The 938,660-nt window shown below is 49.7% G+C and overlaps 5 protein-coding genes across 10 annotated transcripts in view; 3 read left to right on the top strand and 2 right to left on the bottom strand.

The window, feature by feature from the left end:
* Positions 1-105,062, top strand: part of LOC138252717 (NACHT, LRR and PYD domains-containing protein 3-like) — a 458,845-nt gene extending 353,783 nt beyond the window's left edge. The window contains exons 10-12 of the mRNA XM_069205762.1: positions 12,401-12,487; positions 59,800-59,967; positions 104,048-105,062. Of these exons, the coding sequence (XP_069061863.1) occupies positions 12,401-12,487; positions 59,800-59,967; positions 104,048-104,150 (358 nt within the window). The 3' untranslated portion in view covers positions 104,151-105,062. The remainder of the gene's footprint in view (positions 1-12,400; positions 12,488-59,799; positions 59,968-104,047) is intronic.
* A 40,669-nt stretch (positions 105,063-145,731) lies between these two features.
* LOC138252701 (zinc finger protein 619-like) lies at positions 145,732-156,225 on the top strand. Its single transcript, XM_069205760.1, has 2 exons — positions 145,732-145,827; positions 148,105-156,225. The coding sequence occupies exons 1-2, from the start codon at positions 145,819-145,821 to the stop codon at positions 148,882-148,884; spliced, it is 789 nt and encodes a 262-aa protein (XP_069061861.1). The 5' UTR covers positions 145,732-145,818; the 3' UTR covers positions 148,885-156,225.
* Positions 156,226-182,610: 26,385 nt separating this feature from the next.
* LOC138252685 (peroxynitrite isomerase THAP4-like) lies at positions 182,611-262,949 on the bottom strand. The gene is made up of 4 exons (XM_069205759.1): positions 262,679-262,949; positions 222,273-222,477; positions 209,626-209,739; positions 182,611-191,997 (listed from the first exon to the last, which is right to left on the bottom strand). Exons 1-4 carry the CDS (start codon positions 262,759-262,761, stop codon positions 191,722-191,724), a joined length of 678 nt encoding a protein of 225 aa, XP_069061860.1. The 5' UTR covers positions 262,762-262,949; the 3' UTR covers positions 182,611-191,721.
* A 45,535-nt stretch (positions 262,950-308,484) lies between these two features.
* On the bottom strand, positions 308,485-617,745 carry INTS10 (integrator complex subunit 10). 2 transcript variants are annotated; one of them, XM_069205745.1, is made up of 18 exons: positions 617,482-617,745; positions 579,871-579,938; positions 576,885-576,988; positions 576,513-576,652; positions 554,376-554,457; positions 516,113-516,253; positions 509,832-510,003; positions 489,705-489,874; positions 487,323-487,456; positions 481,918-482,071; positions 470,085-470,167; positions 463,702-463,854; positions 431,679-431,787; positions 398,556-398,635; positions 358,021-358,183; positions 346,785-346,878; positions 325,627-325,704; positions 308,485-308,846 (listed from the first exon to the last, which is right to left on the bottom strand). In XM_069205745.1, exons 1-18 carry the CDS (start codon positions 617,668-617,670, stop codon positions 308,690-308,692), a joined length of 2,271 nt encoding a protein of 756 aa, XP_069061846.1. In that variant the 5' UTR covers positions 617,671-617,745; the 3' UTR covers positions 308,485-308,689. The 2 variants fall into 2 exon arrangements, with proteins under 2 accessions (XP_069061846.1, XP_069061847.1); XM_069205746.1 differs by lacking the exon at positions 325,627-325,704 and having other exon boundaries at positions 617,482-617,744.
* A 145-nt stretch (positions 617,746-617,890) lies between these two features.
* On the top strand, positions 617,891-815,913 carry LOC138252385 (uncharacterized). Of its 5 annotated transcripts, XM_069205733.1 has the most exons (8): positions 617,894-618,187; positions 632,358-632,770; positions 632,952-633,076; positions 634,802-636,835; positions 737,196-737,483; positions 762,198-762,290; positions 793,938-794,012; positions 810,715-815,913. In XM_069205733.1, the coding sequence occupies exons 3-8, from the start codon at positions 632,986-632,988 to the stop codon at positions 812,085-812,087; spliced, it is 3,954 nt and encodes a 1,317-aa protein (XP_069061834.1). In that variant the 5' UTR covers positions 617,894-618,187; positions 632,358-632,770; positions 632,952-632,985; the 3' UTR covers positions 812,088-815,913. The 5 variants fall into 5 exon arrangements, with proteins under 5 accessions (XP_069061838.1, XP_069061837.1, XP_069061836.1 ...); XM_069205736.1 differs by having other exon boundaries at positions 617,892-618,187; positions 632,358-633,076; positions 762,201-762,290; XM_069205735.1 differs by having other exon boundaries at positions 617,893-618,187; positions 632,358-633,076; positions 737,199-737,483.
* The last annotated feature ends 122,747 nt before the right edge of the window (positions 815,914-938,660 follow it).

Genomic DNA, 938,660 nt, shown 5'->3' with positions numbered 1-938,660 from the left:
AAGTAACGATGCTCACAACATAACACAAAGCCACCCCATGGCTGTTGTAAATCTCAACTGGGGGGGGGTAACTGGTCCAAAGAAAGTTGTGGTAGCTTCAGATTTACCTGTAGACTGTCTATTAGGGAATGATTTGGGAGACATCAGCTTGGTCAGATGTGGAGTTGGAGGCCCATGCAGCAATGCTGGGCATCCCAGGGCATATTTTTGCTTTGAACAAGGGCTCAGGCCAAAAAGCAAAAAGGACAGGGAAGCTTGGATCCTGGAACAATGACCAAGTGCTCCCTAAAGCTAGGCCTAGTAGAAGCCAACCACTTCCTACTATCCCTCCCTCTACAGTGGATTCTAATTCTGAGGAAGAAGAATTCCCTCCCTGTGCAGAAACCTACACCAGAGGAGCTGGAAGCAGACACTGCTGAGCTTTTGGGTGAAGGGGGGCCTGCCAGAGAGGAGCTGAGTGTGGCACAGCAAACCTGTCCCACATTAGAGGGGTCTCAGACAGCAAGCTGTCAAACAGGCTAATGGGGATGTCAGTGACTCTCACAGAGTTTAACTGGGAGGACAACCTCTTGTACACTGAGCATAGGGATCCTAAACCTGGAGCTGCCAGGAGATTAGTGATTCCTCAGGAGTACAGAAAGTTCCTCCTAACACTGGCACATGACATTCCCTTAGCTGGGCATCTAGGACAAATGAAAACTTGGGACAGGCTTGTTCCCCTGTTTCATTGGCCTAGGATGTCTGAGGACCACAAAAGAATTTTGCAAGTCCTGTGAAACCTGTCAAGCCAGTGGCAAGACAGGTGGCACCCCAAAGGCACCCCTTATCCCACTGCCTGTGGTTGGGGTTCCCTTTGAAAGGGTAGGGGTTGACATAGTTGGCCCCCTTGACCCCTCCTACTGCTTCAGGCAATAGGTTTATCTTGGTGGTAGTGGACCATGCCACAAGATATCCTGAAGCTATTCCTTTAAGGACCACTACAGCTCCTGCAGTGGCAAAGGCCCCTCCTGGAATATTTTCCAGGGTGGGCTTCCCAAAGGAAGTAGTATCAGACAGAGGAAGCAATTCATGTCTGCATACTTAAAGGCCATGTGGAAGGAGTGTGTGGTGTAACTTACAAGTTCACAACACCCTATCATCCACAAACAAATGGACTGGTGGAGAGATTTAATAAAACTCTCAAAGGCATGATTATAGGACTCCCTGAAAAACTCCGCAGGAGATGGGATATCCTTCTACCATGCCTCCTTTTTGCCTACAGGGAGGTACCCCAGAAAGGAGTGGGCTTCAGCCCCTTTGAACTTCTTTTTGGACACCCTGTTAGGGGTCCACTCACACTTGTAAAGGAGGGTTGGGAACAACCTTTAAAAGCTCCTAAGCAGGATATTGTGGATTATGTACTTGGCCTCAGATCAAGGATGGCTGAGTACATGAAAAAGGCCAGTAAAAACCTTCAGGCCAGCCAAGAGCTCCAGAAGCAATGGCATGATCAGAAGGCTGTTTTGGTTCAGTACCAACCAGGGCAGAAAGTGTGGGTCTTGGAGCCTGTGGCCCCAAGAGCACTCCAAGATAAATGGAGTGGACCCCACACAATTGTTGAAAAGAAGGGTGAAGTCACCTACTTGGTTGACTTAGGCACTGCCAGGAGTCCCCTTAGGGTGCTCCATGTCAACCGCCTGAAACCCTACTATGACAGGGCTGATCTCACCCTGCTCATGGCAACAGATGAGGGACAGGAAGAAGACAGTGATCCTCTACCTGATCTCTTCTCTTCCACAGAACAAGATGCTCTTGTGGAAGGTGTAGTTTTGGCTGATTGTCTTACTGCTGAGCAGAAAGATAATTGCATAAATCTCCTAGGACAATTTTCAGAACTCTTCTCTACTGTGCCAGGCACCACTTCTTGGTGTGAGCACACTATAGATACTGGAGACAGTTTACCTGTCAAAAGTAAGATCTATAGGCAGCCTGACCATGTCAGGGACTGCATAAAGCAAGAAGTTCAGAAAATGTTGGAACTAGGAGTGGTTGAGCACTCTGACATTCCATGGGCTTCTCCTGTGGTACTGGTACTAAAACCCAATTCTAAAGATGGAAAGAAGGAAATGAGGTTTTGTGTAGACTATAGAGGTCTCAACTTGGTAACCAACAACTGATGCTCACCCTATACCCAGGGCAGATGAGCTTATAGATACACTGGCATCTGCCAAGTATCTAAGCACTTTTGATTTGACTGCAGGGTATTGGCAGATCAAATTGTCAGAAGATGCTAAACCTAAGACTGCATTTTCTACCATTGGAGGACATTACCAGTTTACTGTAATGCCTTTTGGTTTGAAAAATGCACCTGCCACTTTTCAGAGGTTGGTGAACACAGTCCTGCAAGGGCTGGAAGCTTTCAGTGCAGCATATTTGGACGATATAGCTGTCTTTAGCTCCAGCTGGGATGATCACCTGGTCCACCTTTGGAAAGTTTTGGAGGCCCTGCAAAAGGCAGGCCTCACTATCAAGGCTTCAAAGTGCCAGATAGGGCAGGGTAAGGTGGTTTATCTGGGACACCTTGTTGGTGGGGAACAGATTGCACCACTTCAGGGGAAAATCCAAACTATTATTGATTGGGTTCCCCCTACCACTCAGACTCAGGTGAGAGCCTTCCTAGGCCTCACTGGGTATTACAGGAGGTTCATTAAGAACTATGGCTCCATTGCAGCCCCTCTTAATGACCTCACATCCAAGAAAATGCCTAAAAAGGTATTATGGACAGCAAGCTGTCAGAAAGCTTTTGAGGAGCTGAAGCAGCTGTCCTGAAAAGCCCTTGTTACTCTAAAAAATTCTATGTCCAAACTGATGCATCTGAATTAGGAGTAGGGGCAGTCCTATCACAACTTAATTCTGAGGGCCAGGATCAACCTGTTGCTTTGATTAGTAGAAGGTTGACCCCTAGAGAAAAGCGTTGGTCTGCCATTGAGAGGGAGGCCTTTGCTGTGGTCTGGGCTCTGAAGAAGTTGAGGCCATACCTGTTTGGCACTCACTTCATTGTTCAGACAGACCACAAACCTCTACTTTGGCTAAAACAAATGAAAGGTGAAAATCCTAAATTGTTGAGGTGGTCCATATCCCTACAGGGAATGGACTATACAGTGGAACATAGACCTGGGAGTAGCCACTCCAATGCAGATGGACTCTCCAGATATTTCCACTTAGACAATGAAGACTCATCAGGTAATGGCTAGTCTTATTGTCCTTCGTTTGGGGGGGGGTTGTGTAGGAAAGTACCATCTTGCCTGGCATGTTACCCCCATTTTTCACTGTATATATGTTGTTTTAGTTGTATGTGTCACTGGGACCCTGGTAACCCAGGGCCCCAGTGCTCATAAGTGTGCCTGAATGTGTTACCTGTGTAGTGACTAACTGTCTCACTGAGGCTCTGCTAATCAGAACCTCAGTGGTTATGCTCTCTCATTTCTTTCCAAATTGTCACTGACAGGCTAGTGACCATTTTTACCAATTTACATTGGCTTACTGGAACACCCTTATAATTCCCTAGTATATGGTACTGAGGTACCCAGGGTTTTGGGGTTCCAGGAGATCCCTATGGGCTGCAGCATTTCTTTTGCCACCCATAGGGAGCTCTGACAATTCTTACACAGGCCTGCCACTGCAGCCTGAATGAAATAACGTCCACGTTATTTCACAGCCATTTTTCACTGCACTTAAGTAACTTATAAGTCACCTATATGTCTAACCTTTACCTGGTAAAGGTTAGGTGCAAAGTTACTTAGTGTGAGGGCACCCTGGCACTAGCCAAGGTGCCCCCACATTGTTCAGAACCAATTCACTGAACTTTGTGAGTGCGGGGACACCATTACACGCGTGCACTACATATAGGTCACTACCTATATGTAGCTTCACCATGGTAACTCCGAATATGGCCATGTAACATGTCTATGATCATGGAATTGCCCCCTCTATGCCATCCTGGCATTGTTGGTACAATTCCATGATCCCAGTGGTCTGTAGCACAGACCCTGGTACTGCCAGACTGCCCTTCCTGGGGTTTCACTGCAGCTGCTGCTGCTGCCAACCCCTCAGACAGGCAGCTGCCCTCCTGGGGTCCAGCCAGGCCTGGCCCAGGATGGCAGAACAAAGAACTTCCTCTGAGAGAGGGTGTGACACCCTCTCCCTTTGGAAAATGGTGTGAAGGCAGGGGAGGAGTAGCCTCCCCCAGCCTCTGGAAATGCTTTGTTGGGCACAGATGTGCCCAATTCTGCATAAGCCAGTCTACACCGGTTCAGGGACCCCTTAGCCCCTGCTCTGGCGCGAAACTGGACAAAGGAAAGGGGAGTGACCACTCCCCTGACCTGCACCTCCCCTGGGAGGTGTCCAGAGCTCCTCCACTGTGCTCCAGACCTCTGCCATCTTGGAAACAGAGGTGCTGCTGGCACACTGGACTGCTCTGAGTGGCCAGTGCCACCAGGTGACGTCAGAGACTCCTGCTGATAGGCTCCTTCAGGTGTTAGTAGCCTATCCTCTCTCCTAGGTAGCCAAACCCTCTTTTCTGGCTATTTAGGGTCTCTGTCTCTGGGGAAACTTTAGATAACGAATGCAAGAGCTCATCCGAGTTCCTCTGCATCTCCCTCTTCACCTTCTGATAAGGAAACGACCGCTGACCGCGCTGGAAGCCTGCAAACCTGCAACATAGTAGCAAAGACGACTACTGCAACTCTGTAACGCTGATCCTGCCGCCTTCTCGACTGTTTTCCTGCTTGTGCATGCTGTGGGGGTAGCCTGCCTCCTCTCTGCACCAGAAGCTCCGAAGAAATCTCCCGTGGGTCGACGGAATCTTCCCCCTGCAACCGCAGGCACCAAAAAGCTGCATCACCGGTCCCTTGGGTCTCCTCTCAGCACGACGAGCGAGGTCCCTCGAATCCAGCGACTCTGTCCAAGTGACCCCCACAGTCCAGTGACTCTTCAGCCCAAGTTTGGTGGAGGTAAGTCCTTGCCTCACCTCGCTGGGCTGCATTGCTGGGAACCGCGACTTTGCAGCTACTCCGGCCCCTGTGCACTTCCGGCGGAAATCCTTTGTGCACAGCCAAGCCTGGGTCCACGGCACTCTAACCTGCATTGCACGACTTTCTAAGTTGGTCTCCGGCGACTCCTTTGTGCAACTTCTGCGAGCACCGTTTCACGCATCCTCGTAGTGCTTGTTTCTGGCACTTCTCCGGGTACTACCTGCTTCAGTGAGGGATCTTTGTCTTGCTCGATGTCCCCTCTCTCTGCAGGTCTAATTTGCGACCTCCTGGTCCCTCCTGGGCCCCAGCAGCGTCCAAAAACGCCAAACGCACGATTTGCGTGTAGCAAGGCTTGTTGGCGTCCTTCCGTCGGGAAAACACTTCTGCACGACTCTCCAAGGCGAGTGGGATCCGTCCACCAAAGGGGAAGTCTCTAGCCCTTTTCGTTCCTGCAGAAACCTCAGCTTCTTCTGTCCAGTCGAAGCTTCTTTGCACCCGCAGCTGGCATTTCCTGGGCATCTGCCCATCTCCGACTTGCTTGTGACTTTTGGACTTGGTCCCCTTGTTCCACAGGTACCCTAGATTGGAAATCCACAGTTGTTGCATTGCTGGTTTGTGTCTTTCCTGCATTATTCCTCTAACACAACTCTTTTGTCCTTAGGGGAACTTTAGTGCACTTTGCACTCACTTTTCAGGGTCTTGGGGAGGGTTATTTTGCTAACTCTCACTATTGTCTAATAGTCCCAGCGACCCTCTACAAGGTCACATAGGTTTGGGGTCCATTCGTGGTTCGCATTCCACTTTTGGAGTATATGGTTTGTGTTGCCCCTATCCCTATGTTTCCCCATTGCATCCTATTGTAACTATACATTGTTTGCACTGTTTTCTAAGACTATACTGCATATTTTTGCTATTGTGTATATATATCTTGTGTATATTTCCTATCCTCTCACTGAGGGTACACTCTAAGATACTTTGGCATATTGTCATAAAAATAAAGTACCTTTATTTTTAGTATAACTGTGTATTGTGTTTTCTTATGATATTGTGCATATGACACTAAGTGGTACTGTAGTAGCTTCACACGTCTCCTAGTTCAGCCTAAGCTGCTCTGCTAAGCTACCATTATCTATCAGCCTAAGCTGCTAGACACCCTATACACTAATAAGGGATAACTGGGCCTGGTGCAAGGTGCAAGTACTCCTTGGTACTCACTACAAGCCAGTCCAGCCTCCTACAGGCAGGCACAGCCCTTTCAGGTGCGAGTTACCACTCCTCTCCTCCCTCCTAGCATAGATGACTCATCAGGTTATGCAGGCTACACCCCAGCCCCCTTTGTGTCACTGTCTGGAGAGAGGTGCAAACAGCCGATCTGTCAAACTAACCCAGACAGGGAATCCACAAACAAGCAGTCACAAAAATGGTTTAAGCAAGAAAATGACCACTTTCTAAAAGTGGTATTTTTAAAAACACAATCTCAAAACCAACTTTACTAAAAGATGTATTTTTAAATTGTGAGTTCAGAGGTCCCAAACTCCAGATGTCTATCTGCTCCCAAAGGGAATCTACCCTTTAATTATGTTTAAAAGCAGCCTCCAGGTTAACCTATGAGAGAGATAGGCCTTGCAACAGTGAAAAACGAATTTGGCAGTATTTCACTGTCAGGACATATAAAACACAAGAGTATGGGGGTGATTCTCACCCTGGCGGGCGGCGGAGGCCGCCCGCCAGAGTTCCACCCTCCAAAATACCGCTCCGCGGTCGAAAGACCGCTGAGGGTATTTTGGGATTTGCACTGGGCTGGCGGGCGACCCCCAAAAGGCCGCCCGCCAGCCCAGTGCAAATCATCCTTCCCACGAGGACGCCGGCTCAGAATTGAGCCGGCGGAGTGGGAAGGTGCGACGGGTGCAGTGGCACCCGTCGCGTATTTCAGTGTCTGCAAAGCAGACACTGAAATACAAAGTGGGGCCCTCTTACGGGGGCCCTTGCAGTGCCCATGCCATTGGCATGGGCACTGCAGGGGCCCCACGACAACCCATACCGCCATCCTGTTCCTGGCGGGCGAACCGCCAGGAACAGGATGGCGGTATGGGCTGTCAGAATCCCCATGGCGGCGCAGCGAGCTGCGCCGCCATGGAGGATTCTTAAGGGCAGCGGAAAACCGGCGGGAGACCGCCGGTTTTCCACTTCTGACCGCGGCAAAACCGCTGCGGTCAGAATGCCCTGCGGGGCACCTCCAGCCTGTTGGCGGTGCTCCCGCCAACCCTGGCCGCCGGGGTCAGAATGACCCCCTATATGTCCTACCTCAACCATACACTGCACCCTGCCCAGGGGGATACCGAGGGCCTACCTTAGGGGTGTTTTATATGTAGGAAAAGGGAAATGTTAGGCCTGGCAAGTGGGTACACTTGCCAAGTTGAATTTACAGTTTAAAACTGTACACACAGGCACATGCTGTGGCAGGTCTGAGACATGATTACAGGGCTACTTATGTGGGTGGTACAACCAGTGCTGCAGGTCCACTAGTAGCATTTGATTTACAGGCCAGGGCACCTCTAGTGCACTTTACTAGGGACTTACCAGTAAAATAAATATGCCAAGCATGGATAAACCAATCAACAGTACAATTTACACAGAGCGCATATGCACTTTAGCACTGGTTAGCAGTGGTAAAGTGCTCAGAGTTCTGAAGCCAACAAAAACAGTTCAGGAAAAATAGGAGGAAGGAGGCAAAAAGTTTGGAGATGACCCTGCAAAAAGGGCCAGGTCCAACATGACCCCCCACCAGCCTAAAGCCAGGGGAGAACAATCAATACCCTGATGTACTTCCCTGATTGAGGCGATAGAACAAGGACCCAGGCCCACAACAGCAGCGGCATGTTCCGGTTCTACACCTTTCTGACTCCAGTTGGATCCCTCTGTCCATACTCTCAGGGTCCACCAAGCTAACCCATGGGGAACCTTCCTCCTCACCTGCAGAAACCATCTGTGCAGCACCTAACCTTACTTTGCTCACAGATGTAGCTCAGGGGCCGGATAGTACCACCAGGGCCAACACAGTGGTGTTGCCCACTCTACCCCCGGGATGTGACTCTTGTCCCCCCCAGGGGCAAATCTGTCCACCAGGACAGCAAGCCACAGTGGCCACTGACAGCTGTCAGGAATGACAGCCATGCCCCAGGCCTCTCAAGGCTCTCTAACCACTATGACTGTGGAGAGTGCGGGGCGGTAGCCCCAGGTGCCTGGCACCCTTTGACCACTCTCCCTTCCACCAGGTCAAGGATGACAGCCTGACCCTGGTCCTCCCCTCTGGGGCTCTGTACCTTCCCTCCTGGAGCAGCTCCCCCAGAGTCCAAAATGTCAGGGTGGTGTCTGTACCTTCAGGTTGGACTAGGGCCAGGGGTGAGGCTTCCCTCCCCCTGCCCACCCTTCTGGGGTCCTGCACTCCCCAACTAGGAGTGCCCCCCCAGAAGACAACATGGTAGGGGCACTGTTAGCAGTAGCTCCTTCCTCCAGGTCAGGGGGGACACCCTGAACTTGGCTTTTCAATCCAGGGTTCTGCACCCCCCCTTGGGGAAGAGTACCCCTATAAATCACACTAGGGGGGGGAGATTAGGCAAACCGCTCCCCCCCCCTTTCAAGTCAGGGTTTACCCCCTGCACCTGATCCTCCAGTCCAGGGTCTGTACCCTCGGACAGGACCGCTGCCTGGCAACCCAGGACTTCCTGGGGGGCTCACCTACCCCCCACCAGGTCAGAGTTTACCCTCTGAACCTGGTCCTTCAACCCAGAGTCACCACCCTGCAGTTGAACCATTGCCTGGCACACCAGGACTTCCTGGTGGCATACCTAACCCCCACCAGGTCAGAGTTTAACCCCTGAATCTGGTCATCCAACCCAGAGTCACCACCATGAGGTTGAACCATTGCCTGGCACACCAGGACTTCCTAGGGGGCACACTTACCCCCCAAAAGGGACACACCGTCCCCAAGGGCCACACAAGAGCACTCCAGACCACAATCTGTGATGCAGGATCCATGCAGCTCTAGAGGAGAGCAGATCCACGCACCCGAATGTCTTTGCTGTAGGTGCCTGCTGATGCAGGGGAGTGACTCCTTCACTCCAAGGGAGATTCCGTCTTGCTTCTTGGTGCCACTGAAGTCTTGCTGAACCCAGAGGATGCACAGCAGGGGGAATGTTACAGTTGCTGGAAGGATCTGGAGAAACATTATGCATGGCGAGGTCGTCTGGGGAGTTGCAGTCTTGTCGGTTCATGAGGTGTCCATTTGTGTTTCCAGTGGCCAGGAGCAGAAGTAAATGATGCAGAGGAGTACTGGTGGAGTCTTGCACATCGTATCTGGGGACCCACCCACAAGGGAGTCTCTAACTCGCCCTAAAAGGGGGTTTGGTCATCTTGAATGGTGACCACCTATCAGGAGGGGGGTTTCTGATGTCGCCCGCCTGACCTGACCACTCAGACGCTCCCAAGGGGCCTCTGCACATCTTGATTTCAAGATGGCAGAATTGAGTGGCCACTTGGAGGAGCTCTGGGCACCACCCCTGGGGTGGTGATGGACAGGGGAGTGGTCACTCCCCTTTCCTTCGTCCAGTTTCACGCCAGAGCAGGGACTGGGGTTCCCTGAACTGGTGTGCTAGGGCATCTTCTGCATCTCCTGTCCCCATCCTGTGGGACTCCTGTGGGTGCTGCCGGAGCTTCTTTTGGCTCTCTGTGTTGCTGAGGGCCCCCTCCTGGGTAGAGTACCGCAGGTCCTTCCTGGCCCCCGGGAGCTCCACTTACCACTAACCGTGAGTTGTGCATGTGCCAAGGCTTGTTGGTGGAACACGAAAACGCAAACCAAACTTCAATCCTCCTTCCGGTGTGTGACATCACCTGCATCCTACAGAAACCCGACTTCATCTTCTTGGGTGCAGTGCTGAGTCTTCTTTACCGGTGGTTCACTTCTTGCACCTTCATCCTGATGGGTAGAGGCTCCTGACCTTCCTGGGCTCTGCAGTGCTTTTTGGACTTGGTACCCTTCTGCCACAGGTCCTCTTGTCCAGGAATCCACTGTTGGTGTCTTGCAGTCTCTTCTGGGTTTTGCATTATTCTTCTTTACTTCTCTGTGTGTGTTCTGGGAAACTTACTGTGATTTACTCCTGTTTTTCTGGTTGCTCGGATGGGTTGTTGTACTTACCTTTGGGCTTTCCTAGTACTCCCAGCTACCCTCTACCCACTCCACTTACCTAGGAGCGACTTTGGCATTCCAATTTTTAGTATATGGTTTGTGCTCCCCCTAGGGCCATTTCTCTCGATTGTGATTTTCACTATTTGCACTGTTTTCTAACTGTTTTTATGCCTATTTCTGAGTACTAGTGTATATAATTTGTGTATTACTCACCTCCTAAGGGAGTATAGCCTCTATGGTATTTTTGGTATCTGTGTCACCAAAATAAAGTACCTTTATTTTTGTAACACAGAGGTTTTTTTTTCATGTGTGTAAGTACAAAGGGGGTCATTACGACCTCGGCGGTCTTTTCAAAAGACCACCGAGGCCACGGGAGACAGAATACCGCCATTGCCGGCGGTATATCTGTCTCCCTATTATGACATTTCCGCTGGGCCAGCGGACGGTAACAGTGTTACCATCCGCTGGCCCAGCGGAAATGTCACATCAACATTGCAGCCGGCTCGTAATAGAGCAGGCGGCAATGCTGATGTGCAGCGGGTGCAGTAGCACCCGTCGTGCATTTCACTGCCCGGAAATGCGTGACAGGGCTCTGCCTGGGGGCCCCTGCACTGCCCATGCCAAGTGCATGGGCAGTGCAGGGGCCCCCAGGGGCACCCCAAGTCCCCTTACCGCCGGCCTTTCCATGGCGGTGTGTACCGCCATGGACAAGCCGGCGGTCGGGGACTCATAATCCCCAGGGCAGCGGTGCAGGCATCGCTGCCCTGGGGATTATGACCGCCAGGCGGAATCCTGGCGGGAAAGTGAGGGGCCGGCGGTATGGCCGTGGCAATTCCGCCACGGTCATAATTGCTGGCGGAACACCGCCAGCCTGTTGGCGGTGTTACCGCCAACATACCGCCAGCCGCCAGGGTCGTAATGACCCCCAAAGTGTGTCTAAAGTGGTATTGCATGAGCTTTGCATGTCTCCTAGATAAGCCTTGGCTGCTCATCCACAGCTACCTCTAGAGAGCCTGGCTTCCTAGACACTGTCTTCATTCACTAATAGGAGTTGCCTGGATCTGGTATAAGGTGCCAACACCATAGGTGTCCATTACACACCAGGCCAGCTGCCTGCACTCACCCTCTGTCTATTTCTGCCTGTGGGAAACAGCTCATCCTCTCTGTAATTTTCCTGTGTGAAGGATCTCATCCTCTCTGTATTTTTCCTGTGTGAAACAGCTAATCCTTTCTGTATTTTTCCTGTGTGAAACAGCACATCCTCTATGTAGTTTTCCTGTACGAAACAGCTAATCCTCTCTAGATTTTTCCTTTGTGAAACAGCTCATCCACCCTGTAGTTTTCATCCGCCCTGTAGTTTTCCTACGTGAAACAGCTAATCGTCTCTGTATTTTTCCGGTGTGAAACAGCTTATTCTCCCTGTAGTTTTCCTTTGCGAAACAGCTCAACTGATCTGTATTTTTCCTGTGTGAAGTAGCCTGTTCTCTCTGTAGTTTGCATGTGTCAAATAGCTCATCCTCTCTGTATTTTGTCTGTGTGAAACAGCTCATCCTCTTTGTATTTTTCCTGTGTGAAACAGCTCATCCTCCCGGTAGTTTTCCTGTGTAAAACAGCTCATCTTCTTTGTAGTTTTCTTGTGTGAAACAGCTCATCCTCTCTGTACTTTTCCTGTGTGAAACAGCTCACCCCGTAGTTTTCCTATATAACAGCTTATCCTCTCTGTATTTTTCCTGTGTGAAACAGTTCATCCGTCCTGTAGTTTTCCTGTGTGAAACAGCTCATTTCCCTGTGGTTTTACTGTGTGAAACAGCTCACCCTCTTTGTATTTTTCCTGTGTGAAGCAGCTCATCCTCTCTGTAGCTTTCTTGTGTCAAACAGCTCATCCTCTCTGTATTTTGTCTGTGTCAAACAGCTCATCCTCTCTGTATTTTTCCTGTGTGAAACAGCTCACCCTCTCTGTAGTTTTCCTGTGTGAAGCAGCTTATCCTATTATTGTTTTGTGAGTGTGTTTATGAGCTCTTCTCTAAGTGTGTACTATATGTATGAAATCGCTGGTCTCTCTGTGGGACCTTTCCTGTGTGCATTAACTGCCCTGCTTAGTGTAGTCTGTGCCTGTGATTTTTCTCTGTACACTGTGACTGTACAGTATATAACCAGATGCAGCTCGGCTTGTAAGATTTTATCATTTTCTCTCCTTCGATAGTCTGAGCAAGAACAGACTGGGGGATGCAGGGGCCCTGCAGCTTGCAGAGGGACTGAGGAGCCCAGAGTGTAAACTCAGAAAACTGGGGTAAGTTGTGACTTTTGGCTAGGGCCTGTAGCTGTCACAGTGGTAAGGTTTATCAGAAAATTGTTTTTATTGGGGTTATTGATAAACATGTTTTACTGTTGTGTACAGATAGTAGTCATAATGCATAATCCCAGCACCTCCAAACGTGTCTATTCTATGCAACATGCATGCTACAGTGTGCTATCAGGCCCACTGTTCATCAATGTATCCCGTATACCAAAACACGTTGCAAAAAGACAAAAACCAACTGTACAGCAATTGTCTAACAAAAGCAGGGCAGAAGGTCCTGCACACCTCTTTCTTCCAGCTGTCTTAATTAGTCCGTGTCGCATAGGAACCTCCATCAATGTGTATCGGGTCAAGGAAGGCATCTGTGCAGGGGGCTCCTGCGTAGCCATGCGATCCACAGATACCTCCAATTAAAATCCACAAACTATCTCTGCCAGCTGTATCATGCAGAATAGGCCTTACATGTAACACAAACCAACTCAGAACTGTCAAACTTCTGTCTCAAGGGTGGTATGGTACAAATCTTCCGACTCTACCCATGTGAGGGCGGGACCGCCAGGAAGGGCACCACAGAAGGCTGGTGTGGAGGCACCCACCCAGTAAGCGGGAACATCCAGTCTGGCCCTGGTGGGGGACAAGACCAAGGCACCACCCCACAGGCCTCCTCTCTTTGTAGGACTCTTTCTTCTGGTCGGGGCCACAAGGTGACTCCCTGACCCACTCTAGGCCCCTCCCTGGACTTCCAGGCCACAGCTATGTATCTGTTTGTCAGAGTTAAAGCCAAGTCCAAGAACCTATGCCCGACCTTCTAAGGTTTGGTTCTGGGAAAGATGCCCAACAAACACACCCCTTGAGCGCCCGATTCAGGGTTGCATTTAGTCTATCCAGGATAGACCCCCAGTATGTTTGTAGCTGAGCACACGCCCACGTCATGTGGCAAAAGTCTTCAACTAGAAGTTCACGATCTCCATGGTTCTCCTCCGAAAATTACCTTGATTTTGTGTGTGGTTAAGTATGTCATGTGTGTGTAATTAAACTGTATGTATGTTCGGCAAGTATTGCGGGACACTAAGCCCGGGTGCCCTGACTTTACACCAATGCATTCACAAAAAATCACAGTAACAACCCACAATCCCCCCGGAAGAATGAATAGACAATGCGAAAATCGGTCAAACATTATAATGTGCCAATATACATGTCATACAAAAATATACAGATATATATTTCAAAATCACTCATAATTATATATACGAGAAGTAGTGCAGATATGTACACAACAATGTCCGTGCACCAACAGTCCAAAAATGCATGGGCGAGGCCCACAAAAGATACCTGACCACTATCGGAGAGAACACTGCCGGGGCATCAGATCGAAATACTACAGGCACCTCAGGGGGAAGGGAAGGGGGGGCACCTCAGCCAGATGAATTCAAAGCCAGATCCACGACGGGGCTCCATGCCCATTGATGTATCCTGGGGAGTGCAAAGCCACAGTCTCACAAGTCTCTACAGTGGGTGGGTTGCCCACTGTGCCATCCTGGGGAGTGTAAAGCCACAGTCTCTCAAGTAGATGCAGTTCTCTACTGGTACTGGGTGTGACTGGTGCCCAGACTGGATGAGTCTCCCCGTGAAAGTTCATGTCCTGTCACTGTCCCAGCTGCACATGGGATAAGGATGCCTGATGTGGTGGCCTTTTCATTCCTACACAGTGCTTGCCCTGTTCTTCACCATGGCAGTCTTTGCCCTGTTCAGCGGTCTTCACCATGGCGGTCTTTGCCCTGTTCAGCGGTCTTCACCATGGCGGTCTTTGCCCTGTTCAGCGGTGCTCTGCCATGGCGGTTCAGGACTGTTCAGCGGTCTTCACCATGGCGGTCTTTGCCCTGTTCAGTGGTGCTTTGCCATGCCGGTCTTTGCCCTGTTCAGCGGTCTTCACCATGGCGGTCTTTGCCCTGTTCAGTGGTGCTTTGCCATGGCGGTCTTTGCCCTGTTCAGCGGTCTTCACCATGGCGGTCTTTGCCCTGTTCAGCGGTGCTTTGCCATTGCGGTTCGGACATTGGTGTGTGGCATGACGATCTCTACACTGGGCATTGGTGTGTGGCACGACGTTCTCTACACTGGGCATTGGTGTGTGGCATGACGTTCTCTACACTGGGCATTGGTGTGTGGCATGATGTTCCATCATTGCCCAGCGGGGCTGTGGCAGCCGGGGCCCTCCTTGGCTGTGACTCTGGCGGTGGTCTCTGGACCAGTGACGATACTTGTGCCCTCCTGGGCTGTGACTCTGGCGGTGGTCTCTGGACCAGTGACGATACTTGTGCCCTCCTGGGCTGTGACTCTGGCGGTGGTCTCTGGACCAGTGACAATACTTGTGCCCTCCTGGGCTGTGACTCTGGCGGTGGTCTCTGGACCAGAGACGATACTTGGGCCCTCCTGGGCTGTGACTCCGGCGGTGGTCTCCTGACCAGTGACGATACTTGTGCCCTCCTGGGCTGTGACTCCGCCGGTGGTCTCCTGACCAGTGACGATACTTGTGCCCTCATGGGCAGTGACTCTGGCGGTGGTCTCCTGACCAGTGACGATACCTGTGCCCTCCTGGGCTGTGACTCCGCCGGTGGTCTCCTGACCAGTGACGATACTTGTGCCCTCCTGGGCTGTGACTCTGGCGGTGGTCTCCTGACTAGTGACGATACTTGTCCCCTCCTGGGCTGTGACCCCGCCGGTGGTCTCCTGACCAGTGACGATACTTGTGCCCTCCTGGGCTGTGACTCCGCCGGTGGTATCCTGACCAGTGACGATACTTGTGCCCTCCTGGGCTGTGACTCTGGCGGTGGTCTCCTGACCAGTGACGACGGTGCTGGCGGTTGTGTCTGGACCGCCGGAAATGATGGCGCACTTCTCCGCCGTGACACTCACAAGAGGCTGGGCAGACTTCCTCTGGACCTTCCCCACCTTTGTTGGAGTCACAGCTGACTCACCAATCCCCTTCGAACCCATGTCATTTGTTGTCCCACCAGGAGTCTTAACGCTGTCCCGTTGTCCACTCTCCAATTTTAGAGCCTTTACAGGGGGTGGGCTGCCAGTGCCTTGGCTCCAGGTCCTACTGCCTGCCCTAGTGGCCGGTGCACTCCACAAGCCTTGAACATGCACCACTGGTATTGGAGGCTTTTTGGCTGAGGCGCTATGACAGGACTGATGAATTGGAAGGAGGGGGCAAAAAGGTCAATTTTACAGAGGGACAGTTTCTGACGAACACTGGGATGGGTAGCTGGAGGGGGTCTGGGAGTGGAGGAAGAGGAGGTGGTTGTCGGAGGTGTCACTTTAGCTGTTTTGGGTGCAGGTGCAGGTACTGGAGGCTGTCGTGAGGTGAATGGATGTTGGGTGAGTGATTGCCGACGTTTGTGTACTTTGGGAGGGGGCGTCACAGACACACTGGGAGAAGACACAGGAGACGTGTAAATGGCAGTGGAGGTGGTGAGTGCAGGTGAGCGGCATGGGGTGCTGGGTCTCCTTGTGCGACTCATGGTGCCTGTAGATGTGGTGCATGCAGGTGTGTGTGTAGACGAGACTGGGAGGGAGGAGGGCGAAGAGGAGGAGGGGGACACAGTGGAGACAGTGGATGTTGCTGTGTCTGTATGGGTGTGATGCTTGTGTGAGTGCCTGTGGGATGTGTGGTGCCTATGTTTGCTTGAGCTACTTTTGTGTGTTGACTTGTGTGCATGCTGGTCTGTAGGTTTGCTTGGGATGGGCTGGGGTACAGGGGATTGGGTCTGGGTGGAGGAAGTTGGAGGGGGGAGGCTAGACACAGGGACAATGGCTGCCATCAGTGCTGAGGCCAGAGATTGCAGGGTTCGCTGAAGGACAGCCTGACCAGAATGAATGCCCTCCAGGAATGCATTACCGTGTTGCAACTCTCGTTCTACACCCTGGATGGCATTCACAATGGTAGACTGCCCAACAGTGAGTGACCTGAGAAGGTCAATGGCCACCTCACTGAGGGCAGCAGGGGTGACTGGGGCAGGGCCTGAGGTGCCTGGGGCGAAGGTGATGCCCACCCTCCTGGGTGAGCAGGCACGGGGCGAACGCTGAGGGGCTGCTGGGAGGGCGGTGCTGGTAGGGGAGGTGGCGGCTGTACCTGTTGAAGTGGGGGGCACAGATGGTGCCGCCACCACAGGGGAGCTCCCATCGGCGGACAAGTCCGTGTCGCTGGTTAGTGATCCGGTGGCCGACGTGAAGCTCCCCTCGCCCTCCGTCCCACTGGTGCATTCAGAGTCCGTGGTGTGGCCCTCCATGGCCATGTGGGATGCAGCTCCCTCGTGCTCCGGTGCCACTGTACTTCCGCCTGTTGATGCTGATGTACAGAAGGACAGGGAGAGCAGGAAAAGGGGGGAAGACAGAAGAAAGAGAGTTTTAGTGCATGGCATTCCGCTACCGTTGGCGGACAAGACAGACGCAGCAGCCCCCTGCATAACACCGTGCTCCTGCACTCTGCACATGCACTTTCTGGGTTATGGCCTACATGGCAATGGTGGACATCTGCGCACATGGATGCCACAGGGGCAACTATACCTCGACTTGGCACTCTGCTGAGGTGGGGTTGAGTGCCACATGGCCTACATTACGGAGGGGCCTTGCCTACCTAACTCGCCCTGGCCTAGGGACACCCACAGCCCACCTCCCCCACCCAGATACCTCCACTGCACCCAAAGTCCGCAGAATGAGGTTGTACTCACCCCCTTGTGTCTGCTGTGATGTCCTCAAGCGCCCATCCAACTCCGGGTAGGCCACCGCCAGGATCTGGAACATCAGGGGGGTCATGGTGCGACGGGCACCCCTCCCACGTTGGGAGGACATCCCCAGCTGAGCCTCCGCCGTCTTCTTGCTGCAGCGGCGAATGCCCTCCCATCTCTTCCGGCAGTGGGTGCCCCGTCTCTGGTGGGCCCCCACGGTCCGGACCTCCTTGGCGATGGCACGCCAAATGTCCCTCTTCTGGTGGGCGCTGACCTACATGACATGCACAAGGGAAGAGGAACAGTCATTACCAACTGCACCGTCTATGTGAGTGGCCCCCTCCCTACTCTGGCCATGTGGCCCATTCATTCCCATGCATTAATGTTCTATGAACTGTGCCCCCTTCCCTCTCCCACCCAGCCCTCTCCACCCAGGCCTAGCCCATACAACGTGCTCCCTGTATACTAACCTGTTGGTCTGGAGGACCGTAGAGTAGCGTGTACTGGGGGAGGACCCCATCCACAAGTTTCTCCAACACCTGTGCAGTGAAGGCAGGGGCCCTTTCCCCAGACGCAGCAGCCATCGTCGCTTCCAGACCGAGGTCACAGCAGCACTAGCAGTGTAGGTCCTCTCCTGTCGAAGGTCAGGTATCTAGTGATTGAACAGATAGAAAATGGCGGTGACGTCTGCGGAGGTGCGCATCATCACCGCCGGCGCACCTGTTCATTGGCTCCTGGGACCCATAGGGTCCAATATTAACCAATGCAGCATTGCGCCGCGGTCTACGACCGCCTACCGCGACGGTGTGCAACGCCAGCGCAGTTACCCCACAATCCCATTGTCCCAGTTTAGAGGTCAGGCAGCCGCCATTTCAGGGGCCCACATGGCTTCATTTACGACTGTGTCACACATAGCTAGGCCTACACTCAACACACATACAGGAAGGGTTTTGTGTCTGGTGTAGTCTTGTGTGTAACTGTGGGTACATACCTGGAGGAATAGTGACTAGTTCTTCGCTGTTGTCCTTCGTAGGCACCGTCAGCTGGGACATATGAGAACATGGCGGAATCCTCCGGTGTACCGACCGCTGGTGGACCTGTTGACAATGGAAGAAAGACATGTCATCGTCACCTACCGGTTTGACCGTGCCACTATCCAGGAACTATGTACCCAGTTGGAGCCAGACCTGATGTCGCCAATCCGCCATCCGACTGGAATCCCCCCTGACGTGCAGGTGCTGTCAGTGCTCCATTTCCTTGCAAGTGGGTCATTTCAGACTACTGTGGCCATGGTATCAGGGATGTCCCAGCCTATGTTTTCCAACGTCTTGTCCAGAGTGTTGTCTGCCCTGCTGAAACATGTAAGGAGATACATCATTTTCCCTCAGGTGGAGGATTTGCCTACAGTGAAAGGTGACTTCTATGCCCTTGGACATATCCCCAACGTCATAGGTGTAAATTGATGGGACCCATGTAACTCTGGTCCCCCCCCACAGGAGTGAACAGGTGTACAGGAACAGGAAGAGTTATCATTCCATGAATGTCCAGATGGTCTATTTGGCAGACCAGTACATCTCGCAGGTAAATGCTATGTTCCCTGGCTCTGTGCATGATGCCTACACACTGTGGAATAGCAGCATCCCTGATATGATGGGTCAACTCCAGAGGCACCGTGTATGGCTATTGGGGGACGCTGGTTACCCCAACCTTTCCTGGCTATTGACCCCAGTGAGGAATCCCAGGACCAGGGCAGAGGAACGCTACAATGAGACCCATGGGCGGACTAGGAGGGTGATCGAACGCACCTTCGGCCTCCTGAAGGCCAGGTTCAGGTGCCTCCATATGACAGGTGGATCCCTATTCTACTCACCGAAGAAGGTGTGCGACATCATCATCGCCTGCTCCATGCTCCATAATTTGGATTTGCGACGCCAGGTGCCTTTTCTGCAGGAGGATGATCCAGATGACGGTGTGGTAGCAGCTGTGGAGCCTGTGGACAGTGATGAGGATGAAGCTGAGGAAGAAGAAAACGAGAATAGGGAGTCAGTCATACAGCAATATTTCCAGTGACACACAGGTGAGAACATTTTCTGGTTTAACATTACATTCACTTTCACACGTCTACCTCTATCCTGTTCCTCCATTTCAATCACTATTTGTTAACTGAGTTGTACCCTTCCATTTCAGTTTCACAGGTATGGTAACCAACGTGTCAACTGTTTGCATCCTTCATGGGCTTGTGATGTGTGACATAGGTATGTTAGCCTTACAATGGTACAGCCATTATGACACTGTCATTGATAATACAAAGTACCAAATCATAGACTGACTCCAGATTGTTTTGTGTTTCAAGGGTGTTTATTTAAGTGCTCAAAAAATGAAGGGGGGTTGTAAAATGGTGATGGGGGATGGTGGAGGAATGTCCATGGCAGAGTCCAGTCTATTAGTTTCACAGGTGCACTGCCCATCTGGGCATGGGAAGTGGAGCTGGGGCAGTTCGAATATGGACAGGGTAACAAAGTGGGACAGTGGGAGGACAATCAGGGTGGTCTTATTTCCTGGCGGGGTCTTGCCATCTTGCTCTGTCCTGTTCCTGGATCTCAGGGACCGCTTGCGTGGTGGTTGTCCGTCTGCAGGGGATGGGGTGCTGGTGTGGTGGTCCTGTGGCGGGGCGTCCTGTCCACTAGCGCCGGCGGAGGTGGTGGGCAGTTCATCGTCGTGGCTAGTGTCAGAGGCCCCTTGGAGTGCCACGGTGTCCCTCAAGGTCTACTGTATGTCCTTCAGCACCCCTACGATGGTGCCCAGGGTGGAGCCGATGGTCCTGAGCTCCTCCCTGAACCCCAAATACTGCTCCTCCTGCAGGCGCAGGGTCTCCTGAAACTTGTCCAGGACCGTCGCCATCGTCTCCTGGGAGTGGTGGTATGCTCCCATGATGGAGGAGAGGGCCTTGTGGAGAGTTGGTTCCCTTGGCCTGTCCTCCCTCTGTCGCACAGCAGCCCTCCCAGTTCCCCTATGTTCCTGTGCCTCCGTCCCCTGGACCTTGTGCCCACTACCACTGCCCCCAGGTCCCTGTTGTTGTTAGGGTGGTGGGTTACCCTGGGTGCCCTGTAGTGGTGGACACACCACTGATTGACCTGTCCTGGGTAGGGAGGTTTGGGCCCGCTGGGTGGGTGCTGTGCTGGTGTTACCAGAGGGTGGAAAGTCGGTGTTGGGCTGTGCCTGTGCAAGGGGAACCGACTGTCCTGAGGCCCACGATGGTCCGGGCTGGTCATCAAGATCCAGTAGGGCAGAGCTGCTCTCGTCACTGTGGGCCTCTTCTTTGGGTGGAGTGGTGTTGTCTGGACCCTCTGGTGTGGTAATGGTCCTTCGGGTTCCTGCAGGGGCATAAGAGCATGATTATTGCATGTGTGTGTGTAATGGTGTGCAATGGGTGGGTGTGCGTGAACCCCAGTGCAAGCATTCCTGTGTGGGGGCTTGTGTGATGATGGTTGGGGGGGTGTTCTGGGTATGTGCAGTGAGCATGCTTTAGTGAGGGGTGACCATGCTTAGTTGTGTCATGCAGGGCTTGGTGTTGGGATGGGTGGTTTGTGTTATGGGTACATTAGTGAGGAGTTGTAGTGATAGGGGAGGGTGTGAGGGTGGGGGTGTGTGATAGCATGCAGGTAGGGTGGGGGATATGATAGTTAAGATTTGACTTACCAGTGTCCCATCCACCACTGACTCCTCCGAGGCCCTCAGGATGCAAGATGTTCAAGACTTGCTCCACCCATGTTGTTAGTTGTGGGGGAGGAGGTGGGGGTCAGCTGCCAGTCCGCTGCACCGCAATGTTGTGCCTGGAGACCGTGGAACGCACCTTCTCCCGTAGGTCATTCCACCTCTTCCTGATGTCCTCCCTATTTCTTGGGTGCTGTCCCACGGCGTTGACCCTGTCCACTATTCTGCGCCATAACTCCATCTTCCTGGCTATTGATGTGTGCTGTACCTGTGAGCCAAATAGCTGTGGCTCTACCCGGACGATTTCCTCCACCATGACCCTGAGCTCCTCCTCGGAGAAGCAGGGGTGTCTTCGGCGTGCCATGGGGTGGTGTGGGTGAGGTGTGGGGTGGTGTATGTGGTGATGAGTGTGGTGAGTGTAGTGGTGTGTGGTGTTTTGTGGGTGGATGTTGTGTGGGTGATGGTGTTGTGTGCCTCTGTGTGATGGGGTTGTCAATTGCTGTGCTGTCTCACTGGCCTTCTTTCAGAATTTCTCGTCGTAGGGGTTTGTGGGTGATGTGGGTGTGTATTTTATATTGTATTGGGTGTGTGGGAGTGGTGTTTGTATGTGTATCAGGTGTGTGTATTTGGAATTGTCCAATGTCGCGGTGTTTTGTAGATGTGTGTGTATTTTGTGCGCGGCGGTGTGTACCGCCAATGGAATACCGCGGTTGAAAGACAGCTGCGTGGATTCGTGGGTCGTAATAGCATGGGCGTGTTTCTGTTGGCGTGGAGGTGGAGGATTTGTTTCCGCCAGTTTATCACTGAACTTTGGTGTGGCGGTGTTGTGTGGGTGTCTGAATTTCGGCGGATTCCGAGATGTGTGTCATAATAGCTGTGGCGGTCTACCGCGGCCGCGGTGGTGTATTGGCGGTCTTCTGCACGGCGGTAAGCGCCTTTTACCGCCAATGTTGTAATGGCCCCCTATATGTGAGGGCATAGCTGCATGAGCAATATGCCCCCACTGTGTCCTTGCCGAACCTGGGACATAGTGAGTGAACAGAGCAGCCATTTTCATATATTTGCTGGACACTGGTAAATACGAGTTTGCCAGCTCCATAATGGCTACTCTGAACCCCGGGTTGTTTGGTATCAAACATCTCGGAATGATAAATCCAAACAGGTATCAGTACTGGATTTATTATAAAATGTACCCAGGGGTCACCTTAGAGGTGCCCCCTGCAAACACTAACTATCCTGACATGGTTGCTGACTGGTTCTATCCAGCCTGCCACATCCAGACAGCCAATAAACAAATCTGGGGGAGAGCCCTGTCTCTCTGGGTTGGAAATAAAATACCCTTCCTGGGTGGAGGAGCTAACTCCCCCTTCCTCAGGAATGTGCACTGCCCTGGCAGTGAGCTTCAAAGGGCTACCGCCCTTGAATCTCGACCCCCAGGCCTGCTGCTAGCAGCAGATGGCCTCCCCCTTTGCAAACCCCCACTTTTGGAGGGAGCAAAGGCGGGAAACCACACAAAAGGTAGGAGGAGTGGCCACACTGAGCATGCACCACCCTAGGGGGCTTGCAGGCAAAGTGGACACTCCATTTCATTTTCCTCCATGTTAGAATAGCCAATAGGTTTAGGGAACTGACCCTTCCCACAGGAAGTGGTCACATTAGTGGGTGTGGCCACCCATGGGTAAGTGTCTATAGGAGGCTGGCCTGGCTTATAGTGGGTACCTGATGGTACTTACACCTTGTGCCAGGTCCAGTTATCCCTTATTAGTAGATTTGTAGTGTTCTAGCAGCTTAGGCTGATAGAGGTAGCTACAGCAGAGCAGCTTAGGCTGAACTAGGAGACATGCAAAGCTCCTACTATACCACTTATATCATATAGCACTATATCATAAGAATCACAATATTTAGAGTTACTAAAAATAAAGGTACTTTATTTTAGTGACAATGTGCCAAAAATATCTCAGAGGATATACTCCCTTAGGAGGTAAGAAAAATACACAAAATATATACACTAACCAAAATCGGGTAAGTAAACAGTTAGAAAAGTAGTGCAAAAACAGTAGAACACAATAGGATGCAATAGGCCTAGGGGCAACGCAAACCATATACTAAGAAAGTGGAATGCAAACCACTTAGGGACCTCAGGCCTATTGTAGTGTGTAGAAGGTCGCTTAGAGTGTAATAAAACACTAAGGGTGTCCAAGTTACCCCACCCTAAGACTCTGAAAAGCAGGAGTAAAGTGACCCTACTTCCCCAGAAACACACTAAAGTTGTGATAGGAAATTCTGCAAAGACCACAACGGATTGCAAAGCCATGAAGATGGATTCCTGGACCTGAGGACCTGCAAACGAAGGGGACCAAGTCCAAGAGTCACGAAAGTGTCTGGGGGTGGCAGAAGCCCACTAAACCCCAGATGAAGGTGCAAAATGGCTGCCTCTGGGTGGAACAAGCTGAAGATTCTGCAATAACGGAAGGTGCCAGGAACTTCTCCTTTGCACACAAGATGTCCCACGGCGTGCTGGAGGATGCAGAGTTCTGCTAGCAGCAAAGGTCATGATTGACCTTCCTGGGTGCAGCCCGGGCCCAGGAAGGACCAGGAGGTCACCCCTTGAAGGAGGAGACAGAGGGGGCGCTCAGCAACACAGAGAGCCCACGCAGAAGCAGGAACACCCGCAGAAGTACTTGAACACAGGTTCAAGAAAACTGAGAATGGCGGTCATCTCAACACTACAAAGGAGGGTCCCACGAAGCCGGTGATAACCTCAGCGAGTTAAGCAATGCAGGACAGAGTGCTGGGGGCCTGGGCTGTGCTGTGCACAAAGGATTCCTTGCAAAAGTGTACAGAAGCCCTGGCAGCTGCAGTTCACACAGTACACAGGATTACGGTCTGGCGTGGGGAGGCAAGGACTTACCTCCACCAAATTTGGATAGATGGACCACTGGACTGTCGGGGTCACTTGGATCCAGCTCCTGTGTTCCAGGGACCACACTCGTCAAGATGAGAGGGGACCCAGAGGACTGGTGAAGCAGAAATGTGGTTCCTGCGTTAGCAGGGGGAAGATTCTGTAGATCCACTGGAGATTTCTTCTTGGCTTCCAGTGCAGCATTAAGGCAGACAGCCCCCAGAGCATTCACCACCAGGAAACAGTTGAGGAAGCCAGCAGGATTAGGCGCTACGCTGTCGCTGGCAGTTTTCTTGCTACTTTGTTGCGGTTTTGCAGGCGTCTTGGATGAGTCAGCGGTCGATCCTTGGCAGAAGTCAAAGAGGGAGATGCAGAGGAACTCTGGTGAGCTCTTGCATTCGTTATCTGACGAGAAACCCACAGGAGAGACCCTAAATAGCCCTCCGAGGAGGATTGGCCACCTAGTCAGGTAAGCACCTATCAGGAGGGGTCTCTGACGTCACCTGATGGCACTGGCCACTCAGAGGCCTCTACTGTGCCTTCACACATCTGCATTCAAAATGGTAGATGTCTGGGACACACTGGAGGAACTCTGGGCACCACCCCAGGGGTGGTGATGGACAGGTGAGTGGCCACTCCCCTTTCCTTTGTCCAGTTTCGCACCAGAGCTGGGGCTGGGGGATCCCTGAACCGGTGTAGACTGGCTTATGCAAGGAGAGCACCATCTGTGCCCTTCAAAGCATTTCCAGAGGCTGGGGAGGCTACTCCTCCCCAGCCCTTCACACCTATTTCCAAAGGGAGAGGGTGTAACACCCTCTCTCAGAGGAAATCCTTTGTTCTGCCTTCCTGGGACTGGGCTGCCCAGACCCCAGGAGGGCAGAGCCTGTCTGTGGGTTGGCAACAGCATTAGCTGCAGTGAAAACCCCAGAGAGCTAGTTTGGCAGTACCCGGGGTCCATGTTGGAGACCTGGTTATGCATGGGATTGGCACCCCAATACCAGATTTGGCATGGGAGGACAATTCCATGATCTTAAGAAATGTTACATGGCCATATTCGGAGTTAACATTGTGAAGCTACATATAGGTATTGACCTATATGTAGTGCACACGTGTAATGGTGTCCCCGCACTCACAAAGTCTGGGGAAATTGCCCTGAACTATGTAGGGGTACCTTGGCTAGTGCCAGGGTGCCCTCAGACTTAGTAGCTTTGCACCTAACCTTCACTAAGTGAGGGTTAAACATATAGGTGACTTATAGGTTACTTAAGTGCAGTGTAAAATGGCTGTGAAATAACGTGGATGTTATTTCACTCAGGATGCGGTGGCAGTCCTGCGTAAAAATTGTCTGAACTCCCTATTGGTGGCAAAATAAAAGCTGCAGCCCATAGGGATCTCCTGAAAACCCAATACCCTTGGGTACCCAGGTACCATATACTAGGGAATTATAAGGGTGTTCCAGTGCGCCAATCAGAATTAGTAAAATGGTAACTTGCCTGCAGTGACAATTTTAAAAGCAGAGAGAGCATAAGCACTGAGGTTCTGATTAGCAGAGCCTCAGTGACAAAGTTATGCACCACACAGGGAACACATTCAGGCCACAAACTATAACCACTGGGGTCCTGGCTAGCAGGGTCCCAGTGAGACAGGCAAAAACAAACTGACTCACAAGTGAAAATGGGGGTAACATGCCAGGCAAGATGGTACTTTCCAACAGTGTCCCATTGGACACTACGCCCCCTAAATTCAGTATTTAGTGAGCTCCCCTAGACCAAGAAATTGGATTTGAAAAAGATTTGAAAGGACAAGGAAGACTCTAGGAAAGTACCCTCTTTCTATCTTGGATACCCTCACTTGTGGCCTATTTGTCGGTGTGTTTGACTGTGTCCACTGGGATCCAGCTACCCAAGACCCCGGTAATTCTCTCCCTTAAATTTGGTTCAGATACTGTTAACACCGTATTTCACCCACAATTGGCATACTGGTGCCCCCTTATAAGTCCCTAGTATATGGTACCTAGATACCCAGGGCATTGGAGTACCAGGGAATCCATATAGATTGCAGCTTATATTTTGCCACCCATAGGGAGTCCATGCAAAGGCTTCTGCCGGACTGCCATTGCAGCCTGCGTGAAAAGGTGCAAGCACCCTTTCACTGCCATTTACACTGCACAGGTCACTTATAAGTCACCCCTATAGCAGGCCTTCCAGCCCTGAGGGCAGGATGCAGAGTAACTGTGTGTGATGGCACCCCTGCACTAGCAGAGATAGCCTCACAACCTCCAGGACCATTTTCCTGGACATCGTGAGTGCGGGGACGCCATTTTACATGTGTACTGGATGTAGGTCACTACCTATGTCCAGCTACGTTATGGCAACTCCGACCATAGGCACGTTTGGCATCAAAAATGTAGGAATCATACCCCCATGCTTTTCCAAGCATTGGTTGTATGATTCCATGCACTCTGGGGGCTCCTTAGAGGACCCGCAGTATTGGCGTTACAGCCTTCTGAGGGTTTCCAGGCAGCCCCAGCTGCTGCCACCTCTCGGACAGGTTTCTGCCCTCCTGTTGCTTGAGAAGCTCAGGCTCAGAAAGGAAGAAAAAGGATTTCCTTTGGGAGAGGGATGTTAAACCCTCTCCTTTTGGAAATATGTGTTACAGGCTTGGAAGGGGTAGCCTCCCCAAGCCAATTGAAATGCTTTGAGGGGCACATTTGGGGCCCTCCTTGCATAAACCAATGTACTGCGGTTCAGGGACCCCGAGTCCCTGCTCAGGCGTGGAACTGGACAAAGAAAAGGGGAGTGACCACTCCCCTGTCCATCACCACCCCAGGGGTGGTGCTCAGAGCTCCTCCAGACAAGAGGATCCCTGGGTTTTGCCATCTTGGATTCAAGGTCGTCAGGGATCTTTGGGAGCATCTGCGTGGCCAGTGCCAGCATGTGACGTCAGAGCCCTCCTGATAGGTGCTTACCTGATTAGGTGACCAATTCCCCTTTCAGGGCTATTTAGGGTCTCTCCTTTGGGTGGTTCTTCAGATTCGGATTGCAAGACTCCAGCAGGAATCCTCTGCATCCTACGCTTCAAATTGTCAACGAAGAAACTGCATCTGGACCCTCCAGGAACTCCACAAACTGCAACAAAGAAGCAGGACGCCTTCTGCAACATTGCGTCTTCAGCTCCAGCCAGCAACTGCAACTGTTTCCCGGTCGTGCATCCTCTGAGGACAGTCCGTCTTCAGCCTGCACCAGATGAGCGAAGGAATCTCCCTTGGGTTGAAGGAGTCACTCCCCTGCTTCAGCAGGCACCTACTGCAATGATGACTGGCTGCGTGGATCCCCTCTCCTGTTGAGCGGCCTGGATCCTGCATCACAGGTGGTGGACTGAAGTGGTCCTGACGGTCCTAATGTCCCCTGTCTAACATTGGTGGATGTAAGAGCTTGCTTCCCTACGTAAGACAGTACCCCGTGCACCGTTTGTTTTGCAGTTGCCAAGGCGTGTTAGCATCCTTCCACAAAGCTCTTAATGCATCTTGTAGCTCTGGCCCCAGCACTCTATCCTGTGATGCACGTCTTCTTGAGTGGCTCTCCGGTGGCGTAGGAGTCTTTGTCGTAGTGCTACTTGGGCCTCTTATTGCACCTTCCTTGTCCCTGTTCTGTGGGACTCCTGTGTGTGCTGCCTGGCCTTCTGTGGGCTCCCTGAGTTGCTGAGAGCCCCCTCTGACTCCCCCTCCTAGGTAGAATCCACCTGGTGCTTCCTGGTCCCGGGCACCACTATTTTCTGCTAACCATGAGCTTTGCGTGTGCCAAGGCTTGTTGGCGGACTCTAGCGACGCAAACCAGACTGAAATCCTCCATCCGGCGTGGGACATCATCTGCACTAACCACGAACCCTAATCCGTCTTCTTGGTTGCAATACTGACTGTTCTTCTTCACCGGTGGTTCTTCTTTTGCACTTTCAACTGGGGCTCCTGTTCTTCCTGGACTCTTCGGTGCTTCTTGAATTTGGTCCCCTTCTTCCACAGGTCTTCAGGTCCAGGAATCCACTGTTGGTGTCTTGCAGTCTCTTGTGGTTCTTGCATAATCCTTCTTTTTGTTTCTGTGTGTGTTCTGGGAAAGTTACTGTGTTTTACTCCTGTTTTCCTGGGCTCTGGGGTAGCTTCCATTACTTACCTTTGGTGTTTTCTTACTCTCACAGCACCCCTCTGCACCCTAAACTTGCCTAGATGGGAAAACAACATTCGCATTCCACTTTCTTAGTATATGGTTTGTGCTCCCCCAGGCCCATTTATAACTATTGTGATTTTCACTAATTGCACTGTTTTCTAACTGTTTTAACAGCTATTTCTGAATACTATTGTATACAATTTGTGCATTACTTACCTCCTAAGGGAGTATAGAATCTACTGTATTTTTGGCATTTGTGCCACCAAAATAAAGTACCTTTATTGTTGTAACACTGAGGCCCATATTTATACTTTTTTGACGCAAAAGCGGCGCAATCTTACAAAACAGAAGTGTATTTTAAAAGTTTGCGCCGCTTTTGCATTAAAAAGCGGCACAAATGCGGCGCTAAAAAAGTATACATATGGGCCTGAGTGTTTTCTTTAATGTGTGTAAGGGCTGTGTGGCTACAGTGGTATTGCATGAGCTTTGCATGTCTCTTAGATAAGCCTTGGCTGCTCATCCACAGCTAACTCTAGGGAGCCTGGCTTCTAGACACTGACTACATTTCACTAATAAGGGATAACTGTACCTGGTATAAGGTGTAAGTACCATAGGTACTGTCTTATCCAGGTGACTGGTTGACACCTGTTCGGTATAAGTCAGTAAGGACGCTCAATGAAGGACCACACGCCAATTATGATTACAATTTAACTTTACTAGAATTTCAGGTGAATATATGTATTTAGCACATCAACAATAGTAGAATAAGAATAGCAATGAAAAGCATCTATTTATATATGAGTACACTACAAAGAGCATCTATGCATATATATATATATATATATATATATATATCTATATACGCAAAGAGTTATTTGACAGATATAAGCTTTGATTAACTGTATACCAAGACGCGTCACACTACGATGTTCAGGAAGCAAAATATAAACGAGTTGAATACTTCAGTTAAGCTTTGATTTACTGCATACCAAAATGCATGTTTCAATTACTGCAGCAGGCACACACTACAATGTTCAAAAAGCAAAATATAAACGAGCTGAATACTTCAGATTATAAACACAGTGCAAGCAAATCATAATAATAGAGCAGAGAAACAAAGGCCTTTCATCCCTGAGTGGAACTTAACTTAGTCCACGAAATGCTGGGAAGCCCTCTACCGCCTGCTCGGACCTCTCTCCCCCTCAAGCATCACGGTCTCTGAACAGCAAACAGGGAGGCAGCGCTGGGCCATGGCAGCTTTCACAACCCCATCCGCGAGCTTCAAATCCCTCACCCGCACTTCAGTGCTTACATAACTCGAAGCTTGGATTCTATCTCTTTCTGGCATTTTCTAGCTATCTTATCAGCACTTGGCTGCTTTGCCCTTCCCCAGCCTTTGTTTTCATTCCATCTTCTCCCTGTACTCTCGTTCTCAAGGTTCAGACGGAGTCTTCTACACAAACAAGCTTGAAAATAATATCATGAACTTTTCCACGTTGTTCGGAGGTTTCAGCAGGCATCACGCTCATCTACACTGCTCAAGCTAATTAACCCTTCATGTCACAATGTCTTCCGCACCTTTCCCTATACTGATCGGGTACCCACTACAAACCAGGCCAGCCTCCTACAAAGACCAGGACCAAAGAAGATCCAAAGCAAGAGAACTGTGAACCTGCTGCACAAGAAAAGACGCAAAACCCTGCCTGCTGCACCCAGGACCCTAAAATCACTGCCGCAGAGGAGCTGGACACTGGACTGATCCCCAATAAACCCAGGGGACCTGCAGGCTTCAAGAATCACCCCAGATCTCCCTTCTGAGTGGAGACATCACTCAAAAACCAAGCAAGAACCAACAAATTGGTGAGGGTCACTTCACCTAATGGCCGATATATCTGCAATCGGAAGACGCAGCCGGGCCTGAAGACACACTGATGACCGCCCGGACGTGACCTACAAGTGTGCCAAGTTTGGTGGCACTGCGTCCTCCCGTGGAAGAGTTACGCCATTTCCCTGGATACTGGTCAGCTGACATTGGACAACCAGAAAACCAACTCCCCCAGAGCTGAAAAAGGATCAGGAGGAAGCCCCGGTCAAGGGACTTTAGGAACACTCTAGACCTCCAACCAGAGTGTGCCGGTTGTCCTGTAAGCAGCCCTCAAAGAGACTCACCTCCAGCTCCAAAGGACTCCGTTGCCCACCACTCCTGGATCTTCAACTCGCCCTGCACCTGGCTGCCCCAAGCCTTGCATCGCAGGATCTTCTGTGTGCCCCGGGTCCCCAACCCCTTTGGACCTCAACAGCCCAAGAGGACCCCAAGGCACCATCTTTAAATCTGCAAACCAGCTCCTTTTGCAAGTGGCCCCTCCTGGTGGCCTTATGCCTATGCCAAGAGACTCTCCAACGCTGCTCCCACCAGAACCAGGAGCCGCCCGAGGCTCTCCAGCTGGCATAATGTGCCCACCGACTGCTGCGACCATCCTGCAAAAGAAGAGACTGATAACTCAATTGTACGATTTTTAATGCATTTTTAAAGTGCATTGATTCCAAAGGTGCATAATGATGTACGGAAAGACTAACTTTGCCAAAACTTTTAAAAATCATAACTCAAAAAGTAATTAACGTATTCTAAAGATCTTGGTCTTAATATGTACATAAAAGTCTGGAGTACTTTTATAAATTCTGGTCTTGAGTTATTCATTGGGTGTGTGTGGTGCATGATTGGATTTGTGAGTACAGCAAATACTTAGCACATCTCCTGGATTAGCCTAACTGCTCAACCAGCTACCTCAAAAATTGGATCATTAGGTGGTCTGATTTTTAGTTCTGGAAACCAACATGTGGTTGCCGAGACCCTCTGCATAGTGTGCTCAGTTTTGCACACTACATAGAGGGCCAGCCTCCTACACAGCCACCTTAACCAGGCAGTACCAGGGTGTCCCTTGGTTAGCAGCATCTTGCAGGGTATTGCTATGTGGGATATCTGTGAGGGCAGTCGGGTGAAGTCGACACATTAGGATTGCTGGGATCCTGGGTGCCCATCTTCTGGTTGGAAGGTCAACAATGTGTTAGTTACATACAGCAGATATAGCGGGCCAGGTTTTGGACCCTTGTTATACTAGAGCAATATGAGTAATCTCTTTCTGACCCATGCTGCATACGCCAAATGTCTTCTAACTTCCAGTGAGACATTCAGTCTCTCCGGCCCTCTGCAGCCTTATGAGCAGGTGTCCATGGCCTCGAAGGGGTACATGGGTCCAGTGTGGTGTCCACTACACAACTGAAGTCACCTCCCAGAAGCAGGGCCCCTGCAGCTAGATGACATAGCTGGGCAGAGAACAATCTGAGAAAGGGGATGTGGTCCTGGTTGGGTGCATACACACTACCCTGCACTACTTGCTTGCCATATAACCGGCCCTCACCACCAGGACATAGGGCCTCATTATGACCCTGGCGGTAGAGAACCGCCAGGGCCAACGGGGGCGGGAGCACCGCCGACAGGCCGGCGGTGCTCCCATGGGCATTCTGACCGCGGCGCTTTGGCCGCGGTCAGAAAGGGAAAACCGCCGGTCTCCCGCCGGTTTTCCACTGCCCCTAAGAATCCTCCAAGGCGGCGCAGCCGAGGGGATTCTGACAATCCTTACCGCCATCCGCTCGCCCGCCAGGAACAGGATGGCGGTAAGGATTGTCGTGGGGCCCCTGGGGGCCCCTGCAGTGCCCATGCCAATGGCATGGGCACTGCAGGGGCCCCCGTAAGAGGGCCCGCTAGTATTTCACTGTCTGCGTAGCAGACAGTGAAATACGCGACGGGTGCAGTAGCACCCGTCGCACCTTCCCACTCCGCCGGCTCGATTACGAGCCGGCATCCTCGTGGGAAGGGAGTTTTTCCCTGGGCTGGCGGGCGGTCTTTTGGAGACCGCCCGCCAGCCCAGGGAAAAACTCATAATACCCTCCGCGGTCTTCTGACCGCGGAGCGGTATTATGGAGGGCGGCCTCCGCCGCCCGCCAGGGTCGTAATGAGGCCCATAGTGTCCCTTCTTATCTATATTGGTGGTTGATACCTTGAAGGGGACTCCCAGCCGTCACCCATATTAGTGCCCTAGGGCATATGCTGAATATGTCGTGGGGTGAACCTGCCCTCGCCACGGCGCTGCATGCGTTCTGCCTTAACTTGTCTGAGGTGCATCTCTTGGAGAATGGCAATATGCACTCCCTGCCTTTTAAGGTTTATATGTGCCTTTTGGTCGCTATCCCCAGCCCACGGATATTCCATGTCATAAGTTATAATGTGTGCTACCCATGGAAGGAGTTATAGTTGGAAACAGCCAATTCCACCCGAGCCACCTCAAACCACAAGACAGTGAACGATAAAACAAGTGTCCCAGAGCCCGATCCCAGTTTGCTGGCCTTGCAAACTTCAACATTTGAAAGTACAAGTGGCACACTGCTCGCTATTCCTCTTCCTAAGGAAAAGCGGTGTGTGGTAGACCCAGAATGTGAATCACTCTTACAGCCCCCTTTCTGCACCTGACCTAATATATCACGTCACCAAAATAAAACAGCAATCCTACTCCATGGAGTATGACAGTCCAGGGGATGAATGGTGGTGTCTATAGCAGTGGACCCACAGTTACACATTATCAGGTAGCACCATAGTCAGGTAGCTCAGCAACAGGTGGTGAATAATGCAGAACTGTGGTAACCCTGCCAGCAGCTCAGCTTGCTGGTGTCCCCCAGGATCCCCACACGGCAATCGCCTGCGCCCACGGCCTGTATCAACCATGGAGGGAGTTCACTCTATAAGAGATCCACAGCAGTCTGGGGAGTTATCTTTGGAAGTCGACCACTGTCAAGGGCCAGATCATCAGATTCAGTGTCCATAGAGTGGTTCCCTGAAGCAGTGGCGTCCTCCGAATCAGACAGCTTGATTATTGTAATCTCTGCCGTTGCCAGCATTGCTGCCACCATCTCTCTGTCAGCTTGAGTTCTGGTTGGTTTCTGAAGTGTTCCTCATCGGGTGGGCCTCCAGGAATGCCTTCTGGGCCTTTGCCGCAGTGCAGGTTCTGCAGTCAGTGGCTCCAGCTGTACGCCTCCAGTGCGACACGTTTTCCAACCACTTCCAAGTCTTGTTGGGGTACACATAGAAGTGTAAGTTACCATCCATCATAATCTTCAGTTTTGCAGGAAACATGAGTGAGTACCGGAGCCCCTCTCCCGTAATGCCCTTTTGACCTCGAAAAAGGAGGCCCTTTTGACTTGCACAGTTGCTGTGATGTCAGGGAACAGGTACATCTGGCCATTGCCGACCCTAAATGGGCCCCATCTCTCTTGAAATGCAGCAGAACATATCTGTCTTTATAGTGCAGTAGCTTAGCCAACACTGGCCTGGGTGGGTGTCCAGGAGCCCCCGGCCCAGCCAGGACCCTACGCGCCCATTCAAGCACAAAGAAGGGCATGAGTTGGCTCAGGGCCACCTCTGTGGGCATCCAATTTTCGAAGTAGCCCAATATGTCACCTCCTTCCATGCCCTCTGGAAGGCCCACGTTGCGCACATTGTTGCGCCAAAGGTGCCCCTCTGCATCCTCTGCACGAAGTTCTAGTTTGTGCACCCGCTCTCTTAGTTTGAACATCTGTGCCTTCAGTACCTCCTGTGATGGGCAGAGTTCAGCTATAGCTACTTCTGTTCCCTCCACCCTGTCAGCTAGCTTATGGTAATCAGTGAGGAGCAGGCCAAGTTCAATGGACACCAAACCAATCTCTCATTAGAGGGTGGTCTTGGAGTTTTCAATAATTTCTGAGATCTTGTCCAGTGTACATTATAGCAACTCTGCCGTCACTAGGCCCTGCTGTAAGTCCTGCCAACTAGGTCACAGTCCTAGGTCTTTGTCTTGCCTATCCCCACACTTGGGTGCCAAGAAGAAACATTCACAAAAGGATCCCAGATTCCTTCCAGAGTGGGAGACAGCTCCTCCAAGACCCCAGCGTGGAGAGGCCTCTTTTTGCATGGTTAGCCCCCCAGTTTTTGACTGGAAAATTATGTGGTTTCAAAATTGTAAGTGCCCTAGGCCCCTGGCTGAACAGGTTCCCAGGGCCAGATGTCTTTACCCAAAACCTTTCTCTGCAATGGCACTTCAGCCACCCTTGTAAGTTCCTAGTAAATGGTACCCCTAGTGCCCGGGGCATGGGTGCTAAAGAGGGGCCCCTGGAGCTGCAGCACCTATTGTGCCACTCTGAGAGGCCCCACACCAGCCTCATGCAAACTTCCATACAAGTGTATGACAAGGTATTCCCAAAAGTTACAAACTCGACATGGGACTCACCAAGAGTGCCCTTTCCGCTAACACTGCATGCACTATAAGCAAGTCACCGCTCTGGCAGGCCTTACACCCCTAAGGCAGGGTGCACTATAATGCATGTGAGGGCATATGTTTGCATGAGCAAATATTCCCCTACTGTGTCTTTACCAGACCTAAAGGCATAGTAAGTGGACAGGGAAGCCAATGCATGTGCTGGACACTGGTCTTTACGAGTTCCCCAGCTACATGATGGACTCTCTGAACCCTGGGTTATTCTCTATCAAACAACTCAGAATAATAAATCGTCACTGGTACCAGTGCTGGATTTATTATACCATGTACCCAGGGTCCATCTTAGAGGTGCCCCTGCAAAACCTACACCACCATGGCACGGTTGCTGGCTAGTCCAAGGTAGCCTGCTACCAACAGACACAATTCTGGATCCCTGGGGTGAGGGCCCCTGCCCTCTGGGATCAGAAGACAAAGCCTTTCCTAGGTGGAGGTCTCACTCCTCCTCCCCCAGGAACGTGCCCTGCTCTGGCAGGAAGCTTTAAAGGCCATGCCACCTTTGAAGCACTACTCCAGCCATTCGATGCTAGCAGCCTGTGGCCTCCCCCCATCCCAAACCCCACTTTTGGCAGGAGGAATGGCAGGAAAATACACAAAGGATAGGGGGGGTGACCACCCTCAGCCTGCACCACCCCTCTTGTGTGGCAGATGAGGTGGTCACTCCATTTCATTTTCCTCCATCTTGGATGTCAGGAAAAAAGCAAACCAGGGTTAGGGATGTGACCCCTTCCCACAGGAAGGGGTCACATAGTGGGTGTAGCCACCCCAAGGTACGTGGCCCATTGGTCACTACCAGGACCTCCCCCTAACACCCACTAAATACAGTATTTGGCGGGCATCCCTAGACCTGCAGATCAGATTCAATGGACACAAGAAAGCCAGGGACAAAGAAGACCCCAGGCATGGGAACAGAAGTACTGCTGCAAGAAGAAAAAGGAGCCAAACCCTGCCTGCTGCACCAAGGACTCAACAATCACCACTGAGGGGTCGACTGGACATTGGACGGACTCTAAGAAACCCCAGAGGACCTCCAACCTTCTACAAATTACCAAGAACCTCCCTCTGAGTGAAGGTATCACTTCCTGCACTCCACTGGCAAGAAACCGATGAAGTCCAGTTCACTGACCGGCTGCTGACCAACAAACTGGACGTTGCAGATTGACCAACTTCCACACAACAGACAGAAGGACAAACCCTGCATGTGTGCCAAGTTTGGTGACACTGCATCCTCCAGTGGTGGGATGTGCTGTAGCCCAGGATACTGGACCCCCAACATCGGACACCCAGAAGAAAAGTGCACTCCAGACTCTCCAAGGACCAGAAGCAAGCATCAATCGAGGGACTTCAGGACACCAAACACCCACCCCCCAGAGTGGCCCTGCTGACCTGCAATCCACCCTCAAATCTCCCTGCACCTGGCTTTAAAGGCTTCTTGACACATGACCCTCGGCTGACCTATCTGCTCTGCACCCCGCCTCCCTGGCCCCTGCATCAGAGAACCAGCTGTGCTCTAGAGGTCGCTAACCCCCTGCTACTTCGACTCCCCCAACGAGACCCATTGGACTTACTTCAAAGTCCCCCTGTGGAGTATCTTTCTAAGTGGTCCCCTTCGGTGTTGAGCACCAGCTCCAAGACTTTCAGCCGCTTCTCCAACCAGAACCAGGGGCCACCCTAACTTCTCCGGCTGGTCCACAGGACCTCTCAACAACCTCGATTTCGATCTCGAAAAGGAGACACTTGTGAGAGCATTGTCTGATTTTATATGCAAATTTAATGTTTTCTCTCATTGATTCCTTTGGTTTGTAAAACTTTGAAAAATCCTAATATAAAAAGTATTTTCCCAATTTTGTTCTTAGAAATGTTTTAATTTTTAAAAAAAATCTGAAGTATTTTTTGTGAATTGGTCTACAGTTATTCTTCTGAGTGTGTGTCCACATTTATTGATACTGTGAGGATAACAAATGTTAGCAGATCTCCTGGATTAGTGTAACTGTTCGACCCCACTACCACAGACATAGAGCATTAGGTGGTCTAGTTTTGCCTCTGGATACCAAGGTGTGGTTGCTCGGACTCTCTGCACAGTGCACATCATTTTGTACACTATATAGAGAGCCACCTCCTGCACCCAGTGTTAGGCTACTCCACACGCAGAGGTCTCCTCTCCATGAATGTTGATTAATCTACATAATATCCTGAATCCCAACATGGGGCCCCTGGTCTGTATCCATAAGCAGGTTTTATACTTTATACTATTAAAGACACTATGATCAAAACAAGTGGGAGGTGTATGCCTTGGCTTCCACGGCAAAGTAAACAATAAGAATAAGGGAACCACATATATTTATTCTGGTATCCTTAAAGGTTGTTCTATATCACATTTTATTTGTTAAGTCATTAATTTAATTACTTCATCAATTTCTTATCATTATAAGTGAGTCATAGGTGCTTCCAAGTGTAAAGGACCCAGTGAAAGTGAGTATTGTGATAAGCAAACAAAGTGCCGGTGTTTTGTGCAATATATACAAAAGTGAACTATTGAAAGTGAACTTCCAATAGGCTCCTTCAATCCAGGAGTCCTGAAGTCACTGAATTATGAAACATCAAGGCACACATAATAAATGTCGACGTTTCGACCCTGGACATAGGTATCATTCAGCAATGGGTCATCATCAGGACTGAAAATCTCTTAAAAATTATGGCACATAAGAGACAATACTAAGACCATTAGTCGTCATCAGTCATTAATGGCGTCAAACCACCCATTGTCTTGTGGTCATCTTATGGTGGAAGAATCTAGCTCCTACGTTGTTAATTCCCCGTCAACTCCGCGCTTTCTTTTGGAATTATAGCCTGTAAGCGGAAGTGGTGATAAGCCTGCGTTATTTCATCTTGAAGGTCTAAGGGTTATTGGGTTGCCTCATTTTTCTAAATCCCTTATATTTTATACAGCAGGGACGTTCTGTTTTGACGCGCTCTCTGCGTGCGTTTCAAACGCTTTGCCTTTAGCGCGCACCCTTCATGCTCCGTCAAGGGCTTCAGTGGTCGCTCCCTGTTACCTCTGGTAACTCTGCCAGACCGCTAAAGCAGCCGTTCCTGTTTGCTCCAGAGACGCTTTCTCCCTTCAGTACACCACAGCAATGGTAAGCGGCATCCCCTGTAGTCCCAAGAATACTCTGGCAATCCGGAGGCCCCAATAATGCCACACAGCTGTCCTCTGCTCTGCGGAGGGGGTGCTCGTCTGCCAGGTGGGTGCCAACTCTTTTAAGGCGTCACCTTTTACGGGACCCCTAGTTCTCATGCCCCCTGCTTCCGTCTGATCACATTTAGGCAGGCCATACTCCTCAAGTGGCTCAGTTGTCAGCAGCCGGCATGCACTGTGTCTCTCTGTGGATCTTGGGTGTTTCTAGGGGCAGGCGCTGCCACAAAATGAGCTCTGCTGTACCCTGATAGAGCGGTCCGTACTAATAATTTTACCTGTGTTCGGACGCTCTTTAGGCCGATGAATCTTTTGACTAAGTGGGAATCTGGGGTTAAACCAATCAGTTTTGAACAATCTTATCATGGCATCTCTCCCTAGGTGAGCCTGCCCATGATAGAACCGCGCAAGCTGTAATAAGAGACTGTTTGGCAAAACAAATTTTCCCTCATTTGAAACCCATAACTCGTCTGGTCTCTTTATACATTGTGATTTAATCCAGGAATCTCTTTCATCCTCCCTGACATTATTTTGTAATGCTTTTAATTCATCTATTGTGTCTACGACCTTCAAGGCAAATGCTTCAGCTGGTTCGAGTTCTGGCTCACTTATCGAATTCCAATCATCCCTGAGTAATATACAGTTCAAGGCACAAAATCTTGCAACTTGATCCGCATATGCATTTCCCAGAGAAACATAGTCCTGTCCTTTCATGTGAGCACTGCACTTTACCACTGCAACTTCGGCTGGCACTTGAATGGCGTGTAACAATTCCCTTATCCTCTCCCCGTTCTTCACTGGGGATCCTGAAGAAGTCAGGAAACCTCTCTGGGACCATAGTTGTCCAAAGTCATGCTCAATCCCAAACCCGTATTGACTATCAGTGTAAATGGTGACTTTCATCAATGCAGACAGTTGACATGCTCTGGTAAGGGCTACGAGTTCTGCTACTTGTGCAGAATAGACTCCTTGAAGCCATCCCGCTTCCAAGACCCCTGTTACAGTACATACAGCATATCCTGCTTTCAAAATCCCCATCCCGTCTCTTAGACATGAACAATCAACAAAAGAATTTGGTCATTTTCATCAAGCTTAGTATCCTTAATGTCCGGTCGAGGTTTTGTGCAAAATTCAGTCACCTGAAGGCAGTCATGCTCGACGTCTTCAGCGTTCTCAATTTCAGCATTTTCTCCAGGGAGCAAGGTTGCTGGATTCAACGCAGTGCACCTTTTCAGCTGCACATTCGGTGAGCCCAGAATTATCGTTTCATATCTTGTAAGTCTCGCTCCGGTCATGTGTTGCGTTCGGGAGCGGGTCAAAAGTATCTCAACTGAGTGAGGGACCATGACTGTTACTGGGTGTCCCATCACTATTCCCTCACTCTGAGTGAGGCTGATACCAACTGCTGCTACGGCGCGCAAACACCCTGGGAGTGCTGCTGCGACCGGATCCAAAGTAGCTGAAAAATACGCTACTGGTCTGTTTACGCCACCATGGGCTTGAGTCAAGACAGACAAAGAACATGCATCACGTTCATGACAAAACAATGTGAAAGGCTTTGTGTAGTCAGGCATACCTAAAGCTGGAGCCCTACACATGCATTCTTTCAATTCAACAAAAGCATCCATCTCATCTCCTTTCAGCTCAATTTGATCCAAGGCATCCTTCTGGGTCAGTTTCAGTAAAGGCTTTGCTAGAGTCGAGAAGTTGGGAATCCACTGGCGACAATAACCCACCATTCCCAAAAACTTCCTCACCTCCCTCCTTGTCTTTGGTGGACTCATTTGAAGTATACTCGTTATTCTTTCCTTCATTATTCTCCATGACCCTTTCTCTATCTGGTGACCCAAGTATTTCACTTTCTTCTGACAGAACTGTAATTTGGAAGGAGACACTTTATGTCCATTCCTTCCCAAATGATTCAACAGAGCAATGGTATCGGCTGTGCAGCCACTTTCTGTCTTTGATGCAACCAATAAGTCATCAATGTACTGTACTAGGGTTGACTCGAATGGCAATTCTACTGCTTCCAAGTCTTTCTTTAGAATCTGATTGAATATTGACGGTGACTCAGAAAACCCTTGAGGAATTCGACACCAACTGTAGACTCTGTCTAGGAATTTGAAACAAAATAGAAATTGGCTGTCCTCATGAAGAGGCACTGAGAAGAATGCTTGTGACAAATCGATGACTGAGAACCACTCAGCATCACAAGGGACCTGGAACATTATCACAGCTGGATTCGGTACTACTGGGCAGCATTTGACTACGATGTCATTTATTTTCCTCAAGTCCTGCACGAGTCGGACCTTTCCACTCGGCTTTATTAGTCCCATTATTGGTGAATTACATGGACTGCTTAACACTTCTTTCAGTACTCCCTGTTTTACAAATTCGTCAATTAGTTGGGCAACTTTCATGAGGGTGTCTTGTGCCATGTGGTATTGTGGGGTCTGGGGAAAGATTGCATTGGGCTTTACAGTCACTTTCACTGGTTCCACTCCTTTCATCAATCCCACCTCTTTCCCTGTCATGTCCCACACTTCCTTTCCGACTGTCTCCCGTAATTCGGCTGGGATATCTTCTTCAGTCATCATCGGGAAAAGACAAATCAGAGGATACTCTTCATCTACAGTTTCCATCTCATCCCCCTCTACACTGTCCTCTTCTTCCCCATCACTGCTCGTCTGTATTGTTATTCCTTCGTTCGAACACATGATCGAACAACCCAATTTGCACAATAGGTCTCTCCCTAATAGTGCTATCGGGCTTGAGTCACATACCACAAACTGATGTACCCCTTGATAGTTACCAATGCTGACTGGTACCGGATCTGTTATTGGGTTCGTCAGATGTCTGTTTGCTACTCCCACCACTTGAACTGTCCTCCCTGAGAGTGGCAAATTTGGTACTTCACTGCTCTTAACAGTTGAACGTGTGGCTCCCGTGTCAACCAAGAACGAGACACGATGACCCATTACTCTTCCCTCTACGTACGGACCCTTTTGATCAACTTCCAAGGATGCTGCAAGCACACAATCTCCTTCTTCTTCTGAGCTTTCACTCTCCCATACATTGTTTATTCCACTCTCACTGTGTAGTGGGAACTGTTGCACGGTGCCATTTGTACTCATTACCTGACCCGAGACCTGTGGAGGAACCATCACTTGCTGCTGACTCATTAGTGCCAAGGGTATTTGCATTTGCTGATTAGGTACCATGGGTAACTGCTGTTGCATTGGCTGCATTTGCGTCATCTGCATACGGGGCATCTGCATCTGCTGCGGCTGCATAGGTTGTAATCCCTGCAATTGATTTATGGTCTGAAAATTTGGGTTTGGACCTCTCATTTTCGGTCCCCTCATTGCCTGAAATGCATTGACATCATTGTTTTGCTGACCAACACCTGCACCTTCCTGCACCACCATCGGGCACTCGCGTTTCCAATGACCGACAATTCCGCACACGTGACACGGCATCACCTTCTTCATTGCCTGCACACCCGTCACAACAGTGTTCAAATCCGGACCATTATTCACAAAACCTCCTCTGCCTCTGCCTCTGGCTTGTGGCTGAAACGCCACGTTTCCCTGCAACTGCGGCTGCGGTTGCGGTACCTGCTGTTGGAACCCTTGCATCCCTTGCAAACCTTGCAAACCTGTCTGAGCTGCCTTAAGCTGCATCATCATCACCTTCTCTTTCAACTTTTTCTGTTTCACTTCAATTTCATCGCTACAGTATTTCGCATAATTCAAGACTTCGTCAATCGGTTTAGACTGCCAGCAAATCAAATGCGACTTTATCATCTGACTTATCTCTGGCCTCAGCCCTTCCACAAATCTGAACACAAAATGAAGCATGTCCTTCGCCTCTATTGTTTCCGTGCCACTGTAATTCTTGAACGCCTTCAACAACCTCTCATAGTAACTGTGAATCGATTCTTTAGCCTCTTGGGCAGTTCGATCAATCTTCTGCCAATCCACATTTTTCGCGGGTACCTTCGTCTTCAAATGCTCAATCACCTTATAGTACAAGCTCATCACCATAGGTGATGGTGCACCCGTCTCCCTGTCTCTCTCTGGTTCACTTGTCGGCCAACCTACCGCTCTTTTGCAATCCTCCCACAAATCTGCCGGAACCACAATCTCAAAGAGAGTATTCAGGTCTTCCCAGAGACATTTTGCAAGCTTCACAAACCTGTCAGTCTGCTGATACCATTCAATCGGTTTCTCTCTCAGTTTGGGAAAATCGTCCGTAAAAGACTGAATGTCACTTCTGTGCCATAGTACATGTATTAATTTTCCCCCTGCTGTCTCCCTCATTGGTAACATGGTTACTGTCTCGCTGCTTTGTGGTCTTTTCTCATTGTGCTCTGTAGCGCTGTCCCTCCTCTTTTCCTTTCTCTTTACCCACCTGCTTTCCCACTTGTCTAAGCACCTCCACACTTGTGCACTCTGCAGCAATTCTCTAAGGTGCGCCTTCATGCCTGCTGACCTCATGTGTTCAAAATCTGTGGCCCCAAAATCCAACCTGTAGCTTCTGCTCAAGTGTTTTGTCTTGTCTATGTCAACCCCGTTTTTGTCAGCTATTTCCTGCAAGCTTTTATGTACCTTGTTCACTTCCTTCGTAATCTTTGGACATAGATACCTCAGTTCTTCTTCCGAGTAGGACTCTAACCTATTCACACCCATAGTCCCTTCCACCAATTCTTGTGCTTCCATGTTCAGCCTCATCCTGTTCATATAATCTTCTCCCTTCCCACTGGCTGAGCTTTGTGTGGAATTCAGACTGTTGAACCACTGCGTCAGCTGTTGCGCATTCAACCCCATAAGTGTAGCGTTCACATCGACTGCCATTGATGGTTGCGGCAACTTTTCAGTGTTCGATGTTAGAGGTATTATCAGTGGGGGACTCGACCTCACCAGTGTTGACTGAGCACATATGTGACTAAACTCCATCAAGGACCCAGATCCATTTGGCTGAGCCGCTATCGGAGTTATCCCTGGAGTGTTTTCTATGCACCTCCTTTCGGTCCCATTCTGCAGCATTGATCCCTGACCGCTCATACCTAAGTTAGGCTGACTATACAAAGGTACCGGTGGACCTACAGTAATGGGTAGTGATATCGCATCTGGGTTTTGTCCATTTCCCATGTTCTGAGGCATGTTCATTCCCACACCATGAGTCATCATTGCCGGCATGCCCATCTGGCTCCCCGTCATCTGAGCATGTGCTGTTCCCCCCTGCATCTGCTTTTGGGGCATCAAAAACTGAGTCGATTCAGCTTGTGTCCATGTTGGGTTGTGACCATTCTGTCCTCCCCTTACTGTTGGATCTAGAATCATTCCTGCACTGTTGTCACTGCTGTAGTACCCTGGCATCTGCGGCTGATAAATTTCTGCTGGTTTCAACATGGGCACATCTGGATATATTCTCCTAACCTGCGGTATCTGCGGGGTGAACGATAAACTCTGGTCCTTAGATCCCGATGACGCTCCTGAACTCTGGGTTTCACTGTTCTGTACCGGTGCCGGAGGGGCAGAACTGGTACTTGGACCTTGTCCATTCTCCGCATAAGGTGGTGGACGGTCGTTCAGTAATTGCATTATTAACTCCTCATCCTCTAACTCCTCTTCTCTTCTCAACTTTTCCTCGTCCTCTCTATCCTTGGAACACTTCCTGTCTGTCTTACAGGTAGCTTTCTTACCTGCCTCCCCTTCTTCCTTAGTAATTGCGGGAAACAATTTTATCCCCTGCAATACATCTGACCTCCACACCTTCTGTGCATTATCCCACCTAGCATCCGCTAGTGTCTTTTCTACCTTTCTCATCCTGGTCTCAAACTTCTTCTGCTGTTGCTGTCTGGCCATTAGTTCCCAAATTGCTAGAGCCTCAAACTGTGCTGGCCTTGGAGGCACCTTCATGTCGTACATCGTGAATCTCAAATTCTCTAGGATCCTTATATTGAATGTCCCATGTATCGGGAACGCTACACTCCCATGTTTCTCTGTCAGTTTGTGCCATTGCTTTAGCCAAAGACACGGAGCTACCCCCTTCTCTTCCATTACAATGTAAGCTGGTGTACCCTCGGGCGGCGTTTCCTCTCCTACGCTCGCTTTGATGTAAGACTCCCCCTTCATCGCGCTCCTGAATGCTTTAAAGAATTTCATTTTCTCGTCTTTTATTTCACAAAGTTTGTAATCAATAGGTGACTTTAATTCCCGGAATACTCTTCGCTTGCCTTTCCCCTTCCAATCGAGTCCCACGGACTGCGTCCAATCCGTGCGCGACCCTTCTCTGCAACCAACCTATCCCAGCGCGGCTCCTAGTGACGTCACACTCACACACACTGCGGCTGACAAAGCCTCGCGGCTAGTCTTCCTTCACTCAGCTCCTCTCGTAACAACTTCTTGCGTATATCGCGAGCTACCAAAAACGAAAACAGATCTGTCGGTTTACTACAGGAAGGGTAACACAATCGCTTCAGGACCTTAGGGACTTTTCACTAGCCTCGGCAGTTATTCCGTCTTTCTCGGTCCCCACGTTCGCAAGCAAATCTGACCCGCAGACCTACTCTCAACTTGTCAATGATCTGTTCTAGTGCACTTAGAATCTTGTCAAAGCCCGAAGTCGAAGTTTCTTTCACTCCCTAACACACGTACCGACTCGTTGACCACGCCCGATCAACCTACTAAACCGCCCAGACCACAACATAGATCAACATACTCCGGAGTCTCTTGACCTCGCAGGGCCCGTCTCAACAACAACAACCACGTGGACCTTTTTATGCACAAAGCGCCACACGCACATGAAGTTCGACGACTTCCCTGCTCTCACACTCGGAGTCGCACCTCCGCTATCTCTATGAAGTTCGACGACTTCACTACTTCTACACTCGGAGTCGCACCTCCGCTATCCTCTAAAAAAGAAAAAAAAAATCCTCGCAACCTTCTCACACAATCTGCGGCAATAAGCTGTGCAAGCGCAAAACCCTAACTCCACTCATACCATCACTAGTACCGCCAATGCCGATTCCACACCTCCATTCTCTCCATTCGCAAGCTCCGAGATCCCGGGAAAGTCGCGGTGGACCTAGCCCATCATCATTCTGTCAATCTGTTTTACCCAAGAAAAATCGAATTCAACTTCTCGAGTGGGGTCTCAAAATGCGTGCTCGTTAATTCAACACCATGTACTTTAAGAGTACAGGGTCCCAAAAGACTAAACCGTCCTCTGCTACCATCTACTGATAGAGCGGTCCGTACTAATAATTTTACCTGTGTTCGGACGCTCTTTAGGCCGATGAATCTTTTGACTAAGTGGGACTCTCCGTACTCTTAATCGATCAATTTCATCAAATCAATAATCAATAACGAACATAGGCAATACCTTGATCAACATAACACTTAACAATTAATCCAGAATACATTCCGGCGAACCCTGACCTTTCAGTCAGGAATAACCACACCAGTTTATTCAAAGTTAGTGAATTTTATTTCCCTATATTAACAAAGCTAGCACAATGTAGATGTGTCTCAACACTAAATGATAAACATATATGAACATTAATAGCTGTCCATAACGGCGGAACAAGTGCAATCTATGTAGCATTTGAATCACAAGGCATTCGATAATGGCAATGCAAATCACTAATACGACAATCTGTAATGAACTTATTGCATACATTGGTCAGCATAGCAAGGTCTCAAATTGCATCGTGCGACAAAAGGAATCCTCGTCTAACCTCAAATTAGCATCAGCATGGGGGACTTCATGCAAAAACAATTTAGCAACATTAATTTAGAAAACTCCTAGCTAGGGCTCTTATCAAAATCAGCAGTTGGTTACCTAAAAGAAACACAATGCAATTTTACAATTTCCTTTCATATTTACCAATTACGATCAGCATACAAGGAAGTCTTTGTCTCACAGGTACCGTTCTTCGGTCAGCATGGGTACCGTTTCGATCAGCATAGGACGGGGCAAAGGGGCAAGGGGTGGACGGGGCAATTGCCTCACGGCGGCAGGGTAAAGCTACTACTTCATGCAAGGGATCAAAGTTAAAGTCTCTAGGGCCAGAATCATTAAAGTCTCTTTCTCTCGATTAGAGAAAGCATCAAAGTCTCTTTCAAAATGGCGTCGCAGCAAAGTGGGCCATAATAGCTGCAATGTGCGAATGTTCGTAATCGCGGGCAAATGGCTGTAATGGCAATAATGGCTACCTTCTTCTCGTGCACCTGGTTTAAATAGACAACAGTTCAAATCCAGTAGGGTCTTCCATTGGAGGGTTCATAGGTTAGCTTCAAATTGTCCAATCAAAAACGACAGTTCTCAAGCTTTTACTTAAGCATACATTATCCTTGAAGATGGGTACGCAAATTGCAACATTTTATACCAATTAACTCACTTTCAGAGCTTCCATTGTCCGCACCTGCAAATCGACCTTGGAGTAAAGAGAAAATATGCCAGGCTGGCACGAAACCTTAAGATAAGCATGTGAACGATCTCAGTGGAAAAGTACAGCTTCAAGCAAAGATACACGTTTTTTAGCACATTGGAAAAATACGAGCATCTAAACCGTGAGACCAGGCAACTAGGCCGAAGCCTGCACTAAAGTTATGCTAAGCTAAAACATTTCAAGCAAGCAAATCATAGCACACGTTTACGATTATGTCGGATTAGTGCAATTCTAATACACCACGTTATATAAAGCACGCTTATAAATGTTGGCAAACTACTCTGAGGGCACATTTTGTCCCCGTACAATCTTTATTAGTTCGGTTAAAGTCACACATGATTATTTCACACTACGTTTACGCGTTAATAAATGTAAAACCTTCATTTTCTGCTTCATCAACCCCCAGGCCTCCAGCATCAAGGCAGAACCCACTCCAGGCACCGAGGGAGCCAACGGCAGGTCGGGCAGCCCAGTCCTCCTCCATGCACTTGTTTCCTCCCAGCGGGAGCTGCAGACCCCGCTCTGGTGACTCCTGCCTCCACCGCAGGCCCCAAGCTCCCACGTACAGGCGAGTGCTACCACGTGATCTGACAAACCGCGGTGAGTCCTCCCATCAGCTACCCCATCTCGTGTCTGCTCTCCTAGCAGATCTACTCCATCTGAGCCCCGCCGAAATCAGGCCAGCTCTCCAATTTTTGCCCGAGGGTGTCAAATCACCAGCCAAGGCCCCCTAGTATGGGATGGCCATGGTGGATGTCTGCTGCTTACAGGATAAGTGTGGGCCGATGGGGAGCTTTGGGATTATGCATCCGTCATCTTGCCTAGGTCAGCCCCTTCACAGTGGTGAGGTTTGACACTAAAAATGATTTTAGTTATACACGGATGTCATATTTGTGATTCCATGGCAATAATGGAAGAATTTTGCTGAGAAGGTTCTCAACATCTTGTCAAGGTGGCAGCGGCTGATGTACCCTGGCCTAAGAGACATCTCATCACCATCTGTACTACGCAGATCTCACCAAGAGGGCCGGATCCTGGGTGCAAGGGTTGGCGTATAGCAAGGAGGGAGATTGTTTTTGTCCAGCTGACCATGGTAAGAGTCCAATTATTAATTTAGACGCAACAGAGAGTGTGAGAAAGTAGCCTCTTTCTATTCTAGCCTTGTTACCCCCACTTTTGGCCTGTTTGTGAGTGTATGTCAGGGTGTTTTCACTGTCTCACTGGGATCCTGCTAGCCAGGGCCCAGTTCTCATAGTGAAGACCCTATGTTTTCAGTAGGTTTGTTATGTGTCACTGGGACCCTGCTAGCCAGGACCCCAGTGCTCATAGGTTTGTGACAATTATGTATGTGTTCCCTGTGTGATGCCTAACTGTCTCACTGAGGCTCTGCTAACCAGAACCTCAGTGGTTATGCTCTCTCTTTACAAATTGTCACTAACAGGCTAGTGACCAATTTCACCAATTCACATTGGCATACTGGAACACCCTTATAATTCCCTAGTATATGGTACTGAGGTACCCAGGGTATTGGGGTTCCAGGAGATCCCTATGGGCTGCAGCATTTCTTATGCCACCCATAGGGAGATCTGACAATTCTTACACAGGCCTGCCAGTGCAGCCTGAGTGAAATAACGTCCACGTTATTTCACAGCCATTTACCACTGCACTTAAGTAACTTATAAGTCACCTATATGTCTAACCTTTACCTGGTAAAGGTTGGGTGCTAGGTTACTTAGTGTGTGGGCACCCTGGCACTAGCCAAGGTGCTCCCACATTGTTCAGGGCAAATTCCCCGGACTTTGTGAGTGCAGGGACACCATTACACGCGTACACTATACATATGTCATGACATATGTATAGCGTCACAATGGTAACTCCGAACATGGCCATGTAACATGTCTAAGATCATGGAATTGTCACCCCAATGCCATTCTGGCATTGGGGAGACAATTCCATGATCCCCTGAGTCTCTAGCTCAGACCCGGGTACTGCCAAACTACCTTTCCCGGGGTCTCACTGCAGCTGCTGCTCCTGCTGCTGCCAACCCCTCAGACAGGTTTCTGCCCTCCTGGGGTCCAGCCAGGCTTGGCCCAGGAAGGCAGAGCAAAGAACTTCCTCAGAGTGAGGGTGTTACACCCTCTCCCTTTGGAAAAAGGTTTCAGGGCTGGGGAAGAGTAGCCTCCCCCAGCCTCTGGAAATGCTTTGATGGGCACAGATGGTGCCCATCTCTGCATAAGCCAGTCTATACCGGTTCAGGGATCCCCCAGCCCTGCTCTGGTGCGAAACTGGACAAAGGAAAGGGGAGTGACCACTCCCCTGACCTGCACCTCCCCTGGGACGTGCCCAGAGCTCCTCCAGTGTGCTCCAGACCTCTGCCATCTTGGAAACAGAGGTGCTGCTGGCACACTGGACTGCTCTGAGTGGCCAGTGCCAGCAGGTGACGTCAGAGACTCCTTCTGATAGGCTCCTTCAGGTGTTGCTAGCCTATCCTCTCTCCTAGGTAGCCAAACCTCCTTTTCTGGCTATTTAGGGTCTCTGCTTTGGGGAATTCCTTAGATAACGAATGCAAGGGCTCATCAGAGTTCCTCTGCATCTCTCTCTTCACCTTCTGCCAAGGAATCGACTGCTGACCGCGCTTGAAGCCTCAAAACTGCAACAAAGTAGCAAAGACGACTACTGCGACCTTGTAACGCTGATCCTGCCACCTTCTCGACTGTTTTCCTGGTGGTGCATGCTGTGGGGGTAGTGTGCCTCCTCTCTGCACTAGAAGCTCTGAAGAAATCTCCCGTGGGTCGACGGAATCTTCCCCCTGCAACCGCAGGCACCAAAGAACTGCACCACCGGTCCTCTGGGTCTCCTCTCAGCACGACGAGCGAGGTCCCTGGAACTCAGCAACTCTGTCCAATTGACTCCTACAGTCCAGTGACTCTTCAGTCCAAGTTTGGTGGAGGTAAGTCCTTGCCTCCCCACGCTAGACTGCATTGCTGGGAACCGCGTGTTTTGGAGCTGCTCTGGCTCCTGTGCACTCTTCCAGGATTTCCTTTGTGCACAGCCAAGCCTGGGTCCCCGGCACTCTAACCTGCAGTGCACAACCTCCTGAGTTGTCCTCCGGCGTCGTGGGACTCTCATTTGTGACTTCAGGTGAGCTCCGGTTCACTCCACTTTGTAGTGCCTGTTCCACACTTCTGCGGGTGCTGCTTGCTTCTGAGTGGGCTCTTTGTCTTGCTGGACGCCCCCTCTGTCTCCTCACACAATTGGCGACATCCTGGTCCCTCCTGGGCCACAGCAGCATACAAAAAACTTAACTGCGACCTTTGCAGTTAGCAAGGCTTGTTGGCGGTCTTTCTGCATGAAAACACCTCTGCACGACTCTTCACAACGTGGGACATCCATCCTCCAAAGGGGAAGTTTCTAGCCCTTGTCGTTCTTGCAGAATCCACAGCTTCTACCATCCGGTGGCAGCTTCTTTGCACCCACAGCTGGCATTTCCTGGGCATCTGCCCACTCCCGACTTGATCGTGACTTTTGTACTTGGTCCCCTTGTTCCACAAGTACTCTCGTCTGGAAATCCATCGTTGTTGCATTGCTGGTGTTGGTCTTTCCTGCAGAATTCCCCTATCACGACTTCTGTGCTCTTTAGGGAACTTAGGTGCACTTTGCACCCACTTTTCAGGGTTTTGGGGTGGGCTATTTTTCTAACCCTCACTGTTTCCTTACAGTCCCAGCGACCCTCTACAAGCTCACATAGGTTTGGGGTCCATTCATGGTTCGCATTCCACTTCTAGAGTGTATGGTTTGTGTTGCCCCCATCCCTATGTGCCCCCATTGCATTCTATTGTGACCATACATTGTTTGCACTGTTTTCTATTGCTATTACTGCATATTTTGGTATTGTGTTCATATATCTTGTGTATATTTACTATCCTCATACTGAGGGTACTCACTGAGATACTTTAGCATATTGTCATAAAAATAAAGTACCGTTATTTTTAGTATATCTGTGTATTGTGTTTTCTTATGATATTGTGCATATGACACTAGTGGTACTGTAGGAGCTTCACTCGTCTCCTAGTTCAGCCCAAGCTGCTCTGCTAAGCTACCTTTTCTATCAGCCTAAGCTGCTAGACACCCCTCTACACTAATAAGGAAAACCTGGGCCTGGTGCAAGGTGTAAGTACCCCGTGGTACTCACTTCAAGCCAGTCCAGCCTCCTACAGTTACCCCCACTTTTGGCCTGTTAGTGAGTGTATGTCAGGGTGTTTTCACTGTCTCACTGGGATCCTGCAAGCCAGGGCCCGGTTCTCATAGTGAAAACCCTATGTTTTCAGTATGTTTGTTATGTGTCACTGGGACCCTGCTAGTCAGGACCCCAGTGCTCATAAGTTTGTGACCTATATGTATGTGTTCCCTGTGTGATGACTAACTGTCTCACTGAGGCTCTGCTAACCAGAACCTCAGTGGTTATGCTCTCTCTGTACAAATTGTCACTAACAGGCTAGTGACCAATTTCACCAATTCACATTGGCATACTGGAACACCCTTTTAATTCCCTAGTATATGGTACTGAGGTACCTAGGGTATTGGGGGTTCCAGGAGATCCCTATTGTCTGCAGCATTTATTTTGCCACCCATAGGGAGCTCGGACAATTCTTACACAGGCCTGCCACTGCAGTCTGAGTGAAATAACGTCCACGTTATTTCACAGCCATTTACCACTGCACTTAAGTAACTTATAAGTCACCTATATGTCTAACCTTTACCTGGTAAAGGTTGGGTGCTAAGTTACTTAGTGTGTGGGCACCCTGGCACTAGCCAAGGTGCCCCCACATCGTTCAGGGCAAATTCCCCGGACTTTGTGAGTGCGGGGACACCATTACACGCGTGCCCTGTACATAGGTCACTACCTATGTATAGCTTCACAATGGTAACTCCGAACATGGCCATGTAACATGTCTAAGATCATGGAATTGTCTGCCCAATGCCAGCAATTCCATGATCCCCCGGGTCTCTAGCACAGAACCCAGGTACTGCCAAACTGCCTTTCCGGGGTCACCACTGCAGCTGCTGCCAACCCCTCAGACAGGTTTCTGCCCTCCTGGGGTCCAGCCAGGCTTGGCCCAGGAAGGCAGAACAAAGGACTTCCTCAGAGAGAGGGTGTTACACCCTTTCCCTTTGGAAAAAGGTGTCAGGGCTGGGGAGGAGTAGCCTCCCCCAGCCTCTGGAAATGCTTTCATGGGCACAGATGGTGCCCATCTCTGCATAAGCCAGTCTACACTGGTTCAGGGATCCCCCAGCCCTGCTCTGGCGCGAAACTGGACAAAGGAAAGGTAGTGACCACTCCCCTGACCTGCACCTCCCCTGGGAGGTGCCCAGAGCTCCTCCAGTGTGCTCCGGACCTCTGCCATCTTGGAAACAGAGGTGCTGCTGGCACACTGGACTGCTCTGAGTGGCCAGTGCCAGCAGGTGAGGTCAGAGACTCCTTCTGATAGGCTCTTACCTGTGTTGCTAGCCTATCCTCCTTCCTAAGTAGCCAAACCTCCTTTTCTGGCTATTTAGGGTCTCTGCTTTGGGGAATTCTTTAGATAACGAATGCAAGAGCTCATCAGAGTTCCTCTGCATCTCTCTCTTCACCTTCTGCCAAGGAATCGACCGCTGACTGCTCTGGACGCCTGCAAAACCGCAACAAAGTAGCAAAGACGACTACTGCAACCTTGTATCGCTGATCCAGCCGCCTTCTCGACTGCTTTCCTGGTGGTGCATGCTGTGGGGGTAGTCTGCCTCCTCTCTGCACTAGAAGCTCTGAAGAAATCTCCCGTGGGACGACGGAATCCTCCCCCTGCAACCACAGGCACCAAAAGACTGCATGACCGGTCCTCTGGGTCCCCTCTCAGCACAACGAGCGTGGTCCCTGGAACTCAGCAACTCTGTCCAAGTGACTCCCACAGTCCAGTGACTCTTCAGTCCAAGTTTGGTGGAGGTAAGTCCTTGCCTCCCCACGCTAGACTGCATTGCTGGGTACCCCGTGATTTGCAGCTGCTCCGGCTCCTGTGCACTCTTCCAGGATTTCCTTTGTGCACAGCCAAGCCTGGGTCCCCGACACTCTAACCTGCAGTGCACAACCTCCTGAGTTGTCCTCCGGCGTCGTGGGACCTTCTTTTGTGACTTCAGGTGTGCTCCGGTTCACTCTCCTTCATAGTGCCTGTTCTGGCACTTCTGTGGGTGCTGCTTGCTTCTGAGTGGGCTCTTCGTCTTGCTGGATGCCCCCTCTGTCTCCTCACGCAATTGGCGACATCCTGGTCCCTCCTGGGCCACAGCAGCATCCAAAATCCATAACCGCGACCCTTGCAGCTAGCAAGGCTTGTTTGCGGTCTTTCTGCACAGAATCACCTCTGCAAGCTTCTTCACGACATGGGACATCCATCCTCCAAAGGGGAAGTTTCTAGCCCTCTTCGTTCTTGCAGAATCCACAGCTTCTACCATCCGGTGGCAGCTTCTTTGCACCCACAGCTGGCATTTCTTGGGCATCTGCCCACTCCCGACTTGATCATGACTTTTGGACTTGGTCCCCTTGTTCCACAGGTACTCTCATCCGGAAATCCATTGTTGTTGCATTGCTGGTGTTGGTCTTCCTTCCAGATTTCCCCTATCACGACTTCTGTGCTCTCTGGGGAACTTAGGTGCACTTTGCACCCACTTTTCAGGGTCTTGGGGTGGGCTATTTTTCTAACCCTCACTGTTTTCTTACAGTCCCAGCGACCCTCTACAAGGTCACATAGGTTTGGGGTCCATTCGTGGTTCGCATTCCACTTCTAGAGTATATGGTTTGTGTTGCCCCCGTACCTATGTGCTCTCATTGCAATCTATTGTGACTGTACATTGCTTGCATTGCTTTCTATTGCTATTACTGCATATTTTTGGTATTGTGTACATATATCTTGTGTATATTTGCTATCCTCATACTGAGGGTACTCACTGAGATACTTTTGGCATATTGTCATAAAAATAAAGTACCTTTATTTTTAGTATATCTGTGTATTGTGTTTTCTTATGATATTGTGCATATGACACCAGTGGTATAGTAGGAGCTTTGCATGTCTCCTAGTTCAGCCTAAGCTGCTCTGCTATAGCTACCTTCTATCAGCCTAAGCTGCTAGAAACACCTCTTCTACACTAATAAGGGATAACTGGACCCGCTACAGAGTGTAAGTACCCCTTGGTACCCACTACAAGCCAGGCCAGCCTCCTACAGAGAGGAGGAGGGGAGCTGGATCGGTTCTTATTTCTTTCTTCCCCGTATCTCCTCACTTTATGTTGATGGAGGCAGCGTCGCAGGAGCCCGCTCTCAGGGCTGGGACCTGACAAGGGCTGAGACATGGTAAGACCTCTCCTGTCTTTTGTTGTAAATGAGGACTCAAAAAAAAAAAGAGGGAGCCTGTCCAACTTAGATTAAGATCAGTTTCACTGCGACAATCCGAAGGAGACTAATTGGAGCATGCCACTGCGGCAGTATCATGTCTGAGACCGCAGCAGCATCATGAGACTGTAGCGGCATCATGAGACTGCAGCGACATCATGTCTGATCCTTGTAGGAAGGTAGCCTCTTCCTAGCCTTGTTACCCCCACTTTTGGCCTGTTTGTGAGTGTATGTCAGGGTGTTTTGACTGTCTCACTGGGATCCTGCTAGCCAGGGCCCAGTGCTCATAGTGAAAACCCTATGTTTTCAGTGTGTTTGTTATGTGTCACTGGGACCCTGCTAGTCAGGACCCCAGTGCTCATAAGTTTGTGACCTATATGTATGTGTTCCCTGTGTGATGCCTAACTGTCTCACTGAGGCTCTGCTAACCAGAACCTCAGTGGTTATGCTCTCTCTGTACAAATTGTCACTAACAGGCTAGTGACTAAGGGCCAGATGTATGAAAACTGAGGTCTGCGAATCGCAAAATGTGATTTTTAAGAAATCGCTATTTCCGAGTCGCAATTGGCCATGTAACAAAATTGCGAATCGGAATTAGCGATTTCTTAAAAATCGCAATTTGTGGTTCGCGAGGCCCATTTACCGAATCGCAATTGGCATTCTCGCAATTTGCGATTTTTTTGCGATTTAGTAAAAAATCGCAAAATGCGAGAAAGTTCGAGAATGCACACCTGGAGGAGCCTGATGACATCACCAGCAGGAAATGAATAATCCCAGACAGTTTCAGGTGCCACACCCAAACCAGCATGTCCCTGCTGCTGCATCCTGTGAGTGAAGCTGTATCATGTGATTGAAGCTGCATCCTGCCAGACCGCATCATCCTACAGCTGCATCCTGTGACTAAAGCCTCAACCTGTGACTGTAGCCTCATCCTGTGACTGCAGCTGCATCATGTGACTGTAACCTCATCCTGTGACTGCAGCTGCATCCTGTGGCTGTAACCTCATCCTGTGACTGTAGCCTCATCCTGTGTCTGCAGCTGCATCCTGTGACTACAGCCTCATCCTGTGACTGTAGCCTCATCCTGTGACTGTAGCTGCATTCTGTGACTGTAGCCTCATACCGTGACTGTAGCTGCATCCTGTGACTGTAGCCACATCCTGTGACTGCAGCTGCATCCTGTGACTGTAGCCTCATACTGTAACTGTAGCTGCATCCTGTGACTGAAGCCTCATCCTGTGACTGTAGCCTCCTCCTGTGACCGTAGCCTCATCCTGTGACTGTAGCTGCATCCTGTGACTGTAGCCTTCTCCTGTGACTGTAGCCTCCTCCTGTGACTGTAGGCTCCTCCTGTGACTGTAACCTCATCCTGTGACTGTAGCTGCATCTTGTGACTTTAGCCTCATCCTGTGACTGAAGCTGAATCCAGCCAGAGACTGCACCAGTATCTTGAAGCCGCATCCTGTGAGTGAACCTTAATCATGTGACTGAAAGTGCCTCCTGCCAGAGACTGCAGCATGTCCCTGCAGCTTCATCCTGTAACTGAAGCCTCAACCTGTGACTGTAGCCTCATCCTGTGACTGCAGCTGCATCCTGTGACCGCAACCTCATCCTGTGACTGTAGCCTCATCCTGTGACTGAAGCTGCATCCTGTGACTGTAACCTCATGCTGGGACTGTAGCTGCATCCTGTGACTGTAGCCTCATCCTGTGACTGAAGCCTCATCCTGTGACTGTAGCTGCATCCTGTGTCTGCAGCTGCATCCTGTGACTGTAGCTTCATCCTGTGACTGCAGCTGAATCCAGCCAGAGACTGCACCATTATCTTCAAGCCGCATCCTGTGAGAGAACCTGAATCATGTGATTGAAAGTGCCTCCTGCCAGAAACTGCAGCATGTCCCTGCAGCTGCATCCTGTGAGTGAAGCTGTATCATGTGATTGAAACTGCATCCTGCCAGACCGCAGCATCCCACAGCTGCATCCTGTGACTGAAGCCTCATCCTGTGACTGCAGCTGCATCCTGTGACTGAAGCCTCATCCTGTGACTGCAGCTGCATCCTGTGACTGTAGCCTCATCCTGTGACTGCAGCTGCATCCTGTGACTTTAACCTCATCCTGTGACTGTAGCCTCATCCTGTGACTGCAGCTGCATCCTGTGACTGTAGCTGCATCCTGTGACTGTAGCCTCATCCTGTGACTGTAGTCTCATCCTGTGACTGTAGCCGCATCCAGTGACTGTAGCCGTATTCTGTGATTGTAGCCTCATACTGTGACTGTAGCCTCATCCTGTGACTGTAGCTGCATCCTGTGACTGTACCCTCATCCAGTGACTGTGGCTGCATCCTGTGACGGTAGCCTCATACTGTGACTGTTGCCTCATCCTGTGACTGTAGCTGCATCCTGTGACTGTAGCCGCATCCTGTGACTGTAGCTGCATCCTGTCACTGTAGCCTCATCCAGTGACGGTAGCTGCATCCTGTGACTGTAGCCTCATACTGTGACTGTAGCCTCATCCTGTGACGGTAGCCTCATACTGTGACTGTTGCCTCATCCTGTGACTGTAGCTGCATCCTGTGACTGTAGCCGCATCCTGTGACTGTAGCTGCATCCTGTCACTGTAGCCTCATCCAGTGACTGTAGCTGCATCCTGTGACTGTAGCCTCATACTGTGACTGTAGCCTCATCCTGTGACTGTAGCTGCATCCTGTGACTGAAGCCTCATCCTGTGACTGTAGCCTCATCCTGTGACTGTAGCTGCATCCTGTGACTGTAGCCTCGGCCTGTGACTGCAGCTGAATCCAGCCAGAGACTGCACCAGTATCTTCAAGCCGCATCCTGTGAGAGAACCTGAATCATGTGATTGAAAGTGCCTCCTGCCAGAGACTGCAGCATGTCCCTGCAGCTGCATCCTGTGACTGAAGCCTCATCCTGTGACTGTAGCTGCATCCTGTGACTGTAGCCTCATCCTGTGACTATAGCTGCATCCTGTGACTGTAGCTTCATCCTCTGACTGTAGCTGCATCCTGGGACTGCAGCCTCATCCTGTGACTGTAGCCTCATCCTGTGACTGCAGCTGCATCCTGTGACTGTAACCTCATCCTGTGACTGTAGTTGCATCCTGTGACTGTCGTCTCATACTGTGACTGTAGCCGCATCCTGTGACTGCAGTGGTATCCTGTGACTGCAGCTGCACCCTGTGAGTTTAAGCTCATCCTGTAACTGTAGCCTTATCCTGTGACTGTAGCCTTATCCTGTGACTGTAGCCTCATCTTGTGACTGAAGCCTTGTCCTGTGACTGTAGCTGCATCCTGTGACTGTAGCCTCATCCTGTGACAGTAGCCTCATCCTGTGACTGTAGCTGCATCCTGTGACTGTAGCCTAATCCTGTGACTGAAGCTGCATCCTGTGACTGTAACCTCATCCTGTGACTGTAGCCTCATCCTGTGTCTGCAGCTGCATCGTGTGACTGTAATGTCATCCTGTGACTGTAGCCTCATCCTGTGACTGTAGCTGCATCCTGTGACTGTAGCCTCATCCTGTGACTGTAGCCTCATCCTGTGACTGTAGCTGCATCCTGTGACTGTAGCCTCGTCCTGTTACTGTAGCTGCATCCTGTGACTGTAGCCTTATCCTGTGTGGTGGGGGAGGTTCTGACTAAAAGGTGCGCCCAGATTTGTTGCTTTTGGATCACCCGATTTTTGACCTTTTACTGTAAGGGAGCCTCATAGACTAAGAGTCACCCACAGTAAACTCATGATAAAATGGACTGCATGTGTTTCCCACCAGTGCCTCCTTGCATGAGACTGCGTCAAAGCCGTAAGGATAGGAGGCCCAGGGCTGGTTATACGTGAACATGTGTGCACACGCATGTGTACCTATGTCAGGGCTGCGCCCAGGTAGCCTGGCGCAGACGGGACAATGCAGATTGGGTGCCGCCCTGGAGTAGGCCTTATGAGATGGGTGTACACATGAGTGATAGATAGTGTCTTTTCATCGTAGTGACCCTTGCTGCACACAAACCATCCTGCCTACATCGCAGACACCCTTGCACCACGGGTCAAGGATGCCTGTGTTGGCGCTAGGCAGCCAATGGGGCTCCAGCCCAGTTGGTAAAGGACAGGAATGCACCGTATTGCATAAATAGGACACATTCCTTCCCTTTCCCTTTGATGCAGGGCAGCACAGCAAGGTGACTTGCTTCGCTGCACTGTACCAAAAGCCCATGAATATGGCCTTGGTCCCCACACCCCTCCGAGCCAGGGAAGATCCTGAGGACCGTTTAGCCTTGGAAGTTCCTGGCCTCCACGGCTGAGGCCCTCCTGTGAATGCCTGAGCTGGGAAGCAGTTCTCGGTTTGTGGTGGCGCTCTAGATTTCACAGCTGGATTAATGGAGCGGATCCGCTCCCTCTCATAATTTGCTCAAGATTCTGCAGAGACATTAACAGTGCCTATGGATTTATGTGGAAGACTTGCGAGGGGCGTGTGATCTGCTGGAGCAGTGATGCATTGATGGTCCCTGGATTGCTGACACTGACCATTGCTTCGGCTGCTCCTGCGTTTCATGAGCACCAGAAGATGGAAGAGTTCTTGACTCAACACATTCCACAGCAGACGTGCAACTGTCCAACAACAGAGTGAACTCCACACCTGTCACACTGACCAGTGCTGATGCTCCGTGATCTACAGACATCTGCAGACACGATTGTGTCATGCACGCCTTCAACAAGACATTAGGCTTATGACCGAGTATCCCACCAGCCAAACTCTAAATGAGGCCTTAAGTCTGAAAACTATGAAGACTTGCATCTATTTGACAAATGAGACATTTCATTTGTGGGGAGATTTTCATATTTTCATGAAGAGGGATAACCCCGCTTGTATATTACGTTGGCAGTTCAGTGGGCTTGCAGCAGAATGTGGCTGCTGCGGTTCCAGGGACAGCAGCAACACATGTCAGAAAGTTTGCCTCGAAGCCTTTGTGTTGAGCTGGCCTCAGAGAACTGCCCTGGCACCTTACACACATTGTATGTGATCTTAGGGGTGCATAGCAAGCAGGCAGCTCCTCCCTCTACATTGAACCCCTTACAGACCTGTACTCCATACTCTTGAAACTGAGGACTCATGTTCCGCACTCGGTTGTACATACCCTACACGTCTCTGCTTGCTTGGTCTTTGCAGGACAGGGTTCTCCTCCCTTTTCTTTAACAAGAGCTACTTATGTTCCATGACAATCATCTCAAACTACTAACATTATTAGTGTTGTAACAGTGACCGCATCACTCAAGACCATGATAGTGGCCACCATATGAAGATTACCAGTGATCACCCTGGGGCATCAAGCAGGGTGCCGCAGTTATGTTCGCAAAAGGCTTTGTCAATGCGGAATGCATCGACATGGGCAACACACAACAGCTAGAGGGTCCCTGGCACCAACGTAATAATATTAGTAATATATAAGTCATCCCAGAGCTGCGTATTTTAACTTCAAATATATTTAAATATATTTTGGAAACTCAGGCATACTAATGAAGATGTGATGCAACACTGAAGGGAAATTGCAGGAATTTGCTGTATGAAACCATAATACAGCATATTCTTGTCTTTTCTGAGCACTGGTGCACAATATACTGTCTAGTGCCAACATAGGCACTCGTGCACCATGGTGCAAGGGTGCCTGCTTTGTAAGCAGGACTGTTTTTGTGCAGGAAAGGGCCCCCTCCTGCACAAAAACAATCCCCTGAACCATTTTGCTCTTTCCGTGTGCTGTAGAACAAGGTTACTTCTCCTCATTACGCCTCACCTGGAGAGGCGTAGCAGCTTTGATGCATTCCCAAGTTTACCACTTATAGTGAATCTAGGAATGAATCAAAGTCCACGGGTATTGCATGGTAACACCCATGCAAAATCCACGGAAAGCCTCCCTAGGGCAGTGTAACATGATTTGTGCTGCTCCAGATTTATCAAGGCACTCTCGGCCACACAAGGTGGTCTTGTGTGGCTTGATAAATTACATTTAATAGTCGTGTTGCGCTTTCACCGCATTGCATGCTGCAAATGCAATTCAACTACTTCATTAATAAGGGCATACATTTTTTTTCTCCAAACATCTTATAGGTTCTGAAATTACAAAGGTTTTTGTCTCAAATTCACTCTTTTTCAATGTTGGTACATATATATTAATTCAACCAAGCAACACCTTCTAATTTAGAAGGTTGGACTGCTCACAAGAGAATGACTTACAAGGAGGTGAAGAATGCATTTACAATTAACTTACAATGGTAGCGTTCTGGATTATTTAACAGGGCATGATGTTGCTGCAGGGTTTCAAATCCTTTCTGCACGTTTTAAAGACATGAGCTCTTTCCTTTCAGACTGAGAGACAACAATCTGACTGACAGTGGTACCCAAGTCTTCTGCTCAACGCTCAGTACCAACCTATCCCTGCGGCGCCTGGATCTGTGCGGGAACGCCTTCAGTGACTTCTCTGTTCCACATCTCAGCAACATGATCCGAAGCTGCACCCGCCTGAGAGACATCTTGTAAGTCCCTATCATTTCCAGCCTTCTCCAGACTACATATTTGCATGCCACACAACTTCACCAGCCTGGATCTCTGCATGCCACACACCTTTGCCAACCTGGATCCATGCATGCAGCGTGCATTCTACACCATGGATCTCTGCATGCCATACGCCTTCACCATCCTGCATCTCTGCATGCAATGCACCTTCACTGCCCATGTCACATGCCTTCACCACCCTACGTCTCTGCATGCCACACCCCATCCCCAACCTACATCTCTGCATGCTACACACCTTCTCCACCCTGCATCTCTTCATGCCACACACCTTCAGCACCCTGCATCTCTGCATGCAACGCACCTTTATTGCCCTGCATCTCTGCATGCAATGCACATTCATTGTCCTATATCTTTCCATGCCACACACCTTCATCACCTTGCTTTTCTGCATGCCACACACCTTCACCACCCTGCATCTCTGCATGTAACTGTCCTTCACCACCCTGCATCTCTGCATGTCACACGCCTTCACCACCCTGCATCTCTGCATGCCACACACCTTCACCAACCTGCCTCTCTGCATACCACACACATTCTCCACCCTGCATCTCTGCATGCTGCATGCTATCTCCACCCTGCCTGCATGTCACACACCTTCTCCACTCTGCCACATGCTATTTCTACCCTGCCTCTCTGCATGCCATGTGATCTCCACCCTGCCTCTCAGCATGCCATGCACTTTCTCCACAATGAAGCTCTGCATGCCATGGTCTGCTGGGCTGGTTTGTGACTGTTTGTGGTCCTGCCTTATGTTCTGCTGGGGTGGTTTGTGGCTGTGTGTAGACCTGTCTGCTGCGCTGGTTTGTGGCTGTTTGTGGGTCTGCCTTATGTTCTGCTGGGCTAGTTTGTGGCTGTTTGTGGGCCTGTCTCGTGGTCTGCTGGGCTGGTTTGTGGGTGTTTGTTGGTCTGCCTTATGGTCTGCTAGGCTGGTTTTTGCAGTTTGTGTCCCTGTCTTATGGTCTACTGGGCTGGTTTTGGCTGTTTGTGTCCCTGTCTTATGTTCTGCTGGGCTGGTTTGTGGCTGTTTTTGGGCCTGTCTCCTGGTCTGCTGGGCTGGTTTGTGGCTGTTTTTGGGCCTGTCTCCTGGTCTGCTGGGCTGGTTTGGGAGTGGACCTGTCTTTAGTCTGCTGGGCTGATTTTTGCTGCTTGTTGGCCTGTCTCCTGGTCTACTGGGCTGGCTTTTGGCTATTTGTGGGTCTGCCTTATGGTCTGCTGGGCTTGTTTGTCAATGCTGGTGCACAATGTGCTCCGTAGTGCTAACACAGGCACTCTTGCCCCATGGTGGAAGGGGACCTGTGTTGTAAGCAGGGTTGTTTTTGTCTACGACGGGGACACCATCCTGCACAAAACCAATCCAGAGAGGCGTTTTCATCATTCTACATTTGCTGCAGAATGCAGCAGCCATAGAAAGAGGAAACAAAGAGGAGAAATAAACACATTTCTCCTTGTTCATCATCACACAAGCTTTATTCAGTCATCAATAACCATCAAGCAATACAAAAAGCACATTAATCCAAAAGTTTAAAATCTTAAGAAAAAGGAGTAAAAATCATGGGTGTACATTTGCAATAAATTAAGACCATTCATTTCTTATCCTATAATATACATATTTACAGATTTCTAAATATTTAAAAACCGGTGCGTATATGCCATGCAGCCACAAGGAACTTGCAAACTGCATATATTATAGGAGTCGAAGTGTCACTCTTTAAGATCCTTGAGGCAATACCACATTGTCTTATGCCCAATTTCCCACAAACTGAATGAATCCACTTACATCGGGGACGGGCATACACTGGGCAAAAAAACATAAAATGTTCGACAGATTCAAAAGCGTCATTACAGCCAGGACATAAATCAGATGTTGATAATAATCTCCAGCTACTAGTTAAGGACAATAACGGTAGACATCCAAAACAAAAACGGGCGTACAGACTCTTGCCGAGTGAATCAGGAATAAGATCTAAATAAGATTCAAACTGAGGATACCACTTAAAATCAAGAAATTGATTAGTCAATCGACCATATGATATACAAAAGAGGTGATTATTTCTTACATAAGACCAGTAGGCGGATATCAGAGATTGTTTCTGGGCCTTTCCTGAATTCTGTGGGTTCTCCCAATAGCTCTCAAGTCCCAAAATGCATAACCATTTTGACACATGCCTAAGCCATTGAATGGAGACTGCATTAGGTCTTTTTAGGAAGTCACGAAGGGAGTCCCTGTAGATTGCAAGCTCTGGAGTAGACCAGATCCTTACCCAGAAGAGTAGAGGTCTCGGAGCTATCAGATTAGAAATGCGATTAAACCCAAGGTCCAAGAAAACCAGAATCAAGGGTGTACTACGCTGGGACGCAAGTATTGCTCTAGCAAAGCCATTTTCACCCACAGACAATTTATTAGCATTACAAAATCCCCACATCTCTGCACCGTAGGCAGCAGCACCCTGCGCTTTTGCCAAAAAGATCTTAATAGCCGGGGAAACAGCTTTCATGGCAGTACTTTCATAAAAGCGCAGGATAGCACCTGACCTATGTTGAAGAAGCGTCACACTTTTGCTAATCTGACCTTTCCAATGAAAGTTGTTCTCCTTGTTACATCTCACCTTGGGAGGGGTAGCAGTTTTGGCACATTCTTAGGTTTATGGTAAATCTGGGAATGCACTAAAATCCATGGGTGGATGTGTGGGAACAGCCATGTTTCACCTCCACCCATGGATCGCCTCCCTGGGGCAGAGTAATGCAACACAGCGATTCACTCTGCCTTGCGGTACTCCAGATTTATCAAGCTATGCAGGGCCATGCACGGGGCTTGGCTTGATAAATTTCACTAAGGTTTTCTGCAGCGTTGTGTCCTTTTGCGTGGTGCAAGGGCGATGCAAATCCTTAATAAATCTGGCCCATGCTGTTTGCTTGTACTCGTCCCACGCTCACTACAGTTATGTAGGGCTCTGGATTCTTGGTTGTTTTTGTGAGAAAGTAGCCTCTTTCTAGCCTTGTTACCCCCACTTTTGGCCTGTTTGTGAGTGTATGTCAGGGTGTTTTCACTGTCTCACTGGTATCCTGCTAGCCAGGGCCCAGTGCTCATATTGAAAACCCTATGTTTTCAGTATGTTTGTTATGTGTCACTGGGACCCTGCTAGTCAGGACCCCAGTGCTCATAAGTTTGTGACCTATAGGTATGTGTTCCCTGTGTGATGCCTAACTGTCTCACTGAGGCTCTGCTAACCAGAACCTCAGTGGTTATGCTCTCTCTTTACAAATTGTCACTAACAGGCTAGTGACCAATTTTACCAATTTACATTGGCATACTGGAACACCCTTATAATTCCCTAGTATATGGTACTGAGGTACCCAGGGTATTGGGGTTCCAGGAGATCCATATGGGCTGCAGCATTTCTTTTGCCACCCATAGGGAGCTCTGACAATTCTTACACAGAACTGCCACTGCAGCCTGAGTGAAATAACGTCCACGTTATTTCACAGCCATTTTACACTGCACTTAAGTAACTTATAAGTCACCTATATGTCTAACCTTTACCTGGTAAAGGTTAGGTGCAAAGTTACTTAGTGTGAGGGCACCCTGGCACTAGCCAAGGTGCCCCCACATTGTTCAGGGCCAATTCCCCGGACTTTGTGAGTGCGGGGACACCATTACACGCGTGCACTACATATAGGTCACTACCTATATGTAGCTTCACAATGGTAACTCCGAATATGGCCATGTAACATGTCTATGATCATGGAATTGCCCCCTCTATGCCATCCTGGCATAGTTGGCACAATCCCATGATCCCAGTGGTCTGTAGCACAGACCCTGGTACTGCCAAACTGCCTTTCCCGGGGTTTCACTGCAGCTGCTGCTGCTGCCAACCCCTCAGACAGGCTTCTGCCCTCCTGGGGTCCAGCCAGGCCTGGCCCAGGATGGCAGAACAAATGACTTCCTCTGAGAGAGGGTGTTACACCCTCTCCCTTTGGAAAATGGTGTGAAGGCAGGGGAGGAGCAGCCTCCCCCAGCCTCTGGAAATGCTTTCATGGGCACACATGGTGCCCATTTCTGCATAAGCCAGTCTACACCGGTTCAGGGACCCCTTAGCCCTGCTCTGGCGTGAAACTGGACAAAGGAAAGGGGAGTGACCACTCCCCTGACCTGCACCTCCCCTGGGAGGTGTCCAGAGCTCCTCCAGTGTGCTCCAGACCTCTGCCATCTTGGAAACAGAGGTGCTGCTGGCACACTGGACTGCTCTGAGTGGCCAGTGCCATCAGGTGACGTCAGAGACTCCTTCTGATAGGCTCCTTCAGGTGTTGCTAGCCTATCCTCTCTCCTAGGTAGCCAAACCCTCTTTTCTGGCTATTTAGGGTCTCTGTCTCTTGGGATTCCTTATATAACGAATGCAAGAACTCATCCGAGTTCCTCTGCATCTCTCTCTTCACCTTCTGCCAAGGAATCGACTGCTGACCGCGCTGGAAGCCTGCAAAACTGCAACATAGCAGCAAAGACGACTACTGCAACTCTGTAACGCTGATCCTGCCGCCTTCTCGACTGTTTTCCTGGTGGTGCATGCTGTGGGGGTAGTCTGCCTCCTCTCTGCACTAGAAGCTCCGAAGAAATCTCCCATGGGTCGACAGAATCGTCCCCCTGCAACCGCAGGCACCAAAGAACTGCATCACCGGTCCCTTGGGTCTCCTCTCAGCACGATGAGCGAGGTCCCTTGAATCCAGCAACTCTGTCCAAGTGACTCCCACAGTCCAGTGACTCTTCAGTCCAAGTTTGGTGGAGGTAAGTCCTTGCCTCCCCACGCCAGACTGCATTGCTGGGAACTGCGACTTTTGCAGCTACTCCGGCCTCCGTGCACTTCCGGCGGAAATCCTTTGTGCACAGTCCAGCCTGGGTCCACGGCACTCTAACCTGCATTGCACAACCTCCTAAGTTGTTCTCCGGCGACGTGGGACTCTTTTGTGCGACTTTGGGTGAGCACCGTTTCACGCATGCTCGTAGTGCCTGTTTCTGGCACTTCTGCGGGTGCTGCCTGCTGCTGAGAGGGCTCCTTGTCTTGCTCGACGCCCCCTCTGTCCCCAGACGCAATTGGCGACATCCTGGTCCCTCCTGGGCCACAGCAGCATCCAAAAACCCTTACTGCACGATTTGCAGCTAGCAAGGCTTGTTGGTGGTGTTTCGGCGGGAAAACACTTCTGCACGACTCTCCACGGCATGAGGGATCCGTCTTCCAAAGGGGAAGTGTAGGAGGCTGGACTGGCTTGTAGTGAGTACCAAGGGGTACTTGCACCTTGCACCAGGCCCAGTTATCCCTTATTAGTGTATAGGGTGTCTAGCAGCTTAGGCTGATAGATAATGGTAGCTTAGCAGAGCAGCTTAGGATGAACTAGGAGACGTGTGAAGCTACTACAGTACCACAAGTGTCACTTGCACAATATCATAAGAAAACACAATACACAGTTATACTAAAAATAAAGGTACTTTATTTTTATGACAATATGCCAAAGTATCTTAGAGTGTACCCTCAGTGAGAGGATAGGAAATATACACAAGATATATATACACAATAGCAAAAATATGCAGTATAGTCTTAGAAAACAGTGCAAACAATGTATAGTTACACTAGGATGCAATGGGGAAACATAGGGATAGGGGCAACACAAACCATATACTCCAAAAGTGGAATGCGAACCACGAATGGACCCCAAACCTATGTGACCTTGTAGAGTGTCGCTGGGACTATTAAAAAATAGTGAGAGTTAGAAAATTAGCCCTCCCCAAGACCCTGAAAAGTGAGTGCAAAGTGCACTAAAGTTCCCCTGAGGACAAAGAAGTCGTGATAGAGGAATAATGCAGGAAAGACACAAACCAACAATGCAACAACTGTGGATTTCCAATCTAGGGTACCTGTGGAACAAGGGGATCAAGTCCAAAAGTCACAAGCAAGTCGGAGATGGGCATATGCCCAGGAAATGCCAGCTGTGGGTGCAAAGAAGCTTCTACTGGACAGAAGAAGCTGAGGTTTCTGCAGGAACAAAAAGGGCTAGAGACTTCCCCTTTGGTGGACGGATCCCTCTTGCCGTGGAGAGTCGTGCAGAAGTGTTTTCCCGCCGAAAGAACGCCAACAAGCCTTGCTAGCTGCAAATCGTGCGGTTAGCGTTTTTGGATGCTGCTGTGGCCCAGGAGGGACCAGGATGTCGCAAATTGGACCAGGAGGTAGAGGGGACGGCGAGCAAGACAAGGAGCCCTCTTAGCAGCAGGTAGCACCCAGAGAAGTGCCAGAAACAGGCACTACGAGGATGTGTGAAACAGTGCTCACCCGAAGTTACACAAAGGAGTCCCACGTCGCCGGAGACCAACTTAGAAAGTCGTGCAATGCAGGTTAGAGTGCCGTGGACCCAGGCTGGACTGTGCACAAAGGATTTCCGCCGGAAGTGCACGGAGGCCGGAGTAGCTGCAAAAGTCGCGGTTCCCAGCAATGCAGTCTAGCGAGGTGAGGCAAGGACTTACCTCCACCAAACTTGGACTGAAGAGTCACTGCACTGTGGGGGTCACTTGGACAGAGTTGCTGGATTCGAGGGACCTCGCTCGTCGTGCTGAGAGGAGACCCAAGGACCGGTAATGCAGCTTTTTGGTCCTGCGGTTGCAGGTGGAAGATTCCGTCGACCCACTGGAGATTTCTTCGGAGCTTCTAGTGCAGAGAGGAGGCAGACTACCCCCACAGCATGCACCACCAGGAAAACAGTCGAGAAGGCGGCAGGATCAGCGTTACAGAGTTGCAGTAGTCGTCTGTAGGAGGCTGGACTGGCTTGTAGTGAGTACCAAGGGGTACTTGCACCTTGCACCAGGCCCAGTTATCCCTTATTAGTGTATAGGGTGTCTAGCAGCTTAGGCTGATAGATAATGGTAGCTTAGCAGAGCAGCTTAGGCTGAACTAGGAGGCGTGTGAAGCTACTACAGTACCACCTAGTGTCATATGCACAATATCATAAGAAAACACAATACACAGTTATGACAATATGCCAAAGTATCTTAGTGTGTACCCTCAGTGAGAGGATAGGAAATATACACAAGATATATATACACAATAGCAAAAATATGCAGTATAGTCTTAGAAAACAGTGCAAACAATGTATAGTTACAATAGGATGCAATGGGGAAACATAGGGATAGGGGCAACACAAACCATATACTCCAAAAGTGGAATGCGAACCACGAATGGACCCCAAACCTATGTGACCTTGTAGAGGGTCGCTGGGACTATTAGAAAATAGTGAGAGTTAGAAAAATAACCCTCCCCAAGACCCTGAAAAGTGAGTGCAAAGTGCACTAAAGTTCCCCTAAGGACAAAATAGTCGTGTTAGAGGGAAAAATGCAAGGAAAACACAAATCAGCAATGCAACAACGATGGATTCCTGACTGAGGGTACCTGTGGAACAAGGGGACCAAGTCCAAAAGTCACAAGCAGCTCGGAGATGGGCAGATGCCCAAGAAATGCCAGCGGTTGGTGCAAAGAAGCTCTTACTAGGCTGAAGAACTGTGAATACTGCAGGAACGACAAGGGCTAGAGACTTTCCCTTTGGAGGATGGATCCCCCACGCCTTGGAGAGTCGTGCAGAAGTGTTTTCCCGCCGGATGGACGCCAACAAGCCTTGCTACACGCAAATCGTGCGTTTGGCGTTTTTGGACGCTGCTGGGGCCCAGGAGGGACCAGGAGGTCGCACATTGGACCTGCAGAGAGAGGGGACGTCGAGCAAGACAAAGAGCCCTCACTGAAGCAGGTAGCACCCGGAGAAGTGCCAGAAACAGGCACTACGAGGATGCGTGAAACGGTGCTCGCCGAAGTTGCACAAAGGAGTCCCACGTCGCGGGAGACCAACTTAGAAAGTCGTGCAATGCAGGTTAGAGTGCCGTGGACCCAGGCTTGGCTGTGCACGAAGGATTTCCGCCGGAAGTGCACAGGGGCCGGAGTAGCTTGCAAAGTCGCGTTTCCCAGCAATGCAGCCCAGCGAGGTGAGGCAAGGACTTACCTCCACCAAACTTGGGCTGAAGAGTCACTGGACTGTGGGGGTCACTTGGACAGTGTCGCTGGATTCGAGGGACCTCGCTCGTCGTGCTGAGAGGAGACCCAAGGGACCGGTAATGCAGCTTTTTGGTGCCTGCGGTTGCAGGGGGAAGATTCCGTCGACCCACGGGAGATTTCTTCGGAGCTTCTGGTGCAGAGAGGAGGCAGACTACCCCCACAGCATGCACAAGCAGGAAAACAGTCGAGAAGGCGGCAGGATCAGCGTTACAGAGTTGCAGTAGTCGTCTTTGCTACTATGTTGCAGGTTTGCAGGCTTCCAGCGCGGTCAGCAGTCGATTCCTTATCAGAAGGTGAAGAGGGAGATGCAGAGGAACTCGGCTGAGCTCATGCATTCGTTATCTAAAGTTTCCCCAGAGACAGAGACCCTAAATAGCCAGAAAAGAGGGTTTGGCTACCTAGGAGAGAGGAAAGGCTACTAACACCTGAAGGAGCCTATCACAAGGAGTCTCTGACGTCACCTGGTGGCACTGGCCACTCAGAGCAGTCCAGTGTGCCAGCAGCACCTCTGTTTCCAAGATGGCAGAGGTCTGGAGCACACTGGAGGAGCTCTGGACACCTCCCAGGGGAGGTGCAGGTCAGGGGAGTGGTCACTCCCCTTTCCTTTGTCCAGTTTCGCGCCAGAGCAGGGGCTAAGGGGTCCCTGAACCGGTGTAGACTGGCTTATGCAGAATTGGGCACATCTGTGCCCAACAAAGCATTTCCAGAGGCTGGGGGAGGCTACTCCTCCCCTGCCTTCACACCATTTTCCAAAGGGAGAGGGTGTCACACCCTCTCTCAGAGGAAGTTCTTTGTTTTGCCATCCTGGGCCAGGCCTGGCTGGACCCCAGGAGGGCAGCTGCCTGTCTGAGGGGTTGGCAGCAGCAGCAGCTGCAGAGAAACCCCAGGAAGGGCAGTCTGGCAGTACCAGGGTCTGTGCTACAGACCACTGGGATCATGGAATTGTACCAACAATGCCAGGATGGCATAGAGGGGGCAATTCCATGATCATAGACATGTTACATGGCCATATTCGGAGTTACCATGGTGAAGCTACATATAGGTAGTGACCTATATGTAGTGCACGCGTGTAATGGTGTCCCCGCACTCACAAAGTTCAGTGAATTGGCTCTGAACAATGTGGGGGCACCTTGGCTAGTGCCAGGGTGCCCTCACACTAAGTAACTTTGCACCTAACCTTTACCAGGTAAAGGTTAGACATATAGGTGACTTATAAGTTACTTAAGTGCAGTGTAAAATGGCTGTGAAATAACGTGGACGTTATTTCCCTCAGGCTGCAGTGGCAGGCCTGTGTAAGAATTGTCAGAGCTCCCTATGGGTGGCAAAAGAAATGCTGCAGCCCATAGGGATCTCCTGGAACCCCAATACCCTGGGTACCTCAGTACCATATACTAGGGAATTATAAGGGTGTTCCAGTAAGCCAATGTAAATTGGTAAAATTGGTCACTAGCCTGTTAGTGACAATTTGAAAGAAATGAGAGAGCATAACCACTGAGGTTCTGATTAGCAGAGCCTCAGTGAGACAGTTAGTCACTACACAGGTAACACATTCAGGCACACTTATGAGCACTGGGGCCCTGGGTTACCAGGGTCCCAGTGACACATACAACTAAAACAACATATATACAGTGAAAAATGGGGGTAACATGCCAGGCAAGATGGTACTTTCCTACACAACCCCCCCCAAACGAAGGACAATAAGACTAGCCATTACCTGATGAGTCTTCATTGTCTAAGTGGAAATATCTGGAGAGTCCATCTGCATTGGAGTGGCTACTCCCAGGTCTATGTTCCACTCTATAGTCCATTCCCTGTAGGGATATGGACCACCTCAACAATTTAGGATTTTCACCTTTCATTTGTTTTAGCCAAAGTAGAGGTTTGTGGTCTGTCTGAACAATGAAGTGAGTGCCAAACAGGTATGGCCTCAACTTCTTCAGAGCCCAGACCACAGCAAAGGCCTCCCTCTCAATGGCAGACCAACGCTTTTCTCTAGGGGTCAACCTTCTACTAATAAAAGCAACAGGTTGATCCTGGCCCTCAGAATTAAGTTGTGATAGGACTGCCCCTACTCCTAATTCAGATGCATCAGTTTGGACATAGAATTTTTTAGAGTAACAAGGGCTTTTCAGGACAGGTGCAGAGCACATGGCCTGCTTCAGCTCCTCAAAAGCTTTCTGACAGTTTGCTGTCCATAATACCTTTTTAGGCATTTTCTTGGATGTGAGGTCATTAAGAGGGGCTGCCATGGAGCCATAGTTCTTAATGAACCTCCTGTAATACCCAGTGAGGCCTAGGAAGGCTCTCACCTGAGTCTGAGTGGTAGGGGGAACCCAATCAATAATAGTTTGGATTTTCCCCTGAAGTGGTGCAATCTGTTCCCCACCAACAAGGTGTCCCAGATAAACCACCTTACCCTGCCCTATCTGGCACTTTGAAGCCTTGATAGTGAGGCCTGCCTTTTGCAGAGCCTCCAAAACTTTCCAAAGGTGGACCAGGTGATCATCCCAGCTGGAGCTAAAGACAGCTATATCATCCAAATATGCTGCACTGAAAGCTTCCAGCCCTTGCAGGACTGTGTTCACCAACCTCTGAAAAGTGGCAGGTGCATTTTTCAAACCAAAAGGCATTACAGTAAACTGGTAATGTCCTCCAATGGTAGAAAATGCAGTCTTAGGTTTAGCATCTTCTGACAATTTGATCTGCCAATACCCTGCAGTCAAATCAAAAGTGCTTAGATACTTGGCAGATGCCAGTGTATCTATAAGCTCATCTGCCCTGGGTATAGGGTGAGCATCAGTTTTGGTTACCAAGTTGAGACCTCTATAGTCTACACAAAACCTCATTTCCTTCTTTCCATCTTTAGAATTGGGCTTTGGTACCAGTACCACAGGAGAAGCCCATGGACTGTCAGAGTGCTCAACCACTCCTAGTTCCAACATTTTCTGAACTTCTTGCTTTATGCAGTCCCTGACATGGTCAGGCTGCCTATAGATCTTACTTTTGACAGGTAAACTGTCTCCAGTATCTATAGTGTGCTCACACCAAGAAGTGGTGCCTGGCACAGTAGAGAATAGTTCTGAAAATTGTCCTAGGAGGTTTATGCAATTATCTTTCTGCTCAGCAGTAAGACAATCAGCCAAAACTACACCTTCCACAAGAGCATCTTGTTCTGTGGAAGAGAAGAGATCAGGTAGAGGATCACTGTCTTCTTCCTGTCCCTCATCTGTTGCCATGAGCAGGGTGAGATCAGCCCTGTCATAGTAGGGTTTCAGGCGGTTGACATGGAGCACCCTAAGGGGACTCCTGGCAGTGCCTAAGTCAACCAAGTAGGTGACTTCACCTTTCTTTTCAACAATTGTGTGGGGACCACTCCATTTATCTTGGAGTGCTCTTGGGGCCACAGGCTCCAAGACCCACACTTTCTGCCCTGGTTGGTACTGAACCAAAACAGTCTTCTGATCATGCCATTGCTTCTGGAGCTGTTGGCTGGCCTGAAGGTTTTTACTGGCCTTTTTCATCTACTCAGCCATCCTTGATCTGAGGCCAAGTACATAATCCACAATATCCTGTTTAGGAGCTTTTAAAGGTTGTTCCCAACCCTCCTTTACAAGTGTGAGTGGACCCCTAACAGGGTGTCCAAAAAGAAGTTCAAAGGGGCTGAAGCCCACTCCTTTCTGGGGTACCTCCCTGTAGGCAAAAAGGAGGCATGGTAGAAGGATATCCCATCTCCTGCGGAGTTTTTCAGGGAGTCCCATAATCATGCCTTTGAGAGTTTTATTAAATCTCTCCACCAGCCCATTTGTTTGTGGATGATAGGGTGTTGTGAACTTGTAAGTTACACCACACTCCTTCCACATGGCCTTTAAGTATGCAGACATGAAATTGCTTCCTCTGTCTGATACTACTTCCTTTGGGAAGCCCACCCTGGAAAATATTCCCAGGAGGGCCTTTGCCACTGCAGGAGCTGTAGTGGTCCTTAAAGGAATTGCTTCAGGATATCTTGTGGCATGGTCCACTACCACCAAGATAAACCTATTGCCTGAAGCAGTAGGAGGGTCAAGGGGGCCAACTATGTCAACCCCTACCCTTTCAAAGGGAACCCCAACCACAGGCAGTGGGATAAGGGGTGCCTTTGGAGTGCCACCTGTCTTGCCACTGGCTTGACAGGTTTCACAGGACTTACAAAATTCCTTTGTGTCCTCAGACATCCTAGGCCAATGAAACAATGGAACCAATCTGTCCCAAGTTTTCATTTGACCCAGGTGCCCAGCTAGGGGAATGTCATGTGCCAGTGTTAGGAGGAACTTTCTGTACTCCTGAGGAATCACTAATCTCCTGGCAGCTCCAGGCTTAGGATCCCTATGCTCAGTGTACAAGAGGTTGTCCTCCCAGTAAACTCTGTGAGAGTCACTGACATCCCCATTAGCCTGTTTGACAGCTTGCTGTCTGAGACCCTCTAATGTGGGACAGGTTTGCTGTGCCACACTCAGCTCCTCTCTGGCAGGCCCCCCTTCACCCAAAAGCTCAGCAGTGTCTGCTTCCAGCTCCTCTGGTGTAGGTTCTGCACAGGGAGGGAATTCTTCTTCCTCAGAAGTAGAATCCACTGTAGAGGGAGGGATAGTAGGAAGTGGTTTGCTTCTACTAGCCCTAGCTTTAGGGAGCACTTGGTCCATTGTTCCAGGATCCAAGCTTCCCTGTCCTTTTTGCTTTTTGGCCTGAGCCCTTGTCAAAGCAAAAATATGCCCTGGGATGCCCAGCATTGCTGCATGGGCCTCCAACTCCACATCTGACCAAGCTGATGTCTCCAAATCATTCCCTAATAGACAGTCTACAGGTAAATCTGAAGCTACCACAACTTTCTTTGGACCAGATACCCCCCCCCAGTTGAGATTTACAACAGCCATGGGGTGGCTTTGTGTTATGTTGTGAGCATCGGTTACTTGGTACTGGTGTCCAAGTATGTGTTGTTCAGGGTGCACCAGTTTCTCAATCACCATTGTGACACTGGCACCTGTGTCCCTGTAGGCCTGGACCTCAACACCATTTATTAGGGTTAGTTGCTTGTACTTCTCCAAGTTATGGGGGCAAGCAACCAAAGTGGCTAAGTCAATAGCCCCTTCAGAGACTAAAGTAGCCTCTGTGGTCTCCCTAATTAGACCAACCCCAACTAAATTACCAAAAGTGAGCCCAGCTACTCCCTTGGATTGGCTATTAGTAGGTTTGCTCCCACCACCACTGCTATTAGTAGGGACACTAGGTGTAGCAGTAGGGGTTGTAGTGGTAGGAGCTGTGGTGCCTTTCTTTGGACAACTGGGATCTGTTGTCCAATGGCCTTTTATTTTACATAAATAGCACCATGGTTTATTTTCCTTGTTCTGATTAAAGGAGGATTTGGACCCACCACCCCCACCAGAGTGTTTTTGTGGGCCTGATGAAGACTCATTTTTAGATTTGTCCCCACCCTTGTCAGAAGACTTACCATCCTTCTTTTTGTTGCCATCTTTGTCACCCCCTGTATGAACTTTTCTGTTCACTCTTGTTCTGACCCATTTGTCTGCCTTCTTTCCCAATTCTTGGGGAGAGGTCAGATCAGAGTCTACCAAGTACTGGTGCAACAAATCAGACACACAATTATTAAGAATATGCTCTCTCAGGATCAAGTTATACAGGCTGTCATAATCAGTAACTTTACTGCCATGTAACCACCCCTCCAAGGCCTTCACTGCCTGGTCAATGAAATCAACCCAGTCTTGTGAAGACTCCTTTTTGGTATCTCTGAACTTTATCCTGTACTGTTCAGTGGTTAAGCCATAACCATCCAGGAGTGCATTCTTAAGAACTTGGAAATTGTTAGCATCATTTTCTTTTACAGTAAGGAGCCTATCCCTACCTTTTCCAGTAAATGATAGCCATAGGATAGCAGCCCACTGCTTTTGAGGGACATCCTGTACAGCACAGGCCCTCTCAAGTGCAGCAAACCACTTGTTAATGTCATCCCCCTCCTTATAAGGGGGAACTATCTTGTGCAGATTCCTGGAATCAAGCTCTTTTGCAGGATGACTATGGGGAATACTGCTGCTGCCACCATGGGTTTCTAAACCCAACTTCTGTCTTTCCCTCTCTACTTCTAAAGACTGTCTATCCAAATCCAGCTGTTGCTTCTTGAGCTTCAGTCTGGTTTGTTCTAGCCTCAATCTATTGAGCTCCCTTTCTAACAATCTGTCATCAGGGTGGGTGGGAGGGACATTTCTAGATACAGAAGTATGATGGGAATGAACAGAAGGAGACCTGTCCCTTACAGAGGGCACCCTAACAGCTTGGCTACCAGCATAATGTGAGAGCACATCATCAGTATGATGTGATTCAACCTCTGTACCAACTATGCTAGACTGTCTAGTAATGGGCAGGCTGAGAAGTTTCTTTCCTGAACCTTTTCCTGGGGGAGTCCCTGGATCAGATTGAGAACCATTAGCTACTTTTTCTACAGATTGGGCACTTATGGCCTTATCCTGTACTCTAAGCATATTAATTAACAGTTCTAAAGAAGGATTCTTCCCTACACTCAAACCTCTCTCTATGCAGAGACTCCTTGCTCCTTTCCAGCTAAGGTGATCATATGCAAGTTTGGACAGTTCAACATTTTTTCCTGTGCCAGACATTTTTTAGAGAGAGTTAAAGTGATAGAAAAAGAGAAAAAAGTTTTCAGAACTTTTTGGAAAGACAGAAAAAAACTTTTTAAACTTTTAAGAACTTTTTGAAAGTTTAGAAGTACTTTTCAGCACTTAGAAAAGAGTGAAAAGAGGAAATGCAAAACTTTTTGGCTATGTGTATATACACTGACCTTGTTTTGTATATTTTTCTCTTATGAAAAGTACAATGACAAGAGTGGTAAGTAGTCTCAAGCACTTATCCCACCGCTGCACAACCAATGTAGGAGGCTGGACTGGCTTGTAGTGAGTACCAAGGGGTACTTGCACCTTGCACCAGGCCCAGTTATCCCTTATTAGTGTATAGGGTGTCTAGCAGCTTAGGCTGATAGATAATGGTAGCTTAGCAGAGCAGCTTAGGCTGAACTAGGAGGCGTGTGAAGCTACTACAGTACCACCTAGTGTCATATGCACAATATCATAAGAAAACACAATACACAGTTATACTAAAAATAAAGGTACTTTATTTTTATGAAAATATGCCAAAGTATCTTAGTGTGTACCCTCAGTGAGAGGATAGGAAATATACACAAGATATATATACACAATAGCAAAAATATGCAGTATAGTCTTAGAAAACAGTGCAAACAATGTATAGTTACAATAGGATGCAATGGGGAAACATAGGGATAGGGGCAACACAAACCATATACTCCAAAAGTGGAATGCGAACCACGAATGGACCCCAAACCTATGTGACCTTGTAGAGGGTCGCTGGGACTATTAGAAAATAGTGAGAGTTAGAAAAATAACCCTCCCCAAGACCCTGAAAAGTGAGTGCAAAGTGCACTAAAGTTCCCCTAAGGACAAAATAGTCGTGTTAGAGGGAAAAATGCAAGGAAAACACAAATCAGCAATGCAACAACGATGGATTCCTGACTGAGGGTACCTGTGGAACAAGGGGACCAAGTCCAAAAGTCACAAGCAGCTCGGAGATGGGCAGATGCCCAAGAAATGCCAGCGGTTGGTGCAAAGAAGCTCTTACTAGGCTGAAGAACTGTGAATACTGCAGGAACGACAAGGGCTAGAGACTTCCCCTTTGGAGGATGGATCCCCCACGCCTTGGAGAGTCGTGCAGAAGTGTTTTCCCGCCGGATGGACGCCAACAAGCCTTGCTACACGCAAATCGTGCGTTTGGCGTTTTTGGACGCTGCTGGGGCCCAGGAGGGACCAGGAGGTCGCAAATTGGACCTGCAGAGAGAGGGGACGTCGAGCAAGACAAAGAGCCCTCACTGAAGCAGGTAGCTCCCGGAGAAGTGCCAGAAACAGGCACTACGAGGATGCGTTAAACGGTGCTCGCCGAAGTTGCACAAAGGAGTCTCACGTCGCCGGAGACCAACTTAGAAAGTCGTGCAATGCAGGTTAGAGTGCCGTGGACCCAGGCTTGGCTGTGCACGAAGGATTTTCACCGGAAGTGCACAGGGGCCGGAGTAGCTTGCAAAGTCGCGGTTCCCAGCAATGCAGCCCAGCGAGGTGAGGCAAGGACTTACCTCCACCAAACTTGGGCTGAAGAGTCACTGGACTGTGGGGGTCACTTGGACGGTGTCACTGGATTCGAGGGACCTCGCTCGTCGTGCTGAGAGGAGACCCAAGGGACCGGTAATGCAGCTTTTTGGTGCCTGCGGTTGCAGGGGGAAGATTCCGTCGACCCACGGGAGATTTCTTCGGAGCTTCTGGAGCAGAGAGGAGGCAGACTACCCCCACAGCATGCACAAGCAGGAAAACAGTCGAGAAGGCGGCAGGATCAGCGTTACAGAGTTGCAGTAGTCGTCTTTGCTACTATGTTGCAGGTTTGCAGGCTTCCAGCGCGGTCAGCGGTCGATTCCTTATCAGAAGGTGAAGAGGGAGATGCAGAGGAACTCGGCTGAGCTCATGCATTCGTTATCTAAACTTTCCCCAGAGACAGAGACCCTAAATAGCCAGAAAAGAGGGTTTGGCTACCTAGGAGAGAGGAAAGGCTACTAACACCTGAAGGAGCCTATCACAAGGAGTCTCTGACGTCACCTGGTGGCACTGGCCACTCAGAGCAGTCCAGTGTGCCAGCAGCACCTCTGTTTCCAAGATGGCAGAGGTCTGGAGCACACTGGAGGAGCTCTGGACACCTCCCAGGGGAGGTGCAGGTCAGGGGAGTGGTCACTCCCCTTTCCTTTGTCCAGTTTCGCGCCAGAGCAGGGGCTAAGGGGTCCCTGAACCGGTGTAGACTGGCTTATGCAGAATTGGGCACATCTGTGCCCAACAAAGCATTTCCAGAGGCTGGGGGAGGCTACTCCTCCCCTGCCTTCACACCATTTTCCAAAGGGAGAGGGTGTCACACCCTCTCTCAGAGGAAGTTCTTTGTTCTGCCATCCTGGGCCAGGCCTGGCTGGACCCCAGGAGGGCAGCTGCCTGTCTGAGGGGTTGGCAGCAGCAGCAGCTGCAGAGAAACCCCAGGAAGGGCAGTCTGGCAGTACCAGGGTCTGTGCTACAGACCACTGGGATCATGGAATTGTACCAACAATGCCAGGATGGCATAGAGGGGGCAATTCCATGATCATAGACATGTTACATGGCCATATTCGGAGTTACCATGGTGAAGCTACATATAGGTAGTGACCTATATGTAGTGCACGCGTGTAATGGTGTCCCCGCACTCACAAAGTTCAGTGAATTGGCTCTGAACAATGTGGGGACACCTTGGCTAGTGCCAGGGTGCCCTCACACTAAGTAACTTTGCACCTAACCTTTACCAGGTAAAGGTTAGACATATAGGTGACTTATAAGTTACTTAAGTGCAGTGTAAAATGGCTGTGAAATAACGTGGACGTTATTTCCCTCAGGCTGCAGTGGCAGGCCTGTGTAAGAATTGTCAGAGCTCCCTATGGGTGGCAAAAGAAATGCTGCAGCCCATAGGGATCTCCTGGAACCCCAATACCCTGGGTACCTCAGTACCATATACTAGGGAATTATAAGGGTGTTCCAGTAAGCCAATGTAAATTGGTAAAATTGATCACTAGCCTGTTAGTGACAATTTAGAAAGAAATGAGAGAGCATAACCACTGAGGTTCTGATTAGCAGAGCCTCAGTGAGACAGTTAGTCACTACACAGGTAACACATTCAGGCACACTTATGAGCACTGGGGCCCTGGGTTACCAGGGTCCCAGTGACACATACAACTAAAACAACATATATACAGTGAAAAATGGGGGTAACATGCCAGGCAAGATGGTACTTTCCTACACAACCCCCCCCCCAAACGAAGGACAATAAGACTAGCCATTACCTGATGAGTCTTCATTGTCTAAGTGGAAATATCTGGAGAGTCCATCTGCATTGGAGTGGCTACTCCCAGGTCTATGTTCCACTGTACAGTCCATTCCCTGTAGGGATATGGACCACCTCAACAATTTAGGATTTTCACCTTTCATTTGTTTTAGCCAAAGTAGAGGTTTGTGGTCTGTCTGAACAATGAAGTGAGTGCCAAACAGGTATGGCCTCAACTTCTTCAGAGCCCAGACCACAGCAAAGGCCTCCCTCTCAATGGCAGACCAACGCTTTTCTCTAGGGGTCAACCTTCTACTAATAAAAGCAACAGGTTGATCCTGGCCCTCAGAATTAAGTTGTGATAGGACTGCCCCTACTCCTAATTCAGATGCATCAGTTTGGACATAGAATTTTTTAGAGTAACAAGGGCTTTTCAGGACAGGTGCAGAGCACATGGCCTGCTTCAGCTCCTCAAAAGCTTTCTGACAGTTTGCTGTCCATAATACCTTTTTAGGCATTTTCTTGGATGTGAGGTCATTAAGAGGGGCTGCCATGGAGCCATAGTTCTTAATGAACCTCCTGTAATACCCAGTGAGGCCTAGGAAGGCTCTCACCTGAGTCTGAGTGGTAGGGGGAACCCAATCAATAATAGTTTGGATTTTCCCCTGAAGTGGTGCAATCTGTTCCCCACCAACAAGGTGTCCCAGATAAACCACCTTACCCTGCCCTATCTGGCACTTTGAAGCCTTGATAGTGAGGCCTGCCTTTTGCAGAGCCTCCAAAACTTTCCAAAGGTGGACCAGGTGATCATCCCAGCTGGAGCTAAAGACAGCTATATCATCCAAATATGCTGCACTGAAAGCTTCCAGCCCTTGCAGGACTGTGTTCACCAACCTCTGAAAAGTGGCAGGTGCATTTTTCAAACCAAAAGGCATTACAGTAAACTGGTAATGTCCTCCAATGGTAGAAAATGCAGTCTTAGGTTTAGCATCTTCTGACAATTTGATCTGCCAATACCCTGCAGTCAAATCAAAAGTGCTTAGATACTTGGCAGATGCCAGTGTATCTATAAGCTCATCTGCCCTGGGTATAGGGTGAGCATCAGTTTTGGTTACCAAGTTGAGACCTCTATATTCTACACAAAACCTCATTTCCTTCTTTCCATCTTTAGAATTGGGCTTTGGTACCAGTACCACAGGAGAAGCCCATGGACTGTCAGAGTGCTCAACCACTCCTAGTTCCAACATTTTCTGAACTTCTTGCTTTATGCAGTCCCTGACATGGTCAGGCTGCCTATAGATCTTACTTTTGACAGGTAAACTGTCTCCAGTATCTATAGTGTGCTCACACCAAGAAGTGGTGCCTGGCACAGTAGAGAATAGTTCTGAAAATTGTCCTAGGAGGTTTATGCAATTATCTTTCTGCTCAGCAGTAAGACAATCAGCCAAAACTACACCTTCCACAAGAGCATCTTGTTCTGTGGAAGAGAAGAGATCAGGTAGAGGATCACTGTCTTCTTCCTGTCCCTCATCTGTTGCCATGAGCAGGGTGAGATCAGCCCTGTCATAGTAGGGTTTCAGGCGGTTGACATGGAGCACCCTAAGGGGACTCCTGGCAGTGCCTAAGTCAACCAAGTAGGTGACTTCACCTTTCTTTTCAACAATTGTGTGGGGACCACTCCATTTATCTTGGAGTGCTCTTGGGGCCACAGGCTCCAAGACCCACACTTTCTGCCCTGGTTGGTACTGAACCAAAACAGTCTTCTGATCATGCCATTGCTTCTGGAGCTGTTGGCTGGCCTGAAGGTTTTTACTGGCCTTTTTCATCTACTCAGCCATCCTTGATCTGAGGCCAAGTACATAATCCACAATATCCTGTTTAGGAGCTTTTAAAGGTTGTTCCCAACCCTCCTTTACAAGTGTGAGTGGACCCCTAACAGGGTGTCCAAAAAGAAGTTCAAAGGGGCTGAAGCCCACTCCTTTCTGGGGTACCTCCCTGTAGGCAAAAAGGAGGCATGGTAGAAGGATATCCCATCTCCTGCGGAGTTTTTCAGGGAGTCCCATAATCATGCCTTTGAGAGTTTTATTAAATCTCTCCACCAGCCCATTTGTTTGTGGATGATAGGGTGTTGTGAACTTGTAAGTTACACCACACTCCTTCCACATGGCCTTTAAGTATGCAGACATGAAATTGCTTCCTCTGTCTGATACTACTTCCTTTGGGAAGCCCACCCTGGAAAATATTCCCAGGAGGGCCTTTGCCACTGCAGGAGCTGTAGTGGTCCTTAAAGGAATTGCTTCAGGATATCTTGTGGCATGGTCCACTACCACCAAGATAAACCTATTGCCTGAAGCAGTAGGAGGGTCAAGGGGGCCAACTATGTCAACCCCTACCCTTTCAAAGGGAACCCCAACCACAGGCAGTGGGATAAGGGGTGCCTTTGGAGTGCCACCTGTCTTGCCACTGGCTTGACAGGTTTCACAGGACTTACAAAATTCCTTTGTGTCCTCAGACATCCTAGGCCAATGAAACAATGGAACCAATCTGTCCCAAGTTTTCATTTGACCCAGGTGCCCAGCTAGGGGAATGTCATGTGCCAGTGTTAGGAGGAACTTTCTGTACTCCTGAGGAATCACTAATCTCCTGGCAGCTCCAGGCTTAGGATCCCTATGCTCAGTGTACAAGAGGTTGTCCTCCCAGTAAACTCTGTGAGAGTCACTGACATCCCCATTAGCCTGTTTGACAGCTTGCTGTCTGAGACCCTCTAATGTGGGACAGGTTTGCTGTGCCACACTCAGCTCCTCTCTGGCAGGCCCCCCTTCACCCAAAAGCTCAGCAGTGTCTGCTTCCAGCTCCTCTGGTGTAGGTTCTGCACAGGGAGGGAATTCTTCTTCCTCAGAAGTAGAATCCACTGTAGAGGGAGGGATAGTAGGAAGTGGTTTGCTTCTACTAGCCCTAGCTTTAGGGAGCACTTGGTCCATTGTTCCAGGATCCAAGCTTCCCTGTCCTTTTTGCTTTTTGGCCTGAGCCCTTGTCAAAGCAAAAATATGCCCTGGGATGCCCAGCATTGCTGCATGGGCCTCCAACTCCACATCTGACCAAGCTGATGTCTCCAAATCATTCCCTAATAGACAGTCTACAGGTAAATCTGAAGCTACCACAACTTTCTTTGGACCAGATACCCCCCCCCAGTTGAGATTTACAACAGCCATGGGGTGGCTTTGTGTTATGTTGTGAGCATCGGTTACTTGGTACTGGTGTCCAAGTATGTGTTGTTCAGGGTGCACCAGTTTCTCAATCACCATTGTGACACTGGCACCTGTGTCCCTGTAGGCCTGGACCTCAACACCATTTATTAGGGTTAGTTGCTTGTACTTCTCCAAGTTATGGGGGCAAGCAACCAAAGTGGCTAAGTCAATAGCCCCTTCAGAGACTAAAGTAGCCTCTGTGGTCTCCCTAATTAGACCAACCCCAACTAAATTACCAAAAGTGAGCCCAGCTACTCCCTTGGATTGGCTATTAGTAGGTTTGCTCCCACCACCACTGCTATTAGTAGGGACACTAGGTGTAGCAGTAGGGGTTGTAGTGGTAGGAGCTGTGGTGCCTTTCTTTGGACAACTGGGATCTGTTGTCCAATGGCCTTTTATTTTACATAAATAGCACCATGGTTTATTTTCCTTGTTCTGATTAAAGGAGGATTTGGACCCACCACCCCCACCAGAGTGTTTTTGTGGGCCTGATGAAGACTCATTTTTAGATTTGTCCCCACCCTTGTCAGAAGACTTACCATCCTTCTTTTTGTTGCCATCTTTGTCACCCCCTGTATGAACTTTTCTGTTCACTCTTGTTCTGACCCATTTGTCTGCCTTCTTTCCCAATTCTTGGGGAGAGGTCAGATCAGAGTCTACCAAGTACTGGTGCAACAAATCAGACACACAATTATTAAGAATATGCTCTCTCAGGATCAAGTTATACAGGCTGTCATAATCAGTAACTTTACTGCCATGTAACCACCCCTCCAAGGCCTTCACTGCCTGGTCAATGAAATCAACCCAGTCTTGTGAAGACTCCTTTTTGGTATCTCTGAACTTTATCCTGTACTGTTCAGTGGTTAAGCCATAACCATCCAGGAGTGCATTCTTAAGAACTTGGAAATTGTTAGCATCATTTTCTTTTACAGTAAGGAGCCTATCCCTACCTTTTCCAGTAAATGATAGCCATAGGATAGCAGCCCACTGCTTTTGAGGGACATCCTGTACAGCACAGGCCCTCTCAAGTGCAGCAAACCACTTGTTAATGTCATCCCCCTCCTTATAAGGGGGAACTATCTTGTGCAGATTCCTGGAATCAAGCTCTTTTGCAGGATGACTATGGGGAATACTGCTGCTGCCACCATGGGTTTCTAAACCCAACTTCTGTCTTTCCCTCTCTACTTCTAAAGACTGTCTATCCAAATCCAGCTGTTGCTTCTTGAGCTTCAGTCTGGTTTGTTCTAGCCTCAATCTATTGAGCTCCCTTTCTAACAATCTGTCATCAGGGTGGGTGGGAGGGACATTTCTAGATACAGAAGTATGATGGGAATGAACAGAAGGAGACCTGTCCCTTACAGAGGGCACCCTAACAGCTTGGCTACCAGCATAATGTGAGAGCACATCATCAGTATGATGTGATTCAACCTCTGTACCAACTATGCTAGACTGTCTAGTAATGGGCAGGCTGAGAAGTTTCTTTCCTGAACCTTTTCCTGGGGGAGTCCCTGGATCAGATTGAGAACCATTAGCTACTTTTTCTACAGATTGGGCACTTATGGCCTTATCCTGTACTCTAAGCATATTAATTAACAGTTCTAAAGAAGGATTCTTCCCTACACTCAAACCTCTCTCTATGCAGAGACTCCTTGCTCCTTTCCAGCTAAGGTGATCATATGCAAGTTTGGACAGTTCAACATTTTTTCCTGTGCCAGACATTTTTTAGAGAGAGTTAAAGTGATAGAAAAAGAGAAAAAAGTTTTCAGAACTTTTTGGAAAGACAGAAAAAAACTTTTTAAACTTTTAAGAACTTTTTGAAAGTTTAGAAGTACTTTTCAGCACTTAGAAAAGAGTGAAAAGAGGAAATGCAAAACTTTTTGGCTATGTGTATATACACTGACCTTGTTTTGTATATTTTTCTCTTATGAAAAGTACAATGACAAGAGTGGTAAGTAGTCTCAAGCACTTATCCCACCGCTGCACAACCAATGTAGGAGGCTGGACTGGCTTGTAGTGAGTACCAAGGGGTACTTGCACCTTGCACCAGGCCCAGTTATCCCTTATTAGTGTATAGGGTGTCTAGCAGCTTAGGCTGATAGATAATGGTAGCTTAGCAGAGCAGCTTAGGCTGAACTAGGAGGCGTGTGAAGCTACTACAGTACCACCTAGTGTCATATGCACAATATCATAAGAAAACACAATACACAGTTATACTAAAAATAAAGGTACTTTATTTTTATGAAAATATGCCAAAGTATCTTAGTGTGTACCCTCAGTGAGAGGATAGGAAATATACACAAGATATATATACACAATAGCAAAAATATGCAGTATAGTCTTAGAAAACAGTGCAAACAATGTATAGTTACAATAGGATGCAATGGGGAAACATAGGGATAGGGGCAACACAAACCATATACTCCAAAAGTGGAATGCGAACCACGAATGGACCCCAAACCTATGTGACCTTGTAGAGGGTCGCTGGGACTATTAGAAAATAGTGAGAGTTAGAAAAATAACCCTCCCCAAGACCCTGAAAAGTGAGTGCAAAGTGCACTAAAGTTCCCCTAAGGACAAAATAGTCGTGTTAGAGGGAAAAATGCAAGGAAAACACAAATCAGCAATGCAACAACGATGGATTCCTGACTGAGGGTACCTGTGGAACAAGGGGACCAAGTCCAAAAGTCACAAGCAGCTCGGAGATGGGCAGATGCCCAAGAAATGCCAGCGGTTGGTGCAAAGAAGCTCTTACTAGGCTGAAGAACTGTGAATACTGCAGGAACGACAAGGGCTAGAGACTTCCCCTTTGGAGGATGGATCCCCCACGCCTTGGAGAGTCGTGCAGAAGTGTTTTCCCGCCGGATGGACGCCAACAAGCCTTGCTACACGCAAATCGTGCGTTTGGCGTTTTTGGACGCTGCTGGGGCCCAGGAGGGACCAGGAGGTCGCAAATTGGACCTGCAGAGAGAGGGGACGTCGAGCAAGACAAAGAGCCCTCACTGAAGCAGGTAGCTCCCGGAGAAGTGCCAGAAACAGGCACTACGAGGATGCGTTAAACGGTGCTCGCCGAAGTTGCACAAAGGAGTCTCACGTCGCCGGAGACCAACTTAGAAAGTCGTGCAATGCAGGTTAGAGTGCCGTGGACCCAGGCTTGGCTGTGCACGAAGGATTTTCACCGGAAGTGCACAGGGGCCGGAGTAGCTTGCAAAGTCGCGGTTCCCAGCAATGCAGCCCAGCGAGGTGAGGCAAGGACTTACCTCCACCAAACTTGGGCTGAAGAGTCACTGGACTGTGGGGGTCACTTGGACGGTGTCACTGGATTCGAGGGACCTCGCTCGTCGTGCTGAGAGGAGACCCAAGGGACCGGTAATGCAGCTTTTTGGTGCCTGCGGTTGCAGGGGGAAGATTCCGTCGACCCACGGGAGATTTCTTCGGAGCTTCTGGAGCAGAGAGGAGGCAGACTACCCCCACAGCATGCACAAGCAGGAAAACAGTCGAGAAGGCGGCAGGATCAGCGTTACAGAGTTGCAGTAGTCGTCTTTGCTACTATGTTGCAGGTTTGCAGGCTTCCAGCGCGGTCAGCGGTCGATTCCTTATCAGAAGGTGAAGAGGGAGATGCAGAGGAACTCGGCTGAGCTCATGCATTCGTTATCTAAACTTTCCCCAGAGACAGAGACCCTAAATAGCCAGAAAAGAGGGTTTGGCTACCTAGGAGAGAGGAAAGGCTACTAACACCTGAAGGAGCCTATCACAAGGAGTCTCTGACGTCACCTGGTGGCACTGGCCACTCAGAGCAGTCCAGTGTGCCAGCAGCACCTCTGTTTCCAAGATGGCAGAGGTCTGGAGCACACTGGAGGAGCTCTGGACACCTCCCAGGGGAGGTGCAGGTCAGGGGAGTGGTCACTCCCCTTTCCTTTGTCCAGTTTCGCGCCAGAGCAGGGGCTAAGGGGTCCCTGAACCGGTGTAGACTGGCTTATGCAGAATTGGGCACATCTGTGCCCAACAAAGCATTTCCAGAGGCTGGGGGAGGCTACTCCTCCCCTGCCTTCACACCATTTTCCAAAGGGAGAGGGTGTCACACCCTCTCTCAGAGGAAGTTCTTTGTTCTGCCATCCTGGGCCAGGCCTGGCTGGACCCCAGGAGGGCAGCTGCCTGTCTGAGGGGTTGGCAGCAGCAGCAGCTGCAGAGAAACCCCAGGAAGGGCAGTCTGGCAGTACCAGGGTCTGTGCTACAGACCACTGGGATCATGGAATTGTACCAACAATGCCAGGATGGCATAGAGGGGGCAATTCCATGATCATAGACATGTTACATGGCCATATTCGGAGTTACCATGGTGAAGCTACATATAGGTAGTGACCTATATGTAGTGCACGCGTGTAATGGTGTCCCCGCACTCACAAAGTTCAGTGAATTGGCTCTGAACAATGTGGGGACACCTTGGCTAGTGCCAGGGTGCCCTCACACTAAGTAACTTTGCACCTAACCTTTACCAGGTAAAGGTTAGACATATAGGTGACTTATAAGTTACTTAAGTGCAGTGTAAAATGGCTGTGAAATAACGTGGACGTTATTTCCCTCAGGCTGCAGTGGCAGGCCTGTGTAAGAATTGTCAGAGCTCCCTATGGGTGGCAAAAGAAATGCTGCAGCCCATAGGGATCTCCTGGAACCCCAATACCCTGGGTACCTCAGTACCATATACTAGGGAATTATAAGGGTGTTCCAGTAAGCCAATGTAAATTGGTAAAATTGATCACTAGCCTGTTAGTGACAATTTAGAAAGAAATGAGAGAGCATAACCACTGAGGTTCTGATTAGCAGAGCCTCAGTGAGACAGTTAGTCACTACACAGGTAACACATTCAGGCACACTTATGAGCACTGGGGCCCTGGGTTACCAGGGTCCCAGTGACACATACAACTAAAACAACATATATACAGTGAAAAATGGGGGTAACATGCCAGGCAAGATGGTACTTTCCTACACAACCCCCCCCCCAAACGAAGGACAATAAGACTAGCCATTACCTGATGAGTCTTCATTGTCTAAGTGGAAATATCTGGAGAGTCCATCTGCATTGGAGTGGCTACTCCCAGGTCTATGTTCCACTGTACAGTCCATTCCCTGTAGGGATATGGACCACCTCAACAATTTAGGATTTTCACCTTTCATTTGTTTTAGCCAAAGTAGAGGTTTGTGGTCTGTCTGAACAATGAAGTGAGTGCCAAACAGGTATGGCCTCAACTTCTTCAGAGCCCAGACCACAGCAAAGGCCTCCCTCTCAATGGCAGACCAACGCTTTTCTCTAGGGGTCAACCTTCTACTAATAAAAGCAACAGGTTGATCCTGGCCCTCAGAATTAAGTTGTGATAGGACTGCCCCTACTCCTAATTCAGATGCATCAGTTTGGACATAGAATTTTTTAGAGTAACAAGGGCTTTTCAGGACAGGTGCAGAGCACATGGCCTGCTTCAGCTCCTCAAAAGCTTTCTGACAGTTTGCTGTCCATAATACCTTTTTAGGCATTTTCTTGGATGTGAGGTCATTAAGAGGGGCTGCCATGGAGCCATAGTTCTTAATGAACCTCCTGTAATACCCAGTGAGGCCTAGGAAGGCTCTCACCTGAGTCTGAGTGGTAGGGGGAACCCAATCAATAATAGTTTGGATTTTCCCCTGAAGTGGTGCAATCTGTTCCCCACCAACAAGGTGTCCCAGATAAACCACCTTACCCTGCCCTATCTGGCACTTTGAAGCCTTGATAGTGAGGCCTGCCTTTTGCAGAGCCTCCAAAACTTTCCAAAGGTGGACCAGGTGATCATCCCAGCTGGAGCTAAAGACAGCTATATCATCCAAATATGCTGCACTGAAAGCTTCCAGCCCTTGCAGGACTGTGTTCACCAACCTCTGAAAAGTGGCAGGTGCATTTTTCAAACCAAAAGGCATTACAGTAAACTGGTAATGTCCTCCAATGGTAGAAAATGCAGTCTTAGGTTTAGCATCTTCTGACAATTTGATCTGCCAATACCCTGCAGTCAAATCAAAAGTGCTTAGATACTTGGCAGATGCCAGTGTATCTATAAGCTCATCTGCCCTGGGTATAGGGTGAGCATCAGTTTTGGTTACCAAGTTGAGACCTCTATAGTCTACACAAAACCTCATTTCCTTCTTTCCATCTTTAGAATTGGGCTTTGGTACCAGTACCACAGGAGAAGCCCATGGACTGTCAGAGTGCTCAACCACTCCTAGTTCCAACATTTTCTGAACTTCTTGCTTTATGCAGTCCCTGACATGGTCAGGCTGCCTATAGATCTTACTTTTGACAGGTAAACTGTCTCCAGTATCTATAGTGTGCTTACACCAAGAAGTGGTGCCTGGCACAGTAGAGAATAGTTCTGAAAATTGTCCTAGGAGGTTTATGCAATTATCTTTCTGCTCAGCAGTAAGACAATCAGCCAAAACTACACCTTCCACAAGAGCATCTTGTTCTGTGGAAGAGAAGAGATCAGGTAGAGGATCACTGTCTTCTTCCTGTCCCTCATCTGTTGCCATGAGCAGGGTGAGATCAGCCCTGTCATAGTAGGGTTTCAGGCGGTTGACATGGAGCACCCTAAGGGGACTCCTGGCAGTGCCTAAGTCAACCAAGTAGGTGACTTCACCCTTCTTTTCAACAATTGTGTGGGGACCACTCCATTTATCTTGGAGTGCTCTTGGGGCCACAGGCTCCAAGACCCACACTTTCTGCCCTGGTTGGTACTGAACCAAAACAGTCTTCTGATCATGCCATTGCTTCTGGAGCTGTTGGCTGGCCTGAAGGTTTTTACTGGCCTTTTTCATGTACTCAGCCATCCTTGATCTGAGGCCAAGTACATAATCCACAATATCCTGTTTAGGGGCTTTTAAAGGTTGCTCCCAACCCTCCTTTACAAGTGTGAGTGGACCCCTAACAGGGTGTCCAAAAAGAAGTTCAAAGGGGCTGAAGCCCACTCCTTTCTGGGGTACCTCCCTGTAGGCAAAAAGGAGGCATGGTAGAAGGATATCCCATCTCCTGCGGAGTTTTTCAGGGAGTCCCATAATCATGCCTTTGAGAGTTTTATTAAATCTCTCCACCAGCCCATTTGTTTGTGGATGATAGGGTGTTGTGAACTTGTAAGTTACACCACACTCCTTCCACATGGCCTTTAAGTATGCAGACATGAAATTGCTTCCTCTGTCTGATACTACTTCCTTTGGGAAGCCCACCCTGGAAAATATTCCCAGGAGGGCCTTTGCCACTGCAGGAGCTGTAGTGGTCCTTAAAGGAATTGCTTCAGGATATCTTGTGGCATGGTCCACTACCACCAAGATAAACCTATTGCCTGAAGCAGTAGGAGGGTCAAGGGGGCCAACTATGTCAACCCCTACCCTTTCAAAGGGAACCCCAACCACAGGCAGTGGGATAAGGGGTGCCTTTGGAGTGCCACCTGTCTTGCCACTGGCTTGACAGGTTTCACAGGACTTACAAAATTCCTTTGTGTCCTCAGACATCCTAGGCCAATGAAACAATGGAACCAATCTGTCCCAAGTTTTCATTTGACCCAGGTGCCCAGCTAGGGGAATGTCATGTGCCAGTGTTAGGAGGAACTTTCTGTACTCCTGAGGAATCACTAATCTCCTGGCAGCTCCAGGTTTAGGATCCCTATGCTCAGTGTACAAGAGGTTGTCCTCCCAGTAAACTCTGTGAGAGTCACTGACATCCCCATTAGCCTGTTTGACAGCTTGCTGTCTGAGACCCTCTAATGTGGGGCAGGTTTGCTGTGCCACACTCAGCTCCTCTCTGGCAGGCCCCCCTTCACCCAAAAGCTCAGCAGTGTCTGCTTCCAGCTCCTCTGGTGTAGGTTCTGCACAGGGAGGGAATTCTTCTTCCTCAGAAGTAGAATCCACTGTAGAGGGAGGGATAGTAGGAAGTGGTTTGCTTCTACTAGCCCTAGCTTTAGGGAGCACTTGGTCCATTGTTCCAGGATCCAAGCTTCCCTGTCCTTTTTGCTTTTTGGCCTGAGCCCTTGTCAAAGCAAAAATATGCCCTGGGATGCCCAGCATTGCTGCATGGGCCTCCAACTCCACATCTGACCAAGCTGATGTCTCCAAATCATTCCCTAATAGACAGTCTACAGGTAAATCTGAAGCTACCACAACTTTCTTTGGACCAGATACCCCCCCCCAGTTGAGATTTACAACAGCCATGGGGTGGCTTTGTGTTATGTTGTGAGCATCGGTTACTTGGTACTGGTGTCCAAGTATGTGTTGTTCAGGGTGCACCAGTTTCTCAATCACCATTGTGACACTGGCACCTGTGTCCCTGTAGGCCTGGACCTCAACACCATTTATTAGGGTTAGTTGCTTGTACTTCTCCAAGTTATGGGGGCAAGCAACCAAAGTGGCTAAGTCAATAGCCCCTTCAGAGACTAAAGTAGCCTCTGTGGTCTCCCTAATTAGACCAACCCCAACTAAATTACCAAAAGTGAGCCCAGCTACTCCCTTGGATTGGCTATTAGTAGGTTTGCTCCCACCACCACTGCTATTAGTAGGGACACTAGGTGTAGCAGTAGGGGTTGTAGTGGTAGGAGCTGTGGTGCCTTTCTTTGGACAACTGGGATCTGTTGTCCAATGGCCTTTTATTTTACATAAATAGCACCATGGTTTATTTTCCTTGTTCTGATTAAAGGAGGATTTGGACCCACCACCCCCACCAGAGTGTTTTTGTGGGCCTGATGAAGACTCATTTTTAGATTTGTCCCCACCCTTGTCAGAAGACTTACCATCCTTCTTTTTGTTGCCATCTTTGTCACCCCCTGTATGAACTTTTCTGTTCACTCTTGTTCTGACCCATTTGTCTGCCTTCTTTCCCAATTCTTGGGGAGAGGTCAGATCAGAGTCTACCAAGTACTGGTGCAACAAATCAGACACACAATTATTAAGAATATGCTCTCTCAGGATCAAGTTATACAGGCTGTCATAATCAGTAACTTTACTGCCATGTAACCACCCCTCCAAGGCCTTCACTGCCTGGTCAATGAAATCAACCCAGTCTTGTGAAGACTCCTTTTTGGTATCTCTGAACTTTATCCTGTACTGTTCAGTGGTTAAGCCATAACCATCCAGGAGTGCATTCTTAAGAACTTGGAAATTGTTAGCATCATTTTCTTTTACAGTAAGGAGCCTATCCCTACCTTTTCCAGTAAATGATAGCCATAGGATAGCAGCCCACTGCTTTTGAGGGACATCCTGTACAGCACAGGCCCTCTCAAGTGCAGCAAACCACTTGTTAATGTCATCCCCCTCCTTATAAGGGGGAACTATCTTGTGCAGATTCCTGGAATCATGCTCTTTTGCAGGATGACTATGGGGAATACTGCTGCTGCCACCATGGGTTTCTAAACCCAACTTCTGCCTTTCCCTCTCTACTTCTAAAGACTGTCTATCCAAATCCAGCTGTTGCTTCTTGAGCTTCAGTCTGGTTTGTTCCACTCTCAATCTATTGAGCTCCCTTTCTAACAATCTGTCATCAGGGTGGGTGGGAGGGACATTTCTAGATACAGAGGTATGATGGGAATGAACAGAAGGAGACCTGTCCCTTACAGAGGGCACCCTAACAGCTTGGCTACCAGCATAATGTGAGAGCACATCATCAGTATGATGTGATTCAACCTCTGTACCAACTATGCTAGACTGTCTAGTAATGGGCAGGCTGAGAAGTTTCTTTCCTGAACCTTTTCCTGGGGGAGTCCCTGGATCAGATTGAGAACCATTAGCTACTTTTTCTACAGATTGGGCACTTATGGCCTTATCCTGTACTCTAAGCATATTAATTAACAGTTCTAAAGAAGGATTCTTCCCTACACTCAAACCTCTCTCTATGCAGAGACTCCTTGCTCCTTTCCAGCTAAGGTGATCATATGCAAGTTTGGACAGTTCAACATTTTTTCCTGTGCCAGACATTTTTTAGAGAGAGTTAAAGTGATAGAAAAAGAGAAAAAAGTTTTCAGAACTTTTTGGAAAGACAGAAAAAAACTTTTTAAACTTTTAAGAACTTTTTGAAAGTTTAGAAGTACTTTTCAGCACTTAGAAAAGAGTGAAAAGAGGAAATGCAAAACTTTTTGGCTATGTGTATATACACTGACCTTGTTTTGTATATTTTTCTCTTATGAAAAGTACAATGACAAGAGTGGTAAGTAGTCTCAAGCACTTATCCCACCGCTGCACAACCAATGTAGGAGGCTGGACTGGCTTGTAGTGAGTACCAAGGGGTACTTGCACCTTGCACCAGGCCCAGTTATCCCTTATTAGTGTATAGGGTGTCTAGCAGCTTAGGCTGATAGATAATGGTAGCTTAGCAGAGCAGCTTAGGCTGAACTAGGAGGCGTGTGAAGCTACTACAGTACCACCTAGTGTCATATGCACAATATCATAAGAAAACACAATATACAGTTATACTAAAAATAAAGGTACTTTATTTTTATGACAATATGCCAAAGTATCTTAGTGTGTACCCTCAGTGAGAGGATAGGAAATATACACAAGATATATATACACAATAGCAAAAATATGCAGTATAGTCTTAGAAAACAGTGCAAACAATGTATAGTTACAGTAGGATGCAATGGGGAAACATAGGGATAGGGGCAACACAAACCATATACTCCAAAAGTGGAATGCGAACCACAAATGGACCCCAAACCTATGTGACCTTGTAGAGGGTCGCTGGGACTATTAGAAAATAGTGAGAGTTAGAAAAATAACCCTCCCCAAGACCCTGAAAAGTGAGTGCAAAGTGCACTAAAGTTCCCCTAAGGACAAAATAGTCGTGTTAGAGGGAAAAATGCAAGGAAAACACAAATCAGCAATGCAACAACGATGGATTCCTGACTGAGGGTACCTGTGGAACAAGGGGACCAAGTCCAAAAGTCACAAGCAGCTCGGAGATGGGCAGATGCCCAAGAAATGCCAGCGGTTGGTGCAAAGAAGCTCTTACTAGGCTGAAGAACTGTGAATACTGCAGGAACGACAAGGGCTAGAGACTTCCCCTTTGGAGGATGGATCCAACACGCCTTGGAGAGTCGTGCAGAAGTGTTTTCCCGCCGGATGGACGCCAACAAGCCTTGCTACACGCAAATCGTGCGTTTGGCGTTTTTGGACGCTGCTGGGGCCCAGGAGGGACCAGGAGGTCGCAAATTGGACCTGCAGAGAGAGGGGACGTCGAGCAAGACAAAGAGCCCTCACTGAAGCAGGTAGCTCCCGGAGAAGTGCCAGAAACAGGCACTACGAGGATGCGTGAAACGGTGCTCGCCGAAGTTGCACAAAGGAGTCCCACGTCACCGGAGACCAACTTAGAAAGTCGTGCAATGCAGGTTAGAGTGCCGTGGACCCAGGCTTGGCTGTGCACGAAGGATTTCCGCCGGAAGTGCACAGGGGCCGGAGTAGCTTGCAAAGTCGCGGTTCCCAGCAATGCAGCCCAGCGAGGTGAGGCAAGGACTTACCTCCACCAAACTTGGGCTGAAGAGTCACTGGACTGTGGGGGTCACTTGGACGGTGTCGCTGGATTCGAGGGACCTCGCTCGTCGTGCTGAGAGGAGACCCAAGGGACCGGTAATGCAGCTTTTTGGTGCCTGCGGTTGCAGGGGGAAGATTCCGTCGACCCACGGGAGATTTCTTCGGAGCTTCTGGTGCAGAGAAGAGGCAGACTACCCCCACAGCATGCACAAGCAGGAAAACAGTCGAGAAGGCGGCAGGATCAGCGTTACAGAGTTGCAGTAGTCGTCTTTGCTACTATGTTGCAGGTTTGCAGGCTTCCAGCGCGGTCAGCGGTCGATTCCTTATCAGAAGGTGAAGAGGGAGATGCAGAGGAACTCGGCTGAGCTCATGCATTCGTTATCTAAAGTTTCCCCAGAGACAGAGACCCTAAATAGCCAGAAAAGAGGGTTTGGCTACCTAGGAGAGAGGAAAGGCTACTAACACCTGAAGGAGCCTATCACAAGGAGTCTCTGACGTCACCTGGTGGCACTGGCCACTCAGAGCAGTCCAGTGTGCCAGCAGCACCTCTGTTTCCAAGATGGCAGAGGTCTGGAGCACACTGGAGGAGCTCTGGACACCTCCCAGGGGAGGTGCAGGTCAGGGGAGTGGTCACTCCCCTTTCCTTTGTCCAGTTTCGCGCCAGAGCAGGGGCTAAGGGGTCCCTGAACCGGTGTAGACTGGCTTATGCAGAATTGGGCACATCTGTGCCCAACAAAGCATTTCCAGAGGCTGGGGGAGGCTACTCCTCCCCTGCCTTCACACCATTTTCCAAAGGGAGAGGGTGTCACACCCTCTCTCAGAGGAAGTTCTTTGTTCTGCCATCCTGGGCCAGGCCTGGCTGGACCCCAGGAGGGCAGCTGCCTGTCTGAGGGGTTGGCAGCAGCAGCAGCTGCAGAGAAACCCCAGGAAGGGCAGTCTGGCAGTACCAGGGTCTGTGCTACAGACCACTGGGATCATGGAATTGTACCAACAATGCCAGGATGGCATAGAGGGGGCAATTCCATGATCATAGACATGTTACATGGCCATATTCGGAGTTACCATGGTGAAGCTACATATAGGTAGTGACCTATATGTAGTGCACGCGTGTAATGGTGTCCCCGCACTCACAAAGTTCAGTGAATTGGCTCTGAACAATGTGGGGGCACCTTGGCTAGTGCCAGGGTGCCCTCACACTAAGTAACTTTGCACCTAACCTTTACCCGGTAAAGGTTAGACATATAGGTGACTTATAAGTTACTTAAGTGCAGTGTAAAATGGCTGTGAAATAACGTGGACGTTATTTCCCTCAGGCTGCAGTGGCAGGCCTGTGTAAGAATTGTCAGAGCTCCCTATGGGTGGCAAAAGAAATGCTGCAGCCCATAGGGATCTCCTGGAACCCCAATACCCTGGGTACCTCAGTACCATATACTAGGGAATTATAAGGGTGTTCCAGTAAGCCAATGTAAATTGGTAAAATTGGTCACTAGCCTGTTAGTGACAATTTAGAAAGAAATGAGAGAGCATAACCACTGAGGTTCTGATTAGCAGAGCCTCAGTGAGACAGTTAGTCACTACACAGGTAACACATTCAGGCACATTTATGAGCACTGGGGCCCTGGGTTACCAGGGTCCCAGTGACACATACAACTAAAACAACATATATACAGTGAAAAATGGGGGTAACATGCCAGGCAAGATGGTACTTTCCTACATCGTCTTTGCTACTATGTTGCAGGTTTGCAGGCTTCCAGCGCGGTCAGCAGTCGATTCCTTGGCAGAAGATGAAGAGAGAGATGCAGAGGAACTCGGATGAGCTCTTGCATTCGTTATCTAAAGTTTCCCCAGAGACAGAGACCCTAAATAGCCAGAAAAGAGGGTTTGGCTTCCTAGGAGAGAGGATAGGCTAGCAACACCTGAAGGAGCCTATCACAAGGAGTCTCTGATGTCACCTGGTGGCACTGGCCACTCAGAGCAGTCCAGTGTGCCAGCAGCACCTCTGTTTCCAAGATGGCAGAGGTCTGGAGCACACTGGAGGAGCTCTGGACACCTCCCAGGGGAGGTGCAGGTCAGGGGAGTGGTCACTCCCCTTTCCTTTGTCCAATTTCGCGCCAGAGCAGGGCTAAGGGGTCCCCTGAACCGGTGTAGACTGGCTTATGCAGAATTGGGCACATCTGTGCCCAAGAAAGCATTTCCAGAGGCTGGGGGAGGCTACTCCTCCCCTGCCTTCACACCATTTTCCAAAGGGAGAGGGTGTCACACCCTCTCTCAGAGGAAGTTCTTTGTTCTGCCATCCTGGGCCAGGCCTGGCTGGACCCCAGGAGCGCAGAAGCCTGTCTGAGGGGTTGTCAGCAGCAGCAGCTGCAGTGAAACCCCAGGAAAGGCAGTTTGGCAGTACCAGGGTCTGTGCTACAGACCACTGGGATCATGGGATTGTGCCAACTATGCCAGGATGGCATAGAGGAGGCAATTCCATGATCATAGACATGTTACATGGCCATATTCGGAGTTACCATGGTGAAGCTACATATAGGTAGTGACCTATATGTAGTGCACGCGTGTAATGGTGTCCCCGCACTCACAAAGTCCGGGGAATTGGCCCTGAACAATGTGGGGGCACCTTGGCTAGTGCCAGGGTGCCCTCACACTAAGTAACTTTGCACCTAACCTTTACCAGGTAAAGGTTAGACACATAGGTGACTTATAAGTTACTTAAGCGCAGTGTAAAATGGCTGTGAAATAACGTGGACGTTATTTCACTCAGGCTGCAGTGGCAGGCCTGTGTAAGAATTGTCAGAGCTCCCTATGGGTGGCAAAAGAAATGCTGCAGCCCATAGGGATCTCCTGGAACCCCAATGCCCTGGGTACCTCAGTACCATATACTAGGGAATTATAAGGGTGTTCCAGTAAGCCAATGTAAATTGGTAAAATTGGTCACTAGCCTGTTAGTGACAATTTGAAAGAAATGAGAGAGCATAACCACTGAGGTTCTGATTAGCAGAGCCTCAGTGAGATAGTTAGTCACTACACAGGTAACACATTCAGGCACACTTATGAGCACTGGGGCCCTTGTGAACAGGGTCCCAGTGACACATACAACTAAAACAACATATATACAGTGAAAAATGGGGGTAACATGCCAGGCAAGATGGTACTTTCCTACACAACCCCCCCCCCCCCCAAACGAAGGACAATAAGACTAGCCATGACCTGATGAGTCTTCATTGTCTAAGTGGAAATATCTGGAGAGTCCATCTGCATTGGAGTGGCTACTCCCAGGTCTATGTTCCACTGTATAGTCCATTCCCTGTAGGGATATGGACCACCTAAACAATTTAGGATTTTCACCTTTCATTTGTTTTAGCCAAAGTAGAGGTTTGTGGTCTGTCTGAACAATGAAGTGAGTGCCAAACAGGTATGGCCTCAACTTCTTCAGAGCCCAGACCACAGCAAAGGCCTCCCTCTCTCTGGCAGACCAACGCTTTTCTCTAGGGGTCAACCTCCTACTAATAAAAGCAACAGGTTGATCCTGGCCCTCAGAATTAAGTTGTGATAGGACTGCCCCTACTCCTAATTCAGATGCATCAGTTTGGACATAGAATTTTTTAGAGTAACAAGGGCTTTTCAGGACAGGTGCAGAGCACATGGCCTGCTTCAGCTCCTCAAAAGCTTTCTGAGAGTTTGCTGTCCATAATACCTTTTTAGGCATTTTCTTGGAGGTGAGGTCATTAAGAGGGGCTGCAATGGAGCCATAGTTCTTAATGAACCTCCTGTAATACCCAGTGAGGCCTAGGAAGGCTCTCACCTGAGTCTGAGTGGTAGGGGGAACCCAATCAATAATTGTTTGGATTTTCCCCTGAAGTGGTGCAATCTGTTCCCCACCAACAAGGTGTCCCAGATAAACCACCTTACCCTGCCCTATCTGGCACGTTGAAGCCTTGATAGTGAGGCCTGCCTTTTGCAGGGCCTCCAAAACTTTCCATAGGTGGACCAGGTGATCATCCCAGCTGGAGCTAAAGACAGCTATATCGTCCAAATATGCTGCACTGAAAGCCTCCAGCCCTTGCAGGACTGTGTTCACCAACCTTTGAAAAGTGGCAGGTGCATTTTTCAAACCAGAAGGCATTACTGTAAATTGGTAATGGCCTCCAATGGTTGAAAATGCAGTTTTAGGTTTACCATCTTCTGACAATTTGATCTGCCAATACCCTGCAGTCAAATCAAAAGTGCTTAGATACTTGGCAGATGCCAGTGTATCTATGAGCTCATCTGCCCTGGGAATAGGGTGAGCATCAGTTTTGGTTACCAGGTTGAGACCTCTATAGTCTACACAAAACCGCATTTCCTTCTTTCCATCTTTGGAATGGGGTTTTGGTACAAGTACCACAGGAGAAGCCCATGGACTTTCAGAGTGCTCAACCACTCCTAGTTCTAACATTTTCTGCACCTCTTGCTTTATGCAGTCCCTGACATGGTCAGGCTGCCTATAGATCTTACTTTTGGCAGGTAAACTGTCTCCAGTATCTATAGTGTGCTCACACCAAGAAGTGGTACCTGGCACAGTAGAGAAGAGTTCAGAGAATTTATCTAGGAGATTTATGCAATGGTCTTTCTGCTCAGCAGTAAGACAATCAGCCAAAACTACAACTTCCACAAGAGCATCTTGTTCTGTGGAAGAGAAGAGATCAGGTAAAGGATCACTGTCTTCTTCCTGTCCCTCATCAGTTGCCATGAGCAGGGTGAGATCAGCCCTGTCATAGTAGGGTTTCAGGCGGTTTACATGGAGTACCCTAAGGAGACTCCTTGCAGTGCCTAAGTCAACTAAATAGGTGACTTCACCCTTTTTCTCAACAATTGTGTGGGGACCACTCCATTTGTCTTGGAGTGCTCTTGGGGCAACAGGCTCCAAGACCCACACTTTCTGACCTGGTTTGTACTGAACCAAAACAGCCTTCTGATCATGCCATTGCTTCTGGAGCTCTTGGCTGGCTTGAAGGTTTTTACTGGCCTTTTTCATATACTCAGACATCCTTGATCTGAGGCCAAGTACATAATCCACAATATCTTGCTTAGGAGCTTTTAAAGGTTGTTCCCAACCCTCCTTGACAAGTGTGAGTGGACCCCTAACAGGGTGTCCAAAAAGAAGTTCAAAGGGGCTGAAGCCCACTCCTTTCTGGGGTACCTCCCTGTAGGCAAAAAGGAGGCATGGTAACAGGATATCCCATCTCCTGCGGAGTTTTTCTGGGAGACCCATAATCATGCCTTTGAGAGTTTTATTAAATCTCTCCACCAGTCCATTTGTTTGTGGATGATAGGGTGTAGTGAACTTGTAAGTTACACCACACTCCTTCCACATGGCCTTTAAGTATACAGACATGAAATTGCTTCCCCTGTCTGATACTACTTCCTTTGGGAAGCCCACCCTAGAAAATATTCCTAGGAGGGCCTTTGCCACTGCAGGTGCTGTAGTGGTCCTTAAAGGAATTGCTTCAGGATATCTTGTGGCATGGTCCACGACCACCAAGATAAACCTATTGCCTGAAGCAGTAGGAGGGTCAAGGGGGCCAACTATGTCAACCCCTACCCTTTCAATTGGAACCCCAACCACAGGCAGTGGAATAAGGGGTGCCTTTGGAGTGCCACCTGTCTTGCCACTGGCTTGACAGGTTTCACAGGACTTACAAAAATCTTTTGTGTCCTCAGACATTCTAGGCCAATGAAACAAGGGAACAAGTCTGTCCCAAGTTTTCATTTGTCCCAGATGCCCAGCTAGGGGAATGTCGTGTGCAAGAGTTAGGAGGAACTTTCTGTACTCCTGAGGAATCACTAATCTCCTGGCAGTTCCAGGTTTAGGATCCCTTGCTTCAGTGTACAAGAGGTTGTCCTCCCAGTAAACTCTGTGAGAGTCACTGACATCCCCATTAGCCTGTTTGACAGCTTGCTGTCTTAGACCCTCTAATGTGGGACAGGTTTGCTGTGCCACACTCAGCTCCTCCCTGGCAGGCCCCCCTTCACCCAAAAGCTCAGCAGTGTCTGCTTGAAGCTCCTCTGGTGTAGGTTCTGCACAGGGAGGGAATTCTTCTTCCTCAGAAGTAGAATCCACTGTAGAGGGAGGGATAGTAGGAAGTGGTTTGCTTCTACTAGCCCTAGCTTTAGGGAGCACTTGGTCCATTGTTCCAGGATCCAAGCTTCCCTGTCCTTTTTGCTTTTTGGCCTGAGCCCTGGTTAAAGCAAAAATATGCCCTGGGATGCCCAGCATTGCTGCATGGGCCTCCAACTCCACATCTGACCAAGCTGATGTCTCCAAATCATTTCCTAGTAGACAGTCTACAGGTAAATCTGTGGCTACCACAACTTTCTTTGGACCAGTAACCCCCCCCCCCAGTTGAGATTAACAACAGCCATGGGGTGGCTAAGTGTGTTGTTGTGAGCATCGGTTACTTGGTACTGGTGACCAAGTAGGTGTTGTTCAGGGTGGACCAGTTTCTCTATGACCATAGTCACACTGGCTCCAGTGTCCCTGTAGGCCTGAACCTCAACACCATTTATTAGGGGTAGCTGCTTGTACTTATCCATATTAAGGGGACAAGCAACTAAGGTGGCTAAATCAATAGCCCCCTCAGAGACTAACACAGCCTCTGTGGCCTCCCTAACAAGGCCAACCCCAACTAAGTTACCAATAGTGAGCCCAGCTACTTCCTTGGATTGGCTATTAGTAGGTTTGCTCCCACCACCACTGCTATTAGTAGGGACACTAGGGGTAGCAGTAGGGGTTGTAGTGGTAGGAGGCTTGGTGCTTTTCTTTGGACAACTGGGATCTGTTGTCCAATGGCCTTTTACTTTACATAAATAGCACCATGGTTTCTTTTCTTTGTTTTGATTAAAGGAGGATTTGGACCCACCACCCCCACCAGAGTGTTTTTGTGGGCCTGATGAAGACTCATTTTTAGATTTGTCCCCACCTTTGTCAGAAGACTTACCATTCTTCTTTTTGTTGCCATCTTTGTCACCCCCTGTATGAACTTTTCTGTTCACCCTTGTTCTGACCCATTTGTCTGCCTTCTTTCCCAATTCTTGGGGAGAGGTCAGATCAGAGTCCACCAAGTACTGGTGCAACAAATCAGACACACAATTATTAAGAATATGCTCTCTCAGGATCAAGTTATACAGGCTGTCATAATCAGTAACTTTACTGCCATGTAACCACCCCTCCAAGGCCTTCACTGAATGGTCAATGAAATCAACCCAGTCTTGAGAAGACTCCTCTTTGGTTTCTCTGAACTTTATCCTGTACTGTTCAGTGGTTAAGCCATAACCATCCAGGAGTGCATTCTTAAGAACTGTAAAATTGTTGGCATCACTTTCTTTCACAGTAAGGAGCCTATCCCTACCTTTTCCACTAAATGATAGCCATAGGATAGCAGCCCACTGCCTTTGAGGGACATCCTGTACAACACAGGCCCTCTCAAGTGCAGCAAACCACTTGTTAATGTCATCCCCCTCCTTATAAGGGGGAACTATCTTGTGCAGATTCCTGGAATCATGCTCTTTTGCAGGATGACTATGGGGAATACTGCTGCTGCCACCATGGGTTTCTAAACCCAGTTTCTGTCTCTCCTTCTCTACTTCTAAAGTCTGTCTATCCAAATCCAGCTGTTGCTTCTTGAGCTTCAGTCTGGTTTGTCCCACTCTCAATCTATTGAGTTCCCTTTCTAACAATCTGTCATCAGGGTGGGTGGGAGGGACATGTCTTGAAACAGAAGTATGATGAGAATGGACAGAAGGAAACCTGTCCCTTACAGAGGGCAACCTAACAGCTTGGCTGACAGTGTAATGTGAGAGCACATCATCTGTATGATGTGACTCCACCTCAGTACCAACTATGCTAGGCTGTCTTGTAATGGGAAGGCTAAGAAGTTTCTTTCCTGAACCTTTTCCTGGGGGAGTCACTGGATCAGATTGGGAACCATTAGCTACTTTTTCAACAGATGGGGCACTTTTAGCCTTATCTTGTTCTCTAAGCATGTTAAGTAACAATTCAAAGGAAGGATTCTTCCCTACACTCAAACCTCTCTCTACACAGAGACTCCTTGCTCCTTTCCAGCTAAGGTGGTCATATGCAAGTTTCGACAGATCAACATTTTGGCCTGTGCCAGACATTTTTAGAGAGAGTTAAAGTGATAGAAAAAGATAAAAAGTTTGTCAGAGCTTTTAGAAAGACAGAGAAAAAAACTTTTTAAACTTTTTAGAACTTTTTAGAAAGTTAGAAGTACTTTTCAGCACTTAGAAAAGAGTGAAAAGAGGAAATGCAAAACTTTTTGGCTATGTGTATATACACTGAACTTGTTTTGTATATTTTTCTCTTATGAAAAGTACAATGACAAGAGTGGTAAGTAGTCTCAAAGCACTTATCCCACCGCTGCACAACCAATGTAGGAGGCTGGACTGGCTTGTAGTGAGTACCAAGGGGTACTTGCACCTTGCACCAGGCCCAGTTATCCCTTATTAGTGTATAGGGTGTCTAGCAGCTCAGGCTGATAGATAATGGTAGCTTAGCAGAGCAGCTTAGGCTGAACTAGGAGACGTGTGAAGCTACTACAGTACCACCTAGTGTCATATGCACAATATCATAAGAAAACACAATACACAGTTATACTAAAAATAAAGGTACTTTATTTTTATGACAATATGCCAAAGTATCTTAGAGTGTACCCTCAGTGAGAGGATAGGAAATATACACAAGATATATATACACAATAGCAAGAATATGCAGTATAGTCTTAGAAAACAGTGCAAACAATGTACAGTTACAATAGGATGCAATGGGGACACATAGGGCTAGGGGCAACACAAACCATATACTCCAAAAGTGGAATGTGAACCACGAATGGACCCCAAACCTATGTGACCTTGTAGAGGGTCGCTGGGACTATTAGAAAATAATGAGAGTTAGAAAAATAACCCTCCCCAAGACCCTGAAATGTGAGTGCAAAGTGCACTAAAGTTCCCCTAAGGATAAAGAAGTCGTGTTAGAGGAATAATGCAGGAAAGACACAAACCAACAATGCAACAACAATGGATTTCCAATCTAGGGTACCTGTGGAACAAGGGGACCAAGTCCAAAAGTCACAAGCAAGTCGGAGATGGGCATATGCCCAGGAAATGCCAGCTGTGGGTGCAAAGAAGCTTCTACTGGACAGAAGAAGCTGAGGTTTCTGCAGGAACGAAAAGGGCTAGAGACTTTCCCTTTGGTGGACGGATCCCTCTCGCCGTGGACAGTCGTGCAGAAGTGTTTTCCCACCGAAAGAACGCCAACAAGCCTTGCTAGCTGCAAATCGTGCGGTTAGCGTTTTTGGATGCTGCTGTGGCCCAGGAGGGACCAGGAGGTCGCAAATTGGACCAGGAGGTAGAGGGGATATCGAGCAAGACAAGGAGCCCTCTTAGCAGCAGGTAGCACCCAGAGAAGTGCCAGAAACAGGCACTACGAGGATGCGTGAAATGGTGCTCACCCGAAGTTACACAAAGGAGTCCCACGTCGCCAGAGACCAACTTAGAAAGTCGTGCAATGCAGGTTAGAGTGCCGTGGACCCAGGCTGGACTGTGCACAAAGGATTTCCGCCGGAAGTGCACGGAGGCCGGAGTAGCTGCAAAAGTTGCAGTTCCCAGCAATGCAGTCTAGCGAGGTGAGGCAAGGACTTACCTCCACCAAACTTGGACTGAAGAGTCACTGGACTGTGGGGGTCACTTGAACAGATTTGCTGGATTCGAGGGACCTCGCTCGTCGTGCTGAGAGGAGACCCAAGGGACCGGTAATGCAGCTTTTTGGTGCCTGCGGTTGCAGGGGGAAGATTCCGTCGACCCACTGGAGATTTCTTCGGAGCTTCTAGTGCAGAGAGGAGGCAGACTACCCCCACAGCATGCACCACCAGGAAAACAGTCGAGAAGGCGGCAGGATCAGCGTTACAGAGTTGCAGTAGTCGTCTTTGCTACTATGTTGCAGGTTTGCAGGCTTCCAGCGCGGTCAGCAGTCGATTCCTTGGCAGAAGGTGAAGAGAGAGATGCAGAGGAACTCGGATGAGCTCTTGCATTCGTTATCTAAAGTTTCCCCAGAGACAGAGACCCTAAATAGCCAGAAAAGAGGGTTTGGCTACCTAGGAGAGAGGATAGGCTAGCAACACCTGAAGGAGCCTATCACAAGGAGTCTCTGATGTCACCTGATGGCACTGGCCACTCAGAGCAGTCCAGTGTGCCAGCAGCACCTCTGTTTCCAAGATGGCAGAGGTCTGGAGCACACTGGAGGAGCTCTGGACACCTCCCAGGGGAGGTGCAGGTCAGGGGAGTGGTCACTCCCCTTTCCTTTGTCCAGTTTCGCACCAGAGCAGGGCTAAGGGGTCCCCTGAACCGGTGTAGACTGGCTTATGCAGAATTGGGCACATCTGTGCCCAAGAAAGCATTTCCAGAGGCTTGGGGAGGCTACTCCTCCCCTGCCTTCACACCATTTTCCAAAGGGAGAGGGTGTAACACCCTCTCTCAGAGGAAGTTCTTTGTTCTGCCATCCTGGGCCAGGCCTGGCTGGACCCCAGGAGGGCAGATGCCTGTCTGAGGGGTTGGCAGCAGCAGCAGCTGCAGTGAAACCCCAGGAAAGGCAGTTTGGCAGTACCAGGGTCTGTGCTACAGACCACTGGGATCATGGGATTGTGCCAACTATGGGTGGCAAAAGAAATGCTGCAGCCCATAGGGATCTCCTGGAACCCCAATACCCTGGGTACCTCAGTACCATATACTAGGGAATTATAAGGGTGTTCCAGTAAGCCAATGTAAATTGGTAAAATTGGTCACTAGCCTGTTAGTGACAATTTGAAAGAAATGAGAGAGCATAACCACTGAGGTTCTGGATAGCAGAGCCTCAGTGAGACAGTTAGTCACTACACAGGTAACACATTCAGGCACACTTATGAGCACTGGGGCCCTGGTGAACAGGGTCCCAGTGACACATACAACTAAAACAACATATATACAGTGAAAAATGGGGGTAACATGCCAGGCAAGATGGTACTTTCCTACAACGCTCCTCCACCATATCGGAGGGGCTGCATCTACCAGCTGCATTCCATAAACAGGCCAGAGCCGCTCCCCCTATGGGCAGACACAGCTGTGACCTGTAGACGAGCACATACATCCTCATGCCGTCAGGAGGCGCTGTGCGCTAACTGTGTCTTGTTCTAACCTTGCAGGCTCTTTGGGAACACCAAGATGAGTCCGGAGGGTCGGAAGAGTCTCCAGGGACTGAACACCGAGCTGAAGGGCTGCCGCCCCAAGCTAAGAGTGATGCTCTAACGCCACGACGGGCTGCCTGCGGTGTAGCGCTTTCCACCACAGTAACCAGCTCTGCCAGCTACTCTGACCACTCAAGGCATAGCGCCTACTACACAAGGAGACAACTTTAGGTGTAAGTTCAACTGGGGTGTAGCGTCTAGTTCTCAAAGAGCCAACTCTGGGCGCTACTCTGACCACTCAAGGTATAGCGCCCACTATTCAAGGAGTCAAGTTCAGGTGTAAAGCTAAGTAGGGTGTAGCGTGTAGTTCTCAAAGAGGCAACTCTAGGTGCTACACAGACTACTCAAGGTATAGCGCCTAAAGCTCAGGGGAGCCTGTTCAGTAGATGTAATTACTACATGAGTTATGTTGATTGGAAGACAAGGGAAAATCTAATTAGACTCCCTATGATATAGTATGTAGCAGCAGCTAATGCTAGACTGCATATGGTATAGCGCCAAGGACTCAAGGCACCAGATATTGGCACTAGACTGACTCTTTGAGGTATAGTGCCTAGTAAAGAAGGAACCGACTCCGGCTGCTAGACTGCCTGCAGCACTGTGCCTCGAGAGCCCGCACTGGCCCATGGGACGTCCTTGGTAGCTAGACTCCTCAAAGGATAGTGCCTTGGACTGAATTCACCACCTCTGGGTGCTTACTGCCAGTATAAGCCCTTATGGGTCTGTCTGCTTCGATCCTGCAGAAGGCAGGTCACCTGTGACAGGGCCAAATGCTCCTGTTACCAGTTACTGCCAGTCCTTCTGTAGATACGCCAGGCGGCAGGGTGGCCGAGGGACACCTCGCCATGAGACCGCGTCTTGAGTCTATGTCATGACACTATGTCATCACTACTGTGCTCTGAAATGTTACAATTTTTTATTTATATGGGTGCAACTGTTACAATAAAATATATTTTTATTGGTCTGTTTCTTATGAGCTTTGTGTGATGTGCGTTTTTATTAGGGTCAAGCCTGCGAGGGCATGCGTCAGCACATGCGTGTGGCTTGCGAGACTCTGTTGTGTTGCCTGGAACTCTTCTTTACAGCCTTCTAATTCGTCAAGGCAAGTATGGCATTATTTCCCTTCCTCGGTGTGGAGCAGGGACCAAGCACTGATTGATACAACTTAATTAGTGCCATCCGCTGCTACCAACGTGATCCAGGTACTATTTGTTGTTTTTAACTTCGAGTGCACCACAAACAGAAGGCTTGTGACTGGCAAAAACGTACCTAGTAGGACAAACAAAATTGCAAAGTTTTATTTTTTAAAGCTAAATTTATTTTATTTTGCCAAATCATCTTTTCTCAGTTTCTTCCCATGTTTTCTTTTGATTTTGCTCGATGGGGGCTGTTGTGAAAAGATGACAATTAACTTGTTCGAAATATGCGAGACCCATTGCATTGCAAATGCTTGTTAACTTCATGTCATGGCATGGGGGGGGGTTAAGGGGGAGCACACGCTCTCCAGGCCTCTTGTTCTCTGTTACAGGCAGAGTCGCAGGGCAGATACTTTACTTAAACCACCCACCCCATGAGCTCCCCCCGAGCTGCTTGTACCCCCCCCACCGGAGCCCCACCACCCTCAAAGGCTCAGTCCTGGGAGGGAGCGGGGGTGTGGATTGATGACTGACCTCTGCCTCTCTACCAACCCAGCAGTACATGGCCTGAGCTATAGATTCATCCAGGGTCTCCTCAGTACCCGTGACCCCTCCCCAGGGCCGCCCCACCAACATCCAAGTCCCACCAGTGGGCCTGAGACCACACAACCCAATCAGCCCCCCCCAACCGGCCTGGAAGGTGCGTGAGTTTATTTAGGTGGGTTTATAGCACAGACATTACCCAGAGGGGCCAAAGCGCTTTACAGTAGAACTGGGTCATTACACGAGGTACAAACCTGCAATCCCAAGATGTAGAAACGAGCATCAGAGTAGATATCATTACATAAGGTGCAGAATTATATTATGCAAAGATGTACATATATTGAAAGCCATTTTGATGATCAGGGTTTGTTGTTCAGGGCTTTGAGTGTCTCCATCCAAGATTGGATGTGATGATTGTGAGGATGAAATCTGGAGGAATTCAGTTTAGGGTTTCAGTTAAGGAGGGGATCAGTTTAGGAGGGGTTCAGTCTTGAAGAGCGTTGATCATGTTGGCAGGTGCAGTGTCATCTAGAGAGGAGACCTTGAAGGACACTTGGAGGTCATCTGCATATTGATGATAGAAGATCCCGGACTGTGCTGGTAAGACTCCAAAACAGGAGAGGCCCCCCTGCTATGGCGGGGGAGCGTCACCCCGCTGCTGAACAGTAGCAGAAAAATAAAATGATAATACAGTAGTTGTATTATTATTTTATTTTCTCTTCCTCCTCGTAGGGTGGGGGGATCCTCGTCAGAAAGGAGGGAGCAGTAGCGAGCACTTTAAGTGCGCATGTCAGTTTGTCCGGCCATCCAAGGGCGACCAAACCAACAAACGCACTGAGAACTCTCCACCTGGGCTGTATTGCACAGCACAGGTGAAGAACCAATGCAGGCTCCCAATCTCCAGCTGAGTGGCATTTAAGGCCACTCAGACCAATCCAGGTGCTTCTCTCATGCTGGGCATCAGCATGAGAGAAGCGTCTGGATGGGTTGGGGAGAGAGGATGCAGACAAACACTGAGGCGGCGAGGAACCCAGAGGCAGCACGCAGCAGGTGTTGTTTTTTTTTTTAAATACTTTATTATTACCCCCATCACACCCACCCTCTGTGCGACCACCCTCTGAACATTATTACAAGCAACCGCCGCTGCTCCAAGAGGCTCAATCCACAGAGTGGACACAGTCAGAGCTAGGATAGATCCCTGAGGGATCCCTTGATCTACATCCAGATAAGAAACAATCATTGGTTTTTATTGTGTGCATCCTAGCCTTCAGTAATGCCTATACAGTTTTTGAGGTTGCAAAGGGGCGGATAGTGGTTTCTTGTATCAAATGCTGCAGATAGGTTGAAACAAATCGAAAGCTAGTAGCCACCAGAGTCTAGGATTCGAAGGACCTCATCAACCACAGCAAGCAGACCTGTGTCGGTGCTGCAGCCTTGACACAGATTGACACAGCTATCAGATTTGTAATTATCCAGGAGGTTGCAGAACTACCTATGTTCAGAAAGATCATCCATGACATTGTTCAATGATTTTGACAAGAAAGGGAAGTTGGAGACAGGGTGCATCTGCAGAGGTTTGTTTTTGAGAATTAGGGCAACTTGTCCAATTTTGAGGCATTCAAGTAATATTTCTTGGGTGAGTGAGAGATTTACCAGTCTAGTAGGGGAGCATGTGTGTGGAAATGTACTTTGCCAGAATTAGGTCCACAAAGTGGTTGGATGGTTTGTTTTTTTGTGATGGTTTTGAGTAAATCTTTGTAGGAAAGTATCCTCTTTCTTAGCATGCTTACCCCTTTTCTGCCTGTTGTCAGTATGTTTGACTGTGCTCACTGGGATGCTGCTAACCAGGACCCCAGTGATTATGCTCTCTCTCCCAAAACTCTGAATTTCATCCGACAATTGGCATACTGGTGCACCCATGTAAGCCTTTTGTATATGGTACCCAGGGCATTGGGGTTCCAGGCGATCCCTATGGGCTGCAGCAGTTATTCTGCCACCCATAGGGAGCCCATGCAAAGGGTTCTGCAGGACTGCCATTGCAGACTGCGTGAACTGGGTGCATGCACCCGTTTTCACCATAGGTCACTACACCAGGTCACCATAAGTCACCCCTATGGTAGGCCCTCTCAGCCCAGAGGGCAGGGTGCAGGTACCTGTGTGTGAGGGCACCGCTGCACTGGCAGAAGTGCCCCCACACACTCCAGACCCACTTTTCTGGACTTTGTGAGTGCCTGGACACCATTTTATGCGTGTACTAGACACAGGTCACTACCTATGTCCAGTTACATTATGGTAACTCCAAACCTAGGCATATTTGGTATCAAACATGTTGGAATCATACCCCAATACTTTTGCAAGCACTGGTTGTATGATTTCACTCTGGGGGCTCCTTAGAGGACCCCAGAATTTCTCCTACAGCCTTCGGAAGTTTTCCAGGCAGCCCAGCTGCTGCCACCTCACAGACAGGTTTCTTCCCTCCTGTTGCATGAGCAGCTCAAGCCCAGGAAGGCAGAACAAAGGATGCTGTTACACCCTCTCTCTTTGGAAATTGGTGTTACATGGCTTGGGAGGGGTAGCTTCCCCAAGCCACTGGTATGCTTTGAACGGCACATTTGGTGCCCTCCGTGCATAAACCAGTCTACACCATTTCAGGGACCTCCAGTCCCTGCTCTGGTGTGAAACTGGACAATGGAAAGGGTAGTGACTCCTCCCCTGTCGATCACCACCCCAGGGGTGGTGCCCAGAGCTCCTCCAGAGGGTCCCTGGGTTCAGCCATCTTGAATAGCAGGGAACTCTGGGAGCATCTGAGCGCCCAGGCCAGACAGGTGACTTCAGAGCCCCCTCCTGATAGGTGGTCACCCAGTTAGGTGATCAATCGCCCTTTTAGGGCTATTTAGGGTCTCTCTTTTGAGTGGTTCCTCAGATTCAGTTTGCAAGATTCTAGCAGGATTCCTCTTCATCCCTTACTTCAACTTCTGACCAAAGAAACTGCATCCGGACTCTCCAGGACCTGAAAATCTGCAACAAAGACTAAGACTTTGCCTACAACCTTCTTTCTCTGGCTCCTTCCAGCTTCTGCAACATTTCCCCGGTCGTGCATTCTCTGAGGACAGCCTGTCTTCAGTCTGCACAGGAAAAAAGAAGGAATCTCCCTTGGGGTGAAGGAGCCACTCCCCCGCATCTGCAAGCACCAACAGCAACGATGAGCGGCTGCGTGGGTCCTCTCTCCTGTTGAGCTGCGTGGATCATTGTAGGAAAGTACCATCTTGCCTGGCATGTTACCCCCATTTTTCACTGTATATATGTTGTTTTAGTTGTATGTGTCACTGGGACCCAGCCAGCCAGGGCCCCAGTGCTCATAAGTGTGCCCTGTATGTGTTACCTGTGTTATGACTAACTGTCTCACTGAGGCTCTGCTATCCAGAACCTCAGTGGTTATGCTCTCTCATTTCTTTCCAAATTGTCACTAACAGGCTAGTGACCAATTTCACCAATTTACATTGGCATACTGTGTGAGAAAGTAGCCTCTTTCTAGCCTTGTTACCCCCACTAAGGGCCTGTTTGTGAGTGTATGTCAGGGTGTTTTCACTGTCTCACTGGTATCCTGCTTGCCAGGGCCCAGTGCTCATAGTGAAAACCCTATGTTTTCAGTATGTTTGTTATGTGTCACTGGGACCCTGCTAGTCAGGACCCCAGTGCTCATAAGTTTGGGGCCTATATGTATGTGTTCCCTGTGTGGTGCCTAACTGTCTCACTGAGGCTCTGCTAACCAGAACCTCAGTGGTTATGCTCTCTCATTTCTTTAAAATTGTCACTAACAGGCTAGTGACCAATTTTACCAATTTACATTGGCTTACTGGAACACCCTTATAATTCCCTAGTATATGGTACTGAGGTACCCAGGGTATTGGGGTTCCAGGAGATCCCTATGGGCTGCAGCATTTCTTTTTCCACCCATAGGGAGCTCTGACAATTCTTACACAGGCCTGCCACTGCAGCCTGAGTGAAATAACGTCCACGTTATTTCACAGCCATTTTACACTGCACTTAAGTAACTTATAAGTCACCTATATGTCTAACCTTTACCTGGTAAAGGTTAGGTGCAAAATTACTTAGTGTGAGGGCACCCTGGCACTAGCCAAGGTGCTCCCACATTGTTCAGAGCCAATTCCCTGAACTTTGTGAGTGCGGGGACACCATTACACGCGTGCACTACATATAGGTCACTACCTATATGTAGCTTCACAATGGTAACTCCGAATATGGCCATGTAACATGTCTATGATCATGGAATTGCCCCCTCTATGCCATCCTGGCATAGTTGGCACAATCCCATGATCCCAGTGGTCTGTAGCACAGACCCTGGTACTGCCAAACTGCCCTTCCTGGGGTTTCACTGCAGCTGCTCCTGCTGCCAACCCCTCAGACAGGCATCTGCCCTCCTGGGGTCCAGTCAGGCCTGGCCCAGGATGGCAGAACAAAGAACTTCCTCTGAGAGAGGGTGTGACACCCTCTCCCTTTGGAAAATGGTGTGAAGGCAGGGGAGGAGTAGCCTCCCCCAGCCTCTGGAAATGCTTTCTTGGGCACAGATGTGCCCAATTCTGCATAAGCCAGTCTACACCGGTTCAGGGACCCCTTAGCCCTGCTCTGGCGCGAAACTGGACAAAGGAAAGGGGAGTGACCACTCCCCTGACCTGCACCTCCCCTGGGAGGTGTCCAGAGCTCCTCCAGTGTGCTCCAGACCTCTGCCATCTTGGAAACAGAGGTGCTGCTGGCACACTGGACTGCTCTGAGTGGCCAGTGCCACCAGGTGACGTCAGAGACTCCTTGTGATAGGCTCCTTCAGGTGTTGCTAGCCTATCCTCTCACCTAAGTAGCCAAACCCTCTTTTCTGGCTATTTAGGGTCTCTGTCTCTGGGGAAACTTTAGATAACGAATGCAAGAGCTCATCCGAGTTCCTCTGCATCTCTCTCTTCACCTTCTGCCAAGGAATCGACTGCTGACCGCGCTGGAAGCCTGCAAACCTGCAACATAGTAGCAAAGATGACTACTGCAACTCTGTGACGCTGATCCAGCCGCCTTCTCGACTGTTTTCCTGCTTGTGCATGCTGTGGGGGTAGTCTGCCTCCTCTCTGCACCAGAAGCTCCGAAGAAATCTCCCGTGGGTCGACGGAATCTTCCCCCTGCAACCGCAGGCACCGAAAAGCTGCATTACCGGTCCCTTGGGTCTCCTCTCAGCACGACGAGCGAGGTCCCTCGAATCCAGCGACTCTGTCCAAGTGACCCCCACAGTCCAGTGACTCTTCAGTCCAAGTTTGGTGGAGGTAAGTCCTTGCCTCACCTCGCTGGGCTGCATTGCTGGGAACCGCGACTTTTGCAGCTACTCCGGCCCCTGTGCACTTTCGGCAGAAATCCTTTGTGCACAGTCAAGCCTGGGTCCACTGCACTCTAACCTGCATTGCACGACGTTCTAAGTTGGTCTCCGGCGACGTGGGACTCCTTTGTGCGACTTTGGGTGAGCACCGTTTCACGCATCCTCGTAGTGCCTGTTTCTGGCACTTCTCCGGGTGCTACCTGCTGCTGAGAGGGCTCCTTGTCTTGCTTGACGTCCCCTCTCTCTCCTGGTCCAATTTGCGACCTCCTGGTCCCTCCAGGGCCACAGCAGCGTCCAAAAACGCTAACCGCATGATTTGCAGCTAGCAAGGCTTGTTGGCGTTCTTTCGGCGGGAAAATACTTCTGCACGACTCTCCACGGCGAGAGGGATCCGTCCACCAAAGGGGAAGTCTCTAGCCTTTTTCGTTCCTGCAGAAACCTCAGCTTCTTCTGTCCAGTAGAAGCTTCTTTGCATCCACAGCTGGCATTTCTTGGGCATATGCCCATCTCCGACTTGCTTGTGACTTTTGGACTTGGTCCCCTTGTTCCACAGGTACCCTAGATTGGAAATCCACAGTTGTTGCATTGTTGGTTTGTGTCTTTCCTGCATTATTCCTCTAACACAACTTCTTTGTCCTTAGGGGAACTTTAGTGCACTTTGCACTCACTTTTCAGGGTCTTGCGGAGGGTTATTTTTCTAACTCTCACTATTTTCTAATAGTCCCAGCGACCCTCTACAAGGTCACATAGGTTTGGGGTCCATTCGTGGTTCGCATTCAACTTTTGGAGTATATGGTTTGTGTTGCCCCTATCCCTATGTTTCCCCATTGCATCCTATTGTAACTATACATTGTTTGCACTGTTTTCTAAGACTATACTGCATATTTTTGCTATTGTGTATATATATCTTGTGTATATTTCCTATCCTCTCACTGAGGGTACACTCTAAGATACTTTGGCATATTGTCATAAAAATAAAGTACCTTTATTTTTAGTATAACTGTGTATTGTGTTTTCTTATGATATTGTGCATATGACACTAAGTGGTACTGTAGTAGCTTCACACGTCTCCTAGTTCAGCCTAAGCTGCTCTGCTAAGCTACCATTATCTATCAGCCTAAGCTGCTAGACACCCTATACACTAATAAGGGATAACTGGGCCTGGTGCAAGGTGCAAGTACCCCTTGGTACTCACTACAAGCCAGTCCAGCCTCCTACATTGGTTGTGCAGCGGTGGGATAAGTGCTTTGAGACTACTTACCACTCTTGTCATTGTACTTTTCATAAGAGAAAAATATACAAAACAAGGTCAGTGTATATACACATAGCCAAAAAGTTTTGCATTTCCTCTTTTCACTCTTTTCTAAGTGCTGAAAAGTACTTCTAACTTTCTAAAAAGTTCTAAAAAGTTTTAAAAGTTTTTTTCTCTGTCTTTCTAAAAGCTCTGACAAACTTTTTTCTCTTTTTCTATCACTTTAACTCTCTCTAAAAATGTCTGGCACAGGCCAAAATGTTGATCTGTCCAAACTTGCATATGATCACCTTAGCTGGAAAGGAGCAAGGAGTCTCTGCATAGAGAGAGGTTTGAGTGTAGGGAAGAATCCTTCCTTGGAACTGTTACTTAACATGCTTAGAGAACAAGATAAGGCTATAGGTGCCCCATCTGTTGAAAAAGTACCTAATAGTTCCCAATCTGATTCAGGGACTCCCCCAGGAAAAGATTCAGGAAAGAAACTTCCTAGCCTGCCCATTACTAGACAGTCTAGCATAGTTGGTAATGATGATGAGCCACACCATACAAATAGTGTTGTCTCACATCATAGCAAAAGCATTTATTCTCACCATACTGGTAGTAATGTTTCTGTTAGCCAAGCTGTTAGGGTGGCTTCTGTAAGGGACAGGTCTCCTTCTGTTCATTCCCATCATACCTCTGTATCTAGGAATGTCCCTCCCACCAACCCTGATGACAGAATGTTAGAGAGGGAACTCAATAAGTTGAGGGTGGAACAAACCAGACTGAAGCTTAAAAAGCAACAGCTGGATTTGGATAGACAGTCTTTTGAACTAGAGAAGGAAAGACAGAAGTTGGGTTTAGAAACCCATGGTGGCAGCAGCAGTATTCCCCATAGTCATCCTGCAAAAAAGCATGATTCCAGGAATCTGCACAAGATAGTTCCCCCTTATAAGGAGGGGGATGACATTAACAAGTGGTTTGCTGCACTTGAGAGGGCCTGTGTTGTACAGGATGTCCCTCAAAGGCAGTGGGCTGCTATCCTATGGCTATCATTTAGTGGAAAAGGTAGGGATAGGCTCCTTACTGTGAAAGAAAATGATGCTAATAATTTCCAAGTTCTTAAGAATGCACTCCTGGATGGTTATGGCTTAACCACTGAACAATACAGGATAAAGTTCAGAGAGACCAAAAAGGAGTCTTCACAAGACTGGGTTGATTTCATTGACCATTCAGTGAAGGCCTTGGAGGGGTGGTTACATGGCAGTAAAGTTACTGATTATGACAGCCTGTATAACTTGATCCTGAGAGAGAATATTCGTAATAATTGTGTGTCTGATTTGTTGCACCAGTACTTGGTGGACTCTGATCTGACCTCTCCCCAAGAATTGGGAAAGAAGGCAGACAAATGGGTCAGAACAAGGGTGAACAGAAAAGTTCATACAGGGGGTGACAAAGAGAACACTAAGAAGAAAGATGGTGAAAAATCTCAAGATAAGCATGGGGATAAGGGTAAAACCAAAGATCCCACTTCAAATCTTAAACACTCTTCAGGGGGTGGGGATAAAACAAATTCTTCCTCTTCTTCTCAACCTACACAAGTTAAAAAGCCTTGGTGCTTTGTGTGTAAAAATAGAGGCCATAGGCCAGGGGATAAGTCCTGTCCAGGTAAACCCCCTGAGCCTACCACCACTAATACATCAAGCTCTAGTGCCCCTAGCAGTAGTGGTACTAGTGGTGGGACTGCTGGCAACAGTCAAGTTAAGGGTGTAGTTGGGTTCACTTTTGGGTCCATAGTAGAAACTGGGGTAGTCAGTCCCAAGACAGTTTCTGTCACTCCTAGTGGCATTGGCCTTGCCACACTGGCTGCTTGTCCCCTTACAATGGATAAGTACAGGCAGACAGTTTCAATAAATGGTGTTGAGGCCTTGGCCTACAGGGACACAGGTGCCAGTATCACTTTGGTGACTGAAAACCTAGTGCACCCTGATCAACACATCATTGGACAACAGTATAAAATTATTGATGTCCATAACTCCACTAAGTTTCTTCCCTTAGCTATAATTCAGTTTAGTTGGGGTGGAGTTACTGGCCCTAAGCAGGTGGTGGTATCACCTAGCTTACCTGTAGACTGTCTCTTAGGTAATGACCTAGAGGCCTCAGGTTGGGCTGATGTAGAGTTTTATGCCCATGCAGCCATGCTGGGCATCCCTGAGGAATTGTTCCCTCTCATTTCTACTGAAATGAAAAAGCAAAGGAGAGAAGGCCTGAAAACTCAGGATCCCTCTCCATCAACAGGTAAAAAGGGTATCACAGTATCCCCTAACCACCCTACCATTCAGGATACCATTCCTGTGGTGGGAGAAACCTCTCCTGGGGTGGCACCTGTTCCAAGGGAATCATCAGTTGGCAAAACTGTACTCCCTGAGGTAGAAGTACCTCTCTGTGGGATAACTAACATTGGTGAGAAAAAGAGCACCATTTTAGTTAACATGGAGCATCCCTCCAACCCTCCCAGAGAAACTTTAGTGCAGAAACCCTGCACTACCTCACAACACTTAGGACAGCATCCCTGCCCTAGTGTGGAGCTCATAGGACAGCATCCCTGCCCTGCTCCAACTCAAGAGAAACAGCATCCCTGTTCTCTCTTCCAGCCATATGGACAAAGTTTTTGCCCAGCTATGGCTTTTCTGAGACAGCATCCCTGTCTGGCATTTCCATCACTACAAATAGGTTCAGTGGACAATTCCCACTGCTCTAAACTAAAACTTACTGATAGAAACTCTGAAAATACATCTTCACATTGTTGCTTAGCTAAAAAACTTCAAACAGGATGGTTTACATCCCCACAGGGAAGTAACCATATAGTGGATGATAAAGGGAGTAACCAGTCTATTGCAGAGCTACTCTCTACTTATCACCACTTAGACAATAAAGTCTCAACTGGCCAAGGTTAGCCTTATTGTCCTTCGTTTGGGGGGGGGGGGGGTTGTGTGAGAAAGTAGCCTCTTTCTAGCCTTGTTACCCCCACTAAGGGCCTGTTTGTGAGTGTATGTCAGGGTGTTTTCACTGTCTCACTGGTATCCTGCTTGCCAGGGCCCAGTGCTCATAGTGAAAACCCTATGTTTTCAGTATGTTTGTTATGTGTCACTGGGACCCTGCTAGTCAGGACTCCAGTGCTCATAAGTTTGGGGCCTATATGTATGTGTTCCCTGTGTGGTGCCTAACTGTCTCACCGAGGCTCTGCTAACCAGAACCTCAGTGGTCATGCTCTCTCATTTCTTTAAAATTGTCACTAACAGGCTCGTGACCAATTTTACCAATTTACATTGGCTTACTGGAACACCCTTATAATTCCCTAGTATATGGTACTGAGGTACCCAGGGTATTGGGGTTCCAGGAGATCCCTATGGGCTGCAGCATTTCTTTTGCCACCCATAGGGAGCTCTGACAATTCTTACACAGGCCTGCCACTGCAGCCTGAGTAAAATAACGTCCACGTTATTTCATAGCCATTTTACACTGCACTTAAGTAACTTATAAGTCACCTATATGTCTAACCTTTACCTGGTAAAGGTTAGGTGCAAAGTTACTTAGTGTGAGGGCACCCTGGCACTAGCCAAGGTGCCCCCACATTGTTCAGAGCCAATTCCCTGAACTTTGTGAGTGCGGGGACACCATTACACGCGTACACTACATATAGGTCACTACCTATATGTAGCTTCACAATGGTAACTCCGAATATGGCCATGTAACATGTCTATGATCATGGAATTGCCCCCTCTATGCCATCCTGGCATAGTTGGCACAATCCCATGATCCCAGTGGTCTGTAGCACAGACCCTGGTACTGCCAAACTGCCCTTCCTGGGGTTTCACTGCAGCTGCTGCTGCTGCCAACCCCTCAGACAGGCATCTGCCCTCCTGGGGTCCAGCCAGGCCTGGCCCAGGATGGCAGAACAAAGAACTTCCTCTGAGAGAGGGTGTGACACCCTCTCCCTTTGGAAAATGGTGTGAAGGCAGGGGAGGAGTAGCCTTCCCCAGCCCCTGGAAATGCTTTCTTGGGCACAGATGTGCCCAATTCTGCATAAGCCAGTCTACACCGGTTCAGGGACACCTTAGCCCTGCTCTGGCGCGAAACTGGACAAAGGAAAGGGGAGTGACCACTCCCCTGACCTGCACCTCCCCTGGGAGGTCTCCAGAGCTCCTCCAGTGTGCTCCAGACCTCTGCCATCTTGGAAACAGAGGTGCTGCTGGCACACTGGACTGCTCTGAGTGGCCAGTGCCACCAGGTGACGTCAGAGACTCCTTGTGATAGGCTCCTTCAGGTGTTGCTAGCCTATCCTCTCTCCTAAGTAGCCAAACCCTCTTTTCTGGCTATTTAGGGTCTCTGTCTCTGGGGAAACTTTAGATAACGAATGCAAGAGCTCATCCGAGTTCCTCTGCATCTCTCTATTCACCTTCTGCCAAGGAATCGGCTTCTGACCGCGCTGGAAGCCTGCAAACCTGCAACATAGTAGCAAAGACGACTACTGCAACTCTGTAACGCTGATCCTGCCGCCTTCTCGACTGTTTTCCTGCTTGTGCATGCTGTGGGGGTAGTCTGCCTCCTCTCTGCACCAGAAGCTCCGAAGAAATCTCCCGTGGGTCGACGAAATCTTCCCCCTGCTATCGCAGGCACCAAAGAACTGCATCACCGGTCCCCTAGGTCTCCTCTCAGCCCGACGAGCGAGGTCCCTTGAATCCAGCAACTCTGTCCAAGAGACTCCCACAGTCCAGTGACTCTTCAGTCCAAGTTTGGTGGAGGTAAGTCCTTGCCTCACCTCGCTGGGCTGCATTGCTGGGAACCGCGACTTTTGCAGCTACTCCGGCCCCTGTGCACTTCCGGCGGAAATCCTTTGTGCACAGCCAAGCCTGGGTCCACGGCATTCTAACCTGCATTGCACGTCCTGAGTTGTCCTCTGGCGGCGTGGGACTCTCTTGTGCAACTTCGGGTGAGCACCATTTCACTCCACTTTGTAGTGCCTGTTTTGGCACTTCTGCGGGTGCTGCCTGCTTCTGAGAGGGCTCCATGTCTTGCTGGGTGCCCCCTCTGTCCCCTGACGCAATTGGTGACATCCTGGTCCCTACTGGGCCACAGTAGCATCCAAAAACCCTAACCGCACGATTTGCAACTAGCAAGGCTTGTTTGCGGTCTTTCTTCAGGAAAATACTTCTGCACGACTCTTCACGACGTGGGACATCCATCTTCCAAAGGGGAAGTTTCTAGCCCTTCTCGTTCCTGCAGAATCCTCAGCTTCTACTGCCTAGTAACAGCTTCTTTGCACCCACAGCTGGCATTTCCTGCGCATCTGCCCACTCTCGACTTGATCGTGACTTTTGGACTTGGTCCCCTTGTTCCACCGGTACTCTAGTCTGGAAATCCATTGTTGTTGCATTGCTGGTGTTGGTCTTTCCTGCAGAATTCCCCTATCACGACTTCTGTGCTCTTTGGGGAACTTTAGTGCACTTTGCACTCACTTTTCAGGGTCTTGGGGTGGGCTACTTTTCTAACCCTCACTGTTTTCTTACAGTCCCAGCGACCCTCTATAAGGTCACATAGGTTTGGGGTCCATTCGTGGTTCGCATTCCACTTTTGGAGTATATGGTTTGTGTTGCCCCTATCCCTATGTGTCCCCATTGCATCCTATTGTAACTATACATTGTTTGCACTGTTTTCTAATACTATACTGCATATTTTTGGTATTGTGTACATATATCTTGTGTATATTTGCTATCCTCATTCTGAGGGTACTCACTGAGATACTTTGGCATATTGTCATAAAAATAAAGTAACTTTATTTTTAGTATATCTGTGTATTGTGTTTTTTTATGATATTGTGCAAGTGACACTAGTGGTACTGTAAGAGCTTCACTCGTCTCCTAGTTCAGCCTAAGCTGCTCTGCTAAGCTACCATTATCTATCAGCCTAAGCTGCTAGACACCCTATACACTAATAAGGGATACCTGGGCCTGGTGCAAGGTGTAAGTACCCCTTGGCACTCACTACAAGCGAGTCCAGCCTCCTACAATCATGAAACACAGGTTGTGGGCGGAAGTGGTCCAGATGGTCCTCTCTAGCAGCTGTCCAAATTGGGTGGAGGTAAGCCCTTGCCTTCCCACGCAAGACGGTACCCCCATGCACCGGGTCCTTTGCAGCTACCAAGGCTTGTTGGCACTTATTCCAAAGAGTCTTCAGACTTCAAGTAGCTCCAGCCCCCAGCACTCCTTCTTGCGACGCACCACTCCCTGGGTGACTCTCCTGCAGCATGGGCTCCATTTGCACCTTCTGTGTCCCTGTCCTGTGGAATGCCTGCATGTGCTGCCTGTGCTCCTGTGGGCTCTCTGCAACGCTGAGGGCCCCCTCTGACTTCCCCTCCTGGGTTGAGTTCTCCTGGGCCTTGCCGGTCCCTGGCAGCACCACTTTCCGCCAAACGCAAGTTTTGCCTGTGCCAAGGCTTGTTGGGTGGAATCCTGACACGCAAACCTGACTGCAATCTTCCTTCCAGCGTGGGACATCACCTGCATCCTCCAGGAACTCGACTCTGACTCCAGGGCTGCAGCGCTGACTTTCCTTCCTCACCGTGGACCAACTCCTGCAATCCTCAGCTTGGTGGGTAGGGGTTCCTGCCCCCACTGGGCTCTGCTGTGTCTTCTGGACTTGGTCCCCTCTTTCCACAGGTCTTCCTCTTCAGGAATCCACCTTTGGTTTCTTGCAGTCATCCCTGGGTTTTTCAATTCTCTTCTTTTCTTCTAAGTGGGTGTTCTAGGGAAATTCTAGTAATTTACTCCTGCTTTCCTGGTTGCTTGGGGGTGTTGTGGTACTTACCTTTGTGCTTTCCTGGTACCCCCAGCAACCCTCTACACACTCCACTTACTTGGGTGGGGGTGACACTCTAGCATTCCATTTTTTTGTATATGGTTTGTGCTCCCCCAGGCCCACTATTCTCTATTGTGTTTTACACTGTTTTCTAACAATTTTTCGAAATATGGCCATGTAATATGTCTATGATCATGGAATTGCCCCCTCTATACCATCCTGGCATAGTTGGCACAATCCCATGATCCCAGTGGTCTGTAGCACAGACCCTGGTACTGCCAAACTGCCTTTCCCGGGGTTTCACTGCAGCTGCTGCTGCTGCCAACCCCTCAGACAGGCATCTGCCCTCCTGGGGTCCAGCCAGGCCTGTCCCAGGATGGCAGAACAAAGGACTTCCTCTGAGAGAGGGTGTTACACCCTCTCCCTTTGGAAAATGGTGTGAAGGCAGGGGAGGAGTAGCCTCCCCCAGCCTCTGGAAATGCTTTCATGGGCACATTTGGTGCCCATTTCTGCATAAGCCAGTCTACACCAGTTCAGGGACCCCTTAGCCCTGCTCTGGCGCGAAACTGGACAAAGGAAAGGGGAGTGACCACTCCCCTGACCTGTACCTCCCCTGGGAGGTGCCCAGAGCTCCTTCAGTGTGCTCCAGACCTCTGCCATCTTGGAAACAGAGGTGCTGCTGGCACACTGGACTGCTCTGAGTGGCCAGTGCCACCAGGTGACGTCAGAGACTCCTTGTGATAAGCTCCTTCAGGTGTTGCTAGCCTATCCTCTCTCCTAGGTAGCCAAACCCTCTTTTCTGGCTATTTAGGGTCTCTGTCTCTTGGGATTCCTTAGATAACTAATGCAAGAGCTCATTCGAGTTCCTCTGCATCTCTCTCTTCACCTTCTGCCAAGGAATCGACTGCTGACCGCGCTGGAAGCCTGCAAAACTGCAACATAGTAGCTAAGACGACTACTGCAACTCTGTAACGCTGATCCTGCCGCCTTCTCGACTGTTTTCCTGGTGGTGCATGCTGTGGGGGAAGTCTGCCTCCTCTCTGCACTAGAAGCTCCGAAGAAATCTCCCGTGGGTCGACAGAATCGTCCCCCTGCAACCGCAGGCACCAAAAAGCTGCATTACCGGTCCCTTGGGTCTCCTCTCAGCACGATGAGCGAGGTCCCTCGAATCCAGCAACTCTGTCCAAGTAACTCCCACAGTCCAGTGACTCTTCAGTCCAAGTTTGGGGGAGGTAAGTCCTTGCCTCACCTCGCTAGACTGCATTGCTGGGAACCGCGACTTTTGCAGCTACTCCGGCCCCTGTGCACTTCCGGCGGAAATCCTTTGTGCACAGCCAAGCCTGGGTCCACGGCACTCTAACCTGCATTGCACGACTTTCTAAGTTGGTCTCCGGCGACGTGGGACTCCTTTGTGCGACTTTGGGTGAGCACCGTTTCACGCATCCTCGTAGTGCCTGTTTCTGGCACTTCTCTGGGTGCTACCTGCTGCTAAGAGGGCTCCTTGTCTTGCTCGACGTCCCCTCTACCTCCTGGTCCAATTTGCGACCTCCTGGTCCCTCCTGGGCCACAGCAGCGTCCAAAAACGCTAACCGCACGATTTGCAGCTAGCAAGGCTTGTTGGCGTTCTTTCGGCGGGAAAACACTTCTGCACGACTCTCCACGGCGAGAGGGATCCGTCCACCAAAGGGGAAGTCTCTAGCCCTTTTCGTTCCTGCAGAAACCTCAGCTTCTTCTGTCCAGTAGAAGCTTCTTTGCACCCGCAGCTGGCATTTCCTGGGCATCTGCCCATCTCCGACTTGCTTGTGACTTTTGGACTTGGTCCCCTTGTTCCACAGGTACCCTCGACTGGAAATCCATCACTGTTGCATTGTTGGTTTGTGTCTTTCCTGCCTTATTCCCCTATCACGACATCTTTGTCCTTTGGGAAACTTTAGTGCACTTTGCACTCACTTTTCAGGGTCTTGGGGTGGGCTATTTTTCTAACCCTCACTATTTTCTAATAGTCCCAGCGACCCTCTACAAGGTCACATAGGTTTGGGGTCCATTCGTGGTTCGCATTCCACTTTTGGAGTATATGGTTTGTGTTGCCCCTATCCCTATGTGTCCCCATTGCATCCTATTGTAACTATACATTGTTTGCACTGTTTTCTAAGACTATACTGCATATTTCTGGTATTCTGTACATATATCTTGTGTATATTTCCTATCCTCTCACTGAGGGTACACTCTAAGATACTTTGGCATATTGTCATAAAAATAAAGTACCTTTATTTTTAGTATAACTGTGTATTGTGTTTTCCTATGATATTGTGCAAGTGACACTTGTGGTACTGTAGTAGCTTCACACGTCTCCTAGTTCAGCCTAAGCTGCTCTGCTAAGCTACCATTATCTATCAGCCTAAGCTGCTAGACACCCTATACACTAATAAGGGATAACTGGGCCTGGTGCAAGGTGCAAGTACCCCTTGGTACTCACTACAAGCCAGTCCAGCCTCCTACATTGGTGGTGCAGCGGTGGGATAAGTGCTTTGAGACTACTTACCACTCTTGTCATTGTACTTTTCATAAGAGAAAAATATACAAAACAAGTTCAGTGTATATACACATAACCAAAAAGTTTTGCTTTTTCTCTTTTCACTCTTTTCTAAGTGCTGAAAAGTACTTCTAACTTTCTAAATAGTTCTAAAAAGTTTTTTAAAGTTTTTTTTCCAGTCTTTCTAAAAGCTCTGACAAACTTTTTTCTCTTTTTCTATCACTTTAACTCTCTCTAAAAATGTCTGACACAGGCCAAAATGTTGATCTGTCCAAACTTGCATATGATCACCTTAGCTGGAAAGGAGCAAGGAGTCTCTGCATAGAGAGAGGTTTGAGTGTAGGGAAGAATCCTTCCTTGGAATTGTTACTTAACATGCTTAGAGAACAAGATAAGGCTAGAAGTGCCCCATCTGTTGAAAAAGCAGCTAATGGTTCCCAATCTGATCCAGGGACTCCCCCAGGAAAGGATTCAGGAAAGAAACTTCCAAGCCTGCCCATTACTAGACAGTCTAGCATAGTTGGTACTGATGTTGAGTCACACCATACAGATAGTGTTGTCTCACATCATAGCAAGAGCATTCATTCTCATCACAGTAGAAATGATGTTTCTGTTAGCCAAGCTGTTAGGGTGCCCTCTGTAAGGCACAGGTCTCCTTCTGTCCATTCTCACCATACTTCTGTTTAAAGGCATGTCCCTCCCACACACCCTGATGACATATTGTTAGAAAGGGAGCTCAATACATTGAGAGTGGAACAAACCAGACTGAAGCTCAAGAAGCAACAGCTGGATTTGAATAGACAGACCTTAGAAGTAGAGAAGGAGAGACAGAAACTGGGTTTAGAAACCCATGGTGGCAGCAGCAGTATTCCCCATAGTCATCCTGCAAAAGAGCATGATTCCAGGAATCTGCACAAGATAGTTCCCCCTTATAAGGAGGGGGATGACATTAACAAGTGGTTTGCTGCACTTGAGAGGGCCTGTGCTGTACAGGATGTCCCTCAAAGGCAGTGGGCTGCTATCCTATGGCTATCATTTAGTGGAAAAGGTAGGGATAGGATCCTTACTGTAAAAGAAAATGAAGCTAATGATTACAAAGTTCTTAAGAATGCACTCCTGGATGGTTATGGCTTAACCACTGAACAATACAGGATAAAGTTCAGAGAGACCAAAAAGGAGTCTTCACAAGACTGGGTTGATTTCATTGACCATTCAGTGAAGGCCTTGGAGGGGTGGTTACATGGCAGTAAAGTTACTGATTATGACAGCCTGTATAACTTGATCCTGAGAGAGCATATTCTTAATAATTGTGTGTCTGATTTGTTGCACCAGTACTTGGTGGACTCTGATCTGACCTCTCCCCAAGAATTGGGAAAGAAGGCAGACAAATGGGTCAGAACAAGGGTGAACAGAAAAGTTCATACAGGGGGTGACAAAGATGGCAAGAAGAAGGATGGTAAGTCTTCTGACAAGGGTGGGGACAAATCTAAAAATGAGTCTTCATCAGGCCCACAAAAACACTCTGGTGGGGGTGGTGGGCCCAAATCCTCTTCTAATCAAAACAAGGAAAAGAAACCATGGTGCTATTTATGTCAAATAAAAGGCCATTGGACAACAGATCCCAGTTGTCCAAAGAAAAGCACCAAGCCTCCTACCACTACAACCCCTACTGCTACCCCTAGTGTCCCTACTAATAGCAGTGGTGGTGGGAGCAAACCTACTAATAGCCAATCCAAGGGAGTAGCTGGGCTCACTCTTGGTAACTTAGTTGGGGTTGGCCTTGTTAGGGAGGCCACAGAGGCTGTGTTAGTCTCTGAGGGGGCTATTGATTTAGCCACCTTAGTTGCTTGTCCCCTTAATGTGGATATGTACAAGCAGCTACCCCTAATAAATGGTGTTGAGGTTCAGGCATACAGGGACACTGGTGCCAGTGTGACTATGGTCATAGAGAAACTGGTCCACCCTGAACAACACCTACTTGGTCACCAGTACCAAGTAACCGATGCTCACAACAACACACTTAGCCACCCCATGGCTGTTGTTAATCTCAAATGGGGGGGGGGGTTACTGGTCCAAAGAAAGTTGTGGTAGCCACAGATTTACCTGTAGACTGTCTACTAGGAAATGATTTGGAGACATCAGCTTGGTCTGATGTGGAGTTGGAGGCCCATGCAGCAATGCTGGGCATCCCAGGGCATATTTTTGCTTTAACCAGGGCTCAGGCCAAAAAGCAAAAAGGACAGGGAAGCTTGGATCCTGGAACAATGGACCAAGTGCTCCCTAAAGCTAGGGCTAGTAGAAGCAAACCACTTCCTACTATCCCTCCCTCTACAGTGGATTCTACTTCTGAGGAAGAAGAATTTCCACCCTGTGCAGAACCTACACCAGAGGAGCTGGAAGCAGACACTGCTGAGCTTTTGGGTGAAGGGGGGCCTACCAGGGAGGAGCTGAGTGTGGCACAGCAAACCTGTCCCACACTAGAGGGTCTAAGACAGCAAGCTGTCAAACAGGCTAATGGGGATCTCAGTGATTCTCACAGAGTTTACTGGGAGGACAACCTCTTGTACACTGAAGCAAGGGATCCTAAACCTGGAACTGCCAGGAGATTAGTGATTCCCCAGGAGTACAGAAAGTTCCTCCTAACTCTTGCCCACGACATTCCCCTAGCTGGACACCTGGGACAAATGAAAACTTGGGACAGACTTGTTCCCTTGTTTCATTGGCCTAGGATGTCTGAGGACACAAAGGAATTTTGTAAGTCCTGTGAAACCTGTCAAGCCAGTGGCAAGACAGGTGGCACTCCAAAGGCACCCCTTATCCCACTGCCTGTGGTCGGGGTTCCCTTTGAAAGGGTAGGGGTTGACATAGTTGGCCCCCTTAACCCTCCTACTGCTTCAGGCAATAGGTTTATCTTGGTGGTAGTGGACCATGCCACAAGATATCCTGAAGCAATTCCTTTAAGGACCACTACAGCACCTGCAGTGGCAAAGGCCCTCCTAGGAATATTTTCTAGGGTGGGCTTCCCAAAGGAAGTAGTATCAGACAGGGGAAGCAATTTCATGTCTGCATACTTAAAGGCCATGTGGAAGGAGTGCGGTGTAACTTACAAGTTCACTACACCCTATCATCCACAAACAAATGGACTGGTGGAGAGATTTAATAAAACTCTCAAGGGCATGATTATGGGTCTCCCTGAAAAACTCCGCAGGAGATGGGATATCCTTTTACCATGCCTCCTTTTTGCCTACAGGGAGGTACCCCAAAAAGGAGTGGGCTTCAGCCCCTTTGAACTTCTTTTTGGACACCCTGTTAGGGGTCCACTCACACTTGTCAAGGAGGGTTGGGAACAACCTTTAAAAGCTCCTAAGCAAGATATTGTGGATTATGTACTTGGCCTTAGATCAAGGATGGCTGAGTATATGAAAAAGGCCAGTAAGAGCCTTCAGGCCAGCCAAGAGCTCCAGAAGCAATGGCATGACCAGAAGGCTGTTTTGGTTCAGTACCAACCAGGGCAGAAAGTGTGGGTCTTGGAGCCTGTGGCCCCAAGAGCACTCCAAGATAAATGGAGTGGACCCCACACAATTGTTGAAAAGAAGGGAGAAGTCACCTATTTAGTTGACTTAGGCACTGCCAGGAGTCCCCTTAGGGTGCTCCATGTCAACCGCCTGAAACCCTACTATGACAGGGCTGATCTCACCCTGCTCATGGCAACTGATGAGGGACAGGAGGAAGACAGTGATCCTCTACCTGATCTCTTCTCTTCCACAGAACAAGATGCTCTTGTGGAAGGTGTAGTTTTGGCTGATTGTCTTACTTCTGAGCAGAAAGACCATTGCATAAATCTCCTAGATCAATTCTCAGAACTCTTCTCTACTGTGCCAGGTACCACTTCTTGGTGTGAGCACACCATAGATACTGGAGACAGTTTACCTGTCAAAAGTAAGATCTATAGGCAGCCTGAACATGTCAGGGACTGCATAAAGCAAGAGGTGCAGAAAATGTTAGAACTAGGAGTGGTTGAGCACTCTGAAAGTCCATGGGCTTCTCCTGTGGTACTTGTACCAAAACCCCATTCCAAAGATGGAAAGAAGGAAATGCGGTTTTGTGTAGACTATAGAGGTCTCAACCTGGTAACCAAAACTGATGCTCACCCTATACCCAGGGCAGATGAGCCCATAGATACACTGGCATCTGCCAAGTATCTAAGCACTTTTGATTTGACTGCAGGGTATTGGCAGATCAAATTGTCAGAAGATGCTAAACCTACAACTGCATTTTCAACCATTGGAGGCCATTACCAGTTTACTGTAATGCCTTTTGGATTGAAAAATGCACCTGCCACTTTTCAGAGGTTGGTGAACACAGTCCTGCAAGGGCTGGAAGCTTTCAGTGCAGCATATTTGGACGATATAGCTGTCTTTAGCTCCAGCTGGGATGATCACCTGGTCCACCTATGGAAAGTTTTGGAGGTCCTGCAAAAGACAGGCCTCACTATCAAGGCTTCAAAGTGCCAGATAGGGCAGGGGAAGGTGGTTTATCTGGGACACCTTGTTGGTGGGGAACAGATTGCACCACTTCAGGGGAAAATCCAAACAATTATTGATTGGGTTCCCCCTACCACTCAGACTCAGGTGAGAGCCTTCCTAGGCCTCACTGGGTATTACAGGAGGTTCATTAAGAACTATGGCTCCATTGCAGCCCCTCTCAATGACCTCACATCAAAGAAAATGCCTAAAAAGGTATTATGGACAGCAAACTGTCAGAAAGCTTTTGAGGAGCTGAAGCAGGCCATGTGCTCTGCACCTGTCCTGAAAAGCCCTTGTTACTCTAAAAAATTCTATGTCCAAACTGATGCATCTGAATTAGGAGTAGTGGCAGTCCTATCACAACTTAATTCTGAGGGCCAGGATCAACCTGTTGCTTTTATTAGTAGGAGGTTGACCCCTAGAGAAAAGCGTTGGTCTGCCATAGAGAGGGAGGCCTTTGCTGTGGTCTGGGTTCTGAAGAAGTTGAGGCCATACCTGTTTGGCACTCACTTCATTGTTCAGACAGACCACAAACCTCTACTTTGGCTAAAACAAATGAAAGGTGAAAATCCTAAATTGTTGAGGTGGTCCATATCCCTACAGGGAATGGACTATAGAGTGGAACATAGACCTGGGAGTAGCCACTCCAATGCAGATGGACTCTCCAGATATTTCCACTTAGACAATGAAGACTCATCAGGTCATGGCTAGTCTTATTGTCCTTCGTTTGGGGGGGGGGGTTGTGTGGGAAAGTACCATCTTGCCTGGCATGTTACCCCCATTTTTCACTGTATATATGTTGTTTTAGTTCTATGTGTCACTGGGACCCTGTCACCCAGGGCCCCAGTGCTCATAAGTGTGCCTGAATGTGTTACCTGTGTAGTGACTAACTGTCTCACTGAGGCTCTGCTAATCAGAACCTCAGTGGTTATGCTCTCTCATTTCTTTCAAATTGTCCCTAACAGGCTGGTGACCAATTTTACCAATTTACATTGGCTTACTGGAACACCCTTATAATTCCCTAGTATATGGTACTGAGGTACCCAGGGTATTGGGGTTCCAGGAGATCCCTATGGGCTGCAGCATTTCTTTTGCCACCCATAGGGAGCTCTGACAATTCTTACACAGGCCTGCCACTGCAGCCTGAGTGAAATAACGCACACGTTATTTCAAAGCCATTTTACACTGCACTTAAGTAACTTATAAGTCACCTATATGTCTAACCTTCACCTGGTAAAGGTTGGGTGCTAAGTTACTTAGTGTGAGGGCACCCTGGCACTAGCCAAGGTGCCCCGACATTGTTCAGGGCCAATTCCCCGGACTTTGTGAGTGCGGGGACACCATTACACGCGTGCACTACATATAGGTCACTACCTATATGTAGCTTGACAATGGTAACTCCGAATATGGCCATGTAATATGTCTATGATCATGGAATTGCCCCCTCTATATCATCCTGGCATAGTTGGCACAATCCCATGATCCCAGTGGTCTGTAGCACAGACCCTGGTACTGCCAAACTGCCTTTCCTGGGGTTTCACTGCAGCTGCTGCTGCTGCCAACCCCTCAGACAGGCATCTGCCCTCCTGGGGTCCAGCCAGGCCTGGCCCAGGATGGCAGAACAAAGGACTTCCTCTGAGAGAGGGTGTTACACCCTCTCCCTTTGGAAAATGGTGTAGTGAGTACCAAGGGGTACTTGCACCTTGCACCAGGCCCAGTTATCCCTTATTAGTGTATAGGGTGTCTAGCAGCTTAGGCTGATAGATAATGGTAGCTTAGCAGAGCAGCTTAGGCTGAACTAGGAGACGTGTGAAGCTACTACAGTACCACTTAGTGTCATATGCACAATATCATAAGAAAACACAATACACAGTTATACTAAAAATAAAGGTACTTTATTTTTATGACAATATGGCAAAGTATCTTAGAGTGTACCCTCAGTGAGAGGATAGGAAATATACACAAGATATATATACACAATAGCAAAAATATGCAGTATAGTCTTAGAAAACAGTGCAAGCAATGTATAGTTACAATAGGATGCAATGGGGAAACATAGGGATAGGGGCAACACAAACCATATACTCCAAAAGTGGAATGCGAACCACGAATGGACCCCAAACCTATGTGACCTTGTAGAGGGTCGCTGGGACTATTAGAAAATAGTGAGAGTTAGAAAAATAACCCTCCCCAAGACCCTGAAAAGTGAGTGCAAAGTGCACTAAAGTTCCCCTAAGGACAAAGAAGTCGTGTTAGAGGAATAATGCAGGAAAGACACAAACCAGCAATGCAACAACTGTGGATTTCCAATCTAGGGTACCTGTGGAACAAGGGGACCAAGTCCAAAAGTCACAAGCAAGTCGGAGATGGGCAGATGCCCAGGAAATGCCAGCTGCGGGTGCAAAGAAGCTTCTACTGGACAGAAGAAGCTGAGGTTTCTGCAGGAACGAAAAGGGCTAGAGACTTCCCCTTTGGTGGACGGATCCCTCTCGCCGTGGAGAGTCGTGCAGAAGTGTTTTCCCGCCGAAAGAACGCCAACAAGCCTTGCTAGCTGCAAATCGTGCGGTTAGCGTTTTTGGACGCTGCTGAGGCCCAGGAGGGACCAGAAGGTCGCAAATTGGACCAGCAGAGAGAGGGGACGTCGAGCAAGACAAGGAGCCCTCTCTGAAGCAGGTAGCACCCGGAGAAGTGCCAGAAACAGGCACTACGAGGATGTGTGAAACGGTGCTCGCCGAAGTTGCACAAAGGAGTCCCACGTCGCCGGAGACCAACTTAGAAAGTTGTGCAATGCAGGTTAGAGTGCTGTGGACCCAGGCTTGGCTGTGCACAAAGGATTTCCGCCGGAAGTGCACAGGGGCCGGAGTAGCTGCAAAGTCGCGGTTCCCAGCAATGCAGCCCAGCGAGGTGAGGCAAGGACTTACCTCCACCAAACTTGGACTGAAGAGTCACTGGACTGCGGGGGTCACTTGGACAGAGTCGCTGGATTCGAGGGACCTCGCTCGTCGTGCTGAGAGGAGACCCAAGGGACCGGTAATGCAGCTTTTTGGTGCCTGCGGTTGCAGGGGGAAGCTCCGTCGACCGACAGGAGATTTCTTTGGAGCTTCTGGTGCAGAGAGGAGGCAGGCTACCCCCACAGCATGCACAAGCAGGAAAACAGTCGAGAAGGCGGCAGGATCAGCGTTACAGAGTTGCAGTAGTCGTCTTTGCTACTATGTTGCAGGTTTGCAGGCTTCCAGCGCGGTCAGCAGTCGATTCCTTGGCAGAAGGTGAAGAGAGAGATGCAGAGGAACTCGGATGAGCTCTTGCATTCGTTATCTAAAGTTTCCCCAGAGACAGAGACCCTAAATAGCCAGAAAAGAGGGTTTGGCTACCTAGGAGAGAGGATAGGCTAGCAACACCTGAAGGAGCCTATCACAAGGAGTCTCTGACGTCACCTGGTGGCACTGGCCACTCAGAGCAGTCCAGTGTGCCAGCAGCACCTCTGTTTCCAAGATGGCAGAGGTCTGGAGCACACTGGAGGAGCTCTGGACACCTCCCAGGGGAGGTGCAGGTCAGGGGAGTGGTCACTCCCCTTTCCTTTGTTCAGTTTCGCGCCAGAGCAGGGGCTAAGGGGTCCCTGAACTGGTGTAGACTGGCTTATGCAGAATTGGGCACATCTGTGCCCAACAAAGCATTTCCAGAGGCTGGGGGAGGCTACTCCTCCCCTGCCTTCACACCATTTTCCAAAGGGAGAGTGTGTCACACCCTCTCTCAGAGGAAGTTCTTTGTTCTGCCATCCTGGGCCAGGCCTGGCTGGACCCCAGGAGGGCAGATGCCTGTCTGGGGGGTTGGCAGCAGCAGCAGCTGCAGTGAAACCCCAGGAAGGGCAGTTTGGCAGTACCAGGGTCTGTGCTACAGACCACTGGGATCATGGAATTGTACCAACAATGCCAGGATCGCATAGAGGGGGCAATTCCATGATCTTAGACATGTTACATGGCCATATTCGGAGTTACCATTGTGAAGCTACATATAGGTAGTGACCTATATGTAGTGCACGCGTGTAATGGTGTCCCCGCACTCACAAAGTTCAGGGAATTGGCTCTGAACAATGTAGGGGCACCTTGGCTAGTGCCAGGGTGCCCTCACACTAAGTAACTTTGCACCTAACCTTTACCAGGTAAAGGTTAGACATATAGGTGACTTATAAGTTACTTAAGTGCAGTGTAAAATGGCTGTGAAATAACGTGGACGTTATTTCACTCAGGCTGCAGTGGCAGGCCTGTGTAAGAATTGTCAGAGCTCCCTATGGGTGGCAAAAGAAATGCTGCAGCCCATAGGGATCTCCTGGAACCCCAATACCCTGGGTACCTCAGTACCATATACTAGGGAATTATAAGGGTGTTCCAGTAAGCCAATGTAAATTGGTAAAATTGGTCACTAGCCTGTCAGTGACAATTTGAAATAAATGAGAGAGCATAACCACTGAGGTTCTGGTTAGCAGAGCCTCAGTGAGACAGTTAGGCACCACACAGGGAACACTTACCTATAGGTCACAAACTTATGAGCACTGGGGTCCTGACTAGCAGGGTCCCAGTGACACATAACAAACACACTGAAAACATAGGATTTTCACTATGAGCACTGGCCCTGGCTAGCAGGATTCCAGTGAGACAGTGAAAACACCCTGACATACACTCACAAACAGGCCAAAAGTGGGGGTAACAAGGCTAGAAAGAGGCTACTTTCTCACACAACCCCCCCCCCAAACGAAGGACAATAAGGCTAACCTTGGCCAGTTGAGACTTTATTGTCTAAGTGGTGATAAGTAGAGAGTAGCTCTGCAATAGACTGGTTACTCCCTTTATCATCCACTATATGGTTACTTCCCTGTGGGGATGTAAACCACCCTGTTTGAAGTTTTTTAGCTAAGCAACAATGTGAAGATGTATTTTCAGAGTTTCTATCAGTAAGTTTTAGTTTAGAGCAGTGGGAATTATCCACTGAACCTATTTGTAGTGATGGAAATGCCAGACAGGGATGCTGTCTCAGTAAAGCCATAGCTGGGCAAAAACGTTGTCCATATGGCTGGAAGAGAGAACAGGGATGTTGTTTCTCTTGAGTTGGAGCAGGGCAGGGATGCTGTCCTATGAGCTCCACACTAGGGCAGGGATGCTGTCCTAAGTGTTGTGAGGCAGTGCAGGGTTTCTGCACTAAAGTTTCTCTGGGAGGGTTGGAGGGATGCTCCATGTTAACTAAAATGGTGCTCTTTTTCTCACCAATGTTAGTTATCCCACAGAGAGGTACTTCTACCTCAGGGAGTCCAGCTTTGCCAGCTGATGATTCCCTTGGAACAGGTGCCACCCCAGGAGAGGTTTCTCCCACCACAGGAATGCTATCCTGAATGGCAGGGTGGTTAGGGGATACTGTGATACCCTTTTTACCTGTTGATGGAGAGGGATCCTGAGTTTTCAGGCCTTCTCTCCTTTGCTTTTTCATTTCAGTAGAAATGAGAGGGAAAAATTCTTCAGGGATGCCCAGCATGGCTGCATGGGCATAAAACTCTACATCAGCCCAACCTGAGGCCTCTAGGTCATTACCTAAGAGACAGTCTACAGGTAAGCTAGGTGATACCACCACCTGCTTAGGGCCAGTAACTCCACCCCAACTAAACTGAATTATAGCTAAGGGAAGAAACTTAGTGGAGTTATGGACATCAATAATCTTATACTGTTGTCCAATGATGTGTTGATCAGGGTGCACTAGGTTTTCAGTCACCAAAGTGATACTGGCACCTGTGTCCCTGTAGGCCAAGGCCTCAACACCATTTATTGAAACTGTCTGCCTGTACTTATCCATTGTAAGGGGACAAGCAGCCAGTGTGGCAAGGCCAATGCCACTAGGTGTGACAGAAACTGTCTTGGGACTGACTACCCCAGTTTCTACTATGGACCCAAAAGTGAATCCAACTACACCTTTAACTTGACTGTTGCCAGCAGTCCCACCACTATTACCACTACTGCTAGGGGCACTAGAGCTTGATGTATTAGTGGTGGTAGGCTCAGGGGGTTTACCTGGACAGGACTTATCCCCTGGCCTATGGCCTCTATTTTTACACACAAAGCACCAAGGCTTTTTAATGTGTGCAGGTTGGGAAGAAGAGGAAGAATTTGTTTTATCCCCACCCTCTGAAGAGTGTTTAAGATTTGAAGTGGGATCTTTGGTTTTACCCTTATCCCCATGCTTATCTTGAGATTTTTCACCATCTTTCTTCTTATTGCCATCTTTGTCACCCCCTGTATGAACTTTTCTGTTCACCCTTGTTCTGACCCATTTGTCTGCCTTCTTTCCCAATTCTTGGGGAGAGGTCAGATCAGAGTCTACCAGGTACTGGTGCAACAAATCAGACACACAATTATTAAGTATATGCTCTCTCAGGATTGTGTTATACAGGCTTTCATAATCAGTAACTTTACTGCCATGTAACCACCCCTCCAAGGCCTTCACTGAATGGTCAATGAAATCAACCCAGTCTTGTGAAGACTCCTTTTTGGTCTCTCTGAACTTTATCCTGTATTGTTCAGTGGTTAAGCCATAACCATCCAGGAGTGCATTCTTAAGAACTGTAAAATTATTGGCATCACTTTCTTTCACAGTAAGGAGCCTATCCCTACCTTTTCCACTAAATGATAGCCATAGGATAGCAGCCCACTGCCTTTGTGGGACATCCTGTACAACACAGGCCCTCTCAAGTGCAGCAAACCACTTGTTAATGTCATCCCCCTCCTTATAAGGGGGAACTATCTTGTGCAGATTCCTGGAATCATGCTCTTTTGCAGGATGACTATGGGGAATACTGCTGCTGCCACCATGGGTTTCTAAACCCAACTTCTGTCTTTCCTTCTCTAATTCTAAAGACTGTCTATCCAAATCCAGCTGTTGCTTTTTAAGCTTCAGTCTGGTTTGTTCCACTCTCAATCTATTGAGCTCCCTTTCTAACAATCTGTCATCAGGGTGGGTGGGAGGGACATGCCTTGAAACAGAAGTATGGTGAGAATGGACAGAAGGAGACCTGTCCCTTACAGAAGCCACCCTAACAGCATGGCTAACAGTGTAATGTGAGAGCACACCATCTGTATGGTGTGACTCTACATCAGTACCAACTATGCTAGACTGTCTAGTAATGGGCAGGCTGAGAAGTTTCTTTCCTGAATCTTTTCCTGGGGGAGTCCCTGGATCAGATTGGGAACCATTAGCTACTTTTTCAACAGATGGGACACTTTTGGCCTTATCCTGTTCTCTAAGCATGTTAAGTAACAATTCCAAGGAAGGATTCTTCCCTACACTCAAACCTCTCTCTATGCAGAGACTCCTTGCTCCTTTCCAGCTAAGGTGATCATATGCAAGTTTGGACAGATCAACATTTTGGCCTGTGCCAGCCATTTTTAGAGAGAGTTAAAGTGATAGTAAAAGATAAAAAGTTTGTCAGAGCTTTTAGAAAGACAGAGAAAAAAAGCTTGGCTAACAGAAACATCACTACCAGTATGGTGAGAATAAATGCTTTTGCTATGATGTGAGACAACACTATTTGTATGGTGTGGCTCATGATCATTACCAACTATGCTAGACTGTCTAGTAATGGGCAGGCTAGGAAGTTTCTTTCCTGAATCTTTTCCTGGGGGAGTCCCTGGATCAGATTGAGAACCATTAGCTACTTTTTCAACAGATTGGGCACTTATGGCCTTATCCTGTACTCTAAGCATGTTAATTAACAGTTCTAAGGAAGGATTCTTCCCTACACTCAAACCTCTCTCTATGCAGAGATTCCTTGCTCCTTTCCAGCTAAGGTGATCATATGCAAGTTTGGACAGATCAACATTTTGGCCTGTGCCAGACATTTTTAGAGAGAGTTAAAGTGATAGTAAAAGATAAAAAGTTTGTCAGAGCTTTTAGAAAGACAGAGAAAAAAACTTTTAAAACTTTTTAGAACTTTTTAGAAAGTTAGAAGTTCTTTTCAGCACTTAGAAAAGAGTGAAAAGAGGAAATGCAAAACTTTTTGGCTATGTGTATATACACTGACCTTGTTTTGTATATTTTTCTCTTATGAAAAGTACAATGACAAGAGTGGTAAGTAGTCTCAAAGCACTTATCCCACCGCTGCACAACCAATGTAGGAGGCTGGACTGGCTTGTAGTGAGTACCAAGGGGTACTTGCACCTTGCACCAGGCCCAGTTATCCCTTATTAGTGTATAGGGTGTCTAGCAGCTTAGGCTGATAGATATTGGTAGCTTAGCAGAGCAGCTTAGGCTGAACTAGGAGACGTGTGAAGCTACTACAGTACCACTTAGGCCCTCATTATGACTCCGGCGGGCGGCGGAGGCCGCCCGCCAGAATTCCGCCCTCCGTAATACCGCTCCGCGGTCAGAAGACCACGGAGGGTATTATGAGTTTTTCCCTGGGCTGGCGGGCGGTCTCCAAAAGACCGCCCGCCAGCCCAGGGAAAAACTCCCTTCCCACGAGGATGCCGGCTCGTAATAGAGCCGGCGGAGTGGGAAGGTGCGACGGGTGCTGTTGCGCAAGGCAGACAGTGAAATACATTTTGGGGCCCTCTTACGGGGGCCCCTGCAGTGCCCATGCCGCAGGCATGGGCACTGCAGAGGCCCCCAGGGGCCCCGCGACTCCCCCTCCCGCCATCCGGTTCCCGGCGGGAGAACCGCCAGGAACTGGATGGCGGGAGGGGGAGTCAGAATCCCCAAGCCGGCACAGCAAGCTGCGCCGGCTTGGAGGATTCCTTGGGGGCAGCGGGAAACCGGCAGGAGACCGCCGGTTTCCCTTCTCTGACCGCGGCTAAGCCGCCGCGGTCAGAATGCCCCGCAGGGCACCGCCGGCCTGTCGGCGGTGCCTCCGCGTCCAGCGGCCCTGGCGGTTACAAACCGCCAGGGTCGTAATGAGGGCCTTAGTGTCATATGCACAATATCATAAGAAAACACAATACACAGTTATACTAAAAATAAAGGTACTTTATTTTTATGACAATATGCCAAAGTATCTTAGAGTGTACCCTCAGTGAGAGGATAGGAAATATACACAAGATATATATACACAATAGCAAAAATATGCAGTATAGTCTTAGAAAACAGTGCAAACAATGTATAGTTACAATAGGATGCAATGGGGAAACATAGGGATAGGGGCAACACAAACCATATACTCCAAAAGTGGAATGCGAACCACGAATGGACCCCAAACCTATGTGACCTTGTAGAGGGTCGCTGGGACTATTAGAAAATAGTGAGAGTTAGAAAAATAACCCTCCCCAAGACCCTGGAAGTGAGTGCAAAGTGCACTAAAGTTCCCCTAAGGACAAAGAAGTCGTGTTAGAGGAATAATGCAGGAAAGACACAAACCAGCAATGCAACAACTGTGGATTTCCAATCTAGGGTACCTGTGGAACAAGGGGACCAAGTCCAAAAGTCACAAGCAAGTCGGAGATGGGCAGATGCCCAGGAAATGCCAGCTGCGGGTGCAAAGAAGTTTCTACTGGACAGAAGAAGCTGAGGTTTCTGCAGGAACGAAAAGGGCTAGAGACTTCCCCTTTGGTGGACGGATTCCTCTCGCCGTGGAGAGTCGTGCAGAAGTGTTTTCCCGCCGAAAGAACGCCAACAAGCCTTGCTAACTGCAAATCGTGCGGTTAGCGTTTTTGGACGCTACTGAGGCCCAGGAGGGACCAGGAGGTTGCAAATTGGACCAGCAGAGAGAAGGGACGTCGAGCAAGACAAGGAGCCCTCTCTGAAGCCGGTAGCACCCGGAGAAGTGCCAGAAACAGGCACTACGAGGATGCGTGAAACGGTGCTCACCGAAGTTGCACAAAGGAGTTCCACGTCGCCGGAGACCACTTTAGAAAGTCGTGCAATGCAGGTTAGAGTGCCGTGGACCCAGGCTTGGCTGTGCACAAAGGATTTCGCCCGGAAGTGCACAGGGGCCGGAGTAGCTGCAAAGTCGCGGTTCCCAGCAATGCAGCCCAGCGAGGTGAGGCAAGGACTTACCTCCACCAAACTTGGACTGAAGAGTCACTGGACTGTGGGGGTCACTTGGACAGAGTCGCTGGATTCGAGGGACCTCGCTCGTCGTGCTGAGAGGAGACCCAAGGGACCGGTAATGCAGCTTTTTGGTGCCTGCGGTTGCAGGGGGAAGATTCCGTCGACCCACGGGAGATTTCTTCGGAGCTTCTGGTGCAGAGAGGAGGCAGACTACCCCCACAGCATGCACAAGCAGGAAAACAGTCGAGAAGGCGGCAGGATCAGCGTTACAGAGTTGCAGTAGTCGTCTTTGCTACTATGTTGCAGGTTTGCAGGCTTCCAGCGCGGTCAGCAGTCGATTCCTTATCAGAAGGTGAAGAGAGAGATGCAGAGGAACTTGGCTGAGCTCATGCATTCGTTATCTAAAGTTTCCCCAGAGACAGAGACCCTAAATAGCCAGAAAAGAGGGTTTGGCTACCTAGGAGAGAGGATAGGCTAGCAACACCTGAAGGAGCCTATCACAAGGAGTCTCTGACGTCACCTGGTGGCACTGGCCACTCAGAGCAGTCCAGTGTGCCAGCAGCACCTCTGTTTCCAAGATGGCAGAGGTCTGGAACACACTGGAGGAGCTCTGGACACCTCCCAGGGGAGGTGCAGGTCAGGGGAGTGGTCACTCCCCTTTCCTTTGTCCAGTTTCGTGCCAGAGCAGGGCTAAGGGGTCCCCTGAACCGGTGTAGACTGGCTTATGCAGAATTGGGCACCTCTGTGCCCAACAAAGCATTTCCAGAGGCTGGGGGAGGCTACTCCTCCCCTGCCTTCACACCATTTTCCAAAGGGAGAGGGTGTAACACCCTCTCTCAGAGGAAGTTCTTTGTTCTGCCATCCTGGGCCAGGCCTGGCTGGACCCCAGGAGGGCAGATGCCTGTCTGAGGGGTTGGCAGCAGCAGCAGCTGCAGTGAAACCCCAGGAAGGGCAGTTTGGCAGTACCAGGGTCTGTGCTACAGACCACTGGGATCATGGGATTGTGCCAACTATGCCAGGATGGCATAGAGGGGGCAATTCCATGATCATAGACATGTTACATGGCCATATTCGGAGTTACCATTGTGAAGCTACATATAGGTAGTGACCTATATGTAGTGCACGCGTGTAATGGTGTCCCCGCACTCACAAAGTTCAGGGAATTGGCTCTGAACAATGTGGGGGCACCTTGGCTAGTGCCAGGGTGCCCTCACACTAAGTAACTTTGCACCTAACCTTTACCAGGTAAAGGTTAGACATATAGGTGACTTATAAGTTACTTAAGTGCAGTGTAAAATGGCTGTGAAATAACGTGGACGTTATTTCACTCAGGCTGCAGTGGCAGGCCTGTGTAAGAATTGTCAGAGCTCCCTATGGGTGGCAAAAGAAATGCTGCAGCCCATAGGGATCTCCTGGAACCCCAATACCCTGGGTACCTCAGTACCATATACTAGGGAATTATAAGGGTGTTCCAGTAAGCCAATGTAAATTGGTAAAAATGGTCACTAGCCTGTCAGTGACAATTTTGGAAAGAAATGAGAGAGCATAACCACTGAGGTTCTGATTAGCAGAGCCTCAGTGAGACAGTTAGTCACTACACAGGTAACACATTCAGGCACACTTATGAGCACTGGGGCCCTGGGTTACCAGGGTCCCAGTGACACATACAACTAAAACAACATATATACAGTGAAAAATGGGGGTAACATGCCAGGCAAGATGGTACTTTCCTACAGTTGTTATGAGCATCAGTCAATTGGTACTGGTGACCAAGTAGGTGTTGTTCAGGGTGGACCAGTTTCTCTATTACCATGGTAACACTGGCACCTGTGTCCCTGTAGGCCTGAACCTCAACACCATTTATTAGGGGAAGTTGCTTGTACTAATCCATATTAAGGGGACAAGCAACTAAGGTGGCCAAATCAATGCCCCCCTCAGAGACTAACACAGCCTCTGTGGTCTCCCTAACAAGACCAACCCCAACTAGATTACCAAAAGTGAGCCCAGCTACTCCCTTGGATTGGCTATTAGTAGGTTTGCTCCCACCACCACTGCTATTACTAGGGGCAATAGGTGTAGCAGCAGGGGTTGTAGTGGTAGGAGGCTTGGTGCTTTTCTTTGGGCAACTGGGAGCAGTTGTCCAATGGCCTTTTATTTTACATAAATAGCACAATGGTTTCTTTACTTGATTTTGATTTGAAGAGGATTTGGGCCCACCACCCCCACCAGAGTGTTTTTGTGGGCCTGATGAAGACTCATTTTTAGATTTGTCCCCACCCTTGTCAGAAGACTTACCATCCTTCTTCTTGCCATCCTTGTCACCCCCTGTACGAACTTTTCTGTTCACCCTTGTTCTGACCCATTTGTCTGCCTTCTTTCCCAATTCTTGGGGAGAGGTCAGATCTGAGTCCACTTGGTACTGGTGTAACAAATCAGACACACAATTATTAAGAATATGCCCTCTCGGGATTAAGTTATACAGGCTTTCATAGTCAGAAACTTTACTGCCATGTAACCACCCCTCCAAGGCTTTCACTGAATGGTCAACAAAGTCTACCCAGTCTTGTGAAGACTCCTTTTTGGTTTCTCTGAACTTGATCCTGTACCGTTCAGTGGTTAAGCCATAACAATACCCCGGGGATTGGGGTTCCAGGAGATCCCTATGGGCTGCAGCATTTCTTTTGCCACCCATAGGGAGCTCTGACAATTCTTACTCAGGCCTGCCCTTGCAGCCTGAGTGAAATAACGTCCACGTTATTTCACAGCCATTTACCACTGCACTTAAGTAACTTATAAGTCACCTATATATCTAACCTTTACCTGGTAAAGGTTGGGTGCTAAGTTACTTAGTGTATGAGCACCCTGCAACTAGCCAAGGTGCCCCCACATTGTTCAGGGCAAATTCCCCGGAGTTTGTGAGTGCAGGGACACCATTACACGCATGCACTATACATATGTCACGACATATGTATAGCGTCACAATAGTAACTCCGAACATGGCCATGTAACATGTCTAAGATCATGGAATTGTCACCCCAATGCCATTCTGGCATTGGGGAGATAATTCCATGATCCCCCGAGTCTCTAGCACAGACCCCGGTACTGCCAAACTACCTTTCCCGGGGTTTCACTGCAGCTGCTGCTGCTGCCAACCCCTCAGACAGGTTTCTGCCCTCCTGGGGTCCAGCTAGGCTTGGCCCAGGATGGCAGAACAAAGGACTTCCTCAGAGAGAGGGTGTTACACCCTCTCCCTTTGGAAAAGGGTGTCAGGGCTGGGGAGGAGTAGCCTCCCCCAGCCTCTGGAAATGCTTTGATGGGCACAGATGGTGCCCATCTCTGCTTAAGCCAGTCTACACCGGTTCAGGGATCCCCCAGCCCTGCTCTGGCGCGAAACTGGACAAAGGAAAGGGGAGTGACCACCCCCCTGACCTGCACCTCCCCTTAGCGGTGCCCAGAGCTCCTCCAGTGTGCTCCAGACCTCTGCCATCTTGGAAACAGAGGTGCTGCTGGCACACTGGACTGCTCTGAGTGGCCAGTGCCAGCAGGTGAAGTCAGAGACTCCTTCTGATAGGCTCTTACCTGTGTTGCTAGCCTATCCTCCTTCCTAAGTAGCCAAACCTCCTTTTCTGGCTATTTAGGGTCTCTGCTTTGGGGAATTCTTTAGATAACGAATGCAAAAGCTCATCAGAGTTCCTCTGCTTCTCTCTCTTCACCTTCTGCCAAGGAATCGACCGCTGACTGCTCTGGAAGCCTGCAAAACTGCAACAAAGTAGCAAAGACGACTACTGCGACCTTGTAACGCTGATCCGGCCGCCTTCTCGACTGTTTTCCGGGTGGTGCATGCTGTGGGGGTAGCCTGCCTCCTCTCTGCACTAGAAGCTCCGAAGAAATCTCCCGTGGGTCGACGGAATCTTCCTCCTGCAACCGCAGGCACCAAAAGACTGCATCACCGGTCCTTTGGGTCCCCTCTCAGCATGATGAGCATGGACCCTAGAACTCAGCAACTCTGTCCAAGTGACTCCCACAGTCCCGTGACTCTTCAGTCCAAGTTTGGTGGAGGCAAGTCCTTGCCTCCCCACGCTAGACTGCATTGCTGGGTACCGCGTGATTTGCAGCTGCTCCGGCTCCTGTGCACTCTTCCAGGATTTCCTTTGTGCACAGCCAAGCCTGGGTCCCCGACACTCCTTCCTGCAGTGCACAACCTTCTGAGTTGTCCTCCGGCGTCGTGGGACTTCCTTTTGTGACTTCGGGTGGACTTCGGTTCACTTTTCTTCTAAGTGCCTGTTCAGGTACTACTGAGGGGCTGCCTGCTTCTGTGAGGGCTCCCTACGTTGCTGGGCGCCCCCTCTGTCTCCTCTTCCAAGTGGCGACATCCTGGTCCCTCCTGGGCCACAGCAGCACCCAAAAACTCTAACCGTGACCCTTGCAGCTAGCAAGTCTTGTTTGCGGTCTTCCTGCGTGGGAACACCTCTGCAAGCTTGTTCACGATGTTGGACATCCATCCTCCAAATGGGAAGTTCCTAGTCCTCTTCTTTCTTGCAGAACTCCAAGCTTCTTCCAACAGGTGGCAGCTTCCTTGCACCCTCAGCTGGGATTTCCTGGGCTCCTGCCCACTCTCGACACTGTCGCGACTATTGGACTTGGTCCCCTTGTCTTACAGGTACTCAGGTCCGAAAATCCACTGTTGTTGCATTGTGGTGTTTGTTCTTCCTGCAGAATCCCCCTATCAGGACTTCTGTGCTCTCTGGGGGTAGTAGGTGCACTTTACACCTACCTTTCAGGGTCTTGGGGTGGGCTATTTTTCTAACCCTCACTGTTTTCTTACAGACCCAGCGACCCTCTACAAGCTCACATAGGTTTGGGGTCCATTTGTGGTTCGCATTCCACTTTTGGAGTATATGGTTTGTGTTGCCCTATACCTACGTGCTCCTATAGCAATCTATTGTAACTTTACACTGCTTGCATTACTTTTCTTGCTATTACCTGCATAATTTTGGTTTGTGTACATATATCTTGTGTATATAACTTATCCTCATACTGAGGGCACTCACTGAGATACTTTTGGCATATTGTCGTAAAAATAAAGTACCTTTATTTTTAGTACTTCTGTGTATTGTGTTTTCTTATGATATTGTGCATTTGACACCAGTGCTATAGTAGGAGCTTTACATGTCTCCTAGTTCAGCCTAAGCTGCTTTGCCATAGCTACCTTCTATCAGCCTAAGCTGCTAGAAACACCTCTTCTACACTAATAAGGGATAACTGGACCTGGCACAAGGTGTAAGTACCTCTGGTACCCACTACAAGCCAGGCCATCCTCCTATAGGTGGCCATGCCCACAAGCTGAAGTGCCTTGGGGCACTGTAACAAGAGGCCTGAGCCTTTGAGGCTCACCGCCAGGTGTTACAGTTCCTACAGGGGGGAGGTGTGAAGCACCTCCACCTAGTGTAGGCTTTGCTACTGGCCTCAGAGAGCACAAAGGCTCTCACCCAATGAGGTCAGAAACTTGTCTGGAAGTGGCAAGCTGGCACAGATAGGTCAGTCCTGCACTAGAAGTTTGGCTAAAATACAGGGGGCATCTCTGAGATGCCCTCTGGGTGCATTTTTCAATAAATCCAACCCTGGCATCAGTGTGGGTTTATTGTGCCGAGACGTTTGATGCCAAACTTCCCAGACGTCAGTGAAGCCATCATGGAGCTGCGGAGTTCATAATGACAAACTCCCAGCCCATGTACTCAATATGGCCACACTGCACTTACAATATCTAAGAATGGACTTAGACACTGTAAGGGCATATTGCTCATGCAGCTATGCCCTCACCGGTTGTGTACTGTACCCTGCCTTAGGGCTGTAAGGCCTCCTAGAGAGGTGACTTACCTGTGCCACAGGCAGTGGTTTGTGGGTATGGCACTCTGAGAGGGTTGCCATGTCAACTTAGTCTTTTTCTCCCAACAGACACACACAATCTGCAATGGCAGTGTGCATGTGTTAGGTGAGGGGTCCCTTAGGGTGGCACAACACATGCTGCAGCCCTTAGGGACCTTCCCTGGTCACAGGGCCCTTCGTACCACTGGTACCTGTTGTAGGAAAGTACCATCTTGCCTGGCATGTGTAGGAAAGTACCATCTTGCCTGGCATGTTACCCCCATTTTTCACTGTATATATGTTGTTTTAGTTGTATGTGTCACTGGGACCCTGTTCACCAGGGCCCCAGTGCTCATAAGTGTGCCTGAATGTGTTACCTGTGTAGTGACTAACTGTCTCATTGAGGCTCTGCTAATCAGAACCTCAGTGGTTATGCTCTCTCATTTCTTTCTAAATTGTCACTAACAGGCTAGTGACCAATTTAACCAATTCACATTGGCTTACTGGAACACCCTTATAATTCCCTAGTATATGGTACTGAGGTACCCAGGGTATTGGGGTTCCAGGAGATCCATATGGGCTGCAGCATTTCTTTTGCCACCCATAGGGAGCTCTGACAATTCTTACACAGGCCTGCCACTGCAGCCTGAGTGAAATAACGTCCACGTTATTTCACAGCCATTTTACACTGCACTTAAGTAACTTATAAGTCACCTATATGTCTAACCTTTACATGGTAAAGGTTAGGTGCAAAGTTACTTAGTGTGAGGGCACCCTGGCACTAGCCAAGGTGCCCCCACATTGTTCAGAGCCAATTCCCTGAAATTTGTGAGTGCGGGGACACCATTACACGCGTGCACTACATATAGGTCAACACCTATATGTAGCTTCACAATGGTAACTCCGAATATGGCCATGTAACATGTCTAAGATCATGGAATTCCCCCTCTATGTCATCCTGGCATTGTTGGCACAATTCGATAATCCCAGTGGTCTGTAGCACAGACCCTGGTACTGCCAGACTGCCTTTCCTGGGGTTTCACTGCAGCTGCTGCTGCTGCCAACCCCTCAGACAGGCTTCTGCCCCCCTGGGGTCAAGCCAGGCTTGTCCCAGGATGGCAGAACAAAGGACTTCCTCTGAGAGAGGGTGTCACACCCTCTCCCTTTGGAAAATGGTGTGAAGGCAGGGGAGGAGTAGCCTCCCCCAGCCTCTGGAAATGCTTTCTTGGGCACAGATGTGCCCAATTCTGCATAAGCCAGTCTACACCGGTTCATGGACCCGTTAGCCCCTGCTCTGGCGCAAAACTGGACAAAGGAAAGGGGAGTGACCACTCCCCTGACCTGCACCTCCCCTGGGAGGTGTCCAGAGCTCCTCCAGTGTGCTCCAGACCTCTGCCATCTTGGAAACAGAGGTGCTGCTGGCACACTGGACTGCTCTGAGTGGCCAGTGCCACCAGGTGACGTCAGAGACTCCTGCTGATAGGCTCCTTCAGGTGTTGCTAGCCTATCCTCTCTCCTAGGTAGCCAAACCCTCTTTTCTGGCTATTTAGGGTCTCTGTCTCTGGGGAAACTTTAGATAACGAATGCAAGAGCTCATCAGAGTTCCTCTGCATCTCCCTCTTCACCTTCTGATAAGGAATCGACTGCTGACCGCGCTGGAAGCCTGCAAAACTGCAACAAAGTAGCTAAGACGACTACTGCAACTCTGTAACGCTGATCCTGCCGCCTTCTCGACTGTTTTCCTGGTGGTGCATGCTGTGGGGATAGTCGGCCTCCTCTCTGCACTAGAAGCTCCGAAGAAATCTTCCGTGGGTTGACGGAATCTTCCCCCTGCTACCGCAGGCACCAAAGAACTGCATCACCGGTCTCCTGGGTCTCCTCTCAGCACGACGAGCGAGGTCCCTCGAATCCAGCGACTCTGTCCAAGTGACCCCCACAGTCCAGTGACTCTTCAGCCCAAGTTTGGTGGAGGTAAGTCCTTGCCTCACCTCGCTGGGCTGCATTGCTGGGAACGGTGACTTTGCAGCTACTCCGGCCCCTGTGCATTTCCGGTGGAAATCCTTTGTGCACAGCCAAGCCTGGGTCCACGGCACTCTAACCTGCATGGCACGACTTTCTAAGTTGGTCTCTGGCGACGTGGGACTCCTTTGTGCAACTTCGGCGAGCACTGTTTCACGCATCCTCGTAGTGCCTGTTTCTGGCACTTTTCCGGGTGCTACCTGCTTCAGTGAGGGCTCTTTGTCTTGCTCGACGTCCCTTCTCTCTGCTGGTCCAATTTGCAACCTCCTGGTCCCTCCTGGGCCTCAGTAGCGTCCAAAAACGCTAACCGCACGATTTGCAGTTAGCAAGGCTTGTTGGCGTTCTTTCGGCGGGAAAACACTTCTGCACAACTCTCCACGGCGAGAGGGATCCGTCCACCAAAGGGGAAGTCTCTAGCCCTTTTCGTTCCTGCAGAAACCTCAGCTTCTTCTGTCCAGTCGAAGCTTCTTTGCACCCGCAGCTGGCATTTCCTGGGCATCTGCCCATCTCCGACTTGCTTGTGACTTTTGGACTTGGTCCCCTTGTTCCACAGGTACCCTAGATTGGAAATCCACAGTTGTTGCATTGCTGGTTTGTGTCTTTCCTGCATTATTCCTCTAACACGACTCTTTTGTCCTTAGGGGAACTTTAGTGCACTTTGCACTCACTTTTCAGGGTCTTGGGGAGGGTTATTTTGCTAACTCTCACTATTTTCTAATAGTCCCAGCGACCCTCTACAAGGTCACATAGGTTTGGGGTCCATTCGTGGTTCGCATTCCACTTCTGGAGTATATGGTTTGTGTTGCCCCTATCCCTATGTGTCCCCATTACATCCTATTGTAACTATACATTGTTTGCACTGTTTTCTAAGACTATACTGCATATTTTTGGTATTGTGTACATATATCTTGTGTATATTTGCTATCCCCATACTGAGGGTACACTCTGAGATACTTTGGCATATTGTCATAAAAATAAAGTACCTTTATTTTTAGTATAACTGTGTATTGTGTTTTCTTATGATATTGTGCATATGACACTAAGTGGTACTGTAGTAGCTTCACTCGTCTCCTAGTTCAGCCTGAGCTGCTCTGCTAAGCTACCATTATCTATCAGCCTAAGCTGCTAGACACCCCTATACACTAATAAGGGATAACTGGGCCTGGTGCAAGGTGCAAGTACCCCTTGGTACTCACTACAAGCCAGTCCGGACTCCTACACTGTGTCCGCGGCTCTCACGTGGTGACTCTTACCACGGTATCACGGGGTGTTTGGGGGTGTCACGACGGATGTATAGGGGTGTCAGTGGGGTAAGTGGGGTGTCCCGGGAAAGGGATATTTCTGGGGGTGCGATGAGGGGTTTTTCTCTCAGGTGACGTCATAGGCCTCAGAGCTCCGCTTCCGCGCGCGCCTCTCGCTGCGGCGTCATCACGTCACCGGGGCGTCACGGCGCTGTCCGTCCTCTGTGTCTACAGGGCGCCTCTGCGCATGCGCCGCAGGTGCTCGCCGCTCCGCACACTGATTGGCTGGTGGGAGCCGGAAGCCGGAAGTGGGTGAAGGGCCCCCGGAGCAGCTCGGAGAGGAGCCCCAGCCCCGGTCTCAGCACCGGACGCCCCGCAGCAGGATGGCGCAGGTGGGTGCGAGGACCGGGCCCCGACCCCCGTTACCCGCAGCTCGGGGCCTCCTCGGTGTGAGCCCTGTGAAGGGGCGCGAACCCCGAGGCCTGAGGGGAGCTCTCCCCGCCCTCACTGCACGGTCTGCCACTGCACACACACAATCACTGCACCCTCGCTGCACGCCTGTCACTGTACTCTCTGTTACTGCACAGCCTCTCCGTGCACACTCGACACTCACTGCACACTCACTGCACTCACTGCATTCTGTTACTGAACACCCTCTCTGTGCACACTCGACACTCACTGCACTCTACCACTGCACATCCTGCCACTGCACACACACAATCACTGCACCCTACCACTGCACATCCTGTCACTGTACACTCACTGCACATCCTGTCACTGCACACTCACTGCACGGTCTGCCACTGCACACACACAATCACTGCACTCTACCACTGCACATCCTGTCACTGTACACTCACTGCATTCTGTTACTGCACACCCTCTCTGTGCACACTCGACACTCACTGCACACCTCTCACTGCACACACACAATCACTGCACCCTCGCTGCACGCCTGTCACTGTACTCTCTGCACTCTGTTACTGCACACCGTCTCCGTGCACACTCGACACTCACTGCACACTCACTGCACACCTCTCACTGCACACACACAATCACTGCACAATTACTGCGCTCACTCTACTCTCTCACTCCACTCTCACTGCACTCTACCACTGCACATCCTGTCACTGTACACTCACTGCATTCTGTTACTGCACACCCTCTCTGTGCACACTCGACACTCACTGCACACCTCTCACTGCACACACACAATCACTGCACTCTACCACTGCACGCCTGTCACTGTACTCTCTGCACTCTGTTACTGCACACCGTCTCCGTGCACACTCGACACTCACTGCACACTCACTGCACACCTCTCACTGCACACACACAATCACTGCACTCTACCACTGCACATCCTGTCACTGCACTCACTCTACTCTCTCACTGCACACTCACTGCACATCCTGTCACTGTACACTCAGTGCACTCTCTGCACCCCCTCACTGAACACTCACTGCACACCTCTCACTGCGCTCACTCTACTCTCTCACTGCACACTCACTGCACGCTCTCACTCTGCTCTCTCGCTCTCTTCTGTCTCTGCCACTGTTTAACGGCTCCTTGGCAGGGGCTGGAGTCCGTCAGGTGGCCTCAGAGCACCTCTTTGTTGTCCTTCATGTGTCTCACCCCGAGAGTCCGTCCTTCCGTAACAAGGGGCAGCTAGACTTCCCGAGGACTGTCTCTCCGTTTCTATATTTTACCCCACTCTGATCTTTCGTCATTACACAATGGACCGCTCTTCTCACCCAACGACCCAGATTTTATTTGATATTTGGAGTTAACATTGGCCAGCAGTCCAGGGCAATATTTCTGCAAGATACCAGGTGTTTACCCTGATGAGGGTTAGAACTGAAGTGTCCCTGATCATTACAGGTGATAACTTCATTAATACTAAACACGAAACGGACACCGGCTTCTAAATCTACCTGGGCCTTGTGATCGCCCCGGTAATATTAAACACAACACGTAAGCTGACGTGGAAATCTACCTTCACCAGGGTATCGCCTCAGTAATATAAAACACAACACATGAACTGGAATGTAAATCTGCCCGGGTGATCATCTCTGTAATATTAAACGCAACCTGTAAACTGGGTTGTAAATCTACCCGGGCCAGGCGATCACTGCATTAATATTAAACACAGCACGTTAACCGGATGTAAATCTACCCGGGCCAGGCGATCTCTCGCACTTTAGGGATCCAGTGCACATCGGACATTGTTATTCACTAATACAGACCCAAAGAACAATTTTCAGAATGTGGGCAGCTGTAGGCGGAGAGCTGCTCATCATCGCTTGTAGTTGTATCACTCCGTCCATTCTTGCAAAGCTGTAATAAGGCGGAAGAAATGTCTCACTCTCAGGTGTGAAGAAAGCCTGCATTGTCTCCAATGCTGTAGATGTGTTCTTGCTCTTGATTGTGGGTGGATAAACATCTGGTAATTTGCGTTTCGTTCGTCTCCTTTCTACCAGTCGCACCATAATCAGTATATTGTTTCTGCTTCAAATGTCGCAGAATCATCTTACGGGGGGAGAGGGTTGCATTTCTATAATCAATAATAAAGTCTGTGTTCACTTAACTGTTCACTCTTGTAGATGATACGTGTCAATGTTTTTAAATCGGTCAATAACACCCAATTTTTTTTTTATTACTTTTTGCAGAGTGGGCCTTTCAATGGTTGTGAGGTCCGTCATTGTAGCGCTCGAAGTAAAACAAAGCAGACCATGGTTGAACCAGTAGAAGAGATTGTGCAGAAGACCAGGCCCCCTCACACATACCCTCAGCATGGACGCCAGAGACCAGCGCTGGAAGAAATCTCCTACATATGTGGTGAATGTGGGAGGAGCTTTGCGGGACACTCATGTTTTGCTGAGCATCAGAAGAGCCACAAAGAGAAGATCTATAAATGTGTTGAGTGCAGACAGACATATAATCATGAAACAGCCCTGCTTCGGCACCTGCAAAGCCACACTGTGCCAGAACCCTTCCAGTGCACGGAATGTCGCCAGTGTTTTGGGAAGAACTCTGACCTGCTCCAGCATCAGCAAAGCCACCAGGTTGTGACTCCATGCCAATGCACTGAGTTACCTTTGAGCCAAGCGGAGTCGGCGCCGTATCAGTGGAAGCAGAGTGGCGAGGCGCTTGAACTGTCTCCAGGGGGTGAGAGACCTCCGAGGGCTCAGGAAGAGAGAAGCCACAAGTCTACTCTCTGTGCCGGGAGCCCCAGTGACGCTTGGCATCTGCACCAGCACCAAAGGACTGACACAGCTCGGACCCACATGCACTGTCCCCCCGGGCAGCAGCGTTTCCACGACAGAGCTGGAGTAGAGCTGCACCCCTGCCCTCACTGCAAGTCCAGCTTCCGCTTGAAAGGCAGCCTGGCGCTGCACATGAAAATCCACCGAAACCAGCGCAACCCCGATCAGCATCTCGGAAGCTGAATGAAGAGGGCAAGGGGAGAAGCGATGTAGGGGGGGCCTGGGGGACAGCAGCTGCCTCTACCTGCATTGACTAAACCACTCACAGCCCAGCCCGTGGTCACCACGCTGATTCCTAAAGGTTGCTGCTGTCGGTAAAGGTGTTGGAGACTTCATGAAGGCACCATATGCAGCAATCATTCCTTGTGCCCTCCACAGCGAGGCTGCTTGAGTTTAAGGCGCTGCCGCATATTTCGTGTGAAGCAACTAATGTAAGTGCCACCAAGGTGGCCAAAGCTCTTCAAGTATAAACCATTGGAGACAGAGGCCATGGATGAGCAGTGTCCACATTCAGAGCAGCAGGACCTGGTCCCTGTGGTACTCAGCGAAGGGACAGTGCGAGGAGCAGCTGGCCCGGGGCTTGCGGTATCCCTGGGCACACAGTCCTGATCTTTTGTAGGTACAACCAGGGTTGTGGCAGAAACACCCCCTTCAAAGAGTGCAATGCCTAGGAGCCTGAGAAGAATGAGTGCAGAGGCCCGGGCAGTACACGTTACATAGTTTAAACCTCATTTGTACAAACCGAGGATTCATACCGATGCGCTGAACGTGGCACTCGCGCAGGGTGCACGTAAATCCAGGAAGCAGAACTTAAGAGGCGTGTAGGGTGCTTTGGAGACCGATGAATGTCCTTTGCAGCGTGTATGTTTGCACCTGGTGAGTTCAGACACTGCCTTGCCAGCCACATGGAGGGATTTATAGAAGCCCCAGTTTAGCATTAGCAGCCTGGCCGGGTCTAGCAGTGAGAATGGCATGTGTATCTAGAGGGTGGCAGCAAAGTTTGAATGAGTCAGGTGTGTGCTGTGTGACCTTAATTACAAGGATGTAACAGTATTGATCTGAGTGCTGCATGTGGGACAGAAATGGTGAACGCGTGTTGTGTGAGCCGTTCAAGACTGCGGTGAAGCATCCACATAAGGATGTGCCACGACCTCACTTTAATGAAGAATCCAGCAGCGTACAAAAGAACTGGATACGTTTTATGATGTTAAATATTGGACCTCGCAGCGATATCCTGGCTGTAAGGTGGCATAGTACTGCGGTAAAAGCAGTGGCTGCGGCGGAAGGGTGGGACATGGTCTAGGGTGATGGCGAAGCTGGGTTTCAGTTTTTGTGGAGTTGGCCATGTAAGAGCAGATGACCACCTGATTGCTGCTAGACGTTGATTCTGGGTTGAGTTCATGGTATTGCCAGGTGAGTTTTGTTTTCTTTGCTGTTTGTACTTTGACAGGCTTTTGCCCACTTAGTAGTTCTTGGTTGCTGTCAGTCAGAGTAGGGTTGGAATTTGAGTCTGGCACGGATAGTTCCAGATGATGGGAACCCTTGGGGGGTGGAGGGGGGGTTTGTGTGAGTTTCTTCTGATTCTTTCCATAAACACTTCTGTTGTTGGTGTCAAACAAAGCCAGGGCTTCGTGCTCTGCAGAGTGTTGCATGTTAGGCTGAGGGGATAACAGATGTTGTGGTGGCAGGCTGAATGCCAGAGGGTCGTGGTGGGCCCGGGGTGCGGCACCTTCTGAACCTGGACTGGAGGGTCAGAAATAAGCACTAAGTACACGGTTGGTGCAAGATGTTTCTCAGCTTCCTTGTTATATGTTGTCAGCAGGAGTTTATGTAATTTATTTATATGTGTAGTTTATGTACGGAGTAAGAGAATGCGCATTGACTGTATCGGCGCTTTCTGGTACTGGGTATACTGCGGTAGTAGCAGCACACGGGGCCTTCGAGTTTGCAAAGAATTGCTTGGCATACATTGGGGTGATGGTGGTCTCCGGGCACCAGCATATGCAATAATCTCACAGTGCTTGACAGTCGCGTGTAATAGGCTCTCGACAAGCACTGCGAGTCAAGTTTGTCACCTCTTTAAGAGTTGTGCCTCTAGAAAGACTATTTAAAAACACATTCCTTTTAAAGCGGTTTCTTTCCATAGCTTTCCATCCACAGGTTGCAGCTGGTTCAAACAAACTCCACCTGCTACCTTCCCTTTAAAGCCCTACGTGAAAAATTGACCTTGAAATAAACCTGCTTTTTCTTTCCCTTATTTATTTGAAATGCACCTCTGCTTCCCTTCTAGATGCCTCTTCTGTATATAAACTGTTGTAAATCTCATGCCTGTACGTCTTCATTTTTTGAAACCATATCCCTGCAACCTAACAATATCTATCAGTTACAGCAACCATCTGCTTCCTACATAATCCCCACCAAAGTTCATACATACCTCAGTCCTTAATGTACTGCAGAGAAACTGGAGTAAATGTATCTGATGGTTTCAAGGAGTATGAGTCCGGGTGGACTGACCGCTAACTGCAGTCCCACTTCATCAGGGGTAGTAAGTGCTCTATAAGTGCGATTACATGTGGGAGATCCTGTCAGCCAGGAGTGCAGAGCTGAAACAAAGAAAAACCCAAGAATTGAGGGACATTTACTGTTCGAAGTGCACAGAGCGCCAGACAAAGTTGCAAAAGTTGGGCCCGCAGCCGTGATGAGCTCAACGTCTTCCCAAAAATGGACTTTCGCTAAATCGCTTGGATTCTAGATGGAAAACTCTGTGATCCTTTACACATGCATAAACACTGAAGGACCTGTGTGTCAGGAATCTGGATACTTCCAGGGCAAACTGTCGGGTAAACTAGCGGATTTCACGACAGGGCGACGACGTGAGGTTCTTGCTCTACGCAGAGACAAAAGCTTTCTCAAGAAGAGGTTTCATATAAACACCAAAATACCTGCAAGCTTGGTGGGAAGCAGCACAGAAAACGTTGCAAGGTAAACCATCAAGAGAACGCACGTACAAGCAGAGCTACGATACAAAAACTATCTCATATCATAGTTTGTCTGCTCATTGGAAGTGAAAACTCTGAGGTGAAAAAGATCTTACATGAATGCAAGGAGCAGATGAAGGCTCCCAGCAGGTCCTGTGGGGGAAGGGGTGCTGGGTGGTTCTCTGTGCCAAAGGCACTTACCTTAGAGTCTAACTGGCCCCCTTGGAAACAATGAAAAGCAGGAAAATATGAACCACAAGGAAAAAAGAACCATGGATGGAACACAGAAACGTGAACTGGGCTTCGGGAAACTCTGGACTGGAATAAAGATCGGGATCAGAACTGGAAAACATAAAACTGAATATACTGAAAACTTACACCCTAACTATGAAAGGAGAGGAATATGCAGGCAGAACAGGAATACAGGACAAGGAATCTGTATAGATAAGACAGGTAGATGTGTGCAGTCAGAGCTAGGGTCAAAGGAACCGGAGAGGCAGGGTAAACAAGAGACAGGCAACAGGGACAACTAACTTATCAGAACAGGAACATAGAAGCAAACAACATTGGAAGCTGAAAGCAGAGGGAAGCCTGAAATATAGTGGGAGGATCACGCAGAGAGCAAGGAGACCCAGCAGCAAAATCAGTTGCGAGCTGCAGCACTATGTGCTTACCATGCAGAAATAGGAGGGGGAAAAGGGAGGGGCACCGGTACATGAGAGAGCCAGATGCAAGCAATCTACCAGAAAACAGGGAACCCCCAACTAAGGGAAGCCAGAACTGGGACTTGGAAAGGGGAAGACCAGGGAAACCAGCAAACACAGGAAAGCCAGGAATGGATTACAGGTGAAAGCCAAGGGAGGGAAAGTTCCAGAACGCAACTGAAAGAGGTCAGAAAGGGAATGGGATCTAGTAATCAAGGTAGAAAGTAGAACACCACCACAAGGGTGTGATTTGAGAAGGGTTTAGAGATGGAAAACACTACAGGTACCATGATGCATCAAGATGGTACTGTGGAATCCTGGACTGGAATACAAAGTGTATCTGACAATGTAAGGTGTAGAAGTGTATAACGTCATATTCAAGGATAAAGGCAAGACTCCAGAGGGTCTTCATGACCACCACCTGGTAGCTGGATGGTTAAATCCGAACACTACGCTAAGTATCTTCTGCATCCAGATGGAAACTCTGTAAACATTACATGTACACAAACAGGTCACTGAAATAATCTATGCTTAGTATCATGGATTCTAGATGGAAACAAAACATTTACTTGTGCACAAACAGGTCACTAAAATGATGTGTGTGGGAGGGTGAGGATAAGCCTGGCTACCGAGTTCTGGATGGTCCGTAGTCTTCTAGTGAGTTGCTTGGTGATCCTGGCATAGAGGGTGTTCCCATAGTCCAACTTGCTGGTGACTGGGGCACAAGTGAGTTTATCTAGTGTTGCTCGGAAGCCATTTGAAGGTGTTTTTCAGCATCTTTGAGGGGTGGAAGCAGGACACGGTGACGTTGTTGACTTGTGCAGTAATGTACAGTTTGTTGATGATAATTCTGGGGTTCCTGGTGTTGGGTGTGGGTCAGAGTTCAGCTGGCCACCAGTTTGAGCCCATGGTGAGGTGGTGGTGTTGAAGTTCACTACTTCTGTCTTGTCTGTGTTGAGCTTGAGGCAGTTGATCTTGTAGCTGGTGGGGAAGGCAGTAGTGATGTCCGATGCTAAGTATGGGTTTAGCCATGATTCTGTGAGAGAGAGCTGGCCTGGAGTGTAGTCATTCAATAGGTTCCATATCTCCATGACGTATTTGGTGAGCGAGCAGGTGTTGGGGAAAAGTGTTTGGTCTGCGTGAGCAGGTGGCTGGTTTGTGAGAGTGAGTGGGGTGCTGTAGGTGTGGGAGTGGTGGGTCTTTGGTGTGGGAGAGAGCAAGAGAACTCGCAGGAGGGGCAAGCCCGCGCTCCTTCCATGTTGTTTTGTAACACGCAGGAGGCGGTGGCTGGGGTTAAGAGTACAGAGGGGTGCCACAGGATATCAGTAGTTGGGAGGAGGAATCAGGGTTCCTGGTGCTGGGTGCCATCATTACATAGGTCCTGAGAAGAGGTTGGAGCTCAGGGTGTCGCAGGAGGGAAATCATTGAAATTACCTCCTGTACAGGTGGATGATGGGAGATGCAATGATGTCACTTGGTGTGCAGATGGGAGGGAAGCCAGTTATGTCCTTTCCTGTGCAGATAAATGATGGGAATTCCAGTGATGTCACTTCCTGTGGAGATGGACAATGGGAACATTATTGAATTATCTGATCAAAAACAGGACTGTAAGGTGCCAATCTCTACTCCAGCTTCAACTTCCACATTTTAGGAAGACATATACCCTCCAACATATTCTCACTTACTAATGATTTGGAATGGACTTCTATTTCACATTAGACTTGCTCCCTCTTTGTAAGTGTTCAAGACTCACCTTAAATCAAATTTGTATTTAGTGCAAGTCTCTCCTTTCTCATGACGTATTATCCTTCCCCTTCCACACACTTATTATACAATCGTCTGCAGACAAACTTTAAGTACATCCATGGTAGATGACCTGTATTCACTCTCAGAATGTACTCTTTTAGCTCCCACAAAGTTGCTACCAAGCATTTGTCTGCAATTGTCTTGTTATACACTTACCTGCTTGCTCTATGGTACCGCAGGCCTTGTTTATGCTAAATTTCTAAAATTACGCCACTGTGTAAATTGTGCGGCATTCACAGTAAAAAATCTATCACAAATGGCACAGTTTGCCGCAATTCAGGGTATAAATTTACCACATGCACCGATATGACAGAACACAAGCGGCTGTTTAAAGTAACAGAACATTTCACGCTAAAATACAGCTTGAAATGACGGATTTGCATGTTGTATAATTATGTGTAATACTTTTAAATTAACACATGAATAAACATCACACATAAATGGTTTCTGCAATGTTCACATCAACAGCTCTCTACATTGTGTTCAACTAATCAAAAACATACATAATAAGTTATTTAGAATGAATCACCAGATGAGGTCCCAGAGCGGGGGAAATCCCCTTCAACTGGAGATACCACCTGCAAAGTATAGAACCGTTCATAGAGGTCTGTGTGGAGAAAACACAGACTCCGGTGGATCTTGAACAGTAGTCACTCAGAGATTCCTCCAGGCTTGGTCATATTAACCGAGTATCTTGTTGGAAATGGTAATGTTTTGTATTGTCTTCGATTGTAATCAGTTGTTTGTGTAGTTTAAATACATTGTTGAAGTCCTTATTTAACAAGTCACACACAACTAGAGTGCTTATAATTCAAAAAACTTGTGAAAATAATACATAATCAGGCACTGGATTGACATTATCTGGTGCTGATGTGATATTAATATTTTGAATTTAGGATAATTGGGAGATTTCCCTTCTGTGTTGTTATATTGATCTCTCACCCCTAAGCCTTACAGGAACAAACCCTGCCATGTAGATAACGACGTGCAAAGCAATGTCCCAGTGCATGCAGTAGTACTCGTAAAAGATAAAGACTTGTCTAGTCCAGTCTTCCAGAGATAAAGTATCGGAGGGGGCAAAGCATCAAGCTGGAATCATGGCTGCCACCACCTCTGGTGAGCGCTCAGGTGGCAGGTATGGGTGATATGCCTCTTGGTCCATTTAGGTTAAAAAAACAAAAACGATGGGAGGCATCCTATGCAAAGCTACATTTCTCATATATTGTAATAAGCTTACAGAAGCTCCATACTGCGGCTGGCGGTAGTTGTAACTAACAGTTCCAGGATTGGAATTTCCTTTTGATTCTATGCAAACCTACTAACTTGCATGTTTAAGGTTTTTCACCAGCTCTTTTTCATCATTTCCCATACTGAGAAAGGTTGGAAATTTGCTCCTGTCAAGGTTCAGAAGTAACATTTCTTCCAGTGTTGGGGGAAAAAAGTGCTTAAAGGGAATATGAACTTGTAAACGCTCAACAGATTTTTTTATGAGCAAATCTACTCATATATATATTTGTTCAGAGTGCAATTATGATTTCCTGGTCTACTTCTGTAAATTCTTGTGAATACATGGAATACGTGAGTCTGCACTAATGCAAAGATATATACCTTGGGTGCACTTTTGTGACATTCTTAACGAAGTAGGTCCCTGATTAGGTCTGGCATTAACCAAAACCTTTTTGCTTTTATTAAAAGTCTTTCCATAGGCTGGCTTTACCGTGAGTGACACCATTCTGTACTTTCACAAAGAGAATATTCGCACATAAAGTGGGTTTGTACAGTGCCAGGACCAAATGACAATGTGTGCTTTTTGAGACCAAAAGTTTTTTTTTTTTGTGCTAATATTTGTTACAATGGTGAACCAGCAGCTCTCACAACAATATAAGGTTACAAAATCCATGTCACAACAAGATACACATTGACAAAACCAAACAACTGACCACCAATGTCTGACCTATTGGCTTTGCCAACGCTTGTTTATATTCATGTTTCCCATAATCTTGTTGAAACTAGCTTCACTGACTTTCCATTATATTAAAAAAAAAAAAAAAAAAACTAGCATGCATCAACACATTTTTATTAATTGATGCTTCAGAGAAATGGTGCCTAAAATTTCACAGAAGTTTAGCAAAACTTGTTTTTTGTAGTTGCATTTTATATGAACATTTTATTTTGAAAGCAAACAATCATCATTCTTGCTTTGTAGCTTCTGCAAATATATGCATCTAATCAGAGAGCATTCTGGAAGCATATATGTCGTCTCATTCTGTTAAACTGTGTAAACGTGTACACATTCGTCAGGTTTGCTGCATCACTAGCCTCTGTCCAGGTGAGAGCTGCTGCTTTTGTACATTGTGCCTTTGATGCTCATCTCAACCTTCAAAGAATAGTTTCACAGGAAAGACGTGCCCAAGGCTGGACAAGTACTTTTCCGTATGCAATGCAGAGACACAATAGACATGCAAGCTGATATAGTTGTAGTCAGACAGGCGCCTTATGCACATGACCACCATTTCCCCATAAGATCCCCAAACCCTGGAGTGCACACCCCGCATGCCCGGTCTAGTGCCCACTTTGGGTATATCAGGCAAAGCTACGTGTTCTCTATTCTAGACCCAGTTTACAGTACAATTGAGTGGTGATGTGCATACGATTGTCAGCATTTACTCTGCATCCAAATACAAAAAAGCTAAACAATGGTGCACATCTTTTGAATTACTGCTTTACAAATAGTAACCAAGGATACTTTAAAGGAGAGGTTCTAAACCTTTTGTCAGCAGAGTCCAAAATTTAGAAGCGTGACCAAGCTGTAACACATCCTGGATATACAAAAAAGTATTGGGCCTACTTTTGAATACTTTCCTACAGAGTAGCCAGGAAGATGGTCATTATGCATAGTCTTATGCATGCCAAGACAGTGAAGCACTCATCTGACAAAATCTGTCACTTACATCTCATGTCTCTGTTACGCGGTCATCCAAGACTCTGCGTAGACATGCACACCAGTTTGGAGTGACCTAATCAGTGTGTTATTGTATGTATTCGGTGACATGCAAACCTCCTTATAGCTGCAGAAAACACTGGTTTGAAGCAGCCCTACATTCAGATTAGTCTCTACAACAATTTTGTTAAGTAGTGTGTTTTGCCTGGGCCTCAAGCGATCCCAGGGTTGGGGGAGGGTGGAGGGGAGGGGGGGTTGTGCCAGGCTTTGGCCAAAAGAAAAGAAGCATTACACAGATAACAGTGGTTTGTTTTAAGCAGAAACATGTTATTGTGTTTTTAAAAAGGCAACAGGCAACAGTAATTAACTGCAATGTTTAAATACATCTAGACATATTTAAACATTGCCATCTTTATAAAATAATTGTGAACAATTCTGAGGGGGGGGCAATGATTTTTATTTTTCAACTTGGGGGGGGGGGGCAGCATAAAAAAGTTTAGAGACCATTCTAGGCAGACATGCAGGCTGTGAACCCACCACCACCGTTCTTAGTCACCTGGTGCACCCAGCATTTCCTGGAAACAATGGTTTGATGGATTTGAAATGTATCTAGATGCCATATGGGCACTGCACTGGAAGGAAAAGAAATATCTTCTACTACATTCTTTGGGTTTTGAAGGAAGAGTGATTTTTAAACACATACCCAATCTGGTGCTAGTTGATGGAGAAGAGTTGGATACCTATCAATTAGTTGCCAGATTCGATGTCCAGCCCAGTTCGGCATACGTTTTTCAAACGTTCACAAATGCAAAATGAAGATGTGGATGCTTACATTAACTGTGTTCTCAATGTAACGTTGGAGAGTTCCATGACAAACTCGTAAGAGATCAGTTCGTTGGTCACTGCTTGGAAACACATATTCAACAAAAACTTTTGACTGTGGGTAATCCATCTTTGGAAGATGTCATAAAAGTAGCAAATAGTAAGGAACTAACACAGATATCGCTTAAAGAGCAATTAATGTAGTAACTTCAGGGCTGATGATTTGCAAACAAAACAGAGAAAAGTTCCTTTAAATGTACCAATATATGTTTTAGGTGTGGGAATGCATTACAAAGCAGGGAGGGCAGAGGCTGTCCTGCAAAGAATATTTCATGCAGAAAGTGTGGAAAAATTGGACACTACTAAAGTTTTCCAGTGCACACAAAGTAGACTACCTAAAGTAAGTAGTGTGGTAGATGATAATGAAGAAGCTAGGGATCAACTCATTTCCAAGAAATGATTCTGATAGTCACGGAAAGTAACATTGTTAGTGGGGCCCCAAGAGAATATGTGGATCCCTATGATGATATTGATGTGGGAGACAGGATGTTACATTTGTTGGTTGACTCAGGAGCGCGTACTACAATGATTACGTCAGAACTGTTTAAAAAAACTGAAAGAATGTTGTACCTTCTAGATGGGGCTCCTGTCTCGTTTGAAGGTAGAAGAATTGGAAGGTTTCATTAAAGACATTTTAGAGTTTAAATGGCATGAGATCCAGGGCAAAATCTACGTGGCGAAAAGAGGTATGAATATATTAGGGTGATTTCACCAAGGTCTTTTTGGCATATTTCTTAAGCCAGGAACTAAGGAACATGTCCTAGTTATCAAGGATTTATCGTTATCATTTCTGTTTGAGGATGAGTTTCCCAATGTTTTTCTACAGGTTTGGGGAAGATGGTGGGTTTTAAACACATAATAAAATTCAAGCAAGGAGCCATTACTGTCAAACAACAGATCAGGTCTGTTCCGTTTAGTCTTTGGGAGGACCTCAAATGTCAACTAGATAAGCTCCAAAGTAATGGTGTTATTGAATCCAGCCTATGGCTTTCTTCCTTGGTTGTTGCCCGCAAATGCAATGGTGACATGCGTTTCTGCGTTGACTCCCATCTCCAAGATTGGTGATCTGTTGGAGGAACTTAAGAGGTGTGGAGTGGTTCTCCAAAATTGATTTGGCCTCTCCGTACCACCAGGTTGTTTTCAAAGAGGAGTTACAACATTGCACAGCATTCAATTCACCATATGGCACATATCAACTTTGCAGGATGCTGTTTGGTCTGGCGTCTGCCACCTTAGTTTTCCAGCACATAACTCATCAACTGTTGGAGAATGTCAGGGGAGTCTTAGCATTTCAAGACGATGTTTTGATTTTTGCTAAGCACTTGGAAGATCACAACAAGATCCTGAGATCTGTTCTCCACATATCTGAGATGAATGGTGTGGTGGTGAAGAAACAAAAGTGTGAATTCTGGAAAAGAGATGTTGAGTTTTTGGACCTTGTGTCTCGTGCAATGGCGTATCCCCCAGACCTGGGTTGGTTAAGGCAATGATAGAATGTCCCAAGAACAATGAGGAGTCCCAAGAACAAGGAGGAGCTACGTTTGTTCATTGGGATGCGTGACTATTTTGCCAGGTTTATTCCAGGATATGTCACTAAGTTGGAAGTTCTTTCGAATGTGTTGAAAAACAAAGTTCCATTTGTGTGGGATAGTGCATGACAAGACATGTTTGACAGAGTTAAGCAGGAAATGACGACTGCAAGAACATTGAGGGGAATATTTGTGAGCCCCTCGTGCCACCGGAGCATCACTTTTCGTGACACTTCGGTGGCGCTAAGCACTGCGCCGTATTTACAAGGTGGCGTTGAGCCACTTTTTGTGGCTTAATGCCACCTTGTAAATAGGACCCCTTCACACGCAGCCCTTTGCGTGGAAGAGGTGTGCCACAGTAACACCCATTGCATTTTGACACTGCCACAGATTTACAAGTCTATGTAAACCTGAGGCAGCGCCAAAATCTAACAAAGCACAACGAGGAGGAATACTTTTATTCCTCTTTGTTTTTTGCTTTTTCTATGTGTGCTGCACTCTACAGGCATGATTGTTTATGTGCTGGAAGGTGTCCCTTCCTACACCTAAACAATCATTTCAAGATGACGTTTGGCACTGGTGTGTGTGCTGCAGAATAAGGCACACACAGAAGTGCCAAATCGTTATTGGTGATTGTTTATATGCAGGAAGGGACAGCTTCCCACACATAAACAATCGATTCCCTCAACACAGACATCCTTCCACGATGGCGCAAGGATGCATGCATTGATGCTAGGCAGCTCAATTAAGCGCCAGCGCAGGGGACAACACATGGGTGCGCTGTATTGAATTAAAATACAGCGCATACCAGTGTTGCGGAAATGATGGAGCACGGTGCTGCCAAGTTTGGCGCAGGGGCGCGCTCTGTCATTTTCAGTTAAATATGGGCCTGAGTGGGTATGACCCTGGTATACCTTGCACGATCACAGTGGATGCCAATAAATATAGGTTGGATGCAGCCCTAACTGAATGTACAAGTGAGGGGTGAAATTAGTTATGCTTCAAGAGGGCTGCGAGAACCAGAGTTAAATTACTCTGTAATTGAAAAGAGGTGCTGGCATGTTACTGGGCGAGTGAGAAGTTCAGGAGTTGTGTGGGGCAGAAAATTTGTAATACAGATGGATCACAAGCCCCTGGTGTACATTTTGAGTGGAGAAAAGGTTAAGTACACCACTCCCTGCATTGCTCGTCTTACAATTAAATTACTTGAATATGACTTTGATGTGAGGTACATTCCGGGTAAGGAAAACATCACAGCAGATTTTCTGTCAAGGTTACCTGTCAGTGATCAAGATACAAGAGATCCGGAAGTTGATAAAGAAGGTTGTTTTATAGCATTAGAGGTAGATGAGAGTAAAGTTTGTACTTACATTGGTTGGAAAATGGCTGTAAGAAATGATACAGTTTTAGAAAAAGTCTTTTGTGAATGGATGGCCTAAAGAAAGGAATTTGTGTTCAGAGATATAACCTTTTTCCAAGATAGCTGAAGATATGTCTATTAAAGATGGGGTGGTGATGAGGAGTGATAAATGTGTGCCCTAGATGTAATTTGCCCTATGTTAGTTAACAATGCAGATAAAGGCCATCTTGGTTCAACCATGACAAAGAGAAAATTTAGAGCCCATTATTGGTGGTCTTCAATGGACAGAGATGTGGACAAGGTGGTAAAAGCGTGTGTGGTGTGCAGCAAAGCTGAGAAAGGGTTCAGGGGGTGACTCCACCCTTACAACGGACCTATGCCTGAGAAACCATTGGTGGCGGTTAGCATTGATATGGTGTAACCCTTTTATTTCCTTCTGTATCATTTACAATACGCTTTTGTGTTCATGAACTTGCATAGCAAATTACCAGATGTTTGCTTCTTTTCAAATCTCATAGCTAGCAATGCAGTACATTTTCTGAGAGATGTTTTCATGAGGGAGGGTTTCTGAGAGTCCATCGTCTTTTGATATTGGGGTTCAGTTCGTGAATCAGGAAATTAAAGTATTTCTGGCAGAATCTGGTGTGAAGCATCTGAATAGCTCACTTTACAATCCACAAACCAGTCGTTTGATGGAAAGGATGAATTGGGTGGTGGTTGAATGACTTAAGTGGGCCAAGAGCAACAATTATGATGTTGATGAAGCCATGAAGTCTATGCTGTGGTTTTAACACACAACACCCCATTTACTCACCAATGTGTCTCCTCCTTTTGAGCTTCTCAGAGAACACTGTTTTACCTCTAAACTTTATCCCGCCTTGTTAGCAAAAGGGGTACACAGTAAGGTCACGAGTAAGGCGAACCAAACGTCTATGCTGAGTAGGGTGAAAGAGGCACATAAAGTAAAACACAGGTATGATATAAAAAATCAACCAAACCTCAAATATTTCGATCTGGAGATGTGGTAGGTATCAAACATTTGTGAAGAAAGGGGATTCCAGTCATGGTGAACCTATCATAGTGAAGATAGTGTATGGAAATGGTGGAGGGTTGTCATTGGACAGCTGGAAAAATGGTAAAGGTTTCGAGATGAGGCCTTGAATGGGTTTGGTGAAAAGGAAAATTTGTTATCTAGTCATGATAAAAGAAAACACAGCAGTTCTTGGAAACTTAGATCAACATGTTCTACGAAGATCCACCGTGAGCGGCAGGTACCATGGAAACACAAGGATGGTTACTGATAGAAGTGTATATATTTATACACTTTAGGAATTCAAGAACTTATATAGGAAGAACATGATGTAATTATAATATTTAATTAATTTATTCCAATGTATTTTGCATTTGTAGGATAAACTTTTATTAAGATCTGTTGGAGTTTAGTTATGGTTCTTCCTATGATTTTGTGTTGTTACGTATAGGGAAGGGCATTATAGTATGTTGGGAAGAAAAAAAGAGAATATGTTGTGTTCATGCTAGTATGTATATTGGAATGTTGGTAGGAAAGTTTCAACGCTGCATTCTCTGCTTACGAGTTCAACTTAAGCTGCCTGGGGTGAGCGTATGGCACACGGCACAGCAGTGGCTTCCGATGTCCTGAGTGAATTTCACAAACCTCACTGTGTATTTCATTGTTTTGTGTCTGCCTCATCCCTGGAACCACAACACATCTACACATTTTTTGTGTGAAACCACTGTCGATAGTGAGTCCGAGCTAGCTACATTTATTAGCCTAATAATAAAGGCTTTGCGTTAATGAGCCATGAATACAGGTTCGAACAGCATTAACATACTTACACAAATCTTACCTCAACTGGATATAATGCCCTTTCCTGATCTGTAAACTGTCAGCCAAAGGGTTTGTGCTGCAGGGAGTTGGGCTTATTTGCCCCATGGACAAAAGAGACATGAAAACCTGTTGTCCTAGACCCGAAACAAAATGTCCTGGGAGGCAGGCTATTGGAATTCCCCACTCCTGAAAGCGTGACTTCTGTTACTAAATTGTTGATTCAAAGCAAAATAAATAATATTTCTCATTTTATTAAGGAGCGTGTGGCACTTTTGGTCGCTTACAGGGTGCTGTCATGCACATTAAACCGAGCGTTGCTCTTTGTGGTGTGGTCTGGGTTCATTTTCTCTCACATAAAGTGGTTGTGTTAAGCTTTCTGCAGTGGTATGTACATATTTAAGGAAAAGCTTTTTGCACCATTGCTCAGTTAAATTAAGCTCAAGTCTAATCTGTACTGGAGATGTATTGTGTGGCAGCCTAATCGGAAATTGACAGATTTTGCTTTGAATGTTTAAAAAGGAGCCAAATGTCTCTGGAAAATGCCTCTGTGCCTTATGCAACCCTGGGGATAAGTTTAGCTTTTATTATTATTTTTACCACTAGAGTTACAGGCGGATTCTCAGTTGTTTTGAAGAGAGATTGGAATGGGAGGAGCAGGGAGGCAATGTTTGGTTTTGGTGCATGTGAGAAAGTATCCTCTTTCTAGCCTTGTTACCCCCACTTTTGGCCTGTTTGTGAGTATATGTCAGGGTGTTTTCACTGTCTCACTGGGATCCTGCTAGCCAGGGCCCAGTGCTCATAGTGAAAACTCTATGTTTTCAGTATGTTTGTTATGTGTCACTAGGACCCTGCTAGCCAGGACCCCAGTGCTCATAAGTTTGTGGCCTACATGTTTGTGTTCCCTGTGTGATGCCTAACTGTCTCACTGAGGCTCTGCTAACCAGAACCTCAGTGGTTATGCTCTCTCTTTGCTTTCCAAATTGTCACTAACAGGCTAGTGACCAATTTCACCAATTCACATTGGCATACTGGAACACCCTTATAATTCCCTAGTATATGGTACTGAGGTATCCAGGGTATTGGGGTTCCAAGAGATCCCTATGGGCTGCGGCATTTCTTTTGCCACCCATTGGGAGCTCTGACTATTCTTACACAGGCCTGCCACTGCAGCCTGAGTGAAATAATGTCCACGTTATTTCACAGCCATTTACCACTGCACTTAAGTAACTTATAAGTCACCTATATGTCTAACCTTTACCTGGTAAAGGTTGGGTGCAAAGTTACTTAGTGTGTGGGCACCCTGGCACTAGCCAAGGTGCCCCCACATCGTTCAGGGCAAATTCCCCGGACTTTGTGAGTGCGGGGACACCATTACACGCGTGCACTGTACATAGGACACTACCTATGTACAGCGTCACAATGGTAACTCCGAACATGGCCATGTAACATGTCTAAGATCATGGAATTGTCACAATTCCATGATCCCCTCAGTCTCTAGCACAGACCCGGGTACTGCCAAACTGCCTTTCCCGGGGTTTCACTGCAGCTGCTGCTGCCGCCAACCCCTCAGACAGGTTTCTGCCCTCCTGGGGTCCAGCCAGGCTTGGCCCAGGAAGGCAGAACAAAGGACTTCCTCAGAGAGAGGGTGTTACACCCTCTCCCTTTGGAAAAATGTGTCAGGGCTGTGGATGAGTAGCACCCCCAGCCTCTGGAAATGCTTTGATGGGCACAGATGGTGCCCATCTCTGCATAAGCTAGTCTACACCGGTTCAGGGATCCCCCAGCCCTGCTCTGGCGCGAAACTGGACAAAGGAAAGGGGAGTGACCACTCCCCTGACCTCCCAGGGGAGGTGCCCAGAGCTCCTCCAGTGTGCTCCAGACCTCTGCCATCTTGGAAACAGAGGTGCTGCTGGCACACTGGACTGCTCTGAGTGGCCAGTGCCAGCAGGTGACGTCAGAGACTCCTCCTGATAGGCTCTTACCTGTGTTGCTAGCCTATCCTCCTTTCTAGGTAGCCAGACCTCCTTTTCTGGCTATTTAGGGTCTCTGCTTTGGGGAATTCTTTAGATAACGAATGCAAGAGCTCATCAGAGTTTCTCTGCATCTCTCTCTTCACCTTCTGCCTAGGAATCGACCGCTGACTGCTCAGGACGCCTGCAAAACCACAACAAATCAAATCAAATCAAATCATTAACATTTATAAAGCGCGCTACTCACCCGTGCGGGTCTCAAGGCGCTAGGGGAAAGAGGGGGGTTACCGCTGCTCGAAAAGCCAGGTTTTTAGGAGTCTCTGGAAAGCGGAGTGGTCCTGGGTGGTCCTGAGGCTGGTGGGGAGGGAATTCCAGGTCTTGGCTGCCAGGAAGGAGAAAGACCTCCCACCCGCCGTGGAGCGGCGGATGCGAGGGACGGAAGCGAGTGCGAGGCCAGAGGAACGGAGGAGGCGGGTGGGGACGTAGAAGCTGAGGCGTCGGTTGAGGTATTCCGGTCCCTTGTCGTGGAGGGCTTTGTGTGCGTGGGTGAGAAGTCGAAAGGTGATCCTTTTGTTGACTGGGAGCCAATGCAGGTGTCTCAGGTGTGCGGAGATGTGGCTGTTGCGGGGTACGTCGAGGATGAGGCGGGCCGAGGTGTTTTGAATGCGTTGCAGGTGCCCATCTCTGCATAAGCTAGTCTACACCGGTTCAGGGATCCCCCAGCCATGCTCTGGCGCGAAACTGGACAAAGGAAAGGGGAGTGACCACTCCCCTGACCTCCCAGGGGAGGTGCCCAGAGCTCCTCCAGTGTGCTCCAGACCTCTGCCATCTTGGAAACAGAGGTGCTGCTGGCACACTGGACTGCTCTGAGTGGCCAGTGCCAGCAGGTGACGTCAGAGACTCCTCCTGATAGGCTCTTACCTGTGTTGCTAGCCTATCCTCCTTTCTAGGTAGCCAGACCTCCTTTTCTGGCTATTTAGGGTCTCTGCTTTGGGGAATTCTTTAGATAACGAATGCAAGAGCTCATCAGAGTTTCTCTGCATCTCTCTCTTCACCTTCTGCCTAGGAATCGACCGCTGACTGCTCAGGACGCCTGCAAAACCACAACAAATCAAATCAAATCAAATCATTAACATTTATAAAGCGCGCTACTCACCCGTGCGGGTCTCAAGGCGCTAGGGGAAAGAGGGGGGTTACCGCTGCTCGAAAAGCCAGGTTTTTAGGAGTCTCTGGAAAGCGGAGTGGTCCTGAGGCTGGTGGGGAGGGAATTCCAGGTCTTGGCCGCCAGGAAGGAGAAAGACCTCCCACCCGCCGTGGAGCGGCGGATGCGAGGGACGGAAGCGAGTGCGAGGCCAGAGGAACGGAGGAGGCGGGTGGGGACGTAGAAGCTGAGGCGTCGGTTGAGGTATTCCGGTCCCTTGTCGTGGAGGGCTTTGTGTGCGTGGGTGAGAAGTCGAAAGGTGATCCTTTTGTTGACTGGGAGCCAATGCAGGTGTCTCAGGTGTGCGGAGATGTGGCTGTTGCGGGGTACGTCGAGGATGAGGCGGGCCGAGGTGTTTTGAATGCGTTGCAGGCGATTTTGGAGTTTGGCGGTGGTCCCGGCGTAGAGGGTGTTGCCGTAGTCCAGGCGGCTTGAGACGAGGGCCACGGTTTTTCTAGTGTCGGCGGGGATCCAGCGGAAGATCTTGCGGAGCATGCGGAGGGTGAGGAAGCAGGCGGAGGACACGGCGTTGACTTGCTTGGTCATGGTGAGAAGAGGGTCCAAGATGAAGCCGAGGTTGCGGGCTTGGTCTGCGGGGGCCGGTGCGGTGCCGAGGGCCGTGGGCCACCAGGAGTCGTCCCAGGCGGACGGGGTGTTGCCGAGGATGAGGACTTCCGTTTTTTCAGAGTTCAGCTTTAGGCGGCTGAGCCTCATCCAATCTGCGACGTCCTTCATACCCTCTTGTAGGTTGGTCTTGGCGCTGGCGGGGTCCTTGGTGAGGGAGAGTATAAGTTGGGTGTCGTCGGCGTAGGAGGTGATGATGTCGTGCTTGCGTACGATGTTGGCGAGGGGGCTCATGTAGACATTGAAGAGTGTCGGGCTGAGCGATGAGCCTTGAGGTACGCCGCAGATGATCTCGGTGGGTTCTGAGCGAAACGGAGGGAGGTAAACTCTTTGGGAGCGGTTTGAGAGGAAGGAGGCGATCCAGTCCAGGGCCTGGCCTTGGATCCCGGTGGGGCGGAGGCGGGTGATTAGGGTGCGGTGACAGACGGTGTCGAAGGCAGCCGAAAGGTCGAGGAGAATGAGGGCGACTGTTTCACCGTTGTCCATCAGTGTTCTGATGTCGTCTGTGACTGAGATGAGGGCGGTTTCCGTGCTGTGGTTGGTTCAGAATCCGGTTTGTGAAGGGTCGAGCAGGTTGTTGTTTTCCAGGAAGGTGGTCAGCTGTTTGTTGACGGTCTTCTCTATTACCTTGGCTGGGAAAGGCAGGAGAGAGATGGGGCGGAAGTTTTTCAGGTCGCTCAGGTCAGCCGTAGGTTTCTTTAGTAGGGCGTTGACTTCGGCGTGTTTCCAGCATTTGGGGAAGGTAGCAGAAGAAAAAGAAGAGTTGATGACGGCCTGGAGGTGCGGGGCGATGATGTCGTCGGCTTTCTTAAAGATGAAGTGAGGGCAGGGGTCCGAAGGGGCGCCGGAGTGGATAGAGTTCATGGTGGATTTGGTTTCTTCAGTGTTGATGTGGGTCCAGTTGTTGAGGGTGATGGCCGGGGGTGCGGGTTCGGTGCTATTTGGTTGGGTCTGGTGTCCGAAGCTGTCGTGGAGGTCGCTGATCTTGCGATGGAAGAAGGTGGCGAGGGATTCGCACAAATCCTGTGAGGGGGTGACGGCGTTGGCATTGGGGTTGGAGAACTCCTTGACGATGCTGAAGAGTTCTCTGCTGTTGTGGCTGTTTTTGTCCAGTCTGTCGGTGAAAAAGTTCCTTTTAGCAGTGCGGATCAGGTGGTGGTGTTCGCGGGTAGCGTTCTTGAGGGCGGTCATGTTGTCAGCGGTGTGGTCCTTGCGCCAGGCCTTCACGAGGGCGCGACAAGTTTTCTTTGATTCTTTGAGGGTGTCAGAGAACCAGAGAGGTTTTTTGGTGTTGGTCTGTCGATGCGTGCGTTTGAGGGGAGCAAGGTTGTCTGCGCAGTTGTAGATCCAGTTTGTGAGGCTGAGGGCTGCGTCGTTGGGGTCGGTGGTGAGGGTGGGTGGGTTGGTTGGCGGCGAGTGCGGAGAAGAGTTGCTCTTCGGGGATCTTGTTCCACTGTCGACGAGGGATGGATTGAGTGCGGAGGTGGCGGGTCTCGCGTCGGAATGTGAAGTGGACACAGCTGTGGTCGGTCCAGTGTAGAGCGGAGGTGTGGCTGAAGAAGATGTGTTTGCTGGCGGAGAAGATGGGGTCGAGCGTGTGTCCGGCGATGTGGGTGGCGGTGTTCACCAGTTGTTTGAGGCCGAGGTTGTCGAGCAGGGTGGTGGTGTTGGGGTCGTTGTTTTGTTCCAGATGAAAGTTGAGGTCGCCTAGGAGGATGTAGTCCGGTGAGGCGAGGGCGTGCGGGGAGATGAAGTCGGCGATGGCGTCGCTGAAAGGGGCGCGCGGTCCGGGAGGACGGTAGACGAGGGATCCTCTGAGGGTGGTCCTCGGGTCGGTGCGAATCTGAAAATGCAGGTGTTCAGCGGCGAGAGGAGTGTCTTCGGTGGAGGTGGTGACGCTGATGGCGTCTTTGAAGACGATGGCGATACCTCCTCCTACTTGGTTGGTGCGGTCTTTTCTGGAGATCTTGTAGCCTTTGGGGATGGCGGTGGCGATGTCTGGAGCAGAGGAGGCGTTCATCCAGGTCTCCGTGATGAAAGCGACGTCCGGGGCTGTGGAGTCCAGGAGGTCCCAGAGTTCAACGGCGTGCTTGTGGACGGAACGAGCGTTGACCAGGATGCACTTGAGGTGGTTGATGGCGCGAGGGCCTGTGGTCGTGGTAGTTGCGTGGTGGAAAATGCGTTTGCAGGAGTTGCAGGCGAAGGGTCCATGGATGCGTTTGGGGTGAGCTTGGAAGCAGGTGTTGGAGCGTCCTGGGTTGAGGGCGTGGAGGGTGGTGGGGTCGTAGCGGATCAGCGGGGCTTGGGAGAGCTGGGGACCAGGGGTTGTGGCGCTGGGCGTGGACGGGCGCAGACGGGCTTGCCTCTGGCGCGCCTCCGGCGCACCCGCTGCGCGGTCGTGCAGCAGCCGCCATATGAGGTAGGGGGGGAGGGGTCAGCTGGGGACGAATGGGAGCTGGGGGGTGGGGGCGTGCAGGAGGTTGCGGCGGGAAAGCGCGAGGGAGGGGGGTGAGTGTTAGGAGGTTTAGGAGATTAGGGAGAAAGATAGGATTAGGGTTGTGAAGATAGGGGAGGGGGGGTGTAGAGGTGGGTGAGGGTGAGAGGTAGAGTGAGAGGATAGGAAGATAGGTGATAGAGGGGGTGGCGGGAAGGGGGGAGAGGGAGATAGATAGAGAAATCGATAGATAGAGAAATAGATAGAGAGATAGGTAGATAGGAGGGGGTGGAGAGTGAGGGAGTTAGTGGGATAGAGAGATAGGTAGATAGGAGGAGTGAGGGAGGTAGATAGCGAACGGGTTAGATAGGGGTGATAGAGAGGGGGGAGGCGAGTGAGGGAGGGGGATGAGGCAGGAGCAGGAGGGCAGGTGCGGGGAGAAGAAGACGGAGGAGGCAGAAGAGCAGAAGACCGGAAGAACAGAAGAAAGGAAGACCGGAAGTACAGAAGAGCAGGAGACCAGAAGACCACAGAAGATCACAGAAGAAGATACAGAAAACAAGGAACAGAAGGCAGAAGACCACAGAAGAAGATGAGGAAGAAGAGAGAAGACGGGGAAAAGAAGAGTACAGCAGAAGATTACAGACGAGGAGCGAGGAGGAAGAACAGAGAAGAAGAAAAGAAGCAGGAGCAGGACAGAGGGTGAGTAGCGCGGGGCAGAGCGAAGGGCTGGGAGGTGGGGGGTACTTACTGTGAGGTGGGTCTCAGGAACCTGGAGGAGCTGGAGGAGCTGCAGCGGCAGGGGGAGCGACCTACCCTTGGGTCAAGGGTCGCTACCACTGTCGCGCAGCGGGCGCCATATGAGGTAGGGGGGGGGGAGGGGTCAGCTGGGGTCGAATGGGAGCTGGGGGGCGGGGGCGTGCAGGAGGTTGCGGCGGGAAAGCGCGAGGGAGGGGGGGGACAGGTAGAGTGAGAAGAGCTGGGGGAGGGGGGTGAGTGTTAGGAGGTTTAGGAGATTAGAGAGAAAGATAGGAGTAGGGTTGTGAAGATAGGGGAGGGGGGGTGTAGAGGTGGGTGAGAGGTAGAGAGAGGATAGGAAGATAGGTGATAGAGGGGGTGGCGGGAAGGGGGGAGAGATAGAGAAATAGATAGAGAAAATAGATAGAGAAATCGATAGATAGAGAAATAGATAGAGAGGTAGATAGGAGGGGGTGGAGCGTGAGGGAGTTAGATAGTGGGATAGAGAGATAGGTAGATAGGAGGAGTGAGGGAGGTAGATAGCGAACGGGTTAGATAGGGGTGATAGAGAGGGGGGAGGCAAGTGAGGGAGGGGGATGAGGCAGGAGCAGGAGGGCAGGCGCGTGGAGAAGAAGACGGAGGAGGCAGAAGAGCCGAAGGCAGAAGAGCCGAAGGCAGAAGAGCGGAAGAACAGAAGAGCGGAAGAACAGAAGAACACAGAAGATCACAGAAGAAGATACAGAAAACGAGGAACAGAAGGCAGAAGACCACAGAAGAAGATGAGGAAGAGGAGAAGAAGAGAGAAGACGGGGAAAAGAAGAGTACAGCAGAAGATTACAGACGAGGAGCGAGGAGGAAGAACAGAGAAGAAGAAAAGGAGCAGGAGAGAGGGTGAGTAGCGCGGGGCAGAGCGAAGGGCTGGGAGGTGGGGGGTACTTACTGTGAGGTGGGTCTCAGGAACCTGGAGGAGCTGCAGCGGCAGGGGGAGCGACCTACCCTTGGGTCAAGGGTCGCTACCACTGTCGTGCAGTGGCCGCCATATGAGGTGGGGGGGAGGGGTCAGCTGGGGTCGAATGGGAGCTGGGGGGCGGGGGCGTGCAGGAGGTTGCGGCGGGAAAGCGCGAGGGGGGGACAGGTAGAGTGAGAAGAGCTGGGGGAGGGGGGGGAGTGTTAGGAGGTTTAGGAGATTAGGGAGAAATATAGGAGTAGGGTTGTGAAGATAGGGGAGGTGGGGGTGTAGAGGTGGGTGAGAGGTAGAGTGAGAGGATAGGAAGATAGGTGATAGAGGGGGTGGCGGGAAGGGGGGGAGAGATAGAGAAATAGAGAAAATAGATAGAGAAATAGATAGAGAAATAGATAGAGAGATAGGTAGATAGGAGGGGGTCGAGATTGAGGGAGTTAGATAGTGGGATAGAGACATAGGTAGATAGGAGGAGTGAGGGAGGTAGATAGCGAACGGGTTAGATAGGGGTGATAGAGAGGGGGGAGGCGAGTGAGGGAGGGGGATGAGGCAGGAGCAGGAGGGCAGGCGCGGGGAGAAGAAGACTGAGGAGGCAGAAGAGCCGAAGACAGAAGAGCAGAAGAACAGAAGACCGGAAGAACAGAAGAACAGAAGAAAGGAAGACCGGAAGTACAGAAGAGCAGGAGACCAGAAGAACACAGAAGATCACAGAAGAAGATACAGAAAACGAGGAACAGAAGGCAGAAGACCACAGAAGAAGATGAGGAAGAAGGGAAGAAGAGAGAAGACGGGGAAAAGAAGAGTACAGCAGAAGATTACAGACGAGGAGCGAGGAGGAAGAACAGAGAAGAAGAAAAGAAGCAGGAGAGTGGGTGAGTAGCGCGGGGCAGAGCGAGGTGGGGGGTACTTACTGTGAGGTGGGACTCAGGAACCTGGAGGAGCTGCAGCGGCAGGGGGAGCGACCTACCCTTGGGTCAAGGGTCGCTACCACTGTCGCGCAGCGGCCGCCATAAGAGGTAGGAGGGGGGGGGAGGGGTCAGCTGGGGGCGAATGGGAGCTGGGGGGCGGGGGCGTGCAGGAGGTTGCGGCGGGAAAGCGCGAGGGAGGGGGGGGACAGGTAGAGTGAGAAGAGCTGGGGGAGGGGGGTTTAAGGGTGGAGGGAGGTGAGTGTTAGGAGGTTTAGGAGATTAGGGAGAAAGATAGGAGTAGGGTTGTGAAGATAGGGGAGGGGGGTGTAGAGGTGGGTGAGGGTGAGAGGTAGAGTGAGAGGATAGGAAGATAGGTGATAGAGGGGGTGGCGGGAAGGGGGGGAGAGATAGAGAAATAGATAGAGAAAATAGAGAAATCGATAGAGAAATAGATAGATAGAGAGATAGGTAGATAGGAGGGGGTGGAGAGTGAGGGAGTTAGATAGTGGGATAGAGAGATAGGTAGATAGGAGGAGTGAGGGAGGTAGATAGCGAACGGGTTAGATAGGGGTGATAGAGAGGGGGGAGGCGAGTGAGGGAGGGGGATGAGGCAGGAGCAGGAGGGCAGGCGCGGGGAGAAGAAGACGGAGGAGGCAGAAGAGCCGAAGGCAGAAGACAGAAGACCGGAAGAACAGAAGACCGGAAGAACAGAAGAAAGGAAGATCGGAAGTACAGAAGAGCAGGAGACCAGAAGAACACAGAAGATCACAGAAGAAGATACAGAAAACGAGGAACAGAAGGCAGAAGACCACAGAAGAAGATGAGGAAGAAAAGAAGAAGAGAGAAGACGGGGAAAAGAAGAGTACAGCAGAAGATTACAGACGAGGAGCGAGGAGGAAGAACAGAGAAGAAGAAAAGAAGCAGGAGCAGGAGAGAGGGTGAGTAGCGCGGGATAGAGCGAAGGGCTGGGAGGTGGGGGGTACTTACTGTGAGGTGGGTCTCAGGAACTCAGGAACCTGGAGGAGCTGCAGGTGGAGCGACCTACCCTTGGGTCCAGGGTCGCTACCACTGTCGCGCAGCGGCCGCCATATGAGGTAGGAGGGGGGGGAGGGGTCAGCTGGGGTCGAATGGGAGCTGGGGGGCGGGGCGTGCAGGAGGTTGCGGCGGGAAATCGCGAGGGAGGGGGGGGACAGGTAGAGTGAGAAGAGCTGAGGGAGGGGGGTTTAAGGGTGGAGGGGGGTGAGTGTTAGGAGGTTTAGGAGATAAGGGAGAAAGATAGGAGTAGGGTTGTGAAGATAGGGGAGCGGGGGTGTAGAGGTGGGTGAGGGTGAGAGGTAGAGTGAGAGGATAGGAAGATAGGTGATAGAGGGGGTGGCGGGAAGGGGGGGAGAGATAGAGAAATAGATAGAGAAAATAGATAGATAGAGAAATCGATAGATAGAGAAATAGATAGATAGAGAGATAGGTAGATAGGAGGGGGTGGAGAGTGAGGGAGTTAGTGGGATAGAGAGATAGGTAGATAGGAGGAGTGAGGGAGGTAGATAGCGAACGGGTTAGATAGGGGTGATAGAGAGGGGGGAGGTGAGTGAGGGAGGGGGATGAGGCAGGAGCAGGAGGGCAGGCGCGGTGAGAAGAAGACGGAGGAGGCAGAAGGGCAGAAGAGCAGAAGAACAGAAGACCGGAAGAACAGAAGAACAGAAGAAAGGAAGACCGGAAGTACAGAAGAGCAGGAGACCAGAAGAACACAGAAGAACACAGAAGATCACAGAAGAAGATACAGAAAACGAGGAACAGAAGGCAGAAGACCACAGAAAAAGATGAGGAAGAAGAGAAGAAGAGAGAAGACGGGGAAAAGAAGAGTACAGCAGAAGATTACAGACGAGGAGCGAGGAGGAAGAACAGAGAAGAAGAAAAGAAGCAGGAGAGAGGGTGAGTAGCGCGGGACAGAGCGAAGGGCTGGGAGGTGGGGGGTACTTACTGTGAGGTGGGTCTCAGGAACTCAGGAACCTGGAGGAGCTGGAGGAGCTGCAGCGGCAGGGGGAGCGACCTACCCTTGGTTCAACAAAGTAGCAAAGACGACTACTGCAACCTTGTAACGCTGATCCTGCCGCCTTCTCGACTGTTTTCCTGGTGGTGCATGCTGTGGGGGTAGTCTGCCTCCTCTCTGCACTAGAAGCTCCAAAGAAATCTCCCGTGGGACGACGGAATCCTCCCCCTGCAACTGCAGGCACCAAAAGAACTGCATCACCGGTCCTCTGGGTCCCCTCTCAGCACGACGAGCGTGGTCCCTGGAACTCAGCAACTCTGTCCAAGTGACTCCCACAGTCCAGTGACTCTTCAGTCCAAGTTTGGTGGAGGTAAGTCCTTGCCTCCCCACGCTAGACTGCATTGCTGGGTACCGCGTGATTTGCAGCTGCTCCGGCGCACTCTTCTAGGATTTCCTTTGTGCACAGCCAAGCCTGGGTCTCGGACACTCTAACCTGCAGTGCACAACCTCCTGAGTTGTCCTCCGGCGTCGTGGGATCTCTTTTTGTGACTTCGGGTGAGCTCCGGTTCACTCCTCTTCGTAGTGCCTGTTCCGGCACTTCTGCGGGTGCTGCCTCCTTCTGTGAGGGCTCCCTATCTTGCTGGGCGCCCCCTCTGTCTCCTCACGCAATTGGTGACATCCTGGTCCCTCCTGGGCCACAGCAGCATCCAAAAACCCTAACCGCGACCCTTGCAGCTAGCAAGGCTTGTTTGCGGTCGTTCTGTTTTGGAACACCTCTGCAAGCTTCTTCACGAAGTAGGACATCCATCCTCCAAAGGGGAAATTCCTAGTCCTCTTCGTTCTTGCAGAATCCACAGCTCTTACCATCCGGTGGCAGCTTCTTTGCACCCTCAGCTGGCATTTCCTGGGCATCTGCCCAATCTCGACTTTGTCGCAACTCTTGGACTTGGTCCCCTTGTTCCACAGGTACTCTCGTCCGGAAATCCATCGTTGTTGCATTGCTGGTGTTGGTCTTCCTTGCAGAATTCCCCTATCACGACTTCTGTGCTCTCTGGAGAATATAGGTGCACTTTACACCCACTTTTCAGGGTCTTGGGGTGGGATATTTTTCTAACCGTCACTGTTTTCTTGCAGTCCCAGCGACCCTCTACAAGCTCACATAGGTTTGGGGTCCATTCGTGGTTCGCATTCCACTTCTAGAGTATATAGTTTGTGTTGCCTCTATACCTATGTGCTCTCATTGCAATCTATTGTGACTGTACATTGCTTGCATTACTTCCTTTTGCTATTACTGCATATTTTTCGTATTGTGTACATATATCTTGTGTATATTTGGCATCCTCATACTGAGGGTACTCACTGAGATACTTTGGCATATTGTCATAAAAATAAAGTACCTTTATTTTTAGTATATCTGTGTATTGTGTTTTCTTATGATATTGTGCATATGACACCAGTGGTATAGTAGGAGCTTTGCATGTCTCCTAGTTCAGCCTAAGCTGCTCACCTATAGCTACCTTCTATCAGCCTAAGCTGCTAGAAACACCTCTTCTACACTAATAAGAGGTAACTGGTCCTGGTACAGAGTGTAAGTACCCCTTGGTACCCACTACAAGCCAGGCCAGCCTCCTACAGTGCATTTCCAGTGTGCAGATGCCTCCAGCGATGCTCTAACCAAACACCAAAGGACTTATATTTGTTAGTCTTGGCCAGCTGTTGTTTCTCCAAATAGCATTCTCCTTGTTTGATACATTTTCTACCAAAGATTTGTTAGAAAGTGGATTATTGGTAAGGGCAGGTAAGTACCTACACTTAGCATTAGGCCACTAACCCCCCCACTAGGTCCAGTTAGGTCTCTAAATTAATCCCAGGTCAACCCTTGGTATCTTGGCAATGAGTAGTTAGGCTTAACTTCGGAGGCATTTAAAAATTCCAAAACAGTAAGGACATATTTATGAGCCCCTAGCGCACTGGAGCGTCACTTTACGTGACGCTCCGGTTGCGCTGTGCTCTGCGCCGTATTTACATGGTGGCGTTAACGACACCTTGTAAATACGGCTCCTTCACACGCAGTACTGTGCGTGGAAGGGGCGTGCAATGGGTGTTGCTGTGGGCGTGCCACAGCAACACCCATTGCATTTTGACACTGCCCCAGATTTAGGTATTTTCATAAACCTGAGGCAGCGCCAAAATCTAACGCCACCCCGGGGTGGCGTTAGCAAGGCACAACAAAGAGGAATACTTTTATTCCTCCTTGTTGTTTTGCTTTTTCTATGTGTGTTGCGTTCTGCTGCACGCATAGAAAGAGCAAAATGCTAGAAATTATTGTTTATGTGCATGAAGGTCTCCCTTCCTGCACATAAACAATCTTTCAACATGACGCTTTGGCACTTCTGTGTGTGCTACATTCTGAGGCAAGAGGCATTCTGCAGCACACACAGAAGTGCCAAAGGTTGAAAGATTATTTATGTGCACGAAGGGACACCTTTCTGCATATAAACAATCAAACCCCTCAACGCAGACATCCTTGCACAATGGTGCAAGGATGCCTTAGTTGGTGCTGGCAGCTAAATGTAGCGCCTGCGCAGGGGAAACTCAGGGGTGCGCCGTATCCTAATATGGCACATTCCTGCATTTCTAAAGTGACGTGGCGCTGCCAATTTTGCTACAGCACTGCACCTCTTTTTTGTAAATCTGGCCCATAATAAGTAAAACTCAAAACCATAAAAATCCAACACCAATTTATAAAAATAGATCATTTCTATCTTTAAAAAGACAAAAATCCAATGTAGGGAACCGGAGATATTAATTTAAAAGTAATTCTAGAGCTTAGAAGCAAATAACGCTCAGAGTAAAAAAAAAAAAAAAAAAAAAAAAGCTCACATTGGACAGGGACAAAGTCCAGAATTCAGGCCACCCACGATGTAACACTGCTACACTTACTTTCAGAAGTGTTTCTTGATACAGGAAAGTGTTTCACAGCACCAGCCAAGGGTTCGCCTCTTGGAGTCTGGGACTACAACTCCCACAATGCACCTCTTCAACTTATGAAGCTGTTTACAACAGTTTCTCCAAATGTTTGGATCTTCTTCCAGCGGTCTTTTTTGGGTCCTTAAAGTGTCCACAAGTTGATCCATGGTGCCGGAAGGTTTGAGTTGCTCTTTCGGAGTTGGGACAACACAAGAATCTTCGAATGGCCACTGGACGCTGGGCTCTTCTTGCAGGACTTGATGCAGGGGCTCTAGGTAGCTCCTTTGTACCTGTAGCTTACAGGGAGTCCACTCCTGGAGTTGCAGAAGCAAGGGAAAGTCCTTTTCTTGTTGAAGTCCAAAGCGTGCAGCTGTGCAGTCCTTGTGAGTGCAGTGTCCAGGTGCAGGCCAGGGGTCCAGTAGGGCAGTCATTCTTCTCCAGTATCTTCTTCCAGTAGGGATCGGAGGTGGGGGTGCAGCTCTGCCAATGTCATCCTTGCTCCTGGGGTGGAAAGCAGGGGCGGAGGCTCTTGACCAATCAAGTGCAGGCTTTACAGTAGTTTCTATTAATCTCTGTGGGCCAGCACCGGGTTGGTTCAGCAATACTACATTGTTCGAGTAGATACGATGGATTGGGAGCCAGCTTTGCTGGATGTGAATCTGCTGGTGTTTCCAGGTATGAGTTGATCACTTTACTGCTGTGTGGAGGGCTTCTGTGTCATCTATGTGTGTGTGCATTTGGTGGTATTTTTACAGTGGTAATCTAGCTGGAGGGTATCAGTGTGCTTTACAGTAACATGAGTGGCGGTGTTCATGGACGGTACAATATGGCATACATCCTGGGGTAGTTTACACATTTCAGTACAGTTACATGACTTGTCATATGTTCATAGTTGTTAGGTACAATGAAATTAGGTGATCTGGCTAGCATCAAATGATGTTCTGTCCAGTGCCGGAGCACAGATCAGATTGTAGGCCCCCAGGTTCCAAGGCTGGCCGCTTAGCCACTGGACTCAGTGTCCTAGCTACAAGTTTCACGGTGTCATCAGGGTATATGCTTGGCTTATTGCTTACATGTTAATTGTTTTAAGGGTGAAGGGTCTTCTGGTTTTGTTTCTGGTTTTTACCAGCATGCCAGGAACTCCTGTCACCAACTGGGAGACTCCCTAATATTGGCTTTGAGCTTTAATCACCTTCCTTCTCAATAGGATCTAAAAATAGCATCTGTGCCGAAACCAAGGAGATTGCACCATTTCCAGATTTAGTATGTATGTTTATTCTATTTCCATAGTGGAAACCTAGGCAAAAGGCAGCGGAGCGCTGTACGTGGTCAGAAGCGGTGCGTCCAGTACCAGGAGAGGAACCTAAGTTGTGGATGGTTAATTTATTGTGATGACTCTTCAACTCTTAAATTGGTGCAGTGTGGGGGTGGAAGGGGTCTGATGGATACAGGGATGTTTTTCCAGATGCTGGGTGCATAGATAAGACCTTTTGTCTTGTTCTTTTTTTTTTTTTTTTTTTTTTTTACATGTCTTCGTCTTCAGTCTGATGTTCTCCCGGCTGCAGGTGTGCTGAGGTTTGTCAGCAAGGTAAGCGGGGTGCTGGCTCTGTACATTATGCAGCTGGTTGGAAGATGGGGCAGGCCGGCAGAGAGAGCTAATGGAGTTCCATCAGGATGGGGGTGATGTGATCATATTTCTTCTGTGCATGGATGAGATGTGTTGCTGCATGTAGGGCACCTCTAAGGGGTGGCAGTCTGGAGTCTGGGAGGCCCTGGAGTAGGGCATTACCACTGTCAACATGTCAGGGCTTGAACAGCAGCTCTAAAAGTCCATTTCTGGGACATGTTATGACTTTCTGTAGAACAAATGTGTTACAAGGCTGTCTTTGTTTTTTTTTTGTTTTTTTTTAGCAATGTGTTCCTAGAGGGAGAAGTTGGTGTCCAGGGTTTGGCATTCAGTGATAGTTGGGGCTCCAAACCATCAAGGTTCTTGTCTTTGAGGCAGGTTTGTACTGTGTCTTGTTGTTCTTGCACATAATACAAATAGTGTCTCGGTTGGGTTGTGCTTCAGAGAGGCTGTGGACATCCAGGTCTGAAGGTTATATGTTGGACTCAACAACGATGTTGGAACAACGACCTCGTTCTAACCACTAATGCCTTTACCACAAATGCGTTTACAACGATTTTACCGTTGTAAACACATTCCTTGTTAAGGCATTAGTGATCAGCATGCACGGCTCCAGCATGCTTCCCCCGTAGTGCCCCACCCCCAAAAATGACCACGGCCCCCCATCCCCACAACTACCCCAACCCCCAAAATTACCAGAACTCCAACCCCCGTCCCATAAAACCTAAACCCTAACCCCCAAACCCTAATCACCCCCAGCCCCCCACCCCAAAAACTAAAATTCCCCTGAGTCCCCACCTCTAAAACCTAAACACCCCAACCCACCCCTTAAACCTAAACCCTAATCAAACCCAGCCCCCACCCCAAAAACACCCTGAGGAACCCACCCCTTAAACTTAAACCCTGCCCCCTAAACCCTAATCACCCAGAGCCCCTCACCCCCCAAAAAAACAGCCCCAGTCCCACCCCAACTTACCTCCTCCTTCACCGCGTCGACTCCGACTCCCGTCTTCTGTACCTTAACCACGCATGTACGTGGTTCAGACATGCGTGGTTAAGGTAACAAAACCAGGAAGTCGTGGAAAACGAAAGTGTTGTTTCGCTTTCGTTTTTCACGACTTCGTGGTTTTGGAGTCGTTGTTCCGGGTGTTTCCCGGTCTGAATGATCTGCAGGCAGTGTTTGTATGTCTGAAGCAGAGTAGTCTTTTGAGTAGAGTTGTGTATTACCAGGAGGCAGAGACTACATCTTTCTCTATGCAGTGGTCTTTCACTTGGTCTCTTGCTGTTAACTTCCTAAGATTGGCTGATGGGTTTGTGTGGCAGAAGTCCAGTATCTTCAAGCACAAGTTTCAGACAGAATCTAAGGCCTCCCTGCACGGCTATTGCAGTAGTTCTACAGGGGAACAATAGTGACCACCTGTAGTGACAGCCCGGTTATAAGCTGTAGTGGTAGACGCATGGAACCCTTCCCTCTTGGTTGCCCAGAATCTAATGCTTCTTGCCCTGAAACGCATCCTAATGTGAAGCTCAGCCATTCTGCGACTACACTGATAGTGCTCTCTGGCACAAGGTTTTACATTGCTTCACGTTTCCTAGACTGACATTGCCCTTAGACAGAATCCTTACTTCTATTACATGCACTTAATCTTCTTGTTGGCGCAAGTCTGACAAGTGCATGGTCCCCGGTCATCTGCACGTAAGAAATCTCCCTTTCCAGCTGCTTTACCTCTCCCACGTGCCTTATAGCCCATGCTACATTACTAAGACTCCCTCTTAGACTTCTTGGCCTCTTCTCGCTCCTCACTCATTCTATGTTTATTCATATAGCGCTTTCTATGCCACTTGTGAGGCCTTCAAATTGTTGACTAAATATCTAATCCGTGTGTATTATGTCTATGGCACTTTGCGTCCCTGGAAGTCACTGTAGCAACCCAACTTTACTTCTTTTATCAAGTTCCTGGATGGTCTTTGGGTGCCTGTTGAAAGGATGTTGGTTGCAGTTACATTTGTATGAAGAACACTGGGGCCACTGCGTTCGCCTGGTAGGTAGGTAGAAATGTAGTGAGCCCAATTGCCATGGGCACAAATGTTGTAAGATTGTGTTAACTGTATACTCAGCAGCACTTGACATTCTTTTTGTGGCCCATGTTTCAGGTGACACAGGCTGTGTTCCTAGTGAGACAGCCTGTGTTCCAGGTGGCACGGCCCATGTGCCTGTGTACCAGATGACACAGCCCGTACGGCCTGTGTTCCAGGAGATACCGCCGGGTTCCAGGTGGTATGGCACAACCTGCATGGCCTGTGTTCCAGGAGATACCGCCGGGTTCCAGGTGGCACGGCCCATGTGCCTGTGTACCAGATGACACAACTTGCACGGCCTGTGTTCCAGGAGACACTGCTGGGTTCCATGTGGCACCGCCCATGTGCCTGTGTACCAGATGACACAACCTGCACGGCCTGTGTTCCAGGAGACCCCACCGGGTTCCAGATGGCACGGCCCATGTGCCTGTGTACCAGATGACACAACTTGCACGGCCTGTGTTCCAGGAGACACTGCTGGGTTCCATGTGGCACGGCCCATGTGCCTGTGTACCAGATGACACAACTTGCACGGCCTGTGTTCCAGGAGACACTGCTGGGTTCCATGTGGCACCGCCCATGTGCCTGTGTACCAGATGACACAACCTGCACGGCCTGTGTTCCAGGAGACACCACCGGGTTCCAGGTGGCACCACCCATGTGCCTGTGTACCAGATGACACAATCCGCACGGCCTGTGTTCCAGGAGACACAGCCGTGTTCCAGATGGCACGGCCCCTAATCCAGGTGACATTCAACTCACCTCTATCTTCGTCGATCTTCTCGACACATCGTGTAACTGTCCTCACGCGTCATAAGTGGTGCTCAGATGCAGAAACTGCATATATCTTCTGATTAAAATGTTTCATGCAGTGAAAGCAAATAATCTGTGACCTTGGTTTATGGTAATCAGATTATATCGCAGTCTTGCTGGGGTGACTGCAGCCATCCCAGTGGGATTCTACATCCAATACTGGTCAGCTGATTAAGACGCAACATTGGGCTGTAGCATTGTTAATATCCCTTCATTCCCTCAGCCTCTTGCCAGGTGTCAGCATCGTAGCCCCAGAGATGTATTCTTCTGAAAAATGCTCCAAATAATGGATCAGATGGCTAAATATCTAGGAAGACTAGTATGGCTTATATCCAGCAGTCCTACATGGCTTATCTGCCTTTCCACACGTGAGGCTGGTTGCCTTCAGTCGCCTCTGCCTGACTAAAAGGATCAATTTTAATACCTAGCGATTTGTGTGCTATATCTTCAGTTTTAGCCCCTAGTACCTTCTTATTTATTTTAGAGCGACACAGGGGCATCCTTCCACTTCACGCAACGCTGGGCAGTGCGTGAAGCTGCTGTGCTGCACTGGGTGACGGTAGTCAGCAGAAATGCACCATATCTACTAAGATACAGCGCCTTTCGCTGTCTCCTAGCGCTAGGGAACTGTGTGCTGCCTAGTGCCAGTGGCGGTGCTCTTGCACCATTGCCGCAAGGGTGTCTGCATTACACGCAGGATTGCTTTTGTGCAGGAAGGGATACCACAAGGTGCTAAAACAACCCTCCTTGGAAGCAGCCTCCTCTTCCTAGGTGTGCTGCCGGAAGGAGTGCACGTAAAAGGAGGAAACAATGAGAAAAATAAAGATATATTCCTTGATTCACCTTCTTCAGGGAGGGCTTTTTGGCGCAATGTCAGGTTTCCTCACCTCAGTAAATCTGGGAATGCATCAAAATCCATGGCTGGATGCAGGAGAACGCCCAAGCTCTACCCATGGAATCCTTCCCTGACGCAAAGGAACGCAAGGCAGTGCTATGTGCGACCTTGCGTTACTTTGTGGTTATTAAACTGTGTAAAGTACGCAAAGTGGCTTTGTGTGGCTTAGTAATGCCAAAACAGATTTCCTGTTGAGGCTGCGACCATAAAAGTGATGCAGTGCAACCGTGGCCCAAAAACGTAGTAAATCTGCCCCCGAGTGTGACTGAGTTCTTACCCGCTGTCCGCGATGGAGACGTTTGATTTCCACCCTCTAACCCATTTCCAGCTGTTCGTACTTTGGCCCTCAAGATTCTTCTCTGACTGACCTTTGGTAGTTTCACAATCTGTGGACACAACAGCCTTGGTTGTATCTACAGCTCATGCTTCAAGCTTGGCCACCAAGAACCTGTTTCATCTTTACAAGACTTACTTGTTATCTTACCAGTTTGAGTCTGGATGCAGACGAGGTGTGACAGTCTGCACTGTGAGTGCTTATGAGACCCACACCACACTACACCACACCACACCCATCCCATACCCCCCCTCCCCTCCCCCCACGCAGTCTCCGGCCTTCCGCTTACTGCATTCACAAATCTTTCCATGAAAAACAGTTTCTGAAACTTAGTCATGTGTTTATTTGACACTTAACCCTGTAAACATATGCTACAAAACCGTTCTGTATACAAATACACAAATTCATCATACATCACTAAAATAGGATAAAACTAGTTCTGCACAATTTTCTCTTCTTACGTCGGGACATTTTACTTGGATTCAAAGACTGAAGCTTGATTGGCAGCACTTGAATATCTTTGCACCTCCCTTATCAAGTTTTTCCTGTTTCATCAAAGTCCCTTTGTTTCCCCTTTACGGGCCTTCGCCTGCCGTTCCCTTGCAGTCTGCGGAGACGCTGATTTGGTAGAGATGGATTTACATTTCAAGGTTTTCTGTTCCGTCAGACATATGAAAGGAGGACTAGAGATGGGCTGCTGAAGCCCCACAACGTTCAATGCAGCGCATGCCCAGGAGTCCCAGGAACTGGGTGTTTGGGGGGCGGGGGAGTGCGGGGGCTAAACGTGGGTCCTACACTGTATTTTGGACAGTTTCTCCACCAGGAAATCATTGTCTTCCACTTGTGGCTGCCCTCTGGGTGATCTTGTGGTAGGCGGTGGTACTGTTGGGGGGATGGCCAGAACAAAGATCAGGGTCTGTGTTACCTGCACTAGTGACATTATAATCACTCCACAGGTGGTCCGTGTGCAAAGTGTGACACGGGTCCACAGGATGCACTGGGCTACCTTACACGAATGAGCAAGGTGATGGCTTCTGAGAGTGGGAAGAGGGCTGGTGTGTGGTGGAGGTGGTGAGGGAGGGGGAAGAGGGCTGGGGTGTGTTGGAGGTGGTGAGGGAGGGGGAAGAGGGCTGGTGTGTGGTGGAGGTGGCGAGGGAGGGGGAAGAGGGCTGGTGTGTGGTGGAGGTGGTGACGGAGGGGAAGAGGGCTGGTGTGTGGTGGAGGTGGGGACAGAGGGGGAAGAGGGCTGGTGTGTGGTGGAGGTGGTGAGGGAGGGGGAAGAGGGCTGGTGTGTGGTGGAGGTGGTGAGGGAGGGAGAAGAGGGCTGGTGTGTGGTGGAGGTGGTGACGGAGAGGAAGAGGGCTGGTGTGTGGTGGAGGTGGGGACAGAGGGGGGAAGAGGGCTGGTGTGTGGTGGAGGTGGGGACGGAGGGGGAAGAGGGCTGGTGTGTGGTGGAGGTGGTGATGGAGGGGAAGAGGGCTGGTGTATGGTGGGGATGGAGGGGGAAGATGGCTGGTGTGTGGTGGAGGAGTGGGCGGAGGGGGTGGTGCATCTGTCCTTGGGCTTTCTAAACTTAGGAGCCAGTGAAGGCTTAAAAGCAACATCCTCCTTAAAAGTGAGAATCCTCTGTCGGCTTTGTGGTGATTTTGCCTGTTGGAAGGTGTATGAAGAGGCGTTTTCTGTCAATAAGGGGGGGCGCATATACTTGATGTAAGTGTGACTACAGGGTCCGCCCACATCTAAGACCCTACGGGGCACTATAACTTCTCAAACTGAGTTACCGTTTGAGGCAATGTACAAACGGTGGTTTGTAAGGTGTCCAATAAAATGCATGAGTGATTAGTGCTAACAGTGACATGAAGAGTGTCTGAAAAGTGATAAATCGCTGGTAGGGCCAACCGACCCCTTAGTGTGAGCGTTTTTAACTGGCTGAAATATGTAGACCTATAGATGTTGGAGCTCACTGCATACTCCAAATACATCTGTGTTTTTAATTTTGCCAAAGGTTCTCACAAAGAATAAATACACACAGAGAACTTGCATTACCTGCAAACAGTTTTAAAGTAGATCCCCTCACAAAATACCATCAAAGAGCTCCGCTGATCAGAAGCGTTGAATCTCATCCTGGTAGATAAGATGCCACGGAGGAGGACCCGAGGATGAAGTATGCCATCAATATCAATGGTGGGTTAGGGTCCTTATAAAAGGAGTTTTTGTCCTACCACCAGGAATGAAATAACATTAGGAAGGCAGAACGTAGAAGAATCATGAATTCGCTCAGGAGTGATGCAGACCATGTGCATCCACAGCAACACATACTACAAACGTACACAGCACAAGTGTGATTGATCGACTGATGATTACAGACCTGCGTACCATTGTTACTGACCTCTACAGCATGAGGTGTACAGCGTGGGCTCTGATCATTGCTGACCTGGCGCAAACTGCATTTAATTGAGGGTCTCATAACAGGCCTGTGATATTGTATTGTATTGTACTGTATAGAGTATTTCTAGAGCGCATTCCACCAAATGCATCGAAGCGCTAGTCTGAGCAAAAAGAAGTGAGTTCCCGGGGCTCTCCGCCTAAAGAAACCTCCCTATTGGGCAAAAAGCCAAGTTTTTAATTTCTTCCTAAAAATGGCATATGTATCTATTTGTCGGAGTGAATCAGGAAGGGCATTCCATAGTCTAGCCGCTTCCACTGTGAAAGCTCGGTCCTCCCATCTGGCCTTATGGCAGCGAGGGACCGCAATCAAGTGTTTAGAAGCAGATCTAAGCGATCTTGAGGGCTGGTAAAATTGAAGTACAGACTTCAAATAATCACAACCATCATCCTGGAGAGCTTTATGTGTTAGGCACAAAGATTTTAATTTGATCCTCCTATCAACCGGGAGCCATTGTAGCCGTTTCAAGCTACTACTGGCTGAGGAATTGCGAGGGAGATTCAAAATAAGGCGGGCTGCAGTATTCTGAATCATCTGGAGTTTATGTATCGCAGTTTTACTCGCATTTAGCAAAAGTGCATTACAATAGTCAAGTTTTGACATAACTAAAGCCAATACAACTGGAATTCTCAGGTCAGCCTCCAAAAGATGGAGGATTTTCCTGAGCGTTTTCAAAGACCAGAAACACGTTTTGATCGTATTATTAATTTGTGGTTCAAAGGAGAGGGTACCATCAAAAATAGTGCTGAGATTTTTAGCCGAGGATCTGGGAAGAGGGCAGTCTCCACATTGTTCAGGCCACCAACTGACATCCCAGAAGATGTTGTTATGACCGAAACAAAGAATTTCGGTCTTAGCCCGTTAAGTTTGAGCCAGTTACTGGCCATCCAGTTGTTGATAGCTAACATACACCGTCGGAATTTCTCCATAGACTCTTCCCAATTATGGGCTATATGGATGATAAGCTGAGTATCGTCAGCATATGAAACAATGTGAATGCCAAAAGAACGTACCAAGTTGGCTAAAGGTGCCACATACAAGTTAAAAAAGGGTGGGACTAAGGGAAGATCCCTGGGGCACACCGCAAGGCAGTTGAAAAGGGGTGGCCCGCTGCTCACCACATGCCACCGTGATACTTCTGTTGGTCAAAAAAATCTAAGTAATTTTAGTGCCTTACTCCTGACACCCGCCTGATGCAGGCGAAAGATATGTGGTGAAATGGTATCAAAGGCAACGGATAAGTCAAGTAAAACAAGAATTGTACTTTCTCCTTTGTCCACACTTCTGCGAATCAAATCTGATTTCGATAGTAGTGCTGAGTCTGTACTATGACCGCTGTGGAAGCCGTGTTGGGAAGGATCTACCTTTCCATTAGCTTGTAAGAAGTCCGCAAGTTCCCTATTCAAATGTTTTTCTAAGATTTTAGCCAAAGTAGGTAAAAGTGAAATCGGCTGAAGATTAGACAAATCGGCTGCTTTTTTACTGGGTTTTTTTGTGAGGGGGATGACAATAGATTCCTTCCAGCTCCTCGGAAAACAACCATCTTCCAAAATTTCAGCTAACACTGGTTCCAAAGTAGAAGCAATAAGATTAGGCGCTAGCTTTAGAATATGTGGTGGGCAATATGTACAATTCAGGGCCTAATCAATAGATCTGTAGCATAATGCGTACAATCAATTGCCTGATCATTATACACCTATAGCAGGATGTGTGGATTGATGGTGTGATCATTATGGCCCTATAGAATCATGTCTATGATCAAGGATGCAACAATAGACCACACACAGGCTGTGTGAGAGCACAGGTATGATCACTATAGACTCTTAGCACACTGTATCTGATTGAGGGTTTGGTGAACAGACCTGCAGCGTGATGCCAGCGACTGAGGCTTTAATTAGTAGACTACAAGCACACTGTTTGTGATCAAAGGTCTGATTGATAAAAAAATACAGTACAAAGTGTGAAGGACGGTCTGGTCATTATAGACCCATGTCTCGGCATGATAGAAGCAGATGATGCTGCTTGTGATGAAGGATCTGGATTAATAGACCTGTATGACTGTGCGATCGAGGGTCTGATCAAGAGACCTACAGCATAATGCATGTGATCGAGGATCTCATCAATAGACCTGTAGCACGCTGTGTGATCGAGGGTGTGATCGATAGCCCCGTAGCACGCTGCATGTGATTGTGGGTCTGATCAATAGACCTGTAGCACTCTGCATGTGATCGCGAGTGTGATCAATAGACCTGTAGCACGCTGCGTGTGATTGAGGGTTTGGTCATTAAATAATTATAGCATCAAGGTTGATTTTGAGAGTCTTGTCATGACAGACCAATAGCACGCTGCGTGTGATCGAGGGTGTGATCAATAGACCTGTAGCATGCTACGTGTGCTCAATAGACCTGTAGCCCGCTGCGACTGATAGAGGGCCACATCAATAGACCTGAAGCATGGTGCGTGTGATTGAGGGTTTGGCCGCTAAATAAATATAGCATTGAGGTTGATCTTGAGGGTCTTGCCTTGATAGACCAATGGCAAGCTGCGTGTGCTCGAGGGTCTGATCAACAGATCTGTAGCACAATTTGTGGGACTGAAAGTCACTTCGCTGAATAATGATAGCACGCCCCTTGTGTTGAGAGCCTGCTCAACTGTTGGGCCTCATGGAACTAGATCATACTATGAGTGATCGAGGGGCTCGTCATTACAGTTAGCGTAACAAGGGTGTGACGATGGGCTGTGCGGACAGAGATGGACAACATCACTAGCACCGCGCACTGGGAGACAATCTGAAGCAGCAATAAACCTGCATCAGCACCAAGGCAATTAGCTGAAAACCTTTCCAGATCACAGGCTTCCCCATGTTGTCACCTTTTCCACTGATGAGACTGTCACTCTCAAGGCACCAGTGAGAAGGCCAGTGTCGTCAGCATAACAGCGATGGGTAAAAATCACATTTCCAAGCACAGCAAAGGAATCACAGCTGAACACAAAGGATGGTTCCTGCACAGGCTAGAGATTAATGGAAGAGTCAACCCTGCTGCAGAGCGGGACAGTCAAAGCTGTACAATGGGTTAAAAAGGCAAAAAAGGTCCACGTTGGTCTCCTGCTGCTGTCTAGTCCACCCACAATGCATCAGTCCAATGGGCTGGTCAACAAAAGACCCCATAGCAGCAGAGAATTCCCTTCTTGTGACGTGTTCAGGCATTATCTATTCTGTTAAAATGCATTAATCTACGCAAATAAGATCACTCCCACCTCATCCCTCAGGTAGGTTTCACTTAAAACAATTGGTTATAGACTTGAAGGTAGAAACCAATGATGACCGCTCAAGCTCCTCGACAACTGATGATAGAAGTCCTAACATCTATCGGAAATCCTACTCCAGCCTTCTCCTAGGAGTGAACAAATATCTCCATCTGACTGGGGATCTTGCATATCACTAGGGATTCCGGACCAACTCATTGAATGACACTCAAGAGATCCGATTCCTCAGCTCTTCCCACACACCTTTGGCTATTCGTCCTCCACTTCCCTAACCCAACCCAGTTGCTGCTTCTCCTCAACCCTCCCCTACAGCCAACCAAAGCTTGCGTTGGTGTCTCTCCACCGTTCTTACTAGGCCCATAAACGTTTGCTCTCTGGAGTTCTGTCCCACCATCCGAAGGACTTCTGAACTGTTGCCACCCTGTACACATCTTGCAGAGTTGAAATGCATTCATTTGTTGAACGTGTCACATTTTCTACATGCCTTGAAGAGGAGACACACTTCACATGTTGAACTCATGCTAACATAAAGACACAGTGGTATGCTGTATTGACCTAGTGGCATCCTGTGGATTCTCAGAAGTGGACAAAACAATAGCGGGCCCCTGTAACAACAGGGGAAACTAACTGTAAAAACAGACACAAACTTGCCACCCTGAGGCCAGAAGTGACACGTAAACATCTCCTGTAAAGCAGGGACTACTAACACACGACTTATGAAATTTTGTCTTTTGGGAAATTGAGACATATGTATATGTATGTGTATATTTACATAAAAACCAAAGGTTACAGAGACGTTATAGTTAGGCTCTGAATTTACTTGTACAAAACCATAGAAATTCAGCAGTTAGAGTTCTTTCAAGTAACTATAACTTGTGCCCTTAGGTAACTATAACTCGCAACTCCACATATTATGTACTTGATGAGATCTTGTATGGCATCTCTGATATCATTACAACGTTTGCAATGACATTATTGAGAAGAAAACAGTGCATGGCAAGGGCGCGAGTTATAGTTACCTCAGGGCCCAATTTTTATTTTTTTGTTTTGTTTTGCTGCAAACTTGCAGCAAAAACATAATTTAAAAAGTGTTTTTTTGCTCTGGGGGTGGCAGCTAGTGCTAAAGGGTCAGGGCATCTCCACCCTGCCTCTTCTATATATTTTTTTTTTTTGGGACTCGCCTCAAGATGACTGCCAACAAACACTTCCTGGTTTGAAGCGTTGGCAGCCAATCGGAGCTGTGCATGTCCCTATGCAAGCTTGTCTTTGTTCGCGAATACTTGCGGTCAAATATGCAAATTTTAATTTCCCTAAAACTACTGAACGGATTTACACCAATTAACAAAAAGAACAATCTGTGTACCGACAGCTAGCTACTGCCAAATCTGGTAATTCTGTCCAGCGGTTTGGGCTGTAGACGTGTTGACAGATTCTATGGGAATTAACATGGGAAACGCAACATTTTTTGAGCACCCTTTTTCTCGGCCCCTGCTTGATGGATTACCCTGAAACTGTCCATGTGCACCAAGAATTGCTGGGCCACTTTTTCTGGAACATTTTGTGAAGATTTGTCAAACGGTGCCAAAGATAAAGGTAAGTCAAAAAACACTTTCCCAATGGAAACATGGTTCTAACTATAACTACCTAGTGGTGACTGCCACTATTTATATATATGAGATTTTTGGCACCTTTGGTGGCGATTTGACCTGAGAACCTTGTCTGTGTGAATATGGCTGATATGGCACAGGGTGACTGTTGTCGAAGTGCTTGGTGTTTTGTAAAATTTACTTTGATTTTTATTGTAATGCAACCCCTGTTTTCATATTTCAGGATAGTTCTGTTATGGTATTTGGCTACTCCGCCCGCGCTCCCCCTCTTTGTATTTAGCGGCCTGAAGAAGGTGGCTCCACATTTTGGTTTACACCAACATGCGCGCCAGTGCTCTTTGGTTTGGAATCAAGACTTGTAAACGACACTGTTCATATTAGAATGAAGAGATCTATCTTGTGTTATCTCCTGAAATTCCAATGAAAGAAATACCGTGGGTTATGAATAACTGATTTTTGTTGCTGTTTGTATAAGAAAGTCATAAATGCAGAGTGAATAGTTTGTCCCACTAAGGAAACACTGTGCGTTAGTATTCACAGCTGTGCAGGGGGTGGTAGTGTGTCACTTCTGGCCCCAGGCAATGGCCGGGGTTTATTGGGATGGAAGGAATGCAGCATGACTGAGAATGTTGTGCATTGTGAGTGGGTCATGGTAGGAGTTGGGTGTCGGGGTTTATTTCACTATTCTGTGACGTTATATTCTTCTTATATTATCACCCTCTGTTGAGTTAACAGTAGCCTAAAAAGTTTAGGTTATGCTGGAATGGATAATCTATCTGCATCATTTTTGATGAACAGTACAAAAGTGATTGATTTAATAAATCTTGGTTTTTCATTTTTTTGTGGCTCGAAATATTAATGTGTATATTAATTATGGGTGAACTACACCAATGTTAAGTTTTTGGGTGCCACGTTTGTGTGTATTTTTATAGGTACCCAGAAGTGGAGTGGACATGCTCATCACTCATGAAGCACGTGGCATGCTGTACACCCCTTGAAGAGATGACCCGCTGTTTACTTGCTGAACCTATGGCATCTGCTACAGCCCTCGTGAAGCGGACTCTTCACCCCCTGAAAGGTGTCACTGCACATCCTTTGAGGAGGGTATGTTCTCCAGGAGCTGGACCCGTGCCACACTGTCCCCCGCTGGAAGAGGTGACCTGCTCTACATGTTGAACTTCTGGCACCTTGTACGTCCCCTGAGATAGTGATATGCCCTTAACACGTTGAACCGATGGCATCCTGTAGACACAGTGGAGCAGTAATGCACTTCTCACTTATTACACTAGTGACACCTTGTAGACCTCCGAGGAGGTGAGATGTTCTTTACAGATTCACCTCGTGGTACTTAGGACATCCCCAAGAGGTGGCAGGTTCTTCAGGTGCTGCACCCTGAGGAGGTGACAAGCACTTTAAAGGCTGAACTCGTGGCACCCTACAGACCCCTTGGCAAGATGATGGTCTCTTCAGAAGCCTCATCTTATGATGAGGTGTCATGTTCCTTATAGGTTGAATTTTTGGCACTCCGTAGACGCCTTAACAAGGTGATGGTCTCTTTAGAAGCTGAACAGGCGATAAAGCACATCCATTGGAGAGGTGACATGCTCTTTACAGGATGAACTCGTGGTACTCCGTAGATGCCTTGACAAAGTGATGGGCTCTTCACTTGCTGAACAGGTGCCACTGTCCATCCTTTGAAAAGGTGGCCTTTTGTTTACAGGTTGAACTTGTGGCATTCCGTAGACCCCATGATAAGGTCACAGGCTGTACGTTTGCTGAACTGGTGGCGCTCTGCATACCACTCAGAGAAGTGACAGGCTCCTCTCTTACTGAACTGAGGGTACACTCCATCCTGGCAGAAGCACTAGCGCTCCATAGATCTGCTGAAGTTTTGGCACAATGTACACTTGCTGAAGTGGAGGCCTGGCACACTTTGCCGCGTGACAGCCGGGTTTCAGAAGATGGAGTAAAACCAGGGTCTTGTGACTGCAGTCCAGTTTACAGGAGTCCAAGGTCTAGAGGGCTCTTCATAGTAAACAAGCACTTCCGAAACACAACATCAAACCACTCCCTGGGCCTTTTGATTCCACGTGTTTTCCATGTGGGTCACTTATACTTTGTATCCATATGATTTCCCAAAGCGACCAAGTTCGCTGTTGTGCAATTTGAGATGTTGCATAAAAACCGAGTAGCCAGTGATGTTTTTCCCACAGCTATTACATATGAATGAAGATTCTTGCAGAGGGGCTGCACGGTCCTCACGTGACCCATGCTTGCTTGCAGGGTGGGCTTCGTGCACAGTATGTTCGATTGGGTCTTCCCCAGTCAGGTCAATCTGGTGCTGCGAGCCGATCTGCTGGGTCTCGCAGCTTTTCGATGATCGAATCTAAAGGAGAGAATCAAGAATATTGTTTATTACACAAACTAAACTAAACCCATGAACAGAGAATCTCAATGAAAAATGCTACACATTATTTAGAAAAGACAATCCAAGAGCGTAAGGCTGGGCGAGAACATAGGAGTGTGGTAAAAGTCTGCACCTTCCAATGTTGAGGAAACATGATGGTATGTTAGTGACATATACACCCCTACAATGAAGTGGGGCCCCTCAAGGATCCCTTCTACCTGGTTGGCCAACAACAGGTGCTCCCTGCTTTGAAGATCGAAGGCTCTAGACAGAGGTGTGGATGGACTCCTAAGTCTGAAGGAGTTGTTGAACCCATGGCCTCTAGTCAGGTCTGTTTGAGCTGCAGTAAGTTTTAGAAAGTCTGAGGCCATCCATTGTCTCAGAGTTTTGGGGCACTTGTTAAAGAGTCTAGAGGAGCGGCAAGGGGTCGCCTGGACAATGAAGAGCTCACATCTCAAGTGAGTGTCCTCTGCGGACATGTAGAATTTACCCCCATGGAGTGAAGGAGATCATCCGGCAGTAACATTTGTCAACCAGAAGGGGAGAGAGCGCTCATCCATGGGGACGATCACAGCGGATCAATCTGGTTTCACACTTCAAAGGAGAGAGAAATATAATCTGAGAACCCCATGGAAGAAAGAAAAAATAGAGAACTTAAGGAATAGATGATCACGAGCAGTGTCCTTTATTCTGGTATGAAACAGCGAGTGTTTAAGGATGTCGAAGGCTTCTGATCGATAGAAAAGGAACCAGTGCTCCTACACCACCACAGTAGACCAGTCATGAAGTCACAACTAAATGTGCTCTGATGCGGCAGGTGTTCTGGGTCCGGTGGGTTCTCTGGGTCTGACAGGTGCTCTGGGTGTTACAGGTGGCTCTGATGCGGTGGGTGCTCTGGGTCTGGTGGGTGCTCTGGGTTTGGTGGGTGCTCTGATGCGGCCGGTGCTCTGATGCGGCGGGTGATGTGGGTCTGGTGGGTGCTCTGGGTCGGGTGGGTGCTCTGCTGCGACGGGTGCTCTGGGTCTGGTGGGTGTTCTGATGCGGCGGGTGCTCTGGGTCTGGTGGGTGCTCTGGGTCTGGTGGGTGCTCTGATGCGGCAGGTGGCCTGCTGCAGCGGGTGCCCTGGGTCTGGTGGGTGCTCTGGGTCTGGTGGGTGCTCTGATGCAGCAGGTGGTCTGCTGCAGCGGGTGCCCTGGGTCTGGTGGGTGCTCTGGGTCTGGTGGGTGCTCTGATGCGGCAGGTGGTCTGCTGCAGCGGGTGCCCTGGGTCTGGTGGGTGCTCTGGGTCTGGTGGGTGCTCCGATGCGGTCGGTGCTCTGGGTCTGGTGGATGCTCTGATGCGGCGGGTGCTCTGGGTGTGGTGGGTGCTCTAAGGCGGCGGGTGCTCTGGGTCTGATAGGTGCTCCGATGCGGCGGGTGTGGGTCTGATGGGAGCTCTGATGCAGCAGGTGCTCTGGGTTTGGTGGGTGCTCTGATGCGGTGGGTGCGGCGGGTGCTCTGATGCAGCAGGTGCTGTGGGGTCTGGTGGATGCTCTGATGCGGCGGGTGCTCTGGGTCTGGTGGGTGATCTGATGCAGCGGGTGCTCTGGGTCTGGTGGGTGCTCTGATGCGGCAGGTGGTCTGCTGCAGCGGGTGCCCTGGGTCTGGTGGGTGCTCTGGGTCTGGTGGGTGCTCTGATACAGGTGTGGATCTGATGGGAGCTCTGATGCAGCAGGTGCTGTGGGCTCTGGTGGGTGCTCCGATGTGGTGGGTGCTCTGATGCGGCGGGTGCTCTGGGTCTGGTGGGTGCCCTGGGTCTGGTGGGTGCTCTGGGTCTGGTGGGTGCTTTGATGCGGCAGTTGGTCTGCTGCAGCGGGTGCCCTGGGTCTGGTGGGTGCTCTGGGTCTGGTGGGTGCTTTGATGCGGCAGGTGGTCTGCTGCAGCGGGTGCCCTGGGTCTGGTGGGTGCTCTGGGTCTGGTGGATGCTCTAATGCGGCGGGTGCTCTGGGTGTGGTGGGTGCTCTAAGGCGGCGGGTGCTCTGGGTCTGATAGGTGCTCCGATGCGGCGGGTGTGGGTCTGATGGGAGCTCTGATGCAGCAGGGGCTCTGGGTTTGGTGGGTGCTCTGATCCTGTGGGTGCGGCGGGTGCTCTGATGCAGCAGGTGCTCTGGGTCTGGTGGGTGCCCTGATGCGGTGGGTGCGGCGGGTGCTCTGATGCAGCAGGTGCTGTGGGGTCTGGTGGGTGCTCCGATGTGGTGGGTGCTCTGATGCAGCAGGTGCTCTGGGTCTGGTGGGTGCTCTGATGCGGCGGGGGCTCTGAGTTTGGTGGGTGCTCTGATGCTGTGGGTGCAGCGGGTGCTCTGAGGCGGCGGGTGCTCTGGGTCTGGTGGGTGCTCTGCTGCAGTGGGTGCCCTGGGTCTGGTGGGTGCTCTGGGTCTGGTGGGTGCTCTGATACGGGTGTGGGTCTGATGGGAGCTCTGATGCAGCAGGGACTCTGGGTCTGGCGGGTGCTCTAATGCGGCGAGTGCTCTGATGCGGCAGGTGGTCTGCTGCAGCGGGTGCCCTGGGTCTGGTGGGTGCTCTGATACGGGTGTGGGTCTGATGGGAGCTCTGATGCAGCAGGTGCTCTGGGTCTGGTGGGTGCTCTGATGCGGCGGGGGCTCTGAGTTTGGTGGGTGCAGCGGGTGCTCTGATGCGGCAGGTGCTCTGGGTCTGGTGGGTGCTCCGATGCGGTCGGTGCTCTGGGTCTGGTGGATGCTCTGATGCGGCGGATGCTCTGGGTTTGGTGGGTGCTCTAAGGCGGCTGGTGCTCTGGGTCTGATAGGTGCTCCGATGCGGCGGGTGTGGGTCTGATGGGAGCTCTGATGCAGCAGGGGCTCTGGGTTTGGTGGGTGCTCTGATCCTGTGGGTGCGGCGGGTGCTCTGATGCAGCAGGTGCTGTGGGTCTGGTGGGTGCTCCGATGTGGTGGGTGCTCCAATGCGGTTGGTGCTCTGGGTCTGGTGGATGCTCTGATGCGGCGGGTGTGGGTCTGATGGGAGCTCTGATGCGGCGGGGGCTCTGGGTTTGGTGGGTGCTCTGATGCGGTGGGTGCGGCAGGTGCTCTGATGCAGCAGGTGCTGTGGGTCTGGTGGGTGCTCCGATGTGGTGGGTGCTCTGATGCGGCGGGTGCTCTGGGTCTGGTGGGTGCTCTGATGTAGTGGCTGCTCTGGGTCTCAAACCAGCCTCAAAAGGATGAAGAAAGTTAAAGGTCTCCAAAAATACTGCAACTTCACAAAGACCAGTTTTCCAGGATTCTTCCAAGATATGGCAGCAGAGAGATAGGACAGAAGGTTGTATGGTAATCTGGAGAAAGGGAACAATTTTTTAGTAAAGAGTTGCCCATGTCTAATTTTCCACTTTTCCAGAAGTACTCTTTGAGTGAGAGAAAGGTTCAACAGGGTGGAAAGATCAGCGGCTAGAACAGGAGCAAGCAGTTGTATTATCTTGCAGGGCAGACATCCGAGGGGGAAATAGAAGGTCTTCTGGTGGAAATGATCTAAGCTCCGTGGTGGAGACCGAAAAAGAAAGCAAGTCAGAGTGCTCACCTTTAAGGAAACTGGACTTGTTGTGCCTCAAGGCCTTTGTTGTCCTTATCTGGGACAAAAAACATCGATAGCTCATAAGAGAGATCTCGCAGAGGGTTGACCTAGTTACATCTCGCCAAAGGGCCAGCGAGGTCTTTCATTCCTCTGAGGAGTTCTTTTGGCAGGGTATGTGCCACTGTGATGCACACAGCATCCCCCTCCTGTTTGACAAGCTCTAGCTAATGTTTGCAGGGAGCTATTGCAGCACAGTGCTGTGGCTTGGACTCCTGACTATAGCGGAGCCCCCACTGTCTTTCTGCTCTGCTCTGAGCTGGGGGTTACTATGAAGATTGTGGACTCTTACTGGAAGAATTGTGTCAAAAGAATTAGTTAAGCTTTGACTAAACCTCACAGAGATCCAAAAACATACTGGGAAAACTAACTCCTGGAGGAAATCACTAAAGATCAGAACCCCCAGAGACAAAGAACTAACAGTCGATAAATTAAAAGAGGATATTCAAAAGCTAAAGGGAAAAAAATATTGTGGTCCAGATGAAGTATTAAATCAGATGTTCAAACAGCTTGCACTACATTCAAGCACTAGTAAGACTTTTCTGCATCACCGTGCAGGTGGGCTCTTGCCAGACACGTATCTGAACGCATCAGTAATCTTGTCTACAAACGATGGGGTAGTCCCAACCTGAGTAACTCCAGTACAGTTTGTGTACACAGTAACATAAGCAAACGTATCTGCAGCAATGTTAACTAAAGTATACTGAAGTCCGTAAATAATAGTAACTTTCTACAAAGGAGACAGACAGGTAACAAATTCAAACAGCAAACCACAGACCAGATCTTCACATTACTAGAGTGTCGTAGAGCTGTTGTAGTTGGACTCGTGCTCTAGGCGAGACTGCTGGGTTAGGGATGACAGCACTTTTGTTTGCAGGCGGCTAAGCCAATCCTACAAGTCGCAACTGTTGGCCCAACCCTCCCGGCTCACAAGCAGTAATTCACCAAAAACCCGAACAGCAAAAGGTGATTTGTGGCAACCTTTGCGCATGGACTCAAGAGTGCGACATCTGAGGGGAGTCGTGGTAAAACGGAAGTTACCCTTTTCTCACATGAGCAACAAGTCTCAGTCACACACAGGCAATGAAAGAGATGCAGGAAAGTTTTCAATACATTTATCTAAATGACTATGGTAAAATGCATGAGCAGCAATGATCAGGATAAGAATAAAAAAAGAAAAATTATTGTGAAGAGAAGAGTTGTGAATACAAAGACCCCCATTATATTCCAATAAACATGAGATGTAAAAAAAAAAAAACCTACAACCCTGGCATGGAGAAACTAATCTTGAACCTAACGAGAGCTAGGTGTGATCAGCCTAATCTGCCAGTGCCATGTCCATGAGAAGAGTCCCCCAACCCTCGTTACCTTGGAATGAGGTCTCTAGATCAGACTCCGTGGTGACACAAAGGCTGGGCCGGCATCAAGGTGATGTGCAGCATAGATGGCGTCGATGGCATCTGGTAGGAATCGCTCTGATAACCTTGTCTGTGTGAAGTGTATTTATACAGACCATGTAGGACCCCTGACACAGGAATGTTCCAAAACAATAGATAAGGAGGCAGACTTGGGGCAGCAATTATGTAAACAATACCCAAAGATAGTACATTATGGTCCTGTCACGCATAAGTGAGAAGGGGACATGATATGCATACCTATGTTTGCCACTACGTTATGACTGATAGCGACGCCTTCACAGAGTGGCACTCGTAAAGCAAAAGCAAAACATTTCTCTAACTATAAACATGGCAGCCACTTGAAAAGAAATAATAAAATAAATTGGCTAAAACAGAGCAAACTAAGTAGGTTAAAAGTCACCAGGTGATGGGGGGACAAGTCTGCAAGCCAGAAGGCTGAGCTAACCTTCTGAGTCCCAATAAAGCAAAACGGATCCAGTACACCCTCTCCATTCCAGGAATAAGGAAGATCCCATAAAGATTACATCATAGAATCCTAGACCGATCCGAACGACCCTTGCAAAATTATTGTTGAGGTCGTTGTAGGAAAGTACCATCTTGCCTGGCATGTTATATGTATGTTTTTTTTGCCTGTGTCACTGGGATCCTGCTAACCTGTGTGGTGCCTAACTGTATCACTGAGGCTCTGCTAACCAGAACCTCAGTGTTTATTCTCTCTCTGCTTTTAAAATGGTCACTGCAGGCTAGTGACTAGTTTTACCAATTCTCATTGGCACACTGGAACTCCCTTGTAATTCCCTTGTATATGGTACCTAGGTACCCATTGGGGTTCCAGGAGATCCCCTATGGGCTGCAGCATTTCTTGTGTCACCCATAGGGAGCTCAGACAATTCTTACACAGGCCTGCCACTGCAGCCTGAGTGAAATAACGACCACGTTATTTCACAGCAATTTTACACTGCAATTAAGTAACCTATAAGTCACCTCTATGTCTAACCCTCACCTGGTGAAGGTTAGGTGCAAAGTTACTAAGTGTGAGGGCACCCTGGTACTAGCCAAGGTGGCCCCACATAGTTCAGGGCAATTTCCCCGGACTTTGTGAATGCGGGGACACCATTACACGTGTGCACTACATATAGGTCAATACCTATATTTAGCTTCACAATGGTAACTCCGAACATAGCCATGTAACATGTCTAAGATCATGGAGTTGTCCCCCCATGCCAAATCTGGTATTGGGGTGCCAATCCCATGCATCCCCGGGGCTCCAGCATGGACCCGGGTACTGCCAAACCAGCTCTCTGGGGTTTTCACTGCAGCTACCACTGCTGCCAACCCACAGACAGGCTTCTGCCCCCCTGGGCTGGGATCTGGGCTGCCCAGTCCCAGGAAGGCAGAACAAAGGATTTCCTCTGAAAGTGGGTGTTACACCCTCTCTCTTTGGAAATAGGTGTGAAGGGCCTGAGAGGAGTAGCCTCCCCCAGCCTCTGGAAATGCTTTGAAGGGCGCAGATGGTGCCCTCTTTGCATAAACCAGTCTACACCGGTTCAGGGATCCCCCAGCCCCTGCTCTGGTGTGAAACTAGACAAAGAAAAGGGGAGTGACCACTCCCCTGTCCATCACCACCCCAGGGGTGGTGCCCAGAGCTCCTCCAGTGTGTCCCAGGCCTCTGCCATCTTCAATGCAGAGGTGTGAGGGCACAATGGAGGCCTATGAGTGGCCAGTGCAATAGGTGACATCAGAGACCTCTCCTGATAGGTGCCTACCTGACTAGGTGGCCAATCCTCCTCTGAGGGCTATTTAGGGTCTCTCCTGTGGGCTTCTCTTCAGATAACGAATGCAAGAGCTCACCAGAGTTCCTCTGCATCTCCCTCTTCGACTTCTGCCAAGGATCGACTGCTGACTGCTCCAGGACGCCTGCAAAACTGCAACAAAGTAACAAGAAGACTGCCAGCGACATTGTAGCACCTAATCCTGCCAGCTTTCTCAACTGTTTCCTGGTGGTGCATGCTCTGGGGGCTGTCTGCCTTCACCCTGCACTGAAACCAAGAAGAAATCTCCAGTGGGTCGACGGAATCATCTCCTTGCTAACGCAGGCACCAAACTTCTGCTTCACTGGTCCTCTGGGTCCCCTCTCATCGTGACGAGCATGGTCCCTGAAACACAGGAGTGGATCCAAGTGACCCCGACAGTCCAGTGGCCCATCTGTCCAAATTTGGTGGCGGTAAGTCCTTGCCTCCCCAATCCAGACAGTAATCCTGTGTACTGCGTGAACTGCAGCTGCTAGAGCTTCTGTGCACTTTTGCAAGGAATCCTTTGTGCACAGCACAGCCCAGGTCCCCAGCACTCCGTCCTGCATTGCTCAATTCGCTGAGTTGACCACCGGCTTCGTGGGACCCTCTTTTGTAGTGTTGAGACGACCGCTGTGCTCAGTTTTCTTGAACCCGTGTTCAAGTACTTCTGCGTGGGCTCTCTGTGTTGCTGAGCGTCCCCTTTGTCTCCTCCTCCAAGGGGTGACCTCCTGGTTCTTCCTGGGCCCGGGCAGCACCCATTTTCTTCAACCGCGACCTTTGCAGCTAGCAAGGCTTGTCTGCGGTCTTTCTGCATGGAAACAACTCTGCATCCTCCAGCACGCTGTGGGACATCTTCTACACAAAGGAGAAGTTCTTGGCATCTTCCGTTGTTGCAGAATCTTCAGCTTCTTCCACCCTGAAGCAGCCATTTTGCACCTTCATCTGGGGTTTAGTGGGCTCCTGCCCCCCCCCCCGGACACTTTTGTGACTCTCGGACTTGGTCCTCTTCCTTTGCAGGTCCTCAGGTCCAGGAATCCATCTTCAGTGTTTAGCAGTCAGTTGTGGTCTTTGCAGAATCTCCAATGACAACTTTAGTGTGTTTCTGGGGAAGTAGGGTAACTTTACTCCTACGTTTCAGGGTCTTGGGGTGGGGTATCTTGGACACCCTCAGTGTTTTCTAACACTCCCAGCGTCCCAATACACTAGGCCTGAGGTCCCTAAGTGGTTCGTATTCCACTTTCTTAGTATATGGTTTATGTTGCCCCTAGGCCTATTGCATCCTATTGTATTCTACAGTGTTTGCACTATTTTTTTAACTGTTTACTTACCTGATTTTGGTTTGTGTGTATATTTTGTGTATTTTACTTACCTCCTAAGGGAGATATTTTTGGCACATTGTCACTAAAATAAAGTACCTTTATTTTTAGTAACCCTGAGTATTGTGAAACTCATGATATAGTGCTATTATGATATAAATGGTATAGTAGGAGCTTTGCATGTCTCCTAGTTCAGCCTAAGCTGCTCTGCTATAGCTACCTCTATCAGCCTCAGCTGCTAGAACACTACTAATCTACTAAGAAGGGATAACTGGACCTGGCACAAGGTGTAAGTACCATTAGGTATCCAGTGCAAGCCAGGCCAGCCTCCCACATTGGTGGTGCAGCGGTGGGATAAGTACTTGTAACTGCTTTACCACTTTGTCATTGGTGCTTTTCATAAGAAAAACATATTCCAAATACTTAAAAATATACACAGTTAACCTAAACAGTTTAACTTTCTTTCTACAAACTTTCTAAAAAAAGTTTCTAAAAAGTTTTTCAAAACTTTTGAAAAGTTTCAAAAAATGTTCTCTTTTCTTTAAAAAGTTTCTAAACTCTCTGTCCTAAACCCTTTCTAACAATTATGTCTGCAGTAGAACTTACTCCCACAGTTGTCCAGGGAACCTATGGTAGTTTAAACTTTAAACGTTTGAGGGGTCTCTGCATAGAAAGAGGTTTAAGCATTGGTAAGAACCCTACCAAAGATCTTCTCCTTAGCCTTCTCCTAGAAAGTGACCAGAACCAGTCTGGCCCATCCCAGGATCAGGAGGTAGAGGAGGGGGGGTACCCAGCGAGAATCAGGGGAGGGCCCTGAGGACTCTGGGGAGGGTTCATCCAAAGACCTGCCAGCTAACAGGCCACCTAGTGACACTGGTAGTGGGAGGGAGTCACACTCTAGTAGGGCACCTTTCACTCCAAAAGGCCAGGTAACTAGAGTCCATCCAGTTAGAGACAGGTCCACTTCTGCCAATTCCCACATTTCCTCTGTGTCTCAGAATTCCCAAAGCCTCCCACCCTGAGGATAACACTGTAGAGAGGGAACACAGAAAGATGAGGTTGTAAGAGGCCAGACTGAAGCTAAGACAGCAGCAGTTGGCCTTAGACAGGGAATCCCTAGATGTAGAGAGGGTTGAAGGCAGAGGTTGGGGTTAGCTCCCCATGGTGGCAGCAGCAGAGTCCTTGATAGTAATCCTGTAAGAGAACAAGATTCTAGGGACCTGCATAAGATAGTCCCCCCTTACAAGGAGGGGGACGACATTAACAAGTGGTTTGCTGCACTTGAGAGGGCCTGTATGGTACAGTTGGTCCCTCAAATACAGTGGGTTGTTATCTTGTGGCTATCTTTCACTGGTAAGGGTAGGGATAGGCTCCTTACTGTCAGACAAAGTGATGCTAATATTTACAAAATTTTGGAGGATGCACTCTTAGATGGATTTGGCTTAACCACTGAACAATACAGGATAAGGTTCAGAGATACCAGAAAAGAGTCCTCTCAAGACTGGACAGACTTTGTAGACTGTTCAGTGAAGGCCTTGGAGGGTTGGTTACATGGCAGTAAGGTGACTGACTATGAAAGCCTGTATAATCTAATCTTGAGAGAGCATATTTTGAATAATTGTGTGACTTGTCGCATCAGTACTTGGTAGACTCCGATCTGACATCTTCCCAAGAATTGGGAAATAAGGCAGACAAATGGGTCAGAACAAGAGGGAACAGAAATGTTCATACAGGTGGTGACAAGGATGGCAAGAAGAAGGATGGTAAGTCTTCTGACAAGGGTGGGGACAAGGATAAAAAACATTCTGAGTCTTCATCAGTCCCACAAAAATCCTCTGGGGTGGTGGGTCCAAATCCTCTTCCCACAATCAAAAGAAGTCATGGTGTTATTTATATAAAAGTAAAGGCCATAGGGCAAGTGATTCCACTTGCCCAAAGAAAAACACCAAGGCTCCCACTACCACAACCCCAACTTTGTCCTCTGGTGCCCCTAGTAATAGCAGTGGTGGTGGGAAATCTACTACAAATAACCAATCCACAGGTGTAGCTGGGCTCACTATTGGCAATGTAGTTGGGGATGGTCTTGTTAGGGAGACCACAGAGGCTACTTTAGTCTTTGATTGTGGTATTGACTTTGCCACCTTGGTTGCTTGTCCCCTTAATATGGGTAAGTACAAGCAACTTCCGCTAATAAATGGTGTTGAGGTTCAGGCCTACAGGGACACAGGAGACAGTGTCACTATGGTGATTGAGAAACTGGTTCACCCTGATCAACACCTACTTGGTCACCAGTACCAAGTGACTGATGCTCATAACACTCTTAGCCACCCCATGGCTGTTGTGAATCTCAACTGGGGGGGGGGGGTACTGGTCCAAAGAAAGTTGTGGTTGCCTCAGATTTACCTGTAGACTGCTTACTAGGCAATGATTTGGAGACATCAGCTTGGGCTGAAGTGGAGTTGGAGGCTCATGCAGCAATGCTGGGCATTCTTGGGCATATTTTTGCTTTGACAAGGGCTCAGGCCAAAAAGCAAAAAGGACAGGGAAACTTGGATTCTGGAACAATGGACCAAGTGCTCCCAAAAGCTAGGTGTAGAAAGGCTAAATCCTTGCCCACTATCCCTCCCTCTCCAGAAGAGTCCCCTTTTGAGGAAGAGGAATCCTCTCCCTGTGCAGAACCTACACCAGATTAGCTGGCAGCAGACACTGCTGAGCTTTTGGGTGCAGGGGGGGCTGCTAGGGAAGAGCTGAGTGTGGCACAGCAGACCTGTCCCACACTAAAGGGTTTAAGACAGCACGCTGTCAAACAGCAAAATGGAGATGTTACTGATAGCCATAAGGTCTATTGGGAAGATAATCTCCTTTATACTGAGTCAAGGGACCCTAAACCTGGAGCTGGCAGGAGATTGGTCATCCCTTTGCAGTATAGGGAGTTTCTTCTGACCTTGGCACATGAAATTCCTTTGGCTGGGCATTTGGGCCAGAGCAAAACTTGGGACAGACGTGTTCCATTGTTTCAGTTGTCTCACATGTCAGAGGACACTAAGGAGGTTTGTCGCTCATGTGTGACCTGCCAAGCCAGTGGCAAGACTGGTGGCACACCTAAGGCCCCCTTAATTCCACTCCCAGTGGTTGGGGTGCCCTTTGAAAGGGTAGGGGTTGACATAGTTGCCCCCCTTGACCCTCCAACAGCTTCAGGCAATAGGTTTATCCTTGTGGTAGTGGACCATGCCACTAGGTATCTTGAAGCTATTCCCTTAAGGACCACTACAGCTTCTGCAGTGGCAAAGGCCCTCCTGGGAATCTTTTTCAGAGTGGGCTTCCCTAAGGAAGTGGTGTCAGACAGAGGTAGTAACTTCATGTCTGCATACCTCAAAGCTATGTGGACGGAGTGTGGTGTAACTTATAAGTTCACTACTCCTTATCATCCACAGATGGTTGAGAGGTTTAATTAAACGGAAAAAGGTTGAGGTTAACTATTTGGTAGAACTAGGCACTGCCAGGAGTCCCGTTAGGGTGCTCCATGTCAATCGCCTAAAACCCTACTATGACAGGGCTGATCTCACCCTGCTCATGGCAACTGATGAGGGACAGGAAGAAGAGATTGACCCTCTCCCTGACCTCTTCTCCACCACTGAAGCTGATGGCTTAGTGGAGGGAGTGGTGCTTGCAGATTGCCTTAATGCTGAGCAGAAGGACAACTGTATAAATCTCCTAGGCCAATTCTCTGACCTCTTCTCACTGATCCCAGGTACAACTACCTGGTGTGAGCACACAATTAACACTGGAGACAGTTTACCTGTCAAAAGTAAGATTTATAGACAACCTGACAATGTCAGAGATTGCATAAAACAAGAGGTACAGAAAATGCTGGATCTGGGAGTGATGGAGCCTTCAGAAAGCCCCTGGGCTAGCCCAGTGGTTCTTGTCCCAAAACCTCACAGTAAAGATGGAAAAAGAAAATTAGGTTTTGTGTTGACTACAGAGGTCTCAATCAAGTAACCAAAACTGATGCTCACCCTATAGCCAGGGCAGATGAGCTCATAGATACACTGGCATCTGCCAAGTACCTAAGCACTTTTGATTTAACTGCAGGGTATTGGCAGATTAAATTATCAGAAGATGCTAAACCTAAAACTGCATTTTCCACCATTGGAGGACATTACCAGTTCACTGTTATGCCCTTTGGTTTGAAGAATGCACCTGCCACTTTTTTGCACCTGGTTCACCTATGGAAAGTTTTGGAGGCCCTGCAAAAGGCAGGCCTCACTATTAAGGCTTCAAAGTGCCAGATAGGGCAGGGTAAGGTGGTTTATCTGGGACACCTTGTGGGGAACAGACTACACCACTGCAGGGGAAGATCCAGACCATTATAGAATGGGCTCCCCCTACAACTCAAACCCAGGTGAGAGCCTTCTTAGGCCTCACAGGGTATTACAGGAGGTTCATAAAGAACTATGGCTCCATTGCAGCCCCTCTTAATGACCTCACATCCAAGAAAATGCCTAAGAAGGTATTATGGACAGCAAACTGTCAGAAACCTTTTGAGGAGCTGAAGCAGGCCATGTGCTCTGTACCTGTCCTGAAAAGCCCCTGTTACTCCAAGAAATTAATTGTCCAAACTGATGCATCTGAATTAGGGGTAGGGGCAGTCTTATCACAACTTAATTCTGAGGGCCAGGATCAACCTGTTGCTTTTATCACCAGGAGGTTGACCACTAGAGAAAAGCGTTGGTCTGCCATAGAGAGGGAGGCCTTTGCTGTGGTCTGGGCACTGAAGAAGTTGAGGCCATACCTGTTTGGCACTCACCTGACAGACCACACACCTCTATTATGGCTCAAACAAATGAAAGGTGAAAACCCTAAATTGTTGAGGTGGTCCATCTCCCTACAGGGAATGGACTATTCAGTGGAACATAGACATGGGAGTAACCACTACAATGCAGATGGACTCTCCAGATATTTCCACTTAAACAATGAAGACTCATCTGGGCAAGGTTAGCCTTACTGTCCCTCGTTTGGGGGGGTTGTGTAGGAAAGTACCATCTTGCCTGGCATGTTATCCCCATATTTCATATATGTTGTTATAGTTGTATGTGTCACTGGGACCCTGCCAGCCAGGGCCCCAGTGCTCATAAGTGTGCCCTGTATGTGTTACCTGTGTTATGACTAACTGTCTCACTGAGGCTCTGCTATCCAGAACCTCAGTGGTTATGCTCTCTCATTTCTTTCCAAATTGTCACTAACAGGCTAGTGACCAATTTCACCAATTTACATTGGCATACTGGAACACCCTTATAATTCCCTAGTATATGGTACTGAGGTACCCAGGGTATTGGGGTTCCAGGAGATCCCTATGGGCTACAGCATTTCTTGTGCCACCCATAGGGAGATTTGACAATTCTTACACAGGCCTGCCAGTGCAGCCTGAGTGAAATAACGTCCACGGTATTTCACAGCCATTTACCACTGCACTTAGGAACTTATAAGTCACCTATATGTCTAACCTTTACCTGGTAAAGGTTGGGTGCTAAGTTACTTAGGGTGTGGGCACCCTGGCACTAGCCAAGGTGCTCCCACATTGTTCAGGGCAAATTCCCCGGACTTTGTGAGCGCGGGGACACCATTACACGCGTGCACTGTACATATGTCACGACATATGTATAGCGTCACAATGGTAACTCCGAACATGGCCATGTAACATGTCTAGGATCATGGAATTGTCACCCCAATGCCATTCTGGCATTAGGGAGACAATTCCAATAATCCCCCCCGAGTCTCTAGCTCAGACCCGGGTACTGCCAAACTACCTATCCCGGGGTTTCACTGCAGCTGCTGCTGCTGCCAACCCCTCAGACAGGTTTCTGCCCTCCTGGGGTCCAGCCAGGCATGGCCCAGGAAGGCAGAACAAAGGACTTCCTCAGAGAGAGGGTGTTACACCCTCTCCCTTTGGAAAAAGGTGTCATGGCTGGGGAGGAGTAGCCTCCCCCAGCCTCTGGAAATGCTTTGATGGGCACAGATGGTGCCCATCTCTGCATAAGCCAGTCTGCACCGGTTCAGGGATCCCTCAGCCCTGCTCTGGCGCGAAACTGGACAAAGGAAAGGGGAGTGACCACTCCCCTGACCTGCACCTCCCCTGAGAGGCGCCCAGAGCTCCTCCAGTGTGCTCCAGACCTCTGCCATCTTGGCACACTGGACTGCTCTGAGTGGCCAGTGCCACCAGGTGGCGTCAGAGACTCCTTCTGATAGGCTCCTTCAGGTGTTGCTAGCCTATCCTCTCTCCTAAGTAGCCAAACCCTCTTTTCTGGCTATTTAGGGTCTCTGCTTTGGGGAATTCCTTAGATAACGAATGCAAGAGCTCATCAGAGTTCCTCTGCATCTCTCTCTTCACCTTCTGCCAAGGAATCGACTGCTGACCGCGCTGGAAGCCTGCATAACTGCAACAAAGTAGCAAAGACGACTACTGCGACCTTGTAACGCTGATCCTGCCGCCTTCTCGACTGTTTTCCTGGTGGTGCATGCTGTGGGCGTAGTCTGCCTCCTCTCTGCACTAGAAGCTCCGAAGAGATCTCCCGTGGGTCGACGGAATCTTCCCCCTGCAATCGCAGGCACCAAAGAACTGCATCACCGGTCCTCTGGGTCTCCTCTCAGCACGACGAGCGAGGTCCCTTGAACTCAGCAACTCTGTCCAAGTGACTCCCACAGTCCAGTGACTCTTCAGTCCAAGTTTGGTGGAGGTAAGTCCTTGCCTCCCCACGCTAGACTGCATTGCTGGGAACCGCGTGTTTTGCAGCTACTCCGGCTCCTGTGCACTCCACGAAGATTTCCTTTGTCCACAGCCAAGCCTGGGTCCACGGCACTCTAACCTGCATTGCACGACCTCCTGAGTTGTCCTCCGGCGGCGTGGGACTCTCTTGTGCAACTTCGGGTGAGCACAGTTTCACTCCACTTCGTAGTGCCTGTTCCGGCACTTCTGCAGGTGCTGCCTGCTTCTGAGAGGGCTCCTTGTCTTGCTGGACGCCCCCTCTGTCCCCTCACGCAATTGGCGACATCCTGGTCCCTCCTGGGCCACAGCAGCATCCAAAAACCCTAACCGCGAGCTTTGCAGCAAGCAAGGCTTGTTTGCGGTCTTTCTGCAGGGAAAACACTTCTGCGCGACTCTTCACGACGTGGGACATCCATCCTCAAAAGGGTAAGTTTCTAGCCCTTGTCGTTCTTGCAGAATCCTCAGCTTCTACCATCCGATGGCAGCTTCTTTGCACCCACAGCTGGCATTTCCTGGGCATCTGCCCACTCCCGACTTGATCGTGACTTTTGGACTTGGTCCCCTTGTTCCACAGGTACTCTTGTCTGGAAATCTATTGTTGTTGCATTGCTGGTGTTGGTCTTTCCTGCAGAATTCCCCTATCACGACTTCTGTGCTCTTTGGGGAACTTAGGTGCACTTTGCACTCACTTTTCAGGGTCTTGGGGTGGGCTATTTTTCTAACCCTCACTGTTTCCTTACAGTCCCAGCGACCCTCTACAAGGTCACATAGGTTTGGGGTCCATTTGTGGTTCGCATTCCACTTTTGGAGTATATGGTTTGTGTTGCCCCTATCCCTATGTGTCCCCATTGCATCCTAGTGTAACTATACATTGTTTGCACTGTTTTCTAATACTATACTGCATATTTTTGGTATTGTGTACATATATCTTGTGTATATTTGCTATCCTCATACTGAGGGTACTCACTGAGATACTTTTGGCATATTGTCATAAAAATAAAGTACCTTTATTTTTAGTATATCTGTGTATTGTGTTTTCTTATGATATTGTGCATATGACACTAGTGGTACTGTAGGAGCTTCACTCGTCTCCTAGTTCAGCCTGAGCTGCTCTGCTAAGCTACCATTATCTATCAGCCTAAGCTGCTAGACACCCTATACACTAATAAGGGATAACTGGGCCTGGTGCAAGGTGCAAGTACCCCTTGGTACTCACTACAAGGCAGTCCAGCCTCCTACAGTGGGGCTGGCACCTTGGATCCCGTATAACACCCGCCACTGTGCCATGACACCGACAAGCGAGAGGGGTGGGGCTGGCACCTTGGGTCCCGTATGACACCCCCCACTGTGCCATGACACTGACAAGCAAGAGGGGTGGGGCTGGCACCTTGGGTCCCGTATGACACCACCCACTATGCCATGACACCGACAAGCAAGAGGGGTGGGGCTGGCACCTTGGGTCCCGTATGACACCCCCACCGTGCCAAGACACCGACAAGCGAGAGGGGTGGGGCTGGCACCTTGGCTCCCGTATGACACCCCCCACTGTGCCATGACACTGGCAAGCGAGAGGGGTGGGGCTGGCACCTTGGGTCCCGTATGAAACCCACCACTGTGCCATGACACCGACAAGCGAGAGTGGTGGGGCTGGCACCTTGGGTCCCGTATGACACCTCCCACTGTGCCATGACACCGACAGACGGTGATCTAGCACTGAAAACATAGATACATCCACACGTACATCACCATCACCTGGAGATGCTCAGTCGAACCAAAACTCCACAGTCCAGCGATAACCTAACGTACCTCCATCCGCCACCTTTACCAATTTAAATTTTAATTGGGAGTGAGTACAAGAGAAGTGAAATAATGAGAACAATACAACAATGATAAAAGAATAATGATAATAATACACAAGGATAAAGACATGGTACAAGTTCAGTGAAGAAGCATGAAACACCAGGTGGGCTGGCCTGACAGAGAAAGGCTCATATCATGTGATGGGCACCAGACCGAGGGGAGTCCTTCAGGGACACTCTCTTAAGAGTAGTGAATGTTGGGGGTAGAAGAGGGGGAGATTTCTCGGGTCAAAAAAACTTGTGATACTTGAGTGCTATTTCCAGCAGTCGCCACGATGACTGTCTACTGTCTAGTTCTGGTGCCTTCCAGACACCAGCCTCTCGGCGCTGCCTTTGTTGTTACAACAAAATATATCACTTTTCCAAACGCAGAGGCCGAACTGGGCAGTAACTACTGGGATCCCATGATTCTTTTTAATTATTGCGAAACCATTCCAAAACTTTGTCAAAGATGAAGCATCTTGAATGGCAGCTACTTTTCATATTTAGAGAGGGGACGCTGAAGACTGGAGAAAGGCCACAACCAGAGGGAAGACACACTCAGTCACAACACACACATGTAGAATCTAGACAAAGAGCCAAACTGCTAACAAACCCACACAAGAGCAAAGCCCAATAAAGCGCAAAACACATGTATAGAACAACATTCAAAAGAGAACAAAACTGCGGCAAACTCAAAGCCGTGCACAACCACGAGGACGTAGAAAAGAGTAAAGCGATTTACAAGAGCAAACTCCAGGCAAGAGACGTGAACACAGGCGTGTAGGTCATTGACAGAAACAATGTAGACTCGCTGATGTTTGTGATCTGAGTTCATGCGTTAAGGAAGCCGTAGACTCACCGGCGTGTCCTCATTCGGTGCCTGTTTCCACCTGGTAAGGACCCTGCCACCGACAGATGTGCGCTCGGCGACCATGAGGGAGTTCTGTGGCGCCTGTGGTGATGATACCGTTTTCTAAACACAGAAAAAAATCATCTTAATGCAAAAGAAATAGACCAAATGTTCAGATTTGTTCATCTGGGCACCTCCAGGTGACAAAAGATCCCTGTAATCTGTGGAGCCCCCCAGGGTTCTATTCTGTGTCCTGTCACCTTCACAGGGTCCACAAGGTGCTCCACTCATAAACGACAGCACCAAGATCCACCAATGTGAAGATGACACACAACTCTCCTCTGCTTCAGACATCCAACGTCTCAAACTCTGCCCGCACAACATCCAGACCTGAATGTCCAGCACCTTCCTGAAGCTGAATCCAACCTGGAGTGCATTCCAACAACCAAGATACAGCGCAAACCTCGTTAAAAAAATAAACCTTAGCGGCTTCAAATCCCAATTCAATTCACTTGCATACACCCTGGACACGAATGTCTCCCTCAAGGAACACATTGCCAAAAAACTAGGACGATCTGGTACCAGTTCTCTCTTCTAAAGAAAGTCAAACACTCCTTTCAGAAAGCAGCTTTAGAACTGATATCCAAGCCTGTGCACTCTTGCGTCTGGTTGAGACCTCATTGTATATCTTCCAGACTCCCCACTGACACTCCGTGAGGGCATCCTCCAGACAGCAGCACATCTCATCCAGGGCTTAGAAAATATGATCACATCACCCGCATCCAGAGGGATCTCAATTAGTTCCCCTTGCCGGCCCGCACCATCTTCAAACCCAGCTGCATCATTTACAAATCCATCACGTCAGGATGCCTGCTTACCTTGCAGACAAGCTCAATATCTCTGCTAGTTCTTGGAACACCCACAGCAAGGACACTATCAGACCACCTCAAAGCTGCTCTAATTTAGAAAGGGTTGAAGACTCACCTCTTTAAAGATCACTACATCACAGTGCATTTACTGTGCACAACCCAGCTTCCTATTCTATTATTCGTCAACAATATGCTTACCTTCGACCATATACAGTGTTCCGCTGCCTTTTGGTTAGGTGTGTGCTATACATACAAAGAGAAGTCTCTGGGACCGGCAGTCCCCCTTCGATGGTACTCTCTGACCCCTTCCTAGCTCTGGGAGTATTGCAGGTGCACCCACGACTGTTGCCTTCCTAATAAGGCAGCTACTGGTCCTCCCCACTGCAAAGAGCCAATGCTAGGAGTAGAAGCTACAGGTCACCTGGGTGGATATGAAGTGCTGACCTTGTCACCAAGCATGGAGCCAGGAGCTAGTGTACTGAATGAAGGATGCTCACTGTAGGAGGCTGGACTGGCTTGTAGTGAGTACCAAGGGGTACTTGCACCTTGCACCAGGCCCAGTTATCCCTTATTAGTGTATAGGGTGTCTAGCAGCATAGGCTGATAGATAATGGTAGCTTAGCAGAGCAGCTTAGGCTGAACTAGGAGACGAGTGAAGCTCCTACAGTACCACTCAGTGTCATATGCACAATATCATAAGAAAACACAATACACAGGTATACTAAAAAAAAAAGGGACTTTATTTTTATGACAATATGCCAAAGTATCTCAGAGTGTACCCTCAGTATGAGGATAGCAAATATACACAAGATATATGTACACAATACCAAAAATATGCAGTATAGTCTTAGAAAACAGCGCAATGTATAGTTACAATAGGATGCAATGGGAACACAAAGGGATAGGGGCAACACAAACCATATACTCCAAAAGTGGAATGCGAACCACGAATGGACCCCAAACCTATGTGACCTTGTAGAGGGTCGCTGGGACTATTAGAAAATAGTTAGGGTTAGAAAAATAGCCCACCCCAAGACCCTGAAAAGTGAGTGCAAAGTGCACTAAAGTTCCCCAAAGGACATAGAAGTCGTGATAGGGGAATTCTGCAGGAAAGACACAAACCAGCAATGCAACAACGATGGATTTCCAGTCGAGGGTACCTGTGGAACAAGGGGACCAAGTCCAAAAGTCACAAGCAAGTCGGAGATGGGCAGATGCCCAGGAAATGCCAGCTGTGGGTGCAAAGAAGCTGCTACTGGACAGTAGAAGCTTAGGTTTCTGCAGGAACGACAAGGGCTAGAGAGTTCCCCTTTGGAGGACGGATCCCTCACGCCGTGGAGAGTCGTGCAGAAGTGTTTTCCCGCCGAAAGACCGCCAACAAGCCTTGCTAGCTGCAAATCATGCGGTAAGGGTTTTTGGATGCTGCTGTGGTCCAGGAGGGACCAGGATGTTGCCAATTGCGTCTGGGGACAGAGGGGGCGTCGAGCAAGACAAGGAGCCCTCTCAGCAGCAGGCAGCACCCGGAGAAGTGCCAGAAAAAGGCACTACGAGGATGCGTGAAATGGTGCTCACCCGAAGTCGCACAAAGGAGTCCCACATCGCCGGAGAACAACTTAGGAGGTCGTGCAATGCAGGTTAGAGTGCCGTGGACCCAGGCTGGACTGTGCACAAAGGATTTCCGCCAGAAGTGCACGGAGGCCGGAGTAGCTGCAAAAGTCGCGGTTCCCAGCAATGCAGTCTGGCGTGGGGAAGCAAGGACTTACCTCCACCAAACTTGGACTGAAGAGTCACTGGACTGTGGGAGTCACTTGGACAGAGTTGCTGGATTCAAGGGACCTCGCTCGTCGTGCTGAGAGGAGACCCAGGGGACCGGTGATGCTGTTCTTTGGTGCCTGCGGTTGCAGGGGGACGATTCCGTCGACCCACGGGAGATTTCTTCGGAGCTTCTAGTGCAGAGAGGAGGCAGACTACCCCCACAGCATGCACCACCAGGAAAACCAGTTGAGAAGGCGGCAGGATCAGCGTTACAGAGTTGCAGTAGTCGTCTTTGCTACTATGTTGCAGTTTTGCAGGCTTCCAGCACGGTCAGCAGTCGATTCCTTGGCAGAAGGTGAAGAGAGAGATGCAGAGGAACTCGGATGAGCTCTTGCATTCGTTATCTAAGGAAATCCCCAAAGCAGAGACCCTAAATAGCCAGAAAAGAGGGTTTGGCTACTTAGGAGAGAGGATAGGCTAGCAACACCTGAAGGAGCCTATCAGAAGGAGTCTCTGACGTCACCTGGTGGCACTGGCCACTCAGAGCAGTCCAGTGTGCCAGCAGCACCTCTGCTTCCAAGATGGCAGAGGTCTGGAGCACAATGGAGGAGCTCTGGACACCTCCCAGGGGAGGTGCAGGTCAGGGGAGTGGTCACTCCCCTTTCCTTTGTCCAGTTTCGCGCCAGAGCAGGGCTAAGGGGTCCCTGAACCGGTGTAGACTGGCTTATGCAGAAATGGGCACCAAATGTGCCCATGAAAGCATTTCCAGAGGCTGGGGGAGGCTACTCCTCCCCTGCCTTCACACCATTTTCCAAAGGGAGAGGGTGTAACACCCTCTCTCAGAGGAAGTCCTTTGTTCTGCCATCCTGGGACAAGCCTGGCTGGACCCCAGGAGGGCAGAAACCTGTCTGAGGGGTTGTCAGCGGCAGCAGCTGCAGTGAAACCCCTGAAAAGGCAGTTTGGCAGTACCAGGGTCTGTGCTACAGACCACTGGGATCATGGGATTGTGCCAACTATGCCAGGATGGCATAGAGGGGGCAATTCCATGATCATAGACATGTTACATGGCCATATTCGGAGTTACCATTGTGAAGCTACATATAGGTAGTGACCTATATGTAGTGCACGCGTGTAATGGTGTCCCCGCACTCACAAAGTCCGGGGAATTGGCCCTGAACAATGTGGGGGCACCTTGGCTAGTGCCAGGGTGCCCTCACACTAAGTAACTTTGCACCTAACCTTTACCAGGTAAAGGTCAGACATATAGGTGACTTATAAGTTACTTTAGTGCAGTGTAAAATAGCTGTGAAATAACGTGGACGTTATTTCACTCAGGCTGCAGTGGCAGGCCTGTGTAAGAATTGTCAGAGCTCCCTATGGGTGGCAAAAGAAATGCTGCAGCCCATAGGGATCTCCTGGAACCCCAATACCCTGGGTACCTCAGTACCATATACTAGGGAATTATAAGGGTGTTCCAGTAAGCCAATGTAAATTGGTAAAATTGGTCACTAGCCTGTTAGTGACAATTTTAAAGAAATGAGAGAGCATAACCACTGAGGTTCCGATTAGCAGAGCCTCAGTGAGACAGTTAGTCACTACACAGGTAACACATTCAGGCACACTTATGAGCACTGGGGCCCTGGCTGGCAGGGTCCCAGTGACACATACAACTAAAACAACATATATACAGTGAAAAATGGGGGTAACATTCCAGGCAAGATGGTACTTTCCTACACAACCCCCCCCCCCAAACGAAGGACAATAAGACTAGCCATGACCTGATGAGTCTTCATTGTCTAAGTGGAAATATCTGGAGAGTCCATCTGCATTGGAGTGGCTACTCCCAGGTCTATGTTCCACTGTATAGTCCATTCCCTGTAGGGATATGGACCACCTCAACAATTTAGGATTTTCACCTTTCATTTGTTTTAGCCAAAGTAGAGGTTTGTGGTCTGTCTGAACAATGAAGTGAGTGCCAAACAGGTATGGCCTCAACTTCTTCAGTGCCCAGACCACAGCAAAGGCCTCCCTCTCAATGGCAGACCAACGCTTTTCTCTAGGGGTCAACCTCCTACTAATAAAAGCAACAGGTTGATCCTGGCCCTCAGAATTAAGTTGTGATAGGACTGCCCCTACTCCTAATTCGGATGCATCAGTTTGGACATAGAATTTTTAGAGTAACAAGGGCTTTTCAGGACAGGTGCAGAGCACATGGCCTGCTTCAGCTCCTCAAAAGCTTTCTGACAGTTTGCTGTCCATAATACCTTTTTAGGCATTTTCTTGGATGTGAGGTCATTAAGAGGGGCTGCAATGGAGCCATAGTTCTTAATGAACCTCCTGTAATACCCAGTGAGGCCTAGGAAGTCTCTCACCTGAGTCTGAGCAGTAGGGGGAACCCAATCTATAATTGTTTGGATTTTCCCCTGAAGTGGTGCAATCTGTTCCCCACCAACAAGGTGTCCCAGATAAACCACCTTCCCCTGCCCTATCTGGCACTTTGAAGCCTTGATAGTAAGGCCTGCCTTTTGCAGGGCCTCAAAAACTTTCCACAGGTGGACCAGGTGATCATCCCAGCTGGAGCTAAAGACATCTATATCGTCCAAATATGCTGCACTGAAAGCTTCCAGCCCTTGCAGGACTGTGTTCACCAACCTCTGAAAAGTGGCAGGTGCATTTTTCAAACCAAAAGGCATTACTGTGAACTGGTAATGTCCTCCAATGGTTGAAAAAGCAGTTTTAGGTTTAGCATCTTCTGATAATTTGATCTGCCAATACCCTGCAGTCAAATCAAAAGTGCTTAGATACTTGGCAGATGCCAGTGTATCTATGAGCTCATCTGCCCTGGGTATAGGGTGAGCATCAGTTTTGGTTACCTGGTTGAGACCTCTGTAGTCTACACAAAACCGCATTTCCTTCTTTCCATCTTTGGAATGGGGTTTTGGTACAAGTACCACAGGAGAAGCCCATGGACTTTCAGAGTGCTCAACCACTCCTAGTTCTAACATTTTCTGCACCTCTTGCTTTATGCAGTCCCTGACATGGTCAGGCTGCCTATAGATCTTACTTTTGACAGGCAAGCTGTCTCCAGTATCTATAGTGTGCTCACACCAAGAAGTGGTACCTGGCACAGTAGAGAAGAGTTCAGAAAACTGACCCAGGAGATTTATGCAATGGTCTTTCTGCTCAGCAGTAAGACAATCAGCCAAAACTACCCCTTCCACCAGAGCATCTTGTTCTGTGGAAGAGAAGAGATCAGGTAGAGGATCACTGTCTTCTTCCTGTCCCTCATCAGTTGCCATGAGGAGGGTGAGATCAGCCCTGTCATAGTAGGGTTTCAGGCGATTGACATGGAGCACCCTAAGGGGACTCCTGGCAGTGCCTAAGTCAACAAAGTAGGTGACTTCACCCTTTTTCTCAACAATTGTGTGGGGTCCACTCCATTTATCTTGGAGTGCTCTTGGGGCCACAGGCTCCAAGACCCACACTTTCTGCCCTGGTTGGTACTGAACCAAAACAGCCTTCTGATCATGCCATTGCTTCTGGAGCTCTTGGCTGGCCTGAAGGTTTTTACTGGCCTTTTTCATATACTCAGCCATCCTTGATCTGAGGCCAAGTACATAATCCACAATATCTTGCTTCGGAGCTTTTAAAGGTTGTTCCCAACCCTCCTTGACAAGTGTTAGTGGACCCCTAACAGGGTGTCCAAAGAGGAGTTCAAAGGGGCTGAAGCTCACTCCTTTCTGGGGTACCTCCCTGTAGGCAAAAAGGAGGCATGGTAACAGGATATCCCATCTCCTGCGGAGTTTTTCAGGGAGACCCATAATCATGCCTTTGAGAGTTTTGTTAAATCTCTCCACCAGTCCATTTGTTTGTGGATGATAGGGTGTGGTGAACTTGTATGTCACTCCACACTCCTTCCACATGGCCTTTAAGTATGCAGACATGAAATTGCTTCCTCTGTCTGAAACTATCTCTTTTGGGAAGCCCACCCTGGAAAATATTCCCAGGAGGGCCTTTGCCACTGCAGGAGCTGTAGTGGTCCTTAGAGGAATTGCTTCAGGATATCTTGTGGCATGGTCCACTACCACCAAGATAAAGCTATTGCCTGAAGCAGTAGGAGGGTCAAGGGGGCCAACTATGTCAACCCCTACCCTTTCAAAGGGGACCCCAACCACAGGCAGTGGAATAAGGGGTGCCTTTGGAGTGCCACCTGTCTTGCCACTGGCTTGACAGGTTTCACAGGACTTACAAAAATCTTTTGTGTCCTCAGACATTCTAGGCCAATGAAACAAGGGAACAAGTCTGTCCCAAGTTTTCATTTGTCCCAGATGTCCAGCTAGGGGAATGTCGTGGGCTAGAGTTAGGAGGAACTTTCTGTACTCCTGAGGAATCACTAACCTCCTGGCAGTTCCAGGTTTAGGATCCCTTGCTTCAGTGTACAAGAGGTTGTCCTCCCAGTAAACTCTGTGAGAGTCACTGACATCCCCATTAGCCTGTTTGACAGCTTGCTGTCTTAGACCCTCTAGTGTGGGACAGGTTTGCTGTGCCACACTCAGCTCCTCCCTGGCAGGCCCCCCTTCACCCAAAAGCTCAGCAGTGTCTGCTTCCAGCTCCTCTGGTGTAGGTTCTGCACAGGGTGGAAATTCTTCTTCCTCAGAAGTAGAATCCACTGTAGAGGGAGGGATAGTAGGTAGTGCTTTACTTCTACTAGCCCTAGCTTTAGGGAGCACTTGGTCCATTGTTCCAGGATTCAAGCTTCCCTGTCCTTTTTGCTTTTTGGCCTGAGCCCTGGTTAAAGCAAAAATATGCCCTGGGATGCCCAGCATTGCTGCATGGGCCTTCAACTCCACATCTGACCAAGCTGATGTCTCCAAATAATTTCCTAGTAGACAGTCTACAGGTAAATCTGTGGCGAACACAACTTTCTTTGGACCAGTAACCTCCCCCCCAGTTGAGATTTACAACAGCCATGGGGTGGCTAAGTGTGTTGTTGTGAGCATTGGTTACTTGGTACTGGTGACCAATTAGGTGTTGTTCAGGGTGGACCAGTTTCTCTATGGCCATAGTCACACTGGCACCAGTGTCCCTGTAGGCCTGAACCTCAACACCATTTATTAGGGGTAGCTGCTTGTACTTATCCATATTAAGGGGACAAGCAACTAAGGTGGCTAAATCAATAGCCCCCTCAGAGACTAATACAGCCTCTGTGGTCTCCCTAACAAGACCAACCCCAACTAAGTTACCAAAAGTGAGCCCAGCTACTCCCTTGGATTGGCTATTAGTAGGTTTGCTCCCACCACCACCGCTATTAGTAGGGACACTAGGTGTAGCAGTAGGGGTTGTAGTGGTAGGAGGCTTGGTGCTTTTCTTTGGACAACTGGGATCTGTTGTCCAATGGCCTTTTATTTTACATAAATAGCACCATGGTTTATTTTCCTTGTTTTGATTAGAAGAGGATTTGGGCCCACCGCCCCCACCAGAGTGTTTTTGTGGGCCTGATGAAGACTCATTTTTAGATTTGTCTCCACCCTTGTCAGAAGACATACCATCCTTCTTCTTGTTGCCATCTTTGTCACCCCCTGTATGAACATTTCTGTTCACCCTTGTTCTGACCCATTTGTCTACCTTCTTTCCCAATTCTTGGGGAGAGGTCAGATCAGAGTCCACCAAGTACTGGTGCAACAAATCAGACACACAATTATTAAGAATATGCTCTCTCAGGATCAAGTTATACAGGCTGTCATAATCAGTAACTTTACTGCCATGTAACCACCCCTCCAAGGCCTTCACTGAATGGTCAATGAAATCAACCCAGTCTTGTGAAGACTCTTTTTTGGTCTCTCTGAACTTTATCCTGTATTGTTCAGTGGTTAAGCCATAACCATCCAGGAGTGCATTCTTAAGAACTTTGTAATCATTGGCTTCATTTTCTTTCACAGTAAGGAGCCTATCCCTACCTTTTCACTAAATGATAGCCATAGGATAGCACCCCACTGTCTCTGAGGGACATCCTGTACAGCACAGGCCCTCTCAAGTGCAGCAAACCACTTGTTAATGTCATCCCCCTCCTTATAAGGGGGAACTATCTTGTGCAGATTCCTGGAATCATGCTCTTTTGCAGGATGACTATGGGGAATACTGCTGCTGCCACCATGGGTTGCTAAACCCAACTTCTGTCTTTCCTTCTCTACTTCTAAAGTCTGTCTATCCAAATCCAACTGTTGCTTCTTGAGCTTCAGTCTGGTTTGTTCCACTCTCAATCTATTGAGCTCCCTTTCTAACAATCTGTCATCAGGGTGGGTGGGAGGGACATGCCTTGAAACAGAAGTATGGTGAGAATGGACAGAAGGAGACCTGTCCCTTACAGAAGGCACCCTAACAGCTTGGTTAACAGAAACATCACTTCTACTGTGGTGAGAGTGAATGCTCTTGCTATGATGTGAGACAACACTATCTGTATGGTGTGACTCTACATCAGCACCAACTATGCCAGACTGTCTAGTAATGGGCAGGCTCTGAAGTTTCTTTCCTGAATCTTTTCCTAGGGGTGTCCCTGGATCAGATTGGGAACCATTAGTTACTTTTTCAACAGATGGGGCCCTTTTGGCCTTATCTTGTTCTCTAAGCATGTTAAGCAATAATTCCATGGAAGGATTCTTCCCTACACTCAAACCTCTTTCTATACAGAGACTCCTTGCTCCTTTCCAGCTAAGGTGGTCATATGCAAGTTTGGACAGATCAACATTTTGGCCTGTGCCAGACATTTTAGAAAGAGTTTAAGTGACAGAAAAAGTGAGAAAAAGTTTTTCAGAACTTTTAGAAAGACAGAAAAAAAACTTTTACAACTTTTTAGAACTTTTTACAAAGTTTAGAAGTACTTTTCAGCACTTAGAAAATAGTGAAAAGAGGAAATGCAAAACTTTTTGGTTAGGTGTACATACACTGAACTTGTTTTGTATATTTTTCTCTTATGAAAAGTACAATGACAAGAGTGGTAAGTAGTCTCAAAGCACTTATCCCACCACTGCACAACCAATGTAGGAGGCTGGACTGGCTTGTAGTGAGTACCAAGGGGTACTTGCACCTTGCACCAGGCCCAGTTATCCCTTATTAGTGTATAGGGTGTCTAGCAGCATAGGCTGATAGATAATGGTAGCTTAGCAGAGCAGATTAGGCTGAACTAGGAGACGAGTGAAGCTCCTACAGTACCACTCAGTGTCATATGCACAATATCATAAGAAAACACAATACACAGGTATACTAAAAATAAAGGGACTTTATTTTTATGACAATATGCCAAAGTATCTCAGAGTGTACCCTCAGTATGAGGATAGCAAATATACACATGATATATGTACACGAATACCAAAAATATGCAGTATAGTCTTAGAAAACAGTGCAAACAATGTATAGTTACAATAGGATGCAATGGGAACACATAGGGATAGGGGCAACACAAACCATATACTCCAAAAGTGGAATGCGAACCACGAATGGACCCCAAACCTATGTGACCTTGTAGAGGGTCGCTGGGTCTATTAGAAAATAGTTAGGGTTAGAAAAATAGCCCACCCCAAGACCCTGAAAAGTGAGTGCAAAGTGCACTAAAGTTCCCCAAAGGACATATAAGTTGTGATAGGGGAATTCTGCAGGAAAGACACAAACCAGCAATGCAACAACAATGGATTTCCAGTCGAGGGTACCTGTGGAACAAGGGGACCAAGTCCAAAAGTCACAAGCAAGTCGGAGATGGGCAGATGCCCAGGAAATGCCAGCTGTGGGTGCAAAGAAGCTGCTACTGGACAGTAGAAGCTTAGGTTTCTGCAGGAACGACAAGGGCTAGAGACTTCCCCTTTGGAGGACGGATCCCTCACGCCGTGGAGAGTCGTGCAGAAGTGTTTTCCCGCCGAAAGACCGCCAACAAGCCTTGCTAGCTGCAAATCATGCGGTAAGGGTTTTTGGATGCTGCTCTGGTCCAGGAGGGACCAGGATGTCGCCAATTGCGTCTGGGGACAGAGGGGGCGTCGAGCAAGACAAGGAGCCCTCTCAGCAGCAGGCAGCACCCGGAGAAGTGCCAGGCACTACGAGGATGCGTGAAACAGTGCTCACCCGAAGTCGCACAAAGGAGTCCCACGTCGCTGGAGAACAACTTAGGAGGTCGTGCAATGCAGGTTAGAGTGCCGTGGACCCAGGCTGGACTGTGCACAAAGGATTTCCGCCGGAAGTGCACGGAGGCCGGAGTAGCTGCAAAAGTCGCGGTTCCCAGCAATGCAGTCTGGCGTGGGGAGGTAAGGACTTACCTCCACCAAACTTGGACTGAAGAGTCACTGGACTGTGGGAGTCACTTGGACAGAGTTGCTGGATTCAAGGGATCTCGCTCGTCGTGCTAAGAGGAGACCCAGGGGACCGGTGATGCAGTTCTTTGGTGCCTGCGGTTGCAGGGGGATGATTCCGTCGACCCACGGGAGATTTCTTCGGAGCTTCTAGTGCAGAGAGGAGGCAGACTACCCCCACAGCATGCACCACCAGGAAAACCAGTCGAGAAGGCGGCAGGATCAGCGTTACAGAGTTGCAGTAGTCGTCTTTGCTACTATGTTGCAGTTTTGCAGGCTTCCAGCGTGGTCAGCAGTCGATTCCTTGGCAGAAGGTGAAGAGAGAGATGCAGAGGAACTTGGATGAGCTCTTGCATTCGTTATGTAAGGAAATCCCCAAAGCAGAGACACTAAATAGCCAGAAAAGAGGGTTTGGCTACTTAGGAGAGAGGATAGGCTAGCAACACCTGAAGGAGCCTATCAGAAGGAGTCTCTGACGTCACCTGGTGGCACTGGCCACTCAGAGCAGTCCAGTGTGCCAGCAGCACCTCTGTTTCCAAGATGGCAGAGGTCTGGAGCACACTGGAGGAGCTCTGGACACCTCCCAGGGGAGGTGCAGGTCAGTGGAGTGGTCACTCCCCTTTTGTTTGTCCAGTTTCGCGCCAGAGCAGGGCTAAGGGGTCCCTGAACCAGTGTAGACTGGCTTATGCAGAAATGGGCACCAAATGTGCCCATGAAAGCATTTCCAGAGGCTGGGGGAGGCTACTCCTCCCCTGCCTTCACACCATTTTCCAAAGGGAGAGGGTGTAACACCCTCTCTCAGAGGAAGTCCTTTGTTCTGCCATCCTGGGACAAGCCTGGCTGGACCCCAGGAGGGCAGAAACCTGTCTGAGGGGTTGGCAGCAGCAGCAGCTGCAGTGAAACCCCTGAAAAGGCAGTCTGGCAGTACCAGGGTCTGTGCTACAGACCACTGGGATCATGGGATTGTGCCAACTATGCCAGGATGGCATAGAGGGGGCAATTCCATGATCATAGACATGTTACATGGCCATATTCGGAGTTACCATTGTGAAGCTACATATAGGTAGTGACCTATATGTAGTGCACTCGTGTAATGGTGTCCCCGCACTCACAAAGTCCGGGGTATTGGCCCTGAACAATGTGGGGGCACCTTGGCTAGTGCCAGGGTGCCCTCACACTAAGTAACTTTGCACCTAACCTTTACCAGGTAAAGGTTAGACATATAGGTGACTTATAAGTTACTTAAGTGCAGTGTAAAATGGCTGTGAAATAACGTGGACGTTATTTCACTCAGGCTGCAGTGGCAGGCCTGTGTAAGAATTGTCAGAGCTCCCTATGGGTGGCAAAAGAAATGCTGCAGCCCATAGGGATCTCCTGGAACCCCAATACCCTGGGTACCTCAGTACCATATACTAGGGAATTATAAGGGTGTTCCAGTAAGCCAATGTAAATTGGTAAAATTGGTCACTAGCCTGTTAGTGACAATTTGAAAGAAATGAGAGAGCATAACCACTGAGGTTCTGATTAGCAGAGCCTCAGTGAGACAGTTAGTCACTACACAGGTAACACATTCAGGCACACTTATGAGCACTGGGGCCCTGGCTGGTAGGGTCCCAGTGACACATACAACTAAAACAACATATATACAGTGAAAAATGGGGGTAACATGCCAGGCAAGATGGTACTTTCCTACACTCACCTGCTCATGCTTTGGCTCGTTGAACAGCGTTGGCACTGCCCCCTTCCAGATCCGCACTGTCTGCCCAGTTCGATCCATGCACTCCTCTGTGAAATGCAGCGAGCACAAGGCGCTATATGAGGAGGGCTGCCAGAGGTCTCCGTGCTTCGTGTTGCGCTGCACAGCGAGCACCCATCTCTGGCGCAACTCAGGATCCTTTGGAAACCTGCAAATCAGGAGAAAAGGATGTGCTTAATATTGTCAGGTGCTGTGCCAGCCATACCTTACACAGCGGTGTGCACTCTGCAACCTTCCTCTGACGCCCAGAGAGGGGAGGATCTGAAGTTCACCGGGTGTCCCTTAATGTGCCCTTCTGCCCAAGATAATTTCACAGGATCATTGAGACGTGGAACAGAGCGCCTTTGTTTTCTATATGTCTATAGGACACAGTGCATGGCTAGGAGTACACATGCATGTCAAGAAAACAGGAGTACGAGCCTGATTTACATCTTGGCGGACAAGTTGCTCCGACACAACCGTGACGGGTATCCAGTCCGCTGAAATCTAAAGCCCATTGTATCCTATGGGATGTATATTGTGGTGGATGGGATATCCGTCACCGTTGTGACAGTGTAACTGTAAGGAAATGCCTCCTTGGCATGGTTACCCCCTGACTTTTTGCCTTTGCTGATGCCAAGTTATGATTTGAAAGTGTGCTGAGGCCTGCTAACCAGGCCCCAGCACCAGTGTTCTTTCCCTAACCTATACCTTTGTCTCCACAGTCAGCACACCCTGGCATCCAGGTAAGTCCCTTGTAACTGGTATCCCTGGTACCAAGGGCCCTGATGCCAGGGAAGGTCTCTGAGGGCTGCAGCATAACTTATGCCACCCTGGGGACCCCTCACTCAGCACAGACACACTGCTTGCCATCTTGTGTGTGCTGGTGGGGAGAAAATGACTAAGTCGACATGGCACTCCCCTCAGGGTGCCATACCAACCTCACACTGCCTATGGAGTATAGGTAAGTCACCCCTCTAGCAGGCCTTACAGCCCTAAGGCAGGGTGCACTATACCACAGGTGAGGGCATAGGTGCATGAGCACTATGCCCCTACAGTGTCTAAACAAAACCTTGGACATTGTAAGTGCAGGGTAGCCATAAGAGTATATGGTCTGGGAGTCTGTCATACACGAACTCCTCAGAACCATAATGGCTACACTGAAAACTGTGAAGTTTGGTATCAAACTTCTCAGCACAATACATGCACACTGATGCCAGTGTACATTTTATTGTGAAATACACCCATAGGGCATCTTAGAGATGCCCCCTGAAAAAATACCTGACTTCAAGTGTGGGCTGACTAGTTTTGCCAGCCTGCCACACACCAGACATGTTGCTGGCCACCTTTGTCACTCTGTGACCAGTAACAAAGCTTGTAATGGGTGGAGGTGCTTCTCACCTCCCCCTGGAGAAACTGTAACACCTGGCGGTGAGCCTCAAAGGCTCATCCCCTTTGTTACAGCACCACAGGGCATCCCAGCTAATGGAGATGCCTGCCCCTCCAGCCACGGCCCCACTTTTGGCGACAAGGCCGGAGGAGATAATGAGAAAAACAAGGAGGAGTCACTGGCCATTCAGGACAACCCCTAAGGTGTCCTGAGCTGAGGTGACTTTGACTTTTAGAAATCCTCCATCTTGCAGATGGAGGATTCCCCCAATAGGATTAGAAATGTGCCCCCCTCCCCTTAGGGAGGAGGCACAAAGAGGGGGTAGCCACCCTCAGGGCTAGTAGCCATTGGCTACTAACCCCCCAGGCCCAACCACACCCCTCCATCAAGTATTTAGGGGCCCCCAGAACCTAGGAAGATAGATTCCTGCAACCTGAAGACGAAGGACTGCTGACCTGAAGCGCTGCAGAGAAGACGGAGACACCAACTGCTTTGGCCCCAGCCCTACCGGCCTTTCACCCCACTTCAAGAAAAACTGCAACAGCGACGCGTCCCCCAGGGTCCAGCGACCTCTGAAGCATCAGAGGACTACCCTGCATCTAAAGGGACCAAGAACTCCCGAGGAGAGCGGGCCTGTTCCAAAGAAACTGCAACTTTGCAACAAAGAAGCAACTTTTAAACACCACACGTTTTCCGCCGGAAGCGTGAGACTTTCCACTCAGCACCCGACGCCCCCGGCTCGACCTGCTGAAAACTAACTCTACAGGGAGGACTCCCCGGTGACTGCGAGCCCATGAGTAGCCAGAGTTGACACCCCTAAGCCCCCACAGCGACGCCTGCAGAGGGAATCCAGAGGCTCCCCCTGACCGCTACTGCCTGCTTCAAAGAACCCGACTCCTGGGAAACACACTGCACCCGCAGCCCCCAGGACCTGAAGGATCCGACCTCCAGTGCAGGAGTGACCCCCAGGTGGCCTTCTCCCTAGCCCAGGTGGTGGCTACCCGAGGAGCTCCCCCCTTGCCTGCCTGCATCGCTGAAGAGACCCCTGGGTCTCCCATTGAAACCTATTGCAAACCTGACGCCTGTTTGCACACTGCACCCGGCTGCACCTGTGCCACTGAGGGTGTACTTTTTGTACCTGCTTGTGTCCCCCCCGGTACCCTACAAACCCCCCCTGGTCTGCCCTACGAAGTCACAGGTACTTACCTGCTGGCAGACTGGAACCGGGGCACCCCTATTTCCATTAAAGCCAATGTGTTTTGGGCACCACTTTGACCTCTGCACCTGACTGGCCCTGAGCTGCTGGTGCGGTAACTTTGGGGTTGCCCTGAACCCCCAACGGTGGGCTACCTTGGACCCAACTTTGAACTCTGTAGGTGGTTTACTTACCTGCAAAACTAACCAATACTTACTTCCCCCAGGAACTGTTGAAAATTGCAGTGTGTCTAGTTTTAAACTAGCTTATTGCCATTTTGTGCTAACACTGTACATGATATTGTGTTGATTCAAAGTTCCTAAGATACCCGAGTGAAATACCTTTCATTTAAAGTATTGAGTGTAAATCTTGAACCTGTGGTTCTTCAAATAAACTAAGAAAATATATGTTTCTATATTGTAGGAGGCTGGACTGGCTTGTAGTGAGTACCAAGGGGTACTTGCACCTTGCACCAGGCCCAGTTATCCCTTATTAGTGTATAGGGTGTCTAGCAGCATAGGCTGATAGATAATGGTAGCTTAGCAGAGCAGCTTAGGCTGAACTAGGAGACGAGTGAAGCTCCTACAGTACCACTTAGTGTCATATGCACAATATCATAAGAAAACACAATACACAGTTATACTAAAAATAAAGGTACTTTATTTTTATGACAATATGCCAAAGTATCTCAGAGTGTACCCTCAGTATGAGGATAGCAAATATACACAAGATTTATGTACACAATACCAAAAATATGCAGTATACTCTTAGAAAACAGTGCAAACAATGTATAGTTACAATAGGATGCAATGGGGACACATAGGGATAGGGGCAACACAAACCATATACTCCAAAAGTGGAATGTGAACCACGAATGGACCCCAAACCTATGTGACCTTGTAGAGGGTCGCTGGGACTATCAGAAAATAGTAAGGGTTAGAAAAATAGCCCACCCCAAGGCCCTGAAAAGTGAGTGCAAAGTGCACTAAAGTTCCCCAAAGGACATAGAAGTCGTGATAGGGGAATTCTGCAGGAAAGACACAAACCAGCAATGCAACAACGATGGATTTCCAGTCGAGGGTACCTGTGGAACAAGGGGACCAAGTCCAAAAGTCACAAGCAAGTCGGAGGTGGGCAGATGCCCAGGAAATACCAGCTGTGGGTGCAGAAACCTAAGCTGATACTGGACAGTAGAAGCTTAGGTTTCTGCAGGAACGACAAGGGCTACAGACTTCCCCTTTGGAGGACGGATCCCTCACGCCGTGGAGAGTCGTGCAGAAGTGTTTTCCCGCCGAAAGACCGCCAACAAGCTTTGCTAGCTGCAAATCGTGCGGTAAGGGTTTTTGGATGCTGCTGTGGCCCAGGAGGGACCAGGATGTCTCCAATTGCGTCTGGGGACAGAGGGGGCGTCGAGCAAGACAAGAAGCCCTCTCAGCAGCAGGCAGCACCCGCAGAAGTGCCAGAAACAGGCACTACGAGGATGCGTGAAACGGTGCTCACCCGAAGTTGCACAAAGGAGTCCCACGTCGCCAGAGAACAACTTAGGAGGTCGTGCAATGCAGGTTAGAGTGCCGTGGACCCAGGCTGGACTGTGCACAAAGGATTTCCGCCGGAAGTGCACGGAGGCCGGAGTAGCTGCAAAAGTCGCGGTTCCCAGCAATGCAGTCTGGCGTGGGGAGGCAAGGACTTACCTCCACCAAACTTGAACTGAAGAGTCACTGGACTGTGGGAGTCACTTGGACAGAGTTGCTGGATTCGAGGGACCTCTCTCGTCGTGCTGAGAGGAGACCCAAGGGACCGGTGATGCAGTTCTTTGGTGCCTGTGGTTGCAGGGGGACGATTCCGTCGGCCCACGGGAGATTTCTTCGGAGCTTCTAGTGCAGAGAGGAGGCAGACTACCCCCACAGCATGCACCACCAGGAAAACAGTCGAAAAGGCGGCTGTGTAGGAAAGTACCATCTTGCCTGGCATGATACCCCCATTTTTCACTGTATATATGTTGTTTTAGTTGTATGTGTCACTGGGACCCTGTTCACCAGGGCCCCAGTGCTCATAAGTGTGCCTGAATGTGTTACCTGTGTAGTTACTAACTGTCTCACTGAGGCTCTGCTAATCAGAACCTCAGTGGTTATGCTCTCTCATTTCTTTCAAATTGTCACTAACAGGCTATTCACATTGGCTTACTGGAACACCCTTATAATTCCCTAGTATATGGTACTGAGGTACCCAGGGTATTGGGGTTCCAGGAGATCCCTATGGGCTGCAGCATTTCTTTTGCCACCCATAGGGAGCTCTAACCATTCTTACACAGGCCTGCCACTGCAGCCTGAGTGAAATAATGTCCACGTTATTTCACAGCCATTTTACACTGCACTTAAGTAACTTATAAGTCACCTATATGTCTAACCTTTACCTGGGAAAGGTTAGGTGCAAAGTTACTTAGTGTGAGGGCACCCTGGCACTAGCCAAGGTGCCCCCACATTGTTCAGAGCCAATTCCCTGAACTTTGTGAGTGCGGGGACACCATTACACGCGTGCACTACATATAGGTCAATACCTATATGTAGCTTCACCATGGTAACTCCGAATATGGCCATGTAACATGTCTATGATCATGGAATTGCCCCCTCTATGCCATCCTGGCATTGTTGGCACAATTCGTTGATCCCAGTGGTCTGTAGCACAGACCCTGGTACTGCCAAACTGCCTTTCCTGGGGTTTCACTGCAGCTGCTGCTGCTGCCAACCCCTCAGACAGGTTTCTGCCCCCCTCGGGTCAAGCCAGGCTTGTCCCAGGATGGCAGAACAAAGGACTTCCTCTGAGAGAGGGTGTTACACCCTCTCCCTTTGGAAAATGGTGTGAAGGCAGGGGAGGGGTAGCCTCCCTCAGCCTCTGGAAATGCTTTCTTGGGCACAGATGTGCCCAATTCTGCATAAGCCAGTCTATACCGGTTCAGGGACCCCTTAGCCTCTGCTCTGGAGCGAAACTGGACAAAGGAAAGGGGAGTGACCACTCCCCTGACCTGCACCTCCCCTGGGAGGTGTCCAGAGCTCCTCCAGTGTGCTCCAGACCTCTGCCATCTTGGAAACAGAGGTGCTGCTGGCACACTGGACTGCTCTGAGTGGCCAGTGCCACCAGGTGACGTCAGAGACTCCTTCTGATAGGCTCCTTCAGGTGTTAGTAGCCTATCCTCTCTCCTAAGTAGCCAAACCCTCTTTTCTGGCTATTTAGGGTCTCTGTCTCTGGGGAAACTTTAGATAACGAATGCAAGAGCTCATCCGAGTTCCTCTGCATCTCTCTCTTCACCTTCTGCCAAGGAATCGACTGCTGACCACGCTGGAAGCCTGCAAACCTGCAACAAAGTAGCTAAGACGACTACTGCAACTCTGTAACACTGATCCTGCCGCCTTCTCGACTTTTTTCCTGGTGGTGCATGCTGTGGGGGTAGTCTGCCTCCTCTCTGCACTAGAAGCTCCGAAGAAATCTCCTGTGGGTCGACGGAATCTTCCCCCTGCAACCGCAGGCACCAAAAAGCTGCATTACCGGTCCCTTGGGTCTCCTCTCAGCACGACGAGCGAGGTCCCTCGAATCCAGCAACTCTGTCCAAGTGACTCCCACAGTCCAGTGACTCTTCAGTCCAAGTTTGGTGGTGGTAAGTCCTTGCCTCACCTCGCTGGGCTGCATTGCTGGGAAACGCGACTTTTGCAGCTACTCCGGCCCCTGTGCACTTCCGGCAGAAATCCTTTGTGCACAGCCAAGCCTGGGTCCACGGCACTCTAACCTGCATTGCACGACTTTCTAAGTTGGTCTCCGGCGACATGGGACTCCTTTGTGTAACTTCGGGTGAGCACCGTTTCACGCATCCTCGTAGTGCCTGTTTCTGGCACTTCTCCGGGTGCTACCTGCTGCTGAGAGGGCTCCTTGTCTTGCTCGACGTCTCCTCTCTCTCCTGGTCCAATTTGCGACCTTCTGGTCCCTCCTGGGCCACAGCAGCGTCCAAAAACGCTAACCGCACGATTTGAAGCTAGCAAGGCTTGTTGGCATTCTTTCGGCGGGAAAACACTTCTTCACGACTCTCCACGGCGAGAGGGATCCGTCCACCAAAGGGGAAGTCTCTAGCCCTTTTCGTTCCTGCAGAAACCTCAGCTTCTTCTGTCCAGTAGAAGCTTCTTTGCACCCACAGCTGGCATTTCCTGGGCATATGCCCATCTCCGACTTGCTTGTGACTTTTGGACTTGGTCCCCTTGTTCCACAGGTACCCTAGATTGGAAATCCACAGTTGTTGCATTGTTGGTTTGTGTCTTTCCTGCATTATTCCTCTATCACGACTTCTTTGTCTTTGGGGGAACTTTAGTGCACTTTGCACTCACTTTTCAGGGTCTTGGGGAGGGCTAATTTTCTAACTCTCACTATTTTCTAATAGTCCCAGCGACCCTCTACAAGGTCACATAGGTTTGGGGTCCATTCGTGGTTCGCATTCCACTTTTGGAGTATATGGTTTGTGTTGCCCCTATCCCTATGTGTCCCCATTGCATCCTATTGTAACTATACATTGTTTGCACTGTTTTCTAAGACTATACTGCATATTTTTGGTATTGTGTACATATATCTTGTGTATATTTCCTATCCTCTCACTGAGGGTACCCTCTAAGATACTTTGGCATATTGTCATAAAAATAAAGTACCTTTATTTTTAGTATAACTGTGTATTGTGTTTTCTTATGATATTGTGCAAGTGACACTTGTGGTACTGTAGTAGCTTCACACGTCTCCTAGTTCAGCCTAAGCTGCTCTGCTAAGCTACCATTATCTATCAGCCTAAGCTGCTAGACACCCTATACACTAATAAGGGATAACTGGGCCTGGTGCAAGGTGCAAGTACCCCTTGGTACTCACTACAAGCCAGTCCAGCCTCCTACAGGCAGGATCAGCATTACAGAGTTGCAGTAGTCGTCTTTGCTACTTTGTTGCAGTTTTGCAGGCTTCCAGCGCGGTCAGCAGTCGATTCCTTGGCAGAAGGTGAAGAGAGAGATGCGGAGGAACTCTGATGAGCTCTTGCATTCGTTATCTAAGGAAATCCCCAAAGCACAGACCCTAAATAGCCAGAAAAGAGGGTTTGGCTACTTAGGAGAGAGGATAGGCTAGCAACACCTGAAGGAGCCTATCAGAAGGAGTCTCTGATGTCACCTGGTGGCACTGGCCACTCAGAGCAGTCCAGTGTGCCAGCAGCACCTCTGTTTCCAAGATGGCAGAGGTCTGGAGCACACTGGAGGAGCTCTGGACACCTCCCAGGGGAGGTGCAGGTCAGGGGAGTGGTCACTCCCCTTTCCTTTGTCCAGTTTCGCGCCAGAGCAGGGCTAAGGGGTCCCTGAACCGGTGTAGACTGGCTTATGCAGAAATGGGCACCAAATGTGCCCATGAAAGCATTTCCAGAGGCTGGGGGAGGCTACTCCTCCCGTGCCTTCACACCATTTTCCAAAGGGAGAGGGTGTAACACCCTCTCTCAGGGGAAGTCCTTTGTTCTGCCATCCTGGGACAAGCCTGGCTTGACCCCAGGAGGGCAGAAACCTGTCTGAGGGGTTGGCAGCAGCAGCAGCTGCAGTGAAACCCCAGGAAAGGCAGTTTGACAGTACCAGGGTCTGTGCTACAGACCACTGGGATCATGGGATTGTGCCAACTATGCCAGGATGGCATAGAGGGGGCAATTCCATGATCATAGACATGTTACATGGCCATATTCGGAGTTACCATTGTGAAGCTACATATAGGTAGTGACCTATATGTAGTGCACGCGTGTAATGGTGTCCCCGCACTCACAAAGTCAGGGGAATTGGCCCTGAACAATGTGGGGGCACCTTGGCTAGTGCCAGGGTGCCCTCACACTAAGTAACTTTGCATCTAACCTTTACCAGGTAAAGGTTAGACATATAGGTGACTTATAAGTTACTTAAGTGCAGTGTAAAATGGCTGTGAAATAACGTGGATGTTATTTCACTCAGGCTGCAGTGGCAGGCCTGTGTAAGAATTGTCAGAGCTCCCTATGGGTGGCAAAAGAAATGCTGCAGCCCATAGGGATCTCCTGGAACCCCAATACCCTGGGTACCTCAGTACCATATACTAGGGAATTATAAGGGTGTTCCAGTAAGCCAATGTAAATTGGTAAAATTGGTCACTAGCCTGTTAGTGACAATTTGAAAGAAGTGAGAGAGCATAACCACTGAGGTTCTGGATAGCAGAGCCTCAGTGAGACAGTTAGTCACTACACAGGTAACACATTCAGGCACACTTATGAGCACTGGGGCCCTGGGTTACCAGGGTCCCAGTGACACATACAACTAAAACAACATATATACAGTGAAAAATGGGGGTAACATGCCAGGCAAGATGGTACTTTCCTACATATATAAAAACCTATTGGCCTGGAATTTGTCTTTGAGTGTGTGTTCCTCATTTATTGCCTGTGTGGGTACAACAAATGCTTTACACTACCCTCTGATAAGCCTACTGCTCGACCACACTACCACAAAATAGAGCATTAGTATTATCTCTTTTTGCCACTATCTTACCTCTAAGGGGAACCCTTGGACTCTGTGCATGCTATTTCTTACTTAGAAATAGTGCATACAGAGCCAACTTCCTACAGTAACACATCCACCAATATCTAAATAAGGCCCTAAGGCATGGAAAGCAAACAGCTAAAGACTGTTAGAAGCTGAGATCCGCGAGTCCAGGTTTGGAGACAAAAGGCCGTATCTCTACAGAGCACAGGAGCATCCAATGACCTGTCATTCACCCAGCCCTCCCTACATAGAGCAGGCCTGACGTGCATGCAGTTTAGACATATACCTGCCATCCTGTATCCACCCAAATCCAAAGAAGCCCCAAGGTTCCTTGCATGAAGTTTTGCCCCCACATCCCTGCTAGGGCTATCCCCAAAGTGTGCCCCCCTCCTACAGCTGAGAGTAGCTGCTTGCACGTTACCAGGCTTTGGGGGTGCCTGATAGTTGGTGGCAGGTGATCGGTCATGGGTGCAAGGGGAGCAGGCCTCCCCCCTACAATCCATGTAGATGTCATACATGGGTGAGTAATTATGTGTGTGACCTTCTGTATAGTTTGAGTTTGGCGCGTGTGTGGGAGCAGGAGACAGTGAGTATGCGGCGATTCCCTCAAGGCTCTCTTTGTCCTTGTGTGGATGTGACAACCAGCATGTCCCAGGAAACTAGGTTCTGGTCCCAAATCCTCAAACTCTCGGCTGTACCTATGGTTAGCTTAGAGTTTCCAATGAAGGCTATTTTTGGTTTTCCTAATAATACTGTTTTTTTCAGATGAATGTGCACAAAATGTTTTAAAAATAAAAATTCATCTGATTTAGATCCAGCATGGCAAATTCTGTACTGGGCCATCAAAGGGTGGGGGAGGGGCTTGTGCACAAAAAAGTGTTTAAAAAATCAACTATTTCCAATTCAACCCCCATATCAATCTTATTCTCCACTCTACATGGAATTATGCGGAGCTTGGCATCAAATTTGAACTTTACTGAAGGAGGCACTTTGCTTGGTTTCATATAAATCTGTTCAATTGCTTTCAACAAATTTAATAACATTTTTGGTGTACTTGAAAGGGTCAAAACGTTTAGCTGTTAATTCATGCATGGTCCACGAACCCAGGTTTGCTAACTAAATTACAACAAGCACTGGCAAAGCCAATAGGTCTCGCCTATGCAAGTGCTATTGTCTTTGCCAATGTGTTTTAGCCGTGTTTTGCACCAGCATGGGACTGCAGTGGCCTGGATTGGTGTAAGGTGGAGTGGTGCAGAGTAGAGTGCATTGGTGCAGAGTAGAGTGGAGTGGAGTGGTGCAGAGTAGAGTGCAGTGGTGTGGAGTGGAGTGGTGCAGAATAGAATGCAGTGGTGTGGTGTGGCGTGGTGCAGAGTAGAGTGCAGTGGTGTGGAGTGGAGTGGTGCAGAGTAGATGTAGGAGGCTGGTCTGGCTTGTAGTGGGTACCAGAGGTACTTACACCTTGTACCAGGTCCAGTTATCTCTTATTTGAGTAGAAGAGGTGTTTCTAGCAGCTTAGGCTGATAGAAGGTAGCTATGGCAAAGCAGCTTAGGCTGAACTAGGAGACATGCAAAGCTCCTACTATACCACTGGTGTCACATGCACAATATCCTAAGAAAACACAATACACACAGTACTTTATTTTTATGACAATATGCCAAAAGTATCTCAGTGAGTACCCTCAGTATGAGGATAAGTTTTATACACAAGATATATGTACACAAACCAAAATTAGGTAAGTAATAGCAACAAAAGTAATGCAAACAGTGTAGAATTACAGTAGATTGCAATAGGAGCACATAGGTATAGGGGCAACACGAACAATATACTCCAAAAGTGGAATGCAAACCACGAATGGACCCCAAACCTATGTGAGCTTGTAGAGGGTCGCTGGGACTGTAAGAAAACAGTGAGGGTTAGAAAAATAGCCCACCCCAAGACCCTGAAAGGTAGGTGTAAAGTGCACCTACACCCCCAGAGAGCACAGAAGTCGTGATAGGGGGATTCTGCAGGAAGAACAAACACCAGCAATGCAACAACAGTGGATTTCCAGACCTGAGTACCTGTAAGACAAGGGGACCAAGTCTAATAGTCGCAACAGTGTAGAGAGTGGGCAGGAGCCCAGGAAATGCCAGCTGAAGGTGTATGGAAGCTGCCACCGGTTGGAAGAAGCTTGGAGTTCTGCAAGAAAGAAGAGAGCTAGGGACTTCTTCTTTGGAAGACAGATGCCCCACGTCGCGATGAAGCTTGCAGAGGTGTTCCCACGCAGAAAGACCGCAAACAAGTCTTGCTAGCTGCAAGGGTCGCGGTAGAGGTTTTTGGGTGCTGCTGTGGCCCAGGAGGGACCAGGTTGTCGCCACTTGGAGGAGGAGAAAGAGAGGGCGCCCAGCATCTCAGGGACCCCTCAGAGAAGCAGGCACCACACGCAAAAGTACCTGAACAGGCACTTGGAAGGAAAGTGAACTGGAGTCCACGTGAAGTCACAAAAGGGAGTCCCACGACGCCGTAGGACAACTCAGAAGGTTGTGCACTGCAGGAAGGAGTGCCGGGGACCCAGGCTTGGCTGTGGACGAAAGAAATCCTGGAAGAGTGCACAGGAGCCGGAGCAGCTGCAAATCATGCGGTACCCAGCAATGCAGTCTAGCGTGGGGAGGCAAGGACTTACCTCCACCAAACTTGGACCGAAGAGTCACTGGACTGTGGGAGTCACTTGGACAGAGTTGCTGAGTTCCAGGGACCACGCTCGTCAGGCTGAGAGGGGACCCAGAGGACCAGTGATGCAGTCTTTTGGTGCCTGCGTTAGCATGGGGAAGATTCCGTCGACCCACAGGAGATTTCCTTAAGAGCTCCTGGTGCAGGGTGAAGGCAGGCTACCCCCAGAGCATGCACCACCTGGAAACAGTTGAGAAAGCCGGCAGGATGAGGCGATACAAGGTTGCTAGTAGTCGTCTTGCTACTTTGTTGCGGTTTTGCTGGCGTCCTGAGCAGTCAGCGGTCAATCCTTTGGTAGAAGGTGAAGACGGAGATGCAGAGGAACTCTGGTGAGCTCTTGCATTCGTTATCTGAAGAAGTGCCCAAAGCAGAGGCCCTAAATAGCCAGAAAAGGAGGTTTGGCTACCAAGGAAGGAGGATTGGTTACCAAGACAGGTAAGAGCCTATCAGAAGGAGTCTCTGACGTCACCTGCTGGCACTGGCCACTCAGAGCAGTCCGGTGTGCCCCCAGCACCTCTACATCCAAGATGGTAGAGGTCTGGGACACACTGGAGGAGCTCTGGGCAGGTGCAGGTCAGGGGAGTGGTCACTCCCCTTTCCTTTGTCCAGTTTTGCGCCAGAGCAGGGCTGGGGGATCCCTGAACCGGTGTAGACTGGCCTATGCAGAGATGGGCACCATCTGTGCCCATCACAGCATTTCCAGAGGCTGGGGGAGGCTACTGCTCCCCAGCCCTGACACCTATTTCCAAAGGGAGAGGGTGTCACACCCTCTCTCAGAGGAAATCCTTTGTTCTGCCTTCCTGGGCCAGGGCTGCCTGAACCCCAGGAGGGCAGAAACCTGTCTAAGGGGTTGGCAGCAGCAGCAGCTGCAGTGGAGACCCGAAAAGGCAGTTGGGCAGTACCCGGGTACTGTGCTAGGGACCCGGGGGATTACGGAATTGTCCCCCCCAATACCAGAAGGCATTGGGGTGACAACTCCATGATCTTACACATGTTACATGGCCATGTTCGGAGTTACCATTGTGACGATATACATAGGTAGTGACCTATGTATAGTGCACACGTATAATGGTGTCCCCGCACTCACAGAGTCCGGGGAATTTTACGTGAACGATGTGGGGGCACCTTGGCTAGTGTCAGGGTGCCCACAAACGAAGTAACTTTGAACCCAACCTTCACCAGGTGAAGGTTAGACATATAGGTGACTTATAAGTTACTTACGTACAGTGGTAAATGGCTGTGAAATAACGTGGACGTTATTTCACTCAGGCTGCACTGGCAGGCCTGTGTAAGAATTGTCAGAGCTCCCTATGGGTGTCAAAAGAAATGCTGCAGCCCATAGGGATCTCCTGGAACCCCAATACCCTGGGTACCTTAGTACCATATACTAGGGAATTATAAGGGTGTTCCAGTATGCCAATGTAAATTGGTGAAATTGGTCACTAGCCTGTTAGTGACAATTTGGAAAGAAATGAGAGAGCATAACCACTGAGGTTCTGGTTAGCAGAGCCTCAGTGAGACAGTGAGTCATCACACAGGGAACACATACATATAGGCCACAAACTTATGAGCACTGGGGCTCTGGCTGGCAGGGTCCCAGTGACACATAGACTAAAACAACATATATACAGTGAAATATGGGGGTAACATGCCAGGCAAGATGGTACTTTCCTACAGTAGAGTGCAGTGGTGTGGAGTGCAGTGGTGCAGAGTAGAGTGCAGTGGAGTGGAGTGGCGCAGAGTAGAGTGCAGTGGTGTGGAGTGGTGCAGAGTAGAGTGCAGTGGAGTGGAGTGGTGCAGAGTACTGTGGAGCGGCACAGAGCAGAGTAATCATGGTAGGGTAGCGCACTGCCATTACAGAGAACACATTCCCAATCAAAATGAACATTACATTTGCACAGAGATGTCTGCGAGGCTGTGCCCTAAAAATGAACAAAGTGTGTTGCACAAGTGTGCTTTGACCACAGTCGTTGATTTTAGTCTGTGTACCCAAAGCTCTCCTATAGGCTATCTCCAAAGGACAACAATCTGTTGCAGCCACCACTGCTGGACTTTGCTTGCGGTGTGCTAAAAAAAAAAATGAAAGGATTCTTAAGTGGGCGGGCAGCATCCCTTGACTCTGGCTTAGGTGGTGGAACCAAAGAGAAGCAAGCATTAGCAAAGCCAACAGGTCTTCTCTTTCGGACTTCTTTTGCCAGTGGTCTTATACGCATGCAGCACAAATGCTGTGCTTATGGATAAAGTATTTCAAAAGCTTCTGATGAGGCCACCTGCATCATTTTGCAGGCCAGCGCACCAGGCCGGCCAGAACCTACAAAATGAAGCAGCTTTTTTTCTTTGTAATCGCGGTGTTGCCGCATTCTGCGCATCCCATGGGGGTTGCGGTGGGTGTTACCACCCAACACCCATGGATTTTGATGCATCCCCAGATTTACAAGACATTGTAAACCTGGGGATGCCCCAAAACTCAGCACCTACCTCTTGAGGTGACACTATCTCTATTTCTCCTTGTTTTCTTTCTCTTTCTATGTTTGCTGCATTCTGCAGCGCACAGAAATAGAGGAAAAGCCTCTCAGGACTGGTTTCGTGCAGGAAGGTGCCCCTTTCTGCACAAAAACAATCCTGCATGCAACGCAGACACCCTTGCCCCATGCGCTGGCGCTAGGCAGCCCATCGTATGCCAGCGCAGGGGGAGAGGACAGGAATGTGCAGTATGCCACAGATTCGGTGCATTCATGCCCTTTCAGTCTGATGCAGAGCAGAGCAAGAAGGCGACTTACTGAGCCACCCCGCGCCAATACCCCGTTAATATGCCCCAAAAGTCGTCTTTTTTAAACGGACAGGAGAAGTAACGCGGAGGAGCTACGGGGGTAGAAGCAACACGGGGATGATGGCTGCAAGCGGCTTAGGGGTGGTTGTTAAAAGCAGATGGGGGAGCAGGATGGGGCGGTAGCAAGATCAGGACCCTACCTTGAGAAGGGGTCATGGGGAAGCAAAGGGACTATTGGCTCATGACCATTGAACGAATCCCAAAATTATACTTGTTACTCAAATGAAAGACAGGAACCTTTTATTTCTTACTCAAAATAGAGACAAACATGGGGTCATGAAAGCAAAAAAATGAGGGTTAAATATGTTACATGGCTGTTTTTACAGGGACACCAAGTGGTCAGTCGAAGTATGACATCTAAATAGGCAGATTCTGTGAGGAGCAGACGCTGGGGCAGCAGTGACACCCAGTGGTCAGAGAGAGTACAGCAGCAGAGGAGTGTTAGAGAGAGGAGACACAGCAGCAGTGACACCCAGTGGTCAGAGAGAGTACAGCAGCAGGGGAGTGTTAGAGAGAGGAGACACAGCAGCAGTGACACCCAGTGGTCAGACAGAGTACACCAGCAGAGGAGCGTTAGAGAGAGGAGACACCGGAGCAGCAGTGACACCCTGTGGTCAGAGAGTACACCAGCAGAGGAGCGTTAGAGAGAGGAGACACCGAAGCCGCAGTGACACCCAGTGGTCGGAGAGAGTACAGCAGCAGGGGAGCGTTAGAGAGGAGACACCGGAGCAGCAGTGACACCCAGTGGTCGGAGAGAGTACAGCAGCAGAGGAGCGTTAGAGAGAGGAGACACCGGAGCAGCAGTGACACCCAGTGGTCGGAGAGAGTACAGCAGCGGGGGAGTGTTAGAGAGAGGAGACACCGGAGCTGCAGTGACACCCAGTGGTCAGAGAGAGTACAGCAGCAGAGGAGTGTTAGAGAGACGAGACACCGGAGCAGCAGTGACACCCAGTGGTCGCAGAGAGTACAGCAGCAGGGGAGTGTTACAGAGAGGCGACACCGGAGCCGCAGTGACACCCAGCGGTCAGAGAGAGTACAGCAGCAGGGGAGTGTTACAGAGAGGAGACACCGGAGCCGCAGTGACACCCAGTGGTCGGAGAGAGTACAGCAGCAGGGGAGTGTTAGAGAGAGGAGACGCCAGAGCCGCACTGACACCAGGGGTCAGAGAGAGTACAGCAGCAGGGGAGTGTTAGAGAGAGGAGACACAGGAGCAGCAGTGACACCCAGTGGTCAGAGAGAGTACAGCAGCAGAGGAGTGTTACAGAGAGGAGACACCGGAGCCGCAGTGACACCAGGGGTCAGAGAGAGTACAGCAGCAGGGGAGTGTTAGAGAGAGGAGACACAGGAGCAGCAGTGACACCCAGTGGTCGGAGAGAGTACAGCAGCAGAGGAGAGTTACAGAGAGGAGACACCGGAGCCGCAGTGACACCCAGTGGTCAGAGAGAGTACAGCGGCAGGGGAGTTTTAGAGAGGGGAGACACCGGAGCAGCAGTGACAGCCAGTGGTCAGAGAGAGTACAGCGGCAGGGGAGTTTTAGAGAGAGGAGACACCGGAGCAGCAGTGACACCCAGTGGTCAGAGAGAGTACAGCGGCAGGGGAGAGTTACAGAGAGGAGACACAGGAGCCGCAGTGACACCCAGTGGTCAGACAGAGTACAGCAGCAGAGTAGCGTTAGAGAGAGGAGACACCGGAGCCACAGTGACACCCAGTGGTCAGAGAGAGTACAGCAGCAGAGGAGCGTTAGAGAGAGGAGACACCGGAGCAGCAGTGACACCCAGTGGTCAGAGAGAGTACAGCAGCAGGGGAGTGTTACAGAGAGGAGACACCGGAGCCGCAGTGACACCCAGTGGTCAGAGAGAGTACAGCGGCAGGGGGGCGTTACAGAGAGGAGACTCCGGAGCCGCAGTGACACCCAGTGGTCAGAGAGAGTACACCAGCAGAGGAGCGTTAGAGAGAGGAGACACCGGAGCCGCAGTGACACCCAGTGGTCAGAGAGAGTACAGCAGCAGAGGAGTGTTACAGAGAGGAGACACCGGAGCCGCAGTGACACCCAGTGGTCGGAGAGAGTACAGCAGCAGAGGAGTGTTACAGAGAGGAGACACCGGAGCCGCAGTGACACCCAGTGGTCAGAGAGAGTACAGCAGCAGGGGAGTGTTTGAGAGAGGAGACACCGGAGCCGCAGTGACACCCAGTGGTCGGAGAGAGTACAGCAGCAGAGGAGTGTCACAGAGAGGAGACACCGGAGCCGCAGTGACACCCAGTGGTCAGAGAGAGTACAGCGTCAGGGGAGTTTTAGAGAGAGGAGACACCAGAGCAGCAGTGACACCCAGTGGTCAGAGAGAGTACAGCGGCAGGGGAGTGTTAGAGAGAGGAGACACAGGAGCCGCAGTGACACCCAGTGGTCAGAGAGAGTACAGCAGCGGGGGAGTGTCACAGAGAGGAGACACCGGAGCCGCAGTGACACCCAGTGGTCAGAGAGAGTACAGCAGCAGGGGAGTGTTACAGAGAGTAGCCACCGGAGCCGCAGTGACACCCAGTGGTCAGAGAGAGTACAGCAGCAGGGGAGCGTTAGAGAGAGGAGACACAGGAGCCGCAGTGACACCCAGTGGTCGGAGAGAGTACAGCAGTAGGGGAGTGTTACAGAGAGGAGACACCGGAGCCGCAGTGACACCAGGTGGTCAGAGGGAGTACAGCAGTAGGGGAGCGTTAGAGAGAGGAGACACAGGAGCAGCAGTGACACCCAGTGGTCAGAGAGAGTACAGCAGCGGGGGAGTGTCACAGAGAGGAGACACCGGAGCCGCAGTGACACCCAGTGGTCAGAGAGAATACAGCAGCAGAGGAGTGTTAGAGAGAGGAGACACTGGAGCAGCAGTGACACCCAGCGGTCGGAGAGAGTACAGCAGCAGGGGAGCGTTAGAGAGAGGAGACACCGGAGCCGCAGTGACACCCAGTGGTCAGAGAGAGTACAGCAGCAGGGGAGTGTTAGAGAGAGGAGACACCGAAGCCGCAGTGACACCCAGCGGTCGGAGAGAGTACAGCAGTAGGGGAGCATTAGAGAGAGGAGACACCGGAGCAGCAGTGACACCCAGTGGTCAGAGAGAGTACAGCAGTAGGGGAGTGTTACAGAGAGTAGCCACCGGAGCTGCAGTGACACCCACTGGTCAGAGAGAGTACAGCAGCAGGGGAGTGTTAGAGAGAGGAGACACCGGAGCAGCAGTGACACCCAGTGGTCAGAGAGAGTACAACAGCAGGGGAGTGTCACAGAGAGGAGACACCGGAGCCGCAGTGCCCTCTGTGTTGAGGGACAGCATGGCGGTGCCAGAGATATCAGAGAGGATGTGCTGGTGCAGCCGTCAGTTTTTACACAAAAAGGAAACCAAGCTGATCCCATCCTCTGGGCTCAGCTAGAAGAGAACTGATAATATGACCACGGTAACCCCCACTGGCACAGGGCCCTGAATTGTTACTCTCAGTTGTTTGCTAACCAGAGTTGTGGTTCACATTTCCTGTACATATACGTGGCACCATCTGAGGTTCTGGAAGGACAGACACTGCCCAGTCACATGATGATGTCCAGCTGGAAGTAGGTAGGCGTGACACCTAGTGGCCAATCACAGTATGGCAACTGCTATGGTCTTGAGGTAACAGACACTGGGACAGCAGTGATACCCAGTTCCTGGCTTAAATGGTTCAAACGTTTCTGAAAACGCAGCAACATATGTTGCTGGCAGTGGAAGGCCGTTTGCAAATGTTGACTGGTCACATTTCTGTTGCTTATTGCTATTTTGGGGTGTTACAGTTGTACTAGTGAGGTGAAACAAATGCACAGAAAGTGTTAACAAGTTTAACAAGCACTTGCAATGCAATAGGCCTTGCATTTGCTTGAGTTAGATCTATTGGCATTGTAAATCCATAATTGGAATTTTTTTGCCACATAAATTGGTCAACCCTGGCTCATAATTTGGTCTTTTCATATCACATAGTTACAGTGGCCTAAAGCACTTCCATTTACCTTCCTCCTCTATCTGCAGCCAAAAATGAAAATGTTGCCATTTAGCACCCTAATTTACATCTGCCATGCTAATTCCAATAGAATACCATTTTCACACCACACCATCAGAGCTGCTGGCTGGCTAACACAAACTCTAAAAAAGACAGACACTAGACAGTCACGGAGGAGTAACAAGAGAATAAACTAGGAGGGTCACCAAACATATCAAGAGTGTTTAATCTGTCATAGTGCAATAAGGATGTTAAATTGGCCTGAATCATGGTCATAATTGCAATAAGGAGAGATTAATAACGCATATACAATTATCATGCAAACCCAATAAAAACCTTTTTCAGAAATAAACTTTTTGCATTAGACTGTAATGCTCAGAACAGCCCCTAGAGGGCACCACAATGAAAACAGCATTTGTAACAAACATGTTTATGTTACCATATAGTTAGCCCCTAGAGGGCATAGGAAAAGACAATGGCCAATGGAATTATGCGGCAGGAGAGGGCCAAATTATGCCACAGGGTTGAGTAAATTATGCAGCAAGATAAGGCACATTTTGCGGAGTAATGCACCAGGTTTTGTAATAGTATTACTTCTTTGTTTTGTCCTTTTTAAATCTGGTAACACTGTCCGAGCATTAGTTGCACCTCATTAATACTAACTGAATAACCAAATATAGCAATAAGCAACAGAAACCTGACCAGTCCCTCTTTACAAAGGGTCCTCCACCGCGTGGCAACACATCGCTGGATTTTTAGTAACTTTTGAACCATTAGTTCTAGAAACAGTTTTTGGGGTTAAAATCTGCAGATTATGTGGCACATCATGGATTATGTGGCAAATGCAGCAAATCTATAATCTTGTGAGAATTTCTGCAGCTGCAGAATCGCATAATTCCAGTGGCCATATGAATGTAAGTATGTCTGAAGATGAAAAGGTGAACGAATGCGTAAACACACATCGATTTACCTGGGCACAGGTGTACACATACAGATGGCATTCACCCAGTTGCATTCAGTGCACTATACAGTCAGACAAGCTACCCTAAACAATAATCTTGTGCAACAGCACACACACAGGTGGAGGAAACAAGCCAGCGGATCTTAGAGCCTGCAAAGTGAGACACCACTTGCACATAGCACTCATTCACAACTCCATGTCATGGACAACACACCCAATACCTACAACAAACTGTGTGGGACAAAATGTAAATGATATTTTACTACCAAAAGGACAGAAGAAGAGCAGGCAGGGCGTTGGGCAGACATGGGAGATGCAGGCGGAGGGACGGATGCGCAGAAGCACAGGCGGTGCAGACATCAGCACAATGATGAGCAGGACACACTACACAGATGGGGACGGGCACCTGCAGAAGCGAGTGGTGCAGGTAGGAGGGTGGGGCGTGGGACGGCAATACTAGGGGACAGGACATAAGAATTGGGCCAGACCCTGAGCGAGAGGAGGCCACAGGCAGGTGACACGGCCACTGGGGCCAAGCAAGCAGTGGGAGGCAAGAGGAAGTATAGCAGACTGAGGGGCAGAGCTGGGCATCAGCATGGGATGATGGCAGTGAGAAAAGCGTAGAGTCCTGAGCAAGGAAGGGGAGACAGGATTGTACCAGAAGATGAGGCACAGAGGAAACACCCCACTCCACACCACACCTGAAATGAACAAATACCCGACAGATCTCATCCACACAGCGATGCACACTTGCATTTTTAGAGTAGCAACGGGCAGTGACAGGCTCCTCTTCCTCCAATCCAGGGCAAGTTGGTCTCACAGGCAGCTCTTTTTAATAGCAATGTCACTGTCTAGCAGCTCCGCTAAATAAAGTAAACGCAGCAACAACGCACCCCAGAAAAAAACAAGCAACGGCGTGGGAGGGGGGACGGGAGGTGTTGGGGGAGAGCAGTGTGAGCCGATCCAAATAGCCATGGCCACCATGAGCGTGAGCTCGAAGGAGACACGCAAAAGAAAAAAAGTAGTTCACTCAAAGTAAAACTTATTGGCAATCATGCGATAATCCATGTAACAAGGTCAGTCTGCAAGGCGGTAACAAAACCGCCCCAAGGCGGGACAAACGTAAACATTTACCAATGACATCAAGGGATTTTTGAAAGGTAAGTCCACAGATAGATAACAACAGGTCAGAAAGCGCTTGCACACTTGACCTAAAACTGTAGTAAAAACATTGTAAAATCTGCTGCATTACACTGCATAGTTTGCCTCTTCATGCCACATAGTTTACACAATCCTGCCGCATAATATGTCTCTCCCCTGCTCCATAATTCCAGTGGCCCTGCTAATACCTGCAGCCCAAGCCAGACTTACACATTTGTAGGCTGGAGCTCAGTCTCATACATTTGTAGGCTGGAGCTCAGTCGTACATTTGTAGGCTGGAGCTCAGTCGTACATTTGTAGGCTGGAGCTCAGTCTCATACATTTGTAGGCTGGAGCTCAGTCTCATACATTTGTAGGCTGGAGCTCAGTCTCATACATTTGTAGGCTGGAGCTCAGTCTCATACATTTGTAGGCTGGAGCTTAGTCGTACATTTGTAGGCTGGAGCTCAGTCGTACATTTGTAGGCTGGAGCTCAGTCTCATACATTTGTAAGCTGGAGCTCAGTCTCATACATTTGTAAGCTGGAGCTCAGTCTCATACATTTGTAAGCTGGAGCTTAGTCTCATACATTTGTAAGCTGGAGCTCAGTCTCATACATTTGTAAGCTGGAGCTTAGTCTCATACATTTGTAGGCTGGAACTGTCTGACTCGTCACACTTGTTTGAGTGTGAAGCTAACAGGTGTCTCGGGACTGTTACTGGCAGCGCAGGTAGGAACAGCGCAGGCGGGAGCAGGGCAGGCGGGAGCAGGGCAGGCAGGAGCGGAGCAGCGCAGGCAGGAGCAGTGCAGGCAGGAGCAGGGCAGGCAGGAGCAGCGCAGGTAGGAGCAGGGCAGGCAGGAGCAGCGCAGGCAGGAGCAGGGCAGGCAGAAGCGGAGCAGCGCAGGCAGAAGCAGCACAGGTAGGAGCAGCGCAGGTAGGAGTAGGGCAGGCAGGAACAGCGCAGGCAGGACCAGGGCAGGCAGGAGCGGAGCATCGCAGGCAGGAGCAGCGCAGGCAGGAGCGGAGCAGTGCAGGCAGGAGCAGAGCAGGCAGGAGCAGCGCAGGCAGGAGCGGAGCAGCGCAGGCAGGAGCGGAGCAGCGCAGGCAGGAGCGGGGCAGGCAGGAGCAGGGCAGGCAGGAGCAGGGCAGGCAGGAGCAGGGCAGGCAAGAGCAGGGCAGGCAGGAGCAGCGCAGGCAGGAGCAGCGCAGGCAGGAGCAGCGCAGGCAGGAGCGGAGCAGCGCAGGCAGGAGCGGAGCAGCGCAGGCAGGAGCGGAGCAGCGCAGGCAGGAGCAGGGCAGGCAGGAGCGGGGCAGGCAGGAGCAGGGCAGGCAGGAGCAGGGCAGGCAGGAGCAGGGCAGGCAGGAGCAGGGCAGGCAAGAGCAGGGCAGGCAGGAGCAGCGCAGGCAGGAGCAGCGCAGGCAGGAGCGGAGCAGCGCAGGCAGGAGCGGAGCAGCGCAGGCAGGAGCAGGGCAGGCAGGAGCAGGGCAGGCAGGAGCGGAGCAGCGCAGGTAGGAGCAGGGCAGGCAGGAGCAGACGGCGCTGGAAGCTGCAGTGGTTCCTCACAGGGGCCCTGGCACCAACTCTTTCTTTAACAAAGTAAGCATGGCACTAGGTTTGTGCCACTTATCTTACCACCTTACCACAGGAGGCACAGCTTTCTGAGTACAAGCCTCCCACCTCTGGAAGCTACTGGACGTTACCACCAGCCATACATACATACCTACTCCAGAGGACGGATACAAACATGGCTGTTTCAAAGATAACATCATCCCACATGACAGGCCTAGGACCGGAGGGACGACCACATCTTGAAGCTCAATGCTCAGCTTACAACTCACAGGCAACTTCACGGCCAACAAACTACATTCTATATGCAGGTAAACTAAGAAGGGCTCACCTATGGGGCACCAGGGTAATAACTGGTTATGTCAATTCATATATAACATTTCTACCCCACACTAACACCAATACAATAACACTCAGCGATCAGCAGCCAACTTACACATCTAACACTCACATAATGTCTGCTACAGGCGTTCTCCGTCACCAGTACTTTACCGGCCAGTAAATCAGCCATAACAAAACAAACAGGAATGGAATAACTGAAGAGACCCGACATACACCGCCAGTCAATTGGAGGGCTTTAATCTGGCCTAGCATTGCGAGCCCAAATACCAATACACTATGAGTGCTGGGTTACATCTCACAGTGACACTTAGGCATGAGGTGGTAGTATCAATGCCTATCTCAGAAGATCTCTCCACTTTTTCTCTTTCTCTACCCACGCGAGCTCAGGACCACAACTGTAAACAAAATCTCATGCTGGACATCCCGGAGCAGTAACCATCTAAGCAGACTATAATCATAAGAAATGCTATATAGAGGCTTGCAGAGCTGTTCAATCCTGTCAGCTTACTGAAAAACAAACTGTGGGCCCGATTCACAGAGCAGAACTGAGACCAAAAATCTAAGTTTACGACTTTCGGTATTCACAAAGGTGAATTAGAAGTATTATCTTTACGTCGACACTTGGGGAGGAATCTCTGCACTCATGATGGAATCCCCACACTCTGGGCAGATCTCCGCAACAGGGGGCAGAGATTCCACCCGGAGTGCTGACGTCAAGATACTACTTCTAACTTACCTTTCTGAATACCGTAAAGAAGTAAAGTTAGACTAAAGGTAACTCTAAATTTACCTTTGACAATCAGGCCCTGTGTGTCTCTCACACACCTCATCATGCACCACACTGCTACGTGGTGCATCCTATAACACAGTAGCAGCTCCTGTGTAGTCATCACACACAACATGGAAACACTCACCACATAGGATCACAAAACGAAGACAACAACCTTCAAACCATGCACCCCACATACCGTAGCTTGCTGCCCATGTTGGTAAGCCCTGAGGTGCACCACATAAATCAATCAATCAATCAGTGAATTTATAAAGCGCGCTATGTACCCAACAGGGTTTTGAGGCGCGGGGGGGGGGGGGGAGTGCTGCTAGCGTTCGAAGAGCCATGTCTTGAGGAGTCTCCTGAAGGTGAGGAGGTCCTGGGTCTGGCGTAGTGAGGTGGGGAGAGAGTTCCAGGTCTTGGCGGCGAGGAAGGAGAAGGATCTGCCGCCCGAGGTCTTGCGCTGGATTCGGGGGACGATGGCGAGGGCGAGGTTGGCAGAGCGGAGTTGACGTGTGGGGACGTAGAAGTAGAGTTTGGTGTTCAGGTAGGTGGGTCCGGTGTTGTGTAGTGCCTTGTGTGCGTGGGTGAGGAGTTTGAAGGTGATCCTTTTATCCACAGGGAGCCAGTGGAGGTCCTTCAGGTGGGGGGAGATGTGACATTGGCGGGGTATGTCGAGGATCAGGCGGGAGGATGCGTTCTGGATGCGTTGGAGTCGTTTGATGTCTTTCGTTGGGATGCCTGTGTAGAGTGCGCTGCCGTAGTCAAGTCTGCTACTGACGAGGGCTTGAGTCACCGTCTTCCTGGTTCCTGTTGGAATCCTCTTGAAGATCCTGCGGAGCATGCGGAGGGTGTTGAAGCAAGAAGAGGAGACAACGTTGATCTGTTTGGACATGGTGAGAGCAGAGTCGAGGACGAAGCCGAGGTTTTGTGCTTGGCTGGCTGGGGTGGCTGGGGGTCCGAGGGCGGTGGGCCACCAGGAGTCATTCCAGGCCGAGGGGGTGCGTCCGAGGATGAGGACTTCCGTCTTGTCGGAGTTGAGCTTCAGGCGGCTGTTGCTCATCCACTCGGCGATGGATTTTAGTCCCTCGTGGAGGTTGGTTTTGGCGGTGAACGGATCTTTGGTCAGGGAGAGGACGAGCTGGGTGTCGTCGGCGTAGGAGATGATGCTGAGGTTGTGATGACAGGCCAGTTGTGCGAGGGGGGCCATGTAGACGTTGAACAACGTTGGGCTAAGAGAGGAGCCTTGGGGGACGCCGCAGATGAGGTTGGTGGCTTTGGAGCGGAAGGGTGAGAGTCGGACTCTCTGGGTTCTGTCGGAGAGGAAGGATGAGATCCAGTTGAGGGCTTTGTCTTGGATGCCGGCTTCGTGGAGACGGGTTAGCAGGGTGTGGTGGCAGACTGTGTCGAAGGCGGCTGATAGGTCGAGGAGGATGAGGGCTGAGGTTTTGCTGTTGTCCATTTGTTGTCTGATGTCATCTGTGGCGGCGAGGAGTGCGGTCTCAGTGCTGTGGTTTCATCTGAATCCAGATTGTGAGGGGTCTAGGATGGAGTTGTCTTCTAGGAAGTGGGCGAGCTGTGCGTTGACGATCTTCTCGATGACCTTCGCTGGAAAAGGGAGGAGAGAGATCGGTCGGAAGTTTTTGAGATCGTTGGGGTCAGCCTTGGGTTTCTTGAGGAGGGGTTGGATTTCTGCGTGCTTCCAGCTGTCCGGGAAGGTGGCGGTGTTGAAGGAGAGGTTGATGATCTTGCGGAGTTTGGGGGCGATGGTGGCGTCGGCTTTGTTGAATACGTGATGTGGGCACAGGTCCGTGGGAGAGCCTGAGTGGATGGAATTCATGGTTGTTAGGGTTTCGGCGTCGTCTACTTGGGTCCAGGTGGTGAGGCGGCAGGCGTGGGAGGAGTCGTCGGGGGTGGGGTCTGGCGGAGGTGCGGTGTTGAAGCTGTCGTGGATGGCTGCGATTTTCTGGTGGAAGAAGGTGGAGAGATCGTCGCAGAGTTTCTGGGAGGGAGGAACGTCGTTGGCGTTAGGGTTGGAGAGTTCCTTCACGATGCAGAAGAATTCTTTGCAGTCGTGGGCGTTGTTGTTGAGGCGTTCTGTGAAGTGGGCGCGCTTGGCGAGTCGGATCCGTTGGTGGTGTTCACGGTTGGCATCCTTGAGGGTAGCAAGGTTGTCGGGTGTGCGCTCGAGGATCCATTTCTTCTTGAGTTTCTGGCAGGTGCGTTTGGAGGTGGTCAGTTCGTCTGTGAACCAGGGTGTTTTTTTCTTTTCTTGGTTGGCGGTGGGTTTCTTGAGTGGGGCTAAGGTGTTGGCGCAGTTGAGGATCCATTGATGGAGGTTGATGGCGGCGGTGATCGGGTCGGTGTGTTCGGGTGGTGGGTATTTGGCGAGTGTGCTGGTTAGTTGGTCTTCGGTGACTTTTCCCCAGCGGCGGTGAGGCGGGAGAGGGATGCGGTGGTGTTCGGTGTTTTTCTTGAAGGTGCAGTGGACGCAGTGATGGTCGGTCCAGTGGAGTTCGGAGGTGTGGCTGAAAGAGATGTGGTTGCTTGAGGTGAAGAGTGGGTCAAGCGTGTGTCCGGCGATGTGGGTGGGGGTGTTGACCAGTTGACGGAGTCCGAGATTGAGGAGGTTGGTGGTCAGTGATGCGGTGTTGGCGTCGTTGTTGTTTTCCAGGTGGAAGTTTAGATCTCCCAGGAGGATGTAGTCTGGAGAGGCGAGGGCATGGGTGCTTGCGAGGTCGGAGACGGTGTCGCTGAAGGGGGCTCTTGGTCCTGGAGGGCAGTATATGAGGGTTCCTCTGAGGGTAGTGTTGGGGTCCGTGTGAATCTGGAAGTGGAGGTATTCGGCTGTTTTGAGGGTGTCGTCCGTGTGGGTGTGGATCTTGAGGGTAGATTTGTGGGCGATGGCTATCCCTCCGCCGATTCCGTTGGTGCGATCTCTTCTGGTGATCTTGTATCCGTCAGGTATGGCGATGGCGATGTCAGGGGCCGAAGAGTCGTTCCACCAGGTTTCGGTCAGGAAGGCCACGTCTGGGGCGGTGGTGTCGAGCAAGTCCCAGAGCTCGATGGCGTGTTTTCGTGTGGAGCGTGTGTTGAGGAGGATGCAGTGCAGGTGGTTTGTGTTGGTTGTTGCTGGCTTCGTTGTTCTGTTGCAGGAGAAGTTGCAGGTGCGGCAGGAAAAAGGTCCTTTGGTGTGCTTCGGGGTGGCCAGGAAGCACTCTGTGGAGGGGCCAGGGTTGAGGGCGAGGAGTTCGCGGGCCGAGTATCGGAGGCAGGAGTTGCGGGGGACGTGAGGACCAGGAGGGGGTGGCGCTGGGCGCGGTCCAGGCGCGGACGGGCGCAGATGGGCTTGCCTCTGGCGCGCCAGCGGCGAGCCCGCTGCGCGCGGACGCGCAGCGCCAGCCATTAAGAAGGGAGGGGGGAGGGAGGATCAGCTGGGAGGCGGGAGGGAGCGGCGAATGGGGGAGCGAGGGGGGCGGGGCCGCAGGGAGGCAGCGGCAGGGAGCGGAGAGCGAGGGGGAGCGCACAAGGGGCGAAAACACGAAGGCACAAAAAGTCGAGCAAAATACAGTCACAATATGAAAAACAATCAGAGAAATACACTAATGGCACAGTATACAATCGGGGAAACAGCAATCAGAGGTGCACAACGGGGGCAGAAGCGCAGGAGGCGAGGCGCTTGAAAAACAGTAAAAACGCACTACAGGGCGGCGAAAAGTGGCACAATCAGAAGGGGCACGGCGGGGGCAGAAGCGCAAGAGGCAAGGCGCTGAAAATAGAAAAACACTTACAGGACGGCGGAAAAACGGCACACGGGTCAAGTGAAGCCTCGAAAACGCTAGCAGCAGCGTGGGCGGGGGTCAGAGGCAGGAGACAGCAGGTTGGTGCTGCGGACATGGGGGGCGAGCTCAGGACCTAAAACAGGTCAGAAGTCGCTCACTCGCGACGCGCAGCGCCAGCCATTAAGAAGGGAGGGGGGAGCAGCTGGGAGGCGGGAGGGAGCGGCGAATGGGGGCGGGCCGCAGGGAGGCAGCGGCAGGGAGCGGAGAGCAAGGGGGAGCGCACAAGGGGCGAAAACACGAAGGCACAAAAAGTCGAGCAAAATACAGTCACAATATGAAAAACAATCAGAGAAATACACTAATGGCACAGTATACAATCGAGGAAACAGCAATCAGAGGGGCACAACCGGGGCAGAAGCGCAGGAGGCGAGGCGCTTGAAAAACAGTAAAAACGCACTACAGGGCGGCGAAAAGTGGCACAATCAGAAGGGGCACGGCGGGGGCAGAAGCGCAAGAGGCAAGGCGCTGAAAATAGAAAAACACTTACAGGACGGCGGAACAAATACATACAAGTAGTAAGCGCCATACAAATGCTACAATACAATAGACCCTGGACCTTAGACCTGCTTGTCATTCTTAGGAGCCCCCCCAACTCCTCCCCCACTGCTCAGCAATTGGCTGAAAGTAGCTAAAAGAGAAGCCACTTCAAGGGAGGTCAGTGTAATAGAGCCGGAGTCTGGCGATGAGATGAGACAGCGGAGAACGTGAGAGAGGGTGAGACAGCCGGAGGAAGGGTGACAAAGAGCAAAGCCATCAGAAGGGGGTCTGATGGGATCTACAGAGTCGCAGAGGAAGGGTGAAGGAAATAAGTGATAAGATGGGGGGGCAGAGGCAGTACGAAGGGAAGACATGGGGGACGTAAGAAGAGGTCAACACTTAGAAGGCGAGAAGTAGGAGCTACAGAGAGAGATGGGGTGCGATACATAAGGGAGTGAGACGAGGGAACTGGCAATAAGGAGAAGGGGAGTCAAGTGTGAAAGACAAGAGACAGACAGGGAACACGTGCGAGAGACAGGGAAGTTGAGAGGAGGTGTGAGTCATAATATGAAGGAGAGGTATAAGGGGGAGTGTGGCGGGTGATATATAAGTGGTGGGAGAGATTCGGCAAGAAGGAACAGAGGAGGAGTGAGAAACAGAGGCATATCAAGAGGGGGAGACGGGCGAGTTTACAGAGTGACAGAGGAAAAGAGAGCGTGAGGGAGGATGGGAGACAGAGGTGGGAAGCTAGGATGAGACAGGAGAAAGAGGACAGAGAGGGAGCAAAGGACATAGAAACAAGTAAAACTAATGAAAAGGGGTTCGGAGCACTTAGAAAGTGATAAAGGAGGAGAGAACAAAGAGAGATGGCTGTGAGAAAGATAGGACAAGAAATAGGGTTCACTACAGTGAGAGAAGAGAGGAGGGAGAGTGCGAGAAACAAGAAAGGAAACATAAGGATAACAAAGTATGAGCCGTGGGAGTGGAAGAAGAGAATGTGTGGCAAGGAGTGAGTACGACAGAGAGAGAAGAGAGCGAGAGTAAGAAGGAGTGAGTATGACAGAGAGAGAAGAGAGCAAGAGTAAGAAGGAGCGAGTACGACAGCGAGAAGAGAGCGAGAGTAAGAAGGAGCAAGTACGAAAGAGAGAAGAATGTGAGAGTAAGAAGCGAGTACGACAGAGAGAAGAGAGCGAGAATAAGAACGAGCGAGTACAAAAGAGAGAAGAGAGCGAGATTAAAGAGTGCGTACGACAGAGAGAGTAGAGCGAGAGTAGAAAGGAGCGAGTACAACAGAGAGAGAAGAGAGCGAGAGTAAGGAGCGAGTACGACAGAGAGAGAAGAGAGCGAGAGTAAGAAGGACTGCGTACGACAGAGAGAGAAGAGAGCGAGAGTAAGAAGGAGCGAGTACGACAGAGAGAGAAGAGAGCGAGAGTAAGAAGGAGCGAGTACGAAAGGGAGAGAAGAGAGTGAGAGTAAGAAGGAGCGAGTACAAAAGAGAGAGGGGAGCAAGAGTAAGAAGGAGCAAGTACAAAAGAGAGAGGAGAGCAAGAGTAAGAAGGAGCGAGTACGACAGCAAGAAGAGAGCGAGGGTAAGAAGGAGCAAGTACCAAGGAGAAGAATGCGAGACTAAGGAGCGCGTATAACAGAGAGAGAAGAGAGTAAGAGTAAGAACGAGCGAGTACAAAAGAGAGAGAAGAGAGCAAGAGTAAGGAGCATGTACGACAGAGAGAGAAGAGAGCGAGAGTAAGAAGGAGCGAGTATGACAGGAAGAGAGCGAGAGTAAGAAGGAGTGAGTACGAAAGAGAGAGCGAGAGTAACAAGGAGCGAGTATGAAAGAGAGAGAAGAGAGCAAGAGTAAAAAGGAGCGAGTATGAAAGAGAGAGAAGAGAGCAAGAGTAAGAAGGAGCGAGTACAAAAGAGAGAAGAATGCGAGAGTAAGGAGCTAGTACGACAAAGAGAAGAGAGCGAGAGTAAGAACAAGTGAGTACAAAAGAGAGAGAAGAGAGCAAGAGTAAGAACGAGCGAGCACAAAAGAGAGAAGAGAGCGAGAGTAAGGAGCGCGTACGACAGAGAGAGAAGAGTGAGAGTAAGAAGGAGCGAGTACAACAGAGAGAGAAGAGAGCGAGAGTAAGAAGGAGCGAGTACGAAACAGAGAGAAGAGAGTAAGAAGGAGCGAGTACGACAGAAAGAGAAGAAAGCAAGAGTAAGAAGGAGCGAGTACGCCAGAGAGAGAAGAGAGCGAGAGTTAGAAGGAGCGCGTACAAAAGAGAGAAGAGAGCGAGAGTAAAGAGCGCGTACGACAGAGAGAGGAGAGCGAGAGTAGGAAGGAGCGAGTACAACAGAGAGAGAAGAGAGCGAGAGTAAGAAGGAGCGAGTACGACAGAGAGAGAAGAGAGCGAGAGTAAGAAGGACTGCGTATGCCAGAGAGAGAAGAGAACGAGAGTAAGAAGGAGCGAGTACGACAGAGAGAGAAGAGAGCGAGAGTAAGAAGGAGCGAGTACGAAAGGGAGAGAAGAGAGTGAGAGTAAGAAGGAGCGAGTACAAAAGAGAGAGGAGAGAGCGAGAGTTAGAAGGAGCGCGTACAAAAGAGAGAAGAGAGCGAGAGTAAAGAGCGCGTACGACAGAGAGAGGAGAGCGAGAGTAGGAAGGAGCGAGTACAACAGAGAGAGAAGAGAGCGAGAGTAAGAAGGAGCGAGTACGACAGAGAGAGAAGAGAGCGAGAGTAAGAAGGACTGCGTACGCCAGAGAGAGAAGAGAACGAGAGTAAGAAGGAGCGAGTACGACAGAGAGAAGAGAGCGAGAGTAAGAAGGAGCGAGTACGAAAGGGAGAGAAGAGAGTGAGAGTAAGAAGGAGCGAGTACAAAAGAGAGAGGAGAGCAAGAGTAAGAAGGAGCGAGTATGACAGCGAGAAGAGAGCGAGAGTAAGAAGGAGCAAGTACGAAAGAGAAGAATGCGAGAGTAAGGAGCGAGTATAACAGAGAGAGAAGAGAGCAAGAGTAAGAACGAGCGAGTACAAAAGAGAGAAGAGAGCAAGAGTAAGGAGCACATACGACAGAGAGAAGAGAGCGAGAGTGAGGAGCGAGTACGACAGAGAGAGAAGAGAGCGAGAGTAAGAACGAGCGAGTACAAAAGAGAGAAGAGAGCGAGAGTAAAGAGCGCGTACGACAGAGAGAGGAGAGCGAGAGTAGGAAGGAGCGAGTACAACAGAGAGAGAAGAGAGCGAGAGTAAGAAGGAGCGAGTATGACAGCGAGAAGAGAGCAAGAGTAAGAAGGAGCAAGTACGAAAGAGAAGAATGCGAGAGTAAGGAGCGAGTATAACAGAGAGAGAAGAGAGCAAGAGTAAGAACGAGCGAGTACAAAAGAGAGAAGAGAGCAAGAGTAAGGAGCACGTACGACAAAGAGAGAAGAGAGCGAGAGTAAGGAGCGAGTACGACAGAGAGAGAAGAGAGCGAGAGTAAGAACGAGCGAGTACAAAAGAGAGCGAGAGTAAAGAGCGCGTACGACAGAGAGAGGAGAGCGAGAGTAGGAAGGAGCGAGTACAACAGAGAGAGAAGAGAGCGAGAGTAAGAAGGAGCGAGTACGACAGAGAAGAGAGCGAGAGTAAGAAGGACTGCGTACGACAGAGAGAGAAGAGAGCGAGAGTAAGAAGGAGCGAGTACGCCAGAGAGAGAAGAGAGCGAGAGTAAGAAGGAGCGAGTACGCCAGAGAGAGAGAAGAGAGCGAGAGTAAGAAGGAGCGAGTACAAAAGAGAGAGGAGAGCAAGAGTAAGAAGAAGCGAGTACGACAGCGAGAAGAGAGCGAGAGTAAGAAGGAGCGAGTACGAAAGAGAAAAGAGAGCAAGATTAAGAAGGAGCGAGTACGACAGAGAGAGAAGAGAACAAGAGTAAGAAGGAGCGCATACGACAGAGAGAGAAGAGAGCGAGAGTAAAAGGAGCACGTACGACAGAGAGATAAGAGAGTGAGAGTAAGAAGGAGCGCATACAACAGAGCGCGAAGAGAGCTAGAGTAAGAAGGAGTGAGTACGACAGAGTGAAAAGAGAGCTCGAATAAGAAGGAGCGAGTACGACAGAGGGATATGAGAGCAAGAGTAAGAAGGAGTGAGTACAAATGAGAGAGAAGAGAGCGAGATTAAGAAGGAGCGAGTACGACAGAGAGAGAAGAGAGCGAGAGTAAGAAGGAGCGTGTACGGCAGAGAGCGAAGAGAGCTAGAGTAAGAAGGTGCGCGTACGACAGAGAGATAAGAGAGCGAGAGTAAGAAGGAGCGCATACGACAGAAAGCGAAGAGAGCTAGAGTAAGAAGGAGCGAGTACAACAGAGAGATAAGAGAGCTAGAGTAAGAAGGAGCGAGTACGACAGAGAGAGAGGAGAGAGTGTAAGAAGGAGCGAGTACGACGGAGAGAGAAGAGAGATTGAGTAAGAAGGAGTGAGTACAACGGAGAGAGAAGAGAGCTAGAGTAAGAAGAAGCGAGTACGACAGAGAGAAGAGAGCGAGAGTAAGAAGGAGCGATGGGATAGTGAGAAGGAAATGAACAGAGTGAGAGAGAAGTGAAACAAGAGGAAGAGAAAGAAACAAGAGGAGGCAGTAAGAGAGGCAGATTGACAACAGGGTGTGAAGAGCAGGCTAGAGAGACAAAGCAGAGAGGGGGAAAATTAAAGAATAAGAAAGGCAGTGGCCGGAAACGGCAGGGAGACAGAGACACAACAAGTAAGAGGGCAATAGGGAAAGAGAGATGGAGAAATGAAGACAACGATGAAGTAAGGGGAAGGGAGTGTGGGATAAGGAATGACGAATGCTTCGAATAGGAGTGTGTGGGACATTCACTGAGGGGCTTGAACAGAGGACTGTAGGGGAGACCTTGGTAATGAGACAGAGACAGCAGTCTGAGACAGGCATCCATTCACTAAGGGGACGGGACAGAGGAGTGTGGGGGAGACAGTAGTAATGATATAGTGACAGCAGTCTGAGATGGGCTGCCATTCAATAAGGGAATGGGACAGAGAAGTGTGGGGGAGGCCGTAGTAATGCGATGGGAACAGCAGTCTGAGGCGGGCAGCCATTTACTAAGGGACTGGGACAGAGGAGTGTGGGGGAGACAATAGTAATGAGATAGTGACAGCAGTCTTAGATGGGCAGCCATTCAATAAGGGACTGGGACAGAGGAGTGTGGGGGAGACAATAGTAATGAGATAGTGACAGCAGTCTGAGATGGGCAGCCATTCAATAAGGGACTGGGACAGAGGAGTGTGGGGGAGACCGTAGTCATGAGATGGGGACAGCAGTCTTAGATGGGCAGCCATTCAATACGGGACTGAGACAGAGGAGTGTGTGGGAGACAGTAGTAATGAGATGGGGACAGCAGTCTCACGGTCACATTAGTGACCACCAGTTTCATCTTGCCTATTGACTTTATTTTGGCATTAGCCACCACCATGTTAAAAGCTGCAAGTATTTTGCCATGCCGGCATTATACAATGTGCTTTTTGCTCATGTTTTTATTCTGTGTGTCTGCATGTTCTTTCTCACCAAGGGTTTAGGCTGATAAGAATGTACTAGGATGATGTTTATGGTACAGCAGGGAACGGTTTTGTATTGAAAGAGGGCACCTTGGGATCTTGGCCAATTCCGACGGTTTCCTTTCAAAACTAACCTGAAGTAGCCAGCAGGAGGGAGCAGGGGGGTTTCTAGAACTCTCCCCTCTGGCTTGTTTAAAATATATAAGAGACCCAGGATTGATGGTGGGAGATTCAGAGACTTCGGTCAGGATTTTGATGTTGAATGCCTGACACCGATGAGGCAGATCTCTCTCTCTCGCAGCCGATCTCGGAGTTTACGGCTTGAAGCTACTGAGAGAAAGATAAAAAACCAGATGGGCCCCATGGTGATGAATTTTTACTAATTATTTGCTTTGCATTATGTATATATATATATATATATATATATATATATATATATATATATATGTTTCTGTACCCTTCCATGTATATATTTGCTGTTTATTGACTGAAGATTCTTTCTACATGTTTTTATTTTATTGTTGAGCACATTTTAAACGTGCACTTTCAGTTCTACTGACCTTCCTTTACGAGCCTTGCAAAGTGATTTCATAAATGTCTTCTTAAGATTAAGAGGTACATTCAAGAGATTCTTTTTGACTGTTTTCAGTGTGTGTGTATTTTGGCTCGGTCAGCTGTAAAGCAAAACAGACCATAGTAGGCAGAGGAGTGTGGGGGAGACAGCAGTAATGAGATAGTGACAGCAGTCTGAGATGGGAACCATTCACTAAGGGGCTGGCACAGAGGAGTGTGGGGGAGACCGTAGTAATGAGATAGGGACAGCAGTCTGAGATGGGCTGCCATTCACTAAGGGGCCGGGACAGAGGAGTGCGAGGAAGACTGTAGTAGTGAGATAGGGACAGCAGTCTGAGACGGGCAACCGTTCACTAAGGGGCTGGCACAGAGGAGCGTGGGGGAGACCGTAGTAATGAGATAGGGACAGCAGTCTGAGATGGGCTGCCATTCACTAAGGGGCTGGGACAGAGGTGTGGGGGGGGGGGGGGAGACCGTAGGAATGGGATAGTGACAGCAATCTGAGAAGGCCAGCCATTCACTAAGGGGCTGGGACAGAGGTGTGTGGGGGAGACAGTCTGAGATGGGCAGCCATTCACTAAGGGGCTGGGACAGAGGTGTGGAGGGGTACAGTAGGAATGGGATAGTGACAGCAATCTGAGATGGGCAGCCATTCACTAAGGGGCCACAACAGAGGTGTGTGGAGGAGACCGTAGTAATGAGACAGGGACAGCAGTCTGAGATGGGCAGCCATTCACTAAGGTGGTGGAACAGAGGAGTGCGGGGGAGACTGTAGTAATGAGATGGGGACAGAAGTATGAGATGGGCAGCCATTCATTAAGGGGCTGGCACAGAGGAGTACGGGGGAGACCGTAGTAATGAGATGGGGGCAGCAGTCTGAGATGGGCAGCTGTTCACTAAGGGGCTGGCACAGAGGAGTGTGGGGGAGACCGTAGTAATGAGACAGTGACAGCAGTCTGGGATGGGCAGCCATTCACTAAGGGGCCTGGACAGAGGAGTGTGGGACAGAGGAGTGTGGGGGAGACAGTAGTAATGAGATAGGGACAGCAGTCTGAGATGGGCAGCCATTCACTAATTGGGTGGAACAGAGGAGTGTGGGACAGAGGAGTGTGGGGGAGACTAGAAATGAGATAGGGACAGCAGTCTGAGATGGGCAGCTATTCACTAAGGGGCTGGGACAGAGGAGTGTGGGGGAGACAGTAGTAATGAGACAGAGACAGTGACAGCATTCTGAGATGGGCAGAGAGGGAAGAGAGGTTCACAAGAAGTGAGAAAGGGAAGATGCTTAGGGGACAAGAAGGCCGTTTGCGTGAGAGGGTACAGAATAACAGCAGAGAAGGGAACCAACGAGGAAATGACTTGTCAGAGTGTATAAAAGGCAGAAATGAGTAGAGTAAGGAAAAAAGGTGCAAGATTGCTCAACGGTGAGGGCTGATAGCACTGCCAGTATTCGAACCTAGCCCGGAAGCCTTGAGCAAAGTCTGACATACACCTTCATCCTTCCAGGTCAAGAAACAAGGGGCAACTGCTTACTCAATACTTATGCACAAAGAGAACATTTAATATGTATTTCATGTAGTAGGTTTTAACTCCACGTGTGTGTTATAATGGATCTATAACTAAACAAAATGCTACAAGTAACTGAGCTGAGGTAGCACGTGCCACAGTGCAGATGATATCACTGGACAACCAAAACAGCTGATATGCCGTATTGATGTCTGATTAAGTGCTAAGTCAGCTGCACACAAAAAACAAGACACATACAGCGTCAACAAGCAGCAATGAGGGAGGGAGTGGGGGGATGGGAAAGCAACACCAGAAAATTAATTTAAAAAAAAAGATATTGTATCACTTTGAAGCTAGAGAGAGAAAAGTAGACAGGTGCCCTCAGAACACAGCGTTTGACATTTGACTTTGGTCTTTTAATGCACAACAAACGTGCTGAGATAAGAACAAGATTTACAGACATGTTTACAGAAACGGTGCTTGGAGTGGGTGGATACACAACCGCTTGTGTGAAGTGCTCTTACACAAAGAAAAAAGTAGCTCCTAAAATGGAAGCAAATAATTGGTCCATGCTCTTGTGGAGGGCTAAACACAGGAAGAGGCATGCCATGGACAAATGGGGAGAAAGAATATGTGTGTTATGATGGAGCCAGCAAATGGGAAGCTTATGGGCAAGGCTGAAGCAAATATATTGAATATGACAGTCTCTTTGCGACAGCGCATGACCTGTTTATCGAAGACTTACAAACAAGACGTAGCCCGGAGAGAAAGTGAAGCCAGGGGCAGGCGGTGGCAACCAAGAGCCACAATGGAAACACGTGTCCTTTCCTTGCACCGATAATAAATATCAGCTGATGTGCTCGGGCGAAAGGGAACCCATGCTCTTCATTGAGAGTTCATGCTGTGCTGAAACTAGTGCATGCTAACCAACTGGCTGTCTTGTGGGCAGGAAAGCATTGGGTTTGATGCCTGGCAAAAGGGCAGTGGTAAAGGGCTGCCAGGCACAAGAGTGGCCTGTGTGTGGCTCACAGACACTCTTTCTGACATGGCCATTGTACCCTGCCTCTGGTGCTGGTGCTTCAGCTGTCAACAAGGTACTTTCGCCACACACCAACATTCGAAAACAATTGGAGGCACCTGTGGTCATACCCCGCCACTGGTCTGATTTAACACCTTGGAGAACAGGAAGGTCAGAGAAGGCCTTCTATCATCCATCCAGATCCAAATGTGATAGGAAAATATGCTGTCACTCAAAATGCAGCCAATGGATGAAGTAGGCAGATAACATCAGAACCCTTCTTGACCGAGGAGACATGGCACCCTGATCCTCCTAGACCTCCCAGCAGTATTCAACACTGTTTCCCCTCAAACATTCCTCAAGAGGATTCACCACATTGGAATCTGAGGAGACACATTCTAATGGATCACCTCCTTCCTCACCAGCAGAACCCAGGAAATCTGCCTACCTCCTTTCACCTTGGAACCCAAGAACATCATCTGCAGCGTCCCTCCATGCTCATCCCTCAGCTCTACACTGTTTAAAATCTACATGACCCCACTGGCCAACATCGTCAGAACCCACAGAAGGAACATCATATCCGACCCAGACAACCAGCTCATCCTCTCATTATTAGAAGACTCCTCCACCACAAATGCCAACTTCCACAAGTACATGACAAGCGTTGCAGACTGGATGAAAGCCAACTCCCTAAAATTCAACACCAACAAGACTGGAGTATTGATGTTAGGGAGCACCACCTCCCTGAGGCGCGACTACTGGTGGCCTTCCGAACTAGGACCCTCACCCACGCCGACAGACCACGCGCACAACCTTGGCATCATCCTGGACAGCAAGCTCACCAAGAAAGTCCAGATCAACTCAGTCTCTTCCACCTGCTTCTTCACCCTTCCTATGCTCCATAACATCTTCAAACGGCTTCCGTCAACATCAGACAGAGAGTCACTTAAGCCCTTGTCACCGGCCAGTTGCCAACACACTCTACGTAGGAATCACCTCTCACTTCCTCAAGAAACTGCAGACCATACAGAATGCAGTGGCCAGACCCAACCTCGACCTCCCCAAGCGGACTCTTACCACCTAAGATGTCAATTCAAGATGCTGATCCACATCTACAAGGCCCTACAGAAGCAGGGGTCAGCATGCATCAACCACTGCATGAACTTCCAACAACCTGCGCTCCGCCTCCTAGCCCTCACTCACACCCCGAATTCGCCGAAGCAACAGTGAAGTGTAGTGCAGTGTGACTGCAGTACCCTAAAGTGCAGGATGCAATGCACTGTACAGTGTATGTGCAGTGCAGGCAGAGTATTACAGTGATGTACAGTGCACTCTGAGTTCAGCATCCTGTACAGTGAAATGTGAGCACAGTGCCATGTAGTCAGTCACACGTGCTATCCCTGTGCAGGGCAGCATAGTTGTTGTTTGCAGTGCTCTGCAGTGCACTGGACTACAGTTCCAAGTGTTCACTTAATGATGATAAAGATACTGATATATCTGTAAAGTGTGACAAATACCTTGAACGAGGTGCCATGCTAGAGTGGCCACGTGTTGACACTTTTATGGCCCTTCCAGCAGCTGGGTTCAGATGCAGTGTAAGGGGCACTATTCCCAAGCACAGGGCCTCCTGTCCCTACGCTACTAGTTCATTTTACGACGGGCATCGGCCGGGCTTCAAGATGCATCCTGGAGGTCTCTTTGGTGTCTAGAGAAAGAGCATCTCTGCAGTTTGGGTACAGAAAGAGCTCTTTCTTCCCCTGAACCAGTCGTGCCTTCTTCTGGAAAGAAGAGACAGAGACATTTCACATTTCTAAAAACTTCAAGCAAGAAACTGCTAGTCTGTAAAACCCTCTCAGAGAAAAATGTTCTTTTTCTAAGCTCTGAAGTAGTTCACAAGTCTTTGTTGCTGATACAAACACATTCCCTGCTCCAAGCACCTTCCAGCGCTTTGCAGCGTATTTACCATCCGCAGGCCCTGTGGGTCCACAGAGCTGGAAGCTACTAATCAGGTGTCATCATCTGAGGCTTCGAGTCTGGCATGATTTCTACCATCTCAGGTGGTGGTCCAAGAAGGCCCTTATGTGAAGAATCTACCGGGACTTTCCACCATGAGCGCCCAGATGTCTGTGCCACATTAGTGCCTAGAAGGCGAAGGCTTCTAATCTGCAGTCAGACGGAACACTATATCTTGAGGTGTTTGCTAACTGTACCTTGTGAAAGCAGACCGGCCGTCCTGCTCTGTGAAGTGTAGTGCACTGCTGTGCAGTGCTCTGCAGCTCATTATGCAGTGCTCCGTATAGTGCAATGTGAGCACGCAATCTTGTAGTCATATGTGGAAGCTCAGTCTCATCCTTGCTAAGTGCAATGTAGTGTACTGTATTGTTTGTAGTGATCCACAGTGCAGAGCACACTGCACAGTACAGTGAAGTGTGAACGCAGGGTGCAGTGTATTGCACAGTGAGTCCAGTACACTGACTAGTGCAATAGTGTACATGCAGTGAAGGGGTGCAGTGCATGCAGTGGCGGAGTGCAGTGCATGCAGTGGCGGAGTGCAGTGCATGCAGTGTGTACAGTGCAGTGCATGCAGTGTGTACAGTGCATGCATTAGGGTGCAGTGCATGCAGTCATGGTGCAGTGAATGCAGTGTGTACAGTGCATGCATTGGGGTGCAGTAGATGCATTGGCTGGATGCAGTGCATACGGTCGCGGGTGCAGTACATGTATTGGCTGGATGCAGGGCATGCAGTTGCTGGGTGCAGTGCATGCAGTGAGGTGCAGTGGAGGGTGCAGTGTATCAAGTGAAGGGTGCAGTGCATGCAGTGGGGTGCAGTGGAGATAGCAGTGGGGTGCAGGGAATGCAGTGTGTACAGTGCATGCTTGGGATGGGTGCATTGCATGGGGGTGCAGTGCGTGCGGGCAGGGGTGCAGTGTATGCAGTAGCTGGGTGTAGTGCATGCAGTGTCTGGGTGCAGTGCATGCAGTCGCTGGGTGCTGTGTATGCAGTGAATGGTGCAATGCATGCAGGGGGGTGCAGGGTGCAGTGCATGCAGTGGGTACAGTTCATGCACTGGGGTGCAATGCATGCTTGGGCTGCGTGAAGTGCATGCAGTGGGTGTGCAGTGCATGCAGGCAGGGGTGCAGTGCATGGAGTGGGGGTTCAGTGGAGGGTGCATACAGTGCATAGTGACTGGGCAGTCGCTGGGTGCAGTGCATGCAGTGGCTGGGTGCCGTGCATGCAGTTGCTTGGTGCCGTGCATGCAGTCGCTGGGTGCAGTGCATGCAGTCGCTGGGTGCAGTGCATGCAGTCGCTGGGTGCAGTGGAGGGTGCAGTGCATGCAGTGGCTGCGTGCAGTGGAGGGTGCAGTGCATGCAGTCGCTGGGTGCAGTGCATGCAGTGCCTAGGTGCAGTGTATGCAGTCGCTGGGTGCGGTGCATGCAGTCGCTGGGTGCGGTGCATGCAGTCAACGGTGCAGTGCATGCAGTGGGGTGCAGGGTGCAGTGCATGCAGTGGGGTGCAGGGTGCAGTGCATGCAGTGGGGTGCAGTGCATGCAGTGGGGTGCAGTGTATGCAGTCGCTGGGTGCGGTGCATGCAGTCAACGGTGCAGTGCATGCAGTGGGGTGCAGGGTGCAGTGCATGCATTGGGGTGCAGTGCATGCTTGGGCTGGGTGCAGTGCATGCAGTGGCGGAGTACAGTGCATGCAGTGTGTACAGTGCATGCATTAGGGTGCAGTGCATGCGGTCGGGGTGCAGAGCATGCAGTGGATGGGTGCAGTGCATGCAGTGGCTGCGTGCAGTGCATGCAGTCGCTGGGTGCAGTGCATGCAGTGCCTAGGTGCAGTGTATGCAGTCGCTGGGTGCGGTGCATGCAGTGGGGTGCAGGGTGCAGTGCATTCAGTGGGGGTGCAGTGGAGGGTGGATACAGTGACAGGGTGCAGTGCGTGCAGCACAGCGCCTCACGGTGATGCTCTCACTTGTGGAAGGTGACCGGCCGGCCATGGTCGTCCCTCCGCCGCTGGTCCCGGGAGCACCGCTGGGCCGCGCAGTACCGGGTCATGTCTGGTGGGGGAGGCGGCTCGCGCCCGGTCCTGCTGCACCCACTGCCCTGGGGGGAAACAAGCCCCACCGCCTTTAGAGAGGAGTCCGACGGTTGCGGCCGGCCCCGCCCAGCCCAACGACGAGGCGCGGATACACAAGCTCTAGCACCAAGAGGGGTTCTAGGGGCCCAGGCTGAGGTGGCACCCTGGTCACGTCAATCAGAGCAAACAAGTCCCACCGCCCTTAGAATTGAGCCCGAGAGCTGCTGCAGGCTCCGCCCTTCACAACGACGAGGAGCGGATACACAAGCTCTGGCACCAAGATGGGGTTGGAAGAGCCCAGTCTGCGGTGCCTCACCTCGTGCACGTCAATCAAAGCAAACAAGCCCCGCCGCCTTTAGAAAGGAGCCCGAGAGCTGCTGCCGGCCACGCCCTTCACAACGACGAGGAGCGGATACACAAGCTCTGGCACTATGATGGGGTTGGAGGAGCCCAGCCTGCGGTGCCTTTTCCCCTCCACCGGGCACGTCAATCAGAGCAAACAAGCCCCACCGCCTTTAGAAAGGAGCCCGAGAGCTGCTGCCGGCCACGCCCTTCACAACCACGAGAAGCGGCAATACAACCCCCTGACCCCAAGAGGGAGTTCTAGGAATAAAACAATTTCTAGGTTATGCGAGTATTCTGCTTTCCTTCTTTGCTGTTTATTAAAAGTAAAAAAATCACAGCAGCCAATCAGAACAGTTTGCGGTATTTAATAATATATCAGAGATTGGATATTACCAGGTTCTCCTTTATTATTTTCACATTCCACAGGAGGCTGGATGAAAGAATACTGTTTCTCTCCTGGTGCAAGGTTTCCAGACCCTGTTGGTCGTCAGTCGTGTCATGGCTGTTACAGGTATTCTGATTCTATGGCAGGACCGGAGGCTCGGATTATGCTTCTCCTTCTTTGCTGTTTATTAACCAAGCCAATGACGCAGCCAATCAGAAACATATTAAACAAAAACTACAAACCCTTCTACCCTTGATTTTGACCCTGAGGCCATAGCACACCGAGATCCTCAGACTGGACTTCCCTTCCTGCGATCTCGGATTACGTTTATTCTCAATCAATCAATCATTAAATTGATAAAGCGCGCTATGTACCCGTTAGGGTTTTGAGGCGCTTGGGGGGGGGTCGCTGCTATCGTTCGAAGAGCCATGTCTTGAGGAGTCTCCTGAAGGTGAGGAGGTCCTGGGTCTGGCGTAGTGAGGTCAGGAGTGAGTTCCAGGTCTTGGCGGCGAGGTGGGAGAAGGATCTGCCGCCAGAGGTCTTTCGCTGGATTCGGGGGACGATGGCGAGGGCAAGCTTGGCAGAGCGTAGTTGGCGTGAGGGAACGTAGAAGTTGAGTCTGGTGTTCAGATAGGTGGGTCCGGTGTCGTGGAGTGCCTTGTGTGCGTGGGTGAGGAGTTTAAAGGTGATCCTTTTGTCCACGGGGAGCCAGTGGAGGTCCTTCAGGTGGTGGGAGATGTGACATCGGCGGGGTATGTCGAGGATCAGGCGGGCGGATGTGTTCTGGATGCGTTGGAGTCGTTTGATGTCTTTTGTCGGGATGCCTGTGTAGAGTGCGTTGCCGTAGTCGAGTCTGCTACTGACGAGGGCTTGGGTCACCATCTTTCTGGTTCCTCTTGGAATCCACTTGAAGATCCTGCGGAGCATGCGGAGGGTGTTAAAACAGGAAGAGGAGACAGCGTTGACCTGTTTGGACATGGTGAGAGCAGAGTCGAGGATGAAGCTGAGGTTTCATGCGTGGCTGGCTGGGGTGGGTGGGGGGCCCAGGGCGGTGGGCCACCAAGAGTCGTTCCAGGTCGAGGGGGTGCGACCAAGGATGAGGACTTCCGTCTTGTCGGAGTTAAGTTTCAGGCGGCTGTTGCTCATCCATTCGGCGATGGATTTCAGTCCCTCGTGGAGGTTGGCTTTGGCGGTAAGAGGATCTTTGGTCAGGGAGAGGATGAGCTGGGTGTCGTCGGCGTAGGAGAGGATGCTGAGGTTGTGCTGGCGGGCCAGTTGTGCGAGGGGGGCCATGTAGATGTTGAACAGCGTTGGGCTAAGTGAGGAGCCTTGGGGGACGCCGCAGATGAGGTTGGTGGCTTCGGAGCGGAAGGGTGAGAGTCGGACTCTCTGGGTTCTGCCGGAGAGAAAAGAGGAGATCCAGTTGAGGGCTTTGTCTTGGATACCGGCTTCGTGGAGGCGATTTAGTAGGGTGCGGTGGCAGACCGTGTCGAAGGCAGCAGAGAGGTCTAGGAGGATGAGGGCTGAGGTTTCGTCGTTGTCTATTTGTTGTCTGATGTCATCTGTGGCGGCGAGGAGTGCAGTCTCTGTGCTGTGGTTGCGTCTGAAACCGGATTGGGAAGGGTCTAGGATGGAGTTGTCTTCGAGGTAGTGGGAGAGCTGTGCGTTGACGATCTTCTCGATGACTTCTGCTGGGAAAGGGAGGAGGGAGATCGGTCGGAAGTTTTTGGGGTCGTTGAGGTCAGCCTTAGGTTTCTTGAGGAGGGGTTGAATTTCTGCGTGCTTCCAGCTGTCCGGGAAGGTAGCAGTGTTGAAGGAAAGGTTGATGATCTTGCGGAGTTTGGGGGCGATGGTGACGTCGGCTTTGTTGAAAACGTGATGTGGGCAGGGGTCAGAGGGAGATCCTGAGTGGATGGAGTTCATGGTCTTTAGGGTTTCGGCGTCGTCTACTTGGGTCCAGGTGGTGATGCGGTCGGCGTGGGAGGAGTTGTTGGGGGTGGGGTCTGGCGGAGGTGTGGTGTTGAAGCTGTCGTGGAAGGCTACGATTTTCTGGTAGAAGAAGGTGGAGAGGTCGTCGCAGAGTTTCTGGGATGGAGGTACGTCGTTGACGTTGGCATTGGGGTTGGAGAGTTCCTTCACGCTGCAGAAGAGTTCCTTGCAGTCGTGAGCGTTGTTGTTAAGGCGTTCTGTGAAGTGGGAGCGTTTGGCGAGTCGGATCAGTTGGTGGTGTTCGCTGTTGGCTTCCTTGAGGGTAGCAAGGTTGTAGGGTGTGCGCTCGAGGATCCATTTCTTCTTGAGTTTCTGGCAGGTGCGTTTGGAGGTGGTCAGTTCATCTGTGAACCAGGCTGTTTTTTTCTTTTCTTGGTTGACGGTGGGTCTCTTGAGTGGTGCTAGGATGTTGGCGCAGTTGAGGATCCATTGTTGGAGGTTGATAGCGGCGGAGTCCGGGTCGGTGGGGTCGGGTGGTGGGTTTTTGGCGAGGGTGCTGGCTAGTTGATCTTCGGTGACTTTTCCCCAGCGGCGGTGAGGCGGTAGAGGGGTGCGGTGGTGTTCGGTGTTTTTCTTGAACGTGAAGTGGACGCAGTGGTGGTCGGTCCAGTGGAGTTCGGAGGTGTGGCTGAATGAGATGTGGTTGCTTGCAGTGAAGAGTGGGTCAAGGGTGTGGCCAGTGACGTGGGTGGGTGTGTTGACCAGTTGACGGAGTCCGAGGTTGGAGAGGTTGGTGGTCAGTGATGCGGTGTTGGCGTCATTGTTCTCCAGGTGGAAGTTAAGGTCTCCCAGGAGGATGTAGTCTGAAGAGGCGAGGGCGTGGGTGCTTGCGAGGTCGGAGATGGTGTCGCTGAAAGGGGCTCTTGGTCCTGGAGGACGGTATATGAGGGTTCCTCTGAGGGTAGTGTTGGAGTCCGTGTGAATCTGGAAGTGGAGGTGTTAGGCTGTCTTGAGGGTGTCATCCGTGTGGGTGTGGATATTGAGGGTAGATTTGTGGGCGATGGCTATTCCTCCGCCGATTCCGTTGGTGCAATCTCTTCTGGTGATCTTGTAGCCGTCAGGGATGGCGATGGCGATGTCTGGGGCCGAGGAGTCGTTCCACCAGGTTTCGATTAGGAAGGCTACGTCTGGGGCGGCGGTGTCGAGCAGGTCCCAGAGCTCAATGGCGTGCTTTCGTGCGGAGCGTGTGTTGAGGAGGATGCAGTGCAGGTGGTTTGTGTTGGTTGTTGCTGGCTTCGTTGTTCCGTTGCAGGTGAAGTTGCAGGTGCGGCAGGAAAAAGGTCCTTTGGTGTGCTTCGGGGTGGCCTGGAAGCATTCTGTGGAGGAGCCAGGGTTGAGGGCGAGGAGTTCGCTGGCCGAGTAGCGAAGGCTGGGGGTGCAGGGGGCGTGCGGATCAGGGGGGGTGGCGCTGGGCGCGGTTCAGGCGCGGACGGGCTTGCCCCTGGTGCGCCACCTGCGCGCGCCAGCGGCGCGCCCGCTGCGCGGATGCGCAGCGCCAGCCATTAAGAAGGGAGGGGGGAGGGAGGAGCAGCCTGGAGGCGGGAGGGAGCGGCGAATGGGGGCGCGAGGGGGGCGGGGCCGCAGGGAGGCAGCGGCAAGGGGAGATCGGCAAGGAGGAGCGGAGCGCCCAAGGGGCGAAAACCAGGGAAAAAAGCAAGGCACAAAACAGTAAAAACAGGCACAAAATACAATTATGGCACAAGTTACAATCGGGGTACAGCAATCAGAGGGGCACAACGGGGGCAGAAGCGCAAGGAGGCAAGGCGCTTGAAAAAAACAGAAATGCACTTACAGGATGGCGAAAAGCGGCACAATCAGAAGGGGCACAACGGGGGCAGAAGCGCAAGGAGGCAAGGCGCTGAAAATTTGAAAAACACTTACAGGACGGCGAAAAGCGGCACACGGGTCAAGTGAAGCTTACTAGAACCCACTAGACACCAGGGATGAGGCGCAGGAGGATGCCTGCGGGTGGAGGAGGGCCTCGAACACGCTAGCAGCAGCGTGGGCGGGGGTCAGGGGCAGGAGACAGCAGGTTGGTGCTGCAGACGTGGGGGGCGAGCTCTAGACCTAAGGCAGGTCAGAGGTCGCTCACTCGCGACGCGCAGCGCCAGCCATTAAGAAGGGAGGGGGGAGGGAGGAGCAGCTGGGAGGCGGGAGGGAGCGGCGAATGGGGGCGCGAGGGGGGCCGGGCCGGAGGGAGGCAGCGGCAAGGGGAGATCGGCAAGGGTGAGCGCCCAAGGGGCGAAAACCAGGGAAAAAAGCAAGGCACAAAACAGTAAAAACAGGCACAAAATACAATTATGGCACAAGTTACAATCGGGGTACAGCAATCAGAGGGGCAGAACGGGGGCAGAAGCGCAAGGAGGCAAGGCGCTTGAAAAAAATAGAAATGCACTTACAGGACGGCGAAAAGTGGCACAATCAGAAGGGGCACAACGGGGGCAGAAGCGCAAGGAGGCAAGGCGCTGAAAATTTGAAGAACACTTACAGGACGGCGAAAAGCGGCACACGGGTCAAGTGAAGCTTACTAGAGCCCACTAGACACCAGGGATGAGGCGCAGGAGGATGCCTGCGGGTGGAGGAGGGCCTCGAACACGCTAGCAGCAGCGTGGGCGGGGGTCAGGGGCAGGAGACAGCAGGTTGGTGCTGCAGACATGGGGGGCGAGCTCTAGACCTAAGGCAGGTCAGAGGTCGCTCCAATGCTCAAATGTTGTGCCGTAAGCATCAATGCTAATTACAATTAACTTGCACTGAAGTGCAGGAACTTTTAAATGGGAGAAAGGTAAAATAGTCATTTTTGGTTTTAAAAATAGTCTCGTGCTTAAATTAGAAGTGTCAGCATGTATGCAAACCAACCACTTCCAGAAGGGACCTGCTCTAAACCTCCCATCTGTGTTTTGTTATTTTGCTAAAGACTAAAAAAGTCCCACAAAAAAAGTAATGCTGTATTTAATCAGACTAAAATGATAGTAACACTTTTGTAATCCCTTGAAACAGGACCGGTATACACTGGAAAAGAGCAGCGTTCCATTGCGTCAATCTCCGGAGATTTGTTGGGTCAGTCATCGGGAAATAAAGACAGGGCAGGTGATTCCAGAAACAGCGCCAGCTCTTCCAGTGAATTAGAGCTGGAGCTGGCAAGCTCCCCTATGTGCCGCTGCCAGACTATCACAAACCAGCCGTAGTAGACTAGAATACCTCAGAGCGCATACAAGAGGGCTCGGGCAGAATAACCAACGCGTCTTACGGTGTCTCCAAACAGCTCTGTATGGTTTTCAGTTATTAATAGGATTTAACAATAATAATAGAAGAACACGTAAACCTTGTTGGTTGCTACTTTGCAATTGGTATAGCCTCACATATTCTGATATGTCTCTAAGTGGCGCCAAAAAAAATCGCAGTTCTGCGTCGTTAGGTCACGTTATTTGAAGTAAAGGCGGCGAGACAGTTTCTGCTACGAACGAGCGGCCAATGTGACCTTGTCAAGATGGACGCGGGCGCGCCGTTCCCATCCAAACCGAAAGTTGCGTCCTTCTTCTGTGTCGCTGCGCCCCGGCGTGCCCTCCTGTCGTAGAGCTGGCTCGCGTCCACCGTCTGCTGCTGCAGCTGGCGGCGGCGGCTTCCTCCAGCGCCCTGGATACGTGTTTGATGATGCAGGGAGGTGATTATGTATCGACTCAGGAAACCCCGGAACAAGGACGTACATGGCAGACAGAAGTCCGAATGCCCCCGCCCAGACATTCCACATAAGGTGGCCCTTACACCCGAATTGGACCCTACCCTTGCCATCTTCATTAAGAGGTCCTCCAAGGACCCAAAAATTGGCATCAACAGGTCCTGGAAAATATGCCAGGACAAACTCCTCGACCTGACAGGGCTCCTCCGCAAGATCCTAGACCTGGCGGTATCAGCTAAGGAATTGTGCCCTCTCCTCTGAAAGAAGAAAGTCCATCTTAATTCGCATAGATCACAAACTAACAGAGCTAGCCACAGCGGAACCAGGGCCTTTGGTGGACGGCCTCCTCTTCGGGGATAAGTTCGTCAAGGATCTGGGGAAGTTTGTTCACACCTTTACGGCGTTGGACAAAGCACAAACTTCCAAGAACAAGGTGTTGCACCAACAAATTTTTGCCAAGGCCGGCAGAAGTCGAGGGCGTCTGGCCAGCCGCAATGCCTCTCGCGGCCCTCCCACACGCTATACTTCCTCAGGAAGAGGTTTCTCTGCCCAAGACAGGGACACCTTTTACCCAGCGAGGACTCGTGCTGGACGAGGCCGCTTCAATCGTGGCACCCGCTCTCAAGCCGGCACCAACTTCAACTCCACATCTCCAGGTAAGACTGATATCCCCTTCTTTAGTGGTACTGGAGGGCAGGACCAGTCAATTTTTACACCCTCCAGTCTGTCATGCCTCCACCAATCCTTTTTTCCCACGTAGATCAACTGTTGGCCAAGGGTGCGATCGCCCCCTGCCACCTGACCCTTCGGGGTTCTGCAGCACTATCTTTGCTGTAAGCAAGAAAGGAGGCGGTTCCAGACTGGTGATAAATCTCAAAGATTTCAACAGTTGGTTGTTTACCGTCACTTCAAAATGGAAGGGATACATTTGCTCAGAGACACTCTCAGAGAGGGTGACTGGATGGTCCGGTTGGACCTCAAGGATGCCTATTTAACGATTCAATTTTTTCTCCACACAGAAAGTACCTACAGTTTCAATGGGAAGATCAATGGTTCCATTTCCAGGTCCTTCCTTTCGGCCTTTCTTCAGCGCCTTGGTGCTTCACCAAGGTTATGCGCCCGGTGGTGGAGAACCTCAGGTCCAGGGGGGTTGGGATGATTGTCTACCTCGACGACATCCTCCTGATGGCACAGAACGTTCAGTCCCTTATGCAACACCTCAAATGGACCATTCAAATACTTCAGGGGTTAGGTTTTCTGATCAATGTTCCCAAGTCAGAGTTGACTCCTGCTCGGCAGATGGAATTCCTGGGGTTCCAGATAGACTCTGTTACCTCCCTTCTGTCTTTACCGGTCCAGAAGTTACGCTCAATCCAGAAGGGGATCCAGTCAGTCCTTCTCAAGGACAGGATTTCTCTCAGGATACTGGCCAGAATAGTGGGCCTGTTGGCGTCCTCCATTCAAGCCATATTTCCGTCCCCTTTGCATTACAGGGCGCTTCAACGTCTCAAGCTCCACCATCTTCAAAGGGGTGTGAATTATTCAGAGCTCATAGACCTCACCCCAGAGACGCGCAACGAGTTGCAGTGGTGGCTAGATCACATGGCAGCCTGGAGCAGCAGAGCCATATTCGGATCTCGCCCAGATGTTATTCTGGAATCCGACGCCAGCAAGTGGGGCTGCGGAGCTCGTTGTGGCACCATCTACACTGGCGGTCGTTGGTCTCGCGACAAAATAAATCTTCACATCAATTGCTTAGAACTTCTAGCAGGTTCCTTTGCGATTAGAACTCTGGCACCACGGTCCAGTTGTTGCGTTCTGCTTCGAATGGACAACATTTCAGCGGTCCGTTATATCAACAAACTGGGAGGAACGAGGTCTCTAGCCCTTCTCCAAATTGCCAGAACTTTTTGGCAATACTGCCTGCAGAATCGAATTTCTGTAATGGCGGAATACCTTCCGGGTCAGCTCAATGTAGTGGCGGACTGGAATTCCAGATATCTCCAAGACCCCAGCGAATGGAAACTCCAGCCGTCCATTTTTCAGGCGTTACAAACGAGATGGGGTCAATGCCACGTAGACCTCTTTGCATCTCGTCTTTCTTACCAGATAGACCGATTTTTCTCTTGGATACCGGACCCCTTAGCCATTGCTTTAGATGCCTTCCTGCAGAATTGGACGGGCCCACTCCTATATGCATTTCCCCCGTTCATCATGCTCCCGAGAGTAGCATCTCAGGTGATGCGACAGCGAGCGGAATTGATTCTAATCTCTCCAATTTGGAGAGCACAGATGTGGTTTCCTCTCCTGTAGGAGCTTTCCTGAGACCTTCCTTCCCAGATTCCGTTCAGCCCCAATCTGCTGTTAAACCAGTTGGGGCAACCTTACCCCCTCATTGTCCAGAACAATTTGCATCTCATGGCCTGGCGCATTTCGGGCAACACTGGTATTTGCCGAGCCTTTCGGAGAGCACTATCTCCTTCATCTCTGCCTCCTGGGCAGACTCCACACACAGAAGATATTTATCTGCCTGGCGCAGGTGGGTGGGTTGGTGCAACCCATGGAACCTGGATCCCTTGGGGGCCCCCATTGCAGATGTGATTAACTTCTTAGCTGAACTAGCCTCGGAAGGTTTGAGCTACTGTTCTGTTAATAATTACAGGTCAGCTGTATCTGCTGGACACATTTTTGTAGAAGGGAAACCCGTGGGGGAACATCCCTTGGTGAGCAGGGTAATGAGAGGTATCCGGTTGTCTAATCCTCCTCAAGCCCAGTATGCATTTTTATGGGACGTGGATATCATTTTAACATTTTTGCAGAAATGGCCTTGCAATGCAGATTTATCCAAGAAGCAGTTGTCCGCAAAACTGACTATTCTCTTATGCCTCCTCTCCTGTAGGAGAGTGTCGGATGTTTGCGCTCTGGATATTGCAGGTAGAGTATATTCTCCTGATGGTGTACATTTCTCCATAGCCCGGAGGACTAAGACTTTCTCAAGGCAAGTAACTTATCCTAGTTTTTCTGACAATCCTAAACTGTGTGTTGTGCAATGTCTGCGAGAATATGAAGATCGCACCAGGGAATTTCGACAGCCTGCTGGAGGTCAACTTTTGATTGCTTTAGAAAAGCCATTTCATCCTGTGTCATCGGCTACCTTGGCGCGCTGGGTGAAGTGGATTTTGTCAGAAGCTGGTATTGACAGTTCCATTTTTGGGGCGCACTCTGTCAGGGGAGCAATGGCGTCCAAATCTTTCGGCCTTGGATCTCAACTGCAAGACATAATGAGAGCGGCAGACTGGTCGACGGATTCCACTTTTAAGAGATTTTATCATAAGCCTATTCTTGATGTGGCTTCCATTGTAATACACCAGCTTTAAACAAGCATAATCCGAGCCTCCGGTCCTGCCATAGAATGTAAAATTTTCTAGCATTCTCGTCAAGAATGTTTAATTCTATTAAGGACACGGAGGCGAGGATTATCCCGCCCTATTAGTAATCATACCCGCCCTCTTTTTGTCATGGGTAATTAGCCGGTCTGATGTCTTATGTTCTGCAGGTTGATGCCAAAGAATGGTTAATCTTTTATGTTGCATGTGTTTCATTGACGTGATCAATTAAGAATGACTTGCCTAAGTGGCTTTGATTGGTTTTTGGAAGTAGTTTGTATTCAACAAATGTCTTTGACGAGAATATTTCTTTCTTCTTTGCAGCTCCAGATCAGAAGACTGGACTACGGGAAGATTTCAGGCTTCCTACGCAGTACTGCAAGTTTCTACGTCACACCAAGTTCTGAGACTGTTCTCCTGTTAATTTGCCGCAGTTTTTTATGGGACTAGTGTAGGGAAGTACCATCTTGCCTGGCATGTTACCCCCATATTTCACTGTATATATGTTGTTTTAGTGTATGTGTCACTGGGACCCTGCCAGCCAGGGCCCCAGTGCTCATAAGTGTGCCCTGTATGTGTTCCCTGTGTGATGACTAACTGTCTCACTGAGGCTCTGCTAACCAGAACCTCAGTGGTTATGCTCTCTCTGCTTTCTAAATTATCACTAACAGGCTAGTGACCAATTTCACCAATTCACATTGGCATACTGAAACACCCTTATAGTTCCCTAGTATATGGTACTGAGGTACCCAGGGTAATGGGGTTCCAGGAGATCCCTATGGGCTGCAACATTTCTTTTGCCACCCATAGGGAGCTTTGACAATTCTTACACAGGCCTGCCACTGCAGCCTGAGTGAAATAACGTCCACGTTATTTCACAGCCATTTACCACTGCACTTAAGTAACTTATAAGTCACCTATATGTCTAACCTTCTCCTGGTGAAGGTTGGGTGCTAAGTTACTTAGTGTGTGGGCACCCTGGCACTAACCAAGGTGCCCCCACATCGTTCAGGGCAAATTCCCCTGACTTTGTGAGTGCGGGGACACCATTTCACGAGTGCACCATACATAAGTCACTACCTATGTAAAGAGTCACAATGGTAACTCCGAACATGCCCATGTAACATGTCTAAGATCATGGAATTGTCACCCCAATGCAATTCTGGCATTGGGGAGACAATTCCATGATCCCCCGAGTCTCTAGCACAGACCCGGGTCCTGCCAAACTGCCTTTCCTGGGGTTTCACTGCAGCTGCTGCCAACCCCTCAGACAGGTTTCTGCCCTCCTGGGGTCCAGCCAGGCTTGGCCCAGGAAGGCAGAACAAAGGACTGCCTCAGAGAGAAGGTGTTACACCCTCTCCCTTTGGAAAAAGGTGTCAGGGCTGGGGAGGAGTAGCCTCCCCCAGCCTCTGGAAATGCTTTGATGGGCACAGATGGTGCCCATCTCTGCATAAGCCAGTCTACACCGGTTCAGGGATCCCCCAGCCCTGCTCTGACGCGAAACTGGACAAAGGAAAGGGGAGTGACCACTCCCCTGACCTGCACCTCCCAGGGGAGGTGCCCAGAGCTCCTCCAGCATTCCCCAGACCTCTGCCATCTTGAATTTTGAGGTGTGCTGGCACACTGGGCTGCTCTGAGTGGCCAGGGCCAGCAGGTGACGTCAGAGACTCCTTCTGATAGGCTCTTACCTGTGCTGCTAGCTTATCCTCCTTCCTAGGTAGCCAAACCTCCTTTTCTGGCTATTTAGGGTCTCTGCTTTGGGGAATTCTTCAGATACCGAATGCAAGAGCTCACCAGAGTTCCTCTGCATCTCTCTGTTCACCTTCAGCCAAAGGATCGACCGCTGACTGCTCAGGATGCCTGCAAAACTGCAACAAAGTAGCAAAGACGACTACTGCAACCTTGTATCGCTTCATCCTGCTGGCTTTCTCGTCGGTTTCCTGGTGGTGCATGCTCTGGGGGTAGCCTGCCTCCTTCTTGCACCAGGAGCTCTGAAGAAATCTCCCATGGGTATATGGAATATTCCCCCTGCAACCGCAGGCAACAAAAGACTGCATCACCGGTCCTCTGGGTCCCCTCTCAGCACGACAAGCTTGGTCCCTGGAACTCAGCAACTCTGTCTAAGTGACTCCCACAGTCCAGTGACTCTTCAGTCCAAGTTTGGTGGAGGTAAGTCCTTGCCTCCCCACGCTAGACTGCATTGCTGGGTACCACGTGATTTGCAGCTGCTCCGGCTCCTGTGCACTCTTCCAGGATTTCCTTTGTGCACAGCCAAGCCTGGGTCCCCGACACTCTAACCTGCAGTGCCTTCTGAGTTGTCCTCGGCGTCGTGGGACCCCCTTTTGTGTCTTCGGGTGGGCTCCGGTTCACTCCTTTTCCAAGTGCCTGTTCCGGTACTTCTGTGGGTGCTGCCTGCTTCTGTGAGGGTTCCCTGACTTGCTGGGTGCCCCCTCTGTCTCCTCATCCAAGTGGCGACATCCTGGTCCCTCCTGGGCCACAGCAGCATCCAAAAACCCTAACCGCAACCCTTGCAGCTAGCAAGGCTTGTTTGCGGTCTTTCTGCGTGGGAACACCTCTGCAAGCTTCTTCACGACGTGGGACATCCATCCTCCAAAGGGGAAGTTCCCAGTCCTCTTCGTTCTTGCAGAAACCAAAGCTTCTTCCATCCAGTGGCAGCTTCTTTGCACCCTCAGCTGGCATTTCCTGGGCATCTGCCCACTCTCGACATTGTCGCGACTCTTGGACTTGGTCCCCTTGTTTCACAGGTACTCGGGTCCGGAAATCCACTGTTGTTGCTTTGCTGGTGTTGGTCTTCCTTGCAGAAACCCCCTATCACGACTTCTGTGCTCTCTGGGGGTTATAGGTGCACTTTACACCTACTTTTCAGGGTCTTGGGGTGGGCTATTTTTCTAACCCTCACTGTTTTCTTACAGTCCCAGCGACCCTCTACAAGCACACATAGGTTTGGGGTCCATTCGTGGTTCGCATTCCACTTTGGAGTATATGGTTTGTGTTGCCCCTATACCTATGTGCTCCTATTGCAATCTACTGTAACTTTACATTGCTTGCATTCCTTCCTTTTGCTATTACTACATATTTTTGGTATTGTGTACATATATGTTGTGTGTATTTGGCATCCTCATACTGAGGGTACTCACTGAGATACTTTTGGCATATTTTCATAAAAATAAAGTACCTTTATTTTTAGTATATCTGTGTATTGTGTTTTCTTATGATATTGTGCATATGACACCAGTGGTATAGTGGGAGCTTTGCATGTCTCCTAGTTCAGCCTAAGCTGCTCTGCTAAGATACCTTCTATCAGCCTAATCTGCTAGAAACACCTCTTCTACACTAATAAGGGATAACTGGACCTGGTACAGAGTGTAAGTACCCCTTGGTACCCACTACAAGCCAGGCCAGCCTCCTACAACTAGTGATTTTCGGTTGATATTCAGAGCAAAGAAAGAGGACGCGGAATGGTTCCTCGCTGCTTATATAGTTGGGGGCATCGGGGCTGACGTGCGGGAAGTGATGTCTAATATGTTTCTGATTGGCTGCTGTCATTGGTTTCGTTAATAAACAGCAAAGAAGGAGAAGCATAATCATCGCCTCCATGTCCTTAATAGAATAAAAAATTCTTGACGCGAATGCTAGAAAATTTTACATTTCACGTGACCTAATTCTATGTCAGGACCGGAGGCTCAGATTATGCTTCTCTTTCTATGCTCTTTATTTAACAGTAGCCAATCAAAAACGATTAAAACAAAAAACTACATATCCCAATGTCTGTATATGTCACGTGATAACCATAGCGGAGGATGTCTATAAAGTGTTGCCTCGCACCAATCAACTCCTCTTTCTTTGCTGCTTCGCAGCCAGTTAAGTGCATTCATTTTACATTAATCAGCGTTTTTCACTGTGTGAGCCCTTTCAGATTGGGAGCGGTTTTTCCCTCCCTGGAGCGACCGATCAGCTCGCTTTCCATACCCAGTGGAGTGGGAGCAGGGGAGTGAGGACGCGCGTGTCTCCGCGCTGTCCTCTGTTTATTTATCCGGTTTCACTTTCATTTCTAATTTTAGAGCTCGCGTTGCCGAGCGTCTAATTGCTTGCCCTCGGGGATCGCGTGTGGCAGCATTCTGAACTCGCTGAGTTCTAAATATAAGACCCTCATAAATTGGAGCGTTTTGTTTGTACTAATTTGTTTGCACTAGTAGAGACGTGTATTATTTCGTCTCTTTGCCGGATTAAGCTCCCCATTTACACCTCAGTGCCTGTACACTGGGGTTGCAATACATTTGTATTCAGGCTGGGCCTGCTTCCAGGGCAGCTCCCTCCACATCTTAAAAAGTAAGAATTATTTTGCCCTGCATATATATTTATTTTCTGTTCCTCTGGAGCCCCTCTGCTGCGTTACAGCATGGCTGGCTATGAAGACCAAGCTGATGACGGCTATTATTTGGATGAACTTGCTGGTTCTTTTGAGCAGGACTTAGTATATGCCCTGGACGCTGGGGTGCGTCATACAGTTAATCAAGCCTTGGCACAGGCTATCAAACCCATTATGCACCACCTTCTGGGTTTTGCGGAACAACAGCGCTGGGTAGCCCCTTCTGGCATTCAGTGCATTATGGAACCATCCCTATCTGCTGGTACCCAAGCCACTAAACAGAGTCATAACCTGCATTCAGCGGACTTTGAAAGCCTTATCAGAAATATGGCCAGAGAGCACGATTACAATACAGTGACACAAAAGAAAGCTACGAATGACTCGGCTTCTTCTTCTGATCACTCATCTGAGCAGGGGGATGAACCCCCTCGGAAATGTAAAAAGAAGACTCATCACCAGGAAGCTCCTGCACCTAGAGTCTTGACCTTTGAGCCGGAAGACATTGTCCATCCCCGGTCTGTGGTTACCACCTCCTGAAGTAGCGGATTATGTGGAATCCCACATCAGGCCTAGCTTTGATAAGGAGGTTCGCTCCAGACTGCGGTCTGAATGCCCCAGGCCGTTTTTCCCCTCCAAGGTGACAGAGACCCCCGAATTGGATCCTACCTTAGTCACTTTTCTTTAAAAAAAAGAAAATTGCCAAGGATCCAAAGAAAGGCATAGATCGAACCTGGCGTGGGTGTCAGGACAAACTGTTAGAAGTTTCTGGCCCACTGACAAAGATTTTAGAGTTGGCTTTTCAAGCCAAGGACTCAGGAGAAGCTATTAACCTTGACATTTTGGCAGGTTGAGCTCAAAGAGCGCTTTGCTTCTTGGGCAATGCAAATTGTGCCATATCTTCGGAGCGTCGTTGTTCCGTTTTGATTAAGTTAGAACCCAAGTTGGCAGATCTGGCTACCTCTGAGTCAGGCCCTGTGGCTCAGGGCTTACTGTTTGGTTCTCGGTTTATCAAAGAACTTTCAAAATTCGTAGCAACCTATGCAAGTTTGGACAAGGCCCAGGGTTCGATCAGACGGGTGCGGCATCCACTTTTTCGAGGGGCCAGACGCTACAGAGGGCGTGCCTTCGGCCGCTTCAACCAGCAAGGCCCTCAACGTGGTTACTACCAACAAGGAAGAGGCGGCTTTCAGGGGTATAACTCCTCCTCTTCAACCTTCTACCCATCACAACCGAGAGCGGGTCGCTCCAGGTTCCGCAGAGGGAGATCCAAAGGCCACCAATCTTTCTCCCAGGAGTCAGGATCCACAGGTGAGATTGATTGCAAGTTCAGATGTAATGTTGGGGGGCAGAACACAGAGTTTTCTGCATGCATGGGGTCAAATTACTTCAGATGCTTGGGTCTTGGAGACCGTGCAGGGGTTCAAACTAGAGTTTTATGAGTCCCCGTTTTAACAGTGCCCTCCTCGTCCAACATATTTTTCCCTTCAAGAACGCAGTTTCATCTCTGCAGAAGTTTCTGCTCTGATAACAAAAGGCGCCATTGTCAAGGTATCAAAACACCCCTTCCGGGTTTCTCAGTCCAGTGTTTCTAGTGGACAAAAAAGGGGGTGGTTCACGTCTGGTTCTGAACTTAAAAGAATTCAACGGTTTCTTAATGTACAGCCATTTCAAGATGGAGGGCATTCACTTGTTGAGAGTCATTCTCCAAGAGGGAGACTGGATGGTCCGTTTAGACTTGAAAGATGCTTATCTGACCATTCCTATTTTTCCTCCTCACCAGAGTGTTCTTCAATTCCTTTGGGAAGACACTTATTATGAATACAAGGTTCTTCCATTTGGCCTGTCATCTGCCCCCTGGTGCTTCACGAAGGTGATGCGACCAGTGGTAGAGTCCCTGCGCTCTCGGGGGGTCCGTCTAATAATATATCTAGACAACATTTTAATCATGGCCCAGAACCAGGACCTCCTTCATTCCCATCTGGTGTGGACTGTGTCTCTGCTTCAGAGCTTGGGTTTTATAATCAATGCCCAGAATTCCATTCTGACCCCCATCGCAACAGATGGATTTTCTGGGTTTCCATATAGACCCCATTTGGTCTAAATTAGTACTTCCCCCAGGGAAGATTCATTCAATCAAGAGGGAGTTGAGATCTCTATTATCCAAACAGTCTGTATCATTGAGGGTGATTGCCCGCATGGTGAGCCTGCTCTCTTCATCGATCCTAAAGATATTCCCGGGCCCTCTCCACTACAGAGCCCTTCAACGGTTGAAAATCTCTCATCTTCAGAAGGGCCTCAGTTATGCGGACCAAGTTCTCCTCTCTGAGGAGGCTCGTTCAGAGATGACTTGGTGGTTGGAGCACATGGAGGCATGGAACGGCAGAGCTATCTTCAGCCCTTCCCCGGATGTCGTGATAGAGTCCGATGCCAGTCATTGGGGCTGGGGAGCCCGTTGCGGATCATTCTCCACGGGAGGCCGTTGGTCCAGCACGGAACTGAATCTACACATCAATTGCTTGGAGCTCTTGGCGGGCTCGTTTGCAATCAAGAGTCTCTCCCCCCTCAAGGCGAACTGTTGTATCCTTCTGCGCATGGACAATATCTCGGCGGTGAGGTATGTCAACAAATTGGGGGGAACCCGTTCCCGCATTTTAGTGGAGATTGCCAAGGAATTTTGGTACTTCTGCCTACAACACAGGATCTCAGTTATTGTGGAATGTCTGCCAGGGACCAGCAACCTCGTTGTGGACTGGAATTTGCGGCATCTGAGGGATTACAGCGATTGGAGACTTCATCCCATGGTTTTCCGGACACTCTTTGCCCGGTGGGGCCCTTTCTTGATAGATTTATTTGCATCCTGCTTCAATCGGCAGATCAAACATTTTGTCAGTTGGAGGCCGGACCCGGAAGCATCAACCACAGATGCCTTCCTTCTGAACTGGTCTCAGGAACAGGGGTACTCTTTTCCACCCTTCTCGATGATCCCCAGAGTGTTGGCGCAGCTCAGACGTCAACAAGTTAATCTGGTTCTGGTGACTCCTCTGTGGAGGTCTCAGGCCTGGTTTCCGCTAGCTATGGAGTTGAGTTGCGATCATCTGATCCTACTCCCTTTCAGGAAGAACCTACTCCAGGACCCTCTGGGCCTTCCACGTCCCTTGGTTCTGTCGGGTTAGTTATCCCTGGTGGTGTGGCATATTTCAGGGAAAGATGGAGTATCCCAGGACTTTCGCCCTAAGGATACCCCACCTCTTGCGACCTCGAAACTCCAAGGGGACCCACCAGACTTACCTCTAAGTCCACCTGTGCAGTGCTTTTCTATGGAGTCCTTCACAGTGGCCTTGCTTCAGCGACTTTCTGCAGCTGATCCTGCCAGAAACCGGTAGCCACCCAAACTTCTCCAGCTGGTCCATAGTGCCCACCGGTGACTTTGACATACCTGCAAAAGGAGACATTGGTCAATGCAATGCCTGATTTTCTATGCATTTTTAAAGTATTTCTCCATTGATTCCTAAGGTGTGTAATTACGCACAAAAAGGCTATTTTTGCTGAAACTTTGAAAACCCATAACTTATAAAAGGACTTAACCAATTTTGATGATCTTGGTCTTGAAAATTTTATAAAAATCTTAAGTTTTTTTGTAAATTGGTCTCAAGTTATTCTTTTGATTGTGTGGTCTCATTTATTGATACTGTGAGAACAAAAAATTATTTGCACTTCTCCAAGATTAGCCTAACACCAAGCTACCATAAAAATGAGAGCATTAGGTGGTCTAGTTTTTACCCCTGTAAACCAACATGTGCTTGCCCGGGCTCTCTGCATAGTGTGCCTAGCTTTGCACAATACATAGAGAGTCAGCCTCCTACACTCTGTCTTGCTACACACCATGTGTCGCACTGAGGGTCAGGAAGCTGATGGTACCCTGGGACATTCTACTCGCACTTGTACACAGACTTCTGTCTCGCGCATTGTTGGTGGGCTTTATTCTCTACTACACACCAAGGCTTGCACTGATGGTCAGTAAGCTGGTGGTCCCTGGATGCTGGTAGGAAAGTACCATCTTGCCTGGCATGTTACCCCCATTTTCACTGTATATATGTTTGTTTTTGCCCTTGTGTCACTGGGATCCTGCTAGGCAAGACCCCAGTGCTCATGATGTATGCCCTGTATGTGTTCCTTGTGTGGTGCCTAACTGTATCACTGAGGCTCTGCTAACCAGAACCTCAGTGTTTATGCTCTCTCTGCTTTCTAAAATTGTCACTGCAGGCTAGTGACTAATTTTACCAATTCTCATTGGCACACTGGTACACCCATATAATTCCCTTGTATATGGTACCTAGGTACCCAGGGTATTGGGGTTCCAGGAGATCCCCATGGGCTGCAGCATTTCTTTTGCCACCCATAGGGAGCTCAGACAATTCTTACACAGGACTGCCACTGCAGCCTGAGTGAAATAACATCCACGTTATTTCACAGCCATTTTCACTGCACATAAGTAAGTTATAAGTCACCTATATGTCTAACTCTCACTTGGTGAAGGTTAGGTGCCAAGTACTTAGTGTGTGGGCACCCTGGCACTAGCCAAGGTGCCCCCACATCGTTCAGGGCAAATTCCTCTATCTTTGTGAGTGCGGGGACACCATTACATGTGTGCACTACTCATAGGTCACTACCTATGTGTAGCGTCACAATGGTAACTCCAAACCTGGCCATGTAACATGTCTAAGATCATAGAATTGTCACCCCAATACCATTCTGGTATTGGGGGGACAATTCCATGATCCCCCGGGTCTCTAGCACAGAACCCGGGTACTGCCAAACTGCCTTTCCGGGGTTTCCACTGCAGCTGCTGCTGCTGCCAACCCCTCAGACAGGTTTCTGCCCCCCTGGGGCCTGGGGAGCCTGGTCCCAGGAATGCAGAACAAAGGATTTCCTCTGAGAGAGGGTGTTACACACTCTCCCTTTGGAAATAGGTGTGAAAGGCTGGGGAGGAGTAGCCTCCCCCAGCCTCTGGAAATGCTTTGATGGGCACAGATGGTGCCCATCTCTGCATAAGCCAGTCTACAATGGTTCACGGATCCCCCAGCCCTACTCTGGCGCGAAACTGGACAAAGGAAAGGGGAGTGACAACTCCCCTGACCAGCACCTCCCAGGGGAGGTGCCCAGAGCTCCTCCAGTGTGTCCCAGACCTCTGCCATCTTGGATTCAGAGGTGTTGGGGCACAATGGACAGCTCTAAGTGGCCAGTGCCAGCAGGTGACATCAGAGACCCCTCCTGATAGATGCTTACCTCTCTCAGTAGCCAAGCCTCCTTTCTCAGTAGCAATCCTCCTTTTTGGGCTATTTAGGGTCTCTCCTCTGGGCTATTCCTCAGATAACAAATGCAAGAGCTCACCAGAGTTCCTCTGCACTTCCCTCTTCGACTTCTGCCAAGGATGGACCACTGACTGCTCCAGGACGCCTGCAAAACCGTAACAAAGTAGCAAGACGACTACCAGCAACATTGTAGCACCCCATCCTGCTGGCTTTCTCGACTGCTTCCTGGTGGTGCATTCTCTGAGGGCTGTCTGCCTTCACCCTGCACTGGAAGCCAAGAAGAAATCTCCTGTGGGTTGACGGAATCTTCCCCCTGCTAACGCAGGCACCAAACGTCTGCATCACCGGTCCTCTGGGTCCCCTCTCATCCTGACGAGCATCGTCCCTCGAACACAGGAGCTGGGTCCAAGTGTCTCCCACAGTCCAGTGGCCCTTCTGTCCAAATTTGGTGGAGGTAAGTTCTTTCCTCCCCACACCAGACAGTAATCCTGTGTACTGTGTGATCTGCAGCTGCTCCGGCTTCTGTGTATTTTTCCAAGGATTCCTTTGTGCACAGCCTAGGCTGGGTCCCCAGCACTCCGTCCTGCATTGCCCAACTCGCTGAGTTGGACTCCGATGTCGTGGGACCCTCCTTTGTGACTCTGAGTCGATCGCTGTCCTCAGATCTTCTGAGTGCCTGTTCGGGTACTTCTGCGGGTGCTGCCTGTTTCTGCGGGGGCTGTCTGAGTTGCTGAGCGCCTCCTCTGTCTCCTCCTCCAAGGGGTGACATCCTGGTCCTTCCTGGTCCCCATCAGCACCCAAAATCCTCAACCCCGACTCTTGCAGTTAGCAAGGCTTGTTTGCGGTACTTCTGTGTGGGAACCCTTCTGTGTGGGAGGCGCGCCAGAGGCAAGCCCGTCTGCGCCCGTCCGCGCCTGGACCGCGCCCAGCGCCACCCCCCCTGGTCCTCACGTCCCCCGCAACTCCTGCCTCCGATACTCCGCCCGCGAACTCCTCGCCCTCAACCCTGGCCCCTCCACAGAGTGCTTCCTGGCCACCCCGAAGCACACCAAAGGACCTTTTTCCTGCCGCACCTGCAACTTCTCCTGCAACAGAACAACGAAGCCAGCAACAACCAACACAAACCACCTGCACTGCATCCTCCTCAACACACGCTCCGCACGAAAACACGCCATCGAGCTCTGGGACTTGATCGACACCACCGCCCCAGACGTGGCCTTCCTGACCGAAACCTGGTGGAACAACTCTTCGGCCCCTGACATCGCCATCGCCATACCTGACGGATACAAGATCACCAGAAGAGATCGCGCCAACGGAATCGGCGGAGGGATAGCCATCGCCCACAAATCTACCCTCAGGATCCACACCCACACGGACGACACCCTCAAGACAGCCGAACACCTCCACTTCCAGATTCACACGGACGCCAACACCATCCTCAGAGGAACCCTCATATACCGCCCTCCAGGACCAAGAGCCCCCTTCAGCGACACCATCTCCGACCTCGCAAGCACCCACGCCCTCGCCTCTCCAGATTACATCCTCCTGGGAGATCAAAACTTCCACCTGGAAAATAACAACGAAGCCAACACAGCATCACTGACCACCAACCTCCTCAACCTCGGACTCCGTCAACTGGTCAACACCCCCACCCACATCGCCGGACACATGCTTGACCCTCTCTTCACCTCAAGCAACCACATCTCTTTCAGCCACACCTCCGAACTCCACTGGACCGACCATCACTGCGTCCATTTCACCTTCAAGAAAAACACCGAACACCACCGCATCCCTCTACCGCCTCACCACCGCTGGGGAAAAGTCACCGAAGACCAACTGACCAGCACACTCGCCAAATACCCACCACCCGAACCCACCGACCCAAGCACCGCCGCCATCAACCTCCATCAATGGATCCTCAACTGCGCCAACACCTTAGCCCCACTCAAGAAACCCACCGGCAACCAAGTAAAGAAAAAAACAGCCTGGTTCACAGACGAACTGACCACCTCCAAACGCACCTGCCAGAAACTCAAGAAGAAATGGATCCTCGCGCGCACACCCGACAACCTTACTACCCTCAAGGACGCCAACCGTGAACACCACCAACGGATCCGACTCGCCAAGCGCGCCCACTTCACAGAACGCCTCAACAACAACGCCCACGACTGCAAAGAACTCTTCTGCATCGTGAAGGAACTCTCCAACCCTAAAGCCAACGTCAATGACGTCCCTCCCACCCAGAAACTCTGCGACGATCTCTCCACCTTCTTCCACCAGAAAATCGCGGCCATCCACGGCAGCTTCAACACCGCACCTCCGCCAGACCCCACCCCCGACGACTCCTCCCACGCCTGCCGCCTCACCACCTGGACCCAAGTAAACGACGCAGAAACCCTAACTACCATGAATTCCATCCACTCAGGCTCTCCCACGGACCCGTGCCCACATCACGTATTCAAAAAAGCCGACGCCACCATCGCCCCCAAACTCCGCAAGATCATCAACCTCTCCTTCAACACCGCCACCTTCCCGGACAGCTGGAAGCACGCAGAAATCCAACCCCTCCTCAAGAAACCCAAGGCTGACCCCAACGATCTCAAAAACTTCCGACCGATCTCTCTCCTCCCTTTTCCAGCGAAGGTCATCGAGAAGATCGTCAACGCACAGCTCGCCCACTTCCTAGAAGACAACTCCATCCTAGACCCCTCCCAATCTGGATTCAGACGAAACCACAGCACTGAGACCGCACTCCTCGCCGCCACAGATGACATCAGACAACAAATGGACAACGGCGAAACCTCAGCCCTCATCCTCCTCGACCTATCAGCCGCTTTCGACACAGTCTGCCACCGCACCCTGCTAACCCGTCTCCACGAAGCCGGCATCCAAGACAAAGCCCTGAACTGGATCTCATCCTTCCTCTCCGACAGAACCCAGAGAGTCCGACTCTCGCCCTTCCGCTCCAAAGCCACCAACCTCATCTGCGGCGTCCCCCAAGGCTCCTCTCTCAGCCCAACGCTGTTCAACGGCTACATGGCCCCCCTCGCACAACTGGCCCGCCATCACAACCTCAGCATCATTTCCTACGGCGACGACACCCAGCTCGTCCTCTCCCTGACCAAAGATCCGCTCACCGCCAAAACCAACCTCCACGAGGGACTAAAATCCATCGCCGAATGGATGAACATCAGCTGCCTGAAGCTCAACTCTGACAAAACGGAAGTCCTCATCCTCGGACGCACCCCCTCGGCCTGGAACGACTCCTGGTGGCCCACCGCCCTCGGACCACCACCCACCCCAGGTAGCCACGCACAAAACCTCGGCTTCGTCCTCGACTCTGCACTCACCATGTCCAAACAGGTCAACGCCGTCTCCTCTTCCTGTTTCAACACCCTCCGCATGCTCCGCAGGATCTTCAAGTGGATTCCAACAGGAACCAGGAAGACGGTGACTCAAGCCCTCGTCAGTAGCAGACTTGACTACGGCAACGCACTCTACACAGGCATCCCAACGAAAGACATCAAACGACTCCAGCGCATACAGAACGCTTCCCACCCACCTGATCCTCGACATACCCCGCCGATGTCACATCACCCCCCACCTGAAGGACCTCCACTGGCTCCCTGTGGATAAAAGGATCACCTTCAAACTCCTCACCTCAACTTCTACATCCCCACACGTCAACTCCGCTCGGCCAACCTCGCCCTCGTCCCCCGAATCCAGCGCAAAACCTCTGGCGGCAGATCCTTCTCTTTCCTCGCCACCAAGACCTGGAACTCTCTCCCCACCTCACTACGCCAGACCCAGGACCTCCTCACCTTCAGGAGACTCCTCAAGACATGGCTCTTCGAACGCTAGCAGCACCCCCCCCCCCCCCAGCGCCTCGAAACCCTGTCGGGTACATAGCGTGCTTTATAAATTGATTGCATCCTCCAGCACACTGTGGGACATCTGACCAAAGCAGAAGTTCCTGGCACCTTCCGTTGTTGCAGAATCTTTGGCTTCTTCCACCCAGAGGCAGCCCTTTTGCACCTACATCCGGGGTTTAGTGGGCTCCTGCCCCCCCCCCCCGGACACTTGCGTGACTCTTGGACTTGGTTCCCTTCCTTTACAGGTCCTCAGGTCCAGGAATATGTCTTCAGTGTTTTGCTGGTGGTTGTGGTTCTTGCAGAATCCCCTATCTCGACTATACTGTCTTTCTGGGATAGTAGGGTAACTTTACTCCTACTTTTCAGGGTCTTGGGGTGGGGTATCTTGGACACCCTTACTGTTTTCTCACAGTCCCAGTAACCCTCTACAACCTCCCATAGGTCTGGGGTCCATTCGTGATTCGCATTCCACTTTTGGAGTATATGGTTTGTGTTGCCCCTAAGCCTATGTCTACCTATTGCATCCTATTGTGATTCTACATTGTTTGCACTACTTTTCTTACTGTTACTTACCTGATTTTGGTTTGTGTACATATAATTTGTGTATATTACTTACCTTCTAACTGAGGGTACTCACTGAGATACTTTTGGCATATTGTCACTAAACTAAAGTACCTTTATTTTTAGTAACTCAGAGTATTGTGTTTTCTTGTGATATAGTGCTAAGTGATATAAGTGGTAAAGTAGGAGCTTTGCATGTCTCCTAGTTCAGCGTAAGCTGCTCTGCTACAGCTATCTCTATCAGCCTAGGCTGCTAGAACACCTCTATTCTACTAATAAGGGATAACTGGACCTGCCACAGGGTGTAAGTACCACAAGGTACCAACTATAAGCCAGGCCAGCCTCCTACATTGTTCAATCGTCTAACTCTAGACAAAGCAGACTGTGCAGCATTCAGTGCTGCTTTGATACTAAAATACTTTATTTTTTCATAAAAGAGGCAGTATGTATGTATGCCGTCTTTCTATAGCGCAAACCTAGCCAAAGGCAGCGAGCACAGTACATGGTAAAAGCTGAATGGCACCAAATAGTAGGAAAGGAAGTTGGGCAGTCAATGCCCTGAGATGTAGTGTTCTGGACATTATGTTATTGGGCTCGACCGGACATTATGCAACTGTGTCTGTTGGCTGATTGTTCTGACCTCTTGTCCAGACTGCCTGCCTAAGAAGCCTCTGACTGCTCACTTTTGCTATCCTTAGAAGTGCAGAAAGGGTGGACTTGCCCAGTTTGTAGAGCTGCAGTGGGATGGGCTCAGGACATCAATGGCAAACAACGATATCTACCATGGTTAAGAGCCAGTAGCATGTGGACCCTCCGCACGGGTCTGATACTGCCCCTTTCCTGGTGCCATCAGGTCTTCACTTTTATGATTGCTCCATCCGTCAATTCTACAACTGATAACGCTTGCAGATTAGATCCATTTCAACTAAGATTTCGAAAGGAGTTTGTTACTTACCCAGTAAGCATCTGTTTGTGGCACATAGTGCTGTAGAGCCACATGTTATGCATATGTCTGCCATCTAGTGTTGTTCTTCAAAGAAGTCTTTGGAGTGACGAGGTTGAGTAACTACTCTCTAGGATAATGCGCATGGGCATCAACTCCATTGTTAAGATTGTTTTTGCGCAGACGGGTGAGAATAGAGTGTAAAGCATGTGTAAGTAATGGGATGATCATACTAAATGTATGAATAGTAGGTGTTAAGAAAGACTGCAACAGACACAGGTGTCTTAGGAGGAGGGAGGGCGCGAGCGAATTTACAGCACTACATGGCAGGAACAGATGCTGATTGGGTAACTAACAAATTCTGCTCAATGGCACACATGGCTGCAGGTACACATGCTCTGCATAGACTGTAAAGCAGTCCCTCCTTCGAAGCGGTGGCTAACCTGTGGGTGCTGCAGTGGTTTGAAAAAGTGCACGTCGCACTGCCTAGCCTACGGTGGCTTGTTGTCGGGCTAATACATCCACACAATAATATTTGGTGAATGTGTGTGATGTAGACCATGTAGATGCCTTACATATCTCAGATATGGGAATATTTCCACAAAAGGCCATGGTTGCCCCCCTTCTTGCGAGTAGAGTACTCTGGGAGGAAGAGGTAAAGGTATTTTGGCCTTAGTGTAGCAAATCTGAATGCATTTTACAATCCATCTGCTTATGCCTGATTTGGATACAGGGTTTGTAGGAAAGTACCATCTTGCCTGGCATGTTACCCCCATTTTTCACTGTATATATGTTGTTTTAGTTGTATGTGTCACTGGGACCCTGTTCACCAGGGCCCCAGTGCTCATAAGTGTGCCTGAATGTGTTACCTGTGTAGTGACTAACTGTCTCACTGAGGCTCTGCTAATCAGAACCTCAGTGGTTATGCTCTCTCATTTCTTTCCAAATTGTCACTAACAGGCTAGTGACCAATTTTACCAATTTACATTGGCTTACTGGAACACCCTTATAATTCCCTAGTATATGGTACTGAGGTACCCAGGGTATTGGGGTTCCAGGAGATCCCTATGGGCTGCAGCATTTCTTTTGACACCCATAGGGAGCTCTGACAATTCTTACACAGGCCTGCCACTGCAGCCTGAGTGAAATAACGTCCACGTTATTTCACAGCCATTTTACACTGCACTTAAGTAACTTATAAGTCACCTATATGTCTAACCTTTACCTGGTAAAGGTTAGGTGCAAAGTTACTTAGTGTGAGGGCACCCTGGCACTAGCCAAGGTGCCCCCACATTGTTCAGGGCCAATTCCCTGAACTTTGTGAGTGCGGGGACACCATTACACGCGTGCACTACATATAGGTCACTACCTATATGTAGCTTCACAATGGTAACTCCGAATATGGCCATGTAACATGTCTAAGATCATGGAATTGCCCCCTCTATGCCATCCTGGCATTGTTGGCACAATTCGATGATCCCAGTGGTCTGTAGCACAGACCCTGGAACTGCCAAACTGCCTTTCCTGGGGTTTCACTGCAGCTGCTGCTGCTGCCAACCCCTCAGACAGGTTTCTGCCCTCCTGGGGTCAAGACAGGCTTTTCCCAGGATGGCAGAACAAAGGACTTCCTCTGAGAGAGGGTGTTACACCCTCTCCCTTTCGAAAATGGTGTGAAGGCAGGGGAGGGGTAGCCTCCCCCAGCCTCTGGAAATGCTTTCTTGGGCACAGATGTGCCCAATTCTGCATAAGCCAGTCTACACCGGTTCAGGGACCCCTTAGCCCCTGCTCTGGCGCGAAACTGGACAAAGGAAAGGGGAGTGACCACTCCCCTGACCTGCACCTCCCCTGGGAGGTGTCCAGAGCTCCTCCAGTGTGCTCCAGACCTCTGCCATCTTGGAAACAGAGGTGCTGCTGGCACACTGGACTGCTCTGAGTGGCCAGTGCCACCAGGTGACGTCAGAGACTCCTTGTGATAGGCTCCTTCAGGTGTTGCTAGCCTATCCTCTCTCCTAGGTAGCCAAACCCTCTTTTCTGGCTATTTAGGGTCTCTGTCTCTGGGGAAACTTTAGATAACGAATGCAAGAGCTCAGCCGAGTTCCTCTGCATCTCTCTCTTCACCTTCTGATAAGGAATCGACTGCTGACCGCGCTGGAAGCCTGCAAACCTGCAACAAAGTAGCTAAGACGACTACTGCAACTCTGTAACGCTGATCCTGCCGCCTTCTCGACTGTTTTCCTGTTTGTGCATGCTGTGGGGGTAGTCTGCCTCCTCTCTGCACCAGAAGCTCCGAAGAAATCTCCTGTGGGTCGACGGAATCTTCCCCCTGCAACCGCAGGCACCAAAAAGCTGCATTACCGGTCCCTTGGGTCTCCTCTCAGCACGACGAGCGAGGTCCCTCGAATCCAGCAACTCTGTCCAAGTGGCCCCCACAGTCCAGTGACTCATCAGTCCAAGTTTGGTGGAGGTAAGTCCTTGCCTCACCTCGCTGGGCTGCATTGCTGGGAACCGCGACTTTTCCAGCTACTCCGGCCCCTGTGCACTTCCGGCGGAAATCCTTCGTGCACAGCCAAGCCTGGATCCACGGCACTCTAACCTGCATTGCACGACTTTCTAAGTTGGTCTCCGGTGACGTGGGACTCCTTTGTGTAACTTCGGGTGAGCACCGTTTCACGCATTCTCGTAGTGCCTGTTTCTGGCACTTCTCCGGGTGCTACCTGCTGTTGAGAGGGCTCCTTGTCTTGCTCGACGTCCCCTCTCTCTCCTGGTCCAATTTACAACCTCCTGGTCCCTCCAGGCCACAGCAGCGTCCAAAAACGCTAACCGCACGATTTGCAGCTAGCAAGGCTTGTTGGCGTTCTTTCGGCGGGAAAACACTTCTGCACGACTCTCCACGGCGAGAGGGATCCGTCCACCAAAGGGGAAGTCTCTAGCCTTTTTCGTTCCTGCAGAAACCTCAGCTTCTTCTGTCCAGTAGAAGCTTCTTTGCACCCACAGCTGGCATTTCCTGGGCATATGCCCATCTCCGACTTGCTTGTGACTTTTGGACTTGGTCCCCTTGTTGCACAGGTACCCTAGATTGGAAATCCACAGTTGTTGCATTGTTGGTTTGTGTCTTTCCTGCATTATCCCTCTAACACGACTTCTTTGTCCTTAGGGGAACTTTAGTGCACTTTGCACTCACTTTTCAGGGTCTTGGGGAGGGCTAATTTTCTAACTCTCACTATTTTCTAATAGTCCCAGCGACCCTCTACAAGTCACATAGGTTTGGGGTCCATTCGTGGTTCGCATTCCACTTTTGGAGTATATGGTTTGTGTTGCCCCTATCCCTATGTGTCCCCATTGCATCCTATTGTAACTATACATTGTTTGCACTGTTTTCTAAGACTATACTGCATATTTTTGCTATTGTGTATATATATCTTGTGTATATTTCCTATCCTCTCACTGAGGGTACACTCTAAGATACTTTGGCATATTGTCATAAAAATAAAGTACCTTTATTTTTAGTATAACTGTGTATTGTGTTTTCTTATGATATTGTGCAAGTGACACTTGTGGTACTGTAGTAGCTTCACACGTCTCCTAGTTCAGCCTAAGCTGCTCTGCTAAGCTACCATTATCTATCAGCCTAAGCTGCTAGACACCCTATACACTAATAAGGGATAACTGGGCCTGGTGCAAGGTGCAAGTACCCCTTGGTACTCACTACAAGCCAGTCCAGCCTCCTACATTGGTTGTGCAGCGGTGGGATAAGTGCTTTGAGACTACTTACCACTCTTGTCATTGTACTTTTCATAAGAGAAAAATATACAAAACAAGGTCAGTGTATATACACATAGCCAAAAAGTTTTGCATTTCCTCTTTTCACTCTTTTCTAAGTGCTGAAAAGTACTTCTCAACTTTCAAAAAGTTCTTAAAAGTTTAAAAAGTTTTTTTCTGTCTTTCTAAAAAGTTCTGAAAACTTTTTTCTCTTTTTCTATCACTTTAACTCTCTCTAAAAATGTCTGGCACAGGCCAAAATGTTGATCTGTCCAAACTTGCATATGATCACCTTAGCTGGAAAGGAGCAAGGAGTCTCTGCATAGAGAGAGGTTTGAGTGTAGGGAAGAATCCTTCCTTGGAACTGTTACTTAACATGCTTAGAGAACAAGATAAGGCTATAGGTGCCCCATCTGTTGAAAAAGTACCTAATAGTTTCCAATCTGATTCAGGGACTCCCCCAGGAAAAGATTCAGGAAATAAACTTCCTAGCCTGCCCATTACTAGACAGTCTAGCATAGTTGGTAATGATGATGAGCCACACCATACAAATAGTGTTGTCTCACATCATAGCAAAAGCATTTATTCTCACCATACTGGTAGTAATGTTTCTGTTAGCCAAGCTGTTAGGGTGGCTTCTGTAAGGGACAGGTCTCCTTCTGTTCATTCCCATCATACCTCTGTATCTAGGAATGTCCCTCCCACCAACCCTGATGACAGAATGTTAGAGAGGGAACTCAATAAGTTGAGGGTGGAACAAACCAGACTGAAGCTTAAAAACCAACAGCTGGATTTGGAAAGACAGAAGTTGGGTTTAGAAACCCATGGTGGCAGCAGCAGTATTCCCCATAGTCATCCTGCTAAAGAGCATGATTCCAGGAATCTGCACAAGATAGTTCCCCCTTATAAGGAGGGGGATGACATTAACAAGTGGTTTGCTGCACTTGAGAGGGCCTGTGTTGTACAGGATGTCCCTCAAAGGCAGTGGGCTGCTATCCTATGGCTATCATTTAGTGGAAAAGGTAGGGATAGGCACCTTACTGTGAAAGAAAATGATGCTAATAATTTCCAAGTTCTTAAGAATGCACTCCTGGATGGTTATGGCTTAACCACTGAACAATACAGGATAAAGTTCAGAGAGACCAAAAAGGAGTCTTCACAAGACTGGGTTGATTTCATTGACCATTCAGTGAAGGCCTTGGAGGGGTGGTTACATGGCAGTAAAGTTACTGATTATGACAGCCTGTATAACTTGATCCTGAGAGAGCATATTCTTAATAATTGTGTGTCTGATTTGTTGCACCAGTACTTGGTGGACTCTGATCTGACCTCTCCCCAAGAATTGGGAAAGAAGGCAGACAAATGGGTCAGAACAAGAGTGAACAGAAAAGTTCATACAGGGGGTGACAAAGATGGCAACAAAAAGAAGGATGGTAAGTCTTCTGACAAGGGTGGGGACAAATCTAAAAATGAGTCTTCATCAGGCCCACAAAAACACTCTGGTGGGGGTGGTGGGTCCAAATCCTCTTTTAATCAGAACAAGGAAAAGAAACCATGGTGCTATTTATGTAAAATAAAAGGCCATTGGACAACAGATCCCAGTTGTCCAAAGAAAGGCACCAATGCTCCTACCACTACAACCCCTACTGCTACCCCTAGTGTCCCTACTAATAGCAGTGGTGGTGGGAGCAAACCTACTAATAGCCAATCCAAGGGAGTAGCTGGGCTCACTATTGGTAACTTAGTTGGGGTTGGCCTTGTTAGGGAGGCCACAGAGGCTGTGTTAGTCTCTGAGGGGGCTATTGATTTAGCCACCTTAGTTGCTTGTCCCCTTAATATGGATAAGTACAAGCAGCTACCCCTAATAAATGGTGTTGAGGTTCAGGCCTACAGGGACACTGGTGCCAGTGTGACTATGGTCATAGAGAAACTGGTCCACCCTGAACAACACCTACTTGGTCACCAGTACCAAGTAACCGATGCTCACAACAACACACTTAGCCACCCCATGGCTGTTGTTAATCTCAACTGGGGGGGGGTTACTGGTCCAAAGAAAGTTGTGGTAGCTTCAGATTTACCTGTAGACTGTCTATTAGGGAATGATTTGGAGACATCAGCTTGGTCAGATGTGGAGTTGGAGGCCCATGCAGCAATGCTGGGCATTCCAGGGCATATTTTTGCTTTGACAAGGGCTCAGGCCAAAAAGCAAAAAGGACAGGGAAGCTTGGATCCTGGAACAATGGACCAAGTGCTCCCTAAAGCTAGGGCTAGTAGAAGCAAACCACTTCCTACTATCCCTCCCTCTACAGTGGATTCTACTTCTGAGGAAGAAGAATTCCCTCCCTGTGCAGAACCTACACCAGAGGAGCTTCAAGCAGACACTGCTGAGCTTTTGGGTGAAGGGGGGCCTGCCAGGGAGGAGCTGAGTGTGGCACAGCAAACCTGTCCCACATTAGAGGGTCTCAGACAGCAAGCTGTCAAACAGGCTAATGGGGATGTCAGTGACTCTCACAGAGTTTACTGGGAGGACAACCTCTTGTACACTGAGCACAGGGATCCTAAACCTGGAGCTGCCAGGAGACTAGTGATTCCTCAGGAGTACAGAAAGTTCCTCCTAACTCTTTCCCACGACATTCCCCTAGCTGGGCACCTGGGTCAAATGAAAACTTGGGACAGACTTGTTCCCTTGTTTCATTGGCCTAGGATGTCTGAGGACACAAAAGATTTGTGTAAGTCCTGTGAAACCTGTCAAGCCAGTGGCAAAACAGGTGGCACTCCAAAGGCACCCCTTATTCCACTGCCTGTGGTTGGGGTTCCCTTTGAAAGGGTAGGGGTTGACATAGTTGGCCCCCTTGACCCTCCTACTGCTTCAGGCAATATGTTTATCTTGGTGGTAGTGGACCATGCCACAAGATATCCTGAAGCTATTCCTTTAAGGACCACTACAGCACCTGCAGTGGCAAAGGCCCTCCTGGGAATATTTTCTAGGGTGGGCTTCCCAAAGGAAGTGGTATCAGACAGGGGAAGCAATTTCATGTCTGCATACTTAAAGGCCATGTGGAAGGAGTGTGGTGTAACTTACAAGTTCACTACACCCTATCATCCACAAACAAATGGACTGGTGGAGAGATTTAATAAAACTCTCAAAGGCATGATTATGGGTCTCCCTGAAAAACTTTGCAGGAGATGGGATATCCTTCTACCATGCCTCCTTTTTGCCTACAGGGAGGTACCCCAGAAAGGAGTGGGCTTCAGCCCCTTTGAACTTCTTTTTGGACACCCTGTTAGGGGTCCACTCACACTTGTAAAGGAGGGTTGGGAACAACCTTTAAAAGCTCCTAAGCAGGATATTGTGGATTATGTACTTGGCCTCAGATCAAGGATGGCTGAGTACATGAAAAAGGGCAGCAAAAACCTTCAGGCCAGCCAAGAGCTTCAGAAGCAATGGCATGATCAGAAGGCTGTTTTGGTTCAGTACCAACCAGGGCAGAAAGTGTGGGTCTTGGAGCCTGTGGCCCCAAGAGCACTCCAAGATAAATGGAGTGGACCCCACACAATTGTTGAAAAGAAGGGAGAAGTCACCTATTTAGTTGACTTAGGCACTGCCAGGAGTCCCCTTAGGGTGCTCCATGTCAACCGCCTGAAACCCTACTATGACAGGGCTGATCTCACCCTGCTCATGGCAACTGATGAGGGACAGGAAGAAGACAGTGATCCTCTACCTGATCTCTTCTCTTCCACAGAACAAGATGCTCTTGTGGAAGGTGTAGTTTTGGCTGATTGTCTTACTGCTGAGCAGAAAGACAATTGCATAAACCTCCTAGATCAATTCTCTGAACTCTTCTCTACTGTGCCAGGTACCACTTCTTGGTGTGAGCACACTATAGATACTGGAGACAGCTTGCCTGTCAAAAGTAAAATCTATAGGCAGCCTGACCATGTCAGGGACTGCGTAAAGCAAAAGGTCTAGAAAATGTTGGAACTAGGAGTGGTTGAGCACTCTGACAGTCCGTGGGCTTCTCCTGTGGTACTTGTACCAAAACCCCATTCCAAAGATGGAAAGAAGGAAATGCGGTTTTGTGTAGACTATAGAGGTCTCAACTTGGTAACCAAAACTGATGCTCACCCTATACCCAGGGCAGATGAGCTCATAGATACACTGGCATCTGCCAAGTATCTAAGCACTTTTGACTTGACTGCAGGGTATTGGCAGATCAAATTGTCAGAAGATGCTAAACCTAAGACTGCATTTTCAACCATTGGAGGACATTACCAGTTTACTGTAATGCCTTTTGGTTTGAAGAATGCACCTGCCACTTTTCAAAGGTTGGTGAATACAGTCCTGCAAGGGCTGGAAGCTTTCAGTGCAGCATATTTGGACGATATAGCTGTCTTTAGCTCCAGCTGGGATGATCACCTGGTCCACCTATGGAAAGTTTTGGAGGCCCTGCAAAAGGCAGGCCTCACTATCAAGGCTTCAAAGTGCCAGATAGGGCAGGGTAAGGTGGTTTATCTGGGACACCTTGTTGGTGGGGAACAGATTGCACCACTACAGGGGAAAATCCAAACAATTATTGATTGGGTTCCCCCTACCACTCAGACTCAGGTGAGAGCCTTCCTAGGCCTCACTGGGTATTACAGGAGGTTCATTAAGAACTATGGCTCCATTGCAGCCCCTCTTAATGACCTCACATCCAAGAAAATGCCTAAAAAGGTATTATGGACAGCAAACTGTCAGAAAGCTTTTGAGGAGCTGAAGCAGGCCATGTGCTCTGCACCTGTCCTGAAAAGCCCTTGTTACTCTAAAAAATTCTATGTCCAAACTGATGCATCTGAATTAGGAGTAGGGGCAGTCCTATCACAACTTAATTCTGAGGGCCAGGATCAACCTGTTGCTTTTATTAGTAGGAGGTTGACCCCTAGAGAAAAGCGTTGGTCTGCCATTGAGAGGGAGGCCTTTGCTGTGTTCTGGGCTCTGAAGAAGTTGAGGCCATACTTGTTTGGCACTCACTTCATTGTTCAGACAGACCACAAACCTCTACTTTGGCTAAAACAAATGAAAGGTGAAAACCCTAAATTGTTGAGGTGGTCCATATCCCTAGAGGGAATGGACTATACAGTGGAACATAGACCTGGGAGTAGCCACTCCAATGCAGATGGACTCTCCAGATATTTCCACTTAGACAATGAAGACTCATCAGGTCATGGCTAGTCTTATTGTCCTTCGTTTGGGGGGGGGTTGTGTAGGAAAGTACCATCTTGCCTGGCATGTTACTCCCATTTTTCACTGTATATATGTTGTTTTAGTTGTATGTGTCACTGGGACCCTGTTCACCAGGGCCCCAGTGCTCATAAGTGTGCCTGAATGTGTTACCTGTGTAGTGACTAACTGTCTCACTGAGGCTCTGCTAATCAGAACCTCAGTGGTTATGCTCTCTCATTTCTTTCCAAATTGTCACTAACAGGCTAGTGACCAATTTTACCAATTTACATTGGCTTACTGGAACACCCTTATAATTCCCTAGTGTATGGTACTGAGGTACCCAGGGTATTGGGGTTCCAGGAGATCCCTATGGGCTGCAGCATTTCTTTTGCCACCCATAGGGAGCTCTGACAATTCTTACACAGGCCTGCCACTGCAGCCTGAGTGAAATAACGTCCACGTTATTTCACAGCCATTTTACACTGCACTTAAGTAACTTATAAGTCACCTATATGTCTAACCTTTACCTGGTAAAGGTTAGGTGCAAAGTTACTTAGTGTGAGGGCACCCTGGCACTAGCCAAGGTGCCCCCATATTGTTCAGGGCCAATTCCCTGAACTTTGTGAGTGCGGGGACACCATTACACGCGTGCACTACATATAGGTCACTACCTATATGTAGCTTCACAATGGTAACTCCGAATATGGCCATGTAACATGTCTAAGATCATGGAATTGCCCCCTCTATGCCATCCTGGCATTGTTGGCACAATTCGATGATCCCAGTGGTCTGTAGCACAGACCCTGGCACTGCCAAACTGCCTTTCCTGGGGTTTCACTGCAGCTGCTGCCAACCCCTCAGACAGGTTTCTGCCCTCCTGGGGTCAAGCCAGGCTTGTCCGAGGATGGCAGAACAAAGGACTTCCTTTGAGAGAGGGTGTTACACCCTCTCCCTTTGGAAAATGGTGTGAAGGCAGGGGAGAGGTAGCCTCCCTCAGCCTCTGGAAATGCTTTCTTGGGCACAGATGTGCCCAATTCTGCATAAGCCAGTCTACACCGTTTCAGGGACCCCTTAGCCCCTGCTCTGGCGCGAAACTGGACAAAGGAAAGGGGAGTGACCACTCCCCTGACCTGCACCTCCCCTGGGAGGTGTCCAGAGCTCCTCCAGTGTGCTCCAGACCTCTGCCATCTTGGAATCAGAGGTGCTGCTGGCACACTGGACTGCTCTGAGTGGCCAGTGCCACCAGGTGACGTCAGAGACTCCTTGTGATAGGCTCCTTCAGGTGTTGCTAGCCTATCCTCTCTCCTAGGTAGCCAAACCCTCTTTTCTGGCTATTTAGGGTCTCTGTCTCTGGGGAAACTTTAGATAACGAATGCAAGAGCTCAGCCGAGTTCCTCTGCATCTCTCTCTTCACCTTCTGATAAGGAATCGGCTGCTGACCACGCTGGAAGCCTGCAAACCTGCAACAAAGTAGCTAAGACGACTACTGCAACTCTGTAACGCTGATCCTGCCGCCTTCTTGACTGTTTTCCTGTTTGTGCATGCTGTGGGGGTAGTCTGCCTCCTCTCTGCACCAGAAGCTCCGAAGAAATCTCCCGTGGGTCGACGGAATCTTCCCCCTGCAACCGCAGGCACCAAAAAGCTGCATTACCGGTCCCTTGGGTCTCCTCTCAGCACGACGAGCGAGGTCCCTCGAATCCAGCAACTCTGTCCAAGTGGCCCCCACAGTCCAGTGACTCATCAGTCCAAGTTTGGTGGAGGTAAGTCCTTGCCTCACCTCGCTGGCCTGCATTGCTGGGAACCGCGACTTTTCCAGCTACTCCGGCCCCTGTGCACTTCCGGCGGAAATCCTTCGTGCGCAGCCAAGCCTGGGTCCACGGCACTCTAACCTGCATTGCACGACTTTTTAAGTTGGTCTCCGGCGACGTGGGACTCCTTTGTGTAACTTCGGGTGAGCACCGTTTCACGCATCCTCGTAGTGCCTGTTTCTGGCACTTCTCCGGGTGCTACCTGCTGCTGAGAGGGCTCCTTGTCTTGCTCGACGTCCCCTCTCTCTCCTGGTCCAATTTGCGACCTCCTGGTCCCTCCAGGGCCACAGCAGCGTCCAAAAACGCTAACCGCACAATTTGCAGCTAGCAAGGCTTGTTGGCGTTCTTTCGGCGGGAAAACACTTCTGCACGACTCTCCACGGCGAGAGGGATCCGTCCACCAAAGGGGAAGTCTCTAGCCCTTTTCGTTCCTGCAGAAACCTCAGCTTCTTCTGTCCAGTAGAAGCTTCTTTGCACCCACAGCTGGCATTTCCTGGGCATATGCCCATCTCCGACTTGCTTGTGACTTTTGGACTTGGTCCCCTTGTTCCACAGGTACCCTAGATTGGAAATCCACAGTTGTTGCATTGTTGGTTTGTGTCTTTCCTGCATTATCCCTCTAACACGACTTCTTTGTCCTTAGGGGAACTTTAGTGCACTTTGCACTCACTTTTCAGGGTCTTGGGGAGGGCTAATTTTCTAACTCTCACTATTTTCTAATAGTCCCAGCGACCCTCTACAAGGTCACATAGGTTTGGGGTCCATTCGTGGTTCGCATTCCACTTTTGGAGTATATGGTTTGTGTTGCCCCTATCCCTATGTGTCCCCATTGCATCCTATTGTAACTATACATTGCTTGCACTGTTTTCTAAGACTATACTGCATATTTTTGCTATTGTGTATATATATCTTGTGTATATTTCCTATCCTCTCACTGAGGGTACACTCTAAGATACTTTGGCATATTGTCATAAAAATAAAGTACCTTTATTTTTAGTATAACTGTGTATTGTGTTTTCTTATGATATTGTGCAAGTGACACTTGTGGTACTGTAGTAGCTTCACACGTCTCCTAGTTTAGCCTAAGCTGCTCTGCTAAGCTACCATTATCTATCAGCCTAAGCTGCTAGACACCCTATACACTAATAAGGGATAACTGGGCCTGGTGCAAGGTGCAAGTACCCCTTGGTACTCACTACAAGCCAGTCCAGCCTCCTACAGGGTTGCCTTTTGGTGGTGGTGAAAAGGCGGCAAAAAGTTGTTTAGACTCTGATAGTTTTAGTTTTATCAATGAATAACATAAGTGCTCTCTTGACATCTAATGTGTGAAAAGCTCTTTCCGCAACAGAATCTGTTTGAGGGAAAACAACTGGCAACTCGATGGATTGCTTAAGATGAAATTGAGATACAACCTTAGGTAGGAATTTAGAGTTGGTACGTAGAACCACTTTACCTCTGTGTATTTGGAAGAAGGGTTCTTCTATGGTTAAAGCCTGGAACTCTCCTAAGTGAAGTGACGGTGACTGAGAACCCACTTTCCAAGATAGAAATTGAAGAGGTTATGGGTGTAGACGCTCAAATGGGGGAACCCATGAGTCCTGTAGATAGTATATTAGGATTCCAAGAAGGTGCAGGAGGAATCCTTGGTGAATAACCCATTTGAGATCTTCTGTAAAGGCTTTGATTACCAGAATTTTGAAGAGAAAACTGTGCTGCCTATCTTAGAGGTAAGCAGCTATTGCAGCAAGATGTAACCATATAGAAGTATATGCTTTGTAAGGAAAGCATCTAATAGACAATGGCCCTCATTGTCACTTTGGTGGTCTGTAGGAAGTTGGCTCTGTATATACTATTTCAAAGTAAGAAATAGCATGCACAGAGTCCAAAGGTTCCCCTTAGAGGTAAGATAGGTGCAAAAGTAGATAATTCTAATGCTCTATTTTGTGGTAGTGTGGTCAAGCAGTAGGCTTATCAGAGGGTAGTGTTAAGCATTTGTTGTACACACACAGGCAATAAATGAGGAACACACACTCAAAGACTTACTCCAGGCCAATAGGTTTTTATATTGAAAAATATATTTTCTTAGTTTATTTTAAGAACCACATGTTCAAGATTTACAGTAAACACTTTAAATTTAAGGTACTTCACTTAGATACTTTAGGAACGTTGAGTGAAAACAATATCATGTACAGTCTTTGTAAAAATGACAATAAGCTATTTTCAAAGTGGACACAGTTCAAAAATCAACAGTTCCTGGGGGAGGTAAGTAAAGGTTAGATTAGGAGGTAAGTAAAACACTTACAAGTCTCAGGCCTGGGGCATAGGCAGCCCACGATGGGGGTTCAAGGCAACCCCAAAGTTACCACTCCAGCAGCTCAGGGCCGGTCATGTGCAGAGGTCAAAGAGGGGCCCAAAACACATAGGCGCCTATGGAGAACAGGGGTGCTCCGGTTCCAGTCTGCCAGCAGGTAAGTACCTGCGTCCTCGGGGGGCAGTCCAGGGGGGTTTTGTAGAGCACCGGGGGGGGGGGGGACACAAGTAGGCACACAAAACACACCTTCAGTGGCACAGGGGCGGCAGGGTGCAGTGCAGGAGTCGGGTTTTGTATAGGTTTCAATGGAGGGACCCGGGGGTCACTCTAGCAGTGAAGGCAGACACAGGGGAGGGGCTTCTTGGGACAGCCACCACCTGGGCAAGGCACAGGGTTGCCTGGGGGTCACTCCTGTGTCGAAGTTCGGTTCCTTCAGGTCCTGGGGGCTGTGGGTGCAGTGTTGGTTCCAGGCGTCCGGTCCTTTGTTACAGGCAGACGTGGTCATGGGGAGCGTCTAGATTCTCTCTGCAGGTGTCGCTGTGGGGGCTCAGGGGGTCGTCTCTGGTTACTCACAGGCTCGCAGTCGCCGGGGAGTCCTCTCTGAGGTGTGTGTTCTCTGGATCTCGAGCCGGGGGCGTCGGGTGCAGAGTGGGAAGTCTTACGCTTCCGGTGGGAAAAGTGAAGTCTTGGGGAGTTGCTTCTTTGTTGCAAAGGAGTAGCTGGTTTTGAACAGGGCCGCTGTTGATGGGAGTTTCTTGGTCCTTTAGTCCAGGGCAGTTCGCTGAGGCTTCAGAGGTCGCTGGTCCCTGTTGGATGCGTCGCTGGAGCAGGTTTTGGAAGTTGGAGACAGGCCAGTAGGGCTGGGGCCAAAGCAGTTGTCGTCTTCCTCCTTCTCTGCAGGCTTGTAGGTCAGCAGTCCTTGTTTCTTCAGGTTGCAGGAATCTGATTTCCTGGGATGTTGGGAGCCCCTAAATACTGAATTTAGGGGTGTGTTTAGGTCTGGGAGGGCAGTAGCCAATGGCTACTGTCCTTGAGGGTGATTACACCCTTTTTGTGCCTCCTCCCTGTGGGAAGGGGGGGGCACATCCCTAATCCTATTGGAGGAATCCTCCAAACTCAAGATGGAGGATTTCTCAAGGCAGGGGTCACCTCAGCTCAGGACACCTTAGGTGCTGTCCTGACTGGTGGGTGACTCCTCCTGGTTTTTCTCATTATCTCCTCCAGCCTTGCCGCCAAAAGTGGGGGCAGTGGCCGGAGGGGTGGGCATCTCCACTAGGTGAGATGCCCTGGGGCGCTGTAACAAAAGGGGTGAGCCTTTGAGGCTCACCGCCAGGTGTTACAGTTCCTGCAGGGGGAGGTGAGAAGCACATCCACCCAGTACAGGCTTTGTTCTTGGCCACAGAGTGACAAAGGCACTCTCCCCATGTGACCAGCAACATGTCTGGTGTGTGGAAGGCTGGCAGAAACTGGTCAGCCTACACTAGAAGTCGGGTAGGTATTCAGGGAGCATGTGTAAGATGCCCTCGGGGTGTATGTTACAATAAATTGCACACTGGCATCAGTGCGCATTTATTGTGCTGAGAAGTTGGATACCAAACTTCCCAGTTTTCAGTGTAGCCATTATGTAACTGTGGAGTTTGTGTTTGACAAACTCCAGGACCATGGGGGTCATTACGACCTTGGCGGGCGGCGTGCGGCTGCACTCCTGCGGCCCCCATTACGACATCCCCACTGGGCCGGCATGAGGCCGCAACATAGGAGCCGGCGGTGTTGCAGTAGCACCTGTCGCGCTTTTCACTGTCTGCTTTGCAGCCAGTGAAAAGCTGGCTGGGGCCCTGTTAGGGGGCCCCTGCACTGCCCATGCCAGTAGCATGCGCAGTGCAGGGGCCCCCGGACACCCTTTACCGCCAGCCTCTTCCTGGCGGTGCAAACCGCCAGAAACAGGCTGGCGGTAGGGGTGTCATAATCCCCAGGGCAGCGCTGCTTGCAGGGCTGCCCTGGCGGATTATCACCGCCGGGGCTAAAACGGCGGGTAACAGCCGGCCCCGGCAGTGCAACCGCGGCGCTACAGCCGCGGTCGTAATATCCCAGGAAGCACCGCCAGCCTGTTGGTGCTTCCATCGAAACAGCCCTGGCGGTCTTGGACCCCCAGGGTTGTAATGACCCCCCATATACTCTTATGGCTACCCTGTACTTACAATGTCTAATCTTTTGCTTAGACACTGTAGGGGCATAGTGCTCATGCACATATTCCCTCACCTGTTGTATAGTGCACCATGCACTAGGGCTGTAAGGCTTGCTAGAGGGGTGACTTATCTATGCCACAGGCAGTGTGAGGTTGGCATGGCACTCTGAGGGGAGTGCCATGTCGACTTAGTCATTTTCTCCCTACCAGCACACACAAGCTGTGAGACAGTGTGCATGTGCTGGGTGAGGGGTCCCCAGGGTGGCATAAGACATGCTGCAGCCCTCAGAGACCTTCCCTTGCATCAGGGCCCTTGGTACCAGTTACAAGGGACTTACCTGAGTGCCAGGGTTGTGCCAATTGTGGAGACAAAGTTACAGTTGAGGGAAAGAACTCTGGTGCTGTTGCCTGTTTAGCAGGGTCCCAGCACACTTTCAAATCATAACTTAAAATTTCCTTATATGGTCTTTTTCAAAGACCGCCAAAACTGTGGGTGCCAGAACACCACCAGTGCTGGCGGTGTTCCACCCACCATATTATAACTACTGCAGGATTTCCATGAGCGGAGGCGAATAGACTCTTACACTATCGGTCCCGCCCCCAAGGAGGACTTCGCCCGCCATATTATTAGCAGTAATACGGCGTGGCAGTGTCCTGATGGCGGGGCGCTGCCAGTGGTGGAAGCGCCTGTTCCCGTTCCCTGCCGGACGAACTCCTCGCAGGACAAGGTAAGTCAGGCGTCCGACAGGGGAGGGTGGTGGTAGGGTGGCGGGTGTTGTATGTGTATGTATATGTGTGTGAGTGGGTGTTGTCTGCATGTGTGAATGTCAGTGTGTATACATGTTTGTGTGCATGTTTATATGCGTGTGTGTATGTGTGGTTGAATGCGTGTATGAATGTTGAAGTGAATGCATGTATAAACGTTGAAGCGAATGCATGTAGAAATGAAGTGAATGCATGTATGAATGTTGAAGTGAATGCGTTTATGGATGCATGCGAGTGAATGTGTGTATGTCAGTGTTGGTGAATGAGGGTATGCAGGGTGCATGTGTGCATGTGCATGTATGCAGGTTGGGGGGGCGCTGTACCTGAAGGGGAGAAAGGGTGTGTGTGCCTGAGATGGAGGTGGGGGGTCCTGATATGGAGGGGGGGTGGGGTATTGTGCTTGGTAGAGGGTGGGGAGTCGCCTGCCAGACACAGGGAGGAAATTCCCTGTTACTAGTAGCCTTTCCGCAAGGGTTTTCGTGGCAGTGCTACCGCCATGGAAACTCTGGTGGAAAGCCAGCTCAAAATACCACCGGCAGTCTTCATTGGACCGCCATTTCAGAGATGCTCATCTCTGGCCACGCGGTTCTAAAGGCCCTGGCGGTATGAGTGGGGATGTGGTGGGTTGGCAGAGGCCAACCAGCCACACTCATAATGTGGCGGTCTTCACCGCCAGTCTGTTGGCGGTGAAACCACCACAGTTGCCCTGGCGGTCAGAAGACTGCCATGGTCATAATGAGGGCCAACGTCTTGCACCGTGGCTTCGAAAGGGTCAATTTGTTTTGAATGACAATAGCAAACAAAACTTAACAATTTTGCTGCACAGTAGGCTCTAGTGGTGGGCCTACATGCTTCCTTAAGAATGCCCATTCATTCTTGTGGTAGGTTATGGTATCCAAACTCCATGACCTGAGGAGCCAAATTGCTAGGTTGAGAGTTTTGGGATCCGAGTGTCTGATCTGTCCTTGATTCTGAGAGAGAAAGCCCGGCCTGTTGGGAAGCTTCTTGTGTGGAACTACCGAGAGATCTAGTAGTGTTCTGAACCAGTGCTGACGCACCCAAGTGGGAGCGTCAAGGATTATTGAGACGTTTGCAGGAGCTTCTGAACCAGAAATGGAAGGGGAGAGAGAGAGGGAAAAGCGTAGGCAGATATCGCTGACCAACTCATCCATAGTGCGTTGCCCTTGGATAGTGGGTGTGGAAACCTGGTAGCAAATTGTGGGCATTTTGCATTTTCTGCTGTGGTGAAAAGGTCTATTTGAGGAACCCCGCCCATCTTTGGAAATATGATTGGAGGACTTGGTGGTGGTGTTCCCACTCGTGGACTTGTTGCTACATCCTGCGGAGTAGGTCCGCAAACTCTGTCTGTTCCCTGAAGGTATTACGCTAACAGGTGAATGTTGTGATGTAAAGCCACTTCCACTTAAGCTGCGACAGGAGTGATAGTTAATGAGACTGTGTCCCTCCTTGTTTTTGTAGGTAATACACGGCTGTCAAACTGTTTGCCCAAACTAAGACAAACTTGTGAGTCAGCTGAGGAAGGAAAGCTTTCAACGTTAGGAGAACAGCTTGAAGCTCTAGGTAGTTGATGTGCAGACTGTGGTGTACGACATCCCAAAGGCCCTCACTGTTAGGCCCACTAGGTGTGCACCCCATCACGTCTGTGAGCTGCGACCACTGCTATGCATTTGGTGAACATTCAAGGTGTGGTGGTTACCCCGAATGGAAGAACCTTGAAATGGCAATGCTTCCCGGCTATGACACATCTTAAGTATTTGTGATGAGCTGGATCTTATGGTATGTGGCAGTAGGCATCCTTTTAGGTTTAGTTGCTTGTTGAAGAAGTGGGATGACATCCTGTAAGGTGACCATGTGGAAGTGCTCTGATAGGATGACTTTGTTTAATGGCCAAAGATCTAAGGCTGTTCTTACTGACACGTCCTTTTTGGGGATTAGGAAGTACAGAGGGTAAACTCCTGGGTCCTGATGTTGAAGAGGAATGGGTTCTATGGCCCTTTTGAGAAGAAGGGCCTGGAGTTCCTGCTTGAGTAGTGTTTGATGTTCCTGTGTTAACCTGTGAGTGTGCGGTGGAATGTTGGGTGGCGTGGTTATGAGCTCCAGACAATAGCCATGTTGGACAATGGCTAACACCAGCTTGTCTGTGGTGATGGAATCCTAAGTTGGATGGAAATATTGTAGCCTCTGCGGTGTGTGGTCGATGGGGAGGATAGGGTAGTCACTGTTTGGTGGCGGGTGCTGCTCCGTGAAAGGAGGCACTCTTACCTCTACCTTTGTTATTGTTGTCTCTAAATGTGCCACAGTAGTAGCTTGTGGCGTGTGAACTCTGTGGCTGCTTCTGTTGTGAAGTGGATGTCTCTGGACGTATAGGCACCGCAGTATTATGGGCAAGGAAAAGTGCACATGGGAACAGGCATTTGTAGTGCTCCCATTACTTTGGTAGTGTCTGTCTTTTTTTAATCGTTTCTAAGGTACTGTCTACCGGTGGACCAAAGAAATTATCATTGTCGAATGGCATGTTAAGAACAGCCTGTTGGACCTATTGTTTGAAGCCAGAACACCTTAGCTAAGCGTGTCCCATAAGGAGAATGCTTGTGCTGATTCCTAATGATGCATTATCTGCTGCATCAAGGGTGCAGCGAACAGAGGTGTTGGTGACCGGTTGCCCCTCTGTCACAATTTGTTGACACCTTTTTCTATGCTCTTCAGTAAGGTACTGGAGTAGCTCCTCCATTTTGTCCCAGTGAGCTCTATCGTAGCATGCTAAGAGAGCCATGGAAATGGTGATATGTCCATGGTTGGCAGCCGGAGCTGCAGCCCTTCTCCCTGCAGCGTCTACACGCTTGCTTTCTTTCTCTGTGGGCGGTGTATCCCCAGTAGCTTGGGAATTAGTGGTGACAATGGAGCGTGGTGGCAGTTGGCCCCAAATGAAAATAGGGTCAGATAGTGCTGCTTTATATTTTTTATCCACTCTAGGAACGACGACCCAGGCCCTAACAGGGTCCTTAAGGATGTCTTGAGCATGCTGCATCACACCCTTTAGCATGGGCAGATACTGTGAGTTCCTGTGTGCAGCTAGGGTGTCAAAGAGGAAGTCTTGTTCCAGTGGTTCCCTGTGAAGCTGTACATTGTGGAAAGCTGCCGCTCTCGCAATGACCTCCTGGTATAAGGTTGCAAGCTGGATAAAGATCTGGGTAATTCCCTGTATCGGGATCCATGTAATACATGTCCTATGGTTTGGGATCCCCTTGTGACCCCCCCCCCCCCCAACCCACCAGTGCTCGATTGTGGTGACCCCAAGGGTGATATTTATAGGGCATCATGGGGTGGAGACTATGGTAGCGGAGAATGAGGGGGTGACTGAGGTGGTTGAGAGGGAAGTGTGGAGGGCGTGGAAGAAAGGCAGGGCTGGTGGCCTTGTCCATGGTTTTCTTCCTAGGAGGAAGGGGTACATTCAGTGCCTTCACAAAAGTCAATTTCCTCTTCAGTGGTGGAGGAGAGGAGGGTGTAGCAAGAATACAACCAGTCCCTGCTTGAATTTGGATTTCTTCACTGTCGAAATTCCAGCTTTACCAATAGGTGCTGCGAAAATCGATGACGTTTTGTTGGCTATCCGAGGGTTTTGGCTTCAATGTATAAGGCCTCATTGGCATTGAGGTGAAGGGAAGAGACAAATGGGCGGCATCAAGATGGAGTCAGTGCCGAAGTCAGGTCTGACCATGGCTGGCAAGCAGTGACGGTCCAGTGACCTCAGACTGTGGGACTCTTGATGGCAACCATTCTTGTGGTTGGCTTGGGTGGTGATGGGGCGGGCGGGGCTGCAGTAATCACATGTTGAGCAGATGGAACTTCCTGCATTTTTAAGTCTACCTTCGTGTCGGAGCCGGAGCTTTTGTTAAGAGAGGAGGCCTCTTCTTCCTCAACGGTTGCTCTTGTGCATGTTCCTCGCTGGAAATGTCAGAAGTGTCGTCCACGGCACTGTGAGATACTTTCAAGCAACAATCCCTTCGGTCCCAGAGGCTCTTCTTCGACCTGAATGATTTACATGCCCCGCATTTGGCTTCTTTGAGGTCCGAAGAGAGAGGCACAAATTGCACACAGAGTGTAACGCAGAAGTAGAAAAGCACAAACAATAATACAGTTGAAGATAGAGAAGAACCAATATAATCAAACTGAAAGGGGGTTGAAGCACAGAGTAAAGGCACACAAGTCTGAACCTGACGGTGGAGAGAAAAGAATCCAACAATGGAGCCAATGCGCATCATCACCGAGAGGAAGGGTCACTCTACCTCGTGACTCAAAAGAGTTCTTCAAAGAAAAACAACTTGCAGAATGCCGGACACAACACTAGATGGCAGGAGTATGCAGAGAACGTGTATCTATAGCCACACGTGCCATCAAACACTTTGTTTCATTTAATCTGTCAGTATTCAGGAGCTTTCCAAAGTATCCTGCAAGTGATTCTCATTTCAGCAGGGAAAATAAATTACATGATTCTGGCTTCAACAAATGGTGCAACTCCTGTGACTCTAAGGTAAATCCTACTTACCAATAATTCCGCAGTTCTTAGCACTGATTAAATCTGAACAGACTCGACAACAAAAGTCTGAAACCCCACTCAGCTCACTTTAATCCTTCAAGATTCCGCAAACTGTTTCAAAATAATCACTGCCTTCTATGATGTGAGATACAAAATCATTTATTTGTAAAAAAAAAAATTAAACATCCTGAAAAGTGAGTGTAAACAGACTAAAAAAAACCTAAAAAAACAGTATGAGAAAAATTCACAACACTGAAAATATTCCATTTTATTTTTAATGAAAAAATATCCATAAGATGACACAAGTACGTAATAACAGATAACACTTTTAAATACAGCCAGTCTCACACATAATCTAGGAGAACACAGCACTACGCATGCCCCATCACAGCCATGCGAACATCTGGGATCGCCAACCGCCACGCGTGCAGCAGACCGCCACGCATGCTCCGCTATGGTCAGGTCAAAGACTGAAGCAGCAGGATCTTCTCGTTCATGCAGAAGCGGTGCAGCACTGTCATGAGGTTCTCTCCGCAGCGCGACACCTGCCGCTCCATGGCCAGGCGGAAGTCCTCCTTCACCCCCTTGGTGATTCCACGTGTCACTGTGTGATGCCTGCGGTGAAGAGTAACAAATGATGAGTCGAAATACAAGAACTCATGGCTTTCTCTCACTACTAACCAACACGGCGTCTTTGTTCTTTAATGACCACACATCTATGGAAAGACACCCGAGGGCTCATGCATGCTCCGCAGTATGCGGAGAGCTTCATGTATGTATGATGTGTAAACAATAAAGAAAAGTGAAAACTTTACTGTGGACATGAAAGATGCAAGATGAGCTGCACCAAGAAAACATGTTAACATATGTTAAACTGCTAAAGCCATGATGTGATGATGCTTCCAGGTAACCCTGTCAGTGTTTATCACAAATCACATGGAGGGTTTGGACATGTGTTAACTTATGATCCAACCGCCGTTCTAATACCAAAAGGGAAAATTGTGGAAAATAATTAAAATACACAAATATTGAATTCCAATTATTGCTACCCTGATTTGAAGGGTATAGGGCTCTGAAAATGACTCCGGACCTGAGTTAGATATTGGCGGACGAGTAACTCAGTCACAACGGTGACAGATATCCCGTCTGCTGAATTTTAAGTTCCATTATTTCGGCGGATGGATATCCGTCGCCGTTGTGACACTGTAAGCCATCTGCCAATATCTAAATCAGGCCCGGAGTCAGTTTATTTCTTGTGAGATCTCCAGAATGTGTGCCCTCACATCGGCTGGCCGTGCCTACTCATCGCTGCAATACACAGGTCCATCTGCTTTGCACAGCGACAAAGACAGTGGCCTACTGAAGGGTATTAATGAAAATTCGATATATTGAAAAGCTACATCCTGGCCACCTTGTCACCCAGGTGTCATCCTTCAGATGTTTGTTGCACTTTGTTTAACCCCAGCAAAGGTTTAGGACCAATATGTAGGACAGTATCAAACTGACTGACTTGGATTTACAAGTGAGAATAGTCGCAAACTGGAAGCAAAATAAAAACAAATGATTTTCCATCAACGTTTTCTACAAGAACAAAGTTTAAAACCTTTTTACTTCCCATGTTAGTGACTTTGGGCCACATGTATCAAAATTCCATTTTGCATTCGCTAAATAGCAAATTTTAAGAAATCGCTATTTAGGGAATGCAAAATGGTATGTAACAACATAACAATTCCTTAATAGCAATTCCTACAGTGTCACCATCTGCATCGGAAATTTAGCATTTCCTTACTAGCTATTTACTAGGAAATGCAAAACCAAAGGTGCCTAGAGGCCTAAGGCCCCCTTAGCTGCGCCCATAAAAATAAACTGTGCACATGTAAAGTGCACCCATGCCCATACACAGCACTTTAAAAAATGCATTTTTAATGCTTGCTTTTTTTTAATTTTTTTATTGCACACGGTTACCATTGACTTGGAGTCGATGGTAACAGCATTTCCTAAATGCCCATTTCGCATTTAGGAAATGCTTGATACATGTGTTTAGGGAATCGCAATTAGGAAATTCCTATTTTGAGTAGCAATTTTAGTGAATCGCAAAAATTGCAATTCCCTAAAACGGGACTGGCAATGCCTTTCATACACTTGGAAAGGCAATGTTGCATTCGCAAATGGTCGAATTTAGTGATTCATGCCGTTTGCGTTGATACATATTGCCCTTTATCCCTTAGTAGTCACATCTAAAGCAGGCGCCAAATGACATCGGTTATGAACCGACACAGCAAAGGGCCTGTGTTTTGATGTTTAGAATCAGATATATTGAGGGCTCGGTAAGGCCGCTCATCCCATTGTATCTCCATGGGACAAGCTCTTGCCCAACAACACTCACACGATGCAGATCTGCGACAGACTCCTCGATTACAGACCTTCCAAACAGTGGTGACTGTATTCCTTTGAGGATATTAGAGACATGATAGTAAGGCAGACGCACAAATAAGGCATCACAGTTTTTTGCATCTAAGCAAGAGCAGGTTATTTTTTTGTGCCTCACAAGGAAAATCCAGCTATTTACAGTTTTTAGGATCTCCAATTATCCCAGTTGAAAAAGGGAACTACAAGAGCTGGGCATGTGTGCGGTGCAGTCATGACCCGCTACCCTTGGTGTAACCAGAGGTGACCGCGCGTAGGTCTATCATCACCTCAGAGATCAGTACCAGTGCAGCGGGCAGTACTATAGGTCCATCCTCGTCTTAGACTTTGGTACTTACAGAGCAGGCAGTACCGTACATCTATCCCCTCCTCAGAGCTCAATACTCACAGAGGTAGCAGTACCCTGGGGTAGGTCTACCCTTGCCTCAGAGCTCAATACTTGCAGAGGTAGCAGTACTTTAGGTCTATCCTTCGCATAGATAGCAGTACCAGAGGTCTATACTCTTCTCAGAGGTCAGTACTCGCAGAGGTAGCAGTACCGTAGGTCCATCGTCACCTCAGAGTTCAGTACTCGCAGAGATAGCAGTACAGGAGGTCTATAGTCTTCTCAGAGTTCAGTGCTCTCAGGTAGCAGTACCGTAGGTCTATAGTCTCCTCAGAGTTCAGTACTCATAAAAGGTAGCATTACCGGAGATCTATCCTTGCCTCAGCGCTCAATACTCGCAGAGGTAGCAGTACCAGAGGTCTATAGTCTCCTCGGAGTTCAGTACTCTCAAGTAGCAGTACCGGATGTCTATCCTCACCTCAGAGTTCAGTACTCTCAGAGGTAGCAGTACCGGAGGTCTATAGTCTCCTCAGAGTTCAGTACTTGCAGAGGTAGCAGTACTGTAGGTCTATAGTCTCCTCAGGGTTTAGTACTCGCAGAGGTAACAGTACTGGAGGTCTATCCTCACCTCAGAGCTCAGTGCTGACAGAGGTAGCAGTACCGTAGGTCTATAGTCTCCTCAGAGTTCAGTACTCATAGAGGTAGCATTACCGGAGATCTATCCTTGCCTCAGCGCTAAATGCTCGCAGAGGTAGCAGTACCAGAGGTCTATAGTCTCCTCGGAGTTCAGTACTCTAAGAGGTAGCAGTACCGTAGGTCTGTAGTCTCCTCAGAGCTCAGTATTCGCAGAGGTAGCAGTACTCTCAGGTAGCAGTACCAGAGGTCTATAGTCTTCTCAGAGTTCAGTACTTGCAGAGGTAGCAGTACCGTAGGTCTATAGTCTCCTCAGGGTTCAGGACTTGCAGAGGTAGCAGTACCGGAGGTCTATAGTCTCCTCGGAGTTCAGTACTGGCAGAGGTAGCAGTACTGGAGGTCTATAGTCTCCTCAGAGTTCAGTATTCACAGAGGTAACAGTACTGTAGGTCTATCCAAGCCTCAGAGTTCAGTACTCGTAGAGGTAGCAGTACTGGAGGTTTATCCTCACCTCGGAGTTCAGTACTCGCAGAGTTAGCAGTACCGGAGGTCTATAGTCTCCTCAGAGTTCAGTACTCACAAAGGTAGCAGTACCATAGGTCTATAGTCTCCCCAGAGTTCAGTACTTATAGAGGTAGCATTATCGGGGGTCTATAGTCTCCTCAGAGTTCAGTACTCTCAGAAGTAGCAGTACCATAGGTCTATAGTCTCCTCAGAGCTCAGTATTCGCAGAGGTAGCAATACCGGAGGTCTATAGTCTCCTCAGAGTTCAGTACTCGCAGAGGTAGCAGTACCGTAGAGCTATAGTCTCCTCAGGGTTCAGTACTCACAGAGGTATCAGTACTGGAGGTCTATAGTTTCCTCAGAGTTCAGTACTCTAAGAGGTAGCAGTACCAGAGGTCTAGCCTCACCTCAGAGTTCAGTACTCGCAGAGGTATCACTACAGGAGGTCTAGAGTCTCCTCCGAGTTCAGTACTCTCAGAGGTCAGCACTCGCAGAGGTAGCAGTAATGTAGGTCTATCCTTGCGTCAGGGTTCATTACTCACAGAGATGACAGTACCGGAGGTCTATAGTCTCCTCAGAGTTCAATACTCGCCGGAGGTAGCAGTACTGTGAGTCTATCCTCGCGTCAGAGCTCAGTACTCATAGAGGTAGCAGTGCCGGAGGTCTATCCTCACCTCAGAGTTCAGTACTGGCAGAGGTAGCAGTACCGGAGGTCTATAGTCTCCTCAGAGTTCAGTATTCGCAGAGGTAACAGTACTGTAGGTCTATCCAAGCCTCAGAGTTCAGTACTTGCAGAGGTAGCAGTACCGTAGGTCTATAGTCTCCTCAGAGTTCAGTATTCGCAGAGGTAACTGTACTGTAGGTCTATCCAAGCCTCAGAGTTCAGTACTCGCAGAGGTGGCAGTACCGTAGAGCTATAGTTTTCTCAGGGTTCAGTACTCACAGAGGTGACAGTACCATAAAGGAGCACAGAAGTGCACTATATAAAAATGATACCATCCTGTACAGCAAAGGTTTTGCTTGAGAAGTCTTTGGGACGGCAGCGTAACAGGCCCAGAGCTGGTCATACACACTGGCATACACCGAGTGCACTGAAGCTAGAGGCGGCTGTGCCCGCTCCATGGAAGATCTCCAGCCCCAGGGCCAGAGCTGGTCATACACACTGGCATACACCGAGTGCACTGACTCTAGAGGCGGCTGTGCTCTCTCCATGGAAGATCTCCAGCCCCAGGCCCAGAGCTGGTCATACACACTGGCATACACGAGTGCACTGACTCTAGAGGCGGCTGTGCTCTCTCCATGGAAGATCTCCAGCCCCAGGCCCAGAGCTGGTCATACACACTGGCATACACCGAGTGCACTGACTCTAGAGGCGGCTGTGCTCTCTCCATGGAAGATCTCCAGCCCCAGGCCCAGAGCTGGTCATACACACTGGCATACACGAGTGCACTGACGCTAGAGGCGGCTGTGCCCTCTCCATGGAAGATCTCCAGCCCCAGGGCCAGATGGTGGTCATACACACTGGCATACACCGAGTGCATTGAAGCTAGAGGCAGCTGTGCCCTCTCCATGGAAAATCTCCAGCCCCAGGGCCAGAGCTGGTCATACACACTGGCATACACCGAGTGCACTGACGCTAAAGGCGGCTGTGCCCTCTCCATGGAAAATCTCCAGCCCCAGGGCCAGAGCTGGTCATACACACTGGCATACACCAAATGCACTGAAGCTAGAGGCGGCTGTGCCCGCTCCATGGAAAATCTCCAGCCCCAGGGCCAGAGCTGGTCATACACACTGGCATACACCGAGTGCACTGACTCTAGAGGCGGCTGTGCTCTCTCCATGGAAGATCTCCAGCCCCAGGCCCAGAGCTGGTCATAGACACTGGCATACACGAGTGCACTGACGCTAGAGGCGGCTGTGCCCTCTCCATGGAAGATCTCCAGCCCCAGGGCCAGATGGTGGTCATACACACTGGCATACACCGAGTGCATTGAAGCTAGAGGCAGCTGTGCCCTCTCCATGGAAAATCTCCAGCCCCAGGGCCAGAGCTGGTCATAGACACTGGCATACACGAGTGCACTGACACTAGAGGCGGCTGTGCCCGCTCCATGGAAGATCTCCAGCCCCAGGCCCAGCGCTGGTCATACACACTGGCATACACAAGTGCACTGAAGCTAGAGGCGGCTGTGCCCGCTCCATGGAAGATCTCCAGCCCCAGAGCCCGATACTGGTCCTACTGCTATTGGGTACCATCTGCAACTGATGAAGCTGATCCTGAAGCTACCTCATCTGTTAACCCAAGGCGGCCTCTCCCCCTGGTTCACACCAGGTTTGCAGTTCCAGACAAGCAGGGTGCAAAGAGGGACCAAAGCAATCCTGACCTCAAACCAGATGGCAAACCTCAGCTGCCAGCATATAAATGGCATCTACACCACCCACAAGAAATATTACGCTAAACACATCCCTGGCCAGTGAAACAGGAAGATTGTTAAATTGAGAATTAATTATGACACATTTCTAATCTGGCCCTTTCTATCACTCCTACTAAAAACACATGCTACGATCATGACAAATTCTACCTGGATAGGATCACACAGCGTGGAGCTTCTATCTTGTCAAACTCCTCTGTTCCTAAGAGAACCCACTCACTGTCACAGGCTTCCCAGATTCATATTTGCCTACTTTTTATGAAACGTCTATAGGTGTGTTACAATTCTGTATCCTTGTCTACGCACATGCAGACGATTCCCAGGCAACAAGACAGAAGTCCTGGCCACAGGTGGTAACACACCCCCTTGTCACATCAGCTCTGGGCTCACAATTCCAGACCTTTCCCAGCAACGAAGAAGCTTGGGAGACAAGTGGGACTCCAGACTAAAGATGAGAGCCCAAGGCTTGGCGCTCACCGCTGCCTGCACCTTCTATATGTGGAGGCCCAAACCTCGCCTCACCCGTTTACCCCCGGAAGCAGGACAGATACTATTTCTGCACTTGTGGCCGACATCAAGCATAAAACTCTTACTGTATTCCTTCATATCCTTCACAAGCACGTGGTCAGATTGACCACTTGAGCTCCACACTTTGAGAGCTAAGGGGTGATTGCTTTCCATATGGGCCAGAGCATGACTCAAGGTTTTATACATGGCGTCCCAATACTCCCTCTTTTCTGCTTTCTATCGTTGATAGATAAACTCCCACGCGTTGACTCTGCTCCTCTCAACATCTTGTCTCAAGGTCTTCCATGAACACAAATCTCATGATGGAAGATGATCCTGTTCAGCACCTCATGAGATGTCCTAACCTGTGACCACGAGACCACCTCGTCTCCTTCAGCCTAAAGGACAGAGCTTGAGACCCCTCTACTCTCTCAATAATCTACTGACGGACTCAGTGCCCAGAGGGTGAAAGCACGCGTTCTCTTTATAAACATTTCAAACCACATGTGCTCATGAACAGAGACCCCATTCCAGACCTGACAACAGGGCCTGCAATCTGAAGTCATGGGGAGTCCGAGCTTTTGACTTGTTCTTTAGGTTTAAGAATGTAGGAATATCTCACTCAAGGGCTGTGGTACAGTTTCACTTGGCGACAACCTCCCAGGGTCCATGAGGCCGTCACTTTGTATCAAACACAGAGATACACTGTGAGTGCACTGATCTGAATAACTCAAAACTGGGAGGCGCACAGACCCAACGAAGACGAGGTAAACAGACTGGATTTGCACCGGTAAATAAGTAACCAACAGAGTTCCAACACTGGAGCGCTAAAGCTTTGATGGGACGGTACAAACCACAGACCAGTCTCGCTACCACTAAAGCCACCACTGGCAGTAACGTGGCCTGTTATCTGCTCACATGTCCTTTTCCTCTTTTCTCGACACTGAAGCCATTTGAATTTAAGAGACTATTAACAACACTTCCAACAAACTAAACCAACTTGAAAGGCTATAAATCAACCTAAGCGTCTCACAACTTTAACTCAAATGTACAACAGATTAACATGTTTCGGCCTTGTCTCGTCAGTATTTTTAAAGATAACAATTTTTGTCTTAAAATGGGAATCTTGCACACAATGTTATCAGAGCACTACCCATCATGTACTGTGGACACTCCCATAATTGTACTCAGGTCTCTGCTCAGCAATGCAGGGCTGGATCTGTCCTTGGACAGTATCGCCCCTCGTTTCATGTCCCTGGACAGACAGTAAGGACCACCTTACCGAAAGCGGGCCAGCAGTGCAATGGGGCCTTTTGTCGCCACTAAGGCACTCTGATATCACAGAAGGGCCCCTGCATGGTCCATTCCGTAATATAAATTATACGGGCCATAAATGCCCTCGAATGCCATCTGAAGTGGGGGGTGCCCCATGGCAATGAGGGATTTCTTTGCACCCGTGCCAAATTACAGACGCGGAGCAGAGGCAAGAAAGCTGTTGGGAGGTGCACTGACTGTGCACACTCTAAAGGACTCCCCAACCAACCCCAGACACGCCCTGTGGGTCCGGCCACTCACGTCACTCGTCTGCAGGGGGCTCTTTGCCTTTCACCGGGAACAACGTACTAGAAAGGATAAGTTCCGCTGTGCACCCAGCGCACACCCATACGTGTCATTGGTGTGGCTGCCTCCTTTTTGGCGGAGAGGGGTCAATCAGCCTGTATGGTCGCTTTTGCAATCATAAGTGGTGGATTTCAGGGGTTTCTTTTTGAGCCAGAACAATGACTTATCTGAGCTCGGTTGTCATGGAGTCCTTTTCTTGCAGTCGCAGGATGACCTCCTGCAGTGTGGTCATTTTAAATTTCTGTGTTTTTATGAACTTGTTTAAAAAGCAGAGTTCCAGGATTGTATGTATGTATGTATGTATGTATGTATGTATAGTGTAAAGCGCGTTCCGGCCCGAAGGCATGGAAGCGCTGACTAAGGTGAGACTGTGCAAGCTCTGCAGGAAAGAGGAATCAGGGTCAAGACTTATCGTGGAAAAAGCCAAGTCTTGACCTGTTTTCTGAAAGTGAGATAGTTGAGCTCTCTCCTAAGTTCCAGAGGGAGTAAATTCCAATTCTTTGCAGCCGCGATGGTGAAGGCCTTATCACCCCACGTCACCTTCTTGGTGCGGGGGACTTGGATTGGATGGGTGCTGGCGGAACGCAGCAGTCTTTCGGGTCTGTACCACTGTAATTTGGACGTCAGATACTTAGGTCCGATCCCATGGGTGGCTTTATGGGTGATACAGAGAGTTTTAAAAATGATCCGTTGTGCTACCGGGAGCCAGTGTAAACGTTAAAGGCTCTCCTTAGCAGAAGCCACTCGTGGAAGGTTCAATGGCATTCTGGCAGCTGTGTTCTGCATCAGCTGCAGTTTATTAAGGGATCCTTTGTCCAGATTGAGCAAAAGGGCGTTACCATAATCCAATATGGACAGGACAAGGGCCAGGGTAGCTGTGATTCTCCATTGTTTTTGAATATAGGGAAACATTTTCTTCAGTTTCTTCAAGATCCACATACAGGTTTTAACGGTCTGGTTGACCTGGGGTTTGAAAGATAAATGGTCATCAAAAAGTAGTCCTAAATTCCTTGAGGTGGAACCCGGGATGGGAGGAGTGCCACACTCTTTAGGCCACCAGCTCGGAGACCACTGTTCCCTGCTAATACCAAAGCAGAGAATCTCAGTTTTTTCACAGTTCAGTTTTAGCCAGTTGGCCTTCATCCAACTATTTACAGCTAACATACAGGCGTTAAAACTATCCTCAACTTCCTCCACGTTTTTATGGATGGGAATGATAAGTTGTGTGTCATCTGCGTAGGAGGTAGGGATGAAGCCAAAAGAGCCTATTAGTTCAGCCAGTGGGGCAAAATAAACATTGAATAGAGTAGGGCTGAGAGACGAGCCCTGAGGGACCCCACATGGCAAAAGATAAGCAGGGGATCTGAAATCTCCACTGCTTCCTGTAGACCACCTATTGGATAGGAAGGATTCAAGAAGCTTAAAGGCTTGATCCCTAACACCAATATGATATAGTCGTTCTGACAAAACCTGGGGTGCGATGGTATCAAATGCTGCTGATAAATCCAGCAATACCAGAAAGACACCCCGGCCCTCATCTACCAATCTACAAATGGTATCAGATGAAGAAATGAGGGCAGATTCGGTGCTGTGGAATTTCCAGAATCCATGTTGAGAGACATCTAAGCCCCCTGATTCTAGCAAGAAATTGACCAGTTCTTTATTAATATATTTTTCAAACATTTTGGCCAGAAAAGGAAACAGAGCTATGGGGCGTAAATTGGTTAGGTCATGACTCTTTCCGGTTTCCTTTTTTTTTAGGGGGATAATGATGGTCTCTTTCCATGCATTCGGGTATATGCTGGTAGTAAGAACCTCCTGAAAAATGGGGACTAACGCGGATGCCACCAAATCAGGGACCAATTGAAGAATGGCAGGGGGGCAGGGATCTGTCTTAGGGACTTGTCCAGTTTTGGGACAAGGAAGTATGTTGAGCGGTTTCTGTAACTGAGCTCTACTATGTGAAAACTCAGTTGCTTTCTTTTCTAGCACTTCTCTTCCTCCGTGTGTGACCTTGCTTTCAGTCTGGTCTCCAGTGGTCTACTTACGAGTTCCATGCAGTAACCGTGTTGGATGATGGCGACCGTCATTGGTGCAGGAAGGCTTCTATTCTGCCTCCTCCCACGGGTGTTATGCGGTGGGGAGTATGGTAGGTGGAATCACTTTTGGAGGAGCTAGCTCCTCTGCACGGTTGCCCCTTTCCCTAGTGCTGCCCCAAAATAGCTGACATTATGTCGGTGGGAACCGCCACAGTTTGTGCGACTTTTGCTGCGGAGCTGTCCGCTGATAAGATGGCGGAGATGTTGTGCTTTGGAAGCCTCCTTGGTCAACGCGACTCCTTGCTGGGTTAGTTCCCTTTCTGGGTTGACCCTGTAACTGTAACACCCCCATGGCCTTTGTTGTGTCACTGTCCTTTTGAACCTGTTGCAGAGTGTCTACAGCCATTGCAAACATGTTTCTCCTGTGACTGGTGTATGTATGATGCTTGCCTGAACCTCATTTCGAAATCCGAACCCCCAAAGCCAGATGGGCCTGCTCATGGATGTTCCTGTGACCATTCGCCTTCTGGCCGTGTCTGCTGCATCCAAGGCAGATTTTAAGCAAGTGTTTGCTATTATTTTTAAATCTTCCACGAGTGCAGTTCTTCATTGCTGGAGTTGTGGTGGGTGGTGTTTTAAAGGGTCTCTGACCTCTTCCCAGTGGCTGCGTGCGAATCGGATGAGGACTGCATTTACGTTTGTGACCCTTCGCTATGTCGCAGCCTCTCTCTCGCGGCCTACCATCTCTACCCCTTGCTCTCCTTCTCAGGATGCGGACCTGTGGATATTGGCACATTGGCCCTCTTCTTTGCCATGGGTGAAATGATGGAGTCTGCCACTGCATTTCCCTCGATGTACATAAAGTTTTACGAGGAATGTTATATTTTTTGTCAATTCTGGGCGTTAATGTCTTGCATGATGCTGGCACCCTGAAAGCTTCCCTTCCTTGATCCAGGATGCTCAGCAGCTTGGGAGGTTCTAGTCCTTGCTCTGGGATGGTAGGTGTGTCTCTAGGAGGAAGCAGGCCTGTGTACTTTCTTATTCCAGCTATACCCTATACCTGGTTGTATGGTGCACAGCAATGTCGCTGGGGTGGGCTAGAGGGGTAGAGAGCCCACCTCGAGGTCCTGCCACTGATCGGTGCTGCTTTAGGAATCCTGGAAGGTCTCTTGATCCTGTGTCTTCCTCCTCATACTGGAACAGCTCTTGCTCCTCTTCTTGTGGCTTTGGGTTAGCTGGTGGGTCGAGCTCACCATGTTATCCCTCCCTTGTACCTTTCAATGAAATCCTGTATTCTCTCATTGCAGCATCAAAGTTCTTCTGTAGTATAACTGCCATTTCTACCTCAAGTGCCTTTTTTTCCTTCTGATTTCGAGGGCTCGATCTTCGACGTCAATGGTCTTCAATCACCTTTTCTTTGAGTCCGGCGCACCTGCCAACTCCTTGGCCCTTTCCTTTTCTCTATCGCCTTTCAATGTTGAATATGTGCCCGATGGATGATCGCCATGAGTGCCTCCCTTTTGGGGTACGTGGTCTTCTTTTGTCTTGCTTCTCCTTCGAACGTCAAGTGCTTCGTCACGGAGGTAGTCCTTTGTGCCTTAAAGTCCAATATCTTCAGCTCTAGCCCAGAGTGTTTTTGTCAACGTTACCTGGCTCTGCTTTCAAGGTTCTCCCTCCTTACTTCTTTGTCGCTTTGGTTTTGCCAACTTCCTCTACTTTGACGCCTGAGTCTTCAATCTTCACCCACTTCTGTCTCTTTGACGTTGTCCTCTTCAATGGTCTGAGGTCCCTGAGCGACAAGCTCCCTTTCTTTTGCATCAGCATACTTGAGTGATGATCATGCCGCTGCTTTGCCCTTGCTCCCACGGTCTTGAGCCTGAATTCCGAGCCCACTTTGCAAGTCTTAGTGCTGTAATCCTTCAGCAGGCAGAGGTTGTAACTTGTGGCTGTCCTTCCGAGCCAATTTTTGGTGTCACTTGCAACAGCTCATAAAGGAATTATTTTCCATTTCCACGGGTGGCGCCTCCACTGCCCCACTGCATTCTCTGTTTACGTGGTCATCAACTTCTGCAACCTGCTCCCTTCTCCAGGGCACTTCCGTCACCTATTACGTGTTGTTCATTGTAGGGAGCTGGATTCTGGGCCTGCTAACAGGTCCTCACTGCCAGGGTTCCTTCCCTAAGACAAGACACTTGGTCACTTGATTCCCAAGTGACCAGGCCCTTCAGCACCTCAATAAGTCCCTAGTAAATGGTACCCCTGGTACTTAGGACAGGGGTACTGAAGAGAACCCCTCAGAGCTGCAGCACAACTTGTGCCACTCTGACGGACCCAGCACCAACCTTATGCAGACTTCCACTGATGGCTGCGTGACAAGGGGCTCCCAAAATTGAAAACATGGCATGGCACACCGCTTGTGTGCCATGTTTCCTCACACTGCATGCAACATGGTAAGTCACCCCTACAGCAGGCCTTCAGCCCTAAGGCAGGGTGAGTTTGATTAGAAGTGAGGGCGTATATGCTTGAGCAAATATGTCCCTACTATGTCTTTGTTGGTTCTTAGACATAGTAAGAGTGCAGGGAAGCCATTTTAAGTACATGTGCTGGACACTGGTCTGTACGAGTTACCCAGATACATGATGGCTTCTCCGAACATAGAGATGTTTGGTATCAAACATCTCGTATTAATAAAACATGACTGATTCCAGTGATGGATTTATTAATACATGCACCTAGAGGGCAACTTAGAGGTGCCCCTTGAAAAACCTACCAACTGCTGGTGGGCTCACTGACCGGTTCTGGCCAGCCTGACACCAACAGACACATCAGACATTCCAAGGTAAGAGCCTCTGCTTTCGAGGGGTCAGGAATAAAAGCCTGCCCCTCTCCACAGGATTACCTGCATTCTACGACAAGAGCTTCAAAGAAGCCCACCGTCTTGGTATGCAGATCTGGCTCAACTCAGAGGAAGGTGCCAACCCCCCTTGCCCCAGGGCCCATCTGGCACCTGGACAGGTGGGAAGATTAGCTATGTAGGAGGCGTGTCACACTTCCAGACTGGGAACGCCCCTAGGGTTGTCAGCCTGAAGTGGACACAACTTAGCAAATTCGCCATCTTGGGTGTGGTGGAATTTATGACCTCTGGACAGGGTGATGCCCACCCCCCACAGAAAGTGGTCATCTACAGGGTGTAGTGACCTTCCAGGGGAAATATCACATTGGCTACTACCATTTACTCCCCTTAGTGCCCTTAAATTGAGTATTTAGGGGACCCTCTGATACCAGATTTGCAGATCTTCGCTAGACACTAAAGGAGGAGCGGAAGAGAAGCCGTCTGAACCTGAGAAGCGAGGAACACGACTCACTTCACGCCAACACCACTGGCCTGCCTGCTGCACCCGACCCTCGAGGAGCAACTGACCTGTCCTGCTGCTGCAGCCCAGGAAACTGGGAAAGCAGTCAGCGTGGTCCCCAGCCCTCCAGAAGAGAAGCTCACTCTGTGCTCACCCACTGCGGACTTCATGGCAACATCTGCAGACTATTTCAGCCCATCCCCCTACAACCGTGAGTGACTAGGAGGCAAAACTCAACGCCCTAGGACACCTCTGCACCCCTATGCTCAGACGCAGAAGAGGAGAACCAAGGGTGTCTTCACGTCTCTCCACCTCGCGAGACCTGAGCCCACTTGTTGGCTGGGTCAAACGGGACCCCCAGTCAACACCTGCAGAGTGTTTCTGCGGGCTCCCCTGCAACCACGAGTATCCAGTGCTGGACCCGACGCCAGAAGACACCCCTCCACCAACATCCTAGAGCCCGAGGACGAGTGGACTGATTGTGTATCCACGTGCCTGAGGAGCTGAAGTGTTGAGCACCCCGTGGGTCCAGCAGATTGGTCCCGTAAGTCACTGTACTACACCTGTACGCAGTGCTTCTTCTTCCTCCACAGGATAATATTACCACATCTGAAAAGTGTTGACTTTTGAAAACTTGGAAGAATGAATAACTCAAAAAGTACTCACCAAACTTCGGTGATCTTGGTATCGTCTACATAAAAGTATGTGTTATCTTTATAAATTGGTGTTAGATTTCTTTATTAAGTGTGTGCCGGACATGCTTAGCACTACCCTGTGATGTACCCAAAAAGAGAGCATTTGGGATGTCATTTGTGCCGGTGATACCTCTGGGGATTGCTTGGACTCTGCACGTTGTACCTGGTTGTGGTCCACTGTGTACAGAGCCAGCTTCCTACATTCATTCTCAGCTTCTGTTATCTTCCTTCTCTTTCTTTTTGTTTGACGATCCGTCAGTAAGAGATGAAACTTCTTGCGGCGACCTCAGAGCTTACGCTGTTTGCTTTCAGACCCAGCCGCAGAAAAATTTTGAAGATGGTGACCACGCAAAGGGGCTTCCCGGGCCCACAACTAACTTCAGAGGATGGACATAGTACTGAATGGCTACCAACTAGGCAAAAAAAAAAAAAAAAAAAGATTAGTAAGAAGATTCCAGACCCCACCACTAGATGGCGGAACAATGACCAGCATGTGCATCCATAGAAGGATTCTTGCTGCAGCACTGGTGGATTTTAGTAGTTTTAGTCATTTGTTGCGCCTGAGCCAGACCTAACACTCAATTTTAACGGTGTTTTTTAGTGAATTTCACTGTTTTAATGAAGTGCTTATTTTCCAATCCCCCTGCGCATGGCTGTCTGCCAAGCACTACATCTATCCATCCATTCTTGGCAAACTCCCGCAGCTCACGACCTTCCGGTCTGCCCTACCCTCTACTTTACTCCTGCTGCGGGTGATGGAGGCATGGTTTTCATAGACTACCCCCAAAGTGCACAGCCTTCGGGCGTGTGCAGGAGGGGCTGGGTACAAAGGCTTGGTCTTTGCTTGTAGTCAGACACTTGGTAACGTCTTTACTTTTGTATTTTTTTACCACCATGGAACTCTTGAGATAGATGTGATACAATAGCCAACTGCAAAATGGCGTCTGACTCCAGCATCTAATCAATCGATCAGTTTTTATAAAGCGCAACAACTCACCTGTGAGGGTTTCAAGGAGCTGGTGGTGGGTCTGGGCCTCATCCGAAGAGCCACATCTTGAGGTTCTTCTTGAAGATGGTAAGTGATGGGCTTTGTCTGAGGTGCGTGGGTAGGTTGTTCCAGCTCTTGGCTGCGAGGTAGGATAAAGATCTTCCTCCGGTGGCGGTTTTTCGGATGCGTGGAATGGTGGCTACTGCCTGCTGGGCGGATCGGAGGGGTCCCCAGTGCTGCCTCTAAAATGGCCATTTGAATAGGTCTCTAATTTTTTGTGGCTTTACAGTCACGCGCAAATGTTGTTATTTTTTCCTGGTGTTGAACCTGAATTTTCCACACCTCTGAATACACCTTAGCACTCCACTGGGGTCAGAGAGTGGCTGCAATTTTTGTTTTCCACAGTGCTAAACTTGACTCAATTTCAAGATGGCTAAAAAAAAAATTCAGAGTCCTTATCCTGCCAATCATATTTCTTAAAAAATTTGATAAACATGAATTGCAAGTTAAGACTCCAGTTAAAACAACAGAGATAAACAAAAGAATTAACACTTTAGAGCTGCTAGACAACTTTTTAAAAATGTGAATCTCAAAAGCTATGGAATGGATTTAACCCAAAATACACGAAAGCACGCTTTTTGAGTAACGTTATAATTTCATGCCAAATTGTGTGTGAATCCGTTCAGCGGCCTGGGATTTAAAATGGGAAATCACTTGCCTTTTGACCCATCTACTTCAACTTTCCCCACCCCCTCCTGGCATCTGCACAAAAAATTGTAATACAACACCATAGCTGTCTAAACTAGGGATTTGCCCAATTTTATGTAAATCTGTCTATGGGGTCAAAAGTCATAGGCAAATTAAAAAAATATTTGTCAATAGAAAGTACTGCTGAATCACATTGGCAGCCGACACTAATAGACATACCTTCGCGATAGTTTTGGCCTCGATATTTTGGCTCTGCAATATTTTTGTCCTTGGTATACTGGCAAACAACCCTCTGTGGTGTGCACACATACATACGCACACACAAGCGCAAACAAGTGCACACACAAACACACACACATGCAAACACGTGCACACACAAACACATACGCCTACATATATACGTGCAAGCACACATGCACACACACACCCTCCAAATCCACCCACCAACACTAAAATAATTTGAAAAGCACCACCCTGGCAACACCCCAGGTACTGTGACCAAACATCACTGAGTTTGCACGAAACTATTCGTGTCCGAACTACACGCTCTCTAGATGCAATGAAAGTCGCTCACTGTGATGTGTGCGCCCCTCAACAATGGCTGCTCTGCTGAGGTGCAGGTGGGTGTCAGGACAAAGCAAGTGGCGAGAAGTGTCCTTGAGAGCAGCCATTCAAAGGAGCTCAGCACAACACAACTTGTGAGTCCATCTTTGGCTGTCACTTAGCAGAGTTTGTGCAATAAGTGATCAGCAAATGAGGGGCAGGCACTGGTAGGGACTCAGGGAAAGATCTGCCACAATCAAGTGGAGGGCTAGTTGTAACGACAGTCACGGCTTTAATACCTCTGCAAAAGGAATAAGCTGCTAAAACATCTGAAGGATGGCTCCAAGGACTGAGATCCGGTCTCCTCATCACACACCATATATTTGATCAAATTCGAAACAATGACAATCAAGAGTTCACTATTTAATGTACGGAAGAGTTGATATGAATCGAGCACACAGACTGGAAGCTTGTGGAAATAAAGCATGTAGCAATAACACACCAGATGAGATACCAAAAAGCAGTAACGTAAAATACACCGAAAGCATGAATGAAGTCACGGAAGGACACCATGGGCGGTGATGGACAGCACACCATGAGCAGCCGTGTGTGGTTGGCTGGTACCTGTCGGGAGTCGGAAAGCTGGGCTGAAGCATAGGCATGAAGTCCTGCTGCAGTAAACCCATGGCAGGGCTAGCGGTCCTTAAAAACAGCAAAGGGCAGCATTCAAACACCCACGCGACTCACCAGCTACAGCAAAACAACACTCAGGAACAAGGTGAGAAAGCAAGGAGGAGACAACGGGGAAGCACTGTTACAGGGGGGGCCCTAGCGAGGGGATAGTTAAGGGACGGAAGTGGTGGTCCTGATGGATATATGAATCTCCTCCACGATCCAGGGTGCACAGACGGAGAACTGTTTTTTCCCTTTTCTTACATGTTTAGTTCTACAGTCATCATTTTTTAGGAAGCTCTGTGTAGCGCTACAGTATTACAATGCGCTACTTCAGGGCGCTGGATGACACTGTGGTGCAGGAGACGCGCCTCATTCAACAGCAGTTTTATCCTTACTGGAAAGCACAGCTCAGGGCATACAAGTGGAGTAAATGAAAGGCTTCTATGTGACTTTCCTTCCATTCTAAATTTACAATACAAGTAAGTTAAGGCGGGGGCTCGGGCATGGTCCAGGTCCATAGTGTATTAGTAGCATCATCTCCTGCCTCAGAATCAGAGCTTAGAAAACTCCCTATACAACTGTTGTGAACAAAATAAAACCTCCACCTGGATGGTGGATCGTTTTGGGGTTTAAAGAGAACCTACAAATGTTCAGGGGCACTCAACTTTAGTCAACGGTAAAAGCAACAACATATGAACAATATGATTTATGATGCACCTTAATAGTAATTCATCACAATATTTTATTAATCAACTGGTAACTATTCTGCCATTTCTTTAAAAAGTACAAATTGTATCTTTACGATGGACACATCTACCTGTGGATTCCTCACCTTTTGAATATCCCAAAGCGCCAGCATTTCACAGAAACTTTTCTTCGTAGCTCGCTATGTCGTCGAGGACGCCACAATGCCACAGCTCCGCATGCCACAGCTCCGCATGCCACTCCATGTGACTTAAGCAGAGCCCTAAGAAGTCCTTGTTGGTGTGCAATATAAAAAGAGAGCAGCACATCCGATGGATAGTGAGAAGAATATTGCAAATACGTGTTTAAAATCCGCCTTGGATGCTGCAGGTACATCAAGCCGCCAGCAAACAATGGGGATTTCACTACGATGGCACACCTGCTTAAGAACTTCTCGGTTCAAACCAGAGGTGCAGGAACACATAACAAACACCCATTTCAATGACCAGCAGTTATTTGGGAAACAAGTGGATGACTGCTTGAACCAACTGTTATTGAAAATATAGAAAGAGAGGGCCCATTTTTGCTAAAGCAAGAGTTGGGAGGAAAATGTGCAGAATCATATATGCTCAGAGAGGAATACAGGCCCGAGTGCTCATGGCATCCAAGTAAAAGGCCAGTGCAGGAGACAGAGAAGAGAGACAAAGGCATAGTTATCCACAAAGCAGCTACACGTAGAAAGGCCTAGAAGCTTGCAATAATATAGTTACAGGAAAGGCACGCATTTCAAATCCACGTTAATGAGGAAAGGGAGTTTCTGGACAGGAATGTAAAAGCTTTGATGCTAGAAGGTCAGCAGCTGTGTGAGGGAGGTCAGACAGTCGGGGAGGGCTCCAAGCCTGGAGTTAGGAAAGGAGGAGCTACACACAGCCTTTAGAACGTGAGATAAAGGTATTGCTGTTTATCAATAAATGTGCACATGACAGATATGTAACCTTCGTTTTTCTGCAAATGTGTAATTAGACGCTTTCTCATGAGAAATGCGGCTTTATGCTGACGAAAGCAGTGACACAATGTACCACGTGAGCGCTTAAATCAAAATGCATGACAAGTGATAAGATGCATTCAAGGTAGCAAAAGTATATAAAAAGGGCTGCTTGAGTTGATGATTTTGAGAACAGTTTCAGACTTAGAGCTGTGCTGTCCTCCCGGCCGTGATTCATAAAGGCTCATATTACTTGCCAAACTGAATACTGTCTTTCTTTATTCGTGACCTGCCAACAACATTTGGCGCAGCCGAGCCAGGAGCCCTCCTCTTCTCCGGACGCAGCTGAAGGAAAATCTGTCTGTACTGCTTGAATAGAACACTGCGCGCAACATAAACAGGTAAGATTACACCTGCCTATTCAACCAGGCAGTCGGGGATTCCAGATGTTGCAGTCCTAAAGGGGTAAAGAGAGGTCGGGCTTGTACCTTATTATTTTTAATTGCATGATTCTTTTTGGCAACTCTAATATGACAAAATGCATGCATGATTTATGTGGGGTTTAAATGTTTTAATGCAATATTATGCTGTGTGCTAAAAAATAAAATGTTATTTCCCGGTTAGACCGGAAGACTAGCTAGGGGGTTAAAGCAATGTTTTGATGGTATGTTATTACTACACTGTGATTCCCTGGTCAGACCAGAAGACTAGCTGGTGTAATAGATAGTACTGTCTTACAACAATATATGTGAAGTCTGGTAATACTGAGTAGGACTGACTTCACACAATACTGTTGTGAGTTAGTGACAGTGGCATAATTAAAATACTCACAAGATAACAGACAGGGAAAAAAGAGCGCATCAGTTACGCTGCTAGAGGTACGCATAGGAAAACATTCGTCCTATGGGGATCATGGATACCCCTTTGGACCATTTGATGAAAACTTTCCCTTCAGACAAGGGAAGAATACAAAAATATTGCAAACAGTGGCATAAAGGCACTGAGGGCCACGCTCAACCATGGCCAAAAGATGGGACATTTGACCACAATATAGTTGAACACACATTGACTTACATTCGTTCAACATACAAGAAAAAGAAAAGGCAGAAGAGGGAAGCTATTCTATCACTGTGGCGAGTATTCTGTCATGAGAAAGAAAGAGACAAGTCTACCACACCTGAAGAGGTAGTGACACCCATACAAGAAGTGGCACAAACTCAAACAGAGTCCCCAGGGAATTCGCTAGGGGAACCCCCACTTTATGGGTTGTACCCTATCCTGCCAGCTGCAGTGTACCAAGATCCCGTTCGGGTTGAGCCTAAGGAGGAGAGGTTAGAGGCCAGGGATCTGAGGCAACCCCCGCTCCTATTCCTTCGGCCCCTCGAGCTGACCCATATGTGAGCGAGAGAGACAGGTTAGTAAGTGAATTGCAACACACAGTGAGACAGGCAGAGCAACCCCTTCAGGGACAATGGACTACAGGGCATGTTATTCTCAGGCTTGGTGACACATCTGCAGAGACACTAAGAGAGGCAGCAGAGGACTGGATGGAGGAAGAAGAGGAGCGGGGAGGAGGTGTACACACGGCATCATATGAGGAGCCCCCAGAAGGCTCACAAGGCATAGGTGGGGCAGAAGAGGATGAGGAATGGGACAATGGATTTAATAGGGGTGCACATGAGCAATGAGTTAATAGAAGGTTATACAATTTTCACCCGCGCCCTCAACGAGAATTAGTAATGACAGCCAGAGGTGTCTCAGTCACCACAAGACCGTCAACAGTCAAAAAGAGGGCAGAACTGACACCTATAGAGATAATAGAGCAAGAGGAGGGTAGTCATTATAGTTACCCATTCTCAAATGATTTGGCAAAGTGGACTAAAAGAGAAGGAAGGAAGCCGTGGCCCCAACAAGGGTCTTTTCAACCCTTTTATTTAGCAACTGCAGAAGATTGCATACGACATGGACAGGGTGACCCAAGTGGGAATTACCCTTACATGCAAGAATGCCTTGCAGTCTGGGAAAAGTATGCTGAGGGCAAACCCACTCAAGTGATATGTAGTACTAGACCAGATCCAAGATTAAGCCGCAGATCAGGGAGCCCTCAACCAATAACTCAGTTGCCCCTTATCTTTAAGGGAGGGCAAGTGCCTACATATGTACCATGGCCACAAATGGACAAAGAAAATTTAAAGAGAGTATTGCCTCCGTTGTCTGAAGGTGCAGGGAAATGGATAGGAAGTTTTGAAAAACATACTGCCGGGGTCAACCTTGCCTTAGGAGATGTCAAAAGCCTGCTCAGCTCATTAGTGGGAGATGAAGTAAATACCATATTTGTAAGAGCAGGGTTCCCTCAGGTAACATTGATAAATACACAGTTTGATGGGTCATCTTTTAACAATGTCCGCCAATATGTTTGGGATGCACTCCGACGGACGTACCCAGACAGGCCAGACATTGGAGCCCTTATGGCAGAAAGTATAAAACCGACTGAGGATATTGCAGATTTTATCAGCAGAATGAAAGAGCGATGGATTCAGGAAGTAGGATGCAACTGGGAAAATACGGGAGGAAATGCAATTTTGTTTTATAATGTATTAAAGCGAGGCCTTCCCACTGATATTCAAGCAAATTTAGATGGAGTGGTGGGAATAGAAGCTAAGCCGTGGCCTGAAATACAGGCCCACATAATACATTATTTTAAGCGAAAACAAGAAAAAGACAAGGAGAGAACAGAGCAAGCAGAAAGGGCCGCAGCGAAGTTGGTGCAACAGAAGCTTAAGAAGCCAAGTACAGAAGGAGCACTCGTGACTGCACCACCAATGTCCGTCACCATGCCAGTTCAGGTGCAGACACCAGGCGGACAACCAGTAAGTGACATAAAGAAAGGACAGGGAGGAGGATGACACCAGACAGAGTACAGAGTATTAGGAATATGCCTAAGCCCACAACCACTAAACAGATGCAGAAGTTTTTAGGACTCTGCAATTATGTGAGACAGTGGATATTTGATTATGCCACCCTAATTGCACCACTTCTCACTGCCTTAAAAGAGTCCCACGCAAACGCAAATAAAGTAGACTGGACCGATGACAGGGAAATAGCCTTCCTGGAGCTGAAAGAAGCAATTACAAATGGTCCAGTGTTAGCTACACCTGATTACAAAAAACATTTCTACCTTTTTTGTCATTTTAATGAAATAACAATGACAGCAGTACTGACTCAAAAGACATCTATGGGACACAAACCAATTGCCTACTACAGTGGGCTGCTAGATCCCGTCATGAAAGGGCATTACCCATGTGAACAAGCTCTGGCAGCAGCAGCCTTTGCGGTTCAAAAGAGTGCCACCATAGTGATGGGATCACCTTTAACACTGTATGTAGAGCATGCGGTGTAGGAAAGTACCATCTTGCCTGGCATGTTACCCCCATTTTTCACTGTATATATGTTGTTTTAGTTGTATGTGTCACTGGGACCCTGCCAGCCAGGGCCCCAGTGCTCATAAGTATGCCTGAATGTGTTACCTGTGTTATGACTAACTGTCTCACTGAGGCTCTGCTAATCATAACCTCAGTGGTTATGCTCTCTCTCATTTCTTTCAAATTGTCACTGACAGGCTAGTGACCAATTTTACCAATTTACATTGGCTTACTGGAACACCCTTATAATTCCCTAGTATATGGTACTGAGGTACCCAGGGTATTGGGGTTCCAGGAGATCCCTATGGGCTGCAGCATTTCTTTTGCCACCCATAGGGAGCTCTGACAATTCTTACACAGGCCTGCCACTGCAGCCTGAGTGAAATAACGTCCACGTTATTTCACAGCCATTTTACACTGCACTTAAGTAACTTATAAGTCACCTATATGTCTAACCTTTACCTGGTAAAGGTTGGGTGCTAAGTTACTTAGTGTGAGGGCACCCTGGCACTAGCCAAGGTGCCCCCACATTGTTCAGGGCCAATTCCCCGGACTTTGTGAGTGCGGGGACACCATTACACGCGTGCACTACATATAGGTCACTACCTATATGTAGCTTCACAATGGTAACTCCGAATATGGCCATGTAACATGTCTATGATCATGGAATTGCCCCCTCTATACCATCCTGGCATAGTTGGCACAATCCCATGATCCCAGTGGTCTGTAGCACAGACCCTGGTACTGCCAAACTGCCCTTCCTGGGGTTTCACTGCAGCTGCTGCTGCTGCCAACCGCCCCAGACAGGCTTCTGCCCTCCTGGGGTCCAGCCAGGCCTGGCTCAGGATGGCAGAACAAAGGACTTCCTCTGAGAGAGGGTGTTACACCCTCTCCCTTTGGAAAATGGTGTGAAGGCAGGGGAGGAGTAGCCTCCCCCAGCCTCTGGAAATGCTTTCATGGGCACACATGGTGCCCATTTCTGCATAAGCCAGTCTACACCGGTTCAGGGACCCCTTAGCCCTGCTCTGGCGCGAAACTGGACAAAGGAAAGGGGAGTGACCACTCTCCTGACCTGTACCTCCCCTGGGAGGTGCCCAGAGCTCCTCCAGTGTGCTCCAGACCTCTGCCATCTTGGAAACAGAGGTGCTGCTGGCACACTGGACTGCTCTGAGTGGCCAGTGCCATCAGGTGACGTCAGAGACTCCTTCTGATAGGCTCCTTCAGGTGTTGCTAGCCTATCCTCTCTCCTAGGTAGCCAAACCCTCTTTTCTGGCCATTTAGGGTCTCTGTCTCTTGGGATTCCTTAGATAACGAATGCAAGAGCTCATCCGAGTTCCTCTGCATCTCTCTCTTCACCTTCTGCCAAGGAATCGACTGCTGACCGCGCTGGAAGCCTGCAAAACTGCAACAAAGTAGCAAAGACGACTACTGCAACTCTGTAACGCTGATCCTGCCGCCTTCTCGACTGTTTTCCTGGTGGTGCATGCTGTGGGGGTAGTCTGCCTCCTCTCTGCACTAGAAGCTCCGAAGAAATCTCCCGTGGGTCGACGGAATCGTCCCCCTGCAACCGCAGGCACCAAAGAACTGCATCACCGGTACCCTGGGTCTCCTCTCAGCACAACGAGCGAGGTCCCTTGAATCCAGCAACTCTGTCCAAGTGACTCCCACAGTCCAGTGACTCTTCAGTCCAAGTTTGGTGGAGGTAAGTCCTTGCCTCCCCACGCCAGACTGCATTGCTGGGAACCGCGACTTTTGCAGCTATTCCGGCCTCCGTGCACTTCCGGCGGAAATCCTTTGTGCACAGTCCAGCCTGGGTCCACGGCACTCTAACCTGCATTGCACGACCTCCTAAGTTGTCCTCCGGCGGCGTGGGACTCCTTTGTGCAACTTCGGGTGAGCACCGTTTCACTCCACTTCGTAGTGCCTGTTCCGGCACTTCTGCGGGTGCTGCCTGCTTCTGAGAGGGCTCCTTGTCTTGCTCGACGCCCCCTCTGTCCCCAGACGCAATTGGCGACATCCTGGTCCCTCCTGGGCCACAGCAGCATCCAAAAACCCTAACCACACGATTTGCAGCTAGCAAGGCTTGTTGGCGGTCTTTCTTCAGGAAAACACTTCTGCACGACTCTCCACGGCGTGGGGGATCCATCCTCCAAAGGGGAAGTCTCTAGCCCTTGTCGTTCCTGCAGAACCTTCAGCTTCTACTGTCCAGTAGCAGCTTCTTTGCACCCACAGCTGGCATTTCCTGGGCATCTGCCCATCTCCGACTTGCTTGTGACTTTTGGACTTGGTCCCCTTGTTCCACAGGTACCCTCGACTGGAAATCCATAGTTGTTGCATTGCTGGTTTGTGTCTTTCCTGCAGAATTCCCCTATCACGACTTCAAATAAAGTACCTTTATTTTTAGTATATCTGTGTATTGTGTTTTCTTATGATATTGTGCATATGACACTAGTGGTACTGTAGGAGCTTCACTCGTCTCCTAGTTCAGCCTAAGCTGCTCTGCTAAGCTACCATTATCTATCAGCCTATGCTGCTAGACACCCTATACACTAATAAGGGATAACTGGGTCTGGTGCAAGGTGCAAGTACCCCTTGGTACTCACTACAAGCCAGTCCAGCCTCCTACATGCGGTATTTGCCATTTTACAGAAAAGCAAAAGCACTCTTACAACTCAGAGAGTATCTGGATACGAAGTAATCCTGTCAATACCATCCTTGCAAGTGGTACGGTGTCACACGGTTAATCCAGCAACATTCTTTGCACACCCAGTTTCTGAGGATGAGCAGGTACATGACTGTGCTACTTACACCCCAGAAGAAGAGAGCGAGATAAGAGAGGACCCCATCCCTGGGAGCATGTTACTCTTTGTTGATGGGTCCTCTTTCATAGATCAGGAGACTGGGATTCGGCATTCAGGAGCAGCTGTTGTTAGAGCAGAGCAGCAGGGATCCTCTAACACCTTACAAATAGTGAGCCAGATATCACTTCCATCCCAATTCTCAGCACAAGCTGCAGAGTTAGTGGCCATGATAGAAGCACTACAGCACGCTGAAGGACTAGAGGTCACCATTTATTCAGATGCAGCATATGTCACCACCACCGTGCATTCTAGTATTCGCCGGTGGGAAAGGAGGGGGTTTCTCAAATCTGATGGATCCCCTGTAATGCATAAAGATCTATTAGAGCAATTGATAAAAGCCTTAACACTGCCATCTAAGGTAGCAGTTATAAAATGTGCAGCACACACCAATCAGCAAGACCTCATCTCCAGGGGAAACGCCTTGGCAGACTGGGCAGCAAAAGAAGCAGCTAAAACATTTCCAAACTTCAGTGAACAAGATGAACACACGTTAGGGATGATGATAAACAGACAGAGTGTTACTGAGTTACCACCCGAATACACTGAGACAGCACGATTACACTTACGCGAGTTGCAAGAACAAGCACTACCTCATGAAAGGGAGCTGTGGGAGCAGCGAGGGTGTATACAGTCACCAACAGATTTTATCTATAGGCAAGAAAGTACAGGCAAACCAGTGATGCCCCAAGCCCTGCTGTATATTGCCCTTGAGCAACTACACCTCCCTGCACATACTGCCAAAGAATACCTTCTTTCCACATTACAGACAGACTGGTTCATTCCATAGTTATCTGAAATGATTACGATGTACATTGCAGAATGCACTGTATGCCAACAATACAGTCCAAGACCTACATTAAAAGTAATTACATCAACTATACCGCGTCCAACAGGCCCATTTAAAAATGTACACATAGATTTTGTTGACATGATTGAAAGATGTAATAACTACAGATATCTCATCGTAGTAGTTTGCCCCTTTTCAAAGTGGATTGAGGCAGGACCATGTGTACATAATGATGCCAAAGCTGCAGCTAATTTTTTGATACGAGAGGTCATACCTAGGTGGGGAATCGCAGAAGCAATACGTTCAGATAACGGCACCCATTTTGTTAATGCCATGTTTCAGCACATCTGCACCTCTTTAGGAATAAAACATAAATTGTCATCTGTTTATCATCCCCAAAGTAATGGTATAGTGGAACGCCTTAACGGCCTGTTGAAGAACAAAATCAGTAAATTATGTGTCACCATGAACAAAAATTGGCTGTACTGCCTTCCCCTAGCCTTATATGCCCTTAGAAACCAACCAGGAAGTGACCATCACTTGACCCCTCACCAGATAGTAACAGGACGGCCTATGCCAACTCCCTTAACAATAGCTCGACAGCGAACAGATGCTCAAAAGACTGCTGAAGTTCTAGGACAGGAAATGAGTAGCTATCTATCTCAGTTATTGAAGTCTGTCAAGTTCTTCTCTAAACAGGTGGCACGACAAGAGAAGTGCACCAACGCAGCCCAGCAGACCAGTCCAATATCCGTGGGCCAGCAAGTGTACATCCGCAATTTTGTGCGACGATGGAAAGACAGTAAGTTCGAGGGCCCTTACTTAGTGACCCAGAGCACCCCCACAGCGGTGAAGGTGGAGGGCAGGAAGCCATGGATACACCTATCAGATGTTCGATTGTCCCCGGCTTCATGTCATACATCACCATCTTCACAGGAACATTTACAGCAAGACAAAGACAAAGACGAAGGACAGCGTCCTTCCTAAAGAGGCCAGCAGAACTTCTACTCGACACTACTAGTGGACAGTTATGTATTTCGATTTTGTTTTACTGTTCATGCTTTGTTATGTTAGCAATTACCTCTCAATTGTATCTTAGTCCACGCATGGCAATGTGTCAGTATAATAAGCGCTTGCAGAGAGAAGTATATAAATATGAAAATATATCTCACAATATTCATACTAGCTTATTAGACAATGTATGGTATCAGCACATGACAGAGATAGGCATACAGACTACTAATGAATCATGTTTAGTTTGTTCATTGATTCCACATGCTAGTGACACAGATAGGCTACATTCATCAAAAGAAGTATTTCCAAATATTACTCGATGTTTATTGCACTTGTACCTTTGCAGGATGAGAGCACGAATGCAGCCCTTGCAGATAAAACAGGGAGCATTTCTAGTAAACACCACACAATATGAGGAGGAATTAGCCGATATAACAAATGTCTTGACAGATCGCAAGGAATTAGTGGTGAAATTAGGGAGGATGGCTGAGACGGGAATACTGAAATATAAAAGTAGGAATTGGAAGAATAAAATAATAGAACAGGGATTCCTGGGAATATCAAGATCTACACTTTTCTGTAAGAATTATTCAGCTTCACCCATGTCCCAAGATTGTCAGGAAAGACCATATTTTCGAGTAAATGGATCAGTGTATGTTCATGGTCAGTGGTACCACGGTGCAACATTTGGATGTAGAGCTCTCTCTCTCTGGAAGGGAAACCAGACTGATAATAGCACCCAGAAGAAGTGCCAGGCTACATGGGATGAAAATATATCTAGATTAACTTGGGTGGAAACACCAACAACTCTCCGAGCAGGCAGAACACCAATTGTTTTCTTTTTATGTTTCAGAGGGAATGGAACAGTCCCCGTGGGAAGGCACATCAATTGCATCACCACCGAGTACAATGCTGATATGCAATGGGGCACCTCCAGTCTGATGGACTATTATTGGCAATGCGGAGAATGGCTGCATTCGCGACTTCCTTCCGGATGGAAAGGTATCTGTTCCTTAGTAACTGTGCACACCCCCTCCCTGGTGATTCCAGGGGTGGACATCTCAAAGTTATATGATCACCCCATGAGCCGTCCAACGACTTTATTGCGTCATCGAAAAAAGAGATATGCAGAATACATGGGTACTGCAACCTGGGAAGACGTTCCACAAGAGCACAGGTTGTTTAATGATGCCCAATTGTTCTTTGGGAGCATCTTTCCCTTTGTTCAAACAAAGGCCACGGCCCGCTGGCTGCAGATAACACGATGGGAACTGATGAAGACAATTAATACAACCGAAGATGGATTCAATGCAGTCAAGGAAGAGATGCGGGCTGTGAGAGTGATGCTTGTGCAACATAGGTATGTGCTAGACTTGATGACGGCCATGGAGGGTGGGGTCTGTGCCAAGATCGGAACTGCCTGTTTTACATGCCAACGATGCAGACAATGGAACAATCACGGAGGCCATACAGACTCTACATAACTTGCGGAAGAAGATGGCAGATGAAGGGGGTGCCCCCAATGAATGGTTTTCAGGGTGGTTTGCATGGATACCATCCTGGTTATCAGGACTAATTAAGGGGTTATTCCCGATACTTGTGGTGATGTTATTGATGCTCTGCACCTTTCAGTTAGTGGTAGGATGCTGCAAGAAGGTTAGCCAGAAGTTAGGTGGGATGTTCACTAGTAGGGTAGCCACGGACGTAAAGGAGGATGAGGATCACATATATATCCAAATGAATGAATGTAGTAGAGAGGGTGTAATAGTAGTTGAAAGTTCAACTAAAGGGGGGAATGTTATTGAAAATATAGAAAGAGAGGGCCCATTTTTGCTAAAGCAAGAGTTGGGAGGAAAATGTGCAGAATCATATATGCTCAGAGAGGAATACAGGCCCGAGTGCTCATGGCATCTAAGTAAAAGGCCAGTGCAGGAGACAGAGAAGAGAGACAAAGGCATAGTTATCCACAAAGCAGCTACACGTAGAAAGGCCTAGAAGCTTGCAATAATATAGTTACAAGAAAGGCACGCATTTCAAATCCACGTTAATGAGGAAAGGGAGTTTCTGGACAGGAATGTAAAAGCTTTGATGCTAGAAGGTCAGCAGCTGTGTGAGGGAGGTCAGACAGTCGGGGAGGGCTCCAAGCCTGGAGTTAGGAAAGGAGGAGCTACAGACAGCCTTTAGAACGTGAGATAAAGGTATTGCTGTTTTTCAAAAAATGTGCACGTGATAGATATGTAACCTTCGCTTTTCTGCAAATGTGTAATAAGACGCTTTCTCATGAGAAATGCGGCTTTATGCTGACGAAAGCAGTGACACAATGTACCACGTGAGCGCTTAAATTAAAATACATGACAAGTGATAAGATGCATTCAAGGTAGCAAAAGTATATAAAAAGGGCTGCTTGAGTTGATGATTTTGAGAACAGTTTCAGACTTAGAGCTGTGCTGTCCTCCCGGCCGTGATTCATAAAGGCTCATATTACTTGCCAAACTGAATACTGTCCTTCTTTATTCGTGACCTGCCAACAACACAACTCAGGACACAACAAGACTGCAAAATCTATGGGAGCATTGCAGTTTCGAGGGGGGTTTCGTAGGGACAACTTGCCATCAAGAAGACCAGCCTTTCAGGCCGGAAGGACCCACCAACGCTTCCAGGGGGGCACACAGTCGGCACCCCTGCAACAATCCTGGCAGTACCAACAGCAAGGGAGGAGCACCTTTAGGGTCGAGCCAGAGGTCATTCAGGAAGAGGAGGTTCAACTCCAGCAAAATACGCCCACAAAACCAGACATCAACAGATCAAAGTTACATCACAACTCACCAGTAGGAGGAAGAATACAACCGTTCCTCCAGGAGTGGAGGAAAATAACTTGAGACAAATGGGTCATAAATATAACAAATCATGGATATTGCATAGATTTAATGAAATTTCCACCACCAAGGGGGCCAACAAAATAATTCATTTGAAGGAGGAAATGAATTGCTTTCTAAAGGAAGTCCAAGAGTTATTAGGAAAACAAGCTATAGAAAAATTACCAAAACAAAATATCAGCAAGGGAAATTACTCAACGTATATACATAAAGGACGCTTACTTGCATATCACAATGAACACAAACCACAAAAAATAGCTAAGATTTGTAGTCCCCAAAAAACATCATCAATTCAAACTCCTGGCTTTTGGGATAAAATCAGCACCAACACAAAATGTTTAGCGGTGCTGGCAGCACACCTCACAAGGAAGGGGATACACGTGCATCTTCACCTAGACAGTGGGCTTGTGATAGCACTGTAGGAAAGTGCCATCCTTCTTGCACAGTTACCCCACTTTTTGCCTGATGTCAGTGGATTTAGACTGTAGTTTTCTAGGATCCTACTAACCAGGACCGTAGTGGCTGTGCTATCCCCTCTCAATTTGGTTGCTTGGTAACATTTTACCCCCATAATTGACATACTGGTGCACCTATGTAAGTCCCTAGTATATGGTACTTAGTTACCCAGGGCACTGGTACACCAGGGGTTCCCATGGGCTGCAGCATGTATTGTGCCACCCATGAGGGGCCATGCAAACTGTGTCTGCAGGTCTGCCATTGAAGCCTGCGTGAAATGGTGCATGCACCCTTTCACTGCCAAACCGTACGACTGCACTTACACATTATAAGTCACCTCTCTGGTAGGCCCTTCAGCCCAAGTGCAGGGTGCAGGTCTCTAAGTGTGAGGGTGCCCCTACATGAGAAGGGTGCCCCTGTAGACCCCAGGCCAATTCCTGGACTCTATAAGTGCAGGGAAGCCATCATAAGGTATGTTGTGGACACTGGTCAACATAAGTGGTTCAACTACATAATGGCTTCTCCGAACGTGGGCATGTTTGCTATCAAACATGTTGGAATCATGCAACAACATCAATTCCAGAACTAGTTGCATGATCCCCTGTACTCTGGGGGTTCCTTAGAGAATCCCCCAGTTCTGCCTGTGAAGCCTTACGGGGTCTGTCAGCCAGCGCGCGCTACTGCTGACCCCAGACACTGTTCTGCCCTCCTGCTGGTTAGCCTGGCTCAGGCCGGAGGAGAAGAACAAAGGATTTCCTGCAAGAGAGAGGTGTGACCACCTCCACTTGTGTATTAGGTTTCTAAGGGCTGGGGTGCGTGGCCTGTGAGCACCAGACTGTGTTGAAGGGCACATTTGGTGCCTTCCTTGCATAACCCAGTTTGCACCAGTTCAGGAACCCCCGGTTCCCACTCTGGCACAAAACTACACAATTCGACAGGGGGAGTGACCACCCCCCTGTCCAGCCCCTCCCCAAGGGATTGCACAGAGCTCTGCCAGGTGGCCACTTGATTCTGCCAACTTGAAAATAAGATGGGCAGAGGCGCCTGGGATCATCTGACTGGTTAGGCCAGGTAGATGATGTCCCTGACACAATGACCAAACCCTTTTAGGGTTCCTTAAGGGTTCTATCACAGGTAGGTCCTCAGATTTGTCACGCAAGACTCTCTAAGGAACTCTCTGCAAGACATCTTCTGCTCCTGGCCTCTGGAACCACTGCTGGTCTGCTTTGGAACCCAAAAAGTCTGCTTCTGGTGGGAAGGCTCCCCATTGCAACATTGTTTTTCCAAATCCTGCAAGAATTCTGCAACATCCAAGGCTGTGCATCCTCCAGGGTCAGAAGGACTCTGTTTGCACCTGGAAGCGTGGAGGAATCTCCCTTGGAGTGAAGAAGTCACACCCCTGCATCCACAGGCACCTCAAGACGTCGACCAGCTGGTGGGGTCTGCTGTTCCACGGACATTGCAAGCTCTTCACCACAGATGGTGGGTCTGTGACCTCCTCTGGGTCCTGCTCGTCTTCTGACCAACTTGGGAGACTGTGGGCCCCTGCTCTTGCCACTGGACTGGAACTTCTGTGCACCATGACTGTTGCTCTTGTCAAGGCTTGTGCTACTCTTCCTCCAGGAGATCTTTAGGTTCCAAGAAGATCCGGCCTCCAACATTCTGCAATTCGAAGATCAAGCCCTGTCCTGCAACTCCTGCGATGTGAGACTTGTGTTTTGTTGTGCTGATTGAACTCCTTGTGACTCCCTGTGTCCATAGCCTGTGGGTCACTCGTGAGGGCTCCAATGACTTCTCCTGGCAGTCCTGCGTGCTGAAGAAAAGCCCTGACTCCCACTGAAGGGTACAGTCTCCTGGACCTTGCTGGTCCCCAAAACTTTGCAAATATATCTTCAGCTCCTGCTTGCATTTGCCAGTGCTTCTTGGTGACCTGGCTGGTCACTGACCCTCCTGCATTCCGGCGACTGGCGGGGGACAGCTCATAGGCAACTCCTAGGATCTTCTGCAGCTGCTGGACCTCACAGTTGGACTTCTTCCTCCACCGACTTGCAGGAACTTCACCTCTACGAGGGTGGGCATTGCCAGCTGCACCACCTGGGCACTTACAAAGATGTTGGACTCTGTCTCCTCCCTTTCCAGGTCCTCCATGTCTGAAATCCATGCCTGTGTTCCACCGGCCTGGTCCATGGGTCGCAACTGCAGCTGACTTCAGAGAGGGTCCCTTCTAGCTTTTGCCTCCGGGTCCCTGGTGTAGGTACTCCTGTCTTCTTGGTATCCTTGGGTGGGGGCACTCTCCATCCATCCTCTTGTCTACTGGTTCCCTCTGGGTCCCTGGAGTAGGTGCTCCTGTCTTCTGGGTATCCTTGGGTGGGGGCACTCTCCATCCTTCGTCTGCGGTTTCCTCGGGGTCCACTAGGAAGAGCCCTGTAACACACAAACTCCAACCACTACTCCCTGCGTTAGCATATGGGACAACTGGAAAGGTAACCACTATGCACCTGGTCGCCAGGACACCTACTGTACTTACCTCTGGTGTTTTATCTGCTCCCAGCACTTAGCTAACCGCCACTTGCCTTGCTTGGGTTCACTATTTCATGTCCCACTTTCTTAGTATATGGTCGCCCCGCCCCCCACCATAGGGCCCTATATATTTTAGGGTATTTCTGTTGGTTATTTTGTGTATATATTGTGTGTAGATATCTCCAATGGGAGATATACCAATGCTAGTCTAGCAGTGGTGCTGTAATAAAGAATCCTTTATTTTTGCAACACTTTGATGTAGTTGGACTCTTGCTCTAGGCAGGACTGCTGGTTTAGGGATGACAGCACTTTTGTTTTGTTTGATTGTAGGTGACTAGGTCAATGCTAGTCTAGTGGTAGTGCAGTAATACAGTATCCTTTATTTTTGCAACACTTGTGTGGTTCTTTGTTGTGGATGACTTACTGTCGGACACATTGACTACTGTGGTATTGCAAGTGCTTTACATTCCTCCTGGATAAGCTTCAGCTGCTCGCCTCAGATACCTGTAGAGAGTTTCTGCTATCTGACATCTATTCACTATCCCTAAGGGTTGCCTGGACTCAGTATAGGGTGCCACACCATAGGTGTACACCATAAACTGAGGAAGCCTCCTACAAGCACGGTCGTATCAAAAATGCAAACAGGACATTTCAAAGGTAATGAGAACCCTCCACACTCTAGGCTTCTCCTTAAACACAGAGAAGTCATCACCACAACCAGAACAGGAGAAGGTGTTTTTGGGAGCAAGACTGGGCTCCATTCAAGCAAAAGAGTTACCCAGCGAGAAGAGGACACCGTCCCTGTTAGAGGAAACTCTCTGTTACCAACCTAGGCGAGCTATGGCAGCAAGGACAGCTATTAAGAAAGATGTCATCATGCATTCCTTTAACTCCATATGTGAGGCTACATACGAGACCGATCCAAGAATGGCTTCAGAATCAATGGTCTCAAGGGACGGGGTGTTGGGAAGATCTAAGATCTAGTGGTTGTCACGCAGAAGGTTCAGGAGGAAATGGCGTGGTTCAACAGGGAAAACATAACTCGGGGAAGACTATTTCTGCACAACTCCTACACTATCTATAACCACAGATGCCTCACATATGGGATGGGAGCTCATAAGGCTCTCCAAATATGAGAGGGATGTGGAACAATCAGGGGGCAGTGCAGCACATACACTGCCTGGCACTAAAGACTGTTTGGAAGCGTTTCAAAAACACATTCACTGAAAGACGTTTTTAATTCAGACGGACAACACAACAGCAATGTTCTACATCAACAAACAGGGAGGGATCCAATTGCCCCCACCTCAGGGTTAGCTCAACAGATCTGGAAATGGGCGATTCAGAAAGACAGAGATTCAAGCAATTCACTTACCGGGGAAGGAAAATTACAAAGCAGACACATTGAGCAGGCTAGCTACGGCTCACACAAACGGGAGTTCAATCAGAAGGTGGGGCACAATGTTTTCAAGACATCGGCTATCCCAACAATAGACCTGTTTGTGACCCCTTGGAACACGAAATGCCAAAACTTTGCATCCAGACTACCACACCTAGTAATCAACAAGTGCAAGAGGAGCCACATGACACCAATTCTAAGAGCACCACAATGGGCCAGACAAACACGCCACTCGGAGCTGATAGAGTTAGCTCAAGGGAATTTACAACACCTGCCAAAAAGACCAGATTTGCTATCCTTGGGAAAGAGGAAAGTTCTAAACCCAGAGTCAGAATATTTCAAATTAACAGCGAGACTCCTGAAGACATAGAATTTGGACACTTGAAACTACCAAAAGACACACTAGTGCTATTCAAATAAACCAGAAAACAAGGAAATTGTATGTGGCAAAATGGAAGAGATTTACAATATGGTCTAGGAGGAAGAATTTAATTAAATGGGTTACCAAGGAGAAAACGGTTCTGAAACATTTAACACATTTATTACAAGAAGGGCTTTTGCTTCTTTAAGAGTTCATCTTCCTGCTACAATGGCTTATACAAGAGGTCAAGCGTGAAGAAGTGTTTCTCACATCTCCAGGGCGGCAACGGTTCCAACAAGGAGAGGAGAGAGGCCCATGAAGGGTCCCATCTTCTACACAGAACCTAAACCTAGTTTTCATTCAGCTCATGTGTAAATCATTTGAGCCATTACACAACGCAAGGTTGCGATTGTTACCGCTTAAAAAAGCCTTTTTAGTTGCGATCACGTCCCTATGTAGAGTTAAGGGAGCTGCAAGCGCTCACTATTCAAGAACCCTATTTACAAATTCACAAAGACAGAATTGTCATGAGAAGGGACCCTCATTTCTCACCAGAAAGATCTCACAATTTCATATTAATCAATCCATTAAAATACCACGTTTCTTTCATAATCCAAAAACATGTGGAAAAAAAGATTACATACACTGGATACAAGACTTTGCGTCATGCATTACACTGAAAGAAATAAGCCTTTTAGAAAATCGCAGCAATTGTTTGTTTCATTTTCAAAAAGGCTTAGAGGAAAACCAGTGTCAAAAACACTATCTCAAGATGAACTGTACGATTAATTCAATGATGCCACTTAATGCAGGGAGCCCTTAACTAGAGCTCCTGGAGCGCCCCAACACGAAAGAAGGTGCAGCAGTGGCTTATGTCGAACACTCCATTACAGGGAACGTTTATTGGGCTTCAGTGTATACCTTCACAACACATTACTGCGCTGACATACACACGAGTAAGGAGGCCCAGGTGGGACAAACGGTGTTAAAAACAGTCATTTTCAAATCAATATCCATCTTCACCCCAGCCACCACAACAAGGGACAACAGTTTCAAAATTAATGCACAGCATCTGAATCCAGAAAAGATTCATGCTGCAAAACAAAGTTTCTTGCCTGTAGATGTAGTTTTGCAGCTTGAAGATTTTCTGGATTCACATGCGACCCACTCGCCTCTACCAGGAAAATAGAAGAAGTAAATAATAAAATAAAAAAAAGAGAGAGAATCTAAAGATGGTGAACTCAGGCATTCGGAGGAAGTGCAACAACATCACAAGGAGACTCCAAATGGTAGTTCCGTCGATGCCCACCACCAAACAATGGTAGAGAAGAAAGACGGACACATGTTTTAGAGGAAACTACAGCAGATCTTCAATAGAGGGGTGTGGATGGAAATCTGTCTTAATGGAAGTTGTTTTGTCCTCACAGATGCCTACACTCTAGGGTGGGAAACACATCTGGGGGATCTGGAGATCAAAGGACTTTGGTCTCCGGAAGTGAGACTTTTTCATATCATTCTTTTGGAATTGCGGGCGATACACCTGGCTCTCAAGGCCTTCCTCCCTTCCATTTGCAGTCAGTCAGTGCATGTCTTGACAGACAATACTATGGCAATGAGGTAACTCAACAAACAGGTGAAGTGTAGTGTTGTATCTTCTCTCCAGAAAAGTTCTACGACTCTAGTCTTGGGCTCAGGACCATCGGATTTGCATCATGGCAAATCACTTGGCCGGAGTTCTGAACGTATGTGTGGACAGACTCAGTCTGCATTTTTCAGCCGATCACGAGTGGCGTCTCCATCCGAAGGTGGTGCTTCACCTCTTCTGGCTATAGGGGACCCCTCAGATAGACCTATTTGCAACTCACCAGAACAGGGGCAGGTTCTAAACCCCCACCTCCAGAGCCTGCACCTACATGCCTTGAGATTGAACAGGGCAAACTGAGTTCTTTTCACTTCCCCCAGATGAGGTGGATGTTATTTTATCAGCCAGGTGAGACTCCACTTAGACGGTTTATGCTGGCAGATGGGCTACATCTGTAAAGAGGAAAATGCGACCGACCCTTTGAAAGCCCATTTGTCTGATATTTTACGTTTTGCGCTTCCCCTAGTGCAACAAGGTTGTGCAGTTGCAACAGTCAAGGGGTTTCTGTCCACCCTTTCGGCATTTCTTTGTTTGCCCGACAAACCTTCTCTGTTTAAGTCCCCTACAGTGCAAAGGTTTATTAAGGGACTTACTACTAGGTATCCTCCCACCCCCTTTATCATGCCTCAGCGGGATCTTAGTTTGGTACTAACTTACCTTATGGGTGCTCTGTTTGAACCCTTACAAGTTTTTTACTTTCAAAACTTTTTCTGTTTGCAGTAACGTTGGCGAGACGTATTAGTGAATTGCAAGCATTAGGTGTGAAGCACCCTTCGTAACTTTCTATGCAGATAAGTTGGTGCTGAGAACAAGAGCTGCTTTCCTACCAAAGGTGGTTACTCCCTTCCACTTGGGCCAGTCTATCACCCATCCTACTTTTTATCTTCCCCATCCATCAAAAGAGTAGGAAACTCTTCATCGCTTGGAGCCGAAAAGGGCGGTTAGCTTTTATGTAGAACACTTGTGATCTCCGGCTGGATGGTCAGCTGTTTGTTGGTTATTTGGGCAAAATTAAAGAAAAGGCAGTGTATCAGAGGACACTGTCCTGATGGATCACCCTGTGCATAAAGATATGCAACGCCATGGCTAACAAAGAACCACATGTAGGTATCAGAGCTCATTCTATTAGAGCTACATTTTCCACTTCTGCTCGGGCTAGAGGTGTCTCTGAAATTGACGTTTGTAAAGCAGCAACCTGGGCCTGAAGCACTATTGCTTAGAATCGGAGGTGAAGAGGGACGGTCACTTTGTCCATTCTGTCTGAAAGAGTTTTTTGGTATAAGCAGAGTGGCACCCACCTCAAGAGTGCTGGACTGCTTGGGGATTCTATTCGTAAGGTGAGGAATCCACAGGTAGATGTATCCATCAGAATAACAAGTTACTTTCTTTCAGTAACACTTCTTTTTGTGGATACAGTATCTACCTGTGGATTACTCACTGACCCGCCCGCCTTCCTGTATGCCTAAATGAAATCTGTTTGTACATTATTTTTGTATTTTTTATTTCATATAAATATTTCTGTATATATGTGGACTGAAATATGTTGTAGCATTTGTGATGTTGGTTTCACCCTTTTGCCTCAAAGGCAGGAAAAGAGTGGGTGGAAACTGATGTCAGCACGCCGACAAGGTCTTCTTATGGCTTTGATGGCATCACACGGAGTCGCCTGCAGCGCCATGGCATTCGACGGCCTCGTCGACAGCTAAGAAGAAACGTTTCTGTGGAATGCTGGCGTATCGGGGACATTTAAAAGGCGAGAAATCTACAGGTAGATACTATATCCATATAAAAAAGCGTTACCGAAGGGAAGTAGCTCTTTCTTGCCTCCTCAAACACTTCAGAAATACCACTAAATAAATTCCAAGATCGAGCAGGTAATTTAAGCAGTGTAATTCTCCTTGCACCTCCCTCTTGAAACAGTGGTGTCCGTTAGACCCGCAGGTCTCTTCTGGTGGTTTATCCCTGGAACGCTGCAGCGCTGAACACTGCACCTTTGAAAAACATAAACCTGGGCCTGTTGGCGCGTCACAAAAACCCTCAACCAACAAACTACAAAGTTACTGCTGTGGATTCCACCTCTGCTGCAGCTTCGAAACTTACTTGATTAACATGCCCTGGTTTGGCAACAGCTCCAGGTGAACCTTTCCTCCTTCCTGGGTTCTTAAATAGGCAAATTCCTCGAGCATGTCGATATCTGGGAGGTGGTTAAGGTACAGATGTGAGACACCAAGGATTCACAGGGCACTCAGCAAAGAGATTCCCCCAAAAAACCTGTACCATGAAGACATGAACGCTCCTGAGCACAGAGGGGAGACTGTTCGCATTCTATGAAAGTGCCTGAATAGAGATATTACTCTTGAAGGTACTAGCTGAAATCTGCTCATTTGTAAGTTACTCACCTGGTGTTTCCAACTTCAGGTTCTTGTTGCTAAAATGATAAATCTCTACTCGTCTGTGTAGGGCTGGTGTGCCTGGAGTCTCTGCAGTTTAGGGCTCTTTTGGCGGTGCACACTAACACTGTAGTGTGTGGCACAGCTTTACTTGACAGCTTATTTCTGGGGTGTGTGGCTCTGTGCAAGGCCCCTCCTGGCTCGTCAGGATGCAGACATAATGCTACTGCTTCCATCCAGCGAAGACAAGAGCCCTGCCCTCATGACATCCTTCAACCTGTTCTCATGAGGAGGGTGAAACACACAGCGACACTAGTTACTCTCAAACACATCTGGGTGTTTTTTGTTTTATAATTTCTTGTAAATGAGGCTTTCATAACAATTGCTCCTTATGTCACGAGTATCTGGGGGGTCATTCGGGGTTTCTGTTTCGCTTCTTACCTGCTTCTTTGCCAAGTCCTTAAATTTACAATAATTTACCCTCTTCAAAGCCACCTGGTTTCTAACTCGAGGTTTCATTTGTGGATCCACATGACTTTTCACACCTTCAAATTAAGTGCAGGAGTAGCTCTGATCCAGGGTCCTTCTTGTGAAGTATTTTGTTGTTTGCAGATGACTTCCTCTCCTTCATGTCTCCATCATGCTTTGTCTTACTCTCGCTGTCAGTGGGTCTCCACGTCTCTCACCCTTGGTCTCTATTGTTCTCCAAGATAAAAACAATGGAATCAGCAACCCCAAGTTTCAGAATATATTCAAACCTGCTGTGCACCTCCTTGGGACCCTCATCGACCGGCCTCGTGAGGCTTGTGCTCGGGTTCAGAGAGGACTCTTCCTACCGGAGTAGATTCGAGGCTGGGTTGCATGTAGATGGGTCTAATCTGGGCGGGTTGGTGGTCAGAAAACGCTGGACTGGGATGTAGACCAGAGTAATTATCAGTGGCTGTGATTAATTCAAACATTCCATCCTCACCCCGAAGCCACAAACCTGACTGCTTTGGAAAAACCACGTAACAAAGAAGAGGCAACAGAGCTCCAGAGGCACAAGTGCTGGCCAGTTGTTTTTGATGGTACAAAGCTCTGACAATTGAGAACTCTTCTTAGCTGAATGTTCGTGTTTTCCAAAGACTGTAGTTGTTGAAGTGGCAGCAAGCTAGACATGAAGGTAACAGGTGAGGCTGTAGCGCACAGATCCTGCAAGGCGCTATCCGACCTCCAGTTCCTTGGTGCTCAGTGACACGACTACGAGCAGTGAGCACTTCAGGTGCACAGGGTAGGATGCTACAATTCTAAACTGCTTGTTCTTTCAATGCAGGGGAAGAAAACGTCATCGTCATTGGCTTACTAAATTATAGCAGCAGGGTCGGATCATTTTATGATCAGTTAATTCTGTTGGTTGCAGCTGTGATAACTTACAATAGTAAAGGTAGCTTTGGCCACAGCCGTCTTCTAAAGCAGCACTGGACAGTTTATAAAGAGAACGCAACACGTAGGGATAAACCCCAAGGCCGCACTAACACGTTCCTGCCCTTGGGCTGTGAGACTTAGCTTCGATATGTAGAGACCTGGTTTAACAAAGCATCGTCCTCTGGGAGATGCTGTCTGCACAAGGCTTACAATGGACGAGGGGCCAGTAGAGACCTGGTTTAACAAAGCATCGTCCTCTGATAGATGCTGTCTGCACAAGGCTTACAATGGACGAGGGGCCAGTAGAGACCTGGTTTAACAAAGCATCGTCCTCTGGGAGATGCTGTCTGCACAAGGCTTACAATGGACGAGGGGCCAGTAGAGACCTGGTTTAACAAAGCATCGTCCTCTGGGAGATGCTGTCTGCACAAGGCTTACAATGGACGAGGGGCCAGTAGAGACCTGGTTTAACAAAGCATCGTCCTCTGGGAGATGCTGTCTGCACAAGGCTTGCAATGGACGAGGGGCCAGTAGAGACCTGGTTTAACAAAGCATCGTCCTCTGATAGATGCTGTCTGCACAAGGCTTACAATGGACGAGGGGCCAGTAGAGACCTGGTTTAACAAAGCATCGTCCTCTGGGAGATGCTGTCTGCACAAGGCTTGCAATGGACGAGGGGCCAGTAGAGACCTGGTTTAACAAAGCATCGTCCTCTGGGAGATGCTGTCTGCACAAGGCTTACAATGGACGAGGGGCCAGTAGAGACCTGGTTTAACAAAGCATCGTCCTCTGGGAGATGCTGTCTGCACAAGGCTTACAATGGACGAGGGGCCAGTAGAGACCTGGTTTAACAAAGCATCGTCCTCTGGGAGATGCTGTCTGCACAAGGCTTGCAATGGACGAGGGGCCAGTAGAGACCTGGTTTAACAAAGCATCGTCCTCTGGGAGATGCTGTCTGCACAAGGCTTGCAATGGACGAGGGGCCAGTAGAGACCTGGTTTAACAAAGCATCGTCCTCTGATAGATGCTGTCTGCACAAGGCTTGCAATGGACGAGGGGCCAGTAGAGACCTGGTTTAACAAAGCATCGTCCTCTGGGAGATGCTGTCTGCACAAGGCTTGCAATGGACGAGGGGCCAGTAGAGACCTGGTTTAACAAAGCATCGTCCTCTGGGAGATGCTGTCTGCACAAGGCTTGCAATGGACGAGGGGCCAGTAGAGACCTGGTTTAACAAAGCATCGTCCTCTGGGAGATGCTGTCTGCACAAGGCTTACAATGGACGAGGGGCCAGTAGAGACCTGGTTTAACAAAGCATCGTCCTCTGGGAGATGCTGTCTGCACAAGGCTTACAATGGACGAGGGGCCAGTAGAGACCTGGTTTAACAAAGCATCGTCCTCTGGGAGATGCTGTCTGCACAAGGCTTACAATGGACGAGGGGCCAGTAGAGACCTGGTTTAACAAAGCATCGTCCTCTGGGAGATGCTGTCTGCACAAGGCTTGCAATGGACGAGGGGCCAGTAGAGACCTGGTTTAACAAAGCATCGTCCTCTGGGAGATGCTGTCTGCACAAGGCTTGCAATGGACGAGGGGCCAGTAGAGACCTGGTTTAACAAAGCATCGTCCTCTGGGAGATGCTGTCTGCACAAGGCTTACAATGGACGAGGGGCCAGTAGAGACCTGGTTTAACAAAGCATCGTCCTCTGGGAGATGCTGTCTGCACAAGGCTTGCAATGGACGAGGGGCCAGTAGAGACCTGGTTTAACAAAGCATCGTCCTCTGATAGATGCTGTCTGCACAAGGCTTGCAATGGACGAGGGGCCAGTAGAGACCTGGTTTAACAAAGCATCGTCCTCTGATAGATGCTGTCTGCACAAGGCTTGCAATGGACGAGGGGCCAGTAGAGACCTGGTTTAACAAAGCATCGTCCTCTGGGAGATGCTGTCTGCACAAGGCTTACAATGGACGAGGGGCCAGTAGAGACCTGGTTTAACAAAGCATCGTCCTCTGGGAGATGCTGTCTGCACAAGGCTTACAATGGACGAGGGGCCAGTAGAGACCTGGTTTAACAAAGCATCGTCCTCTGGGAGATGCTGTCTGCACAAGGCTTACAATGGACGAGGGGCCAGTAGAGACCTGGTTTAACAAAGCATCGTCCTCTGGGAGATGCTGTCTGCACAAGGCTTACAATGGACGAGGGGCCAGTAGAGACCTGGTTTAACAAAGCATCGTCCTCTGGGAGATGCTGTCTGCACAAGGCTTGCAATGGACGAGGGGCCAGTAGAGACCTGGTTTAACAAAGCATCGTCCTCTGATAGATGCTGTCTGCACAAGGCTTACAATGGACGAGGGGCCAGTAGAGACCTGGTTTAACAAAGCATCGTCCTCTGGGAGATGCTGTCTGCACAAGGCTTACAATGGACGAGGGGCCAGTAGAGACCTGGTTTAACAAAGCATCGTCCTCTGGGAGATGCTGTCTGCACAAGGCTTACAATGGACGAGGGGCCAGTAGAGACCTGGTTTAACAAAGCATCGTCCTCTGGGAGATGCTGTCTGCACAAGGCTTACAATGGACGAGGGGCCAGTAGAGACCTGGTTTAACAAAGCATCGTCCTCTGGGAGATGCTGTCTGCACAAGGCTTACAATGGACGAGGGGCCAGTAGAGACCTGGTTTAACAAAGCATCGTCCTCTGGGAGATGCTGTCTGCACAAGGCTTACAATGGACGAGGGGCCAGTAGAGACCTGGTTTAACAAAGCATCGTCCTCTGGGAGATGCTGTCTGCACAAGGCTTACAATGGACGAGGGGCCAGTAGAGACCTGGTTTAACAAAGCATCGTCCTCTGGGAGATGCTGTCTGCACAAGGCTTACAATGGACGAGGGGCCAGTAGAGACCTGGTTTAACAAAGCATCGTCCTCTGGGAGATGCTGTCTGCACAAGGCTTACAATGGACGAGGGGCCAGTAGAGACCTGGTTTAACAAAGCATCGTCCTCTGATAGATGCTGTCTGCACAAGGCTTACAATGGACGAGGGGCCAGTAGAGACCTGGTTTAACAAAGCATCGTCCTCTGGGAGATGCTGTCTGCACAAGGCTTGCAATGGACGAGGGGCCAGTAGAGACCTGGTTTAACAAAGCATCGTCCTCTGGGAGATGCTGTCTGCACAAAGCTTACAATGGACGAGGGGCCAGTAGAGACCTGGTTTAACAAAGCATCGTCCTCTGGGAGATGCTGTCTGCGCTAAGGCTTGCAATGGACGAGGGGCCAGTAGAGACCTGGTTTAACAAAGCATCGTCCTCTGGGAGATGCTGTCTGCACTAAGGCTTGCAATGGACGAGGGTCCAGAAAGAGGATTAAGGAATCGCAGTGAGAGCACAGTTCTAATGCATAGAGACACTGACCGCACACCAGGCCTGGCCCATCGAGGGAGATGTCAAGACTCCAGGCACTGGGACTTTCACAAGGTCTCCTGCAAAGAACCTTACCCTTCTTTTCCACGTGTCCTCCACTGTAGTGCAAACAAGAAAATAACTGCAGCAATGACAAAAACAGCTAATATCCATGTATACACCGAAGTACCCATATATTGAAAATGTCACTTACCCAGTGTACATTTGTTCGTGGCATTAGTCGCTGCAGATTCACATGCTGTGCATAGTCCGCCGTCTGGTGTTGGGTCGGAGTGTTACAAGTTGTTTTTCTTCGAAGAAGTCTTTTCGAGTCACGAGACCGAGGGACTCCTCCTCCTTTGTTTCCATTGCGCATGGGCGTCGACTCCATCTTAGATCGTTTTCCCCGCAGAGGGTGAGGTAGGAGTTGTGTATGTTAGTAATAGTGCCCATGCAATGGAATGAATAAGTATGTACAAAATAAAGTTTAAGTAATATATTTACAAATGTACAAATGTTGAAGATTACTTCCAAACGGCTACAGGCTCCCGGGGAGGCGGGTGGGCGCATGTGAATCTGCAGCGACTAATGCCACGAACAGATATACACTGGGTAAGTGACATTTTCCGTTCGATGGCATGTGTAGCTGCAGATACACATGCTGTGCATAGACTAGTAAGCAGTTATCTCCCCAAAAGCGGTGGTTCAGCCTGTAGGAGTGGAAGTAGTTTGAAATAAAGTTCTTAGTACGGCTTGACCTACTGTGGCTTGTTGTGCAGATAACACGTCTACACAGTAGTGCTTAGTAAATGTGTGAGGCGTAGACCATGTGGCTGCCTTACATATTTCGTTCATTGGAATATTTCCTAGGAAGGCCATGGTAGCACCTTTCTTTCTGGTTGAGTGTGCACTTGGTGTAATGGGCAGCTCTCTTTTTGCTTTAAGGTAGCAGGTTTGGATACACTTAACTATCCATCTGGCTATACCCTGTTTTGATATTAGGTTTCCTGTATGAGGTTTTTGAAATGCAATAAACAGTTGTTTTGTTTTCCTAATTAGTTTTGTTCTGTCAATGTAGTACATTAGTGCTCTTCTGATGTCTAATGTATGTAGTGCCCTTTCAGCTACTGAGTCTGGCTGTGGAAAGAACACTGGTAGTTCTACTGTTTGATTTAAGTGGAACGGTGAAAAAACTTTTGGTAAAAATTTAGGATTGGTTCTTAGAACTACCTTATTTTTGTGTATTTGAATAAAAGGTTCCTGTATAGTAAACGCTTGAATATCACTTACTCTTCTTAGAGATGTAATGGCAACGAGAAATGCAACCTTCCACGTTAGATATTGCATTTCGCAAGAGTGCATGGGTTCGAAAGGTGGACCCATGAGTCTTGTTAAGACGATGTTGAGGTTCCATGAAGGAACAGGTGGTGTTCTTGGTGGTATAATTCTTTTTAGGCCTTCCATAAACGCTTTAATGACAGGTATCCTAAATAGTGAAGTTGAATGGGTAATCTGCAGGTAAGCAGATATTGCTGCGAGGTGTATCTTTATGGAAGAGAAGGCCAGATTTGATTTCTGCAAATGTAGTAAGTATCCTACTACATCCTTTGGAGATGCATGTAATGGTTGAACTTGATTACTATGGCAGTAGCAAACAAACCTTTTCCATTTACTTGCATAGCAGTGTCTAGTGGATGGCCTTCTAGCCTGTTTTATGACCTCCATACATTCTTGGGTGAGGTTTAAATGTCCGAATTCTAGGATTTCAGGAGCCAGATTGCTAGATTCAGCGATGCTGGGTTTGGATGCCTGATCTGTTCTTTGTGTTGTGTTAGCAGATCTGGCCTGTTGGGTAGCTTGACATGGGGTACTACTGACAGGTCTAGTAGTGTTGTGTACCAGGGTTGTCTTGCCCATGTTGGTGCTATTAGTATGAGTTTGAGTTTGTTTTGACTCAATTTGTTTACTAGATATGGAAGGAGAGGGAGAGGGGGAAAAGCGTATGCAAATTTCCCTGACCAATTCATCCATAGAGCATTGCCTTGAGACTGCCTGTGTGGGTACCTGGATGCGAAGTTTTGGCATTTTGCGTTCTCCTTTGTTGCAAATAGGTCTATTTGAGGTGTTCCCCAAATGTGGAAGTAAGTGTTTAGAATTTGGGGGTGAATCTCCCATTCGTGGACTTGTTGGTGATCTCGAGAGAGGTTGTCTGCTAGTTGATTCTGGATCCCTGGAATAAACTGTGCTATTAGGCGAATGTGGTTGTGAATTGCCCATTGCCATATCTTTTGTGCCAGGAGGCACAGCTGTGTCGAGTGTGTTCCCCCCTGTTTGTTTAGATAATACATTGTTGTCATGTTGTCTGTTTTGACAAGAATGTATTTGTGGGTTATGATGGGTTGAAATGCTTTCAACGCTAGGAATACTGCTAACAATTCGAGGTGATTTATATGCAGCTTCGTTTGATGTACGTCCCATTGTCCTTGGATGCTGTGTTGATTGAGGTGTGCTCCCCACCCTGTCATGGAAGCATCTGTTATCACGTATTGTGGCACTGGGTCTTGGAAAGGCCGCCCTTTGTTTAAATTTATACTGTTCCACCATAGAAGCGAGATGTATGTTTGGCGGTTTATCAACACCAGATCTAGAAGGTGACCCTGTGGCTGTGACCATTGCGATGCTAGGCACTGTTGTAAGGACCTCATGTGCAGTCTTGCGATTGGGACAATGGCTATGCATGAAGACATCATGCCTAGGAGTTTTAATACCATCTTTGCATGTATTTTTTGTGTCGGATACATGGCTTGTATAACCTTGTAAAAATGTTGAACCCTTTGTGGACTTGGAGTGGCTATCCCCTTTGTTGTGTTGATTGTCGCTCCTAAGTATTGCTGTGTTTTGCACGGCAGAATGTGTGATTTTGCATAGTTGATGGAGAAACCGAGTTTGAAGAGGGTTTGTATGACATACTCTGTGTGGTGTGAACACTTTGTTAGGGAGTTGGTCTTGATTAGCCAATCATCTAGGTAGGGGAACACGTGTATTTGCTGCCTTCTGATATGTGCAGCTACTACTGCTAGGCATTTTGTAAATACTCTTGGTGCGGTCGTTATACCGAACGGCAACACTTTGAATTGGTAATGTATTCCCTTGAATACGAACCTTAGGTATTTCCTGTGCGAGGGATGTATCGGTATGTGGAAATACGCGTCCTTTAGATCTAAGGTTGTCATATAGTCTTGTTGTTTTAGCAGTGGTAATACGTCATGTGAAAGTGTTCCGATTTGATGTAGATGTTTAGTGTTCTGAGATCTAAGATTGGTCTCAGTGTTTTGTCTTTTTTTGGTATTAGAAAGTACAGTGAGTAAACTCCTGTGTTCCTTTGTGTACGTGGTACAAGTTCTATTGCGTCCTTTTGCAGTAATGCCTGAACTTCTAATTCGAGAAGGTCTAAATGCTGTTTTGACATGTTTTGTGTTTTTGGTGGGACATTTGGAGGGATTTGGAGAAATTCTATGCAATAACCATGTTGGATAATTGCTAAGACCCAAGTGCCTGTTGTTATCTCCTCCCAAGCTTTGTAAAATTGGCTTAGTCTTCCCCCCACTGGTGTTGTGTGAAGGGGTTGAGTGACATGTGAGTCACTGTTTGGTTGTAGGGGTTTTGGGACCTTGAAATTTTCCCCAGTTTCTAGGGAATTATCCCCCTCTGTACTGGCCCCAAAAGCCTCCCCTTTGGTACTGTCCCTGGTAGGTAGACGGTGTTGATTGTGAGGTGCTGGCTTGTGTGGCTTGACCCCGAAACCCCCCTCTGAAGGGTGCTCTGCGAAATGTGCCAAAAGTGCCTCTGCCCTGCGGGGAATAGAGTGCGCCCATGGCCTTGGCCGTGTCAGTGTCCTTTTTCAATTTCTCAATTGCCGTGTCCACATCGGGTCCAAACAATTGTTGTTCGTTGAACGGCATATTGAGCACTGCCTGTTGTATCTCGGGTTTAAACCCGGATGTGCGCAACCATGCGTGCCTTCTTATGGTTACTGCGGTATTTATTGTTCTTGCAGCTGTATCCGCTGCATCCATAGAGGAGCGTATTTGGTTATTAGAGATATTTTGTCCCTCCTCAACTACTTGTTTTGCCCGTTTCTGTAATTCTTTGGGTAGATGCTCAATGAGATGCTGCATCTCATCCCAATGGGCTCTGTCATATCGCGCTAGGAGCGCCTGAGAGTTCGCGATGCGCCACTGGTTTGCAGCTTGTACAGCAACCCTTTTTCCAGCTGCGTCGAACTTGCGGCTCTCTTTGTCCGGAGGTGGGGCGTCGCCTGATGTGTGCAAGTTGGCTCTCTTGCGAGCTGCCCCTACTACAACTGAATCTGGTGGCAGTTGTGACGTGATAAAAGCAGGGTCTGTGGGCGGTGCTTTATATTTTTTCTCCACCCGTGGAGTTATCGCTCTGCTTTTGACAGGATCTTTAAAGATCTGTTTTGCGTGCCTTAGCATTCCCGGGAGCATAGGCAGGCTTTGATAGGTGCTATGGGTGGAGGAGAGGGTGTTGAAAAGGAAGTCATCCTCGACAGGTTCTGAGTGTAACGACACGTTATGGAACTCTGCTGCCCTAGCTACCACCTGTGCATACGCTGTGCTGTCCTCAGGTGGTGAGGGCTTGGTAGGGTACGACTCAGGACTATTGTCTGATACTGGGGCGTCGTATAGGTCCCAAGCGTCCTGGTCATCTTGGCTCATGGTGGTATGAGCTGGTGAATGTGACGGAGTTTGTGCCGGTGATGTATGAGTTACAGGTGGAGGAGAGGGTGGTGGAGTTACTTTCTTCACCACTTTTGCTTGTGGTGTTTGTTCTTGTGTTTGGAACTCGAGTCTCCTTTTCCTCTTGATTGGGGGAAGAGTGCTGATCTTCCCTGTCCCACTCTGTATGAAGATCCGCTTCTGTGTGTGGTCTACGTCAGTGGTTTGTAACTCTTCTTCAAATCTGTGTTTGCGCATTTGAGAGGACAGTGATTGTTCCTCTGAATACGAGCTGGCAGTCGGTTCGGTTGCTGGGCGTTTTGGCACCGAAACTGTGTCTTTGCTTGTTTTCGGCTCCGAGGAGAATTTTCTCTTTTTTGTAGTCGAGCCTTCTCGGCGTCGATCATCCTCGGTGCCGCTGTCTCTGCGTCGAGCAGCTTCGGTTCCACTGTCTCGGCGTCAACCCTTTTCGGCAGCACTTTCTCAGTCCCGAGATTGCTGCGTGCCTGTGTCTCGACCAGAGTCGGACGATCTCGGCACCGGTTCGCCCTTTTTCGGTGCCGATGGACGGTCACCTATTTTATGGGTTGAGCCATGGCCTGTTGGCAGTGGCGTCCCCTGGGCCTTGTCTGTTTTCCCGTGTGGTGCTTGTTTCGACGTCTTACTCACGGTTTCTTCGACGTCGAACTCCTCCGAGTCCGATTCATGGATGGAGAAGGCTTCCTCTTCTTCTCCTTGTTCCTCGAACCCTCGTTGTCCTGTCGGCGTGGACGCCATTTGCAACCTTCTGGCTCTTCGGTCACGGAGGGTCTTCCGGGACCGAAACGCACGACAGGCCTCACACGTTTCTTCCTTGTGCTCGGGCGACAGGCACAAGTTACAGACCAAATGTTGGTCTGTATATGGATATTTACTATGGCATTTAGGACAGAATCGGAACGGGGTCCGTTCCATCGGTGTCGATGTTACACGCGGTCGGGCCGACCAGGCCCCGACGGGCTACCGGAGCTCTTCACGATTCGGTGTCGATTCTATCTAACCCGATACCGAACGAAACAATACCGACGTAGTTTTCCGAAGTTCTGACTATCTTTCCGTCCCGAAACCCGGAGCGAAAAGGAACACATCCGAACCCGATGGCGGAAAAAAAACAATCTAAGATGGAGTCGACGCCCATGCGCAATGGAAACAAAGGAGGAGGAGTCCCTCGGTATCGTGACTCGAAAAGGCTTCTTCGAAGAAAAACAACTTGTAACACTCCGACCCAACACCAGACGGCGGACTATGCACAGCATGTGTATCTGCAGCTACACATGCCACCGAACATAGAGTTATCAGACATTGGAGAATTACATCTTCTCAAAATACATCATTTTCTCCGACCCGCTCCTCTGCGCACAGATACAAAGGATACTTGTCACATAGTTGAAGAAGTTTTCATATTGGAAATTTCCTTGGCGGCATATTTTGCTGATGGCTTTCAGGAAGAGAGTCTCCCCTCTGGGCCACTCGTGCTGCAGCAACACGACCACGTGCCCCAGCGCCAGGTCATCCCTGCTGTCCATGAAGGCTCGGAGCTGGGGGTGAAGAGCAGATTATTTTATTTTTTTGATACTTTTTATTGACAAGCTCAAACAATTGTTACTTATTTTTGACAATTTACTGCAATTAACATAACAATTCCCAGTTTTCATAGAAAGATGAACCTCTTTGGTAGTCACAACACACATTCTGAGCTAAACCAATAGGGCAACAAAGGGCTGCGGGTTCAACTCAGTCGCGAGCAAACCACTGTCTCCTCAACCATTCTCTGACTCTTCCTCTCTAAACACACTCCAGTTGCCCCATATATTATCCCATTTTTTAGGGTACCCCCTGCTCAGCTAGACCACCCTCTCTGTTCCCCTGCACTGGGTCATAACTCCTTCCACTTCTTCCCACTAGTGCTGGCATTCCGGGCATGACCAAAGGATGTGGTAAAAGGTGCCCTCTGATCCACATTGTCTCAAACATAGCGAGGCCCTGTGAAGAATTCTCGGGTGTATCAGTCTCAACCGGTCACACATGGCCACTACCCAGTCATCGTCCTCCAGCCCTCTCACATCCCCTTCCCAAGCCTCTCAAAAGGAGACCAGCGGGTCCAAGGAATTATTCATCAATTTTTTTATAGATTAATGAGATTGCTTTAAATACCAATGATCCTGTGAGGAGGCGATCCTCTAAAAGGGTTGCATCGGGCAGCTGTTCGCCCTCCTGTATGTGACAGCGTAGGGCATGCCACAACTGGAGATGTCAGTACCACTCCAATTCGGCCATACTGTATTCAGACCTAAGCTCCTCAAATGAAATATATGCCCATTCCTTCCAGACATCGGCCAGACGCTTGATACCTAGTAGGACCCACTTTTTGAAGCCCTTCAGTCCTCCCACCTCCCTCAATGAGTCGCTATGCCACAGGGGTGTCATGGCAGAGAGGGCGTGTTTCTGTCCCACATACTGGGATGCCTCTCTCCAGATCTGTCGAACAGTCTCATTTTGCAGAGGCCACTCACGCTCTCCTGAACGCTGATAGAGTGCCCACTCATATGCCACGCACCTATAAGCATCCTTATCCGCTCGGAAAGCCGGGTCCTGCTGGTATGCAAACACCCACTCATTGACCGCTACCAACTGTGTTGCCCACAAATATCCGGGACAGCCAGTCCCCCTTCAAATATTCTGCACCACAGTTAGCTCAATGCTATGCGCAAGCCGCCCCAACTCCACAGCAGCAGTCTGACCTCCCGCTCTGTCTTACAGAATACTTCCTGTGGGACCTTGTGCGGGGTGTTCTGCAAAACATATGAGTCACATGAGTGACAGTGGCAGGGCACACCAGAGGCCCACATCTCTGTGCACCCATGTGGGTGGAGAGACATTTACAGCAACACTCAGTGTCAGAGATGCCTTGCCCACTTTGGAGCCACAAGAATGAGCGCCTTGGATATTTGTCTCAATTTCCTCACTACATACAGAATCTGAGGTAGTGGAGGAAAAACATCCCTGGCCAATTCATCCAAAGTGCTTTGCCCCTGGGCAGTGGGCACGGGTACCTAGAGGCCAAGCTTGATCATTTGGCATTTTCTGCAATGGCAAACAGATCAACGCTGCGAGTTCCCCACTTTTTGAAGTTATTCTGGAGTACTTGGGGATTACTATACCAATTGTGTACTTGTTGGTGTGTCCTGCTTGAAAGATCCACAAATTCAGTGGCCCCTCTCCCTACGCTTCGGTAGCTGCTTCACTGGGAGAAGGATTTGATGCTAATCGGCCCAGTGCCATTTCAATTGGACCAGCATCGACAGCTGAGGTAACTGCCCACTCGCTTTCGTTGGAGTACATCGCAGTCATGTTGTCAGCTCTTACTAGAACTGTGCTGTTGCAAATCATCATAAAAAAATCTCTGTGGGCGACTGCAGTAAACACATGCATAGGCGACTAAGCAGATTTACTGCGAAGTCCTAGGCCATCATCTGAAGACAACTTTACAATACTTCTTCCTGTCTAGGGACATGACGTCTGACAAAGAGGGAGCAGCCTGTGAAATGCAGTAGCTCTCTTTTGGGGTAAACCTCATCAGTAACTGAATTTAGTTCTGCCCTAAAAAAGGGTTGGATCTGCTGTGGTTATTTGTCACTGGATGTGAACACTAACTTGTGTAAGCTGTTTTGACTGTGTGATGGTGCTCTTCATCAGCCAAATGTCCAAATAAGGAAAGTCTTGAATGGTGTTGTGTATCAAATGTGGTGCGCCCACTGTTTGCCACTTTGCTAAGATGCTTGGAGCTGCTGTGAACTTTAAACTGGTTATATTGTACAGTAACCACTAATGTGGGGAAGCAATGATGGGCCAGAAGGATGGTGATGTGAAAGTAGACATCCTAGAGATCAAGAGTCGCCATGTGATCTTCTGTGCAGAGCAGTGGAAGGACGTCCTCCGATGCGGTAATTTTGAAAGGCTCTGTCAGTATGCAAGGTTCATTGGCTTGAGTCAAGGTGGCCTAGCCTAGCAGGGTGTTGTCCTTCTATTTGAGAAAGCGCAAGAAATGATACAAGTCTACTTTCTCTGATAGGAGACTAAGATGTTCCTTAACTGCTACTAAGGTGTTAGTGCTTAACCATTGTTGACACAGTTCTCCCACAGTGTATGTAATAACTATATCAGAGTGTTGGCACGAGACATAGCGAGGGTCTGGCCAGCTAATCTTGATACCCCCTGAGAAATAGCAAAACGTGCCCGACACCCATTTGTGTCCAAAGGCCACGATATCCACCAACCGGGACTAGAAAGCATGGAATTACAGGTACCTTTCTGAACCCACGCATTCAGTTCTTCTCAGTGAAATTTAAGTATGATGCCAATTGGTAAATTTTGTTGGTGTGGGGGATACTGGGCACGTTCATTTCTTTTATTTTTGCTAAACCTAAGCAGGATGTTTGCTGAACTGTGTAATTTAAAAATATAATTTGAACAGGAATAAGGCATGCTCTAAACAAAGCTTCTCTTCCCTGAATTTGCCAATCTTGTGTTCCCCATCACTTTTCACATCAATAGCGTTCTTCCAGTATTCATAACCTTTAACAGCAAGCCGGGAAACAAAGGAATCTGAATAGACTAATCTGGTGCTGGTTAGCATCATTTCCAGCAGTTTAGAAGGTGGCAATTTAAAATAATATGACTGCATTTGTAGTGTCACACCCAGAGAAATATGCACATTTATCTACATGTATTGTGGGGCTCCCCACAGGTGGAGTTGAACAATGTTCCCATTGTGTGTAATTAAATACTGCTCTAGGTCTGTTAGCTCGGTGCAGAAAGTAATATCCCCAATGATAACAGAACATTTCCCCAAAATTCGCTGTGTTTATATACACATCTTCACTTTGAACTGCAGGAAAATACTGAATTTCAGACAGCATGGAATCAGCTGTTTTAACATCCCAGTCATCAGAAACACCAGGTGTAATTACATCAGTCATGTAAATCTTAAATATATAAATAATTTGGATAACCTCAGTAAGGCTTGGCAGGTAGTGCTGCAGATTCACATGCTGTCCATATCTCGCCATCTAGTATTGGGTTTGGAGTGTTACAAGTTGTTTTTATTCGAACAAGTCTTTTTTCGAGTCACGGGATCGAGTGACTCTTCCTCTCGGTGATAGTGCGCATGGGCATCGAGTCCTTTGTTAGATTTTTTTCCCACAGGAGGGTGAAGTAAGGAGTGATGAATTGTGTATGTAGAACTATAGAATTTTAGAAAGTAAATAAGATGTCCATGCAAATGTATACAAATATGTGCAAATAAGTACTACAACGACTACAGGCTCTCGGGGATGACGGAGGGCGCATGTGAATCTGCAGCACTACATGCCATGAACAGATGTACACTGGGGTAAGTGACATTTCCCGTTTGATGGCATGTGCAGCTGCAGATATACATGCTGTGCATAGACTGAAAAGCAGTCCCTCTCCCAAGTAAGGAGTGGTTATCCCGTAGGAGTTGAAGTAGTTTAAAATAGTGTTTTTAGCACCGCTTGTCCAACATTGGCTTGTTGTCTAGATAACAGCCACACAGTAATGCTTGGTGAATGTATGCCCTGTTGACCATGTGGCTGCTTTGCATATATCTGCTGTTGGTATATTTCCTAAAGAATGTCATAGAGACACTTTTTTCCTAGTGGAATGTGCTTTTGGAGTTAATAGCTGCCCTTTTGCTTTTAGGTAGCATGTTTGAATACATGTTGCGATCCATCCAGCTAATCCTTGTTTTGAAATGGGATCACCTTTATGAGAATGTTGGAAAGCAACAAAAAGTTGTTTAGTTTTCCTAAAGTCCTTTGTTCCGTCTAAATAATAAATTATAGATCTTTTGAGATCAAGAGTGTGGAGAACTCTTTAAGCAGTAGAGTCTGGCTGTGGAAAGAAGACTGGCAATTCCACTGACTGATTAATGTGAAAAGGTATAACCACTTTAGGAAACTTTATTGGATTTGTCCTAAGTACTACTTTGTGTTTGTGTACTTGGAAGAAAAGTTCTTTTAGAGTAAATGCCTAAATTACACTTACTCTTCTCAAGGAAGTAATTGTTACCTAGAAAGCAACCTTCCATGTTAGAAACTGAATAGCGCAAGAGTGCGTGGGTTCGAATGGTGGACCCATAAGTCTTGTGAGTACAATATTAAGATTCCATGCAGGAGCTGGCGGTACTCTAGGTGGAATAATTTGTTTAAGCCCTTCCATAAATGCTTTTATGACAGGAACTCTAAACAGAGAGGTATGTTGTTTGTTTTGTAGGTTGGCTGATATTGCTGTTAGATGAATTTTAATAGAGGAATAGGCAAGATTTGCTTTCTGTAAATAAAGCAAATAACACACAATATCCAGTACTGATGCTTTAAGTGGATCTTTATTTTTAGGTTGACAATAGTACACAAACCGTTTCCATTTATTTGCATAGCACTGTCTGTTTGTTGGTTTATGTGCTTGTTTTAGAACATCCATGGAACATTCCATTGTAATGGAAGCTATAGGTATCCAAATTCTATGACCACAAGAGCCAAATTGCCAAGTTGAGTACACCTGGGATTGGGATGCCCGATTTGAGCGCTGTTAACAGGTCTGGTCTGTTTGGAAGCTTGTGATGTGGTACTACTGACAGATCAGGCAGTGTCGTGTACCAGTGTTGGCGTGCCCATGTGGGAGCTATGAGTATCGTGGTGAGGGAAGTGTGTCACATTTTGTTGACCAGAAATGGAATTAACAGGAGAGGAGGAAAAGTGTAAGCAAATATTCCTGACCAGTTGATCTATAGAGCATTGTGCTTGGACTGAGGGTGTGGGTATCTGGATGCGAAGTTTTGGCATTTTGCGTTTTCGCTTGTTGCAAAAAGGTCTGTTTGGTGTTCCCCAAATTTGAAAATAATATTGAATTACTTGTGGGTGAATCTCCCATTTGTCTATTTGTTGCTGCATCCTGCTTAGAAAGTCCGCTAGCTGGTTGTGTATCCCTGGGATGTATTCCGCTAGCAGGTGAATGTGATTGTGAATTGCCCATTTTCATATTGTTTGAGCTAGAAGGGACAATTGGGATCAGTGTGTCCCCCCCTGTTTTTTAAGATAATACATTGTTGGCATGGTGTCTGTCCTTATTAAGACTGTTTTGTGTATGATCTGTGGTTGAAATGCCTTGGTGGCTAAGAACACGGCTAATAATTCCAAGTGGTTTATGTGATAAGTTTTTTGTATTGAGTCCCAATCCCCTTGTATTGTTAGATTGTTGAGATGGGCCCCCAACCTGTCATTGACGCATCTGTTGTGATTATGGTCTGTGGCACAGGGTCTTGAAATGGCCGCCCCTTTGTTAAGTTGTGATTCCACCATTGCAGGGATTTGTAAGTTTGGCGGTCCGACAACACTAGAAAGTACCATCTTGCCTGGCATGTTACCCCCATTTTTCACTGTATATATGTTGTTTTAGTTGTATGTGTCACTGGGACCCTGGTAACCCAGGGCCCCAGTGCTCATAAGTGTGCCTGTATGTGTTACCTGTGTAGTGACTAACTGTCTCACTGAGGCTCTGCTAATCAGAACCTCAGTGGTTATGCTCTCTCATTTCTTTCCAAATTGTCACTGACAGGCTAGTGACCATTTTTTCCAATTTACATTGGCTTACTGGAACACCCTTATAATCCCCTAGTATATGGTACTGAGGTACCCAGGGTATTGGGGTTCCAGGAGATCCCTATGGGCTGCAGCATTTCTTTTGCCACCCATAGGGAGCTCTGACAATTCTTACACAGGCCTGCCACTGCAGCCTGAGTGAAATAACGTCCACGTTATTTCACAGCCATTTTACACTGCACTTAAGTAACTTATAAGTCACCTATATGTCTAACCTTTACCTGGTAAAGGTTAGGTGCAAAGTTACTTAGTGTGAGGGCACCCTGGCACTAGCCAAGGTGCCCCCACATTGTTCAGAGCCAATTCACTGAACTTTGTGAGTGCGGGGACACCATTACACGCGTGCACTACATATAGGTCACTACCTATATGTAGCTTCACCATGGTAACTCCGAATATGGCCATGTAACATGTCTATGATCATGGAATTGCCCCCTCTATGCCATCCTGGCATTGTTGGTACAATTCCATGATCCCAGTGGTCTGTAGCACAGACCCTGGTACTGCCAGACTGCCCTTCCTGGGGTTTCTCTGCAGCTGCTGCCAACCCATCAGACAGGCATCTGCCCTCCTGGGGTCCAGCCAGGCCTGGCCCAGGATGGCAGAACAAAGAACTTCCTCTGAGAGAGGGTGTGACACCCTCTCCCTTTGGAAAATGGTGTGAAGGCAGGGGAGGAGTAGCCTCCCCCAGCCTCTGGAAATGCTTTGTTGGGCACAGATGTGCCCAATTCTGCATAAGCCAGTCTACACCGGTTCAGGGACCCCTTAGCCCCTGCTCTGGCGCGAAACTGGACAAAGGAAAGGGGAGTGACCACTCCCCTGACCTGCACCTCCCCTGGGAGGTGTCCAGAGCCCCTCCAGTGTGCTCCAGACCTCTGCCATCTTGGAAACAGAGGTGCTGCTGGCACACTGGACTGCTCTGAGTGGCCAGTGCCACCAGGTGACGTCAGAGACTCCTTGTGATAGGCTCCTTCAGGTGTTAGTAGCCTTTCCTCTCTCCTAGGTAGCCAAACCCTCTTTTCTGGCTATTTAGGGTCTCTGTCTCTGGGGAAACTGCAGATAACGAATGCATGAGCTCAGCCGAGTTCCTCTGCATCTCCCTCTTCACCTTCTGATAAGGAATCGACCGCTGACCGCGCTGGAAGCCTGCAAACCTGCAACATAGTAGCAAAGACGACTACTGCAACTCTGTAACGCTGATCCTGCCGCCTTCTCGACTGTTTTCCTGCTTGTGCATGCTGTGGGGGTAGTCTGCCTCCTCTCTGCACCAGAAGCTCCGAAGAAATCTCCCGTGGGTCGACGGAATCTTCCCCCTGCAACCGCAGGCACCAAAAAGCTGCATCTCCGGTCCCTTGGGTCTCCTCTCAGCACGACGAGCGAGGTCCCTCGAATCCAGCGACACCGTCCAAGTGACCCCCACAGTCCAGTGACTCTTCAGCCCAAGTTTGGTGGAGGTAAGTCCTTGCCTCACCTCGCTGGGCTGCATTGCTGGGAACCGCGACTTTGCAAGCTTCTCCGGCCCCTGTGCACTTCCGGCGGAAATCCTGTGTGCACAGCCAAGCCTGGGTCCACGGCACTCTAACCTGCATTGCACGACTTTCTAAGTTGGTCTCCGGCGACGTGGGACTCCTTTGTGCAACTTCGGCGAGCACCGTTTCACGCATCCTCGTAGTGCCTGTTTCTGGCACTTCTCCGGGTGCTACCTGCTTCAGTGAGGGCTCTTTGTCTTGCTCGACGTCCCCTCTCTCTGCAGGTCCAATTTGCGACCTCCTGGTCCCTCCTGGGCCCCAGCAGCGTCCAAAAACGCCAAACGCATGATTTGCGTGTAGCAAGGCTTGTTGGCGTCCATCCGGCGGGAAAACACTTCTGCACGACTCTCCAAGGCGTGGGGGATCCATCCTCCAAAGGGGAAGTCTCTAGCCCTTGTCGTTCCTGCAGTATTCACAGTTCTTCAGCCTAGTAAGAGCTTCTTTGCACCAACCGCTGGCATTTCTTGGGCATCTGCCCATCTCCGAGCTGCTTGTGACTTTTGGACTTGGTCCCCTTGTTCCACAGGTACCTTCAGACAGGAATCCATCGTTGTTGCATTGCTGATTTGTGTTTTCCTTGCATTCTCCCTCTAACACGACTATTTTGTCCTTAGGGGAACTTTGGTGCACTTTGCACTCACTTTTCAGGGTCTTGGGGTGGGTTATTTTGCTAACTCTCACTATTTTCTAATAGTCCCAGCGACCCTCTACAAGGTCACATAGGTTTGGGGTCCATTCGTGGTTCGCATTCCACTTCTGGAGTATATGGTTTGTGTTGCCCCTATCCCTATGTTTCCCCATTGCATCCTATTGTAACTATACATTGTTTGCACTGTTTTCTAAGACTATACTGCATATTTTTGCTATTGTGTATATATATCTTGTGTATATTTCCTATCCTCTCACTGAGGGTACACTCTAAGATACTTTGGCATATTGTCATAAAAATAAAGTACCTTTATTTTTAGTATAACTGTGTATTGTGTTTTCTTATGATATTGTGCATATGACACTAAGTGGTACTGTAGTAGCTTCACACGTCTCCTAGTTCAGCCTGAGCTGCTTTGCTAAGCTACCATTATCTATCAGCCTAAGCTGCTAGACACCCTATACACTAATAAGGGATAACTGGGCCTGGTGCAAGGTGCAAGTACCCCTTGGTACTCACTACAAGCCAGTCCAGCCTCCTACATTGGTTGTGCAGTGGTGGGATAAGTGCTTGAGACTACTTACCACTCTTGTCATTGTACTTTTCATAAGAGAAAAATATACAAAACAAGGTCAGTGTATATACACATAGCCAAAAAGTTTTGCATTTCCTCTTTTCACTCTTTTCTAAGTGCTGAAAAGTACTACTAAACTTTCAAAAAGTTCTTAAAAGTTTAAAAAGTTTTTTCTGTCTTTCCAAAAAGTTCTGAAAACTTTTTTCTCTTTGTCTATCACTTTAACTCTCTCTAAAAATGTCTGGAACAGGCCAAAAAGTTGAACTGTCCAAACTTGCATATGATCACCTTAGCTGGAAAGGAGCAAGGAGTCTCTGCATAGAGAGAGGTTTGAGTGTAGGGAAGAATCCTTCCTTAGAACTGTTAATTAATATGCTTAGAGTACAGGATAAGGCCATAAGTGCCCAATCTGTAGAAAAAGTAGCTAATGGTTCTCAATCTGATCCAGGGACTCCCCCAGGAAAAGGTTCAGGAAAGAAACTTCTCAGCCTGCCCATTACTAGACAGTCTAGCATAGTTGGTACAGAGGTTGAATCACATCATACTGATGATGTGCTCTCACATTATACTGGTAGCCAAGCTGTTAGGGTGCCCTCTGTAAGGGACAGGTCTCCTTCTGTTCATTCCCATCATACCTCTGTATCTAGAAATGTCCCTCCCACCCACCCTGATGACAGATTGTTGGAAAGGGAGCTCAATAGATTGAGAGTGGAGCAAACCAGACTGAAGCTCAAGAAGCAACAGCTGGATTTGGATAGACAGTCTTTAGAAATAGAGAGGGAAAGACAGAAAATGGGTTTAGATACCCATGGTGGCAGCAGCAGTATTCCCCATAGTCATCCTGCAAAAGAGCATGATTCCAGGAATCTGCATAAGATAGTTCCCCCTTACAAGGAGGGGGATGACATTAACAAGTGGTTTGCTGCACTTGAGAGGGCCTGTGCTGTACAGGATGTCCCTCAAAAGCAGTGGGCTGCTATCCTATGGCTATCATTTACTGGAAAAGGTAGGGATAGGCTCCTTACTGTAAAAGAAAATGATGCTAACAATTTCCAAGTTCTTAAGAATGCACTCCTGGATGGTTATGGCTTAACCACTGAACAGTACAGGATAAAGTTCAGAGATACCAAAAAGGAGTCTTCACAAGACTGGGTTGATTTCATTGACCAGGCAGTGAAGGCCTTGGAGGGGTGGTTACATGGCAGTAAAGTTACTGATTATGACAGCCTGTATAACTTGATCCTGAGAGAGCATATTCTTAATAATTGTGTGTCTGATTTGTTGCACCAGTACTTGGTGGACTCTGATCTGACCTCTCCCCAAGAATTGGGAAAGAAGGCAGACAAATGGGTCAGAACAAGAGTGAACAGAAAAGTTCATACAGGGGGTGACAAAGATGGCAACAAAAAGAAGGATGGTAAGTCTTCTGACAAGGGTGGGGACAAATCTAAAAATGAGTCTTCATCAGGCCCACAAAAACACTCTGGTGGGGGTGGTGGGCCCAAATCCTCCTTTAATCAGAACAAGGAAAAGAAACCATGGTGCTATTTATGTAAGATAAAAGGCCATTGGACAACAGATCCCAGTTGTCCAAAGAAAGGCACCACAGCTCCTACCACTACAACCCCTACTGCTACACCTAGTGTCCCTACTAATAGCAGTGGTGGTGGGAGCAAACCTACTAATAGCCAATCCAAGGGAGTAGCTGGGCTCACTTTTGGTAATTTAGTTGGGGTTGGTCTGATTAGGGAGACCACAGAGGCTACTTTAGTCTCTGAAGGGGCTATTGACTTAGCCACTTTGGTTGCTTGCCCCCATAACTTGGAGAAGTACAAGCAACTAACCCTAATAAATGGTGTTGAGGTCCAGGCCTACAGGGACACAGGTGCCAGTGTCACAATGGTGATTGAGAAACTGGTGCACCCTGAACAACACATACTTGGACACCAGTACCAAGTAACCGATGCTCACAACATAACACAAAGCCACCCCATGGCTGTTGTAAATCTCAACTGGGGGGGGGTATCTGGTCCAAAGAAAGTTGTGGTAGCTTCAGATTTACCTGTAGACTGTCTATTAGGGAACGATTTGGAGACATCAGCTTGGTCAGATGTGGAGTTGGAGGCCCATGCAGCAATGCTGGGCATCCCAGGGCATATTTTTGCTTTGACAAGGGCTCAGGCCAAAAAGCAAAAAGGACAGGGAAGCTTGGATCCTGGAACAATGGACCAAGTGCTCCCTAAAGCTAGGGCTAGTAGAAGCAAACCACTTCCTACTATCTCTCCCTCTACAGTGGATTCTACTTCTGAGGAAGAAGAATTCCCTCCCTGTGCAGAACCTACACCAGAGGAGCTGGAAGCAGACACTGCTGAGCTTTTGGGTGAAGGGGGGCCTGCCAGAGAGGAGCTGAGTGTGGCACAGCAAACCTGTCCCACATTAGAGGGTCTCAGACAGCAAGCTGTCAAACAGGCTAATGGGGATGTCAGTGACTCACACAGAGTTTACTGGGAGGACAACCTCTTGTACACTGAGAATAGGGATCCTAAACCTGGAGCTGCCAGGAGATTAGTGATTCCTCAGGAGTACAGAAAGTTCCTCCTAACACTGGCACATGACATTCCCTTAGCTGGGCACCTGGGTCAAATGAAAACTTGGGACAGATTGGTACCACTGTTTCATTGGCCTAGGATGTCTGAGGACACAAAAGAATTTTGTAAGTCCTGTGAAACCTGTCAAGCCAGTGGCAAGACAGGTGGCACTCCAAAGGCACCCCTTATCCCACTGCCTGTGGTTGGGGTTCCCTTTGAAAGGGTAGGGGTTGACATAGTTGGCCCCCTTGACCCTCCTACTGCTTCAGGCAATAGGTTTATCTTGGTGGTAGTGGACCATGCCACAAGATATCCTGAAGCTATTCCTTTAAGGACCACTACAGCTCCTGCAGTGGCAAAGGCCCTCCTGGGAATATTTTCCAGGGTGGGCTTCCCAAAGGAAGTAGTATCAGACAGAGGAAGCAATTTCATGTCTGCATACTTAAAGGCCATGTGGAAGGAGTGTGGTGTAACTTACAAGTTCACAACACCCTATCATCCACAAACAAATGGACTGGTGGAGAGATTTAATAAAACTCTCAAAGGCATGATTATGGGACTCCCTGAAAAACTCCGCAGGAGATGGGATATCCTTCTACCATGCCTCCTTTTTGCCTACAGGGAGGTACCCCAGAAAGGAGTGGGCTTCAGCCCCTTTGAACTTCTTTTTGGACACCCTGTTAGGGGTCCACTCACACTTGTAAAGGAGGGTTGGGAACAACCTTTAAAAGCTCCTAAGCAGGATATTGTGGATTATGTACTTGGCCTCAGATCAAGGATGGCTGAGTACATGAAAAAGGCCAGTAAAAACCTTCAGGCCAGCCAAGAGCTCCAGAAGCAATGGCATGATCAGAAGGCTGTTTTGGTTCAGTACCAACCAGGGCAGAAAGTGTGGGTCTTGGAGCCTGTGGCCCCAAGAGCACTCCAAGATAAATGGAGTGGACCCCACACAATTGTTGAAAAGAAGGGTGAAGTCACCTACTTGGTTGACTTAGGCACTGCCAGGAGTCCCCTTAGGGTGCTCCATGTCAACCGCCTGAAACCCTACTATGACAGGGCTGATCTCACCCTGCTCATGGCAACAGATGAGGGACAGGAAGAAGACAGTGATCCTCTACCTGATCTCTTCTCTTCCACAGAACAAGATGCTCTTGTGGAAGGTGTAGTTTTGGCTGATTGTCTTACTGCTGAGCAGAAAGATAATTGCATAAATCTCCTAGGACAATTTTCAGAACTCTTCTCCATTGTGCCAGGCACCACTTCTTGGTGTGAGCACACTATAGATACTGGAGACAGTTTACCTGTCAAAAGTAAGATCTATAGGCAGCCTGACCATGTCAGGGACTGCATAAAGCAAGAAGTTCAGAAGATGTTGGAACTAGGAGTGGTTGAGCACTCTGACAGTCCATGGGCTTCTCCTGTGGTACTGGTACCAAAACCCAATTCTAAAGATGGAAAGAAGGAAATGAGGTTTTGTGTAGACTATAGAGGTCTCAACTTGGTAACCAAAACAGATGCTCACCCTATACCCAGGGCAGATGAGCTAATAGATACACTGGCATCTGCCAAGTATCTAAGCACTTTTGATTTGACTGCAGGGTATTGGCAGATCAAAATGTCAGAAGATGCTAAACCTAAGACTGCATTTTCTACCATTGGAGGACATTACCAGTTTACTGTAATGCCTTTTGGTTTGAAAAATGCACCTGCCACTTTTCAGAGGTTGGTGAACACAGTCCTGCAAGGGCTGGAAGCTTTCAGTGCAGCATATTTGGATGATATAGCTGTCTTTAGCTCCAGCTGGGATGATCACCTGGTCCACCTTTGGAAAGTTTTGGAGGCCCTGCAAAAGGCAGGCCTCACTATCAAGGCTTCAAAGTGCCAGATAGGGCAGGGTAAGGTGGTTTATCTGGGACACCTTGTTGGTGGGGAACAGATTGCACCACTTCAGGGGAAAATCCAAACTATTATTGATTGGATTCCCCCTACCACTCAGACTCAGGTGAGAGCCTTCCTAGGCCTCACTGGGTATTACAGGAGGTTCATTAAGAACTATGGCTCCATTGCAGCCCCTCTTAATGACCTCACATCCAAGAAAATGCCTAAAAAGGTATTATGGACAGCAAACTGTCAGAAAGCTTTTGAGGAGCTGAAGCAGGCCATGTGCTCTGCACCTGTCCTGAAAAGCCCTTGTTACTCTAAAAAATTCTATGTCCAGACTGATGCATCTGAATTAGGAGTAGGGGCAGTCCTATCACAACTTAATTCTGAGGGCCAGGATCAACCTGTTGCTTTTATTAGTAGAAGGTTGACCCCTAGAGAAAAGCGTTGGTCTGCCATTGAGAGGGAGGCCTTTGCTGTGGTCTGGGCTCTGAAGAAGTTGAGGCCATACCTGTTTGGCACTCACTTCATTGTTCAGACAGACCACAAACCTCTACTTTGGCTAAAACAAATGAAAGGTGAAAATCCTAAATTGTTGAGGTGGTCCATATCCCTACAGGGAATGGACTATACAGTGGAACATAGACCTGGGAGTAGCCACTCCAATGCAGATGGACTCTCCAGATATTTCCACTTAGACAATGAAGACTCATCAGGTAATGGCTAGTCTTATTGTCCTTCGTTTGGGGGGGGGGTTGTGTAGGAAAGTACCATCTTGCCTGGCATGTTACCCCCATTTTTCACTGTATATATGTTGTTTTAGTTGTATGTGTCACTGGGACCCTGGTAACCCAGGGCCCCAGTGCTCATAAGTGTGCCTGTATGTGTTACCTGTGTAGTGACTAACTGTCTCACTGAGGCTCTGCTAATCAGAACCTCAGTGGTTATGCTCTCTCATTTCTTTCCAAATTGTCACTGACAGGCTAGTGACCATTTTTTCCAATTTACATTGGCTTACTGGAACACCCTTATAATCCCCTAGTATATGGTACTGAGGTACCCAGGGTATTGGGGTTCCAGGAGATCCCTATGGGCTGCAGCATTTCTTTTGCCACCCATAGGGAGCTCTGACAATTCTTACACAGGCCTGCCACTGCAGCCTGAGTGAAATAACGTCCACGTTATTTCACAGCCATTTTACACTGCACTTAAGTAACTTATAAGTCACCTATATGTCTAACCTTTACCTGGTAAAGGTTAGGTGCAAAGTTACTTAGTGTGAGGGCACCCTGGCACTAGCCAAGGTGCCCCCACATTGTTCAGAGCCAATTCACTGAACTTTGTGAGTGCGGGGACACCATTACACGCGTGCACTACATATAGGTCACTACCTATATGTAGCTTCACCATGGTAACTCCGAATATGGCCATGTAACATGTCTATGATCATGGAATTGCCCCCTCTATGCCATCCTGGCATTGTTGGTACAATTCCATGATCCCAGTGGTCTGTAGCACAGACCCTGGTACTGCCAGACTGCCCTTCCTGGGGTTTCTCTGCAGCTGCTGCTGCTGCCAACCCCTCAGACAGGCATCTGCCCTCCTGGGGTCCAGCCAGGCCTGGCCCAGGATGGCAGAACAAAGAACTTCCTCTGAGAGAGGGTGTGACACCCTCTCCCTTTGGAAAATGGTGTGAAGGCAGGGGAGGAGTAGCCTCCCCCAGCCTCTGGAAATGCTTTGTTGGGCACAGATGTGCCCAATTCTGCATAAGCCAGTCTACACCGGTTCAGGGACCCCTTAGCCCCTGCTCTGGCGCGAAACTGGACAAAGGAAAGGGGAGTGACCACTCCCCTGACCTGCACCTCCCCTGGGAGGTGTCCAGAGCCCCTCCAGTGTGCTCCAGACCTCTGCCATCTTGGAAACAGAGGTGCTGCTGGCACACTGGACTGCTCTGAGTGGCCAGTGCCACCAGGTGACGTCAGAGACTCCTTGTGATAGGCTCCTTCAGGTGTTAGTAGCCTTTCCTCTCTCCTAGGTAGCCAAACCCTCTTTTCTGGCTATTTAGGGTCTCTGTCTCTGGGGAAACTGCAGATAACGAATGCATGAGCTCAGCCGAGTTCCTCTGCATCTCCCTCTTCACCTTCTGATAAGGAATCGACCGCTGACCGCGCTGGAAGCCTGCAAACCTGCAACATAGTAGCAAAGACGACTACTGCAACTCTGTAACGCTGATCCTGCCGCCTTCTCGACTGTTTTCCTGCTTGTGCATGCTGTGGGGGTAGTCTGCCTCCTCTCTGCACCAGAAGCTCCGAAGAAATCTCCCGTGGGTCGACGGAATCTTCCCCCTGCAACCGCAGGCACCAAAAAGCTGCATCTCCGGTCCCTTGGGTCTCCTCTCAGCACGACGAGCGAGGTCCCTCGAATCCAGCGACACCGTCCAAGTGACCCCCACAGTCCAGTGACTCTTCAGCCCAAGTTTGGTGGAGGTAAGTCCTTGCCTCACCTCGCTGGGCTGCATTGCTGGGAACCGCGACTTTGCAAGCTTCTCCGGCCCCTGTGCACTTCCGGCGGAAATCCTGTGTGCACAGCCAAGCCTGGGTCCACGGCACTCTAACCTGCATTGCACGACTTTCTAAGTTGGTCTCCGGCGATGTGGGACTCCTTTGTGCAACTTCGGCGAGCACCGTTTCACGCATCCTCGTAGTGCCTGTTTCTGGCACTTCTCCGGGTGCTACCTGCTTCAGTGAGGGCTCTTTGTCTTGCTCGACGTCCCCTCTCTCTGCAGGTCCAATTTGCGACCTCCTGGTCCCTCCTGGGCCCCAGCAGCGTCCAAAAACGCCAAACGCACGATTTGCGTGTAGCAAGGCTTGTTGGCGTCCATCCGGCGGGAAAACACTTCTGCACGACTCTCCAAGGCGTGGGGGATCCATCCTCCAAAGGGGAAGTCTCTAGCCCTTGTCGTTCCTGCAGTATTCACAGTTCTTCAGCCTAGTAAGAGCTTCTTTGCACCAACCGCTGGCATTTCTTGGGCATCTGCCCATCTCCGAGCTGCTTGTGACTTTTGGACTTGGTCCCCTTGTTCCACAGGTACCTTCAGACAGGAATCCATCGTTGTTGCATTGCTGATTTGTGTTTTCCTTGCATTCTCCCTCTAACACGACTATTTTGTCCTTAGGGGAACTTTGGTGCACTTTGCACTCACTTTTCAGGGTCTTGGGGTGGGTTATTTTGCTAACTCTCACTATTTTCTAATAGTCCCAGCGACCCTCTACAAGGTCACATAGGTTTGGGGTCCATTCGTGGTTCGCATTCCACTTCTGGAGTATATGGTTTGTGTTGCCCCTATCCCTATGTTTCCCCATTGCATCCTATTGTAACTATACATTGTTTGCACTGTTTTCTAAGACTATACTGCATATTTTTGCTATTGTGTATATATATCTTGTGTATATTTCCTATCCTCTCACTGAGGGTACACTCTAAGATACTTTGGCATATTGTCATAAAAATAAAGTACCTTTATTTTTAGTATAACTGTGTATTGTGTTTTCTTATGATATTGTGCATATGACACTAAGTGGTACTGTAGTAGCTTCACACGTCTCCTAGTTCAGCCTGAGCTGCTTTGCTAAGCTACCATTATCTATCAGCCTAAGCTGCTAGACACCCTATACACTAATAAGGGATAACTGGGCCTGGTGCAAGGTGCAAGTACCCCTTGGTACTCACTACAAGCCAGTCCAGCCTCCTACAGTGTTCCCCAAATTTGAAAGTAATATTGAATTACTTGTGGGTGAATCTCCCATTTGTCTATTTGTTGCTGCATCCTGCTTAGAAAGTCCGCTAGCTGGTTGTGTATCCCTGGGATGTATTCCGCTAGCAGGTGAATGTGATTGTGAATTGCCCATTTTCATATTGTTTGAGCTAGAAGGGACAATTGGGATCAGTGTGTCCCCCCCTGTTTTTTAAGATAATACATTGTTGGCATGGTGTCTGTCCTTATTAAGACTGTTTTGTGTATGATCTGTGGTTGAAATGCCTTGGTGGCTAAGAACACGGCTAATAATTCCAAGTGGTTTATGTGATAAGTTTTTTGTATTGAGTCCCAATCCCCTTGTATTGTTAGATTGTTGAGATGGGCCCCCAACCTGTCATTGACGCATCTGTTGTGATTATGGTCTGTGGCACAGGGTCTTGAAATGGCCGCCCCTTTGTTAAGTTGTGATTCCACCATTGCAGGGATTTGTAAGTTTGGCGGTCCGACAACACTAGATCCTGCAGCCGACCCTGTGCCGGAGACCACTGTAGCGAGAGACACTGTTGCAGTGGTCTCATGTTTATAGTCTTGCATTTGGTACTATTGCTATGCAGATGCCACCATTCCCAATAGTTTCATGACAAATCTTACTGTGTAGGTTTGATTGGCTTGGATTTGTGATATGAGGTAGTGATAGGCTTGTATCCGTTGTGGATTTGGGGAGGCTAATGCCGATTGAGTGTTCAAAATTGCACCTATATAAGGTTGAATTTGCGCTGGCCGAAGATGAGATTTCTGGTAATTGATTGTGAACCCTAGTGTGTGTAGGGTACCTATTAGTGTATTGTGTGTGTTGTTGGCATTTTAGAATGGTGCTGGATTTTATTAACCAATTGTCTAGGTAAGGGAAGACATGTATGTGCTGTCTTCTGTAGTATGCTGCGACTACAACTAGACATTTTGTGAACACTCTTGGTGCTGTTGTTACTCCAAAGGGTAGTACCTTGAATTGATAGTGCTTGCCTGAGATTACGCACCTTAAACACTTGCGGTGAGCTGGATGTATGAGAATGCGGAAGTAAGCGTCTTTTAGATCTAGCACTGACATGTAATCTTGTTTTTGTAGTAGGGGAATGACATCCTGTAGAGAGACCCTGTGAAAATGTTCTGACAGGATATAGAGATTTAGAGGCCTGAGGTCAAGAATGGGTCAGAGTACCATCCTTCTTTTGTAAGGAAGTATACTCCTGTTCCTTGCTGTGAGATGGGAGCTATTTCTATTACCTCCTTGAGTAACAGCGATTGTACCTCTTGTTTTAGTAGAACAGTGTGTTCTGGAGAGAGTCTGTGAGAACGAAGTGGAATATTTGGTGGAGTGGAGATGAGTTCTAGGCAATAACCACTGCGGATAATTGAGAGCACCCATTGATCTGTGGTGATGTTTTGCCAGTGAGAATGGAATTGTTGCAGTCTTCCTCCCACAGGAGACGTATGGGATTGTGGGATGTTTGGGAAGTCATTGTTCAGTGGGTGTGGAAGTACCCTTTGAGTCTGCAAATTTTCCCCTGGCCATGAAATGTTGTCCTCTGTAACAGCCTCCAAATGACCCCCTTGGGTAGTACTGCTGTCCTTTTTTTGAATGGGAGGTAGAAGCCTCTGTAGTCTGGGTTTTAAAACCTCCCCTAAATTGCGGTTTCTGAAAGGAACTCCAAAATTATGATATATAAAGGGCTCCCACGGCTTTTGCTGTCTCAGAGTCTTTTTTGAGTTTCTCCATGGTTGCGTCCACCTCTGGTCCAAAGAGTTGCTGTTTGTTAACCGGCATATTAAGGACCACCTGTTGTATCTCCGGTTTAAAACCTGAGGACCGCAACCATTCATATCGTCTAATTGTGATGCTGGTATTAATTCTTCTAGCTGCAGTGTCAGCTGCATCTAGAGCAGACCTATTTGTTATGGCCTGACCCTCTTCCACAATTAGCTGTGCCCGCTTTTGGTGTCCCTTGGATAAGTATTGCAAGAACTCTTGCATCTCATCCCAATGTGCCCTTTAATATCTTGCTAACAGGGCCTGAGACCTGGCAATACACCTTTGGTTGGCTGCTTCTGTTGCCACCCTTTTCGCTGCAGCATCAGATTTTCTGCCTTCTTTGTCAGGGGTGGGATATCCCCAGAAGACTGACTATTGGCACGCTTCCTGGCTGCACTTACCACAATAGAATCTGGTGGTAACTGTTGTGTGATATATATTGGGTCCAGGCTTTTATTGTTTGTCGATTCTTGGTCTTAGAACCCTAGTTTTAACTGGTTGAGGATAGTCTATTAAAGGGAATCCTCTTCTAAAGGTCCTGCATGCATTTGGACCCCATGGTATGCAGCTGCCCTAGTTATTACTTGGTTATAAGCTGTACTATCCTCGGGTGGGGATGGTCTAATAGGGTAGAGAGCAGGATCATTAGATGGTATAGGATCCGAATGATACATGTCCCATGGGTCTACAGTGTAAATGGAATCACCCCTTTGTTCTTCTTGTGAAGAATTGAGTGCGATGGTGAAGGTGTGAAGTTTTGGTGAAAAAGAAAGTTGCGGGGAGTGTGGTGGAGAAAGCTGAAGAGGTTTTGGCTTTTCCTTTTGCTTGAAAATGTTTGCCGGTGGTGGGGCAGTATCAAGAGTTTCCTGAAATGCTAACTTTCTTTTAGTCTATGGAGGCGGAGAAGTAATACTTTTTCCAGTCTCTTTCTGGATTTGGATTCTTCTCTGCTTGCTGTCCATAACCTTTAAAATAGGTTGAATGTCAGATTCCTCCATTTGATGTTCAGAGATATGTTCTGTGCCCTTAGAAGAATGTTCAGTCAATGTTTTGGGCACCTGCCTCATCTGAGCCAAAAGCTCTGTCTCCTCTTCATAAGATGATGTTTTTGGCTCCGAAGTCAGACCGAGATGTTTTGGGTCCGAAGCTGTTGGCCGAGGTTTCGGCTGCGAGGCAGAGCGTACTCTTTTCGGATCCGATGATGTTGGGCGTTGGTTCAGAGGTTGAGGCTTGAAAATTTTCAGCTCGACCCTGACACTGAGACAGGCATGGTAACCTGTTGATAGAGTGTTTTGGCCTTTTTTGGCGCCGAAACAAAAGGTTGGTTGACGATTATTTTTTTACGGGTGGAACCATGGCTTGACAGCAGTGATGCACCCAAGGCCTTGCCTGATTTTTTAAAAGCTGGTGTTGGGGCAGGTGTACTTAGGTACTGCGCCGCTGCTATTGGCTGGCTGGCATCATCTGAACCCTGCTCGAATTCGGAGCCTAGGATCAAAACCGCCATTTGTGCCTGCTCCTCTTCGAGGGTGTCGGTGGTGGACTCCGTGTGCTTGGACGGCATCTCCAGTCTTTGTGCACTTTGATTGAGTAATGTTTTCTTCGATCGAAAAGACAGACACACCTCACAGCTTTCTTCTCGATGTTCCGGAGAAAGACAGATTACAGACCAAGTGTTGGTCGGTATAAATATATTTTGCGAGGCACTGAGAACAAATTGGAATGCAGTCCTATCCGTCATGTTATGACGCAGTAGGCCCAAACAGGCCCAAGGAGGGCGTGAGCGCCCAAAAGGGCAATCCCTTGACCCCGACGGTACTATCAGATCAAGTGCAGAAGAAACCATGTTCGAAACAATACCGATGGTATGAGAAAAGTTTGAGAGAATATCGTTTTCCGAATCGAAAGTCCCAGAGCGAGAGGGAATCTAACAAAGGAGTCAATTCCCCTGCACACTATCACCAAGAGGAGGAGTCACTCGATCACGTGACTCGAAAAAAGACTTCTTCGAAGAAAAATAACTTGTAACACTCCGAGCCCAACACTAGATGGCGAAATATGCACAGCATGTGTATCTGCAGCTACAGATGCCATCGAACACACACACATACATACATATATATATATATATGAAACATCCTGAACAACCAGGTCATAAACAACTACTTGCCTGAACCACTACTGCTAAATAACTAAAAAGTCTCTACAACGAACAACAGAACAACTACTGTCTAAACAACGATGTTGCCTGAATAACGCTCGCCTGAACAACGACTTTTAAGGTAAGTTTTTCTTTTTTTTATGGTTTATTAGTTGTTTAGAATTTATATGTGGAAGTAAACATCTTTGGGATCCAGTGTTGCCATAAAATCTTGTTGTTGTAACAGTGGGACTACATCCTGTAGTGTTACCATGTGAAAGTGTTCTGATAGAATGTAAAGATTGAGAGTTCTGAGATCCAGTATTGGTCTCAATGTTCTGTCTTTTTTGGGAATGAGGAAATACAGGGAGGAAACCCCTGTTCCTTTTTGATGGTGTGGTACAAGCTCTATGGCTTGTAATAATGATTGTACCTCTGCTTGCAACATTGAAGCGTGTTGGGAGGAGAGTTTGTGTGGTTTTGAAGGTATATCTGGAGGAATTTGTGCAAACTCTATGCAGTAACCATGTTGGATAATGGATAAGACACAATTGTCTGTAGTGATGGGTAACCAGTGTGTGTGGTCTTCCTCCCACAGGGGAAGTGTGGTGAGGGAAGATGCAGAGCAAGTCACTGCTTGGTGTGTGTGGTTTGCTTTGAGGGCTGATATTTCCCCCTAGTTCTGGCAAATTGTCCTCTGTAGGTGCCTCGAAACCCCCCTCTTTGGTATTGTGGCTGGTAAGAGGGTTTAGATTGTGAGGTTGATGCCTCAGATGTTTGGGCTCAAAAGCCTCCCCTATATTGAGGCTTTCGAAAAGAGCCTCTGTATTGAGTTGAGTAAAGCGCCCCCATAGCTTTAGCAGTGTCGGCGTCCTTTTTCATTTTCTCAATGGCTGTGTCAACCTGTGTGCCAAACAGCTGTTTTTCATTAAATGGCATGTTGAGAACAGCTTGCTGGATTTCAGGTTTAAAGACTGACGACCGAAGCCATGCGTGTCGTCTAATGATGACTGCTGTATTGATAGTTCTTGTGGTTGTGTCTGCAGAGTCTAAAGCTGACCTGATTTGATTATTGGTAATGGCCTGCCCCTCCTCAACTATCTGCTGGGCTCTTTTCTGTTGGTCCTTGGGGAGATGCTGGATGATGTCTTTAATCTCGTCCCAGTGGGCCCTGTCGTATCTAGCCATTAGCGCGTGGGAATTGGCTATAAGCCATTGATTAGCCGCTTGTGATGCTACTCGTTTACCAGCAGCATCAAATGTTTTGCTTTCTTTATCTGGTGGCGGTGCGTCCCCAGACGACTGGGAGTTAGCCATTTTCCCTGCTGCGGTGACCACTATGGAATCTGGGGGTAGCTGTTGGGTAATAAAAGCTGGGTCAGAAGGAGGCGGCTTATATTTATTTTCTACCCTAGGAGTGATTGCTCTTGCCTTAACTGGTTCCTGAAAGATTTGATGTGCATGTTTTAACATGCCAGGAAGCATGGGTAGACTCTGGTAGGTGGCATGAGTTGAGGACAAAGTAATAAATAAAAAAATCATCCTCAACTGGTTCTGTGTGTATGGCTACGTTATGGTATGACGCTGCCCTAGCTAGAACCTGAGTGTATGAGGTGCTATCCTCTGGTGGTGATGGCTCGGACGGATAGCACTCTGGACTACTGTCAGAAATGGGATCATCATAAAGGTCCCAAGGGTCGACCTCATCCTGGTGTGACTCTGCAGAGTGTATTGGAGACAGTGCAGTGGTGGTAATAGGTGGAGAGACTATTAGTTGAGGAGAAGGAGGAGGAGACTGGTGAGGTGCGAACTGAGGAGGTGGAGATTTTTGTCTTGGATTTGGCACTTTAGCCGGTGGCTGGTCAGTGTCCAAATGTCCTTGGAAGGCCAGCTTCCTCTCAGTTTTTCGAGGAGGTGAAGTGAAGATTTTGCTAGTGTCTTTGAAATTTTGAATTCTGGCCTGTTTTTCATCAAATTCCTCCATTTGCGTAAGTTCTTCCGCAAATCTATGGCTTTCTTTCAATTGCTTGGAAAGTCCATGCTCCTCTGTATATGTGTTTCTTTTCGGCTCTGAAGCCGGTTTCCTTGGAATCGAAAAGCCTGGACTAGACGTTGACCTCGGCTCCGAGAGGGATTTTCGGGGCTTCGACTCGATGGGTCAGTGCTTGAGTATTTCGGAGCCTGCAAGAGGGACAGGGGAAGGGAGAGCCCACCCCTGTCCCTTGCTTAGCCGAAGGGTACAGACCCAAAGGTGAGTGGCCAGTCTCAGGATACCACCCCTGAACTGGTGGGAGGTGAAGTGGAAAAAGGGTGCAAGGCACCTGGGGTTACTGCCCCCATGTTTCGGAACCACAGAGACTAGAGACCCTAGGATGTCCTGGGGCCTGCTCTTGACAATGACAGCTGTCAGTAGCCTCTGTTGGTTGTTATCCTTGTGGTCAGAGTTTTCCCTGGGAGGGGAACTGAAGTCAGACCCCCGGGTGGAAGGGGCCTCATCACACTGTTGGCCCTGGTGGTACTGTCTGCCTACTGGGATCAATCTGTGAGCAAGGTAAGGTTAGGTGCTGCACAGATGAAGTTCTCAGATGAGGAGAAGGGTTCCCTCAGAGTTAATTCAGTGGGCCCTGTCTTATCCAGGTGACTGGTTAACACCTGTTCGGTATAAGTCAATGAGGACGCTCAATGAAGGACCACACGCCAATTATGAATACAATTTAGCTTTACTAGAATTTCAGGTGAATATATGTATTTAGCACATCAACAATAGTAGAATAAGAATAGCAATGAAAAGCATCTATTTATATATGAGTACACTACAAAGAGCATCTATGCATATATATAAGCAAAGAGTTCATTGACAGATATAAGCTTTGATTAACTGTATACCAAAATGCATCACACTACGATGTTCAGGAAGCAAAATATAAACGAGTTGAATACTTTAGATAAGCTTTGATTTACTACACACCAAAATGCATGTTTCAATTACTGCAGCAGGCTCACACTACGATGTTCATAAAGCAAAATATAAACGAGCTGAATACTTCAGATTAGCTTTGATTAACTGCATACCAAAATGCATGTTTCAATTACTGCAGCAAGCTCACACTACGATGTTCATAAAGCAAAATATAAACGAGCTGAATACTTCAGATTAGCTTTGATTAACTGCATACCAAAATGCATGTTTCAATTACTGCAGCAAGCTCACACTACGATGTTCAGAAAGCAAAATATAAACAAGCTGATTAGTTCAGATTATAAACGCAGTGCAAGCATAATAATCAATCATAATAATAGAGCAGAGATACAAAGGCCTTTCATCCCTGTGTGGAACTTAACTTAGGCCACAAAATGCTGGGAAGCCCTCTACCGCCTGCTTGGACCTCTCCCCCTCAAGCGTCACAGTCTCTGAACAGCAAAACAGGGAGGCAGCGCTGGGCCATGGCAGCTTTCACAACCCCATCTGCGAGCTTCAAATCCCTCACCCGCACTTCAGTGCTTAAATAACTCGAAGCTTGGATTCTATCTCTTTCTGGCATTTTCTAGGTATGTTATCAGCACTTGTCTTTTGGCTGCTCTGCCCTTCCCAAGCCTTTGTTTTCATTCCATCTTCCCCCTGTACTCTCGTTCTCAAGGTTGAGACGGAGTCTCCTACACAAACAAGCTTGAAAATAATATCATTAACTTTTCCACGTTGTTCGGGGGTTTCAGCAGGCATCACGCTCATCTACACTGCTCAAGCTAATTAACCCTTCGCGTCACAATGTCTTCCGCACCTTTCCCTATACTGATCAGGCCCTGAGAGGGATCGACCTGGGTTCAGAGAGGGATAGAACTGGCAAGAGCCCATTTCTAACAGACCTTATGTGAAGAGAGATATGGTGTTAAAACTTCATCCACTGGCTCAACAGAAGAGGGTTCAGGAATGTAATGACCATTTAAAAGGCAAAAGAAAACAATCACAAAACCAATCCATAACAGAAAGGCAAGCAATGTCAGAAATATCCACAGATAATACAATGGATAAACCAAATAGTTATTTTAAAACCATATATACAGCTTACGTGTCTTTGAAAAGGTTTCAGTTGCAGATGTAGATTAATTTGAAGAAAAGTCATCTTGGTCGATGAAGTAACCAGAAGCACTCTCTGCAAACACAGAAGCTGGTGCATTACTGGTAGTAGACGATGTCGATTGTTTGTGTTGCACTGGAGTAATAAACAGTTCTTGCACAGTTCTGGTCGGCAAAGTGGTAACAGGAATTAGCAGAAGCTCATCTGCTATCCTACCCATGCTCGAGGAGGCATTTGTAGCACTGGTGTACATGCTAATATATGCAGAAGCGTTGTTTATTCTTTGAAGAGGTACATCCTGTTGGGTAGTGAGAGGGGAATGGGAAAAACCCAATGGACCTCAGGGTCTACTCTGCAGGATAGGCCACATGGTGCAATTTGATGTTGTCAGTGGAGACAAAACTGTTTCCTTTGGAGCCTGGCAGTGGTGGTAGAAAGACAGTTCTGAAGCATTGAATTCCCAGGACTTAAACCAGTGCTCTAAAAGATGGGCAGAATTTCTTCTTTACAGCAATCCTCTCACGAACCAGATCCCTAACCTTAGGAATCCAGCCTGTGGATGTTGTTGGTAAATCCCTTATTCCCAAGGTGACCGCACTGAAGGATGAGTTGTCATCACAAAATTGCTGAAGCTCCTATAAGACATTCATTATGGCCAAATGCTGCCACCACCATACCAGGGCCATCCATAGGTATCCTAAAGAGGACTTCTTAAGGAGTTTGATCCCTCCACCCCCCAGGACCGACTTGGCAGATTATCCATTGCTCTCTGGACCCCATATAGGTGATGAAGCCAACTGTGGCATGAACTTAATACCCTTATTGTTAAGAACTGCTTTAGGTTATGATTCCTCCTCTCCGTGACAGAATTACCCTCAGGATGATATGGGGAAGAGTAATGGAGTTCAACACCCATCGGCCCCATGGTGTCACTGAATGCCCTAGAGGCAAAAGCAGGGCCCTGGTCCGATAGGAATGCTGCAACCGCCTATGTACTGATAAAGACCAGCAAGTCTTTAATAACAGTTTGAGAGTCAGCCGACCGCTGTGGCCATACCTACAGAAATCTAGAACAAGACTCAACAGTGACTAATGGTACCAGTACACACACTGCAGTGGCCTATTGGACATTAAAAGGGATGTCTGCGGTGGGCGTTTGATGTTGAAGCCCTTTGTTTCCTGGCAAATGTCACAGCAAAGGACATATTGCTTGGTCTGTCTGTATAGACCCGGCTACCAGAAGCGTTTATGTAAAAGTGATACTGTGGCCGCTACACCAGCATGAACAGATGTGACAATGTCATGTACTGCTTTTTTTTAGATGTAATCTCTGGTCTTGGATGGGGATCCCTTGATCTCCCACCCCAGGAACTGTCGCAACAGCGACATCCTGTGCATTGATATGGTAGGAATATTTTGCAGGGTATGCCTTTGGAAATGGCTTGCCCTCAGCTGATGCTTTCACGGCAGCCTGAATCTCACTATCCAATCTTGTATCAGACCGAGTCTCTACAGCAACAGAAGCTGTACCTACTACGGATTTGGTGGCTGTATTAGTCAAAGTGTTTCCTACAACATATACTCCTACACGTCGATGGCCCAGTGTATGAACAACATGGGCATCTAATAGCGTATCCTTTAGATCAGCCACCCTCCCCCACGGAGATATGTGTTTTATGGTGTTCCCCTTTGAGTCTCTGAACCTGTTCAACCACCAATGATTGAAATACTCATTGTAGGACTGGACACAGTAGTACCAATCACACACAATCAGTGTGAGCTGTTCTGGATCCGTATTTTCTAGTGCCAATATAAGAGCTTTAAGTTCAGCCAACTGTGCTATGCAGTGCGTGTACATATGTTGAGGGTGGAATACACCATCCTTCATCACTCTGTTCACAGCTGCACAAGCAGCTAAGTATTGATGTTTTGTACCTTCAGCTAGTTGTGCTGAACCATCAGTGTAAATGACAGTTTGGTATCTGAGAAGTGGAAAGATGTCAGTAGGTGTGGGGTATTCCTGTTTGTACTGGATAAATTCTTGTGTTTGAAGTTTTGGGTCAAAAAAGTAGTCAACATCAGTAGCAGTCAGGGAGGTTGTCCACTGAATCCAACGTGGATCTAATGCTTTAGCGCTAGGAACGCTTGCTTTGGTAACTGCCTCTGAGGCTGGTACCGGCTAACAACAATAATGTGTTTCCCTTCGGCTAGTGGCCTCTCCTTTGTGACAGCCATCTGTACGGCAGTCAGAATCTTTTCTGTGGGTGCAAAACATTGTTCAGCATTTGAGTACTAATCTGATTTGTAGGCTATGGAAACCGTGTCACCCTCTTTGAAAGTGACATAGGTAAACCCAATGGTATGCACCATTATTCTGATGCCCAAGTTTGTTTTACTGTTACAGGTGTGTAAGTGTTTTGCTTCTAGCAGTTCTTGCTGCAACCCTCTAAGGATGCAGGTGTGTTCAACTGTCCAATGGAAAAATCTGGATGTGTTAAATCATAGAGATGTTTTATGTGTTGTGCATAGTCAGGAATGCAAGTTCTGAAAAAGTTAAAGAAAGAGTAATGACAGCAGTTTCTTAATGATATTTGGTGGTTGAAGTTGAGCCCATTTCTCTAAAACATGCAGGGCCAGGCTCTTGCCTTCATCTGATAGCTCGTATCCCAGTAACAATACCCTGAGAAAGGCTATTATAGTTTTGTTAAAAATGAAATTGTAGCACAAGGCAGCGTATGCTAAGACGATCCGATCGACTCTGGCAAGATGAATGTTGAGCTCGTGTTCTGTGAGATAGATGTCATCCACATAGGACAACGCCTCAGGATCAATTCCATGCAATATTGATGTTACACAGGCAGCACTTGGGGAAACAACAAAGCGTTTTTGTGAGCCAAGTGAGAATGCACTCAAGGTCCTGATTTTCATACGCTACGTTTTGGCAGGAAAAAAGTTGGAAATATCCAAGATTGTTTTGTATTTCTTACGCACTATGTTCCTAATTAGTGCATTGCTGTGTGCATTTTGTATCTCGTATGTGTGTGTATAATTGTTTAAGTGTGTATAATCTAAGACTATTCTATATGAATGGTCAGGTTTTGCAACGGGGAATAATGGGTTATTCATTACAGAGACACAGGGATTTATTATTCACTGGTACTCGAGGTGAGTGAGGATCTCCCTCACTGGGGCTTTGGCCTCATGTTTGACTGGATATTGGTATTGAGGCTGGGTTGTAGACCTTATAGGTATTACATGAAAGGGGGAATCCTTATCCCACCCTAAGTGGTTGCTGTACAGCCTGGGCGCCTGCACCAAAGCCCAGTCAAGAGCATAGACTTCCTTTACCTCATCCGGAACAAGATTTGAGAAAGAAGGCAAAATGGCATCTTTTCCAAGTGGGAGCTTGCAGACCTACTGTAGGAGCCTGGCCTGGCTTATAGTGGGTACCCTATGGTACTTACACCCTGTGCCAGGTCCAGTTATCCCTTACTAGTAGAATAGAGGTGTTTCTAGCAGCTTAGGCTGATAGAAGGTAGCTATGGCAAAGCAGCTTAGGCTGAACTAGGAGACATGCAAAGCTCCTACTATACCACTTATATCATATGCACAATATCACAAGAAAACACAATACTCAGAGTTACTAAAGATAAAGGTACTTTATTTTAGTGACAATATGCCAAAAGTATCTCAGAGGATACCCTCACTTAGGAGGCAAGTAATATACACAAATTATATGTACACAAACCCAAAACAGGTAAGTAACAGTAAGAAAAGTAGTGTGAACAATGTAGAATCACAATAGGTAAACATAGGTCTAGGGGCAACACAAACCATATACTCCAAAAGTGGAATGCGAATCACAAATGGACCCCAGACCTATGGAAGGTTGTAGAGGGTCACTGGAACTGTGAGAAAACAGTAAGGGTGTCCAAGATACCCCACCTAAGACCCTGAAAAGTAGGAGTAAAGTTACCCTACTACCCCAGAAAGACAGTATAGTTGAGATAGGGGATTCTGCAAGAACCACAACCACCAGCAAAACACCGAAGACGGATTCCTGGACCTGAGGACCTGTAAAGGAAGGGGACCAAGTCCAAGAGTCACGCAAGTGCCCACGGGGGCAGGAGCCCACTAAACCCCAGATGAAGGTGCAAAAGGGCTGCCTCCGGGTGGAAGAAGCCAAATATTCTGCAACAACAGAAGGTGCCAGGAACTTCTCCTTTGGTCAGAAGATGTCCCACGGCATGCTGGAGGATGCAGAAGTGTTCCCACGCGGAAATACTGCAAACCAGCCTTGCTAGCTGCAAGAGTCGCGGTTGAGGATTTTGGGTGCTGCTGAAGACCAGGATGTCACCCCTTGGAGGAGGAGATAGAGGGGGCGCTCAGCAACTCAGAGAGCCCCCGCAGAAGCAGGCAGCACCCGCAGAAGTACCGGAACAGGCACTTGGAAGATCTGAGGACAGCGGTAAACTCAGAGTCACAAAGGAGGGTCCCATGACGTCGGAGTCCAACTCGGCGAGTTGGGCAATGCAGGACGGAGTGCTGGGGACCCAGGCTAGCCTGTGCACAAAGGAAGCCTTGGAAAAGTGCACAGAAGCCGGAACAGCTGCAAATCATGCAGTATACAGGATTACTGTCTGGCGTGGGGAGGCAAGGACTTATCTCCACCAAATTTGGACAGAAGGGCCACAGGACTGTGGGAGACACTTGGACCCAGCTCTTGTGTTCCAGGGACCACGCTCGTCAGGATGAGAGTGGACCCAGAGGACCGGTGATGCAGAAGATTGGTGCCTGCGTTAGCAGGGGGAAGATTCCGTCGACCCACAGGAGATTTCCTCTTGGCTTCCAGTGCAGGATGAAGGCAGACAGTCCTCAGAGCATGCACAACCAGGAAACAGTCGAGAAAGCCGGCAGGATGAGGCGCTACAATGTTGCTGGTAGTTGTCTTGCTACTTTGTTGCGGTTTTGCAGGCGTCCTGGAGCAGTCAGCGGTCGATCCTTGGCAGAAGTCGAAGAGGGAAGTGCAGAGGAACTCTGGTGAGCTCTTGCATTTGTTATCTGTGGAATAGCCCAGAGGAGAGACCCTAAATAGCCAAAAAAGGAGGCTTGGCTACTGAAAGAGTTAAGCACCTATCAGGAGGGGTCTCTGACGTCACCTGCTGGCACTGGCCACTCAGAGCTTTCCATTGTGCCCCAACACCTATGAATCCAAGATGGCAGAGGTCTGGGACACACTGGAGGAGCTCTGCGTAACTCCCCTGGGAGGTACTGGTCAGGGGAGTGGTCACTCCCCTTTCCTTTGTCCAGTTTCGCCCCAGGGCTGGGGGGATTCCTGAACTGGTGTAGACTGGCTTATGCAGAGATGGGCACCAAAGCATTTCCAGAGGCTGGGGGAGGCTACTCCTCCCCAGCCCTTCACACCTATTTCTATAGGGAGAGGATGTTACACCCTCTCTCAGAGGAAATCCCTTGTTCTGCCTTCCTGGGACCAGGCTGGCCAGTCCCTGGTGGGGGGCACAAACCTGACTGAGGGGTTGGCAGCAGCAGCAGCTGCAGTGGAAACCCCAGAAATGGTATTGGGGTGAAAATTCCATGATCCTAGACATGTTACATGGCTATGTTCGGAGTTACCATTGTGACGCTACATATAGGTAGCGACCTATTTGTAGTGCACGTGTGTAATGGTGTCCCCGCACTCACAAAGTCCGGGGAATTTGCCCTGAACAATGTGGGGGCACCTTGGCTAGTGCCAGGGTGCCCACACACTAAGTAACTTGGCACCTAATCTTCACCAAGTGAGGGTTAGACATATAGGTGACTTATAAGTTACTTATGTGCAGTGAAAATGGCTGTGAAATAATGTGGATGTTAATTCACTCAGGCTGAAGTGGCAGTCCTGTGTAAGAATTGTCTGAGCTCCCTATGGGTGGCAAAAAAAATGCTGCAGCCCATAGGGATCTCCTGGAACCCCAATACCCTGGGTACCTAGGTACCATATACAAGGGAATTATAAGGTTGTTTCAGTGTGCCAATGAGAATTGGTAAAATTAGTCACTTGTCTGCAGTGACAATTTTAAAAAGCAGAGAGCATAAACACTGAGGTTCTTGTTAGCAGAGCCTCAGTGATACAGTTAGGCACCACACAGGGAACACATATAGGCCACAACTTCTGAGCACTGGGGTCCTGGCTAGCAGGATCCCAGTGACACATAACAAACACACAGACAACATAGGGTCTTCACTATGAGCACTGGGCCCTGGCTAGCAGGATCCCAGTGAGACAGTAAAAACAACCTGACATATACTCACAAACAGGCCAAAAGTGGGGGTAACAAGGCTAGAAAGAAGCTACCTTCCTACATCTACTCATGTGGCCAGTCTTTTTCTGCCAATAGGATACCACAATTAAGTTCTTTCCAAAAATTATGCTAATAGTGTGCTCCATGTCTCCCTCAATTTGGATATTTAAATCATAAACCCTGTCGGGTTGGAAGACGTGCAAGTCCGCAGTCTCAACTAAAATAAAGTTGTTAGTTGCTGTTGCATCCAGATGATCGTTCAGACACTGGTGACAAATCTTGACCTCTGCTGCGCTGTCTAACAGTGTCACTGCCCACGTCTTGTTCCTCAACAACGTCCTCAATGTTGCTGGCATGTTTTGCAGTCACAGCAGCCACCTTCTTTTTAAATTGGGGCTTCTGTTAGGGAGACTTGTCCTCTTTCTTCTCTGAGGAATGGTGTGGATCTTTATTCTGCTTCACGTAGTCAGTGCATTGTTCTGACCGACACGCTCTTTTACTTCATTTATCCGGCGTGTTCTGAAAGGAACAAGAGGGCCGTGTATCAGTATATCTATCAGAAGTCTTTAAAGTTTCTCTACTTTTGAGATTATATCTCCTTTCGGAGCTCCCAGATGCGGAGTCTGCTCTCTGACTTCGTCTGTCTTTATTTTGTTTGTTTATCCCAGTGTTTTCTGGAACCCTCTTGTGCTTGTTTAGTACCGCCCATGGGGTGGTACTCAGACTATCAAGTTTTTTAGGCTTGGCTCCCAAATTATCCCGTCCTATACTAGTACAGGGTTCGGAAATAATTTTTGATAGTTGACGCTCCTGTTCCAACTGTGGAGTCTCCCGGAGCCGCTGGCGTATAGCCAATGCGAGCACTTCCCCTTCAAAGTAACCAAGCATTACTGAGAAGACTGCGTCGAAGTTGTGCATCAGTTTCAACCCCAAATCCAGGGCTGGTGTTCATTCTAAATTTGTTCCAACACTTCTGGCAAATTGCAAGTGTCTGGGTACCAGGCGTGGTAGTGTAATTTGTGTAAATTGCAACAAAGACTGTACCCCATGGGGTGCAGCCATCCAGTGAGGGAACCATTCCAAATGTCAAGCACATTGTGAGAATTCTAGGTTTATCTTGGGAGTCCCGTTTGGGGAAACACTGCTTCTAGCTGGTTCGTTTTTTGTGCTTTCCAGAACGGAATTATAGGAGGTTAGATCTCTAGGTACTATTTCAAAGTAAGGCAATAAATGAGGAACACACACTCAAAGACTTACTCCAGGCCAATAGGTTTTTATATAGAAAAAAACTATTTTCTTGGTTTATTTTAAGAACCACAGGTTCAAGATTTACAAGTAATACCTCAAATGAAAGATATTTTACTCAGGTATTGTAGGAACTTTGAATAAGCACAATATCATGTACAGTTTTGACATAAATGGCAATAAGCTATTTTAAAAGTGGACACAGTGCAAAAATCAACAGTTCCTGGGGGAGGTAAGTAAATGTTAAGTTCACAGGTAAGTAAAACACTTACAGGGTTCAAAGCTGGGTCCAAGATAGCCCACCGTTAGGGGTTCAAGGCAACCCCAAGGTTACCACACCAGCAGCTCAGGGCAAGTCAGGTGCAGAGGTCAAAGAGGTGCCCAAAACACATAGGCTTCAATGGAGAACAGGGGTGCCCCGGTTCCAGTCTGCCAGCAGATAAGTACCGATGTCCTCTGGGGGCAGACCAGGGGGGTTTTGTAGGCCAATGGGGGGGGGCTGGAGGGGGGACAAGCAGGCACAGAAAGTACACCCTCAGCATCACAGGGGCGGCCGGGTGCAGAGTGCAAACAGGTGTCGGGTTTTGTATTGAAAGCAATGGGGAGACCCGGGGGTCTCTTCAACAATGCAGGCAGGCACGGGGGGGCTCCTCAGGGTAGCCACCACCTGGGCTAGGCAGGGGGTCGCTCCGCACTGGAGATCGGTTCCTTCAGGTCCTGGGGTGTGTGGGTGCAGTGTTGGTTCCAGGCGTCGGGTCCCTTGTTACAGGCAGTCGTGGTCAGGGGGAGGCCAGGCAATTAAGACTGGTATATTCACAGAGCTATCAGAGTCACGTTCTACTAATCGATTCACGTCATTCTTTTTGGAGATGGATTTTCATGGTGACACCAAGAATCTATGTGTTGGTTAATGTACCCATTAATATTATATCAAAAGTGTGTGTTCTTATTTAATGGCTCTTGGATTCCAGAATTTCAAAATATGAGATGAAACTAAAATCCAGCCCTGAGGAAGTCTAAAGACGAAACACGTGTTGGCTGTGAGGTCGGCTTAAAGAACTTGGATTGGTTGATCTATTTTGGATTTCTACTTGAACTTTAGACATCGTTAAGGATCATTGGTAACAATTGAGGCTGAAATTTAATGGACTCTGGAATCGGATGGAACAACCTTGATATTTTTATTTTACCCATAAGGAGATGGACTGATGGAATTGGACATTGATTCAGTATAATTTTGATATGAAAGGAGTTCTTTGAATGTGAGAAAGGTTTTTAAATTAGTTACTTAAAATACAAGAATCTAGGATTATTTGACATACTTATATGATTGAATTGTTATTGTTCAAATAGGTGATTGAATTTGTATGTGTAGAATGGTATGATGTACTAACAAATGAGTGGCTTTTGTTGCAGGCAACTTACTTTAGGACAACGGGTGCCTCAGCGTATATACAGATTTCAGTGTAGCCATTATGGTGCTGTGGAGCTTGTGTTTGACAGACTCCCAGACCATATACTCTTATGGCTACCCTGCACTTACAATGTCTAAGGCTTTGCTTAGACACTGTAGGGGCATAGTGCTCATGCACATATGCCCTCACCCGTTGTATAGTGCACCCTGCCTTAGGGCTGTAAGGCCTCCTAGAGGGGTGACTTACCTATGCCACAGGCAGTGTGAGGTTGGCATGGCACCCTGAGGGGAGTGCCATGTCGACTTAGTCATTTTCTCCCCACCAGCACACACACAAGCTGTGAAGCAGTGTGCATGTGCTGAGTGAGGGGTCCCTAGAGTGGCATAAGACATGCTGCAGCCCTTAGAAACCTTCCCTGGCATCAGGGGCCTTGGTACCAGGGGTACCAGTTACAAGGGACTTGCCTGAGTGCCAGGGTGTGCCAATTGTGGAAACAAAGGTACAGTTTAGGGAAAGAACACTGGTGCTGGGGCCTGGTTAGCAGGATCTCAGCACACTTTCAAATCATAACTTAGCATCAGCAAAGGCAAAAAGTCAGGGGGTAACCATGCCAAGGAGGCATTTCCTTACAGGAATCTTCTCACATTCCGCGGTCACCTTGCCCATGACAGAATGTACTGTCTGTGGGTTAATCCCAGTAACAGCCAACTGGTGTCCAGCTGGTGCCGCCGATGCTGGGGTATTGATCAATGTTCGCATTATGAACTGACTGAGTCGTCTGCATAGTGCTAATAGCTCATTATAAATGTTGCACAGATCAGCTGCCTACATGTTTTGTACAACAAGATGTGGTGTGTACCTGGCAAACATGGCCCATGTTGGTCCATCATGACCTAAGGGACCTAATCTCACAGGTTGTATTACATGTGGTAGGGCGCCATTGAACCAGTTTTGATGTTCTTGATAAGAAAACGGTATTTCAAGATACTGGTAAGCTTGGTGCCGTGGTGGTACGTTCGCTATTTCATATGTATGAAATGCGCATGTTTTATTGTCTTCCTTAGGAAAGGTAACCCAGGAATGGAATGTTTCTGTTTGGTAACCTTCATGAGCTTCCACTAGAAATATGACATCCCACCCTCATCCCTTAAGCCCTGGGCTATCAGATGTTTGGTTATTGCGTTTCCGGCATTGTCTGCTATGTCTATGGCATTAGCCATGTTGAATATTGGGAATATAGAAGGAACACAATATGTGGACATTCCTTTTTAAAGTTCAAGCCTGAACAACCTACAGCCCAGAGAGGTGCCCCCTATTTAGCTGAGGAGGATTACCCCTAAGACCACGGACGTCTCCGTATGATGGTACTTAGGGTACCTGCTGTGCGTGAGACAGAGATACTCGGGATATTTGTACATCAGTGACAGCGTTGGTGGCGCCATGTCGTAGTTGGACTCGCTCCTTAACTAGACGGTTTAGGGGTGACAGCACTTCTGATTGTAGGCGACTGAGTCACTCCTACAAGTTGCAACTGTCCACCCAACCATCCCGGCTCACAAGAAGCACCTCACAAAAAACCCAAACGTTAAACAGTAATTTCTGGCAGCCTTACGTGTGAACTCTTGATTGTGACTTCTCAGGGGAGTCGTGGTGGAAAGAAAGTTACTGTTTTCTCTCGTTAGCAGTAAGTCTCAGACACACATAGGCAATGAAGCAGATGCAGCAGCGTTTTCTATATATTCATTGAAAGGATTGCAAAAATGCATGAATTGCAACAATTAGGATAATGAGCAATAATAAAAGCAAAATTGAGAAGATTAGAGTTGTGGAAAACGCCCAAAATATTGCAATAAACATAGGATATGCAATTCCTAGCATAGAAAGCCTAGTTTTTACACTAACGAGAGCTAGGTGTGATAATCCTAATCTGCCAGTAACATGTCCAAGAGAAGCGCCCTCCAACCCTCGTAACCTTGGAATGAGGTCTCCATGGAGACACAAAGACTGAGTTCTGCAGCAAGGTGACGTGTAGCCTCGATGTTATCTGGAATGAACCCATCTAATGACCTTGTCCGTGTGAGATGTATTTATACGGCTCATGTAGGATCCCTGACACAGCTATTTACCTAAACAACTGATAATGTAGCGGACGTGTGTCGGCAATTATATAAACAATCCCCAACAAGTGCGCACAATGTTCCTGTCAAATGTAACAGTGAAAGGAACATGACGACAATACCTACGTATATCACTGATGACACTGATCATGACACCTTGTCAGAATGGCACTGATAACGAAAAGCTAAACATTTCTTATTAAATGTAAAAAGCTGTAAGGTGCTAAAAGAAATAATGAAATAAGATTTTTCACATGTTCAAATTTTTCTTTTACATTTTATATGCACTAAGGTGCTGGAGCTTCTCTCAGGAAGGTTCTAAAGGGTGGTGTCGTCTGATTGGTGGACTCTGATGTTTGGTCCTTTTTCTTAACATGACTCTGATAGAGTGTTAAACTGAGAGGACTAAGGGTCTTTAGGTTTAAACCTATGTTATTACTACTTGGTTAAATATACCGGGGGCTCCCATCTCGACGAAGGGGAATGATTCGAGCATGTGAATCTATGAAAGTTCCAATAATGGAGTAAATAAATGGTTAATAGGCAAAAACGACAACAGGCCTGCAAGCAGATGGCTAAGCTGACTCCTGTGCCCTGGGGTGGGTGGGGGGGGGGACTAAAATGGATTCACCACACCTTGGTACAGGTTTGACTGGAGCACCCGAAGACTGTTCGTCTTCATAGTCTGAGCCCTTCAACAACTCCTTCAAATTATCTGCCCTGCATTCACTAATGCTCTTGAGCGCCGGCAGGAAGAGGACAGACCTTAGTGCTTAAGATCAGGTATCCACTGTGAAGTCTCCTTCCTCTTCTAGGAGGTGGAGCTTCACTTTGCTGTGACCGCCACACTCTGGATAACAGCATGGTATCAGGTGGTGAGGCACTCACCGGTTGAGGCTCAGGGTTGATTTGGAACAGTGTCTAGGTTGTAGTCTTGCCCAGGATCTTCCTCTTTACTTGATGGGACTGGTTCAAAATATGGATCCTGTGGATCGTAGTGACAATTGTGATCAGCCAGTGCAAGTGTGAAGTGAATCCTAGGGTGAGGGTGATCGCTATGAGGAGTGTGATGGTGCAGTAATATGGCTTGGTGGTGGTGGTGAGGATTGGGACGGTTGCCTGCTGCCTACAGTTTTTTGGGATAGAAAAAACGGATGCATCAAAACTGACCATCTTTAGGGGATTTGGGTCTCCTTTCTGTTATGGTCCAGAATCTTGCCCGATGCAGATTCAATACAGATTTTTCTCTGACATTGACTGTTCTGAGAGCTCGATGCTGGTGTCGAAATGTTTTTGATGCATATTTTAGAGCCGACTTTGACGTCACAGTTCTTGAAATAGCAGAGAATTCAAGCAAGTATAGGTTTGCGGTGCCGTGCCACAACAGGCTCTTGGCAATGAGTGTGCTTTGAGACAGTGACTGGAGCAGAGCTCTTTGCATTGTCTCAGGGCACGGAGCCAGACTCGCTTGGGAGCTCAGCCTGTACTGCAGACTCTGGATGGAAGGGAGAGGATGTGGCGTAACGGCCAGAGCGGCTGACTTTGGAGCTGGGGAACCAGGTTCGAGTCTTGGCATCAGCTCAACATCCTGTGATTCTGGGCAAATCACCTAGGGCCTGAATGGGATCTTGGCGGACAAGTTACTCAGTCATAACGGTGACAGATATCCCGTTCACCGAAATATAAATCCCACGGGATATAATGGGATTTACATTTCGGTGGACGGGATATCCGTCACTATTGTGATGGAGTAACTTGTCAAAGATCTCAATCAGGCTCTGAACCTCCCCATGCCTACAATTCAGCACCTTGAGACCCTCCCGGGTGATGTGTCGCGCTCCATGAATCCTTGATTGATCGGATGAGGCTGTGTCACTGAAGGTTGGTCCTAAGATGGTGTGTGAGGTGACAATGTCTTCGGTGCGTTCCGAATCCTGGGTGCAGATCACTGGGCCCCTTGAAAACTGTTCTTCCTCGTAGTTAGAGCCTAATGAGGAAAGGGCTTCGGGTTTCAAATCTGGGTGAGTCCCCAGATTCAGGATTGATCTTCCTTTTTCGTGTAAGATCCCTTTTTAGTGAATACTCTTTTTATTCTTAAAGGCTTGACAAGATGAACAGCTTAATTGCTAACGATCCAGAGATAAGCAAAGATCGGAAACCTGGTGACGGTCCAATCACAGATAGTTAAGATGCACTTGGCACAAACTTGCAAAGGCATGTTTCCATAACCCACCTCCTAAAAATCACTGATACAACCAGGGCCCAAAAGAAACACAAGTCCTGCTCGGCTGTAGCAGTTATTTTCCGGTTGTACCTGGAGATCAGGTCTTCATTGTAGCTAAACTATCCTGGAGCTCGAAGAATACTTCTGAACCTGAAAAAAAGGAATCTCAGGTGGGGGTCTCTGACCTGATGTGTTGTGGGTTTTGGGGAGGAATCACAAGTTACCCCAAAAACTGTACTTCTAAGAAAAACTTGTGATTGCCGTGGACTAGTGAAAAAGATCCACAGAATACAACCTTTGATTGTCGTTGACTTCACACCGGAACCCATCTGAACTGAATAGACTCTGGGCTTTCAAAAACAACTGTTTGAATTTGCAAGGTCTTCAGAAGGCTATCTGCATCATTAGCACGGCTCCTTGTTGCTGCATCCCCCATTCACATCTGCTCCCTTCCCACACTCTCTCTTTATGCCGTCAGGAGCAAGCACTAGACTAGAGTTTGGAAGATGCCCTGCCACGGAAGGAGGGGAGGTTAAGATGCTCGGAGTGATAAGGAACAGGTCCCAGTCAAGGAGTGCAAGAACAAGCTCACTGCATGAAGGTGAGCGGTCCTGAAGCCACATGTACCTTGAAGCCTGGCTGCCCACTGCTGAACGAAACCTGCTGTACTTGTGGTAACATCCATCCAAGGACATCAAATAGTACATATGGTGCACACAGAAGAAACACAGAACAAAGTAACTTGTGTGGGGAGCTAGTAAATGTGCTAGCAGATGTGTGAGATCTAGGAGTAAATTCTTCTTGTCCATGGTGAATTCACAGTGTCACTGTCAAATTGACACTGCCAGGGGGAAGATGCACCCGGCCCCAGGGGAAAGATGCACCCGGGCAGGGGAGGAATCAGGCAGCCCCAGGGGAGAAATCAGGCAGCCCCAGGGAGCATTCAAAGATTCACGCAGCCAGGGAGGGATTCACAGAGCCAGGGAGAGAGTCACAGGGCCCGGGAGAGAGTCACACACGGGGCCTGGGAGAGAGTCACACACGGGGCCTGGGAGAGAGTCACACACGGGGCCTGGGAGAGAGTCACACACGGGCCTGGGAGAGAGTCACACACGGGGCCTGGGAGAGAGTCACACACGGGGCCCGGGAGAGAGTCACACACGGGGCCTGGGAGAGAGTCACACACGGGGCCTGGGAGAGAGTCACACACGGGGCCTTGGAGAGAGTCACACACGGGGCCTTGGAGAGAGTCACACACGGGGCCTGGGAGAGAGTCACACACGGGGCCTGGGAGAGAGTCACACACGGGGCCTTGGAGAGAGTCACACACAGGGCCTTGGAGAGAGTCACACACGGGGCCTGGGAGAGAGTCACACACGGGGCCTGGGAGAGAGTCACACACAGGGCCTTGGAGAGAGTCACACACAGGGCCTTGGAAAGAGTCACAGGGCCTTGGAAAGAGTCACAGGGCCTTGGAAAGAGTCACAGGGCCTTGGGAAGCGTTCACAGGGCCTGGGAAGCGTTCACAGTGCCAGACAATGTTATTAAGACGATACAATAAAAAGCGAGCTATAGGATACACGACTACCATATGAATGTGTCCATGGACGGGCATATTAAAGTACCTTGCTACATTGCACCTTGTCAGAGTTATAAAACCAACAGAAATAAGGTAAATTGCCTAGTGTGCAGCACTGGCCACATAATGCTCACTACTTGAGGTAAAAGAAAAGCTTTAAAAATGAAATGCATTTCTAATGCTTAGAGACTGCAGTATATACTTGTGGTCACAGGCACAACAGGCAGCAATATCTCACACTTAAATGTGAACAGTGGATTTTCACTTCAATGTTATATGAAAAAATAGCTCCCTTTCATGAGGCACTGCTAATATCTGTCGAAAGGTCACGTCTGTCACACTCACCTTAAAACACGACAGCATTAACTGTAGGCAGTATGGCATGATGGCTTTATTGGTGCACGGCAACAGCTTCAGATCAGAACCTGAAATTGAGACCATTACAGTCAATCATAAGGCAACAAATACACAAAAGCAAAATCTGTCTTCTGGAGGAGTAAAAGGTGTCCAGCTCTAGAGGTGAACCAAAGAGAAGGATGTGGCGTTCCCATCCTGTGGCGCTCACAAAAGAGACGCTGCCACGGCTAGACCTAGTGCCAGGTACTGGGGACAGTACTAGAGGACAGGATGACCATGAGAAGATGGAAAACATTCCCTAAGTCCAGTGTCCACTGCATGACGAACTGGGACCTGGAGAATGCACAACACTGGATCAATGGCTCAGTAGCCATGTGTAGGAAAGATGATTATATATATCACAACTAGATAGATCCTGCATAGGGTCCTAGTGTTTCCCTTCCTAGTGGACAGGGACTTGCTCTAGCAATCCCAAAGTGCTCTTTTAGGGGGTAGTGTGGTCGAGCAGCCGTAGGCTTATCAGAGAGGACTGCGAGACATTTGCAAATACACACACAATCAATAAATAAGGCACATGACTCAAGGAGATTTGCACCAATGTACAAAAAATAACAAGTATCTTTATATGGTTAGGCACCAGAGTCAATACGATCAGGTAAGCATGTTTTGCAAGACAATGATATTTTTGGAAGCTGCAATGTTATCCTTTGGAGCAAAAAACAGGAAACCGATACAATACAGCCACATTCAGGACCAATCTCCTGGACTTAAGGTGAGTACTGTGCAAGGGTTGAGGCCCTTTATTACATATAAGCTAACCCAAAGGTAGGGACTAGGTATTCCACAGGGCAGGGTGCTATGTGAGTAAAAGACATGACGTGTAAGGAAATGCCTCCTTGGCATGGTTACCCCCTGACTTTTTGCCTTTGCTGATTGTAGGAAAGTACCATCTTGCCTGGCATGTTACCCCCATTTTTCACTGTATATATGTTGTTTTAGTTGTATGTGTCACTGGGACCCTGTTCACCAGGGCCCCAGTGCTCATAAGTGTGCCTGAATGTGTTACCTGTGTAGTGACTAACTGTCTCACTGAGGCTCTGCTAATCAGAACCTCAGTGGTTATGCTCTCTCATTTTTCTAAATTGTCACTAACAGGCTAGTGACCACTTTTACCAATTTACATTGGCTTACTGGAACACACTTATAATTCCCTAGTATATGGTACTGAGGTACCCAGGGTATTGGGGTTCCAGGAGATCCCTATGGGCTGCAGCATTTCTTTTGCCACCCATAGGGAGCTCTGACAATTCTTACACAGGCCTGCCACTGCAGCCTGAGTGAAATAACGTCCACGTTATTTCACAGCCATTTTACACTGCACTTAAGTAACTTATAAGTCACCTATATGTCTAACCTTTACCTGGTAAAGGTTAGGTGCAAAGTTACTTAGTGTGAGGGCATCCTGGCACTAGCCAAGGTGCCCCCCCATTGTTCAGAGCCAATTCCCTGAACTTTGTGAGTGCGGGGACACCATTACACGCGTGCACTACATATAGGTCAATACCTATATGTAGCTTCACAATGGTAACTCCGAATATGGCCATGTAACATGTCTAAGATCATGGAACTGCCCCCTCTATGCCATCCTGGCATTGTTGGCACAATTCGATGATCCCAGTGGTCTGTAGCACAGACCCTGGTACTGCCAAACTGCCTTTCCTGGGGTTTCACTGCAGCTGCTGCTGCTGCCAACCCCTCAGACAGGTTTCTGCCCTCCTGGGGTCAAGCCAGGCTTGTCCCAGGATGACAGAACAAAGGACTTCCTCTGAGAGAGGGTGTCACACCCTCTCCCTTTGGAAAATGGTGTGAAGGCAGGGGAGGAGTAGCCTCCCCCAGCCTCTGGAAATGCTTTCTTGGGCACAGATGTGCCCAATTCTGCATAAGCCAGTCTACACCGGTTCAGGGACCCCTTAGCCCCTGCTCTGGCGTGAAACTGGACAAAGGAAAGGGGAGTGACCACTCCCCTGACCTGCACCTCCCCTGGGAGGTGTCCAGAGCTCCTCCAGTGTGCTCCAGACCTCTGCCATCTTGGAAACAGAGGTGCTGCTGGCACACTGGACTGCTCTGAGTGGCCAGTGCCACCAGGTGATGTCAGAGATTCCTTGTGATAGGCTCCTTCAGGTGTTGCTAGCCTATCCTCTCTCCTAGGTAGCCAAACCCTCTTTTCTGGCTATTTAGGGTCTCTGTCTCTGGGGAAACTTGAGATAACGAATGCAAGAGCTCAGCCGAGTTCCTCTGCATCTCTCTCTTCACCTTCTGATAAGGAATCGACTGCTGACCGCGCTGGAAGCCTGCAAACCTGCAATAAAGTAGCTAAGACGACTACTGCAACTCTGTAACGCTGATCCTGCCGCCTTCTCGACTGTTTTCCTGTTTGAGCATGCTGTGGGGGTAGTCTGCCTCCTCTCTGCACCAGAAGCTCCGAAGAAATCTCCCGTGGGTCGACGGAATCTTCCCCCTGCAACCGCAGGCACCAAAAAGCTGCATTACCGGTCCCTTGGGTCTCCTCTCAGCACGACGAGCAAGGTCCCTCGAATCCAGCAACTCTGTCCAAGTGACTCCCACAGTCCAGTGACTCTTCAGTCCAAGTTTGGTGGAGGTAAGTCCTTGCCTCACCTCGCTGGGCTGCATTGCTGGGAACCGCGACTTTTGCAGCTACTCCGGCCCCTGTGCACTTCCGGCGGAAATCCTTCGTGCACAGCCAAGCCTGGGTCCACGGCACTCTAACCTGCATTGCACGACTTTCTAAGTTGGTCTCCAGCGACGTGGGACTCCTTTGTGTAACTTCGGGTGAGCACCGTTTCACGCATCCTCGTAGTGCCTGTTTCTGGCACTTCTCCGGGTGCTACCTGCTGCTAAGAGGGCTCCTTGTCTTGCTCGACGTCCCCTCTCTCTCCTGGTCCAATTTGCGACCTCCTGGTCCCTCCAGGGCCACAGCAGCGTCCAAAAACGCTAACCGCACGATTTGCAGCTAGCAAGGCTTGTTGGCGTTCTTTCGGCGGGAAAACACTTCTGCACGACTCTCCACGGCGAGAGGGATCCGTCCACCAAAGGGGAAGGCTCTAGCCCTTTTCGTTCCTGCAGAAACCTCAGCTTCTTCTGTCCAGTAGAAGCTTCTTTGCACCCACAGCTGGCATTTCCTGGGCATATGCCCATCTCCGACTTGCTTGTGACTTTTGGACTTGGTCCCCTTGTTCCACAGGTACCCTAGATTGGAAATCCACAGTTGTTGCATTGTTGCTTTGTGTCTTTCCTGCATTATTCCTCTAACACGACTTCTTTGTCCTTAGGGGAACTTTAGTGCACTTTGCACTCACTTTTCAGGGTCTTGGGGAGGGCTAATTAACTCTCACTATTTTCTAATAGTCCCAGCGACCCCCTACAAGGTCACATAGGTTTGGGGTCCATTTGTGGTTCGCATTCCACTTTTGGAGTATATGGTTTGTGTTGCCCCTATCCCTATGTGTCCCCATTGCATCCTATTGTAACTATACATTGTTTGCACTGTTTTCTAAGACTATACTGCATATTTTTGCTATTGTGTATATATATCTTGTGTATATTTCCTATCCTCTCACTGAGGGTACACTCTAAGATACTTTGGCATATTGTCATAAAAATAAAGTACCTTTATTTTTAGTATAACTGTGTATTGTGTTTTCTTATGATATTGTGCAAGTGACACTTGTGGTACTGTAGTAGCTTCACACGTCTCCTAGTTCAGCCTAAGCTGCTCTGCTAAGCTACCATTATCTATCAGCCTATGCTGCTATACACCCTATACACTAATAAGGGATAACTGGGCCTGGTGCAAGGTGTAAGTACCCCTAGGTACTCACTACAAGCCAGTCCAGCCTCCTACATTGGTTGTGCAGCGGTGGGATAAGTGCTTTGAGACTACTTACCACTCTTGTCATTGTACTTTTCATAAGAGAAAAATATACAAAACAAGGTCAGTGTATATACACATAGCCAAAAAGTTTTGCATTTCCTCTTTTCACTCTTTTCTAAGTGCTGAAAAGTACTTCTAAACTTTCAAAAAGTTCTTAAAAAGTTTAAAACGTTTTTTTCTGTCTTTCTAAAAAGTTCTGAAAACTTTTTTCTCTTTTTCTATCACTTTAACTCTCTCTAAAAATGTCTGGCACAGGCCAAAATGTTGATCTGTCCAAACTTGCATATGATCACCTTAGCTGGAAAGGAGCAAGGAGTCTCTGCATAGAGAGAGGTTTGAGTGTAGGGAAGAATCCTTCCTTGGAACTGTTACTTAACATGCTTAGAGAACAAGATAAGGCTATAGGTGCCCCATCTGTTGAAAAAGTACCTAATAGTTCCCAATCTGATTCAGGGACTCCCCCAGGAAAAGATTCAGGAAAGAAACTTCCTAGCCTGCCCATTGCTAGACAGTCTAGCATAGTTGGTAATGATGATGAGCCACACCATACAAATAGTGTTGTCTCACATCATAGCAAAAGCATTTATTCTCACCATACTGGTAGTAATGTTTCTGTTAGCCAAGCTGTTAGGGTGGCTTCTGTAAGGGACAGGTCTCCTTCTGTTCATTCCCATCATACCTCTGTATCTAGGAATGTCCCTCCCACCAACCCTGATGACAGAATGTTAGAGAGGGAACTCAATAAGTTGAGGGTGGAACAAACCAGACTGAAGCTTAAAAAGCAACAGCTGGATTTGGATAGACAGTCTTTTGAACTAGAGAAGGAAAGACAGAAGTTGGGTTTAGAAACCCATGGTGGCAGCAGCAGTATTCCCCATAGTCATCCTGCAAAAGAGCATGATTCCAGGAATCTGCACAAGATAGTTCGCCCTTATAAGGAGGGGGATGACATTAACAAGTGGTTTGCTGCACTTGAGAGGGCCTGTGTTGTACAGGATGTCCCTCAAAGGCAGTGGGCTGCTATCCTATGGCTATCATTTAGTGGGAAAGGTAGGGATACGCTCCTTACTGTTAAAGAAAATGATGCTAATAATTTCCAAGTTCTTAAGAATGCACTCCTGGATGGTTATGGCTTAACCACTGAACAATACAGGATAAAGTTCAGAGAGACCAAAAAGGAGTCTTCACAAGACTGGGTTGATTTCATTGACCATTCAGTGAAGGCCTTGGAGGGGTGGTTACATGGCAGTAAAGTTAGTGATTATGACAGCCTGTATAACTTGATCCTGAGAGAGCATATTCTTAATAATTGTGTGTCTGATTTGTTGCACCAGTACTTGGTGGACTCTGATCTGACCTCTCCCCAAGAATTGGGAAAGAAGGCAGACAAATGGGTCAGAACAAGGGTGAACAGAAAAGTTCATACAGGGGGTGACAAAGATGGCAACAAAAAGAAGGATGGTAAGCCTTCTGACAAGGGTGGGGACAAATCTAAAAATGAGTCTTCATCAGGCCCACAAAAACACTCTGGTGGGGGTGGTGGGCCCAAATCCTCTTTTAATCAGAACAAGGAAAAGAAACCATGGTGCTATTTATGTAAAATAAAAGGCCATTGGACAACAGATCCCAGTTGTCCAAAGAAAGGCACCAACGCTCCCACCACTACAACCCCTACTGCTACCCCTAGTGTCCCTACTAATAGCAGTGGTGGTGGGAGCAAACCTACTAATAGCCAATCCAAGGGAGTAGCTGGGCTCACTATTGGTAGCTTAGTTGGGGTTGGCCTTGTTAGGGAGGCCACAGAGGCTGTGTTAGTCTCTGAGGGGGCTATTGATTTAGCCACCTTAGTTGCTTGTCCCCTTAATATGGATAAGTACAAGCAGCTACCCCTAATAAATGGTGTTGAGGTTCAGGCCTACAGGGACACTGGTGCCAGTGTGACTATGGTCATAGAGAAACTGGTCCACCCTGAACAACACCTACTTGGTCACCAGTACCAAGTAACCGATGCTCACAACAACACACTTAGCCACCCCATGGCTGTTGTTAATCTCAACTGGGGGGGGGGGGGGTTACTGGTCCAAAGAAAGTTGTGGTAGCTTCAGATTTACCTGTAGACTGTCTATTAGGGAATGATTTGGAGACATCAGCTTGGTCAGATGTGGAGTTGGAGGCCCATGCAGCAATGCTGGGAATCCCAGGGCATATTTTTGCTTTGACAAGGGCTCAGGCCAAAAAGCAAAAAGGACAGGGAAGCTTGGATCCTGGAACAATGGACCAAGTGCTCCCTAAAGCTAGGGCTAGTAGAAGCAAACCACTTCCTACTATCCCTCCCTCTACAGTGGATTCTACTTCTGAGGAAGAAGAATTCCCCCCCTGTGCAGAACCTACACCAGAGGAGCTTCAAGCAGATACTGCTGAGCTTTTGGGTGAAGGGGGGCCTGCCAGGGAGGAGCTGAGTGTGGCACAGCAAACCTGTCCCACATTAGAGGGTCTCAGACAGCAAGCTGTCAAACAGGCTAATGGGGATGTCAGTGACTCTCACAGAGTTTACTGGGAGGACAACCTCTTGTACACTGAGCATTGGGATCCTAAACCTGGAGCTGCCAGGAGATTAGTGATTCCTCAGGAGTACAGAAAGTTCCTCCTAACCCTGGCACATGACATTCCCCTAGCTGGGCATCTAGGACAAATGAAAACTTGGGACAGGCTTGTTCCCCTGTTTCATTGGCCTAGAATGTCTGAGGACACAAAGGAATTTTGTAAGTCCTGTGAAACCTGTCAAGCCAGTGGCAAGACAGGTGGCACCCCAAAGGCACCCCTTATCCCACTGCCTGTGGTTGGGGTTCCCTTTGAAAGGGTAGGGGTTGACATAGTTGGCCCCCTTGACCCTCCTACTGCTTCAGGCAATAGGTTTATCTTGGTGGTAGTGGACCATGCCACAAGATACCCTGAAGCAATTCCTTTAAGGACCACTACAGCACCTGCAGTGGCAAAGGCCCTCCTGGGAATATTTTCTAGGGTGGGCTTCCCAAAGGAAGTAGTATCAGACAGGGGAAGCAATTTCATGTCTGCATACTTAAAGGCCATGTGGAAGGAGTGTGGTGTAACTTACAAGTTCACTACACCCTATCATCCACAAACAAATGGACTGGTGGAGAGATTTAATAAAACTCTCAAAGGCATGATTATGGGTCTCCCTGAAAAACTCCGCAGGAGATGGGATATCCTTCTACCATGCCTCCTTTTTGCCTACAGGGAGGTACCCCAGAAAGGAGTGGGCCTCAGCCCCTTTGAATTTCTTTTTGGACACCCTGTTAGGGGTCCACTCGCACTTGTAAAGGAGGGTTGGGAACAACCTTTAAAAGCTCCTAAGCAGGATATTGTGGATTATGTACTTGGCCTCAGATCAAGGATGGCTGAGTATATGAAAAAGGCCAGCAAAAACCTTCAGGCCAGCCAAGAGCTCCAGAAGCAATGGCATGATCAGAAGGCTGTTTTGGTTCAGTACCAACCAGGGCAGAAAGTGTGGGTCTTGGAGCCTGTGGCCCCAAGAGAACTCCAAGATAAATGGAGTGGACCCCACACAATTGTTGAAAAGAAGGGAGAAGTCACCTATTTAGTTGACTTAGGCACTGCCAGGAGTCCCCTTAGGGTGCTCCATGTCAACCGCCTGAAACCCTACTATGACAGGGCTGATCTCACCCTGCTCATGGCAACAGATGAGGGACAGGAAGAAGACAGTGATCCTCTACCTGATCTCTTCTCTTCCACAGAACAAGATGCTCTGGTGGAAGGTGTAGTTTTGGCTGATTGTCTTACTGCTGAGCAGAAGGACAATTGCATAAACCTCCTAGATCAATTCTCTGAACTCTTCTCTACTGTGCCAGGTACCACTTCTTGGTGTGAGCACACTATAGATACTGGAGACAGCTTGCCTGTCAAAAGTAAGATCTATAGGCAGCCTGACCATGTCAGGGACTGCATAAAGCAAGAGGTCCAGAAAATGTTAGAACTAGGAGTGGTTGAACACTCTGACAGTCCATGGGCTTCTCCTGTGGTACTTGTACCAAAACCCCATTCCAAAGATGGAAAGAAGGAAATGCGGTTTTGTGTAGACTATAGAGGTCTCAACTTGGTAACCAAAACTGATGCTCACCCTATACCCAGGGCAGATGAGCTCATAGATACACTGGCATCTGCCAAGTATCTAAGCACTTTTGATTTGACTGCAGGGTATTGGCAGATCAAATTGTCAGAAGATGCTAAACCTAAGACTGCATTTTCAACCATTGGAGGACATTACCAGTTTACTGTAATGCGTTTTGGTTTGAAAAATGCACCTGCCACTTTTCAGAGGTTGGTGAACACAGTCCTGCAAGGGCTTGAAGCTTTCAGTGCAGCATATTTGGACGATATAGCTGTCTTTAGCTCCAGCTGGGATGATCACCTGGTCCACCTATGGAAAGTTTTGGAGGCCCTGCAAAAGGCAGGCCTCACTATCAAGGCTTCAAAGTGCCAGATAGGGCAGGGTAAGGTGGTTTATCTGGGACACCTTGTTGGTGGGGAACAGATTGCACCACTACAGGGGAAAATCCAAACAATTATTGATTGGATTCCCCCTACCACTCAGACTCAGGTGAGAGCCTTCCTAGGCCTCACTGGGTATTACAGGAGGTTCATTAAGAACTATGGCTCCATTGCAGCCCCTCTTAATGACCTCACATCCAAGAAAATGCCTAAAAAGGTATTATGGACAGCAAACTGTCAGAAAGCTTTTGAGGAGCTGAAGCAGGCCATGTGCTCTGCACCTGTCCTGAAAAGCCCTTGTTACTCTAAAAAATTCTATGTCCAAACTGATGCATCTGAATTAGGAGTAGGGGCAGTCCTATCACAACTTAATTCTGAGGGCCAGGATCAACCTGTTGCTTTTATTAGTAGGAGGTTGACCCCTAGAGAAAAGCGTTGGTCTGCCATAGAGAGGGAGGCCTTTGCTGTGGTCTGGGCTCTGAAGAAGTTGAGGCCATACTTGTTTGGCACTCACTTCATTGTTCAGACAGACCACAAACCTCTACTTTGGCTAAAACAAATGAAAGGTGAAAATCCTAAATTGTTGAGGTGGTCCATATCCCTACAGGGAATGGACTATACAGTGGAACATAGACCTGGGAGTAGCCACTCCAATGCAGATGGACTCTCCAGATATTTCCACTTAGACAATGAAGACTCATCAGGTCATGGCTAGTCTTATTGTCCTTCGTTTGGGGGGGGGGGGGGGGTGTAGGAAAGTACCATCTTGCCTGGCATGTTACCCCCATTTTTCACTGTATATATGTTGTTTTAGTTGTATGTGTCACTGGGACCCTGTTCACCAGGGCCCCAGTGCTCATAAGTGTGCCTGAATGTATTACCTGTGTAGTGACTAACTGTCTCACTGAGGCTCTGCTAATCAGAACCTCAGTGGTTATGCTCTCTCATTTCTTTCCAAATTGTCACTAACAGGCTAGTGACCATTTTTACCAATTTACATTGGCTTACTGGAACACCCTTATAATTCCCTAGTATATGGTACTGAGGTACCCAGGGTATTGGGGTTCCAGGAGATCCCTATGGGCTGCAGCATTTCTTTTGCCACCCATAGGGAGCTCTGACAATTCTTACACAGGCCTGCCACTGCAGCCTGAGTGAAATAACGTCCACGTTATTTCACAGCCATTTTACACTGCACTTAAGTAACTTATAAGTCACCTATATGTCTAACCTTTACCTGGTAAAGGTTAGGTGCAAAGTTACTTAGTGTGAGGGCACCCTGGCACTAGCCAAGGTGCCCCCACATTGTTCAGAGCCAATTCCCTGAACTTTGTGAGTGCGGGGACACCATTACACGCGTGCACTACATATAGGTCAATAGCTATAAGTAGCTTCACAATGGTAACTCCGAATATGGCCATGTAACATGTCTAAGATCATGGAATTGCCCCCTATATGCCATCCTGGCATTGTTGGCACAATTCGATGATCCCAGTGGTCTGTAGCACAGACCCTGGTACTGCCAAACTGCCTTTCCTGGGGTTTCACTGCAGCTGCTGCTGCTGCCAACCCCTCAGACAGGTTTCTGCCCCCCTGGGGTCAAGCCAGGCTTGTCCCAGGAAGACAGAACAAAGGACTTCCTCTGAGAGAGGGTGTCACACCCTCTCCCTTTGGAAAATGGTGTGAAGGCAGGGGAGGAGTAGCCTCCCCCAGCCTCTGGAAATGCTTTCTTGGGCACAGATGTGCCCAATTCTGCATAAGCCAGTCTACATCGGTTCAGGGACCCCTTAGCCCCTGCTCTGGCGCGAAACTGGACAAAGGAAAGGGGAGTGACCACTCCCCTGACCTGCACCTCCCCTGGGAGGTGTCCAGAGCTCCTCCAGTGTGCTCCAGACCTCTGCCATCTTGGAAACAGAGGTGCTACTGGCACACTGGACTGCTCTGAGTGGCCAGTGCCACCAGGTGACGTCAGAGACTCCTTGTGATAGGCTCCTTCAGGTGTTGCTAGCCTATCCTCTCTCCTAGGTAGCCAAACCCTCTTTCCTGGCTATTTAGGGTCTCTGTCTCTGGGGAAACTTGAGATAACGAATGCAAGAGCTCAGCCGAGTTCCTCTGCATCTCTCTCTTCACCTTCTGATAAGGAATCGACTGCTGACCGCGCTGGAAGCCTGCAAACCTGCAACAAAGTAGCTAAGACGACTACTGCAACTCTGTAACGCTGATCCTGCCGCCTTCTCGACTGTTTTCCTGTTTGTGCATGCTGTGGGGGTAGTCTGCCTCCTCTCTGCACCAGAAGCTCCGAAGAAATCTCCCGTGGGTCGACGGAATCTTCCCCCTGCAACCGCAGGCACCAAAAAGCTGCATTACCGGTCCCTTGGGTCTCCTCTCAGCACGACGAGCGAGGTCCCTCGCATCCAGCAACTCTGTCCAAGTGACTCCCACAGTCCAGTGACTCTTCAGTCCAAGTTTGGTGGAGTTAAGTCCTTGCCTCACCTCGCTGGGCTGCATTGCTGGGAACCGCGACTTTTGCAGCTACTCCGGCCCCTGTGCACTTCCGGCGGAAATCCTTCGTGCACAGCCAAGCCTGGGTCCACGGCACTCTAACCTGCATTGCACGACTTTCTAAGTTGGTGTCCGGCGACGTGGGACTCCTTTGTGTAACTTCGGGTGAGTACCGTTTCACGCATCCTCGTAGTGCCTGTTTCTGGCACTTCTCCGGGTGCTACCTGCTGCTAAGAGGGCTCCTTGTCTTGCTCGACATCCCCTCTCTCTCCTGGTCCAATTTGCGACCTCCTGGTCCCTCCAGGGCCACAGCAGCGTCCAAAAACGCTAACCGCACAATTTGCAGCTAGCAAGGCTTGTTGGCGTTCTTTCGGCGGGAAAACACTTCTGCACGACTCTCCACGGCGAGAGGGATCCGTCCACCAAAGGGGAAGGCTCTAGCCGTTTTCGTTCCTGCAGAAACCTCAGCTTCTTTTGTCCAGTGGAAGCTTCTTTGCACCCACAGCTGGCATTTCCTGGGCATATGCCCATCTCTGACTTGCTTGTGACTTTTGGACTTGGTCCCCTTGTTCCACAGGTACCCTAGATTGGAAATCCACAGTTGTTGCATTGTTGGTTTTTGTCTTTCCTGCATTATTCCTCTAACACGACTTCTTTGTCCTTAGGGGAACTTTAGTGCACTTTGCACTCACTTTTCAGGGTCTTGGGGAGGGCTAATTTCCTAACTCTCACTATTTTCTAATAGTCCCAGCGACCCCCTACAAGGTCACATAGGTTTGGGGTCCATTTGTGGTTCGCATTCCACTTTTGGAGTATAGGGTTTGTGTTGCCCCATCCCTATGTGTCCCCATTGCATCCTATTGTAACTATACATTGTTTGCACTGTTTTCTAAGACTATACTGCATATTTTTGCTATTGTGTATATATATCTTGTGTATATTTCCTATCCTCTCACTGAGGGTACACTCTAAGATACTTTGGCATATTGTCATAAAAATAAAGTACCTTTATTTTTAGTATAACTGTGTATTGTGTTTTCTTATGATATTGTGCAAGTGACACTTGTGGTACTGTAGTAGCTTCACACGTCTCCTAGTTCAGCCTAAGCTGCTCTGCTAAGCTACCATTATCTATCAGCCTATGCTGCTATACACCCTATACACTAATAAGGGATAACTGGGCCTGGTGCAAGGTGTAAGTACCCCTAGGTACTCACTACAAGCCAGTCCAGCCTCCTACATTGGTTGTGCAGCGGTGGGATAAGTGCTTTGAGACTACTTACCACTCTTGTCATTGTACTTTTCATAAGAGAAAAATATACAAAACAAGGTCAGTGTATATACACATAGCCAAAAAGTTTTGCATTTCCTCTTTTCACTCTTTTCTAAGTGCTGAAAAGTACTTCTAAACTTTCAAAAAGTTCTTAAAAAGTTTAAAACGTTTTTTTCTGTCTTTCTAAAAAGTTCTGAAAACTTTTTTCTCTTTTTCTATCACTTTAACTCTCTCTAAAAATGTCTGGCACAGGCCAAAATGTTGATCTGTCCAAACTTGCATATGATCACCTTAGCTGGAAAGGAGCAAGGAGTCTCTGCATAGAGAGAGGTTTGAGTGTAGGGAAGAATTCTTCCTTGGAACTGTTACTTAACATGCTTAGAGAACAAGATAAGGCTATAGGTGCCCCATCTGTTGAAAAAGTACCTAATAGTTCCCAATCTGATTCAGGGACTCCCCCAGGAAAAGATTCAGGAAAGAAACTTCCTAGCCTGCCCATTGCTAGACAGTCTAGCATAGTTGGTAATGATGATGAGCCACACCATACAAATAGTGTTGTCTCACATCATAGCAAAAGCATTTATTCTCACCATACTGGTAGTAATGTTTCTGTTAGCCAAGCTGTTAGGGTGGCTTCTGTAAGGGACAGGTCTCCTTCTGTTCATTCCCATCATACCTCTGTATCTAGGAATGTCCCTCCCACCAACCCTGATGACAGAATGTTAGAGAGGGAACTCAATAAGTTGAGGGTGGAACAAACCAGACTGAAGCTTAAAAAGCAACAGCTGGATTTGGATAGACAGTCTTTTGAACTAGAGAAGGAAAGACAGAAGTTGGGTTTAGAAACCCATGGTGGCAGCAGCAGTATTCCCCATAGTCATCCTGCAAAAGAGCATGATTCCAGGAATCTGCACAAGATAGTTCGCCCTTATAAGGAGGGGGATGACATTAACAAGTGGTTTGCTGCACTTGAGAGGGCCTGTGTTGTACAGGATGTCCCTCAAAGGCAGTGGGCTGCTATCCTATGGCTATCATTTAGTGGGAAAGGTAGGGATACGCTCCTTACTGTTAAAGAAAATGATGCTAATAATTTCCAAGTTCTTAAGAATGCACTCCTGGATGGTTATGGCTTAACCACTGAACAATACAGGATAAAGTTCAGAGAGACCAAAAAGGAGTCTTCACAAGACTGGGTTGATTTCATTGACCATTCAGTGAAGGCCTTGGAGGGGTGGTTACATGGCAGTAAAGTTAGTGATTATGACAGCCTGTATAACTTGATCCTGAGAGAGCATATTCTTAATAATTGTGTGTCTGATTTGTTGCACCAGTACTTGGTGGACTCTGATCTGACCTCTCCCCAAGAATTGGGAAAGAAGGCAGACAAATGGGTCAGAACAAGGGTGAACAGAAAAGTTCATACAGGGGGTGACAAAGATGGCAACAAAAAGAAGGATGGTAAGCCTTCTGACAAGGGTGGGGACAAATCTAAAAATGAGTCTTCATCAGGCCCACAAAAACACTCTGGTGGGGGTGGTGGGCCCAAATCCTCTTTTAATCAGAACAAGGAAAAGAAACCATGGTGCTATTTATGTAAAATAAAAGGCCATTGGACAACAGATCCCAGTTGTCCAAAGAAAGGCACCAACGCTCCCACCACTACAACCCCTACTGCTACCCCTAGTGTCCCTACTAATAGCAGTGGTGGTGGGAGCAAACCTACTAATAGCCAATCCAAGGGAGTAGCTGGGCTCACTATTGGTAGCTTAGTTGGGGTTGGCCTTGTTAGGGAGGCCACAGAGGCTGTGTTAGTCTCTGAGGGGGCTATTGATTTAGCCACCTTAGTTGCTTGTCCCCTTAATATGGATAAGTACAAGCAGCTACCCCTAATAAATGGTGTTGAGGTTCAGGCCTACAGGGACACTGGTGCCAGTGTGACTATGGTCATAGAGAAACTGGTCCACCCTGAACAACACCTACTTGGTCACCAGTACCAAGTAACCGATGCTCACAACAACACACTTAGCCACCCCATGGCTGTTGTTAATCTCAACTGGGGGGGGGGGGGGTTACTGGTCCAAAGAAAGTTGTGGTAGCTTCAGATTTACCTGTAGACTGTCTATTAGGGAATGATTTGGAGACATCAGCTTGGTCAGATGTGGAGTTGGAGGCCCATGCAGCAATGCTGGGAATCCCAGGGCATATTTTTGCTTTGACAAGGGCTCAGGCCAAAAAGCAAAAAGGACAGGGAAGCTTGGATCCTGGAACAATGGACCAAGTGCTCCCTAAAGCTAGGGCTAGTAGAAGCAAACCACTTCCTACTATCCCTCCCTCTACAGTGGATTCTACTTCTGAGGAAGAAGAATTCCCCCCCTGTGCAGAACCTACACCAGAGGAGCTTCAAGCAGATACTGCTGAGCTTTTGGGTGAAGGGGGGCCTGCCAGGGAGGAGCTGAGTGTGGCACAGCAAACCTGTCCCACATTAGAGGGTCTCAGACAGCAAGCTGTCAAACAGGCTAATGGGGATGTCAGTGACTCTCACAGAGTTTACTGGGAGGACAACCTCTTGTACACTGAGCATTGGGATCCTAAACCTGGAGCTGCCAGGAGATTAGTGATTCCTCAGGAGTACAGAAAGTTCCTCCTAACCCTGGCACATGACATTCCCCTAGCTGGGCATCTAGGACAAATGAAAACTTGGGACAGGCTTGTTCCCCTGTTTCATTGGCCTAGAATGTCTGAGGACACAAAGGAATTTTGTAAGTCCTGTGAAACCTGTCAAGCCAGTGGCAAGACAGGTGGCACCCCAAAGGCACCCCTTATCCCACTGCCTGTGGTTGGGGTTCCCTTTGAAAGGGTAGGGGTTGACATAGTTGGCCCCCTTGACCCTCCTACTGCTTCAGGCAATAGGTTTATCTTGGTGGTAGTGGACCATGCCACAAGATACCCTGAAGCAATTCCTTTAAGGACCACTACAGCACCTGCAGTGGCAAAGGCCCTCCTGGGAATATTTTCTAGGGTGGGCTTCCCAAAGGAAGTAGTATCAGACAGGGGAAGCAATTTCATGTCTGCATACTTAAAGGCCATGTGGAAGGAGTGTGGTGTAACTTACAAGTTCACTACACCCTATCATCCACAAACAAATGGACTGGTGGAGAGATTTAATAAAACTCTCAAAGGCATGATTATGGGTCTCCCTGAAAAACTCCGCAGGAGATGGGATATCCTTCTACCATGCCTCCTTTTTGCCTACAGGGAGGTACCCCAGAAAGGAGTGGGCTTCAGCCCCTTTGAATTTCTTTTTGGACACCCTGTTAGGGGTCCACTCGCACTTGTAAAGGAGGGTTGGGAACAACCTTTAAAAGCTCCTAAGCAGGATATTGTGGATTATGTACTTGGCCTCAGATCAAGGATGGCTGAGTATATGAAAAAGGCCAGCAAAAACCTTCAGGCCAGCCAAGAGCTCCAGAAGCAATGGCATGATCAGAAGGCTGTTTTGGTTCAGTACCAACCAGGGCAGAAAGTGTGGGTCTTGGAGCCTGTGGCCCCAAGAGAACTCCAAGATAAATGGAGTGGACCCCACACAATTGTTGAAAAGAAGGGAGAAGTCACCTATTTAGTTGACTTAGGCACTGCCAGGAGTCCCCTTAGGGTGCTCCATGTCAACCGCCTGAAACCCTACTATGACAGGGCTGATCTCACCCTGCTCATGGCAACAGATGAGGGACAGGAAGAAGACAGTGATCCTCTACCTGATCTCTTCTCTTCCACAGAACAAGATGCTCTGGTGGAAGGTGTAGTTTTGGCTGATTGTCTTACTGCTGAGCAGAAGGACAATTGCATAAACCTCCTAGATCAATTCTCTGAACTCTTCTCTACTGTGCCAGGTACCACTTCTTGGTGTGAGCACACTATAGATACTGGAGACAGCTTGCCTGTCAAAAGTAAGATCTATAGGCAGCCTGACCATGTCAGGGACTGCATAAAGCAAGAGGTCCAGAAAATGTTAGAACTAGGAGTGGTTGAACACTCTGACAGTCCATGGGCTTCTCCTGTGGTACTTGTACCAAAACCCCATTCCAAAGATGGAAAGAAGGAAATGCGGTTTTGTGTAGACTATAGAGGTCTCAACTTGGTAACCAAAACTGATGCTCACCCTATACCCAGGGCAGATGAGCTCATAGATACACTGGCATCTGCCAAGTATCTAAGCACTTTTGATTTGACTGCAGGGTATTGGCAGATCAAATTGTCAGAAGATGCTAAACCTAAGACTGCATTTTCAACCATTGGAGGACATTACCAGTTTACTGTAATGCGTTTTGGTTTGAAAAATGCACCTGCCACTTTTCAGAGGTTGGTGAACACAGTCCTGCAAGGGCTTGAAGCTTTCAGTGCAGCATATTTGGACGATATAGCTGTCTTTAGCTCCAGCTGGGATGATCACCTGGTCCACCTATGGAAAGTTTTGGAGGCCCTGCAAAAGGCAGGCCTCACTATCAAGGCTTCAAAGTGCCAGATAGGGCAGGGTAAGGTGGTTTATCTGGGACACCTTGTTGGTGGGGAACAGATTGCACCACTACAGGGGAAAATCCAAACAATTATTGATTGGATTCCCCCTACCACTCAGACTCAGGTGAGAGCCTTCCTAGGCCTCACTGGGTATTACAGGAGGTTCATTAAGAACTATGGCTCCATTGCAGCCCCTCTTAATGACCTCACATCCAAGAAAATGCCTAAAAAGGTATTATGGACAGCAAACTGTCAGAAAGCTTTTGAGGAGCTGAAGCAGGCCATGTGCTCTGCACCTGTCCTGAAAAGCCCTTGTTACTCTAAAAAATTCTATGTCCAAACTGATGCATCTGAATTAGGAGTAGGGGCAGTCCTATCACAACTTAATTCTGAGGGCCAGGATCAACCTGTTGCTTTTATTAGTAGGAGGTTGACCCCTAGAGAAAAGCGTTGGTCTGCCATAGAGAGGGAGGCCTTTGCTGTGGTCTGGGCTCTGAAGAAGTTGAGGCCATACTTGTTTGGCACTCACTTCATTGTTCAGACAGACCACAAACCTCTACTTTGGCTAAAACAAATGAAAGGTGAAAATCCTAAATTGTTGAGGTGGTCCATATCCCTACAGGGAATGGACTATACAGTGGAACATAGACCTGGGAGTAGCCACTCCAATGCAGATGGACTCTCCAGATATTTCCACTTAGACAATGAAGACTCATCAGGTCATGGCTAGTCTTATTGTCCTTCGTTTGGGGGGGGGGGGGGGTGTAGGAAAGTACCATCTTGCCTGGCATGTTACCCCCATTTTTCACTGTATATATGTTGTTTTAGTTGTATGTGTCACTGGGACCCTGTTCACCAGGGCCCCAGTGCTCATAAGTGTGCCTGAATGTATTACCTGTGTAGTGACTAACTGTCTCACTGAGGCTCTGCTAATCAGAACCTCAGTGGTTATGCTCTCTCATTTCTTTCCAAATTGTCACTAACAGGCTAGTGACCATTTTTACCAATTTACATTGGCTTACTGGAACACCCTTATAATTCCCTAGTATATGGTACTGAGGTACCCAGGGTATTGGGGTTCCAGGAGATCCCTATGGGCTGCAGCATTTCTTTTGCCACCCATAGGGAGCTCTGACAATTCTTACACAGGCCTGCCACTGCAGCCTGAGTGAAATAACGTCCACGTTATTTCACAGCCATTTTACACTGCACTTAAGTAACTTATAAGTCACCTATATGTCTAACCTTTACCTGGTAAAGGTTAGGTGCAAAGTTACTTAGTGTGAGGGCACCCTGGCACTAGCCAAGGTGCCCCCACATTGTTCAGAGCCAATTCCCTGAACTTTGTGAGTGCGGGGACACCATTACACGCGTGCACTACATATAGGTCAATAGCTATAAGTAGCTTCACAATGGTAACTCCGAATATGGCCATGTAACATGTCTAAGATCATGGAATTGCCCCCTATATGCCATCCTGGCATTGTTGGCACAATTCGATGATCCCAGTGGTCTGTAGCACAGACCCTGGTACTGCCAAACTGCCTTTCCTGGGGTTTCACTGCAGCTGCTGCTGCTGCCAACCCCTCAGACAGGTTTCTGCCCCCCTGGGGTCAAGCCAGGCTTGTCCCAGGAAGACAGAACAAAGGACTTCCTCTGAGAGAGGGTGTCACACCCTCTCCCTTTGGAAAATGGTGTGAAGGCAGGGGAGGAGTAGCCTCCCCCAGCCTCTGGAAATGCTTTCTTGGGCACAGATGTGCCCAATTCTGCATAAGCCAGTCTACATCGGTTCAGGGACCCCTTAGCCCCTGCTCTGGCGCGAAACTGGACAAAGGAAAGGGGAGTGACCACTCCCCTGACCTGCACCTCCCCTGGGAGGTGTCCAGAGCTCCTCCAGTGTGCTCCAGACCTCTGCCATCTTGGAAACAGAGGTGCTACTGGCACACTGGACTGCTCTGAGTGGCCAGTGCCACCAGGTGACGTCAGAGACTCCTTGTGATAGGCTCCTTCAGGTGTTGCTAGCCTATCCTCTCTCCTAGGTAGCCAAACCCTCTTTCCTGGCTATTTAGGGTCTCTGTCTCTGGGGAAACTTGAGATAACGAATGCAAGAGCTCAGCCGAGTTCCTCTGCATCTCTCTCTTCACCTTCTGATAAGGAATCGACTGCTGACCGCGCTGGAAGCCTGCAAACCTGCAACAAAGTAGCTAAGACGACTACTGCAACTCTGTAACGCTGATCCTGCCGCCTTCTCGACTGTTTTCCTGTTTGTGCATGCTGTGGGGGTAGTCTGCCTCCTCTCTGCACCAGAAGCTCCGAAGAAATCTCCCGTGGGTCGACGGAATCTTCCCCCTGCAACCGCAGGCACCAAAAAGCTGCATTACCGGTCCCTTGGGTCTCCTCTCAGCACGACGAGCGAGGTCCCTCGCATCCAGCAACTCTGTCCAAGTGACTCCCACAGTCCAGTGACTCTTCAGTCCAAGTTTGGTGGAGTTAAGTCCTTGCCTCACCTCGCTGGGCTGCATTGCTGGGAACCGCGACTTTTGCAGCTACTCCGGCCCCTGTGCACTTCCGGCGGAAATCCTTCGTGCACAGCCAAGCCTGGGTCCACGGCACTCTAACCTGCATTGCACGACTTTCTAAGTTGGTGTCCGGCGACGTGGGACTCCTTTGTGTAACTTCGGGTGAGTACCGTTTCACGCATCCTCGTAGTGCCTGTTTCTGGCACTTCTCCGGGTGCTACCTGCTGCTAAGAGGGCTCCTTGTCTTGCTCGACATCCCCTCTCTCTCCTGGTCCAATTTGCGACCTCCTGGTCCCTCCAGGGCCACAGCAGCGTCCAAAAACGCTAACCGCACAATTTGCAGCTAGCAAGGCTTGTTGGCGTTCTTTCGGCGGGAAAACACTTCTGCACGACTCTCCACGGCGAGAGGGATCCGTCCACCAAAGGGGAAGGCTCTAGCCGTTTTCGTTCCTGCAGAAACCTCAGCTTCTTTTGTCCAGTGGAAGCTTCTTTGCACCCACAGCTGGCATTTCCTGGGCATATGCCCATCTCCGACTTGCTTGTGACTTTTGGACTTGGTCCCCTTGTTCCACAGGTACCCTAGATTGGAAATCCACAGTTGTTGCATTGTTGGTTTTTGTCTTTCCTGCATTATTCCTCTAACACGACTTCTTTGTCCTTAGGGGAACTTTAGTGCACTTTGCACTCACTTTTCAGGGTCTTGGGGAGGGCTAATTTCCTAACTCTCACTATTTTCTAATAGTCCCAGCGACCCCCTACAAGGTCACATAGGTTTGGGGTCCATTTGTGGTTCGCATTCCACTTTTGGAGTATAGGGTTTGTGTTGCCCCATCCCTATGTGTCCCCATTGCATCCTATTGTAACTATACATTGTTTGCACTGTTTTCTAAGACTATACTGCATATTTTTGCTATTGTGTATATATATCTTGTGTATATTTCCTATCCTCTCACTGAGGGTACACTCTAAGATACTTTGGCATATTGTCATAAAAATAAAGTACCTTTATTTTTAGTATAACTGTGTATTGTGTTTTCTTATGATATTGTGCAAGTGACACTTGTGGTACTGTAGTAGCTTCACACGTCTCCTAGTTCAGCCTAAGCTGCTCTGCTAAGCTACCATTATCTATCAGCCTATGCTGCTATACACCCTATACACTAATAAGGGATAACTGGGCCTGGTGCAAGGTGTAAGTACCCCTAGGTACTCACTACAAGCCAGTCCAGCCTCCTACATTGGTTGTGCAGCGGTGGGATAAGTGCTTTGAGACTACTTACCACTCTTGTCATTGTACTTTTCATAAGAGAAAAATATACAAAACAAGGTCAGTGTATATACACATAGCCAAAAAGTTTTGCATTTCCTCTTTTCACTCTTTTCTAAGTGCTGAAAAGTACTTCTAAACTTTCAAAAAGTTCTTAAAAAGTTTAAAACGTTTTTTTCTGTCTTTCTAAAAAGTTCTGAAAACTTTTTTCTCTTTTTCTATCACTTTAACTCTCTCTAAAAATGTCTGGCACAGGCCAAAATGTTGATCTGTCCAAACTTGCATATGATCACCTTAGCTGGAAAGGAGCAAGGAGTCTCTGCATAGAGAGAGGTTTGAGTGTAGGGAAGAATCCTTCCTTGGAACTGTTACTTAACATGCTTAGAGAACAAGATAAGGCTATAGGTGCCCCATCTGTTGAAAAAGTACCTAATAGTTCCCAATCTGATTCAGGGACTCCCCAGGAAAAGATTCAGGAAAGAAACTTCCTAGCCTGCCCATTGCTAGACAGTCTAGCATAGTTGGTAATGATGATGAGCCACACCATACAAATAGTGTTGTCTCACATCATAGCAAAAGCATTTATTCTCACCATACTGGTAGTAATGTTTCTGTTAGCCAAGCTGTTAGGGTGGCTTCTGTAAGGGACAGGTCTCCTTCTGTTCATTCCCATCATACCTCTGTATCTAGGAATGTCCCTCCCACCAACCCTGATGACAGAATGTTAGAGAGGGAACTCAATAAGTTGAGGGTGGAACAAACCAGACTGAAGCTTAAAAAGCAACAGCTGGATTTGGATAGACAGTCTTTTGAACTAGAGAAGGAAAGACAGAAGTTGGGTTTAGAAACCCATGGTGGCAGCAGCAGTATTCCCCATAGTCATCCTGCAAAAGAGCATGATTCCAGGAATCTGCACAAGATAGTTCGCCCTTATAAGGAGGGGGATGACATTAACAAGTGGTTTGCTGCACTTGAGAGGGCCTGTGTTGTACAGGATGTCCCTCAAAGGCAGTGGGCTGCTATCCTATGGCTATCATTTAGTGGGAAAGGTAGGGATACGCTCCTTACTGTTAAAGAAAATGATGCTAATAATTTCCAAGTTCTTAAGAATGCACTCCTGGATGGTTATGGCTTAACCACTGAACAATACAGGATAAAGTTCAGAGAGACCAAAAAGGAGTCTTCACAAGACTGGGTTGATTTCATTGACCATTCAGTGAAGGCCTTGGAGGGGTGGTTACATGGCAGTAAAGTTAGTGATTATGACAGCCTGTATAACTTGATCCTGAGAGAGCATATTCTTAATAATTGTGTGTCTGATTTGTTGCACCAGTACTTGGTGGACTCTGATCTGACCTCTCCCCAAGAATTGGGAAAGAAGGCAGACAAATGGGTCAGAACAAGGGTGAACAGAAAAGTTCATACAGGGGGTGACAAAGATGGCAACAAAAAGAAGGATGGTAAGCCTTCTGACAAGGGTGGGGACAAATCTAAAAATGAGTCTTCATCAGGCCCACAAAAACACTCTGGTGGGGGTGGTGGGCCCAAATCCTCTTTTAATCAGAACAAGGAAAAGAAACCATGGTGCTATTTATGTAAAATAAAAGGCCATTGGACAACAGATCCCAGTTGTCCAAAGAAAGGCACCAACGCTCCCACCACTACAACCCCTACTGCTACCCCTAGTGTCCCTACTAATAGCAGTGGTGGTGGGAGCAAACCTACTAATAGCCAATCCAAGGGAGTAGCTGGGCTCACTATTGGTAGCTTAGTTGGGGTTGGCCTTGTTAGGGAGGCCACAGAGGCTGTGTTAGTCTCTGAGGGGGCTATTGATTTAGCCACCTTAGTTGCTTGTCCCCTTAATATGGATAAGTACAAGCAGCTACCCCTAATAAATGGTGTTGAGGTTCAGGCCTACAGGGACACTGGTGCCAGTGTGACTATGGTCATAGAGAAACTGGTCCACCCTGAACAACACCTACTTGGTCACCAGTACCAAGTAACCGATGCTCACAACAACACACTTAGCCACCCCATGGCTGTTGTTAATCTCAACTGGGGGGGGGGGGGGTTACTGGTCCAAAGAAAGTTGTGGTAGCTTCAGATTTACCTGTAGACTGTCTATTAGGGAATGATTTGGAGACATCAGCTTGGTCAGATGTGGAGTTGGAGGCCCATGCAGCAATGCTGGGAATCCCAGGGCATATTTTTGCTTTGACAAGGGCTCAGGCCAAAAAGCAAAAAGGACAGGGAAGCTTGGATCCTGGAACAATGGACCAAGTGCTCCCTAAAGCTAGGGCTAGTAGAAGCAAACCACTTCCTACTATCCCTCCCTCTACAGTGGATTCTACTTCTGAGGAAGAAGAATTCCCCCCCTGTGCAGAACCTACACCAGAGGAGCTTCAAGCAGATACTGCTGAGCTTTTGGGTGAAGGGGGGCCTGCCAGGGAGGAGCTGAGTGTGGCACAGCAAACCTGTCCCACATTAGAGGGTCTCAGACAGCAAGCTGTCAAACAGGCTAATGGGGATGTCAGTGACTCTCACAGAGTTTACTGGGAGGACAACCTCTTGTACACTGAGCATTGGGATCCTAAACCTGGAGCTGCCAGGAGATTAGTGATTCCTCAGGAGTACAGAAAGTTCCTCCTAACCCTGGCACATGACATTCCCCTAGCTGGGCATCTAGGACAAATGAAAACTTGGGACAGGCTTGTTCCCCTGTTTCATTGGCCTAGAATGTCTGAGGACACAAAGGAATTTTGTAAGTCCTGTGAAACCTGTCAAGCCAGTGGCAAGACAGGTGGCACCCCAAAGGCACCCCTTATCCCACTGCCTGTGGTTGGGGTTCCCTTTGAAAGGGTAGGGGTTGACATAGTTGGCCCCCTTGACCCTCCTACTGCTTCAGGCAATAGGTTTATCTTGGTGGTAGTGGACCATGCCACAAGATACCCTGAAGCAATTCCTTTAAGGACCACTACAGCACCTGCAGTGGCAAAGGCCCTCCTGGGAATATTTTCTAGGGTGGGCTTCCCAAAGGAAGTAGTATCAGACAGGGGAAGCAATTTCATGTCTGCATACTTAAAGGCCATGTGGAAGGAGTGTGGTGTAACTTACAAGTTCACTACACCCTATCATCCACAAACAAATGGACTGGTGGAGAGATTTAATAAAACTCTCAAAGGCATGATTATGGGTCTCCCTGAAAAACTCCGCAGGAGATGGGATATCCTTCTACCATGCCTCCTTTTTGCCTACAGGGAGGTACCCCAGAAAGGAGTGGGCTTCAGCCCCTTTGAATTTCTTTTTGGACACCCTGTTAGGGGTCCACTCGCACTTGTAAAGGAGGGTTGGGAACAACCTTTAAAAGCTCCTAAGCAGGATATTGTGGATTATGTACTTGGCCTCAGATCAAGGATGGCTGAGTATATGAAAAAGGCCAGCAAAAACCTTCAGGCCAGCCAAGAGCTCCAGAAGCAATGGCATGATCAGAAGGCTGTTTTGGTTCAGTACCAACCAGGGCAGAAAGTGTGGGTCTTGGAGCCTGTGGCCCCAAGAGAACTCCAAGATAAATGGAGTGGACCCCACACAATTGTTGAAAAGAAGGGAGAAGTCACCTATTTAGTTGACTTAGGCACTGCCAGGAGTCCCCTTAGGGTGCTCCATGTCAACCGCCTGAAACCCTACTATGACAGGGCTGATCTCACCCTGCTCATGGCAACAGATGAGGGACAGGAAGAAGACAGTGATCCTCTACCTGATCTCTTCTCTTCCACAGAACAAGATGCTCTGGTGGAAGGTGTAGTTTTGGCTGATTGTCTTACTGCTGAGCAGAAGGACAATTGCATAAACCTCCTAGATCAATTCTCTGAACTCTTCTCTACTGTGCCAGGTACCACTTCTTGGTGTGAGCACACTATAGATACTGGAGACAGCTTGCCTGTCAAAAGTAAGATCTATAGGCAGCCTGACCATGTCAGGGACTGCATAAAGCAAGAGGTCCAGAAAATGTTAGAACTAGGAGTGGTTGAACACTCTGACAGTCCATGGGCTTCTCCTGTGGTACTTGTACCAAAACCCCATTCCAAAGATGGAAAGAAGGAAATGCGGTTTTGTGTAGACTATAGAGGTCTCAACTTGGTAACCAAAACTGATGCTCACCCTATACCCAGGGCAGATGAGCTCATAGATACACTGGCATCTGCCAAGTATCTAAGCACTTTTGATTTGACTGCAGGGTATTGGCAGATCAAATTGTCAGAAGATGCTAAACCTAAGACTGCATTTTCAACCATTGGAGGACATTACCAGTTTACTGTAATGCGTTTTGGTTTGAAAAATGCACCTGCCACTTTTCAGAGGTTGGTGAACACAGTCCTGCAAGGGCTTGAAGCTTTCAGTGCAGCATATTTGGACGATATAGCTGTCTTTAGCTCCAGCTGGGATGATCACCTGGTCCACCTATGGAAAGTTTTGGAGGCCCTGCAAAAGGCAGGCCTCACTATCAAGGCTTCAAAGTGCCAGATAGGGCAGGGTAAGGTGGTTTATCTGGGACACCTTGTTGGTGGGGAACAGATTGCACCACTACAGGGGAAAATCCAAACAATTATTGATTGGATTCCCCCTACCACTCAGACTCAGGTGAGAGCCTTCCTAGGCCTCACTGGGTATTACAGGAGGTTCATTAAGAACTATGGCTCCATTGCAGCCCCTCTTAATGACCTCACATCCAAGAAAATGCCTAAAAAGGTATTATGGACAGCAAACTGTCAGAAAGCTTTTGAGGAGCTGAAGCAGGCCATGTGCTCTGCACCTGTCCTGAAAAGCCCTTGTTACTCTAAAAAATTCTATGTCCAAACTGATGCATCTGAATTAGGAGTAGGGGCAGTCCTATCACAACTTAATTCTGAGGGCCAGGATCAACCTGTTGCTTTTATTAGTAGGAGGTTGACCCCTAGAGAAAAGCGTTGGTCTGCCATAGAGAGGGAGGCCTTTGCTGTGGTCTGGGCTCTGAAGAAGTTGAGGCCATACTTGTTTGGCACTCACTTCATTGTTCAGACAGACCACAAACCTCTACTTTGGCTAAAACAAATGAAAGGTGAAAATCCTAAATTGTTGAGGTGGTCCATATCCCTACAGGGAATGGACTATACAGTGGAACATAGACCTGGGAGTAGCCACTCCAATGCAGATGGACTCTCCAGATATTTCCACTTAGACAATGAAGACTCATCAGGTCATGGCTAGTCTTATTGTCCTTCGTTTGGGGGGGGGGGGGGGGTGTAGGAAAGTACCATCTTGCCTGGCATGTTACCCCCATTTTTCACTGTATATATGTTGTTTTAGTTGTATGTGTCACTGGGACCCTGTTCACCAGGGCCCCAGTGCTCATAAGTGTGCCTGAATGTATTACCTGTGTAGTGACTAACTGTCTCACTGAGGCTCTGCTAATCAGAACCTCAGTGGTTATGCTCTCTCATTTCTTTCCAAATTGTCACTAACAGGCTAGTGACCATTTTTACCAATTTACATTGGCTTACTGGAACACCCTTATAATTCCCTAGTATATGGTACTGAGGTACCCAGGGTATTGGGGTTCCAGGAGATCCCTATGGGCTGCAGCATTTCTTTTGCCACCCATAGGGAGCTCTGACAATTCTTACACAGGCCTGCCACTGCAGCCTGAGTGAAATAACGTCCACGTTATTTCACAGCCATTTTACACTGCACTTAAGTAACTTATAAGTCACCTATATGTCTAACCTTTACCTGGTAAAGGTTAGGTGCAAAGTTACTTAGTGTGAGGGCACCCTGGCACTAGCCAAGGTGCCCCCACATTGTTCAGAGCCAATTCCCTGAACTTTGTGAGTGCGGGGACACCATTACACGCGTGCACTACATATAGGTCAATAGCTATAAGTAGCTTCACAATGGTAACTCCGAATATGGCCATGTAACATGTCTAAGATCATGGAATTGCCCCCTATATGCCATCCTGGCATTGTTGGCACAATTCGATGATCCCAGTGGTCTGTAGCACAGACCCTGGTACTGCCAAACTGCCTTTCCTGGGGTTTCACTGCAGCTGCTGCTGCTGCCAACCCCTCAGACAGGTTTCTGCCCCCCTGGGGTCAAGCCAGGCTTGTCCCAGGAAGACAGAACAAAGGACTTCCTCTGAGAGAGGGTGTCACACCCTCTCCCTTTGGAAAATGGTGTGAAGGCAGGGGAGGAGTAGCCTCCCCCAGCCTCTGGAAATGCTTTCTTGGGCACAGATGTGCCCAATTCTGCATAAGCCAGTCTACATCGGTTCAGGGACCCCTTAGCCCCTGCTCTGGCGCGAAACTGGACAAAGGAAAGGGGAGTGACCACTCCCCTGACCTGCACCTCCCCTGGGAGGTGTCCAGAGCTCCTCCAGTGTGCTCCAGACCTCTGCCATCTTGGAAACAGAGGTGCTACTGGCACACTGGACTGCTCTGAGTGGCCAGTGCCACCAGGTGACGTCAGAGACTCCTTGTGATAGGCTCCTTCAGGTGTTGCTAGCCTATCCTCTCTCCTAGGTAGCCAAACCCTCTTTCCTGGCTATTTAGGGTCTCTGTCTCTGGGGAAACTTGAGATAACGAATGCAAGAGCTCAGCCGAGTTCCTCTGCATCTCTCTCTTCACCTTCTGATAAGGAATCGACTGCTGACCGCGCTGGAAGCCTGCAAACCTGCAACAAAGTAGCTAAGACGACTACTGCAACTCTGTAACGCTGATCCTGCCGCCTTCTCGACTGTTTTCCTGTTTGTGCATGCTGTGGGGGTAGTCTGCCTCCTCTCTGCACCAGAAGCTCCGAAGAAATCTCCCGTGGGTCGACGGAATCTTCCCCCTGCAACCGCAGGCACCAAAAAGCTGCATTACCGGTCCCTTGGGTCTCCTCTCAGCACGACGAGCGAGGTCCCTCGCATCCAGCAACTCTGTCCAAGTGACTCCCACAGTCCAGTGACTCTTCAGTCCAAGTTTGGTGGAGTTAAGTCCTTGCCTCACCTCGCTGGGCTGCATTGCTGGGAACCGCGACTTTTGCAGCTACTCCGGCCCCTGTGCACTTCCGGCGGAAATCCTTCGTGCACAGCCAAGCCTGGGTCCACGGCACTCTAACCTGCATTGCACGACTTTCTAAGTTGGTGTCCGGCGACGTGGGACTCCTTTGTGTAACTTCGGGTGAGTACCGTTTCACGCATCCTCGTAGTGCCTGTTTCTGGCACTTCTCCGGGTGCTACCTGCTGCTAAGAGGGCTCCTTGTCTTGCTCGACATCCCCTCTCTCTCCTGGTCCAATTTGCGACCTCCTGGTCCCTCCAGGGCCACAGCAGCGTCCAAAAACGCTAACCGCACAATTTGCAGCTAGCAAGGCTTGTTGGCGTTCTTTCGGCGGGAAAACACTTCTGCACGACTCTCCACGGCGAGAGGGATCCGTCCACCAAAGGGGAAGGCTCTAGCCGTTTTCGTTCCTGCAGAAACCTCAGCTTCTTTTGTCCAGTGGAAGCTTCTTTGCACCCACAGCTGGCATTTCCTGGGCATATGCCCATCTCTGACTTGCTTGTGACTTTTGGACTTGGTCCCCTTGTTCCACAGGTACCCTAGATTGGAAATCCACAGTTGTTGCATTGTTGGTTTTTGTCTTTCCTGCATTATTCCTCTAACACGACTTCTTTGTCCTTAGGGGAACTTTAGTGCACTTTGCACTCACTTTTCAGGGTCTTGGGGAGGGCTAATTTCCTAACTCTCACTATTTTCTAATAGTCCCAGCGACCCCCTACAAGGTCACATAGGTTTGGGGTCCATTTGTGGTTCGCATTCCACTTTTGGAGTATAGGGTTTGTGTTGCCCCATCCCTATGTGTCCCCATTGCATCCTATTGTAACTATACATTGTTTGCACTGTTTTCTAAGACTATACTGCATATTTTTGCTATTGTGTATATATATATCTTGTGTATATTTCCTATCCTCTCACTGAGGGTACACTCTAAGATACTTTGGCATATTGTCATAAAAATAAAGTACCTTTATTTTTAGTATAACTGTGTATTGTGTTTTCTTATGATATTGTGCAAGTGACACTTGTGGTACTGTAGTAGCTTCACACGTCCCCTAGTTCAGCCTAAGCTGCTCTGCTAAGCTACCATTATCTATCAGCCTAAGCTGCTAGACACCCTATACACTAATAAGGGATAACTGGGCCTGGTGCAAGGTGCAAGTACCCCTTGGTACTCACTACAAGCCAGTCCAGCCTCCTACACTGATGCCAAGTTATGATTTGAGAGTGTGCTGGGACCCTGCTAACCAGGCCCCAGCACCAGTGTTCTTTCCCTAAACTGTACCTTTCTCTCCACAATTGGCACAACCCTGGCATCCAGGTAAGTCACTTGTAACTGGTACCCTTGGTACCAAGGGCCCTGATGCCAGGGAAGATCTCTAAGGGCTGCAGCATGTCTTATGCCACCCTGGGGACCCCCCCACTCAGCACATGCACACTGCTTGCCATCTTGTGTGTGCTGATGGGGAGAAAATGACTAAGTCGACATGGCACTCCCCTCAGAGTGCCATGCCAACCTCACACTGCCTGTGGCATAGGTAAGTCAAACCACTAGCAGGCCTTACAGCCCTAAGGCAGGGTGCAATATACCACAGGTGAGGGCATAAGTGCATGAGCACTATGCCCCTACAGCGTCTAAGCCAAACCTCAGACATTGTGAGTGCAGGGTAGCCATAACAGTATATGGTCTGGGAGTCTGTCAAACACGAACTCCACAGCACCATAATGGCTACACTGAAAACTGTGAAGTTTGGTATCAAACTTCTCAGCACAATAAATGCACACTGGTGCCAGTGTGCACTTTATTGTAAAATACACCCAGAGGGCATCTTAGAGATGACCCCTGAAAACATACCCGACTTCCAGTGTGGGCTGACTAGTTTCTGCCAGCCTGCCACACACCAGACATGTTGCTGGCCACATGGGGAGAGTGCCTTTGTCACTCTGTGGCCAGGAACAAAGCCTGTACTGGGTGGAGGTGTTTCTCACCTCCCCCTGCAGGAACTGTAACACCTGGCGGTGAGCCTCAAAGGCTCACCCCCTTTGTTACAGCGCCACAGGGCATCCCAGCTAGTGGAGATGCCCGCCCCTCCGGCCACTGCCCCCACTTTTGGCGGCAAGGCTGGAGGAGATAATGAGAAAAACAAGAAGGAGTCACCCCCCAGTCAGGACAGCTCCTAAGGTGATTAGGGATGTGCCCCCCTCCCCACAGGGAGGGGGCACAAAGAAGGTGTAGCCATCCTCAAGGACAGTAGGCATTGGCTACTGTCCTCCCAGACCTAAACACACACCTTAATTCAGTATTTAGGGGCTCCCAGAACCGAGGAAGATAGATTCCTGCAACATAAAGAAGAAGGACTGCTGACCTGAAGACCTGCAGTGAAGACGGAGACGACAACTGATTTGGCCCCAGCCCCACCGGCCGGTCTCCCTACTTCGAAGAAAACTGCAACAGCGACGCATCCCCCAGGGTCCAGCGACCTCTGAAGCCTCAGAGGACTACCCTGCATCTAAAGGACCAAGAAGCTCCCAAGAACAGCGGCCCTGTTCAACAAACTGCAACTTTCTGCAACAAAGAAGCAACTTTAAAAACCAGACGTTTCCCGCCGGAAGCGTGAGACTTTCCACTCTGCACCAGACGCCCCCGGCTCGACATGCGGAAAACTAACACTAAAGGGAGGACTCCACGGCGACTGCGAGCCCGTGAGTAGCAAGAGTTGACCCCCTGAGCCCCCCTGCGACGCCTGCAGAGGAAATCCAGAGGCTCCCCCTGATCGTGACTGCCTGTAACAAGGAACCCGACGCCTGGAACCAGCACTGCACCCACAGCCCCCAGGACCTGAAGGAACAGAACTCCAGTGCAGGAGCGACCCCCAGGCGACCCTCTGCCTAGCCCAGGTGGTGGCTAACCCGAGGAGCCCCCCCCCCCATGCCTGCCTGCATCGTTGAAGAGACCCCCGGGTCTCCCCATTGATTCCTATCAGAAACCCAACGCCTGTTTGCACTCTGCACCCGGCCGCCCCTGTGCCGCTGAGGGTGTGCTTACTGTGCCTGCTTGTGCCCTACAAACCCCCCCGGTCTGCCCTAGAGGACGCGGGTACTTACCTGCTGGCAGACTGGAACCAGGGCACCCTTATTTCCATTGAAGCCTATGTGTTTTGGGCACCACTTTGACCCCTGCACCTGGCCGGCCCTGAGCTGCTGGTGTGGTAACTTTGGGGTTGCCTTGAACCCCCCCAACGGTGGGCTACCTTGGACCCAATTTTGAACCCTGTAAGTGTTTTACTTACCTGTGAACTTAACCTCTACTTACCTCCCCCAGGAACTGTTGATTTTTGCACTGTGTCCACTTTTAAAATAGCTTATTGCCATTTTTGTCAAAACTGTACATGCTATTGTGATTATTCAAAGTTCCTAAGTTACCTAAGTGAAGTACCTTTCATTTGAAGTATTACTTGTAAATCTTGAACTTCCTGTTCTTAAAATAAACTAAGAAAAGGTATTTTTGTATATAAAAACCTATTGGCCTGGAATCAGTCTTTGAGTGTGTGTTCCTCATTTATTGCCTGTGTGTGTACAACAAATGCTTAACACTACCCTCTGATAAGCCTACTGCTCGACCACACTACCACAAAATAGAGCATTAGAATTATCTCTTTTTGCCACTATCTTACCTCTAAGGGGAACCCTTGGACTCTGTGCACACTATTTCTTACTTTGAAATAGTATATACAGAGCCAACTTCCTACAAACTGGTCATAGGAAGGCTGCAGTCACTCTAAAGGTAAGTAGCCCATTGGCTACCACCCATAACGTCCCTAAATTCAGTATTTAGGTGGCACCCCTGAACCCTAGAATCAGATTCCTGTTGACTTAAGAGTAGGACAAAACAGAAGTTCCCCAGCAAAGAAGACTGAAGACACCAACTGACTTGGCCCCACCCCTACCGGCCTGTCTGCAGCCTTCAAAGAACCTGCACCCAGAAGACGACTGCCATGCAGCCCAGCGACCTCTAAAGCCTTGGGAGCACTGACTGCCTTCAATAAAGTACAAGAACTCCTGTGGACAGCGGACCTGTCAAAAAGAAACATCTCCAAAGAAGAAAGAAGTTTGCCAGAAGAGCCGCAAAACTGCTGCCTGGAATCACCTCAGTACCCAACGCCCAGGGCCTGAGTCCAAGTGGCCCACCGGTTAAGTGAAGGATCTCCAGCACTTCTGACCCAGAGTCCATCGTGGGCTGACCCTTGCCGGACTCCCCAGCCCCTGGGTCTTAGGGAGCAAGACTGTTGGTGTCCCTACAAGCCCTGGCATCTTAACTTACCTGGAGAGCTGTGGGTTAACCTCTCTAAGGCCCCTCGCCACAGCCTGCTGCCTGTTTCCAAAAGTGATCTCCTGCCTTAGTAAACATTGGGAGCCCAACCCTGTGTTGGCACTCTGCACCCTCTTCCCCCGTGCCGCTGAGGGTGTACGTTTGGTGCTGCCTTGTGGCCCCCCCTTGTACTTACCTCAACTCCAAGAGATCGACCCCTGACCTCGCTCTACCCACCTGGGAGCAGCTCATCTTCAGTGACCCCATCTCCATAGGATAACATTGGACGTCCAACATTGTGCTGGCACTCTGCACCAGGCCGCCCCTGTCCCGTTGAGGGTGCAAGTTTGGTGTTGCCTTGTGGCTCCTCCCACCCCCAGTGCTTACTTTAACCACAGAGATGCTGCTTTGACTCCGCTCTGAACAGTACATCTTCGGGCCCCCCACCTCATTTTCATTGGTTAACATTGGACACAGACTTCAAATTCGACCTCTGCACCTGGGCGTCCCTATGCTACTATGGGTGCACTCTTGGTGCGGATCTGAACCTCGCCTGGTGTTGACCTAAAACCCCAATAACTGGATGTGCAAGTCATGTACCTACCTGCAAAACTGCATCTTTGTTTCACTCCATAGATTAACATTGGAGACTCTGAAAATTGCAGTTGATTTTTGAAACTGAAAAGTATTTTTATTTTAAAAACTGCTTACCTTATAACGAAGTTCTTTGGTTCAAAGCATGTATAAAAGCAAATTTTATTGTTCTAAATTGGTCTTGGATTTATTGAGTGTGTGTCTCATTTATTGCCTCCGTGAGTACAACAAATGCTTTACACGGCTCACTGATCAGCCTAGCTGCTCGCCCACACTACCACAAATAGAGCTCTAGACCTTTCAACTTCAACCTCTGCACATCTTTGGGGGTCCACTGGACTCTCTGCAGTGTACTTCATTTTAGTACATTATACAGAGAGCCAGCGTCCTACAGGGATGGGTTGCATTCAAGACCAACGCTTCACTTTTCAGAAATAAAACCAAATGATGAAAAACTTCAATCTTCCTATACAATTTCAAATGTAGATTTTTGAGGCTGCTGTCCAGAGTAAATGAACTGTGGTGTAACACAACTGTGCTTCACGAGATGATTTAATATAAACATGAATGAAGGCAATTTACCTTTTCTGGACTTAGTTTTACTCTTGGAAGATTCAGGCTTCCATTTCGTTCCATCTTGTGAAGGCGGCAAAATGAAGTTCATGAGTTCAAGAACCTTCTCACAGGTCATCTGGGGGGAGAAAGAGACACAAGATACTCTCGGCAAGTGAACGCAGAGCACAAAATAAAAGTATGTATCACAACTTTAATATCCGAGCACCTACCTGTGTGTCATCTGAGAGAGGAAATACACCGATGACACCCTTGTCACAAGTATGAACAGAACAAAATAAAATCACGTGTCACGTGCTGAACACCAGAGCACCTTTCTACGAGTCATTTAGGGAAGAAAGACACAACATACGGCACCCTAGACGCTCAGATAACCTTCATATACTTTTCATTTAGAGGTGCCCTTTTTTAATAATATATGTTTATATATTCAGGTGTACATTCTGAAATCTGAATGCATACTTGCTAAAGTAGTTTGTTCAGTATAATGTGATAAGTTAGCTTGCCAGGATTTATATTTTATGTTCGCTCTGCCAGAGTGAGATATCTTGATTTCTAGTTAATGTTTTAAAACAGTAAGGAAAATGTTTCTTACACAGTAAACATCGGTTTGTGGCATGTAATGCTGGAGGTTCAAATGCTCTGCAAACGTCCACCATCTAGTGTTGGGTCTGGAAAGTTACACGTTGTTTTTGTTTGAAAAAGTCTTTCAAGTCACGAGGTGTAGTGACTTCCCCTTTTGCTGGTAATGTGCATGGTCCTCGACTCCATCTTCAGATTGTGAATGGAGTGTACTCTAACTATGTGCAATATATGCTGACCATGCATGTAAAACTTACATCAGATTACTGCAACGACTACAGGTGTCCAGGGAGGAGGGATGACGCATGTGAATCTACAGCACTACATGCCACAAACGATGCTTACTGGGTAACTAACATTTTCCGTTTGATACACATGTGGCTGTAGATACACATGCTCTGCATCAGCAGTGGCCAACATGTGGGTGTCGCAGTGTTTTGAAAAACAGCGTACGGCACTGCCTGATCCACATTCGTTTGTTGGCGTGCTGAAACATCCACACAGTAGTGTTTGGTGAATGTGTGAGGCGCTGCCCATGTATCTGCCTTACAGACGTCAGCTGTGGGTATTTTACCTATGGTATCAAACGTGTCGGAATCATACCTCAACACTGATGCCAATCTTGGTGGCATGAGCCCATGCACTCGGGGGCTCCTTAGAGGATCCCCCCAGTATTGCTCCTATCAGTGGCCCAGGGTCTGCGAGCAGCAGGGTCTGCTGCAGCCCCTCAGACAGGATTCTGCCCTCCTGCTGCTTGACAAACTCAGGCAGAGGAAGGCAGAACAAAGGATTACAAGTGGGAGAGGGGTGCAACTTCCTCTCCTTTTGGGAATAGGAGTTGCAAGGCTTGGGAGGGGTAGCCTCCCCACGCCACCGGTTTGCTTTGAAGGGCACATTTGGTGCCCTCCTTGCATAATCTGGTTTGTACCAGTCCAGGGAATCCTGGTCCCTGCTCCGGCACGAAACTGGACAAAGGAAAGGGGGTGACCGCTCCCCTGTCCATCACCACCCCAAGGGTGGTGCCCAGAGCTCCTCCAAGTGGCCACTTGATTCTGCCATCTTGAAACCAAGATGGGCAGAGGCCCGTGGGAGCATCTGACTGGTCAGGTTAGGCAGATGACGTCAGTGATCCCCTCTGATAGGTGGTCACTTTGCAAAGTCACCATGCCCCTTTTTGGGCTCAACGTCTACAACTCTGCATGTATCAACATCATACTGACACTAGGGATCTGGGCATATATGTGACTGTGTAATGTGTGGGGAATGAGGTGACCCTGAAGGACGCTGACCCTCTACGCAGTGTGTGAGCAGTTAGGCTAATCTTGGAGAAGTGCAACATATTTGTTGTACTCACAGTATCAATAAATGATACCACACACTCAAAAGAATACCTCGAGGCCAATTTACCAAACTACTTCAGATTTTTATAAAAAAAGTTAAGGCCAATATCATCAAAATCGGGTAAGTACTTTTTAAGTTATGAATTTTTGAAATTTTAATAAATGTAGTCTTTTCGCGTAATTACGCCCAATAGGAATCAATGGAGAAAATACAATGAAAATGCACATAAAATCAGGAAATGCATTTACCAATGTCTCCTTTCATAGTGTTGAGGTCGCTGGTGGGCACTATGGACCAGCTGGAGAAGCTCCCGGTTTTGGTGGGAGCAGCAGCAGAAAGTCATTGGAGCTGGTGCCAGGACACTGGCGTGGGACAACTTGGAAAAGCACTGAACAGGTGGACTTAAAGGTAAGTCTGGTGGATCCCATTGGAGTGTCAAGGTTGCAAGGGGTGGGGGACCCTTAAGGCACACCTGGATCTTCAGTGTAGGACACAGGGCGAACGGGTGCAGAGCAAATTGGTGAGCTAGGAGCTGTGCGCAAAGGTGTCCTTGGAAGCAGGAGGTAGAACTCTTTGAGGGTCACTTGCAGGTCAGCAGGGGCACTTTGATGGGAGGTCCTGGTGTTTTCTGAAGTGAAGTCCCTCGACTGGGGCTTCCTCCTGGTCCTTTTTCAGTCGGGAGTGGACTGTCCTTCTTGGTGTCAGACGTGGTGACCAGTGCCTCGGAATATTGCACAGTTTGGCCACAGGAGGGCACAGTGCCACCAAACTTGGCACACTTGCAGGGTTTGGCCTCACGGTCCGTCGGGTGGAGTCCAGTTGGTTAGTCAGCAGCCGGTCAGTGAAGGGGCCTTCACTGGGTCTTTGGTCTTGGGTTGCAGGAGAGTGATGCCTTCATTCTGGAGGGAATCTTTGGCGGTTTTCGAAGAGTGGAGGTCCTCTGGGGGTTTGTAGAGTCTGTCCAGTGTCCAAGCAACCCTTCAGCGGTGATTGTCGAGTCCTGGGTGCAGCAGGCAGGGTTTGGTGCCTTTTCTTGGTGCAGAAGGACTTCAATTCTCGAGCCTTGGGTCTTCTTTGTTGCTGGTCTTCTTTTGTCCTTGGAATCTAATTTTCTTGGTCTAGGGATGTCCACTAAACACTGTATTAAGTGGGCATTAGGGGAGTACCTAGTAGTGACCAATAGGTCATCCACCCTAGGGTGGCTACAGCCACCAAGTGACCACTTCCTGTGGGCAGGTGACTTCCCTATATCTGATTGTCTATTTTCCTTCCATGCAAGATGAAGGAAAATGAAATGGAAAAGTCACCTCGAATGCGACACCATAGGAGTGACGCAAGCTGGGGCTGACCACTCCTCCTGTCCTTTGTGTGGGTTCCACCGTTGCCCCCGCCAAAAGTGGGGGTTTGCAACGGGGGTGGCCATCTGCTGCTAGCAGCAGGCTTGGGGTCAAGTTTCAAGGGAGGTAAGCCCTTTGAAGCTCATTGCCAGGGGCAGTGCACATTCCTGAGGGAGGGGGTGTTTGCACCTCCACCCAGGAAGGGCTTTGTTCTGGGACCCAGAGAGCAGGATCTTCCAGAATCTTGACTGGTGGTGGCAGGCTGGTTGTGACCGGTGAGCAACCATGCCAGGGTGGTTAGCCTTTGCAGGGGGCACCTCTAAGGTGAGCCCTTGGTAGATTTTGTATTAAATCCAATACTGGTACCAGTTTGGATTTATCATTCTGAGTAGTTTGATACCAAACAGCCCAGGGATCCGAGTAGCCATCATGTAGCTGGGAATCTCGTACTGACCAGTGTCCAGCTCATGTGTCAAATGGCTGCTCTGTTCACTTACTGTGTCCCAGGCTTGGCAAGGACACAGTAGGGGGCACATTGCTCATGCATCTATGCTCATACTTGCAATATAGTGCACCATGCCATAATTCTAGAAGGCCTGCCAGAGGGTGACTTACTTATACTGCATGCAGTGTATAGTGGACAGGGCACACAGGCTGTGTGCCATGTCGAGTTTGCATTTTAGGACTGCATCAGAAACTCAGCCTGCAATGTCAGTGCTGGGTGCTTCTGGATGCATGACCCTTGAGGGTGGCACAACCTGTGCTGCTGCCCTCAGGTGCCTACCCTTAGTACTCCATGCCCTGAGTACCTAAGTACCATTTACTAGGGACTTATAGTGGCAGCTAAAGGTGGTGCCAATTGTGCTAATGCATCACAACAGTTTTAGGTAAGGCGACCTGGCCCGGGGAACCTGGTAAGCAGGGGTCCTAGTCACTAACAACTTTGAGGTTACATCAAAAACCAGGCAAAAAGTGGGGGCTAACCAGGACAAAAGAGGCCTTTTCTCACAGACCCTTGTGGTGAAAACTCCAAGGCATCAATATGCAATTGCTGTGGAGATGGAGAACGTGGTGGCGGCGTGGTGGTTGGTGGGGGAGATGAAGAGGGCTGGTGAGCCTCTTGTATGTCCTTAACTTTCCTCCTTTGCTCGACTGGAGTTGTAGAATGGTCCAAAGCCTCAAATGAATGCTGTCGCTTAGAGGGAGTGCCTATAGCAGTTTTTACCAACACCCTTCCTGTTTTAGACTGCATATGCAGCGGAGATTGCTTGCCCTGAAGCTGCTGCTTCATTTGATGGAGGGCGGGCTCCGGTAGCGATTTTGGTTGTTAGACTCCAGTTTTTTCGGTTACGAAGTAGATTGTTATGGTGCTGAAGTCATTAGAGCCGAGGCAATCGGTGTCTTCGGTGCCGAGAGAGCCAGAGCTGGATGGGAGGTGGAAGGTTTCTGTGCTGAAAGGGATGATGTTTGGCTCGGAGTGGACGCAACCGTTTTCCACTTAGGTTTTGGTGCCAAGCCCGAGGGTGGAGCTTCCAAAAAGGTTTTCCGATGCCTGCCACGGATTAAATGCAGTGGCAGCTCAAGAGTTTTAGCTTCCAAGGTGGTATGTTTTTTGGTCAGAGCAGAGCGTGATTTACTCATGGTTTGTTGACCTGGGGGAACTTCCTTCATCTTCAGTGTGACTTCGGTTTCAGAGTCCGAATCTTGTATGGAGAATACCTCCTCTTCAGCAGCTGAGGCCTCCTGGATCTCCTGGTCCACGTCCGAGATGGTGTACTCGATACCGAAACTGTCTGGTGTCTGCTATATCTCCTGCCTCTACATCCCTCTTTGATGACCTCTTTTGTCGCGTAGAGTCTTTTTTACCTAAAGGATTGGCAGGCCTCACAGTCCTCCTCTCGGTGCTCTGGTGGCAAACAGAGGTTACAGACATGGTGTTGGTTGATGTGAGGAAATTTGGAATAGCACTTCGGACAGGAACAGAAGGGCGTCCGTTCTATAAGTCTTTCATTCTTCAAAAATGCAGAGTGAAGAAAATGGCCGCCAGAAGGGCGCGAGTTGAAAATTTGAATCCTACGAAGATTTCTTCAGTCCCTGATCGGGAACGGGATCAGAAACAGTACCGACGGGGTTGGAGAGGGTTTCCTGAACAGAAGAGACTTATTATAGTCTTGAACCAGAGCTTCAAACAAAAAAGACCGGCTCCAACAGCGGAAGAAAACAATCTGAAGATGAAGTCCAGGACAATGCACATTACCAACAAGAGGAGTCACTACACCTCGTGACTCGAAATACTTTTTCCAACAAAAACAACTTGTAACCTTCCAGACCCAACACTAGAGCATATGTATATACAGCCACACGTGCTTCCACACAAGGTTTTATTGAACTCACTATCTTAATCTTTTCAGTTATTGTTTCTAAACAATAATGTTTCGTTTAAAGGCTTTTTATTTTGAAATCTTGAACAAAGTGCAAACAAAGCATGAAAAAGTAATTGAGGGATAGTTGTGTAGAGAGGAATTCAATCCATGGATTGCAGGTTTAGGCTCGCAGGAGACCATAGCTTTAGATGTAAACGTCACCCCTTGCTGAGGCTGCAGAGAAGGCACCTTCCTTCGACACGAGGCCTGCACGAGTACCGGAAAGCAGCTGTGGCAGACAGGCAGGCTCAACAGCTCTCGCCTTAAAAAACACACAGCTTCAGCTGTTCTACAACGCTCTGCAGATGTCAGCAGTCTTATCTAAAAGAAGCGCGTCTATCCAACCGACTTCTCGAGCTAAGATTAGTTTGTTTAGCCAAAAGGAAGGAAGGAAGGAGTTGAGGAGAAATATTAACTTACTATTATGTTAAAATACTTCTATTGTTCTTCCTAGTTATAAATATCACAGCCGCCAGCTTGTTCATTTTCGTAACGTAATTCACATATTGTGTTTACTAGGATAGGTTTGTGATTAATAAAAACTAAGAACACATTCCTAGTGTGAATTCTTGAGTGTGTCTACTCATGATGAAAAAGGGTTCCGATCCTACAACAATTGCTATCACAGACTGATTTTACTTAATACACAACTTTCTCATGTAAAGGCCAATCCACCAGGTCCTCTGTCCCATGATTTACTAAGTTTCAAGTATCAGTCAGACTAGAGAATCCTTTCTCGGGCAACAGTGTTCTAGAGAAGAAATTCATAAAACGTCAATACTTGCACTTATATATGGGGTTTCTAACATTCCCATTTATTCCCCTATGGATTGATTTTTACTACACGTTTCCTCTCCAAGAAGAGACTACAAGTAGGTGAGAGCATTAGGACTCATTCTTTCTTCATAGCACGTGAGAGCGTTAGGACTCATTCTTTCTTCATAGCACAAGTGAATAGCTAAGCAGGGATTTGAACAGCCCTGACGAAGGCCTCCGATCCATGCGGGCTTTTGAAAAAGGCCGAAACACGCCTGCATTAGTGTAAGGGTGGATGAGTCATAATTACCCATCAGACACCCACCACGTTTTGATTTTAACCATATTTAGGGCACTCAATAATTAAAAGTAAACCCCTTGGGTACACCCTAAGATATTTTTATTTACCTGGATCCCTGATATTATCCAGCTGTGATTATTACAAGACCTCTCATGATTGGCGGCTGCGCCACGGTGGTATTCACCTAGAGGGGTGTGCACAGGTGCCCATGGTGAGGCATGCCATGAGAGGGTGAGGGTCTTATCTAACAAAATCTCCTTTGATTCTCCTTACGGGAACTGCCATTTGATAAAAATAACTTCCACCTGGTCGTCTTTTTGTGTTTATAGGTTATACACGGGACCCTATCTTTGAGTAAACTTGAATGACACAGGCAAGATTTTGCCAAGTCCTACTTAAAGAGGATCCATGTAATATTAGTGTCCTCTCTCGGTTCAGTCCGTTGCTCCCTCTATGCTGTGGGCTTGTCAGGCAGTTGACTAACATAAGTTCATTGCCCATTTCGATTGCAGTTTTCAATCTGTTTTGCAATGGTGCAAAAACCTCTTCCGACAGGAGTACATTTCTGGGCACCACTTACACACCTGGGGGTTGTCGTAACGTAGGGTGTGGGGTAACTTCCATTGTCAACGTATGTAGGAAGTTTGCTCTGTATGCACTATTTCAAAGTAAGAAATAGCATGCACAGAGTCCAAGGGTTCCCCTTAGAGGTAAGATAGTGGCAAAAATAGATAATTCTAATGCTCTATTTTGTGGTAGTGTACCCAAGCAGTAGGCTTATCAGAGGGTAGTGTTAAGCATTTGTTGTACACACACAGGCAATAAATGAGGAACACACACTCAAAAGACAATTCCAGGCCAATAGGTTTTTATATAGAAAAATATATTTTCCTAGTTTATTTTAAGAACCACAGGTTCAAGATTTACAAGTAATACTTCAAATGAAAGGTATTTCACTCAGGTATCTTAGGAACTTTGAAACAACACAATATCATGTACAGTTTTGGCAAAAATGGCAATAAGCTATTTTAAATTTGCACACTGCAAAATTCAACAGTTCCTGGGGGAGGTAAGTCTTTGTTAGTTTTTCAGGTAAGTAAAGCACTTACAGGGTTCAAAGTTGGGTCCAAGGTAGCCCACCGTTGGGGGTTCAGGGCAACCCCAAAGTTACCACACCAGCAGCTCAGGGCCGGTCAGGTGCAGAGGTCAAAGTGGTGCCCAAAATGGAGAAGGGGGTGCCCCGGTTCCAGTCTGCCAGCAGGTAAGTACCCGCGACTTCGGAGGGCAGACCAGTGGGGGTTTGTAGGGCACGGGGGGGGACACTAGTCAGCACAAAAAGTACACCCTCAGCGGGACAGGGGCGGCCGGGTGCAGAGTGCAATTGGTTTCAATGGGAGACCCAGGGGTCTCTTCAGCGAAGCAGGCAGGCAAGGGGGAGGCTCCTCGAGGTAGCCACCACCTGGGCAAGGTAGAGGGACACCTGGGGGTCACTCCTGCACTGGAGGTCGGATCCTTCAGGCCCTAGGGGCTGCGAGTGCAGTGTCTTTACCAGGCGTCGGGTTCTTTGAAGCAGGCAGTCGCGGTCAGGGGGAGCCTCTGGATTCCCTCTGCAGGCGTCGCTGTGGGGGCTCAGGGGAGTCAACTCTGGCTACTCACGGGCTTGCAGTCGCCAGGGAGTCCTCCCTGTAGTGTTGTTTCTCCGCAGGTCGAGCCGGGGGCGTCGGGTGTAGAGTGGAAAGTCTCACGCTTCCAGCAGGAAACGTGTGGTCTTTAAAAGTTGCTTCTTTGTTGCAAAGTTGCAGTTTCTTTGGAACAGGGCCGCTGTCCTCAGGAGTTCTTGTTCCTTTTAGATGCAGGGTAGTCCTCTGACGCTTCAGAAGTCGCTGGACCCTGGGGGACGCATTGCTGTTGCAGTTTTTCTTGAAGTGGGGAGACAGGCCGGTAGGGCTGAGGCCAAAGCAGTTGGTGTCTCAGTCTTCTCTGCAGGGCTTCAGGTCAGCAGTCCTTCTTCGTCTTCAGGTTCAGGAATCTATCTTCGTAGGTTTCTGGGGGCCCCTAAATTGAAAATGTCACTTACCCAGTGTAAAGAAATGGCTCCCTGTTGCAGTTACCCCCCACTTTTTGCCTGATACTGATGCTGACTTGACTGAGAAGTGTGCTGGGACCCTGCTAACCAGGCCCCAGCACCAGTGTTCCTTCACCTAGAATGTACCATTGTATCCACAATTGGCACACCCTGGCATTCAGATAAGTCCCTTGTAACTGGTACTTCTAGTACCAAGGGCCCTGATGCCAAGGAAGGTCTCTAAGGGCTGCAGCATGTCTTATGCCACCCTAGAGACCCCTCACTCAGCACAGACACACTGCTTACAAGCCTGTGTGTGCTAGTGAGAACAAAATGAGTAAGTCGACATGGCACTCCCCTCAGGGTGCCATGCCAGCCTCTCACTGCCTATGCAGTATAGGTAAGACACCCCTCTAGCAGGCCTTACAGCCCTAAGGCAGGGTGCACTATACCATAGGTGAGGGTACCAGTGCATGAGCATGGTACCCCTACAGTGTCTAAACAAAACCTTAGACATTGTAAGTGCAGGGTAGCCATAAGAGTATATGGTCTGGGAGTCCGTCAAACACGAACTCCACAGCACCATAATGGCTACACTGAAAACTGGGAAGTTTGGTATCAAACTTCTCAGCACAATAAATGCACACTGATACCAGTGTACATTTTATTGTAAAATACACCCCAGAGGGCACCTTAGAGGTGCCCCCTGAAACTTAACCGACTATCTGTGTAGGCTGACTAGTTTTAGCAGCCTGCCACAAACCGAGACATGTTGCTGGCCCCATGGGGAGAGTGCCTTTGTCACTCTGAGGCCAGTAACAAAGCCTGCACTGGGTGGAGATGCTAACACCTCCCCCAGGCAGGAATTGTCACACCTGGCGGTGAGCCTCAAAGGCTCACCTCCTTTGTGCCAACCCAGCAGGACACTCCAGCTAGTGGAGTTGCCCGCCCCCTCCGGCCAGGCCCCACTTTTGGCGGCAAGGCCGGAGAAAATAATGAGAAAAACAAGGAGGAGTCACTGGCCAGTCAGGACAGCCCCTAAGGTGTCCTGAGCTGAGGTGACTCTAACTTTTAGAAATCCTCCATCTTGCAGATGGAGGATTCCCCCAATAGGGTTAGGATTGTGTCCCCCTCCCCTTGGGAGGAGGCACAAAGAGGGTGTACCCACCCTCAGGGCTAGTAGCCATTGGCTACTAACCCCCCAGACCTAAACACGCCCTTAAATTTAGTATTTAAGGGCTACCCTGAACCCTAGAAAATTAGATTCCTGCAACTACAAGAAGAAGGACTGCCTAGCTGAAAAACCCCTGCAGAGGAAGACCAGAAGACGACAACTGCCTTGGCTCCAGAAACTCACCGGCCTGTCTCCTGCCTTCCAAAGATCCTGCTCCAGCGACGCCTTCCAAAGGGACCAGCGACCTCGACATCCTCTGAGGACTGCCCCTGCTTCGAAAAGACAAGAAACTCCCGAGGACAGCGGACCTGCTCCAAGAAAAGCTGCAACTTTGTTTCCAGCAGCTTTAAAGAACCCTGCAAGCTCCCCGCAAGAAGCGTGAGACTTGCAACACTGCACCCGGCGACCCCGACTCGGCTGGTGGAGATCCGACACCTCAGGAGGGACCCCAGGACTACTCTGATACTGTGAGTACCAAAACCTGTCCCCCCTGAGCCCCCACAGCGCCGCCTGCAGAGGGAATCCCGAGGCTTCCCCTGACCGCGACTCTTTGAACCTAAAGTCCCGACGCCTGGGAGAGACCCTGCACCCGCAGCCCCCAGGACCTGAAGGACCGGACTTTCACTGGAGAAGTGACCCCCAGGAGTCCCTCTCCCTTGCCCAAGTGGAGGTTTCCCCGAGGAATCCCCCCCTTGCCTGCCTGCAGCGCTGAAGAGATCCCGAGATCTCTCATAGACTAACATTGCGAACCCGACGCCTGTTCCTACACTGCACCCGGCCGCCCCCGCGCTGCTGAGGGTGAAATTTCTGTGTGGACTTGTGTCCCCCCCGGTGCCCTACAAAACCCCCCTGGTCTGCCCTCCGAAGACGCGGGTACTTACCTGCAAGCAGACCGGAACCGGGGCACCCCCTTCTCTCCATTCTAGCCTATGCGTTTTGGGCACCACTTTGAACTCTGCACCTGACCGGCCCTGAGCTGCTGGTGGGGTGACTTTGGGGTTGCTCTGAACCCCCAACGGTGGGCTACCTTGGACCAAGAACTGAACCCTGTAAGTGTCTTACTTACCTGGTAAAACTAACCAAAACTTACCTCCCCTAGGAACTGTGAAAATTGCACTAAGTGTCCACTTTTAAAACAGCTATTTGTCAATAACTTGAAAAGTATACATGCAATTTTTATGATTTGAAGTTCCTAAAGTACTTACCTGCAATACCTTTCGAATGAGATATTACATGTAGAATTTGAACCTGTGGTTCTTAAAATAAACTAAGAAAAGATATTTTTCTATATAAAAACCTATTGGCTGGATTTGTCTCTGAGTGTGTGTACCTCATTTATTGTCTATGTGTATGTACAACAAATGCTTAACACTACTCCTTGGATAAGCCTACTGCTCGACCACACTACCACAAAATAGAGCATTAGTATTATCTCTTTTTACCACTATTTTACCTCTAAGGGGAACCCTTGGACTCTGTGCATGCTATTCCTTACTTTGAAATAGCACATACAGAGCCAACTTCCTACATTGGTGGATCAGCGGTGGGGTACAAGACTTTGCATTTGCTGGACTACTCAGCCAATACCTGATCACACGACAAATTCCAAAATTGTCATTAGAAATTGATTTTTGCAATTTGAAAAGTTTTCTAAATTCTTAAAAGACCTGCTAGGGCCTTGTGTTAGATCCTGTTTAGCATTTCTTTTAGAGTTTAAAAGTTTGTAAAAGTTTGAATTAGATTCTAGAACCAGTTGTAGATTCTTAAAAAGTATTCCAACTTTTAGAAGCAAAATGTCTAGCACAGATGTGACTGTGGTGGAACTCGACACCACACCTTACCTCCATCTTAAGATGAGGGAGCTAAGGTCACTCTGTAAAATAAAGAAAATAACAATGGGCCCCAAACCTACCAAAATACAGCTCCAGGAGCTTTTGGCAGAGTTTGAAAAGGCCAACCCCTCTGAGGGTGGCAACTCAGAGGAAGAGGATAGTGACTTGGAGGAAAATTCCCCCCTACCAGTCCTATCTAGGGAGAACAGGGTCCCTCAAACCCTGACTCCAAAAATAATAGTCAGAGATGCTGGTTCCCTCACAGGAGAGACCAACACCTCTGAAATCACTGAGGATAACTCCAGTGAAGATGACCCCCTGTTAGCCAGGATGGTCAAAAGATTGGCTTTGGAAAAGCAGCTCCTAGCCATAGAAAGGGAAAGAAAAGAGATGGGCCTAGGTCCCATCAATGGTGGCAGCAACTTAAATAGGGTCAGAGATTCTCCTGACATCCTAAAAATCCCCAAAGGGATTGTAACAAAATATGAAGATGGTGATGACATCACCAAATGGTTCACAGCTTTTGAGAGGGCTTGTGTAACCAGAAAAGTGAACAGATCTCACTGGGGTGCTCTCCTTTGGGAAATGTTCACTGGAAAGTGTAGGGATAGACTCCTCACACTCTCTGGAAAAGATGCAGAATCTTATGACCTCATGAAGGGTACCCTGATTGAGGGCTTTGGATTCTCCACTGAGGAGTATAGAATTAGATTCAGGGGGGCTCAAAAATCCTCGAGCCAGACCTGGGTTGATTTTGTAGACTACTCAGTAAAAACACTAGATGGTTGGTTAACTGGAAATGAAGTGTGTGACTATGTTGGGCTTTATAATTTGTTTATGAAAGAACACATTTTAAGTAACTGCTTCAATGAAAAGTTGCATCAGTATCTGGTAGACCTAGGTCCAATTTCTCCCCAAGAATTGGGAAAGAAGGCAGACCACTGGGTCAAGACTAGAGTAACCAAAACTTCCACTGGGGGTGACCAAAAGAAAGGGGTTACAAAAACTCCCCAGGAGAAAGTGGGTAACACTAGAAACAAAGAAAAAGAGTCCTCTGTAGGCCCCCAAAAACCAGAACAGGTGGGTGGGCCCCAAGACACAACCCAAAACAAAGGTGGGTACCAGGGTAAGAACTGGGATGCCACTAAGGCCTGGTGCCACAACTGTAAACAGTCTGGGCACCACACCAAGGACACTTCTTGTCCCAAAAACAAACCCCAGAACAAAATTCCTGGGGTAACCAGTGTAGCCATGGGAGATGACTCCTCAGATGAGGAGGTCTTCCTAGCCTTCAACTGGAAACAGGGCCCAACAGGTGAGTTGGAGATTCCAGAGGGAAGCAGACACTTCCACCACCTACTGGTGAATGGAATCCCAACCACTGCCCTGAGAGACACTTGTGCCAGTCACACTATTGTGCATGACAGGCTGGTGCTCTCAAACCAGTACATCCCAGGTGAGACTGCCAGGGTAAGAGTTAGCCTAGACAGGGTCACTAAGAGGCCTGTGGCTTTAGTGCCCATAGAAGTGGGTGGCACTCTTAGCTGGAGAAGGGTAGTAGTCAGTACAGACCTCCCCCTTGATTGTCTCCTTGGAAATGACTACCCAGAGGTTAGTCAGAGCTCAAGAGAGGAACTGGTCCAGTGCCAGTCCTCTCCCAAGGATTCTGGAAGTCCTGCCTCTGCAGTAAATGCAAGCAGGCCCCAGAAGAAGAAGAAAAGAAAACAGAGTAGGAAGGGTGGACAACCTTTAGCCAAGGTTACAGCAAGCCAAGGAGATTCTGCTCCAGTAGGGGAGAACTCCAAAAATGGCCCTGATAAAGTCCAACCTGACCCACAAGAAGTCCTGGCTAGTCAGGCAACTGTTAAACCTGAGTGGGTGGCTCCTCAGCTAACAGAAGAAAGAGTGGAAGAAGGGTGTTTACTACAAGATGTGGTAACCCCCCACTCCAATACAGCAGACAGGCAACCTGAACCCAAAGAAGCCTGTAACTTAGCCCCTTCCCTTTTAGGTGAAGAGCTAAAGGTGTGGTTCTGGGCACTGACAGCTGTCAGTGGCCTCTGCTGGGTGTTAGCCTTTGTGGCTGCACTATCCTTGGCATGGTGGTCAGACCCCATGCCAAATAGCAAGTTAGGCCCCCTGACCCTGTTGGTCATGGTGGGGTTACTCCAGCTCTGGGTAACCTCTTTGGGTAAGCTAGGGATGACCCTGGCTAAGATAAGATTAGCAGAGGTGGATACCTCTAAACCCAAAATAAAAAGAATGGGTGGAGACATTGAAGAAGCAGACAAGAGGCAATTCAGACTAGGTCCTATCACTGTGGAAGTGGGTCAGTTCCCCAAAGGGAATGACCTGAACAGAAGGATGTAAGGCAGAGTAGGCCCTGCAACTAACCAGCCTATTTCTCCTACTCTTCCTCGCCTGACAGACTAGGAAGACTCTCCCAGCTTGGGCTGAGTCTCCTGGCCTGTGGGCTGGGGGGGGCTTGTGTAAAGAAATGGCTCCCTGTTGCAGTTACCCCCCACTTTTTGCCTGATACTGATGCTGACTTGACTGAGAAGTGTGCTGGGACCCTGCTAACCAGGCCCCAGCACCAGTGTTCCTTCACCTAGAATGTACCATTGTATCCACAATTGGCACACCCTGGCATTCAGATAAGTCCCTTGTAACTGGTACTTCTAGTACCAAGGGCCCTGATGCCAAGGAAGGTCTCTAAGGGCTGCAGCATGTCTTATGCCACCCTAGAGACCCCTCACTCAGCACAGACACACTGCTTACAAGCCTGTGTGTGCTAGTGAGAACAAAATGAGTAAGTCGACATGGCACTCCCCTCAGGGTGCCATGCCAGCCTCTCACTGCCTATGCAGTATAGGTAAGACACCCCTCTAGCAGGCCTTACAGCCCTAAGGCAGGGTGCACTATACCATAGGTGAGGGTACCAGTGCATGAGCATGGTACCCCTACAGTGTCTAAACAAAACCTTAGACATTGTAAGTGCAGGGTAGCCATAAGAGTATATGGTCTGGGAGTCCGTCAAACACGAACTCCACAGCACCATAATGGCTACACTGAAAACTGGGAAGTTTGGTATCAAACTTCTCAGCACAATAAATGCACACTGATACCAGTGTACATTTTATTGTAAAATACACCCCAGAGGGCACCTTAGAGGTGCCCCCTGAAACTTAACCGACTATCTGTGTAGGCTGACTAGTTTTAGCAGCCTGCCACAAACCGAGACATGTTGCTGGCCCCATGGGGAGAGTGCCTTTGTCACTCTGAGGCCAGTAACAAAGCCTGCACTGGGTGGAGATGCTAACACCTCCCCCAGGCAGGAATTGTCACACCTGGCGGTGAGCCTCAAAGGCTCACCTCCTTTGTGCCAACCCAGCAGGACACTCCAGCTAGTGGAGTTGCCCGCCCCCTCCGGCCAGGCCCCACTTTTGGCGGCAAGGCCGGAGAAAATAATGAGAATAACAAGGAGGAGTCACTGGCCAGTCAGGACAGCCCCTAAGGTGTCCTGAGCTGAGGTGACTCTAACTTTTAGAAATCCTCCATCTTGCAGATGGAGGATTCCCCCAATAGGGTTAGGATTGTGTCCCCCTCCCCTTGGGAGGAGGCACAAAGAGGGTGTACCCACCCTCAGGGCTAGTAGCCATTGGCTACTAACCCCCCAGACCTAAACACGCCCTTAAATTTAGTATTTAAGGGCTACCCTGAACCCTAGAAAATTAGATTCCTGCAACTACAAGAAGAAGGACTGCCTAGCTGAAAAACCCCTGCAGAGGAAGACCAGAAGACGACAACTGCCTTGGCTCCAGAAACTCACCGGCCTGTCTCCTGCCTTCCAAAGATCCTGCTCCAGCGACGCCTTCCAAAGGGACCAGCGACCTCGACATCCTCTGAGGACTGCCCCTGCTTCGAAAAGACAAGAAACTCCCGAGGACAGCGGACCTGCTCCAAGAAAAGCTGCAACTTTGTTTCCAGCAGCTTTAAAGAACCCTGCAAGCTCCCCGCAAGAAGCGTGAGACTTGCAACACTGCACCCGGCGACCCCGACTCGGCTGGTGGAGATCCGACACCTCAGGAGGGACCCCAGGACTACTCTGATACTGTGAGTACCAAAACCTGTCCCCCCTGAGCCCCCACAGCGCCGCCTGCAGAGGGAATCCCGAGGCTTCCCCTGACCGCGACTCTTTGAACCTAAAGTCCCGACGCCTGGGAGAGACCCTGCACCCGCAGCCCCCAGGACCTGAAGGACCGGACTTTCACTGGAGAAGTGACCCCCAGGAGTCCCTCTCCCTTGCCCAAGTGGAGGTTTCCCCGAGGAATCCCCCCCTTGCCTGCCTGCAGCGCTGAAGAGATCCCGAGATCTCTCATAGACTAACATTGCGAACCCGACGCCTGTTCCTACACTGCACCCGGCCGCCCCCGCGCTGCTGAGGGTGAAATTTCTGTGTGGACTTGTGTCCCCCCCGGTGCCCTACAAAACCCCCCTGGTCTGCCCTCCGAAGACGCGGGTACTTACCTGCAAGCAGACCGGAACCGGGGCACCCCCTTCTCTCCATTCTAGCCTATGCGTTTTGGGCACCACTTTGAACTCTGCACCTGACCGGCCCTGAGCTGCTGGTGGGGTGACTTTGGGGTTGCTCTGAACCCCCAACGGTGGGCTACCTTGGACCAAGAACTGAACCCTGTAAGTGTCTTACTTACCTGGTAAAACTAACCAAAACTTACCTCCCCTAGGAACTGTGAAAATTGCACTAAGTGTCCACTTTTAAAACAGCTATTTGTCAATAACTTGAAAAGTATACATGCAATTTTTATGATTTGAAGTTCCTAAAGTACTTACCTGCAATACCTTTCGAATGAGATATTACATGTAGAATTTGAACCTGTGGTTCTTAAAATAAACTAAGAAAAGATATTTTTCTATATAAAAACCTATTGGCTGGATTTGTCTCTGAGTGTGTGTACCTCATTTATTGTCTATGTGTATGTACAACAAATGCTTAACACTACTCCTTGGATAAGCCTACTGCTCGACCACACTACCACAAAATAGAGCATTAGTATTATCTCTTTTTACCACTATTTTACCTCTAAGGGGAACCCTTGGACTCTGTGCATGCTATTCCTTACTTTGAAATAGCACATACAGAGCCAACTTCCTACACCCAGTGTACATCTGTTCGTGGCATTAGTCGCTGCAGATTCACATGTTTGGCACAGTCCGCTGCCTGGTGTTGGGCTCGGAGTATTACAAGTTGTTTTTCTTCGAAGAAGTCTTTTTTGGTCACGGGACCGAAGGACTCCTCCCTCTTCGGCTCCATTGCGCATGGGCGTCGACTCCATCTTAGATTGTTTTCCCCGCAGAGGGTGAGGATGGAGTTGTTTGCTATAAATAGTGCCCATGCAATGGAGTGAATATGTATGTACATAAAAAGTTTATAATAATTATTTACAAATGTACAAATGTTTAAGATTTAAGATGATAAAACACCATCATCAAACATTTGTAGTAATGACCCGAGCGCGGTAGAGGCTGGATGCTCAAGCGTGGTGATAAATCAAGACAAATGTACATTAGAACTCATGTCATGGAACATTGCCGGCCTGGCAAAGAAATTAGATGATGATGAATGGGCCTCTTTTATTAAAAAAATAGACATAGGTTTGTTTCAGGAAACCTGGGCGGAGGATGCTACTAATATTGATGGATTTCTCTCATTTAGTGCACCTGCTATACCTTCAGAGAAGGGGAGGGGTCGGGCAAAAGGTGGGCTCCTATTACTTGTTAACAAGAACTTGCAGTGCGACCATAAGCTTTTTGAAATTGATTCTATAGATCTAAAAGCCATGTGTATTACGTTCAACAGAAGATTATCAATTGTTATTGTTAATGTTTATATACGATCGGTCCCAAATGGCTCCGAGTCCCGTACCCTGGCTATTCTGTCTGAATTTGTAGGAAGCCTCGACCCCTCAACTATCCTAATCATAGCTGGAGATTTTAATTGTACCTTCGAGCCTTCTATTCTCATAAGTGGTTTAACAGATGAAGAAGATGAGCAGTGGGGGATCCCACAATTATATATTACCCGGCCTTGTAAAAAATCTCGGGTGGCCATGCAATTAGCCACATTATGTTTAAACCATGGCCTTAGGGCCTGTAATGGTAGAACTCCATCTGATATGAATAGTGCACCTACTTTTAAAAGGGGCATGTCGATAAGCACTATCGATTATTTCCTGGTTGATGTTAGGCTGTGGCCCCATTTGGTAGACATGAAAGTAGAAGTGAGATGTGATAGTGACCATTTCCCCTTGCTCCTTACCCTTTCTGGAGAAATGTTCAGGAGAACACTCAACAACTATGCTACAATAATTCCGCCACCTTGCTGGAACAACAAATTTACCAAGATTACTTGGCCAAAAGTGATGTCCAACCCCCACCACATCAGAGCAATATATCAGATTTTCTTAAATAGTTTGGCTGAGTATGAAGATCAGGCTGTAGGGAATATTCCGATTCTCAAAATACATGACAGCATGACTACCCAGCTACGGGGGTTCTTTTATAAAACAAAGCGGTCTAAGCCACATGAAGGGACAGGGGCACGCAAGGGATGGTTTGATGAGAGGTGTTCAAAGGACAAGTCCGGGTTAAGAGTAGCAGTAATGTCTGGCTCCCAGGGGGAAATTAAACAAGCCAGGTCTCTATACAAAGTAACCTTGTCTAACGCTAAAAAGCGGTGGGAGGATTCCCTGTGGCAGGAACTATTAGATGCTTCCAGAGAGAAGAATAACAAGCGTTTCTGGGAACTTCTGTCCAAAAGAGAAAATGGAGGCAGGAGCTGTCCCAGCAACCATATTCAACCAGAAAGCTGGGTAGAGCATTTTACTACTCTTTATGCCCTACCAGAAGGCCCAATGGACACTAATGTGGTCCACTCTCCAACTAAATTGTTGGAATCAAACTCCAGCATGGCCCTCCAAGTGGTGGCTCAGTGTGTCCCCGAGGGTTGCCTTATCTTTAAAATAGAAGAGACCCTTGAGGCTATAATTAGCCTAAAACCTGGCAAAGCACCTGGACCAGACAAGCTCCCTGGAGATCTTTATAGATCGGAACCATCCATTTGGTCCTGGTATATTAATGCTATCTCAAATAGCATAGCTGCAGGGGGGCTAATTCCAGATACATGGAAGGGGGCAGAGATCATACCCATTTATAAAAAAGGAAATGCTAATCTTCCAGCTAACTACAGGCCAATTAGCCTCATAGACAACCTACAAAAAATATTTGCTAAACAAATTTTGCAGAGGCTAATCAACTGGGTCGAGAAGCACCAAATCCTCTCTCATTTACAGGCAGGGTTTCGTGCAAAAACTAGCACGATAGACCAGGTCTTTCGATTAGCCATATTGCATTGGAAATACGTTCTTGTGGCCAAGCAATGCCTGTATGTGGTATTTATAGACCTGCGATCGGCTTTTGACCTGGTCCCAAGAGCCAAGCTGTGGGAAGTGCTGGGTAGATTGGGAGTCCCAGAGGATCTTTTACTCCTGTTAAAACGACTACATGAGAACACCTATGCCCAAGTGAGGTGGGGTGAACAAGGCGAACTGACAGAGCGGATCCCAATTAGACGAGGAGTTCGCCAAGGTTGTGTGCTAGCCCCCCTACTGTTTACCGTATTTATTAATGAAGTAGTAAAGACTGTGTCCATAGGCCAGAATGATGCCCCTTCCCTGAATACACAAAAAATTCCCATCTTGCTTTTCGCCGATGACTCACTTCTCATCTCTAAGACACCAATGGGGTTGCAAACCCTTGTTGACCGGTTTAGCCAATTTTGTAGTGATCATGGGTTGGAGGTTAATATTAACAAAACTAAACTGATGGTGTTATCTAAGGGACCTAGGAAAAAATGTTCCATCCATATTGAGGGAGTACTGTTGAAGGAAGTAAGCTCTATAGATTACCTGGGAGTTAGGTTAACTAACAAACTATTATGGGAAGAGCAGATTACAAAAAGTGCAGGGCTCCTACAACACAGAGCCTCATCTATATTGCGTTTTTATCAAAGCACCTCTACAAAAGTAGTTTCCCCAGCAATAAAAATTTATACAGCTAAGGCTCAAAGTGCAGCCCTGTACGGAGCGGAGGTATGGGGTTACGCTAACTGTAACAAGATCAGTGTGGGGGAAAACAATTTTGCAAGGGCCTTAATTGCATGTCCACGTACCACACCCTTGCTCCCATTATTTCTAGATCTGGGGTTAAGCCGAGTAGCAGATCTAGCTACTCTAAGACCTCTCCTCTATTGGATTAGGTTGTGGACAACCCCCGAACTAGATATATACAAGACCGCACTACTCGATCTATTGAAATGCCAAAACGCTAATACTCTTCCCTGGGTTCGCCATGTGGCCCATTGGCTCCGGCTATTGGGTCTGGGCGATTACTGGGATAATCCCCATAAATTAGAGAGACGGCACAAAAACGTTTTAAAGTTAACCTATTGGTCTTATGTTAAGGATAACTACATAACTCACAAATCCCATGGTCGCTTAACTAATTCCTTCATTGATATTAAATGGTCCCCAAAGTTTGAATCCTATTTGGATGTGATACCGGATTCGCAGGGCAAGAGCTTATATGCAAGGTTTCGCTTTGGCTCTTTGCCCTTGTTGTCACTGATTCATAGGTGGGGGCCGACTAATCTTCCCGATATATGCCCTGCCTGTGGCAGTACTTTCGAAACCATTGAGCATTTCATGTTCTTCTGCCCAGCCTATGCGATTCCACGTTTAAAATGGATTCGCAATATTTGCAGGGACATGGGATTCAAGAACTGCTCTTTGGCTCTACGGGTTCTAAAAAGCCATAATTCAACCGATGTAATTCTCTCAGTAAGCAAGTATCTAGCAACAGCTTGGCGCATACGATGCCGTCTCCAAAAAGTAATTCAAAGTCCCATCCCTTTATAGATAAGTTTTAGAGCCACATGTGCAATTCAAGTTATTGTCCTAATGTTTTTACACCAAGTTAAAGATGTGTACTTATTTATTCCTTAAGAATTATTTATTATCTTGTTTTATGTGCTTTTATGGCCATGGATCGAACAAAGTTGATGATGATGATGATGATGATGAATTATTGACCATGTGGTTTAGACAGGGCTTTGGAACAGATTTTTCTTAGATAATACGTGGGTAATCATTTTGTGGTTCTGCTACTGTATCACTAGTGTTAGCCGCAAAGAGCTATTTTTATGCACTTGTCTGGCATTAGTGCCATTTTAACATGAATCTGATAACCATTTTAAGTTACTATATAAGCTTTTATTACATTGTGCTTGTGTTTTTAATGACTTGACAGTGCCTAAATTTGCCTATACGATTGTGCCGGTTGCAGGTGCCCTTACTAAAGTATGCCACTTAAACTACCAAGAAACTGTACTATTATGTAACATCAACTCAGCACTCTAAAGCTTAAATCATGGGCCTGATAGCTTGCACTTATCTTGGTGATGGTACCACCTGGGAAACTTGAATCTGAAACCATCTCATATTGTTTTAAGAGCCTTAAATATTTGTATTATTTTTAACACTATGAAGCAGATGTTCAGAAACCTTGGCATCTAAATGTTAAGTTATGTATCGGGAACAATGGTGGACTATAGTAGGCCATGGCCTATAGAAGCTATTTTTATTCTAAACTCTATTTTATGCCAGTGTGAAAGTATAATGGAACAAATGCACCTTCTTTGTATAATTTAATGTGTAACTTTTATGACCCATGGTCGAATAAAGTATATATATATATATAAGATTTAAGATCTACTTCTAAACGGCTACAGGCTTCCCGGGGAGGCGGGAGGGCACATGTGAATCTGCAGCGACTAATGCCACGAACAGATGTACACTGGGTAAGTGACATTTTCAGTTCGATGGCATATGTTGCTGCAGATACACATGTTTGGCATAGACTATAAAGCAGTTACCTCCCCTAAAAGCGGTGGTTTAGCCTGTAGGAGTTGAAGTAGTTTGGAATAATGTTCTTAGTACAGCTTGGCCCACTGTAGCTTGTTGTGCATTTAGTACGTCTACACAGTAGTGTTTAGTAAATGTATGAGGCGTAGACCAGGTTGCAGCCTTACATATTTCGCTCATAGGAATGTTTCCTAGAAAGGCCATTGTAGCACCTTTCTTTCTGGTTGAGTGTGCCTTTGGTGTAATAGGCAATTCTCTTTTGGCTTTAAGATAGCATGTTTGAATACATCTGACTATCCATTTAGCAATGCCTTGTTTAGAGATTGGATTTCCTAAGTGTGGTTTTTGAAAAGCTATGAACAGTTGTTTTGTTTTCCTGATTAGCTTTGTTCTGTCAATGTAGTACATTAGTGCTCTTTTGATGTCTAATGTATGTAGTGCCCTTTCAGCCACGGAATCTGGTTGTGGGAAGAACACTGGCAATTCTACTGTTTGATTTAAATGGAATGGTGAGATTACTTTTGGCAGAAATTTTGGATTTGTTCTTAGAACTATTTTATTTTTGTGTATTTGAATAAATGGTTCTTGTATGGTAAATGCCTGTATTTCACTTACTCTTCTGAGGGATGTGATTGCAATGAGAAATGCGACTTTCCAGGTTAGATATTGCATTTCACAGGAATGCATGGGTTCGAAAGGTGGACCCATGAGTCTTAAGACGATGTTAAGATTCCATGAAGGAACTGGTGGTGTTCTTGGTGGTATAATTCTTTTTAGCCCTTCCATGAATGCTTTAATAACTGGTATTCTAAATAGAGACGATGAATGAGTAGTTTGTAGGTAAGCAGATATTGCTGCGAGGTGTATTTTTATAGATGAAAAAGCGAGATTCGCTTTTTGCAAATGTAGTAAGTATCCCACTATGTCCTTTGTAGAGGCATGCAATGGTTGGATTTGATTGGTATGGCAGTAGCAAACAAATCTTTTCCACTTAGATGCATAGCAGTGTCTAGTGGAAGCTTTTCTAGCTTGTTTTATGACCTCCATGCATTCTTGTGTGAGGTCTAAGTGTCCGAATTCTAGGATTTCAGGAGCCAAATTGCCAGATTCAATGATGCTGGGTTTGGATGCCTGATCTGTTGTTTGTGTTGTGTTAACAGATCTGGTCTGTTGGGTAGTTTGACATGCGGTACTAGTGAAAGGTCTAGTAGAGTTGTATACCAAGGTTGTCTTGCCCATGTGGGTGCTATCAGTATGAGTTTGAGTTGGTTTTGACTCAACTTGTTTACTAGATATGGAAGGAGAGGGAGAGGGGGAAAAGCGTATGCAAATATCCCTGACCAACTCATCCATAGAGCATTGCCTTGTGATTCGCGGTGTGGGTACCTGGATGCGAAGTTTTGGCATTTTGAGTTTTCTTTTGTTGCGAACAAATCTATCTGGGGTGTTCCCCAAATTTGAAAGTACTTGTTCAGAACTTGGGGGTGAATTTCCCATTCGTGGACTTGTTGGTGGTCTCGCGAAAGGTTGTCTGCTAGTTGGTTTTGTATTCCTGGAATAAATTGTGCTATTAGGCGAATGTTGTTGTGAATCGCCCACTGCCATATTTTTTGTGTTAGGAGGCACAATTGTGTTGAGTGTGTTCCTCCTTGTTTGTTTAAATAATACATTGTTGTCATGTTGTCTGTTTTGACAAGAATGTATTTGTGTGTTATTATGGGTTGAAAGGCTTTTAACGCTAGAAATACTGCTAACAGTTCTAGGTAATTGATATGAAATTTTGTTTGGTGTACATCCCATTGTCCTTGAATGCTGTGGTGATTGAGGTGTGCTCCCCACCCTGTCATGGAAGCATCTGTTGTTATAACATATTGAGGCACTGGGTCCTGAAATGTCCGCCTTTGTTTAATTTTTTGCTGTTCCACCATAGAAGCGAGAGGTATGTTTGGCGGTCTACCAACACCAGATCTTGAAGTTGACCCTGTGCCTGTGACCATTGTGATGCTAGGCACTGTTGTAAGGGTCGCATGTGTAGTCTTGCGTTTGGGACAATGGCTATGCATGATGACATCATGCCTAGAAGTTTTAGCACAAATTTTGCTTGTATCTTTTGGTTTGGAAACATAGCACTTATTACCTTGTGGAATGCCTGCACTCTTTGTGGACTTGGAGTGGCAATTCCCTTTGATGTGTTGATGGTTGCTCCTAGATATTGTTGTGTCTGACACGGTTCGTGGTGTGATTTTGTATAGTTGATGGAAAACCCCAGTTTGTGAAGGGTTTGTATGACATATGTGGTGTCGTTTGTGCAGTTTTTTACTGTGTTGGTCTTGATTAGCCAATCGTCTAGGTAAGGGAAGACATGTATCTGTTGTCTCCTGATATGTGCTGCTACTACTGCTAGACATTTTGTGAACACTCTTGGTGCAGTTGTTATTCCGAATGGCAACACTTTGAATTGGTAATGTATTCCTTTGAATACGAACCTTAGGTACTTTCTGTGAGAAGGGTGTATCGGTATATGAAAGTACGCATCCTTTAGGTCTAATGTGGTCATGTAATCTTGCTGTTTGAGCAGTGGAATGATGTCTTGTAGTGTGACCATGTGAAAGTGGTCCGATATGATGTAGGTATTTAGTGTCCTGAGATCTAATATTGGTCTTAATGTTTTGTCTTTTTTTGGAATTAGAAAGTACAGGGAGTAAACTCCTGTGTTTTTTTGTTGTACTGGTACTAACTCTATTGCATCCTTTTGCAGTAGTGCTTGAACTTCTAGTCCTAAAAGTTCTAAATGTTGTGGTGACATTTTGCGTGTTTTTGGAGGGATGTTTGGTGGGAATTTGTGGAATTCTATGCAATAGCCATGTTGGATTATTGCTAATACCCAATTGTCTGTTGTAATCTGTTGCCAAGATTGGTAGAATTGGCTTAGTCTTCCCCCCACTGGTGTTGAGTGAAGGGGTTGTGTGACTTGAAAGTCACTGTTTAGGTGGAGGTGTTTTTGGAGTCTGGAATCTTCCCCTACTCCTTGGGAATTGACCCCCTCTATATCCCCTGAAACCTCCCCTTTGGAATGAACCCTGATATGGTGTGGTTCTTGTTTGTTGGCTGGTGGTGTCTGTGGGTTGGCCACGAAACCCCCCTCTAAATGGAGTTTTTCTAAAAGAGCCTCTGCTCTGCTGGGAGTAGAGTGCGCCCATGGCTTTGGCCGTGTCTGTGTCCTTTTTAAGTTTTTCAATGGCTGTGTCCACTTCAGGGCCAAAAAGTTGTTTCTCGTTGAAGGGCATATTAAGGACAGCCTGCTGGATTTCAGGTTTGAAGCCTGAAGTGCGGAGCCAAGCGTGTCTCCTTATGGTGACAGCAGTGTTGACTGTTCTCGCTGCAGTATCGGCTGCGTCCAGTGAAGAGCGGATTTGATTGTTTGAGATCGTTTGTCCCTCTTCAACTATTTGCTGCGCCCTTTTTTGGTATTCTTGGGGAAGATGGTCTACGAGAAGTTGCATCTCATCCCAGTGTGCGCGGTCATATCTGGCCAGCAGCGCTTGAGAATTTGCGATGCGCCACTGGTTGGCTGCCTGTGATGCTACTCTTTTTCCTGCCGCATCAAATTTTCTGCTTTCTTTGTCCGGAGGTGGGGCGTCGCCAGATGTATGGGAATTTGCTCTCTTGCGAGCTGCCCCTACTACTACGGAGTCAGGTGGTAACTGCGAAGTAATAAACACTGGGTCTGTGGGTGGTGGTTTGTATTTTTTATCCACCCTTGGGGTGATGGCTCTTGATTTTATGGGCTCTTCAAAAATTTGTTTTGCGTGCCGTAACATCCCTGGTAGCATTGGGAGACATTGATATTGGCTATGTGTAGCCGAGAGGGTGTTAAACAAAAAATCATCCTCTATAGGATCGGAATGCAGTTGGACATTGTGGAATTCTGCAGCCCTAGCCACCAGTTGCGAATATGAGGTACTGTCCTCTGGCGGTGACGGCTTTGTGGGGTATGAATCGGGATCATTGTCCGGCACTGGGGTGTCGTATAGGTCCCAAGCGTCTTGATCCTGATTATCTTGACTTATGGTAGTTTGCGCTGGTGAGTGCATTTGTGGCGGTGTTTGTGCCGGCGATGCCTGTTGTGGTGGAGAGGGCGGAGGCGTGACTTTTTTAACCACTTTGGCTTGTGGTTGTGCGTCATCCTTGGGAAGTCCGATCCTTCTTTTCCTCATTATTGGGGGAAGGGTTGATATCTTCCCTGTGTCTTGCTGGATGTACAGTCTCTTTTGTGTGTAGTCTGATTCTACACTTTGGAGCTCTTGTCCAAATCTGTGCATCTGGCCACTTATTCCTTGTTCCTCTGTGTAGGATGAAGGTGTGGAAATTTTCGGCGCCGAGAGAGAATCTTTTTTCGGCTTCGGCACCGACAGAATTTTTGTGGCTTTCGGCAGTGAGTCTCGGTGCCGATGTTTTTCGGTGCCGGTATCTTGTTTTTGCCTCTCGGAGCCGCTATCTCGGCTCCAAGGTTGCTCCATGGCGGTCCCTCGACCGGAGTCGGGTGTCTTCGCTATGGGCGTGCCCTTTTTCGGCGCCTTCGACGGGTCGCCTGTTTTATGGGTCGAGCCATGGCCTGTTGGCAGTGGCGTCCCCTGGGCTTTTTTTTTCTCGATGGTTTTACTTTTCGACGTCTTACTCACTGTTTGTTGCTGTTGTTCGACGTCGGAGTCTCCGGATTCTGAGTCCGGAACCGAGAATGTTTCCTCTTCGTCGTCGAAACGTTGTTTTGTCGGCATGGACGCCATTTGTAGACGCCTGGCTCTTCGGTCCCGGAGTGTTTTTCTGGACCGGAAGGCTCGACAGGCCTCACAGGTATCCTCCTTGTGCTCGGGGGACAAGCACAAGTTACAGACCAAGTGCTGATCTGTATAAGGATACTTACTGTGACATTTTGGGCAGAAACGAAACGGGGTCCGTTCCATCGGCTTCGATGTCGCACGCGGTCGGGCCGACCAGGCCCCGATGGGGGAATCGAAGCTACCCCAAAGTCTTCCGATGATCGGTGTCGATGTACCTAACTATCCCGATACCGAACGGAACAATACCGACGCTTTCTTCCGAGATTCTGACTAACTTTCCGAACCGAAACACGGAGCGAAAAGGAATACGTCCGAACCCGACAGCGGAAAAAAACAATCTAAGATGGAGTCGACGCCCATGCGCAATGGAGCCGAAGAGGGAGGAGTCCTTCGGTCCCGTGACCAAAAAAGACTTCTTCGAAGAAAAACAACTTGTAATACTCCGAGCCCAACACCAGGCAGCGGACTGTGCCAAACATGTGTATCTGCAGCAACATATGCCATCGAACACTCAATTTAGGTTTTTTTCTTTAGGTCTGGGAGGTTAGTAGCCAATGGCTACTAGCCCTGAGGGTGGCTACACCCTCTTTGTGTCTACTCCCGGTGGGGAGGGGGTCACATCCCTAATCCTATTGGGGGAATCCTCCATCTGCAAGATGGAGGATTTCTAAAAGTCAGAGTCACCTCAGCTCAGGACACCTTAGGGCTTGTCTTGACTGGCCAGAGACTCCTCCTTGTTTTTCTCATTATCTCCTCCAGCCTTGCTGCCAAAAGTGGGGCAGTGGCTGGAGGGGCGGGCATCTCCACTAGCTGGGATGCCCTGTGGTGCTGTAACAAAGAGGGTGAGCCTTTGAGGCTCACCGCCAGGTGCTACAGTTCCTGCAGGGGGAGGTGAGAAGCACCTCCATCCAGTACAGGCTTTGTTCCTGGCCACAGAGTGACAAAGGCACTCTCCCCATGTGGCCAGCAACATGTCTGGTGTGTGGCAGGCTGGCAAAAACTAGTCAGCCCACACTGGAAGTCAGGTATGTTTTCAGGGTGTATCTCTAAGATGCCCTCTGTGGTGTATTTCATAATAAAATGTACACTGGCATCAGTGTGCATTTATTGTGCTAAGAAGTTTGATACCAAACTTCACAGTTTTCAGTGTAGCCATTATGGTGCTGTAGAGTTCGTGTATGACAGACTCCCAGACCATATACTTTTATGGCTACCCTGCACTTACAATGTCTAAGGTTTTGTTTAGACACTGTAGGGGCATAGTGCTCATGCACCTATACCCTCACCTGTGGTATAGTGCACCCTGCCTTAGGGCTGTAAGGCCGGCTAGAGGGGTGACTTATCTATGCCATAGGCAGTGTGAGGTTGGCATGGCACCCTGAGGGGAGTGCCATGTCGACTTAGTCATTTTCTCTCCATCAGCACACACAAGCTGGCAAGCAGTGGGTCTGTGCTGAGTGAGGGGTCCCCAGGGTGGCATAAGATATGCTGCAGCCCTTAGACTCTTAGAGACCTTCCCTGGCATCAGGGCCCTTGGTACCAGGGGTACCAGTTACAAGGCACTTACCTGGATGCCAGGGTGTGCCAATTGTGGAGACAAAAGTACAGTTTAGGGAAAGAACACTGGTGCTGGGGCCTGGTTAGCAGGCCTCAGCACACTTTCAAATCATAACTTAGCATCAGCAGAGGCAAAAAGTCAGGGGGCAACCATGCCAAGGAGGCATTTCCTTACAACGTACATGCTGCATACCACTCTAAGATAGTTACAGCGCTGTGGCATTACCAGTTTATTAATAACTGATAGGATATCAAGACACCAAGTGTGCTTTGATAGTTTAACAATCAACTGTGACTGGAGCACTTGTTTCAGGCCCTGCACAGCACACACATCCTAATGATCATGGGCAAAAACATCCAGGAACAGGACAAGATTCAGTTTTGGATAGTTTGTCCATCCTCACGCAACACTCCAGGATAAATACAGGATGTAGGAAGCTGGCTCTTTATACGGTATGTCAAAATGAGATCTACTGTGCAAAGAGCCCAGGGGTTCTCTTACTAGTGGAGAGGGGCTTGCTCTAGCAATCCTAAGGTGCTCTTTAGGGGGTAGTGTGGTCGGGCAGCCTTAGGAGAGGAGTGCAGACCCTCCAGCTTTTCACGATTTGAAGATTTTACTGTGAAACTGGCAGAGGAACGCAATCACCGCTACTGTTTGCAAAGCTGCCATGATAAGAAGTAAAAAGAAACCATCAACTCACTTTACTTTATGTTCCTTAATTTCCATGATGCCCGGCAAACTTGCTTTCCCAGTAGCAGGCATGACGTGCCTCTCCGTGTGATATCCGCTTCAGATACACAGGAGAGCTGGGTCTTGCTTTCTGTTCTGCACCGTCCTCAGCCCACGGATGGGATACACTACTGCTGCAGAGCCAGAGGTTATGTTACTGAGCAGAGGACAGCAGAGAGACAGCTTTCCTCACTCTGCTGTAGCGGTTGCGAAGTGTTCTATCGCGCCCGTGTCGCGAGCCGGCATGGAGAGAGAACATCACAGTGTTGTTATGAGTCTGACTTTGCAGAAGTGCTACCAGAGCACTTACAGAGCTAGGAGTGCGGCCGCCAAAATATCATTAATAAACATTTACCATAAACACGAGAGAGTTAACATGAAAATGTTTCAACTGTTTGCTTAGAAAATTAGAAAGCTTTTTATAAAAGCATCTAAAGAAATCAAGTTTATTCTCTATTCCTTGCAAACTCAAATCTCCACATTCACTATGTACAAGCTATTTTTGGCTCACAGGTGTTACATACAGTTGCAGGTCTATTTACGCAAAAGCATTTATTTAGTACTTTTATAAAGCACTTTAGGTCACATCTCCGAGCTCACAAAAGGGCAATGTACATATCTTATCCTGTCCTCCGTAGCTTGGTGGCCGGAACATTTGCCCAGTCAGGATTAGTGCTGAGCTGATGGAAACAAACTGCCTATCCCAACATCCACACAGCGTCCTTTGCATCAAAGAACAGTAAACACGTCCATAGTAATTACACAGGGCCCTTAGTGTGTACGACAACCACTGCAAACTCGTTCTATTGTGTACGGGTAGTTATACACAATAAAACTACTTGGCAAGTAGAAGTGCACACTGTTCTTTGTTGCAAACATGGGGGGCCGGATGTGTGCATGCGTGTATATTTAAGTGTGTGTGTTTGTGGAAATTACATTCCCATAGGCATAATAGAAGACTGGGACCACTCATACATCTTCGACCAAGGTTTATACTCTTACTCAGGCCCCCTAGATTTTCGCAATTTCACAAATCAAAATTTTGCCTGCGTGATGGTACTGGTACAATAACCCTAGATCACCCGGCCGGGAGTGGTCTCTGATAGGGTCACACATAGTGGGTCTTTTGGCTACTGTGTGCATACAAAGGACACCGTCCCCTTCCCAGAACAGGAGTCGGAATCCCTTATAATCTGGGGTTATTGAACCAGTACTATCACTCAGTTAGGTCTTGCGTAATACTAGTGTTGATAAACTAGGTTTGGCGTTAGCATGCCTCTCCAGATAGGGATCTTTAGCCCTGAAGAATGCCCCTGACCTGTGGGGGCAGAAACATGCGGACTCACTGAGACAGGGTGAGACATTAACCTCAGCAGTTCCGTCGCCCTTTGTTTCGAGACACATCTGTGGACACCACTATTGGAGGAGATAAACTGCTTGTCCACAAGCTATGTTTAGTGAATCTGGATCCCCCATCTGTCCAGTAGCTTTTATTTAAGAACTCGCTCCTGTACAGGTCTGCCCGGAGGTGGAGTCCACCCTTGTCGTATCATTCTACGAGGGTGGGAAGAGGTCGCCGACGATGAAGCATGACAGGAATAAGTGTGCTAGGATTCCTCCTCCATAAGGAAAAGCTTCCCTCAAGTTCTGTTACGACTGCAATCCTGTTACACCCCTACGTGGGACCTCGATCTGCCGACCACTGCAGGCAACAGTCGACTATGCCTGTGAGTTACCAGACCTGACGAGAGAGTGATATTGGGACTTGGGAGGACGTATGGTGGCCCAAACAAACTACTCCTCTCTCTCTCAAAGTTAAACAGGCCTAAGTAAAACCATGTGTCAAGTGCTGAGCATCGAACACCTTCTCATAGGTCAACTGAGGGAAAAAGACACCATGAGACCCTGGACAAGTGTGTTTGTGGACAACAAAGAAATAAAACAATGTGTCATACATTTTACATTCAAGACCCTTCTAACACGGTATCTGAGGAAAGACAGACTACGACGAAATAAAGCAAATGTCACATGCTGAACATCCAAGCACCTTCCCACAGGAATAAAGACACCATGGCACTCTTGACGTGTGTACGTTGACATTGCTGAAATAAAACCATGTGTCATGCTGAAAATGCAAGCACCGCCTTACAAGCCAAGGGAGGAAATAAGACTCTCACAAATGACATCTTGGGCATGCGTGTGCATCGCATGTTTAACATCCGAGCACCCTCGAGTTGGGCACCTGCAGGAGAAGGCAAATCTGTGACGCCCAAGATGTGTATGTGAAAGAAACAAGTGTTACAAGATTAAGATGAGAGTACATCTCCCCTCACACCTTTATAAAGAACAGAAGAACGACTTCAAACAAAAATCACAAACTCTCCACACAGCCAATGGACTTGAAATGGGTAGGTCACGTGTGGTTCGTAACGTCAATCTAGGTACCCAAGGGGGCATGAATGTACCACGATGCTGTGGGGGAGCGCGTAATTACACAGAATAAAATGTTACTAAGCAATGTGAAGCTGTGTCTACAAACCGGTTTGGTAATCCAACATGACAATCAGGATTTATAAAGCGCGGCTAATCACCCAAAAGGGCATCCAGGGGTGAAGGGTTTGTCTCTTAAGGGTATTTTCTCTGCATCATTTAACTTGTGTGCTCAGTTCAGGCTCTAACTAGTCAGGAAGGAGTCAGAACTGACCCACATTTAGGGAATGCATTTTTAAGTGTGCAACTTTAGCCTAATACTGAAATAAAGTCTCAATAAAGATATTACGCTGGCTGCACAAGACATTCATTGAGAGTTATTTACGTGTTATCCTTAGCTACGCTTCAATACCTTGCGACCCCAAGAAAGCCAGGGCCTAACGATTAGGTGCTTGACAAATCAGGGAGTTCGCAGTACGAAACTGGCCCTGAGCTTCCAAGGACATCCCCAGTCTGTGTCACACTTTATTCCAGACTTCACAGTCCCTAAAGAACTGGCTGGACTTGATACCACTACTGCCTGCTTGTACCAGTTCAAGCCTTGTGGGTGCCACGAGGGCTGTATCGGTGCCCTTCGTCCCCCTCGGCACCAATGGTTTACTTACTCTGTATTCACCAAGAGCAAAGTGGCATGTCGCCAGCTGAATGAGCGGGCGATGCTGCTCCAGAGAGACCTGTCCCAGGATCTGCAGAGGGGCGTGCGCGCCATGGAGAGAGCTCAGGATGTGGAGACTTGAAACTGCCTTCTTGTACTGACCCTGAAAGAACAAGAGTAAAACTGGACAAGTAAAGAAGAGCAGAGACGATTCAAGTTCAAGTGTATTTGTTATTCATAAGTAGTTAATAAAAACCAATACACCATACACATTGTTTAACGATATATACAGTCAACCTCTAACCATGACATACCTAATATCTATGTCACATGAAATAATGTTGTTTGAATGTTCTTGCTAATGATAACCTCCTATTTAGAGGTAGATACATTGTTACCATACCCTCGTAGGTCTAACTATACTGTGAGAACTAAGTTCTAATAAATTATCCAAGAATACAGCTAAAAATATTTCGTAAATACTATACGGAAGCCTATAATCCAGCCAGTACTTCTATTATATTAATAATGAGCCTATAATAAAACATTTTTTGGTATTAAACGTAAAACCTTTGTAAATCTAGTGTTGAGAGCAAAGTCAGTGGGCTTGAAGCAGGCCATCACCGCTTGTCTGCAGGGCCGTATCCTCCTTTGATTAAATGCTGCCTTTAACAGGGACTTCCGCTCCTTTCGTAGGATGCTGCAAATACAACTCAGGTGGATTAGATCTTCCGGTCCATGGCCGCACCGCCTCCACCGAGGAATTGTTGCAGGGCGTTCCCATGGCAATAGATGGGCACCACCAGGGATAATGCCAAATCGATATTTGATTAAAAGATCCGTGACCACCCAGCCTCCAAATATGGTTAATATTTTAAGAGCAGAGAAGATTCAAAACTGGAAAGACAAAGACAGCAAGCTCCACGTCCTGTCCCCGTCCTCCTTGCTAAATATCCCAAGTGAGGGACAGAAGGAATGTAAAATATATTGTTCAGCATAAAGACTTAGAGGGTTCAAAACTTTGTACTTACAAAAGACACGTGACTAAGACCAGGATGGAGATCTACTGAGACATACCAGACAAAGAGCAGAAAATACAAATATGCACCTGCAAGACCTACTGCTGCCGACCAGGGCATATTGGGTGACAGTTGTGGGGTGTCCCGTGCCCTATGAGATGCCCAGTCTAGTGCCCTATGTACGTCCTAAACATGACCAATAGGACTCCAATACCTTTCTCAGGACGCCTGTAATATCCTTATTGAGACATTGTGGGACTTATCTTCCCTGCAGGGCTGCTGTACCCTTGATGGGACTCCATGGCACAGATGCTGTACCCTTGAGGGGACTCCATGGCACAGATGCTGTACCCTTGAGGGGACTCCATGGCACAGATGCTGTACCCTTGAGGGGACTCCATGGCACAGATGCTGTACCCTTGAGGGGACTCCATGGCACAGATGCTGTACCCTTGAGGGGACTCCATGGCACAGATGCTGTACCCTTGAGGGGACTCCACGGCACAGATGCTGTACCCTTGAGGGGACTCTATGGCACAGATGCTGTACCCTTGAGGGGACTCCACGGCACAGATGCTGTACCCTTGAGGGGACTCCATGGCACAGATGCTGTACCCTTGAGGGGACTCCATGGCACAGATGCTGTACCCTTGAAGGGACTCCATGGCACTGTGCTTCTCAATACAGATGCTGTACCCTTGTTGGAACTCCATGGCACAGATGCTGTACCCTTGAAGGGACTCCATGGCACAGATGCTGTACCCTTGAAGGGACTCCATGGCACAGATGCTGTACCCTTGAGGGGACTCCATGGCACAGATGCTGTACCCTTGAGGGGACTCCATGGCACAGATGCTGTACCCTTGAGGGGACTCCACGGCACAGATGCTGTACCCTTGAGGGGACTCCATGGCACAGATGCTGTACCCTTGAGGGGACTCCATGGCACAGATGCTGTACCCTTGAGGGGACTCCATGGCACAGATGCTGTACCCTTGAAGGGACTCCATGGCACTGTGCTTCTCAATACAGATGCTGTACCCTTGTTGGAACTCCATGGCACAGATGCTGTACCCTTGAAGGGACTCCATGGCACAGATGCTGTACCCTTGAGGGGACTCCATGGCACAGATGCTGTACCCTTGAGGGGACTCCATGGCACAGATGCTGTACCCTTGAGGGGACTCCATGGCACAGATGCTGTACCCTTGAGGGGACTCCATGGCACAGATGCTGTACCCTTGAGGGGACTCTATGGCACAGATGCTGTACCCTTGAGGGGACTCCACGGCACAGATGCTGTACCCTTGATGGGACTCCACGGCACAGATGCTGTACCCTTGAGGGGACTCTATGGCACAGATGCTGTACCCTTGAGGGGACTCCACGGCACAGATGCTGTACCCTTGAGGGGACTCCATGGCACATGCACAGATGCTGTACCCTTGAAGGGACTCCATGGCACTGTGCTTCTCAATACAGATGCTGTACCCTTGTTGGGACTCCATGGCACAGATGCTGTACCCTTGATGGGACTCCATGGCACAGATGCTGTACCCTTGAGGGGACTACATGGCACAGATGCTGTACCCTTGATGGGACTCTATGGCACAGATGCTGTACCCTTGAAGGGACTCCATGGCACAGATGCTGTACCCTTGAAGGGACTCCATGGCACTGTGCTTCTCAATACAGATGCTGTACCCTTGTTGGGACTCCATGGCACAGATGCTGTACCCTTGAGGGGACTCTATGGTACAGATGCTGTACCCTTGAGGGGACTCCATGGCACAGATGCTGTACCCTTGAGGGGACTCCATGGCACAGATGCTGTACCCTTGAGGGGACTCCATGGCACAGATGCTGTACCCTTGAGGGGACTCCATGGCACAGATGCTGTACCCTTGAGGGGACTCCATGGCACAGATGCTGTACCCTTGAAGGGACTCCATGGCACTGTGCTTCTCAATACAGATGCTGTACCCTTGTTGGGACTCCATGGCACAGATGCTGTACCCTTGATGGGACTCCATGGCACAGATGCTGTACCCTTGAGGGGACTACATGGCACAGATGCTGTACCCTTGATGGGACTCTATGGCACAGATGCTGTACCCTTGAAGGGACTCCATGGCACAGATGCTGTACCCTTGAAGGGACTCCATGGCACTGTGCTTCTCAATACAGATGCTGTACCCTTGTTGGGACTCCATGGCACAGATGCTGTACCCTTGAGGGGACTCTATGGTACAGATGCTGTACCCTTGAGGGGACTCCATGGCACAGATGCTGTACCCTTGAGGGGACTCCATGGCACAGATGCTGTACCCTTGAGGGGACTCCATGGCACAGATGCTGTACCCTTGAGGGGACTCCATGGCACTGTGCTTCTCAATACAGATGATGTACCCTTGAGGGGACTCCATGGCACAGATGCTGTACCCTTGATGGGACTCCATGGCACAGATGCTGTACCCTTGAAGGGACTCCATAGCACAGATGCTGTACCCTTGAAGGGACTCCATGGCACAGATGCTGTACCCTTGAAGGGACTCCATGGCATAGATGCTGTACCCTTGAGGGGACTCCATGGCACAGATGCTGTACCCTTGAGGGGACTCCATGGCACAGATGCTGTACCCTTGAGGGGACTCCATGGCACAGATGCTGTACCCTTGAAGGGACTCCATGGCACAGATGCTGTACCCTTGAGGGGACTCCATGGCACTGTGCTTCTCAATACAGATGCTGTACCCTTGAGGGGACTCCATGGCACAGATGCTGTACCCTTGAAGGGACTCCATGGCACAGATGCTGTACCCTTGAAGGGACTCCATGGCACAGATGCTGTACCCTTGAAGGGACTCCATGGCACTGTGCTTCTCAATACAGATGCTGTACCCTTGAGGGGACTACATGGCACTGTGCTTCTCAATACAGATGCTGTACCCTTGAGGGGACTACATGGCACTGTGCTTCTCAATACAGATGCTGTACCCTTGATGGGACTCCATGGCACAGATGCTGTACCCTTGATGGGACTCCATGGCACAGATGCTGTACCCTTGAGGGGACTCCATGGCACAGATGCTGTACCCTTGAGGGGACTCCATGGCACAGATGCTGTACCCTTGAGGGGACTCCATGGCACAGATGCTGTACCCTTGAGGGGACTCCACGGCACAGATGCTGTACCCTTGAGGGGACTCCACGGCACAGATGCTGTACCCTTGAGGGGACTCCACGGCACAGATGCTGTACCCTTGAGGGGACTCCACGGCACAGATGCTGTACCCTTGAGGGGACTCCACGGCACAGATGCTGTACCCTTGAGGGGACTCCATGGCACATGCACAGATGCTGTACCCTTGAGGGGACTCCATGGCACAGATGCTGTACCCTTGAAGGGACTCCATGGCACTGTGCTTCTCAATACAGATGCTGTACCCTTGTTGGGACTCCATGGCACAGATGCTGTACCCTTGATGGGACTCCATGGCACAGATGCTGTACCCTTGAGGGGACTACATGGCACAGATGCTGTACCCTTGATGGGACTCCATGGTACAGATGCTGTACCCTTGAGGGGACTCCATGGTACAGATGCTGTACCCTTGAGGGGACTCCATGGCACAGATGCTGTACCCTTGAGGGGACTCCATGGCACAGATGCTGTACCCTTGAGGGGACTCCATGGCACAGATGCTGTACCCTTGATGGGACTCCATGGCACAGATGCTGTACCCTTGAAGGGACTCCATGGCACAGATGCTGTACCCTTGAAGGGACTCCATGGCACTGTGCTTCTCAATACAGATGCTGTACCCTTGTTGGGACTCCATGGCACAGATGCTGTACCCTTGAAGGGACTCCATGGCACAGATGCTGTACCCTTGAGGGGACTACATGGCACAGATGCTGTACCCTTGATGGGACTCTATGGCACAGATGCTGTACCCTTGAAGGGACTCCATGGCACTGTGCTTCTCAATACAGATGCTGTACCCTTGATGGGACTCCATGGCACAGATGCTGTACCCTTGATGGGACTCCACAGCACAGATGCTGTACCCTTGAGGGGACTACATGGCACAGATGCTCTACCCTTGAGGGGACTCCATGGCACTGTGCTTCTCAATACAGATGCTGTGCCCTTGATGGGACTCTATGGCACAGATGCTGTACCCTTGATGGGACTCCATGGCACAGATGCTGTACCCTTGAGGGTAATCCATGGCACTTCTCAGTAGAGATTTAGTACTCTTAACGGGACTCTAAAGGTGTCCTCTGCAGGGCTACTGTACATCTGATGAGACTCTATATCACTCCTCTTCTCAATCAGTCATAGCATTTGTAAAGTGCAGCACTATTACCCCTAAGGGTATCTTGATGTGGAGGGTGCTGTGTCTCCGTCGAAAAGCCGTATCTCGAGTCAAGAGGGCTTCAGTACACTTAATGGGACTCTCGGGTGTCCTCGGCAGGCCTGCTGCACTCTTCCTGGGACATATGGGCACTTCTCTTCTCAACAGGGCTTCTGTAGTCCTAATCAGAGTAGAGTATCTTTAACAGACTGACTGCGCTACTTTTAATGGTACTCCTCTGCAGGATTGTGCAATCTTTAATGGTATTCTAGGCTACTACTCTTCTCTGCAGGACTGCAGGGCCTTTAATGCTACTGTAGGTTACTATTACTCATCTCTTAATGGTACTCTAGGGTACTATTACTCATCTCTTCGGGACTGTGGTACATTTAAGAGTAATCTAGGGTAATCCTCTTCTCTGCAGGACTTTTGTACCTTTAATGGTATTCTAAGGTACTACTCCTCTGCAGGACTGCATTACCTTTAATTTTACTCTAGGGTACTCCTCTGCAGGACTGTGGTACCTTTAATGGTACTCTAGGGTACTCCTCTGCAGGACTGTGGTACCTTTAATGGTGGTCTTCTGCACTCCTCCTCGCTGTAGGACTGCAGTACCTTTAATGATACTTTAGGGTACTACTCCTTTTTGCAGGACTGAGGTACATGTAATGATTCTCTGGGGTAGTATTACTCTTGTCTTCAGGACAGTGAAACCTTTAATGATACTCTAGAGAAGTACCCCTCGTCTCTGCAGGAGTACGGTACCTTTATTGATACTCTATGGCACTACATCTCTTCTCTGCAGGACCATGTTACCTTTAATGGTACTCTAGGTCACTACTCCTCTCTTCTGCAGGGCTGCAGCACTTTTAATGGTACTCTTGGGCACAACTCCTATTCTCTGCAGGACTGTGGTACCTCTGTTGGTACTCTAGTGTACTACTCCTACGTAGTTGATCCTGTGTGATTCTGTCATTGAAAAATAAATATAACATAAGAGATGTAAAAGTTACCTGAAAAATGATCATATCTGTGAGGAATATTCTCAGCCACGTCCACGGCTCCGTCTTCCAGGATGAGCGAATTCTTGAAAATTCTGTAGAATGAGTCAGGGCACAGGCTTAGGCTAGGATATAGCGCCAAACAAATGCAGCAGTTAATACCCTCTTCAAATGAACGACTGATTTGGGGGCTTCAGGGATAGGAAGTGTCCTGCTGTGAAGAGCACGCACACCTTCTGCCTGTGTCCCTGGGTGTGCAGGCACTGTGTTCTAAAGATTCTCCGGCCCCCCAAACCCACCTTGGTCCCCCAATAAAGTGTGGTCCCTGGGGAGCAGTCTGATGCCAAGGTGAGCCCGAAAGGGCCCTTTCTTTGCAAGAGTGGGTACTGCCCTCTCCACCGAGCCCAGTGGGTCTGGCGAGAAAGGCCTTCTACCCGTCCCCTTGTGGGGGAATGGCTGCCTTAAGGAGGGTCTGCCACTCCCCAATAACCGGGGTCCCTGACTTCCATCCGTGTGGGCTGGACTTGAAGGTGCGTGTACTGTCTCCCTAAGTATCCCGGATACTGTGCAGGGGCTGACACCCAAATATGTGTCTGCATGGCCTGGGGCCCCTCGAAAGAACCTCTAGGCCAGAGTTAGAGGGAAACCTGTGGAAGTACTGAGCTGCTTTCAGAATCCTCTATGGCCTCCTGGTTCAATCTCCTCTGCGGGAGACATTGGAGAGATGGGTAGGCAAAGCCCTTTACAGATTCTGCACTGAAAACTACACCTACATCCACTGCACAGCTGCTGAGGTACCAGCATGTAATCCCCAGTCTCCTGGCCTCAGTCGCTAAGCCTGTCTGTCAGTCTGTGAACACCCGGGCACCATAACACCTAACCGAGACAAACAGTCTCACAGGCAGAGCCCCTTGAAATGAATCAGCCACAGCCATAAGGATCCTGGTGTAGGGACACCCTCAGTCGACGGTGGACTCCCGAGTACCATGCAGTTGGTGGGCACCGGTCACTGGACACTGCCCTGCACCATACCCTTCATCTGGTTTGCAGCTCCAGATTCTAAATGGTCATTCTGGGAGGTTGGCTTGGATGCAAGCATGGCGTTAATTTGGGCCTGAGTGTGACACTGGTTTGGGTGTGAAGTTGGCATGGGTTTGGCCAAAAGGTTGGCATTCGTTTTGGGTAAGAGGATGGCATGGCTTAGGGTAAGAGGATGGAATATATTTGGGCAAGAACGTGGCATGGGCTTGGCTAAAAGGATGGCACAGGTTTCAGTAAAGAGATGGCATGGGCTTCCGTACGAGTATGGTGTTGATTTGGTCCTGAAGTTGGCACTGGTTTGGGTAAGAGGTTGGTATGAGTAAGAGGATGGCATGGGTTTGGCCAAGAGTTTCGCATGAGTTTGGCCAACAGTTGGGTTTGGGCCAGAGGGTAGCATTCGGTTAGGTCCAATATCCGCATTGGTTTGGCTCCTGTGACAACCTACAACCAGTCAGGCGACTGTACGACACCCTGTCTTACATTCCCTAGACCAGCACCAGCCAGAGCCACAACGCAGCTGTCCTCTATAAAAGTGAAGAACTGGGCCTGTAGATTGTGTCTTGACGGGATCTGGGACTGTGGCACCAGTACTTGATAACACCAACTGATAACAGGGCAAAGACTTAAATGTTATAGGAAGATCTAGTGTTTAAAGCTCAGGCACACTAATAACATCTGGAGTCTGATCTCTGGCTAAAAAAGCATAGAGACTTCTGGTTTTCATTGCTGATCCCTATTATGTATTCACTATTGGGTTATGTCTCAATTAAAGTTCCCTAATTTACATAAAATAAAGCACTGACTGGGCGCTCAGTTACTGTGTACTGTTGCGTTTTACTGTGTTCTGCCTGACAAACCCTCACGACCTCCTTCAGCACGCCTTATTCTGCTCGGAGTGTGTAACCTTCGCCACCTCCTTCAGCACACCTTATCCTGCTCAGAGTGTGTAACCTTCACCACCTCCTTCAGCACACCTTATCCTGCTCGGAGTGTGTAACCTTCACCACCTCCTTGAGTAAGCTTTATCCTGCTCAGAGTGTGTAACCTTCACCACCTCCTTCAGCACACCTTATCCTGCTCAGAGTGTGTAACCTTCACCACCTCCTTCAGCACACCTTATCCTGCTCAGAGTGTGTAACCTTCACCACCTCCTTCAGCAAGCCTTATCCTGCTCGGAGTGTGTAACCTTCACTACCTCCTTCAGCACACCTTATCCTGCTCGGAGTGTGTAACCTTCACCACCTCCTTGAGTAAGCCTTATCCTGCTCAGAGTGTGTAACCTTCACCACCTCCTTCAGCACACCTTATCCTGCTCAGAGTGTGTAACCTTCGCCACCTCCTTCAGCAAGCCTTATCCTGCTCGGAGTGTGTAACCTTCGCTACCTCCTTCAGCACACCTTATCCTGCTCGGAGTGTGTAACCTTCGCCACCTCCTTCAGCACACCTTATCCTGCTCAGAGTGTGTAACCTTCACCACCTCCTTCAGCACACCTTATCCTGCTCAGAGTGTGTAACCTTCACCACCTCCTTCAGCACACCTTATCCTGCTCAGAGTGTGTAACCTTCACCACCTCCTTCAGCACACCTTATCCTGCTCGGAGTGTGTAACCTTCGCCACCTCCTTGAGTAACCTTTATCCTGCTCAGAGTGTGTAACCTTCGCCACCTCCTTCAGCACACCTTATCCTGCTCGGAATGTGTAACCTTCGCCACCTCCTCAGCAAGCCTTATCCTGCTATGAGTGTGTAACCTTCGCCACCTCCTTCAGCAAGCCTTATCTTGCTCTGAGTGTGTAACCTTCACCACCTCCTTCAGCATGCCTTATCCTGCTCGGAGTGTGTAATCTTCACCACCTCCTTGAGTAAGCCTTATCCTGCTCAGAGTGTGTAACCTTCACCATCTCCTTCAGCACACCTTATCCTGCTCAGAGTGTGTAACCTTCGCCACCTCCTTCAGCACACCTTATCCTGCTCGGAGTGTGTAACCTTCACCACCTCCTTGAGTAAGCCTTATCCTGCTCAGAGTGTGTAACCTTCACCATCTCCTTCAGCACACCTTATCCTGCTCAGAGTGTGTAACCTTCACCACCTCCTTCAGCACACCTTATCCTGCTCGGAGTGTGTAACCTTCACCACCTCCTTGAGTAAGCTTTATCCTGCTCAGAGTGTGTAACCTTCGCCACCTCCTTCAGCACGCCTCATCCTGCTCGGAGTGTGTAACCTTCACCACCTCCTTCAGCACACCTTATCCTGCTCAGAGTGTGTAACCTTCACCACCTCCTTCAGCACACCTTATCCTGCTCAGAGTGTGTAACCTTCACCACCTCCTTCAGCAAGCCTTATCCTGCTCGGAGTGTGTAACCTTCACTACCTCCTTCAGCACACCTTATCCTGCTCGGAGTGTGTAACCTTCACCACCTCCTTGAGTAAGCCTTATCCTGCTCAGAGTGTGTAACCTTTACCACCTCCTTCAGCATACCTTATCCTGCTCAGAGTGTGTAACCTTCACCACCTCCTTCAGCAAGCCTTATCCTGCTCGGAGTGTGTAACCTTCACTACCTCCTTCAGCACACCTTATCCTGCTCGGAGTGTGTAACCTTCGCCACCTCCTTCAGCACACCTTATCCTGCTCAGAGTGTGTAACCTTCACCACCTCCTTCAGCACACCTTATCCTGCTCAGAGTGTGTAACCTTCACCACCTCCTTCAGCAAGCCTTATCCTGCTCGGAGTGTGTAACCTTCACTACCTCCTTCAGCACACCTTATCCTGCTCGGAGTGTGTAACCTTCGCCACCTCCTTGAGTAACCTTTATCCTGCTCAGAGTGTGTAACCTTCGCCACCTCCTTCAGCACACCTTATCCTGCTCGGAATGTGTAACCTTCGCCACCTCCTCAGCAAGCCTTATCCTGCTATGAGTGTGTAACCTTCGCCACCTCCTTCAGCAAGCCTTATCTTGCTCTGAGTGTGTAACCTTCACCACCTCCTTCAGCATGCCTTATCCTGCTCGGAGTGTGTAATCTTCACCACCTCCTTGAGTAAGCCTTATCCTGCTCAGAGTGTGTAACCTTCACCATCTCCTTCAGCACACCTTATCCTGCTCAGAGTGTGTAACCTTCGCCACCTCCTTCAGCACACCTTATCCTGCTCGGAGTGTGTAACCTTCACCACCTCCTTGAGTAAGCCTTATCCTGCTCAGAGTGTGTAACCTTCACCACCTCCTTGAGTAAGCCTTATCCTGCTCAGAGTGTGTAACCTTCACCATCTCCTTCAGCAGGCCTTATCCTTCTCTGAGTGTGTAACCTTCACCACCTCCTTCAGCAGACCTTATCCTGCTAAGAGTGTGTAACCTTCGCCACCTCCTTCAGCACACCTTATCCTGCTCGGAGTGTGTAACCTTCACCACCTCCTTCAGCAAGCCTTATCCTGCTCTGAGTGTGTAACCTTCGCCACCTCCTTCAGCACACCTTATCCTGCTCGGAGTGTGTAACCTTCGCCACCTCCTTCAGCACACCTTATCCTGCTCAGAGTGTGTAACCTTCGCCACCTCCTTCAGCACACCTTATCCTGCTCGGAGTGTGTAACTTCCACCACCTCCTTCAGCAAGCCTTATCCTGCTCGGAGTGTGTAACCTTCACCACCTCCTTCAGCACACCTTATCCTGCTCAGAGTGTGTAACCTTCACCACCTCCTTCAGCACACCTTATCCTGCTCGGAGTGTGTAACCTTCACCACCTCCTTGAGTAAGCCTTATCCTGCTCAGAGTGTGTAACCTTCACCACCTCCTTCAGCAAGCCTTATCCTGCTCGGAGTGTGTAACCTTCGCCACCTCCTTCAGCACACCTTATCCTGCTCAGAGTGTGTAACCTTCACCACCTCCTTCAGCAAGCCTTATCCTGCTCGGAGTGTGTAACCTTCACCACCTCCTTCAGCAAGCCTTATCCTGCTCGGAGTGTGTAACCTTCACCACCTCCTTGAGTAAGCCTTATCCTGCTCAGAGTGTGTAACCTTCACCACCTCCTTGAGTAAGCCTTATCCTGCTCAGAGTGTGAAACCTTCACCACCTCCTTGAGTAAGCCTTATCCTGCTCAGAGTGTGTAACCTTCACCACCTCCTTGAGTAAGCTATGGTTGGCTTCAAGTGTGTAACCTTCACCACCTCCTTGAGTAAGCTATGGTTGGCTTCAAGTGTGTAACCTTCACCACTTCTTTGAGTAAGCTGTGGTTGGCTTCGAGTGTGTAACCTTCACCACTTCCTTGAGTAAGCTATGGTTGGCTTCAAGTGTGTAACCTTCACCACCTCCTTGAGTAAGCTATGGTTGGCTTCAAGTGTGTAACCTTCACCACCTCCTTGAGTAAGCTATGGTTGGCTTCAAGTGTGTAACCTTCACCACTTCATTGAGTAAGCTGTGGTTGGCTTCGAGTGTGTTACCTTCACCACTTCCTTGAGTAAGCTGTAGTTGGCTTTGAGTGTGTAACCTTCACCACCTCCTTGAGTAAGCCGTGGCCTGCTTTGAGTGTGTAACCCTCATCGCTTCTCGGCAAAAGCCATTAGCCCCTCTGCTGTGTTTCAAACCCTCTCCACCTTATTGAGTGAGCCGCAGCCTGTTTCGAGTGTTTAAACCTCACCACCTCCTTTAGCAAGCCTTGGGATGCTTCGAGTCTGTAACCCTCACCGCTTCCCAGCATAAGCCTAGGACCCTTGTGCTGACGGTCTAACCCGCATCCTCCTTGAGCTTGCCTTATCCTGCTCAGTGTCCAACCCTCACCACACCTCAGGATAAGCCTTGGACCCCTCTGATGAGCATTTAACCCTCATCCCCTCCTTGAGGAAGCCATGGCCTACTTCAAATGTGTACTGCTTCCCAGCATAAGCCTTGGAACCCTCTGTTGAATGTCTAGTCCTCACCAACTCCTTGAGCAACTCGTGGCCTGCTTCAAGCGTGTAACCCTCACATCGTCAAGGCGTAAACGTCGGTCTCCTCCACTGAGCATCTAACCCTCACCACCTCCTTGAGTAAGCCCTGTCCAGCTTTGTGTCTCTAACACTAGCCGTGTCTCATCGTAAGCCTCAGTCTGTGCAGTGTTTAACTCTCACAAGTCCCTTGATTAAGACTGGGCCTGCTCTGCTTTACAGAATGACCGAGCGCGCAAAGTGCTCAGGAGGTGACAGAGGTAATTGAAAGGTCACAACTGAAGCCCCGTAACTGCTAATTAACTTGTCACCACGCGAACCACGTCTCATAGGTGCAACAAAACAACTCATTTGCTTGGTTGGCGTTTCAAATCAACTCAGGGAAAGAGGGAATCACTTCACAATGACCCTTGTTGAACCAGCCTCCCCAACAGGTAATAAGTAATATCTGGGTATCCTGTACTTCTTAGAGAGGTTTACTCACTCTGGGCCCATCTGCTTCAGAGTGCCATTATTTATCTGCAGTGGTTGTCAAGTCTTTCAGCCACTTTAAGGTTCCGAGACCTACAAACCTCAGCTCTGGGATAAGAAGACCACAACACTCAGGCTCTTCTCGTTCCCAGGAGCCATCCACGCACTGTCCCACACCGGTCGCCGGAATGCAGAGGGGTCAGTGGCCAGCAGGACACCCAACAAGCCTTGGCAAATGCAGGAGAAGCATTGTACGAAGTGTTGCAGAAAATGGGGACCAACAAAGTCCAAGGGACACCCCCTTTGCAGGTAGGTCAGTGTAAAGAATTGCCTCCTTGGCATGGTTACCCCCCGACTTTTTGCCTTTGCTGATGCTAAGTTACGATTTGAAAGTGTGCTGAGGTCTGCTAACCAGGCCCCAGCACCAGTGTTCTTTCCCTAACCTGTACTTTTGTATCCACAATTGGCAGACCCTGGCATCCAGATAAGTCCCTTGTAACTGGTACTTCTAGTACCAAGGGCCCTGATGCCAAGGAAGGTCTCTAAGGGCTCCAGCATGTCTTATGCCACCCTAGGAACCCCTCACTCAGTGCTTCACAGCTTGTGTGAGCTGGTGGGGAGAACATGACTAAGTCGACATGGCACTCCCCTCAGGGTGCCATGCCAACCTCACAATGCCTGTGGCATAGGTAAGTCACCCCTCTAGCAGGCCTTACAGCCCTAAGGCAGGGTGCACTATACCACAGGTGAGGGTACCAGTGCATGAGCACTGTGCCCCTACAGTGTCTAAGCAAATCCTTAGATATTGTAAGTGCAGGGTAGCCATATGAGTATATGGTCTGGGAGTCTGTCAAACACGAACTCCACAGCACCATAATGGCTACACTGAAAACTGTGAAGTTTGGTATCAAACTTCTCAGCACATTAAATGCACACTGATGCCAGTGTACATTTTATTGTAACATACACCCCAGAGGGCACCTTAGAGGTGCCCCCTGAAACCTTAACCTACTATCCGTGTAGGCTGACTAGTTTTAGCAGCCTGCCACACACCAGACATGTTGCTGGCCACATGGGGAGAGTGCCTTTATCACTCTGTAGCTAGTAACAAAGCCTGTACTGGGCGGAGGTGCTTCACACCTCCCCCTGCAGGAACTGTAACACTTGGCGGTGAGCCTCAAAGGCTCACCCCCTTTGTTACAACACCCCAGGGCACTCCAGCTAGTGGAGTTGCCTGCCCCCCTCCGGCCACAGCCCCGCTTTTGGCGGCAAGGCCGGAGGAGATAATGAGAAAAACAAGGAGGAGTCACTGGCCAGTCAGGACAGCCCCTAAGGTGTCCTGAGCTGAGGGGACTCTTACTTTTAGAAATCCTCCATCTTGTGGATGGAGGATTCCCCCAATAGGATTAGGGACGTGCCCCCTCCCCACAGGGAGGAGGCACAAAGAGGGTGTAGCCACCCTCAAGGACAGTAGCCACTGGCTACTGCCCTCCCAGACCTAAACACACCCCAAAATTCAGTATTTAGGGGCTCCCCAGAACCTAGGAAACCAGATTCCTGCAACCTTAACAAGAAGAAGGACTGCTGACCTGAAGCCCTGCAGTGAAGACAGAGACGACAACTGCTTTGGCCCCAGCCCTACCAGCCTGTCTCCCAACTTTGAAGAAAACTGCAACAGCAACGCATCCAACAGGGACCAGCGACCTCTGAAGCCTCAGATGACTGCCCTGCAACCGAGGAGCAAGAAACTCCAGTGAACAGCGGCCCTGTTCAACAATCTGCAACTTTCTTGCAACAAAGAAACAACTTTAAGGACTTCACGTTTCCTGCCGGAAGAGTGAGACTTTCCACTCTGCACCCGATGCCCCCAGCTCGACCTGCAGAAAACCAACACTACAGGGAGGACTCCCCGGCGACTGCAAGCCCGTGTGTAGCCAGAGACGACCCCCCTGAGCCCCCACAGCGACCCCTGCAGAGGAAATCCAGAGACGACCCCCCTGAGCCCCCACAGCGACCCCTGAAGAGGAAATCCAGAGACTCCCCCTGACCGCGACTGCCTGGAACCAACGCTTAACCCGCAGCCCCCAGGACCTGAAGGAACCGAACTCCAGTGCAGGAGCGACCCCCAGGCATCCCTCTGCCTGGCCCAGGTGGTGGCTACCCCGAGGAGCCCCCCGTGCCTGTCTACATTGTTGAAGAGACGCCTGTTTGCACTCTGCACCCGGCCGCCCCTGTGCCGCCGAGGGTGTACTTTCTGTGCCTGCTTGTGTCCCCCCCCCGGTGGCCTACAAAAAACCCCTGGTCTGCCCTCTGAGGACGCGGGTACTTACCTGCTGGCAGACTGGAACCAGGGCACCCCTGTTCTCCATTGAAGCCTATGTGTTTTGGGCCCCTCTCTGACCTCTGCACCTGACCGGCCCTGAGCTGCTGGTGTGGTAACTTTGGGGTTGTCTTGAATCCCCAACGGTGGGCTACCTTGGACCCAACTTTGAACCCTGTAAGTGCTTTATTTACCTGAAAAACTAACGAAGACTTACCTCCCCCAGGAACTGTTGATTTTTGCACTGTGTCCACTTTTAAACTAGCTTATTGCCATTTTTGCCAAAAGTGAACATGCTATTGTAATTATTCAAAGTTCCTAGGGTTCCTAAGTGAAATACCTTTCATTTGAAGTATTACTTGTAAATTCTGAACCTGTGTGTGTGTACAACAAATGCTTAACACTACCCTCTGATAAGCCTACTGCTCGACCACACTACCACAAAATAGAGCATTGGAATTATCTCTTTTTGCCACTATCAACCGCTGAGGGGAACCTTTGGACTCTGTGCATACTATCTCTCACTTTGAAATAGCATTTACAGAGCCAACTTCCTACAATCAGGGACAGCCCTCAGCAAGGAGGAGCGCCAGTAGGAATCGACTGACCCCCCCAGGAGGGCCCTCTGGCAACAGGGAGTCACAAGGAGGCCTCAACAGCACACAGAAGATGGATGCCCGCGTTGCAGAGGTTTCAGATAGGATGTCATTCTTAAAGCTGCAGGATCCTGGGGCTTCTTGGAGCTAGGAGGTCTTCAGGCTGAAGAAACAAGGCTTGGTAACGACAGGCAGACGTGGTTCACAGGGGTTCCACTCTCGCAGCTTGAACAAGGGAACACAGTCTTCCCAGTTGCAAGAAAGATCGGTCGGACCTCTGGAGAGCCACAGAAGCACCACTGCCTTGAAGAGTGCGTGGGACAACAGGATCCACAAAAGGGGCCGTTGACGTCGAGGTGCCTGCAGGTGCAGGGAGCGACTCCTTCTCTCCAAGGGAGAGTCCTTCTGGATGCACTTAGTGCAGGCAGAATCATTGTGACTCTGGAGGATGCACGGCCTCAGAGGTTGCAGAGTCCTTGCAATACCCGGAGGCAACGTTGCAGTAGGAGCCCTCCTACCAGTTGCAGTCTTGCCTTGGTTCCTGGTGAAGCTCAGCAGTAGTTCTAGTGTCCATGTCGCAGAGGCAGTCTTGAAGACAAAGTCTTGACAAACCTAGGGTCCCACACTAAGGAGAACCCTTAAGTAACCCAGGAAAGGGGTTAGGCTGCTACTGTGGTGACCCACCTATCAGATGGGGTCAGGGACGGCATCTACCTGGCCTAACCAGTCAGATACTCCCAGGGGCCTCTGCTCATCTTTTTTCCAAGATGGCAGAAGCAAGTGAACACCTGGCAGCGTGGACATCTCCCTAGTGGAGGAGCTGGGCCTGGGGGTGGTCACTCCCCTGTCTTTTGTTTTTGCGCCACAGCTGGAGTTGGGGGCTATTGCACTAGTGGAAACCAGTTTACGCAAGGAGGGCACCAAATGTGCCCTTAAAAGCAGCCTGGTGGAGCTCTCAAGCACCCCCACCCTAGCCCAGAGAAATCTATTTCTATAGGAGGTGATGATACCTCTCTGCTACAGGAAATCTATTGTCCTGCCTTCTCCTGCCCGAGTTAAGCTCAGCAGCAGTGACTGAGGTTGGAAGCAGCACAGGCTTGCATGCAGTCCCTGTAAGGCTGGAGAGGCAGACTTGGGGGATCCTCTGAGGAACCCACAAAGTACTTGGTATCATGCAACTAGCACAGGAATCGGTGTTGTTGCATGATTCCAACATGTTTGATACAAAGCATGACTAAGTTCGGGGAAGCCTTTATGAAGTACGACATCTTGTAATGACCAGTGTCCACTACAAACCTTAAGATGGCTTCCCCGCACTTACATAGCCCAGCGAATGGAGTCTGGTGTTTGTAGAGGTACCTCTGCTCATGCAGGGGTACCCTCACACTTAGATCCATGCACTGTACTCTTTGGCTGAAGGGCCTATCTTAGGGGTGAGTTATAGGGTCAAAGTGTAGAGACCGCAATAGACATATCTGGGGTGAAAGATGCATGCACCTTTTCACACAGGCTGCAGCGGCAGGCCTGCAGACACAGTTTGCACGGGCTCCTATGGGTGGCATAATGCATGCTGCAGCCCATGGGGCAACACCCTGGGTACCTAAGTACTATATAGTAGGGACTTACAGGGGTACACTAGTATGCCAATTCCGGGGTGTACAAAGTACTCACCAAACCAAATTTAGGGGAGAGAACACCGAAATTGGGTTCCTGGTTAGCAGGATCCCAGTGTACTACAGTCAAACACACTGACACCAGACAAAAGGTGGCATAACTATTTCAGAAAGATACTCCTTTCCACTGAAGCACTACAGGAGCGAAAACATCACAGGAGTGGATGTGACCAGTAGTTCAAAGAACAGGAACCCAGGAGGACTGAAACTACTGCATTAGCACCAATTTAAGTCGTGTTACCAATGGGCAGTAGTAGTAAGACCGACCTCAGTCCTGCTCTCCAAGGAGGGGGGGAGGAGAGGGGAGGAAGTGACATAATGCCTCTGAGCCCACTCAGAGTCAGTGGCTAGAAGGACATCAGGGCCAGTCGTGTGGCTTAGGCCAGCTAGTCATGGCAACAGACAGTATCATGCCTGCTTCCAGCCTGCAAGTGGAGAGAAACACACCCTGGACAGGAGAGTTGCTGCATCCACACCCCAGGGTCAGGAGAACCTCAGGATGCTGCGGAGCAAAGGCCTCAGCGCCTGGATGCCCTCACGGGTGAAAGTAGCACCGATTAAAGGCGCTCTCATGCTGATACGGGGAGCCTGGCACTGATAATGGGCACCGCGGCTGAAGAACACCCTCACTGCCCGATGCTGTTTATGTTTCAGGAAAATGAAGAAACCCAAACCCCCTAAAGGGACATCAGCAGACCACACGTAAACGCGCAGCAGCAATGATAAAACCGGTGTTAGCAGTGGCCTTACCACAAACTACCACGCCAAGGATACAGAACTCATCATTCCCTCCCCACGGGCAGCGAGGGTGAACGTGAAAACAGAAGCTTTTACCTTTCTCCAGCGGCTCCGCCGAGTGCAGCAGCTCCCAGCTCTCTTTGGCCAGTTTGAAGCTGTCCAGCAGTTCCGCAGAGTTGGGAAATTCAGTTTTATTCATTATTACGTGTCGGTTCCGGCCCTTTCCAGAAGCTTCTTCATCATCCGAGCTCTGTCCACGAAGAAAAGTTAAAAAACAAACTCATTTATATGCAATGCAGACTAAATACATTTCACACACGAGAACCGCAGCATCTGCAGCTCACAGTAAGAAACCGGGGTTCTTGGCCCACGGAATCCCTCATCTTCATCAGTCAGTAAAATAATAACAGAAATAAAGAAAAGGGTTGTGTGGGCTGCGGTCATCTGTTCGTAGCTTGTCATGCTGCGGATTCACATGCCCCGCACACTCCTGCCATTCAGTGCTGGGCAAGGACTTCTGCAAGATGCTTTTCTCCGAAGAAGTCTGGTCTTGTGACATCTTAAGACTCCTCCCTTAAGCCCCCAAAGCAGCAGGATGGAGACTCCACCTCGGATCGGGCCCGTCCCTAAACGAGTAAGGGACGTTAATGGCGTGTAGCGAAGCAGGATAGCAGAAGTGTACGGTGCACGGTGAACACATGTTATTTTAAATTAGCAACATCTGGAGGGCGAACGTGAATCTACAGCACTGCAAGCTAGAAACGGGTAATTACAGGATAAGTAACATTTCCCGTTTGTAGCAAGTGCTACTGCACAACACATGCTTTGCACAGACCATAAAGCAGGACGTGAACATGAAGAGCGGCGGCTGGTGAGCAGATGTAGGATGAAGAGCGTCGGCTGGTGAGCAGATGTAGGATGAAGAGCGTCGGCTGGTGAGCAGATGTAGGATGAAGAGCGTCGGCTGGTGAGCAGATGTAGGATGAAGAGCGTCGGCTGGTGAGCAGATGTAGGATGAAGAGCGTCGGCTGGTGAGCAGATGTAGGATGAAGAGCGTCGGCTGGTGAGCAGATGTAGGATGAAGAGCGGCGGCTGGTGAGCAGATGTAGGATGAGGAGCGGCGGCTGGTGAGCAGATGTAGGATGAGGAGCGGCGGCTGGTCAGCAGATGTAGGATGAAGAGCGGCGGCTGGTCAGCAGATGTAGGATGAAGAGCGGCGGCTGGCGAGCAGATGTAGGATGAAGAGCGGCGGCTGGTGAGCAGATGTAGGATGGTGAGCAGATGTAGGATGAAGAGCGGCGGCTGGTGAGCAGATGTAGGATGAAGAGTGGCGGCTGGTGAGCAGATGTAGGGTGAAGAGCGGCAGCTGGTGAGCAGATGTAGGATGAAGAGCGGCGGCTGGTGAGCAGATGTAGGATGAAGAGCGGCGGCTGGTGAGCAGATGTAGGATGAAGAGCGGTGGCTGGTGAGCAGATGTAGGATGAAGAGCGGCAGCTGGTGAGCAGATGTAGGATGAAGAGCGGCAGCTGGTGAGCAGATGTAGGATGAAGAGCGGCAGCTGGTGAGCAGATGTAGGGAGAGGAGCGGCGGCTGGTGAGCAGATGTAGGATGAAGAGCGGCGGCTGGTGAGCAGATGTAGGATGAAGAGCGGCGGCTGGTGAGCAGATGTAGGATGAAGAGCGGCGGCTGGTGAGCAGATGTAGGATGAAGAGCGGCGGCTGGTGAGCAGATGTCGGATGAAGAGCGGCGGCTGGTGAGCAGATGTAGGATGAAGAGCGTCGGCTGGTGAGCAGATGTAGGATGAAGAGCGTCGGCTGGTGAACAGATGTAGGATGAAGAGCGTCGGCTGGTGAGCAGATGTAGGATGAAGAGCGTCGGCTGGTGAGCAGATGTAGGATGAAGAGCGTCGGCTGGTGAGCAGATGTAGGATGAAGAGCGGCGGCTGGTGAGCAGATGTAGGATGAAGAGCGGCGGCTGGTGAGCAGATGTAGGATGAAGAGCGGCAGCTGGTGAGCAGATGTAGGATGAAGAGCGGCAGCTGGTGAGCAGATGTAGGATGAAGAGCGGCAGCTGGTGAGCAGATGTAGGATGAAGAGCGGCGGCTGGTGAGCAGATGTAGGGAGAGGAGCGGCGGCTGGTGAGCAGATGTAGGATGAAGAGCGGCGGCTGGTGAGCAGATGTAGGATGAAGAGCGGCGGCTGGTGAGCAGATGTAGGATGAAGAGCGGCGGCTGGTGAGCAGATGTAGGATGAAGAGCGGCGGCTGGTGAGCAGATGTAGGATGGTGAGCAGATGTAGGATGAAGAGCGGCGGCTGGTGAGCAGATGTAGGATGAAGAGTGGCGGCTGGTGAGCAGATGTAGGGTGAAGAGCGGCAGCTGGTGAGCAGATGTAGGATGAAGAGCGGCGGCTGGTGAGCAGATGTAGGATGAAGAGCGGCGGCTGGTGAGCAGATGTAGGATGAAGAGCGGCGGCTGGTGAGCAGATGTAGGATGAAGAGCGGCAGCTGGTGAGCAGATGTAGGATGAAGAGCGGCAGCTGGTGAGCAGATGTAGGGAGAGGAGCGGCGGCTGGTGAGCAGATGTAGGATGAAGAGCGGCAGCTGGTGAGCAGATGTAGGGAGAGGAGCGGCGGCTGGTGAGCAGATGTAGGATGAAGAGCAGCAGCTGGTGAGCAGATGTAGGGAGAGGAGCGGCGGCTGGTGAGCAGATGTAGGATGAAGAGCGGCGGCTGGTGAGCAGATGTAGGATGAAGAGCGGCGGCTGGTGAGCAGATGTAGGATGAAGAGCGGCGGCAGGTGAGCAGATGTAGGATGAAGAGCGGCGGCTGGTGAGCAGATGTAGGATGAAGAGCGGCGGCTGGTGAGCAGATGTAGGATGAAGAGCGGCGGCTGGTGAGCAGATGTAGGGAGAGGAGCGGCAGCTGGTGAGCAGATGTAGGGTGAAGAGCGGCGGCTGGTGAGCAGATGTAGGATGAAGAGCGGCGGCTGGTGAGCAGATGTAGGGAGAGGAGCGGCGGCTGGTGAGCAAATGTAGGATGAAGAGCGTCGGCTGGTGAGCAGATGTAGGGAGAGGAGGGGCGGCTGGTGAGCAGATGTAGGGAGAAGAGCGGCGGCTGGTGAGCAGATGTAGGATGAAGAGCGGCAGCTGGTGAGCAGATGTAGGATGAAGAGCGGCGGCTGGTGAGCAGATGTAGGATGAAGAGCGGCGGCTGGTGAGCAGATGTAGGGAGAGGAGCGGCGGCTGGTGAGCAGATGTAGGATGAAGAGCGTCGGCTGGTGAGCAGATGTAGGATGAAGAGCGTCGGCTGGTGAGCAGATGTAGGATGAAGAGCGGCGGCTGGTGAGCAGATGTAGGGAGAGGAGCGGCGGCTGGTGAGCAGATGTAGGATGAAGAGCGGCGGCTGGTGAGCAGATGTAGGGAGAGGAGCGGCGGCTGGTGAGCAGATGTAGGATGAAGAGCGGCGGCTGGTGAGATCTACTTGGAGCTCTAAACCACTCTCAGCTGATCCTAAATGGTTCACAGTCAGACACAGGTGGCATCAAGCAGGAGGTCCCGGAAAGACAGGTATCGTGGACTAAACGCAGCTGCCCCCGTCATCAAACTCCAAAGGAACAGCAACGGCAGAGGCTTCAAAGAAAACCACCCAGACAATAGCAACCCGGGAAAATGTCAAGAGAGCCAACAGATGAAGAGGGCGGACCCAACCCCACTTTCTGTTGTAATATTAGCGTTAGCTCTTCCAGACAGCTAGAGTTACAGTGACACCTAATAATCGTCTCGAATATTTACTAATGCACAGATCCACTTCCCAAACAGTCTTAAAAACAGTTTCAACATATTAAACATCTTCACCAGCCGGGAAGATCTTCCAAAGGTGAATATTTGAGGAAGGGGCCGCAGCTGTCCTAAGTAGAAGAATATCCAGAGCCAGGATCTGCTGAGCTCAAGAACCCCAAGCCAAGGGTGTCGCGTGGACCCCGAACATGACAGCCAAGGGTGTCTGTCGCGTGGACCCCGAACATGGCAGCCAAGGGTGTCGCGTGGACCCCAAACATGGCAGCCAAGGGTGTCGCGTGGACCCCAAACATGGCAGCCAAGGGTGTCGCGTGGACCCCAAACATGGCAGCCAAGGGTGTCGCGTGGACCCCAAACATGGCAGCCAAGGGTGTCGCGTGGACCCCAAACATGGCAGCCAAGGGTGTCGCGTGGACCCCAAACATGGCAGCCAAGGGTGTCGCGTGGACCCCAAACATGGCAGCCAAGGGTGTCTGTCGCGTGGACCCCAAACATGGCAGCCAAGGGTGTCTGTCGCGTGGACCCCAAACATGGCAGCCAAGGGTGTCTGTCGCGTGGACCCCAAACATGGCAGCCAAGGGTGTCTGTCGCGTGGACCCCAAACATGGCAGCCAAGGGTGTCTGTCGCGTGGACCCCAAACATGGCAGCCAAGGGTGTCTGTCGCGTGGACCCCAAACATGGCAGCCAAGGGTGTCTGTCGCGTGGACCCCAAACATGGCAGCCAAGGGTGTCTGTCGCGTGGACCCCGGACCCCAAACATGGCAGCCAAGGGTGTCGCGCGGACCCCAAACATGGCAGCCAAGGGTGTCGCGCGGACCCCAAACATGGCAGCCAAGGGTGTCGCGCGGACCCCAAACATGGCAGCCAAGGGTGTCGCGCGGACCCCAAACATGGCAGCCAAGGGTGTCGCGCGGACCCCAAACATGGCAGCCAAGGGTGTCGCGCGGACCCCAAACATGGCAGCCAAGGGTGTCGCGCGGACCCCAAACATGGCAGCCAAGGGTGTCGCGCGGACCCCAAACATGGCAGCCAAGGGTGTCGCGCGGACCCCAAACATGGCAGCCAAGGGTGTCGCGCGGACCCCAAACATGGCAGCCAAGGGTGTCGCGCGGACCCCAAACACGGCAGCCAAGGGTGTCGCGCGGACCCCAAACACGGCAGCCAAGGGTGTCGCGCGGACCCCAAACACGGCAGCCAAGGGTGTCGCGCGGACCCCAAACATGGCACATGGACCCCAAACATGGCACATGGACCCCAAACATGGCACATGGACCCCAAACATGGCACATGGACCCCAAACATGGCAGCCAAGGGTGTCGCGCGGACCCCAAACATGGAACATGGACCCCGAACATGGCAGCCAAGGGTGTCGCGCGGACCCCAAACATGGAACATGGACCCCGAACATGGCAGCCAAGGGTGTCGCGCGGACCCCAAACATGGAACATGGACCCCGAACATGGCAGCCAAGGGTGTCGCGTGGACCTCGAACATGGCAGCCAAGGGTGTCGCGTCGACACCGAACATGACAGCACCTCTTCACTTAGAAGTCATTGCTTAAACAAAACTGTTAATAACAGAAACCAGATCCAGATATTACACGGCAGATGTTTCCCTCCTGCATTTAAACATTACGAGTCAAAGGGAGAGGCAGGACCTGGGAATAGATCTGCACAAGGAGCAGGGTGACCAGGAAGAAACAAACCATGGTCTTCTCTCTGCCTTCCGGGAGCTTGCGTTTCTTGTGCACATGTTTGCCAGGATCGACCTCTATGTCGCTGAAGGCGTTGGGGACATCTTCCAGGAGGATGAGTGGAACCTGGTTGGGAGTGTTTGTACCTGTGGAAGACAACGTGAAATAAATCATGTCACGTGGTAGCCTCAGAAGTGCGTTAGAGCAACCACGTGCCCTGAAAACAATCCGGCTCTCTAAACACTTGCTTCACAATATTTTATGAAGAAGCCCCCCCTAAGCGGAGAGCCACTGACAAAGATATCTGAAATAAAACATTCATGACAAGAATGTATGACAATACAAAATAATAACAATCTGAATTACAAGAAACAATTATAATAATCCTTGATCATGAAAAGAATAATTTATATTCCAAAATGACCACTGATAATAACAAAAAATACAATACAAATAATTCGCTCCGTGTAATCTGCCCCTGGGGTTCAGTCATATACACAACCCTGCGCTCTGGTTACGCATCTCCTTCACTCTGTACGTTCAGTGTGACACATTCAGGGGCGACGGTGCCAGGAAGCACCTCAACATGCAACGTGGGAGCCACTCGTCCTGGAACAAGAGGATATTTATAACACGCCCGATTGTCTCCAACCCTGGTCCGCAGACAACCCTTTAACACTGTCGCGCGTCTGCATCCTAGTTGTAATGTAACACAACATACGGGGCAGTAATGGGACTGGACGGCACAAGCCAGCGGAGAGTTTCACATTAGATGGCTGTGGCAAAGTGCATCACAAGAGCGCAATAAATACATATTCTGCTTCACACCAACATGTATGGTTTGTTTGTTGTACAGGACATCGCCCAACACTCGTATGCAGCCCAGATATGCTGGGAGCCGCCTGTCTTCGGCTAGTAACAATACTGGCCCCCAGGATTCGGCACAGCACAGCACAGCACACCACAGCACAGCACAGCACACCACAGCACACCACAGCACACCACAGCACACCACACCACAGCACACCACAGCACACCACAGCACAGCACAGCACAGCACAGCACAGCACACCACAGCACACCACAGCACAGCACACCACAGCACACCACAGCACAGCACACCACAGCACAGCACAGCACACCACACCACAGCACACCACACCACAGCACAGCACAGCACACCACAGCACAGCACAGCACACCACAGCACACCACAGCACACCACAGCACAGCACACCACAGCACACCACAGCACACCACAGCACACCACAGCACAGCACAGCACAGCACACCACAGCACACCACAGCACAGCACACCACACAGGTGACAACACAAACAGAGCAGCTGCCAAGGGGCTCCCGACAGCTCACCGACAAGGGCATCCCAGTCTGGACACAAATCCATCACTAAACCCTGCAGAACCCCTGACAGTCCTCCTGATGGACCACAGAGCTGCCAATGCGCGGCCCACATCCCTCGGAAGGAATACATGTATTAATGAATGCAGTCTGCATTCTTCCTTCAGACCCCTCGGAGTCCAGAGTCCCACATCCCTCGGAAGGAAATACATGTATTAATGAATGCAGTCTGCATTCTTCCTTCAGACCCCTCGGAGTCCAGAGTCCCACATCCCTCGGAAGGAAATACATGTATTAATGAATGCAGTCTGCATTCTTCCTTCAGACCCCTCGGAGTCCAGAGTCCCACATCCCTCGGAAGGAAATACATGTATTAATGAATGCAGTCTGCATTCTTCCTTCAGACCCCTCGGAGTCCAGAGTCCCACACCCCTCGGAAGGAATACATGTATTAATGAATGCAGTCTGCATTCTTCCTTCAGACCCCTCGGAGTCCAGAGTCCCACATCCCTCGGAAGGAAATACATGTATTAATGAATGCAGTCTGCATTCTTCCTTCAGACCCCTCGGAGTCCAGAGTCCCACATCCCTCGGAAGGAAATACATGTATTAATGAATGCAGTCTGCATTCTTCCTTCAGACCCCTCGGAGTCCAGAGTCCCACATCCCTCGGAAGGAATACATGTATTAATGAATGCAGTCTGCATTCTTCCTTCAGACCCCTCGGAGTCCAGAGTCCCACATCCCTCAGAAGGAAATACATGTATTAATGAATGCAGTCTGCATTCTTCCTTCAGACCCCTCGGAGTCCAGAGTCCCACACCCCTCGGAAGGAATACATGTATTAATGAATGCAGTCTGCATTCTTCCTTCAGACCCCTCGGAGTCCAGAGTCCCACATCCCTCGTAAGGAATACATGTATTAATGAATGCAGTCTGCATTCTGCATTCAGACCCCTCGGAGTCCAGAGTCTGGGTTACTGCGGGTTCATGGTTGGTGGGGCTGACTCTTAAGAAAGCAGAGAGTAAACCCACCGTGGAAGAGCGAGGGCTGGATGCCACTGACATACTGGAAGGCGCTCTTGAAGAACACGAGGAGCGTACAGTACACCACCTGGTTCTTGTACTTGGAATGCGCTTCACTGTCAAAGTTACTGATGTATCTGCACAGGTCCTTCATTCTGTGGAACACATCTCCAAAACTCCTGAAGAAAGACAGAAAACAGTCTTGAGAAGACCGACAACGGCAGAGACACAAAATAACTCAAAACAAGGTGTACATCTGCACAGGCATCGTTTGCAATGGATTCTGCAAGAAGTTGTTTTATCTCTTGTCCCAACAGAACCATTGGCTAAATATCTCATGTCGACATCTAAATGTGCAGGAGCTTCTGAGGTCTGAAGCCTGTGGCCAAGGTCACTCCTCCTTCCCGAGACACCGTGGGCTCTCAGGCAGCCACGTACGCCACTCCTCTAAGAGACCGCGTGGAGACCTTCGAGGGAAAGAGGGACAGGTACAGGTAGGAAGAGAGGGAAGTCTAAGAGTGATGGACTGAGCCACAGAGGGAGAAGCACAGAGTGAAAGAGGTGGTAGAGACGAGGGCGTGTGTGACACCAGGACGCGTCTGCTTCTCTATTAACACGTGCTGCTTTTACAACATGTTGAGGTTCAACAAGGTAAGAGGCGAAGCCTCCCGTGAGGATAGAGAAAGCTCTTCAGATGCGCCCATAGAGACCGTGCTCCATTCAACAACGTTTAAAGCACAGAAGGGGCCACTGTCAGCTGCGGGCAGCCAAGTACCTGGGGGGCCCTTTCCTTACACTAAGTTTGTATTATAAAGGACACCAGAAGCAAGCCAAATATTAGAACAATATTGAAAGGAAGGTTGAGAATGAATCAATGAAAACCAATTCTGATTTTAAACACAAATAAATGAGGAGAAACAGGAGAGCAACTTAAGAGGCCCGCCCAGATCAAATACAAAGGAAGTCATCATTCTCACCAGAATGTCACTGCCACAGAATCCAGTGTGAGCAGCTTAATGGGAATGAGCACTTATAATGGATGTCCGAGATATCGCTCGGATATGTGACCTGAAACTAGCCGATGCTGGTGTACATACCAACCCTGGAGTGTCGACTGGAACCTGTCTTAGGCTGAGACTTTACATTCCGGGCTGAGCTGTCTCTTCTCTACACACAACGCTACAGCTTGTCTCGCTCGGACGAGGTTAAGTCACGTCAGTGCCCAGCACAACACAGAGACTCAAATGTGACTGGGAATATGAATGTGAAAGACAAAGTGTTTATTCCTAAACAGAGACCTACCACGAGAGAGACAATGTTATTAATTCCATTACTTCTATAGAGATGTTATGGATTGTAGGAAGTTGGCTCTGTATTTACAATCTCAAAGTGAGAGATAGAGTGCAGAGAGTCCAAGGGTTCCCCTTAGAGGTCAGATTGTGACAACATTAGATAATTCTAATGCTCTATTTTGTGGTAGTGTGGTCGAGCAGTAGGCGTATCAGAGGGTAGTGTTAAGCATTTGTTGTACACACACAGGCAATAAATGAGGAACACACACGCAAAGAATTACTCCAGGCCAATAGTTATATATAGAAAAATATATTTTCTTAATTAATTTTTAGAACCACAAGTTCAAGATTTGAAGTAAATACATAAAATACAAGGTACTCCACACAGGTAAGTTAGGAACTTTGAATTAAAGCAATAGCATACACAGTTTTAGTAAAAATGGCAATAAGCTATTTTAAAAGTGGACACGGCAAAAATCAACAGTTCCTGGGGAAGTTAAGTATTGTTTGGATTGTGAGGTAAGTAAGACACTTACAAGTCTCAGTTCCTGGGCATAGGCAGCCCACCGCTGGGGGTTCAGGCCAACCCAAAAGTTACCAGACCAGCAGCTCAGGGCCGGTCAGGTGCAGAGGTCAAAGAGGTGCCCAAAACACATAGGCACCTATGGAGAACAGGGGTGCTCCAGTTCCAGTCTGCCAGCAGGTAAGTACCTGCGTCCTCAGGGCAGACCAGGGGGGGTTTTGTAAAGCACTGGGGGGGGGGGGGGGGGGGGGGCAGTAGGCACACAAAACACAGCCTTAGCGGCACAGGGGCGGCCGGGTGCAGTGTGCAAACCAGCCATCGGGTTTTGCATTGGGTTTAATGGAGGGACTCGGGGGTCACTCTAGCGGTACAGGCAGGGCACAGGGGGGCTTCTCGGGCCAGCCACCACCTGGGCTAGGCAGAGGGTCGTCTGGGGGGTCACTCCTGCACTGAAGTTCGGTTCCTTCCGGTTCTAGGGGCTGCGGGTGCAGTGTTGGTTCCAGGCATCGGGTCCATTGTTACAGGCAGTCTCGGTCAGGGGGAGCCTCTGGATTCTCTCTGCAGGCGTCGCAGGGGGGGGGGGGATCATCTCGGGCTGCTCACGGGGTCGCAGTTGGCGGGGAGTCCTCCCTGTGGTGTTGATTCTCTGGATCGCGAGCCGGGGGCGTCGGGTGCAGGGTGTGAAGTCTCACGCTTCCGGCAGGAAGTGTGAAGTCTTTGAAATTGTAGAAAAGCTGCAAGTTTGTTGCTGGTTGTTGAGCAAAGCCGCTGCCTATGGGAGTTTCTTGGTCCTGGGATTCAGGGCAGTCCTCTGAGGCTTCAGAGGTCGCTGGTCCCTGTCGAATGCATCACTGGTTGCAGGTTTTCGAGTCAGGAGACAGGCCGGTAGGACTGGGGCCAAAGCAGTTGTCGTCTTCCATCGTCTCTGCAGGCGTGTAGGTCACCAGTCCTTCTTTTTAGTTCAGGTTGCATGAATCTGATTTCCTGGTTTCTGGGGTGCCCCTAAATACTAGATTTAGGAGTGTGTTTAGGTCTGGGAGGGCAGTAGCCAATGGCTACTGTCCTGGAGGGTGGCTACACCCTCTTTGTGCCTCCTCCCTGTGAGGAGGGGGGCACATCCCTAATCCTAGTGGGGGCAGTGTTTGGAGGGGCGGGCATCTCCACTAGCTGGGATGCCCTGGGGTGCTGTAACAAAGGGGGTGAACCTTTGAGGCTCACCACCAGGTGTTTACAGTTCCTGCAGGGGGAGGTGTGAAGCACCTCCACTCAGTGCAGGCTTTGTTCCTGGCCACAGAGTGACAAAGGGCACTCTCCCCATGCGGCCAGCAACTCGTCTGGTTGTGGCAGGCTGGCAGAAACTGGCCAGCCCCATACTAGAAGTCAGATTGGTATTCAGGGGGCATCTCTAAGATGCCCTCTGGGTGCATGTTACAATAAATTGCACACTGGCATCAGTGTGCATTTATTGTGCTGAGAAGTTTGATACCAAGCTTCCCAGTATTCAGTGTAGCCATTATGGAGCTGTGGAGTTCGTTTTTGACAGACTCCCAGACCATATACTCTTATGGCTACCCTGCACTTACAATGTCTAAGGTTTTGCTTAGACACTGTAGGGGCATAGTGCTCATGCACATATGCCCTCACCTGTGGTATAGTGCACCCTGCCTTAGGGCTGTAAGGCCTGCTAGAGGGGTGACTTACCTATGCCATAGGCAGTGTGAGGTTGGCATGGCATCCTGAGGGGAGTGCCATGTCGACTTAGTCTTTTTCCCCCCACTAGCAAACACAAGCTGTGAGGCAGTGTGCATGTGCTGAGTGAGGGGTCCCTAGGGTGGCATAAGACATGCTGCAGCCCTTAGAGACCATCCCTGGCATCAGGGCCCTTGGTACCAGGGGTTCCAGTTACAAGGGACTTACCTGGGTGCCAGGGTTGTGCCAATTGTGGAAACAGAGGTACAGTTTAGGGAAAGAATACTGGTGCTGGGGCCTGGGTAGCAGGGTCCCAGCACACTTTCAAATCATAACTGGCATCAGCAAAGACAAAAAGTCAGGGAGTAACCATGCCACGGAGGCATTACATGGATCTTTTAAATTAACACATTATGAACATATATAATGTGTACCTCGAAACCTTATGGAAGCTGTTGTTTGCAGAATCTGAGGAGGTACTGAAAATGTGTCTTGAGATTGCTGCATTGATCCCATTTCACTAATGAACAAGATAATTCAATTCTTAGTGGATTTTACACCTGAATCAACTAGCCAGGATATTCTAGTTTTATGTGCAAGTTATTTGGAGAAAATTGATCCGTGGAAAGCGCCATTTTAAGACAAGTTTCTAAAAGCGATTTTTCCATGTTGTTGACGCCTAGTAAAATACTTGATTTCGTGTTTTTTCAGAGATGAATTGGAGCGTGCGCCAGCTATCCCTTAGTTCCTTTTATGTTTACGGAGAATACGTACTAAGAGGGACAATGAACCCAACCAACCGTGAGTAGTGGCAGCTTCTGAACCCCCTGTAAGGTAACAAACTGTCTTACAAGAGACAGCCCATGCACCATCTCAGCCAGACCTAAGTAAAACAAATAAAGATATTCACTAGTTCTACTTTAGTGAGCTAACAATAACTTGCGCTCCAGCCATGCTCTGCTTATGATCTTACGTATGACATCACTCATGACATGTTAAATGACAACTGGTGACATCAGCCATACATTCTGACAGTAAACCACAGAGTTTGTGGACTTGTGGTAATTCAGCACACTACACCGGTGCACAATTTTCTATTCACCTTAATTGGACTGCTCTCTTCAAGATTTTAGATGACCCACAATGTTAAGTCAAGAGCCTCAGAGGTAAGCATTTGTCACTGAAGAGACATTCTGTGACCCCTGTGGACAAACCACAGTAGTTCACGTGTTCCTAAGATGGGCAAAATATCGTACAATATTAGATCCAATCTTAAAACACCAGTGTGAGAGAAACCACCTCCAAGTGGTACACCTACACATTTTACATTAGTCTCATTCTCCAATAGCTCGTAATCGTCAGCAACGTTCTGGAAAAAACATCCACAACGTATAAATGTCATTGCCACTGTGTGCCAACTGTTTAACATGGGCACATGCCCAGACATCCACTGGCAGATCATCTATTGCCAACAGTAGCTTTGGACTTTCTCAGAGATTTCTTGGAAGCAGCTTTGGGTTTAAGCCACAACCTATTTCCAATCACACCTCGGCACCCATATCATGTGTGCTCAGCCTTTACCTTGTTTAACATGGAGTACCATTTCCATGCCAGACTTCACATATGCACCAGATAACTTTCCACTTGCTCAGTTACACTCGCCTCCAAGGCGTACACTATTTCCATGCTATGGACCCAGACGGGTACACTGAGTAACTGTATGCTGTAAATGCCGATGAGGTTATGAGCAATGTCATCAATGATGTCATTTAACATGTCTTGAGTGACATAATATATGAGGTCGTAAGCAGTGCATGATGGGCACGAGCTGCAGTTAACTCAGTGAACTACAACTGGTTAATTTCAGTGTTTTTTTGTTTTTTAAACATTCGTTTTTATCTCATTTCAATACCCACCTATCTCACTTTAAGTGAATAGCTATCCATTCACATATACGGAAAATGTCACTTACCCAGAGTACATCTGTTTCTGGCATGTGGTGCTGCAGTTTCACATGATGTGCTTATATCGCCATCTAGTGTTACAAGTTGTTTTTCTTCAAAGAAGTATTTTTTTCGAGTCACAGGATCGAGTGACTCCTCCTCTCGGTGCGCATGGGCATCGACTCCTTTTTTAGATTGTTTTCCGCAGGAGGGTGAAGTAAGGAGTGAAGAATTGTGTATGTACAACTATAGATATATAGAAAGTAAATAAGATGTCCATGCAAATGTATACACATATGTGCAAATAAGTACTACAACAACTACAGGCTCCCGGGGAGGAGGGAGGGCGCATGTGAATCTGCAGCACTACATGCCATGAACAGATGTACACTGGGTAAGTGACATTTTCGGTCTGATGTCATGTGTAGCTGCAGTTACACATGCTGTGCATAGACTGAAAAGCAGTCCCTCTCCCAAATAAGCGGTGGTTATCGCGTAGGAGTTGAAGTAGTTTGAAACAGTGTTTTTATCACTGCTTGACCAACATTGGCTTGTTGTCTAGATAACAGCTACACAGTAATGCTTGGTGAATGTATGCGGTGTGGACCATGTGATTGCTTTGCATATGTCCACCACTGGTAAATTTCCTATGAATGCCATTGAGGCTCCTTTTTTCCTAGTGGAATGTGCTTTTGGAGTTATTAATAGCTTCTTTTTCGCCTTGAGATAGCAGGTTTGAAAACATTTTACAATCCACCTAGCCATACCTTGTTTAGAAATAGGATTACCTTTATGAGGTTGTTAGAAAGCAACAAAAAGTTGTTGAGTTTTTCTAAAGTGATTCATTCTGTCTACGTAATACATTAGAGCTTTTTTGAGATCAAGAGTGTGGAGAGCTCTTTCAGCAGTAGAGTCTGGCTGTGGAAAGAAGACTGGCAATTCGACTGTCTGATTTATATGAAAGGGTGAAACCACTTTAGGTAAAAATGTTGGATTTGTCTACTACTACTTTGTGTTTGTGTACTTGGAAGAAGGGTTCTGTCTATAGTAAATATCTGAATTTCACTTACTCTTCTCAAGGAAGTAATTGCTACCTAGAAAGCAACCTTTCATGTTAGAAATTGAATAGCGCAAGAGTGCGTGGGTTCGAATGGTGGACCCATAAGTCTTGTGAGTACAATATTAAGATTCCATGCAGGAGCTGGCGGAACTTTAGGTGGAGTAACTCGTTGGAGCCCTTCCATAAATGCTTTTATGACAGGAACTCTTAACAGAGAGGTATGTTGTTTGTTTTGTAGGCAGGCTGATATTGCTGTTAAATTAATTTTAATAGACAAATATACAAGGTTTGCTTTTTGTAAATAAAGCAAATAACACACAATATCCAGTACCGATGCTTTAAGTGGATCTATATTTTTAGGTTGACAGAGTATACAAACCGTTTCCACTTATTTGCTCAGCACTGTCTGTTTGCTGGTTTACATGCTTGTTTTAGAACGTCCATACATTGTAATGGAAGCTGTAGGTATCCAAATTCTATGACCTCAAGAGCCAAATCGCCAAATTAAGAACACTGGGATTGGGATGCCCGATTCGACAGCTGTTCTGAGTTAACAAGTCTGGTCTGTTTGGAAACTTGTGATGTGGTACTACTGACAGGTTTAGCAGTGTCGTGTACCAGTGTTGGCGTGCCCATGTGGGAGATAAGAGTATTGTGGTGAGGGAAGTGTGATGCATTTTGTTGACCAGAAATTGAATTAACGGGAGAGGGGGAAAAGTGTAAGCAAATATCCCTGACCAGCTGACCCACAGAGCATTGCCCTTGGACTGAGGGTGTGGGTATCTGGATGCGAAGTTTTGGCATTTTGCGTTTTCGCTTGTTGTTAAAAGGTCTATGTTTGGTGTTCCCCAAATTTTTAAGTAATATTGAATTACTTGTGGGTGAATCTCCCATTTGTGTATTTGTTGCTGCGTCCTGCTTAGAAGGTCTGCTAGCTGGTTGTGTATCCCTGGGATGTATTCTGCTAGCAGGTGAATGTGATTGTGAATTGCCCATTTCCATACTGTTTAAGCTAGAAGGGACAACTGGGATGAGTGTGTCGCCCTGTTTCACATAATACATTGTTGTCATGCTGTCTGTCCGTATTAAGACTGTTCTGTGTATGATCTGTGGTTGAAATGCCTTGATGGCTAAGAACACGGCTAATAATTCCAAGTGGTTTATGTGATAAGTTTTTTGTATTGAGTCCCATTGCCCTTGAGATTGTTGAGATGGGCTGCCCAACCTGTCATTGATGCATCTGTTGTGATTATGGTCTATTGTAAGGAAGTGCCTCCTTGGCATGGTTACCCCCTGACTTTTTGCCTTTGCTGATGCTAAGTTTTGATTTGAAAGTGTGCTGAGGCCTGCTAACCAGGCCCCAGCACCAGTGTTCTTTCCCTAACCTGTACTTTTGTTTCCACAATTGGCACACCCTGGCATCCAGGTAAGTGCCTTGTAACTGGTACCCCTGGTACCAAGGGCCCTGATGCCAGGGAAGGTCTCTAAGGGCTGCAGCATATCTTATGCCACCCAGGGGACCCCTCACTCAGCACAGACACACTGCTTGCCAGCTTGTGTGTGCTGGTGGGGATAAAACGACAAAGTCGACATAGCACTCCCCTCAGGGTGCCATGCCAACCTCACGCTGCCTACAGGTATAGATAAGTCACTCCTCTAGCAGGCCTTACAGCCCTAAGGCAGGGTGCACTATACCATAGGTGAGGGCATAAGTGCATGAGCACTATGCCCCTACAGTGTCTAAGCAAAACCTTAGACATTGTAAGTGCAGGGTAGCCATAAGAGTATATGGTCTGGAAGTCTGTCATGCACGAACTCCACAGCACCATAATGGCTACACTGAAAACTGGGAAGTTTGGTATCAAACTTCTCAGCACAATAAATGCACACTGATGTCAATGTACATTTTATTGTAACATACACCCCAGAGGGCACCTTAGAGGTGCCCCCTGAAACCTTAACCGACTACCCGTGTGTGGTTTTAGCAGCCTGCCACACACCAGACATGTTGCTGGCCACATGGGGAGAGTGCCTTTGTCACTCTGTGGCCAGGAACAAAGCCTGTACTGGGTGGAGGCGCTTCTCATCTCCCCCTGCAGAAACTGTAGCACTTGGCGGTGAGCCTCAAAGGCTCACCCCCTTTGTTACAGCACCCCAGGGCACTCCAGCTAGTGGAGTTGCCTGCCCCCTCCGGCCACGGCCCCACTTTTGGCGGCAAGCCCGGAGGAGATAATGAGAAAAACAAGGAGGAGTCACTGGCCAGTCAGGACAGCCCCTAAGGTGTCCTGAGCTGAGGTGACTGACTTTTAGAAATCCTCCATCTTGCAGATGGAGGATTCCCCTAATAGGGATAGGAATGTGCCCCCCTCCCCTCAGGGAGGAGGCACAAAGAGGGTGTAGCCACCCTCAGGGCTAGTAGCCATTGGCTACTAACCCCCCAGACCTGAACACACCCCTAAATTGAGTATTTAGGGGCTCCCAGAACACAGCAAGATTGATTCCTGCAACCTAAGAAGAAGAGGACTGCTGAGCTGAAAACCCCTCAGAGGACTACCCTGCATCTAGAAGGACCAAGAACTCCTGAGGACAGCGGCTCTGTTCACCAAAGACTGCAACTTTGCAACAAAGAAGCAACTTTGAACCAACACGCGTTTCCTGCTGGAAGCGTGAGACTTTGCACTCTGCACTCTGCACCCAAGCCCCCGGCTCGACTTGTGGAGAACAAACACCACAGGGAGGACTCCCCAGCGACTACGAGACCGTGAGTAGCCAGAGTTGACCCCCCTGAGTCCCCACAGCGACGCCTGCAGAGAGAATCCCGAGGCTCCCCCTGACCGCGACTACCTGTAACAAGGGACCGACACCAGGAACCAACACTGCACCCGTAGTCCCCAGGACCTGAAGGAACCGAACTTCGACACAGGAGTGACCAAATCATAACTTAGCATCAGCAAAGGCAAAAAGTCAGGGGGTAACCATGCCAAGGAGGCATTTCCTTACACCATGGAGTCTACAATCTTAGGACTTCTAATGTGTTTCACAGATTGTAGGAAGTTGGCTCTGTATGTGCTATTTCAAAGTAAGGAATAGCATGCACAGAGTCCAAGGGTTCCCCTTAGAGGTAAAATAGTGGTAAAAATAGATAATACTAATGCTCTATTTTGTGGTAGTGTGGTCGAGCAGTAGGCTTATCCAAGGAGTAGTGTTAAGCATTTGTTGTACATACGCATAGCCAATAAATGAGGTACACACACCCAGAGACAAATCCAGCCAATAGGTTTTTATATAGAAAAATATCTTTTCATAGTTTATTTTAAGAACCACAGGTTCAAATTCTACATGTAATATCTCATTCGAAAGGTATTGCAGGTAAGTACTTTAGGAACTTCAAATCATAAAAATTGCATGTATACTTTACAAGTTATTGACAAATAGCTGTTTTAAAAGTGGACACTTAGTGCAATTTTCACAGTTCCTGGGGGAGGTAAGTTTTTGTTAGTTTTACCAGGTAAGTAAGACACTTACAGGGTTCAGTTCTTGGTCCAAGGTAGCCCACCGTTGGGGGTTCAGAGCAACCCCAAAGTCACCACACCAGCAGCTCAGGGCCGGTCAGGTGCAGAGTTCAAAGTGGTGCCCAAAACACATAGGCTAGAATGGAGAGAAGGGGGTGCCCCGGTTCCGGTCTGCTTGCAGGTAAGTACCCGCGTCTTCGGAGGGCAGACCAGGGGGGTTTTGTAGGGCACCGGGGGGGACACAAGTCCACACAGAAATTTCACCCTCAGCGGCGCGGGGGCGGCCGGGTGCAGTGTAGAAACCAGCGTCGGGTTCGCAATGTTAGTCTATGAGAGATCTCGGGATCTCTTCAGCGCTGCAGGCAGGCAAGGGGGGGGTTCCTCGGGGAAACCTCCACTTGGGCAAGGGAGAGGGACTCCTGGGGGTCACTTCTCCAGTGAAAGTCCGGTCCTTCAGGTCCTGGGGGCTGCGGGTGCAGGGTCTCTCCCAGGTGTCGGGACTTTAGGTTCAAAGAGTCGCGGTCAGGGGAAGCCTCGGGATTCCCTCTGCAGGCGGCGCGGTGGGGGCTCAGGGGGGACAGGTTTTGGTACTCACAGTATCAGAGTAGTCCTGGGGTCCCTCCTGAGGTGTTGGATCGCCACCAGCCGAGTCGGGGTCGCCGGGTGCAGTGTTGCAAGTCTCACGCTTCTTGCGGGGAGCTTGCAGGGTTCTTTAAAGCTGCTGGAAACAAAGTTGCAGCTTTTCTTGGAGCAGGTCCGCTGTCCTCGGGAGTTTCTTGTCTTTTCGAAGCAGGGGCAGTCCTCAGAGGATGTCGAGGTCGCTGGTCCCTTTGGAAGGCGTCGCTGGAGCAGGATCTTTGGAAGGCAGGAGACAGGCCGGTGAGTTTCTGGAGCCAAGGCAGTTGTCGTCTTCTGGTCTTCCGCTGCAGGGGTTTTCAGCTGGGCAGTCCTTCTTCTTGTAGTTGCAGGAATCTCATTTTCTAGGGTTCAGGGTAGCCCTTAAATACTAAATTTAAGGGCGTGTTTAGGTCTGGGGGGTTAGTAGCCAATGGCCACTAGCCCTGAGGGTGGGTACACCCTCTTTGTGCCTCCTCCCAAGGGGAGGGGGTCACAATCCTAACCCTATTGGGGGAATCCTCCATCTGCAAGATGGAGGATTTCTAAAAGTTAGAGTCACCTCAGCTCAGGACACCTTAGGGGCTGTCCTGACTGGCCAGTGACTCCTCCTTGTTATTCTCATTATTTTCTCCGGCCTTGCCGCCAAAAGTGGGGCCTGGCCGGAGGGGGCGGGCAACTCCACTAGCTGGAGTGTCCTGCTGGGTTGGCACAAAGGAGGTGAGCCTTTGAGGCTCACCGCCAGGTGTGACAATTCCTGCCTGGGAGAGGTGTTAGCATCTCCACCCAGTGCAGGCTTTGTTACTGGCCTCAGAGTGACAAAGGCACTCTCCCCATGGGGCCAGCAACATGTCTCGGTTTGTGGCAGGCTGCTAAAACTAGTCAGCCTACACAGATAGTCGGTTAAGTTTCAGGGGGCACCTCTAAGGTGCCCTCTGTGGTGTATTTTACAATAAAATGTACACTGGCATCAGTGTGCATTTATTGTGCTGAGAAGTTTGATACCAAACTTCCCAGTTTTCAGTGTAGCCATTATGGTACTGTGGAGTTCGTGTTTGACAAACTCCCAGACCATATACTCTTATGGCTACCCTGCACTTACAATGTCTAAGGTTTTGTTTAGACACTGTAGGGGTACCATGCTCATGCACTGGTACCCTCACCTATGGTATAGTGCACCCTGCCTTAGGGCTGTAAGGCCTGCTAGAGGGGTGTCTTACCTATACTGCATAGGCAGTGAGAGGCTGGCATGGCACCCTGAGGGGAGTGCCATGTCGACTTACTCGTTTTGTCCTCACTAGCACACACAAGCTGGCAAGCAGTGTGTCTGTGCTGAGTGAGAGGTCTCCAGGGTGGCATAAGACATGCTGCAGCCCTTAGAGACCTTCCTTGGCATCAGGGCCCTTGGTACTAGAAGTACCAGTTACAAGGGACTTATCTGGATGCCAGGGTCTGCCAATTGTGGATACAAAAGTACAGGTTAGGGAAAGAACACTGGTGCTGGGGCCTGGTTAGCAGGCCTCAGCACACTTTCAATTGTAAACATAGCATCAGCAAAGGCAAAAAGTCAGGGGGCAACCATGCCAAGGAGGCATTTCCTTACACAACCCCCCCCCAAACGAAAGAGGATGAGACTAACCTTTCCCAAGAGAGTCTTCATTTTCTAAGTGGAAGAACCTGGAAAGGCCATCTGCATTGGCATGGGCAGTCCCAGGTCTGTGTTCCACTATAAAGTCCATTCCCTGTAGGGAGATGGACCACCTCAACAGTTTAGGATTTTCACCTTTCATTTGCATCAGCCATTTGAGAGGTCTGTGGTCAGTTTGAACTAGGAAGTGAGTCCCAAAGAGGTATGGTCTCAGCTTCTTCAGGGACCAAACCACAGCAAAGGCCTCCCTCTCAATGGCACTCCAACGCTGCTCCCTGGGGAGTAACCTCCTGCTAATGAAAGCAACAGGCTGGTCAAGGCCATCATCATTTGTTTGGGACAAAACTGCCCCTATCCCATGTTCAGAGGCATCAGTCTGCACAATGAACTGCTTAGAATAATCTGGAGCTTTTAGAACTGGTGCTGAGCACATTGCTTGTTTCAGGGTGTCAAAGGCCTGTTGGCATTCCACAGTCCAGTTCACTTTCTTGGGCATTTTCTTGGAGGTGAGTTCAGTGAGGGCTGTCACAATGGATCCATATCCCTTCACAAACCTCCTGTAATACCCAGTCAAGCCAAGGAATGCCCTGACTTGAGTCTGGGTTTTTGGAGCTACCCAGTCCAGAATAGTCTGGATCTTGGGTTGGAGTGGCTGAACTTGGCCTCCACCTACAAGGTGTCCCAAGTAAACCACAGTTCCCTGCCCTATCTGGCATTTGGATGCCTTGATAGAGAGGCCTGCAGTTTGCAGAGCCTTCAAAACCTTCCTCAGGTGGATCAGGTGATCCTGCCAGGTGGAGCTAAAGACGGCAATATCATCAAGATAAGCTGTGCTAAAGGACTCCAAGCCAGCAAGGACTTGATTCACCAACCTTTGGAAGGTGGCAGGGGCATTCTTTAAACCAAAGGGCATAACAGTAAACTGATAATGCCCATCAGGTGTGGAGAATGCTGTCTTTTCTTTTGCTCCAGGTGCCATTTTTATTTGCCAGTACCCTGCTGTCAAGTCAAAGGTACTTAGAAATTTGGCAGCACCTAATTTATCAATGAGCTCATCAGCTCTTGGGATTGGATGAGCATCTGTCTTGGTGACAGAATTGAGCCCTCTGTAGTCCACACAAAACCTCATCTCTTTCTTTCCATCTTTGGTGTGAGGTTTGGGGACTAAGACCACTGGGCTAGCCCAGGGGCTGTCAGAGCGCTCAATTACTCCCAATTCCAGCATCTTGTGGACTTCCACCTTGATGCTTTCTTTAACATGGTCAGATTGTCTAAAGATTTTGTTCTTGACAGGCATGCTGTCTCCTGTGTCCACATCATGGGTACACAGGTGTGTCTGACCAGGGGTTAAGGAGAAGAGTTCAGGAAACTGTTGTAGGACTCTCCTACAATCAGCTTGCTGTTGGCCAGAGAGGGTGTCTGAGTAGATCACTCCATCTACTGTACCATCTTTTGGGTCTGATGACAGAAGATCAGGGAGAGGTTCACTCTCTGCCTCCTGATCCTCATCTGTTACCATCAACAGATTGACATCAGCCCTGTCGTGGAAGAGCTTAAGGCGGTTTACATGGATCACCCTTTTGGGGCTCCTGCTTGTGCCCAGGTCCACCAAGTAGGTGACCTGACTCTTCCTCTCTAGTACTGGGTAAGGGCCACTCCATTTGTCCTGGAGTGCCCTGGGAGCCACAGGCTCCAGAACCCAGACTTTCTGCCCTGGTTGGAACTCAACCAGTGCAGCCTTTTGGTCATACCAAAACTTCTGGAGCTGTTGGCTGGCCTCAAGGTTTTTGGTTGCCTTTTCCATGTACTCTGCCATTCTAGAGCGAAGGCCAAGTACATAGTCCACTATGTCCTGTTTAGGCTCATGGAGAGGTCTCTCCCAGCCTTCTTTAACAAGGGCAAGTGGTCCCCTTACAGGATGACCAAACAGAAGTTCAAAGGGTGAGAACCCTACTCCCTTCTGTGGTACCTCCCTGTAAGCGAAAAGCAGACATGGCAGGAGGACATCCCATCTCCTTTTGAGTTTTTCTGGGAGCCCCATGATCATGCCTTTTAATGTCTTGTTGAATCTCTCAACTAAGCCATTAGTTTGTGGATGGTAGGGTGTAGTGAATTTATAAGTCACTCCACACTCATTCCACATGTGCTTTAGGTATGCTGACATGAAGTTGGTACCTCTGTCAGACACCACCTCCTTAGGGAAACCCACTCTGGTAAAGATACCAATGAGGGCCTTGGCTACTGCAGGGGCAGTAGTCGACCTAAGGGGAATAGCTTCAGGATACCTGGTAGCATGATCCACTACTACCAGGATATACATATTTCCTGAGGCTGTGGGAGGTTCCAGTGGACCAACTATGTCCACACCCACTCTTTCAAAGGGCACCCCCACCACTGGAAGTGGAATGAGGGGGGCCTTTGGATGCCCACCTGTCTTACCACTGGCTTGACAGGTGGGGCAGGAGAGGCAAAACTCCTTAACCATGTTGGACATATTGGGCCAGTAGAAGTGGTTGACTAACCTCTCCCACGTCTTGGTTTGTCCCAAATGTCCAGCAAGGGGAATGTCATGGGCCAATGTTAGGATGAACTCTCTGAACAGCTGAGGCACTACCACTCTCCTAGTGGCACCAGGTTTGGGGTCTCTGGCCTCAGTGTACAGGAGCCCATCTTCCCAATAGACCCTATGTGTTCCATTTTTCTTGCCTTTGGACTCTTCAGCAGCTTGCTGCCTAAGGCCTTCAAGAGAGGGACAGGTTTCTTGTCCCTTACACAGCTCTTCCCTTGAGGGTCCCCCTGGGCCTAAGAGCTCAACCTGATAAGGTTCAAGCTCCAAAGGCTCAGTTCCCTCAGAGGGCAGAACTTCTTCCTGAGAAGAGAGGTTCCCTTTCTTTTGCTGTGTTGCAGTTGGTTTCCCAACTGACTTTCCTGTTCTCTTGGTAGGCTGGGCCATTTTTCCAGACTCCAGCTCTACTTTTTCACCCTGTGCCTTGCATTGTGCTCTTGTTTTCACACACACCAGTTCAGGGATACCCAGCATTGCTGCATGGGTTTTTAGCTCTACCTCAGCCCATGCTGAGGACTCCAGGTCATTTCCAAGCAGACAGTCCACTGGGATATTTGAGGAGACCACCACCTGTTTCAGGCCATTGACCCCTCCCCATTCTAAAGTAACCATTGCCATGGGATGTACTTTTCTCTGATTGTCAGCGTTGGTGACTGTGTAAGTTTTTCCAGTCAGGTATTGGCCAGGGGAAACCAGTTTCTCTGTCACCATGGTGACACTGGCACCTGTATCCCTCAGGCCCTCTATTCTAGTCCCATTAATCAAGAGTTGCTGTCTGTATTTTTGCATGTTAGGCGGCCAGACAGCTAGTGTGGCTAAATCCACCCCACCCTCGGAAACTAGAGTAGCTTCAGTGTGGACCCTGATTTGCTCTGGGCACACTGTTGATCCCACTTGGAGACTAGCCATACCAGTGTTACCTGGATGGGAGTTTGGAGTGGAACCTTTCTTGGGACAGGCCTTGTCTCCAGTTCGGTGTCCATGCTGTTTACAGCTATGACACCAGGCCTTTTTGGGATCAAAGTTTTTACCCTTGTACCCATTGTTTTGTGAAGAGGCTCTGGGCCCACCCTCCTGTGCAGGTTTTTGGGGGCCTGTAGAAGACTCTTTACTATTTTTAGTTTTGGTTGTCTCATCACCCTTCTGCTGGGGAGTCTTCGTGACCCCTTTCTTTTGGTCACCCCCTGTGGAAGTCTTGGACACCCTTGTCTTGACCCAATGGTCCGCCTTCTTTCCCAATTCTTGGGGAGAAATTGGTCCTAGGTCTACCAGATGCTGATGCAGTTTATCATTGAAACAATTACTTAACAGGTGTTCTTTCACAAATAAATTGTACAGCCCATCATAATTACTTACACCACTGCCTTGAATCCAACCATCTAGTGTTTTCACTGAGTAGTCAACAAAGTCAACCCAGGTCTGGCTCGAGGATTTTTGAGCCCCCCTGAACCTAATCCTGTACTCCTCAGTGGAGAATCCAAAGCCCTCAATCAGGGTACCCTTCATGAGGTCATAAGATTCTGCATCTTGTCCAGAGAGTGTGAGGAGTCTATCCCTACACTTTCCTGTGAACATTTCCCAAAGGAGAGCACCCCAGTGAGATCTGTTCACTTTTCTGGTTACACAAGCCCTCTCAAAAGCTGTGAACCATTTGGTGATGTCATCACCATCTTCATATTTAGTTACAATCCCTTTGGGGATTTTCAACATGTCAGGAGAATCTCTGACCCTATTTATATTGCTGCCACCATTGATGGGTCCTAGGCCCATCTCTTGTCTTTCCCTCTCTATGGCTAGGATCTGTCTTTCCAAAGCCAATCTTTTGGCCATCCTGGCTAACTGGATGTCCTCTTCACTGGAGTTATCCTCAGTGATTTCAGAGTTGTTGGTCCCTCCTGTGAGGGAACCAGCATCTCTGACTATTATTTGTGGAGTCAGGGCTTGAGAAGCCCTGCTCTCCCTAAGTAGGACTGGAGGGGGGGAATTTCCCTCCAAGTCACTATCTTCATCCTCTGAGTTGCCATCCTCAGAGGGGTTGGCCTTTTCAAACTCTGCCAAAAGCTCCTGGAGCTGTACTTTGGTAGGTTTGGGGCCCATTGCTATTTTCTTTAGTTTACAGAGTGACCTTAGCTCTCTCATCTGTAGATGGAGGTAAGGTGTGGTGTCGAGTTCCACCACATTCACATCTGTGTTAGACATTATGCTTCTAAAAGTTGGAATACTTTTTAAGAAACTAAAACTGGTTCTAGAATCTAATTCAAACTTTTACAAACTTTTAAACTCTAAAAGAAATGCTAAACAGGATCTAACACAAGGCCCTAGCAGGTGTTTTAAGAATTTAGAAAACTTTTCAAATTGCAAAAATCAATTTCTAATGACAATTTTGGAATTTGTCGTGTGATCAGGTATTGGCTGAGTAGTCCAGCAAATGCAAAGTCTTGTACCCCACCGCTGATCCACCAATGTAGGAAGTTGGCTCTGCATGTGCTATTTCAAAGTAAGGAATAGCATGCACAGAGTCCAAGGGTTCCCCTTAGAGGTAAAATAGTGGTAAAAATAGATAATACTAATGCTCTATTTTGTGGTAGTGTGGTCGAGCAGTAGGCTTATCCAAGGAGTAGTGTTAAGCATTTGTTGTACATACGCATAGCCAATAAATGAGGTACACACACCCAGAGACAAATCCAGCCAATAGGTTTTTATATAGAAAAATATCTTTTCATAGTTTATTTTAAGAACCACAGGTTCAAATTCTACATGTAATATCTCATTCGAAAGGTATTGCAGGTAAGTACTTTAGGAACTTCAAATCATAAAAATTGCATGTATACTTTACAAGTTATTGACAAATAGCTGTTTTAAAAGTGGACACTTAGTGCAATTTTCACAGTTCCTGGGGGAGGTAAGTTTTTGTTAGTTTTACCAGGTAAGTAAGACACTTACAGGGTTCAGTTCTTGGTCCAAGGTAGCCCACCGTTGGGGGTTCAGAGCAACCCCAAAGTCACCACACCAGCAGCTCAGGGCCGGTCAGGTGCAGAGTTCAAAATGGTGCCCAAAACACATAGGCTAGAATGGAGAGAAGGGGGTGCCCCGGTTCCGGTCTGCTTGCAGGTAAGTACCCGCGTCTTCGGAGGGCAGACCAGGGGGGTTTTGTAGGGCACCGGGGGGGACACAAGTCCACACAGAAATTTCACCCTCAGCGGCGCGGGGCGGCCGGGTGCAGTGTAGAAACCAGCGTCGGGTTCGCAATGTTAGTCTATGAGAGATCTCGGGATCTCTTCAGCGCTGCAGGCAGGCAAGGGGGGGGTTCCTCGGGGAAACCTCCACTTGGGCAAGGGAGAGGGACTCCTGGGGGTCACTTCTCCAGTGAAAGTCCGGTCCTTCAGGTCCTGGGGGCTGCGGGTGCAGGGTCTCTCCCAGGTGTCGGGACTTTAGGTTCAAAGAGTCGCGGTCAGGGGAAGCCTCGGGATTCCCTCTGCAGGCGGCGCGGTGGGGGCTCAGGGGGGACAGGTTTTGGTACTCACAGTATCAGAGTAGTCCTGGGGTCCCTCCTGAGGTGTTGGATCGCCACCAGCCGAGTCGGGGTCGCCGGGTGCAGTGTTGCAAGTCTCACGCTTCTTGCGGGGAGCTTGCAGGGTTCTTTAAAGCTGCTGGAAACAAAGTTGCAGCTTTTCTTGGAGCAGGTCCGCTGTCCTCGGGAGTTTCTTGTCTTTTCGAAGCAGGGGCAGTCCTCAGAGGATGTCGAGGTCGCTGGTCCCTTTGGAAGGCGTCGCTGGAGCAGGATCTTTGGAAGGCAGGAGACAGGCCGGTGAGTTTCTGGAGCCAAGGCAGTTGTCGTCTTCTGGTCTTCCGCTGCAGGGGTTTTCAGCTGGGCAGTCCTTCTTCTTGTAGTTGCAGGAATCTCATTTTCTAGGGTTCAGGGTAGCCCTTAAATACTAAATTTAAGGGCGTGTTTAGGTCTGGGGGGTTAGTAGCCAATGGCCACTAGCCCTGAGGGTGGGTACACCCTCTTTGTGCCTCCTCCCAAGGGGAGGGGGTCACAATCCTAACCCTATTGGGGGAATCCTCCATCTGCAAGATGGAGGATTTCTAAAAGTTAGAGTCACCTCAGCTCAGGACACCTTAGGGGCTGTCCTGACTGGCCAGTGACTCCTCCTTGTTATTCTCATTATTTTCTCCGGCCTTGCCGCCAAAAGTGGGGCCTGGCCGGAGGGGGCGGGCAACTCCACTAGCTGGAGTGTCCTGCTGGGTTGGCACAAAGGAGGTGAGCCTTTGAGGCTCACCGCCAGGTGTGACAATTCCTGCCTGGGAGAGGTGTTAGCATCTCCACCCAGTGCAGGCTTTGTTACTGGCCTCAGAGTGACAAAGGCACTCTCCCCATGGGGCCAGCAACATGTCTCGGTTTGTGGCAGGCTGCTAAAACTAGTCAGCCTACACAGATAGTCGGTTAAGTTTCAGGGGGCACCTCTAAGGTGCCCTCTGTGGTGTATTTTACAATAAAATGTACACTGGCATCAGTGTGCATTTATTGTGCTGAGAAGTTTGATACCAAACTTCCCAGTTTTCAGTGTAGCCATTATGGTACTGTGGAGTTCGTGTTTGACAAACTCCCAGACCATATACTCTTATGGCTACCCTGCACTTACAATGTCTAAGGTTTTGTTTAGACACTGTAGGGGTACCATGCTCATGCACTGGTACCCTCACCTATGGTATAGTGCACCCTGCCTTAGGGCTGTAAGGCCTGCTAGAGGGGTGTCTTACCTATACTGCATAGGCAGTGAGAGGCTGGCATGGCACCCTGAGGGGAGTGCCATGTCGACTTACTCGTTTTGTCCTCACTAGCACACACAAGCTGGCAAGCAGTGTGTCTGTGCTGAGTGAGAGGTCTCCAGGGTGGCATAAGACATGCTGCAGCCCTTAGAGACCTTCCTTGGCATCAGGGCCCTTGGTACTAGAAGTACCAGTTACAAGGGACTTATCTGGATGCCAGGGTCTGCCAATTGTGGATACAAAAGTACAGGTTAGGGAAAGAACACTGGTGCTGGGGCCTGGTTAGCAGGCCTCAGCACACTTTCAATTGTAAACATAGCATCAGCAAAGGCAAAAAGTCAGGGGGCAACCATGCCAAGGAGGCATTTCCTTACACAGATGTTAATCCCTGGGAGGAGGGGGAATGGGTCCACAAAGTACAATTTTGTTTCAGAAAAGGAATTGGTTCTGGTCAACAAGACTGTGCAAGGGCAACTTCCAAGCAGAACTGGCCTCTGAGTCGGACGGCCTCTTACCTGCTACTTTTGTCAATCTGCCATTCACACCTCATCCCGACAACCAACAAGATCTTGAAGAGCCGGTCCCAGGGGTCAACGATCTGTGAGGACTTCTCACTCAGGCCCTCAATGACGTACTTCTGGGAGCAGCGTTTTGTGGGAGAAAGAAGATCCTGAACCTCTTGAGTGCCTAGACTCGGACAATAAACAAAACGAGACAAGCTTGTGTCACCGATGGCAAAAGAATCCCCTTCCCAATAAAGAAAAGTTAATTACTCTGCCCTATTCGGTCATCAGATGTTTCTAACTTGGGACAGCAAAGAACCATGCAGCTTTCCACCGCTACTATTCCACCTCCTGAAAGCCCCCTTTTCACAGAACACACTGGGTTCCTTTTATGTTTTAATACTCATTCGAACCTAGAAGCAAAAGGTGAGGCTGCATTTAAAAACCTCAATGAACCTGCGACTGGTCACTTCAACTAGTTCTGTGCTGGAGGATGGCTGCGTCCAGTCGAAGGCCCATCCTGTCCTTGAAAGAACCCAGACTAGAGTCAAGAATAACACAAAACACCACCAATTCTGAGCTATCCCAGCTCAGTAACAAATAACCAGCTTTATTCAGGGTTGCACTTCTTCACCGCAGCACTCACTCGAACACTCTTTATTACAACTACATTTCCAGACATTCTTACGTCCCTGCAGGTATCCAACAGGATTGTTTGTTCAACTCTGAATTGCAATTTGTGCCATTAACACCTCAGTGTTGGGTAAACACTGATGGAACGTAGGGACCCTGTGGTTTCAAGAATGTATGTTATCAATATGAGAATGGAAGAGACAAACATCCTCAGAGCTCAGGATTTGTAAAACAGAGTTTCTTCTCAGGCCTCTGACCGGGCGTCCTCCGACTTCTGACCATCCTCCTAAGCCTGGCACCTTGTACAAGATCTTCAGTTTTAGTTCGATGCCCAAAAGTACCAGATTCCCGAGACTGGCACCTTCTCGACTCTAGAGTCTGCTTGTTTTAGGAAACGTTCTTCAGCTGCTCACCTCAGTCTCAAAAAATAAAAGCCAATGCAGCCACCTGTGCCCAGCGGGCATCGCAGAGTTTGCAAAGCTGCCAGATCCACTCTGGTTCTGATGAAGAGAGACCAGTAGCGTTTCACCCGCAGTGACTGCGCTGCCCCCAGAGTGACTGCGCTGCCCCCCACAGTGACTGCCCTGCCCCCTGGCACGAAGACACCTCAGCCTTGTGGGTGAACTTTGTCCTGCGCTGAGCGGCCCTTTCTCTCTTTTAAAGTGAAGAAATGGCTGCCTCCTTGTTCTGAATGGAGAAGAGGGAAAGGCATGTTACTGACTGTCTGACTGTGCCCACTGTGCCCCCTGTACCCACTGTGCCCCCTATACCCACTGTGTCTCTAACTTCACCTAATCGGAAGCCTCAGACTGGTGATCAGATCTCCTCGGACTTAGACCCAAAGTGTAGGACTTGTCACCCAGTCTCTGAGACTTTAATAAATTATCTTTCCAGTTCACTTCTTATTCTGTTAATTTTGAACACTTCAGTTTAACTAACAATGTGTCAGATAAATTACGAACAAACGTTAAAACCATAAGAAACATTAAACATTAGTATACGCAACATCACATGTAACAGTCGATTTATCACGAAACAACGCCTGGAATGGTTCCCATTGGTCAGCTGAACCCACTGCATTTGCTCAGCGCCGCAGTCAGGTGACGGGAAATCTTCCTAAAGGATTGTACGCATTTCGCTAAACAAGAAAGAGGCCAACGTTATAAGACTAGGAGGTTCCAGCACTCATTCCACAAAGCCACAGCTTCCCGCCCTGCGGTGCATCCGCCCCCGGTGACCTGTGGCACATCCGCCCCCGGTGACCTGTGGCACATCCGCCCCCGGTGACCTGTGGCACATCCGCCCCCCGGTGACCTGTGGCACATCCGCCCCCCGGTGACCTGTGGCACATCCGCCCCCCGGTGACCTGTGGCACATCCACGCCCCGGTGACCTGTGGCACATCCACCCCCCGGTGACCTGTGGCACATCCACCCCCCGGTGACCTGTGGCACATCCACGCCCCGGTGACCTGTGGCACATCCACGCCCCGGTGACACATCCGCCCCCGGTGACCTGTGGCACATCCGCCCCCGGTGACCTGTGGCACATCCACCCCCCGGTGACCTGTGGCACATCCACCCCCGGTGACCTGTGGCACATCCACCCCCCGGTGACCTGTGGCACATCCACCCCCCGGTGACCTGTGGCACATCCACCCCCCGGTGACCTGTGGCACATCCACGCCCCGGTGACACATCCGCCCCCGGTGACCTGTGGCACATCCGCCCCCAGTGACCTGTGGCACATCCGCCCCGGTGACACATCCGCCCCCGGTGACCTGTGGCACATCCACCCCCCGGTGACCTGTGGCACATCCACCCCCCGGTGACCTGTGGCACATCCACCCCCCGGTGACCTGTGGCACATCCACCCCCGGTGACCTGTGGCACATCCACCCCCCGGTGACCTGTGGCACATCCACCCCCCGGTGACCTGTGGCACATCCACCCCCCGGTGACCTGTGGCACATCCACGCCCCGGTGACACATCCGCCCCCGGTGACCTGTGGCACATCCGCCCCCAGTGACCTGTGGCACATCCGCCCCCAGTGACCTGTGGCACATCCGCCCCGGTGACACATCCGCCCCCGGTGACCTGTGGCACATCCACCCCCCGGTGACCTGTGGCACATCCACCCCCCGGTGACCTGTGGCACATCCACCCCCCGGTGACCTGTGGCACATCCACCCCCCGGTGACCTGTGGCACATCCGCCCCGGTGACACATCCGCCCCCGGTGACCTGTGGCACATCCACCCCCCGGTGACCTGTGGCACATCCACCCCCCGGTGACCTGTGGCACATCCACCCCCCGGTGACCTGTGGCACATCCACCCCCCGGTGACCTGTGGCACATCCGCCCCCCGGTGACCTGTGGCACATCCACCCCCCGGTGACCTGTGGCACATCCGCCCCCCGGTGACCTGTGGCACATCCGCCCCGGTGGCACATCCACCCCCCGGTGACCTGTGGCACATCCACCCCCCGGTGACCTGTGGCACATCCGCCCCCCGGTGACCTGTGGCACATCCGCCCCCCGGTGACCTGTGGCACATCCGCCCCCCGGTGACCTGTGGCACATCCGCCCCCCGGTGACCTGTGGCACATCCGCCCCCCGGTGACCTGTGGCACATCCGCCCCGGTGGCACATCCACCCCCCGGTGACCTGTGGCACATCCACCCCCCGGTGACCTGTGGCACATCCGCCCCCCGGTGACCTGTGGCACATCCGCCCCCCGGTGACCTGTGCCACATCCGCCCCCCGGTGACCTGTGGCACATCCGCCCCCCGGTGACCTGTGGCACATCCGCCCCCCGGTGACCTGTGGCACATCCGCCCCCCGGTGACCTGTGGCACATCCGCCCCGGTGGCACATCCACCCCCCGGTGACCTGTGGCACATCCGCCCCGGTGGCACATCCACCCCCCGGTGACCTGTGGCACATCCGCCCCGGTGGCACATCCACCCCCCGGTGACCTGTGGCACATCCGCCCCGGTGGCACATCCACCCCCCGGTGACCTGTGGCACATCCACCCCCCGGTGACCTGTGGCACATCCACCCCCCGGTGACCTGTGGCACATCCGCCCCCCGGTGACCTGTGGCACATCCGCCCCCCGGTGACCTGTGGCACATCCGCCCCGGTGGCACATCCACCCCCCGGTGACCTGTGGCACATCCACCCCCCGGTGACCTGTGGCACATCCGCCCCCCGTGACCTGTGGCACATCCGCCCCGGGTGACCTGTGGCACATCCGCCCCCGGTGACCTGTGGCACATCCACCCCCCGGTGACCTGTGGCACATCCACCCCCCGGTGACCTGTGGCACATCCACCCCCCGGTGACCTGTGGCACATCCACCCCCGGGTGACCTGTGGCACATCCACCCCCCGGTGACCTGTGGCACATCCACCCCCCGGTGACCTGTGGCACATCCACCCCCCGGTGACCTGTGGCACATCCACCCCCCGGTGACCTGTGGCACATCCGCCCCCGGTGACCTGTGGCACATCCGCCCCAGTGACCTGTGGCACATCCGCCCCGGTGACCTGTGGCACATCCACCCCCCGGTGACCTGTGGCACATCCACCCCCCGGTGACCTGTGGCACATCCACCCCCCGGTGACCTGTGGCACATCCACCCCCCGGTGACCTGTGGCACATCCGCCCCCCGGTGACCTGTGGCACATCCGCCCCGGTGACACATCCGCCCCCGGTGACCTGTGGCACATCCGCCCCCGGTGACCTGTGGCACATCCGCCCCCGGTGACCTGTGGCACATCCACCCCCCGGTGACCTGTGGCACATCCACCCCCCGGTGACCTGTGGCACATCCACCCCCCGGTGACCTGTGGCACATCCGCCCCCGGTGACCTGTGGCACATCCGCCCCCGGTGACCTGTGGCACATCCGCCCCGGTGACACATCCGCCCCCGGTGACCTGTGGCACATCCGCCCCCGGTGACCTGTGGCACATCCGCCCCCGGTGACCTGTGGCACATCCGCCCCCGGTGACCTGTGGCACATCCGCCCCCCGGTGACCTGTGGCACATCCGCCCCCCGGTGACCTGTGGCACATCCGCCCCCCGGTGACCTGTGGCACATCCGCCCCCCGGTGACCTGTGGCACATCCGCCCCCCGGTGACCTGTGGCACATCCGCCCCCCGGTGACCTGTGGCACATCCGCCCCCGGTGACCTGTGGCACATCCGCCCCGGTGACCTGTGGCACATCCGCCCCCGGTGACCTGTGGCACATCCGCCCCCGGTGACCTGTGGCACATCCGCCCCCGGTGACCTGTGGCACATCCGCCCCCGGTGACCTGTGGCACATCCGCCCCGGTGACCTGTGGCACATCCGCCCCCGGTGACCTGTGGCACATCCGCCCCCGGTGACCTGTGGCACATCCGCCCCCGGTGACCTGTGGCACATCCGCCCCGGTGACCTGTGGCATCTTCCTTGTAACTGGTCACTTATTTCTGCTTGAAGACACGCGAGGTCAGTGAATAATTGTGGTTAAGTCCTCAGTTCGAATGAAATCTTCACTTCAATGTCTTCCTTTGCCAGCTGAGATTTTACACTCAATAAGTTTTTTAAAGAGACTTTGAGGTCTCCGTGTTTGCTTTCTACGTCTCATCCGCATCTGTGGAACAGGATTCTCACTCAGAGCTTCCTTGCTGAACGAGGCATCACAAACATGTCCTGAACCAAGTGTGTAAAACGCACGGTAAAGGGTCATGGTTTACAAGATATTCTGTGGCATCTGCAGGCTTCTGGTCTTTGGAGGCACCATGCAAGAATCCAGCATCCTTCTTGAAGACACCGACAGAACCCCCGCCCTCCACACTTGTGCTCCCTACAACGCAACCGGGGTAACCTTAACCACAGAAAAGGTCAGTGCAGGGCGACTACAAGTGTTAGTGAGGATAGGACACGTCCTGGGCAGCAGGTGAGGGTTCAACGCCCTCTCAAGATACAAACCTTTGCAGACAGTGACATTCAAGGCCGGCTCAACCTGCGATCACAGAAATACAATTACCTGAAGACTGTGGACCCACATTTCAGCCGACTCGCACTGAAAAGAAAGAAACCAGGGATCTTCAACAGCCACTTCCACCTGGGCACTCCGCCTGCTGGTCGGACCTTTCTGCCAGCGCCAACCCACCACCCGGGGCAGCGAAGCGCTCTTAATCCAGACTGGCATCATAGGAAAGAGAAACGTCACCCTCTTTACCTTCCAAGCCACTCTGAATCCCTCAATAATCTCTGCTTTGATACTTACTAAAGTACCATTCTATATGATTAAAACACAATTTGTACAAAGGTTTGTATCAAAATATGTAATGGAACCAAGCATCTACAAAATCAAACGGGTTTATAATCTACACACAATAGGATTGCTTACTAATAACAAAAACAGACAGTATTATATTTATTCTTTAATTAAAAACACCTTTAAATAACCTACAAGGTTTTTAATCCTACAGAACCAACTTAAAAAGCTGAGGAAAGCCTCAGTACTTCAGACTAACGGGGAAGCTGTAGGTGACTGCTGAAAGCCAAGGGTTTGTCTGTGTTACATCCTCGGGAAGGTGTTGTGTGCACACGGCTACAGCTGCTGGAGTGGGGATATCACAACCACACCAGGAGAGGAGTCTTACCTTGGTGAGCGCTCTCCGTCTGAGGGGATCTGGTCGCATAATTGATATAAAATTCTGCTGCTTTGTTAAGATACTTGTAGAGGAGACTGGCGGGGAGGCGGACATCCGGGTTGTTTATTATTAAAGGGAGAACATCACACACTATAAAAAAAATGAAAATAATACATTATTGTTTAACGAGGAGAAACAAAATATAAATTGTACTCTGGATCATCCAAGGTCGCCCAGCGGCTCCACGAACAATGTGTGCAGCCCTCGGGTATCCCTCAACACTTCTGATGGTATCTAGAAGAACAGCCAATCCCTGCACGCGAAGACTCACAAGTGGAAGAACACAACCCACCAGGCATTCAGGATAATGACTCGGAGAGGAGTACCTCAAGAGCTCAAATATCCACATACACAATCAAACTGTTCCCCTTCACACAAATGAGTTGTGTGGTCACTACATATAACACACGTCTTCCATGTACACAATCAAACTGTTCCGCTTCACACAAATGAGTGGTGTGCGGTCACCACGTATACTACACGTCTCTCATGTACACAATCAAACTGTTCCCCTTCACACAAATGAGTGGTGTGTGGTCACCACGTATACTACACGTCTTCCATGTACACAATCAAACTGTTCCCCTTTACACAAATGAGTGGTGTGCGGTCACCACGTATACTACACGTCTCATGTACACAATCAAACTGTTCCCCTTCACACAAATGAGTGGTGTGCGGTCACCACGTATACTACACGTCTCATGTACACAATCAAACTGTTCCCCTTCACACAAATGAGTGGTGTGCGGTCACCACGTATACTACACGTCTCTCATGTACACAATCAAACTGTTCCCCTTCACACAAATGAGTGGTGTGTGGTCACCACGTATACTACACGTCTTCCATGTACACAATCAAACTGTTCCGCTTCACACAAATGAGTGGTGTGTGGTCACCACGTATACTACACGTCTTTCATGTACACAATCAAACTGTTCCCCTTCACACAAATGAGTGGTGTGTGGTCACCACGTATACTACACGTCTTTCATGTACACAATCAAACTGTTCCCCTTCACACAAATGAGTGGTGTGCGGTCACTACATATAACACACGTCTTTCATGTACACAATCAAACTGTTCCCCTTCACACAAATGAGTGGTGTGCGGTCACCACGTATACTACACGTCTTCCATGTACACAATCAAACTGTTCCGCTTCACACAAATGAGTGGTGTGTGGTCACTACATATAACACACGTCTTTCATGTACACAATCAAACTGTTCCGCTTCACACAAATGAGTGGTGTGCGGTCACCACGTATACTACACGTCTCATGTACACAATCAAACTGTTCCCCTTCACACAAATGAGTGGTGTGTGGTCACCACGTATACTACACGTCTCATGTACACAATCAAACTGTTCCCCTTCACACAAATGAGTGGTGTGCGGTCACCACGTATACTACACGTCTCTCATGTACACAATCAAACTGTTCCCCTTCACACAAATGAGTGGTGTGTGGTCACCACGTATACTACACGTCTTCCATGTACACAATCAAACTGTTCCGCTTCACACAAATGAGTGGTGTGTGGTCACCACGTATACTACACGTCTTTCATGTACACAATCAAACTGTTCCCCTTCACACAAATGAGTGGTGTGCGGTCACCACGTATACTACACGTCTTCCATGTACACAATCAAACTGTTCCGCTTCACACAAATGAGTGGTGTGTGGTCACTACATATAACACACGTCTTTCATGTACACAATCAAACTGTTCCGCTTCACACAAATGAGTGGTGTGCGGTCACCACGTATACTACACGTCTCATGTACACAATCAAACTGTTCCCCTTCACACAAATGAGTGGTGTGGTCACTACATATAACACACGTCTTTCATGTACACAATCAAACTGTTCCGCTTCACACAAATGATCCGTAAGTGGTCACTACGTATATCACCTCTTTCATGTGGCTGTCCATGAGATGTTTCCCTTCCATGAAAATAAAGTCCATTCATTTTAGTTTTTAGTTGTTGTGTACAGTGGATGCTGGTGATCTTTGAAAGTGGTGGGAAGAAACCACCTGCAATAAACTTGAGGGAGCGGCGAGAGGAGTCTGAACTCATGTAGGAGGGGCCAGGGAGTTCCCCCTGGACAGCATTTTGTAAACAAACAAAAAATGGCTAAATAGCTATTAAGAGTTTGGAGCGTCTACATATGCAGGGTCACATGGCCTACTGATGTAGGGAATGCATCTGTCACTTGCTTTTCCCACCCGTGCTTTACACGTAGATTCTCAGTAGTTTGTTATGAGAATCTACATGGAAGAGGCTCCAAGCAGCAGTGAGATCACGTCTGACGTGACATAAGCATGGAAGGATGAACCCCCACCACGGCTCTCACACTGAGCATTAGCTTACACATAGTCAACAACTGCAGCCTCTTCTTCAAGACCTAAGGCTGCTAGTTTCTGAAAACAGACATTTCCTCTCGAGCCACATTTTCCCTCCCATTTCTTTATGGATTATTTGGAGCAGCTGCCTCCACTGATGGGCCAGACTGTGCCAGGGTTAGGCGGCACCTTTCCTGGGATGCCCACTGTAGAGGCTGGCACGAGCCCCGGGAGGTACACACGGTTCCAGTGATGGGTATTGCCAGGTCACATGAGTCGCCCTCCGCCCAGGGACCCTATGAAGGGCTCTCGGTCACTGCCAGCCAGTGTGTTGGGAGCAACGCGACCATATGTTTCCAAGACGCCCCTAGGAACTCGGGGAGACGGGACGACCCGAGTAATGCTGATAAACCGCATTATTTCAGACTTCGCCATCATGACTGATCAGGGTTCTCAGGGTTAGGGTTTTGTCCCATCCAATGTGTGCTCAATGAAACGCGATTGTTAAAACCTATAAATATGTTCCATAAACTACAGAGCTGTCTGTCGTCTTTACAGTTGTGTAAAAGGGAAATATTTTCGGCATAAAAGAGGAGCCTCGAGATAAAAAACAATGATGCAACAAAGTGTGGCTTAGATCCCTTTTTATACAATATTAACGCGGTTTCTATTTTATAAGAGTAACATAGGCTGCCTGCCCTTAAAATAGGACATCAAATCATAGTTCCATGCAGCTGAAAAAACATGTATATTTAGTAAGGAAAACACTGATTTCTACGTTTAGCCGTGGTGCCCAAATAAAATAAATGCATACAGAAAAGTACATTAAATTCTCCTAAACACAGTTTCAAGAAGGTGGCACTACATCACAACACACTGAGCTCCTGCTAAATAAATGAATGAGTTGAGTAGTATTATTCAAAATGTCCCCCCTTCCTTAGACCTTACCTCCGTATAATGGACGACGCAAAGCTTCATAAACACATCGAGGCACCGGGGTACAGAGATCCTGAAACACATCTCTGCGCACGGCCTGGGTGTCTGCCCCGCATCCACAGAGATCCTGAAACACATCTCTGCGCACGGCCTGGGTGTCTGCCCTGCATCCACAGAGATCCTGAAACACATCTCTGCACACGGCCTGGGTGTCTGCCCCGTCTACACCGGTGTACAGAGATCCTGAAACACATCTCTGCGCACGGCCTGGGTGTCTGCCCTGCATCCACAGAGATCCTGAAACACATCTCTGCGCACGGCCTGGGTGTCTGCCCTGCATCCACAGAGATCCTGAAACACATCTCTGCACACGGCCTGGGTGTCTGCCCTGCATCCACAGAGATCCTGAAACACATCTCTGCGCACGGCCTGGGTGTCTGCCCTGCATCCACAGAGATCCTGAAACACATCTCTGCGCACGGCCTGGGTGTCTGCCCTGCATCCACAGAGATCCTGAAACACATCTCTGCACACGGCCTGGGTGTCTGCCCTGCATCCACAGAGATCCTGAAACACATCTCTGCACACGGCCTGGGTGTCTGCCCCGTCTACACCGGTGTACAGAGATCCTGAAACACAACTCTGCACACGGCCTGGGTGTCTGCCCCGCATCCACAGAGATCCTGAAACACATCTCTGCACACGGCCTGGGTGTCTGCCCCGTCTACACCGGTGTACAGAGATCCTGAAACACAACTCTGCACACGGCCTGGGTGTCTGCCCCGCATCCACAGAGATCCTGAAACACATCTCTGCACACGGCCTGGGTGTCTGCCCCGTCTACACCGGTGTACAGAGATCCTGAAACACATCTCTGCGCACGGCCTGGGTGTCTGCCCTGCATCCACAGAGATCCTGAAACACATCTCTGCACACGGCCTGGGTGTCTGCCCCGCATCCACAGAGATCCTGAAACACATCTCTGCACACAGCCTGGAGTGTCTGCCCCGTCTACACCGGTGTACAGAGATCCTGAAACACAACTCTGCACACGGCCTGGGTGTCTGCCCCGCATCCACAGAGATCCTGAAACACAACTCTGCACACGGCCTGGGTGTCTGCCCCGCATCCACAGAGATCCTGAAACACATCTCTGCGCACGGCCTGGGTGTCTGCCCCGCATCCACAGAGATCCTGAAACACATCTCTGCGCACGGCCTGGGTGTCTGCCCTGCATCCACAGAGATCCTGAAACACATCTCTGCGCACGGCCTGGGTGTCTGCCCTGCATCCACAGAGATCCTGAAACACATCTCTGCGCACGGCCTGGGTGTCTGCCCTGCATCCACAGAGATCCTGAAACACATCTCTGCGCACGGCCTGGGTGTCTGCCCTGCATCCACAGAGATCCTGAAACACATCTCTGCACACGGCCTGGGTGTCTGCCCCGTCTACACCGGTGTACAGAGATCCTGAAACACAACTCTGCACACGGCCTGGGTGTCTGCCCCGCATCCACAGAGATCCTGAAACACATCTCTGCACACGGCCTGGGTGTCTGCCCCGTCTACACCGGTGTACAGAGATCCTGAAACACAACTCTGCACACGGCCTGGGTGTCTGCCCCGCATCCACAGAGATCCTGAAACACATCTCTGCACACGGCCTGGGTGTCTGCCCCGTCTACACCGGTGTACAGAGATCCTGAAACACATCTCTGCGCACGGCCTGGGTGTCTGCCCTGCATCCACAGAGATCCTGAAACACATCTCTGCACACGGCCTGGGTGTCTGCCCCGCATCCACAGAGATCCTGAAACACATCTCTGCACACAGCCTGGAGTGTCTGCCCCGTCTACACCGGTGTACAGAGATCCTGAAACACAACTCTGCACACGGCCTGGGTGTCTGCCCCGCATCCACAGAGATCCTGAAACACAACTCTGCACACGGCCTGGGTGTCTGCCCCGCATCCACAGAGATCCTGAAACACATCTCTGCACACGGCCTGGGTGTCTGCCCCGTCTACACCGGTGTACAGAGATCCTGAAACACATCTCTGCGCACGGCCTGGGTGTCTGCCCTGCATCCACAGAGATCCTGAAACACATCTCTGCACACGGCCTGGGTGTCTGCCCCGCATCCACAGAGATCCTGAAACACATCTCTGCACACGGCCTGGGTGTCTGCCCCGCATCCACAGAGATCCTGAAACACATCTCTGCACATGGCCTGGGTGTCTGCCCAGTCTCCACCGGTGTACAGAGATCCTGAAACACATCTCTGCACATGGCCTGGGTGTCTGCCCCGTCTCCACCGGTGTACAGAGATCCTGAAACACATCTCTGCGCACGGCCTGGGTGTCTGCCCTGCATCCACAGAGATCCTGAAACACATCTCTGCACACGGCCTGGGTGTCTGCCCCGCATCCACAGAGATCCTGAAACACATCTTTGCACATGGCCTGGGTGTCTGCCCTGCATCCACAGAGATCCTGAAACACATCTTTGCACATGGCCTGGGTGTCTGCCCTGCATCCACAGAGATCCTGAAACACATCTCTGCACACGGCCTGGGTGTCTGCCCCGTCTACACCGGTGTACAGAGATCCTGAAACACAACTCTGCACACGGCCTGGGTGTCTGCCCCGCATCCACAGAGATCCTGAAACACATCTCTGCACACGGCCTGGGTGTCTGCCCCGTCTACACCGGTGTACAGAGATCCTGAAACACAACTCTGCACACGGCCTGGGTGTCTGCCCCGCATCCACAGAGATCCTGAAACACATCTCTGCACACGGCCTGGGTGTCTGCCCCGTCTACACCGGTGTACAGAGATCCTGAAACACATCTCTGCGCACGGCCTGGGTGTCTGCCCTGCATCCACAGAGATCCTGAAACACATCTCTGCACACGGCCTGGGTGTCTGCCCCGCATCCACAGAGATCCTGAAACACATCTCTGCACACGGCCTGGGTGTCTGCCCCGCATCCACAGAGATCCTGAAACACATCTCTGCACATGGCCTGGGTGTCTGCCCAGTCTCCACCGGTGTACAGAGATCCTGAAACACATCTCTGCACATGGCCTGGGTGTCTGCCCCGTCTCCACCGGTGTACAGAGATCCTGAAACACATCTCTGCGCACGGCCTGGGTGTCTGCCCTGCATCCACAGAGATCCTGAAACACATCTCTGCACACGGCCTGGGTGTCTGCCCCGCATCCACAGAGATCCTGAAACACATCTCTGCACACGGCCTGGGTGTCTGCCCCGTCTCCACCGGTGTACAGAGATCCAGAAACACATCTCTGCACACGGCCTGGGTGTCTGCCCCGCATCCACAGAGATCCTGAAACACATCTCTGCACACGGCCTGGGTGTCTGCCCTGCATCCACAGAGATCCTGAAACACATCTCTGCGCACGGCCTGGGTGTCTGCCCTGCATCCACAGAGATCCTGAAACACATCTCTGCGCACGGCCTGGGTGTCTGCCCTGCATCCACAGAGATCCTGAAACACATCTCTGCACACGGCCTGGGTGTCTGCCCTGCATCCACAGAGATCCTGAAACACATCTCTGCGCACGGCCTGGGTGTCTGCCCTGCATCCACAGAGATCCTGAAACACATCTCTGCGCACGGCCTGGGTGTCTGCCCTGCATCCACAGAGATCCTGAAACACATCTCTGCACACGGCCTGGGTGTCTGCCCTGCATCCACAGAGATCCTGAAACACATCTCTGCACACGGCCTGGGTGTCTGCCCCGTCTACACCGGTGTACAGAGATCCTGAAACACAACTCTGCACACGGCCTGGGTGTCTGCCCCGCATCCACAGAGATCCTGAAACACATCTCTGCACACGGCCTGGGTGTCTGCCCCGTCTACACCGGTGTACAGAGATCCTGAAACACAACTCTGCACACGGCCTGGGTGTCTGCCCCGCATCCACAGAGATCCTGAAACACATCTCTGCACACGGCCTGGGTGTCTGCCCCGTCTACACCGGTGTACAGAGATCCTGAAACACATCTCTGCGCACGGCCTGGGTGTCTGCCCTGCATCCACAGAGATCCTGAAACACATCTCTGCACACGGCCTGGGTGTCTGCCCCGCATCCACAGAGATCCTGAAACACATCTCTGCACACAGCCTGGAGTGTCTGCCCCGTCTACACCGGTGTACAGAGATCCTGAAACACAACTCTGCACACGGCCTGGGTGTCTGCCCCGCATCCACAGAGATCCTGAAACACAACTCTGCACACGGCCTGGGTGTCTGCCCCGCATCCACAGAGATCCTGAAACACATCTCTGCACACGGCCTGGGTGTCTGCCCTGCATCCACAGAGATCCTGAAACACATCTCTGCGCACGGCCTGGGTGTCTGCCCTGCATCCACAGAGATCCTGAAACACATCTCTGCGCACGGCCTGGGTGTCTGCCCTGCATCCACAGAGATCCTGAAACACATCTCTGCGCACGGCCTGGGTGTCTGCCCTGCATCCACAGAGATCCTGAAACACATCTCTGCGCACGGCCTGGGTGTCTGCCCTGCATCCACAGAGATCCTGAAACACATCTCTGCACACGGCCTGGGTGTCTGCCCCGTCTACACCGGTGTACAGAGATCCTGAAACACAACTCTGCACACGGCCTGGGTGTCTGCCCCGCATCCACAGAGATCCTGAAACACATCTCTGCACACGGCCTGGGTGTCTGCCCCGTCTACACCGGTGTACAGAGATCCTGAAACACAACTCTGCACACGGCCTGGGTGTCTGCCCCGCATCCACAGAGATCCTGAAACACATCTCTGCACACGGCCTGGGTGTCTGCCCCGTCTACACCGGTGTACAGAGATCCTGAAACACATCTCTGCGCACGGCCTGGGTGTCTGCCCTGCATCCACAGAGATCCTGAAACACATCTCTGCACACGGCCTGGGTGTCTGCCCCGCATCCACAGAGATCCTGAAACACATCTCTGCACACAGCCTGGAGTGTCTGCCCCGTCTACACCGGTGTACAGAGATCCTGAAACACAACTCTGCACACGGCCTGGGTGTCTGCCCCGCATCCACAGAGATCCTGAAACACAACTCTGCACACGGCCTGGGTGTCTGCCCCGCATCCACAGAGATCCTGAAACACATCTCTGCACACGGCCTGGGTGTCTGCCCCGTCTACACCGGTGTACAGAGATCCTGAAACACATCTCTGCGCACGGCCTGGGTGTCTGCCCTGCATCCACAGAGATCCTGAAACACATCTCTGCACACGGCCTGGGTGTCTGCCCCGCATCCACAGAGATCCTGAAACACATCTCTGCACACGGCCTGGGTGTCTGCCCCGCATCCACAGAGATCCTGAAACACATCTCTGCACATGGCCTGGGTGTCTGCCCAGTCTCCACCGGTGTACAGAGATCCTGAAACACATCTCTGCACATGGCCTGGGTGTCTGCCCCGTCTCCACCGGTGTACAGAGATCCTGAAACACATCTCTGCGCACGGCCTGGGTGTCTGCCCTGCATCCACAGAGATCCTGAAACACATCTCTGCACACGGCCTGGGTGTCTGCCCCGCATCCACAGAGATCCTGAAACACATCTTTGCACATGGCCTGGGTGTCTGCCCTGCATCCACAGAGATCCTGAAACACATCTTTGCACATGGCCTGGGTGTCTGCCCTGCATCCACAGAGATCCTGAAACACATCTCTGCACACGGCCTGGGTGTCTGCCCCGTCTACACCGGTGTACAGAGATCCTGAAACACAACTCTGCACACGGCCTGGGTGTCTGCCCCGCATCCACAGAGATCCTGAAACACATCTCTGCACACGGCCTGGGTGTCTGCCCCGTCTACACCGGTGTACAGAGATCCTGAAACACAACTCTGCACACGGCCTGGGTGTCTGCCCCGCATCCACAGAGATCCTGAAACACATCTCTGCACACGGCCTGGGTGTCTGCCCCGTCTACACCGGTGTACAGAGATCCTGAAACACATCTCTGCGCACGGCCTGGGTGTCTGCCCTGCATCCACAGAGATCCTGAAACACATCTCTGCACACGGCCTGGGTGTCTGCCCCGCATCCACAGAGATCCTGAAACACATCTCTGCACACGGCCTGGGTGTCTGCCCCGCATCCACAGAGATCCTGAAACACATCTCTGCACATGGCCTGGGTGTCTGCCCAGTCTCCACCGGTGTACAGAGATCCTGAAACACATCTCTGCACATGGCCTGGGTGTCTGCCCCGTCTCCACCGGTGTACAGAGATCCTGAAACACATCTCTGCGCACGGCCTGGGTGTCTGCCCTGCATCCACAGAGATCCTGAAACACATCTCTGCACACGGCCTGGGTGTCTGCCCCGCATCCACAGAGATCCTGAAACACATCTCTGCACACGGCCTGGGTGTCTGCCCCATCTCCACCGGTGTACAGAGATCCAGAAACACATCTCTGCACACGGCCTGGGTGTCTGCCCCGCATCCACAGAGATCCTGAAACACATCTCTGCACACGGCCTGGGTGTCTGCCCTGCATCCACAGAGATCCTGAAACACATCTCTGCGCACGGCCTGGGTGTCTGCCCTGCATCCACAGAGATCCTGAAACACATCTCTGCGCACGGCCTGGGTGTCTGCCCTGCATCCACAGAGATCCTGAAACACATCTCTGCGCACGGCCTGGGTGTCTGCCCTGCATCCACAGAGATCCTGAAACACATCTCTGCACACGGCCTGGGTGTCTGCCCTGCATCCACAGAGATCCTGAAACACATCTCTGCGCACGGCCTGGGTGTCTGCCCTGCATCCACAGAGATCCTGAAACACATCTCTGCGCACGGCCTGGGTGTCTGCCCTGCATCCACAGAGATCCTGAAACACATCTCTGCACACGGCCTGGGTGTCTGCCCCGTCTACACCGGTGTACAGAGATCCTGAAACACAACTCTGCACACGGCCTGGGTGTCTGCCCCGCATCCACAGAGATCCTGAAACACATCTCTGCACACGGCCTGGGTGTCTGCCCCGTCTACACCGGTGTACAGAGATCCTGAAACACAACTCTGCACACGGCCTGGGTGTCTGCCCCGCATCCACAGAGATCCTGAAACACATCTCTGCACACGGCCTGGGTGTCTGCCCCGTCTACACCGGTGTACAGAGATCCTGAAACACATCTCTGCGCACGGCCTGGGTGTCTGCCCTGCATCCACAGAGATCCTGAAACACATCTCTGCACACGGCCTGGGTGTCTGCCCCGCATCCACAGAGATCCTGAAACACATCTCTGCACACAGCCTAGAGTGTCTGCCCCATCTACACCGGTGTACAGAGATCCTGAAACACAACTCTGCACACGGCCTGGGTGTCTGCCCCGCATCCACAGAGATCCTGAAACACAACTCTGCACACGGCCTGGGTGTCTGCCCCGCATCCACAGAGATCCTGAAACACATCTCTGCACACGGCCTGGGTGTCTGCCCTGCATCCACAGAGATCCTGAAACACATCTCTGCGCACGGCCTGGGTGTCTGCCCTGCATCCACAGAGATCCTGAAACACATCTCTGCGCACGGCCTGGGTGTCTGCCCTGCATCCACAGAGATCCTGAAACACATCTCTGCGCACGGCCTGGGTGTCTGCCCTGCATCCACAGAGATCCTGAAACACATCTCTGCGCACGGCCTGGGTGTCTGCCCTGCATCCACAGAGATCCTGAAACACATCTCTGCGCACGGCCTGGGTGTCTGCCCTGCATCCACAGAGATCCTGAAACACATCTCTGCACACGGCCTGGGTGTCTGCCCCGTCTACACCGGTGTACAGAGATCCTGAAACACAACTCTGCACACGGCCTGGGTGTCTGCCCCGCATCCACAGAGATCCTGAAACACATCTCTGCACACGGCCTGGGTGTCTGCCCCGTCTACACCGGTGTACAGAGATCCTGAAACACAACTCTGCACACGGCCTGGGTGTCTGCCCCGCATCCACAGAGATCCTGAAACACATCTCTGCACACGGCCTGGGTGTCTGCCCCGTCTACACCGGTGTACAGAGATCCTGAAACACATCTCTGCGCACGGCCTGGGTGTCTGCCCTGCATCCACAGAGATCCTGAAACACATCTCTGCACACGGCCTGGGTGTCTGCCCCGCATCCACAGAGATCCTGAAACACATCTCTGCACACAGCCTGGAGTGTCTGCCCCGTCTACACCGGTGTACAGAGATCCTGAAACACAACTCTGCACACGGCCTGGGTGTCTGCCCCGCATCCACAGAGATCCTGAAACACAACTCTGCACACGGCCTGGGTGTCTGCCCCGCATCCACAGAGATCCTGAAACACATCTCTGCACACGGCCTGGGTGTCTGCCCCGTCTACACCGGTGTACAGAGATCCTGAAACACATCTCTGCGCACGGCCTGGGTGTCTGCCCTGCATCCACAGAGATCCTGAAACACATCTCTGCACACGGCCTGGGTGTCTGCCCCGCATCCACAGAGATCCTGAAACACATCTCTGCACACGGCCTGGGTGTCTGCCCCGCATCCACAGAGATCCTGAAACACATCTCTGCACATGGCCTGGGTGTCTGCCCAGTCTCCACCGGTGTACAGAGATCCTGAAACACATCTCTGCACATGGCCTGGGTGTCTGCCCCGTCTCCACCGGTGTACAGAGATCCTGAAACACATCTCTGCGCACGGCCTGGGTGTCTGCCCTGCATCCACAGAGATCCTGAAACACATCTCTGCACACGGCCTGGGTGTCTGCCCCGCATCCACAGAGATCCTGAAACACATCTCTGCACACGGCCTGGGTGTCTGCCCCGTCTCCACCGGTGTACAGAGATCCAGAAACACATCTCTGCACACGGCCTGGGTGTCTGCCCCGCATCCACAGAGATCCTGAAACACATCTCTGCACACGGCCTGGGTGTCTGCCCCGCATCCACAGAGATCCTGAAACACATCTCTGCACACGGCCTGGGTGTCTGCCCAGTCTCCACCGGTGTACAGAGATCCTGAAACACATCTCTGCGCACGGCCTGGGTGTCTGCCCTGCATCCACAGAGATCCTGAAACACATCTCTGCACATGGCCTGGGTGTCTGCCCCATCTCCATCGGTGTACAGAGATCCTGAAACACATCTCTGCGCACGGCCTGGGTGTCTGCCCTGCATCCACAGAGATCCTGAAACACATCTCTGCACACGGCCTGGGTGTCTGCCCCGTCTACACCGGTGTACAGAGATCCTGAAACACAACTCTGCACACGGCCTGGGTGTCTGCCCCGCATCCACAGAGATCCTGAAACACATCTCTGCACACGGCCTGGGTGTCTGCCCCGTCTACACCGGTGTACAGAGATCCTGAAACACAACTCTGCACACGGCCTGGGTGTCTGCCCCGCATCCACAGAGATCCTGAAACACATCTCTGCACACGGCCTGGGTGTCTGCCCCGTCTACACCGGTGTACAGAGATCCTGAAACACATCTCTGCGCACGGCCTGGGTGTCTGCCCTGCATCCACAGAGATCCTGAAACACATCTCTGCACACGGCCTGGGTGTCTGCCCCGCATCCACAGAGATCCTGAAACACATCTCTGCACACGGCCTGGGTGTCTGCCCCGCATCCACAGAGATCCTGAAACACATCTCTGCACATGGCCTGGGTGTCTGCCCAGTCTCCACCGGTGTACAGAGATCCTGAAACACATCTCTGCACATGGCCTGGGTGTCTGCCCCGTCTCCACCGGTGTACAGAGATCCTGAAACACATCTCTGCGCACGGCCTGGGTGTCTGCCCTGCATCCACAGAGATCCTGAAACACATCTCTGCACACGGCCTGGGTGTCTGCCCCGCATCCACAGAGATCCTGAAACACATCTCTGCACACGGCCTGGGTGTCTGCCCCGTCTCCACCGGTGTACAGAGATCCAGAAACACATCTCTGCACACGGCCTGGGTGTCTGCCCCGCATCCACAGAGATCCTGAAACACATCTCTGCACACGGCCTGGGTGTCTGCCCCGCATCCACAGAGATCCTGAAACACATCTCTGCACACGGCCTGGGTGTCTGCCCAGTCTCCACCGGTGTACAGAGATCCTGAAACACATCTCTGCGCACGGCCTGGGTGTCTGCCCTGCATCCAGAGAGATCCTGAAACACATCTCTGCACATGGCCTGGGTGTCTGCCCCATCTCCATCGGTGTACAGAGATCCTGAAACACATCTCTGCGCACGGCCTGGGTGTCTGCCCTGCATCCACAGAGATCCTGAAACACATCTCTGCACACGGCCTGGGTGTCTGCCCAGTCTCCACCGGTGTACAGAGATCCAGAAACACAACTCTGCACACGGCCTGGGTGTCTGCCTCGCATCCACAGAGATCCTGAAACACATCTCTGCACACGGCCTGGGTGTCTGCCCCGTCTCCACCGGTGTACAGAGATCCTGAAACACATCTCTGCACAAGGCCTGGGTGTCTGCCCCGTCTCCACCGGTGTACAGAGATCCTGAAACACATCTCTGCACACGGCCTGGGTGTCTGCCCCGCATCCACAGAGATCCTGAAACACATCTCTGCACACGGCCTGGGTGTCTGCCCAGTCTCCACCGGTGTACAGAGATCCTGAAACACATCTCTGCCCATGGCCTGGGTGTCTGCCCCGTCTCCACCGGTGTACAGAGATCCTGAAACACATCTCTGCACACGGCCTGGGTGTCTGCCCCGCATCCACAGAGATCCTGAAACACATCTCTGCGCACGGCCTGGGTGTCTGCCCTGCATCCACAGAGATCCTGAAACACATCTTTGCACATGGCCTGGGTGTCTGCCCTGCATCCACAGAGATCCTGAAACACATCTCTGCACACGGCCTGGGTGTCTGCCCCGCATCCACAGAGATCCTGAAACACATTTCTGCACACGGCCTGGGTGTCTGCCCCGTCTCCACCGGTGTACAGAGATCCAGAAACACATCTCTGCACACGGCCTGGGTGTCTGCCCCGCATCCACAGAGATCCTGAAACACATCTCTGCACACGGCCTGGGTGTCTGCCCCGTCTCCACCGGTGTACAGAGATCCTGAAACACATCTCTGCACACGGCCTGGGTGTCTGCCCAGTCTCCACCGGTGTACAGAGATCCTGAAACACATCTCTGCACATGGCCTGGGTGTCTGCCCCGTCTCCACCGGTGTACAGAGATCCTGAAACACATCTCTGCACACGGCCTGGGTGTCTGCCCCGCATCCACAGAGATCCTGAAACACATCTCTGCACACGGCCTGGGTGTCTGCCCCGTCTCCACCGGTGTACGGAGATCCTGAAACACATCTCTGCCCATGGCCTGGGTGTCTGCCCCGTCTACACCGGTGTACGGAGATCCTGAAACACATCTCTGCGCACGGCCTGGGTGTCTGCCCAGTCTCCACCGGTGTACGGAGATCCTGAAACACATCTCTGCCCATGGCCTGGGTGTCTGCCCCATCTACACCGGTGTACGGAGATCCTGAAACACATCTCTGCGCACGGCCTGGGTGTCTGCCCAGTCTCCACCGGTGTACGGAGATCCTGAAACACATCTCTGCGCACGGCCTGGGTGTCTGCCCCGCATCCACAGAGATCCTGAAACACATCTCTGCACACGGCCTGGGTGTCTGCCCCGCATCCACAGAGATCCTGAAACACATCTCTGCACACGGCCTGGGTGTCTGCCCCGTCTCCATCGGTGTACGGAGATCCTGAAACACATCTCTGCCCATGGCCTGGGTGTCTGCCCCGTCTACACCGGTGTACGGAGATCCTGAAACACATCTCTGCGCACGGCCTGGGTGTCTGCCCAGTCTCCACCGGTGTACGGAGATCCTGAAACACATCTCTGCGCACGGCCTGGGTGTCTGCCCCGTCTCCACCGGTGTACGGAGATCCTGAAACACATCACTGCGCACGGCCTGGGTGTCTGCCCCATCTACACCGGTGTACAGAGATCCTGAAACACATCTCTGCCAATGGCCTGGGTGTCTGCCCCATCTCCACCGGTGTACGGAGATCCTGAAACACATCTCTGCGCATGGCCTGGGTGTCTGCCCCGTCTACACCGGTGTACAGAGATCCTGAAACACATCTCTGCACACGGCCTGGGTGTCTGCCCCGCATCCACAGAGATCCTGAAACACATCTCTGCACACAGCCTGGAGTGTCTGCCCCGTCTCCACAGTGCACACGGCCTGGGTGTCTGCCCAGTTTCCACCGGTGTACAGAGATCCTGAAACACATCTCTGCACATGGCCTGGGTGTCTGCCCCATCTCCACCGGTGTACGGAGATCCTGAAACACATCTCTGCGCATGGCCTGGGTGTCTGCCCCGCATCCACAGAGATCCTGAAACACATCTCTGCACACGGCCTGGGTGTCTGCCCAGTCTCCACCGGTGTACAGAGATCCTGAAACACATCTCTGCTCATGGCCTGGGTGTCTGCCCAGTCTCCACCGGTGTACAGAGATCCTGAAACACATCTCTGCACACGGCCTGGGTGTCTGCCCCGCATCCACAGAGATCCTGAAACACATCTCTGCACACGGCCTGGGTGTCTGCCCCGCATCCACAGAGATCCTGAAACACATCTCTGCACACGGCCTGGGTGTCTGCCCAGTCTCCACCGGTGTACAGAGATCCTGAAACACATCTCTGCCCATGGCCTGGGTGTCTGCCCCGCATCCACAGAGATCCTGAAACACATCTTTGCACATGGCCTGGGTGTCTGCCCTGCATCCACAGAGATCCTGAAACACATCTCTGTACACGGCCTGGGTGTCTGCCCCGCATCCACAGAGATCCTGAAACACATCTCTGCACACGGCCTGGGTGTCTGCCCCGTCTCCACCGGTGTACAGAGATCCAGAAACACATCTCTGCACACGGCCTGGGTGTCTGCCCCGCATCCACAGAGATCCTGAAACACATCTCTGCACACGGCCTGGGTGTCTGCCCCGTCTCCACCGGTGTACAGAGATCCTGAAACACATCTCTGCACACGGCCTGGGTGTCTGCCCAGTCTCCACCGGTGTACAGAGATCCTGAAACACATCTCTGCACATGGCCTGGGTGTCTGCCCCGTCTCCACCGGTGTACAGAGATCCTGAAACACATCTCTGCACACGGCCTGGGTGTCTGCCCCGCATCCACAGAGATCCTGAAACACATCTCTGCACACGGCCTGGGTGTCTGCCCCGTCTCCACCGGTGTACGGAGATCCTGAAACACATCTCTGCCCATGGCCTGGGTGTCTGCCCCGTCTACACCGGTGTACGGAGATCCTGAAACACATCTCTGCGCACGGCCTGGGTGTCTGCCCAGTCTCCACCGGTGTACGGAGATCCTGAAACACATCTCTGCCCATGGCCTGGGTGTCTGCCCCGTCTACACCGGTGTACGGAGATCCTGAAACACATCTCTGCGCACGGCCTGGGTGTCTGCCCAGTCTCCACCGGTGTACGGAGATCCTGAAACACATCTCTGCGCACGGCCTGGGTGTCTGCCCCGCATCCACAGAGATCCTGAAACACATCTCTGCACACGGCCTGGGTGTCTGCCCCGCATCCACAGAGATCCTGAAACACATCTCTGCACACGGCCTGGGTGTCTGCCCCGTCTCCATCGGTGTACGGAGATCCTGAAACACATCTCTGCCCATGGCCTGGGTGTCTGCCCCGTCTACACCGGTGTACGGAGATCCTGAAACACATCTCTGCGCACGGCCTGGGTGTCTGCCCAGTCTCCACCGGTGTACGGAGATCCTGAAACACATCTCTGCGCACGGCCTGGGTGTCTGCCCCGTCTCCACCGGTGTACGGAGATCCTGAAACACATCACTGCGCACGGCCTGGGTGTCTGCCCCGTCTACACCGGTGTACAGAGATCCTGAAACACATCTCTGCCAATGGCCTGGGTGTCTGCCCCATCTCCACCGGTGTACGGAGATCCTGAAACACATCTCTGCGCATGGCCTGGGTGTCTGCCCCGTCTACACCGGTGTACAGAGATCCTGAAACACATCTCTGCACACGGCCTGGGTGTCTGCCCCGCATCCACAGAGATCCTGAAACACATCTCTGCACACAGCCTGGAGTGTCTGCCCCGTCTCCACAGTGCACACGGCCTGGGTGTCTGCCCAGTTTCCACCGGTGTACAGAGATCCTGAAACACATCTCTGCACATGGCCTGGGTGTCTGCCCCATCTCCACCGGTGTACGGAGATCCTGAAACACATCTCTGCGCATGGCCTGGGTGTCTGCCCCGCATCCACAGAGATCCTGAAACACATCTCTGCACACGGCCTGGGTGTCTGCCCAGTCTCCACCGGTGTACAGAGATCCTGAAACACATCTCTGCTCATGGCCTGGGTGTCTGCCCAGTCTCCACCGGTGTACAGAGATCCTGAAACACATCTCTGCACACGGCCTGGGTGTCTGCCCCGCATCCACAGAGATCCTGAAACACATCTCTGCACACGGCCTGGGTGTCTGCCCCGCATCCACAGAGATCCTGAAACACATCTCTGCACACGGCCTGGGTGTCTGCCCAGTCTCCACCGGTGTACAGAGATCCTGAAACACATCTCTGCCCATGGCCTGGGTGTCTGCCCCGCATCCACAGAGATCCTGAAACACATCTCTGCCAATGGCCTGGGTGTCTGCCCCATCTCCACCGGTGTACAGAGATCCTGAAACACATCTCTGCACATGGCCTGGGTGTCTGCCCCGTCTCCACCGGTGTACAGAGAACCTGAAACACATCTCTGCGCATGGCCTGGAGTGTCTGCCCCGTCTCCACCAGTGTACAGAGATCCTGAAACACATCTCTGCGCACGGCCTGGGTGTCTGCCCAGTCTCCACCGGTGTACGGAGATCCTGAAACACATCTCTGCCCATGGCCTGGGTGTCTGCCCCGTCTACACCGGTGTACGGAGATCCTGAAACACATCTCTGCGCACGGCCTGGGTGTCTGCCCAGTCTCCACCGGTGTACGGAGATCCTGAAACACATCTCTGCGCACGGCCTGGGTGTCTGCCCCGCATCCACAGAGATCCTGAAACACATCTCTGCACACGGCCTGGGTGTCTGCCCCGCATCCACAGAGATCCTGAAACACATCTCTGCACACGGCCTGGGTGTCTGCCCCGTCTCCACCGGTGTACGGAGATCCTGAAACACATCTCTGCCCATGGCCTGGGTGTCTGCCCCGTCTACACCGGTGTACGGAGATCCTGAAACACATCTCTGCGCACGGCCTGGGTGTCTGCCCAGTCTCCACCGGTGTACGGAGATCCTGAAACACATCTCTGCGCACGGCCTGGGTGTCTGCCCCGTCTCCACCGGTGTACGGAGATCCTGAAACACATCTCTGCGCACGGCCTGGGTGTCTGCCCTGCATCCACAGAGATCCTGAAACACATCTCTGCACACGGCCTGGGTGTCTGCCCCGTCTACACCGGTGTACAGAGATCCTGAAACACAACTCTGCACACGGCCTGGGTGTCTGCCCCGCATCCACAGAGATCCTGAAACACATCTCTGCACACGGCCTGGGTGTCTGCCCCGTCTACACCGGTGTACAGAGATCCTGAAACACAACTCTGCACACGGCCTGGGTGTCTGCCCCGCATCCACAGAGATCCTGAAACACATCTCTGCACACGGCCTGGGTGTCTGCCCCGTCTACACCGGTGTACAGAGATCCTGAAACACATCTCTGCGCACGGCCTGGGTGTCTGCCCTGCATCCACAGAGATCCTGAAACACATCTCTGCACACGGCCTGGGTGTCTGCCCCGCATCCACAGAGATCCTGAAACACATCTCTGCACACAGCCTGGAGTGTCTGCCCCGTCTACACCGGTGTACAGAGATCCTGAAACACAACTCTGCACACGGCCTGGGTGTCTGCCCCGCATCCACAGAGATCCTGAAACACAACTCTGCACACGGCCTGGGTGTCTGCCCCGCATCCACAGAGATCCTGAAACACATCTCTGCACACGGCCTGGGTGTCTGCCCCGTCTACACCGGTGTACAGAGATCCTGAAACACATCTCTGCGCACGGCCTGGGTGTCTGCCCTGCATCCACAGAGATCCTGAAACACATCTCTGCACACGGCCTGGGTGTCTGCCCCGCATCCACAGAGATCCTGAAACACATCTCTGCACACGGCCTGGGTGTCTGCCCCGCATCCACAGAGATCCTGAAACACATCTCTGCACATGGCCTGGGTGTCTGCCCAGTCTCCACCGGTGTACAGAGATCCTGAAACACATCTCTGCACATGGCCTGGGTGTCTGCCCCGTCTCCACCGGTGTACAGAGATCCTGAAACACATCTCTGCGCACGGCCTGGGTGTCTGCCCTGCATCCACAGAGATCCTGAAACACATCTCTGCACACGGCCTGGGTGTCTGCCCCGCATCCACAGAGATCCTGAAACACATCTTTGCACATGGCCTGGGTGTCTGCCCTGCATCCACAGAGATCCTGAAACACATCTTTGCACATGGCCTGGGTGTCTGCCCTGCATCCACAGAGATCCTGAAACACATCTCTGCACACGGCCTGGGTGTCTGCCCCGTCTACACCGGTGTACAGAGATCCTGAAACACAACTCTGCACACGGCCTGGGTGTCTGCCCCGCATCCACAGAGATCCTGAAACACATCTCTGCACACGGCCTGGGTGTCTGCCCCGTCTACACCGGTGTACAGAGATCCTGAAACACAACTCTGCACACGGCCTGGGTGTCTGCCCCGCATCCACAGAGATCCTGAAACACATCTCTGCACACGGCCTGGGTGTCTGCCCCGTCTACACCGGTGTACAGAGATCCTGAAACACATCTCTGCGCACGGCCTGGGTGTCTGCCCTGCATCCACAGAGATCCTGAAACACATCTCTGCACACGGCCTGGGTGTCTGCCCCGCATCCACAGAGATCCTGAAACACATCTCTGCACACGGCCTGGGTGTCTGCCCCGCATCCACAGAGATCCTGAAACACATCTCTGCACATGGCCTGGGTGTCTGCCCAGTCTCCACCGGTGTACAGAGATCCTGAAACACATCTCTGCACATGGCCTGGGTGTCTGCCCCGTCTCCACCGGTGTACAGAGATCCTGAAACACATCTCTGCGCACGGCCTGGGTGTCTGCCCTGCATCCACAGAGATCCTGAAACACATCTCTGCACACGGCCTGGGTGTCTGCCCCGCATCCACAGAGATCCTGAAACACATCTCTGCACACGGCCTGGGTGTCTGCCCCGTCTCCACCGGTGTACAGAGATCCAGAAACACATCTCTGCACACGGCCTGGGTGTCTGCCCCGCATCCACAGAGATCCTGAAACACATCTCTGCACACGGCCTGGGTGTCTGCCCTGCATCCACAGAGATCCTGAAACACATCTCTGCGCACGGCCTGGGTGTCTGCCCTGCATCCACAGAGATCCTGAAACACATCTCTGCGCACGGCCTGGGTGTCTGCCCTGCATCCACAGAGATCCTGAAACACATCTCTGCGCACGGCCTGGGTGTCTGCCCTGCATCCACAGAGATCCTGAAACACATCTCTGCACACGGCCTGGGTGTCTGCCCTGCATCCACAGAGATCCTGAAACACATCTCTGCGCACGGCCTGGGTGTCTGCCCTGCATCCACAGAGATCCTGAAACACATCTCTGCGCACGGCCTGGGTGTCTGCCCTGCATCCACAGAGATCCTGAAACACATCTCTGCACACGGCCTGGGTGTCTGCCCCGTCTACACCGGTGTACAGAGATCCTGAAACACAACTCTGCACACGGCCTGGGTGTCTGCCCCGCATCCACAGAGATCCTGAAACACATCTCTGCACACGGCCTGGGTGTCTGCCCCGTCTACACCGGTGTACAGAGATCCTGAAACACAACTCTGCACACGGCCTGGGTGTCTGCCCCGCATCCACAGAGATCCTGAAACACATCTCTGCACACGGCCTGGGTGTCTGCCCCGTCTACACCGGTGTACAGAGATCCTGAAACACATCTCTGCGCACGGCCTGGGTGTCTGCCCTGCATCCACAGAGATCCTGAAACACATCTCTGCACACGGCCTGGGTGTCTGCCCCGCATCCACAGAGATCCTGAAACACATCTCTGCACACAGCCTAGAGTGTCTGCCCCATCTACACCGGTGTACAGAGATCCTGAAACACAACTCTGCACACGGCCTGGGTGTCTGCCCCGCATCCACAGAGATCCTGAAACACAACTCTGCACACGGCCTGGGTGTCTGCCCCGCATCCACAGAGATCCTGAAACACATCTCTGCACACGGCCTGGGTGTCTGCCCTGCATCCACAGAGATCCTGAAACACATCTCTGCGCACGGCCTGGGTGTCTGCCCTGCATCCACAGAGATCCTGAAACACATCTCTGCGCACGGCCTGGGTGTCTGCCCTGCATCCACAGAGATCCTGAAACACATCTCTGCACACGGCCTGGGTGTCTGCCCTGCATCCACAGAGATCCTGAAACACATCTCTGCGCACGGCCTGGGTGTCTGCCCTGCATCCACAGAGATCCTGAAACACATCTCTGCGCACGGCCTGGGTGTCTGCCCTGCATCCACAGAGATCCTGAAACACATCTCTGCACACGGCCTGGGTGTCTGCCCCGTCTACACCGGTGTACAGAGATCCTGAAACACAACTCTGCACACGGCCTGGGTGTCTGCCCCGCATCCACAGAGATCCTGAAACACATCTCTGCACACGGCCTGGGTGTCTGCCCCGTCTACACCGGTGTACAGAGATCCTGAAACACAACTCTGCACACGGCCTGGGTGTCTGCCCCGCATCCACAGAGATCCTGAAACACATCTCTGCACACGGCCTGGGTGTCTGCCCCGTCTACACCGGTGTACAGAGATCCTGAAACACATCTCTGCGCACGGCCTGGGTGTCTGCCCTGCATCCACAGAGATCCTGAAACACATCTCTGCACACTGCCTGGGTGTCTGCCCCGCATCCACAGAGATCCTGAAACACATCTCTGCACACAGCCTGGAGTGTCTGCCCCGTCTACACCGGTGTACAGAGATCCTGAAACACAACTCTGCACACGGCCTGGGTGTCTGCCCCGCATCCACAGAGATCCTGAAACACAACTCTGCACACGGCCTGGGTGTCTGCCCCGCATCCACAGAGATCCTGAAACACATCTCTGCACACGGCCTGGGTGTCTGCCCCGTCTACACCGGTGTACAGAGATCCTGAAACACATCTCTGCGCACGGCCTGGGTGTCTGCCCTGCATCCACAGAGATCCTGAAACACATCTCTGCACACGGCCTGGGTGTCTGCCCCGCATCCACAGAGATCCTGAAACACATCTCTGCACACGGCCTGGGTGTCTGCCCCGCATCCACAGAGATCCTGAAACACATCTCTGCACATGGCCTGGGTGTCTGCCCAGTCTCCACCGGTGTACAGAGATCCTGAAACACATCTCTGCACATGGCCTGGGTGTCTGCCCCGTCTCCACCGGTGTACAGAGATCCTGAAACACATCTCTGCGCACGGCCTGGGTGTCTGCCCTGCATCCACAGAGATCCTGAAACACATCTCTGCACACGGCCTGGGTGTCTGCCCCGCATCCACAGAGATCCTGAAACACATCTCTGCACACGGCCTGGGTGTCTGCCCCGTCTCCACCGGTGTACAGAGATCCAGAAACACATCTCTGCACACGGCCTGGGTGTCTGCCCCGCATCCACAGAGATCCTGAAACACATCTCTGCACACGGCCTGGGTGTCTGCCCCGCATCCACAGAGATCCTGAAACACATCTCTGCACACGGCCTGGGTGTCTGCCCAGTCTCCACCGGTGTACAGAGATCCTGAAACACATCTCTGCGCACGGCCTGGGTGTCTGCCCTGCATCCACAGAGATCCTGAAACACATCTCTGCACATGGCCTGGGTGTCTGCCCCATCTCCATCGGTGTACAGAGATCCTGAAACACATCTCTGCGCACGGCCTGGGTGTCTGCCCTGCATCCACAGAGATCCTGAAACACATCTCTGCACACGGCCTGGGTGTCTGCCCCGTCTACACCGGTGTACAGAGATCCTGAAACACAACTCTGCACACGGCCTGGGTGTCTGCCCCGCATCCACAGAGATCCTGAAACACATCTCTGCACACGGCCTGGGTGTCTGCCCCGTCTACACCGGTGTACAGAGATCCTGAAACACAACTCTGCACACGGCCTGGGTGTCTGCCCCGCATCCACAGAGATCCTGAAACACATCTCTGCACACGGCCTGGGTGTCTGCCCCGTCTACACCGGTGTACAGAGATCCTGAAACACATCTCTGCGCACGGCCTGGGTGTCTGCCCTGCATCCACAGAGATCCTGAAACACATCTCTGCACACGGCCTGGGTGTCTGCCCCGCATCCACAGAGATCCTGAAACACATCTCTGCACACGGCCTGGGTGTCTGCCCCGCATCCACAGAGATCCTGAAACACATCTCTGCACATGGCCTGGGTGTCTGCCCAGTCTCCACCGGTGTACAGAGATCCTGAAACACATCTCTGCACATGGCCTGGGTGTCTGCCCCGTCTCCACCGGTGTACAGAGATCCTGAAACACATCTCTGCGCACGGCCTGGGTGTCTGCCCTGCATCCACAGAGATCCTGAAACACATCTCTGCACACGGCCTGGGTGTCTGCCTCGCATCCACAGAGATCCTGAAACACATCTCTGCACACGGCCTGGGTGTCTGCCCCGTCTCCACCGGTGTACAGAGATCCAGAAACACATCTCTGCACACGGCCTGGGTGTCTGCCCCGCATCCACAGAGATCCTGAAACACATCTCTGCACACGGCCTGGGTGTCTGCCCCGCATCCACAGAGATCCTGAAACACATCTCTGCACACGGCCTGGGTGTCTGCCCAGTCTCCACCGGTGTACAGAGATCCTGAAACACATCTCTGCGCACGGCCTGGGTGTCTGCCCTGCATCCAGAGAGATCCTGAAACACATCTCTGCACATGGCCTGGGTGTCTGCCCCATCTCCATCGGTGTACAGAGATCCTGAAACACATCTCTGCGCACGGCCTGGGTGTCTGCCCTGCATCCACAGAGATCCTGAAACACATCTCTGCACACGGCCTGGGTGTCTGCCCAGTCTCCACCGGTGTACAGAGATCCAGAAACACAACTCTGCACACGGCCTGGGTGTCTGCCTCGCATCCACAGAGATCCTGAAACACATCTCTGCACACGGCCTGGGTGTCTGCCCCGTCTCCACCGGTGTACAGAGATCCTGAAACACATCTCTGCACAAGGCCTGGGTGTCTGCCCCGTCTCCACCGGTGTACAGAGATCCTGAAACACATCTCTGCACACGGCCTGGGTGTCTGCCCCGCATCCACAGAGATCCTGAAACACATCTCTGCACACGGCCTGGGTGTCTGCCCAGTCTCCACCGGTGTACAGAGATCCTGAAACACATCTCTGCCCATGGCCTGGGTGTCTGCCCCGTCTCCACCGGTGTACAGAGATCCTGAAACACATCTCTGCACACGGCCTGGGTGTCTGCCCCGCATCCACAGAGATCCTGAAACACATCTCTGCGCACGGCCTGGGTGTCTGCCCTGCATCCACAGAGATCCTGAAACACATCTTTGCACATGGCCTGGGTGTCTGCCCTGCATCCACAGAGATCCTGAAACACATCTCTGCACACGGCCTGGGTGTCTGCCCCGCATCCACAGAGATCCTGAAACACATTTCTGCACACGGCCTGGGTGTCTGCCCCGTCTCCACCGGTGTACAGAGATCCAGAAACACATCTCTGCACACGGCCTGGGTGTCTGCCCCGCATCCACAGAGATCCTGAAACACATCTCTGCACACGGCCTGGGTGTCTGCCCCGTCTCCACCGGTGTACAGAGATCCTGAAACACATCTCTGCACACGGCCTGGGTGTCTGCCCAGTCTCCACCGGTGTACAGAGATCCTGAAACACATCTCTGCACATGGCCTGGGTGTCTGCCCCGTCTCCACCGGTGTACAGAGATCCTGAAACACATCTCTGCACACGGCCTGGGTGTCTGCCCCGCATCCACAGAGATCCTGAAACACATCTCTGCACACGGCCTGGGTGTCTGCCCCGTCTCCACCGGTGTACGGAGATCCTGAAACACATCTCTGCCCATGGCCTGGGTGTCTGCCCCGTCTACACCGGTGTACGGAGATCCTGAAACACATCTCTGCGCACGGCCTGGGTGTCTGCCCAGTCTCCACCGGTGTACGGAGATCCTGAAACACATCTCTGCCCATGGCCTGGGTGTCTGCCCCATCTACACCGGTGTACGGAGATCCTGAAACACATCTCTGCGCACGGCCTGGGTGTCTGCCCAGTCTCCACCGGTGTACGGAGATCCTGAAACACATCTCTGCGCACGGCCTGGGTGTCTGCCCCGCATCCACAGAGATCCTGAAACACATCTCTGCACACGGCCTGGGTGTCTGCCCCGCATCCACAGAGATCCTGAAACACATCTCTGCACACGGCCTGGGTGTCTGCCCCGTCTCCATCGGTGTACGGAGATCCTGAAACACATCTCTGCCCATGGCCTGGGTGTCTGCCCCGTCTACACCGGTGTACGGAGATCCTGAAACACATCTCTGCGCACGGCCTGGGTGTCTGCCCAGTCTCCACCGGTGTACGGAGATCCTGAAACACATCTCTGCGCACGGCCTGGGTGTCTGCCCCGTCTCCACCGGTGTACGGAGATCCTGAAACACATCACTGCGCACGGCCTGGGTGTCTGCCCCATCTACACCGGTGTACAGAGATCCTGAAACACATCTCTGCCAATGGCCTGGGTGTCTGCCCCATCTCCACCGGTGTACGGAGATCCTGAAACACATCTCTGCGCATGGCCTGGGTGTCTGCCCCGTCTACACCGGTGTACAGAGATCCTGAAACACATCTCTGCACACGGCCTGGGTGTCTGCCCCGCATCCACAGAGATCCTGAAACACATCTCTGCACACAGCCTGGAGTGTCTGCCCCGTCTCCACAGTGCACACGGCCTGGGTGTCTGCCCAGTTTCCACCGGTGTACAGAGATCCTGAAACACATCTCTGCACATGGCCTGGGTGTCTGCCCCATCTCCACCGGTGTACGGAGATCCTGAAACACATCTCTGCGCATGGCCTGGGTGTCTGCCCCGCATCCACAGAGATCCTGAAACACATCTCTGCACACGGCCTGGGTGTCTGCCCAGTCTCCACCGGTGTACAGAGATCCTGAAACACATCTCTGCTCATGGCCTGGGTGTCTGCCCAGTCTCCACCGGTGTACAGAGATCCTGAAACACATCTCTGCACACGGCCTGGGTGTCTGCCCCGCATCCACAGAGATCCTGAAACACATCTCTGCACACGGCCTGGGTGTCTGCCCCGCATCCACAGAGATCCTGAAACACATCTCTGCACACGGCCTGGGTGTCTGCCCAGTCTCCACCGGTGTACAGAGATCCTGAAACACATCTCTGCCCATGGCCTGGGTGTCTGCCCCGCATCCACAGAGATCCTGAAACACATCTTTGCACATGGCCTGGGTGTCTGCCCTGCATCCACAGAGATCCTGAAACACATCTCTGTACACGGCCTGGGTGTCTGCCCCGCATCCACAGAGATCCTGAAACACATCTCTGCACACGGCCTGGGTGTCTGCCCCGTCTCCACCGGTGTACAGAGATCCAGAAACACATCTCTGCACACGGCCTGGGTGTCTGCCCCGCATCCACAGAGATCCTGAAACACATCTCTGCACACGGCCTGGGTGTCTGCCCCGTCTCCACCGGTGTACAGAGATCCTGAAACACATCTCTGCACACGGCCTGGGTGTCTGCCCAGTCTCCACCGGTGTACAGAGATCCTGAAACACATCTCTGCACATGGCCTGGGTGTCTGCCCCGTCTCCACCGGTGTACAGAGATCCTGAAACACATCTCTGCACACGGCCTGGGTGTCTGCCCCGCATCCACAGAGATCCTGAAACACATCTCTGCACACGGCCTGGGTGTCTGCCCCGTCTCCACCGGTGTACGGAGATCCTGAAACACATCTCTGCCCATGGCCTGGGTGTCTGCCCCGTCTACACCGGTGTACGGAGATCCTGAAACACATCTCTGCGCACGGCCTGGGTGTCTGCCCAGTCTCCACCGGTGTACGGAGATCCTGAAACACATCTCTGCCCATGGCCTGGGTGTCTGCCCCGTCTACACCGGTGTACGGAGATCCTGAAACACATCTCTGCGCACGGCCTGGGTGTCTGCCCAGTCTCCACCGGTGTACGGAGATCCTGAAACACATCTCTGCGCACGGCCTGGGTGTCTGCCCCGCATCCACAGAGATTCTGAAACACATCTCTGCACACGGCCTGGGTGTCTGCCCCGCATCCACAGAGATCCTGAAACACATCTCTGCACACGGCCTGGGTGTCTGCCCCGTCTCCATCGGTGTACGGAGATCCTGAAACACATCTCTGCCCATGGCCTGGGTGTCTGCCCCGTCTACACCGGTGTACGGAGATCCTGAAACACATCTCTGCGCACGGCCTGGGTGTCTGCCCAGTCTCCACCGGTGTACGGAGATCCTGAAACACATCTCTGCGCACGGCCTGGGTGTCTGCCCCGTCTCCACCGGTGTACGGAGATCCTGAAACACATCACTGCGCACGGCCTGGGTGTCTGCCCCGTCTACACCGGTGTACAGAGATCCTGAAACACATCTCTGCCAATGGCCTGGGTGTCTGCCCCATCTCCACCGGTGTACGGAGATCCTGAAACACATCTCTGCGCATGGCCTGGGTGTCTGCCCCGTCTACACCGGTGTACAGAGATCCTGAAACACATCTCTGCACACGGCCTGGGTGTCTGCCCCGCATCCACAGAGATCCTGAAACACATCTCTGCACACAGCCTGGAGTGTCTGCCCCGTCTCCACAGTGCACACGGCCTGGGTGTCTGCCCAGTTTCCACCGGTGTACAGAGATCCTGAAACACATCTCTGCACATGGCCTGGGTGTCTGCCCCATCTCCACCGGTGTACGGAGATCCTGAAACACATCTCTGCGCATGGCCTGGGTGTCTGCCCCGCATCCACAGAGATCCTGAAACACATCTCTGCACACGGCCTGGGTGTCTGCCCAGTCTCCACCGGTGTACAGAGATCCTGAAACACATCTCTGCTCATGGCCTGGGTGTCTGCCCAGTCTCCACCGGTGTACAGAGATCCTGAAACACATCTCTGCACACGGCCTGGGTGTCTGCCCCGCATCCACAGAGATCCTGAAACACATCTCTGCACACGGCCTGGGTGTCTGCCCCGCATCCACAGAGATCCTGAAACACATCTCTGCACACGGCCTGGGTGTCTGCCCAGTCTCCACCGGTGTACAGAGATCCTGAAACACATCTCTGCCCATGGCCTGGGTGTCTGCCCCGCATCCACAGAGATCCTGAAACACATCTCTGCCAATGGCCTGGGTGTCTGCCCCATCTCCACCGGTGTACAGAGATCCTGAAACACATCTCTGCACATGGCCTGGGTGTCTGCCCCGTCTCCACCGGTGTACAGAGAACCTGAAACACATCTCTGCGCATGGCCTGGAGTGTCTGCCCCGTCTCCACCAGTGTACAGAGATCCTGAAACACATCTCTGCGCACGGCCTGGGTGTCTGCCCAGTCTCCACCGGTGTACGGAGATCCTGAAACACATCTCTGCCCATGGCCTGGGTGTCTGCCCCGTCTACACCGGTGTACGGAGATCCTGAAACACATCTCTGCGCACGGCCTGGGTGTCTGCCCAGTCTCCACCGGTGTACGGAGATCCTGAAACACATCTCTGCGCACGGCCTGGGTGTCTGCCCCGCATCCACAGAGATCCTGAAACACATCTCTGCACACGGCCTGGGTGTCTGCCCCGCATCCACAGAGATCCTGAAACACATCTCTGCACACGGCCTGGGTGTCTGCCCCGTCTCCACCGGTGTACGGAGATCCTGAAACACATCTCTGCCCATGGCCTGGGTGTCTGCCCCGTCTACACCGGTGTACGGAGATCCTGAAACACATCTCTGCGCACGGCCTGGGTGTCTGCCCAGTCTCCACCGGTGTACGGAGATCCTGAAACACATCTCTGCGCACGGCCTGGGTGTCTGCCCCGTCTCCACCGGTGTACGGAGATCCTGAAACACATCTCTGCGCACGGCCTGGGTGTCTGCCCCGTCTACACCGGTGTACAGAGATCCTGAAACACATCTCTGCCAATGGCCTGGGTGTCTGCCCCATCTCCACCGGTGTACGGAGATCCTGAAACACATCTCTGCGCATGGCCTGGGTGTCTGCCCCGTCTACACCGGTGTACAGAGATCCTGAAACACATCTCTGCACACGGCCTGGGTGTCTGCCCCGCATCCACAGAGATCCTGAAACACATCTCTGCACACAGCCTGGAGTGTCTGCCCCGTCTCCACAGTGCACACGGCCTGGGTGTCTGCCCAGTTTCCACCGGTGTACAGAGATCCTGAAACACATCTCTGCACATGGCCTGGGAGTCTGCCCCATCTCCACCGGTGTACGGAGATCCTGAAACACATCTCTGGGCATGGCCTGGGTGTCTGCCCCGCATCCACAGAGATCCTGAAACACATCTCTGCACACGGCCTGGGTGTCTGCCCAGTCTCCACCGGTGTACAGAGATCCTGAAACACATCTCTGCGCATGGCCTGGGTGTCTGCCCAGTCTCCACCGGTGTACAGAGATCCTGAAACACATCTCTGCACACGGCCTGGGTGTCTGCCCCGCATCCACAGAGATCCTGAAACACATCTCTGCACACAGCCTGGGTGTCTGCCCAGTCTCCACCGGTGTACAGAGATCCTGAAACACATCTCTGCCCATGGCCTGGGTGTCTGCCCCGCATCCACAGAGATCCTGAAACACATCTCTGCCAATGGCCTGGGTGTCTGCCCCATCTCCACCGGTGTACAGAGATCCTGAAACACATCTCTGCACATGGCCTGGGTGTCTGCCCCGTCTCCACCGGTGTACAGAGAACCTGAAACACATCTCTGCACATGGCCTGGGGTGCCTGCCCCGTCTCCACCGGTGTACAGAGATCCTGAAACACATCTCTGCACATGGCCTGGGTGTCTGCCCTGCATCCACAGAGATCCTGAAACACATCTCTGCACATGGCCTGGGTGTCTGCCCCATCTCCATCGGTGTACAGAGATCCTGAAACACATCTCTGCACACAGCCTGGAGTGTCTGCCCCGTCTCCACAGTGCACACGGCCTGGGTGTCTGCCCAGTTTCCACCGGTGTACAGAGATCCTGAAACACATCTCTGCACATGGCCTGGGTGTCTGCCCCGCATCCACAGTGCACACGGCCTGGGTGTCTGCCCAGTTTCCACCGGTGTACAGAGATCCTGAAACACATCTCTGCACATGGCCTGGAGTGTCTGCCCCATCTCCACTGGTGTAAAGAGATCCTGAAACACATCTCTGCGCACGGCCTGGGTGTCTGCCCCGTCTCCACCGATGTACAGAGATCCTGAAACACAACTCTGCGCATGGCCTGGGTGTCTGCCCCATCTCCACCGGTGTACAGAGATCCTGAAACACATCTCTGCGCATGGCCTGGAGTGTCTGCCCCGTCTCCACCAGTGTACAGAGATCCTGAAACACATCTCTGCGCACGGCCTGGGTGTCTGCCCTGTCTCCACCGATGTACAGAGATCCTGAAACACATCTCTGCGCATGGCCTGGAGTGTCTGCCCCGTCTCCACCAGTGTACAGAGATCCTGAAACACATCTTTGCGCACGGCCTGGGTGTCTGCCCCGTCTCCACGGGTGTACGGAGATCCTGAAACAAATCTCTGCACAAGGCCTGGGTGTCTGCCCCATCTCCACCGGTGTACAGAGATCCTGAAACACATCTCTGCACATGGCCTGGGGTGCCTGCCCCGTCTCCACCGGTGTACAGAGATCCTGAAACACATCTCTGCACATGGCCTGGGTGTCTGCCCTGCATCCACAGAGATCCTGAAACACATCTCTGCACATGGCCTGGGTGTCTGCCCCATCTCCACCGGTGTACAGAGATCCTGAAACACATCTCTGCACACAGCCTGGAGTGTCTGCCCCGTCTCCACAGTGCACACGGCCTGGGTGTCTGCCCAGTTTCCACCGGTGTACAGAGATCCTGAAACACATCTCTGCACATGGCCTGGAGTGTCTGCCCCATCTCCACTGGTGTAGAGAGATCCTGAAACACATCTCTGCACATGGCCTGGGTGTCTGCCCCGCATCCACAGTGCACACGGCCTGGGTGTCTGCCCAGTTTCCACCGGTGTACAGAGATCCTGAAACACATCTCTGCACATGGCCTGGGTGTCTGCCCTGCATCCACAGAGATCCTGAAACACATCTCTGCGCACGGCCTGGGTGTCTGCCCTGTCTCCACCGATGTACAGAGATCCTGAAACACATCTCTGCGCACGGCCTGGGTGTCTGCCCCGTCTCCACGGGTGTACGGAGATCCTGAAACACATCTCTGCACATGGCCTGGGTGTCTGCCCTGCATCCACAGAGATCCTGAAACACATCTCTGCACATGGCCTGGGTGTCTGCCCCATCTCCACCGGTGTACAGAGATCCTGAAACACATCTCTGCACACAGCCTGGAGTGTCTGCCCCATCTCCACAGTGCACACGGCCTGGGTGCCTGCCCCGTCTCCACCGGTGTACAGAGATCCTGAAACACATCTCTGCACACGGCCTGGGTGTCTGCCCCGCATCCACAAAGATCCTGAAACACATCTCTGCACACGGCCTGGGTGTCTGCCCCGCATCCACAGAGATCCTGAAACACATCTCTGCACACGGCCTGGGTGTCTGCCCAGTCTCCACCGGTGTACGGAGATCCTGAAACACATCTCTGCACACGGCCTGGGTGTCTGCCCTGTCTCCACCGGTGTACGGAGATCCTGAAACACATCTCTGCACACGGCCTGGGTGTCTGCCCCGCATCCACAGAGATCCTGAAACACATCTCTGCGCACGGCCTGGGTGTCTGCCCTGTCTCCACCGGTGTACGGAGATCCTGAAACACATCTCTGCGCACGGCCTGGGTGTCTGCCCCGCATCCACAGAGATCCTGAAACACATCTCTGCACACGGCCTGGGTGTCTGCCCCGCATCCACAGAGATCCTGAAACACATCTCTGCGCACGGCCTGGGTGTCTGCCCCGTCTCCACCGGTGTACAGAGATCCTGAAACACATCTCTGCGCATGGCCTGGGTGTTTGCCCAGTCTCCACCGGTGTACAGAGATCCTGAAACACATCTCTGCGCATGGCCTGGGTGTCTGCCCAGTCTCCACCGGTGTACAGAGATCCTGAAACACATCTCTGCACATGGCCTGGGTGTCTGCCCCGCATCCACAGAGATCCTAAAACACATCTCTGCACACGGCCTGGGTGTCTGCCCCGCATCCACAGAGATCCTGAAACACATCTCTGCACACGGCCTGGGTGTCTGCCCCGTCTACACCGGTGTACAGAGATCCTGAAACACATCTCTGCGCATGGCCTGGGTGTCTGCCCCGCATCCACAGAGATCCTGAAACACATCTCTGCCCATGGCCTGGGTGTCTGCCCCGTCTCCACCGGTGTACAGAGATCCTGAAACACATCTCTGCACACGGCCTGGGTGTCTGCCCCGCATCCACAGAGATCCTGAAACACATCTCTGCACACGGCCTGGGTGTCTGCCCCGCATCCACAGAGATCCTGAAACACATCTCTGCACACGGCCTGGGTGTCTGCCCAGTCTCCACCGGTGTACAGAGATCCTGAAACACATCTCTGCACATGGCCTGGGTGTCTGCCCCGTCTCCACCGGTGTACAGAGATCCTGAAACACATCTCTGCCCATGGCCTGGGTGTCTGCCCCGTCTCCACCGGTGTACAGAGATCCTGAAACACATCTCTGCCCATGGCCTGGGTGTCTGCCCAGTCTCCACCGGTGTACAGAGATCCTGAAACACATCTCTGCACATGGCCTGGGTGTCTGCCCCGCATCCACAGAGATCCTAAAACACATCTCTGCACACGGCCTGGGTGTCTGCCCCGCATCCACAGAGATCCTGAAACACATCTCTGCACACGGCCTGGGTGTCTGCCCCGCATCCACAGAGATCCTGAAACACATCTCTGCACACGGCCTGGGTGTCTGCCCAGTCTCCACCGGTGTACAGAGATCCTGAAACACATCTCTGCACATGGCCTGGGTGTCTGCCCCGTCTCCACCGGTGTACAGAGATCCTGAAACACATCTCTGCCCATGGCCTGGGTGTCTGCCCCGTCTCCACCGGTGTACAGAGATCCTGAAACACATCTCTGCACACGGCCTGGGTGTCTGCCCCATCTCCACCGATGTACAGAGATCCTGAAACACATCTCTGCGCATGGCCTGGGTGTCTGCCCTGCATCCACAGAGATCCTGAAACACATCTCTGCCCATGGCCTGGGTGTCTGCCCCGTCTACACCGGTGTACAGAGATCCTGAAACACATCTCTGCACACGGCCTGGGTGTCTGCCCCGCATCCACAGAGATCCTGAAACACATCTCTGCACACGGCCTGGGTGTCTGCCCCGCATCCACAGAGATCCTGAAACACATCTCTGCACACGGCCTGGGTGTCTGCCCCGTCTCCACCGGTGTACAGAGATCCTGAAACACATCTCTGCCCATGGCCTGGGTGTCTGCCCCGTCTACACCGGTGTACAGAGATCCTGAAACACATCTCTGCACATGGCCTGGGTGTCTGCCCCGTCTCCACCGGTGTACGGAGATCCTGAAACACATCTCTGCGCATGGCCTGGGTGTCTGCCCCGTCTACACCGGTGTACAGAGATCCTGAAACACATCTCTGCACATGGCCTGGGTGTCTGCCCCGTCTCCACCGGTGTACGGAGATCCTGAAACACATCTCTGCGCATGGCCTGGGTGTCTGCCCAGTCTCCACCGGTGTACAGAGATCCTGAAACACATCTCTGCACATGGCCTGGATGTCTGCCCCGCATCTACAGAGATCCTGAAACACATCTTTGCACATGGCCTGGGTGTCTGCCCCGCATCCACAGAGATCCTGAAACACATCTCTGCACACGGCCTGGGTGTCTGCCCAGTCTCCACCGGTCTACAGAGATCCTGAAACACATCTCTGCCCATGGCCTGGGTGTCTGCCCCGTCTACACCGGTGTACAGAGATCCTGAAACACATCTCTGCACATGGCCTGGGTGTCTGCCCCGTCTCCACCGGTGTACGGAGATCCTGAAACACATCTCTGCGCATGGCCTGGGTGTCTGCCCCGTCTACACCGGTGTACAGAGATCCTGAAACACATCTCTGCCCATGGCCTGGGTGTCTGCCCCATCTCCACCGGTGTACAGAGATCCTGAAACACATCTCTGCACATGGCCTGGGTGTCTGCCCCGTCTCCACCGGTGTACGGAGATCCTGAAACACATCTCTGCGCATGGCCTGGGTGTCTGCCCAGTCTCCACCGGTGTACAGAGATCCTGAAACACATCTCTGCACATGGCCTGGATGTCTGCCCCGCATCTACAGAGATCCTGAAACACATCTTTGCACATGGCCTGGGTGTCTGCCCCGCATCCACAGAGATCCTGAAACACATCTCTGCACACGGCCTGGGTGTCTGCCCAGTCTCCACCGGTCTACAGAGATCCTGAAACACATCTCTGCCCATGGCCTGGGTGTCTGCCCCGTCTACACCGGTGTACAGAGATCCTGAAACACATCTCTGCGCATGGCCTGGGTGTCTGCCCCGTCTCCACCGGTGTACGGAGATCCTGAAACACATCTCTGCGCATGGCCTGGGTGTCTGCCCCGTCTACACCGGTGTACAGAGATCCTGAAACACATCTCTGCCCATGGCCTGGGTGTCTGCCCCATCTCCACCGGTGTACAGAGATCCTGAAACACATCTCTGCACATGGCCTGGGTGTCTGCCCCGTCTCCACCGGTGTACGGAGATCCTGAAACACATCTCTGCGCATGGCCTGGGTGTCTGCCCAGTCTCCACCGGTGTACAGAGATCCTGAAACACATCTCTGCACATGGCCTGGGTGTCTGCCCCGCATCTACAGAGATCCTGAAACACATCTTTGCACATGGCCTGGGTGTCTGCCCCGCATCCACAGAGATCCTGAAACACATCTCTGCACATGGCCTGGGGTGCCTGCCCAGTCTCCACTGGTGTACAGAGATCCTGAAACACATCTCTGCGCATGGCCTGGGTGTCTGCCCTGCATCCACAGAGATCCTGAAACACATCTCTGCACACGGCCTGGGTGTCTGCCCCGCATCCACAGAGATCCTGAAACACATCTCTGCACATGGCCTGGGTGTCTGCCCCGCATCCACAGTGCACACGGCCTGGGTGTCTGCCCAGTCTCCACCGGTGTACAGAGATCCTGAAACACATCTCTGCCCATGGCCTTGGTGTCTGCCCCGTCTACACCGGTGTACAGAGATCCTGAAACACATCTCTGCACACGGCCTGGGTGTCTGCCCCGCATCCACAGAGATCCTGAAACACATCTCTGCACACGGCCTGGGTGTCTGCCCCGCATCCACAGAGATCCTGAAACACATCTCTGCACACGGCCTGGGTGTCTGCCCCGCATCCACAGAGATCCTGAAACACATCTCTGCACACGGCCTGGGTGTCTGCCCAGTCTCCACCGGTGTACAGAGATCATGAAACACATCTCTGCCCATGGCCTGGGTGTCTGCCCCGTCTCCACCGGTGTACAGAGATCCTGAAACACATCTCTGCGCATGGCCTGGGTGTCTGCCCCGTCTACACCGGTGTACAGAGATCCTGAAACACATCTCTGCCCATGGCCTGGGTGTCTGCCCCGTCTCCACCGGTGTACAGAGATCCTGAAACACATCTCTGCCCATGGCCTGGGTGTCTCCCCCGTCTCCACCGGTGTACAGAGATCCTGAAACACATCTCTGCGCATGGCCTGGGTGTCTGCCCCGTCTACACCGGTGTACAGAGATCCTGAAACACATCTCTGCCCATGGCCTGGGTGTCTGCCCCGTCTCCACCGGTGTACAGAGATCCTGAAACACATCTCTGCACATGGCCTGGGTGTCTGCCCCATCTCCACCGGTGTACGGAGATCCTGAAACACATCTCTGCACACGGCCTGGGTGTCTGCCCCGCATCCACAGAGATCCTGAAACACATCTCTGCACACGGCCTGGGTGTCTGCCCCGCATCCACAGAGATCCTGAAACACATCTCTGCACATGGCCTGGGTGTCTGCCCCGTCTCCACCGGTGTACAGAGATCCTGAAACACATCTCTGCACATGGCCTGGGGTGCCTGCCCCGTCTCCACCGGTGTACAGAGATCCTGAAACACATCTCTGCACATGGCCTGGGTGTCTGCCCTGCATCCACAGAGATCCTGAAACACATCTCTGCACATGGCCTGGGTGTCTGCCCCATCTCCACCGGTGTACAGAGATCCTGAAACACATCTCTGCACACAGCCTGGAGTGTCTGCCCCGTCTCCACAGTGCACACGGCCTGGGTGTCTGCCCAGTTTCCACCGGTGTACAGAGATCCTGAAACACATCTCTGCACATGGCCTGGAGTGTCTGCCCCATCTCCACTGGTGTACAGAGATCCTGAAACACATCTCTGCACATGGCCTGGGTGTCTGCCCCGCATCCACAGTGCACACGGCCTGGGTGTCTGCCCAGTTTCCACCGGTGTACAGAGATCCTGAAACACATCTCTGCACATGGCCTGGAGTGTCTGCCCCATCTCCACTGGTGTATAGAGATCCTGAAACACATCTCTGCACATGGCCTGGGTGTCTGCCCTGTCTCCACCGGTGTACAGAGATCCTGAAACACATCTCTGCCCATGGCCTGGGTGTCTGCCCCATCTCCACCGGTGTACAGAGATCCTGAAACACATCTCTGCACATGGCCTGGGTGTCTGCCCCGTCTCCACCGGTGTACAGAGATCCTGAAACACATCTCTGCACACGGCCTGGGTGTCTGCCCTGTCTCCACCGATGTACAGAGATCCTGAAACACATCTCTGCACAAAGCCTGGGTGCCTGCCCCAAGCTCCCCTGCTTGTGTACACGCTTTCACGCAGATGAATATTTTCCTGGCACTGTATCACAAGGTCTCGGGGCAAGAAGAAAGACGTGTTTTTCGGTTGTTTTTGAAGGGCAGTGTGTAGGAAGTTGGCATTTCCTTACACAGAGGTAATGCTGCAGGATAGAGATTTAACACAGGAAATGTCCTCGGGGCAGGGGCCAGAGTTGAGAAAGATGCAGGCAGCTGCCAGAGTAATGCTGCTAACACATCTTTTGTTCGCCGGCTACAAAACGCTTTATTTGGACAGATTGGACAACCTTACTTGGTTTCATTCACTAATGTCAATAGTTTCTGAAAACCCTGCAAATGTGGAACAGCCTCTGTCTACTTAATAAAATCATATCACATCCCCCAAAGTACAAAAACACTCATTCAGCAGACTTACGGAAACGTGTTTTCAGAAAAATTCCCCTCAAATTTCATTATGAAATATTTCACACATTTCGTAACAAAAGCATACTTTTGAGTACAATTTCATAATGAACGACAAAGCCACCGACCCTGGGTAAGAAATGCTCAGCACAGGTTTGTTTCTCACCAAATAACTTTCTGAAACAGTTGACCGGAGACTCTTGTTCTTCAATACTTTCTGCCTCTAGCAAGGTTTCCCCGAGGCTGACCTATTGTGAAGGAGGGAAACAGTCAACACGTGTCAGAGCACCTGAAATACAACACAGAATACAACTGTATATCAGGGCCCTCGTTAGACTAGACACAGGCTGAGGGGGAGGGGGTGACCGACAGGAGTGAGACTTAGGCTACTACTCAAGGGGTGAAAGAGATGAACTCTAAACCCGCCCCGGCTGGTAACACTGGTGTAGGACATTGGCTCTGTATATACTATCTCAAAGTGAGGGATAGAGTGCACAGAGTCCAAGGGTTCCCCTTAGAGGTAAGATAGTGGCAAAATTAGATCATTCTATTTTAGGGTAGTGTGGTCGAGCAGTAGGCTTATCAGAGGGTAGTGTTAAGCATTTGTTGTACACACACACAGACAATAAATGAGGAACACACACTCAAAGACTTAACTCCAGGCCATTCATTTTTATGTAGAAAAATATATTTTCTTAATTTATTTCAGAACCACAGGATTCAAGATTTGAGGTAAGTACATAAAATGCAAGGTACTTCACACAGGTAAGTATAGAACTTTGATTCAAAGCAGTAGTACACACAGTTTAGGTTAAAATGGCAATAAGCTATTTTAAAAGTGGACACTGCGCAAAAATCAACAGTTCCTGGGGGAGATAAGTTTGCCTAGGTTTCTCAGGTAAGTAAAGCACTTACACAGTCCGTCTCCTGGGCATAGGCAGCCCACCACTGGGGGTTCAAGGCAACCCCAAAACCCCAGCACCAGCAACACAGGGCCGGTCAGGTGCAGAGGTCAAAGGAGGGCCCAAAACACACAGGAGCCTATGGAGAATCCAGGGTTCTCCAGTTCCAGTCTGCTAGCAGGTAAGTACCTCCGTCCTCGGGGAACAGACAAGGGGAGTTTTGTAGAGCACTGGGTGGAGGGGGGTGGGGGGAACACAAGCACACAAAACATACCCTCAACGGCACAGGGGCGACTGGGTGCAGTGTGCAAAGTAGGCGACGGGTTTTGTACTGAAAAAAATGGAGGGACCCGGGGGGCACTCTGGCATTGCTTCTCGGGCCAGCTACCAACTGGGCTAGGATGAGGGCCACCTGCTAGTTACTCCTGCACTGGTAGGTGGTTCTTCTTGGTCCTGGGGGTGCAGTGTTTGGTCCAGGCGTCGGGTTCCTTTGTTACCAGGCAGTCGTGGGCAGGGGGTGCCTCTAGATCCTCTCTGCAGAAGTCGCTGTGGGGGTGCGGGAAGGTCGACTCAGTGTGTCCACTTCATTGGAGTCTCCTGGGAGTCCTCTCTGCAGTTTTGGTTTTCCTGAACTCGAGCCGGGGGCGTCGGGTGCAGAGGGCGAAGACTCACGCTTCTGGCGGGAAGTGAGAGCCTCTTTAAAGTTGCTTCTTTGTCACAATTTTGTTGCTGTTTCTGGACAGAGCTGCTGTCCTCGGGAGGTTCTTGGTCCTTTAGGTGCAGGTCAGTCCTCTGAGGTCGCTGGTCCTGCTGGATGCGTCGCTGTGCAGGTTCTTTGAGTCTGGAGACAGGCCGGAAAAGCTGGGGCCAAGTCAGTTGTCATCTCCGTCATCTCTCGGGGCTTTCAGGTCAGCAGTCCTTCTTCTTTCTTCAGGCTGCAGGAAATCTGATCTTCTGGGTTCAGGGTCGCCCCTAAATACTCAATATAGGGGTGTGTTCACGTCTGGGGGGCAGTAGCTAACGGCTACTGCCCTGGAGGGTGGATACACCCTCTTTGCGCCTCCTCCCTGAGGGGAGGGGGGCACATCCCTATTCCTATTTGGGGAATCCTCCAAACCCAAGATGGAGGACTTCTTAAGGCAGGGGTCACATCAGCTCAGGACACCTAAGGGGCTGGTGGGTGACTCTCCTCCTTGTTTTTCTGATTATCTCCTCCAGACTTGCCGCCAAAGGTGGGGGCTGTGTCCTGAGGGGCGTGCATCTCCACTACCTGGGATGCCCTGGGGCGCTGTAACAGGCATGAGCCTTTGAGGCTGACCGCCAGGTGTTACAGCTCCTGCAGGGGGAGGTGAGAAGCACCTCCACCCAGTACAGGCTTTGTTCCTGGCCACAGAGTGGTTGTGGCAGGCTGGCAGGAACTGGTCAGCCTAACACTAGGAATTGGACTGGTATACAGGGGGCATCTATAAGATGCCCTCTGTGTGCATTTTTCAATAGATTCCACATTGACATCAGTGTGCATTTATTGTGCTGAGAAGTTTGATACCAAACTTCCCAGTTTTCAGTGTAGCCATTATGGTGCTGTGGAGTTTGACAGACTCCCAGACCATATGCTCTTATGGCTACCCTGCACGTACAATGTCTAAGGTTTTGCTTAGACACTGTAGGGGCATAGTGCTCATGCACCTATGCCCTCACCTGTGGTATAGTGCACCCTGCCTTAGGGCTGTAAGGCCTGCTGGAGGGGTGACTTACCTATGCCACAGGCAGTGGGTTGTGGGCATGGCACTCTGAGGGGAGTGCCATGTCGACTTAGTAATTTTCTCCCCACCAGCACACACAAGCTGTGAGGCAGTGTGTCTGAGCTGAGTGAGGGGTCCCTAGGGTGGCATAAGACATGCTGTAACCCTTAGAGACCTTCCCTGGCATCAGGGCCCTTGGCACCATGGGTACTAGTTACAAGGAACTTATCTGTGTGCCAGAGCTGTGCCAATTGTGGAAACAAAGGTAGTTTAGGGAAATTAAACTGGTGCTGTTGCCTGGTTAGCAGGGTCCCAGCACACTTTCAATCATAACTGGCATCAACAAAAGGCAAAACGTTACGGGGTAACAAAACCAAGGAAGGCATTCCCTACAACTGGTTACTCTAGTATTAATGGTCACCCTTCCGGCTCTGCCCATCTCTGCCAGGATCCTCTCGCCCAGGTGAGTTATCTCGTCTCACACAAGCCAGGCAGGAAATTGCACCATGCAGAACCTTCATTAGGAGACTTAAGGCCAGATGTATCAAACTTTTTTGCATTTGCAAAAGGTGTGAATTGCAAAATGCAGCTGTTTGCGAATGCAAAAATGTCTTTCCCGATGTATAAAAGGCATTCGCTGTGCAATTTTAAGGAATCGGAAAAATTGCGATTCTCTAAATAGGAAATCGCAAATACAGAATTCCTATTCGCGATTTCCAAAGCACATGTATCAAGCATTTCCTAAATGTGAATTGGGCGTTTACCAAATGCAATTACCACAAACTCACGTTTGGTGGGAAGCATGTGCAATTTTTAAAAATGACATGTAGCGCACATATGCCCTTTCGCATGTTTGCAAATATTTTTTAGGGGGTGCATCAGAGGGGGCCTTAGGCCCCCAGCACCCTGGGGTTTGCATTACCTAATTTGCGAATTCCTAACTGGAATTTGCAAATTGGGAAATGCAAAACCATTCGCACCTATAGGCCTACATGCCCATAGGGATGAACGGAGTCGCATTCTCTAATTGTGATTCGATAATCGCGTTTTCGAATTTTAAGAAATCGATATTACCGACTCGCAATTTTGATACATCCCATTTTGCATTTCTTAAAAAGCGATTTCTTAAAATTTGCTAATTAAGGAATCCAAACGGTGAGCTTGATACATCTGGCCCGAAAACCTTGAAATCAGAACTCAGCAAAGCTTTCCCCGTCGTTCTCAAATTACAGAAGCAACAAAGGGGAAAAACTCCCAACAGCATGAACGGGAACGGAACACACAGACCTTGAACAGCCACAAACCCTCAGTGAGCGTCCCCTGGAGCGGCCTGCCCACCCCAGCCTCGCTGCCTCACGTCTGGCACTTTACACCCACATCTGGCACTTTACACCCTCAGTGAGCGTCCCCTGGAGCGGCCTGCCCACCCCAGCCTCGCTGCCGCACGTCTGGTACTTTACACCCACGTCTGGCACTTTACACCCTCAGTGAGCGTCCCCTGGAGCGGCCTGCCCACCCCAGCCTCGCTGCCTCACGTCTGGCACTTTACACCCACATCTGGCACTTTACACCCTCAGTGAGCGTCCCCTGGAGCGGCCTGCCCACCCCAGCCTCGCTGCGGCACGTCTGGCACTTTACACCCACATCTGGCACTTTACACCCTCAGTGAGCGTCCCCTGGAGCGGCCTGCCCACCCCAGCCTCGCTGCGGCACGTCTGGCACTTTACACCCACATCTGGCACTTTACACCCTCAGTGAGCGTCCCCTGGAGCGGCCTGCCCACCCCAGCCTCGCTGCCGCACGTCTGGCACTTTACACCCACATCTGGCACTTTACACCCTCAGTGAGCGTCCCCTGGAGCGGCCTGCCCACCCCAGCCTCGCTGCCGCACGTCTGGCACTTTACACCCACGTCTGGCACTTTACACCCTCAGTGAGCGTCCCCTGGTGCGGCCTGCCCACCCCAGCCTCGCTGCCGCACGTCTGGCACTTTACACCCACGTCTGGCACTTTACACCCTCAGTGAGCGTCCCCTGGTGCGGCCTGCCCACCCCAGCCTCGCTGCCGCACGTCTGGCACTTTACACCCACGTCTGGCACTTTACACCCTCAGTGAGCGTCCCCTGGTGCGGCCTGCCCACCCCAGCCTCGCTGCCGCACGTCTGGCACTTTACACCCACGTCTGGCACTTTACACCCTCAGTGAGCGTCCCCTGGTGCGGCCTGCCCACCCCAGCCTCGCTGCCGCACGTCTGGCACTTTACACCCACATCTGGCACTTTACACCCTCAGTGAGCGTCCCCTGGTGCGGCCTGCCCACCCCAGCCTCGCTGCCAGACGTCTGGCACTTTACACCCTCAGTGAGCGTCCCCTGGTGCGGCCTGCCCACCCCAGCCTCGCTGCCAGACGTCTGGCACTTTACACCCACATCTGGCACTTTACACCCTCAGTGAGCGTCCCCTGGAGCGGCCTGCCCACCCCAGCCTCGCTGCCAGACGTCTGGCACTTTACACCCTCAGTGAGCGTCCCCTGGTGCGGCCTGCCCACCCCAGCCTCGCTGCCAGACGTCTGGCACTTTACACCCTCAGTGAGCGTCCCCTGGTGCGGCCTGCCCACCCCAGCCTCGCTGCCGCACGTCTGGCACTTTACACCCTCAGTGAGCGTCCCCTGGAGCGGCCTGCCCACCCCAGCCTCGCTGCCGCACGTCTGGCACTTTACACCCATGTCTGGCACTTTACACCCTCAGTGAGCGTCCCCTGGAGCGGCCTGCCCACCCCAGCCTCGCTGCCGCACGTCTGGCACTTTACACCCATGTCTGGCACTTTACACCCTCAGTGAGCGTCCCCTGGTGCGGCCTGCCCACCCCAGCTTCGCTGCCGCACGTCTGGCACTTTACACCCTCAGTGAGCGTCCCCTGGTGCGGCCTGCCCACCCCAGCCTCGCTGCCGCACGTCTGGCACTTTACACCCACATCTGGCACTTTACACCCTCAGTGAGCGTCCCCTGGTGCGGCCTGCCCACCCCAGCCTCGCTGCCAGACGTCTGGCACTTTACACCCTCAGTGAGCGTCCCCTGGTGCGGCCTGCCCACCCCAGCCTCGCTGCAGCACGTCTGGCACTTTACACCCACGTCTGGCACTTTACACCCTCAGTGAGCGTCCCCTGGTGCGGCCTGCCCACCCCAGCCTCGCTGCCGCACGTCTGGCACTTTACACCCATGTCTGGCACTTTACACCCTCAGTGAACGTCCCCTGGAGCGGCCTGCCCACCCCAGCCTCGCTGCCGCACGTCTGGCACTTTACACCCATGTCTGGCACTTTACACCCTCAGTGAGCGTCCCCTGGTGCGGCCTGCCCACCCCAGCCTCGCTGCCACACGTCTGGCACTTTACACCCACATCTGGCACTTTACACCCTCAGTGAGCGTCCCCTGGTGCGGCCTGCCCACGCCAGCCTCGCTGCCAGACGTCTGGCACTTTACACCCTCAGTGAGCGTCCCCTGGTGCGGCCTGCCCACCCCAGCCTCGCTGCCAGACGTCTGGCACTTTACACCCTCAGTGAGCGTCCCCTGGTGCGGCCTGCCCACCCCAGCTTCGCTGCCGCACATCTGGCACTTTACACCCTCAGTGAGCGTCCCCTGGTGCGGCCTGCCCACCCCAGCCTCGCTGCCACACGTCTGGCACTTTACACCCACGTCTGGCACTTTACACCCTCAGTGAGCGTCCCCTGGTGCGGCCTGCCCACCCCAGCCTCGCTGCCACACGTCTGGCACTTTACACCCTAAGTGAGCGTCCCCTGGTGCGGCCTGCCCACCCCAGCCTCGCTGCCAGACGTCTGGCACTTTACACCCACGTCTGGCACTTTACACCCTCAGTGAGCGTCCCCTGGTGCGGCCTGCCCACCCCAGCCTCGCTGCCGCACGTCTGGCACTTTACACCCATGTCTGGCACTTTACACCCTCAGTGAACGTCCCCTGGAGCGGCCTGCCCACCCCAGCCTCGCTGCCGCACGTCTGGCACTTTACACCCATGTCTGGCACTTTACACCCTCAGTGAGCGTCCCCTGGTGCGGCCTGCCCACCCCAGCCTCGCTGCCACACGTCTGTCACTTTACACCCACATCTGGCACTTTACACCCTCAGTGAGCGTCCCCTGGTGCGGCCTGCCCACCCCAGCCTCGCTGCCACACGTCTGGCACTTTACACCCTCAGTGAGCGTCCCTGGTGCGGCCTGCCCACCCCAGCCTCGCTGCCAGACGTCTGGCACTTTACACCCTCAGTGAGCGTCCCTGGTGCAGCCTGCCCACCCCAGCCTCGCTGCCACACGTCTGGCACTTTACACCCACGTCTGGCACTTTACACCCTCAGTGAGCGTCCCCTGGTGCGGCCTGCCCACCCCAGCCTCGCTGCCACACGTCTGGCACTTTACACCCTAAGTGAGCGTCCCCTGGTGCGGCCTGCCCACCCCAGCCTCGCTGCCAGACGTCTGGCACTTTACACCCACGTCTGGCACTTTACACCCTCAGTGAGCGTCCCCTGGTGCGGCCTGCCCACCCCAGCCTCGCTGCCGCACGTCTGGTACTTTACACCCTCAGTGAGGGTCCCTGGTGCGGCCCGCCCACCCCAGCCTCGCTGCCAGACGTCTGGCACTTTACACCCTCAGTGAGGGTCCCTGGTTCGGCCCGCCCACCCCAGCCTCGCTGCCGCACGTCTGGCACTTTACACCCACGTCTGGCACTTTACACCCTCAGTGAGCGTCCCCTGGTGCGGCCTGCCCACCCCAGCCTCGCTGCCAGACGTCTGGCACTTTACACCCTCAGTGAGCGTCCCCTGGTGCGGCCTGCCCACCCCAGCCTCGCTGCCGCACGTCTGGCACTTTACACCCTCAGTGAGCGTCCCCTGGAGCGGCCTGCCGACCCCCAGCCTCGCTGCCGCACGTCTGGCACTTTACACCCATGTCTGGCACTTTACACCCTCAGTGAGCGTCCCCTGGAGAGGCCTGCCCACCCCAGCCTCGCTGCCGCACGTCTGGCACTTTACACCCATGTCTGGCACTTTACACCCTCAGTGAGCGTCCCCTGGTGCGGCCTGCCCACCCCAGCCTCGCTGCCGCACGTCTGGCACTTTACACCCACATCTGGCACATTACACCCTCAGTGAGCGTCCCCTGGTGCGGCCTGCCCACCCCAGCCTCGCTGCCAGACGTCTGGCACTTTACACCCTCAGTGAGCGTCCCCTGGTGCGGCCTGCCCACCCCAGCCTCGCTGCCGCACGTCTGGCACTTTACACCCACATCTGGCACTTTACACCCTCAGTGAGCGTCCCTGGTGCAGCCTGCCCACCCCAGCCTCGCTGCCACACGTCTGGCACTTTACACCCACGTCTGGCACTTTACACCCTCAGTGAGCGTCCCCTGGTGCAGCCTGCCCACCCCAGGCTCGCTGCCGCACGTCTGGCACTTTACACCCTCAGTGAGCGTCCCCTGGTGCGGCCTGCCCACCCCAGCCTCGCTGCCAGACGTCTGACACTTTACACCCACGTCTGGCACGTTACACCCTCAGTGAGCGTCCCCTGGTGCGGCCTGCCCACCCCAGCCTCGCTGCCGCACGTCTGGCACTTTACACCCACGTCTGGCACTTTACACCCTCAGTGAGTGTCCCCTGGTGCAGCCTGCCCACCCCAGCCTCGCTGCCGCACGTCTGGCACTTTAGACCCTCAGTGAGCGTCCCCTGGTGCGGCCTGCCCACCCCAGCCTCGCTGCCGCACGTCTGGCACTTTACACCCATGTCTGGCACTTTACACCCTCAGTGAGCGTCCCCTGGTGCGGCCTGCCCACCCCAGCCTCGCTGCCGCACGTCTGGCACTTTACACCCACATCTGGCACATTACACCCTCAGTGAGCGTCCCCTGGTGCGGCCTGCCCACCCCAGCCTCGCTGCCAGACGTCTGGCACTTTACACCCTCAGTGAGCGTCCCCTGGTGCGGCCTGCCCACCCCAGCCTCGCTGCCGCACGTCTGGCACTTTACACCCACATCTGGCACTTTACACCCTCAGTGAGCGTCCCTGGTGCAGCCTGCCCACCCCAGCCTCGCTGCCACACGTCTGGCACTTTACACCCACGTCTGGCACTTTACACCCTCAGTGAGCGTCCCCTGGTGCAGCCTGCCCACCCCAGCCTCGCTGCCGCACGTCTGGCACTTTACACCCTCAGTGAGCGTCCCCTGGTGCGGCCTGCCCACCCCAGCCTCGCTGCCAGACGTCTGACACTTTACACCCACGTCTGGCACGTTACACCCTCAGTGAGCGTCCCCTGGTGCGGCCTGCCCACCCCAGCCTCGCTGCCGCACGTCTGGCACTTTACACCCACGTCTGGCACTTTACACCCTCAGTGAGTGTCCCCTGGTGCAGCCTGCCCACCCCAGCCTCGCTGCCGCACGTCTGGCACTTTAGACCCTCAGTGAGCGTCCCCTGGTGCGGCCTGCCCACCCCAGCCTCGCTGCCAGACGTCTGGCACTTTACACCCTCAGTGAGCGTCCCCTGGTGCGGCCTGCCCACCCCAGCCTCGCTGCCGCACGTCTGGCACTTTACACCCACGTCTGGCACTTTACACCCTCAGTGAGCGTCCCCTGGTGCGGCCTGCCCACCCCAGCCTCGCTGCCGCACGTCTGGTACTTTACACCCACGTCTGGCACTTTACACCCTCAGTGAGCGTCCCCTGGTGCGGCCTGCCCACCCCAGCCTCGCTGCTGCACGTCTGGCACTTTACACCCTCAGTGAGCGTCCCCTGGTGCGGCCTGCCCACCCCAGCCTCGCTGCCGCACGTCTGGTACTTTACACCCACGTCTGGCACTTTACACCCTCAGTGAGCGTCCCCTGGTGCGGCCTGCCCACCCCAGCCTCGCTGCCGCACGTCTGGTACTTTACACCCTCAGTGAGGGTCCCTGGTGCGGCCCGCCCACCCCAGCCTCGCTGCTGCACGTCTGCCACTTTACACCCACGTCTGGCACTTTACACCCTCAGTGAGCGTCCCCTGGTGCGGCCTGCCCACCCCAGCCTCGCTGCCGCACGTCTGGCACTTTACACCCACGTCTGGCACTTTACACCCTCAGTGAGCGTCCCCTGGTGCGGCCTGCCCACCCCAGGCTCGCTGCCGCACGTCTGGTACTTTACACCCACGTCTGGCACTTTACACCCTCAGTGAGCGTCCCCTGGTGCGGCCTGCCCACCCCAGCCTCGCTGCTGCACGTCTGGTACTTTACACCCACGTCTGGCACTTTACACCCTCAGTGAGCGTCCCCTGGTGCGGCCTGCCCACCCCAGCCTCGCTGCCGCACGTCTGGCACTTTACACCCTCAGTGAGCGTCCCCTGGTGCGGCCTGCCCACCCCAGCCTCGCTGCCGCACGTCTGGTACTTTACACCCACGTCTGGCACTTTACACCCTCAGTGAGCGTCCCCTGGTGCGGCCCGCCCACCCCAGCCTCGCTGCCGCACGTCTGGCACTTTACACCCACGTCTGGCACTTTACACCCTCAGTGAGCGTCCCCTGGTGTGGCCTGCCCACCCCATCCTCGCTGCCAGACGTCTGGCACTTTACACCCTCAGTGAGGGTCCCTGGAGCGGCCTGCCCACCCCAGCCTCGCTGCCGCACGTCTGGCACTTTACACCCACGTCTGGCACTTTACACCCTCAGTGAGCGTCCCCTGGTGCGGCCTGCCCACGCCAGCCTCGCTGCCAGACGTCTGGCACTTTACACCCTCAGTGAGCGTCCCCTGGTGCGGCCTGCCCACCCCAGCCTCGCTGCCAGACGTCTGGCACTTTACACCCTCAGTGAGCGTCCCCTGGTGCGGCCTGCCCACCCCAGCTTCGCTGCCGCACGTCTGGCACTTTACACCCTCAGTGAGCGTCCCCTGGAGCGGCCTGCCCACCCCAGCCTCGCTGCCGCACGTCTGGCACTTTACACCCATGTCTGGCACTTTACACCCTCAGTGAGCGTCCCCTGGAGCGGCCTGCCCACCCCAGCCTCGCTGCCGCACGTCTGGCACTTTACACCCATGTCTGGCACTTTACACCCTCAGTGAGCGTCCCCTGGTGCGGCCTGCCCACCCCAGCTTCGCTGCCGCACGTCTGGCACTTTACACCCTCAGTGAGCGTCCCCTGGAGCGGCCTGCCCACCCCAGCCTCGCTGCCGCACGTCTGGCACTTTACACCCATGTCTGGCACTTTACACCCTCAGTGAGCGTCCCCTGGAGCGGCCTGCCCACCCCAGCCTCGCTGCCGCACGTCTGGCACTTTACACCCATGTCTGGCACTTTACACCCTCAGTGAGCGTCCCCTGGTGCGGCCTGCCCACCCCAGCCTCGCTGCCGCACGTCTGGCACTTTACACCCATGTCTGGCACTTTACACCCTCAGTGAGCGTCCCCTGGTGCGGCCCGCCCACCCCAGCCTCGCTGCCGCACGTCTGGTACTTTACACCCTCAGTGAGGGTCCCTGGTGCGGCCCGCCCACCCCAGCCTCGCTGCTGCACGTCTGCCACTTTACACCCACGTCTGGCACTTTACACCCTCAGTGAGCGTCCCCTGGTGCGGCCTGCCCACCCCAGCCTCGCTGCCGCACGTCTGGCACTTTACACTCACGTCTGGCACTTTACACCCTCAGTGAGCGTCCCCTGGTGCGGCCTGCCCACCCCAGGCTCGCTGCCGCACGTCTGGTACTTTACACCCACGTCTGGCACTTTACACCCTCAGTGAGCGTCCCCTGGTGCGGCCTGCCCACCCCAGCCTCGCTGCCAGACGTCTGGCACTTTACACCCTCAGTGAGCGTCCCCTGGTGCGGCCTGCCCACCCCAGCTTCGCTGCCGCACGTCTGGCACTTTACACCCTCAGTGAGCGTCCCCTGGAGCGGCCTGCCCACCCCAGCCTCGCTGCCGCACGTCTGGCACTTTACACCCATGTCTGGCACTTTACACCCTCAGTGAGCGTCCCCTGGTGCGGCCCGCCCACCCCAGCCTCGCTGCCGCACGTCTGGTACTTTACACCCTCAGTGAGGGTCCCTGGTGCGGCCCGCCCACCCCAGCCTCGCTGCTGCACGTCTGCCACTTTACACCCACGTCTGGCACTTTACACCCTCAGTGAGCGTCCCCTGGTGCGGCCTGCCCACCCCAGCCTCGCTGCCGCACGTCTGGCACTTTACACCCACGTCTGGCACTTTACACCCTCAGTGAGCGTCCCCTGGAGCGGCCTGCCCACCCCAGCCTCGCTGCCGCACGTCTGGCACTTTACACCCATGTCTGGCACTTTACACCCTCAGTGAGCGTCCCCTGGTGCGGCCTGCCCACCCCAGCTTCGCTGCCAGACGTCTGGCACTTTACACCCTCAGTGAGCGTCCCCTGGTGCGGCCTGCCCACCCCAGCTTCGCTGCCGCACGTCTGGCACTTTACACCCTCAGTGAGCGTCCCCTGGAGCGGCCTGCCCACCCCAGCCTCGCTGCCGCACGTCTGGCACTTTACACCCATGTCTGGCACTTTACACCCTCAGTGAGCGTCCCCTGGAGCGGCCTGCCCACCCCAGCCTCGCTGCCGCACGTCTGGCACTTTACACCCTCAGTGAGCGTCCCCTGGTGCGGCCTGCCCACCCCAGCCTCGCTGCCAGACGTCTGGCACTTTACACCCTCAGTGAGCGTCCCCTGGTGCGGCCTGCCCACCCCAGCTTCGCTGCCGCACGTCTGGCACTTTACACCCTCAGTGAGCGTCCCCTGGAGCGGCCTGCCCACCCCAGGCTCGCTGCCGCACGTCTGGTACTTTACACCCACGTCTGGCACTTTACACCCACATCTGCCACTTTACACCCACGTCTGGCACTTTACACCCACATCTGGCACTTTACAGCCTCAGTGAGCGTCCCCTGGTGCGGCCTGCCCACCCCAGCCTCGCTGCCAGACGTCTGGCACTTTACACCCACGTCTGGCACTTTACACCCTCAGTGAGCGTCCCCTGGTGCGGCCTGCCCACCCCAGCCTCGCTGCCGCACGTCTGGCACTTTACACCCACGTCTGGCACTTTACACCCTCAGTGAGCGTCCCCTGGTGCGGCCTGCCCACCCCAGCCTCGCTGCCGCACGTCTGGCACTTTACACCCACATCTGGCACTTTACACCCTCAGTGAGCGTCCCCTGGAGCGGCCTGCCCACCCCAGCCTCGCTGCCGCACGTCTGGCACTTTACACCCACATCTGGCACTTTAGACCCTCAGTGAGCGTCCCCTGGTGCGGCCTGCCCACCCCAGCCTCGCTGCCACACGTCTGGCACTTTACACCCACATCTGGCACTTTACACCCTCAGTGAGCGTCCCCTGGAGCGGCCTGCCCACCCCAGCCTCGCTGCCGCACGTCTGGCACTTTACACCCACATCTGGCACTTTACACCCTCAGTGAGCGTCCCCTGGAGCGGCCCGCCCACCCCAGCCTCGCTGCCACACGTCTGGCACTTTACACCCACGTCTGGCACTTTACACCCTCAGTGAGCGTCCCCTGGTGCGGCCCGCCCACCCCAGCCTCGCTGCCACACGTCTGGCACTTTACACCCACATCTGGCACTTTACACCCTCAGTGAGCGTCCCCTGGTGCGGCCTGCCCACCCCAGCCTCGCTGCCACACGTCTGGCACTTTACACCCACATCTGGCACTTTACACCCTCAGTGAGCGTCCCCTGGTGCGGCCTGCCCACCCCAGCCTCGCTGCCACACGTCTGGCACTTTACACCCACGTCTGGCACTTTACACCCTCAGTGAGCGTCCCCTGGTGCAGCCTGCCCACCCCAGCCTCGCTGCCGCACGTCTGGCACTTTAGACCCTCAGTGAGCGTCCCCTGGTGCGGCCTGCCTACCCCAGCCTCGCTGCCGCACGTCTGGCACTTTACACCCACGTCTGGCACTTTACACCCTCAGTGAGCGTCCCCTGGTGCGGCCTGCCCACCCCAGCCTCGCTGCTGCACGTCTGGCACTTTACACCCTCAGTGAGCGTCCCCTGGTGCGGCCTGCCCACCCCAGCCTCGCTGCCGCACGTCTGGTACTTTACACCCACGTCTGGCACTTTACACCCTCAGTGAGCGTCCCCTGGTGCGGCCTGCCCACCCCAGCCTCGCTGCCAGACGTCTGGCACTTTACACCCTCAGTGAGCGTCCCCTGGTGCGGCCTGCCCACCCCAGCTTCGCTGCCAGACGTCTGGCACTTGACACCCTCAGTGAGCGTCCCCTGGTGCGGCCTGCCCACCCCAGCTTCGCTGCCGCACGTCTGGTACTTTACACCCTCAGTGAGGGTCCCTGGTGCGGCCCGCCCACCCCAGCCTCGCTGCTGCACGTCTGCCACTTTACACCCACGTCTGGCACTTTACACCCTCAGTGAGCGTCCCCTGGTGCGGCCTGCCCACCCCAGCCTCGCTGCCGCACGTCTGGCACTTTACACCCACGTCTGGCACTTTACACCCTCAGTGAGCGTCCCCTGGTGCGGCCTGCCCACCCCAGGCTCGCTGCCGCACGTCTGGTACTTTACACCCACGTCTGGCACTTTACACCCTCAGTGAGCGTCCCCTGGTGCGGCCTGCCCACCCCAGCCTCGCTGCTGCACGTCTGGTACTTTACACCCACGTCTGGCACTTTACACCCTCAGTGAGCGTCCCCTGGTGCGGCCTGCCCACCCCAGCCTCGCTGCCGCACGTCTGGCACTTTACACCCTCAGTGAGCGTCCCCTGGTGCGGCCTGCCCACCCCAGCCTCGCTGCCGCACGTCTGGTACTTTACACCCACGTCTGGCACTTTACACCCTCAGTGAGCGTCCCCTGGTGCGGCCCGCCCACCCCAGCCTCGCTGCCGCACGTCTGGCACTTTACACCCACGTCTGGCACTTTACACCCTCAGTGAGCGTCCCCTGGTGCGGCCTGCCCACCCCAGCCTCGCTGCCAGACGTCTGGCACTTTACACCCTCAGTGAGGGTCCCTGGAGCGGCCTGCCCACCCCAGCCTCGCTGCCGCACGTCTGGCACTTTACACCCACGTCTGGCACTTTACACCCTCAGTGAGCGTCCCCTGGTGCGGCCTGCCCACGCCAGCCTCGCTGCCAGACGTCTGGCACTTTACACCCTCAGTGAGCGTCCCCTGGTGCGGCCTGCCCACCCCAGCCTCGCTGCCGCACGTCTGGCACTTTACACCCATGTCTGGCACTTTACACCCTCAGTGAGCGTCCCCTGGTGCGGCCCGCCCACCCCAGCCTCGCTGCCGCACGTCTGGTACTTTACACCCTCAGTGAGGGTCCCTGGTGCGGCCCGCCCACCCCAGCCTCGCTGCTGCACGTCTGCCACTTTACACCCACGTCTGGCACTTTACACCCTCAGTGAGCGTCCCCTGGTGCGGCCTGCCCACCCCAGCCTCGCTGCCGCACGTCTGGCACTTTACACCCACGTCTGGCACTTTACACCCTCAGTGAGCGTCCCCTGGTGCGGCCTGCCCACCCCAGGCTCGCTGCCGCACGTCTGGTACTTTACACCCACGTCTGGCACTTTACACCCTCAGTGAGCGTCCCCTGGTGCGGCCTGCCCACCCCAGCCTCGCTGCCAGACGTCTGGCACTTTACACCCTCAGTGAGCGTCCCCTGGTGCGGCCTGCCCACCCCAGCTTCGCTGCCGCACGTCTGGCACTTTACACCCTCAGTGAGCGTCCCCTGGAGCGGCCTGCCCACCCCAGCCTCGCTGCCGCACGTCTGGCACTTTACACCCATGTCTGGCACTTTACACCCTCAGTGAGCGTCCCCTGGAGCGGCCTGCCCACCCCAGCCTCGCTGCCGCACGTCTGGCACTTTACACCCATGTCTGGCACTTTACACCCTCAGTGAGCGTCCCCTGGAGCGGCCTGCCCACCCCAGCCTCGCTGCCGCACGTCTGGCACTTTACACCCATGTCTGGCACTTTACACCCTCAGTGAGCGTCCCCTGGAGCGGCCTGCCCACCCCAGCCTCGCTGCCGCACGTCTGGCACTTTACACCCTCAGTGAGCGTCCCCTGGAGCGGCCTGCCCACCCCAGGCTCGCTGCCGCACGTCTGGTACTTTACACCCACGTCTGGCACTTTACACCCACATCTGGCACTTTACACCCACGTCTGGCACTTTACACCCACATCTGGCACTTTACAGCCTCAGTGAGCGTCCCCTGGTGCGGCCTGCCCACCCCAGCCTCGCTGCCAGACGTCTGGCACTTTACACCCACGTCTGGCACTTTACACCCTCAGTGAGCGTCCCCTGGTGCGGCCTGCCCACCCCAGCCTCGCTGCCGCACGTCTGGCACTTTACACCCATGTCTGGCACTTTACACCCTCAGTGAGCGTCCCCTGGTGCGGCCTGCCCACCCCAGCTTCGCTGCCAGACGTCTGGCACTTGACACCCTCAGTGAGCGTCCCCTGGTGCGGCCTGCCCACCCCAGCTTCGCTGCCGCACGTCTGGCACTTTACACCCTCAGTGAGCGTCCCCTGGAGCGGCCTGCCCACCCCAGCCTCGCTGCCGCACGTCTGGCACTTTACACCCATGTCTGGCACTTTACACCCTCAGTGAGCGTCCCCTGGAGCGGCCTGCCCACCCCAGCCTCGCTGCCACACGTCTGGCACTTTACACCCTCAGTGAGCGTCCCCTGGTGCGGCCTGCCCACCCCAGGCTCGCTGCCGCACGTCTGGTACTTTACACCCACGTCTGGCACTTTACACCCACATCTGGCACTTTACACCCACGTCTGGCACTTTACACCCACATCTGGCACTTTACACCCTCAGTGAGCGTCCCCTGGTGCGGCCTGCCCACCCCAGCCTCGCTGCCAGACGTCTGGCACTTTACACCCACGTCTGGCACTTTACACCCTCAGTGAGCGTCCCCTGGTGCGGCCTGCCCACCCCAGCCTCGCTGCCGCACGTCTGGCACTTTACACCCACGTCTGGCACTTTACACCCTCAGTGAGCGTCCCCTGGTGCGGCCTGCCCACCCCAGCCTCGCTGCCACACGTCTGGCACTTTACACCCACGTCTGGCACTTTACACCCTCAGTGAGCGTCCCCTGGTGCGGCCTGCCCACCCCAGCCTCGCTGCCACACGTCTGGCACTTTACACCCACATCTGGCACTTTACACCCTCAGTGAGCGTCCCCTGGAGCGGCCTGCCCACCCCAGCCTCGCTGCCGCACGTCTGGCACTTTACACCCACGTCTGGCACTTTACACCCTCAGTGAGCGTCCCCTGGTGCGGCCTGCCCACCCCAGCCTCGCTGCCAGACGTCTGGCACTTTACACCCACGTCTGGCACTTTACACCCTCAGTGAGCGTCCCCTGGTGCGGCCCGCCCACCCCAGCCTCGCTGCCGCACGTCTGGCACTTTACACCCACGTCTGGCACTTTACACCCTCAGTGAGCGTCCCCTGGTGCGGCCCGCCCACCCCAGCCTCGCTGCCACACGTCTGGCACTTTACACCCACGTCTGGCACTTTACACCCTCAGTGAGCGTCCCCTGGTGCGGCCTGCCCACCCCAGCCTCGCTGCCACACGTCTGGCACTTTACACCCACATCTGGCACTTTACACCCTCAGTGAGCGTCCCCTGGAGCGGCCTGCCCACCCCAGCCTCGCTGCCGCACGTCTGGCACTTTACACCCACGTCTGGCACTTTACACCCTCAGTGAGCGTCCCCTGGTGCGGCCTGCCCACCCCAGCCTCGCTGCCGCACGTCTGGCACTTTACACCCACGTCTGGCACTTTACACCCTCAGTGAGCGTCCCCTGGTGCGGCCTGCCCACCCCAGCCTCGCTGCCGCACGTCTGGCACTTTACACCCACATCTGGCACTTTACACCCTCAGTGAGCGTCCCCTGGAGCGGCCTGCCCACCCCAGCCTCGCTGCCGCACGTCTGGCACTTTACACCCACGTCTGGCACTTTACACCCTCAGTGAGCGTCCCCTGGTGCGGCCTGCCCACCCCAGCCTCGCTGCCACACGTCTGGCACTTTACACCCACGTCTGGCACTTTACACCCTCAGTGAGCGTCCCCTGGTGCGGCCTGCCCACCCCAGCCTCGCTGCCACACGTCTGGCACTTTACACCCACATCTGGCACTTTACACCCTCAGTGAGCGTCCCCTGAAGCGGCCTGCCCACCCCAGCCTCGCTGCCGCACGTCTGGCACTTTACACCCACGTCTGGCACTTTACACCCTCAGTGAGCGTCCCCTGGTGCGGCCTGCCCACCCCAGCCTCGCTGCCAGACGTCTGGCACTTTATAAATGATCTGACTGGTGGGCTGGGATAGATGTATCATCGACGTTGGTGATATTCCATGTCACACACCAACCAAACCTTCAAAAACATTAGAATTGAAAAAAAGTCACTGGAGCAAAAGGCAATTTTTTATTTTCTAAAATACACAATATCCAAAAGATGCTATTTCAGAGTTAGTTCCATCAATTCATTATTATTTCCTTTGCTATAAACGCACATTTTCCATTTACGTGCTGCAGGTCGAGAATCAGTACCACAACCAGTTTGGGGAAAGGTTTCTGTCTTTGGGAAAGTAACTGTTCTCTCCACAATTACAGAGAACGTTTCCCAGAATCAAAGCGAGGTCACTGTAAGATCGTGAGGCGGGGGTCCCCAGGGCGTGGGAAGAAACAAAGCAAGGTCACTGTAGGATCGTGAGGCCGGGGGTCCCCAGGGCGTGGGAAGAAACAAAGCAAGGTCACTGTAGGATCGTGAGGCCGGGGGTCCCCAGGGCGTGGGAAGAAACAAAGCAAGGTCACTGTAAGATCGCGAGGCCGGGGGTCCCCAGGGCGTGGGAAGAAACAAAGCAAGGTCACTGTAGGATCGTGAGGCCGGGGGTCCCCAGGGCGTGGGAAGAAACAAAGCGAGGTCACTGTAAGATCGTGAGGCCGGGGGTCCCCAGGGCGTGGGAAGAAACAAAGCAAGGTCACTGTAAGATCGTGAAGCGGGGGTCCCCAGGGCGTGGGAAGAAACAAAGCAAGGTCACTGTAGGATCGTGAGGCGGGGGTCCCCAGGGCGTGGGAAGAAACAAAGCAAGGTCACTGTAAGATCGCGAGGCCGGGGGTCCCCAGGGCGTGGGAAGAAACAAAGCAAGGTCACTGTAGGATCGTGAGGCCGGGGGTCCCCAGGGCGTGGGAAGAAACAAAGCAAGGTCACTGTAAGATCGTGAGGCCGGGGGTCCCCAGGGCGTGGGAAGAAACAAAGCAAGGTCACTGTAGGATCGTGAGGCCGGGGGTCCCCAGGGCGTGGGAAGAAACAAAGCAAGGTCACTGTAGGATCGCGAGGCCGGGGGTCCCCAGGGCGTGGGAAGAAACAAAGCAAGGTCACTGTAAGATCGCGAGGCCGGGGGTCCCCAGGGCGTGGGAAGAAACAAAGCAAGGTCAGTGTAAGATCGTGAGGCCGGGGGTCCCCAGGGCGTGGGAAGAAACAAAGCGAGGTCACTGTAAGATCGTGAGGCCGGGGGTCCCCAGGGCGTGGGAAGAAACAAAGCAAGGTCACTGTAGGATCGCGAGGCCGGGGGTCCCCAGGGCGTGGGAAGAAACAAAGCGAGGTCACTGTAAGATCGTGAGGCCGGGGGTCCCCAGGGCGTGGGAAGAAACAAAGCAAGGTCACTGTAAGATCGTGAAGCGGGGGTCCCCAGGGCGTGGGAAGAAACAAAGCAAGGTCACTGTAGGATCGTGAGGCGGGGGTCCCCAGGGCGTGGGAAGTTACTGGACACTACCCTTTGGGATAATACCATTTACAACTGGTGTGACAGGGCCACAGCCGAGGAACACTCCTCCTTTGGACACTTGGCTGACCCCCAGGAGGCAGGGGGGCTTAGAAACCGGGGTTCAGTGGGACCCAGCAAAGAGCAGGGGCTTACTTTAGGAAAATGATAGTTAATGAAGCAGTTGTGTGAACAGAACAGTTAAACCTGGTAGACACAGAACAGATCTAGGTTGTGAGGCTGACGTACGGCCAGGTTCGGCCCAAAGTGCCTTGGTAGCGCCTTAGTGAGAAAACATTTCAATCCAAAAAGGCCGCCACCGAAACGAGAAAATTCCCCCTCTTGGGAAAATGGTTCGAGTGAAGTGCAAGTCACCGGTGCCCAGGGGGCAGGTCAGGGCTCCGCGCTGGGCAGAGATGGGGGGCAGATTCCAGTGATGGGCCCCAGTGTTTGCAAAGATCAAACTCTCCAGAAAAGCAATCCTCTAGTTTTGGGCAAGAGGTTAAACTGGGGGTGGGGGTACCCTCCTCTAGCAGGGGGCACCGGTCCGCGGGTTACCGGACTGGCATGCGCTCGGCTGGCAGAGAGCGGGCACCTTTGCTGTTCTGCAAGGATTAGGGTCACAGTGGAGACCGCCTGCCTCGGTCCGACCTGCAGCACCCCCAAATAACCAATGCAGAACACGGGGGGTTACAGTATGCTTGGAGCAGCCTCCAAGCCACCCCTTGTTGCATCACTTAGAAGGGCTGTAGGCGCGTGGCTGGCGGGTCCCCAGCAACAAAACCGCCCCCACAGCAGTGAAAGTGCCCCCCCGATAGGCAGTCCGACCCCAATCAACAGAACCACAAGGCTTGGACAGCGGCTCTGGAGAGACGGTAAGAGAACTGGGGCGCCAGCCGGTACTGGCGCGTCCGCTTGCCTGGCGGAATAACCTAGAACCCCACCTGCACCCCAATGCGTGCACAAGAGGGCCCCTCCTGCGCACCCCAAGGCAGGCACAAGAGGGCCCCTCCTGCGCACCCCAAGGCGTGCACAAGAGGGCCCCTCCTGCGCACCCCAAGGCAGGCACAAGAGGGCCCCTCCTGCGCACCCCAATGCGTGCACAAGAGGGCCCCTCCTACGCACCCCAAGGCAGGCACAGGAGGGCCCCTCCTGCGCACCCCAATGCGTGCACAAGAGGGCCCCTCCTGCGCACCCCAAGGCAGGCACAGGAGGGCCCCTCCTGCGCACCCCAATGCGTGCACAAGAGGGCCCCTCCTGCGCACCCCAAGGCAGGCACAGGAGGGCCCCTCCTGCGCACCCCAATGCGTGCACAAGAGGGCCCCTCCTGCGCACCCCAAGGCAGGCACAAGAGGGCCCCTCCTGCGCACCCCAATGCGTGCACAAGAGGGCCCCTCCTGCGCACCCCAAGGCAGGCACAAGAGGGCCCCTCCTGCGCACCCCAATGCGTGCACAAGAGGGCCCCTCCTGCGCACCCCAATGCGTGCACAAGAGGGCCCCTCCTGCGCACCCCAAGGCAGGCACAAGAGGGCCCCTCCTGCGCACCCCAATGCGTGCACAAGAGGGCCCCTCCTGCGCACCCCAAGGCAGGCACAGGAGGGGCCCCTCAACGGGCAAGAGGACAGAAACGCTCCAAAATCACTGCCCTCTGATGCACGAGAAGAACCGCGAAACCGCACTGCAGGCAAGATGGTGTTGCCCTGAAGACCCTCAGGCACCTTGAGACCCTCACGGGTGAGTAGCGCGCTTTACAAATCCCTGATTGATTGAAGAAGCGAGGATTGTTCGCTCAAGCTGCTGGTGAAGAGTGAGGGCGGGCTTGCGGCCCTCACACCCCCTGGTGAAGTTTATACCTAACAAGGGTCCATGGATAGGACAGCGAGTGTTGGACAGGGGGTCATCTAGCAACACTAGATCAGGGGTAGCTTTTCCAAGGTCTTTGGTCAACAAAGAGAAAAAATGGTCTTGTGATGCTTGAGTAACAGTAAATTCAACCTGAACATCGCCCCAATACGCTTCGGTGTTGTACGTGTTCCCCTTCAACTGGGACAGGCCATGCACTTCACTCCGGATGCGTCCTTTGGAACCAGCCCACAATGATTTCCATACAGTGCTCCCTGTCTGAACAGGCACAGACGAAGGGGCCCCGACTGCCTGCTGGTGGCTCAATGTAGTTCAAGCATTTGCATCCAACACTTGTTGCCTGAGTGAGTCACACGAAGTGATGAGATTGTGCCAGGATCCCTTGATCGCTGTGCCACATGGATCACGCTACACCCAGCAGACCAGGCCCAACACGGCTACATCTAGCACGTGTTCCTGTGTATAGGGGTGTGCTTGAGCAGTTTGGGCCAGAATGTTTCTTTTGTAGAAGGCCAATGATGATCTCCATATGGTCAGTCTGAGGGCTTCATTTAGTTCTCGGCTGATGAAATATTCCATCACAACGGTGACGGATATCCTGTCCGTCGTATTACAATCTCCATAGAATATAATGGAATTGTAATAGGGAGGATGGGAAATTAGCGGAGTATTCCCCTCCGCCAAGAACTAAACCAGGCCCGGAGTCTCTAGTCGCACACCTAGAGCAAACTGAATTTGACCCTGTGTAGCTCCTCAGCGAGATGCCATTGCGCTCCTGCGCTGCAGAGGGCAGCCCGGACAGGACCATCTTATTTTAACCGGCAAGAAGATTGATTTGCAGAAGGTCTATACCCTGCTGTTGGGGTACAAATGAGAGGAAAAAATATATGAAATGAACTGAAAGTAATTACCAGAGGTTCAGGTTAGTTTTCCACTGTCAAACGTCTTAGGAAATAGCTGTGTGGTGAAAAAGGCTGGGAAAAAGGCAGTAATGTACGTAAGTAAGGACAACGCTGGCTGCCAAGACTCAGTGTCACTTGAGAACCTACCCCGTGTTGTACCACGGTCTCTGGGAAACGTCTAAGGAGCAGCAGAAGCATCTCAGCGCGCTCCAGGGTGTCGAAGCACTGTTCAGTGGCCTTTAAAAGCATCTCACATTGCACTCGACCCGGCAGAGTCTCAAAGACGGCTGGAAAATACAAGCAATAACTTAAAACTCAGGCAAATGGCCATACAACAGGGCAGATGACAGAGCAAGAAAGGTCACAAACGCAGATCATTCCAGGGGACACAGAAGAATGGAAAGCTCAAAGAGATTCCATATCACAATAAACTACAGAAGAGATCACAATATAATTTAGGAGAGGGATAGAATTCCTAACTTGCTGCCAACCTCCCCAACTCCTGTACGTAACCCTTACCTCGGAGAAACTGAGTTTGTTTGTCCTGCGAGTCGTTCCTGAGAGCCGAAGTAATAACACTGATTTCACGCCACACAACAGGTTGGTCTGGAAAGTTTACAAACCTACAAAACAGATTAGTGAGAGAGTCAACTAAACCCCAAGGCTGATTTACCATAAAGTAAGGAACACAGAATGCATATTGACAGATGTCTTAAAGGAGTAAAAATCTGGGATCTTGGGTGTCTGTACTGAGAATGTCCTCCAAGCTAGAGAACCTTAATGTGCAAGTCTTGGAGACCACCAATGTCACAGATCTTTGAGACCACCAATGTCACAGATCTTTGAGACCACCAATGTCACAGATCTTTGAGACCACCAAGGTCACAAGCCTTTGAGACCACCAGGGTCACTAGCCTTTGAGACCACCAGGGTCACTAGCCTTTGAGACCACCAGGGTCACTAGCCTTTGAGACCACCAAGGTCACAAGCCTTTGAGACCACCAATGTCACAAGCCTTTGAGACCACCAATGTCACAAGCCATTGAGACCACCAAGGTCACAAGCCTTTGAGACCACCAAGGTCACAAGCCTTTGAGACCACCAATGTCACAAGCCTTTGAGACCACCAATGTCACAGGTCTTTGAGACCACCAGGGTCACTAGCCTTTGAGACCACCAGGGTCACTAGCCTTTGAGACCACCAGGGTCACTAGCCTTTGAGACCACCAAGGTCACAAGCCTTTGAGACCACCAAGGTCACAAGCCTTTGAGACCACCAAGGTCACAAGCCTTTGAGACCACCAATGTCACAAGCCATTGAGACCACCAAGGTCACAAGCCATTGAGACCACCAAGGTCACAAGCCTTTGAGACCACCAAGGTCACAAGCCTTTGAGACCACCAATGTCACAGGTCTTTGAGACCACCAGGGTCACTAGCCTTTGAGACCACCAGGGTCACTAGCCTTTGAGACCACCAGGGTCACTAGCCTTTGAGACCACCAAGGTCACTAGCCTTTGAGACCACCAAGGTCACGGGCCTTTGAGACCACCAAGGTCACAAGCCTTTGAGACCACCAAGGTCACAAGCCTTTGAGACCACCAAGGTCACAGGCCTTTGAGACCACCAAGGTCACAGGTCTTTGAGACCACCAATGTCACAGGTCTTTGAGACCACCAAGGTCACAAGCCTTTAAACAATACATTCAGTTATTACTTGTCATGTGGCTCTTTGGGCCGCTCTCTCTCAGGCATTCAGTGAGTTGTTGGAGCTTGATATGCATGGATAAGCCCAGGAGTCGTGGACAAGACGTTGACCTGTAAATGAACAGAGTGCAACACTGTCCTTCCACTACTGAAGCATTCGTGTACTGTTCTTCCCGGCTACAAAAGGCTGGATTCTCCTGCACCCAGTAACGGGGAGAAGAAAGTAAACGTCAGGCAATCCTTCTAACATGACGTTAGGGGATAAGTGAAGTGGAAAAAGATTCCTGCCCTCCCCGATCGAAGAGCTTAGGCAGCTGAGCCGAAGAGCACACTCCAGCCAAACGTGCAATGAATGGAAAAATACTGACCGGACTAGCGGCAAAACCCATGCATCCAATCAAAAGCATGACACAACAGACATATCTAGGGAGCAGTGGAACTGTACATAGAGCTAGCTTCCTGGGGCTCTCTAGTAAGTGAACGGACACCAACAAATACTGAGATCTGGTTAGGCTGTAATGATTGGAGGTCGAGATGTGCCGTGTGGGGGTGGGGGGGGCATTTATCATCCGTCACTGATGGAATGCATAAAGCAGAAGAGTAATTAAAACTTACACAGAAGAAACACAAAGGTCCTACAACTTTGTGGATCGACAGCGGGGCCCAAATAATTTTACTGCACCTACACTGTAAGGCAGTAACGGTCAAAATTAAATTGCAGCCGATGTGCAATGTGGATCTGTGGTTTAAAGATCAAAAGCGCCTGAAATTGTCTGGATAATCTGGACAGATTCAAGTCTCAAGGCCGAATTTACAGTTTGGCAGAGGGGATTACTCAGTCACAAACATGACAGGTCCCCCTCCCACCGTATTACAAATCTATTATGTCCTATGCAACTTGTAGTACCGCGGACAGGATATCCGCCACATTTGTGATGGAGCTAACCCTCCGCCAAGCTCTGAATCAGGCCCTCAGTCTTCTACTACAGGCTCCGCTCGTCAATGCACACATTTTGGAAACAGATCGAGACTAGAGATGTGATATATACATTTGTTCTAGTTTCTTAGCTGCCTTTGAATGAAGAGGGGACAACTGATGAGAATGTACCAAAAACATGAGATACCCACCATGAAACGGTAACAAGGATTCACAACCTTCAAACTTAGTGCAAAACATAACTTGATCCAATGGCAGAGAAACAGGACTTGGAACAAGAAGCCAACAAAGAGTGGGGAATCTGTTCACAGCGTAAGCAAGACAGTCCACAGGAGACCGGTTACACCTCCAGCTGGTCTCCCTGCCAAGCTCCCTGTAGGATTACTAGTCATGGCCACTATGGAACCAGGATTCATCAGTAAGTCAACAACCATGTGGAAAGTCTCCAAAAACAAGGACACTGGTTGGCTCAAAGATTGCCCCACCCCCATCGATGCATGTATGGGCCTATTGATCGTTTTAAATATTGAAATGCCTTGAGTGGGCAGTGAAAGGCTGACACCTGCTCAGTCCAATTCATTCTTCCTTAGTCTTAAACATACACTGGTGACCATTTCATTAGCAAGGTCTAGGGAAATCCCCTCAAGAGTACCTGAACTGGACTCGTTAAGTTTAAGCGAAAATGTAGATTCTCTGAAATTTGGTGATTAACTTCTCTTGCTATTTTCTCGTCACTAAAGAGATGCTTCGCTAGCTGTATCACAAACGAAGATTAATCAAGTCAAATACTCAGCCTTCTCCCTAACGATTTGTCTAGAATCCAATAAAAATAGCCACGCGAGCGCCAGTGTAAGCGACTTACATGTCGTACAGAAGTCTGCCGGCCGAGGCGGTCCGTTCAGCGTTCTTCTCGATAGTGTACATCTCGTACTGAAAGAAAGAAGACATTTCCACCACTTACACTCAGTCTTCAGGTTCTGTCTAGGCAGGGAAAGGTACAAACATAATCCCAAGTTTGCTTTTCCAGTATATATTTGTTAGGTCTCTGGATCAATCACACAGCGTATTCCAACAGAAAAAGTATCAGAGGAGTTTTAGGGTATTATTTTCAAAAGTACGAGTACGTCACCATGGCACGAGCCCTGCATGAACTTAACACGATAGCTTAAGATGAATGCTGTGTCTCTAGGTAGAGCACCAAGAACCCTCTCTCTCCTGCCCAGCACGGAGCCGCCTCAGTCAGCCCAGGTTTGATTACTTGCTGCAGTGCAGGGCTTTACAACAGAGAAGCAGTAGCCGAGCCCTGCAAAACCAGAGGAGTAAAAGGAAACTGGCACTATCTGCACTGGTGTGAAGTTGGCCTGGTCGACCTAATCCATTAATAATCTAACAGTCTGAACCCTGACCCACACCTTGTGCTTTGGAGGGCAAACCTGGCCGGACAGGACAGCTCCCAAGTGGCCTTGGCTGGAAGGTGAAGGTACCAAAAGCCTCAAACTTAGATAAAAGGGTGCAACGGGGGACTCTGTAGGTATGTCGACTGGCAAGGGCCATACTGGTGGCTTTCAGCACGCAGTGACCTCTACCAGCGGAGACTTCTGGATCAGCCACTAGGATAATGTCCATAACCTATGGGCCACTTCTGTAGTTATCTTATTGACAAAGGACATAGTTATGGCTGTAAATGTATATATAAAAAATATACATATTATTGGTTACATATTATTAGTAATAGTCCAAGCTGATCATTTTGCAGCCTAGCAAAGCTTATAATATATTCAAGCCAAACAGACCACTTGGTATCACTACTGACTATACCTGGTATTTCTAACCTTGCTGGCTGATAATGTCAGGCTTGGCCACTGGAAGGCCTGCTCTTGGGCTCTCAGGGAAGGTAGAGGTTACTGGCATTTACAGTAACAACTAATGTTGTGCCCCACAGGTGTCCTGGGACCACAAGACCATGTGCTCCGGCTGGATGACAAAGTCCCTCTCTCTACTACCCAGGTGTAGCAGTAGGGAGAGCAGCACAAAGGCATCCAGGTGTTCTACTCAGTCTGACAAGGGCACTTGGGGCCAGATGTATCCATTTTTCCAATAGCGATTACCTAATTGCGTTTTTTTGTGAATCACAATCACGTAATCGCTATTTGTATGTATGAAACTCCAGGAGTTTCATTTAGCGATTTCCAATGGCTTGCAAATCGAACTGCCTCATTAATATTCAGGAGGTAGGTCGCAGTTTGCAACCCATTGTGAATGGCTAAAAAACACAGGGATGGAGGCCTGCTGGGCTCAGCAGACCACCATGTCTGAATGCTTTTCAATAAAGCAATCTTATTTGTTTTTTAAATGCAGCCTGTTTTCCTTAAAGGAAAGCAAGATGAGTTTAAAAAAGAAAAATGGAGTGGAATGTATATAACCTTTTCTGCATGGCCACTCTATATTTTTCATCTTTTACTGTGCCCAACATTCTTGCTGAGTTAAGTACGCTGTGCACTTTACCCTGCTAACCAGAGGTATGGTGCCCGTGGGTCTCTTTTCAACATGGTGAATTCGGTATACTCATAAATTGATGTATTTAACTAACCGAGACGTCCCTAGTATATTTTATAAAGTATATCTCGGGCCTGTATATCAAGTGTTACTAGTGGACTGCAGCACCTATTCTACTGTATACTACCTACAGCAAAAGTGTCAAACATAGCTACAAACATAGCTACAGGCCTAACCACTGAAGCCTGTCTGTAGAAGTTTAAAAGATGCAATTCCACCTGTCAAAATAATGTCCTGTGACAGGCGAACATCTTCCTTTTAAATATTTATAAGCCATCCCTATGCAGGTCTTATTGCCCATTAGGCTTGGTGCGTGGTGTAAGGAAATGCCTCCTTGGCATGGTTACCCCCTGACTTTTTGCCTTTGCTGATGCTATGTTTTGAATTGAAAGTGTGCTGAGGCCTGCTAACCAGGCCCCAGCACCAGTGTTCTTTCCCTAACCTGTACTTTTGTATCCACAATTGGCACACCCTGGCATCCAGATAAGTCCCTTGTAACTGGTACCTCTGGTACCAAGGGCCCTTAAGCCAGAGAAGGTCTCTAAGGGCTGCAGCATATCTTATGCCACCCTGGGGACCCCTCACTCAGCACAGACACACTGCTTGTCAGCTTGTGTGTGCTGGTGAGGACAAAACGAGTAAGTCGACATGGCACTCCCCTCAGGGTGCCATGCCAACCTCACACTGCCTATGCAGTATAGATAAGTCACCCCTCTAGCAGGCCTTACAGCCCTAAGGCAGGGTGCACTATACCATAGTTGAGGGCACCAGTTCATGAGCACTGTGCCCCTACAGTGTCTAAGCCAAACCTTAGACATTGTAAGTGCAGGGTAGCCATAAGAGTATATGGTCTGGGAGTCTGTCAAACACGAACTCCACAGCACCATAATGGCTACACTGAAAACTGGGAAGTTTGGTATCAAACTTCTCAGCACAATAAATGCACACTGATGCCAGTGTACATTTTATTGTAAAATACACCCCAGAGGGCACCTTAGAGGCGCCCCCTGAAACCTTAACCGACTACCTGTGTAGGCTGACTGGTTCCAGCAGCCTGCCACAACCGAGACATGTTGCTGGCCCCATGGGGAGAGTGCCTTTGTCACTCTGAGGCCAGTAACAAAGCCTGCACTGGGTGGAGATGCTAACACCTCCCCCAGGCAGGAGCTGTAACACCTGGCGGTGAGCCTCAAAGGCTCACCCCTTTGTCACAGCACCGCAGGACACTCCAGCTTAGTGGAGTTGCCCGCCCCCTCCGGCCACGGCCCCCACTTTTGGCGGCAAGGCTGGAGGAAACAAAGAAAGCAACAAGGAGGAGTCACTGGCCAGTCAGGACAGCCCCTAAGGTGTCCTGAGCTGAAGTGACTCTAACTTTTAGAAATCCTCCATCTTGCAGATGGAGGATTCCCCCAATAGGATTAGGGATGTGACCCCCTCCCCTTGGGAGGAGGCACAAAGAGGGTGTACTCACCCTCAGGGCTAGTAGCCATTGGCTACTAACCCCCCAGACCTAAACACGCCCTTAAATTTAGTATTTAAGGGCTCTCCCTGAACCTAGAAACTAGATTCCTGCAACTACAAGAAGAAGGACTGCCGAGCTGACAAACCCCTGCAGAGGAAGAACAGAAGACACCAACGTCCTTGGCCCCAGACTTACCGGCCTGTCTCCTGCCTTCCAAAGAACCCTGCTCCAGCGACGCTTTCCAAGGGACCAGCGACCTCTGAATCCTCCGAGGACTGCCCTGCTTCGAAAAAGACAAGAAACTCCCGAGGACAGCGGCACTGCTCCAAAAGAACTGAAACTTTGTTACAAGGAGCAGATTTAAAGACCCCTGCAACTCCCCGCAAGAAGCGTGAGACTTGCAACACTGCACCCGGCGACCCCGACTCGACTGGTGGAGAACAACCAACTCAGGGAGGACCCTCCGGCGACTCTACGACTGCGAGTAACCAAAGTTGTCCCCCCTGAGCCCCCACAGCGACGCCTGCAGAGGGAATCCCCAGGCTCCCCCTGACCGCGACTGTCTGAACTCCATTTCCCGACGGCTGGAAAAGACCCTGCACCCGCAGCCCCCAGCCCCTAAAGAAACGGAACTTCTGTGCAGGAGTGACCCCCAGGAGGCCCTCTCCCTTGCCCAGGTGGTGGCTACCCCGAGGAGCCCCCCCCCTTGCCTGCATCGCTGAAGAGACCCCTTGGTCTCCCATTGAAAACTGAAGGAAACCCGACACGTGTTTGCACACTGCACCCGGCCGCCCCCGCGCTGCTGAGGGTGTAATTTCTGTGCTACTTTGTGTCCCCCCCGGTGCCCTACAAAACCCCCCTGGTCTGCCCTCCGAAGACGCGGGTACTTACCTGCTGGCAGACTGGAACCGGGGCACCCCCTTCTCTCCATTATAGCCTATGTGTTTTGGGCACCTCTTTGACCTTTGCACCTGACCGGCCCCGAGTTGCTGGTGTGATAACTTTGGGGTTGCTCTGAACCCCCAACGGTGGGCTACCTTGGACCAAAAACTCAAACCTGTAAGTGACTTACTTACCTGTGAAAACTAACAATAACTTACCTCCCCCAGGAACTGTGAAAATTGCACTGTGTCCACTTTTAAAACAGCTTATTGTGTTTTATGTGAAAAGTATACATGCTAAAGTAATGATTCAAAGTTCCTAGAGTACTTACCTGCAATACCTTTCAAAAGAGCTATTACATGTAAAATTTGAACCTGTGGTTCTTAAAATAAACTAAGAAAATATATTTTTCTATAACAAAACCTATTGGCTGGATTTGTCTCTGAGTGTGTGTACCTCATTTATTGCCTGTGTGTGTACAACAAATGCTTAACACTACTCCTTTGATAAGCCTACTGCTCGACCACACTACCACAAAATAGAGCATTAGTATTATCTCTTTTTGCCACTATCTTACCTCTAAGGGGAACCCTTGGACTCTGTGCATACTATTCCTTACTTTGAAATAGTGCATACAGAGCCAACTTCCTACACGTGGTATTAAAAGTAGAACATGTAGTAATTTTATTCCTACATGTCCTTAACAGGTCCAATGTAAAGTATGTCCTTACAGTGAAAATGCCTCAAAAGCTATTTTCATTCTAGCAAATTTGGCTGCTTCACAGAAAAACACTGGGAAGCAATATTAAATACTAATTTGATATCTTCGGAATGGAACTAGCTAGAAAAGTAATTAAACAACTATTTTACAATATAAAATATAATTCAATTGTTAAGTCAGATTTGTAATAAATATTCAAGAAAAGCAACTTTTGGAAAGTTACCTTTTCCCTGCCCAACGTTCATGGAGGCAACATTTACATTTGCTCTCCCAATTCTGCCAGCCAGTAATTAAAGTTTGAATAAGATTTGAAAAAGGTGTGAAGTGCCTCCAGGAAGCAAACAATAGGGTGACCTGAATGGGTAGACATGACTTCTCTGAACCTCACACAATATTCTGGGAGGTCTGCAGGTGTTACATATGACACTTCTGGATGCATTTGAAAGGACACGAAACAGGATACCCAAACAATTTGTAAATATACACTGACTGGTTTCTGAAAACCCTACGTTCTTTCTACTAGACTTCTGTATCCGGGTTCTTGGTGGGTAAATGTTTGCTGCAACCTGTGTTTTGGTGTTAGATGTGGGAGGATTCTGGTATTATCACAGTACACTCTCCACACAAACCTCCAGCCCTCAGAAACCAAGTGTAGTGTGGCTGAAGACTTCGACCATCTTGAAAAAGCTCTGGAAACCTTTACCCCATTGGTTAGGGCATCACTCACTTCTGGACTTGTGGAAGAACAGAAGAGGACTGCATCTGCTATCCGCAACCTGAAAAGAGCCCAGAAGGACTGGACCTGCTCTCTCTTGTACCCAGGACAAACCTAGCGGTCATATGGCTAACTTAGTGTTCCAGCTACTGGGACACAAGAAGCTGCAGGAGGCCTTTTCTTGCAACTGCCCACCTGATCAGTGACAATTGGACCCTGCTGTCTGGCCTCTGCCTGCCACCCTGTGATTCTGTAAGGGCATCACGCCACCCCCCCCCACCACCCCCCATGGGATGGGGGGAGTTTTAGAAGTGTACTTCTGTGGTGGATTAGAACTTAATCAATGAAAGACAGACAGTATCTCTAACCAGGGCAAACCAAGTTGGTGCATCTGACCTGCGCTCCATCAGTGTCAAATTTCACCTAAGTCTTTTTCTACTGGAGCCATTAGCACTCTGTGCCTTTTGGCTCTATCTCTACTCGATTAGCTCATGTCTCCGGACTCCCTGATTGGATTGTTGGCAATTTGGTTTACTAATGTTCACCCTATTTTTCTAGTTCATCTTGGGATTTTTATTGCTTCGTATTCTGACTTTATTACTCTTTTATGAAGGAATAAATGATTTACGGTATGCCTCTAAGCTAAGCCTGTTTGCTCTGTGTCATAGCTACCAGCAGTTGGACTCAAGTTTTAGTGACTCTAGTGGTTCACCCCGACATGGTCTGTGATTATTACTTGAGGTAGGTACTTACCCCCTCAACTAACTCAACTTCTCACAATATATTGATACATTTAACTTTTCTCCCACTGGCTCCGGTAAGGCTGCCAATGGACAAAACCAACAGGAATAAGCTGAACGCAGTATATTCATGGCCTACTGTATCATAACATTTAGCAGCAACACTGGAGGTCTGTAGGAAAGTACCATCTTGCCTGGCATGTTACCCCCATTTTTCACTGTATATATGTTGTTTTAGTTGTATGTGTCACTGGGACCCTGGTAACCCAGGGCCCCAGTGCTCATAAGTGTGCCTGAATGTGTTACCTGTGTAGTGACTAACTGTCTCACTGAGGCTCTCCTAACCAGAACCTCAGTGGTTATGCTCTCTCATTTCTTTCCAAATTGTCACTGACAGGCTAGTGACCATTTTTACCAATTTACATTGGCTTACTGGAACACCCTTATAATTCCCTAGTATATGGTACTGAGGTACCCAGGGTATTGGGGTTCCAGGAGATCCATATGGGCTGCAGCATTTCTTTTGCCACCCATAGGGAGCTCTGACAATTCTTACACAGGCCTGCCACTGCAGCCTGAGTGAAATAACGTCCACGTTATTTCACAGCCATTTTACACTGAACTTAAGTAACTTATAAGTCACCTATATGTCTAACCTTTACCTGGTAAAGGTTAGGTGCAAAGTTACTTAGTGTGAGGGCACCCTGGCACTAGCCAAGGTGCCCCCACATTGTTCAGAGCCAATTCCCTGAACTTTGTGAGTGCGGGGACACCATTACACGCGTGCACTACATATAGGTCACTACCTATATGTAGCTTCACAATGGTAACTCCGAATATGGCCATGTAACATGTCTATGATCATGGAATTGCCCCCTCTATGCCATCCTGGCATAGTTGGCACAATCCCATGATCCCAGTGGTCTGTAGCACAGACCCTGGTACTGCCAAACTGCCCTTCCTGGGGTTTCACTGCAGCTGCTGTTGCTGCCAACCCCTCAGACAGGCATCTGCCCTCCTGGGGTCCAGCCAGGCCTGGCCCAGGATGGCAGAACAAAGAACTTCCTCTGAGAGAGGGTATGACACCCTCTCCCTTTGGAAAATGGTGTGAAGGCAGGGGAGGAGTAGCCTCCCCCAGCCTCTGGAAATGCTTTCTTGGGCACAGATGTGCCCAATTCTGCATAAGCCAGTCTACACCGGTTCAGGGACCCCTTAGCCCCTGCTCTGGCGCGAAACTGGACAAAGGAAAGGGGAGTGACCACTCCCCTGACCTGCACCTCCCCTGGGAGGTGTCCAGAGCTCCTCCAGTGTGCTCCAGACCTCTGCCATCTTGGAAACAGAGGTGCTGCTGGCACACTGGACTGCTCTGAGTGGCCAGTGCCACCATGTGACGTCAGAGACTCCTGCTGATAGGCTCCTTCAGGTGTTAGTAGCCTATCCTCTCTCCTAGGTAGCCAAACCCTCTTTTCTGGCTATTTAGGGTCTCTGTGGAAACTTTAGATAACGAATGCAAGAGCTCATCCGAGTTCCTCTGCATCTCTCTCTTCACCTTCTGATAAGGAATCGACTGCTGACTGCGCTGGAAGCCTGCAAACCTGCAACATAGTAGCAAAGACGACTACTGCAACTCTGTAACGCTGATCCTGCCGCCTTCTCGACTGTTTTCCTGCTTGTGCATGCTGTGGGGGTAGTCTGCCTCCTCTCTGCACCAGAAGCTCCGAAGAAATCTCCCGTGGGTCGACGGAATCTTCCCCCTGCAACCGCAGGCACCAAAAAGCTGCATTGCCGGTCCCTTGGGTCTCCTCTCAGCACGACGAGCGAGGTCCCTCGAATCCAGCGACTCTGTCCAAGTGACCCCCACAGTCCAGTGACTCTTCAGCCCAAGTTTGGTGGAGGTAAGTCCTTGCCTCACCTCGCTGGGCTGCATTGCTGGGAACCGCGACTTTGCAGCTACTCCGGCCCCTGTGCACTTCCGGCGGAAATCCTTTGTGCACAGCCAAGCCTGGGTCCACGGCACTCTAACCTGCATTGCACGACTTTCTAAGTTGGTCTCCGGCGACGTGGGACTCCTTTGTGCAACTTCGGCGAGCACCGTTTCACGCATCCTCGTAGTGCCTGTTTCTGGCACTTCTCCGGGTGCTACCTGCTTCAGTGAGGGCTCTTTGTCTTGCTCGACGTCCCCTCTCTCTTCAGGTCCAATTTGCGACCTCCTGGTCCCTCCTGGGCCCCAGCAGCGTCCAAAAACGCCAAACGCACGATTTGCGACTAGCAAGGCTTGTTGGCGTCCTTTCAGCGGGAAAACACTTCTGCACGACTCTCCAAGGCGAGAGGGATCCGTCCACCAAAGGGGAAGTCTCTAGCCCTTTTCGTTCCTGCAGAAACCTCAGCTTCTTCTGTCCAGTCGAAGCTTCTTTGCACCCGCAGCTGGCATTTCCTGGGCATCTGCCCATCTCCGACTTGCTTGTGACTTTTGGACTTGGTCCCCTTGTTCCACAGGTACCCTAGATTGGAAATCCACAGTTGTTGCATTGCTGGTTTGTGTCTTTCCTGCATTATTCCTCTAACACGACTACTTTGTCCTTAGGGGAACTTTAGTGCACTTTGCACTCACTTTTCAGGGTCTTGGGGAGGGTTATTTTTCTAACTCTCACTATTTTCTAATAGTCCCAGCGACCCTCTACAAGGTCACATAGGTTTGGAGTCCATTCGTGGTTCGCATTCCACTTTTGGAGTATATGGTTTGTGTTGCCCCTATCCCTATGTTTCCCCATTGCATCCTATTGTAACTATACATTGTTTGCACTGTTTTCTAAGACTATACTGCATATTTTTGCTATTGTGTACATATATCTTGTGTATATTTCCTATCCTCTCACTGAGGGTACACTCTAAGATACTTTGGCATATTGTCATAAAAATAAAGTACCTTTATTTTTAGTATAACTGTGTATTGTGTTTTCTTATGATATTGTGCATATGACACTAAGTGGTACTGTAGTAGCTTCACACGTCTCCTAGTTCAGCCTGAGCTGCTCTGCTAAGCTACCATTATCTATCAGCCTAAGCTGCTAGACACCCTATACACTAATAAGGGATAACTGGGCCTGGTGCAAGGTGCAAGTACCCCTTGGTACTCACTACAAGCCAGTCCAGCCTCCTACAAGGTCGAGGAGGCTACAGTGGCGTTTTTATCAAAGATTACAGAAGAACGGGGTTGATAGCACCCTTACGATCTGACAAGATAAGCTTCTGGGCATTCAAACGTCTTAAATTCAAATTATAGAGATTACAGAAGATACCACGTTTACTGGAGTGCATGTGCATTTAGGAATCCCCATAGGTTGGAGCCAGAGAGCAATTGTATGCTTGGGAATGCAAGGTTGACAACGGAAAGACGAAAGACTGTTCATGAAAAAAGATCGAAATCTTTCTGGGACCCAATGCCAAATGTCATGTCTTTTCTTACTGTTCAAAGACATTTTCACCAACATTCCAACCTTCACGACTCTGGATAAATCGCTGCAAAACCTACAGATTATTTATTTTGCTCGTGTTTTTAGGAAAGCTGGACAAGGAAGAGCTTGCTTTTTCAGCAGCCTTCGATAGACCTCATACCAACATTTTATATTAATAGAGAGGCTCACAATGCTAGTTCGAATGATCGAGGGGAGTTCAGGGTTACAAGAGTGAGTGCTCCTCTCATCCACCTCAGTTGTCCCTCCTCGACCTACGGTGTTTTCTGTTCTAGAAAGGCAACTAATAACATAGGAAGTGAACAAGGGGGGCACCAGAGAGGGATTCTGCCATATACATGGTTTCCACAGCAATTTGATTTTGGTGCCAACGTTGGGCAAGGGTTTCCGTCCAGTATTAAATCTCAAGCTTTTGAACAACTTTGTACTGTAGAAACACGTTGTAATGGATGGGATGAAATGCTGGAAAGATACTATTTAGAAAGTGGAGTAGTCAGGAAGGTGGATCTATCAGGTCCCATTCATAGCGCACACAGTTTAAATGAAAAACGAAATGTTGCAGCTCAAGCCCCTTTCTTGAATTCTGTCTTCGGCCCCCGGTGCTTCACAAAACTTTTAAACCAAGTGTTAGGGCAGTTACATGGTCCTATTACTCTACTAATTGGTCAACATGTTTCCATCCAACATTCAAAGGCCTTTTGGGTCCAGGGATTTTATCAGGACACAAAACACTGCCACAGAGTTATTTCAAACAATCAAAATGAACATACTTTCAGCCCTGCTCTCGAACCAGTGAAGAGAGGGACTGTGAGTAGGTTCATTGCTGGCCTCTTACCCTCGATGACTGTGTGACCACAGGGACATGCCCCCACTCATACATGTGGCCATAAGGGACTCTCTAGTTGGGAGTCAAGACACAGGTCTAACGTGTTTCTAAAGGAGGAATACCTCACAATGCATGCATGACCCGGTTACATGTTTTATTTGTTTGAAAGAACTTTGGGCAGTGTTTTGTGTCCTGATGAAATCCCAGAACTTTCATCTTGGTTGTTTGAGGTATTTTCATCATCTCCTAAAGACCTCAGCTTCGGAAATATTCAAAGAGCTCCCAGAAAAACAGTTGAGCCCATCCTGGTTTTTAGGGACCAATCTGAGACACAGCAATGAAGAATGCCACTACTAGAGGGGCAGAGGGTTTAATAAAGAATCATTATTTTTTCTTGGCCAGCAGGGTGATAACCAGAAGATATATATTCTTCCTTACAGCAAACTAACCAGGTGCAGGATACTCTATGTAAATTATGAGTCTGATCTGGGACAGTTTACATTTTCCCTTCAAAGTCTCTGTTCCCTCCCAGGTGAGGGTTCTTACGATACCCCTGTTCAGATGTTTGTTTGGTCCATTTTTAACCCATGGGTACATCAACCAATCAGGTCTCACACAGACCCTTAAATCTAAGTGTAAACATGGAAGCCTCCTTGTAGGAGGCTGGACTGGCTTGTAGTGAGTACCAAGGGGTACTTGCACCTTGTGCCAGGCCCAGTTATCCCTTATTAGTGTATAGGGTGTCTAGCAGCTTAGGCTGATAGATAATGGTAGCTTAGCAGAGCAGCTTAGGCTGAACTAGGAGACGAGTGAAGCTCCTACAGTACCACAAGTGTCATATGCACAATATCATAAGAAAACACAATACACAGTTATACTAAAAATAAAGGTACTTTATTTTTATGACAATATGCCAAAAGTATCTCAGTGAGTACCCTCAGTATGAGGATAGCAAATATACACAAGATATATGTACACAATACCAAAATATGCAGTAATAGTATTAGAAAACAGTGCAAACAATGTATAGTTACAATAGGATGCAATGGGGACACATAGGGATAGGGGCAACACAAACCATATACTCCAAAAGTGGAATGCGGACCACGAATGGACCCCAAACCTATGTGACCTTGTAGAGGGTCGCTGGGACTATTAGAAAATAGTAAGGGTTAGAAAAATAGCCCACCCCAAGACACTGAAAAGTGAGTGCAAAGTGCACTAAAGTTCCCCAAAGGACATAGAAGTCGTGATAGGGGAATTCTGCAGGAAAGACACAAACCAACAATGCAACAACGATGGATTTCCAGTCGTGGGTACCTGTGGAACAAGGGGACCAAGTCCAAAAGTCACAAGCAAGTCGGAGATGGGCAGATGCCCAGGAAATGCCAGCTGTGGGTGCAAAGAAGCTGCTACTGGGCAGTAGAAGCTTAGGTTTCTGCAGGAACGACAAGGGCTAGAGACTTCCCCTTTGGAGGACGGATCCCTCACGCCGTGGAGAGTCGTGCAGAAGTGTTTTCCCGCCGAAAGACCGCCAACAAGCCTTGCTAGCTGCAAATCGTGCGGTTAGTGTTTTTGGATGCTGCTGTGGCCCAGGAGGGACCAGGATGTCGCCAATTGCGTCAGGGGACAGAGGGGGCGTCGAGCAAGACAAGGAGCCGTCTCAGCAGCAGGCAGCACCTGCAGAAGTGCCAGAAATAGGCACTACAAGGATGCGTGAAACGGTGCTCACCCGAAGTCGCACAAAGGAGTCCCACGTCGCCGGAGGACAACTTAGGAGGTCGTGCAATGCAGGTTAGAGTGCCGTGGACCCAGGCTGGACTGTGCACAAAGGATTTCCGCCGGAAGTCCACGGAGGCTGGAGTAGCTGCAAAAGTCGCGGTTCCCAGCAATGCAGTCTGGCGTGGGGAGGCAAGGACTTACCTCCACCAAACTTGGACTGAAGAGTCACTGGACTGTGGGAGTCACTTGGACAGAGTTGCTGGATTCAAGGGACCTCGCTCGTCGTGCTGAGAGGAGACCCAAGGTACCGGTGATGCAGTTCTTTGGTGCCTGCAGTTGCAGGGGGACGATTCCGTCGACCCACGGGAGATTTCTTCGGAGCTTCTAGTGCAGAGAGGAGGCAGACTACCCCCACAGCATGCACCACCAGGAAAACAGTCGAGAAGGCGGCAGGATCAGCATTACAGAGTTGCAGTAGTCGTCTTTGCTACTTTGTTGCAGTTTTGCAGGCTTCCAGCGCAGTCAGCAGTCGATTCCTTGGCAGAAGGTGAAGAGAGAGATGCAGAGGAACTCGGATGAGCTCTTGCATTCGTTATCTAAGGAAATCCCCAAAGCAGAGACCCTAAATAGCCAGAAAAGAGGGTTTGGCTACTTAGGAGAGAAGATAGGCTCCTTCAGGTGTTGCTAGCCTATCAGAAGGAGTGTCTGACGTCACCTGCTGGCCCTGGCCACTCAGAGCAGTCCAGTGTGCCAGCAGCACCTCTGTTTCCAAGATTGCAGAGGTCTGGAGCACACTGGAGGAGCTCTGGGCACCTCCCAGGGGAGGTGCAGGTCAGGGGAGTGGTCACTCCCCTTTCCTTTGTCCAGTTTCGCGCCAGAGCAGGGCTGAGGGGTCCCTGAACCGGTGTAGACTGGCTTATGCAGAAATGGGCACCATGTGTGCCCATGAAAGCATTTCCAGAGGCTGGGGGAGGCTACTCCTCCCCTGCCTTCACACCATTTTCCAAAGGGAGAGGGTGTAACACCCTCTCTCAGAGGAAGTCCTTTGTTCTGCCATCCTGGGCCAGGCCTGGCTGGACCCCAGGAGGGCAGAAGCCTGTCTGAGGGGTTGGCAGCAGCAGCAGCTGCAGTGAAACCCCGGGAAAGGCAGTTTGGCAGTACCAGGGTCTGTGCTACAGACCACTGGGATCATGGGATTGTGCCAACTATGCCAGGATGGCATAGAGGGGGCAATTCCATGATCATAGACATGTTACATGGCCATATTCGGAGTTACCATTGTGAAGCTACATATAGGTAGTGACCTATATGTAGTGCACGCGTGTAATGGTGTCCCCGCACTCACAAAGTCCGGGGAATTGGCCCTGAACAATGTGGGGGCACCTTGGCTAGTGCCAGGGTGCCCACACACTAAGTAACTTTGCACCTAAACTTTACCAGGTAAAGGTTAGACATATAGGTGACTTATAAGTTACTTAAGTGCAGTGTAAAATGGCTGTGAAATAACGTGGACGTTATTTCACTCAGGCTGCAGTGGCAGGCCTGTGTAAGAATTGTCAGAGCTCCCTATGGGTGGCAAAAGAAATGCTGCAGCCCATAGGGATCTCCTGGAACCCCAATACCCTGGGTACCTCAGTACCATATACTAGGGAATTATAAGGGTGTTCCAGTAAGCCAATATAAATTGGTAAAATTGGTCACTAGCCTGTCAGTGACAATTTGGAAAGAAATGAGAGAGCATAACCACTGAGGTTCTGGTTAGCAGAGCCTCAGTGAGACAGTTAGGCACCACACAGGGAACACATACATATAGGCCACAAACCTATGAGCACTGGGGTCCTGACTAGCAGGGTCCCAGTGACACATCACAAACATACTGAAAACATAGGGTTTTCCCTATGAGCACTGGGCCCTGGCTAGTAGGATCCCAGTGAGACAGTGAAAACACCCTGACATACACTCACAAACAGGCCAAAAGTGGGGGTAACAAGGCTAGAAAGAGGCTACTTTCTCACACTCCTCCTCCTTTGCTGCTCAGCAGCAGAGTTCAGTGCCATTCTTTCGCCTCTGATATTTGCTGCTTGTTAGTCATAGGCACTTCTCATGGTATTTACCCTGTTATTTCCATGGTTATTTGTGGTTATAGTGGTCGCCTTCAGCAGTCGCATCCAACTGTTGGCTATTTAGCAACTCGTGATCTCTGTAGCATGGCTGCTCGAGGGTTCTTGCTTGCTTGCTTGCTTTCCTTCATGCTACGTCCCTCAGGCTGAGCGCTTTAAGGTTGGAAAGCAGGCAGGAGAGGGTGAAGCCACGCCAGGGGGCTGTAGCTAACAGAACCAGCGTCTGCTTAACTGGGCACTCGGTTACAGGCGGTTTCAAACGCTCTGGATACGCCACAGCAGCAGCGGCACAATTCTGGCTTCGCAAGTCATTTTGCCTGCATACTTCACACAACACAACTTCTACAGAAGCATAACTCCCCATGGACGCCCCTGCTGTCCAGAAGTGTGGGGTTGTAAAATTGATTAAGGCTTTGTCTTAGGAGCGGACAGACTTTCTCCCATCGCTTTCTATTAGTTCTTGCAGTGTTTCCAAGGCCCCTGTGCCCTTTAGGATTGAACACCAGTGCACTATTGTTAATATGGTGCAATATTAACCCTTTGATGAAGGGGATCATCAGGAGTATTACGACCCTCTCAGAGACTAATTTTTTAGAAGCCCTTGATCATTCAATGCAAGATTCGGTGACGAAAGATCTGGTCCTGGCTTTAAAACCATTCATAAAGACCACTTAAAAGGTTAGGGTGCATCAGAAGGGCATAGACCCTAACTCTCCCTTCTTGGAGTGAGACTGTCCAAAGACCACAGAACATCCAGGACTCTGGCAGATCCAGACCTCCAGGTTGGACCCTGATAGCAGTGTGACAATTAGACAATGCTAGCTGTGTTATCGATGGAAAGATGGCGAGCTATATTCTTACGCGGAATGACCCCAAACTCACATATCTGACCTCACCTGAGGCTGGCCTAATCGCAGGGGGGCTGTTTTGCGATCTCCTTGATAAGGATCTGGAAAGGTTTGTCCAAACTATCACTGCCATGGACAAGGCTCAACCGTCGCTGAAGAAACTCATGCAGTCTAGCCTTTTTGGCAGGGCCGAGCGTTTCAGAGGGCATTCACCAGGACGAGGGTCCATTCAAGGTTCTCAAAGAAAAAAGAAAGGTGGTGGTCACAGACTGGTTCTGAACCTGTGTGTATCCAAAGCAAGAAATGTTTTCCTGCATGCATGGATTTGTGCAGGGAGAAGTCCAGACAAGTGGAGCTGTCTGGAAGGTTTGTGAAAGCAGATGAGATTGTTGAGGTATGCTGGTCCAAGGTTATGTAGTGCCTTGAAAGTGAGTGACAAGTCTGAATTTTGCTTGTTTGTGAATTGGGAGCCAGTGGAGTTCCTTCAGGTGTGGTGTGATGTGACTGTGGCGCTGGAGGTTGAGAGCGATTCTGGCCACTGAGTTGTGAATTGTCTGCAACCTTCTGGTGAGTGTTTTATTCAGTTCAGTATAAAATGTGTTACCATAGTCCAGCTTACTTCTCATCAGGGTCTGTGTGACGGTTTTCCTGGTGCCGCATTGTGAGCCATTTGGAAAAATCTTTCTCAGCATCTTCATGGCATGGAAGCATGAGGTGGTGACAGCACTGACTTAGACTGTCATGTTGAGTCTGCCGTCAATGATGATCCAGAGGTTCTTTGATGGGTGGTGTGGGTGGGTGTTGATGCTAGCTCTGTTGGCCACCGGGGAGTCCCACAGTGATGTGCTCTTCACGAAGATCTCAATTTCAGTCTTGTTGGTGTTAAGTTTTAGACAGTTGGTCTTCATTCACTGGGTGATTTAAGTCCTATAGGTACTGAACTTGATCTAGGTACAGGGAATCTTGCTCATGAAGGAGAGAATTAGTTGTATCGTTGGAGTAGCAGAGGACTTTGATATTGTGAGTGCAGATGATGTTGGTTAAGGGGGATCATGTATGCATTAAAGAAGGCTCGGCTCAGGGAAGAACCCTGCAGAAATTCACAGATATGGTCATGGGCGTATGAGGTGTACAGTCCGATCACAGGTAGACATTAGATCAAGAAAGGGTGGGAGACTGTGTCAGATGCTGCAGGGAGGTCTAGGAGAATAAAGTAGCCAAGGTCCTGCAGATGTTGTCGGTGTGTAATGATGTGTGAGTTTTGACCACTGACTCCACGTTGCACTTAGCCTAGCAGCACACCGTCACATTAGTGACCACCAACTTCATTTTGCCTATTGACTTTATCTTAGCATTAGCCACTGCCACAGTAAAAGCTGCAAGTAGTTTTCCACATTGTACAATGTGCACATGTTTTTATTCTTTGTGTTTTTTCCCACCAAGGGATTGTGGCCAAGTCCTGACGTGTTATTTACAAAGCAGGCCTAAAGCAATCAGCATTTTTTAAATGAATAAACTTCTCCAGGGATAGGGAGGTTCTAGACTTTTCCTCTCTTGTTTTCAAAGTATAACAGGCCGAGACCAGATGGACCGGGGAGAGAGAGTGTGTGCAGATCTCAGGCACATCCTGGACGCTGGAGTGCGCCATCCTTCCCATGAGGATAATTGATCTCTCTCTCCTCATATAATTCTGGGATCTGGCGATCTGATGCTGAATAGGTGGGAGATGAAGCAGTGATGCCCTTGTCTCATGGTGATGCATATTTTTCAATTCATTATTTGCTTTGCATTATAATATAGATACATATATTTGCTGTGTATATTGCAGTGGAGAATCATTTGTACATTCTTTCATTTCATTGCTGTGAACATTTTTGAACATGTGCTTTCAGCACGCTAATCTCCTTTTATGAACTGTAGGAAGGTAGCCTTGTTACCCCAACTTTTGGCCTGTTTGTAAGTATGTGTCAGGGTGTTTTTACTGTCTCGCTGGGCTCCTGCTAGCCAGGACCCCAGTGCTCATAAGTTTGTGGCCTATATGTGTTCCCTGTGTGGTGCCTAACTGTATCACAGAGGCCCTGCTAACCAGAACCTCAGTGTTTATGCTCTCTCTCCTTTCTAAATTTGTCACTGCAGGCTAGTGACTACATTTACCAATTCTCATTGGCACACTGGTACACCCATATAATTCCCTTGTATATGTTACTTAGGTACTGTAGGAGGCTGGCCTGGCTTGTAGTGGGTACCAAGGGGTACTTACACTAGCTTAGGCTGATAGAAGGTAGCTATAGCAGAGCAGCTTAGGCTGAACTAGGAGACGTGTGAAGCTCCTACTATAGCACTGGTGTCATATGCACAATATCATAAGAAAACACAATACACAGTATACTAAAAATAAAGGTACTTTATTTTTATGACAATATGCCAAAGTATCTCAGAGTGTACCCTCAGTATGAGGATAGCAAATATACACAAGATATATGTACACAATACCAAAAATATGCAGTAATAGCAAAAGGAAGTAATGCAAGCAATGTACAGTCACAATAGATTGCAATGAGGGCACATAGGGATAGGGGCAACACAAACCATATACTCCAAAAGTGGAATGCGAATCACGAATGGACCCCAAACCTATGTGAGCTTGTAGAGGGTCGCTGGGACTGTAAGAAAACAGTGAGGGTTAGAAAAATAGCCCACCCCAAGACCCTGAAAAGTAGGTGTAAAGTGCACCTATATTCCCCAGAGAGCACAGAAGTCGTGATAGGGGAATTCTGCAAGGAAGACCAACATCAGCAATGCAACCAAAGTGGATTTCCGGACGAGTGTACCTGTGGAACAAGGGGACCAAGTCCAAGAGTCGCGACAAAGTCGTGATTGGGCAGATGCCGAAGAAATGCCAGCTGAGGGTGCAAAGAAGCTGCCACCGGATGGTAGAAGCTGTGGATTCTGCAAGAACGAAGAGGGCTAGAAACTTCCCCTTTGGAGGATGGATGTCCCATGTCGTGAAGAAGCTTGAAGAGGTGTTCCCACGCAGAAAGACCGCAAACAAGCCTTGCTGGCTGCAAGGGTCGCGGTTAGGGTTTCTGGATGCTGCTGTGGCCCAGGAGGGACCAGGATGTCGCCACGTGCGTGAGGAGACAGAGGAGGCACCCAGCAAGACAGGGAGCCCTCACAGATGCAGGCAGCACCCGCAGAAGTGCCGGAACAGGCACTACGAAGAGGAGTGAACCGGAGCTCACCCGAAGTCACAAAAGGAGATCCCACGACACCGGAGGACAACTCAGGAGGTTGAGCACTGCAGGTTACAGTGTCGGGGACCCAGGCTTAGCTGTGCACAAAGGAAATCCTGGAAGAGTGCACAGGAGCCGGAGCAGCTGCAAATCATGTGGTACCCAGCAATGCATTCTAGCGTGGGTAGGCAAGGACTTACCTCCACCAAACTTGGACTGAAGAGTCACTGGACTGTGGGAGTCACTTGGACAGAGTTGCTGAGTTCCAGGGACCACGCTCGTGGTGCTGAGAGGGGACCCAGAGGACCGGTGATGCAGTCTTTTGGTGCCTGCGGTTGCAGGGGGAGGATTCCATCGTCCCACGGGAGATTTCTTCGGAGCTTCTAGTGCAGAGAGGAGGCAGACTACCCCCACAGCATGCACCACCAGGAAAACAGTCGAGAAGGCGGCCGGATCAGCGACACAAGGTTGCAGTAGTCGTCTTTGCTACTTTGCTGCGGTTTTGCAGGCGACCTGAGCAGTCAGCGGTCGATCCTCTGGCAGAAGGTGAAGAGAGAGACGCAGAGGAACTCTGGTGAGCTCTTGCATTCGTTATCTAAAGAATTCCCCAAAGCAGAGACCCTAAATAGCCAGAAAAGGAGGTTTGGCTACCTAGGAAGGAGGATAGGCTAGCAACACAGGTAAGAGCCTATCATGAGTACCATATACTAGGGAATTATAAGGGTGTTCCAGTATGCCAATGTAAATTGGTGAAATTGGTCACTAGCCTGTTAGTGACAATTTGTAAAGGGAGAGCATAACCACTGAGGTTCTGGTTAGCAGAGCCTCAGTGAGACAGTTAGGCATCACACAGGGAACACATACAGGGCACACTTATGAGCACAGGGGCCCTGGCTGGCAGGGTCCCAGTGACAAATACACTAAAACAAAAATATATACAGTGAAATATGGGGGTAACATGCCAAGCAAGATGGTACTTTCCTACAGGTACCCAGGGTATTGGGGTTCCAGGAGATCCCTATGGGCTGCAGCATTTCTTTTGCCACCCATAGGGAGATCAGGCAATTCTTACACAGGCCTGCCATTGCAGCCTGAGTGAAATAACGTCCACGTTATTTCACAGCCATTTTTCACTGCACTTAAGTAACTTATAAGTCACCTATATGTCTAACCTTCAAATGGTGAAGGTTGGGTGCTAAGTTACTTAGTGTGTGGGCACCCTGGCACTAGCCAAGGTGCCCCCACATCGCTCAGGGCAAATTCCCCAGACTTTGTGAGTGCGGGGACACCATTACACGCATGCACTATACATAGGTCACTACCTATGTATAGCGTCACAATGGTAACGCCGAACATGGCCATGTAACATGTCTAAGATCATGGAATTGTCACCCCAATACCATTCTGGTGTTGGGGGAACAATTCAATGATCCCCCGGGTCTCCAGCACAGAACCCGAGTACTGCCAAACTGCCTTTCCGGGGATTCCAATGCAGCTGCTGCCAACCCCTCAGACAGGATTCTGCCCTCCTGGGGTCTGGGCAGCCCCGGCCCAGGAATGCAGAACAAAGGATTTCCTCTGAGAGAGAGAGGGTGGCACACCCTCTCCCTTTGGAAATAGATGTGAAGGGCTGGGGAGGAGTAGCCTCCCCCAGCCTCTGGAAATGCTTTGATGGGCACAGATGGGGCCAATCTCTACATAAGCCAGTCTACAACTGTTCAGGGATCCCCCAGCCCTGCTCTGGCGCAAAACTGGACAAAGGAAAGGGGAGTGACCACTCCCCTGACCAGTACCTCCCAGGGGAGGTGCCCAGAGCTCTTCCAGTGTGTCCCAGACCTCTGCCATCTTGGAAACAGAGGTATTGGGGGCACACTGGACCGCTCTGAGTGGCCAGTGCCAGCAGGTGACGTCAGAGGCTCCTTCTGATAGGCTCTTACCTCTCTTGGTAGCCAATCCTCCTAACTTGGTATCCAAACCTCCTTTTCCGGCTATTTAGGGTCTCTCCTCTGGGATATTCTTCAAATAACTAATCCAAAAGCTCACCAGAGTTCCTCTGCACTTCCCTCTTCGACTTCTGCCAAGGATCGACTGCTGACTGCTCCAGGACGCCTGCAGAACCACAACAAAGTAGCAAGACGAATACCAGCAACATTGTAGCACCTAATCTTGCCGACTTTCTCGACTGATTCCTAGTGGGGCATGCTCTGGGGGTCACCTGCCTTCACCCTGCACTGGAAGCCAACAAGACGCAATCTTCCCCCTGCTAACGCAGGCACCAAAAGACTGCATCACCGGTCCTCTGGGTCCTCTCTCATCCTGACGAGCGTGGTCTCTGGAACACAAGAACTCTATCCAAGTGACTCCCACAGTCCAGTGATCCTTCAGTCCAAGTTTGGTGGAGGTAAGTCCTTGCCTCCCCACGCTAGATTGAAAACCTGTGTACTGCGTGATTTGCAGCTGCTCCGGCTTCTGTGCACTCCTCCAAGGATTCCTTCATGCACAGCATAGCCTGGGTCCCCAGCACGCCGTTCTGGAGTGCTCAACCCTCTGAGTTGGCCTCAGACATCGTGGGACCCTCCTTTGTGGCTCTGAGCAAGCTCCGGTTCACAAATCTTCTAAGTGCCTGCTCCAGTACTTCTGCGGGTGCTGCCTGCTTCTGTGGGGGCTCTCTGAGTTGCTGAGCGCCCCCTCTGTCTCCTCCTCCAAGGGGCAACATCCTGGTCCTTCCTGGTCCCCAGCAGCACCCAAAAACCTCTACCACGACCCTTGCAGCTAGCAAGGCTTGTTTGCAGTATTTTTGCGTGGGAACACCTCTGCAAGCTCCTTCACGACGTGGGACATCCATCCTCCAAAGGGGAAGTTACTAGTCCTCTTCGTTCTTGCACAACACCAAGCTTCTTCCATCCGGTGGCAGCTTCCTTGCACCCTCAGCTGGCATTTCCTGGGCTCCTGCCCTCCCCTGGACACTATTGTGACTCTTGGACTTGGTCCCCTTACCTTGCAGGTCCTCAGGTCCAGGAATCCGTCTTCAGTGCTTTGCTGGTGTTTGTGGTTCTTGCAGAATCCCCCTATCAAGAATCTTGTGTCCTTTTGGGGGCAGTAGGTGTACTTTACTCCTACTTTTCAGGGTCTTGGGGTGGGGTATCTTGGACACCCTGGCTGTTTTCTTACAGTCCCAGCGACCCTCTACAAGCTCCCATAGGTCTGGGGTCCATTCTTGATTCGCATTCCACTTTTGGAGTATATGGTTTGTGTTGCCCCTAGACCTATGTTCACCTATTGCATCCTATTGTAATTCTACACTGTTTGCATTACTATTCTTACTCTTACTTACCTGTTTTGGGTTTGTGTACATATAACTTGTGTATATTACTTACCTTCCTACTGAGGGTACTCACTGAGATACTTGTGGCATATTGTCATAAAAATAAAGTACCTTTATTTTTAGTATATCTGTGTATTGTGTTTTCTTATGATATTGTGCTATATGATATAAGTGGTATAGTAGGAGCTTTGCATGTCTCCTAGTTCAGCCTAAGCTGCTTTGCCATAGCTACCTTCTATCAGCCTAAGCTGCTAGAAACACCTCTATTCTATTAACAAGGGATAACTGGATCTAGCACAGGTTGTAAGTACCACAAGGTACCCACTATAAGCCAGGCCAGCCTCCTACAGGAACCCTGCGTAGTGAAATAATAAGTGTCTTCTTTGGACTAAGAAGTGCATTCCAGAGACTTTTGTCACTGCATGAGTGCTGCAGCTTGTTCATTAGTGAAGCAAACACCGTGGCAGCCATGAGAACAATGTCCGTGCTGTGGTTACTGCATCTCTGTGAGAAGGTAGCCTCTTTCTAGCCTTGTTACCCCCACTTTTGGCCTGTTTGTGAGTGTATGTCAGGGTGTTTGTCACTGTTTTCACTGTCTCACTGGGATCCTGATAGCCAGGCCTCAGTGCTTATAGTGAAAACACTATGTTTTCAGTATGTTTGTTATGTGTCACTGGGATCCTGCTGGTCAGGACCCCAGTGCTCATAGGTTTGTGGCCTATATGTATGTGTCACTGGGACCCTGTCACACAGGGCCCCAGTGCTCATAGGTGTGCATGTATATGTTCCCTGTGTGGTGCCTAACTGTCTCACTGAGGCTCTGCTAACCAGAACCTCAGTGGTTATGCTCTCTCATTACTTTCAAATTGTCACTAACAGGCTAGTGACCAATTTTACCAATTTACATTGGCTTACTGGAACACCCTTATAATTCCCTAGTATATGGTACTGAGGTACCCAGGGTATTGGGGTTCCAGGAGATCCCTATGGGCTGCAGCATTTCTTTTGCCACCCATAGGGAGCTCTGACAATTCTTACACAGGCCTGCCACTGCAGCCTGAGTGAAATAACGTCCACGTTATTTCACAGCCATTTTACACTGCACTTAAGTAACTTATAAGTCACCTATATGTCTAACCTTTACCTGGTAAAGGTTAGGTGCAAAGTTACTTAGTGTGAGGGCACCCTGGCACTAGCCAAGGTGCCCCCACATTGTTCAGAGCCAATTCCCTGAACTTTGTGAGTGCGGGGACACCATTACACGCGTGCACTACATATAGGTCACTACCTATATGTAGCTTCACCATGGTAACTCCGAATATGGCCATGTAACATGTCTATGATCATGGAATTGCCCCCTCTATGCCATCCTGGCATAGTTGGCACAATCCCATGATCCCAGTGGTCTGTAGCACAGACCCTGGTACTGCCAAACTGCCCTTCCTGGGGTTTCACTGCAGCTGCTGCTGCTGCCAACCCCTCAGACAGGCAGCTGCCCTCCTGGGGTCCAGCCAGGCCTGGCCCAGGATGGCAGAACAAAGAACTTCCTCTGAGAGAGGGTGTGACACCCTCTCCCTTTGGAAAATGGTGTGAAGGCAGGGGAGGAGTAGCCTCCCCCAGCCTCTGGAAATGCTTTGTTGGGCACAGATGTGCCCAATTCTGCATAAGCCAGTCTACACCGGTTCAGGGACCCCTTAGCCCCTGCTCTGGCGCGAAACTGGACAAAGGAAAGGGGAGTGACCACTCCCCTGACCTGCACCTCCCCTGGGAGGTGTCCAGAGCTCCTCCAGTGTGCTCCAGACCTCTGCCATCTTGGAAACAGAGGTGCTGCTGGCACACTGGACTGCTCTGAGTGGCCAGTGCCACCAGGTGACGTCAGAGACTCCTGCTGATAGGCTCCTTCAGGTGTTAGTAGCCTATCCTCTCTCCTAGGTAGCCAAACCCTCTTTTCTGGCTATTTAGGGTCTCTGTCTCTGGGGAAACTTCAGATAACGAATGCATGAGCTCAGCCGAGTTCCTCTGCATCTCTCTCTTCACCTTCTGATAAGGAAACGACCGCTGACCGCGCTGGAAGCCTGCAACCCTGCAACATAGTAGCAAAGACGACTACTGCAACTCTGTAACGCTGATCCTGCCGCCTTCTCAACTGTTTTCCTGCTTGTGCATGCTGTGGGGGTAGTCTGCCTCCTCTCTGCACCAGAAGCTCCGAAGAAATCTCCCGTGGGTCGACGGAATCTTCCCCCTGCAACCGCAGGCACCAAAAAGCTGCATCACCGGTCCCTTGGGTCTCCTCTCAGCACGACGAGCGAGGTCCCTCGAATCCAGCGACTCTGTCCAAGTGACCCCCACAGTCCAGTGACTCTTCAGCCCAAGTTTGGTGGAGGTAAGTCCTTGCCTCACATCGCTGGGCTGCATTGCTGGGAACCGCGACTTTGCAGCTACTCCGGCCCCTGTGCACTTCCGGCGGAAATCCTTTGTGCACAGCCAAGCCTGGGTCCACGGCACTCTAACCTGCATTGCACGACTTTCTAAGTTGGTCTCCGGCGACGTGGGACTCCTTTGTGCAACTTCGGCGAGCACCGTTTCACGCATCCTCGTAGTGCCTGTTTCTGGCACTTCTCCGGGTGCTACCTGCTTCAGTGAGGGCTCTTTGTCTTGCTCGACGTCCCCTCTCTCTACAGGTCCAATTTGCGACCTCCTGGTCCCTCCTGGGCCCCAGCAGCGTCCAAAAACGCCAAACGCACGATTTGCGTGTAGCAAGGCTTGTTGGCGTCCTTCCGGCGGGAAAACACTTCTGCACGACTCTCCAAGGCGAGAGGGATCCGTCCACCAAAGGGGAAGCCTCTAGCCCTTTTCGTTCCTGCAGAAACCTCAGCTTCTTCTGTCCAGTCGAAGCTTCTTTGCACCCGCAGCTGGCATTTCCTGGGCATCTGCCCATCTCCGACTTGCTTGTGACTTTTGGACTTGGTCCCCTTGTTCCACAGGTACCCTAGATTGGAAATCCACAGTTGTTGCATTGCTGGTTTGTGTCTTTCCTGCATTATTCCTCTAACACGACTATTTTGTCCTTAGGGGAACTTTAGTGCACTTTGCACTCACTTTTCAGGGTCTTGGGGAGGGTTATTTTTCTAACTCTCACTATTTTCTAATAGTCCCAGCGACCCTCTACAAGGTCACATAGGTTTGGGGTCCATTCGTGGTTCGCATTCCACTTTTGGAGTATATGGTTTGTGTTGCCCCTATCCCTATGTTTCCCCATTGCATCCTATTGTAACTATACATTGTTTGCACTGTTTTCTAAGACTATACTGCATATTTTTGCTATTGTGTATATATATCTTGTGTATATTTCCTATCCTCTCACTGAGGGTACACTCTGAGATACTTTGGCATATTGTCATAAAAATAAAGTACCTTTATTTTTAGTATAACTGTGTATTGTGTTTTCTTATGATATTGTGCATATGACACTAAGTGGTACTGTAGTAGCTTCACACGTCTCCTAGTTCAGCCTAAGCTGCTCTGCTAAGCTACCATTATCTATCAGCCTAAGCTGCTAGACACCCTATACACTAATAAGGGATAACTGGGCCTGGTGCAAGGTGCAAGTACCCCTTGGTACTCACTACAAGCCAGTCCAGCCTCCTACAATCTTGATCTGAAAGACACATCTCTCTCTATGCTGATCTTTCCACCACACAGGTATTTTCTTCATTTTCACTAGCAAAAACTTTGATTTGAGTTCCGAGTCCTTCCATTAAGTCCATCTTGAGCTCGCTCCATGGTGTTTCACCAACGTGATGCAACCAGTGGTAGAAACTCTGCAGACGAGGCATGTTCGTCTGATCACTTATTTAGACAATCGTCTGATTAAGGCACAAGACCGGTACAGTGATGATGTATCTGGAGTGGACAGTTCAGTTCTTATGAGATCTGGGGTTCCTTATCAATACAACAAACTTTGTCCTGACATTGACTCAGCATATAGACTTTCTGGGATTTCAGGTCAGTTTGGTCAGATGAGGCTTCTCTCACCCAAGCATAAAGTCAAGGCCGTTAAGAAAGAATCGAGATTGGCACTGTCCAGCCAGACTATGTCCTTGAGATCCTTGGCCAGGATGAATGAATTAATGAATATGCCACTTATAAAGGGCACAGCTGTCAAAAGATGTCCTGGCGCACCTACGGAATTTAAATATGATGAGGATCAACACGACTGGAGGAGCCAAGTGTAGGAAGTTGGCTCTGTATATACTATTTCAAAGTAATAAATAGCATGCACAGAGTCCAATGGTTCCCCTTACAGGTAAGATAGTGGCAAAAGTAGATAATTATAATGCTCTATTTTGTGGTAGTGTGGTCGAGCAGTAGGCTTATCAGAGGGTAGTGTTAAGCATTTGTTGTACACACACAGGCAATAAATGAGGAACACACACTCAAAGACTTACTCTAGGCCAATAAGTTTTTATATTGAAAAATATATTTTCTTAGTTTATTTTAAGAACCACAGGTTCAAGATTTACAGTTAATACTTTACATGTAAGGTACTTCACTTAGATACTTTAGGAACTTTGAATGAAAACAATATCATGTACAGTATTTGTTAAAATGGCAATAAGCTATTTTCAAAGTGGACACTGCAAAAATCAACAGTTCCTGGGGGAGGTAAGTAAAGGTTAGATTAAGAGGTAAGTAAAACACTTACAAGTCTCAGTCCTGGGGCATAGACAGCCCACCATTGGGGGTTCAAGGCAACCCCAAAGTTACCACACCTGCAGCTCAGGGCCAGTCAGGTGCAGAGGTCAAAGAGGTGCCTGCGTCCTCGGGGCAGACCAGGGGTGGTTTTGTAGAGCACTGGGGGGGGGGGGAACACAAGTAGGCACACAAAACACACCCTCAGCGGCACAGGGGTGGCTGGGTGCAGTGAGCAAACCAGGCGTCGTGTTTTGTATAGGTTTCAATGGAGGGACCCGGGGGTCACTCTAGCAGTGCAGGCAGGCACGGGGGGGCTTCTCGGGACAGCCACCACCTGGGCAAGGCAGAGGGTCACCTGGGGGTCACTCCTGCATCGAAGGTCGGTTCCTTCATGTCCTGGGGGCTGCGGGTGTAGTGTTGGTTCCAGGCATCGGGTCCCTTGTTACAGTCAGTCGCGGTCAGGGGGAGCCTCTGGATTCTTTCTGCAGGCGTCGCTGTGGGGGCTCAGGGGGGTCATCTCTGGTTACTCACAGGCTTGCAGTCGCCGGGGAGTCCTCCCTGAGGTGTTGGTTTTCTGCTGGTCGAGCCGGGGGCGTCGGGTGCAGAGTGTGAAGTCTCACGCTTCCGGCGGGAAACGTGAAGTCCTTGGAAGTCGCTTCTTTGTTGCAAAGAAGTAGCTGGTTTTGAACAGGGCCGCTGTTCACTGGAGTTTCTTGGTCCTGTAGTCCAGGGCAGTCCTCTGAGGCTTCAGAGGTCGCTGGTCCCTGTCGGATGCGTCGCTGGAGCAGGTTTTTGAAGTTGGAGACAGGCCGGTAGGGCTGGGGCCAAAGCAGTTGGTGTCTCCGTCTTCTCTGCAGGGCTTCAGGTCAGCAGTCCTTCTTCGTCTTCAGGTTGTAGGAATCTAGTTTCCTAGGTTCTGGGGAGCCCCTAAATACTTAATTTAGTGGGGTGTTTAGGCCTGGGAGGGCAGTAGCCAATGGCTACTGCCCTTGAGGGTGGCTACACCCTCTTTGTGCCTCCTCCCTGAGGGGAGGGGGGCACATCCCTATTCCTATTGGGGGAATCCTCCAAAATCAAGATGGAGGATTTCTAAAGGCAGTGGTCACCTCAGCTCAGGACACCTTAGGGGCTGTCCTGACTGGTGGGTGACTCCTCCTTGTTTTTCTCATTATTTCCCCTAGACTTGCCGCCAAAAGTGGGGGCTGTGTCCAGGGGGCGGGTATCTCCACTAGCTGCATTGTAACATGAAGCCTGAGCCTTTGAGGCTCACTGCTAGGTGTTACAGTTCCTGCAGGGGGGGGGGGGGGGGGGGAAGAGGTGTGAACCACCTCCACCCAGAGCAGGCTTAGTTTCTGGCCTCAGAGGGCACAACGGCCCTCACCCCAGGGGGTCAGAAACTCGTCTCTCAGCAGCAGACTGGCACAGACCAGTCAGTCCTGCACTGAAGGATTGGGTAAAATACAGGGGGCATCTCTGAGATGCTCTCTGTGTGTGTGTGCATTTTTTAATAAATCCAACACTGGCATCAGTGGGTTTATTATTAGCATCCACCGTTGTTGCATTGCTGGTGTTGGTCTTCCTTGCAGAATTCCCCTATCACGACTTCTGTGCTCTCTGGGGAATACAGGTGCACTTTACACCTACTTTTCAGGGTCTTGGGGTGGGCTATTTTTCTAACTCTCACTGTTTTCTTACAGTCCCAGCGACCCTCTACAAGCTCACATAGGTTTGGGGTCCATTCGTGGTTCGCATTCCACTTTTGGAGTATATGGTTTGTGCTGCCCCTATACCTATGTGCTCTCATTGCAATCTATTGTGACTGTACATTGCTTGCATTACTTCCTTTTGCTATTACTGCATATTTTTGGTATTGTGTACATATATCTTGTGTATATTTGCTATCCTCATACTGAGGGTACTCACTGAGATACTTTTGACATATTGTCATAAAAATAAAGTACCTTTATTTTTAGTATATCTGTGTATTGTGTTTTCTTATGATATTGTGCATGTGACACTAGTGGTATAGTGGGAGCTTTGCAGGTCTCCTAGTTCAGCCTAAGCTGCTCTGCTAAGCTACCCTTTTCTATCAGCCAAAGCTGCTAGACACCTCTTCTACACTAATAAGGGATACCTGGACCTGGTGCAGAGTGTAAGTACCCCTTGGTACTCACTACAAACCAGTAGCCATTGGCTACTGCCGTCCCAGACGTAAACACACCCCTAAATTCAGAATTTAGGGGCACCCCAGAACCTAGGAAACTAGATTCCTGCAACCTGAAGACGAAGAAGGACTGCTGACCTGAAAGCCCTGCAGAGAAGACGGAGACACCGACCGGCCTGCCTCCCCGCTTCAAGAAAAACTGCAACAGCGACGCGTTCCCCAGGGTCCAGCGACCTCTGAAGCCTCAGAGGACTACCCTGCATCTAAAAGGACCAAGAACTCCTGAGGACAGCGGCTCTGCTCCAAAGAAGAAACAACTTTGCAACTAAGAAACAACTTTAAAAGGACTCCACGTTTCCCGCCGGAAGCGTGAGACTTTGCACTCTGCACCCGACGCCCCCGGCTCGACCTGCGGAGAAACAACACTACAGGGAGGACTCCCTGGCGACTGCGACCCTGTGAGTAGCAAGAGTTGACCCCCCTCAGCCCCCACCAGCGACGCCTGCAGAGGGAATCCAGAGGCTCCCCCTGACCGCGACTGCCTGCTTCTAAGAACCCGACACCTGGTAAAGACACTGCACCCGCAGCCCCCAGGACCTGAAGGATCCAACCTCCAGTGCAGAAGCGACCCCCAGGTGGCCCTCTCCCTTGCCCAGGTGGTGGCTACCCCGAGGAGCCCCCCCTTGGCTGCCTGCTTCGTTGAAGAGACCCCTGGGTCTCCCATTGAACTCCATTGCAAACCCGACGCCTGTTTGCACTCTGCACCCGGCCGCCCCGTGCAGCTGAGGTTGTACTTTTTGTGCTGACTTGTCCCCCTCTCCCCCGGTGCCCTACAAAACCCCCCTGGTCTGCCCTCCGAAGACGCAGGTACCTACCTGCTGGCAGACTGGAACCGGGGCACTCCCTGCTCCATTGAAGCCTATGTGTTTTGGGCACCACTTTGGCCTCTGCACCTGACCGGCCCTGAGCTGCTGGTGTGGTAACTTTGGGGTTGCCCTGAGCCCCCAACGTTGGGCTACCTTGGACCCAACTTTGAACCCTCTAGGTGGTTTACTTATCTGCAAAACTAACAAACACTTACCTCCCCCAGGAACTGTTGAAAATTGCACTGTCTAGTTTTAAAATAGCTGTAGGAAAGTACCATCTTGCCTGGCATGTTACCCCCATTTTTCACTGTATATATGTTGTTTTAGTTGTAATTGTCACTGGGACCCTGCCAGCCAGGGCCCCAGTGCTCATAAGTGTGCCTGAATGTGTTACCTGTGTAGTGACTAACTGTCTCACTGAGGCTCTGCTAATCAGAACCTCAGTGGTTATGCTCTCTCATTTCTTTCTAAATTGTCACTAACAGGCTAGTGACCAATTTTACCAATTTACATTGGCTTACTGGAACACCCTTATAATTCCCTAGTATATGGTACTGAGGTACCCAGGGTATTGGGGTTCCAGGAGATCCCTATGGGCTGCAGCATTTCTTTTGCCACCCATAGGGAGCTCTGACAAATCTTACACAGGCCTGCCACTGCAGCCTGAGTGAAATAACGTCCACGTTATTTCACAGCCATTTTACACTGCACTTAAGTAACTTATAAGTCACCTATATGTCTATCCTTTACCTGGTAAAGGTTAGGTGCAAAGTTACTTAGTGTGAGGGCACCCTGGCACTAGCCAAGGTGCCCCACATTGTTCAGGGCCAATTCCCCGGACTTTGTGAGTGCGGGGACACCATTACACGCGTGCACTACATATAGGTCACTACCTATATGTAGCTTCACAATGGTAACTCCGAATATGGCCATGTAACATGTCTATGATCATGGAATTGCCCCCTCTATACCATCCTGTCATAGTTGGCACAATCCCATGATCCCAGTGGTCTGTAGCACAGACCCTGGTACTGCCAAACTGCCTTTCCCGGGGTTTCACTGCAGCTGCTGCCAGCCCCTCAGACAGGCTTCTGCCCTCCTGGGGTCCAGCCAGGCCTGGCCCAGGATGGCAGAACGAAGGACTTCCTCTGACAGAGGGTGTTACACCCTCTCCCTTTGGAAAATGGTGTGAAGGCAGGGGAGGAGTAGCCTCCCCCAGCCTCTGGAAATGCTTTCATGGGCACACATGGTGCCCATTTCTGCATAAGCCAGTCTACACCGGTTCAGGGACCCCTTAGCCCTGCTCTGGCGCAAAACTGGACAAAGGAAAGGGGAGTGACCACTCCCCTGACCTGCACCTCCCCTGGGAGGTGTCCAGAGCTCCTCCAGTGTGCTCCAGACCTCTGCCATCTTGGAAACAGAGGTGCTGCTGGCACACTGGACTGCTCTGAATGGCCAGTGCCATCAGGTGACGTCAGAGACTCCTTCTGATAGGCTCCTTCAGGTGTTGCTAGCCTATCCTCTCTCCTAGGTAGCCAAACCCTCTTTTCTGGCTATTTAGGGTCTCTGTCTCTTGGGATTCCTTAGATAACGAATGCAAGAGCTCATCCGAGTTCCTCTGCATCTCTCTTTTCACCTTCTGCCAAGGAATCGACTGCTGACCGCGCTGGAAGCCTGCAAAACTGCAACAAAGTAGCGAAGACGACTACTGCAACTCTGTAACGCTGATCCTGCCGTCTTCTCAACTGTTTTCCTGGTGGTGCATGCTGTGGGGGTAGTCTGCCTCCTCTCTGCACTAGAAGCTCCGAAGAAATCTCCCGTGGGTCGACGGAATCGTCCCCCTGCAACCGCAGGCACCAAAGAACTGCATCACCGGTACCTTGGGTCTCCTCTCAGCACGACGAGCGAGGTCCCTTGAATCCAGCAACTCTGGCCAAGTGACTCCCACAGTCCAGTGACTTTTCAGTCCAAGTTTGGTGGAGGTAAGTCCTTGCCTCCCCACGCCAGACTGCATTGCTGGGAACCGCAACTTTTGCAGCTACTCCGGCCTCCGTGCACTTCCGGCGGAAATCCTTTGTGCACAGTCCAGCCTGGGTCCACGGCACTCTAACCTGCATTGCACGACCTCCTAAGTTGTTCTCCGGCGACGTGGTACTCCTTTGTGCGACTTCGGGTGAGCACTGTTTCACGCATCCTCGTAGTGCCTGTTTCTGGCCCTTCTGCGGGTGCTGCCTGCTGCTGAGAGGGCTCCTTGTCTTGCTCGACGCCCCCTCTGTCCCCTGACGCAATTGGCGACATCCTGGTCCCTCCTGGGCCACAGCAGCATCCAAAAACACTAACCGCACGATTTGCAGCTAGCAAGGCTTGTTGGCGGTCTTTCGGCGGGAAAACACTTCTGCACGACTCTCCACGGCGTGAGGGTTCCGTCCTCCAAAGGGGAAGTCTCCACCCCTTGTCGTTCCTGCAGAAACCTAAGCTTCTACTGTCCAGTAGCAGCTTCTTTGCACCCACAGCTGGCATTTCCTGGGCATCTGCCCATCTCCGACTTGCTTGTGACTTTTGGACTTGGTCCCCTTGTTCCACAGGTACCCTCGACTGGAAATCCATTGTTGTTGCATTGCTGGTTTGTGTCTTTCCTGCAGAATTCCCCTATCACGACTTCTATGTCCTATGGGGAACTTTAGTGCACTTTGCACTCACTTTTCAGGGTCTTGGGGTGGGCTATTTTTCTAACCCTTACTATTTTCTAATAGTCCCAGCGACCCTCTACAAGGTCACATAGGTTTGGGGTCCATTCGTGGTTTGCATTCCACTTTTGGAGTATATGGTTTGTGTTGCCCCTATCCCTATGTGTCCCCATTGCATCCTATTGTAACTATACATTGTTTGCACTGTTTTCTAATACTATTACTGCATATTTTGGTATTGTGTACATATATATTGTGTATATTTGCTATTCTCATACTGAGGGTACACTCTGAGATACTTTGGCATATTGTCATAAAAATAAAGTACCTTTATTTTTAGTATAACTGTGTATTGTGTTTTCTTATGATATTGTGCATATGACACTAGGTGGTACTGTAGTAGCTTCACACGTCTCCTAGTTCAGCCTAAGCTGCTCTGCTAAGCTACCATTATCTATCAGCCTAAGCTGCTAGACACCCTATACACTAATAAGGGATAACTGGGCCTGGTGCAAGGTGTAAGCACCCCTTGGTACTCACTACAAGCCAGTCCAGCCTCCTACAATAGCTTATTGCCATTTTTGTGAAAACTGTACATGCCATTTTGTTAATTCAAAGTTCCTAAGTTACCTAAGTGAAATACCTTTCATTTGAAGTATTACTTGTAAATCTTGAACCTGTAGTTCTTAAAATAAACTAAGAAAAGATATTATTCTATACAAAAACCTATTGGCTGGATTTGTCTCTGAGTGTGTGTACCTCATTTATTGTCTGTGTGTATGTACAACAAATGCTTAACACTACTCCTTTGATAAGCCTACAGCTCGACCACACTACCACAAAATAGAGCATTACTATTATCTCTTTTTGCCACTATCTTACCTCTAAGGGGAACCCTTGGACTCTGTGCATGCTATTTCTTACTTTGAAATAGTACATACAGAGCCAACTTCCTACATATCCCAACCAACAAAATGAACCATGAAGCATTTGCACAACCCACAACCTCGTGTAGCAACAAATAGTCCCAGCATTTAAAAATCTAACATTTTGGCTAGTGGGGCTGTTGACTTTTTCCCATTCTGGCATTTTTTTTAGGCCAATTCTGAAACAAGGCTCTTCCAAGACTGAAAATTTGCCATCTTCAGAATCGTGTGAAGTTCCCAGAATAACCTGGACAAGTAAGTCACACAGTGCTTAATTTGTAAATAGAAAAGTGCCGGTGCCCGAAGCTCGCCTCTTAAACTTGCGGCTGCTGCAATTAAATGTGGGAACACGGAATACTGAGGCGGAGTGATCCTGAAGCCATCTCCGGCCTCTTCAATCCATTTAAAGTCACTCCCTGCCCCTTCAGCTCACTCTAGCAGCTTTCTGCTTTCTACCTTTGTGACGCTTTTTCGTTTTTCTCTTCCTCCATCTTTCCCATATGTGTCTTTTGCTTGCAGCAAATGCTTGAGGCAGAAGAATAAGCCCCGGCCCTCAAAAATAAGTGCTGGTGCTCAGCACTGGAAACAACAAGCACAAATTAAGCACTGAAGTCACAGGATACTTTGAGTTTGAGCTTTATTAATTGACCTCATCCACCAGCTCCTTCCAGCAACTGCACAGTCCAGAAACCTGGAATTTGTCTTCCAAAGAATTCCAATACATCACATTTCTCCCTTATTACATCATGAACATTCTTTATTTTCCAAACAGAAACAATTCTTCTGACACCCAACAGTAACCAAGTGAGCAAATGAACTTGATTATAAAATCAATTAAAACATAACAGATGCATAAGCTTTATAAATGAACATTTAATTAGTAGTAAGACATAATACTTAAATGAACTTAAGAGAGAACCCAAAACCAAAAAAAAAACACGATGTGTTAAAAAGAATTTGATATAACCTACTTACTGACTGACTGCAAAATTAACCAATTTCATACATATGTATTAAAATAAGTAGGCTTTTGTTTAACTCTTCAACTTATTCTGTTTACGTAAGCATCCTATTGACTACCATTACCCAACAACACCTTTCGAGATTCGGAACATTCATCACCAACATCCCTTTGATCTACAAGTGGTGAAGGACACGTAGAAACCCTAGAAAATTTATGTTGTGACAGATTTTACAGCATTGTTGAAGGCTTTCACCACATATTTTGGATCATTTCAGCCAAGATGCACTCCCTACAGACACTTTGATCTTAGCAATGTCCCCCCCCCCTTTAAAACTTACAAACTTAGTAGCAAACTTATCATAAAGTACTTTTCTTTTCTCTTGCCATAATGTATCTATCTCTTTTCAATCACCACTTCCTAAATCACCCATATATCCTTTCTACCATGACATGCACCCAGGGGAAATATAAATATTAGACTTTATTCCCCTGAACATTTCAAAAGGATACCCGCCCAGTGGTAGCATTGGCACTCATCTGATATGCAAATAACCATTCGCTTAAACCATCCTTCCAAGGTCCCCAATTTACTTGTGTCATATGAATTCCCTACTTTAAAGTTTTATTGAAACGTTCTACCACACCATTGTTTCAGGATGATAGAGAGCACATTTTTAAGTAACACCATGTTTACTCAGAAATTCATCCACTTCTTTTCAGCAAAACTGAATTCTGTTGTCTGATAGAATAGATTTGGAATATCCTTCTCTTTGAAACATACCATCTAAGAGTCGTATTAGCCCTTTTGAGCTAATATCCTGTACGAAGTTCACTTCTGGCCACATAAGAGTACAAATCAATTACAACAAACAGATAGGGTGTTGCAGGTCATTTTGAATGGGACCAATTAAATCAATGGCTATATCTTCCCATAGATTCTCAGGTAACTTCCTTCTTTGCATTGGTGCTTTGCAAGTTCTCTGAACTTTGTCACTGTTACAACACGCCACACAATCATGTACTTTCCTTTCCACCATAACATTCAATTCTGGCCACCCAAAAATCTTGTCTGATGCATTCCTTAATTTTTACAATATCAATGTGACCATTATAGTCCAATTCAATAATTCTTTAAAAGACAAAGGTGGAACCAAATGAGTACTCTGACCAGTATTCTATCACTCACACTCAACTCCTCTCTCACATTCCAAAATGTTTTAAGCTTCACAACTGTTTCCTTTCTACCACTGAATCACCCATTGTTCATACTGGACATTACTTTTATCAAGTCTGCCCATTTCATGAACCCACATGTCCTCCAAAATGACACCACCAGTAATAGAGCATACATTCCTCTTAACAAATCCTTCTGGGTCACATTCATCTCCATCTTTGCAGTAGCAATCCACAAACCCTGACAAACAATCAGCAGCGCTATTACTTTGTACCGAGAATATATTCCAAACAAGAAGAGAATTCCTGCAAATCAACAACATATTCTTGAAGAATCAGAATCCATTCCTTTATTAAATCTCATACAAAGGTTTGTGATCAGTTTTTAAAACACATTTTTCACCCAACAAGAAATTCTTAAACTTATCCAAGGTCCAATGCACATGATCTGCCTCCCTCTCTATAGCAGAATAACATTTCTCCTGTTCACTTAGCGAGCGAAAAGCATAAGCTATGGTGGTCTCTTCCCTGCTATCATTCTGCATCAAAACAGCACCCATCCCAGAGACCGGGTTATAATATTTTCTGGGATGTCAATGTGGTTCTTTGGAATTTGGTGAATTGGGCTGATAATGAGGGATTATCTAAAAAGCAGTTTACGGCCGAATTGGCAACTTTATTTTATCTGATTTCATTCAGGAGAGTGTCAGATATTTGGGTGCTAGACTTGACAGGTAGAGTATTTTCCTGAACTGAGTTTCTTTTACACTTTCTAAATGTACAAAGACACATTTTTGTTGTATTCCTTATCCTGCTTTTCTGAAAGCCATAAATTGTGTATAATTAGATATTTAAAGGTTTATGAAGATTGGACCAGAGAGTTGTGACAGGATGGTACAGGGCAAGTGCTTATTGCCTTACGAAAACCTTTCAAGGCCATGTTGTCAGCCACATTAGGCAGGCATGCCTGCTGTCTATTGGCTGAAGCAGGTGTTGATGTTTAGCTCATTCCGTGAGAGAAGCCATGGCTTCTACAGCCTACTCTTCAACTAAAGAGTATCATGAGAGCAGCCGAATGGTATGGGCATTTACTTTTAAAAACAAAACATTTTATCATGAACCAAGTGCAGATGTTCCTTATGTTGTTGCAAGTCAGCTTTAAAGAAACATAACCAGGAGCCTCCAGTCATGACATTGAATAAAAAAAAATTCTAGCTCTTATTCTACCAGAGGTCCGAAATTGTGTTTTCGATAAATAGCCATTCTTATTTATCCTAATTCAGTGTTTATATACTTACATTTCAATACGTACTATATTACCATGTAGAGTGGGAGAACGCATGTCATTACATTTTAACTTTTGATGATTTTTAATCTGCTCTTAAATCTACCTTTTATAACTTTGAATCATAAAAGGATGATGACAAAAATGTTATAGCTTTGTGAAAAGAATCCAGCGTTTTATTCCATCTTGGCCACAAAACCCTGCACAGACTATGTAGAATTTGTGGCTCAAGCTGTGAAATCTTGTAATCGACTCCCTAACTTATCTGGTAAAGCCCTTGCTGCTTTCTTCTTTAGAAGTGTACTTGGCACAACACCTCGAACAAATAACTTAGTTTTGCACAAATGTATAGGTCTCAACTAACATTTTATATCAATGTGTAAGGTGTTATGACCTCTTTCTGCATAAAACATATGTTTTGGGACCTGGCTATGGTGGAATCTATCACTGTAAGGATTTTATTATGGTGTTCTTCATCTGTTTTTATGATGAATTGTTGTGTGAACATGTTGTGCTTTTATGGCACTTGTTGCCGAAATAAAGCTTATTTGCCTTGACTACTGCTGCGATTCTCTTCAGTGAGTGAGCAGAGCCAGGACCCGAGGGTGCTCGAGGGCGCCCGGTTACGGGTCAGAACTTTGGCTCGGCGGCTTCAGGTGTCGGTGCGGCCGAGGACCTCGACTCGGTTTTGGATTCCACTGGCGGTGGCTGCGCGACTACCACTGCTCAGTTGAGATGTTTTGACAGAGGTGATGGTGACTCTCACACCCTGAGCTGAGACCAGCTGTACATTGCATTTACGTGGCAGCTACCACCCCTGAGCCCGGCTGGGTGACAGGACCAGGGAGCGATGCTCATGGGAGCGGCAGCTCTGAGGTGTTTGACTCTTGGTGGCTGCTGTGCTGGCCTGGGGTCTGGACAGAGGAGCAGGGCCTCGGGCTTCGAAGGACCTGATGCACCTGCTGGAGGCATGCTTTACTGGCGGGAATCTGCGCCCCTCCTGCGCATGCGCGATACTAACAGGTGCGCATGCGCACGCCGGGCGCGCGGCAGCGAGAGACGCGCGTGCGCAAGCGTCCGCCGAACTTGCCTGGATGTTGAAGTCGGCGGGGTAGAGGCTGCGCGCGGTGATGAGCCAGGCTTTGGCCGCCCACACGTCGTCGTTGACCAGTTCCCGCGCCCTCCGCACCAAGAACTCGCAGTCCCCCTGCGCCGACATACCCGCTCCGGCCGGCACCGCAGACAGAGCCATGGCGGACTCTAGCGCGGAGCCGCGCATGTCTGGAGCGTGCTGGGATCGCAGCTCCGCCTTTACGGGGCCATGTTAGAGCCAGGCAAGACGTCACGCCCTGTGCGGGTGGGCGTCGGGCGCGCCGAACTCTGCATGAGTAATAGTGTTCTGATGTGTGTCGGCCATGTGAGAGTCAGGCATATTAAGTTCAAACGAATAGCGGCCATGTTAGAGTCAGGCATATTCCTAGCGCGTGGGCCTGACGTTAGCTGGAAAACTGGGGTTAGTAAACTCACCAAAGCGTTATTGTCCGGGCTGCTGAAGGGGGGGAGCGTTCGCTCCTGTCCCGGCCGGTCTGGGGGCCCTCATTGACAGTTACCCTTCGGCCCCGCACTGACATGGCGGCCTCGGATGCTCTCCTCTGTATCCCGCACAAACATGGCGGCCCCGGCTCTGCCCCGCACTGACATGGCGGCCCCTGTTTCCGGGCCCCGCTGCCTCTGCGCCACTGAGCGCCGAGAACCCGAGAGATAAAGCGCCTGGAAGCCTTCCTTCGCACCGAGAGGTATGAGGGGGCAGCAGGGGCGGGCGCACGGCGTGAGGTGCCCCCCAGGGACGGGTGCATGAGGTGCCCCCCCAGGGACGAGTGCATGAGGTGCCCCCCAGGGACGGGTGCGTGAGGTGCCCCCCAGGGACGGGTGCATGAGGTGCCCCCCCAGGGACGGGTGCATGAGGTGCCCCCCCAGGGACGGGTGCATGAGGTGCCCCCCCAGGGACGGGTGCATGAGGTGCCCCCCCAGGGACGGGTGCGTGAGGTGCCCCCCCAGGGGCGGGCGCACGGCGTGAGGTGCCCCCCAGGGACGGGTGCATGCGGTGCCCCCCAGGGACGGGTGCATGAGGTGCCCCCCCGGGGGACGGGTGCATGAGGTGCCCCCCCGGGGACGGGTGCATGAGGTGCCCCCCCGGGGACGGGTGCATGAGGTGCCCCCCCGGGGACGGGTGCATGAGGTGCCCCCCCGGGGACGGGTGCATGAGGTGCCCCCCCGGGGACGGGTGCATGAGGTGCCCCCCCAGGGACGGGTGCGTGAGGTGCCCCCCAGGGACGGGTGCGTGAGGTGCCCCCCCGGGGGACGGGTGCATGAGGTGCCCCCCCGGGGACGGGTGCATGAGGTTCCCTCCCAGGGACGGGTGCATGAGGTGCCCCCCCGGGGGACGGGTGCGTGAGGTGCCCCCCCGGGGACGGGTGCATGAGGTTCCCTCCCAGGGGATGGGTGCGTGAGGTGCCCCCCAGGGACGGGTGCATGAGGTTCCCTCCCAGGGGATGGGTGCGTGAGGTGCCCCCCAGGGACGGGTGCATGCGGTGCCCCCCAGGGGACGGGTGCGTGAGGTGCCCCCCAGGGACGGGTGCATGCGGTGCCCCTCCCGGGGACGGGTGCATGAGGTGCCCCCCCCAGGGACGGGTGCGTGAGGTTCCCTCCCAGGGGACGGGTGCGTGAGGTGCCCCCCCAGGGACGGGTGCGTGAGGTGCCCCCCAGGGACGGGTGCATGCTGTGCCCCCCCAGGGACGGGTGCATGCGGTGCCCCTCCCGGGGACGGGTGCATGAGGTGCCCCCCCGGGGACGAGTGCATGAGGTTCCCTCCCAGGGACAGGTGCGTGAGGTGCCCCCCAGGGACGGGTGCGTGAGGTGCCCCCCAGGGACGGGTGCATGAGGTTCCCTCCCAGGGACGGGTGCATGAGGTTCCCTCCCAGGGACGGGTGCATGCGGTGCCCCCCGGGGACGGGTGCATGCAGTGCCCCCCCAGGGACGGGTGCATGAGGTGCCCCCCCGGGGACGGGTGCATGAGGTTCCCTCCCAGGGACGGGTGCATGAGGTGCCCCCCCGGGGGACGGGTGCATGAGGTGCCCCCCCGGGGGACGGGTGCATGAGGTTCCCTCCCAGGGACGGGTGCATGAGGTGCCCCCCCAGGGACGGGTGCGTGAGGTGCCCCCCCAGGGACGGGTGCGTGAGGTGCCCCCCCAGGGACGGGTGCGTGAGGTGCCCCCCCAGGGACGGGTGCGTGAGGTGCCCCCCCAGGGACGGGTGCGTGAGGTGCCCCCCCAGGGACGGGTGCGTGAGGTGCCCCCCCAGGGACGGGTGCATGAGGTTCCCTCCCAGGGACGGGTGCATGCGGTGCCCCCCCAGGGACGGGTGCATGAGGTGCCCCCCAGGGACGGGTGCATGAGGTGCCCCCCCAGGGACGGGTGCATGCGGTGCCCCCCCCGGGGACGGGTGCGTGAGGTTCCCTCCCAGGGACGGGTGCATGCGGTGCCCCTCCCGGGGACGGGTGCATGAGGTTCCCTCCCAGGGACGGGTGCATGAGGTGCCCCCCCCAGGGACGGGTGCATGAGGTGCCCCCCCCAGGGACGGGTGCATGAGGTGCCCCCCCAGGGACGGGTGCATGAGGTGCCCCCCCCCAGGGACGGGTGCATGAGGTGCCCCCCCAGGGACGGGTGCATGAGGTGCCCCCCCGGGGACAGGTGCATGAGGTTCCCTCCCAGGGACGGGTGCATGAGGTGCCCCCCAGGGACGGGTGCATGAGGTGCCCCCCCAGGGACGGGTGCATGCGGTGCCCCCCCCAGGGACGGGTGCGTGAGGTTCCCTCCCAGGGACGGGTGCATGAGGTTCCCTCCCAGGGACGGGTGCATGAGGTTCCCTCCCAGGGACGGGTGCATGAGGTGCCCCCCCGGGGACGGGTGCATGAGGTTCCCTCCCAGGGACGGGTGCGTGAGGTTTCCTCCCAGGGACGGGTGCGTGAGGTGCCCCCCAGGGACGGGTGCGTGAGGTGCCCCCCAGGGACGGGTGCGTGAGGTGCCCCCCAGGGACGGGTGCATGAGGTGCCCCCCCAGGGACGGGTGCATGAGGTGCCCCCCCGGGGACGGGTGCATGAGGTGCCCCCCCGGGGGACGGGTGCGTGAGGTGCCCCCCAGGGACGGGTGCATGAGGTGCCCCCCAGGGACGGGTGCATGAGGTTCCCTCCCAGGGACGGGTGCGTGAGGTGCCCCCCCGGGGGACGGGTGCATGAGGTGCCCCCCCGGGGACGGGTGCATGAGGTGCCCCCCAGGGACGGGTGCATGAGGTGCCCCCCCAGGGACGGGTGCGTGAGGTGCCCCCCCGGGGACGGGTGCATGAGGTGCCCTCCCAGGGACGGGTGCATGAGGTGCCCTCCCAGGGACGGGTGCATGAGGTGCCCCCCAGGGACGGGTGCATGAGGTGCCCCCCAGGGACGGGTGCATGAGGTGCCCCCCCAGGGACGGGTGCATGCGGTGCCCCCCCCAGGGACGGGTGCGTGAGGTTCCCTCCCAGGGACGGGTGCATGCGGTGCCCCCCCGGGGACGGGTGCATGAGGTGCCCCCCCGGGGACGGGTGCATGAGGTTCCCTCCCAGGGACGGGTGCATGAGGTTCCCTCCCAGGGGATGGGTGCGTGAGGTGCCCCCCCCAGGGACGGGTGCATGCGGTGCCCCTCCCGGGGACGGGTGCATGAGGTTCCCTCCCAGGGACGGGTGCATGAGGTGCCCCCCCCAGGGACGGGTGCGTGAGGTTCCCTCCCAGGGGACGGGTGCGTGAGGTGCCCCCCCAGGGACGGGTGCGTGAGGTGCCCCCCAGGGACGGGTGCATGCTGTGCCCCCCCAGGGACGGGTGCATGCGGTGCCCCTCCCGGGGACGGGTGCATGAGGTGCCCCCCCGGGGACGAGTGCATGAGGTGCCCCCCCAGGGACGGGTGCATGAGGTTCCCTCCCAGGGACGGGTGCATGAGGTTCCCTCCCAGGGACGGGTGCATGAGGTGCCCTCCCAGGGACGGGTGCATGAGGTGCCCCCCCAGGGACGGGTGCATGAGGTGCCCCCCCAGGGACGGGTGCGTGAGGTGCCCCCCCAGGGACGGGTGCGTGAGGTGCCCCCCCGGGGACGGGTGCATGAGGTGCCCCCCCCCAGGGACGGGTGCATGAGGTGCCCCCCCCCAGGGACGGGTGCATGAGGTGCCCCCCCCCAGGGACGGGTGCATGAGGTGCCCCCCCGGGGACGGGTGCATGAGGTGCCCCCCCGGGGACAGGTGCATGAGGTTCCCTCCCAGGGACGGGTGCATGAGGTGCCCCCCAGGGACGGGTGCATGAGGTGCCCCCCAGGGACGGGTGCATGAGGTGCCCCCCCAGGGACGGGTGCATGCGGTGCCCCCCCCAGGGACGGGTGCGTGAGGTTCCCTCCCAGGGACGGGTGCATGAGGTGCCCCCCCAGGGACGGGTGCATGAGGTGCCCCCCCGGGGACAGGTGCATGAGGTTCCCTCCCAGGGACGGGTGCATGAGGTTCCCTCCCAGGGACGGGTGCATGAGGTGCCCCCCCGGGGACGGGTGCATGAGGTTCCCTCCCAGGGACGGGTGCGTGAGGTGCCCCCCAGGGACGGGTGCGTGAGGTGCCCCCCAGGGACGGGTGCGTGAGGTGCCCCCCAGGGACGGGTGCATGAGGTGCCCCCCAGGGACGGGTGCATGAGGTGCCCCCCCGGGGACGGGTGCATGAGGTGCCCCCCCAGGGACGGGTGCGTGAGGTGCCCCCCCGGGGACGGGTGCGTGAGGTGCCCCCCCGGGGACGGGTGCGTGAGGTGCCCCCCCGGGGACGGGTGCGTGAGGTGCCCCCCCGGGGACGGGTGCGTGAGGTGCCCCCCCAGGGACGGGTGCGTGAGGTGCCCCCCCAGGGACGGGTGCGTGAGGTTCCCTCCCAGGGACGGGTGCGTGAGGTTCCCTCCCAGGGGACGGGTGCGTGAGGTTCCCTCCCAGGGACGGGTGCATGAGGTGCCCCCCCGGGGACGGGTGCGTGAGGTGCCCCCCCGGGGACGGGTGCGTGAGGTGCCCCCCCGGGGACGGGTGCATGAGGTTCCCTCCCAGGGACGGGTGCATGAGGTTCCCTCCCAGGGACGGGTGCATGCGGTGCCCCCCCCGGGGACGGGTGCATGAGGTGCCCCCCCGGGGACGGGTGCATGAGGTTCCCTCCCAGGGGATGGGTGCGTGAGGTGCCCCCCCCAGGGACGGGTGCATGCGGTGCCCCTCCCGGGGACGGGTGCATGCGGTGCCCCCCCCAGGGACGGGTGCATGCGGTGCCCCCCCAGGGACGGGTGCGTGAGGTGCCCCCCAGGGACGGGTGCGTGAGGTGCCCCCCAGGGACGGGTGCGTGAGGTGCCCCCCCAGGGACGGGTGCATGAGGTGCCCCCCAGGGACGGGTGCGTGAGGTGCCCCCCCAGGGACGGGTGCGTGAGGTGCCCCCCCAGGGACGGGTGCGTGAGGTGCCCCCCCAGGGACGGGTGCGTGAGGTGCCCCCCCCAGGGGACGGGTGCATGAGGTGCCCACCCAGGGGACGGGTGCATGAGGTGCCCACCCAGGGGACGGGTGCATGAGCTGCCCACCCAGGGGACGGGTGCATGAGCTGCCCCCCCCAGGGACGGGTGCATGCGGTGCCCCCCCCAGGGACGGGTGCGTGCGGTGCCCCTCCCGGGGACGGGTGCGTGAGGTGCCCCCCCAGGGACGGGTGCGTGAGGTGCCCCCCCCAGGGACGGGTGCGTGAGGTGCCCCCCCAGGGACGGGTGCGTGAGGTGCCCCCCAGGGACGGGTGCATGAGGTGCCCCCCCGGGGGACGGGTGCATGAGGTTCCCTCCCAGGGACGGGTGCATGAGGTGCCCCCCCGGGGGACGGGTGCATGAGGTTCCCTCCCAGGGGATGGGTGCGTGAGGTGCCCCCCCCAGGGACGGGTGCATGCGGTGCCCCTCCCGGGGACGGGTGCATGAGGTGCCCCCCCGGGGACGGGTGCATGAGGTGCCCCCCCGGGGACGGGTGCATGAGGTTCCCTCCCAGGGACGGGTGCATGAGGTGCCCCCCCAGGGACGGGTGCATGCGGTGCCCCTCCCGGGGACGGGTGCATGAGGTGCCCCCCCGGGGACGGGTGCATGAGGTGCCCCCCCGGGGACGGGTGCATGAGGTTCCCTCCCAGGGACGGGTGCATGAGGTGCCCCCCCGGGGGACGGGTGCATGAGGTGCCCCCCCGGGGGACGGGTGCATGAGGTGCCCCCCCGGGGGACGGGTGCATGAGGTGCCCCCCCGGGGACGGGTGCATGAGGTTCCCTCCCAGGGACGGGTGCATGAGGTTCCCTCCCAGGGACGGGTGCATGAGGTGCCCCCCCAGGGACGGGTGCATGCGGTGCCCCTCCCGGGGACGGGTGCATGCGGTGCCCCTCCCGGGGACGGGTGCATGAGGTGCCCCCCCCGGGGACGGGTGCATGAGGTGCCCCCCCGGGGGACGGGTGCATGAGGTGCCCCCCCGGGGACGGGTGCATGAGGTTCCCTCCCAGGGACGGGTGCATGAGGTTCCCTCCCAGGGACGGGTGCATGAGGTGCCCCCCCAGGGACGGGTGCATGAGGTGCCCCCCCGGGGGACGGGTGCATTAGGTTCCCTCCCAGGGACGGGTGCGTGAGGTGCCCCCCCAGGGACGGGTGCGTGAGGTGCCCCCCCAGGGACGGGTGCGTGAGGTGCCCCCCCAGGGACGGGTGCGTGAGGTGCCCCCCCAGGGACGGGTGCGTGAGGTGCCCCCCCAGGGACGGGTGCGTGAGGTGCCCCCCCAGGGACGGGTGCGTGAGGTGCCCCCCCAGGGACGGGTGCGTGAGGTTCCCTCCCAGGGACGGGTGCGTGAGGTTCCCTCCCAGGGACGGGTGCATGAGGTGCCCCCCCCCCAGGGACGGGTGCATGAGGTGCCCCCCCCAGGGACGGGTGCATGAGGTGCCCCCCCAGGGACGGGTGCATGAGGTGCCCCCCCGGGGACGGGTGCATGAGGTTCCCTCCCAGGGACGGGTGCATGAGGTTCCCTCCCAGGGACGGGTGCATGAGGTGCCCCCCCAGGGACGGGTGCATGAGGTGCCCCCCCGGGGACAGGTGCATGAGGTCCCTCCCCGGGGACGGGTGCATGAGGTTCCCTCCCAGGGACGGGTGCATGAGGTGCCCCCCCGGGGACCGGTGCATGAGGTTCCCTCCCAGGGACGGGTGCGTGAGGTGCCCCCCAGGGACGGGTTCGTGAGGTGCCCCCCCAGGGACGGGTGCATGAGGTGCCCCCCCAGGGACGGGTGCATGCGGTTCCCTCCCAGGGACGGGTGCATGAGGTGCCCCCCCGGGGACGGGTGCATGAGGTGCCCCCCCAGGGACGGGTGCATGAGGTTCCCTCCCAGGGGACGGGTGCGTGAGGTTCCCTCCCAGGGACGGGTGCGTGAGGTTCCCTCCCAGGGACGGGTGCGTGAGGTGCCCCCCCGGGGACGGGTGCATGAGGTGCCCCCCCGGGGACGGGTGCATGAGGTTCCCTCCCAGGGACGGGTGCATGAGGTTCCCTCCCAGGGACGGGTGCATGAGGTGCCCCCCCGGGGACGGGTGCATGATGTTCCCTCCCAGGGACGGGTGCATGATGTTCCCTCCCAGGGGACGGGTGCGTGAGGTTCCCTCCCAGGGGACGGGTGCGTGAGGTTCCCTCCCAGGGGACGGGTGCGTGAGGTTCCCTCCCAGGGGACGGGTGCGTGAGGTTCCCTCCCAGGGGACGGGTGCGTGAGGTTCCCTCCCAGGGGACGGGTGCGTGCGGTGCCCTCCCAGGGGACGGGTGCGTGCGGTGCCCCCCCAGGGACGGGTGCGTGCGGTGCCCCCCCAGGGACGGGTGCATGAGGTGCCCCCCCAGGGACGGGTGCGTGAGGTGCCCCCCCAGGGACGGGTGCGTGAGGTGCCCCCCCAAGGGACGGGTGCGTGCGGTGCCCACCCAGGGGACGGGTGCGTGCGGTGCCCACCCAGGGGACGGGTGCATGAGGTGCCCACCCAGGGGACGGGTGCATGAGCTGCCCACCCAGGGGATGGGTGCATGAGCTGCCCACCCAGGGGACGGGTGCATGAGGTGCCCACCCAGGGGACGGGTGCATGAGGTGCCCACCCAGGGGACGGGTGCATGAGGTGCCCACCCAGGGGACGGGTGCATGAGCTGCCCTCCCAGGGGACGGGTGCATGAGCTGCCCTCCCAGGGGACGGGTGCATGAGCTGCCCTCCCAGGGGATGGGTGCATGAGCTGCCCTCCCAGGGGATGGGTGCATGAGCTGCCCACCCAGGGGACGGGTGCATGAGGTGCCCTCCCAGGGGACGGGTGCATGAGGTGCCCTCCCAGGAGACGGGTGCATGCGGTGCCCTCTCAGGAGACGGGTGCATGCGGTGCACCCCCTCCCAGGGGACGGGTGCATGCGGTGCACCCCCTCCCAGGGGACGGGCGCATGCGGTTCGGATCCAGCTTCACACATTTTAAAAAACATAGACAAGCCCCGTTCTGGTCCAACCCTCAGGGGGGTACAGCATATTTTGACAGACCAGTTCCAGCCTAGTAACTGTGTGAAAGCACAAGAAACAAGCAGTGGCAAAACCACTAGCTCCTCACAATCTAATCGGAGAGCTATTGCCTTTCTCAGTGGCACTTCTCCATAGTGCAGCTCGCACCACTTCATTTGCTGATCAGGACGCAATAGCGAGTCGGGAGGGTCTTAGGCAACCGTGTGGGGAAGAGTCCCCGGGAAGGAGAGAGGTGGCATGCGGATCCACTCGCGACGGGTGCATGAGGTGCCCTCCCAGGGGACGGGTGCATGAGGTGCCCTCCCAGGGGACGGGTGCATGCGGTGCCCTCCCAGGGGACGGGTGCATGCGGTGCCCTCCCAGGGGACGGGTGCATGCGGTGCCCTCCCAGGGGACGGGTGCATGCGGTGCCCACCCAGGGGACGGGTGCATGAGGTGCCCCCCCAGGGGACGGGTGCATGAGGTGCCCCCCCAGGGACGGGTGCATGAGGTGCCCCCCCAAGGGACGGGTGCGTGCGGTGCCCCCCCAGGGACGGGTGCGTGCGGTGCCCACCCAGGGGACGGGTGCATGAGGTGCCCACCCAGGGGATGGGTGCATGAGCTGCCCACCCAGGGGATGGGTGCATGAGGTGCCCACCCAGGGGATGGGTGCATGAGGTGCCCACCCAGGGGATGGGTGCATGAGCTGCCCACCCAGGGGATGGGTGCATGAGCTGCCCACCCAGGGGACGGGTGCATGAGCTGCCCACCCAGGGGACGGGTGCATGAGGTGCCCTCCCAGGGGATGGGTGCATGAGCTGCCCTCCCAGGGGATGGGTGCATGAGCTGCCCTCCCAGGGGATGGGTGCATGAGCTGCCCTCCCAGGGGATGGGTGCATGAGCTGCCCACCCAGGGGATGGGTGCATGAGCTGCCCACCCAGGGGACGGGTGCATGAGGTGCCCTCCCAGGGGACGGGTGCATGAGGTGCCCTCCCAGGAGACGGGTGCATGCGGTGCCCTCTCAGGAGACGGGTGCATGCGGTGCACCCCCTCCCAGGGGACGGGTGCATGCGGTGCACCCCCTCCCAGGGGACGGGCGCATGCGGTTCGGATCCAGCTTCACAAATTTTAAAAAACATAGACAAGCCCCGTTCTGGTCCAACCCTCAGGGGGGTACAGCATATTTTGACAGACCAGTTCCAGCCTAGTAACTGTGTGAAAGCACAAGAAACAAGCAGTGGCAAAACCACTAGCTCCTCACAATCTAATCGGAGAGCTATTGCCTTTCTCAGTGGCACTTCTCCATAGTGCAGCTCGCACCACTTCATTTGCTGATCAGGACGCAATAGCGAGTCGGGGAGGGTCTTAGGCAACCGTGTGGGGAAGAGTCCCCGGGAAGGAGAGAGGTGGCATGCGGATCCACTCGCGACGGGTGCATGAGGTGCCCTCCCAGGGGACGGGTGCATGCGGTGCCCTCCCAGGGGACGGGTGCATGCGGTGCCCTCCCAGGGGACGGGTGCATGCGGTGCCCTCCCAGGGGACGGGTGCATGCGGTGCCCACCCAGGGGACGGGTGCATGCCATGCCCTCCCAGGGACGGGTGCATGCGGGGTGCCCTCCCGGGGGACGGGTGCATGCGGGGTGCCCTCCCGGGGGACGGGTGCATGCGGTGCCCCTCCCGGGGGACGGGTGCATGCGGTGCCCCTCCCGGGGGACGGGTGCATGCGGTGCCCCTCCCGGAGGACGGGTGCATGCGGTGCCCCTCCCGGAGGACGGGTGCATGCGGTGCCCCTCCCGGGGGACGGGTGCATGCGGTGCCCCTCCCGGGGGACGGGTGCATGCGGTGCCCCTCCCGGGGGACGGGTGCATGCGGTGCCCCTCCCGGGGGACGGGTGCATGAGGTTCCCTCCCAGGGGACGGGTGCATGAGGTGCCCCTCCCAGGGGACGGGTGCATGAGGTGCCCCTCCCAGGGGACGGGTGCATGCTGTGCCCTCCCAGGGGACGGGTGCATGCTGTGCCCACCCAGGGGACGGGTGCATGCGGTGCCCCTCCCGGGGACGGGTGCATGCGGTGCCCTCCCAGGGACGGGTGCATGAGGTGCCCTCCCAGTGGACGGGTGCATGTGCTGCATTGGAACGTAGAATTTGAATGCATTTTAACTGAGCATTCCAACCATCTTGTATGCTGATCTTTTCAAATCCTAATATAGCATATTACCCTTTTGTTTCACAAATGAAGTCTATGAAATAATACAGCAGTGCCTTGGTTGCCCATTGTAGGAGGCTGGACTGGCTTGTAGTGAGTACCAAGGGGTACTTGCACCTTGCACCAGGCCCAGTTATCCCTTATTAGTGTATAGGGTGTCTAGCAGCTTAGGCTGATAGATAATGGTAGCTTAGCAGAGCAGCTTAGGCTGAACTAGGAGACGTGTGAAGCTACTACAGTACCACTTAGTGTCATATGCACAATATCATAAGAAAACACAATACACAGTTATACTAAAAATAAAGGTACTTTATTTTTATGACAATATGCCAAAGTATCTTAGAGTGTACCCTCAGTGAGAGGATAGGAAATATACACAAGATATATGTACACAATACCAAAAATATGCAGTATAGTCTTAGAAAACAGTGCAAACAATGTATAGTTACAATAGGATGCAATGGGGAAACATAGGGATAGGGGCAACACAAACCATATACTCCAAAAGTGGAATGCGAACCACGAATGGACCCCAAACCTATGTGACCTTGTAGAGGGTCGCTGGGACTATTAGAAAATAGTGAGAGTTAGAAAAATAACCCTCCCCAAGACCCTGAAAAGTGAGTGCAAAGTGCATTAAAGTTCCCCTAAGGACAAAGAAGTCGTGTTAGAGGAATAATGCAGGAAAGACACAAACCAACAATGCAACAACGCTGGATTTCCAATCTAGGGTACCTGTGGAACAAGGGGACCAAGTCCAAAAGTCACAAGCAAGTCGGAGATGGGCAGATGCCCAGGAAATGCCAGCTGTGGGTGCAAAGAAGCTTCTACTGGACAGAAGAAGCTGCGGTTTCTGCAGGAACGCAAAGGGCTAGAGACTTCCCCTTTGGAGGACGGATCCCTCTCTCCTTGTAGAGTCGTGCAGAAGTGTTTTCCCGCCGAAAGAACGCCAACAAACCTTGCTAGCTGCAAATCGTGCGGTTAGCGTTTTTGGACGCTGCTGTGGCCCAGGAGGGACCAGGAGGTCGCAAATTGGACTAGGAGGTAGAGGGGACGTCGAGCAAGACAAGGAGCCCTCTTAGCAGCAGGTAGCACCCGGAGAAGTGCCAGAAACAGGCACTACGAGGATGCGTGAAACAGTGCTCACCCGAAGTTACACAAAGGAGTCCCACGTCGCCGGAGACCAACTTAGAAAGTCGTGCAATGCAGGTTAGAGTGCCGTGGACCCAGGCTTGGCTGTGCACAAAGGATTTCCGCCGGAAGTGCACAGGGGCCGGAGTAGCTGCAAAAGTCGCGGTTCCCAGCAATGCAGTCTAGCGAGGTGAGGCAAGGACTTACCTCCACCAAACTTGGACTGAAGAGTCACTGGACTGTGGGGGTCACTTGGACAGAGTTGCTGGATTCGAGGGACCTCGCTCGTCGTGCTGAGAGGAGACCCAAGGGACCGGTAATGCAGCTTTTTGGTGCCTGCGGTTGCAGGGGGAAGTTTCCGTCGACCCACGGGAGATTTCTTCGGAGCTTCTAGTGCAGAGAGGAGGCAGACTACCCCCACAGCATGCACCACCAGGAAAACAGTCGAGAAGGCGGCAGGATCAGCGTTACAGAGTTGCAGTAGTCGTCTTTGCTACTATGTTGCAGGTTTGCAGGCTTCCAGCGCGGTCAGCAGTCGATTCCTTGGCAGAAGGTGAAGAGAGAGATGCAGAGGAACTCGGATGAGCTCTTGCATTCGTTATCTAAAGTTTCCCCAGAGACAGAGACCCTAAATAGCCAGAAAAGAGGGTTTGGCTACCTAGGAGAGAGGATAGGCTACTAACACCTGAAGGAGCCTATCAGAAGGAGTCTCTGACGTCACCTGGTGGCACTGGCCACTCAGAGCAGTCCAGTGTGCCAGCAGCACCTCTGTTTCCAAGATGGCAGAGGTCTGGAGCACACTGGAGGAGCTCTGGACACCTCCCAGGGGAGGTGCAGGTCAGGGGAGTTGTCACTCCCCTTTCCTTTGTCCAGTTTCGCGCCAGAGCAGGGCTAAGAAGTCCCCTGAACCAGTGTAGACTGGCTTATGCAGAATTGGGCACATCTGTGCCCAACAAAGCATTTCCAGAGGCTGGGGGAGGCTACTCCTCCCCTGCCTTCACACCATTTTCCAAAGGGAGAGGGTATAACATCCTCTCTCAGAGGAAGTCCTTTGTTCTGCCATCCTGGGCCAGGCCTGGCTGGACCCCAGGAGGGCAGATGCCTGTCTGAGGGGGTTGGCAGCAGCTGCAGTGAAACCCCAGGAAGAGCAGTTTGGCAGTACCAGGGTCTGTGCTACAGACCACTGGGATCATGGGATTGTGCCAACTATGCCAGGATGGCATAGAGGGGGCAATTCCATGATCACAGACATGTTACATGGCCATATTCGGAGTTACCATTGTGAAGCTACATATAGGTAGTGACCTATATGTAGTGCACGCGTGTAATGGTGTCCCCGCACTCACAAAGTCCGGGGAATTGGCCCTGAACAATGTGGGGGCACCTTGACTAGTGCCAGGGTGCCCTCACACTAAGTAACTTTGCACCTAACCTTTACCAGGTAAAGGTTAGACATATAGGTGACTTATAAGTTACTTAAGTGCAGTGTACAATGGCTGTGAAATAACGTGGACGTTATTTCACTCAGGCTGCAGTGGCAGGCCTGTGTAAGAATTGTCACAGCTCCCTATGGGTGGCAAAAGAATTGCTGCAGCCCATAGGGATCTCCTGGAACCCCAATACCCTGGGTACCTCAGTACCATATACTAGGGAATTATAAGGGTGTTCCAGTAAGCCAATGTAAATTGGTAACATTGGTCACTAGCCTGTCAGTGACAATTTGAAAGAAATGAGAGAGCATAACCACTGAGGTTCTGGTTAGCAGAGCCTCAGTGAGACAGTTAGGCACCACACAGGAAACACATACATATAGGCCACAAACTTATGAGCACTGGGGTCCTGACTAGCAGGGTCCCAGTGACACATAACAAACATACTGAAAACATAGGGTTTTCACTATGAGCACTGGGCCCTGGCTGGCAGGATCCCAGTGAGACAGTGAAAACACCCTGACATACACTCACAAACAGGCCCAAAGTGGGGGTAACAAGGCTAGAAAGAGGCTACTTTCTCACACCCATCTCTGCATAAGCCAGTCTACACCGGTTCAGGGATCCCTCAGCCCTGCTCTGGCACGAAACTGGACAAAGGAAAGGGGAATGACCACTCCCCTGACCTGCACCTCCCCTGGGAGGTGCCCAGAGCTCCTCCAGTGTGCTCCAGACCTCTGCCATCTTGGAAACAGAGGTGCTGCTGGCACACTGGAATGCTCTGAGTGGCCAGGGCCAGCAGGTGACGTCAGAGACTCCTTCTGATAGGCTCCTTCAGGTGTTGCTTGTCATGCATTGAAAGACATTTTTGCATCTTGCAGTATGAGTCTAACACCTTGTGGCAGCATTAGCTGATCTTACTAGCAGTAAAGAGTCGATGGCCGCCCACAGCCCTGTCCTAGAGCGTGAATCTGTGTGTGTTGAACTGTCTGAAGAAAGGAGTCACCCAGTAACTGATGCTTGGCTCCTGCGTTTAGGACGGTAGTAGGTCTCACTCATACCAATCACCTGTGACAAGTCTGACCCAATCCGTCTCAGATCAGACACTTCCCGAATGTTATGTAATAAATGTGGGGTTGTTTTTAAGGCTTCCTTGTACTAACTGCAGCTCAGGTTCAATAGAGGCTGACATTAGTACAAATACTACTACACTATCTTGACTACTCGTGTGTAAACATTGATTATACTTTGTAGGAATTGCACGAAAAAGGGCACACTCTGTTGTACCAAGACTGACCCATCTGAAGAGTGCATGTAGGGGGCGTTACTCCCTACCAGGAGCGCATCAACTTAATTTCTGACCCACGCCCATGATCAGGGTGCGATATTCTCGTGCACCCAATCATCTTTGATTAAGTGACTAAATATCAAATTACATTTGTGTTACAACAAAGTGCATTTGTCAGTTATTAATAGTAGAGATACGCCGTCCTGCCACTGCGTAAAAACAAGAAATATCTAGTTCAGGCGTTAGAAAATGAATCTGAGTTTGACTCTTGTTTCCTTGTTCTCTGATGTAGCCATACCTTCCTGTCTTTTGATGCAGGCACTTCTCCCCGTCACCTGATGCAGGCGCATCTCCCCGTCACCTGATGCAGGCGCATCTCCCCGTCACCTGATGCAGGCACATCTCCCCGTCACCTGATGCAGGCACTTCTCCCCGTCACCTGATGCAGGCACTTCTCCCCGTCACCTGATGCAGGCGCTTCTCCCCGTCACCTGATGCAGGCGCTTCTCCCCGTCACCTGATGCAGGCACTTCTCCCCGTCACCTGATGCAGGCGCATCTCCCCGTCACCTGATGCAGGCACTTCTCCCCGTCACCTGATGCAGGCACATCTTTCTGTCCTCTGAAGCTGGCGTGTTCCCCTGTGTCCGATGGTAGACCATCTGGCTGCTCCTGATGCAGGCACCATTTCCGTCTTCTGATGGAGGCACGCCTCCCTGTTTTGTGATGAAGGTACTCTTCCTTGTGTTTTGATGAAGCCCACCTGCCTGTCTTCTGATGCAATTACTGCTCCTCCTCTTCTGATTGAGCCACGCCTCCCTGTTTTCTGATGCAGCCACGTTTTCCTGTCTTCTGATGGAGGCAAGCCTCCCTGTCTTTTGAAAGAGGCATGAATCTCTGTTTCCTGATGCAGGCGTACATGAGCAGGCGGACTGACCAGGAGGCACATGGAGTGTATCCAGCTCAGGCATCCGAAGCAGATATACCCGCGAGTCCGCTGGAGAAGCTTTGTGGCGCGGCTGGTGGTAGTGCAGCCTGGTATGTGTGTCAGCTGTAAATGTATGTCATGAATCAGATGTACTTAGTTGCTTCTTACTGGCTAGAAATGGTGTGCCTAGCTGGGTTTTACCAGTGTAGGGTTGGTGTGGGTCCCATGTCATATCTAAATGTAACTCAAGCGGTGCGTGGGAACCACACCAAACCAATACTGAGAATCAGTCCTTTACTGACATATGTAGACTAATCCCAGCTACAGTGAAAGGTCAAACCTAACATCCAATGCTCACAGTCTGTGTGCTTTAGACTAAGGCTCAGGCGAGCAGTGTGACTTTAGATGGTGTTTTTTATTGGTCATCTGTGGAATCAGTGGCTGGTTTGAAACCACTGATACTCCTGGGCTGTCAGTATTTCGAGATGAAGGTGATGGTAGGAACAAGGAGAGAGCCCAGTCACATAAAAGTGAGATGACATTGTCAGGACTGTACAAGAAGGATGTTGGCGTAACTGTTCCTTATGTCAGCACTTTGTACTGATAAACGGAAAGGCCTGATGTCTAGGATTGGTGCTGTGAGAGTCTGAAAGGACATAGGCCCTAGAACAAGTAAAGAAAGCCTTTGCAGGACAATACTTAAAGTCAAAACCATAAAGGGATATTCAAAATTAGTTACTCAAATTCAAATCACCAATGTATAAAAATAAAAACAATTGTGAGAGGTCATAGCCATAATTAGTTGAATAGTACAATAATGATCTACTCCGTTCGTAAGTCAAAGGAGAATAATCAACAAGAGGACCGACGTAGTCTGCTTCCAAGAAAAGGGATTCATCAGCGACAGTCTGACATGGAGAATGCTCAGTTCAAAAGTAAAGTCTTATTGTAAAGTCAGATAACAGTTCAACATGTAGACTGCTCGGTAAAGGTTTTTAAAAAGTCTTTACGCATAAATCATACAAGCAGACTATCATAGAGTCTGCGTTTGTAAAAACAAACGAAAAGCCTGGCACAACTCCCAGAAAGGGTACACTTTAAAGTTAAGACACCATTCTTTTGAAAGAGAGAGAAGGAGGCTGCTTAATGCTTGGCCCTTCGTTTGACATCACAAATGTAAGGGCACCCGACTTAAGAAGTGGGTAGAACATGAACCGGACAGTGGTGGTTCACAACCATAACATCCCTCTCCGTGCAGAACCTCCACAATCGTTCTGGTGGACGTCAAGAGAGGGGTTGAAGCACAGGCAGATATAACCAAGACCTCAGGGACTCAGGCTGCAGAAGTTTCTGGTTACTAAGGCCAAAGGGACCACAATGTTTCAATCCTGGTATTTGAGGCTGAACTAGATCACCAAGGTAATGCCCACCTCACATCAACATTTAATGAGATAGTCTACGGCCTTCCTCCTTCATATTCACCTTGGATGTGGTTATGGGGCTTTGGCAGATTCTCTTCACACACTTCTAACCAGAGCTGCTCACTGACACACGGTGCTAGAGTATACGTAAGGAAGTAGCAGAATGAACCCTGAGTTAGATGTGCCCCTTGTTGCCTGTAATGCTACTCTGCCTGTCCACCAGTAAGCATCAGGCATGTGAGGAGCATGTCCCCTCCAGAAGCAATTATTGCTGATTCTGTGCAGTGGAGGCAGCCCTAGTGCAGTGTCTGAGGATCCGGGGAGGTGGTGTGTACGCAGTGTACAAATGCCAGATGATGTGATTAGTACAACTGGTAAACATTTCTTTTAACAACTACACATTTTGTTCTGCAGGTTCTTCAGTGCTACAAGCCAAGAACCTCTTCTCACCAAACACGAAACAGGCTGTGGACAAGGCTTCCCCCCCACATGTCAAGACAAAACCTGCAGAGGACCAGCCTGCTTCCACGTCCAATAAGGAAAAACCTGCAGAGGACCAGACTGCTTCCACGTCCAATAAGGAAAAACCTGCAGAGGACCAGACTGCTTCCACGTCCAATAAGGAAAAACCTGCAGAGGACCAGACTGCTTCCACGTCCAATAAGGAAAAACCTGCAGAGGACCAGACTGCTTCCACGTCCAATAAGGAAAAACCTACAGAGGACCAGACTGCTTCCACATCCAATAAGGAAAAACCTGCAGAGGACCAGACTGCTTCCACATCCAATAAGGAAAAACCTGCAGAGGACCAGGCTGTCTTCCCACAGTTCGAGACAAAACAAGCAGAGGACCTTGCTTCTTCCAAACCAATTAAGGAAAAGCAAGAGTTGGACCAGGCTGCCTTGACACCTGGAAAGAGAAAGAAAACATGTGCAGCGGACCGAGCTACCTCTGCACCTCCAAAGAAAAAGAAGAAACAAGCAGAGGAACAGGCTGTCTCTACGTCCATCAAGGAAAAACCAGCAGCTAACCACACTCCTTCCACATCTATTAAGAAGAAACCCGCAGAGGACCAGGCTGCCTCCACATTCTTAAAAAAAAAACAGGTAGAGAACCAGGATGGCGGTCCCCATGTCAAGAATAAGAGAGGACGCTCGGAGGACCAGGCTGCCTCCACATTTGTTAAGAAACAACAAACTCAGGTTAAAGGTAGCTCTACGCCTGTCAAGAAAGATGCAGAGAACAAGGCTGCCTCCACACGAGACCAGGAAGATCAAGCAGAGGACCAGGATGCCTGTCCCCTGGCCAAGAAAAAGAAAGGACAAACCGGGGATCTGGTTGCCTCTCAATCTGTTAAGAACCTGCAAAGCGTGAACAAGTCTGTTCATCAACCTGTGTGTAAAAAAGACAACCGGGCCAGAGTCCTATCCACACCTGTCCTGAAACCAGCACAGCAGGCAAGGGCTGCCTCTCCATCTGAGCAGAAACCACCAGACCATGCCAAGGCTATTTCATTAAAAAAAGCAAACTGGATACCTATCCCATTCCCACCGTTCCACGGCACAGCAAACAGTGGCAAGGCACACAGCGTAACTTCAGAGAACCAATCATACTTGTGCAAGACAAACTCCCAAACTCTCAAACTTTCGAGCAGTGTGAAAGTAGTGTTGTCTCCCCTGGAAATGATGCCACATAAGGTTAAGGCCAAATCACCACCTTGCCAGAAGAAGGGAAGGGACACAAAGGTTTCCCCCTCCTCTCTCAACCAGGCTAAGCATTCTTCACCTTATCTTGAAAGGCCACTGGATGTTGGGAAGAACGCTGCCACACCTCTGGAAATACCAACCGACCAAAGCAAGAGTGTTGCTGCCTGTCTCAAGAAACCATCTGACATTGGTAGGACTTTTTCCCGCCCACTCAAGAAACCCACAGATATTGGGAGGACTGTCTCCCGACCACTCAAGAAACCATCTGACATTGGTAGGACTGTCTCTCCACCGCTCAAGAAACCCACAGATATTGGGAGGACTGTCTCCCGACCACTCAAGAAACCATCTGACATTGGTAGGACTGTCTCCCGACGTCTCAAGAAACCTGCAGTCATTGTCAAGACTTCCTCAACTTCTCCCAGAAAGCCATCTGGCGTTGCCATGGCAGCCTCCGCACATGTTCACAAACCACTAGACCTTGGCAGAAATGCCTCTGTGCCTCTCCTCAAACCTCCGGACGCTGTCAAGACTACCTCACCAGCTCTCAAGGAACCAGCAGATCTGAGCAAAGCGTCCTCTCTGTCTCTTGCAAACTCTTCAGACCACAGCAAGACTGCTTCCCTTTGTATCCAAGAAAGTGCACATCATGTCAGTGCTGCCCCCCAACTATTCAAGAAGCAACTGCACTGCAAAGGCACAGTGTCGTCTCCACCCCAAAAGCCAGGAGAATCTGTCAAAGGTGAGTCCTTACTACTAAAGATGCATCAATTCATGCTCAACAATGGATCAAAAGCTTCCTCATTTGATGAATTCAGAACTGACTGCGTAAGTGTCACATGCTGCATGCAAAGATTCTACCCGAGCCGAAGTTTGACACCAGACAACTAACAGCATGGCCGCAACGCAGCAGGTAACCTCTGGGCAGTCATATCCCTTCCCATGGAGGGGAGCCGTCAGAGAGATTGTGTGTCCTCATGATTGTGTGCCTTTGTGGTTGTGTGTCCTTGTGGTTGTGTGTCTGTCCTAGTATAAGGAGATGAGTACCCAGCAGTTGTCGCTGTATGTTTATTAAGTCAAAAGTCCAATGGGCTAAAGAAGTTAGAGAACAGTGTGGCTCAGGCTTTCCAAAAGGGCGATCAGGTATCGTCTTAGTCGTTTGTCTGCATGTTGGCTCTCCCTCTATAGTCCTATCCCAGGCATACGGGTCGCACAGCAACACGGCCCCACCCAGGAAGGGAAAACGCACAAGAGCATAAGGATCAGTTCTACTGCTATGGGTTTTATTCGAACTTCACCGGTGCCACAGTCATCAGCACAGGTGCATCCCTTACTCTTAGTGTAAGCCCCCAAAGTCCTAGGTGCTTGAGGCAGCCGTGTGCGTGCCCCACCAACCCCACCAGAAAGATTGTGCAACCCCCACACTTGCCTCAAGCCATGACCTGTCAGCTGGGCCTTGGTGGTGGGACGTGGGGAGCCAGTGTTGTTTCCCTGCCACCGGGCTTGCTCGCAAGTCTGGGAAGTTCGGCACTCCTGGATCCACCTCGTCTCTACTCGCACATGTGAAGATGCTCCCCTCTCCTCTGTCGGCACTCCTGAATCCACCTCTTCTCTACTCGCACGTGTGAAGATGCTCCCGTCTCCTCTGTCGGCACTGCTGAATCCACCTCTTCTCTACTTACATGTGTGAAGATGCTCCCCTCTCCTCTGTTGGCACTCCTGGATCCACCTCTTCTCTACTCACACGTGTGAAGATGCTCCCTTCTCCTCTGTCGGCACTCCTGAATCCACCTCTTCTCTACTCGCACGTGTGAAGATGCTCCCCTCTCCTCTGTCGGCACTCCTGAATCCACCTCTTCTCTACTCACACGTGTGAAGATGCTCCCCTCTCCTCTATCGGCACTCCTGAATCCACCTCTTCTCTACTCACACATGTGAAGATGTACTTTTCTCCTCTGTCAGCACTCCTGAATCCACCTCTTCTCTACTCACACGTGTGAAGATGCTCCCCTCTCCTCTGTCGGCACTCCTGCATCCACCTCTTCTCTATTCACACATGGAAAGATGCTCCCCTCTCTCGGCACTCCTGAATCCACCTCTTCTCTACTCACACGTGCGAAGATGCTTGCCTCCCCTCGCTCGTCGTTCCCCGTGCTCCCCTCTCCTCTGTCGGCTCTCCCGAACTAGCCCTCTCCTCTGTCAGCACTCCTGGATCCACCTCTACTCTACTCGAACGTGTGAAGATGCTCCCCTCTCCTCTGTCGGCACTCCTGAATCCACCTCTTCTCTACTCACACGTGTGAAGATTCTCCCCTCTCCTCTGTCGGCGCTCCTGAATCCACCTCTTCTCTACTCACACATGTGAAGATGCTCACCCTCTCCTCTGTCGGCACTCCTGGATCCACCTCTTCTCTACTCACACGTGTAAAGATGATCCCCTCTCCTCTGTCGGCACTCCTGGATCCACCTCTTCTCTACTCACACGTGTGAAGATGCTCCCCTCTCCTCTGTCGGCACTCCTGGATCCACCTCGTCTCTACTCTCACGTGTGAAGATGCTCCCCTCTCCTCTGTCGGCACTCCTGGATCCACCTCGTCTCTACTCTCACGTGTGAAGATGCTCCCCTCTCCTCTGTCGGCACTCCTGGATCCACCTCTTCTCTACTCACACGTGTGAAGATGATCCCCTCTCCTCTGTCGGCACTCCTGGATCCACCTCTTCTCTACTCGCACGTGTGCAGATGCTCCCCTCTCCTCTGTCGGCACTCCTGGATCCACCTCTTCTCTACTCGCACGTGTGAAGATGCTCCCCTCTCCTCTGTCGGCACTCCTGAATCCACCTCTTCTCTACTCACACGTGTGAAGATGCTCCCCTCTCCTCTGTTGGCACTCCTGAATCCACCTCTTCTCTACTTACATGTGTGAAGATGCTCCCCTCTCCTCTGTTGGCACTCTTGGATCCACCTCTTCTCTACTCACACATGTGAAGATGCTCCCCTCTCCTCTGTCGGCACTCCTGCATCTTCCTCGTCTCTACTCTCACGTGTGAAGATGCTCCCCTCTCCTCTGTCGGCACTCCTGGATCCACCTCTTCTCTACTCACACGTGTAAAGATGATCCCCTCTCCTCTGTCGGCACTCCTGAATCCATCTCTTCTCTACTCACACGTGTGAAGATGCTCCCCTCTCTGTCGGCACTCCTGGATCCACCTCTTCTCTACTCACATGTGTGAAGATGCTCCCCTCTCCTCTGTCAGCACTCCTGAATCCACCTCTTCTCCACTCACATGTGTGAAGATGCTCCCCTCTTCTCTGTCGGCACTCCTGCATCCACCTCGTCTCTACTCGCACATGTGAAGATGCTCCCCTCTCCTCTGTCGGCACTCCTGAATCTACCTCTTCTCTACTCGCACGTGTGAAGATGCTCCCGTCTCCTCTGTCGGCACTCCTGAATCCACCTCTTCTCTACTTACATGTGTGAAGATGCTCCCCTCTCCTCTGTTGGCACTCCTGAATCCACCTCTTCTCTACTCACACGTGTGAAGATGCTCCCCTCTCCTCTGTCGGCACTCCTGCATCCACCTCATCTCTACTCGCACATGTGAAGATGCTCCCCTCTCCTCTGTCGGCACTCCTGAATCCACCTCTTCTCTACTCGCACGTGTGAAGATGCTCCCGTCTCCTCTGTCGGCACTCCTGAATCCACCTCTTCTCTACTCACACATGTGAAGATGCTCACCCTCTCCTCTGTCGGCACTCCTGAATCCACCTCTTCTCTACTTACATGTGTGAAGATGCTCCCCTCTCCTCTGTTGGCACTCTTGGATCCACCTCTTCTCTACTCACACATGTGAAGATGCTCCCCTCTCCTCTGTCGGCACTCCTGCATCTTCCTCGTCTCTACTCTCACGTGTGAAGATGCTCCCCTCTCCTCTGTCGGCACTCCTGGATCCACCTCTTCTCTACTCACACGTGTAAAGATGATCCCCTCTCCTCTGTCGGCACTCCTGAATCCATCTCTTCTCTACTCACACGTGTGAAGATGCTCCCCTCTCTGTCGGCACTCCTGGATCCACCTCTTCTCTACTCACATGTGTGAAGATGCTCCCCTCTCCTCTGTCAGCACTCCTGAATCCACCTCTTCTCCACTCACATGTGTGAAGATGCTCCCCTCTTCTCTGTCGGCACTCCTGCATCCACCTCGTCTCTACTCGCACATGTGAAGATGCTCCCCTCTCCTCTGTCGGCACTCCTGAATCTACCTCTTCTCTACTCGCACGTGTGAAGATGCTCCCGTCTCCTCTGTCGGCACTCCTGAATCCACCTCTTCTCTACTTACATGTGTGAAGATGCTCCCCTCTCCTCTGTTGGCACTCCTGAATCCACCTCTTCTCTACTCACACGTGTGAAGATGCTCCCCTCCTCTGTCGGCACTCCTGCATCCACCTCGTCTCTACTCGCACATGTGAAGATGCTCCCCTCTCCTCTGTCGGCACTCCTGAATCCACCTCTTCTCTACTCGCACGTGTGAAGATGCTCCCGTCTCCTCTGTCGGCACTCCTGAATCCACCTCTTCTCTACTTACATGTGTGAAGATGCTCCCCTCTCCTCTGTTGGCACTCTTGGATCCACCTCTTCTCTACTCACACATGTGAAGATGCTCCCCTCTCCTCTGTCGGCACTCCTGCATCTTCCTCGTCTCTACTCTCACGTGTGAAGATGCTCCCCTCTCCTCTGTCGGCACTCCTGAATCCACCTCTTCTCTACTCGCACGTGTGAAGATGCTCCCCTCTCCTCTGTCGGCACTCCTGAATCCATCTCTTCTCTACTCACACGTGTGAAGATGCTCCCCTCTCTGTCGGCACTCCTGGATCCACCTCTTCTCTACTCACATGTGTGAAGATGCTCCCCTCTCCTCTGTCAGCACTCCTGAATCCATCTCTTCTCTACTCACACGTGTGAAGATCAATCAATCATTCGCATTTATAAAGCGCGCTACTCACCCATTAAGGGTCTCAAGGCGCTGGGGGGGGGTCAGTGCTCAAAGAGCCAGGTCTTGAGCTGCCTTCTGAAGGAGAGGTGATCAGGTATGGCGCGAAGGTGGCTGGGCAGAGAGTTCCAGGTCTTTGCTGCCATGAAAGAGAAGGATCTTCCTCCGGCGGTGGCTTTGCGGATGCGGGGTACGGCTGCCAGGGCCTGTCCGGTCGAGCGTAGAGTGCGCGGAGGGATGTAGAAGGAGACGCGGTTGTTGATGAGTTTGGGTCCGAGGTTGTGAAATGCTTTGTGTGCGTGGGTGAGGAGTCTGAAGGTGATCCTCTTGTTGACTGGGAGCCAGTGGAGTTTCTTCAGGTGTCCGGAGATGTGGTGGTGGCGGGGTTTGTCCAGGATGAGTCGTGCGGCCGCGTTCTGGATCCGTTGAAGTTTCTTCTGCAGCTTGATGGTGATGCCGGCGTACAGAGTGTTCCCGTAGTCCAAGCGGATGCTCCCCTCTCCTCTGTCGGCACTCCTGGATCCACCTCTTCTCTACTCGCACGTGTGAAGATGCTTGCCTCCCCTCCCTCGTCTTTCCCTGCACTCCCCTCTCCTCTGTTGGCTCTTTCCAGGTTCTCGCTCGCCGCACTCTCTCTGATGGTCCCTTCTCTGTCGCCCGACCTTTCCTCCTTGTTCGGGGCTGCTGGTCATTGTTCACACAGGTCTTCCTCTCCACATTGTTCCAAAGACTCCTAGAGAACTGAGCCTCTACTGACCATGTCCTAACACGTCTGCCACAGTGGAATTCTCCTCAGACCCCCGCCCCTCCTCACAGTGCTCTTCCAAACCCTCACACTCATGAACTCTAGCGAGAGAGGGCGTTGATCTATCCCAATTCTTGGCAGAGATGGGGGAGCCACAGAATTTGTGCCACCGGATCAAGGGTCCCAATCCCCCCATCCCCCCCCCCCCCCCCCCCCCCCAGCATAGTGAAAAACTGGCATTTTGAGGCACGGTGAGCTCTTCACGCCTCCGAGCCCGAGTGCCACTGCACCTGCTGCACTGATGATAACTAAACCCTAACAGAAATTCCATCTGGATTTCTACCTGACTCCCACATTATCTTGCACACCACCCCCCCCACTCTGTGCACAGAACAGAACCATTTCTGATAAATGCTCAGAGGCTGGAGAGCATCAGAAGCAGATTTCCTGTGCACTCAGGTGCAACGTTATTGCATTAGTCGCAAGAGTAGGTGTTTAGCTTTGTAAAAGAGAGTCTAGAAACAAACACTCTTTATACCATCTTACACAAAGCAATGCAGAGTCAACACAGCCCTCTCTGGGGTTTGGCAGCATGTTAGCAGCCAAGAAAGGAGCTTGGAAGGTTTGAGTCTTTTTAGGAGAAAGAACTAATGTGCATATTTGATGACATCACACAAAGGGAAGTCGTCCAACATTTGACATTAATGACAACACAGGAAGTGACATCAGTAAAACAATAAAAACAAATCTAAATAAATAAAAACTGGATAAAATAACACAAAATTTGCAGTACAACGGACTGATTGCTCGTAAAAGCAGTAGGCGGCCTTCTAAGATGTCGGCACACCTACTCCCATCAGAGGAAGGGGCCTGTAGGGGGCGCTGAGGGGCTGACCTAGGATCTCCTCCTGATGACCCTGCAGCTCCCAGGGACTGCCCTTTACTCAGCAGAGCTCTGAACACAGCCCCAGCTCCTGCCGTAACCCTTCCCCCCAGCAGTGGTTAGCCTGCTGTGAGTGAGAGCACATGCCAACATACAAGTGAGTGAGTCTCACTCGCAATGAGTGAGACTCGAGATCGCTGCAGAAACAGCTGTGCAAGAATGAGTAAGCTACCCTGCTTCTCAGTGTACCCCGCCCGTTGCCTCGGAGCCTGTCTTTTAGGGGCTTACCTTGTATAACAGATCTGAGCTCTGGTGGAAGGATGGGCAATCTTGCAGCCTGATGGCCACTGTCCTGTTCATAAAAAAACAGAGGGTACCCTAAATAACTGATGAGGAGTGGGACAGGGACAGACTAGCAACAAGAAGAAATATCACCCACCTCCTAACAAGGTTCCAACAGAAATCCTTAAAAAAAATATAATCAACGTTGAACAGAAAAAATATTAATAAATATACTGTCCTATATTTTTTAATTGATGGATGAGTGAGGTGTAATTGAGTATGAATGAAGGTAGAGAGAGATTTTTTCCAGATTTGTGACTTTATGGCGCGTGTATAAATATCTAATTAGTAGGTACTTTTTGAGAAACAATAATAAAATTATCTTCTTTTTGCATATAATTTTGATTCTTCATGTCTGTATATTTATTAATAATTTTTCTGCTCAACGTTGATTATATTTTTTTCAGGATTTCTTTTGGAACCTTGTTAGGAGGTGGGTTATTTTTCTTCTTGTTGCTACACTGTCCTGTTCATACCCTGAGGATTCTCTCTTATGCTGACACCTCCCCTCCGACCCCCCCCCCCCGAGAAGCTGAAGCCAGGACATCAGCAGCATGGTGATTTCCATAAATTCATTAATGGAAGTCTAGTCCAAAGTATCCCTCCCAGTCTGCTAAGATCACAGGATTGATGAGAGCAAATGTGTTGGAATTCTCATCAAATTAATGTAGGAAGTCAGAATTACTATTAATATTAATTATAAGCATTTGCAATGCAAAAGAGCTTGTATTTTCTTGAGCTAGAACTATTGTATTGGCATTGTAAAATTAGAACTGGACTTTTCTTGCCACACCACATAAATTGGTCAACCCTATTGTAGGAAAGTACCATCTTGCCTGGCATGTTACCCCCATTTTTCACTGTATATATGTTGTTTTAGTTGTATGTGTCACTGGGACCCTGCCAGCCAGGGCCCCAGTGCTCATAAGTGTGCCTGAATGTGTTACCTGTGTTATGACTAACTGTCTCACTGAGGCTCTGCTATCCAGAACCTCAGTGGTTATGCTCTCTCATTTCTTTCCAAATTGTCACTAACAGGCTAGTGACCAATTTCACCAATTTACATTGGCATACTGGAACACCCTTATAATATCCCTAGTATATGGTACTAAGGTACCCAGGGTATTGGGGTTCCAGGAGATCCCTATGGGCTGCAGCATTTCTTTTGCCACCCATAAGGAGCGCTGACAATTCTTACACAGGCCTGCCACTGCAGCCTGAGTGAAATAACGTCCACGTAATTTCACAGCCATTTACCGCTGCACTTAAGTAACTTATAAGTCACCTATATGTGTAACCTTTACCTGGTAAAGGCTGGGTGCTAAGTTACTTAGTGTGTGGGCACCCTGGCACTAGCCAAGGTGCCCCCACATTGTTCAGGGCAAATTCCCCGGACTTTGTGAGTGCGGGGACACCATTACACGCGTGCACTATACATATGTCAAGACATATGTATAGCGTCACAATGGTAACTCCGAACATGGCCATGTAACATGCCTAAGATCATGGAATTGTCACCCCAATACCATTCTGGCACTGGGGAGACAATTCCATGATCCCCGAGTCTCTAGCTCAGACCCGGGTACTGCCAAACTACCTTTCCCGAGGTTTCACTGCAGCTGCTGCTGCTGCCAACCCCTCAGACAGGTTTCTGCCCTCCTGGGGTCCAGCCAGGCTTGGCCCAGGAAGGCAGTACAAAGGACCTCCTCAGAGAGAGGGTGTTACACCCTCTCCCTTTGGAAAAAGGTGTTAGTGCTGGGGAGGAGTAGCCTCCCCCAGCCTCTGGAAATGCTTTCATGGGCACAGATGGTGCCCATTTCTGCATAAGCCAGTCTGCACCGGGATCCCCCAGCCCTGCTCTGGCGCGAAACTGGACAAAGGAAAGGGGAGTGACCTGGCTATTTAGGGTCTCTGCTTTGGGGAATTCTTTAGATAACGAATGCAAGAGCTCATCAGAGTTCCTCTGCATCTCTCTCTTCACCTTCTGCCAAGGAATCGACTGCTGACCGCGCTGGAAGCCTGCAAAACTGCAACAAAGTAGCAAAGACGACTACTGCGACCTTGTAACGCTGATCCTGCCGCCTTCTCGACTGTTTTCCTGGTGGTGCATGCTGTGGGGGTAGTCTGCCTCCTCTCTGCACTAGAAGCTCCGAAGAAATCTCCCGTGGGTCGACGGAATCTTCCCCCTGCAACCGCAGGCACCAAAGAACTGCATCACCGGTCCCCTGGGTCTCCTCTCAGCACGACGAACGAGGTCCCTTGAACTCAGCAACTCTGTCCAAGTGACTCACACAGTCCAGTGACTCTTCAGTCCAAGTTTGGTGGAGGTAAGTCCTTGTCTCCCCACGCTAGAATGCATTGCTGGGAACCGCGTGTTTTGCAGCTGCTCTGGCTCCTGTGCACTTTTCCAAGATTTCCTTTGTGCACAGCCAAGCCTGTGTCCCCGGCACTCTAACCTGCATTGCACGACTTCCTGAGTTGTCCTCCGGCGTCGTGGGACCCTCCTTTGTGACTTCGGGTGAGCTCCGGTTCACTCCACTTCGTAGTGCCTGTTCCGGCACTTCTGCGGGTGCTGCTTGCTTCTGAGTGGGCTCTTTGTCTTGCTGGACACCCCCTCTGTCTCCTCACGCAATTGGCGACATCCTGGTCCATCCTGGGCCCCAGCAGCATCCAAAAACTCTAACCGCGACCTTTGCAGCTAGCAAGGCTTGTTTGCGGTCTTTCTGCACGTAAACACCTCTGCACGGCTTTTCACGACGTGGGACATCCATCCTCCAAAGGGGAAGTTTCTAGCCCTTGTCGTTCTTGCAGAATCCACAGCTTCTACCATCCGGTGGCAGCTTCTTTGCACCCACAGCTGGCATTTCCTGGGCATTTGCCCACTCCCAACTTGATTGTGACTCTTGGACTTGGTCCATCGTTGTTGCATTGCTGGTGTTGGTCTTCCTTGCAGAATTCCCCTATCACGACTTCTGTGCTCTCTGGGGAACTTAGGTGCACTTTGCACCCACTTTTCAGGGTCTTGGGGTGGGCTATTTTTCTAACCCTCACTGTTTTCTTACAGTCCCAGCGACCCTCTACAAGGTCACATAGTTTTGGGGTCCATTCGTGGTTCGCATTCCACTTTTGGAGTATATGGTTTGTGTTGCCCCTATACCTATGTGCTCCTATTGCAATCTATTGTAATTCTACACTGCTTGCATTACTTTTCTTGCTATTACTTACCTAATTTTGGTTTGTGTACATATATCTTGTGTATATAACTTATCCTCATAGTGAGGGTACTCACTGAGATACGTTTGGCATATTGTCATAAAAATAAAGTACCTTTATTTTTAGTATATCTGTGTATTGTGTTTCTTATGATATTGTGCAATTGACACCAGTGGTATAGTAGGAGCTTCACATGTCTCCTAGTTCAGCCTAAGCTGCTAGAAACACCTCTTCTACACTAATAAGGGATAACTGGACCTGGCACAAGGTGTAAGTACCTCTGGTACCCACTACAAGCCAGGCCAGCCTCCTACACCTATCTCATAATTTCGTCTTTTCCTGCCATGTTTTGGTGGTTACTGGCAGCTACTGGTATCAGAAATCACAAGGCCTTGAGACGAGACGAGATGACTGTACTGCGTCGCGTTGAGTAAACATCGGAACAGAAATTGGAAAATAAGGATGGAAAAGCTTTTTTTTTTTTATTTGAACAGAATGAAAAGTCTTACAAGCATTCTTGCCTCACATTTCAAGGAGCAGAGCAGGTTGAGAAGAATTATGGCCCCAAAAAAGGAGATAAGCAATGCCGAGGGTGCGATGTCGTGAGTGCTGGCGGGGAGGGGCCCCGGAGAGAGAGACTCGAGATGCGATGTGAGGGTCAGCAAGTTTCACATCATTGCTTTTAGGTTTAGCTACATGCTTCCAGAAAGGGAACATTGTGGCTTTCGTGAGCAGTGAGCTAAACGACCGCATGTTTGTTTTGTAAAATGAGCTTATTTCAGGAGCCAGAGGTAAATGAGGACAGCACTAGAGTAAAGCCCAAACAAATTGAGACATGGGAGGAATGGAGTGCTGCAATAAAACACAGGCAGCTACCAGCGTAAAACACCCACAGTGAAAGGGGAGCACCAAAGGAATAACACAAATAGTCCATCACAGCAACAGATAAAGAAACCAAAGTGGAATATTACAGTAGTTGGTCACTGCGCTGAAACAGAAAGAGAGAGAAATGTTAGAACTGACCACTAGCGAGCAAGAATGCTTAAAGGACACTGCAACCAACAAATGAAATTACTTTAAGCCATAAGAAGTATCTTAAAAGTATGCACGAGGGTGAACGCTTACGCCCAACCGAAAAGTCCACCTCCCTTCTTCATCCTTGGCTTTCTGAACTCTTTGTGTGTAAGACATAGCCATCTTTCAGAATATATATTCAAGGTGGGTGATGTGGGCACACTGCATCCTTAGTGGTTGGATTACTGGTCATCTCTCACCAGCACCATCCCGCTACTTGCTAACCGGTCCATGTATCTGCACCCCAGCATGCTCTCAGGGCTCCATGTGGTGGGTGGCACCACTTTACAAAACCCCTAAATGGAATAAGTAATAGCTTGTTCTTTATGTGGTGCTTAGTGCATCACTTCTGCCATTAGTAAGTATTCTTTTTAACAAATGTTACTGGTGGGGAAACAGGCTTTTTGCAGGATGAACTCCTGCCCCCAGCATGTCTTGCGTCACTTACTTGTAAGTCCCTAGTGTATGGTACCAGGGTCCCCAAAGCCCTGTAGGATGAGGTGTCTGTCGTGGACTGCACCACTGATTGTGCCCCTAGGAGTACCACAGGCTAAAGGCTTGCCCCCAGCCTGCCACTGCAGACTAAAGGGCAGTTTACAACCGATAACTTGTCTTTGCCATTTAAAGTAATGGCAAAGCTCAAACCTCCCTCTTCAATATATATAATTCTTGCCTATGGCAGGCCTAACTAGCCCTAAGTGCAAGTGCTGTATGTTAAAAAGTGGAACCTGTACTTTCACATGTTCCAGTAGGAAACACCCTACATTGTCACCTTCTGGAAAGGCTAGAAGCCCCACTAGCAAGGACACGGTTTCAGGATTGTACTCCAGCACTGCTGTCTTCAGGATGGGACTACTAAGGTAGGTTGGTACTGTCTGGTATCAAGAGAGTCAGTGTATGAAATCTGATGTAATGGTTAATTAGAATTTCATGTCACTGGGGGGCAAAGTGCACCTTTAGAAGTTGCCGCTTCAGTTGCCCAAACCTTCCAGTGCCTGGTTATTGATGTACATGGAGCTTGTCCTGCAGACAGCTTTCTGCCCTCCTGGGGAGATGCTCTAACGACTTTCAGGAAAGGACACAATAGGGGCTGACATATGCGAGAGGTGTCACCTCCCTCATACAGGAAGCCACACAGGTTTTAGCCAAAAAGGCTAGCTTCAAAAGAGAAGCCACCTTTGAAGGGTGAGTGGGTAACACCTGGGAGAGGGGCTCTCTGTTGAATAGGCCGACAGGTGGGCACTAGAAAGAGGAGAAGCCTGTTCTCAAACTGTTTTTCCATGGGTGTATCGCCCCTTGGTAGACACACCTCTGGGGGTGGTCATCAGGAGGGAGGGAACCTGGTGGCCCATTGGCTACTAACCACATCCTGCCCTGAGGACATTTTCTGAAGATAAATATGGCATCCCTCGTACTCAGAATTCAACCCACTTGGAAGAGGGATCAAAAAAGGGCTGCCCTGCAGCACAGAGGGACCAGCAAAGAGAAGCTGCACTGACAAAGACTGCACCTGCTGCACCTGGTGGCTAGCACAGATAAGGGTTATGCCTGAAGGGTCCTGATCAAATAGAAGCTGTCTCAAGAGACCATTGAAGCCAAGAGACAACAAGGGCCACCTAACTGGCCTCCTGTTCACAGCACAGGGACAGAAAAGATTCAGACGCCTGCAGTGGCAAGTTAGTAGCCCAAAGGCTTCAAGCTGCTACCACCGCCGCTGTGACTCACCTGAGACCAAATCCTGAGACAGAGTTGCATCTGAGTTTTCTGATTCCAGGTGTGTTGGCAGAGAGCTGCTGGGAGCCTCATAAGGTGACTTATCAACCCAGGAAGGATTGGCCTGTGACTGTGACACCGGGAGACTGGACTTTGGCCAGACTGGGGAGGACCTTGTGGGAAGTCTACCCTGCACCAGGACCCCTGCACCATCTTCATGAACCAAGAATTCCCTGAAGGAAGACCTCAGTTGGCCACGTCACATCTACAGTATCCTTAGATCATCTTCAGCATCCTTTATCCCTTGCATCAGGACCACTCCAAAGGAATCCGTTGCAAACCTCGAGCATCTTCAGCATCCTTTACCCCTTGCATCAGGACCACTCCAAAGGAATCCGTTGCAAACCTTGAGCATCTTCAGCATCCTTTATCCCTTGCATCAGGACCACTCCAAAGGAATCCGTTGCAATGTGGATAAAGTGCAGGCGGCCCTCTTCCTAGCCCAGTCAGTGGCTGGCCCGAGAAGCCCCCCTGTGCCTGCCTGCATCGCCTAAGTGACCTCCGGGTCCCTCCAGTGCTTTCTATAGCAAACCCGACACCTACTTTGCACACTGCACCCGGCCGCCCCTGTGCCACTGAGGGTGCTCCCAGAGGACGCAGGTACTTAACTGCTAGCAGACTGGAACCAGAGCACCCCTGTTCTTCATAGGCACCTATGTGTTTTGGGCCCTCGTTTGACCTCTGCACCTGACTGGCCCTGTGTTGCTGGTGCGGTGACTTTGGGGTTGCCTTGAACCCCCAACGGTGGGCTGCCTATGCACAGGAGACTGACTGTGTAAGTGCTTTACTTACCTGAGAAACCACCCCGCCCCCCGGAACTGTTGATTTTTGCAGTGTCCACTTTTTAAATAGCTTATTGCCATTTTAACTAAAACTGTGTGTACTACTGCTTTGAATCAAAGTTCTATACTTACCTGTGTGAAGTACCTTGCATTTTATGTACTTACCTCAAATCTTGAATCTTGTGGTTCTAAAATAAATTAAGAAAATATATTTTTCTCTATAAAAACCTATTGGCCTGGAGTAAGTCTTTGATTGTGTGTTCCTCATTTATTGCTTGTGTGTGTACAACAAATGCTTAACACTACCCTCTGATAAGCCTACTGCTCGACCACACTACCACAAATAGAGCATTAGTATTATCTAATTTTGCCACTACCAACCTCTAAGGGGAACCCTTGGACTCTGTGCACACTATTTCTCTTTGAGATAGTATATACAGAGCCAACTTCCTACACTATTTTTATAAATTAGTGTTGGGTTTCTTGAGTGTTGTCTGTTTCTTCTTCAGTTGTGTTGCTGCTGTTTAAATGCTTGGCACTTGTTCGTTCGTGTAAGCTTTGCTGCTCAGAGCCACAGCTACCCCTGATTGAGCTGAGGGCTTGACAGACGAAACCTAAGGGCCCTAAAGGGGTTGGTAAGTGGTTTGCACAGTGTGGTCGCACAACCACACAATATTATACACCCCATTTACTCACATTACTTTATATAAAACCTGGTTATTAAGGAACACAGACACCTATCTTGGGCTGTACCTGCAGAGTAAACTCACTTTGCTCCTCATATCCTAACCACAGTGCAAGGAAGGATTTTTAGCCTTAACACCTTTGCACTAAGCCCCCAGTAGACAATGCCATGGTGGCGGCTGTCTGTGGGGGCTAATAGTGGAATTAGATATTGAAATAATTTACCAGGAAGTCCCTGAAAAGTGCACGTGGAGCTCCTTGTGGGGCAACACACAGGGCATGGACTCTTGACTGGGAATAGGTGAACAGAGCCCGTTACCAGGGCCCAGAGGGAGCTGCATGGCCTCGATGAGGCTTGAATAGTGTTAAAGGAGCCTGCGATTGCCAATAGTAAATATATTGTACATGGCTCCATAATCATCAACCAGGCAAAGCCTGCCGACTTCAAAGAAATCTTAATTCTCCAAGATATGGAAAAGTGACATAAGAATCCCTCAGGCTTCATGTTTTTAGTGTCGTTAAGCCCAAGAGTTCTGCCAGATGTCTTCCATTTGTACACCCAGTTATGACACCCCCGGGTCTATCCCGCATACACCAGTTATGACACACCCGGGTCTCTCCCTCATACACCAGTTATAACACTCCCAGGTATCTCCCTCATACACCAGTTGTGACACACCCAGGTCTATCCCTCATCCACCAGTTAAGACATTCCTAGGTCTACTCCCCTCATACATCAGTTATAACACTCCCAGGTCTATCCCTCTTACACCAGTTATGACACTCCCAGGTCTTCTCCCCTCATACACCAGTTATGACACTCCCAGGTCTTCTCCCCTCATGCACCAGTTAGGACACTCCCAGGTCTATCCCTCATACACCAGTTAGGACACTCCCAGGTCCGTCCGTAATGCACCAATTATGACACTCCCAGGTCTATCCCTCATACACCAGGTGTGACACACCTGGCTCTGTCCCTCATACATCAGTTGTGACACTCCCAGGTCTCTCCGTAATGCACCAGTTGTGACACACCCAGGTCTTCTCCCCTCATACACCAGTTAGGACACACCCATGTCTATCCCTCATAAACCAGTTATGGCACTCCCAGCTCTATCCCTCATACACCAGTTGTGACACACCCAGGTCTATCCCTCATACACCAGCTATGACACTCCCAGCTCTATCCCTCATACACCAGTTGTGACACACCCAGGTCTGTCCCTCATGCACCAGTTATGACACGCCCAGGTCTTCTCGCCTCATGCACCAGTTATGACACGCCCAGGTCTTCTTGCCTCATGCACCAGTTATGACACACCCAGGTCTGTCCCTCATACACCAGTTAGGACACTCCCAGGTCTGTCCCTCATACACCAGTTGGGACACTCCCAGGTCTGTTCGTAATGCACCAGTTATGACACTCCCAGGTCTATCCCTTATACACCAGTTATGACACTCCCAGGTCTATCCCTCATACACCAGTTATGGCACTCCCAGGTCTATTCCTCGTACACCAGTTAGGACACTCCCAGGTCTGTCCCTCATACACCAGTTATGACACTCCTAGGTCTTCTTCCCTCATGCACCAGTTATGACACTCCCAGGTCTGTCCCTCATACACCAGTTATGACACTCCCAGGTCTTCTCGCCTCATACACCAGTTAGGACACACCCAGGTCTGTCCCTCATACACCAGTTATGACACACCCAATTCTGTCCCTCATACACCAGTTATGACACTTCCAGGTCTTCTCCCCTCATACACCAGTTATGACACACCCAGGTCTTCTCCCCTCATACACCAGTTATGACACACCCAGGTCTTCTCCCCTCATACACCAGTTATGACACTTCCAGGTCTTCTCCCCTCATACACCAGTTATGACACACCCAGGTCTTCTCCCCTCATACACCAGTTATGACACTCCCAGGTCTGTCCCTCATACACCAGTTATGAGACTCCCAGGTCTGTCCCTCATACACCAGTTATAACACTCCCAGGTATATCCCTCATACACCAGTTATGGCACTCCCAGGTCTGTCCCTCGTACACCAGTTAGGACACACCCAGGTCTATCCTTCATACACCAGTTAGGACACTCCCAGGTCTGTCCCTCATACACCAGTTAGGACACTCCCAGGTCTGTCCCTCATACACCAGTTAGGACACTCCCAGGTCTGTCCCTCGTACACCAGTTAGGACACACTCAGGTCTATCCTTCATACACCAGTTACGACACTCCCAGGTCTTCTTCCCTCATACACAAGTTATGCCACTCCCAGGTCTATCCCTCATACACCAGTTGTGACACTCCCAGGTCTATTCCTCATACACCAGTTAGGACACTCCCAGGTATATCCCTCATACACCAGTTAGGACACTCCCAGGTCTGTTTCTAATGCACCAGTTATGACACTCCCAGGTCTATCCCTTATACACCAGTTATGACACACCCAGGTCTGTCCTTCATACACCAGTTATGACACTCCCAGGTCTATCCCTCATACACCAGTTATGACACACCCAGGTCTGTCCCTCATACACCAGTTATGACACTCCCAGGTCTTCTCGTCTCATACACCAGTTAGGACACTCCCAGGTCTGTCCGTAATGCACCAGTTATGGCACTCCAAGGTCTATCCCTCATACACCAGTTACGGCACTCCCAGCTCTATCCCTCATACACCAGTTGTGACACACCTGGGTCTGTCCCTCATACACCAGTTATGACACTCCCAGGTCTGTCCCTCTTACACCAGTTATGACACTCCCAGGTCTATCCCTTATACACCAGTTAGGACACTCCCAGGTCTATCCCTTATACACCAGTTATGACACACCCAGGTCTGTCCCTCATACACCAGCTAGGCCACTCCCAGGTTTGTCCCTCATACACCAGTTAGGACACTCCCAGGTCTCCTCCCCTCATACGCCAGTTATGACACACCCAGGTCTATCCCTCATACACCAGTTAGGACAGTCCCAGGTCTGTCCGTAATGCACCAGTTATGGCACTCCAAGGTCTATCCCTCATACACCAGTTATGACACACCCAGGTCTGTCCCTCATACACCAGTTAGGACACTCCCAGGTCTGTCCCTCATACACCAGTTATGACACTCCCAGGTGTATCCCTCATACACCAGTTAGGACATTCCTAGGTCTCCTCCCCTCATACACCAGTTATGACACTCCCAGGTCTGTCCCTCGTACACCAGTTAGGACACACTCAGGTCTATCCTTCATACACCAGTTACGACACTCCCAGGTCTTCTTCCCTCATACACAAGTTATGCCACTCCTAGGTCTATCCCTCATACACCAGTTGTGACACTCCCAGGTCTATTCCTCATACACCAGTTAGGACACTCCCAGGTATATCCCTCATACACCAGTTATGGCACTCCCAGGTCTGTCCCTCGTACACCAGTTAGGACACACCCAGGTCTATCCTTCATACACCAGTTAGGACACTCCCAGGTCTGTCCCTCATACACCAGTTAGGACACTCCCAGGTCTGTCCCTCATACACCAGTTAGGACACTCCCAGGTCTGTCCCTCGTACACCAGTTAGGACACACTCAGGTCTATCCTTCATACACCAGTTATGACACTCCCAGGTCTTCTTCCCTCATACACAAGTTATGCCACTCCCAGGTCTATCCCTCATACACCAGTTATGACACTGCCAGGTCTATTCCTTATACACCAGTTAGGACACTCCCAGGTCTGTCCCTCGTACACCAGTTAAAACACTCCCAGGTCTATCCTTCATACACCAGTTACGACACTCCCAGGTCTGTCCCTCATACACCAGTTAGGCCACTCCCAGATCTGTCCCTCATACACCAGTTAGGACACTCCCAGGTCTGTCCCTCATACACCAGTTATGACACTCCCAGGTCGTCTTCCCTCATACACCAGTTGACACACCCAGGTCTGTCCCTCATACACCAGTTTTGACACTCCCAGGTGTATCCCTCATACACCAGTTAAGACATAGCTAGGTCTCCTCCCCTTATACACCAGTTATAACACTCCCAGGTATATCCCTCATACACCAGTTGTGACACCCCCAGGCTATCCCTCATATACCAATTAAGACATTCCTAGGTCTCCTCCCCTCATACACCAGCTAGGCCACTCCCAGGTCTGTCCCTCATACACCAGTTATGACACTCCTAGGTCTTCTTCCCTCACACACCAGTTATGACACACCCAGGTCTGTCCCTCATACACCAGTTATAACACACCCAGGTCTTCTCGTCTTATACACCAGTTAGGACACTCCCAGATCTATTCCTCATACACCAGTTAGGACACTCCCAGGTCTGTCTGTAATGCACCAGTTATGACACTCCCACTTCTATCCTTCATACACCAGTTAGGACACTCCCAGGTCTTCTCCCTTCATGCGCCAGTTAGGACACTCCCAGGTCTATCCCTCATACACCAGTTATGACACACCCAGGTCTGTCCCTCATACACCAGTTATGACACTCCCAGGTCTTCTCGTCTCATACACCAGTTAGGACACTCCCAGGTCTGTCCGTAATGCACCAGTTATGGCACTCCCAGGTCTATCCCTCATACACCAGTTATGGCACTCCCAGCTCTATCCCTCATACACCAGTTGTGACACACCTGGGTCTGTCCCTCATACACCAGTTATGACACTCCCAGGTCTGTCCCTCTTACACCAGTTATGACACTCCCAGGTCTATCCCTTATACACCAGTTAGGACACTCCCAGGTCTATCCCTTGTACACCAGTTAGGACTCTCCTAGGTCTATCCCTTATACACCAGTTATGACACACCCAGGTCTGTCCCTCATACACCAGTTATAACACGCCCACTTCTATCCCTTATACACCAGTTATGACACTCCCAGGTCTTCTCGCCTCATACACCAGTTATGACACTCCCAGGTCTGTCCCTCATACACCAGTTATGACACTCCCAGGTCTGTCCCTCATACACCAGTTATGACACTCCCAGGTGTATCCCTCATACACCAGTTAAGACATTCCTAGGTCTCCTCTCCTCATACACCAGTTATAACACTCCCAGGTATATCCCTCATACACCAGTTATGGCACTCCCAGGTCTGTCCCTCGTACACCAGTTAGGACACACCCAGGTCTATCCTTCATACACCAGTTAGGACACTCCCAGGTCTGTCCCTCATACATCAGTTAGGACACTCCCAGGTCTGTCCCTCATACACCAGTTAGGACACTCCCAGGTCTGTTCCTCGTACACCAGTTAAGACATTCCTAGGTCTACTCCCCTCATACATCAGTTATAACACTCCCAGGTCTATCCCTCATACACCAGTTATGACCCTCCCAGGTCTTCTCCCCTCATGCACCAGTTATGACACTCCCAGGTCTATCCCTCATACACCAGTTAGGACACTCCCAGGTCCGTCCGTAATGCACCAATTATGACACTCCCAGGTCTATCCCTCATACACCAGTTGTGACACACCTGGGTCTGTCCCTCATACACCAGTTGTGACACTCCCAGGTCTGTCCGTAATGCACCAGTTGTGACACACCCAGGTCTTCTCCCCTCATACACCAGTTAGGACACACCCATGTCTATCCCTCATACACCAGTTATGGCACTCCCAGGTCTGTCCCTCATACACCAGTTATGACACTCCCAGGTCTGTCCCTTATACACCTGTTAGGACACTCCCAGGTCTGTCCCTCATACACCAGTTATGACACTCCCAGGTCTTCTTGCCTCATACACCAGTTATGACACTCCCATGTCTATCCCTCATACACCAGTTATGACACTCCCAGCTCTATCCCTCATACACCAGTTGTGACACACCCAGGTCTGTCCCTCATGCACCAGTTATGACACGCCCAGGTCTTCTCGCCTCATGCACCAGTTATCACACGCCCAGCTCTTCTCGCATCATGCACCAGTTATGACACACCCAGATCTGTCCCTCATACACTAGTTATGACTCTCCCAGGTCTTCTCGTCTTATACACCAGTTAGGACACTCCCAGGTCTGTCCCTCATACACCAATTAGGACACTCCCAGGTCTGTTCGTAATGCACCAGTTATGACACTCCCAGGTCTATCCCTTATACACCAGTTATGACACACCCAGGTCTGTCCTTCATACACCAGGTATGACACTCCCAGGTCTATCCCTCATACACCAGTTATGACACACCCAGGTCTGTCCCTCATACACCAGTTATGACACTCCCAGGGCTTCTCGTCTCATACACCAGTTAGGACACTCCCAGGTCTGTCCGTAATGCACCAGTTATGGCACTCCCAGGTCTGTCCCTCTTACACCAGTTATGACACTCCCAGGTCTATCCCTTATACACCAGTTAGGACACACCTGGGTCTGTCCCTCATACACCAGTTATGACACACCCAGGTCTGTCCCTCATACACGAGCTAGGCCACTCCCAGGTCTGTCCCTCATACACCAGTTAGGACACTCCCAGGTCTCCTCCCCTCATATGCCAGTTATGACACACCCAGGTCTATTCCTCATACACTAGTTAGGACACCCCCAGGTCTGTCCTTAATGCACCAGTTATGGCACTCCCAGGTCTATCCCTCATACACCAGTTACTTGACACACCCAGTTCTGTCCCTCATACACCAGTTAGGACACTCCCAGGTCTGTCCCTCATACACCGGTTATGACACTCCCAGGTGTATCCCTCATACACCAGTTAAGACATTCCTAGGTCTCCTCCCCTCATACACCAGTTATGACACTCCCAGGTCTGTCCCTCGTACACCAGTTAGGACACACTCAGGTCTATCCTTCATACACCAGTTACGACACTCCCAGGTCTTCTTCCCACGTGCACAAGTTATGCCACTCCTAGGTCTATCCCTCATACACCAGTTGTGACACTCCCAGGTCTATTCCTCATACACCAGTTAGGACACTCCCAGGTATATCCCTCATACACCAGTTATGGCACTCCCAGGTCTGTCCCTCGTACACCAGTTAGGACACACCCAGGTCTATCCTTCATACACCAGTTAGGACACTCCCAGGTCTGTCCCTCATACACCAGTTAGGACACTCCCAGGTCTGTCCCTCATACACCAGTTAGGACACTCCCAGGTCTGTCCCTCGTACACCAGTTATGACACTCCCAGGTGTATCCCTCATACACCAGTTAAGACATTCCTAGGTCTCCTCCCCTCATACACCAGTTATAACACTCCCAGGTATATCCCTCACACACCAGTTGTGACACCCCCAGGTCTATCCCTCATACACCAATTAAGACATTCCTAGGTGTCCTCCCCTCATACACCAGCTAGGCCACTCCCAGGTCTGTCCCTCATACACCGGTTATGACACTCCCAGGTGTATCCCTCATACACCAGTTAAGACATTCCTAGGTCTCCTCCCCTCATACACCAGTTATGACACTCCCAGGTCTGTCCCTCGTACACCAGTTAGGACACACTCAGGTCTATCCTTCATACACCAGTTATGACACTCCCAGGTCTTCTTCCCTCATACACAAGTTATGCCACTCCTAGGTCTATCCCTCATACACCAGTTGTGACACTCCCAGGTCTATTCCTCATACACCAGTTAGGACACTCCCAGGTATATCCCTCATACACCAGTTATGGCACTCCCAGGTCTGTCCCTCGTACACCAGTTAGGACACACCCAGGTCTATCCTTCATACACCAGTTAGGACACTCCCAGGTCTGTCCCTCATACACCAGTTAGGACACTCCCAGGTCTGTCCCTCATACACCAGTTAGGACACTCCCAGGTCTGTCCCTCGTACACCAGTTATGACACTCCCAGGTGTATCCCTCATACACCAGTTAAGACATTCCTAGGTCTCCTCCCCTCATACACCAGTTATAACACACCCAGGTCTTCTCGTCTTATACACCAGTTAGGACACTCCCAGATCTATTCCTCATACACCAGTTAGGACACTCCCAGGTCTGTCCGTAATGCACCAGTTATGACACTCCCACTTCTATCCTTCATACACCAGTTAGGACACTCCCAGGTCTTCTCCCCTCATACACCAGTTGTGACACACCCAGGTCTATCCCTCATACACCAGCTATGACACTCCCAGCTCTATCCCTCATACACCAGTTGTGACACACCCAGGTCTGTCCCTCATGCACCAGTTATGACACGCCCAGGTCTTCTCGCCTCATGCACCAGTTATGACACGCCCAGGTCTTCTTGCCTCATGCACCAGTTATGACACACCCAGTTCTGTCCCTCATACACCAGTTAGGACACTCCCAGGTCTGTCCCTCATACACCAGTTAGGACACTCCCAGGTCTGTTCGTAATGCACCAGTTATGACACTCCCAGGTCTATCCCTTATACACCAGTTATGACACTCCCAGGTCTATCCCTCATACACCAGTTATGGCACTCCCAGGTCTATTCCTCGTACACCAGTTAGGACACTCCCAGGTCTGTCCCTCATACACCAGTTATGACACTCCTAGGTCTTCTTCCCTCATGCACCAGTTATGACACTCCCAGGTCTGTCCCTCATACACCAGTTATGACACTCCCAGGTCTTCTCGCCTCATACACCAGTTAGGACACACCCAGGTCTGTCCCTCATACACCAGTTATGACACACCCAATTCTGTCCCTCATACACCAGTTATGACACTTCCAGGTCTTCTCCCCTCATACACCAGTTATGACACACCCAGGTCTTCTCCCCTCATACACCAGTTATGACACACCCAGGTCTTCTCCCCTCATACACCAGTTATGACACTTCCAGGTCTTCTCCCCTCATACACCAGTTATGACACACCCAGGTCTTCTCCCCTCATACACCAGTTATGACACTCCCAGGTCTGTCCCTCATACACCAGTTATGACACTCCCAGGTCTGTCCCTCATACACCAGTTATAACACTCCCAGGTATATCCCTCATACACCAGTTATGGCACTCCCAGGTCTGTCCCTCGTACACCAGTTAGGACACACCCAGGTCTATCCTTCATACACCAGTTAGGACACTCCCAGGTCTGTCCCTCATACACCAGTTAGGACACTCCCAGGTCTGTCCCTCATACACCAGTTAGGACACTCCCAGGTCTGTCCCTCGTACACCAGTTAGGACACACTCAGGTCTATCCTTCATACACCAGTTACGACACTCCCAGGTCTTCTTCCCTCTTACACAAGTTATGCCACTCCCAGGTCTATCCCTCATACACCAGTTGTGACACTCCCAGGTCTATTCCTCATACACCAGTTAGGACACTCCCAGGTATATCCCTCATACACCAGTTAGGACACTCCCAGGTCTGTTTCTAATGCACCAGTTATGACACTCCCAGGTCTATCCCTTATACACCAGTTATGACACACCCAGGTCTGTCCTTCATACACCAGTTATGACACTCCCAGGTCTATCCCTCATACACCAGTTATGACACACCCAGGTCTGTCCCTCATACACCAGTTATGACACTCCCAGGTCTTCTCGTCTCATACACCAGTTAGGACACTCCCAGGTCTGTCCGTAATGCTCCAGTTATGGCACTCCAAGGTCTATCCCTCATACACCAGTTACGGCACTCCCAGCTCTATCCCTCATACACCAGTTGTGACACACCTGGGTCTGTCCCTCATACACCAGTTATGACACTCCCAGGTCTGTCCCTCTTACACCAGTTATGACACTCCCAGGTCTATCCCTTATACACCAGTTAGGACACTCCCAGGTCTATCCCTTATACACCAGTTATGACACACCCAGGTCTGTCCCTCATTCACCAGCTAGGCCACTCCCAGGTTTGTCCCTCATACACCAGTTAGGACACTCCCAGGTCTCCTCCCCTCATACGCCAGTTATGACACACCCAGGTCTATCCCTCATACACCAGTTAGGACAGTCCCAGGTCTGTCCGTAATGCACCAGTTATGGCACTCCAAGGTCTATCCCTCATACACCAGTTATGACACACCCAGGTCTGTCCCTCATACACCAGTTAGGACACTCCCAGGTCTGTCCCTCATACACCTGTTATGACACTCCCAGGTGTATCCCTCATACACCAGTTAGGACATTCCTAGGTCTCCTCCCCTCATACACCAGTTATGACACTCCCAGGTCTGTCCCTCGTACACCAGTTAGGACACACTCAGGTCTATCCTTCATACACCAGTTACGACACTCCCAGGTCTTCTTCCCTCATACACAAGTTATGCCACTCCTAGGTCTATCCCTCATACACCAGTTGTGACACTCCCAGGTCTATTCCTCATACACCAGTTAGGACACTCCCAGGTATATCCCTCATACACCAGTTATGGCACTCCCAGGTCTGTCCCTCGTACACCAGTTAGGACACACCCAGGTCTATCCTTCATACACCAGTTAGGACACTCCCAGGTCTGTCCCTCATACACCAGTTAGGACACTCCCAGGTCTGTCCCTCATACACCAGTTAGGACACTCCCAGGTCTGTCCCTCGTACACCAGTTAGGACACACTCAGGTCTATCCTTCATACACCAGTTATGACACTCCCAGGTCTTCTTCCCTCATGCACAAGTTATGCCACTCCCAGGTCTATCCCTCATACACCAGTTATGACACTGCCAGGTCTATTCCTTATACACCAGTTAGGACACTCCCAGGTCTGTCCCTCGTACACCAGTTAAAACACTCCCAGGTCTATCCTTCATACACCAGTTACGACACTCCCAGGTCTGTCCCTCATACACCAGTTAGGCCACTCCCAGATCTGTCCCTCATACACCAGTTAGGACACTCCCAGGTCTGTCCCTCATACACCAGTTATGACACTCCCAGGTCGTCTTCCCTCATACACCAGTTGACACACCCAGGTCTGTCCCTCATACACCAGTTTTGACACTCCCAGGTGTATCCCTCATACACCAGTTAAGACATAGCTAGGTCTCCTCCCCTTATACACCAGTTATAACACTCCCAGGTATATCCCTCATACACCAGTTGTGACACCCCCAGGCTATCCCTCATATACCAATTAAGACATTCCTAGGTCTCCTCCCCTCATACACCAGCTAGGCCACTCCCAGGTCTGTCCCTCATACACCAGTTATGACACTCCTAGGTCTTCTTCCCTCACACACCAGTTATGACACACCCAGGTCTGTCCCTCATACACCAGTTATAACACACCCAGGTCTTCTCGTCTTATACACCAGTTAGGACACTCCCAGATCTATTCCTCATACACCAGTTAGGACACTCCCAGGTCTGTCTGTAATGCACCAGTTATGACACTCCCACTTCTATCCTTCATACACCAGTTAGGACACTCCCAGGTCTTCTCCCTTCATGCGCCAGTTAGGACACTCCCAGGTCTATCCCTCATACACCAGTTATGACACACCCAGGTCTGTCCCTCATACACCAGTTATGACACTCCCAGGTCTTCTCGTCTCATACACCAGTTAGGACACTCCCAGGTCTGTCCGTAATGCACCAGTTATGGCACTCCCAGGTCTATCCCTCATACACCAGTTATGGCACTCCCAGCTCTATCCCTCATACACCAGTTGTGACACACCTGGGTCTGTCCCTCATACACCAGTTATGACACTCCCAGGTCTGTCCCTCTTACACCAGTTATGACACTCCCAGGTCTATCCCTTATACACCAGTTAGGACACTCCCAGGTCTATCCCTTATACACCAGTTAGGACTCTCCTAGGTCTATCCCTTATACACCAGTTATGACACACCCAGGTCTGTCCCTCATACACCAGTTATAACACACCCAGGTCTTCTCGTCTTATACACCAGTTAGGACACTCCCAGGTCTGTCCGTAATGCACCAGTTATGACACGCCCACTTCTATCCCTTATACACCAGTTATGACACTCCCAGGTCTTCTCGCCTCATACACCAGTTATGACACTCCCAGGTCTGTCCCTCATACACCAGTTATGACACTCCCAGGTCTGTCCCTCATACACCAGTTATGACACTCCCAGGTGTATCCCTCATACACCAGTTAAGACATTCCTAGGTCTCCTCTCCTCATACACCTGTTATAACACTCCCAGGTATATCCCTCATACACCAGTTATGGCACTCCCAGGTCTGTCCCTCGTACACCAGTTAGGACACACCCAGGTCTATCCTTCATACACCAGTTAGGACACTCCCAGGTCTGTCCCTCATACATCAGTTAGGACACTCCCAGGTCTGTCCCTCATACACCAGTTAGGACACTCCCAGGTCTGTCCCTCGTACACCAGTTAAGACATTCCTAGGTCTACTCCCCTCATACATCAGTTATAACACTCCCAGGTCTATCCCTCATACACCAGTTATGACACTCCCAGGTCTTCTCCCCTCATGCACCAGTTATGACACTCCCAGGTCTATCCCTCATACACCAGTTAGGACACTCCCAGGTCCGTCCGTAATGCACCAATTATGACACTCCCAGGTCTATCCCTCATACACCAGTTGTGACACACCTGGGTCTGTCCCTCATACACCAGTTGTGACACTCCCAGGTCTGTCCGTAATGCACCAGTTGTGACACACCCAGGTCTTCTCCCCTCATACACCAGTTAGGACACACCCATGTCTATCCCTCATACACCAGTTATGACACTCCCAGGTCTGTCCCTTATACACCTGTTAGGACACTCCCAGGTCTGTCCCTCATACACCAGTTATGACACTCCCAGGTCTTCTTGCCTCATACACCAGTTATGACACTCCCATGTCTATCCCTCATACACCAGTTATGACACTCCCAGCTCTATCCCTCATACACCAGTTGTGACACACCCAGGTCTGTCCCTCATGCACCAGTTATGACACGCCCAGGTCTTCTCGCCTCATGCACCAGTTATCACACGCCCAGCTCTTCTCGCATCATGCACCAGTTATGACACACCCAGATCTGTCCCTCATACACTAGTTATGACTCTCCCAGGTCTTCTCGTCTTATACACCAGTTAGGACACTCCCAGGTCTGTCCCTCATACACCAATTAGGACACTCCCAGGTCTGTTCGTAATGCACCAGTTATGACACTCCCAGGTCTATCCCTTATACACCAGTTATGACACACCCAGGTCTGTCCTTCATACACCAGTTATGACACTCCCAGGTCTATCCCTCATACACCAGTTATGACACACCCAGGTCTGTCCCTCATACACCAGTTATGACACTCCCAGGGCTTCTCGTCTCATACACCAGTTAGGACACTCCCAGGTCTGTCCGTAATGCACCAGTTATGGCACTCCCAGGTCTATCCCTCATACACCAGTTATGGCACTCCCAGCTCTATCCCTCATACACCATTTGGGACACACCTGGGTCTGTCCCTCATACACCAGTTATGACACTCCCAGGTCTGTCCCTCTTACACCAGTTATGACACTCCCAGGTCTATCCCTTATACACCAGTTAGGACACTCCCAGGTCTATCCCGTATACACCAGTTATGACACACCCAGGTCTGTCCCTCATACACCAGCTAGGCCACTCCCAGGTCTGTCCCTCATACACCAGTTAGGACACTCCCAGGTCTCCTCCCCTCATACGCCAGTTATGACACACCCAGGTCTATCCCTCATACACCAGTTAGGACACTCCCAGGTCTGTCCGTAATGCACCAGTTATGGCACTCCCAGGTCTATCCCTCATACACCAGTTATGACACACCCAGGTCTGTCCCTCATACACCAGTTAGGACACTCCCAGGTCTGTCCCTCTTAAACCAGTTAGGACAATCCCAGGTCTGTCCCTCATACACCAGTTATGACACTCCCAGTTCAATCCCTCATACACCAGTTATGACACTCCCAGATCTCCTCCTCTCTTACGCCAGTTATGACACACCCAGTTCTGTCCCTCATACACCAGTTATGACACTCCCAGGTCTATCCCTCATACACCAGTTATGACACTCCCATGTCTATCCCTCATACACCAGTTATGACACTCCCAGCTCTATCCCTCATACACCAGTTGTGACACACCCAGGTCTGTCCCTCATGCACCAGTTATGACACGCCCAGGTCTTCTCGCCTCATGCACCAGTTATCACACGCCCAGCTCTTCTCGCATCATGCACCAGTTATGACACACCCAGGTTTGTCCCTCATACACTAGTTATGACTCTCCCAGGTCTTCTCGTCTTATACACCAGTTAGGACACTCCCAGGTCTGTCCCTCATACACCAGTTAGGACACTCCCAGGTCTGTTCGTAATGCACCAGTTATGACACTCCCAGGTCTATCCCTTATACACCAGTTATGACACACCCAGGTCTGTCCTTCATACACCAGTTATGACACTCCCAGGTCTATCCCTCATACACCAGTTATGACACACCCAGGTCTGTCCCTCATACACCAGTTATGACACTCCCAGGGCTTCTCGTCTCATACACCAGTTAGGACACTCCCAGGTCTGTCCGTAATGCACCAGTTATGGCACTCCCAGGTCTATCCCTCATACACCACTTATGGCACTCCCAGCTCTATCCCTCATACACCATTTGTGACACACCTGGGTCTGTCCCTCATACACCAGTTATGACACTCCCAGGTCTGTCCCTCTTACACCAGTTATGACACTCCCAGGTCTATCCCTTATACACCAGTTAGGACACTCCCAGGTCTATCCCTTATACACCAGTTATGACACACCCAGGTCTGTCCCTCATACACCAGCTAGGCCACTCCCAGGTCTGTCCCTCATACACCAGTTAGGACACTCCCAGGTCTCCTCCCCTCATACGCCAGTTATGACACACCCAGGTCTATCCCTCATACACCAGTTAGGACACTCCCAGGTCTGTCCGTAATGCACCAGTTATGGCACTCCCAGGTCTATCCCTCATACACCAGTTATGACACACCCAGGTCTGTCCCTCATACACCAGTTAGGACACTCCCAGGTCTGTCCCTCTTACACCAGTTAGGACAATCCCAGGTCTGTCCCTCATACACCAGTTATGACACACCCAGGTCTGTCCCTCATACACCAGTTATGACACTCCCAGGTCTATCCCTCATACACCAGTTATGGCACTCCCAGGTCTATTCCTCGTACACCAGTTAGGACACTCCCAGGTCTGTCCCTCATACACCAGTTATGACACTCCTAGGTCTTCTTCCCTCATACACCAGTTATGACACACCCAGGTCTGTCCCTCATACACCAGTTATAACACACCCAGGTCTTCTCGTATTATACACCAGTTAGGACACTCCCAGATCTATTCCTCATACACCAGTTAGGACACTCCCAGGTCTGTCCGTAATGCACCAGTTATGACACTCCCACTTCTATCCCTTATACACCAGTTATAACACACCCAGGTCTTCTCGTCTTATACACCAGTTAGGACACTCCCAGGTGTATCCCTCATACACCAGTTAAGACATTCCTAGGTCTCCTCCCCTCATACACCAGTTATGACACTCCCAGGTCTGTCCCTCATGCACCAGTTATGGCACTCCCAGGTCTGTCCCTCGTACACCAGTTATGGCACTCCCAGGTCTGTCCCTCGTACACCAGTTATGGCACTCCCAGGTCTATCCCTCATACACCAGTTATGGCACTCCCAGCTCTATCCCTCATACACCAGTTGTGACACACCTGGGTCTGTCCCTCTTACACCAGTTATCACACTCCCAGGTCTGTCCCTCGTACACCAGTTAGGACACTCCCAGGTCTATCCCTTATACACCAGTTATGACACACCCAGGTCTGTCCCTCATACACCAGCTAGGCCACTCCCAGGTCTGTCCCTCATACACCAGTTATGACACTCCTAGGTCGTCTTTCCTCATACGCCAGTTATGACACACCTAGGTCTATCCCTCATACACCAGTTATGGCACTCCCAGGTCTATCCCTAATGCACCAGTTATGGCACTCCCAGGTCTATCCCTCATACACCAGTTATGACACACCCAGGTCTGTCCCTCATGCACCAGTTAGGACACTCCCAGGTCTGTCCCTCGTACACCAGTTAGGACAATCCCAGGTCTGTCCCTCATACACCAGTTATGACACTCCCAGGTCTATCCCCCATACACCAGTTATGACACTCCGAGATCTCCTCCTCTCATACACCAGTTATGACACTCCCAGGTCTATCCCTCATACACCAGTTAGGACACTTCCAGGTCTGTCCCTCATACACCAGTTATGACACTCCTAGGTCTTCTTCCCTCATACACCAGTTATGACACTCCCAGGTCTGTCCCTCATACACCAGTTATGACACTCCCAGGTCTTCTCGCCTCATACACCAGTTAGGACACACCCAGGTCTGTCCCTCATACACCAGTTATGACACACCCAATTCTGTCCCTCATACACCAGTTATGACACTTCCAGGTCTTCTCCCCTCATACACCAGTTATGACACACCCAGGTCTTCTCCCCTCATACACCAGTTATGACACTCCCAGGTCTGTCCCTCATACACCTGTTATGACACTCCCAGGTCTGTCCCTCATACACCAGTTATGACACTCCCAGGTGTATCCCTCATACACCAGTTAAGACATTCCTTGGTCTCCTCCCCTCATACACCAGTTATAACACTCCCAGGTATATCCCTCATACACCAGTTATGGCACTCCCAGTTCTGTCCCTCGTACACCAGTTAGGACACACCCAGGTCTATCCTTCATACACCAGTTAGGACACTCCCAGGTCTGTCCCTCATACACCAGTTAGGACACTCCCAGGTCTGTCCCTCATACACCAGTTAGGACACACTCAGGTCTATCCTTCATACACCAGTTACGACATTCCCAGGTCTTCTTCCCTCATACACAAGTTATGCCACTCCCAGGTCTATCCCTCATACACCAGTTGTGACACTCCCAGGTCTATTCCTCATACACCAGTTGTGACACTCCCAGGTATATCCCTCATACACCAGTTAGGACACTCCCAGGTCTGTTCGTAATGCACCAGTTATGACACTCCCAGGTCTATCCCTTATACACCAGTTATGACACACCCAGGTCTGTCCTTCATACACCAGTTATGACACTCCCAGGTCTATCCCTCATACACCAGTTATGACACACCCAGGTCTGTCCCTCATACACCAGTTATGACACTCCCAGGTCTTCTCGTCTCATACACCAGTTAAGACACTCCCAGGTCTGCCCGTAATGCACCAGTTATGGCACTCCCAGGTCTATCCCTCATACACCAGTTATGGCACTCCCAGCTCTATCCCTCATACACCAGTTGTGACACACCTGGGTCTGTCCCTCATACACCAGTTATGACACTCCCAGGTCTGTCCCTCTTACACCAGTTATGACACTCCCAGGTCTATCCCTTATACACCAGTTAGGACACTCCCAGGTCTATCCCTTATACACCAGTTATGACACACCCAGGTCTGTCCCTCATACACGAGCTAGGCCACTCCCAGGTCTGTCCCTCATACACCAGTTAGGACACTCCCAGGTCTCCTCCCCTCATATGCCAGTTATGACACACCCAGGTCTATTCCTCATACACTAGTTAGGACACCCCCAGGTCTGTCCTTAATGCACCAGTTATGGCACTCCCAGGTCTATCCCTCATACACCAGTTATGACACACCCAGTTCTGTCCCTCATACACCAGTTAGGACACTCCCAGGTCTGTCCCTCATACACCGGTTATGACACTCCCAGGTGTATCCCTCATACACCAGTTAAGACATTCTTAGGTCTCCTCCCCTCATACACCAGTTATGACACTCCCAGGTCTGTCCCTCGTACACCAGTTAGGACACACTCAGGTCTATCCTTCATACACCAGTTACGACACTCCCAGGTCTTCTTCCCTCATACACAAGTTATGCCACTCCTAGGTCTATCCCTCATACACCAGTTGTGACACTCCCAGGTCTATTCCTCATACACCAGTTAGGACACTCCCAGGTATATCCCTCATACACCAGTTATGGCACTCCCAGGTCTGTCCCTCGTACACCAGTTAGGACACACCCAGGTCTATCCTTCATACACCAGTTAGGACACTCCCAGGTCTGTCCCTCATACACCAGTTAGGACACTCCCAGGTCTGTCCCTCATACACCAGTTAGGACACTCCCAGGTCTGTCCCTCGTACACCAGTTATGACACTCCCAGGTGTATCCCTCATACACCAGTTAAGACATTCCTAGGTCTCCTCCCCTCATACACCAGTTATAACACTCCCAGGTATATCCCTCACACACCAGTTGTGACACCCCCAGGTCTATCCCTCATACACCAATTAAGACATTCCTAGGTCTCCTCCCCTCATACACCAGCTAGGCCACTCCCAGGTCTGTCCCTCATACACCGGTTATGACACTCCCAGGTGTATCCCTCATACACCAGTTAAGACATTCCTAGGTCTCCTCCCCTCATACACCAGTTATGACACTCCCAGGTCTGTCCCTCGTACACCAGTTAGGACACACTCAGGTCTATCCTTCATACACCAGTTACGACACTCCCAGGTCTTCTTCCCTCATACACAAGTTATGCCACTCCTAGGTCTATCCCTCATACACCAGTTGTGACACTCCCAGGTCTATTCCTCATACACCAGTTAGGACACTCCCAGGTATATCCCTCATACACCAGTTATGGCACTCCCAGGTCTGTCCCTCGTACACCAGTTAGGACACACCCAGGTCTATCCTTCATACACCAGTTAGGACACTCTCAGGTCTGTCCCTCATACACCAGTTAGGACACTCCCAGGTCTGTCCCTCATACACCAGTTAGGACACTCCCAGGTCTGTCCCTCGTACACCAGTTATGACACTCCCAGGTGTATCCCTCATACACCAGTTAAGACATTCCTAGGTCTCCTCCCCTCATACACCAGTTATAACACACCCAGGTCTTCTCGTCTTATACACCAGTTAGGACACTCCCAGATCTATTCCTCATACACCAGTTAGGACACTCCCAGGTCTGTCCGTAATGCACCAGTTATGACACTCCCACTTCTATCCTTCATACACCAGTTAGGACACTCCCAGGTCTTCTCCCCTCATGCGCCAGTTAGGACACTCCCAGGTCTATCCCTCATACACCAGTTATGACACTCCCAGGTCTGTCCCTCGTACACCAGTTAGGACACACTCAGGTCTATCCTTCATACACCAGTTACGACACTCCCAGGTCTTCTTCCCTCATACACAAGTTATGCCACTCCTAGGTCTATCCCTCATACACCAGTTGTGACACTCCCAGGTCTATTCCTCATACACCAGTTAGGACACTCCCAGGTATATCCCTCATACACCAGTTATGGCACTCCCAGGTCTGTCCCTCGTACACCAGTTAGGACACACCCAGGTCTATCCTTCATACACCAGTTAGGACACTCCCAGGTCTGTCCCTCATACACCAGTTAGGACACTCCCAGGTCTGTCCCTCATACACCAGTTAGGACACTCCCCGGTCTGTCCCTCGTACACCAGTTAGGACACACTCAGGTCCATCCTTCATACACCAGTTACGACACTCCCAGGTCTTCTTCCCTCATACACAAGTTATGCCACTCCCAGGTCTATCCCTCATACACCAGTTATAACACTGCCAGGTCTATTCCTCATACACCTGTTAGGACACTCCCAGGTCTGTCCCTCGTACACCAGTTAAAACACTCCCAGGTCTATCCTTCATACACCAGTTACGACACTCCCAGCTCTGTCCCTCATACACCAGTTAGGCCACTCCCAGATCTGTACCTCATACACCAGTTAGGACACTCCCAGGTCTGTCCCTCATACACCAGTTATGACACTCCCAGGTCGTCTTCCCTCATACACCAGTTGATACACCCAGGTCTGTCCCTCATACACCAGTTGTGACACTCCCAGGTCTATTCCTCATACACCAGTTAGGACACTCCCAGGTATATCCCTCATACACCAGTTAGGACACTCCCAGGTCTGTTCGTAATGCACCAGTTATGACACTCCCAGGTCTATCCCTTATACACCAGTTATGACACACCCAGGTCTGTCCTTCATACACCAGTTATGACACTCCCAGGTCTATCCCTCATACACCAGTTATGACACACCCAGGTCTGTCCCTCATACACCAGTTATGACACTCCCAGGTCTTCTCGTCTCATACACCAGTTAAGACACTCCCAGGTCTGTCCGTAATGCACCAGTTATGGCACTCCCAGGTCTATCCCTCATACACCAGTTATGGCACTCCCAGCTCTATCCCTCATACACCAGTTGTGACACACCTGGGTCTGTCCCTCATACACCAGTTATGACACTCCCAGGTCTGTCCCTCTTACACCAGTTATGACACTCCCAGGTCTATCCCTTATACACCAGTTAGGACACTCCCAGGTCTATCCCTTATACTCCAGTTATGACACACCCAGGTCTGTCCCTCATACACCAGCTAGGCCACTCCCAGGTCTGTCCCTCATACACCAGTTAGGACACTCCCAGGTCTCCTTCCCTCATATGCCAGTTATGACACACCCAGGTCTATTCCTCATACACCAGTTAGGACACCCCCAGGTCTGTCCTTAATGCACCAGTTATGGCACTCCCAGGTCTATCCCTCATACACCAGTTATGACACACCCAGGTCTGTCCCTCATACATCAGTTAGGACACTCCCAGGTCTGTCCCTCATACACCGGTTATGACACTCCCAGGTGTATCCCTCATACACCAGTTAAGACATTCCTAGGTCTCCTCCTCTCATAGACCAGTTATGACACTCCCAGGTCTGTCCCTCGTACACCAGCTAGGCCACTCCCAGGTCTGTCCCTCGTACACCAGTTAGGACACACCCAGGTCTATCCTTCATACACCAGTTAGGACACTCCCAGGTCTGTCCCTCATACACCAGTTAGGACACTCCCAGGTCTGTCCCTCATACACCAGTTAGGACACTCCCCGGTCTGTCCCTCGTACACCAGTTAGGACACACTCAGGTCCATCCTTCATACACCAGTTACGACACTCCCAGGTCTTCTTCCCTCATACACAAGTTATGCCACTCCCAGGTCTATCCCTCATTCACCAGTTATAACACTGCCAGGTCTATTCCTCATACACCAGTTAGGACACTCCCAGGTCTGTCCCTCGTACACCAGTTAAAACACTCCCAGGTCTATCCTTCATACACCAGTTACGACACTCCCAGCTCTGTCCCTCATACACCAGTTAGGCCACTCCCAGATCTGTACCTCATACACCAGTTAGGACACTCCCAGGTCTGTCCCTCATACACCAGTTATGACACTCCCAGGTCGTCTTCCCTCATACACCAGTTGATACACCCAGGTCTGTCCCTCATACACCAGTTGTGACACTCCCAGGTCTATTCCTCATACACCAGTTAGGACACTCCCAGGTATATCCCTCATACACCAGTTAGGACACTCCCAGGTCTGTTCGTAATGCACCAGTTATGACACTCCCAGGTCTATCCCTTATACACCAGTTATGACACACCCAGGTCTGTCCTTCATACACCAGTTATGACACTCCCAGGTCTATCCCTCATACACCAGTTATGACACACCCAGGTCTGTCCCTCATACACCAGTTATGACACTCCCAGGTCTTCTCGTCTCATACACCAGTTAAGACACTCCCAGGTCTGTCCGTAATGCACCAGTTATGGCACTCCCAGGTCTATCCCTCATACACCAGTTATGGCACTCCCAGCTCTATCCCTCATACACCAGTTGTGACACACCTGGGTCTGTCCCTCATACACCAGTTATGACACTCCCAGGTCTGTCCCTCTTACACCAGTTATGACACTCCCAGGTCTATCCCTTATACACCAGTTAGGACACTCCCAGGTCTATCCCTTATACACCAGTTATGACACACCCAGGTCTGTCCCTCATACACCAGCTAGGCCACTCCCAGGTCTGTCCCTCATACACCAGTTAGGACACTCCCAGGTCTCCTCCCCTCATATGCCAGTTATGACACACCCAGGTCTATTCCTCATACACCAGTTAGGACACCCCCAGGTCTGTCCTTAATGCACCAGTTATGGCACTCCCAGGTCTATCCCTCATACACCAGTTATGACACACCCAGGTCTGTCCCTCATACATCAGTTAGGACACTCCCAGGTCTGTCCCTCATACACCGGTTATGACACTCCCAGGTGTATCCCTCATACACCAGTTAAGACATTCCTAGGTCTCCTCCCCTCATACACCAGTTATGACACTCCCAGGTCTGTCCCTCGTACACCAGCTAGGCCACTCCCAGGTCTGTCCCTCATACACCAGTTAGGACACTCCCAGGTCTCCTCCCCTCATATGCCAGTTATGACACACCCAGGTCTATTCCTCATACACCAGTTAGGACACCCCCAGGTCTGTCCTTAATGCACCAGTTATGGCACTCCCAGGTCTATCCCTCATACACCAGTTATGACACACCCAGGTCTATCCCTTATACACCAGTTATGACACACCCAGGTCTGTCCTTCATACACCAGTTATGACACTCCCAGGTCTATCCCTCATACACCAGTTATGACACACCCAGGTCTGTCCCTCATACACCAGTTATGACACTCCCAGGTCTTCTCGTCTCATACACCAGTTAAGACACTCCCAGGTCTGTCCGTAATGCACCAGTTATGGCACTCCCAGGTCTATCCCTCATACACCAGTTATGGCACTCCCAGCTCTATCCCTCATACACCAGTTGTGACACACCTGGGTCTGTCCCTCATACACCAGTTAAGACACTCCCAGGTCTGTCCCTCTTACACCAGTTATGACACTCCCAGGTCTATCCCTTATACACCAGTTAGGACACTCCCAGGTCTATCCCTTATACACCAGTTATGACACACCCACGTCTGTCCCTCATACACCAGCTAGGCCACTCCCAGGTCTGTCCCTCATACACCAGTTAGGACACTCCCAGGTCTCCTCCCCTCATATGCCAGTTATGACACACCCAGGTCTATTCCTCATACACCAGTTAGGACACCCCCAGGTCTGTCCTTAATGCACCAGTTATGGCACTCCCAGGTCTATCCCTCATACACCAGTTATGACACACCCAGGTCTGTCCCTCATACACCAGTTAGGACACTCCCAGGTCTGTCCCTCATACACCGGTTATGACACTCCCAGGTGTATCCCTCATACACCAGTTAAGACATTCCTAGGTCTCCTCCCCTCATACACCAGTTATGACACTCCCAGGTCTGTCCCTCGTACACCAGTTAGGACACACTCCGGTCTATCCTTCATACACCAGTTACAACACTCCCAGGTCTTCTTCCCTCATACACAAGTTATGCCACTCCTAGGTCTATCCCTCATACACCAGTTGTGACACTCCCAGGTCTATTCCTCATACACCAGTTAGGACACTCCCAGGTATATCCCTCATACACCAGTTATGGCACTCCCAGGTCTGTCCCTCGTACACCAGTTAGGACACACCCAGGTCTATCCTTCATACACCAGTTAGGACACTCCCAGGTCTGTCCCTCATACACCAGTTAGGACACTCCCAGGTCTGTCCCTCATACACCAGTTAGGACACTCCCAGGTCTGTCCCTCGTACACCAGTTATGACACTCCCAGGTGTATCCCTCATACACCAGTTAAGACATTCCTAGGTCTCCTCCCCTCATACACCAGCTAGGCCACTCCCAGGTCTGTCCCTCATACACCAGTTATGACACTCCTAGGTCTTCTTCCCTCATACACCAGTTATGACACATCCAGGTCTGTCCCTCATACACCAGTTATAACACACCCAGGTCTTCTCGTCTTATACACCAGTTAGGACACTCCCAGATCTATTCCTCATACACCAGTTAGGACACTCCCAGGTCTGTCCGTAATGCACCAGTTATGACACTCCCACTTCTATCCTTCATACACCAGTTAGGACACTCCCAGGTCTTCTCCCCTCATGCGCCAGTTAGGACACTCCCAGGTCTATCCCTCATACACCAGTTATGACACTCCCAGGTCTGTCCCTCGTACAACAGTTAGGACACACTCAGGTCTATCCTTCATACACCAGTTACAACACTCCCAGGTCTTCTTCCCTCATACACAAGTTATGCCACTCCTAGGTCTATCCCTCATACACCAGTTGTGACACTCCCAGGTCTATTCCTCATACACCAGTTAGGACACTCCCAGGTATATCCCTCATACACCAGTTATGGCACTCCCAGGTCTGTCCCTCGTACACCAGTTAGGACACACCCAGGTCTATCCTTCATACACCAGTTAGGACACTCCCAGGTCTGTCCCTCATACACCAGTTAGGACACTCCCAGGTCTGTCCCTCATACACCAGTTAGGACACTCCCCGGTCTGTCCCTCGTACACCAGTTAGGACACACTAAGGTCCATCCTTCATACACCAGTTACGACACTCCCAGGTCTTCTTCCCTCATACACAAGTTATGCCACTCCCAGGTCTATCCCTCATACACCAGTTATAACACTGCCAGGTCTATTCCTCATACACCAGTTAGGACACTCCCAGGTCTGTCCCTCGTACACCAGTTAAAACACTCCCAGGTCTATCCTTCATACACCAGTTACAACACTCCCAGCTCTGTCCCTCATACACCAGTTAGGCCACTCCCAGATCTGTACCTCATACACCAGTTAGGACACTCCCAGGTCTGTCCCTCATACACCAGTTATGACACTCCCAGGTCGTCTTCCCTCATACACCAGTTGATACACCCAGGTCTGTCCCTCATACACCAGTTATGACACTCCCAGGTGTATCCCTCATACACCAGTTAAGACATTCCTAGGTCTCCTCCCCTCATACACCAGTTATAACACTCCCAGGTATATCCCTCATACACCAGTTGTGACACCCCCAGGTCTATCCCTCATACACCAATTAAGACATTCCTAGGTCTCCTCCGCTCATACACCAGCTAGGCCACTCCCAGGTCTGTCCCTCATACACCAGTTATGACACTCCTAGGTCTTCTTCCCTCATACACCAGTTATGACACACCCAGGTCTGTCCCTCATACACCAGTTATAACACACCCAGGTCTTCTCGTCTTATACACCAGTTAGGACACTCCCAGATCTATTCCTCATACACCAGTTAGGACACTCCCAGGTCTGTCCGTAATGCACCAGTTATGACACTCCCACTTCTATCCTTCATACACCAGTTAGGACACTCCCAGGTCTTCTCCCCTCATGCGCCAGTTAGGACACTCCCAGGTCTATCCCTCATACACCAGTTATGACACACCCAGGTCTGTCCCTCATACACCAGTTATGACACTCCCAGGTCTTCTCGTCTCATACACCAGTTAGGACACTCCCAGGTCTGTCCGTAATGCACCAGTTATGTCACTCCCAGGTCTATCCCTCATACACCAGTTATGGCACTCCCAGCTCTATCCCTCATACACCAGTTAGGACACTCCCAGGTCTATCCCTCATACACCATTTGTGACACACCTGGGTCTGTCCCTCATACACCAGTTATGACACTCCCAGGTCTGTCCCTCTTACACCAGTTATGACACTCCCAGGTCTATCCCTTATACACCAGTTAGGACACTCCCAGGTCTATCCCTTATACACCAGTTAGGACACTCCCAGGTCTATCCCTTATACACCAGTTAGGACACTCCTAGGTCTATCCCTTCTACACCAGTTATGACACACCCAGGTCTGTCCCTCATACACCAGTTATAACACACCCAGGTCTTCTCGTCTTATACACCAGTTAGGACACTCCCAGGTCTGTCCGTAATGCACCAGTTATGACACGCCCACTTCTATCCCTTATACACCAGTTATGACACTCCCAGGTCTTCTCGCCTCATACACCAGTTATGACACTCCCAGGTCTGTCCCTCATACACCAGTTATGACACTCCCAGGTCTGTCCCTCATACACCAGTTATGACACTCCCAGGTGTATCCCTCATACACCAGTTAAGACATTCCTAGGTCTCCTCCCCTCATACACCAGTTATGACACTCCCAGGTCTGTCCCTCATACACCAGTTATGGCACTCCCAGGTCTGTCCCTCGTACACCAGTTATGGCACTCCGAGGTCTGTCCCTCATACACCAGTTATGGCACTCCCAGGTCTGTCCGTCGTACACCAGTTAGGACACACCCAGGTCTGTCCCTCATGCACCAGTTAGGACACTCCCAAGTCTGTCCCTCATACATCATTTAGGACACTTCCAGGTCTGTCCCTCATACACCAGTTAGGACACTCCCAGGTCTGTCCCTCGTACACCAGTTAAGACATTCCTAGGTCTACTCCCCTCATACATCAGTTATAACACTCCCAGGTCTATCCCTCATACACCAGTTATGACACTCCCAGGTCTTCTCCCCTCATACACCAGTTATGACACTCCCAGGTCTTCTCCCCTCATGCACCAGTTAGGACACTCCCAGGTCTATCTCTCATACACCAGTTAGGACCCTCCCAGGTCCGTCCGTAATACACCAATTATGACACTCCCAGGTCTTTCCTCATACACCAGTTGTGACACACCTGGGTCTGTCCCTCATACACCAGTTGTGACACTCCCAGGTCTGTCCGTAATGCACCAGTTGTGACACACCCAGGTCTTCTCCCCTCATACACCAGTTAGGACACACCCATGTCTATCCCTCATACATCAGTTATGGCACTCCCAGGTCTGTCCCTCATACACCAGTTATGACACTCCCAGGTCTGTCCCTTATACACCAGTTAGGACACTCCCAGGTCTGTCCCTCATACACCAGTTATGACACTCCCAGGTCTTCTTGTCTCATACACCAGTTGTGACACTCCCAGGTCTATCCCTCATACACCAGTTATGACACTCCCAGCTCGATCCCTCATACACCAGTTGTGACACACCCAGGTCTGTCCCTCATGCACCAGTTATGACACGCCCAGGTCTTCTCGCCTCATGCACCAGTTATGACACGCCCAGGTCTTCTCGCCTCATGCACCAGTTATGACACTCCCAGGTCTGTCCCTCATACACCAGTTAGGACACTCCCAGGTCTGTTCGTAATGCACCAGTTATGACACTCCCAGGTCTATCCCTTATACACCAGTTATGACTCACCCAGGTCTGTCCTTCATACACCAGTTATGACACACCCAGGTCTGTCCTTCATACACCAGTTATGACACACCCAGGTCTGACCCTCATACACCAGTTATGACACTCCCAGGTCTTCTCGTCTCATACACCAGTTAGGACACTCCCAGGTCTGTCCGTAATGCACCAGTTATGGCACTCCCAGGTCATTCCCTCATACACCAGTTATGGCACTCCCAGCTCTATCCCTCATACACCAGTTGTGACACACCTGGGTCTGTCCCTCATACACCAGTTATGACACTCCCAGGTCTGTCCCTCTTACACCAGTTATGACACTCCCAGGTCTATCCCTTATACACCAGTTAGGACACTCCCAGGTCTATCCCTTATACACCAGTTAGGACTCTCCTAGGTCTATCCCTTATACACCAGTTATGACACACCCAGGTCTGTCCCTCATACACCAGTTATAACACACCCAGGTCTTCTCGTCTTATACACCAGTTAGGACACTCCCAGGTCTGTCTGTAATGCACCAGTTATGACACGCCCACTTCTATCCCTTATACACCAGTTATGACACTCCCAGGTCTTCTCGCCTTATACACCAGTTATGACACTCCCAGGTCTGTCCCTCATACACCAGTTATGACACTCCCAGGTATATCCCTCATACACCAGTTATGGCACTCCCAGGTCTGTCCCTCGTACACCAGTTAGGACACACCCAGGTCTATCCTTCATACACCAGTTAGGACACTCCCAGGTCTGTCCCTCATACACCAGTTAGGACACTCCCAGGTCTGTCCCTCATACACCAGTTAGGACACTCCCAGGTCTGTCCCTCGTACACCAGTTAAGACATTCCTAGGTCTACTCCCCTCATACATCAGTTATAACACTCCCAGGTCTATCCCTCATACACCAGTTATGACACTCCCAGGTCTTCTCCCCTCATGCACCAGTTATGACACTCCCAGGTCTATCCCTCATACACCAGTTAGGACACTCCCAGGTCCGTCCGTAATGCACCAATTATGACACTCCCAGGTCTATCCCTCATACACAAGTTGTGACACACCTGGGTCTGTCCCTCATACACCAGTTGTGACACTCCCAGGTCTGTCCGTAATGCACCAGTTGTGACACACCCAGGTCTTCTCCCCTCATACACCAGTTAGGACACACCCATGTCTATCCCTCATACACCAGTTATGGCACTCCCAGGTCTGTCCCTCATACACCAGTTATGACACTCCCAGGTCTGTCCCTTATACACCAGTTAGGACACTCCCAGGTCTGTCCCTCATACACCAGTTATGACACTCCCAGGTCTTCTTGCCTCATACACCAGTTATGACACTCCCATGTCTATCCCTCATACACCAGTTATGACACTCCCAGCTCTATCCCTCATACACCAGTTGTGAAACACCCAGGTCTGTCCCTCATGCACCTGTTATGACACGCCCAGGTCTTCTCGCCTCATGCACCAGTTATCACACGCCCAGCTCTTCTCGCATCATGCACCAGTTATGACACACCCAGGTCTGTCCCTCATACACTAGTTATGACTCTCCCAGGTCTTCTCGTCTTATACACCAGTTAGGACACTCCCAGGTCTGTCCCTCATACACCAATTAGGACACTCCCAGGTCTGTTCATAATGCACCAGTTATGACACTCCCAGGTCTATCCCTTATACACCAGTTATGACACACCCAGGTCTGTCCTTCATACACCAGTTATGACACTCCCAGGTCTATCCCTCATACACCAGTTATGACACACCCAGGTCTGTCCCTCATACACCAGTTATGACACTCCCAGGGCTTCTCGTCTCATACACCAGTTAGGACACTCCCAGGTCTGTCCGTAATGCACCAGTTATGGCACTCCCAGGTCTATCCCTCATACACCAGTTATGGCACTCCCAGCTCTATCCCTCATACACCATTTGGGACACACCTGGGTCTGTCCCTCATACACCAGTTATGACACTCCCAGGTCTGTCCCTCTTACACCAGTTATGACACTCCCAGGTCTATCCCTTATACACCAGTTAGGTCACTCCCAGGTCTATCCCTTATACACCAGTTATGACACACCCAGGTCTGTCCCTCATACACCAGCTAGGCCACTCCCAGGTCTGTCCCTCATACACCAGTTAGGACACTTCCAGGTCTCCTCCCCTCATACGCCAGTTATGACACACACAGGTCTATCCCTCATACACCAGTTAGGACACTCCCAGGTCTGTCCGTAATGCACCAGTTATGGCACTCCCAGGTCTATCCCTCATGCACCAGTTAGGACACTCCCAGGTCTGTCCCTCTTAAACCAGTTAGGACAATCCCAGGTCTGTCCCTCATACACCAGTTATGACACTCCCAGTTCAATCCCTCATACACCAGTTATGACACTCCCAGATCTCCTCCTCTCTTACGCCAGTTATGACACACCCAGGTCTGTCCCTCATACACCAGTTATGACACTCCCAGGTCTATCCCTCATACACCAGTTATGACACTCCCATGTCTATCCCTCATACACCAGTTATGACACTCCCAGCTCTATCCCTCATACACCAGTTGTGACACACCCAGGTCTGTCCCTCATGCACCACTTATGACACGCCCAGGTCTTCTCGCCTCATGCACCAGTTATCACACGCCCAGCTCTTCTCGCATGATGCACCAGTTATGACACACCCAGGTTTGTCCCTCATACACTAGTTATGACTCTCCCAGGTCTTCTCGTCTTATACACCAGTTAGGACACTCCCAGGTCTGTTCGTAATGCACCAGTTATGACACTCCCAGGTCTATCCCTTATACACCAGTTATGACACACCCAGGTCTGTCCTTCATACACCAGTTATGACACTACCAGGTCTATCCCTCATACACCAGTTATGACACACCCAGGTCTGTCCCTCATACACCAGTTATGACACTCCCAGGGCTTCTCGTCTCATACACCAGTTAGGACACTCCCAGGTCTGTCCGTAATGCACCAGTTATGGCACTCCCAGGTCTATCCCGCATACACCAGTTATGGCACTCCCAGCTCTATCCCTCATACACCATTTGTGACACACCTGGGTCTGTCCCTCATACACCAGTTATGACACTCCCAGGTCTGTCCCTCTTACACCAGTTATGACACTCCCAGGTCTATCCCTTATACACCAGTTAGGACACTCCCAGGTCTATCCCTTATACACCAGTTATGACACACCCAGGTCTGTCCCTCATACACCAGCTAGGCCACTCCCAGGTCTGTCCCTCATACACCAGTTAGGACACTCCCAGGTCTCCTCCCCTCATACGCCAGTTATGACACACCCAGGTCTATCCCTCATACACCAGTTAGGACACTCCCAGGTCTGTCCGTAATGCACCAGTTATGGCACTCCCAGGTCTATCCCTCATACACCAGTTATGACACACCCAGGTCTGTCCCTCATACACCAGTTAGGACACTCCCAGGTCTGTCCCTCTTACACCAGTTAGGACAATCCCAGGTCTGTCCCTCATACACCAGTTATGACACTCCCAGGTCAATCCCTCATACACCAGTTATGACACTCCCAGATCTCCTCCTCTCATACGCCAGTTATGACACACCCAGGTCTGTCCCTCATACACCAGTTATGACACTCCCAGGTCTATCCCTCATACACCAGTTATGGCACTCCCAGGTCTATTCCTCGTACACCAGTTAGGACACTCCCAGGTCTGTCCCTCATACACCAGTTATGACACTCCTAGGTCTTCTTCCCTCATACACCAGTTATGACACACCCAGGTCTGTCCCTCATACACCAGTTATAACACACCCAGGTCTTCTCGTCTTATACACCAGTTAGGACACTCCCAGATCTATTCCTCATACACCAGTTAGGACACTCCCAGGTCTGTCCGTAATGCACCAGTTATGACACTCCCACTTCTATCCCTTATACACCAGTTATAACACACCCAGGTCTTCTCGTCTTATACACCAGTTAGGACACTCCCAGGTGTATCCCTCATACACCAGTTAAGACATTCCTAGGTCTCCTCCCCTCATACACCAGTTATGACACTCCCAGGTCTGTCCCTCATGCACCAGTTATGGCACTCCCAGGTCTGTCCCTCGTACACCAGTTATGGCACTCCCAGCTCTATCCCTCATACACCAGTTGTGACACACCTGGGTCTGTCCCTCATACACCAGTTATCACACTCCCAGGTCTGTCCCTCGTACACCAGTTAGGACACTCCCAGGTCTATCCCTTATACACCAGTTATGACACACCCAGGTATGTCCCTCATACACCAGCTAGGCCACTCCCAGGTCTGTCCCTCATACACCAGTTATGACACTCCTAGGTCGTCTTTCTTCATACGCCAGTTATGACACACCCAGGTCTATCCCTCATACACCAGTTATGGCACTCCCAGGTCTGTCCATAATGCACCAGTTATGGCACTCCCAGGTCTATCCCTCATACACCAGTTATGACACACCCAGGTCTGTCCCTCATGCACCAGTTAGGACACTCCCAGGTCTGTCCCTCGTACACCAGTTAGGACAATCCCAGGTCTGTCCCTCATACACCAGTTATGACACTCCCAGGTCTATCCCCCATACACCAGTTATGACACTCCGAGATCTCCTCCTCTCATACACCAGTTATGACACTCCCAGGTCTATCCCTCATACACCAGTTATGGCACTCCCAGTTCTATTCCTCGTACACCAGTTAGGACACTCCCAGGTCTGTCCCTCATACACCAGTTATGACACTCCTAGGTCTTCTTCCCTCATACACCAGTTATGACACTCCCAGGTCTGTCCCTCATACACCAGTTATGACACTCCCAGGTCTTCTCGCCTCATACACCAGTTAGGACACACCCAGGTCTGTCCCTCATACACCAGTTATGACACACCCAATTCTGTCCCTCATACACCAGTTATGACACTTCCAGGTCTTCTCCCCTCATACACCAGTTATGACACACCCAGGTCTTCTCCCCTCATACACCAGTTATGACACTCCCAGGTCTGTCCCTCATACACCTGTTATGACACTCCCAGGTCTGTCCCTCATACACCAGTTATGACACTCCCAGGTGTATCCCTCATACACCAGTTAAGACATTCCTTGGTCTCCTCCCCTCATACACCAGTTATAACACTCCCAGGTATATCCCTCATACACCAGTTATGGCACTCCCAGTTCTGTCCCTCGTACACCAGTTAGGACACACCCAGGTCTATCCTTCATACACCAGTTAGGACACTCCCAGGTCTGTCCCTCATACACCAGTTAGGACACTCCCAGGTCTGTCCCTCATGCACCAGTTAGGACACTCCCAGGTCTGTCCCTCGTACACCAGTTAGGACACACTCAGGTCTATCCTTCATACACCAGTTACGACACTCCCAGGTCTTCTTCTCTCATACACAAGTTATGCCACTCCCAGGTCTATCCCTCATACACCAGTTATGACACTCCCAGGTCTATTCCTCATACACCAGTTAGGACACTCCCAGGTATATCCCTCATACACCAGTTAGGACACTCCCAGGTCTGTTCGTAATGCACCAGTTATGACACTCCCAGGTCTATCCCTTATACACCAGTTATGACACACCCAGGTCTGTCCTTCATACACCAGTTATGACACTCCCAGGTCTATCCCTCATACACCAGTTATGACACACCCAGGTCTGTCCCTCATACACCAGTTATGACACTCCCAGGTCTTCTCGTCTCATACACCAGTTAAGACACTCCCAGGTCTGTCCGTAATGCACCAGTTATGGCACTCCCAGGTCTATCCCTCATACACCAGTTATGGCACTCCCAGCTCTATCCCTCATACACCAGTTGTGACACACCTGGGTCTGTCCCTCATACACCAGTTATGACACTCCCAGGTCTGTCCCTCTTACACCAGTTATGACACTCCCACGTCTATCCCTTATACACCAGTTAGGACACTCCCAGGTCTATCCCTTATACACCAGTTATGACACACCCAGGTCTGTCCCTCATACACCAGCTAGGCCACTCCCAGGTCTGTCCCTCATACACCAGTTAGGACACTCCCAGGTCTCCTCCCCTCATATGCCAGTTATGACACACCCAGGTCTATTCCTCATACACCAGTTAGGACACCCCCAGGTCTGTCCTTAATGCACCAGTTATGGCACTCCCAGGTCTATCCCTCATACACCAGTTATGACACACCCAGGTCTGTCCCTCATACACCAGTTAGGACACTCCCAGGTCTGTCCCTCATACACCGGTTATGACACTCCCAGGTGTATCCCTCATACACCAGTTAAGACATTCCTAGGTCTCCTCCCCTCATACACCAGTTATGACACTCCCAGGTCTGTCCCTCGTACACCAGTTAGGACACACTCAGGTCTATCCTTCATACACCAGTTACGACACTCCCAGGTCTTCTTCCCTCATACACAAGTTATGCCACTCCTAGGTCTATCCCTCATACACCAGTTGTGACACTCCCAGGTCTATTCCTCATACACCAGTTAGGACACTCCCAGGTATATCCCTCATACACCAGTTATGGCACTCCCAGGTCTGTCCCTCGTACACCAGTTAGGACACACCCAGGTCTATCCTTCATACACCAGTTAGGACACTCCCAGGTCTGTCCCTCATACACCAGTTAGGACACTCCCAGGTCTGTCCCTCATACACCAGTTAGGACACTCCCAGGTCTGTCCCTCGTACACCAGTTATGACACTCCCAGGTGTATCCCTCATACACCAGTTAAGACATTCCTAGGTCTCCTCCCCTCATACACCAGTTATAACACTCCCAGGTATATCCCTCATACACCAGTTGTGACACCCCCAGGTCTATCCCTCATACACCAATTAAGACATTCCTAGGTCTCCTCCCCTCATACACTAGCTAGGCCACTCCCAGGTCTGTCCCTCATACACCAGTTATGACACTCCTAGGTCTTCTTCCCTCATACACCAGTTATGACACATCCAGGTCTGTCCCTCATACACCAGTTATAACACACCCAGGTCTTCTCGTCTTATACACCAGTTAGGACACTCCCAGATCTATTCCTCATACACCAGTTAGGACACTCCCAGGTCTGTCCGTAATGCACCAGTTATGACACTCCCACTTCTATCCTTCATACACCAGTTAGGACACTCCCAGGTCTTCTCCCCTCATGCGCCTGTTAGGACACTCCCAGGTCTATCCCTCATACACCAGTTATGACACTCCCAGGTCTGTCCCTCGTACACCAGTTAGGACACACTCAGGTCTATCCTTCATACACCAGTTACGACACTCCCAGGTCTTCTTCCCTCATACACAAGTTATGCCACTCCTAGGTCTATCCCTCATACACCAGTTGTGACACTCCCAGGTCTATTCCTCATACACCAGTTAGGACACTCCCAGGTATATCCCTCATACACCAGTTATGGCACTCCCAGGTCTGTCCCTCGTACACCAGTTAGGACACACCCAGGTCTATCCTTCATACACCAGTTAGGACACTCCCAGGTCTATCCCTCATACACCAGTTAGGACACTCCCCGGTCTGTCCCTCGTACACCAGTTAGCACACTCAGGTCCATCCTTCATACACCAGTTACGACACTCCCAGGTCTTCTTCCCTCATACACAAGTTATGCCACTCCCAGGTCTATCCCTCATACACCAGTTATAACACTGCCAGGTCTATTCCTCATACACCAGTTAGGACACTCCCAGGTCTGTCCCTCGTACACCAGTTAAAACACTCCCAGGTCTATCCTTCATACACCAGTTACGACACTCCCAGCTCTGTCCCTCATACACCAGTTAGGCCACTCCCAGATCTGTACCTCATACACCAGTTAGGACACTCCCAGGTCTGTCCCTCCTACACCAGTTATGACACCCCCAGGTCGTCTTCCCTCATACACCAGTTGATACACCCAGGTCTGTCCCTCATACACCAGTTATGACACTCCCAGGTGTATCCCTCATACACCAGTTAAGACATTCCTAGGTCTCCTCCCCTCATACACCAGTTATAACACTCCCAGGTATATCCCTCATACACCAGTTGTGACACCCCCAGGTCTATCCCTCATACACAAATTAAGACATTCCTAGGTCTCCTCCGCTCATACACCAGCTAGGCCACTCCCAGGTCTGTCCCTCATACACCAGTTATGACACTCCTAGGTCTTCTTCCCTCATACACCAGTTATGACACACCCAGGTCTGTCCCTCATACACCAGTTATAACACACCCAGGTCTTCTCGTCTTATACACCAGTTAGGACACTCCCAGATCTATTCCTCATACACCAGTTAGGACACTCCCAGGTCTGTCCGTAATGCACCAGTTATGACACTCCCACTTCCATCCTTCATACACCAGTTAGGACACTCCCAGGTCTTCTCCCCTCATGCGCCAGTTAGGACACTCCCAGGTCTATCCCTCATACACCAGTTATGACACACCCAGGTCTGTCCCTCATACACCAGTTATGACACTCCCAGGTCTTCTCGTCTCATACACCAGCTAGGACACTCCCAGGTCTGTCCGTAATGCACCAGTTATGGCACTCCCAGGTCTATCCCTCATACACCAGTTATGGCACTCCCAGCTCTATCCCTCATACACCAGTTAGGACACTCCCAGGTCTATCCCTCATACACCAGTTGTGACACACCTGGGTCTGTCCCTCATACACCAGTTATGACACTCCCAGGTCTGTCCCTCTTACACCAGTTATGACACTCCCAGGTCTATCCCTTATACACCAGTTAGGACACTCCCAGGTCTATCCCTTATACACCAGTTATGACACACCCAGGTCTGTCCCTCATACACCAGTTATAACACACCCAGGTCTTCTCGTCTTATACACCAGTTAGGACACTCCCAGGTCTGTCCGTAATGCACCAGTTATGACACGCCCACTTCTATCCCTTATACACCAGTTATGACACTCCCAGGTCTTCTCGCCTCATACACCAGTTATGACACTCCCAGGTCTGTCCCTCATACACCAGTTATGACACTCCCAGGTCTGTCCCTCATACACCAGTTATGACACTCCCAGGTGTATCCCTCATACACCAGTTAAGACATTCCTAGGTCTCCTCCCCTCATACACCAGTTATGACACTCCCAGGTCTGTCCCTCATACACCAGTTATGGCACTCCCAGGTCTGTCCCTCGTACACCAGTTATGGCACTCCGAGGTCTGTCCCTCATACACCAGTTATGGCACTCCCAGGTCTGTCCGTCGTACACCAGTTAGGACACACCCAGGTCTGTCCCTCATGCACCAGTTAGGACACTCCCAGGTCTGTCCCTCATACATCATTTAGGACACTTCCAGGTCTGTCCCTCATACACCAGTTAGGACACTCCCAGGTCTGTCCCTCGTACACCAGTTAAGACATTCCTAGGTCTACTCCCCTCATACATCAGTTATAACACTCCCAGGTCTATCCCTCATACACCAGTTATGACACTCCCAGGTCTTCTCCCCTCATACACCAGTTATGACACTCCCAGGTCTTCTCCCCTCATGCACCAGTTAGGACACTCCCAGGTCTATCTCTCATACACCAGTTAGGACCCTCCCAGGTCCGTCCGTAATGCACCAATTATGACACTCCCAGGTCTATCCCTCATACACCAGTTGTGACACACCTGGGTCTGTCCCTCATACACCAGTTGTGACACTCCCAGGTCTGTCCGTAATGCACCAGTTGTGACACACCCAGGTCTTCTCCCCTCATACACCAGTTAGGACACACCCATGTCTATCCCTCATACATCAGTTATGGCACTCCCAGGTCTGTCCCTCATACACCAGTTATGACACTCCCAGGTCTGTCCCTTATACACCAGTTAGGACACTCCCAGGTCTGTCCCTCATACACCAGTTATGACACTCCCAGGTCTTCTTGTCTCATACACCAGTTGTGACACTCCCAGGTCTATCCCTCATACACCAGTTATGACACTCCCAGCTCGATCCCTCATACACCAGTTGTGACACACCCAGGTCTGTCCCTCATGCACCAGTTATGACACGCCCAGGTCTTCTCGCCTCATGCACCAGTTATGACACGCCCAGGTCTTCTCGCCTCATGCACCAGTTATGACACTCCCAGGTCTGTCCCTCATACACCAGTTAGGACACTCCCAGGTCTGTTCGTAATGCACCAGTTATGACACTCCCAGGTCTATCCCTTATACACCAGTTATGACACACCCAGGTCTGTCCTTCATACACCAGTTATGACACACCCAGGTCTGTCCTTCATACACCAGTTATGACACTCCCAGGTCTTCTCGTCTCATACACCAGTTAGGACACTCCCAGGTCTGTCCGTAATGCACCAGTTATGGCACTCCCAGGTCTATCCCTCATACACCAGTTATGGCACTCCCAGCTCTATCCCTCATACACCAGTTGTGACACACGTGGGTCTGTCCCTCATACACCAGTTATGACACTCCCAGGTCTGTCCCTCTTACACCAGTTATGACACTCCCAGGTCTATCCCTTATACACCAGTTAGGACACTCCCAGGTCTATCCCTTATACACCAGTTATGACACACCCAGGTCTGTCCCTCATACACCAGCTAGGCCACTCCCAGGTCTATCCCTCATACGCCAGTTATGACACACCCAGGTCTATCCCTCATACACCAGTTAGGACACTCCCAGGTCTGTCCGTAATGCACCAGTTATGGCACTCCCAGGTCTATCCCTCATATACCAGTTATGACACTCCCAGGTCTGTCCCTCTTACACCAGTTAGGACAATACCAGGTCTGTCCCTCATACACCAGTTATGACACTCTCAGGTCTATCCCTCATACACCAGTTATGACATTCCCAGATCTCCTCCTCTCATACGACAGTTATGACACACCCAGGTCTATCCCTCATACACCAGTTATGACACTCCCAGGGCTATCCCTCATACACCAGTTATGGCCCTCCCAGGTCTATTCCTCGTACACCAGTTAGGACACTCCCAGGTCTGTCCCTCATACACCAGTTATGACACTCCTAGGTCTTCTTCCCTCATACACCAGTTATGACACACCCAGGTCTGTCCCTCATACACCAGTTATAACACACCCAGGTCTTCTCGTCTTATACACCAGTTAGGACACTCCCAGATCTATTCCTCATACACCAGTTAGGACACTCCCAGGTCTGTCCGTAATGCACCAGTTATGACACTCCCACTTCAATCCCTTATACACCAGTTATAACACACCCAGGTCTTCTCGTCTTATACCCCAGTTAGGACACTCCCAGGTCTATTCCTCGTACACTAGTTAGGACACACCCATGTTTATCCCTCATACTCCAGTTAGGACACTCCCAGATCTATTCCTCATACACCAGTTAGGACACTCCCAGGTCTGTCCCTTATACACCAGTTATGACACTCCCAGGTCTGTCCCTCATACACCAGTTATGACACACCCAATTCTGTCCCTCATTCACCAGTTATGACACTTCCAGGTCTTCTCCCCTCATACACCAGTTATGACACACCCAGGTCTTCTCCCCTCATACACCAGTTATGACACTCCCAGGTCTGTCCCTCATACACCAGTTATGACACTCCCAGGTCTGTCCCTCATACACCAGTTATGACACTCCCAGGTGTATCCCTCATACACCAGTTAAGACATTCCTAGGTCTCCTCCCCTCATACACCAGTTATGACGCTCCCAGGTCTGTCCCTCATACACCAGTTATGGCACTCCCAGGTCTGTCCCTCGTACACCAGTTATGGCACTCCCAGGTCTATCCCTCATACACCAGTTATGGCACTCCCAGCTCTATCCCTCATACACCAGTTGTGACACACCTGGGTCTGTCCCTCATACACCAGTTATCACACTCCCAGGTCTGTCCCTTGTACACCAGTTAGGACACTCCCAGGTCTATCCCTTATACACCAGTTATGACACACCCAGGTCTGTCCCTCATACACCAGCTAGGCCACTCCCAGGTCTGTCCCTCATACACCAGTTATGACACTCCTAGGTCGTCTTTCCTCATATGCCAGTTATGACACACCCAGGTCTATCCCTCATACACCAGTTATGGCACTCCCAGGTCTGTCCGTAATGCACCAGTTATGGCACTCCCAGGTCTATCCCTCATACACCAGTTATGACACACCCAGGTCTGTCCCTCATGCACCAGTTAGGACACTCCCAGGTCTGTCCCTCGTACACCAGTTAGGACAATCCCAGGTCTGTCCCTCATACACCAGTTATGACACTCCCAAGTCTATCCCCCATACACCAGTTATGACCCTCCGAGATCTCCTCCTCTCATACACCAGTTATGACACTCCCAGGTCTATCCCTCATACACCAGTTATGGCACTCCCAGGTCTATTCCTCATACACCAGTTAGGACACTCCCAGGTCTGTCCCTCATACACCAGTTATGACACTCCTAGGTCTTCTTCCCTCATACACCAGTTATGACACTCCCAGGTCTGTCCCTCATACACCAGTTATGACACTCCCAGGTCTTCTCGCCTCATACACCAGTTAGGACACACCCAGGTCTGTCCCTCATACACCAGTTATGACACACCCAATTCTGTCCCTCATACACCAGTTATGACACTTCCAGGTTTTCTCCCCTCATACACCAGTTATGACACACCCAGGTCTTCTCCCCTCATACACCAGTTATAACACTCCCAGGTATATCCCTCATACACCAGTTGTGACACCCCCAGGTCCATCCCTCATACACCAATTAAGACATTCCTAGGTCTCCTCCGCTCACACACCAGTTATAACACTGCCAGGTATATCCCTCATACACCAGTTATGGCACTCCCAGGTCTGTCCCTCGTACACCAGTTAGGACACACCCAGGTCTATCCTTCATACACCAGTTAGGACACTCCCAGGTCTGTCCCTCATACACCAGTTAGGACACTCCCAGGTCTGTCCCTCATACACCAGTTAGGACACTCCCAGGTCTGTCCCTTGTACACCAGTTAGGACACACTCAGGTCTATCCTTCATACACCAGTTACGACACTCCCAGGTCTTCTTCCCTCATTCACAAGTTATGCCACTCCCAGGTCTATCCCTCATACACCAGTTGTGACACTCCCAGGTCTATTCCTCATACACCAGTTAGGACACTCCCAGGTATATCCCTCATACACCAGTTAGGACACTCACAGGTCTGTTTGTAATGCACCAGTTATGACACTCCCAGGTCTATCCCTTATACACCAGTTATGACACACCCAGGTCTGTCCTTCATACACCAGTTATGACACTCCCAGGTCTATCCCTCATACACCAGTTACGACACACCCAGGTCTGTCCCTCATACACCAGTTATGACACTCCCAGGTCTTCTCGTCTCATACACCAGTTAGGACACTCCCAGGTCTGTCCGTAATGCACCAGTTATGGCACTCCCAGGTCTATCCCTCATACACCAGTTATGGCACTCCCAGCTCTATCCCTCATACACCAGTTGTGACACACCTGGGTCTGTCCCTCATACACCAGTTATGACACTCCCAGGTCTGTCTCTCTTACACCAGTTATGACACTCCCAGGTCTTTCCCTTATACACAAGTTAGGACACTCCCAGGTCTATCCCTTATACGCCAGTTATGACACACCCAGGTCTGTCCCTCATACACCAGCTAGGCCACTCCCAGGATTGTCCCTCATACACCAGTTACGACACTCCCAGGTCTCCTCCCCTCATACGCCAGTTATGACACACCCAGGTCTATCCCTCATACACCAGTTAGGACAGTCCCAGGTCTGTCCGTAATGCACCAGTTATGGCACTCCCAGGTCTATCCCTCATACACCAGTTATGACACACCCAGGTGTGTCCCTCATACACCAGTTAGGACACTCCCAGGTCTGTCCCTCATACACCAGTTATGACACTCCCAGGTGTACCCCTCATACAGTTAAGACATTCCTAGGTCTCCTCCCCTCATACACCAGTTATGACACTCCCAGGTCTGTCCCTCGTACACCAGTTAGGACACACTCAGGTCTATCCTTCATGCACCAGTTACGACACTCCCAGGTCTTCTTCCCTCATACACAAGTTATGCCACTCCTAGGTCTATTCCTCATACACCAGTTGTGACACTCCCAGGTCTATTCCTCATACACCAGTTAGGACACTCCCAGGTATACCCTCATACACCAGTTATGGCACTCCCAGGTCTGTCCCTCGTACACCAGTTAGGACACACCCAGGTCTATCCTTCATACACCAGTTAGGACACTCCCAGGTCTGTCCCTCATACACCAGTTAGGACACTCCCAGGTCTGTCCCTCATACACCAGTTAGGACACTCCCAGGTCTGTCCCTCGTACACCAGTTAGGACACACTCAGGTCTATCCTTCATACACCAGTTACGACACTCCCAGGTCTTCTTCCCTCATACACAAGTTATGCCACTCCCAGGTCTATCCTTCATACACCAGTTAGGACACTCCCAGGTCTTCTCCCCTCATACACCAGTTAGGGCACTCCCAGGTCTGTCCCTTGTGCACCAGTCAAAAACACTCCCAGGTCTATCCTTCATACACCAGTTATGACACTCCCAGGTCTGTCCCTCATACACCAGTTAGGCCACTCCCAGATCTGTCCCTCATACACCAGTTAGGACACTCCCAGGTCTGTCCCTCATACACCAGTTATGACACTCCCAGGTCGTCTTCCCTCATACACCAGTTGACACACCCAGGTCTGTCCCTCATACATCAGTTATGACACTCCCAGGTGTATCCCTCATACACCAGTTAAGACATTCCTAGGTCTCCTCCCCTCATACACCAGTTATAACACTCCCAGGTACATCCCTCATACACCAGTTCTGACACACCCAGGTCTGTCCCTCATACACCAGTTATGGCACTCCCAGGTCTGTCCGTAATGCACCAGTTATGGCACTCCCAGGTCTTCTCCCCTCATACACCAGTTATGACACTCCTAGGTCTGTCCCTCATACACCAGTTATGACACACTCAGGTCTTTCCTTCATACACCAGTTACGACACTCCCAGGTCTGTCCATAATGCACCAGTTATGGCACTCCCAGGTCTTCTCCCCTCATACACCAGTTATGACACTCCCAGATCTATTCCTCATACACCAGTTATGACACTCCCAGGTCTGTCCGTAATGCACCAGTTATGACACTCCCACTTCTATCCTTCATACACCAGTTAGGACACTCCCAGGTCTTCTCCCCTCATGCGCCAGTTAGGACACTCCCAGGTCTATCCCTCATACACCAGTTATGACACACCCAGGTCTATCCTTCATACACCAGTTAGGACACTCCCAGGTCTTCTCCCCTCATACACCAGTTAGGACCCTCCCAGGTCTGTCCCTCGTACACCAGTTAAAACACTCCCAGGTCTATCCTTCATACACCAGTTACAACACTCCCAGGTCTGTCCCTCATACACCAGTTAGGCCACTCCCAGATCTGTCCCTCATACACCAGTTAGGACACTCCCAGGTCGTCTTCCCTCATTCACCAGTTGACACACCCAGGTCTGTCCCTCATACACCAGTTATGACACTCCCAGGTGTATCCCTCATACACCAGTTAAGACATTCCTAGGTCTCCTCCCCTCATACACCAGTTATAACACTCCCAGGTATATCCCTCATACACCAGTTGTGACACCCCCAGGTCTATCCCTCATACACCAATTAAGACATTCCTAGGTCTCCTCCCCTCATACACCAGCTAGGCCACTCCCAGGTCTGTCCCTCATACACCAGTTATGACACTCCTTGGTCTTCTTCCCTCATACACCAGTTATGACACACCCAGGTATGTCCCTCATACACCAGTTATGGCACTCCCAGGTCTGTCCGTAATGCACCAGTTATGGCACTCCGTGGTCTTCTCCCCTCATACACCAGTTATGACACTCCCAGGTCTGTCCCTCATACACCAGTTATGACACACTCAGGTCTATCCTTCATACACCAGTTACGACACTCCCAGGTCTGTCTGTAATACACCAGTTATGGCACTCCCAGGTCTTCTCCCCTCATACACCAGTTATGACACTCCCAGGTCTGTCCCTCATACACCAGTTATAACACACCCAGGTCTTCTCATCTTATACACCAGTTAAGACACTCCCAGATCTATTCCTCATACACCAGTTAGGACACTCCCAGATCTGTCCGTAATGCACCAGTTATGACACTCCCACTTCTATCCTTCATACACCAGTTAGGACACTCCCAGGTCTTCTCCCCTCATGCGCCAGTTATTACACTCCCAGGTCCATCCCTCATACACCAGTTATGACACACCCAGGTCTGTCCCTCATACACCAGTTATGACACTCCCAGGTCTTCTCGTCTCATACACCAGTTAGGACACTCCCAGGTCTGTCCGTAATGCACCAGTTATGGCACTCCCAGGTCTATCCCTCATACACCAGTTATGGCACTCCCAGCTCTATCCCTCATACACCAGTTAGGACACTCCCAGGTCTATCCCTCATACACCAGTTGTGACACACCTGGGTCTGTCCCTCATACACCAGTTATCACACTCCCAGGTCTGTCCCTCTTACACCAGTTATGACACTCCCAGGTCTATCCCTTATACACCAGTTAGGACACTCCCAGGTCTATCCCTCATACACCAGTTAGGACACTCCTAGGTCTATCCCTTAGACACCAGTTATGACACACCCAGGTCTGTCCCTCACACACCAGATATAACACACCCAGGTCTTCTCGTCTTATACACCAGTTAGGACACTCCCAGGTCTGTCCGTAATGCACCAGTTATGACATGCCCACTTCTATCCCTTATACACCAGTTATGACACTCCCAGGTCTTCTCGCCTCATACACCAGTTATGACACTCCCAGGTCTGTCCCTCATACACCAGTTATGACACTCCCAGGTCTGTCCCTCATACACCAGTTATGACACTCCCAGGTGTATCCCTCATACACCAGTTAAGACATTCCTGGGTCTCCTCCCCTCATACACCAGTTATGACACTCCCAGGTCTGTCACTCATACACCAGTTATGGCACTCCCAGGTCTGTCCCTCGTACACCAGTTAGGACACACCCAGGTCTATCCTTCATACACCAGTTAGGACACTCCCAGGTCTGTCCCTCATACATCAGTTAGGACACTCCCAGGTCTGTCCCTCATACACCAGTTAGGACACTCCCAGGTCTGTCCCTCGTACACCAGTTAGGACACACTCAGGTCTATCCTTCATACACCAGTTACGACACTCCCAGGTCTTCTTCCCTCATACACAAGTTATGCCACTCCCAGGTCTATCCCTCATACACCAGTTGTGACACTCCCAGGTCTATTCCTCATACACCAGTTAGGACACTCCCAGGTCCATCAATAATGCACCAGTTATGACACTGCCAGATCTATTCCTCATACACCAGTTAGGACACTCCCAGGTCTGTCCCTCGTACACCAGTGAGGACACACCCAGGTCTGTCCCTCATACACCAGTTAGTCCACTCCCAGATCTGTCCCTCATACACCAGTTAGGACACTCCCAGGTCTGTCCCTCATACACCAGTTATGACACTCCCAGGTCGTCTTCCCTCATACACCAGTTGACACACCCAGGTCTGTCCCTCATACACCAGTTATGACACTTTCAGGTGTATCCCTCATACACCAGTTAAGACATTCCTAGGTCTCCTCCCCTCATACACCAGTTATAACACTCCCAGGTATATCCCTCATACACCAGTTGTGACACCCCAGGTCTATCCCTCATACACCAATTAAGACATTCCTAGGTCTCCTCCCCTCATACACCAGTTATAACACTCCCAGGTATATCCCTCATACACCAGTTATGACACTCCCAGGTCTTCCCCCTCATACACCAGTTATGACACTCCCAGGTCTTCTCCCCTCATGCACCAGTTAGGACACTCCCAGGTCTATCCCTCATACACCAGTTATGGCACTCCCAGGTCTATTTCTCATACACCAGTTATGACACTCCCAGGTCTTCTCCCCTCATGCACCAGTTAGGACACACCCATGTCTATCCTTCATACACCAGTTAGGACACTCCCAGGTCTGTCCCTTGTACACCAGTTAGGACACACTCAGGTCTATCCCTCATACAGCAGTTATGACACTCCTAGGTCTTCTTCCCTCATACACCAGTTATGACACACCCAGGTCTGTCCCTCATACACCAGTTATGACACTCCCAGGTGTATCCCTCATACACCAGTTAAGACATTCCTAGGTCTATCCCTCATACACCAATTAAGACATTCCTAGGTCTCCTCCCCTCATACACCAGTTATAACACTCCCAGGTATATCCCTCATACACCAGTTATGACACTCCCAGGTCTTCCCCCTCATACACCAGTTATGACACTCCCAGGTGTATCCCTCATACACCAGTTAAGACATTCCTAGGTCTCCTCCCCTCATACACCAGTTATAACACTCCCAGGTATATCCCTCATACACCAGTTGTGACACACCCAGGTCTGTCCCTCATACACCAGTTATGGAACTCCCAGGTCTTCTCCCCTCATACACCAGTTATGACACTCCCAGGTCTGTCCCTCATACACCAGTTATAACACACTCAGGTCTTTCCTTCATACACCAGTTACGACACTCCCAGGTCTGTCCGTAATGCACCAGTTATGGCACTCCCAGGTCTTCTTCCCTCATACACCAGTTATGACACTCCCAGGTCTGTCCCTCATACACCAGTTATAACACACCCAGGTCTTCTCGTCTTATACACCAGTTAGGACACTCCCAGATCTATTCCTCATACACCAGTTAGGACACTCCCAGGTCTGTCCGTAATGCACCAGTTATGACACTCCCACTTCTATCCTTCATACACCAGTTAGGACACTCCCAGGTCTTCTCCCCTCATGCGCCAGTTAGGACACTCCCAGGTCTATCCCTCATACACCAGTTATGACACACCCAGGTCTGTCCCTCATACACAAGTTATGCCACTCCCAGGTCTATCCTTCATACACCAGTTAGGACACTCCCAGGTCTTCTCCCCTCATACACCAGTTAGGACCCTCCCAGGTCTGTCCCTCGTAGACCAGTTAAAACACTCCCAGGTCTATCCTTCATACACCAGTTACGACACTCCCAGGTCTGTCCCTCATACACCAGTTAGGCCACTCCCAGATCTGTCCCTCATACACCAGTTAGGACACTCCCAGGTCGTCTTCCCTCATTCACCAGTTGACACTCCCAGGTCTGTCCCTCATACACCAGTTATGACACTCCCAGGTGTATCCCTCATACACCAGTTAAGACATTCCTAGGTCTCCTCCCCTCATACACCAGTTATAACACTCCCAGGTATATCCCTCATACACCAGTTGTGACACCCCCAGGTCTATCCCTCATACACCAATTAAGACATTCCTAGGTCTCCTCCCCTCATACACCAGCTAGGCCACTCCCAGGTCTGTCCCTCATACACCAGTTATGACACTCCTAGGTCTTCTTCCCTCATACACCAGTTATGACACACCCAGGTCTGTCCCTCATACACCAGTTATGGCACTCCCAGGTCTGTCCGTAATGCACCAGTTATGGCACTCCCAGGTCTTCTCCCCTCATACACCAGTTATGACACTCCCAGGTCTGTCCCTCATACACCAGTTATGACACACTCAGGTCTATCCTTCATACACCAGTTACGACACTCCCAGGTCTGTCCGTAATGCACCAGTTATGGCACTCCCAGGTCTTCTCCCCTCATACACCAGTTATGACACTCCCAGGTCTGTCCCTCATACACCAGTTATAACACACCCAGGTCTTCTCGTCTTATACACCAGTTAGGACACTCCCAGATCTATTCCTCATACACCAGTTAGGACACTCCCAGATCTGTCCGTAATGCACCATTTATGACACTCCCACTTCTATCCTTCATACACCAGTTAGGACACTCCCAGGTCTTCTCCCCTCATGCACCAGTTAGGACACTCCCAGGTCTATCCCTCATACACCAGTTATGACACACCCAGGTCTGTCCCTCATACACCAGTTATGACACTCCCAGGTCTTCTCGTCTCATACACCAGTTAGGACACTCCCGGGTCTGTCCGTAATGCACCAGTTATGGCACTCCCAGGTCTATCCCTCATACACCAGTTATGGCACTCCCAGCTCTATCCCTCATACACCAGTTAGGACACTCCCAGGTCTATCCCTCATACACCAGTTGTGACACCTGGGTCTGTCCCTCATACACCAGTTATGACACTCCCAGGTCTGTCCCTCTTACACCAGTTATGACACTCCCAGGTCTATCCCTTATACACCAGTTAGGACACTCCTAGGTCTATCCCTTATACACCAGTTATGACATGCCCACTTCTATCCCTTATACACCAGTTATGACACTCCCAGGTCTTCTCGCCTCATACACCAGTTATGACACTCCCAGGTCTGTCCCTCATACACCAGTTATGACACTCCCAGGTCTGTCCCTCATACACCAGTTATAACACACCCAGGTCTTCTCATCTTATACACCAGTTAGGACACTCCCAGGTCTGTCCGTAATGCACCAGTTATGACATGCCCACTTCTATCCCTTATGCACCAGTTATGACACTCCCAGGTCTTCTCGCCTCATACACCAGTTATGACACTCCCAGATCTGTCCCTCATACACCAGTTATGACACTCCCAGGTCTGTCCCTCATACACCAGTTATGACACTCCCAGGTCTGTCACTCATACACCAGTTATGGCACTCCCAGGTCTGTCCCTCGTACACCAGTTAGGACACACCCAGGTCTATCCTTCATACACCAGTTAGGACACTCCCAGGTCTGTCCCTCATACATCAGTTAGGACACTCCCAGGTCTGTCCCTCATACACCAGTTAGGACACTCCCAGGTCTGTCCCTCGTACACCAGTTAGGACACACTCAGGTCTATCCTTCATACACCAGTTACGACACTCCCAGGTCTTCTTCCCTCATACACAAGTTATGCCACTCCCAGGTCTATCCCTCATACACCAGTTGTGACACTCCCAGGTCTATTCCTCATACACCAGTTAGGACACTCCCAGGTCCATCAATAATGCACCAGTTATGACACTGCCAGGTCTATTCCTCATACACCAGTTAGGACACTCCCAGGTCTGTCCCTCGTACACCAGATAGGACACTCCCAGGTCTGTCCCTCGTACACCAGTTAGGACACACCCAGGTCTGTCCCTCATACACCAGTTAGGCCACCCCCAGATCTGTCCCTCATACACCAGTTAGGACACTCCCAGGTCTGTCCCTCATACACCAGTTATGACACTCCCAGGTCGTCTTCCCTCATACACCAGTTGACACACCCATGTCTGTCCCTCATACACCAGTTATGACACTCCCAGGTGTATCCCTCATACACCAGTTAAGACATTCCTAGGTCTCCTCCCCTCATACACCAGTTATAACACTCCCAGGTATATCCCTCATACACCAGTTGTGACACCCCCAGGTCTATCCCTCATACACCAATTAAGACATTCCTATGTCTCCTCCCCTCATACACCAGTTATAACACTCCCAGGTATATCCCTCATACACCAGTTATGACACTCCCAGGTCTTCTCCCCTCATGCACCAGTTAGGACACTCCCAGGTCTATCCCTCATACACCAGTTATGGCACTCCCAGGTCTATTTCTCATACACCAGTTATGACACTCCCAGGTCTTCTCCCCTCATCCACCAGTTAGGACACACCCATGTCTATTCTTCATACACCAGTTAGGACACTCCCAGGTCTGTCCCTTGTACACCAGTTAGGACACACTCAGGTCTATCCCTCCTACACCAGTTATGACACTCCCAGGTCTTCTTCCCTCATACACCAGTTATGACACACTCAGGTCTGTCCCTCATACACCAGTTATGACACTCCCAGGTGTATCCCTCATACACCAGTTAAGACATTCCTAGATCTCCTCCCCTCATACACCAGTTATAACACTCCCAGGTCTATCCCTCATACACCAGTTAGGACCCTCCCAGGTCTGTCCCTCGTACACCAGTTAAAACACTCCCAGGTCTATCCTTCATACACCAGTTACGACACTCCCAGGTCTGTCCCTCATACACCAGTTAGGCCACTCCCAGATCTGTCCCTCATACACCAGTTAGGACACTCCCAGGTCTGTCCCTCATACACCAGTTATGACACTCCCAGGTCGTCTTCCCTCATACACCAGTTGACACACCCAGGTCTGTCCCTCATACACCAGTTTTGACACTCCCAGGTGTATCCCTCATACACCAGTTAAGACATTCCTAGGTCTCCTCCCCTCATACACCAGTTATAACACTCCCAGGTATATCCCTCATACACCAGTTGTAACACCCCCAGGTCTATCCCTCATACACCAATTAAGACATTCCTAGGTCTCCTCCCCTCATACACCAGCTAGGCCACTCCCAGGTCTGTCCCTCATGCACCAGTTATGACACTCCTAGGTCTTCTTCCCTCATACACCAGTTATGACACACCCAGGTCTGTCCCTCATACACCAGTTATAACACACCCAGGTCTTCTCGTCTTATACACCAGTTAGGACACTCCCAGATCTATTCCTCATACACCAGTTAGGACACTCCCAGGTCTGTCCGTAATGCACCAGTTATGACACTCCCACTTCTATCCTTCATACACCAGTTAGGACACTCCCAGGTCTTCTCCCCTCATGCGCCAGTTAGGACACTCCCAGGTCTATCCCTCATACACCAGTTATGACACAACCAGGTCTGTCCCTCATACACCAGTTATGACTCTCCCAGGTCTTCTCGTCTCATACACCAGTTAGGACACTCCCAGGTCTGTCCGTAATGCACCAGTTATGGCACTCCCAGGTGTATCCCTCATACACCAGTTATGGCACTCCCAGCTCTATCCCTCATACACCAGTTAGGACACTCCCAGGTCTATCCCTCATACACCAGTTGTGACACACCTGGGTCTGTCCCTCATACACCAGTTATGACACTCCCAGGTCTGTCCCTCTTACACCAGTTATGACACTCCCAGGTCTATCCCTTATACACCAGTTAGGACACTCCCAGGTCTATCCCTTATACACCAGTTAGGACTCTCCTAGGTCTATCCCTTATACACCATTTATGACACACCCAGGTCTGTCCCTCATACACCAGTTATAACACACCCAGGTCTTCTCGTCTTATACACCAGTTAGGACACTCCCAGGTCTGTCCGTAATGCACCAGTTATGACACGCCCACTTCTATCCCTTATACACCAGTTATGACACTCCCAGGTCTTCTCGCCTCATACACCAGTTATGACACTCCCAGGTCTGTCCCTCATACACCAGTTATGACACTCCCAGGTCTGTCCCTCATACACCAGTTATGACACTCCCAGGTGTATCCCTCATACACCAGTTAAGACATTCCTAGGTCTCCTCTCCTCATACACCAGTTATAACACTCCCAGGTATATCCCTCGTACACCAGTTATGGCACTCCCAGGTCTGTCCCTCGTACACCAGTTAGGATACACCCAGGTCTATCCTTCATACACCAGTTAGGACACTCCCAGGTCTGTCCCTCATACATCAGTTAGGACACTCCCAGGTCTGTCCCTCATACACCAGTTAGGACACTCCCAGGTCTGTCCCTCGTACACCAGTTAAGACATTCCTAGGTCTACTCCCCTCATACATCAGTTATAACACTCCCAGGTCTATCCCTCATACACCAGTTATGACACTCCCAGGTCTTCTCCCCTCATACACCAGTTATGACACTCCCAGGTCTTCTCGCCTCATGCACCAGTTATCACACGCCCAGCTCTTCTCGCATCATGCACCAGTTATGACACACCCAGGTCTGTCCCTCATACACTAGTTATGACTCTCCCAGTTCTTCTCGTCTTATACACCAGTTAGGACACTCCCAGGTCTGTCCCTCATACACCAGTTAGGACACTCCCAGGTCTGTTCGTAATGCACCAGTTATGACACTCCCAGGTCTGTTCGTAATGCACCAGTTATGACACTCCCAGGTCTATCCCTTATACACCAGTTATGACACACCCAGGTCTGTCCTTCATACACCAGTTATGACACTCCCAGGTCTATCCCTCATACACCAGTTATGACACACCCAGGTCTGTCCCTCATACACCAGTTATGACACTCCCAGGGCTTCTCGTCTCATAGACCAGTTAGGACACTCCCAGGTCTGTCCGTAATGCACTAGTTATGGCACTCCCAGGTCTATCCCTCATACACCAGTTATGGCACTCCCAGCTCTATCCCTCATACACCAGTTGTGACACACCTGGGTCTGTCCCTCATACACCAGTTATGGCACTCCCAGGTCTGTCCCTCTTACACCAGTTATGACACTCCCAGGTCTATCCCTTATACACCAGTTATGACACACCCAGGTCTGTCCCTCATACACCAGCTAGGCCACTCCCAGGTCTGTCCCTCATACACCAGTTAGGACACTCACAGGTCTCCTCCCCTCATACGCCAGTTATGACACACCCAGGTCTATCCCTCATACACCAGTTAGGACACTCCCAAGTCTGTCCGTAATGCACCAGTTATGGCACTCCCAGGTCTATCCCTCATACACCAGTTATGACACACCCAGGTCTGTCCCTCATACACCAGTTAGGACACTCCCAGGTCTGTCCCTCTTACACCAGTTAGGACAATCCCAGGTCTATCCCTCATACACCAGTTATGACACTCCCAGGTCTATCCCTCATACAGCAGTTATGACACTCCCAGATCTCCTCCTCTCATACGCCAGTTATGACACACCCAGGTCTGTCCCTCATACAGCAGTTATGACACTCCCAGGTCTATCCCTCATACACCAGTTATGGCACTCCCAGGTCTATTCCTTGTACACCAGTTAGGACACTCCCAGGTCTGTCCCTCATACACCAGTTATGACACTCCTAGGTCTTCTTCCCTCATACACCAGTTATGACACGCCCAGGTCTGTCCCTCATACACCAGTTATAACACACCCAGGTCTTCTCGTCTTATACACCAGTTAGGACACTCCAAGATCTATTCCTCATACACCAGTTAGGACACTCCCAGGTCTGTCCGTAATGCACCAGTTATGACACTCCCACTTCTATCCCTTATACACCAGTTATAACACACCCAGGTCTTCTCGTCTTATACACCAGTTAGGACACTCCCAGGTGTATCCCTCATACACCAGTTAAGACATTCCTAGGTCTCCTCCCCTCATACACCAGTTATGACACTCCCAGGTCTGTCCCTCATACACCAGTTATGGCACTCCCAGGTCTGTCCCTCGTACACCAGTTATGGCACTACCAGGTCTATCTCTCATACACCAGTTATGGCACTCCCAGCTCTATCCCTCATACACCAGTTGTGACACACCTGGGTCTCTCCCTCATACACCAGTTATCACACTCTTAGGTCTGTCCCTCGTACACCAGTTAGGACACTCCCAGGTCTATCCCTTATACACCAGTTATGACACACCCAGGTCTGTCCCTCATACACCAGCTAGGCCACTCCCAGGTCTGTCCCTCATACACCAGTTATGACACTCCTAGGTCGTCTTTCCTCATACGCCAGTTATGACACACCCAGGTCTATCCCTCATGCACCAGTTATGGCACTCCCAGGTCTGTCCGTAATGCACCAGTTATGGCACTCCCAGGTCTATCCCTCATGCACCAGTTATGACACACCCAGGTCTGTCCCTCATGCACCAGTTAGGACACTCCCAGGTCTGTCCCTCGTACACCAGTTAGGACAATCCCAGGTCTGTCCCTCATACACCAGTTATGACACTCCCAGGTCTATCCCCCATACACCAGTTATGACACTCCGAGATCTCCTCCTCTCATACACCAGTTATGACACTCCCAGGTCTATCCCTCATACACCAGTTATGGCACTCCCAGGTCTATTCCTCGTACACCAGTTAGGACACTCCCAGGTCTGTCCCTCATACACCAGTTATGACACTCCCAGGTCTTCTCGCCTCATACACCAGTTAGGACACACCCAGGTCTGTCCCTCATACACCAGTTATGACACTCCCAGGTCTATCCCTCATACACCAGTTATGGCACTCCCAGGTCTATTCCTCGTACACCAGTTATGACACACCCAGGTCTGTCCCTCATACACCAGTTATAACACACCCAGGTCTTCTTGTCTTATACACCAGTTAGGACACTCCCAGATCTATTCCTCATACACCAGTTAGGACACTCCCAGGTCTGTCCGTAATGCACCAGTTATGACACTCCCACTTCTATCCCTTATACACCAGTTATAACACACCCAGGTCTTCTCGTCTTATACACCAGTTAGGACACTCCCAGGTCTATTCCTCGTACACTAGTTAGGACACACCCATGTCTATCCCTCATACACCAGTTAGGACACTCCCAGATCTATTCCTCATACACCAGTTAGGACACTCCCAGGTCTGTCCCTTATACACCAGTTATGACACTCCCAGGTCTGTCCCTCATACACCAGTTATGACACACCCAATTCTGTCCCTCATACAGCAGTTATGACACTTCCAGGTCTTCTCCCCTCATACACCAGTTATGACACACCCAGGTCTTCTCCCCTCATACACCAGTTATGACACTCCCAGGTCTGTCCCTCATACACCAGTTATGACACTCCCAGGTCTGTCCCTCATACACCAGTTATGACACTCCCAGGTGTATCCCTCATACACCAGTTAAGACATTCCTAGGTCTCCTCCCCTCATACACCAGTTATGACACTCCCAGGTCTGTCCCTCATACACCAGTTATGGCACTCCCAGGTCTGTCCCTCGTACACCAGTTATGGCACTCCCAGGTCTATCCCTCATACACCAGTTATGGCACTCCCAGCTCTATCCCTCATACACCAGTTGTGACACACCTGGGTCTGTCCTTCATACACCAGTTATCACACTCCCAGGTCTGTCCCTCGTACACCAGTTAGGACACTCCCAGGTCTATCCCTTATACACCAGTTATGACACACCCAGGTCTGTCCCTCATACACCAGCTAGGCCACTCCCAGGTCTGTCCCTCGTACACCAGTTAGGACAATCCCAGGTCTGTCCCTCATACACCAGTTATGACACTCCCAGGTCTATCCCTCATACACCAGTTAGGACACTCCCAGGTCTGTCCGTAATGCACCAGTTATGGCACTCCCAGGTCTATCCCTCATACACCAGTTATGACACACCCAGGTCTGTCCCTCATACACCACTTAGGACACTCCCAGGTCTGTCCCTCTTACACCAGTTAGGACAATCCCAGGTCTGTCCCTCATACACCAGTTATGACACTCTCAGGTCTATCCCTCATACACCAGTTATGACACTCCCAGATCTCCTCCTCTCATACACCAGTTATGACACACCCAGGTCTGTCCCTCATACACCAGTTATGACACTCCCAGGTCTATCCCTCATACACCAGTTATGGCACACCCAGGTCTATTCCTCGTACACCAGTTATGGCACTCCCAGGTCTATTCCTTGTACACCAGTTAGGACACTCCCAGGTCTGTCCCTCATACACCAGTTATGACACTCCTAGGTTTCTTCCCTCATACACCAGTTATGAAACACCCAGGTCTGTCCCTCATACACCAGTTATAACACACCCAGGTCTTCTCGTCTTATACACCAGTTAGGACACTCCCAGATCTATTCCTCATACACCAGTTAGGACACTCCCAGGTCTGTCCGTAATGAACCAGTTATGACACTCCCACTTCTATCCCTTATACACCAGTTATAACACACCCACGTCTTCTCGTCTTATACACCAGTTAGGACACTCCCAGGTGTATCCCTCATACACCAGTTAAGACATTCCTAGGTCTCCTCCCCTCATACACCACTTATGACACTCCCAGGTCTGTCCCTCATACACCAGTTATGGCACTCCCAGGTCTGTCCCTCGTACACCAGTTATGGCACTCCCAGGTCTATCCCTCATACACCAGTTATGGCACTCCCAGCTCTATCCCTCATACACCAGTTGTGACACACCTGGGTCTGTCCCTCATACACCAGTTATCACACTCCCAGGTCTGTCCCTCGTACACCAGTTAGGACACTCCCAGGTCTATCCCTTATACACCGGTTATGACACACCCAGGTCTGTCCCTCATACACGAGCTAGGCCACTCCCAGGTCTGTCCCTCATACACCAGTTATGACACTCCTAGGTCGTCTTTCCTCATACGCCAGTTATGACACACCCAGGTCTATCCCTCATACACCAGTTATGACACTCCTAGGTCGTCTTTCCTCATACGCCAGTTATGACACACCCAGGTCTATCCCTCATACACCAGTTATGGCACTCCCAGGTCTGTCCGTAATGCACCAGTTATGGCACTCCCAGGTCTATCCCTCATACACCAGTTATGACACACCCAGGTCTGTCCCAGATCTATTCCTCATACCAGTTAGGACACTCCCAGGTCTGTCCCTCGTACACCAGTTAGGACAATCCCAGGTCTGTCCCTCATACACCAGTTATGACACTCCCAGGTCTATCCCCCATACACCAGTTATGACTCTCCGAGATCTCCTCCTCTCATACACCAGTTATGACACTCCCAGGTCTATCCCTCATACACCAGTTATGGCACTCCCAGGTCTTTTCCTCGTACACCAGTTAGGACACTCCCAGGTCTGTCCCTCATACACCAGTTATGACACTCCTAGGTCTTCTTCCCTCATACACCAGTTATGACACTCCCAGGTCTGTCCCTCATACACCAGTTATGACACTCCCAGGTCTTCTCGCCTCATACACCAGTTAGGACACACCCAGGTCTGTCCCTCATACACCAGTTATGACACTCCCAAGTCTATCCCTCATACACCAGTTATGGCACTCCCAGGTCTATTCCTCGTACACCAGTTAGGACACTCCCAGGTCTGTCCCTCATACACCAGTTATGAGACTCCTAGGTCTTCTTCCCTCATACACCAGTTATGACACACCCAGGTCTGTCCCTCATACACCAGTTATAACACACCCTTAGGTCTTCTCGTCTTATACACCAGTTAGGACACTCCCAGATCTATTCCTCATACACCAGTTAGGACACTCCCAGGTCTGTCCGTAATGCACCAGTTATGACACTCCCACTTCTATCCCTTATACACCAGTTATAACGCACCCAGGTCTTCTCGTCTTATACACCAGTTAGGACACTCCCAGGTCTATTCCTCGTACACTAGTTAGGACACACCCATGTCTATCCCTCATACACCAGTTAGGACACTTCCAGATCTATTCCTCATGCACCAGTTAGGACACTCCCAGGTCTGTCCCTTATACACCAGTTATGACACTCCCAGGTCTGTCCCTCATACACCAGTTATGACACACCCAATTCTGTCCCTCATACAGCAGTTATGACACTTCCAGGTCTTCTCCCCTCATACACCAGTTATGACACACCCAGGTCTTCTCCCCTCATACACCAGTTATGACACTCCCAGGTCTGTCCCTCATACACCAGTTATGACACTCCCAGGTCTGTCCCTCATACACCAGTTATGACACTCCCAGGTGTATCCCTCATACACCAGTTAAGACATTCCTAGGTCTCCTCCCCTCATACACCAGTTATGACACTCCCAGGTCTGTCCCTCATACACCAGTTATGGCACTCCCAGGTCTGTCCCTCGTACACCAGTTATGGCACTCCCAGGTCTATCCCTCATACACCAGTTATGGCACTCCCAGCTCTATCCCTCATACACCAGTTGTGACACACCTGGGTCTGTCCTTCATACACCAGTTATCACACTCCCAGGTCTGTCCCTCGTACACCAGTTAGGACACTCCCAGGTCTATCCCTTATACACCAGTTATGACACACCCAGGTCTGTCCCTCATACACCAGCTAGGCCACTCCCAGGTCTGTCCGTAATGCACCAGTTATGGCACTCCCAGGTCTATCCCTCATACACCAGTTATGACACACCCAGGTCTGTCCCTCATGCACCAGTTAGGACACTCCCAGGTCTGTCCCTCGTACATCAGTTAGGACAATCCCAGGTCTGTCCCTCATACACCAGTTATGACACTCCCAGGTCTATCCCCCATACACCAGTTATGACACTCCGAGATCTCCTCCTCTCATACACCAGTTATGACACTCCCAGGTCTATCCCTCATACACCAGTTATGGCACTCCCAGGTCTATTCCTCGTACACCAGTTAGGACACTCCCAGGTCTGTCACTCATACACCAGTTATGACACTCCTAGGTCTTCTTCCCTCATGCACCAGTTATGACACTCCCAGGTCTGTCCCTCATACACCAGATATGACACTCCCAGGTCTTCTCGCCTCATACACCAGTTAGGACACACCCAGGTCTGTCCCTCATACACCAGTTATGACACACCCAATTCTGTCCCTCATACACCAGTTATGACGCTTCCAGGTCTTCTCCCCTCATACACCAGTTATGACACACCCAGGTCTTCTCCCCTCATACACCAGTTATGACACTCCCAGGTCTGTCCCTCATACACCAGTTATGACACTCCCAGGTCTGTCCCTCATACACCAGTTATGACACTCCCAGGTGTATCCCTCATACACCAGTTAAGACATTCCTAGGTCTCCTCCCCTCATACACCAGTTATAACACTCCCAGGTATATCCCTCATACACCAGTTATGGCACTCCCAGGTCTGTCCCTCGTACACCAGTTAGGACACACCCAGGACTATCCTTCATACACCAGTTAGGACACTCCCAGGTCTGTCCCTCATACACCAGTTAGGACACTCCCAGGTCTGTCCCTTGTACACCAGTTAGGACACACTCAGGTCTATCCTTCATACACCAGTTACGACACTCCCAGGTCTTCTTCCCTCATACACAAGTTATGCCACTCCCAGGTCTATCCCTCATACGCCAGTTGTGACACTCCCAGGTCTATTCCTCATACACCAGTTAGGACACTCCCAGGTATATCCCTCATACACCAGTTAGGACACTCCCAGGTCTGTTTGTAATGCACCAGTTATGACACTCCCAGGTCTATCCCTTATACACCAGTTATGACACACCCAGGTCTGTCCTTCATACACCAGTTATGACACTCCCAGGTCTATCCCTCATACACCAGTTATGACACACCCAGGTCTGTCCCTCATACACCAGTTATGACACTCCCAGGTCTTCTCGTCTCATACACCAGTTAGGACACTCCCAGGTCTGTCCGTAATGCACCAGTTATGGCACTCCCAGGTCTATCCCTCATACACCAGTTATGGCACTCCCAGCTCTATCCCTCATACACCAGTTGTGACACACCTGGGTCTGTCCCTCATACACCAGTTATGACACTCCCAGGTCTGTCCCTCTTACACCAGTTATGACACTCCCAGGTCTATCCCTTATACACAAGTTAGGACACTCCCAGGTCTATCCCTTATACACCAGTTATGACACACCCAGGTCTGTCCCTCATACACCAGCTAGGCCACTCCCAGGATTGTCCCTCATACACCAGTTAGGACACTCCCAGGTCTCCTCCCCTCATACGCCAGTTATGACACACCCAGGTCTATCCCTCATACACCAGTTAGGACACTCCCAGGTCTGTCCGTAATGCACCAGTTATGGCACTCCCAGGTCTATCCCTCATACACCAGTTATGACACACCCAGGTGTGTCCCTCATACACCAGTTAGGACACTCCCAGGTCTGTCCCTCATACACCAGTTATGACACTCCCAGGTGTATCCCTCATACACCAGTTAAGACATTCCTAGGTCTCCTCCCCTCATACACCAGTTATGACACTCCCAGGTCTGTCCCTCGTACACCAGTTAGGACACACTCAGGTCGATCCTTCATACACCAGTTACGACACTCCCAGGTCTTCTTCCCTCATACACAAGTTATGCCACTCCTAGGTCTATCCCTCATACACCAGTTGTGACACTCCCAGGTCTATTCCTTATACACCAGTTAGGACACTCCCAGGTCTGTCCCTCATACACCAGTTAGGACACTCCCAGGTCTGTCCCTCATACTCCAGTTAGGACACTCCCAGGTCTCTCCCTCGTACACCAGTTAGGACATACTCAGGTTTATCCTTCATACACCAGTTACGACACTCCCAGGTCTTCTTCCCTCATACACAAGTTATGCCACTCCCAGGTCTATCCTTCATACACCAGTTAGGACACTCCCAGGTCTTCTCCCCTCATACACCAGTTAGGACACTCCCAGGTCTGTCCCTCGTACACCAGTTAAAACACTCCCAGGTCTATCCTTCATACACCAGTTACGACACTCCCAGGTCTGTCCCTCAAACACCAGTTAGGCCACTCCCAGATCTGTCCCTCATACACCAGTTGGGACACTCCCAGGTCTGTCCCTCATACACCAGTTATGACACTCCCAGGTCGTCTTCCCTCATACACCAGTTGACACACCCAGGTCTGTCCCTCATACACCAGTTAAGACATTCTTAGGTCTCCTCCCCTCATACACCAGTTATAACACTCCCAGGTATATCCCTCATACACCAGTTGTGACACCCCCAGGTCTATCCCTCATACACCAATTAAGACACACCCAGGTCTGTCCCTCATACACCAGTTATGACACTCCTAGGTCGTCTTTCCTCATACGCCAGTTATGACACACCCAGGTCTATCCCTCATACACCAGTTATGACACTCCTAGGTCGTCTTTCCTCATACGCCAGTTATGACACACCCAGGTCTATCCCTCATACACCAGTTATGGCACTCCCAGGTCTGTCCGTAATGCACCAGTTATGGCACTCCCAGGTCTATCCCTCATACACCAGTTATGACACACCCAGGTCTGTCCCAGATCTATTCCTCATACCAGTTAGGACACTCCCAGGTCTGTCCCTCGTACACCAGTTAGGACAATCCCAGGTCTGTCCCTCATACACCAGTTATGACACTCCCAGGTCTATCCCCCATACACCAGTTATGACTCTCCGAGATCTCCTCCTCTCATACACCAGTTATGACACTCCCAGGTCTATCCCTCATACACCAGTTATGGCACTCCCAGGTCTTTTCCTCGTACACCAGTTAGGACACTCCCAGGTCTGTCCCTCATACACCAGTTATGACACTCCTAGGTCTTCTTCCCTCATACACCAGTTATGACACTCCCAGGTCTGTCCCTCATACACCAGTTATGACACTCCCAGGTCTTCTCGCCTCATACACCAGTTAGGACACACCCAGGTCTGTCCCTCATACACCAGTTATGACACTCCCAAGTCTATCCCTCATACACCAGTTATGGCACTCCCAGGTCTATTCCTCATACACCAGTTAGGATACTCCCAGGTCTGTCCCTCATACACCAGTTATGACACTCCCAGGTCGTCTTCCCTCATACACCAGTTGACACACCCATGTCTGTCCCTCATACACCAGTTATGACACTCCCAGGTGTATCCCTCATACACCAGTTAAGACATTCCTAGGTCTCCTCCCCTCATACACCAGTTATAACACTCCCAGGTATATCCCTCATACACCAGTTGTGACACCCCCAGGTCTATCCCTCATACACCAATTAAGACATTCCTATGTCTCCTCCCCTCATACACCAGTTATAACACTCCCAGGTATATCCCTCATACACCAGTTATGACACTCCCAGGTCTTCTCCCCTCATGCACCAGTTAGGACACTCCCAGGTCTATCCCTCATACACCAGTTATGGCACTCCCAGGTCTATTTCTCATACACCAGTTATGACACTCCCAGGTCTTCTCCCCTCATCCACCAGTTAGGACACACCCATGTCTATTCTTCATACACCAGTTAGGACACTCCCAGGTCTGTCCCTTGTACACCAGTTAGGACACACTCAGGTCTATCCCTCCTACACCAGTTATGACACTCCCAGGTCTTCTTCCCTCATACACCAGTTATGACACACTCAGGTCTGTCCCTCATACACCAGTTATGACACTCCCAGGTGTATCCCTCATACACCAGTTAAGACATTCCTAGATCTCCTCCCCTCATACACCAGTTATAACACTCCCAGGTCTATCCCTCATACACCAGTTAGGACCCTCCCAGGTCTGTCCCTCGTACACCAGTTAAAACACTCCCAGGTCTATCCTTCATACACCAGTTACGACACTCCCAGGTCTGTCCCTCATACACCAGTTAGGCCACTCCCAGATCTGTCCCTCATACACCAGTTAGGACACTCCCAGGTCTGTCCCTCATACACCAGTTATGACACTCCCAGGTCGTCTTCCCTCATACACCAGTTGACACACCCAGGTCTGTCCCTCATACACCAGTTTTGACACTCCCAGGTGTATCCCTCATACACCAGTTAAGACATTCCTAGGTCTCCTCCCCTCATACACCAGTTATAACACTCCCAGGTATATCCCTCATACACCAGTTGTAACACCCCCAGGTCTATCCCTCATACACCAATTAAGACATTCCTAGGTCTCCTCCCCTCATACACCAGCTAGGCCACTCCCAGGTCTGTCCCTCATACACCAGTTATGACACTCCTAGGTCTTCTTCCCTCATACACCAGTTATGACACACCCAGGTCTGTCCCTCATACACCAGTTATAACACACCCAGGTCTTCTCGTCTTATACACCAGTTAGGACACTCCCAGATCTATTCCTCATACACCAGTTAGGACACTCCCAGGTCTGTCCGTAATGCACCAGTTATGACACTCCCACTTCTATCCTTCATACACCAGTTAGGACACTCCCAGGTCTTCTCCCCTCATGCGCCAGTTAGGACACTCCCAGGTCTATCCCTCATACACCAGTTATGACACAACCAGGTCTGTCCCTCATACACCAGTTATGACTCTCCCAGGTCTTCTCGTCTCATACACCAGTTAGGACACTCCCAGGTCTGTCCGTAATGCACCAGTTATGGCACTCCCAGGTGTATCCCTCATACACCAGTTATGGCACTCCCAGCTCTATCCCTCATACACCAGTTAGGACACTCCCAGGTCTATCCCTCATACACCAGTTGTGACACACCTGGGTCTGTCCCTCATACACCAGTTATGACACTCCCAGGTCTGTCCCTCTTACACCAGTTATGACACTCCCAGGTCTATCCCTTATACACCAGTTAGGACACTCCCAGGTCTATCCCTTATACACCAGTTAGGACTCTCCTAGGTCTATCCCTTATACACCATTTATGACACACCCAGGTCTGTCCCTCATACACCAGTTATAACACACCCAGGTCTTCTCGTCTTATACACCAGTTAGGACACTCCCAGGTCTGTCCGTAATGCACCAGTTATGACACGCCCACTTCTATCCCTTATACACCAGTTATGACACTCCCAGGTCTTCTCGCCTCATACACCAGTTATGACACTCCCAGGTCTGTCCCTCATACACCAGTTATGACACTCCCAGGTCTGTCCCTCATACACCAGTTATGACACTCCCAGGTGTATCCCTCATACACCAGTTAAGACATTCCTAGGTCTCCTCTCCTCATACACCAGTTATAACACTCCCAGGTATATCCCTCGTACACCAGTTATGGCACTCCCAGGTCTGTCCCTCGTACACCAGTTAGGATACACCCAGGTCTGTCCCTCATACATCAGTTAGGACACTCCCAGGTCTGTCCCTCATACATCAGTTAGGACACTCCCAGGTCTGTCCCTCATACACCAGTTAGGACACTCCCAGGTCTGTCCCTCGTACACCAGTTAAGACATTCCTAGGTCTACTCCCCTCATACATCAGTTATAACACTCCCAGGTCTATCCCTCATACACCAGTTATGACACTCCCAGGTCTTCTCCCCTCATACACCAGTTATGACACTCCCAGGTCTTCTCGCCTCATGCACCAGTTATCACACGCCCAGCTCTTCTCGCATCATGCACCAGTTATGACACACCCAGGTCTGTCCCTCATACACTAGTTATGACTCTCCCAGTTCTTCTCGTCTTATACACCAGTTAGGACACTCCCAGGTCTGTCCCTCATACACCAGTTAGGACACTCCCAGGTCTGTTCGTAATGCACCAGTTATGACACTCCCAGGTCTGTTCGTAATGCACCAGTTATGACACTCCCAGGTCTATCCCTTATACACCAGTTATGACACACCCAGGTCTGTCCTTCATACACCAGTTATGACACTCCCAGGTCTATCCCTCATACACCAGTTATGACACACCCAGGTCTGTCCCTCATACACCAGTTATGACACTCCCAGGGCTTCTCGTCTCATAGACCAGTTAGGACACTCCCAGGTCTGTCCGTAATGCACTAGTTATGGCACTCCCAGGTCTATCCCTCATACACCAGTTATGGCACTCCCAGCTCTATCCCTCATACACCAGTTGTGACACACCTGGGTCTGTCCCTCATACACCAGTTATGGCACTCCCAGGTCTGTCCCTCTTACACCAGTTATGACACTCCCAGGTCTATCCCTTATACACCAGTTATGACACACCCAGGTCTGTCCCTCATACACCAGCTAGGCCACTCCCAGGTCTGTCCCTCATACACCAGTTAGGACACTCACAGGTCTCCTCCCCTCATACGCCAGTTATGACACACCCAGGTCTATCCCTCATACACCAGTTAGGACACTCCCAAGTCTGTCCGTAATGCACCAGTTATGGCACTCCCAGGTCTATCCCTCATACACCAGTTATGACACACCCAGGTCTGTCCCTCATACACCAGTTAGGACACTCCCAGGTCTGTCCCTCTTACACCAGTTAGGACAATCCCAGGTCTATCCCTCATACACCAGTTATGACACTCCCAGGTCTATCCCTTATACACCAGTTATGACACACCCAGGTCTGTCCCTCATACACCAGCTAGGCCACTCCCAGGTCTGTCCCTCGTACACCAGTTAGGACAATCCCAGGTCTGTCCCTCATACACCAGTTATGACACTCCCAGGTCTATCCCTCATACACCAGTTAGGACACTCCCAGGTCTGTCCGTAATGCACCAGTTATGGCACTCCCAGGTCTATCCCTCATACACCAGTTATGACACACCCAGGTCTGTCCCTCATACACCACTTAGGACACTCCCAGGTCTGTCCCTCTTACACCAGTTAGGACAATCCCAGGTCTGTCCCTCATACACCAGTTATGACACTCTCAGGTCTATCCCTCATACACCAGTTATGACACTCCCAGATCTCCTCCTCTCATACACCAGTTATGACACACCCAGGTCTGTCCCTCATACACCAGTTATGACACTCCCAGGTCTATCCCTCATACACCAGTTATGGCACTCCCAGGTCTATTCCTTGTACACCAGTTAGGACACTCCCAGGTCTGTCCCTCATACACCAGTTATGACACTCCTAGGTTTCTTCCCTCATACACCAGTTATGAAACACCCAGGTCTGTCCCTCATACACCAGTTATAACACACCCAGGTCTTCTCGTCTTATACACCAGTTAGGACACTCCCAGATCTATTCCTCATACACCAGTTAGGACACTCCCAGGTCTGTCCGTAATGAACCAGTTATGACACTCCCACTTCTATCCCTTATACACCAGTTATAACACACCCACGTCTTCTCGTCTTATACACCAGTTAGGACACTCCCAGGTGTATCCCTCATACACCAGTTAAGACATTCCTAGGTCTCCTCCCCTCATACACCACTTATGACACTCCCAGGTCTGTCCCTCATACACCAGTTATGGCACTCCCAGGTCTGTCCCTCGTACACCAGTTATGGCACTCCCAGGTCTATCCCTCATACACCAGTTATGGCACTCCCAGCTCTATCCCTCATACACCAGTTGTGACACACCTGGGTCTGTCCCTCATACACCAGTTATCACACTCCCAGGTCTGTCCCTCGTACACCAGTTAGGACACTCCCAGGTCTATCCCTTATACACCGGTTATGACACACCCAGGTCTGTCCCTCATACACGAGCTAGGCCACTCCCAGGTCTGTCCCTCATACACCAGTTATGACACTCCTAGGTCGTCTTTCCTCATACGCCAGTTATGACACACCCAGGTCTATCCCTCATACACCAGTTATGACACTCCTAGGTCGTCTTTCCTCATACGCCAGTTATGACACACCCAGGTCTATCCCTCATACACCAGTTATGGCACTCCCAGGTCTGTCCGTAATGCACCAGTTATGGCACTCCCAGGTCTATCCCTCATACACCAGTTATGACACACCCAGGTCTGTCCCAGATCTATTCCTCATACCAGTTAGGACACTCCCAGGTCTGTCCCTCGTACACCAGTTAGGACAATCCCAGGTCTGTCCCTCATACACCAGTTATGACACTCCCAGGTCTATCCCCATACACCAGTTATGACTCTCCGAGATCTCCTCCTCTCATACACCAGTTATGACACTCCCAGGTCTATCCCTCATACACCAGTTATGGCACTCCCAGGTCTTTTCCTCGTACACCAGTTAGGACACTCCCAGGTCTGTCCCTCATACACCAGTTATGACACTCCTAGGTCTTCTTCCCTCATACACCAGTTATGACACTCCCAGGTCTGTCCCTCATACACCAGTTATGACACTCCCAGGTCTTCTCGCCTCATACACCAGTTAGGACACACCCAGGTCTGTCCCTCATACACCAGTTATGACACTCCCAAGTCTATCCCTCATACACCAGTTATGGCACTCCCAGGTCTATTCCTCGTACACCAGTTAGGACACTCCCAGGTCTGTCCCTCATACACCAGTTATGAGACTCCTAGGTCTTCTTCCCTCATACACCAGTTATGACACACCCAGGTCTGTCCCTCATACACCAGTTATAACACACCCAGGTCTTCTCGTCTTATACACCAGTTAGGACACTCCCAGATCTATTCCTCATACACCAGTTAGGACACTCCCAGGTCTGTCCGTAATGCACCAGTTATGACACTCCCACTTCTATCCCTTATACACCAGTTATAACGCACCCAGGTCTTCTCGTCTTATACACCAGTTAGGACACTCCCAGGTCTATTCCTCGTACACTAGTTAGGACACACCCATGTCTATCCCTCATACACCAGTTAGGACACTTCCAGATCTATTCCTCATGCACCAGTTAGGACACTCCCAGGTCTGTCCCTTATACACCAGTTATGACACTCCCAGGTCTGTCCCTCATACACCAGTTATGACACACCCAATTCTGTCCCTCATACAGCAGTTATGACACTTCCAGGTCTTCTCCCCTCATACACCAGTTATGACACACCCAGGTCTTCTCCCCTCATACACCAGTTATGACACTCCCAGGTCTGTCCCTCATACACCAGTTATGACACTCCCAGGTCTGTCCCTCATACACCAGTTATGACACTCCCAGGTGTATCCCTCATACACCAGTTAAGACATTCCTAGGTCTCCTCCCCTCATACACCAGTTATGACACTCCCAGGTCTGTCCCTCATACACCAGTTATGGCACTCCCAGGTCTGTCCCTCGTTCACCAGTTATGGCACTCCCAGGTCTATCCCTCATACACCAGTTATGGCACTCCCAGCTCTATCCCTCATACACCAGTTGTGACACACCTGGGTCTGTCCTTCATACACCAGTTATCACACTCCCAGGTCTGTCCCTCGTACACCAGTTAGGACACTCCCAGGTCTATCCCTTATACACCAGTTATGACACACCCAGGTCTGTCCCTCATACACCAGCTAGGCCACTCCCAGGTCTGTCCGTAATGCACCAGTTATGGCACTCCCAGGTCTATCCCTCATACACCAGTTATGACACACCCAGGTCTGTCCCTCATGCACCAGTTAGGACACTCCCAGGTCTGTCCCTCGTACATCAGTTAGGACAATCCCAGGTCTGTCCCTCATACACCAGTTATGACACTCCCAGGTCTATCCCCCATACACCAGTTATGACACTCCGAGATCTCCTCCTCTCATACACCAGTTATGACACTCCCAGGTCTATCCCTCATACACCAGTTATGGCACTCCCAGGTCTATTCCTCGTACACCAGTTAGGACACTCCCAGGTCTGTCACTCATACACCAGTTATGACACTCCTAGGTCTTCTTCCCTCATGCACCAGTTATGACACTCCCAGGTCTGTCCCTCATACACCAGATATGACACTCCCAGGTCTTCTCGCCTCATACACCAGTTAGGACACACCCAGGTCTGTCCCTCATACACCAGTTATGACACACCCAATTCTGTCCCTCATACACCAGTTATGACACTTCCAGGTCTTCTCCCCTCATACACCAGTTATGACACACCCAGGTCTTCTCCCCTCATACACCAGTTATGACACTCCCAGGTCTGTCCCTCATTCACCAGTTATGACACTCCCAGGTCTGTCCCTCATACACCAGTTATGACACTCCCAGGTGTATCCCTCATACACCAGTTAAGACATTCCTAGGTCTCCTCCCCTCATACACCAGTTATAACACTCCCAGGTATATCCCTCATACACCAGTTATGGCACTCCCAGGTCTGTCCCTCGTACACCAGTTAGGACACACCCAGGACTATCCTTCATACACCAGTTAGGACACTCCCAGGTCTGTCCCTCATACACCAGTTAGGACACTCCCAGGTCTGTCCCTTGTACACCAGTTAGGACACACTCAGGTCTATCCTTCATACACCAGTTACGACACTCCCAGGTCTTCTTCCCTCATACACAAGTTATGCCACTCCCAGGTCTATCCCTCATACGCCAGTTGTGACACTCCCAGGTCTATTCCTCATACACCAGTTAGGACACTCCCAGGTATATCCCTCATACACCAGTTAGGACACTCCCAGGTCTGTTTGTAATGCACCAGTTATGACACTCCCAGGTCTATCCCTTATACACCAGTTATGACACACCCAGGTCTGTCCTTCATACACCAGTTATGACACTCCCAGGTCTATCCCTCATACACCAGTTATGACACACCCAGGTCTGTCCCTCATACACCAGTTATGACACTCCCAGGTCTTCTCGTCTCATACACCAGTTAGGACACTCCCAGGTCTGTCCGTAATGCACCAGTTATGGCACTCCCAGGTCTATCCCTCATACACCAGTTATGGCACTCCCAGCTCTATCCCTCATACACCAGTTGTGACACACCTGGGTCTGTCCCTCATACACCAGTTATGACACTCCCAGGTCTGTCCCTCTTACACCAGTTATGACACTCCCAGGTCTATCCCTTATACACAAGTTAGGACACTCCCAGGTCTATCCCTTATACACCAGTTATGACACACCCAGGTCTGTCCCTCATACACCAGCTAGGCCACTCCCAGGATTGTCCCTCATACACCAGTTAGGACACTCCCAGGTCTCCTCCCCTCATACGCCAGTTATGACACACCCAGGTCTATCCCTCATACACCAGTTAGGACACTCCCAGGTCTGTCCGTAATGCACCAGTTATGGCACTCCCAGGTCTATCCCTCATACACCAGTTATGACACACACAGGTGTGTCCCTCATACACCAGTTAGGACACTCCCAGGTCTGTCCCTCATACACCAGTTATGACACTCCCAGGTGTATCCCTCATACACCAGTTAAGACATTCCTAGGTCTCCTCCCCTCATACACCAGTTATGACACTCCCAGGTCTGTCCCTCGTACACCAGTTAGGACACACTCAGGTCGATCCTTCATACACCAGTTACGACACTCCCAGGTCTTCTTCCCTCATACACAAGTTATGCCACTCCTAGGTCTATCCCTCATACACCAGTTGTGACACTCCCAGGTCTATTCCTTATACACCAGTTAGGACACTCCCAGGTCTGTCCCTCATACACCAGTTAGGACACTCCCAGGTCTGTCCCTCATACTCCAGTTAGGACACTCCCAGGTCTGTCCCTCGTACACCAGTTAGGACATACTCAGGTTTATCCTTCATACACCAGTTACGACACTCCCAGGTCTTCTTCCCTCATACACAAGTTATGCCACTCCCAGGTCTATCCTTCATACACCAGTTAGGACACTCCCAGGTCTTCTCCCCTCATACACCAGTTAGGACACTCCCAGGTCTGTCCCTCGTACACCAGTTAAAACACTCCCAGGTCTATCCTTCATACACCAGTTACGACACTCCCAGGTCTGTCCCTCAAACACCAGTTAGGCCACTCCCAGATCTGTCCCTCATACACCAGTTGGGACACTCCCAGGTCTGTCCCTCATACACCAGTTATGACACTCCCAGGTCGTCTTCCCTCATACACCAGTTGACACACCCAGGTCTGTCCCTCATACACCAGTTAAGACATTCTTAGGTCTCCTCCCCTCATACACCAGTTATAACACTCCCAGGTATATCCCTCATACACCAGTTGTGACACCCCCAGGTCTATCCCTCATACACCAATTAAGACACACCCAGGTCTGTCCCTCATACACCAGTTATGGCACTCCCAGGTCTGTCCGTAATGCACCATTTATGGCACTCCCAGGTCTTCTCCCCTCATACACCAGTTATGACACTCCCAGGTCTGTCCCTCATACACCAGTTATGACACTCCTAGGTCTTCTTCCCTCATACACCAGTTATGACACACCCAGGTCTGTCCCTCATACACCAGTTATGGCACTCCCAGGTCTGTCCGTAATGCACCATTTATGGCACTCCCAGGTCTTCTCCCCTCATACACCAGTTATGACACTCCCAGGTCTGTCCCTCATACACCAGTTATGACACACTCAGGTCTTTCCTTCATACACCAGTTACGACACTCCCAGGTCTGTCCGTAATGCACCAGTTATGGCACTCCCAGGTCTTCTCCCCTCATACACCAGTTATGACACTCCCAGGTCTGTGTCTCATACACCAGTTATAACACACCCAGGTCTTCTCGTCTTATACACCAGTTAGGACACTCCCAGATCTATTCCTCATACACCAGTTAGGACAGTCCCAGGTCTGTCCGTAATGCGCCAGTTAGGACACTCCCTGGTCTATCCCTCATACACCAGTTATGACACACCCAGGTCTGTCCCTCATACACCAGTTATGACACTCCCAGGTCTTCTCGTCTCATACACCAGTTAGGACACTCCCAGGTCTGTCCGTAATGCACCAGTTATGGCACTCCCAGGTGTATCCCTCATACACCAGTTATGGCACTCCCAGCTCTATCCCTCATACACCAGTTAGGACACTCCCAGGTCTATCCCTCATACACCAGTTGTGACACACCTGGGTCTGTCCCTCATACACCAGTTATGACACTCCCAGGTCTGTCCCTCTTACACCAGTTATGACACTCCCAGGTCTATCCCTTATACACCAGTTAGGACACTCCCAGGTCTATCCCTTATACACCAGTTAGGACTCTTCTAGGTCTATCCCTTATACACCATTTATGACACACCCAGGTCTGTCCCTCATACACCAGTTATAACACACCCAGGTCTTCTCGTCTTATACACCAGTTAGGACACTCCCAGGTCTGTCCGTAATGCACCAGTTATGACACGCCCACTTCTATCCCTTATACACCAGTTATGACACTCCCAGGTCTTCTCGCCTCATACACCAGTTATGACACTCCCAGGTCTGTTCCTCATACACCAGTTATGACACTCCCAGGTCTGTCCCTCATACACCAGTTATGACACTCCCAGGTGTATCCCTCATACACCAGTTAAGACATTCCTAGGTCTCCTCTCCTCATACACCAGTTATAACACTCCCAGGTATATCCCTCGTACACCAGTTATGGCACTCCCAGGTCTGTCCCTCGTACACCAGTTAGGATACACCCAGGTCTATCCTTCATACACCAGTTAGGACACTCCCAGGTCTGTCCCTCATACATCAGTTAGGACACTCCCAGGTCTGTCCCTCATACACCAGTTAGGACACTCCCAGGTCTCTCCCTCGTACACCAGTTAAGACATTCCTAGGTCTACTCCCCTCATACATCAGTTATAACACTCCCAGGTCTATCCCTCATACATCAGTTATGACACTCCCAGGTCTTCTCCCCTCATACACCAGTTATGACACTCCCAGGTCTTCTCCCCTCATGCACCAGTTAGGACACTCCCAGGTCTATCCCTCATACACCAGTTAGGACACTCCCAGGTCCGTCCGTAATGCACCAATTATGACACTCCCAGGTCTATCCCTCATACACCAGTTGTGACACACCTGGGTCTGTCCCTCATACACCAGTTGTGACACTCCCAGGTCTGTCCGTAGTGCACCAGTTGTGACACACCCAGGTCTTCTCCCCTCATACACCAGTTAGGACACACCCATGTCTATCCCTCATACACCAGTTATGGCACTCCCAGGTCTGTCCCTCATACACCAGTTATGACACTCCCAGGTCTATCCCTCATACACCAGTTAGGACACTCCCAGGTCTGTCCGTATTGCACCAGTTATGGCACTCCCAGGTCTATCCCTCATACACCAGTTATGACACACCCAGGTCTGTCCCTCATACACCAGTTAGGACACTCCCAGGTCTGTCCCTCTTACACCAGTTAGGACAATCCCAGGTCTGTCCCTCATACACCAGTTATGACACTCTCAGGTCTATCCCTCATACACCAGTTATGACACTCCCAGATCTCCTCCTCTCATACACCAGTTATGACACACCCAGGTCTGTCCCTCATACACCAGTTATGACACTCCCAGGTCTATCCCTCATACACCAGTTATGGCACTCCCAGGTCTATTCCTTGTACACCAGTTAGGACACTCCCAGGTCTGTCCCTCATACACCAGTTATGACACTCCTAGGTTTCTTCCCTCATACACCAGTTATGAAACACCCAGGTCTGTCCCTCATACACCAGTTATAACACACCCAGGTCTTCTCGTCTTATACACCAGTTAGGACACTCCCAGATCTATTCCTCATACACCAGTTAGGACACTCCCAGGTCTGTCCGTAATGAACCAGTTATGACACTCCCACTTCTATCCCTTATACACCAGTTATAACACACCCACGTCTTCTCGTCTTATACACCAGTTAGGACACTCCCAGGTGTATCCCTCATACACCAGTTAAGACATTCCTAGGTCTCCTCCCCTCATACACCAGTTATGACACTCCCAGGTCTGTCCCTCATACACCAGTTATGGCACTCCCAGGTCTGTCCCTCGTACACCAGTTATGGCACTCCCAGGTCTATCCCTCATACACCAGTTATGGCACTCCCAGCTCTATCCCTCATACACCAGTTGTGACACACCTGGGTCTGTCCCTCATACACCAGTTATCACACTCCCAGGTCTATCCCTTATACACCGGTTATGACACACCCAGGTCTGTCCCTCATACACGAGCTAGGCCACTCCCAGGTCTGTCCCTCATACACCAGTTATGACACTCCTAGGTCGTCTTTCCTCATACGCCAGTTATGACACACCCAGGTCTATCCCTCATACACCAGTTATGACACTCCTAGGTCGTCTTTCCTCATACGCCAGTTATGACACACCCAGGTCTATCCCTCATACACCAGTTATGGCACTCCCAGGTCTGTCCGTAATGCACCAGTTATGGCACTCCCAGGTCTATCCCTCATACTCCAGTTATGACACACCCAGGTCTGTCCCAGATCTATTCCTCATACCAGTTAGGACACTCCCAGGTCTGTCCCTCGTACACCAGTTAGGACAATCCCAGGTCTGTCCCTCATACACCAGTTATGACACTCCCAGGTCTATCCCCCATACACCAGTTATGACTCTCCGAGATCTCCTCCTCTCATACACCAGTTATGACACTCCCAGGTCTATCCCTCATACACCAGTTATGGCACTCCCAGGTCTTTTCCTCGTACACCCGTTAGGACACTCCCAGGTCTGTCCCTCATACACCAGTTATGACACTCCTAGGTCTTCTTCCCTCATACACCAGTTATGACACTCCCAGGTCTGTCCCTCATACACCAGTTATGACACTCCCAGGTCTTCTCGCCTCATACACCAGTTAGGACACACCCAGGTCTGTCCCTCATACACCAGTTATGACACTCCCAGGTCTATCCCTCATACACCAGTTATGGCACTCCCAGGTCTATTCCTCGTACACCAGTTAGGACACTCCCAGGTCTGTCCCTCATACACCAGTTATGAGACTCCTAGGTCTTCTTCCCTCATACACCAGTTATGACACACCCAGGTCTGTCCCTCATACACCAGTTATAACACACCCAGGTCTTCTCGTCTTATACACCAGTTAGGACACTCCCAGGTCTATTCCTCTTACACTTGTTAGGACACACCCATGTCTATCCCTCATACACCAGTTAGGACACTTCCAGATCTATTCCTCATGCACCAGTTAGGACACTCTCAGGTCTGTCCCTTATACACCAGTTATGACACTCCCAGGTCTGTCCCTCATACACCAGTTATGACACACCCAATTCTGTCCCTCATACAGCAGTTATGACACTTCCAGGTCTTCTCCCCTCATACACCAGTTATGACACACCCAGGTCTTCTCCCCTCATACACCAGTTATGACACTCCCAGGTCTGTCCCTCATACACCAGTTATGACACTCCCAGGTCTGTCCCTCATACACCAGTTATGACACTCCCAGGTGTATCCCTCATACACCAGTTAAGACATTCCTAGGTCTCCTCCCCTCATACACCAGTTATGACACTCCCAGGTCTGTCCCTCATACACCAGTTATGGCACTCCCAGGTCTGTCCCTCGTACACCAGTTATGGCACTCCCAGGTCTATCCCTCATACACCAGTTATGGCACTCCCAGCTCTATCCCTCATACACCAGTTGTGACACACCTGGGTCTGTCCTTCATACACCAGTTATCACACTCCCAGGTCTGTCCCTCGTACACCAGTTAGGACACTCCCAGGTCTATCCCTTATACACCAGTTATGACACACCCAGGTCTGTCCCTCATACACCAGTTATGGCACTCCCAGGTCTGTCCGTAATGCACCATTTATGGCACTCCCAGGTCTTCTCCCCTCATACACCAGTTATGACACTCCCAGGTCTGTCCCTCATACACCAGTTATGACACACTCAGGTCTTTCCTTCATACACCAGTTACGACACTCCCAGGTCTGTCCGTAATGCACCAGTTATGGCACTCCCAGGTCTTCTCCCCTCATACACCAGTTATGACACTCCCAGGTCTGTGTCTCATACACCAGTTATAACACACCCAGGTCTTCTCGTCTTATACACCAGTTAGGACACTCCCAGATCTATTCCTCATACACCAGTTAGGACACTCCCAGGTCTGTCCGTAATGCGCCAGTTAGGACACTCCCTGGTCTATCCCTCATACACCAGTTATGACACACCCAGGTCTGTCCCTCATACACCAGTTATGACACTCCCAGGTCTTCTCGTCTCATACACCAGTTAGGACACTCCCAGGTCTGTCCGTAATGCACCAGTTATGGCACTCCCAGGTGTATCCCTCATACACCAGTTATGGCACTCCCAGCTCTATCCCTCATACACCAGTTAGGACACTCCCAGGTCTATCCCTCATACACCAGTTGTGACACACCTGGGTCTGTCCCTCATACACCAGTTATGACACTCCCAGGTCTGTCCCTCTTACACCAGTTATGACACTCCCAGGTCTATCCCTTATACACCAGTTAGGACACTCCCAGGTCTATCCCTTATACACCAGTTAGGACTCTTCTAGGTCTATCCCTTATACACCATTTATGACACACCCAGGTCTGTCCCTCATACACCAGTTATAACACACCCAGGTCTTCTCGTCTTATACAACAGTTAGGACACTCCCAGGTCTGTCCGTAATGCACCAGTTATGACACGCCCACTTCTATCCCTTATACACCAGTTATGACACTCCCAGGTCTTCTCGCCTCATACACCAGTTATGACACTCCCAGGTTTGTCCCTCATACACCAGTTATGACACTCCCAGGTCTGTCCCTCATACACCAGTTATGACACTCCCAGGTGTATCCCTCATACACCAGTTAAGACATTCCTAGGTCTCCTCTCCTCATACACCAGTTATAACACTCCCAGGTATATCCCTCGTACACCAGTTATGGCACTCCCAGGTCTGTCCCTCGTACACCAGTTAGGATACACCCAGGTCTATCCTTCATACACCAGTTAGGACACTCCCAGGTCTGTCCCTCATACATCAGTTAGGACACTCCCAGGTCTGTCCCTCATACACCAGTTAGGACACTCCCAGGTCTCTCCCTCGTACACCAGTTAAGACATTCCTAGGTCTACTCCCCTCATACATCAGTTATAACACTCCCAGGTCTATCCCTCATACATCAGTTATGACACTCCCAGGTCTTCTCCCCTCATACACCAGTTATGACACTCCCAGGTCTTCTCCCCTCATGCACCAGTTAGGACACTCCCAGGTCTATCCCTCATACACCAGTTAGGACACTCCCAGGTCCGTCCGTAATGCACCAATTATGACACTCCCAGGTCTATCCCTCATACACCAGTTGTGACACACCTGGGTCTGTCCCTCATACACCAGTTGTGACACTCCCAGGTCTGTCCGTAGTGCACCAGTTGTGACACACCCAGGTCTTCTCCCCTCATACACCAGTTAGGACACACCCATGTCTATCCCTCATACACCAGTTATGGCACTCCCAGGTCTGTCCCTCATACACCAGTTATGACACTCCCAGGTCTATCCCTCATACACCAGTTAGGACACTCCCAGGTCTGTCCGTATTGCACCAGTTATGGCACTCCCAGGTCTATCCCTCATACACCAGTTATGACACACCCAGGTCTGTCCCTCATACACCAGTTAGGACACTCCCAGGTCTGTCCCTCTTACACCAGTTAGGACAATCCCAGGTCTGTCCCTCATACACCAGTTATGACACTCTCAGGTCTATCCCTCATACACCAGTTATGACACTCCCAGATCTCCTCCTCTCATACACCAGTTATGACACACCCAGGTCTGTCCCTCATACACCAGTTATGACACTCCCAGGTCTATCCCTCATACACCAGTTATGGCACTCCCAGGTCTATTCCTTGTACACCAGTTAGGACACTCCCAGGTCTGTCCCTCATACACCAGTTATGACACTCCTAGGTTTCTTCCCTCATACACCAGTTATGAAACACCCAGGTCTGTCCCTCATACACCAGTTATAACACACCCAGGTCTTCTCGTCTTATACACCAGTTAGGACACTCCCAGATCTATTCCTCATACACCAGTTAGGACACTCCCAGGTCTGTCCGTAATGAACCAGTTATGACACTCCCACTTCTATCCCTTATACACCAGTTATAACACACCCACGTCTTCTCGTCTTATACACCAGTTAGGACACTCCCAGGTGTATCCCTCATACACCAGTTAAGACATTCCTAGGTCTCCTCCCCTCATACACCAGTTATGACACTCCCAGGTCTGTCCCTCATACACCAGTTATGGCACTCCCAGGTCTGTCCCTCGTACACCAGTTATGGCACTCCCAGGTCTATCCCTCATACACCAGTTATGGCACTCCCAGCTCTATCCCTCATACACCAGTTGTGACACACCTGGGTCTGTCCCTCATACACCAGTTATCACACTCCCAGGTCTATCCCTTATACACCGGTTATGACACACCCAGGTCTGTCCCTCATACACGAGCTAGGCCACTCCCAGGTCTGTCCCTCATACACCAGTTATGACACTCCTAGGTCGTCTTTCCTCATACGCCAGTTATGACACACCCAGGTCTATCCCTCATACACCAGTTATGACACTCCTAGGTCGTCTTTCCTCATACGCCAGTTATGACACACCCAGGTCTATCCCTCATACACCAGTTATGGCACTCCCAGGTCTGTCCGTAATGCACCAGTTATGGCACTCCCAGGTCTATCCCTCATACACCAGTTATGACACACCCAGGTCTGTCCCAGATCTATTCCTCATACCAGTTAGGACACTCCCAGGTCTGTCCCTCGTACACCAGTTAGGACAATCCCAGGTCTGTCCCTCATACACCAGTTATGACACTCCCAGGTCTATCCCCCATACACCAGTTATGACTCTCCGAGATCTCCTCCTCTCATACACCAGTTATGACACTCCCAGGTCTATCCCTCATACACCAGTTATGGCACTCCCAGGTCTTTTCCTCGTACACCCGTTAGGACACTCCCAGGTCTGTCCCTCATACACCAGTTATGACACTCCTAGGTCTTCTTCCCTCATACACCAGTTATGACACTCCCAGGTCTGTCCCTCATACACCAGTTATGACACTCCCAGGTCTTCTCGCCTCATACACCAGTTAGGACACACCCAGGTCTGTCCCTCATACACCAGTTATGACACTCCCAGGTCTATCCCTCATACACCAGTTATGGCACTCCCAGGTCTATTCCTCGTACACCAGTTAGGACACTCCCAGGTCTGTCCCTCATACACCAGTTATGAGACTCCTAGGTCTTCTTCCCTCATACACCAGTTATGACACACCCAGGTCTGTCCCTCATACACCAGTTATAACACACCCAGGTCTTCTCGTCTTATACACCAGTTAGGACACTCCCAGATCTATTCCTCATACACCAGTTAGGACACTCCCAGGTCTGTCCGTAATGCACCAGTTATGACACACCCAATTCTGTCCCTCATACACCAGTTATGACACTTCCAGGTCTTCTCCCCTCATACACCAGTTATGACACACCCAGGTCTTCTCCCCTCATACACCAGTTATGACACTCCCAGGTCTGTACCTCCTACACCAGTTATGACACTCCCAGGTCTGTCCCTCATACACCAGTTATGACACTCCCAGGTGTATCCCTCATACACCAGTTAAGACATTCCTAGGTCTCCTCCTCTAATACACCAGTTATAACACTCCCAGGTATATCCCTCATACACCAGTTATGGCACTCCCAGGTCTGTCCCTCGTACACCAGTTAGGACACACCCAGGTCTATCCTTCATACACCAGTTAGGACACTCCCAGGTCTGTCCCTCATACACCAGTTAGGACACTCCCAGGTCTGTCCCTTGTACACCAGTTAGGACACACTCAGGTCTATCCTTCATACACCAGTTACGACACTCCCAGGTCTTCTTCCCTCATACACAAGTTATGCCACTCCCAGGTCTATCCCTCATACACCAGTTGTGACACTCCCAGGTCTATTCCTCATACACCAGTTAGGACACTCCCAGGTATATCCCTCATACACCAGTTAGGACACTCCCAGGTCTGTTTGTAATGCACCAGTTATGACACTCCCAGGTCTATCCCTTATACACCAGTTATGACACACCCAGGTCTGTCCTTCATACACCAGTTATGACACTCCCAGGTCTATCCCTCATACACCAGTTATGACACACCCAGGTCTGTCCCTCATACACCAGTTATGACACTCCCAGGTCTTCTCGTCTCATACACCAGTTAGGACACTCCCAGGTCTGTCCGTAATGCACCAGTTATGGCACTCCCAGGTCTATCCCTCATACACCAGTTATGGCACTCCCAGCTCTATCCCTCATACACCAGTTGTGACATACCTGGGTCTGTCCCTCATACACCAGTTATGACACTCCCAGGTCTGTCCCTCTTACACCAGTTAGGACACACCCAGGTCTATCCTTCATACACCAGTTAGGACACTCCCAGGTCTGTCCCTCATACACCAGTTAGGACACTCCCAGGTCTGTCCCTTGTACACCAGTTAGGACACACTCAGGTCTATCCTTCATACACCAGTTACGACACTCCCAGGTCTTCTTCCCTCATACACAAGTTATGCCACTCCCAGGTCTATCCCTCATACACCAGTTGTGACACTCCCAGGTCTATTCCTCATACACCAGTTAGGACACTCCCAGGTATATCCCTCATACACCAGTTAGGACACTCCCAGGTCTGTTTGTAATGCACCAGTTATGACACTCCCAGGTCTATCCCTTATACACCAGTTATGACACACCCAGGTCTGTCCTTCATACACCAGTTATGACACTCCCAGGTCTATCCCTCATACACCAGTTATGACACACCCAGGTCTGTCCCTCATACACCAGTTATGACACTCCCAGGTCTTCTCGTCTCATACACCAGTTAGGACACTCCCAGGTCTGTCCGTAATGCACCAGTTATGGCACTCCCAGGTCTATCCCTCATACACCAGTTATGGCACTCCCAGCTCTATCCCTCATACACCAGTTGTGACATACCTGGGTCTGTCCCTCATACACCAGTTATGACACTCCCAGGTCTGTCCCTCTTACACCAGTTATGACACTCCCAGGTCTATCCCTTATACACAAGTTAGGACACTCCCAGGTCTATCCCTTATACACCAGTTATGACACACCCAGGTCTGTCCCTCATACACCAGCTAGGCCACTCCCAGGATTGTCCCTCATACACCAGTTAGGCCACTCCCAGATCTGTCCCTCATACACCAGTTAGGACACTCCCATGTCTGTCCCTCATGCACCAGTTATGACACTCCCAGGTCTCCTCCCCTCATACACCAGTTGACACACCCAGGTCTGTCCCTCATACACCAGTTAGGACACTCCCAGGTCTGTCCGTAATGCACCAGTTATGGCACTCCCAGGTCTATCCCTCATACACCAGTTATGACACACCCAGGTGTGTCCCTCATACACCAGCTAGGACACTCCCAGGTCTGTCCCTCATACACCAGTTATGACACTCCCAGGTGTATCCCTCATACACCAGATAAGACATTCCTAGGTCTCCTCCCCTCATACACCAGTTATGACACTCCCAGGTCTGTCCCTCGTACACCAGTTAGGACACACTCAGGTCTATCCTTCATACACCAGTTACGACACTCCCAGGTCTTCTTCCCTCATACACAAGTTATGCCACTCCTAGGTCTATCCCTCATACACCAGTTGTGACACTCCCAGGTATATTCCTCATACACCAGTTAGGACACTCCCAGGTATATCCCTCATACACCGTTATGGCACTGCCAGGTCTGTCCCTCGTACACCAGTTAGGACACACCCAGGTCTTTCCTTCATACACCAGTTAGGACACTCCCAGGTCTGTCCCTCATACACCAGTTAGGACACTCCCAGGTCTGTCCCTCATACACCAGTTAGGACACTCCCAGGTCTGTTCCTCGTACACCAGTTAGGACACACTCAGGTTTATCCTTAATACACCAGTTACGACACTCCCAGGTCTTCTCCCCTCATACACCAGTTAGGACACTCCCAGGTCTGTCCCTCGTACACCAGTTAAAACACTCCCAGGTCTATCCTTCATACACCAGTTACGACACTCCCAGGTCTGTCCCTCAAACACCAGTTAGTCTACTCCCAGATCTGTCCCTCATACACCAGTTAGGACACTCCCAGGTCTGTCCCTCATACACCAGTTATGACACTCCCAGGTCGTCTTCCCTCATACACCAGTTGACACACCCAGGTCTGTCCCTCATACACCAGTTATGACACTCCCAGGTGTATCCCTCATACACCAGTTAAGACATTCCTAGGTCTCCTCCCCTCATACACCAGTTATAACACTCCCAGGTATATCCCTCATACACCAGTTGTGACACCCCCAGGTCTATCCCTCATATACCAATTAAGACATTCCTAGGTCTCCTCCCCTCATACACCAGCTAGGCCACTCCCAGGTCTGTCCCTCATACACCAGTTATGACACTCCTAGGTCTTCTTCCCTCATACACCAGTTATGACACACCCAGGTCTGTCCCTCATACACCAGTTATGGCACTCCCAGGTCTGTCCGTAATGCACCAGTTATGGCACTCCCAGGTCTTCTCCCCTCATACACCAGTTATGACACTCCCAGGTCTGTCCCTCATACACCAGTTATGACACACTCAGGTCTTTCCTTCATACACCAGTTAAGACACTCCCAGGTCTGTCCGTAATGCACCAGTTATGGCACTCCCAGGTCTTCTCCCCTCATACACCAGTTATGACACTCCCAGGTCTGTGTCTCATACACCAGTTATAACACACCCAGGTCTTCTCGTCTCATACACCAGTTAGGACACTCCCAGATCTATTCCTCATGCACTAGTTAGGACACTCCCAGGTCTGTCCGTAATGCACCAGTTATGACACTCCCACTTCTATCCTTCATACACCAGTTAGGACACTCCCAGGTCTTCTCCCCTCACGCGCCAGTTAGGACACTCCCAGGTCTATCCCTCATACACCAGTTATGACACACCCAGGTCTGTCCCTCATACACAAGTTATGCCACTCCCAGGTCTATCCTTCATACACCAGTTAGGACACTCCCAGGTCTTCTCCCCTCATACACCAGTTAGGACACTCCCAGGTCTGTCCCTCGTACACCAGTTAAAACACTCCCAGGTCTATCCTTCATACACCAGTTACGACACTCCCAGGTCTGTCCCTCATACACCAGTTAGGACACTCCCAGGTCTGTCCCTCATACACCAGTTATGACACTCCCAGGTCGTCTTCCCTCATACACCAGTTGACACACCCAGGTCTGTCCCTCATACACCAGTTATGACACTCCCAGGTGTATCCCTCATACACCGGTTAAGACATTCCTAGGTCTCCTCCCCTCATACACCAGTTATAACACTCCCAGGTCTGTCCCTCATACACCAGTTATAACACTCCCAGGTCTTCTCCCCTCATACACCAGTTAGGACACTCCCAGATCTTTTCCTCATACACCAATTAGGACACTCCCAGATCTGTCCGTAATGCACCAGTTATGACACTCCCACTTCTATCCTTCATACACCAGTTAGGACACTCCCAGGTCTTCTCCCCTCATGCGCCAGTTAGGACACTCCCAGGTCTATCCCTCATACACCAGTTATGACACACCCAGGTCTGTCCCTCATACACCAGTTATGACACTCCCAGGTCTTCTCGTCTCATACACCAGTTAGGACACTCCCGGGTCTGTCCGTAATGCACCAGTTATGGCACTCCCAGGTCTATCCCTCATACACCAGTTATGGCACTCCCAGCTCTATCCCTCATACACCAGTTAGGACACTCCCAGGTCTATCCCTCATACACCAGTTGTGACACACCTGGGTCTGTCCCTCATACACCAGTTATGACACTCCCAGGTCTGTCCCTCTTACACCAATTATGACACTCCCAGGTCTATCCCTTATACACCAGTTAGGACACTCCCAGATCTATCCCTTATACACCAGTTATGACACACCCAGGTCTGTCCCTCATTCACCAGTTATAAAACACCCAGGTCTTCTCGTTTTATACACCAGTTAGGACACTCCCAGGTCTGTCCGTAATGCACCAGTTATGAAATGCCCACTTCTATCCCTTATACACCAGTTATGACACTCCCAGGTCTTCTCGCCTCATACACCAGTTATGACACTCCCAGGTCTGTCCCTCATACACCAGTTATGACACTCCCAGGTCTGTCCCTCATACACCAGTTATGACACTCCCAGGTGTATCCCTCATACACCAGTTAAGACATTCCTAGGTCTCCTCCCCTCATACACCAGTTATAACACTCCCAGGTATATCCCTCATACACCAGTTATGGCACTCCCAGGTCTGTCCATCGTACACCAGTCAGGACACACCCAGGTCTATCCTTCATACACCAGTTAGGACACTCCCAGGTCTGTCCCTCATACATCAGTTAGGACACTCCCAGGTCTGTCCCTCATACACCAGTTAGGACACTCCCAGGTCTGTCCCTCGTACACCAGTTAGGACACACTCAGGTCTATCCTTCATACATCAGTTACGACACTCCCAGGTCTTCTTCCCTCATACACAAATTATGCCACTCCCAGGTCTATCCCTCATACACCAGTTGTGACACTCCCAGGTCTATTCCTCATACACCAGTTAGGACACTCCCAGGTCCATCAATAATGCACCAGTTATGACACTGCCAGGTCTATTCCTCATACACCAGTTAAGACACTCCCAGGTCTGTCCCTCCTACACCAGTTAGGACACTCCCAGGTCTGTCCCTCGTACACCAGTTAGGACACACCCAGGTCTGTCCCTCATACACCAGTTAGGCCACTCCCAGATCTGTCCCTCATACACCAGTTAGGACACTCCCAGGTCTGTCCCTCATACACCAGTTATGACACTCCCAGGTCGTCTTCCCTCATACACCAGTTGACACACCCAGGTCTGTCCCTCATACACCAGTTATGACACTCCCAGGTGTATCCCTCATACACCAGTTAAGACATTCCTAGGTCTCCTCCCCTCATACACCAGTTATAACACTCCCAGGTATATCCCTCATACACCAGTTATGACACTCCCAGGTCTTCCCCCTCATACACCAGTTATGACACTCCTAGGCCTTCTCCCCTCATGCACCAGTTAGGACACTCCCAGGTCTATCCCTCATACACCAGTTATGACACTCCCAGGCCTTCTCCCCTCATGCACCAGTTAGGACACTCCCAGATCTTCCCCCTCATACACCAGTTATGACACTCCCAGGCCTTCTCCCCTCATGCACCAGTTATGACACTCCCAGGTCTTCTCCCTTCATGCACCAGTTAGGACACACCCATGTCTATCCTTCATACACCAGTTAGGACACTCCCAGGTCTGTCCCTTGTACACCAGTTAGGACACACTCAGGTCTATCCCTCATACACCAGTTATGACACTCCCAGGTCTTCTTCCCTCATACACCAGTTATGACACACCCAGGTCTGTCCCTCATACACCAGTTATAACACTCCCAAGGGTGTATCCCTCATACACCAGTTAAGACATTCCTAGGTCTCCTCCCCTCATACACCAGTTATAACACTCCCAGATCTATCCCTCATACACCAGTTATGACACTCCCAGGTCTTCTCCCCTCATACACCAGTTATGACACACCCAGGTCTTCTCCCCTCATGCACCAGTTAGGACACTCCCAGGTCTGTCCCTCATACACCGGTTAGGACACTCCCAGGTCCGTCCATAATGCACCAGTTATGACACACCCAGGTCTATTCCTCATACACCAGTTATGACACTCCCAGGTCTTCTCCCCTCATGCACCAGTTATGACACACCCAGGTCTGTCCCTCATACACCAGTTAGGACACTCCCAGGTCTATTCCTTATACACCAGTTAGGACACTCCCAGGTCTGTCCCTTATACACCAGTTAGGACAGTCCAAGGTCTATCCCTTATACACCAGTTAGGACACCCCCAGGTCTGTCCCTCATACACCAGTTAGGGCACACCTAGGTCTATTCCTTATACACCAGTTAGGACACCCCCAGGTCTGTCCCTCATACACCAGTTAGGGCACACCTAGGTCTATTCCTTATACACCAGTTGTGACACACCCGGGTCTGTCCATCATACACCAGTTGTGAAACTCCTGGGTCTGTCCCTCATACACCAGTTGTGACACTCCCAGGTCTGTCCGTAATGCACCAGTTGTGACACACCCAGGTCTACCCCTCATACACCAGTTATGGCACTCCCAGGTCTGTCCCTCATACACCAGTTAGGACACTCCCAGGTCTATCCCTTATGCACCAGTTATGGCACTCCCAGATCTCCTCCTCTCATACACCAGTTGTGACACTCCCAGGGCTATCCCTCATACACCAGTTATGACACACCCAGGTCTATCCTTCATACACCAGTTAGGACACTCCCAGGTCTGTCCCTTGTACACCAGTTACGACACTCCCAGGTCTTCTTCCCTCATACACCAGTTATGACACACCCAGGTCTGTCCCTCATACACCAGTTATGACACTCCCAGGTGTATCCCTTATACACCAGTTAAGACATTCCTAGGTCTCGTCCCCTCATACACCAGTTATAACACTCCCAGGTATATCCCTAATACACCCGTTGTGACACTCCCAGGTCTGCCCCTCATATACCAGTTAGGACACTCCCAGGTCTGTCCGTAAAGCACCAGTTATGATACACCCAGGTCTGTCCGTAATGCACCAGTTATGGCACTCCCAGGTCTATCCCTCATACACCAGTTGTGACACACCTGGGTCTGTCCCTCATACACCAGTTATAACACTCCCAGGTATATCCCTCATACACCCGTTGTGACACTCCCAGGTCTGTCCCTCATACACCAGTTATGACACTCCCAGGTCTGTCCCTTATACACCAGTTATGACACTCCCAGGTCTGTCCGTAATGCACCAGTTAGGACACTCCCAGCTCTATCCCTCATACAGCAGTTATGACACACCCAGGTCTGTCCTTCAGACACCAGTTATGGCACTCCCAGCTCTATCCCTCATACACCAGTTATGACACTCCCAGCTCTATCCCTCATACACCAGTTATGACACTCCCAGGTCTGTCCCTCATACACCAGTTATGACACTCCCAGGTCTATTCCTCATACACCAGTTATGACACTCCCAGGTGTATCCCTCATACACCAGTTAAGACATTCCTAGGTGTCCTCTCCTCATACACCAGTTATAACACTCCCAGGTATATCCCTCATACACCAGTTAGGACACTCCCAGGTCTGTCCATAATGCACCAGTTATGACACTCCCAGCTCTATCCCTCATACACCAGTGATGACACTCCCAGGTCTGTCTCTCTTACACCAGTTATGACACTCCCAGGTCTCTCCCTCATACACCAGTTATGACACTCCCAGGTGTATCCCTCATACACCAGTTAAGACATTCCTAGGTCTCCTCCCCTCATACACCAGTTATGACACACCCAGGTCTCCTCCCCTCATACACCAGTTAGGACACTCCCAGCTCTATCCCTCATACACCAGTTATGACACACCCAGGTCTCTCCCCCATACACCAGTTATGGCACTCCCAGGTCTCTCCCTCATACACCAGTTATGACACTCCCAGGTATATCCCCCATACACCAGTTATGACACTCCCAGGTCTCTCCCTCATACACCAGTTATGACACTCCCAGGTCTGTCCCTCGTACACCAGTTAGGACACTCCCAGGTCTCCTCCCCTCATGCTCCAGTTCTGGTACAGTACACATCTTCTCTTCGTTGTCCTTTCTATAGTACACACAGACCCTCGCCCAAAGGCCAGCTGGGACACATTTAAGGCTTCTCCTTTGCTTCTGTATGCACTTACATCCTGGCATAATATCCCAGCGCGGATCTTCCGTTTCTCAATGGGTCAACCTGCTCGTAGAGTGAGCTCTCCTACCATCTAAACATTCAACCTCTTTGTGTGATTAGAAGGCACGGATTTCAAATACATGTTGGTGTTGTACAGTTTAAATAAGAAAGCCTTTTGGTTTAGCAGGGAGAAGACTTGGGGCAGAGGCCAAGAAAGCCATCTGGCAAGGCATAGCCGACCGCATCCATGCCCTGGGACTCCTGCCTAGACTGCGAGCTACTTCAGCAAAGGAGTGTCAACAAGTTAAAAGTGGACGGAATAAAAAACAGCTGTTAACCTTAAAAACCTGCAAGCAACCTGGACCAGCCCCCAGCCCGAAGACCCCGCAAACTCGAACAGTGAAGCTGCTGGACAGAGCCCCCCAGGAGGATGTGGGACACTCTGTGAAAGTAACCACTCGGGCGAGTATGAGTAAGCCTTTCACAATCATGTTTTTCAACATAGGAGCCATATCACCATAGACGTGTACCTAGGTCTATGTACCTTAGAGGTGTTCAAGAGGAGAGCTGACTCATGAAACACATGTCCATATCCATATAGATTTGAGAGGTGATTCACCTCAGAGCCCATCGCCATACACCTCGTTATGTGTATAGATCTGAAGTGATTCACTGCCGAGCCCGTCACTGTACACCTCGATGTGTATAGATCTGAGGTGATTCACCTCAGAGCCCTGTCACTGTACACCTTGTTATGTGTATAGATCTGAGGTGATTCACCTCAGATCCCGTCACTGTACACCTTGTTATGTGTATAGATCTGAAGTGATTCACTGCCGAGCCCGTCACTGTACACCTCGTTATGTGTATAGATCTGAGGTGATTCACTTCAGAGCCCGTCATGTGTATAGATCTGAGAGGTGATTCACCACAGAGTCTGTCACCGTACACCTTGTTATGTGTATAGATCTGAGGTGATTCTTCTCAGAGCCCGTCACCGTACACCTTGTTATGTATATAGATCTGAGAGATGATTCACTTCAGAGCCTTGTCACTGTACACCTCGTTATGTGTATAGATCTGAAGTGATTCACTGCCGAGCCCGTCACTGTACACCTCGATGTGTATAGATCTGAGGCGATTCACTTCAGAGCCTGTCACCGTACACCTTGTTATGTGTATAGATCTGAGGTGAGTCACTTCAGAGCCCGTCACCGTACACCTCATTATGTGTATAGATCTGAGGTGAGTCACTTCAGAGCCTGTCACTGTACACCTCGTTATGTGTATAGATCTGAGATGAGTCACTTCAGAGCCCGTCACCGTACACCTCGTTATGTGTATTAATCTGAGAGGTGATTCACTTCAGAGCCGGTCACCCGTACACCTTGTTATGTGTATAGATCTGAGAAGTGATTCACCTCAGAGCCCGTCACCGTACACCTCGTTATGTGTATAGATCTGAGAGGTGATTCACTTCAGAGCCTGTCACCGTACACCTCGTTATGTGTATAGATCTGAGGTGAGTCACTTCAGAGCCCGTTACCGTACACCTGGTTATGTGTATAGATCTGAAGTGATTCACCTCAGAGCCCGTCACCGTACACCTTGTTATGTGTATAGATCTGAGAGGTGATTCACCTCAGAGCCCGTCACCGTACACCTTGTTATGTGTATAGATCTGAGGTGATTCACCTCAGAGCTCTGTCACTGTACACCTTGTTATGTGTATAGATCTGAGGTGATTCACCTCAGAGCCCTGTCACTGTACACCTTGTTATGTGTATAGATCTGAGGTGATTCACCTCAGAGCCCGTCACTGTACTCCTCGTTATGTGTATAGATCTGAGGTGATTCACTTCAGAGCCCGTCACCATACACCTTGTCATGTGTATAGATCTGAGGTGATTCACCTCAGAGCCCGTCACTGTACTCCTCGTTATGTGTATAGATCTGAGAGGTGATTCACCTCAGAGCCCTGTCACCTTACACCTTGTTATGTGTATAGATCTGAGGTGATTCACCTTAGAGCCCGTCACCATACACCTTGTTATGTGTATAGATCTGAGGTGATTCACTTCAGAGCCCGTCACCGTACACCTTGTTATGTGTATAGATCTGAGAGGTGATTCACCTCAGAGCCCGTCACTGTACTCCTCGTTATGTGTATGGATCTGAGAGGTGATTCACCTCAGAGCCCGTCACTGTACTCCTCGTTATGTGTATAGATCTGAGGTGATTCACTTCAGAGCCCGTCACCATACACCTTGTCATGTGTATAGATCTGAGGTGATTCACTTTAGAGCCCGTCACCGTACACCTTGTTATGTGTATAGATCTGAGGTGATTCACCTCAGAGCCCGTCACTGTACTCCTCGTTATGTGTATAGATCTGAGAGGTGATTCACCTCAGAGCCCGTCACCCTACACCTCATTATGTGTATAGATCTGAGGTGATTCACCTTAGAGCCTGTCACCGTACACCTTGTTATGTGTATAGATCTGAGGTGATTCACCTTAGAGCCCTGTCACCGTACACCTTGTTATGTGTATAGATCTGAGGTGATTCACCTTAGAGCCTGTCACCGTACACCTTGTTATGTGTATAAATCTGAGGTGATTCACCTTAGAGCCCGTCACCATACACCTTGTTATGTGTATAGATCTGAGGTGATTCACTTCAGAGCCCGTCACCGTACACCTTGTTATGTGTATAGATCTGAAGTGATTCACCTCAGAGCCCGTCACCGTACACCTTGTTATGTGTATGGATCTGAGGTGATTCACTTCAGAGCCCGTCATGTGTATAGATCTGAGAGGTGATTCACCACAGAGTCTCTCACCGTGCACCTTGTTATGTGTATAGATCTGAGGTGATTCTTCTCAGAGCCCGTCACCGTACACCTTGTTATGTATATAGATCTGAGAGATGATTCACTTCAGAGCCTTGTCACTGTACACCTTGTTATGTGTGTAGATCTGAGAGGTGATTCACCTCAGAGCCTGTCACCGTGCACCTCGTTATGTATATAGATCTGAGAGGTGAGTCACTTCAGAGCCTTGTCACTGTACACCTTGTTATGTGTATAGATCTGAGAGGTAAGTTACTTCAAAGCCTGTGACTGTACTTCTAGTAATGTGTATAGATCTGAGAGGTGTTTCACCTCCCAGCCCCTTCACTGCACACCTTGTTATGTGTATAAATCTGAGGTGATTCTTCTCAGAGCCCGTCACCGCACACCTTGTTATATGTATGGATCTGAGGTGATTCACTTCAGAGCCCGTCACCGTACACCTTGTTATGTGTATGGATCTTAGAGGTGAGTCACCTCAGAGCCTCTCACCGTACACCTCGTTATGTGTATGGATCTGAGAGGTGATTAACCTCAGAGCCCGTCACCGTACACCTTGTTATGTGTATAGATCTGAGAGGTGATTCACCTCAGAGCCCGTCACCGTACACCTTGTTATGTGTATAAATCTGAGGTGATTCTTCTCAGAGCCCTTCACCTTACACCTTGTTATGTGTATGGATCTGAGGTGATTCACCTTAGAGCCCGTCACCGTACACCTCGTTATGTGTATAGATCTCAAAGGTGAGTCATTTCATAGCCGGTCACCCGTACACCTTGTTATGTGTATAGATCTGAGAGGTGATTCACCTTGAGCCCGTCACCGTACACCTCGTTATGTGTATAGACCTGAGAGGTGATTCACGTCGGAGCCTGTCACTGTACACCTCGTTATGTTTGTAGATCTGAGAGGTGATTCACCTCAGAGCCCGTCACCGTACACCTCGTTATAAGTATAAATCTCAGGTGTCACTTCAGAGCCCGTCACCGTACACCTTGTTATGTGTATAGATCTGAGAGGTGTTTCTCCTCGCAGCCCCTTTACTGTACACCTCGTTATGTATATAGATCTGAGGTGATTCACGTCGGAGCCCTGTCACTGTAAACCTTGTTATAATTATAAATCTCGGGTGTCACTTCAGAGCCCGTCACAGTACACCTTGTTATGTGTATAGATGTGAGGTGATCACTTTAGAGCCCGTCACCTGTACACCTCGTTATGTGTATAGATCTGAGAGGTGAGTCACTTCAGAGCCTGTCACCGTACACCTCGTTATGTGTATAGATCTGAGAGGTGAGTCACTTCAGAGCCGGTCACCCGTACACCTTGTTATGTGTATAGATCTTAGAGGTGATTCACATCAGAGCCTTGTCACTGTACACCTCGTTATGTGTATAGATCTGAGAGGCGATTCACTTCAGAGCCTGTCACCGTACACCTTGTTATGTGTATAGATCTGAGGTGAGTCACTTCAGAGCCCGTCACCGTACACCTCGTTATGTGTATAGATCTGAAGTGATTCACCTCAGAGCCCGTCACCGTACACCTTGTTATGTGTATGGATCTGAGGTGATTCACTTCAGAGCCCGTCATGTGTATAGATCTGAGAGGTGATTCACCACAGAGTCTGTCACCGTACACCTTGTTATGTGTATAGATCTGAGGTGATTCTTCTCAGAGCCCGTCACCGTACACCTTGTTATGTTTATAGATCTGAGAGATGATTCACTTCAGAGCCTTGTCACTGTACACCTTGTTATGTGTGTAGATCTGAGAGATGATTCACCTCAGAGCCTGTCACCGTGCACCTCGTTATGTATATAGATCTGAGAGGTGAGTCACTTCCGAGCCTTGTCACTGTACACCTTGTTATGTGTATAGATCTGAGAGGTAAGTTACTTCAATGCCTGTGACTGTACATCTAGTAATGTGTATAGATCTGAGAGGTGTTTCACCTCCCAGCCCCTTCACTGCACACCTTGTTATGTGTATAAATCTGAGGTGATTCTTCTCAGAGCCCGTCACCGCACACCTTGTTATGTGTATGGATCTGAGAGGTGAGTCACCTCAGAGCCTCTCACCGTACACCTCGTTATGTGTATGGATCTGAGGTGATTCACCTCAGAGCCCGTCACCGTACACCTTGTTATGTGTATAAATCTGAGGTGATTCTTCTCAGAGCCCTTCACCTTACACCTTGTTATGTGTATAGATCTGAGGTGATTCACCTTAAAGCCCGTCACCGTACACCTCGTTATGTGTATAGATCTGAGAGGTGAGTCACTTCAGAGCCGGTCACCCGTACACCTTGTTATGTGTATAGATCTGAGAGGTGATTCACCTTGAGCCCGTCACCTGTACACCTCGTTATGTGTATAGATCTGAAGTGATTCACCTCAGAGCCCGTCACCGTACACCTTGTTATGTGTATGGATCTGAGGTGATTCACTTCAGAGCCCGTCATGTGTATAGATCTGAGAGGTGATTCACCACAGAGTCTGTCACCGTACACCTTGTTATGTGTATAGATCTGAGGTGATTCTTCTCAGAGCCCGTCACCGTACACCTCGTTATGTGTATAGATCTGAGAGGTGATTCACGTCGGAGCCTGTCACTGTACACCTCGTTATGTTTGTAGATCTGAGAGGTGATTCACCTCAGAGCCCGTCACTGTACACCTCGTTATGAGTATAAATCTCAGGTGTCAATTCAGAGCCCGTCACCGTACACCTTGTTATGTGTATAGATCTGAGAGGTGTTTCTCCTCGCAGCCCCTTTACCGTACACCTCGTTATGTGTATAGATCTGAGAGGTGATTCACCTTGAGCCTGTCACCGTACACCTCGTTGTGTGTATAGATCTTTTCACTGTACTCTTCGTTATGTGTATAGATTTGAGAGGTGAGTCACTTCAGAGCCTGTCACCGTACACCTCGTTATGTGTATAGAACTGAGAGGTGAGTCACTTCAGAGCCCATCACCGTACACCTTGTTATGTGTATAGATCTGAGAGGTGAGTCATTTCAGAGCCTGTCACTGTACACCTCGTTATGTGTATTAATCTGAGAGGTGAGTCATTTCAGAGCCTGTCACTGTACACCTCGTAATGTGTATAGATCTGAGAGGTGAGTCACTTCAGAGCCTGTCAACATGCACCTCGTTATGTGTATAGATCTGAGAGGTGAGTCATTTCAGAGCCTGCCACCGTACACCTCGTTGTGTGTATAGATCTTTTCACTGTACTCCTCGTTATGTGTATAGATCTGAGAGGTGAGTCACTTCAGAGCCTGTCACCGTACACCTCGTTATGTGTATAGAACTGAGAGGTGAGTCACTTCAGAGCCCATCACCGTACACCTTGTTATGTGTATAGATCTGAGAGGTGAGTCATTTCAGAGCCTGTCACTGTACACCTCGTTATGTGTATAGATCTGAGAGGTGAGTCACTTCAGAGCCCATCACCGTACACCTTGTTATGTGTATAGATCTGAGAGGTGAGTCACTTCAGAGCCTGTCACCCGTGCACCTCGTTATGTGTATAGATCTGAGAGGTGAGTCACTTCAGAGCCGGTCACCCGTACACCTCGTTATGTGTATAGATCTGAGGTGAGTCACTTCAGAGCCTGTCACTGTACACCTCGTTATGTGTATAGATCTGAGAGGTGAGTCATTTCAGAGCCTGTCACTGTACACCTCGTTATGTGTATAAATCTGAGAGGTGAGTCATTTCAGAGCCTGTCACTGTACACCTCGTTATGTGTATAGATCTGAGAGGTGAGTCACTTCAGAGCCCATCACCGTACACCTTGTTATGTGTATAGATCTGAGAGGTGAGTCACTTCAGAGCCCGTCACCGTACACCTCGTTATGTGTATTAATCTGAGAGGTGAGTCATTTCAGAGCCTGTCACTGTACACCTCGTAATGTGTATAGATCTGAGAGGTGAGTCACTTCAGAGCCTGTCAACATGCACCTCGTTATGTGTATAGATCTGAGAGGTGAGTCATTTCAGAGCCTGCCACCGTACACCTCGTTGTGTGTATAGATCTTTTCACTGTACTCCTCGTTATGTGTATAGATCTGAGAGGTGAGTCACTTCAGAGCCTGTCACCGTACACCTCGTTATGTGTATAGAACTGAGAGGTGAGTCACTTCAGAGCCCATCACCGTACACCTTGTTATGTGTATAGATCTGAGAGGTGAGTCACTTCAGAGCCTGTCACCCGTGCACCTCGTTATGTGTATAGATCTGAGAGGTGAGTCATTTCATAGCCGGTCACCCGTACACCTCGTTATGTGTATAGATCTGAGAGGTGAGTCATTTCAGAGCCTGCCACCGTACACCTCGTTGTGTGTATAGATCTTTTCACTGTACTCCTCGTTATGTGTATAGATCTGAGAGGTGAGTCACTTCAGAGCCCATCACCGTACACCTTGTTATGTGTATAGATCTGAGAGGTGAGTCATTTCAGAGCCCGTCACCGTACACCTTGTTATTTGTATAGATCTGAGAGGTGAGTCATTTCAGAGCCCATCACCGTACACCTCGTTATGTGTATAGATCTGAGAGGTGAGTCATTTCAGAGCCTGTCACTGTACACCTCGTTATGTGTATAGATCTGAGAGGTGAGTCATTTCATAGCCGGTCACCCGTACACCTCGTTATGTGTATAGATCTGAGAGGTGTTTCACCTCAAAGCCCCTTCTCCGTACACCTTGTTATGTCTGTAAATCTTAGAGCTGTTTCACTATAAAGATGCAGATGTGAACAAAGGTCTGATCGGGTTACGTCTTCCTGAATATGTATTTATAAATTCATAGTCCTCGAAACCGGGGCACTGTAAAGTGTATCTTTAACATTTGCAGGCCATGTTCCTCTAGACTTATCCGAAGGTCTCATACTCTGTCCCTTTGAACATGTCGATATGGCAACAGACCTTCTATGTGCTTGAATACTGTGTGCGCAGAACTCAAGGCACTATCTACAACTGGAGCCAGAGACGTTTACAGACTCTGAAATGTACACAAAGAACAGGCCTCTGGCTGTTTGCCAAAGGTTACTGTGTCGTATCTGGAGTAACTTGTATATAGGCGAGTCAAGTGTTGGATATGAGGTGAGAGGCGTCGCCACAATGCACCTCACTATGCAGATGTGTGGGAGCACCAGAGATTTGGTACAGTGTAGGAAAGTGCCCTCTTGTTTGCCTACAGGGACGTTCATCAGAAGGGAGTGGGCAACAGCCCCTTTGAACTTCTGTTTGGACACCATGTAAGGGGTCCACTAGCACTTGTTAGGGAAGGATCAGAGCAACCTGTAGGAGGCTGGCCTGGTTTGTATTGGGTACCAAAGGTACTTATACCTTGTACCAGGTCCAATTATCCCTTATTAGTGAAATGTAGTCCATGTCTAGCAGCTAGGCCGTCTATGGGTAGCTGTAGCTGAGCAGCCAAGGCTTATTTAGGAGACATGCAAAGCTCTTGCAATACCACTGTAGTCATACAGTACTCACACACATGAAAGAAAATACTCAGTGTTACAAAAATAAAGATACTTTATTTCTAGTGACACAATGCCAAAAGTACCTTAGAGACTATACTCCCTTAGGAGGTAAGTAATATACACAGTATATACACTAGAATACAGAAGTAACTGTAAAAACAATCGGAAAACAGTGCAGATAATGAAAATCACAATAGGTTGCAATGGGTCTGGGGGAAATAGTGGAATGCGAAAATCGGTTTCCCACCTAGGCAAGTGTCGTATGTAGAGGGGCATTGGGAGTGAAAGAAAACACCAAAAATAAGTAATAGAATCCACCCCAGAGGCCAGGAAAACAGGAGTAAATCACAGTAGGTTTCCTGAAACACACAAGACGTTGTAATAGAAGATTATGTAAGAACCAGAAGAGACTGCAAGACGCCAACAATGGATTCCTAGACCTGTGGATGAAGGGGACCAAGTCCGAGAAGCACTGAAGAGTCCAGGGAGAACAGGAGCCCCTGCTAACCCGCATGAAGGTGCAAAAGAAGAACCACAGATGAGAAGACAAAGTCAGTTATGCAACAAAGAAGACAGATGCGGGTTCCTGGTTGGTGCAGAAGATGTCCCACGCCAGATGGATAATTGCTGTCTGGTTTGCTTCGCTGGATTCTGCCAACAAGCCTTGGCACATGCAAAACTCGCATTTGACGGAAAATGATGCTGCCTAGGACCAGGAGGGACCTGGTGGCCTCTACCCAGGAGGGGGAGACAGAGGGGGCTCTCAGCAACTCTGGTCTTCAGAAGACCAGGCACTGCGCACAGGAGTCCCACGAAGCATGACACAAAGGGATCCCATGCTGCCGGAGAACGACTCAGGAAGCTGTGCGTCACAGGATTTAGTGCTGGGGGCCTAAGCTGTGCTGTGCACGAAGAACTTCTTGGAAGGTCACACACAAGCCTTGGCAACTGCAAGTCATGCAGTGCATGGGGGTACGGTCTTGCAGGGGGAAGCAAGCCCTTACCTCCAACAAATTTGGACAGCTTGGCCTTAGGACTGTCGTGGTAACTTTAGTCCATCCCCCATGTTGCTGGATTCACACTCGTCGTCTGGAGAGGGGACCCACACCACCGGTCGTTGCTGCAGAGAGGTGCCTGCTGAAGCACGGAAGTGACTCCGTCACTCCAGGGGAGATTCCTTCTGTTCTTCTGGTGCAGGCTGAAGACAGGCAGTCCCCTGAGGAGGCACGACTTGGAAACTGTTGCAGTTGCTGGCAGGAGCTGAAAATACAATGTTGCAGAAGTCGTCTTGGCTTCTTTGTTGCAGTTTGTAGAGTTCCTGCAGGGTTCAGCTGCTGTTCCGTCGGTAGAAAATGAAGCAAAGGATGCAGAGGAGTCCTGCTGGAGTCTTTCAATCTGAATCTGTGGAAACACCCAGAGGAGAGACCCTAAATAGTCCTGAAAGGGGCATTGGCTAACTACACAGGTAAGCACCTATCAGGGGAGGGCTCTGACGTCACCTGCTGGCACTGGCCACTCAGATGCTCCCAGAGTGCCCATCACCTTGGAATCCAAGATGGCAAAACCCAGGGACCTTCTGGAGGAGCACTGGGCACCACCCCTGGGGTGGTCACTCCCTTTTCCTTTGTCCAGTTTCGCGCCAGAGCAGGTACGGGGGGTCCCTGGACGGGTATAGACTGGTTTAGGCAAGGAGGGCACCATCTGTGCCATTCAAAGCATTTCCAGAGGCTCTGGGAGGCTACCCCTCCCATGCCTGTAACACCTATTTTCAAAGAGAGAGGGTGTAACACCCTCTCTCAGAGGAAATTCTTTGTTCTGCCTTCCTGGGCTTGAGCTGCTCAAGTAGCAGGAAGGCAGAAACCTGTCTGTGAGGTGGCAGCAGCTGGGGCTGCCTGGAAAACCTCAGAAGGCTGGTATGGCTGTACTAGGGGTCCACTGTGGAGCCCCCAGAGTGCATGGAAGTGTAAACCCAATACTGGGATCAGTATTGAGGTACAATACCCAGGTTTTAGACACCTTACATGGCCATTTTCGGAGTTACCATTGTGAAGCTGAACATAGGTATTGATCGATGTCCAGTGCACGTGTAAAATGGCACCCCGTACTCACGAGTCCGGGAAAATAGTCCTGGATGATGTGGGGGCACCTCTGCTAGTGCAGGGGTGCCCTCACACTCAGGTACTTTGCATCCATCCTTCAGGGTTGGAAGGCCTGACATATAGGTGACTTATAAGTGACCTGGTGCAGTGAAAATGGCTGTGAAAGGGTGCTTGCACCATTTCACGCAGGCTGCAAGGGCAGTCCTGCAGAAGACTTTGCATTGGCTCCATATGGGTGCCAAAAGTAATGCTGCAACCCATAGTGATCCCCTGGAACCCCCAGTGCCCTGGGTACCTAGGTACCATATACTAGGGACTTATAAGGGGACACTAGTATGCCAATTTGGGATGAAATACTGGGTTACCTGTATGTAGGGACACATTTGAGGGGAGAGAGAGCATAAGTACTGGGGTCCTGGTTAGCAGGATCCCAGTGACACAGTCAAACACACTGACATCAGGCAGAAATGGGGTAACATGCCGAAAAGAGGGTACTTTCCTACACAACCTCTCAAGCCCCCTAAAAAAGACATTGTGGTTTATGTGCTTGGCTCAATCCAGAATGGCTGAGTACAATGAAAAGGCCACTAAAAACCTTCAGGCCAGCCAAGAACTGCAGAAGCAGTGACATGATCAGAAGGCTGTTCTAACTGTGTAGCAGCCAGGACAGAAGGTGTGGGTCTTTGAGCCTGTGGCTACCAGGGCACTCCGGGAGAAACAGAGTGGTCCCCACACTATAGTGGAGAAAAAGGGTGAGGTCACCTTTTTTGGTAGACCTGGGCACTCCCAGAAGCCCCTCAGGGTGCTTCATATGAACCGCCTTAAACCCTACTATGACAGGGCTGATCTCACCCTGCTCATGGTAACTGATGAGGGACAGGAAGAAGAGAGTGACCCTCTCCCTGATCTCTTCTCCAATACTGCAGCTGATGGCTCAGTGGATGGAATAGTACTAGCAGACTGCCTTTCTGAATCTCTGAAGGAGGACTGCAGGAACCTCCTAGGCCAGTTCTCTGAACTGTTTACTCAGACACCTGGCCAGACTGTATGGTGTGAACACACTATTGACACAGGAGACAGTTTGCCTGTTAAAAGCAAAATGTACAGGTAACCTGATCATGTTAGAGATTGCATCAAAGCTGAAGTGCAAAATATGCTTGACCTAGGAGTGATTAAGCACTCTGGCCACCCTTGGGCTAGCCCAGTGGTGCTGGTACCAAAACCTCACTCACAGAATGGTAAAAAAGAGATGAGGTTCTGTGTAGATTATAGAGGGCTCAACACAGTCACAGACGGATGCGCATCCTATCCCATAGATACACTGGTACCTGCAAAGTATCTAAGCACCTTTGACCTGACTGCAGGATATTGCCAGATCAAATTGTCACAGGATGCAAAACCAAAAACTGCATTCTCAACCATAGGAGTGCATTATCAATTTACTGTTATGCCCTTTGGTTTGAAGAATGCACCTGCCACTTTCCAGAGCCTGGCGAATAGAGTCCCCCATGGTTTGGAAGCTTATAGTGCAGCTTATCTTGATGACATAGCTGTCTTTAGCTCCACCTGGGATGACCACCTGGTTCACCCCTGGAATGTTTTGGAGGCCCTGCAGAAGGCAGGCCTCACTATCAGGGCCTCTAAGTGCCAGATTGGACAGGAGAAGGTTGTACATCTGGACCACCTTGTAGGTGGGGGCCAGATTCAACCACTGTAGGGGAAGATCCAGACTGCCTTAGACTGGGCTCACCCTACAACACAAACCCAGGCCTCACTGTCAGGGACAACGGTCTCTCTTTTAAGACGCATGTTAATCATGTTGTTAAAACCGGCTTCTGGACATTGAGAATGTTGAAAAAGATCTTTCCTTATCTATCAAGGGAGTGGAGAGTCATAGTTATTTTGTCATTGGTAATATCTAAATTTGATTATTGTAATGCCTTGATGCTCAGTTTGGATAATGTATCACTTACGAAGCTTCAGCTTATGCAGAACACAGCTGCCCGTTTCATACTAAACCTCTCTTGCTCGGCTTCTGCCAGTGGCAAAGCGCATCAGGTTTACAACTTTATGTCTGACCTATAAGGCTGTGCATGGAAGAGGAGCTGAATATTTATCCTCGAGATTAAATTGGTACAGACGTAGCCGGCAACTTATATTCACGGTGGCTGCTGCCAAATGCTAGAACTCACTCCCTCTGTCTATAAGGGAGGAACAACATGTTCGATGGCATCTGTCGCTGTAGATACGCATGTTTTGCAATAGCTCGCCATCTGGTGTTGGGCCGGAGTGTTACAAGTTGTTTTTCTTCGAAGAAGTCTTTCGAGTCACGGGACCGAGTGACTCCTCCTTTTGTCTCCATTGCGCATGGGCGTCGACTCCATCTTCGATTGTTTTTTTTCCGCCATCGGGTTCGGACGTGTTCCTGTCGCTCCGAGTTTCGGAACGGAAAGATAGCTAATTTCGGAAGATTTTCGTCGGTATTGTTGCGTTCGGGATCGGCGTAGTTAGATTCAACACCGCGTCGAAGGATCGAAGAGCTCCGGTGCCCTTCGGGGGTAGTTTTTTCGATCCCCCGTCGGGGTCTGGTCGGCCCGACCGCGTGCTGAAGAACGCCGATGGAACGGACCCCGTTCCGTTTCTGCCCCAAATGCCACAATAAATACCCCTATACAGACCAACACTTGGTCTGTAACCTGTGCCTGTCACCTGAGCACAGTGAAGACACCTGCGAGGCCTGTCGTGCGTTCCGGTCCCGAAAAACACTCCGAGACCGTCGAGCCAGAAGACTTCAGATGGCGTCCGCGCCGACAGCCCACCGAGAGTTCGAGGAACAAGAAGAGGAAGGTACCTTCTCGATCCAAGACTCAGACTCCGAAGGATTCGACGATACACAAACCGTGAGTAAGACGTCGAAAACCACTCAGAGGAAGATTTACAAGGCCCAGGGGACGCCACTGCCACCAGGCCATGGCTCCACCCATAAATTCGGTGACCGACCGTCGGCACCGAAAAAGGCCCAAACAGTGCCGAGATCGTCTGACTCCGGTCGAGACACCGGCACGCAGCCTTCTCGGGACCGAGAAAGTGCTGGAGACAAGCATCGACACCGAGATGCCGGTGTAGACACGGCTCGACGCCGAGACAGCGGCCCCGAAGAAGATCGGCGCCGACAGGTTTCGGCCCCGAAAATGAAAAAAGTCACCTCGGAGACGAAAAAGGACGCAGACAGGGTTTCGGTCCCGAAACAAACTGCAACCGACCCAGCTTCAGGCTCTTATACAGAAGAGCACTCGCTAACCTCCCAAATGCAAAAGCATAGGTTTGAGGAAGAGCTACAATCAACTGATGTGGACCATACGCAAAAGCGTATTTTCATACAGCAGGGGACAGGAAAAATAAGCACCCTTCCCCCTATTAGAAGAAAGAGAAGGTTGGAGTTCCAAACTGAACAGACACCACAACCAAAAGTGGTGAAAAGAGTTACCCCACCACCCTCTCCTCCGCCCGTGATTAACGTCTCACCAGCACAAACTCCATCACACTCCCCAGCTCACACCACCATGAGCCAGGGTGACCAAGATCAAGACGCATGGGACCTATACGACGCCCCAGTGTCAGATAACAGTCCGGAGGCATACCCTACGAAGCCATCTCCACCAGAGGACAGCACCGCGTATTCTCAAGTGGTGGCTAGAGCAGCACAATTTCACAATGTAAGCCTCCACTCAGAACAGGTCGAGGATGACTTTTTATTCAACACACTCTCCTCCACCCACAGCTCATACCAAAGCCTGCCTATGCTCCCTGGTATGCTCCGGCACGCAAAGGACATCTTTAAGGAGCCGGTCAAAAGTAGGGCAATCACACCAAGGGTGGAAAAAAAGTATAAGGCGCCTCCTACAGACCCGGTTTTCATCACTACACAGCTGCCACCAGACTCTGTCGTTGTAGGAGCAGCTAGGAAAAGGGCCAACTCCCACACATCTGGAGATGCACCACCCCCAGATAAAGAAAGCCGCAAGTTCGATGCAGCTGGTAAGAGAGTCGCAGCACAAGCTGCAAACCAGTGGCGCATCGCGAACTCCCAGGCACTACTTGCGCGCTATGACAGAGCCCATTGGGACGAGATGCAACATCTCATTGAACATCTGCCCAAGGACTTACAAAATAGGGCAAAACAAGTGGTTGAGGAGGGACAGACCATTTCCAACAACCAGATCCGCTCCTCCATGGACGCTGCAGATACAGCTGCACGGACAATTAATACATCTGTAACTATCAGAAGGCATGCATGGCTCCGAACGTCTGGATTTAAACCAGAGATTCAACAAGCAGTTCTCAATATGCCTTTTAACGAAAAAGAACTGTTCGGTCCAGAAGTGGACACAGCGATTGAGAAACTCAAAAAAGACACGGACACTGCCAAAGCCATGGGCGCACTCTACTCCCCGCAGAGCAGAGGGAATTACAGCACATTCCGTAAAACACCCTTTAGAGGGGGGTTTCGGGGTCAGAGCACACAAGCCAGCACCTCACAAGCAACACCGTCCAGTTACCAGGGACAGTACAGAGGAGGTTTTCGGGGACAATATAGAGGAGGGCAATTCCCTAGGAATAGAGGAAGATTTCAGAGCCCCAAAACCCCTACTACTAAACAGTGACTCACATGTCACTCACCCCCTCCACACAACACCAGTGGGGGGAAGAATAAGTCATTATTACAAAGCATGGGAGGAAATCACTACAGACACTTGGGTTCTAGCAATTATCCAACATGGTTATTGCATAGAATTTCTACAATTCCCTCCAAACATACCACCAAAAGCACAAAATTTGACAAAACATCATTCCAATCTCCTGGAGATAGAAGTGCAGGCACTATTGGAAAAGAATGCAATCGAATTAGTGCCAAACACACAAATAAACACAGGAGTTTACTCACTGTACTTTCTGATACCAAAGAAGGACAAAACGCTGAGACCAATCCTAGACCTCAGAGTAGTGAACACTTTCATCAAATCAGACCACTTTCACATGGTCACACTACAAGAAGTATTGCCATTGCTAAAACTACACGACTACATGGCAACTTTAGACCTCAAGGATGCTTATTTCCATATACCAATACACCCATCGCACAGGAAATACCTAAGGTTTGTATTCAAGGGAATACATTACCAATTCAAGGTACTGCCTTTCGGATTAACAACCGCACCAAGAGTCTTTACCAAATGTCTAGCGGTAGTCGCTGCACACATAAGAAGGCAGCAAATACATGTGTTCCCATATCTAGACGACTGGCTAATCAAGGCCCATTCGTTAATAGAGTGCTCAAATCACACAAATCAGATCATACAAACCCTCTTCAAACTAGGGTTCATCGTCAACTTCACGAAATCCAAAATTCTGCCGTGCAAGGTACAACAATACCTAGGAGCCATAATAGACACAACAAAAGGAGTAGCCACTCCAAGTCCCCAAAGAATTCAAAATTTCAACACCATCATACAACGCATGTATCCAACACAAAGAATACAAGCAAAGATGGTACTACAACTCCTAGGCATGATGTCTTCATGCATAGCCATTGTCCCAAACGCAAGACTGCACATGAGGCCCTTACAACAGTGCCTAGCATCACAATGGTCACAAGCACAGGGTCACCTTCTAGATCTGGTGTTAATAGACCGCCAAACTTACCTCTCGCTTCTGTGGTGGAACAACATAAATTTAAACAAAGGGCGGCCTTTCCAAGACCCAGTGCCACAATACGTAATAACAACAGATGCTTCCATGACAGGGTGGGGAGCACACCTCGATCAACACAGCATACAAGGACAATGGAACGTACATCAAACAAAACTGCATATAAATCACCTAGAACTTCTAGCAGTTTTTCAAGCACTAAAAGCTTTCCAACCAATAATAGTTCACAAATACATTCTCGTCAAAACAGACAACATGACAACAATGTATTATCTAAACAAGCAAGGGGGGACGCACTCCACGCAGTTAAGCCTGCTAGCACAAAAGATTTGGCGTTGGGCAATTCACAACCAAATTCGCCTAATAGCACAATTTATACCAGGGATCCAAAATCAACTCGCAGACAATCTCTCTCGAGATCACCAACAGGTCCACGAATGGGAAATTCACCCCCAAATTCTGAACACTTATTTCAAACTCTAGGGAACACCTCAGATAGACTTGTTTGCGACAAAGGAGAACGCAAAATGCCAAAACTTCGCATCCAGATACCCACACAAACAGTCCCAAGGCAATGCCCTATGGATGAACTGGTCAGGGATATTTGCTTACGCTTTTCCTCCTCTCCCTCTCCTTCCTTACCTGGTAAACAAACTCAGTCAAAACAAACTCAAACTCATATTAATAGCACCAACTTGGGCAAGGCAACCCTGGTACACAACGCTGCTAGACCTATCAGTAGTACCCTGCATCAAATTGCCCAACAGGCCAGATCTGTTGACACAACACAACCAAAAGATCAGACACCCAGATCCAGCATCGCTGAATCTAGCAATCTGGCTCCTGAAATCCTCGAATTCGGGCACTTACAACTTACCCAAGAATGTATGGAAGTCATAAAACAAGCCAGAAGGCCATCCACCAGGCACTGCTATGCAAGTAAATGGAAGAGGTTTGTTTGCTACTGCCATATTAATCAAATACAACCATTACACACAACTCCAGAACATGTAGTGGGTTACTTGCTTCACTTACAAAAATCTAACCTGGCTTTCTCTTCCATTAAAATACACCTTGCAGCAATATCTGCATACCTGCAGACTACCTATTCAACTTCCCTATATAAGATACCAGTCACTAAAGCATTCATGGAGGGCCTTAGGAGAATTATACCACCAAGAACACCACCTGTTCCTTCATGGAACCTAAATGTTGTCCTAACTAGACTTATGGGTCCACCTTTTGAACCCATGCACTCCTGCGAAATACAGTTCCTAACCTGGAAGGTGGCATTTCTCATCGCCATTACTTCCCTAAGAAGAGTAAGCGAGATTCAGGCGTTTACAATACAGGAAACTTTTATACAACTACACAAGAATAAGGTCGTCCTAAGGACCAATCCTAAATTTTTGCCAAAGGTTATTTCACCGTTCCATCTAAATCAAACAGTGGAACTTCCAGTGTTCTTTCCACAGCCAGATACCGTAGCTGAAAGGGCACTACATACATTAGATGTCAAAAGAGCATTGATGTATTACATTGACAGAACAAAGAACATCAGAAAGACTAAACAACTATTTATTGCATTTCAAAAACCTCATGCAGGAAACCCAATATCAAAACAAGGTATAGCCAGATGGATAGTTAAATGCATCCAAATCTGCTACCTTAAAGCTAAACGACAGCTGCCCATTACACCAAGGGCACACTCAACCAGAAAGAAAGGTGCTACCATGGCCTTTCTAGGAACCATCCCAATGCAAGAAATATGTAAGGCAGCCACATGGTCTACGCCTCACACATTCACCAAGCACTACTGTGTAGACGTGTTATCCGCACAACAAGCCACAGTAGGTCAAGCCGTATTAAGAACATTATTTCAGACTACTTCCACTCCTACAGGCTGATCCACCGCTTTTGGGGAAATAACTGCTTACTAGTCTATGCAGAACATGCGTATCTACAGCGACAGATGCCATCGAACTGAAAATGTCACTTACCCAGTGTACATCTGTTCGTGGCATCAGTCGCAGTAGATTCGCATGTGCCCACCCGCCTCCCCGGGAGCCTGTAGCAGTTTGGAAGTTACCTTCAATTATTTATGTATGTATCATCTCAACCTTAAATAGGTGCATACTTAGTCACTCCATTGCATGGGCACTATTACTACAATTCAACTCCTACCTCACCCTCTGCGGGGAAAAACAATCGAAGATGGAGTCGACGCCCATGCGCAATGGAGACAAAAGGAGGAGTCACTCGGTCCCGTGACTCGAAAGACTTCTTTGAAGAAAAACAACTTGTAACACTCCGGCCCAACACCAGATGGCGAGCTATTGCAGAACATGCGAATCTACTGCGACTGATGCCACGAACAGATGTACACTGGGTAAGTGACATTTTCATTCTTGGCCTTTAGGAAGTTAGTCAAAACTTGGCTCTTCCCGCTTTAACCCAGTCTTCTACCTTTTCTGTTTGCGGTCAGTCACTCCGTTCCTTTGAGCGCTTCGATGCTTCAGCTGTAACGCGTTTTATAAATACCAAATAAATACATAATTCTTAAGGAACCTCCTGAAGTATGTATTTATGGCTCCATTATAGCGCCTCATAATGACCCCACATCCAAAAAGATGCCCAAGAAAGTTTTGTAGACAGCTAGCTGTCAAAAAGCTTTTGAGTACCGGAAACAGGCCATGTGCTCTGCTCCAGTGTTAAAAAGCCCTGATTACTCCAAGACATTCATTGTCCAAACTGATGCTTCAGAGGTAGGGGTGGGGGCAGTACTTTCTCAGCCCAACACTGAGGGCCAGGTCAACCAGTTGCTTTTATCAGCAGAAGGTTGACCCCTAGAGAAAAGCGTTGGTCTGCCATAGAGAGGGAGGCCTTTGCTGTGGTCTGGGTACTGAAGAGGTTGAGGCCATACCTGTGTGGCACTCACTTCATTGTTCAGACAGACCACAAACCTCTACTTTGGCTAAAACAAATGAAAGGTGAAAACCCTAAATTGTTGAGGTGGTCCATATCTCTACAGGGAATGGACTATACAGTGGAACATAGACCTGGGAGTGACCACTCCAATGCAGATGGACTCTCCAGATATTTCCACTTAGACAATGAAGACTCATCTGGGTAAAGTTAGCCTTCTTGTTCTTCATTGGTGGGTGGGGGTTATGAAAGTGCCTTTCTTGGCATGGTTACCACCATTTTCTGCCTGTTGTCAGTATGCTTGGCTGTATCTTCTGGGTTCCTGCTAACCAGGACCCCAATAGTTTTGCTCTCTCCTCTAAATTGTACCTTTTTGTTCCCACATTTGGCACACTGGTCCCCCCATGTAAGTCCCTAGCATACAGTACCTAGGCACGCAGGGCATTCGAGTTCCAGGGGATCCCTATGGGCTGCAGCAGTTATTCTGCCACCCATAGGGAGCTCATACAAAGGGTTCTGCAGGCCTGCCATTACAGTCTGCGTGAATGGGGTGCACGCACCCGGTTTCACTACAGGTCACTGCACCAGGTCCCTGTAAGTCACCCCATGGTAGGCCCTCTCAGCACAGAGGGCAGGGTGCAGGTACCCGTGTGTCATGACACCCCTGCACTAGCAGAGGTACCTCCACAAACTCCAGCACCATTTTACTGGACTCCGTGAGTGCTATGACGCCATTTTATATATATGTACTGGACATAGGTCACTACCGAAGACTCTTCTGCAACAGTTTCCTTGCCATGCATCCTCAGAAGGATGCAACTCTTCATCCTCCACAAGAAGAAGGAATCTCCCTTGGAGTGAAGGAGTCACTTCCTTGCAACCGCAGGCACTTACAACAAGCGACAGCCGGCTGCGTTGATCCCCTCTCCTGCTGAGCTACGTGGATCCTGCATCACAGGTGGTCATCCGGAGTAGTCTACTTGGTACTGTCTGCCAGCTGTCCAACTTTGGTGGAGGAAAGCCTTTGCCTTCCCACATAGGAGAGTACCCCCGTGCACCATGTCTGTTGCAGCTTCCAAGGCTTGTTTGCGTCTCCTACAAGAGATCTTCAGGCGATGTGCAGCTCCAGTCCCCAACACTCCTTCCTGCAAATGCCAGCCTCCTGCGTGGTTCGCCTGCAGCCTGGGATCCACTTTTGTAGTGCTGCGTCTTCTGGGGTGTCTTCTTCTGTGGCTTCTGTTTGCAATCTTCCTTTTCGGGTGTGGGACATCATCTGCATCCATCTGGAACTCTTCACCAGCTCCAGGGCTGCGGTGCTGACCTGTTCTTCATCACCGTCAACCAACTCCTACATCCACAGCTGGGTGGGTAGTAGCCTCTACTCCTCCTGGGCTCCACTGTGACTCTCGGACTTGGTCTCCTCTCTCCACAGGTCTTCTTTCTTCAGGAATCCACCGCTGGTTTCTTGCAGTCTGCTCTGGGTGTCTTCTTTTTCTTCTTTTCGGGAAAAATCCAGTGTTTTACTCCAGCATTCCTGGTCACTAGGGGGTACTGTGGGACTTACCTTTGTGGTTTTCTAATACCCCCAGCTCCCAACTACACATTTTACTTACCTAGGTGGGTGTTTCTTATTCACGTTCCTTTTTTTTTGTATATGGTTTGTGCTCCCCCTAGGGTCACTATTGGTTATTACTGTTTGCACTGTTTTCTAACATTTTCTATGCCTATTTCTGATTGCTAGTGTATATATTTAGGGTAATATTTACCTCCTAAGTGTGGGTCACCTGTCTAGTATTTTGTGGTGATTTGTGCCAAAAATAAAGTACCTTTATGTTTGTACAACTGAGTGTTTTCTTTCACGTGTGTGAGTGCTGTGTGATGTAGGAAAGTACCATCTTGCCTGGCATGTTACCCCATATTTCACTCTATGTTGTTTTAGTCCTTGTGTCACTGGGACCCTGCCAGACAGGGCCCCAGTGCTCATAGAATGTGCCCTGTATGTGTTCCCTGTGTGATGCCTAACTGTCTCACTGAGGCTCTGCTAACCAGAACCTCAGCGGTTATGCTCTCTCTGCTTTCCAAATTTGTCACTAACAGGCTAGTGACAAAATTTACCAATTCACATTGGCATACTGGTACACCCATATAATTCCCTTGTATATGGTACTGAGGTACCCAGGGTATTGGGGTTCCAAGAGATCCCTACGGGCTGCAGCATTTCTTTTGCCACCCATAGGGAGCGCTGACAATTCTTACACAGGCCTGCCACTGCAGCCTGCGTGAAATAACATCCACGTTATTTCACAGCCATTTACCACTGCACATAAGGAACTTATAAGTCACCTATATGTCTAACCTTCACCTGGTGAAGGTTGGGTGCAAAGTTACTTAGTGTGTGGGCACCCTGGCACTAGCCAAGATGCCCCCACATCGTTCAGCTCAAATTCCCCAGACTTTGTGAGTGTAGGGACACCATTACACACGTGCACTATACATAGGTCACTACCTATGTATAGCATCACAATGGTAACTCCGAACATGGCCATGTAACATGTCTAAGATTCCATGATCCCCAGGGTCTCTAGCACAGAGCCCGGGTACTGCCAAGCTGCCTTTCCGGGGTCTCCACTGCAGTTGCTGCTGCTGCCAACCCCTCAGACAGGTTTCTGCCCTCCTGGGGTCCAGGCAGCCCTGGCCCAGGAAGGCAGAACAAAGGATTTCCTCTGAGAGAGGGTGTAACACCCTCTCCCTTTGGAAATAGGTGTGAAGGCTGGGGAGGAGTAGCCTCCCCCAGCCTCTGGAAATGCTTTAATGGGCACAGATGGTGCCCTCTCTGCATAAGCCAGTCTACACCGGTTCAGCCCTGCTCTGGCGCGAAACTGGACAAAGGAAAGGGGAGTGGCCACTCCCCTGACCAGTACCTCCCAGGGGAGGTGCCCAGAGCTCCTCCAGTGTGTCCCAGACCTCTGCCATCTTGAAAACAGAGGTGTTGGGGGCACACTGGACTGCTCTGAGTGGCCAGTGCCAGCAGGTGATGTCAGAGGCTCCTTCTGATAGGCTCTTACCTCTCTTGGTAGCCAATCCTCCTTCCTTGGTAGCCAAACCTCCTTTTCTGGCTATTTAGGGTCTCTGCTTTGGGGAATCCTTCAGATAACAAATGCAAGAGCTCACCAGAGTTCCTCTGCATCTCCCTCTTCACCTTCTACCAAGGATCGACCGCTGACTGCTCCAGGACGCCTGCAAAACCGCAACAAAGTAGCAAGATGACTACCAGCAACATTGTAGCGGCTAATCCTGACAGCTTTCTCGACTGTTTCATGGTGGCGCATGCTCTGGGGGTAGCCTGCCTTCACCCTGCACCAGAAGCTACAAAGAAATCTCCTGTGGGTCGACGGAATCTTCCCCCTGCTAACACAGGCACCAAAAGACTGCATCACCGGTCCTCTGGGTCCCCTCTCATCCTGACGAGTGTGATCCCTGGAACACAGCAACTCTGTCTAAGTGACTCCCACAGTCCAGTGACTCTTCAGTCCAAGTTTGGTGGAGGTAAGTCCTTGCCTCCCCACGCTAGACTGCAAAGCTGTTTACTGCGTGATTTGCAGCTGCTCCGGCTCCTGTGCACTCTTCCAGGATTTCCTCCGTGCACAGCATAGCCTGGGTCCCCAGCACTCCGTCCTGCAGTGCACAACCTTCTGAGTTGTCCTTCGACGTCATGGGACTCCATTTTGTAACTTCGCGTGGACTCCGGTTCACTCCTCTTCGAAGTGCCTGATCCGGTACTTCTGCGGGTGCTGCCTGCTTCTGTGAGGGCTCTCTGAGTTGCTGAGCGCCCCCTCTGTCTCCTCCTCCAAAAGGTGACATCCTGGTCCTTCCTGGTCCTCAGCAGCACCCAAAAACCTCTACCGTGACCCTTGCAGCTAGCAAGGCCTGTTTGCGGTATTTCTGCGTGGGAACACCTCTGCAAGCTTCATCGCGACGTGGGACATCTGTCCTGCAAAGGAGAAGTTCCTAGTCCTCTTCTTTTTTGCAGAACTCCAAGCTTCTTCCATCCAGTGGCAGCTTCCTTGCACCTTCATCTGGGGTTTCCAGGGCTCCTGCCCCACCTGGACACTGTCGCGACTATTGGACTTGGTCCCCTTGCCTTGCAGCTCCTCAGGTCCAGAAATCCGTTGTCAGTGCACTTCTGGTGTGTGTTGTTCTTGCAGAATCCCCCTATCACGACTATTGTGCTCTCTGGGGGTAGTAGGTGCACTTTACTCCTACTTTTCAGGGTCTTGGGGTGGGGTATTTTGATAACCCTCACTGTTTTCTTACAGTCCCAGCGACCCTCTACAAGCTCACATAGGTTTGGGGTCCATTCATGGTTCGCCCTCCACTTTTGGAGTATATGGTTTGTGTTGCCCCTATACCTATGTTCTCCTATTGCAACCTATTGTAATTCTACACTGTTTGCATTACTTTTCTGACTCTTACTTACCTATTTTGGGTTTGTGTACATATAACTTGTGTATATTACTTACCTTCTTACTGAGGGTACTCACTGAGGTACTTCTGGCATATTGTCATAAAAATAAAGGCCCATGTTTATACTTTTTGACGCAAAACTGCGCTAACGCAGTTTTGCGTCCAAAAAATTAGCGCCGGCTAACGCCATTCTGAAGCGCCATGCGGGCGCCGTATTTAAGCAATGACGTTAGCCGCCGGCGCTGCCTGGTGTGCGTGGAAAAAAACGATGTACACCAGGCAGCGCCGGCGTAGGGGGATATGGGGCTTGGGCGTCAAGAAATGGGGCAAGTCAGGTTGAGGCAATTTTTTCGCCTCAACCCGATTTGCGCCATTTTGTTTCGCTCCCAACCCCCATAGAAATGACTCCTGTCTTAGCAAAGACAGGAGTCATGCCCCCTTGCCCAATGGCCATGCCCAGGGGACTTCTGTCCCCTGGGCATGGTCATTGGGCATAGTGGTATGTAGGGGGGCACAAATCAGGCCCCCCTATGCCACAAAAAAAAAAAAAAAAGCACTTACCTCAACTTACCTTAATGTCCCTGGGATGGGTCCCTCCAGCCTTGGGTGTCCTCCTGGGGTGGGCAAGGGTGACAGGGGGTGTCCCTGGGGGTATGGGAGGGCACCTCTGGGCTCCTTCAGAGCCCACAGGTCCCTTAACGCCTGCCTTTTGCAGGCGCTAAAAAACGGCGCAAAAGCGGACGTACTTCATTTTTTTGACCCGCCCACTCCCGGGCGTGAATTTTGCCCGGGAGTATAAATCCGACGCACATGCCTCGGAGTCGATTTTTTAGACGTGAACGCCTACCTTGCATCTCATTAACGCAAAGTAGGTGTCCACGCTAAAAAATGACGCAAACTCCATGGACTTTGGCGCTAGACGCGTCTAACGCCAAAGTATAAATATGGAGTTAGTTTTGCGTCGAAATTGCGTCAAAAAAAACGATGCAATTCCGGCGCAAACGGAGTATAAATATGCCCCAAAGTACCTTTATTTTTTAGTAACTCTGTATTGTGTTTTCTTATGATATTGTGCATTTGATATAAGTGGTATAGTAGGAGCTTTGCATGTCTCCTAGTTCAGCCTAACCTGCTTTGCCATAGCTACCTTCTATCAGTCTAAGCTGCTAGAAACACCTCTTCTCTACTAATAAGGGATAACTGGACCTGGCACAAGGTGTAAGTACCTCTGGTACCCACTACAAGCCAGGCCAGCCTCCTACATGTGCCTACAGTGGTATTGCATGAGCTTGGCTGCTCATCAACAGCTGGACACCTGGACTTGGTATAAGGTGTAAGTACACCCCAGGCTAGCTTCCTACATACAGTTTTGTGCAGGGCTGGCTCTATCCTTTTCCTTCAGGACCAGTGCATGTTGAGGGGGGACCGGCCCCAGAGGATGCATAAAGGACATTGCTAGCGTGGTTTATATGAGGAGAGGTTTCTAGCATACTTTCTCGGAGGGATGTCCTACAGTCTGGTCTGCCTGTTGAAGGTGTTGTCATGTGGAAAGTGAAGATGAGTGGGGCACAGCCTGATAAGACTTCACAGGTTCTAGGCCCCTTTATGACAACATCTCTTTTCTATTTCCACTTCAGCAGCCTTGGCGCAGCCGAAGAAGGGGGTTGGACAGATGGACCCAATTCTTTCTGCACTGAAAGGCACGTGGACTGTACGCTTAGTCCGACTCGGTAAGACATCAAGAAAATAAAGCCATCGCTTTGGCAATAAACGATAGTGTTTGTGACATTTCTTTCCAGAGAGCAGTGATTAATTTATTAAGGAGAGCCTTGAACTGAAAAAGGCAGCAGGAGCCCTTCGGAGGGCAGCCAGTCAAAGACAGTGAAGCTTGGCTGTTGGTAGCCAGAAGCAAGACCTGCACCTCGGGCAAGCACAGCGTGTTCTAAGAGTTACTTACAGGCATGTATTGATTGTCAATGGTATCTTATTGACCACCTCAACACAAAAGTCCATGAGGTGTAATTTATTTTATTAAACCGCACTTTTTATCGGTTCAAGGAATAGAGCATCTCAACAGAATGACGCTGATTCATGTAATATGGGGTGACTTCAGGTGATGATTCATATAATACGATGAGCTGACTGTTCATTATGATTCATGTAATACGATGAGGTGATTCAGTTCAGATGATTCATGGAATACGACAAGGTGATTCTGTTCAGATGATGATTAATGTAATACGATGAGGTGATTGTTCATGATGATTCATGTGATACAATGAGGTGACTGTTTAGATGATCATTCATGTAATACGATGAGGTGACTGTTCAGACGATGATTCATGTAATATGATCAGGTGACTGTTCGATGATGATCCATGTAATACGATGAGGTGATTCAGTTCAGATGATTCATGGGATAAAATGAGGTGACTGTTCAGGTTATGATTCCTGTAATATGATGAGGTGACTGTTCAGATGATGATTCATGTAATACAATGAGGTGACTGTTGAGATGATGATTCATGTAATACGATGAGGTTACTTTTGAGATGATGATTCATGTAATAAGATGAGGTGACTGTTCAGATGATTCATGTAATACAATGAGGTGACTGTTGAGATGATGATTCATGTAATACGATGGGGTGACTGTTGAGATGATGATTCATGTAATACAATGAGGTGACTTTTGAGATGATGATTCATGTAATACGATGAGGTGATTCAGTTCAGATGATTCATGTAATACGACGAGGTGATTCTGTTCAGATGATGATTCATGTAATACGATGAGGTGACTTTTCAGATGATTCATGTAATACGATGAGATGACTGTTTAGATGATCATTCATGCACTACGATGAGGTGACTGTTCAGACGATGATTCATGTAATACGATCAGGTGACTGTTCGATGTTGATCCATGTAATACGATGAGGTGATTCAGTTCAGATGATTCATGGGATAAAATGAGGTGACTGTTCAGGTAATGATTCCTGTAATATGATGAGGTGACTGTTCAAATGATGATTCATGTAATATGATGAGGTGACTGTTTAGGTTATGATTCCTGTAATATGATGAGGTGACTGTTCGGATGATGATTCATGTAATACGATGAGGTGACTGTTGAGACGATGATTCGTGTAATACAATGAGGTGACTGTTGAGATGATGATTCATGTAATAAGATGAGGTGACTGCTCAGATGATGATTCATGTAATACGATGAGGTGACTGTTCATATGATGATTCATGTGATACGATGAGGTGACTGTTCAGATGATGATTCATGTAATACGATGAGGTGACTTTTCAGATGATTCATGTAATACGATGAGGTGACTGTTGAGATGATGATTCATGTAATAAGATGAGGTGACTGTTGAGATGATGATTCATGTAACACGATGAGGTGATTCAGTTCAGATGATTCATGTAATACGACGAGGTGATTCTGTTCAGATGATGATTCATGTAATACGATGAGGTGATTGTTCATGATGATTCATGTGATACGATGAGATGACTGTTTAGATGATCATTCATGCACTACGATGAGGTGACTGTTCAGACGATGATTCATGTAATACGATCAGGTGACTATTCTATGTTGATCCATGTAATACGATGAGGTGATTCAGTTCAGATGATTCATGGGATAAAATGAGGTGACTGTTCAGGTAATCATTCCTGTAATATGATGAGGTGACTGTTCAAATGATGATTCATGTAATACGATGAGGTAACTGTTCAGATGATGATTCATGTAATACGATGAGGTGGCTGTTCGATTATTATTCATGTAACACAATGAGGTGACTGTTCGATGATGATTCACGTAATACGATGAGGTGATTCTGTTCAAATGATGATTCATGTAATACGATGAGGTTGTCACGACTTAAGCGTTGCTTGAGCCTGGAGTCCGCTGAACGAGTGACGAGGTTCTTGTTCTTGAATGTTCTGCCTTGGCCCAGGTATGGGCGACTCTTTCTGGTAGCCACGGTGCTGCAGGCGATAGGAACGCCAAGGGCAGTCCGTGTCCTTCAGAAGTAGTGCCAGAGGGAAAAAAAAACCTAAAAAGGGGAAAAACCTCAAAAAAGGTAAATCCTGGAACAAGAGCAAAAATCAATACTTAGAATACAAGACGAAAATGAACAAGAAAAACATTGGAACAAAAAGCGTAACCAGTATCTGACACAAGGGAGAAGGAGCGAAGACACCATCCAAACAGAAAGTGTTGCAGCGCAAGGAGGAAAGGAATCACAGCCCTTAAATACCCATAGAACAGGAAGCGACCAGCAGGAAGTGCAAGGACACCATATTGAATAGGGAAAAATGCATAGAAAGTAATGGACAAGGAGCCATAGTGAGTAGGGAAACAATGCATGGTGGGAAGAGAGGGGAATAATGGGAAAAAGGACAAACAGAAAGGGAAGAACAAACAAGGGCAACAGTAAAGAAGGACACAATTGCAGGTGAGTGGGGGAGAGGTTATTTGTGCATGGAGGCGCGCCACGCTAAAAAGAAACGAGGCCCCATGCCCAATTTGGGGCCTTGAATACTGCAGGAGAGGCTTGGGGCGCGGCGCGTCTCAGCGCCCCATGCCGCGGCCCGAGCACGATTTGTAGGAGGCTGGACTGGCTTGTAGTGAGTACCAAGGGGTACTTACACCTTGCACCAGGCCCAGGTACCCCTTATTAGTGTATAGGGGTGTCTAGCAGCATAGGCTGATAGATAATGGTAGCTTAGCAGAGCAGCTTAGGCTGAACTAGGAGACGAGTGAAGCTCCTACAGGACCACTAGTGTCACTTGCACAATATCATAAGAAAACACAATACACAGATATACTAAAAATAAAGGTACTTTATTTGTATGACAATATGCCAAAGTATCTCAGAGTGTACCCTCAGTATGAGGATAGCAAATATACACAAGATATATGTACACAATACCAAAAATATGCAGTATAGTCTTAGAAAACAGTGCAAACAATGTATAGTTACAATAGGATGCAATGAGGACACATAGGGATAGGGGCAACACAAACCATATACTCCAAAAGTGGAATGCGAACCACGAATGGACCCCAAACCTATGTGACCTTGTAGAGGGTCGCTAGGACTATTAGAAAATAGTAAGGGTTAGAAAAATAGCCCACCCCAAGACCCTGAAAAGTGCGTGCAAAGTGCACTAAAGTTCCCCAAAGGACAAAGAAGTCGTGATAGGGGAATTCTGCAGGAAAGACACAAACCAGCAATGCAACAACGATGGATTTCCAGTCGAGGGTACCTGTGGAACAAGGGGACCAAGTCCAAAAGTCACAAGCAAGTCGGAGATGGGCAGATGCCCAGGAAATGCCAACTGTGGGTGCAAAGAAGCTGCTACTGGACAGTAGAAGCTGAGGATTCTGCAGGAACGACAAGGGCTAGAGACTTCCCCTTTGGAGGATGGATCCCCCACGCCGTGGAGAGTTGTGCAGAAGTGTTTTCCCGCCGAAAGACCGCCAACAAGCCTTGCTAGCTGCAAGTCGTGCTGTTAGCGTTTTTGGATGCTGCTGTGGCCCAGGGGGACCAGGATGTCGCAAATTGCGTCTGGGGACAGAGGGGGCGTCGAGCAAGACAAGGAGCCCTCTCAGAAGCAGGCAGCACCCGCAGAAGTGCCGGAACAGGCACTTCGAAGAAGAGTGAAACGGTGCTCACCCGAAGTTGCACAAAGGAGTCCCACGTCGCCGGAGACCAACTTAGAAAGTCGTGCAATGCAGGTTAGAGTGCCGTGGACCCAGGCTTGGCTGTGCACAAAGGATTTCCGCCGGAAGTGCACAGAGGCCGGAGTAGCTGCAAAAGTCGCGGTTCCCAGCAATGCAGTCTGGCGTGGGGAGGCAAGGACTTACCTCCACCAAACTTGGACTGAAGAGTCACTGGACTGTGGGAGTCACTTGGACAGAGTTGCTGGAATCAAGGGACCTCGCTCGTCGTGCTGAGAGGAGACCCAGAGTACCGGTAATGCAGTTCTTTGGTGCCTGCGGTTGCAGGGGGAAGATTCCGTCGACCCACGTGAGATTTCTTCGCAGCTTCTAGTGCAGAAAGGAGGCAGACTACCCCCACAGCATGCACCACCAGGAAAACAGTCGAGAAGGCGGCAGGATCAGCGTTACAGAGTTGCAGTAGTCGTCTTTGCTACTTTGTTGCAGTTTTGCAGGCTTCCAGCGCGGTCAGCAGTCGATTCCTTGGCAGAAGGTGAAGAGAGAGATGCAGAGAAACTCTGATGAGCTCTTGCATTCGTTATCTAAGGAATTCCCCAAAGCAGAGACCCTGAATAGCCAGAAAATAGGGTTTGGCTACTTAGGCTCCTTCAGGTGTTGCTAGCCTATCCTCTCTCCTATCAGAAGGAGTCTCTGACGTCACCTGCTGGCCCTGGCCACTCAGAGCATTCCAGTGTGCCAGCAGCACCTCTGTTTCCAAGATGGCAGAGGTCTGGAGCACACTGGAGGAGCTCTGGGCACCTCCCAGGGAAGGTGAAGGTCAGGGGAGTGGTCACTCCCCTTTCCTTTGTCCAGTTTCGCACCAGAGCAGGGCGGAGGGGTCCCTGAACCGGTGTAGACTGGCTTATGCAGAAATGGGCACCATCTGTGCCCATGAAAGCATTTCCAGAGGCTGGGGGAGGCTACTCCTCCCCTGCCTTAACACCTTTTTCCAAAGGGAGAGGGTGTAACACCCCCTCTCTGAGGAAGTCCTTTGTTCTGCCATCCTGGGCCAGGCCTGGCTGGACCCCAGGAGGGCAGAAACCTGTCTGAGGGGTTGGCAGCAGCAGCAGCTGCAGTGAAACCCCTGAAAAGGCAGTTTGGCAGTACCAGGGTCTGGGCTACAGACCACTGGGATCATGGGATTGTGCCAGCTATGCCAGGATGGCCATGAGGGGGTAATTCCATGATCATAGACATGTTACATGGCCATATTCGGAGTTACCATTGTGAAGCTACACATAAGTAGTGACCTATGTGTAGTGCACGCGTGTAATGGTGTCCCCGCACTCACAAAGTCCGGGGAATTTGCCCTGAACAATGTGGGGGCACCTTGGCTAGTGCCAGGGTGCCCACACACTAAGTAACTTTGCACCTAACCTTTACCAGGTAAAGGTTAGACATATAGGTGACTTATAAGTTACTTAAGTGCAGTGAAAATGGCTGTGAAATAATGTGTGCATTATTTCACTCAGGCTGCAGTGGCAGGCCTGTGTAAGAATTGTCAGAGCTCCCTATGGGTGGCAAAAGAAATGCTGCAGCCCATAGGGATCTCCTGGAACCCCAATACCCTGGGTACCTCAGTACCATATACTAGGGAATTATAAGGGTGTTCCAGTATGCCAATGTAAATTGGTGAAATTGGTCACTAGCCTGTTAGTGACAATTTGTACAGAGAGAGCATAACCACTGAGGTTCTGTTTGGCAGAGCCTCAGTGAGACAGTTAGGCACCACACAGGGAACACATACATATAGGCCACAAACTTATGAGCACTGGGGTCCTGACTAGCAGGGTCCCAGTAACACATAACAAACATACTGAAAACATAGGGTTTTCACTATGAGCACTGGGCCCTGGCTAGCAGGATCCCAGTGAGACAGTGAAAACACCCTGACATACACTCACAAACAGGCCAAAAGTGGGGGTAACAAGGCTAGAAAGAGGCTACTTTCTCACACGATTGTTTGGCTCGTGCGGCGACAGTATGTCCCCTCCCCCCAAGCCCCAGGTTTGTGGGAAACAAGCGGTAAAAGTGCCGAATCAGAAGAGGGGCATGAACAGAAGACGCATCTTCCCAAGAGCATTCGCTAAGAGGGTAACCCTTCCAATGAATCAGATACTGAAGATGGTTTGAAAGATACGAGAGTCACAAATTTCTTGTACCTCATATTCTGGTTCCTCATTCACCAATAAGGGAGGAGGACAAGGAAACTGCCAGGAGAAAGGATCAGGCATATAGGGTTTCAGCTGGGAAACATGAAAGACCGGATGGATTTTCTAGGTACGAGGTAAGTGAAGACGGACAGTGACAGGATTAACTAACTGAAGAATACGGAAAGGACCGTAGTAACAAGGTGTAAACTTATTCTGAGAAAGCCGCAAGGGCAGAAATTTAGAAGAAAGCCAGACTTTATCCTGGATGTGATACACCGGAGTCTCACTGCGCTTCTTATCTGCCAATCTTTTCATGTATCTCTTAGTGTCCAGCAGATTAGATTGAATCATTCTATGGATCTTCTGAAGTCGTTTGGAAAATGAGGTGACAGCAGGAAGAGAAGAGGTAGACTGAGGAGTAGTAGGAAAAGAGGTAGGATGATATCCATAGGAACAGAAAAAAGGGGTGAACTTGGAGGCACTATGGACAGTGTTGTTGTAAGAGAATTCTGCGATAGGAAGGTAAGTGTTCCCGTTACTCTGAGTAGAATTACAGAAACAGCGAAGGTACTGCTGCTAGTCCTGGGTTGAGACGTTCGGTCTGCCAATTGGTTTGGGGGATGGAAACCAGATGGCAATGCTACATTGAGATTCAAAGTCATACAGAAATGTTTCCAAATCCAAGAGATGTACTTAGGTCCCCTGTCTGATACAATGCTGTGTGGGAGTCCATGTAGACGTAAAATATGGTGGATGATTATTTGACTTAGTTCTTGTGAGGTAGGTAATTTCTTCAGGGCAGTGAAGTGAGCCATCTTAGTAAAGGAATCTACTGTTACCATGATAACCCGATTTCCTGCTGAGGGAGGTAGTGAACACATGAAATCGGTTGAAATGGTGTGCAAGGGAGCTGATGGAACAGGTAACGGTAGCAGTAATCCTGCTGGCCTGGTACGGGGTATCTTTACTTGGGCACATATGGGACAGACCTGTACATAACTTTCGACATCCGAATTCCAAGTAGGCCACCAAAAAGATTGCGAGAGTAATTCCTGTGTGGCCTTGATACCTCTATGACCAGCAATCAGGGAATCATGGCACATCTGCGGCGCCTTTTCTCATACTCTTATGTAGGGAGGAACAAAAGGTCCTTATCATAATAATATCCCTTCTGTTTATGTATTTGAGGGTTTAAGTCCTCAAGTTCATGTTCAGAAAGGTTTGCATATTCCAGTTGTTCCTCATCCAGGTATGATTGATCTACACCAATGATCTTGCTAGGCTCAAATAGATACTGTGATGTGGTAGGAGTACAATCCGAATAATGGCAAGACAGAGCATGGGCCAGTATGTTTTGGGAACCAGGAATTTAGGTGACATAGAAGTCGTACTGACTAAAGAAAAAGGCCCAACGAGCCTCCTGACCTGTTTTAGGTCTAGAGCTCGCCCCCCACGTCCGCAGCACCAACCTGCTGTCTCCTGCCTCTGACCCACGCTGCTGCTAGCGTGTTCGAGGCCCTCCTCCACCCGAAGGCATCCTCCTGCGCCTCATCCCTGGTGTCTAGTGGGCTCTAGTAAGCTTCACTTGACCCGTGTGCCGCTTTCCGCCGTCCTGTAAGTGTTTTTCTCATTTTTCAGCGCCTTGCCTCCTTGCGCTTCTGCCCCCGTCGTGCCCCTTCTGTTTGTGCCACTCTTCGCCGCCCTGTAAGTGCGTTTTTACTGTTTTCAAGCGCCTCGCCTCCTGCGCATCTGCCCCCGTTGTGCCCCTCTGATTGCTGTTTCCCCGATTGTATACTGTGCCATTAGTGTATTTCTGTGACTGTTTTCAAATTGTGACTGTTTTAAAAAAAAAATTGCCTTGTTTTTCGTGTTTTCGCCCCTTGTGCGCTCCCCCTTGCTCTCCACTCCCTGCCGCTGCCTCCCTGCGGCCCCGCCCCCCTCATGCCCCCATTCGCCGCTTCCTCCCGCCTCCCAGCTGCTCCTCCCTCCCCCCTCCCTTCTTAATGGCTGGCGCTGCGCGTCCTCGCAGCGGATGCGCGCAGCATGCGCGCCAGAGGCAAGCCCGTCTGCGCCCGTCCACGCCTGGACCGCACCCAGCGCCACCCCCCCTGGTCCTCACGCTCCCCGCACCTCCTGCTTCCGATACTCGGCCCGCGAACTCCTCGCCCTCAACCCTGGCCCCTCCACAGAGTGCTTCCTGGCCACCCCGAAGCACACCAAAGAACCTCTTTCCTGCCGCACCTGCAACTTCTCCTGCAACAGAACAACGAAGCCAGCAACAACCAACACAAACCACCTGCACTGCATCCTCCGCAACACACGCTCCGCACGAAAACACGCCATCGAGCTCTGGGACTTGCTCGACACCACCGCCCCAGACGTGGCCTTCCTGACCGAAACCTGGTGGAACGACTCTTCGGCCCCTGACATCGCCATCGCCATACCTGACGGATACAAGATCACCAGAAGAGATCGCACCAACGGAATCGGCGGAGGGATAGCCATCGCCCACAAAGCTACCCTCAAGATCCACACCCACACGGACGACACCCTCAAGACAGCCGAACACCTCCACTTCCAGATTCACACGGACCCCAACACTACCCTCAGAGGAACCCTCATATACTGCCCTCCAGGACCAAGAACCCCCTTCAGCGACACCGTCTCCGACCTCGCAAGCACCCACGCCCTCACCTCTCCAGACTACATCCTCCTGGGAGATCTAAACTTCCACCTGGAAAACAACAACGACGCCAACACCGCATCACTGACCACCAACCTCCTCAACCTCGGACTCCGTCAACTGGTCAACACCCCCACCCACATCGCCGGACACACGCTTGACCCACTCTTCACCTCAAGCAACCACATCTCTTTCAGCCACACCTCCGAACTCCACTGGACCGACCATCACTGCGTCCACTTCACCTTCAAGAAAAACACCGAACACCACCGCATCCCTCTACCGCCTCACCGCCGCTGGGGAAAAGTCACCGAAGACCAACTAACCAGCACACTCGCCAAATACCCACCACCCGAACCCACCGACCCGAGCACCGCCGCCATCAACCTCCATCAATGGATCCTCAACTGCTCCAACACCTTAGCCCCACTCAAGAAACCCACCGCCAACCAAGAAAAGAAAAAACCAGCCTGGTTCACAGACGAACTGACCACCTCCAAACGCACCTGCCAGAAACTCAAGAAGAAATGGATCCTCGAGCGCACACCCGACAACCTTGCTACCCTCAAGGACGCCAACCGTGAACACCACCAACGGATCCGACTCGCCAAGCGCGCCCACTTCACAGAACGCCTCAACAACAACGCCCACGACTGCAAAGAACTCTTCTGCATTGTGAAGGAACTCTCCAACCCTAACGCCAACGTCAACGACGTCCCTCCCTCCCAGAAACTCTGCGACGATCTCTCCACCTTCTTCCACCAGAAAATCGCAGCCATCCACGACAGCTTCAACACCGCACCTCCGCCAGACCCCACCCCCGACGACTCCTCCCACGCCTGCCGCCTCACCACCTGGACCCAAGTAGACGATGCCGAAACCCTAACAACCATGAATTCCATCCACTCAGGCTCTCCCACGGACCCGTGCCCACATCACGTATTCAACAAAGCCGACGCCACCATCGCCCCCAAACTCCGCAAGATCATCAACCTCTCCTTCAACACCGCCACCTTCCCGGACAGCTGGAAGCACGCAGAAATCCAACCCCTCCTCAAGAAACCCAAGGCTGACCCCAACGATCTCAAAAACTTCCGACCGATCTCTCTCCTCCCTTTTCCAGCGAAAGTCATCGAGAAGATCGTCAACGCACAGCTCGCCCACTTCCTAGAAGACAACTCCATCCTAGACCCCTCACAATCTGGATTCAGACGAAACCACAGCACTGAGACCACACTCCTCGCCGCCACAGATGACATCAGGCAACAAATGGACAACGGCGAAACCTCAGCCCTCATCCTCCTCGACCTATCAGCCGCTTTCGACACAGTCTGCCACCGCACCCTGCTAACCTGTCTCCACGAAGCCGGCATCCAAGACAAAGCCCTCAACTGGATCTCATCCTTCCTCTCCGACAGAACCCAGAGAGTCCGACTCTCACCCTTCCGCTCCAAAGCCACCAACCTCATCTGCGGCATCCCCCAAGGCTCCTCTCTTAGCCCAACGTTGTTCAACGTCTACATGGCCCCCCTCGCACAACTGGCCCGTCATCACAACCTTAGCATCATCTCCTACGCCGACGACACCCAGCTCGTCCTCTCCCTGACCAAAGATCCGCTCACCGCCAAAACCAACCTCCACGAGGGACTAAAATCCATCGCCGAGTGGATGAGCAACAGCCGCCTGAAGCTCAACTCCGACAAGACGGAAGTCCTCATCCTCGGACGCACCCCCTCGGCCTGGAACGACTCCTGGTGGCCCACCGCCCTCAGACCCCCACCCACCCCAGCCAGCCACGCACGAAACCTCGGCTTCGTCCTCAACTCTGCTCTCACCATGACCAAACAGATCAACGCCGTCTCCTCTTCTTGTTTCAACACCCTCCGCATGCTCCGCAGGATCTTGAAGTGGATTCCAACCGGAACCAGGAAGACGGTGACTCAAGCCCTCGTCAGTAGCAGACTTGACTACGGCAACGCACTCTACACAGGCATCCCAACGAAAGACATCAAACGACTCCAACGCATCCAGAACGCATCCGCCCGCCTGATCCTCGACATACCCCGCCGATGTCACATCTCCCCCCACCTGAAGGACCTCCACTGGCTCCCTGTGGAAAAAAGGATCACCTTCAAACTCCTCATCCACGCACACAAGGCACTGCACAACACCGGACCCACCTACCTGAACACCAGACTCAACTTCTACGTCCCCACACGTCAACTCCGCTCTGCCAACCTCGCCCTCGCCATCGTCCCCCGAATCCAGCGCAAGACCTCTGGCGTCAGATCCTTCTCCTTCCTCGCCGCCAAGCCCTGGAACTCTCTCCCCACCTCACTACGCCAGACCCAGGACCTCCTCACCTTCAGGAGACTCCTCAAGACATGGCTCTTCGAACGCTAGCAGCACCCCCCCCCCACCCCCCCCCCCCGCCAGCACCTCGAAACCCTGTCGGGTACATAGCGCGCTTTATAAATTCACTGATTGATTGATTGATTGAACGAGTCTGACGACTGTTCTCGCATTGAAATTTACGTAAACACTGTAGATTCTGATGGTCCGTTCTCACCTCGAAAGTATCGGTGCTTGAGTGAAGGCCTTTTTTAGACTTTGAAAAGCTGCTTCAGCCGCCTTTGTCCAGATTAACCCATTGCGTAAATTCTCCTTTTTTAATGTTTGAGTAATGTGGCTGGTCTGTTCCGCAAAGTCTAAGATAAACTGACTATAGAAGTTGGCCAGTCCTCTAAAACATTGGGTTTTCTTGATGGAGGAAGGGGAAGGCCAGTCTAGGATGGCTTGTACCTTTTCCGGATCCATTGATATTCCAGTGGGACTGATGTGATAACCCAGATATTTGAATTCGGTTTTATCAAACTCACATTTCTCTGGCTTACAGTACAGTTGATGTTACCTCAGTCTTTGCAGGACTTGTTTAACGTGTAGAATGAAGTTCAGGACGTCTAGAATATATAAGGATATTGTCTAAGTATATCACTACTGTATGGTTCAATAGATCAGAGAACAGAGAGTCCATAAATCTTTGGAATATTGATGGGGCATTAGTGAGGCCAAAAGGCATAACCCTGTATTCATAATGACCAAATGGGGTTCGAAAGGCAGTCTTCCACTCGTCTCCTTTCTTGATGCGCAAAAGGTGGTAGGCTCCACGAAGATCTAATTTGGTAAATCGTTGTGCCCCTCTGACCGCTTCCAGAATATCTTTGATGAGAGGTAAAGGATAACAGTCCTTTATTGTGATCTTATTTAAACCACGAAAATCCAAGCAGGGACGAAGATCTTTAGTTTTCTTGGTAAAAAACAGGGGAGCCCCCGCCGGAGAGGAAGATGGTACAATAAGACCGCTGTGTAGATTTTCTTGGAGGTAATCTTTGAGAACTTCCCTTTCAGGTTCAGTGAGAGAATACATTCTCCCAAAGGGAACGATCGCCCCAGGTTCCAGGGGAATTGTACAGTCATAATCTCGATTTGGAGGCAAAACAGGTCTGGATGGTTTTTGGAATACATCTTGAAAGTCCAAATAGTGGTCGGGGACCCCTTGAACTGTATTGATGGAACAACCTGTAGTGGGTTCAGAAGGTATCATTTTCTTGGGTGACCAGTAAGTGTCTGAGGCAAAACAATGTTCATGACAAAACTAAGAGGACAAAGAAATAGTCCTGGTTTCCCAATTTACATAAGGATTATGTTTTATGAGCCACGGAATTCCTAGGATTATAGTATGATTGGGAGATGATATTAAGTCAAAGGAGACGTGTTCTTGGTGGTTCCCAAATTGTAGACTTAGAATCAGGGTAGTAGTATCAACTGGACCAGAGGATATTAAGGACCCATCCACAGTGTGTACTTGTTCCGGAACTTCTTTGGGTAGTGTTGGTATTCGTTGTGTTATGGCCCAGGAGTTATCCATATAAATGCCACTAGCACCACAATCAAGTAAGGCCATTGTCCTCTTCTCACGACCGTCAGGTAACTGCAGGGTCACAGGTAACATGAACAAATTGGTGCCATTGTCCTTGAAAGAACTAATGGAAGGTATAGCAGATGATCCCGTCCCCTCCCTTCTTACAGAGGACGGGAAGTAGCGTTTCCCGATGGCTTTAGAGGACGAACGGGGCATGTACGGAGCATATGACCAGCAGCACCACAATACAGGCACAATCCTTTTTTCCGTCTTTCTTCACGTTCACTGAATGAATGTGGGCCACGAGTAGTATCCACCTGCATAGGTTCACCTTCAGATTCGCTTACGGGAGGGCGAGGTTCCTCCGGACGGTGCAAAAAGACACGTGAGATGCTTGGCTGGGAAGGTCCTCTATTTCTTCTTTTTTCCAAATGTCGTTCTTGGAGGTGATATTCAATGGAAAGAGCTAAATCCATCAGACTGCGAAGATCTTCTACTCTGGTGGAGAGCACTAACTCATCTTTGAAATCCTCTTTTAGCCCTCTACGAAATAGGGTAACCAGAGTACGCTCCACCCAAGTTGTTTCGGCAGCAAGCTGTTGAAAGCGTGTTATGTATTGCAGGACATCTTGAGAGCCTTGTTGGATGTCACAGAGTGCTTCTTCAGCGAAGGCCTCTAATCCTGGACGACTAAACATCTGTTTAAAACGATTCACGAAGGCTGGATAATCAGACAATACTGGGTCATTGGAAGATACAATCGGAGTCGCCGAGGCCAAGGCAGGACCGGATAGGGCACTGATAATATAACCCACCTTTGTCTTGTTGTGAGAAAATAGTGGGGGTCAGAAGGCAAAGTAAACAGTCAACGCATCCAAGAACTCTCGCAGCTTTGTTGGTTTACCGGAGTACCGAGGAGTTGAGGTGGAAACGGTAGGAACATCCGTACTGCGGAAGGCCAGAGCTTGTCATAATTGTTGCAGTTCCTGAGCCTGTTGCTGAATGGTTGCCAGAAGGGACTGGTCAGGGTCTGCAGCCGCCACCACTGTATCATCCTTTCTGCTAGACGAAGTTGGGTTTATCGGGCTCTGCAATCTGTCACGACTTACAGCCTGGAGCCTGGAGTCCGCTGAACGAGTGACGAGGTTCTTGTTCTTGAATGTTCTGCCTTGGCCCAGGTAGGGGCGACTCTTTCTGGTAGCCACGGTGCTGCAGGCGATAAGAACTCCAAGGGCAGTCCGTGTCTTTCAGAAGTAGTGCCAGAGGGGAAAAAAACCCTAAAAAGGGGTAAAAACCTCAAAAAAGGAAAATACTGGAACAAGAGCAAAAATCAATACTTAGAATACAAGACCAAAATGAACAAGAAAAACACTGGAACAAAAAGCTTAACCAGTATCTGACACAAGGGAGAAGGAGCGAAGACACCATCCAAACAGAAAGTGTTGTAGCGCAAGGAGGAAAGGAATCACAGCCCTTAAATATCCATAGAACAGGAAGCGACCAGCAGGAAGTGCAAGGACACCGTATTGAATAGGGAAAAATGCATAGAAAGTAATGGACAAGGAACTATAGTGAGTAGGGAAACAAAATGCATGCTGGGAAGAGAGGGGAATAATGGGAAAAAGGAAAAACATAAAGGGAAGAACAAACGAGGGTAACAGTAAAGGACACAATTGCAGGTGAGTGGGGGAGAGGTTATTTGTGCATGGAGGTGCTCCGTGCTAAAAAGAAACGAGGCCCCATGCCCAATTTGGGGCCTCGAATACTGCAGGAGAGGCTAGGGGCACATCTCAGCGCAACTGAGGTGACTGTTCAGATGATGATTCATGTAATACAATGAGATGATTGTTGAGATGATGATTCATGTAATATGACGAGGTGACGGTTCAGATGATGATTCATTTTTATAGGATGAGGTGACTCGTCAGATGATTCTTGTAATACGATGAGGTGACTGTTCAGATGACTCTTGTAATACAATAAGGTGAGACTGTTGAGATGATGATTCATGTAATATGATGAGGTGACTGTTCAGATGATGATTCATTTTTATACGATGAGGTGACTGTTTAGATGATGATTCATATAATACAATGAGGTGACTGTTCAGATGGATGATGACTCATGTAATACGATGAGATGAATGTTCAGACGATGATTCATGTAATACGATCAGGTGATTGTTTGATGATGATCTATGTAATACAATGAGGTGATTCAGTTCAGATGATTCCTGGTATAAAATGAGGTGACTGTTCACGTTATGATTCCTGTAATATGATGAGGTGACTGTTGAGATGATGATTCATGTGATACGATGAGGTGACTGTTGAGATGATGATTCATGTAATAAGATGAGGTGACTGTTCAGATGATGATTCATGTAATACGATGAGGTGACTCTTCAGATGATGATTCATGTAATACAATGAGGTGATTCTGTTCCGATGATTCATGTGATACGATGAGGGGACTGTTCAGATGACTCATGTAATACAAAAAGGTGACTGTTCAGATGATGATTCATGTAATATGACGAGGTGACGGTTCAGATGATGATTCATTTTTATACGATGAGGTGACTCTTCATATGATTCATGTAATACGATGAGGTGACTCTTCAGATGATGATTCATGTAATACGATGAGGTGACTGTTCAGATGGTGATTCATGTAATACAATAAGTTGACAGTTCTATGATGATTCACGTAATACGATCAGATGACTGTCCGATGATGACCCACGTAATACGATGAGGTAATTCTGTTCAGATGATGATTCATGTGATACGATGAGGTGACTGTTCAGATGATCATTCATGTAATACGATGAGGTGACTGTTTAGATGATCATTCATGTAATACGATGAGATGAATGTTCAGACGATGATTCATGTAATACGATCAGGTGACTGTTCGATGATGATCTATGTAATACAATGAGGTGATCCAGTTCAGATGATTCCTGGGATAAAATGAAGTGACTGTTCACGTTATGATTCCTGTAATATGATGAGGTGATTCTGTTCGATGATTCATGTAATACAATAAGGTGACTGTTCAGATGATGATTCATGTAATACGATGAGGTGACGGTTCAGATGATGATTCATTTTTATACGATGAGGTGACTCTTCAGATGATTGATGTAATACGATGAGGTGACTCTTCAGATGATGATTCATGTAATACGATGTGGTGATTCTGTTCAGATAATGATTCATGTAATATGATGAGGTGATTCTGTTCAGATAATGATTCAGGTAATACGATGAGGTGACTGATGATTATTCATGTAATACAATGAGGTGACAGTTCTATGATGGTTCACGTAATACGATCAGATGACTGTCCAATGATGACCCATGTAATACAATGAGGTGCTTCTATTCAGCTGATGATTCATGTGATACGATGAGGTGATTCTGTTCAGATGATGATTCATGTAGTACGATGAGGTGATTCTGTTCAGATAATGATTCAGGTAATATGATGAGGTGGCTGTTCAATAACGATTCATGTAATACAATAAGTTGACAGTTCTATGATGATTCACGTAATACGATCAGATGACTGTCCGATGATGACCCGCGTAATACGATGAGGTGATTCTGTTCAGATGATGATTCATGTGATACGATGAGGTGACTATTCAGATGATCATTCATCTAATACGATGAGGTAACTGTTTAGATGATCATTCATGTAATACGATGAGATGAATGTTCAGACGATGATTCATGTAATACGATCAGGTGACTGTTCGATGATGATCTATGTAATACAATGAGGTGATTCAGTTCAGATGATTCCTGGGATAAAATGAGGTGACTGTTCACGTTATGATTCCTGTAATATGATGAGGTGACTGCTCAGATGATGATTCATGTAATACGATGAGGTGATTCTGTTCCGATGATTCATCTGATACGATGAGGTGACTGTTCACATGATGATTCAAGTAGTACGATGAGGTGATTTTGTTCAAATGATGATTCATGTAAAACAATGAGGTGACCGTTCAGATGATGATTCATGTATTACGATGAGGTGATTCTGGCCTGACTTTATTTTACTATTTACATGTGCACATTATTGAGTTCTGAGGCCTTTGCCCTCTCACCGAGTTACATTTTGCATTTATTCCTTTGTTTATTTTAGCAAAGCGTCATTCTAATGGAGATGTTTTTATTCTTTTATCCGTTGCCCTTCTCTGCAAAATCTGTTTTAATTTCTTTGCACAACATTTTCATCTTGTGCTCAACCCAAGGCTATCCATTTTATTTACCGGGTATCATCGGTCCAAAGTGAAGATTGTCTATTCTACACAGGAAAATATGCGCAGTCACGTCGGGGCAGTTCTTAGAAGAACAGATATGTTATTTTAGAACATTGCACTACTGTAGGAGGCTGGCCCTCTGTGGAGTGTGCAAAGCTAGGCACATTTTGCAGGGAGTCTAGGCAACGAACGTTGGTTTACAGAGGTTTTTACCTAGACCACCTAATGCTCTACATTTTAAGGTAGCTTGGTCGAGCAGTTAGGCCAATCTTGGAGAAGTGCAAAGGATTTGTTGTACTCACAGTATCAATCATGCAACTCAGACATTCGAAGGAATAACTGAAGACCAATTTATAAAAATACTTCACATTTTGCTATATTTTTTAAGACCAAGATTATAGAAATTGGTTAAGTACTTTTGAAGATATGGATTTTTTAAGTTTCTAAAAAAAATGTCTTCTTTGTGTGTAATTACGCATCATAGGGATCAATGCAAGATCACCTTTAAAAATACATATAAAATCGTACATTTGAGTTACCAAGTTCTTCTTTTGTAGGTTGGTCGATGTCATCACTGGGCACACTGTGCCAGCTGGAGATGTTCGGGAGGCTCCCGGTTTCGGCGGGAGCAGCGGGTAAAGTCGCTGGTGCAGGGCCACTGCGGGGGACCACTTGGAAAAGGTCTGTGCAGGTAAGTTTAGAGGTGGCTCCTTGGGGTCCCCTTGGAGTGTCGAAGGCCACAAGGGGTGAGGGACACTTAGGAAACAGCAGGTTCTTTGTTGCAGGGCACAGGGCAGCTGGGTGCAGAGCTCATTGGCGAGGCAGGAGCTGTGCGCAATGATGCCCTTTGGATCTGGAGGTAAGTCACTTGAAGGGTCGCTTACAGGATAACGGGGCACTCTGGCGGGAGCTCTGGGGTGTTTCTGAAGTCCCTTGACTGGGGCTTCCTTCTGGTCCTTTTTCAGCCCCAGGCGGGTTCGTTTTCTGGGTGTCCGATGTCAACTGACCAGAACCTAGGGTATTGGTATGGTTCGGCCACTGGAGGGCGCAGTTCCACCAAACTTGGCACACTTGTAGGGATTGTCCTGGTGGTCGTTGGTGTCTTGTCTGGCCCGCTGCAACTTCCGGTTCAGTAGTTAGCAGCCGGTCAGTGAAGTGACCCTCACTGGGTTCTGGTTTCTTCTTTGTTGCAGAGTAGTACCTGCACTCTGGAGGGAGTTCTTGGGCGATTGCTGAAGCCTGGAGGCCCTCTGTGGTTCTTGAGGTCAGTCTAGTTGTCCAGCAGCTCCTCAGTGGCAATTGTCAGGTCCTGCGTGTAGCAGACAGGGTTTGGCGCCTTTTCTTTGTGCAGCAGGTCCACAGTTCTTGTGCCTTGGATCTTCTTAGTGCTGGTCTTCTTTGTGTCACTCAAATCCGATTATCTGGTCTAGGGTTGCCCACTAAATACTGAATTTAGGGGGCATTTTAGGAGAAACCTAGTAGTGTCCAATGGGACACTTACCTTTGGGTGGCTACTCCCACTATAGTGACCGCTTCCTGTGGGAAGGGTCACTTCCCTATCCCTGATTGGCTATTTTCCTTCCATCTAAGATGGAGGAAATGAAATGGAGTGTCAACTTCGCAGGCAACACGTTAGGGCTGGTGCGCATGCCAGGTGGTGCCACTCCTCCTACCCTTTGTGTAGTTCCTGCCTTTGCTCCCACCAAAAGTGGGGGTTTGCAAAGGGGTTGACTGTAGGAGGCTGGCCTGGCTTATAGTGGGTACCTTGTGGTACTTACACCTTGTGCCAGGTCCAGTGATCCCTTATTAGTACAATAGAGGTGTTTCTAGCAGCTTAGGCTGATAGAAGGTAGCTATGGCAAAGCAGCTTAGGCTGAACTAGGAGACATGCAAAGCTCCTACTATTCCACTTATATCAAATGCACAATATCATAAGAAAACACAATACACAGAGTTACTAAAAATAAAAGTACTTTATTTTTATGACAATATGCCAAAAGTATCTCAGAAGATACCCTCACTTAGAAGGTAAGTAATATACACAAGTTATATGAACACAAACCCAAAACATGTAAGTAACAGTAAGAAAAGTAGTGCAAACAATGTAGAATCACAATAGGATGCAATAGGTGAACGTAGGTCTCGGGGCAACACAAACCATATACTCCAAAAGTGGAATTCAAATCACTAATGGACCCCAGACCTATGGGAGCTTGTAGAGGGTCGCTGGTACTGTGAGAAAACAGTAAGGGTGTCTAAAATACCCCCCCCCCCAAGACCCTAGAAAGTAGGAGTAAATTTACCCTACTACCCCAGAAAGACACAATAGTCGTGGTAGGGGGATTCTGCAAGAACCACAAGCACCAGCAAAACACTGAAGATGGATTCCTGGAACTGAGGACCTGAAAAGGAAGGGGACCAAGTCCAACAGTCGCGATAGTGTCCGGGGTGGCAGGACCCCAGGAAACCCCGGATGAAGGTGCAAAAGGGCTGCCTCCGGATGGAAGAAGCCGAAGATTCCGCAACAACGAAAAGGGCTAGGAACTTCTCCTTTGGATAGAAGATGTCCCATGGCGTGCTGGATATTGCAGAAGTGTTTCCACGCAGAAATACCGCAAACAAGCCTTGCTAGCTGCAAGGGTCGCAGTAGAGGTTTTTGGGTGCTGCTGGGGACCAGGAAGGATCACTATGTCGTCCCTTGGAGGAGGGGGCGCTCAGCAACTCAGAGAGCAGGCAGCACCTGCAGAAGTACCAGAGCAGGCACTTAGAAGGTTTGTGAAACCGGAGTCACAAAAGGAGGGTCCCACAACGTCGGAGTCCAACTCAGAGGGTTGAGCACTGCAGGACGAAGTGCTGGGGACCCAGGCTAGGCTGTGCACAAAGGAATCCTTGGAGAAGTGCACAGAAGCCGGAGCAGCTGCAAATCACGCAGTACACAGGTTTGCTGTCTGGTGTGGGAAGGCAAGGACCAAACTTGGACTGAAGGATCACTGGACTGTGGGGGTCTCTTGGATCCAGCTCCTGTGTTCCAGGGACCATGCTCGTCAGGATGAGAGGGGACCCAGAGGACAGGTGATGTGTTAGCAGGGGGAAGATTCCGTCGACCCACTGGAGATTTCTTCTTGGCTTCCAGTGCAGGGTGAAGGCAGACAGCCCTCAGAGCATGCACCACCAGGAAACAGTCAAGAAAGCCAGCAGGATGAGGTGGTACAATGTTGCTGATAGTCGTCTTTCTACTTTGTTGCGGGTTTGCAGGCGTCCTGGAGCAGTCAGTCATCGATCCTTGGCAGAAGTCGAAGAGGGAAGTGCAGAGGAACTCTGGTGAGCTCTTGCATTCGTTATCTGAAGAATACCCCAGAGGAGAGACCCTAAATAGCCAGAAAAGGAGGTTTGGCTACCCAGAAAGGAGGTTTGGCTACCAGGAGAGGTAAGAACCTATCAGAGGGGGTCTCTGACGTCACCTGCTGGCACTGGCCACTCAGAGCAGTCCAGTGTGCCAGCAGCACCTCTGTTTCGAAGATGGCAGAGGTCTGGAGCACACTGGAGGAGCTCTGGGCACCTCCCCTGGGAGGTGCAGGTCAGGGGAGTGGTCACTCTCCTTTCCTTTGTCCAGTTGCGCGCCAGAGCAGGGCTGGGGGATCCCTGAACCGGTGTAGACTGGCTTATGCAGTGATGGGCACCATCTGTGCCCATCAAAGCATTTCCAGAGGCTGGGGGAGGCTACTCCTCCCCAGCCTTCACACCTATTTCCAAAGGGAGAGGGTGTTACACCCTCTCTCAGAGGAAGCTCTTTGTTCTGCCTTCCTGGGCCAGGGCTGCCTGGATCCCATGAGGGCAGAAACCTGTCTGAGGGGTTGGCAGCAGCTGTAGTGGAGACCCCGGAAAGGCAGTTTGGCAGTACCCGGGTTCTGTGCTAGAGACCAGAGGGATCATGGAATTGTCCCCCCAATACCAGAATGGTATTGGGGTGACAATTCCATGATCTTAGACATGTTACATGGCCATGTTCGGAGTTACCATTGTGACGCTACACATAGGTAGTGACCTATGAGTAGTGCACGCGTGTAATGGTGTCCCCGCACTCACAAAGTTTGGGGAATTTGCCCTGAACAATGTGGGGGGCACCTAACCTTCACCAAGGGAGGGTTAGACATATAGGTGACTTATAAGTTACTTATGTGCAGTGAAAAATGGCTGTGAAATAACGTGGACGTTATTTCACTCAGGCTGCAGTGGGAGGCCTGTGTAAGAAGTGTCTGAGCTCCCTATGGGTGTGAAAAGAAATGCTGCAGCCCATAGGGATCACCTGGAACCCCAATACCCTGGGTACCGAAGTACCATATACAAGAGGATTATATGGGTGTACCAGTGTGGCAATGAGACTGCAGTGACAAATTTAGAAAGCAGAGAGAGTATAAACACTGAGGTTCTGGTTAGCAGAGCCTCAGTGAGACAGTTAGGCACCACACAGGGAACACATACATATAGGCCACAAACTTATGAGCACTGGGGTCCTGACTAGCAGGATCCCAGTGACACATATCAAACACACTGACAACATAGGGTCTTCACTATGAGCACTGGGCCCTGGCTAGCAGGATCCCAGTGAGACAGTAAAAACACCCTGACATATACTCACAAACAGGCCAAAAGTGGGGGTAACAAGGCTAGAAAGAGGCTACCTTCCTACATTGACCATCTGCTGCTAGCAGCAGGCCTGGGGGTTGAGTTTCAAAGGTGGTAAGCCCTTTAAAGCTCACCGCCAGAGCAGTGCACATTCCTGAGGGAGGCGTTGTTAGCACCTCCACCCAGGAAGGGTATTGTTCTACAAACCAGAGAGACAGGACTGTGCCCCAGGGTTTGTAGGTTGAGAGTCTTCAGGTGGCAGGCTTGATGGAACCAATCAGCAACCATGCCAGGGTAGTTAGCTTTTGCAAGGGGGACCTCTAGGGTGAACCCTGGTTACATTTAGAGATAAATCCATTACTGATACCAGTTTGAATTTATCACTCTGAGTTATTTGATAGCAGACAACCCAGGGTTCAGAGTGGCCACCATGTAGCTGGGAAATTCGTGTTGACTATTGTCCAGCACATGTATTAAAATGGCTGCTCTGTTCCCTCACTATGTCCCAGGTTTGGCAAGGACACAGTAGGGACATATTGCTCATGCAGCTATGCCCTCACATATAATTTGGTGTACCCTGCCTTATGGCTGTAAGGCCTGCCAGATGGGTGTCTTACCCATAGTAAATGAAGTGTATGGTAGACATGGCACACAGGTAGTGTGCCATGTCAAGTTTGTGTTTTAGGTTCTCACCATGTCGTGCAGGTTCTCAGGGTAATGAAGCTACTGGATTTGAGAGGTAGGATTGCCTGGGTGGTGGGTACTGTGTACAATCCCACACCTGGTGACACCTGTCGGCCTAATCCGGGGTTTCCGGCTGTCTAGCTGCGCCCCATCTGTGACCGAGATGAATGTGGCAAACAAGCTCATGGTAAGATAGACTCCCCAGAGAATCGTGGTACATCTGATCGCATCCCCTTCTCTCAGTTACTAAGATCTCACTCAGGTAAAGACAACAGAGGCAGAATATATTTAAATAAGCATTTATTAAAATATCTGCATCTTAGATAAAAGCAGGTGCATAGCAATAACGAGGATAATGAAAGACAGTAGGAGCAGGCATGTGACTAAAAATATAAAACACAAGAACAGTCCTACCATGCTGTCTAAACAGGAGAGTGGATCTATAACCCCTCACCTACGCGAAGTATGAGCACAGCATACTAAGCCTAATCTGCCCTTCGGTTTTCCCTTGGGAGAACATCATCCCTCATACCCGAAAAAGAGGCCTGAGGTCTAAAAAGACATCGCCCCCATCTGGATCAGAGGTTGGTCATCTAAGCAGGTAGCTGTAGTGAAGCTTGCAGGAATCAGCATATAGTCGTGGTCATCTGTCTGGAGTCTCCCTCAGTGGTGTGTAGTATGTTACGACATCTGTTTGTGGGGAATTTGTAGAAAGCTGCTCTGTATTAGCAGAAGTAGTAGTCATCAGTGGAAACAATGAAAGTTCATTTTCCACCGTCTCCAAGCTCAGAGAGGTGTCAACGTTGCTATTGAAAACTTGCAGAGGAACATCATGGTTTGTAGTGGGAGAGATTCGAGCACCACTCAGGAGTCTTCTAGGTCTGCTGTGCAGGATCAGCCACATGGTGTAACTTGACATTGTCAATGGAGACAAAGCAATTCTCCTTAGTACCAGGCAGCGGTAGTAGTATAACAGTTCTGGTACCGTGTATTCCCAGGACTGGGACCGGTGCACAATAAGAAGGACCAAACTCCTTTTTCACAGCAATTTGTTTACGAACTAGATCCCCCAGCTTGGGAATCCAGCTGGTAGATGTTACTGGTACATCCCTAATTCCAGTGGAGGCAGCACTGGCAGTTGCGTTGTCATTGCAGAACTGTTGTAATTCCTGCAAGACAGTGGCACGTTCATTTATGTCAAAAGGCGTATCTGTTGCCTCCATGCCAGGACCATCAAGATCTGGAACATACATTTGAGTTCCAAACAGGCACTCGTATGAAGTACGCCCCCCAGGGACCTTCTAGGCAGATTATTAAGTGCTCTCTGAGCTCCATACAGGTTTGTAAGCCAACTATGACCCGTTCCTAATACTTTTGCTGTTAAGGATTGCTTTAGATTGCGGTTTCGTCGATCCACAACACTTATTCCCTCGGGATGAAGTGGAGACGAGTAATGCAGTAAGACCCCTAACAAAGCCATGGTATCCCTTGAGGCAAAAGCAAGGAACCAGTCCGAATGGAAAGCCGCAACAGCATATGTATTGACAAAGACTTGCAATAACAGATCGAGCGTCAGCCGAGCATTGTGGCCACATCCATAGAAATCAATGGTCCAAGTGCACACAAGAGTGGATGATGAAACAGCAGCAATAGGGGAGACGGCTGACGGTAAACCTATACCCAAAGCCTATCCCACTAAATATTCCTACTGGATGGTAGGCATGTTTGACGCAGAAGTAAAGATTGCAGGTGTGGGGGTCCGAGTGATTCTCAACAAAGACTTAAGACCAGAGTTAGTAAAAGCAGCACATGAGGGAGTTGCATCTGCCCATGCTGGTGTGGTGGCTACAATATTGCTATTTCAATATTGCAATCACGCTATTGATGGCCAGATCTTTACAAACAGGCCAAGTATGACCTTTCCTGTTTTTTGGCAGGTTTCCCAATTGGCCATAGAAGGTTATGAACATTGGGTTAATTCAATTGATTTGAAAAATGTGTGGGGGACAAGAAATTGGCAAATTAGAGGTGTAGAAGCTTTATTTAGAGCTTGCATGATTCCTGTTCAGATGATATTCTTAAATGAAACAGTGCAACAAACAAGCTGTTTAGGCTTAGCAAGCATTAAATAATTGAATGCACCCAGTATTCCCACCCCTGCAAAATTTAACAAATGGCAAAAGTATATAAATATATCTAAAGACCAGCTTAATGAATGGGTACGAAATGGAACTTATAACATGTCAATATCACATACTGGTGGGTGGTTATTGTGGCCTGTAGACACCAATGAGTGCCATACGCGTTTTGTAAACTCCTCGGGGGTTTTAGAACTAATAGGCCAGACCTTCGCTATATATCCTCAGAACACTCGGGTATTGTGACAGCATATAGTGTAGGGAAACTATGCCAGCAATGGATGAAGGTCTCCTCACTAGATGCTGTTAAAGAACATCTTGGTCTCCTGGTCTCCTGTCCAATAACACAGATTTACAGGATTTCCTGTTAGGCCCCAAAAGACAATGCAGAAAACGCTTCATATAGGAAACAGATAATGAAATTTGGAAACTTTCCCACCAAGAAGCGGCTGCCCGGTTAAGGCAAATAGATCAGGAAAATTTACGGAAAGCATTAGCCGTCGTAGATAACGGAATTAACACCTTGTCCGATCGCATTTACACCCTAAATAACATTGTGTCATCTGCAATAGATACAGTACAGAGTGGTGTGTCCTTTCTGCAACATGGACAAAGTCCGCTTCAATCCATTATGCAGTTAGGATGGACACTACAAACATTGAAGGCAGGTCGCGTCCCCTGGCAACATGTGAGCACAAAGGAGATTTTTTTAACGTTTAACACAACAATAACAAATGATGGCTAAGAAGGATGCAACATATATCATGTTGAGAACAGAGAAATTAGAAAAGTTGCCTTTTACTGTGGCTGAGGTACCATCTGTTGAATGGTTAATACATGGGGTTATTAATCTTCCTATTTCAACACTTCAATTCACGTCCTGCTTGAAACACATTCCGGTAGGCAGATATGAAAGGCTGGGAGATAATTACATACACGAAGAGTGGGAGCTCCCCTTTTCGTACAAATGTTTCATTGGTATGAAAGAAGTCTTTCTTAGTGGCAGCGAATGCAAGACTTCTGTGAGCCATTCAATGGTTTGTAAACAGCTGCCTTGCACGGGGCATGTAATGCCTTCGTGGCGAATTTAGCTTGTTATCTGAAGGGAGTCCCGGTATCCTTAATTAGACCTGCATTCCAGGTCCTCTTCAATGGCAGCTATGTGCTCCTTAACAGTGAGAGCTGTTGCGGAATGCGAGATGGAATACCTTACGTCGTTTCCATCTCCAAAATTGTTGCATGTTGTGGGAACGTCCTTCACCCTACCCCAACAATTCAAAGGAGTAACAGACATCTGGCTCCTATTGCTACTTCTGATGTTAATTTTGACAAGTTGAGCAGACTGAAGGCCTTATTGTTCCAAAAACATGTGGCGCTTACATCAGCCAGCGAGACCTATGTGCTTCAAGTTGCGAGATCATCAACGGGGATTCAGTCCCTTTTAAATACCAACTTTCCGAGACACTCTGGTGAACTCGTGGGGCGAATATTCAGTGCGTCTAGTACTAGTGGAATCGCCCACTTTTTTAAGGCTGTTGGTTCTGGTTTCGCTAACACCTTCTCCTCTATATTTGGTTTAATACCATACATTCACTTTATTTTGAGTGTTTTTGGGGGATTCTTGATCACTTTAGCTTTAATTGGTGGCATCCTGCTGTTGCTACTTTTTCTACGCAATGGCTGTCCCTTCACAGCAAGGAACACTGAATGCGCTACCACCAGCACAACTGTGTTGTGAACTCATGATACAGTATTTCGGAGGACCTCTCCTGAAACAGCTGGAGTGTGACTGGTCTTTGTCATTTCGTCCAGTTTTGGAATGTGTGCAGCCCGTGTTTCGATGCCTCTGGTGCCTCTTTGAATGTGCACTGAAAGTCTGTCTTTCTACGCAGCGCTTACTTTCATGATGTTCTCAATGAGGGTTCATCGTCAGACATGCACGTTGAGGGTGCACCTGCTATGGGAAGCAGTATTTGAGCTGCCCTTTGTGGATTCAGCGACTGTTAATTCTACAGTGGGCATGGCACGGAATGCTGCTGCCTCGGCTGAGGCTTAGGCTCTGGAACACGTGTGCTCTGTGGTCTTCCCTGGACGTGATTTGGATATTTTGTCACCTGCCAAAGTTGGCCTTCTCCTGGCTTCCATTGTCCTTGATATGATTGGCGATGTCCAAAATGACTTTGACTTTTGAATTTGGTTCCACATGCCACATAGGGTTTTTTTTAATTGTCCTTTCTATGGCTTTTGTTCTCTGAACTTGTCATAATTAAGGCTTTAGTTGATGCTTTAGTTTAGGGTTTTATATGCCTCACTCAGGACACCCAGCCTGCAGTGCTGGGTGCATCTATGATGCATGGCCCTAGAGGGTGGCACAATCAGTGCTGCTGTCTTCAGGGGCCTACCCATAGTACCCCTTGCCCTGGGTACCTAAGTACCCTTTTACTAGAGACTTATAGTGGTAGCTAAGGGTGTATCCAATTCTGCCAAGGCATAACAACAGTTTCAGGGAAAGAGCTCTGGCCCAGGGAACCTGGTTAGCAGGCAGCCTCAGCACTACACTTTTTAGGCTACATCATACATCAGGCAAAAAGGGGGGATGGGGGGCTAACCATGTCAAAAAGAGGACTTTTCTCACAACAGCCCACACATCTTAGAGGGGACATTCCAGCCAGCTTGCCATCTCATGTTGCATGTCGTCACAATTTAAAACCCTTCTGTTCCTCTTCATCTATGTGGTAGGACTCCCAGCAGACTATCAGACCTCTTCTTTACCTCTGAACACAGGTATGGGGGTTGGGCTTCCTTCTTGGGACCAGGAGGGTGGAATCAGGCTACCACTGCTACTTGCTTTCATGCCTCCCATCCAGTAGGAATATTTAGTGGGATAGGCTTTGGGCATAGGTTTGCCCTCAGCCGTCGTTCCTATTGCTTCTCATGTTTCATCATCCACCCTTGTTCTAGAGCGGGTTACTGCTGCGACAGAAGCCATTGCTACTTAGAGATACCTTTATCTTATCAAGACCATAACAATTGGCTTGATGGTGCCCTAACCCACACAATTCTACCCGTTAGGTTAGGTCCGTTGAGTAATGCTGGCACGAACTGGCCTTTATTGGCCACATATACACACATCCTGACGCAGCAGCAATGGCAGTAGCTGAGGTCCGCTGCTTATATACAGAAGTCACAGTGACATATAGATTGTTAGTACAATTTGTGATGCAAATGTTAAACACAAACTCAACACGGGCTGCTCCAGCTGAAGCACAAGCAGCAGCGCAAGGTATTAACCCTGCCACTGTTCATTCGACCAGGGGTAAAGTACCCACCAAATATATACCACATATATCCAATACTTGTCTCAGTGTTGAGCAGGAAGGCAGCCGAAATGTGTAAATGCCACTGTCTGTCAAGAGGTGATTAGTGGTGAGATGGGCTTTTCCAAACTTCTTATTTGGAAAATGCGTGGGAAGGGCCTTCATGGGGTCCGGAGGATCTTATTTCACATGGGTATGAAGGGCCTTCTTGGGATCCTGAGGATCTTATTTCACATGCATATGAAGGGCCTTCATGGGGTCCGGAGGATCTTATTTCACATGTGTGTGAAGGGCCTTCATGGGATCCGGAGGATCTTATTTCACATGCGTGTGAAGGGCCTTCGAATCTTATTTCACATGTGTACGAAGGGCCTTCATGGGATCCGGAGGAGCTTATTTCACATGGGTATGAAGAGCCTTCTTGGGATCCTGAGGATCTTATTTCACATGCATATGAAGGGCCTTCATGGGGTCCAGAGGATCTTATTTCACATGCGTGTGAAGGGCCTTCATGGGATCCGGAGGATCTTATTTCACATGCGTGTGAAGGGCCTTCGAATCTTATTTCACATGTGTACGAAGGGCCTTCATGGGATCCGGAGGAGCTTATTTCACATGTGTGTGAAGGGCCTTCGTGGGGTCCGAGGATCTTATTTACATGCGTGTGAAGGACTTTCGGATCTTATTTCACATGCGTATGAAGGGCCTTCATGGGATCCGGAGGATCTTATTTCACATGCGTGTGAAGGGCCTTCATGGGATCCGTAGGATCTTATTTCACATGCGTGTGAAGGGCCTTCAGATCTTATTTCACATGCATATGAAGGGCCGTCAGGTCTTATTTCACATGCGTATGAAGGGCCTTCGTGGGGTCCGGAGGATGTTATTTCACATGCGTGTGAAGGGCCTTCAGATCTTATTTCACATGCGTATGAAGGGCCTTCGTGGGGTCCGGAGGATCTTATTTCACATGCGTATGAAGGGCCTTCATGGGATCCGGAGGATCTTATTTCACATGCGTGTGAAGGGCCTTCGGATCTTATTTCACATGCGTATGAAGGGCCTTCATGGGATCCGGAGGATCTTATTTCACATGCGTGTGAAGGGCCTTCAGATCTTATTTCACATGCGTATGAAGGGCCTTCCTGGGATCCGGAGGATCTTATTTCATATGCGCGTGAAGGGCCTTCGGATCTTATTTCACATGCGTGTGAAGGGCCTTCGTGGGGTGTGGAGGATCTTATTTCACATGCGTGTGAAGGGCCTTCGGATCTTATTTCCCATGCGTGTGAAGGGCCTTCGGATCTTATTTCACATGTGTGTGAAGGGCCTTCATGGGGTGTGGAGGATCCTATTTCACATGCGTGTGAAGAGCCTTCGGATCTTATTTCACATGCGAATGAAGGGCCTTCGTGGGCTCCGGAGGATCTTATTTCACATGCGTATGAAGGGCCTTCGCGGGATCCGGAGGATCTTATTTCACATTGTGCACACTGTGCCGGAGAATGAATGTTGCAGAATGTTTTGTTTTTATGAATACTTCAAGTCCTGGTCCTTCTTTCTTTCTGCTCAGTGTAGTTGTTGCACCAAGTAGGGGGTTCTTTGTGTCTGGGATTGTAGGCGATACTTGCCGCATTTACAGTTTACCCCAGGGCTGACGATGTGTGCTCAGCTTTCTTTGATTTGCTGATTAAACGCACTGCTGAGTTTAGTACAGTTTTTGTGGGCGGCAGTCTTGGTTTAGTAGCACCAGTGAGTTAGGCTGCACCAAAGTCAATAGTCCAGTCTGGAGAGAAGAAGTGGCCAGACTTGAGTTTGTAAACCTCACTTGGGGTTAAATATTTCAAGTTACAATGAGTGAGCAGTTGGCGCTGAGTACGGTTTGGGATGTATTAATGAGTCTGGCGTCCACTGTAAATCCCAAGGATGCGGCTTTACTTATGAACATTGGTCTAGTTTCTAAGGAGTTTGACAGGAAAGTTATTTCACAGCATTTCTTCACATTTAGAGCATTCTGTTCTGAGCTTGTCTGAGGGAGTGCTCGTGTCATCAGCGTATTGGTGTATTTTTAGGGCAGATGCTCCGATAGGTGCACTGAGTGGTTCTACATTGAGGTTAAGTGTGTAGGATCTAGAAGAGAGCTGGTGGTACTCCGTGTGAGGATGGAGTTTTAACTGTAAATGTTAACTAGGTAAGATGTTATCCATTTCAGAAGAGCACCGTCCAACCGCCCTGGTTCCTTTTTGGAAAAGTTGGCTCGGCCAAGTCAAGGGCTGGTGTGAGGTCCAAGAGAAGCAGAGGGCAGGGTTCCCCTTTGCCTCATGTCTCTCAGTGTAGAGTCATCAAAGCTCCGCACACAGAGACATCAAAGACATCAAAGCTCCGCACACAGAGACATCAAAGCTCTGCACACAGAGCTCTGCACACAGAGACATCAAAGCCACACAGAGACATCAAAGCTCTGCACACAGAGACATCAAAGCTACACGCACACAGAGACATCAAAGCCACATAGAGACATCAAAGCTCTGCACACAGTCATCAAAGCTCTGCGCACAGAGTCATCAAAGCTCTGCGCACAGAGTCATCAAAGCTCTGCGCACAGAGACATCAAAGCTCAGCACACAGTCATCAGAGCTCTGCACACAGTCATCGAAGCTCTGCACACAGTCATCGAAGCTCTGCACACAGAGACATTGAAGCTCTGCACACAGAGACATTGAAGCTCTGCACACAGAGACATCGAAGCTCTGCACACAGAGACATCAAAGCTCTGCACACAGAGCTCTGCAAACAGAGACATCAAAGCTCTGTACACAGACATCAAAGCTCTGCACACAGAGACATAAAAGCTCTGCACACAGAGACATAAAAGCTCTGCACATAGAGACATAAAAGCTCTGCACATAGAGACATAAAAGCTCTGCACATAGAGACATAAAAGCTCTGCACATAGAGACATCAAAGCTCTGCACATAGAGACATCAAAGCTCTGCACAGACATCAAAGCTCTGCACATAGAGACATAAAAGCTCTGCACATAGAGACATCAAAGCTCTGCACACAGAGACATCAAAGCTCTGCACACAGACATCAAAGACATCAAAGCTCTGCACACAGAGACATCAAAGCTCTGCACACAGAGACATCAAAGCTCCGCACCCAGAGCTCTCCACACAGAGACATCAAAGCTCTGCACACAGAGACATCAAAGCTCTGTGCACTGAGACATCAAAGCTCTGCACACAGAGCTCTGCACACAGAGACATCAAAGCTCCGCACACAGAGACATCAAAGCTCCGCACACAGAGACATCAAAGCTCTGCACACAGAGAAATCAAAGCTCCACACGCAGAGTCATCAAAGCTCTGCACACTTTCATCTAGAACTGGGGTCCTGCCTGAGTGCCGCACCGTCCTCAGAGACGTGAGTGTTTCAGCTTAAGTAAGTGGTTAGTCTTAGTGCACTTTCCCTGTTTGAGCCACAACACCTTTAACAAGGACATGGTGCCTACGACGATGAATGCGCCACTCCCGGGACCGCTGTGGACTCGGGGGCATCCTCAGTGAAAGAGAGCAGTGGCTTCTTGGCGCAGTTGCCAGCTGCTGGCACTTTAAAGATGGATTAGAGATCCTCCGCACGCTGGTGCACAATGTCTGGGGGGAATGACTATGCACCCCCCCTTAATGCCCAGGACTCCTCATTAACCTGTCATTTGTATGCTGTATGATTGTTCCAGTCATGCAACAGATAACTCTAAATAGAAGGTCTAGCTTCTCAAGACCACTTTTAACAAAAATTCAACATATATATTTTCTTGCAGATCCAGATTTGTTACAGACCTGTAGAAGGACAACTGTCTCCTCCCCTCCCAAGAAACCGACAGCTTCTACAACAGGTAGAAACCCTCTATGCGTAACTTTCAGGAGGATTCAGGAAATCATCGTGGGTACATGAAATCTGTACACCTCTCTGGTGGGATAATGTATACTTCTCCAAAGCCCCACTGAGGTGCAATATACAGCAATGAATCCAGCCGTCTGGTGTCAGACTTCTACACACTGCTCCTGGGATAGCAGATATCAGACTTGTACACACTGCTGCTGGGATAGCAGATATCAGACTTGCACACACTGCTCCTGGGATAGCAGATATCAAACTTGTACACACTGCTGCTGGGATAGCAGATATCAGACTTGTACCCACTACTGCTGGGATAGCAGATATCAGACTTGTACACACAGCTGCCTGGATAGCCGATATCAGACTTGTACATGCACTGCTGCTGGGATAGCAGATATCAGACTTGGACACACTGCTGCTGGGATAGCAGATATTAGACTTGTACACACTGCTCCTGGGATAGCAGATATCAAACCTGTACACACTGCTGCTGGGATAGCAGATATCAGACTTGCACACACTACTGCTGGGATAGCAGATATCAGACTTGTACACACTGCTGCCTGGATAGCAGATATCAGACTTGTGCACACTGCTGCTGGGATAGCAGATATCAGACTTGTACACACTGCTTCTGGGATAGCAGATATCAGACTTGTACACACTGCTGCCTGGATAGCAGATATCAGACTTGTGCACACTGCTGCTGGGATAGCAGATATCAGACTTGTACATGCACTGCTGCTGGGATAGCAGATATCAGACTTGTACACACTGCTGCTGGGATAGCAGATATCAGACTTGTACACACTGCTCCTGGGATAGCAGATATCAAACTTGTACACACTGCTGCTGGGATAGCAGATATCAGACTTGTACCCACTACTGCTGGGATAACAGATATCAGACTTGTACACACTACTGCTGGGATAGCAGATATCAGACTTGTACACACTGCTGCCTGGATAGCAGATATCATACTTGTACACACAGCTGCCTGGATAGCAGATATCAGACTTGTACATGCACTGCTGCTGTGATAGCAGATATCAGACTTGTACACACTGCTGCTGGGATAGCAGATATCAGACTTGTACACACTGCTCCTGGGATAGCAGATATCAAACCTGTACACACTGCTGCTGGGTTAGCAGATATCAGACTTGCACACACTACTGCTGGGATAGCAGATATCAGACTTGTACCCACTACTGCTGGGATAGCAGATATCAGACTTGTACACACAGCTGCCTGGATAGCAGATATCAGACTTGTACATGCACTGCTGCTGGCATAGCAGATATCAGACTTGGACACACTGCTGCTGGGATAGCAGATATTAGACTTGTACACACTGCTCCTGGGATAGCAGATATCAAACCTGTACACACTGCTGCTGGGATAGCAGATATCAGACTTGCACACACTACTGCTGGGATAGCAGATATCAGACTTGTACACACTGCTGCCTGGATAGCAGATATCATACTTGTACACACAGCTGCCTGGATAGCAGATATCAGACTTGTACATGCACTGCTGCTGTGATAGCAGATATCAGACTTGTACACACTGCTGCTGGGATAGCAGATATCAGACTTGTACACACTGCTCCTGGGATAGCAGATATCAAACCTGTACACACTGCTGCTGGGATAGCAGATATCAGACTTGCACACACTACTGCTGGGATAGCAGATATCAGACTTGTACACACTGCTGCCTGGATAGCAGATATCAGACTTGTGCACACTGCTGCTGGGATAGCAGATATCAGACTTGTACACACTGCTTCTGGGATAGCAGATATCAGACTTGTACACACTGCTGCCTGGATAGCAGATATCAGACTTGTGCACACTGCTGCTGGGATAGCAGATATCAGACTTGTACATGCACTGCTGCTGGGATAGCAAATATCAGACTTGTACACACTGCTGCTGGGATAGCAGATATCAGACTTGTACAAACTGCTCCTGGGATAGCAGATATCAAACTTGTACACACTGCTGCTGGGATAGCAGATATCAGACTTGCACACACTACTGCTGGGATAGCAGATGTCAGACTTGTACACACTGCTGCCTGGATAACAGATATCAGACTTGTACACACTGCTGCTGGGATAGCAGATATCAGACTTGTACACACTGCTGCTGGGATAGCAGATATCAGACTTGTACACACTGCTGCCTGGATAGCAGATATCAAACTTGTGCACACTGCTGCTGGGATAGCAGATATCAGACTTGTACACACTGCTGCCGGGATAGCAGATATCAGACTTGTACACACTGCTGCTGGGATAGCAGATATCAGACTTGTACACACTACTGCTGGGATAGCAGATATCAGACATGCACACATAGTGCTGCCTGGATAGCAGATATCAGACTTGTGCACACTGCTGCTGGGATAGCAGATATCAGTTATGTACACACAATGCTGCTGGAATAGCAAATATTAGACTTGTACACACTGCTGCCTGGATAGCAGATATCAGACTTGTACACACAGCTGCCTGGATAGCAGATATCAGACTTGTACATGCACTGCTGCTGTGATAGCAGATATCAGACTTGTACACACTGCTGCTGGGATAGCAGATATCAGACTTGTACACACTGCTCCTGGGATAGCAGATATCAAACCTGTACACACTGCTGCTGGGATAGCAGATATCAGACTTGCACACACTACTGCTGGGATAGCAGATATCAGACTTGTACCCACTACTGCTGGGATAGCAGATATCAGACTTGTACACACAGCTGCCTGGATATCAGATATCAGACTTGTACATGCACTGCTGCTGGGATAGCAGATATCAGACTTGGACACACTGCTGCTGGGATAGCAGATATTAGACTTGTACACACTGCTCCTGGGATAGCAGATATCAAACCTGTACACACTGCTGCTGGGATAGCAGATATCAGACTTGCACACACTACTGCTGGGATAGCAGATATCAGACTTGTACACACTGCTGCCTGGATAGCAGATATCAGACTTGTGCACACTGCTGCTGGGATAGCAGATATCAGACTTGTACACACTGCTTCTGGGATAGCAGATATCAGACTTGTACACACTGCTGCCTGGATAGCAGATATCAGACTTGTGCACACTGCTGCTGGGATAGCAGATATCAGACTTGTACATGCACTGCTGCTGGGATAGCAGATATCAGACTTGTACACACTGCTGCTGGGATAGCAGATATCAGACTTGTACACACTGCTCCTGGGATAGCAGATATCAAACTTGTACACACTGCTGCTGGGATAGCAGATATCAGACTTGTACCCACTACTGCTGGGATAACAGATATCAGACTTGTACACACTACTGCTGGGATAGCAGATATCAGACTTGTACACACTGCTGCCTGGATAGCAGATATCATACTTGTACACACAGCTGCCTGGATAGCAGATATCAGACTTGTACATGCACTGCTGCTGTGATAGCAGATATCAGACTTGTACACACTGCTGCTGGGATAGCAGATATCAGACTTGTACACACTGCTCCTGGGATAGCAGATATCAAACCTGTACACACTGCTGCTGGGATAGCAGATATCAGACTTGCACACACTACTGCTGGGATAGCAGATATCAGACTTGTACACACTGCTGCCTGGATAGCAGATATCAGACTTGTGCACACTGCTGCTGGGATAGCAGATATCAGACTTGTACACACTGCTTCTGGGATAGCAGATATCAGACTTGTACACACTGCTGCCTGGATAGCAGATATCAGACTTGTGCACACTGCTGCTGGGATAGCAGATATCAGACTTGTACATGCACTGCTGCTGGGATAGCAAATATCAGACTTGTACACACTGCTGCTGGGATAGCAGATATCAGACTTGTACAAACTGCTCCTGGGATAGCAGATATCAAACTTGTACACACTGCTGCTGGGATAGCAGATATCAGACTTGCACACACTACTGCTGGGATAGCAGATGTCAGACTTGTACACACTGCTGCCTGGATAACAGATATCAGACTTGTACACACTGCTGCTGGGATAGCAGATATCAGACTTGTACACACTGCTGCTGGGATAGCAGATATCAGACTTGTACACACTGCTGCCTGGATAGCAGATATCAAACTTGTGCACACTGCTGCTGGGATAGCAGATATCAGACTTGTACACACTGCTGCCGGGATAGCAGATATCAGACTTGTACACACTGCTGCTGGGATAGCAGATATCAGACTTGTACACACTACTGCTGGGATAGCAGATATCAGACATGCACACATAATGCTGCCTGGATAGCAGATATCAGACTTGTGCACACTGCTGCTGGGATAGCAGATATCAGTTATGTACACACAATGCTGCTGGAATAGCAAATATTAGACTTGTACACACTGCTGCTGGGAGGGCAGATATCAGACTGGTACACGCAGTGCTGTTGGGATAGCAGATATCAGACTTGTGCACACTGCTGCTGGGATAGCAGATATCAGACTTGTACACACTGCTTCTGGGATAGCAGATATCAGACTTGTACACACTGCTGCCTGGATAGCAGATATCAGACTTGTGCACACTGCTGCTGGGATAGCAGATATCAGACTTGTACATGCACTGCTGCTGGGATAGCAGATATCAGACTTGTACACACTGCTGCTGGGATAGCAGATATCAGACTTGTACACACTGCTCCTGGGATAGCAGATATCAAACTTGTACACACTGCTGCTGGGATAGCAGATATCAGACTTGTACCCACTACTGCTGGGATAACAGATATCAGACTTGTACACACTACTGCTGGGATAGCAGATATCAGACTTGTACACACTGCTGCCTGGATAGCAGATATCATACTTGTACACACAGCTGCCTGGATAGCAGATATCAGACTTGTACATGCACTGCTGCTGTGATAGCAGATATCAGACTTGTACACACTGCTGCTGGGATAGCAGATATCAGACTTGTACACACTGCTCCTGGGATAGCAGATATCAAACCTGTACACACTGCTGCTGGGATAGCAGATATCAGACTTGCACACACTACTGCTGGGATAGCAGATATCAGACTTGTACACACTGCTGCCTGGATAGCAGATATCAGACTTGTGCACACTGCTGCTGGGATAGCAGATATCAGACTTGTACACACTGCTTCTGGGATAGCAGATATCAGACTTGTACACACTGCTGCCTGGATAGCAGATATCAGACTTGTGCACACTGCTGCTGGGATAGCAGATATCAGACTTGTACATGCACTGCTGCTGGGATAGCAAATATCAGACTTGTACACACTGCTGCTGGGATAGCAGATATCAGACTTGTACAAACTGCTCCTGGGATAGCAGATATCAAACTTGTACACACTGCTGCTGGGATAGCAGATATCAGACTTGTGCACACTGCTGCTGGGATAGCAGATATCAGTTATGTACACACAATGCTGCTGGAATAGCAAATATTAGACTTGTACACACTGCTGCCTGGATAGCAGATATCAGACTTGTACACACAGCTGCCTGGATAGCAGATATCAGACTTGTACATGCACTGCTGCTGTGATAGCAGATATCAGACTTGTACACACTGCTGCTGGGATAGCAGATATCAGACTTGTACACACTGCTCCTGGGATAGCAGATATCAAACCTGTACACACTGCTGCTGGGATAGCAGATATCAGACTTGCACACACTACTGCTGGGATAGCAGATATCAGACTTGTACCCACTACTGCTGGGATAGCAGATATCAGACTTGTACACACAGCTGCCTGGATAGCAGATATCAGACTTGTACATGCACTGCTGCTGGGATAGCAGATATCAGACTTGGACACACTGCTGCTGGGATAGCAGATATTAGACTTGTACACACTGCTCCTGGGATAGCAGATATCAAACCTGTACACACTGCTGCTGGGATAGCAGATATCAGACTTGCACACACTACTGCTGGGATAGCAGATATCAGACTTGTACACACTGCTGCCTGGATAGCAGATATCAGACTTGTGCACACTGCTGCTGGGATAGCAGATATCAGACTTGTACACACTGCTTCTGGGATAGCAGATATCAGACTTGTACACACTGCTGCCTGGATAGCAGATATCAGACTTGTGCACACTGCTGCTGGGATAGCAGATATCAGACTTGTACATGCACTGCTGCTGGGATAGCAGATATCAGACTTGTACACACTGCTGCTGGGATAGCAGATATCAGACTTGTACACACTGCTCCTGGGATAGCAGATATCAAACTTGTACACACTGCTGCTGGGATAGCAGATATCAGACTTGTACCCACTACTGCTGGGATAACAGATATCAGACTTGTACACACTACTGCTGGGATAGCAGATATCAGACTTGTACACACTGCTGCCTGGATAGCAGATATCATACTTGTACACACAGCTGCCTGGATAGCAGATATCAGACTTGTACATGCACTGCTGCTGTGATAGCAGATATCAGACTTGTACACACTGCTGCTGGGATAGCAGATATCAGACTTGTACACACTGCTCCTGGGATAGCAGATATCAAACCTGTACACACTGCTGCTGGGATAGCAGATATCAGACTTGCACACACTACTGCTGGGATAGCAGATATCAGACTTGTACACACTGCTGCCTGGATAGCAGATATCAGACTTGTGCACACTGCTGCTGGGATAGCAGATATCAGACTTGTACACACTGCTTCTGGGATAGCAGATATCAGACTTGTACACACTGCTGCCTGGATAGCAGATATCAGACTTGTGCACACTGCTGCTGGGATAGCAGATATCAGACTTGTACATGCACTGCTGCTGGGATAGCAAATATCAGACTTGTACACACTGCTGCTGGGATAGCAGATATCAGACTTGTACAAACTGCTCCTGGGATAGCAGATATCAAACTTGTACACACTGCTGCTGGGATAGCAGATATCAGACTTGCACACACTACTGCTGGGATAGCAGATGTCAGACTTGTACACACTGCTGCCTGGATAACAGATATCAGACTTGTACACACTGCTGCTGGGATAGCAGATATCAGACTTGTACACACTGCTGCTGGGATAGCAGATATCAGACTTGTACACACTGCTGCCTGGATAGCAGATATCAAACTTGTGCACACTGCTGCTGGGATAGCAGATATCAGACTTGTACACACTGCTGCCGGGATAGCAGATATCAGACTTGTACACACTGCTGCTGGGATAGCAGATATCAGACTTGTACACACTACTGCTGGGATAGCAGATATCAGACATGCACACATAATGCTGCCTGGATAGCAGATATCAGACTTGTGCACACTGCTGCTGGGATAGCAGATATCAGTTATGTACACACAATGCTGCTGGAATAGCAAATATTAGACTTGTACACACTGCTGCTGGGAGGGCAGATATCAGACTGGTACACGCAGTGCTGTTGGGATAGCAGATATCAGACTTGTGCACACTGCTGCTGGGATAGCAGATATCAGACTTGTACACACTGCTTCTGGGATAGCAGATATCAGACTTGTACACACTGCTGCCTGGATAGCAGATATCAGACTTGTGCACACTGCTGCTGGGATAGCAGATATCAGACTTGTACATGCACTGCTGCTGGGATAGCAGATATCAGACTTGTACACACTGCTGCTGGGATAGCAGATATCAGACTTGTACACACTGCTCCTGGGATAGCAGATATCAAACTTGTACACACTGCTGCTGGGATAGCAGATATCAGACTTGTACCCACTACTGCTGGGATAACAGATATCAGACTTGTACACACTACTGCTGGGATAGCAGATATCAGACTTGTACACACTGCTGCCTGGATAGCAGATATCATACTTGTACACACAGCTGCCTGGATAGCAGATATCAGACTTGTACATGCACTGCTGCTGTGATAGCAGATATCAGACTTGTACACACTGCTGCTGGGATAGCAGATATCAGACTTGTACACACTGCTCCTGGGATAGCAGATATCAAACCTGTACACACTGCTGCTGGGATAGCAGATATCAGACTTGCACACACTACTGCTGGGATAGCAGATATCAGACTTGTACACACTGCTGCCTGGATAGCAGATATCAGACTTGTGCACACTGCTGCTGGGATAGCAGATATCAGACTTGTACACACTGCTTCTGGGATAGCAGATATCAGACTTGTACACACTGCTGCCTGGATAGCAGATATCAGACTTGTGCACACTGCTGCTGGGATAGCAGATATCAGACTTGTACATGCACTGCTGCTGGGATAGCAAATATCAGACTTGTACACACTGCTGCTGGGATAGCAGATATCAGACTTGTACAAACTGCTCCTGGGATAGCAGATATCAAACTTGTACACACTGCTGCTGGGATAGCAGATATCAGACTTGCACACACTACTGCTGGGATAGCAGATGTCAGACTTGTACACACTGCTGCCTGGATAACAGATATCAGACTTGTACACACTGCTGCTGGGATAGCAGATATCAGACTTGTACACACTGCTGCTGGGATAGCAGATATCAGACTTGTACACACTGCTGCCTGGATAGCAGATATCAAACTTGTGCACACTGCTGCTGGGATAGCAGATATCAGACTTGTACACACTGCTGCCGGGATAGCAGATATCAGACTTGTACACACTGCTGCTGGGATAGCAGATATCAGACTTGTACACACTACTGCTGGGATAGCAGATATCAGACATGCACACATAATGCTGCCTGGATAGCAGATATCAGACTTGTGCACACTGCTGCTGGGATAGCAGATATCAGTTATGTACACACAATGCTGCTGGAATAGCAAATATTAGACTTGTACACACTGCTGCTGGGAGGGCAGATATCAGACTGGTACACGCAGTGCTGTTGGGATAGCAGATATCAGACTTGTGCACACTGCTGCTGGGATAGCAGATATCAGACTTGTACATGCACAGCTGCTGGGATAGCAGATATCAGACTTGTACACACTGCTGCTGGGATAGCAGATATCAGACTTGTACACACTGCTCCTGGGATAGCAGATATCAAACTTGTACACACTGCTGCTGGGATAGCAGATATCAGACTTGTACCCACTACTGCTGGGATAACAGATATCAGACTTGTACACACTACTGCTGGGATAGCAGATATCAGACTTGTACACACTGCTGCCTGGATAGCAGATATCATACTTGTTCACACAGCTGCCTGGATAGCAGATATCAGACTTGTACATGCACTGCTGCTGGGATAGCAGATATCAGACTTGTACACACTGCTGCTGGGATAGCAGATATCAGACTTGTACACACTGCTCCTGGGATAGCAGATATCAAACCTGTACACACTGCTGCTGGGATATCAGATATCAGACTTGCACACACTACTGCTGGGATAGCAGATATCAGACTTGTACACACTGCTGCCTGGATAGCAGATATCAGACTTGTGCACACTGCTGCTGGGATAGCAGATATCAGACTTGTACACACTGCTTCTGGGATAGCAGATATCAGACTTGTACACACTGCTGCCTGGATAGCAGATATCAGATTTGTGCACACTGCTGCTGGGATAGCAGATATCAGACTTGTACATGCACTGCTGCTGGGATAGCAAATATCAGACTTGTACACACTGCTGCTGGGATAGCAGATATCAGACTTGTACAAACTGCTCCTGGGATAGCAGATATCAAACATGTACACACTGCTGCTGGGATAGCAGATATCAGACTTGCACACACTACTGCTGGGATAGCAGATGTCAGACCTGTACACACTGCTGCCTGGATAACAGATATCAGACTTGTACACACTGCTGCTGGGATAGCAGATATCAGACTTGTACACACTGCTGCTGGGATAGCAGATATCAGACTTGTACACACTGCTGCCTGGATAGCAGATATCAAACTTGTGCACACTGCTGCTGGGATAGCAGATATCAGACTTGTACACACTGCTGCCGGGATAGCAGATATCAGACTTGTACACACTGCTGCTGGGATAGCAGATATCAGACTTGTACACACTACTGCTGGGATAGCAGATATCAGACATGCAAACATAGTGCTGCCTGGATAGCAGATGTCAGACTTGTGCACACTGCTGCTGGGATAGCAGATATCAGTTATGTACACACAATGCTGCTGGAATAGCAAATATTAGACTTGTACACACTGCTGCTGGGAGGGCAGATATCAGACTGGTACACGCAGTGCTGTTGGGATAGCAGATATCAGACTTGTACACGCTGCTGCGGGGATCGCAGATATCAGTCTTGTACAAATAGTGCTGCCTGGATAGCAGATATCAGACGTGTACACACTGCTCCTGGGATAGCAGATATCAGACATGCACACACTACTGCTCGGATAGCAGATTTCAGACTTGTACACACTGCTGCTGGGATAGCAGATATCAGACTTGTACACATAGTGCTGCCTGGATAGCAGATATTAGACTTGCACACATAATGCTGCCTGGATAGCAGATATCAGACTTGTGCACACTGCTGCTGGGATAGCAGATATCAGTTATGTACACACAATGCTGCTGGAATAGCAAATATTAGACTTGTACACACTGCTGCTGGGAGGGCAGATATCAGACTGGTACACGCAGTGCTGCTGGGATAGCAGATATCAGACTTGTACACTCAGTGTGTACATCAATAGTGTATACATGGCTGATGGCTTAGCATGTGGAGCAGCAATATACGCCGATCAGCCGAGACAATGTGTGGCCAATCGGCCGTACGCGGCAGGGAGTTGGCTTTAGGGATGGGAATAAAATAATACTTTGTTTTTTAAAAAACATAGAAATTCCCTGAAAAAAATAAAGATTACACTAACGTTATAGTTAGGTGAAAATGTCAGTTATTACATTAACTTTTTGAATGCAAAAAAAATCCACAGAAATTCATGTTACAGGTAGTAGCGCTAGGTATAACTTGCTTCCCCACCATGTACTGCTTATGACCTCACAAATGACATGCTCTATGACATCATTCATGCCATCACTGATGACATCATCCAAGCTTTTTTGCCCTTCGGTGTAGCGACACATGTGTAGCCTAGTTCACTTTAACAATCAACCCCAGGTATATCAGAACCATCATTACACAATGTTCAGTCTGTTTACAGCTTCAAGATACTCAGCGTCTGTTCCAAAGTTAATGGCCTACTTCAGACAACCTTTAGCTGTATCAGACCCCTGACAGCCACCGAACCTACAGTGAGAAATTAAGTGAATACGTGGGTGCTGTAAGCAGAGTTTCCTCTGTATCACATTGTTTGCAGACACTGAAACTCATGATAAATACACCCCAGAGTATTTAAAAAGTAGGGGTCATATGTACTGAAGCTTTTTCCCATGGACACAGAATGGGTAAAGTCCATTGGTACATCTGGCCGTATCTATTTAGAACAGTGTATAGTCTATACAATACTTATAAAAAAAGACACGATGCACTTAAAATTCCCAAGGTCTGAATGTGCTAAAGATCATATTAACACAGCCTTCATACTACAGTGGAAACTTCGCAGAGAGCCCATCTTCTGAAGCTAAACAAGCACATGTACATGGGTTAGGACCTGGTGCACACAGTCTGTTATCTTGTGTAGAAATTGTCTACCTGAGACAAGGCTGTCTAATAACTCAAGGCTTCTTACAATACGTTGGGCCATAGTCATGAGCCCAGTTGCGTTTCACTTGCACCACGCAGTGTGGTATATGCGCGATGCAAACTTTAAGTGAGATGTATGAAGCCACGCATGGCCACTTTGTGTGGCACTGACAGCGTTGTATTGCATTACTCTGCTCCAGGGGGACGTTTAATAGGTGTTTCCACACAACATTCATGGACATTGATGCATTCCCAGGTTGCCATGAGTGACAGACCTGGGAATGTGCCAAAACCGTACACCTTCCCAGGTAAAGCGTAACAAGCAGAAATATCTATATCTCTCCCTATTACTTCCTTTTTCTATTTGTGCTGCGCTCTGGATTGTTTTTGTGCTGGAAGGTGTCCCTTCCTACAAAAGAACAATCCTCCTTACAGCGCAGGCACCGCATTGGTGCAAGGCTGTCAAAAAAGCGCCAGTATGGGGAGAAAGGTAGAAATGCGCCGTATTCCTTTAAATGCAGCACATTCCTGCCCTTTCCCTGTGACTCAACGAAGCAAGGAGACTTGCTTTGCTGTGCCACAATTCTATAAATACGGACCTTAGTATCTACTACGTAAAATCTTTCTCCCATTGCAAACGTTTTCTACAGAACCAAAAAAGGTGTGTGGAACATACTGGATGCAAGTGTTCAACCATCATCTACACACAGTTACTCTTTAACACAAAGATTTATACAGTATTCAATGCCAGTACACACCTGTGGTGCGTTAGGAGCACATGCGTTAAACACTTACACCCGTTAGCTGGACGCAGGCTGTACTACATTGAGTAGAGAAGTGATATGGTAGTTATCCACCACAATGGAAACTATAAAATAAACACAGTCGTTGGATGATGTCATCAATGATGTCATTAGTGATGGCATAAATGATGTCATAGAATATGTCATAAGTGATGTAATATGTGAGGTCATAAGCAGTGTATGGCGGGGCTGCAAGTTAAACCCAGCGCTACTACCTGTAACAGGAGTTTCTGTGGGTTTTTTTCTTAGTTCAACACTTTAATGTTGTCACTGACAAGTTCACCTAATTGTAGTGTTACTTTAACCTTTGTGTTTTTCAGTGAAAATATATATGTATATATTGTCTTACACTAATAGAGTGTCTGTGGTGTACACAACGTTTAAAAGTAAGCTCTCTAAAAGAAATTACATTGTGTTTTGTTGTTTGTTACTTAAACTATGGCAAGCAATTTATCCACCAAATGCCTGCCTCATTATGAAATTCATTGTAGCATGTGTGGCTGTAGATACACATGCTGTACATACTCATGCCATCTAGGATTTGGGTCGAACAAATGCAACTTGTTTATCTTCAAAGAAGTCTTTAGATTCACAAGGTCTTCGTGGCTCTTCTGGTCTTGGCTGTGTATGGGTGCGGCCCCCAGTGTTAGACTGGTTTTCTCTTCCATTGGCTTCAGATATGATTCAGCACACTCCCGGTCTCAATGGGTTTGACGGTTCCCGTCGGGGCCTCGGAGTCCATTCTTTTCTACTCTTCTTACAAGAAGATTTCTTCCATTGCTGACTGCACCAATTCCATTCCCCCAGTTCTTTAATTGTTTGAGCCCTTGAGGCCTCCCTGGCTGGCGCGTATCAGGCCTGTCCTTTGGAGAATGAAGACATGCTCGACGTACCTGAGGTAATGGAATGAACGCAATTCAAGAAATACCCCCAGTGTCACTCTAAATAGTCCTTGGTCCAATCTTCACACCGTCTGCAACCTTTCCCTCTCACTGGAGCACGACGAGGGCTGTTGCCCGCTGTTCCACAGTAAAAAGTCTCTATGCCAATGCTGAGACCGATGGTGTGACCTGTGCAGGATGGCGCAATCCTCCTCAGAAAAGATGGAGCTCTTTGTCAAGGTCAATACCCTTGGCGCTGAAGAAGAGAAGCACTTGTTGAGTCACCTGATTTTTGGTTGAGGAGGAGCTCTAGGAGGAAGTACAAGCACCTGAGGATGTTCCCTCCACTTTGAACAGCTCTGGTGAACTCTTCAAGACCATACCTCGAGTGAATACTGTTGATGACCTGGCATTTTCACAACATTTTTAAGAAAATCAAGAAAAATGCAGACAGGACAGCAAAGCCTATGGCTGCCTTACTGGTACTTTCTGAGATGGGGTACTTTTGGATACCTCGCCAAAAGGTGGGGGGTTCCCCAAACTACTCTACCGGCAGGAGAAGCCTCACACACAGTCCTTTCAGAGGAAACAGCAGCAAGGGCTGGGGCATAGATACCCCTAGTAAGGGAGCCTCAACCTCCAAAAATTGCCTCCTCCTTACCCCCTCCCCCAATCACCCAACACCTGGGAAGGTGAAAAGGGAGCACCATGGACCGGTACTTTCTATCCATCATCAAGCACGGCTGCTGCCTAGATCTAATTTCAACCTCTCCAATCATTCCTCCTTGCACCCACAGTCAGCCCAGAACATCTCAAGGGAGGTTCACATGCTCCTTTTCAAAGGAACCATAGAGCCAGTGCCCCATAAGCACCAGGGCAAAGTGTCTACTCCATGTACTTCCTGATTCCCAAGAAGGACGGCTCCCTCAGACCCATCCTCGACCTCCATCCTGTCAAGAGATACATCCTATCAGAACACATGGTCACCCTACAGGTTGTCATCTCCCTAATGCAGCAAGCTGGCTTCATGACCACACTAGACCTGAAGGACCTCAACTTTCACATCCCTACCCATGCCGCTCATCGGCGCTACCTCCGCTTCATGGGACGTGGTCAACATTTTCAGTTCAAAGTACTACCCTTAGGTGTCACCACAGTCCCAAGTTTCTTTACTAAGTGCCGAGCGGTGGTAGCCATACACCTCAGAAGGGGAGGAGCTTGCTTCTTCCTCTATATCGATGATTGGCTGATGAAGAGATCAAGCACACAGGAGTGCTTAGCCCACACCTCGACTGCAGTCTCCCTGCTGAACACCCAGAGGTCTGACTTCGGATTCAACCTTTCCTAGGGTGAGTACTTAACTCAGTAGTGAGCAAAGCCTTCCCCAGCCCCCAAAGGGTCCAAACATTCCAGCAGCTTCTCCCTCTTTTTCAGCTACTCCGTCCACTTCCAGTTCTCACAGTAATGCACCTTCTGAGAATGAGGACTTTGTGCATTGCCGCAGTGCCTTATGCCTGACTACATACGCGCCCACTCTCGGATACTTCTCAAGCCAGCGGTCACACTCGGAGTATCTAGCATTGGTAACGGCAAGACGAATCACTGTCTGCAATGGTGAAAAAGCAACAACCAAATCGCTGTCTGCAGTGGTGAAAAGGCAACAACTGAATCGCTGTCTGCAATGGTGAAACAGCAACAAACGAATCGCTGTCTGAAGTGGTGAAACAGCAACAATCTGTAGATGGGCAGACCCAGTTCAGCAAATGACCATAACCACAAAGGCACCTCTAGTTAGCTGGGGAGCACACGCAGCAGCATGACAGTCCAAGGTATGTGGGGACCTCCTCAAAGAGGCCTCTATATCAACAACTTGGAACTGTTTGCCATTCATATATCTCTGAAAGCTTTTCTTCAACAGATTCAAGGCAAAGTAGTCCCTGTGCAGACAGACAGGACCACCATGTTCTGTTCTAACTACAGAAACAAGGAGGCATTCAGTCCCTCATCTTTCGGCCTTAACTCAGCAAATCTAGCACTGGGCAATCCATTACCATGCTCATCCCCTGGCAGAGTATCTTCCACAACTGAACAACAACTTTACAGACCTGCTCAGAAGGATGCAGTAACAAGTCCATCAGTGGAAACTGCACTCACAAGTCCTACTCCCTTACTTCCCAAGATGGGGCACCCCAAACATAGACCTTTGTGCCACATACGATACTCAAAATTGAGCAAATGTCACTGCCAGCTTTCCGCATGGGAGTCCATGGGCAGTGTCCTGTGGATGAATTAGGGATCTTTGTGTACACTTTTCCTCCTCCTTTCCTGTTGATTCCTTATGTAGTCTGGAAGCTCAAACAAACATCCCTCACTCTTATCCTGGTGACTTCAGTAGGGGCCAGACAACCATGGTTCTCAACCCTTTTACAAATTACGATCGCTCCCCACGAGAAGCTCTGCTACAGGCCGGACCTTTTCACACTAAACCACAGCAAAGTCACCCAGACAGCTTAACCTGGCGATTTTGCTTCTGAAGTCTTAGAGTATGGTTACCTTAAACTACCCCTGGACTGCACGGACATTCTCAGAGAAGCCCATAAGCCCAGTAAATGCACCTGCTGTGCTGCTAATTGGAAGCGTTTTGTCCACTACATGTATAGAACATCATAAGCCTACAATGCAAGACATCATTTGTTACCTTCTACACTTACAAACGTTGAGACTAGCCTACATGTCTAGGAATTATTCTCATAGCAGATATTTGTAAAGCTGCCACGTGGTTCACTCCGAACATTTTCACTAAACACTGATGTATGGATATTCTTTCTAGGTAGGAAGCTAAAGTTGGTAGACAGTCCTTAGGACTCTATTTCAGATCTCTGCGCCATCTACTGGCTAGCCACCACTTAGAGGGACCCCTTCTATATAGTCTACGCAGAGCATGTGTGCCTACGGCCACAGCTGCTACCAACGCATTGGCATTACCTGCAGCATCTGTCCACTGCATGTGGTGCCATAGATTGACATGCACACACCCTCCTCCCTCGAAGCCAGTGTTCCTTACAGATCTCTTTCAATGTATAGTTTCTGTCTGCGCACAAGGACGCTATTCTGTTCTACTCTCACCCAGTGGGTGAAAAACAATGTAACGATGGGGTCAGGGCCCAAGAGCAGAGGAGCAGTCACTGAGACCTCGCGATTCAAACGACTTTTCAAAGATAAACAAGTTACAATCATCCAAGCCCATCACTACACGGCAGCAGAATCCACAGCATATGAATCTATAGCACTACATGCCACAAACAGATGCTTACACAGTAAGTAACATTTTCCTTTCTTATTTTTTTTTTCTACAAGGAAGCAGATTGCGGAACAAACTCAAAAAGAGGAAATTTCAAGAAAGTACTGACACACTGAAAGCAGATAAACCACAATCAATAAAGGTTCGGCCAAGAAAAGGCCAAAGAAAAACAAAAAGGCTAAGCATTGGCCAAAGAAAGCAGAGCACTTCAGCAGAAAATAAACTAGCTGAATGCAACCAAAATGAAAAAAGTAACAGCAAATCAGACAAGCCCATAGTACAACTTAAAATACATGCAGGGGAGAGAACATATACTTTTAGAGAATATGGAAAGAAATATGCAAGCATTGACAGTGAGGACACCCAGAAAAAGAAGAAACAACATACTTGTAGTGATTGTGGTAAAAGCTTCCGCAGTTTACAGATTATGACCCAACATAAAGTGATACACACAGGAGAGAAACCTTATATTTGTGATGAATGTGGAATGAGCTTTAACCAGTCTGCCAATCTCCTCAAGCACAAGCACATTCACATTGGCGCCAAACCATTTACCTGCAGTGAATGTGGAAAGAGCTTCCGTGAGCCTTCATACCTGAAGATGCATCAGCGGATACATTCAGGCGAGAAGCCCTATGCGTGTAAGGACTGTAGCAAGAGATTTGCTGACCCAGGAACCCTTACTAAACATCAGCGAACTCACACTGGAGAGAAACCATATGTATGTACTGAATGTGGGAAGAGCTTCACAATCTCCACTAATTTGCGTACCCACCAGCGGACACACACCGGCGAAAAACCATATGCGTGCAGCGAATGTGGGAAGAGCTTTAATGCCGCACATCATTTAAAATGTCACATGCGGAAGCATACAGGCGAAAAACCGTTTACATGTGCTGAATGTGGGAAAAGTTTCACTGATTTGTCCACCATGTACAAACATCAACGGATACATACGGGAGAGAAACCGTACAAGTGTGGGGAGTGTGGGATGAGCTTCAACCAGTCTTCCAACCTGGTCACTCACCAGCGGATCCACACCGGGGTAAAACCATTCACTTGTAGTGAATGTGGGATGAGCTTTACCCAATCCTCAGTCCTGCTAAATCATAAGCATACCCACCTGGGCCCAAAACCCTACAAGTGTAGTGAGTGTGGCAAGAGTTTCAATTACTCCTCCCGCATGCTGATGCATCAGAGAATACACACTGGAGAAAAACCGTATGAATGCACTGAATGTGGGAAAGGTTTCAGTTGTGACTCAAGCCTTGTTAAACATTTAAGGACACACACTGGAGAGAAACCGTACGCGTGTACAGAATGCGAGAAGAGTTTTAGCTGCTCGTCAAATCTGTATACACATCAACGACGCGTACACAAGAGACAGGAGACTGATGAAAGAGATGAGAGTGAATCACCACCACCGTGAAAAAGTAACGGGAGGAGGCTACGAAAGTCAAATACTACCTGTGTGAGGAGAAGAATATTAACTGGAGACCTCACCTGAGGTCTAGACTAACCTTTTGCCCTCTACTGCTGTTGTGGGGTTTTACAAAAGTTGAGAACAGAAGTAGAAATGTTCGGGAAAGACAAGGAGGTAATTAGGACAACATTAGCCATTGCCTACTGAATAAATAAAGGAATTGCATATACAGAACATAGTAGTCTTAAAAAAGACATCTCTGGGTTTCATCCATTTTTCTTTAATGAAAACATGGCATGGTTGAAGGGGGACACAGAGTCAGTGCTAAAAAATAATTGATCTTATTAGGATGAGAGAGCGATTTCTGTAAAGTATCTTATTGGATTGACTCTTAGTAGGGTCAGCTGTGCCTCCTAGCTAATAAATAGTAAATATTTATGAAATAGAGATGGCTGTCTCGAAAGCACTTTCCGCTAATACCAGATTTCCTAACACGAGTGCTCAAACTCTTCTTTTGATTTCCATAAGCGGTGTAAGTCTGCTCAGGGCGCTATGGCGCATATTAAACTAGTTCCATTGACGTTCTGACAGATTATCACGAGTCACAGCTGTGTGTAGGAAGTGACTAAGTGCAGAGCTTCTGGTTGGTTCTTGTAACATGTTAAATGCTAACTCTTGAAACTCATTTGTAGAGCAGCATGCAAAATGTTTGTTTTTAGTACTTATTAAGTAAGGGGCATCAGATGTCTTCTACTTGGTATAAGTAGGCATACTGATCAAGTTGTTAATCTCTGTGACCATAAGAGCCTTTGGCATTCAGTTGAGACGTTGCAGAAAGGACCTCACTTGCATTTTGACCCTCACATCAATTGACGTAATCCAAGAAGAATCCTTGTTGAAATCTGTGCTCTCTGCAGACCCAACGGGGATCTAATCCAGTCTCCTTGGTAGCCTCAGGAGCCACCTCGATAGGTAAGACTACGGACAGCATAGTTGCAGGAGGGAACTTTCTCAGAGATGCAGGAACCTCTGAGGATTGACTCTAGTGTGTGTGGCATGCTGTGGTGCTAAAAGCAGACCTGGATCTGGGGAAGCTCTGGTTCAGAGGAAGGGACGATACTGTGGCCCGTATTTATACTTTTTGACGCTAAACTGCGCTAACGCAGTTTAGCGTCAAAGAATTTTGCGCCGGCTAACGCCATTCTGAAGCGCTATGCGGGCGCCGTATTTATTGAATGGCGTTAGCCGGCGCAAGCAGACCGGCGCTGCCTGGTGTGCGTGGAAAAAAAACACGTACACCAGGCAGCACCGGCGTTGGGAAAAATGGCGTTAGGGCGTCTTAAAATGGCGCAATTCAGGTTGACGCTAAAAAATCATCTTAACCCGATTTGCGCCATTTGAAACGACGCCCAGACGCCATTTATATGACTCCTGTCTTAGTAAAGACAGGAGTCATGCCCCCTTGCCCAATGGCCATGCCCAGGGGACTTATGTCCCCTGGGCATGGTCATTGGGCATTGTGGCATGTAGGGGGGCACAAATCAGGCCCCCCATGCCAAAAAAAAAATTTTTTTTTTTAAAATTATACTTACCTGAACTTACCTGAATGTCCCTGGGGTGGGTCCCTCCAGCCTTGGGTGTCCTCCTGGGGTGGGCAAGGGTGGCAGGGGGGGTCCCTGGGGGCATGGGAGGGCACCTGTGGGCTCATTTTGAGCCCACAGGCCCCTTAACGCCTACCCTGACCCAGGCGTTAAAAAGTGGCGCAAATGCGGGGTTTTTTGACCCGACCACTCCCGGGCGTGATTTTTGCCCGGGAGTATAAATACGACGCATTTGCGTCGCCGTCATTTTTTTAGACGGGAACGCCTTCCTTGCATCTCATTAATGCAAGGAAGGCGTTCACGCAAAAAAATGACGCTCTTTACTCATACTTTGGCGCTAGACGCGTCTAACGCCAGAGTATAAATATGGCGTTAGTTTTGCGCCAAATTTGCGTCAAAAAAAACGACGCTAATTCGGCGCAAACGGAGTATAAATATGCCCCTGTGGGTGTAGAGGGTGAAGACTCAGAAGAAGGGATGATGCTGTGAGTATAGAGGGTACAACCATGGATTAAGGGATGATGCTGTGGGTGTAGAGGGTACAACCATGGATTAAGGGATGATGCTGTGGGTGTAGAGGGTACAACCTCTGACCAAGGGATGTTGCTGTGGGTGTAAAGGGTACAACCTCTGACGAATGGGTGAAGCTGTGGGCACAGAGGGTGGAACCTCAGAGGACGGGGTAATGCTGTGGATGTAGAGGGTACAGACTCATAGGAAAGGATGATTATGTGGGTCTAAAGATACAGGCTTGGATGAATGGATAATGCTGTGGGTGTAGAGTGTACAGACTCAGAGGAACGGATGACGCTGTGGGTGTAGAGGGTACAGGCTCAGAGGAAGGGCCGATGCTGTGATTGTAGGGTGTACAGACTCAGAGGAAGGGATGATGCTGTGGGTCCAGAAGGTACAACCTCAGAGGCAGGGATGACGCTGTGGTTGTAGAGTGTACTGACTCAGAGGAAGGGATGATGCTGTGGATATAGAGTGTACAACCTTGGAGGAAGGGACGATGCTGTGGTTGTAGGGTGTACAGACTCAGAGGAAGGGATGATGCTGTGGGTCCAGAAGGTACAACCTCAGAGGCAGGGATGACGCTGTGGGTGTAGAGTGTACTGACTCTGAGGAAGGGATGACGCTGTTGATATACAGGGTACAACCTTGGAGGAAGGGATGATGCTGTGGATGTAAAGGGTACAACCTCCGACGAAGGGGTGAAGCTCTGGGCACAGAGGGTGGAACCTCATAGGACGGGGTAATGCTGTGGATGTAGACGGTACAGACTCATACGAAAGGATGATGATGTGGGTCTAAAGGATACAGGCTTGGAGGAAAGGATGATGCTGTGGGTCCAGAAGGTACAACCTCAGAGGAAAGGATGATGATGTGGGTCTAGAGGATACAGGCTTGGAGGGATGATGCTGTCCGTGTGGAGGGAACAACCTTGGATTAAGGGGTGATGCTGTGGGTGTAGAGGATACAGGTGTTTTAAGGGTACCTTAGTAGCTTTATGGCCATGTTATTTTAGCCATAGTCCTGCAGCCTGTGCCCTTTAGTCAAGTTGCAATTCATTTTATTCATTTTTAGTTTGTGAGCAGAAGCTCTCGTCTTCTGTAATGTTTTATTTCACTTTATCTTATATCCTTTTAGCACAGAAACTGTTTTCATTCTTTGTATTCTGACGTTCTGTGCTCTGCTCAAGACTGTCTCCAATCTGTTGCCGCCACTAAGTTGAACACCGCAATCTCTGGCACTTCACAGAAACGTGTGTTTTATGTTAGGGCAGTTTTCCTAGAACATTAGCTGTTTTATTATTAAACATCTGTGTGCCCCCAGTACATTAGAGGGACAGTTCCAGCCATAAGATTGCCCCTGCATGCTGTCGCCTCATTCCTGCTGTCTGCTGAGACACAATGTCTTTCTCTGCCTACATGGGAGAGGCCTCTCAGTAGACTAACTGCCCTCTTCGCTGCTACCAAATCCAGGTATGGGGGATGGTGTCTTCCCAGGGATTCTGAAGGGCGTCTTAAGGCTAACACTGCTGTGCTCGGATACAGTACTTTAGCGGCATAGTTGGGAATTCCAACACCTAGCATTCTGACACTGTGGCGGGACTTTTCTTATGATTCACTTTCTTTTTCACCACATTATTATGTTTTATCATCCTAATCACTGCAGTACATGCCATTTTATCTGGAATACAGTTGATTCAATAAAATATATTGAACTGATTTCTGCTTCTGTTTGTCTTTTTATTTGTGAGCCGAATATAACTGGGAGAAAAGGATGAGATCTGTTCCACCACGTTTTGCCCTGAGAAGTCAGAATGTCATGAGCACGGTTGCCTCAAATCACCACCGCTTCTAGGTGCTGGTGAGGTGCTGCTAGCTGGCTGAGAAGGTTATGCAGACAGTTGTCACAAGGTGTGGAATTGGTTTAAGTTCCCCACAACCTGGTGGTGCTGCCACCCAAACCCAGCAGTCTCATTGGTACAATGAGAGCCAACAAGTCATGGCGCCACCAACGTTTGGTCAGGCGCTCAATTACAGATCTCCCTGAGTATCTCTGTCTCACTATGTGCTAAAGGCACCCCAATACTATATACGGAGATGTCTGTGGTATTGAGAATTTCCTCCTCAGCTAGATAGGTAGTATCTATGTTAGACTGAGGGTTGTGCAAGCTTGAACCTTAAAAGGATTAATCCTCAATTGGGGTCCTTATCTCTCAAAAGGTAAATTTACCATGGTGAATCCGTAACGGGTGTTAATTGCAGTAAATATGTGACCTCCCCTCAATAATCATTTATTGGCTAATGGCCTTACGGCCCGGGGGTGCAGTTACATTTGTGGTTGAGGCTCATCAAGCTTACAGAACAGAAATTTCCTACTCTTGGGTCACTTGTTGATGGGAACACTAATATATTTCATCATTCTACACATGCTAAGCACCTGCACAATACAGAGCACACATAGAGATACTTCTATCTTTTCAAGACCACCAAAACTGGCTTACGTCCATACAACACTACATGTTACGCTAGGTCCTCTGAGTAATTGGCCACATATACAAAGCATCCTGATGCAGGCATCTTGGCAGTAGCTGATGTGCGCCGCTTGTACATTGGGCTTTTAGCAATATATAGACTATTAGTACAGTTTGTAATGCAAAATACTAACCCAGCCCGCACTGCTCCAGCACAATGTCTTGCAGCCACACCAAGCATTAACCCTGCAGTGGTGTATTTGACCATGGGCAAAGTGTCTGCAAAACGTGAAGAAATTCAGTTTTGTTTAGTTTAAAAGATAAACGCACTGGAAGCTGTTTCCCCCTGTAAGGAAATGCCTCCTTGGCATTGTTACCCCCTGACTTTTTGCCTTTGCTGATGCTAAGGTTTGATTGAAAGTGTTCTGGGACCCTGCTAACCAGGTCCCAGCACCAGTGTTCTTTACCTAAACTGTAGCTTTGTCTCCACAATTGGCACAGCCCTGGCACTTAGGTAAGTCCCTTGTAACTGGTACCCCTGGTACCAAGGGCCCTGATGCCAGAGAAGGTCTCTAAGGCCTGCAGCATGTCTTATGCCACCCTGGGGACCCCTCACTCAGCACGTGCACACTGCCTCACAGCTTGTGTGTGCTGGTGGGGAGAAAAAGACAAAATCGACATGGCACTCCCCTCAGGGTGCCATGCCAACCTCACACTGCCCATGGCATAGATAAGTCACCCTTCTAGCAGGCCTTACAGCCCTAAGGCAGGGTGCACTATACCATAGGTGAGGGCACATGTGCATGACCACTGTGCCCCTACAGTGTCTAAGCAAAACCTTAGACATTGTAAGTGCAGGGTAGCCATAAGAGTATATGGTCTGGGAGTTGGTCAAACACGAACTCCACAGTTCCATAATGGCTACACTGAAATCTGGGAAGTTTGGTATCAAACTTCTCAGCCCAATAAATGCACACTGATGCCAGTGTGCAATTTATTGTAACATACACCCAGAGGGCATCTTAGAGATGCCCCCTGACTACCAATCCGACTTCTATTGTAGGCTGACCAGTTCCTGCCAGCCTGCCACAAACCAGACAAGTTGCTGGCCACATGGGGAGAGTGCCTTTGTCACTCTGTGGGCAGGAACAAAGCCTGTACTGGGTGGAGGTGCTTCTCACCTCCCCCTGCAGGAACTGTAACACCTGGCGGTGAGCCTCAAAGGCTCACTCCTTTTGTTACAGCGCCCCAGGGCATCCCAGTTAGTGGAGATGCCCACCCCTCTGGCCACTGCCCTCACTTTTGGGGGCAAGGCTGGAGGAGATAATGAGAAAAACAAGGAGGAGTCACCCACCAGTCAGGACAGCCCCTAAGGTGTCCTGAGCTGAGGTGACCCCTGCCTTTAGAAATCCTCCATCTTGATTTTGGAGGATTCCCCCAATAGGATTAGGGATGTGCCCCCTCCCCACAGGGAGGAGGCACAAAGAGGGTGTAGCCACCCTCCAGGACAGAAGCCATTGGCTACTGCCCTCCCAGACCTAAACACACCCCTAAATCTAGTATTTAGGGGCACCCCAGAACCCAGGAAATCAGATTCCTGCAACCTGAACTACAAAGAAGGACTGCTGACCTACAAGCCTGCAGAGACGATAGACGACGACAACTGCTTTGGCCCCAGCCCTACCAGCCTGTCTCCAGAGTCGAAAACCTGCAACCAGCGACGCATCCAACAGGGACCAGTGACCTCTGAAGCCTCAAAGGACTGCCCTGACCCTCAAGACCAAGAAACTCCAGTGAGCAGCGGCTCTGCTCAAAAACAGCTACATCTTTGCAACAAAGAAGCAACTTCCGGAAGCGTGAGACTTCACACACTGCACCCGTCGCCCCCGGCTTGAGGTCCAGAAAAACAACTCTACAGGGAGGACTCCCCGGCGACTGCAAGCCCGTGAGTAGCCCGAGACAACCCCCCAGAGCCCCCACAGCGACGTCTGCAGAGAGAATCCAGAGGCTCCCCCTGACCATGACTGCCTGTAACAAGGGACCTGACGCCTGGACCGAGCACTGCACCCGCAGCCCCCAGGACCTGAAGGAACCGAACCTCAGTGCAGGAGTGACCCCCAGGTGACCCTCTGCCTAGCCCAGGTGGTGGCTGTACCAAGAAGCCGCCCCCTGTGCCTGCCTGCACCGCTAGAGTGACCCCCGGGTCCCTCCATTGTTTCCTATCTAAAACCCAATGCCTGCTTTGCACACTGTACCCGGCCGCCCCTGTGCCACTGTAAGTGTGTTTTGTGTGCCTACTTGTGTCCCCCCCAGTGCTCTACAAAACCCTCCTGGTCTGCCTCCCGAGGACACGGGTACTTACCTGCTGGCAGACTGGAACCGGAGCACCCCTGTTCTCCATAGACACCTATGTTTTTTGGGCACCTCTTTGACCTCTGCACCTGACCGGCCCTGAGCTGCTGGTGTGGTAACTTTGGGGTTGCCTTGAACACCCAACGGTGGGCTGCCTATGCCCAGGAACTGAGACTTTTAAGTGTCTGTCTTACCTCACAAAACTAACCTTTACTTACCTCCCCCAGGAACTGTTGATTTATGCACTGTGTCCACTTTTAAAATAGCTTATGCCATTTTAACAAAGACTGTATATGATATTGCTTTTATTCAAAGTTCCTAACCTACCTGTGTGAGGTACCTTGCGTTTTATGTGTTTACTTCAAATCTTGAACCTGTGGTTCTTAAAATAAACTAAGAAAATATATTTTTGTATATAAAAACCTATTGGCCGGGAATTGTCTTTGAGTGTGTGTTCCTCATTTATTGCCTGTGTGTGTACAACAAATGCTTAACACTACCCTCTGATAAGCCTACTGCTCGGCCACACTACCACAAAATAGAGCATTAGACTTATCTAATTTTGCCACTATCTTACCTGTAAGGGGAACCCTTGGACTCTGTGCATGCTATTTCTTACTTTGAAATAGTATATACAGAGCCAACTTCCTACAACCCCCATACGGGACCTCATGAGAAACACAGAATTGTTTGTGCTTGCCATTTGGAATAGTTCCCTGCAGTGGATAACTGCAACACTTGGGGCATGATATTTGAGACCCTCTACACTACTGCACACAGTGCACCAACACTTGCCAATCTTCTGGAGGTGTTAAAACAAATTCAAGGCGCATACTGGGCTATCCCGGCCCTGGATTTGGGGATGAAATTAATGGTCAATTTTGCTACAGCGTCCTCAATAATTTAAAGTAATCTTAAATGGGGAACAGTAGCACTTGCAGTGCACATGCAGCTCCGGGATGTTCCTGTACAGGATCAAGAACATAAGCTGCTTAAAACTATTCCCGAAACCTATTCAAGTATAGGTCGGGATAGTTTGAGAGCCAGACCTAGTAAACCACAACTACAAGGTAAATCCAATAAGGATTCTACCAAAGAAGCAGCTGAGGGTTCTACAAAATGCTGGGATAAACAAAAACAAACATTTGAAAAGGACAGGGGAGAATCTCCACATTCTGACACCCCTGAGAAACGCTATAACTTGTGAAATAGGGATAATAAAAAAACTCTTGATAGGTATCAATATACTGTTACACGCCAATCTCATTCCTTTCAGGACTCACCGGATAAAAGTAGAGAGAGGTGGGCGATGAAAACAATGAACAGAGTATGTGGAATGAAAAAAGATTCATAATGCTCAGAAGAAATTTCAAATAAAAACAAAGAGAAACTCCAATTTAAAAAGAAGGTGACAGCTATTCCTGCTCGAAGTGCCACGGAAGATGAGAGTTTTATTGAAGAAGAGAAACTGGGCACTGGCCCTGCTAAACAGCGCGGCAGAGGTCACAATAGTTCACCAACATCTTCTAGAGCATCTGGAGGTAAAGGCAACTGACAACTTCATAGAAGTCGAGACTGCGGACAAGCACGTTTCCCTTCCCAATAGGCTGTATAAAATGAAAATACAATTAGAGGGAGACATTGAGTACATAATTGACATTATATTTTGGAAAAGATTAACTGGCATTTATGACATTTTGTTGGCCAAAAAAGACTCGCTGCCAGAAGTTGTCCATGAAGTCCAGCGGGGGGAAGAAATCATTAAGCTTTCCTTCTCGCCCCTAGTTCCTATAGAATTAATAGAGTCATACTCATTTGATTGGGCATTGGCACAGGCCCCCGCGCTGGATCACAACCATTTTGGGTGGGATAAAGATTATCCCTACCACATATTACCAATAAGATCCCAACCACAGCCTCAACCTCACTGTCCTATTAGGCATGAGGCTAAGGCTCCTGTGAGAGAGATTCGCACACAGCTAGAGTACCAGGGTGTAACTGAGTCTTGTGTCTCACCAATGAACAATGCTCAACTTCCTGTTGCAAAACCAGACCATTCACATAGAATAGTCTTAGATTACAGACCTTTAAACAGTCATACACGCACATTTGCTATCCAAAATGCACATAGCACAGCACTCATTAACAATATAGTGATAACAAAATACAAAACAGTGTTGAATATTTCCAACAGTTTCTTCTGCCAAAATATAGTGCCTGAAAGCAGGGATTTAATGGCATTTAGCGTCTTTTGCTCACAGAAAAAAAAGTGTTGACTCTCTCAGGGGCATAAAAAAGCCCTGGGCTGTTTTCAGCAAGTGTAACATCCATTTTACACGACACAGCACTGACCGTGAAGCATTGTCCCAAAATTATTAACATCTGCGTAATGGATGATGATCTCATTCACCACCTGAAATAGGTTTCCCGCATTGTTTTGGGAATTGCCTAATTTGGCTACAAATTCAATTTTAAGAAAACAAAAATTTACTTTCTCAGTGTCCTATTTTTGGGATACAAGTTATTGGATGAAGGTAAGAGCCTTGCGGCCCACTTTTTTTTTTAGAATAGTGTGCACAATTGCAACCACCAAATACAATAAAAAAGTGCCAGTCTTTATTGGACTTTGTAATTGGCAGAACTTACATTCCTGTAGTCGTGTGATCGGCCAAACAAGATGGCCGCCTCACAATAACCTAGAGAGACTGCCCTTGTTAAAAGCCTTTTTTTTACCTTGATTTGAGATGTCAGTGCTGTAGGAGGACCAGCGCTTTGCGGGCAGGTGAATTTTCTGACTTTTTTATGGAGAGTGAAGGGGTTTCTCGACTGAGTCTTTCCTCTGTGCTCCCCAGTAAAGGGAAGCTAGAAGTTCCTCTGAGGAGGGTCGGAGACGACTAGAGCAAAGGGCGGGGCTGAGGCCTAACCACTCCCACAGCTGCTGAAAAGCTTGCTTTATTGATGATATTTTCATTAGTTTTATTCTCTCCAATTATCTGGAGTGAAATTGATACCTTTCATATTAATTACTAATATTATATCAAGATGGAAGGAAAAAATGTGCATACGATGAATGACAAATGTAAACAAACAACTTCACCACCAGAAAAGTTAAAAAAAAGGTAGACTCTATCGAACCTTCTCTACTATATTAGAATAATTACAAGCAGTGCATACAAATACAGATATTGAATCAGAAATTAAAAATGTAATTAAAAATATATGCAAGGATATGGCAAGCCTCGTGAAAAAAGTGTCTGACAACACAATTAAAATTCAAGATAAGACAAATTTACGGTATAGCGCCTCATACTGCAAAAATATAACCTATGAATAAACTGTTACTTGATTTCGAAAATCATAATAGACAATATAACTTGCACATTTTTAATTGGCCAGAAGATATTGAAGAGGAAGGCTGTAGGAAATACTTGGAAGCCTTGTTACCTGGTTTGTTAAACGTTAAATTCCTAGACAAATTTGAAATTGACAAAGCACATAGAATTTCTTCTCATCATAATTCAAGCATATGAAACCTCATCGAGTGATCTTTAAAGATTTACGATAGCATCATTTTGTGATGATCCGGAAAGCAGCGAGAAAAAATTCCAACATTATTGTTCAACGGAATCAACATTTTTATACATCAAGATTTTTCCAAGGAAACTGTTAAAATACGTAAAGAATTCGCCGAACGGTGGCCATGACTACGAAGCTGGGGTTTTAAATATGGCCTTTTTGATCCATCTATTATGAGAATTTGGAAATATATTATTTGAAAAGCTTTTCAGCACCCTGAAGATCTACTTGCCTTTTTAGATCATCACTCTCCGCTTTTTATGGAAAACAATGGTGTCTTTTCTTAGTGCTAATAACTAATCTAAATTTTAATTATAATAAACCTTTTTGTCTACCTTTATATACAAGGACATTTATTTCATAGGTCAATCTTGCATATGCATTTGCACGATTCTGAAATACATTTTATGTTTCTATGTTGTTTCTTGTTCTATGTTTATATGTGTCGCCCCTTTTTCTCCTTTCTTCTGTCTTTAGAGCTACTCATAAATCCTACACAATATAGATTAACTTTCTTATCATTCTATTTCTTTTACTTTCCTATATATGGATAGTGTTAGCAAAATAAAATTTGGTTCTTTTGACGTTAAAGGTTTACGACACCCTGTTAAAAGATGTAAAGTATTGGGTCTTTCAGCAAGGCATAAAGCAGACATTTGTTTGACCCAAGAAACTCAGTGATGAGACGTATATGAATAAAAAATGGGATGGCAATATTATTTCTTCCCCTGCAGTTAACAAGAAAAATTGTGTTTCAATCCTGTTTTCAAAGAAATTAAATATTCAGATACTTGACAAATGTATTGATACAGATAGTCGATATATTATAGTGAAAATAAAAATTAATACTTTCATTTTTCATTTAATTAATGTTTATGGTCCTACAAAAGATGATCCTAAGTTTTGGTAGCTATTTACATCAGAAGTAATTAAATTAGGTAATGTAACACTAATTATTGGTGGTGACTTTAATTTGATAACAGACCCTTTATTAGGTAGATGTTCCCAAACTAAATATCGTTCTCCTAAAGCTTTTTTCATGTTTCGATTTCTTTTTTCTCTAATCCTCATAACTTGCATTCTCGGATTGATTATTAATTTCCATCATCTAATCCAGTCATTTTTTTATCCCAAACTTCACAATATATATATTTCTGACCATTCACTTATTTCTGGAGTTCTACAACTTGAAACTAGTCAACAATTTCATTCTTGATGGCGTATGAATACAAGTGTTGCTCTTTATGATAAAAATCATTCAAAACTCTTATCAGCAATACAAGACTATTATTATTTTAATCCAGGAGGTCCCATTTCACTTTTGAATCTTTCAGATGCATTTAAAGCATATATTAGAGAGGCTACAATTTTGATTATTATGCATGATAATAAAACATTTAAGTCTAAATTTAAAGAATTAAATGAACAAATAGCAAAATATGAATGTCTGTTTATTACATCTCATGACAACAAATACCATTACAAAAACTTCAGGATTATTTCCATTTTATGTTAAGCAAAAGTGCTAGAATACAAATTTAAAATAATAAGGCTAGATTTTATTTCAAACTAATGGGCCAGACAGACTCTTGGCAAATTATCTTAGTATTAAAAAATATAACATTCAGATCAATGCAATTCAGGGCTCAAATGACAAAGTGGCATTATCTCATGAAGAAATCATTCATTAATTTTGGCATATTATTCAAACTTATATAATAATCCGTCTACTGCTTCACTTATTGATTTGTTTTTTACAATCTTGTGGTTTGTATAACTTTATTCAATGTGATAAGGAAAAATTAGATTTACCAATTTCATTGGGAGAAATTAATTTAGCTATTAAAACTCTAACATTGGGTAATTCACCAAGGCCAGAAGGACCTGCTGAATTTTATAAAGAATGTTCTCCTCATTTATTACCTCATTTGCTCAAACTATTTACACACTTTAGTATTACAGGAATAATCTTGCACCGAAGCCTTAATTATAGTTCTTCCAAAACATAATAAAGATCATACTACTGTTTCACATTATCATCCTATATCATTAATAAACCACGATTGTAAACTTTATCCAAAAATCCTTGCAACCAGACTAGCTTCTGTACTAGGTTCCATTATATATATATTGATCGAACAGGTTTTGTGAAACATAGACATTCTGTAAATAGTACTAGATTGTTATTCCATGTAAATGAAAGTACTTCATCTTTATCTTTAGCGTCTGAAGTTCTTGTATTAGATGCTGAAAAAGCGTTTGACAAAGTATATTGGCAATATTTATTTCATAACCTATCTATATTTAATTTTGGTAATTCCTTTATTCAAATGTTTTCAGCGCTATATTCTGCAAGACTTTATCAACGGTCTTTTATGAAAACAAATGTTTGCTATTTAGAGGTATTCACCAAGGTTGCCCCTTATCACCTCTACTTTTCATTCTTGCTATTGAAACATTAGGTATTGCTATTAGAAATTACAAGGTAATAGAAGGTTTCGTAGTGAATGATATTACTATGGAAACATCAGCATATGCAGATGATACTTTATTATATATTGTATAGGAAAGTAGTCGCTTTCTAGCTTGGTTACCCCCACTTTCTGCCTGTTTGTCAGTGTGTTTGACTGTGTTCACTGGGATCCTGCTAACAAGGACCCCAGTGATTATGCTCTCTCCTTTTAATCTTGGTTGCTGGAACCTTTTTCACCCCACATTTGGCATACTGGTGCCCCCATTTAAGTCTCTAGTATATGGTACCTAGGAACCCAGGGCACTGGGGTACCAGGAGATCCCTATGGGCTGCAACATGTATTATGCCACCCATAGGGAGCTCATACAAAGTGTTCTGCAGGCCTGCCATTGCAGCCTCCGTGAAAGGGTGCATACACCCTTTCACTACCAGGTCACTGCACCAGATCACTATAAGTCAGCCTTATGGCAGGCCCTCCTAGCCCAGAGGGCAGGGTGCCAGTACCTGTGTGTGAGGGCACCCCTGCACTAGCAGAGGTGCCCCCACGAACTCCAGCTCCATTAACCTGGACTTTGTGAGTGCAGGGAATGCCATTTTATGCATGTACTGGACATAGGTCACTACCTATGCCCACTGTTAGAAATGGGGTCTTTGGTTTGCAGTCAGGTTATCCTCTTTTTAAGCAAGGACCCTCACTCTAGTCAGGGTAAATGAGAATCGCCCTGAGTTAATGCCCGCTCACCCCCTTGGTAGCTTGGCACAAGCAGGCAGGCTTAACTTCAGAAGCAATGTGAAAAGTATCTGTACCAACACACACAATAACTTAGTTAAAACACTACAAAATTACACAACATAGGTTTAGAAAAATAGATAATATTTATCTAAACAAAACAAGACAAAAATCTGACACAAGTCAGGTTATGAATTTTAAAAGGAATAAGAGTCTTAATTCTTAGAAAACAGTGAGAATGCTGGCATTTCACAAAAGTACCTGGCAAGCGTAAAAATAAAGCCGCATGGGCGAGTGTGAATCGCAAAAGGCCAGCAATGCGTCGATTTCTCACCCGCAAGCGAGAATGTGCATTGTTCCTCCTTCGGTCGGGTCGGCATCCGTCATTTCTTCTCTCCCACAAGAGAGGGAGAAGTCCATTCGGGTGGGCACCTCGGGTCCAGACAGGCTTTGCGTTGATTTGCCGCGCCCAGTGATGTTGCAATGAAATCCAGTCGCACTGTGTCAAGAACCCGCGCTGCGTGGGGGCGTGCGTCATTAACAGCAGCCGTTGCGGGTCTTGCGTGACATTTCTCCAGCGACGTTGCGTCAGTCTTTCAGCTATGATGCAGGTGGAGCGTCAATTTTAGCCGTGAGGCGGGTGGTGCGTCCAAAGTTTCCTCGCACAGCAGTCTTTGTGTGGTTTTTTGAGTTCTTAGCTGCCAGCTTCACCTATCAAGGGCCCAGGGACTGGATAGGGCACCACTTGGCTGGGCAGGAGTCTCAGCAGAGAGTCCAGGTCCTGGAAGGGAAAGTCTTTGATTGCCCTGAGACTTCAACAACAGGAAGCAAGCATAGTTCAAGCACTTGGAAATTCTTCTCAAGCAGGAATTCACAACAAAGTCCAGTCTTTGTCCCCTTTCACAGGCAGAAGCAGCAACTGCAGGATAGACCAACAAAGCACAGTCACAGGCAGGGGCAGCACTTCTCCTCAGCTCTTCTCCTTGGCAGAGGTTGCTCTTGATTCCAGATGTGGTCTAATTTTCAGGGGTTTTGAGTGCTCTTCTTATGCCCCTTTCTGCCTTTGAAGTAGGCCTACTTCAAAGAGAAGTCTCTGCTGTTTTCAAGATCCTGCCTTGCCCAGGCCAGGCCCCATACACACACAAGGGGGTTGGAGACTGCATTGTGTGAGGGCAGGCACAGTCCTTTCAGGTGTAAGTGACCACTCCCCCTGCCTGCGTTCTAAAAGTGGCATTTCTAAACACACAATCAAAAAACAAGCTACTAAAAGATGTATTTTTAAATGGTGAGTTCAGAGACCCTAAACTCCATATTTCTATTTGCTCCCAAAGGGAATCTACACTTGAAAAATATTTGAAGGCAGCCCCCATCTTAACCTATGAGAGAGATATGGCTTGCAACAGTGAACATCGAATTTGGCAATATTTCATTGTCAGGACAGGTAAAACTCATAAGTACATGTCCCGCTTCTCACATAGACTACACCCTGCCCATGGGGCTAATTAGGGCCTACCTTAGGGGTGTCTTACATGTATAAAAAGGGAAGGTTTAGGCCTGGCAAGTGGGTACACTTGCCAAGTCGAATTGGCAGTTTAAAACTGCACACACACACACATTGCGTGGCAGGTCTGAGCCATGTTTACAGGACTACTAATGTGGGTGGCACAACCAGTGCTGCAGGCCCACTAGTAGCATTTGATTTAAAGGCTCTGGGCACCTCTAGTGCACTGTACTAGGGACTTACTAGTAAATCAAATATGCCAATCACAGGAAGTCAATTACACATAAATGTTACGTAGGAGCATTTGCACTTTAGCACTGGATAGCAGTGGTAAAGTGCCCAGAGTGACAAAAACTGCAAAAGCAGAGTCCAGCATACATCAACAACCTTGGAAACAGAGGCAAAAAATTAGGGGAAACCACACCAAGGACGCCAAGTCTAACACCTACCTATACAATGGTAACTCCAAACCTAGGCATGTTTGTTATCGAACATGTTGGAATCATACCCCAATACTGTTGCAAGTATTGAAAGTATGATTTCAGGCACTCTGGGGGCTCCTTAGAGGACCCCCAGCATTGCTACCACCAGTCTTACAGGGTTTTCTGGGCAGCCAGAGCTGCTGCCCACACCCCCCCCCACACACACACACAGGTTTCTGCCCTCCTGCTGCTTGAGCTGATGACGCTCAGGAAGGCAGACCAAAGGATGTCCTTTGGGAGAGGGAGGTAGCACATTCTCCCTTTGTAAATAGGTTTGACTGGCTTGGGAAGGATAGCCTCCCCAAGCCACTGGTATGCTTTCAAGAGCACATTTGGTGCCCTCTATGTATAAACCAGTCCACACCGGTTCACGGACGCCCAGCTCCTGCCCTGGCACAAAACTGGACAATTAAAAGGGGAGTGAGTACTCCCCTGTCCATCACGACCCTAGGGGTGGTGCTCAGAGCTCCTCCAGAGGGTCCCTTTGGCTCTGCCATCTGGTTTCCAAGATTGGCAGGGAATTCTGGGAGCATCTGAGTGGCCAGGCCAGGCAGGTGACGTCAGAGGTACCTCCTGATATGTGGTCACCTGGCTAGTTGACCAAGCCCACTCTTAGGGCTATTTACGGACTTCTTCAGGGGTGGGTCCTCAGATTCAGCTTGCAAGATTCCGGCAGGGCTCCTCTGCAACCTCAACTTCGACTTCTAGCCACTGAACCCTCCAGGAGACGACAATCTGCATCCACAAAGAAGACTTCTTGCAACATTGTTTCCACTGCTCCTTCCAGCTTCTGCAACATTTCCACAGCTGTGCATCCTCTGAAGGTGGAAAGTCTTCAGTCTGCACAGGAAGGGAGAAGGGAACTCCCTTGGAGTGAAGGAGTCACTTTCCTACATCCGCAGGCACCAACTGCAACGACAACCGGCTGAGTGGATCTTCTCTCATCTTGAGCCATGTGGATCCTACATCACGGGTGGTGGTCCAGAGTAGTCCACTTGAACCTCTCTGCCAGCTGTCCAACTTTGGTTAAGGTGAGCTCTTGCCTTCCCACTCAGGACAGTATCCCCATGCACCACGTCTATTACAGCTGTCGAAGGCTTGTTTACATCTCCTCCAAGGGAACTTTAGGCGAAGTGCAGCTCCGGCCCCCAGCACTCCTTGTGACGCACACCCCTTTGCGTAGTTCTCCTGCGGCGTGGGATCCCTTTCTGTAGTGCTGCGTGGACGCCTTCTGCAACTTCTGTGTCCCCGTTTTGTGGGATTCCTGTGGGTGCTGCCTCCGCTCCTGTGGGTCCTCTGTGACTCCCCCTCCTGGGTTGAGTCCTTCTGTGTCTTGCAGGTCCCCGGCAGCACCACTTTTCCACTAACCATGAATTTGCCTTTGCCAAGGCTTGTTGGAGGAATTCCTGCACCGACACCAGTCTGCAATCTTCACCCCAGCGTGGGACATATTCTGCATCCATCAGGAACTCTTCTCCGGCTCCAGGGCTGCAGTGCTGACCTGTCCTTCCTCACTGTCAAGCAACTCCTGCAAGTACAGCTGGGTGGGTAGTAGCTCCTACTCCTCCGGGACGCCACTGACACTTTTCGATATGGTCCCCTCTCCACAGGTCTTCTTCTCCAGAAATCCACTGCTGGTTTCTTGCAGTCTTGTCTGGGTGTCTTCTTTTCTTCTTTTCCTTCCTTTGGGTGGTTTGGGGAAATTCCAGTGATTTACTCCTGCTTTCCTGGTCGCTGGGGGGGGTACTATGTTACTTACCTCTGTGGTTTTCGGGTACTCCCAGCTCCCCTCTACACATTTCACTTACCTAAGAGGGGGTCCTGTGTTCGCATTCCATTTTTTTAGTATATGGTTTGAGCTACCCCTATGGTCATTATTGGTTATTGCTATTTGCACTGTTTTCTAACCTTTTCTGTGCCTATTACTGTTTCCTAGTGTATATATTTAGTGTATTACTTACCTCCTCCTCCTACTCTCTAGTACTTAGTGGTATTGTGTTCCAAAAATAAAGTACCTTTATTTTTTGTACAATTGAGTGTTTTCTTTCATGTGTGTAAGTGCTGTGTGACTACAGTGGTTTTGCATGAGCTACATATTGCTAACCCTGAATCATCCATTACCCCTTTATTACATTTAATTCATACATATTCCCAAATTTCAGGTTGTTATTGAAACACGAATAAGACAGAATTTTTTACTGTACCCATGATATGTTACCTAATAATGAAATCATGGCAAAAGGGAAATCTTAAGTATCTAGGTATTCTATTTTCTAATACTGTTAAACAATCAATTACATTGAACTGTGATTATATCCTTAATCATATTAAAGACAAATTTCAGAAATGGTCTACTTCACACTTATCCAAGTGAAGCAAAGGTGAAGCTATTAAAATGATTATTGCTCCAAAAATACTTTATCTCCTCTCCATGATCCCAACTCAACTCCCTCTCAAATTTTATAAACATTTAGATAAATGTACTACTAAATTTATTTCGAATAATAAGTCGCCACGTATAAGCTACAAAAAAATTGAAATCCTCAAAATGTAATGGTGGTTTTGGATTACCAGATTTCTTTAATTATCATAAAGCGTTTATATTAAAACAAAGCATTTTTGTTTTACTAATATAGATTTTGATAATGTACCTACATGGCTTCGCTTTGAAAGAAATTTGGTGTCATAGTTTCTGTTACTGACAATGTCCTTTTCTAACTCTTTAGTAAAAAGATCCTCAATACTTAAAACTTCAAAATTTATATTACAAGATTTGGATTCAATTTTCCAAATACCTATTTCCAATACCTTAAATATATCTGTATGGCATAACCCTTTATTGAAACGTAGTCATAATATAAAATTCTGGAAGTCTTGGATAAATTCTGGTATTTTTTACCTAAAAGATTTTTGTCACAATAATACCTTTTTTTTCACTTTCGAAGAACTGCAACAAAAATGTTCTCTTTCCAATGTAGAAGTGATTATGTATGAACTTTTATGTATTTCTATTCTTGATTGGCTGACTAATTTTCCGTAAAATAATATTTCGGATTTAGAATTTATATGCATACAATTGCTTCCTCCACTCATGCAGTGTCAATGTGTTATAAAAAAAAAAAAAAAAAAAAAGTCTATCTTCTTTTTGGAATAATGAATTAGGCATATCTCTTTCGCAAGACTTACGGAGAAAAATGTGGCTGAATATTATTTCTGGATGGTTACCGGGATCTCTATATCAAACTAATTGATTCATACTATTTAATTGTGTATGGGCTTCATTAAAAGTATTTAGCGCAAATGTATTAAATTCCCACAATTGTCATTTTAACTCAGGCTCCTCAAAGCAAATGCTCTTTGACTGTATGTAGGAGGCTGGACTGGCTTGTAGTGAGTACCAAGGGGTACTTGCACCTTGCACCAGGCCCAGTTATCCCTTATTAGTGTATAGGGTGTCTAGCAGCTTAGGCTGATAGATAATGGTAGCTTAGCAGAGCAACTTAGGCTGAACTAGGAGACGTGTGAAGCTACTACAGTACCACTTAGTGTCATATGCACAATATCATAAGAAAACACAATACACAGTTATACTAAAAATAAAGGTACTTTATTTTTATGACAATATGCCAAAGTATCTTAGAGTGTACCCTCAGTGAGAGGATAGGAAATATACACAAGATATATATACACAATAGCAAAAATATGCAGTATAGTCTTAGAAAACAGTGCAAACAATGTATAGTTACAATAGGATGCAATGGGGAAACATAGGGATAGGGGCAACACAAACCATATACTCCAGAAGTGGAATGCGAACCACGAATGGACCCCAAACCTATGTGACCTTGTAGAGGGTCGCTGGGACTATTAGAAAATAGTGAGAGTTAGAAAAATAACCCTCCCCAAGACCCTGAAAAGTGAGTGCAAAGTGCACTAAAGTTCCCCTAAGGACAAAATAGTCGTGTTAGAGGGAAAATGCAAGGAAAACACAAATCAGCAATGCAACAACGATGGATTCCTGACTGAGGGTACCTGTGGAACAAGGGGACCAAGTCCAAAAGTCACAAGCAACTCGGAGATGGGCAGATGCCCAAGAAATGCCAGCGGTTGGTGCAAAGAAGCTCTTACTAGGCTGAAGAACTGTGAATACTGCAGGAACGACAAGGGCTAGAGACTTCCCCTTTGGAGGATGGATCCCCCACGCCTTGGAGAGTCGTGCAGAAGTGTTTTCCCGCCGGATGGACGCCAACAAGCCTTGCTACACGCAAATCGTGCGTTTGGCGTTTTTGGACGCTGCTGGGGCCCAGGAGGGACCAGAAGGTCGCAAATTGGACCTGAAGAGAGAGGGGACGTCGAGCAAGACAAAGAGCCCTCACTGAAGCAGGTAGCACCCGGAGAAGTGCCAGAAACAGGCACTACGAGGATGCGTGAAACGGTGCTCGCCGAAGTTGCACAAAGGAGTCCCACGTCGCCGGAGACCAACTTAGAAAGTCGTGCAATACAGGTTAGAGTGCCGTGGACCCAGGCTTGGCTGTGCACGAAGGATTTCCGCCGGAAGTGCACAGGGGCCGGAGTAGCTTGCAAAGTCGCGGTTCCCAGCAATGCAGCCCAGCGAGGTGAGGCAAGGACTTACCTCCACCAAACTTGGGCTGAAGAGTCACTGGACTGTGGGGGTCACTTGGACGGTGTCGCTGGATTCGAGGGACCTCGCTCGTCGTGCTGAGAGGAGACCCAAGGGACCGGAAATGCAGCTTTTTGGTGCCTGCGGTTGCAGGGGGAAGATTCCGTCGACCCACGGGAGATTTCTTCGGAGCTTCTGGTGCAGAGAGGAGGCAGACTACCCCCACAGCATGCACAAGCAGGAAAACAGTCGAGAAGGCGGCAGGATCAGCGTTACAGAGTTGCAGTAGTCATCTTTGCTACTATGTTGCAGGTTTGCAGGCTTCCAGCGCGGTCAGCGGTCGATTCCTTATCAGAAGGTGAAGAGGGAGATGCAGAGGAACTCGGCTGAGCTCATGCATTCGTTATCTAAAGTTTCCCCAGAGACAGAGACCCTAAATAGCCAGAAAAGAGGGTTTGGCTACCTAGGAGAGAGGAAAGGCTACTAACACCTGAAGGAGCCTATCAGCAGGAGTCTCTGACGTCACCTGGTGGCACTGGCCACTCAGAGCAGTCCAGTGTGCCAGCAGCACCTCTGTTTCCAAGATGGCAGAGGTCTGGAGCACACTGGAGGAGCTCTGGACACCTCCCAGGGGAGGTGCAGGTCAGGGGAGTGGTCACTCCCCTTTCCTTTGTCCAGTTTCGCGCCAGAGCAGGGGCTAAGGGGTCCCTGAACCGGTGTAGACTGGCTTATGCAGAATTGGGCACATCTGTGCCCAACAAAGCATTTCCAGAGGCTGGGGGAGGCTACTCCTCCCCTGCCTTCACACCATTTTCCAAAGGGAGAGGGTGTCACACCCTCTCTCAGAGGAAGTTCTTTGTTCTGCCATCCTGGGCCAGGCCTGGCTGGACCCCAGGAGGGCAGCTGCCTGTCTGAGGGGTTGGCAGCAGCAGCAGCTGCAGTGAAACCCCAGGAAGGGCAGTCTGGCAGTACCAGGGTCTGTGCTACAGACCACTGGGATCATGGAATTGTACCAACAATGCCAGGATGGCATAGAGGGGGCAATTCCATGATCATAGACATGTTACATGGCCATATTCGGAGTTACCATGGTGAAGCTACATATAGGTAGTGACCTATATGTAGTGCACGCGTGTAATGGTGTCCCCGCACTCACAAAGTTCAGTGAATTGGCTCTGAACAATGTTGGGGCACCTTGGCTAGTGCCAGGGTGCCCTCACACTAAGTAACTTTGCACCTAACCTTTACCAGGTAAAGGTTAGACATATAGGTGACTTATAAGTTACTTAAGTGCAGTGTAAAATGGCTGTGAAATAACGTGGACGTTATTTCACTCAGGCTGCAGTGGCAGGCCTGTGTAAGAATTGTCAGAGCTCCCTATGGGTGGCAAAAGAAATGCTGCAGCCCATAGGGATCTCCTGGAACCCCAATACCCTGGGTACCTCAGTACCATATACTAGGGAATTATAAGGGATTTTCCAGTAAGCCAATGTAAATTGGTAAAATTGGTCACTAGCCTGTTAGTGACAATTTGAAAGTAATGAGAGAGCATAACCACTGAGGTTCTGGTTAGCAGAGCCTCAGTGAGACAGTTAGGCACCACACAGGGAACATATACATGCACACCTATGAGCACTGGGGCCCTGTGTGACAGGGTCCCAGTGACACATACATATAGGCCACAAACCTATGAGCACTGGGGTCCTGACCAGCAGGATCCCAGTGACACATAACAACCATACTGAAAACATAGTGTTTTCACTATGAGCACTGAGGCCTGGCTATCAGGATCCCAGTGAGACAGTGAAAACAGTGACAAACATCCTGACATACACTCACAAACAGGCCAAAAGTGGGGGTAACAAGGCTAGAAAGAGGCTACCTTCTCACACAACCCCCCCCCCCAAACGAAGGACAATAAGGCTAACCTTGGCCAGTTGAGACTTTATTGTCTAAGTGGTGATAAGTAGAGAGTAGCTCTGCAATAGACTGGTTACTCCCTTTATCATCCACTATATGGTTACTTCCCTGTGGGGATGTAAACCACCCTGTTTGAAGTTTTTTAGCTAACCAACAATGTGAAGATGTATTTTCAGAGTTTCTATCAGTAAGTAAAATGGTGCTCTTTTTGTCACCAATGTTAGTTATCCCACAGAGAGGTACTTCTACCTCAGGGAGTCCAGCTATGCCAGCTGATGATTCCCTTGGAACAGGTGCCACCCCAGGAGAGGTTTCTCCCACCACAGGAATAGTATCCTGAATGGTAGGGTGGTTAGGGGATACTGTGATACCCTTTTTACCTGTTGATGGAGAGGGATCCTGAGTTTTCAGGCCTTCTCTCCTTTGCTTTTTCATTTCACTTGAAATGAGAGGGAACAATTCCTCAGGGATGCCCAGCATGGCTGCATGGGCATAAAACTCTACATCAGCCCAACCTGAGGCCTCTAGGTCATTACCTAAGAGACAGTCTACAGGTAAGCTAGGTGATACCACCACCTGCTTAGGGCCAGTAACTCCACCCCAACTGAACTGAATTATAGCTAAGGGAAGAAACTTAGGCCCATATTTATACTTTTTGACGCTAAACTGCGCTAACGCAGTTTAGCGTCAAAAAGTTTTGCGCCGTCTAACGCCATTCTGAAGCGCCATGCGGGCGCCGTATTTATGGAATGGCGTTAGACGGCGCAATCAGACCGGCGCTGCCTGGTTTGCGTGGGAAAAAACCACGTAGACCAGACAGCGCCGGCGTAGGGGGAAAATGGCGTATGGGCGTCTTAAAATGGGGCAAGTCAGGTTACGTCGAAAAAATCGTCTTAACCCGACTTGCGCCATTTTTTAACGACGCCCATCCCCCATCAACATGACTCCTATCATTGTAAAGATAGGAGTCATGCCCCCTTGCCCAATGGCCATGCCCAGGGGACTTCTGTCCCCTGGGCATGGTCATTGGGCATAGTGGCATGTAGGGGGGCACAAATCAGGCCCCCCTATGCCAAAAAAAATTATTAAAAAAAAATTAAAAAAAACTTACCTGAACTTACCTGAATGTCCCTGGGGTGGGTCCCTCCAGCCTTGGGTGTCCTCCTGGGGTGGGCAAGGGTGGCAGGGGGGGTCCCTGGGGGCAGGGGAGGGCACTCTGGGCTCATTTTGAGCCCACTTGTCCCTTAACGCCATGCCTGACCCAGGCGTTAAAAAGCGGCGCAAATGCGGCAAATGCGCCGTTTTTAGCCACGCCCACTCCCGGGCGTCTCTTTTGCCCGGGAGTATAAATACCACGTAAAGGCCTGGGAGTCATTTTTTAGACGGGAACGCCTCCCTTGCATATCATTAACGCAAGGAAGGGGTTCACGCTAAAAAATGACGCACATTCCGGGAACTTTGGCGCTATTCGCCTCTAACGCCATAGTATAAATATGGCGTTAGTTGGCGTTAGTTTAGCGTCGAATTTGCGTTGAAAAAAACGACGCAAATTCGGCGCAAACGGAGTATAAATACGGCCCTTAGTGGAGTTATGGACATCAATAATCTTATACTGTTGTCCAATGATGTGTTGTTCAGGAGGCACTAGGTTTTCAGTCACCAAAGTGAAACTGGCACCTGTGTCCCTGTAGGCCAAGGCCTCAACACCATTTATTGAAACTGTCTGCCTGTACTTATCCATTGTAAGGGGACAAGCAGCCAGTGTGGCAAGGCCAATGCCACTAGGTGTGACAGAAACTGTCTTGGGACTGATTACATCAGTTTCCACTATGGACCCATAAGTGAACCCAACTACACCCTTTGCTTGACTGTTGCCAGCAGTCCCACCACTAGTACCACTACTGCTAGGGGCACTAGAGCTTGATGTATTAGTGGTGGTAGGCTCAGGGGGTTTACCTGGACAGGACTTATCCCCTGGCCTATGGCCTCTGTTTTTACACACAAAGCACCAAGGCTTTTTAATGTGTGCAGGTTGGGAAGAAGAGGAAGAATTTGTTTTATCCCCACCCTCTGAAGAGTGTTTAAGATTTGAAGTGGGATCTTTGGTTTTACCCTTATCCCCATGCTTATCTTGAGATTTTTCACCATCTTTCTTCTTATTGCCATCTTTGTCACCCCCTGTATGAACTTTTCTGTTCACCCTTGTTCTGACCCATTTGTCTGCCTTCTTTCCCAATTCTTGGGGAGAGGTCAGATCAGAGTCTACCAGGTACTGGTGCAACAAATCAGACACACAATTATTAAGTATATGCTCTCTCAGGATTGTGTTATACAGGCTTTCATAATCAGTAACTTTACTTTACTGCCATGTAACCACCCCTCCAAGGCCTTCACTCCCTGGTCAATGAAATCAACCCAGTCTTGTGAAGACTCCTTTTTGGTCTCTCTGAACTTTATCCTGTACTGTTCAGTGGTTAAGCCATAACCATCCAGGAGTGCATTCTTAAGAACTTGGAAATTGTTTCTTGTACTTTTCCAGTAAATGATAGCCATAGGATAGCAGCCCACTGCTTTTGAGGGACATCCTGTACAGCACAGGCCCTCTCAAGTGCAGCAAACCACTTGTTAATGTCATCCCCCTCCTTGTAAGGGGGAACTATCTTATGCAGATTCCTGGAATCATGCTCTTTTGCAGGATGACTATGGGGAATACTGCTGCTGCCACCATGGGTATCTAAACCCATCTTCTGTCTTTCCCTCTCTATTTCTAAAGACTGTCTATCCAAATCCAGCTGTTGCTTCTTGAGCTTCAGTCTGGTTTGCTCCACTCTCAATCTATTGAGCTCCCTTTCTAACAATCTGTCATCAGGGTGGGTGGGAGGGACATTTCTAGATACAGAGGTATGATGGGAATGAACAGAAGGAGACCTGTCCCTTACAAGGGGCACCCTAACAGCTTGGCTACCAGCATAATGTGAGAGCACACCATCAGTATGATGTGATTCAACCTCTGTACCAACTATGCTAGACTGTCTAGTAATGGGCAGGCTGAGAAGTTTCTTTCCTGAACCTTTTCCTGGGGGAGTCCCTGGATCAGATTGAGAACCATTAGCTACTTTTTCTACAGATTGGGCACTTATGGCCTTATCCTGTACTCTAAGCATATTAATTAACAGTTCTAAGGAAGGATTCTTCCCTACACTCAAACCTCTCTCTATGCAGAGACTCCTTGCTCCTTTCCAGCTAAGGTGATCATATGCAAGTTTGGACAGTTCAATTTTTTGGCCTGTGCCAGACATTTTTTAGAGAGAGTTAAAGTGATAGCAAAAGAGAAAAAAGTTTTCAGAACTTTTTAGAAAGACAGAAAAAACTTTTTAAACTTTTAAGAACTTTTTGAAAGTTTAGAAGTACTTTTCAGCACTTAGAAAAGAGTGAAAAGAGGAAATGCAAAACTTTTTGGCTATGTGTATATACACTGACCTTGTTTTGTATATTTTTCTCTTATGAAAAGTACAATGACAAGAGTGGTAAGTAGTCTCAAAGCACTTATCCCACCGCTGCACAACCAATGTTGTGAGTCCAAGCTGGACTGGCTTGTAGTGAGTACCAAGGGGTACTTGCACCTTGCACCAGGCCCAGTTATCCCTTATTAGTGTATAGGGTGTCTAGCAGCTTAGGCTGATAGATAATGGTAGCTTAGCAGAGCAACTTAGGCTGAACTAGGAGACGTGTGAAGCTACTACAGTACCACTTAGTGTCATATGCACAATATCATAAGAAAACACAATACACAGTTATACTAAAAATAAAGGTACTTTATTTTTATGACAATATGCCAAAGTATCTTAGAGTGTACCCTCAGTGAGAGGATAGGAAATATACACAAGATATATATACACAATAGCAAAAATATGCAGTATAGTCTTAGAAAACAGTGCAAACAATGTATAGTTACAATAGGATGCAATGGGGAAACATAGGGATAGGGGCAACACAAACCATATACTCCAGAAGTGGAATGCGAACCACGAATGGACCCCAAACCTATGTGACCTTGTAGAGGGTCGCTGGGACTATTAGAAAATAGTGAGAGTTAGAAAAATAACCCTCCCCAAGACCCTGAAAAGTGAGTGCAAAGTGCACTAAAGTTCCCCTAAGGACAAAATAGTCGTGTTAGAGGGAAAATGCAAGGAAAACACAAATCAGCAATGCAACAACGATGGATTCCTGACTGAGGGTACCTGTGGAACAAGGGGACCAAGTCCAAAAGTCACAAGCAACTCGGAGATGGGCAGATGCCCAAGAAATGCCAGCGGTTGGTGCAAAGAAGCTCTTACTAGGCTGAAGAACTGTGAATACTGCAGGAACGACAAGGGCTAGAGACTTCCCCTTTGGAGGATGGATCCCCCACGCCTTGGAGAGTCGTGCAGAAGTGTTTTCCCGCCGGATGGACGCCAACAAGCCTTGCTACACGCAAATCGTGCGTTTGGCGTTTTTGGACGCTGCTGGGGCACAGAAGGTCGCAAATTGGACCTGAAGAGAGAGGGGACGTCGAGCAAGACAAAGAGCCCTCACTGAAGCAGGTAGCACCCGGAGAAGTGCCAGAAACAGGCACTACGAGGATGCGTGAAACGGTGCTCGCCGAAGTTGCACAAAGGAGTCCCACGTCGCCGGAGACCAACTTAGAAAGTCGTGCAATACAGGTTAGAGTGCCGTGGACCCAGGCTTGGCTGTGCACGAAGGATTTCCGCCGGAAGTGCACAGGGGCCGGAGTAGCTTGCAAAGTCGCGGTTCCCAGCAATGCAGCCCAGCGAGGTGAGGCAAGGACTTACCTCCACCAAACTTGGGCTGAAGAGTCACTGGACTGTGGGGGTCACTTGGACGGTGTCGCTGGATTCGAGGGACCTCGCTCGTCGTGCTGAGAGGAGACCCAAGGGACCGGAAATGCAGCTTTTTGGTGCCTGCGGTTGCAGGGGGAAGATTCCGTCGACCCACGGGAGATTTCTTCGGAGCTTCTGGTGCAGAGAGGAGGCAGACTACCCCCACAGCATGCACAAGCAGGAAAACAGTCGAGAAGGCGGCAGGATCAGCGTTACAGAGTTGCAGTAGTCATCTTTGCTACTATGTTGCAGGTTTGCAGGCTTCCAGCGCGGTCAGCGGTCGATTCCTTATCAGAAGGTGAAGAGGGAGATGCAGAGGAACTCGGCTGAGCTCATGCATTCGTTATCTAAAGTTTCCCCAGAGACAGAGACCCTAAATAGCCAGAAAAGAGGGTTTGGCTACCTAGGAGAGAGGAAAGGCTACTAACACCTGAAGGAGCCTATCAGCAGGAGTCTCTGACGTCACCTGGTGGCACTGGCCACTCAGAGCAGTCCAGTGTGCCAGCAGCACCTCTGTTTCCAAGATGGCAGAGGTCTGGAGCACACTGGAGGAGCTCTGGACACCTCCCAGGGGAGGTGCAGGTCAGGGGAGTGGTCACTCCCCTTTCCTTTGTCCAGTTTCGCGCCAGAGCAGGGGCTAAGGGGTCCCTGAACCGGTGTAGACTGGCTTATGCAGAATTGGGCACATCTGTGCCCAACAAAGCATTTCCAGAGGCTGGGGGAGGCTACTCCTCCCCTGCCTTCACACCATTTTCCAAAGGGAGAGGGTGTCACACCCTCTCTCAGAGGAAGTTCTTTGTTCTGCCATCCTGGGCCAGGCCTGGCTGGACCCCAGGAGGGCAGCTGCCTGTCTGAGGGGTTGGCAGCAGCAGCAGCTGCAGTGAAACCCCAGGAAGGGCAGTCTGGCAGTACCAGGGTCTGTGCTACAGACCACTGGGATCATGGAATTGTACCAACAATGCCAGGATGGCATAGAGGGGGCAATTCCATGATCATAGACATGTTACATGGCCATATTCGGAGTTACCATGGTGAAGCTACATATAGGTAGTGACCTATATGTAGTGCACGCGTGTAATGGTGTCCCCGCACTCACAAAGTTCAGTGAATTGGCTCTGAACAATGTGGGGGCACCTTGGCTAGTGCCAGGGTGCCCTCACACTAAGTAACTTTGCACCTAACCTTTACCAGGTAAAGGTTAGACATATAGGTGACTTATAAGTTACTTAAGTGCAGTGTAAAATGGCTGTGAAATAACGTGGACGTTATTTCACTCAGGCTGCAGTGGCAGGCCTGTGTAAGAATTGTCAGAGCTCCCTATGGGTGGCAAAAGAAATGCTGCAGCCCATAGGGATCTCCTGGAACCCCAATACCCTGGGTACCTCAGTACCATATACTAGGGAATTATAAGGGTGTTCCAGTAAGCCAATGTAAATTGGTAAAATTGGTCACTAGCCTGTTAGTGACAATTTGAAAGTAATGAGAGAGCATAACCACTGAGGTTCTGGTTAGCAGAGCCTCAGTGAGACAGTTAGGCACCACACAGGGAACATATACATGCACACCTATGAGCACTGGGGCCCTGTGTGACAGGGTCCCAGTGACACATACATATAGGCCACAAACCTATGAGCACTGGGGTCCTGACCAGCAGGATCCCAGTGACACATAACAACCATACTGAAAACATAGTGTTTTCACTATGAGCACTGAGGCCTGGCTATCAGGATCCCAGTGAGACAGTGAAAACAGTGACAAACATCCTGACATACACTCACAAACAGGCCAAAAGTGGGGGTAACAAGGCTAGAAAGAGGCTACCTTCTCACACTGTATGATTATTACTAAACTTTGGAAGGAGGTATGGGATGTTGTTTCAAAAAGGTATAATTCCTCTGAGCAGCTTTCATATCCCTTGCTGATTGGGAAATCAACTTTATTATCAGCAAAAATATCAGATGCAAAGAAACTTTTTGGCTTTTTAATATCTGCTGCCTTAAAATCAATAACTGTTAATTGGAAAAATGCTTCATTATTATCAGTTCATACATGGTGGTCATGGATACTTTTTACCAGAAATCGAGCTGATTTGACTCTGATGGGCGGTGGTGATAACACAGATGCTTATCTGTCATTCTGGAAACCGATTGATAATTATATAGCAACGTATTTATAAATACAGATTATTAATATACGTTATATTATGTAATAGTACATTTCTATGGTTATTGTAGTAGCTCTAGTATGATATATTTGTATGATAGTTTATCAATTCACCTGTTTATTTTCCAGTTTGGTTATGATTATTATTCAGCAAATATTATGTAGGTAAAATTATTATATTATTCTTATACTGTAAGTACTTAATGTACCTCTTTCGGTGCTCTTTTTGTTTGCTCTGTTTGTCATACCATAAAATAATAAAATATTTTGAACACACAACTTACATTCCTGATTTTGGCCAACACATTAAACCATTATATGATTTAATACACTCCAACTTCTCAAGTAAATGCTAGACAGTCGAACACACATGCATTCTCAGTGCATTACAACAAGACATGCTTGCAGCAAAACATTGATATACAAGGGACAACAAAACACATTTGGTTATCAGAGTAATTGCTGGTGCCATTGGTTTTACCTATGTAACATTTAATGAGGCTGATACCGTCCCTATTGCATACAAATCATACTTGTACTCCTCAGCTGAACAACGCTTTGCTCCCACAAAAGACTTTTTGACTGCTTTTCAGATGGTTGTTATTTAAGCAGAGACTTCTGGCTCAGGGGAAGCGCATTATTGTCGTCTTGCCGATCCCAGCCCATGTGGCTGTCTCAAAGGCTAGCGTTCCTAACGCAAAAGCATTACACCCACGTTGGATCCAATGGGCAACGTTTCCGATGGCCACTGAAGTTGACTATATTTTTGGCCCAAAATTACAAACTCAAGAATTCCTTCAATTTTTAATGGAATATCCAATACCAGCAAATACTTTGCCAATTGATCAATTTCAAACAATCATTTACACTGATGGTTCAGCCCAACCAGCCACAGGCACAAAACACCAATGCGCCGCCTCTTGCGCGGCTGTGAGCTGCTACATGAAAGATGGTGAATTCCATCCACAAAATACTTACACGCAGACCTTAGGGGACCGCACTGTGCAGCTAGCAGAGCTCAAGACTCTGGTGATGGCGCTGGAACACACGGATCCAGAACTAACGTTGATAGTCTATGATTCATACTACTGTGTCCAGTCCTTCAACGAATATTTGCATTACTGTCGTCAAAATAGGTGCAGCAATTCAAAAGGCATCCCCGTTAAACATGTATTATTGTCGGGGGAAAGTAGTGGGTCTGACAGAAATGCTACATCAACGTGTAAGAGTACCCATTGTAGGCACTACCTTAGCTCATGAAGCGACCAAGTCAGGAGTAGCTATGGCTTCTGTTGCTGCAATAACTTGTTCACGAACGAGATTGGAAGATGAAACACTTGCTGCTGTGAAAGCTTTGGCTGACAGCAAGCCACTACCAAAGGCATAACCTGCCAGATATTCCTCTGCATAACTGGCCTATACACTGCCATAGTAACAATACTAGGGTAGGGTAATTGTGTGATCCCTAACCAAGATCAAAGATCTGAGTTGATAAAGGCGGCACAAGAGGGAGTTGCTTCTGCCCATGCAGGTGTAGCGGCTACTATTTACTCCAAAAACGCTATTGGTGGCCAGGTCTATACAAATAGTGAAAACAGTATGTCCTTTGCTGTGAAATCTGTCAGCAAATAAAAAGGGTACACAGTTAATTGCCCACCACAGACACCCCTTCTAATTTCAAACAAACCATTATAATGCTAGTACCTGGATCATTGTGGTCCCCTGACACCTGATGGTGTATACAAATACATCTTAGTCGCTGTCAACTCATGCTCCAGATTTCTGTGGGTATGGCCACAACGATCAGCTTACATTCAAACTGTTATTAAAGATTTGAATGTCTTTGTCGTTACATGTGCAGTTTAGGCTTTCACTCGTACAAGGGCCCCTTTGCCTTACGGGCCTTCTGGGTCACCATGGCTTCATTAGGAGTCCAACTACATTTCTCGGCTCCCTACCATCCCGAAGTTAACAGTGTAGTGGATCGGAAGCATTGAGACAAAGCAATCCTTAACAGCGACAATATTAGGCACAGGTCGTAGTTGGCTTAGTGACCTGTATGGAGTCCAGAGAGCACTTAATAATCTGCCCAGAAGGTCCTTGGGAGGGCACACCCCAGATGAGGTACTGTTTAGGACACAAATGTGTGTTCCAGATCTTGATGGCTCTGGTGTGGAGGCGGCAGACACACCTTTTGACATAAATGAACGTGTCACTGTCTTGCAGGAATTACAATAGTTCAGAGACGAAAACACATCTGCCTGTGCTGCCTCCTTGGGACTAAGGGATGCACCAATAACATCAATTGACTAGATTCTGTAGGTTGGGGATCTAGTACGAGAAAAGATTTCTGTGAAGGAGGAGTTTGGTCCATTATATCGTGCACCAGTCCCAGTCCTAGGAATACACAGTACAAGAACTGTTATTCCACCACCGCTGCCTGGATCAAAAGAAAATCGCTCGGGTTCCCATTGATAATGTCAAGCTATACCATATGGTCGATCCTCCACAGCATACCTAGTGGACTCCTGGGTAGTTCCTGAATCCCTCTCATTACAGACCAGGATGTTTCTCTACAGGTTTTGAGCAGCAATGCTGACACTTTCCTGAGCTTGGGGAGGGTGGTAAATGATCTTTCATTAGTACAACTATCTTCATCTACAACAACAAACAAGAGAAATAACAAAGGCCGCTACACAAATGCAACTCAAACAAATGGAATTGTCTACTATGAACCACCAAGGGAGATTTTTATCAGTTCTCCAACTCCTAACATGGCTCCAAATTTTGCACTAACTGCTTCTGGATACTTTGCCATTCAAGATAATTCCTCTTTTGACACATCCACTTCTTCTGCGGCACCATTGTCAAAAGCACGTAAGCTGATAATTTGGCTTAAAAGAGAACTATCTGTGGCTTTTATTAACTGTACTTGCATTTTTCTTTGGATTGGGTTTGTCATCATCTTTTTCTTACTGATACATGGTCATTATCTTCCTCAAAGCTCTGCAGTTGAACTGGTGGATAAAGTGCTAAAACAACATTTTTCTTCACAAAAGGTCAGTCGAGACTTGTCCCTAGTGAACATTTCAGCTACACCAGTTCCTGGTGGGATAGTTATGGATAAGGTTTCCTTTCATATATTCAGTCCAATAGAGGCTCTTTAAATTCCATATGTTTTCAGACTATCTTTAAATGTTGTTACGTCTGATGACCGGGATGTAAAAACAGTTGATTCTAAGCCATCTGAATTAGTGTACATTACTGTATTTGAAAGTGAAGATATTTACCAAACAAAGAAAGTTATGGTGATATGTTCTCTTATAACTATTAAGGACATCATTTCATTCATAGCGCAAGTTCCCAAAAGACTATTTTTAGCTGTACGCAATCGGGACATTGTCCCACCCCACCAGTGGGGAGTTCTAGAAGAGATTTGGATAAATTTACATATTTTTCTGGGCACAATGTTGAAGATGCTGCATCACATTATTTTAAATTGCCCATCATGTAAATGCACAATGTATTGTTGACTGATACAAAATAGATTTATTCTGATTCCTTTGTTTCCCGGTTGGCTTTAGAAGGCTATGAATATTGGATTAAGTCCATTGAATTAAAGAGTGTTTGAGGAACTAAACAAACAGGGAAGGGAAGCTTTGTTTACAGCATGCCTGCTAACTTTACAAATTATGGGGGTTATTCTAACTTTGGAGGAGGTGTTAATCCGTCCCAAAAGTGACGGAAAAGTGACGGATTTACCACCAGCCGTATTACGAGTCCATTATATCCTATGGAACTCGGAATACGGCTGGTGGTATATCCGTCACTTTACCGTCACTTTTGGGACGGATTAACACTCCTCCAAAGTTAGAATAACCCCCTATATTTTTAAATGACACAATGCAGCAGACAAGTTGTTAAGGCTCAGCGATAATTAAAGAATGAAATGCACCCAGTATCCCTGCCCCTGCTAAATTTAACAATTGGCAAAAAATACATTAATGCAACTGAAGATCAGATGGATGGGTGGGTCCAAAATGGAACATTCAACACATCAATTTCAAGTCCTGGCAGGTTGTTATTGTAGTCAGTGAACACAAATGGTTGTCATTTTGTAAACTCCACAAGGTGTTTTAGAGTGAATAGGCCGGACCCTCGCTATGTGTCGCCAGAACATTCTGGTATGGTAACAACATACAGTATAGGGTAATTGTGCCAGCAATGGTTAAAAAGTTCCTCACTAGGTACTGTAAAATAACACCTCAGTCTCCTGTCTAATAACACTGACTTAACAAGATTTTCTGTTAGGCCCCAGAAGACAATGTAAAAAAGCACTTATATGCAATTTACAACGAGATTTAGAAACTTTCCCAACAAGAAGCAGCAGGCTGGTTAAGGCAAATAGATCAGGAAAACTTACAGAAAGCATTAGCCATTGTAGATAATGGGATTAACACCTTGTCAGACCACATTTACACTCTCAAAAACATAATTTCCTTTGCAATCGACATTATGAAAACTGACGTGTACTCTCTACACCATGGATAGAATCAACTTAGGTCCATTATGCAGTAAGGTTAGACACTACAGACATTAAACAATTGTTGTATTCCATGGCATTATGCCAAGGTCAAGGACCTGTTTGCCACATTTAATTTGATTTAAAACACTAACAGCGACATATTCTATGCTAAACATAGAATAATTATAAAAGTTGCCTTTTAGTGTGACAGAACTACCATCTGCAGTTTGACTAATTCATGGGGTTATTAATCTGCCTATTTCAACAGTTCAGTTCACATGCTGCTTGAAACACATTCATGTGGGCAGATATGAAAGGCTGTGAGGTGGTTACATTCATGAGGTGTGGGGGCTACCTTTTTCGTACAAATGTTCCAATGGCATGAAAGAGGTCTTTCTTAGAAGCAGTGAATCCAAGACTTCTGTGAGCCAATTGATGGTTTGCAAATAGCTTTCCTTGCATGGAGCATGTAATATGTCAGCAGCGTTTTTGGCCTGTTGTCTGAAGGGAGTTCCTGTCCCTTTAATTCAACCAGCATTCCAGGCGCTCTCAAATGGAAGTTATGTACTCTTAAACAGCAAGAGCTGTTGTGGAATGCAAACCAGAATTGGCTATGTAGTTTCAGTGTCCCAACTTGTAACTTGTTGCGGTAACATCCTTTCCACCCCTACCAAACACACAAAAGTAGCAGATATCTGGCCTCATATTGCTACTTCAAATGCAAATTTTGAAAAGCTGAGCAGACTAAAAGCTCTTTTGTTTCAGAAAAATGCAGCACTGATATCTGCGCACAAGACCTACGTGCAAGTAGCAAGATCATCCATGGAAATACAGTCCCTTTTAAACCCAAACTTTCTGAGACACTTTGGTGAACTTGTGGGACGAATATTTTATTCATCTAATAATGCGGGGATTGTGTACTTCTTTAAAGCTGTTGGTTCTGAGTTTGTCATTACCTTTTCATCTATATCTGCCCTAATACCTTCAGCCATACACTCAATACTTTTGGGTGTATTTGGGGGATTCCCAATTACTTTGGCCTTAATTGGTGGCATTCTACTGTTGCTATTTTTTCTTTACAATGGCTGCCCCATCTTAACGAGGAGGACTGATGGTGCTTCCAATAGAGCAACTGTGTCATGAACGCATGATACAGTATTTCGGAGCACCACTCCTTGAGGAACTGGAGTACAACCGGTCTCTGTCATTCAAACCGGTACTGAACTGTGTGCAGCCCTGGTGCCTTTTCAAATGTACACTACAACTGTGTCTTTCTATGTGGTGCTTATTTTCACTGGATGTTGATCTGTTGATGTTCTCGATGAGAGCTCATTACCAGACACGCACGTTGAGGGTGCGTTTACTACAGAGAGCCTCCTATGAGCCGCCCTTTGTGGATCAAGTGGCTCTGGACACTTCAACATCTGGCACTACACGGAATACCGCCACCTTGGCTGGAGCTGAGGTCTTGGACACAAGTGCTCTTTGGTTGAAGTGCTGAAGTGGGAATTTTCCAAGATTCAATTGTCCTGGATATAACTGTCAGCTTTCAAAATGACACTGACTTTTAAATTTGACATTCTTCTTTTTATCTCCAAAATGGTTCTGTTTAAAGTGACAGTTTTTAATTTGACCAGCCTCAAGCATGCTTGCTTGTCAACTTGGGCACTTATAAATATATTTTAATTAATTTTTTATGCAGTTTTGATTGGGTTTGCCTCTACACTTTGAACCGACAAGGGAAGGGTGTCATAAGGGTACCTTAGTAGATGGGCACACTATTTTATCCATAGGCCTGCAACCTGTGCCCTTTAACCTAGCTGCAATTATTTTTATTTTCCGAGCTGAGCTCTCTTCTGCAGTGGTTTTATTTCACTTTATCTTGTATGCTTTTAGCACTGAAACTGTTTTCATTCTTTGTACTCTGACGTTCTGTGCTCTGCTCAAGACTGTCTCCAATATGTTGCTGGTACAAAGTTGAACACTGCAGTCTCTGCTACTTCACGAAAATGTGTGTGTGTTTACTTTAGGGCAGTTCTCCTACAACATTAGGGGCCATATTTATACTTTTTGACGCAAAACTGCGCCGGCCCAGTTTTGCGTAAAAACTAATACCGCCGGCTAACGCCATTTTGGTGTGCCGTGCGGGCATCAAATTTATACTTTGACGCACGGTGGCGCAAACCACAGGTGTGCGTCAAAATAAATGACTCCCACCGCAGCGTCAAGTCGTAAAGCAAAACGATGTTAACGCAGCGGAAATGACTCTGGGTCGATTTACGACCCCACAAACCGGATATGCACCGTTTTTTGACGCAATAGCGTCAAAAAACCCGCAAACACTGCCATTTCACCAGAGGAGAGCCAAAATGGATCCCAGATGCCACAACAGACCCCAGGAAGATGACAACAGACCAAGAACCACATAAGAACCAGGACACTTATAAGAAGAAAATAAAGTGTCGCTTCAGTGCAGAGGAGCAGGAAATTCTGGTTAAAGAGGTGATGGAACATCAGCACCAACTGTTTGTCACCTCAAAATTGCCAATTAGTAGGAGAAAGGCTATATGGCAACAAATTGTTGACAAGATCAACAGTGTGGCAGAAGTACGCAGAACAGTCATCAAGTGCAAGAAACGCTGGCATGACTGCAAGCGCAGGTCCAAGGAAAAGGTGGCCAGGAACAGGAAGGCAGCACTGCAGACTGGAGGTGGGAGTCCAGCACACCAGGAGGCCGTGGACCACTTGGAGGAGATGGTCGCAGCCGTCATCCCTGCGGAGTTCGTCACAAGGATTCAAGGACAGGACAGCGCAGACTACCAGGAGACAACGCACATGCAGGGTAAGTCGCATGGGGAATTGAAATGCACTAATGTCAACTGCAACCGGGGGGGGTCGGGGGAATACCTACTACACATTGCATGTAAGTCATCATATACATGGAGTGGCATGGGTAAAGGGGCATGGCCTGCACAGACAGAAGCTTTACACCATTACACTACACCAACAACAGTCCCACGGGGGGCATGCTGCCATGCCAACGATGGAGCAAAGGGAAAGCCACGCCAGGAGAGAAGGGCACAACGTCAAACTGACATCCCGGCACATGTCAGCCACCACACCCCCCACATTAACTAGGGCCCTATTAACAACCTCTAGCCATACTGACAGCTGGAATGTAACTTCGACAACAGTTGCCACTACCACCTCCGCTCTGTGTGCAGCTCAAGTAGCCAATGCCAGTAACTTCCCCATGGATCATACACACCTAAATTAGAGGGTTGAGGATGACAACTTCAACAATCCCCTGAAAAAAGACAAAGGCCCCAGTACTGTCAAATGTCAATGCCCATAGTTGTTGCAAAGATCAGCCAATGTAAATAACAATAGGAGCAACACAGCACTAAGGACATACCCATGCTGCATATGTCAGGGTCCATCCTGTGCCTGGGTCACAATGTAACATCCCAAATGTCATACTGCTCAGACAACAGCATTGAGGGGGGGACACATGTAACTGGTCACTGACATACACCTGCCCAGTCAGAGGAGGAAATAGGACACTGATACGATTATCAGGGCTATCCAATGTACCACACATTCCCAACATCAGCTGTACACATTACCAGTGCCAACATCCATATCATTCCTTTACATTGCTATGCATAGGATATGCTACATGTCAACTACATTTAAGTGGATGTGAAAGATCAGAGACTGGGGCAGGTCCAGATTGTTAAGTGTGCTGCAAGTGCCATCAGAACACCCACAGCCAGTGAAAGGTCTCACCATGAGAATGGATGTAGGCGGAGGGTTGAGTAGGACAAGAAGGTGGCAATTCACTATTTGGCCAAAACCAACACCTAGAAGAGATGATGCCGACAAGTGTAATAACTTAATAAAATACATGTGACATGCAGGTGGGCCATAGGCCTGGGAGAATGCCCATCTAAAAGACTGGAGCAATAAACACGAAACAAGATCACAATGTGAAATCATCACAAGGCAGACATGTCACATCACTAATGCCACAACACAGACACACTAATTGTACCCCGTTTCATTGCAGAGGAAGATGGATCTCCTGCGGATATGCCTGTCCCAGATTACCCTGATGACATGGATGACGAGCTGATAAACATTCCCCAGGAGACCATCCAAAAGGTCTTTGAAACCCTCCAGACCCCACCTTCAGTCACAACGAGGAGCACAGAACAAGCAGCCATTGCAGAGGATCCACCCACCACCCCAATTGTAAGACCTGCCAGCTCCAATACAGCTGAGGAAGCAGACGACACAGGCACCAGCTTTGAGAGAACTGTAGTTGGGGTACAGCAGGAGCTGGCCAAGGAGGTGCGGGTGGGGATGCAAACTATGGCAGCCAGCCTAGAGGGGGGGGTGTTTGTGCATGATGTCATCTGCAGATCAGGCAGCAGCTATGCAAGCCCTAACATCTATCTTGCAGGAACAGCAAAAAAAACCAGAAGGAAATCAGCACAGCTGTAATACAGTTGAGCCAACACCTACAACAGCAATCCTGTCAACGCGTGCACAAATGCAACATTGAACCCCTCAGGGCCGACCTGGCGCCCTACCATCGTGATGTGGCTGCTATTCTTAAGAATCAGCAGAACCTCCTTGCTGCAGTACTGCCCTTAAGACCTTCACAGGTAGCAGCGACCGGGATGTCTGACTCCACGTCTTCTAACACTGAGGTGTGTGTTGCCCCTTCACAACCACCACCAACAAGAACATAGGAGGCAACACACACATCAGAAGAAGAAGACATGGAACAGATCACCTTCACACCCAAGAAAAGTACCCAGAAGCACTAGTCCCTGCCACATGGCCAACAATTACCAAGGTCCTGCGCTTTGTAACATGCCAGTCTTACAACAATTCTACTTAATAACTGTTCTGCTTACCACTGTATATCTTGTCAGCCCACCCAGTGATTGTCTCTCTCTTACTCATTGGCAAATCCTGTCCCTCTGCACTGTCTGAAACATCACCCCAGCATGCCAAAAGCATTTCCGTAACCCCTTGTGTAGGATCACAATGGAAGATGTCACTCTAATGGACTCACAATCATGGACAATGTACAGATAGCACTACAGTACTTTTCAATAAATAGCAGTTACACAACAAATCTGTCTCTGGGTAATGTGACATATCAACTGTGCAGTAGGTAACTGAAATGTGCCTACTGTCAAATTATGTAGCTTGTCAATACAACTGTTCTGATATTATGTAGTCAGATAAATCTGCACAGTGCCCATGGTTGCATCATACTGTGCCCATCCTGAGGGACATATCTGATTAAGTGAGAAACCATACACCATCATGCTGTGTTGGACAGAATAATGCTTCCTCAAGGCATATCTGAGTCATAAAATAGTGGCAGCAAAATGTTGTCACCATGCAATACTAACACATATAACAGTTCACACTAATCTAAGCAAACACTACAAAAACTGCATGAATGAAGCTGTCTGAGTTTACATACAAATAGGTACTCATGCTGAACTGTGTCACAAATGACATATGTGAGTCATGAAGACAAGAATACAAGAGTGCCTACGAGAACTCATCTTATAAGGCTGTCCTTGATCATCACACTGCAGTCAGACCTAAAACTGTTCCCCCAATACCAAGTCTGGAAGCACTGTTTGTGACGTAGAAAACACACTTATCAACAGAAACACATTGTGATCCATATTAACTGTGATTGGTGGTTGCAACGAAGGGTGGAAACTTTGCAAGGTAGCTCTCAGGTAGCTGCCAATCTTTCAGCTCAGTTGGGATTTGTTTGTAGCATAGGACACAAATGTAATGGGACAACATTAAGGTACACTGATTCCAAGCCTAGGATCAAGTACCATTTAACACATACTGTTAAGGGTTAACTAAATATTTATTAAATGCTAATCACAGAAGAGGAAACTGAGGGAAAAGTCTTACCTACCCTAATCTACCCTGACTACTCATTACCCACAACTGTCCCTAACTAACCTAAACTAAACTTATCACATGTAACGAAACGTTCTAAACATCTATCCCCCACCCCCTTACGAGACGGGACACATGGAGGACAACACATACTAACCTAAACACATACTATCCTATACTAAACAAAAACATTTTTTTTTGTGTAAATTTTTGTTTTTTATATATTTTTTTTGTATTTTTTTTTTAAACACACAAGAACCCCAACATAGCCCAACACACGTAATAAGTAAAAATAGAAAGAATCAGGACCCCCCCCACCCACTAACACTAACTAAACTAACAGCCTATACTAACCTAACACTAAGCCCCCTAAACCCACTAAGTATAAGAACAAGGAAAGAGGAGGGAGGGGAAGGAATCATGTCCATATCAAAAAAGTCTAGAGGTAGACCGTGCGGAGGGTCCTCTTGATCGACTTCACATGCCGGGTAATGTGGCGAACATCCCGGCTCAGATGGCTTAACTTGTGCAACACACGGTCCATCTTCCGTTCCATGTTGTGGAATGCTGCAGGGTCAACAGATGGAGCTGGGGCAGTCTGGGTACAGGTGGAGGAGGTCTGTGTGTGTGTTTGGAGCCCAGGCCAGTGGGCTGTCCTGCACATGTAGCAATGCTGGGGCCTGGAAGTCTGGCAGATGTAGGGACAACAGTCCCAGCTGTGGGTGGGGCCACCTGGCTTGAAGTGGTGGTTGTGCTGGTGGTGGCTGTGGTGGGCAAAGTAGGGCCACCCTGTGGGAAGGCCCTCCATGCCCCGGAGGCCCGTTCATGGTGATATCGACAGGCCATCCTCCTGAACCCTGACTCCACCAGCAGGATGTGCTGGTATCTCATGGCCCGCCGCTGGAACTCACGGACCTGGTCTGGAGTCATGTTTGCAGCTGTGAAGACAAATGCAAATAATCTACTTTAGGAACTGCATTGTGTGAAATGGCACAAGAAGTCAATCAGACAATACATCTACTGTACTTGTAACAGCTCATATCACAATACAGATCATTGAATGTCCCTGAGGAAGTACATGGCAGGCCAGCCTACAAATGTCACATCACACATAGCACATCCATAACCTACAAGATGGGTAACAACTGGCATTGACTTGCCATCTGAGTTCTGCCAGTTATCAGCTAACAATCATGCTGCATATCCTCCGCTAATACCTGGGCTACAAATGTCAGTGTACGGAATGCAAAACTAAAGCCACATGCTCTGCAAGTTGTAACAGGACTTGCCAGTATAGTACCCATGTGCCAAACATGAGTGTGTATACTAGGTTCCAACCAAACAGACACTTTTTCACATATATGTGTAACATACTGGTAGCATCAGTCCTAGGTACCCCATTCACAAACCCATGCCTGTGTTTGAGGGTGGGGAGGTGGATAACTAACTATCAATTCCAAACAACATGGACACCGAGGAGTGTATAGAAAACTCCACACGTGTTTGTCTCTACACACACACCACAGGTAAGGTCTATCAACACTTAGGAGTCTGCAAACCCTTGACCAATCATAGCGCCACACATGTCATGAAATGCAGAGCTTGGTACACAACAAATACTTCCAGTAAGGCATGACTTACATCAGAAACAGAGTTGCAAGAACAGCCATGATCATGATTAGCATGCACACCTAGGCCATTGCACTCAAGTTCCACATACTTGTAGCACTACATGTGGAAGTACATGCTGCTAGGAAGTTCTACCTACAGTTTAATAAGTACCTTGGTAAATAGGGAAGCAGAAGTCTATTGGAAAGCAATTTGCTGTACCAATCTTGGAGAATGTGGGTCTGACAGGCTGAGTAAATCTGAGCTGACTTCCAGTGCGACTCTTGTTGATACAAGTGTCATCCACATGACTCACCCCAGTACTCACTGTGGTGCCTACAGGAATGGCCTACAATCCCTAGATAATACAATAGGATACGCATTGGCCAACTGAAAACATTTGAGAAACTGAAATCCCACTCATGGAACAAGACAAATGATTGCCCAACGCATCACACCTTGCTATGCGTTCAACACACAGGAGTCCATAACCAGCAAACACAACGCATAACAGACATATCAACACTTACTGGAGTGGTCGGGGTCCTCAAATGTAGCCACCTCTCCCACAGTGTAGGGTGCCGGACCACCTGTAAGGCATGGAAGGAAGAAATGTGCTCAAAATCTGTGCATAGACCAACAATTTCATAAACATATACAGGGGCATATTTATACTCCGTTTGCGCCGAAATTGCGTCGTTTTTTTTGACGCAATTTCGACGCAAAACTAACTCCATATTTATACTTTGGCGTTAGACGCGTTTAGCGCCAAAGTCCATGGAGTTAGCGTAATTTTTTTGCGTGAACACCTTCCTTGCGTTAATGAGATGCAAGGTAGGCGTTCCCGTCTAAAAAAATTACTCCCAGGCATGTGTGTGGTATTTATACTCCCGGGCAAAAATCACGCCCGGGAGTGGGCGGGGCAAAAAAACCCGCATTTGCGCCGGATTTTAACGCCTGGGTCAGGGCAGGCGTTAAGGGACCTGTGGGCTCAGAATGAGCCCAGAGGTGCCCTCCCCTGCCCCCAGGGACACCCCCTGCCACCCTTGCCCACCCCAGGAGGACACCCAAGGATGGAGGGACCCACCCCAGGGACATTAAGGTAAGTTCAGGTAAGTATTTTTTTTTTTTTTTTTTTGTGGCATAGGGGGGCCTGATTTGTGCCCCCCTACATGCCACTATGCCCAATGACCATGCCCAGGGGACAGAAGTCCCCTGGGCATGGCCATTGGGCAAGGGGGCATGACTCCTGTCTTTGCTAAGACAGGAGTCATGTTAATGGGGGATGGGCGTCGTAAAAAAATGGCGCAAATCAGGTTAAGGCGATTTTTTGGACTCAACCTGACTTGCCCCATTTTGAGACGCCCATACGCCATTTTCCCCTACGCCGGCGCTGCCTGGTGTACGTGTTTTTTTTCCACTCACACCAGGCAGCGCCGGTCGGCTAACGCCGGCTAACGCCATTCTATAAATACGGCGCCCGCATGGCGCTTCAGAATGGCGTTAGACGGCGCTAATTTTTTTAACGCTAAACTGCGTTTGCGCAGTTTAGCGTCAAAAAGTATAAATATGGCCCACAATGTGTAGGCTGAATAAGGAAATGGCAGCCATTCAGACATGATGATACTGCATCTGATATATCACGGAAAACTTGTACATAGCATGGGTCTCCTGTGACTGTTACACACATATCTGCACACATCCAGTGGCCCTAACTATCATGTGGTGGCAAACATGCCCCGTCATTGGTGACCAGAAAAAAATATGGAGTGTAATTGTCTCATCATGTGCATCCAAGAGAGACATCCAAAGCCTGGTTACTTGAGGACTGCATTACCAGTCAAACAGCCTATGTGGCCATGACACATTTATTACACATAGGTACAATGTACAGAGGGACAGGGACTTTTGTAAGCCCTCATGTTGTTACAGTTTCTTCTTTTGATGTGGCCCAGCTATGGTGATTTGCACCAACCATGGAGATGTGAACCCATGTGCATACCTTTGCACTGCCATCCCTAATTGGAATGTGGCACAACTAACTCCAACAAACATTCTAAGATTTTAGCTGAGGGCACCTTACACCTTTTCACAATGTTTTCAAATCCAGATCTGACATGTATCCAAAAAGATAAATGACTACAATAATCCCTAACATTCGTAGAACTTCCGTGAACGCTTTCCTTACACACTCACCAGACTCACATGAGACATATGTCTGAGCCACTTTGCTATCATCAATTGACGTGAAGCCAGCACTCATTTTCTGCATCATGTAGTGATTCTAAAGTCAGTCTAGCTATTGCGTCAACAAAGTTAGCCAATATGTTGGTAAATCTTTACTTCTCTGTCAAATGTGCCCTATATAGACATGATTGGCTCCTATTTTGTTTGGTTGTCTGACACAAAGGCAGCACCAATTTACTTCACGGAAAAGTATCCTGTAAGTTTGTTGAGCACGTGCTACCTGACAGCTAGCAATTGTGATCCTTCTCATAGTGCATCAATTATCCCAGTATGTTTCCCCAGCATTACGCACAGTCAGCAACTTAGCTGGCAGACATTGTACAAATCATCTGATGTCACTACAGAGCATTTAATTGTGCATATTTACATGATTAGTACTCACCAACAGGGCCACCAATCATGATGCCCAGGTGGTCCAAGAGATCCTGCTCCCTGGTGATGAGGTCAGCCCACCGGTGCTTCAGCTGGTGGTCACTCCTCTGGCTGGCATACACACGCTGCATGTGATGCAGCACCTTTCCCCACCGGATTCTGCGCACCTCTGTGTGATACCCCTGTATCAACCTGCCTCGATCATCAGTGGCAAGAAATGGCACACAAGCCATATGAAGCCCCCCACCTCATCTTCACCCATCCTGCCAAGACGTGGCCTACCAGACATTGTAGAAATGTGAAAGGGAATAGGGGTTAAAGAAATAGAAAGGGGGAAAGTAGGGGTACAAATACAGAAGAAAAGTAAACATAACCACTAAAAGAGCCCAACTATCCCCAAACTACCACTACCCACAACAGACTCGCACAAACAACAAAAACACTAGATAAATGGACAAATGTACACAAAACACAGTAGGACAGTATACACCAACAATATTTACTTCACAAATTGACAATAGAGACAGCACACAGGACACAAAAGCACAATATCTATGGACACCACTCTCTACACAGCCACACAGTCTAGAAGAATCATAGACTGCAAAGTGAAAGTGAAAGTACACCCACTGTACATGATCTGAAAACAGGATATCCTATTACATCGCTTCCTGTATAAAATGTCCGCCCTTTTTCGCGTTATGCGTCATAATTTTTTCACGCATACAGTTTGTGCGTCATTTTGTTTTGACGCACAGGAGTGAAAATTAGCCCGCATCCAAATAATAGTAAATAGCCTGTACAATTATCTGGATACGGCCTAATGTTCACTCCTGTCCGTCAAAAAAAAGACGTGAAATCAGTATTGGTGTACAAAAAATGACGCATAACGCTAGCAACGTCAAAATTTCATGAGACATTTGGGATTTGCTGGATGTATGGGAATGTGGAAATAAGCATCTTTGAGATCTAATGTGGTCATGCAATCTCCTTGCTCTAATATGAAAATGTTTTGAAAGTATGTGTAGGAAAGTGGCACTGTTGGCATGGTTACCCCCACACATTTGTTGCCTGATATTTATGCCAACTCGCATTGAAAGTGTGATGGAATCCTGCTAACCAGGCCCCAGCTCCAGTGTTGTTTCCCACAATCTGTACCTTTGTTTCCACAATTGGCACACCCTGGCACACAGTTAAGTCCCTTGTAAAAGGTACCACTAGTACCAGGAAAAGTCCCCAGGGGCTGCAGCATGTATTATGCACCTTGAAGGGGGGGGGGTGGCACACCAAGCACATGCACACTGCCTTTGCAGTTTGTGTGTGCTGGTGAGGAGAAAAAGGCAAAGTCGACATGGCACCCCTCTCAGGGTGCCATGCCCACAAACCACTGCCTGTGGCATAGGTAAGTCATCCCTGTAGCAGGCCTTACAGCCCTAAGGCAGGGTGCACCATATTACGGGTGAGGGCATAGCTGCATAAGCAATATGCCCCTACAGTGTCTAAGTCTATTCTTAGACATTGTAAGTGCAGTGTAGCCATATTGAGTATATGGTCTGGTAGTTTGTCATGACGAACTCCACAGCTCCATAATGGCTTCACTGAATACTGCGAAGTTTGGTATCAAACTTCTCAGCACAATAACCCCACACTGATGGCAGTGTGGGATTTATTGAGAAATTCACCCAGGGACATCATGTATGTTAGCCAAACTACTAGTGCAGGGCTGACCAGTCTGTGCCAGCCTGCCACTTTCAGACAAGTTTCTGACCACCTGGGGTGAAAGCCTTTGTGCTCTCTGTGGCCAGAAACAAAGCCTGTCCTGGTTGGAGGTGCTTCACACCACTCCCCTGCAGGAACAGTAACACCTGGTGGTGGGCCTCAAAGGCTCAAGCCTCGGGTTCCAGTGCCCTAGGGCACTCCATCCAGTGGAGTTGCCCGCCCCCCCAGACAAAGCCCCACTTTTGCCGGTAAAATTAGGGAAAACGGGGAGGAGTGACCACCCCGGCTATGACCACCCTTAAGGTGGCCTGAGCTGAGCTAACCCCGCCCTGCAGAATCCTCCATCTTGGTTTGGAGGACAGGGACCAATAGGGTTAGGTTTGTGGCCCCCTCCCCAAAGGGAGTGGACACAAGAAGAGTGTAGCCACCCACAGGGACAGTGGCCATTGGCTACTGCCCTCTGACCCCTGAAACACCCCTAAATCTAGGATTTAAGGGCCTCCCTGATCCCAGTTCACAGGATTCCTGGTGACCTAACAAGAAAGAAGGACTGCTAAGCTTAACCCCCAGGAGAGAAGAAGGAAGGCGCAAACTGGCTCGGCCCCAGCCCTACTGCCCTGCCTCCTACTGCAAAGAACCTGCAACAAGAAGGCGACGCATCCAGCGGGACAAGCAACCTCTGACAAGCCCCAGAGGACTGCCCTGCATCACAAAGGACCAAGAACTCCTGAGGACAGCGGCTCTGTCCACAAAGAAACTACACATAGGGACTCCAGAGCCTCCCAAGAACCGTGAGTCCTGACCACTCTGCACACGATGCCTTGAGCCGGTGACCAGGTGGCCCAACCACTAGAGAGTCCCCAGGAGACTGTGAGCAAGTGTCCACCCTGAGTTGACCTCTCCACCCCTCCATGACAACGCCTGCAGAGGGAATCCCGAGGCCCACCCGACCGCGAAAGCTCTGGGCGAAGATATCCAACGCCTAAAAGACCACTGCACCCGCAACCCCCAGGCCTTGGAGAACCTGACCTCCAGTGCAGCTATGTTCAGCAGGCACCCCTCCTCCCTGTCAGGCCTGTAGTTCGCCCAAGTGGATCCCTGGACCTCGCCTGAGTGGCCCCTGGGGTCCCTTCATAGACTAGCATTGGAAACCCGATGCCTTGTTTGTACCCTGCACCCGGCCGCTCCAGTGCCGCTGAGGGTGCGTGTTTGGTGCCTACTTGTGGCCCCCCCATGCTCCTCTAAACCCCCAAAGTCTGCCCTCAATCTCCATTGGAGCCCATGTTAAATTTGCCTCAACTTTGACCTCTGCACCCGGCTGTGAGAAGGTAGCCTCTTTCTAGCCTTGTTACCCCCACTTTTGGCCTGTTTGTGAGTGTATGTCAGGGTGTTTGTCACTGTTTTCACTGTCTCACTGGGATCCTGATAGCCAGGCCTCAGTGCTCATAGTGAAAACACTATGGTTTCAGTATGTTTGTTATGTGTCACTGGGATCCTGCTGGTCAGGACCCCAGTGCTCATAGGTTTGTGGCCTATATGTATGTGTCACTGGGACCCTGTCACACAGGGCCCCAGTGCTCATAGGTGTGCATGTATATGTTCCCTGTGTGGTGCCTAACTGTCTCACTGAGGCTCTGCTAACCAGAACCTCAGTGGTTATGCTCTCTCATTACTTTCAAATTGTCACTAACAGGCTAGTGACCAATTTTACCAATTTACATTGGCTTACTGGAACACCCTTATAATCCCCTAGTATATGGTACTGAGGTACCCAGGGTATTGGGGTTCCAGGAGATCCCTATGGGCTGCAGCATTTCTTTTGCCACCCATAGGGAGCTCTGACAATTCTTACACAGGCCTGCCACTGCAGCCTGAGTGAAATAACGTCCACGTTATTTCACAGCCATTTTACACTGCACTTAAGTAACTTATAAGTCACCTATATGTCTAACCTTTACCTGGTAAAGGTTAGGTGCAAAGTTACTTAGTGTGAGGGCACCCTGGCACTAGCCAAGGTGCCCCCACATTGTTCAGAGCCAATTCCCTGAACTTTGTGAGTGCGGGGACACCATTACACACGTGCACTACATATAGGTCACTACCTATATGTAGCTTCACAATGGTAACTCCGAATATGGCCATGTAACATGTCTATGATCATGGAATTGCCCCCTCTATGCCATCCTGGCATAGTTGGCACAATCCCATGATCCCAGTGGTCTGTAGCACAGACCCTGGTACTGCCAGACTGCCCTTCCTGGGGATTCACTGCAGCTGCTGCTGCTGCCAACCCCTCAGACAGGCAGCTGCCCTCCTGGGGTCCAGCCAGGCCTGGCCCAGGATGGCAGAACAAAGGACTTCCTCTGAGAGAGGGTGTGACACCCTCTCCCTTTGGAAAATGGTGTGAAGGCAGGGGAGGAGTAGCCTCCCCCAGCCTCTGGAAATGCTTTGTTGGGCACAGATGTGCCCAATTCTGCATAAGCCAGTCTACACCGGTTCAGGGACCCCTTAGCCCCTGCTCTGGCGCGAAACTGGACAAAGGAAAGGGGAGTGACCACTCCCCTGACCTGCACCTCCCCTGGGAGGTGTCCAGAGCTCCTCCAGTGTGCTCCAGACCTCTGCCATCTTGGAAACAGAGGTGCTGCTGGCACACTGGACTGCTCTGAGTGGCCAGTGCCACCAGGTGACGTCAGAGACTCCTGCTGATAGGCTCCTTCAGGTGTTAGTAGCCTTTCCTCTCTCCTAGGTAGCCAAACCCTCTTTTCTGGCTATTTAGGGTCTCTGTCTCTGGGGAAACTTTAGATAACGAATGCATGAGCTCAGCCGAGTTCCTCTGCATCTCCCTCTTCACCTTCTGATAAGGAATCGACCGCTGACCGCGCTGGAAGCCTGCAAACCTGCAACATAGTAGCAAAGACGACTACTGCAACTCTGTAACGCTGATCCTGCCGCCTTCTCGACTGTTTTCCTGCTTGTGCATGCTGTGGGGGTAGTCTGCCTCCTCTCTGCACCAGAAGCCCCGAAGAAATCTCCCGTGGGTCGACGGAATCTTCCCCCTGCAACCGCAGGCACCAAAAAGCTGCATTACCGGTCCCTTGGGTCTCCTCTCAGCACGACGAGCGAGGTCCCTCGAATCCAGCGACACCGTCCAAGTGACTCCCACAGTCCAGTGACTCTTCAGCCCAAGTTTGGTGGAGGTAAGTCCTTGCCTCACCTCGCTGGGCTGCATTGCTGGGAACCGCGACTTTGCAAGCTACTCCGGCCCCTGTGCACTTCCGGCGGAAATCCTTCGTGCACAGCCAAGCCTGGGTCCACGGCACTCTAACCTGCATTGCACGACTTTCTAAGTTGGTCTCCGGCGATGTGGGACTCCTTTGTGCAACTTCGGCGAGCACCGTTTCACGCATCCTCGTAGTGCCTGTTTCTGGCACTTCTCCGGGTGCTACCTGCTTCAGTGAGGGCTCTTTGTCTTGCTCGACGTCCCCTCTCTCTGCAGGTCCAATTTGCGACCTTCTGGTCCCTCCTGGGCCCCAGCAGCGTCCAAAAACGCCAAACGCACGATTTGCGTGTAGCAAGGCTTGTTGGCGTCCATCCGGCGGGAAAACACTTCTGCACGACTCTCCAAGGCGTGGGGGATCCATCCTCCAAAGGGGAAGTCTCTAGCCCTTGTCGTTCCTGCAGTATTCACAGTTCTTCAGCCTAGTAAGAGCTTCTTTGCACCAACCGCTGGCATTTCTTGGGCACCTGCCCATCTCCGAGCTGCTTGTGACTTTTGGACTTGGTCCCCTTGTTCCACAGGTACCCTCAGACAGGAATCCATCGTTGTTGCATTGCTGATTTGTGTTTTCCTTGCATTCTCCCTCTAACACGACTATTTTGTCCTTAGGGGAACTTTAGTGCACTTTGCACTCACTTTTCAGGGTCTTGGGGAGGGTTATTTTTCTAACTCTCACTATTTTCTAATAGTCCCAGCGACCCTCTACAAGGTCACATAGGTTTGGGGTCCATTCGTGGTTCGCATTCCACTTCTGGAGTATATGGTTTGTGTTGCCCCTATCCCTATGTTTCCCCATTGCATCCTATTGTAACTATACATTGTTTGCACTGTTTTCTAAGACTATACTGCATATTTTTGCTATTGTGTATATATATCTTGTGTATATTTCCTATCCTCTCACTGAGGGTACACTCTAAGATACTTTGGCATGTTGTCATAAAAATAAAGTACCTTTATTTTTAGTATAACTGTGTATTGTGTTTTCTTATGATATTGTGCATATGACACTGAGTGGTACTGTAGTAGCTTCACACGTCTCCTAGTTCAGCCTGAGCTGCTTTGCTAAGCTACCATTATCTATCAGCCTAAGCTGCTAGACACCCTATACACTAATAAGGGATAACTGGGCCTGGTGCAAAGTGCAAGTACCCCCTTGGTACTCACTACAAGCCAGTCCAGCCTCCTACACCGGCCAGCCCCGAGATGCTGGAAAGTGGTAAGTCACATGACAAAGGTGGGGACAAAGAAAAGAAAGTCTTCATCAGGCCCACAAAATTCTTCTGGGGATGGGTCTAAATCCTCTTCCCAAAACAACCAGCACAAAAAGCCTGGGCACTATATTTGTAGAAACAAAGACCATAGGGCAGGAGACAGCTCCTGTCCTAAGAAAAGCACCAAACCTCCCACCACCACTACCTCCACTCCTACAACTAGTGCCTGTTGCAATAGCAGTGGTGGTGGGAAATCTACTACTAATAGCCAATCCAAGGGTGTAGCTGGGCTCACTATTGGCAGTGTAGTTGGGGTTGGTCTTGTTAGGGAAACCACTGAGGCTGTTTTAGTCTCTGATGGTGGCATTGACCTTGCCACCTTTGTTGCTTGTCCCCTTAATATGGATAAGTACAAGCAACAACCCCTAATAAATGGTGTTTAGGTTGAGGCCTACAGGGTCACAGGTGCCAGTGTCACCATAGTGACTGAAAAACTGGTGTCCCCTGATCAACACCTACTTGGTCACCTGTACCAAGTGAGTGATGCCCACAACAATACTGTGAGACACCCCATGGCAGTTGTTGATCTCAGCTGGGTGGGGGGGGGTTACTGGTCCAAAGCAAATTGTAGTGTCCAGAGACCTACCTTTGGAATGTCTACTAGGGTACAAATTGGAGACTTCAGCTTGGGCTGAAGTAGAGTTGGAGACCCATGCAGCCATGCTGGGCATTCTTGGGCATATCTTTGCTTTGACAAGGGCTCAGGCCAAGAAGCAAAGAAAACAGGAAAACTTGGATCCTAAAAATATGGACCAAGAGCTACCAAAAAGAAGGGCTGGAAAGGGTAAGAAATTATCCTGTATCCCTCCCTCCACTGGTGATTTCCCCTTTGAGGAGGAGGAATCTACTCCTTGGACAGAACCTACACCTGAAGAACTTCAAGCTGACACAACTGAATTTTTAGGTGCAAGGGGGCCTGTCAGAGAGGAGTTAAGTTCGGCTAAACAGACTTGTCCCACACTTGAGGGTTTGAGACAGTAAGCTGTCAAAAAGGAAGCAGGGGATGTTATTGACATCCACAAGGTGTACTGGGAAAACAACCTCCTGTATTCAGAACCAAGGTAACCCAAAGCTGGTGCCACCAGAAGACTGGTAATCCCCCTGCAATACAGAGAGTTGTTATGGCCCTTAGCCCATGAAATTCCCCTGGCTCCTGGGGCAAACAAAACCTGGGACAGACTGGTCCTTCACTTTCACTGGCCCCATATGTCAGAAGACACAATAGAGTTTTGTCACCCCTGTGTCACCTGCCAAGCTAGTAGCAAGTCAGGTGGCACTCAAAAGTCCCCCTTAATTTCACTTTCAGTGGTTGGGGTACCCTTTGAAAGGGTATGGGTTGACATTGTTGGCCCCCTAGACCTTCCCGCAGCTTCTGGAAACAGATTTATTCTGGTGGTGGTGGACCATACCACCAGGTATGCAGAAGCCATACCTCTCAGAACCACTACAGCTCCTGCAGTGGCCAAAGCCCTCCTGGGAATCTTTTCCAGAGTGGGTTTCCCAAAAGAGGTTGTATCAGACAGGGGTAGTAACTTCATTTCTGCATACTTGAAAGCTATGTGGAAAGAGTGTGGTGTCAGAACTGTTTTCCCTTACACCTGGCCAAACCACATGGTGTGAACACACTATTGATACAGGGGACAGCCTACCTGTTAAGAGTAAAATCTACAGGCAGCCTGACCATGTAAGGGACCACATCAAAGCAGAGGTGCAAAACATGCTGGACCTAGGAGTCACTGAGTATTCTGATAGCCCCTGGGCTACCCAGTGGTTCTGGTCCCAAAACCCCACACTGGGGAAAAGAGATGAGATTTTGTGTTGACTATAGAGGGCTCAATACAGTGACCAAAACTGATGCTCACCCTATCCCCAGGGCAGATGAGCTCATAGATACACTGGCATCTGCCAAGTATCTTAGCAATTTTGACTTTACTGCTGGCTATTGGCAGATTAAGCTGTCAGAAGATGCTATATCAAAAACTGCATTCTCTACAATTGGACGGCACTACCAATTTACAGTAATGCCCTTTGGTTTGAAGAATGCACCAGCCACTTTTCAGAGGTTGGTGAACACAGTCCTCCAAGGTTTGGAAACCTACAGCTCAGCATATCTAGATGACATAGCTGCCTTTAGCTCCACCTGGGATGATCACCTGGTCCACCTCTGGACTGTTTTGGAGGCTCTGCAAAAAGCAGGCCTTACTATCAAGGCTTCAAAGTGCCAAATAGGGCAGGGGAAGGTGGTTTATCTGGGACACCTGGTAGGTGGGGAACAGATTCAGCCACTACAAGGGAAGATCCAAACCATTTTGGATTGGACTCCCCGTCCCCTACACAAACCCAACAAGTCAGAGCCTTTTTAGGTCTCATTGGGTATTACAGGTTGTTCATTAAGAACTATGGCTCCATTGTTGCCCCTCTTAATGACCTCACATCAAAGAAAATGCCTAAAAGGGTATCATGGACAGCCAGCTGTCAAAAAGCTTTTGAGGAACACAAACAGGCCATGTGTTCTGCACCCGTTCTGAAGAGCCCTAAGTACTCCAAGTCATTCATAGTTCAGACTGATGCTTCAGAGGTAGGGCTTGGGGCAGTTCTCTCTCAACCTAATACAGAGGGCCTGGATCAACCAGTAGCTTTCATTAGCAGAAGGATGGCCCTCAGAGGAAAGCATTGGTCAGCCAGAGAGGGAAGCCTTTGCTGTGGTCTGGGCCTTGAAGAAGCTGAGACCATACCTCTTTGGTACTCACTTTCAGACCGACAACAAACCTCTCTTATGGCTTGAACAGATAAATGGAGAAAACCCCAAATTGTTAAGGTTGTTCATTTCCTAACAGGGTATGGACTTTACAGTGGAACATAGACCTGGGAGTAACCACTCCAATGCAGATGGACTCTCCAGATATTTCCACTTAGACAAGGAAGACTCACATGGGCAAGGTTAGCCTTCTTGTCCCTAGTTTTGGGTGGGTGGGGGGCGGGTGACTAGGTGTAGGAAAGTACCCTCTTTCTTGCCATGGTTAGCCCCTTTTTCTGCCTGATGTCCGTGTGTTTGACTGTGCTCACTGGGATCCTGCTAACCAGGGCCCCAGTGATTATGCTCTCTCCCACAACTCTGTATTTCATCCACAATTGGCACACTGGTGCCCCATTATAAGTCCCTAGTTTATGGTACCTAGGTACCCAGGGCACTGGGGTTACAGGGATCCCTTTGGGCTGCAGCATATATTTTGCCACACATAAGAAGCCCAAGCAAAGGGTTCTGCAGGACTGCCATTGCAGCCTGCATGAAGAGATGCAAGCACCCTTTCACTGTCAATTGTTACTGTACAAGCTCACTTATAAGTCACCCCTATGGCAGGCCTTTTAAACCCTGAGGGCAGGGTGCAAAGTACCTGTGTAGGAGGACACCCCTGACTAGCAGAGGTGCCCCCACGAACTCCAGGACCATTTTCCTGGAGTTTGTGAGTGTGGGGACCAGTGACGACTGGTGTTCAAGGGCTAAGGGGCTGCGCCCCTAGCCTTTTCTGGCCTCTCTAGGGAAGCATAAATTTAATTACATGATGAAAGTAAAACATTTTCTGCACAACATTTTCGGAGTGAAAGTTGTGCACTTTGAAAAGCCCCACTGCGCCTGCGTCAATATGTGGCTGAAAGCTGCACAGTAGGGCTGACAGGGCTCAAAGCCCTTACGTTTTCTCAGAACGCAGTGACGTCCCTGGCTTATCTGCTCCTCCACCAGAAGCCCTGATTGTAAACAGCCTGGAGCGTTTCTTTTTCAGCCCGGGTTTCTGTGAACTTCATGTCACTCCGATATTATTATCCACCCTTTCCTATTTACTCAAAGGGTGGGGTGTGATCAGAAGGGTCTACGTACCAGAGGTCACATTTTATTTAAAAAATATGGCATTGCGCAAAGAAAATCCCCAGTCTGTGGCAGAGAAATTGAATAAATACAATAAATAACTCCATCCAGGGCTCTATGGGAGACAGGAGTGTGACCTGAAGACCTCAAGTCATAAATATGCCAAAGACAACCCTGCACACAAGTAAGTTGGAGCTCTATCTTTTTTTACAGACAATAAGAAAATAATCTGTTCTCTCAGCTCTCCTCTCCCTTCACTGCCTCTGTAGGTGATTTCGTCTCTCAAAGGCAGTAATGGTTCCAGTAATTTATCATGGCTAGTAATTGTTTTATTTCTTCTGCAGACTAATGACGTGATATGTCATATTAAACATGTAATCTGCAGCTCAAATAAACGTGTACCTTTTATCACTGAAACTGCTGGATACTGGATGGGTGAGGCAATGTGTGTTTGTTTGAATGTGTTTGCAGAGCTTGGCAGAGTGGCTGAGAAAATGTGGGTGTCTGTGTATAAGAGTTGTGTGAATGGCAGTGGATGACAATGTGGATGAGTAAATGGCTAGGTGACCAAAGGCAGTGGGTGAGTAGGTGAATGGAAATACGTGGGTAGTGAGGCTCTCTCACAAGGTGCAATTCCGTCATGTATTTGTGCCCCACCACTGCTTCCAGTCACCAGCCACCACTGGTGGGGACACCATTTTACACATGTACTGGACATAGGTCAATACCTATGTCCAGCTAAATAATGGTAACTCCGAACATAGGCATGTTTGGTATCAAACATGTTGGAATCATAGCCCAAGGCTTTTGCAAGCATTGGTTGTCTGCTTCCATGCACTCTGGGGGCTCCTTAGAGGTCCCCCAGTTTTGCCATTACAGCTTTCTGAGGGTTTCCGGGCAGGCCAAGCTGCTGACACCCCCCAGACAGGTTTCTGCCCTCCTGTTGTTTGAGAAGCTCAAGCCCAGAAAGGCAGAAACAAGGATTTCCTTTAGGAGAGGGGTTACACCCTCTCCCTTTGGAAATAGGTGTTACAGTCTTGGGAGGGGTAGTCTCCCCAAGCCACTGGTAATGCTTTCAAGGGCACATTTGATGCCCTCCTTGCATAAACAGGTCTACACCGGTTCAGGGACCCCCAGTCCCTGCTCTGGCGTGAAACTGGACAAAGGAAAGGGGAGTGACCTCTCCCCTGTCCATCACCACCCCAGGGTTGGTGCTCAGAGCTCCTCCAGAGGGTCGCCGGGTTTTGCCATCCTGGATTCAAGGTTGGAAGGGAACTCCGGGAGCATCTGAGTGTCAGGTGCCAGCAGGTGACGTCAGAGCCCCCTCCTGGTAGGTGGTCACCCAATCTCCCTTTTAGAGCTATTTAAGTTCTCTCTCTTGCGAGGTTCCTCAGATTGGAATTGCAAGACTCCAGCATGAATCCTCTGCACCCTCCACTTTGACTTCTGACCGAAAAACGGCATCTGGATGCTCCAGGACCCAACAAGCTGCAACAAAGAAGCAAGACGCCTCCTGCAACATTGTATCCACAGCTCCTTCCAGCAACTGCAACATTTCCCCGGTCATGCATTTTCTGAGGACAGCCCATCTTCAGCCTGCATCAGAAGGAAGAAGGAATTTCCCTGCTTCTGCAGGCACCAACTGCAACTACGACCGGCTGCGTGGATCCCCTCTCCTGCTGAGCTGTGCAGATCCTGCATCACGGGTGGTGAATTGAAGTGGTCCAGACGGTTCTCTCTCTTCCAGATGTCCAACTTGGGTGACTTTAAGCCCTTGCCTGCCTACGCAGGACAGTACCCCCATGCACCATATCCTCGGCAGCTGCCAAGGCTTGTTGGCATCTTTTCCATGAGATTATCAGGCATCCTGAAGCTCCAGCCCTCAGAACTCCATCCTGCAGTGCACAGCTCCCTGAGTGGTTCTCAGGTGGCGTGGGAGCCCTTTTCGTAGTGCTGCGTGGGCCTCTTGTGTAACTTTGTGTCCCCATCCTGTGGGACTTCTGTGGGTGCTGCCTGGGCTCCTGTGGGCTCTCTGTGTTTCTGAGGGACCCCTCTGACTAAACCTCCTGGGTAGAGTCCACTTGGTCCTTCCTAGTCCTGGGCAACTTCACTTTCCGCTAATCCTGAGTTTTGCGAATGCCAAGGCTTGTTGGCGGAATCCGAAGATGCAAACCAGACTGCAATCCTCCTTCGGGCGTGGGACATCACCTGCATCCTCCAGGAACTCTACTTTGTCTTCTTGAGTGCATTGCTGACTCTCCATCGTCGACTCACCTTTTGCACCCTCAGTCTGGTGGGTGGGGGCTCCTGCCCTTCCTGGACTCTGCTGTGCTTCTTGGACTTGGGTCCCCTTCTTCCAAAGGTCCTCCACTATTGGTATTTTGCAGTCTCTTCTGGGTTTTGCATTATTCTTTTCTTCTAGGTGGGTGTTCTGGGGAATTTACAGTGATTTACTCCTGCTTTCCTAGTCGCTGTAGGTGGGCTCTGGTACTTACCTTTGGGCTTTCCTATAACTCCCAGCTCCCCTCTACATACTCCACTTACCTAGGTGGGGGACCGACTTTCGCATTCCACTTTCTTAGTATATGGTTTGTGCTCGCCCTAGGGCTATTTCTCTGTGTTGTGATTTTCACTGATTGTACTGTTTTCAAACAATTTTTATGCCTATTTCTGCATACTAGTGTATATAATTTGTTTTATTACTTACCTCCAAATGGAGTATAGCCTCTATGGTATTTTTGGTATTTGTGTCACCAAAATAAAGTGCCTTTATTTTTGGTAACATTGAGTATCTTCTTTCATGTGTGTGAGTACAGTGGTATTGCATGAGGTTTGCACGTCTCCTAGAGAGGCCTTGGCTATTCATCCACAGCTACCTCTAGAGAGCCTGGCTTCTAAACACTGACTACACTACACTAATAAGGGATACCTGGATCTGGTATAAACTTTAAGCACCATAGGTACCCACCAACAGCTGGTCAGCCTCCTACAGCTGGTGGTGGGTGTTTGGGGTTAATGTGAACCTCAGTCTGTGGAATTCCTAACCCCCTGAGACTGGAACTGTAAGTCAAGTACTTACCTGTAAATCATACTAACTTTTCTTCCCCCCAGGAACTGTTTCTGAAAAATTGCACTGTGTCAACTTTTAAAACAGATGATTGCCAATGTTTCAAAAAGTGTATAACTTATCGATTTCAAATAAGTACTATTGATATATGTGTGAAATACGAATCTATTGAAGTACTTACCTGCAACTTAGAATCTTGTGGTTCTAGAAATAAAGAAAATATATTTTTGCTATATATAAACCATTGGTCTGGTTAAGTCAATGAGTGTGTGCTTCTTCTATTGCTGGTGTCTGTACAACAAATGCTTTGCACTAACCTCTGATAAGCCTAACTGCTCGACCACACTACCACAAATAGAGCATTAGAATTATCTACTTTAGCCTCTGTTAAGCATCTGGGGAACCCCGGGACTCTGTGCACACTATATCTCATTTTGATATAGTATATACAGAGCCAGCTTCCTACATTGGTGGATCAGTGGTGGGGTCTACGACTGCATTTGCTGGACTACTCAGGCAAAACCTGATCACATGACTAAATTCCAGAATTGTCCTTAGAAACTGATAATGGAATTTGGCAAATTTTTCAAAAATTTTAAAAGCCCTGCTAGGGCCTTGGTTCTGTCCCCTTATCATTTCTTTTTAGATTTAAAAAGTTATTATGAGTTAGGGATTAGTAACTAGAAGTAGTTTTTAGTTTCTAAAAAGTGATCCCAACTTTAGTAGCATAATGAGTAGCTCGGAGAAAATGGTTGTGGAACTCAACCTCACCGCTTACCTCCATCTTGGGATGGGAGAGTTAAGGTCCCTCTGCAAGCTGAAAAAGATTAGAACATGTTCCATCCCTACCAAGGTCAAACTCCAGGAACTCTTGACAGAGTACATTAGGGACCACCCTACTGAGGAGGAAGACCTCCTCTCAGACAGGGAAGATGTTAGAGATGAGGAGAATGAACTCCCCCCTCCTCACCTAACTAGGGAGATCAAGGTCCTGAGGTCCCTGTCTCCAGATATAGTACTCACAGGACCAGGATATTCCACAGGGGAGTCCAGCTCCTATGAGAAGTTTGAGGGCAGCCTCAATGAAGAGAACCTCCTTTTAGCAAGGATGGCCAAATGGTTAGCTTTGGAGCAACAACTCCTATCTATAGAAAAGGAGAGAGCAGAAATGGGCTTGGCACCCATTAATGGTTGTAGCAATATAAATAGGGTCAGAGAGAATACTGATATCCTAAAAATCTCCAAAGGGATTGTCTCAAAATATGAAGATGGTGATGTCACCAAATGGTTCACAGCTTTTGAGAGGGCTTGTGCAACCAGAAAGTTAAACAGATCTCACTGGGGAGCTCTCTTTTGGGAACTGTATACAGGTAAATGTAGGGATAGACTCCTCAAACTCACTGGTACAGATGCTGATTCCTATGACCTCATGAAGGCTACCCTGATTGAGGGCTTTGGATTCACTACTGAGGAGTATAGAATTAGGTTCAGGGGGGCTCACAAAACCTTGAGCCAGTCCTGGGATGATTTTGTAGACTACTCAGTGAAAACAAAAGATGGTTGGATAACTGGCAGTGGAGTCAATTACTATGATGGGCAGTATAATTTGTTTATGAAAGAACATCTTTTAAGTAATTGCTTCAATGACAAGTTACATCAATATCTGGTAGATCTAGGTCCAATTTCTCCCCAAGAATTGGGAAAGAAGGCAAACCATTGGGTCAGGACAAGGGTGACCAAGACGTCCACAGGGGGTGACCAAATGAAAGGGGTCACAAAACCTCCCCAAGGGAAGGGTGGTGAGACACCCAAGGACAAAAACATAGTCTTCACAAGGACCCCAAAAACCTGTACAGGAAGGTGGGCTCCAAGCCTCTTCACAGTCCACAAGTGGGTACAAGGTCTGGTGTCATAACTGTAAACAGCATGGACACTAAACTGGAGACATGGCCTGTCACAAAAAGAATCCCACTAGCACTGCTCCAGTCAGCACTGGAATAGCCAGTCTCCAGGTGGGATCAACAGTGTGCCCAGAACAAACCAGGGTCCACACTGAAGCTACTCTAGTCTGAGGGTAGGGTGGATAAAGCTGCTCTTCCTGCCTGGCCGACTAACATGCAAAAGTACAGGCAGCAGTTATTAATTAATGGGACTGTAACCGGTCGTCTCCCGACGCCGGTTTTCATAAAGACGCGGATACTGACAAAGAATACCCCGGAGCCGCCCGAGGATCTCTGGACGTCATGACATCAAACGTCATGTCCGTCAGAGAGGAAACCGGAAGAAAAACCGCCGACAAAGAGAAAGAAAAAAACGCCAAGGGGGACGCGAACAGAAACGCTGACCGAGGCGCGAGAGACGCGGCGGGGAGAATCCTGGGGAAAACCTCACGGGAAGGAGCCGAACGGGAAGACGCGCGTCCAAACGAAGCGCGTTCCCAACCGACGGGCGAGCCCCGCCGACGAAGAGAGACACTGAGGGAGCCTCCCGCCCCTGGTCCAGCAAAGTCGGGAGACTACCAGGAAGCCGGCCGCGTCCCAGGAGGGGCGTGGCCTCCCGAGGTACGATCACCCCGTAAATGGGAGAGGAGTGCCGGGTGGTTCTTAGGGCTGTGGGGAAATAAGGGAAAAGGGCTCAGCTCCCCTAAGGGAGGGGAAATAGTGTAAAACGGGAGATAATACAACCTCTAACAGCACCGAACCCCATACCTAATTACCGCTTAACAGGTAGAGGAAAAGGGACTTCCACAAGCCTACCGCGATATAGAGAAGGCACGAATAAAGTAGACCCCTCACTCCTACACTCCCGCCGACCCTCACCAACCTACTAAACCTAAACAACCCTTTACAAATATTTAATCTCCACTTACCTGTATTCTTTTCTTCTTTATTTTGGGAGCCTGGGCCGCTGACATACGGGAAGATCGGAACTCCTTAAGCTGGACCAGACACCACCCCGAACCTTATCAGAAGCCTAAAGGAGAAGATAAAACAAAAAGGGGACTTTTATTAATTTTTGGTTGAAAGACTATATCAACCCTGTCATTTGGTGAAGATGATGAATTCACCCTAGACCCGGACCGAAATAAACTCCTTAAACCCTTGAGCACGCGTCTGTCGCCTTAATCCAATATCCCTTCAACCCGGGATAAAGAACCCACCACAGTGGTGTCAGAAGTGGGATATTGGACCAGGCGACAGACAGTCCCTGACCATGGAGGAGAAACCCACGATATCGGATATGATGCAGCAGCTGGCCGAGGGGCAGAGGCACCTACAAATAGTGTGGGAAGAACAACAGAAGGAGGCTAAAGTGGAGAGGGAGGCCCTACAAAGCGCGCTCAAAAGTCAGGCCACTATCATGGCCAACAATCAATTGGTTCATGAGACTGCCATCAAAAACCTCACGGATACCATTGCTGCTACCCGGGTACATCCGAATGTGCCCAGTTCGGTCTTGCAACGGTACCAGGAAGGTGAAGACCCGGATGCCTTCTTCACCAATTTTGAGCGAGTTGCCACTTCTGCTACCTGGCCCCCGGAACGATGGGGTCAATATATTGCCCCATTATTAACAGGAACCCTACAAGCGGCTTATCAAGCCGTGAACCACGGCGGAATAACTCCCTATCCGGACATTAAAAAGAGCATCCTAGAACGGGTGGGGTTTGATTCAGAACATTACAGAGTTCGGTTTAGAAAAGCCAAGTGGGGGCCTTCCGAGAACCCCCGAGCCCTATACTTCCGGATCAAAGATTTGGGCCTCAAATGGTTAGGTCCCATTGGAACCAATAGGGAAGACATCATTGAGGTCGTCCTTTTGGAACAATATCTAGACGCCCTACCCCCCAACACACGTCACTGGATCAAACAACATCCGAATCCAGACACTAACACCACCATCGAGCTAGCCTGTGCCTTTCACCGCTCCCTCGAGTTCAAAACCCTCCCCCCTAGGTCAACGCCTAGCCCCGTTCGTCCGAGTCCCGGTTCATCCTTATCAGTGGGTCGAAGATCCAACGATGATGTGGGGAAGATGCGAGGATTGGAGAAGCCGTATGTTCAACAACCACAGTGTTTTAGTTGTGGTGAATGGGGACACATAGCCCGGGTTTGCCCCCTAAAAACAGATAAACCCGAACCAATGGAGATAGGAATTACTAGGGGAAGAGTCTTTTATACCGGGGGAAAGGACACCCCCTATAAAAAGAAACTTGTTATTAATGGAAGGCCCACCCTAGCCCTCATTGATTCAGGATGTAGCCAGTCCGTAATCCGGGCTGACTTACTTGACAACCCTACCTTTCCTACAGGTCTTACGGTGTCCATCTGCTGTATTCATGGCGAAACCAAGGAATATCCTCTAAGCTGGACGACTCTATCGTGGGAGGGAAAGGAAAATCCCATAAGGATGGGGGTAGTGGAACAGCTAGTGGAAGAAGCTATAATTGGAACGGATTTCTCAAAATTTTCTGAGCTTCTGGATAGTACCCGACATTCTGAAAAATTGAATACCTGGTGGAAAAGTGCTCCCTTCTATGATATACCTATACCTTCTCCCTTAGACCGGTACAAACCCTCCCGAAGCGAAAAAAGAGCAACCAGAAAGGCATACGCAAAGGAAAACACGAGTCCCGGGAAGGTAATTTCACCGGTTCTTACCCTTACTAACCTTCCCCCTTTTCGGAATTGCCAAAGAGAGGATCCAAGTTTGATTCATGCCTGGAAAAGTGCTAGACCCCGGACCCGCCAAGATAAAGCGCCATCATTCACAATAGTCAAAAACCTATTATATCGAGTCACTGGCAATAACCGAGAAGAGAAGAGACAATTATTAGTCCCAGAACCCTATAGACAACAAGTTCTACACTTAGCCCACAGTCAGCCAGGGGGTGGTCACTATGGGAGGGAAAAGACGGAAGAATATCTGTTGAGGAGGTTCTATTGGCCGGTGTCTTTTCTCAAATTAGGAAATTCTGTCAACAATGTCCCAAATGCCAAATGATTGATCCTGGTACAAGAAGAAGAGCCCCGTTGCAACCACTTCCTATCATAGATATTCCCTTCTCACGAATAGGAATGGACACTGTTGGTCCTCTCCTACCCTCTTCCCGAGGGTACCGTTACATATTAGTGTTGGTGGATTACACCACTAGGTACCCCGAGGCCATCCCTCTTAGTAGTATTAACACCAAGAGTGTTGCCCACGCCATGATAGGGTTCTTCTCCCGAATCGGATTTCCCCGAGAAATCTTAACGGACCAAGGCACCCAATTCATGTCCTCTTTGATGACCCAAATATGTCAACTTTTGGGGATCAAACAATTGCGAACGTCGGTTTATCATCCACAGACTGATGGCCTGGTGGAAAGGTATAACCGAACACTGAAAAATCTTCTAAAGAAATCTATCTCTGAGACAGGGAGGGACTGGGACAGGAAACTCCCCTTAGTATTGTACGCGGTCAGAACCCATGAGCAAGCGTCTACGGGCCACAGTCCTTTTGAACTGTTGTTCGGGCGACAACCTCGGACCTTGTTAGACATGGCGGCGGAGCTATGGGAGGAGGAGGATGGGGAAAAACCCCTTCTGAAATATACCCAGGAATTAAAAAACCACCTACACACGGTGTGGGAAAACGTAAGAAAAAACATGGAGGAAGCTCAAGAAAAACAGAAAAGGTATTATGATAGAAATGCCCAGTTGAGGTCTTTTTCCATAGGGGATAAAGTCTTAGTACTTCTCCCCAGTTCAGACAACAAGCTGTTAGCAAAGTGGCAGGGGCCATATAGAGTGACAGGAATAATAACACCAGTGACCTATAAACTTCAGCTCACCGGTGGCCCCACCAGGTCACAGATTTTTCACATTAATCTATTAAAAAAATGGGAAGAACCGGTGGCTGACCCAGTCCCAGGATGTCTGGTCAACACCGTCAAGGAATTGGAAATAGGGTGGTGTCCGACTGACCGCCCTAGCGGGCACGAGGTACCAGTCATCAATACAGACATCTCGGTTCAACAGCATGAGCAGTTAAACAAACTCCTCGATGAACATTCACAGATATTCTCTCTGGTACCCGGAAGAACCACGTTGATACACCATCAGATCATAACCCCTCCGGGCAAAATAGTGCGGTTACGACCTTATCGTATCCCCGAAGCTAGGAAGACCCTAGTAGAAAGTGAAATAGAGAAAATGCTAGACCTAGATATTATAGAACCTTCTCAAAGCCCCTGGTGTTCACCTGTGGTATTGGTGCCCAAACCGGATGGGTCTATACGTTTTTGTATTGACTTTAGACAAGTCAGTTCCATCTCCCAGTTTGATACATATCCGCTTCCAAGAGTAGACGAACTTTTAGAGAAATTGGGGAAGGCCAAGTACATGTCTACTCTCGATTTAACAAAAGGCTACTGGCAGATCCCCCTCGCCCCAGAAGATAGAGAAAAGACGGCCTTTGTTACCCCCTCCGGACTGTATCATTTTAATGTTCTCCCCTTTGGGTTGCATGGGGCACCCGCCACCTTCCAACGCCTAATTGACACCATTCTACGACCTCATACCAGTTATGCTGCCGCATATCTGGATGACATCGTCATATTTAGTGAGACATGGGAAGACCATTTAACACACATAGGTAGAATCTTTACCGCATTACGAAAGACTGGACTGACAGCCAATCCATCTAAGAGTCGACTGGCCTTTACTGATATCTCTTACCTGGGCTATCACATAGGGAAAGGTGTACTAAGGCCCCAAATGAATAAAATTGAAGCCATTCTACGCATCAATGCTCCCACCTCGAAAAAGGAGGTCCGTTCCTTTTTAGGCCTGGTAGGATACTACCGACGGTTTATACCCCATTATTCCACCTTGGCCGCCCCCCTGACCGACCTTCTGAGAAAAGGACAACCCAAAACCATCACTAAACTAACCCCGGGGCAATATCGTAGTTATCGTACCTTACAGAGATGCCTCACTACCCAACCAATCTTGAAATGTCCTGAGTTCAATAAGCCCTTCCATCTCCAAACGGATGCCTCCGACGTAGGATTGGGGGCCGTACTTTTTCAGAAAGATGAAGCCGAAGTAAATCATCCCGTGGTCTTTATTAGCCGTAAATTGTTTCCCAGAGAACAGAGATATCCCATTGTCGAGCGTGAGTGTCTTGCCATTAAATGGGCAATCGAGAGCCTACAATTTTACCTTCTGGGAAGGTCCTTCCTATTGTATACGGATCATGCTCCCCTTACCTGGCTCTCGAGGTATAAAAACACCAACAATCGTATCCTGAGATGGTTTATCGAGCTTCAACCTTTCTCCTTTCAGGTTTGCCACCTCCCTGGTGATCTTATGGGTCAAGCCGACTATTTATCGAGATTCCCGGGACCTGTGGGGCTCGAACAGCCCCATCCAAGTGAGGGGATGTGTAACCGGTCGTCTCCCGACGCCGGTTTTCATGAAGACGCGGATACTGACAAAGAATACCCCGGAGCCGCCCGAGGATCTCTGGACGTCATGACGTCAAACGTCATGTCCGTCAGAGAGGAAACCGGAAGAAAAACCGCCGACAAAGAGAAAGAAAAAAACGCCAAGGGGGACGTGAACAGAAACGCTGACCGAGGCGCGAGAGACGCGGCGGAGAGAATCCTGGGGAAAACCTCACGGGAAGGAGCCGAACGGGAAGACGCGCGTCCAAACGAAGCGCGTTCCCAACCGACGGGCGAGCCCCGCCGACGAAGAGAGACACTGAGGGAGCCTCCCGCCCCTGGTCCAGCAAAGTCGGGAGACTACCAGGAAGCCGGCCGCGTCCCAGGAGGGGCGTGGCCTCCCGAGGTACGATCACCCCGTAAATGGGAGAGGAGTGCCGGGTGGTTCTTAGGGCTGTGGGGAAATAAGGGAAAAGGGCTCAGCTCCCCTAAGGGAGGGGAAATAGTGTAAAACGGGAGATAATACAACCTCTAACAGCACCGAACCCCATACCTAATTACCGCTTAACAGGTAGAGGAAAAGGGACTTCCACAAGCCTACCGCAATATAGAGAAGGCACGAATAAAGTAGACCCCTCACTCCTACACTCCCGCCGACCCTCACCAACCTACTAAACCTAAACAACCCTTTACAAATATTTAATCTCCACTTACCTGTATTCTTTTCTTCTTTATTTTGGGAGCCTGGGCCGCTGACATACGGGAAGATCGGAACTCCTTAAGCTGGACCAGACACCACCCCGAACCTTATCAGAAGCCTAAAGGAGAAGATAAAACAAAAAGGGGACTTTTATTAATTTTTGGTTGAAAGACTATATCAACCCTGTCATTTGGTGAAGATGATGAATTCACCCTAGACCCGGACCGAAATAAACTCCTTAAACCCTTGAGCACGCGTCTGTCGCCTTAATCCAATATCCCTTCAACCTGGGATAAAGAACCCACCACAGGGACAAAGGTAGAAGCCCTGAGGGATACAGGTGACAGTGGAACTGTTTTCCCCAGGACAGTATTTGGCTGGACAAATATATCCAGTTACCAATGCTGACAATGTGACTAAAGTCCATCCCATGGCTATGGTGAGTTTAGAATGGGGAGGGGTTACTGGCCTGAAACAGGTAGTGGTCTCTTCTGTAATCCCTGTGGAATGATTGCTAGGGAATGAGCTCAAGACCCATGCAGCCATGCTGGGAATCCCTGAGCTGGTGTGTGTACAAACAAGAGCACAAAGCAGAGCGTAGGGTGAGAAAGAAGTGTTGCAGTCTGGAATAATGACCTACTGTAGGAAAGTACCATCTTGCCTGGCACGTTACCCCCATATTTCACTGTATATATATGTTGTTTTAGTGTATGTGTCACTGGGACCCTGCCAGCCAGGGACCCAGTGCTCATAAGTGTGCCCTGTTTGTGTTCCCTGTGTGATGACTAACTGTCTCACTGAGGCTCTGCTAACCAGAACCTCAGTGGTTATGCTCTCTCTGCTTTCCAAATTGTCACTAACAGGCTAGTGACTAAATTTACCAATTCACATTGGCATACTGGTACACCCATATAATTCCCTAGTATATGGTACTGAGGTACCCAGGGTATTGGGGTTCCAGGAGATCCCTATGGGTTGCAGCATTTCTTTTGCCACCCATAGGGAGATCTGACAATTCTTACACAGGCCTGCCAGTGCAGCCTTAGTGAAATAACATCCACGTTATTTCACAACCATTTACCACTGCACTTAAGTAACTTATAAGTCACCTATATGTCTAACCTTCACCTGGTGAAGGTTGGTGTAGGAGGCTGGACTGGCTTGTAGTGGGCACCAAGAGGTACTTACACCTTGCACCAGGCCCAGGTATCCCTTATTAGTGTAGAGGGGTGTCTAGCAGCTTAGGCTGATAGAAAAGGTAGCTTAGCAGAGCAGCTTAGGCTGAACTAGGAGGCGAGTGAAGCTCCTACAGTACCACTAGTGTCATATGCACAATATCATAAGAAAACACAATACACAGATATACTAAAAATAAAGGTACTTTATTTTTATGACAATATGCCAAAGTATCTCAGTGAGTACCCTCAGTATGAGGATAGCAAATATACACAAGATATATGTACACAATACCAAAATATGCAGTAATAGCAATAGAAAACAGTGCAAACAATGTATAGTCACAATAGAATGCAAAAGGGGCACATAGGGATAGGGGCAACACAAACCATATACTCTAGAAGTGGAATGCGAACCACAAATGGACCCCAAACCTATGTGACCTTGTAGAGGGTCACTGGGACTGTAAGGAAACAGTGAGGGTTAGAAAAATAGCCCACCCCAAGACCCTGAAAAGTGGGTGCAAAGTGCACCTAAGTTCCCCAAAGAGCACAGAAGTCGTGATAGGGGAATTCTGCAAGGAAGACCAACACCAGCAATGCAACAACAATGGATTTCCTGACGAGAGTACCTGTGGAACAAGGGGACCAAGTCCAAGAGTCACGATCAAGTCGGGAGTGGGCAGATGCCCAGGAAATGCCAGCTGTGGGTGCAAAGAAGCTGCCACCGGATGGTAGAAGCTGTGGATTCTGCAAGAACGACAAGGGCTAGAAACTTCCCCTTTGGAGGATGGATGTCCCACGTCGTGAAGAGTCGTGCAGAGGTGTTTCCGTGCAGAAAGACCGCAAACAAGCCTTGCTAGCTGCAAGGGTCGCGGTTAGGGTTTTTGGATGCTGCTGTGGCCCAGGAGGGACCAGGATGTCGCCAATTGCGTGAGGGGACAGAGGGGGCATCCAGCAAGACAAAGAGCCCACTAAGAAGCAAGCAGCACCCGCAGAAGTGCCGGAACAGGCACTACGAAGTGGAGTGAACCGGAGCTCACCCGAAGTCACAAAGGAGGGTCCCACGACGCCGGAGGACAATTCAGGAGGTCGTGCACTGCAGGTTAGAGTGCCGGGGACCCAGGCTTGGCTGTGCACAAAGGAAATCCTGGAAGAGTGCACAGGAGCCGGAGTAGCTGTAAAACACGCGGTTCCCAGCAATGCAGTCTAGCGTGGGGAGGCAAGGACTTACCTCCACCAAACTTGGACTGAAGAGTCACTGGACTGTGGGAGTCACTTGGACAGAGTTGCTGAGTTCAAGGGACTTCGCTCGTCGTGCTGAGAGGAGACCCAGGGGACCGGTGATGCAGTTCTTTGGTGCCTGCGGTTGGAGGGGGAAGATTCTGTCGACCCACAGGAGATTTCATCTGAGCTTCTAGTGCAGAGAGGAGGCAGACTACCCCTACAGCATGCACCACCAAGAAAACAGTCGAGAAGGCGGCAGGATCAGCGTTACAAGGTCGCAGTAGTCATCTTTGCTACTTTGTTGCAGTTTTGCAGGCTTCCAGCGCGGTCAGCAGTCGATTCCTTGGCAGAAGGTGAAGAGAGAGATGCAGAGGAACTCTCATGAGCTCTTGCATTCGTTATCTAAGGAATTCCCCAAAGCAGAGACCCTAAATAGCCAGAAAAGGAGGTTTGGCTACTTAGGAGAGAGGATGGGCTAGCAACACCTGGAGGAGCCTATCAGAAGGAGTCTCTGACGTCACCTGCTGGCTCTGGCCACTCAGAGCAGTCCAGTGTGCCAGCAGCACCTCTGTTTCCAAGATGGCAGAGGTCTGGAGCACACTGGAGGAGCTCTGGGCACCTCCCAGGGGAGGTGCAGGTCAGGGGAGTGGTCACTCCCCTTTCCTTTGTCCAGTTTCACGCCAGAGCAGGGCTGGGGGATCCCTGAACCGGTGTAGACTGGCTTATGCAGAAATGGGCACCATTTGTGCCCATGAAAGCATTTCCAGAGGCTGGGGGAGGCTACTCCCCCCCAGCCCTAACACCTTTTTCCAAAGGGAGAGGGTGTAACACCCCCTCTCTGAGGAAGACATTTGTTCTGCCTTCCTGGGCCAAGCCTGGCTGGACTCCAGGGGGGCAGAAACCTGTCTGAGGGGTTGGCAGCAGCAGCAGCTGCAGTGAAACCCTGGGAAAGGCAGTTTGGCAGTACCAGGGTCTGTGCTAGAGACTCTGGGGATCATGGAATTGTCTCCCCAATGCCAGAATGCCATTGGGGTGACAATTCCATGATCTTAGACATGTTACATGGCCATGTTCGGAGTTACCATTGTGACACTATACATATGTCATGACATATGTATAGTGCACGCGTGTAATGGTGTCCCCGCACTCACAAAGTCCGGGGAATTTGCCCTGAACAATGTGGGAGCACCGTGGCTAATGCCAGGGTGCCCACACACTAAGTAACTTAGCACCCAACCTTTACCAGGTAAAGGTTAGACATATAGGTGACTTATAAGTTACTTAAGTACAGTGGTAAATGGCTGTGAAATAACGTGGACGTTATTTCACTCAGGCTGCACTGGCAGGCCTGTGTAAGAATTGTCAGAGCTCCCTATGGGTGGCACAAGAAATGCTGCAGCCCATAGGGATCTCCTGGAACCCCAATACCCTGGGTACCTCAGTACCATATACTAGGGAATTATAAGGGTGTTCCAGTATGCCAATATGAATTGGTGAAATTGGTCACTAGCCTGGTAGTGACAATTTGTAAAGAGAGAGCATAACCACTGAGGTTCTGGTTAGCAGAGCCTCAGTGAGGCAGTTAGGCAACACACAGGGAACACATACATATAGGTCACAAACGTATGAGCACTGGGGTCCTGGCTAGCAGGGTCCCAGTGACACATAACAAACATACTGAAAACATAGGGTTTTCACTATGAGCACTGGGCCATGGCTAGCAGGATCCCAGTGAGACAGTGAAAACACCCTGACATACACTCACAAACAGGCCAAAAGTGGGGGTAACAAGGCTAGAAAGAGGCTACTTTCTCACAGTTGGGTGCAAAGTTACTTAGTGTGTGGGCACCCTGGCACTAGCGAAGGTGCCCCCACATCGTTCAGGGCAAATTCCCCGGACTTTGTGAGTGCAGGGACACCATTACACGCGTGCACTACACATAGGTCACTACCTATGTGTAGCGTCACAATGGTAACTCCGAACATGGCCATGTAACATGTCTAAGATCATGGAATTGTCCCCCCAATACCATTCTGGTATTGGGGGGACAATTCCATGATCCCCCGGGTCCCTAGCACAGTACCTGGGTACTGCCAAACTGCCTTTCCGGGGTCTCCACTGCAGCTTCTGCTGCTGCCAACCCCTCAGATAGGTTTCTGCCCTCCTTGGGTCCAGGCAGCCCTGGCCCAGGAAGGCAGAACACCCCCCTCTCCCTTTGGAAATAGGTGTGAAGGCTGGGGAGGAGTAGCCTCCCCCAGCCTCTGGAAAATGCTTTGATGGGCACAGATGGTGCCCATTTCTGCATAAGCCAGTCTACACGGTTCAGGGATCCCCCAGCCCTGCTCCGGCGCGAAACTGGACAAAGGAACGGGGAGTGACCACTCCCCTGACCGGCACCTCCCAGGGGAGGTGCCCAGAACTCCTCCAGTGTGTTCCAGACCTCTGCCATCTTGGAAACAGAGGTGTTGGGGGCACACTGGACTGCTCTGAGTTGCCAGTGCCAGCAGGTGATGTCAGAGGCTCCTTCTGATAGGCTCTTACCTCTCTTGGTAGCCAATCCTCCTTCCTTGGTAGCCAAACCTCCTTTTCTGGCTATTTAGGGTCACTGCTTTGGGGACTTCTTCAGATAACGAATGCAAGAGCTCACCAGAGTTCCTCTGCATCTCCCTCTTCACCTTCTACCAAAGGATCGAGCGCTGACTGCTCAGGACGCCTGCAAAACTGCAACAAAGTAGCAAGACGACTACTAGCAACATTGTAGCGCCTCATCCTGCTGGCTTTCTCGACTGTTTCCAGGTGGTGCATGCTCTGGGGGTCGCCTGCCTTCACCCTGCACCAGAAGCTCCAAAGAAATCTCCTGTGGGTCGACGGAATCTTCCCCCTGCTAACGCAGGCACCAAAAGACTGCACACTGGTCCTGTGGGTCCCCTCTCATCCTGACGAGCGTGGTCACTGGAACTCAGCAACTCTGCCCAAGTGACTCCCACAGTCCAGTGACTCTTCAGTCCAAGTTTGGTGGAGGTAAGTCCTTGCCTCCCCACGCTAGACTGCATTGCTGGGTACCGCATGATTTGCAGCTGCTCCGGAACCTGTGCACTCTTCCAGGATTTCCTTTGTGCACAGCCAAGCCTGGGTCCCCGGCACTTCTTCCTGCAGTGCACAACCTTCTGATTTGTCCTCCGGCGTCGTGGGACTCCCTTTTGTGACTTCGCGTGGACTCCAGTTCACTTTTCTTCTAAGTGCCTCTTCAGGTACTTTTGCGGGTACTGCCTGCTTCTGTGAGGGCTCCCTGAGTTGCTGGGTGCCCCCTCTGTCTCCTCCTCCAAGTGGCGACATCCTGGTCCCTCCTGGGCCACAGCAGCACCCAAAAACCTCTACTGCGACCCTTGCAGCTAGCAAGGCTTTTTTGCGGTATTTCTGCGTGGGAACACCTCTGCAAGCTTCATCGCGACGTGGGACATCAGTCTTCCAAAGGAGAAGTCCCTAGTCCTCTTTTTCTTGCAGAACTCCAAGCTTCTTCCAACAGGTGGCAGCTTCCTTGCACCCTCAGCAGGCATTTCCTGGGCTTCTACCCACTCTTGACACTGTCGCGACTATTGGACTTGGTCCCCAGGTCCGGAAATCCACTGTTGTTGCATTGCTGGTGTTTGTTCTTCCTGCAGAATCCCCCTATCACGACTTCTGTGCTCTCTGGGGGTAGTAGGTGCACTTTACACCTACTTTTCAGGGTCTTGGGGTGGGCTATTTTTCTAACCCTCACTGTTTTCTTACAGTCCCAGCAACCCTCTACAAGCTCACATAGGTTTGGGGTCCATTCCTGGTTCGCATTCCACTTTTGGAGTATGTGGTTTGTGTTACCCCTATACCTATGTGTTCCTATTGCAGTCTATTTTAATTCTACACTGTTTGCATAACTTTTCTTGCTATTACTTACCTAATTTTGGTTTATGTACATATATCTTGTGTATATATCTTATCCTCATACTGAGGGTACTCACTGAGATACTTTTGGCATATTGTAAAAAATAAAGTGCCTTTATTTTTAGTAACTCTGTGTATTGTGTTTTCTGATGATATTGTGCATATGACAACAGTGGTATAGTAGGAGCTTTACATGTCTCCTAGTTCAGCCTAAGCTGCTTTGCCATAGCTACCTTCTATCAGCCTAAGCTGGTAGAAACAATTCTTCTACACTAATAAGGGATAACTGGACCTGGCACAAGGTGTAAGTACCTCTGGAACCCACTACAACCTAGGCCAGCCTCCTACACCTACCCTTCCAAGAGAAAAGGTAAGAGGACTGGGGGACCACCCTCTGAACAGCAAAAGAAAAAATACCTCTCTTCTCAGGAAGATGTGTTATTCCCTGAGGCAACTGAATCCATGGATCTGGATCCTTACCTGTTAGAGCTCTTCAGACCAGGGGGACCCTCAAGGGAACATCTGTGCCAGGGACAAAAGACTTGTTCCACTCTTGAAGGCCAGAGGCCGCAAGCTGCTGAACAGGAGAAGGGAGATGTCAGTGGCTCCCACAGTGTCTGTTGGGAAGATGGGCTCCTTTACACTGAGGCCAATGACCCCCAAACCTGGTGCAACCATGAGAGTGGTAGTGCCTCAGCAGTTTAGGGAGTTTATCCTAACTTTGGCCCATGACATTCCCTTGGCTGGGCATTTGGGACCAACCACAACATGGAGTAGGCTTGTCAACCACTTCGATTGGCCCAACATGTCCCAGAAGATGAAGGAGTTTTGTAGCTCCTGTGTCACCTGCCAAGCCAGTGGTAAGGCAGGTGGCCACCCAAAGCCCCTCCCCTCATTCCACTTCCTGTTATGGGGGTTCCCTTTGAAAGGGCTGGTGTGGACATTGGGGGTCCACTAGAGCCACCCACAGCCTCAGAGAATCAGTACATACTGGTAGTAGTGGATCGTGCTACCAGATACCTCGAAGCAATTCCCCTTAGGTGTACCACTGCCTTTGCGGTAGCCAAGGTCCTGATTGGTATTTTTTCCAGAGTGGGTTTTCCTAAGGAGGTGGATTCTGACAGAGGTACAAACTGCATGTCAGCTTACCTGAAACACATGTGGAATGAGTGTGGGGTGACTTACAAATTCACCACACCATACTATCCACAAACCAATGGTCTTGTGGAGAGATTCAACAAGACATTGAAGGGCATGATCACGGGGCTCCCTGAAAAAGTCAAAAGGAGATGGGATGTCCTCTTGCCATGCCTGCTTTTCGCCTACAGAGAGGTGCCACAGAAGAGAGCAGGGTTTCCCCCCCTTGAGCTTCTATTTGTCCATCCTGTTAGGGGACCACTAGCACTTGTAAAAGAAGGCTGGGAGAGACCTCTCCATGAGCCCAAAAAAGATGTCATGGACTATGTGCCTGGCCTCCGTCCTAGGATGGCTAAATACATGGAAAAGGCACCCAAAAACCTTGAGGCCAGCCAACTGCTCCAGAACTTGTGGTATGACCAAAAGGCTACACTGGTAGAGTTCCAGCCAGGGCAGAAGGTATGGGTTCTAGAGCCTGTGGCTCCCAGGGCGCTTCAAGACAGATGGAATGGCCCTTACCCAAACCTGCAAAAGAAGATGCAGGTCACCTACTTGGTGGACGTTGGCACTAGCAGGACACCCAAGACTGATGCATGTTAACCGCCTGAAACTCTACAATGGTAGGGCAGATATAACCATGTTGACAGTTACTGATGAGGATCGGGAAGCTGAGAATGACCTTCTCTCTGACCTCCTCTCAACTGACCTTAAGGATGGGTCAGTAGATACACCCTCTCTCCCCAACAGAAGACTGACTGCAAGCAAGTCCTACAGAAGTATGATGGGCTCTTCTCTTTGACCCCTGGACAGACACACCTGGGTACCTATGATGTGGACACAGGAGACAGTTTACCTGTCAAACCAAAAATGTATAGACAGTCTAACCAAGTCGAAGAGAGCATTAAAGTGGAAGTCCACAAGATGCTGGAGTTGGGAGTGATAGAGCACTCCGACAGTCCCTGGGTTAGCCCAGAGGTCTTAGTCCCCAAACCGCTCACTAAAGATGGCAACAGAGTAACGAGGTTCTTCGTGGCCTATAAAGGTCTCAACTCTGTCACAAAGAAAGACGCACACCCTATACACAGAGCAGATGAATTAATTGACAAATTGGGTGCAGCCAAATTCTAAATACCTTTGACTTAACTACAGGGTACTGGTAAATTAGGATGGCACCTGGAGCAAAAGAAAATACAGCATTTTCTACACCTGATGGGCATTATGAGTTTACTGTTAGGCCCTTTGGCTTAAAGAATGCCCCTGCCACCTTCCAAGGATTGGTGAATCAAGTCCTTGCTGGTTTGGAGTCCTTTAGTGCAGCTTATATAGATGATATTGCTGTCTTTAGCTCCACCTGGCAGGGTCACCTGGTCCACCTGGGGAAGGTGTTGCAGGCCCTACAATCAGCAGACCTCAATATTAAAGCATCAAATTGCCAAATAGGGCAGGGCACACTTGTATACTTGAGCCACCTTGTAGGTGGAGCCCAGTGCAACCCTTACAGCCCACAATCCAGACAATTCTGGACTGGGAAGCCAAAAAACCCCAGACTCAAGTCATGGCATTCCTTAGCTTGACCGGTTATTACAGGAGGTTTGTGAAGGGGTATGGATCTATTGTGACTCCTCACAGAACAGAGCTAAAGAAATATGCCCAAAAAGGTAAACTTTACTCTTGACTGTCAAAAGGCCTTTGACAGCTTGAAGGAGGTAATGTGTTCAGCACCAGTACTTAAAGCTCCAGATTATTCCAGGCATTTTCTGCATACAGATGCCTCTGAACATGGGATAGGAGTAGTCCAATCAAATGATGATGGCCTTGACCAGCCTGTTGCTTTCATTAGCAGGAGGCTACTCCCCAGGGAGCAGTGCTGGAGTGCCATTGAGAGGTAGGCCTTTGCTGTGGTTTGGTCCGTGAAAAATCTGAGACCATACTTGTTTGGTACTCACTTTACTGTTCAAAATGACCGCAGACCTCTCAGATGGCTAATGCAAATGGAAGGTGAGAACCCTAATGTAGGAAGCTGGCCTGGCATGTGGTGGTGCCTATGGCACTTACACCTTACACTAGGTTCAGGTATCCACTCTTAGTGTAGTGTAGGCAGTTTCTAGAAGCCAGGCTCTCTAGAGGTAGCTGTGGAGGAGCAGCCAAAGGCTTTTCTAGGAGACATGCAAAGCTCATGCAATACCACTGTAGTCACACATGAAAGAAAACACTCAGTTGTACAAAAATAAAGGTACTTTATTTTTAGCACAAATCACCACATAATACTAGAAAAGGTGTCCCACCATTAGGAGTTAAGTAATACACTAAATATATACACTAGTAATCAGAAGCAAGGATAGAAAAAGTTAGAAAACAGTGCAAATAGCAATAACCAATTGTAAGGAAATGCCTCCTTGACATGGTTACCCCCTAACTTTTTGCCTTTGCTAATGCTAAGTTTTGATTGAAAGTGTGCTGGGACCCTGCTAACCAGCCCCCAGCACCAGTGTTCTTTCACTAAACTGTACCTTTGCCTCCACAATTGGCACAACCCTAGCACTCCGATAAGTTCCTTGTAACTGGTACCCCTGGTACCAAGGGCCCTGATGCCAGGGAAGGTCTCTAAGGGCTGCAGCATGTCTTATGCCACCGGGGACCCCTCACTCAGCACATGCACACTGCCTCACAACTTGTGTGTGCTGGTGGGGAGAAAATGACTAAGTCGACATGGCACTCCCCTCAGAGTGCCATGCCAACCTCACACTGCCTGTGGCATAGGTAAGTCACCCCTCTAGCAGAGGTGAGGGCATATGTGCATGAGCACTATACCCCTACAGTGTCTAAGCAAGACCTTGTAAGTGCAGGGTAGCCATAAGAGTATATGGTCTGGGAGTTTGTCAAACACGAACTCCACAGTTCCATAATGGCTACACTGAAATCTGGGAAGTTTGGTATCAAACTTCTCAGCACAATAAATGCACACTGATGCCAGTGTGCAATTTATTGTAACATACACCCAGAGGGCATCCTAGAATCTTGAATACCAATCCGACTCCTAGTGTGGGGCTGACCAGTTTCTGCCAGCCTGCCACACACCCGACATGTTGCTGGCCGCATGGGGAGAGTGCCTTTGTCACTCTGTGGCCAGGAACAAAGCCTGTACTGGGTGGAGGTGCTTCACACCTACCCCTGCAGGAACTGTAACACCTGGCGGTGAGCCTCAAAGGCTCACCCCTTTTGTTACAGCGCCCTAGGGCATCCCAGCTAGTGGAGATGCCCACCCCTCCGGCCACTGCCCCCACTTTGGCAGCAAGGCTGGAGGAGATAATGAGAAAAACAAGGAGGAGTCACCCACCAGTCAGGAGAGCCCCTAAGGTGTCCTGAGCTGAGGTGACCCCTGCCTTGAGAAATCCTCCATCTTCAGTTTGGAGGATTCCCCCAATAGGAATAGGGATGTGCCCCCCTCCCCTCAGGGAGGAGGCACAAAGAGGGTGTAGCCACCCTCAAGGATAGTAGCCATTGGCTACTGCCCTCCCCGACCTAAACACACCCCTATATTCAGTATTTAGGGGCACCCCTGAACCTAGGATATCAGATTCCTGCAACCTGAAGAAACAAGGACTGCAGAGAAGATGGACGATGACAACTGCTTTGGCCCCAGCCCTACCAGCCTGTCTCCAACTTCGAAAACCTGGAACCAGCGAGGCATCCAACAGGGCCAGCGACCTCTGAAGCCACAGAGTACTGCCCTGGACTAAAGGACCAAGAAACTCCTGTGAGCAGCAGCCCTGCTCAAAACCAGCTACTTCTTTGCAACAAAGAAGCAACTTCCAAAGACTGCACATTTCCCGCTGGAAGCGTGAGACTTCTCACTCTTCACCTGATACCCCCGGCTCGAGATTCAGAGAACCAACACCTCAGGGTGGACTCCCCGGCGACTGCGAGCCTGTGAGTAACCAGAGACAACCCCCACAGCAACGCCTGCAGAGAGAATCCAGAGGCTCCCCCTGACCGCGACTGCCTGTAACAAGGGACCCGACGCCTGGAACCAGCATTGCACCCGCAGCCCCCAGGACCTTAAGGAACCGAACCTCAGCGCAGGAGTGACCCCCCAGGTGACCCTCTGCCTAGCCCAGGTGGTGGCTGTCCCGAGAAGCACCCCCCCCCGTGCCTGCCTGCACCGCTAAGCCCCTCCATTGCTAGGCTAGGCCCCTCCATTGATTCCTATCTGGAACCCGACGCCTGCTTCGCACACTGCACCCGGCCGCCCCTGTGCCGCTGAGGGTGTGTTTTGTGTGCCTACTTGTGTCCCCCCCAGTGCTCTACAAAACCCCCCTGGTCTGCCCCCCAAGGATGCAGGTAGACTGGAACCGAAGCACCCCTGTTCTCCATAGGCACCTATATGTTTTGGGCACCTCTTAGACCTCTGCACCTGACTGGCCCTGAGCTGCTGGTGTGGTAACTTTGGGGTTGCCTTGAAACCCCCAACTGTAGGCTGCCTACGCCCCAGAACTGAGACTTGTAAGTGTTTTACTTACCTCCTAATCTAACCCTTACTTACCTCCTCCAGGAACTGTGGCACTGTGTCCACTTTGAATCAATCAATCAAAAAAGTTGTAGAGCGCACTACTCACCCGTGAGGGTCTCAAGGCGCTGGGGGAGGAGGGGTGGGGGTTTTAATAACGGGGGCAAGAAGGGTCACTGATCGAACAACCATGTCTTGAGGTTCTTTCTGAAAACCAGGAGGTCTTTGGTTTTGCAAAGGTCGGTGGAGAGCGAGTTCCAGGTTTTGGGGGCGAGGTAGGATAAAGACCTGCCTCTTGTGGTGGTGAGTTGGATGCGGGGGACTGTGGCTTATACGAGGTCGGCTGATCGGAGGTTTCGTGTGGAAGTTAACTCTTTCGTTGAGGTAGGTTGGGCCGGTGTTGTGGAGGGATTTGTGTGCGTGGATGAGGATCTTGAATGTGATTCTCTTGTCTATGGGGAGCCAATGAAGGGATTTGAGGTGTGGCGAGATTCGTTTGTGGCGGGGGAGAACCAGGACGAGGTGTGCGGCTGTGTTCTGGATTCTCTGGAGTTTGCGTTTGAGTTTGAGTGTGGTGCCGGCGTAGAGGGCGTTACCTTAGTCCAGTCTGGTGCAGATGAGTGCGTGGGTGACTGTCTTTCTGGTTTCTGGGGGAATCCATTTGAAGGAGTGTGTGGAAGCAGGAGGAGGTTAGAGCATTAATTTGCTGTGCCATGGAGAGGGAGGGGTCAAGGATAATGCAGAGGTTGTGTGCGTGAGTGGTTTGCGGGGCCCAGGGCGGTGGGCCACCAGGAGTCGTCCCATGTGGTCTTGTTGGGGCCGAAGATGAGGATCTCGGTTTTGTTGAAGTTGAGCTGGTTAGTGGTCATCCAGTTGGCGGTGTCAAGGAGAGCGGCGTGTAGGTTGGTTTTGGCGGTGGTGGGGTTGCGGGTGAGGGAGAGGATGAGTTGGGTGTCATCTGCATAGGAGAGGATAGTGATTCCGTGTGCTCGGATGATGTTGGCTAGGGGGATCATGAAGAGTGTGGGGCTGAGGGAGGACCCTTGGGGGACTCCGCAGGTGATCTTGGTGGTGTTGTGGTGGAAGGCGGACTCTCTGGGTCCGGTCGGTGAGGAAGAAGGTGAGCCAGTCTAAGGCTTTGTGGTGAATTCCTATGTTGTGGAGGCGTGTGTGGAGTGTGTGGTGGCAGACGGTGTCAAAGGATGCGGAGAGGTCTAGGAGGATGAGTGCAACAGTCTCGCCTTTGTCGATTTTGGTCCTGATGTCATCAGTGCATGCGATGCGGGCAGTTTCCGTGCTGTGGTGTTTGCGGACCCCGGATTGTGAGGTGTCAAGAGTGTTGTTTGCTTCGAGGAAGTCAGATAGGCGGGCGTTGACTAATTTCTCTGCAACCTTGGCGGGGAAAGGGAGGAGGGAGATGGGGCGGTAGTTGGAGAGGACCTCCGGGTCGGCTTTGTTTTTTTTTAGGAGAGCTGTGATTTCCGCGTGCTTCCAGGGGTCTGGGTAGGTGGCGGAGTCGAAAGAGGAGTTGATTTTGTTGCAGAGTATGGGGGCCATGGTTGGGCTAGCTTTTTTGTAGATGCGGTGTGGGCAGGGGTCGGAGGGGGAACCGGAGTGGATGGAGTTCATGTTTTTTTCGGTTTCTTCATGTGTGGTGGGGGACCAAGTGGACAGTGTGGTGGGGGGGTCATGAGTGGGGGTTGGGTAAGTGAGGGGTGTGTGTGGTATGAAGCTGTTGTGGATGTTCAGGATTTTGTGGAGGAAGTGGTTGGAAAGGGCGTCACATAGGGTGTGTGTGTGTGGGGTCTATGTTGCTGGCGTTGGGTTTTGCAAGTTCATAGATGATGGTAAAGAGTTCTTTGCTGTTTTGAGAGTTGATGTCAAGGCGTGTCTTGTAGTGATCTCTTTTGGCGGTGCGTATGCGTTGGTGATGGGTGCGAATGGTGGTTTTGAGGGTTGAGAAGTTGGTTGTGGAAGGTTCTAGTCACCATCTCAGCTTGGCGGCATTTGCGCTTGGAGTCTTGGAGTTCAGAGGTGAGCCATGGGGCGTTCTTGATGTTGCGGGTAGCGATGTGTTTTCTGAGGGGGGCTAGAGTGTCTGCGCAGGTAGTGATCCATTTGGAGAGGTTGTGTGCTCCTGTGTTGGGGTCGTTGGCGTGGGGGGGGGGGTTGTGGGACAGTTGGGAGTTTAGTCGTTCTGTGGGGATCTTGTCCCACCTGAAGTAGGGTGTGGTGTGTTGATGGTTGTGTGTGGGGGGTTTGGAGAAGGAGAAGTGGACGCAGTGGTGGCGAGTCCAGAGGAGTTCGGTGGTGTGGGTGTATGCTATATGTTGGCTTGCGGTGAAAATTGCGTTGAGCGTGTGTCCTGCTGAGTGGGTGGGTGTGGTGACCAGTTGTTTGAGTCCGAGGTTGGTGAGGTTGTCTATGAGGGAGGAAGTGTTGTGCTCTTCTAAGGTTGTAGGTTTTCTAAGTGAAAGTTTAAATCACCGAGGATGATGTAGTCTGTGGAGGTGAGGGCGTGCGAGCGGATGCTGTCGCAGAAGGCGGGGCGTGGTCCGGGTGGTCTGTAGATTAGTGTACCTCTCAGGGTGGAGTTTTTGTTAATGTGGATGAGGAAGTGCATGTGTTCAGTGTTGTCGATAGTGTCTTGGGAGCTGGTGGTGACTTTGATGGTGTCTCTGTGTAGGATGGCGATGCCACCGCCTGGCCTGTTGAGGCGGTCTTTGTGTTGGAGTTTGTATCCCTTGGGGGTGGCTATGGCTATGTCGGGTTCTGAGGAGGGGTTGATCCAGGTTTCCGCGAGGAAGGCGATGTCAGGTGAGTGTGATGTGATGAGGTCCCAGAGTTCTATGGCATGTTTGTGAAGGGAGCGGATATTGAGGAGCAGGCAGTTGAGGTGGTTGTGGTGGGTGGCGTTGGTGTGGTGTGTGAGGGTGTTGTTGCGGGGTGTGTTCTGGTTGTGGCCCGGTGTGCTGCGGGGTTGGTTGGTGGGGGTAGGGTGGGTGAGTCTTGTGTTGGGGGTGTTGCGTTTGTTGAAGGTGGGGTCGCTATGGTTGGTGTGTGGTGTGAGGGATGAGGAGCAGGAGAAATGACAGGTGTGGCAGGTGAAGGGCCATGAGTGTGTGTGGGGCTAGCTGGGGTGCATGTGGGGCGGGGGCCTGGGTTGAGAGAGTGGCGGGTGAGGGGGGAGTAGGTGTGTCTGAGAAGGCCAGGGGGACTGGCGCTGGGCGCGGACGGGCTTGCCTTTGGCGCACCAGTGGTGCGGCCGCGCCGCGGCTGCCATAAGAGGAGTGGAGGGTGGGAGTGGCAGCTGGGAGGAGGGAGGGCTTGACGAATGAGAGGGCTGGGGGTGGGGCCGCAGGTGACGTAGCGGCGGGGAAACAGGCAACAAAGGAACGGTGAGGAGGGGGGGTGGCAGGAGGGGCCACAGGGAACGCAGCGGCGGGGAAACAGGCAACAAAGGAACGGTGAGGAGGAGGGGGGTGGCGGGAGGGGCCGCAGCGGCGGGGAAACAGGCAAAAAAAGAACAGTGAGGAGGAGGGGGTGGCGGGAGGGGCTGCAGGGGACGCAGTGGCAGGGAAACAGGCCATTTTTACAAAGACTGTATATGATATTGCTTTTATTCAAAGTTCCTAAAGTATGTAAGTGTCGTACCTTGCATTTTAAGTGTTTACTGCAAATCTTGAACCTGTATTCTTAAAATAAACTAAGAAAATATATTTTTCTATATAAAAACCTATGGGCCTGGAGTAAGTCTTTGAGTGTGTGTTCCTCATTTATTGCCTGTGTGTGTACAACAAATGATTAACACTACCCTCTGAAAAGCCTACTGCTCGACCACACTACCACAAAAGAGCATTAGAATTATCTAATTTTGCCACTATCTTACCTCTAAGGGGAACCCTTGGACTCTGTGCACACTATTCCTTACTTTGAAATAGTATATACAGAGCCAACTTCCTACACCAATAGTGACCCTAGAGGGAGCACAAACCATACACAAAAAAAAAAAATGGAATGCGAACAAGGTACCCCCACCTAGATAAGTAAAATGTTTAGAGAGGAGCTGGGAGTACTAGAAAACCACAGGGGCAAGTAACACAATACCCTACTAGCGACCAGGAATGCAGGAGTAAAACACTGCATTTTCCACAAACCACCTAAAAGGAGGAAAAGAACAAAATGAAGACACCCAGAGAAGACTGCAAGAAAAAGAAAACCAGCGGTGGATTCCTGAAGAAAGAAGACCTGTGGAGAGAGGGGACCAAGTCCAAGAGTCACAGTGGAGTCCAGGAGGAGTAGAGGCGAATATCCGCCCAGCTGTGGATAAAGGAGTTGGTTGACGGGGATGAAGAACAGGTCACCACTGCAGGCCTGAAGCAGGAGAGGAGTTCCTGATGGATACAGATGATGCCTTACGCTGGAAGGAAGATTGCAGACGGGTGGCATGTGCAGGATTTCCACCTACAAGGCTTGGCAAAGGCAATCTTGCAGTTAGTAGAAAAGAGGTGCTGCCGGGGACCAGCAAGGCCCAGGAGGACTCAACCCAGAAATGAGAGTCACAGGGGACCCTCAGTGTCACAGAGAGTCCACAGGAGCAGAGGCAGCACCCTCTAATGTCTAAGATCATGGAATTGACCACTCTCCTGTCCATCACCACCCCAGGGGTGGTGCCCAGTGCTCCTCCAGTGTGTCCCAGGCCTCTGCCATCTTGAATGAAGAGGTGTGAGGTCACAATGGAGACCTCTGAGTGACCAGTGCCAGCAGGTGACCTCAGAGACCTCTCCTGATAGGCTCTTAACTGGCTAGGTAGCCAATCCTCCTCTGAGGGCTATTTAGGGTCTCTCTTCAGATATCGAATGCAAGAGCTCACCAGAGCTCCTCTGCACTTCTCTCTTCCACTTCTGCCAAGGAATGACCGCTGACTGCTCCAGGGCACCTGCAAAACCACAACAAAGTAGCAAGAAGACTACCAGCAACATTGCAGCGCCTAATCCTGCCCGCTTTCTCGACTGTTCCCTGGTGGTGCATGCTCTGAGGGCTATCTGACTTCACCCTGCACTGGAAGCCAAGAAGAAATCTTTTGTCGGTGGACGGAATCTTCCCCCTGCCAACGCAGGTACCAAACTTAGGTACTTCTGTGGGTGCTGCCTGCTTCTGTGGGGGCTCTCTGTGTTGCTGAGCGCCCCCTCTATCTCCTCCTCCAAGGGGCGCCCTCCTGGTCCTTCCTTCAACCGCGACTCTTGCAGCTAGCACGGCTTGTTTTCAGTCTTTCTGTGTGGAAACAACTCTGCAACCTCCAGCACGCTGTGGGACATCTTCTGACCAAAGGAGACGTTTCTGGCACCCTCCGTTGTTGCAAAATCTTTGGCTTCTTCCACCGGGAGGCAGCCCTTTTGCACCTTCATCCGGGGTTTTGTGGGCTCCTGCCCCCCTCGACACTTGCGTGACTCTTGGATTTGGTTCCCTTTCTTTGCAGGTCCTCAGGTCCAGGAATCCTTCTTCAGTGCTTTGCAGTCACTTGTTGTCTTTGCAGAATCCCCTATCTCGACTTTACTGTCTTTCTGGGGTCACTTTACTCCTACTTTTCAGGGTCTTGGGGTGGGGTATCTTGGACACCCTTAGTGTTTTCTTACACTCCCAGTGACCCTCTACACACTACACTAGGCCTGAGGTCCATTCGTGGTTCACATTCCACTTTTGGAGTATATGGTTTGTGTTGCGTAGGCCTATTGTCTCCTATTGCATTCTATTGTGATTCTAGTGTTTGCACTACTTTTCTAAGTGTTTTACTTACCTGATTTTGGTTTGTGTGTATATTTTGTGTATATTACTTACCTCCTAAGGGAGTATATCCTCTGAGATACTTTTGGCATATTGTCACTAAAATAAAGTACCTTTATTTTTAGTAACTCTGAGTATTGTGTTTCTTATGATATAGTGCTATATGATATAAGTGGTATAGAAGGAGCTTTGGATGTCTCCTAGTTCAGCCTAAGCTGCTCTGCTATAGCTACCTCTATCACCCTAAGCTGCTAGAACACTACTAATCTACTAATAAGGGATAACTGGACCTGGCACAAGGTGTAAGTACCACAAGGTACCCACTATAAGCCAGGCCAGCCTCCTTCAGTGATGGACAGGGAAGCGGTCACTGCCCTTTCTATTGTCCAGTTTCGCACCAGAGCAGGGACTGGGGCTCCTTGAACCGGTGTGGACTGGTTTATGCACAGAGGGCACCAAATGTGCCCTTTAAAGCAAACCAGTGGCTTGGGGAGGCTACCTCTTGCAAGCCAGTCACACCTATTTCCAAAGGGAGAGGGTGGGACCTCCCTCTCCCCAAGGAAATGCTTTGTTCTGCCTTCCTGGGCTCGATCAGATAAAGCAGCAGGAGGGCGGAAACCTGTCTGCGGGGTGGCAGCAGCTGGGCCACCCGGAAAACCCTGTAAGACTGGTGGTAGCAAAGCTTTGGTTCCTCTAAGGAGCCCCAGAATGCATGGAATCATACTTCCAATACTTGTAACACATTGGTGTATGATTCTGACATGTTTGATACCAAACATGACCAGGTTCGGAGTTACCGTTTGGTAGCTGGACATAGGTAGTGACCTATGTCCAGTACACGGGTAAAAATGGTGTTCCCCCGCACACAAAGTCCAGGAAAATGGATCTGGAGTTTGTGGGGGCATCTCAGCTAGTGCAGGGGCACCCTCGCACACCGGTACCTGCACCCTGCCCTCTGGGCTGAGAGGGCCTACCATAGGGATGATTTATAGTGACCTGGTGTAGTGACCTGTAGTGAAAACGGGTGCATGCACTTGTTTCACGCAGGCTGCAATGGCAGGCCTGCAGAACCCTTTGCATGGGCTCCCTATGGGTGGCAGAACAACTGCTTCAGCCCATAGGGATCCCCTGGATCCCCAATGCCCTGGATACCTAGGTACCCTATACTAGGGACTTAGGTGGCATGGACCAGTATGACAAATGTGGGAAGAAAAAGGTACAATTTAGAGGAGAGAGCAAAAACTACTGGGGTCCTGGTTAGGAGGAACACAGTAGACACAGTCAAACACACTAAGGCAGAAAATGGAGGTAACCATGCCAAGAACGAGGGTACTTTCCTACACCTAAACCTTTGAGGTAGTCCATATCCCTACAGGGAATGGACGTTTCAGTGGAACACAGACCTCGGACTGCCCATGCCAATATAGATGGTTCTTCCACTTAGATAATGAAGACTCTCTTGGGAAAGTTTAGTCTCATCCTCATTCATTTGGGGGTGGGTGGGGCAGTCGTGTAGGAAAGTGCCATTGTTGGTAAGGTTGCATCATACTGATACCAACATTGATTGAAAGTGTGCTGGGATCCCGCTAACCAGGCCCCAGCACCATTGTTCTTTCCAAAAATCTGTACGTTTGTTTCCACAGTTGGCACACATATGGCACACAGTGAAGTCCTTTGTAAAAGGTACCCCTGGTACCAAGGGCCCTGTGGCCAGGGAAGGTCCCCAAGGGCTGCAGCATGTATTATGCCACCCTGGGGGGATCCCTCACCAAGCAGATGCACACTGCCTTTGCAGCTTGTGTGTGCTGGTGAGGAGAAAAAGGCAAAGTTGACATGGCACCCCTCGCAGGGTGCCATGCCCACAAACCACTGCTTGTGGCATCGGTAAGTCACCCATCTAGCAGGCCTTACAGCCCTAATGCAGGGTGCACTATACCACAGGTGAGGGCATAGCTGCATGAGCAATAAGCCCCTACAGTGTTTAAGTCCATTCTTAGACACTGTAAGGTCAGTGTAGCCATATTGAGTATATCGTCTGGGAGTTTGTCATGACAAACTCCACAGCACCATAATGGCTTCACTGAATACTGGGAAGGTTGGTATCAAACTTCTCAGCACAATAAACCCACACTGATGCCAGTGTGAGATTTATTGAGAAATACACCCAGACAGCATCTTAGAGATGCCCCCTGTATGTTAGCCAAACTACTAGTGCAAGACTGACTGGTCTGTGCCAGCCTGCCACTTTCAGACTAATTTCTGACCACATGGGGTGGGTGCCTTTGTGCTCTCTGTGGCCAGAAACAAATCCTGTCGTGTGTGGAGGTGCTTCACACCTCCCCCTGCAGGAGCCTCAAAGGCTCAAGCCTCGGGTTACAGTGCCCCAGGGCACTCCAGCCAGTGGCATTGCCTGCCTCCCGGACAAAGCACCACTTTTGGCAGCAAGTCCGGTGGGAAAATTAGGGAAAACAGGGAGGAGTGACCAGCCCAGCTAGGACCGCCACTAAGGTGTCCAGAGCTGAGGTGACGCCCTCCTTGCAGAATCCTCCATCTTGGTTTGGAGGACAGGGACCAATAGGGTTAAGGTTTGTCTCCCTCTCCAAAGGTAGTGGACACAAGAAGGGTGTAGCCACCCACATGGACACTGTCCTCTGACCCCTGAAACGCCCCTAAAGCTAGGATTTAAGGGCCTCCCTGAACCCAGCTCATCAGTTTCCTGCGAACCTAACAAGAAAGAAGACAGACTGTTAAGCAGAACCTCCAGGAGAGAAGGAAGACGCAAACTGACTCGGCCCCAGCCCTACCGGTCTGTCTCCTACTTCAAAGAATCTGCATGAAGGCGACACATCCAGCGGGACCAGCGACCTCTGCCAAGCTCCAGAGGACTGCCCTGCATCACAAAGCACCAAGAACTCCTGAGGACAGTGGCTCTGTCCACAAAGGAACTACATCAAGAGACTCCAGAGCCTCCTCGGATCCTTGAATCCTGACCACTCGGCACTCAGTGCCTTGAGCCAGTGACCAGATGGCCCAACCAGCTCAAGTCCCCAGGTGATTGTGAGAAAGTGCCCACCCTGGGTTAACCTCTCCACCCCTCCACGACAACGCCTTCAGAGGAAATTCCGAGGACCCCCCCGACCGCAAAAGCTCCAGGCAAAGATATCTGACATCTAAAATACCACTGCATCCGCAACCTCCAAGCCTTGGAGAACTGGACCTCCAGTGCAGCTACGTTCAGCAGGTGGCCCTTCTCCCTATCCAGCCTGTGGTTCACCAAAGTCGAGCCCCTGGACCTTGCCTGCACCTTCAGTGTGACCCCCCTGGGTCCCTTTATTGACTAGCATTGGAAACCAGACGCCTTGTTTGCACCCAGCTGCTTCAGTGCTGCTAAGGGCGCATGTTTGGTGCATACTTGTGGCACCCCAAGAGCTCCCCTAAACCCCCCCAGATCTGCCCTCCGAAGCCGCAGGTACTTACCTGCAGGAAGGCTTGATTCCGAGTGCCCCCAGTCTCCATAGGAGCCATGTTAAATTTGCCTCAGCTTTGACCTCTGCATCCAGCTGGCCCTGTGTAGCTGGTGGTGTGTGTGTTTGGGGTTAACTTGAACACTAACCTGTGGACTTCCTAACCCCCTCCCTCCCCTCGGAACTGTTTGTGAAAAATTGCACTGTCAACTTTTAAAACAGATAATTGCCCATATTTCAAAAACTGTATAACTTATCGATTTCAAACAAAGTACTATTGATATATGTGTGAAAATACGAATCTATTGAAGTACTTACCTGCAACTTGAATCTTGTGGTTCTAGAAATAAATTAAGAAAATATATTTTTGCTATAAAAACCATTGGTCTGGGGTTAAGTCATTGAGTGTGTGCCTCTTCTATTGTCTGTGTGTGTACAACAAATGCTTTGCACCACCCTCTGATAAGCCTAACTACTCAACCACATTACCACAAGTGAGCATTAGTATTACCTACTTTAGCCTCTGTTAAACCTCTTAAACACTATCTCATTTGATATAGTATATACAGAGCCAGCTTCCTACAGGTTGTATAGGCTGAGAGGCCTGAGATGGAGAATTGGTCTTAAGAAGTATAGGGAATATACTCCTAGTCCTTGTTGAGATAGGGGAATGGGTTCAATAGACCCTTTGAGAAGAAGGGACTGTACCTCCTCTTAAGAGAATGAGATGGCCGTGTGAGAGGTGGTGAACAGGAGGACAAATATTTGGTGGAGTGGAAATTAGTTCTAGACTATAACCATGTTGGATAATTGATATAACCCATTGGTCTGTAGTGATATTGGACCATTGGGGGATAACAATTTGCTTATCCCCCCCGGAGAGGTGTGTGCTGTGGGAATTTGTAAGAAGTCATTGTTTTGTATTGGAGTGAGAGCCTCTGGAAGAGGATGCTTTACCTCTGTTATCTGAGCCCCGTTAAGATCCTCTAAAGGAAATCCTATTGTAAAAATATTTTCCTTGTTTATTTTAGGAGGTGGAAGGCTTGGTGGATGATGTTTTGAAACCACCCCTAAATTACCCCTAGTTGGTGTAGTTAGTAAGGCCCCCATAGCTTAAGCTGAAGAAAGACTCAAACAGATGATTAATAGTGGTATTAACCTATGGGCCAAATAACCTGGGCTTTTATCAAAAGGCAAGTTGCTGACTGCCTGTTGTATTTCTGGCTTGAAGCCTGAGCACCTCAACCAAGCATGTCTTCTTATAAGAGCACTGATGTTTATTCCTCGTGCTGCTGTATCTGCTGCATCAATGGCACAACTGATTGAGTTGTTTGAGATGGCTTAGCCTTCTGAGACTATCTCCTGACCCCTTCTTGGTGTTCTTGTGGAAGATACTGGAGTAGTTCTTCCATCTCGTCCCAGTGGGCCCGGAGTGCCTAAGAATTTGCTATTTTCCAAGGATGTGCAGCTTGAGCAGCTATCCTTTTGCCAGCTGTGTCCAGTTCTTTGCTCTCCTTATCAGAAGGAGGAACATCCTCTGTAGACTGACTTAGCACGCTTTCGTACCAGCATTACCACAATAGAATCAGGAGGCAGCTGTGGTTTTATAAATGTTGCATCTGAGGTGGCTGCTTTGTATTTATCTAAACTTGGTGTAATGACGCTTGCCCTATCTTTGAATAGCTCTGTAGCATGTCTAAGCATACCTGGCAGAATGGGTGGGAACGGACTCTCTTTATGAGTGCTGCTTAAAGTATCAAAAAGGAAATCCGTAGGATCTGTATGCATTTTCACATTATTATACGCTGCTGCCCTTGCAACAACTGGATTCTATGCTGTTGTATCCTCAGGGGGAGAAGGCCTTGCTGGATATAAATCAGGGTCATTAGGGAGTACAGGATCTGGAGCGTATAGATCTCATGGATCTATATCTTGTGGAACATCACCTAAGTCATCCCTAGTAGGTGATGATGACCCTTTTAGAGAGAAGAACGAGTTACTTACCTTCGGTAACGACTTTTCTGGTGGATACATTAGCTACCTGTGGATTCCTCACCTCATGAATACTCCCATGGCGCCAGCATTCGACGGAAATCTTCTTACTAGTCTCTGCACGTCGACGAGGACGTCACTGTTGCCCACGCGACGCCGTCTGACGTCATACAGGCAATAAGAGGTCCTCGACGACGTGCGGACGTCAGTACCAATCATTTTTTACGTGCATGAGAACAACCAGGCAATGCAATGAAAGAGCAAGGTAACATCCATTATATTGTAAAAATACACAACATTGTATGAATAACTGTAAATCTTTTTATATACATATATATATATAAAACTCTCTCTTTTAAAATATATACACACACTAAGTATATACACAAAGATATATACATATATACATATATATAAATATATTATATACACATCTATTGCACCCTCAAAGACCAAGAGGAGCGCACTCAAGGATTACTTGGTAAGACCAGAAAGGCAACGGGGAGGCGGGTGGGACCGTGAGGAATCCACAGGTAGCTAATGTATCCACCAGAAAAGTCGTTACCGAAGGTAAGTAACTCGTTCTTCTGATGGATACAACTACCTGTGGATTCCTCACCTCATGAATAGAGTCCCAAAGCAGTACCACGCCCGGCGGTGGGTGCCTAAATGGTCAAACCAAGAAATCCTGCAGCACTGACCGTGCAAAATGGCCGTCCCTTCTAACCTCAGAATCCAAACAGTAATGTTTTGCAAAAGTGTGAAGGGACGACCAAGTTGCGGCCTTGCAGATGTCGACCACAGGAACACCTCTGGCCAAGGCCGAAGTGGCCGACTTAGCTCTGGTGGAATGAGCTCTAATGCCCTCAGGAGGATCCTTCTTTGCCAAAGAGTAACATATTTTAATGCAAAGAACAACCCACCTGGATAGTGTTCTCTTGTGGACTGCCTTTCCTCTCCTCTTGCCCACGTATCCAATAAACAGCTGATCCTCCAGCCTGAAATCCTTTGTTCTATCGATAAAGAAACTCAACCCTCTCTTTGGGTCCAGACGGTGCAGTCTTTCTTCCTCTTTGGAAGGATGAGGCGGAGGATAGAACGTGGACAAAGTAATTGCCTGAGCCAAATGGAAGGGTGAAACAACCTTCGGGAGGAAAGCAGCCTTGGTCCTCAACACCACCTTATCCCCATAAAAAGTTGTATAAGGGGGCTTTACTGATAAGGCCTGCAACTCACTCACTCTCCTTGCTGATGTTATAGCTATCAGGAAGACTGTTTTTAAAACCAAATACCTCAAGGGGCAAGAATGCATAGGTTCAAAAGGGGACCCCATAAGGAAAGTCAGGACTAAGGACAAATCCCATTGCGGCATAACGAATGGCTTTGGAGGATATTGATTTAGAAGACCTTTCAAGAATCTGATAACAATAGGGGATTTAAATAAAGATGGTTGGTCTGGAAGACATATGAAGGCTGACAAGGCCGATAAATAACCCTTAATGGTAGCCACTGCACAACCTTTCTGCGCCAGAGATAGAGCAAAAGACAAAACGTCCGATAGATGAGCATGCAAAGGATCAATCTGCCTCTCTCCACACCACGCAACAAATTTAGACCACCTATTAGCGTAGATAGATTTAGTGGAGTGTCGCCTGGCCGCTAATATAACATCCACTACCTCAGGCGGGAGAGAGAAGGAACTCAGGTTGCCCCGTTCAATCTCCAGGCATGTAGGTGCAGACTCTGGAGGTTGGGGTGTAGAACCTGCCCCTGCGACTGCGAGAGGAGGTCTGCCCTGAAAGGGAGACGGAGCGGCGGGCACATTGAGAGTTGGAGAAGGTCGGAGTACCACACCCTCCTTGGCCAATCCGGAGCTATTAAGATTACTAGAGCCCGGTCTTGGCGAATCTTCCTCAATACTCGAGGAATCAAGGGTATGGGAGGAAACGCGTAAAGCAACTGGCCGCACCAGGTCATTTGAAACGCGTCCCCCAACGCTTCCTGCATCGGATACTGAAGGCTGCAGAACAACGGACAATGCGCGTTCTCTCAAATGGCGAACAGATCTACCCGAGGAAACCCCCACCTCTGGAAGATTAAACGGACTTGATCTGGATGGAGACGCCACTCGTGGTCTGCCGAGAAGTGGCGACTGAGACTGTCCGCACACACGTTCAAAACTCCGGCCAGATGGTTTGCTATCAAGCAAATCCGATGGTCCTTTGCCCAGGACCATAGTCGAAGAGCTTCTCTGCAGAGAAGGTACGACCCCACTCCTCCCTGCTTGTTTATGTACCACATCGTGGTAGTATTGTCCGTTAGGACCTGTACCGACTGACCACGAAGGGAAGGGAGGAAGGCCTTGAGAGCCAGACGTACAGCCCGTAACTCTAACAGATTGATGTGAAAAATCTGTTCCTCTGGAGACCAAAGACCTTTGATCTCCAGATCCCCCAGATGAGCTCCCCACCCTAGAGTGGAAGCATCCGTTATGACTGTGGCCACTGGTGGCGACTGCTGGAACGGCTTTCCTTGTGAAAGATTGTTGCTTGCAATCCACCACTTCAAATCCACAGCAGCATCTCTGGAGATCCTGACAGTACCCTCTAGATCCCCTCTGTGTTGAGACCACTGCCTTCGGAGGCACCACTGAAGAGCCCTCATGTGCCAGCGAGCATGCGTGACCAACAGAATGCAGGAGGCAAAAAGACCGAGCAGACGAAGGACCTTGAGGACTGGAACTACCGCTCCATTTCGAAACATTGGAACCAAATCCTGAATATCTTGAATCCGCTGAGGCGGAGGAAAGGCCCGACCCAATGTTGTATCCAGTACTGCCCCTATGAACAGGAGGCGCTGAGAGGGCTCTAGGTGAGATTTGGGCTCGTTCACCGAAAAACCCAGGTCGAACAACAACTGGGTTGTTGACTGCAGATGACGCAACACAAGCTCCGGGGACTTGGCTTTGATCAACCAGTCGTCCAAGTAAGGGAATACTGCTATCCCCTTCCTTCTGAGCTCTGCCGCAACCACCGACATCACCTTCGTGAAGACTCGAGGTGCTGAAGTAAGACCAAACGGAAGGACCGCAAACTGATAGTGTTGCGATCCCACCACAAACCGGAGATACTTCCTGTGTGACTTGAGTATCGGGATATGAAAGTAAGCATCCTGCAAGTCGACAGACACCATCCAGTCTTCCATGTTCAACGCCAAAAGCACCTGTGCTAGGGTCAGCATCTTGAACTTTTCCTGCTTGAGGAAGCAATTCAAGATCCTCAGGTCCAGAATTGGTCTCAAACGACCATCCTTCTTGGGAATCAGGAAATACCTTGAGTAAACTCCTCGACCCCTTTCCTGCTCCGGGACCAACTCCACCGCGCCCTTTGAAAGGAGGACTTGTACCTCCTGTTCTAGCAACAGGAGGTGTTCTTGTGAACAATACGAAGGGCGGGGCGGGATGAGGGGCGGGAACTCCCGAAAGGGAAGGGTGTAGCCTTTTCCCACAACACTGAGAACCCAAGTGTCCGACGTAACAGTCTCCCATTTGGTGAGAAAATGCTGTAATCTTCCCCCTACAGGAGAGGAGTGAGTGGGAAATGGTGGAAGCCTAAGGCTGCTTCCCCTGCTGCACCCCGCCAGAGGATGAGGAAGAGGCAGAGTGCTGCTGAGAGGCTCCTCTGGTACGGACCCTACCTCTCCCCCTGAAAGATCTATAGGAATGGGAAGAAGCAGGTTGCTGATATCTCCCCCGAAAGGATGAGGAGGAAGAGCCACGCCCAAATCCACGAAACCTCCTGAAGAATCTGGAAGAGGCCGTGGAAGAAGGAGCTTGGAGCCCTAACGACTTAGCCGTGGCCCTGCTTTCCTTAAAACGTTCCAAGGCTGAATCAGCCTTAGCTCCAAACAGTTTGTCCCCATCAAACGGGAGATCCAACAATGTGGACTGTACATCTGTCGAAAAGCCCGAGTTACGGAGCCAGGCCTGTCTCCTTGCCACCACAGTTGTGCCCATTGCTCTGGCTACCGAGTCGGTGGTATCCAGTCCCGTCTGGATAATTTGGGTCGCAGCAGCCTGGGCATTTGAGACAAGATCCAAAAGACCCTGGGGAAGCTCTGTAAACGAAGAGGAGATGTCATCCATCAGAGCATGAATATACCTCCCCAGGATACAGGTTGCATTGGTGGCTTTTAACGCCAGACTGCAGGACGAAAAAATCTTCTTCGACTGCGCCTCTAGCTTCTTTGAATCTCTGTCCCCAGGCACCGTCGGAAAAGAACCAGGCGCTGACTTGGACGAACAGGAGGCCTGCACCACCAAGCTCTCCGGCGTAGGGTGCCTAGATAGGAAACCAGGGTCAGTTGGAGCCGTCCGATACCTCCTGGCCACGGCTCTGTGAACTGCTGGGGAAGATGCCGGCCTCTTCCACACCTCTAAAACCGGATCCAGCAGAGCGTCATTAAATGGTAACAGAGGCTCCGCCGCGGCTGAGGCCGGATGTAACACCTCTGTCAAAAGGTTTTGTTTCGCCTCTACCACCGGCAAAGGCAGGTCCAAAAAACTAGCTGCCTTCCGTACCACTGCATGAAAGGAAGCAGCCTCCTCAGTATATTCCCCCGGGGACGAAAGGTCCCACTCAGGGGAAGTGTCCAGCCCACTGGCCGACTCCAGTCCACGCAGCCCATCACCCGAGTCCTCTAGCTCTCCTTCCTCTAGGGCTCGTTGGTACTCCTGCTCTTCTAGTACACGGAGAGCACGTCTCCTTGAATGAAATCGTTGCTCAATACGCGGAGTCGACAATGCCTCCGCCGAAGTCGAAGATCGGCGCCGATCTTCCGAAGCCACCGACGCCGCATCCGGCGCCACAGGTAACTTCGGCGCCGACTGAAGAGCAGATGAAGCGGATGGACCCACCGGAGTCACAGGCCGAAATCCCGACGTCGACGGGATGGAAATCCCCGGGGCCAATCCTTCCGAAGCCACCGGAGCGGCCACCGGCGCCGACACTGGCGCCGAGCCCACGTTCCCAAACGGGAGAAAGGGCATAAAGGGTGCCGGCCGAAGAGGCGCAGGATCACCCAAAGAAAAGGCCAAAGGCCCAGCCGGAGCACCCCCTGGAGCCATCTGTTGGAAGATGGCATACATCGCATTCAAGAATGCGGAACTATCGGCTCCAGGGGTGGGAAAAGCCGGATACTGGGGTGCCTGTCTCGGAGGCGACCCCGACGCCGGCCTCGGCGTCTGCGCCGGAGAAAACACTTGAGGCTCCAATACCTCAATCACCGACGCCTGTCCAGGTGAAGTTGGAGACGCCGGAGAGGGCAACGGCGTCGAAGGATGCGGCGTAACCGTGGGGCTGACCTCCCATGTCCTTCGGCGCCGATCCGGAGACCTGGAACGAGTCTCCTTTGAATGACGCCGAGATTCTCTACGGCGCCGGGAGTCTCGATGACGCCGATGTCTTGGAGAAGACTTCTTGTGATGCTTCTCCTTTGACTTGGCCATAAACAGCTTCGCCTCACGTTCTTTAAGGGCCTTTGGATTCATGTGCTGACATGAATCACACGTCGAGACGTCGTGGTCGGAGCTCAAACACCAAAGGCAATCGGAATGAGGATCCGTCACCGACATCTTGCCTCCACACTCACGACAAGGCTTAAATCCAGACTTTCTCTGCGACATTATTTCCACAGCGAAAGACTACGCAGCAAGATATACACTGTAACCGCAAGAGTAACAGTTGCTCCCTCGAAGATAACCGTTTCGAATGCACGGAAAAAAGGGAACTGACGTCCGCACGTCGTCGAGGACCTCTTATTGCCTGTATGACGTCAGACGGCGTCGCGTGGGCAACAGTGACGTCCTCGTCGACGTGCAGAGACTAGTAAGAAGATTTCCGTCGAATGCTGGCGCCATGGGAGTATTCATGAGGTGAGGAATCCACAGGTAGTTGTATCCATCAGAAGTGTTGTATAAAAGAAGAAGGTGATTGTGGTGGAGAAGGAGCAAGTACAGGAGATGAAGGTGGAGAAGGGTCAGGTTGGTCTGGAGCCATGTCTTTGGAGACTTTCTCTGGGGAAGGAGAAGTGTCCAATGTTTCTTGGAAAGTAAGTATCCTTTTAATTGCAACAGGAGGAGAAGCAATTATTCTCCCCATTCCCTTTTGTATATGAATCTTGCGCTGCTGAGCGTTCATTACTACCAAAATGGGCTCCACCACTGAAGTCTCTTCAGCTAAAACTGTATGGTCTTTACTAAGCATAATTTTTGGTTCTGAAATTTTTAATGTTGGTCTTTTTCGAGCTGAAAGTGTTGGCTCCAAAGCCGATGTTGATGGCTTCTTTTTCCAACACCGAGGTGGTCGACTCAAAAGCTCGACTGTAGGAAGTTGGCTCTGTATATACTATTTCAAAGTGAGAGATAGTGTGCACAGAGTCCATGGGTTCCCTTTAGAGGTAAGATAGTGGCAAAATTAGATAATTCTAATGCTCTATTTTGTGGTAGTGTGGTCGAGCAGTAGGCTTATCAGAGGGTAGTGTTAAGCATTTGTTGTACGCACAGGCAATAAATGAGGAACACACATTCAGAGACTTACTCCAGGCCAATAGGTTTTTATATAGAAACATATTTCTTAATTTATTTTAAGAACCACAAGTTCAAATAAATACATAAAATGCAAGGTACTCCACACAGGTAAGTTAGGAACTTTGAATCAGAGCAATAACAGACAGTTGTTGTTAAAATGGCAATAAGCTATTTTAACCCCTTCCCCGCCACGGACGTAATGGTTACGTCCATGGCAGCGCCCGTGTGGCGCCATGGACGTAACCATTACGTCCAGGGACTGGCAGTCGGGGGAATCGCTAGCGCTTCCCCCGAGGGCCGCCCCCCAACACCCCCAGGCCAGGGCTGAAAGGGGAATCCCTTCCCCTTTCACACCCACCCCCCCGGCCCCCCCCCCCATGACGTCAGCGCACGATCGGGCACTGATTTCATGGAAACGGGGAATGACGCGCTGGAAGCCATTTGCTTCCAGCGCGTCAAGGGAGAAGGTGAGTATTTCACCTTCGTGCGGGGTGGGGGTGCTCTCAGAGAGGCATCGAGGGAAAGGAAAGGGTTTTCCTTTCCCTCGATGTCTCTTTGAGCATTCCTGCTGCCCGAATGCCCACTAGACACCAGGGATTTCTGTATGTGTGTGTGTGTGAGTGAATATTAGTGTAGGGGAGCGACCCCTTGGGCAAGGGTCGCTCCCCTTTGGGGGCACATGCTTTTTACGTCGTTTCTGCCCCCCCTGGGGGCAGATTGGCCCTATTTTTAGGCCGATCTGCCCCCAAGGGGGGCAGAAAGCCACTAGACACCAGGGATTTTATTGTTGCTGTGTATTTTTTGTGTTGGGGGGCGGCCCCTTGGGCAAGGGTCGCTCCCCTTTGGGGGCACATGTATTTTACGTCGTTTCTGCCCCCCCTGGGGGCAGATTGGCCCTATTTTTAGGCCGATCTGCCCCCAAGGGGGGCAGAAAGCCACTAGACACCAGGGATTTTATTGTTGATTTGTATTTTTTGTGTTGGGGGGCGGCCCCTTGGGCAAGGGTCGCTCCCCTTTGGGGGCAAATGTATTTTACGTCGTTTCTGCCCCCCCTGGGGGCAGATTGGCCCTATTTTTAGGCCGATCTGCCCCCAAGGGGGGCAGAAAGCCACTAGACACCAGGGATTTTATTGTTGATGTGTATTTTTTGTGTTGGGGGGCGGCCCCTTGGGCAAGGGTCGCCCCCAGGGGCCCTCATGTATTTTTGGGCAGTTCTGCCCCCCTTGGGGGCAGAGAGGCCTATTTTTTTTAGGCCTTTCTGCCCCCAAGGGGGGCAGAATCCCAATAGCGCCAGAAATAGTATGTATGTATGTGTGCTGTGTCTTGGGGGGTGGCCCCTTGGGCAAGGGTCGCTCCCCCCAGGGGCGCAATGTATTTATTGTCGTTTCTGCCCCCCTTGGGGGCAGATTGGCCCTATTTTTAGGCCGATCTGCCCCCAAGGGGGGCAGAAAGCCACTAGACACCAGGGATTTTATTGTTGATGTGTATTTTTTGTGTTGGGGGGCGGCCCCTTGGGCAAGGGTCGCCCCCAGGGGCCCTCATGTATTTTTGGGCAGTTCTGCCCCCCTTGGGGGCAGAGAGGCCTATTTTTTTTAGGCCTTTCTGCCCCCAAGGGGGGCAGAATCCCAATAGCGCCAGAAATAGTATGTATGTATGTGTGCTTTGTGTTGGGGGGTGGCCCCTTGGCCAAGGGTCGCTCCCCCCAGGGGCGCAATGTATTTATTGTCGTTTCTGCCCCCCTTGGGGGAAGATTGGCCCTATTTTTAGGCCGATCTGCCCCCAAGGGGGGCAGAAAGCCACTAGACACCAGGGATTTTATTGTTGATTTTTATTTTTTGTGTTGGGGGGTGGCCCCTTGGGCAAGGGTCGCCCCCAGGGGCCCACATGTATTTTTGGGCAGTTCTGCCCCCCTAGGGGGCAGATATGCCTATTTTTTAGGCCTTTCTGTCCCCAAGGGGGGCAGAATCCCCATAGCGCCAGGGATACTATGTATGTGTGTGTGTGCTTTGTGTGGGGGTGTGGCACCTTGGGCAAGGGTCGCCCCCCCCCAAAGGGTGCAATGTAATCTGGGTGATTTCTGCCCCCTCCCCTTGGGGGTAGATTGGCCTATTTTTTTTTTAGGCCCATCTTCCCCCAAGCAGAGAAGACTAGACACGGGAAAATGAAAAAATGGTTAGTGGCGGAGTGTTTGTCAACTGGCGAAGTATTTACTTTTATGATAATAACAGTTTTTCTCCTTTTTGTTTTAGTTCAAAGCTTTTGCTGACTTTGCTGTGGCTTGTTGCAGTTTTGGCAGTAGTTGTCCTGCGGTTTGCGTAGTTGCATGTTTTAGGTAAGTAAATAAATTTACTCCAAGTGAGTATTGTTGCAATGCATGAATGACATGTTTGTAGGTGGTGTACTGAATGCAGGATTGTGTGTGAAATTGTCCTTAGAGTTATGCACAATGATTATTGTGTTGTCTTATGTCTAATTTGCTTTTTTTTTCTCTTTTTAGTGGGATATCGTTGGTGATTGCTGTGGCTGTGCAGAGTAGTTGCTGGTGAGTCAAGATTTTTCAGGCAAGTGAGCAGTATAGTTTTTGAGTTTATAATTCTTAGTGATAAACCTATACTTTGTTACTTATCTTACACAGTGCTGGTTGTTGGTGGTGTATTTGTCCAGTTAATTTTAGTAGGAAGGATCATGGCCAGCCGTAGGATGACCGCTCAGCAGGTTGTTAGTGTGCTTTTTGAGTCATCTTCTGACCATGAATATGAGACTGACTCTGCATCTGAGGCGGAGGAGGAAGTGCAGGATTCTGGAAGTGAATTTTCTGTCAGAGATGAATCATCTGATGATGAAGCCACTCTCAGTGCTGATGAAGGGCCTGTTTTAGAGGAGGACAGTGATGTGCCAATGGTGCAGGAGCCAGCGGCTGAAAGGCTTCCCATTGGAAGACCTGACGCATGGGTTGCACCAAACATGGAGCAGCCACAGTTGCCTGCGTTTACTGGTTTTCCAGGGTGTCGAGTTAATACGGAAAACTTTTTGCCCGTCAACTTTTTTGAGTTGTTTATGGACGATATATTTTTGGAAGAGATTGTTGAGCAGACTAATTTGTATGCAGAGCAGTTTTTGAGGGACAACGCTGCCAGACTTAGGCCACACTCTAGAGCTAGCCGGTGGATTCCCACAAATCTGGAAGAGTTGAAAAAGTTCTTGGGTTTAACTTTTTTGATGGGGCTGATAAGGAAGCCGTCGCTGTCTTCATATTGGTCTACTAGTCCCTTGATGGCAACTGCTATATTTCCTGCCATCATGAGTCGTAACCGGTATGAGCTTCTTCTTCGGATGTTGCATTTTGTAGATAATGCTTTAGCCTTGCCACGAGATCATCCTGATTCTGACCGTCTTTTTAAGATTAGACCTGTCCTTGATCATTTGGTAGATCGGTTTTCAGAGATCTATGTTCCAGGGAAAGAAATATCTGTAGATGAGTCTTTGGTCCTGTTCAAGGGTCGTTTGGTTTTTAGGCAGTACATTCCTAGCAAGAGGGCACGGTATGGAATTAAATTGTATATGCTGTCAGAAAGTAGTACAGGATATGTTTATAATTTCCGGGTCTACACTGGTAGGGATTCCAATATTGACCCCCCTGGTTGTCCTCCCACTTTTGGAGTTAGTGAGAAAATTGTGTGGGAACTTGGTAGACGACTGTTTAACAAAGATCACCATTTATATGTAGATAACTTCTACACTGGAGTTCGGTTGTTCAAGGAGTTGTTCAGAGTGGACACTGTTGCTTGTGGCACAATCCGCTCCAATCGGAAAGGCTATCCAAAAGAGCTTGTCTGTAAAAAACTTGAGAAGGGACAGTGCAGTGCCTTGCGGAATGATGAGCTGCTAGCTCTGAAATTTGTAGACAAGAGGGATGTATACATGCTAAGCACAATCCATGATGAGAGTACTTCACCTGTGGCTGTTTGGGGTCAGGTTGCCGAAGTGCGCAAACCTGTGTGCATCTTAGACTATAATAAGCACATGGGTGGTGTTGATAGAGTAGATCAGAGGTTAGAACCTTACACTGCTGCTCGTAAGTCTTATGTGTGGTATAAGAAATTAGCGCTTCACTTGTTCCACTTGGCAACTTTTAATGCTTTTGTTGTGTTTAAGGATAGTTCTCCAGAGTCAAGGATGACATTTGTGAAATTTCAGGAGTCTATCATAGCTAGCCTTGTTGTGCTGGAACAGGCAAGAGTTCCTAGAGAAGCAGTGGTGGAGGATGTGGCTAGATTGAAAGATCGTCACTTTGCTGAGCACATTCCTCCCACGGCCAAAAAAAACTTTCCTGCTAAGAGATGTAGAGTCTGTGCTCGAAGAGGTATCAGGAAGGAGACTAGGATGTACTGCCCTGATTGTCCTTCAAAGCCTGGGCTGTGTGTGGGTGGCTGTTTCAGGAGCTACCACACACAGAAGAATTATTGGGAAATTCCGTGAGCGTAAACTGGTGTTTTATATTTTTATATGTTCGGTTTCACGGTTGGCATTAGTCATGTATTCAGTTAGAGCTTTTGTGTTTGTAGTTTTGTACTAATTTATGATTAGTGGTTTCTTTGTTGTTTAAAAACAAAAAAAAGGGGATGGCATGTGTAGAGTGGCGCTTGGCTGGCGGCGTGGGTGTGGTGGCGCTTGGCTGGCGGTGTGTGTGGGGTGGCGCTTGGCTGGCGGTGTGTGTGGGGTGGCGCTTGGCTGGCGGTGTGTGTGGGGTGGCGCTTGGCTGGCGGTGTGTGTGGGGTGGCGCTGGGCTGGCGGTGTGTGTGGGGTGGCGCTTGGCTGGTGGTGTGGGTGGGGTGGCGCTTGGCTGGCAGTGCCGGCCAAACGCCAGTCCACACACTCATCAGCTGGTGTGATTGCTGTATCAGGCATGTGGGCGTATGAAAGTGATGGGCCCTTGACTGGCGCTGTCTGTGGATGCGAGTCTTGTAATGTGCTGGGCCCGTGGCTGGCGGCGTGAATGGTCTAGTGCATGTCATGTATGAAAGGTGTGTGAATGGACTGTAAAGCGGTTGGTGCCTTGTCGTGGCTTTACAGCTCACGAGCTGTGAGTCATTGGTTCAGTTTTTTGGCCTTTCAGTTATTACCAGTGCATTTCACTTTTGTGAAATCTCTTGTTAATAAAATTTGATCTACTGAACCATCACTCACCCTCGTGCCAAATCCAACCAGTATGTGTGGTACAAATGACAAAACCTGCTCCGCTGTAATCAGGCGTCGCAGCACACTTGAGACACGCTAGGTGCCTCAGGTGGGACCCCGATGATGAAGCATGCCACCAACTTGGTTGGTGGGTGAGGGGTCTTCTTCACATAACCTAAGTGTGTTTCTTTTCACAATTTTAGTGTTTGGCACATCACGGACGTATGTGCACACATCAAAGTGATATATTCCAAAAATACCTGTGTTTGGGGGGGAGGGCCCACCTATGTTTTTGGTCCTGGGTGCGGCCGTCATGTAGGGAAACCTACAAAACCCAGAAACTTTTTAAAACTAGGCACCCCAAGGAGTCTAGGGAGGTGTGGCTTGTGTGGCTCCCCCAACATTTTCTTACCCAGACTCCTCTGTAAACCTCACAATTTGCATAAAAAAGCATATTTTCCTGATTTTTCTTAGTAGGATCACCGCTCCAGCACAAAATTCCTACTCCCCAGTTTTCCCCTCAGTCTCCCAAGTAAAATGACACCTCACTTATGTGGGTCCCCAAAGCAGAGTCCGTCTAAAGATGTATAAAAGAATATGCCCTTATAAACTTGCTGTGCTATCCCTTCTATCCCTTCAGGTTTTGGGCCTTATTATGTTGCAGGCACCTGGGCCACCCACACAAGTGAGGTATCATTTTTATCGGGAGACTTGGGGGAACGCTGGGTGGAAGGAAATTTGTGGCTCCTATCAGATTCCAGAACTTTCTGCCACAGAAATGTGAGGAACATGTGTTTTTTTAGCCAAATTTTGAGGTTTGCAAAGGATTCTGGGTAACAGAACCTGGTCCGAGCCCCGCAAGTCACCCCTCCTTGGATTCCCCTAGGTCTCTAGTTTTCAGAAATGCACTGGTTTGGTAGGTTTCCCTAGGCGCCGGGTGAGCTACAGGCCAAAATCCGCAGGTAGGCACTGTTTTCTCCCAAAATTGTGGATGTGTCCACGTTGCGCTTTGGGGTGTTTCCTGTCGCAGGCGCTAGGCCTACCCACGCAAGTGAGGTATCATTTTTATCGGGAGACTTGGGGGAACGCTGGGTGGAAGGAAATTTGTAGCTCCTCTCAGATTCCAGAACTTTCTGCCACAGCAATGTGAGGGACATGTGTTTTTTTAGCCAAATTTTGAGGTTTGCAAAGGATTCTGGGTAACAGAACCTGGTCCGAGCCCCGCAAGTCACCCCTCCTTGGATCCCCCTAGGTCTCTAGTTTTCAGAAATGCACAGGTTTGGTAGGTTTCCCTAGGTGGCGGCTGAGCTAGAGGCCAAAATCTACAGGTAGTCACTTTGCTAAAAACAGCTCTGTTTTCTGTGATATGTCCACGTTGTGTTTTGGGTCATATCCTGTCGCGGGCGCTAGGCCTACCCACACAAGTGAGGTATCATTTTTATCGGGAGACGTGGGGGAACGCTGGGTGGAAGGAAATTTGTGGCTCCTCTCAGATTCCAGAACTTTCTGCCACAGAAATGTGAGGAACATGTGTTTTTTTAGCCAAATTTTGAGGTTTGCAAAGGATTCTGGGTAACAGAACCTGGTCCGAGCCCCGCAAGTCACCCCTCCTTGGATCCCCCTAGGTCTCTAGTTTTCAGAAATGCACAGGTTTGGTAGGTTTCCCTAGGTGGCGGCTGAGCTAGAGGCCAAAATCTACAGGTAGTCACTTTGCTAAAAACAGCTCTGTTTTCTGTGATATGTCCACGTTGTGTTTTGGGGCATATCCTGTCGCGGGCGCTAGGCCTACCCACACAAGTGAGGTATAATTTTTATCGGGAGACGTGGGGGAACGCTGGGTGGAAGGAAATTTGTAGCTCCTCTCAGATTCCAGAACTTTCTGCCACAGAAATGTGAGGAACATGTGTTTTTTTAGCCAAATTTTGAGGTTTGCAAAGGATTCTGGGTAACAGAACCTGGTCCGAGCCCCGCAAGTCACCCCTCCTTGGATCCCCCTAGGTCTCTAGTTTTCAGAAATGCACAGGTTTGGTAGGTTTCCCTAGGTGGCGGCTGAGCTAGAGGCCAAAATCTACAGGTAGTCACTTTGCTAAAAACAGCTCTGTTTTCTGTGATATGTCCACGTTGTGTTTTGGGGCATATCCTGTCGCGGGCGCTAGGCCTACCCACACAAGTGAGGTATCATTTTTATCGGGAGACGTGGGGGAACGCTGGGTGGAAGGAAATTTGTGGCTCCTCTCAGATTCCAGAACTTTCTGCCACAGAAATGTGAGGAACATGTGTTTTTTTAGCCAAATTTTGAGGTTTGCAAAGGATTCTGGGTAACAGAACCTGGTCCGAGCCCCGCAAGTCACCCCTCCTTGGATCCCCCTAGGTCTCTAGTTTTCAGAAATGCACAGGTTTGGTAGGTTTCCCTAGGTGGCGGCTGAGCTAGAGGCCAAAATCTACAGGTAGTCACTTTGCTAAAAACAGCTCTGTTTTCTGTGATATGTCCACGTTGTGTTTTGGGGCATATCCTGTCGCGGGCGCTAGGCCTACCCACACAAGTGAGGTATCATTTTTATCGGGAGACGTGGGGGAACGCTGGGTGGAAGGAAATTTGTAGCTCCTCTCAGATTCCAGAACTTTCTGCCACAGAAATGTGAGGAACATGTGTTTTTTTAGCCAAATTTTGAGGTTTGCAAAGGATTCTGGGTAACAGAACCTGGTCCGAGCCCCGCAAGTCACCCCTCCTTGGATCCCCCTAGGTCTCTAGTTTTCAGAAATGCACAGGTTTGGTAGGTTTCCCTAGGTGGCGGCTGAGCTAGAGGCCAAAATCTACAGGTAGTCACTTTGCTAAAAACAGCTCTGTTTTCTGTGATATGTCCACGTTGTGTTTTGGGGCATATCCTGTCGCGGGCGCTAGGCCTACCCACACAAGTGAGGTATCATTTTTATCGGGAGACGTGGGGGAACGCTGGGTGGAAGGAAATTTGTAGCTCCTCTCAGATTCCAGAACTTTCTGCCACAGAAATGTGAGGAACATGTGTTTTTTTAGCCAAATTTTGAGGTTTGCAAAGGATTCTGGGTAACAGAACCTGGTCCGAGCCCCGCAAGTCACCCCTCCTTGGATTCCCCTAGGTCTCTAGTTTTCAGAAATGCACAGGTTTGGTAGGTTTCCCTAGGTGCCGGCTGAGCTAGAGGCCAAAATCTACAGGTAGGCACTTCGCAAAAAACACCTCTGTTTTTTTCCAAAATTTAGGATGTGTCCACGTTGCGCTTTGGGGTGTTTCCTGTCGCCGGCGCTAGGCCTACCCACGCAAGTGAGGTATCATTTTTATCGGGAGACTTGGGGGAACACTGGGTGGAAGGAAATTTGTAGCTCCTCTCAGATTCCAGAACTTTCTGCCACAGAAATGTGAGGAACATGTGTTTTTTTAGCCAAATTTTGAGGTTTGCAAAGGATTCTGGGTAACAGAACCTCGTCCGAGCCACACAAGTCACCCCTCCTTGGATTCCCCTAGGTCTCTAGTTTTCAGAAATGCATAGGTTTGGTAGGTTTCCCTAGGTGGCGGCTGAGCTAGAGGCCAAAATCTACAGGTAGTCACTTTGCTAAAAACAGCTCTGTTTTCTGTGATATGTCCACGTTGTGTTTTGGGGCATATCCTGTCGCGGGCGCTAGGCCTACCCACACAAGTGAGGTATCATTTTTATCGGGAGACGTGGGGGAACGCTGGGTGGAAGGAAATTTGTGGCTCCTCTCAGATTCCAGAACTTTCTGCCACAGAAATGTGAGGAACATGTGTTTTTTTAGCCAAATTTTGAGGTTTGCAAAGGATTCTGGGTAACAGAACCTGGTCCGAGCCCCGCAAGTCACCCCTCCTTGGATCCCCCTAGGTCTCTAGTTTTCAGAAATGCACATGTTTGGTAGGTTTCCCTAGGTGGCGGCTGAGCTAGAGGCCAAAATCTACAGGTAGTCACTTTGCTAAAAACAGCTCTGTTTTCTGTGATATGTCCACGTTGTGTTTTGGGGCATATCCTGTCGCGGGCGCTAGGCCTACCCACACAAGTGAGGTATCATTTTTATCGGGATACGTGGGGGAACGCTAGGTGGAAGGAAATTTGTGGCTCCTCTCAGATTCCAGAACTTTCTGCCACAGAAATGTGAGGAACATGTGTTTTTTTAGCCAAATTTTGAGGTTTGCAAAGGATTCTGGGTAACAGAACCTGGTCCGAGCCACACAAGTCACCCCTCCTTGGATTCCCCTAGGTCTCTAGTTTTCAGAAATGCACAGGTTTGGTAGGTTTCCCTAGGTGCCGGCTGAGCTAGAGGCCAAAATCTACAGGTAGTCACTTTGCTAAAAACAGCTCTGTTTTCTGTGATGTGTCCACGTTGTGTTTTGGGGCATATCCTGTCGCGGGCGCTAGGCCTACCCAAACAAGTGAGGTATCATTTTTATCGGGAGACTTGGGGGAACATAGAATAGCAAAACAAGTGTTATTGCCCCTTGTCTTTCTCTACATTTATTACTTCCAAATATAGGGGTGTGTGTAAAAAAGACATCTATTTGAGAAATTCCATGTAATTCACGTGCTACTATGGTCACCCCGGAATTCAGAGATGTGCAAATAACCACTGCTCCTCAACACCTTATCTTGTGCCCTTTTTGGAAATGCAAAGGTTTTCTTGATAGCTATTTTTTACTCCTTATATTTCAGCAAATGAATTACTGTATACCCGGTATAGAATGAAAACGCACTGCAGGGTGCAGCTCATTTATTGGCTCTGGGTTCCTCGGGTTCTTGATGAACCTACAAACCCTATATATCCCCGCAACCAGAGGAGTCCAGCAGACGTAACGGTATATTGCTTTCGATAATCTGACATTGCAGGGAAAAGTTACAGAGTAAAAAGTAGAGAAAAATTGATGTTTTTTTCACCTCAATTTCAATATTTTTCTTTTTCAGCTGTTATTTTCTGTAGGAAACCCTTGTAGGATCTACACAAATGACCCCTTGCTGAATTCAGAATTTTGTCTACTTTTCAGAAATGTTTAGGTTTCTGGGATCCAGCATTGGTTTCATGACCATTCCGGTCACTGACTGGAAGGAGGCTGAAAGCACAAAAAATTGCACAAATGGGGTATGCCCCAGTAAAATGCCAAAATTGTGTTGAAAAATTGGGTTTTCGGATTCAAGTCTGCCTGTTCCTGAAAGCTGGGAAGCTGCTGAGTTTAGCACCGCAAACCCTTTGTTGATGCCATTTTCAGGGGAAAAACCACAATCCTTCTTCTGCAGCCCCTTTTTCCAATTTTTTTGAAAAAAACGAAATTTTCACTGTATTTTGGCCAATTTCTTGGCCTCCTTCAGGGGAACCCACAAAGTCTGGGTACCTTTAGAATCGCTAGGATGTTGGAAAAAAAGGACGCAAATTTGGCTTGGTTAGCTTATGTGGACAAAAAGTTATGAGGGCCTAAGCGCGAACTGCCCCAAATAGGCAAAAAAAGGCCTGGCACAGGAGGGGGAAAAGGCCTGGCAGCGAAGTGGTTAAAAGTGGACACAGTGCAAAAATCAACAGTTCCTAGGGGAGGTAAGTAATGGTTAGATTGTAAGGTAAGTAAGACACTTACAAGTTTCAGTTCCTGGGCATAGGCAGCCCACCGTTGGGGGTTCAAGGTAACCCCAAAGTTACCAAACCAGCAGCTCAGGGACGGTCAGGTGCAGAGGTCAAAGAGGTGCCCAAAACACATAGGTGCCTATGGAGAACACGGGTGCTCTGGTTCCAGTTTGCCAGCAGGTAAGTATCAGCATTCCCGGGGGGGGCAGACAAGGGGGGTTTTTGTAGAGCACTGGGGGGGGGGCACAAAAGTAGGCACACAAAACACCCCTCAGTGGCACAGGGGTGGCCGGGTGCAGTGTGCAAAGCAGGCGTCGGGTTTTGTATAGGAAACAATGGAGGGACACGGGGGTCACTTTGGTGGTGCTGGCAGGGCACAGGGGATTCTCGGGCCAGCCACCACCTGGGCTAGGCAGAGCGTCGCCTGGGGGGTCACTCCTGTACCGAAGTTCGGTTCCTTCTGGTCCTGGGGGCTGTGGGTGCAATGCTTGGTCCAGGCGTCAGGTCCCTTGTTACAAGCAGTCGCGGTCAGGGGGAGCATCTGGATTCTCTGCAGGCGTCGCTGTGGGGGTTCAGGGGGGTCGCCTCGGGCTACTCACGGGGTCGCAGTCGCCTGGGAGTCCTCCCTGTGGTGGTTGTTCTCTGGATCTCAAGCCAGGGATGTCTGGTGCAGAGCGTGAGGCTCAACGCTTCCGACAGGAAGAGTGAGGTCTTTAAAAGTTGTAGAAAGTTGCAAGATTGTTGCTGTTCGTTGAGCAGAGCCGCTGCTCACGGGAGTTTCTTGGTCCTGGGGTTCAGGGCAGTCCTCTGAGGTCTCTGGTCCCTGTTGGATGCGTCGCTGTTGCAGGTTTTCGAGTCAGGAGACAGGCTGGTAGGGCTGGGGCCAAAGCAGTTGTCTTCCTTCATCTCTGCAGGGCTTTCAGGTCATCAGTCCTTGTTTCAGGTTGCAGGAATTGGATTTCCTGGGTTCTGAGGTGCCCCTAAATACTAAATTTAGGGGTGTGTTTAAGTCAGGAGGGCAGTAGCCAATGGCTACTGTCCTGGAGGGTGGCTACACCCTCTTTGTACCTCCTCCCTGAGGGGAGGGGGGCACATCCCTAATCCTATTGGGGGAATACTCCAAAACCAAGATGGAGGATTTCTAAAGGCAGGGGTCACCTCAGCTCAGGGCATCTTAGGGGCTGTCCTGACTGGTGGGTGACTCCTCCTTGTCTTCCTAATTATCTCCGCCAGCCTTGCCGCCAAAAAGTGGGGGCAGTGGCAGGAGGGGCGGGCATCTCCACTAGCTGGGATGCCCTGGGGCGCTGTAACAAGGGGGGGGGAGCCTTTGAGGCTCACCGCCAGGTGTTACAGTTCCTGAAGGGGGAGGTGAGAAGCACCTCCACCCAGTACAGGCTTTGTTCCTGGCCATAGAGTGACAAAGGCACTCTCCCCATGTGGCCAGCAACTTGTCTGGTTGTGGCAGGCTGGCAGAAACCGGTCAGCCCCACACTAGAAGTCGGATTGGTATTCAGGGGGCATCTCTAAGATGCCCTCTGGGTGCATGTTACAATCAATTGCACACTTGCACCAGTGTGCATTTATTGTGCTGAGAAGTTTGATACCAAACTTCCCAGATTTCAGTGTAGCCATTATATAACTGTGGAGTTCGTGTTTGACAAACTCCCAGACCATATACTCTTATGGCTACCCTGCACTTACAATGTCTCAGGTTTTGCTTAGACTCTGTAGGGGCATAGTGCTCATGCACATTTGCCCTCACTTGTGGTATAGTGCACTCTGCCTTAGGGCTGTAAGGCCTGCTAGAGGGGTGACTTACCTATGCCACAGGCAGTGTGAGGTTGGCATGTCACTCTGAGGGGAGTGCCATGACGACTTAGTCATTTTCTCCCCACCAGCACACACAAGCTGTGAGGCAGTGTGCATGTGCTGAGTGAGGGGTTTCCAGGGTGGCATAAGACATGCTGCAGCCATTAGAGACCTTCCCTGGTATCAGGGCCCTTTGTACCAGGGGTACCAGTTACAAGGGACTTATCTGAGTGCCAGGGCTGTGCCAATTGTGGAAGCAAATGTACAGTTTAGGGAAAGAACACTGGTGCTGGGGCCTGGTTGGCAGGGTCCCAGCACACTTTCCATCAAAACAGCATCAGCAAAGGCAAAAAGTCAGGGGGTAACCAGGCCAAGGAGGCATTTCCTTACATCGACTCAATCCCGATATAGGTTGGGATGGTACTGAGCCTTTGGTTGGTTCCAAACTGGAGGGGGAGCATCCAAATCTAATTTTCGGATCCTACTATGGCCCGAAGGCAGTGGTAGACCAACTTCAAAGTCTTTTTTAAACATGTTTAAGTGAGAAGATGGGGCTGGTGTACTCACGTACTGAGCTGCTGGAATCAAAAGGCCTGCCTGGTGTCCAGTTTCTTCTTGTGCGTGTTCCTCTTGGAAGATGTCGGGAGTGTCGTCCACTGTTTTCGATGTGAACTCTAACTGACACGCTCTTCGGTGCCGGTGAATCTTTTTGGATTGTCACAGGTCTCTTCCCTATGTTCTGGGGACAAGTGCAAGTTATATACACTAAGGGGGTCATTCTCCGCCGCCTGCCAATGTTCCCCCATCAAAATACCGCTCCGCGGTCACAAGACCGCTGAGGGTATTTTGAGATTTGCCCTGGGCTGGCGGGCGGCCGCCAAAAGGCCGCCCGCCAGCCCATGGCAAATCGACCTTCCCACGAGGACGCCGGCTCCGAATGGAGCCGGCGTAGTGGGAAGGTGCGACGGGTGCAGTTGCACCCGTCGCGTATTTCAGTGTCTGCTTTGCAGACACTGAAATACACAGTGGGGCCCTCTTACGGGGGCCCCTGCAGTGCCCATGCCACGGGCATGGGCACTGCAGGGGCCCCGCGGCACCCCCTACCGCCATCCTGTTCCTGGCGGGAGACCCGCCAGGAACAGGATGGCGGTAGGGGGTGTCAGAATCCCCATGGCTGCGGAGCGCGCTCCGCAGCCATGGAGGATTCACCCGAGCAGCGGAAAGTCGGTTCCGTTTCGGACCGCGGCTGAACCGCCGCGGTCAGAATGCTCGAGGGAGCACCGCCAGCCTGTTGGCGGTGCTCCCGTGGTCGGTGACCCTGGCGGTCACCGGCCGCCAGGGTCAGAATGACCCCCTAAGTGTTGATCTGTGTACAGGAACTTGGAGTGGCATCGCGGACAGAACCTAAACGGAGTTTGTCCCATTAGCCCAGCAGTTTGACAGCAGTTGTCAAAGTAGACTCAAAAAGGGCATGGACACCCCTAAGGGCATTGACCTGACCCCCGAAAATGAAAATCTGATAGATTGGTTAAAGTGTAGAAATACGCTATCAAAATACTATTTCGTCGTCAAAAGAAAGACGAAAAGGAAAGTTCGAAAGAGACCGAACCAAGATCAGACGGCAGAGAGAAAACAATCTAACAAAGGACTCGATGTCCATGCGCACTGTGAGAAAGTAGCCTCTTTCTAGCCTTGTTACCCCCACTTTTGGCCTGTTTGTGAGTGTGTGTCAGGGTGTTTTCACTGTCTCACTGGGATCCTGCTAGCCAGGGCCCAGTGCTCATAGTGAAAACCATATGTTTTCAGTATGTTTGTTATGTGTCACTGGGACCCTGCTAGTCAGGACCCCAGTGCTCATAAGGTTGGGGCCTATATGTATGTGTTCCCTGTGTGGTGCCTAACTGTCTCACTGAGGCTCTGCTAACCAGAACCTCAGTGGTTATGCTCTCTCATTTCTTTCAAATTGTCACTAACAGGCTAGTGACCAATTTACCAATTTACATTGGCTTACTGGAACACCCTTATAATTCCCTAGTATATGGTACTGAGGTACCCAGGGTATTGGGGTTCCAGGAGATCCCTATGGGCTGCAGCATTTCTTTTGCCACCCATAGGGAGCTCTGACAATTCTTACACAGGTCTGCCACTGCAGCCTGAGTGAAATAACGTCCACGTTATTTCACAGCCATTTTACACTGCACTTAAGTAACTTATAAGTCACCTATATGTCTAACCTTTACCTGGTAAAGGTTAGGTGCAAAGTTACTTAGTGTGAGGGCACCCTGGCACTAGCCAAGGTGCCCCCACATTGTTCAGGGCCAATTCCCCGGACTTTGTGAGTGCGGGGACACCATTACACGCGTGCACTACATATAGGTCACTACCTATATGTAGCTTCACAATGGTAACTCCGAATATGGCCATGTAACATGTCTATGATCATGGAATTGCCCCCTCTATGCCATCCTGGCATAGTTGGCACAATCCCATAATCCCAGTGGTCTGTAGCACAGACCCTGGTACTGCCAAACTGCCTTTCCTGGGGTTTCACTGCAGCTGCTGCTGCTGCCAACCCCTCAGACAGGTTTCTGACCCCCTGGGGTCAAGCCAGGCTTGTCCCAGGATGGCAGAACAAAGGACTTCCTCTGAGAGATGGTGTTACACCCTCTCCCTTTGGAAAATGGTGTGAAGGCAGGGGAGGAGTAGCCTCCCCCAGCCTCTGGAAATGCTTTCATGGGCACATTTGGTGCCCATTTCTGCATAAGCCAGTCTACACCGGTTCAGGGACCCCTTAGCCCTGCTCTGGCGCGAAACTGGACAAAGGAAAGGGGAGTGACCACTCCCCTGACCTGCACCTCCCCTGGGAGGTGTCCAGAGCTCCTCCAGTGTGCTCCAGACCTCTGCCATCTTGGAAACAGAGGTGCTGCTGGCACACTGGACTGCTCTGAGTGGCCAGTGCCACCAGGTGACGTCAGAGACTCCTTCTGATAGGCTCCTTAAGGTGTTGCTAGCCTATCCTCTCTCCTAGGTAGCCAACCCCTCTTTTCTGGCTATTTAGGGTCTCTGTCTCTGGGGAAACTTGAGATAACGAATGCAAGAGCTCATCAGAGTTCCTCTGCATCTCTCTTTTCACCTTCTGCCAAGGAATCGACTGCTGACCGCGCTGGAAGCCTGCAAAACTGCAACATAGTAGCAAAGATGACTACTGCAACTCTGTAACGCTGATCCTGCCGCCTTCTCGACTGTTTTCCTGGTGGTGCATGCTGTGGGGGTAGTCTGCCTCCTCTCTGCACTAGAAGCTCCGAAGAAATCTCCTGTGGGTCGACGGAATCTTCCCCCTGCAACCGCAGGCACCAAAAAGCTGCATTATCGGTCCCTTGGGTCTCCTCTCAGCACAACGAGCGAGGTCCCTTGAATCCAGCAACTCTGTCCAAGTGACTCCCACAGTCCAGTGACTCTTCAGTCCAAGTTTGGTGGAGGTAAGTCCTTGCCTCCCCACGCCAGACTGCATTGTTAGTAACTGCGACTTTTGCAGCTACTCCGGCCCCTGTGCACTTCCGTCGGAAATCCTTTGTGCACAGCCAAGCCTGGGTCCACGGCACTCTAACCTGCATTGCACGACTTTCTAAGTTGGTCTCCGGCGACGTGGGACTCCTTTGTGTAACTTCGGGTGAGCACCGTTTCACGCATCCGCGTAGTGCCTGTTTCTGGCACTTCTCAGGGTGCTACCTGCTGCTAAGATGGCTCTTTGTCTTGCTCGATGTCCCCTCTACCTCCTGGTCCAATTTGCGACCTCCTGGTCCCTCCTGGGCCACAGCATCATCCAAAAACGCTAACCGCACGATTTGCAGCTAGCAAGGCTTGTTGGCGTTCTTTCGGCGGGAAAACACTTCTGCACGACTCTCCACGGCGAGAGGGATCCGTCCACCAAAGGGGAAGTCTCTAGCCCTTTTCGTTCCTGCAGAAACCTCAGCTTCTTCTGTCCAGTAGAAGCTTCTTTGCACCCACAGCTGGCATTTCCTGGGCATATGCCCATCTCCGACTTGCTTGTGACTTTTGGACTTAGTCCCCTTGTTCCACAGGTACCCTAGATTGGAAATCCACCGTTGTTGCATTGTTGGTTTGTGTCTTTCCTGCATTATTCCTCTATCACGACTTCTTTGTCTTTTGGGGAACTTTAGTGCACTTTGCACTCACTTTTCAGGGTCTTGGGAGGGCTAATTTTCTAACTCTCACTATTTTCTAATAGTCCCAGCGACCCTCTACAAGGTCACATAGGTTTGGGGTCCATTCGTGGTTCGCATTCCACTTTTGGAGTATATGGTTTGTGTTGCCCCTATCCCTATGTGTCCCCATTGCATCCTATTGTAACTATACATTGTTTGCACTGTTTTCTAAGACTATACTGCATATTTTTTAGTACATATAACTTGTGTATATTTGCTATCCTCACTCTGAGGGTACACTCTGAGATACTTTGGCATATTGTCATAAAAATAAAGTACCTTTATTTTTAGTATAACTGTGTATTGTGTTTTCTTATGGTATTGTGCAAGTGACACTTGTGGTACTGTAGTAGCTTCACACGTCTCCTAGTTCAGCCTAAGCTGCTCTGCTAAGCTACCATTATCTATCAGCCTAAGCTGCTAGACACCCTATACACTAATTGTAAGGAAATGCCTCCTTGGCATGGTTGCCCCCTGACTTTTTGCCTTTGCTGATGCTATGTTTACAATTGAAAGTGTGCTGAGGCCTGCTAACCAGGCCCCAGCACCAGTGTTCTTTCCCTAACCTGTACTTTTGTATCCACAATTGGCAGACCCTGGCATCCAGATAAGTCCCTTGTAACTGGTACTTCTTGTACCAAGGGCCCTGATGCCAAGGAAGGTCTCTAAGGGCTGCAGCATGTCTTATGCCACCCTGGAGACCTCTCACTCAGCACAGACACACTGCTTGCCAGCTTGAGTGTGCTAGTGAGAACAAAACGAGTAAGTCGACATGGCACTCCCCTCAGGGTGCCATGCCAGCCTCTCACTGCCTATGCAAGTATAGGTCAGTCACCCCTCTAGCAGGCCTTACAGCCCTAAGGCAGGGTGCACTATACCATAGGTGAGGGTACCAGTGCATGAGCATGGTACCCCTACAGTGTCTAAACAAAACCTTAGACATTGTAAGTGCAGGGTAGCCATAAGAGTATATGGTCTGGGAGTTTGTCAAACACGAACTCCACAGCACCATAATGGCTACACTGAAAACTGGGAAGTTTGGTATCAAACTTCTCAGCACAATAAATGCACACTGAAGCCAGTGTACATTTTATTGTAAAATACACCACAGAGGGCACCTTAGAGGTGCCCCCTGAAACTTAACCGACTATCTGTGTAGGCTGACTGGTTCCAGCAGCCTGCCACACTAGAGACATGTTGCTGGCCCCATGGGGAGAGTGCCTTTGTCACTCTGAGGCCAGTAACAAAGCCTGCACTGAGTGGAGATGCTAACACCTCCCCCAGGCAGGAGCTGTAACACCTGGCGGTGAGCCTCAAAGGCTCACCCCTTTGTCACAGCACCGCAGGACACTCCAGCTAGTGGAGTTGCCCGCCCCCTCCGGCCCCGGCCCCCACTTTTGGCGGCAAGGCCGGAGAAAATAATGAGAATAACAAGGAGGAGTCACTGGCCAGTCAGGACAGCCCCTAAGGTGTCCTGAGCTGAGGTGACTCTAACTTTTAGAAATCCTCCATCTTGCAGATGGAGGATTCCCCCAATAGGGTTAGGATTGTGACCCCCTCCCCTTGGGAGGAGGCACAAAGAGGGTGTACCCACCCTCAGGGCTAGTAGCCATTGGCTACTAACCCCCCAGACCTAAACACGCCCTTAAATTTAGTATTTAAGGGCTACCCTGAACCCTAGAAAATTAGATTCCTGCAACAACAAGAAGAAGGACTGCCTAGCTGAAAACCCCTGCAGAGGAAGACCAGAAGACAACAACTGCCTTGGCTCCAGAAACTCACCGGCCTGTCTCCTGCCTTCCGAAGAACTCTGCTCCAGCGACGCCTTCCAAAGGGACCAGCGACCTCTGAATCCTCTGAGGACTGCCCTGCTTCGACGACGACAAGAAACTCCCGAGGACAGCGGACCTGCTCCAAAATGACTGCAACTTTATCCAAAGGAGCAGCTTTAAAGAACCCTGCAATCTCCCCGCAAGAAGCGTGAGACTTGCAACACTGCACCCGGCGACCCCGACTCGGCTGGTGGAGAACCAACACCTCAGGGAGGACCCCCGGACTACTCTACGACTGTGAGTACCAAAACCTGTCCCCCCTGAGCCCCCACAGCGCCGCCTGCAGAGGGAATCCCGAGGCTTCCCCTGACCGCGACTCTCTGAAACCTAAGTCCCGACGCCTGGAAAAGACCCTGCACCCGCAGCCCCCAGGACCTGAAGGACCGGACTTTCACTGCAGAAGTGACCCCCAGGAGTCCCTCTCCCTTGCCCAAGTGGAGGTTTCCCCGAGGAAGCCCCCCCTTGCCTGCCTGCAGCGCTGAAGAGATCCCTTGATCTCTCATTGACTTCCATTGCGAACCCGATGCTTGTTCTAACACTGCACCCGGCCGCCCCCGCGCCGCTGATGGTGAAATTTCTGTGTGGGCTTGTGTCCCCCCCGGTGCCCTACAAAACCCCCATGGTCTGCCCTCCGAAGACGCGGGTACTTACCTGCTGGCAGACTGGAACCGGGGCACCCCCTTCTCTCCATTGAAGCCTATGCGTTTTGGGCACCACTTTGAACTCTGCACCTGACCGGCCCTGAGCTGCTGGTGTGGTAACTTTGGGGTTGCTCTGAACCCCCAACGGTGGGCTACCTTGGACCAAGAACTGAACCCTGTAAGTGTCTTACTTACCTGGTAAAACTAACAAAAACTTACCTCCCCCAGGAACTGTGAAAATTGCACTGTGTCCACTTTTGAAATAGCTATTTGTGAATAACTTGAAAAGTATACATGCAATTGAAATGATTCAAAGTTCCTAATGTACTTACCTGCAATACCTTTCAAACAAGATATTACATGTTAAATTTGAACCTGTGGTTCTTAAAATAAACTAAGAAAAGATATTTTTCTATAACAAAACCTATTGGCTGGATTTGTCTCCGAGTGTGTGTACCTCATTAATTGTCTATGTGTATGTACAACAAATGCTTAACACTACTCCTTGGATAAGCCTACTGCTCGACCACACTACCACAAAATAGAGCATTAGTATTATCTCTTTTTACCACTATTTTACCTCTAAGGGGAACCCTTGGACTCTGTGCATACTATTCCTTACTTTGAAATAGCACATACAGAGCCAACTTCCTACATTGGTGGATCAGCGGTGGGGTACAAGACTTTGCATTTGCTGGACTACTCAGCCAATACCTGATCACACGACAAATTCCAAAATTGTCATTAGAAATTGATTTTTGCAATTTGAAAAGTTTTCTAAATTCTTAAAAGACCTGCTAGGGCCTTGTGTTAGATCCTGTTTAGCACTTCTTTTAGAGTTTAAAAGTTTGTTAAAAGTTTGAATTAGATTCTAGAACCAGTTTTAGATTCTTAAAAAGTATTCCAACTTTTAGAAGCAAAATGTCTAGCACAGATGTGAATGTGGTGGAACTCGACACCACACCTTACCTCCATCTACAGATGAGAGAGCTAAGGTCACTCTGTAAACTAAAGAAAATAGCAATGGGCCCCAAACCTACCAAAGTACAGCTCCAGGAGCTTTTGGCAGAGTTTGAAAAGGCCAACCCCTCTGAGGATGGCAACACAGAGGATGAAGATAGTGACTTGGAGGGAAATTCCCCCCCCTCCAGTCCTACTTAGGGACAGCAGGGCTTCTCAAGCCCTGACTCCACAAATAATAGTCAGAAATGCTGGTTCCCTCACAGGAGGGACCAACAACTCTGAAATCACTGAGGATAACTCCAGTGAAGAGGACATCCAGTTAGCCAGGATGGCCAAAAGATTGGCTTTGGAAAGACAGATCCTAGCCATAGAAAGGGAAAGACAAGAGATGGGCCTAGGACCCATCAATGGTGGCAGCAACATAAATAGGGTCAGAGATTCTCCTGACATGTTGAAAATCCCTAAAGGGATTGTAACTAAATATGAAGATGGTGATGACATCACCAAATGGTTCACAGCTTTTGAGAGGGCTTGTGTAACCAGAAAAGTGAACAGATCTCACTGGGGTGCTCTCCTTTGGGAAATGTTCACAGGAAAGTGTAGGGATAGACTCCTCACACTCTCTGGAAAAGATGCAGAATCTTATTACCTCATGAAGGGTACCCTGATTGAGGGCTTTGGATTCTCCACTGAGGAGTATAGGATTAGATTCAGGGGGGCTCAAAAATCCTCGAGCCAGACCTGGGCTGACTTTGTAGACTACTCAGTAAAAACACTAGATGGTTGGATTCAAGGCAGTGGTGTAAGTAATTATGATGGGCTGTACAATTTATTTGTGAAAGAACACCTGTTAAGTAATTGTTTCAATGACAAACTGCATCAGCATCTGGTAGACCTAGGACCAATTTCTCCCCAAGAATTGGGAAAGAAGGCGGACCATTGGGTCAAGACTAGGTTGTCCAAAACTTCCACAGGGGGGTGACCAAAAGAAAGGGGTCACAAAACCTCCCCAGGGGAAAGGTGGTGAGACAGCCAAAAATAAAAATAGTAAAGAGTCTTCTACAGGCCCCCAAAAACCTGCACAGGAGGGTGGGCCCAGAGCCTCTTCACAAAACAATCCTGGGTACAAGGGTAAAAACTTTGATCCCAAAAAGGGCTGGTGTCGTAGCTGTAATCAGCCTGGACACCAAACTGGAGACAAGGCCTGTCCCAAGAAAGGTTCCACTCCAAACTCCAATCCAGGTAACACTGGAATGGCTAGTCTCCAAGTGGGATCAACAGTGTGCCCAGAGCAAATCAGGGTCCACACTGAAGCTACTCTAGTCTCTGAGGGTGGGGTGGATTTAGCCACACTAGCTGCCTGGCCGCCTAACATGCAAAAATACAGGCAGCCGCTCTTTATTAATGGGACAAGTGTAGAAGGCCTGAGGGATACAGGTGCCAGTGTCACCATGGTGACAGAGAAACTGGTTTCCCCTGGCCAATACCTGACTGGAAAAACTTATACAGTCACCAACGCTGACAATCAGACTAAAGCACATCCCATGGCAATGGTAACTTTAGAATGGGGAGGGGTCAATGGCCTGAAACAGGTGGTGGTCTCCTCAAACATCCCAGTAGACTGTCTGCTTGGAAATGACCTGGAGTCCTCAGCATGGGCTGAGGTAGAACTAAAAACCCATGCAGCCATGCTGGGTATCCCTGAACTGGTGTGTGTAAAAACAAGAGCACAGTGCAAGGCACAGGGTGAAAAAGTAGAGCTGGAGTCTGGAAAAATGGCCCAGCCTACCAAGAGAAAAGGAAAGTCAGTTGGGAAACCAACTGCAACACAGTCAGAAAAAGAGAACCTCTCTTCTCAGGAAGAAGTTCTGCCCTCTGAGGGAACTGAGCCTTTGGAGCTTGAACCTTATCAGGTTGAGCTCTTAGGCCCAGGGGGACCCTCAAGGGAGGAGCTGTGTAAGGGACAAGAAACCTGTCCCTCTCTTGAAGGCCTTAGGCAGCAAGCTGCTGAAGAGTCCAAGGGCAAGAAAAATGGAACACATAGGGTCTATTGGGAAGATGGACTCCTGTACACTGAGGCCAGAGACCCCAAACCTGGTGCCACTAGGAGAGTGGTAGTGCCTCAGTCGTTCAGAGAGTTTATTCTGACCTTAGCCCATGATATTCCCCTTGCTGGGCATTTGGGACAAACCAAGACGTGGGAGAGGTTAGTCAACCACTTCTACTGGCCCAATATGTCCCACAAGGTTAAGGAGTTTTGCCTCTCCTGCCCCACCTGTCAAGCCAGTGGTAAGACAGGTGGGCATCCAAAGGCCCCCCTCATTCCACTTCCAGTGGTGGGGGTCCCCTTTGAAAGAGTGGGTGTGGACATAGTTGGTCCACTAGAACCTCCCACAGCCTCAGGAAATATGTACATCCTAGTAGTAGTGGATCATGCTACTAGGTATCCTGAAGCTATTCCCCTTAGGTCGACTACTGCCCCTGCAGTAGCCAAGGCCCTCATTGGTATCTTTACCAGAGTGGGTTTCCCTAAGGAGGTGGTGTCTGACAGAGGTACCAACTTCATGTCAGCATACCTAAAACACATGTGGAATGAGTGTGGGGTGACTTACAAATTCACTACACCATACCATCCACAAACTAATGGCTTAGTTGAGAGATTCAACAAGACATTAAAAGGCATGATCATGGGGCTCCCAGAAAAACTCAAAAGGAGATGGGATGTTGTAGGAAGTTGGCTCTGTATGTGCTATTTCAAAGTAAGGAATAGCATGCACAGAGTCCAAGGGTTCCCCTTAGAGGTAAAATAGTGGTAAAAATAGATAATACTAATGCTCTATTTTGTGGTAGTGTGGTCGAGCAGTAGGCTTATCCAAGGAGTAGTGTTAAGCATTTGTTGTACATACACATAGACAATAAATGAGGTACACACACTCAGAGACAAATCCAGCCAATAGGTTTTTGTATAGAAAAATATCTTTTCTTAGTTTATTTTAAGAACCACAGGCTCAAATTCTACATGTAATATCTCATTCGAAAGGTATTGCAGGTAAGTACTTTAGGAACTTTAAATCATAAAAATTGCATGTATACTTTTCAAGTTATTGACAAATAGCTGTTTTAAAAGTGGACACAGTGCAATTTTCACAGTTCCTAGGGGAGGTAAGTTTTTGTTAGTTTTACCAGGTAAGTAAGACACTTACAGGGTTCAGTTCTTGGTCCAAGGTAGCCCACCGTTGGGGGTTCAGAGTAACCCCAAAGTCACCACACCAGCAGCTCAGGGCCGGTCAGGTGCAGAGTTCAAAGTGGTGCCCAAAACACATAGGCTAGAATGGAGAGAAGGGGGTGCCCCGGTTCCGGTCTGCTTGCAGGTAAGTACCCGCGTCTTCGGAGGGCAGACCAGGGGGGTTTTGTAGGGCACCGGGGGGGACACAAGCCCACACAGAAATTTCACCCTCAGCAGCGCGGGGGCGGCCGGATGCAGTGTAGAAACAGGCGTCGGGTTCGCAATGTTAGTCTATGAGAGATCTCGGGATCTCTTCAGCGCTGCAGGCAGGCAAGGGGGGGATTCCTCAGGGAAACCTCCACTTGGGCAAGGGAGAGGGACTCCTGGGGGTCACTTCTCCAGTGAAAGTCCGGTCCTTCAGGTCCCGGGGGCTGCGGGTGCAGGGTCTCTCCCAGGCGTCGGGACTTAGGATTCAAAGAGTCGCGGTCAGGGGAAGCCTCGGGATTCCCTCTGCAGGCGGCGCTGTGGGGGCTCAGGGGGGACAGGTTTTGGTACTCACAGTATCAGAGTAGTCCTGGGGTCCCTCCTGAGGTGTTGGATCTCCACCAGCCGAGTCGGGGTCGCCGGGTGCAGTGTTGCAAGTCTCACGCTTCTTGCGGGGAGCTTGCAGGGTTCTTTCAAGGCTGCTGGAAACAAAGTTGCAGCCTTTCTTGGAGCAGGTCCGCTGTCCTCAGGAGTTTCTTGTCTTTTCGAAGCAGGGGCAGTCCTCAGAGGATGTCGAGGTCGCTGGTCCCTTTGGAAGGCGTCGCTGGAGCAGGATCTTTGGAAGGCAGGAGACAGGCCGGTGAGTTTCTGGAGCCAAGGCAGTTGTCGTCTTCTGGTCTTCCTCTGCAGGGGTTTTCAGCTAGGCAGTCCTTCTTCTTGTAGTTGCAGGAATCTGATTTTCTAGGGTTCAGGGTAGCCCTTAAATACTAAATTTAAGGGCGTGTTTAGGTCTGGGGGGTTAGTAGCCAATGGCTACTAGCCCTGAGGGTGGGTACACCCTCTTTGTGCCTCCTCCCAAGGGGAGGGGGTCACAATCCTAACCCTATTGGGGGAATCCTCCATCTGCAAGATGGAGGATTTCTAAAAGTTAGAGTCACCTCAGCTCAGGACACCTTAGGGGCTGTCCTGACTGGCCAGTGACTCCTCCTTGTTGCTTTCTTTGTTCCCTCCAGCCTTGCCGCCAAAAGTGGGGGCCGTGGCCGGAGGGGGCGGGCAACTCCACTAAGCTGGAGTGCCCTGCTGGGCTGTGACAAAGGGGTGAGCCTTTGAGGCTCACCGCCAGGTGTTACAGCTCCTGCCTGGGGGAGGTGTTAGCATCTCCACCCAGTGCAGGCTTTGTTACTGGCCTCAGAGTGACAAAGGCACTCTCCCCATGGGGCCAGCAACATGTCTCTGGTGTGGCAGGCTGCTGGAACTAGTCAGCCTACACAGACAGTCGGTTAAGTTTCAGGGGGCACCTCTAAGGTGCCCTCTGTGGTGTATTTTACAATAAAATGTACACTGGCATCAGTGTGCATTTATTGTGCTGAGAAGTTTGATACCAAACTTCCCAGTTTTCAGTGTAGCCATTATGGTGCTGTGGAGTTCGTGTAAAGCAGACTCCCAGACCATATACTCTTATGGCTACCCTGCACTTACAATGTCTAAGGTTTTGTTTAGACACTATAGGGGCACAGTGCTCATGCACTGGTACCCTCACCTATGGTATAGTGCACCCTGCCTTAGGGCTGTAAGGCCTGCTAGAGGGGTGTCTTACCTATACTGCATAGGCAGTGAGAGGCTGGCATGGCACCCTGAGGGGAGTGCCATGTCGACTTACTCGTTTTGTCCTCACTAGCACACACAAGCTGGCAAGCAGTGTGTCTGTGCTGAGTGAGAGGTCTCCAGGGTGGCATAAGACATGCTGCAGCCCTTAGAGACCTTCCTTGGCATCAGGGCCCTTGGTACTAGAAGTACCAGTTACAAGGGACTTATCTGGATGCCAGGGTCTGCCAATTGTGGATACAAAAGTACAGGTTAGGGAAAGAACACTGGTGCTGGGGCCTGGTTAGCAGGCCTCAGCACACTTTCAATTGTAAACATAGCATCAGCAAAGGCAAAAAGTCAGGGGGCAACCATGCCAAGGAGGCATTTCCTTACACAACCCCCCCCAAACGAAAGAGGATGAGACTAACCTTTCCCAAGAGAGTCTTCATTTTCTAAGTGGAAGAACCTGGAAAGGCCATCTGCATTGGCATGGGCAGTCCCAGGTCTGTGTTCCACTATAAAGTCCATTCCCTGTAGGGAGATGGACCACCTCAACAGTTTAGGATTTTCACCTTTCATTTGCATCAGCCATTTGAGAGGTCTGTGGTCAGTTTGAACTAGGAAGTGAGTCCCAAAGAGGTATGGTCTCAGCTTCTTCAGGGACCAAACCACAGCAAAGGCCTCCCTCTCAATGGCACTCCAACGCTGCTCCCTGGGGAGTAACCTCCTGCTAATGAAAGCAACAGGCTGGTCAAGGCCATCATCATTTGTTTGGGACAAAACTGCCCCTATCCCATGTTCAGAGGCATCAGTCTGCACAATGAACTGCTTAGAATAATCTGGAGCTTTTAGAACTGGTGCTGAGCACATTGCTTGTTTCAGGGTGTCAAAGGCCTGTTGGCATTCCACAGTCCAGTTCACTTTCTTGGGCATTTTCTTGGAGGTGAGTTCAGTGAGGGCTGTCACAATGGATCCATATCCCTTCACAAACCTCCTGTAATACCCAGTCAAGCCAAGGAATGCCCTGACTTGAGTCTGGGTTTTTGGAGCTACCCAGTCCAGAATAGTCTGGATCTTGGGTTGGAGTGGCTGAACTTGGCCTCCACCTACAAGGTGGCCCAAGTAAACCACAGTTCCCTGCCCTATCTGGCATTTGGATGCCTTGATAGAGAGGCCTGCAGATTGCAGAGCCTTCAAAACCTTCTTCAGGTGGACCAGGTGATCCTGCCAGGTGGAGCTAAAGACAGCAATATCATCAAGATAAGCTGTGCTAAAGGACTCCAAGCCAGCAAGGACTTGATTCACCAACCTTTGGAAGGTGGCAGGTGCATTCTTTAAACCAAAGGGCATAACAGTAAACTGGTAATGCCCATCAGGTGTGGAGAACGCTGTTTTCTCTTTTGCTCCAGGTGCCATTTTTATTTGCCAGTACCCTGCTGTCAAGTCAAAGGTACTTAAGAATTTGGCAGCACCTAATTTGTCTATGAGCTCATCAGCTCTTGGAATTGGATGAGCATCTGTCTTGGTGACAGAATTGAGCCCTCTGTAGTCCACACAAAACCTCATCTCTTTCTTTCCATCTTTGGTGTGAGGTTTGGGGACTAAGACCACTGGGCTAGCCCAGGGGCTGTCAGAGCGCTCAATTACTCCCAATTCCAGCATCTTGTGGACTTCCACCTTGATGCTTTCCTTAACATGGTCAGACTGTCTAAAGATTTTGTTTTTGACAGGCATGCTGTCTCCTGTGTCCACATCATGGGTACACAGGTGTGTCTGACCAGGGGTTAAGGAGAAGAGTTCAGGAAACTGTTGTAGGACTCTCCTACAATCAGCTTGCTGTTGGCCAGAGAGGTTGTCTGAGTAGATCACTCCATCTACTGTGCCATCTTGTGGGTCTGATGACAGAAGATCAGGGAGAGGTTCACTCTCTGCCTCCTGATCCTCATCTGTTACCATCAACAGATTCACATCAGCCCTGTCATGGAAGAGCTTAAGGCGGTTCACATGGATCACCCTCTTGGGGCTCCTGCTTGTGCCCAGGTCCACCAGGTAGGTGACCTGACTCTTCCTTTCTAGCACTGGGTAAGGGCCACTCCATTTGTCCTGGAGTGCCCTGGGAGCCACAGGCTCCAGAACCAAGACTTTCTGCCCTGGTTGGAACTCAACCAGTGCAGCCTTTTGGTCATACCAAAACTTCTGGAGCTGTTGGCTGGCCTCAAGGTTTTTGGTTGCCTTTTCCATGTACTCTGCCATTCTAGAGCGAAGGCCAAGTACATAGTCCACTATGTCTTGTTTAGGCTCATGGAGAGGTCTCTCCCAGCCTTCTTTAACAAGAGCAAGTGGTCCCCTTACAGGATGACCAAACAGAAGTTCAAAGGGTGAGAATCCTACTCCCTTCTGTGGCACCTCTCTGTAAGCGAAAAGCAGACATGGCAAGAGGACATCCCATCTCCTTTTGAGTTTTTCTGGGAGCCCCATGATCATGCCTTTTAATGTCTTGTTGAATCTTTCAACCAAGCCATTAGTTTGTGGATGGTATGGTGTAGTGAATTTATAAGTCACTCCACACTCATTCCACATGTGCTTTAGGTATGCTGACATGAAGTTGGTACCTCTGTCAGACACCACCTCCTTAGGGAAACCCACTCTGGTAAAGATACCAATGAGGGCCTTGGCTACTGCAGGGGCAGTAGTCGACCTAAGGGGAATAGCTTCAGGATACCTGGTAGCATGATCCACTACTACCAGGATATACATATTTCCTGAGGCTGTGGGAGGTTCTAGTGGACCAACTATGTCCACACCCACTCTTTCAAAGGGAACCCCCACCACTGGAAGTGGAATGAGGGGGGCCTTTGGATGCCCACCTGTCTTACCACTGGCTTGACAGGTGGGGCAGGAGAGGCAAAACTCCTTAACCATGTTGGACATATTGGGCCAGTAGAAGTGGTTGACTAACCTCTCCCACGTCTTGGTTTGTCCCAAATGTCCAGCAAGGGGAATGTCATGGGCCAATGTCAGGATGAACTCCCTGAACAGCTGAGGCACTACCACTCTCCTAGTGGCACCAGGTTTGGGGTCTCTGGCCTCAGTGTACAGGAGTCCATCCTCCCAATAGACCCTATGTGTTCCATTTTTCTTGCCTTTGGACTCTTCAGCAGCTTGCTGCCTAAGGCCTTCAAGAGAGGGACAGGTTTCTTGCCCCTTACACAGCTCCTCCCTTGAGGGTCCCCCTGGGCCTAAGAGCTCAACCTGATAAGGTTCAAGCTCCAAAGGCTCAGTTCCCTCAGAGGGCAGAACTTCTTCCTTAGAAGAGAGGTTCCCTTTCTTTTGCTGTGTTGCAGTTGGTTTCCCAACTGACTTTCCTGTTCTCTTGGTAGGCTGGGCCATTCTTCCAGACTCCAGCTCTACTTGTTCACCCTGTGCCTTGCACTGTGCTCTTGTTTTCACACACACCAGTTCAGGGATACCCAGCATTGCTGCATGGGTTTTTAGTTCTACCTCAGCCCATGCTGAGGACTCCAGGTCATTTCCAAGCAGACCGTCCACTGGGATATTTGAGGAGACCACCACCTGTTTCAGGCCATTGACCCCTCCCCATTCTAAAGTAACCATTGCCATGGGATGTACTTTTCTCTGATTGTCAGCGTTGGTGACTGTGTAAGTTTTTCCAGTCAGGTATTGGCCAGGGGAAACCAGTTTATCTGTCACCATGGTGACACTGGCACCTGTATCCCTCAGGCCCTCTATTCTAGTCCCATTAATTAAGAGTTGCTGTCTGTATTTTTGCATGTTAGGCGGCCAGACAGCTAGTGTGGCTAAATCCACCCCACCCTCAGAAACTAGAGTAGCTTCAGTGTGGACCCTGATTTGCTCTGGGCACACTGTTGATCCCACTTGGAGACTAGCCATACCAGTGTTACCTGGATGGGAGTTTGGAGTGGAACCTTTCTTGGGACAGGCCTTGTCTCCAGTTTGGTGTCCATGCTGTTTACAGCTATGACACCAGGCCTTTTTGGGATCAAAGTTTTTACCCTTGTACCCATTGTTTTGTGAAGAGGCTCTGGGCCCACCCTCCTGTGCAGGTTTTTGGGGGCCTGTAGAAGACTCTTTACTATTTTTAGTTTTGGTTGTCTCATCACCCTTCCCCTGGGGAGTCTTTGTGACCCCTTTCTTTTGGTCACCCCCTGTTGAAGTCTTGGACACCCTTGTCTTGACCCAATGGTCCGCCTTCTTTCCCAATTCTTGGGGAGAAATTGGTCCTAGGTCTACCAGATGCTGATGCAGTTTATCATTGAAACAATTACTTAACAGGTGTTCTTTCACAAATAAATTGTACAGCCCATCATAATTACTTACACCACTGCCTTGAATCCAACCATCTAGTGTTTTCACTGAGTAGTCTACAAAGTCAACCCAGGTCTGGCTCGAGGATTTTTGAGCCCCCCTGAATCTAATCCTATACTCCTCAGTGGAGAATCCAAAGCCCTCAATCAGGGTACCCTTCATGAGGTCATAAGATTCTGCATCTTGTCCAGAGAGTGTGAGGAGTCTATCCCTACACTTTCCTGTGAACATTTCCCAAAGGAGAGCACCCCAGTGAGATCTGTTCACTTTTCTGGTTACACAAGCCCTCTCAAAAGCTGTGAACCATTTGGTGATGTCATCACCATCTTCATATTTAGTTACAATCCCTTTGGGGATTTTCAACATGTCAGGAGAATCTCTGACCCTATTTATGTTGCTGCCACCATTGATGGGTCCTAGGCCCATCTCTTGTCTTTCCCTCTCTATGGCTAGGATCTGTCTTTCCAAAGCCAATCTTTTGGCCATCCTGGCTAACTGGATGTCCTCTTCACTGGGGCTATCCTCAGTGATTTCAGAGGTGTTGGTCTCTCCTGTGAGGGAACCAGCATCTCGGACTATTATTTTTGGAGTCAGGGTTTGAGGGACCCTGTTCTCCCTAGATAGGATTGGTAGGGGGGAATTGTCCTCCAAGTCACTATCCTCTTCCTCTGAGTTGCCACCCTCAGAGGGGTTGGCCTTTTCAAACTCTGCCAAAAGCTCCTGGAGCTGTATTTTGGTAGGTTTGGGGCCCATTGTTATTTTCTTTAGTTTACAGAGTGACCTTAGCTCCCTCATCTTAAGATGGAGGTAAGGTGTGGTGTCGAGTTCCACCACAGTCACATCTGTGCTAGACATTTTGCTTCTAAAAGTTGGAATACTTTTTAAGAATCTACAACTGGTTCTAGAATCTAATTCAAACTTTTACAAACTTTTAAACTCTAAAAGAAATGCTAAACAGGATCTAACACAAGGCCCTAGCAGGTCTTTTAAGAATTTAGAAAACTTTTCAAATTGCAAAAATCAATTTCTAATGACAATTTTGGAATTTGTCGTGTGATCAGGTATTGGCTGAGTAGTCCAGCAAATGCAAAGTCTTGTACCCCACCGCTGATCCACCAATGTAGGAAGTTGGCTCTGTATGTGCTATTTCAAAGTAAGGAATAGCATGCACAGAGTCCAAGGGTTCCCCTTAGAGGTAAAATAGTGGTAAAAATAGATAATACTAATGCTCTATTTTGTGGTAGTGTGGTCGAGCAGTAGGCTTATCCAAGGAGTAGTGTTAAGCATTTGTTGTACATACACATAGACAATAAATGAGGTACACACACTCAGAGACAAATCCAGCCAATAGGTTTTTGTATAGAAAAATATCTTTTCTTAGTTTATTTTAAGAACCACAGGCTCAAATTCTACATGTAATATCTCATTCGAAAGGTATTGCAGGTAAGTACTTTAGGAACTTTAAATCATAAAAATTGCATGTATACTTTTCAAGTTATTGACAAATAGCTGTTTTAAAAGTGGACACTTAGTGCAATTTTCACAGTTCCTAGGGGAGGTAAGTTTTTGTTAGTTTTACCAGGTAAGTAAGACACTTACAGGGTTCAGTTCTTGGTCCAAGGTAGCCCACCGTTGGGGGTTCAGAGCAACCCCAAAGTCACCACACCAGCAGCTCAGGGCCGGTCAGGTGCAGAGTTCAAAGTGGTGCCCAAAACACATAGGCTAGAATGGAGAGAAGGGGGTGCCCCGGTTCCGGTCTGCTTGCAGGTAAGTACCCGCGTCTTCGGAGGGCAGACCAGGGGGGTTTTGTAGGGCACCGGGGGGGACACAAGCCCACACAGAAATTTCACCCTCAGCAGCGCGGG

Source organism: Pleurodeles waltl, chromosome 1_2 (assembly GCF_031143425.1).
Source record: "Pleurodeles waltl isolate 20211129_DDA chromosome 1_2, aPleWal1.hap1.20221129, whole genome shotgun sequence".
NCBI lineage: Eukaryota > Metazoa > Chordata > Amphibia > Caudata > Salamandridae > Pleurodeles > Pleurodeles waltl.
The sequence above is the reverse complement of the archived record's forward strand: the minus strand, read 5'-3'. Positions and strand labels throughout refer to the sequence as shown.

Coding starts and splice junctions, on each gene's coding strand:
- LOC138252685 (XM_069205759.1), bottom strand. CDS start 262,761: ATGACCCGGTACTGCGCGGCCCAGCGGTGCTCCCGGGACCAGCGGCGG. Junction 222,478..262,678: donor CGGCCGGTCACCTTCCACAA/GTGAGAGCATCA, acceptor CCTGATTTGCAG/GTTTCCAAAGGATCCTGAGT. Junction 191,998..209,625: donor CACCGAATGAGGACACGCCG/GTGAGTCTACGG, acceptor TCTCTCCTTTAG/ATTCGATCATCGAAAAGCTG.
- INTS10 (XM_069205745.1), bottom strand. CDS start 617,670: ATGCGCGGCTCCGCGCTAGAGTCCGCCATGGCTCTGTCTGCGGTGCCG. Junction 579,939..617,481: donor CCGCCGACTTCAACATCCAG/GCAAGTTCGGCG, acceptor TCTTTCTTTCAG/TACGAGATGTACACTATCGA. Junction 325,705..346,784: donor AACCAGGGCATGTTAATCAA/GTAAGTTTCGAA, acceptor GCTGTTTTTAAG/GACCGCTAGCCCTGCCATGG.
- LOC138252385 (XM_069205733.1), top strand. CDS start 632,986: ATGGAGTGTATCCAGCTCAGGCATCCGAAGCAGATATACCCGCGAGTC. Junction 737,484..762,197: donor AACCACTCGGGCGAGTATGA/GTAAGCCTTTCA, acceptor TTTCCACTTCAG/CAGCCTTGGCGCAGCCGAAG. Junction 762,291..793,937: donor TGTACGCTTAGTCCGACTCG/GTAAGACATCAA, acceptor ATTTTCTTGCAG/ATCCAGATTTGTTACAGACC.